General features: G+C 31.7%; 3 protein-coding genes across 7 annotated transcripts; 1 reads left to right on the forward strand and 2 right to left on the reverse strand.

Moving 5' to 3' along the window:
* Positions 1-3,865: 3,865 nt before the first annotated feature.
* LOC142327528 (uncharacterized) lies at positions 3,866-190,130 on the reverse strand. 5 transcript variants are annotated; one of them, XM_075370675.1, is made up of 11 exons: positions 189,748-190,130; positions 77,794-78,063; positions 70,091-71,019; positions 60,253-60,336; positions 52,796-52,878; positions 38,336-38,362; positions 26,317-26,529; positions 22,153-22,375; positions 17,547-17,728; positions 10,793-11,147; positions 3,866-4,160 (listed from the first exon to the last, which is right to left on the reverse strand). In XM_075370675.1, the coding sequence occupies exons 1-10, from the start codon at positions 189,806-189,808 to the stop codon at positions 10,979-10,981; spliced, it is 2,241 nt and encodes a 746-aa protein (XP_075226790.1). In that variant the 5' UTR covers positions 189,809-190,130; the 3' UTR covers positions 3,866-4,160; positions 10,793-10,978. The 5 variants fall into 5 exon arrangements, with proteins under 5 accessions (XP_075226790.1, XP_075226807.1, XP_075226816.1 ...); XM_075370668.1 differs by having other exon boundaries at positions 3,867-4,160; positions 22,153-22,378; XM_075370692.1 differs by lacking the exon at positions 60,253-60,336 and having other exon boundaries at positions 22,153-22,378.
* A 20,058-nt stretch (positions 190,131-210,188) lies between these two features.
* On the forward strand, positions 210,189-256,669 carry LOC142318247 (ras-related protein Rab-32-like). The gene is made up of 7 exons (XM_075354811.1): positions 210,189-210,692; positions 216,141-216,173; positions 217,169-217,265; positions 222,232-222,288; positions 241,073-241,136; positions 249,515-249,698; positions 256,482-256,669. Exons 1-7 carry the CDS (start codon positions 210,263-210,265, stop codon positions 256,604-256,606), a joined length of 990 nt encoding a protein of 329 aa, XP_075210926.1. The 5' UTR covers positions 210,189-210,262; the 3' UTR covers positions 256,607-256,669.
* A 17,555-nt stretch (positions 256,670-274,224) lies between these two features.
* Positions 274,225-879,775, reverse strand: Fur2 (furin-like protease 2). Its single transcript, XM_075370714.1, has 20 exons — positions 879,675-879,775; positions 501,947-502,150; positions 484,466-484,600; positions 388,693-388,852; positions 371,322-371,494; positions 364,227-364,357; positions 346,690-346,835; positions 345,248-345,412; positions 341,053-341,170; positions 332,026-332,348; positions 325,392-325,615; positions 323,939-324,138; positions 319,903-320,090; positions 317,469-317,625; positions 314,994-315,265; positions 306,562-306,838; positions 306,233-306,432; positions 300,766-301,035; positions 289,904-290,124; positions 274,225-281,744 (listed from the first exon to the last, which is right to left on the reverse strand). Exons 3-20 carry the CDS (start codon positions 484,571-484,573, stop codon positions 281,526-281,528), a joined length of 3,552 nt encoding a protein of 1,183 aa, XP_075226829.1. The 5' UTR covers positions 484,574-484,600; positions 501,947-502,150; positions 879,675-879,775; the 3' UTR covers positions 274,225-281,525.
* Between the last annotated feature and the right edge of the window lie 273,658 nt (positions 879,776-1,153,433).

The raw sequence follows: 1,153,433 nt of genomic DNA on the forward strand, positions 1-1,153,433 counted from the left end.
ACAAAATAATTGGTAAACAAAATAGAGATATAAAATACAGTAATGGTTGTTATTTATGAACAGTAAAAAAAAAAAAAAAAAAAAAAAATACTCTTATTTGTTTAAACTTTCTGAAAAAATTTGTTTATCTTGGTTTGTTGTCTCCCTATTAATACTTTGCGTTCTACAAATGTCATACAGACTCTTAGTTCTTCTAGCAAGCCTCCTTCACTGCCTTCTTGTATAAAATACTGCTAAGTCCATCAATGAATTTTTTTGCATCTTGTGTAGATATGCGTTTGACACTGGGTTCATCTTCACCTTCTCCAATCTCATCCAGTTGTTGAGTAACAGTAATAATGTCTTTTAATGTCTTATTTGAAAACACTTCAAAATTTTGAACTTTGTGCTGCAAAAAAAAACAATCATTATCAGTATCAATTGTGTCAGTATCACTATTGGCACCGACTTTTAAACCACTTTTGGCAAAGTAATTTTCTAATAGTGCTACTTTTCACTTCATGCTAACTATCGGCTACAACTGAATTGCCTGCAGCAAATTTACATGTGCACTAACATCTTTAGCCATAGCCAAGGAAGTCAACGTATTTTCTTCAATTTCTCGTAAAATGTAACTTATTAGTCTACTTTGGTAAATAGAATTAATTTTTTTTATTATTCCCATGTCAAGCGGTTGAATTAAACTTGTATTTGATGGCAGAAACTCAATTTGAATGTTTTGTAAATTTACAATAGGGTGGGCAGCAGTTATCAATAAATAGGAAAATCTTTCTTGATTTTTTTTCTGTAACTTGTTGCCCCATCATCCAATCATGAAAAATTACTCATCATCCAGGCTATTTTATTAATCAAATAATAGTGCACCGGTAAACTCTCTATTCTAACCCACTTAAAACATCGTGGTTTACCTACTTTACAAATAACATGAAGTTTTAATTAGTCACTTCCAGACATATTCATGCAACAACAAATCACAGTAATTCGATCCACTTGTTTTTTTACCCAAATAAAAAACGCAATGTGTTTGTAACAGTGAGACTCATCCAGCATAGCATGATAAAACAGGCGTTTTGTCTGTGTTATAGATGTCACTGGGAAAATATGTCTTCATTATTTCAGGAAGTTCAGAACTCTTCCATGATTCAGCACTGTCAGTATCGGCACTTCTATTTTCACCATGAGCTTTTTAAAATTTATTTCACGTCTCTATTTCCAACACGACAACCAACCATCTGTTGCTTTGAAATCACAGGGTTCCAATTTTTTTGTAAAAAGCTCTTCTGCTTTTTGTTTTAGCATAGAACCACTGACACTTACTCCTTGACTAGTAATGGTAGAAATTGTTCATTTAAGGCTTACTCAACGAGTGGGTCCTTTCCTTCCAAGTTTTCTTTTTTGAGAAGTTCCTTTTTTACATTGGTCAGACCATTCACTGCGAAGAGTTTCTTCTTGCTGTAAATTCTGACCTATTGTAGTTTTTGATGCTTCCAGTAGTTCTGCAAGTTTATGCTGACCAGTGTTTGGTGGATAACTTTATTTTGTCTACCAAAACAATTCTTTCTGCCAATTTCATGTCTTTTTGGCGATGAATAGGATAAATTATGAACACCCAACTTTTGACTAAACTAACACTTTGAAGTAAAAAGATAAAAGTGATTAAAAATGATTATGGAAAAACAATAACAGCAGCATACACAATGAACAACAGAATTGCAATGAAGAAAATTAAATTTGCTTCATCATAAGTGCATGATGTTATTCGTGTTGCCATGTACTAGGTACTGTGTAGACCAGTGATAGAAGAAGGTTATCTCCCTCAATATAACATTCAACAACAATCAAGTGATTTAAATCACTAATAAAATTGTAATATTTTAGAAGTAAAAGAAAGAAACGAACGAGCTAGCAGGCCTTATAAGCAGCATTTCGGACTGTTAAACTGGCGTAATTTTACATGAATTATACCAATATGTTTCTGTTTTAACAAAAATTCCCCAATTAAATGGCTGCCCCAAATAACCAGTGGTCCTATTAACCGGAATCCACTGTATACACTTTATATATAATTTTATGTATGGAATTGTTTGCTTCATCATGATCTAATTTCTAAAATAATTAAAATTTAAAAGAGTACTATCAGATCTTTATTAAATATGAAACAGTCATGCAAAGAGGTTTTGCATCATTATGTTTACTGACAGATCCAACTGTATAAAATCTTCAACCTTAAAAAAATAAAGATATTTTCATGATCAAAATACAATGTATAAGGGTAATAAACACAGTGAACATAGTTTAAAGTTATTTCAAAAGATCTCCATCAAATATGAGAGTTGGCTAATACAAAAAGTTCTAAACAGAGTAAAACGTAGAGATAAAAATTAATTTAAAAGATAATTAATTACATCTTCAATTGAAGATGCATTCCAGTCAAATGATGAATTTCCTTCCTTATAAAACAAAATTTACTGTTTTAAATAGTATTTAGAACATATTATTAGTAATGTAAGTATAAAATTTTATTGATTATGCCTAACTTGTGCTTCTTATAAGATCCTTTGAAAAAAGATAAATAGTCACAACCAACAGCAGAAGAAAGACTGAAAATGGTAATAAAAGAATAGGAAAAATATGCTGAAGGTTTCAGAAGCTATAAAATAATGTACAGAAACCAAAAGAAAAAATTATGTAGAAGTATACTTGTGTTTAGATTGCTTTAATTATTTTTATAAGAATTTAATAATAAATACGTTACACACAATTTTTTAAAAAACTACACACATTTTTGAATGAAATTTTCCAAACTGTAAATGCTGTTAAGGTTTTTTTTAGTTCTACATTTCTAATAAAAAAATTTAATTTCTTCGAAAAAAAAGAAAAGCAACTGCAGAACAAAAATTAAACCAAATTTTACAGTTTAGTATACTTCTGATAAAAAATTGCCACATGAAGAAAACAGAATGATCTCTAACATCACCTTGACCTTTTACAGACTTGCAATTATGATAATTGAAAAAATACTAAGTGGTGTTTTGAAAGATTAGTAAGATATTAGATGAGTTTTATCCAATATATGCTGTCTCACAGTAGCATTTGAATACCATACTTTGTGAAACTAATATTTACTTAGAAATGAAATACATTTTGACTGCAACATCCACATCTAATTTTGTAGTTGGACTGCCAATCCTTACTGGACCTTACATTTTAACATTGTGCATAACATCTTTTCCTTTTCTTTTAGTCGGTGCATCACATATTTTTAACATTGTGATCATTGTATTGGTAGATTCAATTCAGGCAGAAGCTAGTAACTGATACCTATGCTGCTCCCTGCTTGTGAAGAATTACCTCGTACTAATGGTATGACATGGTCCAAGCAGTATAATGCTGAAAGAGGACAATACACTCTTCTAACAAACACTTTACTTTAACTCATAACAAACAATATAAAAGAAATAGTGTCAGTTTTTATTCAAAATTTAACTTGAATCAATGCTTGTTCTGTAACTCAAATCATTATTTATACCAGTACACAGAAACAAAAATTGAAAATTAATAGAAAAAATACAAACAACAATTTGCCCAGTAAAATAATTCAAAGCTCAATAGAAATAATGAAAGGACTACTGTGTAATATTGCTTAAAAAAAAAAACAAAGTTTAATTTTAATTACAATTAAGGGATAAATGGAACCTGTAATGTATGAATAAATTATATGTGAAAAAAATCACATGTTTCTATTATCAGTAAATTTGGAAAAATAACAGAGAAATTTGAAATAAAATTGTAGAACTTTAAATGAAATAAGAAGTGATGTAATAATGTTCAGCTGCCTCATGTAATTACAAAGAAATATTACAACATTTTTCACTTAAAAGTGGTTTTATTTAAAAACACTATTAATATTTGATAAGTTTAGTACATTGAAACAAGAGAAATAATATAACTTTCTGTAAACAGATATAATACAAATCAAAAACAAAATATTATAAAATAATATTACAGACAGCATTGTTTTTGTGTATCACAATACAAAGGAAGGTATTTCAAAAATGGCTTTCAATTAGTTGTTGAAAATAAACTGGTTGCCACTACATAGCAGTGCATCAGACGTCCTTTTTGCATCAATCATTGTAAAAGATTCTCCATCTTGATCTCTATAAATAACATTATTTTAGGTTAAACAATGAATAAGTTACGATAAAAATAAAATATGCTTACAGATGTCTTTTTGCATAATTTAAGGTAGAAAAAATAACTAAATCACTTTATTTGTAATTTGATCTGAAATAATTTTTTAAGACTATTAATGTTGGCAAAACTTGCAGTAAACAGCTGGTTGTCATCATAACCTGACCTGTATCATTTTGCCTTGCAAGTAAAAAAAAAAATTTAATATTATTTTTTGTTATAAGAGTGAAGTAGTTAGAAATGAGCGACAGCGATTCTACATTGGGTGAAGCTGATGAAGGTTTTGTACAAGTAGTAAAACCAGGTAAAAATGATCTATTAATAAAGATAAATGGAAAAGAAACATAAGTAAACAGAGCTGGCAGTCAGGGGTAATGTATACCAATAGCTTAGGAGTAATGGTACGGAAGAAATCATTCATCAAGTAACAAATTTTTGGCTTTTTGTCAGCACTTCTAATATCAGAAAAAAGGTATTGTTCAAGGTAAATGCAAAGATAACATGTTTAATTTAGAAGATAAGAGAGGAAAACATGACACCAGGCTGAACAAATTGAATATGAAGTGTGGTCAATCGTTAATGATCATCTTAAAATCAATTCCACATTCATAATACCATTACAGCCTAGGAAAATCAAAGAGACTGTATTTGAAAATCCATCATTAAGTATTAAAATTTTATTTCGCACGTTTAAAGAGTACAATTATCAAAAAATTAAAAAAGAAGTTACAAATGAAGCAAAAAATGTACTATAACAATTTTCACAGTAGTACTCTGTACACATTTAAAAAACCACATACAGATATGTGCGATTTTTATTTCTCTACAGATAAGGAGTGAGAAGAAACCCCCAACAACAGTGTTACAAACAAAATTTCAGTATCACAAAAGAAGAATAGACTGTTATAACCATTAAAGAAAGAAATTTTTACCAATGTAAAGAAACAGATTCGCAGCAATTAGTTAGACTAAGCGTTAACTCACAATTTTATAAACTATTATTACGGCGGTTAAATATCTTTAATAAATATTGCCATAACAATGATTCTTCCGTTATGTATTCTTATCCAGAAACCATGTCACAAAAGAATCCTGATACTGTGTCTTCTTGCTTGTATGATTTTATTGTCAAAAGATTGAGGGACTGTAACTTTTCTGAAATGCAGCACAACTCCTTTTAACTGGACTTCCAGATTATTCAGACTGATATTAGGAAGACATTTTTAATTTTTGAAAATAAAATATCTACTGTAATACAGTAGTTTATAATAAATTAAATTTTTTTAAATATATTAAATAAAGAAATACAGTAGTAGGCCTACTGTATAATGCATCCATTTTATTGGCAGTTACTTTGTATCACAGTTTTTACATGCTGTAGTAATTATTAAAAGTGCGTATATATTCAGTTTTAAGGGAACTCAGGTACTGCTTACTGTAAACATTTACTTTTTCTGAGGATAGAGTTCTGCAATATTTTTGTAGAGTAGTTATAATGAGGGTGACGTAATGTTAATGACAGGATGTATAGGCCTATACATGCTTATCATGCTTTATTTTAGTAAACTTTTATTCAGAAAAGTACCAGTACTAGTATTCATTGAACGTTGTAATCCTAAGGTGTAGTTTGCCACAGTAGTGATCGTGACTGAAATTTTGTGTTCTGCGCAGTGTAATTTAGTGGAATGGTAACTAAATGAAAGAGGGTAGTCATTTCCATGGAAGAAAAACTTAATGTGCTATTTTGTATAAAGGGAATCTGTAAAAAAAAGGAAACTGTGATGATTTAATCTGAATGCACTTCCATGCATATACAAGTCACAAAAATCAGCATGGATGTCTTGAGATATTTAAAGAATGGTTTTCTTCATTCTTCTCACTTTAAATGAAGTGAGAAGATTTCTAAAAGAGCTACCACAAAAAGCTGTTTTATTTATGACAATGCTCCTTGTCATCCAGATGCAGATGACTTGGGAGATGGTGATCTTTGTAAGATTTTTACCTGCAAAAACGACAGCACTCATCCAACCTTTAGACCAAGGTGTAATAGAAGTCTTCAAACATTTACAGGAAAAAAATTCTTGATAAAACTTATTGAAAGAAATAGTGAGGAAGCTGGAGTAAATGTTTTAGATTAACTTAAACAAATTAATATTTGAACAGTCATTTATGAGTGTGCTTCAGCGCGGAACAAAATTAATTTTCTACTTTGAAAAAGTGTTGGAACAAAATCTGGCAAAAAATGAAATCTGAATCCAACACTGAGACCACTGCTGAAATAAACAACAGTTCCTTCAAACAAGTTGTTCGTTGTTTAGAAGATTCATATGCTGTCGAAGATGAAGACATAGCTGAATGGACAGACTACGAAAATGATGTAGATCACCAGCGTCTATAGCAATGATGATATCGTGTTAGTGTGCTCTTCAAATCCACATCCTGATAGAGAAAATAAAGAAGACAGTTCAGATGAATTCCTCAAGGAAGAAACGCAAATGATTTCTCACAGAGAAGCTATAGATAGGCTTGGAAAGCTGATGTCGTATTTTGAAAATCAAAATGAAAAGTCTGCTTAATTACTGTCTACCCTAAGGTGTTTACAAGATTAAGCAGCAAAAAACCGAGCATCATCATTAAAGCAAAAAACTGTGAAAGATTTTTTTAAAAGTAAATAAACATTGATGTAGCTGTAGGTTTGAATTTGAATTTCAATTACTATTTAAGTTTGTTAATATGTACTAAGTTGATTTAAGTTTCAACATCTTACATTAATACTAGAGTGTACATACATTATACATTTCCACATCCGGACATTTGTTCATCAGGACAATGTCTGAACCCATCTATTCCGGTTAAACGGGGTTGTACTGTAGTATTATTTTTTTCAGACAATGCTGGAGGACAAAATAAAAACATAACAATGGTTCACTTATGCACATTTTTGGCTCAGTATTTTAAAGTGAAGCTAACATACATTTTTCCAATTGATGGACTACTGTCAAAATTATCAAAATTTTGGTATTTATGTAAAGAAAATAAATACAATAGGAAATGTTTACACCAGTGATGAATATTTATCACTAATTAGACAATCTTTCACCGTAGTTGATTGTTCAATCACAAGTATTTTAAAACAGTGTAGAGAAGCTATGAAACTATTTACACTCCTAAAACCACTTTCAAAAGGGTATGTATGTTCCATCTAATCCTATTTGAGAATAGTTTACAATACTTCTGGAGCAGTCAACACATCAACATGATATAATGGAACTTATACACCATTCAATATGTATTAACTTTGATAATGATTTTTTATTAACTTTTCTGCCTGCAAAAAGAAATAAAATTAAAGAAGTAAAAGAAAGAGATATTAGAAGTCTATTTAGGTTTATGGAAGAAAAACATAAGAAATGGTTCACAGAACTGCTAGATAAAGAGACTGACAATAGCCAACAAGCAGCAGACATCAGTGACATCAACAGTGAGTCAGAATCAATCAAACCTGAAGAAACAGAAAGTGAAGTAAATAATATTAACCACAATGACACCGAAGCTCTTCAGAATCAATCCGGTAAGGATGTGATGTATGCAGATGATATTTTGTGATTACTTTAATGTCTAAACATTTTAAATGTTATTTTTTATGGTACAAAAAAAAAGGATTTTTTTTCTATTACTTTAAAATTTTATACATATTTGAAATAAATACACTTTTCATTAATTATTCAGTTAAATAAATAAGTAGAGTTTTACTTTCAAATCGTGTTTTGCTTATTTACTAAACAAATAAAAAACTATGAATAAAATTATTATTTTATTACTTATAAAAGCAATTATGCAAAAAGGGCATCTACTGAGTTTTCTTAAAATAAATATTGTCAACTATCTAGCAGGTTGATTAAAAGTAGTTATATTTTGTTAAATAGGAAAAGATATGTAGTATTTTTAATATTTGCCTTTTATCTGTTTACTAAACAATTATATGGACTGGGAAACTTTACAATTCTTTTTCTCGAAACTTATATTTTATGACTATTTGTTAACTATCTTCATGACCCTTTTTGCATCCACTTCCTCAATTGTTGTTCCTATAAGTGTGAAATATGTGGTGCAATTCATTTTCTGTAAGTAAAAGGATACAATCCTGCTGAGATCCATCATATGGAATCAGAACAGCAAGGAGAATAAGAGTATTACACTAGTTTACCTATCAAACCAAAACAATTCAACTAGGCACTATCAAATTAAAAATTGATGACTACAGTGTTTTGGGACCAAAAGGAGATTTTACTGATAGGATTCATAGGGGATGAGATTACAAAAGTCATAAATTTATTGAATTGCTGAAATAGTCTCAGAGATCAATAAAAACCAAATGGCAAGGAATGATGTTATAGAAGGATGAGGACACTCTGCATGACAAAACACAGCATCATTCAAAAGGATTTACTTATGAAGTTGAAGTGGGATTTTTAACATCCCTTCTACAGTCCTGGCACCAAGTGACTAACTACCATCTCTTCTTAAAGGTAAAGTTCTGGACACTACTATGTTGTCAAGGGGAATAAAAAAGTGGAATTAAATAAAGTGGAATTAAATTCCATAAAGTGGAATTTATGGAAGAAAAGATTATGTGAAGAATTTTTTTCAACTGGCAGAACTCTAGCACTCACAGAAGTGAATATTGATCCATATTCAATATCTAGCAATCTGTTCTTACCAGGAATTAAAAATACACCTCTACATTTATTAACACATGACTGTTATTATCATGTTACAATACGTAATTGGTGCAAGGTACATATTTTGTTTTACAGTTTGACTGTAACAGTTATACAAAAATTAATCATACAACAGCAGTTACAGTTACAACTGATGTACAAAGTCACAAGATTTTACAATACACATCCTAATTACCTGTAAGAATATCTAACCTATGTAGGTCAAATACTATTCTACTTCTTTATTATATATTCACAATATACAAAATTAAATCCTGCTCTATTTTAGATAATAAACTTACTCAAATCCTAATATTTATTAGCTTAAGATGTTTTTCTTAAGAAAATACTTTTATATTAATTTAGAAGAATTTAGTGGAAAATGAATACATGATGAGATAAGTTCTACATTAATTTATTATGTTTCTGCATTGTTATTCAAGACCTATGAAGATCCTTCAATATATGATTTTTCATATTTACTTACTTAAATATTGTAGATAAATGAACAAGGAATAAATTACTTACTTAAATAAAATGAATGAGGAATATGCCTAATAAAATATTTACAAGCTGATATTGAGCTGAACTGTAGCACAAAAAGATAGATTGATAAGTTGTCACAATTGATAGATTCATTATTATAATATATAACGTAAGTTTAATACAACTATAGTAAATGTTATCTTGACATAAACATTAGAACTTTTTGCACACAAAATTTCGTCATAAAATGATTCTATCAACAAAATAATATATTAAAATAAAATATACAAGAGAAAGTTCTAAACAAAATTTTTTTAAGCAATATTCAGATGATGCAGTTTTGCCATTACAAATACTTAAAAACTTACTTCTTCTTTACAATTTAAATTGTAAAGAATACAATTTTAACAAAGTACAAGGATGTATGATCATGTAGATATTACAGAGGTTTTATATTTTAATGAGATAATGTAGAGAACACCAACAACAGGCACATGGAGGTATAACGGTTAAGATGGAGGAGTCACTTCCATCAACTAGCGACAGACATAATCTAATGAGATTACCCAAAATTTTGAAATATAATATTACCCAAAATTTTGATATAAGATACCTGCAGATATATTATATTAAGAAAAGCAACAAAAGTAGTATTTATGTGAAACTAAATATCATACGAATAATTCTCTCTTTGAATATTTATCATTATAAAAAAGAAAAAAATGATTTAAAGGCAATTATTTATAACTAAAAAACAGAATAGTGCAGTAATTAGTTTTTATCTATAAAAGAGAAGAAATTGAAATATTGTTTGCCTTGAAAATATTAATAAACTATAGCATTACATTAAAAATGAATACATGAATTAACAACATAACAGAATATAGAATTCATCTATCTGATAAATAAGAAAAAAACAATACAAATGATAACAGAAGGAAAACAAAATTGATCTATTAGTACAAAAATTACATTTTTAAGAATTCTCTACCTAATATACAAGTACTGTGTAATAAAAATGTATGTATATACAAAACCATAAAAAATAAAAATAAATAATAATATTGAAATTAACTATTTTCTAGAAAATACAATTTTTTTTTACTTTATAATTACTAAGAAAAAATAAATAAAATTACAATGGAAAAAATACAGCAAAGCTCTAATCATAAAATAATAACAAAAACGATATATAGATTTACATTATATACACACTTGAAAAAAGCGTATGAAATTATACATATTTATTCATTGATTATGCACATAATACAATATTTCAATTTGTATTACAAGTTTTTTCATTATACCAACATTTTACAATTTTTATCCAATGCTGTAAATTATAAGAATTCTTTTCACACAATCCTTAAAATTTTTTAATGTTCACTTACATATATAATGTGAACTATCCCCAGACATCACACTACCTATAGTGTCAACATGCTGTGCCATAATACAGCAAAAAATAAAATCAAAGAATTACATGGTAGTGACCTGAATGGCTACCAATAATGTGTATCACTGGGCCATAACTGAAGGTCAGGCCAGCATTTCTGCGTGCCGGCCGTTCCCCACTCCTAGCTAGTTCGCTGTCGTTTACTTGAAGGCTCATTATTACAATGTGGTCTTTCCAACATATACTTTAATTGAGGCATATATGTAAGAACATCACGAAGTTGAATTAAAGGTAAAATTTCATTAGGTGACTTGCATTTCTGATTTTCACGGAGAATCTGCATTTGTTGTCTGAAAAAAAATTTCAAAACCCTTTTCAGATTAAAATAAGTTTGAGTATTAAGTAAAGAAACTTTAACAATATTAGAGTATATTAAAACTTTAATATAATTAAAAAATTATGCATTAAATTCTAAAAAGAATTCCGAACAACTAAAAAACATCATTTAAACATTTTCTATGTTTCGGAGAAAATGTTTTTAACAATTCAGCAGCAGTTCTCTTTTTTCTTTTTATTTAATAAGATTTGCAAGCATCAAATCCTATGACCATTTAGTTCGAATGCAAATTTGTAGCATATGAAAAATGCCGTGCCTGACCGGGATTCAGTACAGCAGTTCTTAATTTTACCTTCTTAATTAATTAAATTAAAACAATATGGAAAATATTCAGTTACTAATGCAAGAAATAACAATTAAAAAATCCAACTAGAGGAATAATTTACAGGTTAAGTAAAGGATCTAACTACATAATCCTTTATCACTCTGTCTATTTAATAATCTGATAATCATACTTTCCAAGTAAATAATTATTTAGGAAAATTTTAATTTACAGTTAATATTTTATTCACTAATCAACTTTATATTTTGAATTCAGTGTAGCATATGAACAATATCTGATAAGCGTTGTAGTTGTATGCAAACTTGCAATGAGGACAAGCTTCAAACCTAAAACAGTTTCTGTTAGAAGTACCCTCTCTCTTTTAGAAGTCCCACCTCTATTTTTTTATAACTTGAATTTTTCTTTGGCATTTACATTATTTAAGTATTTTGTAGTTATATTTTTAAATTACATCTAGGGTAGGGAGTATTTGTCCCTATCAAAAATTATTGTACCTACTGTACGAGGTGGGGCTATTAAATAACAAGACTAATGCTGTAAAATATTTTATTTTACATTTATACATATTTAATTATTATCCCTTCAATATACATCCCTCCTCTATCCCTACAATGCTCCATGCGAATTTTCCAATGTTCGAAATAGTGCTGAAAGTCTTCTTCTGTAAGCTAAATGATGAGATTTAGCTGTGAAAGAAAAAGCAGCATCACAGCAGCTTTTTCTTTCACAGCTTCAATGGTCTGAAATCATGTTCCTTTTAATGCAGATTTGACCTTGCAGAACAGATAAAAGTCACATGATGCCAGGTCAAGCGCTGGGATGTTATACTTGGCTACAAACGTCTTGACAGACAATGCAGTGTAAGCATTGTCCTGTTGAAGAACCCGTGACTTGTTCTTTTACAATTCGGGTCGTTTTTTTCTTATTTTTTCTTGAAGTTGAGCAAGGAGCTCAAGGTAGTAATGTTGATTAATAGTTTGACCTTCAGGAACTGGTACACAACCCCATGAATATCGAAAAAAACAATTATAATCGCTTTGAATTTTGATTTGCTCATTTAACTTTTTTTAGCTCTCTGTGAAGTTGGGACCTTTTAGTGCATGGATTGATGCTTAGTTTCTGGATTATAAGTGAAAAATCAAGATTCATCACAAGTTACCACTCTTCCCAAGAAGTTTGGGTCATTTTCAAGGGCATTCAAAGTGTCAGAACAAACATTTTCACGAGCTTCTTTTTGCTTGATTGTGAGAATTTAGGCACCATTTTTACACACACTTTTTGCATGTTAAAATTGTTATGTAAAATTTGCCTAAGGTTTTTTTTGATTCCTACAGTTTCATCAATCGCACAAATAGTTAACAGATGGTCAGATCGGATAAGATTACAATTTTTTTTACTATTTTTAATCGTTTTTGACATGGAAATGCGACCTGAGCGAACATCATCTTCATCTTCTCTGCCATCTTGGAAAGACTTAAACCACTCAAAAACCCACGCATGTGGTAAACATTCATTACCACATACATTTTTTTAATAAAAGATAAATTTCAATAGTGGTTTTTCCAAGTTTCATATGAAATTTCACGACCATTCTTTGCTCTAATAAAACATTTAATTTTTCGGCAAAACAGATGTTATCCAAACAAATGTATGTAATGAGTGATGATTATGTGAGAAAATTGTGCAGGAATATCAGGAAAGGAAAACTTAATGTGCTTGACAAGGAAAGAAGACAGCAACATTCCACTGTGAGTAATAAACTTGTTGAAAAAAATTTAATGTACCATTCGAAGTAAACCATGCTTCACAATTACTGACTCAGGGATATTCCTTTTCAAACTTTAAGAAAATTGTTACAAACAGTCTCTTTAGAGATTGTTACAGACAGATTGGGTTTTCATAAGTACATGATGGGGATCTTTAATTTGTTTTGCAATAGAAACAATACCAAAATAAAGGAAGTGAATTTCTTGACGTATTTTACTGGGGATGAGACATGGATTATGTTCATCGATACAGAGACAAAAGAAAAGTTCAAGCAGTGGATGCACATATACTTGCTAAACAACCCAAAAAATTTCAAACAAAAAAATGTTGGCTAAAGTGTTTTGAGACTATAAAGGAATTTTGTCAGTAGAATTTAGGAAGTCAGATATAATAATAACAGCTGTACACATTTAGTATGAAATACTGACAAAGCAAAGCTTAGGAAAGTGATACAAAATAAACTGTAAGAGAAGTTAACCAGAGTTTTGTATGACAGTTTTGTGTGGTCTCACATTGCTGCTAGCACTAAGATTGTACTAAACAAGTTTTAGTGGAAGATTTTTTACTATCTCCTGACAGCCTTGATTTGCCACCGCCTGATTTTCATCTGTTCTCAAAACTGAAGAACTAGATGCATATTCAACATTTCCAAAGCAATGATGTACTCATGGAGTCAACAAGGATGGACACTTTTAGGGTGCCATTCTTTTAAGACAGAACAGACAAGCAGACATATATATGTATGAGAGGTTATCTCTAAAGTTAAGATCATTTCATTGTAAAAACATTTATCCTGAAAACTTTATATTTTTTTATTTCCGTTAAACTACATATCTTATACTACCTTCTCTATATAATCGCCACATGAATTAAGACATTTATCGTAGTGATACACCAGCTTCAGTATACCCTCATCATATTTTTCTGCTGCCAATCCATTTAGCCATTGATTAACAACATTTTTAAGTTCATCATCATCCGTGAATTGCTTACCACTCAAAAATTCTTTCAATTTCCCAAACACATGGTAATCAGAGGAGTTAAACTTGGACTATATGGTATGTTCTCAGTAAAACATGTGTCGGATCCGCAACATGTGGACATGCATTATCATGCAGCAGGACGACACTGTCAGTCAGCCGCCCACATCACAAATCTTGATTGGTGTAGGTTCGCAGTAGGCTTCTGCATTTATAGTCGTCCCACATGGCATGAAATTAATCAGCAAAATGCCACACCAATCCCAAAAGACTGTGGCCATCAGTTTGCGTCCAAATGGCTGTGGCTTGACTTTTGTTGGTCTGGTTGGTGATTGAGGATGACACCATTCACTTGACTGTCATTTTCAGTCTGGCGTGTAATATGAAATCCATGTTTCATCACTGGTAACAATTGAATTAAGGAATTCATCACCTTTTTCTGTATACCACATCAAAAATTCCAAAGCAGATCCCATTTCAAATTCTTTTGTGATGTCCCATAAGACGTGCAGCACCTAACTTATGGTCATGATCAATGCGACCAATAACAGCTCTTGAAACATCAGGAAAAAGAAAGGCCATGTCGGAAATTGTTGAGCGACGATCTTTTCTGATTTCATCATCAATGAGTTTCAACAAGTCCTCGGTGATTATTAAGGTCCTCCCTGAACGTTCTTCATCATGCACATTAATTCTGTTATTTCATTTCTATACCTTTCACACAATTTTCAGACATTTCTTTCATTCATTACATTACCACCATACACAGCAACCAATTGCCTATGAATTTCAGCCGGATTAACATTTTGATGGTTTAAAAAATGCTATGACTCCACCCACGTATTCACAGTTGGCGGCAACATCGATTGTCCTATTCATTTTATAATGTAATAACTCCCATGTAATCAAAGATACTACAACATGACAACTTACAGACAACAATGCAGTGTGTACATTACTAACATGGCATAGTAGTTCATACTACTATGAATTTGTTTTTCATCTACCATATTGTAATGTGCTATTTATTGACTTTCATTTTGCATTTTATTTATATAATTAAATATTAATTAAAATAAATCTAAGACAGATAGCAAAGGGATGTTGCAATCCTACCCAAACACTGCTTGTCATTGTTCTACTACAAACAAGAATCCTGTCCACAATTCCTTTACTTTTTTACACTTCAGCCTATACCTTAATACTGGTAAAATTTACTCAGATTCTTTTCAATTCTCAAATTTCTAAAATTTTTATTCTAATCTCAATTTTTTTAATTTCTTCAATTCTCTTTAATCTCTTAGTGGATTAAAAATAGAAGAAAAAAAGAATAGGGAAGTCTAACAGCCAACTGAATATCTAAATGGAAAAGATTAAACATGGTATACATGAATGTATATGGTATATTGAATGGAATGACAGATTTTTGGAAGAGAAATGGGTCTAATGTAATCAGACATAAAGTTCAGAAAGATGATGATGAACAATGCCAGCAGACACATTCATGGGGGGCGGGGAAGAACTTCATTCTCTGTTATTTATTCTGATGTAGGTGAAAAAAGTAAATTGTTGGATGTTAGTATGGCATTAGATGTTTCATAAGAGTATAGCCTCAGACAGATAGTGAATAAACTAGGAATTGGAACTACAGTGAAAAAAAGGGAATAAAAGATAAAAAATTAGGTCATAGGAATCTCAGGATGACCAGTGATGGTACCTAGACGACAATAAAATATGTGAAGGAAGCTGGGTAAACCTCGAGGAAACAATAGGAAATTGTACAAAAATGGGGTACAGAAGAACTAGTGGCAAAAAGAAGGAAGAGATGCCATGACATAGTACGAAAAACAGTAAAATAGATGAATATCGCAGGGAAAAGTGAAGAGAAAGAATGCAACAGGAGAAGAGAGGCTAGCAAGAAGGAAGTGAATAGGAAAAGAAGGAAAGGGCTAGAAGATGTTCACTAAGGAGTCAGAAAAAGATAAGTGATGAAACAAAATTTGCAATGAAAATGACAGAGGGAACATACTGACAATGGCTGAAGGAATTGAAGGTAGATGGTGAAGTGCTTTGAACTACTGATAAACATGGGTTACGGCAGCCCTAATAAAAAGAGAGAGAGAATCTCCCTTTGTTATTATTAGGTAAGTAAAATTTGCTTGACAGCCAGGAAGAGAAAGAATTTTTGTCCTGATTTAAAAAAAAAAATAGAACGTAAATTACATGGTATAAAATACGTAAATATCATGATTTTTGTGTTCACAAGGTTTTTATTTCATTAATCAAAATAACAATGGTTTTTTCTTGAAATGAAAACAATTCTTTACTGCAAAAGGATAAGAAATAAATATATAATTGAGGAACATTTTACAAAAAAAAAATCAAAATGCAAATTACATTCAAAATTAAAAGAACTACTGCAATATTTTATTGTGTGTTCATTGCATTTTATTAGGTGTGAAAATAAAATCAACACATTCTTAGAAGAAGTTACATTAAAATAAATTACAGAATTAATTCTATGAAATATATTAAAAGTTGATAATGGAAAAATGTCTAAGGAAACATGAAAAAAGATGCAAATAGATGAATAGAGTATGAAATTTAAAAAGTAAAACTAATATAAAATCTAGGATTTATGGGACGACATAAGCAGAGAAAAAGCTAGACTAAGAACATTTCGGTAATTTAAAAAGAACAAAACCAACTTCCATTCAGTGGAATATGATTTTAATGTTAATACAAGAAGACTAAAAAGAATGTGGATAATAAATGTTAAAGAAAAAGCTGAAAAACAGAACTGAGTGAAGAAAGTTTTGAAAGAGGGATTGAGAAATTTGATTAAGTGGAAGATCCTATACATCAGAAACCCTAAACAAAATGGCTAAATGATGTAAACCCTAAACAAAATGGTAAATGATGAATGAAAAGATGGAGTAACAGTAATGAAACTGAGTACATGTACCATATACACATAGATATGTAGCAAGTGGCATTATGACTTTTATAGCTTTTATGGCTAAATGGTTTACAGTAAAATCCCAAATTAACACACAAATATAAAATTCTGGTTCTATAATCTCTTAAAAATAACATAATAGTGATTATATATTGTTAGTTCTTCAACTAGTAATAAATACTGAATAACCACATTTAAGAGAAAATGCTAATTATACCAAACACATCTGTGTGTATGTTGCAATACAAATTTATACATTTATAAAAATATACACACACTCACTCATACATACATAAAATTGCAATTTAATGGTTTAAATGATTATAAAAATATATAATTAAAAATAATATATGAAAAACTTACGAGTTTCCTCTATATAAATTAACTTTTAGAACTTCTTGTAACACCTGTCTGCATTTGTCCATATCAACTGAAGGGAAGAAATGACTTACTAAATCTGGGATTGTCATAAGCAATTCAGAATAAATGAAGGGTTTTGCATTTATACACGGTACCATTTTTTCATTGACTAACGCTTTTTGAATCTGAAATCAGAATTAACACATTAATGAAAAGAAAACACGCATTAATTCCATTGATCACTTCACACACACTTACATATTTGCAGCTGAATGCAAGGAAACACTTACATATTACATATTTACATATTTACACATATTACATATTTGCAGCTGAATGCAAGGAAAAATCAGTCATACTCAATAATTATCAAATGAAACATTAACTAGCTTCATCTACATAAATTTGTAAAACTTCTTACAATGATTAGCTGTATCTATCCAAATCAACCGAAAGATTTGACATACATATGAGATTGCATAAAGTAGTTCAGAATAAATAAATGTTCATCAATCCTGATTTATAAATAAGTATGGCTAGCAATCTATGCACCATGTGGCAGTTAGTAAGCAATAATTGTTATTTTTTGTGTCCAATAATTTGTGGTAGACAACTTTCAGCAGTAAAGATAATAATAATTCTATAACTCAAATTTCTTCAAAAATCCTTCTCCACCAAAGGCTTAGTTCATTAAATTACTTTCAGCATTTAAAGGTTTCTGATGATTTTCTTTTTCACCTTATTTTTAATTAAATATTAAAGCATTTTTAAAATTTACTAACAATAACAAATATCAAACCGACACAAATGAGTGATAATTAACCAACAATGAAGTTTCTGTTTTAGTGGTAAATGATTGTAAAGTCGAATTATATTTATAAATCAAAGAATATAGATGGGCTTCAAAGAATAAAAACAGTATTCGACTTAATTTCTACTATTTCAATTCAATTAAGACAACATACTATACAATTTTACCAATAAAATAGTACCAATAAAATAAAATTTTAAATCTATCAATCAATAAAATATAGATCTCTTCAGACCTATCCTTGTTTTAGCCATTGTAATCAATTCTACAGATTTAATGCAAAATACTGTGCACTGTGTTCATTTTAGATCCAGTTTTGACTAAGTAAATTTTACACTGATTAAAACTACTGAATACACTACAGACAATACCACTTAAAGAAAAAGAGAGAAAGTAATAGTAAACACGAAGAACAAATCTTATCATAAATCTTTATGTACAATTAAACTGTATATAGGGATTAAATGTACTTTGTCGTCGGCTCTATTATAACATCTGAATTATGTGGCTGGAACTTGTATTATATTGAGGGTCATTATGAAATAGATTTTCATTATGATACAGGTGTTCAACCAATCAAAAGCCTACTCTTTTCAACCACTGACCAATTGTAAATGGGTATTGTTTAAATTATCAGCTGGTTTTTTACTTTTAACGAGATTCAGTAATCAGCAAGCCGAGGTTAATTTGAAACTACACTAATAAATAATTAAGTTTTTATATTAAACTGTTTATCCTTTTGTTAATTATGTTGGATTCTGAGGAAGAAATGTCTTTTAATACCAATCAATATTAAAGAAAAGGCAGAACTTTACTAATAACCTTCTCCCACAGAAATGTATTGTTTGATGTATATTTTGAAAAATTTTAAAAAAAATAGTTGTAGTTTTTTTTAGTACATTTTATTTTCTATATTTTTCTAATAGCTTTTCCAAAGCTAACATTTTCAGGTAAAATATTGCAAAGTGGCAGTTCTCACTTACATTTAATTACCATCTTTTTCTTTACCAGTTAACTTTTATAACAGAGTGATGATTTCATGTTTAAAACAAAGACGAATTATCTATCTATAAACTGCAAATAAATTATTACAATTTTAAAAGTTGTACAGTCACATTTTGCCTTTTGCAGTTCTTAGATCTAAGGCTGTGATTTTTTTAATTTTAAATATTTCCACTTTGATTTTTATTTGTAATAATAAAAACTACATAAAAATTGGAATGACAAAGGAATCATAAAAACTTATATAAAAATAACTGAATAGTAATTCAAATACTGATTTTCTTTAGATAAAAAAAAATTGTTTTTATATTTGTGTCATATCTCATTTATACAATGTCTGTCAAAAGTTTAAGGACACCCCCTAAATTATACATTACTGTTTCCTGTCCTTATACTTTTGCTGAACCATGAAAATTCTAGACATCAGCCAAATAACCCTCAAAATAAGAAGTTTTTTTAACACAAATTCAACCTCTTTACCTTTTAACTGATTTTATTTCAATTTGTGTGTTTTAAAAAAGCCGAAATTTAATTAAAATAAATTATTACTTTAGAACAAGTACAACCAGACTAATGAATTTTATTTTGTGTATAAGCTTGCAAGAAAGGCACGTTAGGCCAATCTCTTTTCTTTTTTTTAAACACATGTGAGTTCATGGTCACTTGATCCTCAATACAGATCTTTTTTCAGCTATTTTTGCTATTTATTTGGATTGAAAGAGGGATGTGAAAGAGTGACTTAAGCTATAGAAACACTGCAGAAAAATTTGGAGTGTCGAAAACCTGCATGGAACACACGATAAAAACACATATAAAACAACTGTTAATGTTCTTGATGTTTCTTATAAGGGTAGGCCTAAACTAACTCAACAAGAACTGACTGTAAAATCATAAACATAAGTAAACAAGATCATAGAGTTAGTTCATCTTTAAGTTTTAAATTTATGTTTATCTTTTAGTGAAAGTTAAGGATAGTTTAGGCATTACATTAATGGTGAAACCCTAGTCCGTCATCTGAGAGATGCTGGGTTGATGTCTTATGTAAACCTTGTCTTGCATAAATCTCTGCTTAAAGAACAAGCTTAAACACAAATGCAGGAGGCTAATCAACTTAATGCCAGATCATGTGAAGGCACTCCAAAGAGCTAATAGAGAGCATATTAATTACTGTAAGATGACTTTGATTTTCTATAAAATTTTTTAATAAATGTACTTTGAGAAAACTCAAATGTTTTTTTTTCATGGTGTCAATGTGCCATAAACAATCAATTTTTTTGATGTTTCCTTAATAATCAAATGTCGTGTTGTCATCACGCTCCCCCAGCAGCAATTCTGTAAAACATTAAGTACGTGTGTAGTCTCATTGTCAATATGGCATGTCCTCTAGAGGTTTCGTCCAGCATAGAAGTGCATGATTTTTGTGGACAAAAAATTACAATTGTTGTGAAATTCATCACCAAATTGTTCAGGTATACAATGAGAATGCAATGTCACGCCCCATGATCACAAAATGGTGTCAAATGTTTAGAAACAGAACAAATGTGAGTGATGAACTGTGTGCTGGGCATCCTTCAACTGCAAACAATGGATAATGCGGAACATGTGAATGAAATGATCTTGGGTAATCGACGCATTGAAATTAGAGAGATTGTATGTGAATTTAACATCACTCATGGTAGTGTGTTTGCGATTATCCACAATCAGCTTGGTTACCGTTGATGTGTGCAAGATGGGTGCCACATCTGTTGACCAATAACCACAAACAGCAACATTTTGTGTCTGTTCTTTCTTTTCTTCAACATTATTCCAGGACTGATCTACAGTTTTTGAAACAAATCATCACAGGGGATGTTAGCTGGGTGCTTCATTACACTCCTGAGACTAAACGAGCATCAATGAATGGAGACACAAAAATTCGCCGCAGCCAAAAAAAATGAAAACACCCCCACCACATGTTCAAAAGGTTATGCTGACAGTCTTTTTCGAATCTGAGGGAGTTATTTACAGTGAATTTATGCCCCGAGGAACAAAAATCAATGTTGAATCTTGCTGTGAGACTGCAAAAAAATTGTGTAAGGCCATTAAAGATTGAAGACTAAGAAGATTAAGAAGAACTAGGAAGATTAAGCAACTGAGTTGTTTTTCTTCATGACAATGCTATTCCTCATTAAGCTGATGTGACAAAGGAGTTACTGAAAAAATTCAAGTGGGAAGTGTGGTCTCATTTTCTTACAGCCCTGACCTAGCACTCTGCGAATACCACCTGTTTGGTTCTCTCAAGTGATACCTGGCAGGGAAACGTTTCACTAATGATGATGAACTGAAGGAAGTGGTCCTTAAATAGTTGAAGCAAATTGGACAAAATTTTTATGAGAATGGAATTGAAAAACTTGTCACAAGGTATGAAAAGTGTTTAGAAAAACTTGGTGATAATGTCAAAAAATAGATAAAAATATGCAGTTTTTTGATCAAAAAATAAAATTGCCTTATAAATATGAATTTGTTTCACCGGGGGTGTGACTTACTTTCTTATTGTCCCTTGTACCTATGAACTTCAAAACTACATAAAATCTAAACTCAAACAATACAACATTAAAAGAATTAGTATTGTTAATACAGTTAGTATTTCTTAGAATTACTAATGTGATTAGTTATTCATTAATTCTGCATTTTACCTTACATGAAGAGCTGTAAATCACATGATTGATCTTAAATTTTCAAAATAAATTTTTACATATCAGCTTAATAAGAATGTACTTTGGATGCTAAAAATATAACAAAACAATATCGACCTACCTTAAAAGGAAGATGTGAACCGGATGAAGGAGGAGCTTCCATTATAGGTATGAGTTTTTTCCATATTCCATTTGGATCATTATGAGACTGTTGTGGTGATGACTGCTGGCTTGTCTTCCCATTATTCATAGCAGCAACTGAACGCTGTTGCTGCTGCGTCTGTGGTGACTGAGGAGGTGAAGATAAGTCAATAACTTCAGCACCAGGTTGGTACGATAAATACCTACTACAAAAAAAAAACTTTATTATTAAACATAAATTTAAAACTCTACCCTTAAAAAAAAATAGTTTGGCTCCCAAAATTTTACAGGAGCTTACAAGACTTTAATAAATATATTAAAAAACTTTACTCTGAATACAATAACAAACAATTTTTGGTCAGGCAATTTTGTAAAAAAAAAGAAGAAAAAAAGAAGAGTATTGATAAGCAAAACATATAGTTACATACCATTTCAAGAAAACCACCATTGGCATCTTGTAACTGTCAGATCTATGACAAATTAAAATAGGCGCAACTTCCCTCACTTTTTTTTTCAAGTTGTTAAACAACCAATAACAACATTTTTTATGTCCTGTCAATTTCTCTAATATGACAGTAAACATAATTTTTTAATATAGCACTCTTTTTTTCAACACTTTAGGGTAGAAACTATGGTTTTAAGACATTTTTATTCTAGGCAATTTTTTTCTAAACCTAATCGTAAGTGCCACACACAACCAGTTAAATAATAATGTTTCATAATTTTTGAAAAAATGTTAACAAAACTGTAATTTTTTAACTGAATTTTATGGGTAGAACATATCATTTTTGAGCCTATTAAATTTATTTTCATGTATTTCTTTCTAAAACCTACTATTTTTATTTCTTAAACAATTGATTAAAGCTATACAATTCATTACTTAGGAGGCAAGGAAGGAGGACTTCTATTTTGTTAGCTGTTTTTAAACATGAAATAAAAACATAACATTACAGTACATTATATTTTTTCAAGTACCTTTTCAGCTTAAAGTATTTTTTTAATAAATATTTGTTAAATGAAGTGAGAACAATTACCTTACTTTATAAAAATTAAAACAGACCACTTTAAAATGATCATTAACATAGACCATTTTAATATGAAAATATATCTGGGGCAAACAAAGAGCTACACATTTATTTTATTAATGCAAGTATTAAAAAATTGAATTTTTTTAATTCAGTAAGAACTCAAATGCTCAAATCCCCGTTGTAAATTCAAGCCTGTGCCGCTTCCATAAATATTCACAGCCTTACTCAATGTACTGCAATTAATTTTGTTCAAAATTTCCATAACACAACTGGGTTTATAAAGTAACTCAAAGATGCTGAAAAACTATTAACAAAGACCAATCTGACCATCTTGTTCAGACTGTAACAGAACCAATAGTGTGAAATGTTGTTGATGATTTGAGTGACAATAGACTGCAATTCAACTGAATGTTCCATTATTCATTCTAAAGAATAATGTATGATCATTTGAATTTTGAGCAGTGTGCTTACAATAAATATCTAGACAATTGACTGAGGAATATGCAGATACAAATGTTAGAATCCTGCAACATCACTCTTGACTGCAATGGAAAAATTTACTTAAAAGGATTGTTTCTGAGGATGAATCATGGGTGCAACAATCCCAATCAGAATTAAAGCTTTATTCAATGTGACTGACACATCCTTCTTCAACTTGGTCCATAAAATTCATGTTCATATCCTCCGTTGGTAAAGTCTTTCATAAATTCTCAGGAAATGCCACTAACCCATACACAAATATGATGTGATAATGTGAACACTGCATTATACTACTAAGTTCTGTTTATGTTTCAGTTTGCAGTTTGAAGAATACATTCAATATTATTGACTAGATATCATATGGCTCAGTTAAATTCAACAGAATTAATGAATGCATTAGGATGACATCAGTTTTACCAACTTAATTTTGCTCCTGTTTTTCATCTGCTAGGTCTAGTAAAAACTCAACGATTTTGGAGTACTGATAAAAAATAGGACAAAGTACATCCACATTAATGGAAATTATGTTGAAAAATAAGTACAATTTTCAAGTATCTTATTCCCTGGTTATTTTAAAGGGTTGAAATATATTTTATCTGGAAGTTAGAAATATGTGAATCTAATGATAGTCCAGTTAAGTATATTTATTTCTGCTTATAGGTTTTTTCCGTTATATTAAGTTGTATACAACCTTATAGATAAAATAATTCTAAATTGTGCTAGTTTGTATGGAAATAAAGTTACTGAAAGCTCCAGTAGATCTACTTTGATGGCAATAACATTTGTTAGCATTTTAATTTATGTTTCATTTATTAACTTTTTTATTTGCAAGAAATTTAGTTTTAAGTCCAATTTTTTTTTTTATTTTATTAATTTGTTAATATGTTACAGTAAATGAATATTATGAGCATAATTTTAGGATGTCATTCAATATATAGGATGGCTCTAGTTTCCTTGTCCCTTTTAAGTTGATTAGGTTATGTTTGATGTCATTTTGTTTCAGCGCATCAAGGTTTAAGATTCATAATGTTTTTATTGTGCAATTGTGAAATTAATTGGCTGTGAAGTGAGACAAAATGCTGTCATTACAAAAGAATGACAGATTCTAATTTAAGTTCACAATATAATTTAGCAATAATTTTACACATAGAATCATTAAAGATATCACTGGTAGATTTTTTTCCACCTTATGTATTATTTGGAAGACTGCTGAAGTGCAGTCAAGTGCGATTTGCTTTTAAATTCTTATAAAATTAGTTTATTTACATTATTGTAAGAGTTTATCAGCCAATAAGTTCATAGAAATTTTATTTAACAAAAGGTTAATTATTAAAGTAGTTCATTAGAGTGAGAGGGGGGAGAGAAAGGGAGAGAGAGCTTCATTAATTAGTACAACCCTACACAATGTCTACCTTTCTTAAAGAAGAATAAAAATCATGTATTTAAATCTCAAATGGGTCTAACTGAAACAACAGAACACATTACAAATGATTTTTATAACAAATAATTTTTAATTATACTAAATAGAATGTGCCCTGAACAAATCTTGAAAAATCTAGACATTATCCCTTGAAGGAGGGATTTAAGTTAAAAAAGACTATTAACCTTCAAAGTTAAAATTACTATCAAAAAAATTAAGCCTTAGTAAATTTAAAATGCACCAGGCTGAATTAAATGAACTTTCAAATAATGCAGAGCAAATTAAACTTAATAATTTAACTAAACAAAAATAGGATTTTGAATAGCACATTTTCTCAACTTTAATCTTGAAAACATAAAAGAAATTGTCTTCTGCAATTCACTTCAAAAAATCTGTCAGTGAAAAGTATTTTATAAGAGAAAACAAAACCATAATATTATTTTCTCTAATTTTTGTGTATATATTATGAATCAAAACACATCAAGTGAAGAAGAATAAAAATTGATCTTGCATTATGTGAATTAGATTTTGACAAATTTTTTACTGTGAATATTTTGGCAGTTGAAGAATTGAAATTGTAGATTGTCAGTGCAATCTGATAATATTAGACACCAGAAGGTTTAAAATATTTGGATGTAGGGAAACTGTAAGGTTAAAACTAAAGTAAAAAAGTGAATTTTTGTTCACTTTTTTATTTTGAAAACTAATAGAATTCTGTTACTAAGAGTTACAGCCCACTGATTGTTTCTTTATTTCTTTGTTATTATTACTTTTTTATTGTTATTATTACTTAATATATATATATATTTATTTTTTTACAGGAAATATATCTTAAATTCCATTGGTCAATAAAGATATTATTAATATCTCTAAATAGAAATTTCAGTTCAAAACTATATGGTACACCATTTTTCATAAATTAGCTGTAATACACTTTATGGCAACTGTAAACAAAAAAAATACAATTGAAGTCGGGTACTTAATGGAGGTTAAAAAAAACTGAGGCAATAGAGTTACAGATACAATTAAAAAGATACTTTAATTGGTAATAAAAAATAAAATAAAAACATATTATGTAAAATAATAATTGTTTTTCATAAAATAACTGTGCCTTGCACCATAAAATAAAATAAAACTTCAATAAGCGACACAAAATGTATAAAGTAGATCCAACTGTTTCTTAAACTTATCCATAAAGTACAGTTGCTAGTAATACCTAGGATTGCTTCCATTGACAGGTATTAACGGTGGTGGATATTTAACTTGCTGATTGGCAGTATTGTTAGTGGAGACAGGTGTTGAATTATGGGTTGGATACTGCAAATGAGGAGGAGGCGGTAACATAGAACCACCTCTGTCTGATAAACCCATAAGGTGCATGGCAGTAGCATTATTACTCATTGTTGCTGTTGAATATGACCCAGTTGTCCTGAAAAAAATTTAAGTTTTAATAAACAGACACAAACGGGGATTAAGTAATAGACACACCAACATCAACTAAGCACATGTTAGACAATGGTTTTTTGTTTCATGAATTACTTCTTACCAGTCTCTTTTATCATAAAAACTTTATTATTTTGGTACTTTTATAAATTTTTTTTTTAGTTATAAACCTAAACTAATATTTTGTTCGACGAATCAACTTCTGCTACCAAAACATTTCATTTCCATTTTTTTATAACATTGGAAATATATCTGGCACTGAATTAGTAACTGAAAAGTAACAAATTTCTGCATACCTGTTTATCTATTGGTAATTGCAGTCCCATGCCTATAATAATAAAATAAAAGAAACTAATTTTACATTATAAAACAAGAAAAGCACAAAATTAAAAACTATGGAAATTACTAGATCTTGGATGGGATAAAAAAAACATTCATTTACATTAACATAACCTTTCAGAACCAATACTTCCTACATTAAACATCTTTAGAAAAAATGTATTTTTGACAGTAAGACAACTACCGGATTCAATATTATGTGTGATCCAGTTTCAGAATAAGCAATTCAGAAATAGATGGCATATTTCAACAAAGTTTTAACTATTCAATTTTATTTTTACTGATTTTGACATTTTTTAAAAACTTACTCAATTTTTTGTAAGGTTTATAGTAATAAACTGAATCTTCAATCACACAGTCAGGAGTTGTTACAATTTTTACATCAGCCTGAAATAAATTTGTCAAAATCACCCTTCCTGCTCAAACATATTTTACAATGTTGAATAAGCTGTTAGCATACAGCTGTCATGTACAACATCACTGATTATTACTTTGCAAATAAGTGTTATGTTATTTCAAAATGTTTTAAAGGCACACAGTAAGATTGCTTATATTGTTTTATACTTTTATAAATTTCTTTTAAAATTTTCATCCGTTAGATTAACTGCAAAAGAAAAGACAGAAAAGAAAAAGTTACTGAAAGAGCACATTGGTCCCTTAGAAGTCATTTCTTATTTTGGCCTCTCTACAAATACTTAACCATTATGGTACTTTAACCAGCTAAAAATATGAGGTCTGTTCAAAAAATACATAGACTAACGTCATAAAACAAAATGTACTTATCGTCTTCCTTTCAAAGGTGTTTTGAGTTTGGGGAACAAGAAGAAGTCACAAGGAGTGAGGTAAGGTGAGTAGGGTGGGTGGGGAAGAACAGTGACCGAGTGTTTGGCCAAAAACTCACAAGTTCTGAGAGCTAAATGGGCTGGAGCGTTGCCGTGATGAAAAAACCAGTCACCACTCTTCCACATTTCTGGCCTTTACCACCAGATAGCGTCCTGCAGACATTTGATAACTTCAATGTAGTAAGTCTGGCTTACTGTGGAGCCTTGGGGGAGGTAGGTACCTCCCCCAAGGCTCCACAGCTCCACAGTGGACTACGCCCTGAGCATAAAAAAAGCTGTCAACATCACCTTCACATTGGAATGAACTTGGCAAGCTTTTTTTGGTCTGGGAGATGTTTCACCCACCCACTGGGACGATTGAACCTTTGTTTCGATGTCATAAACCGTACACCCAAGATTCATCACCTGTTATGATCTTTGACAAGAACTTTTCATCTTCTTCTGAATATTCAAGCAATTCTTGACAAGCCTGGGCGCGATAGGCTTTTTAGTCGCCCGTCATCAGGCATGTAACAAATTTCGCAGCAACGTGGTGTATCTTCAATTTTTCAGTCAACATCTTGTAACATGATCCAACTGATATCCCACACTCTTCAGCAAGCTCTCTGATGGTCAGATGTCGATTTGCCCAAACCAGGGTGTTGATTTTGTCTATATGAGTCATGAGTCGTCAGTTGACGTGGAAGGACATCCAGGATGCTTATTGGCTTCAATCGACTGATGACCATCTTTAAAATGTCCAAGCCACTTAAAACATGTCGCACGCTTCATAGCAACGTCGCCGTAAGCAATCTTGAGCATATCAAAAGTTTCACTCGCAGATTTTCCGAGTTTAACACAAAATTTAACAGCAATTCTTTGCTCGTTCAAGTCACTCATTCTAAAATCCGCCAAAAGAAGAAAACACACTTCACAAACAACCGCGTAGCTAAGCAACCAATAATGATATTTGCAATAAAAAAACTGCGTTGTAATCTGTTGATCTGTACAAACATGGCGACGTGAAGAGGATTTGACTGGAACTAACTGGACCTGAGCAATTCAAACAGTCTACATATTTCTTGAACAGACCTCGTGTATAGATCAGTTTCTCAAGGACCCATGCTCCTACACCAAAAGGCTCTTATGATTCTTAAGAATTATCATTTACTATACAATATTCAAAATGAAGATGACAATGTGCCCCACGTCTAGAACAATTAAAAAAAAATCAATAAAATTAAATGGAACAAGTTAATGAAACAAAATAGGATAATCCATTTCTTTGATATTCTAATTTCCAATATAGACAAACTGGAATGCAAGTAAATTGGATTCAACAAAAATATACTATTAGATGGAACTACTAAAACATGAATTAGTAACTGAATGTACGAGCCAAAACCTTCAAAATTTTCAACATATAACAAAATTAAACATGGCACTATCAGGGATTTTTTTTTTGAGAAACATGGTGGTTGATGAAACATTATGTCCAGGACCCAATAAGTCTAAAAAAATTAAATAAATGTATTAAAATAAAGTCAATGCATAATATGATTCTGTACTGAAAATACTACTGTTGATAAATTTTTGTTCTCTTTAACAGACAAATTGAAAATTATCTACATTAAATAAATTTTTCTACTGAAAACTTTATATGTAACAATGAAACAAATTTTCAATAATTTTCATAACATTTCCAGCAAAAAAAGCATATTAGATTCTTGTACATTTTAAAAATTCATTCCAGAAAATAATTGAAAGTATTTTAACTTTTAATGACCATTTATGAAAATTCAAATAACTAAAGGAGTAAATAATGGATGTTTCACTCATTTTTAACACATAGTATTTTCCAACCATGATTAAAATTGATTTAACAATAACAAACAAGAAACCAAATCTTCCAAAACTAAGATACACTAGTGCACTTATAATCATAAACATTTAAGATAAATAAAATATATTCTATAATGCAGCAAAACCTACATTGTAGAAGTTGTAAAAGTATTCTTATAAATTTTATGGAAACATATGGTATATAAAGAAAAAACCTCGCAACACTTAAAAAATTAGGAAGGTAAGTTGAACTAGGTTGAGTATCAGCTAATGCCGTTAGATTAATTTTTTGTATTATTTGTAAACAATTTTATAAATTATTTCACAACAGATCATTTTTATTTTTCTTCTCTCATGTAATGTTATGTACATATTAAAAAAAAATCCTTACTGCAATAAAATGCCATTTTCTGTTTTATGAGGTTTTATTTTAAATGGTGCATCATGTAACTAAATTTTCATTCTCACATAACAATATCTAACATTTTAATACAAAACTGTTAAAACAAATCTATTGACAACAGTACATAAATTAGAAAGAAAATTCTTTGCAGTTATGACTGACAGTCTACCTACTTAAGTATCTTTTACAAACTCATCAGATGGTACAGCTTAAATTTAACAGATATTTATTTAATAACTGTGATTTGAAAAAAATTAAAACTATACTTTTATTTACTGCACAGAACACAAACAACAAAATGAGTTGTATATATTCTCATTACTACTGAGCTTCTTCATTAATTTGTGAGAAAAAATTAATTTGTAAGAAGTATATCACTTAAATTTATTCACTGTTATTTTATTCACAAAAAAGAAGAAACTTCAGGTTTCAGTACAAAAGATAACAGATCAGTGGAAGATTTGGGTTAGAAGAAAGCAATTAAGAACTTTACAAGGAACCAGAACATTTAAACCAACAATTAGTAAAACTGGGAAAAATAAAGAAAACATAACCAATTGCTCAAGACAAGATAAAAGCCTAACATGTAACTCATCAGGTTACAAAAAAAATAAAAACATGCAAAAATCATTCCATGCATATAGCATATAAATATAAATCATATTTTTATAAGCAATTCCTTCATTATGCTGCTACTATCAACAGTACATTATAGTACAGATTATGTATTATTACTTCTATCGCATATTAATTTAACAAAGATTTCAGTATAATTCTGATATCATTGGTTTCAACAATAACAGCAATTCAAAGAGAGGCAACAATAACAATCAAGATTTAATGATACAAAAATAGTCAAATTATAGTTGGCTCAAGTCGGCTTCAATAAACAGATTTACTTAATGACAATTAGCTGTTGTATATTGGAAATAAGTGTATCTATTTTGAGTTTTATATTGAGTCACAATAAAATATCAGGTCTCAACACTAGTAATGAATTGTCAGTAAATATATGACCACTACAGTTTACTCCAGTGTATGCTTGAGAAAAATTAATGCCCAATTACTACAAACATAAAGATTACAAATGAATGAAACAAACACCTGCACAACAAATATTTCAAGAACTAGTAGAAGATATTTTAATATAATAAACAGTATCAAAAAACAACAACAAAAAGGAACAAACAAAATAAAATTCTCTAATGTCTTACTTAAAACTTATGAGTATCAACTAACATCTGTAGCAAATATAATTATTTTGTAAAGAAATTTATTTATCCACATGCTGTCTGATGTAGTAACCAGTGTTTTGCACGGTCAAAATGATTTCAAATCACTTGTGTTACCTACTTTGTCCTCTATTCATGTTGTATTGATACAATAATTTTGGGTAATTTTTTAAAAACTATTACTACTAAATAAGATATGATGATGATATCTAAATAACAAGATGATATTGCCACATAGGCTTGAAAGCTTATGTGGCGATATCATCTTATGTGGCGATATCATTAAGCAAAAAAAAAATTGCGGAAAATTTCAGATCTGTAATCACGCACTTACTAAAATGGAAAAAAATATTTCTAAAGGATTAATCATTTACCTTTAATGTTAAAAATATAAAAACATTGACTTTAAAACAAAATGAAAAACTTCTTGATCAACAGATCAATAAGGTTTTTTATTCTGATAAAAACAGTAAGAGAGATGAGATATAACATCACATGTTTTACAACCTTTCTCTATTGTATAATTAAAACTTTTTTTTACTATATAATTATTGTGTTTATATGCTTTTTCAATTACCATGTCAATAAATTATTAATATCATTATTATTTTCAATATATCTAATTTTTAATTTAAAAAAAATTGCTGTTCAGTTTGTTTTAGACATGGTTCTGGAAAAAACTATTACTTTCATTATACTACTTAACTGACTCTACACCTCACTTACGATCATAAAAATCAACACCTTAAAAAAAAATCTTTTAATATGGGATTATGGATAGTAATATCCATAAAAATTAAGATACAGTATTAAACAAATAACCCATTCCCAATCTAAATGGAAAAAGAAAGACCTGTCCTTAATAATTAATCATTTTTTAATATAGTACAGCTTCATCCATTAAGCTCGAAGTCCTAGGTAGAGATGGATTTTTGTACAGCCACTGGATAGAAAACAGCAGAATCCCCAAACTAGTCTATACAAGGAGCTAACCTGTCAAACCAAATACCAGGATATAGAGAAGTTCCCACAACCTTGACACAGATCCAGTACACATCTAACAAAAAACTCTTAACAAAAACCACTCAAGAGGAAAGGTTCGATGTTAAATAAAGAAGAAATGAAAATAAAAATTATCTACCCAAAAAGTGTCTGCTAAATAAGAAAACAACTTCACTCAAAGTAGTTATTTAGGCTCTCTCAAAGCATTGGAAATTCATCAATCCACAATCCTTCTGGAAATCAGAAGGTATACATTATCTGTATACATATCTATATCTGTATACATTCTGTATACAGATAGCCTGATCCTTTATACAGGATGAAAAGATAGCCTGATTTCCAATCAGTAGCACATTACCAATTAACAACTTTGCGTAACTTGCTTAAAAAATACGCTGCACAAATTATTTTTTTTGCAATATTTAACAGCTACCTAAGGTGATGCTCAGGTCTCCTCAAAGAATACCACTGCTCAACCTAAAAGATCACACAAGAGTTGTTAAATTAAATCGATTTTAACTCTTCAGACTGTGTACAGTCGATTGAAACTTCCCTCCCAGAGTCCATTCTCTTCTCCATAACTGAACTACTGACAAATAAAATACTGTAACTTTTAACAGCTTATAATTTTAAAACATGGTTTATTTTGTATGAGTTTTGTACATGAAAAATAAGTACAAAAATCAGCTGTTCATTAACCTACCATCCTTACTTGATAAATAAGAGTTATATCAGTCATTATGGATTTTTTCTACGCAATTTTTAAATTTAAAAATAATAAAACACATATAAGTAATAAAAACATTGCACAACACTTAAAAAATACAGCAGTTAACTACAAAAGGAAAACAACATTTGAATAAGGTTGACGTACAACTTCACTGAATTTCTGAAACTAAAGATATATTTTCCAGAGGATGATAAGTGAGTCATCACAATTATAAATATAATTAGGAAATTAATATTGTATAAACAAAAAAAACTAAAACCTAGATGTTAAATGACTACACAAAAAAACTGATTTGTTAATTTCAACCACTTTATACTGAAGTCTAATCATGGAAATACTGCTTATAATGTATACCATTTATTTTTTTATTAACGATTAATTCACTGAATAAATTTGAACCTTGAGCTTCAAGCACACCAATGAAATTAACTTCACAACAATGTTAGGTGATGCACAGTTAAGCGAAGTATAATAAAGTTACACAACACATGCTTAAACATAATAAAATCACACAATCAGTGCATTGAAACATCGCCATATGACATTAGAATCAATGCTGACATGACTTGTCAATACATAAATTACTTGATATTAATACAATGCCCAAAGCACAGACACCAATAGATAACTTTCACCAGACAACTGGATGACCCAGCCATTATTTTGCACTGACAATTTCCATGGCAATATTGTACTGTTGTTTTATAAGGGCTATAGCTTAATGGATATACTCATTTCTTCATATTTTTTTTCAACAGACATTTTTATTACTGAATCAAGAATAGTGTATATACAAACAGTGTGAATAATATATTGACTTTGTGAAAGGTGGCTCAGTACAGGCTTCCGTAACAGTCATTTTGGCATATTTATAGATAAAAATACCTACACAGCTAAGAATCAAAATCCTAACCATGCATTCAAACTTCTGAACACTGAAATAACTATGTATGTTACAAATAATGAGATGAATTGTCCATGGAACAAATACTTTGTTTCAAATTACATTACTATTCTGTTGCAGTAATTGAGTTATTAATGTAATTCTAATTTACTTAAAATAATAACATTGTTTCACAGACTGCAATAATAAAAGATACTGTCAAACAAACTCAATTTTTTTTTTTTAATTTTTATTTCTTGTAAACAAAATTCATATTAATAGTACACTTCCCATAATGCTCTGAATATTTCTTGTGCATCATATTTCCTGGGTATTATTTATTTTGGGATTAGGAAAAAAAATTGAATTTTTAAATTGTAATATATGATTTTTTTTTTTCATTTTGTACCAATGATAGATTTATACTTGCTCAGTGTATTATAAACCAAATGCAGTTCAAACGTTTTAGCAGTAAAGCAATAAAAAAAGGGTGAGACATCAATTTTATTTTACCCTATATTCATATAAAATTTAATCCATTTGAATGTTGAACTAATGACATAGGCTTCTTACTTCAGCATAGTAAATAGTAATAAAGAATCTTCTTCAAACACTCAGTTACAGATCTTGGATACATGCTTTGGTGCCAAACTGGACCCCTTTTAGTCATAATTTCAGTTTTACAATCAAGAAATAGTCCAGGGAGATGAGAATAATATACTAACAATGAAGTTCTACAATGTCACTTGTTTTGTGTCCAAAACTGATGAACCATTGCTGTTAAATCACCCAGAATATTGTTATTAAGCAAGAAAAAATCAAGTGTAAACACAACACAATGAATGCACATGAGATATGCATAAAATTACATAATCTACAACACCTTTAAAATAATCCAATACTCTGCATTAACTCTGCAACTCTCTGCCACATTCTTTGCACACAACTCATGGGCTAAAAACAAAATAAAATTTTTTTGTGATGGAGAACTGACATACTGATTCTAAACTTCAGTGCTTTTTTTATTGAACATTTTTAATCGTTAACTCTCATTTCTGAGTAATGACCTTATAATGAACAAAATATGTAGCACGTGTTTCATTTTGCAATGTTTTTGAAAATATTCAAGACATCACCCATTGGTTGATGAAAGTTACATGTTATTTTATCAAGAAATAAGTACTATAATAAATTAATGAATAAATTACTTTTTTTTATTATTATTGAGCAAGTGGTTTTTTAATATTTTGTATTTTTAGCATAGAAAATTTTCATTAGTGAATTTTCTCACGAGGTTAGAAAAATTAACTAAAAAAAATGCTTTTACAAAAGACCTAAGTCATTTCGTTTAAAAAACCCAGAATATTTATCAAAGTTCCAGATTTATGGCAACTAAATATGGATTTAAGTATTGATAAATATTTTTAGCAATGATATACCAAATAGTACATCTGTTTTCTTATGTAATAAGGCTTTCAAGTCTATGAAATCAATTTTATACCGTTAAATATATAACCTAAAAAAAAGGAGATTTATATATATATGAGGGTTGTTGATAAATCCTTGTAAAAATGAAGACAATTTTTTAGGAAAAATCTTTTTATTTATCAACATAATCTCTTTCAAATACGTACTCTTGGTTCAATGATGCTCATCAAGATTTATAATCTCATCTTTATTACAATTTATCCAAGTATTTAAAATAAGTTAAAAGTCTCAGCAATAAATTCATAATTTTGCTAAATCTCTTTCTGGTAAGCAACTTATTCATAATTGTAAACACATAATAAATCTAAAGGTACTAATACCAACAAATAGGGATGTGGAAAATTTTCACAGTGTAATTTTAACAATTTTGCACTCACAGTCAGAAAAAAGTGAACTAGATGATCACTGCTTTGGTAAAATGGAACCTTCTTTTTTATTAAATGTGATTGTTTTTGTTTATTTCCTCATTTAGACAACCCAGCAAAGAAGAATAGTTTTATTCTTCTCCATTAAGTCATTTAGATTATGTCAAGAGTATCCCAAAAGACAGAGCACCCCACATATACGTACATGTATGTATATTGATCATCATCAGAGAATTTTTGGTTTATTTCTAAGATGTGGCTAGACTGCATGACCACACCTATTATTTAAGTTTATCTGTTGTATTGTGCTTTCGTTATTTAGCAATTTTCATGTTATAGTAGTGTTTTGTGAAAGTGGTAGCAGCACTGGAAGCCTTCAACTGGTAGGGCTTTTAATTGGTCGAGCACAGTCTTTTGAATGTTCTCCGTTGTTCCAAAATGACATCCTTTAAGGACATGTTTCAATTTTGGGAAAAGGAAAAGTCACAAGGACTCAAATCAGGTGAACTGGAGGGTTGAGGAACCGTAGGAATGCGTTTTGAGGTCAAAAATTCCCTGATGGAAATGGCCATGTGACATGGGGCATTGTCCTGATGAAGCATCCACTTGTCTGCAATATCTGGTCTCATGCGAATCACTCTTTTCCTGAGCCTTTTAAGGACACCTTTGTAAAACACTTGGTTGACAGTTTGTCGTGGAGGAACTAATTCTTTATGCACAATACCCCCTACTGTCAAAAAAGCAAATCAGCATGGTTTTGATCTTTGATTTGCTCATTTGACATTTTTTTGGTTGAGGAGATGAAAGAGTGTGCCACTCTTTGGTTTGCCATTTAGTTTCAGAATCATACTCAAATATCCAAGATTCATCACCTGTGATCACACGATTGAATAATTCTTGGTCATTGTCAATCCTCTCAAGAAGATCAACGCACACGTTTCTTCAATTGTCCTTCTGTTCCATTGTGAGGTTTTTTGGCACCAATTTTGCACAAACCTTTTGCATGTCTAAATCATCGGTCAAAATTTTATATACGGTGAAAGTGTTTAAATTTAACTATTCACTAATCATCCTTATTGTTAAACGACGGTCTGATCTCACAAGAACCCTCACATGCTCAACGTTTTCGTCAGATTTTGAAGTTGAAGGTCTTCCTGAGTGAGGTTGATCTTCAACTTGTTCTCGGCCATCCAAAAATGATTTGTGCAAGCAGAAAACTTATGCTCTTGATAAGCAATGTTCTCATAGGCCTGTTTCAACTTTTCAAAGGTCACACTCGTGGATTCCCAAAGTTTAACACAAAACGCACAACGTTGCTCTAAATTCCGATGCTCCATTTTCACACAACTTCACTGATGGCGCTGTCAAAAATAATGTGTTGGTTGAGCGAAGTTGAAACTCATACTTAGCGTGTGGAAGGGATGAACAAACCAGTCTAGGACAGACCGGTAGACACAGTATTGCCAGATTGCTTGCAGTGTTACCAATCTCATTACTTTTCTCACATACCTCATAAATTGAGAATTAGCAATTAGTAGAACAGATTTACAAGTGACAACTGTTAGATGTCTACTTCGTACAGAAATCTTAACCAGCTAAACAGCAGCTTTTAACACTAACAATGTTGAAAAAAAAAAGGCTCCTATGAACTAAAGCACATGCTAACTGGACCAAAGAAAACTGGAAAAATGCTACATTTTCCATTGAGTGATATTTTTATGTCCAGGAGTAATGGGTTCCATATGTTAAAGCATCAAAGAAAATACACATCGGCTCACATCCAATAATCAGTTGGATAACATCCCAGAAAAATTTTTGGGGTTGTTCAACATTTGAAGGTACTTGTTCATTACTTCCAGTAGAAGGTATGTTGAAAAGTGATAGATATATCCAAATTCTGAAAAAAAGAGTTCTGACACAACTTCAAAATAAATTCCCACAAGGCAACTGAGTGCTCCAACAAGATTTGGCGCCATACTATGCAGCCAAAACAGTGGAAAAATATTTTGAAGAATGAAACAGCATGGGAGCACGAAAGTGCACCCAAGGCCAAGCAAGTTCCCAAACTTAAACCAAATTGAAAATCTTTGGGCAACAGTAAAAAAGGCAACTCAAAAATGAATTGTACCATAAAAATTGAACTCATTAATTTTGATTATTCTAACCAGCAACCACTTTTTATAATATTCTATAAATCTATGTAATTGTCTCCTACCCTAAGACTATTTCTAGAAAAACTGGAGGTAAGGAGTTACAAATCATGTTGAATGAATAATCTCTATCTCTATGTGTATATAAATTTATATACACAGAACAACCCATAAACCTGTCATAACCAAAAAAACAATAATAAACAGCTGAAAAATAATGTAATTTTTTATAATGATTGTAATTCTAAAAACCAATTATCCTGAAGTGGTTTTAAACAATTAAGTGGAATTATGTACAATAAACACTTTTTTATTAATTAAGTGCATTTTAATTACAAGATAATTAATTATATTTTTTTATTATTAAACATATTTTATGCTTATGTACAGTATGCTTCACACTATTAACAAATTTCTGACAAACAGTATTTAATTATCAAACTCTAGTGGCAGAATCAAGCAAATAAAGCACTGGTTATACACTAGTAATATACACATAAAACTATACCATGCAAGCCAAACCAATACACTACTCACCAATCTTCCTTAGCATAGGTGTGGAAACTATAGGCAAAAGGAAAGAGTGCTTCAGAATTTGCAATTCAAGCAATAGATAATTCATAAATATATTATGTGCACAATAATAAAATTGATATAACTTTACAATGAAGTAAATTCATTGAAACAAACAATTATTAACACCTAATAAAGATAAGTCAATGTATACATATATTTGTAACTTATGTCATAATACTACTGCTTATTATTGTTATACCAACTGATTTTTTTTTTCTACTTAAAGCATGAATTGCTACTGTACAAAATTATTTTTAAAAATACAGAAAATTAAATGCCTGAGTACCTAACATTCCAAATAAAAATAGAAATGGACTTTACAAAAGTTGGTAAATTACAGTTCCTTACAATTTGACAAGCTAGTTCTGCAATACTTGGAATACCTTTGGGACTAGCATCGTGATAATAAAAGGATGTAAAGGGTAAAATGCCAATGGTCAAATCAAAGATACATCTAACAAACTGGTTCTTATAGATAACCATTAAATAATACAGGGCACAATCTCTAATTAACTGTGTCCTGCATATTTCTGATTAGTGACATTAGCAGTTAATATCTTAAATAATCATCAAAAACTGTTCAATAATAACTTGCAAAATCAAGACCAAAAAAATTTCACTCATATCTAATAAACCCAGAATTAAGAGGAAAAACAGAAGTTACAGGGGTTACTATGTGGTTACATTTTAATAAAAAAAAAGTAAACATTACTTTTATTTTTACTTTTTATTTTTTTATATTTGGTACTTTTATTTTTTATTTATTGGGAAAATCAATCAAGAATTAACTTGGAGATTTATTTCCTAATACCATATTGTCATTTTTTTCTTTTTAATAACCATATTTTCATCTATAATGATCAATTGTCAGTACAAAAAAAAATAAAACTATTTAACTAATTTTAAAAAGAGAACTAAATGAATGATATATAGAGTACCCAGAAACAGAACATAAAAAATAAAAATGTAAATATATGTTTATGTATCACACACGTGCGCGCACGTGTTTCCACTAAATTTTAAGATTCATTTTTCCTGACTTTTCCGGACCAATTTATTAAACAATTCTTGAGATTCATAATATTATGCTACTGCAGTTCACTCTGAAAAATACAGTAGGCCCTCAATAATTTGACATTCTTTAGTCCAACACCTCCAGTAATTCGAAACTTCTCATCTAACTTCTGAGGTAATTCATGTAATACCACTATTTTTTTTGTTTTACTTTTAACTTTTATGCACACCATCACAACTGATAAAACAGAGATGCCTTGGCTGAGTAGGGAATATAATATTTAAGTGAGTAGATCATGGTTACGTGGAATACTCTAATAAATTACAGTAAAATACATCTGAAGATCACCAACATCATTAGCTGTTTCTGCAGTTAAGTGCATAGCACTGCTGGTTGACAACTTGTACAATACCGGGGTCTACAGAAGGCACTAAACTTCTTATAGTATCTTACAACATATCTCAGTATCACATGATTGTGTGCCATGTTTAGTTTCATATTCGTTTTAATATGTCTAGTTTTCCTTATCTTAAAGTGTTCAGTTTTCAGTATCTTAAACAGTATCCAAACTTCTTTGTTTTTAGTTCTGAAGATGTCGAAACCACAAAAATGTAAGTACATCACGCTAAGTTTATTTCAAAAAGAAGAAATTCTTAAAAGAATTGAGAAAAGTGAAAAAATTGGTGACAGCTTCACTGAAAAACGATTAAACATGCAATGATTTATGACTTGTAGAAAAATCAGGTAAAAATAGATAAATTTGTACAAGATAATGACAGTAGCAAAAGTGATCGGAAAACATTAAAATGTGGCATGTTCCCATTAATGGAAGATGCACGTTAAGCTTGATTTATCCAGGAATGTTCCAAACATACTCCTCTTTCTTGCAAAATCATCAAAGAAAAGGCTAAGCTTTTCTGTACGGAAATGATGAAGAAAGAAGATTTCCGAATAGGTGACAAATACCGAATAGGTTTGACAAATTCAAGAAGTGCTATGGATTCCATCTACTAACCACCACAAGTGAAAAACTTTCTTGTGATTTTACTGCTGTTGAGTCATATAAAGACAGTCCAAGAGTTGGGTCTTCGTCATAACCAGGTTTATAATGCCAGTGAGAGTGGATTATTTTGGAGGCTGCTACCAGAAAAAAACATTACTTCATTAAGCTTAAAAGAGTGCTTCAGGTCAAAAAATATTGAAAAACAGAATTACATTTAAGCCTTGTTCAACACAAATGGTAGTCATAAACTTAAATTGCTTATCCAGACAAATCTAAAAATCTTAGGGCTTTTAAAATGTAAGACTGCCTGTAAAATACAAAAATCAAAGCCGAGCATGGAGGACAAGGGAAGTATTTTTTGAATGATTTAATGAGCATTTCGTAATCAGTAAAAAATTCCTTAAAGAAAGAGAGCTACCAGAAAAAACAATGTTACTTTTAGACTGTAAGGGGCACCCAGATGAGGAAGACACAAGATAGTAAAGATGGTTTTATCTGCCAAATGTTACGGTTATCATTCAGCCAATGTATCGAACTGTAATCCAGATGGTTAAGACAAATTACAAAAAAAGTCTATTGAATAGTGTAATACATAAACTGGAAAATATGCCTATTTTAAAATGTTTAAAGGAAATAAATCTAAAGATGTCGTGTTTGATCCTGCATAAGCATGGGGAAGCTTCCTGCTGAAACAATAGTGTTCTTGGAAAAATTTATGGCCAACTCATCCTATACTACATTTACACGAAAAATACAAAAAATCAGTGGAAAATGAACAAATACCAACCACATCCAAAAGCAGTATTTCAGTCCTGATGCTGAAATAAACGACACTCCTAGCCTAACTGTGCAATCAGGATGATTCAGAAGGACTAACACAAGATGATGTAAATGAATGGCTGACTGGAACTGAAGATGAAACTTATAAATTGATGACCAACCAGGATGTAATTGAAAATGTGCTGTATCAGGACGAAGATGATTATGACAGCAAAAAGTGTGACCTTCGCCAACAATTAGTACTGTAGGTCATGAAAGTGCTTTTTGTGAATTTAATGTGCAAATCAAGTGGGCTGAAGAAAATGCAGCTGCTGATACTTTAACATTAGAACATTTGCAAGAAAATAACTTTAAATTGTCCATTAATGCAAAAAAACAAAACACTATTGACCAGTATTTTCTGTTAAGTAAGTAATTAGCTGTATTATTGTTATTTTCTTAATCAAATTACATCAGTTATGCAATTTAATAAATGCATATGAGAAAGTATGCAACGCTTTCTGTTAGTAATTCAGTTGAAATTAGAGTAATTCCAGTAATCTTTCAAATTCCGGTAATTTGACACCAAGGCTACCTGATATGTCAGATTATAGAGAGCTTACAGTATATACATATTTTATTTTTTTAGGAATCCGTCTTTACAATGCTCAAAAACAATGATGTATGGCTTAGATTGAAATTTCTTTGATTTGTCAATAAAATTCTTCACGTCATCCAAAATAGCAAGGCTCGTATTAAGCATTTCACATTATCTAACCATTTAGTCGTGCAATATTTTAAAGGAAATTTATTATTTCCTGTGACTGAGGTAAATTCAGCACAATGAATTGGGTTATCAACAAACAAGAAGTAAAGATCTCTTAAAAAGGTATGAATATTCCATTGGACAGATTCATTCCTGTTTTCACAGCTCCATTAGCAGTACAACATATAAATCGTAAACCCCAATATTCACCAAACGCTTTCCGTCAGGGCATTCCTCTATCAGCTGATCACTGAACATTTTTAAAAGCTTAAATTCAAATTTGGTCCATCCATAAATATTTTTAATATTTTGTTTTTATCTAGAGGGAAGATACCTTCTATGAAACCATTGAAATATTGAGCAGTGCACTTTCCGAAAAATATACTGTTATAACACTTTATTCAAATTTTTTTATTTCTGTTATCAAAACAATCACACAATAAGTCCATTTGACTCCTCTGAAAAATTTTATTTAATGCTTCATCAAAAACAACACATACCATCATATAACTAACACAAGAATGCAGCTGAGTTTACACAATGCCATAAGATGGTGCAAGGCCATGATTGATGACATAAGAACATTAAGTAGCTCCAACCTGGAATTTTGATGCTAAACAACTATCAGGAAACATAATTTTAAAAGTTGCACCAATTTCTTCACTTGAACATAAAGATAACTTATTTTGTACAACACTGAGAACCCACATAATCTTTGCCAGAAACATCTTCCTTATAACAAAAAAAATAATTGTGTTGTCATTTTGTGTACATTAAGCCAAGGAATCAAATGTATCATTTGTTAATGAGAAGCTATTACTCTGACCACAAGATCCAGGCAATAAACACACAGATGTATCCCAATCACCGTTCTCACAACTGTTGATCAAAATTTTAGTCTGCTGAGTTGAAGTACCACTGAGACGTAAAAAGGTTAACAGTGAAGACTGAGAATTCTTTACCTTAATTATTTCATTATGGCGCATTCCTTTACTGTGCGAAATCACTGCCTTTCGGTCTATATTGCCCATTCCAAAATGCTTTTTACACGCATCACAAAAGCATCATTACACATTTCTACCTCTTCTCAACCAACTGAATTCTGGGTGTAAGTTTATGTTTAATCACTGCTCATTATACCTACTACCCTTTTAATATGCCATCTAAAAGCAATTAATTACCTAAAATACAAAAAACAATTAATGGTGTTTTGAGAGAAATTCCAAGAAAACAATTTTAACCTTTAAATTTTTCAAGGTAACTTTTTGCCAAAATTTCATCAGTGAAAAACGATTAACTGCAATTTGGAATATTCCTCCTTTAATATTAAAAAAATAATTAGGGAGTGTATGTAAGTAAAAACACGAGATGTTAATGGCTGCTTGATGCACATAGTTGCAATGTGCTGGGCGATGGATTTGTCACTTCCTGATGCCAGGAAAGTAAACCAAATATATTTTAGTATTACTTAAAAAATGCTTTATTAATAACTAACATTATTAAACTTAATTCAGTAACAAAAATGCAATTTTCTGATTTTTTTTGCTTTCCTGATTTTCTCTAAAAATTCCTGACTTTTCCTACCTATGGAACTGCGCACGCGTGTGTGAATAAATATATACACAGAGTGAGTCGAGAAAAAAAAATAACTTTGAAATTGATTCTAGAGTTTGAAGCACGGAAAAAAGAATACAAACGTATGTCCAAAAACGCTTTGTTACCGACTTACAGCTAGTGAAAAATTTCACCTGGATTTCAGTTCCCCTGGTATGAGGTCATACTGAAATTTTTAAGGCTTTATATAAGGGGTAAAGTTGATGGTTTCTCAAGTTTTTTGACAAGAAAAATTGAATAAAGCAGCCTCCAGAACTGTATCTCCCATAGTTTTCATGATATCCAATATAAAACCAAAACATTCAGTGATAAACATGGTTTTTTTTTAGGTTTGAAATACAATAACTCTGTTAAAAGACAAATAAATGCCTTAGTTTTATTATCAAAACTTATAGAGAACTTAATTCTGAAAAAATTATGTAATAAAGTCTATGAAAAAAACAAAAATAAAAAATCAACTTTTATTACTAAAAGCAAAACAGAAAAAAAGTAAAAAATTTCAGTATGACCTCATCTCAACAGAGGAACTGAAGGCCAGACGAAATATTTCGCTAGCTGTAACTTGACAACAAAACATATTCTGACAAATGTTTGTATGAATCTTTTCCCTTCTTTCTAACTTTAGAATCAGTTTTTTTTGTTTTTTTTTTTTTTTTGCTTGATGATAAGGCCACATAAGCTTGAAGCTTGTGCAAGAGATATGGAAATGGAATTTTTGTAACATATGAAAAATGCAATGCCTGACCAGGATTTGAACCTGGACCTCCGAAGAAAGGCCAAGGCACTAACATCCAAAATTATTTCTCTTTTCTCCTGAATCACTAATATATATATAAGAAACTCTCATTTTTCATAATGTCATTTTTTTTTAATAAGTTGTATTTTACTGGAAATTATTATTTCTTAAAGTGCCATCATCAATTCTTTTATAAAGAACACTATTTTTTTTTTTTAATTACAAAAAAAAATTAATAATCTAAATGTCAAAAATCTCTACAAAAATTCTGCAAATTCCCATATTACTTTAATTCTTCTATACAATTAATTGAATTTTATTATCTACAATCATTATAAACAATAAGCTTTACAGTCCCTTCTCTATTTAAGTAGATATTCATTTAAGGTGGATATTCATCTTCAAGGAGTAATAGAGGTTATCATGTTGACTTCACTTATTAAAATGAATACTGATAATATAATTCAATTGAAAGAAAGAATTAAACAAAAGCAATTCAGTTTTTTTTAAATTAATTATAATTATTATAATCTAGACATATATGTAACTTTAGAAATGTATTATTCTTTATAGAAGTGCTGATGATGGAGAGGTACCTCCTAAATATTCACTAATTATATTATTACACAAAGAAGCAATTATATTTGAAAAACTGTTCAACAACTACAATATTTCTCCTTGATATAAGAAAATGCAGAGGTATAAAAACCTGTGCATTTGTTCACAACATCCAACACAAAATCAGGAAAACAGAAACCAAATCTAAGTTCGGAAATGATTCAAGTTAGTGAAATCTACGTATAATTCTAAATTATTTTGGTCATAAACTAAACAAATTCCAATTAAACTTAACATTTTTCTGAGATAAAACTATGAGACTGCGGTTTCAGCATTTAATTTTTATTAAATACAATTATTGAATTACATACGGTACAAAAAAAATTAATTTATTCACACCAATCGGTAACAACTTAAAATCAGCAGTATATTTACAAATAAGTAAAAAAAAAAAAATAATTTCAGTAAAATGTAATTTAATTACAATATTAATTGGTTTTATTACAGCTGAAAGATTTATATACAAATTTATAAATAAGAAATTAGTATAAATAAATAAATAAATGTTCTCAATGAATTTACATCATTATTAAGAAGTGCAAGTGTGATGGATCATAATCAGTGTGTAAATATGTGACATAGATAGTTGAGGGTAAATGTTAAAAAGGTACTATTACTACCAAATACAATATAATTATTAATAACTAATCGGTAAGCCAGATATTAATAACTAACAATGCTATATATTAAATTAACAAAGAATATAAGACAACATTCTAACAGGTGTCAATTATTAAATGAACAAAAGCCTCATAGGTAAACAAAATTCGCACTCAAGAATTTCTCAGAATAATCAAAGAAAAACATAAAATTCTAAACAAATCAACGATTAATTTTCTGAATACTCATAACTTATTCTTCAAACACCTGATGAACTCTTATTGGAATTTTAACTAATGATTTATTGGAATTAATGAATAATATAAACAGAATAATAATTTAATTATGACAACAGATCTTAATATAAAATTAATAAAAGAATAGTGTTGATGAGAAGTATGTGATGTAATTAAGAACACTGAAGCAATGTACAAAAAAAACTGGTACACAAGGTTTCTTTGCTGTTGCTATTTGCAAGTGATTTAAAGACCAGAGTAGTCAGTGGAACTTGAATTACAGAAATAGTGCTGCTAGTTAAGTAAATAAATGATAAAAAATTAAGAATTCACTCAGGGTAGTTGAAGGGTATTATCATAACAAATCAATATGATACCAAGAATAATAATATAAAAGATACATTGTTTTAACAAATAATTTCTAAATTTTTAAAATGTATAATTATTATTCAAACAGTAGCAATATACTGAGTGATCCATTTAAAATGAGACATTGAAAATGTCTTATATCTCAAAAACACATTGTAGGTAAAAATATTTCCTATTAAAGTTTTTCCATTTCAAGGAGGAAATATGTTCACAACCTATGTTGCCCTTGAAAAGGTTGAATAAAAGTTATTTCAAGGTCAAATTAATTTTTTTTTAAATAGGAACTATATTTTTTTTATTGAAGAATCAAATTCCTGGAAAAAACCGATAGTTTTTACTTATTCATCTTCAGAAATGCTGTAGGCCTATAAATGGTGTTTTTAGTTTGATTAGGTCTGGCCCAGCTGACGAGTTACATCAAACTATGTTAAAATTTTAAATAAAAAACAATCAATGCTAACAATAATGAAGAAGAAAAAAAGAAATTGAGCATATAAACACCAGCAAACATTTTAAAATAGTCTAAAAGTGAAGTTCAAGTTGCAAATGACATTTGTCTAAGTAAACGTATTTTCAGCGTCTTCAATTAAATTTTGTATTACTTTGTTACTCTAGTAACTATTAATAAATATTAAATTAATCAATTTTTATTTATAAGAAATTATGGAACAATTTACAATTAGAGAAAAATTGAGGTAATGTGGGGACCAAAAATAGGATCCATCAAAATACTGTGACAACAGAAAACAATGAAATAGCAATGGCTGCGGTGGTCATTGTAGCTCCCCATGTTAGTACAAGAAGAAACTCTAGTATATCAAAAACCATTGTTCTGGGAATATTAAAACACCTAAAATTCCATTCGTACCATATCTCACTGCATCAGAAATTGCATGGCAATGACTTTGAATTTTGTTGATAGGCACTAGAAAAAGTACAGGTCCAACATTTTTTCTTGTTCCATTTTCCAATAAATCAGGTTTTACTAATAATGCAGCAGTAAAGAGATAATATTAATTACTGAGCAGTGCAAAATCCACAGTGGCTAAAGGAAATAGAACATCAATGTCAATGGGCTGTCAATGTTTGGTGCGGAATCTAAGGCTGTACATTAATCAGACCGCATTTTTTCGATGGAAATTTTAACGGAGAGAAATACACAATTTTATAGAAAATCAGTTGCCTTTACTGCTTAATAAACTACCCTTGGAAAAGAGAAGAATGATGTTCTAGAGTAATTTTGGGCTGCGAATACAATGATTGTTGGATTGGTCGAGCTGGTCCAGTTCCTTGGCCTGCTCGTTCCCCTGACATTATTCCACTAGATTTATTTTTATGGGGTTACCTTAAAGAAAAGGTTTTTATCAAGACGTACAAACTACCCCTGAAAACATGAGAGAGCATATAACAAACACCTGTAGAGATATCAAGAAAGAAACTATTAAATGTTCATGGGTTGTTTTTAAAACATATCAAAAAATGCATAAGTAGAAGGAGACACCACTTAGAACATTTTTTGCTGTAATTTATGAAGAGTAAGTTTTTATAATAATTTTAAATAAGAGCATTAAAAAAAATTTAAGGTATCAGTAATTTATTAAACCAAATATTTTCATGCAGTTGACATAACTTAACTGACCAAAGCATGTAACACATGTTGGCTATGTACCATACCAGTATGTATTATCTGATTAAAAATAATCATTAAAATGTAAATGGATTTTATTTAGTTTAATCCTTTAATTGGTTGTTTTTTATTTAAAATTTATCATCAGCTGGATGTAACTCATCACCTGGCTCAGACCTAATGACACTAAAAACACCAATTTATAGGCTAACAGCATTTTAAAGATGAATAACTGAAAAACTCAATTTTAGGAAAAAAATTTTGAAATAAAATCTTAATTTTTTTCATAGATTTTGATTCTGCTATGAAAAATATAAGTCCCTATTTAAAAAAAATTAAGTTGGCCTTGAAATGACCAAATTTGACCTTATCAAGAACAACATAGGTTGTGAACTTATTTCCCCTCTGAAATGGAAAACCTTTAATAGGAAACATTTTTTTCCAAATATGTGTAGTTTTTGAGATATAGATGTGTCTCAATTTAAATGGACCACCCAGTCAGTATATACATATAAAATTAACACTTTTTTTTTGGATGGTTGCTAAACTGAATGCAAAAAAGCTGAGAAAAAAATCAGCAAATATAATCGTTAGTTAAACCACTATTTAAGAACTATGTTTACAGTATCTGACAGAAAAAAACATATTTAATAGTGTTATCATTAACTTCAAAATACTGAAATTTTCATCTAAGGAATGTAGCATTCAGTGATTATATTAGATTTTTAATTGTTGGATGCACATCAATATTAATAAAAATGATAGGGATAGCTTTTTTAGTTATTTAATCATTTGCTTTTGAAAAAATACACACTAATATCAGAAAAAATGACTTTACTTAAAATCATATTTAGCAATCTGCAATATATAAACAGGACATAACGCTGTATATGAACTAATATATGATGAGTTGCAAAATGTTAATGTAACAATCAGTAGTATAAATAAATTCAGAAATAGCAGAAATGAAGAAGTAATAAATAAAAGGACCTACAGTAATAAGGTTTTTCATGCAATACCTAAGTAAACACTTTTCAACACCTTAAAATAAAGAGCAGTAAAAAATTAGAAAAGAACATTTAAAATAACATATAACTTAAAACATAAAAATTAATAAGTATAAAATACAACTTATAAGAGGAAAGCAAATTTAATTTATTATTAAATAACAGCTGATACAGTAGCACGATTTAAAAATATTCTACTCAATAAACCAACAAACAATTTTATACGGAAATGAATTATGAAATTTTCAGCTGATGGTACCATAATAAGTTTTCACACAATATTGGAATGAAATACTGTAGTACAACAGAAAATAAGAAAAAAACAAACAATCACATAATTCAACAGGTAATTAAGCAAAAAATGAATGTTAATAGTTGGGACTAAACATTTTAATTCATGAAAATTAAACTTTTCAATAAACTTCTCACTACTGTAACAGTAGAGGACATAGTCCTTATCATTAAGGACTAACAAAGACCCACAGGAAAAAATGTTGTTGATTATTTCATCATATTGATACATACATACAAAGATCATCAAGTACCATTCAGTTCTTTATTAATAAATACTATTTATAAAAGATACACACAAAAATAATGAAACAGAGTCTAATTTTGGTAAAGTAAGGCAAATTGTTACGGATCTGATAAATGATTGGTTGTAACAAATGATTGATATGTAGAAACTTTAAGAATGTATATTATATAATAAAAAAGATATAATATACTGGCTATCCATTACCAAAATTTGGTATGTAAATTCAATCTTAATCATATTTTAAACATTTTAATTCAAACACTTCAAAACATTAACAACTGTTCCAAATCAATTCAAGTTTAATAATACTTAACACATATAAAACTAAAATTTAACTATGTAATTTAACTTTGAAAATCAACCATGAAATGTAAAAAAAATTTTAAAGATTAGAAATAGGCAATTCAGTCAAAAATGAAATGATAAAAATTAAACTTTTATTTTTAATAATTGTGCCATGAAATAATAAGAAAAAATATATAAAACAGAAAATCAATGTTGTTTTGTAACACCTAAAATTTGAATTATTTAATAATGAAAATCTTCAAATAAACCTGATTTTACATAATTTTGTTATGTCTCATGAACAAGGTGTGAAATTTCTAACAGTAAAAAAATTTGTGACAGAACATTACTAATCTAATCTTGGACCACTCAATTAAGAAAGTATGCAAACAATCTGAGAAGTAGAATAATTTAAGGATTAATTAATAAGTACTCAGAAGTACCATACAAGAATGCAGTTGAGACATAACTAATAATTACCCATTTATTCATACTGATCATCACATAAACTGATACCTAATTATATATCACCCTACTTTTTAATAATGAGTAAGACAGTCAGATTTTAAATTAATTTTTCCTCCTAATACCTAATGGAGGAACTCTCCATTTGAATAGAAAACCTTCCTACACCTGAGTTAGGAAATATCCATTTGAGTAGAATATTTTCTGAATCGTACATTATCTAAGAAATTACCCGTATATAATAGCTTTCAAGCTATTAAACATGTACAGGTTTTGTTTTATGTTCTTTTTACATATAAGATAAATTATGCAGTATAAAAAAATTATTCATTCCAAAATTCTAATTAATTTGCTTTGCTTAACTTTACACAGTACATTTTCATTATTTACCTCTTTTAATTGGTACCAAACTATATGTAGTTACATAATTGTAGGCAACAAGGCAAAAAAAAAACAAAAAAAACACTTGTAATTTCATATTTTTTGAGTACATTAACAGTAAGTTGTTCATACACTGACACACATTTTGCAACTTATCTATAAGAATAGAAACTAAAAAGGCATATTATGAAGCAATTATGACAAAATAGATCATAAGTGACACTTAACAAAAGCAATGATGTAAATGATGTAAAAGCAAAATTCTATAGCTGCAATGTAATTCAGCAAACCAGAATTTAATGAATTTTCTTTAGCAAAAATAATTCATAATTGTTTAATATAATTTGTAAAACCCGAATGTTGCCCAAAAACTGAGTAGGTGAAGAAAAATAAGTTTAAATATAAATTTGTTTATACAATTTTTTTGTGAATAATTAAATTACTAAATGTAATGCAAGCAATAAATTGAAACAATACTTTATAAATTATATAGCAGTTTTTTTAAACAACCATCATGTACAGAATCATCATCCTGTCTAATCTTCTTATGCAGCAATTAAATTACATAATGTTCTACTGTAAGAATGATAACTCATTACCTACAACAAAATCTGGTTTTGGTAATATACTACCTAATTTATCTCTACATTTAGCAAAATTCTGTTCACAACAAAAACATTTATAGAACACTTAAGATTCTATTAATTAATTTTTCACAATAATATAATCCTGAACTAGTAACATCAATTGCTACTAAATGAATGTAATGCTGTGATATTAATTTTACATAAAAATGTATGCATCATCAAATGGGATTCTTGAGAGAAATGGATAGTGAACAAGCTCCAAGAATGGGAGATAAGCTACAAACAATGAGTTCCAAACTGAGAAAATAGCTCACCATCAAGCACAGATGGAGGATCTGTTTTCATTAAATACTAGTGATGCTAAGCGATAGTGGAGTGATTTGTCATCTTGAGACTCAGTACTAAATGAGCTCTGCTCAAACAATCTTGCAGGTTTAGGCAGGTTTCTTCCTAAAAGCTAGGGAAAATTGAGCACAGAATTAAGTGAAGGGGAAAAGAAACTACAGCTCTAAGCTATATGAAACAGTTGTTTTGTTATCAACCAAACAGAGTTCATTAAATTCTGTCAGAAAGGCAGAACAAGTCACACTTTGGGAAAACAAGAAAAAAGTAATAATAGCAATAATAATAATAACATGAATAGACACCACTTCTGAAAAAAGGTTTTAGAAGAATGCAACAGTGTTTTGTAGAGGTAATAGGTATTAGTGATGAGTAAAAGAGATAATGGAAAGATGGACTTAAAAGGGACAGAGAACTTACTACTTAAATGTATAATAAGTACAAGTAGAACAAATGCAAGGGATAGAAAAAAAAATTAAAGAAAGTGTTATAATTATTATGAATGAAAACTCAAAATGTTTGGTAAGGGAAGTATTTAATACTTTCACATTATAACTAGAACAAGTCTGAGAAAGCCATCAAAATTTGCCATTCTGCAGAAGAAAGAATGTATGTATGTGATAAAACAAGTGTAATGTTAAATAGTAAGCAGGTAAACAATCTCTATGAATGAGTGTAATCATAAATTTAATACTAATTACTGTAATGATAATTCAAATTGCATTAAATTACAAACCACACACTTGGAAATAATATAAAAAATTTTAACTTAAAAAATTACTTTTTTTCTAATCGAGCATCATTTTATGCATTAAATCTACATTTTTTACCACATACTGATGTATTTCACCTCCAGCAAATAGCACCAGTTATTTACGAACTGGTGAAGTAGAAATTTTTTTGCAAAATCAGTCTAAATAACTACACTCTATGTTGTATTCATGCATACAACTCCCCCATCAACATAAGTCACATGAATATACAGAACAATATACTTTCTAAACTGAAAAAAGGTGTAGCTTCACTTGTTAAGGCTAAAAGGAAGTGAAGGAAAATTTTTCCTTCACTTCCTTTTGTCAATAAAACAAGTGTCAATATACACGTGTTATTCCTTGTCAATATACAAGTGTATATTGTCAATGTTCCGAGGTCAATTAAATAAGCAGTGGATTAACTTACACAAAAATTTATGAAATTAAAAAGATCACAATGAATCATTTACAATGGCTAAAAAAATGTTTTAACAATAATAGATCACAAAATGTCAATGTAAAAGTGAACATTACAATAACAGAAAAAGGATTCTTTGTTTTCAAAATCCACAAGTGAAAACTATGGTTTAACAAATATATGAGAACTTGCGCAAAGTGTTGGGAGAAGGGCAACAGAGCATTTCATATGTTTGATAATAATAACATTAAAAAAAACAAGAGAGCTATAACTAATATTACACTTCTATTAAATAATACTTACCCCATTGATGGGGGTGGTCCAGTTACTCTGACTAGAGGTGGAGGTTGAGGAACCATCTGTGCTGCTTGAGACATTGAATGTGGCTGTAACAAAAAAAGGTTACAAAATACATTGAAAACAACCTTAATCATAAATAAATTTTACCTGGAAAATAGTTAAATTAAAATGACTTTTTGAAGTTTAAGAAAAACACTTTTTGAGAAGTTGTTTTTAAAATAAAGTTCCAAAGTTTAAACTAAAATTAATATTTCACCTTTAGAATTGTAATTAAAAATTTCCTGTATAATTTGACATAATTAATACAAACTGAAAGTAAAGTTTTTTTCTTTATATTTCATAAAATAATTTTTTAAAGTACATCTTAATGATTTAAAGAATATGTAATGGGACTGTGAATTCATTTATGTGTATGTACATTCACGGTAAAAACTGTAACAATTATAGCACAATTGGACAATAACAAGTCGCTTCCGACAGCAGCATAGCCATCCATCATCTTCAAGATAAAAAATCCCACATCTGATGCCCTCCTCCCTAAATCAAATACATGGTTATATTGATTTCCTATATTTCCTCTAAACTTGGCCACTAACAAAGACTGTGACTCCTACAAAAAGCCTTCTCTGTTTTGCAGTCTGCTAAGTGTGAGTCTAGTTTCAGTTTCAGTGTAGTTTCAGTTCAAAATGTATTTCATAGGAATTTTAATTGTGATTCTCCAAATGACAATTGCATTTGCCAGTGGTATAATAATCAGTTTGAAACAACTGGATGTTGTTTACAGGACAAGATGTCTGAAAAAAATTTTTCCTGCACTGATATAAAAAATTTAATAAGGGTTGGCCACAAACTAGTATACCAGTGATGAAAGTGTACAATTTTTTAAGGAATTGCTTAAAATTTGTCTAAATTTTATCTTAGTGGAAAAGTTAACACACACAATGAATGTATCTGGGGGGGGGGGTCAGAGAAAATCCCCATGAACTCTTGCAATACAAAAGGGACTCCCAAAAACAAAATGTTTTCTGTACAATATCCCAATAGGAAGCCTATACAGGCCAGTCTTTTTCTTTTCTTTTTTAACAGAGAAGTTGCTTATTTGAATATGCTTTGAACATGGCTATTTCCTCATTCACAGGGCATAACAGAGAACTTCACTTAAGCAATAAGATGCACCTCCACACTGGTGTTAACTCTGTACACAATTGGTCATCATGGATCCAATGACAGAGCTTGTTTGCAGGGGCCTTCACAGTCACCAGATCTGATCCCATATGATGTTTTGCTTGGGATTATAAAAACTATCATGTGTATGTGTCCCCCGCTTCCTACAGATCTTCCCAATTTGAGGCATAGAACTGAAGCAGTTGTCGCTTCCATTACTCCAGATATGAAAGTTAAAGTATGGGACAAACTCTCCTATTGGTTGGACATGATGAAACATGTTCACATTGAAAACTTGTAGAGAAAAACAGTAAGAGTTACTCTTTCATTTTATTACTGCGATTCATTACTGTAAATCAAAGTTAAGAGACATTAAATAGCTTAAAAACTCTGATATTATTTTTTATACAACCTGTATAACAGAGAAAAGAAAGTGTAGGAAACATTTATAATTAAATGATGAAGATGCAGTCATAAAAAACTTTGTGATTATTTACTAACGATCACAATGGGTTACACTAAAACAATGGATATGCAAATACAAAATTGTAAAATTTTTTCTAAAATTTTAAAAAGTTATCATTTAGAGTTACAAATCCATAAATTTATAGTTTGTAAAATACTAATATTAGAAGAGTAAAGTGTGAACAAAAATTACATTAACTTAATCTGAGAGTGCTTTAAGAGTAAAAAAATTAGATTGTTCGGAATAATTCCAAAATTTGAGTATGAGCTTTCTTAAGTGGTTAAAAAATGCAATCAAGAAGAAAAAATCACTAAAGGTTTCTTATTCAATTTTTTATTTATGTATTTTTTTAAATCTGCATTTACCAGATTTATTTTAAATTCACCGTTTAAATTTTTCAATATTATAAGGATCATCTACTAACTTAGTGCACAGTTCCTAAATGACAGGATTTTTTATAAAACATGAAATGAACCTAAAGAAGAAAAAAAATCACAAAAAGTTACAAGAATTTTATAAGCGATTATTTACATTTAAAAAACAGTGAATTCCTTGATAATTAAAATTCAGACACAAACTTAATCATTTACAAAGTCAGGGTACCACTGCTAACTTCCTTGTTCGGCAAGCAGCTAGCAGAAGATTTTTTTTGCAAAAAATTATTTTGATAAAAGTAAACAGTTAAATGGTAAAATTATGCTTAAAAAAGTTAAGTATGTATTTAAAATAAATATTTAATTCTAATTTAACATCCAACTGAATGTGTCTATGTATTAGTTATTCAATTAAGTAAACAAATGCAAAAAAAAAAAAACATAATAATGATCAAAATTTAAGTGATTAAGCTGTTTACTTTATAAACAATAAAAGTTTTTCTTAAAATATTGTTTGCTCTCAGACCCCTGCTCAGTCAGTCAAAACTGCAATGAACAGAGGAGCCAAATGTTCGTCATTTTCTCAATATATGAGAATATGTGAGCAAGGATAATTTACATCATCGAGCAAACTTCACAAACACTTTTTAAGATGATACTGAAAGTATAATTATGATGTAATTACTGAATTTATCTACTTCAATTTGAAAAACAACAAAACATTAAACATAAACGAAATGTGGATTAAACATGATTGAAATGTAAGTTTCACATTTTATTAGTAAAATGACTAACATAAAGATTTGCAGAAATGGTTACTAGAGAGTAAAAAGATAATAGGGGAGGTAACAAGGTAACAGTATGAAGCTACACCATCGAAGGGGGCAACTGTTAATTTTTCTGCCACCTAGTTAGTTCATAATAAATTGGATGTCATAGTACTACTATAAAGGTCATCATAAAAGAATGGTGGGGCTTAAGATATGAATTAAAAACAATAATACTTACAGATATATGGATTTTTTTCAAATCCTCCACCTTAAACAAATTTGATAATTAATAAATTTTATCTCAGCCTACCCACAAAGTTTTACTGCAATTCTTTATTCAAAGCTTGGCTAATGAATGCATTAAAGTGCAAGGATGTGCCATCTGTTGAAAATAAACATTTTTGAGTTCATTCAGTTAAAGAAATAAATATTTGCTTAATATATCAAAACAAACATTTCTATTAATCATTTTTTCAATTAAGAAAAAAATTGCCCAAATAATGATTTTTCATTAAATCATACTAAACATTTAATTTAGGAGTATGTCGCAAGTTTCAATTTTCATTCAGATCCCCATATTCACAAATTGTCTACTAACATATCCACTAAAGTAAAAAGTACTTTCAGCAGTAAAAATTACATCATTCAAAAATTGTTTTCACTAGTTTTGTCTAAAATTTCAATATTGAATCGGAAATACTTTTTTTTTTATATCAAGTAGTTTAATTTCTTGCAGTAGCTGAATTAATTGTATACACACAAGTGCAATCTTCTATATAGAACTTTTATGAATGGTTATTTTGGAATTTGCAGCTCGATGCTTTGACAAGCGATGGATTTATTAGAGAACTTCCGATTGCAGATTGACTAACTCTTCTTTCAATACTTTCTTCTGATACTGGTGGCCTTCCAGACGATTTTTGTTTACGAAGAGATCATGTTTCTTTAAACTAATTAAACCAACAGTATATTTTTTCATGTGGTGACTACTCCTTTTTGTGCTCATCGAAATGCACATTAAACTAAAATTAATGACTTTAGTTTGATGTGCCACAAAACACAGTTTTTTATTTGACAGAAAAAGTAAATAAAGAGAAATGCCTCACCAATAGTAAAGAGACTAATGCAGAGGTTAAAATGGATATTACACAAACTTTCAGATGGAGGCTTTCAGTGCAACCAAAAGAATTTCTCAAAATGTCGTTAATGCATTGATCTAAGCTACTAAAACCCCACCTTTCTTTTATGAAGGTTCTGTACAATAATACACAAAAGTACTAGTAAAAATATCACAAACAATAAAATTTAACAAATATGAAATCGGTCGTTCATAATACTGTACTTTTGTATTTCTAGATAAACAAATGCTGCTAGGATATCACTACATACTGAGAAAGTTAAAAAAAAAGTTAATAACGTTACAATACATACATTTATATGAAATCACGTATCTACAGAATCTAGGAATACCTTAAAGGTCCAATATTTAGTAAAGGAAAAATCCTGATATTTATCTGCCTGAGGTACACAGAGCAGAATGTATACATACATGAATAAATACAGGCAGCTGATGAATGAAGGGACTGAGCTACTCTCAAGTATAAGACCCCTATTACAAGTTCCAACAGCCTCCACCAAGGATAGTGAGTGGAGTACAGAGCACTCTATTGTCCTGGAGAATAGAAAACTGCCCCCAAAAACCCTACTACAATACAGAAGGCAAAGAAAAACCACTATATTAAAGATCTTAGTGATAATTTCTTACATTACACTAGAATGTTGGCTTCTGTTAAATATTCCGTAGTTAAAATAGCTACACACTCAGATTTCCAGAAGCAACTAAAGTTAAAGGACCATTGAAATACAAAAACTTGAAATGTCAAGACTTATTACAGAGTGAAAATTTAGAAAACCTCAACAATGAAATGGATATTTTAGGACTGAATGAAGTAAGGTGATGAAAAGGAAAGGTGAAATGAAGAGCGGAGACACTGCCATATCCTATTCTGGAAAAAAGAAGGGAAAATATAAATGGCAATAATAATTATGACAAATGAAGTAGTAAAACAGATCCAGAAAGTATTTTATATAAATGATGGATTAAAATTGTTAAGGATTGGATTATTTTCATTATTTAGTTATAATACAAATGAATATGCCAACATCAAATTATGAAGAAAAAGAAGATACTGATGAGCTGAAGATGCAATTAAATTGTAAAAAGTACTGCCATAAGATACTGATGGGGAACTGGAATGCTGTGATCATAAAAGATGAAAAGGTTAGAGTGGAAGGAAAATTTGGCTTAGGATAAGGAATAGAAGAAAGAGATTAGTTGAATTTTTGCAAGAGAAAAATTTATTTATAATCAGCTCTTGGTTTAAAAACTATAAAAGGAAGAGATATACATGGGTACCCCTCTAAAACAAAGCTTAGTCAGATAGACATCTTAGTTGATGAAAAATATAGAAATGCTGTGACGAAAGCCATTCGAATTACCAATTGCATATATCAATAGTGATCATATGTAAATTTTTATGGAAATCAGAATAGCTTTAAAGATATAGAGAAAGCAAAGGTAATTAAGAAATGGAACTGAAAATGAAAACTAGCTAAGGCAATTAAAGAATGCAAAAAAAGGAAATGAGAACATAAAGAGACCTGAATGAGAATAAAAAAAAACTATGGAAAAACAACAGAGGAAGAAGTAGATTATTACAAGGGAAACAGAACCAAGAAACCATGAGTAACAACAGAATTTCTAAAGAAAGCAGAAGAAAGAAGGTGATAAAGAATAAAACAGGAGAAAATGAAAAAGTGACGCATCACAAATTAAACGGTGAGTTTCAAAGGGAAACACAAAAAGCTAGGGAAAGGTGATTGAAAGAAAAATGTAATGATATTAAGGATTTAGAAAATAAATAACAATACAATATGATATATAGGAAGGTAGAGAACATCACAAGGGATAAACGGAAAGAGAATGGTAAAATGAGAAAAATAAAGGCTAAAGATGGTAAAATGTTATATAAGGATAAACATGGAAGGATTACATGGAGGAACTGTATGTAACAAAAGAGAAACCTGAGGAACTAAACTTAGAAAAGTAATGGGATTTAAAGAGGATGAAGGGCCATCAGAATTAAAATGTGATGTACAGAAAGCAATTTAAGAAATGAAAAATAAAGTCGACTGGAGCAGATGAAATTCCCATAGAATTTTATAAATGCTTAAACAAGGAAGGAATGGATTAAATAGTTGAACTGTGTAAATAGGACATACGATATGAGAGAATGGCCTTAAGACTTCGTGAAAACAATAATGACACCAACAATGAAGAAAACTGGTACAGAAATTGTTCAGAACAAACAATAAGTTTAATAGCCCATGCTGATAAAATACTGTTAACAGTCCTAAACCAAAGTTTGGTAAGAATAATGAAAGAGAATGCAGGAGAGGAGCAGTTTGGTTTCAATAAAGGGTCAGGAACCAGAGATGCAATCAGGCTACTGAGGAAGGTTGGAAAGGGATAATTAGAGAGGAAGAGGAATGAGTCTACATTTAAAATAGATTTAGAAAAGGCCTTTGATAAATTCAAATGGGAGAAAATGATGGAGGTTCTTAAAGAGAAAAAATTAAAATAGGAAGACAAAACATTAATTAAGGAATTATACATGAGACAAACAGCAGCAATGAAAATAAGAATATGACTCATTGGACGGGTCTAGTTTGAGATGTTGGGTAAGGATGCTGCCTCTCTCTGATACAATTCAACATTTATACTGATATGATAAGGAACAAATTACAAGAAAAAGAAGGAATAAGTACAATAGGACAAAAAAGTAATATGCATAAAGTTGGCTGACGACACATACATGCTTCAGAAATTGTTAACAGCCCTGGAGGAAGGCATGAAAGAGTATGCAATGAAAATTAATACAGGAAAACTAGAGTAATGAAAGTAAACAACAAATAAGATTTAGTGGAAAAACAAGTGAAGGAAAAGTAAAAAATTACAAATATTTGGATCTATGGTGAAAGAAGACTGAAAGAGCACAATGGGAATAAAAGGAAGGACGGCAATGGCAAAGGAAGCCTTTAGTAAAAAGAGAAAATTCACATGTAGCAAAAATCTGAGCTTAGGAAGAGGTTAGCCAAATGCTAAATATGAATGCTACTTCATATGCTACATATACAACTGAAGAGTAAGTAAGTAATAAACAGGACTAAAGGAAGAGCACCTATCCAGGAAGTGCAAAACTAAACTCAATTCATTAAGTTTAATTGTCTACATGAAACTAACCTTAAATACCTTTATTTCACTTAAAATATTAAACAAAAATTAAACAAATTGATTTGAATAACCACATTTTCCAAAAATACAAAAAAGTTCTGAATTTAAAACATCAAAATATGGCATTTAGTAAAAGTCTCAAATAAATAATATTGTTCATATTCTAAGAAAGTAACATTTAAAATTAAACCATAACTGAATTAAACTAAATCCCCCTTTAAAATGCTTATTTTCTGAGAAGGGAAAATTATGTAATGAAATAAAAATAATGTGTATGATGAAACATAGGTAAGGAGGGGTTTACTGATGAAAAAAGCAAAGCACAGAAGCCAGAAATAACAAATAATGATAATATGATATAAGTAAATGAAACAGAATAATTAAAGACTGACCGAGGGGTAATACTGAGGCGGTTGAGGTTGTGGTGCTATACTCGACCTCACTTGGTATGATCTATTTGCTGTTGCTTGGTTCATCTACAAAAACAAACACATAAACAATTAATTCACAATGAAATGAAAAACAGGTTACCAGCAAAAAAAATACCTAAATGCAAAGTTATTGGAAAAACTAACATTTGCAGACTTAAAAGCAATAAATGCAAAATGAGTTACTTTTCATTTACACAAATACAACAGATAAAAATCATTGCACCTGAATGTAAAAAACACATAATGCTTGTATCAATGAAAATGAAATAACTGAAAACACTGTGAGGAAAAGATCAAACAGCCAATATACTACATAAAAAAAAAAAAATGTTCACCAACACACCCTTCAAGTTAAATTAATAACACAATCCAATTACATCAGAATTTTTTGGGGCCAAAAACCACCCTAGCATCAATTGTTAGTGGTCAATACTTTGTACTTAAAAAAAAATTAAACCCAAATCCAATCAGAAGCTTCAACTGCAAAATAATGGCTCTGAAAATCCCACTCAAAGGCTACAATTCTTATGGAAAAAATAACCCCAACAAATTAAATACACAATTTCTTTTCAAAGAAAAATTATCATTTTTTCCATAGACGGTTCAACAACAAAATATATATTAATTATATCAAAAGTAGCACTAACTACAACACCGAATGCCAGAAGTAATGTCACAAGGTGACACGATGTAGCCAAAGGAAAACAGTTTAGCTTAAATTATTAGCATTTCAATAAAACTAATCTCAGAGATATTCAATTATTGGGATTATTAGGAAACAATCAGGTTAAAAGAGGAATAACAGTAATATAGTTTACCAATGTTCTTGTAATTTAATATTTAGTTTTATTCTCTTTTCAGTTTTAGTTTTTCTTCTTACAGCACTTTCATAATATACAACTTCTTCAAATGAATTTAAAAATTTAATGTTGTGTTAAAATATTATAGTTTTAAATAACAGAGATAAACTAGCTGTCCAGTCATGCATGTTACAATGGAAATCAGAATAAATTTAATTTTTTTTAAATTACAAGTGGCTGAGAGATACTGAGTTTTTTGCTTACTTTATCTGAATCCTATATAATATTTTTATATTATATTACAATTTTTTAATATGTGTACATGTTTTGTAATTGAGAAAATAATATACTATGAAAGTACTTGACCAACAAGAGAAAAAATAAGATAGCAAAAAAGATTATACATACTTAAAAACTTAACTTGCTGATAAAGAATTTAACAAAATTTTACATAACTATAACTGAACAGAACAGCACCGTCTAATTTCCTCTAACTTACTTCTAAGTATCTAAAACAACCTACATGCTTTATCATCAAAAATGTACTGCTGCATAAAATAAATTCATACAAAAATTATGACAAATTTACTTGTTAAAAGGAAAAATAGAGATAAATTCTTTTGCAGAACAAAATTAGCTCCTTATTTTAATGCAGAATATTTTCTCATAGGTACCACCATTTTTTAGAAAACAAAATATATTTTAGAAATATAGGAATATGAAGGATAAAAGTACCAGACTCTGTAGTTGACTTTAGTACCTTCTTCAGGAAGGTAAAAGGAATAATTCTGCAAAGTTTATTTTCTATTTCTCTAAATTCCAAAATATGCTCATATCAATGAAATTAATTAAGAAATGTATTAAAGAATGGTAGATGACACAAACATTCACTTTAAAAACAGAGAAATATAAGAAAAAAATTAGGAGACATGTTTAATTAACAAATGGTCACTAGTTAATGGTTTAAAAGTTAATGGTCACTAACAATTTTTACAAATCCCAATGACGTGTGTAAAAGATTACAGTAACAAGAAATTACAGCATAACAGCAATGGACAGGTTGTAATTATAATGTTAAAAATTGGTATGGCATTATGCTTAAAGGTATATCACCATGATTATTTACTGAAACTAACATCAGTATATTTTTCATTTAAACTAAATATAATTTAGCCGATGCTAGTAATTAACATTTACTTCTGACAATGTTGGTTTTTAACAAAGTGAGCAGCTTGGGAAGCATTAACAAAAGATGTAATAGTGGAATAAAAGATGCTGATAATTTTTGTTTAAAAAATATTAAAACAAAAACTGTTATTCTTTTAGTGATAAAATTATTAATATAAAACAATGTTTTTAATTCTGAATGAATATTAAGTGTACAATAAAAAAGTTGAGTTTGTATGTGACAGATTCTGAAATCTAAAGTAGTTAGCAATAAGATACAAAAAAAAAAAAAAAAACACCAAATTTTTTAAACTAAAATCTTTTTATTTGTTAGGCACTAAATGGTGACCACAAAAAAACGTTTAAAATGCTTTAAGCATACACTAAACAATATAATGGCAACAATATGACTGCTATTTTCTAATATAATAATAAGAGTACCAGAACAGTCATGGCATGTACATAGAAGCATAAAATATGTAATTTGAAAAACAAATTAAAAATAAAAATCTACACATTTTTATAGGCTACCTCAAGATAAATTGAGGCAGGCTACTTGAGATGGATGGTTGTCTGCCAATTAATTTAAAATATTAACAATTCATTATTACTAAGTTAAAACAAGTAACTCTAGTTAAAACAAGTAAAAGTTTTACAATCACCTATATTTATAAAAAAAATCTACACTATTCTAGTAAACTGAAAAGTGTTTTTTTCCATATCTACTAGTTAATTTTTAGTCCTTCATCAACTGTCTGTAAAACGTCAAGTAGCAGTCATTTAATTTTACACTTATTAACCCATTAATCATCAACAATAGGATAGAATGGGATTGGACTGTTTATCAGGAACTAAATCATGAGGAGAAAGTCCATGAATAGGTTACTTTTACTCAAGTCTGTATACAAAATCCACCACCGAGTTGGTCTAGTGGTGAAAGCGTCTTTGCAAATCAGCTGATTTCGAAGTCAAGAGTTCCAACGTTCAAATCCTAGTAAAGGCAGTTACTTTTCCAAGGGTTATTTCTTTTCAAGATCCGTTAGGTCATGAAATTAAAACCACAGTGAAAATAAAAAATTTATTATTTGTAACAAGTACTTACATAGTTACGCTATTTCTCTACATAATCACCACTCCAATTTAGAGATTTGTTGTAGCGGGGAACCAACTTTCCAATACCCTCGTCATAGAACGGAGCCGCTTGTGTTTTCAGCCATGTTTCTACGCTGGTCTGCAACTCAATGTCTGTGCCAAAATGTTGTCCTCCTAGCAAGCGTTTCATGTGAGCAAAGAGGTGAAAATGGTTGGAGCCAAGTACGGGCTGTATGGTGGGTGATCAAACACTTCCCAACGAAAACACTGCAGGAGCTTCTTTGTTACAACTGCAGTGTGCGGCCGAGCAATGTCATGGAGAATGACAATGCCTGATGACAACATTCCTCTCCGCTTATTCTGAATTGCGCTTCGTAGACGTTGAACAGTCACGCAGTATGAGGCTGCAGTGATGGTTGTGCCACGTTCCATGAATTCCACCAAGAGAACTCCATTCCGATCCCAGAACACAGTAGCCATACACTTTCTGTTGGAGAAGGTTCGCTTGAACTTCTTTGGTTTACTGGGCGAATGAGAATGCATCCACTGTTTGGATTGTTCTTTTGTTTCTTCAGTTTCGAAATGGACCCATGTCTCGTCCCCTGTGACAATTTTGTTCAAAAAATCTTCTCCTTCATTGTGGTAGCGCTGGAGAAACGTTAGGGAGGCATCCATGTTCATTGTTTTGTGATGGTCGGACAGCATCTTGGGAACCTACCTCGCACACAGTTTGCGGTACTGAAGTCTTTCACTCACAATGGTGTAGAGAGCTGACCTTGAAATTTCAGGAAACAAATCACTCAATAAAGAAATTCTGAACAGACGATTTTCTCGAATTGCCTCATCCATTTTCTCAATGAGATCATCAGTTGACACTCGCTTCCTTCCCTGACCGCCTGCATCATGAACATCTGTACGTCCTTTTTTTTTCCTGTTTAGCCTTAGGTAACTACCGTTTAGATAATTCTTCAGAGGATGATATGTATGAGTGTAAATGAAGTGTAGTCTTGTACATTCTCAGTTCGACCATTCCTGAGATGTGTGGTTAATTGAAACCCAACCACCAAAGAACACCGGTATCCACGATCTAGTATTCAAATCCATGTAAAAATAACTAGCTTTACTAGGACTTGAACGCTGTAACTCTCGACTTCCAAATCAGCTGATTTGGGAAGACGCGTTAACTACTAGACCAACCCGGTGGGTTATCTGTACATCATGCTTTAAAGTTCCTGCACCATTGTCGCACTTTGCTGTTACTCAATGACATTTCACCATACACATTACTTATTCGTCGGTGAATTTCAGCTGCATTACACCCCTCAACCTGAAGAAATCGAATTACCACATGTACTTCACACTTTGCGAGAGATGCTATTGTTGTAGGCATATTTATGTGCTAGCTGCGTGTTCAGAACTAAACAAAGTGACGTGGCGTGATTGAAGGCCATACTATAAACGCCGCGCAACACATATGCACAAAGGTTCATCCGATTTTTGCGCAGGTTTTTATTTCGCGACTGATCGGACATTGAAAAAAAATAACCCTTGTATATGGATTTGAATACTATATCATGGATACCAGTGTTCTTTGGTGGTTCGGTTTCAATTAACCATACATCTCAGAAACAGTCGACCTGAGACTGTACAAGACTACACTTCATTTACATTCACTCATACATATCATCCTCTGAAGTAATATTGTGTGACCTTGACTTTGAAAATTATTCCATGATCATCACTTCAACTTTTCCATTTTACAGAAACAAATCAGTGCTAAAGATTATTTGTCAAATACTTTACTGGGTTATCCAAAGTACACTTAAGTAAACCTTGAGTTACACAGCCATGATACTCTCTCTCTTCATAACTAACTAATCAGTCATATCAACCAGATAAAAACATATTTGCTCAAAAGTACACCACAATTTGCAATCTTTGACAGTATTAAGTACAAAGTTAAGATAATATTAACAATCTTTGGAAACCTTTTGGTTATATTTAAGACTAAGATTCATCTAAGATTTCAGAACACATAGCTGTTCTGTCAAGAATTAGTAGAGCAGGAGATCAGAAGGGAGCTGATCAACAACAGAAATTACACCTAGCAAGAAGTACCATGGGTTGGTACCTAAAGTAATTAAAATTTGTGACTACAGTATAATCAATATCAGATCCACTGTTCAAAATACGTCCACAGAAAACCTGCTTTCTTTCAATGACTTTGGCTGCAAAGTGAGAAGGAAAAAACACATACAATCTAACCAAGAATAAGCAAAATAGTTCACTGATACGCTACTGATCTCAGCTTTATTTTTGAATATTGAGAGCAGCAATTATCTTCAGTGAATGAGATGGTGATCTTGTGATCATGATTAAGTGATGTTTTGGAGAAGACAATTTCCGAGTTACTACTCTCATGACCTTTACTACAATTCTATTTAATTATATTCATTTTCAGACTAAAATTAAAAAAGTGTTCCTGATCTTAAAAGTAGTTAAATATAATTAACAATTTGTTATTTGGATTAAGACAACACAGAAGATTTTGTCACAAGCTAAGACAACACAGAATTCAAAATACTAAAATTATTTGAACAAAAACAAACGACCTCACGGGGGAAAACCTCATTTTTGAATAATTTAAAAATCAATGATTAAAAAAGTATTACCACTTAACTAACTGTCAGTTTGAAAACAGTAGAAAAGTTAAAGAATTTATGACTCCTACTTTACACGATAGAGGGGCTAACTTTCAGCCACATAATTTTAAAATTAAAAACTACTTCTACTCTAACAACAAATCAACATGATGTCGTTGTACTTCAGCAGTGACATATGAGCACAGGAAAATTATACTGTGGAAGATTTTCTTCCACAAAAGTAAAATGATTATTTGATCTAACCACAATCACACTGAAAAGATTTCTGATCCAATTATAGTAATCTATTGCTAATGATGTAAAATAGTGCTTAATTTGCTCTAGGGCAATTGTTAAAAGTGATGAGATTGTTTAGTTTTATGATGAAATATTTTTAGATGCCTTTGCTGCTCACTTTTCCTAAAAATTTTCTGTAGAAAAGTTACCAATATTTTAGTACAGTAAAGAATATTTCTCCCTTCCCCTACATGGTATTATTTAATATTTTCAGAAAATACTTCAATTTCATTTATTATATTTTTCACAAACATGTAATATTCAAATCCTATCACACAATAACTATCTTATGGATATGTTTTTTAAATTTCAAATCTGCTGATTTGCAAAGCTGTACAAAAAAGACATTTTGATGTAAACTTTAGTACCACAATTTACTACTAATAGATCGCATAAACCAATTCCACATCATCTACAAGGTAGGTAAGAATTTTAAATTATATTTTCTGCTTATATAATTTTTATCACTACAACTCAAAACAATATTATCAGTATTACAGAATTTCATCTGATTAATTATTATCTGTAGATATATTCAAGTTTCAGCTGTATGTATAAACTTGACAAAGAGACATTGGAAATATTCAGATATTGAATATGCTGTACTTAGCAAATGGCTACATTTTATGAAACATTTGGATGAAAGTCATCTAATTTTGCTGAGTACTAGTTACCATGAGTACTATTTTACCATTTACAGAATACTACAGAACATTAGAAGTTAACTTACTGATGAAGCACCTAAAAGTTTTACAATTTTTATCTATGTAAAAGACTTTATTTTTAAATATATTTTTTTTATATTCTCTGATATTTTTTGTATTTTATAGTTAATATATATTAAAGATGACTAAAGATTAAAGAATTCCTGAGGTATGCAAAACACAACTTATATACTTTAATATCAACTATTCAAAAGTACTAAAACATTTTAATTAATATTTTGATCTAATTACAATACTTTTTTATGACTATAAAAAAGTTTTTTATGACTTATACAAGTTGATGGCCACAATCTTTTGGAATCGATTTGGTGTCCTATTAATTAATATATATAATTCTTGCAAAAACTACTTAAAAAATAATAGGAAAAACAAATACTGGACAAGCGTAATGAGAAGAAACTCTATGTTGCTTAACAATATCTGAAATCGGCAACAGGAATGGCTGATAAGGAGTGTTATGTAGTTAAACAACAATGTGTGTTGTGTGAGTCCATGTATAATTGGATTGTAAATAAAAAGTTTTTTGAAACCAGTCTCGTTACTTTATTTACAGACCTCTTATATATATGTATAAAAGTTCTTTGATCACTGTAATAAATGCCTCAATGTCAGCAGCAACTATATGAAGCAGATTACCATCCGTAACTAAATGTTTAACTGTATTATTTTCATGATAAAATATTTTATAATTAAAGTCATTACTTTCATGATACTCCCGTTATTAGAATTCACTGAAATATGACATTTTTATCTCTTAAATACAAGAAAGAAAACAGTATTTTAGAATCTGTATTTGCTATCAAACCTCTACTCAGTTAGAAAAAACCACAATGAAAAGAGAGGCACAGTTATTTGTAATTTTCTCTATACAAGAGAATATCAATAAATAATTTTTATGTTTAATTACATCAATGAACAAATTTTTTATTTATTTACATAGGTAAGGTAACTTACACAAAAAGTAAAAGTTTGTTTTAGTTTTATAGGATTTTTTTTCATCACCATAAAAATAATGAAGCGAAGCTTCTTAATGCAGGCTTTGGGATGGGAAGTCAACTGATAAAAAACAAGCATCACGCGCTAGTTGATTCCTCCAATATGCTATCGTGTGTGATGCAATACAGCTGACCATATAGTACAGAAAACACGTGCTGTAACTTACAATAATGATTAAATTTCAGCATCATGTTTAAATTTTTCTGTTTAATGTAAATAAATATTTTTTATATGTGTACTTCATGGTTTGTTCATATTTCTTATTAATAAAAAAAGTTATCATTTGTGTATATGTTATTTTAAACAATTAATAATTCAGATATAATAACATAAGAAGCTTTGTTCCGTCATGTGTCCACACATCGAGCACACTCAATTTAATTTTTTTATAATATATTCTGTGCTTTCTTACTATCATGAAATGTTAACACAAAGACCACAAGCTTTTAAACAAACTGTTAATGGTAGAGTAAAATTAAATTTCACCAGTCAGTATTCAGTATCTCAATATTCAGATTATGCAGATATGTCAAGACTACTCCTGGGCACCAATGTAAACCTTTTACTGAGAATGAATATGATCATGATTTTCATCTGCATATACTTTTACTTTTATTAACTTAATTGAAATTTAAAAAAGATATATGAAAGGAAATTTTTTAGTTACAAAAAAATGTAATGATAAATCACATAATTATTGCAGTATTTAACTTCTGCCTGGTAATAAAAAAAGTCAGAAACCTTGAATAACTGGTGTCAATATTATTTTTGAGAATTAAATCTAAATAATTTCCAGTTTTAACCTCAAATATCTAAATGTTGATAAAAAAAAATATTATTCTATTTGACTGACAAATAATTAAATAATGTATCCGATAATTTGTGATAATATTTTATTTGTATTTTACCATACTTATATTTTTAACAGTGGCTAACTTTGCTGATTTTTTAATTAATATTAGAATACTTTTAGTCATTTAACAGCAATACAGCTATAAAATATTTTTATAATTTATATTCTTTATGACATACAGTAATAGGCTACATTCTAATAACATAATAAAAGATCAGATGTTGTCAAAACAATTGGAATATAGTTCAGTAATAAATAAGATTAGGTAATAAAAAATAAGTTCACTTTAATACGTGTTAAAAGATCTTAAAACATTTTACAAATTTAGAAAACAAAAAGCAACATCACTAACAAGGAAAAGATCTCTTGTAACTTAATTTTCAATCTTCAGTAAGACTTCATAACACTATTTTTTGTAATTGAAGTAATAGAAAAAGTAAATTTTGGTAGATGCATATATGTTTACCGATCAGCTACAAATACGTTCTTGAAAGATAAGTGTTCACCTACAGAATAAATCTTCACTAGCACCATAAATGACTTCTTAAGAATAACACTTTCATTTGGCCAAAATTCAGTTCTTAAACGGTTTACTAAACTCTTATTCACTCACTCCAAAATAAAAGTTTGCCGTCTTAAATTTATTGCTGCCTAAAACTGATTACTTTTAAGTCTTTACTGCTTAAAATTCATTCAGTCCACCACTCAGTGAACCAGTAAATATCTTTCATGAAGCAAAATGGAGAATCAAACACTCTAGTTGGGTTAAACAAATTATAAATTACAACTAACGTATATAGGTACTGAAGTTTTATTGTAGAATAAATAATAAAGTTTCAGTACCTGCAAACGCACAGCACATCTGGTATCTGTGTACATATATATTGGTCCCTAATTAAAAATAAAATATTGTCAAGTAAGACACTTCTTTTTTTCAATTTACCACGCTGAAAACATACAGAAGCAGTAATGCGACAATATCAATATCATAACAAAGGAAGTCTGAAATCTTCAACGGCCAATTTTATGTAATGTGAATGTGTTATTTGCATACTATTATGCATTTATGCTAATCATTTATTAAGTAACTTCATTATTACTCTGCATTGCAAATTTTTTTTAACTGTAGTAAATTAAAATCACATAATTAATATAAAGTATTCATAATAAAACTAAATATACACCTACAGTAGGGACTACAGAAACAAAATATAAAAGTATACTGACACTGTGTAATGAGGATATTGCAGACTGTCCTAAACGATTGGATGAAGGTTGGTAAGTAGGTTGCCCACCAACCAGACCAGGCCACCCATTGGAGAGAGGTGTAGGTTGCACAGGAGGAGGAGCAGGTGGCGGAGCAGTCCTACTTGAAGGCATTGTAGGAATCACTTTATTAACAACTATTGTTGTCGCAGCATTAGTTGCAGGTGGTGTTGCACCAGGAGGTGCTTTAATCCATGATGCAATACCACCCGCTGTACTTCCTTTCTGTAAAACTAACAGCTGCGATTCCATTAATTTGTTTGGCCAATAATCCTCAAATAAAGTACCAGTAGGAAAATAACTCTTTATATCTGTTAAACTGATCACAGAACATGTTTCACTCGCGAACAATTCGTTTCTTATACCTTGAACTTTACAACAAAATTTCAGGTACGCAAGATCCCAGTTTTCTAGTTTCTCCGCTTTTAATTTTAGATTGTCTGTTTCACCTTCAAAATAAAACAAAGGTACATACTTATTTCCATCCCTAACTGTATACGGCACTACCGATTCACCATTAATACGTATAAATCCACATTTATCTTTAGCATCATTACCGCAATGTAATAATTTATTATAACAAACATCTAAGAAATTATAAAATTCACTAGCATCTTGTAACCTAACTACAAGATCTTTAGTTGTAAATGCTTCACGTCCAAACTGCATTTCACAATGTTTAATATTGATCTCATTAAACAGTCTTGCTTCAGCTTCCGTGATGTAATAACTTCGAATACATGTACACGAATAAATATCTGCATGTAAGCAGTTCATGTATTTACTTAAGAGTTTGGTTTCCACTATTCGCACAGCACAGTACTTTTCATCAGGCGTCCTTATAATGTATGGAATATACGTCTTGCCCATAGTGACCCAACCAAACCTCCCTAGGAAAAACAAACACAAAAAAAATTAATAAAAAACTATGATATATTTATAAATTATTAAAGGAAAAAGTAAATTCAATCAAACATTAATATTTTTAATAAATATTTTCAATTTTGTAGAACACCTTAATTTTACATGCCTATAATAAAAAGACCTGGAAGTTACAACTATAAATTTTTCTTTTTTTTATTGTAATACTTACAACAAATAAATAAATCTGTCCTACACTAACATTAAGGAAGAAAATCACTTTCCTTTTTTTTTGATGAATAATTCACCATATAAGCTTTGAAGCTTGTGCAGAGGAATAAGAAATATAAATTTTGCAGCGTATGAAAAATGCCAAGCCTAACCAGGATTTGAACCTGGAACCTCTGGATGATGAAAGGCCAAAACACCTCCACAGAGATCAGCAAATTTTAAAACTCAATCATTCTATATTTAAACATAAGTTTTACACGTCATGCTTCTTTATATAAAGCTTCCAATTAAGTAGCTGATCCAAAGAAGAGTAAAATCTATCCATAGGTTAAGGAGCTACCATAATTTTTCTACAGACAGACATCAGTGTATAAATCAACTACTCATGCTTGTATATTTCTGTTTAATAATATCTATAATCTACAAATTTTATTTTGTTCTATGTTGTATTTTAATTATTTCATACTTTAACGAAAGCAACAGAAGAGGCTTATATTCTTTACCTTATTTAATATCCTGACATACCAACCTGATTTATAACACAATATAAGACATCAACATTATAATTATTACTACTCATTTGAATCACTGAAATACAATCTTCTAAAGAATGAAATATTTGACAAAAAACCAAAGGTGAAAATAAAGATTACTTTAAAATTCAAATAAATATCTCTATAACCTTAAACTCTTCATAAATTTTAAACAAACACATCAGATTTCATTAACATATACTCCAAATATACTGCACATAATAGATGTGCCATCCAACTATCAGAACTTTTTAGTTTCATAAGCTACTTAATTTTAGACTCCTAAAAAAATTTACTCCAATTATTTGGATACATTCAACATATAAAAACACAAACTTTATTATGTTGTTAACAAACTCTCCAAAAGATATGACTAAACCCAGCTGGCATACTTAACATTGATAAAACAAATTTCTGTTCATTCAATGTCTGTTAAGTTGTGTTTTCATAATCAGCCGTCAGAACATGTCTCACTCGTGAACAATTTGTTTCTTATACCTTGAAATTTACAACAAAATTTCAGATTATTCAATTTGTAAAGTTTTGAATGAAAACATTCAGTAATAAGTTCTTGATATCATAGAGTCTAACTATCTTTATTGTCATGATCAATATTAGTTAAAAAAATGAATTTTTATAAAGATTTTTATTAGATTTTGATCTACCACTATGACCAAAATTTTGGAGGTTGCCACCTCCAAAAAAAGCAAAGATGAGGTGCAGTGCCAGTAAGGTTATGATAAAAATATTCTTTGATTCAGAGGGTTTTTTGTACCAACATGCTGTCCCTCAAGGCCAGATGGTCATGGCAGATTATTACAAATCGGTTTTGATCATGATATTGCGTCACTTTAAGAAAAAAATGGCCGCACAAGAACATAACGAAATTTTACTGCATGACAATGCACGGCCCCATGTTGCTCACATTGTAATTTATTTCTTGAATGCTCATGGCATAGTAACTTTACTCCACCCACTGTACAGTCCAGATTTGGCCCCTTGCGATTTTTTGCTGTACCCCGAAGTCAAAGTTCCACTCAGAGTATGAAAATTCAGACCAATCACGAGGTCATCAAAGCTGTGGAGGCGTGCTGCAAGGAGCTCAAGAAAGATTGTCTGGCGTTCGTATTTAAAAAGTGGCAGGAACAGTGGGGAAAAGTATATTAGGACCGAGGGGGGTTACTCTGAAAACGAGTATTAGATATGGAAGACTGAATAAATATTTTTTCTGTAGAGCGTTTTTATCATTACTTTTTAAACAACCTCGGTACATAAACATTTATACAAAATTTTGCAAGTCATGGGTAATAACAGAGACAATAGCCTTCTGAGCTGATTGTTTCAAGAGAAACCTTCCGAACTAAATATCAGAAGTATTTTTTTTTCTTAATGCTTCAGATAAAAGTTTTAAAAACTAGGTACTAGTTTCAGAAATATGACAAGGTGGAGGAGCCCAGCACAACTTTTGATCTCTGATTGTTTCTCTCTGTGGAGATCCCACAGTACTTTTAATTTTTAAAAAAAATCAACATTCCAAATTTATTAAAATCTTTCTACCAATTTTAGAGATATGTTGTAACAGGCTGACAAGAACTCTAGAAAAAGGTTACAATTAATTGTTATCATAAAATAGATAAAAGTTTTTCGTTAAAAAAACTGATAAAATACAGTACAATTTTATTTATTTATTAATCGATTATTTAAAATTACATGAAGCTGTAATATACACTTTATATATGTAACTTTCTCAAAAAAAAAAAATTAATAACAATTTAAACAATATATTTTTACAATACTAAAAAAAACTATTTTTTAAAATCAACTTAAAATATTATGAAAATGAAATCTTAAAACAACAAATTAAGTCAAAAATGGATTAACAATAAAATAATTTTCCTACAATCTAAAAATTACAAAAATTCTCAGGTTTTTAAATTTATTTCACACTATAACAGACTAATTCATAGGTTTTAGGTACTTGATACCTAAGAATAATAGAGTATTTTGATACTCTGTCCCTTTAGAAACACAACAGTAATGAATATTAACAAGTAAAAGTATAATAGGACAAGTTAAAATTAAATTTTTAAATTAATAAAAAAATTAGGAGCAAAAGCTTAAAAATTATTAATGCCACGATTACCTGCAGACACAGAAGGTAAAATGTCACTTAATCTCACTTAAGCTTTTGTCATTTCAATATTTTCAGCTTTCCTACTGGAGTCTTCAACCTGCTGTGTGATGTTTATTCCAACTTGGAAGCAATGTTTTTGAAGCTCATATTTTGTGATGTTTTAACTTCATTTAAAAGAGTTCAACAACTATTCACAAACATGAAATCTATAGATAGTCAGAACATATCTTTGCAAAGTAAAGAAAATGAAGTTCACAGTTGTATAACAACATGGACCATGTTACTTTGAAAGCAGATGTAATAATAGTTTTGTTCTTTGGTTTTGTAGGCATGTAATAATTTATTGAGGATTTTGCTATTTACCTAATTTCCAATATATATGCAAATATAATGTTCCTAAACAAACAAAATTTAATTTAACTGCAAATCACTGTTCAAGTCAACTGTTAAAATCTACACAAAAAAAAAATTTATGGCTAAGGATCTGCTTCAAGCCATGCAATATGACTTTTTTATTATTACTCATCTCTTTTCTTTGTTTTTAAATGTATTTGTCTTCACATAAAAAATTATAAATTTCTATGAAATTTAATTTACAACGATATGATTTAATTTCCATTGCCTTAATTTCAGAACATCCTTTGTTTTTACCACAAAGTAATTTTGATACCTTCGTTTTTATTCTTTAATCAATACACAACATTGTTTTACTATGAGATCATCCATTCAGTCAAACTGCTTTAACAATGAAATATTAAAATTAATCGTATTTGAACTTACTGGCACTTACAGGCTTAATTTTATTTCTTGTCTATGTTTTTAAGACACCAATCTGATTCTTTTTAATTAAAAAATAATTCTCACATATTCGGCCTAACTCTTTTAAAAATGTACCTCTGTAATCATTCTATCTACCCATGTGCAACACTTATATCATCATTCCACTCCTATATCAAGCCAAACTTCTTTTATGTTCCTAATCAATTCTTCTGTTCAGTACTCTAAATGTGGTTAGCAATGGATGTAATCAGACCTTGATTGTGTAGTGCAATTGATTTTTTTTTCATTTTTCAACAGCACAGCCCTGTTTCAGTTATAAAACGTTTTTTGACCACAACCATTCAAATCATTCAATTAATGATGCTACTTCTTTTATACCATCATGCAGCACACACAAATTCAAATTACTATCTATCCAATTTCCAGGACATCCAATTTCTGTTTTCCATTAGGAAAGTGATCCTCTCACCAATGTTATCCATGCTCACTTCTCTTTTCTACATACAGCTATCTTGATTTTTTCTTTCTTATACAAATTTTACATGTAACCTTTCTATTTCTCAAAAGAGCTACCTCTTCCTTTAACAATTCACCTTTTTTATTTTTTTTGCCTTGAATTCTTTAAAGCCTATCTCTCACATTTTTAACTACCCATGGACATGTTTTCAAAAATTTCCCATTATTTTTAATGAATCTGCCTTATAAAACTCTTCCAAAACATTTTTTTTTAACTCTTTTATTCCAACAACAAAGCTCAATAAATTTATTTTCATTGAGTGAGATAGTGTTTTTTTAGGTATGTATCACATTTTGCTTTGATTTTTTTTAATTTAATGTATTACTAATTATAATCCTACTTTCCCACACATTGTATCGTTTTTTCGCCTTTAACCCTATTTTGTAAGAACAGAATTTAATTAATCTATAATTAAAGTGTGGAAGTTAGGCTAATTAAATTTTACTGTTAAAACGGGAAAATGACACAATCTATGGGAAAATAAGAATTTTGTATATATATTTATAACATGAGTACTGACAAAGCATAGAGACCCTTAAAAGATTTTTTTAACAGTAAAACAGACAAATGAAATTTAGAAGATGCTTCTAACTCAAAATGATGTATTTTTCAGAATGAGACTACCACATTCCAATTGCCCATTGGGCCTCATGGGAGTCAATTCAGAAATTTTAAGTGGAAATGACTGACACATCACTTTAAAAGGCATTGAAAAACAAAATATTTGACAAAAAAAAACTTCAACAATGACAACTCTAATCAAAACTGCAACTTAATATTTTCCACAGTTAGTTTCAGAAGCACCTGACTTACCCCAAGTAATGCTTTCATATAAAAAAAATGGCCATTTTAGGATAATGCACTTAAAATGGCATTTGTTTTAGTTTATTATTTTGGTGTTTCACTGCTGAGCAGTCACTAGAAAAGTACTATGGTTAGGATTATCCTATCCATATTAAAAAAGCCATTTTGGTTAGGGTTATCGTATATCAATGCTTTTTTAGTCAAATCTATTGATTTTCAATGTTCCTTAAAATTATGGTCACAACCCTACCCTTTCTATTTAAAACTGAGTTACCCTCCCAATCCTTTGTGGAGGCCCAGAGTGAATGTTTGCGCTATAGTGACCTCATAAAAAAAAAAAATCATTTCAAGGTAGGTCCATCTGATAAATTGTATTTTTCTATGTTAAACTGTAGAAAAGCTATTTAAGGGTTGTCATAATTTAATAGCCTGCAGATATGTAAACATACTAGTTCTATTTTTCAAGGAAAATAATCAGGCAGACATCTGAAAAATATAAAATCCTGCACTTCTTTAAACTATTAAATCTTTAATAATAACTTTGAGGGAATGCTGGAAAGACTTTATAAAAGACAAATTCTCAAAAAATATAATATACAATATATTACAATTTTAAAACAAAAGCAACGATCCAGATATATTAAACACCTTTTTGTGCATATATCAGCATGATGTATGCACAAAACTATATGCTATATCAGAGGAATTGGTAAAGAGTGCCCTAATAATGAGAAAAGTTCATTCAACTTCACAAACTGCAACAGCCCCAGCCTTCTTTTTTGTACTCTCAATTCTATTGTACATTTCTTCTCTACCACCATCATTGGTCATTAGTCACATTCTTGGATTACCTGTAATTTTTTTTATATGTTTCCAACTTCAGTGCTACAACACTTGACCACTGTTTAAAATCATTTTCAGTTTCTTGGCACAAGCTTTTACAGTCACCTTAACTCTTTCTTTGACAATATGAATAGTAAAATGTACTAATCAGACATTCCTCTTTTTTCTTCTTCTTACCATACAAAAAAGATCACATACAATTATTGTTTAAAAATACTGCTTTTCATTTGGTATATCACATTTTGCTTTTCATTTTTTAAGAGAGTTCTGACATTCTACATTTCCAATAACAATCAATAAGGCTTCTCTTTGCTTCTACGTATCTCCTTTACAGAATGCTGCTTTCAAGATCTAATCGAGAGAAACTTTTATCTTATTCAGAGTATGTAAAATTCTTATTTTTAGTTTTCATCAATCCACTGTTTTGAAAAGTTTTTCCAGCAATGGTCTCCTAGACAGAAGTTAGCGAGAACTTCTATAAATTCATGCTACTTGTAAAAGGGAGAAGAAATGCCAAATGACATGTACAATCAACAAAATTCATTAACTGCTAACATTCATTTACTCAAATGTAATGTACAACTAAAAAAGAAATAGATATTCCACAATAACTACTTTATTCATACAGCTTAAAATCACAGTATTAACACTCTGAATGAGCAGATCAAAGTAGTGTAATTAACTTCTGCAGAAATAAAGTTAACATCATTTGTAAGAATTTTTACTGGATTTTTATTCTATCCTTGAATTGATGGTAAAACTAATTAAGAAATGTATAAATACACGCAAAAAGAATCCAATTAAACAAAAAAAAAAAAAAACAGCTCAAATTTTCTGATACTTTCTTATTTTACAGTTTATTAATTGCCAGAATAAACAGTTCAAACGGTAACCACTCTTAGCAAACAGCTACATGATTAATCCGCTATTGATATTAATGTGAAAATTATGTTCCACAAACCTTTCTGACTTTGTTCATCGATTGCAGGTTTCTCTTTCTTCTTATCAGTCGAATCAGGTGAGGGCTGACTGGGTGTCACCTTGTTACCAATACGATTAAAATAACCCAAAATGTTAGTTTGACCCTGACTAGCTCCAGAAGTAGCAGATCGGCTAGTCGGCGTTTGTGGCATAGCTGCCATTTTAGCCTTGTTCGCTTCGACCAATTTGGCCGCCAACTCACGGATTTCGGCTTCATCTGGCTGTTCTTGTTTAACCCGCACCACAGTACCTGTAATTAAAAAAAAATTTTACACTGATTTAACTTATGCTCAAAACACTATTCTATACAAAATAAACTTTTACTATTGGCTTCATCTCTCTATTTGTCAATTCTTATATAATAAAGGAAGCTGATAATTCCAGGTAATAAAACCGCCTTCTGCAGTTATATAACATAGCTCTCTTATAGAGCTATGCTGCAAGAAGGAAAGGATGGAAATCTTAAAAAAAAATGAAATATGGTTTTTTTCATTTTCAATTCTTTACCCAGGGAACCACCCCCAAAAAAAAAACAATTGGGGGTAATGTTCGTACATATGTATGTGTGTTGGCGTGTTTGAAGTGAAGATTAATAACTTTTCACTGGATAAACCAATTATGATGAAATTTGACACAGACTCTTGTAAATGGGGCAAATGGTAAAAGTTTTGGTTTAATATCTCCAGAGGGGGGTAGAGATAGTTTCTTTGGGGTCATTTTCTCAAAGTTTTGCAAACATAAGTCACTTTATATAAAGCTCAGTACATGCGCACATGCCCATCTTACAATTTAAAAAAAAAATTTGCCCCTAATTCTCTACCGTCAACAAAAATAGAAAAAACTGTGTTTTTATTTATTGCAAATTTTTTAACTGAATTTTCTTTATGTGTTCTTATGTACAAGTGACCACCAAAAAATACTTTGGCAACAACATAGTGTGGGGGAAGCCAACCAAAAGTTAAAAAATATCAATTGTTTGAATTTTTAAACTTTTTTTTTCTATATCATTATTTTTCCACTATATAAGAATAAAATCACCCACATCAGGAAATTATTACAACTTTTTGTCAACCTTCTGAATCATGTTTTTTGATGGCAGTCATCGCTGGTTTCATTTTCATTTAGCATTACATATTTTCGAAAACTCATCAAAAAATGTTGAACCTGTTGTTGCAAAAAAGTATTAGCATCATCTTTGATATCGACTATTTCAGAATCATCGGCACTGACATTTAAATCGAATTTGGCAAAATGATTTCTGATTGTATTACTTCTTATTTCTTTCAGAATATCAGCTACGAGCTAAATTGATTGTAATAAATTGACAAGTGGAAGTGTAATAAATTGATACATCTTTATGGTGGAACAAGTTAACATATTTCCTTCAATTCCTTGCAAAATGTAGTTTATGGGTTTACTTCAATAAACAGATTTTAAATTTTTACTTCCTTGTACAAAGTAAAGCAAGTTTTGTGATGACAAAAAATGTATTTTTAGATTCTAATGGAAATATCCATTCTGACCATCCCTGAATCCATTTTGATTAGTTTCGGCATGACGTCTGTATGTATGTGTGTATCTCACATAACTCAAAAACAATTAGCTGTATGATATTGAAATTTTGGATTTAGGACTGCTGTAACATCTAGTTGTGCACCTCTTTTTTTGATGGTGTCCAAAAAAGCCCAAATATCAAAAAAAATTTGGATTTTGGAATTTGATTTGATTATTCCTTTATATTTCAATTTACTGATGAGGAAATTAAAATTTCAATCCTTTTAGTACAAAAAGTACTAGTACAAAAGTCCTTTAGTACAAAAGTCCTTTAGTACAAAAGTCCTTTTAGTACAAAAGTACCCAAAAATGGTACTTATTTTCATTGGTTCCAAAATTATACCCTAATAAAATTTTAATTAATGAAATATTTGAATCTTACAAGGGAAAAGCACATCGGTTCAAATCAGACTTCATCTCCTTTGTTATTTTTTTTTAAATTTAAATTTATTGATTTATTAATAATTATTAATTTCTGATTGCAAAAAAAATGTTAACAATAAATAATATTTCAATAACAATAAAAAAAATATATATGAAAAAAATCATAAGTTATTAGTGAAATAAAATTTTACGTGTTTTTCATTTTAATTCAAAAATTTTTACATAGGTAAATAATTATTAATAATATATTTTTTAAATTAAAAAAATAAAGTTAAAAATATATATGTATATGAAATCGGATTTGAACCAATGTGTGCGTGGTTACGGATCTGACAGATTCTCAGTTACACCACATAACGTGAAACAAAATTAATATATAAACTAATATAAAATGCTGATACGGACACCACAAAAAAATGTGATGCAATGTGCTGTCCATCATAATGCAATTGACACTTTTATTAAAGAACAGCACATAGTATCTTACTTTCAAATGAAATAAGTTTAAATGAAGTGCAGCAAAAAATGAGTATATGTAATTTAATAGGTGTACAAGGAAGTCACATGGTGTCCACATCAGGTTTTTTATTATTTTTATGTCAAGTGGTTGAATTTAAACTCATGTTCAATGATAAAAACTCAATTTGAATGTCTTGTAAGGCAACATTAGGATGCGCAGCAAGTTATCAATATACAGGGAACCTTTCTTGATTTTTGCTGCAAGTCGTTGTACCAACTATTCAGCCAGTCATTAGAATCATCATTCACACTTTTTTTCTCCAAATGGTTAAAGAGAAGTTACCTCCCTTCCTAGAGCATTTGAACGACAATTAAATGACTTACATCGCTAATAAATTGTGTTATTTACTAGTAAAATAAAGGAAAATAAGAAACAATGAAATATACGAAAATATTGCTTGTAGGTTGTGTTTTGGACCATTAAACTGATGTAATTTTACCAGTATGTTTGTATATTCACAAAAAACTGCCTCAATAATCAATGGTCCTATTAACCAGAATTCACTGTAACTCTAAGAGTTACATTTTTTGAAGTTCTATATGCATATATTGCAATATATGATGGGGATACTCCATGATGGGAATACTAGTAGTAATAGAACATTTATTCTCTGAATCTAACACCTGACACCCTTTGGGTTACAACCAATTTTGTAAATCTGCAACCAGGTATTTATTTTTATACATACATTTATATATGTATAAATGTAATAATATAGTTTAATAATTATAGTTTGTAATATTATAGTTTATAATTTTGTTTAATATAGTTGTGTCCTTAATATTTCATTACCCAAAATAAAATTTAGTGACTAGAATTGTAGCCACATGACTACAGTAATTTAGTGACTAGGCCTGAAGGCTGTAATATAGTGCAAAAGCCTCTAGTCTGGCTATGTTACAGTTTTAATACCTAGTTTTTGTTTAACAAGAGATGTCAGACTTTTCTAGAAAAATCTGATGTAATACTGACAACATCTAGAATGACTTTGAAAACAAGGTTTTTAAAGTCAAAGTTCTAAATTCTTATTGGTCTGTGTGAACTAACAAACCTAACACTGCCAGATCTTGTTGTTTTTCTGCTAGTTTCTGTCTTGAACATTAAAGAACGATGTATTCATCAAACCTGATTAATTCAAAATTGCCACAGAACCATGTTTCTTCTTTTAACAGTATATAATTCCAAACTTTTACATTGATTTTATAATTTTTTAGTTTAATTTTCAGTAGTTTTACATTTTATTTGTCTATGAATAATCAGCAGGCCATAACCCACCTGGTATTTTAAATTCTTGTTTTGGTAAATTATGTTTTACATAGTTTAATAATCCCTGTCCTACAAAACTTTTACTGTTATTTGGGGGTAAGTAACAATAGTAATAACAAATTCAGCTCATTATGCAATGCTGATAATTTTTGAAAATGTTCACTTGTTCAAGATAAAGCTTGCTGATTATTGTTACATTATTATTTGCTTTAGTATGCTTTTTTTCTTTTAAACCTTATATTCTCTTTTTCTATTTAGCTTCCATAACCTCCATAAGGTAATACTTCAAAAGGATGAATGAGAATGATATATGTGAATGTAAATGAAGTAGAGTCTTGTATAGTCTCAGGTCAACCATTCCTGAGATGTGTGGTTAATTGAAACCTAACCACCAAAGAATACCGGTATCCACGATCTAGTATTCAAATCGACATAAAAGTAACTGTCATTACCAGGATTTGAACTTTAGAACTCTCGACTTCAAAATCAGCTGATTTGCGATGACGAGTTAACCACTAGACCAACCCGGTGGGTTTGTAAACTTTATAAAAGAAAGGTATTTTGGTATGTCACCAAGCAGAGATGTATGTGTCTTAATCTCAAAATTTTTTATTGGTAAACTTGAATTCAAAATGACAAATTTTGAATATTACGACTGTTAGAAATTTTATTTTGTAAAATAAAATTAACCTATAAATTTATTGTATTTAACATGTTTATTAAATGCTGTCATTGATTTTTCCTCAAGAAACAACAGGCTGATGCCTAATACTCACAGTTTCTTAATGATGGATGAATTTTGTAGTATGCAAGAAATGCCAAGCCTGACCAGGTTTTAAACCCAGAACCTCCTAGATCATGATTACTCATTACATGACATTATATGTGATTATTTCATTCACTCTGTTCCTATTAGCTTTAATATCTCGCAAAAATGTAGCAAGAAATGCTTTATAATCTATTTGTTTTCAGATGAATCTAGTTAAACAATAATTAAATGTAAAGATGTACTCGCCCTTTTATTTTAAATTCTTCTCATAAAAATAAAATACATTTTTAAAAAATAATCTGTTCATCATTCAATTACTTGCATCAACAGTGAATCTTCTTACAACTAAACTGGATTTTCTTCTTTTAACTAAATATTTTTTTTTTTTGTGATTGTGATATAGATTTCAGAAGACTGTCATAGTTAATAGCTGATATAAGTCACTTAGGTTTTTGATATTTTTCAAATATGTGATACCTGCCATTTGGCTCATTTTGTTATTCGAATTAAGACATCTGTGACAATTTCTTTAATAAAGCAGACCAAAAAAACAATAGTTTGGTGTGTATACCAAGAAAAACAGGATGATGTTAAAAACAATGGTGAATAATACAAACACCCGACAAACAATTACAGTGTAGAGGTATCCCTCAAAAAATAATTGTTTCCCTGAATCATAAAAAAATTCATATATAAAGAAATTGAATGCTACTTTTTCTATTCTCAAACTTCTATAAAACAAAATTCTTGGCTTCACACGCAAAAAAAAATATATAATAAATTAAGTCATGCAAAACATTGAAAAAGGTTACAAAAATTCAGTTGCACCGGGCTTGTTTTTTCTATGTTCATCTATCAAAGATTGACTTTTCTTGTTGTCTTATGCATTAATAAACATTATTGTTTTTTTTATTTGGGTACAAGAGAACCCAAATACTGACCATTTTGTTCATATATTATTTTTTGGGCCATAAAATATCATGTGGTTGCCATAACTTTTTAAACAATTGCTTCATTGGATTTTTTCTTTTGTGAAAGTAAAAGATTTTTATTGTATATAAATGTAGATCATGAATTTACTAAAATACTGAAATAGAAATTCTAGTTTTTGTAAATGATAGTAGATCACACAAAACTGCAGGTAAAGCCAATTCAAATAAAGAAGGTAAGTAACGGGATAAAAGAAGTGAAAGAAATTTTTAATAATGATAATAGAAACTGGTTTGATTTTTTTTTGCACATTCACTGTCGCGTAAAGAAAGAAGATTCATAAAAAATTACGTCAGTAAGCAAATTAGTTTCATTAAAAGATTGCGGGAGATTTTTAAGCTTTATGTATTTTAAAAACATAATTGGTGATTCATACCAACATATTAAACCTTTCAAGACAAAGATAAACACATAACAAATAACTGGTTTAGAAAACACAGAGAAAAAACAAGCAATCTACTCACTGAATCATTAACAGCATCATCTATTTGGAGAAGGCCTGGCCAACACGCGGCCCGCCGGGCGATTTTATATTTCTATTGAAACTTTTGTTTCTCGTTGTGTATGTACACCAAAAATATTAATAAAAGAAAATTTGCGTATGTCATTGTTATAATGCACAAGTGTGACTACAAACTCCAGTTCTATATTTGATATCCACGAACGCTAAATATTACTAAAAGAATCGGTTTCGTTAGGCAGCCATCAACTTTGAACTGCAACTTGAATAAAGTTATGCAATAAAGATCCAACGCACACATTTTTGCTCTTAGTAATGTAGGAGAGTAGAATGATGACGTCGAGTGGCAGGCAGAGGTTGTCCATGAGGAACCGATGCGCTGTGGTTTTGAGAGCCGAACGAGACAGGAACGCGTACGGAGAACACGTGCGTCGCCCGCACAATCATTTTAACTGCAATTTTAATTCTAATAATAAATATATATACATTATGTTACAGTACTTGACGTTTGAAAAAATATTGGTTCCCTGTGAATAAAAGTGACATCTGATGACATCAGATTTTTTCCAAAGAAATTCTGAAATTTATTCGAATAAGTGAGTATACTGTAAAAATTAATGCAAGTAAAATTAGAATTTAATAAAATGTTAATTCGATAAAAGTTATTATAAATTCAAATGTCAAGTGATTACTATATGCATTAATTTTAAAAAAGTTATTAAATATTGGTATTTTTACATAATATTAATACATTATTAGAAAACAAGAATACTAAATTTACTTAAAAAGTAAATTTTGTTGCTCTGTGTTATAAGCCAATATTCTACAACTAAGATTTATTTGCAATTTTTTTTTAACATTTCAGGGTGAATTCAAAGAAAGGTTGTTGATGAAAACAGAAAATTTAATGATCGTTGGGAAAAAGATTATTTTTCACAATGCAGAACTCAAAAATTAATGTGTTTAATTTGTAGAGAGACAGTCGCTGTATTTAAGGAACATAACGTTAAAAGGCATCATTTGACAAAACATATTGAATATGAAAATTTCAGTAAATAAGTAAAATGTTTTAAATTAACTGCCCTTAAATCGCATCTAAAGGCTCAGCAAGCGATGTTTGGTTCATCATTACAACCATCAACCATTGTCAAAGCAACTTATTCTGTTGCCATGTTGATCGCAAAGAAAATGAAACCATTTTCGGATGGTGAACTGGTGAAGGACTGTTTGGAAGCGGTTATAAAAGATGTTTTGCCCGATCGAAGCAATTATTTTTAAGTATCAGTCTTTCACGCCAAACTATACGTCGCCGCATTGATGACATTTCAGCTAAAGTAGTAGTAACTTTGCCAGATTCTTTGGCACATTAATTCAAAACATATTTTTGGCATTTGATGAAATTACAGATATCTCAGACACATCTCATATGTGATATTTATTCGCGGTATGAATAATTCGTTCCAAGTCACAGAAGAAATGTTAAATCTTTTAAATTTAAAAGACTAGACTACCAGCGGAGAAGATTTTTTCCAGGCGATTGAAAAATGTTTAGCTGAAAATAGCTTAAATTTTGAGGCTCTTTCCGGATTAACAACAGATGGAGTACCTGCTTTGGTAAGTAAAAATAAGGGAGCTGTAAAATTACTTATGGATAAGCTAGATTGCAGAGGCATTAAAACCAATTTTTATTATTCATCGATTGATACATGAATCACGTTATGAAAGTAGTAAATTACACGGATAGTAAACGTTATAAAGATAGTAAATTACATTCGTTCACATGCTCTTCAGCATCGGCAATTCGAAGTATCCCTTATCGAATTATCTTCTGAATATGGTGATATCGTTCGTACATTTTACCAATGTTAGATGGCGAAGTCGTGGAAAATGTTTAAAAAGATTTTTTTTAATTTATGAGAGAAAATAGATATGTTTATGAACGAGAAACTAGAATCTGTTCCTGAATTAAGCGATGATGACTGGTTGTTAGACCTGTTTTTTAGTGGATATAACAGAAACACTTAATCGGCTAAATAAGAACTTGCAAGTGCAAGATAATTTAATAATCGATGCTTGTTATTTCATTAAAGCTTTTGATAAGAAATAATTGTTATTTGAGTGCCAACTTAATAATGCTCAACATTTTCGGCCGTTAAATAATTTCCCAAAAAGCCAACCTAAGAATTTCTTGAAATATGCTAATGAAATAAAACTTATAACTGCATTGGATAGTCGTTTCTCAAAATTAGCAAAATATGATAAAACATCTGAAATATTTTCATGTCCATTTCACGGTGACGTGAACAGTGTTCCTGAAAATCTTCAAATGAAGTCGAGTTAGTGCAACAATGAAATAAAATAAATTTTTGCGTCTACATAAAAAATTAATTTTTACAATACTTATATTACATACGAGAGATATTCCAACTTAAGATATTTTGCACAACAGTTGCAGGTGCTTTTGGATCCAAATATGTTAGTGGATCACATACAAAGAGTTCAACACGCGTTTCATTAACTGATGCTAATTTGAAAACCAGCTAAGATGTGCAACGTCGAACATAAATATATATTTACAAAAAATAGGTGAAAGAAAGGATAAACAAATATATCATTAATTAAGACTCGAAAGTTAATTATTTTGAATCATAATATAACAATAAAGTTTATTAATTTTCTATTTGTATTACGTTTTTTAAAAGCATGTTTACCTAAAGTGCGACCTGCTCTAACGTAACGTGTCATCAAAGCGGACCGTTAAACCATTTGGGTTAGCCAGGCCTTTTTTTTGACCTCCGGGTCCACAGTTAAGTATTGCTTCAGAGGATGAGATGAATGATTTGTAGCTTGTGTGAAAATGCCATGCCTGACCGGGATTCGAACCCGGGACCTTCGGGTGAAAGGCCGAGACGCTACCACTCACGCCACGGAGGCCGGCTTTGGGTTGGCCAGGTCTAATTTCGAGTAACATTATTTTGTCATTAAAACGGCCCAATAGCGAGAGAATTTTCGATTTTTTTTTTTTTTTAAGTTTTAGCTCGACTTAATTCTTAATCATTAAACATTCTTTTTCTGCATTTGAAGCAAAAAGTTGTGTCAGAGAAGTACAACCTGAGTGTATAAAGTTTTCTCGAGTAGGAGAGCCGGCTAAACATAACTGTAGGTCAAAAGAATGTCCTGCGTACAAACGTTCGCGGTACTTTCTAAGCATTCGAATAGATAAATTGATGGTTCATATTTAGATAGTTGATGTTTTAATATTCTGGTGTATGCTAGTTACCCTTATTAATTTGGCATTATTATGATTTTGCGCCCCTGTTTAATATTTAAGTATTGCAATGGTTATGATTGGGCTTATGTATATGTTAATGATTTGTTAGTTTTAGTATTAGATAGTTGTTGATTCATTTTATGTTTTTGTGTTTAAGTTATTTAAATATTTATGTTTTTATTTATCTATGTTAATTCGTGCATGTGTTTATGATGTTTTGTTTTTTGTGTTAATTTAATAATTATTTTTACGCTTTGTTGGATTTCAAGTTTATGTTTTTAGGTTTTGTTTTGTTAGTTTAGTGTTGTTTTAGTGTCTCGCTTGGTGCTGAGTGTGGGACTACCAGTTTTCGAGTAGTTGTAGGGCTAGTCATCAGCTCAATCGGGACGGTCTTACTTAAGACTACAAAATATTTGTAGGGTTAACTACGCTAGTGTAGTACACCGATGGGAATGTCATTCAGATAAGGAGCTTCACTAACACTGAAATTCTTCTTTTTTTTGTACATACGGTAGTATTCTGTCAATTCTAATACCTTGCATTATCTGACAAAATATAGATAAAACATACGCTTGTTTGCTGTCAGAGAAGAATAAAAATGGCGGTTTCATTCTGCTTGTTCACAAAAAAAGTAATACATGTGACTGCAACTTGCGCCATCTGACGAAAATTACCCTGACTGCTGTCGAAGAAGAATGAAAATGGCGGTTTGTCTTTGCGTGATGTGAACGTGTCAATTAATGCACATTTAATAGTGAAAATTGTTTTTATGCAAAGAAAAATGCATAACAAAGTGGAATTACAGTTATCATGTTAATACATGTTTTTTTTTTGTTTTTTTTTTTAGTGAACGAAAAGTCGCGACCTTTCATAAGAAGCTTAACCAATTCAGTAAAAGAGACCATTCGTTTGTCGTTTACTTATGTTTTTTCTATCTTGTTTTTTGATTTTTAGGCGTAGATTTACTTTTAAACGGGGAGTGTCTTGATGCACATATTCTAATTTCCAGGTGGACGATGGGTAAACGTGTAATTGCCATGCCTTTTAGAAAACCAATAACGACCTATAAATTTGTGTTGTGTCTACAGCAACACGTGCTGTCAAAATATGATTGGCTTACAACAAAAAAATTAAGCGTAAGATGTGTGGTAATTGACATAACGGCAAGCTGACATCTGCCATAATAACGGCATTTCCAATTAGACAGCAATTATTGTTGAGATTTTTCTTATTTTAGTAATTATTTAATTTTTCATGTAGAAAGCTGTATGGAGCAAGAATATACATATGCGTAACGGCTTTATATAGAAATATGAATATATATATACGTGTACGGTTTTTAGCGAGTATTACATGAAGGCTAAACGTGAGAAATACTCGCACTAAAATGTTTTCTCCACTCGAGCCTTCTGCTCACACTATAATGCAGAAGCGATTAACATTAAGAATTATCAAGAAGAAAGTTTTATCGGTATAATTAATTAAAATATTTGATAACTTACATCAAGTAACATCAAAACTTTCATTAATTTGGGTTATTTTAATGCTACAACAAATCAAGAATAAACCCACAACAAAGCCAATAATAACACCTGTACTTTACTTAATTCCGACAGTTACCATCTACAGATCGTAGCTATTGTACCAGTAGACGTGAAGGGTGACATTTATACCATAACAGTAAACTTGTACAAAAAAAAACAACTCTCAAAAAACGAAGCTTTCATGTAGCTTAACTACAATATATTCAACATTCAACATTATATATTTGCAAATTCAACAGTAGCAAATAACGAACCGATCTGGTTACTGCCGCTTCTCGTAGTAGATCTCATAATAGTAAGCAATACTATAATATTATAATTCACTTAGTTTTAAAATGAAGTAAATCTATCTAGTTATAAATACATACACAGTATCTCGAGTGGTATCATGGATCTTGTTATATAACAGATATTAACACCTCTTCTTCGCTTCAAGTATTAGGCTTCAAATCCTGTTTCGGTACTGCGTCTCAATGATCTCCTTCATTCTTTTCTTCCTTTTGAATCTAAAACCAAACTACATTTCCAGTGATAACCTCTCTGTCGGCATTCTGTTAAGTAGTGTTACCGACCACATTTATAACGATTTAATTTATCTTAAGTTTCCAAAGTCTATCTTTTGCCGTATTTTTTCACTGTTAATCATATCGATCGCGTATAACTTTTGACAGAACCCAAAAAAACCTCTTTTTGTAGATTGCAGTTCACTTCTGTCACACGCAGACATTATCCAGATCTAAGGTTCGTGTAAAAAATGGCCACAGGAAAACTGTCATAAAATTTAAGGCGTCTTTTTCTTGATTTCGCAGTGTTCTTTAGTTTTCCTCATAGATGATGAATCGCTTAACTTTTGCTCTATCATCACGACCCAATTAAATAAAATGGGAAGCTCGATCCACTATTATGCATTTATATTCCATCTCACTGGATCTTTGCCACTCGACGTCATAACGTTTGTTTTGAATGGTGATATTCGGAAATTGTAACCGCTACTAATTACAAAAGAACATATATGATCTGCAAAAACCCCGTAACTCACAAAAAATTCAATTTTAAAATTCTGTCGGAAACCTTTGACTCGAACTTTAATTTTAGAAACTAATCTTCCTTACATCATACACGCTGCATTTCTGCTGATTAAATAACGCTACTCTGTGTCTCCTATCATCTACCTATTAATCTCTCTATTTATCTTAACATTTAATTTAACTCGTTTTGTCACATTCCATTATCTGCCTTTCAACGATGTTTATTTGCTAACTAAATTTCTCTCCAATCAATAATTCATCATTAGTTCTTGTAACTCATTCTAAACATCAACTTATCTTGACATCTTTATTTTTTCTTTAATTTTTAGGTACCTAAATCTCAAATTTCTTTTTTCAACTATATATATAATAATGTAGAGATAGCCACATATCTATCTCACTCATTACTAATGGGGCTCGATTTCGTCAGTTATCTACTTTAATTACTGCAACTTAATTTTTACTTTCTTCATTTAGTACCATGACAGTTAACGATGTTATCATGATTATTTTGATTATTATTCAGAATAATGGTTCAGTAGATTCCTGAATAACTCACGAGTTTTCAAGCCACAAAATTCTCTTCTACCACGGACATATCCAAGAATTTTCCATTGAAATATAGGTGTAAGATTTTATTAAGCATCACATACAATGTAGCCAAAATACCAATTTTTTTAACAGGTTACAAGCTTTTTTTTCATTTTCATATAATATTTATGCGATTATTAGCATCAATATAACTCCGCTGGCTAAAGTATCATCGGAGTATCACCGATCTCCGTGGCGGAGTGGTAGCGTCTCGGTCTTTCATCCTAGGTCACGGGTTCGAATCCCGGTCAGACATGGCATTTTTCATGCGCTACAAAATTCTATTTCCATATTCCACGGATAAGCTTATGTGGCGAAATCATCAGGCACAAAAAAGAATTCTTATATGATTCAAAGTAACACCAAAGTCACTCCTTCAGTAACCTCAGCAAGCCATTGACTTTTCCTCCAGTTATAACTCTTCTTTCTCTGTACTTCGACCCTACATTCTCTGAAATTTTAAACATTTTATTCTATTCCATATTAGATTTTCATACGAGCTACAAATGCCGTTGTACCTTTTTTTTTATTTAGCCTGAGTTCTACAAATAATTAAGAGTTAAATTTAAAAATACGCAAGATTCATCGGGAATAATCATCGAAACATAAACAAAAATAATTAAAACGCATTAGAAATCCAGTAAATATGAAAATTAACGTGAATACGTTTAAATTTAAACTGTGAGAAGTTTTTGGAGAATTAAGAAGACTATTTGAAGAATTCTTTGGATAATTTGGATTTAAAAATCAGTGCTGAAAAAGGAGGAGAAACACGTCACCGCCGTTAACGTTGTCTATAACTTCAAGAGTTTTAAATTTTAATAACATATTAAGCTTTTCACATCCACACTCCTATGAGAAAATAATAATAGGTTCAAGCCAACTTTAGAAAAAAATTTAATTTAAAAATATTATTTAGATTGAACTAGTAAATTTAATGGCCATTTCTAGGCTAGAGAGTACTACCATCAGAAATCGTGCGGTACTCTGCTCCTAACTTTTGTAATTTACATTATCATTATATAAGCTGATATTTATTTAGTTATTAGTTATTTTAAGTTTATTGCAGATTTTTAATTTATTATTAAATTTATATTTTTACTTCTCGATTTGAGAATGAAATCAATCGTTAGTAAATAAGGCTAAAACTAACTTTCTAACTTACATTTAATTTTTTTTCTCCTAAAAACCCGGCAAACAACAGGAAACACAAAGATTAAACAGAGTAATACAGAAAGATCACAATGTTAACACATAGTGTACGGTTCAGAACCCGGGCCTGGGTGATATCGGTGGATGCTCTGTTGGAGCAGCGTGTCAAGGTCGTATAAGTGTAGTAGTAAATGGCAGCACTCCTCCTACCCACGTTTCATATTATCAATTGATTTTTGTTATAGGATGGTAATTTTAGGCGTGTAAACTTCTGGTGTTTTATTATTTTTTTGGAGCAAACTTTATTTCAATTCATCTTAATAAACTTCATTTACACAAGGAACATATTTTTAGTATACACTTATGCTGATATTACCCTTGAATGTATTTGTAATAACTAACATTAGATTGAATTCATAATTCTAACGTTTTTTATGTAAAAAAGAAGAAGAAGTTCAACAGAATATATCTAAAAATTAAATTTAAAATACTGCATCTTCTAATTAGATTTGTTACTTTGAAGATGTTCTACAAAAAGACAATTCGTGTCACACCGGCTACATCTATTTCAGTTACCGCATAAACAGAAAGATTTTATTAAGAAATTTTACGATTTTATTAAGAAAAAGATAGACTGAAATAAAACTTGACCAAAACTGAAACCTATAGCCGACTACTTATTTTTTTACGTAAAATTTATATTCATCAAAGACGGTTAAAGTTAATATTTAACAAAAAGATTAATTACCCACAGAAAAATTTATAGTTTTCACTGTGCATCAGAAAAATTTATTATAATCAAGATAATTAAGTAAGATCCTAATATTAGGAAAGTAGGAATAAAATGAATTACAAAATTATCTTTCAACTAATATTTTTACTTAGTTAAGTGATTTTCAACTAAAAACACTCATAGTATCTAAATAAATGCAAACGGAATTAGTTAATCTTCATCCAATGTACGAAACTGTTTATTAAAGAAGCTTCCTTCGGTCGTTGGAATTTGATCCTTACTTCACACTCTTTAATTTTTGTGATGCTACAACACTGTGATGGGTTCTAAACATTACAAACATTATCAGATAAAACTTAAAATTACTTTTCCTTTAAGCCCCTTTATTGATGGTAAACACCATGAACTAGTCGAATATAATAAATTATTGCACAAACTGGTTCTTACAAAAACTATAACCAACATGATAAAAATATATTTATTTATTTATTTACAGAATCTCAGCCTTTACGATTTTCCATTCGACCTGCGCTACTCGTAAATGAGTTCTCGTCATTAATAATACTGATAAGATGTTACATTATAATTGTGGTCAATGCGATAGTTCCCATCGTCGTTTGGCTCCGAATGTAAAGACAAAACTGTCTATATAGTAATTTATTAGTTACATGCATCCAAGACTACCAACAATGCAGGTCTTTTTATTGGTCCCTGCGGACTACACCATTTTAAATGAAATCATAAAACATCGGTTAATATTATTTAAGAAAAATGTAAATCAACACTGATTATTTGTTTAAACAATGCCAAAATGAAGAATCCCATCCGGGCGCCCGATAAATGGGGTTAATGCATCATGGTAATGGTATTGAATAAAAGCAAGCGGGAATATAATTATTAAAGCCGACCGCGCTCCTAGTTCGTCGGTGGCCGTTCGTGCTAAAAGACAGGAGTGCGGGAGAGTTTTATAGCTTACCGCGTTACCATGGAAACGGCAATATGACAACACGCTATAGCACACTACAGATTCAAGAGACACGCTGCGCTAACACACACGTTCAACAGACCGAGCCAGCGAGGTCGACATTCCGGCTCGGTTTTGTCGGCCGCTACTCATGCTCAACCGATCAGCGCTGTATGCGCAAAGGACGCGAGTATTGCCAGGAGAAAATATTTGCTGTTCACAGTAAATTCCGTTTCTCAACCAGTAAATAATTCAGTTTTGAATCAAAATTTAAAAAGTTATCTATTACCTTTAAAATAAATATATATATATAAATTATTAAAAAAAAGGGTTGTATAAATAATAATCCAGTTACTTTACATACATTGGAACATGAATGAGGGACGCAGCCGCCTAAGGGTCCCTATGAAGATAGCTGCACTACATACTTGAAATTTCCAGAAAAAAAAATATATATAATAAATATATACTGAGTTTACTTGAAGCCGATTCTATTTTGGGGAAAAAACAATGAATGAAATGTAGCGGTAAATTTTGTTCATTCTGTTATTTTAATTTTTACAATCCAAATATGTACAATGCAAATTACTGACACCAAGTAACACTACTTATAACACTATGTAATAAATAGTTTTCTTTGTTGAAAACAAGCAAACGACCAATACGTACTTGGATTATACATTTTTTCAAACCGGAGGGCAAGGCTTTCAGTCTTCCTTAAACATGCCACATTATCAAACTATTTTATTTATAGTCGAGGAAGGCCTAGAGCAGGACGTTCATTTACATTTAAGCAAGATTCCGTTTCTTCTAATAACAATAGTCTCCGATATAAAACAGATGATAGATACAAAATGAGAAACTAAAGAGCCCAAAACTGTATTACACAATTCAGTTATGAAAACTACGACGAAATATATCTGAAGAGAAACATTAAAAAGAAAAGAAACTGCGTTTCAGTTATAAGATAACTTTTCTTTGGTAAGGCACCAATATTATTTTTATTCTGCAGAAATGTTCCATTTCAATTTACCATCGGTCGTCTAAAGCAGAATGGGGAATGGCGCAGATAGCTTTAGTATTCGTGTTCAAAAGATATTTCCAAACGGGTCGAAGCAACTATATTTTAACACCACTGACTGTTCGATAGTATTCAGTAACATTTTAATGTTGGAATTAACAATACATCTTTACCGGGGATCCACGAATTTAACAAACTTACATTGGAACATGAATGAGGACGCAGCCCCCTAAGGATTCCAGAACACCAAAAACATTTCAACGTCTAATAGATCAATTTTTTTATACCGAAGCGATAATTGTTTTTATATTATATATATCTAACAACAAATTTTATTATGATCTATATAGCTCAGCACAATTAAATGTTCATATTGCGTATCTTCAGTACAGCAGCCCAGAGAAACAGCATCATCGGCAAACTTAAGTGATTTATCAATGTATATGAAATAAAAATTTAATAGATCCCATAACCGACAAGGAAATTGTAATTTTCTAGTCAAATATATTTTTCATAGTAAATGTATATAGTTTTCTCTATAATTTATCCAAAACATATATAACATGTATATTTTTATACATAACATTTTTTTATAACATTTATATTTTTCTCTATCGACTAAAAATTACTCGATTACTGAATATTCTGTCATTCAAAAAAAAAACCACTACCAGTATTTTTAAAAATATATTTTATCTGTTGTTTCCAAGAGACATTAAAAAAATCCTAATAAAAAATTACCTAAAAAATCATGTTACTTTCTGTTAAACCGTAAATTTAACAAGACAAATTTATCTAGTGAACTAATACATTTTACGTAAAAGCTTCACTGAATTAAATAAGGAATTTATTTTTTTATCGAGATTGTTAAATTTTCACTTCGTTTATGACAATTTTTTAATTACATAAATTTACCGTACCACCGAAAGGGGGGGAATCTCAACTCAAGTCATAGAGTTTAAACGATCGATCACTACAACATGGCATTACACCCTCATTTACAAAACTACGAAGTTATTTTAACAACCTGATTAAATAAAAATATTATTCAAAATATTTGCAAGTCCATATTCATCACTGATCACAGGACACTTAATTCTAACACCTAAAATTAGTCGCTTATTTTTAAACTTTAGCCAGAAACGTTTAAAACACTTAAGTCATGACTAAATTCAAAATCTGCATATTTCGCATTAACAAGCACTGTGCTCTGGTCAGTTACCTAATCCTAATTTATACCTTTAGATATAGAGGGAATCTGCGCTATCGTCAGTGAAATACGCAAAAATTAATACACTACTGGCAAAATTTCTCTATAAGAAGGATTTCTAAAAATCTGTGACCAATACAAGATGATCTAGCACTAGCTCTCGATATATAATTAACGAATGAACGAAATTCATCAATATTAACTTCTAAACTGCAGATAAACTACATTTATCTGCAATGCTACCATCTGTTCATTTTTATCGATACATAATCGCCACGTAACATAGGGCCACATGATGGAAACTTCATCCGTACTTATAAAAGGTACGGATGAACTTTCCGTAACCTTATTTTTTTATCTTACTCCCAATCGTTATTAACATCATAACTTAATTCAATGCTATTGTAATAAATCTAATTCTTATTCGGGTAATATATTCTAAAGTAGATAAATCTTATATCGCACATCTTCACCGACTTTTTAACTTCCTTAACTAATGATTTACTTTAATATAAACTCCTACAAGGAAACGGTCCGTAACTCTTATAAATCTCTAAAAATTGAAACATCTCTTACAGCCTCGACGTCTTCTGGCTTGCAATGATATAATCTGCATTTATTGAGATTAGGACCCAAGAGGACCATGTAATTTTAGAAAGACTTTCCCATAAGTGCAATTATTCTCAGATTGAGATTTCCAATAATCTGTTTCCCATTCCAATCTATTAAAACAGCTGATCACGGTTTAACTTGGCAACCGATCGTTTAAAAGAAAATAAATACGTAATAATAATAACAGTATTCGAATAATAATGTACTTAAATCCTCACTAGTTTTCTTATTGTTCATGCTTAACATTTTTATTTTTTAATTCAAGAAAAAACTAACAAGACGACAAAAGAATTAATATTTAACTCTAAGCTAACCGAAGAAGAATCAAGAGTAATTAAAGAATCTCCGAAAACAAAAGGCAAACTTTCTAGCTGCTATTTATACCTCAAATTCAGGACATTAGGATGATGTAATTGATACTTAATTAAAGGTGTTCGCCACATCAATTGGCACGTTAACGAGGATGCCGTTGCTTTCTAGTACAATCGGTGGTAGTGAATGTCCTAATCCACACATGGTTCATACCTTTCTCCAAACTACCGATGATGGAGTTGTCCGAGAAATGATATACCAAAGTTTAACCATGATTTTTGCTTAGCACACCGGAACACTCGACGGCATACAGCCTTCGCATTGCGGTAGACGCAGAGCATTTCTGTCGTAGGCCAACGACTGAAATTACGTAAAGCCCTGCGACGATCCCTTAATGCCCTCCTGCATTCTTCGTTCCAAGGAACAGCAAGCCACCATGATTATTCATATGTTAATCACTTGCACATCGAATATTAGGTGGGAAAACTTGGAAAGTTGGTGGATCGCTTCACCGCTTTCATCGTATCGGCTAAATGAACCTTTGCGCCCGATCCAGTCTGCCTTCCCAACCACCCATCTGCGTAGCGGACTCACTGTTACTAACCGAGGCAAATCACTGTTACCAACCGAGAAAACCGGTCTGTGATCCGCTTCCAAAAAAACGTTTTGGAAACACACCAGTTAAGACGTGGAAGTAGGAATGCTGAACACACTCAGATCGATGCACCAAGACGTACCTGATAAAGATGATACATACGTGCACGATCCATCGTTCAACAACCAAGGATCTAAGTTCTGCCTCAGTCGATCAAATATACTTCTTCGGGAGTAACATGACGAGAAAGTCCATCACCCCAAGAATGGTGACGGGCGTTGAAATCGCAAATTATTAGGCAGGGTGCAGGAATCTGGGGAAAACAGACTATAAAGTTCATCCTCATTGATATCGGAATTTGGAGGAAGATATAAGTTGCAGATATTAATTTTGAATGGCGCTAAAATCTTCACTGAGACTGCAAGGATGTTTGTATCCCTACAGTTGCGAGTATTCGCGAGGGCAACACATATACTTTAGGAAAAGAGCCATACCTTCTCGTCCTCTACCCTCAGTTTGACAGCTGCATCTTTCACAAATGTATCCGCGAAAAGGGCACATCATTCTGCGGACGAATGTGAGTCTCCTGCAGACACAGTATAAAACGATTTTTTTCCTTTAGAAAGATTTCAATATCTTCACGACAAGAACGGAGACTGCAAACATTCCACTGAATAACATTTGTAGCCATAGTACAAACTTATTTCCTGTTACGTATAAAAATTCTGTGTTCAAACTATTTATCAAATCTTACCCGGTTTTTCTTTTTTAATTTTATTATCTTTAGGAAGTGCTTCGCTTATTCAGGCACTTCATACGCCACCATCTATCCTATCCAATATCCTCGTACAAATCTCAAGATGGTGAAGAGAATTTGGAAGCCCGCGAGAGAACGGTGATGTCGTAGCAGGCGATGATGTTTTAATAGATCCCTTCCCAGGGATCTTGGTTGTTTGCTGCGTAATTGGTGAAGCAGGATCGTAACTGACGCAGCACCTTTTGTGATGGTGTAACGACTGTCGTGGAGTTAGATAAACCGGCATCAGCTTTTGTAGAAGTTACCTTCTTGCCAGAGCTTAATGCTGTAATTGCAGCTGGGAAGATCTTTACTTGTTCTGACAAAGATTGGACTAACTTTGTCAGTTCTTTACATGATGTGCACTCGTTGTACATTTTTGGAAAGAGCCTGGACAAAATTAACATCGAGCTATACAGGATTTCTCATGTTGAGGGATTTTTTGTAATCCCGACGAATCACAGGAAATGACTCTTCTGTTTAGTAATAATCCTTATTATCGCCTGTTCTTCCTTATAAATGAAACACTCTCGAGATCTTACCGAATGAGAAGCCTTACAAGTTACAGACTTTTCAGTTTCAGTACATGTGTTATCATCATGTCTCGCACAGCTGAAAGGTGCACAAACTTATTCCTTAGTGAAACTAATTTTGGTATGACCAAATCTCTGACACTGTAAGCAGCGTCTGGGGTTTGGTATGTACGGTCCCACACGGACAGACAGGTAGCTAGCCGATTTTTATTCGTTCAGGGACTGTCGAAGTAGAGAAAATTATAATCAGTGAAGATGTTGGTACATCAACACCGTTCTCCTTCCTCATTATCCTCTGAACAGAAGTCACTGACTGCGGGGACAGTTCCTGTGTTGTCTTAATGGTTCAACACCAGCCAAGTCACAATCGAAGATAACCCCCCCTTGCTGGAATTTAAGGTATTACGTGGTTCCACCACCACCTCGTCCTTTCCTACAAACCTAAGAGCCAGTAGCTTCTGACTCTGTTCGTCATCAGTCACCTCAATCAAAACTCTTAGTTTTTTAATTGATTTTGCAGATCCACACCCTGCAACAGAGCACTTATGTATTAATAAAGGTGAAATCTTTGTAAACGATTTACCTACCTCCTTCCTTATACTTCACTACAATCCTCAACTGACAACGTCGGTCGAAGTCTTAAACTCTCTTGCTTGTTTATTTTTTCAAGTGGACCAAAAATCACCGAAGAAAAATTTAATGGGATAGACATACGGTTCCCACGAGTACCAGCGATATAATGAACCATTCCAGCAGAGCGCACGCATGCTTGAGCTAGAACTTAATACAACTGGCTTTGCCCAAGTGCCCAGAGGTCATCATGCACCATGAATCATACAACATCCTACACTAATTCTTATACATACTCGTTGGTGTTGCCACACGTTACGAAACGCAACCGTGACCCAAGGTAGAAACCGTGACCCAAGGTATCGTGCCGATGGGTGGATGACTCTATGTAGTGAGTCTCGAATGATGTCCTCTGGACACCTGGGCGAACCCACCCAATTGTATAGTTCTAGCTCCAGCACGTGTGCGCTCTGCCGAAATGGTCCATTATACCGCCAGTACTCGTTGGAACCATTCTCAGTCTATCCCATTCTCAGCCCAGAATGGACCGAAATTAAGTCGACAGTGTATATCTCCAACAGTAATACTAAACTCCATCCTACGCGTATTAAGTATGTATCTATACTAAGTTACAACAGCGTTACATCTCAATTATAATAATGTATACCTCTAAGCGACCATTAATAAGTCATTTTATTTCCAGACTAAAAAACATTCTGTCTCTACCTGCCTTCCAGACGATCAAGAAAACTTAAAATTATTAATAAATTCTTTTACTGCAATTTTTTGTGCATTAATAAACGTTAAATTTTAATATTAAAAATTTTAATTAAAATTTAATTTTAATATTATTTAATGTTAAAAATTTCATACGATTTTTTCTAAGTATATAAAATTAACCTGGTGAAAAAACCGAACCTTTATAAAAATAGGTGGAGCCTAAAAACCGATGAAAGATTACAGTGCATTAACAAAAGTACACAAAGACAAGTACAAAAACAATATATAGGGTGATTACAAATGACATACACTTTCGATAGCTTATAAAAAATTAAACTGTTGGATATGAATACAGTAAATGATATGGTTTACAGGAAATTTGTTAAAGTTTATGTTGGTATATCTGCTTTGTTGCTAATGTCACTGATGTGTCATGTTAAAAGTCTGAATTAGCCAAAACGAACTCTGTTACTGTCGTGCAACGACTATTTCAAAACAAAATATGGTAAAATCACCACCAACAAGAAAATCAATCTATGACCAGAATAAACAGTTTAAAAATACAAGGTGTCTTTGTAAAAAGAAAAGTGCTGGAAGGCATCCTGTTTCAGAAGAACAAATCGATCGTATTCGTGATATGTATCAACGTAGCCCAGGCAAATCAACTAGATCAGAAAGTTTAAAATTGCAAATTCCTCAACCGACTGTGTGGAAAATTTAGCGGAAACGTTTGAAAATGAAGCCTTATAAATTACAGGAAGTGCAAAGTTTAAATATCGACGATAAAGTCTTAAAAAAACATTTTTGTGTGGAATTGCAGGAATGTGTTGAAAATGGCGAGGTTTTTTCATCGCCTAATTTTCGGTGATGAATGTACATTTCACATTAGTGGAAAAGTTAATAATGTAAGAATATGGGGTACAGAAAACCCAAGAGAAAGTTTATAACATTACGGGATTCCTCTAAAGTGAATGTGTTGTGCGCTACATCTCGTGAAAGGATGCAATTGCCGTTCTTTTTTCACGAAGTGACAGTAACCAGAGTAATTTATCTGGAAATGTTAAGAGAATGGCTAATGCCTCAACTCGAGGAAGATATGTGACAACTTCGTTTTTGTACAAAATGGAGCTCCGCCTCACTGGCACTTACAGGTCAGAAATTATCTGGATGAACGCCTTCTCAGACGATGGGTTGGCTATGCAAGTGAGGAAAACATGTTTATGCGTTGGCTACCACGAAGTCCAGACTTAACGCCTTGCGACTACTTTTTATGGGGTTATGTAAAAGACAAAGTTTTTGTACCGCCCCTTCCTGTTGATAGCGGCGACTTAAAATAACGCATCACAAATGTTGCTGCTACCGTTAACCGGCATATGCTTGCACGTGTTTGAGACGAATTCGACTACCGTGTTGATATCTGTCGTGTTACAAACTGTGCACATACTGAACATTTATACATAATAACTCAAAGGATTCTTCTATACTATCACGTAAGTAATCATCTCAATTCATTCTTAAAAAATAAATGTTTAATAAGTTATTGAAAGTGTATATTTAATTTGTAATCACCATGTATATAAGCATATACATTTACATGTGTAACCTAGTTGTCTTCAGATATGAAGGCAACTTGGGCAGGTCACCGGTATGAGGGGTTACGCAGGTCCACGATAGGTTAATCATTCCGTCTGCCCAAATCCTTACAGGTTGACTTTCATAAAGCCGACAAAAAAAGACGGATATGGAATTCCGCAAAAAAAAAGTGGAACTCAACGTACAGTCTTTCTATTCCCGCGGGCACAGTGAAATATTATCAATTTGTGTCATCTCAACACTTCTCCACGGGATAAGGGATTTAGTTCGAGCAGGATCTAAACCTAAATACCGTTTAATTTTGAATACATTCTCAATAACATACATTCTAAACACAGTACATAGTTTAATACATTCTAAATTAACATAGTACCAGTAATTTTTTTCCTTCCCATTTAATTCCAACATAAAATGATACAATACAATTCAGCAAACAGAAGGGCAAAACCGTTAAAAAACACTAATTTAATCCAATTTGTTCAATAAAGGTAACAAAGTGTGAAATAATTGCGAGAATATCAGGTTTAATTTTTAAAGAATGTCAAGTTTAATTTACATCTTACTAAAATCTGAAACCTGTTGATAAAGAAAACAGTCATTTCAGTGCTCTTTTATCGCATGGCTCGTGCAACGTAGTTAGTTGATGATTCCTTCGAAACTAACATGTTTAAGAAGGGACTCGTCTGTTAACGTCCTCAACTCCCCGCATTACCAGTTTCAAATTCCTGTGCCGCTTCCTGTACCCGCAAGAATTTTGGTTCATGCTCACAATCCGTGAGTTCTCCGTGAACATAATGAAAGGTGAATTGGCAATGGTACAAAAAAACGGACATTCGAAGTTACATAATTTGTTGGACGTCGCTTTTTTCTCATTCTGTTTCCAGAACTTTTTCCCCTCAAAAATGATTTCCAGGCACTATGTATTGATATTCTATACAACCACCTATTTCGATTTAGGAAAATCAATTATTACGAAAATATAAACATCACGCATCGTACATCTCGATATGCAATACACGAAAAAGAAAAACTTCCAACGATTATGCCAAACTCGGCCGCGAAGAACTATTATGCCGTATCACAAAAGTTACTTTAACTGGATTCGAACTAAGCTAAGTACTTTGGAAAGGGAATCATAGAAAGACGAATAGGCCGTCTGTACTGACAGAATCAGAAATTACATTATTCCTGTTATTGATACTTTCAGAACGGCCTAAAAAACCCATGAACACAAGACGATTAAAGGTTAAAATAAAAGGTAATACATTTATAACGTATAAGATAATAACACTGATATACATAATTTCTGTTTCCTAACATGCAATACAGAATTTTAATCTGTTTTTTTACATTAAAATTTACATTTTAATTAAAGGATTTTTTTCATTTTTCAGCATACAGTTCATTTTAAGCACATATATTGAATTTTGTTAACTCATTTTTTATTGTTTAACTTTGTTAACATAATTTGTAAGCTATAAACAATACTAGATAAAAAATTAAATCATATTATAGTCACATATTATGACGTCATATCTAATACTGAAGAGTGAGCCTTCATGACAAGCTTGTCTATGCAGGTCAAAACATGTAGCTGAAAACACACCTGTGTTGTTTGTATTAAGCACTGGATTTAGGAATGAATTAATTTTGTTCAGTCTTATTGCTGTTGTAAGTTTGTTAACAGTGCAGTGTCATAATGCCTCAAAATTGTAAATGATGTGGATGCCATTTTTTACGTATGTGGTGAGTTTACCGTAAAATCAAATACTTAGTATACACTAATTTTTCTGTATATTTAAGAGAATGGCTGAAAGGTACACGGAAGGCTTTGCCATCTGGTATACCTATGGTTTGGCGTGAACCACAGGATCATGTAACCGATTGTTACTTTTGTTTAAAAAGTGTGTCTGGAATTTCTAAAAAATCTAAACATACTGTAAAATATCCTTCATTGCAATCTGCAATCAGGCCTGTACCTCACAGTGAAATTATTCCAGTTCCTGAGCCACCTGCGAGTGTATGTTTCGAAAGCAGTGATGAGGAATCAGGCAGTACTGAAGAAGACAACAATGACTTTGATTTTAAATTATCTTCCAATAAGCCACATCTTCTATCACATGGTGAATTAAATGACTTGGTTAGGAATTTAAATTCATCAAAAAAACATGTTTAACTGTTAGGATCAAAACTGCAAAGTTGGGATTACTTCTTTTTTTTAAAAAAAGATACAAAAATTTCGGGCTTTCGAAGCCGACAAAAAGAACTTTCTTGATGAAAATAATTTGGTTTATTGCACAAATATTGATGAGCTTATGTTGCACTTAGGACAAGTTCATAAACCTGAGGACTTCTTTTTCCTGTTTAGCCTCCGGTAATTACCGTTCAGATAATACTTCAGAGGATGAATGAGTGTAAATAAAGAGTAGTCTTGTACAGTCCCAGTTCGACCATTACTGAGATGAGTGGTTAATTGAACCCAACAACCAAAGAACACCGGTATCCACGTTCTAGTATTCAAATTCGTGTAAAAATAACTGATTTTACAAGGACGTGAACGCTGGAACTCTCGACTTCCAAACCAGCTGATTTGGGAAGACGTGTTCACCACTATACCAACCCAGTGGGTTATAAACCTGAGGACTTTGATGAACCTGAGCATTTTCATAGATTCGTAGTATAGTATAAAAGTATAGTTTAAAAGCGGTTCTTCTACACAACGGTAACAAATATCCTTCGATAGCAATCGCTTATGGTTTTAATTTGAAAGAGATGTACGATGTGATGAAAGACATTCTTGAAAAAAAATAAATGATAAAAAACATAGCTGGAACATTGTGGTGATTTGAAAGTTATAGCTATTTTGTTAGGCATGCAGTTAGGCTATACTACGTAAATGTGTTTTCTTTGCGAATGGGACAGCCAAGCTAGCGATAAATATTATGTTACCAAAGAGTACAAGAAACGAGACAACTTAACTCCAAAAAAAAAAGTTTAATATTATTCATGAGCTCTTGAACCCAAAAATATTTTTTTACCCTTCTCCATATCAACAAGCTAGGACTAATGAAAAATTTTGTAAAAGCAACGAAGGATAGTCCCAGATTTTTGTACATCCGGCAGAAATTTCCAAACGAAAGTGAAAGAAAATTTAAAGAAGGAATACTTGTTGAGAGAAAAATAGGAGAGTTGGTCAAAGATGATGTATTTATTGAATGTTAAATAATGTAGAAAGTGTAACTTGGGCTTCACTTAAAGATGTTTGCATCAATTTTCTCGGCAAACAAAAAATCCGACAATTAGCACAATATTGTTAAAACTTCTTACTTCATACAGAGCTATGGGATGTAATATGTCTTTGAAAATACATTTTCTCCACTCACATCTAGATTTTTTCCCGGACAAACTCGGAGACATAAGCGACGAACACTATGAACGTTTTCAAATCACAAAAACATTTCGGTGATGGAAAGCCGCTATAAAGGGAAATAGAATACTACAATGCTAGCCGATTACTGTTCGACATTAATTCGGGATGTGCCTGAGACTATTTATAAAAGAAAAGCATCAGTGAAATCATTCTAACATAGGTATGGCCATGCAAAATTATAAATTTTACAGATTTTAACTATATTTTCCCTTAATTTTTTTTGAAGCTTACTTTATTTACAATTAAGGGTGATAAAAACATTGTACTTACAGATCTGTAATGTACGCAAAAAAGCAATTAAAGAAATGGCATCACATTTAGAGAAACATTAATGTTTTTGTCTATCAGTGTTGTTAAAATGATCTAAGAATTTCAATCAAATTTTTAAAAAATGATTATTTTTAAAATAGAGCAAATCAATTTACGTTATGTGTTACAGAGGGGAACTGAATATGTGACCAGGCAAATCTAGTGGTAAGCTAATGAAAATACTACCAACATGGAACAAAGATGGAAAGGTAAAAAATTAAATTTCGTATTCTTTCATGGAAAGCCTCAAAAGACAGCGTTAGGTTAATTACTCTACCAAATAACCATTCATTAAAAATATCTTTAATAATAATTGATATCTTTAATTATTAATTGATTAGTATTTGATCAATTTGTGCAAAATTTGCGAATTTTATAGATTCTAAGTGTGAGCCTAACGTTATGCATAATTTGGAGCTTTACATTTAAAACGATAATTCTTTGCCAGTTTAATAAACTCATTTTTTTCTGAAAATAAGAACAGCCATAATATACAGTACATATTTCGACGCTTCCGTTAAATGAGTTTGGCCCCGAATCAAATTTACAAATGATTTAGACAAACTTGTTGCAAATGGTATTAACTTACTTTTCTTAAAAAAATATTGTGATAAATTATATCCAAAAAAAAGTCCTGAAGAAAAGGATTTAATCTTTTTTTTCTTTTTTTTTAGGAAATACGAGTACAAGAACTTAAGGAAATAATGTCACCTTGTGAATTTTAATCTCCGCTGATAAGATTTCTTAGCAAGGTTTGGTTAGTCGAGATGTTTTCTGAATGTTTTCGTAAAATAAAATGTTTTCAGAGATGAAAGTGTTATACGAAATAATAATTCACTAATTTAAAATAAAGTTAATATGTTATTTTTCAGTTCTGCATAAAATTTTACTTTTAACAACATTTATTTATTTTTTCCTTATGCCATTAATCTTGGATAAAAGGTGAGGTAAACTCGCCCTAAAGAAAATTATTTGAATACAACAGTAATATAGATTAATTTGTAACCAAAAAAAGATCTGAAAAAATAGCTGACATTTTTTGTAATTGTCTGAAATCACATTTAATGTTTGTTCTGTAAATTTAGAGAATATGAGATAGTAGTATTTTTTATGTAAATTACGATTAAAATAATTTTCAAGAAAAAACTCCACATTTTGAAATAATCTTTTATCGGAAATCTGATTAATGTTTATTACAATCTATTTTATTTTACTGCCTAACATAGAGTCAAAAAACATTTTTTTAAATTTTTAAATCATTACTAATTGTTTTCTCCAAATTTTATTCAATTCTTAATCTGTAATAAAAAAAAATCTGATGTGGACACCACATTACTTCCTTGTACGCATATTATATTACACACACAATTTTTTTTTTAAATCAGAAGTACACAGAATTTTATTTCATTAATAACTTCATTTTTTCGTATATATATTTTTAATTGTTATTGTTGAATTATTATTTATCGTAATTTTTTTTTACAATCACACGATAATAATTATTATTAACAAAAATTGTTTTTTCAAAATTGTTTGTGTTTCACATCAATATATTTATATTAAAAAAAATAAAAAGTTAAAAAAGGAGATGAATTCTGATTTGAACCGTGTTCCTTCCCCTTGTAAGATCCAAATATTTCATTAGTTAAAATTTTATTTGGCTATAACTCTGGAACCGATGAAAATAAGTACCACTTATGATGATGTATTACTGAAAAGCTCTAAATGAGCAGTTAAGAAAAAGTCCCAAATCCTAACTTCTTTGGATTTTGGGCTTTTTTGGTACAGTCGATTGCAATCAAAAGGGGAGATTCACAACTAGATGTTACAAAAGTCCTAAATCCAAAATTTCAGCATCCTACGGCTAATCGTTTTTGAGTTATGCGAGATACATATGTAAATAAAGGCGTCACGCAGAAACTAGTCAAAATGGATTCAGGGATGGTGAAAATGGATATTTCCGATGAAATCTGAAATTTTTTGCCATCACAATACTCCTTTACTTGGTACAAGGAAGTAAACAGCAACATACGGTATTACCACACATTACGGTATTGCCAAGAAATTTAGGTTGTTTAACTGTTTATTTATTCATATTGCGGTCAAAAGATCACCGTCCAATTACAGTTAGCTTAATTTTTTTTTTAAATGCGAGATGAATTTTGTAGCATCATAAAATTATCAGACGTTTGGCAAAATGATATATAAATTTTATTTTTAAACTTTAAATCCGTTGAGGATCGGTTAAATATATAACTTTTATACATTCCTACAGGAAACACATCATGACCTATCACTCTTCCTAAAAGGTCAAAAATTAAAATGTACTTCACTGATTTCCCCTAAAAAGAGTCATTACCGGAATTACCGGATTGCAGATGAATTTGCCATCAGAAGCCGCTGCAATCCTTCCGGCAAATTATCCCTTTATTGTTGCAGCAACGCTATTTGCTATAGCTTTGTACCATTCAGGAATATTTACGACCTCATTACTGCTAATAACTGCTGTATTCCAGTTTAGTATCCTACCGTATGACAATAAGAGTGATTTATCTAGTCTTGTGTTTGCTTGTCTGGATATTCCGCAAGAACGCCGAATCTATTTTAACGAGACTTCTTAGTAAATAAATATTAAGTTACAATCATTGATTAAAAATATTTACCGGGAGCCACAGCGTGTAAATATAATATACTTTTACATTTTCTTAGAATGCACGCCACTTAAAAATTTGGTAGGAAAAAAGTTAAAGGTCGTAATTTGAAAAAAAAATAAAAAAATATTTTAATAGATGTTTAGAAGTAATAAACTGGTCTCTCCCCTCTCTAACAAAATTTTTTTTTCAAACTCTGAATGCATTTTAGCAGAATATTTCAGAGAAGCAGAAAAGTTTTATTTTATTATTTAAAACGATAGTCAGGAAGAAGATGTACAGTACACTTGAAAATAGTTTTAGAAATTTAGAAGGGAATAAAGAATTTCCTGTGAAAAGAAAACTGTTTTTAGCAAAGATTTCAAACGATAAAAATTAGACAAAATCGACTTACAAAAAACTTGCACAGGAATTGTTTTAGAATTATAACGCGGCTACAACCTCCTCCCGACGAAAACTTTACGTTTCACTCGCTGGGAGTGGATTTCATAAATACTCTACAGAAGGGAATTTAAAGAAAAAATAGCATATTTTAACAACGTTATCAGAAACATTTCTTAGTTTTGGCTAAAAGCAGATCACGCGAGAAATCTCTGAAGGGAGAAATCGCAAGAGTAATTTTGTATTTTTTCAAAATGAAATACAAAAAATTTCTAACATTATAATCAATCGTCACGCTCCGTTTTGTATGTTGATTTTCGAGCATAAATGCAGAGTAGTAGCGAACTATTACAATAATTTATTATTAATTCAGATGAAAGAACCGGTTGCATTTCGTAATAAATAAATAGCCTTTCTTAATCTTTACTTCCAATAACGTCGATATAGAACTTCAAAAAGCTACGTAACGCGTATCCTTATACAAAGACGTAGAGTATAAAACGCCTACAGGACGGTTGAATCGTTAAGAGTGCCGATCAGAGCACGCGCAACTTGCTACTTAACATCCGCATGCCCCTCTGAACTACAATCTTCTGTATATTTTGTGTAGTATTAAAAATAAAATCGTAAAAACATTCAAGTAATGCATTAATCCAAATACACGTTACCGACACACAAGAAACAATAAAAAGTAAGATATTTGTACACTTTGGCCATTACGATAACTATACAAATTTGAAAATTTCTTCTCTTTTATTGTCTACTGCCTTTTATTAACATATTATTTACATTGTAATGCACAGTGTACCACATAAAGTTAAAAATTACGTAATGTTTAGTGATATATAAACACTAGCTCCCCGTCTCAGCTTCGTCCGCGCTATATGGTTACTTGCGTTTCTCGTATCGGTCAATCTTTTTATTTTATATTTTTTAGTCAAGTAACCGGATGTGTGAGGCCAGTCACACATACAGTAACTGTGGCAGTGGCTGTGTTGGTTGAGCCACAGCGCCGTATAACTTTGCACTTCTTAAAAAAATAGGAGTTAAAAAAACCCGAAAATGGTTTTTAAATATTTATCTGAAGAGTATTTGCAAGTCCAAATAAACTGAATACCTCGTTTACTATAGTCGGGATTGGGAAAATTTAGAATCGTTGTTAAAATTTTTTTTTTACCTTTCTCCATCCTCTTTCAAGGTCTAATTTCAAAAATCATTAAATTGGTTTATCGATATGAAAATTAGAAACAAAACCACTTTTCTGCTTTATATAATAGTATAGATAGATTATTTTATTAAACACGTTCGTTGCGGTACGGCACATATATGTGCCGAATAGGGAGCTCCTGTGCGCTTGTCTTCTTTTGCGTAATTCCAGTACCGTGCGGAACGGTAAGTTATTTAACTCTCGCGCTGTACGGACCTTATTGTATTTGTCGACTGTGCGTTACGGCACATTATGTGCCGTATGTAATAAATATTTTTATTTTTTATTTATTTATTACTTTTAAGACCATAATGGATCACTTAAGTTCATTTTTTTTTTTTGGCAAGTTCTTTCTTTTCTTCCTGATTTGTTGTTTTTCAGCTTTTCTTTTTTGCCAATAATTTCTAAGGGTTTCAGATCTTCTTCCCCTTTCTTGTTCAGAGTACACCCGGCTTATTGTTTTCTCGGTTTTGATAGGAATCTTGTTTCTTTATTTTTTAATTTCTCATAGTTTCCGGTTTTCGTTTTTAGGTTTTCGCGGGTTATGTCTAATTCCTCCATGTCTTTCTGTAATTCGTATAACCAGTTCGGTCTGCTTTTCTTGTTCCAGAAAAGTTCGATTATCCGTCTGATAAGTCTGGTCTCTTCCATTCTGAAAATATGTCCTAAAAAGGAAATTCTCTTCTTTCTAAATTTATTAGTTATCGGGATGATAGTTTTGTAAATCTCTTCGTTTGGAATAATTCTCCAAATCCCGTCTTTTTTAATGTTTTTCCCGATGCATCGTCGTAGAATCTGTCTTTCAATCTTTTCCAGTTTGTCGGTAAACCTTGTCTGGTACGGTACAAATATGGTTTCGCATCCGTAAAGTATTTCTGGTTGGATAACTGAGTTATAATGTCTTATTTTTGTGTTTATGGACATGAATTTTTTGTTATAGATGTTTTGTGTTTTTATTGTGGCTTTGATGAGTTTATTTATTCTTTCATTCCAGTTTGGATTTTCTTGGAGGTTGTGCGTGATGTTTTCCCCCAAATATTTAAAGTTTTCTACTAGTTCTATGTCATTATTGTTTATTTTTACTTTGCTTATGCATAGTAGGTCTCTCACCATAATTTTGGTTTTTTCGTATGAAATTTTTAGACCGATTTTTCCTGCAATCTCTTCCAGTGTTGACAGTTGGTATCTGACCTCTTCTATATTTTGGGATAGTAGGGCTAAATCGTCCGCAAAGCCTAGGCAATTTACTGAGATAGCTTTTCCAATTTTAACGTTGTCTTTATTTAATTTTTCCAATCCCGTATTATAAATTCAAGGGCACAGTTGAATAAAAGCGGTGACAGTCCATCCCCTTGTCTCAGTCCTGTTTTGATGTCGAATGGATCAGATATTTCTCCCCTGAATTTAACCTTGGATTTGGTATCCGTTAGTGATAGTCCGATGATTTTGACTAGTTTTGGGTGAAGCCCTAAATTTCTTAGGATTTTTAGCAGGGATTCTCGATGTACACAATCATGTGCTTTCTTGAAATCAATAAAAGTCACTACCAGTTGTTTATTCCTTAGTTTATGATACCTTATAATTCATTTTAAATTTAGAATTTGTTCTGGGCAGCCTCGCCTTGGTCGAAATCCCCCTTGGTATTCCCCTAGTTCTTGTACCAGATGGTCTTTGATTCTGTTGTAAATTATTCTTGATAGAATTTTGTAAGTGCAATCTAGTAAGGAAATTCCCCTATAGTTGTCAGGGTTGGTTTTATCACCTTTTTTATGTAAAGGGTGGATATTATTGCGGTTTTCCATTCTTCCGGAAATTCCTCTTTGTGCCATATTTTACCATTTCTTTGTGGAGATTTCTGTGTACTTTTTCTGACGCGTTCTTCCATAATTCTGCAGTCAGGAAAGTTTCTCCACTTGCTTTGTTGTTTTTCATTTGCTTCAGAGCTATCTTTACTTCTGCTAATGTTGGTGGAAGGATGTTTTCTCTTGGGTGTTTTAATCTGGGTATTTGTGTTTATTTCCAGAAGTTCTTTTGGTTCTTCACAATTCCAGAAGTTTTCTAAAGCTTTCTCTCATGATGTTGGCATTTTCTTTATCAGTGTGTGCCAGATTTCCTTCTGAATTTCTTAACATTAGTGTTGGGGCATTAAATGTAGTGTTCTTCAGTTTAAAGTTTTTGTAATATTGTCTTGTATTATTTTTATGGAAGTCTTCCTCAATCTGTTCTAGTAATTTGTTGTGATACTCCCTCTTTTGATTTCGGATTACTTTTTGTGCGAGTTTTTATTTTTCTTTATAACTAAAAATATTTTTTAAAACGATTTTATAGTCTACGATATCTCTCAGAAAACATGTAAACTCTAGTTGAAACAGTTCTTTTATACATATTATTATTTAACGTTTATTCTTATCAAGTCAGAAATAAATCAATTTATTATTTAATAACTTGGATGATGTTTACAAGCAGGCGTATAAACATTTAATGTGAAGTGATTCAGACCCAATTATCTGGAAATAAAATTCATGTTTCGTCTAAAGTTTATATTATTAAAATATACTCATTTGAATGGATTTTTTTTAAAGAAAAATATTTCAACAATATTTCATTTAGGAATAATAAGATGACAAATCAAAACAGTGAGGAATGCATTAAGTGACGTAATACAATTAATTTATAAATAAAAACTAATATTATGAATGTTTTATTGAACAACCTGTGATAAAAATATATGAAAAGGAAATAAAATTGTCAGAAAGAGATTAAAAATAATGTAACATGCGAAACGGCAAAAATGATACCGAACAAAAATTCAAGGTCAAACAGTTCAACATATAGATTAAATCCGTATACTACTATACGCACAGTACAAAACCTCAGGCCGAGCCAATATGCGCCGTAACGCATAGTGGGTAATTAATATACGGTATCATAGTTGCCCGTAAGTTCCGTATTTTATCCGCTGCAGCGAACGTGTGTTTTAATGTAAATTTAATTCTATTATGTAATACTAGCAAACCCGGCGATGCTTCGCTATCGCTAGATTTGATTAAATGATACATTTAATTAGATAGATTAAATGAACACAATTGAAAGTTTGATAAAACATTAACAAAAATGAACATTATGGAACTTCACAAAATTTAATCTTTCCCTTTCTTCCTTTTCCTTCGTACCATATTCCTTTTCCCCTATTCCCCCCTTTAATTTCCTTCCCCTATTTCCCTATCCATTATTTACCTTTCCCCTTTCCATTTCCTTTTTCCCATTTTTCCACTCTTCCCTTTTACCTTTTTCGATTTTTCTCTTTCTCCCCGCGAGTAAATCCGTCCAGTAGTTTTTTAGTCTATAGCGGACACAAATATCGGAAACATTGAAATGGAACCGTAAAATATTTAGTATAACGTGTGTTGCTTTTACGTCCGACAGCGCTGTTTTTAAAAAAAACATGTTTTTACCCATCACAGGTGTGACATCTTAGGTATTTAAATTGTAGGTATATAAAAACACGCGCGTATTCGAATACAACGTCGGGTCAAATTTTCAAAGCAATTTGTGAAGAACTTTCGGAGATTTAAGATTTTTAACAAACGAACATTTACACTTTTATTTACATAGATCATTCATTCGATCGATTCCAATAATACAAATCAAACTGTACTTACAGTTCATTAATTCATTGAAGTTTGTGTTTCAACCGGCAAATCTCCGTTATAAAATTTTTTTTTCGTAATTTTTGGAGATTAAATATATCTAAAAACGTCAGTTTTATGCCGAGAAACATAAGTAAAAATTTTGTTGCGATTGATTTGGTAGTTTTTATGTTTATCCCCAACAAAAAACCCCTCTTCCTCTTTATTTAATAGTATAGATTTAGAATAACATAGCTCTAAACATTATGAAAAATCTATTTAGTAATTGTGAGCTTGAACGTCCTCAACCTTTCTTTTTTAAATTGAAATATGTTGAAAAATGTGTTCTTCCTCAGAATCTGCAATGGCAGTAGCGTTGTTAACAGCTGTATTGGGCAATTTCATCATATAGTCAGGATACAATGAAGCAAGACTGGACCACGAATGATGAACTCGAATCTTGTAGTCCCTGTATTTTCTTTTGAAAAAGAATTCTGCCGGATGCCAGTGCAAGTGGTGCTTATAACAAATTTCCGTACCGAGGAACGCTTGAATGCACTTCTCGCCACGTACAGTCGATTATCTGTGTATGAGCTCCCGTGTCCAGACGTATGAAATTATATTTGTGGTTCACCTCTAAATGCTGGTAGCCCTCGTTGCAAACAATTATACGTCTTCCAGCAATCGCTAATAATTATTGTACCGGGAAGAATATACTTTTGTATGTTAGGCAATAAGATGGCTGTCCACGTATTGCAACAGGAACCAATAATACTGCTTTAGTTTCTCGCTCAATGCAACCGAAAACCCAACTACCATTAATAGTTCTTCCTCTATTATATTTTCTCTTTCCTAATTTAGCTTCGTTGATTTTGTTAGGCACTGTTATCGATACCGGATTTGAACAAAACAATTGAAAAAACTCCACGGAAATAGTTAGACCAGTCGGCAACTGTATAGGAACTTATGTTTAATTCATTAAACAACTCCTGACGCGGTGATTTTAATAAACACCAAAATAGAGAACAGCGAAAAATTGTTTGTAAAGAAAGTTTTCCTTTCTCAAAACACGTACCGCTATACTGGGAAACAGACATATCGCACTGCTTATTAATTTTTTTCTTTTGTTTGTTTGTCCACTGTTTCACCAAGTTTTTTACATCTAAAAATATGATTTTGATTATCCAACCATATGACGTTGTTGGACACACAACACTTAGTTTTAGGTAATGCCCCACGATCACAGAAAAATTTAGGAACGTTATATTGCGAAAGTTCAGTGCCGGTAATTATAGTTAATTCACAGTTATCACAAACACGCCATGCTACTTCCGAAAGCTAGCCATAACTCAGCGCACTACAATAATAATATCGCAAACGACCTTTGAGCGCTTTATAAGCTATAAAGCCTACACAGATAAAGACTACTTTCCGACGACTACTATGTTTTTCTGTTTTGTACTAGTTAGATTGTCCATCATATTCCAATATAAGAGATATTTAAGTTGAGGGCGTTCAGGCTCACAATTACCTCTATTTTAATAACAGATACAGAAAAAGTTAATGTAATTTAACATTCACAACACAGTAACATATATGGCAAAAAAAAAAAAATCGCTTGAAATTATTTTGCTATGCGCTTTACAGTACCATATACAACCATGTACTACGCGCACAAAGGTCTAATAAACAAAAAAGAGAATAAATATAGTTACTTTTTGCATTTTTTACGAACAAAATCACTTTTGAAGACAGAACGTATGTAGGCGTTTGTTATTTGCATCAGGTCAATAATCAGTCTATATTGTAAATATTTGATTAAAGGCATACAAATTACAGTAAGTATTTATCTTAACATCAGTGCTAGAGTTTCCGTCATCCGTACAATTGTAATTACCTCCTTATCGCTTAACCGCAAATAATCGTCCTCTCTACCACAGAGAGCGTTTGAAATTAATTTCTTGAACGATTTTTTAAACAAATCATCCGGACAGAGTAAACATCTGATATTGCTTATATTAGTAAATAAATATTTGATACTGACAATAATCTACTCGCACATCTATATGGAGACAGTTTCCTAACTTTACGGATGATGTAGTCTCGCGAGTCGTATCGGCCATCCAGTTTATATAGTGTTTACGGAGTTTGGTGTTAAATGGTCGTTTTACGCAGATATCTAGAGACTGAAGAATCGATGTCATTCTACCAAGATTAATAACATGATCCCACCTTCCAGCAACCAGTCTTTGATTTACATCATTGTTCGTACGACCCCTAAAACTGTCCGTTTCAACTACGAAAAACTTTCATAACAAAACGCCAGGTCGACGCTCACAGACGCATTTAATCCGGTCCAGTACTAATTCAATGTTCAACCATCACTTTTCTTGTGTTCGTACAATATCGAATGGAAATTTTTCACCTTTTGATAGATGTTTCCTTAAATAAAATTTCCTTAAAAATTGCATACGGGTGTAATTTTTTGCCGTTTGAAAATATTGTCAGCATTACTGAGGAACGTTATTTTTTTTTATAACCGGCAGTTTGCATCTCAACATTCTTTGCACCTACATTTTCAATTGTTGTTGATGGCATTTAGCAGGTCACCAGGGGTCTGGTCCGCATTCCCGATTTGATTTAGGAAATAATAGTTTATTTCGTAAATTTACAACATATCTTTGAAACATTGATAGTTTATCTTCGTATGGTTCTGGTAGTGGCTGTAATATTGTTATCCTTCTTCTAATAGAAAAACTATGTTACCAAATAAATCTGTATACCCAGTTAAGAATAGCTTTAAATTCATCAGACATATTTCTGTAGAAATCGTGTATCCAAACTGATATATATTCTACGTATGCGCTGCAAGTTTTTATTTTATTTCCGAATATTTCGCGTTTTCCGCCAAAATGCTCTCTTATTTTTACCGGCTAGGAGAAATTATTTTATTTCTTTCGCCACACACGAACCAGGACTCAGATACCACATTTTCTGCCTGTAGTATGATTTCCGGCTCCTTTGTGTAAGTAATAATGTTCCTGCAACATTGAGCGAGCGCAGTTTCTTTTTTACACTCGTTCTTTACTTCAACCGTTACAAAACGTTTACGTATGAACGGAAGTAGTCACGATGAAAACTGACAATAAAATGACTACAGATATTGATAGAAATGTTTTCGTAAGAAATAAGAATAACCTATTCGTGAGAAAAATACAAAGAACAGCTTCTGATAAGTCTGGCGCCACGTCGTAGAAAATACCGGTAATTATTCATAGTCAAGTGTTTTGTTTTATCTAAATCATTTTTTCACTGGATATAGGTTCGTAATCAAAATAAAGCAGTTTGTATAAGTTTATCAACAACAAATCCATATACGACGCGCAGGCTATTTTTCAACCATCATTCGGACAAAGCGGTGAGCGTATTACATGGGTGTACGGGTTTATATTTACTATATGATAAATAAATGGAGTTATCAGGTTTAATTTCAATATAAATCCTAAAATACTTTCGAAAAAGTACGACATATCCGCTTTACACAGGTTGATATGTAGCATTTGTAATATAAGATGGAAAAAATAGTTTCTTGATAACAAGGTAGCCCCACTCTAGTCTCATCTTCACAATACAGTCATTAGGAAAACATTACCACAATTTTTCTGTAATAAATTCCACGACTCAGCTTACAAGTCTCAGTCCATTTGGAAAAGAAAAAAATTATTAAAAACCCAGTACCTTTCTTTCGATTAATTGCTGGAAAGCGATAAATAATTTTTATTACGGGTGCTGCTTACTTATTAATTACGATAAAAATAAGTTTTAAAACTGTACGTTAACCGAATTACTGTGACTTCTCGCTGATGAGAAACATAGCTTTAAAAAAGTTTCATTTTACACAAAATAGCGAGAAAGTTTCATACAAAAAAACGCACACTACTGTTTATTTAGAGATTACAGCAATAAAGAGTCCGGCTGTCCAGAGTTTTTTTTAAGCATATCTTGAAACTGAATGAATAACAATATATTTGTAAGATGCACGATGTTAAATGTTTTATGCAACACAATACAATCATTTTATGTCACTCGTTAATCTATCTATAAATTACCTTAATGCAGGTTTTAACACAAAAAAAATCGAATACCCTACACAGCGGCATAAATCAAAACAATCATTAAAAAAATGAAAAATTCGTATAAGTATTATTTTTAATACGACTTAGCACGGCTATTAAGTTTCCTCGCTTTTCATTTGTGATTTGTAAGCTCGGTTACTAAGACAAATAAGTTTAATTACTGACCACTACTAACTTCACCTAAATGGGAAAATCCACAAGGGCCATAATGTCATTCATTATTGAATTATTAAAGAGGCACACTAAAGTATTTTTCTGAAGAGGCAATTTAATAAAACTTTATTCTAAGATAGATTTCACAGAAGGATCTAAAATAACAAATTATAAAATGATTTTTTTTTTCTTGTATTATCACAGATTCTGTAGAAACCGAACGATGGACAAACGTATTAGGTAAAAATGTATAGGACAAACGTAGATAACCGAAGTGCGATTAAAGATATAAAAACCAGCCGAAAATTATGTGAGATTTGAATAAGTGCACAGCAGTAATGAAATTTCAATGACCCATCCTCAAACTATCCCGCAGCTATCAATTCTTAGTAGACGTGGCTCTACTAAGCACGCGAGTTAAATTTTGAATATTTTCCGTATACGAGTATTTCGTGTATAGACTTATGTATCTTTCATTTAAGATATTCTAGACATGAAAAGAAGATTCAAGCATATAAGAGGAATTACTGTAAGAAAAACCTGTTCACACACGAAAACTGTACTGTAAGAAAAACAGAACACACACGAAATACCCATTCATAAATGAACGGTAAAATTTTAAGCTGCTTTATCTTATCTGATTAACAAGAAAATTAGACTACGTCTTGGATATTGAAGTCTCAAATTTCCTTAATAAATTTTTTTTTTAATTAATTTTACAAAAACATCCTTCCGTGTTTTGAGTTTTTTCGCATTTTAACAAATGTTTAATAACTAGCTCTAATTATTGGATCCGAAAATGAATGGTAACAAAATCATCAGAAACAATACGCCACTTCCTAACTTCTCCTATTCAACTTAATAAATCACATTATATATACATATCACATTATATGTATATAAATTAGGTCGCCTTCATATCGTTCAGCTGTTCAATCAATATCAAAACAAAACAAAAAGGGAGGGAAACATAAGGGGATTCCGGGCTTGCCGGAAAGTTGACGGTTATAGTGAAACTCGACATCGCAAATCAGCTGATTTCGAAGTCTAGAGTTCTAAGGTTCAAATCCTAGTAAAGGCAGTTATACTTTTATATGAATTTGAATACTAGATCGTTGATACTGGTGTTCTTCGGTGGCTGGGTTTCAATTAACCACACATATAAGGAATGGTCGACCTGAGACTGTACAAGACTACTTCATTTACATTTATCCTCTGAAGTAAATACCTTACGGTGGTTCCGGAAATTAAACGGAAAAAAATTTCAAGCAATATGAAACATCACCGAACATAGTCCATGAGTTTAACAACCATTTTTTCTCAGACTAAAACCGGATATACGAATAATTTTTTTCAGTAAAGTTACAAAAAAATCTTTTTTACCTAATCGACGAAAAGATTCAAGTGAATAATTCAAGTTCATAGACAAAAATCGTATAATTCTCCTTAATTGTTATTTATAAACTAACTCTTGTAGCAAAGGAATCCGTTCGGATTGTTCAATGCCACGACTTTAACGACTTCATATTTCAGAATTTTTCTTCCTTCACATTCATTAACGATTTCGTTAATTTTCCGGGGTCAAAAAGAAAAAAAATAATTTGCATATACTCGATTAAAGTTGTCATCTACTTTCGATAACATGATGTTATCAACAATATTTTTTCCCGATACTTCAATACAGAAGACAGAAAATATTTCCACAATCGTAAAGCTATTCTTTATTTTCATAATTAAAACCGGTTTTCTGAAAAAACGGTATTAAGCTGAACACAGTAGTTTTCTTCAGGAATAGAGCACAAGTGCTCATCGCATAGAAGTTACTTACGATCTGTTCTTTTCTTGACCCCCACCATTGCTATCTGTTCTGACGTTACTACGATACAACTGTACATCCTAATTCTCGGTAGATTGGTTATACCTTCTCAGTCCGTTTCTAGGAATAAGGTCCGAACGGCTGTATTTTCCTCATTTGAGTTACCTGTATTTACCGTGTAAATTAGAGACAAGGTCCAGTACAACAGTAAATTTAAATTCCTCATTTAAAAATAAGTCGATATCGCTATCTAATTTTTTTAACGCTAATTTAATTCTTATATTTTCACATTTTAAGATGCGTATGTATCAGGATTCTTGATAAGTACCGTATTTATTCGAGTACTCCCCGTCCCTCGATTTTCCGGACCGAAAATCTAAAAAAAAAATCGAGTATATACCGGTATTTTAAAGTGCAACAAATATGATAAAAAAATACGTAAATACGAAAATATTCAGAAAGTAAAGCATTTAATTCGTTCATTTAAATTACAATATTAATATTACATTAATAATTAATTACCGAAGTACTAGTTTAGTTTAGAATCAGTAGGCCAGTAAAACGAAAAGAAAGTATCATGTTGAAAAGGATCATTTCAATACACTATTTAATGTGGGATTTTATTTTTAATTAATCACAGTCGCTGTCAATGTCTGTAGAAGAGTTACTGGTTTGTAAACACGTCGCTCTGCCGAAGGTGATCATCGTCTTCCCTACCATCAAGTTCATTAGATATTCCGCATTTTTTTAAACTTTTCCTTACTAATTTCGTGGAAATACCTTTCCAAGCATCTTTTATCCAAACACAAATCCGTTTAAAATCTGGGCGTTTGATTCTTCCTGTAGGCGTGAGAAAGAAATTTTCATCAGCCATCCATTACTGTACAGTTGTTTTAATGCAGATTTGAACGGTCTATTAATGCAGACATCTATCTAGTGGTTGAAATAGAGATGTCAATCCGCCTGGAATTATTACTTGGTCTGTTCATACCCTTTTATAAAATGTCTTTCACTTTACCAGTCGTATGCCGCCGATAACTATCCATTACTGCATACCGGTATTTTTTTTAAAATAAATCTACTGATCGCTTTTGCCATACACACCTGATCCGATCTAAAATTAAGGTTTCGTTCATCCAACCTGATCCCTGTGCTCTGATAATAACTTCATTTACCTGTACGGTAGGAAGAGTTTTTCTTTTAAAAACAGTGTACGGAGGTAATTTTGATCCATCGGAAGTAATGCAAAGCATAACACTACAAAGTGTAGTGTTATGCTTTGCATTTTCAACATTGTTTTTCATTACCACCAGTGGGAATCGTAACACTTTTTTCACCTTTATTGTTTTCGGTTTTGTCAAATGGCATTTCAAAATATACGGGGTTTGATCAGCGTTTCCTATTTGAGAAGGCAAATAGCCTGTATCTTTTCTAAGATTTATTATGTATTTGTTAAAATGTAATATTTTTTGTTCATTATCGTCTGGAAGTCGTTGAGAAACGGTCGTCTTTCGTCTTATTGACAAATCATTTCGTGCAAAAAATAGTGTTATCCATCCACGGCTTGCTTTAAAATCAACTTTATTCAATGATTTAGCGATTTCACGAGCGTATGATTGACACATTTCTGTCGTTGACAGCATAACCGCATTTCCTTTTTTCCATAACAAAGTCACAGAATTTTTTTTTCTATGTCTGTGTATTTTGGTTTTAAGCCACGAAAAGCCCTTTTATTACCAGTGCCTTTCACCAGAAGTTGTTTCTTCTTACGCCAGTCTCGAATGCAGCTTTCATCTACTTCAAATTTTCTTCGCCGCCCAATTTCCAATTTTTTCAGCCTCTTCTATAACGCGCAGTTTTTCATTTACAGTAAAAGATTGTAGACGCTGTCCTTTTGTACTCATTTTAATGCCGTAATTAAAATAAATCACCGTATTAAACATTACATGATACACTAAACAGATAAAATGCACATAACTGTCCACATATACAAACAGTACAATGACTATAGCAAAGACGACGACGATGGGTAACCGATACTCAAACTGTAGTGACATTAGAACCGGATGCAGCCTATACAGAATAATTCAGTTTTATAAAAATACTGTAACTTCGTTCCTATCGATAATATAAACAGGATGTTAATAATTAAGGATGTATTCTGTATAAGCGGCATCCGGTATTGATAAACGAAAGCCTAATGTAACTATATTTATGCGATTGAATTTAGGTACTTCTAAGAAAACGTTTACTTTACATAAATTATCCTGGCTAAATGCTAGGTTTCAAGTAAGCCCCGCACCCTTATTTTTTCTCTCCAATTCCAAGAAAAAAAGTGCGGCGGGTACTGGAATAAATACGGTATTTTATTGGATGTTTGGTAACGGGTTTAAAAAATAATAAAATACGGAAGCATTTTGCATGAAAAAATTCCTTCATACTTCTAACATGGTACTATTTCTTTCCCAAGGATCCTAGTAATACGCATTGAATTTCTATTAAAGGAAAGGATAAAAGGAAGTGGTACAAATACAAAAAAATTTGCCGGAAGTTTTAGTGTTTTAAGTATGTTTTGGGGGAAAATCATAAAAAAAGATGTCATGAAAAACTCACTGTCAGGTCTTTCAGAAAAACTAATTTTGAAGAAAACAGTATACCGCACTTCAACTACCGAACCTCCACTTTTCCCCCCGACATGTCGCCAAAATATTCTTGTGAAGTGGAAATAACAAAAGCCGCAAAATTTTTTTTTGAGGTGATTATTTTAAAATAATAAATTTTTACTCTTCTCTGTCTAATCGATCAACTGTTTTGAAGCAAAAATATAGGTTTTGTCGGTTGATGTAATAGAAGTGATACGAATTAACCAGTGAGGAAAAAAGCAATAACACTCCTATTTTATATAAGATGCATAGTCTTTTTTGTCAAATTCTTGGTCACAGGGATTTTTAGCATCAGATTCATCCACAGGAATCTATTTTTCGATCGCAAAGTTCTCTTCTGTCAACAAACTTCCATTACAGTTAAAAAAAATTTCACTACCATAATTTCGTATTAACGAAAACTTGTATTCATTGCTTACTTCCAGAAATCAGCCTTTACAAAACGCAAAATAGAAAAAACGAGAAACGTATAGAATTGATAGCCCTTGGTGGAAAAATTAGATCGATTAGAACAAGCCATATTAGAGAAGTTGGTCAGAAGAAAAAACAATTGATTCTGAAGTAGGCTATAGGCTGTACCACTAACAAAAACCGTAAATATGCTGTTCTAGAAACAATTACGATGAACTTTTTTTCTTTTTCCTGTTAGCCTCCGGTAATTACCGTTCAGATAATACTTCAGAGGATGAATGAATGTAAATAAAGAGTAGTCTTGTACAGTCTCAGTTCGACCATTACTGAGATGAGTGGTTAACTGAAACCCAACTACTAAAGAACACCGGTATCCACGATCTAATATTCAAATCCGTGAATAACTGACTTTACTAGAACTTGAACGCTGGAACTCTCGCCTTCCAAATCAGCTGATTTGGGAAGACGCGTTCACCACTAGACCAACCCGATGGGTTATTTACGAAGGACTGGACGAACCAAAACGAATTTATGATGCAGGTATAACGGCTCCGTCAGAGAAATAGGAAGAATAACGAAATGATTTCATTACGAGTTTCATATGGTGATATTTTACATAAAGAAAAACGTGTTTTACCTCGTTAGAAAAGTAAACAAGAAATTCCTGGGTATATGAGGCGAAGCAATTATGGTTCCGATTGAGAAAAAATGTTAACCCTAAGGAATTTAAATAAAACTTACGGTTCACGTAAACAGAAACAATACGGGACAAGTGCATTAAATCTTCAAAAATTTATATATTCGCAGATAAATTACTTAAAAATAAACTGTAGTAAAAAGAAAGAAAGATACTTCCGCAAATAAATGGATGAATGCATAACGATATGAAGCATTCCACATACCTTTCATGAGACAATTACTGGAGAAAAGTTTTTTTTTTTTAAATTAGTTTTAAGAACATTTCTTCCGGTTCACTATGCTGAAAGTGGTAATTTGATTGGATATTTACGTAAATGCAGAATCAGAATATTTCATTCATATTTAATACGTACAGAGTGTGTACATACTCGTATATTACTATACAGAATATGCTTAAAATGGTGGGTTGGCTGTACATTTTTGGATTCTACGTATAAAGCTGAATAATAAATGCAGATTTATTTTCGTTTTCCTTCTGTCAGCCATTTGTGTTTATTAATTTAAAAAAATATATCTTAAGATCGGATTGAAGAATCATAATATTATTTGGTAACAAATTAATACCAACGTTGTCTAACAAAAAATTACAGTATAAACACGTTCCAAATTTCAAAATGGCGGTCACGTCAATTTTTCATTCCTCCATATCTCGGTAATTCCCAGTTTATCATATTACGTTTTATTTGCAAAGATATTAAGCATTTTATTGTAAACATAACAACACCTTAATTTTGAAAATCGGTTGATAAACAACTAACTTATGACAGAAAATGTTCAATAAAACTGAAGCTCGTTCTGTAATATTAAATCTTAAAGGTTGGCCAAAAAATCCTTCAATGTTCTACTAAGCGAAAAGCGAAGCCAACATACACACGAAGTTTCTGCTGGATTTTATGAGGGTAATGTAATCCATTTAATGCAACCTCTATGAACTATGATAATCGATCAAGTTATGCAAGCATATAGTACGTACAGTTAGAAATTACAGATAAATTAATAAAACAGAATCGCAAGCGGCACTGCGTATTTGTCTTCGAACTACCATTTTGGTTTATTTTCAAGACAACCTTGTTATTTTATATATATATATCTGTCACGTTGTAAAAATAACATGGTGAAGGCTAATTATTTTGAATTTCCTAAAATAAGGCACGTAACTGAATGATAACAAGCCGAAGAAATGACTAGGTAAACAACTGAATCATATTTTACTGTTTATTCTCTTCTTTCATCAGAAAACAATCTCTATAATTGAAATATGCAGAAAATAATTTAAGTTTAATGTTTGTTGTAACTGTAATAATAATGTTATTCCAAATCGTAAGAGAATACAGATATCACATTTTGTGTCTATGTCGAGTTATATAAACAAAACTAAATAAATTACTACAAAATTTAGTTAATAACTTTATGTTAAATAACTTACCGATAAAATATTTTACCTTCACTGTAAATTTACAATGTGGCAAATACGTGAATATATGTACCATAATAATATTCTAAAATGTCGAAAATAACAAAGTTTAGATTCTTGAATATAGAGAAAAATGGCAACTAGAAATAAAAAGACGCAATGCTGTTGAGTATTTCTACATCAACCGCAGATGTACAGTAAGTTATACTTGGGATATCTGAAGTACTGTTAGCACTGCTAATAAATAGTACAGCGGAGGAGATAGACGGTGATGTGAAAGCTCAGTAATTACTTTTCTTGACCGTTTTTTTAAGAAATTCCTTATGAATGTGAGAATATAATATCAGAAATTAATATACTTTTATCTTGTCAGGTACTTCTTTTCCTTATAAGTAACTGCTGATAACTACACACAAATACTGATCCTGCATAACTGATTTCTTAAAAGGAAGTGAATAAAAGGATAAAAGGGACAAAATACTTATTCTTATAAGAAATAATTTATTGATTTTTAACGTAACTCCAGACCAACATTATAATCAGCTGTATTTATGAATGCTCGTGAGAAAAAAAATACAAAAAGAGACGGTGTATCAGTGCAAGTCGTTGCAAAGAGCTACTCTATTTTGAAGAAATATCAGTTTATCGTTTATCTGGCATTTTCCAACGACAAAGTAAACGAGAAAATAGGAGGAGCATTATCATCAAAGCAGAAAATGGAAATATTTCTTCAATATCTTGCAAACCCAGGCTTTCAGACTGGAGTGGGAGAAGATTTTTGGATTTTGGTGTTCACCATACGACAGTAATTGATTACGTTTTGGACAAAATAACATCAAAAGCATATGACTGGATTTATTTCCTGCAAAATGCGCAGGAGGTTAATGAAGGTAAATTTATATGGAGTTCGAGGTTTAAAATGCCGTGTGCTAGGTGCTACAGATTGTACCCATATTGAAATTAAAAAGCCGATGCAATTGGTTATATCAGTTGCAAGGGTTAGGCGAGTATTAATGTGCAGGTAACTTGTGATGCGCATAAGAAGGTAATCAGTGTTGATGCTTCATGGCAGGCAGTACTCATGTTAGTTGTATTTGGAGACGCAGTAAAACACTGGAAGTAATGATAAAATTTAACAGGCCTGCTTGTCTTTTGTGAGATAGTGGTTATGGTATTGCGCCATGTCTGCTTACACCATTTAGAAATCCTGATAGTAATGAAAAAAAAACTCCCAATAAACAACTAAGCAAAGAAAGAGCAATTATTGAGAGTTTTCGGGCAAATGAAGCAGCAGTTCCCTTTGTTCGAAAACCGGGTTCGAGTAAAATTAGAAAAAGTTCCAAAACTTTTTGTCTTACGCCATTTTACACAATTTTGTAAAACTAATGAATGATGTATATGAAATAGCAGATGAAGGAATTCATGCTGATGATGAAGAAATCTTGGGAAATCATGAAGTAGAGGAAGAGTTAGACAGACAAAAAAGACGAGAACAGAAGAGAGCTTAAGTAATGGGTATACTTGGAGTGAATTAATAATTGAAATAAAAATCCTAATTTTTAATCCTTTTGTCCTGTGTATTTACACATTTATCCTTTCCATTTGATTAAAATAAATAATTAATGTTACAATTTAAGAATGTAGTAAATAAATTTAAAAAAATTATTGGTAATAAAGAATAATTAAATAAATAATTATTACAAAAGTATAGGCTCATACGAATGCATGGGCTGGTAGAAGCTACGTAGTAGGCTAAAATGTATGTTTGTACATACACACGTATATACGAACGTGAATGTACACACATACGTACCTATGTATTCATACGTATGAAGACCACTAAACGAGCATGTTTTTGTTAGTTTGTTTTTTTATTTACTAATTTAATTATTTTTATTCTTTTTTTCATTAGAATAGTGTGGGATAAAAGAAAACGAACTTAGTTACAAAACAAGTTTGGGAAAATATCATAAATTGAAATACGATACGTCGAATTGGTCATTAATTTGTTCACTGGAAGATTCAAATGAAGTGGTGTCAGGTTCCTTGACGTGTTCCGCTTCTTTTTACAATTTTTTGAACTCTAGTAATTCTCTCGGCAATTTTATTTATTTTCTTTTCATTTTCACTTCTCATTTAATTTGAGTTCTGATGAGTTGTAATTGTTCATTGAGAACAATTCTCCGTAATTCGCTATGATAAAGGGAGCCGTTTCGTCAGTGTCAACTATTTTTCGTTTCAAAGTCGGGTTAGCGTCACGATTATTCGCATCAGTTACAAAAAGTACCGATGTTTTACGTTCTTTTGGAATACGTATATCTTTCCCAACTTCGACTCCAGCACTTGCAACTCCGAACTTGTTTGAAATTGGGATTTTTATATTCTTCTAGGAGGCTTAACAAATCCTTCTCCCAATTTAATAACTTTATCGCCTTGTTACCAGTTTTTTGCTTGTCTGTTTTCTTTTTAATTTCACGCTTCATATTGTTAAGCATTTTCCGTATTTTTGTCAGAGACATTTTCTTTCCCGTGCTCCGTTCAAATTCTTTCAAAATGTCTGCCCAGGCTTTTTCTTTAGCGTATATAAATTTAGAGGCCAAAGAGTTACTTCAAACAACTTTACGATTTCTCAATACATTTATAAAATTTTCCCTACCATCAGCCATATTATTGATACCGTCCGAAACCGGTGAAAATTGTTTTTCTTCTTCAGCTGACGACATGCTTAACAATCCAATTGAAAAGTAGAATTGACTAACAAGGAATACGTGATATACTGAGATGATTAACTTTAACGAAAATGACATCATTATGGACGGACATGAATCATCAGGCTCTTTCCATTTTTGTACGAACAAGTTTAAACATGCAGGCTTATGTTTGATATCTACACACCGTCAGCAATTTCTTAAAGAAAAGCAATTTCTTAAGAGAAAGGAATACTATTACTTAAAGTAAACTACACGCAAACTCTTAAGACTAAAAGTAATTACTTAAAAGAAAAAAAAAGTTAATTCAATAAATTCTAAGAGAATACTTTTCTGAATAAGTAATTGCTTTTCTTAACAAGTAATTACTGATCAGTATTCAGTATAGTTTATTCACATCACCCAGAATTACTGTGCATACGCTGACAGGACGTTGTAGATAGCAAGAAGTCATCGGTAGTTGGTCAAACAACCCATCCTACCGGCGCGGGGCATCACAACTATGCCTTCCATACTTTGATGAGTATTACGTAATTTAATACACGAACCTTAAACAAATGATTAAAATAAAGAAAAATTAGAAGCAAAGGTTATATCAAGATATAGTTCGAGACATGTTATTTAAGTAAGAGCGTTTAAATATAAAAATAAAAGTGAGCGATAGAAAAAACTTTATAATTATCGACATATACGAGTATTATTTTTCCACTTTGTTACCGTTCACTGCAACACATTTTTTCATACCGTTATACTAGCTTTATTATTCAATCTGTGAAAAAATGTTTCACCACTGATTAAGCCGATTAATTACTTCATTTTTCAGTTCCTCACAATTTTTAAACCTCTGCCGTGCAAGACTATGGTTTAGATGGAGAAAAAGGTAATAATTGTTATGTGCGATTCGGAACCGCACAATGGATGTTCAAAGATTTCTTAATGAAGTCGCTCTAATTCTTATATTGTATTTGTTGCTATTGGTAATATTTTTTATACAACAATGAAATTTAAATATTGTTATTAAAATGTCGTCTTATTTAATTTTTCTTTTTAATTAAATTTTAATAACTGAATTTGTTTCCAGATATTTCCCAACGATGAAATGATTATGTTTTGGTTTACTTAAAATTGCAATACAATATTTTTCTGTCGCGTTTCGGTTTGTAATTTTTCTTTATTAAAAATCAAATTTCTTAAACTGTTCTTCAAATACAATTGAAAAAGACTTGGTTAGATTTTCTCAGAATTAAATTCTCTAAAAATTTTGTTACGAAATTTTATTTCTTTAATGGCAATTTAACTATGTTATTATACATCATTCTTAATAAAAATTGCTTTTGCGACATCCAATGTACAATAATTTTCTCACAAATAATGACTGTATAGTTCTGGGACCTGTTTTATTAATTTTTCAGGTATAAAACCAATCAAACATTTACTGCTTATTTTAAAATCTGAGCATTTCAGTACGGTTTCATTTTACCTTCGGAGCAGAAATCAGGACGAAATTTTTTACAAAATATAACTTATAAAAAGAAGCGTTTTCCTGCCCCACGTTTATACGAACATTTTTCTTTATTTTCACTAGTCATTAAATTATTTCCTTCGTGAAACAACCCAAATAAATAAGAAATTAAATGTCTTTTACATTAAAATATTTTATATAGATTGCAGACACTATTCTACGAATAAAAAATGTCATAACCAAAAAGGTTGTTGGCGTCTTGACGAGAAACATCAGCCGCAGGAAAAACAAGCATATTGATGTGGTCTGGCAAGTGTGCATCGGCATGGGGTGGTGTGAGAAACGAAACGATCCGGTTGTGTCATACCGGTAGCTAGTAAGCTTATCTTGTTAAAAAGCAACGTTTACTACTACTACTCTGGTTGAAAAATTCGGCACTAATCAAATTCTGTTAGGAAAACTGTTTTTATTACTTTGTCACAAATTATTAATGCTCCGACTGTTTTTCGTTTTTAGTTTCTTCCTTTTTTCGTGTCTGGGAATTAATGGTGAAATAAATGTGTTATTTGGGCCGGATAAATTACGTTTGTTAAATGCGGTTAAACACATTTAGCACACATTTTTAAGTGTTTACTGTTAGACCAAGTCAAATATGGCTCAAACAGGGGGCAATAAGCGTAAAACAAACAAAATAATTCAAAGTGAAGGACGGGAATTAGTCAGATGCGTTATTGAAAAGTGCGTCTTTGAGGCCGCTTACTACACTGGAAAATCAGAGAGGTTTATTGTGAAAATTAGACAAGAAGTGATGAATAAGAAGAAAATCCAGAGAACTTCACAACAAAAATTATTTGCGCCGGAGAAAAAGCGAAAAGTGGGGATCGTAAATAGAGATAAAAATATAGTTAGTTAAAATGTAGTTGATTTAGATAAAAACGTAAGATTACTGATAATCCAAAAAGGTTTATGTCGATAAACAAACTGTTCCGACCGATCCAAAGTTGCTGCCAGTAGTAAAACAAAGAACATACTTTCCTTGGAGCCGATGATTTATCAACAACTGATAAATTATCAGTTATTGAGACTGATAAAAGGAATGGGATTTAAATGGAGGAAATGCCAAAGTAGAAGAAAGATATTAGTGGAAAGGCCAAATAGTGTTTTCTTGCGTTACACATATTTGGTGAAGATGAAAGCCTTGAGAAAAGCCGGGAAAAAGATATTTTACTTGGACGAGACGTGAACCGATAGCAATTTAACATTTAAAAATGTCGACAGTCTGACGACGTTTTTAGAGTTGCAGACAACTGGAACGCAACTAATCGTTTAATAATATTAAATGCAGGTAGTGAGGAAGCATTTGTTGCTGGCGCCAAATAGGTATATAAAGCTGGAACAACTAGCGGAGACTATCAAGGATAAATAAATTACAATAACTTTGAGAAATGGTAGAGAGAAAAATTGTTACTAAATATTCCTGATCAACCGATCATTGTAATGAATAACACTCCGTACCATTCCTTCTTGGCAGGAAAAGTACAACAAATTCAGTTACGTTACAAATAGTTAGCCGACTGGTAAAAGGCGTGCAGTGTGATTTATCAATGACAAAGGAGCTGATCATTTAGCTACTACAGTGACACAAAACAAAAAAAAACTTTAAGAAATCTATGCATATCTGTCCTATTTGGGTTATGAAGTTGGAAAAACCCTTTATATTTATGTGAACTTAATCCGGTTGAACTGGCTTGGACTAAAGTAAAACTCTTTGCGAGAGAAAATAATCGTCGACTTAAATCGAGATAACTAAATTATCTATTTTTTAAATTTATAAAAATTAACCGACATGGACATCAAAACAGTAACTCCGAGCGACTGGAAAAGTTACAGGTCAAAAGAACTGACCGCAGAACCTTTATAAGAGTTAAATACAAAAATGATCGTGTACTAGTAAAAATATTTATTCCCTTTTAGTAAATGTATGGCAGGTTTTTGAAATTTTAAATATTAATCTTTATCGTTCAAAAAATAATATTATTAAAGAAAACTTATTATCGTTACGTTCGGTAAGCGGTTCAATAAAATATAAATAATTAATTTTGTAAGAACAACAAATTTTGCAGTTAAGCTAGTACCGGGCTGTTTGCATTTCGGTAGTTTAAGTATCACACCATTTATTAAATGATGTTTTAGTACCGCCATCTATCGCTCTCTCTCGCATATTACTTACGGCGGCACACTTACAATTCCCGAACAGTACTACGGCAGACTTATTGAATAAAGTGGTTTCTTGTTGCCGTCCTCATTGAAACAAATATATTGTTGCGTATCAGCACGCCAAATCCGCCCAAATGCAACTGAATTTAACACTACTACTCGCACCACTACATGTACGATGTGACTGCTACTGTTGCTTAACAGTGTGCCATATCCTTGTGGATTTCATGTTATGCAGCAGCCTTAGCCTTATATAACAAATGTCGCAAATTTAAATTGCCGAGAAACATTTGCCGTATCCTAGGCAATGATAAGAAGGTTTTAGATCAGGGATTGTTATTCATATGGAGTATAAATATGTTTCATGAAATTTAATATTCGCCTTGTGACACCAACGGACAATTTTTAAATATTATTTGTTATATATTTTCCGAGCGATAATAACGCGAAAGCGTTTTTCGTCTCTACTACTACTACTACTACTACTACTACTACTACTACTACTACTACCGACACCGTCAACTTTATTCATAAACTCTACAATCATGGAGTTGGTTACACTTCGTCGGTAAGAGTCTACAGACGACGAGGTCAACGAACTACGTTTACAGTTCTAAACATGACCTAACCTAACAGTGAAATGAAAATGGAGGAAAAATACGCGTGAAAACATATTTCAGCTCAATTAGATTTGAGATTAAAATACTTTCAAAAAATACCTCAAATTTTGTTAGACAACGTTTTTTTTTTCCATTTGATGAATCGCGGGATTTGAATATGTCACTTTATTCATTTTTTAATGTGACTTTACGAATCCCGCCGCTAGATAGCAGTACTTGATAATATTAGGTAGCGAACAAAAACTTGATAATGTACTTGAAATTAAAATTTAAAACAAAATATACTACAGCATGTTTTCATAATAAATGCTCTTATGTAAAGAGCATTTTACTATGCTCTTACTGAGCATAGTAAGCTACTAAGAGCATACTTAGTAGCTACTCAAAGATCATACTTGCTCTTACTGAGCAAGTAAGATCTCAGTAAACTGAAAGTAGTGAAGATGAAACTATTTTTTTAAATTCCATCACTTCTTTAAAAAAAATTAAAATATTACTTTACAACAGATTATACTACTTAGTTTTATTAAAAAGGAATAAATAAAACAGAAATAAATTCGATTGGTAAAATCGAATTTAACGATAAAAATCGAGGGTTACACTTACAAAGTAATAAGTGCAATATTACATCACGGATCTTCGATTCGTGAAGGTCATTATAGTAGTTTTATTAAAAAAAAAAAGGAAAAATGTGGTATGAAGTGAATGACATGACTATCAACAAAAAAAATTGGCCGTGAAATTCAATTTGTTTGTTCTAGAAAGGCAATACATTTTAATAATAAATCCATAAGATAATAATCAATAATTCATAAAAAATACAATAATCTAACAAAACGCAGTGATATCCAAAAAAATTACAATGAAATTTTAAACCGTACGGTAAGAGTCTCGCAGATATTTCTTCCGCTAAAGATAGAAACATTTGTTACAAAACTCTTACAGGGCCGATTTCATTTATTAAACAACGAATAATACATATCACATTTATAGAAATAATACAATTCTTATGATTATTCGTTGTTTAATAAATGAAATCCAGCCGGTAAGAGTTTTTTTACAAATATCTATATTTTTGCATGGAACGCTTAAACATCGTTTATTACCTATCTATTACTGTATATTGATTGTCTACTACATATATTTAAGTTGTTTTTTTTTAAACAAAATTATAAATTAATAACAAATTTTGATAATAGAATTGTAGTGGCTTATCTTTTTTAATATAAGTATCGTTTTTTTTAAAACAGTTTTATTTATATTACAGAAATTTTTGTTTTTTGAGCGGAAGAAATGATATCTGCGAGACTTACCGTAAGGTTTACAATTTCATTGTAATTTTTTTGGATAAATTATTCTCATATTAAGAAACTCGGACTAATGGCATTTGTAGTGCCAATGCCTTACATGCGTCACATTCATAAGAAATACTGATGTGAGACAAGTGCAAAGCAACAAATTCCCCTTTCGTGAAAAAGAGTGCAATATATATAAAATTGTTGGAATAATTTTTTTTTCTACTTTGAAGTAAAAGCAATACTGTCATTTCACAAATGAGTAAACGTAATACAACAGTGAGCTTTTACTGAATCCCCAGCCACATAGGAATTTCAGGCAATGAGCGCGTAGACGGTGCAACAAAAGAGGCTTGTTTTCAGCCTCCTTTTTTTATCAGTGCCATTGCTTCTAACGATCTTGTATATTTCCTGAACAGGGTAGTTAGTTCAAGATGTATGGCAAAGTGAGTGGAGTGCTACCAGGAACAATAAACTTCGCCCAATTAAAAACACCGTTTTATCGTTGAACTCCTAGTGCAGAAATAACCGTCAAGAGGAGGTTATTATCTGCCGTTTGCCGAAAGGGCACACTAGGCTTACTCATGGATATCTTATGACTCAACAGACGCACCAATTTATGCTCGCTGCGACTGCCGACAGTGCATGACAATTCTTGTGGATTGTACGAGGGTTATTTTTTTTCAAGGTCCGATCGGTCGCGAAATAAAAATCGGATGAACCTATGCGCATATGTGTAGCGCAGCGTCTTAGTATGGCCTTCAATCACGCCGCGTCACTTCGATTAGTTCTGAACACGCAGCTAGCACGTAAACATGTCTACAACAATAGCATCTCTCGCCAAGTGTGAAGTGCATGCGGTAATTCGATTTCTTCAGGCTGAGGGGTGTAATGCAGCTGAAATTCATCGACGAATAAGTAATGTGTACGGTGAAATTTCAATGAGTAACAGCAAAGTGCGACAATGGTGCAGGAACTTTAAAGCAGGACGTGCAGATGTTCATGATGCAGGCGGTCAGGTAAGGAAGCGAGTGTCAACCGATGATCTCGTTGAGCGAGTGGATGAGGCAATTCGAGAAAATCTTCGGTTCTCAATTTCCGTATTGAGTGATTCGTTTCCTGAAATTTCAAGGTCAGCTCTCTACACCATTGTGAGTGAGACTTCAGTACCGCAAACTGTGTGCGAGATGGGTTCCCAAGATGCTGTCTGACCATTACAAACAATGAGAATGGACGCTTCCCTAACATTTCTCCAGCGCTACCACAATGATGGAGAAGATTTTTTGAACAAAATTGTCACAGGGGACGAGACATGGGTCCATTTCGAAACTGAAGAAACAAAAGAACAATCCAAACAGTGAATGCATTCTCATTATCCCAGTAAACCAAAGAAGTTCAAGCGAACCTTCTCCAACAGAAAGTGTATGGCTACTGTGTTCTGGGACCGGAATGGAGTTCTCTTGATGGAATTCATGGAACGTGGCACGACCATCACTGCAGCCTCATACTGCGTGACTCTTCAACGTCTACGAAGGGCAATTCAGAATAAGCGGAGAGGAATGTTTTAATCAGACATTGTCTTTCTCCATGACAATGCTCGGCCGCACACTGCAGCTGTAACAAAGAAGCTCCTGCAGCGTTTTCGTTGGGAAGTGTTTGATCACCCACAATGCAGCCCGGACTTGGCTCCATCCGATGTTTACCTCTTTGCTCACATAAAACGCTGGCTAGAAGGACAACATTTTGTCACAGACAAACAGCGCAGAAACATGGTTGAAAACACAGGCGGCTCCGTTCTACGACGAGAGTATTGAAAAGTTGGTACCACGCTACGATAAATGTCTAAATCGGAGTGGCGACTATGTAGAAAAATAGCGAACTATGTAAATACTTGTTACAAATAAAAATTGTTTTATTTTCACTGTGGTTTTAATTTCGTGACCGATCGGACCTTAAAAAAAACCCTCGTGTCGGTTATGCGGCACTGTCGCAAGTTTAAACTACAGACTATAATGCAAACAATTCTTTGGGATAGTGAAGTGAATCTTCTGTTTTACGATTTGTTAGAGCCGTTCGTTTAAATTCAAATATATAAATTACTGTTAAAAATATTCATGCCATTTGCTGTAATGCAGATTGCGATTTTTTTTATGTATAATGTGATATATCTTTGTGTTGTTATTTCGCTTTTAACATGCGTTACAGGCTTTTTACTTTGAAGATGTATTTTTGCGTGTCGGGATTTTTCGTTTTTAACTAATTTTTAACCGTCTACTTTTTGTAGAACAAATATCCTATCTGGGCAATGATAACACGAAAGTGTTTTTCGCCCAAAAAATAAAAATATTATGACATACTTTTTAGTTATTTGAATAATTAATTTTTAAGTAATTAATTTTTTGAGTAATTAATTTTTTGAATAATTAATTTTTAACTCTTAAGAATGATTTAAGGTAAATATATATATATTTTTAATTGTGAGTAATTTACGTATTTAGACAACGTTTTTTAAAAACGTGTCGTGTTGCCATCACCAAATAGAGAATGCACTTTGTCAACAGACGATTTTCAAGGTTAATTTATGTTTTGGTGTTGTATCATTATAAAAGCCACCAGCAAACACTTGAAAATGAATAAGGGGCAAAATAGAGTGAATGTTGTGATTTTTCTACACTTATAAGATTGATCGCTGCTGGACTCCCTCCACTCCGTCCTCGAAAGAAGGCTAAAATCATACCTATTATGGCAAAGAAGGGACTTGTTTAGGTAAAAGAAATATAAGAACAACTGGAAAATGATGGAATAAGATAAAAAATGCTAAGTTTCCTTTAATAAATAGGAAAATTTAAAGTTTCACATTTTCCTAAAAACACGCAAAAAATATCGAAAAGTATTGACAAAAAAAAAGTTTTTGACAAATCTAACGGCAAGCCGCCTTTAAATTGTTGATTCTTTTTTTTGTAAGCCGAATTTTGGTTTAAACTCCCTCAAGTGAAGGTTACTTTTACCTTCCAGGTTTGTTTTTCTGATGAATCCATGTTTGCAATATCTTCTTAAGTACTAAGCTTTATTTTTGATAAAAGAATTCTCGCTCCAGTGCATAGCACAAACGGGCCATGAGATACTTTGGAGTGAAATGTCAGCTCAAGGTTCAGGACGTTTATACATTGTGAATGGTATGATGACCACAATCAGTAAAAAAACGTACTTGAAAATAGGTTATAACCAAAACTGAAGGACTGGTTTCCAAATAATGACTTCGTATTCATCCATGAAGGTACAGCGTACCATAAAGCAATTCTGTAGCAAAGTTTTTACGTGAAAATAATATAAAAACCTTGCCATGGCCTAGTAATAGCCCAGATATGAACCCTACAGAAAACCTTTGGTCCATTGTAAAGAGTAGACTGAAGAAAATTAGCATTACAACAAAGGTCCAATATAGCGAACCTTATAAAAATTTGGCGCCATTAAAAACTCTTGTAAAGAAATTTATGGTGAGCATGCCAAAATGCATTGAATGTCTCATAAAGAAAAAAGAAATACATATAATTAATAAAAGTATCATTTTTTAAATAAAGGAACAAATTTTTTAAATGCATTATGTTTACAGATTTTTTTTAAATTTCCAATAATTCTCAAAACCTCCTTTTTCAATAAGCAGTTTATCAATTCAAATGGTAATTTTAACACCGTAATTAGGATAAATAATAAATAAAACATCAATCATATGAAAATTCAATTATTGAGTTTTAAAACGCATTAAAATTGACCTCTCTTTCTTAAAATCATTATACTGGCATAAAACGTTTTCTTTAAAAAAAGGACATATAATTTGATTACGTTTCGGTCAGTTTTTGTAGTACAGCAATAGGAAAAAAATAAACCGATAGTATGTGAAATTTTTCCAAAAAGATAATTTTTCAGTAAAAAAAAATTCACGGAGATAGAAATATCTTTTTATTAGATTCACTAAATATAAATACTTTTTAAAGCGTATGTAAATTTTCATCGACTTGGTAGTTTCTTCTTTCTGTACCGATCTTTATTTGTTGTACTAGCACGAACCGTTTACATTTAGCATGTTATACATTATGTAACTTTTAATGACAAAACTTTCATGGAATTTTTTTGAAAGAAACGTAGAGAACTATTAATATGAGGAATAATATTACAGAGATTTATTCTTTTATTACAATATTTTTATGTAAAAATACTAGTCGAGGATTTCAGCGAACTAACTTTAACCACCATTTTTCCGTTTAAATTTCCCTCCTTTTAAAAATTAACCTTCACTTTTTAAGTTTACAATTTTCCAACGTTTTATATAGTTTTAAAATATAACAAAATTAGCGTTTATTCTAAAGATTCATTATACAGAAGACTTGCATGATACAACATTCACTATAACAGAAATACAACATGCATTATAAAAAGCGCGCTAGATGATTTCAGTAGGCTTGATAAACGGGCAGAGTCTGCTTTATAAAATATATCAATAACTTTTGTTTTGTAGAAGATTAATTTTGAAGTTTTCAATAACCGCTAGAGTTTTCCCCTTTCAATGCCAAATATAATTTAACTAAAAATGACGGTCAAAGTCACTTCGTCTACACTGCAAGGCAGAAATATTTATAGAATGCACCGCCATTTTTATATTTTCAAACAATTTTTCTTTAGAAAAGTACATCAGATTTAGCAAAATCGTCAGATTTAGTAGCAGTACTAAAGGTACATATAATTCAATATGTAATATGTACACTCACTGCCCAATTTTAGAATGATAAGATTGCTCATAAACATGCACTGGTCCATTTTAAGAGAATTTTATTGCCACAGTGTAATTTCCAACACTTAAACAAACTAGACCACACCCAATCCAGAAACCGAACTCAGAAAGTACACCCAATTAGAAATTGTAATTTCCGTTTGTACTTCATAATTGTATTTTCATTTTACGGATAACTAAAAAATTCATGAATTTCTCCAAAACAATGTATTAATAGAACTTATTGTAATAAATGTACTACTGCACGTTTTATTAACGGATAACCAATGTTCTTAATTTCGGTAAAACGATGTTTTTCAAGTGAAAAGAAATCATACCGATAGGATACCTGGAAATAGATATACATTTTTTAAACGACCCAACATTGTTCAGATTTTGAAAACGAGTTGAAAAAGATTAAAAACTATATTTTACTACGTTAACAACACATTTCTGGAATTATTTTATAAAAACTGCATCGCTTGAAAATCGCAATTTCAGAAAAAATATGCGTTGCAATAAAAAAAAAGGTTACGTCATTTTTTTTACTATGAAGAACAGCAAGCCACAATATGTATTATAAGTATATGAATTTATAATGCGTAATAATTTAATTTTAATAATAAATATTTATAAAAAATAATAAAGAAAAGAATTAAGAGTTCTTCCATCAATCTCCAGAGAAGCAAGACGTTAGCGAGAAGAGGAACAGTTCGTCAGATTTTAATTCAAATAATTTTCCACTAGCCATATAAACACAACCGCAGACTTTTACTTCTACATAAAGCTTTGTAAGTACTAAAATTTCAGTTTTATTTATTATTGTTTAAAGCTTAATACCGAGTGGAACAACTTTTTTTAATAATATATATGCATTTTTTAGCATGTATAAAAATAAATCATGAAGATAAAAAACCACACGAAATTTATTTAAAATTAATTCAACATATTAACACGAAATACGCTTTAAAAACATAAATAAACATTTTAAGAGAAATATTTTAAATAAATATATAACAGTGATAAAATTGTGTTCGGCGTTTCATTAGACAAACCACGATAATATGCAACAAATGTGTTTCCATTATATAATTGTAGTCGATCGTTATATTTACTTAAAAACTAGTCGCGTACTCGGCTTCTCCTGGACAGTCAGAATGTGAAATATTATTCAAATTTTCCTGATCGACTTAGCTGAAGTTTAAACCAAGGGCAAAGTAAGCGACAAACAAACTTTATTTGAAGCTTATGAAATAGGACATGTAAAAAGTGCTTGAAAATATTACATATATATGTACATTAGAAACGGTAAGTAAAATTAAAAAATAAAATAAAAATAACAATGAAAATATTAAGCGAGCAAAAAATATCATTTTAAGATCATTTAACAAACCATCATTATTACAAATATTAATATTCAGTGGTGATTTAAAATAGATTTAAAGTGAATTAAAAATAAATTTTAAAAAAATTGTTAGAAATCAATAGTGAGAAAAAGACAAGATATATTTTAACTAAAAAATAATAATAATACTAAGTTTATTGGATTAAAGCAGTCTAAAATCCAAAACCACTCCTCTGAAAACCTCTTAAATACTAGCCTAACGCATACCAAGAGTGTGAGGCCGAAATTCTTTAGTAATGTGCGTTTTGCAAGTGAACGTTGGATGGTGTTCCATGATCGCCGTCGTGACCGGCTTAACCCATATTTTGCCACGTTCTGAAGCACTGGTCGTAAAAGGATTTCTTGGGTTTATAGATGCTTCTGAATCATCTATATGATTTTTGGCCCTCAGGTATGTTACATCAACAGGAAGGGTGTGTAAATTAACACTAACTCATTTAACTTATTTTTTCCCACAAATTTAAATAAAAACTAAACAGGACAGACATTAGGATATAATATAAATGAAATGTTTACGTTTTATTTCGTTACACAATGAATATAACAAGTTTATTTTTTATGATAATTAATGAAACATTTTGGATGAAGTCCAGGTTTACACTTATTCCAAGAAAATGCCGTTGTACATTTTCATTGTCGGCAGCGAATTCTTCTATTATTTACACTTTTTTCAAGAAGATGCTTGTCAACTGAGTGTCGCAGAGTTGTTGCAGTTGAAAACAGTGTTGGACATCAAAGTCTTTCCATTTGTGGAATATCCCACAAATCTCCGTCTTATTTACGTTTAATGATAATAATGCGATAACTGCAAGTCGTCGAAATTTGAGTTGCTCGACTTGTTCTTTGCGGATGTATTAATAAAGCTTCCTGGAATTTACTAACGCTGCATCAAGAAAGTTTGAAAACTATGGTCACCGCCATTTTTTTCCTTTCATTGTTATTCGATAGTTGCAGACACCATGTTCCAAAGCATCAACTCCACCCGTACAGCAATTGTATCGCTTAATGAGATCTAGCTGTTGGATTGAAATTTTCATTTTTTTGTCACCTTTTGACATTACTCAGACGTTCAGTGGACTGAAAATTTGTAATTACGAGTAACAGCGGAGTTGTTCCATTTTATAATAAAAACTGAATCGGTGGTATCAAATTGACAATCGTACGTCCCATGAAGTTTCTTATACAAAAAACGAGAATTTTGAATATAAACACCACCACCTTGTAACCAAAGCGCACAGGCTTTCCTTTCATAAACATTTTACAAGAAAATGGCGACCTAAGTACGGCAACAACTGTTGAAAGTTGGTGAACAAAAACACCGCATTTGCCAGTTTTTATTCAGAAGCTTGATAAGGCTGCACTTTAGGAACTTGTTTGTAGAATTTAACATATCATTGTCAGCCAAATGTAATTTAATTTTTTATCTCTCTATACTGATGGCGGCTCATGGCTTTCCTTACGATATCAACACGGACATTTTCACCTGTTTCCCAGTACATATCTTTTCTTGGAAGTTGAACGTATCCAGAAAACAGTAAAATTCCGATAAACCTTCGCACAACATTGTTAGGTAATCTGACGATTTTTTTGGGCAGCATATTTTTCAGATTTTATCATCAAAAACATTTTAAGAAAGAGTTCAACTTCATTTTTATTGATCAATTTAGTTTGAATAATTTTTAAATCTTCATTTTCTGGCAACTTTTTGGTAAACGTTTTGTGCCTTTTTAGTTTTCCCCCACAAAGTTTTTTTTTACGTTACGTATTAATAATTGCTCATGTTTAAACATGTCTGGTTACTTAGTACAACAATGCACAATATTGCTAGACAGTTACTGGTAATCAGTAATTACTGGTATAGCTGCCTGTAATCAGTCTGTGTCTAGTTATTGTGCTGTGAAGATGTCATTGTTTCGTTTAGTTAGGGAAATTGATTCAAAGGTGAAAGGCGTTGAATTGAAGGCTCGCTAACCTTGACTAGCGAGCGAAGAGAGCGTAGGTTAAGTTTGGTTAAATTAATTTATAAAATCTCTCTGCAAATACCTCCAAATACCCACCGATTTGGAAAAAAATTGAAAAACGTAGCTGTCAAGATTCCGAAGAAATACACAATAATTTGTGCCTGCAGAGCTTTATTACTGCATTACTTGACCTTAGATGAAATACTTATACGTAAAAAAAACCATTGTGGAGGGGGACAGAAAAGACCCAATTTTTTTTTCCACGTTGTAGGAATTGTATTTTTATCTTTTCCCTTTTTTTTGTTTTCAAATTTCTTTTGCTTACCCTGGAAATTTAAATTGCTACAACTCGGAATACGGTCTTCATATGTTTAATTTGTTTTGTTAACTTTAGATTAGAAATGAATTTCAAGAGTACTGGCCACATCTTTCGGAGTATCCTTAATTTCCGCATTCTCAAGAATATTTTCATCTATCAGTTCTTAATCGTTAACATCGTTGACCTTATCAGGAGGCAACACAACAATCTCGGCCGGACTTTCATTATCATAATGATTAACATTTTCTAAAATAGTGCTAACTCCATCAACAGTTAAACGTTTGGGTATTGCGAATATGGTGAATAAAAAACAATTTAAAATGAAACATATCACAACACAAACTGATTCACGTATAAACTATTCCGAACAAAAAAAATAAAATCAAGACTTTATCAAATATATTGTCGCGTGTTCGCGGCTCGATCACGATATTGAAATTGATACTTGAAAATGTTTATATAATTACAATTTATCAGTTAAAGAACATAAGTAAAATAAGACAAATTAATAATAATGACAACATATAATGACAATAATACGCAACAATAATAAACAACTCACAATATTAACTAGAATGACAATAAATAAGCAAATAATGATCATAGTAATCACAACCAGAACAACAATAATGGTATTCATAATAATAATAATAATAATAATAATAATAATAATAATAATAATACTAAACAGTGATTACATACAAAGCAGAATTTAAAGTAATCGTCAGGATTTATTCACAAGTAAATAATTAATGAAAAACAAAATTCAGTCCCATTGACAAAAAACATTAGCATGACCGTTTGCCTTAACACTTTTAATAGTATTCTTGTGTTAACAATAGTACAATAGATACGAAAAGTAGTTCTTTTACTGCAAATACCTCTGCTGTTTACAAATAAACCTACTGTAACAATTTATGAATGAAATTTAGTACAGTATCTCTTTCACTTATAATCTAAGAGTAACTCACCGAATCATTTCTCGTTTTCATGTACAGTTACACTGAAATTACTTGTGACGTCACCTTAATCACATCGAAGATGTCGCTTTTTCAATGACCTCCTCCAGAATACTCTCGCCGACTGACATCATAACATCTCGCTTAGACTAATTTCGCAAAACTGATTTCAACTGGTCTTCCCTGGAGTATTTAAACTCCTATCTTCTTTACCTGCTTGACCAGACACCAGTTGAGCGTAGGAACGATCGACCAAGTCCTTTCGTTCCCATGCATTCCTAAACTTGGTCCGGTAACTCTTTTCACAGAACGAAATCTGTTTAGGTGTGTCAGTGGACAGTATTACAGAGGACCATTGTTAAACGGGCCTGTTACCTTTACTAAAAGGGTTCTCTTTTAACCTCTTTCTGGATTCCTTCCATTATTATACATATTATTTTCTACTACTTTTCTCTTAATTGGCAGGAATCCATTTTTCAGATCCGTTATACCGGTCTTGTTACAATACCTTATTCATTTGGCTTAGAGAGTTCAAGTAAAAGACTGCGCATACAAGTGTTCGGGCAGCCGATTCACAAGCATCTCATAAAATCCTGATGCATTAAAAGAAACTACGCGATGTTAAAATTCAGTAACCACGCACTATTATATTTTACAAAAAAAAATGTGTGTGTGTGTGTGTATACACTTGAAATTTAAAGAAATTAAACAATTTTACTTTAGTTTGTTAAGTATTGTAAAATCCTCAACTGTCCATAAAAACAGTAAAAATTTACTAATATCTTATATTAAATTTCTATGTTAATAAACGAATAATAAATTCAATTTAGTTTTCATCATCTGATTGCGAGAAATCCGTAGTGCTGTCAATATTAAGAGATACAACTAGAGGTTCAATTTTGTTTTCTATTATATTATCCAATTCCCAATAATTTGGTCAATATAATCCGTTACATGTTTTATACAGTTTTTCCATTCCTGCTGGCCTGTTTTATCGATGGCTTTTAAGCATAAATGTTTAGTATCAGATATTTTAAAAGCAGTATTTATTGACGCTAGGTAATTTTTGATTTTTCCCAAATTAATTCTATTGGGTAGAGTACACAATGATACTCCCTATAACTGCTTCGATTAACCGATTAACCTCGTTAATCGAGGCACGATTTTGCCACTGCATCTTGTTTAATCATCAATTTTACACAAATTAAAATTACTTTTAATACGCCAAACCCTTTGTAATAACTGGACCTTAGCTTCATCCTCTTAAAAATCATTCCTTTTGAACTACGCCACATTTTGATATTCTTTTTCCCAAGACACGGCTGGAATTCTTTCTCTTTTAATGAATGATAAGGTGAGGTAACACATCGGTAAACCATTTCTCTGTAAATAAAATTCGTGTACTTTTTACGAATCGCATTTTTATCGAAATAATCAAATTTTATTCAATGGATCTGCGGGGTTTTGTTTTTTTTTAGGAAACCGTAATTCATTAGTAGATTCATACTCGCGAATCATGTTGTACACTGAAGCAGCACAACTTCCACGTACGTTAGCAGTTTATTAATAACATCTGAAATCAATACCGTTGGATTAGTCTTTAACTTATCGAATAATAATTATTTCTCGAAATTAGCTTTTTCAAGCATTTAAAACATGATTTTCCGCACAAGGGCTTTTTCCGCGGCCTTCTTTTCGGAGGGAATATCAGAAAAAGTGCACTACAATCAGCTGAATCTGTATTAGAGATGGTGTCAAAATAATGGTATAACTCAAGTCGTACAGACACAAATCTAGGATATACTCAACTCACGTTCCAGTGAACTTAAAAAAATTGCATTATATTAACTTTAAATAACATTAGAGTACAAAAATAAGTAACAGAAACACAAAAATTGAACACGAGAACAAAAGAATGATCGGATGAAAAGATCAAGTGTTTTAATAGAACCGAGAAGGCATAACACGTTATACAGCGTACACTCAATTTACACGGGTGTTACGTTCCAGAAAATTTCTGTGTGTAATGAAATCGCGTAAACTGAGACTCATATTTAATGCAGAAATACAGGTTACGTTCTTGTTAAGTTGATATACGTAAATTACAGTTCTCAAAAAATACTGTACTTTATTTTACTATTTTATTATTACAATATCATTGTATTATTTTAATGATATTACAGTACAGTGTATGTTCTTAAAAAGAATATTTGTATTAAAAAAAAATAAATAAATAACGTACTGTACATAGATTATTTTCACTAACATCATTTAACATTTATTATAATTTATTTTTTTTTTTTCACTAGACATTAAAAAAATAGTAGGGTGAACACTGTTTGGATTTGTTCAGTAGTCTTTGTTCTTCCTTGTATGGTGCAACTATATTTTCTAGTTCCCGTTGACACCGCAAACTACGCTCCATCAGTGGATCTTCGGCAATTATAAATTCTTTCAATTCTTCCGCCATTTTTACAAATTTGTTAAGTCAACTGCTTATTTTTTATCGAAATTTTCTCTTGTTCATTTTCGTCACTATCTTGTACGATTTCGTTTTCTATCATCTCCGTAAGTTCAGAGTCGATTCTTCATTTACATCAAGTGCGTGTATACCTAAAAATCCTCCTACTGTTAACTGTCCGGCAATGTATACAAGTATACATTGCCAGTATACTATTTCGTTACAAGTATCCTCTACATCTTTATTTCATCTCTATACTCTACGGCACAAACCGTACTGGTTTGTGCCACTGGCCGCGATACTTTGGGGTATTTTGTCTTCATTAAGCCACAATGTATGCACAGACGATTCATTTAAGTTAAACTTTCTAGCTACAGACGCCACAGTATGTTTTTTTATCTAGACGATTTAGAATTTTATTTTTTTACAATAACGATAAAACGTTTTTTTGTTTCTTAGGTTTTAACATATCGCTCGTTTGCGATCACAGTACGTAAAGGAACAGTACAGTGCAAAAAAAAAATATCTTACGAACGTAGCTGCAAAACACATTAAAACTCAATAACAGTAACGAGACGTATTTAACGCAGTGTTTTTGCACACAGGCACACGTAAGCTAACATAAACTGAGAATGAACGATGATTATGAAAGCTGTGAACTGTTAATTAGAATGACTCAGGCAGTTTCTGTTAGTACGGGATAAATGTACTAATCTCAGAGGATATTTAATCTCGTAATCGAAATATATACTGCACTACAGTAGTTTAGTCTTGTTTTACAAAATATGATCATGACCGTGTGATCGCGTATATTAAGTGAAACCTATCGCGTATTCGGAAATAATTCTCCTAACTTATTCAAAAGCGTATAACTGAAATCGGGTAAATTGAGGGTGAATTGAGTTGTATAAACTTTTGATTACATTAACTAATATGACAAATTAATTATACGACGAATGTATATAAGTAAGTAGTAATGATAGTAGTATTGTATATTGTATGGCCGCGTTGTGAATCCGCACTGATGCAAGGGACGTAACTCGAAGAATCATGACGAAATTCCTGACACAAACAGGTATTCTTCACTCTAACTACTGTGTCACTTATCGACGTGACACAGCCGAATTATGACGAACTCGTTAACACAAACGCAACGTCTGTTTACTCTAACTGAATACAACATAGAAAGTACTGTAACGGAATGGCTAACCGTATCGGAGAGCGTGTTTATATGATGAATTAACATGTCAATAATAATGAGTCATTCTCAATATTCATTACTGCGCTGAAGTTGTCAAAATGCAACATTATTTTTTTCTGTCTAGATATAGACATAATAAATAATTGACGATAAGATAAGTTACATAGAAAATCTATCGCTATTTTTGAGTACGTAATAATCAGTTAAAATAATATTGTACATCTTAGTTCATATTTATATTAACATTTTATAGGTCATCACAGAAGAAGCAAAAAATGATTAAATTTATTGAACGTAACGTAAAATACTTATTACAGATACAAAAGATTTTTGCTACTATGCAAGATTGTTATTAAAACAGGCTACTTAAAAACAGTAAACAAATATTATTTCATTTTACAATAACGCAAAACAAATTGTTAAATTTTGCTTCAAATTCTGGAGGCACTCCAAACGTTGAACGTGATTTTGGTGATGAAGATAAAAGTCAGACTCAAACATACAATGTGTACAAGCAGTTCAAACAAGATAGAACACCGACTAGACAAGAACGTTTTGGTCGCCCTTCATCCGGCATCAACGACACAGAAAGCTTCTAAATTAATCAAAAACCGTTAAGGTGGTCGGTAAATAATTCAGAATGTTGAAGAAGCTTTAGGTTTATCGAATGGGACAACGGAGAATGCGTCGGTTGCAGAAAAAATATTTGCGCTTGTCTGCCTCACGATCGAACAAAACACCATCGCGTTAATCTGCACGGACTCAAACCACGGCTGACATCCCCCGCTTTCCTTCAACATACCCGATCCTGAGCTATTTTTTTAAAGCAGATAAGCCTTCAAGTTTCATTAAAAACGAATGGAGACGATTTACGAATTAATACGTAAATGTAATTTTTAATAACCTACAATACTTTTGAAAAACGCAAAATTTAGATACAAAATATAAATATTTAAAAGGAAATTATACTTGTAAGTGTATTTAAAGTAACGGAATTAATGAAGAAAATCATAACATCGTATTACAGGATAAAACGTCATTACTTTTAGAAAGACTTCCTAACCACTAGTGCTGCAACGATTAATACTCATTACCAAAATGTACCCGTCAAACGAGAACTATAGTTTTCGTGTTTTAAAAGTTCACTTCATAATATAATTCGTTTAATTATCAAACAAGTGCTTGTTACCTGCATTTTATTCGTACGATAATTTTTAAGTTATTTTAAAATTGTTAAACTCGATTTTGATTCAAATTTACGCAATAGCAAGTGATGGGAAGACATTGCCTTCTCTTCATAAACATATCTTACACGTGCATGTCTTCACGATCTATCTTTTAAGACTTTTTCATGATTTTAACGGTATGCAAATGTCTCGGCGCATAGTGTATCTACAACCGCACAGATCTTTAACACAAATAATATACTTTTTTTTCTCTGAATAAAGGTCAAATCAAATTATAGAAACATTCTTCTCGCTTCAGGAAAGAATTAAACGAAGACGCCAGTAAACCCGAGTTTTCAGCATTCACGAAGAGGTCATGGATCCGGTCTCGCTCAAAACCACAAACTCATATCAAAAAAAACGTAATTCTTAACTATTGTGAATTACTGCTACGGTTAGTAAGTAGGTAATTATAAAATACTGTAAATTACAAATCACTAATGCAAGCACACCTATTAATGATTATATTTGTTCTAAAAGTAGTATTTTTCCACTTTCAAGCTGAAAATTTCAGATATTAACCGAATACAACAATCACAGTCAAAAGAAAACATCGGTACACATTATCCTACCTCTTAACCGGACTGGATACCCGAGTCCGGTTCTTAATTTAAAAAAAAACTATAAAATAAGTATATAACATTTTATATATTTAATTATTTTTTAGAGAAACAATACGTATACAGGCGACCGACACAACACTTTATTTTCCAAAAAACTGTAAACAGCGTACATTATTAAGCTAGGATATTAAAATTATACTGCTACTTCATTTTTCATTACAGATCAACTCAAGGCCGTGATCCCTCCCGGTATCATAATTTTTAATCGAATTGCACCAAGAATCTATTATTTTTAGAAGACCAATAAGATTCAAGTAAGTACGGAAATGCACAGTCACAATTACCAGTTGCTCGTCAAACTAATTTTGTTCTGACGAGACGTACTATGGAATGGACGCCAACGTACCTTTTGACAGTAAACCGTAGATTTTCTTATGTGTAGTGAAAGTTGCAAGTACTATATGGTATTTTTAAAGTTGTTTAGCTTTGAAATATAACTAGTTCAAGGCCTCTGTGCTACTCCTACACAAATCGATTTCATTAATTTTTTTGAAATAATCCGTCTAGTTGCTTGATACAGAGATAAGGAATGTCATATCTCGATAAAAATGGCGGAAAGGTACTTTCTTCCGATTAATTGCCTTTTCAATATAATTAATGTAAGTGAATTTATCTTTTTTCCAAAAAAAACCACCTTCTCAAAAAATGTCAAACATACAAATTTCAAAAATGCCTGTTTTTGCAAATTCTATTATAATTTAACAGTTAAGTTACAGTATAAAATGTTTCAGGGATGCATAAGTATTATTTTACTGAATATTTTGAAAGGAGTGGGGAATATAAAGTAACAGCGTTTACATAAAAATACTCTCGGGGCGAAGCTGGGGACGCAGTTTCCTTAGACTGTGTTCTTATCGTCGTGTATGAATGATTGTTTTTTAACTTTTATAAATCTGAAGTTTTTCATTCGTTGAATTGCTCGGAATCCGCAGTTTTTTCTTTTTTTTCTGTATAACTGCGTCTGATGAAAAGTAAAAATAAATCAACAAAACACGTAAGGATTGAGTAGTTTTGTTCTCAACAAGCAAAAACAGTTAAACCGGGAATATAAATATAATTTACATTGTTAACGAACTGTATAATTAATACACTGTATACTATATAACTATAATTAACCAACTTATATAGGCGTTTTGTTACTTTTTAATTATCATAAAATTCTCAAAATAAATAGCAAAACTTTAATTTTAGAAATAATAAAATTACGAGGGTCGTTCAATAATTACAGGCAAATGACGTAAAACGATTAGTTTTTCAATAATAATGAAACTAACGCAACTTTCAACATAAATCCCGACTACATTTAGCTTTAGAAATCTACTCGTCCCACCTTTCCGCGAGTTTTCTTATTCCAGTAATAAAGAATTGTTCATCTACGTGTCTGAGCCATTCTTATACAGCATTTTCTGACCTGCTCATTATTGCCACGCTAAAACCCTATTGAAATGACCAAACAAAAAAAGTCTGATGGTGCGTGGTCTATAATGTGAACGTGACAACACCTACCAACCCAATTTTTGAACAGCTCCTCCTGTCTTCTGAGAGGTATGGGATCGGGCGTTATCATGGAAAAGAATTAGACCTACTGAGAGAGAAGTAGGACGTTTCCTCCTTATTGCTGATTCACTTTATTTTTCAGTACATCACATTAGTTCTGAATGTTGATTGCAGGTTATTCTTCCAAATAATGGCAATAAATCGAGCCTTTGTAATTCCAAAACACTGTTAGCATCGCTTTACTGGCTAAAGCGTAATTTTGAATTTTTCCTAACGTGCGAATTCGGATCCATTTCATTTTCTGGTATTTGGATTCCGGCTCAAAATGATTAATCCAAGTTGCATCACCTTCCACTAAAAACCACCGTTCTTTAAGTTCAATACCAGTGTGAATTTCAGTGTATGTAATTTTGAGTTAATTGCCTCGGAACTATCATCTTGAATAGGCTCAGCGGTATTCGGCTTACAGATAATGGAATGGACAGTCCCGACACTCGCAGTACAAATTTCAGCAAGTTCCCAAATTTGTTTGCGTCTGTCCTTGCGAATGCAATTATTAATGCGATTTCGTACAGCGTTAGCCACCTTCAGAAAATAAAAGTCTTGTCATATCACGCGGTTCTTCCGCGATACACGTTTCAACTGTAGCTGACATTGAAATAAACAAAAGGGGTTACTACAATAATTGAAATCTTTTCGAACAGCTGGTATTTTCTACGTTTAGGAATGCCAACTTGAACGTCAAACAGTTACAGTTTATTCCATATTAAATACTTTTTCCCCCTGTTGGCATTTCTATCTTTAATAACACAGGACTGCGATGGATGGTTGTGTTTTTTGATTTCTGAGAATTGATTCTTAAGAGTTTTTTAGCGCTGAATCCGAAAATAATCTTAATTTTGTCCAGCAGGATTTGTCGCAAATTTCAAAATTTGTAAAAGGTTGAAAAATTGCGAAAATGTGATACAATAAAATAGATATAAAACGTTTTTCTTTATAGTAGATGAATATAATATATTCACTTGTTTGGTTTATACTATGCTTTCTTATAGCTAACAGTTAAATGGTCTGAAGAGGAGGGCGGGAAGGACACTAACCCCTTAAGTTTTAATGAAAACTGCCACAAAATAAACCTAATTTCTACTATAGTCCAGTTTTAAATTTATTTTTATTTAATTAATTTTTAAGAGGTACGACTTGCACGAGACCCCGAAGGCGCTCAGCCGCGAGCCTGTCCGACCCGCCACCCTCCGACGTCTCCTTCCCTTACGAGACTCCTCTGCAGCATATATATAGAGATTCGCCAACACCTTCCTCGTGAAATCTTTCACAGTTCACCAGTTTTTCTCACCTTCAAAACAGGATCCCTTGCGGTCACGACCCAGCGTGTCTAACATTCCCAAGCGATCCTGCGTGAAACCCGGGCACCAAAAATATACGTGCTGTGGGGTCTCTTCTTCCTTGCAATCTGGGCAATTGTCCGAGTGGTCCAAGTTAAACCTATAGAGATATGATCTATAGCCGCCATGGCCCGCCAGGAACTGCGTAAGACTGTATTCCAGCGAGCCCTGCACCCTCTAACAATTTTTTCAAATCACCAATGAGACGATGTGTCCACCGACCTCTCACGCTTTGGTCCCATCTCTCTTGCCACAATTCCATGAGCTCACCTGTTATTGTCTTAACTGCCAATTTACTGTCCACAGGCTGCACAAATCCCCCAACTCGCTTATTCTCTTCCGTTGCAGCAATACCAAGTCTATCGGCATACGTCCGGCCAGTACTTTACCTTCTTTTATTTAATTTACCTTCTTTTGGTACGACTTTGACAAATTGCTTCATCAAGCCTAACTTGAGATGCAGAAGTGGAAGAACTTTATTCGGATTTATGATTCTTTATGGAACTTTATTCAAATCACAGTTTGGTTTCAGGTTCTAATGAAGCTTTTTTTGGTCAATCTTTCCTTATCCAAAGATTCTGTCTGTCTCTGCAATCCCATTCACATAAAAAACAAGGCAACTATGTGTATTCTCCTTGCCGTCCTAGGAGCATCGATTTTTTTTCCTGTTACCGAAGTGTCTGAGAAACCCCATTTACGGGCAGCGTGTCGGACTCGCTATCAGGTTCCGCTCGATGTTGCTATTACGAGAGCGTATGTTTGCCTGCGCCCTACGGATCATGTCTCACCAATTCTTCAAGTGGACAGTGTCTTGTCCAAGTGGACAGTTGTGGGGGGGCACTATGCCCCACTCATCCTGCCACTCTCACTCAATGGCCATTCTTTGCGCCTCGCCTTTAAGCAAACCTTGTGCTGCCGCTTCAGCAGGGTCGCCCTGATCCTAATGGGCGTGAACCTCGCGATTACTTCCACAGTTTTAGTTGACACTGTTCGGTACGCCGTTACAACCTTAATAACGCCTCTGTAGGGAGTCAAGTCTTTTCGCATTTCTGTTCATGGCGAGGGCACCCGCCCAGGCGGAACTGCATAGAGCCAGGTGGAAAGCGTCACCGACATAACCATGCGCCTCTTTTTTCTGTCTCGGGCCAGACCTACCTTTCATGGAGACGTGACAAACTCCACATGACTACCTCAGCTCGCTTTGAGGTCTCTCCTATGTGTTATTAAATTTACCCAACCTCTCTAGACACACGCCGAGGTACTTAATACTCCTCGACGTGTTGACTCGACTCCATCTACCTGGATCTCAATTTCACGAAGGCGTCTTCTGCCTACCATCGGCATACATACCGTTTTATGTGGGGCTAATCCCAAGCGCCGTTCCGAAAGCCAGCTACTAATTCTCGCCACCGCACTATTAGCGGCCTCAACCACTTCGTCCTCAGTTCTGGCTGAGACCAGTACCGCTAGGTCGTCAGCATGCGCCACTACTATTTAGACGTCCCCCTCCAATTCAAGGTTCAGCAGACTCTCATACGAGAGGTTTTACAGAAGCGGACCCAACACAGAGCCCTGTGTAACCCCTCCGTAGACCTCGAATTCCTCCTAACCTTTCTCTGTTCAGATTTTCAGCCTATCGTGTAAATAGTCGTTAATAATTGCCAGGAGATACTCGCTGATACTCCTCAAGGCAGCCAAGATGATCGACCAAGACACATAGTTGAAGGCCCCCTTAACATCTAGGAGTAGTTAAGGAGAAAGCTTTCTCACCCTCCATGTTCCTCCTCCTCTATCTTTCTCCCGGCTTATCACATGGCTCACTATATCAGTAGTCGATCTTCCCCTCACAAAACCGAATTGATTGGGGGAGAAGCCACAGGTCTCAACAACTTCTATCCTCACTTGTTCCGCCAAAAATCGTTCGATTAGTTTGCCCATTGTATCTATTAGACTTATGAGAATGAACGTGGAACTATCCTCACCTACTGAACCTGGCTTAGGAGTAAGCGCCAGCCGTGCACTCTTCGAGATCTGCGGGAAGCAGCACCCCTGTAACACCTGGTTCATTACGTCAAGGACACGCCACGGATGCTCCCCCACAAAGGCCGTAACGATGGCCGCTAGTACCTCATCCGGGCCGGGACGTTTCTTTATATTTATTCGTTTAGACACCCAGACAAGTTCCCCTATTGTAAACCGTCTGTCATGGTCACTAACCAGCCATTGCCATTGCTCCTCTCTACAGGGAAAAAATCCGCAACTGCTCATAGCACCTGGCCCCTCGCCAGAGGGGAAGATACCTACCCAGTTTCTTCATTACCAATTTATAGGCACCCCAGGGGTTCTCTTCAAATCCGTCGATAAGTTTATGCCACGCTTCAGCTTTGGCGCTTTTGATAGCGGAACAAAGCCTCTTCCTAGCCGTACGCTAATGAACCGCATAAGTCTCAGCAAGGATATCTCCTCGTCCCTCTACCGTTAGACTAAGCCCGCGCCCAGGCCGACAAAGGTGGGGACATTCGGCACGTTTGCCACTTCCATACTAGACGCCACTAGCCAGTGCGTACTCTCGTCTGTTCGACCTCCAACCGCCGAGCTCCACGCACTCGGAGTTAAAGTCCCCAGACAAGATGACTGGCCTCCTTGAGTTCCTGATAAGATGTTCAATGTCAGCCAGGAAGGCGCTATAGACCGTTCCACAACTGGAGGAGAATAGGCCGACACTAAGAAGCAGGCAGTCAACTCAACCGCCACATATCCATCACCTCTAATTACGCCCAGAACTGCGTATCGCCCCTAGACATTTCGTACTGCGCATCACCGTCATTATCAACGTACCAGGCCTCCGTAGATACAGTCCGTACGTTGGGCTTTGTAAGCAAAGGACATCAGTCCCTCTATCCACCGCAACTCTCCATGCCAGGTCAAGAGCTCTTGCATTACGGTTAGAATTCAACTGCAGGCATCTCATTGTCGGTCCCTTCCGCCGCACGCCAAACCTCCGGACGAATCTCTTAACAGTCTCTAATCGGTACTTTCATACGGAATGCTAAATCGAGTCAAAACTCCACGTACATCAGTGCAGAAGACTAATTTTCCTTCTTTCGGAAAATATGAAAGAAAATCCTTTTATCTGTACCTGAACTAGGAAAATGATGTGCCAGCTGCTAGCAGGTTCTTCTGTTTCAACCTCTCAAACTAGTTACAAGTTGCAAGGCACTTGTCGAACGAAATTTGTTATATTTCTTTTTTACCTTTTCACCATTAACTCACCGCAAATGTAACAAAAAGAATGCAGAATTTTTACAGCCTCTTGAAGCCATTCTGAAAACTAAAGTTTGCTTTATGGCCTAAAAATATATTTCCACCGACAAAATGCGTTTTGTCGACGGAAAAAACTCGATTTGTGCACGGTGGTAGTTTGAAACAGCACTGATAGTAGTTGCACCGAGCACGAGTGGCGCGGATAGCTGCCAATAAACTTGTTACATTTTGTTAAGTCTTGTCATAACCTGTCAGCCAAGCTCTCCCAGTCTCGTCGTCTTCAACCCAAAGCCCATCTCCCCGCTCACCTCTTCAGACCACTCAACTGTTTAGCTATGAGAATGCACAGTCTAAGCCAAAAAAGTGAACATATATTAAAAAAAAAACAAAAAAAAAAAAAAAAAAACGGGTTATGTCTATTTTATAGTACCACATTTTTTGCAATTTTTCAACTTTTTACAAAATTTGAAATTAACGATTTGCGAAAAATCCTGACGTGATGCAAAAATTGAAAGTTATTTTCGAATTTAGCGCTAAAAAATGCATAGGAATCAATTACCAGAAGTTAAGAAAATTCCATAACTAAAATTTTGCAGGGTTGTGTAATTGAACGACCGACCCTTTTTGTTGGCCTAAAAGGAATTCACGTTACATGAAAAAAGCAAGATATTTGTATTTAATCTTCAAACAGTAAAAACGCAAAAATACTTTTCGTAAAAATTGTTTAAAATAAATTAATAAAATTTAAAAATTCAAAATATAAGTGCTTTAAATAAAAAACAAAGACATAATATGGAAATATACATATATAGAGATATTAAATGTTGTAATTCTCTGTAAGTGCAAAGATCAAATTATTTTTAATTTTTTAAAAAATATCGAAATATTCAAATTGTTTAAAAACAACAGAAATCAACCAACCAACCAAACCTTTACAAACACAATATAAAAATACCGTAACACAATCAAATATTTACACAACGTTCATTATAAAATACATAAATTGACATCAATAATAATAATAGATGCAGTAATATAGGGCAATTTACATACACAAATAAAATATTATATAAACAGAGTATAAAAATAATAAATTATGATCAAAAATTTAAATAATGAATTTTTAATAATTATAACTGTGACTCGTTTAAGAACACGATATGGTCTCGCTGGTCACAGCAAGACCATGTTCTACACAAAGTACAAATGTTTTTTTCACGCGTCCCTCGAAGTGAGAGCACTAGAGCGGGAATCGACCCTAAGACTCAACTTTGCATTTTCTAAGAAATTAAAAATAAGTATCAACAAACGAACATCCTCGTTTGTCGACCAAACTGGTTTCTAAAGAGGTACAAATAATACAGGAAAAAACAACGCAACGACCTTCAACAAGTAATTCTTCTGTCAACTCGGCCATTACACCCGCCGTACCTTTCACCAGCCTGTTTAATCCAGCAGTAAATTTATAGAGAAACAGTTCTAAGAAACAGGAAGAAAATATTTGGAATAAGCTCATCCAACATTTAGAGGATGTTCCTCTGGTAACTCGATTATACATGCATTTGACTGATCGACGCGTTACTTAGCATTTCCGACAATCTACTTATATGGAAATAAGTAGATTGCTGAGGAGGACAAAGAGGGTGGCCGCCCAGATACCGATTTGAATCTAAAGATCCGACAATGGAAATGAACTTTTAAACAGAATCATGTTTGCCGCCAAAGAATATTGGAGAAGGTAGTAGTCAGTAAATCGTCGTTATGCCGTGCATTGACAATGAAGGTACACATACACATACACACACAATCTTAAATATAATTTTTTTTTTCATTTAGTTCAATGATTCTAACTAAGGCGCGCGCGCATACCACCGTCTTTAATTCGCGCGGGTGTAGCGATACTAGCGGCAACGGTCGGCACTAACTAATGTAATTTCGCTACTTACATATAACAAATTACAACTGTACGGTCGGCAAACTGGTGTAGCCGCGAGGCACTACGTACCAGGTAGAGAGTCAACCGAGCGATCGAGTTTGAGACCAAACCACAAACAGAGCTATTTTTTTACATTTTAAATATTACTCATTTACTTAATTCAACCGCTCACCTGTGACGTCAAAACACAGCAGGCGACTACAACAGCAGCATTTTTTGAGATAGCTGTGCGATTTTGCAAATATTTATTTTTTTTTTGCAAATTTATATTAAATTAAAAATATAAATTTTAAATATTTTTATATTTTATATAAATTTATATATTTTTAAAAATATAAATTCATTTATATATATTTTTTTCAAATAATTATATTTTTTAAATGTTAACAAATGGGCCTAAAAAAATATGGCCTTAATTAGGCGCGAAATCTCGAGATACTGAGGGTGATCTTGCTCTACAGCCTCACCCCTTGACCTTTTAAATCGAAAATTTAATGGAATAATGCCCCATACATAGAAGTAATCTGACAAAGTTTGGTCAAAATCAGTCCAGTAGTTCTAGAGATATAAGGTGATTTAGAGACAACACCGAACACACACGTACATTAACATCCGGAAAATTTCTATCCGGTTTTTTGGGTTCTTGGGTGTCAAAATGTAAAGATCCGATGAAAACCGGACATGCTCAGAGGGTCATTCCATGTCAAGTGGTCCAGTTTTGATAATCGTCCCTCCAGTTGATAATCTCTATATATCATTAAATTTTTGGTGGATATTCCCCATGGTCTAAAATACCATTTTACCAAATTGCATCTGCCATGGCTGGTTTTTATGGCTATCTTTGACTAACAATTTTGACGGAAATAGTGAAGATACAGATTCGAATTTTGGTACTGTTGGTTAACTTTTTATGCTATATCCTTACATATTAGTCACAATTTTCTTTTGGAACCTGGTTTTGAAATATAGCAGCTGAAATTCAGCCAAAAATTAGTCGCAACATTTTGGAAGTCAAAGTTTAAGCTTATATTTCCTTATCTAATTCTTTAATCGGAATGAGACTTTGTAATTTGAAAAAGGGAATAATTATGTGTAGGATCATGCAGTTTCAAAGCAATTGGAATATTATGTCGGGAGAAATCAATCACCAAATTTGGTAAAAAAAATGTTTAATAAGATTTTTGGCCCATCTTCGAAGGCTTATACCTCGGGTACACCTTCTCAGATTTTGTTAGTTTTATAATAGGCGGAAAGGGCAGCTTTTAAACAACATAGAGTAACCCATGCATTTTGTTTTTCTGATCCGTATATTATAGTAGGTAAGAAAGCGTTTCAAAAATAATTAATCTTTTGCATGACAGATTTTTCATCTGCGGACATTTCTAGTTAATTAAAACAGCTGAAGATGGAAGAACATTCGATGCTTCAGGATATCATTAGATTTTTTTAAAGAATATTCTAAAATTTACAAAATCTTGAAAAAAATTACCATGTTCCAGAAAATTTTGGTCTACAGTAGAACTTACTAGGCTGATCTGAAAAAATCAATTTTCTGAAATGTTTTGGAAAACTCAATTTGTGCCACCATGGAGAAGTCATTGGAATAACATCCCAATCCCGTAGGGGGAAGACACCCACCTTGTGACATTCCCGGTCGCCACATCACTCCCTCCGTTCCAAGCCCTGAGGGGCTTTACCGGAGGTTGTCTTTAGATCCTCTAACTGATTGCATCTCACTGTCCTCTACCAGCCCTCGGTCGGGATGACACCGATGTAAATGTGTCGGCAGACATTACCATCAGTAATTACGTATCAAATTTCGCCTTCACGTAGGCCTCAAACGGACATCTTCACATCCAACCTAACTAACCGAAACCCGCGCCTAATACAGATTTGACAACACCGTTTGTGACTGTGAATGCCTCAGAAAACGAACAAGTTTAAAGTTAAATCAAAGCTACACTCATACCAATCAAAATTGTGTTTTATGCAACATAGAAATTCAGACCTACACCCAAATTAGTCGACCAGTTTAAGTCACCTAACAAGAGGAACGCAACCTCATTCCGGTCCGTGGTGGAGCCGGAGACAAACCCCACACCAACACCCGATCATGGTGTCTCGCGTGACATTAACAAGTCACGATCAGGACCGTCACTGGCGGAGGGAAGCTACACCCCTGGTCGCACGGGTTAATATATCCCGGCGGCACGGTCACCCCAACCAGCGGAAGTCCCACAGCGAATTACAAACAATACCAATATAACCGCGGCACGATGCTAATGCGCCTACCTCCAACCAATCCAATGCCTAAGCCAGAACTCTAGCCACTCGGGATTCCACCACGATCGAGTACCTCGATTAAACTCCCTCTGCAGACCTACACACCGCAAGGGCGTGAAGAAAACAAGCCACTATAGACCACTCCTCACGGATTATTCAGTTAATACGGAGATTCAGAAAGGAATGTATTCTCTTAAGTTCCCCAACAGCTCGTGAACGTTCCACCTCGTATCGGTAGCAGACGTAGAAGACGTGATCCACTGTATCATCTGTCCCACAATCCGGGCATTGACTAGCTAAACTCGCTCGAAAGGCACCATGCCCGGAGAGAAACTGTGTGATATACCGATTGGGGGAGACAATCGCACCTAAATCGGACACTATAGGAAACATATCATGCGTGTAGCGACCTGTGGGGGATTTGTCCCACCTGACCTTTATTTTTCCTGTTTCGCCTCCGGTAATTACCTTTCAGATAATACTTTAGAGGATGATATATACGAGTGTAAGTGAAGTCTTGCACTGTCTAAGTTCGACCATTCCTGAGATTGTATGGTTAATTGAAACCCAACCACCAAAGAACACCGGTATCCACGATCTAGTATTCAAATCCCTGTAAAAATAACTGACTTTACTAGGACTTAAAACGCCGGAACTCTCGACTTCACCAATCAGCTGATTTGGGAAGATGCGTTCAACATTAGACCAAACCGGTAGGTCCGTCCCACCTGACCTACCAAGACGCATGGTCCCGGTCTTCAATCTCCTGCTTTCGTTCTGACGTCAATAGATTGTTTACCTTGGAAATGTAGCGCGTTTCCTGCGCTCAATAGCCTAAATTTGACTCGGCTATAACACAGATTGCCTCCCGCGAGACTGTTCTATAACCGTCTACAACAGCCAGCAAGAGGAGTCTCGCTGGGCCCGCAGAAAAATGTCAAAAGCCATGCGGTAAGCCCAGACAGGCGCAGCATACAGCGTAATAGCTTCGCTGACATCTCTGTACAGGATACGCATGGTACGGAAATTCAACCCTCAATCGGGATATATGACCTTGGATTCCATAAAAAGCATCAGCGGCCTTTTTTGCTATATACTGTAGATGTTCCTTGAACCGAAAATTCTCAAGGATAACATCCAGGTATTTTTGAGTCGTAACGTACCGAATGGGGAGACCAACCATCCGGACCCGGATTCGTCGGGTAGCAGGCAACCGGCTCTTCAGCAACATCATTGTGGTTTTCTCTGGGCTGAAAATCATCTTATGTTGGAGACTCCACAGTCGGAATGTCTCAAAAGAACAAGCAGTTCGGAAATCTACCACGTTACGCGAAATCCCTTTCAATTAGTAACAGCGCGTCGTCAGCATAAGCGACGACACGACAACCATATGGCAAACTTAAACGCAACATCGAAACGAATTCTATGATCCAAAGAAGGGGACTCAGAACACTGCCCTGAGGGCATCCTTTAGGTAAGGTCTTACGAATCTCCGAGCCGCCGTCACTCAAAGAAACGGTCCAATGGCTGAAATAACTTGAGAGCAGCTCTAGTTCATTTCGTGTACACTTACGCTTTTGCATCTGAAACAGGACAGAGGGCCACCAAAAGTTGTTAAATGCCAGGAAAATCCCTACTACATATTTACATGGGCTAGAGGAAGGACTATCCATCACCTTTAGTATGGCATCATCAGTGCTCTTGCCCGGTCGGAAACCATATTGGTTGTCCATTAGCAATGATCAGCGGCCAATTTAATATTAATAGGCAAATATAAGACATTCTCAAAAACCATGCCAATCACGGGTAAGAACGTTAGTAAACGGTAAGAACTAACAGTAGGATCTTTGTCGCCACTTTAAACAACACCAAGTCTCCACGTTTCCAACACGCCGGAAAGTGGCCGGCGAAGAGCAACCTATTATATATTCTAGTTAGAGGACCAAGGACTACTGGAAGCGCTCGGACGAGGAGCTCCACTGTAATATAATCATATCCTGGAGCCTTGTGCCGTGCCATACTACAGATCACCTGCAAACTTCCGCCTCAGTGATCTCAGAAAATTGTGAGTCGCTCTCGAAAATCGCGACTTCCTGCCTGACACGCCGGTGGTATGAAACCTCACCCACCATAGTGTCATCCGGGAGCAAATCATTCAGCAAAATGTTAAGGACATGGTCGTTATCGACTACCACACGCGGGTTGACAAGGCTAACAAGAGGACATGTTTCCTGCGGTTATGTCCAAGGGCTCTATGCCCAACGCCCCAATCGGTCTCGATTTCCTTGCTCCTGAACGAAGGAGCGCCAGGAATTACGCTTGGAGGACCTAATGCTATGAAAGTACCTAGCCTTCGCTCTGCGGTAATCTGCAGTTAGGGCCACATGCCGATCGGGATTACCCTCTCGTTGCGCAGCCCTTCTGAGTTGGTTCAGAGACTGCTTCATTACTGTCAGATTCCAAGATCACCAACCAGATATATGTTCCCGGCCAGTGCCTCTAGGAATAACGGCTTCAGCCGCCGCCACTACCGCAGAGGTGAAATTTTCTGCCAGGACATATAATAGCAGGCCGTCAAGGTCTCGAGAAAAAGTCTCCAGTTTGGACTCCAATAAAGAGGAGAATTTCGGCCATTCCGTCCTCCTATGCAGGAAGTGCCCCCAGTAATCAGGAAAGTGTCCCTCATGGCCATCGCGCAGCTCATCCACTATTTCAAAAAGTATCAATCGATGGTCTCTAGAACAGTCATCGACCACAGACCAGTCAGGGACCCTCCCTGGGATGTCCCTACCAATGGTGATGTCAATATTTGTACCTGAAAAGGCCCTTCGTCCGTTAACCGTACCGACGTAAGTGGCCAACTGGTCAGCAACATTAAAGACTTCAAAATTGTGCTGCGCGATGAAACTGTAAATTAGGCCACCGCCATGATCAGTGATCCCACTGTGCCAGAAAAGCGACTTCGCATTAACTCGGCACCAATAAGGATTGGACCATTCCTACAATACGAAGGATCCTATCCCATCTCGCTAGGTGTTCCTCAGTGGGATCCCTGTATTGGAAATATGAGTAACTGTAAGGTTGTCCGCGAACGGCAAGTTTGACCACATGACCACAACATGATGCCCGTCAGAAACGTGTCGTATAAATACACTATCAAGCGACTTCCTGCACAGAATAGCAGACATACAGCATATTTTTGTGCATGCCCTACACAAAGGTTTTTCCAGCTGTGAAAGCTTGGCAAATCAACCCAAATTACATATGGGTGCTGCAGAAGGACAACATCGAGGCTCCGCCTCTACAATCTCACCTAACTCAACCTGAACTACACAAGCACTCTGGGCATTTAGGTGATCGAACCTAACCATCTATGGAATTAAAGTACAGCGTACCGGCCCTTACGTAACAGCCATACTCCTTACTAAGAACTGGGTGCTCATGATTTTTGCGCAACCTCTTACAGTTAGCACAGGCCGGAGCCTCGGACGTATGCAAACAATCGTCACGCTTGTGGGGCCCTCTTCGCCACAATGGGCACACACCAAAGCAAACTTACAAAATTTAGCCCTGTGACCATATCTGCAGCACTTGAAACATCTCTGGACGTCCACGTACTCTTTTACTCGACAGGACACTAAATCGATAAATAGTCTGCCCGCAGACGTAAATTTTTGAAAAAAACCAGAACTTATCTCGAAGACTCCGTGAAGAATCCTCTGGATATCACGCCTACCCGTTTTAAAGACCAACCTGCAGTCCCGCCGGAAGGCGGCTTCATCCAAATCAGTGTTCTGCTCCCTAAAGAGGGACAAGACATCTTCGTCGGTCAGGTTACGGTCAATATCATAGACTATAATACGGAGCTTGGGCATTTTTTCGGGTCTATTTTCACATTCAACCGCCGCGGAATCTCTAATTGTTTGAATGGTCTCCGTATCATCCGCTACCACAACTAATCCCTGGCCGGTCTCTTTAATGTTCCTAATTTTAAGATCTTTCCGGTCGCCCCAAAGGGCAAACTGGAGGTCTTTCTTCAGCTGAGTGCTGGACATAGTCGAGACCTCTGCCCTATTAACAAACGCAACCTCAGGTTTCTTAGAAAAATGGCTGCTTCCATGTGTGCTCCTGACCACCTCAGCATAGATACACGCTTGCATCGGGGCCGTAGCCGATTATATATTTTTGTTTATATTGGTAGTACTGTCGTGTTGCGTAGATGACGCATGCGTGGTTTAATTTTGTTATGTCTATGCAGGTTTGATGCTGCTAGGTTAGTTCCATTATCGCTGCCTTGCCGTTAACCATGGCTGCTCCACTTTTTGTGCCTACCAAAGAGCAACGTTCAGTGATCCGTTTTATGTGGTCGGAAGTTGTATCAGGGGCCGGAATTCATCGAAGACTTTCGGTACAGTACGGGAACAGTGTGTTGCCGCAACGGAGTGTCTACGAATGGATTGAAAAATTCAAAAATGGTCGCACAAGTGTTACGCATGACGAAGGAGCCGGACGACCGTTTACCGCCACAAATGAGGAAAACTTTGAGCGTGCACGTGAGATGGTTTTCTTAGACGCGTAACTATAGATGAAGTAGCACATAGTCTGAAAATTAGTCACGGTTCTGCCTACGAAATCATCCACAACAGACTTGGGTTTCATAAAGTGTGTGCAAGATGGGTCCCAAAGGTACTGGAACAATATAAGGAAAGGGGCACGATAATAAACAGTGCGCGTTACAGTGAGATGCTTACTGCCAAGCTGAAACCTGCAATTCGAAGCAAACGCCGGAGACTGCTGTCGAAAGGTGTTGTGTTGTTGCACAATGCCCGTCCACAAACTGCTGCCCACACTGTTGAAACGCTCTAGAATCTCAACTTTGAAGTACTGACTCATTCTCCGTAGAGTCCTGATCCTGCCCCTTCTGACTAACACTTGTTTGGAGAGGCATTAAGGGGCCGTCGATTTACCTCGAACCAACAGTGAAAGAAGCGGTGTGCATTCCTGACTCGCAGCTCAACCGAAAACCTTCTTTTATGAGGGCATCAGTAAGCTTGTGCAACGATGGACCAAGGGACTATGTTGAAAAATAATGTGCCTTTAAGTTTCCTATTTGTATTGCAATAAAATTTATAACTACATTGCGGATAATAATTGACTGACACTCGTGTGTGTGTGTGTGTGTGTTTGTGTGTGTGTGTGTGTGTGTGTGTGTGTGTGTGTGTGTGTGTGTGTGTGTGTGTGTGTGTGTGTGTGTGTGTGTGTGTGTGTGTGCAAGCGTGTATATATACATTTTCACTCAAATCTAGCAATGGCGAAGCATTGCCGGGTCAGCTAGTTACTTAATAAAAAATTACTTTCTACTAGAGTATTCATTTAATCCACAAACATTATGGGAAACTTGCTCCCTGTGTGAAAGATGCATTAGCTTTCAACTTTTTCTCTGCCACTTGCAAATTACGGGTCTAAACACAAACTACATGGATATTGCAGTTTAAAGTTGCTCTTTCTATTATAAAACTAAGAAAATCTAAGAAGGTATACCTCAGATATAAGCTTTCAACGGTCGGACAAAATCGAACTAAAAACGTTTTGGCCTAATTTGATTATGAATATCTACTGACATAAGCCTCCAGCTGCATTGAAACTTTAAGATGTTGCACACAATTATGCCCTTTTTTCAGGTTACAGTCTCGTTCCGATTAAAGTATTAGATAAGGAATTATATAGGCTCAAACTTTGACTTACAAAATGTTGCAACAACTTTTTAGCTGAATTTCAGCTGCTTTATCTCAAAACCAGGTGCAAAAAGAGACTTGTGAACAACATATTTGAATTCAGTATAAAATGTTAACCGAAAGTATTAAAACTCAAACATATAGCTTTATTACTTCCTTTAAAATTATAAGTCAAATTTAGAATTTTTGCAAGTATGCGCGAACTACCAGTAAGTACCCTTTTTTCAAGAGATCACAGAAAATCAGCAGTAGCAGATGTAGAGCTACAATTTGGTAAAATGGCAGTTAAGATCATAGCGAATGTCCTCGCAAAATTTGATGAAATTTGGAGATTGTCGACTGGGGACCCCTAGTCCACTTGAGATGGAACGACTCCAAACTGGACCAATTACAATATCTTCCAATATCTTCAATTACAATATCAAACAATGAGTAATAATAAAAATTAAAAAAGTAAAATAACATATAAATGTGTGTGTATGTATGTATGTATATGTGTGTGTGTGTGTGTTTTATAAAAACCTTCAACTTTGATTCTTGAATATTTTTTGGTAAACAGCACTTTATACGATAAAATTGGAATTGAACATTTCACTGCCTATCTATGAACAGTGACATACAGAATTTTCCGAACATGGGGGTTATTTTTACTAACAACAAAAACTAATAAAAGTAAAAAAGTGTATATTTATAACAATAATAAAAAACTTTCACTTACACAAAAAATAACGAAACTCTAGTTTCGAAATAGACTCTTACATCTGTTAAGTTTGTCAGTCCCGCTAACCACCTTACCATAGCGTAAACTATTAATGCATTAATGGAGTCTTTACTGTAAGTATTATGGGAGTGATTGATTACACTCTTATTAATATCTATGTAGCCTACAACTAAAACTATAACGAAAGCGGCTCTTTTAATTTTACACAAGTGTGTATACGTTAGAAGGTAATATGTCTTAGTACACCATTTATTTTAAACAGCAACCCCTACTTTTTTGCCAGTTTTCAATATAAAACATTATTTTAAGACTGTATTCATGAATGTATCTCTCTAAATGCAATCGTTTAGGAGTTACTAGTTCTGAAAGATGAAAACCAATATGGCACATAATTTCCACCGTAACTCATATTTTTCGAGTAATATATCATAAAAAAAAAAAAAAATATATATATATATATATATATATATATATATATATATATATAGAGAGAGAGAGAGAGAGAGAGAGAAGCATTTGTTAATTTAATTTTTCTACATTTAACTGTAGGAGGTTATTCAGAGTTGCCACATTTTGTTAATACTGTGTACAATATATTATTTACTATTATGATTACTATTGGTATTTCACGATACAAACTTTTTGCGTTTTACAAAACATTTGTCACAAATTATTAGAAATACAATTCTGGGACCTAACTTTATAATTTACTTCTTAATACAAATTACAAGAATTTCAGTATGGTTCATTTTATCCTCGAAATAGAAACGAAGTGAAATTTTTTTGTCCGGTGTAACTCGAAAACTAAATGTTTCTAGACCCCTGAATTTTTTTTTATTTTCACTCATAGAACATATCTAAAACTTTTTCTATTTCTTCGTGAGGCACCTGTATAAACGAGGAAATATTTTCATATATTAATAAAACTGTTTAATTACTTTACATGTGTTTTCAGAATTTGTCTTCTTTGTTTGTTCATCTTTCTCGGTCTCCGCATACGGTTGAATGTACGGTGTGAAAGCGACAGAATATGTCGTAGAATGAACCACGCTCGTGCTTGAGCGCACACAAGGAACAACAATTTTTCCTTTAAATGAAACTGTAGCTTCACTTAGCTCTAGGCTGAATTGAAAACAGCTTACGAAAATGTTTCATGAAAATAGGATAACCCACAACTTTTTATTTAAAAATAATTTATATTCGTAAAAGGTTACCTAAAGACCGTACACCACCGAGGAAGAAGCTGCTTCCTTGAAAGCGAGCCTGTCAATGAACTGCACAGCAACTAGGTGGAGGGGATCCCTCTTGCCGCACTAACGTGCCGTCATAAGCAGCAAGCGAACGCACATTCGATAACCGCAACATCTATGTCTCCATCAAACGAAACGAGCACAGGATACAAATTGCCGGCAGGATTTCATCCAAAAAACGTACTTTTATTTTTTCTAACGTATAAAAACAGTACCCGCACAAAAAGATTTTAATTCTACAAAATAATATCTTGCAAGAAAAAACCTAACGGTTATATCACACAAATCATTTTGATTCATATCCATAACAAATTATAATTAAATACCATAAATAGCATAATAACGACAATCACCTGACACAGTAAACAGCCCTATTACATGTCATGCGTTCTCTTCTGCTCGACAAAATAAGAAAATAATGCTGATTGCGCGGATAATTAAGAAATAATCTGTTATATTTTTCAACTTAAGACAACGTTCGGTCTTGGGCAGCATAACTGTTTATCGATTATCAATCAATAACCGGTAACTCTGCGACTTAAATGATATTCAGTAATTCAAGTCTAAGTAGCGCGGTTCTGCTGCTGATACTGATTGATATCTTATGGTTTTCTTTCTATCAAACATCTTATACAAGTGGTCTTTTTTTTAATTCTTAACGAGCTCGGGCGAAGATTTTCGGTTTTTACTCTCCATTGGCCTATCAGAATCGGATTCACGACTTAGCGAAAAATACTATTATTTTAGTATTAAACCAATAAAATCTATTAAGATTATTTTCTCATTTTCGTAGTCTACCTAAAATTGAAGTATCTAAAGAGCGTCTCGGATTTTAAACATAAAAACATTGTAATCGTTAGTAAATGTGTTTTTATAAACGTGTTTTTAGACCAAATTTTTTTATGAAAGAAAGATCATTAAATGAAGAAATAACCAAAAGTTAAAATTTCTTTACGAATGTGCTTTTAAATACGCTATTATTTACAATCAGAACGTTCAAACAACTTTCTCGTGAAGACAATACAAGAAGCTTAAAAACAAAATAAATTTGTTATTATAAACATCTCCAAGGCAGACCAAAAGCACAAATCAAGTGTGTCAGGTAATAAATTAAACTACTGCAAAGCACAAGAAAAAGACACAAAAGCATTTACTATAGTCAACTGAAAAATATTTTTTATTTATTTTTATTGGGAGAAAAATACTACACTTTGAAATTATATTCTTTCTTTGTTAAGGACCAACTTTTTTTATGACGAACGTAGTATTATGGTTATAATTCTGTGAATAAGCTACGGTTAGAAAGTTATTTAAATTTTTTTGATTTTTATTTCACCAATCATTTACTTTTCAGCTGTTTTTGTTTATTATTCGTACTACATGTTTTTAACGAATTTATCGCTGCTGCAAAAGGAAAAAATAACAAAGAAATAGGATTATTAGAAAAGTATTGGCGGTATAACAGTGTAGGCTAAAAGTAGACATCGCCCAGCATTTTTTTCTGTATATTACACGAATGCTTATCACTCTTCTCCCATTTAGTTTTTTTTTTTTTTTATTTCACAAGGAAACGAAAAGAATTTAAGGGTACCAGACTAAGGTTATCAATCCTAAATTTATCTAACAACTGCATCGTCTAATTAAAAAATTAAAAAATAAAACTAACTTTAAGGCTACAATAAGCGATGGCGATGTAAAGAAAGCAACGAGCTCGATGTAAAGTTCTCCAGACAATAATTAACTGATACTACATTTTGTAAAGTTTTAACGTCTCCCTCCGAAACAGGTTCAGCGCCTAGCAGAGGTTGCAATCATTGCCTCACGCTTTACAATCAAGCTGTATACATCACGCTGTACACTGCCAGGGTAGTTTACAATGTTTCGAAGTACAATCCAATAATTTTTTCCGATCGAAAAATTCATTCTATAAGTATAGTTCATATCTGCATACATTGAAAAAATTATTGAAAAAGAATTGTGATTTTTAAAACGTTATTTATTTCCTAAAAGAAAATTAATTTAATTTTAAAGACCTCATATTCCCCGTTAAACACGTATAAAAGCTCTCCGCGGTGGTAACAATAAAATACATATACACGCAGTACATTTTGTAAATTGGACGCAAAGTCTTTTAATTAAATATGTAAATAAGTTTTTAAACGTTGTTGTTTGATGCGCAGTAGTTCATTTTCCTTGCCTGCGGGTATGTGTTTGTATTCATAAACTAGTGTAGTGTAAGAGTAGGAGTATTTAGGATGAGGAGAGGAATGAATCGGTGTGCGGTAGGACAATATCTTGTCTTCAATCGATCGCATATGTGCTTTTCGCCCCACTCCGTCGTTACAACGGTATAGTTTCCTCATCCGCCTACGGATGACCAGGCACTATCGAATGCAAAGATAATTACTACAGACATGACATTTTTTTTAATTTCTTTATTACAACTGATACTTTTTAATTTCTATTTTTACAATAAAAAAAAATTAAATACTAATACTAATAAAGAGAATTTATAGAAAAAAATAATTAAAGAAAATATTCTTCCCGCTTAAGAATTCCAGCAATTTCACGTCAGAGACGCCCCTTCAATTTTGTATTTCTGTAGTAATTTCATTTCACGTTATAAAATATTTTGGATTCCCATACAATGTCTATTAGTACTTCGTTCTGTTCGCTATTCCGCTACATAATTGAATATTTAAATTTAAACCGCTTAATAAATAACCGTCATTAACTTATAAACAGCGAATTCATGACGTAAGAAAACGTTGCTGCAACTGCACCTCACCGTTCTAGTCACCGTCAACAAAATAGCGCTGCCGCCGTGTTCAGGTGATGACGGTAGCTGTAACGGTTGCTAAGAAACTACTGCCATTTCACCATAAGCCTTTTGTGACGCAATTCGCCATTATATTATGGCAGCCAGATTCTCATCCGATATTTTAAGAAACTAAAACTTAATAAAAAAAATTTTCAAAACACTAACATAACACCTTAAGTCACTGAATTATTTACTCTGCGTCCATATTTACCCAACGCTCTCTCTTTTGTTTTCTTTTAATTCTTACCTAAAGTAGTCTTAACGTTTTACATTTCTGATTCCACTTTTATAAAGAATTGATTAATTAGAAAGATTAAGAAAACGTCAAGTAAGTGGACCAAAAAATATTGGGTAAAAGTTACTGTATAACTTTATTTTTTACTTAAAATGGCAAACTGCTGAGAAGACCCAAGCTGGACTTTGCCGTAAAATAATAACTAACTGTAGCGATAATGAAATCACACTAAAATGTAACAAAAAAGTAATAAGAAGATTCATTTATAAACAGATCTGAAAGAGAATTATTCTCGAATTAATCTACACGCTGCCTATAGAAACCTAGCGTATTTAGAAAAAAAATATATATATATACATATATAAAAAACAAAAAGTAAATACCAAACCAAGTAATTTTAAAATCTTATGTAAACCACAATTTGAGAAATTTCTATTTCAGCAAATAACATTTCAGGCAAACGGCAAGTAGACTAAATAATATAACAGACAATGCTTATCAATCTTTTAATGGTCTAAGACACACGTACATAATTTCTATTTGGCAACTGAATTAGAGGATAATTAACCTGGATGTTCTAAAAGTAAGCATTTTTTATCATATTTAATTTAAAACACTACAACATATACCAAATTACTTTTTATGCAAGTTTATCAAAACCCCTAATTAGTACTTACTCGATGAGCCAAAAGCAATATGCTACAATTCTTTAAATAGGTACACTGAATGAATTCGAATACCTTATTTTTCTACTAGAGTAATTTTTTTAATCGGGGTATCAATCAAGACGCAACTGAATAATAATAATAAAACAGACCACCCGTTTTTCATTATAACAAAATATGCTATTATCACCCACAGAATCGAAATATATTCATTCACACACTTCTTTTGAGCCGAATAAAAGTTAAAGGGATTTCTCAACTGTTAAGTAAGAAAATTTAATAGAGCAACAAAGTTGCTCTATTAACAGCTGTTAACTATGTATTTAACAGCTGTTAGTGTACTTTCTGCGCACTAGATGACAACCAATTCTAATTAGTATGAATGTCGTAGGCGAATTGAAAAATCAGGCTTATTGCAATGCGCCCGCCCGGCTAATTGGAAATTATCAATATAATTTAACCAAACTTAACCGAGCGAAGCAGGAATAGTTTGATTAGATTACATTTATAATTATAAGCAATAATGCTAATATATTATATTATGTGATACGTATTCATTACCGAAATTTAATCGCTCACTATTTTCTTTGAAGAATTTTTCTTTGACGATATAAGATGATCTAAAAAAGACTTCTTAATTCTTGAATATTTATCCAGTTTTCAGCAAATTTATTATTTTAAAAAACGTCATAACAATGTTTTTTCAATTAACAACTATCGAATGAAAAAAGGCTGTAAAGGAAACAAAAATTTCCGTTAAACTGCTGGCAGTCTCGGCTTTCTCTTAGAGAAGAATGTAGGCAATCGCCTCGCATCGCTCTACAGTTGACGAAACAACTGTTCAAACAAGTTACGAGCTGTGAACGTGAATGACTGTACTTCACCATACCAGCAAAGACTCCCGAACAGTTTTATAGAAATTCGTCAATTTCCATCTAGTTAACTGAAATCATATAGCATTGCGTTAGTATCGATTAAAATTCATAATTTAATGCCAAAAACAACATTTCTCTCATTAACCGAGGAACCAAAATAGGAACTTTTTAATAGCCGCCATATTGAAACGACTATCGGAAATAGTTGTAACTCTTACACGAGATATAAACCTCTGTTACATACGTAAAATAAATATTAATTTTATCAATGAAATTATGGAATTACTATTTCTCTACCACAAGAATGAACGAAATACGGAATACATTCCTCTACTCTATTTACTCTACTGCGCTATATAATATATAGCACAAAATTAACAAACTTTTTAAGAAACGCTGTAGAAATTATCTATTTAATTTATGTTGATATAATACAGTCACATTCAATTTCAAATAAATAACCGGGTCTAATTTATAAAAATAAAGTAGGTTCAAAAAAAAAGAGGTTTTACTTATTTATCAACATAAATTACAAAAAAAACCTAAAATTTAACCGATCATGAATGACCTTTCAACAAATGCCTAACAAATTTAATGATTTTCAGAATCTATCCATTTTAAAAGCGGAACTTAAAGCACTTTCACAGATTGCAATTATAAGTATGTTATATTTACAAATAAATGTATGGGAACAGAGAGCCTTACTGTAACAAAAACTGAACGTACGGTTTTACTTTTCAGCACTGGACTCATCACCATCTCACTATTTTCACATATATTAATGACAAAAGAACTGGAGAAACTCAAATATTCATTTTTCGCAAGAATATATACTGTATCTTAAAAACTGATGATTCTTTATACTCCCTACGGGATTTTAGTAAAAGTTATTTTGGCTTACTTACGAATAAAAATGATTTTGGCCTTACGAATAAGGCCAAATTTCAGTTTTCCAGCCATCCTGGAAATGGGAGAATTAGCGCTGAGTAAGTATGTGCGCGCTCTCTCACTCACTCAAATGCCTTCTTATGGTAAGCCTACAGTCCAAGCACAATATCCGTGCCAAGTTTCCCAGCTCTTTCGGTCTCGTCACCCCTCTTCAATTCCTTTCTAATTTAACCCCTTACGGATAATTAAAATATAATCTTTGCTTTCTGGCTATGATGTTTAGGCCATTAAGAATGCCCGATTACCACAAGCAAGCAAACACATTTTTACACAGTTGAAATTTCTATTTTTATATTCTTCCTCTCCGATATCGAAAGAAAAAATTCTTTCCACAATAAGATTTTAGCTTTTTTTCTGGTAAGTAATCTTTTACATCCGATACGGATCTCTTTATTTTTCCTATCGAACTGAATATGTCAACATTCAGCTTCTTCCCGCCGAGTGACCGTTAATAAAAATCCGTTAACTATAACTTCAATTCAACAATCAATTTACAATACCGTTTTTTCTGATTCATAAGAACTACAAAAAACGGACAAGTATAAAAGTTAGTGGTGGGATTTGTTAGAATAGAAATACGATGACGAATGATTATGCAAATTAGAAAATAATTTGTAATTTGTTTAGGATTTCCCGCTATTTTCATGTATTTTTTCATTACATTTCATGTATTTTTTGTGAAAATCTGAGTTTATTTTATATACCTAACCTCAAATTCGACAGCACATAATGTTTAATGTGATAGAAAGCACATTTTTATTATTATGCGATTATTAGAGTACATCTCTTCAAACCGAATGGAGAACGCTGGTCTAGCAGACCGACTAAACGGATAGTATTCTAGCAATACAACTACAGTACCACTTTTATAAATAAATAAAAAATACGGGTTTTGCATTAATAAAAGTACATATAAAAGAACATCAAGTGTCTATACACATAAAACTATGTTAACTTTACTACCACGGATTCAAAAAAAGGACTGTTTATACATCTGAGCTACGTTATTTCTAATTAATAAATGACACGTGTACGATCATCAGATAAGATGCCCTCAATATACAATTTTTAAACATTAATTTGCTGTAAACATTTTTGCATATAGTTAACAGTTACTGAATAACTTTTACGGCTTTGCTTACGAATGAAAATGTAAATAAATCACAATAAAAAATATTGGTGACGCTAAATAAAGAGTAAATAAATAATCAAATAATAATTTGCAAATTTTAATTAAAACGTTTACGATAAAAACTAACTACTGTTATGTAGGAATTGATTGAAATAACTCTATTGTTATCAACAGCCACAAACAAAAATATGTTCAGTTTTATGGTACACTTTTCATATTAACGGTATATATTGACGACTGCGGTTCTTCATAGAAATGCTGATGTTTTGCAGCAAGGCGCGTGCTCAGATCAGCGCTCTTAATATATCAGTCGACCTGTATACATGGCGGAAATAAAAGACGATTGACCTGTTTTACCAGTTTCAAACTAGTTTGTATTCGGTTTGTTGATCTTGCATAGGTATGCAGTTTGGAAAAAACATATTGAATAGGGGGTATAAGTAGAAAAAGCCAAGAAGCAAACAGACTAAACTTGTTTTTACATCTGGCAACATAGAGGTCGTTATGAAAGAAAACGTTTCTCTCAGAGAAGTAATAACTTAAAAATTAATCGATGGAAAAGTATCTCATTAAACCTTTTATCTTTTCTGCGTCATGCCTTCTTGAAAGTACCAGTTTTCTAAAGAAACTAGTACGAATAACGACAACTTTTGCGTGAAAAGTACGTTGCTTTTCGCCTGTATTTGTGGTAGTGTAAAATCAGGTTCATAACTTCCCTAATAGCTTTTTGAAGAATCTTCTATGTCCACTCTCGTTAACGAGGACGTTTTTGCGCTGAACTACGTATATTATCAATATTATTAGGTACACTTAAATATCATTAGTACGCGGCACGTGCATGATTTAAATTAACAGAGATAGAAAAGAAAAATTTCCATTAAAGAAAGCGGAAAACTCGGCTGTTTTTTGTGAAAATGTTGTCGTTCATTTTAGCGTGAAATTCAACCCTCATTTGTTCTTGTTTGAACAACTGTTCCGCCGTATGGCGATGTGAGAAAACCGACTGCATTTTTCTGAAGGCCGAGGATGCTAGCAGTTTTAATGAAAATTATTCTTCTTTTCTTCACAATCTTTTTTCATCGCTTAGCTATTTGAAATCGTCTATGCACCAACGGTGTTAAAATACCCTACCTTTACATCTCCGAGTAAATGATTTCTATGAAGAAATTATAACAAGTTACAAAGAACCGAAGAAGCAATGTTTTTTTAAGTGTCCGCTATACTGAAACCTACAAGGGTAATTTGTTTTATAATATCCATTAAACTCTGATCTTAAATCAACGATCTTAACTGATCTTAAATAACTCTGATAACTCTGATCTTAAATAACACAAAATTTGTTTATTAAGAAAAAGATTATGTTACTGAATGTTGAAACTGGACTAACATTAATACAGAATACAGGCAAACAAAGGGAGTCTTCATATGAAATTTCTAGTTTTTTTTTTTTTTTTTTTTTTAATAAATTAATATTTTCAAAAATAATGAGAAGAAAAGACAATGTTTAATGTAGTATTAAAATAATTTTTTTCCATAATGTGCTTATAACTTAATAGTGATTGATAAACAACGAAAATGTTCTATATTATTGAAGTTTATCAACACCATTCCGAGCATTTCTACTTTTTTCTTATTTTCTGAAACGCTACATATTAATTTTAATACATAAAATTTGTTTATCGTCTTTATTACAACTACGTGAAGTGCCAATAATGACTTTTCTTGAAACACTGAATGAGTATTTTATTTACGTTTAATAATGTCGTGCGATTAAATTTATAACCTCGGAAAGTTAGCTAATTATCGCATCTGATAATTTAATATTGGAAATAACTTGACCTAATGCGAAAAACCTCTACATCGTCAAGCATTTTTAAGCGATTACATTTCTTATTAAGATACGAAAAGATTAAATCCGTTATCACCGATAACGGATACTGAAACCGAAAAAAGTCAAGTGTGGAAAAAATTGAAAACCTTAAGGGGATCCAAAGAAATATCTATTCTGAAGAGGAGATCTCAGCAAAACAATTTTAACACAGTTGACAGAAAGAAAAGTATGCAAAATAAATTAATCTTGACAAAATAACAAATATTGTTTGTTGACAATTCTATTAAAAAAAAACATATCCACAAATAGGTATAATGCAGTTGTGTAAAAACCGGGTGTATAAATGCAGAAAACCTATTACACTCTTTAGTAAGACTACCTCTTTCTAGCATGCTGTAAACAGAAGGGGCACGCACCCTCATCTAGATTACTATGATTTATCACATTACAAAATATCAATAAAGTGTTTGTACTTTCATTGCTAAAACATAACTAAGCGTTTACTAAAGCAATAAAATGTTGCTGTATCGTGCTTCAAGTGTTCTCTTAAAATACAGACACTTTTGTGTTGTAATACACCATTTTCTTTGAAATAGAACACAAAGGGGTGAACTGTGGCTTGGCTGTTGACCAATAGAAGCTTTGTATCTCATCTTGAACAAGAAATGAAAAGCTTTATGCAAAGTCTGCCGACACCAAACATTCTTCTTCACCTAATTTTGATTTTTTTCCCTAGAAAAACTGAGCGTGAAATTTTGACACGAAATTGTGAGTTTTTTCATCTTTTCCAATTTTTCCACTAATGATTCGAAACACTCATCTTTGGTCTGAAGAACAGTAATAATCTCTGCCCTATCACCTGTTACCCACTGTTTGCACATTATTGTATCTGGCCTGCTTACCTGGACATTTGGTGCATGCATTCATCATACAGCAGTAGTTATCCTTGTCTCAAACAAAGATCTCTACTAAGTCCTTATAATCAACATAAAATTTGGAACCATCAATCATGAGTTTGATGTTCTGGTGGTGGGGACAGACACAAACTGTATGAGTCCTGGATGCATCAGCCAAGATACACCATTTTGGACGGAGTTCGCAGAACTTTGATCTTCCAATTTTTTCCTCAGGGTTTTCACTTTTAAAGGATTCATTTAAGTTTATCAGAACAAGGCATTTTTGTTTATGCACTTTGACACCATCAACACGCAGGCTAACACAATCCTTTTTACCAGTACACAGCCTGCTATTATTGTCATCTTCATAAAATAACACAACTTTTTTAATTGTGTCGTTAGTTAATTCCTGTTTTATGTCTTTTGCGCATTAATTAATTCTCTAACCAAACGCTCAAGGCACATTGAACTCTGATATTATTTTAGATCTGGTCCAAGATTGGAGAAGTAGACTGATAATTTTAACCTTATCTTCTTTAGAAGCAAGAATACATTTTTCTTTTAGTTTTAAAATAAGATCATCATATTCATGTGAAGAAGATTGAGCTGGATTTTCATTTTCAGAAACTTTTGTGTCAAAACACAATTCAAGATGCTTTTAAAATTTTTCAAATACCTTACTTATTTTAAATTTTAATGCTGACGGCCTTTGATCCATGCTTAATTTTTTCGATTCTGATGGAAGTGACACATTCAAAATGCTACAAACAGCATCCAATTTTTCAATATTGTGATGTGGGGTAGTGTATTGCTCTTGGTCTTCGCATTTATATAGTTCTTTGTTCAGCTGAGAAAAAATACTTTTCAAAGTTAACATAAAGAGACTTTCCAGGAACTAAATTTAAATTTGGAAAAATGTGTTCTTTAAGAGCTTGCTCAAATGTTATTTGTTTTAAGTTTTTCTTAACTGTAATTTTTTATGAGTTCTCAAAGGGTCACAACAGAACTGCCATACAGGTGACTGAATTTTGACAAAAACCTTTTTCATGATATTTATAAACAATAGTAACACCTGAATTAGCACGTAAAAAAAAAGTTGTTGGTTTTTATCACTAAAATCACAAATTTTAATGAGTTCTTTTGGCACTTTATCATACACTGTTTTATGATACTCCTCATTCAAATAAATTTCTATGCAATATTGTTTTTCCATTGTTTTAAGTGAAATTACTTGAAAATAACGTAAAAATTTAACAGATTTTATTTTCAAATATAATATTACTAAAACTTATTTATTAATAATAAACACTTCCAAACACAAGATGAGATTTGTAGACACTCAGTAAAGATGTGAACAGGTCACTGACGAATGTCAGACTGACCAGTCTTTAATTGCTAAGCTAAACGATGTAACAACAAGCATAAATGAGCATGTTGCAAACATGAATTTTGCTGACAACTGGAAATGACTTCAAGCGCCTGTTACATCACCACTACAGTTGAACTGTTCAAACAAGTCTATTTCAACTATAATAATAAGTATAAAAATATTAAAAGTGCCAAGAAGACAAGAAACCCCCTTGGATCACTTATTTAGCAAGTCAAAACAGTATTGCTTTTAACAGGTTTTTTATGATCTTTGAGAGGTTATAACTTTTTTATCATTACAATACACAAGAAACTTTTTATTTGCCATAAACAACTATAAAGACAGTAAGTTTTGAAAATTTAAGATTTTTATTACCAGCCCCATCAAAGTTACTTGAAGCTAAAATCTGAATTTTTTTAAAAATTATTTTTAAAAAATTCAAAAAAATCAGGGGTAAGTATCACCATTAATATTATTTATGGTAAAACTTTTAACATATACCTACACATAAAAAAATTATTCAAACTATGTATGCATCCTTGCCTCTTGAAAAAAATTACCAACAGGGAAATTTCACAGTTCTTCATGTTTAACCTTATTAGTAATCCAGTGTTTCACAATAAAAATAGAATATTACCTCAGAATTCTCCACGAATTTCTTTCATGAAAATCGATTTTCATGAAAATTTGTAATTAAGTTTATTTAACCATCTTCTTCAAAAGTTATATGTTCCTGATGTGCGCCTTTTTGTTTTTTGGGGGTGACAACTACCCCATGTTAAAAAAAAATCAAAAACCATACATTTAAACGTGTCATAGATTGAAATCATGTTCAAATACGTAGAATAAACATTCTTTTATGCTGTGGAATATAATTTATGATATTTTAATACGTGTCAACCCTTAGAAACCATCCCTTATGATGAAATTTTTAAAAAAACTTTTTTAATTAAAAAAACAGTTTGAAATGTTTTAATAGTGCATTTATAATGAATTAAAATCCCCCTTTACTGTTTATAACATAATTTATGATTAGTTGCAACATTTCAACCCTTAATAACCACCCCTTATGAAAAAAATTGTTAAAATTATAGATGTGTTTTGTAGCTCAAAATCATTTAAGTGTGTATAATAAACATTGATCCATGTTCTGCAACATATTTTATGATTGTTACAACGTTGCAACCCTTAGAATCCACCCTTAATGACGAAAAAAATTAGTTTTCAACAGCTTAAAATGTTTTAATGGTGCATTTACGAGGTGCGACAATAAAGTAACGAAACTGATTTTTCTTTGCAAGATGTGGCAACCCTGCAGCTTGCGTAGGCACACCATCTTTGACCTTGGTCTCTAAGCTACTTCTAGTCCAAGCGGCACATTGGTGCAACTGCTCAGTCGTGAGTTGTGCTGTAATAAGTGAACACGTGTTTGTGTCTCTCGTCACAGAAATGAAACCGCAAAATATTGCGCAACGGTATGCCATTTCTTTTTGCGTTAAATTGGGTGAAAACGCGACGACAACTTATGGTAAGCTTCATAAGGCTTTTGGAGAGGAGGTTATGTCAAGAGCTCAAGTTTTTCGGTGGCATAACATTTTTAGTGAAGGCAGAACGAATGTTGAAGATTAAGACCGCAGTGGACGACCATCAACCTCACGGACAGATGTCATGCGTGAAATCGTACGGTCTGATCAAAGATTATCCGTGAAAATGATTGCAGAAGAACTCAACATCAATCGAGAAACGGTTCGTCTAATATTAACTGAAGATCTTAGTATGAGAAAGATTTGTGCAAAAATGGTCCCCAAAAATCTCACACAACAGTGAGAAACATGGAAAAATGTGGCAGCCGATCTGTTAGAGCAAACGGAAATCAATCCAGATTTGTTGAGCCGTGTTATCACTGGTGATTAAGGTTGGTTTCTTCAATACGATCCAGAGACAAAACGCCAAAGTTCGCAATGGTGCTCAAAGGGATCACCCAGACCAAAAAAAGCTCGCATGTCAAAGTCAAAAGTGAAATGCATGCTTGTGTCCTTCTTAGATTCCAAGGGAATTGTTCATAAAGAGTGGGTGCCTCCTGGACAAACAGGTAACCATTATTTCTACAAAGAAATTTTAGAAAGACTTCGTAACGAGTTGTTCGTGTCCGTGCCAACATTGCTGATAATTGGATTCTGCATTACGATAATGCGCCATCCCATACTGCACTGCCAGTACAGCAATTTTTAACCTCAAAACAAATTTCAGTACTACCACAGCCACCTTATTCACCAGATATCGCTCCGTGCGACTTTTTTCTATTTCCAAAAGTCAAAATGGCGGTCAAGGGACACCATTTTCAAACAACACAAGATGTCCAAAAAGCTGTGACGAGGGTCTTGGAGGACATTACAGAAGATGAGTTCCAGAAATGTTACCATCAATGGCAGAAGCGCTGGAATAAGTGTGTGCAATCAGAGGGGAACTACTTTGAAGGAGACAACACTAAACATGACTAAAACGGTAAGCAACATTTTTTTTCACATCAGTCTCATTACTTTATTGTCGCACCTGTATAATGAATTATAAACTTTTTAGTTTTTAATGTAATTTATCATTTATTGAAACGTCCCAAACCTTACAAACCGGCCTCATGATTAAAATTAACAATCATGTTTACTTATAATTAAAAACTAAAATTATAAATGAGTAAAGGAGAAATAAAAATTTTATGTATATTATAATAGCACGTTTCACTATGTAACTTTATGGATCATCTCGAGAACTGTCATCACTCTCGACCTCCTCCTCTTGGACAGTAACTGGAAAACAATTATGACCATTGTCACCGGAGCATGTTCCACACGTAGCGTTACAAAAAATCTAACTTTTCTGCAGCCACACGTAGCACCGCATCCTTTTTTGCAATTGCAAATATCATTTGGCACAGTTCTTTGGTGCAGGCATTTTCAGGATATACTTATACATATGTACATACAGTTGTATGTATTCATAAATGCTCCGAAACTGTCGAGAATATAAAAATTTAGATGCTCTGAAAATTTCACCTAAAAAATGCGATTGGTTTTTCAACGATAACTTCCTAAATTGTTAAGCTTACCAATCGCTCAAAAATTTATTTTGCAGGGAACTTCAAGGACTACAAAGCATGTAAAAATCAGATTCCTTGAGCCCTTTTTGAAATTTTTGAGTTTAAAGGGTTTGGGGAAGGTGGTCCTTGCAAACTTCTAACGGTGATAATTCAATCAATTTTTATTCTACAGAAATAAAAATTTTCAGTAAAACAAAATTTTTGTACTGTATTTTTTTACGTATTTTCTTTCATTTTTGAATTATTGTGGAAAAAATAAATTTTTTTGAAATTTCAAAACATTTTCAAATTTGAATCAACCTTCTTTTAGTACTTAAATAAGTACTGTTAGTACTTAAATAAAGTAAACTGTAAAAAATTACGTTAATTCCAATTCTTACGGAAAAGTCATTTGTTTCATTGCTGATTTTTTCCCCGAAAAAGCGAGACAACCATTTTATTTTCATCATAACTCCGTTAGTTTTCATGCTAATTACTTTTACCGAAGCTAATTTTAAAGGTCTTTTCAAGCACTTTGAAAAATATCATATATGTTTTCCTCGAAAAATTTTCCGTTTTTCTGTTATTTTACGTTGAAAGGTTCCACTTCAGTTTTCGGTGAACAAAAAGTTACCTTCAACGTGGCATAACTCTGTTCGTATTGCATCTACAGAAATTAAAAAAACCCCAATCTCTTCGTTATTTTATAAGCTTCATTTTTTCTAATAATAATTTTTTTAATTAAACCTAATATTTTTCAGTTATTCGTGAAAAATCGTTCAATGGTTGGATGAAAGATCAACATTCTGAATCACGAATAAATCAAAACGTATTGATTACAAAAACTTTTTATGAACATTTTTTTCTTAGAATTTATTCCTTCATCGATTTCTGCAGTTATTTTGAATGTAATAATTTCCAATCCCGAGAAGGGGTGGCATCCACCCCAGGGTAAAAGTACATATCGGCACTATATAACTTTTGTTCCTTGAGCTATTCCGTAATTAACATTCAAATTTCACGTCAATCGGTTTTGTCCAAAAGAATTCTGAGCGAAAAACCGTCAAACACTGGACTATGGTAATTTTTTCATACAAAGAGAGATATGTAAATAAACCACTGGATCAATCTTTTACCTTGAGAAAATATGAATAAATTGCTTTTTGTTTCATCCTTCCAGGAACAATAGGTTTTTTAGTTATAATTTTTTTCGTAAACCCTTACCATGCACATCGTAACAAAAATGGCCGCCACAGGTTAACTGCTTAACCCTTATGTTTATACCCAACTTAACCGACGTTGTTTCACACCCAGGGTACCCACTTACTGTTATATTCCAATTTTGGATATTTCAGAAATAGAAAGCGTTTCCTTTTTGTTTTGTTTGATACGTCAACATCGTTATTGAGTATCTGAGTAATTCTAGGAAAATAAAACAGTTAAGATTAATTAATAAGATTTCATGATAGTAATACTCGTATTCAACGCAAAAAAGGAGATAAGGCAGCTCCAATTCCTGATCTATGGACAATGCTCAATGCAAATTTATCTCGGATGTACAAGCCTAGGAGAATTTAACGGTTGATGAGCAGTTGTATCCTTTTCGAGGCCGCACAAGATTTACTCAACATATGCCTTCTAAGCGGCTAAGTATAGCATCAAAATTTGATGGATTTGCGATGCTGAAAACGCATATCCTTTGCACGGCTTAATTTACACTGGCAAAGCGAATAACAACCGAGAAAAAATCAAGGAGAGTGGTAAAGGAACTTGCATCCGCGCACGGAGGAAGGAGAAACATCTGCATGGACAATTTTTTCACACTTCACCCCTTGCCTAGCACTTGCTTTATGGAATCTCACCATTGTTGGCACAATATAAAATAAATAAACAGTGTATAACTAAGTATCATGGCTCCAAATGAGTCACGAGAGCAATACTCGACCGTTAATTGTTTTCACGACATAGTGACGATGTACTCTTATGTCCTGCAGTAAAATAAAGCTGTAATTTTTATATCAACCATACACTCGGATATAGCTGTGAGTAACGAATTGAAAAAGAAATCTGATATCAACAGTTTCTACAATAAGCATAAAACTGGCGTTTACAAGGTGGCTATGTTCTTCAACATACTAGACAAGTTCACTCGCGGCATATAGAATTTATTACAAAAATTATAAAATGTTACCGCAAAAAACAACAAAACGACGTCATTTTATACGGCAACTGAGTGAAGAACTAGCTAAACCAATGATTGAAGCTCACATGATGAATGCCCCAACTGATGCGCATCTACACTACAAAAATTGCAATTGAAAGCATCATAGGTCGTCAAATAATATCTACAGAAGTTGCTGGTCCATCGATTGAGCGAGACACAACAGGGTGGAAAAAGGTCACTGATTCCTGCCACATGTGTTATAAATTAACTATAAAAAGACGACGAAAAAACGCGCAAAATCTGCACGAGTGTCAACTGCCTGTTTGTGATGAACACTCAGTAAATATTGTAAAGTGTAATGATTGTTATAAATAATAATATTTTTTAAACATAATTGTGGTTTTTATAATTGAAATAATAATTTACCTGCATGCGTCACAACTAAAAGATTTAATGTACAAAGCATATGTATACATGTAGTGGGTGCCCGGGTGCGACCATTCAAACTTTTATAAAAAAAAAAATATATATATATAATTTATAATTTGCTTCCTTTTGAGCTAAATAACGACGATCCAGAAGCTCAACAGAAAATTTTTATTATTATTTTTAATTTTAATTACGCGGATGCACCGCGGTGGTAAGCCGGCTTTGAACATGATTAAATAAAAAATTAAAAAAAAAAATAGTTTTAAGGTCCTGAGACATGTAGGAAACAAGTGGGTAAGTTTCATTTTTTTTTTTTGAATTGGTCAAGCAACCACCCTTGGGTCACTTCAAATGGATCGACCCCCACTACCAAAACCAACAGCACCAACTTACAGTAACTGTACATATAATTCCTATAAAAATATGTGAAATCAAATATTTACAAAACAAGATTTTTTTTATTTTCATTTAAGGGAAAAGGAACACCAAACCAAAAGTATACCCAACAAACTACTATTAATATTACTACTTCATGGCAAAAAAATGAGAACAATAGCAGTTATAAATAAATATTAACAATAATTGACCGCATAATCAAAATAACAACCAGAGAAATGTAGAGAATATTATTACTGGATAAAAAGAGATGGCAGAGGAGAGTAAGAAATTAAAACAGATAACTGGGACATGTTTTAATAATGGAGTTTGCTTAATGTCAAATATCAAGATGACTTGGATATTTGAGCAGGAGAGATTAAAAAAATAAACTGAGAAGTGTCTTCAAAAGGAGACCAGTATATTATAAATTACACACATTTTGTCTTTTAAATTTTCCAAATATTAATAAGGGATAGAATTAATCCAGAATCTGTACACAAAGAAGAAGTCATACGGATATTTTACTTTGAAAGGACTTTCAAAACAGTACAATTTTATTATTCTGTGAAATAAAAATTTAAAAGACCAATATAAAGTGTTTTTAAAGTACAGAATAAAACTGAAATAATTACAGCGAAGGAAGGAATGTGTAGGGAAGGGTTAAAGAAGGAAGAGATTGGAAACAGTTAAAGATGTTAACTTAAGACCAGAATGAATACAATTTAATGTCAAATGCTGGTAACTGCAGGGTTAGTTTCAAACTGTTAAATCATTGAAATGTAGATCAGAATTGTTTTAATTGAATTTTCTGCTAAAACGGAAACCTTAGAAAATAAATTTAAAAAATATTATTTTTCCAAGAAGACAGAAAGTACAATTTGAAATCCCCAAAAAAATATTTCTACCAATGTCACTACAAATATTATTACATGTTTTGTTATGGAAGTTCCATCTTGTTTAAATGCTTCCTTGGAAATTAAAATTATAAGAAAAAATATTACCAGAAGGATTGAAGGATGGAAACATCCTTTCCACTTAAGGTTTGTTACTTTTACTCTATGATGGAGATATTTCATAAATTGTGATAAAGATTAACTCGCGAAGCAAGTCTAATTAAAATAGGTTTCTGTTATTTATGTTAAACAATAAATAGACAAAGTGCAAATTTATATGAACAGATTTTAATCATGTTCATTTTATCAAATATCAATTTCTGTCATATTTAAATCTGTGTTAATCATTAGGCACCCTTCTGATTTTTTCAATCAAAAGGGTAAAAAAAGAAAGTAGTAAAATATTTCTTGGCAACAGCAGGGAACTATCATGCCTGTGGTAGTCATTAGGTAGCACAAAGATTTTTTTTAATTATTCTTCCAGAAGACAATTTAAAATTAGACTGTTCTCTAATTCTGTACTTTGAGGAGGATGAAAAAATATTATTATATTATATTATATCATATAGTAATTTAACATACAGTAAAAACAAGGGACTATAAAAAATTTAATCTAAATAAATTAATATATATATTGCAATATTTAAATCTTTTGTCTGTAACATGTTTATAAGTGAGCATGTGAGTAGAATACTCCAAAACATTTCGCAATGTTACTGGAAGGAAGTAATAGAAAATCAAACTTGGAACCAAGGAATCAGATCTTAAAATCTGGCAGATAAATGAAAGAAATCTTCTTGCAATCAAACTAATTATTAAATTTCATATAATTAATCATACTCTGGCAGAATTAGAGTTAACAGGAAGCATGACATAGTCGCTATACAAACTACATTGCTTATTAAATATTAAACTGATACAACGTATTAAAAACAATCTCAGCATTACAGAAAAAAAGATACGAGTGAATAGTCACAAATTTAAGACAAATACATTTATAAATCGCAAATATAGATTATTTCGATACCACTAACATCATACAATGGTGTTACAAGTGGCAAGTAAAACCCCTGAATTGTATACATTCTTGTATAATTATATAATTAAACCTGACATTAACCAATAAATTAATACATCTTTTTAAATTAAGGCACTATAATTATTACATAAAATATTTTATGTAATTGCATTATATTAAGTAATGAAATAACTGTTTGTATTTTGTACATGTAACAGAAAAATAACTACTTAATACATCCCAAACCAACAAAAATGGCGGTACTTATGTATTAACGCCACTGCAGCTACAGCTTTATTTAAAAACAAAGTAGTCAATCGGATTTCGGTGGAAAATGGGCCGATATAGAGTTTAACATAGATTCAAAACAGTCTCTTTATTAATTTTAATAAATGGTTATTTATATTTATTTATTTTATAAATATATAACCAAACTTAACCTACGCTCGCTTCGCTCGCTAACCTTGACTAATTAACAGGAATGTTTTGATTATTTAAATAATAAATAATTGCAATAATTACTGAATTTATTAATTAAATACTCAAAAAATAACGGTGATAATTAGTCAAGGTTAGCGAGCAAAGCGAGTGTAGGTTAAGTTAGGTTAAATTATATTTATAAAATAAATAAATATAAATAACCATTTATTAAAATTAATAAAGAGACTGTTCATTTTCCACCGAAATCCGACTGACTACTTTTTAAATAAAGCTGTAGCTGCAGTGGCGTTAATACGTAAGTACCAAAATGCCTTAACATATGTATCAGTAAAATAAGCATCCAAACAACAACACTAATTATTACAGATTAGTTTGTAGCGCTTCGCAGATAAAATAAAATAAATCACACAGGCTTATTGAGAAAAGAAATATATGAGGAAAAAACCAGAAAATAAAACTAACATACAAAAATATACATGTAAAAACAGAAAAAAATGTTTTATCATTTAATAAAATTAGCAAGGTAGACCCCTTTAACCTAAAAGTTGTCATTGTATATCGGTGAACCAAAATGTAAACACAAAAAAATATGAGAACATCATGGTAGACAATAAATGCTGCGGGGCGGGTAGAATGGGCAAGTTAAAATCCAGGTAAACAAAACCGTTTCTTTTATGGATTCCCAACTTCTTGTTGTACATCGATTGTTGAGGTTATACTGAAACAGACCCATGACTGACTTATGTCAGTCTAGATTGTAAGTTGTATAAAGTACACGCTAAAAGTCCGATAAGATAGTAAAAAATCAATGCTTATATAAAAATATAAAAGCTGAAAAAAAATTTGCTACATATCAAGAAATTAATAGCCATTATAATATTTTTATAGACTGTTATAAAAAAATTTCAACATTGTCATTATGTACAACAGAATATCAGATGTAACAGATTTTTTTTGTTAAAACAGGTAAAATTTTCCTATTAAGAGTTTAAGATCCCAAGCATGGCAATTAACTGAATCCTTATCGATCTGACTGTTTAATGACTGATGGAACACATCAAAGCATAGAATGTTATAAAAAAAGGAACAAGTAGAATCCCAATAACTGAATATTTTTTCTACTTTAAATTAACCTAAGTAGTGCTACCTGCTATAGTCACTAGATGCTAACAGATGATAACAGCATAAGTTTTCATGCACAATGTTGTGTACTTCAACTTAGTGGTGTGCAGGATCCAATTTAATTAACATGGCTTCAGCAGTCGCATTTATCCTTACTTCTCAAAACTTCAATTCAAGAATTCTATTTGGATTAATATTAAACATGAAATGGTACTTATACAATGTTTTAATTACAGTAAATGCTACTCAAATTTGACCATGAAGGTGAAGCTCTGTACTACAGAAAATACCTTAACAAAATTTAAAAAAATAATTTCACACAAATCCAGCCTTGCACTGTTATTTTAATAAAACGCATTTGATATGCTCTTTAGAATACAATAAATTTTTGATTTTATGGATTTCATATTTAAAAACAGCTTTATGGTGTTTTTAATTTTTCAGAAAGTAACTGATAAATCCTTAATATCAAAACACTTATGGAGAGTTAATGAATTTTTTATTATTTGCCTGCAATATACCTCCCTCCACCTACACTGACCAAGCTTCAGTACTATAAATTATATTGTATTCAGATCAGTACAATAAATTACACTCTACATACATTTATGCCCAATGCTGACATGAACTTTGTCAAACATGTGATTCATTTAATACATATATTTTTTGAAAACTCACAAAGTTCAAACAAAACTATAAATGCATTAACAAAAACCTATACTTATAATTTTAACAAAATTATATGTTGCTAGGTCTAATACTAACAACTTTATAGTCTGGATGAAACTAGAACATTCAGAAAATATGCAAACTTTAAGACAATACCAGGATGAAAAACGAATAAAGAAAGGTTTTCTGTACTAGTGCAAATGCAAACGGTAGTCAACAATTGAAGGCTACTACTGTTGGAAAATCCAAACACCAATGAGAACACCGTAAGGCAGATGACCTTTAAAAAAAATAAAATGCAGTCTGTATTTATTTTAAATCAATCCAGACTATTTTTACCTTGATTTAACTAACAGATTTCACCCAAATTACTTGGTAAAATCAAATGTTTACTGCAGTGAATTTTCCACCATTGGCCTTATTTTAAATACTAAATTATGTGAATTACTCAAAATATATGTATTTTGAAAATGGAAACACTTTGTATCAAACATAAAAAACAACAATGTAAAAGCACTGAAAAGCAAAGTTAATAACTGTTACTATCTCAATAAAGCACATAGGCTTTAGAGTAAACATCTTTCCTACATCGCACAACTTTTCACATCCTCAGTTTGTGAAGGTGTGAAATATATGTAAATTGTATTTATTTAAATATAAATTTATAAAATATATCATGAGTTTTACACTTCCTGGATACATAGATATAACAAATATTCTTTGAATACCTAAAAATGTTACATCATCTTTAGATTTGGAGTTTGGATGTGTTCTTCAAACTCAGTTAACATTAATAGATTATTTATATATATATATATATATATGTGTGTGTGTGTGTGTGTGTGTGTGTATGTGTGTGTGTATGTGTGTGTGTATGTGTGTGTGTATGTGTGTAGAATTACACAGAAACTTACAAAGCTTGTACATGTATATGAAATATGGAATTTTGTAACATATGAAAAATGCCATACATGACCGCAATTCAGACCCAGGTTTGAATTTATAACCCATCAGATCAAATTCAGTTAATGAGAATTAATGTAGTATTTAATAAATAAATAAACACACTTAATTAAAAATCCAAATAAACACCTTTTTTTATATGTTTATTCTCATTTCAAATGTTATATCTGTAATGTCTTTTACACATTTATATTTTAAATTGGAAAAGGGAGGATGATTTCTGAGAAAATGTTTTTTTGTAATTTAGAATGCAGATAACCAGATACTTACATTGAAACAGTAAAACTAAGTACAAAACATTTAAATATAACAATCTCAAATGGAGTTGAGGATTTTATATTCTTTGGTTTTACTATATTTGTTGTCTAATAAAGGGTTAAAAACCATGAGATTAAAACTAACTTGATCTCAATTTTATGAGATGTAAAGAAAACTTATTAAATCCTAACAAGAAACAGTCAACTTATGAACAAACAAAAAAATTTATTTGGATTAATTTAAAAAGAATGGTACCTGGATTAGTTGAACTGTAGAGAACTAGTTAAAAATTGTTAATGTCAAAAGAAATCTGTTTATATTAAATAATCACCCATTTAACTATGAAAATTTAGATAAAAACTACTTTGGTATTCTCTAATTATTTATACTTCTTTAGCAAATAAAATGATATATATGTACATTTTTTACACAAACCAAGATGGAACTGTCCTTGTTGAAAAAAAGCCGTCTTCACACAATAGCTTTCAACTCATTACTAATGAAATATTCACTATTAATTTTTCTTTTTTGAATTTTCAACTGCTTAACTAGTTTTCCATTCATAGGCATTCAATTCTTACAAAAGTAAATTAATTCTGAATTCCTCTTGAAACAATTTTGGAAGATTTTAACAGAATTAATAAAGTTAGAGGTAAATATTTCCTTTTGCTCTTTCTTTAATCACAGAAGTATGATGACAAAATTAATAATTATCAATGAAATGTGTTTAAAATGTCTATAAGCAGAATAAACTACAAAACTTGGAGGTGAGTAAAATGTAGTCAGTTCTTAATTTTTAAACAATGCTTCATTTTGATAAATAATCAGCCTTAATAAAATAAAAAACAAAAGCAATAAAGAGCAAAATATAGAATAAAGTATTGTTCACTTAACTTGTGCGCAAGACTTATTTAGTAGTCAGGGACCACTAGACAAAAAATAGATAATTGGCATTATTTGACATAAGAAATCTACTAGTGGATTGGCTTCAGATCCACTATCAATGTTATTTATAATTTTTCAATAGGCACACTCCAAAAAAAACCCACAGTGATGGGTATAAACTAATACCACTACTGAAAATCTTATAGGTAAATATATTTCAATCATTACATTTTATTATAAAATAATAAAATATTATTTTATCTATAGATAAAATAATATTTTCTACCACAAAGACTTGTGTATATAAAATCCACAATATAATTATAAGTAAACACAGTAAATTTTAAGTCAACAAGTTTAACACTAGACTATAAATTAACTTTTCTTCTACGTTAAAAGAGAAAATTTTTACTGCCTTTTAAATTAAAAAAGTTATACATAAAAAAAATTTTAACATTCTCCAACTTTTAAACATACTACCAAACTACATTCAATTTCAGCAGGTGATATTAAATAAAGTGTAAATCATCAACACTCTTAAGTACCCAACAATTGAATACTAGAATTATTTTATACTGTAATAATCTATTCACAGTTTTTTGTCAAAATTTCATAATTAAAATGAGAATAAAGCTGAAATTAGCTTATACATGTTTTACTTGTTACCAAAAAGTAATATTAACTGTTTTTATTACTTTCATAATGTAATCTGTAAAATATAACTCCAAACATAACAAATCATATTAAAAAAATGTATTACACAACTAGCGACTTGGTCCATAAAGGGAACCAAAATTAAATTTTTGTCCGACTAAAAAAACCTAGAACTAAAACGTTTGCAACTCCATGTAAATATGCATAAACTAATTTACTTCACAATATAACCTAGTTTGGGAATCAAGCCAATAGTAAAGTGAAAAATATTTTTTTCTTATACATTTATTAAAAAGATTTAAAAAAATTAAATCTAAGGCACACACATAATGTTTATAAGCACTGCTTTTAAAAAAAACCTAACAATCACGCTGCTGCATAACAAAGTAAATTAACCTTAATCAGGTAAACATAAAGCAATATAAAGTATCAATTTAAAAATTACAATTTAATTCTATTACAACTTCAACAGATTAAAATTATTTTAAGCTGTCAATAAGTTACAAAATAATTAAAGAAATTTAAAACTTCCTTAAATAAATTATATCAAAATAAGTCACACCAATAGCTACCCAAAAATTAAAAAATAACAAGATTTTTAAAAAAGCAAAATTAACTCAAAAATTATCTTGACATAATTACTAACCTATAAATAACCGTTACTACTTTCCAATACAGATCAAGCAAAAATACAGTAAGCACCCAATTTTTGGTTAAGTTAGAACATCAAGATATAAAGTTAAAAAATTGAGCTAAAAATTATAAATAATGAATAACTTGCTCTAAATTTAACACTACTTATGCATAGCCAACTTACCTTCATTTACGGTTGCAGATTTTATACTGCTCGACAAGGCGGCAACAGAAGGCAACGCCATTATTTTTACGTTCCTTCAGCCATGAGTTTCAATAAACTTCACTAACATTTTACCACTACACGCACAGAATAACACAACAAACCAATATGTTTATAATATGCTAACAAATTCATAAAACAAACACATTTTCGTACAACGTATTTCACATTTTTTTATTCTCAACATAACAACCTAATCTTAGCACGATACATCGTTTCCCCTTCCACCGTTCGATTTTGAAAGCCATGGAAATGCCTTACACTAGCCTCGTAGCAGGGTCCTAATTTTCTCAACACTCTAACCCCAACCCGTGAGTCATTTCACAGAAAAACGACGATAAAATCCTGAGCTCTACCAATCAGAAGACGCCATTTGTCGACAATAAAAAAGAAGGCCATCATTCATTATGACGTCATAGAAATTTAATAGAGCCTGTTTTGAGGCTACGGTCAGATTTCCAAGGTCTTTATGTACAGTCTGCGCCATGATCAAAGGCAACAAATGCGCGCGCATGTGATATAAATAAGAAAAGAAACAATAATTAATGAGGAGGCGGGGCTTCCTTTTATCAAAACATTGATGTGGGCCAATTATATACGAAATAACTGTACAGTCGCATTTGTAATAATTTTACATTTGATACTTAACTCGATGAATGAATAACATTTCCGCAAATAAAATTTTATCTAAAGGCATTTCCCCCCACCCCTGACACATTTGATTAATTCTGCCATAAAGTTGTGCAATAACCTCACTTTCTTGCTATATGTTTATCTTTAATCTAAAGGTCAAAGGTTATTAATGGTGATAATAAAATTTTAATTGTTATTAATAATACTTTAAATGGTCGAGCGCATTATAAGATAACACAATTTTTTTTTTAATTAATTTTACATCTCGTCCTAAACAAAAATTTTGAAAATAACAATTGAAATGTTTAAATTTAATGTGTGTAAATTATTCGCAAAATTACCGACAAAAAAAACTGGTAAAGTTCTAGACACTGATAATTGATCACCGGAAAACTTCGGTTTAGGAAAGCAAATTTTTGAAATGGATAGTACAGAGATAAGAGACAGACATCATAATAGTTCAAAGAGATTGTACAATCTCTCTCCAAACGACTAGTGGAGGGGATGCTCATGAATAAATGCGCCGTTGGGAAAGTTCCTGCCAGCGTTCGTTGCTGAAAATAACGGCTTAGTTGCAACGCTGTACAATTTGTTGACTCATTTAGAAATGTAAACTGGCAACGCTGCTTCCGTCGTGAGAGCCTGTGCCATTTGCTCATGCGTGGTAAGAAGAACACCCAGAGAACGAGGCAATCAGTAGTTAGCAGGTTTACCATAACAACGGGCAGATTTTTACCTTATCATTACTTTATTTTCAACTTGTTCATATCATGTAATAATTTTATATATAAATTGATTAAATCGTTTATTTTTTCAGGTAATTTACTTTAAAATATGATTTAAATTATGATTACATTTCAAAAGAATGCATTTTCATTGTCTCTAGCAATTTTAAGAAACTGCTTTACGAAATTTAATTGTAGGAACAAAAGAAATGACAAAACAAAAGAGAATTTTAGTTTTAATTTATGCCCTTGAAATATCCCCCACCTAAACAAACTATTATCCCCACTTAGTTTAATATTCAAGGTCTAGAAAAAATACGGGTTATCACAGCTCAACAATTCAAGATACAGCGATAAGTATGTAGAAACATCAGCGAACAGATGTTCGCTTTTTAGAATACTAGTTAGTTTTGAGCGGATAATAAATTATTGGAAAATGAATAAAAAAATTTAGTTATTATACTCTAATATTATTAATCAAAATTATTTCTTGGATTCTTTACCCTTAATAAATTTCCTAATTTAATTATTCGAAGAAATATTGTTTGTGAATTTATGTATTAAATTTAGAAATTCAAACCGTAAATCTCAATATTTTTGATCCAGCCATCTTATAGATAGTGCCTAGTCTCTTGTAGATAGCTATCTAGTGATAATAATTTCTCTTAAAAAATCTACTTTATAAGTAATGAAATTATTAAAGTTAGCTTTTCAAATAAGATGAAATTTTTTGTGTTGGCACATTTTTTACTCAAAATAACCCTCCCAATATTATTTATAGATCATGGATATCCGTGTTCTTTAGCGGTTGGGTTTCAATTAACCACACATCTCAGGAATGGTCGAACTGAGACTGTACAGACTACACTTCATTTACACTCATACATATCATCCTCGAAAGTAATACCTGAACAGTAATTCCCGGAGGCTAAGCAAGAAAAAGAAAGAATATAACGTATTAAAATTGATTATTTTTTCATTCATTTGACTGGTTTAATGCTGTTCTCAAACCCTTTTATGATCTGTGGTAATCGTAATCTCAGCAAGTTACTGCTGTAACTACAGTTACGCGTGCCGTAATACACAGCATTGTTTCCAGAACGTTTTGGCACACGACCGACCAACCTATTTTAACAACATTCTACCTTAAATTTCTCTCTTCATCTCAATACTTCTTCATTCGAACTTTTATCAACCCATTTAACTTTCCTGTAACTCTTTTCGAAAGTCGTAATTCTTTTTCTTTCCGGTTTTCTAACTAACCATCCTTCGCTACCGCGTAGTGCTTATATTCCACACAAACCTTTGTAAAATATTTACCCTTACGGCTTTAATTATAATATAATGTTACAATTTCAAACAATCAGTAATTGTCAGTACAAATCTCCCCATCAATGAAGCATTTAGCCGGTACTGAATACTAAATGAAAATATTATTTTATCCCTTACACAGCGTAAAAAACTTAAAAGAAAAAACCGATTCAAAAAGTGATTTTTAATATCTATCTTGTTTAATAACCAGGGCGATATGCGGTATTACCCGTTCATAATTTTATGGGTAATAAAAAAGAAAAATTCTGATAAGATGATCATGTTCGTATAATTATAGAAATCATCTCTGCCCGAAAACGATTCCACCATGTTACTGAATTTAATATGAATTTTTAACATATTATCTAAATGACACTCCCTAAAATTATGATTTTTTCCTTAATCACGCCCGAAAAATTATGACAAGTTTTTACATATAAGTTATACAAAAAAATTTCATATTTATTTATAAAAATTAAAAAAATGTACATCACTAAAACAGCTTGTTACATTATTTTATATTTATGTAGAGTAGACCTAGCACTAGATTTCAGTGAATTTGGAATTAAACGCGACGCATTGCGATTTTCGACGCCCCTCCACAGAACAACCCTTTCCCACCCGGTTACTGTAAACCAAACCTGTAATCAAGCCTATCTCAATCTTTATAGACGAGTAGGCGTGCATTATCGTTCCCAACATTTAATTTTTTAAAGCAGTAGAAATTTGGTTGGGTTAGAAAACTCTTGGAAGTTATCTAATTAAATTAAAGATAATTTGTTTTTATTAAAAAAATCATTAGAAGTATATAATGTTCAATAGTCCATGAAACATTAAGTATTCTTTTACTTCATCTTACTTTCTAAATAGCACATTCCTTTAAAATTACAGACAAAAATTAAACATTTTTACTGAACTGGATTTTTCTAAGTTGTCAAAAATTAATTTTCCAATCTGTTTTTTTATTCAATTACTTATTGAACAATAATTAAGACATTTGCTGAAACTGTTCCAGTAACACACATGTCTGTTTTTTTAAGTCTTTTCAATAGAATCCATAAATAAACATCTCTATTCAGAAAAAAAGCATGCTACTTGTACTTTGCATGCGGCACACATATACAAAAATAGTGCACACTATTTTATTGTCGGTGTGTGCATACAAAAGAAAATTAGTACAATTAAAAATCATTTTAAGTTTCAAAAATATCCCCCAATATGTAATTTAAAATACTGATGTTTGGATGAAATAAATTTAGCCTGCATATTACAAACCCAAAAAAAATATTTACATATTTAAATTGAGCTTTTCGTCTTACAGAGTCAAAAATATGTAAAAAAATTATCTTTTCTCTATTTTCATCACCATAGTCCTAAAAATATTTTTAAATCTTAAATTTTTTTTAATAATTTTATTTATAGTTGCATCAACAATTAGTCATTAGCAACTTACCAGTATAATGTAACTGTACTGGTAAATTTGTAGTCTTGAACAAACTCAGGTTGACTACTCCTGAGATGTGTGGTTAATTGAAACTCAACCACCAAAGAACACCAGTATCCACGATCTAGATTCAAATCTCAATAAAAGTAACTACCTTTATTAGGGTTTGAACCTGAGAACTTCGAAATCAGCACATTTACGACGAGTTTACCACTACACCAACCCAGTTGGTTAATCTTGAATTTGATTTTGCTCATTTATATTAACAATTTTTTCCATTTATTACCATTTTATCACCATATAGTATTATCATTTTATACAATCAAATACCTATTTCTGGAATCATAATGAATTGCATTTTCACCCATTTCAGACATTTGTAGCTAACTGCCAAAGCTGAAAATCATATTGTCCTTAGTATACAGAATATGCTCGATATCTGCTATTACTGTACAAACAAACATAATTAGAAAAAGCTATTTTTGAAATGATATGAAATTATATAAGTTGTACAAATAGGCATTCATTTCTGTCCAGTGTTTCAAATTTTAAAATTTTTCACATGGACAAGCGGAAATCTCTAACAGACACCATAAACCTGCATTAGTGGTACTGTCAAGTTTGCACTGACTAAAACCCTCCCTTCTCAAATAACAAATGGAGACCAGACCCCAAACAAGAAATCACACAGTCCCTTGGTTATCTTACAGCACCGATTTACCATAAAAAACGTATATCTAAAAGATTGCATTATTTATATTTCGACCCGTGGAATCCTACGACATCACCCTGTAACAGCCACCCAGCAAGTTCTAGGGCACCTGTGGACTAGTCTTGCAGGCTGTCCACCCATCTCTAAATTGTTGCTAAAAACCAACTTACACTGGTCCCATGTTAGTTTTCTTCCATCTTCTTTATGATTTACTGATCTTACTTTATCTGTATATTATCTTACTGACCAAATTGCTAAGCACCTCCCGCTTGTCTTTTTTCACCAACATCATATCAAAATATTGCATGGATCAAGTAGCACCCAGTATCCCAAGACATTACATTCCTGATGATCCCATCTTCTGTCCAATGGTGCCTAGCTTTTGCCTTTTCTATTATTTGAATGACATCTATCCATTTCTTCTGTTAGCTTCTTTTTCTTTTTACATTGTCATTTGAAGAAATAGAATGCATATCAGAATGTACTAGATTTTACAGCAAGATTCCTTGACAAGTAAAATGTCTTCCTGTTTCTTTGAGTTGGGACATTAGTTTCCAATCAGTTACTGTAAGATGAAGTTTACCTTAGGGCAGTGTTAAGTGTTGTACCATTTGGTATTAAAATGAATTAATAGTAAATACATCCTCTATATGTTGATGCTTTTGAAATTTATGTGTGGTCATGCCAAGCATTTATTAACAAATTTGATTCTTTCATTATAAATCGAGGTCAAACTTTCAGGTTATAAACAACACGTATGCCTATGTACGTTTACATTCTGTAACCTTGCTGCACCAGTTCTTTGGATGTTTGAGCATAATAAATATTTTTATGTTCGAACTTGAACTACGTGATTTATATGTTACTCATTGTGATTTCCTTTTATTTCTTTTTTTCATCTGCAATATAGTTAAATAATTTTTGTAATAACAATAAATCTCAATATCGTGTCAGAAAATTTTTAGGACTATTTTTCTTGGACCGTGTGACGTGGAATAAAATTTACAAGAACTCAAAATTCTACCGTTAAAAATATTGGATTTGTTAAGTAACTCCAGTTTTAGTGAGTTCCAGTTCTAATCCAAATCAAACATGTCTGCTTAAATTCTATTAAACTTTGATGAGATCTTGGTTCAACTACAGTTGTACACTTCTTCATGGCACATACAAATAGTTCTGAGAATGTTTCATCTTAGAATGCAGCTTATGTAGGTTGTGTGAAGACACAACCTCAGAATTCAGTATATGAAAATGCTTATAATCAGACACTGTAATTTAGACATTTTGGTCCATTTTGATACTCTATGGGCGTTTGAGATCATTTTGAGCTCTCACTCTGTACTTTAATTCAAAGTTCACTAACAACCACTAATTTATAATTATAAGCGAGTGAACATGTATGAGTGTTGACTCGTAAATTTATTTTCCCATGATAGTAGTTTCTGATAGTACAACTTCATCTTGATTAGACATTCTTTGTGAAGATAACGAAGACCTCACTAGCTTAAAGCACATACACTTATATCATTTGGTATACTCTGATATGATCTATAAATACATGTGCAAAATGATTTAAATTTCATTCATGTATATATAATGTGTCATACTGAATAGATTTAAATGAGAATACAGTATTGGCCATATTTTAGACAATAGTATGGCCGAAATTAACAAATTTTTATTTTTATAATCTTTTAAGCTTATGTATAAATTTTATAATACTTTCTGACGCTTTTGATATTTTATGGAAGCCTTTTAAAATCACATCTTGGTCATGTGCATTTCATTCACGTATTAGCTGTGGTGCTCATTTTTCATATGGAAAAATACCAAATTTAAAGCTTCCTCTTTTGTATTTCTTGGGTTTTTTGAGTTCAAGAAAAGATTCTCTATCTGTAAATCATTATGTAATTTGAAGACTGAAATTGATTTGAAATTCAAGGTTTGAATGGTGTTGCTATTCAACAATTAGGTTTTGTTCTTTACATTTTTTCCCAGGTTTGCAACAGTGAGAGATGAAAAAATCTGATACATTATTTTTTATGTAAATTTAATGTGAAAAACGATGGTGAAACCCATTATTTTTAATTATTCTGTTACTGAGATATCAGCAACCAAAATTTCAAAAATTAGAAAATTGCAGAAGAAATGGTAAAAGGAAAACATAAGAGTAGGAATTTAAAATTGATTTTTCATTGATTGAGCCTACTTGAAAGAGTTAGTGAAGAAAAACAATCTGTACATAACAAAAAATTCACCTTTTTTTATGATTTCTCCACACAAGCTTGAAGGTTGTGCATGGGATATGAAATAGCACTATATAACCTATGAAATTTGCCATGCCTGACTGGGATTCAAACGAAAGGCTACTTCTTCCTGGTTGAGTCACTTCATTTGTAATATTCTGGGTTAAATCCCAGTTAGGAGTGGCATTTTTTCACATTTTACAAAATTCATTTAACATCAACAATCTGTAATCGAGTATCACCCTCTTCTTTCGGTTGTAAATAAATAAAATGACACACCATTATAGATCAGATGATTATTTACTTTATTAAAGGATATGATTTAACAAGTAAATCAGTTGTTAACTAATAGTTCTGCAATTATAATTCAGCAATATTAATTTTTTTTATTTTATGCTCAGTTTAACTCAACTGCAAATAACTGTCGACATGACATAAAACTGATAATTTTGTAAATTAATTATGCATAAGTAGGTGAAATGTTCTTCTTTCATGGAGTTAAATCTTATTTATCTCTCTGTTAATTTTTTTTATTTAATCAAATCTTTTTTCTTCATATCTAAGTGAAATGCAAAGAATAATATTAATTAATGTTAATGATGTACGGGAATTGTGATACAGCACAATCTTTGCAATAAGTATGTGATTTACTTAGTGATAAATTCTTCAACAGAGTACTAATTACTAAATGAACTGAGCAGACAATAGTGGTTTTCTAGACAATAAAAAATTACACCCTTTTATGCTTTGACTTTAACAAGAACTTTCAAAGGATGAATTTGATCACTGGTTTGAGCAATGTGTTAAATGTAAAAAATTCTTCAGAAGAAAACATTTTTAACTCGGTCATATATTCTAGTGAAGCTAGTCTTAATTTTATGTTAAGAGAATTAATAAATCTATCCGTCTACATTGATTATTATCCAGCATTCTCAGAAACATGTAACTGACAAAGCTGTTAGCAAACAATATAATACAAGTTCTAAACAGGTATTACTTTAGATTTGTGTGCTGCCACAAGGTACAAGAAAAGCACTTTGAACATTTATTGTAGAAAAATAGGTTCCAAAATTTTTTTTATGTAATTTACATAAAAATGTTGATGAAAACACTTTCATAAATCTTTTAAGTATTTCAGATTAAAAATATAACCTGGTCTGGAATAGGATCATATTATTTTGCAATACTGTTTACAAAATATCTGTAACTGGTACAATTTTGCTAACTTATTCAATAAAATAAATGGTTTTATAAAGTTATTTTTCAACTGTTCCAGTAGATGTAATTTTCCTCTGGCACATTTAAAAGTTTGATTTTGTGCTAGTTGGTTTAATTTTTTCATTTTTGGTTGCTCATATTTCAGCATCATATGTAGTCATCGAAAATGCATTTCACCATTGTTTTTTAATCAAATTTTTTTTCTAATGAACTTAATTCATTGATCACCAGAGAAGCTTATGAAGCTTGTACGTGGAAATATGGAAATGGAATTTTGTAGCGCATAAAAAGTGCTACGCCTGACTCTCTCTTTTTCCTGTTAACCTCCGGTAAATACCGTTTAGATAATTTGTTCAGAGGATGAATGAGGATGATATGTATGAGGGTAAATGAAGTGTAGTCTTGTACATTCTCAGATCAACCATTCCTGAGATGTGTGGTTAATTGAAACCCAACCACCAAAGAACACCGGTTTCCACGATCTAGTATTCAAATCCGTGTAAAAATAACTGGCTTTACCTAGGACTTGAACGCTGTAACTGTCGACTTTCCAAATCAGCTGATTTGGGAAGCGCGTTAACCACTAGACCAACCCGATGGGTTGCTACGCCTGACTGGGATTCGTTAAGTACACGCGACCCCCGTTTGAAAGGCCGAGACGCTACCACTCCGCCACGGAGATCAGCAACTTTGCAAGAAAACTTATCACATTGTAATCTTTCTTCGTATTTAAAAAGAATAAATAGGATTCACAACTAAATTTGTATATGTATGCAAGATATGTAAAGATGTGGAGTTTGTATATCCTGGTTTTCAGGATATGATTAAAAAATTATTTCATTGATTAAGCTTATTTCTTACTGAGTAACATAGGCTACAAAGTCATCTCTCCTATCACATTAATTTCTCCTCCTATTCATTCATCATTTGTTTATGATATTTTTATTAATTCTGTACGTACATTAAAGTAATCGATTGTTATAAGTTCTAAAGAAATGTCCGCCAAACACTAAATCTGATTCTTTTGTTCCATATCAAACTCCCGAATATATTACAACTCCCGTAATTCCCTCTACTCCCCTTAATTTCCACGGAGATAATATTTGAACCAATCAAAATTTCTGGATATTTCATTAGACAACAGATATCTTTGGATGATCAAACTCATTTCGTTTGCAAAAAACCAAGCCGAACTACTTAGCTTTGAAGCGTCTTAACAAATCGCTAAGCTTGTCCATTATTAAATATTTATTATGCTTTAGTATATTCCGTCTAAAGTAGAATATAATTTCTTAGAGTTCCCTCAACATGTCAACGAATTTTTCAGGTACAAAAATGGGCCATCATATTATTGTTTGGCGCCCACATATATGAATTGGGTAGACTTAGAAAATTAAATGTTGTATAACTTATCCTTACGTTCATACTTAAGAATGTAAATATTGCTGAAAATAATAAACAGTTATTCTTTAAAAAATAACAATATCAATCCATACCAATTCAGACAACAGAAATGTTTTCGTATAACTCAACATAATACACCGGCTTACGAAAAAGGGCCTTATGATTCCGTTGCCGTTTTTAATAAATTACCTAACCATTTAAAAAAATGTTCTCTATATTTAAAATATAATGAAAAAATTTCTTTTGCAGAAACGGTATTATTCTGTGAATGAATTTTTAAGTAATATTAATTAAATTTTGTTTTTAAATCTTAAATTTTCTGCATTTTGTTGAATATGTATATTAATGTGCTCAAATTATTTTCAATAATACCTTCTGAATTGTAAATTCTTTGAAGTAATTTTTTTATATTTAATGTATTTACCTTAACATTATTTCATGTGCTTATGTTTTAAATAATATGAATTCTAATCACATTTATTTTTATATTTATAATTCACCATATATTTAGTATTATTATTATTATTATTATTATTACTCTTCTTATTGTTATGTACCAATCAGAATAAAATATTTATTTTATCAACTTATTTAATCAAACAATTTTTTGTACAATTAAAATTATGAGCAAATAAAACTTTTGTCAGTGGAGGAGTTTAGGCCTCTTTTATCATGCCTTCTAGTTCCCAGATCACTTCAATTATAAAAAAGAAATACAAAAATATTGTTATTTTTCAAAAACGTGCTATATTTCCATGTAAACAGTGTTTAAAGTTTAGGATCTCTTAAGATCCCAGGATAGTAAATTCCTACCCCTCCCAATTAACAAACAGGACAAATGAAGTTTTTAAAATACAATGTAGCAAAATCAGTGGCATAATTTGGCATTGTTTTTCAGTGTTATTCAAACCATCATTTTTTTTGTAGAATTATTATTTTGCTTTTTTCTTAATAGCATCAAAAATTTGAATCCTGTTTCCGATCAAGGTACTATATGTTTCTTAGCTTTCTTTATTAACAAAACTGTGTTCTTTTTAAAAACTTCTTTTGGAGATGAATAAAAAATTCAGAGATATTAATACTCTTGGCTTATTAATACTCTTTAAAAGAGTTTAAAGAGTATTTTTAAATTTTCTACGTCAACTATAAAAATATGATATTCCTCACAATCCACGTGAAATCATTAATAATTATTACTGATGTAATACCAGACTGAGCAAATACAGAGGGTATATTTCATTGTTTCTCAGAAGGGGCATATTAATTTGTCACTTTGCATTCTCTTTCCCTGTTATTTTATGGCTATGACACATATAAAGCATCTTAAATATAAACAGCGGTAACCAAAGTTGCTTTTTTGGGAATAAAGATGTTATTACACAGTCAGTACTGTGGTGAACTGAAGTAAGTTTTCACTTATTTCAAAATAGAGGGCAGAATGCACATGCACCTTGTTGTTTGGTGTGGTATATGTGACAGTTTACTAAGTAGAGTAATGAAGCCCATGAAAAATTTCTTTACTTTTCACTTTTTCAGTAAGTGTGGAATATATGCTTGTTTTTCTTTGAGATATCTGTCATTTTCAGAGGTGTCTACTGTCATTCCCAGATTGCCTGCAGCTGACCTGATATCTATGTACACTGAAATGTACAAATACAGAAAGTATTATTTTGTACATATTCCTTACAATAGATTTTTTCAAGTCTTACCTTAAAAATGTAAATTATGTACCTAACCTACTATCCAATTTTTATTGTTTGCAATATTTAATTTTTTTCTCATTATAGCAATAACTGTACTGATTTTAAGGAAACTTACATGTCAAGTTACTTTTGAACATGATTGAAATATATTCTATTTTGATATAGAATTTTTATGGGAAGGCATCCTAAATTTTGTGCTTACTAAACATCTGATTTATTTGTTTAGGATAGATTACATTAAAACAACAATTTAAGTTGCAATAACAGAACACATAATTTTCACTAATTAGGTAGAAACATTTTAAATTTGATTCCGCTGTCACTGTAGGTAAAACTTTCTTTTCAGGAACTAGTAAAAGTTCAAGTCAAAATTAAAGGAACAAAATCTGAGGAACTTTTAGAATTTTTTTTAAAAATTTAACCCAAATTATTATAGTGGCTCATAACAAAAGTCCATTTTTTTGCTGTTTTGTCCAATTCATTTCTTTTTTATAGTAATATCACTTCTGCAAGTAATATACTTATATATAAACTAACAGGGGCACTTTGTTTCACCCATGTTTTGGTCAGATACTACTATTGCTCATACAAACTGTAAATATTGTCACATGGTTCTTGGCTCGATCAGGATATTGAGAGGTTAACCTCTCAATATCCTGATAAGGGATTGGTCTAGTGGTGAACGTGTCTTCCCAAAAGCTGATTTGGAAGTTGAGAGTTCCAGCGTTTAAGTCCTAATTAAGTCAGTTATTATTATATGGATTTGAATACAATATTGTGGATACCAGAGTTCTTTGGTGGTTGGGTTTCTATTAACTACACATCTCAGGAATATCTTGTGAATTTTATGTTTTTTATATATATATTTTAATTCTAAATTACTATAAATTCCTCCTGAAGATGGCAGAATACTCAAAACGTTTAAGGAAATCAAATAATATAATGGTAAGCTGTCTTTAATATTATATTTGTAATAATTATATTTTACCGACGGTGCTATGTTTGAAAGACATGTTAAACTGTTTATGTAATATACATGTTTTAACATTTTAAATTTCTTTAATATTAATTTTCCTTCTTTAATTAGTTCATTCATGATGCCACTCTTTCATTGAGGCTTAATTGTTTCATTTACTTTAGTGCTCAAAAGAGAAGTAATAGTGCAATATTTCTTTTGCTGGTATGTTTTCTTCATTGGCTGATGAGTGATTTTTGTAGCATTCATATTAAAATAATACAGTTTTATATACAATCTCTTATAAAGTAATGTGGATTACTTCTTACTTAATTCTTTTCCATTTTCATTATTTAAAACGACTATATTTTATTGACTAATTACTTAACTTTTGTCTTAGGCTTTCATATTTCTGTTTTGTTTTGCTGTAACTCTTTTATTATGTATCTTAATGCTTCTTAGTCTATGTTCACTTATTTCCTGCGATTTTATTTAATTCTGTCATTTACTCTTATTAACCGATTCTTACTTTTTAAAATGTTTTCCAGTTTTTATTATGTTTGTTTTTCATTTCATTCATAAGTCTAGGATGGGGTATCTGTTCTTGAGAATCACTTTGCTATTTTTGGAAATGGACTTAATCTAGTAACAGGTTACTGACAACTATTAAGATTATGGTACTTAACAACATATTGGACGAATGATAATGCAATTTGGTTTCTGTGATTACAAAGAGCCCATTAGTGATATCACAACTGCTAATGTACTGGTCTTGCTCAATTTTTTCCATGATATCATTGACTTACAGTCTGTGAAATTATGCTCTCACCAGAGCAAAGTACATCATTGACATGAAGATTTCCAGATTCGAAATGCTTGAACCAACTTTGTGCCACACATGCTGATATTAAATCATGTCCATGAGCATCACAGATTATTTTAGCAGCATGAGTCACATTCTTCCCTATTTTTACTTATTATTCAAGATGAAATCGCTTTTATTTAAGTAATTTGTCTAATATAATCATAACCTTTTTAGAATACTTGGTGATATGTCACCTTTCAGAAGCATCCAATTATTGTTTGATTTGTTCAACATTTCCAGAGTTATGTGATACTACTGAGAGAAGACAAAGAAACTTTTTCCCAAACTAAAATATTTACTACTCTTTATTATGTAACAGTAATTACAAAAGTGTTCATTCAAGTTTTTAAAAATCTGAAGCTACTAAAAACTATTTTGTGTTTTGACACATTACATTTTTCTGATTTTATCACAATTCACCACTTCTATTGCAAACAGAGCTCAGCCTGTTGTTTTTACCTTGCCACACATTCTTTAAACATAAATACACACTTTGTTTATTAAATAGAATAATTTTCTACATAAGAGTAGAACATCACTTATTGTGATGTTTTATAAAGCAGAAAAATTTTAAAATGAATGAGTAAATCAAAAAAGAAAAATTATACAATCAAGGTACAATAAGAAATAAATGACCTAAGGTGAGAAAGTTGCACAGATAATTCCTACACACAAATTCTAACATAGCACAGTAAAACTTACAAAAATTCTATTATGAAAAAAAAACAAGTGCTGAATAAAGATTTAAAACATAACTTACATTAAAAAAAAAACACGCATGTAGAAATCATAGAACATACTAAGATTAATTCATAAAGAAATATCAGGTTATCCTCCTGCCATTTATTATGTGAGTATTTCTGACAGAAAACTGCACTAGCATTCCAGGAAAAATACTTCAACAAGTCTTAAAGCGTTTCTTTACATTTTTAAAAAATTAATAAAAAATGTCAAATTTAAAAAAAATTTAAAAAATCTTCATCTCGAAATTATTTCAAGTGAAAGCTCTGGGATAATACTATTTAAAACATTGAATACATATGTATGAACACAAATATCTGTTGCATAGGCCAAAAAGCAGCAATATCATCCAGAATTGCTTGAAACACATTGTGATCATCTATTTTTACTTTTTACTTTTTTCTACAATAAGAATTTTCCTAATTATCTGAAGCTTTACAGCCTCGTGATGGAAGCATGGCAGCAAGAATGGCACACCATGACTAAGGGAAAGCCTTGTATAGATTTATACAGGATCTGGGGGGATAGTATGCCTCTCCTTCGTTTTTAAGGGCAATGACAGCCCGAGTGCTCTCCAACCATGTAAATTTAAACCAATATTTGTTTCGGTTCCACCTGGCAGCTGATGAGTTGCGTGTTTACGGGGAGGTCCAATTGAATCAACACATGATGTTCAATTGAACAGCTCTTGGAGGGGGGGGGGGTGCAGGACTCAGGCCACCCTGAAACTTTGGCCACTCACAAGTGGCGGGTCAATGTGGCGAGAGCTGCATTGTTGGATTGTGTGGGAGTTCCTTGATGCGATTGCTTTGTTCAACCAACATCAGTAGTTTACCTAAGGGAAAAGACTTCTACTGCACTTCTGTAGGAAGCTAACTGAGAGATATGGCTATTAGCCAGATTAAGGCTCCAATTGCTTTAATGGTGGACAGGTACTTACTGGCATTCAGCAACCTAGGCACAGCAGCGAATTGCTGTCTTTGACAAAATAAATTTAATTATTAATAATCATATATGTTTTAGTAGTTGACGGGGTGCGCCTACCCATTTTAGTGATATATGACAAGTGGGCGGTGGGACACGCAAGTGAGTTGTGTATGGTACCACGCTTATTCCGCTCGTGCTTTTAGGTTAGCTCTAGGAGCTAGTTAGCACACTGGTCGCTAAACTGTTTCATGACTCAGTAGCTGTTTGTGGCTCAGATATTCAGTTTTATGCTTTAGGGCGACCGAATTGGATGGTGGTGGGAGAAATACCAAGCAAACCAATTACCTAACTACCTGTGCAGAAATTCTCTTGTCATGCCTGATTTAAGGTGCATTTTATTTTTGGCTGTCCCCATGCTATTTTATTTACTATCTTTTGAGTATGTACCCCCATAAGTGGACCAATGAAGTTATATCAGTGTTTTACAGTATTGTGCATACAATTCCTGTTCAAATTATGTATACCACTCACTGATGAGAAATTATTGATTCTGGTACAGTACGCTCAACTGTAATTGTGAATAACATATCTGCAGAAAATTTTCTACTGTGAACATGAAAAATTCCCCCATATCATAGCATAAACCTCCGAACACCATTGCACCTGAGGGACTCTACTGATGTTGTTTTTTCTTCTTATGAATAGAGACTTGTTGATTTCTATGTTAAAGCCAGGCCACCAGTTTCATGATTTGATTTTAAAAGCTTCTCAGTGCACACTTCCTGTGGATAATTTCTCCCATCAACAGCTGTGTTATGGTTGATATTTAATTTGTGTTCACATAAGGGCTCAGTCATCATTTCATGCATGGCTCCATGAATATATAAAAATAAAATAAAGTAAAATTTTATCAATACTTAGTTTAGAGCCTTGCAACCTTGTATTGGGGTGGATTTGTATAAACAACTCGGCTCTGCTTTTTTTGCACTATGTGTATTCAAAATATTTAATCCCATGTTGTGCCCCTGATTCCACAATATATGTTCTAGTAAAATACTAAAAAATGAACAAATTTAACAAGTAAACACAATTAATTTTATCTTTTGATGAAACATACAATTCAAACACATTCACAGGAAGATCTATAATGATATCCAATTGAAATTACTACAATGGTGACAATAACAGTACAACACTGCTTGAATAACTATATTGTAATGATGTAATTTTAAAAATAAATATCAAACAATCCAGTGTCCGCAGCATGATGATATAATCAAGTAAGTATGAATATTCTTGCTTAAGTCTAATATAATAGTCATAACTGCATCAACCTCTTGGTGTGATTATGAGTATTAAACTTATCTTTAACTAAAACAGATACAAATGAGCATGAACTATAACAAATTTTGTTAATACAGTCTTTCATACATGTAGCAATAAATATAATATAAATTGTGTGGTAATGGATGTTTGACAGTCTGACAGAAAGGGGGAGGATAACACAGGAGGACCAAATACCATAAGATATGTTACGATATCACACAAACAACATAAAATCTTCCAACACTGATACTTCAACAATGAAACATTTCTAAAATACTGAGGCCATCATCCTGAAAGCAAAAATATACACAAATAATGTCACTTTTGTTATAGGAAACAAATGAAACAGTAATATCATCAACACAAAAAACTTTGCAAAGAAATATGAAAATTCATTTCACAGAATAGCATGAAAGAACCAAAACATGATTTTACAGATAAATATCAAAACCCAATAAAACAAACTGCCTATATATCCAAACACAGGACTACTGAAAAATAGACACCATATAAAAAAACAAATGAAACCTTCAGCTTCTACCCTTTAAGAAGTTTCACTATTCATTAAGATATAGCAATTATTCATGTTAAACTCTAGAAATGCTTAAGCACACAAATTTGTATGACATTCAAAAACATCAGGTACATACTGCTGATGATAACATAGCAATTAAAAATTAACACAGGCCAAAGAAAGCAAAATATGTTCATATCTATCATAATGGCAATTTTGCTGCCTATTTTAACATAAAAAACCTTTTCAGAATGAGACAATCACAATCTTATACAATCAATACCAATAGAATAACACAGCTAAAGAACTAATTACAAATGATAATAAACACCCTGACTATAATTACAAACAAAACTGCTTTATCTTTGAAAACAAATTTTACATACAATGAAATATATGACCTATAGGCTCTCTCTACCTCGGTATGTTAGTTTTTCTTTTTCTGTCTAGCCTCTGGAATCATCATAAGGTATTACTTCAGAGGATGAATGAGGATGATATGTATGAATGTAAATGAAGTGGAGTCTTGTACAGTCTCAGGTCAACATGTTCTGAGATGTGTGGTTAATTGAAACCCAACCACCAAAGAACACCGGTATCTACGACCTAGTATTCAAATCTGTATAAAAGTAACTGCCTTCACCAGGATTTCAACCTAAGATCTTTTGACTTCAAAATCAGCTGATTTGCGATGATGAGTTCACCACTAGTCCAATCTGGTGGGTTGGTATGTTAGCTGAAATGTACTTACACCTCACTGGAAAAAAAATGCTCTTGAATAGTAGTAAACACTCGCATAAAATAATTTATTAACATGGATTGCATATATGACAATCTTTCTGTTCAATAGAAATAAATGTCAACTCCTCTCACCACACACTAAAAAACTAAAAAAAAACCCACATAATTTTTATCTCTGAACATGAATAAAAAGTAACATAAACATCTCAGGACTTACATTCACAAAACATGAACATGGACAAATATTCAAAATATCAGAAAATAAATGACACCTGTACAACTTTTCTAATTAACTGTGACAAAATAAACTTTCAGAATCATACTATACATCGTACAAGACAGATTACATAATATTCCATAAAAAGATTACCAGGATGAAAAAAATTAATATTAGGATACTGCAATATACTTAACTAAGGTAGACAAATTTAACAGAACAGGTAGAAAGAAACTCGTAATTTCAGAACAAAAAGCAGAATAAGACTAACAAAATCAATAAAACTAACACTGAAAGAAACATAAACGGAAAGAATTATGCACAAATTAAAAAAAAAACAGATTAAATTAAACATACAGATCAAATTAAAACAAAATACTTGTTATCAGAAAAAATTTTCAAAACAATCCAATTAACCTGATTACCTGCCATTTGATTGTTCTGACTAAGTTCTACATAGCACAAACAGGATGGAGCTTTTTATAATGATACAAAGAGCACACAAAAGCACCTCACTTCACCGCTGAATCCATTTTTACTAAATCCATTAAAACAAAAGACTCATGTACAAGAATCAACAACATAATAATTGAAATATAAATAACAGACATAACTAGGCATACTATTAAACTATAGAAACACATATAAAAGTGACACTGGAATTGGTCATCTATAGTTTAAATTATAACCGTCCATGAGCAAATCATAAAAGATACACAAAAAAAAACCAATTCATAACCAGTATTGATCTAATTGGTTGCACTGCATTCAGCAGTATCTGAAGGAAGTTTACTTAAAATGAAAGTTGGATTAAATACAAGTAAAAATATTAGAACTTTAATCTTAAATAAAATATACAATAGTACATTTTAAAAACTCATTATTTTATGGATGTCAAAATTCAAATGTGAAATTCCACTTACTTGCTTGTAAAATAATTTTTGGTTGTAAGCACAAACAACTTTCATATAAACAGAAATACAATTTAATTAAAATTATCATCATTCTGTAATATTATACTCAAATGTAAAAATGTTTAATTTTCTTATCCATATTCCTCAGTGAAGAAATTATTCAATACCATCATACACTACAACATATCTTGTTACTGATGATTGTTACAAAAGGATTGAAAGCTTCATGATATAGATGTAAAAACATTAGTTTGAAATAAATTTGTTTCAATTTCCTATTAAACATATGAATAATTGTGCATTTTGTCTTATCTAAATGTAAATGTTACTTTTTTTATTTATTACATTTTTTTAATTACATAATAAAAAAAATGTGTATTTACTCTAGAGTCTGTAAATATAGTAAAAATATGAAAAATTAAATACCTAAAGAAAGGTAAACATCTAAGGCAGATCAGTCAGGAAAATAAACTGACCCTATCAGTCAATAATGCCTACCATATACTGAACTGGATGTGAAGTAAATGTAATTGCCAATTTTACCTAATGAAAAATTTGTGAATTAAAAAATTACCTCAACTAAAGATGTATACAATTTATAATGCAATCTACATGATACTTTTTTGGCCATGTACACTTCCTAGTTGGGCTTGTCTAGACTTAGGTTGTGGACTTTACCTGAATTAGATTGACTTACATACAAGGTATGATCAAAAAGTAGCTGATCTTGGCTGATGAAAACAAAAATACTTAACTTATTTAGTTCAATGACTTGTCCCCTTCAAAGTACTCCTTTTGATGTTACACACATTTATCCCTGCATTGTTTCTATAACTGGAAACATTTTTAGAATTAATTTTTATTGAGCACCATAAGACCTCTTGTTGTGTTTCTTTTGATTTCTTCTCTGCCTTCAAATCTCTTTTCCATAACTGGAATTTAAAGCTTAGGGAAGCGCAAAAAATCACTGGGACTCATGTCTGGGGAATAAGGAGCCTGCTGAAGTTTTTTGATCCCATGTTTTGCCAAGAAACTCTAAATAAGTTGTTATGCATGATCTGGAGCATGGTCAGGACAGAGTTCCTAAATTGGTCCACCAGTAGCCCCCCTGCCAGATATCAAGGATTCACTGGTTCTTCAGGTACTGCCATCCTCAGTATGGAGAAACTTGTGGCGTTAGACCTGTACCTACAAAACAGTTAATGGAGAAGAAGGGATAATAGACAGAAAAGTGGTGAGTGGTAAGACAGGATGGCGTATCCCATCAGAGTAGCTTACCATCTTGTTACTCTGAAAAAGTTCAGAGTAACTAAGATTTTCATTCAAAGCCTAAAACAGAAATAAATTTAAAATTCTGTGTTAAAAACCACTTCAAACGCAAACTCTACTTTCAATCACGAGACTAAATAAAAACTGGATTAATATTTTTACTAAGTTGATTTTTTTAATTGGTGTATTTAGAATTAATATCAACAAACAAACACCAGTGAATGCAATATAAAATATTTAATAATTTTTTTTTTGCATTATACTGCTATTGCCATGGTATAATATAAGAAAGATTGATAAGACAATTGTCATTGCTTTCTGATAACAGGTGATATAATTTTTATTAGATAGATATTAAATTTTGTTTTCAGTGAGATAAGTATTTAATTGTTTATATTTAAATATTAATAAATAATTTCTGCAAATTTTAACTAGCATATTTACAGATGATATACTAGCATATTTACAGAGGGGAAATAGATAAAATAAAGATAACAAAATTTAAATCTATCAATTCTTCTAATAGTAAAATGGTAGCAAGAACAAGTTATTAAGTGGAACAATTTGTTGAAAATTTAACCATTTTTTAAAATAAAGTAAAAAACAAAAAGATGCAGCAACCAAATAATAAAGAAAATGAAATTAAAAGTTCATTAGAAAATAGTGGAGTTAACTCAGAGAATGAAACTGGATCTATAGATAATTCAAAGGAAATAAAAAACAAAAAGAGTGTACACTTTTCAGTAGAAAGAAACTCTAGTGAAGCAATAGATAAAGATGGCAATAAACATGAAGATTTAATAAATAACAAAGACCCAAATGATGAAGATGACACCAATAAAACTGTGGATGAATTAGATGAAAAAGAAATGCCAGAACAAATTGATGTAGGAATTAGCAACAGTAACCAAGAAGACATATCTGAACTCAATAAATCATGTAATAGACCGGTATTCTGTAACTGGACATCTGATGTATGCAGTCCATTTAACCAGAGACATTTTGTTGTAAAAATAATTCTAGTTGGAGACTTAAATGTTGGTAAGTAAAAACATGGTACTCTGTAATAAAAAAAAAAAAAATCATTGAACAACATGAACTGTGTTAACATTTGAAGTTTTTATTATTAAATGACTTACTTTTAAATTAATTCTTCTTTCTTCAAAGGCTTTTTAAGCCAATTATGAGCTCATTTTTCAGTGGAATATCTAGAATTTCAATGCACCTATATATATATATATAGTTTTATAGTGATTCACAATTCACAAAGGTCGATTATGTGTAGTGCTTGTATATTTTCTTTGTGTTTGTAGGTGGATTGTATCCAGTTTATCCAATGCACTCACATTTTGTGTAATTAGAACAGTTTATTAGCATATGCTTATTTGCTATTTTAATTGATGTGTGTTTGGTTAGTATGTTATATGATTCAGTATATGTGATTGTGGCTTGATTTCTTTTTGTAACATATCTGTAGTTGTGGATGTGTAATTACCAACACCTGGTAAATATTTTTAGTATGAATTTTATTTTAGTGATAAGCTGACATAGGTGTATGTAATAGATAATGTAACTAATTAAAAAACTTTGTGAAGTGTGGATGATTAGTTGTATTTGGATTAATTACATAGGCAGGTTTCCTATATGTAATATCTTAAAAGTGAGCTTGTCATCTACTTTAGATGTGGTGAGGCCTAAGAAGTTGAGTTCTTTGTTGTGTTCATATAGTAAGTTAGGATACAGTTTATTATGCGGTACAAGTAATATCAACACTAGCTATTACTACTGGTTTTCAAAGAAAAGTATGGTATTATGTTCGATTGCATGGTGGGAATGGGGGAGTGAAATTGAATTTTCTTCCCTCCCTATAAATATGAGGAGTATGAAAATACCATTCACTTAAAATGTAATTTCCTTATCTATTGTATTATATATAGGCTTGTGTATACAATTTTTGGTTAAAAAATCTCCACTACACTAATTTCATTGAAATTTAGATATGCTATAGTAGTGTATCTGAATGTGTGCATGTGAAAATTTGATGAATATTGGTTGAGTGGTCTTCAGTTATGCAAATTTAAGGTCAACAACAGCAACATAACTTCAATTTGAGGTTATGTTGACTGTATATTGATGTATTTTTCATTTGTGCTTATGTAGTGAGTCATAGCAGTGAGTTGAAACTTGATGCTAGTATGTTGGGTCTGGTGTGTTAATCAAATGTATGTAGTTCCAAAATCAGTGCATTTCTGACTGCGAAATAGTATTGGAAATAGCATTGGAAAATGAAAAGTCTGTCTTCTTGCGCAGAACTGCGCAAGAGTTTTTTCACTATCATTTTTTTCCAGAATTACCATTAAAAATAGTACCATTCATTATACTCCTGAAAGAATTGCACAGTATTTCCAAAAAAAATGTATTTTGGAAGCTTTATTCCAAATTAAAAGCCAATTGTTTTTAAATGTGTTTTCTAAAAAAAAACAAAGATTCAGCAACATATCATCGGCTTGGTTTTCTAATCAATGAGAAAATCATAGGCTTTAATTTCAACTATTGTACCAATTAAATTATTTTTCTTCTGCATTGTGCACAACACACAATCAATGTAAAACTTGTTACTTGTCACCTTAAAAACATTTACTTCATACATGCTACAAAATATTACCAATTACTAACTGGTATATTATTGTCACTAGAAAATTTTAAAGTAATTGGTTTATTTAAACCAATTATATAATTATTGGTTTATTATATGGTTAATTGTTTTGGTCTGTATTTTATATTTTTCATTTATTTATCAATATTTTATATTTGTGCTATTACAATAATCATTTTTTCAACTGATTTTCCCAGTTAACATCCTATTTGCAATAAAATGAGTTTCTCTTCCTATCTGTATTATAATATTAAGCAATCATTTTTATGAATATGCACATCCTCCATTATCATCAGATGATATTTTATTACTGAATAATATTAAAATGTATGATGCATCCAGATAAATGAACCTTATATGAAATTACCTGTCCCAAATATTGATTTATTTTCAGCTAAACAAATTTTTATTTTTAAAATTTTTTCTTCTGTTCCATTTAAAACAATCCTTTCAAAGTAATTTTAAAATGCATAGCTTAACGTTAATATTTAAGTTAGTTTCTTAACACATTTTTTTTATTGCTAAAAATTTCTTCTATGCATGAAATATGTAAGCAGCTGTTTACTATGAATTTACTGAATAAACTAAAAATGAAATTGTTATAGTATAACGTAACAAATTTTCAAGTTATTAACAAAAAATACTTATGTACACATTATTTGTATATGTTAAATGTGGATAAAGAAAATATAGGATTTTCTAATTAGTTTATTTTTAAACAGTAATAACCAAGTGATTTTGTTTTTGTTAAAGAAAGATCTTTTTAATTTAACTTTACATAAATTGTTTAGAAAATTTTTTAAGTAGTTTAGTAATTTAGTAAAAATTACAGCAAAAGCATAATGAACTCCTTAATCATAGGCTAAGTTTTATTTTGCATAAACAATGCTTGTGTATTTTGGTTACAGTGTTCATTACTTTTGAGAAATGAATGACTTTTTTTCAATAACAATTTTGCACATACATAAATAACTTTTGTACACTTAGAAAAGTTTAAATTTTGAATTTACTGAATATAAATTATTTATCTTTTAAAACATTATTTTATCTTATGATAAAGTTTGTAGTTTGACAATACTGGTGATCTCAATAACCAGTCTTATATTTATTTATTCAATGCTCAATCTATTGATGTAATATTAGATTTCTGGCCTTCCAGTACATGTTCCATCAGACATGTTTCTATAATTAATCAGTTCTTTAAATGCTCTTAAATGTCCTTAATTCATAACAAAACCTTCACTTCTACAGATAACACACATGGGAGATGTGAGGATTTTCATCTTGAAAAGATGTTCTGCTTGGCAGTCGTGACCCATAGTTGTACTAAAGACTGCCATAGATTTCCTTTGAGGATGCCAGGAATTGTATTCTCATTATTTTCAGTTTATCTTCCAGCTGAGTTGTTAGATAATTTGGGAACATTCATTTAAACCTTCAGTTATTAACCTTTTTAATGGAGTGGTAAGACAATGTTTTAGTCATCATTATTCAGGTTCCTCGCTTCATCAAGTCAACTTTTTCATTTCCTTCAATTCCAGTCTGAGATGGTATCCACTGAAAGATAACTGAAATGTTAACTTCACCTAATCTACCAACAGTCTACCTAATTTCAGACATTCTTGACATTTTGGGAGATAAAACAAGATCTCTTGGAGGGGGAGTTTTAGAATCACAAAATAATACTACTTTCTTGGGAATTTCAAGTCTGGCCAACAGCTGTTTAAAAGTGATATTAATTGCCTCCAGCTCTCTGTTGAAATGAGATTGATGTCATCTTATAGATATATAAAAACTGAAAAGGGAACCATAGATACTAACTCCAATGCACATTACTTAATTAGCTCATGATAGCAGATCTTGATCGTAATAACTAATCATATAACTTGCTCTGTTTTGGGGCAACCAAAGCTTGTTTGTTTTTAAAAATTATTTAGAATTTTATTTTATTTAACTCAATCATTTCCAAAAATGGCACAGCAAATCTCAAGAATAACAGACTTTCTTTACAAAGCTTATTAGGGAAATAAATGAAGTTTCCAGTTTTATTCTTAGCTAAACTTATTTTCTCTTAGCTGAACATATTCTACATCAACAAGGCAAGCACATCAAAATGCAGTTGGTGTTCACTCTTTAAGTCCCACTTTCACTCTGTTCTTCACAGAGTGACTAGCTGTTCAAGAGAACATCATTAATATTGGAAAATACAACTGTGTCTCTACCACCTCAGATGTTTTACTTGCATCAGCCATAATAAAGAGGAAAGATAGTATAAACAACAAATTAATTTAACCCTTTATTTATATTGCCTTAATAAAAACTTAAATAATTGTTTTTGTCATTAAAACAATGGAAGTAGTCTGATAAAACAAGATCTTAAAAGTAGTTTTGAATCTGTCATTTTATTGTTATAAAAATAATATATTACACTTAAACTTATGTATAACAATATAACAGTTATTACAATGTTTAATTTTTAGCTGTTAAATGTGTCATACTTAAAACCTTTACAATCGTAATGTCCAATTTTTAGGCATTATGTCTCTTTATATTTATTATTATATTCAATATTAATTAAATTTCACCTCAATTTTTATTTAATTTCATTATCATCATTACCATCACTATTGTTACTTTAATATTTTTTAGAAGATTCAGTTCTATTAATATATGTTTTGGTTTAAAAAATTTCTGAATTTTGTATTTGTGTGATGAAGTTAGGTATTTTTTTGCATATTATTTTATATTTCTTACTATTTATTCATTGTATCTATTAACAAATAATCTTTATGCATATTAAATATGTCTTTTCTTACCTTCATTCTAAAGTTTACCCCAGATTCCATAAACTTGTTCGGTTGTTTGTCAAGATTAAAAACCATCTCTGTTATGCAACATCCTCCTTTAAATGAAGTTTGCTGTGCAGATCATTTATGAGGTATTTTACTGTACAATAAGGAAAACGTACATTACATTGGATTAGCAGGATGGCATTAGGAAGAAGTACATTTGAAAACAATTATGCAATTTAAAATCACAATTTTTATTAAAAACAGTACCAAAGAAAACGAGTTCATTAATCAGTTGTATTTGTTTTTATTTCAAGGCAATATTGTTTCACAATATGATGTAAGCCCACTGGACTTAGTGTGTAGTGCTGCTATTGGTCTTGTCCAGAACAAATCTAGAATTCTCAAGACAATTTATTAACTGAGTCTTAAAAACCAGGCTACAACAGGGTTCATTTAATAAATCCAGTTAAAAATAACTAATCAGTTAAATAGATTTAATTTAGGATCTTATAACAAAAACAGGGTTAATACTAACCATTCAGGTTAGACAAAGATAATTACTATATGAAAATATAGCAGTTAAAAAAAAACAACACTGCATCACCAGTGTTAAAATGAAGGATCCTGTGTTCCATGATTTTGATTTACAGAAGACAGATCTGCTCCAACTTCAGAAGAGTGATTTCTATTTTTCTTGCATACACTAACTGCCTTATTTTGTGAATATTAACAGTTATTAAACATTATCTGTTATCCAATAGATTTCTGTGAACATAGAGGTATAAAATTTTATATTCATAAAAATGTTATATGTAGAGGCCTAAAAAAACTGTTCATGACATTCATTGGTGATAGAAGTTTTTCTCTGAGAAGACTGTGATTAAGTTAAATAAAAAAAATTATATATTGTCAGCCAAATAAAACCAAAATTAAAAATTCAGCAGCAATTAAGTTTTAAATGTAGTTTAGTTTGGCTTTAAATCTTTTTCCCTTAATAAAATAATTTTTAAAGAATATTAACTAATTTTTAACTTTTTTCAGGTAAAAGCGCATTAGTGGAAAGGTATATACAAGGTAAGTATCAATAAGCAAAACATATTATGAATTAGTGAAGATTTAAGGTAAAAAAACAAATTACTCTGTACAATATACTAATTATTTTATGAAGAATGTTTGAAGTCATAAGAAATAATATGCATGTAAAAATTCCTCTAATAGTATCGTTACTAAGGAAAAAGTTAAAGGAATGTAAGAAATAATGAGAAGAGTAAATAAAACTTACCTGGTAGTAAAGCAATTGATTGTTAGTAAATAGAAGCTAAGACTGATAAGCAGTGACTATAAAATTATAATAAATAATTTATATCTAAAAGTTAATGCTGAATTTTAACAGTCATTTAATGTATAAACCAATAAAATAACCAGAGCATAAACTTACTCTACTTGCTTTTATAATGATAACCTACTAAAATTGGACGACTTTTGATTTATGTAGTCTGGAAGTTTTTACATTTCTAGAGAGCTTTTTTTAATTGGAACCTAGAGTCAGTTACATCCTATGTTAGTATAATGAGTATATCTGCTTATTTCACTTATGATCTTCAAGCCAAAATGTGTAGTTCATTAAAACATGAAACAGAACATTGGCTAAAGATAAGATCAAGAAACCAGTAGTGATGACTGTAACTAGTTCAGACGAGCTAAACAAATTCCTTTCTCTTGTATCAGAAGCTCTAATCATGTGCATTATTCTGATACTCTAGCAATTCTAGACATGGTCAGGGTAGAAACAGCACTGGTGAATTCTAGTGTTAAAATGCTATCTTGAGAGTAATGAAAAAATTTTGCCAATAACCACATTATGGTACAACTAGAAGATACAAGGTATAAAACCATGTTAAAGAAGTTGGCATGATGTCTTTAAAAATAAGTCATGCACTGCATGTTTCAGAAAGATTTAGATTTTTATAAATACCGATTTATAAAAATCTACCAATGTTGTAATTTATTACTTTACTTTCACCAACAAACATAAATGATTTTATGGTATTTTCTTTTTTGATTTTTAGGTAAATTTTCTGGCAAGTGTAGTGTAACACTAGGAGTTGAATTCAGCACAAAACTAGTTAAGTGGGGAAAAGATACTTCAATAAAAGTAGAGTTGTGGTGAGGTTTTTTCTATTATACAATAATCATATACTCTATCATAACATATCAATGTAAAATGATAATTTTGTTCTGTATACAATCCAAAATATATTAGACTGATTTTGTTGACAATCGTGAGTGACATTTGTTTTTATATCTATTGCTTGTTTGTGTTTTATAACTATTTTACATTCTTTTTGGAAATGTGCTACAGTAATAAGTATTACTAATATTTTCCTAGTATCCTAACATATCTAAAAACAGAATTAAGAAACCTGTGCATACTCCCCATTAAAGTTGTTTTTAGATCTAACAGAAGAAAATCTTTAAAGAAGAAAACTGATAGGTACTTCAATACATGACACTTTTACATTATTAAAAAACCTTTCTGATATAATTAACATTTTTAGATACAATTTAAATGTTTAGTTCTTGCATTCCTTAATGTACTTGATTTCAAAATACCCGGTAGCATGCATACACTGTTACACTGTGGTGTGTTACTGTTCTCAAAAAGATCTTTTAGAAGTATAATTCTAATATTTAGAAAGTGAATTGTAATAATTTTGTTATATTTTATACATTTAGAATTTTGACTGTCTAATCTATCAATTTACAAAAAAAAAATGATATTATAATTGAAGGGATGAAAGACAGTCGCAACTTCCACCAAGACTAAAATATCAGTAAAAGATATGAATTTTTTTCAGTGAATTACTATTACTAAAATATCAGTATTACCATTCAGTGTACAGCAGCTGGAGGTGAACCATAGGTTTGTGATATTTTACACCAAAAGGTAAACTAGTTAAAAAAAGAAAGGTTTTGTAGGTATAGAGAGATATCTAAGGTAATAGGTACAGAGAGATATATCTGAGATACATTTCAGAAATAGACTGATAAATGTAAAAATAAAAATATTTTTATTTATTTCAAAAATTTCAAAACTGTGCTAATTCTTAGCAGTCTTTTATACGGCAACTGTTTACGCCAACGCGTAAAGTTGTTTTTATTCCAATGAATTCAAGGTTATGGTCGAGTCTTGTAGTTTACAGGATTGATCATTTTATTTTGCATTTTGTAAGGCTTATCTACGTGTATTTTTAAATAGGTTGTTTGGGTTTGTTTTCGATATCATTTCTCTCAGTCTCCAGTTTGACTTACTGATTGCATCATCATATTGGTGTCAACGTATTTCATATCTGGCATTATTTATTGCTGTTTAGTCTTAATATATATATATATTTTTTTTCTTAAGTGTTTTTTATTCTCAACCAATTTCAATATTGTCATAGTTCCTAGAAGTCTATTTCTCTTTGTCTGCCCTGATGTCATTTCTTCAATTTGCGTATTCAGAATTTATTTTATCTGTCTTACATAATTCTTTAGTGGTCTGCTTGCTTGTAAATTATTTTTGTTATGTCTTCGTTCCCGAATTCCGCACGTTTTCTCTAATCGTTCTTACACTAACTCTAAGACACTACTCTTGTTGTCAACACACACACACACTCTTCTGTCCATTGCTTGTTCACTTCCTCTACTTCTCACCACGCCAGCTTTGTTCATTCTAGTCCTGACTTTCACGTTGTGCGGATCCTGGTCCTCCAGTCTTGGAGGACCAGGCTTCGATGTTCTCTATCGCTCGTATAATGTTAATTCTTTCTTCGTCTTCATACTCTTATAAACGTTGCGGTATTTCTCTGTCGAAATGTTCTGTAGTTCTACTCGTCAGTTTTTTCGTGATTTCACAGTTTTCTATGTTCGTCCAGCCTTGTTTCTTTGTTAAGTTAATCTTACAGTTCACTATATTACGTCTCTGTGGAAAGAGTTTCATTCACTACATATTGCCAATTCTATCGACGCCGAATCTTCTCGAGCTGCTGATTACATTTTCAACGATGCAGAATCTCTCCAAACTGGTTGCTACATTTTTGAGACGCCACGTTCTGCTCAACCTCTAAACCACGTCTCACCCCTGCATTCCTGATATACCACTGCGGACTACGCCTAGGATTACTGTGTGTATTCATTTACCTTCATTCACGAGTTCGTCTCTTGCTAATATTTGTGTGCTACAGGCAAGTTCAATTTTCATTATTTATTACGTTAAACAGTTATTTTATCATTAATATTTGTGGAACATTCAGTTTATCATACCTTATGCCTTTCACTTTCAAGTTTAGTTTAAAAAACCATTTATTCACTTAAGTGCAGTCACGACAGGTGGCTTACCTATTTACGTGCTTAATTATTACACTTTATTGTTATTGTAATTAACTCTATAATTTAATCTTGTAACATGTTAATTGCCGAGATTAATCCTTTTCTACTCATTAACTGTATTCATAATACTTCTCGTAAATTAACCTAAAGCAAATTACTCCTGATGTGCAGTTATGTGTTAGGACTTTGTAATTTTATATTTTCAAGAATGCTTATTTACCAAAATGAATTACTTATTTTAATGTGATTATATTGTAATTAACTCTTTTTTATACTGAAATTATTGTAATTTATTTTTCTAAGTTAAGTACATCTGTTCTTTGTTAATTTTCATATTACAGTATGTCAGTAACGCAACAGCTTTCCAGTTGCACTATTTTTATTGATGTTACGTTTATAAGTATCTAATTATAAATAAGGTTTTTTATGTTCTCTTGTTTTCAGGCTTTGTTAATTTGTATATTTTCAAAATGTGTATTTGAAAAATGTATATTCATGTATTTTCTCATTTAATATCATTATTCATATGTTGACTCAGCTGATATTTATTAAGTATCATTAAGTTATGTTAATTTCATAATTTCATTCAATTTATTGTTATGATTTAACTTATGCTCATTTGTGTTCTTTGCTAATTTTTCAATATTACAGCATATGTCAGTAATGCAACAGTTTTCCAGTTATACTTTTTTATTGATGTTATATTTTATCTAATTGAAAATAAGGTGTTTTATGTTCTCTTGTTTTCAGGCGTTGTTAAATTGTATATTGTCAAAATGTGTATTTAAAAAATGTATATTCATGTATTTTCTCACTTAATATTATTATTACTGATATGCTGATTTCAGCTGATATTTCTTATATAGAATTAAGTTATGTTTATTTCATAATTTAATTTTTTTAAGGTTATGATTTAACATAAGTTCAGTTGTTTTCTTTCTAACTAAAGTCCAATTTCTTTTGGCAAATAGAACTGTGTGTTCTTTTATTTTTGTTAACTTTACCCAACAGCAACCTTTAAAAGAAAGAAAAAGTAATTTGTAGTTGCCTGCATTACTAGTATATGTTACTTAATAAATAAAAATTTGCCTAAGAGGCAGAGATTTTATTTTTCAACTAGAAAAAAATTGTTAAAATGCCACAAAAAACTAATGATTTAAAAGTACAGGGTGTCCCATATAAAACAAACCCATCAATCACTCATCCATGACATTTCAAAAGTCAAGCTTACTCCCCTACTCGTTAGTGCAATGGACTCGTCCAACATCTGAACATCGCGGCGACGCAGTAGAACACTACCGATAGTAACAACAATGCAATCATAACGTTCAGTGTATTGCTAGAGACAAGATAGTGTTTTCGCTAGATGAACGTGTTTTCATTGTTGAGTCGTACTTCAGAACGAAATCAGTGGTTGCAGTGCAAGATTTGTTTCGCCATAAGTACCCAGATAAACCAGCTCCTAACAAAACATCAGTATTAAGGTCAGTTGCAAAATTTAGGGAGACTGGTTCTGTTAATAACAAGGAACACAAAAGATCTGCGTCAGTGTTGAATACAAATACAGTCACTGAAATCAAAGACCGATTACTCGCCTCGCCAAATAAATCGATCAGACGTTTGTCTGCTGAAATTAATTTGTCTAAATCAACTGTTCATCGGGCGACCAAACAATTACAATTACGATCTTATCGCATTCAAACGGTTCATCAACTTCTTGAGCCCGACAAAGAAAAACGGCTACAATATTGTCAATGGTTCCGTCGATTTGTGCGCGAGGGAATTAATGTTATGGATTCGTTATTTTTCACAGATGAAGCACGGTTTCATTTGGATGGCTACGTAAACAGCCAAAACAATAGAATTTGGAGTGCTGAAACACGTTTATCACGAAAAACAATTACAGCCGCAGAAGTTGGGCGTGTGGTGCGCGATATCGCGGAAGAAAATAATCGGTCCTATTTTTTTCGAGTACACCATTAATGCAGAACGATATCAGGATATTTTATTTCAGTTCATCGCACTCTTGGAAAAGGAAGACAGACACTGCTGGCTACACATGACGGTGCGACATCGCACTACGCAGGTTCAACTTCTGATTTCGGTGAGGAATTCTTTGGTAATCGTGTTATGGGTCGAGGCTTGTGGCCACCAAGATCTCCAGATTTGACTGCGGCGGATTTTTTAATATGGGGTTACCTGAATGAAAAACCACGAACACTTGGACAATTGAAAGTCAATATTGAACAAGCTGTATTAAATATCCAGCCACAAACTTTGAAAAAAGTTGCAAGAAACGCTGTAAAAAGAATTGAAGCTTGTATTCAAGAAGATGGCGGCCACTTCCAACATTTACTCTAAATGGATGGTAATAATAAAAATTACATTTACATTTACTCATGCCTTTTTATTATTTCAATATCAATGTAAGGTTGGGTTGCGTTTTATATGGGACACCCTGTAATATGACTTATATGTTAAAACCTTTTTCTCAGTTACAATCCTCATTTTTATCACATCAAATATCATGCTTCCAATTTACTGGACAAGAATATTAATTACACAAAAGATTTTATTTTTCAAAGCTGTACAGTAATTACTGTACATTTCACATGGGTTTTCAGTGAAATGTAAATAGTTAATTCTTTTACTAACACTGATATAATTTCTTATTAACAAAATGTTATCAACGAATAGTGACTAAATAATCTAAATAAAATTAAGATTATATATAATATTAGCTTTAAAAATTGTGTTTCAGGGATATGAAAGGTAATCATGATCATAAGTGGATTGTAGAGTGTGGTTGTCACAATGCGTAAGTTTATTTCAGTTTCTTAATAAAATTATAGTTTTGTTAAAATAAAATATGAGGATTTTATATATATATATATATATATATATATATATATATATAAAATCACAATAATATATATATATTATTGTGAGTGATATTTATTATTATAACAGTAATTATATTACTAACATACCATACTACTGATATTAATGTTTATAATATTAATTTATTTTAAAAATTCAAATGCTTTTTAGCATTGAAGCAATTAAATCTAAATTTAAGAAGAAAGGACGCGACCAAAGTAAGATCAGTGAGAAAAACTGACTGATTTTTTTTTTTACACTTAATTAAAAAAATTATAGCACTACTTCATTTTTCTAGTTCACAGGGAAAAGATTCTAAAATGAATCACTTTAATATCATTAAAGATTTAAGATTATTGCTTTTTCTTGATCTGATAGGATTACTAAATAATAATAAAATGTAAAAATATATATTACAATGGATACTAGTATGATTTTATACATAGATTAATCTTAAGTCTTAGCAGTTTTTTTTTTTTTTTTGGTGACACTTGAATAACAACCTCTCCCTGATGGGAAGAGTTTTTAAATTGTTCTAATATTTACTGAAAATGGTAATGGAAGCATTATAAGACCCTTTCTCTTAAGCCAAATTCTTGACTTCATCTTAGTATTTAAAAGAACTTCCATCCCATTTTTCAAAAAGAGAATAAACAATTTTTTATATAGCAACAATATAACAGTTAAATAATATTAATTAAAAAAAAATCTTATTATTTATTTATATTATTTTAAAAATGCATAAAAAATTTTTATTGACACCTGATTTGTGATTTGTGAGTTTTTTGTTTAGTATGTTCATATATTTCCTTTAATTATATTTCATTTGTTTATACTTAAAACTATTAATATGGATTCTTTGATCATATCAAATATGCATTAATTGTGATAACCGTGTCAAATAATCATATTTATTTAGTGTAATGTGCATTCAAAAAAAAAAAAATAAAAAAAAAATGGTAATGCTGGTGTTTGATCTATCTATAGAAATGTTGGGGCAGTTCCTTTGTTTATTAATAAAGGAGTACACAACTATTCTTTCCTAGCATGATCTATGTAATGTACATAGATGTAATGTCAGAATAAAAATTTACTTATTTATTCTATAAAAAATGGATCTCTGATCACAATGTTGTCTTATTAGATTACAGTTTAATCAAAATCATAGATATATTCATAATTTTGAAGTTTAAAATGTACTTTATAATTCAGTAAACCAACACTTTTATCGATTTCAATTTAATTTTGAATAAGATTAAAATGTTACAGAATTATTTAGCTATATTCCTCTGGTATAAACTATTATGATACGATTTTCGTAAATGGAACTACCAGTATTTGACTATTTGACAAGTTAGACAGTCATATATAAACATTCAGTATAATTGACTAAATATAATATTACAAAATAACAGAAAATTATAATTTGTATTGCCAGCGTTCATAATAATACGGTTAAATAAAAATAATCTTCATTTATTATTATTGAATTAATGTATCAAAATTTCAGTATGCAGACTTAAGGTAGTAAACAAATACTTTAACTGTACTAAAGTAGAATAGAATACATTGGCCTTGAGGTCACTCTATTCTATTAAATATATCAAAACTATATTTCTATTATTAGAAAAGTTTAACAACTGTAAGGATTAATCATAAGTCTGCTATGATAAAATTGTCTTGAATCTATCTAGTGAATTCAATAAATTTTTTGGCACTATAAATGAGAAAAATATTACAAAAAAATTGCATCACATAAGTTTTTCAATTTGTTGTTTTTTTCTTCATTCTATAGATGTTAGCCAATTATAAGAATCATTTTGTAAAACTGTTGTTTAAATAAACAATCATAATTTTTTTATGTTTTTTGTTATGAAACTGTATTAGCCTTTTTTCACAAAGGCTGTACAGAATTTACAGAACAACTTAGAAAATATAAAAATGGTAAAGACAAAAACTGTATAGGGATTTTAGAAAAAAAAGTATAGATGGTATAAAGTAACAAAGAAAACTGGTTTGTGTAGAGATATAGTGAAGAATATAATTACTAGAAAAGTAGATGTAATGAACAGAAAAAAGGGAAAACTTTGGGGAAAGAAGTACTAGTATGAGAAGTAAAAACTAAAATTAAGTAATCTAAACCTGATTTTAAAGAGATAAGAAAAAGTTAAAAGATGGCAGGAATTTATAGTGGGATTATACTGAGAAGAAAATAATCAGATGAAGTTTTAGAGAAGGAAAAATAAATAGTTGACATCACAGAAGACTCATGATAATTTAATTGAACTCTAAAAGATAAAAATAAGTAAAAGAATGAGAGTAATATACCATTAGAATTATTTAACTGATGCAGTAATGAATAGGTTATATATTCTAATGTATAATTTACGAAATTAGACTGAAATCTATAAATTAAAAAAAAAAAAAATTAATGATTGTTACCATACTAAAGAAAGCAAAAGCAGATAGTAGTGCAGAACTACTGCATTATCTCTATTACATTTCATGAATACAGACAACTTGATATGATAGTTTACAGGAAACAGATTGTTTGATACAAGGTGTACTAGATGTTAATTCCACTTTTTGAAGTGCATACATTCAAGGATACCATTCTGGTGCTTAGAGTAATCTTAAAGGCAGAAAAACAAAGCCATTACATGTCATTTGTAATGTAGAGTAGAACAAAATATTAGAAAGTTTAAAGAAAATATTACTGTAATAATAAGAGAGGATTATTAGAATTTTTTTTGATAACATGTAGTAGAGATAATAGTAGTAAATAAAGAAAGGCAAGCTCTGAAAGGAGCCAAACCTTTGAGAGTAGAATTTTCACATCCAAGGAGAAAAAATGAAAATGTTAAAATTTGTAGGTGACATGGTTCTTTTGATAGAAGTCAGAAATGAGTTAAAAGAAATTCTGAATTACATTCTAGCAATGAGAAAAGATTCCTAGTAGAAGAATTCAGTTTGAAAATGAATAAAGTAAAGGATAATAAGGAATTAAATATACAGTAGGGGAACATCACACACCAGACATCACAGAATTTTGTTATTTAAGTTGTAAAAGTACAAAGGAAGAATGTAGTAAGGTAGACGTAAGAGCAGATTGGCTTAAGAAGGGAAAACTTTCATACAAAAGAGAAGTCTACTAACATCTAATAACTGTAGCATTAAGAATCAGAAAAATTCTTAAAAATATTTGTATGGAGCATATTACTCTGTGTTAGTGAAATGTGATCATCAGTGGAAAAAAAAACAGAGACTTTATTACAATAAATTATTGAAAATTATATGAATTGATAAAGTATGAAATGAAGAGGCCTAAAATGAACTGGTGAACACAAATATTTTGGTAGGTTATTATACAGACAAACTAAGTTTCTCTGTAATGTATAAGCCATTCAGGATTAGTTATTCTAGTATTAGAGGGTTAGTGTAGAAAAAATAAAAATAAGAACATTAGAAATAAGAAGTTAATCAAATCAAATCTTTGATCTTAATAAACAAAAATAATAATTTTTTTTATTAAAGGGAGTGTGTGGCTTGTACTGATGTTCTTATCAAACTGCCATCAGCAGACTACCGGCTAAAACCAACCTCCTTTCTAGCGGGAACAGTTTTATATATTACTTCATGCCGAATCTTCCTATTCTAGCATGAGAAGGTTGCCATCTAGTTTGCACCTGGTTCAGGACTATCCAGGTCGCCCTTCTCGGCTCTGAGAATGCCCCCTGTCGAATCGGGCCTCACTCTTCTTGCGGTCCATCGTCCTCTGGTCTCGCGATTCCAGCTCTCTTGCCATACGATGAATGTGCGAGTCCGTTCCTCTCCGACAATGGTCTCCCGGTCTTCCCCTGCCCGCCGCTTTCTGTAAGTCGCCTGGCGCCCCCTTGTCAAAAAAGCAGTGGGTATAACGTCGGCGAATACCAGAACGGCAGGTTTGGAAACCGTCCGATATTAGGAAGCGACTCGCAAGGCAGCGGTGTCTTGCAACTGCACGAGCCGCTTCCGGTTTCTTTCAAATCTTAAGGCCTGCGCCCACATTTCCATCCCGTATAACAGGACGGAATGCATCGTGGACATCAGCAATCGCCGCCTGCTGGCCTTCGGTCCGCCGATATTCACCATGAGCGTTATTGATATTCACTGAGAGCGTTTATGGCTCTTTCGGCTTTGTTGGCGGCTCTCCGTAGCTGCTCAGCAAAGCTGAGTTTCCGGTCAATCATCGGTTACTTTTAAAGGTAATTCGTGGCCGGCTTGGTCTCGACAATCTCATCCTCGCAAAGGGAGGAGAGTGTCAATATGATTCTTCGAATAATAATAATAATAATAATCCCCTGAAGTAAATCCAACTCTACGTCTGGATCAGTAACATTTACGGTCCACATACAGGAGGAACAACGGCTTTGTAATTGTCTAAGATTTGTACAAAACTCCAAGCCGTCAAACCGAACTATGGTCAAACGCCCATGGGCGAGTATGGTGATGGGGGTATAGATCATGGTCTTTCTTCATCTCGAGACGTAACTCCCCTGCGTGTTTTCCGTGCGCGGTGACCTATGCTGCTAGAAAGGGGGATCCTGGCGCTTCAGTGAAACCTCGCCGTCGGTGTGGAAAACCACGGTTGGATGTATCAACACAGCGTTTTGGTCCCTGCTTTAGCTAAACAAGAGGCCGGTTTCCTAACCACTGCCAGTCAATCGGCTCTTTTACGACTGAAACTACCGCTTGCAGGAAGGACGGGTACACAGGAGAGCCCGAGATACCTTGACAGGACTAGTTTCCTGTTTGGGGTTGATTGGGATCTATATCTCCCTATTAGCCCTAGCGTTCGGATGGACGTTCCAAATGTGTGGCTTCGTGGTGGGTGGGGAGCTAGTGAGACCAAACTTTGGAAAACATCTTATGGATTCTAAAAACTTAAATTCTTGTCTGATAATCCCGGACAACCTTGAGGGTAAACGTCCTCGTTCTGACGTGTCTCCTCCTTCGACTTCATCGTCGAAGAAGAAGTAAAGTATAGATTTGCGATTTGCGCCGACAGTTCAGTCAAGAGGAACTAACTCCTTGACCAAAATATCTAGTAATCAAAAGAAACGACCGAAAGGAAACAGATTTTTCAAAAATAAGCCCCATCGAATAGCTAAAGAACTCGTAACGAAAGCTGGTGGGTCAATTAAAGACACTAGCTGGATTATTCACTGAAGCGCTGAACAACGTAGTCAGCGAAATTATTAAAAATAAAAAAAAATTGGCAAACGATGTTATTGTCGAAGCTCACGGTATACTTAACTATTCCAAAGGAGCAGTAGTCTGTCGTGACTTACTTAATTGTAGTAAAGAGGAGATTGTTGGCGGAATGGCATCGCAAGGCGTCATCGCATGTAGGCGATTAAACATGAGAAGGAATGGAGAAGTCTTGCTCTCCTCTCTCATGTACTTACATTTAATAAGCCGTCGTTGCCTGAAAAAGTTAGAGCCGGAATCAATCGGTTGGATGTGCGCGCTTATATCTCGCCGCCGATGAGATGTTTCAGATGCCAACGTTTTGGTCATATTTCCGACAGATACAATCGCGAAGAGATTTGTGCATGCGTCGAAAAAATCCATGAAGGTGAACCGTGCAAGGAAACCCCTTCATGTGTGAATTGCAGAGGACAACATTCAGCAAGATCTAGAAATTGTCCTGCCTTGAAAAAAGAAATCCGATTTAAGAGACTAAAGTTCTTAGAAAAATTAGTTATCTCGAAGCAAGGAAAATAATTAACGCTCAAACGCCGGGAATGAAATCCTTTGCTCAGACAGCTACACCCAACACACATACATTTTCGCCATAGTTAATTGAAAGCTTAATAAAGCAACTGACACCAGTTCTAACTACAGTTTTAGACAAATATATAGAAAAGAAATTCACTAGAGTTAAAACAGTACCGCCGACTAATAGACAATAGTCAAACGTCAACGCCAGTTTAAAAAACCATCGATGTCGCAAATACAAGGGATTACTGAGACTAAGTGCAACGATAAACAGCAATCCAATGCTGATAATAAAGGAACGAGTTTTTAAAAAATCAAATGTCCTCTGGGATCTTAAGATCTTCCTCAAGGGAATCAAACACCAAAAGAACAAAGGGCGTAGAAGAGCGATACCCAGGTATCGCTCTTTAGAGAAAATGGAACGACGCAAGGCGTGACGATGGGACATCCCCCGCCGTTGTCGCCTGTAGTATACGCATCCTCTACCATATTGCTGAAACCAGCAAATCCCGGTCTAACGCAGGGCGCAACTCTGCCAAACCTTGAGACTGCTATAGTCTCAGATCAGGAGAATGACTACAGCTCTGTGGGGTCACAAACTGACCCAAGTTTTACCACGGTTACGAAAAAAAAGGATGGCCAAAAGGTAAACCACTCCACAAAAGAAATATAAAATATAATAAAATGGAATATTAACGGTTATGTTTCACATCTGTCTGAATTTGGACTAATTATAAATGAGCAGAACCCTACATGCGTGTGTCTTCAAGAAACATACTTTAAGCCAGAACATGATTTTAATCTACGTGAATACAATGTAATACGCACAGATGTTGAACCTGATCGACGAGCAAGTGCTGGTATTGCCACTCTTGTACGTTCACATCTGCCTTTTCGACGAAAGCAATTAAATACTGTGTTAAAAGTTGTCGTTACACGTCTACTGTCTTCGGTTGATGTCTCACTCTGTAACATCTATCATTTTTTTTTAGAGAAAATTTGCAACTAGACGCCCATCAGCCCATACTACTGGGTGTGTGGGGTGTGCCGTAGCAGTGACCCACTAAAAACCCTGGTGTGTGGGGTGTGCCGTAGCAGTGACCCACTAAAAACCCTCCGCCACCCACCACGCGACAACGGTACTACCTCCCGATATTCGTCGCCACCGCGCGTGTCTACGGGCACTTCTCGTGCTGCCCTTCTGTGAGAACATTTAGGGTTCCCTAGGGGCATTCAGCGATGGCGATCCTGTTGGACCCTCGCCGCTCACCTCCGAAGGCTGGCCTTCTGCCCCCACTTCGAGGCCAACGCTGTGTTCAAACGTACACGGGGTAGGTACGCTGTGTGTAGGTACTACCCTGATTTCAAACGTTTTCCTCCTCAAATTTCTTTGACAGTACTCTTTGAAACCAAGTCGAACATCTATTCCAACCATCCGTTGACCCCATCATCATTGCCATCACCTCCTTAGGAGATAAGTCTTCAGGGAATGGCCTTTCTACCTCCCAACTTGGTCACCGCAGAAAGGTATGCTCAGTATCGTCCGTAACCTCGAAATACTTGGATATTGTTGATGCACGTCTTCTTCTGACATGGAGGTAGACCCTCAAACGATCCATGGCCCGAAAGCCACTGGACCAATGGGCCGTCCAGAAATTCACCTCCCCATTTCCTCTGTTGATCCAGGTCCTTTTTTTTTTGTCTTCAGTCATTTGACTGGTTTGATGCAGCTCTCCAGGATTCCCTATCTAGTGCTAGTCGTTTCATTTCAGTATACTCTCTACATCCTACATCCCTAACAATTTGTTTTACATATTCCAAACATGGCCTGCCTACACAATTTTTCCCTTCTACCTGTCCTTCCAATATTAAAGCGACTATTCCAGGATGCCTTAGTATGTGGCCTATAAGTCTGTCTCTTCTTTTAACTATATTTTTCCAAATGCTTCTTTCTTCATCTATTTGCCGCAATACCTCTTCATTTGTCACTTTATCCACCCATCTGATTTTTAACATTCTCCTATAGCACCACATTTCAAAAGCTTCTAATCTTTTCTTCTCAGATACTCCGATTGTCCAAGTTTCACTTCCATATAAAGCGACACTCCAAACATACACTTTCAAAAATCTTTTCCTGACATTTTATATCGCTCCTGCTTCGTCCATCTTTAGTAATTCTACCTCCCAAATAACAAAATTCTTCTACCTCCATAATCTTTTCTCCTCCTATTTTCACATTCAGTGGTCCATCTTTGTTATTTCTACTACATTTCATTACTTTTGTTTTGTTCTTGTTAATTTTCATGCGATAGTTCTTGCGTAGGACTTCATCTATGCCGTTCATTGTTCCTTCTAAATGCTTTTTACTCTTGGCTAGAATTACTATATCATTAGCAAATCGTAGCATCTTTATCTTTTCACCTTGTACTGTTACTTCGAATCTAAATTGTTCTTTACATCATTAACTGCTAGTTCCATGTAAAGATTAAAAAGTAACGGAGATAGGGAACATCCTTGTCGGACTCCCTTTTTTATTACGGCTTTTTCTTATGTTCTTCAATTGTTACTGTTGCTGTTTGGTTCCTGTACATGTTAGCAATTGTTCTTCTTTGGTATCATGACTATAACACTTTTTTTGAAGTCTGACGGAAATTCCCCTTTTTCATAAATATTACACAGTTTGTCTATCAATCGCTTCCTCACCTGCACTGCGCAGTAATTCTACAGGTATTACGTCTATTCCAGGAGCCTTTCTGCCATTTAAATCTTTTAATGCTCTCTTAAATTCAGATCTCAGTATTGTTTCTCCCATTTTATCCTCCTCAACTTCCTCTTCTTCCTCTATAACACCATTTTCTAATTCATTTCCTCCGTATAACTCTTCAATATATTCCACCCATCTATCGACTTTACCTTTCGTATTATATATTGGTGTACCATCATTGTTTAACACATTATTAGATTTTAATTTATGTACCCCAAAATTTTCCTTAACTTTCCTGTATGCTCCGTCTATTTTACCAATGTTCATTTCTCTTTCCACTTCTGAACACTTTTCTTTAATCCACTCTTCTTTCGCCAGTTTGCACTTCCTGTTTATAGCATTTCTTAATTGCCGATAGTTCCTTTTTCTTTCTTCATCACTAGCATTCTTATATTTTCTACGTTCATCCATCAGCTGCAATATATCGTCTGAAACCCAAGGTTTTCTACCAGTTCTCTTTATTCCGCCTAAGTTTGCTTCTGCTGATTTAAGAATTTCCTTTTTAACATTCTCCCATTCTTCTTCTACATTTTCTACCTTATCTTTTTTCTCAGACCTCTTGCTATGTCCTCCTCAAAAATCTTCTTTACCTCCTCTTCCTCAAGCTTCTCTAAATTCCACCGATTCATCTGACACCTTTTCTTCAGGTTTTTAAACCCCAATCTACATTTCATTATCACCAAATTATGGTCGCTATCAATGTCTGCTCCAGGGTAAGTTTTGCAGTCAACGAGTTGATTTCTAAATCTTTGCTTAACCATGATATAATCTATCTGATACCTTGCAGTATCGCCTGGCTTTTTCCAAGTGTATATTCTTCTATTATGATTTTTAAATTGGGTGTTGACAATTACTGAATTATACTTCGTGCAAAACTCTATAAGTCGGTCCCCTCTTTCATTCTTTTTGCCCAGCCCGTATTCACCCACTATATTTCCTTCCTTGCCTTTTCCAATGCTTGCATTCCAATCTCCAACTATTATTAAATTTTCATCTCCTTTTACGTGTTTAATTGCTTCATCAATCTCTTCGTATACACATTCTACCTCATCATCATCATGGGCGCTTGTAGGCATATAGACGTTAACAATCGTTGTCGGTTTAGGTTTTGATTTTATCCTTATTACAATGACTCTATCGCTATGCGTCTTGAAATACTCCACGTGAAATACTCCACTTCCAGGTCCTTATGGATGGTATTAGACGATACGTCCACCTTCCGGTCTTCGCATCATCCCACTTGCCATTTATCTACCAAGTCCCTCCTAGCCTCAGGATTCCTGCCTTCGTGTCTAACTAAATGTTCTTCCACCAGGAGATCCACCGGTAGCATTCCTGCGAACACCAGGACCGCCTTTAGGGTACCGTCCTGTATGCCTGGACTACTCTCAGTGCCAGTCTCCGATAAATACTATGCACCCTTTGCCTATTGCGCTTAATTTTAAGGACTCCATACCATAATAGTGCTGCGTACATCATGACGGAAATTACTGTGGCCGCTATAACTTTCCTCTTAGAGGTTCTTGGGCCCCTGACGTTCGCCATCAATCTGATTACTACCGAGGTACCCTTTCAGCCTTCTTGTATACCTCTGCCACATGTACCGTGAACCCCTCGTCTTGTCGAGCCAGATATCTCAGTTCCCTACAGTCCAACCGTGAAGGTAGACACACTTCTCCACCCCGTCATGAGCACCGCTTCTGTTTTATTGGCTGAAATCTTTAGGCTCTTATTAGCCATCCATCCCATACCTACCTGGTCATCCTGACCAGGTAGAAGCTACCTTCCTTTCCATCAAGGGTCTCAACATTGCGTCTCAATAAACACTATTAAACACGTTCTCTGTATCAACCAAGATTATTAGTGGTATTCTCCTCCTGTGTCTATTACCTGCCGTCGTTACATTCACCGACTCCATCACTCTACTGATCGCTCCTAAGGTTAACCTTTTTTTTTTTCTAAATCCAAATTGATGGTCTCAGAGGCCTCCATGCTTTCCTAGTTCGATCTCCAATCGACGAGCCAGCAGGGCTTCAATGATTTTCCTAACGTATTGATTAGTGTTATGGGTATTACTCCTTCTTCTTAGGTACCAAGACCAATCTGGCCAATCTCCAGCTCCTGGGTATCTGCACTTGCAGATAGCTCTATCAATCACCTCTAGGAACGTCAATGGTGAAGCCTCAATGAGTACCTTCATAATTTCTGCCAACACCCCGTCTGATCCCGGTCTTTTCTGGGGTTTCAGTTTGCCAGGAACCGAGGAATTTCTTCGGCCAGGATTTCTCTCCTTTTCCAACTCCTGTTCTTAGGAAGGAGTTCTTGCACTACCTCGACCAATTGTGCAGTCGGCAACCTCGGTATTACTTTTCCACATCTGCCCATCACAATGCAATACGCATCTTTGAGGGGATCATCTTCTAACCGATTACATATTTCTTTCCATCTCTCCTGTTTAGCTTTGATGATCACCTGTTTAAGTTGTTTTCGGGCCTGCTTCCATGGAGCTACATAATTCTCATAGTTTGCTGGATCTCCCCTTCTCCTTAGCCACTTGGCCTGTGCCGGTATTTATACAATTCCTCCTAATTGCCTCCTCGATTTCCGGGGACCACCAGTACACCGATCTTCCAATGCTTCCCTGCCGGTCTCTACTGTTATCTCATGCAGTACCTCGAGCTCTACACCCTCAGTGTCTTGTACCTTCTTCACAAATATACTTCTCAGTTCTGGTATCTCTCAACCTCCATGGTTCCACAATACCAATTTCATGGTTTCGGCCACGCACAACGACCATCTCTATACACTTATGGTCGCTTAGCGTCTCCTCCTCCACGACACACATTGGACCTCTCTCGCCCAAGACAATTTCATCAAGGTTAAGTTGAGGGTAAACCTCCTACCACCCCTGTGGAATGGATGTGAAGTCGTTTACACAAACCATGTATAACGAGGCCATTCACTTCTGCCAGTATTCGTCCTCTTTCATCACATAATTCACAGCCCAATTCTTAGGATTTTCCATTAAAATCCCTGCATACAAGAATTGGATCTCTACGTTTCCTCATGTCCGCTGATAAATCATCCACCATATCAGCGAATTCCTCCAGCGGAATATTGGAAGATGCGTAGCAACTATAGAGATACACTCCAGCCACCTCGACCCATCTCGATTCCCCCTCCCCACGAGGGGAAAAGATCCCGCCTCGAAGCGTGTCTGGTCGCTACACCACCCCCTCCGTTCCTTGCCAAGTGTGGCTTAATTGGAGGTCATCTTCATGCCCTCAAACTGATCACATTCCTCAGTGCTCAGTCCGGCCTCGTGAGATGCCCCGAGGAACATCTACTTCAGTAATTTCACCCCAATAAGTTTGCCTTCAAAGAAGACATCAGACACCTAATACTACCACGTAGCCCTCAGGAACTAAGCTACAAGCCTACACGCGGAAGATCGAAGACTCCGCGCCTGTCACCACTAATGAGCCCTAAACTATAAGTACCAACAGTACATAAAAATGCAACAAGTATGCTACGACAGTATATCGAACAGCAAATTCAGTCTAAATTACCACGACGACATATGGTTAATTAAGCGATTGGAGTGGATCTAGCATAAACTAAAGTCCCAGAGGACCTCAGGTCTGGTCCGTTTGGGAGCTGAGTATAACCTCTAGTTTCCCACTTCAGCTCAAACTTTGAGGACCGCTCGGATTAGCACTAGGTTGATCGCAACCAACATTTAAACTTATTACCCCATAATAAGTGTTCACTCCAATTCGACCAATCGTCATGCTAAAGTTAGTAATCACACCCGGAGAGTAAACTCCCCGGGCATGACCTCCATTGAATCTTAGCTAATCTTAGAGGCACGGTACCTAGCACGCCTACCTCTGGCCTATTCAACTGCCTGGGCGGAGCCCCAGCCACCCGAGATCCTAACCAGGACAAGGTACCCGCAAACGCCAACGCAGGTTAGAGGAACAGTAAACTAGTCAAGCAGACAACAGCGGTAAAAACCGCAGGGAAAAAACTAAGACTCTACCTGGTCCCACACCATTAAAAAGTACGGCAACTCAGTCTAAGACTGAGACTAACGGAGTTAAAAGACAGATCCACTCTTGTCCGATGCGGAAGTGACTCTGCTAACAGAGTCTTGCCACAGTAGAAACCCGCGGTCGTAACCTATATATTGCCAAAGAAGCGATTTGGCGTCGCAAGAAATAAACCTACAGCCCTCCGCATCAGAGAGGACATGGATCATGATATCACAGAACAAACAACAAAATGGCCTGGCAGATCACCCAGCCTGCGATGAGCGTTGCAGAAAATAAACCCGAGACTCACAAGAACAAATTTCCTAACGCTGCATACAAACACCAAGCTTCAACGAAGGATACTAACTATCCAAGGAATTGAAATACAATTCTACCGCACGTAAGTAAGAGCCACAGTCTTTACTGTTGGCCGAATGCTTGCACTCTTTGCGCACCCTTTTACAGTTGAAGCACGATGGAGCCTCAGCTTTCTGCGGACAGTCGTCGTACTTGTGACCTTCCTCGCCACAATGCGCGCAGACCGACGCATACTTACAGAATTTGGCTCTGCGGCCAAAACGACAGCACTTGAAGCACCTTTGAACATCCTCGTACTACTTAACCCTACAGGACGGGAGATCAACGTACAACCTACCCTCAGACACAAACTTCTTAAAGAGACCAGCGCCAAGTTCAAATACACCGTGATACCGCTGGGCATCACGCTTACAAGTCTTGATGAGTAGCCTACACTCTTTTCTGAAGTCGGTCTCATCCATTTCAGTATTCTGTTCCCTCATGAGAGATAGAACCTCCTCATCGGATACCTGTCGGTCAATGTCGTAGACAATGATCGGAGCCTACGATTTCGCTTCTGGTCGACCTTAACCTCGAGTTTCTTTACCTCAGGAGACTCCGAGATGACTTGGAATGTCTCTTTGTCATTCGCAATCTCTATCAGACCCTTGCTGGTCTCTTTAATTTCCCTGATCTTGAGTTTTTCCGTCTCTACGAAGAGCGACTTGCAAATCCTCCTTAAGTTGTCTGCTAGTCTTAGTAGACCTCTCAGGCTTGTTAACAAAAATGACCTCGGGCTGCTTCGAGACTTTACTAGTCTCATGCTCGTCTTTGACAACATCAGCGTAACGCTTTTGCTGTCTCGGAGCAGGCGTCGAGACCTGAACTACCTTGACCTCCACGGGCCTGGAGGCCAACTTCTCAAATCCATCTGCCAAAGCAGACAGAACACCCTTAGCATGCGGTAAACGTAGGAATATTCTGCTCCTCACTCCCGCGTTGATGCTGCGGGGACCTTCGACAAAGTCTAGAAGGTTATCTATCCTCTGATGAGCCGCTGCCAGCATCGTATACGAACTGCCAGGTTTACCCTGAGCAGCCACAAAATCCTCGACCAACAGGTCGCGTCTAACTTCCCGGGTGGGAATCCCTTCATCTACCTCTGAGATCTCACTCTCTGAACACGAGGGGAACGGTGAAATTTCCGCTCTCCTTTTCCGCCCAGGCCTCACTACCAGCTGGTCCTCTAACATGGCCAGAGTTAGCGTAGCCTCGCTACCATGGGGCCGAGATATGCTCGCTGTCTTCCTTCCTACAAAGAACTCTGGGCGAACCCACGAATGTGACTACTGTCCGCAGCGAGCCACGGACAGCTTGAGACCTTCTTTATTCTCCTGTCACTCTTTTTACCTCTTGGCCACTACTGGATCGATTGGGTACAATACGTAAACGTAAGGCACGAAATCACAGATTACGACCTCCGCTCTAAAAAGAGCGCAAGCAGGACAAGGGAAAATCCCTTGCTTGTATTAGGGTCTTACGACCAGGAGTCGTTGCCATCTTTCAGCCGCGATGAAGCGGGTACGCGTCGCAATAAATATATCTCTCTTACCTCCGCGAAAGTAAGAAATAATGAGCCCAGAATGAATAAGCGCTAACTGTGTCGACAGTCTTATAATCAGCAAAGCCTTGATACTACTGGAAGGTACTCACTCGATTGGCAACCAGAAAATAACTGAGAATAGACCAAAACACAGGATCTCTGGACGCACTTAAGGAGACCAGAGATACGCCGCCTCGACCCAGGACAATCCTTTACCGCTACCTCTAAATACGTTCCTTCTAGACACCATTGTAACAGCGAGTGTAACTTCCTCGTCCGCATGCCAGCCACCTTCATTAACGACATCCAGGTTCGGTTCAGAGGTCATTAGGAGTTCCGCCTTGTTATCTCTGGCCATGGCTCACAGATCATGTGAGTGCCTTGACCAATTCATGTTTGGTTATAGTATCTTGATAGATACTTGCCTAACGAACTGCCAGATCTGTGGCCCTGCGATCCACATTTTCTACATACTCCCGGGTCTCTGCATCCGGCCTTAAAGTGGGCTTCCTTCCCACAATTGAAGCAAGTTCTTGTCCGATTTGGATCCTGACACTTGGACGCCTGGAGCCCAAGGTCCCAGCAACGATAGCACCTTTCTGAATCCATAACCTCCGTAATTCTGAAGGAGATAACTCCAACTCTTAAACGCCCCTTCTGAAAAAGCTGCTCCGCAGCTCCGCTTGCAATAACTAGTGAGGCCACTTGTGTATCTGAATGGGCCGGTCTGAACTTTATTACCTGCTCCAAATCCTCCTCCACTCCAGTAGCTTTTTTCGCCGCCTGAATAACCTCATCTTTACAAGCTAGGACATCAATTTCAAGTATATTGATTATCCGCATCCTCTCCCTTTTTTTAAGAGCAACCTTTACTCCTCCGACTTCCTCCTGAAGCTTTCTTAATAATATAGCAGGTCCTTGCGCTTCACCTTTAACGTGGATCAGAAGATCCTCCCCTTGCCCTTTACGAACCTTGAGAGGATCTCAAGGTCCCCCTCTCGGACCCCCACCTTTTACCTCCTTCAGGAAGTCAGCGAAGGTCTTTTTACCATGGTCTTCCGCTTCCTTAACCACTATTGTTTTGGCCCTATCCACTGCTGGCCTGCTCACTTCGCTTTTCCCTGAATTACGGTTCGTTCGATGGCCCGCATACTTCAGAACCTTACTTATGACCTGCATCTTCTTCTTCCTCCGTATCGAAAACCACGTCATGCCTAGCTTGGAGGAATATCTCTCCGATTCCTTTTCTTACATGAGGTATGTTACTCTGCACTACCGACGAATTGATAATTAGCGCAAACTTAAAACTAGGTTAACTAGGTCTGTGCGGAGACTGCAATGGTTCCCGAAGAACCATTGCAGTATAAGAACGTACTGGATTTTGAGAAGAAACTGTTTGCGAAACTGTTTGGAGTCTGGCAGACTCCAAGTTCCTTAGTCCCGTCACCACTTTCCGAACAGCCTCAGAGAACCTACTCTTTGGTTTGGCTAAGTCAAAGACCACCGTCAGGTCTTTCTCCCTCTCAGTAAATACTGACTCTTTCAACTCTCTCGTCCTCTGAAACCTGCTTCATTTGCCTTACTTACTTTGCATTACTTCATCTGCCGGCTACCAGGGCGTCAATTTCATCATTGTGAACTCCTTCTTCATGCTGTCATAGCAGTTCCTGATTGCTCACATCTTTTCTGGTCTGATATGCCAACTCTTTGATTTCCATCTTCCTCTCAAATGACCTCGACACTACAAACGCCATGAAGCCCGAGACCACCTTTTCCATATCACCAGCAAATTCTTTATTTCTCTTGCCGTATGACATTTTTCGGCATGTTTCAATTAAGTGCGAATAATGATGATAAGCTCTTTCATGTATTTTACCAATTCATCATGCGGGGTACATACTATTCTCTCTTCCTGCGCCCTCTCAGACTCTGGGTGACCCGCTTTAGAGGAGCGACTACTTCTCCTGCGTTCTCTAGTCGTTTCACCAGTTGCAGAATCGCTACTGGCTGACTCTCGGGAGCTATATGCATACTCCAACACCTGTTGTTGATGGCTTCTGCTTCTCATCACCATTATGGGAAGTAGGAGGTACCTTCAAGCTTAAAACAACGCTTAAGTGGAAGGCCGCTTGCATTTAAGTCTTAAAACGTAAAGGTACGACAAATTAAATTAAAAATAAATCAATTCCACTCACTAGTATCCGCCGATAAAATTTATACCAGTTAATCGTCAAGGCTTAATTACAACCACTACAATATTATCATCTAATGATAACCTATACATTGTCTATCCTCACTCGATGAGTCCTACAACTCGATTCCTGTAACATCTATCTGATAGACGGCAACTGGAACATCGATGTTCTGCAAAACTTATATGACCAACTCCCTAAACTAATAATTTTAGTAGGTGATTTCAACGTGCATAACCCCCTTTAGGGTTCACAACGATTAGAAAACAGAAGGAACAAAGTCAAAAAATTTATATCAAACACCGAGCTAATCCTGTTAAACAAAAGTACAGGAACCTTTTTTAATTATACGAAACGGTGAAACTTCAGCGATATATTTGTCGTTTTGCAGTCCGGCTTTGTCGCTATCCTTGGATTGGAACTTTGATAAACACTTTCAAGGAAGCGACCACTTTCCACTAATATGTAATTAGATCAAATGTACGGCAAAAAGCACCATATTTTATTCGACGATGGTTTCTTAAACGTACTGGCTACAAAAACTACGTCTTTGCCAGGTCATACTGGAGACATTGATGGAGACATAAAACCAGCGACATGAGAAATTTTAAATTCAGCGCAGGAAAACATTCCTAAAACCATCTCAAATTCGACAAAACCCATACAGTACCATGGTGGAGTGTCAAATAAATATAGCGATTAGCAAGAAAAAGAAGGCCTTCAATTTATGCAAGAAACATCCTATTCCGGAAAATTTTATATCTTATAAAAAACATCGTGCCTACGCCAAACGTACTATATTATCTGCGAAAAAGGTATCTTGGGAGGCATATGTATCCTACATCGATAGCAGAACACCTGCTACTACTTAAGTATGTTGAAAGATTAAGGTTATAGCTTTCCAATCCGATAGCCATTCAGTAAACGCGCTTGAACAAGCCGGTGTCACCGTAATTGTTCAAAGAGCTATAGTTAAATTATTAGCAGATCAGTTTGAAACTGTAAGTAGTAATGAAAATCATCACATCGATTTCAATCGCATCTCAAGAGAATAAGTAGTACTAAACTTTGTAACGGAAAACAACGTTTTTTTACAACGTAAAAAAACATTCATTCACTCATTAAAAAATTTCATTCAATCATATTCTACAAAACTCCAGTGATACTTCACCTAGATATGATGATAATTTTGTTTCTGTAAAATAAAATCTTTTGTCTGTATTTTACAATTGTTTAAAACTGGTATTAAATTGTTTTAAATAGTTCGGTAATTTATTAAAAATTACACTGGAAGTATGATAATTTTCCTAAATTAAAGTACTGTGTTGAGTAATAGAAAAAAGTCTGTTGCCTGGTTTGGTAGAGGAGGATATTCTTATATTTTAAGAATATTTGACTTTTATTTTTTGTAAAGATTGGGCAGAGTAGACTAATACAGAACATAAAGGAATGGGGAATAGCATCCGACTTTTTTTTTTTAACCTCTGGGATGACCATTAGGTATTGTTTCAGAGGATGAGATGAATGATTAGTAGCGTGTGAAAATGCCATGCCTGACCGGGATTTGAACCCTGGTCCTCCGGATGAAAGGCTGATATGCTACCACTTGTGCCACGGAGGCTGGCCTGTCAGTGATTAAAAGAAAGACAAATGCAAAGATAAATATGCAAAAACCATAAATTATATTATGAAAATGATGGTTTATGTAAATTGATATCATTAATGAAATAATTAGTGTATACTCATGTATTCTATATTATTTAACCATTCTTCTGGCCATAATAAGTAGAATAGCATTGTAAATTGTTGCATAATAAGTTATTTTACTAAATAATGTAATAACTCTCTCATAGTCAAGATAAATAAACAATGGAAATTTTTATTTTAATTTTAGATAAATTTTTATTTTCTGCTTTAGCAATTCATTGATGTGAGAATAATAAAGTTAATAACAGTAATGAAAACTCATATTCTGACCAAAATAATAATTTCTTACTTTTTTACTTTACAAAATAATAAAATTAAAAACACAGTAAAATTCAGTTTAGTTATTAAAGTACATTTTTTTCCAGGCATGCTGCTCTTGTAGTGTATGATGTATTACGCCCTGACACACTTCATATAGGCGCAACAAGGGTAATGTAGTAGTCTTATTGACTCATTATTTAATGCCTGTTTTATCATTTTTGAACTATCATATAAATTTATTTTTAAATTTGTTTTTCAGTATGTGTAAAAACACAAATATAAACAACATACACTGGCATTACATATTGCAGAATCAAATAACATAGCTAAAAAATTATGTATAACATAGCTGGAAAATGACCATGTAGTTTTTAGAAGGACTCATGTCTTACTGTCTATAACAGTTACAGTTACAGCACAACAAAAAAAATAATAAAAAAATGTATGATGTAATATATGTATGAGTTTATAACATATTTCTTAGTTACACCTACCACTTTTGAAAATGAGAATTCAGAAAATAATAATTATGTTTAATTATTAAACATTTAATAATTAAACCTTAAACATTGTTAAACATTATTAATTATTATTGTTCAATTCATTGAACAATGTGACAAAACATTACATCACTTTTGAATGTTTAAATATTAAATGGTTCACTTTTAAAATAAGAGAATGTTTCCTTCCAACAAAGTTAATTAGAAGCATATTTTTCTGTGATGTTATCAGCAGCACTGCTGTTAATGGAATCTTTCATAAAAATATTGGGATATCCCCTAAATACTTAATTGAATACTGTATTCAATTTATGTTATGTTTATTCAGTTAATATGTTATTTTTATTAAATTTTCGGTGTTAATTTTATAATTTTTAAATGCTGTGTGTAGTTTAAATGTATATATTTTATGAATATCTATCTTGTTGAGATGATTTACAAAATTTGATTCTAATGTATTACTTTTCCTGCATCTGTTAACAAATATTCATTCAGTGTGGTATTTAATGCAATCAGTTCAATTTAATATGTACTCCTTGATTGCTGGGTTGCATTATTCAATGTGTAGTTTTAGAATCAATCTTACATTTTTTTGTTTGTTTTGATAGCAACTCAGAAACCTTCATTAATGAAAATATCATAAAAAATATGTTTTAACAGAATAATAATAAAAAAAAACATAGGACAATGTTACACAGTTTTCATATTCATCAAAAAATTACATTTCTAATTTATATTATGTCGCAGAATGTAAACACAACATATTGCTAAACTTCTTTTATCTCATAATATCTGAAATACATACAAACTTTATAATTTACAAAAAGCCTATTAAAACTGATATTTTTATCCTCGCACATCTTACTACCCTAACCAGGACAAACATTACAGTTTTCATATACATTACTTTCTCTAATATATACACCTTAAACAGCCAACAACTGTACCAATGAATTCAATTCATTAAAGCATCTAGAGTTCATTTTGCAGCCTACCCATACTTACAGACAGGAACATAAAAAACAGAACAAATATGTTTTTGTTCTGTTTAATGTTTTGTCAGGTATGCCTGACAAAAAATATGTAACATTAATGTGCACCAATGAAGTCGCACAGTTACTAATATTTTTAGAGAAGAAAGTTATAACTTTGAAAACAAACAAAAAAATATATAAGATCTTAACAGAATACTAATAAAACGCATACTGTCAAAGTAACCTGGGAATACACAAATTAAACTACAGTGATTCTACTAATTATTACAGACTGGACTCGTGCCATTCATAGTTACAAACACACACTGGAATTACATATAACAGAACCAAATTTTTGTAATCACTGGATTGAAATAGCACATACAAGAAAATTTTTACTACAGCATGCAAATTTTACACATAGCACCTTAAAAACTGATATCAACACACTAGAACAATATTAAAATTACTATAATAGTGTGCGTACTTTAGTTTTAGCAAAGTGACTGCTCTTGCATTTTTTGTGCAGTTTTGTCCTACTTATTCCCAAGAAGAAAAAACTGAAATAGGAACAAACATTTGTTTGCATGTCATTTTTGCAACATCACTGTTGAATGGTGTTCAGTTAAGATTGCCAAAGTGTGGTGGGGCCCAATCACCAAATCATTTCCCCAATATCAATTCCACTTTAGAATACCAAACCTTGGTATTGTGAATTGTTACAACATGAAACATTATTAAAAGAATTATATTGTATACTGAATTCCATAATCATTCCTTTGCATGAAACTGGCACAACTATTAAATAAGATTGTTAAACAGTATGGTTTAGCGAAGTTATCAAACTCTACTACCATTTAAGAAGTTTAGGATGCACGTGAGGTAATAAACAATAATCTTAATCTCTAAAAAAATACCCACCACCAATCCCACCCTAAATCCATAGATTAGTTCATAACATTATTTTAGCATCCAACAGACAAATACAGTCTGACTGTCGCCTCATAATGATTTCTTTTGAAGCTGACATTGCAATATTGACGCATGACGAATGAGTCAGGGTTACTAGACTCCTTAGATACTTCCCTACACCAGAACCTTTGTAAAAAAAAACATTTATTGTGGTTTTGAATTATCTTTTGCTCAAAATTTCTTCCCTTCGAGAAAAAAAATTAACTTTATTGCAATATTGTGGGGAAAGCAGTCAGTTTGCCAGTCAGTCGAGAATTTGTAGAATAGTCTCATTTTATATCATTAATGAATAGAATAAAAAGGAATGTCTTTTATAATGAATAAGTATCTATAGTCACCAAATAAATAAACATCTAGACCATCCACTAGTTCACTGACTAAGGGGAAAGTACCATAATATTTTCCTCTCTATTTGAAATTAGATTCTTCCACTGTTCATAGATATTGCATCAATAATCAAAACCTTTAGCTGCTTTTACGAATTTTGAGCTTTTCTAGCACTTTCACCCCTCATTATACAGAATCAGTTAGTTAAAAATGGCAACCTTAAAAGAGAAGAAATATATCTCCCTTCAATATTTATTGTATTCACACCATTTAGTGGAACAGCAACACTAAATTCTAACAAATGATAATACAATAATTTTCACTAATCCTTGACTGTATTCTACCTGAACTTGCTTTACCCTGAACAATGATTCTTTTGATTGAGTTGTTTGTTCTTTGTTGAACAATCTGACCATAAATTAAGACTAAGGCTCTTAGTTGGTTGAATGAAAATATTACTTGAATTTCTGGATTATTTTATAGTTTATTTTCTTTAAAATAGAAATTAAAAATTGTTGTATTTCAATTATAAAAGGATATATTTCATCTACACCTGTCTGCTTTTGAATCCCATTGATGAACTTGATCAATTAACTAGTGACCATGAGTTTCATCCTATTCTCTTTGTTAATATCCAGTGACAAGTCAACAGTTCTGTTAGAACATCATCATTGACTCCTTCTGCCTCAGAAAAACTGTAAATCTTCCATGGCTTAAAGACTAGAAAAATAGTTTATATGAAGTGAGAATTCTAGAATAGTTTACAGGTAGAAGAAAATTGTTAATTTATTTCTAAATAGAGTACTTTTAACTTTGAACGTCTTGCATATTGTAATATTTTGTCTTCAGATTGGTCTCCAAAAAGCTTTAAGTGAGAAAACTATTATATATACTTAACATCTCTTGGTATGTCTTAAGCCATGAATATTCATGGTTTCAAATTCTAAGGGAATTCTTTGCATTTCTTAATTAATGTTTTAGTCGATTTTTCAGCTTTGGAAGTACCAACTTCTTCCATATTTAGTATTTATTTACTACTTTTAAATGTCCATGATGTTATAAGAAGTTGTCATCCCATTAACATGGGAGTTCTTCTTCAATTGAATAATCTCATTTACCTACTAGAGATTAAGTTTCTATCATAGCCCTGACTGGGAACCCATTATTATGCCTTTTACTGAGCATCAATATATTTTTTCAAGATTTTTCACATTTTGAAGCATATTTTGCAATATACTGAACAGTTTGCTTGTTAGCAGCAGGTGAAAAATTGGTTTTTGCCAGGCAGATTTGAATTACAACATTATTATAACACTGGATGAATAGGTCATTATGTGCTGGGTAGTACATTAGGAAGCCCTCTGAATCATTTATGATCATCAAGTATGATGACGGAAGGATTTCAAAATATTAAATTGACACACAACCCTTTCAGAATGTGGTTCATTTAAAAAAAAATAAAAACTCTGCTTCATGTGACATTGAAGCCTATTTTAAAGTGAGACTCTCCACTAATCTCAGGAACGTTGTAAAAATAATTTTAAGAATACTATGGACTTGAGTTATTTAATGAGTTTAAAGCAAAACACAGCTGAAAAAATATAAACAGATTAGTTTGTTATTGAATATTTCTTCCACTTGAATATCTTTTTACTGTAGCACTTACGGCATTCAGTTAAACCTACAACTTGCAAAGATAACATTGCAAGTTTTAATCTTTAGACAAAGCAGTAGTAGTAATTTTGGAAACTTTAAATTTTGTTAACCACACCTCAATCCAACTACACACACAGACATGCTGATTACATGAGAGACACTGCTTGTATAGTACATTTGCTGCTGCTACTACACTTATTATGCAGTACTACCAGCATGATTTTCTTCATAATTAACTGTATCTTCTTGATATTTGTTAGTTTTTCAAAATCTAATTAGATCATCCTTTAGAATTTGTACTAACTGGTTTGAATTTAGTGTCAGTCAGATTATTTTTTTGTTTGTTTTCATGTTTACAGGAAGTGAAGCTTTATAGATTAGACCCTTCACTTTGCTCATATTATAAACACAGAAAATTTGTTAAAAACAATAAATTAGATAAACAATTACAACTTAGATTAAATGTATTGTACAATTACATAATTAAGGATTTTTAACTTTTTAAGACTGATACTATTAAAGAAGTTACTGATAATTAAATTGAAAGATCCTTTTAAAGAAAATGTTCCATGAGTTTAAAAGAAATATTTTTATATGATTTCAGTTTTTTTTTATGTTCGTTTAGTGAGACATATAATAACCCATAAAAGAGCCTGTTATTTTTTGAATCTACATAATAATCCAAAAAGCTTCTTGATTATCAGTACTTTTTCTTCTTTCTTATTAATAGGAAAAACACAGTGTATAAAATATAAACAAATTTCAGTCGATGAATTTTGTTTAAATTTTCAGAATTTTTTTTATTTTATAAGGATCTGATAAGTCTAAAATTCAAATTTTTTGAAAGTGGGGTGCAGGATCTGAAATGATTCCTTTACAATCTAAAAACAAATATTGGTTTGCTAAAAAGTAATTAATTTTTTTTTTAAACTTGAAAAAGTCCCTTTAATTTTAATTTTTTAATGTTTGTAGGGTAAAAACTGACTAAGATGTTTTAATCTTTGGTATTTTTTAATTTTTTAAAGAAAATCATTTTTAATGCACAATTTTTTGAGATTTTGTTTTAAAAAATGAATTTTTGTAAAAAAAAAATGTAGATAATATAAAACTGTAAAGTCTACTGCCAAATCTATTTCATTTATTTTTCCTTTGACCAAAATTAATGGAGTTACGGCCCAAAACTCCATGAAAAGTATCTACCATTTAAAATAGAGTACATATAAAAGAGTATAAATATATATATATATATCACAAAAATGCAATATGTATCTTAATGCATTATTTTAAACTTTGAAAAAGATTTTACAATTTTTTTTTCATTCAATTTCTTATAGATAGCAAGTTTAAACAGATAACATCATCCTAAAGCAAAAACAGGCTCACAGAACATTACTTTTGTAAACTTACATAAAGGAAACATTACCATCATTATCTCAGAATAATTTCACAAAGTACATGTTTTTGTCATATACAGTAACATGAAAGAAATAAACATTATCTTACAGACACATATTATCAAATCACAATAATCCAATCAACTCCTCCAAACACATGATACCTGAAAAACAAAAGACCATGTCTAAAATATATTTAACCTTAACCTCTTACTCTTCAAGAACTTCCCACAACTCATAAAGAAGATTTGAAAATTCATCCCACTATAAATTACAGAATTGCTCAGTCAAAAAAAAATTCTCATGACACCTAGGCAAATCATCAGACACGTGCACCTTGATAACATTATAGAAATAAATACATAGATCTAGCAAACAAACTACAAACTTGTTATTTCCTCATAATATCACTCTACCGCTTTTTGCGTAAAAGATTTCTAAATATAATTCACATTTATAAAACAATCACAATTTTCAACAATAGCCTTAAAAAAAACAAAAAACTACAGTCACTGAATAAACACCTTTGACAAAATAAAAAAAATAAAAACTAGTTCACCTTTGAAAACAATTTTTTTAACATACATTGTAATGGATTATCCATTTATTACATTGTATACATTGTTACATACATTGCATTCAGACTCACAAATAAAACAAAATAAATATAATCATATAAATGCTTACAAAAAAATCCAAAAATCTGATTTACCCTAGGGTATAACAACTTGGCTCTCAAACAGTAAGGCCTGTAAGGACAAATGGGATCATCTTTTTCCAACATTACAAAGAGCACACAAAAGCACTTCACTACTGATTCCACTTTTACTAAACCTATTGAAAAAAATCACTTATATGTAAACATCAATGGCAGTAAAAAGAACAGAAACCAGACGCAACTGAGGGACTTAAAATGTACAATCACCCAGAGAAGAAATGGAAATGCACATTTTAAGTGATACACAATTTTTAAACATCAGAAACAAATATCTTTAAATCACAATTAAAAAATCTTCACCGTCACACTGAGTATTCAAAGTGACAGTCTCATAAAAATTAAACAGAGCAAAAGCTAGCTCATATGCAGGTAATAGCTTTCATCTTTAAAGAAGTCTACTGTAGCCTCTTTTTTAAAAACCTTACAATTTTAAAATACAATATAGCATAGATATCAGAATTCAAAATAATTCTTTTGCATTGCAAAATACTTCTTTCTTTTACATTCTTTTACATTCTTTTATTTATTATTATTCTTACACATGCAATTAAGTTACTGTATTTTGTGCTAATCACTATAATTTCCTGACAAAGAATCCTGTTCATCTTCCCATCATATCTTATCATTTCCTACTACATTTAGCTACAACCTACTCAAGTATTGTTTGTGTGTGTGTTAAAGTAATACACTGCTTTTGACAAATTTAGTATCTTTACAAGTTTCATACTGCATTTACGATTTTTACATTTTATGTTTAAAATTTCCATATTATGGTTTATACTTTTGAATGGGTCTCCAGTTTCTAAAAGATAATTTATAAAGTTTGACCTTGATGTGTATAATGCTTGAGTGTGCCTGTTGTAGATGAGAGTGAATGTTCATCTGTTTGACCAAATACAGTTCTTAGTGCAGCGACTGCAATTTCATTTATACACTCTTTGGTAGTTGCGCTTATCCATGAAGCTATTATTATTTGTCATACATTTTTTTAGTTATGTTATGCATTTTCTGTTTCAAGATGTCCTTAAATATTTTTATATTTCATCTAATGTTTTCCATATAGTAAAGGTGCTAAATATTCATTGATTTATTTCTCAATTGGAATTGTCAACTAACAACAAATACAATTACAAAAATTTGAGCTACAGTTAATTACACACATTAATCTGCAGTAACTAAACTAAAATTACATTGGGCAGATTGGTTACATGTTGACCCAGAGATATATGGAATACAAGAAGCACTGAATATAACAGAATGTGTTGGAATGATGAGAATTTTTTGTTTGCCTTCATTGTGCAGGATAGTTTGAAGGTGACTGTATTTTTCTTCTTTTTTTTAATGTTAGCAACTCATTAACTGTATCTCTTCATCATTATGTTGTTAGGTTCTAATCAACAATACTTTCTAGTCTGATGATGAAGTGGAGTAACAAGCTTTACGCCCATTCACTAACACTACAAGAAATAACAGTCTATTGGCTTTGATTCAAGAATTTTTATGAATTGCCGTAATATTTTTGAAATATTACACAAATCAATCAGCAAAAGAGGATTAACCTTTACATTAATCATGTAGAAAATGATTGTTACAAAAGAATATTAATCAAAATGTGCCAGCCAATTTTACATATAGTATACAAATTAAACTATATAAAATTTAAAAACACTAAACTTGGCAAAAACAACATATTCAGTCAACAAATATAAAAATAAATTAACTAATTGACAAAAAGGTGTCTCCTTCCTGATCATTTCTCAGTGATATAACAAAAAACTGAGAAAAGGATTTCACAGTAGCTTAAAAAATACCTTTTAAAACATATTAAAAAAATTATCTTTATTACAAAAAATTATAAAAAAAATTACTAAAAAATGTTACTTAAACAGTTTTTTCGTGTTCTCAAATTTATTTTGGTAGTCATTTAGGGTAGCTTTTTATATATATTTTTTAATTTATAACAAAAATAAAAATATCATTACTAAAATAATTTTAATTATTTCAGTGGATTGAAAGCATCAGAAATACTACACAAAAATATAAATCAAAAACCATACCAATAATAATAATTGCAAATAAATGTGATTACAAAGGTACTGAAGTCAACGCACAATTTTTGAGTTCATTTTGTTATGCTCATAATCTAGATGGGTGGTTTATAACATCTGCTAAGGAAGATATAGAAGTTGGTAAGTGATTGAGAAAATGAAAGTACAAACTTTAAATTTATTCACGATGTCTTAAACAGAATAAAAACTTCATATTTTCCAGTAAACAAAAACTAAAGGAATTTATAAACAATCATTTATTTAAGACATAAATTATCTATGTAATGTCAGCCCAGGAAATAGATTAACTTAAGATTACTTAGAAAATGTGATACTTAGCTATAAAGTTTTGATAAAGTAAAATTAATTCTATAGTTTATCTCTGTAAAGCATAAATTTCAAAGTGAAAAATATAAATGGCAGACTAAAAATTACATAAATACTTATTTTAAGATTTGGTATTTATTCCATGTTATCCTTGCACAATAATACAAATAAAAAACAAACTGTAAGGCATGCTCCCTTCTGACATACGTTCTACATCATTTGTAGCTTTCACTGTCTCAGTTACCGCGCAGAGTGGCTCATCATTGTCCTGCATGTACAGAACTACTACTGATTGCTGACTGCAATAATATTTTGATTAAAATAATTGGTTTTTGTGTTTGTTCTAATAGAGGTTTGTAGGCATAGTGCCTACAAACCTGTAGGCACTACAGGTCTCCTGTAACTAATTCACAATTATGTATAATATGAAATGAATAATGTACAAATAACAAAAAAAATCTATAATGTACAAAAGATCTTTAGTTAAGATGTTTTATTGCAATTATTTGACCCTAGACTCCAGAACCACAATGAAATACAGTTAATGATCCTTTCTTTCCATTGTTAGTTCTGTAGTTGTAGGTTTGTCACTGCTACATCCTCCATTTTGATGAGGATAGAGACATTTGATCCTTGCTGCTATCTGGTAGGAGGCTGACTTTGTGACTGTTTCATGCCTGGCTGCACAATAAGCCTAATGGCTGAAGTGGCTATAAGATAATTATATTAATAACTATTCTTCAATTATATTAAATTATTTAAGCTGTATTTTACAATTGATGCAATGTATAGCTTGTAGGTTTATTTTTAAAGAAAACATTGGATAAAAATGGGCCTCCTAATCCCCCTTTAAAGATTATGTTGTGCAGTGCCCATCAAATTGAAATGTTTAAAAAATATCCAGTGACAATACATGAGCTAATTAAAATCTATTAGCAATTATTGTTATTGGAGCTGTTATGTTTAGAACCAATATTATAAGAAGTACATGTGTAGAATTATACACACATTAGATTATGCATAGATCATAGTAGAAATTCATGACTATCTGCAAAGCTATAATCTTTTTACTGCACACAGCATGCAGTCTCATTCCTAGTGTTGGCTCTTATAATTAATGTGGAATAGAAACAAGTTGAAAAGTTAATAATTTCTGGTAGGATTTACCTGAAATATATTTCATCAGTATAGGAATTGCAAGAATATAGACTCTATATGTATGAGGGTAAGTCAATTATTATTTGGAATGTAGTTATAAATATTATTGCAATACAAATAGGAAATTTACATATACATAATTTTTCAACATACTCCCCTTGCATTTCAACACACTTGGTCCATTGTTATCCCTCATAAAAGAAGGTTTTTGGTTGAGCTGTGAGCCAGGAATGCACTGCTTTTTCACTGTTTTGTCCAAGGTAAATTGATGGCCCCTTAATACCTCTCTGAGTGGACCAAACAAGTGGTAGTCATTAGGGGCAAGATCAGGACTATGCGGAGGGTGAGCCAGTACTTCAAAGTTGAGTTTCTGGAGCGTTTCAGCAGTGTGGGCAGCAGTATGTGGACGGGCATTGTTGTGCAACAACACAACACCTTTCGACAGCTGTCCTTGGCGTTTGCTTCTAATTGCAGGCTTCAGCTTGGCAGTAAGCATCTCACTAACGCGCACTGTTTATTGTTGTGCCCCTTTCCTCATAATGTTCCAGTACTGGGCCTTGTGAGTCCCAAAAACATCAGTTTTCCTGCAGATGGTTGGGTCTTGAACTTTGTTTTGCAGGGCGAATTTGGATGTTTCCATTCCATACTCTGCCGTTTACTCTCCAGCTCGTAATGATTGATCCATGTTTCGTCACCAGTGATGATTTTGTCTAAGAAGATGTCCCATTCGTTACCATAGCGATCCAAATGTTTTTGACAGATGTCCCAGCGCGTTTGTTTATGCAACTGTGTGAGTTGTTTTGACTCCCCTTGCACAGACTTTATGAAACCCAAGTCTGTTGTGGATGATTTCGTAGGCAGAACCGTGACTAATTTGTAGGTGATGTGTCACTTCATCAATAGTTACTCGTCTGTCTAAGAAAACCATGTCACGTGCACGCTCAATGTTTTCCTCAATTGTGGCGGTAAACGGTCGTCCGGCTCCTTCGTCGTGCGTAACACTTGTGTGACCATTTTTGAATTTTTCAATCCATTCGTAGACATTCAACCCATGAATTTCGGCCCCTGATACACCTTCCGACCACAAAAAAACGGATCACTAAACGTTGCTCTTCTTTGGTGAAAATAAAAAGCGGAGCAGTCTTGGTTAACGGCAGGACAACGATAATGGAACTACATTAGCAGCATCAAACCTGCTCAGACATAACAACAATTAAGCCGCGCATGCGTCATCTACGCAACACGACAGTATTACCAACATAAACAAAAATATAACTAAATTGCGGATAATAATTGACTTATCCTCGTTTAAAACCAAAGGAAATTATGCAAAAGACCTCATAGATATAGAAAACACACACACAAAAGTATGTATTAAAAATATTTAGCTTTTATACATAACACATAAATTATATATGCAACATACACAATTTAGAACAATTACTACATATACTGAAGAGTTTTTTAAGATCTGTACAATTGGTACACATCTTAAAAGTTTATAATTTTATTTTCAGTTTTTGCACAACTTAATTTATTAAATTTATTTTTGCGCATGGAGCAAAAAATGTGTTTTAGAGAAGTTTGAGAGTAGCAAATAGTATTCAGTTTCTTTGTACACGAATTTTTTTCAGATTCAGGGCAAACAATTTATTTTTGATGGATACCTTCATACTGTAACTGTTTGTCAGGGGGTTTGTATTACACAACTTTTTTATATCATTTTGTTTATGTTGGAATACAGAACAAAAATTGTTTTTTTGAGACTCTTTTCAATTAAAACTTTTTTGACGATCTTTAAGGAGATTCATTAACACTTTTACACTGAAATGGTTTTTTTTTTTGGGGGGGGGGCGGTTGTGATAAGTTTTTTTTGTTTTATCTTGTAAAAATGTATGTTTGTTATTTTTTCTTCTCTAAGAAAAATATATAGGCATCTCTTTTATTTCTTGGCCATCTTTTTCCATTATGATTGCTTAAATCCTTTAACCGAATCCAGTGTGTTTTTCCTTAACATACAAGTGCAATGAGACCGTTCTGCATACTTTGCCATTATAAAATATTGCTGCAACTATTTGATACGAATTATTAGCAATGTTGCATGATCCTTGAGGTATTTTTTTTTTCTGAAATAATTAATTCTTTAAAAAAAATATTAAATTAATAAATATAATAAGTTTAAGTTACTATAATTTTTCTTAATAATTAAAAAGTATTCGTTAATAATTATTATCCATTGTCATAATTACACTGCATTCAAATTTTATTAAATTTATACGTATAATTTATTAAGCAGTTTTTCTTGAGTAGATATCCTTTTGATGCATATTCTAATATTTTCTTTATCATGATAGCTTACGCCATCTGACGAAATATAGACGAACGTAAAAATGGCGGTTTTATTTTACTTAAAAAGGGTAAAACATGTAACTGTAGCTTGCGCCCCTTATGAAATTTAGATAAAAGGTACGCCTATCTGAAAAAAAAGATTCGGAAAAGAATAAAAATGGCGGCTTATTTTTGGGTGATGAAAAGGAGTGAAAACATGTAAACGTGTCAATTAATAAATATAATATAAGCGTAAAAAAATGTTCTTTTGTCAGTTCTTTCAACCCAGCAGGATATTGTTATAAAGTTGAAGAGTAAAGTGAAGCTGAAGGTAAAGTAATAAAAGTGAAATTTTAAATATTCTATTGAATGATTTATTGCTGGATAATGTTGTGACTAATGAAACCTCGTATCATCTGCGACTCTGAGATGTGGTTGCTGCTTTTCTCTCTTATGTTCTACCCGTGAAAATTACAGAGGCGGAGGTACATAAGGTAATCTGCAATTCTGATGGTTTCGATAAAATCTCTGTGGAGCTCCTTGTCCATTCTGTTGAAATTTCTGTTGGTACTTTGAATAGAATGTTTAGTAGATACACTTTGCTGACTATTTCCCTGTTTGTCAGAAAAAAGGTGTTCTTAAATTGTTGTTTAAAGGTGGTGATAAGAGAGAACCCAACCGTGAGCTCATCTTATAGACCTTTAGCGCTCCTGCCAGTAACTGGAAAGGTTTTGTATCTTTGTATTAATAATAGTATGAATTCTAGAATACTGTTGCTGGATGATCTGTATGATTTCGTTCAGGCAGGGGCATGGAAGATTCTGTTGTTAAGGTTATGAACAATGTTTTTTCTTATGTCTGAGTATGTCTTAGATATCTTTTTGGGCATATCAGGAGCTTTCAATAATTTTTGGTGGTCCTCTGCCTTGTTTCAGCTGCAGAAGTGTGATTGCACATCATTCTTTGAGACAGTGTCTCAGAAGTATGAAAGGTGCTATCTAAAGGTTGTTTGTGTTTGTTCGTAGGGAAATGTTTTAGGACTCCTCTTGTGGGATGTTGAATTCAATTCTTTGATGCAGTTGAGATTACTCATTGGATGCTGCATTATCACTTACGTGAATGATGGGCTTTTGCTGGCTAAAAGAGATTCAAGAAATGAAATTGAGTTCAGGGCAGCCCAGGCTTGCAAGTTACTTCATTTATGGAGTTTGTTACATAAGATGTGTTTAGCTCAGAGAAAACAACAATGATGTTGCTCAAGGGCGGAATGGCTGTTACACAATGACCTCGTGTATCAAAGGTAGGTCATTTAATTAGGTACGTCCTGTTGGAATAGTAACTAGGTGTAATCCTTGATGCTCAAAAAGCACTTTCAATATGCTGCCAAAAAAGCTTGTGGTGCTTGCTTTGGTGTTTGGAAAGCAGTTAATCCTGATTGAGTACTTTAGATTGAGTACTTTGTGTATTCTGTATAAGGGTGTTTGCAAGTCATAATACTGTATGTTACACCTATCTGGGCTCATCAAGTGAGATACAAATGTTACATGAATATTTTATTGAGAGCCTAGCATCTCCAATTGCTATCTGTGATTGAGCCTACAGGACTGTCTCTTGAGAGGCAATCCTTGTTACTTCTAGTATTAATAGATAACCTTGCAACGGAGCGCTAATTATATTATGATGTCAAGAAGTTAGCCCAACTTACCTCTGGGTGCATAAAAGAAACAGATAACCAAGGTTTCTATTTATGGAAGGTCAGGTGGACTGAATTGCCCAATGGTTTTTACATGCATTATATTTTTCCTGATGTGAGAAGTGTGCAGATGGCTAGGTGAATTTCCCCCAACTGCATATTACACAGTTTATTTCTGGATATGGTGTCTTTAGAGATAAGTTGGCCAGATATGGTTTGACTAATTGAGGCTTGTGCAAGGCGTGTAGGGTCATTGATTATGTGTGCTATGTCTTTTATGTCTGTCCCAGGTATGGAGCTGAAAGTACCAAAGTAGTTGGAGAGCTTACAAGGATCAATTCTGATTTTGATCTGCAGGTTAACTGGAAAGCCAAAAGAGTATGGAACATAGTTGCTGGCTTCCTGAGATTCTTAGTCCTATGGAGAATGGGTGAGGGGTTTGATGCTGTTATGGATGTATAGGTAGAGCAGTAACCTGAGTGACTAGAGGGATTCTTACTTTGCCAAGATAGGGATTTTGGTATTAAGCCCCGGTTAACTGAGATATTTGCTGTTAGAATGAGAATGGAGGTGTTGAGAACTCTGTGATAGAGCTGTAGTGTGGGAAGGTGCAGACTTTGTCCTTGCTGCTAAAAACAGACCAGAGCAGAGAGAGATAGGGTATGTTTTCATTAAAAGTTTATCAAATTTATCAATCTCTTTCTTGATTTTTGAGTAAATAAAGAAGAATTGTTTAGGTTGAATTGTAGGATAGAAGTGTAATTATTATGATGAACACTTGTTTTGTTAGTATGAGAATAGTATTTTTGGTGTTTAAAAGACTTAATCAGATAATGATTTGAATGCAGTCTAATTGAAGTTAGATATGGGAATAGTTTTGTGTGAAACCTTTTGTGTTAGAGGAAGGCACGGGGATTATGCTTCCGTGAATCAGTTAATTTGATGACTGTGATGTGTTATCAGGTTTAGAGGGTCTAAAAGACACCTTTGGTAAAGCCCATAGGGGGCTATGAATGGAGGGGGTGGCGGCGTGGCAACCGGAATTGTCAGAAAGCAGCTGTCTTTTCCTAGGGTCAGTCTTTTCCTAATCTGAAGAACCAACCTAGGAAGTGAGAGCTTATCTATTTAAATACATGAACCTTGCTGTAATTATTACAACTAACATAATAATATTTATAGAAATAAATTAATAGTCATTTTAACAAAAAAATGAGGAATCTTATTAAAAAAAAAATAATTTAGAATGTACATTTGAATAAGTAATTCTGTTGTTATAACCAATCAACCTAGTTTGAGTTTAAGTTTTTTTTCATGATATTTTTAAAAACTTACAATGAGCAAGAATAATTATTTTTCAATTTACTACCCTATTTATAATATACAGGAGTATTTATTTCTCTGCTTATACATCTTTTCAGATACCATGATGACATTTGCAATTCGAACAGCACTACAAACAGTAATTCAAGAAGAAGAAAAAGAAACTGAAAATATATTTAAATTAACTAATTTAGGAAATAAAACAAAGAAATCCTGTTTCTAGCTGATGAAAATCTTTGGGTACTTTGAAAAAAAATAACCATGAACTTCATAAGGAACACCTGAAGGATGAGAATAAAGTATAACAGTACACTTTTATTACATTTGCACATACATTATGCATTAATATGTTATTATTTAGTTCATTCAATTATAGTTTGTATGGTTACAAAATCTGTACAAAGATATAATTCATTACTAGTTTGGTTTTCCATTCCAACTTCAATTATTTTATTTTAAAAGATAAAGCCATAGGGTATGATTCCCTATAAAAAAAAATACTTCATCAAAATTTAAAAATTAAATTAGGATCTCAAAATATTTGTACAATATATTTGAAAGATAAATACTCTGTATCAATAATTGTTAATTTAAATTGTAAAAATATTATTTTATCTCCCTATGGATTGTACTCTGGTTTTCAAGTTCATTAAGGTTTTAAATAATTTGGCTTTGAGGCAATGTATACAATACTACAAAGGTAGATCCAGAAATAAGGCTCCCATCAATTTTACTAATAGACAACATTATTTATTCTCATAGAAATTTGCATTGTTGGAAAGAAGAAACTTTGCTCTATTTTTCTACATAATCACCATCTTTTTCTACGCATTTTTGTAGACTGTGCTCCAATTTCTGTATCCCAATGTCGTAGAACTCCGCCGCCAACCCGTTGAGGAAGCGTTTCATCTCTTCTTTGAAGAGCATTGAAGCGTTGGCCACTCAAGTGTTCCTTTAACTTGGGGAACAAGTGATAATAACTAGGCGCGTGGCCTGGACTGTAAGGTGGGTGGGGCATGACAGTTAACCCAAAGTGTGTCAAAAGTTCCTGGATTTGACGGGAGACGTGAGGTCGGGCGTTGCCGTGAAGCAGCTTTACACCGACTGACAGTCGTCCTCGCCGGCGGTTCTGGATAGCCCGCCTGAGTTTTCTTAGTGTTGCACAATAACTGTCTGAGTTGATTGTTGTTCCAGGTTCCATGAAATCGATCAGCAGTATCCCCTTACGATCCCAAAAAAACACGTCGTGACTGCGACTGGTGACCCTGAGTGACGCCACTGTTTGGATTTTTGTTTCGTTTCGGGAGTGCTATGAAACACCCACGTTTCGTCTCCCGTAACAATGGAGTCCAACAATCCTTCCTTATCTTCTTGACACTTTTGAAGAAACTGGCGAGCACAGTCAAGGCGTTTCTCCTTGTGTTCTGATGTCAATAGCCGCGGTACCCATCGAGCACATCACTTGTGATACCCCAATTTTTCAGTCAAAGCTTTCCACTATACCGAAAGAAATCCCAGGAATCCGAGCAACAGGTTTACGGACGGTGATCCTCCTGTTTTGAAGCACTTCGCGTTGGACCATCTCGATAACCGCCTCCAAAACTGAAGTCTTCCACTCTGTTCTTCATCGTGGACTTCCTTCCGACAGGCACTAAACTCCCTGCACCACTTTCGATCGTGTTGAACGGACATACACCTATGTCAACTGACGATGAATATCCACGGTGGGGTCTCTTTGGCGTGCAAAAAGCGAATTACGGAACGAATCTCGCACTTGACGGGATCAGCAAGTGGAACCTCCATCTCGGACGGCTGCTGAGCCAAGACGGCTGCTGAGCGGCGCAGCGAAGCGCGGCCGGGCGGAATCGAGAGTGGAGGAACAGCCGTGCACAGCGGTGTTGCCGGATTTCGCCTCGCACCTTCCCGTGCGGCTGGAGTTCTTTGGGAACCTTATTTCTGGATCGATCCTCGTAGAACAACTATCATTATTTAACTTACTTTAAATAGGACAAGTTAAAATATTAAGTTATTAAAACTTATTGAAATTTTTCATTTCTTTTTGAATCCTTGATTTTTACAATAATTAAAATATTAATTCTCAAAGTTTATGTTTACTTTTTTTTTCTTTGTAAAAAGTATAAATTGATTAAAAGTTTTAGTTAGGTGATACATATACTTAAACATGTTTTATTTATTTTCTATTAAGTTTTATACTGACCATGTCAGGATACAATAACTGGCATTAAAAAAATTCATATCAGCTTGCTTGTCATGAGATATATTACTGATACTACAAACAAATGAAAAATAACTAAAAATTTAGCAAAGCAAAAAACAATTCATGATATCAAGCAATTATGTAACTTTATTGTTTATCATCAACTTAACATGAATAAATTTATATACTAACAAACAGAAAATATATACTTAAAAAAATCAAATAAAACTATATAAGTTTGGATCAACAAATTTTTATAATTCTAAATTTCTTTTTTCAATTATGTTTACCCCATGAAAAGCATAATTAATTAGACTGTTAGAAAATTTGTCTAGGGCAAATATGTTTTAATCATTGACAGGGTTCAATCAAATGAACTCTTTTAAGGCTGAATTAATCTCACTCAGTCTGTACACAATCTACATTACACACTACTGTTCAATCAAATATTATTAAGTTGCAAATGATTCCTATTAATTAGTTTACTTAATTACGGTCATTTTACAATTTATTCAGTTACACTCATAATACATTAAAGTAAGTAATGATAATATTTTTTTTTTTTTTGGATGGAGAAATGCTTTCTGCAGTATCAGGGGACTGGCTTGTCCTCTGTTGAATGGGATTCTCCAATAAACTGACCTTTTCTTTTTCCTGTTTAGCCTCCGGTAACTACCATTTAGATAATTCTGCAGAGGATGAATGAGGATGATATGTATGAGTGTAAATGAAGTGTAGTCTTGTACATTCTCAGTTCGACCATTCCTGAGATGTATGGTTAATTGAAACCCAACCACCAAAGAACACCGGTATCCACGATCTAGTATTCAAATCCATGTAAAAATAACTGGTTTTACTTACTAGGACTTGAACGCTGTAACTCTCGACTTCCAAATCAGCTGATTTGGGAAGACGCATTAACCACTAGACCAACCCGGTGGGTTCCAATAAACTGACCTACCCGCTAAAATCCTAACCTACCTATCTCCAGGTGTTAGTCCTTTTTGCTACCATTCACTGCATTACTTCAGAAAGGCGCCATCTCTCTTGAACTTTTGTGGGCCTCACCTGGTCTTATCCACATCCTATTTGCTGCTGTTTCTTTATCCTGACTGTTCTAAATATTCTTTCTTATTACAAAGGATTCTTTTTGTGAAATTTCTCACAATTTCCCTGTTTTTACCGTCTTTCAGTATCTTGGTCATTAAGTTTTCATAAGTTATATCTCCTATATCTCTTTTCAAGGTGTTACACTTCACTGTCCACTTCTCACATTCAAAGAATGTATGTTCTACATCATTTTTTTGGGAGTACATAGAGTAGCTCGATATATAGAGTAGCTTGCAAATTAATCCAAACACAGGTAATAGTTTGTGTATTTCTATGTTGTGGCTACACTGCTTGACCACACTCATTCTTTAAATCATCATGGTTATTTAGCAATTTTCATATAATAAATGTTGTTTTGTAAAAGTCTATTTTACTTTTTATTACAAAATCATATTTTTGTATTTTTTGTTCTGTGTGTCTTGAATATATAATAATAGACATAACTCCAAGAAAGTGTTTGAGAATTGTTTTTTTTATGAGCTGTCAGTATGACAACAAATAATAGCTTCTGAGTTTGGTGTTTGACTAGGGACAGTGAATGAAATTCTAGAACAATTCAAAGAAACTGGTTCCTTTTCACCTCAAAGAAAAGGCTAATGTGGACATAAAAGAAAGATTACTCCAAAACAGGTTCAGTTATTAGTGAGAAAAGTAAACTTGACCCAAAATGATCTGCTGTGAACTTAAATCAAGAATTGGAGTCAGTGGAACATATTTACAACTGTTAGACACTGTAAGACAACTGTTAGACACAAACTTGCAGCTGGATAGAAAGCTTATTAGCCAGCTAAAAAGCAGCTTTTAACATCAACAATGTACAAAAAACATTTTTTCAAGTCATAGTGGATCCTAACTGGACCAAAGAAGACTGGAAAAATGTTATGTTTCCCGAAGTCACGTTTTTATGTTCAGGGAAAAAGAGTTCCATATGTTAGAAAAATATCAGATGAAAATACATCTCCAGAAAAAAAATTTGAGATTGTTTCACATTTGAAGGGCTTTCCTTGTTCATTACATCCAGTAGATAGAATATTGAAAAGTGATCGATGTATCAAGATTCTGAAGGAAAGGGCTGTGGCAAAACTTCAAAATAAATTCCCAGAAAGAAGTGCTGTTCCAACAAAATTTGGTGCCATGCCATACTGCCAAAAAAATGGAAAAATTTTTCAAAGAATTTGATATTAAATTGTTCCTGTGGCCAGGTAATTCCCCAGACTTAAACCCAATTAAAAATCAACTCTCAAGAGTTAAATGTACCACAGAAATTGACCTCATTAAGGCAATAATATTGCTTTCAATAATGGTTTCATGATGAAGAAATCAAAAAAATGTGTAGTACACTTGTTAAATTGATGTCAAATCATGTACGTGAAATGAATGAATAAATAAACTTTTATTTCCCATGTACAAAATATGACAAAAAAAAGAATTACAATATATAATAGGCAACATAATACCTGAAAACAATAACCTGTGCACAGGTATGAGTCACTTTATATAATACTAGCTTCCCATTGCAGCTTTGCTCACGCTATTTGGTTACTTGTGTTTCCTGTAGCAGTCAATCTTTTTATTTTATGTTTATTAGTCAAGTAGCCAGAGGCAAGTGTTGCCAGTCACACATACAGTAATGGTGGCAGTGGCTGTGGTGGTTGAGCCACAGCACCATATACCTTTGCACCTCTTAAAACATTCGGAATTAAAAAACCCAAAAATGGTTTTTAAATATTTATCTGAGGAGTATTTGCAAGATCAAATCTACTGAATAGTTTGTTTACTATATCGGAAGTGGAAAATTTACGGTCATTTTTCAACATTTTTTTTACCTTTCTTCATCCCCTTCAAGGTCGAATTTCAAAAATCTAAAAATTGATTTATTGACATGAAGATTACACTTGCCAAAAATGAAGTTGATTTCTTCACTTTTTACCAAGAAATTAAAAACATAATAGGGTTTCAGAAAAATTCAAAACTCAATTTCAACTCTTGAAACTCAGAATAAGACTCAAAAATCTAGAAATTGACTAGACACCCACAGTTCACAGTTCATTAAAGTTTTGCACTCCACTACGACATTACATATATATTTCTTTGTTTAGAGATTTTTCAAAATGAAATGTATTCAAAACCATTTCAGTTATGCCAAGAAACATGGGTAAAAATTTAGTTGTGAAAGATCGGGTAATTTTTTTGTTTATCCTGAACAAACAAAAATTCTGTTCCTCTTTATGTAATAGTATAGATTTCTTAAAAGGGAATATAAAAATTAAAACTATTTTTAAAATAAATAGTAGTAATTAAAGGTTTCTACATAAATAAATGGAAGTTCTTATGAACAAAAAAATTAATTGTTAAAGATTGAGGCCAATTAAAATTTAAACTTATCTTAGAAAAACAATGAAAGAATAAAAACAATTGAACATAATAATACTATATAACAAATAAACACCCAAACCTGTGACTTTAAAATACTACATTCTAGATTTAGTAAAATCAAGAAGATACAAGAATATGAAGATGATGTAAATAATATTTATATGGGTGGTTGTATACTTATGTTTAGTGTATTGCATAGATTGGAGTAAAATGAATATTGTTATATATGTTATGTTAACACTATTTTGTAGCAATATAAAATAATGCTAAATAATCTTAGCATTAATATTATGACTATAATTACAAATTTACCTAATTTAATTATTAACAAGATTACCTTTCTTAATTTTGATTAGCTCCATTATAGGATTTTATACAAAAAAACAAAATATTAAGATTGGATTAGAAAATTAACTAATTATGCATCATTTAGATAGGATGGCAAAAACATGTTTAGAGTAGTGATTCATACACATTATTTGTCATTATCTACTCATCTATTTCTTTAAGGAGTTTTTTGCTAATTCTGCTATATATAATTTCAGCTGGAATAAGATTTATTAGTACAGCAGAAATATACATGAAATGTCTTTGGCAGACTGATAGGTCATTACGGGGTATCATAAAAGTATTATGCTGTATTGGCATAAAGGGTATTATTATGATACTAGGTGGCCTCACATTATATGATGAAGCACTGGTATTAAAGAGGTTTATATTTTTGATTATATCTAAATCAATACTTTCGACAGAGCTTTCTTATTGTTAACACGTTAAATTCCCAGAATAGAAAAGCTATAGGGTAAAATCTGGGTCTACTTATGGCTACTTTTATTAAGTGTGTTTGAAGTACATTATTAAAGTGCACGTTTCTTGCTCCACCCTGTGAACATACCTTTAATGATGAGGGGCAGCTAGGAAATATATATAAGTATAATAAAGCTTGTGTATCGTTCAATGCAGCATTTAATAATTGTAACCCTATTTCAAAAGGTGCAATATCAAAAACCACCAATTGATTTGGAAAAACAGGAAGCATTAATAATAGGGGAAAATCAGGGAGGCCTAAATCTGCAACTAATAACAGCAAATAATTAGAGATTATGGAAAAATTTATTGAAAATCTTCATTTTTCACCTTGAACAACAGCATGAGAACATAAAATTAGTCAAAGTTCAGTGATTCAAACAGTAAAAAGGGAAAATATCAAACCCATCAAAATTCGTCTGGTGCAAAAACTTAACAAAAATGATTGCAAACGAAGATTTGAGTTCTGTAAAATTATGATGAACAATATTTATGCAAATCCTAATTTATTGAACAACATAGATTTTTAGGGAAGAAACCATATTTTTTTAAATGGCAATGTAAGTTGGCATAATTGTCAATACTGGACTGATATCTGACACTGCTGATGATAGAGTTGTAAGCACTGAAAATGCTACAGACAAATATGTAAGGTATTCTAATTCTTATGAACTGTATCTGGTGGTATAATTTTTTATTATAATTTTATTGTTAATAATAATTTTTTTGGTACAGTGGTTATAATGTTATATATATTGTAATCTATATTTAATAGATCAACCCCCCAAGTACAGAGTAACTGAAATAGGATGACTTACCTTATTTCATTAGATAAACTGAAGGACTTTTGTGAACTTGATTTGGATCATCAGCTGCATTGTATATATATATATATATATATATATATATATATATATATATATATATACATATATACGAGGTGTGTGAGAAAAATAATGAGACTGACTTTTTACTTACCAAAGTTTTTATTTTTTTCAAACAACAATATTATCCCCTTCAAAGTAGTTCCCTTGGGCAGATATACTCGGAGTCGTTGTTCCCATTCCTGGTAGCAGCGCTGGAAGGCTTCAACTGGTAGGGCTTTTAACTGGTCGGTCACAGTCTTTTGAATGTTCTCCAGAGTTCCAAAATGATGTCCTTTTAAGACATGTTTCAATTTCGGGAAAAGGAAAAAGTCACAAGGATTCAAATCAGGTGAATAGAGGGGTTGAGGAACTGTAGGAATCCATATTGAGGTCAAAAGATGGAAATGGCTGTGTGACATGAAGCATTGTCATGATGAAGCATCCACTTGTCTGCAAAGTCTGGTCTCACGCAAATCACTTTTTTCCTGAGCCTTTCAAGGACACTTTGTAAAACACTTGGTTGATAGTTTTTCCTGGAGGAACAAATTCTTTATGCACCATACCCCTGCTGTCAAGAACGCAAATCAGTATGCTTTTGATCTTTGATTTGCTCATTTGGCATTTTTTTGGTCGAGGAGATGACGGAGTGTGCCACTTTTCGCTTTGCCGCTTTGTTTCAGGATCGTACTCAGATATCCAGGATTCATTCACCTGTGATCACACGATTGAAGAATTCTTGGTCATTGCCAATCCTCTCAAGAAGATCAATGCACACATTTCTTCGATTGTCCTTCTGTTCCGTTGTGAGGTTTTTTGGCACCAATTTCGCACAAACCTTTTGCATGTCCAAATCGTCTGTCAAAATCTGATGTATGGTGAAAGTGTTTAAATTGAAATGTTCACTCATCATCCTTATTGTTAAACGATAGTCTGATCTCACAAGAACCCTCACACACTCAACATTTTCGTCAGATTTTGAAGTTGAAGGTCTCCCTGAGCGAGGTTGATCTTCAACGTGTTCTCGGCCTTCTAAAAATGATTTGTGCCAGCGGAAAATTTGTTCTCTTGATAAGCAATGTCCCCATAGGCCTGTTTCAACTTTTCAAAGGTCACACTTGCAGATTCCCCAAGTTTAACACAAAACTTGATTGCACAATGTTGCTCTAAATTCCGATGCTCCATTTTCGTAACATACAACAAAAAAACAACTTTACTTTTGGCGCTGTCAAAAATAATGTGTTGGCTGAACGGAGTTGAAACTCGTACTGAACATGTGGAAGGGATGAACAAACCGGTCTAGCACAGACCAGTAGACACAGCGTTGCCAGATCGCTTGCAGTGTTACCAATCTCATTACTTTACCCACACACCTTGTATATATTAAAAAAAAAACATAATAAACTCGCAATGATGTGATTTCATACCAATTATTCACTTACAATGTTATATTAAAAACATCTTTAAATTAATTAAATTTTATTAAATTTTTTAAATTAAATTTTACTTATCATACTTTAAAAGCTTATAGAAAAATTTAAAACTTTATTTAAACTAAAAATTTTAAATTATAATCAAAATAATAAAATATAAAAAAAAATTGTTTAGAATTATAAAGATTAATTAATTAAAATTAATTAAGTTAAAATTAAAATATAATTTCTTTTTTACACATGTGAACAGTATGACGTCAATATAATCAAATAAAATTAAAATTAAAACTCAAAATTAAAAATCAAACAAGATAAAAAGTAAATAATTAAAAAAAAAAATTAAAACAAAAACTTAATTAAAGTAAAATTACGTGCTAGCCATTTCACTGAATTTACTTTGCTAACCGTATTGAAATATCAATTACTCATCATTATCAAAACAGATAGTGGTGCTATCTTACTGCAGGCTTTATAATATTGTCATACTCATTCTCTGAAGGTTGAGCATATTAAATTTATTTTTATTTATATATTTAATACCTTTCAAAAATGTAAAAACTCTTTATTATTCCTATCCAAATCGCATTTTTTAATTTCTAATATTTTTAAGTTTATCTTAATACCTGATATTGTATGCTTATTTTTAATCAAACAATCTGATACATTTGAAAAACCCATTTTACCTTTTTTATAACTTCTAAAATGTTCCATGAATCTGATTTTAAAAGATCTAGTGGTCTTACCAATATAAATATTGTTACAATCATTACATACAATTTTATAAATACCACTCAAATCTCAAATTGTGTATGTACTTCAGAAGTATTATTACATTTATTACTTAAGTGTTTTATTATGTGGTTATTCGTCTGGTATGCAAGTTTGAACTTTTTTTTGTGTGTTATTTATTGGTATTAAATTTGTGTTATTTTTAATTTTTACCATTTGTTTATTGTAAATATCATTTACCAATCTACTATAGCAATCTGTTTTATAATATTTAATTCTTTGTTTAATTCATACTAATCTTATGTGACCATGGGTGATTTGAAGCTCTATGTATAGTGGTTTTGTTAGATGTTGGTTTCCTTAATACTGAAGTTATTCACTGATTACACTGATAAACATAATTTTTGTTTTCTAACATGTGATATATGATTTTAATCGGTTTTTGATGCTAAAAACAAATATGAACTCAGAATCTTTCTATTATCCACCATTTTTGAAAAATTTTTAAATTTCAATTAAAGGATTTTTTTTATTTTTCAATGCATAGTTAGCATTTAAAGCTCCTGTATTGTATTTTATTAGCTCATTTTTTATTGTTTAACTTTGTTAACATAATTTGTAAGCTATAAATAATATATATGTACCTCACAGTCAAATTATTCTAGTACCTGAACCACCTGTGAATGTATGTTTCGAAAGCAGCAATGAAGAATCAGGCAGTACTGAAGAAGACAACAGTGATTTTGATTTTGAATTATCTTCCAATAAGCCACATCTTATATCACAAGGTGAATTAAATAACTTGTTTAGGGATTAAATTTATCAAAAAATCAAACTAAACTGTTAGAATTGAGACTGCAAGATTGGAATTTACTTCAAAAAATACAAAAATTTCAGGATTTTGAAGCCGACAAAAAGAACTTTCTCATTACTTTATTGATGAAAATAATTTGGTTTAACGGACAATTAGTGATAAGGTTATGTTGCACTTACGACAAGTTCATAAACCTAAGGACTAGTGCATTTTCATAGATTTGTCCAAGTATAGTTTAAAAGTGGTTCTACTACACAACGTAACAAATGTCCTTCGATACCGATCGCTTATGGTATTAATTTGAAAGAGACATACGATGATGAAAAACGTTCTTGAAAAATAAATTATAAAAACATAGCTGGAACATATATGGGGATTTGAAAATTGTAGCTATTTTATGCATGCAGTTAGGCTATACTAAGTATATGTGTTTTATTTGTGAATGGGACAGCAATAGGGATAAACATTATGTTATCAAAGAGTGGAAGAAACGAAACAACTTAACTTCAAATGGCAAAATATTATTCACGAGCCCTTAGTTGAACCCAAAAATATTTTTACCCCCTCCCCATATCAAGCTAGGACTAATGAAAAATTCTGTAAAAGCAATGAAGAAGGATAGTCCCACATTTTTTTACATAAGCAGAAATTTCCAAGTGTAAGTGAAGGAAAAATTAAAGAAGGGATATTTGTTGGTCCTAAGTAAGAGAGCTGGTTGAAGATGGTGTATTTAACTTAATGTTAAATAATATAGAAAGTGCAGCTTGGACTTCATTTAAAGAAGTTTGCAAAACTTTTCTCGGCAAACAGAAATCCGACAATTACCACGATATTGTTAATCAACTTCTTACTTCATACAGAGCTATGGGATGTAAAATGTCTTTGAAAATACATTGCCTCCACTCACAGCTGGAGTTTTTCCCGGCAACCTCAGAGATGTAAGTGGCTGAAGACGGTGAATGTTTCCACCAAGACATTTCGGTGCTGGAAAGCCGCTATAAAGGGAAACTGAATACTAATATGCTAGCCGATTACTGTTCGACATTAATTCGGAATGTGCCTGAGGATATTTATAAAAGAAAAGCATCAACGAAAAACATTCTAACACAGGTATGGCCATGCAAAATTATAAATTTTACAGATTTTAATTATATTTTCTCTTAAATTTTTTGAGTGTAATTTATTTAAAACTATGAGTGATAGAAAAATTGTATTTACAGTTCTGTAGTGTACACAAAAAAGTAGTTCAAGAAATGGTATCACACATAGAGAAACATTAAAAAACTTTTTTTTTGTCTATCAGTGTTATTTTTACTAAACTCCATATCAAGATCTAAATAATTTATTTTTTTGTTATCAATTTCAAATCACTACAGTTTGAGATTAACTTATACAAGATTATTAAATGTTTGTCATTTATCACCGGATTATAGGCTACAAAAATATCATCAATGTAGCTTCTTTTTTTTTTCTGTTTAGCATCCGGAACCACATAAAGTATTACTTCAGAAGATGAATGAGGAATGAATGTAAATGAAGTGTAGTCTTGTACAGTCTCAGGTCGACCATTCCTGAGATGTGTGGTTTATTGAAACCAACCACCAAAGAACACTGGTATCCATGATCTAGAATTCAAATCTGTATAAAAGTAACTGCTGTTATTAGTATTTGAAGCACAGAACTCTCGACTTTGAAATCAGCTGATTTGCAAAGACGTGTTCACCACTAGACCAACCCAATGGATTATTATCAACATATCTAGTCTACATTAAAATATCATGTGTATGTGTTATCCCTTAAACTATCTTATCTTCAAAATCCTGTAAATAAATCTCAGACAATATGGATGACAATGGAAAACTCATCGGTACTGTATTTTCTTGGGTGTAATATTTGTTATCAAAACTAAAATAATTTTGTTTGCATATGTTCCTTATAAAAACAATGATATTTTCAATAAATAAGGGATCTTCATGATTCTGTACTAATTTTATTTTTTATTTTTTTTAATTATTTAATTTTTATCTTTGTTTTAATTTTAATTTTATTTGTTTATATTGACGTCATATTGTTCACATGTGTAAAAAAAAATTACATTTTAATTTTAAATTAATTTTAATTAATTTTAATTAATTAATCTTTATAATTTTAAACAATTTTTTATATTTTATCTCTTGTTTTGATTATAATTTAAAATTTTTAATTTAAATAAAAGTTTTAAATTTTTGTATAAGCTTTTTCAAGTTAAATTTAATTTAAAAATGTTTAATAAAATTTAATTAATTTAAAACTAAAGTGAATAAGTGGTATTATATCATGGATTGTGAGTTTATTGTGTTTTTTAAATATATATATATATATATATATATATATTAGCGGCGTTCTTTATAATATATAGTTACGGCGTTCTTTAGTTTACCGGTTTGATAAAATTTCAAAGTAAAATACATACATATATATATATATATATATATATATATATATATATATAAAATACGAATCAAGTTCGTGAAAGCGCTTCTGCATATATAATGAAGTAAGGTCATCCTTTTCTTTCTTTTTCCTGTTTAGCCTCTGGTAACTACCTTTATAATACTTCAGAGGATGAATGAGGATAATGTGTACGAGTGTAAATGAAGTGTAGCCTTGTACAGTCTCAGGTCGACCATTCCTGAGATGTGTGGTTAATTGAAACCCAACCACCAAAGAACACCGGTATCCACGATCTAGTATTCAATTCCGTGTAAAAATATCTGACTTTACTAGGACTTGAACGCTAGAACTCTCGACTTCCAAATCAGCTGATTTGGGAAGACACATTCACCACTAGACGAACCCGGTGGGTTAAGGTAAGTCATCCTATTTCTATTATTCTGTACTTTGAGTTGATCTATTAAATGTAAGTTAATTTGTATTGGTACTGACGAGTATGGTTATTAAAAGAACTGCTTTTAAAAAAGTAAATATATATATATATATAGAGAGAGAGAGAGAGAGTATAAGTATTGCAAGAAGTAAAAAAAATTGTATGTATGTATTTATCTTTATAACTTCAGAAAGATTCAACCTATTTTGATATGCATTTTACTAACAAATATAAGATTTTAGTATAAAAATATATAAAGTTAAGTTAAATGTACTTGTCACTCACTGTATTTATGAATTTTTTCTCAAAATGCTGTCTAAATATTAATAGATACAGAAAGATTATAAGGAAAAAAGTTGTAGAGAATATAATTCTGTATGAAAAATTGTCTGACACGATATGGCTGTCTGTAACAATTGATCAGTGGTGATGGGGGTAAGAAAGAGTGATGAAATAAACTAATATTTGTCAGAAGCCTCCTAAATATATGCTCTCTCTGACTTTTCTCTTTAAGTAATGTAAGAGAAAACATTTTTATAAAACCAAAGAATTATTATAAAATTTTCATTTCATATTCCTACATGCAAGCTTCGATCTCTTTAAGTGAATTAATTGACTTAATCACTATCAGCCAATTTATCTATATTGATTATAACTTCGAATTGTACAACAAAAACCATATTTCCTTACAACATATTTACTTCATGTTGGTGCACATGTTTGCACATATTGGTGCAAACATTTATACTACATAATTTAATAATAATAAACTGTATTTCTTCATACCTGTGGACAAATGTTCACACAGACTATGCAGTAGTTAGTTGTTGTTTGTAGCATGACATTATTATCAACTATCAAAAAAATAAACATGACCTAGAAATTACGTTGTGTCGAGTTCTTCATTGAAGTTTTAAAATTAAACAATGCCACATGAATGACAAAGGCTTGCTTCCATTCTACTGTGAGTTGCTTTGTTGAAACATTCAGTTAGATATTTTAACACAAAATTTGGTATGAGCAATAGAAAGTTAATGAACTTAACACCAGGACCTGGTGCCTTATTCTTTTTCATTAAATAACTAATTTCTTCTATATTTAAAAGTAATGTAACCATTTTTGTAGTGAAGTGTGGATATCTTTTTACACCTACACAAGTATTAAGTCAGTATATACAATCAGTTCTCACCATTATATTTCATAGTTATGATCAGCGTCTGAACTGACTTGTTTCTATAATATCTCCTTTCTTGCTGGTAAGGAACAGCTGCTGGGAATCCTGAGTTTCTTCCTGATTAAAGGGTCAGAATATGAACTAGATGTGCAAAGTTCCCTCCTAATTAGAGGCCTCCTTAGAGGATGAGTTGTATTGCCGCCTGCCTAGCTAACTCAGGTAGGGAATCTTGCCTGGGTTAAATAGTTCGGAGATTATGGACTGGGGAGTAAAGACTAAGCTTTAGTACTTAGGGAATACCCATTCACTTCTCCACACTCATCTGGTACAAGACAGTTGGCCACATACAAAGAATATTAAACCAAACTTCTTCAATTTTACCTTAGACCCATCATGGTGATTCTGTTTACTGGGGGTCTTCAGTCTGTGTCTGATGAGTAATTAGTAGATCATGACTGGTTAATATGGCTCTGAACTTCTCATGAAGCAAATCCTGGAGAAGCAATTGCAGAGGCCCTTGAAACTTACAGAATACTTGGTAGTGGGCTTCATCAATATTCATATTGAGAGGGTGTTGTCATCCTGATCAAAGTAAACATTAAAACTATGATGAAGTTGTTGCAGGTTATTCTAAGATTTCACCTGTGTGAAGTCATCTGATAAAAAATGGGGGAGAAAAAGGTACCACAGTATGTGGTACCTTTTTACCTTTGAGCTCTATGAGCTCAATCATCTATGAACAGAGTAGCAATGAATCACTTTAGATTTGGAGCACATCAATAATAAAAATAGTAAGAGTGACAGGCTGAGCACACTTTCATGTTGAAGAGAGGTCTTTTGTATTGTATGGGTATGCTCACAAAAAGATTTCAAACTATTGTTTACAGGTGATAAGGAGACAAAACAGTAAGTCATGAAAAAGCATAGCAAGTAATTTACATAGTCTAGTGGTGAACTCATCATCGCAAATCAGCTGATTTTGAAGTCAAGAGCTCTAAGATTCAAATCCTGGTAAAGGTAGTTACTTTTATACGGATTTGAAAACTAGATCATGAATAACATTGTACTTTGGTGGTTGGGTTTCAATTAACCTCACACCTAAGGAATGGTCGACTTGAGACAACTGTACAAGACTGCTATAATTCATTTATATTCACATATATCATCCTCATTCACATTCTGAAGTAATACCTTAAGATGGTTTTGGAGGCTAAACAGAAAAAGAAAAAAGGCAATCTACATAGCCTTGCTATGGAAAAGTTTTTTCTTAACAAAACGCTTTAGGGATTTGAAGATGATCTTCATGGTGTGAAGAACCATTATTCACACCTTTTCTCTCCTGTCTTTAATCAGGTGCCTTCAGATGGGTGAAGTTTTACAAAAACTTGCTCCAACTTTCTCTCAGTTTTAATATTTATATCTTCAAACTTAAACCACTTCGTTTGATACCTCACTAACCTTTTACATCAGTAACAGAAGTAAAAGTAAATAAGATATCACAAAATAAAAAAGGGATTTATTTGGTTTTCTATGCTACTCAAAACAGGGAAATGACTGTGGTCAACTAAATAAATTTTCCTAATCCAAGCTGAATGTTTATCAGTATTTTATATTTTTCAAGAAATTTTAAAAGAGTACTCTGCATAATTTTTTCAAATACTTAAAAGAATAGAATTTTGATGCATATTTAGAGAATACAGACATAATTAAATTGGTCTATAGCTTTGTACTAGGTACTTGTATATGCAGAAAGTACATTACAATCGGCACTTAAAAAACGCTTTACAATCATTTACAAAACATATTTCTGTTTAAAGTACACAACTTACATTATTAATTTTCTACATAATTTCTGCAATTGATGCACTTATAGGTGGAATACCACATATTGTAAACTTTCATCACAGAAAGATGCTATGTGTGATGCAAACCACATGTTAATGCTTGTTTACCTGATTATCATTGTGGAATTGCTGGCCACCAAGAAAGGTTTTTAGATGCTGGAACAGATGAATATTATTTGGTTGTGTAAGGTCTGGCTCTATGGGATAATCAAATTGTTCCCAGTCAAGGGTTGTGAGAAGATTGAAGATTTTGCATTGTGGTAGTCAAGTGTGGATGGATGGCTAATGTCAAGAATACCTCCCACCCCCAGATAAATATGCAATATTGCTTATTTTGAATTGCATAACAAATTTAAGTGTTTTGTAATAGATTTTCACATTGATTACAAGACTTTGAGCCAAGAAGTTCATAAGAAAAACATGTTCTTTATAAACACACAAATTTAACATTGAATTTCAGTGAGTTTAAGCGCATTAAAAATGAATCATAGACCAAATTTCAATGTGGTGAGATTTGACTGAATTAGATTAAATATTATAATTAGACACCATTAACTGTGCACATTGATTGAATGTGTTAAAATGATGTCAATGTCTTGCCAATGATTTTACTTTTTTTACATCCACTTTTACTTTTAATAACTCATACCATTTTCATCTTATTTGAATTAAGTTGTTATATCATTATATAATAATTTTTGCAACATGAATAACTTTTACATAAATAGCTTTTAATTTTTATGTAATTTTAGATTTTAAAATTTTGACTAAAAAAATTTCTTACAGCTACTTTCTATTTTCTAATTCATGAATTTTTCTTTTCGTTTAAAAAGTTTATTTTTTATTAGGGTAAGGTAAAAAAAGGGCTTCCAAAAACCATTACGAAAGTTGTATTGAAAATCCTTCCTTCATTAAAGCTTAAATTAATGTTATTATTTTCCCAATTTACTTCTGATAAAAAGATTTTAAAGTATTTAATCAAATCTCTATTAGTCACCCTTTTAAAATAAAATAAATTATTATCTTTGCATGTTTTCACTAATAAAAATGTTTCTACAATCTTGCAGTTTTGGCCTAAAAAACTAATATGTAAAAAAAAAAATCTGAAAATTAACTTTAGGTAAATTTATAGCTCACTCATCTAAACAATAAAATTACATAGAAAATTAATATTAATGTAACACAGATACAAATTTGGAAAAACATATTATCAAACTTATTAGGAATTATACAAGGGTTTCCAACTGTTTCCTTAGAAAAGTATCAAGGTAGGTTATTGAATTGCACTACATTTAAAATTTCTTCTGAGAATACATGGTAAATTATCAAAAAGGAAGCAGCCTCTGACAAAAATTTAACTACTGTTTCCATGGGTAGTTCTATGAAAAGCTATAGCAAAGTTGAAATTATCTAGCTCTGAAATAGCTTCTGTATCTGATATCTAATGTACCGGTGAAAATATACATTATTTAACAATTCACTTCAAATAAATATTTCAACTTCTTCAGTTTTATTTCTTTTAGACATTGAATATTTAAACAGTAAAACAAGGTATACAAAAATTAACATTAAGTACACCAACCAAATAAATAATAAAACTATTGATATACATGATAAAACATTTTATTATTACATTATTAATATAATTCATTAATTACTGTATAATTAATTATACACTAATTAATTACATAATTTTTGTACAGTCTGAATATAAATAATTTCTTTAAGATATAAATTTTATACACAAAGTCATTTATGTTTTATATAGGTTGAAACTATAATATTTGTTCCAATTTGTATAATGCAATAAAAAATATATATATTACAAACTGAAATGCTTCAAGAATAAATTCCTGTAAACACCGATATTTTTGAAAAATACATTACAAATTTAGTTTAACTGTTAGTTGCTGTGTTCTTACTAAGCATGGAGTTGGAGTCATAAAAAATAACAAAATCAATTTTTATACTTAATTGCATGTATTATTCTCATCAGTTACTAGAAGTAAATGGGTTAACACATCACATATTAGGTAATCAACAATGTAAAGAAGATTAAATTGTAACTGTAAACATAACACTGATGTGAAAGTGACTAATATGACTAATAAGTTAAGATGTAGTGCAGATTATAAACGCATTATTAGAGCAGAACTTATTACGACAAGGAATACATCCTTCAAATTGCCAGGATATTTACTTTTGTTAGAGTAGAATGCAGTTATTATTCAAGTTAATTAGTAAAGAATAATCCTCCAGAAATGTTTGAGTGTTTGAACTTAACACTCGCAATCTGATGACAGAGAAACACTTCAATTATACTGCATTGTGAATAATAAAGAAAAGATTATGTAACTGTAAAAGAAATATTTTTTTTTTTTTTAAATCTGAAACACAGCAACTTAACAAAATCATTCAATTTAGTTACAAAGATTTTAACTAATTTCTGATTCGGTCAATGTGCTAGACGCATTCTGATACTGGCACCTATGCCGATTCAAATCTGTTACTAAAAAAATCACAAAAAAGCAGGAATTGTTAATATGATAATGTTATAAAGAATATTTTTTGTTAACTTCTGTTTGGATACAAAAAGAAAAAAATAATCAAACACAAGTAATCAGATATTCTTTATATTTCTGATTTTTTATTTGAATATGACTGAATGTATACTCTCATTCAAAATAATTTATATTTAAATATTGTTATGTCAGTTGTTTTTAAATATCAGCAAACAACACTAAATTTTAATTATCATCCTGCATCATATAGGCACTTACATTGAACTGACTAAACTAAATTTAAAAACTTAACTGGTATATTTATTTTGTAAATATTATTTTGATTTTTTAATGAAACAAACTGCCTTGCTTTGAAAAATATATAAATATCATTTTTGTTTAAGACCATTTTATAATTAATTATGATAAGAAAAAAAAACAAAAAGTAGTACAGTACACACATAAGTGAATTGTCAGGCATACTTTATTCACATTTTACTACTATTGTAATATTTATAATTATTATTACTTGTAGTACTGTATCTAGTTTCCAATATAATTTATTATTTCTTTAAAAAGATAAAATAAAAACTAATCACGTTGCTTTCATCTTATTTGTTATTTATTAATCATCATTAGAGAGCTCTCAAATCAGCTTTGTCTTTTATTAAACATCATAACATTAATATTACTCATTAAATATGAATAGTATGACAGTAATAAATTTGAGTTAATAAAATTATATAAATGTATGTACAATGGATACACAATACTAACATGAATACGTTACCTATGATACTATAAAATTCATTCACACTTATATGTGTTTTTGTGTACATATATATAAAATGCAAAATGTAAATTCTGTAACTAGAGGGATCATAAATACATACAGCTTGCCAAAATTGTACATAAATTAGAATAATTATTTAAATACACTACAACTGTTTTACAAATTACATTTAAGAATTTATATATTTGAAGAACTAAATTCTATCATAGTTAAAAAATATAATAACTCAGTTTTGATAAAAAATTAATTCAAAATTATATAAGTCAATTCAATTTTTTTTCTAGTATTCTACTCTTGCATTCCAGTTACAGAAGAACAATACAAATGAATAAAATCATAGACATTTGCTCTAGAAAAATAAAATACTATGAAAATTGCGAAGTGGTTTTGTAGTACTTAACATCTTTGTCATAATTCTTAGATTTTTGTGACTACAAATGCCATTTACCGCTGGCCATGAACCTTAGATGAGACTAAGAAAATTCCAAAACCTAAAGACTAAAGCAGTAAATATCGTAATTTCTAATCAAATTATGATATTTAAATTATATAGCAAAATCAGTGTATCAATTAACAAAATTATGAAGTGCAAAATCCAGTGAAATGATTTACATGTGTAATGTCTTATGATGGACTTAGCATGAGTAGTTTCAGAGAGTTTATTTAAAAATTCTTAATTAAAGTAACTGATAATTGATTGTGTATTTAAAAACAAAACATGAATAGGAGTGTTTTTAAAAGAAATAAATAAAAGGGAGAGGGCAGTGAGAAAAATGAAAACTACAATTCAGATAATTCTCAACATAAATCAAGGGCTTTCCCCAGTTTAATTAAATGTTTTATGAACTATGTAGTTTATTACAAATTATAATAATCCTTAGCAATTAAAGCAAAATTTGTGACCAAGACCTGCTGAACAGGTAGATCTGTACAGACATAATCTGGGTACTAATACAAACAAGTTGTATGTAAAACAAAAGGAAAGATCACAAATAGAGTATTTTACCAGAATTTTAATTACACTTTTTAATACTACTTTATTTATTTTTGAAAATGATTAGCTTCAGCAGTTAATTTTTGATCTATAACCTGGAACATAAAAAGAAGAAAATCTGCCCAGATTTTCCAATACTATAAGTTACAAACTTTTATTCAAAACATTTTTGTGATTATTATATCATAGGCAGTGCTTACTTATATGTAGGCCTACTCTTAGTTTACCATGTTAATAGGACTGGATAGTTGTTCTTAACTTACACTGATTTATGAAGGACTATTATGATTAAAAATTGATCAGGATGCTGGTATATGAAGCAAAAAATTTGGGAACTATTTCAGCTTTGTTTTATAAATAATATGTACACACACACAAACACACACATAAATATACATACCCTATCTCAAACAAACATACATACAAACACACAAGTTCTGTAATCAATATAGAAAAACAACATTCTTTCGGACTACATGATACATAATTTATGAGGGCGATGCTGAAAACAATAGACATAACTTTAACTGTAAATTATATATAACTCTGAATGATAAATGACTTACATAATAGATTCAAAGTGTATCTACCAATATTTACAAAAGACAACATTTTTATAGAATTATTGGAATACCAAAAAATTTCAAACAAATTCTTAAATGCAGAACCTTATTGATCACAATGTAAAGTTAAAATGATCATCAGTTTTCCATTAAAATATTGAGCACAACCACAACAAATATAAGAAAACATTAAAAATACTGTAAATATTGGAATTTTTATTATCATTAAAACAACAACATAGAAATTTACAACCACTTTAAATAAAATTTTATTTATTAAAAATTTCAACTATATAAACACATCAAAAAAAGCTTTGATATATAATCATACAATTATGAATATTTAAAATTATATTTACATCATCATATCAATAATTACTGTTACCTACAAATACAAAATACTTAAAACATTGTAAAACTGACTGAATTTATTTTAAGTCTTGTTTGAAAAACTTTTAAGAGATTTCCAGATAGAAAACTTTTTGTAACATGTTTAATTAACAGATAACATTTAATTAAATTTTATGAAACCAAATATTAATAATCCATAAAAATACATTTTTCTTTCAGGCAAAAATGACTGAAAACTGAATATAAAATCCAAAACTGGAATTTTTCTAACATTATTTAAATTTAGGAATAATCCTTCAGCAAGAAGTATTAGTAAAATAAAGTAAAATAAATAAATTGAGTATATTGAAGGAACACTTGGTAAAATGAAAAGGGTATATTCAGGAAGCCTCATTTAAATGTGTTGATAGTTAATCTTCAGATAATATCTCAAGAACTGAATTAAAAGTTAATTAGCAAATCAAGAAGTAAAATATACTTCTGCAAGCCATTTTTCTCTGCTTCAGCTAAAAAAAAAGTTTTTTATTTTCTCTGAAACTACATACTTTCTTCATGGTAGAAGCATTTTGTATCAAATGAAATGTGCTAAGCCTGACTGTTAAGGATGAAAGACGCAGAAGCTACCACTACACTAGGCAGGTTGATGATATATTACATATTTGTAAAAAAATTAAAATATAATAGAACCAAAAATAAAATGATGAAAAGACAATTTGCTCAGAATATTGGACATCAGTAGCATCCTTGGTTTAATGTAATAGTTAAGAAAAATAATCCACGTAAATAATATTTATAGCAGACCTGTTACTGTTATGAAGTACAGGAAATTAAGTTTTTGGTATTTTTACAAGGAATACAAAATACTGAACAATGTGCGAATTAAATAGGATCAATCACTCTTGGCTAATTTTTTTTATTTTAGATTTAATTTCTTCTTCATCAGTCTGTCAAGTATAAATGGCTTCATCTATAATTTCCTACTACATTTAAAAATCTATTTGTATAATTTGTAGCTTTATAATAAAATGAAAAAAAATTGTTTATAATGAATTTGTGTATTTTAATTCATAATACCTTGTACTCCACAGAAGTCATAACTGAATGAAGAATAAAATTAAGACTGTTCTGTAGGTATTATATCTATTAAAGTAGTTACATTTTAATTAAAAATAAATGCATCATTTAAAAATATTACATATCCATACTCCTTGTCATAGTCTGGACATTCAATTTGTATGGATTACCACTACAAAATAGTTTTTATTTGTATTGTTTAAAAAAACAACGGATTTAAAACTAATAAAAACATAAAAGCCATAGAAAAATATTTAACTTAAATGAGTAGTACTGCACAGTACATTCTTTTTAATAATACAGGACCTTAGATTTTTAAATCTCTCAGTAACACTGAAAATAAAAATGTAATAAAGTTTCTACCTCAGAAGAAAACCCAGTATAAGTAAATTTGAAAATGACTTATATTACATGTATTTAATTTATAAACATTTATAAATAAATATTTTTTATGTTAATTTTTTATTATGCAAGTTTATATTTTTATTTTTGGTATGGGATACATCTGTACTTATAAAAAAAGTGTCAATTATTAAATCAATAAATTTATTTTTTGCTTACGTTATTAAATACATTGTTTTTGATCTTTAAATTTTTTGTCATGATAGCTTGATACTTTGGATCACAAATATATTTTTTTCATCATTTGTAATTTCATGCTTTCTGATATCTACAAGAATGCACATATTATATCTGTCATGAACTGATATGAAGCTCAAATAAATAAATTAATAATTCTAAAAAAGATAGAATCAATTTTATGATTTCAAAAGGAGTATCTTAATACTTTTTAGAGATCATTTTTCTGTTCTGTAAACAAAACTACAACTCAGTAAGTTAAAATAAATTCAAATGACAATGAGCTATACACAATTATTGAAGATATTAAATGTTTCATCATTACAAAGGATTAAAATAATATATATATTTGAAACAAAAGAAAAATATTTATGTTGATTTTTTATTTATCTGAATGTAATATAATAATTAAACTCAAAACACAATGAGATTAATTTGGGTGATGGTAAAATAAAGATTTACAGTACTTTTTTTTTATAAATTTGCTTGTATGAAAAAAAAAATTATAATAATTTAAACGTCTATGTTCCAAAGATAAATATATTTACTTTACTAAGATGTTACTATTCTATTGCAAGATCAAACTACATTTTAGATCAAGATCAATACATTAATTTTCATTAACATCAACAAATTCTTGTATTTGTTTCTTTTTACAATTTTAATATCAATAAATTACATCCAGTAAACAAAAATTAAAACAAAAAAGTAGGCAGATTAAGAAATGATCATTTTAATTGTTTTAACTTGAGATGATCATAGTCTTTTTTTTAATTTTAATTAATCATTAAAAAATTATGGCATTGAATATATGTTACTGATCTTGATAATTAACCAGATGTTCATTTGCTAACATGCAATGTTTTTGTCCTTAAAAAATTTTTTAAATTAATTTTTCCTCTAAAATAATTTTTATTTCTATAAATGAATTTATTATTCAACAGTGTATGCTTCTGAAGGAATTAGGAATTACCTGTGCTACTCTAATTGCTGGCTAGCATCTCTTTGCAGAGCTGTCTGGGATTTTTTAACAACTAATATAATTAGTAAGATTGTTACTTTTAGTAACAATTTTACACTTTTGGCCGCAAAATTAAATATATGGAAGAAAAAATCATTAACTACTTTGTTCCAAAGTATTTCTTATCTATAATTATTTGAAAGAAATTAATCTTTTCCAAATACAATAATTTACCAACAACAAAGTAAAACAGCAAAATTCATTCGTCACCATCATTGAAATTTTACGATGGTGACAGTCCTTTTCCTCTTAATGCTTTACTGAAACTAATATGAAGAATTAGTCATTTTTAATTCTGCGTTCTGTTAAAGCAGGTCTGCTATTAAAAAATAAAATGTAAATATAAATATATTTATTTGGAATCTTCTTAAATTCTGGATATCAATGAGCTGAACCCATCCGCTAATTCATCAGAAAAAAGAGTAATAATTACTGTACTTATAGTTCATAAAATGTATCAATAAATTCAGTTTGGTCACTGCTCATCACTGTAATCTAAATGCATAAAAAGTACAAATTTAAATTTGAAAAAGAAGACTGGTTATGTTGATAATAATTACTTAACAGTAAAATAATGTGTTTAGCTTAATAAAAATATCTGAATACACATTAAAAACAACAACAACAATAACAATAATATAAAGATTATTACATTCAAAACACAAGTCTGCTTATCATAATATAAGTTATATATATATATAAAACAAGATTATCTTGTCTATGTATTTCAGTGAATTGCACATAAATCAGTTTAATAATATATGCAAGTAATGCACAATTTTAAAAAAGTAATTAAAAAATATAATTAATAACTAATGATAATAAGTTATTTGATACTGGCAATGAAGGTCTTGGTAACATTTGTCTTTCAATTACATAACTTAGTTGTTGTGGTTGTGATTTGTTCTTGAAAAGAGAAGCAACGTGATCATTAATATCATTTTGCTTTGTCTGTTTAGTTTGAGAAGCCTCATAAAGAATAGTTGTTGCTTTTTGATAATCATAATTACTTTTTAAATCATCTATTGAATGTTATGTCTGAGTAAATAATACTTGATGTTCATCATCTAAATCTATATCTTCTACATCATCATTATTTGTTCCAGATCCGTGGAATAATTTTACGTGTTCATCTTCTGATCCAGTTTGTTCTTTTCTTTCGTTACGTTTTACATTTGCCTTATAAAGTCTTTTTTGATGCACTGATAGTTTTGAATATCTATGATGACCCTTTGACTGTGTTCGTCTAATCTGCAAACAAAAACCATTCAAATTTTGATACAAACCTGTTTTTCTCATAAAATCAAGGTAACCAGTGAAACATATGAAACGGTTAAATCCATCTAGATTTATTCATATATATTTTAATTTAAATTTATTAGTGACAATTAAAAAAGGTCTGAAATGGTACATTTAGTTTTTTAAATAGTTATTCTAATTCTATGGCTGCAGCTAAAATAAAATATTTTTTCCACTGTTGAATTTGTCTTTATGAGTGATTTTTAAAAATATTTCATAACATTTTTTGTTTAATAATAATTTTTTTTTAATTTAAAAGTTGTAAGTGAGATAATAAATATGTCAAGTAATCTGTAAAAGGACTATATGTGTTTACTTATTGTCTAAATAAATAATTTTTAAGTTTAAACCATAATCACAAAATTATGTTTAGTGGCTGTTACACGCAAAATAAAACATGTCTCTTACCAGTATCATTCTTTAAATTTCTTTCTTAAGTTAATAATAGAACAGACTGAAATAAAAATAAAAATTAATGCTTGTGAATCCTTCACCACTGGATGACTTATGAGTATGTACACAAAATGCTTCTTGAACTTTTAGCTGTAGGCTACAATATAACATTTTTAGTTCAGAATTAAAACTTCCTCTAAAAACATCTTATATACACAAATATTACATAAAATTGTTCATTGAAATGTCTTTTATAAGACAGTATTTTTTTTTGTGAAATAAAATTACAATTAAAGAAAAAACATACATAAATATGAAAGCATAGAAAATTTTGCATAATATTTTTTTAACTGAACTGTAGTACAACATACATTGATATTGCTATAAAAAAAATTTATAGCAATAAATTGTTTTATATTGTTTTCTTTCTAGGAAACATTAAAAGTTGTCTACAGTTGATAGAACAGTGTCATAAAATGTATGAAAAATTACCAACAAAAGAAAATGTTAAGTCTTATTAAAAACGTACCTCAAAAAAAAAAAAAAATTAATTTATACTATCCAGTGTGTTTACTGCAACAAGTAAGGGAAAATATATTATAATAGTAAAAAATACATTTTGACACACTGGGTTTATTTTAAACCCAGAAACAAACAATATTTATTATGATGAGGACAATTTTCCACTAAGTGGGTCATACAACTGAATATTTTGCAGTCTCTTCAGGAAACAGATTTGGGTCTTTCAGAAAGGATCAACAATGATCTAGCTACTTCAGCAGCTTTTGGGGAAAATCAAAACTCTTGAAGAATAAGGAATAAAAAAGAAAATGGTGAAACTGAAGCCGAGAAGATATTTCCACTATCATATAACCAAGTGTCAGCTGCTAGTTGCCTAATTTCCATCAATTTCTGATGCCATGATGTAAATGAGGATTTACAATATTACATTATAAATATCAAAAGTAAAACTGAAGATATGTACTACAAAACAAAATGCAAAGATTTAAAAATTACTAATTATTTTATTCAAGCCTAAAGTTTTTCTGGGACTATCAAAAGTTAATAAAATTATTTGTTTATTTTGATAACATATTGGGATAGCTAATATAAATTTATACTGTGTAAACATTTAATCTTTTTATTTTTTGTGAATATTATATTTTTGAAGTGTGTTTTTTGTGATGCTGAACTGTGTTTCAGAAAAGTTTGCTTAAACGTTTGTTATTGAAGGAGATATTTTCAGAACCTATTGACTTTACTTCTCTCAAAGTAAGTACATATTTCTTTTCTTTATGTCAATTTCTATATGTATAACAAAATCTTTATATTAAAGTTATTTTACATTAAAATTCTAAAACATTGTTCCAATGTACAAAATAAGGAAAAAATCCATCAATTTTTCAAGTTCACATTTAACTCTCTGTATAAAGAAAGAGTCTCATTATAGTGATGAAAATTGTCAGGCCCTTCTAATCACTATAATAATATTCTCTACATATTCAAATGTAGCTACAAAATTACTATCTTACAGAAAGTTTGAAATTTCTGTCTACTATCTTGGATCTATCAACTTGACGCCAATCTTAATTTTTTAATTAACAAGATAAAATGGTCATATGTTATAAAATTATGAAAAATTGAAAAAAAATTATGAAATCAGTTTTTTCCTTATTTTTATAACTGCACTGTTTTTTTTTAATATCAGCAACCAAACCTACAAAAATTAAGAAATCTCACAAGAAAAGATAAGAGGGAAAACATCTGTAGGATTTTTTCTGTGCATTTCCATCAAACTGAATAACTTACTTATCAAAATTACTACTATAAAGAAACTCAAATATTATTTACAACATTCACAATTATATAAATAATTTATAAACAGTATTAACAACTACATATAATTGGCAACATTGTTTTAAAATGGCATTCTGCCATAGGTCAACTGATTTACTCATCTGAGGCATTGTAAGAAAAGAGTTATATTTAAGATTTAAGTAAATGCTTTAAATTTTAAACAATTCAATAAAATAAACTTTGCCGAAAACCAAAAATATGAATTTCCCTTTCATAAGTTGTTTTTATCAAATTTAATCTTTTATTTCATGAAACTTTAAGACAAAACTACAGCAACAATTGAAATATGCTAACCAAAGCAATTTTTGTGAGAAAGGGTTTGTATATAGCAAGAATGTTGATTTTCTCTAATAATTTAAATAGTATTTTAGAACAATAATGTAAAAATGGCATCGGAATTTATAGAGATAGGTTTGAAGGTAGATGACACTGTGTTTACAATGTATTTTGCAGATGACCTGACTGTTTTGGCTGAGGATGAAAAAGATCCTAATTATATGGTAAACAAACTTAAGAATATACATGCAGGTCTAAATATGAGTTTCAGCAAATGTTAATAACTGGGTGTAGGGACAAGAATAATTACTGACTTGACAATTACAAGAGATAATAATAGGAATGAGTAAAGCAAAGTATCTAAAAGTGTTATTTAATACAGAGAGAAATAGTTATGGTAAGACTGTAATTAGGATAAGTAAGGGGCAAGTGGTTGTCAGAGCTCTGCATTCAGTTTGGTGGGATAGAAGGGTGTCAAAAGAGGTGAAGAAAGAATTTATAAAACCATGGTGCACAGTGTGATGTTATGTTGGGGCCAGATCTGGGGATGTGAATAGAAGAAACAGATCTAAAGCAATGGAAATGGATGTCCTCAGGTAAAGTATGAGAAGAATTAAGCTATGCAAAGTGATGAATAATTATCACTGGTATACAAAATTTTGTCCTGGAGTAAGTAGAAGTGGTTTCAATTTGTATTTTTCTCTTTGAATTCAAAAATGTTAACAAAATTCTTCTATATCCTTAGTTTTCACTCTGTTCAGTGTTACATACATTATAGAAATAATACAATTATATTATGGTTCACACATTTATAATAATATATAGATGAATAAAAAAATTGTATTGATTAAGCATTAAATTATTAATTTGTTATCAGAGAAGGTCTGCAATGGCATATACCAATACAATTAGTCATAACTGTTGGATGATGCAATTCTAAAATGAATCAGAGGATTGCTATTTTATAGACTTAGTCATCATTCTTGTCAAAGTGATGACAAAAGCAAAATCTGTTTTGATTATAATGTCCGAATTACTGGTTCAAGGCATAACCAGTCTGTGTTCAGTGTTCACTCTGTTGACATCTGTACGTCTTTTGTGTGATGAATTGATATAATATAGTTCAGGGTAAACGTTTCTCGGTTACAATGTATTCTAAATTTCCATTTCATCATTTGAATTTGAGATGTGTAATGAATATTTTTTGTAATGTTTGTGTACTGTGTGATTTTGCAAAATGCCTAGAAATTGTGTAAACCCCTCCCCTAAACAGCTTTTGCTACATTTGTAGTGAGGTAACATTTAAATTTTACAAACATAGTTTTACCATTCTCATCAAAAAATGTTATGAGCTTTAATTTGGCTGCAAAGTTGGTGGGATCCCTCATATTTGTTGTGCTACTTGTGTCAGAGTCCTTACAAAAAGAGGGTTCTCGGCAGATGAATTTTGCTGTTCCAATGATTTGGAGGAAACCAAAAGATCATGCCACTGATTGTTACTTTTGTCTGCCTAATATTGTGAGCATTAGTTAAAAATCAAAGCACACTATTTTATACCCTAATTTACCATCTGCCATGAGGCCTGTGACTCACAGTGAATAATTGCCTGTGCCTAAACTACCAGAATATATCATACTCAGCGATGATCAACAACACAAAGATTTGGCAGTGGATAATGAGGATGTAAGGGTTGATCCAAACTATGAAGCTTCTTGTTCGTTTGCTGAATCACATTGACTAAGACAAGGGGACCTCATTAACCTTGTGTGAGATCTGAATTTATCAAAAAAAGGAAACAGAACTTTTAGGCTCATGATCAAAACGTTGGAACCTCCTCCACCACAAAACAAAAGTATGTGATTTTTTTCATGGTAGAGGTAATGACTTCAAAAATTTCTTTGTATTAGAAAATGGACTTGTTTTTTGTAATAATGTTTTGTCTTTAATGGAATCATTTGGTCATGAGTACAAAACAGAGAAGTGGCATTTATTTATTGATCATCTAAAACTAGTCTGAAAGCCATGCTTCTGCACATTGGAAATGAGTTTCCATCAGTGCCCTTACCTTACGCTATGAATATGAAAGAAACTTATGTGAATATGAAACTTCTGCTAGATAAAATAAACTATGAAGAATTTCATTGGAATATCTGTGGTGACTTGAAAGTAACTGCTCTGTTGCTAGGTCTTCAACTTGGCTTCACCAAATACTGTTTTTTCTTTGTGAATGGAACATCCTGACCCCATACGGGAAGACACCCTCCATGTGATGGTTTCAGTCGCCACACCACCCCCTCTGTACCTAGCCCTTATAGGCTTTACCAGAGATCATCTTCAGTACCTCGGCAATGACATCTTTCAGTCAAGCCTAAGCCAGGATGCGAATGACACAAGCGACAGTCCCATCAGTGTACTACTAACTAACAAAAAATCCAAACAAAACACATCTAGCCAAGTCTCAAACAAGACTGAATGACTTTCTAAAAACAAAGGAATAAACTCTACCTACCTGAAAGGTAAAAATGAGTTGACACACAACGAATCATAAAACACTAACAAAACATAATAATAACAATAAATAACATAACATAACCAATGGGAAAAATAAAATTATAACCAAATAAAAATAAAAACAGTAACAAAATAACAATAAAACCAAACATAAACACAGGGAAGGAAAGTCCAACAGAACATCACAACCCTTCAGCGATCCTTTCTTTTGGCAAATATGCAATAAAACTTTCTGTGATCACCCATTTGGCCTGGTTTTTCCAATTAACATGGAGATCAAGCCAGATCGACCCAATAACATAAAGCTGACAAATGGTCTCTGTGCATATTAAGTCATACCTAGCACATTCATATATCACATGATAAGCATCGCCCAACAATCTGCATTGTGAACACATACCAGAGTCCACCAGGCCGAATTTCTGTAGTCTGTCCAGAAAAGCATCATGCCCTGAAAGAAATTGCACCACATTTTTGTTCAGGTATACCCAAGTAGCATCCTGTAAACCAACAACATTAGGGAAAAGATCATTTGTATAACACCCATACTCTTTGTCTCATCATATCTGGCCTGCCACAGGGCGACACCAAGCTGTTCTATCGCCTTTATTTTATCCAAAGTCAAATCACCTCATTTCTTAGCAACATAATACTATTGCCTTTCAAGTGCAATCAAGTCTATTGGCTTCAAGTCTGCGATTACCAAGATCGCCTCCTGTGAAATTGTATGGAAACCGCCTGTTACCATTAGCAATATAAGGTGTTGAGCCTGTAACAAAATATCCCAATAGCTTTTAACCCTGTTGCTTGAACAAAATCCTGCACTAAATCCTTAACCTGGGTAGAGATACCTTATACTCCAGTCCTTGACTCATCATCTCCTGATGAGGAGGAATCATCACAATGCACTTCACCAGGAGTGCATTTTGCTTACCTGGATTTACCCTTCTTACTCCCTTTATCAGACATACTCAATATTAGTTGAATAAAAACAAACAAAGACTATTAAATTAATTTAAAGTTGTTCACTGTCAATAACAAGTCTTACAAATCAGATGGCAACGTAAACAAAGGAAAGACCAATCAGATCAATGAAAGATGGCCGCTGCCAAACACAATGACCAATCACAAAGAACCAATACGGCCATTGCCAATGTAAACAATATCACAACTGATTAATTAAAAAATTTATTTGACTTAAATTTATTAAATTCAAACAAACAGCTAAAACAACTGTATTTTATCAAAGAATACACCAACACAAAAAGATAAGCCATCCAGAAGGTGACTTAATAAATTAAACCACCCAACTATATTTTAGCCCAGATAGCCTGTCCAAACAAAAAAATTTGAAACAACCAATTACACAGAAAATAATATCGCAAAATAATGACCAAACAAACAATTACACCTTTATGAACAAGCAAAGAACAAAATTCACAAAAAAATAATATTGAGACTGCACAAATAAATATATTTGTTTGGAGCCGACTAAAAACATAACCTACCAATATGGCGTTGTGTGTTGAACTCTGTGAGTGGGACAGCAGAGACCGAAAAAATCATTACATACAGAAAGAGTGGCCAAACTGAACAGCATTAACTCCAGGAAAGAATAATGTTATAAGGCACAACTTGTTGATTCAAAAAATATTTATTTACCTTCACTCCATATAAAGCTGGGGCTTATGAAAAACTTTGTTGAAAGCAATGGATTGAAGTGGGCTTGGATTTTTTTTACTTAAAAAATAACTCTCTAAAGATCGGTGAAGCGAAACTCAAAGAAGGAATCTTTGTAAGATCTCAAACTGGAAATTTATTAAAGGATGACAACTTTGAAAGTATGTTAAATGAAGTGGAGAAAGCTGCATGGAAGTCTTTTAAGAGCATTTTTCAGAACTTCTTAGGAAACCATAAATCCAAAAATTACAAAGAAATAGTGGATGATCTTTTAAAAACTTATAAAATCATGGGATGCAACATGTCACTAAAGACTCATTTCTTGGACTTGCATTTGGATCTCTTCCCATCAAATATAGGAGCAGTCAGTGATGAAAATGGTGAATGGTTCCATCAGCATATTTTGGATGTGGAAAACCAGTACCAGGGCCAAAGTGGAATCCAAGCATGCTAGATTACTATTGTTGGACCCTAAAGAGAGATGTTCATGAGGCAAAATATTGTAGAAAATCAAATATTACTACGTTTTGGGTAAGATTATATTATACAAAGAATGCATTTTAAATAACAAATGTTGTAAAATTAAAAAAGTTATCTTTAAAAATCCTTACGTGATAAGACTAATTCTGAAACCATATTTAATTCAGGATGTAAAACACTATTAGATTCACCCATTTTCACTTAAAATAAATAATCAATTTTAATTAAAAAATAAATCAAATTGTGTGTACCAGTATTACATAAGAGAGGAAATAAATATATACAAAGATGCAATCAATGATTTTCAGGAACGGTTTGGTCACGTTAACAGAATGAGTGATACCAGGTTTCTTAAGAAGATATTACAATGGGTAACTGTACAAAGGAAGAAGAGAGAATGCCCAAGACACAACTGGAGGAATGATGTTAAAGAGACAATGAAAGGCAGAATTTTTGAAATTTAAGGTTGTGGTGACAGGCAAAAATGGAGACAGGAGCAAAAATGCAGAGAAGCAGCTATAGTTGTAATAATCTGTTAAAATAAAATTTAAAAAATAAATAGTCTTTTGTTACTTTTTATTTTATAGAACACTTACATATTATATTAAAAAATCTGCATGCTATTTTCAATATCTTTGTTTCTGTATTACATTTCTATGAGAAGATATGCAAAACTTACATTATGATTGTGTTTTTTATATAAATAGGGATAATGTGTGATGTAAATTTTATTAATTTATTACAGAATAGGAAGGAATTTTCTCTCAGAAAATAAATCAGGTTTCCTAAAATAAATCTTCTAAAAATGTCTCATGCTATTAAATTCTAAATTCTACTCCAAACCTAACATTTCTTACTCTGGGCCTAAGGTTTAAACTAATTGCAAACTTCTACTATAAAGATGTCCAGCATACCTGTAACGTGATGAAACCAACAGCAAAAACTACAACAACAGTGATTACAGTAACAACAGTAAAGGCAGTGATGGTAATAAATGGTGAAAATCCAGTTTGTGAATTACTTCTCAGGCTGGCATATGCATTGGCGTGAGCTATTAATGGATCACTGTTCTCTCGAGAAGCTTGTTCAAATGTTATGCGCCTTTTACCAGCTGGTGATGCATTGTGACATTCTCCTGTAAATAAAATCTAATTTAAAATATGCAAACCTGTGGCCACTAGATTTACATTTATATAGTATTTTGTCTCACTAATCTTTTAAATTTACTTAAAATATATATAATAATAAAAAAAAGAAGATATTTGAAGGTACAGTACAACCCTGCTATAATATGGCCAAATGGGGACATAGATTAAACCTGTGTTATAGGCTAACCGCGTTATTTCAAAGGTGAAGTGTGAAACTATAAAAATCAATGGCCATTGCGTTAATATTGTATTATAGTAGTAAATTATTATTAGTGAAAGATACAACCACAAATAAAATTACATTGTTATAAAATAAAATGTTGAATAATACAAAAAATTACCAAGTACTGAATGAACTGTACTTACTATATTTGTGGCTAGATTTCATTTTCACATTGTTTTTCTTCATACTTTTTATATATGCAGTACTTAACTAAAACAAATTTAATACGACAATACTATGCTTTACTTAAATACTATACTAGAACACATTTAAACAACATGTTTGAATGTACATAACTAAACATACAAATTTTTAAATTTGAGTAAACAATAGTTATCATAAAAAGAAGGAACTTATTTTTGTTTGGTTGGAGTTCTTGTTCTTTTTCTTATTTATATAAGATTTAATATTTTGCAAGTGTAACAAATGAATTTAATTACAATCCCTCTGTTGTTCCATCCACGTCATTAAGTGACTTGCATCGTTGAGAACTTCATTTATTTTGAGTCCATTAATTGTAACTACCTCGAATATGCCTTCACTTTCTTTGTCCGACAAATCATTCCCTGATGCAGTAACAGATTGTACAATTTCATCATCGGCCATATAATATACTATGGGACTATCGTTGTCCTATTGAACCCATTTTTCTAGATCAGTAACTGATAACACTGGTTAACATAAAGTTTGGAACTGAAAAGGGAGTAGGTTTTCTATATAGTATTTTATATGTTGAATCTGAATATGTATTACGAAACAACCCATCACATAATATTTTTAAATTACAACCCCTTAAATTAATTTTTCCCATCATTCGTGGAACAAACAATACAGATAGATAAGTTAGTATGTCTATATGTTTGCCTACTCACATCTGATTTATATTGGATGCATGCTGTAGACCTATATTTGATACATAACAGTTGAATGATGTCATTTCATGTCGAGCCAGACATGTCAGTAAGCCAAGTAATGAGTAATTCAATGTGATGAAATTTTCTTCAGAATGAGTTTAGTTCTTGATATGACTAGCTGTGTTCTTTAAATGTGGTAGTGGTTTTATCATACACATATTATTAAGATTGTTTGATTTACCGATTCTAATTGCTCTAACTTCTTAGAATGAAATTTCTGATTCCCTAGAAGGCTCAACCGATGGATGAATCCTCAACTTCAATAGATATTAATTACATTCCAATAGAATCAAATACTGAACCTCACCTCATCACATAAGCAGAACTGAGTGACCTAATTCGTGACTTGTGTTTGTCACAACACGCAGAACACGTGTTAAAGAATCAAATTTATTAAACAAGGATAATAAAATTTCAATACATAGAAATCGAAACAAAAATTTACTGAAATACTTTACAAGAGATGGTTTAGTTTGTTCCTGCCATGATGTTACGGGGCTAATGTCTGAACTGGACACAGAATATGTTATTCATGATTGGTGTTTATTTATAGACTGATCAAAAAGAAGCTTAAAAGCAGTGTTGTTGAATAACTCGAATAAGTTTTTTTCTAGACCACATATCACGTAGCACATGCTGTAGGAATGAAAGGAACATATGAAAGTATATCAAAAATTCTAAAAACTATTAAGTATGATGAACACTCATGGTGAATCATTGCTGACCTGAAAGTGATAGGACTTCTTCTTGGTCTCCAGAGTGACCTTACAAAATGTGTGCATTTCTTGTGTTTGTGGGATAGTCGGGCTACAGATAGTCAGCCAAAAAGAAATCAGTTTACACCAGGAAAGGAAATTGTTGTCAATATTCCACTTGTCTAAGCAGAACGTATTATTTTACTAACTCTACACCTGAAATTAGGGTGATGAAGAATTTTTGTAAAAGCATTAGATAAAGATGGAGACAGATTTAAATATTTAGTTGAGGTTTTTTCACAATTAAGTGAAGCTAAATTAAAAGAGATAATATTCATTGGGCTACAAATAAGAAAATTAATTCATGAAAATATATTTGACAGCAAACTGAATCCTAAAGAAGTAGTAGCATGGAAGTCATTCAAAGATGTTGTTACTAATTTTGTTAGAAACAAAAAAGCTGAAAATCATGATCAGCTTATAAATGAACTCTTAGTAAACTTCAAAAATGTAGACTGCAGAATGCATTGAAAATTTATTTTTTACATTCTCATTCGGACTTCATCCGTTTAAACTTGGATGACATCAGCAACGAACAAAGAGAACGCCACCAATATATATTGCAGATGGAACAATGCTATCAAAGCAGATGGGATGAATCTATGATGAGTGACTACTACTGGATGATAAAAAGAGAAGACTTCACTGAACACAAAAGTTAAATAAGAAAAATGAAATTAAGATAAAGTCTGCAAAATAAAGGTATGAATTTTAATTGTTTATTATTTTTGTATTCTATTATTTAAGAAGTTTCTCAATATTTTAAAGGATCATAACTAGAAATCTGAGGGTGATGAGGAAAAATTGATTTCATTTTAAGATTTAGCATAAAAAATACATTCACCTACTTTTATCTGTTCCAAATTTTTTTTTGTTGACCTGTATAATTTTTTACCAATACATGCAGAGTATTCTTCAGCATTATTATTGGTGAAAATATGAATATCCTCAATTGTGTGGTCATTCGTACATTTTGACCAACAGTTTGCTTTTGCCACACTGCTTACATTATTCCATGCAATTCCAGCATTGTATATAACATTTTTTTAATGTAAGGGTTTTCAAAAAAATCTTCAACTTGTAGTTCTGAGTTACAATAGCTATTATTAACTCTTTCAGATAATAGGCTTTAAAGGTTTGAATAATTCCTTGATCCAATAGCTGGATTAATGATGTATTTTTTGGTAAAAATATGACTAATTTTATTATTTTTTGATTTTAATAAGTCTGATGGTGGATGGGCCGGATAATTATCAAGAAGTAGTAAAGCTTTATCTTCCATTTTCTGCAGGTGCAAATTATTCTTGACAGATGGCACAATTCCTCATTAAACTACATTAAAAAAATATTTGATGTCATCCAAGAACTTTTACTGTTTTTATAAATCATCAGTAATGATTTCATTTTTATATATTTGAAACATCAAGGACTTCCATCCATATTTACCAATACACAGCATTTTTTAATTTATGATTTCAAGCTTTATTTGCAGACAATAGAAAAGTAATCCTTCTTTATTCATTTTCATACCTTCTTCTTCTTTTTTCTGTTTAGCCTCCAGGAATTACCGTTCAGGTATTACTTCAGAGGATGAATGAGGATGATATGTATGAGTGTAAATGAAGTGTAGTTTTGTACAGTCTCTGTTCGACTAATTCTGAGATGTGTGGTTAATTGAAACCCAACCACCAAAGAACAGTATCCACAATCAAGTATTCAAATCCGTAAAATCATTTTCATTCCTGACTTATTTGAAGCACACTTTACATCTAATAATTTTGTCGGCAGCAATTTATAATAAAAACCGGTTTTATCACAGTTGTAAATTTGTTTGTTACTATAAATATTTTCAGATAAACCTTTTTAAGATTTCAGAAAATTCCATTCTGCCAGGGCATCTGCTGAATGATGTTTATTCTTCTTCGATTTTTATTTGGCCTATGCTGTGATAAATTTTCCATCGTGATAACCATCCACTAGATGCACTAAAGTCATCACTGCTTTAATTTGTGAATTAAATTTTTGGGCTTGAGCTTATATAACTGGACTTGACAAAGGTATGCCTTCGCTATGCTTCTGTAAAAACCAGAGGTGCAAACATTCATCAACGGTGAAATGTCTCAAAGACAAACTTTTTCCTATCGTGTACTACATTTTCATCAACAGCATCAATAAAAGAACAGTTAATTTTCTTCTTTCATGCGGCCACGAATAGTTTCTTCCGGAACACTGAATTCCTGTAACAAGCTAGGTTCAGATTGACCCACTTTAACGTTTTTGCTGATATCAAGTTTGTCTTTAACAGAGAAATTTTTTGTTTAGAATACATTTTAGAATTACAGTATAAGAAGATACTGTGTAAAAACAGAAAATTTAAATAGTTAATGAAACAATCAGAACACAAACCAAATGTTGGAAAACCTGTTGTACATGGCACTGTCACTTACACTGCTTATTAAAATTTATGTAGAATAAACTGATAAAAAACTTTACAGACAATGAAAAAATATTAGTGGCAGATTAAAACGAATCACAAATCTTTGTGAGACCATAAATATGGCATTTCAACAGTGACTGTTGAATATGTAACGGTTGCAACTGTAATAAAGTGGAGGCACTAGGTCTTCTGGATACGAGTCATTCATCAAACATTTTTAATAAAATAAAATCGATTTAAATGGAGAATTGTACAGTACTGTATTTCTATCTAGATAATGTTGTAATTTCTAATAAAATCTATAATGCGGTATATTAACATAATTTAAAAAGGGTGCTGATAAGGAAAAAGGGGAAGTTAAGCAACATAACTTCTTGATATCATTATCTTATGTTTCTGTCATTCTGTTTATACACTGCAATAATTATACAGTAGTTTGATGGAGCTAAATGTATAAATGTAATTATTCTACACAATTTATTACTAAATACTGTACTTATAGGAAGCTGAAAAAAATACGCTTGTGTATATTTACAGTATTAAAATTTCAAAAATTTTTATACGTAATGATAATTTTCCTATATTGGGGGACATGTTCTTACCCACATCATAACTGTATGTGTGATTTTTTTTTTAACCATGTAATAGTGGGGTTGTATTGTAATGAGATTTAAGAAAACACGTAAAATTAAATTTACTAGTAGATTTAAGTTTCAAGCAAATATTAAGTTATAGGCAAGTGTTGTGGGAAGATGGTAGACCTCTTTCCTATATTCCTGCTGGTCTACATCTGGGTCATTGGGAAAATTAAACAGTGTGAAGAACAGATAAAATGCAAGCAGCCAAAGCTACATTTAATAAACTAGTTGTTTTCTGATAATCAAAGTTAAACAATACTATATGTAGTTTAATGCATGTTATTGTAATCTATTAGTAATGGATGATGATACATCATTTAATAATTTTAGATTTATAAAAATATTTACAGGCAGGCATTTAGTTTTAAACATAAATTCTATCTAGAAAATCATCATTTATCAAAGAAATAAAAATCTTTAACATATAAATTTTAATGAAGAAAATATCTTTTTGCAGTCTTATATGTTAATTGTTGGAGAAAATGATTGTTGGCTAAGCCAAGGCCTCTTGAAAGGCCTACCAGAGTCAGATTTAGCCTTTGAACTGCTCTGTGTAGAAGTAAAAAATCATGCCCCTATGGAACAACAATGTAAGCATTCTAAAAAAAAAGATGTATGGTCTTTTTTACTTTTTTTAGTGAATGTCCAAAATACAACATTGTAACTCAGTAATTGCACAACTTATAACAACTTTTCATTTAAAATATATCATTTAAACAAACAGTACAGGAATACAATTTTGTTATAAAATTTTAGTTCAGAGAATTTTTTAGTTAATTCAGAAACGTCTGAACTGTTACTGGGTTCATACTCAGTTCCTAATATAGAGAGGTCTGAAAATCTTGTTTGAGATGTTGTTTGCAAATAGTTCTTTTTTATTTTTAGTCTGAAAAAACTGCGTTCCCCAACACTTATTGGAAGAGTTAGTAAAATTCTTAGAGCAATGCCCAAGTTTGGAGCAAAATTAATTTTTGTTAATTTTTGTTACACACCACTAATATTTCATCACAAAGTTCCAGGCTGTTTATATTCGATAATTCTCTGTTTTTTAAAATGGTTTGTTCTAAAGAATTGATTACAGTTATCAACCAGGTGGTAAAAGAGTTCAATTTTGTATTTTTCCTGTGGATCCATTATGGGCTTATCCTGATTTTCATATCAAATTGTCTTTTTCATCAATGAACTCGATGTCTAGGTATTGATTCAACAATTTTATCTGTGACTATTTTGGATGCCATTTCACCAGTATCAACAAGGATGTTATTAAAGTGATTGCTGATCTCAAATTCCTAAAAAATTACTGGAACATTCCAAAAGTTTTATTGCCAATGCAATATCGTAATTTTTTCCCTGCATTACTTTACTGATGGGATTGATATGATTTAATACTTCAAACCATATCACGACAGAACAAAGAAATTTGTATTGATGTATTTGCTTAAGTAGCCCAGATGCTTCATCTCTTATTGAATTATCTATATCTTTGTTCTTGTAAATGCTAAGTAATGCATCACGTATTTGACCAATTTGATACCTTAGTGGCTTTATAACAATCAATTTGACTTTCCCATCTGGTATCGTTGAGAGGTTTTAAGGTTAGTTCTTCAACGAGCTTCAAAAAAATGGTCCATCTGAAAGTCAATGAAGAAAAAAAAAGTATGATTTTTGTACAATATTAAAGAAGTTGACTCCTCCTAATGATGATTTGGCCGTATTGTTATCACCATGTTAAAGGAGTGGCTGCCACATAGTAAAAAAAAGCATGATGGTTGATGTTTCTAATCTTTGCTTGCACCCCTGCATGTTCTCTTTCACATTCACACCATTATCGTACCCTTGGCCTCTCATGTTTGACAAAGTTAATCCCAGGTTTTCTAGCGCTCGAAGTAAGATATCGAAAAGTTGTTGGCTTGTTGATCTTTCAGTTGGAAGACAGCCCAGAAAATGTTCATGAATGTTGATGTCTTCTTGTTCAATCAACACATACCTTGAAATGAAGGTCATTTATTCTGCTTTACTCAAGTCAGCTGTATAATCTAATATAATTGAGTAACATTTTGATTTTTTCATTTCATTTAATATCTGACTTTTGACATTATGTGCAATCAGGTGAATGACCTCATTTTGAATGGTTTTACTCAAGTACATGGTTTTTTATAGTTGTTTGTTCAAAGCCCTCCTTACATGCTCCTCCATGACAGGATCAAATTCAGCTAATAGTTGGACTAGCCTTAAAAGATTCCATTATCATATTCAAACAAATTTTCATTGCTACCTCTAAATGCCAAGCAGCTTTCTCCTAAAAGTTTGACAATCGAAATTACACTTTGAAAAACGGCATTCCAATGCTGGGTTTCTGCATTCCAAAATCTTTGAGAAGTGGCATCTATTGTTTGCAAAGTTTTTAAACGAATACTAAATTCAAGCCTCAAAATGTTTTTTGTAGTTTCATGATTTTTGTGGGTTTGTACTATATGCTACCAATCTCTATAGCCATCTTTTGCTGAAGCAGATGTAGCTGTTGCAAAAATTTTATAGTAGAAGCAGAAAACTGGCTCTTTGGCTACAGAATACACCAACTAATTCCTGTGAATTTTCTATTCGTTGCTGAGATATCTTGTGTAGTTGTTTGAGGTGAACCTATGTCCGCTGGTATTAGTAGGGAAATCAAAGTTGTACAATGGGGATGCTGGATCTGCTTTCGAAAGACAAATCCTTTCTGCATCAGAAATACATTCAGGTCTAGTCCTGGATCAGAACTCAAAACCAAAACGAGTGGATGATCTTCATCTGTCTCCATCTGCAAGAGCGATGCATTTTCTACCTGTTTCTCTTCTTCCTCTTAGTCTTCTTGTTGCTCAACATGATAATGGCAACATATTGCTCAACGCTTTCCAAATCATCTTGATTTTTTTCATTTATACTTGGTCTAGAACTGTTTTTGAAAAACGTTTCCAAAGCCACAGCCTGTTTTCTTTAAGGATACTTCTGTCTTTAGTCTTTGTTTCCTGAACTGGCTATCAGGTAATTTCTTTTTATCATTTGACATTCTGTCAGTAAAGAAATAATGGAAATAAACAATCACTGAGATACAACTTTAAATAGAAAATCTATTTTTAATTAACAATCTTTCATATTTACTTTTCTATCTCCACCCCTGTATATAATGCAAACATTTTAGTCTTGGAAAAAAACACTAAACAGTTTGTTAGGGAAAAAGCTACATGAAACAAAATTTCAATAACTAAGATCAACCAGATTCATCAATCCATTTTTGAGCAACAAATGCAAAATACCAAAATCAAATTAAAAAAAAATAACAAAATTTTCTAATGAAAAAAAACAGTACACAAATTAAATATTAACAGCACAATTAGAAAGTAAGTAATTGAAATCTTCATAATTAATCTTTTATAGAACTCCAATGCAAATGAACAGGATTAATTTCCTTGGTGATAATTACAGGTGTTCATCACAGAGAAAATACTTTCAAATGGAATCTCCTGCGACAGAATAAACAGAAACAAAATACCAGAATCAAAGTAAAAAAAAAAATATATATATAATAAATGAATAATAAGTAAAGTTAAATAAATAAATGCAAAATGAACTTCAAATGGAATCTCCTGGCCATCTCATTCCATAAATTTTCCGATGCAGATGTTCATCACAGAGAAAATCTTTTATACAAAGTGTTGAAATAATGCATGCATATTTGACAGTGAAATATTTTATAATCATATCTTGCGCGCAAGATTATTCCTCAGTATCCAACTTTTTTTTATATTAATGCATTGTATTACTATATCTGTAAACATTTTGTTTAGAAGGCTATTTCTATTTTTAATACTAGTTATATTTAGATATCCATGAATAAAAAATTAATAAAACATAATAATGCATGTTTGACAGTGAAATATTTTATAATCATATCTCGCTAAAATCATTATCCAAATTGTTCTAAATCAACAATTCCAACGGTAAGAACAATTATAAACAAAAATGGTTAAAAGTCTTACCTTTGGGCAGACTTCCTTCAGGAGAGCTATGTTAAGATTAACTTAACAAAAATTACAATTATTTAATATATATTATTTTTCTATATATTATGTATTTTGTTTGTTGCTTAGGTCAAGGCTTAGCAAAATAAAGTGCTCTGCTCACTGTTGCCAAAGGTTCAAACAAATTAAGAAACCACTGCAATTCGAATTGAAATCACTCACCTGCTCCAAATGAAATCACTCACTAAAAAATTTTGAAAATACACCACACCTCCCACTACATAACAACTTTTTCTCTCCCACCAAAAGCACCAAATAATTGTTATTGAGAAATTTAAAAAAATAATTTCATTGTCACTCAATTTTAATCCTTTAACACAGAATTTCAAAAAATCTTTTCTTAATATGCTGTTAGACTGTAAGAAGAACATGTCCATAAATTTTCATCATTTTATTTTCAGGAGTTTTTGTAGGGTTTTTGGTGATTATAAATCACATGACATGTTTTTATATATATATATTTAAATATACTACTTTTGCAGAAGACTGAATATATTGGGTTGTCTACAAAGTATTGAGCCTTTGGAGACCAAAGGCCCAATACATATTATTAAAGCTCTATATTGTTATTGGAAAATAACATTATGAGACCACACATGCTCAGTTTTTGGTGACCTCTGCCATTTTTCCAACAACACCATAATCTGGTTGCTATTTAACTTCTGTGGATTTTGGCCAAAAACTTGTGACATGTGGTTTTGACAGGCCTCTTTTGAAACTATGTTAACATTATTCAGGGAGTTCTGCAGAGACTGAAACAAATGATAATCTGATGGTGCCAGGTTCTGGCTATTAGATGGATGTATTAAAATTTCCAGTCAAGCTCTCTCAATTTCTGACAGGTCGTTAAAGATGTATGCGGTCTGGCATTGTCAGCATGGTACACAACTCCCTTTCTGTTGAGCATTTCAGCCCATTTCTTTTGAATTGTTAGGTTTATTTGTGCTAATTGCTGACAGTACAGGTCTGAATCTATCGTTCTGCCTGGTGGCAACAACTTGTGATGCATAATGCCCTTCCAATCCCACCAAATGTGGAATTCGTGGGCATCAGTGTGGGCTTTATGGCAAAGCCCACACTATGACTATGGAGCTTCTCCTCACTTTAATTATGATCTTATTTGCACACTGTTGTTGTAGGTTATCCACTTTTCATCACTTGTGTGGTCAACTGCTTCAGAAATGGCTTGACTTCATTATGTTTCAGTAGAAATTCATAGACAGAAATTCAATTGAGTAAATTTTTCTGAGTCAGAACATGTGGCACCCAAATGTCAAGCTTCCTTTTCGTAGCCAGATTTATACAAATGGTTTAACACTATTTGGTGATGGATGTTTAGATCACTGGTGATGTCATGACTGCTTACATGTTGGTCTTCCTTGACTTTTGCCAGAGTATGCTAATGCTCTCTCATACACAAAAGCTCACTTCTGTTTAGATTACCTATTATAAAAATATATATCCAGTAAATGGTCTTCTGCAAAAGCAGTTTTTTCAATAAAGTTCCTGTGCTTATTTTCTCACTTAAAAAAAAATTAGATCACAAAATGGTGAGATTATAAGGTGCAAGGATCAGAAAATTATATAAATAAATACAAACCAGTCTCTTTATCACAAGAACAACAGTTTTGTTGATTTTGATGAGTGCAGCATGGAACGCATTGATTATTTAATTTATCAAGGTGTAGCGGAAATGTGCAAGAGAGACATGAGAAAGGTCCAGCACCTGAACAAGTTTTGCATGAACTATCACAAGGTTTACACAACTGTGTTGGAGGATCATAATACTGGGATCCTAGACATTCCATACATAAGCCTCCATCAAGCATAAAATGTGGAGGACATGATGTGCACTGCAGAGGACCTTCACCTGAAAAAAAAAATAGATCTTAAAATAAATTTATTGTAACTTTATTGCTTAAAAGCTATGCATCATTTCTCTCATTATTCCTGACAATAAAAATTACTAACAACTATCAATTTTTCAAACTGAATCAAGTATATTAAATGCAATATTTAACATACTATATTAATATGTCAGATATATTTTTTATTTTTTTATTTTGATGAGTTTGCAACATAAGATTGAAGCTGGTGCATGGGAGATGAAAATTGAATATTTGTAGCGAATGAAAAATGCCATGTCTGACCAGGATTCAAACTTGGAACCTCTGGATGAAAGTCTGAGATGCTATCGTTCATCCTCAGTGATAGACACACCCATTTTCATTATTCAGAAAATAAATATGTACTGTCAGAAAAATAATTAATTAGCTCTCCCAGCAAACAGAGGACAATGAATTAATTAATTGGCTTATGTGTACATACTGTTGTACGCTAAATGTTTATGTAATTAATTGATAGGAACATTTATCAGAATTTCCATTTAGGAAACAATTTCAATAAATTCTCATTCACAGACATCAGTTTTTAAGATACATAATAAAAACTAAACATCCACTTATTGAAGCATTATACATTTCAATGAAACTGTTTATTAATCTGTTTTTGAAAGCTTTAACATGATAACATTTGTAATCCTCATATCATTAACTATCCATGTAATCTCATTAAATTTTCATAAACTATGTCATAACATGAACAAAATTTTAAGCATAGCAACTGGAACTATGAAAAGAAAAGAAAATAAACCAATAAGAAGAATTTATTCATTAAACTGACAAATACTCCTGATATACTTATTTACCTTTTTAATAAGAAAAAAGCAAATATATATTTATTTAAGTTAAAGACAGCTTTCTTTCTTTCTTTGTTTGTTGATGATCACTTAAAAAAACAAATATAGGCTATTCTGAACAATAAATTATTGCTTGAAATAAGTAAAATAATTTTATTACAATAAAACTAAAACTCAAAATTTTGTAATTAAGCTAGAATTTGATTTAAAAAAAAATAATAATGCAGATTATTCCATTCCATCATGTCTGCTGATATAACAATGGGGAAAAAGGAATAAGAAGAGATTGCAATAACAAAACAACAATTGTGACAGTAGAGGCTAAAACCAACAATCGTATACTTATCTTCTTTTAACATAAACATCTTCTTTGTCTACAATTATACTGAGCAAACATTTTAAACAAACTCTCATGTTTGGTCTTAAAAAGCTCCATTGGATACAGTACTAATGTATATCTTTATTATCCTTGTTCTATGCCAGTAATTTTTATACTGTTGTCATCTAATGCCCCATTGCTGTATGGCTTAAGTCACTGAGGTGTGCTGTTTGTTCTTAAACACAGATATAATTAAGCAGACTAGCCTAACATATAAAGTTTACAATAAAACTTGAATTTTTATCTTCTTCAATTCATATCTTAATGCGTAATTTGAAGAAAACCCTATACATCTACCAACTAATTGAACAATAAGGCTAACCTCCTTCTGTAGTTTTCTTGCATGTGTCACAGATGGCATTACCCCTCTGTGATGAGATACTGATCTGTGAGTAGGAAATTATATTATTCTCTGATCACCAATGCATGCATTGGTGATTAGATGATGTTTGTCTTATTAATGTAAAATAAGTCAAACCATTACATAACCTACATATTAAAAAAAAAATCACTGTTTAAGTGATGAATTTTTTTTATTTCATTTTTAATTAAATTTTAAGGGGCTTCAATTGGTGAGGTAATTAGCCAGGAGAAATTGCCAATGCCAAGAAATGAAATTGCACCCAAAGGCATTTAACTTTTAAGATTTGTAGGATGTATTAAATGGGATATATTAAATAGGATGTATTATGAGAATGGGATGGTTTAAATGAGGCTTTGTTTACTGGCATTTTACCTTAATTCATACCATTTAATTTTTAGGATGCTACTACTGGAGATATTCCAGGTTTTGCAGAATCTTCGGATTGTAAGGAAATGCTGGTTACTATCTTTCCCAGGTCCAAATAAAATATTATATATCTAATATAAAAAATATTATGTATATCTTTAATTAAAATTATACAGATCATTCTAAAAGGTTCCAGCTAAATTTTACAGGAGTATTCCTCAGATTAAAACAATAAAAAGAAGTTCTTGCATACATGAATCCAGAAGCAGTTTGTTTTTTGAGTTACAGTTAGCAAAAGAAATTCTACTCTGATTTCTGTCCTAATCATAAAATGAGTAAATACTGATATTTTTGGAACGCAAATTATGGGGCAATGTCAGTAGTTTGATGTACTTTTATTTGAAAAGTTTTTAAATGAATCTGAGAATTTAATCTCAAATAGTTTCTGAGAAAACTGTCACAAGCCCAAAAAATTAGAGTCAAAAGACAACTGAATAAAAAAAAAAATCTTTTTTATATTTAAAAAAAACTGTAATATTTTCAGACACTACCAAAGATACAGATCTGCCTTCTGGGATTAATTTTTTCAAGCTTAATAAATATCAAACTATCAATATTATACCAAAATTTGTACCCCAAGAACTTCAGCATAGCTTCAATTTACTGTTTGAGCAAAAATCTGGCAAAACTTTCCCTTAGCCATAACAAGAATACAAAGCGGTTCATGATCCATGTTTCTGTGAACATTTTTCATTATTTTCATCAGAGGAATAACCAATTAATTTTAACATTAACTTTCTGGAATGCTAAGTGTATTTTTAATCTATTAACTTAAAGCAGTAATTTTAAGAGTTGATGATACCGGTAATTTTTAAGTAATTCTTTCTAGGTAGAAGCTTATTAAATTTAAATCCAACTTATGCAAAAGAGAGGAAATAATTATTTAAAGTACTGGCAAAAAGTTATAAATATTACATCCTTTGTGCAGGATTAATAAACTAAATAATACAAAAATATTATTTGATTATTATAAATGGATACATAACTAAAAAACAACCTAAACCAAAAAAAAACCTCAATCCAAACAAGAACAAACAAACTAGCTAAAGCGCAAAAATTAACCTGAAACACCTACAGTAAAAAAAAGTCTATCCATAAACACAAAAATAAGACATTACAATACAATTATAAAACTGGAAAACATGTGTAGCACAGACACCCTTCCACCTGAATGAACAGTCAAATGACTGATAAACTTCAGAAAATCTAAAGAAGAATTGGAATAAACTGCATCAACAAAAAGTACCAGAAAGACAGACAGTGATGATTGTGCCCAACAAAGTCATATATAAAGAGTTAGAACCCATCACTGAGAGTATGCATAAGAGGAGATTACGATTCTTTGGATACATCATGAGGTTGCAAGATTTGAGACTTCTGAAACATCTGGTTACAGTACAATCTTGACTCGAAAAACTCCAAGACAAGATACAGATGGATCAGAGAAATAAAAGAGGATCTGAAGGAAATTGGCCTTACACCAAAAGACGCTGCAGACAAGATAAAGTTAAACAAAAAAATCAAGGACAAAAACATTCGCTTCACAATCACAAATTTAATTTAAAACTCACAACATGAACATTTTCAACACCAGAAAGCAACACATGATAAAGTACTGGGAGGATGGCAAGGCCCGAACAATTCCTTCAAAGAGAGTTTGATAGTGAACTGACTAAAGTAATTTTATGCGGTTATAAAAGATGAAAAGAAAAAAATTGATACATTCTTCTCTACTACACTTGTAATTCAAAGTCAGCAGATACAGTTAACTTAACTACATCTACTGCACGTTGAACAATTTGAATTTTGTGAATAACTTTATGAACTTATTGCATGAATAACTTTTGATTGTAACTGTATTTTATAAGCATCAGACTGTACAAATGTATGCAACTGTATTAAGCAGGTAATATAGAAATGCAGCATTACAAAATGCAATAATTAAAATAAAAAATTCCAAGAATGCTGTAATTTTAATTTAAATCTCTGAACTTTCATCCCTATCAATCATATTAATTCATTCTTACAAAACAATACTAATAATACAATCTCTAAAATTCTTTCTATTTCAGATTATCAAAAGCAAAATTAATAACAAAAGTAAGGTGTGTTTTCTTTATTTGTAATTTAATCAGGCATTGACTGAGTTTTAGATATTGACTGTGAACAACTTTTTTTGCAAATAGTTACTCATCTAGAAATGGTGAGAGATGCAATGGTTTCCAGAAAAAAGTTACCTACATTAATTAATCTTTTTATATCTATGTAAAAGTTTTGACTGTGGATTTTGAGCTTCATCTACAAAACTGGAGAAAATAGGCATAATATTCTTCTAAGTAGGAAACAATATATAGAAAAGGTCAGGAATAGAAACAATTTATTGGTTACAGCTTGCTAAACTATCAGAGTGCCACAGAGATATGTATGTATGTGTGTGTTCGCGCACATGCGCATGCGTGCGTGCATGCATGTGCTCACACTGATAATTTAGCAAGTTGGGGGTCAATAAATATATATATATATATATATATAAATTAATTGATTAGATTTAATCAAGTAGTAATCTATACTAATATTATTTTCTGTTAACATAAAAAACTGTGTACCTCAAAACTATACTACAGAATGACCAGAGTACAATCTAAGAGTATAATTTTTGAAAAGCCATTTCATTTAGTAATGAAACAATCCTGTGATATGTAATCTACATAAAAAAAGAAACTAGCTCATTAATGAAATAAATGTTCAGAATTACACTGAAAATATTTTCATATTTTTACCTTTACATTAACTGAAATAAGATACAAAATAAGTGTGAGGAAGATGTTAAAACCTAGCAAGTGGCACAACAGGTGACTCAACAGTGGAAAATTGATTCAGCCAGTTCTACCAACATTCACCGTAACAAACTGATACTTCTTAACTGAATGAAACATTAGTATTAAAATTAACACAGAAAAAGAATGTGCATTTTCTTCCAAATAATATAAAAAATCAAATGATCACAATAGCTCAATTAGTAAAGATTTAATAACACAAAAGTAAGTTTTTTTTTATAAATCATAATTCATTTTCTACACAGAAGTATACTATTACTGTTGGTTATTAGTTACCATAATTATTTTTCTGAAGAAGTTATTACAATATGTTATTTCTTAGCTTTCTCTAAGAATTATATCCAAAACAATTCAATCAAATACCTTTACATGTGCGACAATAATGATGACACTTCTGACATCCAAAATTACTCATAAAAAATCCTTGTGGACATTCTGGATGACACTCTCCACCAGCAAGTTGCCAACCTCGGGGACATGTGACACACTGATCCCTACGTGGGCCACTACATGTATTACAACTGAGGTAACACTTAGCACACGTCCCTACATCGCTGTAATAACTGAAAAAAAAAAAAATTATGTTCTGATGAATTAATTAAAACTTTGTAACATATCAATTAAAAAAGGTTTTTAAACTAAAATTTACACCATTTAATTCAAAATGGATTTATACTTAATCATAAACTTACCCCTGAGCACAAGTTGCTCGACATTCCCCGCTCTGAAGCTGTAATCCAGTCATGCATGTAGTGCAGTTAATTCTTGAGACACATTCTGTACAAGAGTGCAAGCAAGGTATACAAACTGACTGTTCAGAATAAAATCCAACAGAACATGCAGCTACACAAGATGAGTTTTCTAGTAACAATGGGTTTGGACAAGTCAAACAATTACCAGCTGATGCCCCGTCACATGATTCACAAGATGAATGGCAAGATTCACATTTGGAATTTCCAAAATATTCATCTAAAAATTAACAAATACAAAATATAAAATATATATACAGAATAAGTTAGTACTATTTTTTAAGAAGTGAATATTTTTCATTTTTCCTGATAAATCTTTTAAAAAATCTTCTACTAAGAATCAGAAAAATAAAACAGAAATTTAAAACGTTATAAATTTAAATTTATGTTTTAAATTATGTTAAATTAAATTATTCTTAAATGAATGCAAAGAACTTAGACTACGGAATAAGATAATAATTTAGTTTTTTCTTAAAGAACAAAAATTAAGCTGTATTTTTTTATGAGGAAATATTAACTGGATAGTCAAGGAAAAACTTGGCGACAAAACTGTTTTTTAAAAACAGCTCTGTCATAACTGTGAACTGTTAAACTATTATAGTCAAAATATATTGACTTACTAATTAATTCTTGCTTTGTTTAATAAATCTGTCAAAAGTTTCCTAAATATTATTATTATTAACATTGAACATTATTGAGAATAAAGAAAAATGGAAAAAAAATTGAATATAAATATTAATGTTATATACTTTGTATTCTATTTATTTTTCCACATGTAAGATCTTTATTTTCTTTTATTAACCAACATGATTTTCACCAATTCTGAGAGAAAATCAAACACTTTCATCAAGTTTTGCTTAAATCAAAATTTCATGCAATTACACTCATTATACAGAATTCTCTTGCATACTTAGAAATTAACTGATCAACCTATTCTAGGTAACAATATTTTGTTCCCACCCTCATTGTAATAGATGCCTCTACTCACATATGATTCATCTTATCTTTAGATAATTATATGTATCTCTTTATATAACCTGATTGCTATTTCCTGTCTATTGAAACCTTTACAATGGACATATTTTTTTCAAAAGTTACAAGCATTAAACATTATTTTCCTTTAAAACTAAATTTATAATATAAATATATGATTTTTTTAAATTAAATTAACGTATATGTTGATTAATCTGGCTATATCCGTTCTATTGTTGACAGCATTTGTATTTTTCTTAATGTATATCATTTCTAAAGTAGTCCTTTTATGTGTATTTTGTTATTTCTCTAATATTTTGGTGCTGTTGAAATCAAATGAGTGTTTATGTTCTATTGTGTATTTTGTGTTCGCTGTCGCTTCCATTTTTCTATATTTATAGGCTTCTATTCTTTTTTTAAGGTATTGAGATGTTTGTCCAGTGTACACAGCATTACAATCTTTACATGAAATGCTGTATACTATGTTGGCTTGTTGATTTATTTCTACTGGCGATTTTAATTTAGAAAACATACTATTCAGATTGCTGTAATTTTGATGGGCTATTGCAAAATCCTTTTGTAGCAATTTTTTAATCTATTCAGACTGATCTACAACATATGTTAATGCAACATAATTCTCACTCTTATTATTTTTATTAGGATGGTTGGCTGATATATTACTATAGTGTTTACAAATTGTATTTTTAAATATTTTATTTAAGATATTTTCCAGATAATTATTATTTATTAATAGATCTTTTGCTTTTTTTATATATTTTGGTCTAGCTTCGGGAATTGCAAACTTTATTACTCTGCAATATTCTTGACTACTGATTTTTTATGTTATATTGGTTGTGTTTATAGAAAATTGAGGGATCTGCCTGAAGATGTTAGTTTTATATACCATTTTGTTGATACTTTCTTTTCGAAATGAGTTACTGTTTAATTTAAAAGTTTATACTGTGGTTAATCTTAACTTCCTTTGCAAATTGTATATGTTCATTAAGTAGGTTAAATTCTTTTAATATTAAATCAATATCCTGTTCATGTGCACACACTAGAATGTCTCTATGTATCTTTTATAGAATGAGACCTTAGTATTTAATCTTTCTAATACTTTATTTTCTAAGTATTCCATAGTTAGGTTTGCTAAGTAGCCTGAGATTGGTGACCCCATCGCTACTATAAACCATGTCATTGTTTATATAATTTATGCTTAAATTTAAAATATATATTATCTGTGCAAATATTTATACATCCTAAAAATTCTGTTTTTTTTAATTTTAGCTATTTTTTCAATTTTACTCCATTTGCTTTTATCACTTCAAACACTAAATTCTTCGGAATGCTGGTACATAATGAAACTACATCCAACGAAATTAATTTGTGGTGTGTGGGTATTATTTGCTTATAAATAAGTGTGTGGAATTCCCATGAATCTTTGATGTTGTATTTATTTTTTCTGATTATTTATTGTAATATTTTAACCAAAAATTTGGATAGCTTGTACGTTGGACTTTGTATACAGTTTACTATAGGTCTTATAAGATAACCATTTTTATGTAATTTTATTAGACCATAAATTCTTGGTGGTATCGCGCTATTGATACTAATTACCGTATTTATTTGAGTACCCCCAGCACTTTTTTCTTGGAATTGGAGAGAAAAAATAAGGGTGCAGGGCTTACTTGAAACTTAGCCTTTAGCCAGGATAATTTATGTAAAGAAAACGTTTTCTTGTAAGTACCTAAATTCAATCATATAAATATAGTTACATTAGGCTTTTTTATCAATACCGGTTGCCGCTTATACAGTATACATCCTTAATAATTAACATCCTGTTCATATTATCGATAGGAACAAAGTTACGGTATTTTTATAAAACTGATTCATTCTGCTTAGGCTGCACCTGGTTCTAATGACACTACAGTTACAGTATCAGTTACCCATTGTCGTCTTGTCTATTTGCCATAGTCATTGTACTGTTTGTATATGTGGACGGTTATGTGCAGTTTAATGCGTGATTTATTTTAATTAAGGCATTAAAATGAGTACAAAAGGACAGCGTCTACAATCTTTTACTGTAAATGAAAAACTGCATGTTATAGAAGACGCTGAAAAAATTGGAAATTGGGTGGCAAAGCAAATTTGATGTAGATGAAAGCTGCATTCGAGACTGGCGAAAAAAGAAACAACTTCTGGTGAAAGGCACTAGTAATAAAAGGGCTTTCCGTGGCTTAAAACCAAAATACACAGACGTAGAAAAAAAATTGTATGACTCTGTTATGTAAAAAAGGAAATGCGATTATGCTGCCACGACAGACGTATGTCAATCATATGCTCGTGAAATCACTAAATCATTGAATAAAGTTGATTTTAAAGCAAGTTATGGATGGATAACATGAGTTTTTGCATGAAATGATTTCTCAATAAGACGAAAGACGACCATTTCTCAACAACTTTCAGACGCTTACGAACAAAAAATATTACATTTTCACAAATACATAATAAATCTTAGAAAAGATAAAGGCTATTTGCTACCGTACAGGTAAATGAAGTTATTATCAGAGCACAGGAATCAGGTTGGATGGATAAAAACTTAATTTTAGATTGGATCAGGTGTATATGGCAAAAGCGATCAGGAGATTTACTTAATAAAAAAAATTCCGGTATGCTAGTAATGGATAGTTATCGGGGGCATATGACTGATAAAGTGAAAGACATTTTAAAAAAGGGTATGACAGACCAAGTAATAATTCCAGGCGGACTGACATCTCTATTGCAACCACTAGATGTCTGCATTAATAAACCATTCAAATCTGCATTAAAACAACTGTACAGTAAATGGATGGGTGATGAAAATTTCTTTCTCACACCTACAGGAAGAATCAAATGCCCATATTTTAATCAGATTTGTGTTTGGATAAAAGATGCTTGGGAAGGTTTTCCCACGGAATTAGTAAGAAAAAGTTTTTAAAAATGTGGAATATTAATGAACTTGGTAGTGAAGACGATCACCTTGGACAGAGTAACATGGAGACTACTGGTAACTCTTCTACAAACAGTAACAGTGATTAATTAAACATAAAATCATATATTAAAAAGTGTACTGAAATGGTCCTTTTCAACATCATACTTTCTTTTCGTTTTACTGGCTTACTGAATCTGAACTAAACTAGTACTTCGTTAATTAATTATTAATGTAATATTAATATTGTAATTTAAATGAACAAATTAAAAACTTTACTTTCTGAATATTTTCGTATTTACGTATTTTTTTATCATATCTGTTGCACTTTAAAATATTGGTATATACTCGATTTTTTTTTAGACTTTCGGTCCAGAAAATCGCGATGGTGGGGGGGTACTCAAATAAATACAGTACTTATCAGAAATCCTGATACATACACATCTTAAAATGTGAAAGGTTAAGAATTAAATTAGAGTTAAAAAATTAGATAGCGATATCGACTTATTGTTAAATGACGAATTGAAATTTACTGTTGTACTGGACCTTGTCTCTAATTTACACGGTAAATACTTATTATATAACAAGTATAACAGTAACACCTAACTGCTAACTCAAATGATGAAAATACAGCCGTTTAGACCTTTGAAATAAAAGTCTGTTATCTAGATTAAAATCATCAATAGAAAAAATCAACAAGCCAATGTAGTATTTTGTGTAAAGACGCTGTGTATATTGGAAAGATATTTCAATGCCTTAAAAAAAGAATAGAAGCTCATAAATACAGGAAAAAGGATGTGACAATGCTCACAAAACACACAATATAACATAAACAATTGTTTGATTTCAACAGCACCAAAATATTAAACAAAAAACACATAAAAGGACCTGTCGAAAAGTGGTGCTGATTCTTTTAATAAATTAAATCTTTGAGTTCTTGTGATTATAATTATTTTATTGTAATTGTAAATATCATTTATATGTACAACATTAATAACTTGTAAATCTTTATGAAAGTTTATTGTATTAATAAATTACACCACACAAATGAGTGAAATAAGACTTGATGAGTACTTATCGAGACTTGTAGTAGCCCCATCAAAGACTGGATTAGAACTGCCTGAATGAAGTGAGGAGCTTACTGTGTATGGAGCCACTGAATCATCAGGAGCTAAGTGCATCTGAAAGGAACTGTCTGAACTGTATGGAGCTGAGTGCATCTGAAAGGAGCCGAGTTAAATGTAAAGAGCCGAGTGATGCCGACAGAAGCCAAGTGCATCTGTAAGGAGTTGTGTGAACTGTACAGAGCCACTGAATCATCAAGAGCCGAGTGTGAATCTAACTGAAGCCAAAGATCTTTAAATTTTTAAAATCCTAATTTAAATGAAAATTAATGTATCTCATTAATAGTGAATTTTAAATAACATGAATGAAACGTAAGTCTATATAGGACCACTCTAGAAATAACATAAATGATGAAAAATATAAATGCTGTCAACAATAGAATGGACATAGCCAGATTAGGCAACATAGATGTTAATGTAATTTTAAAAAAATCATACTTATTCTGTATAATGGGTGTATTATATATTGACACCTGAGGAAGCTTAGAGAAAATTCTAAATTAAACGTAGTGAATTTAATTTATAAATTTGTATAGTTGATTGGCCCAAGAGATTAATTACGATAATATTTTTAAGTAAAATATCTTTTGTTATTATATTTAATTCTATTCACTCAAGATGAAAATAAATTTTATTTAAGTTAATAATCATATATATATATATAAACATATATACAGTACATTTAATTTCGTTTTTTTTTAATAATTTTTACTTCCTTATATGAAGTAAAAGAAGCATTATGATCGTAAAAAATTTCGGTTTTCAGATTTCAACAGAAATATCCATTTTGACAACTTTCGGCATGACATCTGTATGTAGGGAGATATGAATCTCACACAAGTGAAAAATAATTCGCCAAAGAATGATGAAATTTTGGATTTAGGACTGTTGTAACATCTAGTTGTACACCTTCCCTTTTGATTGCCACTGACTGGACCAAAAGTATCAAAAAAAGCCCAAAATCCATTTTTTTGGATTTTGGGCTTTTTTGATACTTTTAAACTTTAACTTTAACTTTAACATCTTTACTAAACCCAGCCCTAGGGAGGGGATGAAGGTTATGGCATTGCTGAATCTGGAGTCTCCTCACTGGGAGTTAGAGGCAGGCATAAAGTAAAAGATCCAACCGGCGGGTTGACTTGCCTTGCCATATGTTCAGCTGGAGGGTGGGAAGACCCATTAGAGTTAAAAGGCACTCCCTTGGACTGTGTTATACTTAACTGTGGGGGTCCGGCTCAGGGGAGGGGTATAAAATAAAAGTAAAAGAAAAAAGGCATACAAGGAAGCCATGTGGTATCCACATCAGATTTTGTAATTCATATTCTATTATTTATATATATAATTTATTAAAAAGTATTTTCATTATAACCTTTTGATAAATCCTGCGTCATCTGATTAAATATAGATGAAACATAATTTTTTTTTTATAAAACCATTGTAAGTTGGCTTGCAGTTGAAGAAGAATAAAAATGGTGGATACATTTTGCTTGATGAGAAATATTAAAAACATGAAAAACATTGTCAATTTATGAATACTTAATAGTGAAAATAACTTTTATACAAAGAAAAATAAATAACAAAAGATTATTACTGGTTTTCATGTTAGTGAATGTTTTTTTTTTACAGAACGAAAAGTTGCAAACTTTCATAAGAAGCTATACTGTTACTGTGAATAATACCCATTTGTCTTTTTCTTGTTTTTTTCACTCTTGTTTTTTGATTAACTTGACTCCTAAACAGGAGTCTTGAACAGTGGTTAATAATTATGGCAGTTAATATTTAAAATATTAAAAATTTTTCTATAAAATCAATATTAATAATAATAATAAAGTTTTAGTTTTTATCAAGTTATGTGTAGTAGTTACGATAGTCAAATGTAATGCAATATGTTATAGGTAGTAATGCATATTGCTTGGCGCTCTATGAAGCTGGGAAATAAAGACAGTGATTTTCTTCATAAATTAAGTTTCTGAAAGTAACATATACACTATTACTGTAGTGTTAATATAACTAATATACACTCTGTAATCTGAAATCTTTTATTTTCCCAAAGAGAGAAACATTAAGCGGGAGAGCATCTTCTCTGAGAACAACATGAAGATTTAATAAGGGGAAAAATGCTCCAGATATGCTGACTTATGATTATAAGTCAAATCAGATTTGATTGCTATCACTAGCTTTATTTTTTAATGATACTACTATTAATATCAATGCAGCAAGCTATCCTCTTTTTTAAAAAAATTGTAAGAAATTGAATTTATACATTAAAAAAAAAAATAATAATATCTTACTTATAGTATTTTAAACCTCCACCTTACCATCCTGATTTGAATCCAATCGAGATGGAATTAGTCAGTTATGAAAAGACAAAAATTAACCAAAATCAAAATTGATAAATTGAATGAAGATGATCAGAAACTTTTCAGTGAAAAAGTAAAATAAATTTAACCTGATTATTTAAAACTTTTAGTAGATGAAATGACAGAATTATATTATATGGAATTATGTGATATATATTATACAGAATCGTATAAGGTGTGGTCATATTGACAAAATTGTATTATATTTATAAAATGTGACAGTGACAGTTCCAATGAAAATAGTGAACTTGCAGAGATTTTGATATATGATGCAAATTTAGCTAAGATTTTTTATTTATTAACAAATAAAAAAATGGTAAAATTAGATTTAATGTACAGAAATATAATAAAATAATCAAAAGTTTTTTAATTTGCCATTTCTGAAAATAAAAATCAAGTTTTTAAAATGATTAAGGAGTGATTTACGACATGGCAAGTATCATATTACTAGGATATTGGTACTATTATTTATATTATTAGGTGGGATTGTTATTTTAACATTATTTACGCAGAGGTAATGTTTTTGAGTGAAGCAGTAAGGCGCTTTCAGCCTGTTTCATCACAAGATTGTATACTAGTCTAATGCACTATATGTTGCTAATCAAGAGTAGTTGATTAATTCACTGTTGTGTAAGAGTAGTTGGTAATCCGAGTTGGAAGTAATATGTCTTGGAGTGCAGTTATTACAGTTCATCTCATTTATTAATACAATAACATGTACCTCATTTAAAAGAAATAATTATGGGTAGTTTATGTATATGTATTTTGAAAGTTAAATGAAAAAGAAACATATAATCCTTACAGAAATATTTATCAGATAAATTAATTTAACTAAATTAGATTATCATATTTTAGGATTAACAACTCGGAACTGCCAACATGAGTTTTATTATATTATTCAAATACATGCATGTAATTTTAATTTAATGTGAACAAAAAACATTATCATACTAGGTCCACAAGCAGAACTTCCAGTTTTAATACAGCGACCCTTTTTGTTTGGTGAATAATCTTGTAGACATGTAAGACAAGTAGCAGAGTTACATGTTGCACATCCTTTTGGACATTTCATACATTCACGTCGTTTTTTATCTGCATAATAACTATCCGGACAAACTGTATAACACACTCCATCCAAAGCCATGCGACCACTACGACATGTTACACATTGTGACTCACTTGGACCTGTACATGTCTCACAGGATGAATGGCAAGGAGAACATCTGTAACAAGTATAAACTGTTTTAATATAATTTAAAAAAACTAAATACAGACAATTTTATCCTGGAAATGGCATAATCTAACCTCAGATTTAATACAATATATATAAGATTAATACATATTGAAACTTCTGTAAATAAATAAAGTATTTAACATCTTAATTTCAAATTACTAAAAGAGCTTCAATAATTAAAAGTGTTATCATATTTTATCTTGCTAATCAACACTACGAACCTTACTGTCGAAAATCTAATTTTACTTATAAACATCTCTGTTTAGGTCTAATTTTTAGTTTCATTTTCACAGAGTCTCATTTTAAATTAGAATTTCAGTAAATATATTGGGGCTATCATTATTAGTTACCAATTTTTTTTAATCTTGATCTTATTAGAAAAAATAAAAAAAAAACTTTCGTTTGTGAACAGTTGTTATAATTTAAAATAAAAACTAAATGTGATGGATTAAGACAAAAATATGTAAGCAGAAGATATAGACCACTTAATAATCATTTTCAACAGAAGAGAGATTTTTAATAATTATTACTTAAATCCAGTCTTAACAATACAGTGTTACAAAATAAATTTGTTTTTACATTTAGTAAAACACTTAAATACAATGACGTTTATTGTTTTGGTGTAGCAGGATTTGCAATGTGAACACTTGTACGTAAGAATTTGATGGAGTATTAAACTTATGTATAAGTTTAATGTATTATAATACATAAACACTGAAAAAATAGCTAATATCTAATTCCCATCATTTTAATTTTTATATATCATTACAAGCCTCATCCATCATATTACTAAATTCATATTATTACATTATATTGTCAGTCATTCAGTCCAGAGCATTTGAAATATATAATTCTTTTAAATGACTTTTTAATTATTCATTTAAAGGTACTTTTCCAAGCAATGGAAATCAAATGTGAGGCAACTTTAGGCATAAGATGAATAACCAAATAAATATATAAATCAAAGAAGTCGTAAATTTAGTAGTAGAAACAGACTGAGGGAATATACTAATGCAGCTGTTCCTAAGTATATAGAAAAACACAGAAATGATGAATGATTTACAGCCTAACCTTTAAAACTAATTTTTAAAGTTAAGTTGATTAGTTTTGGAAAAAAATGAAAAATTTATTTTTGCTATCACATAAAGTGATCAACACACATTAGTTATGCTCACAGATAGTCACATTTTCAGTATTTATATCACTAATTGATTTTTTTAATTTTTATTTTCCCTAACATTAATAAATGACATAACTTTAATTCATATAAATTTTGAAACTGACCAGCTAAACTGCCACAAGGAAACTTATAAGCGATTATTTTATCGCTGATATCAAACAAAAAGCTATAAGCTTTTTGTTTGCAAGCTATTCAATATTTTTATTAACAGGTGGTCAATAATGTTTTAAAAAAATTCTTACTGGAATGGCACATCTTCTGACTTAAAAGTTATAGTTAAAAGAAAACTGCATTAGAAATCAGTCTGTTAGTTTCAGAGAACATGCTGTCAAAATATCAGAGTAGTGTTTTAATAATTTAGATAATAATATTCTGGATAAAAATAAATATAACCACCTGAAAAATATATTTCTTTTCTTGAAAATTTATTTTTTTTTAGGAGTAATTAGAATAATTCATTACAGTCGTTAATAAATAGTATAATATTTAAAAAAGAAAGGATCAAAAGGTAAAAATAAGATTGAAATTTTTCAGATATTAATCCTTGCAGTAATTTGAAAAGCAATAAAAATGACTGTAAGTTTCTATGAATAACTGAAACTCACAATATAAAAAACATATTTTTCACCGTATAAAAAAAATATATTTTTTTTTAATGTAAAATCTTTAATTGTGAGTATGAAACAATACACAGAAAAAAAAGAGAAGTAAGCTTTACAGCCAACTTTATAGTAAATAAAATATTAAATCAAAATTTAACTAGCTTCAAGATAATAAGAAAAACAACACTATGGATGTTCAATAAAACTATATTATATAGCATGATAAAAATTTGATAGAATAATATAAAAAATTTACATCAAAGTAGCCCCAAAGGAAATGCACAATTAATAAGCACAGCAATAATCAACATAAAGATATAAAAATATTAATAATAATAATAATAATAATTCACTGCAATATGTTGAAAGAAAATATTGAATTAGGATTAAAATGAGTACTGTATCCTAACCTGTAATCATCAGTCTCATAGGTGTACATAGGGCAAGCAGCATAACACTTGTTTTCAAACATCACCAAATGATGGTCACAGCTAGTACAATGATCAGGTCTGTCTTGGCAGCCAGCACAATTGGGTTCACAGGGAACACAAGTACCTTCATCTGCATCTACAATAATCAGTAGAGAAAAAAAAATAGTTATAATTATGTAAAAAATAAACGTATTCTAAAAAAGAATATAAACCAGTGTCATTAAAAAAAACAAGAAATAAAAAATCACTTGAGTGGTAGTTCAAAATTCTGGACATTTGTTTGTTAAACTAAAAGAAAGACAATTGAACAGGCTAAAGTTGACTGTTACCTCCTTGGAGGAACTTTATACAAGATGGTTCTAAATTGTATGTCTTTGAACAGCTTTCTTCTATCTTTATCTGATCACTGAACTGAGTTAATTTTAACTAGAGAGTTATTCTCTTTTTGATTAGATGTGGTCAGTTTAATAGACAGTAATGTAGCACTTAATCCCCACGTAATATTGTTAATTGTTGCGACTAGACTTTTTGTATTATTAATATGAATCTTAAAATTCTGATATACATACATTTATGATTCAATTTTTCATAATACTTATCTTAATGAATATTACATTTGTGAATTAGCAAACCTAACTGGTATTCTTCCATATATTTGATCTTACTAATTATACAGAAGCAGGCAATTAATAACAATTTCTAAAAAAATATCAATGTGAAAATCTTTCCAAAGTTTATTTGTCTTAATTCTCTCCATGAAATCATTTATATAATTCATCTGAAAGGTCTAAATCACAAAAAAAACAATCCCAGTTGAATGGAAATTGAATCCCATTTTTTAAAATTCTAAAAACTTTCTTGCAAACTTTCATTCAATAATATTATCTTTAATTTTCATTGCTTTATATTTTTTCAAGAGGTGATGACAGATACCTTAAATGATGACAAATACTTCAAGTGATGAATAGCTTTTATAAGATTTATTGCCATATTTGGTTAAAATAACACATTCTTCCAGCTTTTTTAAAAATGTCATTCATGCTTACTCCTGAACAAATAGTAAAACCAGACACAAATCACAAACAAAAGCTCTTTTTCTTTAGTTTTGTATGGAATACAAAGATAACATGAAAATAAAATATATTATACAAAATTATTTCCTGACATAACCTTCATTACAAATACAGCACACAAATCATTTTTCCCTAAAAAAATGATGCCACTTGCATATCTGTTAAAGTCATGGTGCAAGCAACAGAGTTTCACTGATACTCTAAAAGAATCTATCCAGTTTTGATAAATGAAATATTACAACAAAATTCAGTTTTTTCAGAAATTACACTTGCAGAAACCTGTAATATGTAGCTTTCTCTTGCAGAATGTTATTTAGTAAGAGGCTCAAAATATTACTACATGAAAACCATTTTTATAAAATATAATGAGGTAATATGGCTTTATTATGTCTAAAACAACATTTAAAATTCAATAAAAACAATAGTAAAGAATTATTCAGATAAGCCCAGAAGTTCTCAAGTTTTAAGCAAAGATCAATACACATATATTATACTTTATATATATTATATATACATATATATACTTTATATATATTATATACATATATTATACTTTATATACGCATACATCATGTTTATATATCAATTTATACAGAAGATAACTTATAGTACATTTGAGTTCAGTATTTTTTATAGAACATGTTATCAACTGACTATATCAAAAACTGAAATAAAAAATGTTTAGCCAGCGATGAGAAATAACTACAGATAGATAACTCACCAATAGATACATGACAAGAGACTTTGTGCCTTAATCTCTTTAATTCTTCTGTATTTGTTGTATAATTATATAATTCTGAAAACTTGTATTTAATAAAAGCTACTTTGTTCTTTTCAAATAAGTGTAATAAAAAAGGAAAAAACAATTTTTTGACAAGCAGTAGTATATTGAAAAGAATTTGACTAATTAACAGTCGAGTTAATAACCAAAAGAAAGCTAGATTAATTACATTAAATGAAAATAAAATTTAGATAATGGTTATTTCTTAAGAGACTCTATTGCATAATTCAATTTTATAATTACAGAATCAATAATAGGTTAACCTGATATAAAGGTAAAGAAAAGAATAAAAACAAGTAAACAAATGAACATTGTAATAAAAGTTGAGAAATATAATGCACGATTGTGCTAAAACACATCACCAAACAAAAATATTTTAAGCTTATTTTTGTTAACATTTAAACATCAAGTTAGTTGCTATTTAATTCAATAACCTGTAGCATATTCTCTCAAATCTTATGTAAAAAATAAACTAATGTTTTATTGGTTTCAGCTTACATTAAATTCTTTACCTACAAACCAAAAATTAATATTTTAAAAAACCTTTTTACTCACTTACCCTCATAGTAACCCTCAGGGCAAACTTGTAAGCAGACAGCAAGATCAGTTACTCTGAGATGTGCTGGAGCACAAGTAAGACATGAATCCTGGCCAGCGCCAGCACAAGTTTCACAAGATTCATGGCAAGGCCAACAAACACCACCTTGGTTAGGGAAACTTCGTGGAGGGCAACGACTAACACACGTACTAATGAAGAAAAAAATTAATATAATACATCAGAAATATAAATTTATTATTATTTAAAAGTAATCAAACTTCAAAAAATGTAAACACAGAATGTAACTACAGTATTTATTACTAACTTATATACTTTTCTGTTATTATTTTCATTATTAATACATACAGTTAGCGATTAATCTGATTATAATTAAACATGATTTACTCATTAGATTTTTATCTTATAACAAAAAAAATTATAATTCAATACAAGATTAATGAAAACTGAAACTATGCTTTCACGAAATTTCTGATTAAATTATTCCATCTGTTTCTATGTAAGCTTTGCACAATATGTTGGTTAATGTCTATTATTTCAATATATTTTCAAAACAGTTATTTTAATAGTAACTTTTATTAAGAATAGGATGTTTTAAATAAACTTATCTATCTGCACTATATGCCTGTGTTTATTGAGATAACATCATATAACTGTCGAACAGCAATGGGACTTGTTATTAACCATTGTATCCTACACCCTATTAAAAGTATTCTGTCTAATTTTGGATTTGGCAGAAAAGAAGATAAAAAAAGGATTACTAGAGATATTAACAGGTATCAGTTGATTAGTAATGTCTCTTGGTTTGTAACTAGTTGATCAATTGATTAATAGGTTGGGAGACATTACAAATATTGTATATAAACTATTGAATTGTATATAAACTGTGGAGAGTCAAATTATAGTAATATATTTATTGTTATTCTACTAAGAATAGATGAACAATATATTAGCAGTAAAGTCAGAAATTCTATAAATTATTCAATGTGTCATTACGTTAATTAAGAAGATATGTAAAACCTAATATACTTCTGCCTATTTGTGAAATATATATTTTAATTAAATCTTGGATAACAAAAGAATTAGGTCAATCTATTACAGAAAAAGGATAAACTTAAGAATTAAAAAGCAACCTGTTAATGTTTGTCTTAGTAATCATTTTTAATTATACAGGAATAATTTAACAAATTAAAAAAAAATATATTATAGAGGTAAATCAAAAAAGGAAGTAAATACAGTACTTTGGCAAAAACTTAATGAGTTATTGGGTAATACTAATAGAAAGGGTGTGTTCTCAAAAGAAAAGCTTTTAGGTGTACATGATGGAAACAAATATACCTATCCAACTAAAAATTGCTGCTAACAATTTTCATAGGTTTTTTCTCAAATTGAAACTAAATTAGTTGATATTGGATTCCAGTAGAGAGCCAGTTTTTGACAATAATAAATAAAAGCTGAAGCAAAATTTTGAATCTGTACATCATCCAAGAATAGCATCTACAAAATTAATTCCATGGTTGCTCTACACGTGATTAAGATATTTTAGTATAAATGTTAAAATCAAACCTTAAACATATTATTAATTTAAGTTAAAAAACCAGTTTGATTTTTTTTTTTTTTAAAGAAACTAAAGTTAAAGTAAATAAAAATAATGACATTACTGATATAGCTAATTATCATCCACATTCTCTATTAAATATTTTTGTTAATGTCATAAACATATTGGTTAAAGAAAGATTAACTCAACATCTTGGGAAATTTAATATCCATTCCCAATGCCAATTTAGATTTAAAAAACATAAAAATATTTCTGATGTTTTATTCTTCCTTAGTAAAGAAATTTACTAGGAAATCAGTTCTAATTGCCACTTATACTAGTTTTTTTTATATTTAGTGAAAGATTTTGACTCTGTAGACAGACTGAAATTATTGCATAAGTTAAATTTTACTGACATCCTTTGAAGGGTTTTATTCCTGATTCAGCAATTAACTGGCCAAAAGTAAACATATTGTCTGCATGTGGATAATAATATGGAGTCTATTAATAACAGAATGATTCAGGAAACACACTGGACCTAAACATACTTTAATAATATTTATTTTAAAATAATATGTTTATTTAAATAAATATTATTAAAATTATTAATACAAAATATATATTATGTAATTATTTGACTTTATGAATGGCCAACAGTTCTACAAATTCCTACTTATTTTACACTAAGTCAAGTGGGGGTAAATGTCTAAGGTCACACTAAAAGTACTAACTCTTAAGAATCAATTTCACTCTTATAAGCATTCAAAATGCCAATGGGTACAGTAGCTAAAGTAAACACATTACGGAGAGCTTCTAAGGAATGTGAGATAAATATTAACAGAAATAAGAGAGATTAAACATTAGAATAAAGTTTTGAAGCATGGCTGAATTACTGAATTAGAAAGATTAAAACTGGTAATAAAATTACTAAGATTAAATTAAGGGATCTAGAAACAGAGGGAAAAGTAATAATTTAATTTTGGGTTTGCAACATAATACCTGAACTCATGTAAATAATAATTTACATCATTAGTATAAACAAAATAAATGATAGTGGACTTTTGCATTCAGTCTTTCAGGATCGGGTTTTAGAACTTTTCTGAATTTTTTCTAAGATACGAATACTGGAGAAGCCAATCTGCAGCCAATTTTTACCATATATCTTTATTACAAATATTTATATAATTGGATGTTTATAAAAAGTTTTTTATAAATATGCAGAAGCTGCTACAAAGTGCAACAATGTCATGTGGCATGAAAGGGACAATAAAATGGTTAAAACAAATTATTTAAATTTAGTAAAAGGCCAAATTAACAGATAGTAGACAGGTAAACCATAAAACTAAGCATAAATTTACATATGAAGTTTACTCAAAATAATTATTTTTATTAAGTACTCATTAAATTCAAATTTCGTTACTGGTTTTATTGTTATGTAAGGTATTTTAGTTTATTTTTCATAGTTTTGTTGATTTATTTGACTGCTAATGTTACTATTACTTTATAATAATTTTAAAAAATATCAGCATTTTTTGTTTGTGAGTTTGTTCATTTTTATTATTATTATTATCTTTAAATATATTTATTAGCTGTTAATATTATTAAATTATGTTTTGTCAGTTAGCAGTTAAGATGAATTTAATTCTTTAATTTAACATATCAATTCTGAGATCTTTATTAAAATAAGCTGTATTAATTATATAAAATTTTAATAATAATTGAGGCATTACATGAAAAAAGGAAAAATCTTTTAATTTTATCAGTGCTGTTGGTTCTTGTATCTAATACTTGCTTAGCTACCATTTATTTTATTTTTTAGTAAATTTTATATATGTAATAACATTTTTAAAAAACGGTAAAATTAAAATATTATCTTATTTAAAAAAAGTATTAGTTCCTAGGTGTAGATTAAAGTAAGAGTTCTTAATAATTATTTAAAATTTCTTTGTTTATTTACTTTAACTGAAAATTGTTTGTTATGGAAATAAATTATTACGAGTAGAGCAGATGAAGAGGCCAGCCACAAACAATTGTATATATTTTAATTATGTTTTTTTTAAATTTATATTTATAAATGTTACAATAGATTTATAAATTGTTCTAAGAGTAATATAAATTATGGTTTATAGACAGGAAGTTATATAGTAGCATTTAGTTTATTTATTATATTTTAATGTGTTTACTAGCCAAGTGGATGATCTTGAATCATGCTTTAATGAATTGGTGATTTAAAAAAAAAATGTATAAAATGTGAAATTTAAGTTCATACTGTAATTTTGATTATGTGAAGGAAGATTTGTAAGTGTATTTATTTATATTTATGAAAGTATTGTTGAAATTCTTAAATAATATTAAAAATAAATTTCACTTTATTATTGCTGTGTATTTAGAAATCATTATAAGGTTGAACGGGAAACCAACTTAAGGATACATTGTTATTTCATAATAGCATAGTACACACATCATTCATAAGCCATGTGAGCTGGCACCAGGAGCACTTACTTGTCCAATCTATAATGTCTGCAATTGACACACTGTGTCGGTCCTTTTCCATAACAACCTTGAGAATCACATTCTGGATCACAATTATGTAACACTCTTCTAACATCACTACTGACATCGCTAGGAGATACTACACTGTTATCATTTGTAACAATGCCCACAGGAGCATCTTTATCAGCTCCCAGTGGTGCTACTGAACCCTGAAAATAACATATCATAGAGCAAATTATATTAAGCATTAAGAAAGATAAAAAAACTGTAATAAAAAAATAAATAATTAAATAAAGTAACAAATAAAACACAATAAATAAACATTAAATCCATAAAGAACAATAACACATGGCAATAGCTCATGATCTGACAATAGTTACGTGGATCAAAGTTTCTTTCTAATCAGAGTTTAGCTTCAAGCACTGTTGTAAAATAAACTGGCTTCATTACACACCATATCTGGGGTTCTAATATTAGCATATCAGAAGCCCAGCTGAAATCCTTCTTTTGTAACCAATGACTAAACATCAATCTAGTTGCTTCCAATCAAATATTTCAATTGTCATTTTAAAATCTTATAAAAAAATTCTGGAATTAAAAATGTATAAACCACATTGTTTAAATGACTTATCTGAAACTAGACTTACAATAATCTTTTAATATATGTTTTAGAAAATGAACTTTTCCATTATTTTGAACCAAAATAAAATCATTCACCCTGATGTCAAAAACATAGTATTTCAAGCAGGACTTGTATACCAAAATTAATTCCATAATAAAGTGGTTACATATCCCATTTATTTGCAATATGTTGGCGGTCTTATTTCAAAAGAATAAAAAGTTAAAGTAGCAATAACATTACAAGGAGGATTTTTTATCTTGCCAGAAAATTTTAATTTGTATCACTACTACTCATTGATTGAGGTTAAAAGTTAACATTTAAAAAAAACTGCTAATAAATTATTATATTTTCTCTTACAAGAAAAAAAAATTAAATTAAGAAATGAAGAAAAAAGTTACTAAATAGTTAATAGTGGTTAATGCAGGATGATTGCAGATTCCATAATATTTCCATTTTTTATAAAATTTTATTTAAAAAATATTGTTTAAAGGGCAGCATTCAAGGTTAGTGTCAAATGATTATTTATGTTTGTGATGATAAATAAAAACTGGCTGGTGCACTAATACCAAGAAAACCACATTTAAAACATAATATTTGAACAGCATCAGTCATGTTACTCTGGCATCTATAAGAATGCGTATCATATTATATTTGTTATTTTAAATGCTCAGAAGTTGATAGCAGCAGTAAATCTGGATTCAAAATAAAAACTTACACTGCCAACAATAAGCATATTTCAACAACTAATACACCTTTGAGGATGATATCAAATAGCTAAGAATTAACAGTTTCATAAAAAAAAAGAAAAAAAAAAGGAAAATTTTTATACAATTTTCTTACCGCAGGTTCACTACCAGCCGCACTAAAAATATTTGGTAGATTACGAAAACCAGGATTATTAAATATATCACTAGTACTGTAGAAGTTGTTTGATGGAAAAGTAAAACTGCTGCTACTGCTTGCAGATTGCTGTGTCTGTTGAGAAGCTTGTGACTGTGGTGTTCGCAATCTTATTGGATTTGTTGCTGTACCATAAAATATTAACTGCCACTTTTGTAATATACCTAGAACATTAAAAATCAGGTAATTAATGTTGTGTAATTTAAAAATGGGTTGGTTTTTGGATACACCAGTAGTGTGTTGTTTTTGTTGTCAAAATGCAAATCCCAGGTATGAAAATGCTTAATAACTATTTTGTATCAAGGAAGGATGGCATCTAGCCATCACTCAGAATTTTAATCTACTGGTTTTATTTAAATCTTATTTCTACCCATTATATAAATCATTAATTCAATCCCACACCATAACTTCTATATTTACCATGCATAAAACTTGTATATAATTATATATTTACTGTATTTTAAATCATAAAACTTTTTTTTTTGTTGTCTTCAGTCATTTGACTGGTTTGATGCAGCTCTCCAAGATTCCCTATCTAGTGCTAGTCGTTTCATTTCAGTATACCCTCTACATCCTACATCCCTAACACTTTGTTTTACATATTCCAAACGTGGCCTGCCTACACAATTTTTTCCTTCTACCTGTCCTTCCAATATTAAAGCGACTATTCCAGTATGCCTTAGTATGTGGCATATAAGTCTGTCTCTTCTTTTAACTATATTTTTTCCAAATGCTTCTTTCTTCATCTATTTACCGCAATACCTCTTCATTTGTCACTATATCCACCCATCTGATTTTTAACATTCTCCTATAGCACCACACTTCAAAAGCTTCTAATCTTTTCTCCTCAGATACTCCGATTGTCCAAGTTTCACTTCCACATAAAGCGACACTCCAAACATATACTTTCAAAAATCTTTTCCTGATATTTAAAATAATTTTTGATGTAAACAAATTATTAATGCTGAAAACGAATCTAAGTTTAGAATTTTTCCATCACCCTACGTTTTTGAAAAATTCATCATGTACAATTAAAAACAATATATAGCTTGTTGGCTTTGTTAGCCTCCTGCGTTTAATAGTATAATCTGTTCAGTCAACCTGATAACTGTATTAAATGAGTGAACAATGAAGTCTCATAATGCCTTGTAAGTGTATATACGATTCGGACAATTTTTGTTATGTGTGTGGTGAGTTCACTATAATATCAATTAAAAAAACATTGTACTTTTCATAAAAAGAGCATATAAATTGTACTTTAACTGTAAAATCGGTGATCAGAATAAGACATGAAGACCTCATATAATATGAAGTAACTTTGAGGTCGACTTAAGAGAATGGCTAAAAGGTAGATGAAAGGCCTTGCCATATGGTTTGGCATGAACCAAAAGATCACTTTATTAGTTGTTGTTTAACTAATGCGTTTGGACTTTCTAAGTAGTCTAAAGACACTATACTGTATCCTTCCTCGCCATTTGCACTCAGTCCTACACATCATAGTGAATTCATTCCGATTCCCAAGGTTCCTGAAAACCTTTCTTGTGAAAACAGTGATGAATAAGTGGGCAGTATAAACGAAGAGATTCACGATTCAGTCTTTGAATTACAAATCCACTGAGCCACATCTTATATCATAAGGTGAGCTACATGACTAGATAAGAGATTAAAGAAGAAGTTTAAGAGATTAAACTTATCAAAAAATCAAGCTTAACTTTTTAATTAATTTTATTTCTTACTGAAGGTTCGTTTCGCTTGTGCTATTCGGCATTTTATACCGCTCCTGCTTCGTCCATCTTTAGTAATTCTACTTCAAATAACAAAATTCTTCTACCTCCATAATCTTTTCTCCTCCTATTTTCACATTTAGTGGTCCATCTTTGTTATTTCTACTACATTTCATTACTTTTGTTTTGTTCTTGTTTATTTGCCTGCGATAGTTCTTGTGTAGGACTTCATCTATGCCGTTCATTGTTTCTTCTAAATCCTTTTTATTCTCGGCTAGAATTACTATATCATCAGCAAATCGTAGCATCTTTATCTTTTCACCTTGTACTGTTACTCCGAATCTAAATTGTTCTTTAACATCATTAACTGCTAGTTCCATGTAAAGATTAAAAAGTAACGGAGATAGGGAACATCCTTGACGGACACCCTTTGTTATTACGGCTTCTTTCTTATGTTCTTCAATTGTTACTGTTGCTGTTTAGTTCCTGTACATGTTAGCAATTGTTCTTCTATCTCTGTATTTGAACCCTAATTTTTTTAAAATGCTGAACATTTTATTCCAGTCTACGTTATCGAATGCCTTTTCTAAGTATATAAACGCCAAGTATGTTGGTTTGTTTTTCTTTAATCTTCCTTCTACTATTAATCTGAGGCCTAAAATTGCTTCCCTTGTCCCTATACTTTTCCTGAAACCAAATTGGTCTTTTTCTAACGCTTCTTCCACTCTCCTGTCAATTCTTCTGTATAGAATTCTAGTTAAGATTTTTGATGCATGACTAGTTAAACTAATTGTTCTGTATTCTTCACATTTATCTGCCCCTGCTTTCTTTGGTATCATGACTATAACACTTTTTTTGAAGTCTGACGGAAATTCCCCTTTTTCGTAAATATTACACACCAGTTTGTATAATCTATCAATCGCTTCCTCACCTGCACTGCGCAGTAATTCTACAGGTATTCCGTCTATTCCAGGAGCCTTTCTGCCCTTTAAATCTTTTAATGCTCTCTTAAATTCAGATCTCAGTATTGTTTCTCCCATTTCATCCTCCTCAACTTCCTCTTCTTCCTCTATAACACCATTTTCTAATTCATTTCCTCCATATAACTCTTCAATATATTCCACCCATCTATCGACTTTACCTTTCGTACTATATATTGGTGTACCATCTTTGTTTAACACATTATTAGATTTTAATTTATGTGCCCCAAAATTTTCCTTAACTTTCCTGTATGCTCCGTCTATTTTACCAATGTTCATTTCGCTTTCCACTTCTGAACACTTTTCTTTAATCCACTCTTCTTTCGCCAGTTTGCACTTCCTGTTTATAGCATTTCTTAATTGCCGATAGTTCCTTTTACTTTCTTCATCACTAGCATTCTTATATTTTCTACGTTCATCCATCAGCTGCAATATATCGTCTGAAACCCAAGGTTTTCTACCAGTTCTCTTTATTCTGCCTAAGTTTGCTTCTGCTGATTTAAGAATTTCCTTTTTAACATTCTCCCATTCTTCTTCTACATTTTCTACCTTATCTTTTTTTCTCAGACCTCTTGCGATGTCCTCCTCAAAAATCTTCTTTACCTCCTCTTCCTCAAGCTTCTCTAAATTCCACCGATTCATCTGACACCTTTTCTTGAGGTTTTTAAACCCCAATCTACATTTCATTATCACCAAATTATGGTCGCTATCAATGTCTGCTCCAGGGTAAGTTTTGCAGTCAACGAGTTGATTTCTAAATCTTTGCTTAACCATGATATAATCTATCTGATACTTTGCAGTATCGCCTGGCTTTTTCCAAGTGTATATTCTTCTATTATGATTTTTAAATTGGGTGTTGGCAATTACTAAATTATACTTCGTGCAAAACTCTTCTTTTTTTTTTTTTTTTTTTTTATTTTTATTTAGGAAGTCGGTCCCCTCTTTCATTCCTTTTGCCCAGCCCGTATTCACCCACTATATTTCCTTCCTTGCCTTTTCCAATGCTTGCATTCCAATCTCCAACTATTATTAAATTTTCATCTCCTTTCACGTGTTTAATTGCTTCATCAATCTCTTCGTATACACACTCTACCTCATCATCATCATGGGCGCTTGTAGGCATGTAGACGTTAACAATCGTTGTCGGTTTAGTTTTTGATTTTATCCTTATTACAATGATTCTATCGCTATGCATTTTGAAATACCCTATTCTCTTCCCTATCTTCTTGTTCATTATAAAACCTACTCCTGCCTGCCCATTATTTAAAGCTGAGTTAATTACTCTAAAATCACATGACCAAAAGTCGCCTTCCTCTTCCCACCGAACCTCACTAATTCCTACTACATCCACATTTATCCTATCCATTTCCCTTTTTAAATTTTCTAGCCTACCAACCTTTTTTAAGCTTCTAACATTCCACGCTCCGACTCGTAGAATGTTATTTTTTAATTTTCTGGTGACCCCTTCCTTAGTAGTCCCCACCCGGAGATCCGAACGGGGGACTAGTTTACCTCTGGAATATTTTACCATGGAAGGCGCCTCCATCATTGCTATATGAAAATGCAGAGAGCCACATTTTCTTGGAAAAAAAGCAGCTGTAGTTTTCCATTGCTTTCAGCTGCGCAGTACTCAGAGGACTGAGTGTCATACTCACCAGTGATGTGAATAATTTTTAATGCAAATTTTAATGGCTTGTTAAAGATTGCAACAATTTTTAAATTGTTAACAAAGGTAAACAAAAAAAAAAATAAATAATCTGGAACTCAGATAAAAGTAGGTGAATTAGAATGCATTTTTTATGTTGAATCTTAAAGTGAAATCAGTTTTTCTTCATTACCCTCAGAGTTTTAGTTATGACCCTTAAAAATAGTGAGAAACTTCTTAAATAATACAAAAATTATAAAAAAAAATAATAATTACAATTAAAATTCCTAATTTTATTTTGTAGACATTTATGTTAATCTTAATTTCTGTTTTCTTATTTTCCTTTTGTGTTCAGTGAAGTCTTCTCTTTTATATTGTCCAGCAGTAGTCACTCATCATAGATTCATCCCATCTGCCTTGGTAACGTTCCATCTAGAATATTTATCTTGGTGGAATCTTTCTTCTTGTTCGTCGCTGATGTCGCCAAAGTTTAAAGGAAAAAAGTCCAAATGAGAATGTAAAAAATGAATTTTCAATGACATTCTGCGCCTAAATTTCTGTAGTTCATTAAGAGTTTATTTATAAGCTGATCATGGTTTTCAGCTTTTTTGTTTCTAACTAAACCACTAACGACATTTTTGAATGACTTCCATGCTGCCAGTTCTTTAGGATTCAGTTTGCTGTCAAATATATTTTCATAAATTAATTTTCTTATTTGTAGCCCAATGAATATTCCCTCTTTAATTTGGCTTTACTTAATTGTGAAAAAACCTCAGCTAAATATTTTAAGCCATCTCCATCTTTATCTAATGCTTTTACAAAAATTTTTCATCAGGTCTAATTTTATGTGTAGAGGTGGTAAAATAATACATTCTGCTTAGACAAGCGGAATATTGACAACATTTTCCTTTCCTGTGGTAAACTGATTTCTTTTTGGCTAATCTTTAACTGTGTAGTGTTTATCTGTAGCCCAACTGTTCCACAAACACAAGAAACACATACATTTTGTAAAGTGACTCTGGTGACCGAGATGAAGTACTATCACTTTCAGGACTTTCAGGTCACCAATGATCTGCTGTGAGTGTTCATTATACTTAAGAGCTTTTAACATTTTTGACATACTGTCATATGTTTCTTTCTTTCCTACAGCAGGTGCTAACATTATAGAAGAAAACTTATTTGAGTTATGCAACAACAACAACACTGCCTTTAAGCTTCTTTTTGATCAGTTTATAAATAAACACCAATCATGAATAACATATTCTGTGTTCAGTTCAGATATTAGCCCCCTAACATCATGGCAGGAACAAATTAAAGTGCAATAACACACACACACACACACACACACACACACACACACACACACACACACACACACAGAGAGAGAGAGAGAGAGAGAGAGAGAGAGAGAGAGAGAGAGAGAGAGAGAGAGAGAGAGAGAGAGAGAGAGAGAGAGAGAGAGAGAGAGAGAGAGAGAGAGAGAGAGAGAGAGAGAGAGAGAGAGAGAGAGAGAGAGAGAGAGAGAGTGTGAGAGAGAGAGAGAGAACACACACTTAAAAAATCTTGATGTTCAATAAAATAACACCAAAAAGTTGTTTTGTCATAAATACCTTTCACTAAATTTATGGCATCAATTATGAAACAATCTTAATAATATGTGTATGATAAAACCACTACTACAACTAAACACAAAACAAATCATACCAAGAGCTGAAGAAGATTTCATCATGTTGAATTATTCATTACTTGACTCAACTGACATATCTATACATGTCTGGCTTGATATGAAATGACATCATTTGACTTATGTATCAAATATAAGTCTACAGCATGCATCACAATATAAATCAGATGTGAGTAAGAAATATATCGAAAATATATACTTATTTGTATTGTTTGTTCCATGAATGATAGAAAAAATAAATTTAAGGGTTAACTTAAGAATGTTACATGATGGGTTGTTTCAAAATACATATTCTGATTCAGCATATAAAAAACAACATAGAAGACCAACTCCCTTTTCAGTTCCAAATTTTATGTTGACCAGTGTAAGCAATAATTTTTAATACAAATAGCGATTAAGGAAAATAGTATGACTAAAAAAAAGATCAGTACCATTTAAAAAAAGATGGTTCTCACAACCCATCATGCACACAAAATCTGTGATTTTAAACTACTTAACTGATATAAATAATCATGATTTAATATTAAATTAGAAATCATACCTGCTCGGTTAACATGTCTGTTTCCAGCATTTATTATCTCTAATCTCCATCGTCCCTCAACTTTTTCTCCCCAGAAATGTACACTAAGGAATGGCCAGTCATCAAAGTTAGAACTGACAACATCACGAGGCCTTTCAAAAAGAAGAGTTGAGGTTGTGCCCATAGGTGAAGTTAACATTATACGAAGGTTACCACGTGGGAAGAATCTCAAAGATATTTTGCACTGAACATGTTCCAGAAATCTGACCTCATTTAGTGTTCCAATACAAGCATTAACATCCATAGACACTGTGAGGCCACTACCATATAATGGATCTATTTGCCTAAAAAAAACACAAAAATTCTAATCAGAAAATAAAATAACTATGTGCATAATACATAAAAAAAAAAATTAATAAAAAATGTTTTACATTAAAATAGTATTAAATGATTTTTGAAGTGAAGTAGTTTTTAGGTCAGTAATATTTGATCTATGGGTAACTTTATTCAACACTTATCTTTCTCTTATCTTAATTAGTCACTAACTTCTGTGGACAGCAACCAGCTTATAACTTAGCTAGTCCTCTCAAAAAGGCTATGTATGTCCTAAACATGCAACTGTTTCAACAATGCAAAATATTTTGCACAAGAGTGTTTATTTGTCAATTAATGGAATTAATGTTAAGTAGCATGTAAATTTATAATTTCTACAATAAAACACTTCTGGTTCCACGTCCACATATAGCCTTGATGTTCATCTTGAAAGCTGCTATAAATTGCTGATTGACTATGTTCAAGAGAGTTGTTGGGATTCAGTGAATGGTACATTGTTTAGTATTTCCTGGAATTTTTAAAAATTAAAACAGATCAAGGAACATTTCTATTTTTTCCATTCATTGCTTGGATGTCATATTCTGTAAAATTATGTTTCTGCTTTTGATACCTGGTGATTTGCTTACATGTGTATTTCAGTTATGATTAGTGTATCATTAAAATCTTTTATGAATAATTATTAATTTTTTGATGAATCTCAATATTTCATTAGGGTCAATTCAACCACAAAAAGCAATTTTCTCGCCCACCATCTCATATTTTAATTAAACTTAACTTGTTTGTTCTACCTATAGAGGTATGTAACCACACCAAATTTCAACTCTCTATCTCGCTTTGTTATCATGTTATGGCCATTCAAACTTTTGAGGTCTTTCACGTTTTGCTGGTCAGATGTTGCCAAACAAAAAGCGTCTGTAAATATAAAATAATTTGTCATGTGTTTATTTTTCATCCACTCGTGAAATTTTCAAGTTTTGCTCTCTAAACTATGGGGATTCTAGAGAAAAACATAACATTATTCTAAGTGTAACAATTTGGGCAGAAAAAAATCTTATTTTTGCATCTCTAAGATTTTTAAAAACGAAGACAAGGTTTAGCGTTAAACTCAATATCTCAAGAAGGGAAAGGGATATTCAAAAAGGTTTTTCCTATACAGTCCTTATGAAATGGGTTATAATATAAACAAATAAAATTTTTGTGGTTTTCATTCCTTTGTATAGTTTTTTAAGGTAAATGAAAACGTTTTCAAAATTACTCATTGAGCCATAGTAGGACCTACGTTAATTGTTAAACTGTCACTTGCACTATTTTTAGAGCAATAAGAAATTATTTATTTACAATTCTTAACTGAGTTCAAAAAGAAAGCTGCAAATAGAAACAGGCCCAGCTTGCAAACTGTGCAGTCATGTTTGTTTGCTGCTGGAACTGTGCAAGTAGCAACAGGAGACATACATGTCTGGTCAGGCATATCATCAGACAAGCTATTATTTGCTTGCCTAGTCAGTCTGCAACTTGTACTTACTGAAAAAAAAACAGCATGGTGTATACTGCTTAGGATTTTATGTATTAATTCTGTATGTGAGTGTGTAGTGGTTTTTGTGTGTTTTTCTTTACTTTATGGATTATTAATCCTAGTAAACTATAAGTAATTGAACTTTTTTTAGTAATATATTTGAGTAGCCTAGTTTCAAAATCAGCCATATCCATTTCATTAAATTATTCAGGGCAGCAAAAAAACTGGTAGCAGTAACAATTTCATGGCTAAAATTTTTATTTATTTATGACAGAATAATTAAGTCATTCCTAATTAAATAATAAAAAATGTATTTTGTTTACTATTTAAATTTACCAGAAAACTCAATTTTTTGTTTGGATGTGGCTGATTTTGAGACAGAATTTGGGACTTGGCTGGTTTTAAAACAAAAAATTTGATTTCCGACTACAAAATAATTTACTTTTATTTTTTAAAAAAAACATAACATTTACAATAAATATTTTAGCACACACTTTCTAATAAATTTAAAAAGTAATAATTATTTTTTCAAATATTTGTATTGTATTATTTCAGGATGTGGCTGACTTTGAAACAAATCAAGCAGTTTTCTTGTGATATAGCTGGTATAAAATCTTGTTTTATTGCATATATTGCATATATTGTGTGACTAACTTATGAAATATAGACTAAAAAATCAATATCGAAAATTTTTGGATATGGCTGATTTTGAAACTAGGCTACTCATTAAAAAAAAAAATACATAATAACAATTGGATACTTGCTAGAACATTTGTATTAAATTACCAGGTACAAGAAATTTGAACTTGCTATTTAATTTGAAATGGAAGATAAGTGCAGTGTAGGGATAACAGCACAGACAGAATGTCACAAAATGAGTTATGTCACCCAAAAAGTAATAATAGAAAATGCAAGTGAACAGGCATTGAGGAAGAACTCAATATATTTAAGCTAAGAAATGAAGTTCATAATCTTACTACAGTTTCCCTTCATCATAAGAGTTTATTTTTAAAAAAGTATGAATTCCAACAAAAAAGGCAAAGAAACCTATTAAAAAAACTTCAAGAGTGGTAAGTTTACAACAGAGCAGGGTATGTGTCAAGCAAGGGCTTAAAATAAAACCAGAAGAAAATTTTTGTTCCCGTTGTTGTAAAATGTTACTTACAACTGCTGCTAATCATGGTAGCAATGAAGACTTGCAGCTGATGATGAAAATGATGTTGAAGTTAATGAATTATAAAAAGAAGAGGGAGAAGACAGTATTATTTAAATACTTCTTTAACAGGTGTGGGGTGTTCACCTTTAAAGATACATGCTCTTAATGAGAGATGTAAAATATGGTATGCACAACAAAAACTACAAAAATTACAACAAAATATGGAAAAGAAAATTGAAACTGTTCTTGATGTTGTACCAAGGAACCAAATTAGAACAAAAATATAATGGAACAAAAAGCTGCTGATATGGACTTGCTTGTAGAAAACATAAAAATCAACTACTACCTCAACTGAATTAAAGAAGAAAGTTCAGCTGTTAACAATCCCAGCATATCTGAACTGGTTGAGAAAAAAAATGAAAGGTACTTCTCAAGTTTCTGATTACTCTGTTCAGCAAGCCCAAAGTCTATCCAAAGAAAAAGGTTTCCTTGCTGAACATGAACCAAAAAGAGGGAAGAAACTAAAGCTTGAGGTCATAAAGTTGGTTGCAAATTTTTATCAAAGTGATGAACAGTCACGGGTTTTACCCAGTATGAAAGACGTTGTAAGTTTAGGGAAAAAAACAATATGAGAGGAAACTGTTAATTTTGAGCACTCCAAATGAAATATGCTCAAACTTTAAATGGGAATATCCTGAAGTCAAAGTAGGTTTTTCAAAATTCTGCATGCTTTTTGCCAAATGGTGTGTTTTGGCAGGTGCCAGCAGGACCCACTCTATCTGTATCTGCACCATTCACCAGAATGTCATACTTCTCATTCATGCAGCATAACTTGAAGAGGGATATAAAGAGCTCATAAATCTGCTGCTATGTGATAACCCTAATCGTGAATGCATGCTGGGATACTGTGACAACTGCCCCTCTAAAGATAATTTAACATACTTTCAACAAACAACGTTTGATGACTGTGATGTAGAGGGCAAAATTGAATACAAACAATGGATTTCAACAGACAGGACACAAATGATCACATGTACTGCAAAAATTGATGAATTTATTGATGAACTCACTACCAAAATAGAAAAACTAGTTCCACACTCATAAGATATTTTTAATTCCCTAATACCAGTTATGTGCATCATCAACTCTGCCTGTAATGGTTAAATTGTTTATCAATTTGAATATTTTATCTGTCTCTATTCAATTACCCCAATGAATAAAACCAAAAGAAAGCAAAATAGAGGAGTGAAGTTCTAATGAGTTTCACTTAGTTCATTCAGAGCTTATTCTGAGTTTCTGCCAGAGAGAAGGTAACATGCAAAATCTATTTTAGAAGCAAGTGCTTCTGAATTTGTTTTCCCAGCTAAGTGTTTATCTATGGCAATATCAAAAAACTCAACTTCTTCTATTGTCAATCCATTACCAATCTATAAGTCTAATCAATTAACATGTTTGTTCTCTCTACAATGAAAACTTATTGTATTTGTTTTTGATCTATTTAAAATTAGTTTAACGCTAAAACCTAGTACTTTAGTTTATTGAATGAATACACAGTTTTAGTGTATTAATAATAAGTACTTTTATTTGAAGCCAACACATAGTCCCAAAAGTGCACAAAAAGGATTTGGCAGGATGTAGGAATTTGAGAAGTCTCATATGAAGAATAAGAAAAATAAATGCTTCAATACAAGCCTAAGAAATGTTTTTCAATCAAGAAGATCTAATACATCCATTTTATGAATGCAAAAATTCAGTTTGCCTATGATCTTTCATTTTAACAGATTTAGTACCATAGTGATGAAATCTAAAAATTAACATGAAATGATAAACAAGATTAAAAGCCTTGGTCAAGTCAATAAATATTCCTGTGATCTTTTAGGACAAGTGTCCAGGATATTTAATATGATATCTATTAATTCTATATATTACTAAGGTAATTCAAAGGTCTTTTGTGAAAAAAAAGTCATTGCTTTTCATTCAGTATTTCAAATTGTAATAAATAAGACATGGTAAGTTTGTTATAAATTATTTTATCAACAATTTTTGAAAAGGCAGAATTGATGATGGCTAATAATTTTTTAAACCATGTTTTTGAACTTTTATAAAAACTGAAATTATTTTAGTCAGTTTTAAACATTAGGAAAAATTTCCTTCCCAAAATAAGTAATTAATAACAACAAATGCTAAAATATCACTAAGAAATACTACAGAGCTAGTCAAAATTTAGAAACTAGTTCTAAATAAATACTTAAATTGGTTAAAGAGACAGAGTGAGATAAAACATCCACATAATCTCTATAAAGCTGGAAATCAGACTTAAAAGTTACATTACAGGGAACAGCAGAAATATTAAAAAACTAATTATTAAATAATTGGTAGAATTTTTGGCAAAAAACAAGCTTTCCACTAATTAGAATATGTATAGGATTATTGTTTTTATTAGAAAATCCAAATCTTATTGCCACACATTAACTTCTCATAAATCTTGACTTTATTCTGACTAGAAGAGGTCTTATTTTTGAAATATATCTCTTAGCAGCAGATAAAATGTTCATATACATATTTCAATACCTTTGAAAATAACCTAAATGTTCAGTGCTACTATAAGATTTTTTCAAGAAGTAAAGCATTTTCAAACTATTATATGAACTTTTTTAGGCACACTTTAAACCAGTTCTCATAAGAAGGATACTTGACCTCTCATTCAGGATGTTAGAAAAGATATTCAAAAAAGAATTAAATAATTACCTTGAACACTACATCAGACTATATTACTCAATGTCAAATTTAAATTTATTGAAAGATTACCGTAAAATTTTCAAATTTTGTTCTTTACATTATAAGTTTTGAAAGGCAGGTTTTGATTTGCATCATGAAAGTGAACTGGTCAGATGAATACATTTAAAAAAAAGAATTTATAACAATTTAGTCAGTTGACAAATTTGTAGCAGTCTGCTTAGGGAAAAAGTATAAGGACACTATTAGGAAAACAGAGAGTAATTATTGTAGGACATCTGTAAAAGAGTCAAATTAAAGGAACTGAGAAGCAAATCCAGAGCTATCCATCTTTAAGTTTAACATGACAACCAATTTTATATGTAACCGGTAACATGTTTCCAGATCAATATGTCACATTTTTCCTTTGAGTAACTTTGAGCTAATGATCATCCAGACCCAGAAACAAAACACCAGAGCAAGGAGTGGCACACTTCAAACTCACCACATCCCAAAAAAGCAAAATTGAGCAAATCAAAAATCAAAACCATGCTAATTTATTTTTTGATAGTAACAGCATTGTCCATAAGGAGTTTTTGCCTACAGGACAGATTGTAGATCAATATGTTTACCGACAAATTCTTGAAAGACTGTAGAAAAGAGTTGGCCGCATGAGACCAGCCATCAAACACAACTGGATGCTGCATCATGACAATGCACCTTGTCACACTGCATTCTCAATTACTGAATTTTTGGCAAAGGAAAACATTCCTGTAGTTCCTCAACCACCTTATTCACCTGACTTGAATCCCTGTGACTTTTTCCTGTTTCTGACTTTAAAAAACCACCTCAAAGGACACCACTTTGGAACGGTAGAAAACATTTAAAAAAAAGTAACCGACCATCTGAAGGATATTCTGGTTACAGAGTTCCAACACTGCTATAAAGAGTGGGAAAACCATTTGAAGCGTTGTGTGGCTTCCCAAGGAAACTATTTTGAAGGAGATAGAGTCCATGTATTGGGTTGTAGATAAAAAGGTTTTCTGAACCAATCTCATCACTTTATTTACAGACCTTGTGTGTATATATATATATAGGCTGTCCCATGAAGAAATGGAGAAACTTTCAGGACATATTCTACTGATGAAAATAATGAAAAAGTTCATATACACATAAGTCTGGAAATTCTTTGTTTTCAAGTTACAGTTAGCGAAACATTTTGCCCAGATTTCAGCTCTCCTAATAAAAAGACCTACTGTAATTTTTGGGACCCAAATTAATAAAGTTGGTGGTTTTCTATTTTGGTTCAATAAAAAACTGACTTTTAAAAGTTTTTATTTACTTTCATTTTTGGCTGTATTTACATTCATTTTTTAAGAATTAAATTCTCTACAACTTTTATTACTAAATCTTCCACATTCATTAATGATTTTATAAATCTATTGCACTACAAACTTAAAAAAAACTTATTTTTGACCCTGAATTTTATGTTTCACATTGGATATCTTAAAAATTACTGGCGTTACAGTTCTGGGACCAGTTTTATCCTACCTCCCAGTTCAAATTACATAAAAAAACCATCAACTTTACTCTTTAATTTGGGTACCAAAGATTACAGTAGGAGTTCTTTTTATCAAAAGAACTGAAATCCAGGTAAAATCTTTTCCTAGCCATAATTCGAAAATAAAACGTTTCCAGATCTATGTTTACATGAACTTTTTTCATTATTTTCATCAGTTCACCAGTAGAACATATCCTGAAATGAAAATTTTTCAGTTTCTTTGTGGACACCCTGATGTGTGTGTGATATATATATATATATATATATATATATGTATGTGTGTACAATGAACATATACATGTATAAATGTGTAAATATGTACAAAAATATATACGCTTGGTACATATTTACACTTGGTACATATGTATGTAATGCTTGGTTTTATTCATTAAAACATTGCCAAAAGCAACATTCAGCATTTCCAATGCGATGCTACACTTTATTCTGTTCTTAAAGGAAAATTTAATGCAAAATCTTTGTTCCATTTTTTCCAAAAGTTAAAAATCTCTGACAAAACAAAAACATGTGTAGCCTTTTTGAAAGCAACAATAAACTGAGCATCCAAAATGACTACCAACGTAAATACACATAAGGGACAAGTGTACAAACGCAAAAAAAATTGTGACAAAAAAGACTGGCCTTATACAGCATTGAAAATTTAAAAATTCTGGCTTTTTTATCAAACCTCGTATAATGAATGTTTAGATTCAGATAAGCGATATAAAATAATTACTTCCTTAAAATTCATAACACAAATTTAAAATGTTTTTCTTGATGTTTTATTTTATAAGTCTTAAAGTATAAAGTGAAAAAAAAATAATTCTATGAAAAATCAGGTGTAGAAGAAAACAAGAGACTTTTCTTAACAACTTAAATTACTTACATTATCATAATTTATTAATTAATATCTAATAAGTTTAAAATATCATTAAGGCAATGTGAAAAATCTGTACATAATACAAGAATTTTTATAATGTTATTTGGAAACTTTCTGCAAAATGTTATCAATAATAGTTTGTTTATTTATGAAAACAATTTTTAATACATCACATAAAAAAATTAATTTTTCTTTTAACAACACCTTTCAGAAAATAATTATTAATAATTCATACTCATAAATAGCAAAATAAAGGTATGTTATTTTACTACACTGTAAAGAAGTCTCCTACATCATGAAAATAAGTCTGGTTACAACACCAACTAATGAGGACGGAATTTAAACTTCAAAAAGATCTTCTGGAAGCAAATCTCTCACATTTAACATGAGAATCATCCTGCACTTATTTATTTTTAACAATTTGCGTTTATTATAGTATATCAGCGACATATTATGGACTGTCAATTTTTATATGAAGTCAGGGATTTAAATTTAGAATTATTGAAAAAAAAAATGTATATATATAAAAATAATATTAATTTTATCAAACTATCTAAGGAAAAAAATGGAGTAATGGGAAGACTTCAGAAATGATAAAAAAACTGGCAAGAATTAAAAAATTTAATCGGAACTTATCAGGACACTACACCCATAACTGGATGAAATGCTGATTTGGTTTCAGAAAGAACAGTTTTCTAATATTAACAAACTCCCTTTATTTTATTATCAGTAATAACTATTTTAACATTTTAATCTTTCCTGAAATGTTAATAATACCTTAAACTACTACAACAGCTTATTTTTGTCAACCAAATTATGAAATTACATTTGCGTCAATGTAAAAAAATAAGCAAATAGAATAAAATTAAATTCACTAATTAAATAACACTCACCTCTCCTCATTTATTTCTTGAGATTTACAAATATGTTGAGCAGGAACTGGTGTCCATTGCTCAGCCAAATTAACCATAGCCTCTCCATCCATCAATCCGTACCCAAATTTATGACTGACTGTAATTTTCAGAAATATAAATATAAATTAATTTTTTTTTTAATTTTAAACTAACAATTTTAACTAAACAAAAAAATATTCACAGAGAATAAGAGACAAGTAGAGTATATCTGACTTGCATAAGTGACCATTTTATTATTCAAAGAATTATAATTACTCTAAGTAAAAATGAATGTTCAGTTCAAAATTAAGAAACAGAAATAATACTATTATAGTTTAATCCAAGTTCTACATCAAGTGTTAGATTTATTAATATTAAGCTAATAAATTAAAATTTAATCATTAAAAACAGCTCAAGAAATAAATAATTCATAAATACTGTTTTACATTTAGCTATAATAACAAAGGAATAGTAAGTATGAAAAACCTTATTACATTTAATTTAAGCATGGAATCCACTTACAAACTGTGTATATATATATATATATATATATATATACACAGTTACAATAATGTAACTAACAATAGATGATGTAAGATAAAAATACATAATGCTAAAAAGTATAGTCCAACAAAAAAGTTTTAATACATCAAGGAATGATATGTACAATTATACAATGGAGAAACTTAATAAAAATGTATAAATACCATATTTATTCGGAAATAAGACCATCTCTATAGTAAGACCCTCCAAGTTTTGTGGGCAAATTTTAGAAAAAAAAAAATTTGCGAACGTCTGACCCATCAGTTTGACGGACTGCAATTCCTAGAAAAACAGTTCTTTAGGAATTTCTTTGTTACTGTACATATAGTTAGTTGTTGTTGGCCAAGGGCAAATGTTGCCCTTTCAGGTGTTTGTGAAACAATGCCAAGGTATTTGACAGGATGGGAGGGGGGAAGACATTGACCTTCATTGACCAGCAGCTTCAATCCTACTACCTGATTTCTTTTTACTAGCAAAACAAGATCTTGGTTAGAATAGTAGCAACTTTATTGAAAATAAGCTTCTCTTGTATTTTGTCTGGTAAAATGAATTCACAGAAAAGTTTCACTGTAGAGTTTAAGTTAGATGTTTTGGAATTCGCTGAAAAACATGATGAACGAGCAGCGAATCGAGAGTATTCAGTACAACCAAATAAGATTCATTACTGGAGAAATGGAGAATTACTGGAGAAATCAGAGAGATAAACTTATAACTGTGAAAAGAGGAACTCCATCTTTCCATGGTCCTAAAAATAATGCCATCCCCCAATGGATAACACAGTGATTGATTGAGTAGTAACTTGTGAAATAATACAAATGAAAGGACGCAAAGTAGCAAACCATCATGTAAATGTGAGTAATTTTAAAGCCAGTCATAGGTGGGTGGTGCGATTAATGAGAAGAAAGAGATTCGCTTTGAGGTGGACAAATTCTTTGGGCCAACGACTACCAGCAGAATGTATTGAAAAGGTTTTGAAGTTTCAATGATATGTACTATGTGAAAGAGGAAAAAAGTATTTCATATCTCAGATTGGAAACGCCAATGAAACATCTGTCTTTTTGAAATGCTGCGCAACACAGCTGTAAACAAAGTGAGCGAATCCAGTGTACTGGTGAAAACAGCTGGAGCAAAAAAAATGAGGTGCACAGTTATGTTAGCCGTTTGTGCAGGTAGAAAAAATTGCCTCCTAATGTCAATTTTAAAAGAAAAACTGTGCCAAAGGGAAAACTACCAAAAGGTTTACATGTCTGCGTACAAGATAAGGGGTGAATGGACACAAAACTAATGTGCGACTGATTAGAAGTTGTTTTGAATCACCGCCCTAGAGCAATATTAAAGAAATGAGGACTTCTTGTTTTAGATAGCTTTTGTGGTGAAGATTCTGTGAAAAACTGAATCAATGAAATGCACACAAATGCTGCAGTTATTCTGGGAGGCCTCACTTCTGTGCTGCAACCCTTGGAAGTAAGCATCAATAAGCCACTCAAGGACTACGTTAAGATGTTTTACACTAAATGAATGGCAGATGGAGATCACATATTCATGAAGAGTGGACAAATGCAGAAACCTTCAATAGAGTTTTGCAAGTGGATGCTCAAAGCCTGGGAGGAAATTACTACAAAAATGATAATCAAGAGTTTCAAGAAGACTGGCATATCCTGCGCATTGGATGGAATGGAAGTACCTCATACATGAGGATTCTGACGATACAACTGAAGAAGAGATTGACATCAATGATGGTGAAGAAAGCAACAGTGACTCCCAGTAAACAACTGTGTTCAAGATAATTAAAACACAATACCGCACGTTTTACATTGTTGTTAAAATAACGGAAATTGCTTCAAACAATAAATTTGTAAGTCATTCATTTCTGTTTTCAGACATTGGTACCAGTGAACCTGAACAAAGCCACAACCCTGATGTCAAACAGCATGCATCCTCAAATAACAAGACTTTTTTATCATAACTTACAATAGTTAGTGTTTAATAAAACATATTAAATTCATAGTTTGGTAATACAGTTATTTTTAGTTTCATTTTCCAAAATACCTGTTTGTAAGAGCTGCTTGAATATAAGACCCCCCCCAAATTTTGGGGTATAATTGCATTAAAAAAAGGGGGTCTTATTTTTGAGTAAATATGGTAGTTGATGAACTAGGGAGTGCCATTTCAGATGCTGATCAACTAGCAATTACATTAATTTTTTTTTTTTTTAATATTATTATTAAATGGCATTACCATGCATCTGTCTCAAAGTCATACTGTGTTCATGACAGTTGCTGCAACGGAATTTTTTTATTCAAACCAAATAAAAGTGAAATCTTCTACTGTCTAGTGAAATTTGAAAGAAAAATTTCGCACTGACAAAGCCCCAATTAAGATTATTGAAAATATGTTCACAAGCTTTAAAAATAAGGCATCTATCTAATCATTGAGTCATTCAAAAAAGACATCTTTATGGATGGTTTGAAGATTTCAAAGGATATTCCCTTATTAAAAAAGAATGTAGTTTATCTATTGAAAATTACAGACATATATCTCCGTTTCCCTTCCTATTTAAAGTAATTTGAATTAGTTGTGAAGAAAGGACTGTACAATTTTCTAAAGAAGTATCATTTACTGTACAATGCAAATTAATTTTCAAAAATGTTTAACACCACTAAATGCATTTAATTAAATATGTAAAAACCAGGTTTCACCTAGTATGACATTTGTTTCAGAGGATTAGATTGTAAGGTACTTTTTACCTTAAATTAAACTTAACATATATTCTCCTCAGTGTAAGTAACTAAACTTCATCAGATAAATTTATTCTAACAAAGATGTACAGACTTTTAATAAGGTAAGCAATTGGAAAAACAATGAAGGGTTCGATTCCCATCTGTTATAATTTAATTTATATAGAAAAACACCCCCATACTTAGAATACTTTATGTATGAATACAAGATAAGAAAAAGTCTAATCAATCTGTACTCTCTCTATCAAAAGAAAAAAAAATTACATATTTGTGATTGAATATAGTGGAGGTGGAAATAAATCAGCTTCTGATGGTAAATATAAAAATCATTAGCATGTTAATTAGATATTCTCTAGGTAACCACTATCCCCAAAATTGCAAAAGACATAATAGGGCTTTCCTTCATTTTCTATGAAGCAGATAACATCTATTTAAGGTAATGTAAGGAAGTATAAGTCAGAATAAAAATCAAATCAGTAGCTTTATTGAATTAATCCCTCTCACACACATTCTCTTCTCTCCATGTCCATTTTGCACTACTACTATATATGAGCCAACAAATTTATATTTCTGTATTCTCAAATCTAAACCCCTTTGTAAAAATATATGAAGTATAAAAACCAAAATAGAACCTGACTTTGAAATAGAAGCAATTATAGAGTAATATTTGTGTGAGTGCTAAAGTGACAGAAAAAGACATAAAGAAACAACAAAATACTTCTCACATTTATTACATGACTATCTCACTATATGTGTACCTTAATGATGATCATCATTTACCACTAACTAGCATATTGCTGCTAACAACCCACTTAATTCCAAAAATAAAACTGGTGAATACGAAATGTATTACTGTTTACAGTTGTATGAAAATTTAAACATGTATGTAATACAGCAAACATTAAATTCAATACCTTTTCTTTTGATACCATTTGTAATCCATCCACTTTCTTTTTCTAAGGGAGCTGATTTTGATGTTAAGACTACAATAAACTGCATGTCTCTCCATGTTAATTCAGGATTAGCTTCTAATGCTAATGCACACATACCAGCAGCTAAAGGAGCCGAAGCTGATGTACCTGAAATATTTAAGTACTACAGTATTATGAATATTCAATTGGTAGAGTAGTTATGAACTACTCCTAACATTTTAATATTTAAAAACATTTATATTATGTTACACACTATTTACCAGAAATAATAATAATTTAGTGTTTATTTTAAACATTAAACATAAACATAATCATGTTTTCACTAAAAATTAAAAGTTAATTGGAATAAATTTCTTTTAACGATGATTCTAAGCATCAGAATGTAAATAATTAATGCTTTATACCCTATTTTTTTGAACAATTTTTTGTTATATATATTTGAAATAAAACGATGAACTGGGTATTCTCTCCTTTTTTCTAAGAAAAGTACATTTCCATCTATACTAGTAAAATTAACATTCTATCATCAATGTCTATATTCAAGAAAATTTTGAAAGTACAGACAATTTGTACCAAATTGATCAAATTCAAACTTCAGTTTTTGAACTTCTAGTTCCTGTGCTGTTTATAAAATTGAAAATTAATAACAAACACTGCATCAAATCAAATTGAAACTGTTCTTCCAAATCACCTTTCCAGAACTACTTATGCAGGTCTAAATCATATAACTAAGAGGAATTACCAATCCACTGCAGTAATGATATCTCTCTAAAGTGGTTAAGAAAACCCCTTATTGTTTAGTTGAGTATTATGTCTGATAGTTTTTTCATTTAACATAATGTTGTTATCAAATGCAGTGTATATCAATTTCATATTGATCAAGCATCTTTGAATCTTTGGTTTTTTTCTTTGAATCAAATTTTTGGTTATATCATTGTGTGTGTGTGTGTCCATGCAGTGATTTGCAAAAATCGATTCTGTTGTATGCAGTTTATGCATGAGTTCTTTGTATCTTTGGGAGAATATACAAGAGTCTGCGAGAATAGTACTTGGCACAGTTACTGCAGTTTTATTTTTATGCTCCTTATGTTGCACACAAGCACTTGTGTTGTGTTTATTTAGTTTTTTAGTTTTAAATGAAACACATTTCCTTTGAAAGATCTTCTGGAAGAACACACAATTTCTGAATAATTTGAAAATAAGTTGTTAATTTTTAAAATTAGAAAACAGTATTATTACATTCTGTCATACCGATCACTGTATTTTTATCATAAACAATTGTCTCAATTTCTGATTACCTAAAACTTTCAGCTAGGAAAACCTAAAACTTTCAGCTAGGAAAATATAATCTATCTTCAATTTTTTTTTTTTACTTTCAGTAGTTCTGCATTAATTTTAAATACAAAGCATTAATTAATACAAACCTGTATGTTCAGCAGTGCATATATGATCAGGTCTTAATTTTCCATCCATATCCACTGTAGCTATACTTTTATCATGTCCAGGAGTTCCAGAACTGTAAGTAGTAGCTAATGTTGAAGAACATTCTTCCAAATACCATGGTTTATATCTGTAAAAAATCAGCCATCACCGAAATAAATGTTTTCATAGTAAGCAATATATATTTCTTCATTTTACAATTAAAATATTTAAAAAAATAAAGATAACTGACATATGTTTCTTTTTATCTACGATTCTAAACATCAGAATGTAGCAAATAGGTAAGAACAATGTTTTATACCTCATTCTTTTGCATCACAGTCATTAGCATGTCCAGTAACATACCTTTACTTAACAATAATAGCAAACATTTTTAACTATAAGATTACACCAGTGTCTTAGGTATCATAACTTATGATATCTACAATTAAAACTAATGTTAAATGTAATGGATACTATAATTATACTTTATCTGTATAATATTAAGGCACTTTAAAAATTAATTAAGTTTTTGTAAAAGCTTGGTGTGTCATATATACATTCTGTCTGGTTCTGATAGAATAATTAAATCACAATCACATTCTTCATTCAGCATGATTCTAAATTATTAATTATTACTTCTATTTTTGTAATATTATACTGAAAAACCATTTTTAAATGGGGTTTTATGCTGCAAGTAGTAATAAACATGCTGACTTAGAATGCCTCATAGTATACAACACTTCATTTTTTTTGTGGCCAAATAAAATTGTGAATATCAAAAGTTTAGCCTTTGGGTTATCAAAATGATAGATAGCTGACACTTTATACCTTAGGTTTGATACTTCCAGGTTGGGGACAGGCCTGGAAGTATCTGGCATAATAATGCATCCAGGCCTAATCAGCTGGCATATGACCAAGTAAATAGCTTTAGAGGCAAGTATTGGTCGTTTTTAGATGCTTAAAGACAACAGCATTCATTACAACAGTATTCATTTTCCTATACAGAAAACTTATTCCAGGTTCTTTACAAAACCTATTTGTTTTTTATTTGTTCTATTGTTTCAGAGGGTAAATCACATAATGATGTTATCTTGCTGCTTTTCCCAGAATTTACCTTCACCTAATAAATTATTTTTATTCAAATGCATCCAATTGTGGCACAACAAAATAACATTTTCTGACTGATAATTAAATAAAAATTAACTACTTAATCCAACAAAATCAATCCTTTTGCAACTAATTGGATTATGTTCTTAAAACCATGCTTATGAGAGATTAAAAAAAATTGATCAATTAAAATTAATTTGTTAAGATGAGTGCCTCTCTACTAGTTTTTACCTTAAAAATTTGAAAAAATTACATTAGATTTAAAAATGTGAATGTGATTATATTTATATGTAATAGTGTGATATGCAACAGAATGTTTTACTCTTTTTCATCTGTAAAAAGATAATTAAATATTTAATAGTGTATAATTTTATAAAATATTTGTAAGGGATCAATATTTTATAGAATGTCTCTTTAGTTAATTAGTTTTACAAATTTTTTGCTATTATAAAGAAAATGATGGTTGCTAAAAGCCTATTCTCTCCCTTCAATTTTCTAAGTGTGGTAAGAATAATGTTTTATAAGTAGAGCTTATCTATGCAATGCTTACATATGCACATAAAAAGTACACCTAACAAAGCAATAACATACACTGTAGATAAAAGTTTCTAAGAAATATCATACACATCCATGTCTCCAATTCAAAATTCTGTTTAGCATTTACTGCAGTTGTTAATTCTTGGAAAACACTTCAGGTACCTAACTGGCAAAATGATGTTTTTTTCAAAGTTTTGTAGTTAATTATTATAAAAAAAACTTATTCCATGATAATACACTAATAAAGAGTGCAAATCTTCAATAAAATAATTTTAAAAAATTCAATTTTAAAACAAAAAAATTTTGTTTCTTGCTTTGAACAATATAAGATTTATTTTTAGCCTCCTTGATGCAGGCTGTAAACAATGGGTTGACAGAGCAGCAGTACCTAGAAAGTAACTGACTGGCCTTGAATGTTTAATACTTCCTCCTTCTCTATTTTTCTTCCACAGTTGCAAATAACAAACCTCTTAACATCAGCTTAAAACACACTTTATGTATTTAGTTTGGAAAAAAAAATTAATTGGTAAAATTGCAATCAAATGAATAGACCAATTCTTTCAATCCAATTGGTATTAATGATGGATGGCAGAGGTGTACCTCTTTAGCCCTTTATATCTGCTACACTTGTCATTCTTTAATTATAAATAATATATTTTCTGCAGTGTAAAATATACATTCTTTGCAAATATGTATGAGGTAAAGAGAAAAATTAACTTCTTGGTATGGCTGAAAAACTGGCTGAAAAATCAATCAATTTTAATTCACAAAATGATAGAAATAAAACTTACCTTAAATCATGCTAAAAATCTCATTTATTTCCTGCCATATGGTTCATTTTGTTTGATAATTTTTTTTGTGGAATATATCAAAACAAACATATTTATTAAATACTAGAATAACTATTTTTTATAGAATAACTAGTATGTGATTCATCATAGCACATTAGCACATAGGCACATAGGCAAAATACAGAATAACTTAGCAATAATAAATCTGTACTATTTTGAAGTAAAAATTCATATTCTGAAAAAAATATTCTTATAAACAATAACTTTTTACCCATTTTACTTTACTATATTCTTTCTACATTCATGAATATAGCAATATTAAAGAGGAAAGTATGGTGATCATGTCAAAGGGGTATCAAGTTATTGTGACACTTTTATGTTTTAAGATCTAACTAATTCATCTAGAATAAAAAACATCTGTATGAACAGTAGGATGCAAACTAATGCGAACACCACACATATTACTTAAAAAAAAGTAATTTTATTAAGAAAAAAAATCATACCTATACAATTTGTAATGTCTAGTAATATGACCTTCATTCTTAATCTCTTCATGTATGCGATTTGTGCATTGATTCAACAAGTGCAAAATTAATTGGTTAAATTGCAATGAAATGAATAGACCAAATCTTTCTCTTCAATTGGAATTAATGGATACATGACAGGAGAGTTGTATCTCTTTAGCCCTTCATATTTGCTGATGAATTTTTTTCTGTTTTATTCAACTTATTTTAAACCATTTTGTTCAGAATTAAATTCTCTACAAGTTTTGTTAAAACCTTTTACGTGTTTATTACCCATTTAAAAAAGTTGTATGTCAAATATAAAAACCCTAATTTATGTTTTACCCTAATTTATTGATTTTCACCCAATTTCTCAGAAACTACTGCAAATATGGTAATGGGACTATTTAATCCGATTTTCAGTTCAAGAACTATAAAAAATCACTAATTCTGCCCCTTAATTAACGTCCTAAAAATCTATGCTATCAGCTACTCACAGAACAAAAAATTCAATAATTATTTAAAAAAAATAGAACCATGTATTCTCATGATCATGTAATGTGATGCTCGAATATAGAATTATAAGATTCTCAATGTCCCTACCAATGCTGTATATTAAATATAATGTAAATTGGGTCTGAATTGTTTAAGACGAGACCTCGATTTCTGAAGATTTTATTAACGATACGACATATCGAGTGTAGAAACTCACTCATATAACTTCATCTAATGTGATGCACAGATATAGAATACCAGGATTCCCACTGTCCCTAACTACTCGCCAGATGGTGAATTTTCAGACTGATTTTTTGTGTCTAAAATTTTTTTCAACATCATGGTACCACAGTAAAAAGCAGCTACATCGATTGCTACAAGAATTATTTCAACTTAATAGGAAAAAAGTTATGCATGAACAAACATAAAAAAAATATACGGGTTGAATACATTTTTTTTTTTTTTGAGATCGGTTAAAAATATGATTTTGTAATAAAAAATTAAATAAAACAAAACACTATTATACTTTCTCAAAACACTATTTATAACATGGAATTTGCTAAATAACCAAAGAACAATAACCTCACATTACACAGACAGTTTAAAGTATGGAAGATGTGAAGCGATGTAGCCACAACATAGAAATAAACAAAAGATTTCCTGTGTTTGTTGTAATTTACATGCTATTGTATGTATATATGTGCACATGAGTTGCACTGCTTTTGGTCTTTCTCAGGATAGAGAAATATTAAATCCTGAGAAATTTTTTTCAGGATTGACCATATTAATTTTTTTCAAAATTTGTTGAGGGATGAGAGATAAAACAAAAATAAACAATTTCAATTCTTCAGAGGCATTTTACAGAAAACTTTAATAAGGCAACTTTGTTCCTACAAAGCATATATAAAAGAAAATTTCTCAAAAAAACAACACTCACTTCTTAAAATTGAAATATCTTCCTTCGGTTTTAATATTCTAAAAAATTCTGTTAATATTTATACATCAAATATTTTTTTTTGTCTTCAGTCATTTGACTGGTTTGATGCAGCTCTTCAAGATTCCCTATGTAGTGCCAGTCGTTTCATTTTGGTACACCCCCTACAACCTACATCTTTAACAATTTGTTTTACATATTCCAAACGTTGCCTGCATCCACAATTCTCTCTGCACCCTTCTACCTGTCTCTCCAATATTAAAATGACTATTCCAGGATACCTTAATATGCGACCTTCTTTTAACTATATTTTTCCAAATGCTTCTTTCTTCATCAATTTACCGCAACACATCTTCATTACATAAAATATAGAACTACCAAAAAAAGTTTACAATTTTCCAAATGATAAACCCTGATCCTTAAACACATAAAAGTTTTTTTTTTAATTTTTACATTCCTGTTTTAGCCTTATTCAAAGAAGTGTTAAATTTAGAGAAAAACTTAAAGCAAATTTGTTAATCTTAACCTTTAAATGAATATTTTTAGAATTTTTTTTTAATTCAATCCCCCACCACTAAAAATATCATTTTTTTATTTTAACTCTTTTAATCTTTGTTATTAAAAAGATTTTTTTATTTTTCTTTGTCACTTTAAGGGTAATTAAAATTGAACTATTTTTGGCCACTATAAAACAGAACCAAAATTTTTTTTATTATTACCATCATAAAAGTTACAATTTATTTTTTCAATATTTTTAATCAATTCTGTTTTCATTATTTTCTTGTTAAGGATCACTTCTTTATAAAAAATTTTTTATTAAATTGTCCCCACAGAGTATGAGAGCCCCCAAAATCAAAAATCTGTTTTACTTGAAATTTGGAAATTTTGGTGCTAGAATCTTACGTTGCTAATAACACAGATAAACATAATTTTGTTTCCTAGCATTTGATACATGATTTTAATAAGCTTTTTGATGCTGAAAAAAAATATGGCTTAGAATCTTTCTATCAGCCACCATTTTTAAAAAAAATTTAATTAAAGGATTTTTTCATTTTCCAATGTATAGTTAGCATTTTAAGCTCCTACATTGTATTTTGTTAGATCATTTTTTATTGTTTAACTTTGTTAACATAATTTGTAAGCTATAAATAAACAACACTAGACAAAGAATTAAATCATATCATAGTCACATATTATGATATCATATCTAATACTGAAGAGTGAGCCTTCATGGAAAAGATTAATTGTGTTTGTGCAGGTCAAAACATGTAGCTGAAAACACAGGTGTGTTGTTTGTATTAGTCACTGGATTTAGGAATGAATTAATTTTGTTCAGTTTTATTGCTGTCTTAAATTCGTTATCAGTGCAGTCTCTTAATGCCTCGAAATTGTGTAAATGATGTGGATACCCTTTGTTATGTATGTGGTGAGTATACCATAAAATCAAATAGAAAAAACATTACACCTTTAATTAAAAAAGCATATCATTTGTACTTTTAGTGTAAAATTGGTGATCAGGATAAGATGAGGGCTCCTCATATACTATGCACTAATTGTTCTGTATATTTAAGAGGATGGCTGAAAGGTACACTAAGGTTTGGCCATTTGGTGTACCTGTAGTTTGGCGTGAACCAAAGGATCATGTAACCGATTGTTACTTTTGTTTAAAAAGTGTTCTGGAATTTCTAAAAAATTCTAATCATACTGTAAAATATCCTTTATTGTAATCTCCAATCAGGCCTGTACCTCACAGTGAAATTATTCCAGTTCCTAATCCACCTGTGAATGTATGTTTTGAAAGCAGCGATGAAGAATCAGGCATTACTGAAGAAAACAATAATTTTGATGTTGAATTATCTTCCAATAAACCACATCTTTTATTACAAGGTGAATTAAATAACTTGGTTACAGATTTAAATTTATCAAAAAATCTATTTGGATTGTTACGATCTGCAAGGTTGGAATTTACTTCAAAAAAATATAAAAATTTTGGGCTTTCAAAGCCAAGAACTTTCTCAGTACTTTATTGATGAAAATAATTTGGTTTATTGCACAAATATTGATGAGCTTATGTTGCACTTAGGACAAGTTCATAAATCTGAGGAGTGGCACCTTTTCATAGATCAGTCCAAGTATAGTCTAAAAGTAGTTCTACTACACAATGGTAACAAACATCCTTCAATACTAATCACTTATGGTATTAATTTGAAAGAAACAAATGATGTGAAGAAAGATATTCTTGAAAAAATAAATTATAAAAAACATAGCTGGAACATAAGTGGTGCTTAGAAAGTTATAGCTATTTTGTTAGGCATGCAGTTAGGCTATGCTAAGTACATGTGTTTTCTTTGTGAATGAGACAGCCGCCAAGCTAGGGCATTACGTTACCAAAGAGTGGAAGAAACAAGACAACTTAACTCCAAATGGGAAAAATATTATTCATGAGCCCTCAGTTGAAATCAAAAAAAAAAAATTTTACGCCCTCTCCATATCAAGCTAGGACTCATGAAAAATTTTGTAAAAGTAATGAAGAAGGATAGTCCTGGATTTTTGTACATCAGGCAGAAATTCCTGAATGTAAGTGAAGGAAAAATTAAAGAAGGGATATTTGTTGGTCCTAAAAAATAAGAGAGTTGGTCAAAGATGACGTATTTAACTCAATATTAAATATTGTAAAAAGTGTAGCTTGGGCTTCATTTAAAGATGTTTGGAAAAATTTTCTCGGCAAACAAAAATCCGACAATTACCATGACATTGTTAATCAACTTCTTACTTCATACAGAGCTATGGGATGTAATATGTCTGAAAATACATTTCCTCCACTCACATCAGATGTTTTCCTGGGCAACCTCAGAGATGTAAGTGACGAGGACGGTGAATGTTTCCACTAAGATATTTCGGTGATAGAAAGATAAAAGGAAATGGAATACTAACATGCTAGCCAATTACTGCTGAACATGAATTTGGGATGTGCCTGAGGCTATTTATAAAAGAAAAGCATGAGCGAAATCACTCTAACATAAGTATGGCCATGTAAAATTATAAATTTTACAGATTTTAACTATATTTTCCCGTAATTTTTTTGAACAATAATTTATTTAAAACTAAGGGTGATAGAAAAATTGTATTTACAGATCTGTAATGTACGCATAAAAGCAATTCAAGAAATAGTATCACACTTAGAGAAACATTAAAATTTTTTTTTTGTTGTCAGTATAATTATAATCAACACAAAAGATTCACTTATATAAGAGCCTCCAAATTTTAAAAAAAGTTGGATAATTTTTTTGTTACTTATACACAATTATTATGAAAATAAAAATAATGATTGAATTGCAATGACTTTCTGATGAAGCCAGAAAGCTTACATGTTTTTTTTCCTTACAGTTAGCTTAAAGGTAATTTTTTCACTTACAGTTAAAATGACTTTACTTGACAAACAACTACTTAGTATATTATTTAGTCTGACAAGCTGTCAAATTATCACTGCTTATGTTGATGGCAAACTAAGGAGTGATTATGATATCGAAAATAAAATGATAAAATACTTAAAACAATAATACTTAATATAATAAAACTAAATATAATAATACTTAAAAGAATAAAATTCTTACTTAACAATTCATTTTATTTTTTATCATTAATTTTCTAATAATGTGTAACAACTTTGTAATTTTATGCTTTTAAAATTCCAACATGTTTTCCTGCTCCAAATATTAGAATCTATCTTTGAAACTTAGCAGATATTTTTTAAAAAAAACTTCTGTGTACTCAGGAAGATTTTTTTAAATATTTGGATGAACAGTGTGCATTAACAACGAAGTCCCAAGTACATTCCTAAACACTCAGATTTCTACTAAAAACAAAGAATATTTAGGAAAACTAGTTGTAAATTTTAGAACCAATTGATTAAAATTTTCAAATATGGGGCTTTATAGAAAATTCTTTTTAGTTTTATATTGTATAAACATAAAAAATGCAATACAATACAAATACTGCAGTTTTCTACAGACAAAAGTAGAAATAAAGGTCAAAATTTTAGGAAATTACATTACTGATCCCAACATTACAAATGTTAAAAATATAGCTTTAAAATTTTGCAGATGCTTTTCCAAAGAGATATGGATCTTTAAATGGATGTTAGCCACATGTGGGTGGTGGAAAAATAAATCTTCCAAATATAGAACAACTCAGGGAAAAAGCCATGTGTGAAGTTATAATAGCCTCTCAACATTTACAGGAAAGTGGTTTTTTTTTAAATTTGTAAATAACTTTCTAAAATGAATAATAATATAACTGTAGGTATTATAAAATGGTAAAATTTTCAGTACAATAAAGAAAACACCAGTTTTTATAAAAAATAAAAGTTACTTGTCTGGAATAAATGGGTTGAGTTATAAGACTAGCTAGATTCAGCCAGCTTTATTCATGTAAAATTAATGATCCAGCTGAACAAAACAGGTTTTAGAAATGACAAGAAATAGCCAGTATTATTATTAAAAATTATTCTCTTGTAATCTCATACCTATTGTAAGCCTGCCAGTGTTAGCCTATCAATGTTATCTTAACAAACAATTTAATGTTAATCAAATTCTTAATTAAGTAAATATAATATTACAGTAGAGCCTACAAATAAATATGAATTAGATGCCATGAGCAATTATAGTTCTGAATAATAAACAGAGTCTATTATCCAAATTTTTTATATTAAAAATCTGAGATCTGTAGCACAGAAAAATAATGTACATGTATTACAATGAACATCAGGCTTTGAATTTAAAATATAAACTTTAACAGGCCTACTGATTTTAAAACTAAAAAAAATTACAAGTGAATTAGTTCTTCAGAAGCAACTTATAAAATTTTAAATAAGATATTTCAAATTATATTTTACACACTACCATTGGTGAAAGCGTTCTCCATGTTCATTACTGATAAAAAAAAAAAAAATCAGTAATTCCGTAATATTGTAAAATTCAAAAATTTTAAATAAATTTTAGTTAAATTACACAGAAAAAAATCAATGCTTCCACATGTATATTTTATTGTTTTTTTAGTTGTCACGTTATAAAATTTCTTATTAATGGAGGCAGCAGATGAAGAAATTTAGATCAAATCCAGTTTTTTTAATTCCATATGATTTAAATCAATTCCTCAAACAAAATATTCATGAATAATTTCAAAAATTAATCTTTAGTTTTTTCTATTTTATTTTGATCAATTCAAAAAAAAACTTTTATTCATATAATCAATAATTGAAAAAATAATTGATTCTTCAAACGTAGACAATCATTTACACATAAATGTGTATGTTAGGTGCCAAATTTAAGAGTTACATATAATGTGAGAGTTACTCCTAAAAATGGTGGAACAATTTCCAGGGAAAACAAAATCCCATTCCACGCTTACTATTAGAAGTGAGGGGTGAAATGGTTTCCAACTGCCTTCTTTACTGAGCTAGTGTACTGTTGATATCAGCATGACAATCTCTCTTAAATGTAGATGATTACTATACAGTTCACTATAAGGAAAAGCTGAATAGTGAATATTGCTCTCGGGAAAAGCATCTCTTAATTTTGTCCCACATATCTCAGATGCTATACACCCATCACAATGGCAAGAAACACTGGAAGAGAGTATGTACATGTTTCTGTGAAAAATAATTTCCCATGGGGAAATTCAGTGTCATGATAAAAATTAACCTCCACCATTTGTATGCTTAATTTGATCTTTAAAAGTACTGGAAGATTTCAGAAATGTTACTACTAATTTAAATCTTATGGCATCCTCAGAAACGAACAGGCTGATGAGGCTGCCAAGAGAGCAGCAATAAATGGCCTCTAATTACAATTGATATCTGAGAGAGACTTCATGACATCTGTCCACGTAAAATTGTGAGCTCAGTGGAATAAGTTCTGGCTGCTGAGTATTCCCATGGCATTACACAACATCCAGGAGAATGTGCTCAAGAAACCTCTTTCCCTGAGCAACAGAAGAGACCAAGTCATCTTAATTTGGATAAGGATTGGACATACCAGGCTTATCCATGCTCATCTATTTGGCTCTCCTCAGCAGATCGGTGAGGCGTCCAAGGTCAAATGGTTCATGCACCATCTGCTCTTTGATTGCCCAATCTTTGGAACCATTCGACAAAACGTAGACCTGGGCTCAGATATGAAATCTCTACTAAACCAGAAAGAAGGTAAAAAACATCTGTTGCGGTTCCTCTCCTACAGTGGAATGAAGAATAAAATTTAGTGGTTTTTGTCTGATTTATGTATTTTAGTTTGTGTTTGTTGTTACTCGTCTTTGTTTATTCTATATTGTCCCTGTTTCTTTATTGTTTATTTTTGTTATTTATGATCATGCAGTGTTATTTTAGTTGCTAATGACTGTAACTATTGGTGTGACTGTAAATAAAAGCATTAAAAAAAAATTTTAATTTACAGTCTTCCTTCACAAATACCGTTAACAATTATAATTCACATTGTTGAAGTCTGTAATCCAAGGATTAAATTTTTTTTTTTAATATCATGTAAAACAAACATTTCTACATTCTGTTAATGATGACTGTTTATAATTACATTTGAAACAATCTAACCTATGCTTTTTTTGGGATGACTACTACTGTTTTTTTGTACTACTCAAAAATAAGCTTATTTTTTAGCGTTTTCAACAAACTATTTTTTTTTAAATTGTGACTTTTTTTCTTATTTTGACTTTATTATTAAAGTATCAATCAATATTCATCAGATTATCAGCTTTCATATTTTATTAACTTTTCTATACAACTACCACTGAAAAATTTTATTCTTGGAAGTTTCCTGATTTTTGCTGATTCTTTAAAGTACTTACTTCTCACTAATATTCTTTTCTATTAATAACTACTTTTATTTTCAAATATTACAACAAACTTATTTATAACTATAACAACTACAATGATACCCATTGCTACAAAATAAGTAATTTCAAAATAAATGTTAGTGCTGTTTATTTATTTTCAAATTGCACAAATGTTCACTATTTTTAGAACTAATTTCTTTAAATCAGCAATAGAGAGATGCTGTTATATTTCTTCTTATCCATTGCAATGTACATATAAACTTAAATTACCTGACATCTAAAATAAGTTTTGAATAAAAAAGTATTAAAATTCTATTACTTTTTAAAAATAGCATATCTAAAACTTACTTTTTTTAATAATAAATTAAGTTTTAAAATCTCTAGTATTGTTTTATATAATAAAGAAACTTAATGAGTAAAAAATTTCAAAAAGATATGTTTACAGTTATCTTAAAAGTTATGATACAACTTTCCAAAAAGTTCAGAAAAACTATGAATATAAAAATAAATAATAAGCAAGCGAGTTAAAAATGCAAATAAAACAGAAAAGAAAGATAGGCAAAAGAATTACCTGAGCTAGTTAACAATACAAAGTTGCTTTTATAGGATCAGTTTTTGCAGGTTTTATTAAATTATATGAAGTGGCCAGAAAATTCTTTTAGCAAATTTACTGGGTCGACTTACATGAGTTCACTACATCAATGAGGCACACTGTTCATTCTTTATAAAAAGTAGTAAAAATTAATTTACAGACAATTACATTTACCATTATATCACCCATGAAAAAAAAAACAATTTTTTTTCTGCTTCACACAAGAAATTCAAAAAGTATAAAATACATTAATGGATAAAGTAAAGAAATAATAACACAGTTGGCCATTTGAAAGGAATAACTTTTAGTGAAATTAAACTGTGAAAGTTTAGATTTATTGTAACTTGTAATGTATGATTTAAGGATATATGTTATATAAATGGAAATGTAAAACTTATGTGCACAACTTTACCCATGAGAATGAAATCTTATTAAACTTTTTAACTTCATTGGAAATATGCTATGAGCGTGTGTGACTACAAGTGTTGAATGTAAATAAAGCAGAAACCAACAGTTTGCTGGGTCTGTAAATGAATCAATACAAAACAAGAACGGTTCAATGCCCATTACCTGGTGTAAATAAGTCACCTAAAAACTAATGTAAACTGGCAAACATTACTCTCTGCTGAAAGACAATATTTAAAGGTACTAGGTCAAGGTAAATAGGCTTGTGAATAGGCTTATGCAGTCACTTCGTCATTAAATTTAATACCTGAGAATTCTTCAAGGCTAGCTTAACAAACTAATAAAATTTTGTTATAAAAAATATTTCTCATAATCACTTAACTACAAGATTTAATGTTAAAAACAATACCAGTATTTGAGGAAAATTGTTTTGAGTTAAATATTTCTCATTTTAAAAATAAGTTTTCTTTTACAACCCAAAGCATAGAGATAGAAAATGGATAAATTATAACAAATAAACTGAAAAATTATTTTGGTTAAAAAAAGATGTTATAAATAAAGATAATATAAATTGACAGTTTCAAGCAAAATATTTAAATAGTGAATGAAGCAACCATGTTATTATATACAGGTAATTCAGGAGGAACAGGAAATAATCTGAGAACTGATTCTAGAGCATGAAATGAGGAAAAAAATTTCATACAAATATATGTCTGAAAATATCTTGTTACTGAATTACAGCTGGCAAAAATTTTACCAAATTGAAACTTTTAAGGCATTATATAACTTGATGATTTCTTATGTTTTTTTGGCCTGAAAAATCAAATAAAACAGGTCCCAGAACTGTATCTCATGTACTTTTCATAATATCCAATGTAAAACAGAAAATTTGGTGAAGAAAAACAAGTTCTTTTAGATTTTAAATAGATTAACTTTGTTAAATGACCCACAAATTAACAAATTTTATAACAAAAACTTGTTCAAAATTTAATTCTGAAAAAATTGTTGTAATAAAGTTTATGAAAATAACAAAAAAAAAATCAACTTTTATTATTAAAAACAAAATAAAACAAAACTTAACAGAAAAATGTTACGAATTTTGTAAAAATTAAAAACAGCTGTTTTTAGTACAATAAATTTAAACCTTTGAAGAATTAAAGTTCTAATTTACATTAAAAAATACTCACTGTAATTAATTTATGTAAATATTTGAAAATTCCTCCAGTGACATCAATACAGGTTTCAACTTGTTTCCTTATATTTTCTGTTGCCAACCTTATGATGTATTTGTATTCCTTGATGAGGGCAGCAGCACTGAGAAATCAAGTGATCAGTTCATCCATCACGTGTGTTTACGTTTTGCTTGTATACCTCATATTTCATCATCTCCATAAAAGGTAATCTAAAGGAGTAAGGTCCAGTGATCTAGGTGGCCAATTTATCAGCCCTATATGTCCAATCCACTTGTCGGCAAATTTTTCATCTAAGAATCATCTTATTTCATTTGTGAAATGTGTCTAGTACATTTCAATTCATTTCGCCAATGAGAATTTTTCAAGAACTCCAAGAAATTCATTGTTTAAAAATTCTAGATAATTTCTCCCTGTGACATGTTCTAGTATGAAAGGACCACCAATGCAAATTCTGTGTGTTGTTTAAGCCATTAGGGTAAAAGTAGCTTCGTCCAAAAAATAGTATACTAAAGTGGTAATTACTATTAACCCACTGACAAAACTTTATTTGTCTGGCATGGTCACCAAGATGGAGGTGTTGAACTTTCTGAACATGATAAGGACACAGTCTATGAGCATGTAATATCCTCCTTATTGTATTTCGTGCAATGTTGAGTTGGGTAGGAATTTTTCGTGTGGTCATTATAGGACTAAGCTGTTATACCTGAAGAATTATTATTACCACATAACCACAATTTTATGACATTTTATGAGTAGTATTATAATTAATTTTGAAACATACAGTTAGTGTTGCTAACCCAATTTTTTCAAAGATCTTAATCTATTATATTAAAAACAGCTGGTTTTAATTTTTACAAATTCATAATATTTTCTTGTTATGTTTTTGTATGTTATGTATTTGTTCTGTTTTGTTTCTAATAATAAAAGTTGATTTTTTTTCATTGACTTTATTACATCAATTTTCTCAGAATTAAATTTTCTACAAGTTTTAGTAATAAAATTTACTTATTTGTTAATCATTTAACAAAGTTCTTGTACTTAAAATCTATAGAAAAACTTGTTTTTCATTACCAAATGTTTTTGTTTTACATTGAATATCATAAAAACTATGGGAGATACAGTTCTCGGACCTGATTTATTTGATTTTTGGGTCAAAAAACATAAAAACCATGAAGTTTACTCCTTATATAATGTCTTAAAAATTTCAGTATGACCTCAGTCCACCGGCAGGATTGAAATCCAGGTGAAATTTTTTGGTAGTCATAACTCGATAACAGAACTTTTTCAGACATTTGTTTATATGAACTTTTTTCCTTATTTCAGTCAAACTGTAGAATCAGTTTACAAATTATTTCCCTTTCCTCCTGAATCACTTGTGATATTTAAATAAGGTGTTTTATTTTAAACGCCCCAGGCAATTTCCTCATAAATTATATGCAGTAAAAAAATATTACCAAAACAAAAGTTGCTCAGATTGGAGGGTGACACCTCATGGTGACCTTGCACTTGACCTTCACTTTTATTTCAAGGTTAACATGATATTTTTAAATGGAATGGCCTATTTTTGATTCCACCAATGAAAATAGCAAATAAAAGTTTACATTGAAACATGTGGTCAAAATATGACTTAGGACCTTTTTTCGGGGCGTTTCATTTTAATCTCCCCAGGCGATTTTCTTGTAAACTATGCACAATAAAAAAATTACTTAAAGAAATGTTACTAATATTAGAGAGAAACACCTCACAGTGACCTTGTACTTGACCTTGACCTTATTTCAAGGTTAACATGATTTTTCAAATAGAATGACCTATTTTTGACCCCCTCCAATAAAAAGAACAGAAAATGTTACACTGGAATATGTAGTCACACATATGCCCTTGGACTTTTTTTTGAAGGTCATAAGCTAACCATTAGAGATAGTGTTTACACGAAGGTGGTATATTACATGTTTTTGAAGGTCATACAATTCCTGAAATACTTATATTCCAGGCCATTTATCTCAAAAAATATGGAAAAGAGCAATAGGTAAAAGAACAACCTATTGCATAACACTATCTATGATGGTTAGCCATATGATCTTCAAAAAAGATCCAAGGTCATATGTGTAACTACATATTCCAAAGTAAAATTTTCTGTTCTTTTCATTGGTGGGGAAAAAATAGGTGATCCCATTTGAAAAAATCATGTTAACCTTGAAATAAGGTCAACATCAAGTTCAAGGTAAAATCTAAGGTCACAATGAGATGTCTCCCTTCAATTTGGGTAACTTTTGTTTTGGTAATTTTTATGTATTATTTGTATTTTATGAGAAAATCACCTGGGATGATTAAAATGAAACACCTACATATACACTGTATATATAAATATATATATGTATATACGCTACCAAGACCCATATAATTTCTGTTAATGTTCTTGAGTCTGCTGTCCTATGAATATTGGAACATTCCCTCTTGTTCACAAATTTTTGTGCTTAAGGCAATCATACTTTTACAGTTCACAGTTCATAGTTAGTTTGTAGTTTGTTTTTTTTAAATTTAATTTAAAATTGTTATTGTAGTTAATTAATTGTTATTGTCATAAATATAAAGATGATTTTAGAACTAAATAAATTAAATCTGATTATCAAGAATTTGCAATACGAAAAAACTGCTATTAATACAATTTATTAAATCTATTTCTTTAATGACAAAAAAGTTAACCAAAGGATAAAATAAAGTTTCACTCTGAAAGGGAGTAAAAAAAATAGCATACAACCTGCAGCAAATAACCCTACTTAATATTATAAATAAACATAATAGAAATTAGGTAGGAAAAATTCAGATAAAGAAGACATCAGTTCATATCTATTATAATAAAGGAAACATTTAAAGATTCAAATAAATTTAATTTCATGAACACACTAATAACTCAGTAAGAGGCAAAAGAAAAGAAAATTTTAATGCTAGAAAATCTAGTCAACGGGAAGTAATGAACAATAAAACTTGTAATAGAATCCTTTTTGTGGTTTACAGTACTCATACTTTCAAATAAGCTATAAAAATAAAATCTGAGTAAGAATAGTGCTTCAACAAGTTTTAGAAAGACTGAAATAGATTTTCACATCCAAGTTGATCTACATTTAATACTTCACTGAAAGTAAATCTAATAAAAACTTGAAATGTAAAGATTGTGGTTCAGTTACATAAATGTTGTTGATAGAAGATACCAAGTATTGTACAATAAAATAAGCAAGCAAAACCAACAGTTTTCATTACCGTTAAAACAACTTTTCATTACTCAAGTCGGACATTTTACTTCATGTGGTTCCTCTTGAAGCTTTTCATTTCAAAAACTTTTCAACTTAGCAGAGTGTATTACAAGTCTAGTTAAGTTTGTTAAGGTGAAAAGTTTATTTAATTTATTGTCTTAAGATTTTATATTACTATAATACAATACAGTACATAGTAAAATACAATGTATTTTATTCTTAACTATATAAAGTGAAACTTCAGGTTTCCTGATAAACTTCATACCACGTTGTTCAGCTTTTCCTGTATTTTGTGCAATCTACATTAATAATTTTCTGTGTAAAAGTAAGTTTTTATAGCAGGCACAAAGGTTTTTGTATAATTTGTAACAGCTTGAGAGAATGAATACATTACATATGCAGAAATATTTACATTTGACAAATTTTCAAAATAAAAATCTAGATAATTATTTAGCCTATAAAAAAATTATAAAATCTAATCTATAGAACTAAATTAATCTAATCTTCATAGGATTGGGGATAAAACAGCATAAAATTAACTATAATTCCTGTTAGTATTACAATATAGTAATAACTATATACATTATTTCATTTAGTAAACCTTTTTCTGCAACAAGTAGGATGGGTAAAAACAAAAGATTTGGTCCAAACAAATTTTATCAACAGAATAAATTGTTTTGTTTAAGAGAGGTAAACTTTAATATTTACTGGAAGGATCTTGAGTAAGAATCAACTTTCAAATTTCAAAAGAATATTTGACATTTTAAAATAGCTTATTCTCAGAAATTTTAGCAAAACTGCAAACACTGATAATTTATCTATATCTTGCTAGGTTATATATTTTGATTTTTATATATTTTAACAACTAAGCATATATAAATAACATACCCTCCTTGTGTTGCACTTGATATAGAGAGCGTGAAGATACTATTAGTGTAGCCATCACAGTTACAAGAATCTGTATGTCTACCTCCATTACCAGAAGCCCATACAAATATTGAACCTTTACCTCTTCTACCCTATAAAATATCAAATGGATAAATAAGTAAGTAGATAATCTGAATTTAAATAATCATCATGAGCATATTCTAAAAGTAACATAATTATAACTTGTGCATGCACAGAGAGAGAAAGAGAGAGAGAAAGATAGAGAGAGTGAGAAAAGGAGATTATGAGATGCATTTCTTCTAGTTAGTTGGCTGGGTTGCATCATGCAATGTGTATCTGTGCTTCTGTTTTTAATTTTCAATGTGTTGTGTTATTTTGTAATTCCAAGGTGAATTGAAATGAGTGAAAAAAGACGTCATTCAATTTTTAAACAATCTGAACAATGACAAGCATTCTGGTTATCTTTCACTTTCAAAAAATTCCTCAAAATGTAGCAATAGAATACAAAGCCACCCTACAAGGAAGGAGTAATTACAAAAATATAATTATTTCTTGTAATCTTAATGCATTTGTTTTAATAAACCTAATGTTCTAGTTCTTTTAGATGAATTCTGACATCTAATCTTCAATACTTGAAACATTAATGTTCTTTTAACATAAAATATAACTCTATAAAACAATGCTGTTAAATAATGGATTTAATTTATACAAGCATATGGCCCTGTAATGAAGCAGCAATCATTACAAAGGAGGATTTCTATTACCTAAACAAAGAATGTAAGGCAGGTTTTCAAGATAATATCAAGTCAATGTTGATTTGCTTCTTTTGTCTCTGATGGCATCATGCACAAAAATTTTATTCTAACACATTAAACTGTAAATGAACAACTCTAATGTAAGTTCTGAGGCATGCCTCATAACTGGCACAACAAATCTTAGTTTCTCCACTATGTCAATAAGCTTGCCCATATGACATATGTGGATAAATTTTGAACATAACTTTCATCTGATGAGACCTTGCCCCATACTACTTCTTCCAGTTTCCAAAATGAGTTTGATCAATAATTTGTAGATAGCTTTTTTAGACCACTGAAGATTCAGCTCCAATCACAGAAGATCTCTGATCAGAGATGATTTCCAAATTTTTATTTTCCAATCATGGAAAAAGTAATAGGATTACCTACCCACACAGAAGTAAACTATTTTGGAAGGGATGAAAACCAATAATTTTAAACTAATTAATTTTTTTATGACTAATTTAAGGAATTATTTTTTAGCGTATTGCATAAATTTTGCATTTGAATGATTAATTTACCTATACATGGAAGAGAATAAATTCAGGAAGATTAATTACACAAAGAGATAAAATAATATAAGGTGAACATAAGGGTTTTTATGTAGTCATATTTTTCCATTTCTTGTTATACTTTGTGTATATAAATTATACCATGTTAACATGACTACACAGAAAGATAAATGAACAAAAAATTTTATTACCAGCAAATCCTTTCATAACAATGAACTAAAAAAAAGAAGTTATATATAGATCAGTTGTAAAAAGTTTGGTTAAAAATTTATATATACAACCTGAAAACTTTAATTTTTATAAAGATGCACATTTATAATGTTTTGTTTGTAATGTACACTTAAATCAAATGTTATAAACTAAAGATATCAGTTAATAACACTAAACAAAAGTAATAAGTTAAAATTCATAATTATCATGACAATCACAATTATCACAATTAATCCTGACAGCAGAATTTTATTCTATTTATAACTATTAGTTAAACTAACTAAATTAACTAGTTTAACTATCTAGTTTTAACTATTTATGGCACTGTTTGTTGGTAGAAAATACATCAGTTTTTAGTCACATAAATCTGATTAAATTCATATCACATTTAGTTAAATAAATAACTGGTGGCAGATTAATTGATTTATCATTAATTGTATTCAATCACAGAAAAACAGGTTTCATCACTAATGACACACAATATTCACACAAAAAATTATCATAAATGATGCCAAATAAATTTTAAAGATTTTGTAATAATACACAATAAATAATAAAGAATCATTAAGTTGTAACAATATTTTTTATGTATGAAAAGCTCTCAAATTAAAAGCAAGTGTGTTAAGAATTAATAAACTGAATAAACAACAAAATCAATAACATAAATAAATCTATAAATAAATAAAAAAATGAAACAAAACATGCAACATATAAATACATATAAAAGTATGCTTCACTTAATATATACATCACTTATGTGCATGTATGTTATGAATGTAAATTAGGAATTTAGTAAATGAATGTATATACTCAACAAAAATTACAATGAACTTTGTAAACTATCTGTACACATAATAATACATAAAAAAATTCCCCACAGAAATTAAATTTAATGTTATTTCTGCAGTTATTTATCAGCACTAACATTTTTGCACATTTAATATGAGCAAAAATGTAATTACTCCTTGTAATCTTAATATAAATTCTTTTAATAAACCTAATGTCCTAGTTCTTTTAGATGAATTCTGCCATCTAATCTTCAACAATAGAAGGATTAATGTTCTTTTAACACAAACTATAACGGTAAAAAACAATTCCATTAGCTAATCTAAATAATTTATCAGTTTACTGAGGGACATACCAATTGATAACAATAGAATAACTACATGATTAAAACATTTTTTTAAATTTGTTGATGAAATTTTTGCAATGTAAGCAGTGCATTTTTTCATTTTCATACAGAAATACTAATTTAAAGAGGTCACTCTAAAATTGTGAATTCAATAAAATAACTTTGATAATAAGATAACTAAACTAAAAAAAATTCTTTATTTTTTCAAATTCTTTATTTGAAATTTTAATTGCATTAAAGACTATGTAGCACAAAGTTCTTAGTATAACACAGCATAATTAAGGAAAAATCTTAAATGTATTTACTGAAAGAAAAAATAATTATTAATATCAAAATATAAATCAATAAAATAATCCAGTTATAATATATTCAAATAAAATATAATATTCAAATATAATATTTAATATTCTGTTTGTATCACTAAATGAAAAAATTAGAGTAAAAGAATACAAAAATTTTAACAAAAATAATGTAAATAATTTTCAGTAAAAACAGTAGAGGGTATACATTATATATTTATGGTCTTAACATGTATACATGACCTGAGTTAGAATAATTAAATTAAAAACAAACACTATGTTTTCCAGCTTAGAAATATTATACTGTTTATTTAGTTATAATTAATTTCAAAATATGGCCTAAGGGTATGTGGTAGGAATTTGAAGAGTTGAAAAAAGTATTTATTATTATACAGCGATCTTACTCTTGTCAAAAACAGTAAAAAAGTTATGTAAAAAGGAAAATTTTCTGATGAAAATGCTGCATATGTACATATCTCATTGTACTCACTCATTAATAACTTTTATAAAATGAAATATCTTAAACTAGTTCTGAAAACAAAGATAGGAAATATTTGAGATCTGTTCAGAAACTAACCAAATTTTATTTTTTTAATTTTTATTATTAATTTTACAGATTATTGGACCTTGTCCCCTTCAAAGTCTCCCCTCCCTATTTATAAACTTTTCCCAGCGGTGTTTCTACTTCGTGAAACAGTCCTGGATAGCTTCAATTGAAATTGTTTTTAAGATCTGTGACGAATTTGCTTTAATGTCCTTAACAGTCTCAAAACGGCATCCGTTCACCACTGATCTTAAAGAAAAAAATCAAAGGAGCCAGGTCTGGCGAGTAGGAAGGACATTTATCTGGTTTTTGGCACAAAACTGACAAATTGGCAAAGTTACGTGTGTGGGTGCATTGTTGTGGTGAAACGACCAAGAGTCGTCTCGCCACAACTCTGATCTCTTTTTGCAGATTTTTTCACATAACCATTGTACAACGCCTTGATAGTATGCACGATTCCCTGTATCAGATTGAGGCACAAATTCAAAATGCACAATTCTATTAAAATTGAAAAAACAGAGAGCATTGTTTTGGCATTAGATCGAGACTGACGTACTTTCTTGGAGTGTGGATATTCTTTGCCAATCCATTGTGATGACTGAACTTTTGTTTCAATGTCATAGCCATAAACCCAACTTTTGTCTCCTGTTATGATTCTTTCCATGAATGTTTCATCGACATTGGCTGGTTCAAAAAGTTGCTGACAAACATCCACTCAATGTTCTTTCGGTTTGGTTGATCAAACGAGTAACAAACTTTGCTGCAACTCGATGCATGTTCAATTTTTCAGTCAAAATGTCATGGTGTGATCCAATTTAGATGCTAACCTTTTCTGCAAGTTCTTTGACAGCCAATCAGCGATTTACAAGCACCAAATCATTGATTTTCTGAACGTGGGTGTCATCAGTTGAAGCTGAAGGCCTTCCTGGTAGAGGGTCATCTTTAATTGACTGACGACCACTTTTAAATTCTAAAAATCATTCGTAACATTGCGTACAACCCAGAGCATCATCTCTGTAAGCTTGTTTCAAAAGTTGAAATGTTTAGACTCTTTCTGTGTGGGTGTGTGTTTTCTCTCTCTCTCTCTGTGTGTGTGTGTGTGTGTGTGTGTATGTTCTCTTCCTCTCTCTTTCTGTGTGTGTTCTCTCTCTCTCTCTCTTTCTCTCTATGTTGTATTGTTGCTCCTGAAAATTGCACATTACAAAAATTTCTGCTAGCAGTTTAACATGTTGCACTTAAATACAACAACATGAAAACTAAATGAGAAATGAGCAATCCAGAAAATATGGTTACAGAGGAGGTTATGTAGAACACAATGCTACCAATCGCACATCTCTAAATATCTCCTTTGGCACGTGTTTGGTTATTTTCTGAACATACCTCGTATAATCAGACAAGTTAATAAGATTCGAAATAAAGAATTTTTATAATATAAACTAGTAGTAATTCAATCTTTATAGAAACAATACAGTATTATAAGTACTTAATTTGATGCAAAAGAGCTTTATTTTATTTATATGAATTGGATGACTTGTTAAAAAAGAATGAGTGTTTACAATTTGATTCCATACTGATTAAAATTAGTCAAAAACAGCTATTATAAATTAGCAAATTTAATCTACAATATTTAACATATATTCAGTAAATTTTCTACCATGAAACACAACTGTGAAGTAAATTTGGATGGCCTAGATCGAATTTCTCATAATCAAAATAAAATCAGTGATATCCTACAACTCCATCTCTCATGATTATGAACCACTACCATGGAAAATTCTCAAGAATAATGGTAAAAAGCCACAGTTGTCTGTAATTATCATTGCATTAAAAAAAAAACCTGTTGGACTATCTTAATTACCTGGAAATACCCAATTCCAGTTAATTATGAGTGTTTAATAAATGAAATACTATACTGAAAGACTAGCAAGCCTTACAATGGACTACAATTCAAATTTTTTTCCTGGGTGTACAATGAAGTGCCATTATCAGCAGCCAGACAAAATATTACTTCAGCAGCCAATTTAGCCAAACAACATCAAACTTAAAAATTTAGATAACAGCAACATAAATAATTAACAATTAAAACACACATAAATGGCATAGTTGGGTGAAACACATTTTAGGAATAATCAAATATGTGAATATAGATGCATGACATTAAGAAACAAGAGTTGGATAACATCATTATATTGTTTCCTAAAATATTACAGATGTTAGATCCTAATTTAAATTTCTGATACAATGCTGCATAACAGATATAGTCCAGAAGTATGTGGTATACCGTCAGTTGGCAATTGCATCAAACACAAACTGCATTGGTTCGAGTCATGAGATGTCCATGAGTCTATTCGCAAATGGCAAATAATAACCTTCTCTTGACAGCAACAGCTGGATGAAGAACCCCATGGTGTCACAGTGTTCTTAACTGGATGAAGGGTATTGTCAATGGTAGCATTCCATTCACTTTGCCACTCATCACAAACCTCCCTCTTCAAAAAAACAGACAAGATCGTCAAAGAATAGTGAATGGAGGCTACAAACAAGCCTCTTGTGCCACACTATCAGCATGCTCATTGCCTGAAATTCTAATATGGTTGGGAATCCAGCAGAAGCACACACTTGTATTATGCTGAGTAGTTTCAGAAATACCAGACTGTATTTCACGGACAATATTGTGTTTTAGAGTACCTGTCACTAATCGCCTGCAAGGCACTCATGGAATCTGAACAGACAAGTTCGTGTCAAAATGGTGAGATAATTATATTTAAGGCTTTATTAATTCCCTTTACTAACTCCCACGTTTGTTGGTTTTTCAAATGGATGAACAACCACTGAAGGATTACTGATTGGGACTGACATACTGTTCACACAAGTACCAGCAATTTAATGGACCACTTCAGCACAGCTCACACATACTGGAGCTAGGGCTGCATACAGCTGGGTTATCCCTGCTGCCCAGAGGACACTGTTTGAGACTCACTACAGAAAGCCATCCATCCAACGGCATAATAGTTTCCACTTTGGGTTACAGTTGTGTTTCATAAGCTGATCCAACACCTTCGAGTCTAAGTGAAAGAAGAAGCAGGGCAAGATGTTATTGTGTTGCTGTGTAAGGGTATATGTTATAATTTGCATAGTGTTAGTGGTGTGGTGTTGTGTCTGCTGTCCAATACAGACGTAAAGGTTTATCAATCTGATATATGATAAAATAACTTAAATATGAAGAAATTACCTGCTGTTGAGAATTTTGTATCAGTATTCTTTGTTGTGTTAACATAATGACTGGTTTCCAGCCTATGAAGAAGAGCATTAGTATCTCTGCCTTTATCCAGAAAGGTTTGGGTTCAAATTCAGTTGGCTTGAAATTTTTCACATGCTTCATAATTCATCTCATCCTATTATTTAAGATATTTTTTTCCAACTGATACTGAATTATGTTATTATTACAATAAGGTAGTAAACTGTAACTTCGAGTAAAGTAATTTTAATTATAAATGGGTTATTAGTACAAAAAAAAATAATTAAAAGTTTATTAGAAAAGAAAAAGTATTTAACATTAGGCATAATATTAGGACATATAATAAGGTATTATGTTTATACTTACACTTGTAACACCATTAATGAATGCCCTTCTAGCAAGTGGTCCAGGTCCATCCACTGTTTTGCCATCATCCTCTGGTCCCCAAGATGCACTGTATATGTCTATGTGGTCTGGATTAAGTCCTAATGCACGAGCTTCAACAGCATCATTGACAACACCATCCAACATTCGAACACCTACACAACAAAAATTAAGTAGTAGTATTGCAAATTGCTAGTTATCATATATTATTATTTATTATTGTGAAGGCAGTCATTAATAGTATTTGGACCATAAATTCCAAAATTGCTATGAAGTGTTTAAATGTTTAAAGTTTGTTACTGGAGATAATTCTAAAGATATTATTGGCGTTTTACCTGACTTTATTATAACCGCAATTGTTTCGTTTTTGCAAATTTCATTGCTTATAACTCGAAAATGAAAGCATTTATTTTGAAATGATGTTATCATCATTTTTCTAGTAAAAGTTTTCATTAAAATCATGAATCCACCTTCCTTTTTAAAAAAACCGTTTGATTCAGTGAGGCTGAAGTTCAAGATTGTGGACAAAAATTTCAGACACACAATAAAGTAGCAATTTTCTAATTATGTAGATCCGTACTTGTTTCAACCTCCTAGTATCCCTCAGTTTTAAAATATTAAGCTGCTTCCACACTTTAATATCACCCTGTACATTATTTTGTACAAAATAATGTTTTGCTGCACATAATTGTTCATCAGAACAACATATTCATCAAACTATTTATGTACTTTTGAAAAATAATTACTCTACTCAATGAAAAACCAACAACAAGACAAAGATCTATACGTACAGATGAAAATATTGGTGCTGTCTGTGATAGTGTTGAAGAAGATCCGAATGTGTCTATTCATTGCTGTTCTCAACAACTTGGACTTTGTCCATCTATTGCATGGACAATTTTATGTAAAGATCTTGGTCTACACCCATACAAGATGCAATTGGTGCAAGAACTGAAGCTACAAGACCGTAATAAGCATTGTTTGTTTGGTGAATGGTGTCTTAAATCAATTGGAGATTGATCCACTTTTTCATCTAAAAAATTTGTTTAGTGACAAAGCTCATTTCTAGTTAAATGGTTATGTCAACAAACACAATTAACGTATGTGGAGTAAGACCAATCCTCAGGAAATTTACGAATCTCCATTGCATCCTGAAAAATGCACTGTATAGTGTGGGTTACATGCTGGAGGCATCGTCAGTCCTTATTTCTTTAAAAATGAGGCCGAAGCACATGTTACTGTCAATGGTGATCATTACAAATCAATGATCAGTGATTATTTGTTTCCAAATTTGCATGATATTTACCTGCAACAGTTTGGGTTTCAACAGGAGGTTGCCACACCTCATACTGCTAACGAAACAATTGATTTATTGAAACAACAATTTAGCAACAAAATTATTTCACAAAATGGTCTATTGAATTGGCCTCTCCAGTATCATGTGAGCTAATGCCAGTGGATTATTTTCTTTGGGGAAGAAAATTGAAGTCTCTGGTTTATGCTAATAAACCAGCAACAACTGACGACATTGGAAGCAAACATAACTCGTGTTACTAACGAAATACGTCCCCAATTACTTGAAAAGTGGCTTAAAATTGGACTGTTAGAATCCGGTTCATCAAAGCTAGTTGTGGTGGGCATATGCCAGAAATTATTTTCAAAAATTAAATGTCAGAAAGTTATCTTTTCAGATAAAAACAAACTTGGCTTCAAACTTACCTTTTTATGTGTTTTATTTCAATTCAAGTTCTATCACTCTAAAAAAAACACCCTTTGGTTTTAGAATATTTATTATTTTATTTTTTCTAGTGTTGTTCTTATAGAATTTTTTTAACATATATAGCACTGACATGTAACATTATAACATTGACATATTATTTCTGATAAATTATCCATTGCAATTAATGTATAAAAACTAATTACCCTGAATCATAAACATAAACTTCAACTTTCAGAGCATAGAAAAAATAGAAAAAGAAATATGGAAAGCAGTAGAATTCAGTGGCTTTTAGTACGAGGGTTATGTTTATTTCAAGGTTCGATCGGTCACGAAATAAAAACCCGTGCAAAAATCAGATGAATCTTTGCGCATATGTGTTGCGCAGTATCTCTAGTATGGCCTTCAATCATGCTGCGACACTTCGTTTAGTTCTGAACACTAAACACTAAACTTAAAGCTAGCAAGTAAACATGTCTACAACAATACCATCTCCCGCCAAGTGTGAAGTGTGTGCGGTAATTAGATTTCTTCAGACTGAGGGGTGTAATGCAGCTGAAATTCATCGAAGAATAAGTAATGTGTACGGTGAAACTTCAATGAGTGACAGCAAAGTGCGACAATGGTGCAGGAACTTTAAAGCAGGACGTACAGATGTTCATGATGCAGGCGATCAGGGAAGGAAGCGAGTGTCAACCGATGATCTCGTTGAGCGAGTGGATGAGGCAATTCAAGAAAATTGTCGGTTCACAATTTCTGTATTGAGTGATTAGTTTCCTGAAATTTCAAGGTGAGCTCTCTACACCATTGTGAGTGAGAGACTTCAGTACCACAAACTGTGTGCGAGATGGGTTCCCAAGATGCTGTACGACCATCACAAACAATGAGAATGGACGCCTCCCTAATGTTTCTCCAGCACTACCACAATGAAGGAGAAGATTTTTTGAACAAAACTGTCAGAGGGGACGAGACATGGGTCCATTTCGAAACTGAAAAAAAAAACAAAAGAACAATCCAAACAGTGGATGCATTCTCATTCTCCCAGTAAACCAAAGAAGTTCAAGCGAACCTTCTCCAAGAGAAAGTATATGGCTACTGTGTTCAGGAACCAGAATGGAGTTCTCTTGGAGGAATTGATGGAACGTGGCACCACCATCACTGCAGCCTCATAATGCATGACTCTTCAACGTCTACGAAGGACAACTCAGAATAAGCGGAGAGGAATGTGTCATCAGGCATTGTCTTTCTCCATGACAATGCTCGGCCGCACACTGCAGCTGTAACAAAGAAGCTCCTGCAGCGTTTTCATTCAGAAGTGTTTGATCACCCACAATACAGCCCGGACTTGGCTCCATCCAATTTTCACCTCTTTGCTCACATAAAACGCTGGCTAGGAGGACAACATTTTGGCACAGACATTGAGCTGCAGACCAGTGCAGAAACATGGCTGAAAATACAGGCGGCTCCATTCTATGACGAGGGTATTGGAAAGTTGGTACCACGCTACGACAAACGTCTAAATCAGAGTGGCGACTACATAGAGAAATAGCGTAACTATATAAGAACTTGTTACAAATAAACATTTTTTATTTTCACTGTGGTTTTAATTTCGTGACCAATTGGACCTTGAAAAAAATAACCCTCGTATGTTCACTATATCACTTATAATTAGTGTGAATAGCATGTTGTGTTTTGCTCAAAAATAAATCACAACAATACCGGATGTCTGAAAAAGAACTGGAGTTTCAAGAACAAATAGTTTCTATTTTGTAACATTAAATAGTGTTTTATGTGTAATCTTGAAGTGACAACAAACTATATTTTAGTTCACATATTCTTTATCAGGACGGCAGCTGCATTCCAACAGGCAGCAGCAGCAGCTGACTGCTGCACAGGCCAAGCTGTTTTTAGCTCAGGCTTCAGTACAACTGTGTCGCTAGAAGAAAAAGCACAGTGCATGTAGTGGTTCACAAAAACAAAATCAATGACTGTTATACAAAGAAATTATATGCAAATCCGTTGAAGAAATTCTCCAAAAGAAAAAAGCATTTGTAAGTGATGTGAACAGTTTTTGGAAACTGGAAGAGCTCAATTTTTAACAACCATGTTAGACTTTATTTCTGCTGATGAAACTATTTGTAGTGCATTTTATTTTCTGATAAAGTAATATTCATGTTCATAGAATCACGAATCACCATTGTTGTATATGGGGATTAGAAAATCCACATGAATTGTGGAATTTGTCTGCAACCATCTTAAAATGAACGTCTGGTATGGTACCATACATAATCAAATTTTTTGGCCATTTTTTTTTTTTTAACTGCTATGAGTAGGCAATTATGGGCATAGTATGTATTTGGACATGTTAGAGCACTTAGTGTTTCCACACATTGGAAATATGAAGGGCCTGATTTTCCAATAGGATGGAGCCCCTCCAGATCATGCAGAAGTTCTACGGACTGCTCTCAATGACAGATTTCCAGAACACTACATAGGCAGTGATTTCCCATCTTTTGGCCACCATGAAGTCCCAATTTGACATTGTTGAAATTTTTCTTTTGAGACTACATAAAAGATGCATACAAAGAAAAAGACCAATCACTTGACCACCCGCATCAAAGAATAACAAAGCTGTGGAAGCAATTCCTGCAGGGAAGTAAATAGTGCTCATACTGAGTTACATTAAGAGGTAAAAAAGCTTCCACGTAATAAAACATATACATTTGTAATTCTAATTGTAATAGAATAAATTTAATTTAAAATCACAGTTTTTTTTTATATATCTGGTATTGCATAACCCTGAAGATGAGGTTAAGAATAAACAGGACATAACCAAAGAGCAGAAAATTACTTTACAGGTGAAGTATTTATTAATACGGCAACTTGATTTTTCAGCTAAAAGTGAAGTGAGATCCTACAAAATATTTTTAAAAATAAAAGTAAAAATTTAATGAAAATTGTTAGTTTTACAGTGCAATTCTTCATAATGCTGTTTAACAATTAAATCAATAAAAGAGATGTATTACTCTTATCAAATTTATGCATTTTATAAGATCTTATGTCGCATGTATTGCCAACTTTATGTAATTTTTATTCAAAATAGATAAGATTGCCAAGGGCTGGAAAGTAATAGTGTATATAAATTTTTATTTCTTTTTTAGTTAAGCAAATGTTTTATATACTATTCAGACCTTCAATATGCTAAAATTGTTTGTTTCAGTATAACCTCCATATAGGTACAGCTGTAAAAATGAAAGATCATTAACTATTATCATTTTATATGTCAGTGCCCTTGAAAGAAAATGAAGGAATGGAATAGTAACACCTACTACATTACATTCTGGTTTTTGTTTAATAATAATTGGTTGGATAGTTTTTGAGGTATACATATATAATTTTATTCTAGGGACTTGAAGCTTGAATACTCTACTTTTTGACAATATACTTCAGATTTCAAAAATCATCAAATTAAAAAAAAAATCACTGAGAAGAAAAGTTTTAAAAATCTGAAAGTTTTTCTTTGAGTGCATGGGGGAAATGAAATTTTTTCAGTAAACTGCATTAAAATCATTTAAAAGCTTATGATTTAACTTTAATTTCTTTTTTGTATGTCTCTATGATTTTTCTGAACTGCAATATTCCATTTTAAAGAGGTAAGGCCACTTTTATCTTTAATACTGCATATCTCTCGATCTAAGCAACGTATTGATAAAAATAAATGTGGAAATTGAAGAGTTTTGATCTTGCTGATCTAGCTTTAATGATAAATTGTGATTCTAGCTTTAATGTAGCGTTGCAGGTTTTGGTTTTCGTTCATTTTGTGTTGAGGTTTTAAGATTGAGATGGCAGCAACATATATCACCCACTCTTAGGTTAACCCAAGATCATTTAGTTTTGTTTAGTTTATGAATCATATAGTATTTCTCAAACGTGTATTAAAATGATTAAATCATCAATGCTTAAGTAAATTTTTATTTGACTTTATGTTTGTATGAGTAAAACAACGCGATTTGTCCAATCCTGAATGAACTGACGGGATTATCGGTGCTTGTTCTAACTTGCTCAGTATGAATTCTATCACATGTGGTAAACAAGTAATTGCATGTTTATTCCTGTTGGTGCATGTTGCATTTAAAACCTACATAAAGGCAGTAATTGTTTCTTTTATTTTCATTAGCAGGGTTTTTTAAAGTCATTCTTTTACTCATGTATTTGTGAAGTCAAAACCTTGTCAGAGGCAAAAAAGAAGGAATGGCAGTACAGTGCGGAATATATTAAGTACAGATTTATCGAAAATCCCAAAAATCCATCATAGCCAATGTCCCTTATTTGTCCAAAACCTTTTCAAATGAAGCGATGAAGCCTTCCAGGCTACAAGGTCATTTTAATAAAATCCACTCAGATAAGGCAAAGATGTGGCCTATTTTCAAGATCTGGAAAAGAAATACGTAGCTCAGCCAACTATATCAAAACTTTTTTCAGCGGCCTCTAAGCAAGATGACGACAGACTTCGAGCTTCGTACAATATCTGATTGTTAATTGCTAAAACAGGCAAACTATACTACTGGGGAAGATTTAATTTTACCGGCAGTAAAAGAAGTAATAACCACTGTGCTCCATAAACCAGCAGCAGATATTATCCAAATAATTCCTTTGAGCAATAGTTCTGTGGAAAGATGAATTGATGAGATGGCTGAAAATCATTATACAATCATCTTAAGACTTGCCAATTTTCAATTCAGTTGGATAAGCAAAGGAAAAACCATATATAATACACTGGAAACATTTTGTAATGAAAAGGGAATTCTTTTGAAGAATATTATGTCAATTGCTTTTGATGGCGCTCCAGCTATGACAGGGCATCACAAAGGCTTCACAGTGTACTTAAAAAATAAAGTTCCATATGTGCTTGCTGTACATTGTGTCATTCATCAACAACTAAATGTTGGCGATGTAAAAATGAATATACTCAAAAATATTACATTTATGAATTTAAAGAAAAACATAAAATGATTAATTAACAGATAGTAATATAATTTGTTTCATATAATTATAGAATTACAGAATTGTACCAACTGATGATGTGGGATCCTGCAAAAGTTAACTATTGATAATTTTTTAGATTTTTCTATTACTGTGTTCGGTGTTTGTTTTTAAAATTATTATTTTAAGATTAATTGGCATAGTGGTAAGTATGTTAATGAAATATATGAATTTTCAGAAAAAAAATATGCGTATATATGAAAAGAAAACTATTACTAATGTTACGGTTACTATAATATTGTTTAATTAATCACTAACAGTATAACCTGATAATGTAATTATAAATCTGAAGAAGATAACAGTAGTAGTGTGCATTACTGAGGGAGAAATGAATAAGCTGCTCTAGATCTAGCACACCTTACGGCTTCCGTTTGTAGGGGGGCCAAATTTTTAGAGCGAGCGGATTAGAAGCCCGGGATCATGCAGGAGCCTAAATTCGAAGAGCACTCGACGAAATCATACGACTGGTCATCAATTCATGTTCAAATTACTGATCACAGTTTCTGCTATCACGGGCAGATGTCAGTCGACAGTGGCATAGAGATCAGAAACCTTCCTCTGTCAGACGACTTATGTCACGTAGGAGTGGCGGCTTTCATCCTTCAGCACAAAAGGGAATGTACTTTCGAATGCAGGTAATTAATATGTGGTTTTATGAAATGACATAAGCTCACAGCAATACGTGAGTAGCAGGTAGATAGACTGTTGCCGACCAAGATAAGATGGCATATGACTATGTGTGCCGGGTTCGATCACAAAATCGAATTCAATGCACTAAAGGAAAGATTATTATAGTAACATAATCAGGACTTAGCGGACAACACACAATCTGGAAGATCCTTTTTTTAATACGTATCAATCAGTTTTTGATTCCATATACCGTACTAACGTTGGGAAATTGTTAGACATCCCATCGCTATTAGATGATTGTCGCCGATAACTCAAAACTTGTCTACAATCGTAAGATTGTAAACAAAAAAACAGGGCATTTCTATAATATAAAAAGTCGTAATTAACAAAAATTTAAAGTAGAACCAAACTTCAGGACAGTTTTTAAGATTAACCTTTCCTGGTAATGCGTATATTTGTTGTGCTTATGTAAATTTATGGAACGGGAAATATAAAATAAGCTACAATACTCTAATTACTGCCAGTGCCGATGTCCAACACTTTAGTAAAAGCAAGCAGTTAGTCTAGCAGTTAATAACATTGATTTATAACAAGACCGTTATTCATATCGATAACGTTTAATAACAATAATAATCCCCGTACAAACGAGCAATCCATAAGTACAGAACTCCACAATCCCTGATGTTAAATGATTCGCATCATGCAATCGTTACTATAACCATCTCTCCCTATCGTTCGCTGTCACATGCAATCTCTCCCGGTCTACCACCCACCTCTGTCCATACTGTACACGACACTCCCGACCAAGTATCTATAACACGCTCTCCAGCCCGACTCAATTTGATTTCCATGATCCATTGTCACAGCACGGTCGAATCGCAAACTACTATAAGCGTTAATTTTGATTCGGTCGTATTTAATGCGATGCAATCCAATGGTTTAATAACATCCAGCTTACACTACATTTCAAATACATGATGCACGGCACAGACTTTGTTTATGTAAATGTGAATATATAACGTTCGATTAATATCACCTAAAATGAGAGATACATAAACAGTCACCTATTTACAACGGAAGGTTCAACATTCCAAAATATAGTTAATAAAGTTAGATACCTATTTACAATAGATATATTTATGTATCTCTTCGGGATATATATACAGAGTGATTCCAAATTGCACAGCAATCTCTCGGGATCTGATTCTATAGCTAAAAATAAGAAAAAAAAATCACGTAAACATAGGTCAGAAAATAGTTTCTTAGCGAGTTTCGGCTCGCGAAACATTTAGCCCTGTTTTCTGCTCTCTCTCTGTGAAATTAAACCGTACTTTGCGGTATAAATGGAGGGCAAATTTGGTGCTTTCTTATGGTTACGTAATAAAACACACTTTTATCGGAAAATACATTTTTTTAGGTATGGAATAAAATAATTTTGTTGGTTTGCCAAAAAATAAATAAAAATTTCTAGTTAACTTTGTAGCGAATTTAAGTGTTAGAAAATTGATATAAATAACGTCTATTAAAATTAAACGCAAATTTGAGATTTTCAACTTTAATAAAAGGCAAAACACACAAACTGGATCAGAAAAGTGATACGATTTTAAACAGAATAATTTACACACAAATGCTAAAATTATAAAAGTAAATTTGAAAGACATCCTTCTAAAACATATTATTAAAAATTGTTATTTCTTCATAGGTTGACAATAACAACTGATCAACAATTAAGTTTAGTGTCTAGCATTTAAATATTCATTTGGGCGGTGTTTGTGTAGTTATTCTTCGGTCAGTCAATCACAATGGGTGATACCACAATTTTTTTTTTTAATCTGGAGAGTTCACGGACATGTTGTTAATTATGATAAAGTAAATAAAAATGGATATGCTGCTGTCATAAATGCCGGGAAAATACTCAGATCAAACAGTACCGAATCGTGAAACATTTGAGGCTTTGGAAAGGCGAATTTGAGAGAAACACGTATGCTTAAACCACAACGATTCGGTGCTGGCCATGAACATTTCATTAGAAATGATAACGATGAAAAAGCAATATTGAATGCGGTACAAGTATCTCCCACCTCAAGCTCCGGAAGGTTGTCACATCGCTTTCATGCTTCGCAATAAAGCGTGTGGAGAATGTACGGGAGCAATAATTACACCCATTCAATACAACACATGTACAAGAGTTACCACCTGATTTTGATAAACAGATGAAATTCTGTCGATGGTTAATTAGAAAATCTGAACAACATCCCGATTTTCCAACTAATATTCTTACTGATGAATCCTGTTTTACAAAAATTATCGGAACACTTATACCTGGGCAGAAGAAAATCCCCATGAGACTGCTACAAATCATTTCCAACGCACGTTTTTTTTATAATGTGTGGTGTGGTCTTCTTGGTGATAATTTCATAAGATTTTTTTTTCTTACCGCCAAGGCTCAATGGACTGTGATACTTGCATTTTTTGCAAACAAATCTGATGGATCTCTTGGAACATATTCCGCTTGCGGATAGAGTGCAGGTGTGGTTTTTCAATGATGGCGCACCTGCTCACTACTGTCGTGATGTGATGATTCATTCAAATAAAACATTTAGTAAGCAATGGATTGGTCGAAACGGACCATTAAAATGGCCACTTCCCGATCTCACGCCAGCGGACCTTTTCCTTTGGGGTTGGATAAATTGTTAGTTTATTCCTCTTGTACTGTCACACAAGAAGAATTGAGACATCGTATAATAGAAGGTGGAGCTACAATGAGGAGTAATAATGATGCTATTAAACGTGCCCGGCCAGCGTGGATTTCCCGAGCTGAACCATGCACTGGACAGAATGGCGGGCACATTGAGCAACTGCTTTGAAGAAATGTTTGCAGCTTTATCAAGTAATCACTTTGATATTTAATCATCTTTAGAAAAAAAAGTATGTGATTTTTATTTTTTCAAATCTAATTTTTATTAATTTTTTTTCTGTTATTAATAAGTTTTCTATGTGTTTTCATTTACATTATGTTGTTCAAAAATTGACGAAAATTGTTCTGTTTAAAATCGTATATTTTTCCAGTCCAGTTTGTGCTTTTTGTTTTTTTATTAAAGTTGAATTTCTCAAGTTTGTACTTAATTTTAATACATGTTATTTAGATCAATTTTATAAGAATTAAATTCCCTACAAAGTTAACTAGAAATCTTTATTTGTTTATTGATAAATTTACAAAATTATTTTATTCCAAACCTAAAAAAATGCATTTTCTGATACAACGATTTCGTGTTTTATCCCGTTTTTCTTAAAAACTGTGCGAGATAGAGGTTTGAGACCACTTTAATTCAATTTCTTAGATCAAAAACCATAAGGAAGCACTAAATTTACTTCTCAATTTGACCCCAAGAATTTTAATAAGGTTTTTTTGAGGGAGCAGAAGACAAGGCTAAATGTTTCGCGAGCCGCATTTCGCTAACGTAACAGTTTTCTGACCTATGTTAATAAGAACATTTTTCTTATTTTTGGCTGCAGAGTCATCTCCCAAGAGATTGCCGTATACTTTGGAAAGAATCACCCTCTCTCTCTCTCTCTATCTGTCTCTCTCACTCTCTCTAAATCTCTCTTTCACTCTCTCAAGAGAAAATATATATAATAAAAACTAGAGATAATATAACTAATGAACAAATTAAGTTTAAACATGACGGCTACATCAGGATCAGGCTACGATGATTTAATCGTCGACTGAAGTGGTAAACATACTAATACATTTTTAATTTTTTAAGTTTGTTCTTAATCTGATATTTCATATATACATTCATATGTTCTGATGAAGCTGAGATCTTTTCGAAAGCGCTAAACGTTAAGAAAAAAAAGAAAAATAATAAGCAGTAAATAAATGATAAATTATTATTAATGAAAACAATTGTATTCTGCCGCTAGAATTCTAAGGTCCTCTTTATTAATAAAAAATGTATAAATCTTATTACCTAAATATAACAGAAAAGTATTACGTAAGAATAAATAATGTTGCAGGATACTTTCAGATACATTATTTTTAAACACATTTTTGGTTTACTCTAAGGCAGAACCAAGAATTTTATTTAGAGAGCATAAGGCTATTCCATTTTAACACAGGTAGGATCTTTTGAGCTAGCATTCAAAGTTAGAGAGAAATTACAGTATCATTCACGACTCAGTATAAATGTTACGGTATCCGCAATGTCCAACATAACGTTAAACTAATGTTATCTTTTTATTATTTGTTATTACTGAAAGCTAATGTTAGTTTTTCGAATTTTGAACTATATATTCTACAGGTTTTCATTGATACTTATACCATTTTTAATTACCCACTTTTGAATTCCTAAAAGTTAAAAAAGAGTTTCTAAATATTGAAATGAAATCGTATAAATATTCAAAGCTAAGATATAATAACAACTTGGGATAAAATGGTCATCTCAATTCCTCCCCGAGGGAGAAGAAAACCCGCCTTGTGACACCGTCGACTGCCACTACGCCCTCTCCGTTCGTAGCCGTTAGAGCCTTAATCGGAGAACATCATCTTTCCTTCAAACTGATCACATTCCGACTGATCATATCAGTCAGCCACGATGAGATGCCACTGATCTAAATGCCTCGATAGACACTGACATCAGTAAATTCCGCCCTAGTCAAAATTTACCTACTTAGGAGACATCAGACACCTAATTCTATCACGTAGTCCTCAGGAACTGCTAGAACTAACTCCTACCCGCGAAAGAACAAAGACCCCGCGGATAAAATGGTCATCCCAATCGTCGTAGGGGAAAACGACCACCTTCTGATGATTCCGGTCGCCACCCTCCCCGTTCCAAAACATGATGAAAGGATAAAATGGTCATCCCAATCCCGTAGGAGAAGACACCCGCCTTGTGACGCTTCCGGTCGCCGTCAACGTTGCTTGCCCTGATGGGCTTTAACGGAGTCGTCTACCGCCCTCTGACTTTGTACATCTCATAGTAATAAGCCTGGCCTCGTTGTGGGATGCTACCGATGCATATGCCTCGGTAGACATTTACGTCAGTGATTTATGAACTCAGCTTTTACCTTTGCTGTAGGCCTCGTTCGGACATCTTGAATGTCCTACTTCGTTTCCCTCTGAACTATCTAACCGAGTTCGCGGAAGCACAAACTCCGCGCCTAGTTCTACTTTTGTTGAGCCAATTCTGTGAATGTTTCGAGATTCGAAGCACGTTTAAACACATCATATCACCAAAGAAGTTGTTCGCGGTTGTTGTTTGACGGACTTCCGCCTCAGTAATTTCTGAAGAAAAATTCTCAGAGCGAAAACCTACAACTTTCCTGCGGAGACGTCGATGATACGAGGTCTCACCAACCTCGGTATCATCTGGAAGCAGATCGTCCATCAGATGAGCGAGGACGCGATATCTTATAGATAAAGATCATGTCCTTACTCATCCAACAACTCCATCCTGGATCGAGAGAGCCGACAGAAGAATGTCTTTAATGACATTCTTCTAATGACATTGGTCTAATGACCAAGTACTCTATAGACAACACCCCATGGATCTTTATTTCTCTGCTCTTGTACAAAGAGCGCCAGGAATCACGTTTAGAAGACCTATGAAGACCTTATGAAAATACTCGGTCCTCTTCCGACGATAACCCGCAACCAAGACTACACGCCGATCAGGATCACCTTCATGCTGTGCGGCTCTCCTGAGCCGGCCCACAGTCCGCTTCATTGCGATGAAGTCCCGAGTCCACCATTCAGCTACTCTCTCCCAACTCGTGCTTCTGGGAATAGACTGCTCAGCGGCTTCAACTATCGCAGAATAGTAACTTAACTTTTTGAGCCAAAAAGTTAAGCTTGATTTTTTGATAAGTTTAATCTCTTAAACTTCTTCTTCTTTAATCTCTTATCTAGTCATGTAGCTCACCTTATGATATAAGATGTGGCTCAGTGGATTCAAAGACTGAATCGTGAATCTCTTCTTTTATACTGCCCACTTATTCATCACTGTTTTCACAAGAAAGGTTTTCAGGAACTTCGGGAATCGGAATGAATTCACTATGATGTGTAGGCCTGAGTGCAAATGGCGAGGAAGGATACAGTATAGTGTCTTTAGACTACTTAGAAAGTCCAAACGCATTAGTTAAACAACAACTAATAAAGTGATCTTTTGGTTCATGCCAAACCATATGGCAAGGCCTTTCATCTACCTTTTAGCCATTCTCTTAAGTCGACCTCAAAGTTACTTCATATTATATGAGGTCTTCATGTCTTATTCTGATCACCGATTTTGCAGTTAAAGTACAATTTATATGCTCTTTTTATGAAAAGTACAATGTTTTTTTAATTGATATTATAGTGAACTCACCACACACATAACAAAAATTGTCCGAATCGTATATACACTTACAAGGCATTATGAGACTTCATTGTTCACTCATTTAATACAGTTATCAGGTTGACTGAAGAGATTATACTATTAAACTCAGGAGGCTAACAAAGCCAACAAGCTATATATTGTTTTTAATTGTACATGATGAATTTTTCAAAAAATACGTATATACGTAGGGTGATGGAAAAATTCTAAACTTAGATTCGTTTTCAGCATTAATAATTTGTTTACATCAAAAATTATTTTAAATATCAGGAAAAGATTTTTGAAAGTATATGTTTGGAGTGTCGCTTTATGTGGAAGTGAAACTTGGGCAATCGGAGTATCGGAGGAGAAAAGATTAGAAGCTTTTGAAATGTGGTGCTATAGGAGAATGTTAAAAATCAGATGGGTGGATAAAGTGACAAATGAAGAGGTATTGCGGTAAATAGATGAAGAAAGAAGCATTTGGAAAAAATATAGTTAAAAGAAGAGACAGACTTATATGCCACATACTAAGGCATACTGGAATAGTCGCTTTAATATTGGAAGCACAGGTAGAAGGAAAAAATTGTGTAGGCAGGCCACGTTTGGAATATGTAAAACCAACTGTTAGGGATGTAGGATGTAGAGGGTATACTGAAATGAAACGACTAGCACTAGATAGGGAATCTTGGAGAGCTGCATCAAACCAGTCAAATGACTGAAGACAAAAAAAAATCGATTGGTTTAAGGTATCACATACTAAGAAAAAAAAAAAACAATTGTGTTTATCAATGTAATTAACTTACTTTGCATCGGTCAATATTTGGACCTAAATAATGAATTAAAGCATCTCTAGGTTTAACCTCTTATTTTTTCATCATTATTCTGGTAAATTTTGGACAGTAATTAGTAAAATTGTCAAATACTACGTAGATATAATTGAATGACAGATTGAACAGAGCTATTACAGTTAGATACAGTTTATACGGACAAATAAATGCAGGTAAACAGTGAATCTTATTAATATAATTTCTAGGCAGTACATTAATATATTATCTAGGCAGTAAAATCGTGTATGTAAGTGGACAAAAGGATTTAAAGCGTTTCTGCGGATAAAAATAATGTGAATTAAGATGTAATAACGCATTAAATAAAGTCTACCGATAAAGAAATTTTCCATGAACTTAATCAAAGGACAGTTAGTTATATTTATCGAAAAATTTAAAAACCTACAACGCAGATGAAATAACATTGATCTCAAATGAATCTAGCAATTAAACATCCAACGGCGATAAAAAGATTATCGCCGTAAAGAGTACCGTAGAATCTCTTATCACTATACTGATCATATCGCTCAAATGATATTCAAGCTAATAAAAATTCATTTTGTTTTCCTGTACAGAATACATATCACATTTTGCAATTAAAAATAAATGTAATGAATTTATCTGTTATCAACTAAAATAGTAAACAAATATAATTAATTGAACGCCAATTTATTTCAACTTTTAAGAAAATTATTATTTTTAATAATTACTTTCGTCTAATTTAAAAATTATTTATGAATGTTATCTGATAGATAACATTCATAAACAGAGAAAATACTCTATCAGACTACTTCTTTGTCTGATAGAGACAACAATTAAAATATTTAGTTTTATGTAACGATTAATAATTAATTACGTTTTCCTGTTAAAGAATTACCATTTCTTCAAACCAATCACGATAATGAAAGTATTTTCACCAACATAAGTGGAATAATATTACTTTTACAAAATTAAGTAAAGGTTCATGGGAATGAAATATTTTTCCACGAAAAAATAATAACATTTTGGTACGTCGAGGTTTCTACGCACCTATTTTTCTGTATTGAAACGAATAATCTAATCTACATCTAGGAATCGTCGAATCAATATAATCAAATAACAAAACCCCTTGTTAGCATTTTGTCAAAAAAAAAAAAACAAAAAACTAATAACTGTGGAAAATAATAATTTACCGATTACACTAATAGGCTACTAAAGTAATCTTTTTAATTTTCAGTGATCAGATGAAAGTTTTTTCACAATCGATTAAGTAAACTTAATTTTTGTCTGAGGTCAAGTTTAAACGCAATTCCCATTTTACCACACTTAAAGGAACATCACTTTTAAACGAATTTCACTTTTCTTTGGTTTAAGCGGATGGAATTCAATAGATTTTTAAAGCAGAATTCCTTTACTACTAACCAGCCGTAAGAGTTAACAGATACTCGTCAAGTGGAAAATTAACTACACGGATTCTTTCACTAATAGAAACTCATTACGTTGGACTTTACTCTGATTTATATCAATAACAGCAAGAAATCCTGCTTGAACTGTACTATTCTGAGCAACTTCACTTTATAAAAAAGCTTTATTCCCAAGGTCACAACCACCCTTAATTTCGGTCAACAACTTATGTTGACATTCCTTTGCCGGTCAACGTTGTTATAACTCTTTCTTCCTCTCCCACTTTATTTCCATTATTCAAGAGTTTCTCTGTTCTTTTTAAACGCATCGGCTTTATTTTTATATTAATCCTGATCCGAACATATCCGAAGATATTTTTGAGCAATCGGTAATACAGTAACACGGACAAGAATTATCCTGCAACCTAGACTTAGAGGACCAAGTAGGTCCCTTCTGTCGGTGTTACTAAATTTACCATATATTAGCAGACAGTCTTCGATTTAGGTGCAGAAACTCGTCTTATCCTCATTCTCTGAAATCTCTTACCACCATCCATCCAGAGGCAACAGTTTTTTTTTTGTTTTTTTTTTTGTTTAAGCGGATACATTTTATTAGATTTTTAAAGCCTTTACTGACACTAGACTACTAGAGGATGTCAGCAATACAATGATCAAAATTGATAATTAATCGTATTAACAATAAATATTTAACTTAACTTCAACAACCTTATGGAAATCGTACATTAACATGGTTAAAAGCCTCTGACATATTTTACAGAAGTTTTAGAGAAAATATTCATGAAAATATACAAGACACTGAATAATAAAGTACAATTTGTGATATGTAATACAGTTCACATAATATCTTATAAAAGGAATTCATATGTAAATACTTAAAAATACTTATTCAATGCTTTTATAATAATTTCATTAACTAGATAACATCAGAAACAATTTCATCAAATCTCTTTTTAAATCCATAAAAAACATAATTACTTGAAAATTTAGAATGACCATACAATCAATTTTGTTCGTTTTAATTGTTTCTCATAATAAAAGAGTTCGATTTAAAAACAAATAAAACGATGAGTTTACGGTTGAAATAATGATTACTTGGGAAAATTGATTTTCAAATAATTCCGCACAAACAAGGTTTCGTAAAACCATTCGAGCAAGAAATAAAAAGAATGAATCATTTTCCATATCGTGAACATTAAAATGAGAGGACGGCAAGCTCAGAGGGATTATCATTTTTAAATCAAAACAGATATGACATGGTATTTATGCGCTTTCTAAAGTCAGGTCAAATTAAATAAATAAGAGAGAAAATAACAACAAATAAAAATGTTATTCGTATAATATTTACATCGGTAATATGAAGTAAATTGCAAAATAACTTACCTCCGATGCTAGCGTTGTAGGCGACTCCAATACCACAATAATTATTAAAAGCGATGGCAGCCACCTCACCGGCACATCTAGTACCGTGTTTGTTGTCTCCATTATCTCTAGGCATCGGATCGTTATCATCGTCATTAATATCCGTGCTGGCATTAATGTCCTAAAAACAAAAATAAAAGTAAATTCATTTAAATGAGAAATAAAGGATCCATACTTACAAGTTATTAGGAAATAATAAGAAGTGTAAAAAAAGTGGTCATAGAACTAAATAGCTATCTATTATTAAATGCGACCGCATTTAATAATCTTTCCGTAGCTCCAACTTCATAGTTTCTTCGTTTGTGTTAGTGCGGTAACTGGACCATCGTAGGTGACCTGAAATGTGAGACAACGATACTCTCAAAAGCGATATAGCTATTTTCACTAATCTTAGAGCCTAATCTTAAGCAAGATTACCAGTAAAAGTGAAAAGTGAAGTGTTTTCTCGTCGCCTACTTTGCTGGGATTAATTTGACCTTGTACTTCACCAACCTGAAAAGGAGACGACCGATATTTTCATTCGGTTCTACACGCCGACTGTCAGAACGTTTAACATTATTAATCTCTAAAAGAGAGTACCTTTAACTCCACTCGCGCGCTTTTCATGATTTACAAAAGTAAGAAAGACTAGGACGGATTCTGTAACGCAGTAATCTTATGTACCGTTTCTCTCGTGAAACAACGCAAATACAAAAGCTGCTCCTACTTAAAAGGAGACTGATACCATTTATATGTTCAGAAAATTTTAATTTACTAAATTTTCTCTCGAAAAAATCCATAGATTTAAAAATGTTTTTGCTTATACTAAAATATAACAGATTACTGTAATTTTAAGAAAAAGGGAAAAGATCGGACATTTTTAATGAGGACGAGAATAGAAAATTAATCGAAGCAATTCAAAACAGGAAAACTGATCGGTGAGGACATATCATGCGAAAAGGTCTACTTTAAACGGTGCTAGAAGGATTTAGTGAAGGCGGAAAAAAGAAATGCCGATAAAGATTAAAACTTACAGTCGGCCAAAACGTAAATGAGAGCAATCAGCAATTCAAAAGTTTCTGAATATAGAAGAGAACGGGGACATTATGAGCAAAAGAAATTTTTTGAAGCTAAGTAACCGTATAATAATGAATACAGTAGCATCTTTGATGACAATTATACAAAGCCTACTGCTTCAATAAGATAATATTTAATTACTTATTTTTCTTCAAGATAAATCAAAGCATTAAGAGAATCTGACTTAGGACTGACACAATTTTCTTTTACTGCAGATAGACCGTAAAAAAACAGAATATTTAAGCTTCAAATTAGTGCATTAAACCTCATTCGATAGGTAGTCACTGGACGTACGATATTACACAAGTTAATGAAGTGTTGAACATCGGCGTAACACAAATCATTAAGAGCATGTCTTCTCGTGCGAAAGGTTGAATTGGTCGGTCAAAGCAAACGACAAATGGTATTTTAATGCAATGTTGATTACGGTCTCCCGGGACTCTGATTACTTTTTCGCCGGTTTTTAAATGTCCTAACGTAGATAAAACAATCCACAAATACAATCGATGGAAGAACAGAGACGCAGCCGCCAAGAGGCATCGATAAAACAATGCTTCTTAGATATCCGGTGACTTCCAGAATACCATCAAAATCTGATCAATCAACGTTAAGTTGAACATACTAATCGTAAATTCTTAAAAATGTGTCGGCTATTCTTTCGTTGCGGTTATAGATCGACGTAGAAAGACATATTTTTCCCATTTTTTACGGGGTAAATATTTTAAGTAATACTTCAAACAAACTCAGTTGAATAAAGAAGACACACAATACGAAAACTATTTTATGAATATTATTAGCGGTTATATTAATAAGTAATGAGTGTTACGCATTAAGAAAACAAAATTGCATAAAATAGACAGTCCCTTATGTATACAGTTTGTGATGAAAAAATCCCTTCCCTCTTTTAATTATGACAACAACAAACTACAAGTCCTTGAATTATATGAAATATAAAATAAAAATATTACAATCATCATCCAAAACTCCCTCTAATAACCTTTATAGTAATATATCTATACATTAAACAACAAGCAACTGAAAACATTTATTTGGTTTTTTTATTGTAGTATACATCCCAACCACCGTAGGGGAAGACACCCACCTTGTGACGATTCCGGTCGCCCCCCCCCCCGTTCAGCCTTGATGGGCTTTAACGGGAGTCTTCTTATAGACCATCAACTGATTACACTTCACAGTAATAAGCCAGGCCTTGGTTGGGATGCCACCGATGTGAATGTCTCGGTAGGCATTCACATTGGTGATTTTTAAACTCAGCTTTTGCCTTCGCTGTAGGCCTCATCCGGACATCTTGCATGTCCTACATCGGTGTCCTCTAAACTAGCTAACCCAGTTCGCGGAAGCACGAACTCCGCGCCTAGTCCTACATTTATTGAGCCGATTTCTGTGAACGTCTCGAGATTCGAGGCAAATTAACTACAACACACCACCAAAATGTTGTTCGCAACAACGAATTTAGTCCTAGTTCCCTTAATGAATCCAATTTTAGTTCAAATCCCAGACTTAGGTTATATATTTCGGAATTCGATCTGGTCTACAAGGAAGAGGCGGATTGATCTCCTACTCCCACTCAGCTCCATCACAGTCCCGCGTGACATTCACTTCTTAATCATCATCGAGATGCCGCTACACCTCACGGCTGCATGGTGTCCCATCCCCTATTGTAGTATACACCTAGTACATCTAACTCATTTATTTTAACGAGGAAATTAAGATGATGAAATAATAGATGAAAAGTCCCAGATCGATCCGAGATCAGCCGATTTTAACTACTACATCGAGCAGCATGTCGTCGGTGTAGTAAGCTTGTAAGGAATTCACTTCTGGTATTCATATACAGTATACTGAGGTAAGTATACAAAGCCACAAAAATACATCAATTCATTTTATAGTGGAAAATAATACACTATAAATAATACTGTTATTTAAACAGTAATATAGAAAATATCGCTTCATCGTTAAGCCACAATTTACATCCGCTAACAGAACTTCACTTTCTGGTACCAGAATATTAAACATTTATAATAACCGAGAGAATACTAAGTACAATAAATAAACAGAAGAGACTTTCTTTTATTATTAGTCTCATGATTGACTTATTATTTTCATGCGTAGAATAAATTAAAATAAGCGGGGTTAAGCGATATAACATAGCAGTTTCAAACAAAAACGTACTATTTGAAACTGATTGATGGGATGAAAAAAACTATAAAATAAGACACAATGATAAACACGTTTGACACAGTCTTTTAGTTTGTTTTGAAATCGTTTATTTTAAATCGTTTTAATAAAACTGACAAAAAAATACCATAATTAATAAATATTATTTTAATAAAGTCGGATCATAAAGTCGGTTAACATATTAACCGACTTTATGATTCATAAGGTTAAAATTTGGGGATTTAAATCTCGTTTATAGAAGACATTTATCCATGTAATATTTTATCTTCAGTTTAGCAGTTCTATATATATTTTATAGTTCAAAATACACATACATAGAAAAGCTAAAATAGTTAATTAATACAAAATTACTGTGATATCTTTGAAAATGAGATATTGATAAAAACGTTGCATTCTATTTGATGAAAAGCTTTTTTATTAAATAGCGGTCAATAACAGGAAACAGGGCTACTGCAGAAGCTTCCGATGCACAGAAATGGAACGTTACTGGAAACGAGGTCAGAATAGTGTAGGAAGTTGAGGTTACAATTTTTTTTATTTGTAATCGAATGGGAGTCAAGTCGGGAAAAGGAGTGTCGTTTTTAGGGGAAGGGTATACGAACCTGAAAAGGATGTGTCTGGGATTAACAGAGTACAATACAAGAAGCACCGCTTCACCGACCAACGTCCACTCCTTCCATTGTATTCTACGAATGTGAGCTTATTGTGCCTTCAGCGTTCACCCACACATTCGCTGGCCGTTTCTCTTTCTTTATAATATCTTAATAATTCTAGTGAAGAGGCAGAAAAATTTGGAAGTGTTTTACTGCTCTGTTGTTCCTATTATTTACGTTTCATCATAAGTTCATTTCTAATTTTCAATAACTGAAAATCATTGTCACTACATCATTTTTTCATCGCTTTCAAAAAATATAAAATTATATAACGAATGTAATTTTCTTTCGGCCAGTTCTCTGGATTAATAATGATTAGGCTTATAGTTTAATGAATATTTGATAATCAGTAAAGGATATTCTAAAGGAAAGTAGTATATTCTGTTTGTTCGTCCGTAAACCCGAATGAATAATGTTTGCAAGCTAGAACCCAGTGAGGAGATATATTAATTCTATAGCGAAAATCTTTATTTGTCTGACATTCTATGCTCTGTAATTCATAATTCTGATGTGAAAACAACCGGCTAATATTCAAACGCTTAGGCGAGGACAGGTTTCATGCAGCTTCTTAGCTCCATGTAGCAGCTGACGTAACGTCGGACGGATAAAACCAGTCTTACGTACGGGATCATACGTACGTATTTCATACGAATAAAATAGATACCGCGAATTTTACAAAAAGATAATTAATGTTTAAACTAATGATATTCGTATTATTAGCATAGAAATAAACAAAAAACCTGAATTCATAAATTCATTTTAAAAAATATTCTATTTTATACCATCGTGTAAATTAACATTCAATGAAACAAAACATGTCACGAATATTACTCGGTTATTTACTTATGTACAAACATAAAATCACCATTAAGCCGTTTTTTTTTCCAGGAATATGTATTACTGCAAAGTCAACAGTGAGATTGTCTGAACGAAAACGAATGAAATAAATAACTAATATTCATGCTGTTTAGGAAGAAACCCTAATTTTGGAAAGAAATATCATTTGCAGCTGAATCAGAAAAAAACGTCAAACTTTTTAAAGCAGAAGAAACTTCTTAGCAAATAAATAATTAACTTTCTGCTATAAATAATTTTGGGAATTAAAATATTGGTAGAACACTCAAAATAAAAAAAACACTACATATCTAAAAAAAATTCCTTAAAATATAAAATTTAGTGTTAAATTTAATTTTTCAGCACGTCAAATCAAAAAAGCAGTTATAATTTTTACGTTGTACCGAAACTATCACATGTACAGGTACCCGCAAGAAAAAGGATTTTTTAGAGTCCAGCTAATATCTTTAACAATTTTATTATTGATAAAGGTTGGTAATTCAGTAAATAATTAATAATAATAATAGTGGTAGTAGAAGTAGTAGTAATAATAAAAATAATAAATAAAATGCAAAAAACATATAATTTAAATTAGTTCAGTACAGGCGTATATTTTATCAATAATTTACCTTTCCTTGTAATTAATCTTCATGATTCCATTTAATTTCCGTTTCCTTCTACAAGGAATCGTATTGCAAAATCATTATAAGGTACGATAAATTAAGTTAACTATATTAGATAATGGAGACGACTTCAAATTGAACAACTATTAAATTGAACCTAATACTAAAGAAATAAGGAAGTTTACAAACTACATGTGAAATACGCTCATAATAAGTCATTTTTAGAAGTATGTCTTTTCAGAAATTATAGTTTTTAATAGAGCCTGAAAAGTTATTTCGCTTAAAAGATAACGTGAATTAAAAAAGAATAAAAAAGAGATAATGTATGTAATTTTATTCCGTCGATAAGAGGATGATTTACCTCATGTGTAGGAGTAATGAGCGTTTGGAACAATGCTTATAATTACACGCGATAAAAAGGTAAATGAAATTCAATTGACCCAATACAAACTACACATAAAACTTTTTAATTTTACTATTTATAATCAGATACATTTGCTTTACTTCTTTTGTTTAGTTCATTTTATTGTTAAGTTCTAATACAACAGATAATTTTTTCTAACAATATTATTTTTGTACTGTTGGAAAGAATGAAAAACAATTAGTTTAAGAATTGCAAAAAGTATTGTTTACATAAATTATTCAATTATGATGATTTATAGCAAATTAGCAAATATAGTTACTATTAATTAGACTAATCTATATTAGTAGATAATTAAGCGATATTGCAGATACAATTTTAAAATTAAATTTAAAGAATTGATTAATTAAAAACCTAGCGAGTGATTTTTCTTATATCCCTTACTTTTTAAGGAATTTTCAATTTATCCCTAACAGCTATATAAAGAAATGATGTTCACAATTTTTGCAGTAATAAAAACTCATCTTATCTTTACTCAAAAATAAAAAAATAGATTTTCCTGTGATTCTAACGTGTTTTTAGTGCAAAAGAAAGGAACTGTCTATTATCCTTCTTCCTCCACGTGAAAGTTACTATTAATTGTCTCGTTTATCTTTGTTGGAATGTTCATAATGTACGATATTTAGTATGTGTTGGATTATTCTCGCATATTTGCATATTCTTCGGCATATACTGTTGCATACTCTGAAAATATAATTGTTATTCACATAATCTTTTGTCAAAAATAACAATTTAACCAAAATAATCTTCTGTACTCGGCTTTTTATCCGGTTGAATTCTTTCTATAGGTAGTTAGTTAAATGATGTTAAGAAATTAAATTTTTGTAAAAATTCCATGTTTTTTAAGTTTTTTGGATGATAAGATTGAATAAACTTATTGGTCGATGAGATTGAATACATTTTCAATGAAAAAATAATGAATTTTTCTAAAATAGACCGACCGAAATAATTCATTTAGAGGGGGGAAGAAATTGTTACCTGGTTTTTTAAAAGTGGAAATAGTAAAGCAGATTATAATAAACGTAAAAAAAATGTGTGAGCGGGGGTGGTGGAGGGTTGATTTGGGGGTTGAAAAGATGTAAAAAATGATATTGCGATTTCCGGCGAAAGTTGATGTTAAAAAATTTGTGGTTATTTAAGACATAGAAAGTTATACTTTCACCAAGTTTCGTCAAAATTAAATTATTTTTGGGGAAATGAAAAATAAAAAACCCAAAAAAAAAGAAAAGATTCTTCGCAATTTTCTCGAAAATTTCGACGTTATGTTAAAAAGTAATATCTACAAAAGTTGTAGATTTTTGCATGATCTACAACTTTATTGGAAAATTTTTTTCAACTTCCCAAATCACCCCTCCACCAACTCCGCTCATGAATTTATTTTTGTACGTTTATTATAAGCTCCTTTACTATTTCCACTTATAAAAGTCCAGGTAACAATTATTATTTTCTCTAAGCGTAAATTGGTTGGACTAAATAAAATGCTAACGATGTCATTAAAAAATATATAATCACTTTCAAAAAAAAAAAAAATCAATATAAACAGTAAAATGGAATAACTAAAGTTCAGAAAAAATACCAATCCCAATATTAAAAATATATCAGTTCAACTTATAAATAAATAATAATTACAATAAATAATAATAAACAGTTGTAACCAAATAATAAACAATAAATAATTTATAATAATAAACAATAATAACCGCGTAATTTTTATTACGACCTTAGAAAGCTCATTAGAAAGAAATAATCATTTATTTAGCTCTACCCGTTTACAAACTAAAATAATTATGTTTTTATATTACGTCTGATATCGTTGACGATCGGGCTACCACAGATGACTAAAGGAACAAAACAGAAAATTAAAATTCAAAACTTAAAGATATAATAAAAAATGTTGTTTATAAAGAAATTCAATGAATAAAGTTATCGTTAGATTATAGATCGTATTGACTGCCGTAGATGGTCAGTCGGACGACATCCCCTTAGTATATATACTTATATCAGCACAGAGAAAAAATAAATATACTTATAGAAATATGATTTTACAGTACGGAAAACTGAAAATTTCAAACACCATAGAATTTTTATTTTTACAGCTACCAGTTTTTAAATCAGTTTAAGTACTTATTTGTTTTTTTTCACGCAAAATATAAACTAAACAATATTCCTTAATTTTAAGACAATTCGTTTAATTATATACAAACATAGATTCTATTCATTAATGAATTCTGATCGGTTTTCTACGAATTTCAGATAGAAAAAAGTAAATAAATAAAACAGATTTTTTTTCTACTGTATGAAGAAATGTTATTTATAACGTAAATAAGAAATATATTTAATAAGTAAATAAAAAAAAGGTTATAGCAAATTCATTCGCTCTGAATAATACATATATCTAATAAAAATTAGGTATATTAAAAATATAAAAATTATGCAAACTTGGCTAACTAAAATATTAAGACTATTTCATTTAATATTAAGTGTTTTAGAGGTTAATCAGGCTTCCGTGAAGGTTTAATATCTATGTCTAGTGTATAAGATAAAAACTAACAGGAATATATACACCCGCCAACCATTTTTGGCAATTCGATTTTAGACAGAAACCCGGCGCTAGGTTACGGACAATTTGCTTTAAGGCGTTTTTTAGCGGCTAGCAATAACAGCGCGTGCGCATTTCATTCCGTAACTGGGTTCGTGCAGTCAACGTCGGTGCTTGTACAGTCAGCACAAGTGAGACGCGAATTGCCGTGAAATTGTGAATATTATAAGTGTGTATTTTATATTATGTATTTTAAAACATAAATGTATTCTATTTATATCAAATTGTAAATATGCCCCCTAAAAATCAGCCGTACTCCATAAAACTCTTCGTAGTGAACCTAGAGAAATAGCGGCAAATGTATATGAGTTTATGAAGAAAGATGCAGACGTCGGAAGATTTGTAATACATGAAACAATGTTCGTGAACGCGTGTCACAATCCACTGTTATCTCAAAACGATCCATAAGTAGAATGATAAACAGTCAAAAAGAAATTGGTGAAAACATAAATAGCTGTTTTTATTACTCCAGGTAAAAAACGCAACGTACCAAAAGGAATAACGGATATTGACGACTTCGACAAGTGCGTAATCAAACGTACAGTACATCATTTTTACATGGAACAAAATATTTTACCCACTTTACAAAATCTTTTACCAATTTTAGGAAAGTCTGTTAATTTTCAAGGAGGGAAAACTAGTTTTAATAAAATTTCGAAAGAACTAGGATTTAACTGGGTAAAAACAAAAGTTTTAATTGAAAAACATGTATAATTAAAACGCATACAATACTTAACACATTTACCACGATACCACCTAGAAAATAGCCTATTATTTACACTGACGAGACTTACATTCATAACAACCACACCGGACCAAAAAACTGGCATGACAATTCACCTGAAGGTTTTACTGCTCCTATATCAAAAGGCCAGAGACCAATTATAATCCACGCAAGGAGTATAAACGGTTTTGTTCCAAATGCATCGTAAACATATAAATCAAATCAGACCACCGGTGACTACGATGATAATATGAATTTTGATGGTTATGAACGGTGGCCAAAGAAAAAGTTAATTCCAAATTTACCACCTAAAAGTGTTGAAATGGATAATGTTTTTTATCGTAACAAAGCTCCTACATTACCGTGTAGAAAAGCTATAATGAAAAAATGGTTGACAAAAGTGAAAATACCATTTTCACAAGACATGTTGAAAAATGAATTGTATGAATCGGTACAACTTTATAAACCGAAGCGTAAAACATTTCAAAGAGATAGGTTGCTGGCAGAAAAAAGGGCACACCGCGCTAAGACTACCACAGTACCACTCTGATCTGAATCCGATTGAATTAATTTAGTCCGACTTAAAATCATGGTTTGGAAGCAGAAATGTTACTTTTAACACTAATCACGTGGGTCATTTATGCGAAGAAAGTTTAGAATATCAAAAGAACAAAAGGAATCGAAGTGTAATCATCTCATAACAGTTGAAAATGATTATATGCAAACAGAAGGCCTGCTAGATAACGAAATTGACAGTGTTTATGTGAATATGCCAGGGGATAGTAATTCTGAACCGATACTACTGATTCGGAGGATGAAAATGAACAAATATCGGGAGTTGACTGATCAACGTAGGCGCTATTCGTTCTATAAAAAAATTGGCTGTCCATAAAATGATCAGTTTTTTAATTACTGTGCACCACCGTTCTGTGTAAATTAAACCGTTAAATTTCATTTATAATTTTACTGTTGTACGATATGTTGTTAAAGCTGTAGCTTTTAAGTGTAGAAATATAAATGTGATGGAGGTTGCCGTAAAAGGTAAGAAATTAAATTTCATTACTTCGTAATTACATAAGTAATTTATTAAAAGGTCTACAAAAAACTATTTTTATTTTCTAGTCAAAGAAATAGCATCATTTTTTTACGTCGCAAGCTATATACAACCCATAGTGAATGCAACTGGAGAAGCTCTTATCAGTAATTGTGACTTTGACTGTACCGTTTGCGTAGCTAAGTTTTTGTCATTGGTGAAAACGCATGATATTCTTGTATTCTGATATTCAGTTCTGGTATTCGTAAAAACAGCATGTTTTTATGTAAACTACACGATCTACTTCTAAAAACATAAATAATTAATGGCGGCGATATTCACAAATACGTCATTAACCCTAGATCCTCAGTTGATTCTAACCTCCAAGAGTTACAAGTTTATTATAATAACATAGAATCACGATGCTAAAGGTGACAAATTAAGATCGATGAAAGTAAGTCTGCATATATAACCTTTACTTTTAGGAGAAAAAAACATTCAACTTTAACAATAAACCGCCTATTTATTCCCCGGCCAGAGGAATTTAAATAATCGGACATTTCGTTAGACGTCTAATTCGGCGAAAGAATAAAATGAAAACAACTTGGAATGAAACCGTATAAAGCTTTCTTTAGAGAACACGATTTTAATACAAAGGAATTATGATAAATCGGTCTGGATGTATGAAAAACATTTTTTCAGTAAAAATGTTTGAGGTATCTCTCTAGTGCCCAAGCAAGCAAACTATTACATCCTAAATCCTAACTATAAAAGAAGAAATTCTCTTTAAAAGTAAGAATATCGGCAGTATTTAGAAACGCACCAAAATCCTTCAGCGATCAATAGAATAGGAAACAATATTCCCAACCTATTTATAACTTGGGAACATTGTCTCCTACCATGCCGGCTTCCGTGGGGCGAGTGATAGCGTCTCGACCTTTCATCCGGAGGTCCCGGGTTCGAATCCCGGTCAGGCATGGCATTTTCACACGCTACAAAAATTGTCATTCATCTCATCCTCTGAAGTTATTTATAACTTACGGCAGAGAAGAATTACTGATTTAATATTGACATTTACTTAAAACTAAGTAGTCGTAATCGTACTTATATACATAACATCGGATCTTAGTGATTAAATATATGTAATAAAGTTCAGCAACGGATACTGTCTTTCACAAAATTAAACATCATTATATTTTTTGAAAGCCTTTATAAATAAAATATACAAAGTTCTTTCTGATAAAGAAAAAGTTATCCTAAAGCTATTAAAAAAAAAAATGTAAAGGTTTTGACATGTTAATAAAAGAAAGTCAATTTTTTTATTATTATTTTACATTGTGATTAAATTATTAAAATAAAAAAAATACAGCAAAAAGAGAGGAAATTGTTAAAAATTCTTAAAAAGATAACAGTTACTAATCGATATAAAAACGACCCAAAGAAAAAACAGAGATTACACGAATACGCGGCAGAAATCAGAAAGCAGTAAAGTATGAACAGTCGTTCATAAATGTTAGTAAATTAAAAAAAATAATAAAATAAACTTAATCACTGCATCATCTAGAAACGGTACGAATAAAAGGTAAGTCGATATATCTTTAAGCGCTTCTGCCTGAGAAATTTTAATAAAATAAACGACTATTTTATTATCTGACTAAATAAAAATGAAGTAAATTTAAGAAAAACACATTATCACATTAATCCAGCCTTTGAAAAATATCGAGGGATCGAGGGAAAATATCAGAAATAAATCCGATTTTTAGCAATTTTTTTTTTTTTTTAGGTGCTATTAACAAACTGTTAATAGCCATAACTATTAGTGGTGGAGTAATAACTCCACCATCATTTTAACAGCATACCGGCCAGATTTACTATGAAACATAAGAAGTAAAGCAGCTTTTTGATGCTGTTTTTCAGAGTTGAATATATTGTCCGAAATTAGCGGGCCGGATCCACTGAAATGCAGCCGATACTCATCCCTAAAAGTAATATCTTTACACTCTTTATCGTGGGAACTAACTACACAATGAATACCGTTTGTCTAAGAAGAAATTCTGATCGGCGCCTCTTGTAACTTTGAAATTTTACATACATCATGACTATAAGAAAGAGCGGGTAAAGCAGTAAATTATACTATCTTCTATCATGAAATGATTTGGAAGGGAAGCGTATATTAAGTGTGGCCAAATATATAAATGCGTATAAACGAAAAACTGTACGACTAAGGGAATCTATATAAATTATATGATACAATCTGTAAAAAGTATTTTGTTTATATTATAGTGTCTTATAAAATAATATGTATTGATGATCTTAAATACGGTACGGATACACGCCAAGTTTTGTTAACCACTGCGTGTGCCAGTAACAGACTGAACGTTAAATGCAAGCATAAAACTTCTTAGTTGTAGTTATTTACTCGAAATTTAATATTTATATCACCGTTTACAGATTTAATTTAGTCATTTATAAATACAAACATTCGTAATTGGATTACATGCGAAAGTAGAAAATAATAGTTATTTAAGGGAAATGAATAAAGAAATTCTATTTATGCGTTACAGTATATAGAACTGAATTTTAAAAGTAATTATAATATTGAGAAGAACAAATTTACTTACAAATTCGAAATAATGTACATAAATCACAGGTCTAACATAATATTTATAAAAAAAAGAGCCTGCAAAGATATATAATGTAATTTTAGGATTTCAATAATGATTGAGTGTTCTGGCGAAATTAGATAAGATAATGAAACAGTACGGGAAGGGAATTTAGCAAGTTTAAAGCTTGGAATTAGCTGTCACAGAAAAGTGTTCAGAACATCCATTGCATGTTCCATCGAAAAGGGAGTATAAAAGGTGTGGAAGAGAAACGATTCGATAAAATAAGAAGACGACTTATTACATTGTAGAGGAAACAAGGGTGAGAGTAAGTATAAAGAAAGATTAATCGTGCGGCTGATTAATGTTGTTAATTATTGCGGAATTTTTTTATCGGTTATAATGATGAATTTTATAAATTAAATTACCGCAAAAAATCATTATCACTGTCTCATTAATAACTACCCCGATATGACTTCAATTCAAAGGTAAGACGACGGAATTCACAAAAATATTAATAAATTATCATAATTTAAAGAATAAAAACCTTATAAAAGAAGGTAAAACTTTGAAAAATCTAATTAAAAAAATGTAATTCAGTTTAGGAAGCAGCCTATTTACCGTTTAGGATATAAGTACGGTAAATAAAAATTAAAGATAAAAAATGTATAAATTACCTTAAAATATTTACCAATATGATTAATTTGACAGCTAATGGCTGAAAAAGTCACCGTTAAGAATTGAAATGCCCCTCAATACAACTATCGTTTAAAATAAACTCATTATGATTTATTTTATTCCTTATAAGGTAAGAAGAGATATATATTCAAAAATGAAAAAAACACGACTGCAAAAAGAAAATATTGCTGACAAACATTGCTCTTTAATATAAGGTAATTAAAGAGCGTGCTGCTGACAATTTTGTATATAGTATGATTTTTTTTCAAATGTTTTAAATTTATTTAAACATATATATATATATATATATATATATATATATATATATATATATAGCCTATAACAATCCCGGTAACTTAAGGATTCAAACGCGGAGTCATACATCAAAATCGGTTCAGTCGTTGAGCTGCTACGGTGGACCAAACATACATACATACACCCTAAATACGTGATACTCATTTTTGGACAGTCATGTACTAAAAAAACTTTACTAAGACAACAACTTTATACGTATGAGATACGAGGTTTCCGAATCGTTCAGAATGAAGCGTTGAGATGCGAGTTAATGAAAAACGACTCGTTCATTTGATAGATTTTCAATTTTTTTAAATTTAATTAAACTAAATGTAATTAAATTAATATAGATACACATACACACAGATATTTATATTGCCTATGATACTCCCTGTAACGTAAACATTCCAACGCGAGATCAGTATCATAAAAGAAGGAAAAGAAGATATAAATCTTCATGAATAAATTGATAATATATTGTATCCATAATACCTCTTAGTACTACATTAAAGTAGTGTTATATTATCACAAATAATTTACTCTCACTGTGTGTCTTACTCGAGCACACGCCAAAGTAAGTATAAAACTTTGAATGGCAGACAAATAACGCTCAGCGCAATTTCAAATATAGATGGATTAGGCCGACCGTTGAGCTGGACATTTTCAAAGAAATATATCTTTACAAGGCAACATTCGTACTGCTTTTATTTCGTTTTCTTTCTATCAGTGTAATATTTTAATTCGTATTATTATTTTTTCAGGAAGATAATTTTTTTCTTTCCCCGCAAAAGTAGACGAAGAAATTCAATTTCGTGAAATAATTGCTTGTAATTTTGAAAATTATTATTAGTAATTATTTTTACATTTTTTTAATAAAAAAAAAAAAGAAAAAAGAAAATGCATAGAAATATATAAAACGTTTTAATTTTATTATAAGATATTATAAAGAATCCGTCAAAAAATGAAAGTAATATTTATCGGGTATGCAGTGTGAAGGTAATATGGAAAACTAAGTTTTAGCAACAAAACTCTGGATTCTAATTCTCAGTGGGTGTAGAATAACGGCATAAAACGAATTCGACAAGAATAGCTACACCTGTGATAGATGGTAAAAAGATGTGTAAAGTGCATAGATTTTAGAAAGATCGATATCTCCTTCAGATGTTACGTTTATACACAATTTGGATTTCAATAAAAATAAAAAGAATCCAAAACTAACGGTGGTATTGTTCAGCGAGGCTTTTTTATTTTTAATTCGTTATTTTTATCGAAAAAAATAATGAGATAAACTAGAGGAAATAAAGAAAATTTATGTCGGAATACGCTTCGCATAAACTTCCGCTCAACAATTTACAGACAAATATACTTTTTATAAGAAAACTGCCAGCAAGTGATATACATGATATATATATACATGATGCCCACTTCATCCGAATGAAATTCGATACAATCATGTAGACGGTAAATTTCAAACTCCGCTTCCTTATCTAACAGTTCAAGAGTTATGGAGAAAACGTGTACATATAAACCCCGAGAATAAACGACAGACTACGTACAAAAATATAATTTCAAAACCTTACACAGCAATCAAACTCAGAACAATTTCAGACAAAAAAATTTCAATTATCAGCAAAAATTTCTAGCTTTACCCCATTAGACATTACATTAAATTATGATTATCCAAAAAATTACATTTATGTTTTAACAATTTATATATAAAATTTTCGGGAAATTCAATAGAATAGTATTCTGATACGAAGCTGTATTGATTGCGATATGCATGTTAACAACAGAATATAAGATTTAAGGTACCGAAGATCGTCTAATGGAGGTGTATTATGTAATTAGTTTTTCATCTGTGATACCGCTTTTATTCACCTACCGACGTTAAAAATGTTGCCAATAGTTTCAAAACTCTCATAACAATTATTAAATTCCATTAACAATTTTTAAGCCGAGTACGAATCTAAAACCACTTAATAATAAATTTAACAACGTTAAATTCAATAGAAAAACATTTTAAAAAATCTACTAAAATAAATGCTCTACTATTCTTGCTAGGGAGTACGAAATAAGTCATAAAGAGATATCTCAATTCATTATTATTCAACAGTACACAAGGGAACTATGCGGAAGCGGTGTCCGTGACCACATTATTCTCTTACAAATTTAACCGACAAAAGACAAGTAGAACTCATAATTCCTGGATTACAATTTCATTACTCTACATTGCAGTATCAGGTATTAGTATTGTACCCGATAGAATTATGATATAGAAAACCCCATCGTGGAAAAAATTTGTGAATTATTTTAATAAAATAAATCTAATTTTTCCGAATATTCCCTTCATCACCAATAAGAAGTATAATGTTATTTAAAGAACACTTTTTATTGGAATATACGAAAATGTGAGATGGATAGTCTTTTTTTTTTTTTTTATTTCCATGAAATAAGTAACGAATAATGATGTTTAAAAAAATTGACGTTAAAATTTTATTAAAACATTTTCCTCTACTTGAAAAATTGAATTTATAAGATAAAATTCTAAAATTAAAAAATTGAAAAAAAAAATCGGAAGTAAACCGAATTAAACTTTTAATTTGCGCGAAAATATATCCCTACCGCTGTGAAATTTTTAAGAAAAATTCCTAGCCATTCTATCATCATCATTAAATCATAGTAGTATTTTCTATTACTAACTGTTTAACCAGCTATAAAAAATTAAAACAAGAAAAAAATGAAAGAATCTTATAACACAGAGAAAATCTCAGAAGCGGGCATTAAATGAAAATATCGAATTTCATGAAATGTGTAAAACATATTAAAAATATATGTTGATAAAGTATTACAATGGTTTAATATTAAGTAGACCCTTAAATTTTATTATTCTCAGGCAGACATTACCAACTACCAAAACAACTGGTTATATTTAACCAAATAATTAATTTGCTGTAAAAGATCAAGAGTCCGTTGAGAAAGAGATTTGCAAGATTATTACGATAATACAAATTTCACAACACCTGTAATTTGGTTGTAGTTTCAATCATCGGCGATATTTTCATAAATGTCAGTCTACAACTGGACAAAACAGCTGATGAATAGCAATTGATTTTATCATTTATTGAGAAGCAGTATAAGAATGAAAAGAATTATCTTCTTTTCACAACGAAAACGTTTATAAGAAGAAATTATCCATTGAATACAAGATTATAAAACGTCAAAAAGTAAGTTAAAAAAACAACGTATGATTAACCGTATTTTAAGATATTCTAGATGACGATAAATAAATGATCCATATATATACTCGTACTGAAGCAATACGTATTCAATATTTTTAAAACCTTGTAATATTTAATAAAATAAAATATCAGTTTTTATTATCATAAAATAACTACAATCAGTTTAAGACAGACGGCAGTTGAGCAGTTTCTGATAACACCTGTGTTCAGTAACTGTCATTTTTAAAGATAGTAGAAAATTTAATCAGCAAACATATTTTATTGAAAAATTACTAAAACTTCTTTTACATCAGCTATTACATAAAAAGTACGTTGTTCTTCCCGTTTCTACATTTTCAACAGAGATTTTCCACTTTTTTATCTGATCGATTTTTTAAAATTCATCATTATCAAGTGGTACTCTACCTGTTGGCGGCCCCTGGAATTACTGTTGTCTCCATCTGTTTCTGTCCCGTGTTTTTCTTTTTGTCTCATCATTTCACTACCCTTTATTTCATTTATAAACTTCAGCCTCTTCCTGACTGTTCTTTTTTCACCTGAAAAAGAACTGTATTTTTATTCCTTTTTCCTCAAATTATATGGCGGATCCAGTTTCCTTTCCTCCTTCCGATAATCGCCATTATTTTTCTATCTTCGTTTATTCTTCTTAATGCAGCTACGTTACTTACTCTGTCTACCCATTTTATCTTCTCCATCCTCCTCCAGACCCACATCTCAAAAACCTCCATATTCCTTTTCCTTTTTCCCCAGTGTCTACGTTTCGCTACCGTACAAATGTATACTCCTAAGATACCATTTTACCAATCGCTTCAGAGTAAGTTTTTATTTCTAAAAAAATTTCCATTGCAATTCTCGTCTTAATCTCTTTTTACTCCTCCAGTTTTCAGTTAGTATTGTCCCGAGATACCTGAATCGTTTTACTTGTTAGATTTTTCTTCTGCTATTACAACATCCACCATACCTTCCCTCTCGTTTACCTCCGTAATTTTTGTTTTCTTCACATTTATTTTCATCCCATATTCCTTCATCCCTACTTCCAATGCTTTTCATTCCTTGTAACGTCTGAGTGTCTTTAACTATAATCAGCAGATCGTCAGCAAATCTAACTCAATTTATATTTATTCCACCTACGCTTACTCCTTTTTGGCCATCCAATATTTCTTTCAACATTTCCTCGAAAATAAAGGGTAAACAGTGTTGGTGATAAACAGCAGCCTTGCCTCACTCCTCTGCCTAATTCTAACCAAACTGTGAGATCCTCATTTATTTTCACAGCCGATTTTTGCTTCACATTCAATTCCCTAATCAGTCTCCACCTTTCCAATCAACTCTCTTTTTTTTAGAATCTCTAACAACTTTTCCAACTGCACTCTGTCGAATACCTTTTCCATATCTATAAAACACAAGCTCAATCCTCTTCCTCTTTCAAAAATCTGCAGTCATTCTGATTAGTTCTATAGTTTCTCCTGTTCCTTTTACTTTCCTCAATCTGAATTGCTCTTCTGCAGAATTTTCCTTTATTTCTACAATAAACCTTCTCAGCAATAATTCATTACTAGTTATGCTGTATTCATAACGATCAGCAATATTTTTGCAGCATCTGATAATAAGCTGACAGTTCTATGTTCTTCACGTTTTTAGGTATAACTTTTTAGATATCGGTATCATTATTTTTTTAACAAATTCTTCTGGCCATACTCCATTATCGTAAATTGTTCTTGTTTCTTCATCTTTTAAGCATTTAAAGAGTTATAATTGAAATTTCATCTACACCTGTTGCTTTCCTGTACTTCGTGTCTTTAATAACTTGTATAATTTCAGATCTCAAAATTGGTGGGCCTTTCTCCTCTTCCATAACTTCTTCTTCAACCTCAGCTTCGGGAAGGAAACGTATAGGAAGAACGAAACTTGGAACATCCGTGTTTCACGTTTCCTTCTCCCTACATATACGTCGTCTATATACTCTTCCCATCGTTTGTTTTTCTCATCTTCTTCATAAACACTTTTACTATCATTCTTCTCCCATTGAGATAAAAGAAAGTAGGATTTCTTTTATCTCATGTGGCGTTTTTTACCTTCTTATACAACGTCATATTTATTTTTCTTTTCTAAATCTTCTACCTCTTTACATTCTTCTTTCAGCCACCTATCCCAAGCTTTATCTGTTTTTCTCTTTAATTCGTTATTTAATCTTCGACAGATTGCTCTGTTGTACTGTCCTTTATTTTTATATTTTATTTTTCTTCCATTGGTGTATCATTTCTTGTGTTACCAAAGGTTTCTTAAAAATAAATAAAAGAAAGATACCATCAGTGAACATTTCAAAAAACAATACTAAATTAAAAAAAAAAAATGAATTCTATTGACAGGCAAATTAAAAATAAAACGTACAGAAATTATTCTCTTATGAATTAATTAATTCGCCTCGGTAGAATTACTTTTATTCATTATAAAAACAAACACGCGTACAATGCAGTAATACTTTGCTGACAACGGTATAATATCTGAACAATATCACAATAGTTTCGGTCCACCGGGATTGCTACTATACGCTTCTCACAAATACATCTCGCAAATAAATAATTATTCGTTTTTACTGTTCTTTTTTATTAATAAACAGTTTTACTGTTTTAAATATGTTCAAATTTACTTGTATAACTAATATGCACAACGCTTATATTTGCGATTGTTGAAATCAATAACAAGAAGAGAGTTGCAAAAAAACAAGAGACTATCGAGGTTAAGGCTAACACAATTGCATACAAATAATCTCTTTGGGATTTTTATATATTTTTTTCTAACTCGTCTCTAGTGAGATGAGTTTGTCAATCGGTATAGGACCGTGTAGCACAGTCTGGCTTTATAAAGGTCGGTTTTAATAAACTCTACCTCATCCTCTACCATCGCTACACCCGGTTTGCATTTACCCTCAAGCGGCTGTGGGTCGCCCCAACCCTTCCACCGCTTCATCACGACCACCCCTCCCGTCACCGTTCAACAATAGTACAAGAGCAATTAAAAATTTAACACAGGTGAATATCTCTCAGCAATTGTAATGGGTAACACAGCGAGTACAGAGCGATTTGTTTATCCGGAGGGAATTGCAGTTCCATTAACAGATCGGGTTGCTCCCTATTGTTTCGTTTTATTTAATGTTTTATTGCCTTTTTATTATTATTATTGTTATTATTTTCTATAATTCAGGTTTGTCAGTATTAATAGACAACCATTTAGACGACTAGATTTAGAAGAACTACTCGTACATTTAGAAAAAAATCTTCTAAGAGATAATGCTAGTAGAAACCATACATTCTCTGACAGTAACAAAATAAACTGTAAATAACTATGTGAACTACCACTGATTTTGTTTAATCTTCTTGAATATGTTACATACCTGATATTTTAATAGAATGGTGTTTCTGAAAATGTTCGTGTCGAAATGGTCGGGGAGAAAAGATGCATTTCAACAAAGGCTACTATTAACTACATTTTACTTCTGTAACGCGAAGTGATGTCGGTGTAATGAAAGGCACACGAATAGACGACGTGGCAAGAAAGGAGTTACAAATGTAAAGGCACAGCAATAAGATGCAACGCATTCTGTCAGAATTTTACTCTACGTCCACGTCCAGCTATTCGTGATTTTTTACTGTAGTCAAAGTGAATTCTTAACTTTGCGATTATTAAACAGGTTTAATACCGTTTACAATACCGTTACAATACCGTTTAATAATCGTTTAATAAGATTCTTCGACCGCGTGAATTATGATGAAGAAACCAATGATTTTTGTTGCAAAAGATAAACTAAAATTTTATTTAGCAGATTTTTACGCTACAACTTAACTGGTCTGCAGAAACGCCAGTGCAGTCTTTTGAAATGTTATTGTTACTTTATTTAAATTAAATTATGTATCTTATCGGTATCTGATACTACCGCAGATTCTTTGGACTAATTCAAGCGTGGTATTCGTCGCTTTCAAGTGAAATAATATTTTAAACAGCAATCGATCTCATTCCATGATTTTTTTTATATACAGAAACACGCAAAAATAAACGAACAGAAATATCATCGCACAACTTTAAGTGAAAGTACCTGAAAGTACCGATGTTTTTTTGAAAAAACTCAATTTTTGTTTGATTAATTACACGATTTCTCCATATAGTGTTCCTAATGGTTAATAAATACGTGTCATTAGACGCAATTAGGTATTTATGATTTTTTTTTTATGTTTTATTGTAACAGACAACCATCCGGAAATTTATGACACCGAAAGGGAAACGTAATGTCCCCTACTCCCAGATGAAAGTAGCATTCATTAATACATTTTTAAATAATAATTAAATACTTCATTATACATTTAAAACATTTATACATGTAAAATAGCCAGTAACAAATTTGGTAGATTTTTGTTGTACTATAAAATTGATTTTGTTCCTAAAAGTAAAAGGGAGTTTATATATACAGAGAGCCAGAAATATTGAAACCCCTCAACAACTTTAAAAGATAGAATACTGTAACTTTCAGTTTAAGGTATTGATTAACTACTTTACCTTTTGACAAGAAATAGAATTTCAACCCCTTCTTGGGGGTGGCCCAGGGATTGTAACTTAAATATTTTAAATGTTAATAAATATTAAATATATTATTAATCTTAAATATTTTAAGATAATCATTTTAAAGGTTCTTTAAGACTAGAAAAATAAAATAAATAAAAAGTTGGTACTATAAATGTACCCAAAATGGCGGTGGGAAAAAATTTGGATTTTGGAAATTATTAAACTTAGTAGTTCAAATAACAAAAATTAAATAAAAAGGATTAAACTAAATTAAATAAAAATTAAATAAAAATATATTTTAAAAGTTAAATTTAAATTTAAAAAAATTAAAACATTATGATTTTTTAACACAAAAAATTGCTTTTTTTCAAGTTATTGAGTAAAAAGGTAAAATATATTGTCACCTAATCATGCTGATCAGGTGATCATTGACGGTCCCTTGCCACTGTTGCAGAAATGAAACTTACTTCATTGTTGTGTAATATTCCATTTTTATGGTGTTTCATTGTTACACTGTTAATCTCTTATGAAAATTTATTTTGATCGGTTGGCTAATTGATTTTATCTACCTTACCGCATTTGTAAGCCACATTTTTTGTTTACATATTTTTTACTTTTTTTTGTTAACTGTTTTTTACTGAATTAATATTTTCTTTATTGCCTGCTAACATTGCTATCAACATGTCACTTAGTAAACAGGAGAAGGTCAATTTTTTTAACGATGAGCAGCTTTGGTGATAGAGTTACGTCGTATAATGAAGTCTGTGAACTGTTCAATGCAACATTTAATAATCGAAACCCTAAATCATTAATCGTAATGTCATAAACCATCAAACGATTAGAAGAAACAGGGAGCATTAGCTCCCTGTTTCTTCTAATCATATTTTACCTAGTATTACCCTGTTATTAATATAACAGGGTAATACCAGGGAGACATAAATCTGCTACAAATAATAACAAATCGTTAGAGATGATGCAAAAATTTATTGAGAATCCTCATTCCTCGACTCGAACAGCAGCACGAGAACATAGCATTAGCCAAGGTTTAGCAATTCGAACATTAAAAAGTGAAAATTTCAAACCCTTCAAAATTCGTCAGGTACAAGAATTTAATGGTGATGACTACAAACGAAAACTTGAGTTCTGCGAAATTATGATGAACAATATTTTTAAACGGTACATTTTTTTAAACGGCAATGTACATTGCCATAATTGTCGATACTGGACTGATATTAAGCCACAGTGATATCGTGAGATACATACGCAGTATCCAGTGAAAGTAAATACACGGGCAGGTATTGTTAGTGGACGATTGATAGGGCCTACATTTATTGATGGAAATTTAAACGCAGAGAAATATGAGGCTTTGCTTTTCGATCATATCATTCCAAACATTCAAACCGTTGTTCGGCCTAACTTCCAAAACATTTGGTTTCAACATGATGATCCCCCGCCTCACTTCGGTCTTCAAGTACATAAAATTTTAAATGCCTTTTTACTTGGAAGAAGGATTGGCCGAAGGGGTCAAACAGAATGACCAGCGAGTTCCCCCGACTTGTCATTTCTTTCTACGGTGCCGCTTAAAAAGTGTTGTTTATCAAATCCCAAAGATAACGATGATTTACACAATTCAAGAATCAGCACAAAATATCACTAGGGGATCATTGAATAATGCAGTATCATCCTTTTCCAACCGACTGGCACACTATCAAACAACAGAAGGAGAACATTTCGAACATTTACTAAACTGAAATGGAATTAAATAAGCAAACGTTACGCTTAATAAATAGTTTTTTTTTAAATAAATTTATTCGATAACATCCATTTAATCAAATTAATAAATCTATTTATTTGCGATAACATTTTCTTAAATATCAATGTAATTTTTTTCAAAATCCAAACTTTATCCCGCTGCCATTTCGGATACAGATCATATCAACTTTTTATGTATACCAATTTTCTTGTCTTAAGGAGACCTTTAAAATAATTTATCACGCAAAGGGTGTTACCATTTAAAATATTTGAGCTAAAAACCCTGGGGTACCCTCCCAAGAAGGAGTTGAAATCCATATACTGAAAGTATATGGATTTTAACTCCATAAATAAACCGTTCCTGATAGCATACTCTAGTATGCTATCAGGAACGGTTTAAGTTTTTGAGGGGCTTCCATATTTTTTAACTCGCTCTGTATATTTGTAAAGGGAAGAAAGTAGAATAAAGAATACAGTCGGATCACAATACTACATGCGTTATTAGCTAAGATATAAAGAGTTGCTTTATCCATAAAAGATTTTAAAAAAGGTTGAACATTAGTTTTTTTGAATAATAAACCCCCACTTTCAGTTCGAAACATTTATTATCGGACACGAATGCTTGATATATATTAGGTGAAAGTGTATGCAGGCATCAGTATAAATTCTTTAGCGAAATTACGACCTTTAGGAATAATAGATAAGTTAGATTCTATTCAATAATTTAGACTTACGAGAAGTTTCATGTTTGTCCTTCCTGGAAAATAGCAACATTTTTTCCTTAAGATAGTCACTTTATGTAAAAAAAAAGTATCAGGACCTAAGATAATATGTTTGTCTTAAATTTCAACCTTTATGACATCGATAAAAGCGATATTTGGTGCAGTCAGGGGACAGAGGAGAAGGAACTGGCATTTAAATACAATTTCATTATCGGGTGACCGGTTATAGCTGCAACTATCGCGTACCTCTATCAAAGTTATGCATCAACGAAAAGTATTTAACCTAACGGTTGTAGGTAATCATCCAACCCTTCCCAAAAATAAAAGGCTGATTAAGGAAAGTGAAAAGTAAACTGTATTCGGGTACCTTTACTAGGTGAATATATTGTTGTCCGCAAACACGCAAAGATCTTCGATATGAAGATGACATTCAAAGCTATTCCCTAAGTTAAAGCAGTGTAGTAACTATATTTTATAACAGCAGTACGTAATTTATTCCTTAACAATATCAGTCTCGGATCTTTTTCTTAGCGCTGTTAATGTAAAGCGTCCGAAGTAAGAGAGACACGTTAGAACTGCTTCCTCTGATAGTAATGATGACACAATCGGCCCCCGGTAAACAGAGTGAAGATATTACTTATAGATCAGGATGTCATCTGCATTTCGGCGGGTTGGCGTACCGATGCACAACCCGTATATCTCATCCAGTGAAGAAGGAGACAGGAAATTCCTCACCTTCCTTAGTAAGCGTAGCATGGAATACTTATTATTCTTAAACATGGTGGCTATTTCTTTAGAATGAGGGCTCGTTTCAACCACACAACCTTTTTTTTTTTTCTCTCAGCACCCTGGGCCGCACCAACTTGTTGGTATTACGCCGCCCAGGGGAGTGTCTTTAAACTCAAATAGGCCTCCCCACCTACCGGCTATATACTGGCAAGGCAGGTCGGCCTACCGGTTAGCTCTTTTTGAGAGTTCTTTATCAATATTGCCCCTCTGGGGACCCAAAAGGGCAATACTAATACACCACATTATTACACCACGCCAGACCCAGTTCGCCGCGACGCGGTGCCGGGTCCCTTCAGTATTCAGTGTGCTGTTGCCTGACTGTTACCCGTGGAGTCCTTGGTGGCTCATCAGTGCCAACACACCGCAGCATGCTGAACCTCACCAACAAGGCTGTCCACCCAGTCCTATTCTAGCCAACACTTTGTCTTCTCTCATCGGAGTATTTCTGTAGAACAACTTGTCTAACAAAACTAGCAAAATTATTCCAGTTTGACCCGCTTCTTAGCATGTAGTCTATTGTTGTCTCTGGAGTTATACCTGTGAGTGCCTTACTATGTCTAAGTGTGTCCCACCTATTGCACTCAAAAAAGGTGTGCTCAGCATCATCTATCTCGTTGCAGTAGTTGCAAATTGGCTCTTCTCTCTTGCCTATTTTGTGCAGGTAGTTATTGAAGGAACCATGTCCTGTAAAAAACTGCGATAGGTGATGATCAACCTCACCAAATCTTCTCGACAACCATGACTTGATGTTGGGGATGAGGGTTCTCGTCCATCGACCCACAGCTTCCTGCAACCATCTTTCCTGCCAGATATTATAAACGGCATCCCTGACCTCTTGTTCTGGCTTGCCTTGTGCCCTCTCCACCCTCTTTTTTGCGATTAGGTCAATAGGAGGTGTACCCCATAACACGCACAGGGCGGCATAGGACACTGTCCTGTATGCGGACCCAAAACCTAGGAGCACACACCTGTGCGTCCTCGCCAGTCTCTCTTTGTTGCGCCTGATGGAGATAGAGCGCCACCAGGCCGGAACGGCGTACATAAGCGAAGACACGACGATGGTCGCCAGGAAACGGCGCTTTGAGGCCCGAGGGGCATTCTGCGATGACATAATGATGTTTAGACTTTTTATCATCCTTTCTGCCTTGTTGCATACATTGACTATGTGCTCGGTGTATCTACCGTTTTTCTGGAGGATAACTCCTAAGTACTTGATGTTATTCGCTTCTTCTATAGTATGACAGTTGAAGGAAATATTGAACGGTTCTAGCACTCTTCTACCCGTAAAGGCAATACACCGGCATTTTTCCGTAGACAGTTGCAGACCCCTGGACCTCAACCACTCCTGTATAGTGTCGATGGCCGCATACACCCTCTCCCGCACCTCCAAGACCGTCCTTCCCTCTACGAGGACTGCAAGGTCATCTGCATAAGCCAGGACCTGGACGCCGACAGGAAACTCCTTCTGAAGGAGTTCATCTATAATCACCAGCCACAACAACGGCCCCAGAACAGAGCCCTGCGGAACTCCACCGTGCATTTGAAAATGTACTGTTTCTTCCTGTGCTTCCACCAGACATCCTCTGTTGGACAAGTAACATTCAATTTGCCTACAGAGGTACGGGCTGAGGCCCCTAGCCGCAATTGCGTCATTAATATGACCCCAACCAATAGCCCCGAACGCGTTTTTTATGTCTAGTGATAGCATCAGTGGAATTCTCCTGGTTCGCCAAGTGCCTCTCTTCACCTCGTCGGCCCATCCCGAAATTTGGCAGAAAGCCTGCACGGTGGATCGCCCCCGCATAAACCCGTACTGGTTAGGACTGATTCCGGCTCCCTCTTCTAGTTCTTTGATGATGCGGCGAGCCAGCATCTTTTCTACTAGCTTCCCCATCATGTTAAGGAGGCTCAGGGGTCTATAGGTTATATCTTCCTCCGAAGAGGTGCCTTTAGGTAGGAATACCACTCTGGCCTCCTTCCAGCAGTCGGGGAAGTCTCCGTTCTCCATGCCATGGCTGGCAATCTCGAGCATCTCCCAGGGAGCCTTCTGTACCAGCCCCTTGATCACTGCCGCGGGAATAACCACACAACCTACAACTAATTTAAACCAACAACCATCACCGGCTATGGAACTTACTGATATATTCAAACCTTCACTGATATATTCAAATCTATAAGCGACAATTATTTTCGTTTCAATTTATTCTCAAGAAACTCGGTAATGTTTAAATTGTAATGTTTAGTGATGATTGTAACTGGGGTCTTTGTATGGTTCAGTCATCTATATATATGTTCTATCCTATAAATCAGAAAGGATACCGACAAACATTTTTTACAGATAAAATCTTATGAAGAATATAAACATTAAGCATATATGTAACTTTTCAAGCAATACTTTATATAAAAAAAACAACGATCAATGTGCAATAAATGTGACGGTTAAGCTTTAAAAGTACTATTAGATTTATGCGACAGGTTAGGTGAGTTTCTTTCAAATTTTTCCGCACAATGTGAAAATCAAAACGGATTAACGACTTATACAAAAATATTCAACAAAATATACACTTTTCAATCGAACTTGAAAACTGTAGTAAACAAAATTTCCCTGGAGAAGTCGGAATTTCAGTTTAAAATAGAGTATGCGCTTATATAACCAAATAAATTATTCAGAGATTTAAACAACTTAGTAAATTCTTAAAGAATAAATTAAAACGTAATATACGTACATAAATATTTTATAACGTAAAATTACGATATATATATATATAGTGGATTTTACGATACTAATCGTTTACAAACGTTCTCAGAATATGAAAATGTCTTTGCTGTTTATTTACTTAAAAAATTTCAGTCTCTTAATGAAAATTTAAAAACTAAAAAAACTTTGAAACAAAGTAAAACGAACGGTGAACAGCCTCATTTAATTTATTTCAGTTAAAAATGAAACTTAAGAAGTGAACTCAAGAAGGGAAATGTTATTGGAGTTTTGACAGCCGGCAAAAAAAAATAAAAGGTAGCTGTCATATCATGTAACTTAAATGATAATGGAGAAAAAGAAGAAGAATTTACAATTTGTGCAAAAGTTATTCGTTTCAAAGACAGCAAAGATTTTAGCTTCTTTTTTTATTATTAGATCGGTGCCATTTCTTACCCTCCCCGCTATTCTTTTCATACTTTTCTCCATCTACCGCTACGCTAAATTCTTTAAATATTTTCACAGGCGAGAGGGAAAACAATTTTACAATATGCAATCACTACATTAAAAAACTACTAAGTTTTATACCCCGGTATCAATTTTAACTTTTTCAATTACAAAACTCGTTATTTATAAGTAAATGTTCGGATCGATGGGGATAATTTTATTCGGTTATATTTATATGGAGAGAAATTTTGAATATGAAATCATTTAGACGCTCTTACACAAACGATGAAAACATTTTTCATATTCTGTGAACGTTTCTAAACGATTAGTATCTAAAAGTATCCTCAAGATGTATTTTAATGTCGCTGACTTGTAAATACATATACGAACATAAAACAATAATCCACAGACAAAAAATTAAAAGAAGTCCCCTTATTCCTCTCATATTATTTTATAACCGTGAAAATATTGAGAAAATACTAATATTCAATTATTCTGCAAGTAAACAGTTTAAATATTATCTTCATTCATACTTTACGGCTGTTACTTAACACTGCGAATAACTTTCATAAGCGAATAAAATTCAACTATTTAAAAACGAACATAGGTCATCAACACACTAATTAAATTGATTTACTGCTAGCTCATTGAACTAAAGGAAAATTTATAATCTAAATTATATTCAATTGGATTAATTAGTAAGTAGTAAATTTTAATTTCTACCTACGAAATAATCACAAAATAATTAACAAAAATTGAAATATACCGACGATTACACTCAAAACCAATACGAAAAGACAGGATAAATAAAGAAATTACTGGTAATATACGGTCGTAAAATACAGCTTCTGTTAAAAACTAGTTTTAAAAGTTTCATCACCAGTTTGATTATTGTAAAACCCACACTCCTAAATGTTTTGGATAATATTGTACTTTATTATTTTATTTGGAGAATACATTATTTTTAAATTAAGTCGGGAAAAGAAATTTAAATTAAAAAAATAAGCACACGTACAAAATGTAAAACGGCATTAATAACAATTTCAACATATATAATAATAATAATAATTTAATCGAAATCATGAAAAATAGTTCAAAAAATAATGAGGGTTCCCTTACCTAACTATATTAGCGGAGAAATGTAATTACCGATATCTAGAATTAGGAAAAATATAAATAAAGTTACATGAAGAATGAGTTCGCTTTAATAATATTAATATTCATAGAAGCAATTTTTCCCTTACCAGAGATTAAAATACAAAAGAAACCACGTACACACTCGATTTTAAAATTAATTTAAAAAAAGGAATTCCATGGAAATAAAAGTGATACATCTTAATAGCGATCCTTATTGTGTGAAAATTAAAACTGTGACTCGTTTATTTTGTAATTTAATAGTAAAAAGTCAGAAGTTTTCAGTTTTAAGTTAGTTATTATATTGTTATTTAAGTCAAAACTCGGGTCGAGTTTAACAACAAGGTTAGAATCTTTTAATTTATAAACCAGAGACGTCTTTTCCTTTCTCTTCATTTTTTATATTTTAATTTTCAACTTTTCTCTATAATTACATTTAATATTCCCCAGTTAAAAAAAAACCCTTCCCCGCTGCTTTTTAAGATAAATTTTAAGCTACCAGTTATAAAAGCTGAGAGGAATGGATTAAAATTTACTATTAAAATAAATATTTCATATAGAATATTAAAAATAAAATCGTATTAATAATAAAATATACGGTAATTGAATTTTAATAAATAATCATAAAACAATCGATTATTACATGTACACATATTTAATTTTTTCTAGGATGTTTTTCTCTAGGTAAATTAATCTAATTATATGATGAAGATAAAATACTTAAAATAAATGATACTTAAACAACTTCATAAATTTTTTTATTTTTTATCTCGATCAATATTTCTTTAGTAAATGTTAAAATTTTATTCCCTAAACAATGCTAAGAATAACGCCTTTCCCTTTCCAAGATTGCATAATACAATAATATATAAACGTGATCAATTAAAGTAATAATAATTAAACTAAGAATAATAAATGAAAGTTATTTTATCAGGGTTTTTGTTTACTAGGTTCCAATAAGAAAATTTAACATCAAGAAATTCAGTAAAATCTCAATGAAAAATTTTAAGAATTTTACTGACTGCTCTGTTGCTATAATATGTAGTTTTGTGATGTAATTTTTGAATATGATGCATAAAGAAAAAATATCAAAAACTAAACAACGAATTAATTTTTAAAAATTTGATTATTTATTCTGAATAATCTTCATATTTTAGGCTTGGCAAGATAAGACTGTTCAGTGGAGTTGTGTTACACCCGAACGAAACCAGATATAACAGCTAGTAGTTGCTGCAGTGTACTTTTCATATAATTGTCATCAATACTAGAAATCATAGATGTTTACTAATTTTAAAAAGGAACTAGTTTAATTAGTCTACTGCAGGTAGCAGTCCTATACGTTAAAGAACAACGAATAGAAATATATTTAAAAGAAATGTATTATAAAATATTTTAACTACAAGTAGAATGTTACTTAAACAAAAGACTAACCACAAAAATCAGATCGTTTGTAAAATTTTGTAAAATCAAAATCATCAAACATACAGAAAGGCCGAATTAACTGATAACGGAGTCAACAAATCATACTCAATTTTTAAATCGATGACCGAAAATAAGTTCCAAGAAAGCGACAAATCAAATAATTATCAACATTCACAACATAGGCAAAGACACTTTTATCGCTTTTACAGATATTTGTTAGCAAATGAAAACCACTTCAGCCATTAAGTGTTAGAAGTTAACGAAAAAATTACCAATAAATTTTGATTAAGTTTATTGTTTACTTCCTTGTAGGAAATAAAGGAAGAATTGTGATCGCGAAAAATCTCAGTTTTCAGATTTCAACGGAAATATCCATTCTGACCATCCCTGAATCCATTTTGACTAGTTTAGGTGTAACGTCTTTATGTATCTCGCATAACTCAAAAACGATTAGCCATAGGATGTTGAAATTTTGGATTTAGGACTGATGTAACACCTAGATGTGCACCTCCCCTTTTAATTACAATCGACTGGACAAAAGTGTCCAAAAGAGCCCAAAATCCAAAAGAAATTGATTTTGGACCTTTTGTTAACTACAATAATAGCCCTCATTGAGAGCTTTACAACTATATATCACAAGTGGTACTTATTTTCACTGGTTCCAGAGTTATAGCCAAATAAAGGTTTAATTAATGAAAAATTTGGTTCTTAGAAAGAGAACAATTGATTCGAAAAAGACTTCATCTTCTTTTTTTTAACTTTTTTTTCTTAATTTAAATATATTGATTTATTTTTAATTATTAACCTCTGTAAAAAAAAAAATTTACCATAAATACTAATAAAAAAAAAAAGAAGAAAATATATCAGAACTTATTAATGAAATAATATTTTATGTACTTTTCATTTTTAAAAAATGTGTATATGTAATTTAATAGGCGTACAAGGAAGTCATGTAGTGTCCACATCAGATTTTCTTAACAGGCAGACATCCAGTAACAGTGATTTTTTTTTTTTAATTTTACACTGATGATAACAATACGAAAGACGAAAAAATGCAAGGATCTGGCTGAAAATAAAAACGTTACATCTAATAAAGGTAAAATCAGCATTCTGACCACTAATATACAAGAAATTATTCTGTAAGGAAAACGAAATACATTTTACGCAATATATGACGTAATAAAAACGAAAAAAGCAGATAATGAAAAATTACGAAATTTGTCATTATAATGTAGAAACAATAAATGCAAAATTAAGTAGATGGTGGACCGTTATCATATTAATTACAGAAGCTAGAAAATTTAATTTTAAGACGACACTAAATTTGCATTTTATTAGAATTACGATACTTTTCATAGCACGAAGCCCCTAGGCATCTTCTTCACACATCTGCACTACAGTATACATAACACTAAAAGACAGGCGTTTATATAATAAATAACAATGAATTCAACAGTGCGTGCAGAGAGCACAGCGCTGAACGAACATTAATCCGTCCAACAGAATGAAACATTTCATAACAAAACATTTCGTAATTTCTCTCTGATAAATAAATCATACGCACTTTTTTTATTCATTAAAAATAAATAAAACTACAATAACCTAATTTTAAACGTACCCACTAGCTCGCTTTTTTTTTTACTGTTTTAAGCTCACATAAAGAAAGAAAATTGCATCAATAATAAAAATCTTAATTCTTTCAGTAGTTATAAGAATTTTAAAAATAAATTTTTAAGTGATCTGATAGTAACTACACCAATTACTTCCTTGCTCGAAGAAAAGGAAGTATTGTGATCGCTAAAATCTCGGTTTTCAAATTTCAATGGATATATCCATTTTGACCAATTTCGGCGCCACGTATGTACGTACTTATGTATCTCGCATAACTCAGAAATGATTAGCTGTAGGATGTTGAAATTTTGGACTGCTGTAACATCTAGTTGTGCACCTCCCCTTTTGATTGCAGTCGACTGGACCACGTTACGTTCTAACAGTTATTTCATGCAGAATCTTTTTAACTTGTGCAGGGGGATATATTTAATATTTTTAGGTAACGAAAAATCTCAAACCGTGTTACTATACCCGAAAGGTTCTGTGCGCAAATCAATCACAGTAGGTGATTCTAGCCCAGAACCTTTCGGATGAAAAGCGAAAGTTCTACCACTCCATCAGAGAGGTTAGCAGAAAAATAATAAACTGGAATGGCAGATATATGATTTAGTTTTTTACTTTATTTTGGATTATATGGTGTAATATTTTCCAGTTTCTAAAGACATTTTAAAATCAGGTACTTAATCTTAACTTAAATAATCTGAACAATTATTCATGTAACTCTTAATTTACAATAATTGCACTGAGTAATTACAGTTTAAAATTACTATAAATTACAGTTTTCAAAAATTACAGCGAATGGCAAAGTTTTGGAAATACAAATAAATATTATTAAAAAAGAGTTACGAAATACCTTTTAACCAATATTCTGAAGAAGAATAAAATAAAAATAAATAAATACTCAACAATTCTTCAATTGATGTTTCACAAGAAAAATAAATGCGGCTTTAAAGAAACCTTTCAAACGATATTAACAGTCGCTTTGGCCAATGTAGAAATATTATTCAGTACAAAGTAGAGGACCCGTGCTGCTCCGCAGCACCAGTGAATAAATTAACTTACGAAATAGATAACTTACTTTGTGGTTCATAAGGCTTCCTCCCAGACAACATTAGCTGTGCGTCAACCTCTAGGCTTCATCTCCACTTTCACATTTTTAAAAGATTTTGTGCGTGATAAGGCAACGTAGAATTGTCCATAACTGGTTCAGGTTGGTAGATTCCTACTCGGTCCAGAGTTTGTCCTTTTTTTGTTAGCATTTTGATCATGCAAAATGCTAACCGTGTAGGAAATTGTCTTCGTTTGAAGACAATGGAAGAGTGTTGTCAGACATCAAATCAATTCGACGCAGAAGTATCAGTTGTCCAAGTACCCGTGTCAGACGGTGTCTGTATTTTTAATAGTGAGAAAATGTGTATGTTCTTACAAAATGTTTCTAGGAATTCTCGCTGTGAGCTAATTGACGGCGCTTGACGTGGTGAGTGTTTCAAAACCTAAACGAATTCTCTATCTTAGTGTAGAAATATCTCGATTTGAATGCTACTGATGTTAAGGCTTTGATTATGAGAAACCTATGATCCCTTAAACTCCTCTCCAATTGAGTAAATGTAATCGGTGCATGCTGGTTATCTGTGGTCTGATGTAATGAGTGTTCCAAAACACCAGCGAAGTCTGTAAATAAATCAGTTACTTAATAATTACAGAAAAACTATATTTCTTTAGTTTGTTTATAAATATATAATTTGTTTGTAAATATAGTTTGTTTTTAATATATGGAATTAAAAACACACTATATTTAGTTTTAAAAATTCGTAGGAAGGAAAAAAACGATGTTACAGGGCTCCGTTCTAATTGTTTTATAACCCTACACATATATGTACTTGAAAGTAATTAATGAAACATAATGAATCCAGAAATCTTCAAACAAAAATATTTGTTCATAAATATAACAATGTATTGCAAGTTATCTCACAAAAGTATTATAAAAAAATCTGATGTGGACAACACATGACTTCCTTGTATGCCTATTAAATTACACTTTTTTTTAAAATGAAAAGTACATAAAATTTTATTTTATTAAAAACTTTTGAATTTTTTTTTCATTTTTGTTTGTTATTATTGATTTATTATTCATCGTAAAACTTTTTTTACAATGAGAGGTTAATAATTATTAATAAATCAATATAATTAAATAAAAAAAAGTTAGAAAAAGAAAGGAGATGAAAGATAAAAAAAGAAAGTCTCTCATAAGTAGCATTTATGTAATATCGTTGAAAAGCTCTCAATGAGGGTTTACTACTGCAGTTAAGAAAAAGTGCAAAATCCAAATTATTTTGGATTATGGACTTTTTTGGACACTTTTGATTCAATCGATTGCAATCAAAAGGGGAGGTGCACAACTGGATGTTACAACAGTCCTAAATCCAAAACTGCAACATCCTACGGCTAATCATTTTGAGTTATGCGAGATACATAAGTACGTACGTACATACATACTTAGGTACGTACAGACGTCACGCCGAAACTAGTCAAAATGGATGTAGGGGTGGTGAAAACTGATATTTCCGTTGAAATCTGGAAACGGAAATTTTTCGCGATCACAACACTTCCTTTACTTCGTAGAAGGAAGTAACAAAAACATTTACTAACAAGAAACACTTTCAACAACATTCAGGGGTTAACTAAAAAAAAACTTGTATGATAACTAAACATTTTCTATACATCTACCTTCAATAAAATCAGATACAACCGCGCGTTGAAAATCTGAACATTCTTAGGCTTCAGAGATTTAATTACTTAAAACAAGCGGAAAAGTATCAATTTTATCAATAAATATTCCACTCAAGTAACAACAAATATTCCACTTGCGGTAGACATTCTTTTCTTTCATAATTTATAAATACTACGTTTTATTAAGCAATTCATTTTTAAAAAAAGTTCCAGAACAATCAGAAAAAATCAGTTTAATTTAAAAATACAGAGAATAACATTACAGAGAAAACAAAAACGAATCGCAGTAGTTTTTGTTTTTTTTTGTATATCACGTGGTTTAATACGACCTTGAAAAGTATACTCAGAAATGTATCTATATTTCTGTAAAAATTAAAAGAAAAAACAAATGGCGATGAGCGAATTCTCATAAATTCGAAATACGTTCCATTCTTCGGTATTCTACGACGCCTAACGGAATAATAACGTTCAAGTATCGTTTAGCAACATACCGGCATACATTTTTTCAGACGCAAAAACGACTGGTAATATTCAAAACCAGACTTTTACCTAAAAACTCTTATGGAGTTTTGAAATCAAAACATGAGTTGATCTTGATCAAGTTCTTATATTCACATGGCGAAAAAATACATCAATAATTTCTCGATCGATCTATACTAAACATCAGTGGAAACGTTGGATATATCATAATAACAAGTAAATGAAAAATCATACTTTAAGTGATCGATTTTATAAATTTAAATTTCTGAATGCGCGATAAAATCTGATGTATACCTTAATTTTCGTAAATGTGTTTTAATTATATTAATGGATTACGAATGTAAACTAAAACTGAAAAATTATTTAAATTTAAATTTTCAATTGGCTCCTAATTTTAACGTTATATCATAGCGTTCTGGACTACATATTTATTGTAAATTAAACAAATCACAGTCGCACTTGGCTTAAATCGATGCAATTATTAATATTAAATAAAGAATTACATTTAATTCAGGACATGAAATTCTACTGTCAAGGCGTTATTTTAATCGATATAATGTAGTCTCTTGGCTGGCATTCCGAATGTTATATGTTGTCCGTTACGTAAACAGATAGTCATCGGATGGGTGGCTTTGAATAGGGGATACGTAAGCTGTTGTTAGGTTCAACTCATACCCGTACTCGTACAATGACATACCGTATTACAAAACAGGTTTTGTTAGAATCCTGCACACGCATTAGCATCGCAATTAACATTAACACACAGCGCGGAGGCTCTCAACCTCTCCCTGTAGGTTGTGTGTTGTTAATTTATGAGTTGTACGGCAGTCACGAGGTCGGTCGTTCGTTGAGGCGGAACACAAAATTAAACGTGCAGTGTGGTTTTAACTTGGAATTGAGTGGTCAGGTAACACGCTTCCTGATTTATGACCATCACATGCCCGCATCACCCTCCCCGCAAAATAACATGTAGCTCTCTTTCTCTTTTACTAACTGTCCCGCTCGTACAGATGCGAGCTCGCAACAGAAGTGATAGTTACAAAATCTAACAAAATAACTACACCCAGGACTATGTAGAACGGGGAACTGATACTCTGAACAGTTAATCGGGATACATTATTACAAATTAAAACTTTCTGAAAATTACTGTCACAAAATTTTTGAACACTTGTTTTAACATCATATGTTTTATTTGATTCTCAAAGAATCATCGGTTCTTTAAAACATCAATCTTTTAAATTCGTTTATTAATCATCGTGTACCTTTTTATTAATTTTTGTAAATCATTTTAAACCGTAGGACATCCGGTAGTTTAATTACTTATCAATCGAGCATGATTAAAATATAAACAATAAATTAATTAACACCTATAATTAATTAATTAACAATAAATTAATTATGATTAATATTCAACAATAAATTCAATTCAAATGAACTAATTAGCAAGTATTGTTGCTGACATAGTAAGGTACTCTTTAATTTCTATTAAGAACATGTATTCTTTCAAGGAGCAATATTGTAAGCCTGATGATAAAACAAAAAACAAAAAACCTTAATTTTATCTCTGAAAGTTTTCTTATAAATAACGAAAAGTAAGCAGTTAAAAGTTAGAAATATAATTAGATTTTATCAGTAATAAAACGACAAGTAGAAAGTGAATATATAAAATTAAAAATAAACAAAAGAAGGGATAAATAAAAATAGACATCACCTATAACGAAAAAAAATTAACTGACAACAATTTAAAAATTCCACTGGGTTTTCAACATCGCCTTTAAAAACAGTATAATAAAAAATACACCCGATGCAATTATAGGTAAAGTTTATCGACTCTGAAAAAAATACGTATCATGTTTCTTAAAAAAAGTGTTGCTGCCTCTGAAAGAAACATGCCTTGGCCACAGCATACGGTTCGTTCCAAGAAAGCTATAATTCTACAATCTATTCTTATTGTTAATGAGAACGAAAAAAGCTAAAGAATAAGGAAATTATTTAATTTTACATAAAATTAAAATGCTATTACACAATTCTTACACTGAATTGTAAAACAACAGAAAGAATGAGTAAATGACAAATAAAATATATTTCATAAGTTACCGTACTAAAACGAATAAGACTATTTAATCTCCACCAGGCAGGTAATTAATTTTAGCAGAAATGTACAAGATTATATAAGTTTATAACTGAAATTAATGGGATAACGTAAAGAAATTGTGTTTAAAACAAGATTACAGAAAAAAACTTTAAAGAAGGTGTAAGATAATTGGAAGATCTTATTCAGCCAAATTGTAGAAAATAAAGTTAAATAAATAAGAAGGCGCGCCGGTTAAATCATACTTAAAAGATAACAGTTTAGAAACGATACCTTAGTATCGGCCCAGAAATAATGTAAAATGTGAGCTCCACTAATCTATAGCTATTTGATGTTTGCGCGTGCTGAAGATTCTGTTTAAACAAGTGTGTGGTGTAATAGGAGTGTTCTAAGAAGGGATGAAACAAAAGGCCGCAACTGTGTGCACATCTTTGCGTGCGGCTGTGTGTGTTGTTTAGAAAAGGAGCGAATTCCACCGTTTCTCGGTGTAAAACAATGGAAGCACGGGGGTATGGAAGCGAGGGGTTGTGCTCAACATCGCTGAGTCAACACTAGTTAATGGTTGCTGCGGTATCAAATCTCTGTCTACAACATTTCCTGGACCTCTTTTTTCGTTTTTCTTCTTTTTTATTCTTCATTTCTTTTGTCTTTGTACCGACTGCGGAAAGACAGACCGTGAAGGAACTATAGGGGAGGACTTTAGTTCAAATAATAGCTGTTACAATAAGAGCTAAGCCGTTTCCTGTCCTCCATCAGCGTAGATTATAAAGGTCGTTGACGTAAATACGCAAACATCCCGCTAAAACTTTTGCACATATACACGCGCGCGCGAGCCAGTGGTACATATAAATCGAATTGATGTCGATGTGAACAATATTTTTTTGTTGCGGCTATAAAATATGCTGACTATTACTATTAGATAAGCCCTATTAAGACTACAAATAACACAATAATTAGTATAAATTTCAGAGGTGATGAACAGACTATCAAGAAGAGATGCTTTTTTTTAGTTAGCAAATTAGAAAAATTATCCTCCAATACAAAAAAATAACTCCTGATTAGCCGGAGATAGCTCCGTATTAGGAAATAAAAAAGTAACTAGATTTATAACTTTAACTTACTAATCTGCTAACTGGGAAAACTCAAATACCACGATTTCAAATGCCAAGAATACAAGACATCTGTGATTATTCATCGGTATAATAAAAGGTACTCGAGTAACCGATTTAATATTAATTATATTAAGAATTAATATTTATATGCACAAAACACTAAAATAGTTCGATTAAAACGATAAATCGTTCCTTTAAACTCATTTTTCAAGATTAAAAATTGCATCATCCTAAATCTTTCCTTCACATCAAGTCTAAAGAACAAGAATAGTTAAAACCAATATTGATACTGATCTTTTACTCCAGAAAATCGATCGAAAATTAATTTGTAATAAAAGACTCTAAAAAGAGAATAGGCCGTACCAGAAAACAAGTACTTACTATCTTAAATATAACAGGTGATCGTGCGCAAGGGCTACATAAGATAAGTTCTTTATAGAAGAATTGCGATGAGAAAGGAGACGGCAAAAAACTTTTTTATTGGTATTAAAGTTACAGAACTCTTGGCTCACTTTTTCCGTTTCTAAGCATATAAAATTAGAGAAATTTATAATGTTTATGCGTAGTATATGTTTTAAAAGCAAAACGTGAAAAAATTACTTAATAAAATAAAAAATAAAACAACAACAGAAATTAAAAAAATAGAGTATACAGAAAACACCAGAACCATCAGCAAACCTAAGTCTGTATCCACTTAGACTACCCTGACACAACATTCATACAACGCTGAGACTTTATTTATTTTAACAGCTAACAAAAAAAAAGTTATAATAAAATATCGTGATCATCAAAAAAACAAAAAGGATTAGTATAACAAACAATTTTTTTTTTAATGGACTATTTTTAACGGCTTAAAATACATTTTTTTCGTAGGTGAAACTTTAACCGATCTACTGCGTCAAAACTTTAATATTTGATAACTTCCTTTCAAGTTATATATAATAATTTCTCGAACATGGTACCGCTGATATATTAATCAATTAAATAATGTTAATAATTAATAAAATCCACTTTACCAGCACATTGAGATAACCTCTAGATCTTTCGGCTTAGATATTTGAAAGTGATCATCAGGAGTTAAAAATATTACATTAAAGTCAGAAATTAAAAAATAATAGGTTAAAATGTATAAACAGTCATGACTATACGGTCCTAACAGTATACCGAAGGAATATATATCTATCTACTCTGGTGGATTAAAATGAAATCAAACGGAGCCATATTATCAAATAAATATTTACTGGATTAAATTATTATTTCCTTATATTTATAATGTTTTTAAATAATGTGTCATCTTTAAACCATTTTTGTTTATTTATTAAATTTTTATTATTACAGTAAATATGATGTTTTTCAAAATTAGAAGTATTATATATAATATTTATAAGAAGTAACTAAGATTTTCATGAAATTATTATGATTGTATGTATGACCGTATTCTATTTTTGGCAAAGTTGGAGTTTTCTGGTTTGTTATTTTTAATGCTATTTATGTGATGTGCTCTTTTGCACTATGGAGAATTTGCGATTGGTCATACCCACGTATATCATGTCGCAATCCTCACAAACGAGATTGGGTACTCTTTGTTTATCAAATTTGATATCATTATTATATGATTTTTAATTATAATTATTATTAACATATTTAATTAATCTATTCTTAGTAGAATATGCAGGTTTTATGCAAGTTTTTTTTGTATATATTTTTTATATTCATTTTTTATGCATATTTTATTCTTTTTATCTGGTAATATTTTGTATTGTTATTTACATTAATTTTATTATTCATTTTATTATATAATTTGTTTACAATACTAACACTATAACCGTTAGCAACAGCAATGCTTTTAATTATTTTTATTGCATTATTTAAGGAAATTTAATCATGTTTGAGGTATTTTATGGCTCTATATAACAATCAATTAAAAACAGCCATCTTTTGGGACCAAAGTTGAATGAATGGTAATTAATTATTGTTATTTAATGAATCATTACGATATGTAATTAATATTTAATTTAATATTAATATATATATATATATATATATATATATATATATATATATATATATATATATATATATATATATAATTTCTGACTTTAATGTAATATTTTTAACTCCTGTGATGGCTTTCAAGTAAACCGATAGATCTAGATGTTATCTCAATGTGCTGGTAAAGTGGATTTTATTAATGGTTACTATTATTTAATTATATATAATAAAGCTTACTATTTCTCAGTAATACAAAGGAATTATATGCATCCTACGATAATTAAGTATTTTCCGCAATAATTCATTCGTAAAGTACATATTTTTTTCAGATACCGAACTGAGAAATTCAACTAAGTGGCTATCATATTGCGCATGAACCACATGTAACCGTGTGTAATAAATTAAAGTTGACATCTTCATTTGTTACCAAGAAATTAAAAAAAAAACCTCTAATTTCATTTTTACTCTATTTTAATCATTTAAACTCTGAATTTCATAAAATCCTTTCTTAGTGTATACTTACGACATAAGAACATGTATATAAATTTTCATCAATTTATTTTAAGAAGTTTTTGCTGGGCATTGATGAACGAGGCAGTCAGTCAGGACAAGTTGCTTTACAAATACAGATATACAATATAAAACCATGTGTAATACATTTTATATATATATATATATATATATAAACACAAACCGTATATTAATACAATGTGTTTTGTTACATACTCACAACGAATAAAAGAAAATACTTCAGTTAGCAAGAGAAAACCACAAACAACCGAATAGTTACATGCTACACTAGGAAGAGAAAAAAATGATAATTTTCCGCAGATTTAATGCATTAAATATAATGAAAAATAATTTATAATTAGATGGTAGATATAACTTATGATTACACGTTTGTTGGTAAATTTAAAAAATAGATTAATGCTTTAACTAAATAATAGTATACCGTTCCGGTATAAAAACTAACATAATTATTTAACACTGATGTCAATCATCACATAGTTAATCAAAGGTTTCAAACAACACAACATATTGTATTTCTACCAACAAGTTTGATCTGCAACACTAATGATCCTTTATGTCGCAGTAATATCTAATTTATTTTGTTCAGGCAAAGTATCTCGAATACGTAAAACTTCAAACAATTTCTGACGGAATATTGTTTTAATAAAAATTACAATAAAATTTATGATTTTCTCATCGCTATCAGAACGGAGATGCATAAGTATAAAGTTCTACGCGGGTTTCTCGTCGAAAACTTGTACTTACTCGGTCGTATATTTCACAAGAAGTTAGATATTTAAATGTATACTGGTAAATTGCCTGCCGACTGAAAGGTTGCAGGCACTATTACCAACTGCAGTAAAAGCTAAAGTTGGTAGACCTACCAATGAAGCAAAAGCGAGTAGAGGAAGAGCAAGCGATGTTGTAATACGCTTTATTACAGAAAAGGCAATTAAAAGCAGCCGTTTAATTGCTGAACTGAATCAGTTTTATAATTATTTTTATTACTCTGTAATAAACAAACGAATGTGAAATTACGTTCTTAATATAATGGATTGCGACAGTGACGTTTTATAATTAAAATTTGTTCGCAGTCAGATCCTTTATTAATAATTTTCCGCTTCCCTCTTTCAATCCGCATAACGTATGCGTCAGATTTACGTTAGCACGTAAGTTTGATTCTCTATTTGCGTCATATATCACAAATAAATAAAATAGGATACAGGTATTTAGTCGATCTTTCTCTTAATAATTAATGAATGACAAAAGAAGAAGAATGTTTTACAAAGGATACTGAAGAAAAACTGCCTTTGAAGTAACAACAATCTTTTCTTTTACTTATTTTTCCACTTTGCGGTTAGCCAATCTAATTTTTTTTGAGCACGTCAAGATTCCGCTTACGTTGAACTAAGGGTGGATTTCTTAGTTGCCGACTTGAACTCGCTTTTCGTTCTTATTCGCATAGAATGGTGTTTTATTTATTTCCCAAGAGGAGTTGAAAACAAATGAACTGCGGCTGTGTATCATACAGTTTTGCGGCAGGGGTGGTCAGGGGGGATGGAAGCGGTTCAGTTATTCCTTACCGCTAAAAAATGTTCTTTCTCTTCCTACTCTTATGAATATTGTTCAGAGCAGCGGTTGTGTTGGTATTACTGGACATAACGTATGGAATGCCATCTGAAGAGAATTGAGTTATCATACATCTCTCTATCTTTTTTTTATCACGTACGCATTCGCGCTCACATGCTTCTTTGTCTTGTCAAGTCTCAGACGATTTGAATCACTTATGAATTGTGTATTCATGAACTGGACCTGACCCTGAGGGAGTTATACTTTTATTTTTTCTTTAGAGTATTTTCCGAGAGTTTTATTACATTAAAATAATGTGTAGCAAATTTAAATTCACGGAATGACTTCCAGCATAAAAACGATGAACTTCAGTTTTGGCTTAAGTTATTTTAATTATCACACAAAAACTGAACATAAAAACAAGAACAGATTATACTGTTATTTTACGATCTCTGTAATAAAATGTTACAATAGGAATGCGTTTACATTTTCTACAAAATTTCACGACAGAACTTCACAGTTACATCACTTGAATAACAAATAAAAAATATCTTTACACGTACGTCAATTTTTTAAACTAGTTAAAACATAATTCCAATAACAATAATTAACCGCAGAGGAAAACTGATGGATTGTACTGAATATATTTGTAAATTATTCAGGTAACCGATCCTCTATCGTAGAGTTGGAAAAGTACACACACCCGTATTCAGAATATTACTACACTAAATACGAATAACACTATGTAACAATACTTTTATATTTAGTCATTCAACTACAGAATCGACGTTAAGAATATAGTAAAAATGGATTAGTTAAGAGCTTGAGCTTTAAGAACTACTATACTGTTTATCGTAAATCATACTAAAAGATTTGGTATAAATCACCACCCCCTGTAAAAACTGTATCTAAGAGTGATACACACAATAGACTAATGTTTGTCACAAATGGGAATCGCATACCTTCTTTCTTTCATTCGTAAAGATAATTTATTTACTTTTTTGAGAAGGAATCTGGCTCAACAGTCCTGTTGGGTGCTTTCAAAAGGGACTCTCCCATTTCTTTATATGGACGAAGCTGTTTTATTACTAAGGAAAAGCAATTTTTATTGCGACGTTTATTTAGGCTTGTCAGTAAGCGATTTTTTTTTAAATTCGTATCAAACAAGCTTAACCTCGAGTCTTGAAAGAGAATTTAAGAATCTTAGACTCCAAACTTTTTATCACCATCGCAAAAACACCGAAACGCTTTAAAATTTATACTACAATTAAATAGTATTCTGAAATTTGGCTTGCGACTCCAAAAAGAGCTGAATATCATTTCCCCCAAAAAATCAAACAAATTCTACAGTTATTTAATTCTTATCACGAAAAGAATTTACGTGCATGAAAAAAATTTCATGCACGTAAACCGGAGTATATGCATGTCTTTGATGCCTAATAACCTCTGAAAATGTAAACTGTTGCATAAAAATATAAAAACCTAGAAAAGTCCATCGACTAAAATCTATATTTTCATTCTTTTCGATACTTTATGAACACTAAATCTAATCATTTGCACAAAACTGTGTGAGAAAATAATACGTAAAATAAAAAGAGAAAAAAATAGAGATAGAATATAAGCTACATAAAGAGACGGTTTTGAGAGCGAAGGTAGCTGGAAAGATGGAAGTCTGGTAAGGGTACTTAACATTGTTATACCCGTTGTCCTAACGCAGTAACGCTATAGTCTAAGGGTGACATTATGCAAACCCGTGTTCATCCCCTGGAGGATCTAAAGGAAGTACAAGTAAGGGTTCATCCTCATTCCATCATCAGTGTCATAAGTTCCTCATTCCCTATTTCAGTAGCTTTAGTGGTAAACCGAGTTACTGTAGTCTGCAGCAGACTATCAAGCACTAAGTCACCGAGTTAACAAAGTTAAGCAAAGTAAGTTGAATAATAATAATAATAATAATTATAATAATAATATATAAGGGGAGAGAAACAGTTGTGTGATAGAACTGTTAGAAGAATGAATTTAACTACGAATACGTCTTTCTTAAAGGCCAGCAGATTTATTTTAGAATGAATTACGACGATATATGTTGCCTTCTTTCTAAAAGAAAAAAAAAAAAATCGACTTAATTAAGTAGTTAAAGATCCGTAAGCTAACATTAAAATCGCAATCCATTAATGCTAATTTTATACACCTTTGGAATATTGATACTGACAAAAATGGTATTATAATCTGCTAATACGAGAAAGCATTTTATAGAATTAATCTTCGAAAATAAAAATTATTTACATTTTCCCTTAATGCTTAATATCATAAACTCTTTAAGCCCTTTTACGACGGGTTAGTTTTGTGGAACTCGTCATCGCAAATCAGCAGATTCCGAAGTCGAGATTTCGAAGATTCAAATACCGGTTAAGGCACTTACTTTTATACGGATTTGATCACTAGATCACTATACCGGTGTTCTTTGGTGGTCGGGTTTAAATTAACCACACGCTCAGAAACGGTCGACCTAGACTATACAAGACTACACCTCATTTAAAGTCATACATATCATCCTCTGAAGCAGTACCTTGCGATGTTTCCGGAGGCTCAACAGGAAAAAAAGACTCTCAAAATGCGACCAGTGTTTAGATGAATACTTCAAGTTATGTCGAGATGTATATTAAAACATAGCTAAATAAATATAAATGTAATTCATTGCGATAGAATTGCTAACGATATCTTTAAGTTAAAATTTCTAAACAATTCTTAAAAAAAGATTATAAACACCAAAGAAAGAATCCGCTTGCTAACCTCTTACGAAATTTTGAGAATGAAAAAGTCTGTTAAATCAATATTATAAAAGTAGTCCGGATTTTATTTAGTTTCATTCACTCACAGATGCGATCTTACAGAATACAACGCATTTCTATCGGACTCACGTGATTTCATTTAAGCAAAAATTATAACTGAAATCTGTTTATTTAACGGTAATTAGTCCAAGAGCATCAAACATACAGTTATGAAGTATGATAAAGTGAGGAAAAAAGAAACTAGGTTATTTAAATTGATAATAAATTACTAAGAAAAATAGTTTTACAATTTGAGAAGGGATTAAAGACATCATTTCATGTTGTAGTTCAATATGAACCACTTCTAGCACAATTTGTTTTCAGTAGACCGCAACGAAAAAACCTTCAGCAAACATCGTGTTGTATAGAAAAAATAAATTTCTAAGAGTAAAATCGAATCAGGAAAACTTTTTGTCAACAACAGCTTTCAATTTTAATTTCCGTAATTTTATATGTAATTTGTCAAATAAACATTGAACGTTTTCAGAAAATGACAGATTCACCCTTTGTTTAGTCATTTTCCGTAGGAATGGAAAAACTGAATATGTAAGAAAGCACATTCAATTAATGTAACGAGTACATTTTTAAGAGAAGAAACTTTCCAGTAAGAAAATATTGTGAATTTGAAAAAGCTTGCTATGAAAAAATATCAGTAAATTCTAATATAAAATACATTATCAGCTATTTTTATAACTCGGACTTAAAAATCGGGGTTACAACCTAACACGTATACGAATAAATAGTATTTTTGACACTGCTAGTGTTAAAGCAGTTGCGAAGAAGCGAAAGTTTATTTCTCGATAGACACATAATTAAAAACTAAAAAAATTCAGACTAAAATTTGAGTTTCAAATTATTTTAGTTTCTACAGGTACTTCAATCACAATCACGTCTTCAGTCACATTTAATGAATGTGCAATATATTTCACTGAGTTTTTTGATAGTAAATTTAGTTATTGCCACGACTAATCACACATGAAGAAGTAGATCTCTGGCAAACATAAACTAGCACTAATAAATTATATTTTTCTTTTGGCGGAAACAAAATACAAGTTTGAAGATGCGCTGAATGGCACGAATTTTTGACTTTGAGAAAAACAGAATTTAAAATTAAAAAATAAAAAAAATGTAATGAAATGTGTGAAAGATGATGTTGATGAATAAAATGTAAAATCGACAGAAAATAATATACCCGATGAAGCAGAAATTTGTTAATGATATAGTTCTGATCGATCGACTGTTTTGAAATCTCCGGAACCGTGGACATTTTCATCCAGATCCGTCGACCTTCCTATCGGGAAGGCGAGCACTTGCCCTCTACGTTACACCGACAGTATCCAGGTAAAACTACGAAGGATGAACATAGTAAGGAAGATATCACAAGCAGATCGGCACAACAAAGCAGGGCTTTCCCAGAAAAAGATTCCCTAGAAATTATGAAGAACTTCCTGAGAAATTTATATGAAGTGTAGTACATTATATTAACAAAGCCTAGAGAGAATAGTTGATCAAAAAAATGAACACAAGTTGTTGACATCTGGTGTAAAAAGAGGATGTTCAGAGTTGCGGATTACTAAATTCACAGTTAGACGGTCTGATACTGAAGCGATTTAAGACGAACTGTACACAAAGTTTACGGTAAATCTTTGCTAGGAAAGATGTTAGAGATTAGCGGATCAATTGTTAAGATATCAAAATTTAATTTATTCGGTAATGAAGAGGTGAAACAACGAATAAAATGAGCAAATAACTGGCAGTCCTGCCAGTTTTTTTTCTTGAAACAAATATTACCATAAATAAAACTTGTAACCGAAGATGTAGGAAATACGAAAAAACTGAAGTTATTCTGATATACAAAAAAGAAGGGATAAAGAATAGCATCAAACCAAATACTTCCCATCAGGAAAGAAACTAATAAATTAAAATTTAAGAAAATTTAATGCTTAAAACATTACGGTATCTATCTCCGGCTTTAAACAATCTCACTACAGCGTGCCCCTAATGAGTTATAAATCGATCTCTTTATTTAATTAAACATACGTAAAGTGAATCTACTCAGCAGAATCCATCGCGATCACCATTTATGCGATATTAATAGATTGATTATGAAATGCATTAGCCTATAAAAAAATAAAAATAAAGTACACATTATTGTAAAGTAAAATAAGCATGCTTTAAATTATTGCATACACGGATTTTAATATTATTCCTATTACCCGGTAATATAAACAAATACAGTACGCCAGGTTGCACGGGTGAGAGAACAATTATTCGTAACTGCTAGTAAATACTTATTAAACTATGAAACGTCTTACATCAGGTATAATAACTAATTTCATAACAATACAAACTTCAATTTATCATATTTAAATCCTTCAACAATTAAAAATTTAATTTCTTAAATTGTATATAGTACACTACAGAATGTACTACATAAGTCGATAAGAAGTAATATAAATTAAAATTAAAAATCTGAAATTAATTAACTGATAATTGTTTGTTAAATGACAAGCAATACTTTTAATTTACTATGATATTATATAAAAGTGCACCAGCACAATAACTCAAATTTTTGGATGGGTTTTGAGAGACAAACCCACAAATCTGAGATAATCTACGCTTAAAATGCTACTTATTTTCTTTCGTTCTTCATTTACTAAAAAAATAAAAGTATTTTTCATTATCATTTTTATATGATTACAAGAAAAATTGGACCTTTACAAATTAATACAGATCTGAACAAAGCATTAGAGCAAAGGTTTTAAGGAAATTCGTTTTCTTTAAGACCATGTTTTGTTTCATACGTTTTTTAGAAGTAAAAAAAATCACAAATATAAAATATTAAAGAGAATTAACGGAAACTAATTACTAGTTTTTTGTTTTGAATGAAATAAATTTATATGAATATTGATAAAAATATAGAGGATTTTTTTAGATAAATGTAAATTTTATTCTTGATGGACTGTATTCAGACTTTCTCCATTTATATATTTTTTGTTTGTTTGAATATTCCATATATGTAATAGCCACACATATATATATATACACACACACACACACACGTGCACAAGTGAATGAATTTTACTCAAATTTGAATTTGTTCTACTTAAGTAATTCATTTCATTTGTATTTATAAGGACAACAAAATGGGCAGATGGCTACATGGTCGTGCAAAAGTAAATTTAATTTACCAGTAAAAACGATTTACTAGTCAGTAAACCTTAATTTTATTCTTTATTATTTAAAGATGATTTTCAGTGAGTCTATAGATTACTGTTAGTAGGTTTCCTAATATTCCTTTTTTATCAATACATCAACAGAACTACTACTATTAATATTAAAATATAATAAAATATTCAACCGATTACTTTAATACATTATCAATATAAAAATTAATAAAGAACTACAATTTCAATAACAATAAAAATATTTTATTAAACAATTATTATTATTACAGCTTTTGTTATTGCTTTCATATATCAGTAGCATTTTATTACAGATAGTTCTATAAAATAACTGGGAAACTTGATCGTTTTCATATGCACTTAATATTATTCTCTAGAATGAAAAACAAATTTTATTGGTTATAGTAGAGGAGGAAAGTGGCAAGTAAATATATTACCGACATGGATGTTATAACGGCAGCGATGGGATGGCAGCATGAGGAAAAGAAGCATGAAGAATAGATAAATGAGGCGGTACCAATGAATATAAAAGATGAATAAGACGGTGAGACGATCTGCGACCAAAAAAAAAAAAAATTCGCGTGTGGATGGTTTCTGGAGCTGGGGTGAAGGTGAATAAGAGACAGTTCTTTCGACAGCTTCGATTACTGGCGCTGTAGTAAATAACGGCGACCCGTAATATAAGGGATGCGGCTTGGAAATCCAGCAATATTGACAATATCGCCACCTTTGCTTTCCAACGCGTCGATAGAAGCGTGCGTGCACGAGTTTTTCAATACATATCTGTATTATGATTATGTAAGTCAGTTTGTGAGTACTGTGAGTATGCGAGTGTTAGTGTATAATGGAGGGTCTGTACGTAGAGACTTTGGCGCTATCTCACGATTCATGTGAATAGAAATTGGGTTAAATCTATAAGTAGCTTACGGTAACACAAACCGATACAATATTATTTAGAATATCATAAATTTAATACAGTGTATTAAATTAAGTTACATTAAATAAATTTCCCAAAACGGATAAAATATAGATAAAAATATAAATAATTCTAGGGTTTAAATTCTTACTTAATAGTATTATTCCCGATGAAATAAAAAAAGTTTCAGAAATAAAAAGCTCACAGAAGAAAGGAATGATCCTTTTCCTGTTGATTTAAAATGAATCATAATATATAAAAAGTACGAAACGAGAGAGAAACGTTATTGAATTTACATTTTTTAAAACGGGTTCCACTATGTCCATAAATTAATAAAACTTTAATTTCTCAGAAAATAAATTTCTATTACAATATATGTTTTCGAAATTAAAGAACTTTATTACCATTTCCTATTTTCAAAACAGAAATTAATGTAAAAAGAATGAATCGCGAAAGAAAATATAAAGTAACTAACGAAGCAAATGTTTTGCGAAATAAATTATTAATATTTTTTGTTTTACAGAGAATAAAAGTTAAACAACTATATTTTTATCGCAAAACTTCATTCCCATTTTTATTTCAGATTCAAATACGTGTCTATCGCGCAGCCACATGCGCAAATTAGTACTTCATGAAATACACTATAAACTGGACATGTGCTGTAATTTTCAATCTTCTAATAAAAAATAAGAATATCTTTCCAGAAATACAGATGTTCGCAAAGAGTTAACAACTAATTTCGATTGAGTAGATAGTTCAATATAGCATTTAAACGTTTTGCGAAAAAAATATATCTATGTTAGACACAAACCGTAGAAGGCGATTTTTTGCTTCCCGTGTAGGCTAAAACTTGCACATTTACAGTTTTGTAGAGATGAATTTAAATCAGTATATAGGAGAAACTCGTGACGCACTGACGAAATTTTATACTTTCTTGTTATCTTTGTTAAGAAAATTTTATGACGTAAATACTTCGAACTGAATAATGGAGTAGTTTTCGTTGTTTATGTGAATACCGTTGAAACGAACAAGATTATACTGGCAATTATACTACTTCAATAGCAACGGTTTTTGGCTCTTAATGGTTTAAATGAAACTTAGAGCGTACATTTGGAGAAACTGACTACCCAACATGGAAAAATGGAGGGTATTAAGAGAGAAGTAACCGATACCAAGTCATTATTCTAATTTCATTGTACTGTTTTCTAGATTACTTCATGTTACATCAGCAATCGCCTGAGTAACTTCTAACTCTTCAGGATTTGACTAAAATGGGCTGGACACAAGCTGCAAAAACCGATGTTACACCTGTCAACCCCGTTGCTGACATTGAAGTGTCCAGTGCGGATTGACATTTCTCATAATGTTCAAACGCTTCAGAAAGTGCCAAATTATCACACGAGACTGGTACATATAAAATGTATTATGAAGGTAATGTGCTCTACATTTTAAGTAAATTATTAGTAGTAAAGAATACTGTACTTATGAAAAGATAATTTAATTGTAAACAAAACCAAATAACCTGTACAAAGTTCACAAAAATGTCGCCTGTGTTTAGTGCATTTATTATTAGTGTGCCGAGATGCGATGTTATAGGTTGATTATAAGTTGAGAATTTGAAAATCTCTCATCGACAGAAATATGATTATTACACAGGTCTAAACATGGACTTACTACAAGTATGCAACATCAGATAGTATTAAATTCAGGAATTTAATTATTTTACGATACAAATTATTTTTTTCATTATATATTTACGTAATTAGCATATAAAAAAACTAAAACCACACATCTTCAACTTAACAATAGTTACAAATTAATTTATAGACACACAATCGATAACGAGGCTAAACGATTTAGCTTTTATCTAATGCCAAAAAATCTATGTTTACTGACACTATCTTCACAATTCGTATACATTTTACCCCGACCGATTTAGAAGTATTTCCCCAAATAATAAATATTTCTTAATACAACCTAATTGCTGACACTATAACGTAGGGGATAAAGACATGTGGAATTATGTTACTCGCTACACATGAAACGATCATTTACGGTCATTTACATAAATGTTTAAACATAATGGTATAAATAATATTGTTTTTATACTATCTTACTCTCTGCGCCGTGAAATATAATACTTTTCATTTTATAATAATCTATGCTTCCCTTACGTAACAGTTCTAGTAAAAAAAGGTAGGTGGAATCAACGAGCGTCTTGATATTCTCCATTTATTTTTTAAAGTATTAGTATTCTTATTAGTGCTGCTTACATCATGTTACGATTTTTAGTAAATTTTATTAATTTGTTTAAGCAATTAAAATAATATATAATGAAGTAAAGAATTTACAAATAAGGTAAACTATTAAAATGTGTTTTTACAAATGAACCAGATGTAAATAAAAATAGATCTATAAAGATTTGATTTTAGGTGCATTTAATCCGCTTATCTCCTTTTTTTATTTCCCTTTATGTTTTATCTAACTGCCTGAGCCATATTAATTTTATCAGTAGGGAATATAACTTTTTTTTTCAAGAAGGGAAATTATTTTTTGAAGTGTACTACACTAAGATACAACACACTTTTTCTTTACCGCTCTATTACCACAAATTATTTTGGTTCTAATTTCAAACTGTTACACAATTTTTTTCTACTTCTATGACGGCTCAGTTAATTCTTCGTACGATAAAGTTCCTCAGTTGATCTTTTGTCCTGTCCATCGTAATTAATTGTTTCTTTATTAAATATCTTTCCTTCACTTAATAAGCGATATACGTAATCCATTCTTCTTTTACTCTCAACGTTTTTAATTCATCGATTTTTCTATCAGAGTGCTTGTTCCTTCACCGTTCTATATAGCGATGGTTTAATATTTCTTGTACAATGTTTTCATCAAACAATGATTGCAGTAATACGGAGTGATTCCAAAATAACATCACAACTTTAAAAGCATATAACAATTTATTGCGATAACTTATAGATTCGGTTGAGGTTTCATTTCATAGAAAAATACAAGTTTGTCACTCAACATTCACTTTGGTTCGATATGGCTTCAATTTTTAATGCAAGAACCACCCCACCAGAAGTTGATTTCATTTCAGACTGTAGCCAGCAAGTCAGGCGTTACTTCTGTGGCTGAGGCGTTAATTAGAAGTCTTAGCTCAACAAGTTCAGCAGGAAAAAGTGGTACATAAACCCAATCTCTAATGAAACTCCACAAGAATAAATCTGGGTCAAATCTAGGGAGCAAGGTGGCCATGCAATTGGATTTTCACGACCAATCCACCGTCCTGGAAATCAAATATCAAGAAAATCTCGGACTTCTAGGCGGTAGTGAGATGGTGCCCCGTCTTTCTGTCAGTAATGACGGCCACCTTGGTCACGTCGTCTAACTGAGGAATTTAAAAATTTTGAAGCACGTCCAGTCTTTGTTTACTTATGGCACAAAAAACATTGACCTTAGGGCTATCACGAATGTACTGCAAAGTTACATGAGGTTTTTTGCTACTCTACATTCGGTAGTTATGACTATTCACCTCGCCACTGTTGTGAAACGTTGACTCATCACTAAAAATTACAATATCTAAAACTGTACGGTTATCTGCAATTCTATCCATCAATTTGACAGAAAACTGCAACCGAGCAACTTTCCCGATATCTGTAATGTGTGAACAACAGTTAGTTTGTACGGCGTTTTGTGCAATCGTTCACGTAATATGCGCCAAACAATCGTTTGTGTAATGCCAGTCTCATGTGTTGCACGTCGAATTTATTTCTTTGGGCTATGTACAAAGCTTTTTGTGAGCTGTTCCACAGCAGCTTCAGGGACGCGTGGACATCCTGGTGATTTTGTATGTTTAACAGAACAGACTGTCTCAACGAAGGTTTGGTGAAGAATAAATCCTAGTACGCCTACTAGCAGGCCAACTACGAAAATTACGTCGAACTGCAGTTGATGACTGCAAATTGTAAAAACAAAACACACAGCGAGCACGTTCCACACCAATAAATGTATCCATCTTTAACAACACTGATTACACCGCTGGTGGTTTCATTTCATAGCAAAACACTTGATGTGTTTTGCTATGAAATGAAACCTCAACCTGTAAGTTATTTAAATAAACTTTTACATGCTTTTAAAGTCGTGACTTTTTTTGAATATACAGCTAAATACTTAGCTGCACTTTTATTAAGAACAAACACTTATTGACGGATTTAAGAGCGTATTTGATAGAAAATATCTTAATACAAAAATTTATCTAGTCGGGCCAGGATGATTATAGAAATAGCAAAGAGCTTCAATTTTAATGAAAAGGCTCTTTAGCTCATCAAGCATCAAACGTTAAATTATGCACATTATATAAAAAAAAGGTATAACTAAATTACGTGTGTTATCCTTTTATGTTTTATATTATTGGCATTCTTTCTTTAAAATTTAATTTCTCCTGTTTTACTTACGACAGAATTCTTACGAAAGGTATAATACATTATGCAAGAGCTATTAGGGAATAAAATGTTACTTCACGTTCATCATTTTTAATTTATAAATAAAAAAATATATATAAAATAAGATTAAGATTATTAAAATATAAAAAAAAGAATAAGCAGTAGAAAATTAAATTAAGTGCGGATGCTTATCTTAAATTAAAACGAATAATTAAATTTACTACCGTTAGTCGTATTAAATTCTGGATCTAACGTACGCGATATAACTGAAAATAAATAATTAAAATGGTACAACAAATTTAACAAGAGCACCTCATAATAAAACGTCAAACAAAAATAAACGAGGAGAATACGACCAATCAGGTAACATTCTAAGAACTACGTGTTATAGCAACTAAGCGGCAACTCAAAAGGCCTGGCTTATCAAAACGATAAGCCAGGCCTTGTATTCTATGGTTGTTCACTGAAGAAGTTTTGGGAAGTGCATTAGAAATACAGTATACTTTTAAATAACGATAGCTAAAATCATTTATCGAATAAAAATTATATTATTAATCCTTTCATTAAAATAAGTAAATAGTGCAGTTGCGTCAACAAAACTGTAGAATACGCATGTTTGTTTGATTTATCGTTCAATTACGTAAACAAATTAAGGTAAATATATAAGTACAACTTCTTCTCAACTTATTAATTTATTGTTGTATTCAAACTGAATTTTTTTTTCACAAAAGCAGAAAGAATATTCAAACATTACTCCGTTCTTTTGTGACAACAATCAAGTCAATGCTCAACTCTGAAATTTCTTGGCCTTTCGTTAATCTTAAACGTTCAACTAATAAAACTATAAAGATGAATATGTAAATCAGCGGAGGTACTAAAGCTAAAAATTTTAGAATTCTTCAAATTTAAAATACCATTAAATGTTCAATAATAGTTTTGAATAGAGAAGAATTTACATTCTTCGTCAAGTGTACATTATATTTCTTACTGACCCTTAAAGTTATATTACGTTATTGATCCTTAAAGTTAAAATCCATTACGCTTATATCCTTAAAGTTCAAAAGATTACAAAAACATCTTTATTTATATAAGTGAAAATGATAAATACTTAAACAGTCATCGTGTAGTTTTTATAAATTAATGATTTAGTATAATTTAAAGAGATAGTTCAAAACTTTCAAAACGTTCTCCTTAATTTACGTAACAATTTTGTAAACAATAAATCAATAATTTTCAATGAAAACCATCAACTACTCACTGCAAGAAGGGTCTAAAAAGCAGTAAAAACAGTAAGTACTTCGTTTCAGTTCGCTAAGTCTGAGAAAGATAAATATACTCAAGATTTCAATTCCTCGTTTCAGTAAACGACTATCTATCTACAGTACAAACAATTTACTTTTACGTTTTTTTCATTACTTAGTTTAAGTCAATTAAACATTTAACCTTAAAAACTATTCCATTTCCTTTTTGCTTTTGATCTCAATTAAAAAATCATTTTACGATTGTCCATTATAATAAAAATCCATAAACGCTTAATTTTATAATTTACAACTTCCCTGAAATAATTTAACTTAAAGTATAATCAATAAAAATTGAAAAGCGACTACTTCTCGAAAAAATAATTGCCAATAAAATATTTGAGAGTTAATTTAAGAAACTGCGGTTAAAATATATAAATTACTTTTAACGTAATATTGTTTATAAAAAATTATGGAATTTCATTGCGGTAATTATAAAAAATAATAGGTTATGGATAAAATATAATTTTTGATTTAATTAAAATTATATTCATGTCTCGATAAAAATTCCGAGTTAATATTAACTAACAAATAAATCCTTGTAAATAATGTTATAATTTGCTTTTTCCTGCTACAATAGTTTTAATATTTTGTAAAAAAAGATCTCGCCAACCTAACATACAAACATAAAACTTTAAAAAGTTAAAAACTTAATATCCAGTCAAGGCAAATAGTACGGAGCAGCTACAAGACTATTAGACTATGACAATTTATTAAAAACATGTATTAGGCTAATCCATTCTATTAGACTACGACATACGTAGATTTATAATTAAGGCGCAAACATATGTTACAAACGGAATACCAGAAAAACTGGATACTATTAAAAAAATAATACAACGATCAAGTTATTATGAGTAAAACAGTAGTAATATCAGGCAGTATTTACATCGACTATGCATTTGTAAATATCATTAATAAATTGTATTTTTTCACAACAGGAATTTTATCTATCATTCTAAGAACAGTTTATAAAAAAATACAGTACAAATAAAATATAATATTTTACAACCAAACTTAGATAAAAAATACGTAGATAAATTAATATACAGAGTGTGTGCCACGAAGTTCTCCCGCAACTTTCATAACCATTTTAATCGCGAAAATAATGGAAAAAGTTCACATAAACATATGTCTTAAATTCTTGGTTTGCGAGTTGCGGCTAGTGAAAACTTTCGCTCGGATTTCAGCTATCCCGATGAAATGAGGTCGTACTGAAATTTTTGGAACGTTAATTAAGGGACACAATTAGACATATCTTATGGGTTTTCGGTAGTAGTTTTTGTGAAATGTGGGGGTGAAAACCAATAAATTGGGGTAAAAAACAAGGTTTTTTTTATGTTTCAGGCAAACTTTGTTAAGTGGGAAATAAAACTAAACACATATAACTAAACACAACCTGTAGAGAATTTAATTCTCTACAAAATGGTGTAAGATAAGTTGAATAAAACAAAGAAAAGTTAGAAAAATTCGAATTTTATTTTGAAACAGCACAGAAGACCACAGTTTATACGTACCCGTTTATATTAAATGTTCAAAAATGAACCCGCAGTTTTTAACGCATTTCTTGGCACGCTTTTTTACTGCTTTAATTGCTCTTTTCAATTTTTCAGGGTTGTCCTTAAGAATCTCGGCCGCATCCATAATGTGGACAATTAACTCTTCACAAGAATAAACCTTTGTTTAGTATACAACATTTTTCATCCATTCCCTGATCTAAGGGTTTTAGATGAGGCGGTCTTGGTGGCCAGGAATATTGACTTCACAACTGATCCATTTTTCACGGAAAAGATGATTTCGATAATAATTTCCTCAATAAAAGCGTTGTGTTGGACAAATCGTTCGTAGCTGACACGAATACTAGATTGCTAAGATTGCGAAAAGTCGCGCTAATTTTTTTGGGATCTGGAATTCTGCAGCAGCCGTAGCAACCAACCACTACACACATTCAAAATGAATACCATATCAGCGTATTTCTCTGTTGTAAATAAGTATGGCATTACTTCAATGGCAAACTGGTCACGATTAAACTAAAATTCACAAAAAAACCTTTGCTAACGACAGCACAGTTCACAGAACCCGATATACTTAATGTGCCATACAGAATGACTTAAACACTAATATAGTATTGCGCATTGTTGATCGGCTGTTTTATTATTATTGCCAACTTTGAAATAATAATTTTTCAAATAGTATTTCTGCCATTACTAAAAAAATTAATAAGTAATTTTTATTTTACAATTGTTGTATAATTTCCAGTTTTTTTTTGTTTTTTTTTTAAATTTTTTAATAGCAATTTTTAACAGTAAATTTTATTTTAACAAATTTTTGTGACCACAACTTTTCTGACAATACACTCTTTCTAAAAAAATGTCTAATTTTTCTACCTTTTTTTTTGTTTTATTCAATTTATCTTACACCACTTTGTTCAGAATTAAACTCTACAAGTTTTGTTTGAATATTTTATGTGTTTATTATCCTGTAACAAAATTACTGCACGTCAAACATAAAACACAGGCATTTTTACCCAAAATTATTGGTTTTTATCCCAGAGATTTCTTAAAAACTACTACGGTTCTGGGACCTATTTTATTCGAGTTTTCAGGTCAAAAACCATAAGAAATCATTAATTGTGTTCCTTAATTAACGTCCTAAAAATTTCAATACGACCTCATTTCACCGGGTTAGCTGAAATCCAAGCCAAATCTTTCTCAAGCCGTAACTTGCAAAAGAGGCATTTTAGGACATATGTTTACACGAACTTTTCCATTATTTTCACGAGTAAATCAGGGTATGAAAGTTCTGGAAGAACTTCGTGATACACCTGTATATACAGAATGTTTCATTTTAATCGTCCGATTTTCTCGTAAACTATGTACAATATTAAAAAAATGCCCTAAACACAAGTTACTCAGATTGAAGGGGAACACCTCATAGTGACCTTGTATTTGAATTTGAACATATTTCAAGGTTGACAAGATTTTTTCAAATGGAATGACTTATTCTTGACCCCACCAATGAAAGGAGCAAACAAATTTACTCTAAGTTGTAAGAAGAGGATTACATCCTCTCCTAATTGTTTTGGGATCTGGAATCGGATTGTGCAGAACTCCAAGCAAAGTGGAGTTCTGCACAAACCCGATTAAATACATTATAGTCTATATAATTATACATAAATATATTTATACAATTACGTTTACTTAAATATACAAAATAAAGGTATATAAATTCATTTATGAAAAACATTACAGTAGTACGTAATGCACAATACATTCAACAGCTCGTTAATTTGAACTTAAATTTGTAACACAGTATTACGAAATAACTAGTTGATTGTGCACAACGAAATTGCGGATCGCAGTTTTAAGAAAATAAAAACAGAGATCGACGGGAGATGGTTAAGCGTATTCCTCATTCATTCAACAAGCAGTTTTTTGGAACTTAGGCGTTGGTACACCGTAATCAACATTACGTAAAGCCCAGTTTTTTTTTAGAAGCGACTCAAAAAACTAAAAGACAGCAACGCTAGGCTCATTTTAGAAATTCGATACGACTTATAAGCTATTTTTTTTCTTTAAACTAGAGATTTTTTTTTAACTCTGTTCATATTTATTTCAGTATCATACTACCTCATAACAGGCTGGAAACCCAATTAGAGTGAGGTCGGTTTTATACGGTCCCAGTTCCAAAATACTTCAGTACTTTAGAACCCTAACGGCAAGATCTCACTGGTGGCATGATAATTCAAATCCTGTTTAAATGTCCGCCACCGTAAACCGCAAAGTACAAGGTCCTTCAACATCGCATAAAAAGTTATGGCAAAGACCGATCGGCGTCATTATTACTCCATTCGCCTAACCGATGATTAGGAAAAGGATTGAAGCCATTTAGTATACCCTACATTTTTTTTAACTGATCATGAAAAATATTCTAAAAAAATCATCAATTCTATTTCTGGTAATTCATTATTATAATTATAATAATAATAATTATTATTATATAATAATAATAATAATAAAAAACAATATTCATTGAATATTGTTCTCAAGAACTCAATATTCAATGAACTCAATATTGATTGTTCCATAAAGAACAAACCACCTTCATATTTATAGGTTTTAGTATTAAAACCTTTACAGGCTTTATATTTTTTATTAACAATATAACAACAAATGTTAAGGAAGAAACAAATTTTCTTAAAAAACCATCTGATGTAGCCACCACATGACTTCCTTGTACGACTATTAAATTAAATATACACATTTCTATAAAATGATAGTACGTAAAATTTTATATTATTAATAACTTCTGAAATTTTTACTTTTTTTTATTGTTATTATTGAATTATTATATATTGTAAAGATTTTTTTACAATCAGAGGTTAATAATTATTAATAAATCAATACATTTTAATTAAAAAAAAGTAAAAAAAAGGGAGTTACAAAAAAAAGTTAAATTACAATTTTCAATTAATATTTACCCTTCTAAGAGCCAAATATTTCATTAATTAAAATTTCGTTTGGATATAACTCCGGAACCAATGTAAATAAGTACCCCTTATGATGCATATTTGAAAAGCTCTCTCAATGAGGCTTATTACTGCAGTTAAAAAAAAGTCCAAAATCCAATTTTTTTGGATTTTGAGGTTTTGTGGACACTATTGGTGCAGTCGATTGCAATCAAAAGGAGAGGTGTACAACTAAAATGTTACAATAGTCCTAAATCCAAAATGTCAACATCCTGCGGCTAATAATTTTTGAGTTATGCGAGATATATACTTACGTAGGTACGTACGTACGTACAGACGTCACGCAGAAACTAGTGAAAATGGATTCAGGAATGGTAAAAATGGATATTTTCGTTAAAAACGGAAATTTTTTGCTACCACAATACTTCCTTTACTTCGTACAAGGAAGGAATATATACTTTAAATCGTAACATGTTTTGGTGGTATAAAATTTCACTCCGATTTTATAATTACAATCAACTATGGATAAATCGTTTAAAATAATTCTCTGTGGCAGTACAATTAGAACCTTAAATGTGGAGATTATGATATCAATGTTTACGATAAGAAAAACAGAAATTTAAAAATTAGGCCTGCCGGAACAAAAACTGCACCCTGTATTGATATTATATAAGAAAATGGACTTAGATATTCATAAAACAATTCTGTATATATTTTTTCTTTGATGTCGATAATGAGGCTTAGTTTAAAAAGTCAAATATCAGAAGATCAGAACGAATAAATGCGATGTAAGGGCTAGCACATTTTATACACGGGCAAACTTAACGCAGCTTTTAAAACTAAGTGCAAGTTATACGGAAACTTTTATTTTATACCGGTTACTGAGCTCGAGAACTGCGAGCCGTTTCCTACCCATTACCTATTATTTTACTTTTACACTCGACAGATGAATATTAAAATCTTTACGTATACGCATTCTACGGTCTAGATATTCATAAACCTACTGATCTGTATAAAGGCCGCTAACATTTTAGTTGCGTTTTTACAACGAAAAAGAAAGAGATAATCCTAAAAAAACAAGGTACTTTTTATCAACTCGTAAATATTTTTTAACATTAATTCTGAAATTTCACCTCGTACGATCATTACATTAGGATATAACAGTGAATTTTTTTCATTGGGAAAACCGAATAGAGTATAACTCGGTTATCTTTTCATCCGTAATAAAATATAACTGAGAGAAGGGTAACTCTTTTATCACGCGCTTTCTTCTATCCGTAAAGTACAAAAACATACATACACACGCACACGCACAAAATTTCGTTTGCTGTTTGTTATTCAAAGTCACGAGCGAAGCCGGTAGTTTTTTTACTCTCTATTTCACAGCACTACCACCGATCCAGTACTTCTCTTACCCCGACTCTGTTTTTAAGTATCATAAATAATGACAGGAAGAGACGGTCTGAGTTTTACAAGGCAATAAAAACCACTGCGTCCTCCACCCTTTAACATATAATCCTCTCTTATATTATATTATACATGTTATATGCCCGGCCTAACTGACGTTAAAACAACTATAATATTATATCAGTGCCAAAGTTATAAATATGAACAAAAACATGCACGATAAATAGGTTACAGAATATGTGAAATATAAACAAATATATAAAAATCAAATTCAAAATTGTTTACAAAGATATATAGTTTAAAATAAATAAATAAATAAATAAATAAAAAGTACATAATCAGGGTTATTCGCATTATTTTTCACTCTAGTATCAAATACACAACTTCACGCAAAATTTTTAAAATACTGTAAAATAAGAATCTATTTTTCGTAATAAATTATTAATAAATATTCAACAAAAGGTTTTGTAATTCGATTCCAAAATATCGATGGCGTTAATATATATATTTCTGAAAAATTTACACATATTCTCACCAAAACCACTTAAATTTATAGAAACTTGAAGAAAACGAAGTATACTTATAAAGATTATAACAAAATTTTAAATCTATGCAGTTAATTAATAAATTTAAATCGATACAATTAAATATATAGAGTGTTTATGTAAACCGTTTCAAGAATTCAAGAGGTGATCTCCGACATCGAAATAAAGAAAAAAACTTTATTATCAACATATGTCCGGAAACGATTACTACATCGGCTATCTGCCATTTTGTATTTTTAACATAAAAATTTATTTCTCAGGAATGGTTAATCGTATCAAGCTGAAATTCTGTGCACTGCAAGGGTACTTAGAGATTTAAGTTTATAGAAATAATGAATTTGATCTCTCAATCGGTTTCAAAATGGTAGCCATGTAAACTTCATAATTGTTAATATCTTTGCAACCGCCAGTTAATTTAAATGTCATGTTATTCCAAAAAAATATTAAGCGTTGTATGACAAAGAAAATCATACCTTTTTTTATTCAAATCTGCTCATAAATAACAAATTTATCGCAAAACTTTTTGACAATATTTTTTTTTTGTGATTTTACGGCTTCACTGGACTACTGTAGTAATTTATTCTAGTGTTTTATTTGTTTTCTAACTTGGAAATTTTTAAATTTTCTTGATTCCCAATACTTTTTCATCTATTAGATCTTGTTTTTCTTTCTATCTCTGAAAAAACCCTCTTGATTAATCATTTGTTTATCTTTGGTTGAAATTTTACATTCTTATCCCTTCAATATTTTTTTAGTTTCTCTGTTTTCTCTCTTAAATCCTCTAATGTCAAATCCAATTCTTCCACGTCTACTCTGACTTCCCTAATCCAAATCGATGGTGTTTTCTGTTTCCTAGTTTTTCTATTATCGGTTTAGTCGATCTATCTTCTGGCATTCTCATCAAATGTCCGAAAAAGGAAATCCTTTTCTTTTTCATTCTGTCAATTATCGATTCTCCACCTTACTTGGTAGAATTCGCCACTGTCCCTCATTATGATAATTTTTATTTTTGCTAGTTCTAATTTTTCTTCTTTCAACTTTGGATATTTTGCCTGTTCTGTTTTTCTGATTTAGTTTGAAAAATATTCCACTTCCAGCATATAAAATAGAATATTTTATTTTACTGTAGTATTTTAAACATTATTAAACTATATTTTATTACGTAATAACATGAATAAAATTATTCCAGTTGAGATCGTGTCGAGTTATTTAATTTTATTCGGGAGGAAATGAAAACTGGTCTTATCTAGAGTGACTAACTTCAAAATTTTTTGCCACGACTATGTTATTTACGAACTGATTTAAAAATATAAGGTGTAATATTCTTTGTAATAAAACGTTTAACATTCTTTTTAATAACATACATTTAGATAAACCAGCGGTTGCAAAGATATTAAAAATTAAAACGTTTACATGAGCGCCATTTTGAAATGGATTGAGAGATCAGGTTCATTATTTTTATAGATTTAAATTTCTAGGTACCCTAGCAGTATACGAAATTTCAGTTCAATACAATTAACCGTTCCTGAGAAATAAATTTTTATGTTAAAAATAAAAAATGGCAGATAGCCGATGTAGTAATCGTTTCCGGACGTAAGTTGATATAACGTTTTCTTTTTGCGATGTGGGGGACATCCCCTGAATTCTTTAAACGGTTTTTATAAACATCTGTATATCAGTAAAAAACCGAATTAAATAGCTTTTCAAAAATTGTAATTCGTAGTAGGTTTTTACGTAATTGTATTACGTAAAATTTATATTCTAATAGGTAACTAATACTAATCTTCGCGATTATAGTTTAGAAACACTTATTAACAAATAAACCAAGTAATGTTAAATAATATACGCCATTCGTTTCGTACATCTCTAAGTACATATTATACATAAATCGCAATATATGTTATACATTTTTTGTATATTCTTATATTCTTATTAGATTATAGGCTTGCAATAATACAAAGAAGGATGGAAAAATTTCGGCTGTCGTCTTTCTCTCTGAAGTGATATCTGATGGCGTTACCAATTAAAAGAAATTAAGTTTGTTTAAAGGAAAAATAGAGGTGCTTTTTTATTTTTATGTATGAAAATGCCATACTCTCTGGAAGCGACCTTGTCACCTGACGTCTTGTCACCTGACGTCTTGCTAAGTCATGCGTCAGGTCGCTTCCAGAGACTGACGCTCGAGTGCAACTTGTCGAAACGAGAAATCGAGGAACGAACCGTTTTAATCGATCTCACCGCAATCTTCGCTTCGGTATTTCGTTTTAGACAAGATCTGACTTTTCTTCAAATTCGGATCGGATTCTGGATTTCAATTATTTCATTTTGTAAAATTATAATTGTAACATTAGATTTTGATTCGATAGATTTAAATACATCAATATTATCGATAAAATCTTATCATATAAGATCATATATCGATTATCATATAAAATCATATTTATTTCTGAACTAACGCCGACATGAATTTCCAAGCCGTCTACAAATATGTTAACAAAATATTGCAACCGAGGATGTTCATTGTTACTGGATAATGTATTCCTGCAACATACATCGGTCTCATAGGTAAAACGTACACTGTTAGCACTGTTCGCATAGAATATTATTAGATTATATAATTAATACAGAAATAGATAACTTTAGGTATAACAGGAGTACTCAGGGATTTTATTATTATTAGAAATGTTTTTGTTTTTGGCATGTTACGGCAGAATTTAAATCCGAAATTAAGAATGAAAAATTTCGTAATTAAGCACTTGAAATTGTCGATAATATTTATAATTTAATGAAGAAAGAATTTTATGAATTTGGGATTTGGAAAATTAATTCCCAATCCTCCGACTCAGTCAATGGTAGTCAACGGTAATGCCCCGTATCATAACTCACTAGCTGATAAAGTTCTGAATTCTAACTCAAAAAAATTTTGCAAAAACGATTTGATGTCAGATTTTAAATCAGTTCAGCTAACTATCCCTATAAACAAATTTTTTATATTTTAGCTGGCCAGCAAATATTTCTGTCTGAATTTTCAAAATGGGTCCATTTATGGAAATATTCACTATTCACTTTGAGCCATGTAATAACAGCTTCTTTCTTATAATTTTTTCACATTGATCTTATCTTCCTTATTTGAGAATGATCTTTTACGAAAGCTACCCTTAACATATCACGGTTCTTGCAAATCGTTCAAACAGTGAAGGTACAAAGCCCATGAGTTTTAAATATATCAAAATTAGATCGCCCGTTTTCTAATTCCTCAATAATTTTTAATTTTTCACAAACTGAAAGAATCATTTTTTTAAAGCCCAACATTACTTCTGTGCCGTAAAAATTTATCAAAAAAACACCACAACACGCTCGCAGAAAATACACTGACTTCAGCCCGAGGTAAACGCACAAACAAGAATGTACTGTACAAAACAGCAAGAAACCCGTTTAAGAATCGACTATCTGAACTCGATTGTAAAATTAGTCACACTTCCCATCGCCATACTTCCTGTATAAACCTCATAATAGTGCAGGAATAGAATTTCCAAAAATCCAAAAATAATCAGTATAAAACTGTTCATGGCTTATTACTGCATATGATTTTTCTTATTACCCACTTTCACTTAATGTGAAGAGGTCATAGCTTCGCTAATCCAATTGAACAACGCCGTAAAAACATTCAATATTACAAACATACATTACTAATGACTAACATTTAATTTCTGCACTGTATCTTAAGATCATTCACGTTTTTAATTACTCAGAGTACAAATTTATTATTTGAAAGAAAGTAATTTGCTCGTTGAAAGCAACTTCTGCTGTGTTAAAAATCAGCTAATAAAGGCAATAGATTACTATCTACAATCTAGCCAATAATAAAAATAAGCAATTTCTTCCCTAATTAAAAAAGTAATCTAAATTTACTTACTACATTTAGACAGAAATTGTTAGACAACTAATTTAAATTTACATAATAGCAAAATCATTTTTTTCAACTATTTATTTATTTAATCATTTTTGGTATAACTATTAACTAGAGGCGCATTACAATGACGTAAAAATGAACAAGCATTACTTCAATAACATGCTTCTTTAATCTTTTTACTCATAAAAAGTCCGTATCGCTAATTAATATATTTATTTATTCACCTAATGGAACGGAACATCTATATGTATATAATAGAACATAAAATAGAAAAATGTTCATGTATTTATCATGCCACACACCAAATAAATGTACTCGTAATTCTACATCAAAATTTAATATATACGTTGAACTATTTCACTGAAATCCTTAAAAAAAAAGATGCTTTAAGGATCATTGATATAATTTAATAACCCTTTATCTGAAAACTAAAACTACAAAATATTTAAAATTTAAATAAAAGTACGAAACAATCAGACGATTAATCTGACGTTTGCCCAAATCTCAACTACTGAAGTAGCTGAACAACATAAAATATTTTCTATTTCAATAAAAAAAAAGTGAAAAAATCTTGAGGAAATTTCATAGTAAATTGAATGAGAAACAAATAAAAAGTTATTCAAGAATTTCAACAGAAATTAGTCAGCGTCGTAGAGTTTTCAGACTCTGGACGATTCCAGAAAAAAATGAAACTTATACACACGCGGAAGAAAATTCCCAGTGTTTACAAGGGTGTTCATACTGGAAGGGCAAACCATACACTTGTGTTTGGTCCTTCTTTCCTATCATTTTTTAAATTAAAGGCATTCGAATTAAAAATATACAATTAATTGAATTTTAAATACAATTAATTTACTGAAAATGTGTCCTTTTTAACTTACTCTTACTAATGAAAATTGAAAATAATTTTTGATGGAAACAGTTCTAGTACTGATTATTTTTCTACTTTAGTAGCATTCAAGCGTAAGCTAGGTAACAAAACATTTTATATGTTCCTGACTTGTTCTCGTCCATACTAACGCGGGTCGAATACGTTCACACCTTTCCGTAAGTAGGTAGACCGCAGTAATATATTTTATTATACGATCATACATCATGCGTAGACGATATAAATTAGCATCGTAGCGTTATTATTATTATCGATGTGAATAATGCATCGGCGATGACGGTAGAGATAGAGGGTGGCTTGAATGAAATAAGGAGTGGTTTTGATGATCCCTCTTTCTCAGTCGCAAGAGATTTATATGGAAGGAGATGTCATTATAATTTCTAGAAGAATAATATATATTTTTTATTTTAGGCGTGGTTTGATGGATGAGTATAAGGGATTGTAATAATGAGTCGCACAACAGTAATACTGTGGAGTAGAAGCGGATCAGCAGCACGGTGTGGATTAGGAGAGGCCGAGTGTACAGCGGGGCTGCTGTATAAGAAGAAGAAGAACAGTTTTACCACAGTGTAACAGAAACGAAGGAAAGAGAAAAAGACCCAGACAGAGCAAGAGGGACTGTGATAAATGATGGAGGATTAGAACGAGAAAGACATAGTCTAAGAAAGACAGTACGAGATAGAGGAAGAGAAGCGATGAGTGATGATCGCTACAGAAAACAACACACGTCACTCTTTGTCCTCCCTCCTCGCGCGAGACATCAGAAAATGCAATGATGGCCGATACATGGTGCAATATCTCTCAATATGTCACAACATATGAAAGTAATTTCTTTTTAAATTTGTTGGTTTACAGTAAAATAATCTAAAAAAAAACCATCCACTGTTTATCTTCTGCACAATCGTTTAAATAGCCATCTTTAATGGCTTTAAATAAGAACTTCATTAACTATCAAACAAAATCCTTAACTTCATATTACCAATCACGAGGAGAAATAAACGGTGGAGACGTATACCTAAAATTTTCTCACACTCACACACACGCGCACACACACCAAAATGATGAACAAGTTGTTCACCAACGGCAACAATGATGGATTCAATTATCTTCCAAAACCATGCGCATCAAGGAATTAATAGCACATACTGCAATAGTATGGCGATGTCATTTAAAATTAATCCTTAAGCGTAACATACATTCAACAGTATTACACAATTTATAACACATTTACCACAATATTTTCGCCTCTCCATCATATCAAGAGTAATAAATATTATTAATTGTTATTTTTTAATACGAATTTTGTTCTGACCCGAGGGTGCCAATCCTACATTTTTTGGTTTGAAAGAATGTAAGCAGTAACAGATAAATTAAATAGTAAAGATGAATTCTCGATTTTACGAAGACTTTTATAATCTTAGTTGTAAGAATTAATCACTGAGTGGAACGTAGAAAAGATAGAAATTAACGATTAAACTTTTGCGACTTGCTACCAAGACCCGTCAGATATTTACAATTTAAATACTATGTGAAAACACGCACTGAAAAGCTTTTAACAATAATAATAATAGTTTCATAAGAGACTACAAAATTCTTACATAAAAATGGATGGACAGATTTCTAAGTAAATTTCTTCATTTTATTCAATTACGGTATTCTAATTATACTTATGTTGTTAGTGTAACTAACTATTCTACTGATTAAATAATTAAAAATTATAATATTATATTAATTAAAATAAAAAACATTAAATAATAATAAATATTTTTAGCGTAATTATTCTAATTATACTTATTATATTCATCAATCGTAATTTTTATCAGTATCTGTTATTTGCTATGCCTCTATCTATTTAGTGTGTGTGTGTGTGTGTGTGTGTGTGTGTGTGTGTGTGTGTGTGTGTGCGCGTATATATATATATATATATATATATATAAGTGTGTGTGTATGTGTGTGTGTGTGTGTGTGTGTGTGTGTGTGTGTGTGTGTGTGTGTGTGTGTGTGTGTGTGTGTGTGTGTGTGTGTGTGTGTGTGTGTGTGTGTGTGTGTGTGTGTGTGTGTGTGTGTGTGTGTGTGTGTGTATTATTTGCTAGCGCGTGCTTGATGATTGGTGGGATAGCGCCTGTGAAATATAATTCTCCACATTTAAGGTAGTGATTTAATATTGGTCACGTCATTTCTTGAATCTACAGTACTTAAAAAACTGTAAAATGCAATATGCAACTTATCTTAAAAAAAATTTTGTTCAAAATATTTCTGCTTTAATGTTTTAAATTAAGCAGTAATGAAGAGCGTTTAGGATCTGGTGTGACATCCGAATGTACATGAGTTCGTAAATTACGCTTATGCTTATCTTCTATAATTTATAGAATAATAAATTATTATACATATATAGTAAATTAATATATATTATTAACGAGAATGAAAAGTATCGATTTAACGAATGACAATAAAAGGAATTAATTACTTAGGTTTACAAGAAGAATACAATAATTTCAAACAGCTTTATTCTACAAAGTTTTATACTAATTTATACGTTTTCCAAAACTTAAATAAGTCTGTATTTCACGTTTTTTTTTTTTCGAAAAGAAGCCTTACTTATAACTGCGGCGTTTTTTAATTGAAATAAGCTCAATTAAAAACAGTTAATTAAAATGATTTTTCCGAGTCTCGACCGACCGTGATAGCATTACTACAGGGACACGAGGAAAGAGTAAAGAAGGATAAGATCGGTTACATTTAATTTAAAATGCTAGTGATTTTCTAAAAGGAATTTCTCAGCAGAATTAAAAAAAAGAAAAAGATAATAGAATGTAATCCAATATAAGAAAGAAAGATAAAGAGAGAGTGATTGCGAGGGACAAAACCGAATTTTGTTGGGTTGTTTTATTTAGAATTAATAACATTTAAAACAGTGCCGTTGTAGTACGACAACACCGTGCGGTGCTACAGGCAAGTAACCGTGGAGCAGAACGACCTGAGCGACCTGTATAGTGAGAGAAGGGGACCGGCTCAGTAACAATTTCATTTTCTTTTATCAGGACCACCAGAATGCGATGTTAAGGACAAGACGTTACGCAATTTCCTTTATAAAAATATTTCCTTTCTAATAGACTGAAAATACCTCCTTAAATAAGAGAAAGGGAGAGAGTAAGAGAAGAAAGAGGGAAAGAATCAACATAAAACGAAGGAAATTGCCAAGAGAAAATTTAATTTAATTTTCTTTTAACTGTCTTCCTTTACTTCTCTCATTTTGTGGGAGTTTTTGTATGAGCGCATGCGTCAAGACTTACTTTTACTTTCCTGAATTACAGGAATTTATAAAAGGTTAATATTTACCTCAAATAAATTCTTAAATGTTCAACATTACTTCCGTAAAAGATTCAAAATAATTTTTAAATTCCAAAAATGGGAATCCATTTTAACAAACAATGTAAGGAGGTAGGGCAAAATCAGGAATAACAGAACGCGATTAATGGCGGTCAAGGTAGAACCTCGAACTATACAATTTAGTTTTAAAAACCACATTACGATAGCAGCCCTTTGGAAATAACACATGATTTTGCAGCACTTACAATTTGTGTAGTAGATAAATCAGTAAGTTACAATAAAACTTAGAAACTTTAATAAATAGGCAACTAGTATCTTACAGAGAAATTACTTTCTTATCCAGTTACAAAAACGTATAAAATTCCATAGAAATTGCACAATTATTATTTATAATTTATTATAAATAGCGATTTGGTCTATTATTAACATATATTACGATTAGTTGTTATAATTAATATAAAAGCGTATCAATAATTAACAAAACACGATTTTTGTCAGAACTAATCAACACAAGTTTACTGAGCAAAGTGTTAATCTCTCTATTAAATACGTAAAAATCCCTTTCGGCACGCCGGAAGGCGGAGGTAGATTTCACCGGTGCTAAGTAGGGGATAAAAAAAATGTCCACCTTAAATTTAACAAAAACTTCAAATTTGCTCAATATGACAATGGTTGCATGCGAAAAAAGTTTCACATGTTCAGTATACGACAAGGCCCACCTTCTTACAATTCCAGCAATATTTTGGTCATCCCTTGCCGTAAGAGTAGGTCATATCAAAAATTGTTTCAGACAAAAGTTTTAGGTAATGTTTAGGGAACTAACGACCACTTTAAACCGATTCGATACTATCCCTGTTAAGGGAGGTATGATTTTTTTTATCTTCGAAACCTCATTTTTTCCAACCCCTGGGCCAATGGTTGGTGACATCAAAAACCTTTACTTAGATAAGTTTTGGGCCCTTATCCAAAGAATAGTACGAACTTTAAACGAATTTGATATTTTATTAATAAGAAAGTTATAGCGATATTTTGTTTTTTCGAAAAAAAACCCACCTATTTCCACCCCTATGATCCGATTTTGCCCACTAACAAACTCGACCCAGATTTTGTGTCGTTATAATTTATGTATAAATATGAAAGTTATTGGCGGAAAATTACGACATTCACCGTATCCACAGGAAAGTGAAATATTACACACACACACACACATATATATATATATATATAAATGTTTGAACTGACAGTGGTTTTGGGGTCTGGGGTATGTGAAACGCAAAGATATGTCAAAAAAATTTTCTGGAAGTCGAATCATGATACCCATTATCATGATAAGGTTTATCATGATGATTAGGTTTCTTATGAAATCTACCTAAAAAACAAAATAAATTGGATTCAAGAAGTTAAAAGATATTTAAAATTTAAAGATATCAGAAGATATTAAAAATAGGGACACCTTTAAAATCAAAATTACGATATTAGAAGATTTCCAGAAATAAAAGAACAGAAAAGAAAATCCGAAAATTAAATGAAGAATGAACGCAAAAAAAACCAATACCCGAAGAAAATGAAGCGGTACTTGGAAGAGATAAAACAGGAACATAGAGAGAATTGAAGGAGATTCAAAAGTGACCCTAAAGTGGCCAAAATCGAAAAAATGTACAATCCACTACTACTAAAAGATGGCACCTCTTGTTAAGTACCAATACTTCAAAGTCAAATGCAATCGGTCGTAAGTTGTATGCTTTAATTACGAATGAGACTTCACAGTCCTTTCTCGGCAGCCACTCGGCTGCGAGAGAAAAACCAACACGAGTCACGTCAGATTTAAGTAAACTGCAAAATTATAACAGATTAAGCGTATCGAGACTTCTGTAGTAAAAACTTAAAAATCAAATCAGCTTATTAAAAATTAAAATTAGCCCAGTTTATTAATTCTGTCTTAAAAACAAAATCAGTCATTTTAATTACACGTTGAAATTTAGCAATTAATTTAGTTTTTTTTTTTTTATAATTTTACCTTGAAAAAATTATTAATCGGATTACAACTATATTGAAAGTAAGCGTGAACTTAACCGTTGTTAATTAATGGTTAAAATAAAAGAGAAAGACACTTTTTTTATAACATTGAAGACGATTTTGACCGTTTCACAATATTTAATTGACACTTACCAAGCAATTCATCTTTTAGTCTTATCGCGTCATATGAATGTAAATACTCGTAAATGAAACTTGATTCATACGATCAAAAACATTTTAATTGCATAAACTGAATTATAAGCGAAGAAAATATGACTAATAGATTAAGTTAAAACAAGGGTCACGTAAAACGCAAAGAAATAAGTAGTTTATTACTTTATCGATAAATCCAAATAACTTAAAAAGAATTGTAACATTACTTTTAAAATGGTAGAAATGGAGTTATATTCAATCATTGACGTATATAGTTTATACTTCTCTGAAAACGAACAAAAAACAAGTCTTACATGGGATAACTACAAACTGTACAAGAACTAAATGTTTCGGTTTTAAAAGACACATAGAAATATGAAACAAAAATTGATTAATTTATGATTTTTTCATATTCGAATCCAGATTTTAATATGAAACATTTTTAGAAACACTAATGCTGCCGCTACCACCTCAACTAATAATAACAACATTGTTAGTCGTAAAAATTATAATTTTACTATTTAAACAAATGTAACACAAAATTTAAAACTACACAAGTACAAAACACTTATCGTGTTCATGTTTTCTAGTACTCAGCCCACTTTGCATTGAGCTTATTTCAGACGGAAATTCAGAATGACAGACGGCAATTAAATGTGCCTTTTTTTCCCAGCCTTCCAGGACTGGACCTGCAATCAAGCATCACGTAGTCCTGGGAGGTGCCTCGCTTCTAACCACTCAGGAACCTCGGCGCGCCCGGCTTTGCCGTCCACGCCACATCAACCCAAGCGACCGGGACTTGGTCTTCTACGCCTCGCCTCAAGTGAGGGAACCCCAAAAGGGGCTGTCCACCGGAACTACAGTCTACTAACTATGGTCTGCTATTGCCGTACCTCTAACGGGACCCATCGGGACTATGGTCTTTGGTGAATCTCCAAAGGGACCCACAACCAGACGGGACACGATCTTAATTTCCCCTCTTCTAGACAGCCCGCCTAAGCCACAGGCTCCACTCCCGACACCCCCGGGGGTGTCGGGTACGTCATCACTCATCGGGTACGCCCGCCTCAGCGAGCCGCCACCTTCTGATTAGGGCTGCTCGCTCTTCCCCTACCGGTAGTTCTCCAATTTGCTTCCCAGCTACAATACTCCTCCTTCAACTTTAGGATCTGAGCCGCTAGCTCCTCAACAATCCGCCACTTATCCGCACCACGCAACATGTAATCAACGGTGGTTTCTGGCACTAGCCGCCCCAGGCGAAGTCCTTCCTTCACCACTGCTCACCTGGGGCATACATAAAACGTATGCTCGGGGGTATCTTGTTTCCCACTATAAATGCACTAGGAATTCTGGCCTTCCGAATTTATGTAAATAAGTCCCAAATCCCCCGTGCCCAGAGAGCAGTTGGGAGGTATAGTACCCAACTTCACCATGATAAATGTGTCTTTAAAAACGTTTTATTTAGGCTGAGAAAACATAGCACAGAAGTTTACGTTACATACACTTAATTTTTGCAATAGTGTAACGGTCAAAACATTTATAAAACCAGGATTCGCTGAAAGATTTAACTATAAGACTATTTCGTTTCCTAAAAATAATCAAATATTGTAAAAATTGTTTAATAAAAGACATCAAAGTGCACAATCGGCAGTTTGTAGGATAAAAAATTGGAAAGATCTGTTAAGCGTGAAAAATTACAGAAGGAATATTAAGGTGAAAATTAATATAAGAATTCGCAAAATAAAAAGTTTCTACTATTAACATAATCTATGTGTTACTACATAAATCCTGTTGCGTTACTATTATTAAATGTGTCGCTTGTACATGGCTTAAATACATTTACGGTATTTAGAAGTTATGAAGAAAACAAGAGCGCAAAAAATAGTAGCAGTTTTATTTGTTGGAAATTGCGAAGAAGTGTAAAATGACCCGTGTATTGACAACATGAAGAATAATAATATTTGTTTTATTTTTGGATGTTTTATGTAAAATTGTTTTATTTCTAGGATCAATAGAAAAACAATCTTTAACATTTCGTATAAGAAAATTCAGAGAATTCAAGTCCCCTTAACCCCCCTAACTTTTACCAATTACTAATGAAATATTTAAATCTTCGTTACACGTACTAGGCCATGATAATCACCTTTTTACATAGTATTCATTCTCCTCGGTTTACGAGGGATCTAGAGGAGCAGACGGGGATTCAAATATTTTAAATGTAAAGTATGGCATGTGTGTGTGTAGTAATTTTTTGCAATGTAAAGATTGGCAAAGCTTTTTTTAAAGCATATTTATAAGCATGAATGGTACAAACTGGAGCTAGAGAAACATTTTTTAATTTTGTTAAAAAATGGTGGCCGGTCAAAGTTTAAAAAAACATACGCTTTTAAAAAAAATTAAAAGGAAAACAAATTGGGTACTAGTAAACTAAGTGAGCTTTTCGGCACCTTTCCGAATGTTCTGATAATCAGCCGATACTTAATAAAAAGTCCTAAGTCATAAAACACACTTTTATTTAAAAGAAAAAAACCATCTTAAGTCACTCCTTTTTAAAAAATCTCTAAAATAAACTCAAATTTTTTTAACGATCAATTTATCAAATACGGTCCACTATTAAATACGGTCAATTTATCGAAATATCAAACGTTCTTTAGTCTATAAATAGCTTTTAAAAAAATGTGGCAATCGGTTTAGATTTAACGTTGAGTCGTTTTCCCTGCAGTCTCCTAAAAGTTGGAAGGTTAAATTTTGATAAAAAGCTAATTATTATGGTTTAATAAGTACTACAAAAATTTGTGCGTCAACAGCAAAAAAAGTTAAGGGGGATTAAAAGAACTTTTTTGAGCACACCATATTTTCATACTTTGATAACGCAACATTTTTCTTGTATGAACATCACAAAATAACTGTCCAAACGCACGCCCAGCTTCTGATGCTTAATCGAGTAATTCCGTTAGAAGTGTCAAGTCTCGAATATCTCCATAAATATTTAAAGAAAACTCTAAATAAGAGTGGAAACACAAAACTTTGCAGACCGCTAGTTTACAGATTAAAGATAAATACAGTGAAAAATAGTAGGCTAACGTATACGCTAAAACTAAACTAGAAATTCATGATGTAAATACCAGCAATAAAGAATAATTATTACAGCATATTGTTCAAAATAATCTGTTATGTAAAATTTTAATAGTTTTTCGCACAACGTTAAAGGTAATTTTTCTTCAGACCTATACTGGTAATAGGAAACAGTACTTCTATACAAAACATATACAAACGGGTAAACCCTACCGATCGTTCATCGCTAATGCCACCATTTCCAAAATAGAAAGTTAAAATCTGAAGAACTCTTTCCGAAGGGGGTTTTTATTAATTGCAAGAAAATTTTGTTTTCATAAATTGTACGGCATTACGTCAGAAAGCATGCTGAGAACGGAAGAAACAGAAGTACAAATCTAGCAGCAGATATGTTCAACTTATTTCTTAGTAAGTTACTGCTACGAAAAGTAATTTCCTAATCAATTACTAATCTCTATTAACTAATATAGCTACTTCAGTTGAAATGCACTGAAATTTGTAGAATTGATGATGTTAATATTTTTTTTTTTTTGTAACTTAATTTAACATCACGTTAATTTTAGTACACATGAAAATTAAATAAGATTCATCAGATTAATCACGAAACCGGTGGTGTAGTTTTTTTATACTTTACATTTTAATTTAATCTTTGTTTGTTATTTCAAGTGTTATGATTAAAAAGACTTTACACTGGATTTATCCCTGTAAATATTTTTGTAAATAAATAAATCTACTAATATTCTTTTTAACCGGTTAAAATCGCAACACAGCCTGTTGCGTCCTGCTCAATGATCGGTATAGCTTTTGTGATACTCAGTATAATCTATCTATTTCAAGCGAAGACTAGTTCATAATTTTCTGTTACAGCGTTCAAATAGTCATATTGAATTACGTATTTAAATACAAACTTTTCCGTGAAATTAAAAAAAACATCAGCTGAATGTTTGCAATAGTTATTTAAGGTAAATACAGTAAAACATTACAAACACATGTAATAGCAGCGGAACGACAATAATACTTATTAAAGTACTATTTCCTCGCAGACGATTCGGAGACGAGCATTCCTTTATAATTTGATAACCGCTTGCAATATACGAACGAAAAGATATCCGTCAGCTACATTCAGCATATGAACTCCACAATTCACAGTTACATATCCAACGAATGCGGGGAAATGTTACTTATGTTATAAGTAAATTAGACAATAAGGCGGAAATATTTGATAAGTAACACAACGGTAACTACAATGCTTAAAAATTGAGGTAGAGATTCGTTTAAAAATCTAATAAAAAATGAAATCGTACAAATTTTTCAAAAATCATTCAGTTTACTGAAAAATTAGTAACGATAATCGGCCGTTATTTAAAAAATTAAATACTACAACATCGCTAAATTTTAATATTTCTAAAACGTCATAAATGTAATTTTAAGGTACACTTTTTTCTAATAGTTAAGAAGACGATAAGGAATACTCGAACACAGCAGCGAATAAATTGAACAAGAGTTATTTAAAACACTATTTTATAAATAATATAAAAATTGTGAATTGTTACTTTTAGATATTATTAATGATATATTTCAGTCTATACTAGGAAAAATGTTGCAAAAAGAGTCAAATAATAAATGCATTGACATTAAAATTTGACAGTTTCTTTTTTTCGGAGTATAGATTTTATTCTAGAGATATAAAAATCTCCTGCCGATTTAGATATTTTAAATTTTATTCTGATTCGTTTAAACATATAATATACTGCATTTATATTCCGGTCATTTTTTTTGAAGAGCTTGTTAATCATTAGCTGTAGTAAACACGGATACATAAATGTAACGAAGAATTTTGTTCTAATTCAGTCTGTTCAAAATATTTACGCTGCCCGACTATATCTCATTATTTCCGTAAGAAAATATTTAATGCGGGTAGTGAGTGATGTTAACCTATTTAAATCTGTTATCGAAGCTTATTATTATAATACAACTTATCTTCCTTAAATATAAAACAACGGTTAATTTTACATATTACACAATTTATAACTACAGATAAAACATTATGAATGTTTACCCGAATATTCACGCTAGGATACGTACACGTTTGCGTATATGAGGTGTACGCTTTACAAAATACGAGGTAAAAAGTTTACGATATCAAACAAGAGTACAGAAAGTCAAGAGTTGAGAATTATCAACCTTCTTAAGCAAACGTTGCTTTAACAAACTCTTACAGGACTTTATCGACTTACTTCTAACTTTTAACTCATAAAAACTTTGAACATTTACTGATTTGTGTGTGTGTGTGCTTGAGCGCGCGCGTAGAGATAAAGATTGCGTGAGAGACAGAGAGAAATAAATGAGCAGGATAGAGGAAAACAGTGTGAGAAAGAGAAATTTGAAGGCAGGGAGAAAACGAATGGGAGAGGTTAGGTGTAGATCAAAAACATGAGGTGCAAAAAATAACACTCTTATTAGTCTTTGTAGTAAACAGAAAATTATTTAACACTTTTGAAACCATCTCTTAAACTGTTATTCATTTAATAAATAAGGATTATGCATATTCTCAAAAAAAGCATATCGAACGTAATATTAAACTACTAACTTTTCATATGAAAATCAAGTTTTGTAAAAAATTTATTTTCCCAAAAAAAAGTAGATAAGCCTAACCGTTCTCACCACCATAAAGAGTTAAAGATTATAAATTACTTATTATTTTAACAATACAGTTTTTTATTCCATTTGTAACTGTAGAAAATTAATGAAAATGAACGTTTTTTCACGAAACGTTTCATCTTCCTTTTCAATTATTTTCACATTTTAAACTAATTTGATTATTGATAATTTATAAAGTTCAACGTAATTTTCATTACTTATAAATAAATATATATAATAAAAGAACAAGATTATAAAAAATGCCTTTACAACTTAAAATTCCGAATAAATTTTTTATTAAAAAAATTTCATTTAATGTGCGATATACACGCTTATAAAAATATTATTTTCCAATTAAGGATGTAATTTAGGTAGATTTCATAAGAAAGCTACTTATTGTAATGGGTACCGTGATTCGACTTCCGAAAAGTTTCAACATATCTTCGCGTTTCTCATCCCCAGACCCCAAAACCACCGTAAGTTTAAAAGTTTATATACATATATATATTTCACTTTCTTGTCGACACGACAACTGCCGTAATTTTGCACCAATTACTTTCAAATTGATACATCAAATTTAACGACCCAAAATCACGGTCGAGTTCGTTAATGGGCAAAATATCGCTATAACTTTCTTATTAAGTAAAATATCGAATTCGTTTTTTTTCGTTTATTGATATCACCAACCATTGGCCCAGGGGTTGGAAAAAAACGGGTTTCGAAGACAAAAAAAATCATACCTCACACAGTATCATAAGGCACAGTATCGAATCGATTTAAAGTGGTCGTTGGCCCTCTAAACATTACCTAAAACTTTTGTCTGAAACTATTTTTGATATGACCAACCCTTTCGGCAAGGGATGACCAAAACATTGCTGGAATTGTAAGAAGATGGGACTTGTCGTATGTAAAACATTTTTTCACAAGCAACCATTGTCGTATTGGGTAAATTTGAGGTTTTTCTTAACTTTAAGGTGGAAATATTTTTGTCTCCTACTTAGCACCGGTGAAATCTAATTCCGCCTTCCGGTGTGCCGAAAGGGATGTTTTTTTTATTTTACATAGTAACAGTTTATTAATCTAATTTTAAAACAGTTTTATTAAATTTTAACGCTATTCACTAAAATAAGAAATAAAACCAAGAATAGAATGAATATTACCACATACGACTAATTTTCTGACCGGTTTTGTTATCGGGTAAGTACAGTTACTTCAGGATGATGCATGAAATTCATGACACAGTCTAAGTGAAAACCCTACTTTTGTATTTAAATTAGCCAGAATGTTCTCTTAATCGGGTGATTAATCCTAACAATCCCAAAATAAAAAAAAAATAAAAAACGTTCAAAGGTAGCCGAAAAAACTACCAAAGTTAATGATTAATTAAAAATAGTTATTTTGTTAAACTTACCATTTAATAATCTATTAACTTCTTTAACAATTCCTATGAAAATCTATTTTTTGTAATAATTAAAAAAATACTCAAAAACTAATAAACTAATTATTTTTTGTGACTATAACTACATAAATAACTTTTCCGCGAGTAGATATCCCTGTTACGTTTCCTGTAAAGCAAAAATAACATTACGAAGAATTTAATTTAATTAAAGCACAGGAATGGCAAATAGGAGTGGACTAAAATCACTTTTTTCTAAATAGTCTTTTTAATTAATAAAGGAAGCTGAACAGAAAGGTAGGTCGTTTAATACTTACAAGTAATCTTGTTATAAGAGTTATATTATGCATAATGTTCTGTTTTCTTAAGGGGTATGCAATAACATAGAAATCGAGTAGCCCAAGTATGGATAATTACACGAATCATACCCGATAACAATTTGTAAATTGAAATCTGAAAGTGAGCGAATGAACAGATAAAATGATACGACGTAGAGAAAGTGAGATGAAAAGATTATTTTGGTATGACAAAAAAATAAAATTCGGTAATTTATAAGAGGTTTGGTACTATCCTATATAAATGGAAGAGAAATCTGGCACCTTTTCAATGAATATGTCTATCTTTATAAATAGTGATCGGTTCTGATACACTTCTAGTTTCAATAACAGTCATCCAAAGTCGTTCTTTTAATAACATTTAATTAATGAGTCAAATCACTCACCAAAAGAAAATAAAAAACCATACTACAATTTCAACGCGTATTCCCTTAAAAAAAAAAACGATTCTATTTCACTATTAGATCTTATTAATTATACTGATAAAAATATCTTTTGTAATTTTGCGAGGAAATCATGAATTCACCAGATACAAAATAGAATTATTTAATTTATATAATTCAGTTGTTTAGAAATGCTGGAGTTAGATAACCTCGTCTTTTGATCCCATGACGTCACACCCCCTCCAAGGCCAATGGCAAGGAGAAACCTTTCTACTCGCATTCAAGTCAAGGCGCTGTCTTGTCCTCACCCCTCCAACAATAAAAAACGAAACTTCAAAACGTTACCATCTCAACAGTTAAGTGCACTGCGACGGACCGTCGCAGTGCAAATCCGTTGCGATCAGGATGACGTAAATTATCTTTTTAGGGAAAGGAGTTTGAGGTTTTCGGGTCGGGTTATGCTTGCACTCGTTTGTGCATGTACGAGAATTGCTGTGAGTACGAGTGTTACAATAAATACTATAAATTATACGTTTAATAAGATTCTCTCTCTCTCTCTCTCTCTCTCTCTCTCTGTGTGTGTGTGTGTGTGTGTGTGTGTGTGTGTGTGTGTGTGTGTGTGTGTGTGTGTAAACACTTCCTCACCAAATCGCGCTAGTGTATTGGAGGACTGATCCTCTATCAGATTCTAGCACAGCCTTTCAGACTTTTAATGCGGTTAAGCAATGACTAACGTAGTGAAAGAAAAAATCTTGAGTGTAGGCAAGTGCGTGCTTGCGAGCGAGCGAGCGTGCGTTCCTGTGTGTGTGTGTGTGTGTGTGCGAGTGCACGCGCACGTGTTGTGTTGTAGTTTTGAAAAGAACTTTTTTAAGAAATCTACACTCGATAATTGTTAAAGTAGCGATTACCATGTCCGTACAACACGCAATCTCTTATATGATTCTCCTTCTCATCTTCCGACAAAAGTTGATTGGTTGATTCAGAGGAAATGTGTTCTAAATACCATAGCAGGTCTTGAAAGAGAGTTTTGAGTTTTTCGCCATCTTCATTAAAGAAAAAAATATGACTGACCGACCGTCACCAGTATAATCTGCACAAATTTAAAATAAAACTTTGGGGAGAAATTCCATCTCCATTATCTTTACTTATCGTAAAATATTTCAAATCTTTGAATAAATATCTATTATCTATACGATTCTTGGTACTATGTTATCATACAAGATGGTTACATTCTCTAAGTTTTCTTATCCTTGACATCGTTATATCGAAACAAATACAACCGATCAACTTCCCTGCAAAAGTACTTTGATGATATATGCGTATCAACTAATCCATATAAGAGCATGCGCAATGAAGACCACATTTCCTGCTTTTGTGGAGAGGACAGTCTCATTTGTAAAATCGGGTTTAGGAGCGGGTTTCAGTGTCTCTCAAACGTCGTCTTGAAACCTACTAGGAATTTAACATTCCCTTCCCTTTGGGTAAATTTTCGAAAACCATGGACAATGTTTTCATCGTATCTCAGTGTACACTACGTCTCCGTACTCACAGTCTACATGATAACTGTTTTTCAACCAATCTGCCATTCAACGATATCTAAGTTTGAGATTACATCTTGCATAAGGTGAACGGAAGAAAAAAATCATAAAGGAGTAAGGCTTCTCTATAGCCAATCGTTTAAGACAAAATCACCCCTTTTATCAAGAAAATCGTGAAATTCAACAAGAAATCAACTAAAATCGTGAAATTCTTACATAACGACACCAACCAAAGAAATAGACAGATATTGCTACAAAAATTTTTATAAACTGTGGACATCGGTTGCGTTTCCACACCCCTCTCTTGATCTAGCAAACATTAAGTAAACATTTTTTTCTCTTTTTTTAAATAAATTCTTTTTTAATTAAAAATTTTTTCTTCATTTAAAACCTTTTTCCCATATGAATGATGTTACATCCATGTATCTCATTTTGAGCAATATCATCCACTTGCACAATTGATTTAATCATACCAGAAAAGAAACATATTGCAGCATACAATCAGGAATTATTAGACAGTATACTGCAGTTCTGACGGGGATATTCAGTGAAAACTCGAATTCGATCCGCACATCTTCGGTACCCAACTTTAACTTGTCATTCTGCTTCAAGAAAACGAATACAAATAAGGTAATAATAAGGTGCGAATCTTATAAAGTTGCTTATGCTGATTTTGTATTTCCCGACTGTTTGTTATAATAAGATTTATAAAATCGAACAAAAATAATGTAAATTGATTCTAAATGCCCTGGATGTTTTCGTGCGGATAGTATAAAGAATTTAAAACAGCTAATATTTATTATGTTGCAATTGGTAAAATTCGAATTATCTTTTTCACTTAGTTTTTCTGTCCGTTTAAAATCCTACTATGACATAACTAGGCTTTTTCGTTTGAGAAGCAGATTTTACTGGACAAACATTTTTTTTGTTTAACCTCCGGGACCACCGTTAGATATTGCTTCAGAGAATGAGATGAATGATTTGTAGTGTGTGTGAAAAAGCCATTTCTGACCGGAATTCGAACCCTGGACCTCCGGATGAAAAGCAGAGATGCTACCACTCGCGCTACGGAGGCCAGCATACATTTTTCTGTGTTCTAGAAACAGAAGGGTATTCGTATAGATTTCACGTTCGGAGAGCCATCGACATGGCAGTAGGACCATTGATATAGGGGTTAAGAGCAGCAAACATTGATCATCTGCGACTTTTACGTACGGGATCTTCCACACGCCAAAAATCTTCTTTGTCAAAAATACGTCACCGTAATTTATTTTATTTAATTCTTTTGTATAAAACATTCCTTTCAAAACCTCACCTCTACTGCCTTTTAATACATATTTATCAGGTATTGTGGGCTTCAAGGTGTGTACTTTAAGGACTTCGTTCGTTCAGATCGACAAGTATACATTGGTAAACACACCGTTTTATACATATTATCCTCACTTTGTCAACACTTTTAATTTTTTCTTCATACTACTACGTTTATTCCGTAAAGAAAGCTTTATTTTATACCTTAATTAACCTTCGTTCTTCTTTGTGGCGATGATTGGCTTGAAATCTATAGTTATCTGACATGAATTGCACTTTGATCAATTAAACCCATCTGTAATTAGCCCTTTCAATAAAATAAAGCCACATCTTGTTCTTCAGAGTTGTAAAGTAGTTAAAGCGTTCCACTATATAAGCCTTCCTATGATCATAGTGGAATAGTAATTAAAATTATATTTGGTCAATGATTCAATCCACCGATTGAAAACCACCGATTTTAAAACTGGCTCAAGAGCTTTGACGACTTAAACCGTTTTACTTTTTAGCAGTTTCGCGAATGCAAACTTGATAATTTATTACTATCATTATATTCTTATATCCCTTATTAATATTTGCATACGGTATCATCTTCACTCGATCGATTTGATGCAAATCATCGATGCCCTTGAGCTGTACATTTTGTCTGATAATTGCATCCAGCTTCCTTGTGAAGCTTAAGGGTAATACACTTCCTTTCACTTATCTTAACATCAAATGAATGAAGAATTGGTTTTTTCGTCTTATAAAAGATAAACATGAGAAAAACAAACGCATAGCTTTCTTCAAAACCTTTCAACCATCACCCTTCTTCAGGTTCATCTATTAAAAAAACTACAATCGGATAAAAGTCCTTGGCCTATGTTTCAATCTTATAGAGTTGTGGTGTCCTCAGACACAGTGTAGTGTGATTTGGTGAGGGAAGTATTTTCAATCCACACAAACACGCGCGCACACACCACACTGAAGCATATTAAACATATAATATACACAAAAAATATTAATCATAACACTCACTCTCGCTGAAACTCGGGTGTGACGTCACAGGAATCAAAGGTCAAGGATGTCCTTACGCCGACATTTCTATACTACTACTGTATTTTTTAACGTAGTATTATAAATTAACGTATTACATTTTATGCAGTAAAAATGATATCAATGATGAAATCTCATGAAACAATAAAGCCCAAGTTCTCCCTCGATTTTAAGAAATAGGGTTCTACCTTCAATAAAACAAATAATACTTGTCTAAGCACTTTAGGCAATTAGGAATTAGGAATATAAAGGATACTAGGAAAGGTCTAGTTGTCGGAGTGGATGTCACAGAAACAGTTGAGTCATTTCAATGTCTGTCATTAGTAAAAATTTAGAGGTCAAGGCAGACCAGAAACGTAAAAGGACTCAAGTCATTGCCTACAAATCCCTGCACAAACTTTAAGCTTATCTGAGGAATTAAACGACCATTAAAATAAATTCTGTAATTTCTGCAGTTCTTATATTCCTTTAATAATAGTAAAAACTATATATTTTACAATAAGATATTCATATAATGGAGTGATAATTGTATTCATTAATTTTAAATGTAATTCATGAAACTGGATCAATAAATATAAATCGTTTGAGTGTTTCACTCTTCTTGTACGATAGTAAGCGCCTGTAACAACAGCGAAGGCATCGTGGTGTAAATATAAAGGCTTTTAGAAATTTATTTGCTTCGATTATTTTGCACAATAGTGTGTAATGATTTCTTAACGTTAATAAGATCAATTTCGTTTTTTTTTTACAAATTATTTTTGTTATTTTATAAACGTTTACCTTCGTTAGAATTGTAAAAATTAGCGTTTTATAATAATTTTCCACAAAATTGAGAATTCTTAGATTTATAAACGGCTACTCGGGTTATTTTGTCAGAACCTTCTAACTTTTACGGAATTAGTATCATTTAATGTAATACCAAAATAATTAGGATTTGTCGAAGAGTAAATTCTGGTAATACCTGAAAACAGAGAAATCCACACCAGAATCAAAGAAACGGTAACATATATAGTAATTGTGCCAAATTACTGCAATCATTAAACAGGCGATTTCAGTGGGAGGGGGAAACTAGTATTATTAAATATTCTTCTTAATTTCGTTTGTAGTCGTTATAACGTTTTAAATGAAACGAATAAAATATAATATTATAATATAATTTGCATCGTGAGATAAATAAATTTTATCATCTCATCTTAATTTCAAATGTTTTCTTGACCGCTACAGAAGATGTTTAAATTTTATTGTAATTTAATGTTTTTCTTTTTGAGTGTAAAAAATTCACTCGATCGCGCGCGCGCGACCACACACACACAAAGATATACAGTATTTCCAGGCACTCTATAAGATTTATTAACGTATACTTGTATTTCCACCTGATACTTCACTCTGCTCAACCTACCGAGTACCCTTACAGACTGATTTACATCGCATTATGTCGGTTAACTAATTCATCCGATTTTTCCTTCTTTCTTCTTCTTTTTCTAAATAATTTATCGCTTTTTCTCCTTGTTCTTTTTTTCACTTCCTTTCACATACATATATACAGGTTACTGAGTTTACCGCCACCGATACAGTCGCTCCGTTTAGCATAACCGAGATTTATCTGCCGTCGGCTCATCCCCTACAGCGACTTAAAGCTCTACTAACCCCCTAAACATCGTATTCGTCGTCATAGCCGTCGTCGTTTCTGCTGCCACCACTTCTGGCGTCGTCTCAGTGGTATAATACTTTATTTCTATTCTTTCGCACCGCTTCATTTAAATACAATATACAAACCGTTTCAAGAAATTTATAAAACTACAAATTATTAATAAACAACTATTATACGAACGAGCAAAATTTAAGATTATTTATTCGACTTATTAAGATAATTTTTTAAACCGCAAATAAATTTACCGTGATTTTTTTTATTAATATTTTTTGAAACCTAACAAAAATAACGTTATGGAAGACAGCCAACATACGCGTTCTCATTCGACAATAAATTTAAATTAGATAATAAAATATATACTGGATTTATATAAACACTTCTTTCTTAAGTCATGCGACCATTTTTTATAATAAAACATAAGCGCGAGCGTGGACACTGTTTTTATATATGCAACATAAAAACGGATACATATAAATAAATCTTGAGATCCTAATGGAGAAAGTAACCTTCCCTCGGTAACATAGATGGAGAACTTAGATAAAAGAATGAAAGAACTGCGAGCGTGCGTACACGTCCCATCATTTCCTGCATTTTGTTACGATCGTTAACTTAACAGAAAAACATCGTATCTTTAACCTTTTCTATTTATTTATTTTTTGGTCGTTAGTCTGTTTGTTCGTGTGATTACGAAAAGAATTCAGAATATGATACAGATAGCATATGACACCCTTTAAGTAGACGTGATATTCGAGTATCGTTGCAGCCGAGACAAAATCGAATCCTAACAAGCGTTTACTGTATCAGATATTGAGATTGCAAACGGTGATAGAAACTGCAGCGGCACCCTTTAAAGATAATATAGAAAAAAGCGAAATTTAATATAGGTTTCTTGTACTTCATATAACTATGTGTTCTACCTCAAGAAAAAAAAAATTACATAAATTTATAGTTTACGCGACAGAGAAGAAATTGTCTCAAAAATTAACGAAAAGAATGTCATTATTAACAAGCATTTGTCATTTTATACTTAACTTTTCTCCCTATTCTTCAATGCTTCGAAGAAAGTAATTATCTTTCGGCGGAAACATATTAAGTCAAATGAAACGATGAAAACAGAAATGATATGATGCACTGCTATAGTATGAATCATTAAATATTTATTTCAAAATTCTATTCATATATTAATTAGAATAGATAAAAAATAATGAGCTCTATTCGAAAGGAAAGAGATGATATGTCAAATGTTAATATAACAAACACATTACTACAAATCTGAGGTATTCTGTTATACGGACGGTAAAATTCAAGGATTGAGTAGAGCAAAAACAATACACCAGCACAAGTTAGGAGAATATCCCGGATAAATCTGTAAGATTATAACATAGGTTTAAAAATCAGAGAATTAAATTCTTAAAAATACAAGTTCCCAGTGAAACACTTAACGATTGCGAATCGTGGAAAATACCAAAAGTGTAAAAACAGAATACAAGCTTTTAAAATATGCTTTTATATACGCGAAATTATATAGATAATTAGATAGGTTCATAAAGCGTAAGCAGTACGCGGCAAATAATGTGGTGTGTGTTCGAATCAAAATATCAGAACAGAACCGAAAGAAACAGCATTAAACTGGTCAAACTTACTCTAAATGACTCAAAATAATTTCTTTGTAAGATTATGTGATTGCATCATTATATAAACTTTTGCGTGGGAAAAAGGAAAAAACTTTTATAGCGAATAAAAAAGCGTGACTGAGATTTCATTCCGGTAACTTAAGGGATTTTATTTTTTAGGTTATAAATAATTTTGTTTTCATTTTAAAATCATTTCCCTTTAAAGTGAATTTATCTGTATAAAAATGTATCTTATATTTAAATACATTTAATTCATCGTTTTTCAATTTTATCACTTAAAAAAAGCAAATATGTACTTGAAAATTTATGTAAGACATTATTGTACTGGCAAACGTACGATAGAGTAACACGATTCGAAAATGGATTTATTATTAGCTGTTTAATTATGTAATCCAAAATTATAAATAAACTTGTACGTATCGTATAAAAAAAATAAATATTCAATCAAAATAACATATATTTTGAGTTTTTTTTTTACAGTAAGCAAGCTATCTTTTTTTTTTGAAGGATCAGAAAAAAAGACGTAACTTTATCTTGACTATAATGACTAAAGCGATCAAAGTAATTCAATTATGATTTATAAGGTATAACTGATCTACCTTATTCACCGATAAAATTATATATAAATCGATTGTGTGAATTTAAACAATATAAATGAAAGCGAATTAAACACAATTCTGACACTCGATTAAATTTAAAGAAGAAAAAATTTTAATAGGAAGCTATATAAACTATAAACAATATTCGGAAAAAACTTATTGTTTGAAAAATTCCATGTTTTGAATCTGATTTTATCTCGAATATTCGCAATATTTCGTTATATTTTAGAAACATTACAGTTAACTGTCACTTAACAAATAGAATATAAAAATTTATATAGAATAATTTGATAATATTCGTTAAATAAAGTTGTTTTAAACTTTTATAAAAAATGTCCTTTCTTATACGATGTTATACGTTTAATATTATAAGCGATTACAAATATTGAAAAATTACGCATTACGAGATTTATCATCACGTTATTAAACTTGTAGTATTGGGGATTAAAATTTAATGATTACACATGTTGTAACAGGTTTATAATTTTCATTCCTTTTTAAAAATATGATACTTAACAAATCTTTAGTTAAACGGTTAATATTTTTTCTTATTTTATTTCCTCAAAATTTATGAAACACGTAAAAGTTACAGAAATTTAGAATTATTTTAGTTTTTATTTTCATAAATTTCACTTATCTTTGCCTGGAAAAGGAAACTGAATTACCGGGAACCAGAACGTGCATATGTGCTTGCGTGCGCAAGCATTTATAGAGAGTAAGAAACTGTGTCTGTGGTTTGCAGTGGTCTCCTTTGGGAGTCATAATTAAGGGTTGTACTAATGCACCGCAAAACCACCACAAATCCTCAAACTTAATAGTATTATATTATTGTTACTGTTATAGCTACAAACTGGAGTGGTTAAACAATCATACCGTTGCTGTTCATTTTGATTTTGAAACACAATAAATAACAAAACCCTCAACAACGGGTACCATATCATCTTAGTAAGCGTCATTTTATTTTTAATTTTTTTAACCTACTCTATTTATCTAATTCTTTCCGCAGATTCTCAAATAAGTATGTATGTGACAAAGTATTTTTTACACCGAAAATCATCGGGTTTATACCAATTATCTGCGCAAACATGAGAGTTTCTTGGCACATTACGTTGAATAACAAACCGTAAAATCGTTTAACAAGTAACGAAACGACAACATGTATTTTACATTAAGGACCTGGTATTTTATTTGCATTCTAATGTTGTCTTTGTAATTATCATTAACGAATAAAGTGTAAAATGAAGGTATTATTTTGGAAACTGTATTTGGGTTTACTACTTAAGTTTTAAACGATTATTGTGTTAGATAAAATTTTGCTTTAAAAACTAGTTTAATTTAAATTAGATTGGATGTTATGTGTTTATTTTTCTAGGAAATACTTATACTATAATAAAAGTTTCATTAAATTACAGTTAGTTCTGAAAGAACGTTTTTATTTTTCTTTAGTAAAATAATAATTAGAAAAATGTTAATTTCAATTAAAATTTATTTTATTTTATAATACAATTAATTTTAATGTTGTTATGATAAAGGAAAAAATTCACAAATCAGTGATTAAAAAATATGTTCTGACTGTAATAAAAAGAACATCTACGGAATAAATATCACGGAACAGCAATTTCTGGCACTCTTCAAGGACTATGTCGTTAAAAACATCAGTATTGGGAATTAGATTAAAACTTGTAAAGCGAATTACTCGTAAAGGACCGCCACTGCTCTGATAATTTACTGCATATTATTACAATCAGATTAAATGAGCTGCAACAATATTCCAGAATTATAATTTACCAGGCTGTTTTATAGTCGAGAACTAAATATGAGAAATATCAAATTTTTCTTTTTAGGCATCATCCAGGTATAACACGATTCTCTCCGTTAATAACCATTCTGATTTATAATTAGGGTACTTTGGTAACAACGCAGAAACAGAAAAATATGAAATTACGGAAACGTTTTTACGCGAAATAAAGATAATGTTACTATATTCCGTTACTTCTTATACAACTCAAGAATCTTAGATGATTATAAAAGATTTTTTACATATTCAGTTTCTGTTTCGGTGATTTATCAAAAACTCTGATAAAGAATCAATTTATTTGTTTCGAACAGGAAACTTGTAACTTAGCAAATTGCCGTGCATAAGAGTGACAGAGGATGAGAGGATGATTAATACAACCACATGTGCGACAACTAGGCAGGGAGGAACCTTTTTGTTTTAGATCGTATAGTTTTATCGACATTCATAAAAAAACATTTATTTTTCGGCGATTTTAAATTTTCAAAACGTCATTAACAGAGATCAATTGTGTCGGTAGAAAGAAATTTTATTTAAAACGCGATAAAAAAAAGAAAAAAAAAAAATTTTATTTTTACGTAAAGTATCCCAGAGACGAATTAACTGATACAAATTTAAATAACCGATATAATTTTAGAAAAATAGTAACATGCATACGATGTTTGTAAAAATATTGGTTGTAGACCTTCAGGTATACTAAATTATCGGTTATCACCGGGCATAAAAATCGTTGAATTGTAATTTCATTATTAAATCGATCCGATAACGAACTGTAAGAAAGAAAAGTGAACAAGTTAACTTACTTATTCTTGAAGCAGTGAACCGGTTAAACAAATTCATATGACTATCGTGCAAGTCAGACGACACGATTAAGTTAACCATAAAAAGTTTTCTAATTTAACATCAGCATGATGAAGCTCAGAACTTCACATACATCCTGACAGCTCTTTTAACCTCATAAGAGCGCACAAACGCGAGTCTACGAGGATATATGTTTGTACGTGTCTGTCTATCTCTTTTTCTGACTCTCTCTATTCTCTCACACACGCTCTTTATTCTTATGTAATTTTGACTGAAAATTTTATTCTCGGCGTTCTTCACGATGGAAATACAATATATGTCATGTCATATCTAAACTACGAGAATTACAATGCATTTTTTAAACAAAAATCTTTGCAGTATTTTGTATTTTAGACTGACAGGTAGACAATTTTTACGTAAGGTTAAATCCTTTTTCATGTTACATAGCTTGTAACCTGCAACTTTATTCTGCACTTAACATGTCATTTCTAATAAATGCACTGCGTTAGTATAAGTTAAACCAATTATACTTAATATCTATCGTTTCGAATGAAAAACTAATAAGGAATATTTTACGGTAAAGTCGGAATATGGTTTACCAATAATAAACTGCCCAAATAATTTGGTATGACCGTTAAAAAGAGATCAGATAGACTCCCGGCAAGGGTCTGGATCTGTGGACGGTGGGATAGAATTATCTTTAGAGAGTCCCTATTAATAAAACCCATACGCTAAAACTAAAGCGTAATAATAAATATTATTGCTAAAGAAATAATATAATAAACACAAAAATAATTTTAATTTGTTAAAAAATTAACCTAATTTATTGACGTTATAAAAAAGTATAAGGACAACGGTATTTAGAAAAAAAATTACACGAAAGAAAAATAAGAGGAAATTAAATTATCAGATATTTATAACGAGAAAATTTTTGAAGTTAACAGTAATATAACACAGAAAAGAAAGGTGACAGATAGCGAGTAGCTTGTAGGAGGAAACGATGTCATTAAAAGGTCTATTTCTTTGAGATCTTACGCAATATCCCTTAAGCTGCTGTAACTAAAGAGCGAAGTGACGGGACCGGGTACAGAGGGACGAAAAAAGACGAGATTTATGGAACCGGCGCGGGTATAAAGGATTCAGTTAAGAATGTCTCACTCATCCCATCGCTGAAATATCTAGCGCGCTAACTGAGGAGACGAAGCATACAGTAACTTGAAAGCGAAGAAAAAAGGAAGACGAGAAAAAAGTAAAGAGAACAGATAAAAAAGGATAAAGAATAAGAAGAGGTAGAGAAATAGAAAGAAAGATGAGAAATTGGAATTATTAAGGGCAAATTGCTTTTGACTTTTCAAAAGCAATTTTGTATCGGACGCGAGGCGACGCATCGGGGAACTGGAATCTCATCCACAATCCGTCTTATTTTAGACTTGGGCGGACAATAAACCAACCAATCCAACACCGAATACCCACACCCTTCCAACACTTTCCACATTATTACTGCTTGACTATTGGTGGGTGAATAAGATATCGTAAGAAATACAACATATTATAGTCTACAATTAAAAGATAATAACAAAGATATGTTCAATAAATTTACGTTATCATGCTACATATTAAAATATTTTTTTATTTCATCACCTTGTGCCCCTATTGATTTGATTCGTTGATTTAATAAATTTCAGTTCTCTTTATTTCAATTACACAGAAAGATTTTTACCAACAAAAATAAAACGAAGAGAAAATTATAAGTTCGGTAACTCTTTCACAAACCTTAATTTTAATCGGTTATAATAATTATAATAAAGTTTAAAATATGAAATATATATATATATATAACTACAACTTAACATATATATATATATATATATATATATATATATATATATATATGCTATAACATATATGTTACATACATATATAACAGATATATATATATAAAAAATACATAAGCAGAAGTTTAAGCTAAAAGGAAGAATCTCGTCAAAAAGCGTTAAGACGGTTTCGTATAATTTTTTTTAATGTAACGCGAGAGGATAAATTCCAGGAAACAGATTTTCACCTACTGCCGGCAGGACCGTCGTTAATAATTGAAGTTAAGACTTCAAATATTTCAAGTGAATAAAATATTCAGTTCAAATTAATATTTCTACAATGATTTCTTAACTGAACAAAGAAATATATATAACAAATACATATATATATATATATATATATATATATATATATGTGATGTAATAATATATAATGTATACGTAATATATATATATATATATATATATATATATATATATGCAATTTTATACATTATATATATATATTTATATTTATTATATATATATTATTTATATACATTATATATATATTTTTTTTTTTAAATTTATTTGCTATATTATTATTATTACCATATCTATATCAGACACAGTCAAGAAAACTCTGAATGCTGAGTATCAAATCTGTGGTAATATTTCCAAATGTACACGAGCATGAATGAGATATCAAGATTGAAGACAAAAGTTAAAAAAAATTACTAACGGCCGTGGCACAAGCACAAATAAAATCTAAAAATATTCTATTAGCTTAAGAATGATAATTATAATGTATTAAAATGGGATTTTTTGGAACTACAAATTAATTTTTTTTTAAATAATACTAAAAATAAAATGAAAAAGACCTTGCAAAAATTCTTTAACAGAAGCAACCAACAACTGTTGCATTAATATAATATATAAAGTTAAAAGATATTACTTTAGGCTTGAGTTTAATGGAACTGAGGTGATTTATCTCCAGATTGTATTGGCTCGGTAATTTGATTCAAGAGGCAATATCGTGCTCATCAACTAATATACGGTATATGCTAAAATAATTTTTACAACCTGTAACTTATTCTACGGAATAAATTCTTGGTTTCATAAACCTATCGAAAACGAATTAGACTTAATGACATATCTACATCAAAAAGTTCATTTAATAACAGATAAAAAATTTAACCCCAAAGTAATATAATAGGACGACATAAAATTCTGCGCATGAAAAAATGATACTTCTTTAAACCGAAAATATTTCACAGTTACATTGCAACAAAATAAAACATAATTAGTTTTACCGTATTTATAAAACAACTACTTCTCTCCCGGTGAGAAATTGATTTAAAAATGTGTTGAAACGGAAAAAAGAAATAAAAAAAAATATATCTATAAACAAAGAATGAATATTATTCTGAAACAAAGATGAGTATAAAAATGGGGGAAATAATGAATGCATGTCAAACAAATCAATGAATCTTCCTTCATTACTTATTTAAGTTTAACTTTTTTGTTCTGAAAAATTTCCGGATCTAAATCGTTCTTTGAAATTCAGATTAATATAAATACAAACAAAATTTAAACAGTTTAATTTTATTTAAAAAATTTTTTAAAAACTTAATATTCTTGTTTTAAACAATTATTATTTTTTAATAACCCTCTTTTAGCAGTTCCTTTACGAGAAATCCCGTTTCTGTCATTACAGCATACCACAATGATCAATTTTTATTAAACCGTACTTCATAAGAGTACATCAACAATTATTCTTTCACAATCGGATGCAGAACAGATAATTTTACCCTCAAAAACGAAATTAGCTGTAGTAACGTTTAGAGGTAATAGTCGGAAGCTATGCGATGTGTACTGCATTAAACGTATTATCGCTCCTTCTTGTAAGCCTGGTAAATATTGTATAACAAAAATATTTCTTTAACTCTAGCTAACGTTTAATTTTTACTAAGATTAGTGAATATGGACGATATGTTTTTTTTTAAATACTATTAAACTGCAGGACCGTGTAAATTTCATGAAATATTTTGCAAGAAATGGGACAAGGAGAGAACAAATAAATTATTTTTTTAAATTTTTAAGCAAATTCATTTTTTGCTTCCTTAATATTTTATTAAAATTTTTCTCGAGTAAATGTTAAGCAAAATTTTAACTAAAAGGAAGAATCTCGTCAAAAATCCTTAAAACGGTTTTATAAAACTTTTTTTTTAATGTATCTCGAGAGAATAAATTCCAGGAAACAAATTTTCACCAAGTAGAGGCAGGACCGTCGCTAATAATTGAAGTTAAAACTTAGAATTAAACTTAATTACGGTTAATACTCTGAACTTCAGTTATTTTAAATCGTAAGTTCCGGTCGGTTTAGTTTACCTTTGAAATCGGCAATGACGGACACATCAGAATTATCCGCTACTTTTGTTCATTTTTGTAAGAAACAAAAACGTATGATTTGAGTATTAGATTATTACTATTATACTTCTTTGTAGAATTTATACAAAAAAATTTCAATCGTATATCCCCAGAATAATTTTCCAAGTTTTCGACACTATCGGACAATAAAGAACTTTTCCGCGATTATTAATTGAAATATTACTAATTTATTAAATGACAAAATATAAAAAAAGTAGTTAAATGAGCTAAGATACATATTTTACTTTATTTTAAACAACTTACGACTTTAATTTTATAATGTCTTGCAAACTATAGTATTCTAGATCAATATCAAAACGGAATACCCAAAATTTGTAGCTGAACAGAAGATCCTAGTCGTAAAGTATGTGTTATATTTGTTTGTTTGCAAATTACAAGGTAAAAAAATTTGTAGACTTGCTTGTGTTTTTTTTTTTTGTAGTATGTACTCTGCTTTTCGCCTGTAGTGCTTTGTGCGCATTCACATCATATTCTACAAGAGTAAAATCTATCATATTAACAAAAAAAAAAAAAATCAAACGAAAATATCGCCTATGTTGAAATTTTCCGTAAAAAATTACGCTCTTGCAAACATTACATATCAATAAAATATTCAGTTTAAAACGAATATTTCCACCATGATTTTTTAACTGAACAATATATGTGTTACAAATACATCGAATACGTACGTACTGTACATCGAAACGTTACTGCAATAAAATAGACGAACGTTATTGCATTATAATAACTCAAAAACAAGTGTTAAACTGTTAAAATATAACAAACAGTACATTGCAAATATCACAAAGAATAAGTAAAAAATAATATGTACTAGATAAATGGGAGGGTTGAGAATACAGAGAAGAAAAGAGAAGTTTAAACAGCAAAGACAAACACAGTAATGTTCTTCATAATATTTTCAATGAGTCAACTTCGCCCCTAATCTTTAAAACGTTTATACATTTTATACACATACACGACCATAACTTAAAATATATAATATTTTTTATTACTTTTTTTATGTTATAAGAATAGCTCACAAGAATTTTACGGAAAACCCTGAAGAAAAAAGATAATTACATTGAAATACAATTTTTAATCGTAAAATAAGATATAAAAATGCAAATGATGTTTACGTAAATGTAAAAAATTTAGCTTGCTTTGAGTAACAAACATATCATTTTTTTGTTGTAATGCCAAATTATTGTTGAAGCTTATTGCGTAAATACACAAAATTAAACTCGTTCGTATCCCAAAAATTAACATTTTCGGCTGATAAGTTGAAACCAGTTAAAAAATCAAGTTTTCATTGCAAATATAAGTGTAAAATTTCATAGACAAAAAATATTACTTACGTAATTAAGTGCCAGATCAGGATGGTTTGTTTGTATTCCATCATCCAATATAGAAACTACGATTCCTTTACCGGTGTATCCTTTCTGCCAAGCGCCAGCGATATTCATGTCATAGCCATCCTTGGCTCCTCCGTTCTGAAACAAAATGAAAAAAAAAAATTAAAAAGCAAATAAATGCTGTTCAGGAAATTATTTTTAAATTACAAAGGGTTTTAAGCAATTTAATTTACAATGAATTTTGTCAGTTTTCAGAAAATCAGCAGAAGTTATTTTGTTTAAAATTGAAGAGATTATTAATTAAACGTGACGTTGATTAATAGTAAAAACGGTTAAGCTTTTCCAGCTTGATATATAATTAAAAACGTAATAAATAACTCAATAAAAATAAATTCTTTTCATCTATTACACACTTCTACACTAACGAAAGTGTTAATATCACTTTTAGATTATGTTAAAATATCCTTCAAATTTTATATAATCTCAGGTACACTTAACGAGAGCACAAAAAGAATAATTCATCCTCGTATAAATGATTCCATGAAAGTCAGTTATCACAATATGTGTAACGAATGAACGAGTCTTTCACAAGAGTAGTTCATTCATTCTGTATGAAGTATTATCAACAGAACTTTTCCGGTAACGTACTATATTTAACTCTTCGCTCCTACACTCTAGTGAAGCAGATGTTGATTTTATCTGCACACATAATGAATTGTATTTAAAAGCAAATATTGAATTTTTATTGCTCAACACTTACGCACAGCAGCCGACTTACTATTTGTTACATGTGTCTGTTAATGTTTACAACAGACCCGAATTAGAATTGTTTTTCCACAACTTATTTATTTACAATCGGTTGCTATAGGGGAACAAAAAGTTAATTGTATAATATTAATCACATGATTCTGGATTCATAATGAACTCCCATAATTCAATTAATACTTAGTAAACAAAAAAAAAAAAAAGTACAAAAGTACCAGAATACATCAACAGCCACTTCGTGGTTCACAAAAATAAACAATAAACAAATAAGAACGTACATAAGTATGCTCAACAGATGCCGTCTAGATACACAACGTTGTAGATAGTTACAAGAACAATATAACAAGTAACAATTAATAAAAGAATAAAGAAGTAAACAAAATTAATAATAACAGTATCGTTGATAATAACTGCAATCTGTCATCCAGTATTCTCCAAGTCTAGCAAGTGGAGACGTTCAACTATCTGTTTTTGATTGATAACAGCAAATAGCAGATAACAGATTGATGCAAGGTTGACGAGATTTTCTAAACGCTGCGCTGTTGGTATTTAATACTGTACTGTTCAGATCACGAACAACGGAAGCTCTAGGTATTCGTGAATCTCATAGTTCCGTGTGAACCATGGCGCTTTTGCAATTGTTCTCGTTACCTTCTTTTGGAAACTTTGTATGACGTGGACTTTTACTTTTACTAGTTCCCCACAACTCCACACCGTTAGTCCAAATTGGTTATACGACAACTATACCGATAAAACTTTTACCGACATGTTTTTCTGTAAACCAGTCTTAAACCGTCTTAAAAAGATAGAACCTCACTATGATTAGAATGTGTATCTGTTATTCGTAAATTTTTATGTAACTCCAAACCTTAAAAAGTATTCGAAAATTTATTACAAAAGATTATTTCTAAATCTCCATGGTGAATGGCAGCGCCTCTGCCATTTGAACAAAGATTCTGGATTCGAATCCCGATCATATATTAATTTATAAGTTAGGAAAATAATTTTTATAAATAGACATAAATTCCCACACTGTATTTTTAAGCTTACCTGGTGAATTAGTCATTTTTTTAAGCCCATAATTACCGAACCGTCTATCAAAAGTGACGAAATTTCCTAGAACATACGTGATATTCCACAAAGGTAGCAAGATTAATATGAATTTTCTTCTACACATGAGCGTGCCTTCCTCAATATTTTGAGTTATAAGTAAAGTTGTGATCAATAAGTACGGTACTACAGGTACAACAAAGGTAAACTTAATTATAATCATACAGATGAAATTTGAAACATTAGCAATGAAAAAACTAGTACTGTGTCCATTTGAATGACTCCTTCACTAAAAATAAGTTTTTTTCATTTTGCTATTTATGTATTTACGGCCAGGCAATGCAGTTTCTAGATTACAGCACAAATATTAATTATAATATAGAAAAAAGTTATTATTTTTTTTTTTTGTCTTCAGTCATTTGACTGGTTTGATGCAGCTCTCCAAGATTCCCTATCTAATGCTAGTCGTTTCATTTCAGTATACCCTCCACATCCTACATCCCCAACAATTTGTTTTACATATTCCAAACGTGGCCTGCCTACACAATTTTTTCCTTCTACCTGTCCTTCCAATATTAAAGCGACTATTCCAGGATGCCTTAGCATGTGGCCTATAAGTCTGTCTCTTCTTTTAACTATATTTTTCCAAATGCTTCTTTCTTCATCTATTTGCCGCAATATGTTCTTCAATTATTACTGTTGCTGTTTGGTTCCTGTACATGTTAGCAATTGTTCTTCTATCTCTGTATTTGAACCCTAATTTTGTTAAAATGCTGAACATTTTATTCCAGTCTACGTTATGGAATGCCTTTTCTAGGTCTATAAACGCCAAGTATGTTGTCATTATAAACTCGCGAAAGAAGGTCAATATTTATTAATGAATCATTCTTCGGACAATATTAGTTATATTCAAACAAAATTTCACCGCTTTCTAATGGCTGCGTTAGCGATTATGATTTAAATCGAGAAATTATCAGATTTTTTTTGGAAAACTTTTTTATAAATCTTTAAATTAAAATTTGTACATTTCACTGGACAAAGAAGAAATGGAAAAATATTTCCTATACGATTATGCATTTTAAGATCACTTTAAATATAAAGCATATTAGGATTGCAATACAGGATGGCTTTCCTTCCTTACTTACGTTGTTTCTTCTTTTCTTAAAAAGAAAATCTATTAATGAACCGTTCATCCATCGCATTTGTAATATATGTCTCTTATACAAAATTTTTAATCGAATGTTTCCAGTTTACCTAAATTCTGCTTTTGTATTAATTTGTTTTTTAAAGTTACTTTTCTATATTCTATTTTACTTAATTTAACTTCATGTAATGAAGCTCTTTGCATCGGCCTGTATTTCATTATTTTATTACCAAATTTTTATTTTTCTATACTTTGTTCAACAAGCATTGTTTAACTTCAACTTCCATTCCATCACACCTAAAATACGTTCGGTATCCGTAAACTCCTGGAAACAATTTGTAGTCCGTAACTGGTTTTGAACTCTTTGCTTAAATATTACGCAAATCTTTTAAATTTTTCGTCACTAATTTATAATCGAAAACGATTTTTTACTGAAACTTCTTTCTGTTAGTAATTCATTCCACCGCTATTACTATTTGATTTCTACCACCTTATACGTAATGGTAGAGTTTAGAGTGAGGTTGGAAGGTATATTCATAAGGGATGAATGAAGACACGCCTTGTTGCTTGTTGAATAATGGTTCAATGAATGGTCTTGACAGTTAATGAAATGAATTGTAACATAACGTATAACTTGACATATGAAAATAAAAAATATAAAATTAAATAAAACATTAAAGTTAACGTTCATCCGAACAAAGAATGGAGTCCATCCGGACTAAGAGTATGACATGACCGTCTTGGATCAGATTCGAGCGCCGAATGCTAGTACGAGCGGAACTCTCCGGTGAGCGCTAGCACCCACTAGATCGCAGCACCGGACGGCTCGACGTGGAAAGGAACACGTAGTTCTACTCCATTAATGATTACAATTATTTATTTATTAATACCTAGAAGACATACATAAATATTGCGGTGTAATAGTTAGCTACAGCTTGAAATCTATGAACTTGTAAATAATTCTCTCGGTGTTGTATTAGTAATACCGTACCGGTTGCCTACTTTCTTTGTGATTTTGATTCTACTCATAAATCCCATCGGGTGATTTGGACGGATATTTTCTAGTTCTAATATACATCTTGATTCACTAATTTCTGCAGCATTTAACTTTTAACTACTGATAATCTCGTTTTAATTTATTTATCTTACTACTGCGATTTAAACCTGTAATTGTTTATAATGAATCAAGAATAGCACGATTCCTTTATTTTCTTATGACTTCTTACATATTAGCAACCCGAGAGATATATTTAGGAGAGCATTCTAACTCAAGAATATTCATTAACGAAATCACTTAAAAATATACCGTATACTATACTAAAGAGGAAAAGCAATGTACATTTTTTCACGGATAAAAATCTGTAGCAACTCACTTCTTTTATCTGCACAAAAATCAAATGTTAAGTTTCATTATTTACTTTTTTTGAATTTCAAACCATAATACTAGTAAAGAGAATGAATTATTGCCTCGCTTAATCGGGACCTGATTTAAATAATGTTTTTTAAATTCTATCCTATTCATTAATACTTAAAAGCAAATAACACATTTCACGGTTATTTACTTTTATTAAAAAACAAATTGAAATTTAATTTATATTTTAATTTGTTACTTTTAACACAAAAATTTTAATTTCAAAATCAATAACCGTGGAAATAAATATAACAAATGTGATTCTTGGTAGAAGGGGATCTAAGGATGATTACGAATATGATGAAATGTGATTCTATTTCGAAAATCATTTATTTTATCAAATCGGTTAGAAAAATTTTATGAATACATGTACATGTAATCTGCACTTCAAGACGTAAGCTAACTAATAATTACAAACTAAAAAAAAAAATTAAGAGTTTCAATTTTTATTAAACCATATAATAAATAATAAAATAATTCAGAACCAAATTGTTTTATTTATGCTAACATCAACTGACCTCTCTAATTTTAAAATTTTAACCAGTGCTATATTAAACTCAAAATTACATACGAGTATAAACTCCAACAGCTGTCACAACACTCAAAATATGCAAAACACAATTTCCTGATAATGAATGAGGTACAATAAATATTAAAAACTCATAAACAGAATGTTATTTTAAACTAAACTACGATAAATAATCGATTTAAAACAGATGGTAGATTATAGATTCTAAAATGTATGGGTGCTCTCCGGTGTATTTCATTACCTCACATTATGCTACGTACAACAGAGTTGTTAGGTCGTGTTGCAGGTTTCCGTGAGCGGCTAACGTAAATATAAATTCAGATCTAATTATTATTAATATAAAAACACTTATGTCTGTATAATAACGATTAGACGGGTAATATTAAAAGTATTATTTAATAAACGATATGTTGTGTCATTAAAACTGTTAATAAATAGTAGCTGCATGTTTAATCAATCGTTAATCTACAACTGTTAAACATGGAAAAATGAATAAACAGACCGATCAGAAGAATAAACGATACGTATCAAACACTTTTACAAAAAAATCTGATGTGGGACCCCAAGACGTCCTTGTACGCCTATTAAATTACATATACACATTTTTTTTTTTAAATTAAAAGTACATAAAATCTTATTTCATTAATAAATTCTGACATTTAATTTTTTTAATATTATTATTGAATTATTATCTATCGTAAATTTTTTTTACAATCGGAGGTTAATAATTATAATTACATCAAAATATTTAAGTTAAAAAAAGGAGATGAATTCTGATTCGAACCGATGTGCCTTTCCCTTGTAAGATCCAAATATTTCATTAATTAAAATTTCATTTTGCTATAACTCTGGAATCAATGAAAATAAATACCTCTTACGATATAACATTGAAAAGCTTATACTGCAGTTAAGAAAAAGTCCAAAATCCAATTTTGTTTTGGATTTTGGGCTTTTTGGACACTTGGTTGAATCGACTAGAATCAAAAAAGAAGGTGCATAACTAGATGTTGCAGCAGTCCTAAATCCAACATTTTAACATCCTACAGCTAATCCTTTTTGATTTATGCGAGATACATACATACGTACAAACGTCACGCCGAAATTAGTCAAAATGGATTCAGGGATGGTCAAAATGGATATTTCCATTGAAATTTGAAAATCAAAATTTTTCGCATCACAATACTTCCTTTACTTCGTACCAGGAAGTAAAATTAATGAATAAACTCATCGTACCTTAAATATAACAAAATAAATATTCTCCTGCTCATTTGCAAAACTCAGTATATTTAAAAATCCGCAATAACACTCGAAGAAAATAAAAAGAGTAACTAAATATACTTAACTAATTAACCAGTACAAGAAGTAAAAATATCAATAAAACAAATTGAAATCAGGACTTCCAAGTAATTTATGACTTTTCTCTAAATTTAAAGATTTTACTTTTTTTATTAAAGGTAACTAAAGGCACATTTAAAAACCGGTCTAATTCTTAATCTATTGAATTATATTAAAATAACTAAATAATAAATTATTATACATTTTAGAAATTCAAACTCTTTGAGATGAAACTACACCGAGATATATTACGAATGAAATGCATATAATCATGTAAAAATATTTTGAATTTAAATGTCGGCTTCAGTTTAAAATTAAAAACCGTTTTATCGATTCTTTTAAATAACAATCATTATCATAGGAATTATTTAAAGCAAATAACGTGCTAAACGGAGCAAATAAAGCAAAACACGAAATTTTTTTTATGCAGGTGGAAATCGTAGTTTTAAATATGTTAATAAATAATAGATTATACGCAATAGGTTAAAATCGTTTTTATTCATTTTTATCTTCTTTTCATTAGCACTAAGCAAAATAGTTAAAACATAAGGTATGCTTAACAGGAACTATCAACCAATTTATCCGTTACAGCGGTGTAACTGTTTAATACAGTTAATTTAATTATTAAAACAGTTATACTTTATTCCTTTCAGATGAAAGGAGACGACGAGTCTAAGCTGGCGTAGCTGGCGTCAGACTCTTTGATGTCTGCGATGTTTGTTCACCATCGTCGGCAGCTAAAATGTGCTTGAATAAATATCACCTCACTGACTTCTTTGACTGTACTATAAATACTTGTTATCAACAATAAATAAAAATCAGCTGGACTTCCTCATTAATAAACATTTGCAATTGACCTTGTAGAACCACATCCAGAAAAATCTATCGTTATGATATTAATAAATTATATGAAACAGATTAGTATTTTCTAATCCAAAAATTCGCAAGAAAAATTGTAGGATTTATGTATACATGAAATCAATTCAGCGAAAAAATTTAAACCGATAAATACGCTTCACTAAACTATTTTACTTTCTATAAAGGGCCAAACCTAATATCAGAATAGCACACATGAAAATATCTGGAACCCAAATTTAGGTGTCAAAGTACACGTAAAAGTAAATCAATTTTGAATCTTGAACAGGTCAGCTAACATCTTCGATCGTGTGAGGACTCACACGATTTGTATCGGCAAACTTTTGTTTTGCCGATACAAATTTCTTTTTTGTAAGTAGAGCCATTTTTACTTCTCTCAGGGACATGTGTTTAAAACCAAATCTCAGAGCACTATCAGCGAACATGAACTTTTGAACCTTCTGTATGTAATCTACGATTACGATCCGTAATTTTTTTTACCTAATTTTTCATGAAACCATTTTATATCTTTATCCGCAAGATTTATTTTAATTTATATTTTCTTCCTCTTTGAGAGTTAGTCTTATAATATTTTTCATTATCTCTGTATTCTACAATAAATAAAAATAAAAATAAAACGAAATCGGGAAAAATATGTATAAGAATAAATTTAGTTGAAGAAGCACACGGGGTTCTATACAGTTGAAGTACATAAACAGAGGTAATGTTGATAGCTCTGGTTGGATGTAATTGCGTTTTTCATGCCCTGTGCATGAAATTTGTGCATCATTGCGGTTTACTGGTCTAGTTTAGTTGTTTTTGCGTATTAATGTTTGTTTTTCATTGTTTCGTGTCGTTGTTAAAAGTTCAGTTATTATTTTATTTTTTGTGTTTTTATTATAGTTTCTTTCGTTGTGTTAGCTATACGTAGCCGAGCGTGTTATTGGCTTTTCGTTTCCAATCTTCTACATTAGTACAGGACATTACTGATCTGGCGGAGGGAGTGGGGTCCGCGTGGATTTTTGATGTGTTTCGTGGTGTCGGTCACTCGCAACATGTGCCGATTTATCGCAAGACCCCGTGGATCCGGGACTTGGCTAGCGCGGGAAGGCTGAAGGCGAGTCAGATCCTGGCTGTGCAGTTTTCTGCCCGTGATTTATCTGCGGAAGACAGAGGAGGTACAATTGATCGTGACCAGACGGACTACACTAAAGTGATTAACACGGTGGTTGGTGACCGTGGGTGGCTTCGATCGTATGCAGATCAGTTTCACGTGTGTTGAAGGGGAGGTACGAGATCACCCGGTCTGTTTCTCTGGATCTTCGGGGAGAGCCGGAAAGATCTTAAGGCGTTCTGTAGAGTACGTTTGCAGGCGAATGGAGACGAAGCACTTTGTTCATCTCTTCAGTTGGACATCAGCGCAGCCATCTAAAGTTAAGATGAGACCCCTGGGTCCACCTACCACCACGGTTGTAGTTAAAGCAGAGGGGAAGACCTATGCGGATCTCCTCTGTTCCGTACGGGTGCGGTGTCGCCAGTGGGATAGGAGTCGTATCCGCAAGGCGGGGTTAGGGAAAGGACTTGCATCTCCGGGTACGTGCTGACAGTGGTGTTGCAGAATAACTCAGAAGAGACGTTGTGGAGAAGGTCGAGGGAACCACTGCGGCATTAACTAGGCAGAGTGGCGGGAAAAATCATGTTGTCGTCAAGGACTTTGACGTACTTACGACGAGGGATGAGTTCATGAAGGAGCTCCGTAAGATCATTCGGGAGCCATGGAAATTCTATCTATGCGGCCGGCTTACGTGTCAACACAGGTGATCACTTTAGCAGTGCCACCTTTTCTTGCGGAGAAACTACCATCCGACGGGTGTATCCGCATTGGCTGGGTGTCCTCCCGGTTGACTCGACGTGCCTCATGTGTCCTTTGCTTCCGATGTTGGGGTACAGGACATAGGGTCAAGTTTTGTCTTGGCACAGACTGAAGTGGTCATTATTTTACCTGCGGTATGGCCGGCCACATAAGCAGGGACTGCAAACAGGAACCCCGCTGTCTGTTACGTAGATCGTACGGTCATGCAACCGGGGGGTCGAGTATGTAAGGTTGTCCCACCTGCACTAGCGCCATGAATATATGTACAGCTACGCCGTTTATCTGCGAGGGACAGCCTCATCCGGGAAGGGTGGGATGCTCCGGCGTCTCATCTTCGATGATCGAGTAGGAACTCTCTTGCAGAGCCGTTGGGAGAGAAGAAAGACCGTAATCCCGGTGGGGGTTCCCTTTGGTGTTCCTTATTAGAGGCAAGGCGTTAAGACCGGAGTCCCGGTGAGGGTAACCCTTTGAAATCCCCTCATTTGAGGCATGGAAAACAAGAAAGACCGAGTCCCGGCTGCCAGGGCGAGGCCTTGTGTCCTTCCAAGGTAGCTTGAGGTGATGACACCCCTTGGAGGATTTGAGCTTATGACTGCTTAGTTGCGGATCCAGCTCCATGGGGTGGGGGAGGGGGTGAATGGAAGGAAAATCAACAACAAAAACTAACGTACATAAACAATAACAAGAATAGATCCTTGGAAATAGTTCCACTTAAATATGGATTTTAATTCTATATTTTCATTTTGAAAATGAAAAACTGTAGCTATTCTAGAACTGTGTAATGTGAAGAGACAAATACTTTTAAATTAAGTTAAAATAGAACTTAAAATTAAAAAGCAACAGACAAAGGAGAAGAGAACGGAATGAAAATATATAAAGAATACTAAAGAAAAATAAAGTCGAAATGTTGAACAAATGCGTGTTTAATTTTACAAAACAACATATATAAAATTATGCACATGAATGTAGTATGTCAGAAGGTTAGCTAATTATTTCAACTAATTATGAAATGAAAGGCAACGAAGATTTTTTTTATAAAAAAAATGAATTTAAAAGAAAGAAGCAAAACCGAGTGAAAAATTGTCACGGAAACAAGACTACCAGCATCATTTCACCTCAACCAAAGCGACTGAAATTCTGTATTTAACCCACGCCATCGGATGATCAGATTTTATCTTCCTTAATTCCCGGTAAAGCGGTTGTTCTCCCTCACACTCCCATCATCTTACATAATTCGTCCTTTACAACGGTCGAATTTCAGCAAAACACGGTTCATTCAATGTAATTTACAATAAGTATCATTTTAGTTATCCTGTATTATATAATTTGTGGGTTAAGCTTAAATTCGGAAAATGATAGTCTGGCAATTCATTCGACTCAAATTCGTGGAATACGCCATTAAACATATATTACGTACAACATGTACTACATAGATATTTTATCGAAAAGGTTAATAGGACAAATTATTTAGCGATCTATGAATACAGTAAAACACATTTAGTAATAATCTACACATCTGATTTGAATTCATGATTAAATTATACAACAACAACATTATACTTGTACGTGTTATGATAAATTAGTAAAATAGAATTAGTAAATTAGTAATAAATTACAAGAATAATGTAATTAATTATTGTAAAGAACTGTTAGATGGCAAGGATTGAGAAAAAGTAATACATAGTTAAATGATAATTTAAAAATAATTCTTATTTTCAAAAACAAAAATGTGAGATATTAATAAAAATATTAAATAAAAAATTAAAATGTTGAATTTTAAGACTGTAATTAACTTTCTAGGCAAGAGGACGCAAACCTAAACTGAAAATTGCAAATATAAATAAATAAAAAATAAAATATTTGGTAAAATTTTTTTCCAAAATCTTTACTATTTTCTTTTTATTTTTCTAGAAAAAAAAAACATTTTACGATTGATTTAAATATAACAATCACTCTCTTGTAACCTTATTTAATTTAGGCTTTAGGTTTCCGACAAACCTATATATTATACTAAACGTCTCTTCTTCTTATCCTAAGGTCTTAATAAAATTTTTCTTTGAAAATTCGAAATGTTTTGGAAACATTTTAAAAGCAGGGTGAGTAAAGCACTGTTTTAAAGTTTTCCGATCCATTTGTTGATCTTGTAAAATATCGACTTGTTCTCAGTTTCGAATTGTTTCGTAAAATACATATATACGAGTAGGTTGATTTTAGTAACGTATGATATTTTACGTTGTTTTATTACTCTCTTGTTATAAAAAGTAGTAATTAATCTTATATTACAGTAAGTAAATATTAAAATAAATACATTTTTATCAAAAATACACAATAAATTTAAAACATTTACTCAACATTTAGCATTATCTGTTTACAATGTTTGCTGTAAAAATAAACCAAACTATAAAATATGAAACTGTTTAAAAAACTTAAATATTATCATTATATCCGAGTATGTATAAAACGAGATAAAAAACTTTTATTTACCTTGTACAAAAGAAAAATGTTTTTTAAAGTCCTTCAAGACTCTACAATTTTTGAACTTAAAATCTGAATTGAATTTTGGTTCAAATGATTATTTTTGTTATTTTAAGTAAAAAACTAAAAAAAAAAAATTTAACTTTTTGAAACGGGCTAGGCTAAACTTTTGTCAGATTAATTTGTTTTTTCCGTAGAAAAAGGTTTTTTTAGAAAGTTTACTCCTGCCGAAAAAAATGTTTTACAGGCTACTATAAGACGAAGTACCCTAGGACTCCTTAAATTATTATTCTGCGGTAACATTCTTTTCTTGAAAGGATTTGTCCTTGCATTGGTTTGAAAACACTTTTCTCGAACTACCAATCCTGATATCTTTTCTTTAAACCTTTATGCAGTTAAACACCTCAAAAATTGCTGTTTCAATCCTCCATTTATTTCTCTTTTTTTCCATTCATCACCTTTTCTATTACTAACTTCTGTATGTAGTTTCTTTTAAGCTGATGACCGATCCGATTTATTTTCCTTTTTAAATGATTTTTTTACCTCTTAAATTCTCCTGTTTGTTACAATATCTCATCACATAGACTTGTTTTTTTCTTATTTTTCACTACATTTCTTATTTAAAAGTTTTGGAAATACTTCACAACATTTTTCTTTAATGTTCAATGCCCAAATTAAGACCCCATTCCATGTAGCATATTCTAATCTGTTAATAGAGCTAATCTGTACGATTTATGGAAGTCTTATTTCACGGAAGTCTGAGAAAATCAAAAGGTAAATATCTGCCTTTGCATGTGCAAAGTTGAAAAATTGAGGCCAGATATACAGTTAAATATTAAAATTATTTGTTTCTCAGTTCTTTCTGCCATCTACCATCAGTTCCAGGATGTCATGGAGACTGAATTTTCATACAACTCACATAATAACAATATGTTGTGAAATATCAATAAAATTTGTAATAAAAAAAAATTTCTGAAATCAAAAAGTAATTCTTTTTGAGAATTTCGCAGATTATTCCAGGTAAAATGTCAAAATATATACTTAGAACCGGTACATCATTTAGAAGATAACAGGTACAAAAATTCAGTTATCTATTAAATTGAATACATCTCATTCCTGTAAAACTTTTTATGAATGACAGTTTATTAAATGATATATCTTTATAAGGCATTTCTATATAATTAAATTACTTTTATCGTACTTACAAACTACAATGGCATCTATTATTAGATTTGATTTTTAAGAGCGAAACAAATCTTTTGCTTTAAGCCCTTACTTTCTTAAAATTTCAACAAAGAAATACATTTAAAAAAATAAATTTCAAAATAATTACTTAATTAATGTTTCTATTAATAGAAATTTTCATTTAGTTCATCAAAGTAGTATTTTATTAAACTAACATCGACTAAATCACTTCGTGTGGGGAAATGGGGAAGATTTAACCTCGTTTAAGAAGTTTAACATTGCTTAAAAATATTTATTAACTACTGACCAAAGGTTTAATATGATTAATATATTGTTTAGATATGCATAATTTTCAAATTTAAAAAAAAAACGAACAGACGCACCAGCTAGTATTACTATAAAGATTTGAACAAATCCGTAAATTACCAACGCTTTCTAATCACCGAGTTATCTTCAAATATTTACAAACTACAGACAATTAATTTTATTGCGGTTGTAGTTTCATTTTGCGAACTAATAAAAAATTTCCAAAATACACAAGCTCAGATGTAACGAATTATCCGTTAAGTAAAGGAAATTTAACTAAAAACCATAACACTATCGACGTACATAACACGGTATTATATGGTATAAAAGTACAGGCAATTATTTTGCAGTTGATATGTAACATAATGATTCATTGTATTATTTTACGGTGCAGATTAATATTAATGTAGCTCTGGTGATGATTACTGCGCTGCTTTTGATGTCAGTTCAAAGCACTTTACAGTAGGATATAATAAAACCTAACTCCCCATCGAGGTAATGTTGGTTGTTGGCACTTACGTAACTTTACAGTTTGAAGGATTGCCTTAAATTATGACCGTCATCAATTGCACCTGCTCCAGCGATCCGAATATATATATATAGAATATACATATTAATATACATAAGTACATACTTATGTATATTTTGTGTCCGTATAAATTTCACCGCAGTCCATGGCCTCCAGTTATTTTATATAATACAAGTATATCGCAATTCAAAGGGAACTTCAAAAACCGGTTAAATACTGAATTCATATGCATACGTGTGACACGTAAATACGGTTAAGGTGACCAAGGGAAAACAGCAAATAAATATGCGTGATAAAACAATCATGATTACGAACCAACTACTATTTAAGTGAAACGAACATTTTTAAACGATTATTAACGCGTATTCTAACGGGATATTTACTTACTTTTGATTCAAAAAAATAACACTGATCACAAGTCGGTCAGCTTTTGCCTCATAATGTTTTTTTTTTCAATTAAAAATTCACGTAAAAGTTTTAGAATATCAAGAAATGTTTACACATAACATGTGTAATTTACAAATTTACAATTTGTTCGCTTCAATAGCGAACAAATTTTCTAAATAAATAAATACGTATACAGGGATAAAAATATAACATAAAACAATACACATACGACGAATTGAAAACAAATTTCTGGAATTTTTTCACATAGTGAGCTTTAAAAATTAAATATTTTTCCGTCTTAAAATAAAGTAATTATACAATGACGTGAAATTAATAAGGCGAAAAATTTAACAGTAAAAAAAAAATAGTAAAAAATAAATTAATAAATTTAAAATGTAATGTACCGACTAAATAATGAGATTCACTATGCGGTTATTTTTTTCATTTTTGAAACATCAAAGAAACAATTATGAAGGTGTTGCCTTATCAACACAATGTTAATTTTATACTCCTGCAGTGTAGTCTGCTCTGAACTCTTCTTCAGAAGAGCCGTTCATATTAATGATACTATATAAGGATATGAATAAGTAGAGCAAATACAAATACAGAGAGAAATGGAAACAAAATGAAAAGTAACTTTCACAATTTATCGTACAACAAATAACAAGCAGCACTGTACAACGACATGATTAATAGTAGACAAGATAAAAGTCATTAGTATTAGTAGAATACAGTAAAGCAAAGTAGAAGCGGGGGTGAGTGCAATTCCTACAACCACACCAGCACAGTGTTGCCAACATAACACAAGTTAATACGTATAGCACAGGTTCACTATTTGTTATCTTCTTCTTCCCTGCCGCACCATAGTTTCTAAACAACACACCAATATCACCACTGTACTGCTATCACTTCCACAAGATTTCTCCCCAGTATGGGAAAACTTTACACAAGTTAAGACAAACACTGATAAGATATTATTTATATTTCAGCAACTCCGCTTCCACCACAAGACGTTACCTGTATCAGTAAATAACAAACTAAAATGAATAAACTCCGTCTTATTAGGAAGAAATAATTAAATTTTACGCAAATTAAAGTCGGTAGAGATAAAACAAGTTATATCGAACATACAACTTTACGTTTATCAGAACATTTATTTTTATTTTGACAAAAGTAGTTTTCAACTGTTGAAATATTGCTCAACTAAAAACCACTCTCTCTTCTTTTTCTTGTTCAAAGAAGCAATCATAAACAGAAAAATTATCCATTTAGACGTTTCAAGCATAATATCAATCTTTTACATTTAGAAAAATGTAGATAATAAAATGTAGCACACCAAATCGGAGGCAAAAAAACGGAATATTTAAACAGCTCAGATCTTGTGTAACTCACAAAATATTTGTGGTTTTTGCTGTCTTATACATAATGCACGTACATCATTTACACTACGACAGAATACACGAAAGATAGTATTAGCGATGCAGCGGTATGGCAAAAGTAGGGTCTCCTTTCTTTCTCTCTTCCTCTGTCTCTCCATTCATCTCTCCGCGTGATTGGAGTGTTGTGTAATGGAAGTTGTACGAGGGGTATGCAGACTCTGTACAGCTGAGGTTAGTAAAGGATATTAGAGGGCGAGAGAATGAGAGAATGGCAAGAGGGTGATCTAACCAAACTGTTGTCTACCTCAAAACAAGACCGCTGAACCCCAGACCTCAAACCACTACTCTGTTCTCTCTGTACAGTATACTACAGTCTGGTTCTGGTTGGTCCCAAACAATTTCCATCCCAATTGGAATTAATGCAGATTAGCCTGAATTTACTTCTCATGTTTGTGAAACCTAACCTATTCTCATGCGCCAACTTCTCTCCCACACATTATACCACTCGCACATCCTAAATTCCTCTTTAACCACCATTACAGTATGTAAAATATACAACTAACAGCACATGAAACATACATATTACTACAAAACAAATATCCGCCGAACATCTTGGTTACTTAATTCGAATGCATAAATTAGTGAAATACAAAATAATGACACTTATAGCGTACACAAATAAGCGATACAAAATTTGTTAAAAACCCTTTTTAATATATAACGATTTCATGATATTTATCCCAAAAACAGAATATGATAAAGTGTTTCGTACAATCATATCAACACTCGTATTTATGGTTTACGATACATCTTGCTAAACAATAAATTATCATATTATCATTTATTTAATACGGAATAAATAACCCAATAACTAAATTAGCGAATTGACATCTTCGCCGGACAACTACAACAACGGTGTTCTGTGACCGAGATTAAACAGAGAAGGTCAGTTACTTTTGTTTGCATCAGAACGCTGGTATTACTGAAGTGTTTTTACTAACTTGCGGTCCAATTACCGGCACCACCCAGGTGTACTGGCCCCGAGAACAAGACCGAATACTTATTTGCAATCAGGTTAACAGTCCATTTCAAACCTTACTATATGCAAGAGAAAAATCAGTTATTCGATCGATCCAGTGTTATAATAAATTCAGAATAGGAATCACAAACGTAGTGATTAATGATGATCTACACATTCGAAAATTATAATGCAGATCAGAACACAACATACAAAGTACAGAAAATGCTTTACAGTAGGTGAATATTTTTAATGATTTAGTTCAGACTTCAATCAAAAGAAATAAAGACTATCGTTTCGTTTTATCAATGATCGACTGTTTTATGATCCGAAAATAACAGTAGTAAAATAGTAAAATAGTAAAATAGTAAAATAAATAGTAATCTGTTTTTATTATAAACCGATCAAAAATCAGAAACTTCGAATTACAATTGAACAAATTACATATACGATACACTACATCGCAAAAAATCTATATTTAAATAATTAAATTGATGCAAAAAGTTAATTTACAATTACAAGTTAAACACGATTTAACAAAATTGATAGTTTGGAAAAATGTAGAGACGTGCGAGAGCCGTATATGTACCATACAATATGGATTTTTAAAATGTATGATATAGTCGTAACAAAGTATGATAAAGTTAACAGCATAAAGTTAATAAGTTAACAGCATATTATTTTAAATATGTTGCCATAAAATAATTTCGTAGACAAAATTCAATCGTTTAACATCAGGGTTTTTTTTTAATATTGATCGATCTAAATTACCCCTAAAACCCCCCATTTCGAAATAAAAGTATAACTCTTATAGCTAAAAAAATTAATAGTGGTCAATAGAGATATTAGAACATAACAAATTTCAATGAAAATTTCCCAAGTAGTAAAGTTGAACAGATATATCAGGATATCTTAATTAGCAATCGAATCTGACGATCAAAATTGAGTTTCGGTTAACAAATTTGCACTACATAAAAATTATACATGAACTTTATAATAATCTTTTATTCTATAAGAAGAATAAAATCTCATTAAATATGTTAAAATATAAACTCCCCACATATATAACAAACACCAATATTTTGTTGGAAGCATTCGAAACAATAACTGTACACCGCTATCAATCAATCTAAAGTGATGAAAATTCTATAATATTATTTACGATGTACTGAATGATTTAGAAGCAAAAGTAATTTTCTAGACTGAAATAATAATTAATAAATAAAGTTATAACTGCACTTACCAAATACCATTGTTCCTTGAACAAAGGATCCGGGAAGACAAGAGGAGCTGGACCAGCTCCTCTATAATGAGGATGATGGGACGCAGATAAATCTTGAGGTTCATACAAACTGGAAAAATCAGAGCCGAACGATGATAAACTACTTCCATCCACAAAATCTCTTTTAATTCTTTTCTTCTCGATTTGCTGCTGTACCCATAAAACCTAAAACAAGAAAAATTATTAATTAATAAAAAAAAAATCAAATCCACAAAAACAGACATACATTCACAAAGTGGATTGAAAAATTATGATAGGAGCAACTTTTAAGTATTAATTCAGTATTTAAATAACTTAGGGATGTTTTGTGATTATAATTTTGATACAATATCAAAATTTATTATTTTTAATTTTTATGTATCTATCTTAGGACACTTAACATTACCCATCAACAACAATTAAAAAACTTTAACAATAACTCTAATTGATAAATAAATTTTCTACATGTTTTATAATAAATATAACGAGTTATATTAGTTTTCATACTTCCGAATGATTTTATATTTAAGAAGTTTTACGTAATTCATACATAATATGGAAAATTTTTTGACAAAAGGAAATCAACGACAAACTGTTTCTAAAAGCCAAATTTCATTTGAGTTATAGCCTATCTTTTAAGAGTTGTTAATATCCATTTAAGGCTAATTTTAGGGAATTTTTATTGTGGAATATCTTTCGTGACTCTAGTATTAATAAATATTGTAATATTGTTGTTATTGAAAATTAATATTCATTTTTTAACCTAGCAAATAAAAAAATTATGACTACTAGAAGCTATTTCTATCTCAGATGTTGCTGTGAATTGTGTTCTTAGCATTCCGGTTTCGTGCAGCAGAGTAGAAAGTTTTTAGTAGATAAGCGGAATTATATCCAAGACCGTATCCGAATGTTTTTATCGGTATAATTTATTCCTCAAATCAGATTTTATACACCGTAATTATAAATAATAAACGAACCGACTTAAATCAGAAATATTATTTGCTTAAAACTGTGTAGAATAAACATTTTATTTTTATTGCAGCTAAGCCAACAAAGCAGGTTTTTTTATTTGAGTGATGCAGCAGAATACATTATATAAATTGTAAAAAAAATTTTCCTTAGATATGATTGAATGGGACTCCAAATACTTCAATAATAAAACAGTAGCGGTAAAAATGAGTACGAAGAAGTGACAGGTTAAAAAAAGCTGATGTACGAGTCTCGATAGGCAGAAACGAACGATTTAAAGGTCGAAACCAATTTCCATGACTTGGTCGATCAAATATTGTATCAACGAGGATCAAACGTCACCGGATTGAAGCCACTTGAAAGATGAGAGCAGGAGTAAAAGGGGGACACAAGAGAAATTGAAAAGCTTTTTACGCCGTCTAGTCTACGTACACGACTGCACAACCCCCTCGATAAGTCGAGATCTACAACTGAAAAACTTATTTATAAGACTACCGATGTATATCATTTATATTTGGCAAACATTATTGCTGTATTTGAATGCAATAATTTCAGTTTGTATACCAACTAAATTAAAATCTTACAAAATTTTAAAAAAATTATTGAAATCTCTTACAATTCGTAACGAAACAATTTTTGATTTACGAATTACTGATTAGTTCAGAAATAAGTATGCATAAAATTATCTTACCAATTCCTTTCACAAATTTGATCTGTATTGCATTTTTCTGCGACTAATTTACAAATATATGCAATGTAAACTCCATTAGGTTAAGATACAAAGAAAACAAAATTATTAACATTAAAAAAAAGAGAACGAGGATAATTTGGAATAAACAGACTTAATTGTTTTTACTCAACAATAACACAAATACTACTAACTGTAGATTGTTTATTTCAGTTAAACGTTTTAAAATGAAGACGGTGATGAACGTTACAGGAAAAAAAAACAGAATAAATCTAATTAAACAAAAGAACATTAATCAATCATACAAACCCAAATACGGCAAAAAACGTATAATAACATCATTTTAAATAAAACAGTAATTATCTGTTCCGAAAATTAAAGCGAAAATCATTTGACAGTAACATATATATATATATATATATATATATATATATATATATATATATATATATATGTTACTGTCAAAATTGTTTAAATTCACTTCATTAAATTAGTAAACTGTATTCCTTTTATATATGATCAATATGAATTGCGTACATACGATTTGAATGTGAATTAAAACATCGAATACAGTTAAATATAATAAAATATTACTTAACAAAATAATGTACAACAAATAATAAAAAATAACGCCAAACTTAGCCCTAATGTACAGAATATCTAACGAAGTAAACGGAAAATAATTTATATAAAGTTTCTAGATATTTTCTAACACTGAAATGATTCTTGTTTAGGTTTAAAATTATAAATAATATTTTGCTGTAAAATTTGTTCAGTTTTATTTTTAATAAGTCTTAAACCCTTCTTCATATTCAGTCTATTTATAGAGATCAATTAGATGTTTATTTAAATAGATTTTCTCACAAATAAATTCTATAGAAATTTTGTTGTAAGAATTTATTTATAAGTGTTTTGCAACAGAAACTTTTTATATCTTACAATAATTTTCTCAAAAATGACTTGAAATACAGTTCTTACACCTTGTTTATTTAATTGTTCGGGTCAGAAACCATATGAAATCATCAACTGATAAGAGAGTACTACGCTTATGATCATCATCATTAAGGTAAGTTAATGAACATGCCGTACTTTAGTGTAGGTTCCAAGAATTTCAATACGGTTTTATCTAACCTTGGAATAGAAATCAGGGGAGAATGGTTTACAAGTTATAACTGGAAAACGAAGCATTTTTGGATCCTACGTTTATATGAACTTTATTCTTTTTTTCGTATGTAGAACATGCCTGGAAGTCTTTTTCAATTTCTTCTTGTGACCCCCTTCCTAAATAGTAAGTTTCTCACGTGTAATATGGTAGTAAAAGCATATTATGCGTACTGTAATACCGGTCGATTACGTTAACAAAAAAACACTACATACAATTATATAATTACGTATACGTTAACAATATCTATGGGAAGTAGGATACTTCCATATGACATCAGTCTCCTTTTTATCGAGAGCAATTTTGACAATGTATTCTCAGATTTCAAAAAATGATTTCTCAGTTTGATTTGATCCACATGCTATTCCTAATTATTTTGGTATCAGCTGAAGTAACTAATCTTCATGAAAAATCAACAAATTAATACGGATATTTATCAACGTTTAACAAGCGAGCGCGTAAGATGATTTTATTATTATAAGAATAAATAATATTATTAAAACAACAAAATAGAATTATACGCAATACGCTTATCCTGCTAATAATTTATTATTTGAATGCCAAATTACTGAAATCTGATGAAGCAGTTAGCACTGAACTGTCACGCCTGATCAGACAGATCAGATGATGGTAATTATATTTACTATCTGTGGTAATTCATTAATGTGACTGCTGGAGTGCCACGTACATAATATGATTCTGTCTAACAAATAAAATAATTTGTATATTTCATACAAAGATCTCGCTGTTTCTTTTTATTCGACTAAATGTTTCACGTTTAGTTAATGTAAGCTTTTTTTTTCAATTCATGCTTTTTATTCGAAAATAAATACATAAAAAATACAAATCAATAAAAAAAATACATATACATATATGTATTACAAAAATACATATACAAAAATAGTAAATCAATTTTACAATTTTTTAATTAAAAATGATTAATACCGAATAGATATTTATATAAAACAAACCGCCCGGGAAGGCTCCGCCGGTTAGTCCTTGGGAGAGAAAAAAGGTTATATTTTTATTGTTAAAGTCGACTGGGCCGGCTTTGCCGTCCTGGCAGTATCTTTTCGTGAAGTAAATGATTTACATATTGAAGGAAAAATTTAAACCACAATTTCTATAAGATTTTTTACTGATATTCTATCCATTAGCCATGAGTATAATCAAATTAATTAGAACGTCTTCGACTTACATACATGTTACCAGCGACACCGCGTGGATTTTGAATACTGTCGTCGAACAATAAAAATAAAGTAAAATAAAATAAAATAAATTATAATACATTAAAGTAAAAAAAATAAAAAGATTATTACCCCACGTAGGTAATTAGGTAGTTTGTAAACTATGTTGTTTGTATGGCGATTATTAGCATGAATGAATAAATTTCTTGGTGAACCAACTCTTGAGCACGCCACATATAACCGTGACCAAAACAACTATTCTTCAACAGTAATTCAGCAGTGCATTGGGATTGTCCTTATGATTTGCTGTTGGTCATTGCGTATGATACTCTCAATGGAAATTGCAAACGCTTAAATAAAAATGGAAGATCGGTTGAAATTGTTGGAATCCTTGGTATGAAAACAGCTTCTCATACATTTTTTTCCAGTAAGAAATGTTGCTTCTACGATATTTCTTGATACATCTTTGATATATAGTCCAGTGCCACTGCAAAGTTTCCGTGGCTTCAAATTCAAATGGACCAATGGTGTTGCACCGGGCGGCTGCACACGGCTCCCGCTAGAAGCAGTCCGTTGCCAATTAATTTACAGATTATTTTAATTTAATTTCTAAGCAAAGATAATTTTAAATTATTTTTTATGCTATAGTCATGAATATAATCAAAATAATTAAAACTTATTTCGACTTATACATCTCGTAGCCATGAATATTGACCCTTTAAAATTTGGAATTTAGGTATTAAGTAATGCGACGGCTAGGCGATGACAAACGTATACGAGATAATTTAATTTAACATACACACACATATATATATATATATATATATATATATATATATATATATATATTAAATGCCAAATGGTGAAAAAAGGGGGTATTTTTGACTTTTTTTTTAATAGTAACTGTTGAATTTTTGTTTTAAAACGATCCTGAAGGTGTAGATATGGATCCTATAAGTTTGGTTAATCTACGTTTAGTATTGCGGCCACAAAATAGTAACAAACAGAATCGTTATAATTTTTATATATATTTAGATTATATAGAATTCTAAATTTTTAAAATCAATAAAGCAGTCTTAACGAAAATATTAAATTTTAAAAATGTTTAGTGTGATATGTACATTGACTTGGCAGTTAACACGACTTCAGGTAGGGTACGGAAAGGATTAGGTAGGTGGTAGCTTTGTATGAAACATAAGCTATATAATATATTCTTTTTCAGCACTAGTAAAGACAAAGTATAATATAATTCATTTCTTAAAGACAGAAAGGGAAATATTAATTCATCGATTTACATCGTTCTAATCTTTCTTACGGCCGTAAAATGTTTATGCATCTGTGATAAACATTTTCACTAGAGGCCTAGTGAGAGTCGCTTTCTAAGAGAATAATGATTCATATTATGAATCACCATATTAACTATCATCAAAAAAGAGCGAATGCATCACTTTTAGAGCTTTCATATGAACTGAAAATTTCCCTGGATTTAGCCTGCCATACTGACGGGTAATATTACATTTTGCTCAGGAAAAAGAACAACGCGATAGCACTTAAACTTCAGTAAGCATCTAGCACGCTTCTTATACGAGAAGTATAATTATTGTTATTCTTGAGAATAGTGTAATGTCTTTTATAGAACAACTAGTATCATACATAAGGTAGTTTACAATTTTTTTTCTTTTTGGTTTTGGCGCCTAGGAATATGAGCAATAAAAATTTCAGCAAATAATTTACCGAAAACGACAAATGTACTCATAAAAATTAGAAAATAATTTTTTTCCCCACAAAATTGGAATTGACTCGAAATAAACTAACTGAACACACTGAAATAATGTGTATTCCATTGCTTAGAGTTGCTGTTCTCAAGCAAGAGCAATGAATTATATTTTCTAACACAAAATAGCCGACTGTTTCCTCGACTTTATAATGGAATGCGTAGATTCATTTCATAAGGAATGCGTATCATTTGTATCAAGGAATGTGTAATTATTTAATTCACTTAGGAATGGCTAGATTTAATTTCACTCTTTCATTTTATTCAATTTTTGTTCGATTTCAGGCAGTCTTCAAATTTTAGTTATAAATTCGATTCGTACTTCCACGTAAAAAAACATGTAACAATAAAGCCAGGATATATATGATTATGTTTATTTGCAAAAAAATCCTTATTCTTTAATAAAATACAATAAAAAAAAACTTTGGCGTAAATAGTCCTTTTCCTAAGCTTCATTACTAAACATTAGGAAATGCAATATTCTCTTATGACATATTTTAATCGATTAAATAGTAATTAATATAGTAAGTTAAGAGATATATCAAATAATAATAATCTATTTTAAAACCCAAATCTAAAATATTAATACCAAGTATAAAATATTAAATAGTATTAAAATATTAATACCAAATGGTGACACAACAATTATGAGGTATTTATGACACCCTGATCCACTACCTATAAAAGCCTACGGTTTAAGTGTAATTCTAAATATGCTAACAAAAAGTGATGAAATTATGCAGCGAGTACGAATAAATATTGGATTTAAAATATTCTTTGTTTATAAATTTTATGAACTTATATGAAAGTTAAAACTGTTAAAATCCTAAGGAAAAAGATTACAGGCAACAAAAAAAAATCGCAAATTTTCTTAAATTTCTTTTCATACCATTACTTTAGGTGTTTCTTTTTAATCTACTACTATGAATGGCTTCATAGTCTCGACGATACAGATGTGTGAACACAATCAGTTCCGTCTGTCTTACCCACTGAGTCATCCCATTAACATTGAAAATAAAAACAATAATTGTAAGATGTAATTTAATCTATCCATTTTAAATAAACTATTTATTTACCTTAAAGCATCAGATACCAAAAACTTTTGTCATCTTGACATAAGATTTTAGAATTTTGAGTATACGATGAACAAATTTTGAGTAAAATGAATACAGCATATTACGGCATACACAAAAACGGAAGCCGTTTCATTTATCAGTCAGCATTAAACGCCTCATTAAATAAAGATGGATTATTTTAACGGATTAATTAAGCCGTTTGGAGATAGTTCATTAAATTGTTAAAGAATAGTAGTAAAATTTTTGTTAATATTTTAGTTTCGACTATATTAAAAGTATTAATATTTCATTTTTTTTTTTTCGCCGAAATAAACATTCAATCGGCTCACAGGTAAAACTCTTGTTGCAATCGGGTAAAAAAAATTAAAAGCGATTAAAATGACAGTAGATGCTATTTTAGAATTTTATTTTTTTTTTTAATATTCAACGCAAAGTTTTCAATTATTAAGCAAATGATGTAGCAGTTTCTGTAGTATTTTATCAAGGTTACTTTCAAGGTGTCAAAAGGGGGATTGCGCAAACCCAAACCTAATTTTTGGGAATTTCCCCAAAAATTACAATAAAAGTTTTGCTGAAAATGACATTCAAAAACGGTTGCGATTACTCTTTTAAAGTTCCGAAAAAAATTTGCCGCATTTGAAAAGGAAAGAACCAAACAGATAAACAGTCATCACTTATCTGAGTCAACAACGCAATTCCAGAAGGTTCATTTGAAAATAAAATATATTAAATTAGAGAATTTGCATTTAAATACGGTGAATGAAGAAAATTAATTTACGCAATTTACTACGATAATAATTATTGTATAAAATATAAGAGAAAACAAATTTTAAAATTAATAATAAATAATTGGTAAACAGCAAGAGCACGTAACAGTAATTACTAATTATTACATAACAAATGTAAAAAAGAACAAAGAAGTAATCCGGTCACAGGTTAAATGAACATTTTCCAGCATTATTTTTTGAGGGAGTATAAATCGAATCAACAACCCATATTTTTGTATGATATTTTACTTTACAAGCTTTACCCACATTTTACTTTACTCATATTTTACTTTACAAGTAAACCAAATGGAACAGTTCAGAATGTAAAGAATAGTTTTTGTAAGTATAAGTTTCTTTCTAACTCAGGTTTTACTGAGCAATTTCTGAAAAAAAAATCTTATTACTTAAAATGCGACAGAAAGATGAGGAAAATTTTCCGAAAATATAGAATGTAGGTAAAGTAAAAAAAAGAACAAATTTTCTGGCAAATTAATTAATTTAAACGTTAAGCTATGGATACCGCTATGGTTGATACCGACAGCTTCGGATACTTGACTGAATAAAATGCAATTTGAATATCAAAGAATACTAGTTGCTATCGAATAAATGAATTTAAATTATCAAATAATTGAAAACATTTTTTTAAAGAAAATAAATTCATTAAAAACAAATATATATTTAGAAATTTAATCCACATCTATAAAAGGTAATTGGAAAAACGTCGATATTTCCGTACAAAGAAAATAACAAATTTATATTTCTTTATATTTACTATATAATTTCTACGATAAGTTGTTAGGCAATTACACGTAAAAAAACAATTATATGCATTTAAAACTTTAAATAAAGATTTGTTAAGTTTTAGTAGTGAAAGCTGAACAGTGTACACGTATTTTTAATACCCGTTTGTACAAATTTTAGAACAGTGTCTCATAAGTTTTCATACATAAGAAAAAAGAAACTTATGGGGTTACGTGTTCTTTAGCAGTGGAAGACACGCATCGAAATGTGTTTCAAAAAAATGGTAGTTACGTAGAGCATATTATATAAATAAAAGTGGTTTTCTTAGAAAAAAAAAATTATTTTCCTACGTATGGAATCTTATGGGACATTCTGTATTTATTTAGATCGTACTATTCGATGATAGCTTTCCGTTGTATTTTAACTGTTATTAATTTTCTGCACATTCTTTTAGTTAGAATTATCTTTGTTTCCTTCTTTTACATTTTTCTCTACAAACATTTGTAGCAAATAATTAAATCCGTTCAATTCTCTGTGACTTACACGTTAAATCTAATTTACTTTCTTTTCTCTATAAATTTCAGGAGTATAGTCTTTCCCATTTACTTATCAATCGTTTAAAAGAACGTAAACTGCAGTTAAGTAATGAACGACAGCTTCACAGTTTCATATCGAAGGTTGTAAATAAAAAATTAACAAAAAAATTGTAATTTAGTGAATAAGCAATATTTTTGTAAACATTAATAGTTCTATAATTATTCAAAAATAAAATGTTAAAAAGTTATTTGTATTTATTTATTTTATAGTAAAATCTTTATTTGATAATAATAATCTTTGTTTCAGATTAATATTACAACGTCGTATGGCATAGTATTTTATAAAACCCTAAAGCAACATCTAAAACTCTGACATCTTACCTATTAAAAGAATAGAATTTATTTGAGTATATAAATTTAAACTAAATCTTTATGTCAAAAAAGAAAAAAAGGAGGTAGGTAATTAAAAAAGATTACATAAAAAAAATTCTGATTTTAACAGAATATTGTTATAAAAATATTCAGTAAAAATACTCGTATTAATACGTAATTACAAATCTTGAAAGAGAAAATTAATTGAAACAAAGGAAACCGTAATGAGAATGTATCTCCATTAATTTAAAACGAATGAAGAATTAGGTCAAAGGTTTTCCCAAGAAAAACTTTACAAACAACATCTTGTAGAATCTAAAACGATGAACATCGGTCACAAACTAACCAACAATTAACTTGAATATTAAAATAAATCACTAATGTTGTGGAACACAAAATGAAAAGTAAATATATCAAATAAAATGTTGTAAGTTACGAGTAAATGAATCAAAACGAGAATAAGAGAAGCACGGAATTTTTTAACAGATTTTGTTTTGCCGAATCTACAGGGGTGTATTTCGTCACGGTATAAAAAATTATCAGGGAAGAGGAACGAAACGTATTTTTAGTAAATGCGAAACAAAGAAAAACCTTTAAGGAAAGTAAACAAGAAAAGTAAAATACATACGAAAAGAAAAGAGGATCACGCATCACACCGAGAGATAGGCAGGTAGTGTTTGTTAAACGCAAAAGCGAGGATAATGAGACTGTTTTCTCTCGTTTCCACCTGCATATAGCCGCATGTGTTTGCGTCCAAGTATGTGAAATCTTGTAAAGGTTGTGCGAGTGGGCGCAGAAAAGAGGGATTAAAATGTTGGAAAGAGAAATGGGATGGGAAATTTGATAGAAAGAGAAACAAGGAAAACGTGCCGACAAGGAGAGCTAGAACGAGAGAAACAGGTTGTAATTGAAAGGATTGTGTTTGTTCTCGCAGACAAGCTGTCCGATTCCTCACTGTCCTAACACTATCCGCCTTCAAACCGGCACATTTTTTCCTCTCTCTAACACCATGTCACAACACACATACGCACTAAAACATTCGTTTTTCTATCTGATGAATGCACGGCTGTCTACCCAGAGCTATCGACAAACAGCTTCTCGCTTGCTAATCGTTCTTTTCTTACTTTTTATCATGTTCTATGAACAGTTTCTTACTATTATCATCACATCCTTTCTACGTAATTGTTCTATAGTCAACAAAATTTACGTAAATCGCATGATACGTAAGACTATCTTTACTTTTTTCATTAGGTAATCCTTTTTTCAAACAATCACAGAAGTCTATAATTTCATTTGTGTAGCGCAGCAATTAAAAAGCTTACTTTTAAAAGTTAATTACTAAATTACTTAAAAATTTCTTTCCTAACTTCTACGTCGAGCAGTTATTTTATAGTAAAATCAAATTTAAAAACGTAAAATATTAATGTATCTCTTAGGTTTAGTTATTTGCAAAAGAAAGCTATGTATTGAAATTACATCATAATAACGGAAAATGTACCTACTCGTAAATGACTTGAAAATTTATAACTCAAAATACTCGTTAATTAATTCTTTGTTTACCGCATCTGCTTAGTAAGAAGTTGAATTTGGTTTCTCCTAACGCGGGTCCTGAGCAATCGCTTTCTGGTGAGAACTAATGGTCCTAATGTGCTTGTACTTCACAAGAACCGTTATCAACAACTAAATACTGTCAGTTATCATTATTAATAATACGAATTCATTTGTTGCCGATAGCAGTTCAATTCTACATGTAAAATTAATTGTATGATTAAAATCACAGACAGAGGTTACAAGAAAATTAATCTTTCTTACAACCATTCTTTGTAAAATAATATGGACTTTTTTTCAGACAACGCTGAGTAGCCTTGTTTGAATCTTTTATATGTATCTGTTATCCCACTAAAACGAAATTTTATACTTAAAACTACTTAATTTAGTCTTCATCTAGCTTACTGGTTTCGTGCATTTTTTGATTCCTTTATATTCTGCGTCAACCTATTTATATTAACGTGTTTATGAATTCTGCACCTTCACTTCTTTGACAATAATATTATGTATTTAATTTTTATTTGCTTTATAAGGGTGCTTATATTATCAAACTTATTTTTCCTTTTTTTTACTCGTCTAATCTAAAAAGTATAATTTAATTTTAAAGTAAGCCATTTTTACATTGTTTTAAAAACTATTCAAAGAACATTGCATTCATATTTGTTGCTAATCATGTCTGACGTAAAAGAAATCATGTTAACGAATGAATTAAATTTAACTCATTTTATTTAATTCCAACCACCGATAAAGGTAGCTGCGTGGAAATATTAAACAAGGGATAAAAACAACATCCACACCGGTCCGATTCAATAAAATAAGAACAAATCTTCTTCTGGGAAAAGGGGTTTGGTTTATGAAAAGTTTAAGAAAGAATGAATGGAAGATAAAAACAGAAAAAATAGAAGAATGAAATAGAAGGTGAAAGAAATGAGATCGGAGAGCTGAAGCCTAAAAACGCTGGAGTTGGTGTGCGAGTTACGTCGTGCAAGCTGTGGAATGGATGTTGAATAGAAAGACCGAACTGAGGGTGCACTGTACTGAAAGTAAGGAAACTCGACAACGAATCCGACGCACGACATCGCCAGACAACGATACTTGTATTAGGTTTATATGTGCTCTACACCAACAAAGATTTCTCTTTGAAATTTACTTCTATTGTACTTTTATTTTTTAAACCTTATTCACAAGTAATCTATATAATAAGTAAAATAACTATAGGAGATAATCAAAACACATACCATTGTTTTCTATTATTTTTCGTCACTTTTGTTACAACAAAATTGCCATCCCTTTTCTCTTCCACTTCTGTCTTAACCTTTTGTAAAATTAATACTGTATAATACACCTAAGTAATATTTAATAAGATCTTTGGTTTGGTTTTTCAAATTTTTTATTTACAAACTATTATAACACGATCAAAGACCTATATAACGAAAGAAGGGTGCTTTAAGCAAAGTAAAACATACATATGTAAATGTGCATTTAATAAAAAAAATAACATTTAATTTTGTTGTATACTTAATTAACCTGATAAAAATCATTTTATTATTTATTTGTAGATGTATGCGAAGTGAATAAACCATCTACGCTATTTTATTAATTTAATCGGTTTACCTGAAAATAATTACACGTATTTTTCTACTCGCTATATTTTATACTTGTTTCTGTTTTATTTTCCCGCTTTTGAACATTATCCCGTTTACTTAATCAATTATTTTTAGCAAAACAATATGTAGAAACATAGTTTCCTTTATAAAGAGACATTGAGATTCACAGAAAAATACAAAAATCGATAAAAAAAGAAATTAATTTATTTTTTGTAAGAAAAAATTATAGTTTTGATGCTTATATAATGAAAATTTTACGTTTAATATAAGCCATTTTCTTTATTACAAGAATATCAATTAATTTAAAAATCAATATCACAGAAATATAAAAAAACAAACAATATAGTAGTACGAACTACTAATACATAAGTATTATATAACCGGTATTAAGTATTATATATATAATATATATATATATATATATATATATATATATATATAGTCGAGTTATACATTTATCAATTGTTGATAATCATATGTATGACAGAAGTGAAAATCTACATTTTTTGTAATTTATAATTTTATAATATATAATTCATATATTTATAATTTATTTTTTTCCCTGAGGGGAAAAAATTAAAAACTTGATTTAATTAAAAATTAGTAATTATTGTTTTTTCTTCAGATAGAAATAAAATAATTATTCATTATAAAAAAAATGAAATAAAAAAACCATAATAAATTACTAAATAAAGATAAAGTTCACGGAACTGATAAAAATATACGTAAGGTTTCATGAAATTCAAGGAAAATAAAACAAATATTAATTATATTTTAATATGTTTTTTTTTATACACTGCTAACTCATTTTAATGAAATAACAAAAATTAATCGACGAGAATCTTTTTTTACACTATTTCGTGAAAAATTATAATAAAATTAATTAAACCAAGAACGAGTTATTAAAATAACAGTAATTACAAAATACATCTGTTGGGTAAGAAGATTTACTCGCTTTGAAACTAAAGAAATAAAAATTAATTTTATCACAAACCTTTACCAAAACAAAATGTCAAATTTTAATAAAATTTAAACCGTTAAAAATTATGATAATTAAAATAATATAAAATTAATATTCAAGCGTTGAAATTAACGCTACAACAAATTAACCCGAATCACATTCGTCGTCAATCAATTACTTGGAGCGTTCACGCTGCAAGCAGACAGTTATCGCAATTTTCCAACCAAATATTTTAGTATAACAATTTAATTGTTCAAATAAATTGCAGAAACAAATACTTCATTCGGAAAAATAATGCTACCACCTTTGTGTCATTTAAATAATCCATAATAATAATAATAATAATAATAATCTTCTTTTTTTTTTAAATCTCCCTCTTGGAGGCGAAAAACTTACGCTCTCCAAGCGATACGAAGTTATACGTCAGCGAGATCAGTTAAGAGTGCCTGTATATTACAGATTATAAAATACAATAAATAATAAATATTTACGCTCGTGAATAAGAACGTAGGATGATTTTACGGGATAAAAGATTATGAAAATTTTCTCGCACACGTGCTAGATTCTCACGTGTTATGGGTGCGAAGTACTCCGCCAAGTTTATGAGTAATTATGTTTTTTTATTTACGGACTGCAGTAAAATACTAAGTATTCTGCGTACATTTTCTACTACGTATTCCTTCTTGTTATACAGTTAACAAGAAGGTTATTGTTAAGTTCGAATCGATACAAAAATGCAAAATTGACAATATAATTAGCAAAATACAGTGAAATGATTAGATGTTTCGATAGCTTCAATGAGCTTACAGACGATTTACAAAAAATGCGATTTTTATTAATTTTTAAGATTTTTCTACTAATAAAAATCAACATTTAATTTTGACCATTTAATAATGTAAAAATTAATTTTCACGAAAAATATTTTTATTATAATAATCTTGTTATTAACTTGATATAAATGAGAAAAAAAAACTTTAGCCAAATTTCAGCTATGTCACAAGAAATTGGTGTTAGAATTGATTGGATATTATGATCTCGTGTAAATAAGAAAGCGGTCTCAAATTTACTTCGGGAACGGCTGAAGAAGAAATTAAATATTTCAACCGAAAAAAATCTCATAAAAAATGAAAGAACAGATACCGTTATATTTCGTAAATAGATCATGATACGCTGTATATATTACAATGGTAAAGATAAGATATTCCAGCAGAATGTGTCACATGTCAAGGCATCCAACATAGACTACAGAACAGTATTATGTATATTATCCAAAATACATATATCTTCATTGATAAAAAAAAAACCAAACGCGTATTGACTTATCGACTGTTCTAGTGTACTATATACACGTGTACAGTATAATATATCGCGATATAATATTATATATCTACTCTAGAGGATCTAGTACACCACGACTCCATCATAAATCAACAGACTTTTATAAACAAATAAAACAAAAGATGACGTTCCCCTACCGACCCTCTGTTCGCGCACTGCTCTCGTGAGTGGTTTAGTCGGCTGTAGTTCTGCTGTCAAATATGGGACGATATGATTTATATACAATATCAAGACACGCATACTCCAGATTCTGCGCTCGCACGCGTTTGAGAATGTGCGTCTGTTATTTAGTCAGTAAAATGTATCGCAACAGTTAGAAAATATAAACTTTGTTTCTCTTGATTTCGTAAAGTTATACGTCAGCGAGATCAGTTATGAGTGCCTGTATATTACAGATTATAAAATACAATAAATAAATATATATATATTTATGCTCGTGAATACGAACGTAGGTTGATTTTATGGGATAAAAGAAGTGAAAATTTTCTCGCACACTTGCTGTATTCTCACCATTCTTTTATATGTAATCAACTATTCTTAATTATTTTTTATATACTGAATGATGATTATCAACGAATAAAAAAAATTAATTTCAAAGATTTAAATCACAAAAAAAATAGAAACAGCATTGATAACTGCAAACAGTTTTAATATTAGCAGATCTTAATCAAGAATTTTGTCGAATGTTAATTACGGTAGTAATTATTTTTTCATAACAAGTAACTTAAAACAATTTTTAATTTCTAAATAAAAAAATACAGCTCAATTTTTGTTCTTTATGATGAAAAAATCCCTTCGAAACTGCAACATTATTCCCTTTAACATCAAGAATAATACGACATGTTGGTAGGAATCACCGAGTCCGACTAACAGCCAGATTAACTTTGATTATTCCAAAAACGTTATTCTTCAGCTGATAACTGGAGAATATTTCTGGCATGCAGAGTATATATTCATATATTTATTACAAGAATTTCTACGAGATTCAATCAATTTCCCCATTAATACATAAATTATTAGGTAAATATATTTTTTATTATAATCTATATATATAGTTTATTATATTTACATAAATGAATTAGAGATTTTAGCTTGCTATTTTGAAGGGAGTAAGAGGACTGAAGACGTAAGAGAACTGAAATCAATTGCAAGTGTTTGTTGAACTCCTGTTTTAAATTAAAAAATACAACATTTAAGAGAGTAGTATCATTATTTACAATACAATAATACTACTAACACTCAACAATTTTATAAAATTTAATTTTATAACTCTTTTAATAAAAAAATATACCTTAATACATCCATTAAAATGTTGACCTTAATCCGAATAAGTTTTTGGAATAATCAGTTGAAAAAAAATTCAGATTAATTTGTTATTTTCTATATACTATAGTAATATAAATAATAGCAAATTAATCGGAATTTTAATCTGAAAATTAATTAATCAAATTAATATAATATCGATATTATATATGCATGTAAACATATAAGATAACAGTTTCCGCTAAATTTATGTGTGTTAAGCGTTTACGTTAACTGTACGGTCTTGTCTTTATTTTTATTATTCTGTTTCAGAAGAAAAAAAAAATTGATAAAGATAGAAACATTTCTATTAGTGACAACGGTCTGTGCTCTATAAAAGCATATAAAATTCAGGAGCTGAAACCTAAATTAAAAATTAAGGTTACTTCCTAGAGAGATACCGAAAAAATCAGCAAGCGGGATAAGTCAGTAAAATTGTTTCACATCTTTTTTTCAACAGCATCCAAGTGAATGATACGACTAGAAGATTAACGCGCAGTACTCGCTTTGAATTTACACAAGCGAACATCTGATGATAACGATGAAATATAGCGAGCGTTCTGTATTATTAAATTAAAAAAAATATACTGACTTACTTAAAATGTGAGTACGATTTATTTTTCATAAAAGTAATTTAGTCGATCGAAAAAATAAAAGGGATTTCCGTCTGTTTATTTTCAAAGAAATAATCAATGTTCAACATAAGAAGATAAACGCTGCGGCCGGTGAGAAATAGGAAGGGAAAGTGTGAGGGTCGAATTAAAATGGCCCTGTGGCAGTCGGTCCGAGGCAGCGATTCCTCATCCTCATCCAACCAGAATGCTGCTGCTGTTGTAGAAGATGAGTTTTTTCCAATATTCGCCAGTTATATGATTTATAGTAAAGGACATCTACGCTGGATATGCCAATATAAGACCATATCACCCATAAATATTACTAATACAACCGATAAGATTTATAGTATTATACCATACACACATCATTACAAGAGGAATATACGAAGCCGCCTGAGTGTGTGCGAATACAATGCGTGTGCGAGTGTAAGCGAACCGTACACGTAGTTTATCTGACAGAAGACTACTCCAGAAACGTTAATAAACTTATCTCAAAAGAAAAATGGAAATCTGCACACAGGTTACAATTTCACATTATGAAACAGTTAATAAAAAAAAAATCTTTTGGTATAGAAACTTAAAACGTTTAAAATTTAATTTAAAGAAAGGCTCCAGCGAATAAAATACGTCTTAAACAATAGCCGATAACAAGAAAAAATACATAATAGACCAAGATAAAAAAAGATAAAAGAGACAAGATAATTAAGAATTTATATAAAAAGGCAAGTAAAAAAAAATCAATTCTGATTTTTTCTATAGTATTTTTGTTTAAAAAAATAACAGAATATAATTTAATTTAATAAAAATCAATGTTTACTAAATTTATAATTCGTTTAATTATATAAACGGTTTAATTTATTACAATATTTTTCTTAACTTTATAATTTTTTTTTAATGCCAATACTGTTAAATAAATTATTTATTCAGATTTCTATTTAATCATATATTCCATAAATATGTAGAAATGTACATATGTAGTAGCTGTCCTACTCCTCATTCAATTAATGGAACGACTTTACCATTTGTATGGAAGATTAAAGAAAATAGAGGTAAAAGCCTTGGTCAGAGCAGCATCAGAAAACAAAAAAGACGAAATACAAATGAAATAGGGATTAATTATTAATACATCCAACCATACCAACACACACACACACACACACAAAACAATGGTTATCATTGTAAATAGCCATTATTGCATTATATTAATTCATTGCAACAATGACCACGTAAATAACGTGGTCAACTATTATTAACTATGCAAAAATATAATAATAAAAAACAATAAACTAGTGGGAAGCTGTTCTTATAAGATAAGGAGATTCATTAAACCAAGAAATCTTTAAAAAACGGTGGGAATTAAGATAGATAAATAAAACAATTACAAAATAACTATCATAACTAAAATTTATATTTTCATACAATGAAAAGTAGCCAGCTAAATAACTTTTTTCAGAATAATGTAAACAATAAACCGATTCACTTTCATAAACTAACATATATTTATAAAATAAAATGTCCTTAATAATCGTTAATTAATTTATAACCACAGATAAATTGAGCCTAACGGTTGCTATTCTAGGAAGTTGAGTGAACTGTAACAAAAAAATAAGTGTAATAACTGTAAATATGAATGTACAGGCCAAGTATACCTTTATCTAAAGCAAAATCAAAGTACATAAATAATTCATTAAAATTTTTCAAAAAATAGATGGAAAAAATGTTAGCTTTCCAATGATTTTGACTTGCGAGGAAATCTATTATAAAGATTCTATCATCGCTTCATAAACAAAAAAAATATATATATATATATATATATATATATATATATATATATATATATATATATTTATATATATATATATTTAAAAATTCAAACGATTTAAATTAAAAAAAGGAAATTAGAATCAATTTGTACATATATACCTACATTCACACACACGTACATGCACAAGTACTTAATACTGAATGGATAAATTAGATGAGATAAGCGTTTGTGTTGACAATATAATAACGAACGGTACACTCGTAATCTGTGGATCGTTATTTCTATGATGAATTTTAGCAGGAATGAAGATGTGTAATAGTTATATATGATACTAGATGAGAAAGGCAGTGTCGGTAGGAGATGAGATGATAGCAAGGATAGAACAAGTTGAGTTTAGTTTCGTTGAGTTTGCAGACGTCACGGTTACGGTCGGCAAAGGCAAGGAAGGGATAAGAAGTTGTTAATCCCGGTTGGAATTAATTGTGTCCAAGTTGTATCGATTTTCCAACCCTTGCCTGGATAATCCTGCCTGCTGATGGATGAGGACAACAAACTTCCCTAAGGACAAATTGCAACTTGTACGATAGCCTTTGCGGAGCTGTGTTCCAGTTTAACTCCACAATGCTTTCTTAATAATCATGTCTGAAGTAGTATTCTTTTTTCATTCACTAACCGTAATTACTTTTTAACTCCCGTACAACCTTCTTTTTTCATTTATTTCGTATTACTGTATTTTCTTTTTTCACAACCGTCTCTAACCCGATGTCAGTGAGCACACTTGTACATGAAAAAAATAGGAAACGTAATTTCTTAAGTTTCTAAAAGAAAATTTGGTGAAAATATCTTTCTCTGTTCGAATACATGTATAAGCACCCACGGGAAAATATATATATATATATATATATATATATTTAATATATATACCATCCGCTCCTCCCTCCGCGCTCCGCTGAACCGCTGTGTTCGAAATATCTTTATGGTTGTGAGAATGATATAAATAAATAAAAATTAAAGTATTCAAACTTTACAAATAGGTGAAAAAAGGAACTAAATTATAAAAGAATAGTAGTAACTACGGTAACCTAACTTCCAAGGGGGCTAGGGCCTCGACCTATGGCTTAAAACCTTCCCTGGGATAACACGAATGTATACTGAAAATTTGAAAGCAATCGATCGGTTGGTTCTCGCGTGATGCTCTTGTAAACGGACGGACAGACAGAACACACCGCAAACTTTTATGTTTATTTTATAAATATAATTACATATTGAAGTTTCTAAATGAATAAAAATGTGTATTATGTGAATAAATTTTAAGAAACACCTCCATCTTATCAACTGTTAAAAAATGAAACGTTATAAACAACTCTTCCCTTAAATAAGGTTGTAACACGATACTGGAATTCTACATAGTTACCTACAAACTAGAAAAAGAAGACAAACTCCGGCATACGTTCCGTAATAGACTTCCTATTCGTTTAGCAGATGGAGAATGAATTAAAGGGACTCCATTAACATCACCATATCTAATTCGAAATCTAAGTCGGTATTTCCAGGAGGTTTGTCGTCATATTTTGATTCTATGACCAAAATATCAAAACTTATCTATTCCGGCTACTTCATTTTTACAAACCTGATAGAGATTCAATTGGAAGTCATTTTCATATCAGTTATCACGATAAACAATTAAAAAAAACTAAATTTTATCAGAACTTATATAGACATTGGTTTTAATTTTCCTCTTTACTGGAAAATTTCTTTTAAAATAATTATCTACTCGGAAAAATTAAAAATCTTGTAGAAGAAAAATTAAACCCGTGGAAATTTGCATCTAGTTCTATCAAATCTGTTGAAATATAACAGAGGTTTCGCTCCCCGTATTTTTTTGTTGCTCATATTTTAAATTAGGGTTCATTAAATAAATTTACAATAATAAAACAACTTTTTATCAAAGGCAGGTCTGAGATTTAAACACCGTTTCGCTTTTCTCTAAGAGACCTTTAACTTCCCCAAATTTGGTAAATTAATTTTAATTACAAAAATTTACTAAAAGTATATACATCGGGATTGAGTCCAACCAAAGCATTTCAAAAATGATAGAATGAGTAAAAGTCAGATTCTTTTCGGAACTTTAATATCATTGAACAGATCATGTTAAAAAGATTTTATTATTTTTCTTTTAAAAAATGTACAAATGAAATTATTATTTTTACTATGAAAAAGACAACCAAAACCATAAACAGTCAAGTACTATCGGGCAATAAATAATATGACATATAAATGTTTCAGGCAGAGAAATATTTTGTAAAAATCTTTTTACACGTCTTTATAGAAATATATATGAATGTAGGCATCCACACATCAACTTTTGTAGTAAAATTTCAAGTTATCAAGATTCAGTTTGTATTTATAAATCCAGATTTATAAATAATTACTATTTTAAAATATATTTCGTACTTTAAAAATATTTTAAATTATAAAAAAAATATTGTGAACAAATATTTTAAATGAATAGGTAATTATTACAAAGTAATTAATTTTTATTAATAATTATTTATTATTGGAAAGTTCGCAACTTCAGAAAAAGGTTCTTCCAATTTTTGTCAAAAATATTTAATCAAAAAACCAGTCAACTTAATAATTATACATTTTTTCCTTGTAATTAAGTCCATCTGTCCAGGCTAATTAATGGTAATTAAATCCATAAACGGATAGAAGTATATTAATATTAATGTATATACATATTTGTCTGGCAATGTAATATTATTACTGCATATATAAATAAATTAATAGAAGAAATTGAATTTATAAATTCATTAATTTAATCCGATTAGATTAAGCTAATGAGGGCCGAAAATAACTTACCGACTTTTCTACAATTTTTCATCTAATATCCTTTTTGATCTAATGAGATTTAGAAATTTTAGAACAGCTAGCAATTGAATTTATTTGTTAAAAACTGGCTGTGAGGTGATATGATAAGACATCCATTCACAAAACTCTTTGATACAACAAATAAAATGGTGACAGAACAGTATCGAACCATTTAGTTCGGCTAAAAAACAGTTCAGCAAATAAATTGAAATGAATAGGTGGTAAAACAGTAATTTTCCAACTTGAGCATCGTAGAAACTATTACGTTAACTGTATGATTATATCTACCTGTAAATAAAATTCTGCTGAAGATAAATCAGTTTATTAATTACGTGATGAAGTAATAGGTATTTTTAAAGAACGTAATTCACGTGTATATATTTACAGGAATATAAAAGATCTGTCACTGATAACTACTAACATTAAGAACTAAAGTAACATTCACAGTGGCAGCTCTCCAAGTCTAAAACCCCAGGAAAACAAGTCGGTAGCTTGAATCTAGGTGCTGATTTATGTTTCACATCACGATAAGTAAATTACGTACGAGAAGTTTCTGTTCCCCTTCCTGCAGTTAATAGGTTGATACTGTTTTGAAAATCGCGCGATATTCGGTTCCTAAGAAATAATTTACTACGGTTGGTATTTCTGCTCTCAAGATCATACAAGACACTCACTCAGCCTGATTCAGGCTATACCCTCCTCGTTAAGGAACAATACTTGTTAAGGGAAACGTGAATTTGCTTTCGGCAGTGTTAAAGGCAGGCCACGTAGTAGACGAAAGAAAAGAGTACAAATATGTTTCACCGTCGCTGATTCGATAGAGCAGTATCCAATTAAATTTATACGTAAACGAGCCGCCGAATTTACATACCGAGGTACACGATGAATGAACGTATTGGTATCCGAAAGCATTTCGAAAAACTTATTTCCAAATGCGATGTCTCGCATAAAATGTTGTTTTCTAATGAATGTGCAATTTGTCATTGTTCACGAGCCAGGAATGTGATTTTTGGGCTAAGCAGAGTAATCATGTTGTAGGTGAGCTGAAAAGGAACCACTACATGTTATATGGGCGGGACAACATCGTGATACTTGTTAGAACATTTTTATTGACATTTTTATTTTATAAGAGTTCATGAATGGTGATTTTTAGTCGGAAATACCTGGTTAATACTTCAGCTTCAACAGTTGACCATCGTGGAACGCGTCTGGATAAGTAAGAAGGCACTCCAGTTCATTTTGCTTTTCGATAACGGATTTCCTAAATAAACAATATCCAGGCCACTGGATCGGCCTTGATTCACAAGCATCACCGTAATGGGCACCACGAAGCTCGGACTTTATCGCACCCGACAACTCATTTTGGAAAATAATAAAGAGCTATGCATCTCAACGTGGAGACGCAACAAATAAAGAATTCCGTAACGGTGTGGAGGAAGCTCTCGAACCATAACTTCAGAGACGCTTCTACAATTTGTCTGGGAGGACGTGAAGCGCATAGCTCTTTGCGTTCAGCACGATAGTGAAAATACAAATCCACTGGTTCAATAATTTTAAAGTACAATCGATCGTATTATCTAGGGGTATAGGGGTTTCTCGGACATATGTAAACACACTCACGCGCACGCGACACATATATACATTACATAACGGTCATGCAGATGGTTGTGGGTGCAAACCTTAATATCCTGGTTGTGGACGATTCAGTTACACTTCTAGCAATTATCTATCCTGCACGGGGATTAAGGTAGATAAAAATTTTATTTTATTTTTTGAATCTCTTTAAATATTAAAAGAAAGATTGACGCTTAAGTAGATTTCTAGTCTCAATTCCCATATTAATGCAAGTACAACACCACTGAAGGTTCAATATCATACAACAAAATGAAATGTTTACGCTATATCATTAATATAATTCACTTCCAGCTTTAAACCGCCACAACAAAGGCAAAACGCAACTAATACATCTAAGCACTCTATACTAGCAGAATAATGCTGATAATGCCACCGTCAGACAACAATTATCAAATCTAACAAACAGTAATCCAACAATACATGTTGATATTATTATTGAAAATACTATAAATAATTAAATAAATGAAGAAAGGACAAAACAATAAATTTTCTTTTAATTGTTTAAAATAGCTGACCATATTATTCTACTAATTTCCATTATTAATATTATAATTAAATTCAGTTACTAATTGTCATTTATCATTTTCGGAATTTTCCCTTTCCTTACTTCTTCTTACTTTACTACGCATCTACTAAAAAAACTATGATTAAAACCGGATTCAATTTCCTACATTTTAACTTTTTCAAAGAAGCAATAACTGAATTTAATAATTAATTCGTGTACGCGTGTGAGGAAAAGCGATCTGTTATTTCTAAACAAAAATTAATATCCAAGCAAAAGATGGAATCATACAGCTTGATATTCTACGATGTAAGATACGTTCTACGTTCTGAGATATAGAGGAAAATTGGTAGCAAAGATATGTAATTAATTTTGTTTTCAAATTAATATACCTGCATCGAGCGGGAATGAAATATCCTTAATTCGAATTTTAAGATCTGTTAACGAAAAGCTTACATCATGAAACTGTTTATAACCACACGACCAAACATTTGTGTTTACATGGCTTATTAATTAAGATTATTACAGACAGAACGCAAAGGGTTCACGTAAATAAGGTAAATACACGCGCACGCAAGCTTTTCAAGAACATTCATCATCGTACCGTAATAAAAATTTAAAAAATTCAGACTCAGGCAAATGCTTTCGTTTGTATTTTTCTATTGTATAATTTACCTAATAAAATTTAAATTTATAAGTGAACTATGTGCAACTCTTTTTCCGTTTATTAATACTGCATACATAAATATAAATTCTAAACATATTAGCACTCAGAGGGTTATTCATCAATCTTAATACTTAAACTAACGTTCACAGAGTTCTTATTCTAGTAATTGTAAATACATATGTAACACCTAAAAGAGTTTTATGTAGAGATATGAAGAATAATTAACTAGTTGCCCGTCGCAGCTTCGCCCGCGCTATATGGTTACTTGAGTTTCCCGTAGAGGTCAATCTTTTTATTTTATGTTTATTAGTCAATTAACCGGAAACACGTGCAGCTAATCACAGATACAGTAACAATGGCAGTGGCTGTGGTGGTTGAGCCAGAGCGTCGTGTAGCTTCGCACCCCTTACAAAACTCGGAATTAAAAATACCCGAAAATGGTTTTTAAATATTTATCTGAAGAGTATATGCAAGCTCAGATCTAATGAATATCTCGTTTACTATAGTCGGGAGTAGAAAAATTTACAATCATTGTTAAAACATTTTTTTACGTTTTTTTATCCCATTTCAAGGTCGAATTTCACCTTCTCTAGAAATTGGTTTATTGACATGAAGATTACACTCACAAAAACTCAGGTTGATTTCTTCATTTGTTACCGAAAAATTAAAAAAATTATAATTAATTTTTTTAACATCATTCCCGGCCTTTTTTAATTCCATCGTGAAGAAGAAAAGAAATCAAAGTTAGCATGCAAAAAAACCACCTAATAAGCAAGATTAAACCATTAAAACAACAAAGACTTAATAATTACATATTTTTACAACTTCTTATATTCTCTCTAGTGCCTAAAACGTTTCCATTTCCATTATAAAAAAATGGAAGAAACGTTAATCAAAAATATATGAAAAAACATTTTTCAGTGAGAAGCCCAAAAAAGAATGATATTTTATAAATCAAAATCGATTAAAACCAAGATCTGTGTTTCGGTGGTATTCAATTTTCATGTGCTCATATATTTTCATTATCCTCCAACTCCAGAACACGTCTTTACTGTCGTCCGGATACAACAATCGATAGTCAATCGAGTGTTCAAGCCGATACCAAAATAATTACACGTGGTTGGTTATTATCTACTTACTCAATGGCATTTGACATCCGATTAAATTTACATTCGAATCAGACACAGGATAAGAGTTACTAGTGAAAAGCGATAAAAAGAACACGAGTTTAAGCAAGTATAAATTAAAAGGTTTAGATAATAAATAATTTTAATTTTCTACATAGATGACGAGCTAGTAATGCGACGACATACGATCAGTAATAACAATAATATAAAATAATTTGATGTACAGAGATGATGTGATATTGGGTTATAGCGAGAAAACAAATTATTACTCCACTAAATGGAACGAAAACACAGCAGTAGACGACTTTTGCGCAGTGCAAGTTAAAAGTGTTTTTTATTACCGAAATATAAATTTCTGAAGCGAAATTCGATATGGTACGGTACGCCGGTGTCTCTCGACAATGTTACGTTATAAAGTGAACGAGAACGCTAAATTACAATCACATCTGATAGAAAGAAGTAAATAAATAGTAAAAGTGGAGAGAAAAGGGTGAAAAGGTCGTACAGTAGAGGGTAGTACCAAAAGCCTACAATAGCTGGGGACATCTCATCCCCAAAAGCACAGTTTTGTGGTCCTGGTGGGGTAGTAGATAGCCGGATAGCACAGGAAATGACGTCATAAAACTGTCAAAGCCGGCGGAGTACCTTCTCTCTGCCCGAGCTCAGCGGAGTCCTCGACACAACTTCATCTTATGATATATAATAATAGTAACACCACTACCACAGCAACGGTGATAACTTTCATCGCGGTACAATGGAATGGTGACTGGTAATAAAATATATTGTTTTGATACATAAACTTATAGGGCCTAAGTACTTAATATATTATTTAGAAAGTCAGGCGCAGGGATATAATGAAATATAAAAGTTAACGATACGTTATTTGTTTACGATCAAACGCAACTACGATTAGTAAGCTGTGCTTTAAACAAATAAAGAGTTTATTATTATTTGCTTTGTTTTTAATCATAAAATATATCCTATTATTGAACTGAAGAAAAAGTGAAGTGAAAAAGTGAAGAAAAAGAAAAAGTGAAAAGAATGAGTAACATTATTAAAAATAATAGACGTCTAAAATATGAGAATAATACTCGTAAAAATACTTAAGAAAAAATAATTAAGTTTTATAAGCCGTGTATCAACATCAGTTGAATGTATATACATGTGTATTATAAGCAGTTATGTTAAAATAAAAACATTCAAACAAAATCTTTTCAATTATAACAAGAAAATCAATACTTTACAACCAATACTGAAAAACAAGGATACGTTTTATAATATATGCTGAAGGATTTTTGTTATAGCCACAGTTTAAAATAACGGCAAAATATATTGTAGGAAAATACAGAAAATGTAAATTAAGGAAATCATTATATTTTAGAGAAATTATCGAGATAATTGTTAATTAAATTTTTTTCTTTTCGTACAGTACACAATTATCTGCGTAAATAGGAAGAAGAAAATGATATCGAAAGGTGTTTCAATGTGGTGCTGTTGTTCGAACAAATCAAAAAGTTTCATTCAATGGACGATAGTTGTATATTTTTGAAACTGAAATTATACCATCTATAATAACAAGAGAAACCCTTAATAGATATTTTTTAAATAAGTTATAATCCGCAGGTTATAGCCGAATATAGTTCTTCAGGTACTGTTCAAAATATTCATTACGCGGCTAGTTAATTACAACGCAAGATACTTCAAAAATCTCTATTTATAATTAATTTTGTACAACTTATACTTAATGAAATATTTTATAACGATGAAATTTACAAAATAAAAGAAGACACAACAAGTCTGAAAGAAACATGTAAAAGGTTTATATAAGTTCTACTAACGGGTAATACTTGGTGGAATCAGTTCGACTTCGTGAACAAACTTCGATAATTTCCTTTAATCATATTGTACCACGTAGTGGTACAATATTTTGGATGCAGTAGCTTATTTCTTCGTAATGATATGCATTAACGGAAAATAAGTTACATACTTCATTTCTGTTAACATTCTATTCCGATTTTCAGCGTCGCTACTGATATTTAAGGAATAAATATATTTATTTATCAAACGATTACGGTAACTAGTTTTTGTTTAAACCGATCCTTTCCTTTTTTTTCATGTCGTTTTAATAATTCATCGCATAGGTTTCTGCATAGAGCATTCGTTAATATCTACTAAAATAATACGATGTGTTCATTAAATAACAAAGCGAACTCTTAATACACTTCGTGATACATGCGCTCGAAATGAAGCGATGCATTAATAGCAGAACACATCAAGAACTTATTTAAAGTATTGTGTTAAAACACTGCCTAACTTTTGTTAACCGAAAGATTGATGGTTAATACACACAAGGATATGTATGTATATATATAAACTATATTGTATGTGGTGTGTAAAGTTTAAGTTTAATGGTGTAGACACCATTATCCCTGATATATTACACATTTACTATATACAATATATAGCCTATATATATATTCCTTTATAACAACGTAAACACTGTTACTACTAGTGCACAATGTTCCGGCTCCACTCACCAGCGACAATGTAACCTAACGCTTCTTTACACACTAAGATACAATACGTTAAATAATTCTGAAATATTTATACTATATAGTAACAATTTATCGCATTATTTTACTATGCCGCTTAGATTATCTACCAGTACCCGTATTAAACCGACCGTAATAAAAAAAAGAAGCCAAGATATGTAACACATATCGTTAAGATATGAAAAATAAGCAAAACATAGCCAGTCTTCATATCGAGATACTACTGTTGTTGATAGATTAACGGTTTTTTATTCCCAGAATGATACTTCGGTAAAAATAAGGAAAGAAAGATATAAAAGTAAAATCCGAATTACGAAGAAAATAATAATCTTACGGCAATATTCTTAAAACTAATTCATTAATAACAAAAAGATTTTATCTGCAATAAATAATTTAATCTATCCTAATACAGAATTAAACACACCTATAGTCGACTGTGAAAATTAATTTTTACTAATATTTTTCTTCCGAACAAAAATCTACAACTGGTGCAACGCTAAAAACTCTAAACATCTCAAATTCATTTATCATCATCATCATTATTCACCTACATCATCATTATCATAATTAAACGGTTTCATGATGATGATGATGATGATGATATGTTTGCATTATTGCAAATAACGGACTGTATATTTCACTGCTTTATTTTTATGTTGAAATTCCCTTATTTTAAATCAAACTAGTCCACAAAAAAAAGAAATTGAATAAATAAAAAGTAGCTCGGAAATCATAAAAAATATTACGTAAGGTAATGTAAGGAACATACAATAACGAAAACTACTACACATTTTTTACTTATCGACAAATGAAAATGTAAACATATTTTTATTAGGTAATGCAGCGCTTTTCAACCTTTCAGTATTTGCGACCCAATTTTCAATCATAATTTTCATTACGCCCCCTCACCCTCACAAACAGCAATGTATACGATAATAATATATTTTGAGTATTTTGACGTAAAGCTACTCTATGACCTTAATTACAAACCTTACAAATTACCAAGAATAAGTAAATTTATTTATATTTAGCAACATCGATCTGCTGCATTGACTTAACCGGAATCGATGCCTCTCAACCGCTCTGTCATAGTCCACTATAACGGACATTCTCCCGGCTTCGCGAGAAGTTCTGATTTGTCTCGAACGTTCTGGAACGTCTTCGCAAATATGTGTAATTGCTGCACCTCGTTAAATTACAGCCGGTCTCAGTCGAGTCGATCCTTCTATCGCTATCGAATCTATCGTGAACGGGTATGTGAAAATTGTTATTTTGCAGCAGAAATTTACAGCAAAAACACCTAGAGATATTTGAAAATCTGGATGAATGTGTTAAAACTTACAAGGCTGACGAACAACGTGTGAAATTTGTTTTTGTAACCATTGAAAATCATTTAGCCATGCCGGCAAACAATTTTAAAAAGTATTTTCTTGCTGACGAAAACTTGGTAGCAAGTTACGTGTGGGTTAGGAATCCATTTCAAAATACTCCCGAAGGCTCTCAACTGCCGAAGAAGAAATCTTCATAAATTTCACGCAAGTGGCGAAATCAAAACACAATTTAGCAATAAATCATTCTTTGAATTTTGGGCAGCGGTAGATGACAAGTTTTCTGTACAGAAAACAAGAACATTTCGTATACTATTACCATTTTCAACATCCTACCTTTGCGAAACCCGATTTTCTGCGGTGGTTGCTTTGAAGACAAAATATAGATCTCAGCTAAATGTAGAAAATGAACAGAACTCCGAGTGTCTATTTCTAATATTAAACCTTCCTACGAAAAACTGTGCTTTGCAAGATAGACTCAAGGGAGTCACTTATAATTATTAAACTTGTTTTTAATTTAGTATCGATAAGTTAATTGTTAAATGCATTGTGCAGTACTGATACAATCCTATTTACAAGTGTATTATATCAGTGCAGATGTGTAGTTTATTATTTATTATGTCGGAATGTATTTTGTTTTGCTTTACTTTCAGTAAATTAATAAATGTTTTTAATAATATTTTCATTTCGATATGCTTGCGCCGCCAATGTAGTGTTATCACTCCCCCCTCTAGAAGGGCACGCCCCACAGGTTGAGAAACACTGAGCTAATGAGTAGGATTCATAGAACTACAAACAAAAAGTTTTTGAGAAGTAATCTGATTTTTAAATAATCGGCACTTTTAAAAATGGACTTAACCTAATAAAATAACTCATGAAAGGACAGTTTTTCAATTGCGATTAAAATTTTTATTCTTATAACTTGAGTAAAAACTTGAATCGGTAACATTAGAAAGAAACATAATGGCATTACCAATAATTCAGGCGCGTTAATATATGCTGACAGTTCAAATAAATAAGATATAATATGTTTGGCAATACTTTCGAATGATTTAAAGCATCTGCTATTACTGTAATTAATCGATTAAGAAGATTTTAGGGAAAATTAATTATGCCGAGATAAACTGTTAACATATGGAAAAAACAACATCAGAGATATAACGTCATATTAATATTTCATATTCATACCATAATATATTTGTCCGATTTAAGAAGTCGACGATAAAAAACTATCGATCACATTCAACGAAGTGAGGAAATGTATAAGGAAAGTCAAATAATCGATAGTTGTTAATTAAAGAATATTTAAAAATACAATAACCAGTTTTCAAGTGATCATGGAAGTTTCATTATTGTGAAGACTGATGAATTGACTAAAAATAAATGATGAACATGCAGTAATGCACTAATCTTAGGTCACGGCTTGTCAATGTATTTCAAACACGTTGTTGTGACAATTCTGTAATTTTTATTCATCGTTAAAAACATGATTTAACAATGTCTGAATATATAATTTAAAAGATAATAAAAATAACAAAAGAAATGTTAATTTTGGAGCACAGCGATAGCTGACCTATTTAGGTATTCTATCTGAAAATCATTTAACGTCTAACAGCCTACTGGAGAAAATCTCATTTGATTGTCGATTACGCCGATCGATCTACAGAAGTTATCTATCTAGGTTATGTATTATGTTAAAAGAATGAAAATTTTAATATGCTCCCAAAACACGTATACATTCCTAAAATCACTCTACCTGACAGAGAAGAACTAAGTGCAGATGGTGCACATTGAATCTGATAAATTTCCTGTTTTTATTTCCCCAGAATAATGATTATCAATGAATTCAATTAGCATTACATTCAAGTTTTCAAAATCTTTTTCACCATTTATTCACTAAAATATTTTTTTTGAAAATAAACTAATCGTTATTCAAAACTGTAATAGAAAATTAAACTACAGACTCTACCACATGAATAAGAGTATTTAGCATTTCTGATTAACAAATCTCTCTTGAAATATACACATTAGCCGTGTAATTCATGTTCAATTTTTTTATAACGATTTATTAGAATAATTACGCTATATATTATGAAATCATTTTTATAATCTACAATATCACCAAATATAGTAAAAGAATAACATTCCGTTTACAATGGTAAATAAAAAATTTCATGAGTTTTTTTACAGCAATTTCAAGTAAACATTCTAGGCATTTATGAATAACTTTAACACCAAATAATGAGATTAATTTTTAAATAAAATAATTTTGAACTCAAAAACAACCGTATTTTACGACTATACAAATTTATCTCCAACTTAAAAAGTCCTACAAATAAAAATTTTGTAAAAATATTAATAAAATTTCCTCAAAAGATCTTCTTTTAACGGGTGTTTCTGATGGGCAGGAGGAGCAAATAGAAGTCACATGACATAGTTTGTACGAATACTTTTCTCATCCGACATTACTCAGAAAAAATGGATTGAAACTTTAATCGATAGAATCAAAATATTAACGAAGAATAAATATTTATACTGGTCGTGTTGTACTTTCTTTTAAACTTAACACACTTCATAATAATGGCAAAAACGAAGGTGACATTGTTTTATTCTACTTACTACTTTCTGCTATTCCACACAACTTAATTTTATTTCTAAAAAAAAAACCTAATTTTTAACCAACTTTAAGCCCGTATAAAAATTCGTAAAAAATTCTAAAAATTTGCACGATTTTTGTCTAATAACTAATCTTAACTAGAATTTTATACAGAAGAATTGAGAGGAGAGTGGAAGAGTGTTAGGAGAAGACCAATTTGGTTTCAGGAAAAGTATAGGGACAAGGGAAGCAATTTTAGGCCTCAGATTAATAGTAGAAGGAAGATTAAAGAAAAACAAACCAACATACTTGGCGTTTATAGACCTAGAAAAGGCTTTCGATAACGTAGACTGGAATAAAATGTTCAGCATTTTAAAAAAATTAGGGTTCAAATACAGAGATAGAAGAACAATTGCTAACATGTACAGGAACCAAACAGCAACAATAACAATTGAAGAACATAAGAAAGAAGCTCTAATAAGAAAGGGAGTCCCGACAAGGATGTTCCCTATCGCCGTTACTTTTTAATCTTTACATGGAACTAGCAGTTAATGATGTTAAAGAACAATTTAGATTCGGAGTAACAGTACAAGGTGAAAAGATAAAGATGCTACGATTTGCTGATGATATAGTAATTCTAGCCGAGAGTAAAAAGGATTTAGAAGAAACAATGAACGGCATAGATGAAGTCCTACGCAAAAACTATCGCATGAAAATAAACAAGAACAAAACAAAAGTAATGAAATGTAGTAGAAATAACAAAGATGGACCACTGAATGTGAAAATAGGAGGAGAAAAGATTATGGAGGTAGAAGAATTTTGTTATTTGGGAAGTAAAATTACTAAAGATGGACGAAGCAGGAGCGATATAAAATGCCGAATAGCACAAGCTAAACGAGCCTTCAGTAAGAAATATAATTTGTTTACATCAAAAATGAATTTAAATGTCAGGAAAAGATTTTTGAAAGTGTATGTTTGGAGTGTCGCTTTATATGGAAGTGAAACTTGGACAATCGGAGTATCTGAGAAGAAATGATTAGAAGCTTTTGAAATGTGGTGCTATAGGAGAATGTTAAAAATCAGATGGGTGGATAAAGTGACAAATGAAGAGGTATTGCGGCAAATAGATGAAGAAAGTAGCATTTGGAAAAATATAGTTAAAAGAAGAGACAGACTTATAGGCCACATACTAAGGCATCCTGGAATAGTCGCTTTAATATTGGAAGGACAGGTAGAAGGGAAAAATTGTGTAGGCAGGCCACGTTTGGAGTATGTAAAACAAATTGTTGGGGATGTAGGATGTAGAGGGTATACTGAAATGAAACGACTAGCACTAGATAGGGAATCTTGGAGAGCTGCATCAAACCAGTCAAATGACTGAAGACAAAAAAAAACAAAAAAAAAAAACTAATCTTCCTCGTTGTTCTCTCCCAATTTTGGCGGTTTTTTATTAAAGATAAGTAAGTTATCTGGCTTTGATTATTTTTCAAGCAATAATTCAATGACTCTTTCAGTCAGAAATGAATATTTTAAAAATAAATATGAATATTTTAAAATGAATACTAAAAAAATTGCTATTTTCATTTAATAAACAGAAAAAGAAAATGTATGTTTAACGGTGGGTTTATGATGATCGAGTGAACACTGAAAACTCAACACACAGCTAAGGTTTATAGGTTTCTCATTCAGAACACAATAAACAACTCTCTGATCCTTTATTCATGCTGAATATTTATGAGTCTTAAATGAGTTTATGAGACTGAGTCTTAGGAAATTTATCGTTGTTGATTGGACATGGTACATTTAGGTCTTAAGTGAGAACTACGGCACATTATAGAGAAAATCTGGTCTGTTATGCCAACAGTCCATTGTGACCGCTGGAAACTTTCCTAAAATATGAAACGTTTTAATTCAGAAGAAACTTGAATTTTGGAGTTTTTCTTCATCCAGTTGTAGCATTTGAGATGGTAAATCAGATTCTGCATCTTTGGTACAATATATAAAGCTGATCTCCCAGGATCAGATTAAACAAGACACATAAAAATCTCTTAAGCAAAAGTATTTGGTTTCAGATTCGTTCCTTTATGTAATCTAAGAATATGTACAGATTAATTATCTAAAGTACGGGTACGAGAAGTATTTGAATAAAAAAATATTTTAAGATAACAGTATCAAAGAGGGAACTACTGAAACAAGTATCTTATTACACTTTGGCCTCCGCAACTATTATGGAAAATTACTATAAGTAAAACAAAAGTGTAGATTAATAATTTTCTTGATCACTGTACATCACATATTTTACCGCGAAACATTTAATCACATCTTTTTTATAAATATCATTTCATTCTAGACGGTAGCATTTTGATTTTAATCGCTGTATACATTTATTTCGGCTCACTAAATTTAACACACCAGTTAAACTGCATCAATTCTGTTTCAATTTGTTTCATTTTTGTACATTATTTTTAAAACAATATTTTTAATTTTCTTTCATTCGATATATTTCAATATAACTCTAGCAGACCATAGTTTCATTGTAACTCACATTATTTTCATCAAACAGAAATGACTGAGAATATCGTGTTCAGGAAATTGATCGGAGAATTTTGTGAAAAAAATAAACATTTTATTCTAAATAAAAAAATGAAGAGGGAATCATTCAATAATAGAATTTACGAATATTACAATAACTAATTCTTGTTAAACAACTATCTACAGAATTTCTTAGTACCATTCCACCTCAATTTAAGGGAATAATTATTTATTTCTACGGCTAAAATCTTTTTAAAACAATTGTACCAAGTTAAATAAGCTACAATTCTCAATGCGTTTCAAGACTCATTACTTAAATAATAACTTATTATTTATAAACAAAAATATAACCGGCATTAATACGTCTTAAAACTTTAGTGACGGTATGACTAAAAGTAAAAGATCAATTTTCATTATAAAAATAAATACCGCTTTTTAAATATCAAACAAAATAACTCAAAAGGACGGTACATATAAAACTAGGGTTCACGGTATACTAAATTAACAACAAAGGAAGCAAAAAATGCACAGCGAACGATATGATATGATAGCCGATCAGAGGGGAGAATGGATATCAGCAGTGAATGGCCAATTAGTATAAATTTTCACAAAGCGGATTCAAAGCCAGCAGAACGAATACAACGATATCATCTACTGCACCTCTGAACCCTGCCCGCGGCTACCGCTTCCTCGATTCACCGGCTCACTACTTCGGATCACGCGAACTACCGCTCTCCAATCAACCACCGACACGATTCAACGATACCGCAATACAGCATAAGAATAACTTTCAGTCGCTATTACCGACAACAAATTAACATAATATTTCACTAGTCTCTCATGTTCAACGCAATCTATGTACTTTCTGAATACATCAATATCTGCATAGAGCCTGGCTGATATAATTTTAGTCAAGGGAAAAGTAAAAATTTAAATCACAACCCATACAAATTCAAATTTCTTCTGAATAAAATCTTTTTATATTTTAAGAAAAGTTTCTAGCGGTCGCAATGGACTGTTGGCATATCTACAGAACAGATTTTCTCTATACTGTACCGCAGTTCTCACTTAAGACTCCCAAGACTCAGTCTCATAAACTAAGTTAAGACTCATAAATATTCAGTCTCGGTAAAGAATCGGAGAGTTATTTATTGTGTTCTGAATGAGAAACCTATAAACCTTAGCTATGGGTTGAGATTTAAAATTCACATACGGCCATAAAAATCTTAATTATTCTACTGGAGAAGATAGGCTGAAATGAAAAACACTCATATTTTTAGTTACTCATCATAATTTCAAAAAAGAATACAAATTTTGATTAATACAGAACATCTTAAGTGAAATTTTCGTAGATAATCACAGTTCTCTAGTAGATTTCTTAGACACTTTATATTAAGTATTTTTAAGTTCAATGTTTATCGGATTACCATTTTTCATAGGACAGAACAGATTCCTTAGTTGTACTATCTTTAGATGTTTAAGAATATTACAACTAATGAATCTACTCTGTATAACCCTTATACACCACACATGTACACACGCACTAGGACATAGGTTTTTCAACTTAATTTTGAACTGCATAAAACAATTTTTACAAGTACTATCTATAAAACTTTTTCTGACCGAAAAGAGCCAAAATCCGAAAATCGTAGGTAGTGTTATATCCACTACTATTACTGATGAAGTGACAACTACAAGTAAAAAATTGAAGCCCGGTTTCTGAGAAGCCTAAAATAATGTCACCGGTTAAGTGCAAAAAGCACACTATATCTTATGCTAAGTAAGGCAATCTAATCTCACGACAGGTAATCAGAAGAAATATATACTACTAAACTAATGTAATGTGTTTCCTGACCGACGAATACAGTTCACTGGAATGAAGGGTAAAGAGGTTTTTAGAATTAACGTCATGTTATTATTACCGTATCAATTAAGTAGCGTAAGGACTGTTTTAAGATCATATTTTACTTTTGCAAAGCAAAGCAAAAGTAAAATATGATCTTAAGTCTTATATGTAATGTTATAAATAGTTTCATTGTTCTATCTAAAGGTAAATTATTTATTTCAACCCGAATAAATTTTATGATATTAAATATTTTCTCAGGAACGAATAGTTGAATCACTTTATTTAAATAGTGTTTCTTTATAAAATTATGGTTATAAAAATTAATGTAAATATAAAAACAAAAACAATTAGCTGCTTCATTTTTTTTTTTACCTTTTATAAATGAATTTATTGCTTAGGCTTTTTGTTTACTACAATCGATACACTTTTAACGTTTCCCAGATGATGATATTTATTTTAAAAACTTTTTGTTTACTTACTGACGATAATTATTGTCCAGTTGATTATAATCAACTGGAAAAAAAATACAGCTGGAAAAAATTAAAAATAACAATAAATAATAATAATAATAATAATAAAGCAGCCGGTATTCCACTGAGTGAGATATTGGGATAATCTGAATGTACAAGAAGTCCTTGCGGCTCACGTAACTTGTATCAACTACTTAACACTAATCTAAACTTTAATTTAATCAGCAAGTTTTTATTTTTTGAAATAAAAAACTACAACAAAACCGTACAGTTTAAATTTTGTACAACACTCGTTTAGGAATTAAAATTATAGCTTTATTACTATTTTTTAAAGATTTATTGAAACTTTTTATATCGGCACTTGATTATCTAATCAAATAATTTCATTATAATGTAAATTTAAACGGAAGAAATTTATAATCTATAATTACTTTTTAAAATTTTGACAATTTGCATATTATGAGAAAATTTTATTGTCTGCAAAGAAATTATAGAAAAAAATGATTTGCTTGAAAGTCACTGTTGTTTATATCATTGTTTTTTTATTGTTTACATTTTTTTTTGTTTATATTAATTTTTAGTATGAGAAAACAGAACGCTTGCGTTTAATGAATAAAATATATAAAAAATGAATAAATAGTTCAGTCAATACAAACATTTAAATGAATGTTGACCTACATACAATTTTGAATCAGTTATGCGGCTTTACCAATGAAAAAGCATAATAATAGTTATGACACCAAAAAAAAAAAAAACTTTAAGGTAATATTGGTGGTAGTGGAGCCGATCAAAGTTTAAAAATATCAATCTTTGGAATTTTTTAATACTTTATTGTTTTTTTTAATTTTAATAATATTACAAGAAAATTTCCTCAAATTCACCCTAACTCCCACAAAAAAAATAATAAATCTTTTATTTAACGTAGAAACAAAGTAAAATCAACAATATTTTTTGGAGGTGATTTCCGCTCTTCCCAAGGAGAAGCGGAAAAAGTTTTTAAAATATTGAATCACTTTAAAAATTATGTGCGTGTAGTAAAAATAATTTTTGGAAACATCGATAATTTTAAATCGTATCCTTTCAAAGTAATATAATATTTTAGCGTAGATTAATCAATTAATTAAAAATCAACAGTGATGCTCAACTCGGTTTAATTAAAAGAGAATACTAAAATTGTAGCATTACATGTTTACACATTTATTAAACAATAGTAATACCGATTTAAAGTTACTCTTATTTCAATTAATATAATTTTATGTTTTATAAATATTTAGTTAAAAGATATTAATAATAAACTAGTTCTTATACGTTCCAATCGGGGATTTTGGCAGAGTCTGAACCGTCATTATTAGTGATGGGCTGATATTTCGGGACAGTTAACGGTACAAATAAATAGTGGTAAAGGAAATACTTAAATATCAATCGAGTGGTATAGACATTCTATAGATAGCGAGAAAATCAGTTTTAAAAGCGTTTTAGAAAATCTATATTCATTTAGAAAATTTACGCCCATCAGGAGATGCAGTTTTCTAAATATATATAGAAAAAACTTCCCCTTATCGCTTGAATTTTTCGGGAGTAAACAAACTATTTTACTAATCTTGAATAAATTTCGCCGGCTACCACTAGAAAATGAAAATACAAAAAAATCTAACATTTTTTTACGTTAGAGAAGTCAAATCTTGCTCTTTATGTCACAAATTATGTTCTAGGTAGAGTTTTCTACATACTATTATTTTAAATACGAGACCTCACGTAATAGAATATATGAGGACTTAAAAAATATTATTGTTTTCAACTGACAGAAAAAACCTTTCCCAGTTTGATCAGTATACCGTTTATATAACCCTTGAAGAATTCCCAGCTTGTTGGTGCCATACAACCGATCGATTTTGATAAATAATACTTTTACTATTTTGTAGAAGTTCATTTGGTACTCCCGTAGTAAATTTTTCCAGATGACTTATGATTTAAATGGAAGGAAATATTACACGGTTTGTGAAGTCAAATCGAGTTATTTGCATTTTTGTGATCAATGCTTAATGCTGGGTATTACTGGACAAGATACGTAACATGATGTTATTCTGATATTCAACGTATATGAAAATTAAAAAAAAAATATGTTGAAAATCAGGAAAAAGATCATACATGTTGAATTCAGAGAGCTTTACTTTAAGCTTAGTGAAGTTTCCCATGATGTAAGAATATCGTTTGTCTTATTTTTATTTTGTGCATTATATTATATCTTTTTCTTATGATAAAATGGTTTCTCGTTTTGAATCTCATTTAAGCGAATATTTTTAATCGAGCAGCGTTTCTTGCAAGCCTGATTATTTTTTAAATAGAAATAAAAATAACATTTTAAATAAGTCATAATTAAAAAAAAAAAAGTAAATAAATTGATTAAATTAAAAAAATAAAAACTTCACTAAAATAAAAAAAAATTAAGATAACACTGCTCGGTAAAACATGTACATGTATCGTTTACGAATAATGTCTATCGTTACATTGAAAAATATGTAATATGTTTCGAAAATAAAGAACAAATTACTATTACATTAAAATGTAATAATTTCTAAACAAAAAGATAGCACAAATCCCTTTTTTCAAACGAGAAATATCTGATATCACAGAAATTATTATCATTACTATTATGAATTACAAGACTGCAATGTAATAAAAATTTCAAAAGGAATTGACACTTTAGGATTTTACCTCCTTCCCTTTGATATATAATGCGCATTATAATGGGTCATTTCAGAAGAGGCTGAGAGAGGAAGAGAGGACCTCGCTTCCGTGTGATTTAAGAGCGGGTGTGCATAGCGAGGCGGAACGCGGCTATCCCCTATAAAAGATAAACCCTAAAAATAGTGGCAAGGAGTGTCATATGTTTTCATAAAAACGTTAAAGGGATCCGGCGAGTGGCGGTTTTCATTTTGAAGCTCTCACCCCTCACCGTAACCCCTTCCGACGTCTCTAAAAAAAGCGTGGTCTGGCCTCGGGACGCCCCTGGTGGCCGCGTTAACGACCTAACCCCTTCCCTCTTACCCACAGCTTAACCGGCTCTCCTGTTTGAAGGAGGAAGCTAGGCGTGAAGGCTTGAGATCCAATTTAGCTCATATCGGCTTACTCTAAGGAATTGTCACGCTAAAGCTACAAACTATGGTATTTCTAACATGCCACCTCAAACCACTTTCAAATCATCGATGAAAAACCGCAACAACAAAATCCACCCTGCAATAGCTAATAAATTCCTGTTATATTACACTGAATTACGAACACAATATATTTCCTATGTACGAGTATATTTGTTTATAGTACGGATTTGTTGGAGGAGTGAAAAAAATACAAATTAGGATAAGAAATTCAGCTGGCATTCTAGTCTATTATTTCTATGTATAACTCTATACAAAACTATTAAATTATTGTATTTGTATAATATTTATATTAAACGTTATACAACTCCATTTAAAAAATCTACTGATAAAATCGACAGGTAGGCACTACAGGTAGACAGGTCTACAATCACACTATAAAACTGATAAGCAGAAGTAATAATAAAGATTAATTTTTTACATGTACGCGTATATAAAATGCAAGAGATCACGTAATTCGATTTTTCTCCATGACGTAATTTTGGATTCAGACTTATTTTTAGGCATATTAAAATATTCGTTAACAACGCTTAAGTTAACCTTAGTTAATATTCAGAAGCTCCTGTCAATAAATAAAATTTTAGCTGCTTAATTAATTTTACGTGATAGTCATAAACCGAAAATGGTACTTTCTATACGCTGCAACCAGAGTTAATAAACGGCACAAGAATCCCGTAGTATATATTTAAATTCAACCGCAAAACTGTAAATGTTAGATATCATAACCGTGACGGTTTTAGCCGAACAGAAAACATTTTTTAGTTACCGCTTAAGATGACATAGCTGTTCCCAATAAAAATAAGTTCCATTCCAGGCTTACTAGAAAAGTTATGAATGAAGTCTTATGTTCATAGAGTTGAATATACTGTGACTGATATCATTAAACGAGTGATATTCACCCCTGAAAGCGGCATCTCTAAACTGTTCCACACAGGGACTTGCTGTAAAGGGAATATAATTAATCACAGAGAAACCGCCTAAGTGGTGTCAACTGTACCTCAGGAATTTCATATATGTCAAAGCCATAAAAAAAAATGGGATAAATAGCGTAATTAAAACAAAATAGGGCTAATATATTTGCTTCCATTCAATTCGATAAGATAAATTCTATTGATTCTTGTCGATTAGAATGGGTAGTGTTTTAAATAATAATGATTAGATAATAAACCTGATTCTTAATGGGAACAATTCAGATAGACGAGTCGTCGTATAATTCTTGGCATTAATACATTTTCCGATTACCGAGATAACGTCTTTTATTTCAACATTTTTTTTTTCCCAAAACAAGGTAAATCCACTCTTTGATTACGGCTAAGCATCAATCTATGTATGATCCTGAATAGTATAACAACAGGACTAACTTTCCGAATGTTTGTGCGACAATATTCCAAAGAATGTAAAAGAATTAAAGAACACAAATATTTTAACACATTTTACTTATTTGTAAAAATCCTAATAGCACAACAACGTTACTCTACTAGAATTTTAACATTAATTTAAAAGTAAACAATTATAAAAGTAAACGTTATAGTAAAACTTTTCTCACGTTTGATTCATAGAAGTCATAAACGTAATTACAATCCAAAAAAAGGAGTACACAACCCGATGACCTTCCTGTAGATTTCCCTATTTCTAGCATCCTACCTACCATCTTTCTACGAAACACAGGCACTACAACACACGTTCTCATCGACAAAAAAGAAGATTACAAAATAATGTACTAGCACAAATACAGGTGATGTTGATGACATCACCTTATTGTAACAAGGCTATGATTGTGGGGAGCAGCCTACGGCGGAACACGTAGTGTTTTCATGCACGAGATGGAGGGACTTGAGAGCCACAAATGATGAGCCACGACGCAGTAAATGTGGGTAATGTCATAAGTGTTGTTGGATGACAGAGATGCTTGGACGAGAGTAACGACTGCAGTGTCAGGTTGGTCTAGTGGTGAACGCGTCTTCCCAAATCAGCTGATTTGGAAGTCGAGAGTTCCAGCGTTCAAGTCCTAGTAAAGCCAGTTATTTTTAAGCGGACTTGAATACTAGATCGTGGATAAGGGTGTTCTTTGGTGGTTGGGTTTCAATTAACCACACATCTCAGAAATGGTCGAACTGAGAATGTACAAAACTACACTTCATTTACACTCATACATATTATCCTCATTCATCCTCTGAAATATTATCTGAACGGTAGCTACCGGAGGCTAAACAGGAAAAAAAAAGAGAGAGCAGTGGAGAGGGGCAGGCAGACTGGAAAACTGCAGTTGACCTGAACCGGAGCGACCGATGCCGGACGGCTTTGGGTGGCCAGCCTTAGGGGGTGGTCGGCGGGGGCTCCTCGGGTGTCGTTCGCCGATGATCCCCTAAGGACGTCGCTCTGGCTATTCTAATTCGGTAACAAGAGCTCCCGGGTGATTCCACAGGAGCTGTGTCCATACCATGTGGATTAGGTCTGTCCCCTCCCCTGCATGACTAAAGGAGGCTGCGTGACTAGAGGTTTTTTAGTAAGTGAGAGCCCCGCACTTGCCGTCAGAGCAGGCCTGGCAGCGGCTGGGAGGGCTTTTTCCTCCCCCTACGGAAAACAAAAAACTCCTACCAAGGCGAACAAAATAATACGAATGACTACTATCGTACATAAAGCAATGCACCATAAATTAAATTTTACAACCGATAAATAGATCTTCGTGGCTTCAATATCATAAAAAACAACCGATAAAACTTACTAAATGTACCGAAAACCAGCAACAAAACATACTTTCATTCAAAGAATTCACAAGGCTGTATGTTGTGTGTTCAACATAACGTTTAGACCACAAAGATGTACAACATAAAATACCTAACAAGCATAAACAGATATAACAGCACATTTATTGATCAACTCCTACACAGAATTAATAAAAATAAATGAAGAAAACAGAAAATAAATCGCATTAACATTCATAAACAAGACTCGGAGAAACAAGCTAAGAAATATTTTTAAAATCTGGACACAATGTAGAAACAACAAATAAAACAGAATAAATCACTGCAGACAGAACCCGATCAACTCACGAAAACAAACCCTCTGTAATTTATTTACTAAACTGTTTCGTCATCAGTTCTAAGTTTGTAAAACGGTTGCTGTTTGAAATGGAGGTGCAATGAACAATTAAAAGCTCTCCATATCAAAATAGCCAGCCCACATTTTCCAACTATCTCTTGGTCACCATCACAAACCCACCAACTCTGACAGTAACCTAAAATTTTTACTCATATTAAAGGACCACATTTTAATAATTTTGAATACCATGAAATATATTTAAAATATATATACTACCTGACAGACACAATTCAACTCCCAGACATTTTTAGACTATATTAAAAAAAATTTCCAGCAGATAAAGCTGCTGTTTATTCATGATAAACATGTTTACACATGATTCGGTTTGTGGTCGCAAAAATTTACACTTCTAAATTAATATGACAATAATATAATTAATTAATATAAATTAACAATAATCTATAAAATGTGTTTTAATAATTTAAATATAAACGATTATTTTTCAATAGTTCAGCTTTAAATTACATTTTTTAATAATAATCTTAGTACAAGAAGAAAGTCCAAGATGGTCATTTGGTAGAGTCTTTGTAGAAGAATTTTACTTTTTCTAACATCCTGAAATCAGGATCTGTAAAATGAATTAGTTAACATAAAAGTAAATCTTTTTTAGATGTGAAATTTCGCAAACATTACCATTTTATATATAGAGATAGTATTAATATTTGTAACAATTACTATTCAGCCTGCAATCGTTTATTACTAGTTAGTGTATATACAGTAGTTATCTGCCGTAAATTAATATAAAAAATAAATACTATCAACCCTTCAAAATCGAAAATATATTAGAAGCTTTATGCACAGTATACTAACCTTTTACAAATTGTTTTTTTTGCCTTTTTTTACTTATCTATTTGTTTTTTAATCGTATTCGCTCTGTTTAACAAAAGCAACGATGCAACGAGAAGAATAGGAAAAAATGTCCGCGAATACAAATCAAGAGATGGGGTAGAAACAAAGAAACAAGTTGTATAAAAAATGCTATTCCCTCTTTAACCCGCTTGCTCGACGGAAGCCAAACAAGCGCAGGCTTACACCAAGTAGGCGGCAGGCAAACGGTGCTGGCAACGCTAGATAAAGTCCACAACGGAGCCTGGAGGGGCCTTTCCTCTCCTTTTCTCTCTTCATGTATGCTTACATAACATTCCTCTCTAACCCTGTACCCGCTGCATTTGTTCATGTCGGTCGTTATAATTTCCGAGTGGTATATTTCACAACTACAGATATGTGTCCTGAAACTGTGACAAGGTATTTGCATTAAACCACGTAATCAGTGTTTTATCCTACCGCGTACATAATTACTCTTTGCTTCTCTTCAACGGTCGGCCGTTCTATTGTTAGCGAGCCGGTAAAATATTTCACACCGCTCGTTTCTGTTGTTGTCGCCATTATGAAAATACAATATACACACTCATACGATTAATTCAATTGTCTTAATTTGTAAACTTACGCACAGATTAATTAGCTCAGCCACATAGTAGGAGTCTCGTGGCACATTTATGTGCCGGATAAAGCAAGTAAACAACACCCTTCCCAATGAGTATATTCTTCTTTTTTTTAATTAAACGTGAATTTTCGAATAGTCTGAATTAACAATCAAAAATGCATGTAAAAATAATAAGTTTGTTTTTAGTCAAGAATTCAGCTCAATGTGTTCAATCGAGTGCACACAAGGTAATACGGACGTGCAAACAAAATCACAAAGAACATAATCTTCTACAATCTGAAAATACTTCCTTACATTCGTCGTAGGAGATGGAGAGGTATGTATGTCGTTTTAAAAGGACTACTCTGCATGACAACATTCGAAATTGGCTGTACTAATCCGTAAGATATTTTCTAATGTATGATTTTGAAAGTAGCTTTTCAGAAAATTCTCCATCTTAAATGATGATCGAATAACTTACTTTTTACTTTCCAGTGTAGATTAAATTACGTTTATTTTTATTTCCTTTAACATTTTACAACTTTCTACGTTTCTATTAAACCCTCAATTTTCCACTTCAGAAATTTTGAAAAAAAAAATAATCAGCAATAATTAAAGAACGAAATCAATATTTTCGTCTATTAAAAAATGGAGTAGATAAAAACCACAACAAAAGAAAATATCACTGTTTACATAAACAAACAAAAATTAAGATATTAAAAATAATTTGTCATTAAAAAAGCCCATGGCAGTAATACAACTAACATACCCTAGTTAAAAAATAATATAAAGTATTAAGTAATAAAATAAAGTACTAATATTATACAATATTAATATCTGAATCCTTAAAAAAATTCTACATTTATTGTTCGATCATCCATCTCAGACTGGTATATTTCACAACTACAGATATGTGTCTTGAAACTGTGACAAGATATTTATATTAAACCACGTAATCAGTTTTTTACCCTACCGCGAACGTAATTACTCTGTGCTTTTCTTCAACGGTCGGTTGACCGATGAACTTAAAGCGCTGAATTCTAGCACAAAATATCGCTAAACTTCAAATAGTTATGCAGATGAACAGTAAATATTTTCTTTTATATGTAAAATATATTAAAAAACTTTAGAGAAGTAACTCTTAATGTATTAACTAATAAAATAAAGTGTAATACGTAATATTAATACCGAAATCCTTTAAAAAATTCTGCATTAATTTTCGATTATCCGTTACTTCCTAGGAAGTACGAAAATACTGGCATTTACATCCTTTATGAAAAACGGTAAGAGAATCAACCCTAGTAGTTATAAATCGAAGTCTGTAATTTTGTTTTGCTTTGACAAACAATTATTTGAAGCTGTAGTCACAAGAACATTATGTACGTTTCTTCAAGACTTATTTTTCAGATAAGAACTTCGTTTTCGATATAGTCAATTTATAATGTCACCTACTGAATTATGGTTTCAAGAATATTACAAAGATTCGAATCCATAGCCATATCTTTCCTTAGCGAGAGATATAACATGAAATACTTTAATATATAATATTGCAATGTAATTTTTATACATAAAATATGAAAAAAAGGAAAACACGCTTGCCAAAGGAATAATGTAATCGATGCACTCAAATCATTATACTTATCAAAGAAGGTCGGTGGTGAATGATGACAAATATTCTAAATCCCAATCTGCATCTGATTACTGAATGTTCTTCCACACTGAAGCTTTAAGAAGTTACATTAGATATTAAACCGAACAAGCCGAACCGATAAATTCAGACTTTCACGGGCACTATTCATTTTGAATAAGCTTCGCCACCTATTGGCTATTAATGCAATGTGGATGTATTTTACTATTTTACCCGACTGATGTAAGCGTTGTTCATAAAAATAACGAATCCCGACGTCACTCATCGGACTTGTGATCACCTTTGTACACACAACTAATGAGCTAAATACTGCACAATCAATAAAATCATTTATCCTTAGGATTAAAAATTTCAATGCTGAATTCTAGCACAAAATATCGCTAGACTTCAAACAGCTTCCGCAGATAAACAGTAAATATGTTTAAAATCGTTTAACGTATTCTAGATAAGTACGCTTACAAATTACCATAAACTCTTAAAAGGAATGGTTAATAAGCATAAGATGTAAGCAGTCGTTGACTAAATATAAGACTAAATGTCGTTTGTTTTTTTATTTTATTTTATATTACGTGATTATCTAATAAAATATTTTATACGATGTGGTCTGTTACATCGAGGTCACTAGGTTAAATATTATTTTCTTTAATGATTATACTGATACGTATAATTTATATTATATTTCAATTCGAGTATTGTAATGTATGTAACATATTTACTAATGTTTAATATACTTAAATTAACTTATTTAATATGCTAAGAAAAAAAATAATAAATGGGGAAAAACGGCACATCAGTACAGTATGCTCTAAGATTTTCTTTTAAAAATATGGTTGAATGGTTATCTACCCGATTACGCTAATGAAAAGAGTTAAATTAATTCCGCTTAATAAAGAGATGAGACTACAAAGAAATTCAAAACACTTGTAGTTGAACGCCAGGCAATTTCATCCAGTAAAAGGAGAACGAACTTTACAGTTATTGCGCACAAGCAAAAAACAATATCGACATCGCAATTAAATAATCTGATTCATTTCTATATTTACACTTATCACGTTATCGATTAATCCCCCGTTCATGGCTGTTGCCAAAACATTTTGTAGATGATAAGTATTTATACAGTAAATAAATAGAATCGGATTCTCAAGCACAAAGCAAGAAGAAGATATAAATTAACACGTTGTAAGTAAATCTTTTAGATTCATAAGCTTTAGAAAACAAAATACTATTTCACAGCCTCCGAAATGTTATTTAAAGAATGTTATTTTAAAATTAATCGGTGTAAGTTGTTTTGCAACAACAGAAACAAGAGACAGAGTTCTAAGTCGGAAAATGAAGCGGAATCCTTTTTCCGATAATACAGAATTATCGAACGTTAGTCGGAGGGAGTAAAATAACAATTTTGCAAGCATCGGAATGACAGGGGGTCGGAAAATTAACGGGTGGCAAAAGACGATGCAAAGGGGTGCGAAGAGAAGTTGGCTCCCGCAGCTTTATCAAGGTTGGGTTAGTGTCGGTATGGGCGTTTAGTCGGGGGCGGTGAGAGGCACTAGATTAATTAAGACGGTTCGGGGAGGAAGCGAGCGGTGGGAGAGGTGGGCGGCAGACAATGCGACCTAAACGACATACAGCAGCATACGGCTTACGAGGAAGGCGTGATGAGGTGAAGCAGAATTGAACGCATTCCTCACTAGATAGCACTGCATACCGTGCACCTGTTCCGGTCACAACATTCCAGTCTCGTAGAGGTATTTAATATACTGAAATGTAATAGACTACTAACATCTTAACTAAAGTAAATAAAAACAGAGTAAAACATCATTCCCGCACAATTGAGAATGCTGGTATCATGACTGCAACTACTCGTTACCAATGTATAGAATACAAAATAAAATACGAAAGATATTTTTTTTTTAAATCAAAAAGAAATTATTTTAAAAATTCGTATTCTCCAGAATACACTAGCTTTACAGATGTAGAGGAAGCATACATTGCAACTGAATTACTACTTTACGACGCAATAGAAACGAATTAATCTGTGCTAAGAAAAGAAGACTTATTCCCATTCTGACTTTAAGCGAAACGAAAGAAACTGCCGTACAAATAATTATTATTGCCCTTCAGTATTATGAAACGATACTGGTAATTCGGCATTAATACCATAGAAATTAGATCTAGAACTAAACAAGAAATGGAATTAATTAAGCTGAGCTCGTTCCTCATTAATTTCACTCGGGTTAATGTAGCAATAATTAATTCAATTTGTTAAAAATTATAAATGATCTATGTAATTAAAGTACTTTTTTTTGGAGTTTGAAAAAAGTAAGACTTATGAAATAGTTACATTAAACAAGTAGAAAGTAAACAAAATATGTTATTTGATTTTAAAAAACATTATTTAAAAACCGCAATAGCTGTTTCTGTACATAGTACCTTCCTCGAATATACTGTGCGTAACAATGTGTACCGAAATAGCTATCCTGACTTTTTAAATAAATTTTGTGAAAATCAAATAATATATTTTGTTTATTTTTGTTATGATGGATTTTCATCACGTAATGGCTTCTTCATCCATCGATTAATTATTATTTTTTATAAAGATGTTTAGTTTTTTTCTGTTATACTGTTTTATTTACAAACAGTTTCCCAAATAACGAAATTATAAGTAAATCGTACAAAGCAATAATGACGTGAAAGAAAGAAAGGTATTCAGTGTCCCAAAACTAAAACAGATCCGTAACAAAGTACACATAGATCAACAAGTAATGAATAGAGCACAACAGGATAAATGGTCAATAAAACAGGTAATTGTCAATAAAAAAAAGAGAAAAAAAATATCTACCGCGCAAGATCTCAAGATCCAAGACATGCAACCTATTCAGTCGTACCACATGCTCACTGTTATCAAACAGGTTAACAGCCACATAATTTTCATGCCTGTTAAGCTTAAGTATATACTTTGAGCTTAATCGGTGAATTTCATCACAAATAGACGGCATCCCTAGGTCGTGAATCTCCGTGCTCTTCGCAAACCATGGCCCCTCCGATATGTTTCCCACACTTTGTTCTAGAACCTTTGGATTACCATTCAGAACGCCCATTCATCCTTCCTTGTGAAGGAGTGCCCTATTAGGCATTGTCCTCGCAACAAATCAATAATTTTCTTATAGATATTTATACCTTTGGAAATTAAATTATCCACAGTGTTTACTTGTTATTATCCACACACAGTCAGATTTGTCTACAACTTCCCAAGTAAATCACAGAGCTTTAATACGTCGGTTATTCCGTAAAAGATTATTGACGGGGGTCTATCAACCTTTGTATGGTCGGTATGTCCACTACTCTCCTCCACTGGAAGGTGCTCGTTTGATTAGATAGAAATATTTCAGTTATGGCGGGAGCATGTGGAACTTTCGGTTTCCGTAGAAATAATATAGTCTGCCATGGGAAGGAGTCGTCCGTGAGTTCGTCGTAATGTCCTCTCCACTTCCAGAGGTGTCACTCATGTCATCGATAACGTCACTGATATTTGTCTGCAATTCTATCTCTTATAAGCTTGCGCCGCGAGCTGTTTTTAGCAAAAAAATAAATATAAGTTATAAATAGAATTAAGCAAATAATCAAAAGCATGGAAAGACATCGAAAATAATTAAAACTGCCACGTACACAATAAATTAAACTCGCGTATGCGTGCGTAATTGTGCTTAATGCGGACAGGATTACGATAGTAACTACGTCAGTATCTAAGCATAGAATCTGGTGGATATATACGTCACCGGGTCTGTTGTCGATAACCGATACATCAGTCTCAGTCAGACGTTTCATTGTGAGGGGTTGTAGGTTGTAGGATCGTAGCTAGTTTGTTGTGACGTTCAATCCATCAACCCTGTTGACATTTGTAGCGACCCTACCGCTGTCATCAGCAGCAACTCCAACCGACTCAAAGGATCATGCTATTAGATTCGACCAAGGCCGAACGGATTTAATACGATTATTTATAACTTATTAATTTTTTTTTATCAAGCTAAACGGTAACCAGAAGGTGAGCTACGTATTCTAAAATCCATCCGATTTCAATTTCCGAATAAATAGTTTTATCTCCAAAAATATAAAAGAGCATAATAAAAAATTATTTTGCTATCGATCATTCACAATAACCGTAGCAATTATGGAATCCATATAACCAAAAATAACAAACAAAAAATAATGCACAAGTCGCAACCAAGAATATTTAAAATCAGAATACTTATAATTTTATGAGACAAATTTAAGAACATATCGCGTATAAAATTATTGAGGCTGGCGAGAATTAAAAATGATTACTTCGAGTTTCTATTTGATAGATTCACATTAAATACGGCTAGCGACTTCTAACAATGTTTTTCCATATTTCTAAGCTTAAATTCTTCTACAAGAATGAAAAAAATTGACTTGCCAACAAATAACCAAATCCTTATGATGAAAATTAAGAAAAAATAAGGATAGAAACAACAATACTAGTTTACAAGTAGATGAGAATGATTGCATTTTGTATAATTCGAACCGTTCATATTTAATTCCTTCTCGAATCGGGAGAAAATGAAAAACCTGATGTGGATACCACATGACTCCCTTGTATGCCTTTTACTTTCTTTTTCCTGTTTAGCCTCCGGTAACTACCGTTTAGATAATTCTTCAGAGGATGAATGAGGATGATATGTATGAGTGTAAATGAAGTGTAGTCTAGTACATTCTCAGTTCGACCATTCTTGAGATGTGTGGTTAATTGAAACCCAACCACCAAAGAACACCGGTATCCACGATCTACTATTCAAATCCGTGTAAAAATAACTGGCTTTACTAGGACTTGAACGCTGGAACTCTCGACTTCCAAATCAGGTGATTTGGGAAGACGCGTTCATCACTAGACCAACCCGGTGGTGGTCCTCCCTTGTATGCCTATTAAATTACATATACACATTTTTAAAAGTACATAAAAGTTTATTTCACTATTTTTTAATATTATTATTATTATTTATTGTAAAAATCTTTTTACAATCAGAGGTTAATAATTATTAATAAATCAATCTATTTTAATTTTAAAAAAAGTTATAAAAATGGAAATGGAGTCGGATTCGAACCGATGCGCCTTCCCCTTGTAAGATCCAAAAATTTGGTCAATTCGATTGCAATCAAAAGGAGAGGTTCACAAATATATGTTATAACAGTCCTAAGTCTGAAATTTCAACATTCTACGACTAATCGTTTTTGAATTATGCGAAACACATACGTACTGACGTCACGCCGAAACTAGTCAAAGTGGATTCAGGGATGGTCAAAATGGATATTTCCGTTGAAATCCGACATTTTTTTGCGATTACAATACTTCCTTGGAGGAAGTAAAAACAATGAAATATAAGCAAACCTTCCACTACGAAGTTTTCTTCAAGGGTATTGGCTCACTGTAAACACTTAAAAAAGAGAACTCAAACACTGACGGAACGACTAAGAAATTCTTAAATTTAATTATCTCTTTTCACTCTTGTTTGGGTGCAGCGGATATAACTACATAATAGTTTAACTTCAAATATAACAACAAAAAAAAAACAAAAAATCGTAACAATTAAAAAAATCCAAGATAGTGTAATGAGTACGCTTGAGGGAGAACAACATAGATTCACCAAGAAATTTTAGATTTAAAATCAAGTAGTTTTATCAAAAGTAAGAATTAAGCCCGCTATCCTTTTCATCTTTACAAATTTTCATCTTATTTGTCATCTTGACAAATAAGATGAAAATTACATTATATAATCCCGCAATAGCGAAAAATAATCATAACACTGAAAAACCCTAAAACCAAGCGGGTTTAAGTTTTAATTAAACCATGATTAAGATTAATATATATATTTCTAAGTATAAAACTTGTACTAAGAATATTATTGTCAATTAAATCAAATATTACCATTATTTTACACGAACCATTAAGTAATATTTTATAAGTAGCCAAATAATTAATTTTTAGAAGTTTCACAGCCAAATAAATCGATGTCTTAAAGATAATTATTTATTGTTTTCAATAAAAAACGTATCCAATTTTCAAACCTTGGGTGAAAGGATATGGTTACGGTATACTTCTGTAGGTCTATAGCTATATTGAAAACAATATGCTCCGAACAATTTTAGCGAATTTACGAATTCAACCCGCTATACGAATGTTGCTAGTTAAAAAAAAACTACTTTCGGCACTCCTTTAGAGATAGGAGAACTTGGATTGTACGAGCTCGTGTCAAACATTAATTTCCATGTTTTACGGACACTACGTTTTTTCATTAGACTACAAGCTATTGCTAAATTCATCAACACTTCCTATGATTTTTCATGAACTGCTTGAAAACACACCTATTTGAGGATTAGTGGGAGATTCTAGGTTTGTCTCTTTGTATTGATAAAAGACAATGTTTTCTGAAAGTTTTATTTAAAAACATGTATAAACGAAACAGAAGTGATGTTGAGAAGATGGTATGAAAGTACAATAGGCCTACATTATCCACATAAAATACTGTCACTTGCAAAAATTAAAATATACACAGTACTAAGTCACGGCAGTTTAAATGCGTTCACTTCAAATTCATTCAATACGACAATGGCTTCATATGTAAACAAGGTTTATATGTTTAGCATATGGGAAGCCTCTTCTTTTTACAGTTCCAACAATATTTTGGTGATCTCTTGCCGTAAGGGTTGGTCATATCAAAAACTGTTTCAGACAAAAGTTTAAGGTAATGTTTAGAGGACAAACGACCACTTTAAACCGATTCGATACTGTGCCTATTAAGGGAGGTATGATATGTTTGTCTTCGAAACCCCATTTTTTCCACCCACTGGACCAATGGTTGGTGATATCCAAAAAACTTTATATAGATAAGTTTTAGGCCCTTATCCAAAGAATAGTAGGAACTTTAAACGAATACGATGTTTATTTAATAAGAAAGTTATAGTGATATCTTTTTTTTTTAGAAAAAGCCCCCCATTTCCACCAATGTGGTCCGATTATGGGTCGTTATATTTTATGTATCAATTTGAAAGTGATTGGCGTAAAATTACGGCAGTTATCGTGTCCACAAGAAAGTGAAATATATATATATATATATATATATATATATATATATATACATGTAAATGTAAACTTTTGGACTGACGGTCGTTTTGGAGTCTCGTGGATGAAAAACGCGATGATAAGTCGAAATTTTCCGGAAGTCGAATCATGGTACTCATTACAATAGGTGTAGCTTTCTTATGAATTCTACCTAATAAAAACTGATAACATACTTGAGCAATATTATGACTTTAAATTTCACAGATTTTCAACACTCAACGTAATATGAAAATCCGTAAAGTAACACTGGAAAAACGGATCTATGTGTGTGTGTGTGTGTGTGTGTGCACGCGCGCTCGTATGAGTATGTAAAGAGAGTATACGGACGTAGAACTTCTTTACCAGTTGAGCAGTTTTGAGTTGGCAGAGGAGAAATAGGGTTTTGGATGGCACGCCGTCGGTTAATTATTCACCTGTGCCAAGGGTGTTGTTAGGGTGTTAGAAGAGGAGAGACGACGTTTCCTACACCGACCAAGCATACGAGAGGAAGGCGTGATGAGACGGTGGGATGAGGATAACGTCAGTTGTTCACCTTCATTATAACTCATACGGTTTCTCATTCCAACCTTCTAGCTGCAAAATCTTCAGGTTCCAAACTTCCAACCCCACTATATCTAAAAACATCATACAATATTCCACCGTAAAGTAATCTTCATTTTACCTCTAGTGACTTTTTATAAGACCGATATTCTTACTTACCGGAACTGGACATCTCTATGATTTAACATTAAATCATATTGTTTTAATGACTATTTAATAAATAAAATTTCTAATAAAGTATATACCCACGTTGTGTGTGTGCGCGCGCGCGCGTGTGGTTTGGTGGGTGGGTGCGCGCGCTATCAAACAGGTAAGGCGATTTAAGTTAACGCATACTTCTATATAAATAATAATTTTTCTACGAAAGAAATTGTTTTATGTAAGATGCAGTTAGAGAAAAAAGTGAGCAGGTGGAAAAAAAGGAAAAGATATTCGATAAAAAGGGAAGAATATCTCAAAAACAAAAGATATACAAACGTGAGTGTATATTTATTTATTTACATACACACACACATCCGAGTAGAAAAATCAAGCAGAAACCTTTATTTAAAATATTCAGAAGAGAATATAAATTATAAATATTAGGTTAAACATTCAAGAATACTTACAATGAAAAATATTTCACATATTCGTAATAAAAATCAGAACGCACAGAAACTTCCCATTCGCGGTACATATTTTTGTCACTGGTATTCACAGTATAAGAACATACATTTATTTTAGAACATTGAAATAATTTCTTAGTGAATCGAATCAGATAGTAAATTTCTTGGGCTTACGCTGAGATAAAATAACTTTACTTTGATGTAGACAGCTGAAAGTCAATGAAAATTATTTTGATACGCGAATTAACTCAAATTTAACGTAAACTAATTGAAAGCAAATAAAATTTTGATTCTAATAAGTTTTTTTATTTAATTTGTTAAATTTTGAGGAATTTGAAAACAATCACTTTATAACATTTTAAATCAAGAGATCAATAAAAACACTAAAATTGAACACCAAAGCCGAACATAAAAGTGCTACTTTTCAATGGTACGGGCAACCGTTATTTGGTTAAATTCCAAAGCTGAATTTAAAAAAAAGAAGCTGTCTGTGCGATTTTAATAACATCAAGAGCAACTGAGTTTTATACTTACTTTTACCTATAGTGTCATACTGTTGTGATTAGTTTTAGCACCACCAAGGAATATCAACGAAATTATTTAAAAAATAGCTTCTATTTATGTTTCTTAAAAGGTTAAATTTCAAAGAAAGGTTACTGCTATTTTGAAGAACCTTTAATGTTTATTTTTTCGCCGAATACTAAACGCTGCATTGATTTTATCGTCTACAGACAACTTTCAGGAAATTACTGATAAAAAACTAATTTTATTTTTTCAGCACATCGGCTGTCACTTAAGAAATACCGATGCGGGTGAAGTTTATTTCCTATTACAATACAATAAAGAAAAAGATCAAAGAGCCCAATAAAATAACTGCAAAGGGCGTTAACTCTACTTCGTAGAGTCAAGTAGGCCTAGTCGAAGAAAGTTTTAAGCATCGAAATCTTTCTTTTAAACTGATCTTTTTCAAGAACCTTTTATCTTTAATTTGATGATCTTAAGATTGCAAGGTAATCTTCGTAACTATACCAGTGTAATAAAAAAGCTCTAATATAAAATGATTATTATAATTATATTCATGATTTTTTACTATGTGCGCGCGCGCACGCGCGCACGTGAACTGTATAATAAAAACATTTATTTAGGAACATATTGTTACAAGTAAAACATACAAATTACCTGACTAGAAATAACACACAAACATTCTGATGACTGTTTTAAAATCTGGATATTCATGTAAAAAGAAATTCCATAAGAAAAAAAGCAAAATAACTTTATTTCCAAAGTCAAAAAAACATTTCAAAAAAATTATAAAATTTAAAAATATTATTGTTCTATTGTTTAAAAGCAAATAAAATAACAAAGGGGTAAAACATGTAGTCACAAAAATATACAGTGTTTTTGTAATAATAACATTATATCATTCCATGTTGTTTGCCAGCAACACGATTCTTAAATAAATTTATATTAATCCGGTAACATATTACTGAATAACTGTGGTATCCGCTTACAGCTGGCAATTAATTCCTTTCTAATGAAAGTTTAAAATTACTTACAATTAAGACTTTATTTTACTTTTTATTTAAATGATTTGAAAAAAAAATTATATTAATTAATTTCTTATACTATTTAATAGATTATAATTAAAATACATAGATTTAACCATATTCTGAAGATATAGTCATAAAGTATCGTGTGATGTTTTTTGGGCTACTCAAACAAATGAAATCTTTAATTAAAAACACGTACCTCTTGCTACAAGGAGTGAAAATTGTTTCTAATCTTGCAACGCTTTTAGTAAAAAAAAAAAAATCTCCTAAGAGAGGGCATGCTACTTAATAATACGAGTAATTAAAAGCACAGAAGATGGTAGGGTTAAGCGATACTACCTTATTATCAAAAGAATTCTCGAAAAAAAGTAAAATTCTGTGTGTTTATTAATTTACATACCTACTAATTGTTTACAAATGTATTTACTAGCTTTGTATATAAGTACTATTTCTACTGTCAAATAAATGTCGTTGAACACGTAGATGCGCTTAAATAGTAAACCTCTGGAAAATAAAATTACAAAATTTAATTATAAAGAGTAATTTATACTTTTTTTGCAAAGTTAAACTACATAAAACTTAAATCATCGAAAACCTTATATTAAAAGATTTTTTAAAAATATTATACATTTTTGTGTAAAAACAAAATATTAAAGAAAAAATTCCATACCACCATATTAATTAATCTTATCGCAGATCTTGATACGACTGACGTCATACCCCTTCCATTATTAATACACCGAGACTCCACTGATATCATGATTATGGTTAATTGAGCTTAAACCGTTTCAGAAATTTGAAATAAAATAAACACGATTTATTTAAACATTTTTACTTCTTGTACGAAGTATTGTGATCGCGAAAAATTTCGGTTTTTTTTAGATTTCAACGGAAATATCCATTCTGACCATCACTGAATCAATTTTGACTAGTTTCGGCGTAGTTTCTGTACGTATGTGTTTCGCATAACTCAAAAACGATTAGTCGTAGAATGTTGAAATTTTGAATTTAGGACTGTAGTGCATCTCCCTCCCTTTTGATTGCAATCGACTAGATCAAAAGTAAGAAAGTCCAAAATCTAAAAAAAATCGGATTTTGGACTTCTTTCTTAATTATTATTATTAATAATTCATAATTCATTAAATTAACCTCTGATTGTAAAAAAAAAAAAACAATAAATAATTTGATAATAACAATAAAAAAAAGAAAATAACAATAAAATTTATCAATGAAATTTAATTTTATGTACTTTCCATTTAAAAAAAAAATTTGTACATGTAATTTAATAGGCGTATAAAGACGTCATGTGGTGTCCACATCAAATTTTATTATTTGGGACTACTAGTAATGAGGTCTTTGTGCTGTTATTGGTCGGGAAAACAACGTTTGAAAATAAATGTTAAAGCCAGGAAGTAAATTAGATAACAAAAAAAAAAAACTACTAATAATATTCAATAATGAATGTTTCGCGCTGGCTTATCGGATTTTATACGCTTTCGTAGAATATTCACTGTGTATCACAACGTGATACGTCGTTCAAAAAAATGTGTTACTTCATAGATTTAAGTGAAAAAAGAAGCTTTTTTGGCAAAAGAAAAAAAGTCAAGTCAAAGACGGCATAAAACTAAGGCAAATAATTTTTCTGAATTAAGAAAAAGCTAAGAGTTCAGAGTAAAAAGACATTAATGATCTATTAAAAATAGCTAAACGAATTTAGTGTTCAAGAACGCCCAAAATATGATAGAAGAAATACAGGAAAGAAAAATTAAAATAAACGTGTATAAAACAGAAAAATAATAAATTAATAACATTGTTAGTAACTGCTGCGGTATGATTTTTCATCCCGGTCGATAAAAATATTTTAAAATTATAAAAGAGACTTAATGCAAATTATAAAAGCTATTTATAAAAGCAAATACGCAATAAATAACTGTATAAAATTTCAGAAAATGTATTATTATCTTATTGTATACGAGTACAAACGTACTTTTTACTCCTTATCGAACAGTAAACAAAGAGAGAAAGAGAGCAGGCGAACACACACAAAACTCGAAACGCGATTCGGTATACACTGCAACGCAATCCTCAAAATTGATTGCCTTTAAAATCTTAAATTATTAAATAAAATTAAATATACTGCTTACTTACACAGTGAAATAAATTTCACTGAATAACTGGTGAAATTAATTGGTTAAATTAATTATTTGATGGAAACTGTTTTAAATGCTTAATTTTGTAACTTAAACATAATAAAGTTCAAAATTTACAAAAATAAATAAAATCAACCTAACAAAAAATGTCATCTTTGTGAAAGCAAATAATTTTTCAAATTCATAACTCGACTTAAAAGAGTATTTTAATACTAAAATACGATAGAATCATACATAAAACCTGAATAAAAAATTATAATTCTAAATACACGAAAGCTTTATGGCGCTCGATAGATCGTAGTTGAATGGAGAGTATTACCGAGGACATACCTATCATGTTAAAGATAATCCCAAACTAATTTCGTTTTATTTATTTAAACTTTTTAAAGAGGAATTGGTGTTTCCACTTATCGAATGCATTTTTTTTTCAATAAAAATAACAAATAGGTGAACAACTTTTATTTTTTTAATACTACTGTATGACTTTTGAAAAACATTCTAAAGTTCAAAGGGACGAGCAATGACATTTCGTAGAACGTGGTATGGGATCATTTTTAAAAAAAATATATTTTATATAATTTTTTATTTAACATGTTTTATACAGAGACTTGATTGATATTAAATACAAATAACAAAGATACAGTTCTTTCGCTAATCATATTTTACGTCATTAAAATGCGATTATAAACAGAAAATAAAGCTGACAAATTATGAAAACAAAAAACAGAAAAACCCTTACGTATATAAGGTACATGAAAAAGCAGGTCAGGAATTTGCTAATAAAATATTCTTTACAAAAAAGGGACAAATAATAACTCGATCAAAAGAATTAGAAGAAAACATTTAAAAGAAAGTTACACATATTCTTAAGATTTGAATTGCTTAACTAAAAGTTTAAGTAAAATAAATATTCAACAGAATAAGTAAAGAATATAAAAAAAAAATAACAATGTTGTAAACCGTAATGTAAGAGTCTCGCAGATAGCATTTATTCCGCTCAAAAAACAAAAATTTCTGTAATATAAATAAAACTGTTTTTAACAAAACGGATATCAAGAAAGGTAAGACACTACATATCTATTATCAAACTCTGTTATTACACTTATCTGTTAATTTTTCTTTTTTTTTTTGCTTATTATATGAAACGCTTACACATTATTTATTATCTATTATTGTATATTTATTGTCTATTTTATATATATTTAACATGTATTTTTTTAAACAAAATTCTAAATTAATAACAGATTTTGATAATAGAAATTTAATATCTTACCTTTTTTGATATCAGTATCGTTTCGTTAAAAACTGTTTTATTTATATTACAGAAATTTTTGTTTTTTGAGAGAAAGAAATGATATCTACGGGACTAAAAAAATTGTTTCAACTTCTGTACTTTCATTTACATAACAGCATTTATTATTAAAACAAGCTGTAGTATATATTCTTTTAGAATGTATTATATCAAGTACATTATCAAGTTTTTGTACTTTACCTAGTACTATCAAGTACTGCTATCTAGTAGTGATATTCGTAAAGGTACATTAAAAAAATTAATAAAATGACATATTCGAGTCCTGCGGTTTCAGTCAACGGTTCCAACCAATAACGCAATATACTTAATTAATGAACGGAAATCGCCAAGTTTACTCAAAAAGTATTTTTTTTAATTTGCCCTTAATAAAGAAATTGTCAATAACTTCCGACGCCTACAGTGGTTATTCGTTAGATACACATATCTTCTGCTTTGATATTTATTTTAGATTACGTTAAATACGAGGTGGGGAAAAATATAATGAGGTATACAATTTTAGTCATTTTTTAAATCGTTTAAAATTCTTTATATTAGTATGAAGAACGTGTACGAGGAATGTGCATACACAGACCGTTACAACTAATTTGGTTCGTTGCATTCTTATCGACAGAAATAGTGAAAAAGTAGCCTGCTACGATGGAAGGCTTTAAGTCGAAAATAATTAGATATAAATCAAGGAAGGGTGCCATAAATAAAGGGACGGTTAATATTCTCGGTACGGCTATAAAATAAAGTTAGCCGAGGCCCGCTGGCTACCGTACTATTAACGCACGCTTCAGAAACCCGTATAATCCTGACAGCTTTGCCATTCCCTTAATAAACCTCTGAAAGGGGGCGAAGTTATAAAGTGAACGGTGGTACGGTGAAGGAGCTTTTTATTCGTGACGGGATCAAAGAGTTCCCCCCTCGTCCGACTTCTTTAGCGTCGTTTTAAACTTCCCGCCAAGCCGGATGACGAGTAATAATTCGGATGAAATGATGTAAATTCGGATACAATGATGACACGGCCCCGGAGATTCTCCATTAAATTATCAAGAGAATCGTTTATTATTCTTTATATACTCGTTCATTCGTTCCACGCTAATTCACATTGTTGAATTTACCATTACTTCCATTCTATCGACTAAATGAAGAGTTCGTAAACGGGAAAAAACAGATTAATATCAACGTTTATATTTGTATTATATTTCTTCGATACAAATTTATACTACTTATATTAGCTTCAGAATACAATAACCAATGTGTATATACTACAAAACGAGTCTTATAAATAAGTAGAGTCAATTTCATTATTGCTGTTCGTTACGGTACGTACACGTTGCAAAATCTTTCTGTTTTTCATTGTATTTGTATTAAAAATTTATAAAATTTATGTTACAACCTGTTTTACACAGGAATCATACATATAGACATATTTGTACTCCCGGTTATTTTAAATGTTATTCATAACTGTTGAATAAATGTCTTTGTTACTAATTTGAAATTATTTTATAAATTAAATTTTTCGGTGATTTAGAAAAATTCGTATTTGATCATTTAATAAGTATCCGACTTACGTAGTTATAAAAAAAAAAATGTTGAAGTCGATGCCGACATAAACGTTTTTGTGATTTTTTTGTTGTGTTTTTAGGTTGTAATCCCTCTCAGTGTTTCAACACTCTCTGGATTATTTCTTTTAAAAAAGCGGTAATCAACTAAAATTTAAAAAAAAATTATATTTTCATTATTTATAATTACAGATAAAACCCCCCATTATTGATAAATAAAAATATCCAATAAAATATTAAAACAAAACCAGTAAATTCTATTTTGGGATATTCCAAGAGATGTACATAAATGCATAATACACATTTAGATTAGAATAAGTAGTAAACCGATTTATACGATTGGTATGTAATTATTAAGGAGTTTATAGCGTAAAAATGAAACTGTTAATTTTATGAAACCTACCGACAACATTACAAAGCTTGAAAACAATAAACCAAATTTATATAATATGGCTGAACACTAAATTTATTAAAAAAAAAAAGATTAAAACAATACTATAGATAACGAAATGAAACATTCAATGAGAATATTAAAGTATAAAATATAGGCAAAGACACGAATAATTTTGAAAATTTTCTTGTTATTAAGAAAAATCCGTAAGAAACTAACAAATCAAATAATCCAATCTGATAATAATATACAATATTAGGTTCGTAACTAAATAATTATATTAACAAGACAAAGTTTGACAATTGTGATATTTAATACAATAAATTTTAATAATAAACATAACATTCTGTTCAAAATAAATGTTAAATAAAGAATTATTTTAAATCGTTTATTTACAGACTCGTAATCAGTACGTTGGGTTATTATTTTTTTTACAAACAATTAACAAACTTTATTATTTTAAAATTATTATTGAACTGACTATGTTACGAACGTGGACACGAGTTTTGAGCAATAAAAAATATTTCTTAAGACACGTAACTTAAAAAATGTTTAATTTAAATATTTTTAAAAAAATTTCAGATTCTGTTACATACAAAAGGCATATAAATTAACATTAGATGCAGTACCGTTTTAATAATCATAAATTTAGTTTTTTCAATTAGTTTTTAAAAAAATATTATATTTAAACCTTTATTTAGATATTTTTATTACAAGTAATCTCTACATACATAACTTTAAATTAGTATTTGTGAATGAATTGAACAATTCTATAAAATTTCTCTCTAAATATAAAAAAACAAACAATGCAGTTATGAAAGAATATATATATATACAAATTTTATTATAAAACCAATGAAGTTGATATTTATATTTAAGTAAGAATGATTAATTTTCAAACCGTAAAGAGAACAAAATACGGAGAGATGATATTTTATTTAAATTTTATTCAGCAGTTAATTAACTTAAAGGATTGTTGAATTACAAGTTGTAAGCAATTCAATGTTTTATTTAATTCAATTGGAATCATAAAGTATATATGAAATCTCATTTTAATGAAAATTTATAAAAATATAAAAAAATGATAAATATTTATAAAGCAGAATTCCATTAAGCATAATTAATTATTTACGCTTTTCGTTGAAGCAATTACTCTAAGAAAAAATATATTTATAAAGATTTCACGACCTAATTCAGACCTCGTTTCGATCTGATCTCTAACGTACGTGGAAAAAAAACTACTTTATTTAAGCTGCGATATCATTATTATTTTTCCTTCTTCTAAACAGAAAATTCTACATTTTATTGAAGATCATCGGTCAAAATATCCATAATTCTAAATGTGTCGGTCTTACATCTTCAATATTTATGATTGGTTACAAATTTACGCCTTTCAAATCGTTACGAGAGTTCACAGCCCACTTTCCAGTAAAATTAAATGTGAGTAGGTAATCTACTATTCAGTTCCTTTTGTTATGAATCTATTAAGCCTCACAGCTAGCTTTTTATTCAATGTACATCATAAATTGTAACTGTAGAACAGATAAATATTAATATAATGTATGTTTTTAGAGTAACAAAATATAATGTTCGTGGCAGAAATCTCAGATTATGTTTTTCACGAGAAAAATCAAAACATTGAAAAATATTTTCAATTAAAAAAAATTGAATAAAAAGAATTACGAAAAAAAGTGTCATATATAAGGATAACTGATTCGTAATTAGAACTATTAAAAATAGTGATTAGTCGAACGTATTTTTTTCAAGGATGTTCTTTTCCCGAGGGAAAGTAAAACTGAATTTTTGTACAGCAAACAGCCAAACTAGTTTGCAAAACTTAAAGTAGAAAATTCTGAAAGAGGCTTCAGTAAGGTGGTTCAATAGAATATTTACGATTTATTATTTTAAGTTAAGCTCCCTTTTATTCGACAAGGCAGTCTCAGTTCTTTAAGAATTTCAGAGTTTGAAGTTCGAATATTTAGAGAAATCTAAAACGGCAAGCTGTAAGGGATCTTTTTATACGTAAATTTTTGTCCGATCTTGACAAATGTGATAATTAGGATTAAACATTTTACATTTTTAATTCTTTGACACACTTTAAACACAATTAAACGCAACATGCTAGATTTAATTTGAGAATAGAAAATCATTGAAGGGTCGCCCTGTGAAAAAGCACGATTGAAATTTCCATTTAACAAAATAATAATAAAAAATATATTTATTATAATACTTCATTTTTAATGAGAAAATAAAAACAAATTTTTTTCAACCAGCTATGAAACGGTCGTAGATGCAAGCACACACAATTAGGTTTTAATTGATTAGGTAAATTCTTTTCTGTGACGGTTACAAAAGTTAAAATATTTTCAGGTTTAAAAAAAGTAAATTCCTCTGAAAATATGACTTCTTAAAAAACGTATTGCTTTTATGAAAGATATTTTGTCCATTGAAATCTTTTTCAGTAGTTTGCATTAACAAAATAAGTTTTAACAAAACATGCTCACAAAAAAGAATTATCTTAATTTTCAGTGTATCGAACACAAATCTAAATAAAATGTTGCAGCAAAGACTTTGAGAAAGAAGACTCTATTGGATTCTCATTTATTTTAACTTTTCTCAACAGGATAAGTGCGGCAATAATCCGTACTAGCTTGTAATAAATAACATCGAGGTAATTTTTGTTTAATTTTTATTTTTTACGCAATATAAGCACTGTAAGTACAAGTAATTGAATCGAATTATGTTTCCATTTGTAAATTATTATATATAAAAAAAAAAATCAACTGACATTTTTACGTTACAAGAAAGAAAAAGGCGGTGATTCAGATGGTAACTGTATGGAGTAAATGTGTGTGTGCGCGTGTACTCGTGCGAGTGTGTGTGAGTAACATGAAACTTTACGATCAGCAATAGCGTCTATCAATCAACTGGTCTCCCTTGCCTTATTCTGGGTTGCCTTATACTGCCTTGTCGTCCGTCTTCACGTATTACTCAACCTTTTTCTTTTTCTTTTCTGTTAACTTATACTGATTTTCAAGTTGAGAAAATTATTGAAAAACAAACTTAAGAAAGATAACTTATTAATTTATCAGTAAGGTACGTCTAAATTAATTTCATAATTAAATTTAGACATTCTAATTTAAAGCTATTCATTACAAAGAACAAACGTAAAAAAAATTCTAATTAATTGTCATAGATTAATACTAATAATTTATTAATGTATATATATATATATACATTAAATAATATATATAACTTCTTGCAATTGCTCTTCTCCAGTTACCATATTCATCTAAATTCTGCAATAATTAACTGTAATTTTAAAATTATAAGTCCAGTTTATAGAAAAATAAAACACTGCTATTTAAAAAAAATGCTAATAATTATTCTATATTAAAACTCTAACGTAATAACATATTTTTCTGAAATAAAATAAATTATTTTCAGTATGAATTCATATTAAAATTAAGTAAATAATAACTAACTGTTTTCAAACTATTATTTTAACGTAGATGTTTATAAATCGGTAAAAGATTAAAAATCACCTACCAGTACGCTCTTAACACTTAATATATGCCGAATTCAAAAAGTTAAAATTAAGCGAATTGAAAAACAATACTTCATTACTTTTAGTACGGTTTTCTTTGTGCTGATTTTTTCTTTATTTTATTTCTACTTCTAATTTTTTTTTTTTTAATTTCATTTGCATTTAAAATATTAGTCCAAACACTTACGAAAAACACCGTACGCAAAGAGGTGGGATACTTGAACCATGACGGAAATAAGAAAGGAGTGCAGAAAAAATAAGTAAAGAGATTTCTACCGAGTTAACCTATAATTTTATGGAAATCGGGAATATATATTATTTTTTATCCGTATTATTATTTTATTTGTAACTAAAAAATGATGCCATCATACATATTACTACTCAGTACGAGTAAAAATACAGTACTAACCAATAATTATCAAGTTATTTATGAAAATAAAATAATCTTTTATTTAAAAAATGCTCCATTAGAGGAAAACATTTTAAACTATATTATGTGGAAAATCTTACTACGGGAATATCAAAGGAATTTACTCGGCAAAGAAGAAAATAAATTAATATTTAAATCGGCCTACTTGATATAACAGAAAGATATATGATTTGAAATGAGAACGTTCTCACTTTATTGAAGTCGGTTAAAAAAAAATTAATAAACGTCTTTTCATTTAATAAAAGAAAAACACTAAAATATTCAAGATAATTCTCATAAAAAAATGAAAGTATTTCTTGGTACACATAAACAGCTAATTAAGTGGCAACGTTCTGAAATTAGTTACGTAATAATTCCCAAACTGAGCATTGAAATTTGTCAGAGAATAGATAGACGTCTGATATAATCCTTATACATTGCTTATTCTTTTTAATCTAAATATTGTATTATACAACTAGACCGCAGACTAAATCTCACCAGAAAGTAGATGAAGGTTCGATAAACAAAAAAAATATTTAGAAAGTGCCAGTTGTAAATCATCAAGACAGTATATGATATACAAAGTGAATGAACGGCTGTAGCGAATGGAATAGAGAAACTTACAATTTAAGAAGTGCTTAGATTTATGCAAGTTAAATAATGGCATTAACTATTTCGTGACACGCTATTTTCTTTAATTCGCCGACTAAAACCGTTACTCGACTTACATACACAGAATAGGGTATTTTTTTTATGATTTGACACTTGACCTGACACTTTCTACTTTCTGAGGTTACAGCATTCTGTCATAGATCTTCTGCTAATGTGAATTCTGCGTACGATGTAGCTTCAATTAATATTTAAGTTAACATATGAGAATCACATAAATCATTATTTAAAAGAAGCACATTTAAACAGTTAATACTGCATTATTCGAATATGTTATACAGCCAATTTACAAATACAATCTAAATTCAAAGAGCTTCCTGCAAAAGGCTCTGTAGAAACGTCATAAACTTATATTTGGACAATGCACACAAAAAAGAACTTTCGTTTTGTTCCTTTCAAAACCAAAGTTACCCATTAGATTTACTAATGAGATCAAACGTGCTTCATTTGCAAAAATATTTGTTTCACAAGGCACACTTAATATCAAATATTTCATATAACAGCCAAATTTCTTTCTCATAATTATGTTAATCGGTAAGACGATTTATACTATTTGAAATCTTTAAGGTCAGTGTAGTGCCGCTTTTTAACATGTCAGAACGCTGTCCGGGGTATTCTATACTGCCGACTCGCTTCCTGTGTTGATTTGCCTAGATTATTAATAAAGGCTCCGCACATGTACGTCATATCATCACTTCACGAAGTCACCTGGCTCCAAATAATGATTTACCAGTCAACAGCAAAGGATGTCTAATAGATTTTTTCGATGGGATCGTTTAACTACTAGACTACATTAAAAAAAAATTAATTAACGAGCAAATGATTACACTTAATTCCATTTCATATTTCTATGCAAAAGCTTAGAGCATATTCAATAAATTAATGAGTAACAAAAAAAAAAAAAAAAAAATTAAACCGAAAAGATTATAAAAATTTATTTTGGGTGAATCTAGTGTCTAATAGACAATCCTAATATAATACTGTAATATCGTAGAGAAGGTTTAACCTTCAAGATTAAAAATTTCATTAAAACTCTGAGTCAATATCTGAAATTGCCCCAAAATGGACACTTGTCTTGAAATTATAAAGTTGTACGATAATACATGCATCATAAATCCAAATTCATTAAAATTTCTTCACAATTGGTTTAAAATTTATAAATTTAAATTATAAACTTTAAATGTTATAAATAAGTATGTATTTTGTATTATAAGTTCTGATTAAATTAACAGACTAAGATTTCAAGAGAAAAACATAATGTATAAAATACAGATGAGTTTTGAAGTGAACCAATAAATTTTAATTTAACCGTATGGACAACAGAGGCTAATAAGTTAATGAAATGTAACGGCAAGAAAGGTTATGACAAGTAAAAGAGTAGACGACAGCAAACTACTATGTGTGTCTAATCCTGACCAATTTATTCCTACTTATATGCGTTGAACCAAATTAGGGAAAGAATAGCTCGGGAGGAGATCAAATAAAGAAGACGAAATTGCCCATAAGAAAAGTGAAAATAAAAAATATCATAAAAAAACAGAACATGATCTTTTTTGACTACATGAATAAACTTGGTACGAAACTGACAGAAAATTGTTAATATGCTAATAAAACTATATGAGGAGATACTCGGGTACACACGTACAATTATAATATATATATATATATATATATTATAATTAAGCTTTCAACTACAAAAATGAACCCGGTTCAGAGTCTCGGAAATGACGAAAAATATATTCCGATGTATAACAGAAGAAATTTAAAATAAAATAACAGCATCAAATTTTCGATCAATTTAGAAAATAAATTAAATTAAAATTCGTCAATCTCTATAGCGTAGTAAACGCGTCTCGGCCTATCATCCGAAGGCCTCGGGTTCGAATCCGGTTGGGCATGGTATCTTTCATACTGTGAAAATTTTCCATTAGGCTAAATGATCATATCAATCGATGCCAATAATCTCACCAAAAAAAAATCGCAAAAACGTTAAGTTAATAAACTCTATAACATCTACCGATTGAAAAGCAATTATGTTTGGCATAGTTACAATACGTGGTCGCAAAATATGTGAAGATATTAAGTTAAAACATGTTAAATTTCAACTACCAATCTTTGTTATTACGAAAAAAAGCTTTCTACTAACATAAGCTACAATTGCTAACAATGATATAACATGTGGCAGTACAAGATTAAAATGGCCATTTGAATTAATCCGCTAATCTCACACGCTAATGTAATTCTTTCTCATCTCTAACGCCGTTCTTTTACAATTAAAATTCTAAATGAGATTTAATGGGGGTAAACACATTTAATTGTAAGAGGTATTAAAAAGTTTGTAGAGGGTCATACCACCGCTGCTGGCCGGTTGGACAAATGGTATTACGCTATATATTACAGAATCTCATCCTCTCCAGCTCCATCAACTTAAAACTTTTCAAAAACTTTTGCTACATTTTAACGGATCATTAAGTTCGCTTTTAATATTATTATATCCGATACGAAAGAAGTTTTAAATAGCCACGCTATCAACTCGACCCCATCTAACATACGTTATTAATTTAAACTTTACTATCCACAATTACCACAAAAGATTTGTCATCAATTAAATCTCCTTGAATTTATCTGTACTTGAAAAAAGATCAAAAGGAAACATTTATTTAACTTAGTAAATTGTGTAGATACGCGTCACAGACGCACTCAAAAGCGAGCAAGTTTGTTTGATGATAAACTCACTCAAAAACAAAGAAGGCGCAAAGAACTAAAGAGTATGTACATAAAAAAAATAATAATAATAGAAAACTTCACTAAACTGCATATTTTTAGAATAAATTTATCTGTTAACTGTCAACTAAAGTAATTTTATTCTACCAGCAGTCATAAAAAAATATACATCAACCTGTATGTGTTTGCAGATGTGGAGAGTTTGGCAATAAGGAGATTAAATCTTTTTTAAAGAAATTTCATAGGATTAAAAAATGTTTCTACAGTATCAAAATAAAACATCAGTTTGTAGGAAATGTTCAATATTCTAGTAGGTAAAATGCAATCCAAAACACTCTTAGATAACAGAAACTTACTTCATCATTAATAAGGGCCTGCACAGTGCTCTGTGTGAATAACATATCTGTTTATTTACTCGTATTCGAAATTACTCGTTTATAGAAAAACGTCGAATTACAATAATTCTACTCCTTTTCATTACGGGAGATAAAATTTAAAACGTATTAGTAGAATAAATCTGACGATGATTCGAACCCACAGCCTTCCGGTTAACAGACAGAAACGTTTCCACCGGGCCAGTGATATCGGCGAAATGACACTAGTGTATGATCAATGAAAAATTAAATAAACACCAGTGAAAGGAATTACGAGAAATATTAATTTTAAATCCAGGTTACACCAATAATGACGTTGCTCACACTCACATCATAATTAGAATACTGAAATTTGTGAAAATACAAATTTCTTAGATAACATAAAATATAGTTTTTGACGCTCATTAACGTCGAAATGTTTTATATTAAATTTAGGCTGTTAAATTTTGTAGTAAACAAAAAAAAAATCATAATTTTATTCAGTAAATTTCGGACTTTTTATGCTCAAATGAAACAGGGAGTTTTGTTTTTACACAAACCATTTTACGACATAAAAGTGAATATTAAATGTTTAGATCAATAAATTAACTTATCTAACTTATCCCGCGAATACCAAAGTAGTCGTCACATCCTACAACTCTAAAATCAGTAAAACCACTTTCAGAATTGAAAATCTTGTCGTTGATAGTCGTTACGTTCACAGTTAATTGTGAAACCCGAAACAAGCAAAATGTCTACGGTTTGATCGAAGCAGGCCTATTAAGTCGGTCATTACGAAGACCGTTAAGATTACGTCGGATCTCTTGCGAGAGTAGAAGGTTCAATTCGAGACGTGTGCAGTATTCATGTTATAATCGATGGGGTTCCGATTGTGTAGGATAGGACAGGTCGTGGAGGCCATTCTGACAAAAGCCGAGCCCAGGTTATAGTTACAACCCTTACAGTTACCGTAAATAGAGGAAAAATAGAAGGGGAGAAGAGGTATACGGGCGAAGGAAGAGCCCGCAAATCCAATTGCAGCCGACTACTCTCCTACAACTCCCGCCACACAACTACTCGACCCAAAACTGTTTAGTGACAAAACAATCACAACAGACCGATCTTCCTTTACTTTCTAACCTCGTATAAAAGTACTCATTCTACGTTTTTCTTCTTATTTTACTCCCATTTCTACCTATTTATCCCCTTTCTGTTTTGCCGATGGCCTTTTATTTTCTTTTATTTGTTCTTCTAGTGTCTTTAATGAAATAAGCTTAACTTTAAACTTCTTTTATACAATGTTGCTCTTTTTTAGCAGTTCCTTCCAGGCCATGAACCTCGACAATGCCTCTAGGTTAGTTTTACGATTACTCGTTCGATAAATGCAATTCAATCTTTTAATTTTTTTATAAAATGTCGATAGGGTCGTCATAAGTTGATGAGCACGTTTTTAAAAGTAGCTGAAAATAAATATGCTTCAGAATTAACAAAGATATAGCAAGGGACTACGTAAAATTAATTACCCAGTGCAATTCAAATAATAACAACAAAGTATGAAAACAATTCAAAATCTATATATTACATTGTTACAATAAAAATCCAATAGAATAGTTTGATTGCAGAACTAGGTTTAAGGAAGAAAAAATTACGAACAATAGAGTCACGCAAAATCTTCATAAATATCCTCAACACAGCTGTAATTCACATTCAACAGTAAATTAAATAATGAGGGGGAAAGCATCTATACATCTACACTTACACTCCTTACAAAAAATAATAGATAATTAGCAAAATTAAAACAAAGAGAGAGTAGACAGGAGTAAATGTAAAAAGTACTTAAGTTTTTATTTCTATATAGATATGTGTGATTATGACACGTCTATATTTTGATACATTTTTAAATAACCGTGTGAAAATAAGGTGAACTTCAGTACTGCAATTGTGTTATTAAATTCATTCTTTACAAAATGACTTATTATATAATTACTTATTTTATACTCAACCGTTTAATAAAAATTAGACCGAATATAATTTATAGTTATATGTACTTTACTTAAGTAACTAAATTTACAATTCTATTTCGAAAATTTGGTTATGATAAAAACTATTTAAAAAAAGAACTATCCTAAAAACGGAAAAATTTAATTCTCTGTATACTCATCCCCACGGTCTGAAACACACGTACCAAAAGAAAATTTTCTTTTAATTGGGTTATATAGGCATCGGCCTCTAAGGTAATTCATCGTCACATTCTTTAAAGGATAATAAACTGTTAGTAGGTTCGTCAGATGTAAGGATGTATTGGGCCGTTACGTTTGGATGAAAACACAAAAATATACTTGCCATTGTGATATATAAATAAAACAGACACACAACACACAGGGTGTAAAGAGCCTTGACATTTGGATAAAACTAAAACATTAAACGTGCAGTAACATAAAATAAACAAAAATGTTGAACAAAACCATATAAATCTGAGAGTACTCCATCTTCAGGTTGTAAATTGCCTTCACGTAAAGGATTCTTAGTCAAATATAACACATACAGACTTCATAGAAGGCTTACTATAACGTATTAGTAATCCGCTGGCATGTAGGTAAGCAACTATTTCTTTTTCTTTGCCATTTTCTAAATCAGCAGCAATATTTTTTCTAAGTTCGTATCTCTTTCTCAGGTTTCTGAGATCCAGTAGATGCTTAACAGTAAGAGATTTATCACACACTGCCTGTTGGTCTTTCTTCGTTGATTAACAAATATGAATTTCTTAATCGTGTAAGACCGATTATGAGTCTCGCCACTGCCACTTGTTCCCGGCGAGTTAGTTTGCGTCGCACTTCCATTTATATGGAGTAATTTTAATCGAATTCAGTTTTGTGATTAATCTTCTCTACTCATTACTCATTACTCCACGTGTTTCTGATAGTGTTAGTTAAATGATTTATAACGTCGATGTGGGAATACGGAAATACTCTCACAACTTGTTGCCATTCTGGAAGCTTCGTCTGCGCTTTTATTTCCTAAAATACCAGCATGACCTTGAGTCGATACAAATAGAGATTGCTGCCCCATTCGATTTAATATACATATAGATTGGACAGGATGTTTGCGATAAGGACATCCTCATGTACTTGTTTCGAATAGCAGTTAGACTTAAAGAGTTGAAACATATGAACACTCTCTCGTCATAGAAATGTTGTATGTTTGAAGAGCTTGCTTTATGGCAATAAATTCTGCCGTGTAAACACGTATCATATCTGGCAGTTTTCACAAATAAGCTTCTCCATTTATGTATATAGAGTATTCAAACCATGTTCAATTTTAGAACCATCAGTAAACATTTTCATATATCCCTCATATTTACTGATTGTCGAAAATTCCTGTTGAATGATCACTTCTGATTTCTCTTTTTTTCTATAAGAGAGATCCTAATCTTGCGCTTATAAAGGCAAAAGCCATGGTGATATTTCTCTCATGAAAAGTGCTAATGTATCTTGCAAAGTAATTTTCAATATGATTTGAAATAGATAGCGCATTCATATAAAGCAGCCAAAGGATTATTATTAAAATTTTTTAGTTTATATGGGAGGAAAGGCCCATATACCTTTTGCTGCATACGTTAATAACGAGTTCTCTCTTTTATAATGAGGTGACATTATGCCGGCTTCAGGCATTAAACTACCGTATTTATTTGAGTACCCCCCCGCCCACGAATAAGCCCCGCACCGCAATTTTCCGGACCGAAAATCTAAAAAACAAAATTGAGTATATACCGGTATTTTAAAGTGCAACAGATACGATAAAAAAATACGTAAATAAGAAAATATTCAGAAAGTAAAGCATTTAATTCGTTCATTTAAATTACAATATTAATATTACATTAATAATTAATTACCGTAAGTACTAGTTTAGTTCAGAATCAGTACGCCAGTAAAACGAAAAGAAAGTATGATGTTGAAAAGGATCATTTCAACACACTTTTTAATATGGAATTTTATTTTTAATTAATCACTGTTACTGTCAATATTTGTAGAAGAGTTACCGGTAGTCTCCACGTCGCTCTGCCAAAGGTCTTCAATACCATCAAGTTCATTAGATATTCCGCATTTTTTAAAACTTTTCCTTACTAATTCCGTGGAAATACCTTCCCAAGCATCTTTTATCCAAACACAAATCCGGTTAAAATCTGGGCGTTTGATTCTTCCTGTAGACGTGAGAAAGAAATTTTCATCAGCCCATCCATTTACTGTACAGTTGTTTTAATGCAGATTTGAACGGTTTATTAATGCAGAAATCTAGTGGTTGCAATAGAGATGTCAATCCACCTGGAATTATTACTTGGTCTGTCATACCTTCTTTTAAAATGTCTTTCACTTAATCATTCGTATACCCCCGATAACTATTCATTACTAGCATACCGGTATTTCTTTTATTAAGTAAATCTCCTGATCGCTTTTGCCATACACACCTGATCCAATCTAAAATTAAGATTTCGTCCATCCAACCTGATTCCTGTGCTCTGATAATAACTCCATTTACCTGTACGGTAGAAAGAGTTTTTCTTTTAAAAACAATGTACGGAGGTAATTTTAATCCATCAGAAGTAATGCAAAGCATAACACTACACCTTTGTTTTTCATTACCACCAGTGAGAATCGTAACATTTTTTTCACCTTTTTTGTTTACGGTTTTGTCAAATGGCATTTCAAAATAAACGGGGGTTTGATCAGCCCTATTTGAGAAGGCAAATAGCCTTTATCTTTTCTAAGATTTATTATGTATTTATGAAAATGTAATATTTTTTTGTTCATAAGCGTCTGGAAGTCGTTCAGAAATTGTCGTCTTTCGTCTTATTGACAAATCATTTCGTGCAAAAAATCGTGTTATCCATGCATGGCTTGCTTTAAAATCAACTTTATTCAATGATTTAGCGATTTCACGAGCATATGATTGAGACATTTCTGTTGTGACAGCATAACCGCATTTCCTTTTTTCCATAACAAAGTCATACAATTTTTTTTCTACGTCTGTGTATTTTGGTTTTAAGCCACTAAAAGCCATTTTATTACCAGTGCCTTTCACCAGAAGTTGTTTCTTCTTACGCCAGTCTTGAATGCAGCTTTCATCTACGTCAAATTTTCTTCCTGCCGCCCGATTTCAAATTTGTTCAGCCTCTTCTTATAACGCGCAGTTTTTCATTTATTGTAAAAGATCGTAGACGCTGTCCTTTTGTACTCATTTTAATGCCGTAATTAAAATAAATCACCGTATTAAACTTTACAAGATAAGCTATATAGATAAAATGCACATAACCGTCTACATATACAAACAGTACAATGACTATGGCCCAATAGACAAGACGACGATGGGTAACTGTTACTGTAAATGTAGTGTCATCAGAACCGGATCCAGCCTATACAGAATGAATCGGTTTTATGAAAATACCGTAACTTCGTTCCTATCGATAATATGAAAAGGATGTTAATCATTAAGGATGTATTCTATATAAGCGGCATCCGGTATTGATAAACGAAAGCCTAATGTAACTATATTTATGTGACTGAATTTAGGTACTTCTAAGAAAAACGTTTACTTTACATAAATTATCCTGGCTAAAGGCCAGGATAATTTCAAGTAAGCCCCGCACCCTTATTTTTTCACTCCAATTCCAAGAAAAAAAGTGTGGGGGGTACTTGAATAAATACGGTAATTACCGGACTTGTTCGGAAGCGCCTGTTGCATATGTGATTCTGTTGTTATGCATTACGTCTCTTACACTACGACTTTCTAGCGTATGAATATGCTGTACACTCGTAATTGAGCTTCGATTGATCCAATGCTTCATTCAATTGCAATAATGTCTTTATCCGTGCCCCAATTGTTAATAGACATTTAATAATGTTTAGGGTTTTCTTGCATCTATCACTCAAATCCTGTAAATGTAGTCCCCAAATAAGGGATTTATCTAATAAAAGACCTAAAAACCGGACATTATTTTTGTATTGAGTTGGATGGTCATCAATGGTCAAAACAGGACTACGATGAGGAATTCTATCCCTGTGAAGTGTAAACAGTATGTTTTCTCTAGTGAAAATTTGTATTAGTTATTCGTTGCAACTTCATTGAGAGCGTTAATCCCATGTTGCAACTTATATTTAACCATAACTAAATTTTTACTGGCATATACGATTGCCAGATCATCGACGTGATTTTTTTGTTGATTTCTCCTGGAATGGTTAATATCAGTCTATCAATGGCGATCGTAAACAAGATACCGCTCAACGGTGACCTTGGGGGTATTTCTAATATATTCTAATATTTTTTAAGACGAGTACGCATTATAAACCTGCACGGTTTAATGCGTACGGTTTAAAAGTACGGTTGTTAATGTAGTTGCCAAGTAATACTAGTAAACTGCCGCGAATGCCCCATTCAGATAGTTGAAGTATTATTCCCTGACGCAAGTCATATCAAAAGCTTTCTGAGGATCAAAGAAGACTTCGGCACAGTGTTTCCTACTGATGAAACTGCTGAAAAGAGTATTTTTTAATTAAAATAGTATTTTCTGACTAAATAATCAATTATTTAGTCAGTATGGTACTGTTGAAAACCGGCTTGATGCGAGGATAAGACATTCTTTTTTAAAAATCGAACGAGTCGATTATTTATAATTTGTTCGAAAATTTTTCCATTATCACACGTCAAGGAAATAGGACGGTAACTATGCTGATCGATCAGAGTTTTATCTTTTTTTGGAAATGTACAATATATGACTTTTTTCACTGCTGCGGGTACATTCCATCCCGCCATATCTGGTTACACAATTCTAGCAATCTAAGTTTTTCAAAAGTGCTTAGCTGTCTGATCATGCGTAATGTATTTCTTAGAAACCAGACGCAGTACTGCCCTTTTTCTGCAAGCTTTCACAAGTTCGTTTATTTTTAAAGGTACAATCTGTGGAAAATTTATTTTTGTTCCAAAATTTTGAGAGCCTTAAAATCTGTTTTTTTATTTATTTATTTTTGAAGCATTCGTCATAATTCGCTGTTTTACTGGATTCTTCAAATTGATTGGGTTATAATAAAAAAAATTTTTGGAGAGGGCCCTCGAGCTGTATAATCGACGTGACTTTTGCCTCTCCTGAGCTTGTTGCCCGGATTGGAGACTGGAGAGAGTCGGATGGCTACACGGCCAGCGAACATCAAGCGATCTTGATGACGATCGCTGACACCAGAACTGTTAGTGATGGACTACCTATGTTCACGGCCTGGAGCACCAGGGACTTCGACCTGGTGTTTTTATCGAACGGCTTGACTTACGTGTAGTACGTCGGGTCTCCACGGCGGAGGAGAAGGCCACGTCTCGCCGATTGTCTTGAAACAACCTGCAAAGTCCTCCCACGTAACTAAGTCTGCAGGGGTTGTCCGTCTGCATATTGGTGGACTGCTGATACAGCCAGCAAGCGAGAAGAATGCCACTAGGCTAGGAGGTGTATGAGAAGGGCGTACTTGGTTCGGTGAAAGTCGTATACGCTGAGCTGTATAGGAAATACAGAAGAGAACTTGGTAAGCTCATCATACAGTCAGAGAGAAAATGTTGTGCTCAACCAATCGAGGAGGTGGAGACGGACCCGTGGGGAAGGCCATATGCGGTTCTAGTGAAGAAAGCAGTAAGACCCGGAGCTACAGCTATGAAGTGTTCGCAAGAAGTGCTGAACATATTTGACGGGCTCTTCCCCTCGGGGAACGAATTACTCCCTAAGGTGAGAGTCGCGGCTGGGATTACACCGCTGTTTACAGATGCAGAACTGGAGCGGCGATCACACAAATACCGTCGGCCAGGCCACCTGGCTCGGATCTTCTGCCTAATATGGTTATCAGAGTGGCGGCTCGGGCTGAGCCAGAGGCGTTTTTAGAGCCATACAACGCTTGTCTTATAGATGCAGTATTTCCTGGCAGATGGAAACGTCAGCGGCTGGTGCTACTTCCTAAACCGGGGAGGGATTTGGCACACCCTCCTCGTACCGACCGCTAGTGATGATCGATGCGCTAGCGAAAGTGCTGGAAACGTATGCTTCAGCAAAGCATAGTTGGTGTTCTGGAAGAGCAAGGCGGGCTCTCTGCGAATCAGTATGGAGTTTGCAGGGGTAAGTCTGTCTGCGACTTGGCGGGAAGACTCTTGAGGAAAGGTAATGGTAGGATCTGCATTCTAAACACACTGGACGTACGAAACGCGTTTAATTGCATCCGCCACTCAGCAATAATGGGAGCAATGGAGGACTTGCTTGTTCCTTCTTACCTGCGATGGATGGTGGGAAATTACCTCATCGGACGTCATAAAATGATTTTTAGACTGCAGGATGGGTATGGTGAGAAGAACCTCTATAGAGGGGTGCCATAGGGGTCGGTCCTTGGACCAACCCTCTGGAATATGGCTTATAGTGGAGTGTTCCGGGTTGTTCTCCCACAATCAGTTACATCATTTGGCTTCGCTGATGATATAGCGTTGCTAGTGAAGGTGGAAACAAGATATGAGGCTGTAGGCAAGATAACTATAATTTGTATACAAGGATTAGTGAGTGGATGGCTGGGGCAGGACTGGAGTTGGCTCCTGAAAAGACGGAAATAGTGGTGATCCTGCCGCCAGCAGAAGGCCAACTTTACGTCTGATCCTTGATAGCAGAGAAATTGTGTCTCAGGTGACCATAAAATACTTGGGAATTTGGGTTGACTCCAAACAAAGATTTGGTACTGTGGGCTTGTGAGAAGGCGGAGAAAAGAAGGCTTATTGCTAGCCTACTCCCAAATACAAGAGGGCCCACCCAACAAAGGAGAAAACTGCTCACTGATGTGGTCTATTCAGCCCTGCTATGTGACGCCGAGTTGTGAGCGGGCGTTGTTAGATTTGTCAAGTACAGGGGTAAATTGGAATCCCCCCGCAGGAGGTGTTGTATCAGAGTAGCGGCCGCCTATAGGACGGTGTCCAGAGAGGCGGTTGAGGTAATTGCTGGATTCCCGCCTGCAGACTTGATGATAATGCGGCATAGCAGAACTAGGGAACATAGAACACTCCCATTAGAGGAAAGGAAGCGCTCTGTAGAAAAACAAGAAGAAATTGCACAAACATGGCAGGAGCAGAAGCGGTGGGACCGGGCCACGAAGGGTAAGTGGATCCATTGCCTTACGGGGGCATCAGGGAGTGGTGCCGGAGGACCCATGGCACGCCGAATTTTGAGTTAACACAATTCCTGGCGGGTGATGGAGGATTCAGGTCTTATTTGCACAGATTCGAGCTCGACCTATCTGAAAATTGCCCAGAGTGCGAGGTGGAAGAGACCCGCCAACATGTATTCTTTTGTTTCCCGTGAGATTCGCCATAAAGCGTAAAGAGATCGTCGGCAACCTGAGATATGAGCACATGTTTCGTCCTGTAGATATCCTCCGAATCCTATTACAAAGTGATGCACAGTGGTCGACTGTGGAAAGATTCATCAGGACGGTCATGAGGAAGCTGCATTTATATGAGGAGGCCCGCAGAGAAGAATGGTGCCGGAGGGCGGGATGGTGGACAGGTTCTCGGCTGAGTGCCTAGAGGTTCCCCCGTAAGTGCGGGGGTTCTCCCGGGTGCGATGAGGGCGGGGACACTCTGCTCAGGCGTCTGATGGTGACCACTGGTAAATGGTGTGACTATTTGAAATTTCTCTCATGACTGCTGTATGGTATGTATCGCGTGGGTGTTGTGGATGTTATAAGCTTTGTCTTGTTTTTTGCACTGTTCTAGTGCGATGTTGTTGTCGGTTTTAGTATCTGACATGCTGTATGTGTTGTTTCCAGTGGTGTTATTTGTGTGGCGTGTGACTTCTGTTGGTTTGTTATGACTGTGGGCGCGAGCGATTCCCCCTTCTTCTGATGAGATACTTTTACAACCAGAACCAGGAAGGGGAGAAGCCAGAGGTGGAGGTTTAGTCGGTAGTGCGCAGGTATACGCCCTTGGTTATAACTGGCGGAACCTGTTAGCGAGCCTGACACTGCTTAGGCGGCCTAAATGGGGTTCCTTCACCTCTTCAAAAAAAAAAAAAAGGTTGAAATTTTTATCTCGGCGGAAATGCGTTTCTTGCAGACCTGTACAAACTGGGTCCACATTATGTACCAAGCGTTGGAGCTCGATGTTTAACAACATCCATTGATGTTCCATTGCAAAAAAAAACTCGTTTATATTAGAAGGCTAATTTCAAGTTTTTCTTTTGACCAGCCCTGTTTTCTCTTTTTTCCATTCTACGAACTGCTTCATATTCAAAGATTATGTTGTCACTCGAGATGCTCCCAGCCACCGAATCGGAGACCAAAGAAAAGGCGGACGAAAGTAGGCCTGGATCGGTGCTTGGTGCAGGCGCCAATTTAGAGGGAAAAGGAGGGACATCCACGAGGGATCATACCACCGCCTCCTCGGTAAGGGGGGAAACAACATTTGTGTGGTTTTGGTTGGTCTTTGCAGTTCTGGTTGTGAGATTAACTCAGAAGAACATGGCTTCAAATCATCCTTACGGGGTTCCAAAGCCTTCTTAACAAGTTCCTGTGTCAATCTGTGTAACTGAATCTTAAGTTTGCTTCCCTTTTTGTTCTGTTTTGACGCGATTTTATTTCAATACATTTCCTGGAGTACAGCCACCAATAATAGCCTCATAGCCGCATAGCTTATTTTGAGAGAAATTTCATTTTATTAGTCTATCATTGTAAATAACGTAGGAGCGAGGTTACTGAGGGGCTGATCTACATCAATACTTTTAACAGAAGTAGCAGACGCTGCCTGAGCTTATGTTATTGCAGGTTTACGGCTGTTTACAATATTTTTAGCTATTAAAGAGCCACCTGTAAGATTCTAACTTTCTGAATACCTATTTCCACCTCAGCGGCAGTTGAAGACGACAGTTTCTTATCAGGCATGAATGTTGTCCTTGGCAGATGACGCAGACGAGAGGATCCTCGCATGATCCTGCGCAGACAATTCCTCGACGATTTCTTGCAGAACAATTGAGTAGATCTCGTCAAACCACAACGTAGAGTATTGAACAACCTTTGAATATTGAGAGTGCTGTAAGGATCGACACGTAGAGCAAACGCGTCTACTTTTTTAATGCAAGAATCTTCGGCGTATCCATGTCTTTGGTGGTAATGACCGTTTAAAGTTTTCCGTATTTCCTTTACTGGGCCTCCTGCGCAATTAACAATTTCACGAGCGATAAAAGGGGTTACCCTCGCAAAATTATCATCCTTCGTGATGACAAGGCACTTATGTCTGGGCGAATTGCTGTTAAAGAGAGTTGTCTGCAAACTCCTCACCTCATGTCAAATTCTTATTCTTAACTCTTTTTCCGTTTCGCTTCTGATTACACGGTTGGTTCTAAACGAGGGTGTTTACGTGAATACTCTGCTACGATAGATTTCTCAACTTGCATGATCCCTTCTGCATCAGACTAGCCGCCCCGATACACCTCTACTTCAGGGCTATCAACCCTGAAGATTCGTACTTCGGTGGAAACGATATTTGTACTGGCAGAGAGCGGGTGCTTACACTTAGCACTGATTCCAGGTTCCCGCTCACTGAAGCTTTCAGGGCTTTCATGCATCGTCATACATGGGCACCTTACTGCCTGCTTGTCATTGCGGAGGGCATGTGGGCATCGGAAGCGTCTCTGTTACACCTGCAATCACATCGACCCTCGCCTCCAAATTATCACCTCTAAAGGTAGTGTAAGTACATATCCAAAATAGTATCTGTGTATGATATGCAGATAGCCGAAAAGTGCAGTCCTTGGTGACCTGTAGATGGATATCAGGTCAGAAGAAAGTTAACATTTCCGAGGAAAACATTCACAGCCCTGTTTGCCAGTTATATACATTGTACTTTTGTACAGCTGTTACCACCCTGGATGTGGAACGTAGTTGTTATGTTCTGGACATGAGAATTAACTACTTTAGGGCAAAAAATAATCCATTACATCTAATCAAATTAAGTATGACTCCATTATAACATTTTACGTAAATGTTATTTATTTTATACTCAATTAACTGTCCATTGTTATTACACAGTAAAAATATTATATTTAAGTTGTCAAAATCGTTTTACCCTAAGATTATTATTAAGAGAAAAAGAAAATTACTCCAAAATGGTATATTCTTTACGACCTTAACTTTTTTGATGTTATAATTATTAAATAAACAAAGAACCATTTCGTTATCCAGAACCCTCCAGGTAAGAATTTTACGTAGGAGTAATTAAACTGCAACAATTTCTCTAAACCGAATTTTTTATTACTGACCGAGATGCAAACATACCTCTCAATATCTTAATTTTTTAGTCTCAATCCAATATTTATATTTTCATACGATCTGAGGAAGTAAAGATCTCTATGGAAGATATACAGAATAGGATGATAGATGTAGGAGGAAAGAGGAAAAAATAATGATATAATCATAAATTAAACAAAGTTCATTCTAATAAAAAAAAGGAAAAAATTACGACCGCAAAGATGATTTTTAAAATTTAAATAACAGGTATTAATAATCTATGAGGCAGATAAAAACTTTGTATATGCATGTCCCGAATAGATGTTGCAGAATAGAAATATAATTTACTTCCACTAATCCTGAGTCGCATCACATAGGCAAAAATCATGACAATACAAACTACCTTCACAAGGACTGCAACTCGAAATAATTCTGGATATAAAACGGTCAAGAGAATGTCGAATCGCATTTACTATTATCGGCAATACAAGACTTTTATTCAATGTTCCTTCCTTTTTGTTTTAGTTAAGTTTAATGTTACTGAAGAAGTAATTGAAAGTTTACGGCCAAAGTTTGAAAACGAAAAAAGGAAAGAAAACGAGGAGTTCAAAATACAGAACGGGTGAAAAATCGAGTTTTCTACAGTTTAGTTTTTCTATACAAGAAATGAAGTTTACTGGAATGAGTTCTTTGGCGGTTCGACTTTTAGTACAGTTTATCTTTTCTTTATATTAAGATAAATAGCGGATTTACTATCGATACTGTTACTAACCGTACAAAAGATTATCGAGGTCTATAGTGCACGCGCACCGAACGAGTACGGTTGTAACTTAGAACAAAGAAATGCAAACGATCGATAGTTCTAAAAAAATATAGATCGCAAAAAAAAAAGAAATATATTCTTATTTGTAAATAAAACACAGTGGAATTCGATGAAATTTCATTATAAAGAAAAGTTTATTAAGAGAAAATATTAACAGTGAATTTTAAGAAATAAGGGTAGGAGATATAATTTTTCTTATAAGACTAAATTAACTATGTCTCTACCCTATTAAAAGGCAAACAATAATAATACAAATTTGACGATTTTTGCATATTTTAATGTTTAAATGTAAATACTAACAATCGATGGCAAAAGACTTTAACGCTTTAGAGTAATAATAATTAGATCTTTGTGGTCGCCAAAATAGAATAAAATTATGTGCATATTATGAAGAAAGCACCCTTCAGAATGTCGGACCGATTAATCACATCATCGCCGTTGGAATCGGTACAGTATAAAATAAGAATTTTACTTCTGAATCGATAGCGATTTTATGCGATATTATTTAATTATATTAGGTTATAACAAAAAGAAAACTACGTAAACGATGTTTTTGTTAAATAGAATCAGGAATCATCGTCACAGGTAAAAAAAACGTAGTGCAGGAATAGGAATATTTTAAGGTATTAAATTATAAAATGAAAATAACCGATAGACATTCTATTTATAATTCGCCAATAAATCACCTTAAAATGTTCATCATCACAATCACAATACCCTATTTCCCTGTGATCATGAAAAATATTAATGACGCCGATATCAAACAATATAAAATAGCAAGTACTTATACCTGAATCGATTCACAATTGAAAGGAAACCAAAAACGACACAAAAATCCAAATAAAAACATGTCGCTGAATAACAGATCTCATAACAATTACTCAAACAAAAAGAGTAGGTGGAGTAAAAGTTTAATAAGGTTACAATAAAGTTGCTAAATGTAAAAAGAAGTCAGACGTAACTGAACTCGACGTGAAAATAATGATTTAATCAATCCACAGGGGGGGTCGGATCTGACAACACTCAACGAAGGTCTGAAACTTCTAGCCATAATTTCTAACAGTAGAAAACACCCCAGAAACTACCAAATTTATTAGAAACATCTAGAGATGTCGTTCATAAAATGGTACTTCTGAGAATGCAAATCTTTTCTAAATAAAGCCTATACGTTATTTTTTTCAGTAAATAATCAACGTAAACTAAAAAATATAATAATATCATATATATTCTCATTAAAATATGAAAGGATAAGTGGGAGAAAAAATAAAACATAAAACTGAATGAAAATACTATAAAAATTCAGTTATAAATCACTACCTTATTCTATCATCTAAATAAAAGCAATAGAAAAAAATAAAGCAGCAATGTATACTTATTTATATTTATTTTTTTCTACAAGACCTAGCATAATAACAAAATATATTCAGCTTAAAAGTTAAAATAATACAAAGAATATTACAGACCATTTCACAAACCAAACTTAATATATTTCTATCCACAAAAACCATCCCAAAAAAGCTTCGTTAACTTAATGATATAAAATTTGAGAATCACAAAAGGCGACTGTTACTCGACAAATTTGAATTCAATGAAAATAAAATATTAGGCTGCTGACAACCACCTTTCAAGCTGATACGGTCGAAAAAGCTCGAAACGATCTAAATTTAGCAGTTAAGAATCGTCGATATCAATAGCATTTCCCTACGCAAAGAAGAAAAACAAAATTTGTTTTGTTTGTAATCATCGGTATTTATCGTAATAATAAAAAAAAGTGTTTATTACTTCATTCCTTATAAAACTGATGTATTGAAAGTGGAAACCCTTCCCAGATTTTTTTTTAAACATAATCTTAATACAATTTTTACTTACTTGTAAAAAGTAAAGGAAGTGTTGTAATCGCGAAAAATTTAGGTTTTCATATTTCAACAGAAACATCCATTTTGCCATCCCTGAATCCATTTTGACTACTTTCGACGTGGTGTTTGTACGTATGTATCTCGTACAGCTCAAAAACAATTAGCTGTAGAATGTAAAAATTTTGGATTTAGAACTGTTGTAACATCTAGTTGTGCACCTCCCGTTTTGATTGCAATCGACTCGACCAAAAATGTCCAAAAAAAAGCCCAAAATACAAAAAATTTGGATTTTTGATTTTTTCATAACTACAATAATAAACACTCATTTAGAACTTTTCAACGATATATCATAAGCGATATATTTATCATATATCATCGGTTCCAGAATTATAGCCAAATAAAATTTTAATTAATTAAATATTTGGATCTTACAAGGCACTCGCTTCTAATCAGACTCCATTACTATTTTTTTTTTTTTTTTTTTAATTTAAATATATTGATTTATTAATAATTATTAAGATCAGATTGTAAAAAAAGTTTTATAATAAATAATAATTTAATAATAACAATAAATATATATATATATATATATATATATATATATATATATATGAAAATAAATCAGAATTTACTAGTGAAATAAAATTTTATGTATTTTTCCACCATTTTAAAATAATGTGTATATGTAATTTAATAGGCGTACAAGGAAGTCAAGTGGTGTCCAGATCAGATTTTTTTCTTTTGGATAATGAAGCCTCTGGTAGACAGTACAAAAAAGCAGAAATAGTATTTTATAAACCCTTCAACATGACTTTCAATTATTTTTCTCTCAAAATCAAAATTCCTAAAATAAATCGTTCCTCAGTCGTCGCTTCTGGAACTAAACAATGTTTATTTATTTTTTAAATTTTCGTTAATTATTATATTTTCAATAAATAAAAAATGTTAGATTACATACATTCCTTATTGCCATAACACAATATTCATACTCGTATTTTGTAATTTATCATTCATTCATTCATTAGAAGCTGATTTTTGATAAAAATGTTGAAAGAACATTTATAAACTCAATTCCCTTTCTTAATACTGGTCAAAGGAGGGTGAATATATATATATGCGCTCAACGCGTATGCATATATATTAAAAAATCTTATTAAACCAAAACGAAGAAGAGGATCGTTTAATTAGGTAATTCATTAAAATGTCTATTGATCTTACACATAAAAGGGAGGTTAACATTAACTATCTCCCTTTAAAAATCGTATAATTCAGTTACTAGATTTAATGGAGAAATTATAAACAATTTAACAAAGAGAAAGTCTACGACGGAAAGGAAAGCGGATTAATATAATTGCTTTCACAAATATAATGGAGGAATTATAATTCAATTTAAATCTGAGAATAATGTGATGTTTTACTAGTCGAAGACTATATTCTGTACTTAATAGAAGACAGCTAAAAAGGTGAAATATTACAAAAATTAAAGAGATTCTTCTTTATTTAAAAATCTAAACGTTCAAAAATATTTTAAAATGTAACTGAAAGTTGGAAAATAATAAGTAACGGGTCGGAAAAGATATAAGCGAAGGAAAATTATTAAGTAGAAATTACAGAATATTTATTTATGTATCTAAATACTTGTTTAAAATTAAAAAAATATTTTCATAAAAATTATAAATGGGTATATTTCTTCTCGAACATAAGTAGGTAAAACCGTAAGGATTATAAAATAACGAGAAAGTTAAAAAGTCAAGATCGTAGTTAAAAAGTAAATTTCAACTTAGTAGTAAAGAACTTTTGAACGGTCAATTCTTTGTTCCATTTTCTTAAATAAAATGATAGACTTTACCGTTAATAGCCGATACTTAAACGGCAGGATCTCCCATTTAAGAATCAGCAATGGAATCTGTAATGGAACGAGATCAATTTCATTCGTATAAAATTTCTAAATTTTTCTAAAATAAATTTAGAGGAAACGGTAAAGAAATAATCTACATATACAATAAAGATTACAAATTTCACAATATTTACAAAATTTTCCGGTGTTAGTATTGGATTGTCTTAACCCCAGAAGTGACTTCACCCCCTTCATAAATTAAATCGAATTCCTACTGATAATATCTCTCATTTTACTGTAGAAATAAAAATAATAATATTTTCTGACCGTAAAGAAGCGATTCCAATCTTAAATAAGAGATTTCCAAAACGAATAGTGGAATTACGAAACGGAAATAATTACCTGCAACAAAAATAAAACAAAAGATTAATAAACAACCAATAAACGTACGTCAGTACAGCCGACATAAATAAATTAAAATGTAGAGTATGGACGGTTCCATAGCATCTATAGCAAATCTACAGCATTATGTTGAATATCCAATAAAATTGAATATTCAACAACAATCAAATAAGCAGTAATTCAGAAATTCTATTACAAAAAGTATTAATAATTCGAATCATAAACTAACCCTCCCATCATTGTACACACTCGTACCTGTAATATACAGATATATAAACACTCCCATAGTCGTCGAAGAATTTGCTCATTTTATCGTCAATTAGAAAGCTTCTAAACTACAGAACCTAAAACTCTCTTTGATAATGAAGACACACCTGTAAGATTGAAACGAGCACATTCTATGGATTTATTTTAATCGTTATATGACGACTCACAGACACAGCAAACATTACACGCATAATAAAAACAGGAAACATTCAACATATAGGTATGTGAACAGATTTTAGAATATTATCTGTTACGAATTAGCTGATAGACAGACTAGCAGAGTGCTTTTATTTTGACCGAGACTGAACTAAGTACCCTTCTCGAAGAAAAACAGTTTTAAATTATTTTTTTAATTTTGTATCCTTTTCTAAAAAAGAGGAAAATTAAAACCCATGAAATGGGACAATTAATTTTCTAAAGAAAGCATTATTTGTCATTTATAACAACGGACACGATATTTTATTGAGCGTTCAAATTTTTTACTGGTTTTCATTATATAAAATAAAAACATTAATAGGAAGAATTCAAAGCCCATAAAATTTATAAAAATATTAATAGATTAATTAAATTACGAATAATTTATATTGGTAACTGTATTCGAGGAAGAAATAATTTGAATGATAGCAGTAAAAATTCTTTCTTTTATCCCGAAAAAAAAACAAAAAAAGGTTTTTGCTACTTCAAAATAAATTGTGTGCGTAAGAAGAATGTAATCAGTAACTTTAAAGTAATCAGTAATTGTGTAACGGAATAGAAGAAATTTTTAGAAAATGGGGATCGTTCACGAAGTCACTGATAGAAAACAAATTATTGCAGAAATAATAATAAGAAGGAACAAATTACGGTTTTAAGAAATACGAAGAAGAAAAGGCAGATAACGAATTACATAATAAAACGTAAATAAAACGACATTGATTCCGATAATAAATCAATTAATAAGAAAGTTTAAAGTTTAAACTAAAAATATTTTAACAACATCGATGCTTAAAAGTCTACTATAATTACTTAGCTAAAAAAAGCTCTTGTTTTTAGTAAAATCATTTATTTCAAAGAAGTTTAAAACTTTCAGCAACTGCTTTAATCTAAAACGAATTATACACATTTTATGAAATTAATAAGCAAAATTTATATATATATAAAAATTATAACAGAATATATTACTGTTAAAATTAAAAAGAAAATTATTACTAAAACATAAAACAAGAAATATCAATTACTTTCATAGAACAAGCCTTTTCAATGATAATAAGACTTTATACTAGCTACAGATCTAATAAAATAGAACATAAAACCTTACCGATGTTACAAAGCATTATAAAACCGAATAAAGAACAAGACGTTTTATTGATTTATTCTGTTATATACTAATGTACATTTTATCTTAAGAAAGAATCCCTTGTTACTAATTCTGTTACGAAATAAATAAAAAATTGTAAAGTAAAATAGAATAATTAATAAAAAAATCATCTTATAAAATTCTTACGACCTTTTTTAATTTACACTAGTTATTAAAAGGTATGAAATATTAGTTCTAATAAAATTTAAAATATGACTTATCTAAAAATAAATAAATAAAACGGTGTTAATAATTACAATTTATAAATGTTGATAACCTTTTCGAGAGGTCCGCCCGTTTACATAGCAAGCTTGGTGACAAGTCACTATTACCAGTATGAAGTGTATTGACTCACCCTTATCAGTGTGTATGTATATATATATATATATATATATATATATATATATATATATATATATATATATATATAACTTCACACATACTGTAAACTGTACGTGTGTATATGTTATTTATTTAGTTAAAACTTTTGATATTCACACATACATACATTCTTTTGTATCCTGGTCTCATTCACAGAGGCTACACAAAGAAATCGAGTTGAAAATAACGATGAAGAAGAGACAATCCACGTCTCAGTACATTATTATACTAAATTAAATAAGAAAAAAAGAATATATATATGTAAAAGTTATTTCTTTTTCATCTAAACATATAACTGAAATTTTGTTAATAGTAGATAAAAAATTAACAGTTAAGATGTGTCGTATAACAAAAAAATAATTAATATAGTAAAGATACTTAAAATAATCATCTTTTTTCAACCGGCAGGTGACTTGAACAGGGGTGGTATATTGCACAGAAAATGTAGTAGACCTATAGAGATCACAACAATGGCGGAAAGAGAAGGAGGTAGTAATGGATGAGGCAATTAAGGGTGGAAAACATAAAAATGAAATTAAACCCCCGACTCTGCTTTAAAGACTTGCACTTTTTTACAATGCCTCCACTGGCGAACTAATTTAAAAAACTTATTCTATGAGAATAGTAGAATCGGAAAGGGAACCTACAGAATAACACAGATCCTTTTCAACTTGAAAAGAGGCATGGCAGTCGACCGGGAACAATGATTTTTATTCTATTTTTAATCGGCCCTAACTTCAATCTTTTTTAAAACATTATATACAACCTATAGTTATGCAACCCATAGTACTTTTCCATTTTCACGAATCACATGAATAACATTTTTTTACGAATTTAATCAAATCGTATCCCTGCACGATATCAAAAACCAAAGTAAAAAAAAAAAAAAATACCCATTGAACCCAAAGAGTAATTTAAAAACCAACTTACGAATTTATCCTTCTACCGAGCAGCGGCATTTTGATTTATCTGGCCTGATTCACAATTAGAGCACAACAAAATAATAACAGAAGGAGAAATAAAGCAAAATCATTCTGTTCCGTGCGATAAAGATAAGAGGACTCGACGTGTGGCCACAATATTCTGAACAAGACATATTTATATTAAAACAATTAAGTATAAGTATCCTCTCCGTAAAAATATAACTTATAATATATCATAACTTATTACGGAATAAATAATATTCGTGCTGTAAATAAATTAATAATAATCTTTAATAGTGGGTGATAACATTAAACAAATGAAAATTTTCAAGAATTTTTATCAATAAAAAGAAGAAAATGAGAGACGACAAAACTACTAGCTGACATTCCATAAAATTCAAATTAATTCTAAATAGAAAACAATTGACACATTTTTTTAATTAGTGTTTTCATTTTCTATTCAGTAGTTCAATAGGAAATATTTACTATGATTATCTGCAAAACCAAAAAAGGAAAAATGGCTCGCGATTTTGAATAAACTCGCTTTAGTTGAAATTTGAGGTTGACTGGAACTAATCAGAAGTAATATTCAATCGATTTGCATAATTCTTCAATGAATCCCGTTAATATTTACCTAGATATAAAAAAATATTCGATACAATTTCCAGGCAGTCTAACATTGAAATTTGACCATTTTTCAGAAGAAAAAAATTAATAAAATTAATATTTTTAATATTTTATTTATTTACACAACTAAAATAAGCTTATGCTTACTTACAGTTATTGATGGATGATGATAGTAAATTTTACAGCGTGCAAAAAATGCCATGTCTGACTGGGATCCGAACCCGTATCCTCCGGATGAAACGCTAAGATGCTACCACTACATCAACGAGATCATGATAATAGTAAATAAAGTTACTCGATTCAAGTTTCGACCAGTAAAGATTTCATGATTATTTTATTCATCAATGCGGTGAACGATAACCATAATCGCTGATTATGTTTTACGATAGCGGATTATTTTGTGATACAATAAGATTTCGCTTAAAATCCATTTAAGACGTAAATAAATTTAATCAGGGTTTACCTATTTCTATCTATATTATACTTTTATGCTTGTATTACCAAGAAATTTTACTCATCGGGGTACAACTAACGGCAATGTTTCAAAGTTAGTTGATCTAACATTCGAGAAAGATAATCGCAGAACTGTAACCGAGATTTCTGACTGTTGTGAGGCGCTACAACAAAAATATAAAAAAAAAATTATTTCTTTGGAAAGAGAAATCAGATGCGTCATGCCTAAATAAAATAAGAAACAACAATGCAAGGATTTTTTTAGTTATAATGTCCTTTACTTCAACATGAATTTAACTATTTGCACGACCAAAAAAAAAACTGTAGCAGAACAAATCAAAAAAATAATCGAAAAATTATGTAGTTTTAAGTCAATAACTTTAAGAAATCAATCTGTATGGAGAAAGTATCCACAAAACTATAATACATATTCAGTCACGTACTATTTAACTAATAAATAAATAAAAAATTGATGTGGACACTACATGACTTCCTTGTACGCCCATTAAATTACATATAAACAATTTTTAAAATGAAAAGTACGTAAAATTTTATTTCATTAATAACTACTGATATTTTAATTTTTTTTTTTTTTTTAATTGTAAATTTCAATAATTTTTATTATTGAATTATTATTTATTGTAAAGATTTTTTTACAATCGGAGGTTAATAATTATTAATAAATAAATATATTTAAATTAAACAAAAAGTTAAAAAAAAGGAGATGGAGTCTGAATCGAACCGATGTGCCCTTGTAAGACCCAAATATTTCATTAATTAAAATTTTATTTGAGTATAACTCTGGAACCAATGAAAATAAGTAGCATTTATGTAATATCGTTGAAAATATTTCAATGAGGGCTTATTACTGCAGTTAATAAAAAGTGAAAAATTCAATTTTTTTTGGATTTTGTACTTTTTTGGTCCAGTCGATTGCAATCAAAAGGGGAGGTGCGTTGCACAAATAGATGTTACAACAGTCTTAAATCAAAAACTTCAACATCCTACGGCTAATCGTTTTTTGAGTTATGCGAGATACAGATGTCACGCCGAAACTACTCAAAATGGATTCAAGGACGGTCAGAATGAATATTTCCGTTGAAATCTGAAAACCGCGATCACATACTTCCTTTACTTCGAACAATGAAGTAAAAACGTTTTTTTTTTTTTTTTTTTTTTTTTTTTGTTTGAAACAATAAATCAGAAATGTTATACATTAAATTCTTTATTAAAACTTAATTTTTTTTTTTAAATCATTCGCCCATCTATCTGTCATCCTTTTTTCATACATTACTAATTGTAGCGAAATTTCTGTATGTCAATTTGGTATCAAAGGTAGTATTGTAATATTCTCGTAGAAAGTTTATTAATAACAATGAACATACAACTCCAGTTTCACAGTCTTTGCGTTAATTCAAGTTAATACGTCCCATATATTCAATGTATAGTACTAGAACAATGAATGTGCATATTGGAGAATACTGTGGTAAACACCGGCTCGTATTAACTGTTATATCCTTTACCACTATCGTAGTTTCGCCGATGTTACCGAGCGAATGTGTGACAGTGAGTAATGTACGTTAACCAAGTACAACAGTAATAGTAATAGTAGCGGTTCGGTCGGGTTCGCTAGTCTCACTATTGATGGTATGAGAAAGGCAATACCGAGTTATTGGCGCGTGAACACCTCTTGCTGTTCCGTACGACCGTAACACTTCCACATCAATCCCCTCCCGAGCCCTTCTATCAATAACTGACGGACATCCCCTTGGAGCAGCAGAAGAGGAGATGAAAAGGGTAAACGGTGACCCTAGTGACATTATTGGCACATTCCAATACCTTTATCTTGTTTGTTACCTAGCCTTCCGTCCGTAACAACTCAACACAATTATTCACGCTGTCGTTGATCGCGCCCCGGCCGATACACTACCTTCAAACAATTCACATGTAATCTTCCTTCCTTGTTATCCTTCAAATTTCTTGTTTGATATTCATCGATTTTCTTTATGTAACGAATACGACTTACAACCGGCTTTAAAAAAAAGTCGTAATAGGCTACATACTTTTCCAGGTTCGAACAAGGAAAATACGCGACCATTATTACAATATTAGAGGGAAAATCCGATCGGATACCGATAACCAATAACTTTACTCCAAACGGATAGCCTAAAGTATTTAATGATAGTCCACTAGCCGTAATCCAAACTGACTGAGAATTATTTAATAAAATATAATTTAAACAGGATAAGATTTCATAAATTGTTTATTCTAGAAATTTTACCGATAGATTTCCAGTAATGAAAGCTAATAATGTTTGTGAGATGAAAACGTACGTTCACCTTGCCAATAAATATAGGTTCGGTGCTTCTCTCCGGTAAAGCTAAGGAAGTATTATAATACAACGCTACGTCGTGGAGCCACACTTAAAATTCAGTGAAATACTACGTAGCAAAATATCTAACGGACTGTATAGTATTATCTAATACATTATGTTTGTTTATTTACGTGAGAAATTTAGAGAGAGAGTACAGAAAATACAGAAAAAATTAAATTCGTGATTTAATTAAACTCTAACAAAAACGGAAAAAATTTATTGTGATATTTAAAAATAAAAGATCAAATAAAATCTCCGCTGACAAGTTATTAAATCAGTGTAACGAATACAAGTACAGAAAATTATGCTAAGAAGTAAGAATAAATGACCGAATAAAAGAAGTAACGTTATTAAACTTAGTTTTTCTTCTGTCTGTCTCTATGTTTTAAATAGAAATCACCAACTCAAGAACACATTAATCATTTTAAATTCAAATATATTACAAAAGAAAGGATATACTAACGTTTTGTCTGTAATAAAAATAAAACTGTTGTATCAACTTTTCAAAATCCAGATGGCAATCAGTTAAGTTACCACCTTAATAAATTTAAATCGGTTAGCTAATGTTTTACATTTTACAACTGTTAAGATTACATTTTGAACAAAAATAATTCAATTTTTTTTCTTGATGAATTATCAAGAACCAAGCTTTTTTTAAGCTTCACTGGAATTTTGTAGAGGATGAAAATAATATATGCCTGACGGGATTCAAACAGGGAAACAGGGGACCCTTCGGATGAAAAACCGAGACGCTACCGCTTAACAACGAAGATAGGCATTTTTTTTTATTTTAGTTATTTAAATAATGACCATTAATTCAAATAAAAATTGAATATGCCGAGCTTTGGCAACAAAAGTATACAAATTTTGAAATATTTTTCTCTTTTCTGATTCTCTTTCGATTTCCCCGCCCCTTCGAGCCGGATCCGCGACTAAGCATAAGCTCCAAGAGCTGCAATCGCCTCAAACTACCTCAGAATGGCACATGACAATGTCCAGACAGCCGGGACTCGGTCTTTCTTGTTTGTCATGCCTGAAAGGAAGGGATCCCAAACGATTCACTTCACCGGGACTCCGATCTTCCTCGCTTCTAATGAGTAACTCCAAAGAGATCCCCGCCGGGACTTACTTTACCACCAACGGCACTGCAAGAAAGTCCCCACACGATCATCGAAGATGAGACGCCAGAGCCTCCCATCCCTCCCGAATGAGGCTGACCCTTGCAGATACCACGGCGCAGCTGTTCACATATTCATGACACTGGTGCAGGTGAAGCCACCTTACATCCTCGACCCCCGAGTGCATGTCCGCGCGATCTACAGGACAGACAGAGGAATTCCTGTTTCCCTCCTTGTGTAGCCGGTCGTACCGGAGGTAAATCAATGACCACTTCGGTCTGGGCCAAGACAAAACTTGACCCTATGTCTTGTACCCAACACCGAAAGCAAAGTCATCTGAGGCACGTCGAGACACTCGGCAGGCCACCCAGCCAATGCGGATACACCCGTCGGATAGTAGTTTCTCCGCAAGAAATGGTGGCACTGCCAAAGTGACCACCTGTGTTGACACGTAAGCCGGCCGCATAGACAGAATTTCCACGGACACTGACTCCCGAATGATCTTACGGAGCTCCTTCATGAACTCATCCCTCGTCGTAAGTACGTCAAAGTCCTTGACGACAACATGAGTTTTCCTGCCACTCTTCTCAGTTAATGCCGCAGTGGTTCCCTCGACCTTCTCCACAATGTCTCTTCTCAGTTATTCTGCAACACCACTGTCAGCACGCAACCGGAGATGCAAGTCCTCTCCCTAACCCCACCTTGCGGATACGACTCCTGTCCCTCTGGCGACACCGCACCCTGTACGGAACAGAGGAGATCCGCATAGGTCTTTCCCTCTGCTTTAACTACAACCGTGGTGGTAGGTGGACCCAGGGGTGTCATCTTACCTTTAGATGGCTGCGCTGATGTCAAACTGGAGAGATGAACAAAGTGCTTCGTCTTCATCCGCCTGGAATCGTACTCTACAGAGCGCCTTAAGATCTGCTCGCCCCGAAGATCCAGAGAAACAGTCCGGGTGATCTCGTACCTCCCCTTCAACACATGTGAAAGTAATCTGCATACGATCGAAGCCACCCGCGTTTCAAGTCACCAAGCCCCGTTTCAATCACTACAGTGTAGTCCGTCTGGTCACGATCAATTGTACCGCCGCTGTCTCCCCCAGATAAATCACGGGCAGAAGACTGCACAGCCAGGACCTGACCTGCCTTCACCCTTTCCGCACGAGCAAAGTCTCGGAACCACGGGGCCTTGCGATAAATCGGCACATGTTGCGAATGATCGATACTAACTGCTACACCTAAAATCCACACCAACCCCCCTCCCACCACCAAATCAATAATGTTCTGTAGTAATGTAGACGATTGGAAAACGTCTTCCGGCCAGCACTTCAAGACCAGCCGATCAATGTCTGCGTCGGCTACCACACTGTCAGACACAGTGAGGTAGCACTGTAGTGCTACCACACTGCCTGACGAACTCATTAAGTGTCCAGGACACAAGACGCTCCAAGCCTCCGTCCGGGGTCTTTGACGCCACATCGCTGATTGTATGGTACGTTTGAGTAGCCTTCTTCGTTGTCGTCAGCCGGGTAGAAAGTCCCCCGCCTGTGACTCCTGAGGTATCACATCTAAAACATCCTCAAAAAAACTCAACTTTCGAGCACTGCCGTCCAGTCGATAAGAGCACTCTTTCAAAGAACTACCTTAGGTTAAATTAACGTCCAAATATACGTAAAATAACCTGGGTAAAATGTAATAGTTTCATTTTTTCAATACAAATACAATTACTAACAACCTGTATTTGTCTCTGCAATGGATTTTTATTTAGTTTTATTAATGAATTAAACAAAAAAATATTACGGTGAGATACTTACAGCTTCACGCACAGTTTAATTTGAATTTAAAAGTACAATTCAAAATGTATATTAATTCAAATTGTAAATTTTTAATTTAATTTTTTTTTTAATTTTTAATTTAATTTTTTTTTTATTTTTAATTTTTAATTTTGTAAATTGTTAATTTACAGTTTATAATCAATCACGTTGACACTAGAAAAGATATCACACGCCTGCCCGCTGACATCAGAATTCGTAGCACATCGTAGTAGGATCACAGTTCATTACAGTTAAAATGTTTTCTGCTGCAGAGAGGAATAAGCATTCTTCATTTAATAAAGAAAGTATTAAAAAAGTACTATTTTTTTTATTTTTTTTTTAAATAAACTATAATAACAACTGTAAAATTCTGTAGAAAATGTGAAAATATAAGGATTAGTACAAAAATAGCCGAGAAAAATGTTAGTTATATTTCAACGGGATAAGGCATTCAAAATATGTATAAATCTAGTGAAATTCAATAAGGAATATTAGGGAGGGAATCAAATTATTTTGATAGTTAAATGTATGATTTTAAAATACTGAAGGCGGTAACAAATTTCATTAAAAAAAAGTAATTCAACAAGAAAAAGACTACGTTGTAAGGATCAGCTCACAATTAAAAAGGGAACCGACTAAAAGCAATATATAAGTCCAGTTATAATTAAGTTAAGCCATCGGCTTAAATATGCAAACGAATATTAAAACTGAATTTTTAGTAAAACATAACTTCAACTTTCATGATATAAGTACAAAAATTTGAAAGTGTAGTAGAAAGAACCGTTGTAAAGTAACCCCGATATCGTTTGGGGCTATTAATCTGGATTTTCATTTAGCGTTCAGGAAGTCAGTCAAATAAAATGTATACATAACTTAAATTTCATCTGTAACAAATACAAACATTATAAAATAAACTACATATCTTTTAGCATAATTGAATAAAATCACGTAATTTAACCGGCTCGAAAAGGTTACACATGAATATGGAACGTGTACATGTTACATTATGAACGGAATAAATATATTATAAACACAAAACGAGCTCTGGAATTTAAAGATAAATGGAAAAAATACGTATAGTAGAACGATTTGAATTTGATAACAGTATTAGAGTAACAGACGTACTAAGTTACTAATCATATTTAACGAAAAGTGCTGTATCATAATAATAATAATAATAATAATAATAATAATAATAATAATAATATTAATAATAATAATAATAATAATAATAATAATAATAATAATAATAATAATAATAATAATAATAATAATAATAATAATCACCAGGTACAATGACCACAGCTAACAAGCAGCCGAACACATACTCATGCACTCGCATGTATTCAACAGAGTAAACAATTTTGCGTTCATCGCGTTTATCTGTTGTACTCTTAATTCGCTTCTTCTACTCGTTCCACGAATAATAATAATAACACAGTGAAATACCCGTTGTTGGTTTATCTCAATGGTAGAAGACCATTAAACCCAGTTATTCGCAAAACAGGAGTGGGTTATTGCGGCGTCACTAGAGAGACGTTGAAAGAAAGAGAGGCGGGAGAAGGCAGTAAGGTTTCTTGCAATAGTCTCTATGTCTCTACACTACAACTCTCTTACCCTTCCACGCTTCTTCTTATTTCTGGATTATTATTATTCTCAACTCTTCCAAAAACCGCTTCATGTGTTTACGTTAGTTGAAATGCTTAAAGCCCTCCCTTCTCCTTACCGCTCTTTGTCGCTACCACCACCAAAATATAAAACACTACAGTCACTGTGTTTCTTAGCTTTCATTTCGACTCCACTACTTTTCCACTTATCTTTCTCGCTCTTCTGTTTTCTCCCCGCCCCTGCATTATTTCTCACCCTTAAATCGTGCTTTAAGCAGTAAATTCGTTTCCTTTTTATAACAATTCTTTTGTGTACGATAACCGAAGAGTAAGGTAAGTTTAAAATGAAAAACATGTTGTTTTTATAATACACCCGTAATCTTACTTTATGCAGCATTAAATCACGCCGTTCTGTGAAATGTTGTACGCGTGTGAATTTAGAACGAATACCAGTCACACACATCGCTATGGTGGCACTCGAAAAATATATTTCATCTTTCAAACTACACTTTAACTAGATAATAACCGAATCGTTTATGAACCATCATCGTTTATTTCAACCGATGTAATTCATCGGATAGTATATAAAACACTCGACAACGCCTTAAAACCGTACTTCCCGACCCATTAGAGAACAATACGATCACGTGAATGCTCCTACACGATAAATATTCAACGTTACGAACAGAAAAAGAAAATTAATAAACGTTTTAAAATTACCCTACAAATACCCGCTACGTATCCTGAAATCATTAGAGCATGAAGAAAAAAGTAATAATGCACAGTTTTATCTACGAACGTTACTAACTTCATACCTACATGAAAATGTATAGATTAACTAAAGCAACATTTCATTTACTCATAAGTATATGAAAACTGCAACAGTAACGAAAAGGATTAGCTGCAATATTGCGTACTGAAAACAGGATTCCCGGGTATTTTATCGTTTCAAATCCAGAATGTATTAATAAGTATTACATCAGTGAACTAAAAAACCTGGTTTTAGAATGATATATTCAATCTGTAAATTAATGAAAGTGCGTGACTTGTTTTAATGAATTTTTTTTTTTTACCAAAATATTGTAAAACACTTTACAAAATCGATTTAATAGACAATGAAGAAAGAGCACTCGATTTTTACCTCCATTTTTCCATTTAATTCTTCGGATACGTGAGTACATACAATTTATAACATAAAGAACTCCTCTTCTGAGGAGATCGTTTCGCGTACATTTGAGTTTTAATCTCGTACGGAAAAAACGCTGAGGTATTTTATCAAAATATTAAGAATTTTATTACCATTCGAAGATAGCAAGGAATAGTTCGAACAATGCTATTCTTATATAAAGGTATAATATATATTCGAAAAAAATTCTAGCGCACATGAGAGTTTTTCTTAATTGAATGAAAAGAAAATAAGGGTGAAGAAGCAATTCACAAGAATAAGTCTCGTAGTATAATTGATGTGTTCTGGGATACAATCACCGCGTGCTGTCAAGTACACACAGCACCGAAGTAGGTACAAACTTATGAACTACTGGTGCATAAAATTTTAATTACATTAAAATAAATTGGATAACGATTTATATATTGATGTAATAATCACATAATTATTTTACATACAATATATATTTCGTCAAAAAAGTATTTCAAGGAGAATAGAGCAGATTGAAAAATGTTCTTTAAAATTCCATCGAAAGGTAGTATTTATACTGGAAACCGCACGTAATATAAGGTCTTAATGACTACCTACGTCAAAAACTGGCTAAAATTCGGGTACTTTATTCTTCAATAATGGTTATACACAACCGGTATAAGCATATCAGACGATTGTATTCTTAAAATATATTACGAATTTAAAATTAAAAATCCATAAAATTTTTTCTAAAGAAATACGGGCTTCAAAACCCAAAGTTTTGTCTTTTATATTTTATACGTTAGGTGAATGGATTTAAACAAGAATAAGATAGTAAAAGTAAGCGATGTAAAATTTTTATAACCTTTTATGAAATGGGAGTGAAAATGCTGTACAACTTATTTAAAATAATATATACGTGTCTGGAGCAATTCACTCAAAAAGTATAATGATTGTAATATCAAAGAAAAAGCAGCAAAACACAATGGCATCCACCACAGTCATCGGTTTAATACCTTATGCGTCCAAAATGTTCTCCTATTACTGTTATGGGTAGCAAATACTGATTTATATAGTTTTGTTAAACTTTAAAGTAACAAATATGATGATTTTTCTTCCTATAGTATCATCAAGAAAGAAAGAGTTTGGCCTTTGAAGAATTATACCTCACGAATCACTTGATGCTGAAATTTAAAAATATAACAAGATAAGTATTTTTTTTTTTTAATTTTCCTTGAGAGTTTCAATGTATTTGAAGAAAAAAAGTAGAAATTATGGTAAATTACATATAAAAAGTACCCCGTTTTTGATATGATCTTATAGAAATGCAATTCTCAAAATTTTTGCACTTAATAATATGTTTTAACACATAATTTCAATTAAGAAAAAAGTAGAATACGGGTTTTAAATGAAAAAAGAATTTTGTAAAGACCGCTGGCAATCTTTCTGTTAACAAAAATATTTTCTTACAGTATCTCACAGCGAAAAAGATATACAAGCAGTGCAATACCTTTACTATATTCCACGTCAACATGAAGCGCTATTCTCTTTCCTAACACACAACATAAGTTCCCGCCGCTTTAATGGATATATCTCTTTCTTTTTGAATCCGGATTCCAAATAATTATTAACTGAAATTACGTATCTAACGCTATACTTATATGAAAGCACATTGTTTTGCTCAAAAATAATTTTCTACCGTTACCGAAAGCCGGAAAAGCTTTTAATTTTCAAAGTTCATACTGAGAAAACCATCAGAAAAATTCGTAAACAATATTTAGGTAAAACGCTTTCTTTTATATATAAAAGCAAACAATAATGTTTTATGTAGTATATTAAGTTATGGAATGTAAAACTTGTACTACTGCGGTATTTTTAACGAGTAATTTATTGTAAAATCTAGTTGTTTCCTCCAAATAAATGAAAACTCTCACGCATAATCCAAAAAAAGAGCAAGGCATATACAGTGGTGAGGGTGCTCTTAAAATCAGGAAAGAATCCGAGTGAGGTCAGCAGTTATCGACCACTCAGCCTCTTGCCGGTAATCGGCAAGTTGCTTGAAAGGCTGGTTTCCCAAAGCCGTTCCGGCTCTGGGAAAACATCGATATGAACGATTTTCTAAATCTAGGCCAATACGGCTTCATGAAAGGGACTGGCTCCGAGCATCTTAAACGCACTTGCCGAGGTGAAAAGCGCCTACTGTAAATATGTTTTGGCAATTTTTATTGACAAAGGTAGCATTTCCTTCCTTGTGTTAGAGTTCTGTTCTCTACGAGTTGGAACGCCGCAATATTCCCGTAGCCCTGCAGGCCGTGGTACGTGACTATTTGTCTAACCGTACGGCACTGTTTAAGGATGCGCTCCTAGTTGTGGAAAAATCAGTCACCAGGGGAAGCCCGCAGGATTCCGTTCTCGGTCCCTTGCTGTGGAACCTGGTACTCAACGGATTTCTGGGACTGACATTCCCGAAAGGGGTTACGGCCCAGGCTTTCGCCGATGACTCTCTCCTGTTAGCTTGTAGTAATTCACGACCACAGCTAGAAGACCGGGCGCAGGGAGCTTTGTCAACCGCAGAGGGCTGGATGGACATGGAAAATTTAAAGATTTCTGTGCCCAAGAAAAAGTGTATGCTTCTCAAGGGTACAGACAAATTATCGTACAGTCGTAACGCCCATATTAAGTATAAAGGCTGTGTAATCAGTCGAGTTAGAGTTCGTAAGTACCTAGGTGTTTTGTTTGATGAGAATTTGCTGTTTAGCAATCACATTAGGCAAGTAGCGGCGGACGCAGTCTCTGTGATGCACAAGCTTAGGGGGATTGCAAGGAAGGTTTACGGGTTGTCGGGCCGTCATTTGTACATAGTGTACCGAGGTGTCTCCGAAAGTATGAACTCTTATGCTGCGTCCGTTTGGGCGCGTAAGTTGAAAAAAAATCGAGTACTTATTCAAAATTTAAGGTATGCCCAGCGCAGAGCCTTAATCGAATGCACTGGTGTCTTTCCTCCTAAGACAACCTCCTACGAGACTACCACCGTATTGGGAAAGGCTCTCTCCATCGATTTACCGGTGAAAGTTCGGGTGGCCATGTGAAAATTGCGAAAAGGTAGGGATGCCGAGGTATTTGGAATGCGGTTTCGAGCCGGGCCTGCACCGGGGCGGAACGGTGATTGCAATCCACTGGTTTTAGATTTCGAACAGTTGCCCATTTCCCGTCTGCGGAGGAGGCTTTACAGCCTCGCAATGGAAGCATGGCAACATGAATGACACGCCAAGACTAAGGGTAGGTCTTTGTAGATTTATACAGAACTTGGGGGAACGGTACGCCTCTAGTACCATAAGTGAAAAACTACCTAGTTTGTTTTTAAGGGAATCGGGAGCCCAAGCGCTCACAAACCACGCGAATTAGAACAAATATAAGTGTTTCGGTTCCACTTGGCAGCTGATGAGCTGTGCGTCTGTGGATAGGTCCAGTCGAACGAACACATGATATTCGATTGCCCAGCTCTTAGGGGGGCCAGAACTCAGGCTACCTGGAACTTAGTGGTCAAGGGGAAGATTGGCCACAACCGGCGAGTCAATGTGGCGTGAGCCATACTGTCGGACCGTGTGGGTGTTCCTTTGTTCAACCGGCATCAGTAGCTTAAGGAATATAAGACTCCTACCGCTAGCTGTAGGAAGCTAGCCTCGAGATATATCTGGCCATCGGACAAATATAGCTCCAAGCGCTATAATATGGTGGACAGGTACTTGCCGGCATTCAGCTTTCTAGGCGTGGCATCAAATTGCTGTCCTTGACGGAATAAATTTTAATTTACAGACAAGTCATATATTTTAGTATGTACACGGGGTGCGCCTCCCCGTCTTAGTAATATATAACTAGCGAGTGGTGTAGGGCACCAGCTTGTTCCGCTCACACAGTTAGATAAGCTCTAGGAGCTAATTAGGATATAAACCGTTTCGGGGTACAGTAGCCGTTTATGATACGGACATTCGGTCTTATGCTTTAGGGCAACCGAATGGGGTGGTGGTGGGAGAAATGCCAGATAAACCAAGGCATAATACGGTATAAACTCCAAGTTTTTTATCGAGTGGCTCGTAGGGTACACAACTCTTTGAATACGGGATTCTTTTCGGTGACAATTGTTATAATTATGATTGCGGTGTTTTGGATTAATTTTTTTTACTTAACATGATTGATTGAAAACAGTGTTTACTGATCTCAAGTTATATTAAAAAACATTTTTTTAGAAATTAATAAACGTATAAAATATTATAAATTGACATTACTCGTGTTTATACCTTATTAATAAATTAGATTATTTTCCCTACAGAATAATCGGTGTTTTCGATCAGTACTTATTTGTAACCGATGTCGAAATTTAGAATACGTATTAAGTTGTAAGCTAACACAGCATAAATTATTATTTAAATTTTAATACTCTAAAACTTAAAATATTATGATTACACTTTCATTTTAAAGGTATACACATACACACACACGCGCGCGCGCGTATATATACATATATATATATATATATATACATATATATATATATATATAAAACAGAAATCTCTTTTATGAGGCTTCGAGTTATTTAAGCGTTTTACAATCTAACTCTACGTTTTTAAAACCTAGTGTTAATCGTGGACTTATGAGTATTACTTCTAAATACAATTTATTGTGGGAGTTACTTAAACAAAAAAAAAAAAAAAACAGTATGAACATCCGTGGAAGTGCAACTGTATTTTGTTCATAACAATAAAAATTTTACTCGGTTGAAAAAGCAAGTATTTAGCGATTCCCCAGATAGAAATTCAAGTTGTTCATTTAACAGTTTCTTTTTCATATTTTATACGGCTTTTATACAGATAGAATTTTTTACTGCAGCCGAATTCTTCTTTTATAACTGCGCTTTTTCAAGTACAACTGTACAGTATTTAAAGATCACAATAGTTGCAACATCCCGCACCAGTACTGGCTTTCTTTCTATCTAATAAACTGCAGTCAATTTTACAATCGTTTACACGACATTCACTTTTTAAATGCTGAATACTTTTGTCGTTTCATACGATTATTTTTTTTTATGTTTATTGTAAACAGAAAAAAAATTCGACTGGATCAAGTAAAATGTTGCGTATGATTTAAAGATTATTATATAAATATTCGGATAAAATTTAATGACTGAGCAGAAGAAAAAACTCCTAAATGAGCTATTAAAACAATAATAATTTATTAAATGCATTAAGGTTCTTATTAGAATACATGTGATCTTAATGCCTATGATAAAAACGGAAGTGGGTTCGATTGCCGGGTTGGACGTTTCGTTTGTTCAGCAGATACAGTTCATCTCAACCAGCCGAAGCTGATAAGAAATCATTTTTACAAAAAAGGGCTGAATAAAACTGAAAATTATTGTTCATATTAATCACAAGATATAATTTAGATAAAAAGTAACTTTTAACGGCTGACGATTTGTTCAATAAAGAATTAATCAAAAATAGTGTCGTCAAACGAAAGAGAACCTTTTTGATGAAGTTGAAATATTAAGGATTATTCCTTGTTTGCATTTTTAACTGAATTCCAGATATTTCGTAAAACAATCAACACATAACAACTATCCAAATAGATAAAGAAAAAATTAACTAATTGTAGTTAAAGTGGAACATACATTTTAAATGAACATTTTTAGTTTCTAAATTCAAGTAAAATCTAGATTTCATTCGAAATCATTTAGGCTCGTTCGTGGATTCCGGTTTTTCAAAACAAATTATTCTCGACAGGAAAATTCTCCGTACATAATCATTCGACATAATCATTGAAAAACTCTTATAAAATTTCCAAACCATACCCCAATCGCTTCGAGACAAAATTAACGTTTTAGTTTTAACGCACATGTAATATTACGCATTTGCATAATATATCACATCAAAAATTGTTTCAGACAAAAGTTTTAGGTAATGTTTAGAAGACTAACGATCACCTTAAACCGATTCGATACTGTGCCTGTTAACGAAGGTATTTGTCTTCGAAACCCCATTTTTTCCACCCCCTCACCCAATGGTTGGTGATAAAAACTTTACTTAAATAAGTTTTAGGCCCTTATCCAAAGAATAGTAGGAACTTTAAACTAATTCGATATTTTACTTAATAAGAAAGTTATAGCGATATTTTATTTTTTGAAAAAGCCCTCCCATTTCCACCTCCATGGTCCCATTTTGCACATTAACGAACACACCGAGGTTTTGGGTTATTTTATGTATTAATTATAAAGTGATTGGCGCAAAATTACGGTAGTTATCTTGTTTTCAAGAAAGTAATATATATATATATATCTTTTTTATATATATATATATATTTTTATATAAATATCTAAATATATATATATCAAAATTTTATATTTATATATATATATATATATAAATATATATATAAATGAACTGACGGTAATTTTGGGGTTTAGGGTATGTGAAACGCGAAGATATCTAGAAATTTTTCGCAAGGTGAATCATGGTTCCCATTACAATAGGTAGCTTTCGTATGAAATCTACCTAAAATTAAATAAGACCATAAAAAGAACCGCTTCATAATTTCATTTTTTTATCCAACTGAAGTGATTATTTTAAGTATATATTTATAAACCATAAATGAAATATTTTTATATTGCAGCACAACACTTTTCGAAGGAAAAGCTTTTGAGTACATTGAAACAAATGCAATATAATAATAAATAATAATTTAATTGTTAATGTCAAAACGTTAAGGATTTTATTATAAAAATGTTATTTTTCTATAATTTTAATATTTTTCGTGATGATTTGATTTTTGTTTATAGTTTTCGTCTGATTTATTATTTATTGTTTCCCGATTCTTTTTACCCCTTAATATTTTTTATAGTAATTGTATAATTTTTTTTCTGTGTATATATTTTGCATTTTTGGTGGATCATTTATTTTTGGACTGTTTAAGGATGATTTTTCTTTTTACCTTTTGATCTTAAAATAATTCCCTTATTTTTTTTATTACCTTAAATATTTTTTTCGTACTTTTAAGTGGTTTATATTTTTATATAAGTATAATTTATACTTTATTTTTTTATGTGTTAACATTATACAATAGCTTTTTAATACAACCAATAAATATCGCTAGTAATAGATATAGTCATGCGAAGTCATATCTGCACACGTATCAAAAATTTGGCCAAAAACTCGACAACAACAGCTGTAATGATAAATTCATGCCGGTGATGAATTTTTCTGGCCACGTTAATGAAATTTCTTAATATCGGTTTAATGATATTACAAAGACGGGTTGTAAAAGAGTTGACAGCCTTCCAAGTGGAGATCTGGCTGAACTGTTACAGATTAATTAGATAATTCCACGTTCTTTTGAAGACAGGTAAAGGTGTTCCATTTGGAAGTCTATGCCTATTACTATTTAATTTTTACTATTAAATTTACTATTTAATTTTTGTAAAAATAACAATATTTATCGTTGTATACGTTTAGGTCTATTAACGCAGAATCGCTGACCAGATCAGTAGTGTTCCTACCCTGGGTAAAACGCTCAAGGTACGAGTTCTATAGCTCCTACCCTGTACAATTATTTGTACAGTAATTTGTACGTAAGACTAAGAAAAATAGAGAATAAACCTTTTGCACAGAATCAAAACTCAGCCAAGGATAATCCTATGAAAGAACGGTGTATATATTTTTTTTCCCGTGAATTCATCTTTATTGTTACACAAATATATAAGAAGGAAATGTCCAGTGGATTTAGCAACAGACTGCAGCTGCCTAATGCTTAAGGAAATGAACACGTTACTACTCCTCAAACGTGCCCAAAATAAAATTATTCGCGAGAACCGAGATAAGCATAAGCAAGTATATTTGAGCTTGTGCGTCGATAATCCAAGCATAGGATTGCGATTATTCCTTACAGGCTGTAAACTATATAAAAGAAAAAAAATTATCAGTCTCTCATATGTTCAACAAAAACAAAGTAATAGTTCGTTAGAAACAATTTTAGGAATATCTTGTGATTTTCTAAACATATAAACATATTCTAAACATATTTTTTAAGCATATATAAACATGCTTTAAATTTTCCCATTATCAATTTTATTTTGTCTTTTCATTTTATTTCCGATGCTACTTCCACACACATAACCCTTACGCAGATAAAAAAAGAGAAAATACTTTCAAATTACCAGTTATCGGTCATTTAAAACTGAATTTTAACTTTTGGATACACATTAAATATAACCTACAATTTCACACATTTAGTAAGTGAAAATCGAAGATTTTCTCATAAAATAATTGTTTTAAGTGATAAAATTATTTTATAAGTAAAATTACAGAAAAAGCTAAAATAATACTTTTAAATAATGCTACATTAAATTTTAATTCACTGCTAGTTTTACTCGACCAAAAAAGTATTACGTTTCGCCTCCAGTTGATTCTTCAAAACCTAAAGCATCATCCACGCTCCATCAATTCGCACACGTTACATTATTTCACAGAATTAATAAGAATTTTTTTGATTCGTAAAATTTTTCTTAGTATAAATAATTATGACTGAGGTAAAGGTGCGATTAATAGTAAATTGTCTTGAAATTTCTTTATCGTTTGTCATTCCCACAACAAAAAACTACTTATTATTAAAAAATATTCAAGACAAAGCCTTCCAAAAACATACAACTGCTAGCAGTTCAAGACTGATATTACAGTAGCAGTCTGTTGATATTACGTCAATAATATCAACAGACTATAATAATGAATAAATGCTTATACATATATATATATATATAAATTAGTTTATAGTTTTAAGTACTTTTACACTTTATTATTATCTAATCTGATTTGTAATATTTAATTAATAATTACATTTACTAAATAAGAGATTAACAAAAATGTTTTGGAAGAAAGCCTATTTTATAAATAAATTAATACGAACATTGTAAAAGGCAGATGTTTATTAATTATTAAATAATTTACGTTGTGAGATAAATTATATTAATACACATAATGCAATTAAAAATAGGAAATACAATAACATCAAAAGAAGGATTGTTTATGAAACCTGTAATACAATTACAAGCATAAATGAAGGAAACAATGAGCTATTTCATTACAGGGGAAAATTGCTTCAATAATTAAATATTGGTATCATAATAATTAATTACACAAAATATTTAAACATTATTTGCTTTTATCACAAAATAAAAATAATAATAATAATAAGAAAAAACTATACCTTTTGAACAATTACGAGCTAAAAATTATAATTTTGATTTTTTCCTATATCAGCATTACTCAAAAACTGTCCTATAACCATTAAGAATGATTCAAACTTTTCAAAAAGAATTATCGATATTTATTAATGTATTATATCGGTTTGAGAATGCTCAAGAGCTATTTGGAAAGAACTTGTAGTAAATAAAATTAAAATCAAAATATTTACAGTATAATATGAAACAATTAAATACTTCAGTAAAAGTGTAGCCCTTTCCAGAGTGATAGGAGGTTCTCGCTAAGGTATTTCTCGCTAAGGTATCCACTGAGTTAAAGTCCTCGTTTTGGTGTGATAACCTTCATGATATCATTGGTCCCTGCATCGAATCCAAGAATAAAGATTACGTACCACTCATCTCACTTATTATCCAGTTATATGTAGCTGAAGATGAATATTACCGTACGAATATACAAAATATAACAAAAATCGACATCAAACCGGTGCCGTATGTGAAGCTGCAGAATAAAACAGTAGTGCACGTCAACGATGTTCAACATCGTAATATCTTGTAAAACAAGATTTGTTTAAAACTTCTCGCATAGACTCACACGATAATAAATCCTTAAATGTAAAAAGAGTGAGCATTTTAACTCTGAAATTTTACAACTGGACAATTTACTTATAACAAAACAATAACAGATATTACTTAAACTACCTTTACCCTTTTGAAAATCTAAATGTTTTTAAAAACATAATTACCAGTTTTAGAAAAAATTCCCTTATATCTGTTTCGGATAAAAACGTTCAAAAAAGATTTATTATTGGAAGGTTTAAAAATAATTGTTTGTTGATCAAATTTTATTCTAAATTAACGATACTTTTTTAAGATCGCTTAATTTTTTATATATTTCTTATCTGTGTGAAATTATTAAATCTAGAAATAAATTATCCTATTCCTTAGCGCGTAACAACATTTTAAATATGAACTATGCTACAAATGATAAGAAAACTTATGCGTTTGGAGGCTCTGACCGTCGGCAAACATCGTAAACCATCCGGTACCCGACGATCAAGCTCATTAATGTTTTTTTTAAAATCACAATTTATGGTGAACTCGTAAGGCCGTAATTCTAACGATAATGATAATCAATGTAAGTACATTTTGAGTTCAGAACAATAATTTGTGATTAATTCATCAAAAGATTTTACTTAGTAGTTGCGTTTTATAAACGGTTTTACTTCTACAAGGAAGTAAAAATCAGCGATTACAATAAGGAAGAAAAATACAATAAGAAAGGAAAAAAATTATAATACTTCCTTGTACTACGAAGTATTGTAATCGCAAAAACTTTCGGTTTTCAGATTTCAACGAAAATATCCATTTTGACCATCCCTGAATCCATTTTGACTAGTTTCGGCAGGACAACTGTACGTACGTACATACGTACACATCTCTTGGATTTAGAACTGATGTAACATCCAGTTGTGCACTTCCCCCTTTTGATTGCAATCGACTTGACCAACATGTCCAAAATAGCCCAAAATTAAGAAAAATAGGATTTTTGACGTTTTCTTACCTGCACTAATAAGTTCTAATTGAGAGCTTTCCGACGATATATTATAACTGGTACTTATTTTCACTGGTTCCAGAGTTATAGCCAAATAAAAGTTTAATTAATGAAACATTTGGATCACACAAAGGGAAGGCACATCGGTTCGAATACAACTTCATTTTCTTTTTTAATTTAAAAATAATGACTTATTAATAAATATTAAACTTCGATTGTAAATAACCTTTACAATAGATAATAATTCAATAATAACAATTAAAAAAAGAATGAAAATCAAAAGTTGTTAGTGAAATAAAATTTTATGTACTTTTCATTTAAAAAAAAAAAGTGAACATATAATTTAATAGGGGTACGAGGAAGTCGTGTGGTACATGAGACTTTTAATGTCGGTGTTACAAATAATACAATAGCTACATATTAGTTCAAATCGATTTTCAATCGAATATAATCCTCGATGAAGGATTATCGTCGCATCATATTTTAGTTTCGAATTCCATAAAAAATGTAAAAGTATACATGAACGCATTTAAATTCTACAGATGTACAAACATCCCTACTAGCTAACGATATTGAGTTTTTAATCAAATAAAATATAAATTTAAGAGCGCAGAAAATCCCTCTTAATACACTATAATGATAAAAAAATAAATCAAACCGAAGCAAATTAACACTGATATCCAACGAAATAAAGGAGATAAACAGGTTTTAGTATTAAAAACATTCATAATTATTATTATTGTTATTATTATTATTAATACTGATACACACTACTGCAGTCATCAGCATCAAAAAGCATGTAAGCTCATGAATTCTAACATTCCAGAATTGCAGTTAAGTTACGAAATAATTTTTACATAGTAGATTATTCATAAGATTTTCAAGAACTTATGTAAAACATATCCCGTGTGCCTGCAATGCAGGAACATGCTTTATTACCATACTTCAAAGGAAACGGAAAGATAATGTCGTCTCGTAAGTTCGCAATCCTAAAGGTCAAACGTTTTTGCTTAACACGTACCTTTTAAATTCATTTTCGCAGTTCAATAATAAATTAAACGCATTCAGGAGAATAACAAATATAAGAGGACAGTGATTAAATAAAATATATTGATAAAGAAGCAGAAATTTTCATAGATCATAAACAAATATTCCACTTCAAATTTAAAACAGTAATTTTAAGCAGACACAAAAGTTGCAACAGAATACAATATGATAAAATTATTATCTCAGAATAGAAAACAAAGTTGTAGCCTAATAAATTACTAGGAAAACGTAATTTTATTCTTGTTCATTTAAAAAGTTAATAATGCTGAATATTTCTGAATTTCAATTCGAATGAGTTGCACTTTTAAATGCAGACTCACCCTTATTCCTAGACAGAGTAAGCTACCGCTATTATCTGTATGATGGAAGATAGATTCCACTCCCGGTTTTATTTTAGATTTTTTCTTATCTCTACCTTACGCTCGACGTTGAATTTAAAGAAACAGACACAAAAAAATCTTCTCACTTTCTTTCATCTTTTATTACAAAGAGAGGTATTTTTTCTTATTAACTCCTTTCTTCCATTTTTATTGTTTTCTACACACATAGTAAACATTTAATAGTCAGGCGCCCAGATTTGATAAATGTTTCGCAAAATAACCGACCTTCTTCTCTATTCAGACTTCTGTTTTATTGCGTTTATCTCTGTTTTTCTTTCATCCTATTTCCTTCTATTAATCCAAATGTTTTAATTTACGCGTACACTGACGGTTTCATATTACAGAATCATATTCTGTCGGTTAAGTAATCTTATAAGGGAATTTATAACTATTTAATACTTATATTAAATACAACAGTTCCCGCAAACGTTAAATAGTTTCCACGAAATAATAATTTATTAGCGTAAAAAGAGTAAATATATAAAAATTCCAATTTTACTGTTAGTGAGATAATGTAAGAGGTGTAAGAATTTTTGTTTATTTTAGGTAGTAAAACAAACAACCTCTTAATATAACAATTTCTTTAGAGCAATCAATTCCAGGAAAAAAATACCTTTTTAACGAAAGAAAAATGTAGTCTACGTTAGCGTTTAATAATTAAATTATATATTAATTATTAAAACTGTAACTGGTCAAAGATACAGAAGCGCTACACTGAGAAGACTTCGGCAGAATAACTCTTAATGATTATGGTGATACGTAATTACTACACGAGGTGTTTTAAATTGCTTCAACACTAACCGACAAATGGAAAAAGAAGCTGTGTACTACTGCTCCTTAAAACTTCGTTGTATTCGAAATTTGTACAAAACCATTCTCCTCCATTAATTCATTAGTATTCACCATCAACTAGAGTGTTATCATCCCAATTTCAAATTGAATTAAACCAATGCATGCAAGATGCTTTGACAGTCCCATCAAGTCTTCGAATTCTGATAAAAATTGTTATCACACTTTTTGGAGAATCATTTTCACAACATTTCACATCAGCAGAGTCCGTATTGCTAGTAAAAAGAAATTATAAAATACGACGAATGCTAAATCAGCTATTAAAACTAGAAACGGCTCTGAAATACTAAACATTTTACATTAACCTACATTATGCCATTATCCCGATGTATAAGTTATAATATATCTGTGTACTGAAGGAGAGGCAAGTCTCACCAGTATTAGAGATAGTTACTGGCAAATGAGTTGGTGGTTACTATTGGGTGTTACTACTGGTCGTTACTATTATGAGATGGATGGCGGATAGAGGATTATCGGTTTCTGCCCAAAAGACTGACGTGATTTTGATGACTGGAAGGCGACGAATCCGTAGGTTCTGCATTAGAATGGATGGCGCCGACTTGACACCCGCGAGGAGAGCCAAATACCTGAGTGTGTGGTTGGACAGGTCGAGGGGGATCAAGGCTTACATTGAAGAAACACTCAAGAAGGCAGTCACTAGACTGATGGTTAATGCCGCTGGATCTAGAGCTTCGAAAAGGAGAGTAATTCCTTCGACGGTGACCTTCATTATTTTCTATGCAGTACCGATATGGGGTCGGTCTGCAGACATCTTAGGGAATAAGATAAGGGCCAAGAGGATATACCGGAGACTGGCACTGAGGGTTGCTCAGGCGTACCGTACTGTATCGCTAGAGACACCGGATGCCACCGGTGGATCTCCTGGCAGAGGAGAGATTTGAAAGGTACCAGGGCACGGACAGGTCTGTGGTTGGGTCTCCCTAATGGGCCGTTGGCAGAAGAGTTGGAGTAGTGCTCTAACGGGCCAATAGATTTTCAGGATGATATCCTGTATTTAGAAATGGATCTCTAGGAAGTACGGCGAGATAGATTTTTGGACGATTCAGTGAATGTCTGGCCACGGATCGTTTAACGCGTTTAGTGGGTCCCTGCTTCGGCATGAAACCCCACACACCCAGTAGTAAGGCCTGCTGGACGTCTGGTTGCAGATTTTCCTTCTCCAATGTAAAACAAACAAAAAAACAGTGAGCAACTTATTACGCTCCCTTAGAACCTCCCATTCCGTGTAACCTGAAGGAAACTCCAAATATTAAATTTTATTTAGATTAATAGGAATCGTGAATTTCTCATATGCCCTTCTTTAGCTAAAGAAACTGCTACTTATTTGTTTTTAATTTTACGTACAAATGAAACAAATCCATTTAACATGCAGAAACGAAACTGAGCGAGAGCACGGGTAGATTAACTGCTTCCGGTAAGTAGGTCGCGCATAAAGGAAATCTATAATTTGTACTTGGTTTGTATACTGGGTATTAGGTGAAATGACAATAAGCCTGTATCGTATCACTTGATATCAAATTAATCTTTTTTTAACCGATTAGAAATAATAAACATTTAAAAATTATATTTTAAAACTTAAAATTATTTTTTTTTATTATTTCACACAAAACAATTTTTTAAATATGAGGGTTTTATTTCGTTTCCGGTATAAAGAAATTACGGCAGATCTTCATAAAAATACCAATATTAAAAAAATTACTATTAACAATTTTTTCATTATCACCACTAAAATAATAAAGGTGTCGGTTTAAACGTTGTTCAGAAATGTACGGATTGTTTTAATGGAATTAGTCGACTATCTGAAAACTGGTTCGAACTAATAACGCGTGCGTTTTATTATTAAATGAGAAGTCCATTACAAAACCCCTTTTCCTTCCGTTTAGTAGTATAAACCTTCTACCAGCGACTCTACCAGTAGCAATCAAGAGTGTTAATCGTAGCGTAGAAGTGATGGAATTCCACAGCGCCACTGACTCCGGCACAGACTGACAGATCGCACCAACACTAACACACTAATGTTTCTATATAAGACAGAAATCCTCAGAGTAAATCTGACGTGAAATGTGAAATTTCTCAAGAGTAGGACATAGTTGAATGAACAAGAGCAAAATAAAATAAGCAAGCCATTTCATTTTCTCCCTTCTTATCTATTAAGTTGCTCTATCTAGCAGAATAAATCTAAAACGATTAAAGTCTGTTTTATAATAAATGAGAAGAGAAGCTCGGCCAGTTTATTACACCACCACCTCCAGTGAATTAAATAAACAATTCGCGTTATTATTTTAACAAAAATATTAATCGAAAAATATTTTACACCCGGATTTCTTAATATTTCATCCTTACAAATGAGAAACATTTTTTAAACTAATAGTTGTGAGTTTCAATATTCGATTGCGTTCACTTCTTAGATTCAAAAGAATAAACAAACAATCCATTTCTGTTTACTTTTCTGTTAAAAACGGCCAAAGGAAAACTCAGATCATCATAAGTTGATTTTTTTCAATAAGAAAGGCCGCGTAATAGCATTTACTTGAAATAACTTTCCAAATTTAAGAGATTCAGATTTAAAAAATTAAATAAAGCGAGTTCATTCAGTTAAGAAATAAACACTCATATTACTTCAAGAACTGCTGATCCTCATTCGCAACTTTATAAATAAATACTACTTTTCAAAAAACTCAGCAATACTGATAGGAAGATTTACATTGATCATAGGTGCGATGCTGTACCTTGTTTTATAAAAGTTCAACACCGTGCTTCTAAATTAAATAACAAATGCAACATCCAAAATACAATTCGACAGAGCTAAATCGGAGACCTGTTAATCAATTCCTCGCATTTTTAAAGGAGAATGAATGAATCTTTTGGTAATATATACAGAATTACACAAAACTGATGACACGACGGTACTGGCAAAAAACCCTCGTCGTATTCTTCAGCCGCCAGTACATTTAGCCACTGATCAACAGCATTTTTAAGTTCATCGCCACCCGCGAATTGCTCACCACTCAAAAATTCTTTCAATTTCACAAAAAAATGGTAATCTAAGGAGCTAAGTTCGGAGTATATCATCGTTAATCGTAAATTTCCCATCCAAATGTTCACAGTAAATCACGTGTCGGACCCACAAAATGTGGACATGGATTATCGTGCAGCAGAACGAGCCGTCGGTCAGTCACCCATTTTGAATGGCGCGCCGTAGCTTACGTAGAGTTTCGCAGTAAGCTTCTGCGTTTATAGTCGTTCCACGTGTCATGAAATCAATCAGCAGTATGCCAAACCGATTCCAAAAGACTGTGGCCATCAGTTTGGGCCACAGCTGTTCAATGGCTGTGGCTTGATCTTTGTTGGTCTGGTTGGTGATTGAAGATGATGCCATTCACTTGACTGCCGGAGTGCCGTGTTCTGTTTGGCGTGTAATATGAAATCTGTGTTTCATCGCCGATAACAACGGAATTAAGGAACTCATCATCTTTCTCTGTGTAACGCATCAAAAATTCCAAAGCAGATCCAATTCGGATTTTTTTGTGAGTTCCATTAAGACGTGCGGCACCCAACCTGCACAAACCTTTCTGAAGCCTAAATGGTTAATGCGACCAACAACAGCAGGAAAAAGAAGGGCGTGGTCGGATATCGTTGAGCGACGACCTTTTCCAATTTCATCATCGACGCGTTTCAACAAGTTCTCGGTGATTATCGAGGGCCTCCCCAAACAGTCTTCATCATGGATACTAATTCTGTTATTTCTAAACCTTTCACACCATTTTCGGATGTTTCTTTTATTCATTACATTATCACTGTGCAACTGCCCATGAAGTTACATTATTACCAACTGCCTATGAAGTTCAGCCGGCTTAACGTTTTGATGGTTTAAAAAACGTTTGACTCCACGTACTTTACAGTCGGCAGCAACATCGATTTTCCTGTTCATTTTATAACGTAATAACTCACAAGTAATATAAAATATTACAACGCGACAACTTACAGACAACAATGCAGTGTATACATGACTAGCGTGGCCATTAACGACACAGGTTTGCCAATCTTAAGGGGAGAAAATTTCCAGCGGTCTTTACTTTAAAGATATCCCTCGTATTTAAAGAAAATGACAAAAACATATATGTGTATATGCGTAATAGAACATTACTGGTAGCATTTTTATTTCATTACGTAATACAACGTTAAATATATTATTTAAAAAAGGCCAAAAAGTTTACGGACCTTTTGATCTGTTTAACCTTCGGAGAAAGGAAACATAAATGTTGTTCACTGCAGCCTTTGACGTAATTTTCTATTTTTATTCGATTAATTACTCAAAAAAACTGAAGTGAAGTTTAACGACCGAGTTCCACAGATAATAAAGTGACTCGAAAAGAAGTTTTTACAGAGAACCGAAACCACCCCGGCTTAATTTAAACCTCACAGGAGGTGAACCCGATGTTTCAGTATGAGTCTGTACCGGTCTAAAAGCTGCTCTAATTAGATATTCTGTTTAATTTCAGGCCTCGTGCTATGGACTACCTATCCTCGTTCCTACAGTATCTAACCAGCCGATTCCTTTGGGAAATCTAATGTAGAGAAGCCGTGTTATGGAGCAGAGTGTAGAAATGACAGTCCCTTAATACACGACGAAGCGGCAGCAGCAGTATTAGTATTTGTAATATTAGTAGCAGCAGCAGCAGTAGTAGTAGTAGAAGTAGTAGAGAAGCCGCGGTAGAAGTAATAAAACTAATAACAGTAGTAGGCTACATATACTGCTTGACAGTTGAGTTTGTCAGTTCCTCGTACTCATCTTCATCGAACTCATTTTAGTACTCGTGGGGGATGATGTTATTAATTTATCGTCATCCCACCTCTCAACTAAAAACAAGACTAAAACGAAAAACAAATCTCCCCATACGCCCTCTTATTACACTTACTCACCCTCGGGGATGGAAGCTAATTATTCAAAAAAAAAAATTTATTACACCTATCAAAAACTATTGTAATAAATTACTACATCGTCGACCGGAGGCACTATATCCGACCGCCACCCCGTGAAAGGAACGGGATAATATTCGACCGGGCCTAAAGGGAGTAACTGAACGGGAGGGTGTTTAGCAGAAGGTAATGACCCACAACTGTTTCATTGTTCCTTCCCATTCCTATTCTTAGCCTTGCCGTCAAATCTTACTGATTTATTACACATTATTCTTTCCTTTAGATAATATTTTAAGAAAGAAAATTTTTCTTTCCAGGAAAAAAGATATGAAAAAGCGAGTAAAATTTTATAGAAATACAGAAACAAAAGTACTTAACGATCTCCACAGAAAGTGTACGTGGGATAATGTGCGATTAAAAAAATTACCTTCTATGTCGATTCAGGCATACAAAAATACAATTTCAATAAAAATAATTTTATTATACACCCCCATTTAATAACTCTAATAATTTTTATTTAATTAAATAGAATTATGTATTTATAAAATTTTTAAGAGCAATAAATCTGCATAAGTTGCAAGAACGAATAAAAAAATGCAGATAAATGAAAGTAAAGTTTTAAGTCGAAAAATATTTTCTTAATGATACAATAAGCGTTGGCAAAATTTGATGTCAACTGAATTTTCATTAACAAAAGTTTTGGTTACACATAAATACTTATTGAAGAGATGATATTCGCATCAGAATAAACCAAACGGGAAGCCAATAATCTTCCCAGTATATGATAATAAAATTGTACTAATCGTTTATTTATAAATAAAATATCACAAAACGCGATCTTAAATCAAACAATCGAATTTATCTTAAAAACATAACAAGGAGAAAAATACATTCAGCGATTCAAAATTGCACGTCAATATTTTGAGAGCAGATTTAGGAAAATAATATAAGCAAGAAAGTTCCAATAAACGTATGCTCGAATACGCTTTGTTTACGAATTTACGGGTTGCAAAATATTTCCTCTGACCTCTGATGTAAGAATAAAATAACCCATATTGAAATCTTCCGGACACTAATTAAGATACACATTCGGTAGTTTTATTTCGTATTTTTTTAACACTTTTATTTATAGTCGCATCAACATTTAAAGTCATTAGCAACTTATCAGTGTAACGTAACTGTACCGGTAAATTTTTAGTCTTGAACAAATTCATGTCGACTACTCCTGAGAGTGTGGTTAATTGATTATCTTTATTAGGATTTGAACCTGAGAACTTCGAGTTCGAAATCACTGATTTAGGACGACGAATCTGCCACTAGACCAACCCGGTGGGTTTATATGGTTTTGATTTAATAATTTCTAAGAAAATTGCTGCGAAGCCCAATAATTGGAGTAAAAGAAAAATGTTTTTTTAAGTTTCTAAAACAGCTTTATTAAATTGCCAATAAACAATATTTCTGATTAATTTGTAGACAATGTTTGACAAAGTATAATTCTTAGAGAATCGTTTTAAAAAGTAAATAGAAAATACATCTTTTCTACAGTTATTTACTTGAATACAATTGAATGAATAATATTTAATTTTTAAATTCTTATGCAGATTTCTGATTTGAAAAATTTATGCCTTTCCATTCCTCCTAAAATATTTCCATGAGCTGAAAATGAATTATTTATTTATAAGCAAATTACATTAGCTATTTACTACCTCCTAACATATTTTTTTACATAATATTTTAAAAGTTACTAGGAAATTTAGATTGTGGAGATAAAGAAGATCGATGGAGTTTATAAATACTGAAGAAAGCCTGAACAAGGACATCTATTTCCTCTCATTCTGTTCATCCTATTTTTCACTAATCGTTACAACATTTTTACAGTTAACTGATCGCAACACACGATCTGATTCTTTTTTAATTTTAATTTTTATCTAAGGAATTAATTATAAAAAATACCTAATTAAAGGAAAAATTAATTTAGATTTACTGCAGGGCATTTTGTCTCTCCTTTTACGTTTCGATCACTTTACCTCCGTACTTCTCTCTTTTGTAGTCCGGCCGAGTTGTTTACTCTTTTAAGAAATACTGGTTCGGTTTACGTTAATCGAGAGACGAGAAAGAACGAGAGAGATGAAACGATAATGTGCTACATACATCATAGGAAACGAATGAGCGAGAAGGAAAGGTTGGATAAAAGTGGTACGACGATGAGCTGGGCGAGGGAGAAAGAGAGATTCACAGCTCGTTGGGCAAGGCGTGCCGCTGGCGTCTCGCTCCAACGAGTGGGAAAATCATTCGATTTGTGTTCGGAACGGTTTGGTTTTGGGCTGAAAACACAAAAAAACTCCGCCCTGCTTACCACTGTACTGCCTCTTCGTCCTTAAATTCTGTTTTTCTCTATTCAGTAGGCCTACGTCTGTCTCCATTCTTTATACAGGCAGTCAAACGTAAAATTATCATCATCAACATCAGCATCATTCAACCATCGTTTAAACATTATGCGACCAACCGAATAGCACCAGTAATATAAATGTAATATGCACAAACTTAGCTCTTATTTTTCATTACTTTTTCCTTTCACAGCTTCTTCGTAATAGTTATGTTTGTAACAGTTTTATTTTATTTTTTCTACTAATGATTTATGTAAAGAAAAGACCTTCGTAAGTTTGTAATTAATGTGGTATGTATAAGCCGCTAAGGTGAGGTATTACATAGGAACAAAAGAAATTCTGTAATTTACGCAGAAGAGAAAACAATGCGTACAATGGTAATTGCAATTCTTTACCAAAAAGTTCTTAAATTTTCTAAATCTTCAAATAAAAAAATGCACAAAATAGGGTTAGGGTTCTGACCGAGAAATTTTCGATTCCTCTAACTTATCCTATTTTATGTAAAAGGTAAACAAAAGCCATAGTCGGAAGGTTTTTCATTTTGTATTTTATAGCATCTCAATAATCCGTTGTTAAGTTCCATCGATGGAATGATGGCAAAAAAGAAACGAAATACGCTAGACTTATTTACAAAATTTTATTTATAAACCTTATCTCACCTTACCTTATTGGTGAAAATTTTTTTATAAAACACTAATATTTCCTTTTTATTAAAGTCGCTATTTATGTTTTAGAAAATGTATACTCCTTTTAATAAAATACTGAAAACACATTTAAACAATTATTCCGCATGTAGTAAAATATTTTTCATTGAGAACATAAACTGAAGAGCCTATGGCGAATAGTTATTTATTCGTACCTTGAATAAACTGCCGTTCCGCATCTGTGAAATTCCTATGAGATTAATTTTATGAAAGGTAAGTCACTCCTTAAAAATCCAAAGCTTACTGTAACGACTAACAAACGGATAATGAATAACTAAGGTATCCAGGCTTTTAAAAGTACGATAGCAGGTCGATAATAGTGTAAAGGTGATTAATATAAATTAACTTAAGAGACCAAATTTTTCATTAAACTTTATATTAAAGAGTAGTAAATGATATCGCTATAATCTGTTGATGATATAATTTTATACCTATAACACGTTATACGATCATAATATTAACGTATATTCGTTTTTGTTCGTTACTCGGAAAAAAAGTGGAATATCATATTTTATTACGAAAACTACAATGAGATAAGAGTGTTATAAGATAAGAGCACTTTACTGCTCGTAATGTGATACTGTACTCGCTTTAACAGCGACTACAAGAGGACGATGTCATATGAACTAGAAACAGCGGCAGCGTCGGCGGTGACGACAAGAAAAGAAAATGAACCAAAGAGTTTGTAAGACGTTCACTGGCTGTACGATACCAAACCGTACCGACAGCGCTTAGGAAAGGGGAACCAAGAGATATGAGGGATGAGGGTGTTACAAGCGAGAAGACTCTTCTTTGATGGATTTTCGCTGTTCTTTTTTCAGGTAGTATATAAGATCACCTCTCTCTTATACCAGTAGAGTTAAAAGCCCTTTGTTTTATGTATTGAATCTCACACAGCACACACCCGCAAGATGATACCTCCCGTCCGATATACTCGCTTCCTTCTTATTGCGTTACTTTACCGACTAGAACTTCAATTTATATTCACCAGTCTTAATGCTAATATAATAATCCTGATACAATATGAAACCTCCAAAAACTTCTTACAAAGGCCCGCCTAAGAAAGCAATAAGCTTTAGAATCGACAAATAGAAATAGAAGTTTAACTTCTTTTTTCACATTTTTAAACTCGAGTAAACTTTCATAATACTGGGTAACTTTATTTCTTTCGACGTTCGGGAAAGAAATAATAAAGACTCAAAGTTTAATTATAATAAACTATAAACAAAGAACAAAGAAAGAGAATAAATAAATTTAATAAAAATAAATACGATATAATAAATTAGGTTTAATAAAATAAATTTAGTTTAGGTTATTTAATAAGAAATAATGTATTAATTTAAAATGAAAAAATTTAACCTTACAAATTTACGATAAAATGTAAGTTTATTATGATCCCTTTTTTACGGTATTTGAAAATATATCGTTTTCACAGTTAATTCTGATATAAGAATAAGAAACGTATCGTTACAATCAAACCCCTAAGATGATCCGATGAAACAAACACGGATATTAAACAATTAATATTAAAAGAAATTCATTATAAAATATTTTGTTATCGATTCTTATTTTCTTACTCCTTATTCATTATATAAACGATTTATTTGTTTCTTTAAATAGATTTTGAAACATTTAATAAATTTTACCAACACATTTAAACCAAACCAACAAAAAATATTTTTTATAAAAATTTAAAGAATCCTAAAAACTATTACAAAGTTTTATTTAACTGTACAATGAAAAATTTATAAAATAGAAAACCTTTACAGTAATTTTAAATGTATAAAAATCACGTGAAACATAAAATAAAATAAATTTGTGATTTTTATAAAGCAGCATCGGTACATTTTCGTTTTATGCACTCAAAAATTCTTGCCTAAATTAACTCAAAATCGCTCAAAAATAATTATTATGTTGAGAAAAATAATTTTTAGGCGAGAAAAAAGGTAAAAAAAAAATTTACCTGCGTTCGCTTCGCTCGCTAACCTTAACTAATTAACAGTAATGTTAAATAATTAATGTTAATAAATAATTGCAATAATTACTGAATTTATTATTTAAATACTCTATACATTACTGTGTTAATTAGTGAAGGTTAGCGAGCGTAGGCTAAGTTTGATTTTTAAGAGCCGTAAAAAATATTATTGCACAATCAAGCAATGTGTCATTTATATTGCCTAAAAATAGATAATAAAGGAAATTATGCTAAAAAGATAATTTCTTACTTAGCAAGGGACAGGCAAGAACCGGTTAAAGTACTGACTATGCACACGGTTGGCAGGGCGGCACAAACTAGGCCCGGCCAAAGTCAAATTAAAAGGGCTACTCCTCCGGCGGAAGACAGCCGTACAGTTGTAGTTAAGGCTGCTGGAAAGTCTTATGCAGAATTATTAAGAACTATGAAGTCTGTTGTAGACAGTGATGAGGCGAAGGACGCCATATCATAAGGAAAAGGTAGAAACGAAGAACTATATGTGAGGATTCAGGGCGCACAAAAGGCAGCAGACTTCATTAATATTCTTCGTGACAAGGCGGCGGATCTGCAGGTTGATCTCAGGACACGTGCAGGCAGACGCACTGTGGTTCACATTAGAGACATAGAACATGACACGTCTGAAGATGAGATATTGGCAGCGGTTATGGCCAGAGTTGAAGATAAAGATCAGACGAGGATCTCATCTGTTAGGCCAGGTTATGCGGAAACGCAAAATATGACAGTTGTGACAACGCACAGGTCTGCCTGCAAACTAGTTGAACAAGAATACGTATTGGCTGACAACTGCAGAGCCTTTATTAGGGAAGAAGAAGATAAATGTTTTCGATGCTGGGGTTCAGGCCATCGTAGCCAAGACTGTAAGGGCCCTAATAGGATGGACCTCTGTTTTAACTGCGGAGGGAAGGGTCACAAAATAGTGGACTGTCGGGAACCCAAAAACTGCCTGAACTGTGGCAGCCAAGACCACAGAACGGGAACCTGGGCATGCACTAGTAACAGTAATGCTTAAAGTACTTCTAGCAAACACAAACAGGAGCTCGTTGTTCCTTAAAACTTGATAAATGAACTGGCTATAGAACAAAATATAGATATAATAATAATTACGGAGCCTAATATCTACGAAGCAGCCAAAACCGGTTGGATGGCTGACACTGTTGGAGATGTAGTAATAAAAAATATGAGTGGGAGATTGGCCTTGAGCTTCAAAACAAGAACAGAGGGATTTGTAGTGTCAGAGACGGACTCCACAATTATAGCAGGAGCATATGTATCACCCAACATAAGTATTGGAGATTACGAGAAGTATCTGGATAGTATTCATAGAATACTATCTTGTGAGAGTAAGAAGGTAATAATGATGGGTGATTTCAACTGTAAATCGAGGTTAGGTGGTAGCTCCTATAATAACCGGAGAGGAGAGTTACTTGCAGATTTAATGGAGTCGCTTGGATACTATTGTATAAATGATAATACTCCGACGTTTGAAGCTCGAGGCTATTGCTCAGTATTGGACTTGGTCATCATTGATAGCAGATGGGGAAGTGATCAATATGAGTGGCGTGTATTAGATCAGGACATTGCAAGCGATCACTTTGCTGTTGTTAATAATTAAGGATGGAGTATTTGTAACCATGGATAGACAGCTTCCAATAAGACCTTCGGCACAACAGATTGAAAGAATAGTAGAAAGGGTCGGACATAGGCTCCGTAATATATTAGAGGCAACACCTGATACTCTAACGACGATCATACAGCAGAAAATGGACAAGGAAATTAGAGCCACCAATCACAGGAGACAAGTATACTGGTGGTCTGATGAAATAGCAGGCTACCGGAGAGCATTACAAAAAGTTAGAAGAAAAAAACAAAGGCTTAGAATTAGAGGTGGTCAGGAATATGACATGGCAGTCCACTCATATGTTCAAACGAGAAGATTGCTAAACAGGTCCATCAATAAGTCGAAGAGGGATCATTGGATGAGATTGTGTGAGGACTTGGACAAGGATACCTGGGGCCAAGCCTACAAAATAGTAATGAAGAAATTCGGCAGGCGTCTACCAACACTCAGTAAACGTCAAGCAGAGGTTCAGTTTAAAGAACTTTTTCCATGTGAAGAAGAAATTGGAGTTATTTTACCAGAGTTTGAACCTAGACGATTTACGCCTGCCGAGTTGGCTTGTGCAATTGGACAGCTAGGTAATAAGAAGAGCCCTGGCATCGATGGCATACCAGCAGCCATACTGAAAGGCTTAATAAAGAAATTGCCTTGGGAAATGACGGACTTGGCCAGTTATGGACTTGAAAGGGATTCTTTTCCCAGATGTTGGAGGGAGGCCAGAGTGGTCTTACTCCCAAAAAGTAATGATGAACAAGGTCAAGTGAAGTATAGACCACTTAGTCTATTGAACAATCTGGGAAAGGCAGTTGAAATTATGTTGGCCGCCAGAATTACTAGAGAAGTTAAAGAAGGTGAAGGGATTAGCCCAAATCAATTTGGTTTTTGGAGGGGACCCTCCACCGTATTAGCTGCCAACAAGGTAATAAATTGGGCCCTTGAGGTAAAAAGTGGTACATGGAGAACTAGAAGGATTCCGCTTCTTGTCTCCTTAGATGTTAGAAATGCTTTCGGCACAGTAAAGTGGAGTCAGATTCATAGGGCATTACAGGCAAAAAACATCAGCCCGTACTTGAGGAGACAGGTGGCGAAATACCTTTCAGAAAGGACTTGTACAGTGAATTTACAAGAAGGAGAATTGATATTCAATATATACGGTGGAGTTCCCCAAGGTTCGGTTTTGGGTGCTCTTTTGTGGGTCCTCACCTTAGATGATGTTCTACAATTGGACTATCCGCCTGGTGTGGAAACAATAGCCTATGCGGATGATTTGGCAGTCCTTGTACAGGGCAAGACGGGATTGGAGGTGCAGGAGAAGGCAATATGGGGCTTGCAAAGATACATGAATGGTTGCAAGAAAAGAGACTTATGTTATCAATTAATAAATGTAAGTTCATCACGTTTACTGGTAGAAGAGTTATAGAACGTCTGTTGAACATTGTTGTTAATGAACAGGAAATAATGGGGACAAGCCGCCTGAAATATCTGGGAATTCTCTTTCAGAGAAATTGTGCCTTTTCTGAACATATTAATAGTATATGCAATAAAGCGGACAACATGATAAAAGGGTTAAATATGATCATGTCAACAAAGAAGGCTCCTAGAGCGTCCAAAAGAAAGGTGACAGCATCGGCAGTTGTATCATCTTTATTGTATGCAGTGCCTGTATGGTGGACTTCATTACGAATCAAGAAAAACAAAAATAGACTTGTGAGAACGCATATAGGAGGCTGTTGCTGGGAGTGGTTTCCGCTTACAGAACAGTCTCCTATGAGGCACTTTGCGTTTTGGCAGCAGTATCTCCAATCGACTTAATGGCCCATTACAGGGTAGAGATATCGCAAGGACTGGAAACTTAGGAGGCTAAGCATAGGCTGATAACTAGGTGGAAAGAAAGGTGGAGAGAGGTAGGACCTGCTAAAAGGACAAAACAGCTAATCCCTGACGTTGAGAGTTGGATCAATAGGAAACACGGGGAGGTGGACTTCTTTTTGTCGCAGTACTTTACGGGCCACGGTAATTTTAATTATTACCTTCACAGAGTTGGGAGAAGACAAACGCCGGCATGTATGTACTGCGGCATTGAGGACGATTCAGACCACAACTTCAAGGAATGCATCAGATGGATACAAAATAGACGGGACACAAATTTATCAACGATGAGACCTGAGGAGATTACGAGTAACATGCTACATAGTGAGAACAATTGGAAAAGAATTGAAGGAACTATCAGGAATATCTTAACAGTAAAAAACGAAGACGAGAGGAAACTGGGCTTCTGAGTGAATAGACTAGGGTAGGGTGGATAGCGCCAGTGGTGACGGCTGGCATGCTTAGGTGTGTCAGTTCCAAGGATTCACTGGGGACTCCGAGGGAGAATAGGTATAGACCTATTCTCCCAAGTGTAAAAGTGTAAAAGTGTACAAGTGTAAAAGACCCATCGATGCGTCACGACTTTTCAAGGTATTGCGTAGCGATACAGAAGGGCAAATGAGACTCAAAAGACCTGACCGGTGGGCCGACCTGCCTTGCCGGACATACAGCCGGTAGGTGGGGAGCCCCATTAGAGTATAACAGGCACTTCCCTGGGTGGCGTAATATCAACCAGTCGGAACGGCCCAGGGGAGCAGTCAAAAAAAAAAAGTTAAGTTTGATTAAATTATATAAAATAAATAAATATAAATGGTTATACTGAGTAGAGTTCAAAACTTGATTTGGCGAGGAAAAATGATTTTTTCAATTAAAAAAATTTTTTTTTGATTTTAAAATAATTTTTATGTTCAAAATCAAAAAAAAAATGATTGTACAGGAGGGTTTGGGTGGGCGGTGAATCTCTGATTGTTACAATATACGGTCATAAATTTAAAATTATAATTTTAAATTATTATAATATTAAAAAAAAAAAAAAAATAGAAATGTTTTTTGAAAAACATCATACATACAGTATATATGTTTACGCTGCTAAAAAATCTCAATCAATGCAAGAAAATTAATAAGGTAATAATAATAACTTTAACCAATAACATGTAAAGAGCTATTAAAAAATGGAAAAAACATAAAATAATAATTTAATAAAATACTGAAGTTTATAGTTTACCGTTATTTCAGTTTGTTTTTCTGAAGAATTGGAACACTTTCTGTTTTTTATAATTCTTTTTATTTTACTTTTTTTTTGAGGGGAAAGCTTCAAAAATTGAAATTTAAATCAAATTCTACATCCATCTTTCAATATTTGTGTAAGGATATTTATGAGGGGATAGCTGTTGGATTTAAGCAAAGTGAATTTCGACACAAAGCTATAGGGTGATATTTTATCCCATTTATTACTGAGCCTGGACATCAGTTCCTTGCTTATGATTCTTTCTATTTATCTGCCGTGTATTTAATTTTTAGAGACTAATATATTTATTTTTTGTTAAAGATGGACAGAGTTTGGATTGCGTTCCGATCCTTTGTAGATAGTATTTTGGAGATATTTTACTTGGGTTATTTCTTGGGATAATAGAAAGAAATTTGCGTCCTTTTCCCGACGCGAATCCCTTTGAGTCCATCCACTAAAGATCTGTCGATGCTCTAATAGGAAAACGCCTGATGTGGCTCTATTTTTTGGAAGATCTAATCCACTCCCTTCGTTGAAGATCTAGTCCGCATGGGTGTCTCGACACTAGTCACGGAAACTACAAACTAAAATTACTTACAGAGACTTTTCAAATTTTTTCTCATTATAATGGCAATATGAGTTTGCTTGTGTGACTGCAGTAAAATTTTTTACAACATTTATAGTCGTAAAATAATTTATAATTTATAAATTATATATTTGTCATTTATATATTTACTTCACGAATATTTATATTTATTCACTCGACTACTACTAGTAACGTTGATGTCTAAACGATTTCTTTCATTAAAAAGTTTTACAATGAGTTCTGTTACAGCGATACATTATTTAAAATCTGCAAGCTAATTTACACGAATTAAAGATGAATATGATATAGCAATTTTAACTATCAAATTAGAACAACTACATATCCAAGTAAATTAATATTAATTTACAAGTTTATTAATTAAATTAGTTTAGCAAATATTACTAATATTAATTCATTTAATTCGGTAATTCTAATTCTTTATCACGTACGGTCGTATAACGTAAAATATTTATATATTTTACATCAAAGAAAGGAATTAACAATGAAATTCGGGCAGAAAGGAACAGCAATTAACAAAAAATATAATTAACAGGTAAAATTAGGTTAATTTACATTAAAAAAGAAGTATTTAGGAGAAGCTAAGAAAGATACCTTTAAACCTGAAATTTTGTATGTACATTGGCTAGCATGGACTTCAACAGATTTTTTAATTAAAAAAAAATTGCAAAGATTTCATTACTGAGGTAGCAATATTCCGCTGTATGTACTAATAAAAAATGTATAATAGCAGTCGCATAATCATAAGTCCTTGTGACAAATGTTTAAAAGTAACTAAACAGTCCGCGACAAGAAAGGCGAATGGGAAATTTTTAAATATTATAACCTCTTAGTTTCGTTAAGTGAAAGAATTCGAATACGTTCGAAAGAGTGAAAATTCTGATAATACCGTAGGAAATAACCCTAAAGGCATAACCAGATTCTTATATATCTGAACAAATTAGAAAAATTAATATTAATTTACAAATAATTCTAATTACGCTTGCCGAGTTAGAAAAAACGTTACGAGGGCAGAAAAATTTGACATTGATCTTGGTAATTCGCTAACCGACAAAGTATTTAGACCATTTACGTTTACTCATTTAATGATTTCCCTTTATGCTCAACAAATTAAAATAGTTACTGTTTGCAGATGATTTAAAATAGAACAACAAATAAATGCTTGACATTAAAGATCTATAGAAAAATTCAAACGATAGTTTTAAGTGCTGGTTACAATAAATAAGATTTAAAGATTAAAATAAGCGCGTGTTTATCATTTGTAGAAAAAAATATCCGCATGAAACATAAAGTTTCCTTATTGTAAGCATATTATTGGATAAAATTCATAAAACTACAATATATAAATTCAAGGTAAGATCCATATAAACATGGTCCTGATAATATAAAATTAATAAATCAATTAATTTTGCACTTCATCCATCAATAAATTAATTATTACATTATTCTTTAATATTTTTAATTTGTTTTTTTTTTTTTTGAACGTAATGAATTAATTTATAGAACATTAATTCTTAATGATTAAAATACATTTCCCCTCTTTGAAATACAATGATGATATATCAATTAAAAAAAAAACCTTCATTATCTTCATTGTAACAGTTCAGTACGAGTCAACTGGCCTCTTTAAGCAAAAGATCACGAAATATGTTTGATTTAGAACCATTATCGGTTAGAAAAAAAGGATTATCTCTAAAACTACTGCAGAAAATTTTAAATAGTTGGTGCACTGAATGTAACGAGTTACATAAACCTTTATGCACTTTTTAAGTAGCTTTTATCAATATCATTTTTTTCTTTCATTCAACTATCATGAACTGCGATCTTTAGAATTCTTAAATTTCTGATATTTTTATTTAGGAATGGAAATTACTCTTTTGAAAGAATATTAGTCCGGTACTTATACTTAATAACAAACTAGATTAATGTAGAGATAACTACAAATTAACTGCAAATTTATACATCACCATTCGCTCAATAGATAAATTAATTACTTATCACTGGAAGCATATTTTTTATCGTTATTTTCTTTCTATTATTTTTTTCTTTATTATTTTATATTCTTTTTGTTTAATAAATATCTCTTTTTAACATATAATGGTAAGTTAGATCAAAATATTTTGAAGGTCATCGTTATTTCTTTCTAATTTTCAATATTTTATTTTTATTCGTATCTTAATATACAACGTGATTTGAATAACCGTAATGCAGTATGATATAAAAAATGAAGAATTTATTTAATTACTGCTAATTATAATATTCATGCAAACTACGTAAGTACGCTACCTAGACTACACGAGTTTTTTTTTAATTCATTGATAATAAACTCAATCATATTGCAATATTTTAGTAAGATTATTTAACTACATCATTGCTAGCAATGATAGTTTTATTTAATTGTTAACAACGCTAGTTGCTAAATCTTTCGGTTAGTTTTTGAATTTTGTCTAAATTAAAAACACTTTTCTACAAACGGTTATAAAGTTATATTTAGATTGATGGAAATTTAACAGAGTAATAAAGCAAAACAATTTATTTATTTTTTTTTAATGATGTTTTTAAATTACCTAATTTTGCTTAGATTTTTTAAAAACGCCTTTTAAAAGATAACCAGAAATCTATATTTTGCCACACGCTGAAAATATTCCATAGAAAATAAAAAATATTACATCATAGAATGGGACGTAGTATAACTTGAGTAATATTATTTAATTACGTTATAAATAACGCATATTAGCCGATGGTTATTATTAAAAGAAATTAAGTAAAAATAATAATTCAATTTAGAAACGAGAAGAAAACAAATTCTCTCTTAAGATGACAGCTTAATCAATTTTGAATTTGCAAAACTCTTTACAAAAATGAATAAAATCTGCAGTTATATAACAGGCAGTAACTATTATTAGTTCAAATTATGAAAAAGAACCCTTAAAAATACCTTGGAGAATAGTGAAATACTTATTCCTGATCACAAAGACAAGGAAACAGGAGCTGTTTATCAAGGATGTTGATTTTTTCTGTTTTATCGTCGAAAAACGGATGGTGCTGCTTTTGAACAGAGTGATGAAAGGCAATAATTATAATTGTATATCAATATTACATAAAAAATTTCACAATATAGTTGGTTCTGAAGTGGAAAGCCCCGTCAATCATCAAAACTAAAAAAGAGGGATCTAAAAATGTTTTTCAGCATTTAAGAGATTAGTGAATGGCTGGAATACAAGGGAGTAATTCTAAAAATAGTGTAAAGCTTTTACTATCCCGTCTAGTGCAAAGCTTAACTTTAGAGGGGAAAGTATTATAATCGGTCCAATTTGTGCATATCCGGTTTCCACCGGATCTTTACGTTTTGACTTATAAGGAACCAAAAAAACCGGATGGAAATTTTCCGGATGTTAGTATGTACTGTGTGTGTTCGGTGTTGCATCCTAAATCACCTTATATCTCCAGAACTACTCGAACGATTTTGACCAAACTTTGTCAGATTACTTCTATATATGGGGCATTGATGCCATTAAATTTTGAACTTCAAAGGTCAAGGGAGTAAGTCTGTAGAGCAAGGTCACTCTCAGTATCTCGAAATTTCGCCTAATTAAGGTCTTATTTTTCTTAAGCACATTTGTCAACTATAAGAAAAGAATAATATTTCCAAAAAAATTTCAAAATCGCACCCTCACTCCTTAAAATGCTCTAAATAAACTAGTGGCTAAGTGGGTATACTGTGTCATTAGTACCTCCTCTCACCACAAGGAGCGCTAGTGTAGCATTGACGTACAGTTAGGGTAGTCGCCTGTTATATTGTGACGTCACAGTGACCGATGAATTAAATAAATCAATAATATTAAAAATGTAAAAAAGTATTTTTAAGTGGCCGCTAGTACCGACAAACCCGTGCGAATGAAATACGGTATGCGCGTGCGCTTTACTTACAATCATTGAATTAAATAAACGAAAAAATATTATATTTAAATAAAACGATAAATATTTTAAATTAAGTTATGTGTGTAAGCTGTGCGTCAGAAAAAAAGCCGCGTGACGGGAAAGTCCTACATCTGTATTTTTAGCTTTATTTTATTACTATCCAATCCTATCAAGCCGATACAAATTTCAAGTTCATTAGATTTAAGTGAAAAAAATACTAGTTAAAAACGTAACTAGACATTTACACTGGATAAAATATTAATGTAAAAACAACTTTTCAGTTATTAATAACACAAAGGAAGAAAATCGGTGACAGGTTGCAAAACAATAAACGAAATGTGGAAAGTTAAAATGATTTAACTTAGTAAAGTGATTTTGCTGGTAAAAAAAAAACTTTGGTAGAATTGAAAGTTATATTTCAAGTAATGATATCAGCAGGAGGAGAAAATTAGTTTAATTAAAGGACGATTTGAGGATTATAGTTTCAAATGGATTTAGACTTCAACATAATTATTATTTTTTTATTGTTATTTAAAATGTCTATATCTCTTTTTAAATTATAAGATATTTTAACATCTACTCCTATTATATTATAACACACAATCAAAACACTGTGCTAAAACTCGTTAAATAAAAAATAAGAAGATTATATTAATATTTAAATAAGCTAAATTTAAACGGAATTAATGAAGACGAACGTTAAAATATATTTCTTAAAGATAGAAAATACATTACCATGGATTTAAATACTGATGTATTCTGATACAGCATTTGTACGTAATCATAAAAAAAGATAACGACTGATCTGCTTCAGTGCAAATAGCGCTCAAAGAAAGGAAATTCCTTTAACATTAATTGTAACCGAGGTTCGTTTAATACAGTATATTGTTAGCGCCTGAAACAAGGTCTATCAACTGACCACGTATTAGGCCGATGTAACTCGATTGTTTAAGTGGACTAGTTTGTTATTTTGCAACAAACCATGAAGGTCCCGTATGAATGAACATCAATCGACTCCTGGGTTTAACCCACTAATTGCAAGAAACACCGGTCAGAATGTTTACTAGCGGTTGAAATTAAGCCTCGGTTCCACCCGGCAATTACATTTTTTATCTTTCTGTTTCGTATCTTTTTTAACATACAAGCATACTATACAACTGTGAAATATTACGAAATGTCTTTAAGGTAAGGAGAACTACAACCGTACTCGGCGATAACATAGACATACGTGGCAATCTAAAAAAAAATATCTCATATATTTTATACGTATGACTATATTAGATTAAATGATTTATTTTTTCCCTAGCACTGCCATAAATTATAGTTTTCATAACTAAACGATACATTAAAGAATAAAGGGAACAAATCGTGCACAATCGATCGCTTACAAGCCTAATTTTAAGCATTACGATTCTCCTCCCGCTACTTTCAAACAATCACCCTCACAACGTCCGGTTAACGATTCCACTTAACCGATCCGGTTCGCTGCCCCACACCACCCCTTCAGTAGTCGCCCAAAGCTCCAATTCTCCAAAGTGACAATCAGTGAAGTCAGCGTTTTCAATCTTATTACCTAACATTACCTAACCTTCACGGTCCACAACCCTAATAACATCAGATAGTCGATCGCATCATCCTCCTTCTCTCTTTACAATAATACGTATCGATAGGAAACCCATTTAAAAGCTATCGACTGGTAATCAGATTAACACATCGATTTTACATTCAAAACGAGGTAATCGAGTAAGTAGGAAGAATTGTTTCTACAAATTTACAAAAATACTTAAGTACTGCTAAGTAATACATTATACTGTGAACACAGATTACAATATATACCATAACATACAATAATCGGTTTACAGCCACATAAAACATTAAAAAAATTACGATAAAATCAAAAGATCCTGCTTACAAAACAAATACATATTGCAACCATAACAGACTGTAAAAGAGAATACCCAACAACGGGCCAACCCAATTTCTATAAACTAATTTTCTCACGACAAATTTGGTATATGGTGTACAACCACATATGGAACTCATGTACAACTGAACCCGTTGTTTTGGTTCATGTTTTCCTATAACAGTAAGGTTATGTAACGTAGAAAAGTTAAATAATTATAAAAAATTTGATGTGGATCCAACATGACTTCCCTGTACGCCTATTAAATTAGATATACACATTTTTTAAATGGAAAGTACATAAAATTTTATTTCATTAATAACTTCTGATATTTTTTCATTTTTATTGTTATTATAGAATTATTATTTACTGTATATTTTTTTACAATCAGAGGTTAATAATTATTAATAAATCAATATATTTAAATCAAACAAAAAGTTAAAAAAAAGGAGATGAAGTCTGATTCGAACCGATGTGCCTTGTAAGATCCAAATATTTCATTAATTAAAATTTCATTTGGCTATAACTCTGGAACCAATGAAAATAAGAACTATTTATGATATATCGTTGAAAATCTCTTAATGAGAGCTTATTACTGCAGTTAAGAAAAGTCCAAAATCCATTTTTTGGGGGATTTTGGGCTTTTTTGGACACTTCTGGTCCAGTCGACTGCAATCAAAAGGGAAGGTGCACAACTAGATGTTACAACAGTCCAAAATTCAAAATTTCAACATCCTAAGACTAATTGCTGTTGAGTTATGCGAGATACATACGTACTTACGTACAGATGTCGCACCGAAACTAGTTAAAATGGAATCAAGGATGGTGAAAATGAATATTTCCGTTGTAATCTGAAAACCGAAATTTTTCGAGATCTCAATACTGCCTTTACTTCGTACAAGGAAGTAAAAAAGAAAAGAAAAAAAATAGAGTTGTTTTAAAAGGTTGCAGTCAGTTAATGCAAACTTAAAATTGTCTAAAAACAGTTTAATGGTATTCTACAATTTTCGAACGGCTGAACACCATTATATAAACGCATGTTATGTATTTATATCTAAATTAAATAGAATCAGATATATTTTATTCTGACAGTTGATAAAAGAAGGATTCAGTGATCACATATGTCAGTCGGTCCACTATTCGTTCTGTGATCCGTTTCATATCATGTCATAGAAGATCAAAGGCGTATACACCGATGCAATTACTTTATGCGAATATCTACTATGAATATTTGTCGCATAATACATACCTATGCAGGCTGTCACAAATACTGACTCTAAAGGATTCTCTGCATCCCTAATAATTTTTTTGTTGTTGTTGTCGATCGAATACTTTATCCTGTTCAATATTATATATATATATATATATATATACATTTGTGTGTGCGTGTGTGTGTATTACGTATATCACTATACGTTACAAACAATCGCTTTGCACGAAATATAAACCATTACCGATTATCATCTGTCATGGTAGTATGAATGATAAATTTAATATTATACCAGTTTATAAATAAAAATCTACAGTGGAAAAAAAATTATTCTTTTTTTTTTGTTAATTTAAAAACCTAATAAAATTGTTTCACAGACATATCAGTTATTTTTACAATTTAATCATGGAGAAAACTTTCGCTAATATCTCCTCCGTACTTAAAACAAAAGGTAAAAATATCATAAGATTACTAACATATTCAATGATTATTTCGTACTATACCGAAAATACATATAACATCAACAGCAGGATGTCGATATTAACAGGTTCGTATTTCTAATACTTATAATTATAACAGCGTATGACTTATACTTTTACAAATTATTTATGAAAGAAAATATATGGATTGTTTAGGATGCGGGTATACAGGCGCAAACGAAATATTGTATGATCGAACTGATACTTGCATTTTTATTTCGATATTCTTCCTAACTTATTTACACTCAGCTGTTAGTTACAAATTTGTTATTTTATGAACAGAAATTTCATACTATTTAAAATATTTATTCATCAATAAAATCTTTTATTCATTAAAATATTAGAAACTTTCGAACTGTAAAACAGAAAGAATAACGTTTCTGAGCATCATTTGCCGAAGTGAGAAATGGCCAAAGAAAACAAGCAATATTCACAAAATAGCTGAAACGTGTAAATTATTAACAGAAAGTAATTTAAAAACCACAATCGGTGAGTAGACTTAGAGTCTTTGGTTACAATATAAACCGATAGAAATGTCACACATCCCAACCCCATAAAGGGAAGACACCCTCCTTGTGACGTTAGCGGTCGCCAGTCTATCCCCTCCGTTCAGAGCCCTGAGGGGCTTTAGCGGAGGTCGTCTTTAGACCCTCTAACTGATTACATTTCACAGTCATCAGCCAAGCCTCGGTCAGGATGCCACCGATGTAAATGCCTGACAGACATTTGCATCAGTAAAATACAAATCAAATTTTGCCTTCACGTAGGCCTCAAACTGAGTCAGTAGATTTTTCAAAAGAAAAAAGGAACTTCTTTAATTTTTTTTTCAGGTATATGAAATAAATTAGGACAGTTAGGCTTAACGTATTATTTTATGAAAAATTATTCACACTCTACAGACAAGTAGTTTAGAATTTTACTATTAAGGTAATACAATTACAAAGGGTGAACGTAGTACAAAAATACAACAATTCAGACCGGCAAAAGTAAAAAAAAGACCTTTCGTGGAAAAAGGTTCATTGGCGACACAAATATTTTAGAAATTTCAAAGAAACTATTAAATATGTTTAATGAATGTAGGCGCTTTATGAAGCATGAAAATTAGGACATTATAAAAATATAATACAGACTTTTGAAAAGTGGAGTCATAACAAAGCGTTGAAGAGACCGATAAGGTATAAAATAAAGGAAATAAATACGTGCATTCATCAAAGAATGGATTAAAACGAAATCAACAGAATGAAAAACCGGACCGGGGGAGGCAAAAGTTTGAGGTAGAATCTCGTAAAAACGGCAAAGATATTGGGTGGGCATATATTATGGTATATGAGACGTTTCGGTTTTAAAAATTCGAAAGGTAGAAACAATACAGATAAAGATAAAGTATACGAAACATAACTGAATGTATAGATTGTGAGGGTTATTTGAGGCGAAGAATAAGAAAGAATTTGAAAAAAAAACCAATGTTACAATAAAAACTGGAGTTAAAACTATAATTAATAATAGTTCATTAACTATTCATAATTAATATTTAATAATATGGACTTATACACAGAAGTCCAAAAAGTATTAAATGTTTTTCGCTATATTTATCGAAAAGTATTATGTTAGCAGAAAATCAACTTGTAAATCCGTTAAATAAAATTCAATCAGATCCATACAAGAGTTTATCTTTTTTTATAATTTATTACTAAAGAAACTTTAAGAAGAAATTACATCCACCATTAAAAAGAGATAAAGTAAAACTTTTTAGATACGTTTTACCTTTGAATTCTTTAAAACTACATACTAGCGACAGATATAATTGTATTAGTGACGTAGTTAGAATCAAATATTTTTTCTACAAATGTAAAACACTAGCAGTCCTCTTTTAGGATGATCTGTTATACATTGATTATTAAAAATAGAATTTTTTTTATCGATTTCATTTTCATTCGCCATTTAACAATGAGACTACGTTTTATATAAAATGTTACTAAATTATAACTTAATTTTTTTATTAAAAACCAGTTATCAATGAAAAATCTATTAAGACTTTTCCGAACGAACATTATTATTATTAATGTTCCCTCAGTAATTAAAATTAATTCATTTCTAACGAAGTTATTATCTCTTAACTTCTATTTAACTCAGATTGTTACGTACTAAATGTTTGTATAATATATATCAGTATTATTGTTTGATTTAATGCAATTGCTACTTATAGATTCTATATGTACGTATAAGTACATATGAGTATATATATATATATAATTACAGTATTTAATATACGTTATTTTAATTAGTTGAATAATGTGAATAATGCCATTATTGAATACTAAGATTACATAACTCTTTAAGGAATTATTTTTATGTTTTAAAGTTCCCTTAGGTCAACTGACCATTAATTGGAGGGCGATGAAATCAGTATTCCCTTACTAAGTTAATGATACTTTATAGTCAAGTTTTGTTGTATGATAATTTTTGTAACGTTGGTTTCTTTTTAGTATCTGTATTCGATTAAAGTTACATATTTTTCTAACATTAAATTAAACAATTTATCGATTCCTTTAATCGATTTTCAATCAATATGAAATTACAGTCGGTTTTTATTTTGAATAAATATTAATTATCCTATATTTTATCTTATATCTTTTCTCGTCAACGGTAATAAAAATTACAAAAAGTTTGCCAGAAAATTAAAAAAGGTGACAACAAAGTTGTTTTACTTTTCTGACATTGGTTATTTATTCTTACATAGTAGAAAAATAATTATACATGGAAAAAGCTTAAAAAATTTTTAAAATCGGTATTTTCTAAATATCAAGATGAACATGTAAACTGAGCTTAAAATACTTATAAACTGAGCTTAACGTGGATTAAGTTTGCAAAATTTTGAGAAAATTGATCCCAAAGAAACTACCTATCCACCATTCAGAGATCTTGACCCCCACACTATTACCGACAAATTTTTTCCATATACACGTGTCTCTGTATCAAATTTCATAAAAATCAGTTTATCCTCCCAAAAGTTATTAAGTTTCATACTTTCCTTCTTGCGGCATAGCTATAGAGTTATGATCTCAAGAAAGTGACAAGTTTTGTTTCCAATAAAATTACAAATTAGTATTTCTCGCATCTGATTTTTATCGCTATAAATATCTTTAAAAATATAGATAGAAAACATCATCCTGAACACATACATAAATATATTATTTTGAAATTATATATATATATAATAGCATTGTAATTAACTGACAATTTCATTTCTTTTGACTGTTAAACGATCCTGAGTTATTTTTCTCCATCGAATTCAATAATCCCGAATTTCAATCGCTCATTAAAAATCATTTTCTTAAATTTCGTTCTTAGGAGATCCTTTATAACTATCGTATGAAGTTAAGTACATTACAATCCTGGTGATTGATGATCAAAGTCGATCGATAAAATTAAAGCCGAAGCATAATCTGATTACAAATCTGCTTCAGAATTATTATTAAAAAAATGTTGGCGGTATTACAGCTATGTAACATTTTAATCTTACAAAGTATTCAACTGCTGTTCCTTTTACGTTTAACTCATTAATGAGGGAAGATAAAACAGGAAAAGTTGTTTTGTTTACAAGTTAATCTACTTACAGGAGAGCGGAAAGAAACAAAGTGGGACTAGTTTTTTTGATGTTTGATGTTGCTATCTATTTACGTAGAAGAGTTACATTAATGGAACAAAATAATTTCAGGTTTTGCAAATAAAGTAATAATTACAAAAAAAAACTCTCGTACATGAAAATGGTTATGTTCTTTTATATGAAGCTTCTAGTACTGTAATGTTAACTTACATTAATCAACTTAACGTCATTTAAGGAGGTTAAAGGTACTTACTGCAATCTATATTCGTGTGCAGCGAATCCGATCCTTAAAATGCTTTCTGTCCGCTCAATACAATAAGATTAACATTGTTTAGAAACGAGGTGAAATCTCTTTTGGGCCCCTTTAAAACAAACGCTATTTGACTCGTAAAACCATACGGTACCGATTCTACTCCACAAAATAACGCAAAGGATAAATTAATTAACCGCCCAGATAATAGAAATCTTAATCGTATATAATCTTTAAGTTTTTAAAATATCAACAGTATATTCTTACATTAAACATTAATTTACTTACCGACCGTAAATTCTGTTTAGCAGCACTAAATAAATGCTTACTGGTGTACTAATCTATGATATTGCAGTTATTCCACCGAATAGTAGTGACTTTATTTATTCAAACGATTAGATAATCAGACTAAAGGTAAATTATTAAGTGTTCTAATGCAGCAAGTTTGCAAAAATATACGAGATATGACAAAAATAACGAGACTACTGCTGAAACAGAAGAACTGCGCATGCGCCAAATTCGTACGAACGACAGCTGTGTAGCGTAAGCCTTCTCTTTCGATTATTGCCACTCCAGTTTCTGTAGAAGTATTAGTCTGGCCGTGGCCTTCGTTTGGAAAACATCTATTTTTTGTCTGCCGAAAAAATGTTAAGTATTTTATTAGGACAAAGAATTGTCGAGTAATTTCACATTAAACTTGGAAAAACCGCTACTGAAACTTTTCTTTTATTAAAAAAAAGTATATGGCAATGGATATTTATCACTTGCGCGGGTTTTTGAGTGGTGTAAGCGTTTCCAAGATGGCCGAGAAGACTTTGAAAATGATGTTAGCCCGGGTCGCCCTTCCACGTCAAAAACGGATAAAAGTATTGAAAAAATTGGTAATCTGATCCGATCTGACCTTGGTTAGCTATTCTTGACTTTATTCAAGGTCTTTGCTCAACTCCATGAAAAAATAAGAAAAAAACAACACAAACTGTTGAAGAACTAGTCATAGGTTCTTTATCAGGACAATGTACCGGCTCACACCGCATTGTCTGGCAAGACGTTTCTAGCCAAGTGTAATATCCCAGTGTTAGACCATTACCCTTACTCGCCTGACCTAGTATCATGACTTTTATCTGTTCCTCAAGGTCAAACTTGCATTAAAAGGAACAAGTTTTCAGACCGATGAAGCTGTGAAAGAAAAAGCGGTACGCGTCATGAAAGAGCTCACAGAAGTAGACTTCTTCCGGGACTGTTTCAAACAATGGCAAATTCGCATGGAGCGTTGTAGGGAAGCGGAGGGGTGTATATTGAAGGGAATAATAACTAAATATGTATAAATTTAAAATAGAATATATTACAGCATTAGGCTCGTTATTTAATAGCCACATCTCGTATCACTGATGGCAGTATGTCCTAATTTCAGTACTTATCACTTGATGCGTTATTGAATATTTAATAAATCAATCAACCTGTAAGCATCACACGTTTGGTGGAAAACATTTTAAATTCACTATCTCCCGAAGTCAATAAAAGTTAATAAATAAAAAAATGTTTGCTTCGAGTCAAGACGTACAATAACGATTCTGAATTACACACGTCAACAATTTAGAGAGTTTCAATTTATTTACCGTTGAAAAAACGCAAACAGGTTTTTGTAACGTTGTAAACTCATCACCTTCTAACACAGTAATTACTCAGAGATTTACAGAAGTTAGATTCGGAGAATAGTATAATTTTCTGATATAAACGGTTAATTGTTGAAGCATTATTCTTACTTCCTTAAAGAGTTGGCGCGGTGTATCTAATGTATTGTTTCAAAACAAAATGCTACACATTAATTTGCCGCTTTGTATTACAAGGATACAACACTCGGCTTTTCCTTTATGCAACGCTTGTAAATCATCATCCAAAAAAATTACAATGGAATTGTTAACTGTACGGTAAGTGTCTCGCAGGTATAATTTCTTCCGCTCTAAAAACAAAAATTTCTGTAATATAAATAAAACTGTTTTTAACAAAATGATACTGATAACAAAAAAGGTAAGATACTACATATTTCTACTATTAAAATCTGTTACATAATTAGAATCTTGTTTAAAAAAAAAATACATCTTAAACATATGTAATAGACATCAGATATACAATATTAGATAAAAAGACAATGTTTAAAGGTCCCATATAATAAGCAAAAAAAAGAAAAATTTGTTACAAACATATTACCGGCTCGATTTCATTTATATATAATACATATCACATTTACAGAAGTAATACAATTCTTATTATTCGTTGTTTAATAAATGAAATCGTTGTAAAATAAATGATATCCATTGTCTATTACATATATTTAACATGTATTTTTTTTTTAACAAGATTCTAGATTAATAACAGATTTTGATAATAGAAATGTAATATCTTACCTTTTTTTTATATCGGTATCTTTTTGTTAAAAATAGTTTTATTTATAGTACAGAAATTTTTGTTTTTTGAGTGGAAGAAATGATATCTGTGAGACTCTTATCGTACGGTTTACAATTTCATTGTAATTTTTTTTTATATCACTTCGTTTTTTTAGATTATTCTTTAATTTTTTTTTTATGAATTACTGATTGTTATCTTATGGATTTATTATTAAAATTTATTACCTTTCTAAAACAAATAAATATACATTTTTTTAATTTCTCGGCCAATTTGTTTTGTTGATAGTCATATCATTCAGTTCATACCACATTTTTCCTTTTTTTTTTTTAATAAAACTAGTATAATGACCTTCACGAATCGAAGATCCGTGATCTAATATAGCACTTATTATTTTGTTAAGTGTAAACCCTCAATTAATTAAGAGTCACTTTTAAAAAATATGATGTGGACATCACGTGACTTTCTTGTACGTCTATTAAATCACATATACAATTTTTTGTTTTTAATGAAAAGTACATAAAATTTTATTTCATTAATAACTTCTGATATTTTTTCATATATATATATATATATATTTATTATTATTATTGAATCATTAATTATCGTAAAAGTTTTTTTTTTACAATCAGAGGTTAATAATTATTAAAAAAAATCAATATATTTAAACTAAAAAAAAAGTTAAAAAAGGAGATGAAGTCAGATTTGAACCGATGCCTTCCCATTGATCCAAATATTTCCTAACTTAAGTTTTTTTTGCCTATAACTCTAAAACATTGAAAATAAGTACCACGTATGATATATCGTGAAAGCTCTCAATGAGGGCTTATTACTGCACTTAAGAAAAAAGTGAAAAATCCAATTTTTTGGATTTTTGGCTTTTTCGGGCACTTTTTGTTCAGTCGATTGCAATCGAAAGGGGTCGTGCAAAACTAGATGTTACAACACTCCTAAATCCAACGGCTAATCGTCTTTAAGTTATGCGAGATAAATAGGTACCTACAGACGTCATGCCGAAACTAGTCAAAATGGATTCAGGATGGTCAAAATGGGTATTTCCGTTGATATCTGAAAACCCAAATTTTTCGCGATCACAATACTTCGTTTACTTCGTACAAACAAGTAAAAAAGAAAACAAAATTATCTATCAACTGAAAGCATCAGGTGGCATACGTATTTAAAAATGTTTACGAAAGATTACTAACCTTTGTAAATGTCATATATAAATAACACAGTAGATGCATAACCACAAAGAAAATCATATATCGATGAGTCGCAGTGATCGTTGTTTACAGTTCTATTTTAAACATTTATTCTCCTTTTGGAAAGTGTCATAACTGGTTTCTGAAAATTTTGATAAGTTTTCACGCTAATTACGAAAAACATTTATCTTTTATCATTATAAACTTTTTTCTTGGGGTACAAATAATACACAAACAATAAAAACGAACATTTCTTAAATACTATGTTGATGACTGAATGTTTATCACTGGGTTATTACCTAATGCAATTTACAGACATGCCGACAACTACGAAGTAACAAGAAAAATTGTGTTCTTACTTTTTAATAAAAAAATGGTTTACTAAAAATATTTTTTATTAGTATACATAAAATGCGATTAAATAGATAACGAATTCCGAAATAAAACCCAAATACAAATAAAAAGGAAGAAACACACACACACACACACACACACACACATATATATATATATATATATATATATATATATATATATATATATATATATATATATATATAGCCGTAATTGAGTATACTACCGAGATAAAAGTGATAAAAAAGAAAAAAGTAAAGTAGTTACAACTAGATGAATAAATAAACCGTTGTTAATTTAATAAGCCAAAGTGAGAAGGACAAAAAATAAAGACATTAAATAACAGAAAACAGCGAAGAAAAGAAATATAAATGAAATAAAAGAGATAGACCAAAGTAGGGAATAAGAAAAAGAGTCGTAAGGGAAATTAAGAAATTAAAAATTAAAAGGGGAAGAAAGAAGACATTGTTTAGTAAAAAAGATAAAACGAAAAAAATAAGGAACAAATGAAAAGTTGACATAAATTTCATTTGAAAAATAAAACTCATTCGTTAGTTGAAGAAAAACAAAGAACAAGGGGATAAGGAAGTAAATCTCAAGATTAAATTGAAATTTTAAAAGGTTAAAATTGAAAAGGACCCTGCCCGACTGAAAAACTTTTCCGACTCCGTCATATTAAGCGTATAAGCAACGCGAGAACGAGAAAGATAGGCGACCGGTAGCACCAAGAGATAAGAAGTGGAAAAAGCCGTGTTAATTTGACGTACAGTATGACATAATCCTTGTAGTCTTCGGGTAATATCTCACCCGAACAACTGCAAATTTTAATATAAAGGGGCAAAAATGTACCAAACGATTCTGTCTCACACTTATCCATGAATTTATGATCTTCCCATCCTCATTTTACGAAACATAACTCTTTTTATACTCTGTGAAAAAAAGAAAATTTCAATAATTTTTTCTTTTAATCTTCTTAATATGATTTAATGCAGCGCATTACTATCACCACGTAGCTATCTCGAAGCATTTAAAATAATGTATGGCTTAAGAAAATGCTGCGAGATAACAGCGCACAGCAATAATATGATGTTTATATCGCTTTGGCTAGCGTAGGCGCTAGGTGTTAAAAGTAAATTTCACTATTTACTACACAAGACCTAACGTTTGTTTTCATTCATAAACGAAGGCATATTTGTTTATTTATATAATAATTTATTAATTCGACGAGTAAAGGCACATTTAACAACGGTAAAAACTTAAACGGATAAATGCGTAAAAAAATAATACAGAGCATGAAATTACTTATAAAATATTATACGCGCTGAGAGGCACTTACTCGTATGTCACAAAAGAAAATTTTACGAAATTTCTATAAATAATTGTGGAAAGAGGATGAGTAATTTTGAACAACCTTTCGATGAAAATTATTCTACGAGATTACACTCTGCTTCCCACTCAAACAATTACATAAGATATAAACTTAGAGAACGTTTAAAGTCAATAAAACGGCTTTGTACATCTACACGACGCCTAACAGCGAGCCTCATTTAAGCAAGTATTTCTAAATGAATTAATAGCTTGCATTAAAGATCAAGAAAATGACAATATATAGAATAGCAATAATAATAATTACAGATATTTCATTAATTTGATAAATATATTTCAATTTTCATTACTTACAGCCGCTTAACGCAATCGAGTTTCTGTTTGTTTTACCCTGTAACGTTAAGTCCAAGCAATTTTAAAATTCATTTCAGAAATATTTCTATCAAGATTGTATCAAGACTTTCATCAAACACATATACTCGTATAGTTTTTAAAGAAACGAAGTGAAAACCCTTTAACAAATTTTAATAATCTTTTCTTACTAAGTTTCCTCCTCTTTTATTTATTTTTGTTAACAGACACTTTTTCGCATACGTGATCAGGAATCCCTTGAATAACATTTTTTAAATTTTATTTGAACCTCTGCTCTTGTATCGAATAAAAAATTAAATAATAAGAAATAAGATAAGTAAATAATTACTTAGAAATAAGTATTGAAAGATGTGCTTACTATGATACAAGAAAAAACTTCTCCGATACTGAGAAAGAAAAATGCCTTTCGTGCAGTATACGAGTAAGTTTAAATATCTCTAAAACTACAGCGAATTAAACAATAATATGATATAAAAAAAATATGGGTAAGAAATAAACAGCGGAGCGCCATTCATGATGTCCGCCGTAATCAATGACGTGTCCAAAAAAAAATATATTTCACGACTAACCGGTGTTTGCAACTATACGCGTAAGCGCTGAGCTGTAGGTAATTCGGTCTAACAAAAGGATCACGTACAATTCAAGACGGGTCCCATAATATGCATTTCAATTTAATAAAAATGTGAAGATATTTTATTTTACTTCGTTTTTCTGTAAAAAAAAAAAAAAAAAAAAACTTAAGCAGGAAACCCAAATATAATATTATTAAGAAAGGTTATATCCAAGAAACCGTATGTTTTTCATTCGTTTTTATCCATCTAAGAAAATGACTTATATAAAATAATGACGTAATGGCGCTACTAGCAAAGTTTCTTTTTCTTTTAATATAAAATATTAATGTAATTTATTTTAGAATCATCTCCATTTTCTCCAGAATTCCTCAGAGACCCCGTTTTTACGGAATATCCTGTTTTTAACAAGAACGAAAATTTTCTTAACAACAGCTTTTACTAATGATTTACATTATTTATTAAAACAATTATACATTTTTTGTTTCAAATTTATAACACAGTAGAGAAGAAAAAAAATAGCTCAAGGTGGAGTGTACATTGCAAAAGAACTAAAAGTCTGTCGTCTTCTATACAAAAAAAAAAAAAATAATAATAAAAAAACAAATAGATAATACAGTTTATGTGACCTTTAGAAAAACAATAACATGCAAATATTGCGACCATATATCTTTCAAGAAGCAGTTATCACAGATAAAAAAATTAACATTCAACGATTAACACTGAAAAATATTTTGAAATCTTAAAAATTAGCAAAAATTTAAAAGAAATTGTTGGAATTTTACATAAATATTATATTTAAAAAAGAAAAAATACACATGATAAGTACGTAGTTAGAATTTATTAGTTTAATGAGATCGAAAAAATAGTAGAAAATTACATGAATATTTTATAATTGGAAATTAAACATGACTATGAATTGGATACTTTAAAAAATAACGTTATACAATCCCATTTTTTAGTCGATTATGATAATTTTTTACCTTATTTGACTGTGATAAAATACGAAAGCCCTCCTTACTATTGATAAATACTTTTTCCGTAATGCGTTTACAAAAGTAAATAATAAACGATAGAAAAAATTTGGAAAGATCAAAATGTTAACACAATTTTAAAAAATTACCAAAAGAAGTTTGCTTTAATTAAAAAGTTCATTCGTAGATTACGGTTACATATTTTCTGCATATTAGTCATTCACTCGACTGCGAAGTTGGTAATTTCTCATGTTATCTAAAATAAACTGAACGATTCAAACTATAAACAACTACTGTAAATAAATATTCCAAATAGCCTATATAACTTCTCCTTACAAGGTACATCGTCATTCATATGAAATAAATTCGTGGTCAATTGTAAATGACCGCTGGAAGAGATGTTCCATATGAATTCTCTCTCACTTTATACACACACACACATATATATATATATATATATTATATGTACTCGTGTGAACTATTGCAATCGAGTAAAAGTGTGAGACGGAGGGGAAAACATTTCTACGAGGAAAGCATTAATGAGATTGAATATGAGGAGAGAGAGAATCCCACCGGACCGCACAGAGCAATATGTACTCATATGTCGGGGATATGGGAATGGTATAAGGGACAGTAAAGGGAAAGGAAAGGATGTAAATCAGAGAGATTTAGTCCTGCAGTCTAGTCTAGTCGGTGCCCGGTGCACAGCCCATACCCTGCTATTAATTTCCTATGAATATCCTCCATCTGTGTACGCTAAGGTGCACGCGCTTGTGTGCGCGTACGAAATTCTATCTGTAGGTATATGCATATGGAAGCTCAGTTTACCGTATAAAATACTTCGGGTACAGCCTAAATTACGTAGTTGACTGCTTAGACAACTTAAAAGTATATTATGTGGTGTTAATACGATTGTAAGGATGTGCGATGGGCATAACACATTTATTTACTGTTGATATTAGCTTAAACCAACATCGATTTAAAAAAAAAATTAATATATTATACGCGATTAGAACGTTTTGATAGTAAAATTTTAATTAAATTAATAAAAAAATAATTTTATGAATCCGTTACGTACACGTTTCATTAACCTTTAAATTCCTTCCTACTAAGGACTAAACTTACGTCAAAATTAAAAATAGTGATACAGCGCGGTCTCAGTCGTTTTCTTTACGAATATTATAATTCTTCTTCACTTTCTTCCAAACTCTAAGCTTCCTTACAATACTAAATTTAGTATTAGGCTGAAATTTTGGTAGTAACCTAGCGTTGCGAAGGGTTGCTAGGGTCTGTTTATGTACGTAAACAAGTTTTTTTGCAAGCCGTTCGATAATATTTCATTATCTACAGTTTTGAATTTTCTTCTTCTTCCTGTGTGGCATGCCTAGGAAGAAAGATAAGGCGTTGGGAAAATTGGATGCATTGCCACAGGGCGCCAGGTGTAGTTGTTCATGAGCCTCGAGGTGAATAATACCGGCTAGGCGGATCGTAGTATGACCGACACTTAGACCCAGCTGCAGGGCGTGGGGGAGAGCTCCTTGAGGACAAGGAGAATATCTTGACCAGGCCGGGCTCGTGTTGATCTGTCTGGAAGATTCCTTGTATCTCGCGACGAAAGGATGGAGCTAGCTGAGGCTTCATCCAAAAGAGCTGCCAGCGTCTGCGGTGGCGCCGGAGGATACCAATGTACCTCATACGACTGATAGCTCCCCCGTAAAGAATAGGCGGAGGCCAGCCTGCTCAGAGGCAGAAGGGGGCCTGGCGGCCGTGGGTGATTGCGATTCAACAGATTGTCAACAGACAAGGTTATCAACAGATTGGTGTCACTCAGTGAAGGGAAATTATGATCAAGAACACGGTGCGAGGCCTGGCTTCGACGCTCAGAGGCAGAGCCAGGGACGTGATCGGTGTTGTCCGTGGGCTATCAATCGTGGCTAAAGGTACCCACGACAAAGGAACGCAGACGCTAGAGACGAATCAGCAGCGAGTCAGGTGAAAAAACAGATAATGCACTGAATTCAGGTACGGTGGAAGATCTAAAAGCAGTGACAGAAACCCAAGTGACAGGAAAAGCAGTGGGACAGATTCCGGGCAGTAGAAGTAACTCGTGGTACACCTCCTGCGACGGCCGATGGGAATAAAGTTTTCCTGATTCCAGGAAAACAATGGCAACGGAGTTTCTATACGGATATGATACGGGAGATGGCACCGATGGAGGGACAGATTGAGCACGGGAGCCGTCATACCTGCGGCACAGTAGTTATGGTCTCTCGTAATAATGAGTATCTCTACCCAGAGGATGCGGATGAAGAAAAAACTACAGTATTTGCCATAGTTGTGTATGAAGACAATGAAGGCAAGGTGAGGTATATTATGAAGACCCTCCTCACAAAGGTAAGGAAGGCGGAAACTGGTAGACTATGGTTTTGTAACCGCAATGATGAGCTGGGAGACAAATTCTCCAAAAATTAGAGTTCAGGTCCAGGCGAGAGGATAAATCAGGAGGAACAAGGCCCCTTTACCTTATCGGTAAAGAAGACAGACTGAAACAGAAGACGCAGGATCCTCCAACCCCTCTAGTAACGATGAGAAAGGCTGGCGTTAGTTATGCAGACCTCATCCAGCAGGTGAAGGTGGATCTAGGAGATGATCTTGCTGAGGATATTATGTCACAGAAGAAGGGGAAATCAGATATGATGGAGATAAGGGGTAGTAGTTACTCTATGAAGAGGAAGGGTATGCTGAGACGTCTCGGCAACCTAAATTTGAAAACGCAGTTGTGACAGGAGAGCTACAAGATTGGAAAACAGCGGTTTTTCACATCAAAGGGATGGATTCAGACAGCAAACCGGAAGAGATAGCGAAGGCGATTCGTAAGGAGGTAAGAGCAGATACGCCGGTCCGGGTGTCAGGGTTGAGGCCAGCTTACAGGGAGACTCAAAAGACAACCATTCACCTTCCAGTCCGAGAGGCCAAGAAACTGGCAAACAACGACCAGACAATTCTGGGATGGCATTCTTACAGGATAGAACCCCGAATAGATAACATGAAGTGGTATAGATGTTGTGGGTTTGACCATGCGTCGGCAAATTGCACGTGGCCGAACCGAGCCGATCTCTGCTTCAATTGCGGGGTAGCAGGCCACAAGATTGGTGAATGCGTAGAACCTTCAATGTGTCTAGAATGTGGCGTGAGAGGGCACCGGACCGGAGGTTGGAAATGTCAGAATCATCAAACATGAGATGTCTTCAGCTCAACGTGAATAGACGGTCGTCTACCCACGACTTGGTGTGGGCATCAATGGTTAAGGACGGACTTAACTTCGTCCTTATTTCTGAACCCAACAACAGAATGATTGTCATCAGTGACTGGCACACGGATGTGGATGGAGATACAGCTAGCTATACGGAGAGTTTCCGGCCGTTATGCAATACTGGAGAAAAAGGCAGGAAGGGGTTTCTTGCCTTCACTTTGAAGCCATGTACCCTCATCAGTGCTTATATATCTATCACCTAATTGCAAAGATGTCCGTTTCGATGAATTTTTGGCTAACGTCGAGGAAGTTATGCGTGTTTCAAGATGCTCGGTCGTCCTGACGGGTGACTTTAACGCTGAGTATATCGAGTCAGGCGGAAGGAGATCAACCCGTAGGGGTTACATGCTGGTGACGTTGCTCGGAGCATATGGTGACGTTGAATACACAAGTGGTTAGGACTTTTGTGGGTAGAGGTGCGGGATCAACAATTAACATAAATGCTATTCCTGAAAGGTTGCTATCACGGATTATTTAATGGAGAGTTATGGACATCTCAATTCCCCCCTACCCCAAGAGGAAGAAGAACATTTGTCTCCTAACGTGTCTGGTTGCCACACCACCCCTCCATTCATAGCCAAGAGTGGCTTAATGGAGGACATCTTGCCCTCAAACTGATCACATTCCACAATCATCCGACCGGCCTCGTAGACGCAGATTAAGGAGATATGATCAACCCATCCTTGATGCAAAAGCGTTTCTGCAAGCAAAAACAGAAACACGCAGAAAATGCCCAGAGTTCATCACCTAACTCATGCCAAAGAAGCAATTTAGCAATCGCAATAGACCTAAACCAAAGCCTCTTGCATCGAGGAATGGGAAAATCGTCAAAGAATGTGACGAGACAACAACCGCATGACCTGGTACATCGCATATTGGTAAAGGGCGCTGCGAAAAGCAACCCCGAGATTCACAACAACAGTTCACCTAACAGCTTCATACAGACATCAAGCATCAATGAAACTCCTAGCGATCCAGGAAATTGAAGTACAATTCTACTGCTCGTAAATAACAGCCACAGTCCATACTGTTGACCGAATGACTTGACTGTTTGCGCAACCTTTTACAGTTGCCTCGGCTTTCTGTGGACAATCCTCACGCTTGTGATCCTCCTCGCCACAATGCGCGCAGACTGACGTGAAATTACAGAACTTGGCTCTGTGGCCAAAACGACAGCAGTTAAAGCACCTTTGTAAGTCAATGTACTCTCTGACTTGACAGGACGTGAGATTGAGAAACAACCTACCCTCAAACACAAACTTTTTAAAGAGACCAGCATCAAGTTCACAAACGGCATGATACCGTTGGGCATAATGCTTCCCAGTCTTGAACAGTAGCCTCCATCTTTCTTAAAATCGGCCTCATCCTACTCAGTGTTCTGCTCCCTAATAAGGGCGGAACATCCTGATCGGATAGCCGCCAGTCAGTGTCGTAGACAATGACCCGGGGCCTACGCTTCCGCTTTGGGTCCACCTTGACCTCAAGCATTTTCACCTCAGAAGACTCTGCGATGACTCGGACATCTCTTTGTCATTCGCAACCAGCACTAGACCCTTACTGGTCTCTTTGATTTCCCTAATTTTTAGATTCTTCCGCTTGCCACGAAGGGGAACCTGGAAGTCCTCTTTGAGTTCCCTACTAAACTTAGTAGACCCCTCAACCTTGTTGACAAAAATGACTTCGGACTGCGGCGAGGCTTGGTTAGCCTCAAGTTTGCTCCGCACAACTTCGGCGTAATGCCTTGACTGTGTAGGAGCAGGAACATTCGGATCCTGAACCAGTTTGACCTCCTTGGGCCGGGAGACCAACTTTTCGAAACCTTCTGCCAGAGCGGAAAGAATTCCTTTGACATGCCTAAGCCTAGGCAAGATTCTACTCCTCGCCACTGCACTGACGCTGCGAGGGCCTTCTACGAAGTCTAGAAGATTATCCAAGCTCTGCTGCACCGCTAAAAGAATCTGGATAGAACTGCCAGGTCTACCTTTCGCCGCTCGAAACTCTTCGACCAAGGGGTTGCCTTTTTCGACCCGGGTGGATGTCCCTACATCCATCACTAAAAACTCGCCGTCTGACTCTGAGGAGGCCGGGAAAATTTTCGCCCGGACTTAACTAACATTGCCTCTTCAATCATGGCCAGAGATACCCTAGCCTCACTATCCTGCAACGAAATTTCTCGCTGTCTTCCTCCTACAAAAATATTCTGGGCACCCCCCACGAGTTTGACTACTGTCCGCAGCGAGCCGCGGACAGCTGGGGACCTTCTATATTCCCCTGTACTCTTTGTACCTCTTGGGCGCTATTGGATCGCTTAAGAAGTAACCACAGATTACGGCCCTCATTCTAAATAGAATGCAGGTCTAGCAGGAATAGGGAATATTCCCTTGCTTGTCACGGGAACTAACGAACAGGAATCGTTGCTACCTTTCAGCTTTGATAAGACTGGTACGCGTCGAATAAATAGCATCTTAATACTTCCGCAAAAATCAGACAGGACAAGTCTAAACACCAATCGTGGTAACTGTAATCCCAATCTAAATTCAAGAAAGCCCAAAACCACTGTAGGGTACACACTCAACCAGACAGCCTGAAAATGATCGAAAGTAAACTCAAACTCTGGACTCACTCTGAACGCACTCAAGATCAGAGTATTAGAGTTATGTACAGACGAGAACGGGCGTATTCAACGTGGTTAGGAGTTTACTAGTGATCACCGTGCAATCCTGTTTAACTTACAACTCGGGAAATCCAGTATATAGAACTGCAGGACCAAATTGGAAGCCGACGATTGTCAGATCTCAGCTTCTCTCAGACGGTAATAAACAGGATAGAGAACAGACAAAATTGGGATGCGGAGGCTATTTTTCATACGTTGAAAGAAAAAATGGTATCCTGCGGCTACAGTCCAATCAAACGACACACCAATTACACTGGTGGTGCAAGCACGTTAATTACCTACGTATAGCAGCACTAGCAGCACGACGCAAACTTCAAGTGCAAGAAAGACACGCTCAGACGAAGTCGAAGGAGCGGGGGCGGAATATAAACGGTATGTGCTACTATTAAGAATGCAAAACGGGAGACATGGAGGAAATTAGTACTACACCTAAATGATAATCCTTGTGAGAAAGCGTATCGGATCTTGAAGAAACGATTTGGTGCGTCTCTTCCCCTATTAACCAGTGTGCAGAAGCTGCGAGCCATCCAAAGTCTTTTTCTAACGGAAGAAGTGGAACACATGATTATTGAATACAATAAGTTGAAGAGATTCACTATAACGGAGCTCCAATGGGCAGTTACTCGCATCAACGTTAATAAAAGCTCCGGCCCAGATGGGGTTCCGGTAAGATTACTTAAACGGTTGACGATGGCGCACACATAGCTTTTATTAGAGGTCATTAATAAAGCTTTGGAGGGACAGGGTTCCCCAGTAACATAGAAATCGGGAATACTCATTTTGATACCTCAGCCTATTATGACCGATCAACCTGCTTCCTACAGGCCAATAAATCTGTTACCTTCGATAGACAAACTATATAAAAGACTCATTGCGGAAAGAATCATGATGAAATTGGAAAATTCGGGAGGACTCTACCCTGACAATACGGATTCATTAAAGGAAAATGTACAGTTGATACCTTGTCGTTGGTTTGCTTGGCATTTCTCCCGCCACCACCCCATTCGGTCACTCTTAAGCATAAAACCGAATGTCTGTGACACAACCGGCTACTAAGCCTCGAAAACGTTTAGCGACCAGTATCCTAACTATCTCCTAGAGCTAACCTACAAGCGTGAGCAGAATAAGAGTGGTACCATACACCATTCGCTTGCGTGTCCCACCGCACACTTGTCATATATCACTATAATAGGTAGGCGCACCCCGTCAACTAATAAAACATATAACTATCAATAATTAAATTTATCTCGTCAAAGACTGCAATTCTCTGCCACGCCTAGGCAGCAAGTACCTGTCCACAATTAAACAGCTTGGAGCCTTAATCTGGCTGGTAGCCCGCCATATCTCTCGGTTAGCTTTCCTACAGCAGCGCGGTATGAGTCTTTTCCCTTAGGTAAACTACTGATGTCGGTTGAACAAAGCAACCGCTTCAAGGAACACCCACACGGTCCGACAATGCGGCTCTCTCCTCATTGACTCGCCGCTTGTGAGTGGCCAATTTTCTCCTTGACCTCTAAGTTTCAGGGTGGCCTGAGTTCTGGTCCCCCAAAGAGCTGGGCAGTCGAAAATCATATGTTCGTTTGGCTAGAACTCCCCGCAGACGCACAGCTCATCAGCTGGAAGGCGGAACTGAAACAAATACTGGTTTAAATTGGCATGGTTGGAGAGCACTCGGGCTCCCATCGCCCTTAGAAACGATTGAGAGGCATACCCTCCCCCAGATGCTGTATAAATCTATACAAGGACCTACCCTTAGTCGTGGCGTGTGCCATTCTTGCTCCATTGCAAGGCTGTAAAGCTTCCTCCGCAGAGGACTACTGTGACCTGGTAGATTCTCCCTTACTATATATTTTATGAATGTGGCAGCTGAGTCGGATGTAAAGAGAGAGCAGGCTTTGGATGGATAACGCCCGAAAACACTGTAAGCTACATGATACAAGGAGTGGTAGAATGGAATGCTACATACGGTTTGGCCACGGAAATTCTTCAGAGAAAAGAAATAAAGTTTTGTGACTGGAGAAGGGAACAGCAAATATAAAAAAAAAGGAAGAGAAAGACCAAGATCTGGCTATTAGCGGGATCTGGGAACGGCGTAGCCGGACTTGGTTTCTCTCACTGGTGGCTTAGAGACAGGCAAGAGGCAAGACCGAGTCCCGGTTACTGTGACGGGGCCCGATTACCCCGCCTCAGCGATTTGAGGCAGGCAAATGAGATGAATAAAAGATGGGTCCCCTTGGGTTGTGTATTGCTTGAATCCGATCCGACCCAGGGGAACAAGAGAACAAAAGAAGATAAAACAGAACGAAAATATTTATAGAAATAATTTTATCTTATAGATATGAAAAGCGTTCTAAGAAACATTAATCAAGACTAAAAAAAGGCGGCTAACAGTTTTATGAAGAACTGTATCCTAAAGTACCAGACCAGACCTGACAAGTTGGAAAAGAAATAATACAGTCAGTCGTGCTGCTTTAAGTTTTATTTGAGTTTTACTAATTCATTTTAAATAAAATTTTCCCTCAGGCTGCATTCTAATTCTAGAATTTATTATTCAAATGAATTAATGTATTCCAAATTTATTTAAACTAATGTTCTCATTAAAACAGCTTTTGTTTTTTAAACTTCAAAAATAAACTGAACTGCTGAAATTATTTTTATTACCCTAAAAATACATTTTTTTTTAAACTTTTTAATTTTCAGTTTTCCTGATTAAAATAAAATTATAAGAAAAAGTTTTACATTAGACGTTACGCGACTCGCGAGTCATATTCTAACTTAGAAATGGCCTTTCTTACGAAAAAGGTTTCATAAAATCATTGCTAAATTTAAAAAAAAGATCCACTAATTCGATAAGTTCCTTTATTTAACATATTAATATTATTTTTTTTTTTTTAATTTAAATTAAAATTAATATTTTCCTTTCCATATTAAACCTATTGCGTGGAATTTATCCCATTTTCAATAGCTATCGACTTTGCTGTTGTTCTGATTTTTCAAATTCAACACTTACAAACACTAGTTTTTTTGCTTAATGGATTTATTTTTATATACTTTCTATTTGGCGGTCCAACATTATTCTACAAATTTTGGCCGCTCTTAAATCTGCAATCAATACTTGGAAATTTCTTCCCTATATCTAATAAACGGCCTACTGGAAAAGTTATTTTTTGTCTGTTTACAGAATCAAACAATTCTTCTGCTATCGGTTTGTGTAATACTTCATCTTCTCACATACAATATTCACTAATATTATTCGGTGCACGCTGTTGATAACTATAAAACTGCAGCAAATAACGGTTCTAAATTTGTTTTAAAAATATGTCTACAATTTATTTGCATTTTTAAATTACATTTCTTAACTAGGGAATTTCTTTTTGTATTCTGAATGATCTGTTCCATTTTATTTGAAAATTTTTATAACGGGAAAAATATGATATGTATAATTACTAGTATAGCGATTAACGTGTATGCAATACTATATTATCAGATCGTAATACAATTTTAGTATTGTTTGCAGATATGCAAAGGTCATTTTAGATGACGTGACACTTTATTTATGTTACATTGTTATTGAGTTTGTAGTTCAAACGGATATCCGGAGTTGAATCTTGTTAATGTCTGAGCAAGCGGAAGCGGTTCTGTCGGATTGTATGGCGGCTTTACTTGAAGTAATAATAAAGTCGGTTTGCAGCTTATTCTAGAATTCAACAACTGAATTTCATACTATTGTAAAATGCATTGTTTGCTATTGGCAAAAGGGAAACGGCGGCGAATAAAGAGAATGAAGAAAAACTACTAGCACTGAGTAACATTATCTCGTATACTACTAAAACAAGACGCGACAGACAGCGCCACTACGGCTAAACGATTACAATTCTCGGAACGGTCGTACTGCAGCTTACATAATACACTACAGCACTTCATTACAGAAATATAACAAATACAGCGTATACATCTATTATTTCAAATACGGCCGGTCTGACTTGTTAGTAACGTCCTCAGATATAAATATTCATGATATTCTGCATAAAATATTTCATACCGGGAAAACTGAATTACAAAAATCTTGTCGACGACTTCCGTAATTATTATTCTATCATCCATGCATTTGTTCTTACACTTAGGTACGTGGCCGATTCTGTCTTTCTTTCTGCTAAAATTAACAGATTATCATTGAACACGCAAGTACAGCGTATACTGATAGAAACGCACGCAAGTTTAATGATATTACTTACATAATTAATTTTATTCGGTATCTACAGTTAAACTTCAAGATTTTCATGTAATTCACATAAATTTGTTATCAATTATAAAATGTACAGCGACAAACATCTGATAATTTTAATTTTCACAATTTCTGACTGATAACTAATCGAACAAGTAACATTCTATTTAAAAAAAGAAATATTTCCTTATATAAAATAATGCTAAGCACGACGAATATATTTGTCACTGAAATATATTTTCTCAACCTAATAATCATTTAGGGCCTAATACAAACCCCTTTTGAATACTATGTATTATAACTTCTCTATTATTATTTTAAATTGATCAACTTATATTGATTTTTACGTTTGGTAGTTAATTCTATACCACACTCCATACTATCAATACAAGAAATCATAATTGAAAATATAAAAAATAAAAATTGCAAAAAATACGTTTTTGTAGGTTGCAAACTACGTTTTTGTAGACAATATAGCATAGCGCCCAGGCGCAATGCTATATTGTCAAAGGCAAGCGTGAAGCCAGCCGGACGACAAAGAAGCCGGAGGTACTATTTTTCAATAAGGCTGAGAGCTCAACCAGGTCCAGCAAGGAGCTCAAAAGGATTTTCAGGCAAGCCTTCGTGACAGCCAAAAGGACCTTAAAATTCGAGACATAAAATGGACCAGCAAAAGGCTGGTGATAGTCGCAGATAATAAGGAGACAGTCCGAGTCATCACGGACTCTCCGGCCGTCAAGAAGCTTGACGTGAAAGTAGACCCCAAAAGAAAACGTAGGCTCCGGGTCATTGTCTACGACATTGACCACAGTCTGTCTGATGAGCAGGTTCTGATTCTCAAACGACAGCAGTACACTGATTTGGATAAGCTGCTTTTGAGAATGAGTGTAGGATGGTAAGCGGTATCACGGAGTGTTCGAACTAGGTGCTGGTTTCTTTCAGAAGTGTTTGGCAGAGGGAAGACTTTATGTCGACTTCGCATCCTGTCGCGTCAAGGAATACCTTGACGTGCAGCGATGATTCAAGTATTGCAGGTTCGGTCATACAGCCAAGTTTTGTAAATATACGTCAGTCAGCATGCTTTGTGGTGAGGAAATCCACAAGCATGACGACTGTCCGCAGAAGAAAGAGACTCCGTCTTGTGACAACTGTGAAAGGTTGCGCAAGAACCATAGGCACTCCGTCAATAGTAAGGAGTGGGTTGCTACCTGAGAGCAGTTGAGATGTATTTCAATTCTCTGAATGGTTAGATTCGGTCAATTGAATGCCCAGGGTGCCTATGTTATCCAAGTAGAGTTAGGTGAGGTCGTTGAACAGCGGAGACTCAATATCATACTTCTACAGCACTCGTACGTGGTCAAAGGTGATCTGCCAGGTTTCTAAGGATGGAAAAAGTTTTTCTTTGAATAAGACAGTAAGTCCGCAATTCTGTACAGGAAGTCTTTAAGCAGTGTTTTCATACGGCAAGCCTCTGACACGCTTCATGTCGTTGTCATTAGAGGTTTTTAATGTTTCAGGTGAGTTGGCTACCTAAGCAGGCACGGTTAATAGTCGGAGGGCCTTCCATGGTACCAACATCGATGTTGGCATTGGCAAGGATATTCCTGGTAGGAATCAGAACTGGTCTGTAGTTGATGACTGCGCAAGCGATCAACAACATACATATAAAATAAAATAAAAGTATATAAATTTTGCGCATGAGGTTGATAAAAGATCCGATTATATTAATCCAACCAAACTTAACCTACGCTCGCTAGTCAAGGTTAGCGAGCGAAGCGAGCGTAGGTTAAGTCTGGTTGGATTATATTTACAATTATATTTATTAAATATATAGCAAACATGTACAGACAATATAGATCTTTATTTATGGCGAGTGTATAGGCCTTTAACAGTGGCTGATTATATTAACATTTACAGTGGTGGTGTAACCCATGAGACCCGTTTTTGAACAGACGGGCTGCGCGATATCTATAGGGGATACATTCCTGTTCAGTAGGGACGCTTCCTGCACACAAAGGCGGATTGGCCTAAGTTTCCTAATCTTCTTGCGGCCAGACGTCGGGTGATTCCTCGAAGCTTGGACGAGCTCCCGTTAGCGGATCTGGCAGAGTTTTTCTTCGGCGGTTATTGAAGCCGCTGATAAATCTATTCCCCGAGGTAAGGGTCGAGAGAAAGTGGCTGGTTGATGGACTCTGAACTTGACTGAGATGAAGTGAACTGCAAGTCGGCTCAGGAGAGCCGCACAACGTGAGGGTGATCGTGATGGTGTGCAGCTCTGCTTGTGCACCGAAGAAGGGCCGAGTACTTTTATAAGATTAGGTCTACAAAGCGAGATTCCTGGTGTTCTTTTGTAAAAGAACAGGGAAATAAGGACTAATTGGGTGTTGTTTATACAGTTCCTGGAAATAAGAAGAAAAAAGACGTTCTCTGTCAGCTATCTCGACTCAAAACGGTGTTGTAGTAGATAAAGATCGTGTTCTCAGTCTTTTGATGTACGATCTACTTCCTGATGATATTGAGATTTTGAAACTTCGTATCGTCGTCGTGTCGAAGGGAAGTCGCAGATTTTGACTGAGATTCAGTCTTCTGAGGTTTCCGAGGCAGAGGTCCGTCAGGTAATATGCAATCTAGCTAGGAATAAAGCCCCCGGATATGTTTGTATCATGGTGGAACTCCTTGTTCGCATATTCCCGATAGTTCTTGGTCCCCTTACTAGGGTTTTCAATATAATGCTTTTCACTAGTTTTTCCAGTTTCTTGGAAACGTGATATGTTAAAGTTACTTTTCAAAGGAGGCGACAAGGATCCCACTATAAGCTCTTCTTACCGGCCTCTGACACTCTTGCTTATAATTGGTAAAATCTTCGAGAAGGTTTTAAACCTCTACATAAATAATAGATTAACTTCTAACCATTTGTTAACGGACGACCAACATGGTTTTTGCCCTGGCAAGGGCACAGAGGACGCTATTCGCAAGGTAATAGACATAGCATCGACTAGTGTTTGTAAATATGTTATTGGTTTGTATTCTTGGACATATTCGGGACCTTCAATAATCAGTGATGGCCCTAAGCGTTGTATCAATTGCAGCAGCGTGGTTGCACGCAAGATGAAATAAAGACTCTCTCAAGTTATTTCAGTAACAAGGCTGTCGTCCTTCGTGACGGCGGCCTGGAAGTAAGAAAGATCCTGTTAAAAAGTTATCCACAGGACCGTGTTCTAGGTCCCCTCGTCTGGATTGTCGAATTGGACTATCTGATGCGGTTAAGGTTGCCAGTGGCTGCCGCATCATCGCTTATGCCGGTGACGGGTTGCTGCTTGTCGAGGGAAATTCGCGAAATGAGATAGAGTTCAGAGCAACTCAGGCATGCAAAGTTCTCAGGTCGTGGAGTCTTCAGGACACCTCAGTTTCTGCAGTTTCTGCACTAAAGACCTTGGTCTTTAGTGCAGAAACGACCACGATGATGTTTTTTTGAAAGGCCGCTTAGCCGAAACCTAGATAGCGATTTTTGATGGGCGGTCTTCTCATTAGGTATGTCATTGTTCAGAAATATCTGGGTGTAGTCCTTGATGAGAGACTTCAATTCAAGGAGTACCTTCACTTTGTCGCAAGGAAGGCAACTGATGCTTTCTTTGGTTTTCCAAGATTCGTCCATCCAGATTGGGGTTTGAATTTTCGTACCATACGGCTTCTTTACAAAGGTGCCTGTGATATCATACGCTGCATCTGTCTCGGCTCATCGTATGCAATTTCAATGTTATAGGGATGTTCTATTACAGTGTTTTCTTTTGTTAACGATTGTCGGAGGCTGCAGAACTGTTTCTCGAGAGGCGGTCTCTGTAATTGCCGGCACGAAACCAATAGATATCCTAGCTACGGAACGTAGCAAGAGTTATACTTCCAAGAAGGAAGACCTTTTCACTCCAGAGGTATTCGTGAGATTGAAAATCAAGGTTTTGAATCTTGGCAAGTTAGATGGAACGAATCTTCTACTGGTCGTTATACGTATGGTATATTCTCGGATGTAACGGATTTATGAGCGATTAGGTAGGTCTCCTCCAATCGGAACATTATCAATTTCTGTCAGGACATGGTGCCTTTAGGACAAGTTTGGCTAGGTTTGAATTGTCTGACTCGGCTAGTTTGTCCGGACTGTAGAACTGATGATAACTGCGGACCATGTCCTTTATGTTTGTCCCTGGCACGAGGTTGAACGTACTAAAATTGTTAGGGAACTCGACAGAGTAAATTCCTTTCTGGATCTGCAGGTAAATTGGAAAACCCGCAGAGAATTGCTGGTTTCCTAAAATATCTCGCATTGAGAAGAACAGCTGAGGGGGTATGAGTAGAGTTGTACCCCGGGTGGCTAGGGTACCGTTTGGACAGTTGATTGGCCGGAGGTAGGCGTATTGGCATCGTGCCTCGGTTAGTCAAAAACATAATGGGAATTAAGTAACAGAATAGCTGTCGGCGGGATGGCGACTGCACTGCCGAAGGCATGGTAATCCATGCAGCTGAGAGGTGTAGCGTCGTCTTGAAGAGGGCGGTTTATGAATGAGTAGCAATATCGCTGTCGGCGGGATGATGACTGCACTGCCAAGGGCATGGTTGTCCGTGCAGCCGTGAGGTGTAGCACCGTCTTGACGATGGTAGTTTTTACGTGATAAAGTAAATGTCACGCGGGACTCTGCGATAGAGCAGAGTGGGAGAAGGAACTCTGTCCTCCTCTCCGTGGTAGACCACACCGGCGTCCGTAGTTGTAAATAAATTGAAGACTTAGATTTGTTCAAGTTAAGAACATTAAGAAAACTAGGATTAAATTCCGTTGTTGCGATCAACATTACTGGTGTTTGCATTATATTTACGAAATAGACTCCTATGTTATGAGGCATTTACAGTCAGGTAGTAGCTTACAAAATATGTAGAACTAGGCGCGGGGTTCGTGCTTCCACGAACTCGGTTAGCTAGTTCAGAGGGCAACGATGTAGGTCGATAAGAAGCTTACTGAGTTTAAAATCACTGATTTTTAAAACCCATGAAGGCTATTAACAGGGGTGGGCGACCGGAATTATCACAAGGTGGGTGTCTTTCGCTACGGGGGTTGGTATGTCTAGGTGGGTGTCTTTCGCTACGGGGGTTGGTATGTCTAGGTGGGTGTCTTTCGCTACGGGGGTTGGTATGTCTAAGAATTACTCCTAAAACTATTTAATAAAGCTTTCAGACTCTATCGATCCAGATTTATGATGAGCTGCGTGCTTCCATTCGGCGATGTAACGGCCGTGGTTTCTGATTTTTTCGAGGAAACACAAGCTGGGGAGGAATGAAGTGATCAGTGGCACTCATGCATGTAACAGTTATATTTTAAAATATTACTTGCACAGATTAATTACGGTAAGATGAACTCTTCAAAAACCTTTCGGATGCACAAAACTGTAAAAAAAGTCCATAGACTAAACACAGTAACATACCGAGCTCATATTAGACTGTGGCACTGCTTCAAGACAACAAATAAGCCAGTTTCCGCCAGGCTCCAGCGCCTACTTTTGTTGACAACATGCGCGATGCGATAGTATGTCTACTTCCTCTATTTTTAAAAAAAAGCTGTCTGAAAAAACTGAAAGTAGAAAATAGTGTTTAAAATAAATCAAATACATCCGCAAGAGCTGGAAGTTTTTCATCATTCTTATTAAAACAAAGCTGTCATCGAGTATCCACTATTGTTAAGTACACATTAATTTAAACATGAAATATATACAAAAAAAATTATAAGACTGTAATATCCCAAGAGTTTTGTAGTTTGAAAAAATAAACAAATAGGCTTGTGGAGAACGATTTTCAATTTTAAGACAATGATTTGGAAGTGACCAGACATCAGCAAAATTAAAAGAAGGCAAAGAAATAAAACTATGTTCAAAAGATAAACATATTGTTGTTATTATTCTAATAGACAAAGGCAGCAAAGTATACAGCAATTACTGAAAACAAATTTTTATCCAGCAGTGATGCAAGTAAGAAATTCAAAACATATTGTCATATCTTTTATGATGACTTTGTATTATAATAAACGAATTAACAGAAAGCAACCAATTTCGGAAAAAAATGTTTAAATTCGCCGACTAAAAATATGCTCGAAACTAAAAAAATAATTGATCATTTGACTCTCTTTAGACCCGGGGTAAAAAAATTTCTAATGTTCAAGATAATAATAATTTTTTTATTTCGTCAGCAACATTTCCCGTACGACTAACAAATAAACGTTGGATTCGATATTTTAGTGGGGTTATTTTTTTGATAATGATCAATTCGACACAGACGAAAGTACAACTTATGTGTAAATATGCATGTTATGTTCAGTATCATGAAAAATCACGAACAAAGTATCATCAACATAAACTTGTACGATCAAACGGGATCTAATATTCGTTTTGGTGTCTTCTAAAGATTTTATTTAATCATCAGAAACATAACGGTTTAATTAATAAAAACTACACGTGCAGTGGCATTCATAAAAACAAAAGTAGCAAAAACGACATAAACAGTTGTACTACCAGCAACAAAGTGTTTTTGAACGACATTACGCTCGAATCTGTAGTTATATCAGCAGTTTATTTAACCTTCTACAACCGTGTGTTAAGGTAATCAATCTCTTTGCCCTTTTAGTAGGTAGGCTTCAATCGAAATCTTTTAGTTTTTGGGAGCTCTTTCTTCCGTATTTCCACACGATGACAAAATTTTGGCGATGAAAGATATCTGAGATCGGACCAACGGCAGACAAATTTTCAACCGAGGTATGGTATCTGATTTTGGATCTGCCGCGTCCTTGATTTGATGTTTCTTGTAACTCCCACTCCGTTTATGATATTTCCCACCCGGTTAACCCTTCCCGTTTTATACGTACTACCTCCCTAAAACCCTTTCCAGCGAGTTTTCATTCCTTTCTCTCCATCTCTTACTCGACATGATTCTTTCTCTGTTTTCTTGACAAATCGAGATACCCGGTTCGCCAAATGACCACTTTGCTAACCCGACGCCAGATTTTATATTAGCTCTTCCATCTTCTAGTCTACGACTATCTCATCCCTACAGCACACCCCCCTTCGAATTATTTTAACACATTCTACGTGTTCCTAGATTGTAGGCTCATATTTCTTCGGTTTAATTTTTATGTAAATAAACATATTCATTCGTATTCTGTGGTGGCTTATATAATATCCTATTTTCGATTTTGATTAAAACTTAAACATTTCTTTTGCAGATTATTAAAAAAAAACTTTTTTGTAATATGTCGTTTTAAAATATGTATTAAAAACAGAAATTAAAAATGATGAACTGTCGTAGATATATAAAAAATATTCTGGTACATGGTATGTATTATGCAGTTATTTAATATAATCTACTTTAAGTAATCGTTTCCATACAACGATCAAACGATGATTTATTAATCTATTTTTTAATCATCGATCGTAATATTTTTTTGAAAATTTCTTAGAATAAAAATCAAAATGATTTTTAAGACTGGGTAATCGTACTTCAGAAATATCTAAAAACATTAACCGGTAAATGTAAAAGTTGTCGACTATCCAAATGTATAATTTGGACGATTACACAAACGCGGCAACATTTTTATTACAAAACTTAATAAAGTAATAATGCTGATAATAAAGGAAAATAAAAAAAAATATTACTTAGTATACTAAATTAAGTTTTGTGAATGGTGTTTCTGAATTATTAAGAACAATTTATCCTTTGTTAAATTGTTCTCGAACAAATGCTGCGTAATAAGTAGCAATAATGTGCACGGTTTATTAACATTACACTGTCATCGCAGTTAGTTAAAAGGCTCTAGCGTAAGAAACTGGACTGTTTGTATATCCCTGTTTCTGTTAAACGGTAAGAATGGGTAACACTATTTATCTAAAGAATTAAAACTTAACAGATCCAGTCTCACTCTTTCTCTCTTTCCCTCTTTCCATTTTTCTTTTTCCCTCTCCGTAAACTAAATCGTTTTCCTTTTCGTTGTACATTCATTTCATACGTTCAGATAATTCCCATAGGCCTGGATGCTACTGTGTTCAGCTCTTTAACTGTCCGTATTTGATTTACACACCCTAGTACCAGAGCAATGTGTAAAGAAAAGTCATAAATTCTTACATTCAAAACTCTTCCCTTCTCCAGTTGTAAAAAGTTTAACCGAATTTTCTCTTGAAAATTCGTCACATCGATAAACAACAGAAATCGTAAACTGCCAGTAGCTGTTATGTCGGAAAAAGCTTCTAAAATATCTTTTTAGTGTATATTATAACAGCGTAAAATCAGGTAATTAAACCTGCTTTTAGAGGTAAAAAATAACATATATTACCAAATTACGTCACGTAGGAGGCTTAATTGAAATATGGATAAACAAAGTATTTATATCTATTTACAATTTAAGATATAAAAATAATTTTTTTTTTACGTTTAAAATAAAAGACCTAAAAGATAATGAATTTAATTTAAATAAACAAAAAAAAAATAGTAATAATTCAATCAGACAAAGAAACACTCTTAAATAATCTTTGATCGAAATTAATTATCAGAATAAACAGCAAAAACTGTAAGAAAAAATATATATCGATGGAAAGCTTTTTTATGATGAACTTTTTTTAGCCGAGAAGTACGTACTGAATAGGGTATAAAATAAAAAGAATAAATAGCTCGTACGATTATACTAGAATGAACGTCTTCCAGTAAGTATAAAAACAGTAACTCGTTAAAACAGTATGTAGATAAAGGTACACAGTTTGTAAACTCGGAATTACATAACGATAAATAACAAACATTATTTTTGTACAAATTTTCTAATTCTATCCGTAAACAGTACGTTTGTGTGAGCGTATTAGTGAACGCACAGACATACGATAGACAGTAGCAAACGAATACCGCACAACTTTAATTAATTAACAAACTGCCGACGGAGTCGAGAGACAAAGAGAAACCGAAAACGAAAGAGAAGGGATGATCGAGTCGGAGAAGGGGAACAGATTAATAAGCAAGTTCAACAATAACTTAGTGTACAGGGACGGAAACGGATAGATGAAGTATAAACCGAACCGCGCGGATCGTAATTATATAAGCTACACGAGAATAAGCCCCATTAAAATTAAGAAAATATCTTTAAATTTAGACGTCTTTCTCTTCAAAAATAAACATAACACAAATTATAAATGAACGTGCGTTGCAATCGTTAACCGAATACGTATCGGCTACATGTATTCTCACCGTACAATACTTTACAATATTGGAAAAGTTCTAACATAAAATTCCGAATTACGCATATTGAGTAATACCATACAAAGCACTAACCGCTAATTAAAGCTTATTACACAGCCTGGTGGCTTTACTGATATTCAGATGGCTCAATTAATGAAGACACCCGAACTCGTATGAATACGCCGTTCACCGACCTCTTTTCTTATATCAATGACTTAACTTCCATTACATACGTAAATTTTCAATCAATTAATTACGGACGCTACGCCTAATTTATAATCTGTAATCAAACCCTATACAGATGTAGGTTTCATCTTCATCTCAATGACACGGAGAAATCCACTCTCGTAAAACGAATCTATATCTATCTATCAAAATATTTACTTACCGTAAAAGGACATCACATTTTTTATAGATGCAGTAAATGAAATGGAAATTGTATGAAATTATAATCGCACTATGAAAACGAATTCACTTTTAAAAAATCTGAAAATATTTCAATTCTTTAAATACTACCAGTAAGCAATCGAGTTAACTATTCGTATACGTGCGTAATATTTACCGTCTATGTTGAAGGAAGTTTATATCCAACACGACATACCTGAAAATAAAAAAAACGATCACAATTTAACCTTACACTCCATTAAAACATTAAAAAAAATGGAATAATTTTAGATTATATTAATATATTTTAGTAACACTAATTAATATAGAGAAATAGCTATACCGAACGATTATTGGAAAATTTGGAAAACAAATCAATAAGTTCTACAGATTTACAAAAACTTCTCTTGAAATCTAAAACTAAACTTTGACCTTTAAACAATCATCATTAGTAAATACTGAAAAAATGTCCAAAAAAAATAAATAAAGAGATAACTCAATTATATTAACACCGGAAAAATTAATAATGAAATTGTAATTAAAATTGTTTAAAAAATAAACAATACTAAAAAAAAATACTACAAATCAGTTATTTGTAACAGTTTTTTTAAAATAATAGATATGTATACATGCTTGGGTCGTATACACATGTTTGTGGTTTTAGGAATCTAAATCAAAGGCGTTAATACAGCTTAAAAACATATAAACATTTGAAACCTCAAAATCGTACTATCCACCACGATAAATGCATGCCTCTTAAATAGGATTGTAACATAAACATTAAAGTAAGATGGTGGTACAAACCGTAAAAAAATTAGATATCTTCCGACATGAAATTTATATTAAAATTTAACCGTTTAATATTCTTATGACAGGAAAATTTCACAAAAAAGGTTTTTAATAAATTACAAATACAAAGGCTTATTAGAACCATATCGTTATTCAACAACGAATGCACCATTACTGATGAATTAAGTATCCCTACTATCTAGTTCCTGATTTTTTACGGACAATTTTTATAACTCTCCTTTCTAATAAACTACTTTTCTGATTACTTCCTGCAAATATCAGGAATTAGAAAAGAAAATTACTTGTTAGCTACCGCTAACTTCTCTGGTTTCCATATTTGTAACTAGTCAGACGCTTCTTTATTCTGTTCAATTTTTTTTTTTTAGTCTGTCCTACTTACCCTAGATTAGAATTTATAAATCAATTTGTAAATTTCTGTTCTTTCTTCTGATTTAATCTTTCCTTGGGATTTCGACGGAAAGAAGCCGACTTCCTAAATGCAATCATGATAACATTAAATCGTAATTTTTTTACAGTGTATTTTCTTGCTGCTATACGGATAGGGATGTGGATTTTTTGTTTAAGCTTTTTCCGATCCATCTTCTCTATTATTATAAAGTAAGATTATTTACGGTTCACTGATTCATTTAATTCATTTTTTAATTTAACAATCTGATATTGTTAAACAATTAAAATGGCCTACTAGTTTGTAAATGATTACTGAACGTTTGCATAGTTTTATTTTTCCAATTTAACGCGATCTAAAAACACTAATGCTTCAAACCAAAATCTCGTTTAAAAATGTTATTATTATTATTATTATTTATATAATAATTAAAAAACATTTCCAATTAATAATTTGTTGGGTTTTATATGACGGAAAGTGCATTTGACCGCCTCAATTAATTTTATTTAAAAATTTCTTCTTACGTTATTTCTTCGTATAAAAATATACTAAAACAAAAACTGAGTAAGAGAAGGAGAAGGCTGATAGACAGAGACGATGATTAGACTTTTATTTTTGGAGACGAATAACCTTTAATGTATGCAGATAAATTGTATTTATTGAAGTAAACAATGTCAAACAGTACGATAAATAAAATAATTTCAAAAAATAAACAGATTAAAGTGGAACGGTCACATTTTACCCGGATACATTATGCGTAGTCTAGTAGCTACAAAGATCAAACAAGGACTGAGATATCCAGCAGAAAACTTGTTTTCAGCGAAGTTAATTTTAGCATTACTAATATGTTAACTTTCAGTAATCAATCATATAACGTTAACGTTTTTTTCCTTACGGATTAATAAAAAAGGTCAAGATAATTTAAAAATATAATAAAACAGCAAAGAATATCAAGTGATTACGATATGTGTTATAGAAGTAAATAAATAATTTAATTTAAAAAAAAATAATACAAAAATGAAGAATAATAGCTGTCATAAATAAATACTTTCTGAAATAGAACGAATAAAAAAGAAAAGACTTTCGTTAATACAACATAATACACAAGATAAAAAATAAATAAAAGCTCGATAAAATCTCATAGCTATTTTGTTTTGTTCTTTTGGTTTTATATATATATATATATATCGTAAATTTATAGTTTTAATGAAAAAAATCTGACAGAAAGCATAAATAAGAGTTTTCTTAAATGAAATAAATGTATATGTTATAAAAATGATATAAAATGAGAAAAATCTAATCAAAAGACGTTTCAAATGATCATACGGAATGGAGAACATAAAACCTACAAAGAACTTTTAAATGGAAGTTTTTCACGCTTTACTACTGTTCAGGGTAATAAAACAACAACCAACAACAGTAAAGATACACACACAAAAAATACACAAACAACTACACAGAAAGCAGATTAGATCGGGTTAGTAAAATGTTCAAAGTGTCTGATTTCCGTTCTGTAATTTAAAGAAAGAAAAACTTTATAAAACCGTAAATGCAATATTGCATTATTTATAAAATTTTACAAAACCGATGTAAACATCCACAAGATTGATCCTACCCTAGGTTTAAACGATATGTTTAAACCGTGCCTTTTTAAATATTATAGAGGAAAATATTTTCCAAAAATAATTTTAAATTGACCCGAGCGTTGTGGGCTTAGAAAAACAGAACAATGTTTATATGACTACTTGATGATAATATATTTAATTTTAAACATTCACCAGAGTTTAAACAATGAATAATTTTAAAATTATGTCGCTATTTTACCTCAACAAAGAGAGACATTTATTTCAAAATAATTTTGTACGGCTAGAAGTTTTTCAATTGTTTTCTAAGATTTCGAGTATGGAGAAGATCTTTCACATACATAATAAAAAATGCAAAAAAAATATTATCTACCAAAGAAATTATAAATAAAAATATTAAATAAAAGAATTTTGAAAAACCAGTTAATATTATCTGTATGTTTTCAAAAATTCCGAAATATGTCTTTACAAGTGGACCCGTGCGAAAGTTTGGCCACGTGGAAAATACAATTGTACACTGATTGAAATATACATATGGCTGACGATGGTGGCGATTATACTCAAATCCGAATTTTAACTTTTTGCACTTTCATCACTTTTTCACTTTATTTTTCGTCTGAAATTTTTTTTATGCATATCCAGGAGATAATTCCCTATCCAGAAATATCACATCTATAGAAGTTTATGTTGATGGCGTTTTATAAATAGTGTACAACCGTCTTCTTTCCTTAGCGTATTATACACAGAGAAATGGTTCTTAATCTAGGAAGTATATATCTTTATTTTATCTAAAATCGATAAATATTACAATTATTAATAGATTTTAACATTTTATTCCATTATCACCAATCTAGAATCCAAATAAGATTAGTACAAAAAATTCTTTAGAAAAGTTTATATTTAAACGCTTAACTTGTATATATATATTTTTTTATAGTAATACATAAAATAATTTATAGTAAAATATATTTTCTTCAAACAATAAAACCGAATGTTTGACCTGCTATTATTATTACTCAATCGAATTCTTTTGAATTCAACTTTCATCAGGAATCTGGTAATTTTTTCGTTACCGCACATTACTACAATAAATATTACAAAGAAAAAGTACTTATGTACTAATTGAATGCATGTACCTGTAGTAATAAAATAAAGAATATCAGGTAATATATTTTGTGTAATAAGACAATTTATTTATTTAATCTATTTAAAGTCTGGAGTTCAATCCCGACCGAAAACGATACAGCCACCTACCACATTCCTTTCCTACTCAACGTTACTTTATTCACCACACGTTCCTTGAGGGCAATTACATCTTCGAAAATAATAGAAAATATTAGTCTATATTGAAATAAATATGAGAATGTCGAAATTTAATTTCTAATATTTCAAAAAACATACATGTTCCTTTAACGCATTTATAAAATTCTTGATCTCTAAAGTATAGGGACAAGGGAAGCAATTTTAGGCTTCAGATTAATAGTAGAAGGAAGATTAAAGAAAAACAAACCAACATACTTGGCGTTTATAGACCTAGAAAAGGCTTTCGATAACGTAGACTGGAATAAAATGTTCAGCATTTTAAAAAAAATTAGGGTTCAAATACGAGATAGAAGAACAATTGCTAACATGTACAGGAACCAAACATCAACAGTAACAATTGAAGAACATAAGAAAGAAGCCGTAATAAGAAAGGGAGTCCGACAAGGATGTTCCCTATCTCCGTTACTTTTTAATCTTTACATGGAACTAGCAGTTAATGATGTTAAAGAACAATTTAGATTCGGAGTTACAGTACAAGGTGAAAAGATAAAGATGCTACGATTTGCTGATGATATAGTAATTCTAGCAGAGAATAAAAAGGATTTAGAAGAAACAATGAACGGCATAGATGAAGTCCTACGCAAGAACTATCGCATGAAAATAAACAAGAACAAAACAAAAGTAATGAAATGTAGTAGAAATAACAAAGATGGACCACTGAATGTGAAAATAGGAGGAGAAAAGATTATGGAGGTAGAAGAATTTTGTTATTTGGGAAGTAGAATTACTAAAGATGGACGAAGCAGGAGCGATATAAAATGCCGAATAGCACAAGCGAAACGAGCCTTCAGTAAGAAATATCATTTGTTTACATCAAAAATTAATTTAAATGTCAGGAAAAGATTTTTGAAAGTGTATGTTTGTAGTGTCGCTTTATATGGAAGTGAAACTTGGACAATCGAAGTATCTGAGAAGAAAATATTAGAAGCTTTTGAAATGTGGTACTATAGGAGAATGTTAAAAATCAGATGGGTGGATAAAGTGACAAACGAAGAGGTATTGCGGCAAATAGATGAAGACAGAAGCATTTGGAAAAATATAATTAAAAGAAGAGACAGACTTATAGGCCACATACTAAGGCATCCTGGAATAGTCGCTTTGATATTGGAAGGACAGGTAGAAGGAAAAAATTGTGTAGGCAGGCCACGTTTGGAATATGTAAAACAAATTGTTAGGGATGTAGGATGTAGAGGGTATACTGAAATGAAATGACTAGCACTAGATAGGGAATCTTGGAGAGCTGCATCAAACCAGTCAAATGACTGAAGACAAAAAAAAAGAAGATCTCATCCAGTTACTTTAATGGAATAAATTTACTTTCAATAACTAGAGAAATATAGTCGTACCAGCAAATCTTAATCGGTTAACATTATAGTCATTATGTGATACGCTACAACAAAAGCCTTTTTCGATCTTTTAAAGGTAAAAAAATCATCATCCTCATGAATACAAAACTATTTTTTTATAGGCTGTTTCACTTAGATAAAAAATTAAAAGTATTTTTCTTTTCGAATAATATTTTTAATTAAAATAAATTAGATCATATTTCCATCACCAAATTTTAAACGAAGTATTTAAAAAAATAACGCGCAAAGCAAGTCATATGTGTATTTTTTCATCATTTGTGATTAAACATTTCTCGAATTCGTCTTCAGTTTTAAATCCCTTTTGTAATTGATTTTTAACAGCCCGGAAATTTAAATGTTAACATGAAGTTTTCATAGTCGCAGGTACATAATGAACAAATGAAGAAGGTGTCATTATCCTCTTTCTAAAGGGACTATTTTTTTAGCAAACAGTTAACTGGTCTCATATACTACTCCGTTTTTTATTTTGCACCGAACTCTCAAAATACCTCCTACATCATAGATCCTCAATCATCCTGTTCCGCATACTGTTACTTTTCTTTATTGTTTTTATCCTCTTCACTTCTTTCTGGAATCAATTTCACTAACCTTGAAACTAATGTATATGTCTAATAAAATCTAACAAATTATATTACGCAACTATGTTTTCTGAACTATTTATAAGATGCAGACACAAAATTATTTCTCTTCCACTTTGTCTTGAAATCCCTTCATTTAGTACGGTCCTAACTAATTTCTCCATTGTTTCTAAAACGATACATTCACATTTTAACTATTAAAATTATCCAAACTTTGAGGTATATAAAGCAACACCTTACAATGCAAATTTTTCTATTTTTTTTTTTTTTAATTCTGTATCAAGGTCGGTTTAATCACCTCCTCCCGTTGTATAAGCCGTGCTAGACCATGACTATTTTATTTTAGCCTACGTATTAAAAAAATAACTAACCAAGATCTGTCAGCAATGTTTCAATTCATAGTAAACAAAATAATTGTAAATTAAACAAATACATACGCTACAGAATATTACGTTAATACAATATTAAATAATTTACACTGTTTTCTTAAGAAAATTATTTCTTTTTCTAGATAAATTATATTTATACCAACAGTTGTCTTACAATGAAAGGTAATTTGCTTTTAAGAACGTTCTTCTTCGTAGGTGAAAAGGATGAAAAAACATTCGCAGACCGTAAAAGGGTGGATATCCGTATCAGAAAAACCATTAACGTTCAAAAAGCAAAAAAGAGCAATTACTATGTAATGAGCTAAATTTGATAACACTTTTTACCCCAAGAAAAAATAATTAAACGTAAGAATATCTTAAGCAATAATGTCTTGAATCCAAAAGAAAAGGTAACAGCCCGGAAAAAAATAGATAGGTTCAATGATAGAGAGAAAAAGTGTGAGAGATTCATCATGTGACATCATGTTATTCTGTGACGTTTATTTAGAAAGACAAGTTCAGTCAATCGTTCCAACGATAATTTAATTTTGAACGACCAGATACACTAATATCCAAACAGACAACAAAAACAATTATAATAAATAATAATAATAATAAGAAGAAGAAGAAATCAGAATTTGTGCATGAACTTGTTATAAATGAATATAAGTTACTTATTTTAAATCTCTAGTAAGAAATTTGAGCACAGTTAAACTCCAGTAGTGTACATTACAATGACAGAATTTAAATACAATACGGCCAAATGTTTTACATCCAAATTATGAATTACGTTTCATTAATTTAGTAACTAAATAATTACAATTTTTAGACTGTTGTCGATCATGATACGGATAATGAAAAACCACAGTTACATAGATATTTATTTATCAAAAATCTAATTAAATTGACCGCATATATAAAAGCGTGGACAAGACGATAAAGATATAATTTTTAAAGAATCTACACGTTGGTTCAATGACGGGATTGATAAAATTAAACTTTAAAAGCGGGAAGGGAATCTCGAGGGAAGGAAAGTCGAGTTTTTGCTAGTGAGAAAGCGGAAGGAGGATAGACGGGAAAGATAAAGTTGTTACTATTTTATACAGTGTGAAGTGGGAATATGGAAAAGGGAGAACTATAAGGGCAACTTTAAATTCTGTTCTATGAAAAAGTTTAGCTTAAAATCAAAATTGAAACTGCACTCGCTCACGCAAGCGAAAAATTCAACTTTTTATGAAATTAGGTAACCCAGGCGCTAAACCGTAACGCATACGTAATTCGACTTTCAGTGTTTTTAGAGGGCTAAACTCTCGCTTTTCTTTATTGTGCACAAATACATCTATTCTGTAACAACTATACAGTACATTTCTTCTATCCCAAAAATATTACACAGCTTGCACTATAGAAGCAAATAATTTAACCGTTTGGAAACTTATTAAAGAAAACTGATCTAGCTCGCAAGCTACACCTAAAGTGATCTGAAATTTATGAGAATTCAATACTTAAACTTGACTAAGTTTTAAAAATACTAATATTGTTTAAATTAACTATTATTGTTTAAACGAAGAAAATCCTTTCGTTGTCAAAAAAGGTATTAAGTATGGAAAAACCGATGGAAATTGTGTTGGCTGATGGCAAACCCTGCAGAATGTTTTCTCCTTTTAACTAGCCTCGACAGTCTTATCGAACACATCAATGCAAAATGACAGCTATAAAACTCTTAATTGATTTACAGCAAAAAAATATTTTTTGAAAGTTACTCAATAAATACTGGAAAGTATCATTTATTTACATCACTGACAAAGAAATTAAGAAGTTATCTCATATATTTTTCAATGTAGCGATATTCTCAAAACATCAAATTCAGGAAGGTTAAATTTTTTAAAGTAGGAACTTATTTGATTACAAATTATTTTATTGCACGAATCAGGTAATTATTTAATAATCTCGCAATAAGAAAGAAATTGGTAGTCAAAATAATTTAGTTCTTATCCTTCCGTCATAACTACAGGTACATAAATTTATGCTCGAAAATCAATATTAAAATTAGCAAATTGTTACGTACTTTACGAAATTTACCTAAAAACTAAGCAGTTATCAAAAGCGTGTTGTAAATCGTATTTCACTTTCTGATAAAATTTATACTATTCCCCAAAAAAATTTGCTTTTTTAAACTATATATATTTGTTCTTCTGTTACTGTAGAAATCGTGCGATTAAACTAAGAATGTTACCAAATGTTACCAGAAAAAAATACTTCACAGTAGTGTAAGATAGATTTCATAGATCGATAGATTTGTATGGGTACCATGATTCGACTTCTGGAAAATTTCGACATATCTTCGCGTTTCACATCCCCCAGTCACCAAAACCACCGTCAATTCAAAAGTTTATATATATATATACACTAGCGAATTTTTTAAATATACTTTAAACTATAATTATTATAAATAATATATTTTAATTTTATAAATGTTATAATTTTATAAACTTACATTTTTATTTTCAAAGAGCCGTTCAATACTTCATAAGTTGCATAGGATCATATTAGAACTGACAATTTAAATTTGTAGGTTAAGTTGATTGTTACTGAATGCACGTGTATACATCATTAAAATTCTTTAAAAATCATGTAAAATACTCACTTCAATATTGCACCTTACAAATTTGCACAATGTATATTTTTTAATTACACTTTAAAACGTTATTTTAAAGACGCAAGTAACTGATATGCGAAAAAGCAACAAAATAAAAAAAATTCCTAGAATCCGATCGCAGCACCAACTACCGAGTCTGACTGATATGCCAAAAATTAAAAAAAAGGTCTAAAATGCGATCACAGCGCTGCCTACCGGATCCAATTATGAACCTTAACCATCCCAAGATAAACAACAACACATAAATAAATTTTAAAAAAAACATTTTCTATCGGATCAAATTGTAAATCTAAACCATTCTCGAATCAACTTAATCACACACACAAAATTTCATCAAAATCAGTCCAGCAGTTTAGGAGGAGTTCAGTCACATACACACGGACATAAGCAATATATATATAAAGATATATATACATATATATTACTTTCTTTAGACAGGATAACTGCCGTAATTTTGCCCCAATCACTTTCAAATTGATACATAAAGTATAACGACCCAAAATCTCCGTCGAGTTAGTCAATGGGCAAAATCGGACCTTGTGGGTGGAAATGGAGGAGGCTTTTTCGAAAAAACAAAATATCATTGTAACTTTCTTATTAAGTAAAATATCGAATTCGTTTAAAGTTCCTACTATTTTTTTAATAAGGACCTAAAGCGTATCTAGGAAAAACTTTTTCATATCACCAACCACTGGCCCAGCAGGTGAAAAAAATGGACTTTCGTAGAGAAAAAAAATCATACCACCCTTAATATATCGAATCCGTTTAAAGTGGTCATTACTCCTCTATACATTACCTAAAACTTTTTTCTGAAACAATTTTTGATATGACCAACCCTTATGACAAGTAATGACCAAAATGTTGCTGGAATTGTAAGACGGGGCTTGTCGTATACTAAACATGTGAAACTTTTTTCACATGCAACCCTTGTCGTATTGAGCAAATCTGAAGTTTTTCTTAAATTTAAAGTGGAAATATTTTTTATCCCTTACTTACCACCGGTGAAATCTACCTTCCGGTGTGTCGAAAGGGTTTTTTTTATATATTTGTTTTATTAATCCAAAAAGAAAGAAATTCATTAAAATATGTTTTGCAAAAGTTAATTTTTTCGAATGGGTAATTATTACTACTATTATTCGAACTGTTACTGTTATTAATGTGTAAAATCTGAATACACTGCGTTAGCTTAACACATCATGTTTTGAATTCAAGCGAACGGTTGAATCTCAAAGATTAAAAAGCTGCTACCGATTTGTAATGTAAAGATGTGTAGGTACGCTAAAGGAACAAACACAGAAAATATTTCAATTCAAATCTTTTTCACAGGTGAACATTTAGAGTGCTAATATCAAAAATTCTATTTTCACCTTGGTTTTTATAAAATATTTTTTCTGCTTTTAATTACACAGAAGAAACAATTCTTCACTGTACATTGAACATTGAACAGCTTAAAAGAAGAAGCACAATCAGTAATCACTGCCAGTTTCTAAAGAAAACTCGCACTTCATAAGGCAAGGCAAAGGAGTTTCTAATTTATAGTTTCTATCAGTTCCCAGGTTTGAAATAAAAACAGAAGGTAAATTTACTTATTCATTTTTTCATTTTTTTTTTTTTTTTACCAGTAAACTCAGATTATTTTTGTTTTTAAATAAATATCATATTTATATACGTTCGTTGGTTTTTTACGGAAAATATACAGATAACTTCATAAACCGGGTAGGACTAAGGAAAATATAATATTATTAAGAATGATAAATTTATTTATTGTTCATGTTTTACGTCTTAAAAAAAATAATTTTTCTTTCTTACATCTGCAATTTATTATTCGTAAATGATAAAAAATAGTCAAAAGCATTCTGCTCGTCTCTTTCTTTCTTTTTTCTTTTTCCCTAAATTTCATCTATCATTCTACCTCTATCATAGAATGAGAATGGAGTGAGATCTTAGCAGAATTTTTGCGGTTAGCTTACGGAACAGCGGATCGGAATGATTTCTTTTTAATGCTTCTTTCCTTACCTTACTTTGAGGTGGTGAACCTTTTTAATTTTTTATCTTACGATAAGCGTAATATAGTAAAGCAATAATTTAAACAAAGGCAAAAAATAAAGACAGGATCATAGCTACGAGTATATCCTCTAGGTAACAATAATTAAAATATCATTTTCTGTTATTATTTAATGCTTATTTTAAGCTGAAGTAAAACTTCCTTAGTGCGTTTATTTGATAAAATGCATTGAAAAACAACTATAAATGAATACTAATTTTATATAAGAAAGAAGTGAAAAAAAATAGTGGCCTATATAGGACATATCGAATAAAAATGAACAATTAACAGGAGTGAATAATATTTCTTTTATTTTTAAGACTTAATACAGCAATTATTTAATATTTCTCTCAGACTAATAGAATAAACTGGGATAATTTAGATGTGATAAAATGATAATTAATAGGCTTTGTTATTTCACTTTAATAAAAGCTAATAGAATTACTCAGGTTAACTATATATTATTTATTATTATTAATAATATTATATAATAATAACAATGATAATAATGGGCTAATATCGCACCTAATGGTAATGATGATAGTAATAACTTCTATCATCTCAAACGAATAATGACGGTAACTGGGACAGAATTAGACAATAATGGTAGAAGAGAACGAGTGTTTGGGAAGAAAGGGTGAGAGCAATAATGATAACGATAATAATTTGACGGTGGATGGCAACATTCGAGACAGGTTGACAGTTTTACTTGAGAACCTTAATAAGCTACGTTCTCCTCGTCTTGCTTACTTACTTACACAGCTACTTTATCACCCTTTATTGTAAATAAAATAAAGATGAAATATTTTTGAAATAATTATACACGTTTTATACATATATATATATATATATATATATATATATTATATTCCATTAAAAAATATGATAACAGTAAGTCATTTCAATTATATAGCGTAATGGATTTAATTTAACAGCTTATTCCGACCGTTAAATCCAACATTATTTTTATAAAAATTTCAATTAATTTTTTAAGCTAATAATCTTAATGAAAATATAAAAATCAACTTAATTCATCTGTTAAAATTAATAAAATAACAGTGAAAATATTTAAAATGAAATCAAAACAGGTAAGGTTCGCTTACTGTTATGAAAAGTACTGCAAATTTTGTTTTCTTAAGTGAAATAGGTAAAAATATTTTATTTAAATCTTTTACCAAAATTGAAAAACCATTATATCTTTCACACCACTGAAAAAACTAAACAGTGGAAAATTACCGAAAATTTTTTGAAAAAAATATTTGAATTTTACTCCAAAATTATTATTAACAAATTCTGACTTTACAATCCGACAGCGATAAAAAAACTGTCGAAGTAATATTAAACGTCAAAGAATAAGCTGAGATGGCCACATGTCATTTTTATATTAATAAATCTTTTTTATTATTAATATTATTATTCCATAATTTTTATTAATACATATTATATTATTATTCTAATACACGTTTATATTTCTTGACAGTTTCCCCACGACCTTATTAAATACTGTGTATTTTTTTATTATTCCTCTTTAATTCAATAGGATGTTCTGTTTGGGAAGGTCCTTTTCCATCAACAATAGAGTCGTTGATCAGGATCCAAAATCACTCTTTAAGAATTACGTTACAAAAACTGTACTACTAAACGCCGGAATCTGAAAACCAACAATATAAAATATTTTCTGTTAAAAAATTATACACAAAGACGTGCGTAATTTATCCAATAAAAATTCAATAATTACACGAGAAAAAAACTATATGTACATGCTGAATCGAAAACCAAAAAAAATTCCCTTCAACACTAAGGTAGTTTAACTATTTTATTTAGCTCCAAAGTGTTTTAATAACCAACCTTTTTGTTTGCATCGAATATCATAAAAGCAGCGGACCCGTTGAAGCAATTTTTAATTTATTTATTTATAATAAATTTTTTCCTACGTACCGATCTGCTAATTTCATCGACCTTAATAAAGATTAACTCTTTATTCTTAAGGGTACCCTTACACGTACCCTTAATTTCTTAAGGGTTAATAAAGTTTATCCTTTATTAACCCTTTTCCACGATTTTATAACAGAATTTTCTTACGTTTTTACATTTAATTTATCGATATAAATTTTTGGAATTAATATTTTTTTGTTTAATCCTTATTTGCAAACCTTTAATAATATAAAATTAGAATACGTACAAATTTTTCCACCCCCGCCACTTAATGTTGGATCCCCATTATCAGGGGAGTATTTTCCAGGTTAAATTACCGAATTGGCAAATTAATTAGAAAAATAATAAATATTTTTTAACTAATGAATAAAATAACTTTAAAAATTAATTTTGAAGTTCTATCAAAGCAAAAAAATATCAAAATAATTATTAAACGATACTCATTATTTAGATATTTTTATCATAATTTTTTAATTCCTGTAATTTATTTATTGTAACTTTTTCATGCTTCGTAAAGCAGAATTCAAAATTTTATGGTTATTTGTATTTTATTGATATTGTAATCCTATTATTACTTTTACAAAATAAAAACAACATTTTTATTTCTTAAAACGCTAGTTATATAAAAATTGTTGTGTTTAGCAACAACTCTGACATATAATATTAATATAATTATAAATAGCGTGTATAATAAAACTTTTATACTGCTGTAATAATGGTATATATAAAATTAATGGATCCAATTCAAATATGATATATAGTTTAAAACTACATCCTACATACCAGTCTTCCTAACCTAAAAAATCGCAAACAGTATCACTTTGACTGTGACCAGAGTATAACAGTGCAATTACAAGATTGGTGAGGAAGGTCTTGACAGTTACTGAAGTACTTTGAGATTAAAAAAAAAATAATGTAAATTTGATTCAGTTTGTCTGAAAAACAATATAATAATTTTGAATTTATATAAACAATTTTGTCACTACCTTACTGTCATATTTTTTCATAACAGTACTTGTGTTTGAAAAAAATGGACGAAAATCTCGATCCAGGGATGGGTCTAGAATATTATAAGCATTGCGAATTTCTTGCATCTTCTCGAAGGAGAGAAATGGAAATAATAGCGTAAAATAGGATTTTTTATTGTTATGGTTATTTATTTATTTATATAATGTATTAGAAGATTTGACGTAGTACAAATTTTAATAATTTAAAAAATCTTATCTGTTATTTATACAAGTAAAATTTCACATGATTTAATTGGTGAGCCTAGTCTCCCACGAGGTGCTCGCATACCTCATTACTGTAGCCTCACACGCAGTCCCCACGGGAACCACATTATTGTTACACAGAAATTTTTTTAAATTTAATATTTTATTTAAATTTAATTCTAATATTTTTGTAATATTATTCATTCGAATCATTCAGTTCAAAATCAGATCACACAGTGATAGAGACTCACATTTCACAGTTCGTTAATTCAATTCATTATATTTTGTGCTTCAACCGAAAAATTTATATATATATATATATATATATGTTTAATAATGGAACTCGTATATATATATTTATATTTTCGAGATAAAATATATCTAAAAACCTTCTATGTTATAGCAAGAAATATGGGTAAAAATTTGGTTGCGATTGATCGAGTAGTTTTGTGTTTATGCCGAACAAACGAAAACTCTTCCTCTTGATATAATAGTATTGATATAAATACAAATTAGATTTTTTGTAGAATATTTTCTAAAAATTAGGAAGTGTATCGGAATGAGAATTTTCCTGCATTTCTTGCACTTATTTTGTTGTTTTTAACACAAGATTATTCAAAAATATTAATTTAGAAAAATAATTCATTTTTTTCTGAACCCACTTTTGTTAAAAATAAATGGGTAATTTTTTAATAAACATATTTTACACCATTTGAACATATTATGCTAAATATGCATGTGGAAATGCTCCTTAACTAAATATACAGTATAAATTACGGAAAATTAACATTCCAGGACCGTAAAGTGGATAATAAAGCCTTCTTCCATTTCTATTTGCGGAAATTTTTAGTTTTCTTTATTCGCAATTTTCTAAGTTTTATACTACTTTTACTGCTGTTCGTAAGCCTTATTTTCACAAAGGGGAACATTGCTTTCGCGATATAGAGCAGTATCCAATGCTTAATCCCATTTTTTCAATAAATTTAAATCTTGAACTATTATCATTATTAAATGAAGAAACTGAATCAGACTCCTAACTGTAAAGTAATAATTGCCACAATAGTAGGTTTAGGCAATCTTAACTGAAAAACATTTTTTCACTCGCATTTGAATTATGTGATCGTAAAATTATTTCATTTTTTTATTTTTTCAAATAGGATCATAAAATTATTTTAAAACAAGCGTTATTTCGTAATTAGACTCCATAGTGATTTCAGAAAACTTGATTAGATACTCGAGTTATTAGATTCACTACGTAATTTACGACAAAATTTTAATTACCTAATGATAAAACCAACTGTAAACTTATTCATTAAATAAATAAATAAATTGTCGAATGTATAAGTTCACTCTAAAAGATATGTCTACTTTATAACTAAAACCGTAACATTCAACTAATTTTTTTACTGATTTTGCCTCCCGCTTACTTGATACAGTCCTTTCTAAGCTCGGCAATGGATAAGCAAGACGCTATAGTAACAAAACTTTCGAAATGAAATTTTTCTCTATTCTGAATGAAATCTTAGACTACTTAAAAAGAAACTTTCGTAGGAAACATTTTGTAAAATGTGTCCTATAGGAGACAGTCTCCCGCTTAGTATAACTTTCTTTACTCTGAATTAAAAGCTTAAAACTTCAGTGATAAAAAATTATGCCCAAAACATTTTTAACAATTTTTTAAAAACTTTTTTAGGAATTATACCGAATGTTCCTGCTTCTTAACGGAGAAAAGTTATTAAAAATTGTATCCTGAAATATCTACACAGATATTTTTTCACTCCCGTTTCTTGAGAACGTGTGGAAAAAAATATCTAAAGTTAAAAATACTTTGAAGATATTACAGATAATTTTTCAAGAAAAATTAAGTACTTAAAACTGTACAATAAATACTGTATAAACCAAAGACAATGACACATATTTCTGAGATGTATTTCCAGGAAATTACTGAAACAACATTGACTTAATAAAGATGATGCATTAAATACAAAATTTTATGATCTTAATCTTTAGATCCCATTATACGTCTGCTGGAGATGATCGGGAAAACACAATTTACAACAAACACAAAAAATATTTTAATAAATCCTTGTTCTTGTGAACAAAAAAGACATTACAAACAACAACTATAGATGAAATAGGCACAACTCAACATAAGAAAGAATTAAGACGAAATTCATACAGAATCGAATCAGAATAAAATTAACATCAAACAATAATTTCTCGTGTTCACGAACTAATTTATTTACGTGTTAAATATTTCTTTGAACGCAAGTATTATATGGATAGTTACTTTACGTCAGTGTACGAACAAACGCAACATACATATACAAATAATATATATACATATATATATGAATACAAACCTTGTAAAGGTAACATAAAAACATTCTTTAAACTTATATTTTATATGCTGCAGTTAAAAATTATAAAAGCTGCTGCGGTTATAATTTTTCATAAAAATACAAATAAAATAATTTCAGTGAAATATCTCGCAAAATAAGACTGCGTTATTTGATTTTAGTATAATACGTACAAAAACTCGTCGTATTATATAATTTTATAATAAAAATACTGCTGGAGGTAAAAAAAAGATGCGGAAACGAATATTAACAATTTCACTTTAAGAGGAAAACACATTACGTGAACTTTATACTTATTATAATATTTAATAATCCAGAATAAAATTTGTGTGCTTTTCGTTTAGTGTAATAAAGTATGTTTCTTTCTTTTTTTTTTAATTTTTTTCATATAATAAACCAAGTGAATTTTAAATAATATTTTATCCAATACATCTGTAATAATTCTTAAAGCTAATTTAGGCAAGATTTGCACAGTAAAATCGGTATCGTCTTAATTCGGTTTAATATAGTAATAACATTTAATCACAATTACAAAGAAAAATGTAACATTTTGCCTACATTATTTAATAACATCTAGACGATCTAATATAAGATATGGAAATGCTTGCAACTGGTATTTGTACGAAAATAGAGAAAAAGAGAAAAAAAAATTTGTGCGGTATAAGTGCGAAATTACTTCTTGCCTTTTATCTGATTTTTAGTATTTTATTAGTATTATTTAAAGCATAATCTCTTTCTAAAGTTTGAAGAAGATCTATTTATCTACGTTACGATATCCAAAAAAATTCACACAACAGACAACAGAAATATTGATAGTCTCATTAATAGGAATACTAACTATCCGCGATAATCACGATGATACACATGTACCTTACAGATTTTACTTTCTAACATTTGTGAGCTCGTCATCCTCAAACATCTTGAATAAATACGTCTTAACCGAAATGATAAAATTGTTTACACAAACTTTCTACTACAGTGGATTCCGGATTATCGGACCATTTCGGGACGAGAATAATATGGCCCTATTAAGCGATAATAACGAAAAATGATCAGATATTCAGAAAAAAATACAGTACCGGACATAATAATTACTAAACAGGATTTAATGTCTTATTATTCTGAATTATATTTGTAGTACAGTATTAAAGTTACATAGACACCATTATTAAATTATAAAATTGTTTTTTTAGTCTGTAAAAAAAAAAAAAAAAAAAAAAAAACAAGAGCTTGATTAGCAAAACAGAGGGACAAGTCAAAATAATGAGTGCCTTTTATGTCATATACAACATATGACCTTAAATGTCTCCTACTTAGTTAAACGTCTTTGAAAAATTCTTCCACTTTGCTCTGTCCTCTATCATTCATTACCTGCCTTTTACAAATTTGGCACAGATTCACAGTTCTGAGAGCGGTCTTCAATCAGTACATTTTTTCATAAAGTACTGCAAAAATCTTTGCAAAATCTTTTTTAAAGTACTGCAATGAAATTTCTTTGCATCTTATATAGATATAAGTTTAATTTCAGGTTCATTTTTATCATCATCAACTTCGACGAATTTTTAAGTAATCATTTTGATTATTTTGTTATTACTCCCACACAACTTGAAATAATTTCGTACTGTGCAGACCAGTAAGTACAAAAGTTTTATTCTAGTGGTTAAGGAGAAGTTATAAAATTTAAACAACGGTTAAACGACTTACATAACCGATAGAATTGTGTTATTTTTCGATTAAAATAAAGAAACATACGAACTAAAGGGTCTTATAAGCCGTATTTTGGACCGTTAAACCGGCGAATAATGAATTTATGAATTATACAAATATGTTTCTGTTTTTACAAAACTGCTGCAATTAGACGGCTGTCGACAATTAACCGGCTGCAATACCAAGTTACATGACCTAGAATACCTTCAGCAGATCGATTTTTTTTTAGTTTCTGCCGTTACATTCTCACTCTCCTCTATTCACAGTAATAGGTATTTTAGAGTTTTATCAACGTACGTTAATTTTAAACATTCACGTATAGGCTATTTACATCCTTATCTTTCTAACTCTCCTATTATTAGTCACTTCCATAACACAAACATGGCCTTTTATTAGCCGTAAAACACAAACATTCCATAGAGAAATATTTAAGTATTATTTTCAAATCAAAATTCGCGTATGATGTTTACAGAATTTCTTTCACAGAAGGATGAAAGAAGTCAGTTTCACAGAAGGATGAAATGAAAGTAGTATAAAAGCTTTCCTTGTTTGGATCGGTCTGCTTTTGATGTTTTCCTTATCATCTTTTCAAATTATGTCTGCATAAAAAAAACCTTCAGCTTCTAGTAAATTATGTTCTTCCATCTTACGTTCAAATCATCGCTATCAAGCTTTCGTATTATACAAATTGGATACTACCGATAAAAACAAACGGTGAAACGAATTTAAGGAAAAATAATTAATTATAAATTAACAAAAAATAAATACCAATAAGTTAAGTTATTCATTAAATAATATTTACAACAAAACAAATCTTTCCTTCTAACAAAACGGTTTACGGATGGGACAATTTGGCCAATTTCATATGAAAGCACTAAACGAACTTAAATTTTACAGTAAACATTAGACAACGGCATTCTTGTGAAAAAAAAAATTGTATTAAAGTAAGGATTAAAGCAAATATAATAAATAATACGATGATAATAAGGGTTATATTAATATAATCCTTAAAAATCGATAAAATCTGTTTAAAAAAATCGATAAAATTCTGTTAACATCGAAAATTATCTTAGATAATTTTCGATGTTAACAGAAAAAACTGATTCTCGTGTAATCAGCAGCTGCCAATCCGCAGAACAAAGAAGGCTTGTTAGGATCTAGATGCATTTGGAAAGGAAACAGTAACAACAAGGATTATTTTCAGAAATGGTACGTTTGCATATGATAAAACAAGTATATTTATTTTTTAAATAAATTAATAAAAGTCATTTTTCGTCAATTTTGACTAGTAAAACTATTACAAACAACGCACATTAAATAATACTAAGACTAAATTTTATACATATTATATACATAAATAAAATATGCAGGTAAGTTTTAAATACATTCAAAACGCAAATTTCAATTAGTTTTAGTGTGTTTACAGTTATATAGTTTATCCAACATCAGACACGATATTCTAAGCGTGAATAAGGCGGAATTAAATGCAGCTCAACAATCAGACTTCGTAGATTAATAGCATTAAGTTCCAAAGATATTGAACAATCTTGACCTGTCGAGGAATAAGTGTCTGAGAAGCAAAGATGTTAGATTTAGAAAGCGGGGACAGTTTCAAGACCGTATCGAACTACGTATATCTTAACGCAAACGAATCCTCGATATCGCCCCAGAACACAGTTGTGGTGTTTGTTTCTGAATAAGAAATACAACCCGGTCTTGAGATCCACAGTCCGGTAAATTTATTACACCAATAGGTGCCTACAGGCATCAAGGAAGTCGGTGTAGTCTTTCGGAATATCATACTGAACAGTCGTCGATCGAATACCGAAGAATTAAAAGTATTTGCAAGAACTAGCGCAAAATCCTACCGAAAAATATGAAACAAAAAGGCCTTTTAAGGTTTTAAACTGACTGTTAATCAATTACTTGAGAAAGCTACAAATTAGAGTAGATGAACAAAATTGGTAGAAGTCTAATAAGAAGTCAACAGTAAGGTTGAGTACAGACTGATGGAAATGTCTGCCGTGACATTTGTATCGGTGTCATTCTGACACCCCAAACTGATTACTGTGATATGTAATCAGATTAAGAGGGTCTATAAGACGATCTCCGGTAAATCTTATAATGACTATGAATGGAGATGGTGGTGTGGCGACCGGGATCGTCACACCTTGTATCTTCCCCATACGGGGGTAAAGATACAAGGTAGCAGCTAGATACAAATATGAGTTTTAGACAGAAAATTTATGAAAATTACTAAACAGTTAACACTGCTGAAAAAAAAATTATTCAGAAGGGGATTTCTTGTTATCCTTTATGTCTGATAAATATGTTATAAATATGTAACAGATAGATTTAAGAAAATAACGATAAACATCTTTATAAACAGTACGCATTTCAATTAATTGACAATTTTAAAATCTTTCATTAGATAATTTGAACAGTAAGAAAAGTAAAATTGCTTAAAGTGGAAATCTGATTCGATTAAACATCTTTCGGTTACAATCGGGAAAGTAACGAGGAGTTATTGTATTTCTCTTATTGATCAGCGAAAATGAATAATGTCTCGTTTCCCGAAGAAAGAGGTACATTAATTTATTGTTTTATATAAAACCAGTTCACTAGTCCTTCTTTGAAGCACGAGATTAAAGCTATAACGGCAAAAAGGTTGTTTTCTGAGAGTATGATGATCATACTCGCGTAGCGCTTTTAAGACTGGATATAAACTGTATTAAGGTAGGCTTGGAATCCTGATATGGACAGTACATTCGAATGAGTGAAGAAGTCAACGAGAAACCATTTCATTCGTATTTTACCAAGTAAGCTCGGTACAGGATGCTTGTTTTTCTTTGTAATGGCTATGAGGTTTTTAAAACGACTGGATTTCGCGTCTGGTCACTTGAAAATGTACTATTATTGCATACATACAAGTTATAAATGTACATTTACATAAAACATTTATGTTTATCATAAAAATAAATGGAATAATAACAACTGCAACAAAAATCATGTTCACTGTTTGGTGTATATCGTTAGAAAAATAATCGCTTTGCAGGTTATAGTTTTATTACATAATCCAAATGAAAGCATGTAATAAGCATTTAAATGAATAGAACAGTCATTATTAGAATAATTATAACTCATTAACAACCACAGACGAATAATTAACAACTAATTAACTAATACGAAAAAATACTAATACGAATAATTTATAACTAATTATTACCCAGAGACGAATTAAGGGGAGTTTACTAGGTACTTTAGGTAGGTAAACTGTTCATAAACAGTCGGAAGAAATCACTAAGAATAATTTTACACTCAATCATTAGTGAAATACATAATAATGTTATCGTTATTGTTTTTGGAGAAACACTAATGTGCAATACCAACATTAGGCTAACAAATATAATAGACACTAAACGAAAAATAAAAATATTATTCTGGTACCTTACGTATGTTTGGGATGAGCTGACTTACAATGTTACGGATTCACGTTCTATTAAATCATTTCGTTTTATCAGCGATTTATAAAATTAATTTCGTTAAAAAAAATTATTTTTGAATCTCTTTTAGACAACTCAAGGGCATTACATGACTATTTACCAGAGACGAATTAAGGGGAGTTTATTGGGTATTTGAGGTACGTAAACTGTTCATAAACAGACTGAAGAAATCACTAATAATAATTTTACAACCACTCAATATATAATAATGTTAATGCTACATACATACAATTTATTTAAAATAAAAAGTATCTAATTTTTATGTGTTTTTTTGTTGATATTATTTGTATAAAATTATAGATCAAATTAAAGTTATAAATCAAACAACTGATCACAAGTCAATGTAAAATTTAATTAAATTAAACGTACCACTGTTAAAACTATTATAAACGAAACAGTTGAAGTTATACAAGCAATTAATATTTGTAAAACATTTTGCTACTGCAATTAATATTACGGATAGAGTTGCTATAGAAATCATTATCATTATTTTTATTTAAACGATGTGCGCGGTCTGATGTATGCGCTTTACAATTACCAATCGATAAATCATATGTATTACACACATACACACACGCGCGCTTGCGCGTATATATAAAACCGATATATCATATGGAATTACAAACCGGAATATTATCTACCAGAGAAATAACCCTTTTTCTTTTATTACTGCAAATATCTATAATAAATAACGTCAAAGCGATTAAGGAATAGAAAAATGCCAGAAACAAGGTGGCAGCAGTATCGAGGGCAGCTACAACGCAGACCAGATATTCCGCTTCTGTAGGTGCAAATTTAATGTTACGTTTATTTTAAAACATTTTAAGTGTTTTCCGTGACGTGTAAAGTAAATGGAATCATTAATTTTTTTTTTATTTCACAAACTTACGCGTTTAACTTAACACACTAAAAATTAACTTGATGCGGGTACAGGAAAGAAAAATAATATAAATTGTGTTTTATGTAACACACCCGAGAATAATTACATGTTGAGAACCATCTTTACTTTGTATTTCTTGTTAAAACTTTTCAATACAGAAAATATTTTCATAAGCTGCAGCGCACGAAGATTTAAGAAAATACCAATAATGGATATCTAAACAGCAGTGTCAAGTAGTAGCTTAGAATATAAGCTTAATAACTTAACAAAGTTCATTTATAATAATACTTTAACAAACTTCATTTGAAAAGATTATGATCTAACCGCTGAGTTACAGGTTATAATTTTATCTATCGGCCATCCGATTAGTACTGTGTATAAGTGGTTCATGAAAACGAGATTTCAGCGCGCAATTGCGTGAGAGTAGGCATGTATATTGTCAGCGAGCCAACATAAGATAACGTTAAATAAGGGTTAGAGAGACACAAATAGGTTAAGTAACAGATTGTACAGTTAATTGCTGTAATTTCAATTTAAGTCTTTCCAGGACTCAGTAATTAAGCTAGCTACTGTTAAGTTGTCCTTCCGTGGATATCGTATACAGCAATTCTTATTTACGCCAAACGGTCGTGCAGTACCAGCGTCGGGCGTAAAAACAGATGAGGGGGTTGATCCACGACGTTCTGCTCATCCCTTTTAAATGTAAAGTCTTTTTTCCTTCTTAATAAAAAAAAAGATAAAAAAACAGGACCGGCTTTACAACGTCTTCCTCAATTATTTATTTAATTACCCGACGAACTTGGAAACAGCTTTACCACTACCGCAGCGCGGGCTAAGTTCTTAAATAATTATTATACTTTCATAATTATTTCTTTCTGTCATCAACTTTTAAACCATTAATTACACAATTTAACTTGTAAAATGTTTGCCCGGCGTAACATCTGTTTTTAGTCATAATCTATTACTGAACTGCCTTCCTAAATTTAGGATGAACAGAACTCAGTTTCAGAAAACTAAAAAAAATTTCATTGTAAAACTAGGCATAGAAACATTAATATATTTGCTTTTTCAATGTTTCTTTATTTCAAGTACGCCAAATTGTTTCTCATTCTTTAATTTGAATAAAAAAATAACCTTTAATAAATTATTCTACATTAAAGGGCTAATTGAACTTCGGTTAAAACAAAAAAAGACCGTTGTAAATAAGGCACTTTAATAATATATCAAATTACAGCATATTATTTATTAAGAAACGTATAAATAATACTAAACGTTTAATTTAAACTGGAAAAAGACGATTACGTTCTTTTATGGCACAAGCAATTTTCACACTTTTTAAATTCGAAAAAACTATAATAAAGTACACGTATTCCGGAAACAAGTTATAATACATAATTTTACCTTTACTCTTATAAAATCTCATGTCGTTTCAACCGTGGTTTAGACCAGAAGTAGGTGTTTTATAAATTTCCATTTACATTTCCAATAATCGCTCGACATAATTTTATCTCAATAATAAATAGTTTTACTACTTACAACACATATTATACGTTGATTGTATACCACCAAAAAAAGAGTTACAAATGAGAAGATTAACCGTGCGGCGATCACACATTGCAAAAACGAGTGATGTCAGTTATTAGTATGGCTCCCGAAGAAGCATCACGTCTTCGGGTTCTCTTGTGATACACCACGTAAATAAAAAAAGATTTTATGCCTACATTTGGAATAATATGCCGATGTTGCTCCTAATGAAATTTTTAACTATTGTCAGTAGTGAACATTTTTAGCATAATCAGCATTAATTAGCTCATGGAATACCTGCTTTTGATACGGATAACTTTTCATTACTCTCCTCAACCAACTGTGGGCTGAACCTAGTAAATGTTCTTTGCCCATCTTAATCTCCACAAAGATTTACGAGGAAATAATATAACTGCTACTTTAATGACCTGTACGACCTGTCCTGTGTCGGGAACGTTTTTGATTTAACACCGAGCCTGTTTCAAGAAATGTTTTGGTTAACTTCCAAACGAATAATACTTTTCACTGGAGCATCCTTTTCAAATATCTTCCTGAACTTTCACCGACACACAACATGAGATTTTGTCTCTAAATAAGTTTCCATCACGAATATACGTTCTTCAATAGTTAACCGCATTTTAAAAAACAATACATGATTACGCAACCTTGTTCAAAAGCCAACGCTCAATACAGACTGGCAATACTCAAATGTGTAGGCAATAAACAGCCTCCCTACACCAGCTCCAATCGTATTAACATCATCCAGATTAGTTTACCCGTCTCACACCAATATATGCAAATATATTTTAAGAAAAATATGCATTTAGTATACACTTCTGAGTGATGGAACCTCTTTTATGTTGAACTTTTATATTGTATACTGTGTCTAGCGCTCCCATTGCGATCAGATGAATGACGGTTACTTTATCGCACGATTCTGTATTCACGTAAACCAATGACATATAGTTATCGCTTTTGATAAAATAACATGTAAATTTTTCTATCTAAAATACGATGAATAAAGAAAGATCCTTAACGGATATCATTTGAATAAAAGAAAAATTCATAAATATAAGTAGGTAAGTTTTGTCAATATTGTATTGTGCATATGAATGAAAACTTTATTTTGGAGAATGAAATAGTTCAGATATAATAAAATACATTTGTAAGTGGAATTATATAAAAAAAAAAGAAAAATAAGGGAAATAAAAATAAGTAAACAAGGGTGTCAAAATTATCGACCAATAATTCAATCTCGTAATTCAAAGCGTGTGTCCAACGCGGTAGTAGGGGAAACATCGAAAAGCTCGTTGTGTCATGTACTCTGCTACGCAAAATCGCATATGTACGTATATGATGTGTACTTATATTTTTTTTCTATTTTTTTTGTAAATAGATATATAATTGAGTAATATCATTCTTCGATTTCTTTTTATATCTTCTTTGTTCTCATGGCGGTGATGCTTCCCCTGAGCTAACGAATCGTCAATGTACCTAGGAGAGTAGGAAATAATGCGAACAACTGAACTGAAATTACACACGGTTTGAAAGGCCCTAATCTCCATTTTGTGAAGAACTACACAACCTTTGGTGTTAGGATAATGATTTTACGGAATTTTATAGAATTAATAAACTCACTACTAGTATCAATATCATGACAGTTCTACTGCAACCGACTGTCTATCAATTCAACGTACGTACGTTTAATTTTGTTAACTCAGCGATGTAGTCTCTTTTACTTTATTTTTAAAATAAAAAAAAAAAATGCAAATGGCAGGTAGTAAACATTTGATTTAGAACACATAGAGATGGATTAAAACACGAGTGAATTAAATGAAATGAACAATAAATAAAATTACATCATCAATAATTGCAAACGACGCAGATTATTATTATTTTTCGTTTACTGTTTAATTTTACTTCTATTCGCTTCATGAACTGCTTAAGGAATCTATAAGAAAACTGATTTTACAGTCCGATCAGATTTACAAAGAATAAAATTTAGTTTATGTGGTGATAGAATACCATAGTTTCGCATTACCATTATTTCACATCTAAATTATGAAACAATCGTAAAAAACAAAACGTTTAACGATAAGGTTTAAAATTATTAGCGACCACATTAGTCTAGCAACAAAATTATTTAATTTATCAGCGATTTATAATCAAAACATTTTTTAATATTTAAAAATAGTGAACAGTTTTAGTAGTATAAGGAACAAATTGTAACTAAGTAATTAATTCTAAGTTAGCAAAAGGTTATCTATCGTATTAACATCTAATATATAAAAAAAAATCAGACCGGTGTTACTCATCGAACGCAGTTGACTTCACAGTCAAATCATAATTATCGAAACCATAAGCCGAATCCCGCAAAAGAAAAAGATTAAAGATTCATTGACTTTATGATCGCTGGACTTAGACAAAGGACCTTATTTGTAGTATTTTGCATTTTTACTACACAATTTTGAAAAGTTAACCAAAATTTCCATTTCTAGGTTAATCCTTTACTAATGTAGAATCATCACATTAAAAAACGAGGAATACGTTTGCGAGAAAAAATTATTTGATTACACATGTTATAAAATAATCTAAACGCATAGAGAACCTAACAATATTTATTTTTCATGAAAATAGTTTTTTCTTTCATAATTCTTATGGCATACCTGGCGATTCAAGATACACAAACCGGTAACTTATCAAATTACTTTTAATTAACTAACGTAAACACATATGGATTTATTGAGAACAAAGTCCATAAAACCTAAAAAATATGAAGTAGACATTCGCTAAAAAAAACTTTATCTCTGTAAAAAAAAGAGGTATACAAGAATTCCAATCATTACACAAGTAAACGAGTAAGTGATATCTACTATAACGAAGTTTACTAATGTCCATATCTATAATAATATTTTTAAAAAAACTAATTCAATTATTCTTTTGCAACAAGACTTAAAAGTTCTGCGGAATATAAATGAACTTTTGAATAGTATTTCAAAAATTTGAACTTTTCGTAATATTGAATAATATTTCAATGAATATATTATTACACTGAAATAAATTTGAAATTTTTTAATTATGAACAGGCTACCAAATATCTTTATTTTATAGAGTTATGGTTACATAAAAATGTTAGAAATGACAAACATACACAGTGTTTTAATACTCAGGAAACCCTCATCCAAAATTACAGATTTACAATGAAATTCACAAACAAGGACTAGAGAGAGAGAGAGAGAGAGAGAGAGAGAGAGAGAGAGAGAGAGAGAGAGAGAGAGAGAGAGAGAGAGAGAGAGAGAGAGAATGAAAGAAAGGGAGAGACAGTGTGTGTGTGTGTGCGCGCGCGCGCGCGCGTGTGTGTGTGTGTGTGTGTGTGTGTGAATGCATTTTCAACATTGTACAATTTGTGGTGTGAAGTTATAAAAGAAGGTAATGAGTACAGGCGGGTAGTGATGGAGAGGAAAAGAAGCGTTTGAATACAGACCCCGGCACAACAATTCTCCTCCTCCTCCGTTTTCCTGTGCATCAAAACAACCAGCTCGTGCTCTTCATCTCCACACTCAACAAAAACTACTGCTTCTCGTTCCGAGATCAACAAATTTGCATACATTTCTATTCGATTCCCGGCAACTCTACTTCTTTCTCGGCTTCATCTTTTATTTGGTATCGTCTCCCGATTTAGAAACGCCGTAAAATGTCGCGCTCGTTTTTTATCTTCTTTTTTTAACCCGCTTCACCCATTCTTTCATTCGCTCTCAACCCCTCCCACCCGTTTCTTTTATTCATATAAACCACCGCAGGAATTTCTTTTCCATTTGAACACAAATTGTACTGAATTGTTGTTTGCAGTACACTATGTCTTCATTTACAGAGACATCATTTCGTATAATTCAAATACTTTAAAATTATGCATTACTGTTATTATTCTCAATGGACAATAAATTATGTATTAACTATTTGCATATTAAAGAATCGATATATATATATATATATATATATATATATATATATATATATATATTGATTCTTATATATATATATATATATATATATATATATATATATATATATATCGATTCTTTATATACATATCGTATTAACCTTGCTCGACCTTTTTAGCTGTATAAAGCATTTCACACTGTTGTTATAAGCACTCAGCAACCTATTAGTCCCTTATATATCTCTTTTAAAATTAATAATTTGCTATTTAGCAACATGAAATCAACATACAAATTGAAGAGTTCAGCTTGGTTGCTGCTTTTAAGGAAAATAACCTATTTACTCCCGTTTTCCATGACAACTTAATTCACGGAAAGTAAGTTATTCTCTGCAGTTAAATTTTATTACTTCCTAAATTTTTTCATATATCAGAAAACTTTGCACTATCTCAGGATGCCATAGCACACTCGCTCAAAATCTTTGAATTATGTTGAATAAAGCAACGACAAAACTATATGACTAGATAGATGATAGTCAGCCAAAAATAAAAAAAGAAGAAGGGAAAACTTAATATTTCACACTCGTAGATATGGCAGTCTGCAGTGAAATTAATCATGTTTTCTTTTTCAATTAAATTTAAAAAAATTCAGCGTTTGTAAAAGGAACTGAATAAAATTATTAAAATTTATTAAAAAAAACTTGCAGCATAATCGATATGAAATACAAAAGTATACCGTGTAATTTTTTTACGCTAAAAAAGTTCAATACATTAAACAGAATATTAATCGGTATCGAAATGAAGAGAAACTTCTTCTTATGTTCGGTAAACAACAACAACAATCCGAATAACGACATTTTATGAATAATTAATTGATTAATTTCCATGAAAATTGTTACCGTAGAAATAACGGTTACAATAAAGAGATTAAATTATTATTTTTTTTTTTTTGTCTTCAGTCATTTGACTGGTTTGATGCAGTTCTCCAAGATTCCCTATCTAGTGCTAGTCGTTTCATTTCAGTATACCCTCTACATCCTACATCCCCAACAATTTGTTTTACATCCTCCAAACGTGGCCTGCCTACACAATTTTTCCCTTCTACCTGTCCTTCCAATATCAAAGCGACTATTCCAGGATGCCTTAGTATGTGGCCTATAAGTCTGTCTCTTCTTTTAACTATATTTTTCCAAATGCTTCTTTCTTCATCTATTTGCCGCAATACCTCTTCATTTGTCACTTTATCCACCCATCTGATTTTTAACATTCTCCTATAGCACCACATTTCAAAAGCTTCTAATCTTTTCTTCTCAGATACTCCGATTGTCCAAGTTTCACTTCCATATAAAGCGACACTCCAAACATACACTTTCAAAAATCTTTTCCTGACATTTAAATTCATTTTTGATGTAAACAAATTATGTTTCTTACTGAAGGCTCGTTTAGCTTGTGCTATTCGGCATTTTATATCGCTCCTGCTTCGTCCATCTTTAGTAATTTTACTTCCCAAATAACAAAATTCTTCTACCTCCATAATCTTTTCTCCTCCTATTTTCACATTCAGTGGTCCATCTTTGTTATTTCTACTACATTTCATTACTTTTGTTTTGTTCTTGTTTATTTTCATGCGATAGTTTTTGCGTAGGACTTCATCTATGCCGTTCATTGTTTCTTCTAAATCCTTTTTACTCTCGGCTAGAATTACTATATCATCAGCAAATCGTAGCATCTTTATCTTTTCACCTTGTACTGTTACTCCGAATCTAAATTGTTCTTTAACATCATTAACTGCTAGTTCCATGTAAAGATTAAAAAGTAACGAAGATAGGGAACATCCTTGTCGGACTCCCTTTCTTATTAGGGCTTCTTTCTTATGTTCTTCAATTGTTATTGTTGCTGTTTGGTTCCTGTACATGTTAGCAATTGTTCTTCTATCTCTGTATTTGAACCCTAATTTTTTTAAAATGCTGAACATTTTATTCCAGTCTACGTTGTCGAAAGCCTTTTCTAGGTCTATAAACGCCAAGTATGTTGGTTTGTTTTTCTTTAATCTTTCTTCTACTATTAATCTGAGGCATAAAATTGCTTCCCTTGTCCCTATACTTTTCCTGAAACCAAATTGGTCTTCTCCTAACACTTCTTCCACTCTCCTCTCAATTCTTCTGTATAAAATTCTAGTTAAGATTTTTGATGCATGACTAGTTAAACTAATTGTTCTATATTCTTCACATTTTTCTGCCCCTGCTTTCTTTGGTATCATAACTATAACACTTTTTTTGAAGTCTGATGGAAATACCCCATTTTCATTAATATTACACACCAGTTTGTATAATCTATCAATCGCTTCCTCACCTGCACTGCGCAGTAATTCTACAGGTATTCCGTCTATTATTAAATTATTAAATTATTAATTGGATTAATTTTTAAACAGATTAAAGTTTTAATTGTGAAATCGCAAATCATCGACAAAAATAAGAATGTATCTGACGCTATACACAGCTGATAAATATATATGGTTTAATATTAAAATTTTAATTACACATTAATTAAATTAAAACTAACTTAATAATTCAGTGAAAATTAACAAAATAATTAATTCGTACATTTGCAATTGTCATATTAATTAACATATGTTTATTAAAACGGTTACAGAATAAATTAACACAAAACACTTTAAATACTATTAATAAAAACATTTTCTTTACTTAAAAGTTAAATCCAAATTTTGTTTAAATTTTTAATTAAAAAACGTGAATAAAATTGAATTTTTTTTTTCATAGAATACAATTTTAAAAAACAATTATGAAATGTTTTTAAACATTAATAATAATTTGATGTATGATACTTAATACACTGTAAATGTCCAAGAGAAGAGATTTTTCTTGAAAAATACATTAATTTCTCACGTTTGATAAGAAATTTCATAAATTCAAACCGAACTTCACTGGCAGTTACATCAATTTATAAAATAAAGAGAAAATAATTTCACGTAAAAGTGAATCATCCTACATTTTCTACCTGATTTTATATTTACAAACATGAATGCGAAACTATTGTTAACAAAGACTAGAAAAAAGGCTGGCCTACGGCCCGCAGCGAAAATGTTACATGGTTTATCTTTCATTCACCTGATTTTTAAAAATTTTTTTGCGAATTTTACAAATTGTACAATTGTACAAACAAAATAACGTACATAAATTTAGCGTACTGACAACAACAAAAACTTTTACAACGAAAAGCTTCATAATCCTGAACATTTTTAGTTGTTTCTTGAGTTGTGATTTTTAACACAACTCTAACCATAATGTTTTTCTTTTTTATCCCCAAAATACGAATATAATTTTAGATAAATCGTCCGTGTCAAGGAGTATAATCTTTCGAAAGAATGAATCGTTCGAGAATCATAAATCGTTCGAACGAATGAATCATCCGTGCGCTGCACGCAGCCGCCAGGTGCAGCACCATCGGTCCGCTCTGGGCCAATAGCAGCTAAAATAAAAATCTGATGTGGATCCCACATGACTTCCTTGTAGCCTATTAAATTACATATAAACATTTTTTTTTTAAATGTAAAGTACATAAAATTTTATTTCATTAATAACTTCTGATATTTTTTCATATTTGTTTTTTCTTTATTATTATTGTATTACTATTTATAGTATTTTTTTTTTTACAATCGAGGTTAACAATTATTAATAAATCAATATATTTAAATTTTTTAAAAAAGTTAAAAAAACGGAAGAAGTCTGATTAGAACCGATGTATCTTCTCCTTGTAAGAAACAAATATTTCATTAATTAAAATTTTATTTGGCTGTAACTCTGAAACCAATGAAATTAAGTTCCACTTATGATATATCGTTGAGAGCTTATTACTGCAGTTAAGAGTAAGTGCAAAATCCAAATCTTTTCGATTTTGGGCTTTTTTGGTCAAGACGATTGCAATCAAAAGGGGAGGTGCACAACTAGATGTTACAACAGTCCTAAATCCGAAATTTCAACATTCTACGGCTAATCGATTTTGAGTTACGCGAGATACATACGTACATAAGTAGGTACGTACAGCCGTCATGCCGAAAATAGTCAAAATGGATTCAGGGACGGTCAAAATGGATATTCCCGTTGAAATATGAAAACCGAAATGTTTCGCGATCACAATACTTACTTTACTTCGTACAAGGAAGTAAAAATGCAAACACATACAACAAACAAACCCACGCACCATCCGTTTTTATGGAAAGAGAAATTGAAAACTGTGAATACCACCAAACCGTTTATACGATGCTTTAATTTAAAAAAAATACACTAGATTTTTCTCTAAATCGGTAATACATTACGTACAACTTTCAGTGGTTTAATAACACTTGTAATTTGACCGAATAGTTATTGGTCCAACGGTGATGGAGCAGCACCCTAATAGGCAATTCTTCTGTCGAATTCGAGACTGCATATGTATAAAATATTTTAACGTTAATATATATTGTACATTTATTTAATACAAACATGTAAAATTTTCTATATGTAAAAATAATAATAACAGATGCCTTACTTTTTTTTTGAAGCGAAAACGAAATCCCAGAAAAACTTAGATGCATGTTAAAGGTTTCTGCTTTATTTAAAAGTAAAAATTATATTCTATTATAGATCTGAATTTTCCAATTTATTTTCAGTTTCAGTCAAGTATGTTGCAGGAAATGAAGGACAAACTATTCCAACGCATTATATGAACGAAACTTTACATCATTGTACCATTGTTCTGGAATAACCTTTCAGACATCGTTATACGAATATTCCTACAGTTAAAAGTTTTGTACAATTTCTTAAATAAAAACAACACGTAGAAACTTTACATTGTAAATCTGAAGCCTACATAATCTTTCAACACGTAATAAAAATCCAGTTTAGCATCACGATGCAAATGTGAACACGCTGACAGAATTTTTTGCAACATGATCCTTTTTAATAAAGCAACATTTTCGTATGAAATTTATTTATTCACTTAAAGTATCGATAACATTAATGTTTATGATTAAATATAAAAGAAATACAAAGAAATAAATAAGAAATATAAAACAAGTTAAGTCGGAGATTGTAATAATTGAGATCAATTTCTATTTGAAATATAATTTGTGGCCAGGTTCGCTTAAAAAACTGAAAGAGAAAAATGGCCACAGAAATTAATGTAAAATTAAATATCCTACTTCTATGAATAAATGTTGTATTTAGTCTTATATGCTTAATAGTTTCTCAACATTTCATTTTTATTTTCAAATAAACTTAAAGGTTACACTCGTATGTATTTCATTTATAATTCCCTGTTTTTAGCTTTATTTAAAAATTAAAAAAAATTACACCTACTTCATACAATCCCCCTAATGGAATTAATTTTTAGAGAATTACATGCAAAATCTTGTAAAGAAATTCGAATAGACATTTCATAATTTATAAATGGACTCGAGGGAATGTTTAAGATGCGAGAGACCTATAGCATTTAAACAGGTATGTAAGAGAATAAGAGACGTTACTACTTCACATATGTGTATTTTAACGAGAAGATTTTTCATTAAATTTCAGTTTAAATAAATAGCGAGTGAATATAAATGTCAAATAACGATATTAAAACAATAATTCGTAGAAAATAATTCTTCTACCAATTTCATAGCGGAAGAAGTTAATTTTTCAAATAAAACACATCCGCCACGTGAACTGCTGTAAAGAACACTTAGGCATTTTAATTAAATTAGATGCATCACATATCATCCAGCAGAGATGTAAAAAATTAATATATTAATATTTCTGTTTTATTTTTTAAAGAACAACCCGTTTTAAAATTCACAGCTCTGCTATCGTCAAAATTTAGATACGTAGTAGTATCTGAAAACAAATTACAATTTACTTTATTAACGTTATATAAGTTACCTCACAAAATATTAGTTTAAAATTTATTTTTAATTTGGTTAAAATGATGTCAAATTATTCTTCGTCACTAACGAGATAATAACTCTGCGTTTATTATAAAATAAGGGAAATTCGGCTTTTTTACTCTACACTCCCTCATCCAATTAGCTTAAATTTTGAGCATCTACAGAGTGCTGAACTCCACCGATAACCCAAATCAAAAAATTGTTCAGAAACTTAAAATACTCTAATTAATGACCTAATAAACTATATAAACTTAAATAAATTATACAAATGACAACATATTGCACTAAATTAAGTGGCTTGAATAATGTAATCTTTTCATCCATTAACCTGCTAGAAAAGTGTGCAAAAAAGTGCGCACGCACATATACCCACTCGCTCTCTCCCACTATCTCTCTAAACTTCGAAATTTAAAAATGAACACTCTAAATTTGGATTTTGAGGAAAAATGGGCAGAGAAAGACACAAAAAGAATTACTTCACCGACTACTTTTTTTAATTACGAGAACCACGTAATTCTCTATTTTTGAGAAAATTAGAGTAAAACCACGAGATATAATATTTGTAAGAAATTAAAAAAAAATATATATACACATTTTTTTTTTCAGTTATCACAGCATCATAACATTGACTGACAAGATAAATCGATAAAATTGAAAATAAATCGATAATAAAACAACAACAAAAGAATTTTACGTTATCAGTCGGTTAACTATCTAGCGGTTTCAGATTCGGTTATAAAAGTAAATTCCCTTATGAACATCTGAACTAAACAAATAATGCTTTGTAGAAGGTACCTGACTAAGACGAATTTATAAAGATGAATTGTTATACAGAGTGGTACAGGATAACTTTCAAACATCGTAATCAAATGAAAAAAAGTTTTTATGATAGCTCTAATATTGCTCTGTGTTCGCATTTTACTTTATATTAAAACCTAGGGTGAAGGAATCAACAAACTTGTCATCCGAAGTTCAACATTATCCAGTATTTACAGTATATTTTCTTAATTATATTGTAAATAAACTTTCAAAACACAAAACTTTCAAAACTCTAATAGTACCTCTTTCTATACTACAATAAATATAATTATAAAAATAATTAACATGTAATAAACAATATTAACCAGAAAAAACGGTTATAAATAGATGGGAATTACGATTAGTTCAGAACAACTATTATAGAAATTTGGAGAAGTTTTATTAGGCTACTGAAATCAGTTGTTTAAAAAATTGATGAATTGGTTGATTTAACATCCAATTAATCAAATAAAAAAAATGCTAATCTATAGATGAAAATAAACTATTCACTCACAAAAACTATAATAAAAGATTAAATTTACCTACAAACAAACCTTGCAACCTATTGTTTAGTTCCCTCCGAATATTAAAGGCCAGGATCCACGAGTCACGAGCCGGAAAATTGAATCCGTGAAAATCCACAAAAAAGTATTACAAGTCGTACATAAATTTTACAGACGAAAAAACTACTACAATTTATAAGACAAAGTTATATAGTTCTGCAGGTTAGAGAAAAAAGTAAATATGTAGAACCACTTCAAAAAAGCAATTTATTTTTAATCACGCAATTAGAAAACATAAAAAGTTCCTTTATCAATCAGAAACAACCGCTACACCCAGACTAATAATAAAAAATGTTTAATTTGTTTATTTGTTATATCACACTTCATTGAAAAATAAATTAAAATATGCAGCCGTATTTATACCATGAGGATAAGAGATTGCAAAATATTTTAGTCTAAAAGGTGTAAAAAAATTAAAACGAAATCAAAATAGGAGATAATAGGAACTCTAGGATGAAAAGACAACATCGTTGTTATTACAAATATTTAGTATTAAAAAAAAAAATCGACTATACAACTAAAATGGAAACAAAACCGACCACAAGAAACTTTAAATCGCAGGAAGAATTAAAAATACACATCACACACCTCGTCTTACAAATCGGATCAAAAAATCCAAAATCCAAAAATCCAAATCGGATCAAATCTCTAAAAATAAATAGTTAATAGAAGTTAAAGACAAAAAAAAAGAAATTTTGAAATGTAATTATAAAATATATTAATTAAATAACACAAAAAATCCAAGACAAACAGATCAATTTCATCTAAATATTCATAAAAATATTACAGAAGACCATTTGACTTCTACGTCCAACAATATTATAATATAAAATAATAATAATAACTCCTCTTAATGTAATTAGATGTCGTTTCCATAAAATAGATTTAAAAATCTATTAAAGTAGATTGTAATATTGGACTGTTTTTAGCGGAACTTGTATAACCAGTTCCGCTAAAACTGACATGTTTTTCTATCGAACAAACGACACAAAATATATCAGTTACCAGTTTTGTGTCATTTTAGAGGCGTAGGGCTTGTTTTTTTTAACGATTTCGTAAGCCCAAAACTCTTGCTTAGCAACCGTACGCTAACTACGGTTTTTAGCAGTTTTCCGCCAATGAAGTGCATTTGTTTGGCTGTGGACGGTATTTTCAGGTATTTCATTACTTTAATAATTATTCTAGACGTATTCTGGTACTTTTCGCTTGATTTTCTTCGAAAATTAGTGGAAAGAAGGATTTGTCAGTTGATTTACATCAACTGTTCGCTGTTTATTTATGTTCGGCCTTACAAAACTTTTCGATCTTGAGAATTTTCTGGTCTTTTTGGTGCACTTTGGACACATTTTCTGATGTATTACTGGTTATTACCTTATTTCTACATTTCTTTGTGGTTTTAGGGAACATTTTCCTGGTAACTGTCATTTTTTGCTTCCTTTACGAACTTCTGTTTATTTTTTTTTGTTTTGAGATGCCAAGTTCTGGGCAAAGTTGTTCGGGCGGTGATCGTACTCGGCCCCCAATTGGGGGTGGAAAATCTACTCGGGATAGAAAATCCAAGAGTGGATCTTTACGCGACAGTAAATCTACGTTGACTGGAGAAGCAGGACGAGCTCGCGCTGCTCGACCTCAGGTGGAGTCGGCTTTTGATGACGACCGAAGGATTCCTCAGAAGGTGAAGGATGCGGGGACGCTTTGTAGAAGGACCTTCCGTCCCTGTCTCGGAATCATAGATGGGTTGTGGGATGAGTGTTAACACGGTGTGGTCACAGGAAGAGTCTTCTGCGAAGAGGCAGTTGAGTGTCTCTCCTACTAAGGGGGAAGACTCGAGGAAGTTGCGGGCTGGTCCGGGGATTCTAAATCGCTTGCTATTGGTGCTGCGGAGAGGATGTCTGTCCGGGTCGGTGGCGAATCATCTGGGATGGAAGTTGGCGATGGAAAGGCTGGTCCGGATGGATTAGGGCCTGACGAGGCGCCCTTTACTCATCGGGAACTCTTCCGGAGTGTCATAGACAAACTTATTTCCCAAGTCAGGGCCATGAGGAATTTTGTTCGTCAGCATCCTAATGCAGAACCGGAGCTTCAGTGTCATTCGATAGATTTGCGGCATACGGTGTGTTTAAGTAAGTGGTATAGAGATGTTTGGGAAGATGTTGTGCCTGATGCGGTGAATGCGGGAGCATGTACGGGGGTGGTGTCGCGAGTGGCGTCCACACAGACTATGGAGGAACATCATGATCTTCGCGTGTGCTGAAGTGGAATTTGACTGATGAGGAACTGATTGAGGTAGTAACTACGTCCTGGCCAAAGAGATCGTGAGGAAACTTGTCCGTGTGGAAGATCCTACGGGTGTGAAGGCCACTTCTTGTTTTATAGACTTATCGGAGCCTCGTCCTCAAGAATGTGTCGTGGCGACCTGAGGTTCAGCACGGGGATGTGTTCAAGGACACCTCTCGCACTTTAGGGAGGGTCGCCGATCCTTCTGTTGATTGGTGGTTTTGTTTGTTTTATGATTCCTCTATGGATGACCGCGCCACGTTAGGGGTGATTTTGACGTCTCTGTAACGGATGTGCAGCGAGACTCCACACCGCTGTTTTTCTTACCGAGAGGTTGGATTGGCTCGTGCCTGGAATGTATGGCGATTTTTGTTTTTGGACGAATGGGGTCCCCGGTTAGGGTGGTGTTGCTCTAGGTCTTAGGTGATAAACATGGAAAAATGGTGCAAGCATCCCGGCATTCTACCCCGGCGATTGTTAACAGCGGTACGGCGGTTAACAGTGGTTAACGCGGTTGGGCGTTGTTATGCCGACTTGCTCAAGACTATTAAGGAGACAGTAGCGATGGAGGAAGTGGGTAATTTGCTGCTGGTGAAACAGGGGCCTGCTGGAGATTTGCGGGGAGTTGATGGCGCTGTTTAGGCGGTTGCGTTGAAGGCAGTTCAGGATAAGGCTAAAAACTTGCATGTCGACATGAAGCCGAGGAGTGGTCGCAGGTTCCTAAAGAATCTGGCACTGAGTAGAACAGCTGAGGGGGTATGAAGAGAGTAGTACCCCGAGTGGCTAGGGTACCGCGTGGATAGTTAGAATGGCCGGAGGTAGGTGCATTGGCACCGAGCCTTGGTTACTTTGAGGTATAGTGGAATTGAAATGTCTGCCGTTTTGATGAGAGCGGACTATAATAGAGTAGCAATATCGCTGTCGGCGGGATGGTGACTGCACTGCCGAGAGCAAGGGTGTCCTTCAGCTCTGAGGTGTAGAACCATCTTCACGATGGTAGTGTTTATGTGGTGAAGTAAATGTCACACGGGACTCCGCGATGGAGCTGAATGGGAGTAGGATGTCTGTATTCTCCCCTCTGGTAGACGAGACCCGAGTCCATAGTTAAATAAATATAAGGCTTTGATTGAGCGAGTTAAAATATTAAAGGAACTAGGACTAAATTCGTTGTTGCGATCAACATTATTGTGCTGGTGGTGTGCATTATATTTACCAATTAGACTCGCATGTTATGAGACATCTACAGTCACTAGTAGCTTATTTTAAGTAGAACTAGGCGCGGGGTTCGTGCTTCCGCGAACTCGGTTAGCTAGTTCAGAGGGAAACGAAGTAGGACAGTCAAGATGTCCAGAAGAGGTCTATAGCGAAGGCGAAGGCTGCGTTAAAAATCACTGATGTAAATGTCTCAGTAGACATTTACATCGGTGGCATCCTAATCGAGGCCTAGCTTATTATTGAAAGATGTAAAAAGTTAGAGGATCTAAAGACCTCCGTTAAAGTCCATCAGGGCTATGAACGGGGAGGTGTGGTATGACGACCAGAATCGTCACAAGGCGGGTGTCTTCTCCTACGGGGGTTGGGATCTGATGCCGGACGATAGAGCTCCTTAGAGTAAAGGACATTCCCCCGGGCCGTGCTTATGCTTTAATATGTCTAATATAGTAGGTCTTATGGGGAATAATCCACTGTCAACGGCAGCAATGACGTCACTGAAAAGTTGCCACTTGGATCCGGTGGGACAACACTCAAAAGAAAATGACAAATCGGAGCGTCGGGAAACCTACAGTCAAAACCCACGTAAATTAAAATATGGCAAAGTTTCATACTTTGCAACACATAATATAAATTCTAGCCCAACAACAGGCAAATTAAAACCTCTAACAGATATCTGTAACAGGAAAAAAAATTCAATCATGGTATTACAAGAACTAAGAAATACCGATCAAAATCCAATTGAAAGCTAGAGATACAGACTATACAAAGGAATGCCAGGATAAAGAATTATGAGGAATTGCGTTCCTCAATTTGGATGTGTATTTCTAGTAAATTTAAAAATTCTAACCTCCATAACAGAATTTAAATCACAGTCCTCCTGTTTGGCCACTTTGACCTTTAAGTCTGCGAACAAAATTTACACAATCATTAACGCGCATGCTCCAACTAATAACAAAAACAGCATTAAAGGGGAACGAGAAGTACAAAAATTTTGGGATCTTTTCGATCAAACAATAATAAAAGTACCTCAGCAGCAAGTAAATATCATAGTTGGAGATTCAACGCCAAATATAGAAAGGAAAAGAGATATAGAGACAGCGTAGGAAAATGGCCAGTACAACAAAGAACTAATAAAAATGGCCTCCAAACAATCGATAATTGTATAAGTAATGGCTTTATCTCTAAACCCACCTGTTTTAAAAGGTTACCTCATAAATTAAAAACAAGGAAACACTCCGATTATGAAAAAGGAGAATGGCAAATAGACAATGTCTTCATAGATAAAGATTTCCATAGAGAAATTCACAATGTAAAAGTCCTGAGAGGAACCGACTCAGGCTCCGACCACTACATTGTGAAAATAACAATAAAATCAACACCCCTTAACAGGAAGAAATCGACTAACAAAACTAAAAGGAAATTCGACCCGGCAACTCTAATTAACAACGAAATATATCTAACTAAAACTAAAAGAGAAATAAAAAAAAAACCAAAATTTAAATGACCTCGTTTTAAAATTAAAATCAATAGCAGAAGAACTATCCCCGTTAAAACCCAGGAGAAAGCAACAATGGTGGAATGGGGAATGTGATCTCGCAGTAGAGAAAAGACACCAAGCCTGGATAAGCTTTCAGACAAAGAAAACAAGAGTCTTATGAAAACTTAATCCTCCAAAGGAAACTGACCGATAAAATAATTAGAAATACTAAAAGAAATTTCCACAAGGACATGTTAAGTCAAATAGAAGAAAATTTTAACAAAAATAAATCGAGAGATTACTTCAAAACATTTGGTAAATGTCTGCAAAAATTCGACCCCCCTACACTACTGCTAAAAGACGAAGGAGGTAAAATAGCCCACAGTAGTTCAGAAAATGCTAAAATCCTGGCTGAAGCGTTCAAGAACTTTATAATTGTAAAGAACCTGCAGAACTGCTCCTAGTAGAAACCAATCCAAAAGTTCTCTCCAAACGGGAAGAAGCTGATCCCCCATCCTACATCGAATTAACACAAGCAATAAAAGAATTGAAGAACTACAACGCTTGTGGTGAAGATTAAGTGTTTGCGAAGTTTGGAAAAATGCCAGTCCACACACTGGTATAATTGCACAGACATTTGATAGGAATATGGAAAGAAGAGACACTCCCAAAACGACTAGACCTTTCTTATTAGTGTCTAGACGACACTAGACGGTATAATTCACCCGCTTTACAAAATAGGAAATAAGACAAACCCAGACAACTACAGAGGGATAACGCTGTTAGACTGCACCTATAAAATCCTCTCCAGAATAATCTTAAATAAAGTTAAATACACATTAGAGCCCCAATTAGGGGAATATCAAGGTGGATTTGGCCATACAGAAGTTGTGCAGGCCAGATTCCTACATTAAAATTAATAATGGAAAACTTTAAAATAAACAACAAGCAATTATTTATAACTTTCATTCACTTTAAAAAGGCATATAATTGTATTCATAGACCAACTTTGCTAGGATCCTACGAAATTACTGGCTTCACCCAAAATTGGTGAAAATTATGGAATTAATATTAACAAACACACAGTCCAAGTTTAAATTTAGAGGGGAGATGTATGAACCCTTCCCGATAAAAACCGTGAAGAGGAGACAAGGTGGTTGAAGGACAAGGTGATGGACTTTCCCCAATGCTATTCAATATTACACTGGACTACATAATTAAAATTTGGAAAAATCTATTAAAAAATAATAGGAACAGGTAAAAATTCAATAAAAAATAATATATTAGGATTTGCTGATGATTTGGCCTTACTAGCACTAAATATGTTAGAAGTTAAAAAAACAAATCACCAGTCTAGAGAAAATTTCCCAAAGGATTGGCCTGAAAATTTCTTATAAAAAGACAGAAATAATGGGCATGGATTCCCTCTGTATAAGCAAAAACAAAGTTAACGATAAAGAAATAAAAATAGTTGAACAATTTAAATACTTAGGTGAAATTATTCACTGCAGATTGAAGGAAAAACAAACATGACAAAACAGAATTACTAAAATTAAAAGAGCACAAAGTCTAACTTGGAAAACATATAATAAAAAATGTCTCTCGATAAAATCCAAAATTCACCATTATAACACAGTAGTTCTTCCGGTGGCGCTTTATGCTTGTGAGACTATCTCTCAGCTTAAGAATGAAAGTAAAACGGACCAATTACTTAAAACAGACACGCGAATTATCAGAACTTGTTTAAATAAAAGTTAAATGAATGGAGTCTGGCGAATTACCAAAATGAAACAGTTTACAAACAAGTCGACCCGATTCTCAGTACAATGAAAAAACTAAGGATTTCCCATTTTTTCCACGTATTAAGAATGCCTGAGAACCGAATTCTAATACAACCGGTCATAAGGAATATTAACAAAAAAAACCTGTGGAAAATATGTTGGAGAAATCCAAAGAGATCTTCAAGAAATTAGCTTGAGGCAATAACAAAATGGAGGTCACAGACAAGATCAGGAAGCAACGATCCGATAGAATGAAGAAATACTGGGAAAATCGAAAGACCAGACTAATAAAGAAATCAAGAGGAACTGGAATACGGTTGACTAAAGTGGTCCAATGTAGCCTCAAAAGTAAAAAAAAAATATATATATATAAAAAAAATTCGTAAGAATTAAATTAAAGAAAACACATTATATTCAATCCGGTTCTTCACGAGCGAATACGAAACGAAACTAAATTATTTATCATCGGAATTCAGAGGGATAATATAAGCGGTTAAGAGCAGAACTACTTTAATTTTACGAGAAATTAAAGGAAAATATAGTTAAATTAGCGGTGCGTTCAACCCTTCATTAACACGAAACTGCTTACGAACTAATTAGTCTTACACTTCATTTGAAGAAGGCCTATTTTCTAGTAATAATCAAATTAGCTGAAATAAGAGCTCGTTAACTGAATATTATATACCAACACGTTTTACCGCGGCAAATAATAGTTTAATTTTTTTAATTTTATCATTTATCCGTAACTGTAGATTTGATAGTTCCATTCACCATTTGTTTTCGATCATTTAAATCAGAAAAAGTGCCGGTCGCATTGTTCATCGACAGTTTGACAATAGTCGTTCTCGATGAAAGAAAATACAACTGGTTACAATCGGCGAAATTTAATACGTATCGACCTTTAACGTAATTGAAAATAACCCGGCGTATCAGTGCGAAAATATAATTTACAATCACCACTATAAACACTAAAACGGTACGCACAGAGAAATAACAGTCCGACACCGTTCTTATATGAGTTTGGTATAGCCTAATATATTTATGTTATCAATTAACGACCGACCAATTAATAATCTTTCATATCGTAAAAAGAAACACTTTTTTTAAATTAATATTTGGAGGAAAAAATCTTATATACAGACAGATTTCGTATTTCATTTTTATGTTTAAACTGTGTTGCTGATAATTTTTTAGTTTGGATATTTAGTATTTACTACCTTCAGAATCATATTTTTTTTAACAACATTCTGCACTGCAACGTTCATTAATTGTACTTTCCTTACTCCTGTTAAAAAATCTACAGAATATGTTGAGATATATATGTCGAAATAAATCAAGAGATTCGTAATTTAAAAAATTATTTTCAGGTATCATAGACTCTCCTTTTAAAAATAATAACTGAACTACAATAATATACGAGGATAATGAATGCGCAATTCTTTTAAAAACCATTACATTATTTATATCAAAATTTATGATTACTTTAAAAATAATGAATTTACAAAAAGGGATGTAAATTTATGAATGGTTTTTTATAAAGCTTAAAATCATATTAGATAGCTTATAGTTTTTTTAAACATAAGTATACACGCATCAAATTCCTTTATCTATAGAAAAAATTGATCGGCAGATAAGGTAGGAAATTGAAGAAAATGTTATTATAATTTTAAGGATATTTTTTCGCTTTAATTCATGGTCATCAATACTTTAACCGCTTAGAAAGAATTTAACTTCACAGAATGGATAAGTTTTACGCAGATTTGCTATCTACTGTAATTAAAACAAAGACGTAGATAATAAAAAACAAATATCAATAAGTAACGGCGCAATGTTGCAGCAGAATACTCTTTAACAAACTGAGAAAAAGATTGCAATAAATTCATCTAACATTTATACTTACTAGTGACACCTTAGAGAAAAAGGAAAAATTAAAAGCAATGGAGTGAACGTTTAGGTAAAAAGTTGTAGAAAAATACGATTTCGCACACATGTTATGTCGGTGGATTAAACACAAAAGTATATTTTGTTGGCTACTTAAAAGTAAATTTGGCGGTAGAAGTTTGATTATTCAGCGATTAAGAAGCAGAGGAATTGTGAATTTGGGAATAACAAATTTCATATTCTGGGATTTTTTCTTATTTTCTAACAAAAAAAAACATAACTTATTTTTTGATAAATAATTGTAGAGCGAGGAGCGTTTATTTAAATTTAAAACTAAAGTCATTTTCTTATTAACGTTTAGAAAGATAGAAAACCAAAATTATCAAATTTAAAGTAGCTGAAGTTTAGATGAATCGTCATAACTGTACGATCGAGACCCGAAAGGAATAAAAAATCATCGGTAACAAATAGTAAAGATAAGAATAATAAATGAAATAAATAATTGTTTGCTATGGACGTTAAAATGTATATTTATAAACAAATCGGGGACAAAATAACGACTTGCTATATACCGATTAAGAATATACAGACTGAAGTATATTTTGCAGTTTGAAAAATTCTGATAAAAAATAAATCGAATTGTTAAAAATATCTACAGTAATACACAAATAACAATTACAATAGAGAACCACGAAAATAAATCATTCTAACATCACTTAACAACAGCATAACGCACGAAAACGTGGGATCATAAACTAGATCTGACAACAATAAACCTTCCGACCGTTTACTTTAAATCCTAGTCCGATGAGCAAACGTCAGCAACTAGACAGTTCTTTTGGTATTGTAATTAGCTGTCACGAAAATGAAGTATCAACTGACCCGACCTATCTCATCATCGATGAAAAGAAAGAAAATAATAAAAAAAAAAATTATACATAGGACATTTATTTACATTTTAATATCGTAAAATGCAATGCAAAAGACAATGTTCACTCTTATATTTCAATTATCCTATATGTATATGTATATATAATACACATTTTGCTTATGTATACGTATAAGCTTCCACGCCGCTACTTTTCCTGAGCTGTATAGTCGCTTGCTTAAAAGACGCGACGTATCCCGTTGCGATCAAGGGATGCTTAGCAGATCAGGACTCGCTTCGCTACCTTTCCCGTCTAGTCAGGGGGCTTCCAGCCTCAGACCCCTGGACTTCCCCCTGTTCATAAAACTCATGCTTTTGAGAATAATAATGATAAATACAAATTAAAGCCTGTTCAATTATTTAAAAAAATATCAGTGTATTATATAATTTCTTCAGAGCAACAGTTTTGACAGCATAGGACCCGAAACTTTCAACGATCTAAAGAATGCAGATTTCAAAATAGTCAGCCTTCATGTTAAAATAATTGATTACCCATCCTTCGTACGGGTAAAAATATTTTTTGTCCGGTTCTTTTGTAACCGACGTCACTAGGAGATGAGCGTATTTCGTTTTTATTTTTTTTTTACTTTATGTTTTTTAGTCAAGTAACCGGAGGCAGGTGCAGCCAGTCGCGTTCCACTTACAGTAACAGCGGCAATGACTTTGTTGGTTGAGTCGCCGCCGTACGCCATCGCACCCTTAAAATATCGAAGTTTAAAAACAACCCGAAAATGTTTTTTAGATATTTATCGGAAACGTATCAGCAAGCCGACATCTAGTGAATATTTCGTTTAGTATATTCAGAAAAGGGGAAAATTTGTAATTATTTTTCGAAGTTGTTTAAGCTTTCTTCACTTCTTTCAAGTCGAATTTTGAAAAATCTAAAAATTGACTATTAGATACTCATATGAAAATTACACACACCAAATATCAAGTTGATGTCTTTATTTGTTACAGAGAAATTTTAAAAAATAGCAAGGTTACAACAAAATTCAAAAGTCAATTTTAACCTTTTAAACTCGGAATTTCAAAAAATCCTTTCTTGGTGAGCATTTAAACCGTAAGAAGAACGTGTATAGATAAATTTTCATTAATTTATCTTTGCACATATTTACAGTTTTTGCTAGGCGTTGAATCTGAATAACTCACTGCACATATGTGTGTATATATATATATATATATATATATATATATATATATATATATACACACACACACACATACACATATCAGTAATAAATTTTAATACAGAATAACCCGAAATTCATAAAAAATCGAGTCAATTTTACACATCATAAAAAAAATAAGTTCATGTACATTGGCAACACAAATGCATTTATTAAGTGAATTTTCTACCGTCATTATGGAAAATAAAACTTTTAAAATAAAGAAATATTGAGAGTTTAATCATGAATGAGAATCATTAAATAGATTATTGCTGTCAAATCGAATATGTAGTAACGACCGATTCTTGGCTTACTACACAAAAAAGTGGTTGTTACTGTCAACTTGTTCATAACTCTTTTTCGAATTGTCATAAATTAAAAGAATTTTAACAAGCCCCGATTTTTCAAGTCTAACACTGTTTTTTTTTTTTTTTTTTTTGAATCGATAATGGACGTTCATAAGCGTAACGAATATACGTTGTATCGATCATCAACTGTTTTAAAACCTAGGTAACAGCTGTACCGGAGAGAAGAATTAATCGCATTACACTGAATTTTATCGAGAAATAACCACAACGTTTCACAAAAGTAAACGGTAAATGATATTGTATTTTTGTAAATAAAAAGTGTAATGAAGTTCCTACTTTCATATGAATTACTGAGTTTCGTCATTTATAGTAGAAAATCATAAATCGCTTATTTATGATTTTAACGAACGCCTAATCTATTTAACAAAGTTATGACTGCAAATACCTGATTAAATTAGCATAAAAAATAGAACGTACATTAAAAACGTAGCCTTAAGTAAGAGAAAGTCTCTTTTTATGTGTAAATTGAACAAATTAAAATTCCTCCGAACGATTAATCTACTTTCAGTAATAAAATAAAGTAAAAAATATTACAATACGATTAAGTTCCCGTACGTATTCCGATAAAGAGAAAGACGACTGCAAGGGATGATGAAAACGTGACCGAGAGGGTGACTTACATAATACTTGTATATTGTCTGGTGAAAAGAGATAGAATGATCGGGCAGAATTTCATACAGCCACTCTTTTATTAAAGGTGATGTCAAGTGGAGAGTGAATCAGGTAAAGGGGATAAGGGTGAGCTCAGCCGGGGGCAACAAAGCGTTTGAATGAAGGGTGTGCTACGATGGGAGCACCGCGTTACCCGCTGTCACGATTCCAATATGCTTTTTTCACTTAAGACATCAATAAAAAGGAGTTGAGAGTGTTTTTATTGGTCGGCACAACTTCCTCAGGGACTAAAGCGACTTACTAAGAAATTCTTTCACAACTTTTATGACAGGTGAACTTTTTTTTGGAGTTCGGTTAGCCTAAGTCTGTGCTAAGAAATGAAGTTAGGTAAACTTGAATTGGAAATTGCAAGTAATTTATTTTCTATTAAAATGTCATAAAACATAATACTATACAGAGTCAAAGCTACACAACTTTATCGATTCGTTATTAATAAAAACGTTATCGAGGAAAGTTCATTGTAGTCGGTTTAATAATAAAATAAAGCGGCGTCCCTCAATTTTTCTACAATCACAAGAATAAAGACATCTAATTAAATAAACTCTTTTCTACCTTACTTTTATTAAAGTACTGATTATCCGCTAACAGCCAGTTTACTTGTACTTTATTCGGTATTTTAAAATTACAATAATAATAATAATAATAATAATAATAATATAATTACAAGAACATTATTGTTATGAGAACATTTTTAAGACGTTTAAAGTAGTTCTTATATGTAATAATGTTAAACAAAGAAAAGAGTTGAAATTTGGTTTAATACCTGCTCATACACGCAAGATGATTCCCTGAACTAATAAATACCTAATAAATTAACTAGTTTAACAGTATAAAAACTTTTTTCTTTCCCTTTTTGTTATATTTGTGCATCTTTTCTACTCTATGTACAGGTATATAACCGTGTTAACGAATAACATAACCAGAAAATGTAATGGTGTACTTGAGAAAAAAAAAAATTGAATCGACTATTATTACTAATTTTCAAAACTCTTATAGTACTTAATGCCTATAGGCAACAAGAAATTAGCAAAATTCTTTAATTAAAATATCCTTTTTTTGCTCTTATTTTTTAAGTGTCGATTGAGAGGATTCATTTCTAACACAAACCGAGGACTATATTTATATTCTTTTTGCTCAGCCTCCTCGCAGATAGGAATGGAGGACGGGAGAAATCACCCTAAACTTTGGAGCTTAATTACGAACTGTGTTATGGCGCCTTAGGCTCGAAAATAAACCCTTACAATGAGAAAACAAGAGTGAGGTTGTTCTTTTGTTAAACTCTTGACAAAACAAAACGCAACACTTCTCCTAACCCTAATCTACACTTTCTACTTTCGGTTTACACTCAAATAAATTCTCGCTATCGCCCAAGCTACACGACCGAAGACGTATATAAGCAACGACTTATTCATATAAAAATAAATTGGCGATTTATTTTTTAGTGGTGATCGACCCGTGATCTTATCAAACCCTGGGCCGTAACTATTTCTATTATTATATTAATATTTCATTTACAGCAATTAATTCCTAAGTACAAGAAATTTCAAAGTCTACTGAAGCAGACAGTAAGTAAGATCTTATAAGAATGATTATACTGCTAAAATACAAAATATTAAAGAACAAACAACCGATAAATGCAAAGCAAAAAAATGTATATATAAAGCAAAAACGTGACACTAACTACTATTTTAAAAGCGATAAACTAAGATCATACAGAAAAAGCTAATTTAAAAAAATAATAATAATAAAAACGGCTCTAATGAAAAAAGTAGGCTTAACGCAACGTTTATAGATATTAATATTTTAACATTCATAAATATTTTATACAATTTTTTTTCATTTATACAGATGAAAATTTCCGATCCCAGATGCATACGTATTTCTCCTAAAACCTTTAACGCAGACTTAATTAGCTTTTAGATAAGGTCCAGCACTGAATTTAACTAGCATATTTCATTACTCGTGACCCATCGTCATATAACTCGAATGTATTGTAATACATATACGTGTGGCTGAATATTACATTTCTAAAAATCTTCAACAATTTTTCGATAAAACAGAATCAAGTAACTGTTATATCTATAACGTCAGAAATTCGTTTTGATGACATTAATCCTCCTGTTACGTAACAAACGCTTATATAGCAAACAGCTAGGTTACATATTTTGAATTGGCGTAATTCTTTAGCAATAGAAAAAAATCCCGTCAGCACATCGGGAGGCGGAGGTAGATTTCACCCGTGCTAAGTAGGGGATACAAAATATTTCCATGTTTAAAAAAAAATAAAAAAACATATATATAAAAACGTTTCTCACGTGTACCATAAAAGTCACGTTTACCTTCTAACAATTCCAGCAACATTTTGTTCATCCCTAGCCGTAAGGATTGGTCATATCAAAAATTGTTTCAGACAAACATTTTAGGTAATGTTTAGAGGATTAAAATCCACTTTAAACCGATTCGATACTGTGCCTATTAAGAGAACTAGGGACCTGAAGGTTCACCAACGGATGGCGGTGTGAGAAACGCAATTAAAAGTATTCCTCACATCTAATGCCAGCATCGCGCACATCTTCCCCTTAGAAACGATAGTACGGGCCGCATCCGTCACCTCGACCACCGCGTCGAATGCAGACTTTCCAGCTCGGAAGCCAAATTACATCATAGAAAAGCCACCAGAGTCCTCAATTATTCGGACCAATCGTTGCTGTATCATTCGATCTATCAACTTTCCCATCGCATCAATCATAGCTAGAGGTCGAAAGGAAGACGGGAGAGCCGGATCACGGCCAGGCTTCTGTACTAGGACAAGACGTTGTCTCTTCCAAAGTTCAGGGAAGAGCTCCTCTTCCAAACATCTAGGAAAACATCTACATGTGCCACAATTGCCAGTTTGACCACAAAATTTGGCAAGGCATCCGGGCCTGTGGCCTTATCACGCGGTAGGCGTTCCACTACCTGATCAAGTTACTCTTTAATAAACGGCAGAGGACATTCTATCTCATTTACATCCAAAAATACCTACTTTCCATGGGGGAATAAACCATTAATTATAACCTGTACCTTGTCGACTCCTGGGCCAGCACGAGCTCCGGTTTAAGGACACTTTTAACTAGGATTTTATAAGGCCTACCCCACGGGTCATTCTCTATCTCCTGGATTAATTTTCGCCAACAAGCTCTTTTAAAGTCCTTTATAAGTTTTTGGAGCTCTCACCAACACTTCTTGTACCTATTTGTGCAGTACTCTTTGGAGGAGGTGATGTGAGTTGTAGTCACATCACCTCCTCCATTCATAGCCTTGATGGGCTTTACCATAGGCCGTTTTATTTATTGATACAGTATTACAGGTTTACGTACACCCACAGTTACTGATGGATGGTCATAAGCCAAACTTTTGTCAGTATGCCACCGATGCAAATGCCTCGGTAGACGTTTCCCTCAGTGATTTAAGCTCAGTTTCTGTCTTCGCTGTAGGCTTCTTAGGACTTCTTCGCTCTTCTGTCCTACTTGGTAATCTCTACAATCGACCGAGTTTGCGGAATCGCAATCCCCGCGCCTCATTCTAACACCAAAGAAGACTAATCACAATCAAACAAATTTTAACAAGCTTCAATAAACATTTAAATAAGTGAATGAAATAGTGCGTATATGTCATTATCTAAGAATACCTCATTTATTTTTCAATGAAAAATACGCAGTCATCATTTTGTTCATGGGTTCCGAATTGGAAACATACGAGGTGCACAATGAGGATATGATAAAAAATTTCCGAACAGGAGGATTCCAGACCACAGAAACTTTATTTCGGTACTTCGTAGTTTACGTACGTACTTAGTTTTGTATTTTATTCTTACGATTGCATTTAGTTTCTGTGGACATTATTCAAAAACATTAAACTCACAATAAAATTCTCTATAAGTTTTGTTTAAACTTTTTTTGTGTTTATTACTACTTAAAAATGTTATTCTATGCAAAATTTACAAAACTATGTTTTCGATTTCATTTTTTGTTTTTTACCCCAGATTTCTAAAAAATTACTAATAATTTTTTTTTTTCAATTTTTCACGTCAGATTTCATAAAAACCCACTACATCTAACCCTTAATTTTGGTCCCAAGAATTACAGTCCGGCTTAATTTTACCGAAGGTATATAAATCAGAGCAAAATTTCATCAGCTGATACTCGCTAACGAAACGTTTTCGAATCTATAACAATTTTCTTCTCTATTTTCTCCAGTAGATGCGTCCTGAAAGGCTGTTACATTCTTCCTGAATCATATTGTATATAAGATCATTAGAATAATTTGGAAATCTTAAAGATAGGTGACATCCAAAATATTGAACAGTAAACTTTTTGGTTTAAGTAATATTAACGATAATTTTCAATGATTTTGGCGATGAAATGTTGCTGAATCTGATACGATCAGTATAAAAAATAATCTAAAATTTGTGGTTTAGGAACATCACTTTTATTTTCAGTTAAAAGTGGGAGGGCTGTACCAATAAATTTTTTACAACTATTTGTCTTAAATAAGTAGGCTATATTTTTAAATCTTGCTTTGATTAAAACATTTCATTGAATGATTCTATTTTACAATTTTCAATCACCTCCAGTTTAACAACATTTACAATCAATTAAGAATAATGATTATGAGATTACTCGGTTTCATCAATGAGAGAAGATTTGGAAGAAAATGCAGAGTGAAATTGAAAAGGAAAAATCATAACTCCATCTTTATACATTATTAAATATAAACCCTCAACTATATTTAATACCTAACGAAAAAAATAATCTAGAATCTCAAAGTTCGTCTTTAAAAAGCATACTCAAAATTCATCTAAACAGATAAGGTTATAAGCTCACTTAATGACACAGGCTCTCCGAATGGATCATTAGATTAACTTTCTTTTGGTGGATTTTTATGGTCGGCGATAATTCTATTTCTTACTATTTCTTTTAATAGCTCCGAAAATATAGTCTAGGCTTAAAACGTTTTTGTTTGTTTATTAATAGTCCACAATCAAATCAAATCAATACAGACAAATTAAATTGTACAGACGAACCTTCGAAAAACTGCATATAAGCTTGTTTAATTCTAGGTAACATAAATAGAATGATTTTTTTATTAATTAAGGATATAAATTAAATCGATTGGAATTACCGAGATAATAATTTTAAGATCTAATAATAATAAAAATTATTAATAATTTTTTTATGATAAACGTAATTATGTACAAGAATTTCCAATCGGCAATCTGGAGTCCATAACTTTAACTAAAAAAAACTTTAACAAATTTATTGATAAACGAAAACAGCACTGAAATAAGGACAGGAAATACTTCCGATAATAGCGTAGAAAATAAACAAAATGTTTCATTCACCTGCGTCGATTACATGACATGAAAATTTAACGTGCCGTTAAATTTTGCAAACTATTTCTAAATAGTTAGAAAAAACATTTTTTTCTCTTTCTGATAACAAATTTTTGACACAACTCGCTAAAATAAAAATGTACATATCAGTAAACCAATAATTCAAACGGTTAATCATAACCAACAGTGAATTTTAAAACAACAATAAAATAGATTCGATCAAAGATATCAATCATAATATAATAGGAATTTAAATATCCTGTAAATACGTATTTTATTTATTTATTTTTGTTTTTTAATAATCATATTTAGGAAGAAAACCTTAATTATGAACAACTCAAGTAGAACATACAGACGATTTTATTACAACAGAAAACAAATTACGAATCAGAAAATTGAACTATAAAAACATAATCTGCTGATTTAGAACATTTTAAGATGTCTGCTACAAGTTAAGATATCTAGCTGTAGGAAGTGTTATATAGAGCACATACGGGATTTTTACCTTTATTATAGTAAAAAAGTAATAAAAAGATAATAAAAATGTTATATGCGGGCTGCAAACACAGATTTAAGGTAATAAAATATTAACAGATTGCTGCAGTGCAGACGGTTACAATTCGGTTTACCGCTTTACTTCACTGAGTAATGCTTTAATAACTTGTTTGGCATTCAATTATTCAATTTTTTTTTAATTAACCACCTTAAAAAACAGAAACTCGCACACACGTAGTAGAGCGCTTTAAGCTTGAGTGTTGTATTACATTACCCCACCTTCCATCGAGTTATAAACTGTTTTACAACCTTAACTGTGGCTATCGGGATTAAATAATCAAAAGGATAGTAAAAAAAAAGGAATAGCTGCATTACATTTACTCTAGGTTCATAATTTAACAGCGAGCTGAGTACTCTAGAACGCGCTCGCGCGTGCTGCTGCACGTGCATGTGAATGGACCGCGTCTAGACGTTGTAGTATGAAATACCTACAGTAAAATAAAGTTATGCCCAAGAAATATTTTTATTCATGTTATAGATGTACGGTAATATACATCCGCATAAGATGTTTTACTGCGAAGATATAATCCAAAAAATTTGTTCAAATATAAGAAATTCCATCAAAACCTACAACATTTTATTTCTACATAAATATCTTCTTTTTACAGCACAAAAGGTAAACGTTTATATACGTGTCCATAAAAAAACACATACGAAAAAACACAAAATGTAGAGTTCGTATAAATATATTATTTCACATAACGTTTAAACCGCAAGGACTTACTTCGTTTCTTCGTAAGGGATATACGAAACGGATAGCCTGTATTTTTCTTCTTGATGAATTAATTCACCGCAGAAGCTTACAGAGAAACTTGTACATGAGGATATGGAAATGCCATAGGAATATGGAAATGCCATGTCTGACGCCGAAATTCGAATCCAGCCAGGATACCCGCATGAAAGGCCAGGACCGTACCGCTACTTTGATTACAAAAATGCAGAAATGTTGTTGGTGACGGCTTTACATTCTACAATCACCGATATCGTAAACGTTAGGGGATATCATTATGCATATTTATACAGTATTCTCGTTGTACTGTGCTACAAATTAAACCACAAATGTTACAGTGTAAACAAAATTACATTTAAACAAGTATTTAAAAAAATTGTTACGAAAATTCTGCTTTTCTACAATTTGAATACGGATTGATAAGTTGAGCTCTCACAACATTTTATCTGAAAAAATAATTTTAACGGTCGATTTTTAAAATTATGTGACCGCATTATTACCTTTTACCTACTTACTATTACCTCTTTATTTTTACGGAGAATATGGTTCTCCGTAGAAATACGCAGGTCTAGTTAGCACGCTATGAATCGTCCTACTGAACCCGATAATAAAACACAATGAAGAGCATTACTGATACTGATAAAAAAAACTTCGACCAGTATACTGGTTTCCTAACAGTATAAGACTAGGTTAGAAATAAATCATAAAGAACAAAATAAAGCGTACTATCTACCTTATTCTTTTATTTTGACTAGTATAAAAAAAAACACGCTTGCAAAGAGTCTGAGCCTGTCCAAAACCATTATCTAAATAATTTCGAACAGGTTTCAATCTCTCACGATTTCTGTCACAGGTTATTGTGATAAACCGAAAAATATATAAAACAACATAAAAAAAGTAAACGTAGAGTAAATAACAATATTTTATCGACTGAACTCAAATCTAAGTACACTTTTAGCAATTACTTTCAAAAGCGCAAAATCCGCATGATAAAACCAACACGATAAATATCTGTGAAATCCTTCCTCATCATTAGTTTGCTAAACATTTCTTACGGCGGACGAAAGGAGAGATGTCTGTAGCGGATATACATTGTGCGGAACTTTAATTCGTTCAGGTTAAATCTGAGCCGACACTTAGAGTTTTCGGCATTTATGCTCATTTTATTTTAATTTCAAAATAAACGCGATAATGAAATACAATTATGAACGGTTACTATAAAACAATAAAAATTAATAAGTAATTAATAATAATAATTATTTAAAGGGTTTTTAAATATTAAAATCCCTTAACACTTTGAGTGCCACGTAAGTCCAACGTGGATTCACAGAGTTACAGATCTATTGGCCGCATGAGTCGAATGTGTCACCACATGTTAGGTTTAGTTATATGGCCGTGTAACTCCGCTTTGGTTTCATAGTTCCTATTAAAACACATGGCAAGTGAAAGAGCATGGCCAGTATGTCATGAAACTGTTATTGGCCTGTTGATAGCGAGTCCACACTGGTGTCACATGGCTATTACTGTATGATAAATGTAATGAAATAATACAGAATATCAGTATTACAATATGATGTTATTTTTATTGACAAAATCTATACAAAAGCAACTGCAGAAAATCTGCTTGAAAATAAAATATAGATAATAAAATTTCAACTTGAAAATAAACAAAAATTAACTTTTCAGACAAAATATTTATGTACACCAAAAAAACAGTCCAAACAAAAGTGTTTTTCACACAACAGACATTTATATTTGGTTTGAGTAGTTTTTCGCATGGCAATCTTCCTGCCTTCGGCCTTTGACTTTTTTTCATAACATTTATGACATCGCCTTCTTCCTTGTCTGCCAACATCGACAAGGCGGTGAGGTTGGTCTGCTGGTGTCGGAAGAGGAGGAACGGCATTAACGTTGATTCCTGTCAGTTCTTCGACTAATTCTTCTTTGAATGCGATGATTTGCATGTTTCCATTTGTAAACTGATTGTATAAGTATAGCGCATTTACTACATTGGTTCCAAGAAGCAATTCTACAGCAAGTTTTCTGTACCAGTTCACTCCACGTCTCAGAGGTGAGCAATAACTCTTGATTTGTTTTTTTTTTTTTGTCAGAATCTGTTAAATCTCGTTATATACTGTAATTTTTTGAAATTTTTTTCACAAGAGGGTAGCATAAGACTATGAAGGGAGGCAATCAGATACCAACATTTTCGCGGAACGCTAATCAACCGCGGATCATTGTGATGGGAAAAGGTTTTAAGTGTTACTGGCCGCGTGAAGCCAATGCGTCACCACACAAAAAAAACAATCACTAAAAACGTATTTTTTACTCAAATGAGTGACAGTTTTTACTAATACATTTTTTTTTGTGATACTGAATGAAATTATATGAGAAAAAAAATTGGCCATTAAAATCGTTTTACTTCCTGTATAGGTGGCACTCAAAGTGTTTCCTACAGATCTAGTACTGTACATTCTAACCGTAATCATTTACAGAAAATTTTACAAGTATCCATAAAAATGTAAAATGATCTTCCATTAGATTATGTATTGAAACTACTTTTTATGAAAATCAAGTTTTAAATATAATCTGACTACAAGAGAAAAAATTATTATAGAGCATAAATTTTTACTTTTAGCAACTTGAAGACTATAAAGTTTTTTTCTTTTAAATAAATATCTACACTTAAAATAAACTTCTGGGTCGATAACATTAAATAAACAAGCGAATTGATAAAATTATGCAGACACTACATTAAAGGACTCGTTTAAACAAGCAGGGTCAGAGAGACATCAGTTTATTATTACTACGTAACTTCATAATAGAATATAGTAGAATTAAGAGGAAGCATGAAAAATGTAAAATATGTGTGTAGGTGTGTTTTAAACAAAATATTTTGAAACTATTTTGAAGCATAGATGAAATATTTTATTTCTTTATATTTTTTTTTTACGCTGTGCTGAAATTTAATCATTTTACTTTATATTGAAGATGTATTTTCCGCTTGAATTCAAAACCGATAGTCGGGAAGGCAGTATTTTGAGCCGCATGGATATTGAGAATTTTCCGCAGCAACAAACCACAATGTGTAACAGACTTCAGCCTTACATCTCGGTCGGCTACGGCGTTAAACTATGACAAATTACCGATGAGAAGATATGTAAACTTTAAACAGAGAGAAATGAAGCCGTTTTCAATTCCAAATTTTTCACTTCCAGAATATATCAAAAGAAATTTACAGGTTTCAAAAAAAATATGATCGAAACGTACAAAACCAACGTGTTTATATATCCAATTAATTATGTGCCTTTCAACAAGCTGTATATCGGATTTACTTCATACAGTTTGTAACTGTATGAAGCAACAACGAATTTTAATATCTAATACAGAAATAATTGTAGAACATAAACAGTAAATATACAATATGATCGACTCATATAATTTAATTATAACTTCTGTTATCTTAACTAATGAGAAAACATAAAATACTTTTCCAATAGCGATTTTACACAACACCTTTTTACGTAAGAGTATATAAGTAAAGTAAGATAATAATTAAGTACTACAAAAGTAAATAAAACAGATATAAACTGTACTTACGTTTAAAAAGGAAAAGGCTATTAAACTAACCTGAAAAAAAAACAAAGTAAAATCAAATAACAATAATTAAGAAAGCAAATAAAATGTCATTTTAAAGCAAATAAAGTGAAAAACGCCAATTGTATTGCAGGTTAATATGATTTAATTATTATTTTTAATTGTTTATTTACATTCACCGACGTCATGCGAATGTAAGAAGGAGCAATGTATTTTTTTTTTAAAATCTAATTATTTGTGTTGCATTTTTGCTTCACTGGGTTTGTAAAAGCGGTAGTGTTTTCATATCTTTAACGAAAAATTCAATTAATTTAATTTCTGAGTAGGTTTGAGACAATCATATTTAGCTACGTGTTAAAGAGGAAAGACTATTATGTAGCCTGTGACATAAAATTCTCAGCAAGTGGTTAGGTGAAGACGTTTGTACGTTACTTATACCAAAAAATATATAACCGTTTTATTTTCAATAAAAAACTGTATTTTATTTAGTGCAATTAATTTTTGTTTTCGGATCTTTTTCGGAATTTCCCCCACCCAAAAAAAAAACGCTTAATTTTTTTAACCAATCGGCCAAAAATCGATGTATTTTTAATATCCAATAAGAATTTGGTGGGAATATGCATGTTTGAAAATAGTAGGAAATATTGATATTAACAATAACCAGTTTGGAGAAATAACCCGATAATACACTAACATGTTCTTTTTTTAAGTCATTTTCAAATTTACACTAACATGCTCTTTTTTATAAGTCATTTTAAAATTCTCCGTATTAACAATCAACCAAACTTAACCTACGCTCGCTTCGATCGCTATCCTCGACTAATTACAGTAATGTTTTGATTATTTAAATAATAAATAATTGCAATAATTTCTGAATTTATAATTTAAATATTCAAAACAACTGATAATTAGTAAGGTTAACGAGCGAAGCGAGTGTAAGTTAAGTTTGGTTCTAAACAAACTTAACTTACACTAAATAAGTATAAATGGTTATATCTGGTTATTGGGTTATTTCTCCAACCTGGTTGTTGTTAATAATAATATTACTTGCTATTTTCACTTATCTCCAGGTGAAAATCTTGGAAATGTTTGGTGGGTGAGAAACGAAAAACCAAGGGAATATTGAATTCCCCTACAACAAATTTTTTCTTTTAATATATTTTGTTTACATTGAATTTTTATTTTTTATTTTGAAAAATGCAAATTCCCACCAAATTCTTATTGGATAGTAAAAATATATCGATTTTTGGCTGACTGGTTAAAAAATTAAGTGTTTTTTTTGGGGGGGTAGGGTAATTCCGTAAAAGATCCTTGTTTTCTCTTACAGGATATATTTTGGACGATGCCGACGGGAGAAACGTTTCTTCGGTCTCAAAATCTATGTATTATTTTCTACTAATAACATTTTTTTTTGTATTAGAGCAATAAAGTAAAGCATTTTATTTCTTTAAAATGGTCTTTTCTTGTCCTGTAAAGGGATTATGATGAAACATTATTAAAAGCGCAACGTACATCGAATTTTTGGTAAAAACTTTTTTTTTTCATTTTGCCGATAACGAGACTGAAGTTCCACAACCACAAATGTTAAACATTCGAATTTGCACAGAAATCACAAGAATTTGACATATATTTATTCGTGTACTACGTCACAGGAAATGCTGACTGATAACGTAGGTGGTAGCAAATGGTCATAATAAATGGTTTTCGAAGTAAGTTACGTAGGACGGTAGGCCGAGTTATTGAACAAATACAGATAATATTCGTACTGAATCTTTTAGTCTACCTGATTACAATACTACAAAAAATAGCGTATTGATTTTTTTAAATTCCGATAATAAAATTTTATAAAATTATAAGAATAAACCGTAAATCGTGCAAGACTATGTGTGCAGAAATAAACCTTATTTTACACATCACTATTACTTAGCTATTTTGTATTATTAAAGGCTTCTCAAGCTATTCTCATACAAATTTGTCTTGTTAGAAAGCTGGAAAGAGTCGTTAAAACATCATTAGAGTCTTGTACCCTCAAACCACTCTTACATATTAATGCCGCTCCGTATACTAATACCCTTAAAATCGTATAGATACTTACAAACACACGTGCACATACGGCAATCATAATCAATTAACTTCAAGCGTAATACCACTTATCGATCCAATTAACATGCAAGTATTATATTTAGAGATAATAAAATCTATTATTTGAAAAGAAAAACGTGAATATCCCATCTTCTTCAAACAGTCCCAGTAATTTCAAAGTAACCTGTTTGAACTTATGAAATATACAAAAATCTAATACAATTAGGTACAAGATCTATTTACTTTTTGATTATACAGGTTTAAACGAATAAAATGTTCGAAAACACTTCCATTTTACAGGCACTGTTAATAAAATTAAACCAGAAATTTTTTTAGAGAGCCCATTGAACAGAAAAATTAATTTCAGTTACGGAAGAAAAAAGGTCACTGTTGGATTTGTAACTGTCAAATCCCGAATTATTTTTTCTGCATTTTCGAGTTCTAAAAAAACCGACATAAAGGAAATAATTAAGAATTACGTCGTAACATATATTTTTAATATCCGAAATAACAAGTTGAATTTACTACCATTTAAAACTTACATAAAGGTTAATAATTTATGTATCATATCAGACAAAACCCGATTTCCTACAGTCGCTGATTTTTTTTATTAACCAGATAGGAAACAAATCAAAATTCAAAATGATTCAACGGTGGGAAAGAAATAAGTAAACTATTTCCTAAAACGCTTTCCAAAATGTTATTATCTTTATTACTTCAATGATGACGAGGGATTGAATAGATTAAATTGAAATTTAGAACTGCTCATACCGAAATCGATTAACTACTCTCTTTTGTTTTTATTTTTTTTAAATCTTTTGCTAAAGGCACCATTAGCTAGCATTAAAAGTAGAGTAGATAACCAACTATTAGCATACAGTATTCTATTAGGGGGTCACAGGCCTAGGATTAGAATAGTAGTTACTATTAAAATAGTTTTTTTTTACTGGTTACTTGATATTAAAAATAATTTTATTATTAAATAATCTCATACAGGCTGTTCGATTTAATTCCCGAGTACTGTGAATTTTAAACAATTTTTCAAAACATTAATTTAACAATTTCTGTTTCATGTAAATACGCGAAAAGAGAACAGGAAAACCTTTGATATGCGTAGTGGCAGCGATCTACAGTTGGTTCACTGCTTTATGCAGAGGCAACCTTGCCACTCAGTCATCATGGAGCAATGGAGCAGTATAATGGAAGGCGCATAGAATTTACGGCGGGTTTCACCGAAAAAACGTGAATTAAAGCCTTTTAAGAAACGGGATCGGCTCTGAAAAAGAACCCGACAGGATGACCAAGAAGTACTCGTACCCCACACAATATTGAGGCTGTACGCGTTTCAGTCATACAGAACCCACGGCAATTAAATTCGTAAACAAGCAGCTGTTGTCGAGTTGTTCCGAGAGAGTGTTCGCCGAATTCATTTCGACTTAAAATTTCATCTTACAAGTTACAAATCGCGCAAGAACTGAAGGAGAACACGATCACCAGTTCCGTTTTGATTTCTGACAAAAAATTATGGAAAACAATAACGAGGACAACAAATTTCTGGACAAGCTGTGGATGTCAGAAGAGGCGCACATTTTCATCTCACAGGATACGTGAACAAGTAGAACTATCGTTACCGAGCACACAGCAACCTCAATGAAGTTTACGAGTTCCTTTTACACAACAGCAAAGTAAAAATGGTGTGGAATTTCGTCACATGGGGTCATCGGACCATACTTTTTCGAAAATAAGAAGCAATTACAACTGTCATTTCGGATCGGTATGTTCACATGCTGCAATCTTTTGTTACACCTGATACGAACAATTTCTCATACCAGCACGAAACCTAGTTTCAAAAGGATAGTGGCAAGTCGCACACTCCAAGGCAATCAATGGAAGCTGTGCGAGAATTACTCGATAATCTTGTGATCTCAAGATTCGGTGACATTCCTTGGCCCCCAAGATCACCGGATTTGTCAGTTCGAAATTTTTTCTTGTGAGGATACCTTAAGAGTGTGGTCTTTAAGAGTCGGCCAAAGATATTGAATGAACTGATACAAGTAATTCAAGACAATATTCGTAGCATCCCATCTGAGATGAAGCAGCGAGCAATGGGAAACCTCAATGACCGATAGACAAATTGCATACGTAGAGGAGGTCGCAAACTAGCTGACCTAATTAATAATAAATACGTATATAACATTATTAAATATTAATAATTTCACACGGTCGAGAAAGTTTCACGACTGTGTGATTTCGCATACCGCACAGCAAGTTTACTATTTTTTCGTATACGGTTCTTTAAAAATTGTTTAATCCATTATGCTGTATATTTAGTTTCGTTTTTAATTTATTTTAACTAAAATGAGTTAGGCCAGCAGAAGTGCCCATGAAAAAAGGGAAGCTAATTAAGAGTCGGGGAAAGGATAACTGTAGCTAATGTTTATAATTATTTCTTAAAAGCAAATCTTCAGGACAGTATTAATTCTATAGTTGAGAAAACATGCGAGACAACTAAATCTAGCCGGGATACTGTGTTTAGAATTCTAAACGAGCATAAAACGAACAGAGTATACACGCCGCCAAAAAGGAAAAATAATTGTTTATAAAACTAGCCGTAAAGTTAAATACAATGACTTTACAATGAGCGTCATAAGAAAGACATTTCACAATTACTTTAATTTAATTGAAATTGCTTTAAATAACTTTAATTTAAGGGTCTTTTTCGTTGTTTTTTTTTTTTTATTTTGATTAGTAAGTTCGAGGCATAATTGCCTCGTATTGCATATTATAACAGGATTTTCACGTTTTGGATTGTCAACTGACTGAATTATTTTTATGATTATAAATGTATAATCATACATAGGTAAAAAATGAAGTAATTAATGAATTACTTCATTTTTTACCTATTTTTACTTGTTTGTACGAAGTAAAGGAAGTATTGTGCTCGCGAAAAATTTCGGTTTTCAGATTTCAACGGAAATATCTATTTTGACCATCCCTGAATCCATTTTGACTAGTTTCGGCGTGGCGTCTGTAAATAAGTATATATGTATGTATACATGTGTACGTACGTACATATGTATACTATTATGCATATTACTATTATACATATTCGAGATACATATGTACGTACGCACATATGTATCTCGCATAACTAAAAACCGATTAGCCGTAGGATGTTGAAATTTTCGATTTGGGACTGTTGTAATATCTAGTTGTGCACCTTCCCTTTTGATTGCAATCGACTGAACCAAGAGCGTCCAAAAAAGCCTCCTAAAAACCCCAAAAATTTGGATTTTGGAATTTTTCTTTACTGCAGTAATAAGCCCTCATTGAGAGCTTTTCAACGATACTCAAAAGTGGTACTTATTTTCTTTGGTTCCAGAGTTACAGCCAAATAAAATTTTAATTAATGAAATATTTGCATCTTACAAGGGGAAGGGACATCGGTTCGAATCATACTTCATCTCCTTTTTTTTTAATCTAAATATATTGATTTATTAATAATTATTAATCTTAGATGGTAAAAAAATTTTACAATAAATAATAATTTAATAATAAAAATAAAAGCAAAAAATACGATAAAATACCAAACGTTATTAATGAAGTATGATTGATATTGAAGTATGTGTAATTGTACAGGCGTTCAAGGAAGTCATGTACTGTCCACATAAAGTTTTTTTATTATGTTTGATTCGTTTTTTACAGAGTCAAGATTTATATTGATTTTTGTTCTCGTTTTTGTCGTTATTACCTATTAGTTTTAATTTTGTTAGATTTATTTATGATTTGTTTTCGTAAGAAGAGATCGAACACCTGTGATAATTGAACGCGATAACAATTCGTAATTTAGACATTAGAAATATAGGGGGAAAAATAATAGAATATTTGGATGAAACTTGGGTGCATGTAAGTACTTGGGAATAAAGTAGTAGGATTATCGACTGGACTGAAAACTGTTTCCAAAGGATCTTGATTTGTTGTAGCCCATGCCGGAAGAAACGAATGATTTCTTGAAGGCGGGTATTTAGTTTTTCTGGCCAAAAAGTCAAGTACTGACTTCATGACGAAATGCAGAGCTCACCTTCTGAAAAATGGATGATGGATAACATTATTGCAGTACTTACCGAAGGAAGCGTTGTCGTTATGGATAACCCAACATATCACTCAAGGAAGTAAGAAAAGATTCCCATTATTGGTTCAGAGAAGGATTACAAGAAATGGAATCGGTTACCCAGAAGACGCTCAGAAAAAATAACTTCTTATTGAAGTAAACGAAGTAACACATAAATTTCAAATTCGTGCCGTTGACGAAAAATGATCGTTCTTCGTTTACCACCACATCACTTCAAGCTTAATTTTATTGACCTCGTAAAGAGTCAGATTAAAAGGTATGTGACTAAAGATAAAAACACATTTAAAATGGATGATGTACGAGCACTATTAACCAGGGTATTTGCTACAGTAAGAGTTTCAGAATGGAAAAATGACTGAAATCACCTGAAAAAAAGTAGAAAGTGAAATGTGGCAAGCAGAAAACCTGCAAGACGATATAGAACCTTTAGTAATTCGCCTGAACGACGAAGAGTCTGAAAGTAACGACGATGGTAATACAGATAGTGAGTGCTCAGGCATTATGCCAATACAATAAAGATTTAGGGGGCGGTAAATATTTAGGATAATTAGTACAAAATTTTTACTGTAAATTTATTCCGTAAATGTAAAGTGCGTATAATGTTTTTGCGCTAATGAAATATAAATGCGCAAAACAGTATCTTGTATTAATACAACCACCCCGGAAAGCTTTTTTTGAAAAATTAATTAATTAAATCTAAATGAAAAAAGTATCAGGTAAGCCTACGCTTAATGAACCTTATGTTACTATTAATCTAATTTGTACAAATTATTTGACAAAATATTTTATCGCATAACTGAAATTTATTAACCGTTTGAAAATTTCAGTTTATTATGTATTACAAAAAAACAGGTTGTTGCCACCGAAGGTAAAAAGAATTACTTTTAAAAATCATGATTTAATTAATTAAAAAGAATGTTGTTTTTTTCCATTTTTACGAAGTATTACATCATACTAATTACATTGAATCCAGCTAACTTAAACATTTAATCTAGCAGTATGATTGAGAAAATCATTAGGGAAAGAGAAAAACTGAAACGATTCAAAATTATTCATTTTAATATTATTAAACGATATTATTACCATTTAATAGTTGTTTTGAGTATGAGTATTATTACTACTGCTACTACTACTTCTATTACTATTACTACTTAGTAGTAAATATGAAATAAAACAAAAGGTAATTTATTATTTTCTTTTAATGATGGTTGTCTTCAACAAGCCTTTAATATAAGCACACAAAAAATAATGTTTATGTACAAAAAAAAAACAATATAATAAGAGAAAATGAGAAAAGCAAAGGATGTTTCCTTTGCTTTAAAGACCCAAGGCGTTGTTATCTACCGAAGTTATTTAAATGCATTGTTATCCACCTGAAATTGTTAAGGTAACTTTTCTTTAACTGATGTTTAATATAAGTAACATAGTCAGTTGTGTACGTAAGCGGGGAACTCCACGGCTAAATACAATTAAATTAATATTTAAATATAAATAAATAAAATAGCTTAAAAATATGTTCAACGGCTCAGTTAAGCACCGAACTAATTATAACTGCTTTAGTAGATTATGTCGGCCAACAAAAAAATATTAAGATATTACGTTATAAAAATTTCGTAACGGCTTTTGACATTTAAAAAAATTTATTTTTAACCCAGTAGTGTAATTTTGTTTATAGTTGACAGATATCGAAGGGAAATAAAATCCATCTATCAATTAATATTTACTAATTTTGACATATATGATGATCGGTGTGGTGAGAGCCAATAACTATGCTATATATGAATGTGTGTCGTGAACGAGGGGAGGGTAGTAATAAATAATACAGATCATGTTCTGTGCGTAGGCCTATCAGTCTATGCGTCGGTATGTACGGTCACAGAGTTGATTAAACAACTGATGTTCGGGTATATGTTCCATAGCTCTTCGTTCATGTTTCGGTCCATTACAGTGAAATACGTTCGACTCGTCCCTCCGATACACGAGTACACGCAAATATGTACTCGTAAACTCCCCGAACCGAGCGGACCGAACAGAAAATATTTCACACCACATGACATAAAAATGGGATAGTAGTCTGTTTACAATAAATTCAACTAATGAATTGATGTACGTGTGTATGAAGAGATAACCTATACGACATAACTTGTACAGTATGTACGTGTGGTTTTTATGAGAGATGGAGGGCTGAAGAGTAAATGATAGGAAGACATAGGGTTATATGTCCTCGATCATATATATACTCACTACGCTCGCTCGATAGTCTTTTTTATTTTTTTTGAAAACTGAGTATATTGGCAACACTGTTAGTTACAGTATAATATAATACTCTAGCGGAGAAGTCGCATAAATCTTTTGCATTTAAGCACGCCTTCTCCATACGTACAGATCAGATATCGAAGGTTATTTAATTTCCGTTCATCTTCATATCGCCACCCGCTCTACGACAAGCGAAATATAAATTATTATTACCATCTACCTACCGTTAAACTACTTATAAATTATCATTTTGTTTTATTTATTCGTCGCATAGAGTAATGAGCTTTTCATTCGACGCATAAAAAATATTAAATAATTTCAAAAGGATAAAAAATTATAGACGTAAAACAAAATATTAACTGCATTCGACTTATAAATAACGTAACAAATCCCGTAATAAAAATAGGGGTTCGCTTTCCGTAATAAAACGAAACCGTGAACATCACATTACACAAACGAATTTATTACAACTTACAGAACTTATGACTTTGTTGCAGGCAATATACCGTAGATAAAAGAACCGCTATTCAGAAATCAAAGTTGCTTTCTCTGTGACCGATGATGTTCACTGTACACCCGGATTCCGTGATGGCAAAGATGAAGGTTGACATGTAAGTCTGGCTTTTGAAGATAAAATCGATTAAAAATAATTTCGATAAAAACTACATCGGTTACGACAGGCGATCAAAACAGTTTTATTATTTTTTTTGTATTTCGGCCATTTATTTTCAAATATTAGAAGATGCAATTTTAATTCAAATATATGAAGTATTAAAATCAATACTCGATTGCATTTGTATAATGGAACAAACTAACCGAATAGCTGTGTAAAAAAATTCCATTTATATGTAACATTCAAGTTGAATTTTATTATCTGTTTTATGCAGAACAAATGCTAAAATTGATTATTCTAAAATCTTTCGTAAACTGTTGTTAAGTTTAAAATCATATTTTACTATTTAGAAGCAGTATAAAAGTAAAATTATATCTAACATAATATGAAACAGACAATTTTTTTCAAAAGAATTCTTAAAGAATCCTAAAGCAGATATTTCATATTTTCAGTTCTATTTACAATTTTATTTCTGTATACAGAGATATACAATATATTATAATACAGAAATAGAATATATATTTACATTATAATTTTATTTTATTTATAAAAATGATATAATCAACACGTACGTATTCAGCATTATTATTCATTTTAATCTTTAGGTTACTAACCGTTAATTATACGAGTACGAGCACAATACACACACATTAAAAAATTGAAATTATAAGGAAAATTAAAAAGTCAAATAATAAATAAATAAAATTTTCCGCATTTTACACGATGTTTCACCTGAAATTCAAAGATTTACCGAGCGTAAAAAATACATAGTCAAATTAGACTGGAATACTTACGGCATTTGTGTTTATGACTGAGACCAATCCAGTTTGGTTAGGAATACGTATATTTGTAAGAGTTTTTTCTGTATTGAAAGAGTCAGGGATTTTAGGCGAAACACAAGTAAACTCATCCAATTTTATTTGAGTTTATTATTTTTTTCCACACTATTACAATTTATTTTTTTCTGTTTTTTTAATCGGATTTTTATGGTTGCTAATCTAAAATAATTATAGATAATATTAAAAAAACCGACGACTTGGTTTTCATTTTTATTCACAACACACCCGTGAACAAAAGCATCTTGTATATTTAACTTTCAATTTTTAATTTTTTTTTTAATACTTTAATTTATACTTATATATTTAAGATTCACGTCCCAGATTTAAGACGTAGTAAACAGATTTTTTTTTTTTTTTAGCAGTCACGAAATTTACACTTCTGTAAGAAAAGTGTGATCTATACATTCAATCTTTTTAATTTCTTTCTTCAACTTTATTTTTGGTATTTAATTAAAGTACAGGAATTTCATAAGGATGTTCAGAACAAAAAACAAACAATATACAATCTTAAATTAAAATAGTAACTAATTTTTTACGCTGCAAAAGAAAGATGGATAAAAGGAAGCTCCAAACTTTGTTCGGAGGAAACATGTATTTAAATAAGTAATTATAATAAAAAAATATTTTGGGAAAACGAGGAAATTTTTTTTAATGCAATAAAAGTAAAATATACTTTTTCTTAGCTATTAAAAATATGTTGATTTTATACGTCTAAAGCAAATGCATGGGGCGCTCATCGTTACAAACGGCCTCAATTTATAACCTCAACAAATTTTAGTCTTCCTTCACTATTTGTAACAACGCGGATACATGCTTTTATTTTTAATCAAATAATGCCAGCAACATTATTTAGACGCTAAAAAGAAAACCCTAAAATTTTTTGGAGCAAACAAAATTGTTCTTTATATATACACACACTCGTACAAATATTTGTAAAATTCAATGAACGAACAGTACGTAAATGAAATCAATATATATGTATGTGTGTGAATACTGATTGTTACGGATTTTCATTCTGGTTTTGAATTCGGATTCAGCAACGTTATAGGATAACAAAAATACACGAATGGTCGCAATCGACCGTCAGGTTCATCTTAAAATAGCCGCTAAAATTTTTTTTTTTTTAATAATCATTACGGAATAACGGTGTAAGTTATCAAGTTAGTTCAAACGTACTAATGTAATGTTTACCAAAATGCATAAAATAAATATCAATTTTGTGCATCAAGGGTAAGACCCAAAAATAGCGAAAAACAAACATTTTCATAATTGAAAAAAAATATGCCATAAAACTGCCAAAACACGAGATAAATATATTACATTAATTTAGCGTACGTAGAACTCTAATAGAGATTTATTAAAACCGCAACAAGCTCATTTATGCCACCTGCACATTTAAAAAAAATTATAACCTAAGTTAGAAAAATGGGTAAGTATTTAATCGCAATAGATATTGAAAAAGAACCAACATCATATAAGACTACAAATTATGATTAACACAATATGAGAGTACTGATTTGATAGACCACTAAATAACGGTCAGATGAATTAAGGGAACTAAAAACATACAAATAATTCTTTAGTCTCATGTAACCTTAATCTATAATAATGACATTATTCAACTAATTATATTATAATAACATTAAATATTATAATCATATATATTACATAATACATATATACTCGTATACGAACTCATGTTTACGTTCTTACAAAATCCAGAAATAGAAATTGCATTAAATCCAATAATAATACTTAATTATATTACACAAACATGTAATATGTAATAATCGAATTTAAGTAGAAGTTAGAGGTAATAACTTTGTTAGATAATGATTTAGTAATTAAGAGAACAGTAATAATAAGAATGTTCGTTCGTGAAAGTATTACTAGACTTTTCATTCATAACTGGCTTCGGTTTTGTAAAACATGTCCTCTTATATTTGTTACATACATCGGAGAATAAAAATAGATCACACGTTTAATAAAATTATGATCCAATTATATCGTACTTCCCGAGTATATTATATATATTATTTTAAAAATTACATTACGAACAATTATTTAACACCACCAGATACAGTTCAAATAAAAGGTTAGAACACACACCTGTAGCGCTTTCATTGCTATATTTCAACATCAGCAGACAAATTTGATAAATTACACACAATTAACACTAAAATACAGAGCACTACATAATGTTCTACGAAGTTTCGAAAATTCATTAACAAAAAACTATTTCACTCATAAAAATAAAACATGTACTGTACGAAAGAGTACTTCAAATAGGTTTTCCCACTTATACTAGGCAGTTAGTAAACCATTTGCTCGCTAGGCGTCGACAGTAGAGGAAATGGCTGTCACGGAAAGCGAGAAGTCATTTTGTGTGTTAGAATATCACTTGTCAAAGTCAGTAATTTCTGTGCAACATGCGTTTCGGTTAAAATTCCATAAGGAGCCACCAAATGACAATTCAATCCGTGCATGGTATAAACAATTCAGTGAAACCGGTTGCTTGTGCAAGTAAAAATCAACTGGTCGTCCATCAATCTCAGAAGTCAATGTTGAACGTATGCGTGCAAGTTTCATTCGCAGCCCGTCAAAATCGACTGCGGCTGCAGGCAAAGAATTAGGAATTCCAAAAACAACAGTGTGGAGAGTTCTCCGTAAACGTTTATTATGTAAACGGTACCATCTTCAATTAATTCAGCGTCTTTCTGATGGAGATAAAACACGTAGGCTCGATTTTTGTTTACAGTTACAGGAAAAGATGTTGTTAAATGAAGGTTTTCTAAACAAGATAATTTTCAGCGATGAAGCTACTTTCCTTATTAGCGGCAAAGTAAACCATCATAACGTGCGAGTTTGGGGAACTGAAAACCCACACACTTATGTGGAACACATTCGGGATTCTCCGAAAGTAAACGTTTTTTGTGCGATCTCTCGTGAAGCAGTGTATGGGCCGTTCTTTTTTATGGAAACGACAGTAAACGGCATGATATACCTGGATATGTTACAATTGTGGCTTATGCCTCAGCTACTCAACGACTTCATTTTCCAGCAAGATGGTTGTCCTGCCCATTTTCATAAAGAGGTTCGACAGTACCTTAGCACAACATTACCTCGGCGCTGGATAGGACGTGCGTCTGTAGAAGACCAACACATTATGCTGTGGCCACCAAGATCACCAGACCTCACGCCATATGATTTCTTTCACTGGGGATACGTGAAAGATAAGGTGTTTATCCCACCAATGCCGCACGATATCGCTGAGCTAAAGGATCGCATAATCAATGCAATCAACTTTATCGAAAATTACATGTTAGAACGAGTTTGGCAAGAGCTAGACTTTCGTGTTGATGTGAGTCGTGTCACCAGAGGAGCACATATTGAACGTTTATAAATTTCAACAAAAACTGTTTGAGTCCCTGCATCACCTCGTACAACTTTCACGAGGTAAGTGAAATACTTTTTTGTACTGAATTTTTGTAACTCCTAAGAACATTATGAAACGCCCTGTACATACAGTTAAATTTTTTTTTAAACTTAGAATGTATGTGCTAGTGTCATATTTAAAACTTCTTATATCCACATTGGTAACATGATGAATAGTATTTATCAAATTATAAATCGTTATGTCAGGTCTAACAATTTAAACATTGTATTATCATATTCAATTTGTTTATTAAAAAGTCTGTATTTATTTTTATATTTATTAATATTATTGCTGCAACATATCGATTACTTTATTATTATTATTTGTAACTAAAATTTCTAAATTATTATCAATGTCAGTAATTTTATGTTATTTTTCAATAAGTGTTTAGAAAAAAATCAAAGTTTAGAAAGGTTAGTTGACGCTTAGGGTAAGAATGAATTGCTGGACCGGCGACTGGATTCTTGCTACTTACGACTTTCTGTCGCGAAACACTACTCCCTCCAATATGCTAAGAGCAGTGCCAACACTACTTCAGACTCCCAGGGTTAAATATCTCCGCGTCTTTTCACGTTTTCTGAACTTTGATAAATAATACTAGTAACGAAAAATTCTCAAGCAAGTAATGAATCCTTCCGACGATTCTACTAACGGATATCCCTGTGATATTTATCCAAGGACCAAAAGTATACGGGAAGAAATCGACAACATATGACGATCGGCTCCCAGTAAGGATAGAGATACAAAACGAACCCCGCCCCGTAAAAATATGAATATCTGCCTCTTTCAGGGATTGAGTACCTTGAAGATACATCCGCCCGATCAGGAGGGAGATGGTATATTAAAACTCAATTATTGAGAAAAATATTATTTGAAACGATTTTTTGTGTTAACCGGCTAAAAAATTAACTTGCTAATTTACAAGATGTTTTTCCGACAGAGGTGAAAGAACTACAACAGGTTAAAGCTTTCTGAAGGAAAAGAATATCTTCCCTTATACGTAGAAAATGGTATGCGGAAGTGATTGGATAAAGTATAAAAATACGCATTCAGGCATTAGATAATAGTAGAGCGTTAGAGGCATTAGAGTATATCTGTAACACCGGAACGATATAAGTTAGAGTAAAATCCGTAAACTAATATGTAAACGTCGAAGTGATATTTAAATTCTCCCTCTCCTTTCTTTAAGTGAAACGATCACACGTTCAACATTTTTATAGTCGCGGATCCACTGATTTACTTTTCTCCTAATTTATTTCACTACTCGCTTTTTTAAAATAAGTGCTTAACGTAAAACTCCGTCAGGATAAGGTATTACTATTGCAAACATACGGGAATGCGCACATCTTGCCCTTTTTTCTACGCTACAAGACAACCGTTTTTACATCATACATCCGAAATATAATAAAAGAGATAAGTAAACTCGGACAGAAAGAAGTATAAAGGTCTTAATATATAAGTAGAATAGAAGAAAAGTACAGATAACAATAAGAAATAAGATTAAGGGAAGATTAAATTTCAAGAAGAAAAATTTAGAATCCATTCCTGACTTTAAATTTAATAAAAGAATTTTTACAAGTCCTGCCGTATAATACTCATACTTCAAGTGTAACTTCATCTGCTGTTATGATGTAGAATTTTCGAGCCGAAATTAGTATAGAATGTTATGTTTTACGAACTTTCACGTAATTAAAATTTGAATTTACGTAAGCGGTTCTCGTTCATCATTTATTCAAAAGTGTTTTTAATTAGTTAGTTTTCAATAAAGTGAAGATTGTGATGTTTTAAACTCACAAACGAATACATTAATACTAATAAGCCCAAACTGCATTTGTACACAGAAAACAAAAAAAAAAAATTAATAAAAAGTTAATTATTATTGCGTAACCATAACGAATGCAGTAAGATACAAATACATAGGTGGTAATTATTTTTTCCAATAATTATTACCGTATTTTTAAACGATATACGAAGGGAAATTATACAAATACTGAAACGTAATGTTTACAAACATTATGTCGTTCAAGAAGTAAACACTTATTTAATAATTTGATATCGTGTGCGTCGACTTGGCAGCCCATGTCATAAAATAAGACAGTTTCCACCATAATTTTTACGATAGTATTGATGTTAAGGACAAGAATTTTAATGTAGAACGGTTCACAAGACACAAAATCAATAACAAGCCAGAATTTTAATGCGTCTGTTATAGTAATAATAAAAAATAACCTACAATGAAAACAACTGATGGAATTCGTAAGCAAGAGGTATTTTTTAGTAAAAGTATTTAAAAAATAATAAGTAAAAAATAATAAACAGTATATAAAACAACATTAATAATAATAACTCGAGCAACGAATCAGCATCGTAGATACTAATGTAATAAACACAACATCGCACTGAATTTAATTATATTCGTACACGACATGGTAATGTAATTGTATAACATGTAAAAGCTGTAATAATTTATTGAAAATAATGTACACATTACCATACGATGGAAGACTGCTTATTAAAATACTTAAATAATTCTGCACCTACTTATTAATTTATATATTCATTAACAAAAATGTGAAGAAAACTTTAGAATTACTACATAATTTTTTTTAATACAGAGCATTTCATTTTCTTTTAAAGATATTTTCGTTTATTAAGACTGTCGTTATTAAATGACCAAACGCCTGGGTTTCTTAAGTTTTTGGTTAAAAATATACCATGTTATACGGAGTGTTTATAAAAGAACTCCATGGTTCAAAAAATTCGTAATCAAATAATGGGATAAGTTAAAAGCATCCGGTTTTCATATTTATGTTTTTTACATTATTAAATTTTTCATCGCAAATATTCGTCGAGATTGGCACCATCGTATGACCTTTATTGCGTATCCGTTCGGCAGACTCACTCTTAGCCACGACGACACCACAGCAGAAAGCTCAGTAATGATTTGGCACTATCAAAACAAGATCGGATACCGAAGATGAAAAAGGTTTAATTTTCTATCAGCTAGACGGCACTCCGCCGCATTACAGCAACCGCGTCCATGTTGCATTAAACACCCGGTCTCAAAACAAATGAATTGAAAGAGGAGGGCCGATCGCACGGCCACCAAGGAGCCCAGACATGATCCCACTAGGTTTCTTTTTGTGGGACATGTGAAAAACACTGTTTATTCGGAGAAAATTCTCGACATTAACCACCTACGGAAGGAGATTGTTGCGGCTGTAGCATCCATAACATCCGACATGCTGTCGATTACGTGGAAAGAGTTGGATTACCGTAAGGACGTGTGTAGGGCAAGTGTATTAAACACATAAAAACTTAAAAATTCACCTTTTCAGAATATATACTCATGCACGTAATACTTTAAATATAACGCTGTTTAAATACTATTTTAAACCGACGAGTTCTTTTATAAACACCTATATTATACAATGTACAATTTAAACTTAATAAGTGAATAGTAAAATACAATATCAACACAGAATTTTAATTTAAAGAAAAAAAGGAATGAAAATTTAAAAAATTTTAATTCTAAATAAAACACCAAACAGAATCTATAAAATATTAATTTATTAATATACAATAAAAATATAGCACAATAATACACAGTACAAAATTAGTTCGTGTTTGAGAATAAAAGTTGAAAGAACTTTGAAAAATACGCTGACAATATACGTACATATTTTATATGTAAACATTCAATGAAAAATCATAAAACGAGCAGCAGTAAGGCTGAAGCCAAATAACGACAATTCCGCAAAATTTAATAGTGCAATGTGCCTAGCCAGCGTTCCTTGACAAACTTATCGAACATTTACAGGTTTGTAAGCTCATATTTATAGACCTTTTTTTATTAACATTATTATAGTTTATACTATAACGTTTTCGTTACTTTAACATAATATCCGAATGACAAGTTCAACCTTTCTCACATCTCCGTATGCTTAAACAGAATACGTGGGGAGTTATCACCGAGCGTCAATTATGTGAAGCATACCGATGGAACGCTTTTTACATACCGGTTAATTCGACAAGCTAACCGTAGATGAAGGCTTTAGTTGCACAGAAGCATGCGATAAGAGTAACTGCAAAAAACGTTTATAACACCGACCCTTCCTGTACCTCAAATGGTCTTACGAGTCTTGCCCGTAAGCCAACTAACTATATGTTTATATTATTTTAGAATATTTTGCAGTAAAAACCAGAAAGCGTTATAGAGATATAAATGGGTCGGACGTCGAGTATGAACCTAAGCCAAAGAACGCATATTTTACGACTAGAAAAAAACCTACAGCATCAAAGTCGCATAACCTTTTTATTGATTTATTTATGATGACAAATCATAAAATTTAAGAAAAATAGTACTACTAGATTATCTCTATTACACAAGAATCAGAACGTTTCTTTGCAAATACTGAGGGCTGTCTGAAATACAAAATTTTATCTGTTAACTTTCCATTGATTCCTTGATCACATGTAATCAGTTTTATATTTTAGTTTTCTTTATTATTGCGAATACAGATTCTACTTTTAATTCTTATTTTGTTTTCATTAAAACAAGATAATTAGGTTATTAAAAGCTTTTATTTAACACGCTTTAGGAATCTTGCAACTGCTATATCTTTTGATCTATAGTATGAAAATAAATGAAATTTGGTACACGTACGTAACTTCGATGACAATACAGCACTACAATATCGGAATTTGATATGACCCACCCCCATGCGCCCACGCGCTATCACTATGCTAAATTCATGCATTTAGTTGAAAATTTTCATTTCTCATGAACTATCGTATGAAAATTATTAAAATTTGGTACACGTAATAAAATGTAATAAAATAACTCAAGTTTTAATTCTTTGATGGTTCAAATTTGCACCGAGATGACCTTTAAGAGTTAATAAGATTAAAAATAAAAATTAAATTTACAAATCTTGCACAAACTTATTGCATTTTGACGGTAATCTGAATAAAAATATTAATTATTATAATTGTAATCGTAATTATAAATTCATTAAATAAAAATTCATAATTAATTAAAATGAAACTTTTAGCGGAAAGAGTGCGTTCAATTTGGCTTAGATTACAAGCAGAATTCGAAGATGAACTTCAACTATGTGAGAACACGTACAAAGAAAGCAAGTGGGTGCATTTTCCCAGATTGTTACTTGTACTAGTCAGTCTCAACTGGAAAGGTTCCAGCAGACCTTTCCGTCTCCTCACGTCGTTATTGAAAATGAAAATGAAAATGAGGATTAATTGTTGTAAAAATAAATGTTGTGTTGTTTTAAATAAATTATAATAACTGCGCCACGCTTTTATTTAACTAAATATTTTTATTACTTTTAATTTTAAAATTTAATAATTATTAAATTTATTTATAAGATATTTATATAAATTCAGTGCATTTTTATATTTTTTAATATATTATATTTTTTTGTTTAAAATTCTCAATTTAATTTAATTCTTATTTTTTACTTTTTAGAGGGTTTTTCTAATTTGTTTCCTTTTTTTATTAATGTTAATATTAATATTAGTTAAATAAAAGTTTTTTTAAAAATTAATTTTTTATATGTAATCAAATACATTTTTGTAATTTTTTTTGTATTTTTTTTTTTAGTATACATTTTTATTATATACATTTTAGATTGTCTTTTAAGTAATTGTTTTTTAACAGTTTGCATTGATATTCGTAAAAAATAAAAACTTATAAATAATATATAAAATTTCTAGCTCATATATAAATATTTTAGCCCACTGGGCTGGTTTACTGGTTAACTCGTCGTAAATTAGTTGTTTGATTGCTGATTTTTGAAGTCGAAGGTTCTGAGGTTCAAATCCTAGTAAATGTTAGCTGCTTTTACACAGATATGAATGCCAGACTTGGATACCATTGTACTTTGGTAATTGTAGTTTAATTAACCACACGTCTCAGGACTGGCCAGCCTGAATCTGAATAAGACTACACCTCATTTACATGTCATTCTCATCTCATTGAGCCGTGAGGGGATTGGTTATTGTTCACTAGTTGAAGAGATGACAACGTACACATTAGGAAAATAAAGTGAAAAAAATGTATAATATCACTATATCTTTTTATCTTACAATTAATAGTAAAATATTTGATTTATTGTTGTAGTATTTAGTCTGTGGTAGTAGCATGTCGCAATTATTTTTTTACTTATTCGATCGAAAATGAACCATTATTGTTATTCATTCTCTGCATACTTTCCTTTAGTTTAGAGGTATTAAAATATAGCCATTAAAATATAAATTAGTAATATACTACAAAGAAATCATTTTAAAAATTAAACTACGCTACAAGTTATAAATAACATTACATACACATATAAAATACTGCTTCATGGCATAAAGGGATAAATTAATTGCTTTACAATATCTTTATAATTCCTTTTTTATAGCAGGAACGAATGTTAAAAACACCTGCATTACATGATGAAAATAAGAAGTTGCTATTTCTGAGAATAATGGTATTCACTATACGGTTAATCCTAATGAAGGTGTCACTTGTAAGAATGATAGTATTTTGGGAGGCTTGGCAAACCCGTCGAAATGCTGACAAGCAGCAGTAAGATTCACTGAAAACCGCGACGTTAAATCAACTCACTCCTCAGCTTTCTAATTATTCTAAATATCGGATGCTTATGTCCTTTAGAATAGGTACCCTATTTTTTATTATCTTGTTATCTTGTCAAATCACAAACAATATATTCATATTAGTAATGTCGCATATTAGTAATGCGTAATCGGATTTGGGAAGTCATTCTTATCAATCTCTTTCAACCCGTCTTAATATTCTTCTGAGCGATAATCAGCAGTTCAACAAGCAAGCACTCAAATAGCGCCGAAGGACATTTTTTATTCGAACGACGAACTACGTACATACATTCTCCTAGTTAAATTTTTAGCATGAAAAGTGCAAGGCTGGCTGTGGACTCTCCTCGCCCACCTCTCCGATTTTTAGTTCGTTGATTTATTTATTGAATTCATCCGAATTTAAAAAAAAAACCTTAATTTAAATTCACAAAACACGGATCCATCGACTCTTGATAAAAAATAAAAATAAAATGAAATAATACAATAGTATAAAATGAAAACTTAGTAAAAAGCAGACACATGTCAAATAAAACGTTACTCTTCCTAAGCTAAACAAACATTATCGTTATTTTTATTTTTAACGTCACGTTAACGTGAACAATGTACAATAATATTATACCGCTGTTTTATAAAATGTGATTAAGGTGCTGCAGTTTGTTTATTATTTAACCAATCATAGAGGGAAAATAACTGATGTGGACGCCACATGACTTCCTTGTACAACTATTAAATTACATATATACATTATTTTAAAATGAAAAGTACATAAAATTTTATTTCATTAACAACTTCAGATATTCACTTATTTATTGTTATTACTGAACTATTATTTATCATAAATTATTATTTTATAGTCAGAGGTTAATGATTATTATTAATAAATCAATATATTTAAATTTAAAAAAAGAAGGAGATGAGGTCTGATTCGAACCGATGTTTCTTACCCTTGTAAGATGAAAATATTTCATTAATTCATGTTTTATTTGGCTATAACTCTGGAAGTACCATTTTTGAATATCGTTGAAAAAAGTACAAAATCCAAAATTTTTGGATTTTGGGCTTTTTTGGACACTTATGCTAGTGGTCCAGTCTACTGCTTTCAAAAGGGGAAGTGCACAACTAGACGTTACAACAGTTTTAAATCCAAAATTTCAACGTGCTACAGCTAATCGTTTTTGAGTTATGCGAGATACATACGTACGTGCAGACGTCCACCGAAACTAGTTAAATGGATTCAGGGATGGTCAAAATGGATATTTCCGTTGAAATCTGAAAACCGAAATTTTTTGAGATCGCAATACTTCCTTTACTTCGTACAAGGAAGTAAAAAAGTACATACAAACTCTATTGCGTAAAATGAGAAAGTCAAAGGCTAAAATGTACGGCGCAGAACTGGAAATTCGCACGTATTGAAACCTAAAAATCAGAAAATGTAGATAAAGACACCAAATTCAGCTTTTAGTAAAACTCCCGAGTTTGTCTTCAGAGTTGAGATCTCAGAGATGCGGTCGGTTTTTGTGGTAGGGTTTCAAGGCAATTAAATATTTATATTACTAACAATTCGTACAATGCAATTTTAATCAATTATTTTCATGTTTTATAACGAACTAATAAACTTTGATAATACGGAGACAAAAGTGATAATTCTAAGTTATAATAATTATTTCCAGATATGAAACGAAATTGAGGTCGTGTATAGTTAAAAAAAATAATAATAGTTCTACAGAAAATCAAAATCAATAACAGAATTGTAGTTTACGAATTCATTAAGTAAAATATATATATAACTAGGGCAATAATTAATTTTACTTGTTTTCAACACCGAGCAAAATTCACTAGTACAGCGTTCCTACACATTAAATAATTCTAAACAATAGCGTAACATTTTATTACAATTAATTCATTAAATCGTCTATTTGTATTCTGTTATAACCGTTTCCTACTCCAAAATCCCGTTCTTCAATAATTGAAAAACGCTTTATGCTACGTAAAAGTAGAAAAAGACTTATAATTATTAAATTAAACTTGTCGCACCTTCATTGTTATACTTTAATTAAACATTAATATGTACAATTATACCGATGTTGACGCGAAGGTGATCAGAAGAAATATTCCATGCCAGCGCTTCTAATGGAGTTTCGACGTAATAACTCGACAAGAGTGAACGAACGGACGGCGATATAGGAAACATTGCCAAACAAACCGAATCCAACCACCCTAACTCCCAAAGAGAGCAGACTTTACTTTGGCTCCGAACCGTTTAAAACAATCCGAAAATTTATGTTGATAAATGCAGACCACCGCTTAAAACACATACAAACAAACACACAGATGCATTATTCAAAGTCCTTCCTTACCGAACAAAGCGACCGCCGACCAAGAACAACCGAATTCAAGAAGTGCTGAACGAACAGAAGGAAAACAAACGACTATTCAGAATAGATGTGAATTTTCAGGCTTTATGCCTTACAATACAATGCTCTTATTTTATTTGCCAGCTCTTTTTTATTTGTTAAAAAAAGCGATTGCTCTCTTTTAAATAAGAACTGAAGAGTATTTTATTCGTCAAAATAAATTTAAAAAATCGATACTGTTAAACGTGAATTTATTTAATAAAAGGCAGAAATAAATTTAATTACATTACAGATAGTATTTTTGATAACAACACACAACTGATTTATCATGCGAGAGAAATTTAAAAACGGTAGGTAATTCTTTCAAATTATATTCGTTTTATTTCAAATGATTAAATAACGCGCTAATTAGTCACAGATATTACAAAGAAAAATTATTGAAATAATTTACTAGTTCAAACGTAATCGATATTTTAGGTCTAGGAAGTAAACGTTTACTTTTGTTGCGTGTCTTCTTCGGCTGCAATATATATTCATATTTATTAACGATTTGAGGTATAAGTACAGAATAAAGAGTAAAAATGAATTTAAAGTTGACGGTTTAACAATGAAAATAAAGTAAAGGTCTAAAATAAATTCTAGATTTATTAAAGACCTAATAGTTTATAAAAAGCTACAGGCCAGACGGTTAACAATTTTCTTCGAGTACTGCATTACAAACTTGTAACCAGAAAAATATTTTTTATATACGAAGTAACGTTAGTAATTCCCTGTACCGAGAATTCTACTTTCTCAAAGAACTATGACTTTGAGATACGAAGTAATTATCTCATTTCTCAGTTAGAAGTAAGATGTCCCAATGTCTTTAACATCAAACGATTATTTGTAATAGTCATAAAATTAAAAACGGTACCAACGCTATTAATGAAACTGTTAACAGTGTTTTTCATTCTTTACAGTTACAATGCGAATTTTAAAACCGTATTAAGTTAATTTTGATAAGCAACTACTATAATTTATTTTTATAGTATTTTTAATTTAACAAAAATATAAAGAGATAAATCGCACGATATCCTTTAGGAAATTAATTTGTTATTCGGCGACACGTCCAGCGCTTACTTTCTACAACGACGTAATCGAGTTTGTAACAGCGCGAGTCACTAAAGACAGAATCTACAAATTTAATGGACGTTACTGGTTTTCCACAAGGAATGATAGTCAAACTATTAACACCATTCTAATTTTATTACTGCTATAATTCATTCATTGATTACAAATTTTAACCGATCCGAATCCGATTTAAACTAACAAGTTGGGGATTTGACAGCCAGTGCTTTTTCAATAATATATTTTGTTTAACTAATAAAAATGTAGAATTCTATCAGTTTATTGTTATTATTATTATTATTATTATTTATTTATTTTTTAATATAATAGCGTCATATAATTAAACAGAAATCATCATTAATAATTTGATTTTTTTTTTTAATTTGTGTAAATTTAATCTGTCCCATTAGCAGGTTACTCCTTATAAATCTTACGGGATCAGGAATCCTAGGAGATAGAAAAAAGACGTTACTTTTTCTGTGTTGTCGCCTAATGAACAAATTATTTCAACAATTTAGTAGTCTTTCTACTAGATGAAGTACATACATCAGCTAGTTTGTGTGTCGTAAAATTAGGTCCTTCTACTTCTAAATGTATTCTCGTCTAATTAAATTAATTATTAAACACAAAACTACTACTCTTACAATAAAAATAATTCAATTACATTTGGACACAAACTGCTACTAACAATTGTTAAAAAAACACGTTGCAATTATGCCATTGTGACTTTTAAATAAATGGAAATTCTGTTTATTTTTTATAATTCTAGTTTTGAATTAAAAATTTTAGAATTCCTTTGCTGAAGATTTCCTCTAATACAACAAAGGGAAAAATAAATAAATAAAATAACCGGTTACATAATAGATGATTATTTATCACTTTAATTTCTTAATCGATGTTGAATTACTGTCCCCAACTGAGCCAGTTATCATCTTGAGCAGTACACCAACAGGCTGCAATTCAAAAGAGAATAATTTACAAAAGATTCTCCTTATGTATAATTACACATTTTCTATTTCCCCATACCAAATACAAATTTCCCACAATAATAATAAAAAAAATCAGAGAATGGCTAAAATTAATTTTTAGAAATGGAATCGATAAAATTACAGACTAAGAGAAAAAAAAATCTTCATCTCACATTAATATGAGGCTATTTTATATCAAGCTGACATAAATATATGCGAACAAAGAATTCAAAATATTAACTTCTGCATTCAGTAAATAAATATATTTGACTAAGAAATATACCGTGTTTACGTTTACATCTGACATATCAAACAGAAAACCGCATAAAATTAATATTTCATAAAATTCAACAACAAAATATTTCTCTGAAAAAAACTTTATTTTGCATTATTTTCGCTTAGTTATTCTCAACTCATCATCACATATATTTTATGATATCGCCACATAAGCTTCAAGCTTGTGCGTGGAATATGATATAGAATTTTGTAGCATATGAAAATTGCCATGTCTAACCGGGATTCGAACCCGAGACCTTGGGATGAAAGACCGAGACGCTACCACTCCTCCAAGGAGATCGCCAATGAGGCCTGATGATAAAAATATAACGCGAAATTGATTTTTCCATCGATTCGAAAAGTTTCAACAATCATTCTTAAAATACGCTTTTTTTCTTTTTTCCCCTACATTCCCGAGCCGGACACCCAATTAAGTATAATCGGCTCGGGGACGTGTCCTTGGAACTCTAAAAGGGCCTCCCCACTCAACGGTTATCAACCCGGCACAGCAGGTCAGCCCTCTGGTTCCGGATCTTTTAATTGCCTGCCTCTAATCTCCGACGGAAGAAACCAGACCCGACTATGCCGTTCCCATCACCCCCCCCCCCCACCATCAGACACCGGGTCTCAGTCTTTCCTTTTGCTAGCCTCAAACCGACCGCGCAGCAGCCGAAGCGTATCCGGGAACCCACACTGCCGGCCGAGTCTCGGTCATTTCATTAACCCACACTTAACGAACCTCAGAAGTCCCCCGCCCAATCACGGGTACCCACACATCAGGGCATGTGAGGCCTCAGGAAAGGGCTGTCCGCCCTGCCCTGCTATAAAATAAAATCCTCATATCCCAGTCGTCTTGCATCATCTTTTATTCTGAGGACTGCTCTTGCAAATATTGCAAAATTATGCCAGTTCCCGGACATAGCCAAGAGCCAACCCCGACAGCTGCTCCGGTTGGGTATGTATCAATCCTGCATTTATACGATGTACCTCCCATCTACCGGCACACGAAAATAGTGTGTTCGGCATCGTCAACCGCATCGCAATAACAGCAGATGGGTGACTCTCTCCTGCCAAACCTATGCAGGTATTGTTCAAACGCACCATGTCCCGACATGAGTTGCGTTGTGTGGAAGTCTAATTCGCCATGAGAGCGATCTAGCCAAGCATCCAGATCCGAGATAACTCTTCTGGTCCGTGCGGCCACCGCTGAATCCGCCCATGCCACCTTCCACTGTTCCCGTACGATAGAATTGGCTACACCGGACGCCCTTAGTTTTCGTCCTTTGGTTTGTAACTCAGTCGGGGACACCGAAGAAAGCACGCACAGTGCATCATACGATAAAGTTCGGTACCCCGAAACTACGCCCAGTAGCGATTTCCTATGAGTGCTAGTTAATTTGCCTCTGTTGCGTTTGACATTAACCGCATTGCCCATACCGGAGCGGCGTACAACAGAGACGACGTTATCACCGAGGTGATAGATAAGTCGCGTCTCCGACGCACGTGGAATTCCTTGTCCCGCAAAGAGACCCCGCAAGGCACGGATTGTTTCCACTCTGTCGCAGATCATGGCCACATGACTGGAATATTTGAGGTGTTTATCCAGCAACACCCCTAGATATTTAGTTCTTTCCACCTCAACAATAGCCTCTCCTCTCAGGCGCAGATTTAATCTTCTGAGTATCCTGCTACCAGTGAAGAGGATACTCTTGCATTTGGAAGGAGAGACTTCCAAACTGTTGTTGACGAGCCATTCATTCACTAATTCTAAAGTAACATTTCCTTTGTTCTCCACTTCATCTAAGCTACTGGCCTCCACTAGCAGCGAGATGTCGTCCGCGTATTCTACGACATTCACCCCAGGCGGGAATTTCATCATAGAAAATGTTTCAAAGTAGGGACCCTACTACAGACCCCTGCGGGACTCCAACGAAAATCTGGTGACTTACCACACCATCCGCTGCATTAATTTCAGTCCGTCTCTCGGATAGAAAGCTGGCTACTTTCATCAATATGTACTCACTTATATTCATCCTTTGAAGTGCCCTCAATGTAGCTGTCCAAGGTACCGAACCGAAGGCGTTCCTAATATCAAGAGTATCATTAGTTGAATATGCCTGGATCTTCATGTCCCAGCCCTTACCGCAGCAGCCCATGAAACGACTTTGTTGATGGCGTTAATAGTTGACCGCCCCCGCCTGAAGCCAAACTGATTCTCGTGGAGGAGGTTGCTGTTTTCCAGCTCCGCAATTAAGTCTACTAGCGATGAGCCTCTCCATAACTTTGCCCATATTATTAATGAGACTTAAAGGGCGATATTCGAGAGCCCCTGGATCTGACTGTTTTTTGGGCAAGAAAATAGTTCTTGACGCAATTCAAGAACTATTTTCTTGAATTAGAACAAATTCCTGCTTGCTATTTATTGAATTAATAATTGCTAATTTCTATTAATTCCTGCTTGAATTAGAATTCTCCTGCTTGCTATTTTCCAGCAAGCAGGAGAAAAGCAATGCTGGACCCCATAGCTCGCAATATCTGTCATCTCTCACGGGATGACGGACATCAAACCTTTTGTGACTGTAGCTAGCATACCATCGGGTCCTGGACTCTTTTATTTTTTAGTCTTTTTTCAGTCGCGACTTCATCCTGGGTGAACCTGCCACGTTCACCAGGTATAAGCTCCGTGATGCCCGTATCAACCCGCGGGAAAAGCGCTTCCATGTGGCGTGTAGCTTGTATTTTATTAATGACGGGCAACCGTCTCCCCAGTCGCTTCATGACTACCTGGTACGCCCGTCCCCAGGGATCAGCATCTAGTTCACTGCATAGCTCCCTCCACTTCTGCTTTTTTGCATGCTTAATCATGAAGTAACTGTATTTTTGCTGCTCGGTGTTGTTTAATCGCCGTGTTCAGGTCTCGATCAGCTCCGAATGTTCTCGTTCTAAGTCTCTGCACGCGCCTCTTCATGGATTGCAGAACCCTGTGTTGATCCGCAGCATCGGAGGACCACCAATAGATAGGGTGATGTCTGATAGCTCTTTCGGGGATCCTGGCCAGCTCAGTAATCATGATTTGTTGTAATGTATCTGGCGTGACCGGTTTGCCATCCGTCATCTTTACAACTTTGCGAACAATGGCCTCTACCTAACGTACTGAAAGTCTAAAGAATAGATGTTGATTTCTAATAAAAGTCTCAGTATCAAGGATTTCAACTTCAACAAGGAAACAGCCAAATGATCACTTGCAGTCTCGACCTGCAAAACCTGCATGCTCACCAAGTCTGGTGGAAATCTACCGTCGATCAATACCAGATCCAGGATAGAGGAATGCCTGCGGGCGTAAAAAGTGGGCGACCCATCATTGATGCACGCAAGCCCAGTATTTCCTAGTAGTTCTTCTAGCGCTAGTTCTCTGTTGTTCGAGGACCCAGCCCCAGCAGCTACGGTAAAGTAATTGAAGTCACCCACAACAATTGTCCTATTTTGGGGCGTTCATGACTATTCTCTGCAGTCCGAGCAGTCTGACCTCGTACTCCGCGAGCGTCACATTCGGGCTTACATAGACTCCGAACAATATAAAGTTACAGAGTTCTATCGCAATGTCTCCTTCAGTCCTCAAATATAAGCTATAGTCCCAGTTTCCAGTAATTTTCTTGATAGCTACATCCGCAGCGGTATCTGGCACCCATCGAGACCCAGCCGCTGAGTATACATTAGGCTCAGTGGCACAAACAAAGTTGTACTCTCCAGTGTTAGCTGTCTCCTCCACCAAGTCATGGGAGAGGAGGTTTCGATGGTTATTGATTAATAAGACTCTAGGCATCGCGCTTCATTCCTCATTCAGTGCCTCCGGTGCGGTGATTTAGGCTACGGCAATCGAAACATTTGGATGCCTCTCAGCATTACCGAATACGGTGTCCAGCGCCACCGCAGTTATAACAGAGATTGGTTCTGTCCGGGCCCTTACAGTCTCTAACAGTCCTTACAGTCAATCGTGTCCGGTGCCCCAACAACGGTACCAGCGCTCTCCTTCTACGCAAATGTAGGTCCCACAATGGACCCAGCCAACTTGTAGTCTTGGTGTCACCAGCTTTGTGGCGCCTCTATGTGTCGTGATGACGGTGGCGTTTTTAGAGTCACCGTACGCTTTACTGAGAGAGGTGACTTGGAACGTCTCCCCCATACCGACAACTCTGGAGACCGCCTCTCTCATCTCTTTTTCGGGCGTGTCTATGTCGAGTTCGTTAATATGGACCACAGTCCTTCTGTCACCTCTAGAACGTAGGTCCATCTGAATTTCTGCTACCAGATCTCTCAGAAGAGTGGTGAGTTCTCCTGCCTTCTGCGCCCCTTTTATCCTCAACTCTAATTCTTCATTTCGTCTTTCCGGAGGGAAAGGACCTCACCTGCCTCTTCCTGGGTGACTTTGTTATTCATTGTTCTCAACAGGTCGGCGTAAGTCTTGCCCTCGGCCTTAATAACGACAGTATTACTATCAGTTACCAGCGGTGTGCTCCTCCAGGTTGAAGTCGATGTTGAGCGAGCCCGAACCGAGTCCCCAAATCTAGGCAGGACCATCGTCGGAAGCTACTTCTCTTTTCTGGTCAGATATATGATCAGTTTCCTTATCGTTGTACCCGCGGGTCCCGGTGGAATCACGAAGACCGGAGCCCAGGTTTTCACCACGACTCGTTTCAACGCCCTAAGGAGAGTGGTGACTGTAGCGCGGTCTCCTGTTGATGAGTACGCTTAAATTTCGCGGTCTTAAAGAACGCTGACATTTCTACATCAGACCGCTTAGAGTTCACCGGTCGTTCTTTGTATGAGGTGATATCCCGATATCCCTAAATTTAATCAGTCGTGCAGGACATTTTAAACTTCTTCAGAATCTCATTGTCCTTTTCTTACCTATTATGAATATCCATCCAGCGTTCTTAGAAATTTGAACCCGTCAGCTAAACACTAACGACTGGAATTGCATCACTTACTTTTAAGAATCGTATCCTAAGTCTTTTCAATAACTTCCTTGAGATAGTTAAAAGTAGATTTTGCGGCACTATTAAATAGGTTCAAAAGATAGTGAAACTATTATAAATGACGAAAAAAATTCGTATCCCACGTTATAATTTTTGTTCTTATAGGGTCACTTTTCACATTCTCTTTGCTTTTGATTAAATTGTAAATCAGCTCTTATTAACTTTCTCATCACCTCTCTTCAGCACAATTATTGCTTATGTAAATTATTTTAGTATCTACGAGCAAGACTAAATGGTATCATTTTAACTATAATTTTTTTTATTTTTCTCTTTTCTAGTTAGAATAAATTACACAAGCCTTGGAAAGAGGATATCCTACTTATATTCTGTAAACATTGATCCAATGTCTTATTGCTTGCAACCAAAATTTTGATCACAGTTATTGTATAAAAAAGAGGTAGCAAAATTTTATAACATAGTAAAATTATTATCAACGATGCAAAAATTAATAGAATATAAATGCACTCAATATATATGCATATATTGTCATAGCGTTCAAAAAGTCCCCTTAATTTTCATAAATTTTTTAACGGTTACAGATGAAAAGTTATAACTTTCGTAGCACTCATTTCTCCCCCTAACATCCAACCTCCATGGTTCTTGGTAGGCTACAGGGGAAGGGGGTTCAAAAATGTTAAAAGCGTAGTAAAGGTAGTGAAATTTTAAATCTTTTATTTTTTCACAGTTATATTTTTAGACACATTGTGTGTGTGTGGATGCGCGCGCGCGCGCACGTGAGTTTGTTTGTGTGTAATATAATGTATGCACATACATTTTTAATATAACAAATAGCATCCTAGAAGCAGAATATATTAATTAATTACGATTAATTTTAAAAATTCTTTCACTTATGGCTTTTTATATGTCTCAACTGACTAGGTTTGAAAAGATCTCTACTTCATTGGACAAAATTTTTTTAATTACTCGAACAATAAATTAATTAAACATATAATTCAATTTTAAGATTACAGAGATAGATGTTTTTTCCGTCAGAAATAAAATGAATTATTCTGCTGCCGTTGCAATCTATTAATGAAGCTATATTTAAATTTAGTTTTAAATGTAAATTATAAGCACTGAATATTTTTAATTACATTTATTATTGTCTTAAGCCAATCATGGCCAAATTTAATTGTTCATTCATTAATTATATTATAAATTCTCTAGGTTCATCTTTAAGTTGTGCATCGGAAACACAATTTCTGCACAGATTTAAATGATTTGAAATCATTATCTTTTTTAAATCATACAATTTTATAACTATTAAATATAATATTGTATAGCGTCTGCTAAGATTAATTTTCATCAATGATGGTTCTCGCGTCACGCGAAAACCAACCGGCCGATTGCTTTAAAAGTTATTCCTCTTTACTTCAGATTCCAATTCCTTTTTACTTCATATCGATTCCTTTTAATTTTACTTCGTCATATTTCTGTTGCTAGGTGACAAAAATATAATAAAGTAAAATTTTCTATTTCTTTTCTCTTTAATGAATATCAGTACAATATTTAACATTCACATTAATATAGATATTACCATTCTGTCTTTTGTAATTTAGGTTTTTTTAAATATCTTTAAAGTCTGTAAACTTCCTTCGCCGACTTTTGATTTTATTTTTTTGTAAATAATGTCCCCTTTAATTATTCATTTTTGTTCTGGTTCCTACCATATAGTTTTATCAATATTTTTAATTTTACCTTCTAAGAAGAGATCGAAAACTAGAACGATCATCAAGTACCGCTAATCGTAGACGGGTTTCTCAAGAACAAGAAACCAAAGAGGAAAGATATCAGCGCCTGAAGGTTAATCGAATTCGTGCTTCAACCAGTAGAGCGGCCGAATCACAGGAAGAGCGACGACAACGGTTGGAGGTTGAATGAGTACGCGCTTTATCCAGCAGAGCGGCCGAGTCAAAAGAAGAGCAACGACAATGGGATTTTTACAACTATGATGATAATGAATGCATCGGGAAGTCAGGCGGATGGAGCCCCCGGGCTTAACGGTAGGGAGAGCGAAGCGAGCCTTCACCGAATAATTCGTTATTAAAACGGAAATGGTGTACAGTTTTTTAATATTTTACGTAAAAAATAATTTGCTTATCAGCGAGTAAGCCATATCAGTTATCCAGATAGTATCTAGATACACAGATAGTAGATATCTAGATATCAATAATAATCGATATCTGACAATTAAAAATAAAGTAAAATATTTTTAAAAAAGTAAGACAGTTTTTAAATAGAGATGAATTTTCTTTTTATGGTTTAGAATAAAATGACTGGATATTTATTCTACCGAAAATTGAAGAATTGTACTTAATGTACAATTGATATTTTGGAGAAGATATTCATCAGTACGTCACTTCAATATGAGTATTCAATTTATAAAATGAAACTCTTTTTTTTTTGAATTTCATTTTTAAGTACAACATTACCGTTACTTTAATAACAAAATAAAAAGTAAATAATTTTTAACCGATTTAAAATTCAGCAAAATCTAACCGAGCAAATAGTTTCCGCCATGCGCTGAATTTTAGGGCAACAACAGAAAATGATTTATTTTCTAAAACAGTAATACACAAAAAAAAATGTAACTTTTCATTATATAAGTATTTTTTTTAACTAGAGTTTGCCAAATAACAACGAAAAAGGGATAAAAGGTTTCATTTTAACAATTTTAGGTTTTCATTTAATTATCGGACAGATAAAAAATCTATTAGTCTGTTGGGAAAGAATATACTAAACGACCTCACATCCCTTTATACTATTATAGGGACAGCGGATTAAACCGGGAATGTTTCCGCCCACGCAATTATTGGCCAGCGACCCACACACGCAACCTGGCAATCTGTGTAGTAAATGCAGTCGATCAGAAAATCAAAATGGACCAAAAAAAAATAGAGACAAAAACGAAGAAAGAAAAAGAGTAAAAAAACGGGTTATTTATGTTTTCTTAATAATCATTAAGGAGTTCATAAATAAGAAGTTGTCCCAAATTTATTCTTATCTTGCACAATAAAATGTCCAAAGTACAAGTTGCTCGTGTAACAACACATTATTCTACTCTGTACTACGGGTAATTGTAGATGTAGTATTATCGGCGGGGGTTGTAGATGCAATAGTAATAATAATAATAATAAAGAGTAGTAGTAGTAACGGTAATAGTAGTAACAATATTTATAGAAGCAGTAGAAGAGTGGGGATTCGTTGGTAATAATACATCATTTGAGGATTGGTATTAAGATAACTGACATGAAATATTCATAAAGGAGTTCTGCTGCCCCTACGCTATATACTACATACACATCACATTCCAACACCCGCCATCGCCACTAACACAAGCACACGAAGTGCGTAATCTCATCACACTCGATAAAACACAATCCAGCCCTCCCACACGTACCCCTTCACCTACAAACATTCTACCTTCCTTCCTGTCTTAGTTGACACACCATTACACCATTATGCACTAACTCTTTTGTCTTACTGAACAGTCTTTTAGCATCGGTAAATAAAAACATGTTAAGACAAAAAGAAAAATTAATGCAACATCATAGCTCGTTTTATTTGCTGAAGCGAAATATAATCACGTTTCTAAGCTTACAATATTTACGATACGGTGTATACTACGGAAACATAGACAAAAATTTCATTTAAAATGAGATAAAATAACAGAAGGGAGGCCTAAAATCCAGCCTATTTAAGTAATACGATTACTTAAAAATATTGAAACCGTATGGGAAAAAAAACAAATTCGTAGCTTTCAATTGAACAAACAGTCATTTAAACCTTCAAAAACGCTATAAAAACCTGTTAATATTTGCAAACAAATTTGTAACATAAATATAAAAATAAAAGTTACACGTTAACGGTGTTCTAACGAGTGTATGAAGACCATTCCCGACAAAAACCTCTTTTTCCCACCTTCGAAAGAAAGTTATTTTTTTTAAAACAAAAGCACAATCTTAATTCCACTCAAACCATTTATCAACCAAACCATTCAGTATTTCTACAGCTCTGTTCTCATTACGTTGTCGTAAATCGTAGTAGTCAGTCGCCTGATAGTAATTTACGTTATTAAATATCATGACAGAGTTTAACTTTTTGTACAGTAAAGACGTATCTAATTAAGAAATTTCGACGTCCATTAAAGAATTATTACATAATTATTTGAAACAATGAAATGAAGGATAATATTTTTAAATTATTACTTTGTAAGAATAAACAAGAAACTTCTATTTCTCGTTTCAAAACATTAATAATTATTTAAGCTGCCTACAAATGGCAAATTGATGACTTTTGTAACCAACATACTCCTGTACTGACCGTCCGCCAGCATGTTACCGACTGAACTACTATCTTATTATGCAACTTAATTTTTCTTAACTTACATGTACGACTAAGTTTATTGTATAGTTAACCGTTAATTAAATATGTATAAAACCGACAGACCTGATATTTTACAAGACTTATAAGAATGAAAATAAAAACAATAATTTCATAATTACTTAAAATCTAACGATGGTAATCAAAGTTCTAAAAATGCGGTGTTGCTCTTGAATTTTTAAGTTTTACAGAAAAATTAAAACATGTAAACTTTAAGTGTTTGGATTTAACTAAATCTGATAAAATGGGTACTGTGTGTGTGGGGGAAGGGGAGAGAGCTGTTGAAATTTAAAAGTCGAATTTTAGTCTATTAAAATATATATATTTTTTTTTAATTTGCGCAATCCATATTAACTGTTATATAATTGTAACACAATTATTATTTAATAGTAGTAACTGAAATAAATAGTCGTGATCCAAAAACTTCCGCTCTAAGCTATACAACTTACGTGATACTGTTGTGTGCAAACCAGAACAGAACAGAATTCGATAGTTTTTTAATTCTAAGATTATTTAGTACATTTTTTTTTTGTAATTATATAAGTGAAACAAACAATTACTGTATTGTTATCATTTAACGACTTTCAAAATTTTATTTAATTTTTTATACAATTATCCAAGTATTAACTTTTCAAATATTATCTATTATTTTAATCTAATAATGTTAACTTTACAACTTTTTATATTTTATTATTAGTTTTAAATTTTACGACACTGCTCTGATCAAAATTTCCGCACCGTTTCCTGATCCATACGTTTACATTCTAGGACACCTTTTTTGACCATGTAGTCGTACCTATGCCATGCTTTAGGTACTATCCCTATACTGTTTTACTGATCGGCCCTTACTCAACAGCATAATATATTAATTACCTATTTTTCTGGAAATTTATTTATATAAAAAATAGCAAATCAAGCACCGAACTCATAAGTGAAATTATCCAATTCCACAGAACTACAAAAGAGTAAAGTTTTACATAATGATAGCAACCGCAAGAACACTATATGTTTGGCCGGATTGTAACTACGATTACGTGACACTGCGCTACACGATAACTGCGGTAAGAGTAAATGGAAAACATAAAAAATAAAATTTCTTTATACATGTATATATATAAACCGTTCCTCGATTACAAGAGGAACGGTTTAGTAGAAAATATTCTACTAAAAGATATTTGTTTACTCAAGTAATGGAACAAGTGTAATATCCTATGGACGTCAAACGAAAATTCCATTCTAAAACATTGTATTATGTACGTTCATAGTAAGGGACTGGCATTTTCACATAATCGTTATAACAGAAAAGAATTCTCTTTCAAAGGGCGTATGTCTAAATTTTATAAATTAAATAAAGTAAGTTATAATTTTTATCAATTTCCTATAATTATAATTTTTATAAATATAAATAGTTTCACATCACCGTACTATGTTGCTACAGCCTTAATCTGACTACAAACGGCTGTACGGTGAAGGACATTTTACGTATTATAATTTTTTAAACGTGATTTCAACTAACGTCATGATTAATAGCGCCTTTAATATATGTAACGGAACAGCCTAAATCGGTATAGAATACGGTTTGTCAATACATCTTCAAGCAACAGTATTCACATCTTTTATACAGGATGAAGAAGGAAAATCTCTTTCTATATTTTCTGCTAAATTCTAATTCGTGGCGTAAATGAATTTCACGGTACTAGAATTGATGTCCGACGATAAAGGTAGGGTTCATTCTGAAACGTTATGATTTTGTTAAAATCAGCAGAGTCGGTAGAAGTTGATTTTAAGAACTGCGATTTTAAAATTATTTTTTTTAAGTAAATGAGTATCAGTCGAGTTGTCCAGTGTCTAACAAAGGTAACAGCTGACGCCAACTAAATCAAGTTCGATACTGCTGGCGGTGCAAGCGATCACAGTTAAATTTAAGTCGATAATTGCGAAGCTGTAATTAATATCCGACGAGAAGAACATGACCCGCGTAAACGACAGGTAAAAATCATTTGTTGTTGCCTGTGCCACAGGCAAGAAATGACTGCGGTGACGAGCCTGCAAGGATGTGCTCAAGCTATTCTTTCAATAATGTACCTTGAAAAAAGTTACGGAGTTAAGTGCTTATAGCGAAAAGATATTGGATGATAAGAATTCGAAGAGAAATAAAGTAGTTCTGACGTTTCCATTGTACTATGACGACTAACGTCAACATAAAGGAACATACAGACGTCATATGTATTAAGAAACTACTCGCTTAACTACTCGAACCAATGATTTCCTAATCCAAAGCCGTATACCAGATATTGCGAAACATAGATCGATGGAAACTTACATAATTTTGATTAAATATTTAAGTGAGAACAATATATTTTAGGAGGGATGTAGCCGCGAAAAGAGCGGCCGGAAAGGAGTGAAGCGAGAATCTATGACACCGAGAAGAGATAATATTGAAGCGGCAAGGAGGAAGAGAGGGTGTATTTATTTCAGCGCGGCAATCTTCTCTCGCATCACCTCATACCACACATCGTCACCATTAACTTTGTTATGTGTAGTCACGTTCATGTAGCTTACAGTAGCTGCTCATTTGGTAGCGACATTCGCCCGACCCGAACACATGCACACCTACGCACACTAGTTCGTTTCACACATCACACCAACACGAGATGCGTCGACAAAGTTAGTTAATTTACATCACGTACGAATTAAATTATTTAAAACAAAAATGTAATATTAATTTACATTTAATATCGCAATGCAGGGTTGTTAATTAACTGAAGTAGCGGATTATAAAGGTGTACTCTATTATACATATAATAATATTAAAATTTAAAAATATTCGAGAAAGGTGTGTATGTGACAGGCCAAATTATTTAGTTAGTTTTCATTAAAATTATTATTATTACTGCACCGATTGTTCAACAAAGCTAATATAAAATTTGTTAACCTCGTTGCAAGAAATTATACGTTCATTAAATCATTCTATATGAAATTAGAAAAAACCATATTCATACTGTAAAATAATCGAAATAAAATGTTTAATTATTATAAAACAAAATTTTCAACGATAGACAGGACTACCGATCAGACTTATACTACGACTATACTAATTATAGAATGGAAAGGGTATAAAATAAATCGTTAAATAATACCCCTTAAAAACAAAATTGAAATAAAAATAATACTGAGATCAGCTAAAAATTGAAAATACCACGGTTCGACCGATTGGATTAACTAACCAAACCCTTTTAATTGTAACGAGTACCAGATTAAAACCTTTTCTTTTATACTTTAATCTTGTTAGAATGTGCCTACACGAAACTAAATAAAATAATTTAAGACGATATTTTTTTTTACTTAATGCTAATTTTTAACTTAATGCTATAATCTTGCCGCTTGAAATACCATTACTATATATTTTAGCGAATAAATAAACGTTTGTTTTAGCAGAAAATTTTAATTTAATGCAATTTAATTTTTTTTTGTAGAAAAACTTAGGTTTTTTCCTCAAAAATTAGAGTTTATAAAGGTTGGTTAGGAACAGCTCTTCAATTATACGTTTTATTTTTCTAATTATTTTTACAGATTAAGCGTATTTAGAATCATCTAAAATCATCTTCTCAGTAAATTAACATTTTGATTTGTCAATAGATTAATGACAGTTACAATATGATAAAGATGCTGACAGTTTAGCAGATGATTTTAGAAAGGAAACACAAAACTGTTAAATTAAGAGGGAAGAACGTAGAATTATGCATATCATTTATAATTCATATGATTTAAAAACAGTATAAAGTTTTTTTTTATTTTTTAATTTGCATTAGCATAGTACACATAAATAAGAATTATATTATACTCTTTGTAGAACAGTAAATCGTTTTCAAAATCAAGCTTTCAAAGTAAATAATTTATTTTATAAAATTTCAGGATTAATTTACACAAATATAAATTCTGTTACCCAGGAGGGATAATTAAATAAATGTTGTCTTTTTAATCAGACTGAGATCAACTTTATAGAAATAATAATTTAATTGAAAGCCAAATAATAATAATAATAATATCACATTGCTAATTTAAACAATGAAGTATTGTTCAAAATTGGTTTAAAAAATATTCATTAATTTAATTAAATGTAATGGCAATTGTTTAATAAAATTTTCCGAAAATAAATTTAAAAAGTACTCTATCAATAACATTTTCGAAAGGAAATAAATTTACGGTGATATTATTACTATTATAGTACTTCCCCGTCTTCCATAATGGAGCGGTAGCGTCTCTGACTTTCACCCGGAAGGTTTGGGTACGAATCCCGGTCAGGCTAAGCATTTTTTAATACAAAAATCTCATTTAAAAAATGTACGGCAGTTTTATGTGACTGGGCGTCAGCCTGCAATTGCAATCGTACGTATATTATTTATAGCTATATTAACAAATTAATACATATAAAAATGAAATTGTTTAATAACATATTCTTTTATCAACAATTAATACAAAACCGTAACAATTTTCATTAAATTGTATAGAACGATTGTACATGCGCATAATTTATACATAAACAGAAATGATCGGTTGTACCAAGATTCGTTTCAAATTCAAGAATCGCTGGACCGATCTGATCGATTGTATTTTTACCGATCTGCCACAAATGTAACTGTTTAAAAAAAATATTACAAAGAGTAATAACATTTGTACCCCTTTATCCCTATTAGAAATCTTAGTAATGTCTGGTCTTTCTTAATTTAAAATACTAATTCTTCCTCCGGCCGAAAAATAGTTTTTAACATTTACTCGTTAAGATACACTTCATAAAAAATAAAGATTAATTTAAAAAATCTTCATCCGTACCCCTATTCGTTCCGTAAATATTTTTTCATAACACATAAGGTAAAGATCCATTTTAATAAAAACTTTCAAAAACAGAAAATAATTAGAATTATATACACGTATCTTTGATGGAACTTCTCTAAAATTCCAAACGACCGTTCCTTGTTCAATCTAACAGTTTTTGTGATTTATACTCGAGTGTGTTTTAGTAAGACTGCATTTGACAAAATTTAACGAATGTAAATTTGAAACAATTTTCGACCGAAACATTTTCGACTTTCGACTAAAAATAATGCACAATTATAGTGCTGGTAGATAAATAATAAATTACACATATATATAATATTGAATTTTATTCACCAAAATACAATCCCGAGTGTAACTTTACGCACTAACACGCACTATCTTTCATGTGTAACAATTTAGGAGAGTTACGAAAAAATTATGAATGATTGTATAATTATTTGAAGAAAACCATTTAAATAGAAAAGTGAACAAAATAAGAGCGGTTAACATCCGCTGCTCAAACGGAAAGTTGACCGGTGTTACACGGCACAAATTACATATTACAGTAAAATTGTTACTGCTGCATAAATAATGAGTAGTTCTATAAAAGAAGGAATGGTCTAGCGGAAATACTGTCCGATCGGGTCCTAAAGTAAGTGAAAAACAGCCCCTTCGGATCGCCCTTATCTACAGCATTGCCTACCACGAGTGCGAAGTCAACCGTCCTATTACCGACGTACGTGCAGTTCATGCAAGAATAAGCCAGCACGTGCGATCGGCCAATAGAATCAGAAGGTGAACGGAGGTCATGAGATCTATCCTTCCAAATCGCTTTTCACACATCCACACTCCTTCTGCGCAAACGTATCATCATTAAATAACAGAGTCCTGCGACGATAACACCACGCAACATATTCCAATACCATAACCAAATTCTACAAGTGTAACGTTGTAGACCGAATGGAGAGGAAAAACAGAATAAATAAATAAGACGACTGTATCGATGAAACAAGACATTTAAACGGCACGTAACACGTGTTCATGAACTTATGAGAATTATTGACTGAGCAAAGGAAGATGCTGTTTTAATTGGACCTTTTAGCACTCTGACTCTTTCTTTTCGTTTGTGATGTAGTTACAACCAAACGCGTTTTCAAAATTTTTATTTTTTTTTTTGATATCGTTCCTTACCCTTCCTTGCTATCAGATGAAACAACGAAAATTTTAACGAGTTATCATGAGATTTTCGGTTTCAAAATTGCGATTGCTATTTTTCTTTAACAAGAATTAAAGTGAGGAAAAGAGCTGGAGAAATTTCCTCCGCCACGCAACTATATGTGTGTGTGTATATATATATATAAAGTGTATTGAAAAATACAACAAAGGGGATATAGTAGAAGTACCTACTCTTCGGTCATCAAATAGAAATGTCCGATGTCTATGGATACAGGCTTACAATTGACAATTCACTTTTACTTAATTTTAATTTTTTTTAAATTTAACTTTATAATTCAATTTGTTAAAATTAAATTAACAAGGCCTATTGTTCACAGGACTGCTAATTGAAGTGTTCTTTGGTATAAATATACGTATGCAGATACATATACAATAATAATTCAATTAGCACTCGAAAAGAAAGTGTGAGCGCATAGCATGTATTAGTTGGATAAAATAAGTGAGTGAACGAAAGAGATAGAGCAAGGGACAAAGAGGAATCATTAGTCTCTTTACTAATGTTTATGAACAAAAAACAATTAATTTAAAATTATCAAATATACGAGTACAAGAATAATTTTCTACTTACATTATGGATCGTCAATTGTGGCAGTTATACAGCCGTAAGAAATCGAATTCACTTACCTGTACGAAAGAAAATTAATTACGCATAAGCATTCGTATAAACATTCTTTAGAAAAACAGGTAATTAAAACAACAATAAATAAATGACAAAATTCTAAAGGTAAAACTTAAATGAAAGTTACAGCAACTTAATGCAAATTACAGTAAAGATACTTTACACTCAGCAAACGCTCTACTTATAAAACAATTCATTTAATAATTACAATGGTAGATAAGGTAACGTTACGTTACCTAAACATAAAATTTACTTTTAAATTTATGCAAATCTCAATGTTTCACGCACACACAACACACACACACACACACACACACATATATATATAAAATCATTTTCAAACTGAGAAACAAAATGAACTGTAATGAATTAACAATAACGTCGACATTTTTTTTAAATGTTCACCGAATTCTTATTATTAATACTCACTGATCTATTAAATTAAAACCATTACGAAAAAATTAAAAGATAAAATCACAAATTATTTTGGAATTTTTAATACTGTAAAACTCCACACAAGCAAAAAATCGATTTAAAACATATAGGTTAAAATAAATTTATTTTAACTTTCTTTTTTAAGTTATTGATTAATTGATCGATGTGAGCAAATGAACTTTTGATAACACATGGACTGTTTTAATTGAAACTGTTTGGCGTTTTAGTTAGTAGACGTATTTTCGCACGTAATAAAAGGATTATTAGAGAGGACCTTCAAGTTGAAAATCTTATGTCGTCAACAAAAACAAAAATTGTGGTATCGGATAATACGGCATAAATATCTACTGAAAGAAATCCAGAAAAACTGACTATACAGAAAAATAAGAGAATTGATCTTTTAAAGATGTCCTTGAAATCGATAGAAACTCCACCGCATCTTTCTCAGGCACCCCGGAAAAGATGGGTGTAACATTCAGTTTTGTATAATACGTTTTGAAGAAAGAAGCTAGCTAATCGCCCACGTCTTCTGTATCATCGTCATCGACGATGATATTGTGTACGAAATAAATTGTAATTTTGCAAGAGAAAATTATGCTCAAAGGATTAAGAAAACTGAAAAACCCCAGCCTCAAGATTCTGGTGCGATCGTTATCGTGCAACGTAAAAAACAAATCGTTATAACATTAATAATTTGTCAAATAGGGAAGAATCAGTAATATATTATGAGAGGGAAATAAATATCCAAAAAGAAAAAGTAATGCTGTCAAATTCACTGATTATGTTCTTTAAGCTGACACCATAAGTGAATAAGAGGTATTAAGGAACGGTATTGATTCTCTGCCAAAGATACATAATTATTATTTTTAAAATAATAGAAAAGCTTATTACTCCTATAGTACCACATTTTTCTTGTAAGTAGACGAGTTTCGATTTGGTGTTGAGCGTTTTCAATGTTTCTATTGAACTTTAGTCGTTCAAAAACCGAAGAATGTTATTAAAGTAGGAACGGTGGAAAGATGTAATACTAAAGCGAAACGCATTAGTTGATAAAGAAATATTAACGTTTATTATTTTCAATTTTTATATTTGTAGTTTAAGTATCGTTGTAGATAATATGAAATTAAGAAATTAAACAAAGGTAATCAGACGATACAAAAAAATGAAAATGAATTAGAAATATAAAAGATGAAAAAATTATGGAAATGATCAAAATTAAATTACACAGAGAAAAAAAAATCATGTAAAAAATGTCAGCAAATATCAAACAGTTTAGAAACTTAAGATAAATTTTTAGATAAAAAATATATGAAGTATAGAGTAGAGAGCAGAGAAGTTTTTTTCAGAAGAACCGGAAAAGCAAATAAGTTACTGAAGGCTACTGGAATATTGCGAAATAGAATACTGAAAATTCAGTGGTGGGTAGATAAACTTAAAAATGAAAAAGTTCTAAGACAGAGAATAATAGATTCCTTAGACAAATTATCTCAAGATGTTTCTTTAAAAGTGCCTTTTATAAAGGCGTAAGTGGACAGGTCATATATGAAGGAACCTTCATATATGAAGTTTTTTTAGTTTTTTTTTAAAATTTATATTGTTGAAATAGGTGTATGAAAAATAGCGTAAATGTAATACTAATAAAATGAGTCAAATTTATTTGAAGTAATTGATGGGTATTCGTCAACAGTGCAGCACAAAACAACTTCCTGTGGGACCCTGGAACAATTAATCAATTGCGAATACAGCAGAATTTCGATACATTTTATGATTACGAAACTACAAAATCATTTCCAGATACTATCAAGCCCACGGAGATACGTTTGTTAATGCAAGAGTAAATTGTACAAAAACAGATATTTATTACTACTAATGACATTTTTAACAATTTATTTAATCGAATACTTGAAAAGTAACATGAAAATTAAATCTGTATTTGATCCCTGATTTGAGTTGATCGTTAGTTACTCGAGTTGTATTATATAATATAAAATAAGATAAGCGGATAAAAGATCTTTAAACTCCAACAATATTTAAACGGAACTGCAATCCGGTAGTGATGAAAATTTAATTAATCAATCATTCGTAACTTGTTTAAAATAACTATATTTGTACTTCTTTTTATACTAATTAGGGTATTAAAACAATTATACATAATTTGGTCTCTTGCAACTCTCAAGGATTAGTCTAGTACAGAAATACATGCAAATCGTTCGGAAAATAGTATTACGTAAAAAGACGACATAAAACCTTTTTTTAATAAGTCTATTTTAATTTAGTTGTTTTATTTTCTTTTATTTATTATTTTTCTACTCATACGGTAGAAAAATATCCTTCAAAAAATAAAATTAAACAAAATTATATTGAATTAATACCTATTTTTTTTTAATTTCAAAACCCACTTACACATTACATAAATAAAATCGGTAGTAAGTAGGTATGCTACAGAGCCAGGTAAACTATTTCAACGTTTGCTTTGTAGGACAATGAAAACCGTGGTTAAACTTGTTTCCAAAAGCATACACAAAATTAAAGGATTATAGTTTACATAAAAAACTAAAATATAGGTAATACATGCAATAGGTTGCAAAAAAAAAGATTAAAATATCGGAGTACATTTTTCAGAAATCTGCCAGTTAAAACATTTTTTTTTAATAGCATTATTCAAAAGATACTAATCATTACTTAAAATAATCAATAACATCTTCACTATTATTTAAAGCAAACGTAAACTACCATTACAGTGTAGATATATCAAATTAATAAATCGCGCCGATAAAAGTTTCCATTTAGATCGGTAAAATACTCATAAACAGTACTGAAGTATCCTTTTCAAAAATACGAAGCTATATATTTCATAACTTTTCCCTAACAAAAAATTCATAGGCGTTTCAAAAGTTTTTATAAAAGGTAGAAACCGTTAGTACTGACAAACTAACTATAAAACGAAACTAAAGTACATATCTGCAAATAATTATATTTATTTACAGTATATAAGTAAATAGGCAAAGCTAATATTAAAACCAGAATAGAAATTTAATAAAAATATCAGCTCTGTGTTATAAAACAAAACTTGTACTAAAAATAATAACTTTTATGCAAAATCAATCATTTTTACAAATATTCACACTTACACCATCAGTAAAAGATTTTTTTTTAGAGAATAAGATGATCGAAAAATAAATCGCATTAAAATTTCAATATAAAAACGACAATTCTCATTAAAGGACGGTTTAAGAGTTAAGGTAAATTATTTTGACTTTTAAAATAGGATTTTTTAATAATTACAAAGGGTAAATTTATTAGTTATATTTATTTCTAGTTTTTTTTCGTGTATGCCTTTATTTAAGTTTGCATAAGTCATTTAATTCCTATAAAAAAAATATTAATTACATTATTAAATTCACTATACTATTAGAAAGTTTATGTTTTTTCCCTGATACTTTTTAGTCATGATTCACTGTTACACAGGCTTAATTTTAAGTTTAAATGTTTGGAAATGTTTAAATATAAATACTCATAATACTACTAGTTATTACTATACTAAGATTAGAATCTACGAATTACATAACTATAGCGGAACCACACCTACGCGAAACAATACGTAGACATTACCTTAAGCATAATTATCTTACGTGACTGATGTCTGTTTGCGATAACATAAAACACATTATATAGGGAAAAAATACCACATGAGTAATACAGCCACATCTATCGTACGATTCTGGTAGCAGAAGATAAGTCTGACTTGTCTTTACGTGTAATATCATAATCGTTTGGTGCCGTAAGCAACTGGATGAAAAACGACCCGCTGTTAATGATTTATTTCGTAAATCAAATAAAAAGATATTCGTAAATTTGGATTCAACACTCGAAGGAATGTAGCAAAAATATATAAAGCATAAAAAAATATCGCAAAAGCAATAAATACACGATTTAGGTGTAACTTTAAATAATTCTACAATATTAATTCATTTTATTTGATTTAATTAATCGCCTGACCATTCCGTTTAATAATATAATTATTAGAAAGAACGCCAATCGTTATTTTTATTTGAATCGGCAAATAATTTGAAAAGGGTAAGATACTATGCACCAAACTTATTTGAAAAATAACTATTATTTAATTGAATTTATAACATGAGATACAAAATTAACGGATATATATGCACTCACACAAATATTTACAAATATTCCATGCCCATGAACTTATGTTTGTTCAACGCTAACTAAATGCAACAAAAAACAACAGAATTGTGGGCTGTAGAATAAAATCGCTAAATTGCACGGATAAATCAAAAACGTTCTATTTTACTTTTTTTCAATACCATCGGCTAAAAATTACGTCCACATCGCTTGATCTCATTTCTACTGGTAAATGATTAAGTAAAGTACTGCTCATTTAGGTGTGCTTTCAGCTCTATTTTGCAACACCTGTCTTAAGATTTATATCGTAAAAATAAATATGGTATCGCTTAGATGAGCGCCTGCCTGAAAGTGTTGTAGGATGATAGAAAGAAGATGTACTATTTAGGTGACGATAAAAAATGGGGGAAAGTAAAGAAGGAATGTTAAGCATCAGACCGGTTAAACTAATGATAAAAAAAAAATATAAAAAATAACGCACGTAATTTACATTGTCATTATGATATTGGTCATAGAGATACTGGTTGATCATTAGATGCTGTTAAATAACAGTACTAAACTACCTAATCAAATTTCAATAGTATTGTTGTAACCAAACATTTGTTACCTTATATCTATTCTAAATCGTGTACAGCATTGAAAATATAAAAACAGTACATATTTGCGCATTATTACTCTATACATTAGTAAGCATATACTGTTTTAACTGTGACCTCCTTAAGCGAGTCAAACAATTCATGTTCTTTTATAAAATATGGATTGTACATTTATAAATACAGTAATTTTCAGAAATATAAAATACTATTACACTAACACAATCGTAAAACAAACGGTTTAATAACATAGACTTTTTTAATCTGGCAGATGTAATAGAATATAATGGGGCTGATTTACTGCTTATTTGGAGCCGTTTCAAAATGCTTCCTTTGAAAAAAATACTGATTATTTAAAAAAATAAAACGAATGGTCATACTTTTGAAATATAAAAACAAATAAATATTAATAAACTACTAGATACACTGTACAGCTACCTCTAAATAAATCCGTCAATTACGTGAAATCAAACTTTTACAGAAAGTTAAAAAAAAGCAATACAATAAATACATAAACGCGGCATAAATTTTTCAAAATTTATTTTATATAAATTAAATTCAAGCAATATCTCAAATCTTCAAGCGAGTTCACGCGAAACAGATTAAAATCCAAGGAATGGAATTCTCAAAAAATAACAATAAAAATGCCAACAACTTAAAATTAATCACAAATTACCCAATAAAAAAATTAAAAAGGTTTTAAAAATAAATTAGAATTTAGAGAATATAAATTTGTAAATTACAGACAAAGCTATAATTTGTGTTCTGTGTTTACTCGTAATAACTTGCATAATTTTTATACCTAATTTGTTTTAAAAAATTGATTTTGTAGAAGATAGTATGAGATATTCTACGGAAGAGAAAGAGAAAAGGTTGTGTCGGTGGGGCCGATAATAGCAGAAGTGGAATTATACCACTGAATTAAGTACGGTTCAAATACGGCTGCGGGTTATACATTTTGGTATAGTATGCGGCTTACAGGTACTCTTTTATTATTTTTTTTTTCAAAATCCAGCACTACCAACATTTCTAACCGCTGAGCTTATAACGAACGAATCACTCAACAACTTCCAATAACCCTCACCTCATCGTCATCCGCCAATACTTTCCTTTAATCAGAGGGAAACAAACACAAAACAGAAAATACACACACACACACACACACACACACACACACACACACTCACACTCACTCTCTCTCTCTCTCTCTCTCTCTCTCTCATTCACTCGCACACAGTCTTGATATTGGATATTGAATTTTCGTTGAATGTGTATTTTTGAACTGTGAATGTATTGAATACCGGCACTGAAGATTTATCAAGGGAGAGATGAGAGTACGTACGTGAGTACGGTACGACATCTACGTTATTCTCTTACTGCCTCCACCTATCCATCAACTTTCCGACATGTATAAATAACATGAATTTTTTAAATATCTACCCATTTATTTTTAAATTCTTCTCTCTTACTCTCTTTTGAACACTACATGACAGAACATAAATCAGTATCATTACATGTTCATTACTACTTTCATACGTAAATATTTGTATAATTATATAATAATTAGAAAAAAAATGAAAAACAAAAGGATAAAAAATTACTTTAATTTGCATGAATATTATCATCACCTTAGTAATCTTTATTCATTTATGAATTTATAGAATGTTTATGAAAAAATAAAAAAACCATGTTCATCAGTACCAAATGTAATTATAATAATAATTACCCTGTCAATCCAGCAATGTGTAGAATATGTAACTTTTCTTAAACATTCTTAACAAAGAATAATAACAATAGTTTCGTAAGATAAGCGGTTTGTTGAAGCGACTTTGATCTTGAACTTGATTATTTAATAACTTTACTTTTATCTGTGTTTTGTACTTGGTGTTGATTGCAAATTTCCTAAAGGGTTTTTTTTTTAATAACTACGGGCCCTTCACATCTGCTCTGATAGTTTTGACATTTCTATAAGAACAGATTGCATATTTTAAGTGAAAAAAATCATTATATACCCTTGTCATCTAGTGTTTTTTTCTGGGGTTTTATTGTTTTATGACCAGTTTATTTTTCCAGATGATGTCTTGACAAGACTGGACTTTCGACCTAGACGCTTATTTTCATGAAGATGGGAAAGTTTTAGTCTGTGATAAGGGATAATTACCGTAGAAGTCGATGCACATTATATTAAAATATAAAATAATAAGAAGAAAAATTAAACTTCTATTATACAGCACTTATTTATCTATAGATGTTTTTTTTTTTTCAATTATACGATGAAATTACTATTTTGGGGAAAAATATTAATACATTTGCAACAAATTGGTTGTAGGTAATATACGTGTGATACAACAAAAAAAATTGTTTCATGATGAAGTAACAGACGTATTAATTGAATAAAAATTTAACTTAATGTTGCGGTAAATAAATATCACTGTTTAACAACATTAGGGCTAAAGGGAGTAAATTAAAATAAATATATATAGAAAATAAAACTGGAATTAAACATAAATAAGGCTCCACAGGAAAGGTTTCCTCATCTCACTTAGACGAAACTAAGGCAGGTAACAATCTCCATAATTAAGGAACATCAAGGAGAATAAAAAAAAAGGGTAGTAATGCGGCTGAAATAAATTGTTGGGCTCAGAGGAACATTGTGTTTTTGTTTTGTTTACGAGGTCAAACTGCGGAATTACCGAAAGGTTAAAGAGAAAGCTGAAAGCAGTACTAGAAAGACTAAACGAATACATAAATTGAAAGTATGCTTTAGTTTCAATTAAAATGTATAACGCAAGAAGTAATGAAGATCACAACATGTTTTTGTAGATAGAGTAAAATTAAATCGGATGGTGTCACTCGAGAGAAGGGGAACAATTAACATCACAGGCAATAATTGATAAAATGTTTGATGGGCTCTTCTAATTTCTGCCTCGGAAAACTTTGCACACGTCATGATAGAATCGAATTAACTAAGAGGTGTTCTATGAGAACGGAACGCTTAGAAAATTCCAAATATTAATCAGAACACAAAATTATATTACTTTATGGTAAACGCAACACTAATAGAAATGGACATACATCATTTTAAATAGAAATTGTTGATAAGGAATAAATATATATCTCAAAAATGGATCTGCAGGAAAACTGAATATTTTAAAGGAATAACGCAAGAGAAGCAAAGAAACAGGAATCACAGGAAGGAAATAAACTTCTGTGGTCAAGAAATCAAAATACATACCGAACGATCCGTGTTCGATTCCTAGGCATTTTTTTACTATTTTCCTCATTAATAGTCTATTAGTCTACGCAAAATGTAGGTTATTAAAGGCATTGGTATGTCTGGCATTTCTCCTACCGTCACCCCATTCGGTCGCTCTAAAGCATAAGACCGAATGTCTGTGCCCAAACAGCTACTGAGCCTCGAAACAGTTTAGTGACCAGTGTCCTAATAGATCCTAGAACTTTCCTAACAGGATTAGCGGACTAAGCGCGGTGCCGTATACCACCGGCTTACGTGTCCCAACCGCTCACTTGTCATATGTAACTAAAATGGATGAAAATTTTCAACCCGAATCGATCTGAAGATTTACTCCTCACCACTGACTGTTCCCCCTCGAACTATAGAACAAAAAACTGATGCTATAGCTCAAAGTTTAATAACCATCGTGTTAATAAAAGACGATTTTGTATCGACAAAGGAAAATCATTTTAAAGGAAAAAGTTTTAATTACGGATGATTTTTGAGGAGGCATTAAGGTAATAGTATGGGGATACTGATATCCCGACGAGTAAAACTAACTTTATCTAACATAACTGCTGAGAACAATTAACATAAACGTTAATTTTATTCTCGGTATGCACAGAATGAAAATATCTATGCATGTGCTAGTTACCTATATTAAAGTGAATGTTTAAAGAGTGAGAATAAAGGAAATATAAAAAATAATAACTTCAAGATACTTCAAAGAAAACTAGCCTAAGTGCTTAATAACTATGTACAACAACGAAGTGCTGCGTAGGAAAAGATACTCATTTTGATTTGGTAAAAATTTCACAAAGAAAATTTTTCAAAACTCAATATGTGACACAATTAACAGGAATAGGGTTATATCTATGAGTCGATTTGGACACCGATAAACAGATCGGCATTAATGGCTAATTAAACACCCTATTTGTCGAGATAATATCCGTCTTGGTATAGTACCTCGGTTAGGGTAATTATTCTATGTATTTACCACTGGTTCAAATAAAAAAATAAATATAGACATTTGTCACTTCATAATTAGACATGATCCTTTAATATTTGAATGAATAATACAAGATTATGTAAAAGTGTATAAAAATACACATTGATTCCACTGATATTTATGATTCCACAAATGATACATTGTTAAAGAATATATTTTCTAAGTTTGTACGTTGAGTCCACGAAGATTGATAGAAGAATGCCTGAATGTAGTGTGAAGCCGGCTTATTTAGCGGTTTCGGAGCCGCGTGCATCCGAAAGAAGCTGTATGAACTGTACGGAGCCTCTGAATCATCAGGAGCCGAATATGAAGTAATAGAAAGACCTTTAAATTTTTAAGTGCTAAATAAACTTTTAATTAGGGTCGCCTTTTTCCAACAAGTCAAAGAAATAGAATATAAAGAATGCAACAGTACTTCTTTCCGTCGATTTAAGTAACATTCTATCGGTTTGAAAGTTTTTGGAAGGAACCAAAGATTATTTCGCCTTACAATAGAAGTTGGGGACTTTATTTTTTTTTAAATCTTGGTTTTTTCTGCTTAATTTAGATCGATTACAATGAAGGATTATTACTTAATCCTTCGTTGCTTTCGAATCCTAACGTTAACCGAAGATTTTTTTTTATCTACCATCCCCCAGTACGGTGATCGGAATAGTTTGGGTACGACTTTCATCATGATAACTTTTCCTATGTTACTGTACAACAATTTCAGCCGTGGAGCAATTTGAAGGCTGTGTAAACTGTATATATTAAGTAACGCTGAATAACCAGTTATTAAAAATCCTTTATTTAGTTTTTAATTTATATTATCCCTAAAACAAATTGTTAGGGATGTAGGATGTAGAGGGTATACTGAAATACGACTAGCACTAGATAGGGAATCTTGGAGAGCTGCATCAAACCAGTCAAATGACTGAAGACAAAAAAAAAAAAAAAAAAACATTACATTAAATTATGACGTTAGGTTAATTACACATTCTATAGAATATTAAATATTCTGGCTAGCACAGATATGCATTTTAATGTTAATTCGTTCACATTGTAAAGGAAAGAAAAATTCATACTGTAAACATTAATTACGACCAGCTGGTTCAATAACAAATAAGATGAAAGAAGATAATAGATGTTTACATTAATTAAGAGGACGAAGAAAACAAATGAATCTTTAACAGTTACATAGCGTTAACATCTAAACCAAATTTTATGCCGGTAGCCGGAACAGTAATTTAGAATAGGATACTACTTCATTTGTCAAATTCTTTGTATATTATAATGAACTCGCACTAACAAAAGCTTGATGAAGACAAATAGAAAACATTTCAAATTTACATAAAACATTATATATGTACATTTGACAAAAAAACTTACTTGTACGTTTGATACACTGTCATTTTAGACTGTTGACGTTTGTAAATTATATAACAAATAGTGATAACCCAGATCTTTCTACCTGTACATGTGAAAAACAATACTGAAAGTATCAACATTACAAATAAAACAAAGATTTTAAATATAGTCTAATATAACTACAAATACGAGTAACATAAGTGAATGTAAATAAAACTGATGATACAAATAAATGTATTTATTCGGAAAAAAGGTTACTATAGATAAATAAAAGGAAATAATACGCCATTAACAAAATTGTAAACAAGGACTTACAGCTTTTAATAAGAAATACACAACAGAAAATAAAATTTGGACACAAACTCTGTATTTACTGGATTTTATAAATAACCTAATTCTTTTTTCCCTTTGTTGATCATTAACACCGCATATTCTCAAATTATTTTAAATTGAATTTTATTTTAAAATATTTAATATACAAATGGATTGCAGATACAAAACAATACGATTGACGTTTTGATACAGTAGTTGTACTGTATCAAAGAAAACAACACTTTTTGAAACGAATCAAGTAACATAATAAAAATAATATTATAATAGTAGTAGTAGTAATAGTAGCAGTAGTAGGAGTAGTAATAGTAAATATATAGTAAAATAATAAAAGTAATAATAATAGAACTAGTAACGGTTGTGGTCGCAGTATCAGTACAAGTAATAGAGTACTTTTTTAACAAACTTTAAGATTAGTAACGATAATAATAAACTTTGTAATAATAAAGTTCTGACGAAGTTTAAACTTCAGTTACCATTCGTCCGACTTTGAAATCTTAGATGGGAGAGTAAAATGGAACAATTTATCAGATTTGCTACAGGCAAAACAGCATAAAATACTGGAATCCTATAAAAGAATGCTACAGTTAGAATTAAAAAATATAAAACAACAACAGAACGCTTTTAAAAAAAAATCGATTTCCGTGAAATAATCTTTTAGTCGCCACGTACCGGTGAAATAAATCACAATGTACTCGCTGATGCTATTAAAAGCATGCATCTAAAAGATGAAATGGAACGTAAGAAGGACAGATGGTCGGCTCCATTACAATAACAAAACAGTTTCTAAAAATTATTAGAAAGCTTAAATTATACTAAAATTTAAACCAATTTTAATAATCCGTAAAAAAATGTACAATTTATAAGCCTTGCAATTTCCGTTATAAGGTTAGCATTGTGTATTATATTTTATTAGAATAAAAAAAAATCCTTTTCGGTACGGAGGAAGGCGGAGGAAGATTTCACCGGTGCTAAGTAGGGGATAAAAAAAAATCCACCTTAACGCTAAGAAAAACTTCAAATTTACTCAATACAACAATGGCTCATGTGTAAAAAGGTTTCACATGTTTAGCATACGACAAGCCCCATCTTCTTACAATTCCAGAAACATTTTGGTCATCCCTTGCCGTAAGGGTTAGTCATATAAAAAGTTGTTACAGATAGACGTTTTTAGGTAATGTTTAAAGTGCTAACGACCAGTTTAAAACGATTCGATATTGTACCTATTACGGGAAGTGTGATTTTTTTTTGTCTTCGAAACCCTATTTTGTTTATGTTGGTAGTACTGTCGTGTTGCGTAGTTGACGCATGCGTGGTTTAATTGTTGTTATGTCTGTGCAGGTTTGATGCTGCTAGGTTAGTTCCATTATCGCTGCCCTGCCGTTAACCATGGCTGCTCCGCTTTCTGTTTGCACCAAAGAAGAGCAACGTTCAGTGATCCGTTTTTTGTGGTAGGAAGGTGTATCAGGTGCCGAAATTCATCGAAGACTTTCGGTACAGTACGGGAACAGTGTGTTGCCGCAACAGAGTGTTTACGAATGTATTGAAAAATTCAAAAATTTTCGCACAAGTGTTACGCACGACGAAGGAGCCGGACGACCGTTTACCGCCACAAATGAGGAAAACATTGAGCATGCACGTGACATCATTTTCTTAGACAGACGAGTTGATGAAGTGGCACGTTGTCTGCGATGTGGCACGTTGTCTGCAATTTAGTCACGGTTCTGCCTACGAAATCATCCACAACAGACTTGGGTTTCATAAAGTCTGTGCAAGATGGGTCCCAAAACAACTCACATAGTTGCATAAACAAACGCGCTTGGACATCTGCCAAAAACATTTGGATCGCTATGGCAAAACGGGACATCTTCTTAGACAGAATCATCACTGGTGACGAAACATGGATCCATCATTACGAGCCGGAGAGTAAAAGGCAGAGTATGAAATGGAAACATCCAAATTCGACCTGCAAAAAAAAGTTCAACACCCAACCATCCGCAGGAAAACTGATGCGTACGGTTTTCTGGGACTCACAAGGCTCAGTACTGGAACATTACGAGGAAAGAGGCACGACAATAAACAGTGCGCGTTACAGTGAGATGCTTACTGCCAAGCTGAAGCCTGCAATTCGAAGCAAACGCCTAAGACTGCTGTCGAAAGGTGTTGTGTTGCACGACAATGCCCGTCCACATACTGCTGAAACGCTCCAGAAACTCAACTTTGAAGTACTGGGTCGTCCTCCGTATAGTCCTGATCTTGCCCCTCCCTTCTAACTACCACTTGTTTGGTCCACTGAAAGAAGCATTGAAGGGGCCGTCGACTTATCTCGGACGAAACAGTGAAAAAAGCGGTGCATTCCTGGCTCGCAGCCCAACCGAAAACCTTCTTCTATGAGGACATCAGGAAGCTTGTGCAACGATGGACCAAGTACGTTCAAATGCAAGGGGACTATGTTGAAAAATGATGTACATGTAAGTTTCCTATTTGTATTGCAATAAAATTTATAACTACATTGCGTATAATAATTGACTTACCCTCGTATATAAAAAATTTTGAACTGATGGTGGTTTTGGGGCGATTTACGTGAGATGGATGCAAGGAGATTTTCATGACAGACGACTTCAAACAACGGTATAAATTAGTTATGGATGCCTGTATGCTTTGTATGTTTTCTAGTTAAGCGAGGATCGTACTGCACTAAAGTCCCGCTAAGCAAAAAATTTGATAACATTCACTCTCAGAATTTTACTTCCGACTTCCATTTTCAAAACTAAAGTTAATTCATTGATGGCATAATTCGAAGAAGTCATTAAACAGATTAATTTCTTCACCATTTCATCTTACATTCATTATTCTCCACGTTTGTATCTGTGTAAGACACATTTTGCAAACTCCACCGTCGAACAAGTAACATTGTACCCTACAACTATCTGTATCTACAATACAATTAGACCCACCGACTGACCTAAAAGTAGACAAGGGCCCCAGTACAAACACATGAACTAGGCACTGTTGCAATTTAAATACAAATAATTCAGTAAACAGTAAAAATATAAATACACGATAAAGTAATCTAATTAAAAGTAACTTTTAAAAAAATATTTCACGTCATATGCATTAAAAGTCGTTTCTGGAATAATTATTTCAATTTTCCAGCATGAGAAAAGAAAAATGGAAAATTCTTAATTTTTAGGACACATTTTTATAAGTAAGATCTCTTCAATTTTACAATTACGGTTAGTTTTAATCAAATTTTTTCTTCATTCTCATGTGGCAAATTAAAATAAAAATATTTGTAATTACACAGTTTTTATTTTAATAAATAAAGTCTGAAATAAATAAACCTAAAGAAATTAATTTCTTCGTTCTACGATCGAAGAAATAAATAGATTAAAAGTAAAAAGCGAGAAAAATAATTAAGTATTCTGATATCTCATCATCCATAAAATCAGTTCATTCGTGTAGATGTATAATAAATAAGTAAAAAGAATGAAAAAGGAAAATACGTTACAAAGTGAGTGTCAGGTTTCCTAATTTATCTAATTAATGAACCCATTTTACATTAATTCCAACAATTACTTTCTTTTAGCAGAGCTCATTTCTTTTATTTAAAATAATCTCTGAAATAAAAACATATATACGATTAATAAAAAAAACTGAAAATAATAAAATTTTAATTTTTTTTACTTCAATGAGAATTAAGGCTTGAATAAGGTAGCTGGAGAACAACAAAGAGTGTATATAATTTACTAGACGTTTCGTATCATTTTACGGAGGGATGGATATATTGCTACAAAAAACACCTACTTTTAATGGAAAAAAAAACTTAGGTACCTGTTAATAATTAAAACATATAAATATACGGATGTAAATACTAATGAACAGAACCCGTATAAAAAATCTGCATCGTTTAGATGAGGTGAACAGGTGACATTAAACAACTAAATTTAATAATTATCACGGTATAGTAAAATTAAATAACGAACGAGAAAAGATATATGTATGTTAATTTGCAACACAGCTAATACAAATAACAACAATAATTAATTTCACTTTAGTATTTGTAAACAACAAACAACAGTACCCGACCGGTTATGTACATTTGAATATAAGGGTAAATAAAAATTCTTTTCACTTCCATTTAAATTATATATTCTCAAATTTTCATGTTTTATTAATCATTCATTTTTAACAAAAATTACATATTTTTATTTATTTAAATCCAGCTGTAATTCGCTGAATTACAGTTTGCAATCGTGTTTTCAACGCTTAAAGAAATCGTTTAAAATTATCGGGGATAATTTTAAACAGAGGTCGCGGAATATGTAGATTTCCATATAAAATTATCGTCATCAAGGAGACACTACGTATAGAAATCATGAAAGCCCTTCGCTTGGCATGTTTTTAAGTATACCGTTCTCATTTATTTATTTTTTCTTCAAGAGTTAATATCATGAAACCCTACGGGGTAAAAATAATCCTTCGATCCGAAACTTGTTAAACACCTATTTTCTAAAGTAAGATGTCAAGTGTTTGAATAAAGGTTGTAGGGTAGATCATTTAAAATGAGAGATTGTGAGTTTAAAACTTTTTGCTGTATGAATTATCGAGTTAAGATGGAAAGAGCAAAATTTTTCTTTTTCAGTAGATTATAGAATCAGATAATACAATCAGATAATGCGAGTAAGAGAGTATAATAAATTTAAAAAATTTCAAAGGATATCTAATAAAATCCGTCGTAATGAGAAAATTAATTTAGAGATGATCGATTAAATGTATAAATCCAACAAATACACGGGACATTAGATAGTAAAAATAAAATATTGAAGAACAGATGACCTAATTAATATGTTTAGGTAGTAAAACCTTGATACTGATAGGAGATTGAAACGCGGTAATTGAAAGGCGAGGAGAGTAAATATCTGAGGAATATAAGTCAAAGAAATAAAAGAGGAATTAAGTTTTAAGAAATTTACATTAAATGTGAAACGGCGTTTACTGATGTCCATTTTAAAAAATCAAAAGAGAATTTGTTTTCTTTGATGATTTCATTCGAGTTATACCAAGAAGTCAGACTAAGATGATAACTAATGTAACATCAGATAGACTATTCAAAGTTTTTGAAATTAAATTAAGAATTACAAAACCTACCCAGATAGCTTCACGGACAGTGATTACACATTATTTGGTAGGTAATGTAGATCTCATTTAAGAGATCGAAAAAAACAAACGTAAGGAAATTAAATAGGGACGTAACAAATAAAAAAGCAAATGTAACGTTAGCGATTCATAATTCATAAAAAAAGGTTACATTGAAACCGTATCAAATCATGTGAAAACGCCTAGAATTAATCGCTAAAGAATAGCGAAGAAATGAATATACAATTTGAAAAAGGAAAATTATATATGTAGGAAATTTTACGGAAAAATAAGCATAAATCATTGATAAAGAGGTGTATCAGAACAGATGGAGCAACATAAAAAGTATAAAAATTCGAAACACGATGTAAGGCAGGAAAATGTACAGGTTCTAAGGAAATAAAATTAATAAACAATACTAAGTACCAAAGGAAGGACGGTAGAAAAATATAGCTCCTTAAATTAATTAACTGAAGATAAGATTAATCCAATTAAGGACTCATAAATAAAGATACTACTGTAAATAATTAAGCGTGTTTTATTAGATTGATTGTTTGTGTTTTATTTTCGAAACTGCCTCACGAATCATCGACGGGGGAGGACAAGATGTGGTGGACAGCCTAACTGTAACATAGTTTAAACCATATTATGACATTAAGAAAAAAATCCACTTAATTAACGGAACATAACTTCATACCTTATTATATTTATTTAATTGAAATTTAATAAACAGAAATGACCATTAAAAATTATGTTAGTAAATATGAATTTTGTTATTGCATTCAAGAGTATTAACGCTTAAGTAAAATTAACAGTTCGTAGAAAAAAAAACAGAATATTTGAAGACCAACAATAATCTTTAATACGTATTAAAATGATAAGGGTACCTAACAAAGGGGAAAAGGGGTTGCTAAATTAAGGCGAGGTAAAGAATAAAGTAACCTTATTATTTTTCTATAATTATTAAAAAATGTTATAATTACGGACTATGAGCTCGATATAATGAGCAGACCTAAAACAATTTAAAACGGAAAGCTTTATCGTTTGTACGAGAGACTTTTTTCTATCAAAGATAATTATTTTTAAATTAAACTTAATTACTGATTAAAAATGAAAAATTATTTACCGTAAATCTAAATATTAATTTTCCCTGTATCTTTTAAAACAATTATTTCTATAAAATGTAATATTTTCTTACGTAAAATAGTTTATAGAAACACAAACGTCGAAAAAGTATCACTGAAAATTCATTTCTTCCTCGATGCTATAAATTTAAACTGTACACCTATGTCGCTGAACTGAAAAATTTATTCGAAATCCTTCTTTTTTTCTCTCATATTACCTTGACTTAAGCAGTCTTTTAATCACATCAACTTCGTCGCAATAATTTCCCAAAACTATCCTAAAACACAAAACGATAACTGTTTTCAATATCTTAGAAATTCCTAACTATACAACAGAATGTACCAGTACTTCAGCCATATAATCATATAATTTTTTGTTCAAAAATTTTACTTCATAACTAGTTAAATGCATAAGTAAATAAATCACTAATTATTTTAATCAAATACAAAGGAATAAAGTATACACGAGATGTTCATATTATGTACTGCTTTTTCCAAGATTAAATTTCATCAATATATAATAATATATTCGAAACTTAAAAAATTAATAAAAATGGATACCAATAACAAACATTTATAAACGACTTTTACAAAAACATGTTTTTTTATAGATATTTAAACGGCAAAACTACACAATTATGATCCAATAAAATAATTTTTATCTACCTACAGTATAAATCAGCTACGATGACAGCGATGAAAGTAACGCATGTATCCGTCAAGGAAGCTCTGTTGACAAATTCATGACGCTAATACTGATAATTTTAAAAATATAATGAAGTGAGTGTGCTCAGACTACATACACATTTAACGATAAAAATTATTTATTATTTTATTTAATTTGCTAAGAGATGTTTTAAATAAAAAATTAATGATACATTAATCAGCGTAAGATACGTAATAAAAAATGAGTTTTTTTCTGTTTACAGGCTGCATTTTCTATCGCTGAAACTATAATCGCACCTGTTAACTGAAATTCTTAGAATAATGAACCGCACAAAGTTCAGCGGTACAACAGCAAGCTCGTTAATTAATTTTTTAATATTTAACTATTTTATATCACTAGCACGAGTGTTTTAACATTAATTTAAGTAAACATGCATTTATAACGCTAAATATTTATTTAATTAACTACATACTTTTATAAATATAAAATATTTGAGGAGGCATGGATTTCAAAAAAATATGTACTACTTTTTCAGTAAGATCAGCATTATTACATCGTTGTCGGCAAGAAAATTCAACCGTATCATTGATCAGCGAATGCCTCATTGCTTTGCACTAAATATGATTTTATAAAACAGATTTTTACTGACGAATAAAATTAAAAATGTATTTACATCAAAACGGGTACAGAAATGCTACGATGACGTGCTGGCGATTGTATTGTTGAGCAGAAATACGAGTATTTGAGTTTCGAATAATCATATTTACATCTTTATGTCGGTTTTAGATATTTTGCCTGTTAACGGAAAAGATAGAAATATATCTTAAAATATTCCTTTCCAAAATCTAACTTTGAAACCGTAAGAGAAGGAATGCCTTTATTTTATGATTGATGGCTCTAATTATGTAAGTAATTGCGTTAACTTACTGATTCGACTTAAGTCTACATTTTAGAATCGTGAAAGACGACAAATATCTTCACCATAAATCCTATTATACAGCAAACACCAAGATAGCAATATAAAGTTTACGTATAAAGTTTAATATAAGTTTATTTATATTTCATTATTTCCACAGATTCGTTACGACAAAATCAATGTGACTATTGTTTAATAAAGTTGCACTGATCTATTAAACAGAACTTATTGTAAACAAACCCTCTGATACGTAGGAAATCTTCTCTATAAAAATCATTTAGAAAAGGCAACGATAAAATTAAAAATAAAATAATCTCTGGTTTCCAACAAAGTAACAGTCGTTTTAGCCTCTACATTTACGAGTAATGTACTCTTATAGAGTAAGAGAAAATATATTTTTAAAAAAAGCTGACAGACGTTTTATTTTATTCTTTTTTCTGAACAAAGATTAAAACTCCCAGAAAACCCTTCTTGAACTTTATTATAAGATTATAGACTTTTTTTATCAAATTCTATAAAACAGATTGTCATTACGAGGAGTCAATTACAATATCAACTACTTCACAGAGTTCTATATGGAAACTTAGAAAATTTGACATCATACTCGTATTTTATACATAAACCTGAAGAACTGCGTTGTCTATAATTAATTTTCTATTTCAAAAAACGTGATACACATTTTTACCCGATGAATGTGTTTTTATCTGATGAAAAAAATATATAATTTTTAAGAATCTTCGACTTAAGAAACTAATGAACTAGGAATTTGCAAGAAAAAGTAAGCTTTTAAATACTTAATAGCTATTAAGTATTGTAATCAGTCCAATTTGGGCATATGCGGTTTTAACTGGAACTTGAAGTTCTGACACCTAACGAACCCAAAAAACCGGACGGAAATTTTCCGGATGGTCGTAAGTACGTGTGTGTGTGTGTGTGTGTTTGGTCTTGTACTCATATCTCCAGAACTACTGAATTTTGACCAAACTTGGACAGACTACTTCTATATAAGGTCTAATTAATGTCTATTGTTACATTTGTTAACAATTAAAAAATAATATTTCCACCAAAAAAAAACATTTGAAAAATCGCCATCCCCACCCCAAAAAATGTTCTAAATAACCTAGCGACTAAGTGTGTATAGTGCGTGATTAGTATTCCGTCTCACCAGAAAGAGCGCTAGCGTAACACTGACGTACAGCTGCTTTGACGGTTGGGTTTCAATTAACCACACATCTCAGAAATGGTCGACCTGAGACTGTACAAGACTACACTCATACATATCGTTCTCATTAATCCTCTGAAGTAATACCTGACGGTAATTCCCAAGATTAAACAGGAAAAAGGAAGTGATGTACAGCTGCTGTAGTCGTCAGCTATGTTGTAACGTCACAGGTGAGCGATAGAATTAATTCAATTTTTTTATTTTTTATTTTTTTATTGTATCGTCATAGCAACTTTACAATCTGTTCAGTAAGAGAATTGGACAATTAGCAAATAAGATCTATTTGGACCGACATTAAGCAGCACAGACCCAGTGGTTTGTGATTTAATAATAATAACCGAATAAAAGAAATAAAATAGAAGAGCACTCCGCAAAGCCGGACTGTAAAGTCCCCTTATGGAAACGATAAACCAAATCGAGAATATTGTTTCTCAGCGATCTTGAAAAGTCACCGATTGTGTTATCCAATAAATTGACTGCCGTATAATTTGGGTGCCGATCCAAACGATTTTGATATCGTAGGCTGGCTAGAGAGATTTCCTGTCGAACGATTCGCAATTTAAAATCATTTTATATGAGGTTATTGCTTATGTACCAGGGTATGTTTAGCATTTTTCGCGTCGTTTTTGTCTGGTACAGTCAAGTATGTCAATATTGGAGTTGTTTGTTGTACCCTTTAAATACGAAATAATGTGCCCGTTAAATAACCGAATAATATTTAAAGTGAAAAAAAAATTAAAATGGCCGCTAGTACCGCCACACCCGCGTGAATGAAGTCACACGCCCGTGCTTTTGTTAGGATCATTGAATTAAATAAACAAAAAATATTATATTTAAATAAAATAATAAACTTAATTTAAACACTTAAACCTAATTTAAAATAGTTATTATTTTAAAGTATTTTAAATTATGCGTGTAAGCCGTGCATCAGAAAAAAAACGCGTGACGGGAAAGTTCTACAAACGTGTTGTCAGCTTTTTTTTATAACAATCGTCGAAAACATTTGGTTGTAAAGATATTTTCTTGCAATTAGTTTTTAAAAAATACGTTGATTGAACTTAATTATACAAAAGCCGTCTGAATTAAACAGATGTATAAATTAATTAGCAGCGCCTATATTTATGATTTTATGGCGGATAGTTAATATATACTGAACGTTTCATGCTATATTAAAAGGCAATACATACAATTTTATTTACTGAAAAATTGGCGATTTCTGTTGTAAAATAAATATTAATGCATTAAAAGAATTGTCTTTATTCAATCGGTATTTGTAGTGATCTGTATGAATTGGCTTCCCATCCCGTTCGTTTATACGTTCGACTGGCGCAGAATTGATCAACACGTTAAATTCATTACATTCATTCATTGCAACACGTTAAATATTTCTTGAAGAAGGCTGAAGTGATTTTACAATTTTTTTTTAATAATATTGCAGAAAATAAAAAATGTCCTTATTTTATTGCAAATATTCATACAATTTTTGCGCGTATGAAAAGAATATAACATAGCGGCTCGAAATGAATACTAGGAAATAAATCCTAAAAAGGAGCGTAGTACCTCTTGCGAATCTCCAAAGCATTCTATCTGGAGATTATGTTTAAATTCGATTCAGTGGTGTTCGTGGCATACTTGGATCTTTTAGAATCAAAAGATAGTACGTACTGTTTATGTAACGATACGAAAATAACTCATTTTTATTATTATTTCATTAGTAATTGTTTTAAGGATGTTCTTACAGTAAGGCAGAAGTAAGTACTACTGATTATTGCCCGTACTTAAGTTTAATTAGTAAATTTTTATAATCGACAATTGCCAATAAACCTAATTAAATAATTAATTAATTTCTTACCATCCAAACAACTTAGTCAATGATAATAATCGGAAAACAATTACTATAGACTATGTAAAATAAATAAATTAATCGAGTTACTATTTATAAAGAACGAATAAAATGCACAATAAAGAGCCATTAATCGGTTTCACAGGACTTTAAAAATTGACTTTATTCGCTTTTGCTATTCTTTGATAAAGTAAATTTAGAGTGACATCTCTTTTAAACAAGGTATACTAAAATAAATTAATTCAAGTTTATATTTACGATGGAGATCCACGTATATAATAAAAATCCAATTTTGAAAGACGTTCAACATACGTACTAAATACTCATTTGGATACTCTAAGCAATTTATGAACCTAACAGCCGTTACTGTCAAGTTTATGGAAAAGGTATATTTTTATAATGTATCGGTGTCATTCTCAAAATTTTCAAACGATAACTCTGCGAATAAAACAGGAATATTGATTTAAAATATTTCCTTGACGACTAACAAAATGCCATTTTATGAAACTAATAAATTAAACACGTAAAAAAGATTTAAGGCAGAAAAAATACAATCAACTCTTTTGTACAATTAAATCTATAAATAAGAAGAAGAATTCAAGAAAAAGATAAAACGAAAAAGACATTAAATAGATTAAATAATATAGCTCGTTTTTTTACATTATACTATAAAGTAAAGAAGCTTCAGTCTGACCTGAGTTCAAATTATTGAGTGGAATCCACGCCCTCGGCTTGATAATTAATAATTATTGTTTAAATTAAAAAACCGAACTCTGAAAAACACAAACATTTTAGATTTTTTGCGTGTTACTTTCATTAAAATGGTAAAGAGTTAAATTAATTTTCAAAATAATAATTGCACATATTACTTCTAATTATAATTACTTTTTTGTAACTGAATAAAATTTCATTGAAGCAATTTAGATTTATATCCGTAAAATGTTTTCAATTTAAAGTAAGACCATCATTATAAGAGCGCGCAATACAGAATACACAAATCAGCCTCTCAGTGAATTTTTACTACTGCGTTTAATGAATGATATTAAGTGAATTAAAAAAATAAAAATAAAAATTCTCATATCGAGTTTCATACTCACGTTGAGTTTCTTAGGGTAGACAATTTTAATAATAGGGTTAAACATAAAATAATATTACCATGTTATACCGTTAACCATTTCTAAAACTACAACAATTAAATTATGCTGTAAAAGTTATCAAATGCTCTGTCAGAAAATATTTAAATATAGACTGTCGGAGTCTTTGCTTCCCTCAACTCTTGTATTCAGATAATGCATGTTAAGAATATTCGATACTCAGCATATAATTAATTCCTCATTTCATGCACGAAGGAAGTATGACGGCAGTAGCAGGAACCCGACATCCATACAAGAGACTGTCTTCAAAATAAATTATTTTGTTGAAATCACATTGTATTCATATTTTGTAAAATTAATCTCTTAATTAAAAGTTTATTTTGTGACGTCTGATTTATGAATCGGCTTTCCGCGAAAAGGGAATAATAGAAACAAAGGTCTATAGAAAAGAGGTAACATCTTTTAATGTAGTAATAGGGAATTCTTTTGTTCACTCGTTAAATTTTTTTAATAGATATTAGATTAGAGCATTTAACTCAATTTATTAAGAAATTTTATTTATACGGGTGTAAGAAAGGTTTACGGTTTCGAAATCTTTATTTGCTACTGATGTATTGATCAGGTAACATATTAATCTTATACAATTATTTAGGATTAGGTTGGCGTTATGCCCGATACATCTTTACTTACCATTTTCTAAGTCTTCCCTAAACACTTAACCTACTTCATTATATTTCTCTGCTATAAAAGAATTCCCCAGATTCGTATTCATTTAGCATGTCATGCTGTTATTCGGAACGGCGCAAAAGCTTGCCTTCTCGAGGCAGATAGATCGTTCGACCTTAACGGTGTTATATTATTTTAATGCTAACGAGTCCTCGCATCTGTTCTCCGGCCACCTTTTGTTGTCGAATTCTAACCCATGACAAATCATAGTTTCAGGATCCACGGATGCAACGAAGTAGTGGTATACTCACTGTTGGTTCCGAAAAAAATGGAAGTTTCACAGGATAACAAATAAAACTTTCAGAATACGATACGAATCAATCGGCATGTTGATACTACATATGGCTGCGCTCTTACAACGATTGTATCTGAGAAAGAACAAGTATAGAGTTTTGAAAAATCACACTTCTGCAGACTTTACTTGTTGAAAATTTAAATCTAAATATTGTTATTGGCAGTGAAATCCCTATTAATTGGTAAAGGAATTAAATATTCTATCGTCAAACATATTAAACAAATATATAACTCTCTTTTTGTGTTATTCATATAGTTTCCTTTTTGTACATTTTTTGAATAATTTTATAGTCTAAAAACTTTCTAAAAACTTTGCTTTACTTGTAATATTCTTCAATACATTATAACTCTACTTAAGTAATGGATTCAACATTTACCAGTTGTTAACTAGTTATTAGCGAAGTTACGTCACGCAACTATGATAATGTAATAACTTACACTACCTGATAGGAATTTCATTCACTACTACTAATATTAACGTTGTGTTTATTAAATTAAATACAAGTAATATATTTTAGAATTACATCATTTATAATAAAACGTATTTACAATCTGTAAAATTTTCAAATGGCAAAAAAGACCGCAAACATGGAAAACGAACTGAAAACAGATTAAAGTAAATTATTATTTATTTAACTGAAGCAGGCTCAGAAAAATTGGAATCGGATATCAGAATAATATAATACAACACCAATACCTTTTTTTTTAATAGAACAAGAAAATTTGCCAGAGTTATTTATAGTATCGATCTGAACAACACTTACATCATTATCTTCTGTTAGTCAATAAATTTTATATTGGATGTCTAATTTTGTGTAACGAATAAAGTAATTTTCTTCTATTACTCAATAAGCTTTTTATTTTCAAGTAATCTCCCAATTTTAAATAATACTGTAAATAAACCTGGTAATTAGTGAGGTTTTAATTTTTTTTAAATGCTCAAGTTTTATAGAAAATACAGTGCCGTAGGAATGGAACGAGGTTGGGCTTGCCTTCCCGTGTGTAAGGTAGACAGCTGGAGATCAGATTGTACTATTTACACTTTCTCTCACTCTGTCTGTCTGTGTGTGTGTTTATGTGTCAGTAACATTATTTTTTAAAACTGGAGATTCCAGACATCGTAAGTTACGACATAGATAATTAAAAATTTTTATTCGATAACTAAATAACTGATTATTCTAATCAGAATTACAAAGATTTTGGACTGCCAAACCCAACTACTGCAACGGATTGCTCATCCAAATATTGAAATGGCTTAATGTCAAATGTGTTTCTCATTTTACAACATGTTTTTGGGTTTTAAAACCTATTCCAGCAAAAGAACTTTTCAGCAGTCAATACAAAATCTCGTCTTTTTCGGGTAACATAACAAGCGGTCGAAATTCATTCACTATTATTTCATTTTTAATTTTCCATTTATTTTATTACCAAAAAACGTTTGTTTGATTTATAAAGTTAGAGTTTCCGTTAGTAGTATGTCCGGCATTTGGTTTTTATTTAAAATTATACTGACGTTCAAAATTTAGACAAGAAACCTATTTCTCCTTTTTATCAATATGCATAGTATTACCGTCCTTTAATCAAGTTTTATTTTCTCCGACAAACTCAATAAATGTGAATAAACGTTTTACAAAATTATTATTCGTTGTTTGAACAAGGTATTTATCATTTAATTTTTTAATCCGAACTTTTTACTTAGTAGAAAATTAATCAGTAAAGTAATGCTGTTTCCAACAAATTACAGATTTAATTCAGTTATCTATGTGTAATTGTAAGGATACATTACAAAATTTTCCGATAGTTATAAAGGTTTACTTTACATTCTATGTATTTCAAGCTTTAATTTTATTATAATTTATTATTTCTCTTAAGTAAAAATTTCTCTTTAAAAGTCTGTATTATTGAATTAAACAATAACCCGAATTACATTCGATACTTGGCTAGCGTATTTCCACTAAAGATACAATGGCGGAATAATAAATTAAGATGCAGTAATTAAGCCTACAGTTTTCATATTCATAAGTTTAATACGGCGTTTGTATTTTGCCGAGTTTGTTCAATTAACAAACAGACCGTATGCAGATGATATGTTGGGTTTGGTATAGTTCACCGCTGAAAATGTCAAAGGTCTGATAAATTAATTAATTATACTTGGTATACGGTACCGAGCTACATACAGTCGATATAATAATATTAACTGAAATATAGAATGATATAATATGATTCTAAAATTTTAGGCCGAACTCACCCCGCCATTACGCTTGCATACGGTTTTCATTCTATAAATAAACAGAAAGGATGGACTGTTGCATAACACAAAAAACATCAAATTCATAATTTTGTTGTAACTGAATTATCGTACTTTGAATTGAATAGCCTTTCGTAAAAAAGCCTTTGAATAGCCCTTCGTAAAAAATAAAATCGGATGGATTTGAACAACGAATTTTCAAACTAAGATTCTGAATTTCAGTTTTAAAGACGGTTCTCCTTTCATTCTTTAGTTTTACTATGTCGCTTCAGGAGGGATATTCTTCCGAATGAGAAATGGATTAAAGAAAGGTTAGGTAGGGACAAAAGTGGGATGGGGAATTCAGAAGCGTGGAGCCGTGTGGGTTAGGTTAGGTCGGGGTTTAATAACGAGCTCTCCTTATCGATGTAATTAGTACTGTGTTGAGTCGTTCTGTTCTCATCCACCTTACCTTAATGAGCGCATCTGCTTGCATACGTTATATGTATTAGTGATGCGGTTTCTATTATACGTGATCAAGCGTTACCCCTGTATACGTATGTATTATAACCTACATATACCTACTGCGGTAGCTTGCAATCTATACCTTTTAAGGAATGAATTAAGAAAAGTGTCTGTTATTTTTAACATCGAAAAACTTACACAATGTGTGTTTGTTTCTAGTATGAGCTGTAGAGATAATTTGTAAAACTACATATACAAAGAAATTTATAAGAATTTTAAGGGATTGCGTTTTCTTTTAATACCAACAGTAAAAAGAAAGAGGAAAGAAAGAAAGAAATAGCTAACGTTAAGTTAGAGCGCTCTAAACATTTTTATCTTTTAAACGTATATATTTTTATTGTATATTTTTATCCATATTTATTCCTGATCGCATAATTAAATTAATTCCGATTTTTTTTTAAATTTTAGTACGATACGAAATATTATTAACCATTACAGTTTTATAAGACCTTTTCGCTAGTGTTAGAAAGCAGTCATAATATTAACTGAATAAAATAAAAACTGATGCTTGTTCTGTATAAACGTTTTATTTAAGTTAAAGTTAAAGCAGTTTCCAGTATTATAATTAATTCTCAGTTCATTTTTGTGGCTTTTGCTTTTGTAATGTACCAAATAAATCATAAATAAGGATTATTTTTTCATTCGATTTTACGGTTAGTTTATTAATGACATTCAGTTAAAGTTTTTACCTACTTTACTGTTTTTAGTGGGTAATCAAACCGAAGTTAAAGGATACTTTCTATTAATAAAGTGGAAATTTCATAATTATTATCTGTTGTATATATCGTATCCCTTTATTAATTACTTTGTATCTAAACTTCTCACTTGTAGTACTAAACTCCCTAGGTTCTTGAAATTCCTCGCTGCATGAAGCGTCTGTTGATAAAGGTTTATACAAACAAATATCTCTCCATTTTTGTAGTTTTCCATTAAAACCGTTGTTTTATTATGCTCGTTAATGAAACAAAACATAAGTGCGGATCATTCGGGAATATCCTTCACCTTTACATTTAATAAACGTTCACTTTTTATTTAATTTCTGAAACATCACTACTATTCAATATTAATAAATCGATGATATTTAAATGTGATTTTAAAAAATTAAAAAAAAACCTATTTTTATTTCTGCGACACATGTTATTTGGCTTTAACATATAAAAAAATAGAAAAGCCTGTTTATTCTTCAAAACCGTATAAAAAAAATAACTCAAAAAATTTAAATGACTGCCGCTACCAACATAAAAATAAAACTCAAGTAAAAATCTTACTAATATAACCTTCAAGCAACACCCGTTCCCAAGCACTACACTCTCTCTGGCCGTGTAGTTTACCCAGCTCCTTTGTTAAATTACCTCAAACTTTGAGGTATTCTGTACTAACATTTGAACAAGCCTTTTTTTTCTCTTTTTTTTTAGCAGCAGAATTCTTTTTATTTAAAAGTGACCTCTTCATTGTTTTAAAAAATATATATTTTCTCTGCATACCACTTAACCTGCTCGCCAGCCGGATTTTTTAGAACGGATATAACTATTGATTACCTTACGTAATTATGTTTTATTTGATATTGGTACTTGTTTTAGATATTGTAATTTTAATCGTTTCTAACTTCACATTTACAGGATAACAAAATTCGGATGGATTAAAATCAGACATCAGTGGTAAGTCTGTGATACAGTAAATGAAAAGAGTATATTATAAAGCGAAATTTCTGTTCACTCATTGATTCTTTAAGATCTAGTGTATTAAAGAATAAATGTGCGTGCACGTGCTCGTTTGGGGAAGGTACATATGCATGCGCGTGATCGTTTAGGTACACGTACGCGCACGGACTCTTTTCAAAAAATAGAGCCATACATAAATACACAAACATAATAAAATCAGTACGATATCTCCAAAACTATATTCCTTACGTTAATGCGTTAAAATATTTTTTACGTAAATGCGTAGATTAACCGAAGTGAGGTGTTACCATACGAACTACGGAATAAACTCGCAAAGACAAGAAACTCAAATTCATTCGTCTGCTTAGACTCGTTCTTAAATAACAAAATGTTCGATCTTTTCAACGATAAGAGCTAGCTTGATCTAATCAGACGTTTTACGTCTTGTAATATAATAATAATTTATAATTTCGCGCCCGCGTAACTAAACATAAAAACTTTTACCGAATCGCTAATCTACTAAATTAAACAGTAGATGTTCCTAAAGATAATGAATAAAGTAAATATATCATAAATGGCAAAGTAATACACGAGTGCAATATGTTTATACTTATTAGTCGATTAATTTACAACTAGATTAGAAAGATCTCTCTACTGCATAATTATGCAGTGCCGTACATTTACTTTTACCATGATACATTATCATTGAGAATGTCAATTTCGGTAAATGTAAGCGACCGAATATATATCTGTATCTTATTTAATTCAAATAATTTCAGTTATTACGAATACATAGACAAGTATTTTTAGAAAATAAATAAAATTACTATTTTATTTATTCATATGCTCAATATTTTTAATTATTTATTTTATTTTATTTATTATTATATTATAATTTTATTATATTTAATTTATTATTATATTAATAATTATTATTTATTTTATTTTATTCAATGCAACATATTCAAGGCTCAATATATTGATAAAATGTCATTAGATTTCTGACGTTCCAGTACAACATTAATATTAAACAAGTTTGTATAATCAATCAGTTCTTTACATACTGTACTCGTAAATGTCCCCAATTCAAAACAGAACCTTCACTTCTACAGATAACACACAAAAGAGATGCGAGAATTTTATCCTGAAAAGATGTTCTGCAAGGCAGTCATAACCCATAGTTATCCTGAAGACTGGCACAGATTCCCTTCGAGGGTTTTAAGGAATTTTATTCTCGCCGTTAATTAGAGATATTTATTGTTTACCTTCCATCTGAATTGTAAGATAATTCAGGAACTTTCGTTTAAACTTTTGATTTAAAAAGATTTTTAATGGAATATTAAGACAACCTATGCGTTTTAATCATCATTATTGGTTCCTTGCTTCGCCAACGAGTCAGACTTCTCATTTTCTTCAATTCCAATGTGACATTATATCCACTGAAAGCGTTAACTTCACCAAATCGACCAAGAGACTGACTAATTTCAGATATTCTTGAAATTATTGAGACGAAACGACGAGATTTCTTGGAAGGCAGATTTAAAATCACATAAAAATATTACTTTTTGGAAATTTCGGATCTAGCCACAACTGTTGTGGCCAGATCTGAGTTGTTAATTACCTACAGTTTTCCAACGCACCCTCCATCCTCGGTCAAAGAGCCGTCAGTAAAAATATAGGACCATTCTGACTCGGGACAGTGATCTTGTATGTAAACTTTTGCGCGATGGCTTTCAGTAGAATCCCATTATCTTTTGCTTTCCTCAACGGTCACCTAAATCCAGCCTAGCTTCAATGTTGAATATACATAATGAACATTCTGGAAGTTCGGCATTATCTATGTTGCAAGGAAGAACAAACTCCTGCCTTATTTCCATGTCCTTTTGTGCTTTTAAATGACGTTTATGCAAGGCATATCTATGTCAATTATCGTTAAAAGGTAATCTAGTTAATTACTCGAACTGAAGAATCTGTAATTCCATTGCCAATGGTAGATTATTCGTACAATGCCAGGATCGATGTTGTTTTCACAGGCCCAGTAATAAACCGCATGGCCTGGTTTTGCAGCCGTTCCAGGCTTCAGTCAATTTTGCCGACATCAGGACTTCAGACTTATACAGCAAGAGAGGTTTAATATAAACTTTATGAGTTTAACATTAATAAAGAGCATCTCCACTGCTTCCCAGCCAATCTTTTAAGTATATTTTAGTCTATTCCTTTTTTCTCTGATGTCTTATCAACATGTTTCTTCCCCGTCATCTTTGTGTGCAGGAACAGACCAAGGTACTTGGGATCGCCACACTTACGCAATTGCTCGCCCTCACACACCAAATTAATTTCTGGCAGAGAGTGCATAACAGAAAATACGTTGTAAAAAGTCTTCTGCGTACTAATCGTCACGTCATTCTCGTAGGACACATAGGACAATCAGTTTGCTAGAGTGGTAAGGGCTGTATTAAGTCCGGTAACGTACTGTTGACCCTTGCAGCACAAAATCGGTGAGTGATGAACAAGTAAAGCCACCTTAACATATTTTCCTAAATATTATAGCTGCACAGCTTTTCATATAACTTCATTCGCCAGAGAGTCATACCACCTTTGAAATCCACAAAAACCATCAGAGTCGTTTCAGATTTATTCAGAATCCTTAATTTTCTGGCTGAACCGTAAAATGTATTGCATGGTCGATCGATATTTCCTGAAGCCTGCGTGTTCTTGACAAATAATATTCCTTCTTTCCATAAAATAGGTGAGCCAAGCATTCACCAATCTCTCCATAGCTTTAGCCAGAGAAACTGGGGAAAACTGAAAAGAACATTAGGAGATTTCTTAGTTTTCAGAACTGATACAATTATTGCCTTCCTCCAGGATCTGATACATATGATTTCTATATTTAAATAAATAGTGATAGCAGCGATCGCAACACAACCGGCCCAAGATTTCTGAGTAACTCTTCTATAATCATATCGTAACCAGGTGTCTTTTTTCTTCAGGGAGCGGACTGCCCCTTCAACGTCTTGCACTGTGAACTTAATATAGTGTTATTTGTCGTTCCATACCCCGAAAATTTGTTGCTTTATATATTTCCCCTACCCTTAAGTTCTTTTTGCAGCCTATGTGCTTTATAAAGTATTTGTTAAACGCTTTATTGAGTTCCCTCTCATTACGGAACGGAATGCAAGAATGGCGGGAGTTTCAATATTTGTCCCTACAGATCGCAGAGCCTGTACAATGTCCCGTGCTTCTGTATCTTTCTATTATCGGGCGGATTTCATCGGTTATTTAGTGGCGATTATAAATTTAAAGTTTTATTTACGGACGGATTTGGTAATTTGCGTTCCTATCCGTATGGACCATGGTGTAATTTATTTACTGGTTCTGACCGTGATAGACGAAGCTTTTGAGCCTAGTAATCGCGGCATGATTCCCCTTCAGTCCACCCGCTGAACTACTTTCGGTACCAGCACCTATGGGCTAGCTGGAGTGCGCCTACCTGAGCTCTAGTTATTTGGAGGGAGAAATGCGTCCCGTTCTCCGGAGGGAGTCGCATATGCTGACTAAATGAAATTGTGGTCTCTTCGTGGGACGGTGTGGGGTGATATCTAGCTTTTTATAGTTTTAACAAAATTTAATAGCGAAAACGGTCACTTTCGCGGCCGGAATTTTTGTGCGGTTTCCATTTATAGGTTACGCAATATAGAGGCGTCTAAGCCTGGTTTGTCATTTTTTGACTCTCGTAACGCCTCTTCACGGTGGTTCGTTTAATACGGCATGAGGCCGTTTTCTTATACCCTGTGGAGTACGGTCCTCTCGGCAGATGTCCCGGAGATGGCCGTGTTCGGTCACGGCCGCTCTCTCGAACAGTCTGCGTACCTGCGCCACTCCCACCTTGAATACGGTGTGTACTCCCGCATCGTAGCGAAGAGATGTTTCTGACGACCCACGGTGCTCCAAATATTGTCCGTAACGCTATGTTTTGGACGGCTTCTAATTTCTTTTGAAGCGTGGAGTTCAACAAAGCTCCCCATGCCATGTCAATTCTAAGCATATGTTAGAATTGACAGGATCGGCATATCGTTGACGTAGGCCATGTACGAGAACGGCGAAAGCACTGCTCCTTGAGGGACTCCAGCGGATACGTCTCTGGTGGAGGAGATTGTTCCCCCTACGCGTACAACAAATTGTCGGTCTAGTAAATAAGATCGTATCAATCTGACATAGCGACAGGGAATCGTCGTATGTGCGAGTTTATACAGCAAGCCGCTATGCCAAACTTTGTCAAAGGCTTTTGCCACATATAGAAAAACGGTTGCAGTTACCGCTTTTCTATTTAGGCCTCCGACAAGACTGTCGATTATTTTAACCGGTTGGAGGGTCGTCGAGTGGCCCTCCCTGAACCCAAATTGCTCAGGCCGTACTCCTTTTCCCAAATGTTGCCTAAGTCTCTCCAGGAAAATCCTTTCGAATAGCTTTGACAACACTGGTAATAAGGAAATCTGAGGAAAGAGCAGACTTTTCCCAGGTTTGAGTAGGCATACCACCTTTGCAGTTTTCCAGCAATTCGGAAAATATCCAAGGTACAAAATTGACGTGAATATTGTGGTTATGGTCGCTATAAGAGCGGGTGGAACATTCCGGAATGCGCGGGCACCGATCCCGTCAACACCCGGAGCCTTGTCGGAGAGTGTGGCTTTGATTGCAGCGGAAACCTCCGCCTCAGTGACTTGGTCTATTTCTAGTGGGGCGTCCTCCACCTGTGCTAAATAATCTATGAGGAAGGACTCCACCTCGGTTGTGTGGTCTTCGTTCGTGGCGGGAGGGGGGTTTGGAGTAAATTGGTTCTCCAGTGTGTCGGCGAAAACCTCCGCCCTGTCCGCCTCCGAATATGCCAAAAGGCTTCGTTGCCCCACAACCGGGTGGCAGGGCTTCTTTCATTCTTGTATTTTTTTGTTTTGGAGTGATCGCCTGAGACCGAGGCGAGGTATTCGTGCCAATAATCTTCTCGATGTTGTGCCAGACGCTGTTTCACTCTGTCCGTTTGAATATAAAAAGACCTTTTATCATCGGGGGATAGGGTGATTCGGTATCTCCTCCTCAGTCGGCGCTTTTCTGCTATAGCATCAGAGACGTGAGGTGGGAGATTATTACGGATAGGCCTCGTGGACGTTTCCGTAGAGCTGTCTGACAGAGCCTCGGTCATTGACGATGTGACGCGTCCGACCGTGTCGTCGATTTCCTCCGGAGTGGTCAGGAGTTCAGGATGCGCTGGTCTGTAATCCCGTTAGAGGGTTTCATAGAACCTTTTCCAATTCACTGACCTTCGAGTTATACAGGGGGTCTCGGCCGCCCCCTACTTGGCCCAACTGCAATAATACAGGAGAGTGGTCCGATCTGAGGTCTTCTATCGTTTCAATCATGACCGGAGTTGTTACCGCCTTCATGACTACGATGTCGAGTACATCAGGTCTCGATCTGCCCGTTCGATGAACGAAGGTGGGCACCTCGCGGCCTATGACGACTAACCGGCGTGATCGTGCTCTTCCGTATAGCAATCTGCCATTTGCACTTGTCAGATTACTATTCCAAGACTCGTGCTTAGCGTTGAGGTTGCCGATGAGTAGCATGGGCCCATCCCAATTTTCTAGCACGGCATCTAGATCTGCGCCGGGTACTGCTGAGTTTGGTTTATTATAAGCCGAAATCAGCCGATACACCTTCCAGGATGCTCCACATGTACACAAGTCTGCTCCATTATGTTAGTGTGGAGGTCGACCCGCGTTTGTATATGGCGTCTGTGGACTAAAATTGCGGGTCCGCCGCTGGCAGGACGTCCGGGTCGTACTTGCCTATCCGTCCTATACGTAAAGTAATTCCGAATGGCCAGTTGTTTGTTCGCGTTCAGACACGTCTCAGACAACAGTATCACGTCTATTAGTAGATCCTCGCCCAGACGGCATAGTTCTGCCGTCTTGTTTACAACTGAATTGGCGTTCCACTGTAGTAATCTGAGAGTTTGCCTAACCATACCTAGATAACAGGTTCATGAGGCACTCTATAATTGGCTGAATGCAGTCCTTATGATATTTTGCTTGGAGCAGGCGGGGCAAAATTGCTAAAATTTTCTGTAGGACATCTTTAATTATCACTTATGACCAGAAATCTTTGCCGGAACTCTCCTTCGGGATTGCGGTTATATTTATTTTGCCGCTGGGGGGGCTGGGAGTCGTTAACGCCTTTTGGGTGGGGCATGGGGCTTCTGGGACCTTGGTGTATTTGCCAGACGTCGTGGGTTTGGCACCCGCCCTCTTTGATTTTGCCTATTGTTCGGCTGCCTTTTTTCCCTGCGGAGCAGGCTTCGTCGCAGGCTTGTACGCCTTTTTTGCCTCCACCTTTCTTGTAACTATTGCCGGTTTAGGCTTTGTTGGTGTTGGGATAGGTGATTCTCCTTTTTCCCCCGTCATCGATGCCGCCGGTAAAACTACCTGTGACTGGGGGCTCGGTTTTCCTCTTACTGCAACTCGTGCCCAGCTATGTCCGTCAGTAACAGCGGACGTTTTCTGGGTGCCTTTTTGCTCGTTCAGTTGCTCCTTATAATAAGGACAACCCCTGTAATTGGTCGGGTGCGGCCCCTTACAGTTTGCACACGAGGCAGGCTCTTCGTGCAGCTTCAGACACGTCGCCGTGTCGTGGTCTCCACCACATTTCACGCACAGCTGTGCCCTGCGGCAATAGTTCGACGAGTGGCCGAACTTTTGGCATCTGTGGCATTGGGGCGGACCCCCTCGAGACACAAATGCGGCCACCTTAATTCTACAACAGAATATGTTTTGCAGGTCATAAATTCCCCTAGTGGCTGGCGTTCGTTTTAAGGCGACGAGGCACGTGGGGGTCTCCCTTCGGTCCCTCATCGTCAGATTTTAACTGAAACTGCCTCGTAACCGTGCGAGGTTAGCTCCTCTTTTACCTCTTCCGGGGTGGCCCCATAAGAGATGCCCCGAATAACCACTTTCAGCTCCCTATCTCTTGGTAGCTGTAAGGAGTGAAAGGCGACTCCATTGGAATGCAGAAAACTCTGTACTTCCCTAAAGTCGCCTTCGCCGCTTAGCTGCAATCTTACAGATAGCCCGGTACATTTGGCTACCAGGCGCCCTCTTATAATGGCGGAGATTGATCTCGCCAGCGTTGGCCACTCCTTGGGGCAGTCCAACATGATAGGTGGGATTTTCTCCCGCCTAGTGACCGGACGTTCTGAGGAATTTCCATCGCTAACCTCCATGGTGGCAGCTGCTGTTTCAGAGCTGCCCCTCGTAGTGTTTCCCTCTCATTAAGGATCTTCTTTCGGCCGTCAACGACTCAACATCATTATTCATAATTGCTATCGTAGAAAAATATAAATCTGGAGACTGTTGACTTTTTCCTACGGTATAGAGTACCCAGAAACGTGGTTACGCCTTACGCCTCAACTCCACCACATCACGCACCAGTTTGGTTTTCTCCATCTTATTCCTGGCTCCTTCTTTCGTTCCTGAGTCTTGACAAGAAATCCGTCCAGAAGGACTTATAATTGTAAACCTCACTCTTGGGAACATGCTGTCCAACCGCCTTCAATATAAGGCAGCATGAGCGTTGTAATGAGCGGATGTTGTTGCAGTAAAATTAAAGTTGTCTGCGGCTAGCTTTTTAAAGATATGTAATCGGGAAAACACTACTTTAATTCAATAATATGATAACTCGATGGGGATAAATAATATTATTCATCCTTTCATTCCTAAAATAAAAATAAAATCTTACCGTTAGCAGAAAAAACGGTATGCGAGTGCTGTAGTTAAAACGATTTTACACACGTATACTTACTAAAGCAAACTTCTAAATAAAGCAACAGCAAACTAAATCATACGATAGTGCACATTTCTTTTTTTAAGATGTTTTAACTTTGATACGATACGTCACCATGAAAATAATACAATTCATCTGTACAAGTGGGTTCCATTCATGTTCATTAAATTATTTAAAAGAGGATGTTGTTTAGAACCTGAAGAATCATAACGGTGCTGAAAAAAATAAAACATTATCGAATGAACTCGCTATGGCAGTATTAGAAGAATACAAAAGAAACTGCTTCAATTAGACTAAACAAGTTGATCGATCACAAAACAACGTTTTGTGGATCAGGGATGTAGAAACTGTTATTTCCTAGTTTTATCCTGTTCCATTTTAAAATTTTAATTAGTTTTTGCATAAGAATACAATGCTAGTAAATCAATATTTTGTATTAATTTCAGGGATGTAAAAGCACTTGATGGGTTCTATTTCTTTCAAAATGTCTGTAGGCTACAAAAATTGTACAGAAGTTTTTTTCATTCTAATGATATTATAATCGTTACAACATTTGCGCTCGCTACACTTCACAAATAATAATCTAACAGATAGCCTACAAAAGATACAAATAATTTTTTTTCTAATTTCAGCGCGGGCTAAAAATTCACGGGAAAATAACAAAATAAATAAATTAAAGTAAAACAAAATGTAATGCAAGTTAAAGATTAAGACGAAAGTATATCATGCGCTAGAAAACAAAAACTCTGTGCAAAACTGCGCAAATAACAGAAATCTAAAACAGGTTATCTCAACGATCGAGAGCCTTCAAGTGGAAAAGACAAAAATTTTCTAGAAAGAAACATAGATTAAAGTAATACAAAAAGATTTTCTTAACTATACAGACGGACCGCAGTGCAACTTCGAGAATCGGAAATTTAAGAATGTGAAAAGAAATATAAAATCTGAGTTCATGGTTTAACAAAAAAATATCAAAAGCTGAATCGACAGGTAATTAAATCCAAAAAATTAAAAATTTTAATTTCGGTTAATAAACGCATAAGTTTCCGCTAACAATTCTATGTTTTTCCTTCTTTTTTGTACCTAAAATAAAATATAAAAGCCTCCGAAAGATATTTTAAGTGTTTACTGTAACGTATAATGAATTATTCTATTTAAAATTTACACATTGCACCACAAAAAAAAAATGAGTTAATCAATCTCCGCTGAATTTACACCATGTATCTAACAAAATTTAAAAAAAAATGGGCTTAAAACCTACTTCAGTCCGTGTGGACATTCTACTGGACAGGGAGGGATGATTTTTTTATTTTGCTCAGCCGGCATTTACATCATCAAGCGTCATCGGAGCCCAAACTTGGTCTCCTCTGAAAAATTATCAAAAAACACTCATTTACTACTTAATTGGGGAACTTTCTGAGGTTATTATTCACAGGAAACTTACTTTGAAGGTCCATCTATGCTTGACGACATATCTGCAGGCCACTCCGGACAGAAAAAAAAACTTCAGCCCGAACCGTCAAACGGACGTCTAGACAGATGGAAATAGATTTTGAGTACGCATTTTACCTTTGATAGGAAAGGAAAGAGAAAAGCGATATATCATAAGTAGGCTGGAAAATGGAAAAGGTTTTTAGCCCATTTTTCACTTTCTTTTACGAAGTAAAGAAGATATTGTAATCGCGAAAAATATCGTTTTTCAAATTTCAACGGAAATATCCATTTTGATCGCCCCTGAATCCATTTTGATTAGTTTTGGCATGACGTCTGTACATACGTACCTAAGAATGTACGTATGTATCTAGCATAACTCAAAATCGATTAGCCGTAGGATTTTGAAATTTTGAATTTACGACTGTTGTAACATCTAGTTGTGCATCTCCCCATTTGATTGCAATCGACTGGACTAAAAGTGTTCGAAAAAGCCAAAAATCCAAAAACATTTGGATTTTGGACGTTTTCTTACTTGTAGTAATAAGCCTTTATTGAGAGCTTTTCAACGATATATCATAAGTGGTATTTATTTTCATTGGTTCCAGACATATATCCAAATAAAATTTTAATTAATGAAATCTTACAAGGGGGTGGCACATCGGTTCGAATCCTACTTCATATACAAATTTTTTTTTTAACTTTTTTTTAAATTTATATATATTGATTTATAAATAATTATTAACTCTAATTGTATAAAAAATATATAACAATAAATAATAATTCAGTAATAACAATAAAAAAAAAACAAAAAAAAACAGAAATTATTAGTGAAATAAAATGTTATGTCTTTTCGTTTTAATTCTAAAATTGTACAATAACAGGTTAATAATTATTAATAAATCAATATATTTAAATTTAAAAAAAGTTTAAAAAAAATACATGTAAATGAAGTCGGATTCGAACCGACGTGTGCATGGTTACGGATCCGACACGTTCTACACCACATATCTGCTTGAGCGACGTGAAACAAAATTAACATATAAACAAATATAAAATGCTAAGGAAATTTTTAGGACCACTTTTCTTGAGTATAATTGAATATTGCGTGTTAATATTTTGTGATGAAGACACGTACTATTCACACACGCAATATGGTTCAAATCGGTGTCCCGAAGTCCGTGCCTTCCCCTTTAAGGTGCCTTATACTGATTTAACTTTATATAAAAAACGGTCACTATTTTCTTTTAGAATTAGAAATAATTTGCTTACATAAGACTTATATTTATTTAAAGTGTAATAAAGGGACTTTTACTATATCCTATTATTTCAGGTAAGACTGTTGAATTAATTATTGTATATTTGCAGATAATAAAAGCTAATGTTTTAGCAATTATGTAACTGTACACTTTATTTAAGAATTGGAGGATCGTACCTCACTTTCAAATGAAATAACTTTAAATGAACTGCAACAAAAAAATGTGTATGTAATTTAATAGGCGTACAAGGAAGTCATGTAATCAGATTTTTTTAAATATATATCATTAAACAGTAATAATAACGCTCCAGAGCAGCAAGGGGCCACTAGTTTTTTTAATAATATTATGACTTTATTTCCTCAGTTTATTTTTAAAGAATCAGTCGTCAATATTTAAAAACCTAGGTTCAGTATTTTCTATTGAAAATACTGAACCTCTCTAAACTTGTAGCGGTGTTAAATAATGAGCGTATACCGAATGTAGAAGCAGACTCTGGAGTAGTTTTTCTAAGGTGATAAATTTTAAACTAGTGAAAATTGGTCGAGCTTTTAAAAATTAATCGAAATGCCGTATATTACAAGAAACCGTGAAGGAAAAGTATTTTAATTAAACGAAAATATCTCTTATAAGCCTAAAATATTGTTATAAAAACTGATGTCGCGTAAAAAATTAATCGTTACTGAGCTAAAGGATTTAATTAATTAAAATAAAATTACTGGACTGAAAAACACGAAAACTTTTTTTTAATTCATTCTTAAAGGGAATCTCAGACAAATTTTACAACTCTACTTCAAAGAAAATTAAATAAAATTACTCGGTTCGTGGGAAAATGTTTGAAGGGGATATATATCACAAAGTCTTAAGAGGGATGAATTATGAAGGTAATGAAATTTCCTAAGTCTTAAAATCTAGTCGTTTACGGAAACTCCATGTTTTCATCACAAAATACATCAATTAATGATCACCGATTATATCGAAGTGTTATTTATTAATAACTCTTAAGTTAAAATAAATAACTCTCGATCAATCATTTTTGGGAGCGTAGAAAACTATTAAGGGTTATTAATTAATTTTTAAAGTAGTTTGTAATAAAAATGTTTTAATACTACACGTTGGTGTTTACACTGACAAGGTATTCGTTGTCAGTATAAACTTTTATATTTTGATTATTTGAGGATGATTTTTTTTTTGTTTTGTCTTTTGATTTTAAGTTGATTCCTTTATTTTTTTTTTTTTTTTTTTTTTTTTTTGTTTTATGATGTTTTAAGTTTTTTATATTTTTATTTTGGTTTAATTTATTTTTATTTTTTCAGTTCTATGTGATTTTTAAGATTTTATTCTTCAGGTTTTTTTTAAATCGGTTTTTTAGTTTTTATAATATGTGTATGTGTACTGAAGTTAAAATGTTTACGTTTAATAAATTCGTTTTATGTGTACAATTAAATAAAATAGTTTATGTAATAAAATATAAAAATTGATTAATCATAGAAAATTAAATAATCATTACCATTTTATATTACATTACTCTGGTATAAGTCGACTTATATTTAAATTTTCCCAAAGTATCAAATTTGCAAAATAACAAAAAACCTATTAAAAAACAAAAACCTATTAAATGTTACAAGCAATTAGCTGTTACCATGAGTAAGTAAATAAACACGTTTTAATTAGCTGAACCCAATGAAAAAATAGAATAATAAATGAAATAATCGTTTCCTGATATCGCCTTATTTATTTATTTTTACACAACTGCCCAAAAAGGAATGCAATATATTTAGGGCGCATGTTTGTATGTTTGTAGCACCTCAACAGATAAACCAAATTAGATGTATGACTCCGCGTTGGAATCCGTATGTTACCAGTAGTATCATAGGCTATATAAATATAACACACACACACACACACACACACACACACACACACAATATATATATTAATGTATTAGCTCAACGGCTGAACCGATTTAGATGTATAATTCCGTGTTGGAATTCTTACGTTACCGGGAGTATCATACGCTATATAAATAAATATATATATATATATATTTCACTTTCAAATTGATACATAAAATATCCTACCTACAATCTCGGTCAAGTTCGTTAATGAGCAAAATTGGACCATGGAGGGTGGAAATGGGAGGGCTTTTTCGAAAAAAACAAAATGTCGCTATAAATTTCCTATTAAGTAAAATATCGAATTCTTACAGTTCCTATATTCTTTAAAGGGCCGAAAACTTATCTAAGTAAAGTTTTTTGATATCACCAAAAAAATGCGATTTCGAAGATATATTCATACCTGCCTTAATAGGTACAGTATCGAATCGGTGTAAAGTTAGTCCTCTAAACATTACCTAAAACTGTTGTCTGAAACAATTTTTTATGTAACCAACCGTTACGGCAAGGGATGACCAAAATATTGCTGGAAGAGTACGAAGATGGAGCTTGTCGTATGCTAAGCATGTGAAACTTTTTTTTTCACATGCAACCATTGTCGTATTGAGTAAATTTGAAGTTTTTCTTAACTTTAAGGTGGAAATTTTTTTATCTCCTACTTAGGACCGGTGAAATCTACCTCCGCCTTCCGTCGTACCGAAAGGGATTTTTTAATTATTTAAGTTTATTTTTAATTCATACATGATAATTATATTTCATACCTGTAAATATTATAATTTCAGTACGATAAAAACGGTGTCAATATATAAAAATTTGCTTGAATTAGATGAACTTGTGTTTTTATAACATATTCAACGTCAAAATTATCTACAAGTCACTCGATATTCTACGAGCAACAAAGTACGCAAAGAAAAAGTACAATTCAAGGATTATAAATCATTTGGTTAGACTTTCTACGGTTTACGATACCGAACAATATTAACACGACGATAAAACACATTTACTACAGACACAAAGACGTTTGAAAATAAATCGCAAAAACAGATCCTACTTAGTTTAAATTGAATAAAAGCGTTACTGTTTGGAAAAAGGAACAGTAATTTCAACAGAAATTAGGCTCTAATATAACACTAGGTATTAAGAATATATAATTCTTCCTTATTATTTTAAGTAACAGTTACGCCACGTTTTCAGCGTATATAGTCGGCTATTTTTGAAAATAACAGTTTTTTTTTTGTTTAGTGTTTCTTTTTAAAAATAATTTGTTTTGCATATATTGTTTCAAATATCCTTATAAAAGAATACTTTCGTTTTATTTTATTGTTTATTTTTTACACAGATAAAAGGAATAGAATGCCAAGAGGAAATTGAGAGAACATTTGAGATACTGGATAGTGTGAAAAAAGGATTCTAATAATAAAAAAAAAACCGTGAAGGAATTCACATAGAGAGGCATTTAGAAAAAAAGCAATTTAACCGAAAGCTCTCTCATAACAGAACTACATTTTGATAAAATTTTTGTGAAGTTGCATTAAAATGGAAAATTAAAAATAGACAAAATTTGCCGTTGAGAAAATTGAAATAATTATTTTTTATAATATGGTTTTAATTAAATTAAAACCATAATTATAATATGGTATAATATGGTTTAATTTAATTTTGGAAAGAAGCTAAATTACGATTGATAACAACAAAAGTAATATTTACTGACGCTTAACCTCTAAATATTACTTTTGTAAATGAAAATTATTTTATAAACAAAACTACACTTCATCGTTTTGAATATCATCGTAAGTACGAAAGAGACTGAATATTACCATGACAAACAGCGTAGGCTTCAATACGATCGAGATGTAGCAAATTATCGTACCTTTAGTAAGTAATAATTATATATACCTTACACGTTTTGGTCGGGTACATCATTAAGAGTCGACAGTAAAGGAATCCGAGAAATCAAACGTTTTCTGTAGCTGTACTTCGTGGAAGTTATTTACCGAATAATGTAATTAATGTTTTGATAAAATTTAATGACGGTGAAGTATGTTTTATTACTGTGTGAGTGAGGTATTTATTTTTTCCAAAAATAAATATTGTAAAAAGAAGGGTGAGAAATAAGAAGAAAAGAAAAAACCTTCGAAGGATATTCACTAACCAGGAAATGGTTACAGGGACTTCAAAAACGCTAAACAATTATTAATAATGTATTGTGACGAAAAAAAATAATTTAAAAAAGTTTTTCTTTAATATAAACAACAAAACATAATCAATTTCCAATAATTCAACTTAAATATAATTGTTTACCTGTTCATATTCATTGAATTAAAAAAAATCACAATGTTCAATTTATTACTATTATTTTATTTCAATAGTTCCTTGCTTACTTCGCAAAGAAAGTTTTATCCCTCGAGACGAATTAGAAACAATTTTTTTTTATATTAAAAATTGCGTCTACCTTCCGCTTTTTTTATGCAGACATACTAAATGGTTCTTACAAAATTGAGACAAATCGTTAGATAACTATTAAATAGTTATCCAACGATAAATAGTATTTAATGAAAATTTGTTCAGCTGTGTTGAATAATAGAACATAAACAGATATCATGCGACCTCCTTTTGGTTCAGTCATGTAAAATTTGTGAGTAAGAGTACAAAAATTTTATTAAATAGAAATTTATTTTGTATTTCACAGTTTTAATGCAACAAAAAGGGATCATGTAAAAAAACTGACGGTAGAACATTTATTTTTACTAAAATTTGAAACAGATAATTAAAACACAATAATTTAACTTAAGTACGTGCATATAATCTTTGGACGTTGTGAATAAGTAGGATCTAAATAATTAGACAACATGTATGCACAGTAGTGTACAAATATACGGCTTCGTTATACGGCGCGATAACAAAGAGAATATGCGTGCTACGAATCCATTTATTAGTTTGGTTTATTATCTTAATTATTATTAATGAAACACTGCGTTGAAATAATTATTTTTATTTTTTTTATTTTTATTTAATTTCCGGAAACCATATCTTCAACAAAATTTTAAAATGTATTTTACTTTTAATTTATTATACAGCACATTACACCATTCGGTAGATTATAGTAAACTCGTATGTAAAAAAGGTTTATTTTTCTAAGTTACGCACTGCTTACTTTCGTACGAATTAAAGGTTCAGAACATTAAAAATAAATTTTTTATTTTATATTTGGTTACGTAATACGGTCATTTTACTCTCGGGACATCCTATCTCCGTTTGAATTCACAAATGAGTATGTTAACCAAGTTTTTTAATAATGCATGAATAGACACCGTACCATTCCGGAAAACAGGAAACACTATTAACATAAATTATTTAACTTGTTTTATTACTTATTACACATGTTCTACCGCTCAAAAGTCTGTAAAATTCCCGGGCGAAGCGATGTGTGTGAGGATCGACATTCTTGAAATCGTATCATACGTACTTACAGGCGTGTACGCAAAATGACGGGGCGAGTGAAAAAATGAGAGGATAAATCTAATCGTTTCAATTGTTCCTGAACGAATAAAATGCTGTACTAGTATGCGCGCTTACACGTAAAACACACAAACACACGAAGTATACAAAAAAAATCTTGTATTTACATTACTACAAACATTAGTAGGTCTTTTCTTAATACAAAGAGTTATCCGGTACGGTTGTATTTTTTTACTTTAATCCTCTTCCAGCTTAAAATCAGCCGAGCTTAATGTCTCTCAGACAGTAATTCTCTTGTTTAATAAATTTCTGTATCCTAACTTATAAAAAAACTTCTCTTACTGTGTAACGGATGTTACCATATACTTACTTTTTATTTAATTCTTTATCGCTTAGATTAACATATGAATATAAATAAAATAAACCCATAAAACATAGTGTCTTCAAAAAAAAAGAATTTTTATAAATGTCATAGTCGAGTTGCGTTTAACATTTACAGTATATTTTTGAATATAATTTCTGTAGAGTAATTCACTTTATTTTCATTTAGTTATTGCTGAAAATGCTACTACATTTTAACAACATTTATTAATATTTATTAAAAAAAGTTACTAACCCATCCGGTTTAATCTTTTTTTTTACCTATTTCTGGTAAATTATATATCCAACTCAGGATTTAGTACCGAAATCTGAGTGTTTCTTGATAGGGTGCCTATCAGGGTGTACAGTTAGGAAACAAGTTATTAAAATTATTAATATCTATATAATTATTTATTCTCGTTAATACTTTTAACATTAAAAACTGGATCTTTCAAAATAATTTCTCAATCTGTAAATCAGAATCAAAACTTTTGGTTTTTTTATTTTTGTTTTTTTAATACCAAATAATTCTTAAGGTGTAGATACTGATTTTTCAATAATTTTTAAAAATTATAATTACTTTTTAATGCAGATTTATCTTTAGAAATACGTAACTAGTAATTTTAAATAATATCTCAGTGAAACTTTTGAATAAAGAGGAACCAAGGTCGCTGAAAAGAAATACTAAATCAGAATTCTAAAATTCAAAATGGCGGATGCAATAGGAAGACAAAAATGTAAATAATCATGCAAGATTAAAATCATGCTAAATAATTAAATAATTTTACTGATATCGGATTATGTTTTCATGAGATGGCTTAAATGACTTTAATAACAGAATGATACCATCAAAGTGTTGTGATAAATCAAAATATTATTACAAAAAATAGAAAAGGAATTACGTGTCGGGATACTTCGATAAAATAAATCAATATGTAAAGTTGTCAATTTTTATCTAATAAAATCATTTCTTAGTTTTATTATATAATAATATTATTTACTGCCTGATTAAATACACACATTAATTAAAATGACTGCCACAAAAAAAGTACTTTCTTTTACTATTTCAGGTGGTGGTCAATTTAAACAATTTCGTTCATTGCAACTCAAGCTTGATTGAGTACAGTACAGACTGACTTCTCTACACCCGCAAAGTGAACCAAACCTTTTTTTTCATCCAGAGCATATCAATTATTTATTTAAGAACTAGTTCATGTTACAAGCGACGCACATCCATTTTATAGATATATTACATATTTTATTTTGAATTTTGTCAACCGAAAGGTACAGGTCTTTTTACAAAATTTACAAAACGAGCCCACATTCCTCATAGGACGCTCGAATAGCTTGGGCTCAAGTTTGAAGCGTTATTTACAGAATTCTTAGTCGTACAATATCTTTAAAACATAAAGATGATGCATACATTTCTAAAGTAAAATTTCCTGTTTTGATCGAAATAGTCCGTTTTGAAACAAATTGAATTGGCAATCTTATTTACGAAATCCACAATTAAGCATATTATTTGTAAAATAAAAATTTAAGAAAGTAGTTCATTCGGGAATCTCTTCCGTTACTTTTATGATTATAATTCATAAGATATTTTCAGCTATTTTTTTTTCTTTTACAACAAATCTAATTACGTTTTAATATTGTACTGACTTTTACCACAGTATGGTGAACCCTTTTTTTTGGTTTAATGAATTAATTCATCACAGAAGCTCAAAGCTTGTACGAGGGAAAAGGAAATTGAGTTTGAAGCGCATGAAAAATGACACGCCTGACTAGAATTCGAGCCCGGAGTCTTCGGATGAGAGACCGAGACTCTACCACTCTGCTACGAAGATCGGCATTTTATTTTATTTTTATTTTGTTCTATATATGTTTTTAATTTTTAAAAAAATTATTTCCACATGTAACCTCCGACTACTATCCCGATGAGGTTTAGGAAGATCTAATATTGCATTTTGTTTCTGCGTTATGAAAAATCAATCATCATTATTTTCAGTAATTTTAGTTAAGTTATTTATTATTGCGTTAATTAAATGCATTTCAACAGTATTAAATAATATTTTTTATCGACCTAAATGATGTTACATTCAACATATCATTTATTCTGTGCCGTATACCACACTGTATGATCAGTTAATTTATACGTATTACTGATGGATTTACAAAGTAGCAGTCATTTTTTCTTAAATTTAAGTCTGTATTAATCAAAGATAATTTATGAGTTGCTGGTGGTTTTTATTTCAAAAATATTTTCACAATGATATAATAAAGGTTACGTAGGATCAAATTATTATTCTTACTGATATAGTACTGAAGATAGAAAGGAAATATAGCCAGAGGAAAACCAAAGAAATAAAAGAGTGAATAAAAAAGTAGAGGAAGCTAAATATGGGTTGATGGAAGATCAACGAAGTACTTCAGAACGGTATACGGTAGGGCGATGTCGGGATAGGATTGCCACGATGTATTGTATTCTGATCGGAACGCCTGAATTGAAATGATACAGAATTACCTCCGCATCCCTGGCTTATCTTACCACATCGTATCGATACGATATCAACGTATCATATTGCTGTGCAACTACATTATTATAATATAATATTGATATTTTGTGTCTGTACAACTAAAGAAAATTGATATTTGAAGCGGTCTGCCTGCAATATATATTCTGTTCGGTACTTTTAACTTTATTATCGTTTATACTAATGCTTTAATAGTACTAGTAAAATGTGCTATGTAATTTTGTGGATTAACTTAAACTGTTTTCCTTAAACAAATCGTAGTCTTTATAGCCCCGTACTCTTTACGAGTATTTCTTTACTTCTCCGTTTTATTCCATCCCAGCCTAATATTTTATTTTTAATATATTTAATCCTTCCTAAATTTTTTTTACCTGGCTTATCATTTCTGTATTCATCTTCTGTGTTTAATCTATTTTTTCCTTTACATTTTACTCCCAACCAAACTTCCTTTCGTGTCACACTACCAGCCTTCTTTTTGTAAGATTGTTAAAAAAAGTTTCTTTTCTTTGTCTAACGTTTACTTTTTTAAACTTTTTTTTTTTCAAAATTAGATCAATTCAACAACAAATCAAAATTATCCTGAAATATAAGTATTAAATTGTACAGTTCTTGGCCTTGAAAAAATGGAATTTTATTAATGGTAAGTTTGATCAGCATTTCATCTGTTTATGTTGTTTAATTTCTTACATTTGGATAGTTCTACTTAGCATCATAATTTACAATTTTATTTTGTCTAGCAACACATACATCAACCAAAAACTAGCAATATTCAGCCATCCCAGTTACTGATTTTTTGAACTCCAGTTATTAGATGTGATTCTTTTTACAAGATTTCAAACTGTATAATCTACTCAAGACTCATTAATTAATAATTTAAATATTTACTATTTTTCCATAATTTTTTTTACATTTTATCATTTGAAAAATTTTTAATAGAAGCGGTTGGTTGTTGTATCCTTATAATCTATTGGTTATTATTGCTGCAAGTAAATAAATGATCATATTCGTTATCAATGCGATTGTCGAGATCAACGGGAATTTAGTATTTTGTAAAAGTATCGTGTCAGACTAAATAAAGTGAAATCTGAATTATTGAAAATACTTACGAAACGAAAATAATGTTATTCTTTACTGGAAAAACCTACCGAAGATCTAATGTTCAGCTAACACCGCTAATAAATAGTAAAATGAAAAGGAGTTCCGCATATAAAAGGAAAGTTATTAGCTACACACACGCGAGTGATACTGTTTACTAATTCATTGACTATATTGATAGATATATTAAAAAATTAATTTTATGAATTATTGTAATAAGTTATGACAGTGATCGTTATCACTTACTAATAGTTTGAAATTTGATTGAAAATTTTAAATAAGTACGATTTACAAGAGACCTTACTACATTCGTAGATCTCAGTGATGCGGTCAGCGAAGTTTAATGGAGATTTCATTACGTAGGAATTTTTTCGTTCAAGGCTAAAATTCTGAATCTAACGAAGCGGTTCAATTATTAACACTATGAACCGTGTAAATAACATACTGAGCCCGCACTGAAGTGAATAAAGCGAGCTAAAAATAACTACAGGAGTAAATGGCTGTGACGATGATGATTATCGCGAGGATTAGTCGCAGTACGTTGTCGTGTTCCGAGACCGTAGTGTACACCGACACACATCGAACAAGGTTGATGTCGGAAGAAGGAATGGAGGAAGTCGTCCTGTGTGAACTAACATGTTGACACTCACTCGCTTTGCATAATATATTCTGTACGAGGAACCTACTACCTACACGAGCATGCTAATCAAAAGTATGCAAATCCATCACTACCATTCTCACAAAATTTGTGTGTATGTAAGCGTATTTGCAAGTGTGTGCGCAATTTACACATGCACATAACAATGTGGGTTTACAAACAGGTAGAAGGAATAGAGAAAAGCTTTATCCTCCCTTACAGTTTCACAGCTTAATCCTTTTATGGGTAACTGAAAATATTACATCCTATATAAACATTATTATTGTAAATATTCCTAAAATATTCCTAAGGATAATTTTTGTTATCGTAATTTTTATTCTTATTTAAAAAGGATGATTCCTATTATTATTCCTCACAAAATCGATTGTCAATAATTTAAAGAAAAAAAAGACGAGCGAATTAAATGAAGGGATAGACTATGTTTAAAAAAAGGCGCAAATACGAAAAATTATTCGTCGGTGTGCTGAAATCAAACAGTAAATTTTAATATTAAATTATACAAAACAGCAAACTGAATTTAATTTTAAAATTTTAATTTTAAATTTAACTACGAATTTGCAGTATTAATAATAACATATCTATGATACTACAACCGTCAATTTGCATAATTAAAAGTAGCCATTGAAACTTCAATTGTAAATGATGTAGACCGACGACAACGGCGCAGAGGGTTTAAGGGTGAAATCAGGGAGCAAAGACCAGGACATTGATAAGGGCGGCCAGGCGGGTGGGAGAGGAATGAAAGGCACTAAAGAGGTAGAGAGGGTGTAATGAAATGAAGAGACGAGCCGGAGCAGAATCCTAATTGTGTGAGACCCTGCCTTGCATGTTAAAACGGAGATCAGTTGAGCGAGGAGGCTATATACCGCTGTACAACCATACATACGACTATAACCCGTAATACAGAAGGTGAAGCAAGACGATAGCAATGGAGAGAATATTATCAACATACTGTCTTTAACTCGGTTCCATATGGGGCTTATCTTATAGAGCCATTACGCCATACCGCTCTTAGTGTTGTAAACTTGAAGTTTAATAGCGATAACAATTTATAATACCTCGATGAGAGCGAACCGTACATACATATACTTTATTGAAAGGAAAAAACAACCCGTTGTAATCGTGACGCTACATCTCGCGAACTAGTAACACCTTCGTTTTTCACACTATAATCAGTTCCTGTTCATAACTCCACTTTCTGTTTTATTAACACTCATCCTGCTTTAGCAATGTGTGTAATAACATAGAAAACAACAAATATTAAAAATAATAATTTTGCAATAAAATCACTTTTAAAATGTACTCATAATATGACACTACTGCTTCTTCGTAATATAAACAGGATTTCACAAAAAGCAAAGTGGAGAGAAACTTTTTGACAGTCCTCACGTTTTGCTTTCATTCAGGTTTAATTACATCATCTATCTGTTTCCAAATGTTTTCAACTGATCTTTTCATTATTTTTAACGTCGTTTATATATATAATATATAAGGAAAAATATAAATAAATACATATAAAAGATGAAATTCCTAATTAAATTCGTGTAAAAACAAAATAATTTATGATATCGATCAGATGTGTAAAACTTGTACAAATAAACGCTAAAATGTATACAGAAAAAGTCAGTATACATATGTGTTAGTCATTGTGAAGTCATAGTCAGCTGAATAAGAGATCGGGTTTAAAGAAAAATATAATCCTGCAATTTTCAAATCCCTAAACAAAATACAAACTATTAGAAAATACAAACATATACTTAGAAACGAACCACTAGAAGAAGTACACGATTACATTAAATACTACATCCATTTTAAATTGTTGCTCTGTTTAATTAGCAAACTATCGTTATCAGTTTCTGCATGTTTGTGTACTTCACAATGTTCAAACGTGTTACGCGATTTTTTTTTGGGGCAAATGTTCGATATCTAGTTCGTTGTTTATGTTTGTTTATTTGTAAGATACGTAGTAAATAATTATTTGCTTTTATTTACTACTTCTTTGCAGTGTTAAATAAATTACAGGTCTGAGTTGTGATATGTTGATTGGTGTACAATCGTAAATTTAAAAGCTGCTTTTGGCTGACCGCTAAGGTTTTGAATATTTGAGTAATTTTCATTTCTAATTTCTTTTTTGTATACGCAGAAAATGATTGTTTATTATCGCTATTTGTAACGGTGAGATCAAAAATATTTATTTCTGTACTGCGGTTTTTTAAGTTTCAAATGGAGGATTACAACGTCTTCCGATGCCTTGGTACACTGAAATTATTGTAGCAATTTATTTATATGCAAATTTGTCTTTAGGTGACGTATTTCTTATCTATAGTAGATGTGTCTGTCTTGAGTTGAACAAATACCATACTGTATTTTCCGGTAATGCTGTAGGTCATTGTTACCCTGCAGATAGATATATGGAACTACATTTCGTCACAAATGAATCGCATATTCAAGTCGAATACAGTATTTATTTTTTGGTAGAATAGTGCTGAAATTGTTCATCTCTCAGTTGAATGACATCAATGGCGTCTGTATTGGCGACGTACACATGATTGAGCAATTCTAAGAAAGGCAGTGAGATATTTTACAGTTTGCAGTTCTCCACATTCACAGTAAATATTACTAGCAGTGCTCAGAACCGATTTTATCGGTTCAGATTTAACAAGGCCTCATCTTTCCCGACTAATTTTCCCTGTTCTCCATTCAAGATGTTTGTTTTTAGCCAATCTTCATCGACGGTGAAATCCAGTGGCAGTTCGACTATCGAGCCAATGATGTCAGTAGGAAAGTCTACTAAGATATTAGTCTCCGTTTTGTTGCAGGGTGAAAAAATATGTCGTTCGTCGAGTAACTGCTTAATTACACTTTTTGGTTCGTTGTATTTCTCCGCTTGTATAGTGGTGCCAGGCCTTGTTAACTTGCAATAGCGATGCAACTTTCATACAGACTGATTACGTTCGATAAACACAGTCAATTTTCTAATAATGACATTTAATTGTTAAAAATCTGTGCAAATTAATCCTAAGATACTCTAGTTTAACTGAGAGCTCCAAAGGATCTTCTCTCCGCTTTATTTTTAGTTTGCGGTTGGATCATCTTGCGTGTAGAAGAAAAACAAAGACATGGATCGGTTTTACGTAGTATAGGATCTCTCTCCAGAATCTGAATTTACTTGTAAAGGTATGCTGCAGCTTATTTTTCACTTTACCAAAATCCTAAAATTGAGGAATGAAACGTTATCTGTATATAAGAAGTGACTTTTTTGGCTCGAAAAACATTGATCGTAAGCATAATTATTAAAAAAGATGATTATGGCCGCCCGATATTTTTTAATTTTCTTCTTCTCTTTTTTCTCCTAAACTGCAATGATATTCTGCATTCTAATAAAGCTACTGTAGTTTTGATCAGGTTGTAGTCACAAGTATTACATAAAATTTAAGAGAAGCATTTATGATAAATCCTATCGCAAGTTACGGTTATATCAGTAAAAGACCCCCTATTTTGTGTATGTTTTCGAAATCGCTTTTCTCGTTTTCTTTAAAAACTAGGAGTTATACTAGCAAACGTAAATCAGTTATCTTTCTCTAAACAGCGTAAAACAGTTCAAAGATTTACTTGTGCCGATAAAGGATATATCAGAGATATACTCCCCATATTCTAAAGAATATTACAGGAAATAGAACTAAATGAGCGCTCTTCATTATCTTTTGCTTTACAAACGTAAATAACCAGCAGTTGATGATTATATCCCATTAAATGTTAAAGATCAAAACTTTTATTTAACATAACAAATGGCAAACGTTTTGCAACTAAAATATCTGTAACTCACTGATCTCTCTTTTAATTCCAACTTCTTTTTCAGTCATTTTATTTTGAAAAACTCCATCTCAACTCAAGTACATTAATTTGCAATAAAATAAGGCCAACCCGTTGGTGTAACGGTTAGTATAATGAACATAATAACTTAAGTTCAACGCTTCAACTCCCAGTTTCAATGGAATGAAAATAAATATTAAAAATAAATTTCTAATGTCGGTATATACGTTAACAAGTTCCACACACTGCATAAATTCTAAAATAAAATTTATACATATATATATAAAAATAATATATATACGCAAAAAATATGCTTAATCAGGCAAGTGGGAATAATAAAGAAACCATTTTTTACGAACTAATTTATTTATGTGAAAAAAGTATTAGCAGAACCAGTAATACAATGTACTATAAGATCCGGAAGCTGATTTCTGCAGGTATCTGTTTTTTTAATGAAACTCGATTTACATGAATGATTAATGATAATTTAATACACTATTGCCGGGTTCGCTAGCAAAAGTTAGCCGCAATTACCTTTAATTAAATATACTGTAATTAATTTATTTTAACGAATTGTAACTATATATTGTTAAGTGAATTAAACATCATTTGAAAGAAATGATATAAAGAATGTAATAAACATGGTTGCCAGCTTTCAGTCAGCCGAAACCTCCAAGTTGCCAGGTGTAAACAGATATGTTAATGTTAATTATTTACGCACATCGTTTTTTTAAGAAAAATTGAAGTTTAATTTTTTCTTCTGTACACGACATTCGCGCTGCGTTCTTGTTTACAACATGAAGCAGTGCACGCATTCCTTCTCTCTAGTTCACACTCATCCAGACTGAAAGTAGTTAGTTAAAATAATAGCAACCACTACTTGCGGCCATTTTTTTACAGGCAACTATGTGTTATCGTGTACAGAAAAAATTAAACTTCAGTTTAGTATATAATTTTTTTGAAAAACACGATGAGCGTAAACAATTAACATACCTGTTTACACCTGGAAACTTGGAGGTTGCGGCTGACTGACAGCTGGCAATCATTTTTTTTACATTCTTCACATCATTTTCTTTCAAATTACGTTTAATTCACTTAAAAAATATAGTTGCAATTCGTTAAAATAAATTAATTACAATATATTTAATTACAGATAATTACGGATAATTTTTGCTAGCCAACTCGGCAATAATGTATTAAATTATCATTAATCATTCATTTAAATCAAGTTTCATTAAAAAAAAAACAGATATCTGCAGAAATCAGCTGCCGGATCTTGTACTAATACCCATAACAGTATTTAAAAATATAGGTTACAGTAAGTAACTTTAGTTTTTCCTCCGCTTAATTTACTAATAAGATAAATGTAAATGGATTGAAGTGTAAAATAAATGATACGCAGTAAATTGATTCCTCACCCCACATACACATACAAAGAAAGAAAACACATTGAAAAAAATAACATTATTCGGTTGAAAACTCTGAAATTATTTTTTAACAGAAAACAGTGTCTATGTTTTTCTTTAAAGTACATGCACAATTAATATTAAAAAAATATATTTTCACACACGACTATAAATGCAAATTAAAAAAAATCACTCTTTTCCTCTTCTTATAACATATTTTCCGGTTTTCATTTTCATTAAAATATCAACAATAAAAACAGTATGACCGTAAATTCACTGAAATTAACTTTATTAAAGAGTTTAATAAAAATTTGATTCTAGTAATACCTGTAAAAATTAGTTCATTAAAATATACTTAATAAATCGTACGTCATCAAGCTTAATAATTAAGATTCAGATGAATTATTTAATATCATTAACAAAAGATAAATAAAGAGACTAAAGCTTTATTACAATATCATCTCTAAACTGTATTTACGCCGATACGTAAGAGTTTAAGTTCAGATTGAAACAGCGTTAATAAATAATACGTCTAAGTCAATAAGCTGTTTCATTATGTTACAGCGTTTGTTGTAATAAAGCCGGTTTCATATAACACAAATTTCAAATCTCCCTTCCATCACTCGCTCGCTATCGCACCCCCTCGTCTTAGTCAAATACCCTTCCCCACGGTTCTCTTAACCGATCGTTAATTTCCCCCTATCATTTCTCTACACCGGTCAAACACAATTTAATACTAATAATCATTTTAGTTATACATTATCAACCGCAAAAGATATCAAAACCAACAAAGGAATAGTAATAATTATGATTAATATTTCATAACTTACGACAAACATATACAATTATAAACAAAGTCCCCTATCGATTAAATTAATGCACGGTCAACGTTAATACTAGAGATGAATACAGCAAATAAAAGTTATCAGCGTACACGACCTATAAAAACCTAGCAATTTTTTTCCTTAGATTACATAGCAGTGAAGTAACGTTGACCACAAATGAAGCTCGGGTAGAGAATACAGTTACATTTTTAAAATTATAAAAATGCAAGTGAGCTCCCCGAAAAATATAGACTGAGAATAATTCTAATATTTTTCACAATACACGACCATTCTAGTGCCATAATAAAAAATTAAAGTACTATTTCGCACGACAACTACGTAGATAATACGGTATAATTCATCATCAGTTGTGTTATGATATTATCACTATTAAAAAAAACTTTAGTAATGAAGAACGTCCTTTATATTACTAATCCTAGTCCTTTATGTACTAATATTACAGGAATATCTACTGTTTATCATATCGTGTCAGTTGTCCGACTAACCGGACAGCAATAATTCCGCTTTCAGCAAAACAGTGATCAGAATGCGGCGATTTGAATCTTTTACGTGAAGGACTAGGCCACCAATCTATTACAGGTGCGCCATTCCATATCATTTGCTTTGACCTATAAATTCACTTTTTATATGCAACCGATGCCAATATTTCCCGATGTTAACCTGAAAGATTTATTTCTTTCGTTTCAGAAAAAATATTTTAACTTTTATGGATTTATAATTCCAAACTTTGCAGAAACCGCACTTCTGATACTTAAATTTGTATTTGATTCTTTTTACCGGTTCGGTGTTATCGGTGCTGGAGTCGTCATTACCTAGTAAAACTTTAACCGGATTTTCTTTCTACCCTTTTCCCACAAACAGTACTTAATCCATTAGGCTGAATCCAATTTGATTTATTCTTGACAAATGTTATCTTTTCATTAATTATATCGTCGCCTACGTAGATAAAACGATATACTGGGTCATAATTTGTCCCCATTAATAAATATTTTCGTTCTTATGGAAGTTTTCTCCAGAAATCCAATGATTTAGTCCTTGCAACAAACCTTTTAAAGCAATTACTTTCCAAAAATTCATATAGGTTACATCTACCTGCAAGCACATTTAGAATTAGCTACTAACACCTGATCATTCATAAAGAATAATGATTTCATGAGTTTCATTTTATTTTAATTGAGAAAGAACCATCGATAAGATAAACCTATAAGAATAATAGATGATAAACAATATTTTAATTTATTGGTACAAATAAAAATTTGATACTTTTAGGGTCGTTTTTTCTTTTTTTAAGACCTGGCAAGTACTCAAGATCATGCATAACACTGGTCTGCAAGAGTTTTGTTACGCAAACAAATTTGTGTATTTTTTTCACTGAATCCAAAGATGGCCTCAAAATGTATCCTAAGGACTTCATTTTTTTGTAACTGTCACTTGTAAAAATAAAGAAAATTTTAATAAATATTTATCTCTCTATTAAGACAAAACGCATGTACAGTTTTGTTTAGAGTTAGTGTTTATAAACATAATGAAATTTTTCCTTCTAGGAAAAATAAATTTATCACAGTAAAATGATTTAATTAATTAATTCCTTTATTAAGGATATTAATCGATATATCATTTCAATAATAATTTTTACTCTGGAATAATCCAGACAGGAGAATCAGTTTCGTTTTCATCCAAATACCATCGTGAGTACGGTATTTGGTTTTATTGCTAATTTTTTCTGGTATCAGACGAGTGATTTTACTGCTTTTCATACGCATTGTTTTTTGTTTATATTTATAATTTATATAAAAATGCCTCATCGAGTCGTATATCACCCTCACAATCTTTTTCTTTATTTACGGTAAATTAATGTTTATATTTCAAAGAAGAAATATTATTTGTTTGGATAAAAAATCATATAAACTCTATTTTGGGTGTAAAATAGGAGATTAGGGTAAGTCATGGGTTCTTCATATCTGCTGTAATTCTTGTGTAACTTTACTAAGCAGCTATTTTTAGTAATTACCGCGACATGCCTTTTTCTGTCGTTATAGTAAGGAGAAACGGAGGTCCAATGTTACTGAGTGTTATATGGGCAGAGTCGCACAGTTTCATGGATACATATGATATGGTTTCTTAACAAGTAGAGTTTAACTAATTTAAATATACTGTACGGCGAGAGCCTAAGGACCACTCGACAGACTGTAAATTTTGAATCACAAAAATTAAAGGCATCACAAATAAATTCAAGAAAACTGTTGTATATTCAATTCTTCTTTCACACGTAAGATCTATTCCACCCAATGGATAGTTAGCTATTGTTCCAGTTCCTCCAGAAACTTGGAATTTATACGAAAATATTGAAGATTAAGAAGGGTATGGTCGTTTAAAAAGAAACGAAAAAAGAGGTCAAAGAAAAACAAGTACCCTCGCAAAGGTCAGGGTGCTGAAGCTCTTAAAATTACTCAAGGAACTTAATGATCCGGTTCTTGATCTTAATTTGTCTGAACGTCAGAGCTAGAATCATAGTTAGGAGACAACATTACAGGTTTGAAGGTTAAAAAAGATTGCAACCTCCTCATAAATTAAATTTATTTTGTTATTTTTTTGTTAGGTAGCAAGACTTTGAGAACCTAATCTTACAAGATAATATATTTGTACTACAATGATGTAAATTATTAGATTTACTAGGACTGCATCACAATCCTACGGAATCGAAATTTTAAATAGAGTCCTCTAAAACAGTTTGATAGCCGTTCTCCTTCACAATGGATATTAGAAACTATCAATTCCTCTTACCTATACATAACAAATTAAGGAAAAGTATAAGTTTTACTGACGACGATACAGTAACAAAAGTATACATGACACACATGTGAAGACCTAAAGATGATAGCCATCTTATTACTATTGCTGCTCGGTTATAGTAATTACTATCCGTTCTTAAGCGAATGGGACGGTACAGACAGGAAAAACCACTACATTAAAAAAAAAAACTTGCCGAAGAGAGAAGCACTCATAGCTGGGCAGAAAAAATTTTATTTGTCAAGAATTTGAGAATCTGAAGAATGTGTATCTTCTACCATAAGACGTAAAACTTGGTAGGATGAAATGTTTTGTCAAAGCAATGTATTGTAACGGTCAAGGTTTCTTATATCTTAAAAGTATGTTTCCCAGGATTAATGAGGCAAAAATCAAAGAAGGAATATTTGTTAGACTACGAATAGTAAGCTAATCTTAGATTCAAACTTCGACAGTAGTTTGAATGAGTCTGAGGAAGCAGCGTGGATTGTCATTTCAAAATATTATTTAATCATTCCTTAGCAAAAAGAAGGTTGAGAAGCTTATAAAATTGACGAGCGAACTTTTTAAAAACCTTTGAACTGAGATGCAGTATGTCTCTAAAAATACTCCAGCTGGATTTACATTTGACTGCTTCCCATCTAGCCGTGGCGATGTAGGTGATGAGCACGGTGAACAGTTTCATCACGATATATCTACGATGGAAACACGCTAACAGGAAAAACAGACCCCGAATATGCTCACCAATTACTGCTAATCACTGAAAAGAGGCTGAATACACAGAAAAATTAATAAAAAGCAGATTTTGTTTTTTGGGGCGCACAACGGAGGTTCGTTATTAACGTCCAGAAATAATGATTCTACAATAAACAAACTAATTTTATAACAACATACGTTAAGTATAAGAGATATTATATAAACAAAGTAACACGAAAATTAAAACAAAAAAACGCACAATAAAAGGGGAAAACGTAAAGAATAATATAAAATATAAAAAAAAAAAACATAATAATTATTAAATAATCGAATACAGATATTCAGCTTTAAGAAACAACAAGATATTCGATAACATCCTCATATTTTTTCCTAGAATAATTCGGATGTTAGCTCCTAATTTAAATTTCCAACGCCATACCGCGTAACAAACACAGTACACAAGGATGTGGTATATCGTTAGTCGGAGTCGCAGCGAACACAAACAGTGTATCGGTCTGATTCATTACGTGTCCATGAGTATGTTTAGTGTGCCCTTTTCGCAAACGGCAGACAATCTCTGCCGTTTGCAGACGGTTATTCCTACACGAAAAGCTCCATGGCAGCACAGTATTCTTGATTTGTCGGAGTTTATTATCTACTGTAGCAGTCCAGTCGCTTTGCCACTTTGCTCGAAGATTGTGTTTTACAAAATTAATAAAGCCAGCAGTATTAACACGGGTGGTGAAGGACAGTTGACTACATGCGCCCTTAGCAGCGGAACCCACACGGTCATTACCCAGAATTCCAATGTGGCTAGGATCTAGCAGAAAACTCACTTGTGTGTGCGATGGTTCAACTCAGCGATTGCATTATAAATTTCGGTGGCGATAGGATGTCTGTCTAGAACACAAATCTTTTAAAGCTTGAAGTGCACTACACGAGTCACTACAAATAAGGATATGACGATATTTTGGATTAATGATATGCAAAGCCTTATTGATGGATTACAGTTCAGCAGTGTAGACACTTGTAATACTAAGTAGACCAAATATTAAATTTCTGTCATTAAAAACATGTGCGGATCCAACATAATCAATCTGTTTCGACCCACCTGTGTTCACTACTGCGTCTGGGTTTGTCTTGGAGAGAAATTGGTAAAACATTTGTTGAAAGATGTTAGGTGTTGTTGATTTTTTACTGCTAATGGTAAGGTCATAATTAAAATTTATGGGGTGGAGTCTCCACGGAGGATATGAAGAGAATAAAGATTAGGCTGGGAAAACAGAAGGTGAGTCAAAATATAAAAGGTGCGGTAAACGCCGGATACGAATACCCATTGGTGCTTATAACGTAGATGGTCTTCACACCGTTGTAAATGAGAGTTTGTGAGGACGCTTTGAAAACTGGCCGATTTGGTTGTCCTTTAAGACGGACATAGTACAGCTGGTTCCGTTTATGCCAAAATGATTGCTCACCGCAATCAACTAATATGTAACGAAAGGGCTTGATATAAAGGCACCTGTAGCAAGACAAAGAAAAGAATGGTGTACAGCATCCAGCATCTTAAGTACGGTATGATGCGCTGAAAAGTAGACGATGCAACCGTAATCCAAACGGGTCCGAACTAAAGAGTAATAAAAACTTAACGTACATGATCGATCGGCTCCCCACTTGGTGTTGCTAAGGTCTCGTAGCATATCTATAATGTAAAGCAGATATTAAACAAGATAATATCAGACTATAGTCTATATAATCCTAAAAAAATCAGGATTTTTTAAAATTATTGTTACAAACCCTGCCCTCCATTTGATTTTGGTTTGCAGATTTGAAATCAGGACAAATGTACTGTAAGATATACCTTACCGAATGCATGTAACAGAAAAACATCTTTATTTGTAGGCTAGTAATTCGAGCTATTTACTATTCGTTTGCACGGTCAAAGATTTTTACCATATTAATTTAAAAGGGACTAGATATGCCTATATTGTACTATTTTTTCTGTAGTTAGATTCAGAAGTCACATTTATACGATCATCCTGGAAATCCGTTCAACTGTATCGCTTATCTTCATTAACATTCACAATCTGTAATTAAGTTTTAATTATGGCTCTTCAAAAATTTCTTCAATAGCAATCACTCATTGCAACACATTAATGTGTAACCTTTACTTAGAGAAGACTAGTTAAAGCTAAATAACATTGTAGACAAAACAATGAGATTACATTGGCGACAATACGAAGCGATCTCTTTTCATACGACTATTACTAACTTTTCAATGAATGAAATATACATCTTTTAAACACTTGCGCGCACCCACACAAATACAATCTGAACCAGCAGAGTAAATATCATTAAATTACTTCAAAAGTCCAATATATTACTGACCGTTAGCAATAACGTAATAAAATAAATACAGCAGAATAAAATACAACACATTATTTAGTCCACGTAAAATATTTATAGTAGTATTAATTAAACTTTCTAAAACAAGCAGACCGTGCTTTAATTTATGCAGATAAACAAATAAAATTACTTTACGACAAACATAGTATTAAACTAATTTTTTTTTTTTTGTTTTAAAAAACACACTCTCCAATGTAAATGATTGTTTCCTCTATTTCCAGTACAATCAGGAAAATAAGATACAAAAATGTAAAAGATGAACATCAGAATTTACACTCCTTTTTTCTAAATAATATAATCCTATCTATAATATAATACTATCTTTTAAAAACAGTTGTATTCAGGTGTTCGATTACGAGTCAGAGACTGTTTGTCCCGATTATTATTACATTTTGGATTTTTTCCAGCTCATTAATAATTACACTGAAATAAACGGTAATAAATAGAAATAAATTTATTATACCCACAAAAACTAACGTCACATAAAAAAAATGTAAACATTAAAATTGTTAACACGAAATTATTTAAAGAATTAACAGAGTATAGTACTCAGTGATAGACAGAACCGAAGTTTCAAGATCTCTATCGTTGTTTACCTCTCTCGAAATAATCATTTATAGCAACATTAAAATGATGAATAACAGCTATCGACAGTGCTGATGTTCGCCAATTATATTATTTTCTAGAGATTAAATATGGAGTTTACACTAGAAAACCTCGCAAATCGACGGTTAGAAACAACCGGCTCACGGGAGAGGATCTACGGAAATGTCCGTAAACCGATAGCTCTAATACCAGGTGATACGATTTTATTCCCTGAATCAAAAAAGCTCTTTCACCGATCCAATCACAAGATAATACAGAATAAAGAAGGTTAACAAAAGCCGCTTGAATATCCCGAAGAAAGGCCAGACGGTCGCAAAAATTTAAAGAGGATTACTTATTCGTATCCCTAGAACAACTGAATTTATTTTCACGTTTATATAGAATGTTTGATGCAGGATACATATATCTTACAACTAAGATCACAGAAATACATTTTCATACGCGTCACATCTTTTAATAAATAAGAGGACGAGATTTATTAATATACTCGTACATCTTCGTCAGAAAGGAACGTAAAAAAGTTTTGTATGAAACTCAGAATTTGTACCGTAAACTTCTCTTTAATTTACTTGCTAATTATTATTTGTTTACCGTTTATTTATCTGTTCACCATTTAAGTTTAAATAACCACTTTAACCGGATTAATTTTTTTCTTGCTGCCACCTGATTGGTTTCACCATAATACAATTAAATGTTGATTTCAAATGATTACTCTGGTTTAGCAGATTTGATAAGAATTTTTTTTTTTTATCCTACTGAGATGACTTGTTTAATAATGAAGGGACATTTAATTAGGTATTTATTAATAACGCTAATAAAGTATAATACGGGTATTTATAATTTTTACAAAAGTAACCTTTAATAATGGAAAAAGTAAATAATACGTATAACTAATTTAGAAATATCCCGTTAATTTAGTTTAGTATTTATTTTGATCGGTACATAATTATACGTCAAAAAGATCAATACCAGGACTTGGTTTGGTTTTTTTTTAAAAGAATAAAATGATATTGTCTAAGCGTTTGCCTGTCCAGATAAAGCGTGATAAAATGTTGATCGACATAGCGAAACATATTCCACAAACAAAAATTTATTTCTACAAAGTAGAATGCTTAAAATCCATATTAAATAAGATTAAAATAAAATTTTAGAAATATACATATAAATCCAAATTATGCGTTCTTCGATTTACTGTAGTTTTAAGAATCCTATCTATTTTTTACTGATGTTTTGTATAATTACTCTTTGTTATATGCTTATTTGAATTTGTTGCTGTATATATTGTACATAAATGACGTGCTGTTGCATCCTGACGAGATGAAGCTCACTGTCAGAAATATTTTATGTGTAGGCGGAGACGTATTCAGGGACGAGGGCCCCTATACTTTATACTTTGTAATGAAGATGTCATGTATTGTATTGCATCTTGTTTACTGATTTTTTATGGTGTATTATTATGTTTCTTATAAGTTATATTTTGCTTGTTGGTAATTAATTAGGATTTACTGTCTGGGCTGGTCCAGGTACTAGCATCGTTTATTAATGTTACTGTTGTTTTATTATTATTTGTATCATCATTACATTGTACAATTATTATATTGTTTTATTGTGCTATATATGTTAGTGTACACCGTTTATGGTGCAAACTCATTACTACATGTGTTGTAGTATGACCTACTAATAGATTTGTATTATTGCAAATATGTATAATAGATCTAATGAATTAATAGTTGCATTTCATCCATTTTATAATGTTAAGTGACTTGGTTGTATGTATACTGTGTATTGTGTTGGTAAATAAACCTTGCTAACATATAACTGAGGTGCTATACGTCATCTCACTGAAGAGCAATGTTATATATCTTCGACTGACTGGAGCTAATAAAACTCCACTGTGTGGATGTCAAACTCCACTAATGTGAATTTGAAAAAAAAAATTCGGGTGAGAATTGGCGAAAAAGATTCTGTCGCCAGAGGTCAAATCGTGGACACTTGCAGGGCCACGGAGGCAGCCTCTTTGCTGAGCGTTCGGGTCCAGCGAAGGCTGGATCAGGACGTTCAGATGATGCATCGAGGACCCTCGAGGTTTGTGAGGTGGGCCTGCGATTCAGGAGGGGTATGCGTGGGGTGCATACCCGGACCCAGACTAGGTGATAGGGAAGGGAAAGTAGCCCTCTTGGGGAGAGTCACCATGGCAACCGGGAGGGATGTCGTGATGTCTCAATGATCCAAGAGGGACCCTGTCGAGAGATCAGCTTCAAGCTGCACTTACGGGGGGCTAGTCTTCAGTCACGTCAGTTGGGACCGACCGAAGTAACGTCTTCTAGGCGGTTACTGGTTGCTCTCAAGTGGTTAAATAAAAACAAAACAAAAAGAAAAGATGCATATGACGAATGTGGGAGAGAACTATACTATAGTAGCGACAGAGAAGGGCGAAACACAAGCACGCTCGCCTTATCGTCTACGTTCGTGTTTTTCTGCAAGCAGCACAAGCCCGTCTCATTCCCCTCTCTTTATATATATATATATATATATCTTAGTATCTTATATATTGTACTTCCACTTCATATGAATCATCTGATTCATATCACCTGATTCATCTGAACACATATCTATAAGCGAACTTAAATGAACTACTGCACATCAAAACACTATACTTAGGAAACTTGGACCTACAATGCAATTTTTTTTTTCTGATTTTTAGGATTTTATTGATGACTGTTTTTATTTTTTTTAAATTCATTTTATTTCACTTTTTTATTTAAAATACGAATAGGTTTTTTAATTATATTTTAAAAATGTTATTATTAAAAAAAAGAAGAAAAACATTAAACTAAAGATATCTGCTAACACGTTACGACAAACGTGTAAAATACCATGAATAGATCTGTAATAAAAATACATACGTTTCCAACTGAAAACTTTTATGTTGTTTGAAGTTGATTAAAAATAATAATAATACAAATTTGTGAAGATACTACATAAATAAAATCGGTTAAAAAATAACAATTTAGGAAGAATTAATGGAAATTATTTGAACGCATTTTCGCACATTATACAAAGTAAATATTCAGATTTTATTATATAAGTGTTACTTTAAAATTCACTGAAAGAGTAATATTGGTTCACTTCTGCCGATATCGTTAAATTTTAATGTAAACAGATTGGTGGAAAGATCATTTAAATGTACTCTGTTTATTAATACTGGAAACGAAAACGTAATAAGCCCCTTTTCCCGTACGAGACGTACTGTTGAATATTAATAAACGAGAAAATATTTATTTTTTTCCGGTTCGATCAAAGTTGAAATTGTTTTTATAATAAAATATAAGATCCACTTTTCTTTGGAAAGGTAGGAAGTAAACTTAAATGAAAAAAAGTTACGTAAATTTATATAAGTATAGACAGAGGTTCGGTCAAACAATCAGGGTAAGAAAACAGAAATAATCAAATGCTTTCCTATTAGTGCATACAATTAAGTGTGAGCACTACACGGGTCGAGAAAGTGCGAGTGTTGCTGTTTAATGAAGGCCGCTCGTTTGATGGAAACTGCAAGACGATTAATTAAAGAGAGAACAAAATCAACACAGACCAAAACATATGCGACCACAACAAATACATTACGGCACATCAAAGGTAGTACATTACCAATAAATTTGCTACGGTACCGCACAACATTTCAAAAGAAAAAGGCAAAGTCACCCAGCGGAGTGCTAGCGTCGCAGCCTTCCATCCGGAGGTCAAGGGTTCGAATTCCGGTCAGGCATACCATTTTACATACGCTACAAAATTTCTATTTTCATACTCCAACGTAGAAGATTTTAAGCTTCTCTGCTGAAGTAATTCATCAAGCAACAAAAAAAACTATACAATTTTAAATAAACTTTATTTCAAATCCAATTTAAACTTTTTAAATAATACTTGGTCGTCCGATAAATATTTTAATGTAAGATTTGACGAGATAAACGACGGAAAATACTGTTTATTTTTTAATATGCTATTATATAAGTAGTAGCAATTTCAGATCAACAAGCAGATATTGATAACATTTATCGACCCACAGTAAGGACTACTTTAGTGATATCATGAGCATCAATCCCGATCAACAATAATTGATTTCGTCAACGAAGAAAAATAAATCTCCTTTCACAACTGTGTTTTGAATAAACACTACAATTGATTTCAGCCGAATTATAACTTTCAGTCTTTAGAAAACTAATTTAATAACTTTATTTCCGAGCTCTCCAGACCACCAGATAATACTTTTTTTATAACCTCTCTCTATCTTTTTCTATTTAGCCTCCGGAAGCACCATAAGGCATTACTTCAGAGTAAATGAGGATGATAGATACGAATGTAAATTAAGTGCACAGTCTTGTACAGCCACAGATCGACCATTCCTGAGATGTGTGGTTAATTAATCATCAACCACCAAAAAACTCGATATTCAAGATCTAGTATTCAAATCAATATAAAAAAGTAACTGTCTTTACTAGGATTTGTACCTTAGAACTCACGATTTCGAAATCAGTTGAGTCGATTTGCGTCGCCGAGTTCACCACTAGACCAACATAGTGAGTTTTTTATGACCTGTGCAATTCAAAAAAAGATTAGGTTTTGACGGCAAGTAACTACCAAAAACCTAGATCGCCATTTTTATTAGAAACAGAATATAATTCAAGATATAATTCCGTGAACCTGATTTATCAGTAACTATAGTCAAAAGCAAGTATAATAATTTTTTCAGAATTGTTCTAGATATTGTATCGACCATTTTGTAGTTAAGTTAGTGCTATAATTGATAATCCTATTCAATAAACTGATTCTAAACTTTTTCATTCTTTATAAATAATAATAAAAAAATAACCATCTGGTGTAAAAGTAAAATATTTCAAAGTATTATTATTATTATTATTATTATTACTAACAGACCCGGCAATGCTTCGTTATTGCTAGATTTGAGAGTATATATATATATATATATATATATATATATATACGGATTAAAAGAACACAACTGAAAGTTTAATAAAATATTAACAAAATAAACATTACGGAAATTCACAAAATTTTACTTTTCTCCCTTTTCCCCTATTCCCTTTCCCCCTTCATTTTCCATATTTCCCTTATTTTCCTTTTTCCCATTTTCATTTTTACCATATTCCCTTTCCCTTCCACCATTTCTCCCCCTTTCCCTTTACTTCTTATATTTATCTTTCCCTTAATCCCTCTTTCTTTTCTTCCTTTCCCCTTTTCTTTTTTCCAGATTTTGCCTTTCTCATTTTTTCCCCGTGCGTAAATCGGTCCAGTAATTTTTTTAGTCTATAGCGAACACGCATATCGGAAACACTGAAATGGAATCGTAAAATATTTAGTATAGCGTGTGTTGCTTTTACGTCCAACAGACAGCGCTATTTTTAAAAAACGCTTGTTTTTACCTGTCACAGGTGTAACATCTAAATAATAATAGGTATATAAAAACACGCCCATATTTGAATACAACGCTGTGTAAAAATTTCAAAGCAAGCGGTGAAGAACTTTCAGAGATTTAAGATTTTGAAGAAACGAACATTTATATTTTTATTTATATAGATTATTAAAAGAGAGGCTATAATCCGTTAAACTTTAACTAAGTAAACAGGAAGGTGATAATAAAAACAAAATAAAAATTAACTTGACTTAAAAACATAAGTGAATAACGAGCATAAATACAGTATGTTACGAACGGAGTTGCAAAACGATAATTAGCAACGAAAATAAAAATAAAAGATAACAAATATTTTTTTGTCATCAATAATCGCATTGATATGTCACAGTTTAAAGCAGCAATTTTTATAGTTAACATAATTATGCCTTTATATATTTGTCTGATTCCAGCCCCCCGGCTAAGAACCTGAAAAAGAGCGATCAAGAAAGAATTTAGTGAAAATTACACGAATATTATTTGGGTTAGTTACACTCAACGAAATATGCTTTCTTTTTACAGACTGTAACGTATAAACAAAACTAAAAAAAATGCATGATATTCTATCTTAATTACCAACCTTAGAATTCTATTCTTTTTTTCGTTGAAAATCTTTTTATCAATACAGTGCTATTTGAATAATGTTTTAATTATTTCGCAGCTGTAAGAAATTCTAACCACTTACGTCAGAGCATATTTCAAGAACGTAACAATTTTAAAATCAAGACTTCTAAAATACGTTTTTTTAGATAATGTTTAAAGTTATGTCAAACGATGACGTGACGTAATATCATCGTTTATCTCGTCATTAACTGTAATTTAATTACAGCTAGAATTTAAATTTTTTGTTGAAAATGAAGTCCTGTTACCCTGAAAATATGTAATACATAATTTAGTGAATGACTATTTACTGTTTAACGACTTAAAATTATCCGCCATCGGAAAATGTATTTGGTTTGAAACCTGTGCTTGAAGCACCTCTTTACAGAGCCTAATACGGTAATCAAACAAATAGTTATATATTTAGTAGTATTAAACTTAGGATGCCGTTGACAATTTGAGGATAAGCGATAGTGAAAATACTGGACCTTATTGAAGGCCTATAGACGACCTTTAATCATGTTAACAGTTTTCATGGAATCACATATTGTCAAAATAATTACGCTATCATAAAAAAACAAAAAGGTACGTTTAACTACAAAATATACTCTCTGTCTGTACGAACTCGGATAAATTAATTGTTAATAATGTTGTTTTTGTTTTTTTTTTGGAATTTCTGATTATCCAAGACAGTTATTTAAGATTCAGTTATTAATCTTGACTCAATTAAATCATCACATTTTCTCATAAGAGAATTATTGATGGATTAAGCCACTACAAGCTCTTGGTGTCTGTGAATCTTGTGTTAGTAATAACTTATATTATTGCAATTACTTAACTGGTTTATTAAACTTCAAGAAAAGAGGGCGTTTCTCAATTCGACATTTATCTTTTTATACAGTGAATCAAGATTATAATGATTTTCTTTACATTTCGCAAAGAAAACGTATTTTGGAAATCCCATTGTTCGTTTTTCAACAAAACTGAAGCGGATGATTATATAAATGAAATATTTTACTGGACATACAGATTTTATATACTTATTTTTTTCTTCATAATTTCATTGCGTGTTACTATGATTCAGTAATATCGTTATATAATATTATAATTAAAATTATTTAAAATAAATCCATAAAATAAATATGGATATACATATACGAGTAGTATAATAATCAATATCGTTCTGATGTTTAATGTATTTCAAACAAAAATTGAATTTAGAATTAGTCTGAAAAATTAGATAAAATAATATAAATATTGCGCATTTCATAACAATTATTCGCATTATTTTACCCGGCAGCAGCCTCTACATGATTTTTAGATAATTTTTCCAGATTTTTATCGTAAGGCACGATTCTCAGCTTTGCGTTTCTTTCAAAATCGATTTTTCATATTGCGAGGAGCATTTTTTGTAGACAAAAAAAAAATGTTATACTACATTTTTAACTTAGCACCGATTTTAAAACAAGTCGGATTTTATTACTGACAAGGCATTATTCTTAACATTTTAAGGAGTATTAGCATACTGCACAACATGTATGGGCAGCATGGTTCCTATTTTAATACAGCCTCTACTCTTAATAACAACACGAGCGCTCGCGCGCGCACGCACACACACAAATATTTTTTTAATAGAATTCTTTCAAAAATTCATTATATAGATAATTTATACAATATGTAAACTTTTTGCAATTTGTAAATTCGAACTAATTTTTTAAAGAATTTCCAGACATTTGAATTTTTTTCCGTTAAACATCCGGATTCATCGTTAGGTATCGCTTCAGAAGATGAGATGAATGACATGTAGCGTGTGTGAAAATGCCATGCCTGACCGAGATTTGAACCCGGGACCTGTAGATGAAAGGCCGAAACGCTTCCACTCGCGTCGTAGAGGCCGGCAGTCATTTATGTTTGTTTTTGGGTTCATCAGTTTTTATCCTCCTCCCCTGGAGCCAGACCCAAAACGAAGCATGAACTCAGCTCCAGGGATTGAGCTCAAACTGCCTAGTCGAGAACTGACGTTCCCCCCAGACAGCCGGGACTCGGTCTTTAATTAATCGCCATGCTACCAATGAGGGGACCTCGTAGCAATCCCCCCACCGGGAATCCGGTCTTGACGCCACGTCTCAAATGAGGAACCCCAAAGGGATCCCCCACCGGGACAACGGTCATTCTTTGCCCCCCTCATAGAAGTTCAATCGGAACACTAAGGGAGTCTCTGTCCAATCACCGGCAGCGGGACACCTAAGCGTCCACCCCTCCTGGACAGGGCTGTCCCAACCCAGGTTTTCCCCAAAACACAGGAAAAGCATCTCATTATTTGGCCCTGCCAGACACCACCTCCGCTTGCTACGATCAGAAGTCATACCACTCGTCACCCGCCCCTCCTTGAGCTCTTCCTCTTCCATCGGGGAAACATACTCCCGATTCAGATTCGAGGCCTCCTTCCATGAGGAAAAGGAACTGCTACTGCCCGCCTTTGATTTCTTTTTCTCCTTCGTAGGTGGAGAAACACTCAGTCGTCGTTTTCCGGTCGGCTTCAAGAATTTCGGTTCAACACCCACAACAGCAGGAGAGCCCGCTGCGGGAGACTGATCATCCCTTTCAAGCGGCTTGGCACCAACATCGCCTCCAGTGACCGAAACCGGCACATCCGCAGCCATCTGCTGCCGCCGGATCGATGTCTATCCCTTCTTCCTTTCTCGAGTTTTACTCAGTAGCCGCTCCACACGCCTGATCTCCTCGACCGCCATTTCCACAAGAATGTCACTTTCACAACCTCATGGACGATAACCTAGGAGAGTATTAAGGATAGTATTAGGATAGTATTTAGGATAGTATTAGGATAAGTATTAAGAAAATCTCAAGTTCAATACATTAACACAACACTGCGTGAGGGAATTTATTTCTCAAAATATCCCTGCTCGAAACAGCTGATAGAAAAATTTTAATTTTTCTAAGTCTATAAACATGTAAAGTTCGAGACTCCATAACTCGAAACCGAAAAAAATGCGTAACTAATCAACAAGCCTTAGTTAACCTAGGCCAGAGTATTAAAATAAAGTATATATCCCAAAAAAAAACAGTAAATTGAACCATGAAACGGAAAATAACTCCAAAACGACAGTTAATATGAAATTACAGACCAATCAAACGATACAGGTCACTAATTAGCCCGTAAAGAAAACTTACCAGTACAGCACTAACACAAAGTAACGAAAAAGAAAGCACAAGAACATAAAATAACTAAACGAAACATCACAAAACAACAAACGAAACAACGAGTAACAAAAAGAGCAACAAAAAACGTGAAAAAGAAGTTAATTGAGTCAGTTGTGTTAAATTTAGTTTACCTTACGTATTCAAATTTAATATGAAAGAAAGTGTTTATTAATTTTTTTAAATTATCATTTTAATTTTAATTTTTTCTTTCTTTCAAAAAAAGTAATTTAGAATTCAAAATATTTTGGTTTGGAAAAGCTATCCAGCGTTTTCCATCACTTCACTTTTCAAATTTTCGTATACTGCTGTATCTTTTATAACACTATGAATCTTTTAAAAAAATGAGTACTATTGTTCTCAATCCGGTTATTCCACAACAGGAACATAGAAATAAAATTACCAATCACGACTCTCCTTCAAGGACCCTTACGCGGTCGAAGTGCGTAAGTTAATTATCGTGGGTGGAGGAAATTGTTTTAAAAAACATTAAACAACTTTTCAACCTTAAATACCGTTGAAACCAAATACCGCATTTTCTTCTGATAGCATTTTATTTTGTAATTTCTTTTAATTACTTCTTATTTATCTACAATAACATCTTTATTTATTATATTCCTTGGTATAACATAAAACCAAATGACTTGCGATAACATTATTCAGTTATGGTGTGTTATTTTAAAAATGTTTTATTAACGTGATCCCACACAGCTGGTAGACAAATAGCTACGTTCAGAAGTAACAGTACAGTATTACACTTCCGAATCCAATATCAGGAGAGAAATTCGTTACGATTAATTGCTAGGAAACCCCCCCCCACGGTTCGTATAAAGTGGGACACTAGTTAATTTTCTTTATTGCACGTAATGTTCTATGTTGTATATTATTAATACATTTTTAACTTATTCTCTTACTAAAAGACATAAACTATGCTTTTTAGAAATGATATATAAGTTTTCTGAGCTCGGTCCGCGCAACTAATCGGGTAGTCACGTTCATAGTTAAAAAAACGCAATGGAATTTAATTAAAATATAATAAAAAACAAACACCGAACTTATAAAATAACGTACAGATAAGCAAAACTTCACTCTTCTCCGCCTAATTCTCAGATCATTGTATGTCCGCGACAGTTACTCATCCTCTTTACTCTACCTTCACCTGATTTTTTTACTGAGAATCATATGATCTTTCTAAGTATCGTATTAAAGTGTACAGACAGCTTCTTCGCGCGAGTACCTTGCTTTTTCTTGAATAACCACTTCGAAATGAACACATCAAACCAAAAGAAGTAAATAAACGTTTATTTCGACCTCGGAACTAAATTTGGGTCTAGTAGCACGACAGCTGATCGACAACATCGCAATCCTCTTATCCGCATCGGCGGTTGAGTTATATTACAATTCTGTAATTTACACCGGCAGAGTCTTCCATTTAATAAATAAATCTATCTCCATTTACATTCTGATGAAACTCGTACTGCTTTTCGTGTGAGAGATGAAGTCAATCTAACGGCTTACAGTAATCTAACTCGGTACTAATTAATTATTTATCTCTGTTTTTAAAAAATGTTCACCGACGATGGAACGTTGGTTGTTTCTGGTGAAAGCTCGTCTCAACTAATTAAAGTTTAGAGCAATAAAGTATTAAGCAATACTTACGTTCTGTATGAAAATGAGTGGATACTTCAGAAAATTAAAATTCTAAACGAATACTAGGCATCTGTTTATGTGTGTGTTTTGTGTGTGTGAGCGCGCGCGAGTGTATTAGAACGCGCCGAAAAAACACCGCACATTAATTTACCTAAGTGGTCAAATTCACACTAGAAGCAATTTTATTAAAAATTCATGTTATACAAACAAAACCTCTAGGACAGAAATAAATGAAAATAAAACATAATTTTTGGGAGATGTTCTCATACATCGGTTCGGTCCATTACATTAATAATAAAATATATCTTAAACGTGCATATTTTTTCATAAAGAACATACGGACGGATAAGTTTTAAGTGGTGGTAGCCTTTTATTAAAATATCAATAGAATGAACAGGAAACACTGTTAAACAGTAAATTGTAGTAAATGTACAGAAGCATAAACTCTCTCTCTGTTATCGCCAGAACATTTTCTAAAAGAACTCCCAGAATTCCTTTTGATCTTAAAAAATAAAATAAATAAATAAATAAAAGTCCAATTAACTTCTCAGTAGCTAAAAGATGTTTATAAAAGATATTCAAATGAATATAAAACTAACGAGGAACATATAAAGGAATGTGAGGAAAAGAAAAGTGAAAAACGAAGGGAAGCAAATATGAAAAATATACAGTAAAGAAATAAAGGAAATGTAAATAAGATAAAATACTTCTACACAAAGAAAAATATTTTCTCGAAATCACTACAGCATGTACAATAAACGGACGTTCGTATACTGCTGCTTTTATGCGGCAAAGAATTAATATACATTTAAGTTATTTTAAATAAAACAGTTCTACATTAAAAATAAATTTAATAAGCTTAAAAATGTAATTTAAGCTAATGTACATGATATCTGATAATATTATTTTCAAAAGCTAGAAAAATGGTGAAATTAATTAATTCATAGAGTGGAAATCGAATTATTAAAACATCGGATACGTTTCGAGACAAATTAAATTCAGAGTATGAAGTTACCTTTCACACATAAATCTACGTATTTGTGGGTTATACACTAATGCACTTTAAAAACATCCTATACCAAAATTACTTATCAAATCTGTTACTACGGTTTAGGATCAATTAATGAATTGTCATTCCAACTCTTCACAAGTTGGATATCAATCATTCTTCATACAACAATCTATAATTACCGTTTCGAAGCAAGAAAATGAGGTAAATATCAGTGCTATTTGTTAGTGTGAACTTTCATTTTAAATAGTAGAATACTGTACGCACTTTTTATGGAGCTATATTGCGAATAAAACACACACACATAAATACATACGTAGACACACACACACATATATATATATATAATATATATATATACTGGAGGAACTATTCAGAGTTGTTTTCTTTGAAAGTGTTGATTTTCAATTTACAGATAACCTCTAAAATGAGCAGAGTGAAGGTGTCACTAGTAGAGCTAAACATCTCTTGCACTTCAGTGGGCTGGAAAAACGATGTATGAAAACATGGACGAATGAAGAAGGCTTCAGAAAACCTCATTCCTCTCTAATACGGAATGTATGACGATTACGTTCGTTGTGACATGTGTCTCTTATCCAGTCACAACAATCGTTTTGGTTACGGCACTTATACATACAAATCCTAAATATACATTACTTTTTCGAAAACCACAGGTAACACCAAATATTTTTTTATCCGTAGGTTTCATGAAAATAAATCACAAACTAGGCTTTATAATTTAGGTATCGATCAATAAAAAAAAAAAAATATAACTAATGACAAAAATCGACCGGTTTAAAATAATAATATTTAAATTGATTTGAATAAATAAAACTAAGAATTAAAAATATGAAAGATGTAAATATACTGCCGAAAACCAATTTAATGAAAAGACTGAAAAAAATAAGAAAAAAAAGGCGGTGAAGCTACTTAAGAAGTCTAGTTGGAACAACGGGGAAGTATTTCATTGCAGTTGATTTGAACTGACAGGGAGATATTGCACAGAAGATAAACAGGTAGAAGTATAAATTGAAGGGTGGAGATCTGATGGATGTAAACGGAGCAAAAATGTAATTTAAGCAAGATGCTCATAGATCACGAATAAACTTTCATTAGACGTGGTACCGGGTCGCTTAATATTCTGAAAAGACTTCTGAAGAAAATGAAATCTGTAACAACTCCGAAATTCGTACACATTCGTCTGAATATACTAATGAAATGTTTCACGGTGTGGAATAAATGGAAGTAACAAATACAAGCGTCATAATTCACAGAAGATATATACACATAATACGGAATATTACGCATAAAAGGTTTAAATTACAAAAAATTAATAAGGCTAGCTATTATTACATACTAACCACAAAATAATTAACAACTAACTAATCAAACACAAAAATTACATTAACTACAAATATTTAATAATTGAAAAATCTCAATAATTTATTATGTAAATCACAAGTAAAATAAATTCAATACAGCAAATTTAAAGCGTTTTCGATAACCAAAAATTGGGAGAAAAGCGAATAGTTTTAGAAGAGAGGTAAACATTATTTTAGTTTCCCAACAACAGATATATATAACAACTATATATTTTTTTAAATTACTGAAATTCAATACTTTCCAGAATTTTTAGGGATTTCCAAAAATAATTTGATAATTCGTATCACACGTCATAGTAATATTATAATGTAACATCCATGAAATAAAAACAGTTTAAATTTCATTTATCTATTTATCGAGCAATCTTTTATCGGTGGAAACAAATTTGAAAATACACAACAATGACACAGATTCAAATAAACGTTTTCCGTGTCGATTGCAAACCACAATTTCGAGGTCTAATAAAAAATACTCTGCGAATATAAAACTTATTAATATCGGATAAAACTTAATTGTAAGTGCAAGAAAGTGTGGATTAATGTACTTACAACAAGAAAACTTAGCACAAATTGTATTTCATTTGAAGGAATTGAATCCCGGATCTTTTATTCTCATACGAATCGAATCCAAAGCCTAACCATTACTCAAAAAAACTTATTATTAGAGATCCTAAATTAAATAACTCTATGACTGAGCCGTTGCAAAAAAATTTAATACAAAGAAATATAAAAGAGTAAAAAATTATTAAAAAAATACTCAAGAATATAAAGATTGTTTAAAACATATATGTAAACCCCATTAAAATAGTAGTAGATTCCGCCGTTCTTCGTGAGTATTTAATAGTAAATAACCATGAAAGTCGTAAAAATTCAAATCATGATGTACTCCGATTTTCAACGTTTACTTATTACATCTAATTCCAATTTCTTTGTTAATAATAACTTGTTTTTATTCGGAATATATGTACTTGTTATATGTTATAATATATGGTTCCGGGAGATGATAACGCGAAAGCGTTTTTCGAAAAAAATATAATAAATAAATATATATATATATATTATTATTATTATTATCGTAGATTATTTTATTCATTATCCGCGAAAACTACTTTCGAATTAAGGTACAAAATTACGAAATAATAAATTGCAAAGAAGCATCATACGCATTTGAAGCTTTGTTTGGAAGTAAATCCGAACGTAACACCGAACGTATTTAATTATTATTTTTAATTTCAACAGTGTGAATAGTTTAGACACGTTTTTAAAGTGCTATCAATACATAGTGTATTAAATGTAACTATACGTGTTAGTTAAAAGCATTACTATATTTTTTGCGACGACATTTATTATTAAAACCTCTTCATCTTTCTAGAGCGCCAGGCGTTTAGGCACGGAAGATCTATCATTTTGTCTCAGATCTTAGTAAATAATTTCTGTAGATCTGTCAACTACAACCTCCATTGCCAAACACTTCAATTTATCGGTAACGTTTTGCCTGTTCAATACCATTTGCCTTTTTCCTGTTTTCTACTATAATATTAAAAAAATTTAATCTTTTTTAAGAATACAACTACTTTCGCGAGTCTTGTGTCCGATATTACAACAAAACTTTTTATGAAATTTATATCCATCTACAACGAAAATATTTCAATTTTTTTTGCTATATTAACTTCATTTGCGACAATAGAAATTACCAAACATAAGATTTAATGCTATATTAGTATCGGTAACGATGTAATCATTAATTTTGTCACTGATAAATACTAAGCACCGCGAATTTATAATTTATAAATAGTAATATCTATGACTTGTACAACAGCGGGGTCAATTAAGTACATTATTTGTTAAAGCCGGAACACAGCCGATACATATATTTTTTCATCATATCGATTCCAAAATTCTACCGGTATGTAATCCATAAACCATTTTTATTTGTACCAGATTCTTTTATTGAAGTTGAGAATTATCATTCCCAAGAAAATGCAAAGACCGAGACTTTCTGCGTTCCCGTGGTAATACTATTTAAACTGACTGATTAAAAAAAAATTATTAGGGGTTCAAAAAAACAACAGTTAAAATAAAAGTTTAATTTTTAGTATACAAATTGAAATAAAGGTTGAGAACCAGTATTAAACGTGTGTGAAACATCATTTCAATGATAAGAAAAAGAAAAGATGGTAATAACTCAAACAAGTTGCAGGATCAATACGGATAAGCTCCAAAATAAAATTGAAAAAATTCGTAAAGGAATTCAATGGAAGAATTAAAATTTCTGTTAAATATTAATAAAAATAAAAATAAATGGGCAACAAATTAATAAGAACCTTGACTAATATTAGGCCACTAAATTATAATTATTCTAAAAATAGCAAATTATTTATATTTACTACGACATAAAAACAGATGCTTTATTTGTCTCAACGGAAACCGGTAAGACAACAGCTTTATTGACATGCGGCTAGATGGAAAAAGTTAACACTCGCTTTTTCAAAACAAAACCAAAAATCAGAAAAATATTTCAAATCGTAACTTTCATATTAGAAACAGTGTAAAAATGACAGGTCTATGAAAAAATTACAAAAGAGGAAGAAATACATGAATCAATTTATTTATAAGACCCCCACCACAAGGCTTATATTCATCCATCGTCTAAATTAAAATATCCATTACCATTGAAACTTCAACATTTTAATACTTCTATTTACAACTAAATTGCAGACCCTCGTAAGAACTAATTAACTAACGTATCCGGCGGTTGTTTTGCTTCTTTTTAATTTAACTTAAAAATAATTTATTATTAACAATATCATTAAAATTTTGAAGAACTTTCAATCGCTTTACACATATTAAAATCTGAACTTTCTCAGTTCAAGCGATTATAGTTTTTTCTGTAAATAAAACTCGCTAAAATTTTACTAAGAGTAAACTGCTATTTTTCTGGAGTGGAAATAAGTTCGAAGATGAAATTCAATCTATAAATAAAAAAAAATTACAAAAACGTTAGTCCTATTTTAGTAACGCTTAGTCTCTTTATACTCGGTAGGTAGCAGCATTGAACGACCCCCCCCCCCCGGATCATGTTATACTTTTCCGATTATTTTTTAATTTTTTTTTTTAATTTAAAAGCAAATTTCTTATCACGTACCTCTAAACAAATACGGCAGCTTAATAAATAAAATTTCATTTTAACTATTATTAAACACAACGACGAAGTAGGAAAAGACAAAAAATCATGGCCTTGCACGATTTTATTCTACTTCACTCAATTCCCGAATTAAGATTTTGTTTTTATAATACAGCAGTCGGTAAACATCTTTTTTTTTAATTACATTATTAAAATAAAAACATTAGCAATTATGCATATATAAATTTTAATTATTTAGAAATGGAATTTTATTGGTTTTTCTATTAATTTTAAAAAATCACAAAACTCCACGTGGGTGTTAAAGAAAAATGAATTTTCATTTGAGTTAGAATATCAATAAAGTCCATAAGCATTGGGACAAGCGACCTTTCTAAAACCAAAAGAAAAAACATAGTTTGTAATTTTAAATTAAAAGACAGCTGTTGGATTCCTATCGTAGAAAAGCTTAATAATTAGTAATACTATAAAAATTTACAAAAAGAAAATCGTACATTTTGAATTTTTTTTATTCAGACAGAAATTAAACCTCAGGATACTAATTAGAAGCATCAACGATAATCACTGAGCATAATGGCAAATAAAAAAGTATCAAATTCACAGTAATCTTCAGACCAAAAATTGTAATGATATGTGTATTTCTTTCAAACGTACCAGAGTATTTCAACTAAAATAAAATTATCAAATTTATAAACCCCCTTAATTGGATAAAAACCGAACTGTTTAACGGACTAACTCAACAAAAATCAAACATACTAAAGGGTTAATTTAATTACTTCAAGTCGGGCACCATTAACAAGATCAGCTACAATATCGTTGATGAAGCTGAACAACAAATCGATAAAGATATTCTAAAATCACATAACCAAGTATTCCTTATTAAAGAGATGAAATTTTTTTTTTGTATTTGTTTTAAAACAAATGCTGATAATTTTTCCAGTTTATTTTAGTTCTTGGAAAACAGTCATTTACCCGGTTCGCATCTGGTAGAAAGTTACATCTAAATAACAGCCCGTCAAATTTAATCGGGTCAACTCTTTCACCTTGACAAGGAGACGCGTGTGCTTTTTTAAAATAACAACATTAAAAATGAAAACTTATATTTTACAAGGGTCATGTTTCAAAATAGTATAAAGGACACAAACAATGTAATAACCTTTAAAATATACGAGTAACACTCCTTCTTTATCCATTTACGCATAAATTCACTCATAGAAGATACTGTTAAGGCGGAAAAACTTCTTATTTTTATGCATTTTATCAAGAGAAAAACAACTGTCTGCATAAAAATATGACCTACAATTCATTTTTTAGAAATATTATTATAAACTACAGTCGGTGAATAGGTGAACCGGTTAGCGCGCTGGTTTATAAATAAGCTAGTCTCTGGTTTGAATCCTGAAAGGATCTGACTATTTTCGCTTTTCATACACCTCAGTTTTCTCGTTAAAATGATTCTATAATTGTTCGATTACATTTTGAAGTCATAATTTTATAAATGTACTATAAAACCTTTGAGCAGTCGTTCATATCCCACTCTATAGAATGAAATAAATTCATTATTTTTAACTACCTTTAAAATACTAACATCTTTTTCAAATAGTTCCCGTCAAAATTCTTAATAGGATACATCTGCATAAAGGTATTAAATTCACAAAAAAATTAACTGAAAACAAACGGATTTGTAATGTGCGGTCTATTGTGTTCACCGGATAATTTGACATTTCATGATCTAGAACTTAATTCCAAAGAACACACACCGTTCAGAAAATACGTTTACCTCAGCAAATACCCACGATTAACTACTTCAATACTCTTATAATATGATCAATAATTTTCTCCGACACTTTGTAACCGTTTAATAGTTCAGTCGTTGTGAGAATTAGATACAAAAGGTGCTCCAAACAAGTTGGTCTCTAGTACCGCCGTAATTATCAGAGCCAGATGCTCAATTAGTGAATAGATGATTAGATATAAATGATGATGATGATATTAATCGGTTATATAAATAGGTGTGAATGGCAAACGCAAAACAAAAAGGGTAAAAACGTTCGAGTACGTTTACAGACTTCAAATATAACATGGCATCGCAGCCTATAACTACAATCGACGTCAGTTGATGTCTGACGCGGTGAGATAATAACTTCATAGTGGCTATACAAGAGAAACACAAACTTAAGTCGAGATTTTAAACAGATAGCGCATACAAAACGAAAATAGACTCATCAGAATGAAATAAAGTAGATGAATTTTGTATTACCTACGTAATTACATAATTACCTAGTTACTTACATAATTACCTACGTACCGTAAAATCTCATTAACTCTAATGAATGTTCAAGGAAAAAAGTTCAAACTTATCTTTAGCCCATCGAGTTGGTCTAATAGTTAACTCGTGCCGCAAGTCGGTTCTTTAACACTGATTTTCAAAGTCGAAAAACCAAATAAAACTTAGTTGCTTATATACGGATTAGAATACTAGGCAGTGAATTACCGGTGAACTTTGATGGTTGGGGTTCAATTAACCGAACGTCTTAAGAATGGTCAGCCTGAATCTGTACTAGAATAAACATCATTTATACGTCATACATATCATCTTCATCACATTAGGCTGTTGGGAGTGGGATTGTGTATTGTTGTTTACTAGTTAATTAATACATATAATTGCAACGTATACGTTAGGAAAATGAAATGAAAAAACTTACCTTTAACATAGATCCCCGCAAGAAATTAATAAACTACATACAGTCTCCAGAAAAAAACAATTGTAACGTCTAAACAAAAATCCTTGAATAATTTTTTTTATATAACTGTACTTATATATTTATCAAACAAATTTTTTTTAATAGTTGCTACTTATTTGCATTTTAATAAAAAGTAAAAAAAATAAAATAAAAAATAAAAAAGAAAATAAACAAATAACTGAACGATTAAAAATTCTACCGCTATTTACTCAAACAGTAAAACAAAAAAAAAAAACGAAGCAAATTAGAAAACGCTAAATGATATTGAAAACCGATTTAACAAAGTCTTAACCGTACAACCGACTACGTTTATGACGTTTAAACTTTGATAATAGAAGAAAATAATTGCAATGCACTATCGTATAACTGAGTTCGGGTTCAGTTCATCGTCAGGTAAGTTATATTATTCCATAAATTTCACACATCTTTCAAAATGCATATGCAACATTAAAATCAGACTTATCATACATAACTACAAATTATTATAAAAACTCTGAGAAACACTTCACGTCTTCACTATTTTTATTGATTTATTTTTAATTTTAAAATTGTTATTGAACTGTTTCATAGAATACTGATATTTAATCTAATTTATATTAAAATAAATAAATAAATAGAAATAGTGGCAACGTAAAGTGCTTAAAAGTTTTTATAATAATTTACAGTTAAACTTTAACGTTGCTATGAATTTTGAAACATATGTGAAATTTATGGATTATATAATGTACCTGACGATGGGTGAGCCCGAAACCGATTGCAAAAAAATCATACCCGCTATATACAATTAACAATAGAAAATTTAATCAATATTTGTTAAATATTCTAAAAATGAATATTTTGGTCTATACCAATCTTACGCAAGGTAAAAACATTGTTCCTGACAAAGAAACAACAGTTAAAACGTTTTTGACGTTAAATATTGCAAAAAACCATTGGGTGATGACAACTTAAGACCTGGATAGGTTAGTGGGAATTTTGAAATTGATAATTTCAATGTAACGAAAACTAGATTTAAAAAAACGCAATAACTATAACTTGCCTAGATTAATTACATAACGCATTCAAAAAAGTTAACCGATAGAAGTATTAAAATATTACTTTTCAGTTCGAATAATTTTTTTAAATTATAAAGATACATCAGAATCATAAAGCCAAATTATAAAATTATATGTCACTTTCAGCAGAAATTAACAACTAGGAAATCTAATATTTTTTTGTAAAATAAAAAAAAATCAGTAAGCTTAAGCGGGTCGTTCAAATTAATTTAATGTTTAATTTTAGGGAACTAAGATTATCACGGGAAATAATCAGAAAACATCGTTTGGTTGTACTCTGAACAGCTTGTATCATTTTAGCCGAAATAATAAAACGAAAAAACAATACAAAAACTCAGTAATCAGTTCAAAAAAAAAAAGTTTTCATCACTCGAAAATAGCTAACCTTTGATAAAGTAATTGAATTCGATAAATAAATCTTATCGGTATAAGATTATTTCAGTATAAGAATATTTTATCGAGAGAAAAAGAAACAATTATTTACAGCTGTAGAATATTAAATTTACAGTAAACATATTTTTACTTTTCTGGCATCACAGCTCTAGAGCTTTGCTCCAAGAAGGAAAGTTTTTTGGATTCCTCGATGTTTCATGACTCAGGGACCCCAAAAAACAAAATAAAAAAGTGGGTAGTAATGTTCGTATGTATGTATGTGACGTGTTTGAAGCTTAGTAATTTTAGACTGGGTCAACCGACTTTGATAAAAATTGGCTAAGAGATTCGATGTGGGGCAATTTGTAGGTAAACTTTGGGGTCAATATCTCCAGTAGGTGGGGTAGATAATTTTTTGGGGTCAATTTTTTCAAAAATTTACAAACAAAACGCCATTTTATATTAAGCTTAGTATATGCGTACGTGCTTATCTTAACATTTAAAAAATGTTTTGGCCCCAAAAATTCTTTTCCTTCCCCAAAAATCGAAAAAAGTTATATTTTTATTTATTACATACTTTTTAACCGAATTTTTTTTTCGTCTTCGTAAGGATAATAGTAGTGCATGTGGCCCAAAAAATTCTTTGGGGGAAATATTGAGAGAAGGAGTTGATCAAAGTTTAAAAATATCGATTTTTTGAAAATTTTTAAACTGGTTTCATGTATTGTTATTTTTCCACTATATAAGTACGAGATGTGTGAGAAAAGTAATGAGACTGACTTTTTACTTTTATTTTTTATTTTACTTTTCAAAATTTTTATTTTTTTTCAAACAACAGTATTACCCACTTCAAAGTAGTTCCCTTGGGCAGCTGTACACCGTCAGAGTCGTTGTTTCCACTCCGGGTAGCAGCGCTGGAAGGCTTCAACTGGTAGGGCCTTAACTGGTCGGTCACAACCTTTTGAATGTTCTCCAGAGTTCCAAAATAACGTCCTTTTAAGACATGTTTCAATTTCGGGAAAAGGAAAAAGTCACAAGGACTCTAAAAGGACTCAAATTAGGTGAATAGGGGAGTTTTAGGAACCGTGGGAATGCGTTTTCAGGTCAAAAATTCCCTGATGGAAATGGCCATGTGACACGGGGCACTGTCATGATGAAGCATCCACTTGTCTTCAATGTCTGGTCTCATGCGAATCACTCCTTTTTTGAGCCTTTCAAGGACACCTTTGTAAAACACTTGGCTGACAGTTTGTCCTAGAGAAACAAATTCTTTACGCACAGTACCTCTACTGTCAAAAAAGCAAATCAGCATGGTTTTGATCTTTAATTTGCTCATTCGACATTTTTTCGGTCGAGGAGATGACGGAGTGTGCTACTCTTTGCTTTGCCGCTTTGTTTCAGAATCGTACTCAAATATCCAAGATTCATCACCTGTGATCACACGATTGAAGAATTCTTGGTCATTGTCAATCCTCTCAAGATGGTCAACGCACACGTTTCTTCGATTGTCCTTCTGTTCCGTTGTGAGGTTTTTCGGCACCAATTTCGCATGTGCAAATCGTCTGTCAAAACTTGATGTACGGTGAAAGTGTTTAAATTTAACTGTTCACTCATCACCCTTATTGTTAAACAACGGTCTGATCTCACAAGAACCCTCACACGCTCAACGTTTTCGTCAGATTTTGAAATTCAAGGTCTCCCTGAGCGAGGTTGATCTTCAACCTGTTCTCGGCCTTCCAAAAATGATTTGTGCCAGCGGAAAACTTGTGCTCTTGATAAGCAATGTTCCCCATAGGCCTGTTTTAACTTTTCAAATGTCACACTCGCGGATTCCCCAAGTTTAACACAAAACTTGATTGCAAAACGTTGCTCTAAATTCCGATGCTCCATTTTCACACAACTTCACTGATGGCGCTATCAAAAATAATGTGTCGGCTGAACGGAGTTGAAACTCTTACTGAGGATGTAGAAGGGATGAACAAACCGGTCCAGCAAAGACCGGTAGACACAGCGTTGCCAGATCGCTCGCAGTGTTACCAATCTCATTACTTTTCTCACACACTATAAATAACCAATGGCAGGAAAGTAAATGTATTGTCAGCTTTTTTGTAAGTTATAAGATACACGAAAGATTGAATGGATGTAACGAGCAAATGAAGAATTTCTAGATATTATCCTAAACAGAATTTGCCAACGAATTCCTTTAAATATACTAGCATTTTACTTCCTTTATGAACGAGTTGAAACTTAAAACCTTTCCGAGTTTACATAAACCAAAGCGCGAAATTTCAAATTTTTTCCAATTTTTATGTTTTTTTATTGTGATCTTTAATTAAATCGGTGTTCAACGATCCTAAGCAATGAAATAAAAGTAATTCTCTATAATTAATTCCTTTGAGCTGTATTTATAACTATCAATCGCCCGCTTTACTATTACGTCAGAAATATTTGATAATTAAATAACCATATGATGTACCAAAAAAAACTTTTCTTTGCAGACATTTTAAAAAGATCGATAGAACTTGCAGACTATTTCTGAAAAATAATAGTTAAAGCAATTCGTTTACTTCGTTATTACGTTTAAATAAGTGTTCGTTTAGTAGTCGGTAAAGCAAGTTTAATTCAGAATACCACTGAACCACAGTTTCCCGTCAATCTAATTTGTTTAACATTGTAAAGTCAATCATTCCTTTCTAAGGCACTTACATATTAGAAGAAAAACAATGAAATGAGGAATATTACAATTAAGTAAATGAAACCCTATTAGGAAGGAACAAATAAACTTCAACAGCATTACACACAAAACTACTTAGGAAAAAGAAATAATGTTATCTGTAACTGGATACATATTACTGCACTAGGAAATGTCCGGTGTAATGAAGACAATTCGGAGACACAACTACACCCACTCAAGTTTCTGAACGTTGAACAATTATTTCAGTAGTATTTGCAAAGTGTAGTTTTCTCACGTACGGTAAGTAATCGCTAAACCTTACCATTTATTCATTCACAACGAATTTAAAGTTCCATTAGAGAATGATTTTATATATATAAACATATATATATATTTGTTTTAGGATAATTTTAGATACATTATACAATATTCAGATGAGTATCAATACAAAAATTTACGTTAATGAATTTTTTTTTCTGAAAATTTTATACTCTACTGAACTCAAAGGTTTTGTTTTATAAAATAAATAGATTATTACGATAATTATCATTTCTATGTATCATATAACGATATTAAATCGCACAATAATTTCACATGATATTATTTTAAGGTAATGGATCCCATTATTATATTCAACTTATTGGTTATATTATAAAACAATTAAATTTCAATTAAATTAATATCTTCCATTCTCCATACATCTAACACAAATTCTGCATTGTATTAATTTACATATCAAATAATGCGGGTATAAGTGAACGGTTATTAACCGATGACAAGTTTACATATACAAGCGCGCGCACACACAGTACGTATACGACACATCAGCGCCATTATTATATATCGGCAGGTCCATAAATTATTTATTAAATGCTATTTCTACAATGTTAATATAAAATTTTAATTAAAAATAGAAACAAAATGCACGGAGGTAAATAAATACGTATATATTTACAGATAAATTATTGATACGTTAGTTGTCATTGCGATAATGCATTATTGCAATAATAGTTAAAATTAAAGGGTTTTTTTATTATTAACCAGAGGGTAGTGGTATTTATTTAATGTACGATGCAAACAATTCTGTATGTCGATCACGTGATGACATCATTGGAAATTATTTTAATAAAAGAAAGCCAAACAATTTATCGATACATTTAAATCATTATATAATCATTACGTCCATTAACCGATTCATTCCACGTTTAACTGATCACGGAACACTACACGAAATCAGTTTATATTCATCCCGACTAAAACTTAATAGAACCGACTTTAAAACTGACAATATAGTATAATCGCTAATTAGTAAAGTGAAAAAAAAACAAAATAGTAACAAAATCATAATAGAAATAAAGTCCTTGAAATAATGCGCTGGATCTGTTGGACTGGTTCTAACACAATCCACGAACACGAATTCTTTAATAATATTAGGCTAAGGCGACATGTATTTTTTTTATGTTATGTCTGTTGATTTGTTTGTATTTATCAATCAAAATGCTGTTTTCTACAAGCTAAAAAATCAAAGTAAATAAAACTCATCATTATGGAGGGGAATCAGACAAAGTGCTTAAATGTATATAAATATACTTTTGTGACGGTGCAAAAGGCCGTCCTTTGGTAAATGTAGTTATCGTTGCCTTCATTAAGCTGCGGTATCAACCGGTTTTCTAAAATGTCAAAAATATGAAAGTACATTCTTTAAAGAAAAAGTCCTTGACCTATGTAACAATGCAAAATACTTTACTTTGGGAATGCCACTTATGAGTAAAACAAAACTGACAACTTCAAACCTCTCCAGCGTTCTGATGGAGAAACGCTACACTTCCTTATAATCAAAACGGACAGAATACATGGCTGAAAGATTGTAGGGTTTAACCAAAGTCTCTTAGGAAGAATTCGGCAGACTGTTTGGTTTCACGTGAGTCCTATCTTTGCAGGAGTTAGACGTATATGTTTGTGAAATACGATCCACAGTCTTTTTGTTCGGCCCTAGACCGTCCCTAACGAGATGCGATGCAGAAGCGACCTTCATCTCAAAATTATTTTTACCACTTCATGATATTGCACCACAGACGGATCTTTACAGAATTCTGTCCGAAATCGTCGCCGCACTGTCATAAAGGACACATTTTTCAAGAATACATACAGAATTCTTTCTTACGGTTTAGGTGTCTACAACTGACCGTGGCAATTCAGAGCGTATTCGTCTTCTCTAATATATGTATAGTATTTATTTCACTATTTGTGCCATTTGATGGTCTAATGAATATTACATGTCTACGTAGTAATATTAACCGTGAAAACTGATTTGAAAAATTAAACGATTACACAACTTACAAGAAGAATTATCATCGATGATACATAATAAATGTTGCAGTAGTAACAAAATAAAATGATTAAAATACAACAAAAATACATAAAAAGAATAAATCCGTTTTTTTTAAGGCACAAACTTGTAACAAATTAAAACCATATTGATAATAGTGAAAAAACATTCTTTGATACAATATAATGTTTTATTAACCAGCGAGTCACATACTTTAAAATTCATAATGTATTACTTAATCAGAGGAGTAAAGTGCCTATCTGAAACCTTACCGCTTTGATATTTTGTGGCTTAAAATGCCTTTTTAGTCTACATAATAATAAATTAAAACGTTTCTTATCCTGGTTTTATGGCCATATACGTTGTTACTAAATCTAAATTCAATTAAAAAGACATAAATCGTACATACGTACTTCAAATAAGCGATTACATATACAATCGTGGAGATGTGGCTGGGCCATAACGTATTATTTTGCAAATTATGATATGCCATTATTTGTATCCGAATCGAGTAAAACTCCATCACCTAGTTTTAAACTAAGCATATCTTGCCGACACGATAATTAATCCATAACGACAGTGCATGCTGTAGGAGACGAGAAACGACATGAAATTGCTTCTCTTCATAGATCGATTGAGACATGAGAGGAGATCCTAACGCAAGGCAAACGTACTATGCGATTTAATATTTTAATGTCAGTAGTATGAACCTGCCACATCAATTTTATATAAAAATTAATTCTCATTTGTTCCATGCACCCGCTATCTTTTGTTAAAACGTCTCTTTAAATAACATTTAAAGGTCTTTAAATAATTTTTTTTTTTTTTTATACTTTTAAAGTAAATTTAAAGCAAGTTTAAAACGAGTAGTATAGCAGATTTACAGTAATATTACTCCTCTAAGAAAAGCTAAAATTAGCAATTAAAAATCTTTATTTATAAGCTCGAACAAGGAAAGCTCGGTTCATCTAGAAAATTGCAAGACCGGGTGCACGAACATCCGGACAAACAGTTAGGCATAAAAAAATAAATTTATAGACTTACGCACTAAGATTTGAATGAGGGAATGTACGCAGCAGCTTGCTTATGTTAGTAAACTATAACCTGATTCGAAGGATATAGTATGCTATAACCCAACTCGACTCTGCTAAAGCGATAACAAAGCTCCCGTTAGAATTACATTAAAATACATTAGAACGCAGGAAGACGTAATCCTTGTTAGTCACAACAAAATAATCGATGGACATCCTTATCGATGTTAATCCGAATTAAAGCCTTGAAACTTTTCCTTTTTATTTTAACACAGAAAACGACTGAATCGTGTATTTAAATTATTTATACTAAGCTTAGAATTAAGACCGTATTACGTAAAACCTATTAATAGGTTTAAATTAACAAAACGAATATAAAGAATACTAATAAAATAATACTAAACAAGTACGTAACAGGCGTAACCGATAAAATGTAAGTAAATAAATTAATATTTGCCGAATCCGACTTTCTGCTCGAGTGAAAATCCAGAAACCACTTCATCAGTAAAATCATAATCCATTCATATTCTAAATTAGATTAAAAAACGGTTAAATTTATTCGAACATATGAATCTTTAGCCATCAAAATCTAGAATATTCGCCGGAATAAAGACGTTTTATTTCCTCCACCTTCCTAATTTTAAAATGTACAAATAAGGAGAGTAAAGGACTAAATACGTTTTTCTTGCAATACTATCCACGATGCTTTTAATTTCGGAATGGATTTTTTTTTTAGAGAAATGACCGAAACTCTTCCTAATCAATTCTCAAAAATTGGTATGTTTTAGCTGTGTAGTATTAACTGACATGCTAAAACGGATTACATGTCCGTCTTAAATTCGGCTCTTTGTCACAACTTGTTACACAATTCTCTAATTCTGTAAACAGATTTTTATGCAAATCTGAAACAGATTTAGCTAGTGATAAACGAATTACACGATATTCATTACATCCAGAGTTACAAATAAATCAGTAATTTTATCGAATTACGAAAAGATATAATTGGAATATTAAAAAATGATGGCACGAGTAGTGTTGACAGTAATAGTAATAAAAATATAATTACTATTATTCTGAAAATATTTTGATTAAAAAACATAGTAACAGTTATAATAATGTTTAACTTCGAACAATTATTTCGTTTGTATGTATGTGTATATGTGTGTCTGTTCGTGTGTAACCGTGCGTATGTGTGCGAGCGAGCGCGTGTAAAAGAGAGTGAAAGAGAGATTTTACGAGAGTTAAGTATATCCGAATGAGCAGAACGCCTCAAGAGTAGCATTAGAAAGAGGAAGGAAAAGAGATTAGGGTACGCGTCATTGCTCTGAAAAACAACTTGACAAGAAACAGCAAGCGGGTACAGTAAGTTCCTGCTGCTCCTTCGTACACTGTGTTATAAAGAAAATGTTGGTGTTTGATGTCGGTAGGAACATATAAAGGTCGTATAAGACACGTACATAATTTAATACTGTACATATAGTCAAAGCGGTATATCGTACTGTCGGTTGTATGTGTCAGATACAAATCTTCAACCGAGGCCGGGTCAGGTAGCCACTAAAACATAGCCTGCGGTAAACACATCATTTCACTTTGCTTCACTCCATACAAAACACAAGAGTCCGCCTTCAACATTCACTCCACTCTTTTCTACCTATTTATACCTATTATCCTCGTTTATGCCCACTTTTTTCTTTATCTATTTTGAATGTCACTAGTAACAGAACAATGGAGGATAACACCGATAATTCACCGCAAAAAGAGGAAAAATATCTATTTGAACAAACAAGAAATTAATAAACACGGGTTTGGCTTTCGTTTACATTATAACCGAGTTTGAATAGTTTTTCACTTCCAGTATATATCCGGTCAACCCACCGGGTTGGTCTAGTGGTTAACGCGTCTTCCCAAATCAGCTGATTCGGAAGTCGAGAGTTACAGCGTTCGTGTTCTTTGGTGGTTGGGTTTCAATTAACCCAGACTAACATCTCAATTAACCTCAGATGTGTGGTTAATTGAAACCCAGCAATTAACCACACATCTCAGGAATGGTCGAACTGAGAATGTACAAGACTACACTTCATTTACACTCATACATATCGTCCTCTGAAAAATTATCTAAACGGTAGTTACCGGAGGCTAAGCAGGAAAAAGAAAGAAAAGAAAAAAGTATATATCCGGCCGTAGATGAAGGGTGTCGATCCCCAGCATCCCTAATAAAACTTACTACTGAAACCGAAATCGGTTAGCGCCATCCGTCGCACATTTACTTTTCTGCTACTTTAAATAAATACTTTCGATGTTTATAATTATTTATTCACTTAACAAAATCAAGCTAATGCCCGGTTACATAAATACATCATGCGGATGAATTTTCTAGCGTAAAAAACCCAGCCTGATCGGGACTCGAACTCATAATCTTTCAGAAAATTAGCAGACATTAAAACTCATACTTTAAATAAAATGTAATCTTTATTTTAGCCTTTAACCTCAGTAATGTTAATCGTTATCTAAATTAAATAAGTAAACATTTCAGAATACCGAATCTAATCACGTGCAATTGCAAAGTATTAAACACTAAAAGAAAAAAAAATGATTACCAGCAATCAAAAATATTATAATTACAGAGAAAAAAGATTTTACATCCTAAAAAAGTATGTCACATCACTGAAGACAACAGACAAACATTTATTCAGTGATGTAGAAATTTAGTACATTTAAAAAGGCGGATCCAGTCCCTGACATTTTAGAAATAATATTTTCTTCATTCGTTACAAAAATAGTAAAAGCTTTACTAATATTCAAACAATAAAGTATGACTTACAGTTTTGCTCACTTATATGTCAATTTCAGAAAATAGGTGTCTGCCGCTGGCAACGGGTGAGCACTTCACACGAAGTATTATTATAGCCGATAACAGAATATCTAATGTCAAAAACGTTCCGAAATGTCAAATGGAGATTTATTTGTGTATAAAGAGATGTTCTGTACAAATAAAAACTCTTAATAAAACTCTAAAATGTTTTGTATTAATAAAACTCAAAGGTTTCTCTTTGCATTGAAGATTTTTATAGCTTTGAAAGTATATTCTTACAATCTTAACCAAAAGAGATTAGTTCACTCATTCATAGAAGCCCTACCTGATAATCTGCAAATGAAGTACCATTGTTTTCAGTTTAAAGAAATCATGTGATAGGAATATTTGATTATCCAAAGGAGAAACGCTTTATGCATTTATATTGCATTTTCAGCAGCCTTAATTGTTAATGATATAATGCCATTTTCTTATTTACTTCGTATTTGGTCCAGAAAATTTACAGGAATAACAAATAAAATCTTGAGAAGGCAAGGATAAGAAAATAAAAATATATATGGTTTCCAATAAATAGTAAAAAATTAATAACTTATGCAACCTTTAATTTATCTTTTAATTTTTTTTTTATAAAATGCGAGTAACAATATATGACGGTTTGAATCACTGACATACTGAAAACTAATAGAGTCATGGTAGTTCGAAAAGTTTTTAATACTCATTCAAGAACAATAAATGATTGAATAAGATCACAGAAAGAACGAATCTTTGTGAATCCATAGAAAGATTGAACAGGTCAGGTCGGTAGCGGTAAGAAAGAGATAACAAAAAATTAATGTTCTTTTGAGAATATTTCCAAAGAATATGGGTATTATAAAAAAAAAAAGAAGAAAGATATCTTTTTTAAAGATTGTAAAATTAAATTTTACATTTAATTTTTGTTCACAGTCGCTGTATATTAATCAATTTTTTGAACAGCGACGAAACGAAAACTAAATAAAAAGAAATTTTATATATTGTCGATTTCCCCCTATTGTACATACGTAGTATAAACTATAAAGAATAGGCCGTGGTAGAAGATATTATGTTATTTAGAATTCGCAACAGATCATCGTCCAATCGACTCTGAATTCCTTGCCTGTCTGTTTTCCTCATAGGAGGAAATATCTATTTCACTTGTTTAAAAGTAAGCAGTACTTCCGTTTGTTCATTTGAACACTTGATTTACGACACGTAATTTTGTTAACACTTAGATTTTTCGCCCATCTTTAGGTTCAAAAAAAACTAAAGTTTCTTTTTGAAGTCGTCCTTTAAAAATGTCTTTGCCATCATAAATAACATCTACCCCTCTCATAATAGAGGATTCTATTCTACATTATCTTTATCATAAGTCACAAGAAATGACATACTACGCACAGGTAAATATTTCAGGAATGTTTTGCGTAGTCAAGCGATCTTTCTTCAAAAAAAAAAATCATACTTGTAAACGCCAAGAATCTTGAACCTAAAAATAAATATCTAAATTAATATATTCGCGATCAGATATTTTTTCATACGAAGCAAACTTATTTTCTCACAGTTATAAAAAGAAAGTAGGAACTACAATCCGGTATCAGGCTGCAGGTTTTAATGGCGTAAATCAGCGTTTCGCGAAAAGCCTACAAATTTACACGTAAACAATACTGAAATCATTGTACGAAAAAAAAACATTTATTACAAACTTTTCACCTACATTTATAAGTACACTGTAAAAAAAATTAATTAATTACATGGTTACTTTTTTTTTTCATTTAAAAGTTCCTCCATACGTGGATCTGTGTTAGAAACACACAAAAGTAAGTTGTTTTCAAATGATAAACCAGAATTCCTATATTTAGTTTTTAGCGCAACCATAGACGAAAAACCATTTTCACAGTGGTAAGACGCGTCGAAAGGGATTAATATTTTCAATGCTTCTGTGTCTAAATTTCCATACTCACTTCGACGACCAAGCCAAAACCTTCAGATGTAAATTGTAGTTATAACGTTTTATCGCCAGACATTTTTATGAGTCAGTCGTGAATCTCAAATGGTAACGAAACAACTGAAATAAAATTTTCATAGAGGGATTCAGCAACCAACTCTTCGAGAGAATATTTTTTTTATCTTCCGGGACTTACTCCGCCAACTGAATTTTTAGCTAATGTTAATGAATCTTCATGCTAACCAAACTATGGTGAATAATCCACAGTCTTCATCCAAATTTTTCTCAATATAATCGGAAGCGAGTGGAGACATACAGAAATTTTTGCTTTGAAGACGAATAATCTAGATATCAAGCTTTTTAATGAAAGCATGATATCTGACATTAATAAAATGTTTTTATCACATTCTTGTAAATTCACATTCAAGCCGTTTAAATGCGAAATATCAGCTAAGTAAACCAACATCATACAATCATTATTCTGTAAAAACTATGAGAATGGCGTTTTTTTATCCTGGAAAAATATTATTAATTCATCTCACAATCCCAATAATCGGGTTAACACATTCCACCGTGATAACCATCTGACCTCTGTTTGGAAAGAAAAGATATTTCTTTTTGCCCATTTCATCGCATAGTTTTAATCTGTAACGGTCGACTTTTAATAAAATTAACCATTTTTACAGCTTTACAAAGAATTTGTTTGAGATTTTCTGGCGTAATTTTCTATAAAAGAAGCAGTGCGTCCATTCCGCCCTTGGAATAAAACCGTCTTAAAAATTCTCAGAAATTCAGTTCTTTTCTGTTAATGCCTTTACACAATCACTACATAATGCGATACATTTCGTCAAACTTATGTTATAATTTTTAGCAGCTTCGTAAAAAACATCAAAAAGACATTGTCCTGTTTCGCGACAGGTATTGATTTGCAAAACAACACCTTCTCTTTGACTGACCTTTCTCTATCGTATTCATGTCTCTCTAAACATAAGAACTGAGAAACGTTTGGTACATCCGTCGATTCAACAATTTGAATATTAAAAATTACAATTGAACTCACTTGTTGAATTATCTGATCGTAAACATCGGCATTGCCTTGATACTGTGTCGTTAGAAAGCGGAATTTTTTTTTCAATTTTTTTTGCTCCTACGCCTATTAAAACACTGAACACATAAATTGCAATATGAGGTTTTCTGCGACTGTATGGATTTGGACATCTTAGATACTCTTAATGCTACGACATAAGACGCTTCAAGTGTACTTTTATCAGTAAGGCTTGATTTACAAATAGAAGCTTGTTGATTTCTCAAAGTATGTAATTGTCTTTCGAAAAATTCCAAGGGTTTGCTTTTACAATCCGGATGTTTAATTTCCAAGTCTCGCATTAATTTTTATGGCTTCATGCTTTCATCGGAGAGGATTTAAACGCAAACAACGTACTGTGAATTTCCAACCAATGAGGTAAACCCATAATTTAAATAACTTTCAGTGCACAGTCTTTTTACAAATCAATTCACTGGATGTAGGCTCACTTCGTTTTTCAGAAATTTATCCACTTTGCATAAGAATCTAATTGAAAAAAAAAACAATTATACAGTTTGAATGCACAAAAAAAGAATCCGAAACTTCAATTATTATTATTTTCAATGAAACAAGGCACCAGACGCACGATTCGCTTTCGAAACTAAACTGATGTTCTGCAATCTCTTACGTGTCTTTTATACTGCTGAGAGCACGACGTGTTCAAACGTATCATTTCATACTGGAATATGAAGCTCTCACAGCTAATATTATTCAAGCAGACCAAATTACAAGAGCACGTACACATCAAGTTGGAACCTGTAAATTGCTTCTGTTTGTACACTTCATACGTGCAAGTTCATACCCGTCGCTATGAACGCAGCTAAATTAGTTTTAACTAGGTTTAATTGAGATTTTTTTTTGGGGAGGAGAGCGAAAAACGCTTTCGCGTTATCATCGCCTGGGTTAAAATAATAACAAGAGGCTTCTTCAAGGATATTATAATATTGGCAAAACATGGTTAAAATTATGATGAAAACTAAGAAAATAATAGGAATAAAATTGAAACAGTAAAATAAACGCAACAATTAGGATAATACATAAAACGGAAAAATATCAAAATTTTGACAGGTTATTAAGTATATTAATTCTTTTTAGAAGTAATAATACCTGGTTTAGTAGTATTCAGTGGGGTTGGGGTTCGCGAAATATTAATTTTATATTTTTTTTCATGTTTTTTGGGAGTCGTGTAGCTGCAAAGGTTGAGAATCACTGGTCTAGATAAGTATTAGTAACCCACCGGGTTGGTCTAGTGGTGAACGCGTCTTCCCAAATCAGCTGATTTGGAAGTCGAGAGTTCCAGCGTTCAAGTCCTAGTAAAGCCAGCTATTTTTACATGGATTTGAATATTAGATCGTGGATACCGGTGTTCTTTGGTGGTTGGGTTTCAATTAACCACACATCTCAGGTATGGTCGAACTGAGAATGTACAAGACTACACTTCATTCACACTCATACATATCATCCTCATTCATCCTCTGAAGTATTATCTAAACGGTAGTTACCGGAGACTAAACAGGAAAAAGAAAAGATAAATATTAGTACAACTCAACTTGAACTTGCATTCTTACAGTTTTAGTATGCCTATTTTGATGAAATTTTATATTATTTTGGACGGGTCGTGCAATCAATACCCTCTTTTACCGGGTGTTTCCGTATGAAGAACTTAATAACGTATAAAAATTAATCGATACCATTAGAAATTATTTAACTCGCTTACCGTAACCCGTTACAGTACAGTTAATATCAATATTGTAAATAATTAACCGATCTAGTTTAAAAATTATCTTATAATTCAATGAACCAGAAAAATGCGATTTATTGTTGATTATTCGATTATCATTACAGCTAAATATGTTTTAATAAAGCTAATTTTGATCGACTAACCGAACTGCCATGACAGTAATCGATGTTGTAGAATATACGATTTAGATACTGTTCGATTAAAATAAAATAATTGGATGAAACGAGGCGGATTTTAATTTGATTAGTTTTGCAAAATGTTGCGTCGGCCACCGTGGATGTCGGATATCGAGCCTGGATGGAATGATAAGTGTAACAGTTCACCCTTGTGTCGTTTACAAATTATACACACCCTATATGTCTATGGGATAAAGGCTAACACATTTAGTTAGTAGCTACAGTCGCACTAAGCGATATCAAATCTACTAACACAAACATAGGCGCGCGCTTGCGCTGTGAACGTGCGTGAATGCAAATACCACCACCTATGGCAAAAATTTACTAACACGACTGCAAATGGATATTATTATCTTATTAATTAAAAGTCGATACGGTAACATTTTATAAACAGAAACAATAATTTCAAAATAGCATTTCACGCTTTCAATAAACAAGTTTCATACAAAACCTACACATTTCTAGAGATAAAAGAATACCCGCATTCAATCACCATCAAAAACTGCATTTACAATCGCTTGAAATTTCCATATGTATAATCGTAACTATTATTACGGTAACAGCGACGATTACAGAACAGCAAATAAATTGACATGAATTTTACGGGCTTTACTCTTGGCAGACTACTACTTAAGAGGAAAATTATTTATAAGTTCTTAGCTTACGACTTTATCGAATCAGGATATATCGATGTAAATAATCCTGTTTATTTGCTACAAGTATTCACAGGATTAGTAGATGCTGGATTTACGATCATTTTAATTTCCTGCTGAATTTACATCTACTAACAGATGTTAAATTATGTAAAATGTTAAAATTATTCTACTGTTCGAGTAAAATGTGAGATATGGGAACCATAGTACCCGTAAAGATAACTAACGAAAAAAGCAAATAAAAAAATAATGATAATAATAAACATCATATCCTCCTATAAATTAAAACGCCCAAATACATAGGCAAATCGACATACAAATGCAATGGAATCATATAATTAGTAAAAGAATGTAACCGAGTCCAGAAATGACAAAAAAGAAAACAGTATGTTTTCTTTTCTCGTATCTCCGAATTTCACAAACCTTGACCTACTAAGACCGAAAAGAAATTGCATCAATGACCCATTTTCAAAAATATCGTACCAAATTTCATTAAAATACGGATCATCAAACTTACAGATATATTAAGAAAAAACAGCCAATTTACATACATCCTCCTGGAATTTTTCAATGCTAAAATTACGATCTTTGGTTAGGGGGGGGGGGGGTCATGAAAAGACAAGATCTGAAAAAACAGTAGCATGTAAAATTGATCCAGATTAGTTTACTTTACCATATATAAATTTTTGTACAGCTAAATACATGAAAAGTAAAACTTCCACAAACATATATATATATATGTGTAAATACAATCGGCCGCACCGATTTTCAATATATTTCTGTAAACATTTATATTCACCGACAGATTTTTATATAAATGTGTTCTCTGAATACTGTATTTCTGATATGTTTTCAACCACAACCCACTTCACTTATAAATTTTGCAAAAATATGGCGATTAAGAGGTGTGTGAAGAACAGGTTTAACAAAAATGTTCCTTAATATTTTAATCAATTAATCTTTTAGAATTAAAATAACAGGGCTTTTTAAAAAACTAAAATTCTACAAACATTTTTTAAGATGGCAGCCCCTTTTTTAGTTTCTTAGGAAAACCCTGATTTCATTTTAAAAATATCGAATTTAAATCTTTGTGGATACACACGCATTTGACGACTAAATTTGATACGTTTACCACATTCTTCAAAACTAATTCGCTATGCTACTTTATAATTTGAAAACAAAAGATAGATGAATGTAAAGTGCATTTTATTAAATAACTCACAAATCGGGAAATAATAAAATAAATAATTTTATTTATTAAAAATTATGAAAAAAAAATTGACTTTTATGATATTTTTCAAAATGAGGGCATGACGGTGATCACAACACGATCCGAATTTTTTTTACTTAAATCTACAACGGAAAACGCAAAAGCAGTAATATATTTAAAATACAACTCCGACCAAACACTGTTCGTTCTTTATAGACTGTTAAACCTTAGATCTATAAAAAAAATTAAAAACTGTGGAACAAAATAACAATTAAATTCATTATCGGTATCAATTTTAATAATCCTCCTGTTTTCACCGAACTCTCATTTTACACTTTTTTAATATTCTTTATTCGTTTGTTGGAACTGCGAGCATGTGATTGTACTGAATTTACCCGCAGAAAACTGTACATATGTAGATTCACCTGAGGATCAACTTTTCAATAGAAAAGTTGCGGTCAACTATTTTTCATACGGTTTAAAAATAGAACTGACGTTTGAGAAGACAGGGAAACATAATTGCCGTTTCGCACAATTTAGCTGCGGTAGAAGGATTGTGAAAAAACGAACACGGGTGACAGAGAGACTTAGTCGACGGACTTAACTGCGTTTTATTCTGATTTACATATTCTTATATCGGTAATAAAAAGATACTGTATTAATTGTTTTCTACCGCAATTCTCTGAACATTGACGGCCTAAGATATTAACAGCGTAAAAATTTTCGTACCAACCGAAAGCAAATAGCGTCTTTTATTGTGTTAAGTCACCGATTTCAATCATTTAGCAGTAGAGTATAATAGCAATTATACCGTCCAGTAACTCGCATTCCTTTATTATATTTAAAAACCGATAAAGATTCTACGTTCAACTGAATGTTCCGTTTAAATAAAAGATTGCGATCATCAAGAACCAATAAGATTAGCCCACCTATCAAAATTTTGAAAAAAAACATCGTTGGTATTCCTAAATTTAACTGTAAAAAAAGAGGTTACCTTAAGAATATTATTATTTTAAACTATAGTGTTAATTACTTTCATACAAGAGAATGATTAATATTTAACTGGAGTACCTGATTTTGAAAAACAAATATCTTAACGAGGATTAATCATTCAACAAAAAAAAATAAACCACACATGAGTTAATTTAAGACACTTGTTTATACTGTACGATCTGCGCAATTTATGTGAGCCTTTGCATACTTACAGTAAATAGATTTTACAGTAGTTTTATAGTAATAGGTTTCATTGATCTTCCATCTCAAATTTTTAAACATTACTCATATTAATTTTAACGGTAAACGAGCTTCACCTATAATGTTTCCAAATTTAAGTGTATAAAAGTGAAAATAAACAATAGAATTTGAAAATGTACAAAGTTGATCTTATATAAGAAAACTTAAAACATAATTTCAACCGAATAGAAGTCTATCAACTTTCACTTTTTATTCGACAGCATTTTAATTTTTCTTCTTCATTTATTTTTTTTCTGTTAAAAGGAAGTACAAAAAAGGAGCAAGAAAAAAGCTTTTAGCAGAAATAGTAATACTTTTTTTAAATATTCCAGCCACAACTTTAAAAACAAATAAAAAAAGCATCACCAAACAAAGAAAGATTATTAAATTAAAAAGCAGATACAGATTAAATTAATATTAATGGAAAAATTGGCTCGTAACAATCTTTCATTATTTTTTTTTAATAATAGAAAGAACACAATAACTCAGCGCACATTAAGGGTACTTTAGTGAACTTGTGACAGAGAGTTATGTATCTCTAAGACTTAATTATGAAATTTTAACTCCAGCATTCACCCATACCATTAACACACACACACACACACACAGACAGACAGAGAGAGAAAGAGAGTGAGAGAGAGTGAGTGAGTGAGGGGGGAGAGGGAGAATACTATAAACACGATGTAATATGTACTGGCAGATTATATCCAAAATCATTTTATCGATTATTTTTCCATTTCACCCCTTCCCCCCTCACTACTACGGATTTCTTACCCCTACAGAATTCTTTCCTGATAATATGTCGTATGTGTAACAAGTCTGGTTGAAATTGCTCCAGGCGTTCCAGACATATGAGATATACTCACACATACAAACTTGCATTTATATATATATATATATATATACACACACACACATATGTATACATATAAATATATTAACTTAAATTTAATTAATTTTGCTCTTGATTGGATAGAATTAAATACAATAACAAAACATATTTTACTTTAAAATATTATCTTTATTCATTTTTTGGGTTAACCAATCGACTAGACAAACTTATAAATTAAATTCACTACGTTTTACTTAGAATTTTCTCTAAGCTTCCTCAGGTACCAATACATATTCATACACACATTATACAGAATTCTCTTGCATACTAAGAAATTAACTGATCTACCCACCCTAGATAAAAATATTTTGTCCCCATCCTTACCGTAATAGATCCTCCTACTCACACAGGACTCATCTTATCTTTAAATAATTATATGTGTCTATTTATATAACCTGATTGCTATTTCTTGTGTATTGAAATTGACATTGTACAAACATCTCAATACCTTAAGAAAAGAATAGAAGCCGATAAATATAGAAAAAAGGAAGTGACAGCATTCGTTTGATTTCAACAGCACCAAAATATTAGACATAGAACAAAATATACATAAAAGGGCTACTCTAGAAATTATATACATCAAGGAAAATACAAGTGCTGTCAATAATAGAACGGACATAGCCGGAATAAACAACATATATGTTAATTTAATTTAAAAAATCATATATTTATATTATAAATTTAATTTTTAAGGAAAATACTGTTTAATGTTTTTAATTTTTGGGAAAATATGTATGTGCATTGTAAAGGTTTCAACACACAGGAAATAGGAATCGGGTTATATAAAGAGATACATATAATTATTTAAAGTAAAGATAAGATGAATCATGTGTGAGTAGGGGAATCTACTACAGTAAGGGTGGGGACAAAATATATTTATCTACGATGGGTAGATAAGTTAACAGACAATGTGTATTGTCACCTGAGGAAGCTTAGAGCATTCTAAGTGAAACTTAGTGAACTTAATTTATAAGTTTGTATAGTTGATTGGTTAACCCAAGAGATTAATAAAGATAATATTTATAAGTAAAATATATATAAGTAAATAATAAATCATTCATGTAATAAATGGAGTTTGTTAAAAGTAGTATAAGTTTCGTAAGGCGCCTGTGTACTCGCATGTGTTCAGGGAAAGGTGTTTTAGAGAGTTAACCAAACTTGCACCGATGATGGCGATGAAGCTGGATGTGGCGCATCGTACTTCTTACTCAGCTACTTTGAATTTCTTCAAACGGAAATTTTGTTTTTATCTCTATCTCTAGCCAGAAATGTTGAAGTAAAACTATACACCAGCGGAGGGAAAGAGACGCGGTTTTTAGAAAGTTATAGCATTTGAGTTGGGAGTTCCTCCAAATGCTCGTGTTAATGTATGTGCGCTTGTATATACGTGCGCGCGCGCCCAACACCGTGCAGGGTGCACGCAAGGTTGAGTGACAGGAATAATCCCGGAAGGAAGTTTGAGGAGGTGGGTATTTCAGTCTTAAGCCGGTTCTGCTGTTATACTCATCCCACAGTCAATCCTTACCCTACTCTCCTAGTTGATGTGACGTATCTGTTCGTCCAATTCAGAAGTTTCTTTTGGCTCTAACTAACCTCAACCTTCTTCACCGACTCTCCTTTTACCCGCTTCTTAGCAGTCGTACTTTTCCCTTCGATACCGAATCTCTTTGCCCTTAAAACCCATCACTCAGTCTCGCTGCAACGAGGCGCTTGCTCCTAATGTTACTGTTATTATTATTATTACTGTTACTATTACTAATACTGAAGCCACTACTGTTACTACTTTTCATCGAAGTTCTCCTTCTCATTTTTTCTAATTTTCACCACCAATCGGCGACTAAAACTTTGACTTAACTTCTTCCTCTTCTCAGTCTTTTCTTTTATGTTTTTGTGGCGAGTGTTACAGGGCGGCAGAAGCTCGGCTGAAATGTTCTGGTCGACCCCGCTTATATTCTGCTAGATACGCACGTATCTGAATACATACTGAATCTTCTCTACCGCTTCTTTCAAACTTCTTATACATTCAAAAAGAAAAAAATTATAATACCGATCATAACATATGTATTTTTCTCTATAACACAAAAGAAAATAGTATGGTCTTTTTAACACAAGAAAATTTACCCCAGTTCATTCCTAATATATATATATATATTTGTGTGTGTGTGTGTGTCATTAAATTCTTTTTATAATATATCTGAAGGGGTAAATCACAAAAAAGCATACCCAATAAGCGCATTATTTAGCATTAAAAACTGCTGTTGTATAAAAGATGCTATACAATTCAGTCAAATTTATTTTTATCTTACAATTTGAAAACATAATACTTTTTCGTGCAGAGGGGACGGAGCACTGGTTCTAAATTACGAAAAATATGTTTGAGGCAAAATTAAGTAAATTATACGGACTTAAATTCTTTGATAAAATTAAATTTTAAGTACATGAAAAAAAAGATTCTATCTAGAGGATGGGGGCTGCCTTTAAATATTTTAAAATTAATGCACAAACTAGAGCTAAAATAGGAATAAGTTCATAATCAAGTTGCGTAAAGACAGTTTAAACCGATATTTAGAAAAACAAAGAAGATAATTTATGAGGCCATATTTTATCGAAAAATATTTTTAAATTATACCTTTATTTTTATAAGGGCACACAGTATCTTATCGTCTCATGAAGTATTATGGGGAAATAATTGATCCGGAAAATGTACAGAAAAAATTAAAACTTATACATAGTAGTTAACTGTTGTTTTAGTACGTATCGATTGTGCGGCGTAAGCGTTACTTCTAACAAGGATCACTTGTAATGAATAACGATTGGGTCAGTATAGCATTGGCAAGGAACAGACCAGACCGCCTTTCGGACTGATATCATTAAATATCACAACAGACTTAAGATAAATATTCAGATGTAATTATTTTTACAAATATTCTGAGAAATATTTGGTAAAATCTGATGGAATATTCTTATAACAACCCATAACTTTTGCAGTATTATGCACGATTAAATGCAGGTTTACTGGTTTATTATTATTTTTTTTTATTACGTATTAGTTAAATTAACTGACGCTCCTCAGATACTAACAATTATCTAATCTATCCTCACATAGGAATCCTCGGCCAATATTTTAAAAAGTACTTGAAGACAGAAACTTTCCGGTTTGATTCATTTTAATTCTTTAGCTTAAATCTTTTATTAAAATGCATTCAGCATTTTCAAATTCTGAAAAGTGTCCTCAACCAAGATTTGTTTTAAATACAGTATTTTCAATAATCTGATTTTTTTATCTAGATCGATCAATGTGAGAAAATCACGAAAAATCTTTTAAAAGATTTTTAAAATCTTTTTCGGAGAAGGATCGCCCTGTAGCTTTAGAAGAGACATTTAATATTGCAATCAGGTTTAGCAGGTTAGTAAATTGATCGTAGAATGAAACTGAAATAAGGTAGACGCTTCATGAATAATTTCTTAACAGAAATAGATTGAGATGTTGGGCTAATTTTTTCGATAAAAACATAGGGCGATGTACAGATAACATCAATTCTACAGTCAAAGAAGTATCTACGAATATTACGGCTTGTTATGAAATGCTACGTTACTCGGGTATCGACGAAGAAAGCGAAACGATCAAAATTCCCATTATACGTCTGATATACAGTGTTCATTAAGCATATCGGTAAACGAATAAAATAACAGCGAGTCAGAATATCGTGTAAAGTCGATCTCAGGTCCACGTGATTTATTCACCGGGTCAAAACATCAAGTCAATAAAACTGTCTTGTAAACTAAGACGTACTCAAAATTTAAGTCACACTAGTCACTCAATTATCGAACTATCTAAATTAATTTAATCCTTAAACCTATGTTAAAATTCAATAAATACAGACGTAAAAGAAATATTCGGATCTGACCAACAGTTATTGAGGTTTTATATCGTATGTATACGTTATATACCGTATTTACTCGTGTAATTCATGCACTTTTTTGACCAATATTTTCTATTTAAAAGCAGCTGCGAGATTTAAGCGAAAAAAACGATTTTACATAAGTTTATAATGAAACTAAAAAGTGTAATCAGTGAGAAATTATATTTATTTGACTGAATATTTTATTTCTGAATATTTAAAATATATATTGTTTAAGAATTCAGGTACGTAAATCACGCAAGTAAATACGCAATTATATAGATGGAACACTCGGCTTTAAAAATATACATTTTAGTATATAAAGATTTTCAATTAGTATATTAAACCTTCAATATAAGTCCTATAATCTTTATATTTATCTCTCTACTTACTTTAAATTTAGTTTATTTTGCAACTTGTAACAAATATGAGCAAAGGTAGTAAGTAATTAATTAACATAAACAATATCGAAAGAGATTTAATTCTTAATAAAGTCTTTTTTACAGATCATTGTGCCTTAAATCGTTCCTGATTTATAGTTATTAAATAAATATATAGATTAAATAAGCACGATAGGAGAAAACATAAACATTAAAGGTATGAGATTTATAAACTGAAATTGATAAAGCGATATACTAAAGTAATTGGCGATATAAATAATAAGTCACTTTTGTTGTAGACGGTAAAGTCACAACGGTATGCGGCGGTCGGTTCTTTTACTTTATAACTCGACTAGTGTTGTTAAATTGCCACAGTTATGAATAATTTAAGTCACAAAGTGAATTCGCTTAAAGAGCCTTCTCGAGAATATGTCGTAAATTTTATGTGCAGCCGTTAAACTTTACCGAGTCACAACGAATTTTATACTATAAAGAGAGAGGTCGGTTTACGTACTGGATGTTTATATGTGTGTAGTATACGGGTATATAAGCGTGATGAACGAGAGAGAGCGTTTAAGAAGCAATTGAGGAGACATAAAACTTTTATGGATATATGAGCAATAACATATACAAACTTGGGCGCGTTCACACTCACATGCGCACTCGGCACTTAAACGCATTTTTATTAAAACAAATAAACACATTTAACCGCATTCGAAACCGGGATTAATACTTGCGATAATACATAAAACCTGTACGGTGCAGGTGACGTAAATAAGTAGTTACAGTACATCAAGCGTCAATCGAATCTGCTCTCACTAGCAAAGTATAAAAGACAAACAAAAAGCGTTAACGTAAATTTTCACTATTACCGCATTTATTTCGGAATATATAACGTTCATAATACTTAAAAAAACGTTTTTACCGACAACTTATACAGCATAATATGATGAAAAATAAACTAAAGATTATAATCGCATGTTTAAGTTAAAATCAACCTAAAAATAGTTCAATTCAGCTCAGATTTGAATCAGCTGATTCGATTTCTGTCACCTTTAGTACGATATTAAATAAGGCTACATAAAAACAGCTTTATAGAAATCGTTAAAGAAAGCTATAGTGTAAGTAAAATAGCTTGTTTATCTTAAAATAGAATCTGTTAAATTACCGAAGTTAAAGGTCTATTACTCAACCCAAAAGATCAGTACAAAGATGAAATAAACAAACTCTATAAAAAAAGAACTTTACGTGACTATACCCATGATAATCCGAATACGTTATCAATTTTGATTATAGCGCTCAGGGATTAACTGCGCTACCGAGCACATCATATAGGAAAATTTTAATTCAGGGTCTTAAAAGAAGTATCTCGACCATCCATAATCTTGACAGTGTTGTCGCTGACTAAGACCGACAGCGAACTTATCAATGCTTTTCTAAATCTGTATACTTAAATAAATAATTATAAATCAAAAAAGGTAAGATACCAACTTTGTTTTTTAAAAACGGGGAGATAGAATTTTAAGCAAAAATGTGATAGTTTAACCTGACGTGCACTGCATGTCCAGAGTTGCATTTTGCAACAAAGAAGATTAGATAAAACTAGGGAACACGGTGTCTACATTAACTATAGATAAATTGAATCACTTAAAACCTATTTATCTAACCGATTCCAGAAAAGCCAGTTTTTTGCTCCACTCTATCCTATACCTTTTACAAATTTTTATCTCGTTTTTATAGAATGATGAATAACTGTCGCCGTCTACGTAAACTCAAGAATTTTATACTTGTTTACATATCATTTTATTAGTTAAGGAATTGTCCTAATTTTTTTCGTTTCGGTTGTAATTTTTTAAACTAATTTATACTTAATTTAGTTGGGTCACACATTTTTACTGTTTTCGTTTAAGTAAGTTTATGGAAAGGTTTATCTATATAACGGTGTTAGAATTATTTTTTTAATATTTAATTATTAACAGTGTGTTATTAACAATAAATAATACTTATATATATATATTTTTTTTTAAATAAAAAACCTTTATCATTTCTTGTCTGGTATCTGTAGATGTCAACAGTTCCATTACTATGTATATAATCAACCTTTTCAATCCGAACACAATAAGTTAACAAGGATTGTTTTACGTATAATTGTCGTGGTATTTCATTTGAATGATGCAAGAGAAATTTTCTATATTTTACATTGGTGTATGGATAATGTTAAAAATAATTTTTTCTTATAGTTACTTGAATTTTTGCCCTAATTGTATTATTTATTTTAATGATAATGTTAAAGCGTTTTATTTATTTTTATTTTTACGTTATTTCCTGTTAAATTAGATGCTGCACATTTCCTTGTTATTATCTTGATCTACCTACAGTTTATTTTTTCTTATAATAGTAAGTTTTTCATTCCTTTCTTTCTGGCAGACATTATTCAGTTTGCGGTTGCTTTGGTATCACCCATTTGCCCATAATTAGTTGGTTTTATGTAATTTCATTCTGTAAGCTATTAATATGTTGAACAATTTGTATACAGATACATATAACTGTATAAAGTAAACTTAGGATGGTTTCCTATTAATAACAGGGTATTTAAATTGTTTTATGTTTATTATTATTTTTTTAAGGAAGTTTAATGTTTTTGTAATTGCATTTTTAATTAACTAAAATGACTGAACCACTACCGTTTGTTAAATAAAAACAAACGCTGTATTCTTTTTTATGTAACTACCAAATCATCCAGGATAAAGACGGTGTAGATTCAAAAGTTCTGTTTAAAATTTCCTTCAAAACTGAAGCTTTGGAAATATTTAACTTCGCAATACTATTAAAGTTCTAAGATATAGGAACAAGCTTGTATAGTTGTAGACTCTAGCGATGACAAAATTATATAATTTTGCAAAAGCAGTACCTGTTTACTTGATTTACTAGATCTAAGTAAATATAGGATAACATGTACAGAGTTTTTAAACCTACTTTATTTTAATTAGAATCTGGTAGACTTGTAAAGTTGTGTTCACTGCTGTTTGGGTAAATAAATTTTCTTATTTAACGATACCAGAAAGCTTTCAATTAATTACGACTTATCTTGTTCACGCAAAGATTTAAAATATACTTTTTTTCTTCTGACTATGCATCAGTTTAAATCAAATATTCTATTCAAGAAATCGTAGGTTAAAATTTATTCCCTAACTAAAATTTAAAATAACTAAATATTTTACACAACTGAATTTGTTAAATTGTAAGACCCTGAACTAAAAAAAATAAACCCAATTTCATAACGGATGAATTTATTTTACAAAAATTTCGATATAATCTTTGAGTTTTTTCTTTAAAAACAAATTCTAAAAAATAGTTGGGGACTGATTTTCACGTTTATTTTAAGGTCTTAAAATGCGCATATAAAAAATTAAAAAAAGCATATATATATTTATTTACTTATAAATTTAAGTAAAAAAGTGAATAAAAAAAAAAATTAAAAGTAAAATTGAAAACAAAAAATAAATATTCTTCGTGTATTTCCCTCCCTTCTTAACAGTAATAAAAAATATTTTTTTTAAAAAACACAGCTCTAACGATCGTATGACAACATCCAGGAAATTGATCTCTGTTCTTCGGAAAGCTAAGATAAAATTAAACCTATGGAAAGAGAGAACGACAATAAACTCATTTATAAAGACAATAAATGTAGTTAGGATACGTTCGGCAAACTAAAGGAAAGACTGAAACCGGAGTAAGGGATTTGGCTCATCAATAAGAAAAAAAAAGACCAAGAGAAATCGGCTACAGGTCTGCATTAACTGGAAACTAGTCGCGAAATTAGTTTATTAGAAACAGCAATTTTTAAAAACTAGTAGTGAATAATCCAGAAGCTTAATTTTATCGATTGTGAAGCGGAAGGTTTATTGTTGAAAGATAGTAATGGACAGATATCTAATAGCCCGGTAGAGATTTAAATTTGTTAAAACGCCTTAAATAAAAGTTTTCAATCATAAGTACGCTAGACTGTTATCCTCTCGCCTTTAAAATTTTGATCATGAAAGGGGATATCTCTGATTGGTTTAAGGTTCATGCTGTCTATTTTCTTCAAACAAGTTTGTCGGTAATTAGTCGTTTAACAATTGATTTTCGAAGACGAAGGTTCCGAGGTTCGAATCCAGTAAATTTTAGTTGCTTTTATACGAATTTGAACGTTGACGGTGGATACCGGTGTACTTTGGTGGTTGGGGTTCAATTAACCACAGGAATGGTCAGTCTGAATCTGTACAAGACTACACCTCATCTAGATGTCATTCTCATCTCACTGGCTCGTTGAAGGAGGGGGGGTTGCTTATTGTTTACTAGTTGAACAGATTGCAACGTATACATTAGAAAAATAAATGTTAAGTCTTGGTGGGTATTCTGGATTAGAGATTTAAATACTTTAAAAATAAATTTACTCTTTTTATTCGGACTGCCTAAAACGGCAGCAGCAGTTATTTGTTTTCTTCTTAAAATCTCGGCTAATTTTTTTTTTTTTTTGTAATGTTTTATACTATTTATTTATCAATTAATATTGTTTATTATTTATTTGGAAAAGCGAAAAACGCGTTTGGGTTATCATCGTCAAACAATACAATATTAAGAAAACAATTATATTTAAATAATTATTAAATTAAGAAACAACAAGATATTCGATACCATCATCGTATTGTTTCGTAGAATATCTTGGATGTTAGCTCCTAATTTAGATTTACGACGCAATGTCGCATAATAGAATTTTATACGGTTTTCAAGAACCGTATAAAATATATACGGTTCTTGAAACGTAATATAGTTTTCAAGTTAAATCGTGCAAAAACTTGAAAAAATCTCAAAAATTCACTCGCCAGAGAGAGCTGTTTTTTCTACGTTCATTTGTCGAAGACTGTTTTTCCTTGTTGTCTAATGTAATAGCAAACATTATTGTATTTCTTCTTTGGGTGCAAGAACCCACATTTTATTTTATTCAGTTCGAACCGCTATTCTGAACCCAATTTTATTCTGCAAGGGTGTAATTTTTAAGCCCATAAAATATCATGGTTGCCAATACTTTTTTAAAAGATTGTTTCAATGGATTTTTCTTTTTTTAAAAACTTTTATTGTATATAAATGAAGATCTGTAATCTTCAAAGAAAATAAACATTATTTTTTTTAAATATATTTGAAATGTTTGTTCGTTTGTTATGTAAATTCCTATTATAACTGTAATTGTTTGTTACTTGATCAAAGTACTGATGTAGAAAACTTATTTTTTGTAAAAAAATAGTAGAAGATCACACAAAACAGCAAGTAAAGAATTTTCAAATAAAGGAGGTAAGTGATGGGGTAAAAGAGGTCAAAGAAGTTTATAATAATAGACACTCATCTGATTTTTTCTACATTCACAGTCACGTAAAGAAAGAAGACTCATGCGTGTGTGTAAATAATAATATTAAAGCTAAGAAAAAATTACGTCAGTACGCATTAGTTTGACTCGCCTATGAGTCGGGAGATCTTTGAGCCCTACGTATTTCAAAACATAATGAAAGGTGATTCGTGCAAACAAGATAAACCTTCAAGACAAAAAACGTATAACACAACTAATTTAGAAAAAAACAAGCAAGCTACTCAATCGTTAAGAGCAACTTCTATTTAGAGAACGTTTTGCTATTTATTATTTTATAATTGAAACAGCCCAGTGGCGAATGAACTGTTGTATTTTGTTTTCTATTTTTTGCACGACATAATTTATTAAAAATCTTTTCTCTGCGTTTGAAGCAAAGAATTGTGTTTTAGAGAAGTTTGAGAGTAGAAAATATTATTATTCAGTTTCTTTAAATATAAATTTCTTTCGAATTCGTGGTAAACAGTTGATTTTTTAGGGATATTTTCCCGAAATATTTTTCGGATGTTTGTATTATTCACCTTTTTTTTATACCGTTATGTTTTTGTCAAAGGTGATTCACAAACACTTTTACAATGAAACGGTTTTTTTTTGTGGTTAGTATCAGTTACTTTTCTTATCACGTTCGTCATGATGTATATGATATAAAATAAATAAATAAAAAACACTGTTTTTAAATCACTTAAATAAAATAATCAATAAAATCCATAAAAGTTACTTTTAGATTGTATCTGTCGATCTTCTCGGTAAAAAACTAATTTCATTATCATTACCGTTATCAATCATTATCATTATTATTATTATTTACTAATAATAAATATCATATGTGTGTTATTTCCATTTATCATAGGCCAACCGATCGTAATTCAGCTGTAATTTTACTGTTTATCCTACATCATAATAATATATAAAACATATAATTATTTTTGTAAATTAATAATTATACGTTCATTCTAATTTAATATTTAACAACTATACTTAATTAGTATTAATAGAGTGTTTATAAAAAGCCTTACAAGAATTCAGGGGATGATCCCCCACATCAAAATAAAGAAAAAACTTATTAACATTCATCCTGAAATGCATAATTTATCGGCTATCCGCCATTTTGTATTTTTAAAATAATTTTTTTTCAGGAATGGTTAATCATATCGAGCTGAAATTACGTATACTGTTAGGTTACCTAGAGGTTTACTTGTATAAAAATAATGAACCTGATCTCTTAATCTATTTCAAAATTTCAGCAATGTAAACTTTTTAATTGATAATATCTTTGCAAATGTTATTACAAAAACATTTTAATCGTTTTATGACAAAGAAAATGACACCTTATTTATTCAAATCAGTTCATAAATAACACAATTATAGCAAAGATTCTTGAAATGAGTTGCTCTAAATTAAAAAAGCAGTCTTCATTTCCTCCCGAATAAAATTAAATAACTCGAAGCGATCTCAACTGGAATAATTTTATTAATGTTATTATGTAATAAATTATAATAATTAAATAATATTGAAAATATTACTGAAATCAAGAGAATATTATAATAACATTAAAATTGAAAAATAATTTGCATTACACTTTTTCATTTAATGAACAAACATTCAATATAATCAGTGTTTGTTAATAATTATTAAACAAACTGTTTTTTTCCATTTAAAATATATTTAACAATAAATTATAGTATATGATAATAAAACATTAATAAACGAAGTTACAGTAGCTGTTCAAAATTGGCGGCCCTTATTCTAAATACATGCATCCAGGAGTTTTTTCATTAACTGCCGGACTCTTTCGATGATGCTAGGTGTTTTCACCTTCTGTGTTTTCATTTTCTGATGAAAACTCCCATTCCCGTTTAGAATTTTCTTGAGCGCATTTCTCGTATACCATCCATGAGGGTGTCCTATACATGTCTCTTGTAAAGTGTCATAAGAAAAGCGTCAGACAACTGTCATAAGAAAAATTCAAGAGGCTTGAGATCGGGAGACCTTGTAGGCCTTGCTACTGGATCTCCGACCAATTCATCTGTTGGATATGCTTCGTTTAGGCGATCTCAAATTTGTAATCTATAATGAGCCAGAGGCCCATCCAGCACGAACCATATTTTGTTGCGTGAATTTAGAGGCAAATCTTCGAGTAAAAGTGGAATATCAACCGTCAAGGAATGCAAATATATTTCACCGTTTAGCGTTTCAGGCAAAAAAAAAAAAAAAAAAAAAAAAAACAGAAAAATAAGTAAGTGGTCATCCAGAATACCAGCCCATACGTTTACAGAACACTGTGATTGGTGACCGTTCTCTGAAATGGCGCGAAGATTTTCGATCGATTACACGTGCATGTTTAAGAACGGCCGACCTTGCAAATTTGGCTTCATCGGAAAAGAAAATATCATTTAAAAATTCGGATTAGTATATTTTCAGATAAGCGAATGGCATAGCTGAACACGGCGAGTATAATCTTGAGGTAAAATAGCTTGTACTCACTGGTAATGATAGGCGCACGCCTATCGTTACAAAATCTGAAAATGCTGCTCGTGGAAAACCTTTCTTACTGTTGCATTACTAACACTGAACTCGAAGGCCAGTTCTCTAGTACTTTTTTCGGGATGGACAGATATTTCATCTAACACATCTTTCTCGAATTCGGGTGTACATGTTGAATGTGGTCGCCCTGATTACCCCGTTTTTCAGGTTTTAAGCCTCCTGTATTTCTGAGCCTTCTATGAACGGATGAAAACATTGTGCGAGAAGGTAATACTCGATCGGGAAAGCGTTCCTGATACAGCCGTCTGACGTCAAGGGTGCTGCAACGTGCGAGACCGTACGTTAGATGCATATCAGCCATTTCTAAGTTAGTATAAGTATAAATCACATTAACTACTACGGTGAATAAGACAACGGTAATAAAAATAATTAATTACATCGTACAGCAAAGATCAATATTCATTTGGCGAAAAGCAAAAGACAAACCGGGTATTAGTTTTTATTTACATTTACAACAACGATTTATTAATTACATCTATTTTAATTTAACGCAAATTATTTTTCAATATTAATACGATAAATATACACGTATTATTTATCATTATATTTTCATCGATAATACTTTATTTTACTAAAATATTTTTAATATTTTTCAATTATAACATTAATAAAATTATTTCAGTTGAAATCACGTATCGTGTAGAATTATTTAATTTTATTAGGGAGGAAATGAAGACTGGTTTTTTAATCTACTTACTTTAAAAAGTTTTGCCATAAATATATTATTTATGAACGGATTTGAATATATAAGGTGCCATTTTCTTTCTCATAAAACGCTTAACATTTTTTTTTAATAACATTTGCAAAGATATTAACAATTACTACGTTTACATGGTTGTCATTTTTAAATGGATTAAGAAATCAGGTTCATTATTTTTATACAAGTAAATCTCTAGGTAACCTAACAGTATACGTAATTTCAGCTCGATATGATTAATCATTCCTGAAAAAAAATTATTTTAAAAATACTAATGGCGGATGCCGATAAATTAAGCATTTCAGGATGAATGTTAATAAAAGTTTTTTTCTTTATTTTGATGTGGGGGATCATCCCCTGAATTCTTGAAACGGTTTTTGTAAGCAACCTTATATATATTTAATTTTACATTAATTTTATTTTTATATTTAATTATATTTCGATGTAACGTAAATTTTTTATATCCATTTTGCTGGAAATTACCTCGTCATAGAATACCTGATCGTAATTCAGCTGTAATTTCTCTATGTTTACCTGTTATCATAATAATACACTCTCATCATAAGCTGGTACGCTATCGGTCTGGTTGATCGAGGATGTACCTGATGCGTATAACAGTTAGCCTTCAGTCTACTAACAACACCATGTTTGAATCGTGAAAATCGGACGAGTCGTTGTGGATATATTATAAGAACACCCCCACTGCACCCCAAAAACAACACCCTAGGGCACCCAGATGTTACCAGTTGATGGTAGGTAAGAGCAGATGGGGCATATCGTGGTAGGGGATCGAAAACTTTTTTCAAAGCGCTAGGATCAACTGTTTTCGAGATATCTGGGATTTTTAATCGCACAAAAAAAAATATATTTGTTTTATTTAACATATTCTTTATATTAACATTTTTATTTAATTCTTTTTAAAATTAAATTTAATTCTATTTTTTTTTTAATTTATAGGTTAAATCTTATTATTATTACTTTATCTAACGATTTTTTCACATCTACAAATAAAAATTTAAAAAAAATATCTAACAAATTTTGCATCTACGATTTGACACTCTGTGTGGCGGGGAGGCTTAACGGTTTAACTTATTAAAGAGTAAAACCTGTGACTGTAACCTGCGCCATCTGACGAAAGACAGATGAAACGTACGTTTGTGTGGTAGAAAAATAAAAAATGGCGGTTTCATTTTGCTTGATGAGAAAAAATTGTAAACTTGTCGATTAATTAATATTTAAGAATGAAAATATCTTTTAAATTAAGAAAAATGCATAGCAAATTACCGCTATTACCGGTTATCCTGTTAGTGTATGTTTTGTTAGTGAACGAAATATCGCGACGGTTTATTAAAAGAAGCTTAACCATTACTGTAAATAACTTCAGTTTGTCGTTTTCTTGTGTTTTCCACACCTGTTTGGCGGAGATTCACTGGACTCCCAAACGGGAGTCTTGAACGATTAAATTCAAATTATTTGTTATTAAATTAAGATAGTAGGTATTAATTAACACGATTTATTAACGGACTTTAATTATTAATACCGGTTTACAGATTAATTATGTTCACGAAAATATGAGATCGCTAAATTACAATATAATGTAATAAGTATTGAACTTTGTCGACTTACCTCTCTTTCCTGAATCAACTTGTTATGATGTTCCTCGTTGTGTGTAGTAGACCTCTTGTGAATACGCTGATGCTCAAACAAGAAAAACCCCTTCAATGATCCAATCTAAAGAAAATAAAAAAAAGAAACTGATAAACAACCCTGAATTTATAAAACCTTATAAATATTATTCGCATTCATCGATGCAGAAAATTGAAATAGATTTTTTAAATTGTTCAAATTAGTCTATGAGCATTTACTATGAGCATTACAAGTATAAATAGAGTAAGTAAATAAACTTCACGTTAATGAAACGCATTTAAGAATCTTAATAGAATTATTGTATACTAGCCGGTCAGGGGCTCCACCCTGGATCCCTGACGAGTTCTTTATCTTCACGGTTGGTAAACATTCACATTTATATATTATATACATAATATATAAATGTGTTTATGATAATAAATAATGGACTGCAATGTATATTTTGATTAAAATTATTCCTTATTTAACAAATAATACACGACAAGCTTAGCGGTACTTGATGATAGTCCTAGATTCGATTTCTTCCTAGACAGCATAATGAAAAATATTGGAAAAACTACAAGGAAGGAAGAAAAAGAAAAAAGTGAATAATGAAAAGAGTCATTACATACAAGAAAATAAAAAAGGAAACGACAAAAAAGAAAATATAATAACTTCACAAGTATTTGAAAAAAAAACGAAACAGGGTTATATATATATATATATATGAAATAAGCAGACTACAACCTAATAACAAATTGTTTACGATTTATTTGCTCCAAGGATGTTTTTGGTTTTAGCAAAACAGTTTTATGAAAAAAATTAAGTCGAAGTAAGTTTGTCAGAGACTTTTTTTTAATTCAAAGGCAACCGCTTGGCACAGCAAAAACTTTTTTATGACTTATTTTAGCAAAAATGTTCAAGGGCAGAAAAGAGTGTAATGGAGTCACAAATTACGCGTATCTGTGTTGTCAATAAGAACGATCAACCTACACTTTACTGATAACATTCAATTTAGGCTCCCATCGTATTAAGTTTTTCCCAGAGTAAATTAATAGTTTATTACTCGGTAACAAGTCGGTAAAACAAAATAACTAGTAAAAGTATAAAATCTCCTGAAAATCTCTTTACAGTCAGGAATTTAACAAATAACGTAAGGGATTATTAAATAAGTAATATACATGTGGAGGCAAATGCATATTACGTGTGTACTCCAATGTGTAGGTTTTGGTACGTATTCGTCCGAGTTTTGCTACATAAATCTGTGATTCTGTAATAAAAATACACTATTACAGTAGATCGTAACCTAATTACTGCTGAATATTCAAACTCGACAAGACCCGAACTACCATACCTAAACCTACCTTTTTGTTTATACTTCAACTAACATGATTCGTTCTTATCCGATTAAGGTAGTAGTAGCAGCTCGGCCTTACCTGCGAAGTATGATACAGAAAAGAAATCACCCTGATGAGATTCAGAAGCCTGCTGTTCTATCAAATTGTAATAGATGTTTATGAGATATTATAGAACTCCAAAAAATAAAAGAATAACCATCAGCGAATTAGGTAACAAGATTTCAGTGAAATGCATCCATTAAATTATTATTACTTCTTTTATCTCTGTCATCTCAAAAATTGCAAAATTAATCTTTTATTTTATTTATTATTATTATGTTTTTTTTTATAAATATTTTTACTACTACTGTCTGTAATTATAATTTCAACAAATACTAAACTCGTTAAGTGAAATTAAAGCGACGCCGTAAAATTTAATAATTACAATACATAAAGTTGAAAATACATTTTCAGGGACTGAAAATTTAGAAATCAGTCAGTCACACATATAGACTACATTATCGTATTTAAACAGTTTCAGATATAATAAATAATTGTGTAAAAAACCATTATTTAAACATAAAAAAACTGTATTATTATGCAGAATTATTTCAATATTATAGAATCAGGGTTTTCACAAAACTCCGTGTCATGATCGTATAATAAGTGAACCTATAGCTTATTGTATCTCTTGATCATCAGGCCAGGATTTCTTGCAGTAATTAGACACCAAAAACAGAATGGTAGTCGGGGATGATGTCGAAAGCATTAAAATAGCTTGAACATTCGACCTTCTGCATTAAAACGCAAATGCTAATAATCTTTACCTCCCCGTCCCAGAGTAAGCGAGTTACAAAAACATTAAAGCGAATAGATTTCTAATTAATTTATCGCACAGATAATCATAATTTATTTATATTAGAAAATAGTAAAATGTTATATTTTATACCGAATAAAAAAAAACATTCTACAGTAAAATATGATAATCTGACAAAGAAATATACATCTTAAATCGGCATAAAAACTAGTTAAAATGACACACTGTAAATGAAAGTAAATGAAAATCGCTTAAACACATTCATGTTAATTAAACGCTGCAGTACATAAAAATTAAAATACAAAATACAAATTTTGAAACATAATTTCGTAAAAATGAAGTGATTTTAAAATATGACCGAATTACTTATAGAAAATAATTAAAATAATAGTAATAATAATAATTTAAGAGAAGTAGGGAAATTAAACTAAACCGCGCAAAAACTCAAACACCACTAAGACGTCAAAATCTAGAAACTCGGATTTACTTTGTTTAGTACAAAAACTAAATTATATACGGGAAGTAAGTAGAGGTATATAAAGTGCCGCATATCCGACTTACGTCGAGATAGTATAAGCCACAACTCTCACTTCCCTTCTTCTATGTCGCCCTTAGGCTTCAGACCTTCTGTCAGTTCCAAGAACACCAGGATTATCCTGTTATAACCCTAGAAGGATTCTTTTGTACAGCTTCTGTTCTTAAAATAATAAAGATTTACATAAATGTATGTAGTACACAAAATAAATAAAAGACAGATTATATTATAACGTGTAAGGTTCATTTTATTCGGCTAGTATATTTCGTAAGTTTAAAAAATAATCAATTACAATATCACAGCATCCCTAATAATATTACTTCATCGACAACGCTCGGTAACAGTATAATGGACATATAAGAAAGTCCACTTAATAAAATGTTTCTAATGAAAGAAAAATAGTTTACGACAGTGCTATTTATGACATAGAGGAAAAAAATATTTCCACTTTCAATTTAACTCGCAGCAGGAAAGCGACTTTTTCCGTGAAGATTTTTTTCTTTCAAAGAGATGCGCTATCTTACGACAAATATAAATTATTTCTGATACGAAATAAATCTGAAGATTATCTAAAATAAAACTTTGTACAGAATTTTAACAAGAAAGTTTCTCTTACAGAATTAATCCCGTTAATATTACAAGTAATTTTATTTTTACTAATATTTTGAAGAAATTTAATTCTTATTATCGCCTTTAATTTATATATATATAAAATAATAAATAAATTAAGACAGTTATTATTTCAATTAAATGTTAAAACAATTTTTAATAAAGTAATCGGTAAATATGTCGTTTAATAAAAACTTAACTTCAAAGGTATAAGAGTTAATAATAATAATGACGACAATAACGTCGTCAACTAGAAATATGTAAGCTGCACCTATTTTTAATAGTTAACTAAAAAGAAAAGTAGACTTTCTAATTTATAAGGGAAAAACTAAATATACTACTTTAAGGGTAAAAAAAAAAAGGCGTTTATCAATTATAATTTATGATTACTACTCGAAGCCAACAAATTCGATCATGGAAAATATAACAAAACCAAGATATTTAAAAAAAACGCGATTATAAATTTTGTTTATAATAAATAATTTATATGGATTATACATATACATTTACATTGTTGTTATAACAGGCACGAAAAATATATAACTGGTAACATGTGTCAAGTACATGAAGTGCTCTTAACTCAGAATCGGGAGATTTGATAAAAAAAACTTTCGAAACAACCCACACACGACCTTAATAATAATATACTATTTTTTTCTCTTTCTTTTTCTGTTTAGCCTCGGGAAATACCGTTCAGGTATTACTTCAGAGGATGATATGTATGAGTGCAAATGACGTGTAGTCTTGTATAGTCTCAGTTCGACCATTTTTGAGATGTGTGTTTAACTGAAATCCAACCACCAAAGAATACCGGGGTCCACGATCTAGTATTCAAATCCGTATAAAAGTAAATACCTTTACTAGGACTTGAACGCTGGAACGCCAAATAATATACTATTTATTTATAAATAACACACTATTGAAAAGCTATAGATCGATAAATTTCTATTTTACTTTACAACACAAGTACTTCAACTTGATAGTGCATACACCATCGCTAAAAAAAAAAAAAAATTATAAGTACGAGCAGAAACATAATATTTAAAATGATTATCTCAATTAAATATTCAAATATATGACGTATTTTAGCGCTAAAAGAAAAAAACCGTTTTAGGGTATACTCCCGTGGATTTCCAAAATCGGTGTAAAAATTTTTAACAAAATTAACACGATTTAAGGATTAAATTTACAAAATTGCCTAAGTATGCGTATGTAGTTACAGTTTTTCCTACCCGGCACTTAAACTAACTACTACAGAAAGATTAGGCGGCAATTGACAAGTTTCTTCAATCTGTAATTTAAGGTAATAATCACCTCTTTCCCGTTGGAGACATTAACTACCGTCCAATAACCGATACGTAAACCTGACAAATATTTACGTTATAAAATTAAAACATCATACGTACCGTACTCTGAACCAAAGACGTCGGTCGAGTACTCGATTGCAGGGAGGAATCTTAACAAATTTTCTTTCGCATTTGACGTTTTTGTAATACAATTTTCATAGAAGTGTACTAATTAAAAGAAAATAATTCCAAATTATAAATAAGTTTAGAACTTTTCTTATAAAAAACAGCCTATTAAAACATAAAAGACATGTAACAATTATTCGGTGTTGAAGAAAAACAACGGCCTCAAGAATCTCAGGAAATTTTGTTTCAACAAAATAATTCCTAGATAAAATAAAATAATTCCTTAAAAAAAGTAAATTATTCTTAGGGTTTAAATTTTCTTGTATTTTTTCCATACGCAAAAATAATTAAATTGGATAACCTAATTAAAAATAATATATGGTGGTTCATGATCTGCGAATATACTGTACTACTCACAATATACAATGAGATGAATTGTGTGGTGTTGACTTTGTATTGTAAGAGTGACTTATTGTAGCGATTTCAATTGTGAATTACGTCAAAAAATTGTGTGCAGCAGAGAAAAAATAATAAATGATGTAACTAAAACATTATAAAGGAGAAACAGAGAGGTAAAAGATAAAAAATAGAGAGAAAAATACGACAGCGCATGAGGACGAGAATCCCGCGGAATATAATGGAGGTAGTAGAAAAGACCCGAACATCACACTCGACAACCTTGCTGTATTTTGAAGCATGCAAACGCACATACATACACGTACACGTATTTAACACCCTAGATAAATCCAAATACATAAAATTATTCTGCAGCGGGTAAGAATTACGCGATATTCATTTCTATTACCGACAGGCAAATAAAAAGAAATAGTTATATCAGAAAATATTAATATAATCGCATATAGTTAGAATAAAACAGCAATATAAAAATAAAACAAATGACATTCAACACCTACGAGTATATATGCTAATCAGGCTATTCATTTCACAATACGACTGCAATAATATCTACATAAACTCACACGAGATAAAACTTACAAACAAAACTGAAACAGTCTATGGAAATTGCTACAGCACAGTTAATAATGATATATAAACACGACTTCTACATTCAACTGAAACCCTGAAACACACACATCAACATTAAGTATAAAAAATTAATCTGTATTTCGAATAATCGATTAAAATCAGTAAATAAATTTTACTACCGGAAATACTCTCATAATACTAACTTGGAAATTTGAATACAGGAAAACTGAAGAGTTATTGTACAAATATCGATTCATTGACAAATGATTATTTGCCGGTTTATCAAATAAAATGAAACTTAAATCAAATTAAAAGCGAGTTTAAATATACATATCCATTAGTTACAAATAGTTTAAAATCATTAAATCTCTCGATCTCCTTCCGCTGAAAAGGTAAACCGATAGATTTGTACTTTATATAATAAAACATAATAAATTACTTGTATGTATTTTAATTATTATTGAATTACCTGAGATATTATTATTCACTTCGTATAAACAATTCATAAATATCATCAATAAATTAAGCCAATTTACAGTGCCTCATGAAGAAACGGAAATAATTATTTCTGAATAAATTATAAGCATGTTCATAACATTTTGAAAACAAACACACACACGCACACATACAAATAAATATATACATATGCAAATTTTTATTCATTTTGACTTGTAATTATTTCTTTCCTATACATTTTTTTTATAACAAAAATAATTTTGGTTTGGTGCAAAGAGTAAACATTTTTCTGGAAATTTTTTTTAAGAATAAAAGCAGAAATTTTATTCTTAATTGTTTATTTTTTCTAATTGTTTTTAGTTGACTTTACTAGTATAAATTTTTCTTAAAATCAGATTCCAAATTTGTCTAAAACGTTTATGTTTACAGGTATTTTAACAAAGTAAATCATGCCATATCGAAAATGAGTGTTTTCCCGCTCTTTAAAAGAGTATAGTTGAGTTTTCAATTATAAGTTTGCATTGAGGTTTACAACTACTTTTTTTTTCAGAACGTAGTAGTTCGGATATTTATTTCTGGAGCTCTTTTCATTTCAAAATAATAAATACCAATTTTCCTCCACAATTTTTGGCACTAGAATTTCACCATAATGTTGCTGTTAGAGCAGATATTAAGGCAATTCGTTTTTCGTTACTCGTTAACTTATGTTAACATGAAATTTCTTTTGTCATAAGTGTCCTGAAATGATCGTTTCTTCGATTAAGGTTAGTGGTTTTTTTAAAGAAATTGGATAAAATCGTCATAGTCTCTTCCCTAAAATATCACGGATATTAGCGCCTAATTTAAATTTTCGAATGTCGCAAACAGATAAGGTCCACAAATATGTGGTTTACAGTCAGTTGCATCGAACACAAACAGGTGCATTGGTCCGAGTCATAAGATGCCCATGACAGTGTCTAGTGTGCCCTATTCGCAAACGACAAATAATAACCTCCTTTCGACAGCAACTCCTGGATGAAGAGCCCTATGAAGACACAATGTTCTTAACTCTTTCTTTCTTTTTCTATTTAGCCTCCGGAACCATCGTAGGGTATTACTTCAGAGGATGAATGAGAATGATATGTACGAATGTAAGTGTCATGTAGTCTTGCACAGTCTCAGGTCGACCATTTCTGAGACGTGTGGTTAAACCCAACCGCTAAAGAAGCCGGCCTCCTTGGCGCGAGTGGTAGCGTTCGGCCTTTCATCCGGAGGTCCCGAGTTCGAATCCCGGTCAGGCATGGAATTTTCACACACGTTACAATTCATTCATCTCATTCTCTGAAGCAATACATAACGGTGGACCCGGAAGTTAAAAAAAAACCACTTAAGAACACCGGCGTCCCCGATCTAATGTTCTTAATTAGATGAAGTTTATCGTCGATGATAGCATTCCATTCACTTTCCATTCACGTGGTCATCACGACCACGTTCTTGAGAAAACAGTCAAGATCGTCAGAAACAACGCGGTTAGAGAAAGGAGGCTGCTAATAAGCCTCTTTTACCGCACTATCAGCGCGCTCATTGTCTGAGATACCAATAAGGCTGGAGGTCCAGCAGACGCACACACTGGTATTATGCTGGGTCATTTGAGAAATAACAGGGTGTATTTCACGGAAAATAGGGTATTTAGAGTACATTTCCCTAATCGTCTGCAAGGCACTCATGAAATCTGAATAGACAATTACGTGTCGGAATGTTGGGCTAATTTTATTTAAGGACTTATTAATAGCGTACAACCTCACGACAAAAACACTGAGGATGCTGGAAAGAGCAAACATGTATGTTCTATTGCCAACTGTAAAAGCACAACCGACAAATCAACAAAGTTACCGTGTTTAGAGCCATCTTTATAAACTATAGCATCAGAATTCACGCTATTTAAAGTATTAAAAAATTTTTCTCGGATAGATAACCCGTGATTCGACAAACACTGAAGAAATAATTTACGAGAAAAGGCCGCTCATATCATCGAGTAACAGTAAGAACCGGAGGTAATTGTATGTTTAGAGATAAGAATAGGCGCTGAGCTCTGATGCCTGGTCAGAAAATACTTTATTATAAATAGGCAAAAAAGTCGAAATGCAGTTTCCGGGAAGTGAGATAACATATTGAACCTGATATCATTTCTGGGGGAAGTCTCACGGGTATTATTGAAGGCATACCTCAGCTCGTCAAATGAAAAAGATACGTTTAATTCATTTCGCGTGTCTACAGGCAGAAACGGGATATTTTCTACCTGCAACTTATATCTTATAAACTCAAAACAGTATGACGATGCAAGGGAATCTAATGTAAACGAATCTGCAAACGTGTTCGCCACATTAATTAAAGCGGTGACGAGGAAGTCGTTATTTTCCAGTCCAAACAAATTACTTAAATTTTTATACAACAGCCGATGATTAATTCAAATATATATTAATTACGTGTAAAAATTTATTAGTCTATAGAATAATCTTTAAGAAATCACCGCTCCTTCAAAACATTATAAATGTAACTGCTAGTATTTATTTTTAATTTAATTTATTAAGTACCTCCAATTACTGACAAACCGCTATATGAATAAAAATATTTTTACGTAAGAAGTCGTACTAGAAGGTAAAATGCACATTGCTATTCCACGGCCCGCTGAAAACACATCTTACCAGGATCGTGGGAAGACCGCGGAAAAGCACCAAAATAATTTTCACAAAAAAAAACATTCATTACGTTCAATTTATTATAGATATTACGGTCAGGAATAATAGCCGCCATAAAGGTAATCTGAGTTCACTGATGCAAAAGTAATTTAAGTATCGTAAAGGAAACGAAATGAAAAATTGAACTTTATAAAATATTCACTTACCGATGTAACTAAATACAATTTACTGTCTGCATAACAAATTAGTTTTTTTCCATTACAAAAACCGAAGAAATATTTTTTCACGTATTTAAGGAGAAACGTTTCAGTATTTTTCTTATATTAAGAAACAAACTACCAGTAAATTAATCTGAATATAATCGTATCGTCTTATAGACAAACAGTTTCTTTAAAGTAATTTAATCCTTACGTTTTCCCGGTGAAAACAAAAATGAAAAAATACGGATATTAAAAGAAAATTAATTATTTACACTAGAAAAAATTTATATACGCTACAAAAACAGAGTATCTGTAACAAAAAAATGATTTTTTTTTTCGTACTTAGCATTCTGATGTATACGCAGTGAATCGATTCCTTTTTTTAACGAGCATAAAATGATAATTTTTTATATCAAAGTACTGAAATTTTACAGTTATACGATAAAATAATACGTCATACACGCTTATCCGTCTCGTACTATAGTGAAACGGTAAATGAAGGAAATAAACAAATATCAAGTTTACAATAATAAGTAAACTTATAGCGGTATCAAGAAGGAGTCGGTCGGTATTATGTTAGTAACACGAAGAGATATGTCTGATGTTCATGTGAGGTTGACATTAATACCCTTCTCGTTGTGTAGCGTTGAGATATACACGAGCATCTCATCCCTACTTAAACCTGACAAGTATTTATCATCACCGCATGAAACAATGGTCGTCTTATCTAAAAGACGAATGGAAAGCATAGTTACCCAGAAAACAGTAACAAGTAACATATTGTACCGAATATCATACAGTACAATATCATATGGTACGTATATCATAAGGTAACTATTATTCGTTGCAATATGTACGTTTTTCCAGCAAAAAAAAAAAATAACTTTCATACTTCAAACTTATTGAATATATATATATATATATATACGCGCTTACACACACACAAATTCATATTGTAATTGTGTTTTCTCGAGCTATTTGGTAAACGATATTAATTTCTTTATTTCTGTGTATAATTAGTGTGACTTCTAATATTCTGTTGAGTAGAGACATGCATGCTGTCATATAAGTGTATTATATTATGCTGTCATACGTCGACCGTTTTCGTTTATAATTTAATTTACAAAGCCGCAACACGAATTGTTTTATTTAACGTATACTAGTTTCGTTCAATCTCCTACAACACCTTTCTCTGGACTACGTACTTTCTCAGTCGTAGTCGTACTGTAGTTCATCTGTTATCTGTTGACGGTAATGTACCGTAATTTCTAATTCGTTTGATTTTCCGTGTTACTTCGGTCGTCTGCCTCTCTCTTACTTTGTATGTGCATGTATGCATTCGCGCGCGAGCTCGCGTACATTTTTTGTGCTTGCGTGCATACATATTACTACGAAGTAATTTTTGAATGTGTACGTCGGTTTTGTCCGGTTATTAAAATTCTTTTTAAAAATGCAGTAGTTTTTCCGAACGGGTATTACATGTTTTGCGTTTTAAAATCTTTATAACATGTTATGTTTAATTTAGTCGTACGGTTTCCGAAGATTGATGACCGTTAAAAATATGAAAATATATGTTGAAACATATTATTTTTTTCGTAGCTGAAATATGATTTTTTTTTCTAATAATTTTACGTAACATTAAAATCCAATGTTATTAGGGTTTATTACTGTGCTGATGTATTTATTAGGAAAATTTATTACAACTAATTTCATGTAGGCCGTTTGTAGTTTAACTTGAATTTGCTTGGTTATTTTGCTAGTTAGGTTATTGATAAAATTGAACGGTAAATTGCTGAAAATAAATTGCGATTTTATTTATTTTCAAATAAAATCACAATTTATTCATTGTATCATACGCAGTCGCATTCGGCGAGTGCGAATGCGTTTGTTTATTATTCGGGTTATTAAATTTGTTATTTTATCGTATCCGTTTCCTTAAGCTACTTGATAAATAATATTGCATTCCTTATTTCTGTCACGTTTAATGGTACTTTTAACAATGTTCATTGCGTCCCTACGCTGCCATTATCGCAACTTTTATCACAAAACCAATGCCCTTGTGGTTGTCAAAATACACAGTCAATTTAATACGGTAAAAAATTGGTTAATGAAAAAAAGAAACGATCTAGAAGACAATGTTTAAACCTGTAGAACATAGATAAATAAAATAATAAAAGGCAAACCGACCGACAGACTACATAAATAACAATTCCAAAGCTCCAAACATAAATCCGATCATGAAAGTACATAAAAAATACTTACTAACTCGATCATTAAAATACAGAAAAGATGTTCCGTTGTATAAAAGAGGTAAAATAAATAAAATTAACAAATAAACGTTAAAAATAATGAAGAACTTCAAGAACAACAATATAATCTTTTGACGCTACAATTATCTTTAGAAGCATCTTGGTTGAAGAATCCGTAAATATAATCGCAAAACTAAATAGAACAAAATATAATAATCATCCACGAATATTCAAAACCGTTTTATAAAAAAATATTTTGTTATACTTAATAAATAGTACTTGCAACAAAACGCGCTTCAAACGGGATCGTAACTTTGCAGCATAATTTTGAAAATCGTCACACAATATTTGGAAAAAAATATAAATATAAATATATAATAAGTAAAATTGGTGAAACGATTCGGATCAGTTATGTCAAGTTAAATTAACAGTATGTAAAGGGAAAAATATACTTTTTTGCGTTCTTAGTATGCATAAGCAAACCAAACTTCTTAAAGTCAACGAACTAAACGAACCAAATCGATCGGTCAACTTTCTAACTTCCTAAACCAAACAAATCATAACAATAACAACATAAAAGTCTTCGTCGAATTAACGATGATAAAAATAACGAAGATACAACATTTACCAACTCTACACACCACCAATTTCAAAACATTTAAATCGCGTTCACATACAAAAAAGAAGTGGCAGCATAGATGACAAATTACATTATTCGATTGAGCGTTTAGAGTACCAGTATACTTGTAAGAAAAAGGACAGAAAACATTTTCAAATATCTTCAGCATCTAATCATTCAATTTTTTTTTTTTGGCAACATACGAAACTAACAATAACCTAATTTTCAAAATAAACTGACAAAATTAACTTGAACGAAAGAACTTGGAGAAAATTAACTGTAACGTGATAAAAATACATCCACCGAGCGACAAAGATTACTAATATTTTTTAAAATCATACATCAATAAAAAAAATCCTACTCCGAGCTATAAATCAAATACAAAATATTTCACAAGCTCAAACATAAAACTCCGGAAATCAAACAATGAGATTCAATAATGAAACGTTAAATGTAACTGTAATATATATATATATATACAATATATTGGGAAAACTACTGCATCATAAAAAACGAATAGACGAAAAAACAGATATGACACATTTAAAAAATGCAATAATATATATATATATATATATATAAATAATATAAACACATAGTAAATACACCTAACTTGCAGTGAACTGTAGAAACCGCTCGTACACTCACACATACAAATAAACGTATATTTATATATACGTGTATATATATATATATATATATATACACGTCTGTGAACCATTTTGTTAATTAATTATATGATTAATAACTTAACGTACACTTTATATAAAAAAATGCATAATTGTTTATATCGTTTATTTTATGGTGATTAGTTGATTTTATCCCATAGAACACCTTTCTTTGGGCCGGGTATATTCTGGGTCGTAGATTTTACTTTTGTTCATCTATTGTTTTGACGGTGTTCTATAATTTATATTAAAGCTGACTGTAAGCGAGACCTAAATTATTTCTCTCTCTCCTTCTGAGTGTGATTGTGGGTGTCTGTGTAATATAAAAATAAAATTAAAACAGTGATAAACAGTGATAAACATACTTTCTTTCCACATGCGATACACGATTTTAAACTGATTTTTGATGCTCAAAAGGAATATGAACTCAGAATCTTTCTAACACTCATCGTTTTTGAAAGATCTTTAAATTTTAATTAAAGGATTTCTTTTTATTTTTCAATGTATAGTTAGCATTTCAAGCTCCTATATTGTATTTTGTTAGCTCATTTTTTATCGTTTAACTTTGTTAACGTAATTTGTAAGCTATAAATAAACGATATTAGACGACGAATTAAATCATATCACAGTCACGTATTACGATATCACAACTAATACTGAAGAGTAAGCCTTCATGAACAAGATTAATCGTGACTGTGCAGGTCAAAACATGTAGCTGAAAACACAGCTGTGTTGTTTGTATTAAGCGCTGGATTAAGGAACGAATTAATTTTGTTCAGTCTTAATGCTATCTTGAGTTTGTTAACAGTGCAGTGTCATAATGTCAATTGTGTAAATGACGTGGATGCCTTTTGTTACGTATGTGGTGAGTTTACCGTAAAATCAAATAGAAAAAACATTACACCTTTAATTAAAAAAACATATCGTTTGTACTTCCAGTGTAAAATTGGTGATCAGGATAAGACGTGGGCTCCTCATATAGTATGCACTAATAGTTCAGTATATTTGAGAGGATGGCTGAAAGGAACACGAAAGGCTTTGCCGTTTGGTGTACCTATGGTTTGGCGTGAGCCAAAGGATCATGTAACCCAGGGCTTCTTAAACTTTTTTATATAGCGACCCCCTTCAAGCTTAGGAAATTTTAAACGACCCCCTCCTCCATATAATGAAATATATATTAACCGTAGATGTAGATGTAATATCGCACTATTTTACAATGTAAATAAAATAAGGATTAAAGAATACGTACCCATTCATTTCACATATATATAATTGGAAATGTTGACGGGATATCGGTCGTAATAAAACACAATAAATAGAATGACATAAAACTATATATATATTTATTCAATAGAAAAAATAAACTTTTGTAACAATTTTTTTATAAGAAAACATAAAACTATATCTATATATTCAATAGAAAAAATAAACTTTTGTAACAATTTTTTTAATAAAAACATATTATTAACATCAAACAATATTAATGTGACGGATGTGATTGTTTATTTTTATACAAATAATTAAATCTAGGCTCAATTTGAGTTAGTGCAGATCGTAATAAATTTTCAACGTTTATTAAAGTTGAACGGTATTTTGATTTTATGTAAGTTAATGTGGAAAAGGCTGATTCACATAAATATGTTGTACAAAATGGCAGTAATTTGTTCATTGCCATTTCCGATAGTAGGGGATATTCTGATTTGATTTCTATCCAAAATTCATGCACAGGCACTTGAGAAAATCAAAGTCGCAAGGTAGTATCACTTGTTAATTCGGCAAATTCTTCTTGTGCTTTTAAGTTTAAAAAATTAATTTCTTCCATTTCAATTGAAAATGGATTGCAAATCCATTGTTGTGTATCGATATCATTGGGAAAATACCTATGCATGTAAACTTCCATATCCTTCAAATGATTAACTATAATTTTTGTTATAGGAGTATCTTTTTTTGAAATATTGTTACTAATTATATACTCGTCAGTAAATGGAAACATTTCGAGCGATCCACTTTCCACTCTGTTCTTCCATATAAGAATTTTTTTAACAAAGGCCTCAAGTTTATTTTTTAACATAAACATATTAACGCAGACTCCCTGCATTGATAAATTCATATCATTGATTTTATCAAAAATATCTGCCAAATAGCATAGCTTGAGAAGCCATAAATTATCTTGAAAATAATCGGCCAAATTAGAATTTTGCTCTGTTAGAAATATAAGAACTTCATCTTTTAAAGTTAATAATCGTTTCAAACTTCGACCTTTTGATAGCCACCTAACTTCAGCATGTAACAATAAACTTGTATAATCCGAATCCATATCAATGCACAAATTTTTAAACAATCGACTATTAAGTGCTCGACGTTTAATAAAGTTAATGATTTTGACTGCATCAAAAAACACAGTGTTTAATTCTGGTGCAATTTTTTTAACAACAAGTGCCTCTCGGTGAATCATACAATGTGTAAATGTAATATGATCATTTCCAGCTTTAACAAATGCTGTAAAACCAAGATCTTGTCCGGTCATTGCTGCAGCACCGTCCGTGCACACACCAACACAATTTTTCCAATTTAATCCTTCTTTTTCAAAAAACTCATTTACTTTTTTATATATATCTTTTCCACGAGTATGACCTTCCAGAGGACGACAAAACAGTATATCTTCATGAATGCTTCCCTCATAAATATATCTTACAAAAAGTAACAACTGTGCCATTTTTAAAATGTCTGTCGACTCGTCCAGTTGTATTGCAAACTTTGAGCTGTCTTTAAGCCTCATAAGAAGCTGTTGAAATTGATCATTGCTAATGTCTGAAATTCTTTTGGACACAGTGTCATTTGATAATGGAATTTTACTAATTTCAGCAGCATACTGTTTTCCATGAACAATTTCAGACATTCTTATAGCTGCAGGTAGTAAAAGTTGCTCTCCAATAGTAAAAGGCTTTTTCGTTTTTGCTATCAAATACGAAACTTCATACGATGCCAATAGATATTTATCATTCAAAGTAACATACTTCTCCAAAGTGTTCTTTTTCTTTATTTGATGTTTGCAAAAGACGCTCAAAATATTCTATTGGCTTTTTTGATAACGTTGCATGTTTAGTATTCAAATGTCGTTGCAGTTTTGACGGTTTCATGCTTTCTGCAGCCAAAACTTCTTTGCAAATTAAGCACACTGGTTGTTCTTCATTGTTGTGAGAAGAGCATGTGAAGCCATACTGCAAATATGATTCGTCATATTTTCTTTTTTTTGTTTTGCTAGAAGTCGGATTTGAAGCACTGCAACTTGGTTGTGACGGCGTGGCAGACTTATTAGTTGGAATTTTAATTAGCCATTTATCCATGATGGTTAAATAATAATAAATAATTAAACAAAATGTAGTTGAACTTTAACGTAATAATTAAAAACACCAACTGAAAATTACACAGTAAATACACACATGTCACTACGAAGACAAAGCTGAGTCCAAACTGAAGTACAAACAGAAAAATAACTACACTCGAATCTTTACCAGTGCAATGACAACAAATTACGATCAGATCAACCCCGACGCATGGCGTGTTCAAAGTGTGCAGCGCACAAAGGCACCGTATCACAAAGACGCCGAAAAAGAAGCTTTCATTTAATTTTTTTTATTATTCTTTTATAAAAATAATATGCCGATTCGCCTAGCCTAGCTTGATTATGCTTCCGTATTGTATGTGTAAGCTGTAAGGCGACGCGGCGTCTGGGTACTTATAATCACTAAGTTATCTTGCAAACACTGACGCCGGCGGCCAGACATCAATGTCGAACGTTCAGTTGAAAATCGAGGAGCGCGTTGTATTTATTATTTTAAATGCTACTTCCATATTTTCATTTATAGGCCCTACATAACAGTTTTGCATTGCCACTTTTTTCAAAAAATAGTTATAATAAAACTACAATAGTATTTTGTATGATTTTTATTTGTATTTATATTTGTACGTAGTGTGTATACTAATTTTAAAATTTTATTTATAATGATTGAAAAGTATCAGATCTTTGCGACCCCCTTTCAGTAGTCTCGCGACCCCCCTGGGGGTCGCGACCCACAGTTTAAGAAGCCCTGATGTAACCGATTGTTACTTACAAGGATCTAACCGATTGTAACAAATGTATCTGGAATTTCTAAAAAATCTAAACATACTGTAAAATATCCTTCATTGCAATCTGCAATCAGACCAGTACCTCACAGTGAAATTATTCTACTTCCTGAGCCGCCTGTTTAAAAACCAGCGATGAAAATTCAGGCAGTACTGAAGAAGACAACAATGATTTTGATTTTGAATTATCTTCCAATAAGCCACATCTAATGAACTAATGAAAAATGTTGTAAAATCAATGAAGGATGGTCCCGTAGACGTCTTTCTACTCGGAAATATCATTTTCCCCCGCAATGTTAAACACCGCATGTCGATTATAGGTAGACTTTTCGACCCGTAACCGCATACAAGATTGGAATTCATCAGGACACGGTAGTAATAACAGAGGAATGTATGGATAAGTGCATCAACGGAATTTTGAACCGGTACCGGCAAAAACGGAGAAGAAACAACAAATCCATTATTTCCAACAATTATGATTAAGTACAGGACTCGTATCCAATCAAATAGTTTGCCCGACCGTAAACGGAGCAATTTTTATTATTCGGCACCGTAACCGAACGGACAATTCTAGGCGACCTGATATAAAACATATAACATCACTCTTGAAAACTATAAAGATGTTCTCGAAAATAATAAGCATATCGATCTATGCTTATTACGGTAAGTAAGGCGAGAAGTAATTTCTCGTTTTTTACTTCACCGAGTCGAATGTAACAATTATATATCAACAACTCAAATCAGCAAAAATGTAGGTGGTATTTATTTAGACTCCAGAATAATACTTTCAAACCGTTCGTCAAAAGGAGTGACCTCATAGTGAATTATCATTTCATTTGCTAAAGTTGTTATATCAAACAACGCGACTCTGTCTTGTGCTTTTTATACCGTAGGTGATTTACATGATACATACCCATAAGAAATTCTGAGACAATCGAAGAGAGATAAATTAATCTAGTCTCTCCTTCGGTACAAAATACACTACATACAGCATGTTATACAAAAATTTTCAAGTTGCTATACACGTATAAAAAAATAAAATATTTTTTACTTTCATAATTTATATATTTTTATATCCACAATTTATGTTTATTGTTTTTCAAAGATTATATTTAATTTAACAATGCAAGCACAATTTTTTAACGTACACAAACCTTCTTATACGTGTAAATTTTAAATAAGTATAAAAAGAAAAACAGGCTCATCTCATTGCTTTCTTTAGTATCATCCCAAGAAATAAACACATACATATTTACGATACATTTATAGAAGAAAGAAACACATAAGAAAAGCATATGATCATACATATACACAGTAACATACACTCACATGTAGGATAGAATGGGACGGGATGTAGTCTACGATAGGTTTACAAAGTAACAAAGAGATGCGGTAAAGAACCAGAGAGGGTCGTGAATTGATTCCCACGAGTACATCTGGTGTAGAATGAAATGAGGGAAACCCACACCGTAGAATGGAAGACGCGTGGGATTTGTTGAAATTCGGGATACGAGATTCACCGGTAGAAAGGAAAATTCAACAGAGAATGAAACGGCGGAAGAGTGAAAAAGAAAGTAAAAAAATAAATAAATCGATAAATCACGACGTAGTGTGATGATTGGAATGAATGACTTTGGGAGGTTTTTTTAGTAAAAAATAAGAATAAGAAGAAAACAAAAAATTATATATTATTTAAAAACTGTTGCATGAATCCGAGACAAAGAAACGTAAACTTCTGCCTGAGCTTTAGTAAAAGAAAACAAATAAACACAAAAATTATCAATGCAGACCGATTAATTATTTACTAAACCAATTTAACAAAAATCTAATAACACATCTGGCCAATAGTAGTTTTTAACAGGCAAACAATTTTGTCCTAAAGAAATTTAATTGCACGCATTAATAATTAGATTTTAAATTATGTTTACTTTTACCGTCAGCAGGCAAATAATTTTCTTTAAAAAGAGGAAAAGGTTTCTAAATTCGACACGATTAATTTTTGTATGTTCAACCCCTACTCATAAACAAAGGTCTTTTTAATGATTAATTTTTATTTTGAGAAGGAAGTTTCGCCGCTGCTCCCGTAGTAAGCTAATAGTAAAACATTTTTTAAACGGAAAGTTATACCGAACGTAGATTTGAATATATCTGTATTTGTTAGTAGTTAAGATCACTTACTACAAGGATTGTTATAGCCTAATGTTATAATGCCTAAACCAATAGCGATATTGAAAATAATTTTAAGGGATAATTAAAGAATATCGCTTCTTACAACGTTTATCATGGCGGGAAAAAGATTTAGAACTTGATCAACCGATAAAAAAATTATAGTTTTTCAAATTTACGAACATTTTTCGACACTCTAATTTTTATTAAATTGTTTAATTACCGATAGTATACAATTTCTTCATGAAAATGTATTAACCGAAACATCTACATATAGTACTTAATAATTATTAGAAGTTTAATTATCAAATAATACAGTAAATCAAATTATAATCATATAATGAATTTTCACTCGAAATTCAGCCCTTCAACAAATTCTAAAAAATAATTTAGTTGTAAATGTGCCTGTGAAAATCATAAAAAATAACGCAGATGTCTTAGGTCTTTAAAACCAGGTGCTGCATATGCAGTCACAACACAACAATATACCATGCGTTTATTATACTTCCAGCAAAACACAAAAATCATATTCTGAATTACAATTACATTGTAATATATTTTGTACTACATTCCTGAAGTACAAAAAAATTTCAACGAAATTAAGCTAGTATACAATTATAACACTTAAATAAGATATCATTCCACAAATTTTTGAGACATAAATACAAATCAGTCACTACAAATAAAAAAATAAATATATAATAAAAATTTCGCTAGAAGCTTTTCAATTTAGTAAGGCATACGGTAGAGAAACACAATATACTTATGTCAATCATTTTAAAAGAAATAATATTTCTGGCTTCTCCTACTGTTGGTTGTCCTTAACTGTCACAAAAATCGTATAAAAAACCAATCCGCATCATTTAAAGATAGATTGCTCAACGTGACAGTTTTGGTAAACACCAGAATAAAACACTGTTAATCAAATTTTAGTTTATGAGATCAAAGCAAAGTAAGTCATACACAAGTTAGAAAAACAGTTTTAATTCGTTAATAAAAACTGATACAACAAAAATACAAATGCCTACAATTTACAATCACGCTTAATAGTCAATACAGTAAATACGATTATTCTTTAATATTAAGATTCTCCAAAATAATAATTAAAATATGTAACGTTCAATGCATTAATAGAGAAAATCTTTCAACAATTTATTTACAGACAGAAAATAATTTACTAGAAAATGCGTTTATTCGCAGTAAATCACTCTCAAAAACTAAACAACCAATAATTGCGGCAAGTAATATTACGTTGCATAAAATAAGAACAGATCATATAATTAAAAACAGTACAATAAAAATGTACTAATGTAAAACGTAAACGAATAATGTGTACGAATCCGGTAAGTATAATAAATGCTAGTTTAATTCAGGAAATAACAAAGAATGCAGTTAATAGAAATATTTATTTATTTCCCTGATGAATACAAACTAATAATCCTTTCTAAACAGATGACGGTTGTTCTCTGCTATATAACCAGAAGACAACAAGATACTCAAGTAAGCAGTGAACGAAACTGATGATATTTTTTTCCATTAAGTGCTTTATTCAAGAAATAATTCGTATTTGAAAGTTTTATTAGATCGAATAAAAGTCTAGACAATTCCGTGCAGGAAGCTAAAGCTTTTTCAAATATTTAAATTTATGCAGAATAAAGATGAATTTACAGAATAAAAGAAAAATTTAAATGCTTAAAAAACGAACAAGAAATAATATTTTTCACAGCTATTAAAAATGGTTGGAAAGGCCCTATCTTATTCGAAATTGCAAAAATACTTTTTTTTTTTGGGGCCGGTCTCCGTGGCGCGAGTGGTAGCGTCTCGGCCTTTCATCCGGAGGTCCCGGGTTCGAATCCCGGTCAGGCATGGCATTTTCACACACGTTACAAATCATTCAGCTTCATCCTCTTGGATCCGGAGGTTAAATAAAAAAAAAAAAAAAAAAAAGGTAAAAGAGAGGGGAGTTTCAAAATAAAAAAAACAACAATGACTAAACTGAAACTACGAAGTGATAAAAGGATATGAACGGTTTAGCTTTCTAGTTATCAACAGAGTGATAATCGCATCACAAAATTAAGCGGTAAAATCAATCATGAATTTCGCATTAGAAAACAGTACTTTAATCCGACTCCTTGTTATACGAACAATTGATTTTAACACGTTGGCAGTTTTTTTTGGTATTTTTCTGGGCGAAAAACGCTTCGGCATTATCATCGCGCGAACACGACACATTTATTGCAACAAACAAACAAACATCACATTTTCCTTCTTAATCAGAAGAATACAACTTCCAACTGCTATTCGGCAACTAGTACGAAGAGCTGATACACACTATAGTAAATCAAATATTCGAGTACAAACGGATGGCCATAAGGAAAAAAAACAACCGGTCTAAAATTTCCTTATCGCTGCTCAGGATTAGTAGAACGTTTCTGGGCAATTTATAGAGGCAAGGTCGTGTAAAATCCACAAGGATGTGGCCCACAGTCAAGCGGCCCTCGCATCGTATGCATAATGGACCATTTTCTCCTGACATCAAAATCCCGTGAGTAAATCTCGTATGTTCTAACCGCAATCGGCAGAGGACTACTTCCAATCGGCGAACTTTTCTGCATGAAGAGTCCCATGGCAACACAGTATCTTTAGTACCTTTAGCAGAGGAATCTGCATGTTCATTAGCCGGAATTTCCACGTCGCTAAGGATCCATCAAAAATTTACTTGTGTGTTGCGGTGTTTCAACTCAGCGATTTATTATAGATCTTGGTACGAGATGTTTAGAATAAATCTTCTAAAGTTTGGAGAGCACTGCCCGAGTCACTGCAAATAAGGATATGGCGGTATTGTGAGTGAACGATATTCAAAGCCGTATTGATGGCGTAGAGTTCAGCAATAAATACACTTGTAAAATTAGGTGACCAAAAATACAGGTTCTGCCATTAACAACAAATACGCATCCGGCGGTATCATCCTGTTTTGATCCATCTGTATAAACTATTGCGTCTTGTATATCTTGGAGAGAATATTGTAAAACATTTGCTGAAAGACGATAGGTGGTGTTGATGCTTTATTGTATATGGTAAGGTCTAAAATTTATACGGTTGATTCTCCATGGAGGATATGAATAAGGACAGATGTTGGAAAAATTGAAGGCGAGTCAGCATTTATAAGGTGTAATAAGCGCCGTGTACGAACATCCATAAGTGCAGTATAAATGTGGATGGTCTTCATACCTTTGTAAGTTAGGATTCACAAGGACTGCGTTAAAAGTCGAGTTATTCGGTTGCCCATTAAGGACTGCGTTAAAAGTTGAATTATTCGATTGCCCATTAGGTTGCAAAGTAAGATGTTAGAAGTTGGTCCTGTCTATCCCAAAGTGATGGTTTACCGCACTCAAAAGTGCTAGTGACAGGGCTTGATCTAAAAGAACCTGTAACAAGACTAAGAAAAACATCATGTACAGGGCATTTAACATCTTCAGCGTGGTATGACGCGCTGAAGAGTAGGCGACACAACCGTAATCTAAACGATAACGAAATAAGGAATAATAAAAACCCAACATATATGACTGATCGGCTCCCCAACTAGTGTTACTAAGGACTCGCAGCATATCTAGAAGTTTGGAACATTTCGTTTTTAATTGTTTGATATGTTCGATACACGTAACACGGCTATCACAAAATAAACCTAAAAGCTTAAAATCAGGAGAAATAGAAATTAGCGCTCCGTCGAGGAAAATTTGCGGAATGAAAGGGTCCCGCAGACAAGGAAAGACTATATATATTTTATGTTCTCAGGTGAAAAGGTGAAGCCGGTAACCTTGGACAAAACTTTAAGGCGAGATGTAGTGTTCTTTAGTAGTCTCTCTGCTGTTTGTATTTAACGTCATATAACATATAGCAAAATCATAAACATATAAAGAACATGAAACATGCAGCTGCACACATTTTGTAATACTGTTGATGGCTATAGCATACAAGGTGCATTTAATACAATTCCTTGAAGCACTCCATTCTCCAAGGTGACGCTATCCGATAAAGAATCTCCAACACGAACACAGAAAGTTCGGTCATTTAAGAAACCCCTAATAAAAACAAGTACATTGCTCTTGACTTCCCATTCTTTAAGGGTATTTAGAATACCACGTCGCCAGGCTGTGTATTATGCCTTCCTGATATCAATGACGATAGCGACGAGGCGCTGGCGAAGTAGAAAAGCGTTTTAAATAGCTGTTTTCAGTGACACTAAATGATCAATGATCAAAGATCTACCTTGGCGAAAAGATGTTCTGAAGATAAAAGGCCATGTCTCTCTAAGTACCATGAAAGCCTGCGGTTCACCATTCTCTTCATCACTTTGCATAAAACGCTTGTCAAGGAAGTAGGTCGGTAGCTTGAGGGGATTGCTTTGTCTTTACCAGATTAAGTACTTGGTTTACCGGCTACTGGGATGGGGCGGCTGGGAACGGCATAGCCAGGCCTGGCATTGCTCCTTCCCAGTGGTTAGAGGCGATGGCAACTCCCAGGGCTGTTTTTATGCTTAAATGCGGGTCCGGCCCTGGGAGGCAGGAAAAAAAAGTTTAAGTACTGATATGACAATGGCTTCTGACCGGACCGGTGGAAAGACTTGTGCGGAGAATAAATCATTATAAATAATAAGTGTTCTAGCACCGAAGTAGGAAGGTGTGAGAGCAAACAGAGACGAATGTTGTCTGATCCAGGGAAGGTATCACATGAGTTTTAAGTGCGTCTGACAAATTGTTGAATGCAATGGAGCATTTAACTAGTCGACCGAATCACCAGAGTTTAATGATAATACTTCCATCTGAAACTTGTGCCTCTGAAATTCGTTAGGATATGATGAGGTGAGAGACACCGAACAGAAACAATCTACCAGGTTAGCTGCCCCTGCAGAAGAAATTGAAAGGAGGACGTTGGCTGCTGTGATAAAGGCCGCTGCGTCTAAGTAAAGTACACATTATACGCCTTGAGAATCTGTGGTGGTTCCTGGATATTATTTATTGAGTCTTTTCAAATCTGTCGCTGAGGGTAGGTTGCTTGTGATTTTTCTTTTTGTAGAGTCAAAGAGTACATTGGGATTCAGAGATATTTTTTTAAGTTAAGTAATCGATTAACTATCTTTGAGTTGGTTAGTAAGTTGCGAGATGCTTATACATGTAATGCTCCTGCACAGGAAAGCAGACTATATTTATTAATATTATTTCCACTAGACTCTGTGTCGTAGACTAAGATATGGATGGTATTCAATTGGAAGACGAGGCACAAAGACTGTCTGTCATACATCGATGCTGTTGAGAATACAATTCTCCGTAGTTCGGGTCGAGAGAGAATTGCCCATTGGTAAACTAGAGAGTTGTTTTTTTCTGAAACAGTCCGGGAACCTCCTGCCCTGTGTTAAAAAGTCCGTGCTCTCCAGAGCAGCTTTTGATCAGGGGTTTGGGTGATCCTGAACAGTGAGTGGTTGAAGCCTATCGAAGCGAGAGGTTTGAATATTTTTATTTGGTGAGAACATCAAAAAGGATTTCTGGCGTTCTTTTGTTAGAGAGCAAGAAAATAAGCATCCCTGGGGTGTTGTGTATATAATTCTACGGCATAAGCGTAAGAAAAATGTTCTTTTGACGACTCTCTCGACCCAGCAGGGTGTTGTTTCAAATAAAGTTGAGATTTTACATATTTTATTGAATGATTTGTTGTCGGATGATGTAACTAATGAAACCTCGTGTCATCTGCGAGTCTGAGAGGAAGGTGTTGCTTTTCACTCTGATGTTTTATCTGTGGAAATTACAGCAGCACAGCTACGTCAGATAATTTGCAGTTCCGGAGGAAATAAAACCCTCCGTTTCCATGGAATCATGGTGGAGTCCTTGTCCGTTCTCTCGGAATTTTTATTGGTACTTTGACTAGAACTTTTAATAAGATACACTTTGCTGGCTATTTCCCTGTTTGTTGGATAAACGTGTTCTTAAATTATTTTTACTTATTTTGTAGAATCCATAAAATATTTTTAAAACACACACATACACACAAATAAATAAATATATATGTGTATGCATACATCAAAAATTGCATCAAAAATCTTAACTAGAATTCTGTACAGAAGAACAGAGAGGAGAGTGGAAGAAGTGTTAGGAGAAGACCAATTTAGTTTCAGGAAAAGTATAGGGACAAGGAAAGTCATTTTAGGCTTCAGATTAATAGTAGAAGGAAGATTAAAGAAAAACAAACCAACATACTTGTCATTTATAGACCTAGAAAAGGCATTCGATAACGTAGACTGGAATAAAATGTTCAGCATTTTAAAAATACAGAGATAGAAGAACAATTGCTAATATTTACAGGAACCAAACAGCAACAGTAATAATTGAAGAACATAACAAAGAAGCCGTAATAAGAAAGGGAGTCCGACATGGATGTTTCCTATCCCCGTTATTTTTTAATCTTTACATAGAACTAGCAATTAATGATGTTAAAGAACAATTTAGATTCGGAGTAACAGTACAAGGTGAAAAGATAAAGATCTATTTGCTGATGAAATAGTAATTCTAGCTGAGAGTAAAAAGGATATAGAAGAAACAATGAATGGCATGGATGAAGTCCTACGCAAAAACTACGGCAAAAAAATAAACAAGAACAAAATAAAAGTAATGAAATGTAACAGAAATAACGAAGATGGACCACTGAATATGAAAATAGGAGGAGAAAAGATTATGGAAGTAGAAGAATTTTGTTATTTGGGAAGTAGAATTACTAAAGATGGACGAAGCAGGAGCGACATAAAATGCCGAATAGCACAGGCGAAACGAGCCTTCAGTCAAAAATATAATTTGTTTACATCAAAAATCAATTTTAATGTCAGGAAAAGATTTTTGAAAGTATACGTTTGGAGTGTCACTTTATATGGAAGTGAAACTTGGACGATCGGAGTATTTGAGAAGAAAAGATTAGAAGCTTTTGAAATGTGGTGCTATAGGAGAATGTTAAAAATGAGATGGGTGGATAAAGTGACAAATGAAGAGGTATTGCGGCAAATAGATGAAGAAAGAAGCATTTGGAAAAATATAGTTAAAAGAAGAGACAGACTTATAGGCCACATACTAAGGCATCCTGGAATAGTCGCTTTAATATTGGAGGGACAGGTAGAAGGAAAAAATTGTGTAGACAGGCAACGTTTGGAATATGTAAAACAAATTGTTAGGGATGTAGGATGTAGGGGGTATACTGAAATGAAACGACTAACACGGGATAGGGAATCTTGGAGAGCTGCATCAGACCAGTCAAATGAACAAAAAAAAAAAATGCATACATATAATACGTATGAAATGAATAAAATATGCAAATAGCATTTTTGTTTCAGTAATCGATGTGATTTTTCGTAACAACTTTCTTAGCATTATTACTACAACACGACATCTGACTTGAGCGTAAGTTATTGCGTGGAAAATGTAAGATTTTTAAGTATGTATGCACTCTCACGTCCGTTTGAGTAATTATTTATAACTAACCACTTCAGGGTGAACGTGTAGGTAGATTACGAACCTCATATTCATAACCCGCATTTAAGGGTTAACACTCAATACATGGAGATATTAACTTACTCCTCGATTACTACTCGACCTCAGAAACATGATGCTTATGAGAGCAATTAATATAGACGAGCGACTAATCGTATTTCAAAAATATTAAGCTATAGAAAGTGGTTATTGGTTATAAATAATATGATAAAAGTACTGATGTAACGTTTAGTTTAAGCAACGTAAAAATGTTACTTACTGCAAAGAAAATGCTTTAACAATTAGTGTTTTTTTTTTTTTTTAATAAATTTATACAATACTTATGAATAAAATACTGTCGAAAAGGTACAAAGAAAAAATCGATAAGGATGAATAAATGCAAAAGTAAAGATCACAAAGGTAATTAAAACGTGTGAAAACTAACTAATACAGTTTTCAGATTATATACCCACTATAATTTTAAATTATACTTTCAGGAAATAGTTAAGAGACTTACCGATATGGCCACTACAAAAGAAAATCCTAAGAAATTCTTGGCAACCTTCCAGTCTGAAGGATAAAAAACTCATATCGTAAAAAAATAACATTAAGGTGATAAATGCATACAAAACTTACATTATTATATTATTATTCTATGAAAAAAGTAAAGAAAAACAGCAAAATGAAATATTCGGTAATCTACGTAAAAAGAAAAATATCTCATTAAAAAAAAATTGAGTGATTTAAAAAACATTTTATTTACCATTTGACGCAATCTGAAGATCTCTATAAAATCTCTTATACAGTATTATAATGACATTAAAGGCTACACATAAACTTTTTTTGAAAGAATTAAATGTGGTTTTAATAAGACTACTTTCAGAATAAATCAATAAGCAAGAATCTTAACGCACATAGCACAACTTGAAACAACGAGAGGTCAACTTTCTTCTATTGACTCGTGGGATTCAAATTTTTTTTTGAATGAATCTAAACGGTTATAAATTTTATTTTACAAAAAGGACGAAAATCTACGTATGATCTTTCTAATCTAAAATAACAAGACATTATTCCAATACCTAAATAAAAAAATAAATTTAACATTTTGGAAAAATAATGAAAAGCCTAGAAAGTTTACTTACTTTAATTGGCTTCAGCGCCAATCGAGAAAGACGATTATTAAATTAACCGATAAAGGAATGAATGAGAAGTTCTCGAGCTGACAAAAGAGAAAAACAATAAAGGCAAGTAAAGTTTCGAAAGTTAAGACCGATCGGTTACAGATTCTTCGAAAAATCGCACGTCGCTAAGCAAAGGTCTTTAGGGTGGAATCTCCATGATGTAACATCAAGAGACAGGCATTTGGGGAGGATAAGCCTAAGTTAAAGCGGCTGTCAAAAAGTAGGACCAAGTGACGCCACTTCGTGAAGTTCCCAGCAACAGATAGTAAGGGAAGATAGTAACAAGAGGAAGTAACTAAGAAAAATCGGTGCCTACAAAAAGGTTTTTCAAACATTCTACGAGATAATGATGAACAAACAATATATTGAATATGAAGTGTAGGTCTAGTGCAAACTTATGTCGTCAACTCGATTCTAACCGATGTCAAAAACCATATACGAGGGTTATTTTTTTTTTCAACGTCCGATCGGTCACAAAATTAAAACCACAGTGAAAATAAAAAATGTGTTATTTGTAACAAGTACTTACATAGTTACGCTATTTCCCTAAATAGTCGCCTTTCCGATTTAAACATTTGTTGTAGCGTGGTACCAACTCACCAATACCCTCATCATAGAACGGAGCCGACTGTGTTTTCAGCCATGTTTCTACGCTGGTCTGCAGCTCGATGTCTGTGCCAAAATGTTGTCCTCCTAGCCAGCTTTCATGTGAGCAAAGAGGTAAAAATCGAATGGAGCAAAGTCCGGGCTGTATGGTGGGTGATCAAACACTTCCCAACGAAAACGCAGCAGGAACTTTTACAACTCCAGTGTGCAGCCTAGCATTGTCATGTAGAAAGACAATGCCTGATGACAACATTCCTCTCCGCTTATTCTGAATTGCCCTTCGTAGACGTCGAAGAGTCACGCAGTAGGAGGCTGCAGTGATGGTCGTGCCACGTTCCATGAATTCCACCAAGAGAACTCCATAACACAGTAACCATACACTTTCTGTTGGACAAGGTTCGCTTGAACTTCTTTGGTTTACTGGGAGAATGAGAATGCATCCGCTGTTTGGCTTGTTCTTTTGTTTCTTCAGTTTCGAAATGGACCCATGTCTCGTCCCCTGTGAAATTTTGTTGAAAAACTCTTCTCCTTCATTGTGGTAGCGCTGAGAAACATTAGGCAGGCGTCCATTCTCATTGTTTTGTGATGGTCGGACAGCAGCTTGGGAACCCATCTCGCACCACACACTTTGCGGTAGTGAAGTCTCTCACTCCCAATGGTGTAGAGAGCTGACCTTGAAATTTCAGGAACGAATAACTCGAACAGAAATTGTGAACCGACGATTTTATCGAATTGCCTCATCCACTCGCTCAACGAGATCATCGGTTGACACTCGTTTCCTTCCCTGACCACCTGCATCATGAACATCTGTACGTCGTGCATTAAAGTTCCTGCACCATTGTCGCACTTTGCTGTCACTCATTGAAGTTTCACCATGCACGTTACTTAATCGTCGATGAATTTCAGCTGCATTACACCCCTCAGCCTGAAGAAATCGAATTACCGCACGCACTTCATACTTGACGGGAGATGCTATTGTTGTAAACATGTTTACGTTCTAGGTGCGTGTTCAGAACTAAACGAAGTGACGCGGCGTAATTGAAGGCCATACTAGAGACGCTACTCAACACATATGCGCAAAGGTTCATCCGAGTTTTGCGCGGGTTTTTATTTCACGACCGATCGGACCTTGAAAAAAAATAACCCTCATAATACATCATTAAATTGTACATTGAAATATAAATAAAAGTATTATACATGAATTTGAAGCTCCGGATAATATTATGTTAAACAGCGAGGAGGCCGTCCAACATCTTTGTCTAGGTGAACGGTAGAACTAGGCTCCAGTTCGAGAATATTCTAGATGACCTGATGTGGCCACAAAATAACATAGAGAAGATCAAACGTAACAGATTTATAACGTAAAATTTCAAAACGTCTTTTTCAAGCTCAGGATTATGGAAGGCATATTTTTACCTTCGGTTTATTTCTACCCGTTATATTATTTCCGCTTATTCTATAGAAAAATTATGTTCAAGTACATGTCCGATATCTGTTTCATTCTTTATCGACTCTAGCCACTAAAAATACGAAAACCAGACTTTCGTTATCACTAGATCTTTCTTTACGAGAGCAAGTGCGTTCGAGTGATTTATTTATCATACACTAATCAACAAATTGAATAACTAGCAATGCATAAAAATACATACGCGTAGATCATAATTAAATATTTCTTTATTAATTGCAAACGAATCGAAACGTTTGTTAATTAATCAACATTGTAATACGATTGTTTAAATCCTCTGAATTACCCGATACGTGTTTATTAAAATATAACGAACTGGCAACCGGTTATATTTGTATTTAAAATAACAGCAATTCACAGTCGTTGAACGCTGTTTACGACAAGTAAACGTAGTAATTTTAAATCATGAAATAATAAAGTTAATTAATTAAAATTAATTATAAACATTTAGCACAGTGTATTAACATTCATTGCTAATTACAATGAACTGACCCGGCTTTTGATCTCGTGGGAAAATAGTGTTTTACCATAAAAAAAGAATATTACAAATAATATACGAATAACAAATTACTAATTACACCTGCTGGAGTTTATTCGTTCAAGCTTAAGTGAAAATTTATATCGGTTAATGAAGTTTTCAACATTAAAATTTTAGGGTAACATGACCTGTTTGTAGCTAATGAATATAGAAAATATGGGGGTGTAAAGCTAGTTCGCCTCCACGTGGTGCACCCTGGGTAACGCTAAATGAGCTAGCAGATACTGGCAGTCAGACAAACCAAGAAGATAGGTTCTCCTGACCACGCAGACACAAGCCTACAGTGTTACTAACTGCAGGCCATGTCGCTAGATACAGCCAACAGTCCTTTTCAGGACTTGTCAACAAGAAATCTTAGACCTTCGATCCGAATTTTCCACATAAATATGGAAAGCATAAGTTATTCTCAGAGCCAGTATTTATCGAAAATACTGAAGAATGACAATATTGATCTGGTTGCAATCCAGGAAACACATTGTAACACTGAGGAACAATTGCGGAGAAGACGCAAAATACCTGGATATGAATTACTTGGTGCCACATACCATGATGCGTACAACGTCGCTACTTACGTTAGGCGCGATATAGAAAACGCCACTCTCATCTCCACCTCCACGGAAAATGAAATTCATAATGTTGTAGTCAAAATCGGAAGTATAACAGTATCCAATATCTATAAACTACCAGCTGTATCATGGCCAACGTCAGTAATCCGATAACCTCATCCTGCGGTCTACTTGGGTGATTTTAATAGTCACCATGGGCAACGGAAATATAAAGATTGTGATGCGAACAGTGATGCTCTGGTGAGATGGGCTGAGAATGAGGATCTTTGTCTTATATTTGATGCTAAAGACCGATTTACTTTAAAGTCAGCGGCTTGGAGGCGGGAGTATAACCCGGATCTATGCTTCACTTCAACTGACAGCAAATGTCGGCCGCTGCTGGTCACCCGAAAAGTTCTGTGCGACTTTCCCCACAGCCAGTACCATCCAGTTATTATAAAGGCAGGTAGCCGAATTTCTCTCGTGATCTCTGTACCCCGTCCTAGATGGAACTTCAAAAAGGCTAATTGAGAAAATTTTTCTAGGGATCTGGATAAATGCCTAGGCTGGATACCACCAATCAGCAAAAACTATAGCAGATTTACTGGAGCACTAACAAGTACCGCAAAGAAGTGCATCCCTAGAGGGTTTTGTAGAGAATATATCCCAGGGTGGTCCCAAAATAGCGAAGTTCTCTACCGACGCTTCCTCGAGACGGGCGATCAAGAGGTGGCAGACGAGCTTCTCCATAGCCTCGATGCTGCAAGACAACAGAAATGGTCAGAAACGGTAGGAAGCCTGAACTTTCAGACCTCGAGTCGTCATCTATGGGCACTGCTAAGAAAATTAGGAAGCGGTTCTCCTATTCAGAGACCAAAAGCAGGGGTCTCCCCAAACACCGTGGCATCCCACATAGTGGCAACATCTAGAGCACCAATTGACAAACATCCAAGAGACAGGGCGCACACAATTGAGATAAAACGTGAACTAAGAAAATTAAGGAGGGAGGCAGGAGAGACTGAGTACGCTCACCCTTTTACACTTGAAGTGATTCGAATCGGCGCTCAAAGATGTTGCTCCAAGGAAAGCAACAGGTTTTAAGATTTCTTTGGAACGGGGTTCCAAAGAAATCTTAAAACCTCTGCTGCGTTCGTTGATTTATCAGCCGCTTACGACACTGTCTGGAGAGAAGGCATGATTTGTAAGGTCCTTCGTGTAATCACATGCAAACTAACAGCTCGCCTCCTTAATAACATGTTGAACGACAGAATGTTTCAAGTTATCATGGGATCCGATATAAGCTCACCGAGGAAACTCAAGAACAGCCTGCCACTAGGGTCGGTACTTGCGCCTCTCCTTTTCAGCCTTTATGTTGCGGACAAGGCAGATACAAGATCTAAAAAGCTATGAAGGGAAATTGAGAGGGAGAAACAACATCATACATAAGCCCTGTGGAACGACGTGGGGAGCATCGGCTTCTACTTTGCGCACATCGGCTCTGAACCTGGTCTTCTAGACTGCTGAATATTTTGCGCCAGTGTGGCTTAACAGTCCTTATGTTCATAGAATTGATGCTCAACTTAATAACACTATGAGAATGATTGCCGGGGTTATCAGGTCTACTCCCGTGGAACGGCTCCCGGTATTGAGCCACATACGAACCTGTGCCGTATGAACGCTATTGCAAGAGTACAAGAAGATTATGGATAATCGAAACCTGCCAATACATGAGGACATTGACGATGCCAATCGTGGTCGCCTTCGATCTAGAAAGCCACCACAGGGGACGGATTTAACCTAACTGACGCCTGGCGTCGGGAATGGACCACAAAGCAGGATATCCAAATCCCATGTATTACTCAAAGGCCGCTGGGTTTTGACTTGCCACGTAAGACATGGTCAACGCTAAACAGAACACGGACTCTGCATGGTAGGTGCGCCTATTTCCTGTATAAATGGGGTAAAACCCCATTCACGCCCCTTTGTGAGTGTGGTGAAAATCAAACTGTCAGACACATCACAGAAGTTTGCCCTAGGACAGCTTATGAAGGGAATCCTGAAGATTTCCTGATGGCGACTCCAGAATCAGTAGCATATATTAGTTTGTTAGATCTTTGTTTATAATTTTAACTGTAATTGGTGTGATGTTTTGGTGCCATACGCTAAATAAATAAATAGAAAATATATAATAGATCCGTCATAAAAAAAAAAAAAAATATGTAAAGAAAATAATTACACTAATGTAATAAAGTTGCATCGACTTTTCATAAAAATAACATGTTTAAAGTACACAAGAGTATTAGTACACTTTTACTAAAGTTCCAGTGCGTCTGATTCGGTTCAACTGTTAATTACACTGTTTAAAGAATTTACATTTACATGAAAATAATGAACTGGAAATTTTTAATATAATTTTCTAATAGAATTATAAAACTTAAACTAGAAAACGTCAAAAATGCGATTATACCGAATTGAACATATTTTAGTTTTTTAGATACATCAGAATATTAAAATTAAGCCACTGGAACAGAAGGAGAAAGAGATTGTATTTGAAGTAAATCTACTTGAAATTAAAATATTTGTAACTTAAACGTGTCTGTACATTATAACTAAGTACTAAGATCAAAATTACTGTCTATTGATCAGACTCTGCTTTTCGGATAAAAACAGGATTTAAACATTCGAAACAGGAATAAAATCGAACTCTGACGGACATTTTCATTGACAATAACTACAAAACATCAAACTTCATATAAAAATTTACTTTTAGAAGTAGAAGTAGTTAGTACACAGACTATTCGATATACTGATGCTACTCGAAGACCGAATTTATAAGAACTCAGCGCTATAAAATACGTAATGCACATAAATGGATATAACAGTTCAATCACGATGTCAGGAACTGGATGGAGTGAACGGCTGGATGTGGTAACACAAGCTACTAATTCACGCAGTTCCTGTTTGGAAATGGATGTTTCCGGGATTATCTGTACAGGATGGACAGATTCAATACAAGTCGTTGTCATGATTGCGGCGGGCTGGATACAGCAAAGCATGTGGTGTTCTGTCCTAGATGGTGCGACTGAAGAGAAGTGCTCAAGGATCAGGGTGTGGAGGGGGCCAACAATATAATCGAGGTGATGCTCAGCAATAGCGGCAAATGGGATTGTGTCTCAGTTACGATCGCAACAATGATAGGAGAGAAGGCCAATGAGGAGAGGCGACCATAGGCTGAGGAGATGCGGATCGATAGAGACAGGAAAATTTCGATGACGGGTGATCAAGGGAGGCCAGCATCTGTAGGTAGGCGGCAGGGACTCCTCGGTATCGTCCTTCGTCAATCGTCTCCTGGGAACGCTTTCCGGTCATCTATATGCGGATAGTAGAGTGCCTGAGTAATCATGCAGGGGCTGTGTCCATACCATATGGTTTAGATCCGGCCCTTGCATGACAAAAGGGGTGGTTTTTAGCGGGTGGGAGCCTCGCATTGCCGTCAGTGCGAGCCTGACGGCGGCTGGCAGAGCTTTTTCCTCCACCTACGGAAAAAAAATCAGCACAATCACTGACAAATTTTAAACACAAAAATAAACAAAACAAGAAATACATCGGATTACAACCTATTAATTCAAGACTCACAGAAAATCCCTGCATATGGAGTAGCCTTAAGAAAAACGAACAAAACAAATCATTACCGGCGAAATACAATTAACAGGCAAAGCACGGTGCTCTTTCAATATATAGACAAAACTGTTGCTATAGAACAACGTACTACAACAGTTAAACAAGGCGTAGTTTTAAATAAAGAAATGGTTATAATTAACAGCCCTCAACAGCAACTTAGGATAGCAGATGCTATCCTAAGTTTGTTTGTGAGATGGTTGACATCTGTCAACCACCTCACAAACAAAAACAAAAATGTACCAACATTGACACTGAACAAGATATTCTACTTATGAGTATATACAGAAAATGAATCACATCTTAACACACTTAAACATTAAAACATCAAACAAAAACAAACAATGACACGATGATCTTCGTAAAGACGATCGACAATTTTGAAATAAGTTAAGTACTTTTTTATTGAAAAATTTGGCTAAGTTTGACGTTACAAAATTTTAATTAACCAGAACTCAGTTTGTTTTTGTAATGTCATTTTATCATTTTTTTCTCAATTAATTTTTACACCTTCCCATCTGTATCGATCAATTTACACCGTAAACAGATTTACTTGTTTAGATAATATATGTTAACAAAAAATATATATTACAGACATGATTTCGCTTTTTAATTAAATTTTCATGTCATAATTATAAATTTTCAAATTTGTTTTTAAATCCACTCGTTTTTGTTTGTTTTCAGTTTTGTGTCTGTTATACCCTTACTCGACAGGCAGTCTCTTAACAAATGTTTTAACTAATAATGTTTTAACAAGTGTTTTAACTAATAATAGTGTACACTATTTTTTTCTTTAAATATGTATATCTTGACATTCGCATCACACTTTCATTGTTTCGCCATTTAAATATAACGAGTATATAAATACAGCCTACACATCGAACATCAATTTAAACGGAACTCGATTATTAAATTGTAAATCACAGTTGCTGATTGACAGTTCATAAGTTGTGTTACCGTTTTTTATACAAAAGTTACAACAAATAATGCGAAGTACAAATATCGTAAGCAAAATCACCATTGAATCGGAGGGATACTAATGAATTTCAAGTATGCATGAATATTTAAGGGTACTTTATAAACGGATTATCAAGACGGTAAGTAGATAAGTAAACATTTACAAGTAGAAATTATTCCATAACTACCTTCATTGTTATTAAGCGAAGAGGGAATAGCATAATGTTATCGGACGGATATTAATTCGACGTGGCAGTTACATAAAATGAATACCGTTGTAATACCTGTACATCATAACATAAACCGCAACTAGAAGACCGACGTAACCACTACGATTACAATCGTACAATTTTATTACACTCAAGTTGCAATTTGACTTACACTATTATGAGGAACGACTGAATTTTATTCCAGATGTTATACACCTATATGAATAATACAATTTATCGCACGCTAAAAGGAAATAATAATAAATAGATAAAATAACAAAGGATCCCATTTCACAACATTTTTAATTCCATGTTAAAATATTAACGATCATAATTTTAAATAATTTAATTTATAATAAAATTCAATAAAAAAGAATCACGTTTATCGCATTTAATACAAACGAATCAACAATTAATATTATCTATATCTTTCGAGTATTTAAATTATACAATCAAAGTAAAATAAGAAATTATTGGAACAATAAAAAAATGAACTCAAAAATATTTTATATTCAGAACATAAAGTTTATGACTACAAAGTATTTAACAAATAAAAGATATTAAAATTCAATTTTTACTTTCTTGTACGAAGTAAAGGAAGTATTGTGATCGCGAAAAATTTGGTTTTCAAATTTTAACGGAAATATCCATTTTGACCATCTCTGAATCCATTTTGACTAGTTTAGGCGTGACGTCTGTACGTACGTATGTATATGTATCTCGCATAACCCAAAAACGATTAGCCGTAGGATGCTGAAATTTTGGATTTAGAACTGTTGTAACATATAGTTGTGCACCTCCCTTTCTGATCGCAATCGACTGGACCAAAAGTATCCAAAAAAGCCCAAAATAAAGAAATTTGGATTTTGGTCTTTTTCTTAACTGCAGTAATAAGCACTAATTGAGAGCTATTCAACGATATTCAAAGGTGGTAGTTACTTTCATTCATTCCAGAGTTATAGCCAAACGAATTTTAATTAATGAAGTATTTGGATCTTTAAGGGGAAAGCAAATCGGTTCTAATCAGACGTCATCTCCTTTTTTTTCTTAATTTAAATGTATTGATTTACTAATAATTACTGATAGTAAAAAAAAATGTACAATAAATAGTGTTTTAATAATAATAAAAATCAGAAGTTGTTAATGAAATAAAATTTTATGTGCTTTTCATTTAAAAAATGTGTATATGTAGTTTAATAGGCGTACAAGGAAGTCATATGTTGTCCACATCAGATTTCTTTGAATAATTTTCTAAAAATAAATTTCACGTATGCAAACGATCAACTTAGCAAGATATGACCACAAAATAGAAAACCATGATTCTTTAAAAAAATTTAACAACATATAGCCAACAAAGAACTCACCAACACGAGTTACATAAGCAGTTTTTCTTTTTAAGTCTATTTTCAGCAGCTTACCTTCTAAGTCCATAACTTTCCACAGTTATCGACCCTTCAGGAAATCTAATCCGATTCAAATAGTATATGAATCAGTCGGGCTGTAAACTTAACCGAAATAAGAAAATTAAATCATAATTAAACTAGCATCTACGTATCCAACATCTTTAATGTAACAATAAAAATTGCGGAAAACTGTACATGTATATTATTTACAACTGTAATTTCTATAACAAAAAATCCTGCTTTATAACAAAAAAAGTGATTTAAATAATACTTGTTATCACAAAGATGGATTTAACGTAATTCACTTAGTCTATTTAAACTACAACTTTGGAAAATAAATTTTAATAAAATCTTAAAATATATTTTTTTTAAATTTACTGTAAATTAGAAAATTATTAAAATAAAATATTCTTTGCCTGAATAAGAAATAATATTTGTGATAAGCCGTAGTTAAGCGAATCTGAAATAAAAATAACCGCATACATTTAAAAAAAAAAGAAACATAATTTAAAGACGTTAATGGTATAGCTGAAATATCTAACTATAAATCCGCTCTGTCCATTATTATTATGAAATCCTTGATAATATTTTAAGTAAACTACCAACAGTACTTAAATTTTATCTCAGACTCGAAAGGGTTGTAACATTTATCCGTACAAAAAAAAAAAATACCCCAGATAATTTAGCAAATAATGGTTACTGTGAATAGTATTTATTTATAACATTTTTTCAGAAAATATTAAACTCTGCAATAGGAAAAAAAACGAAGCGTATGCGTAACAGTGCAATAAATTGTTAAACGGTGTCGCAGATAAAAAGAAACACCGATAAAATTATGTAATAGTAGGTTATTGTGTACAACTGTTGATTACATAAAATTAAATAGGTGAACGTATACGTATAAATGAATACGAATACGTTACATATATAAAATGGCACATAGAACATGTGTTATCGGTGGAAGTGTTGACGTTTTTACAACGTGCAAACGCCATAAACATAAAGGAGGTGAAATTTAGGCGAACAAGAGTATGCATATTACGAGTGAGGGTGTGTGCACAGAAAGAGAAGACTAAGGATAAGAGAGAGACAGAACGAGTGAAACACGTGCTGAGATATGCAATAACATGAACCAGCACCATCTAGTGTTAGCGGAGCAAATCAAAAACTGACCCTCTCTTTCTACTCCCTTATATTAATAAAAATCCAGCTGAATCGTCCCGTACCTAAACGATATCGCTGATAAAGCGAGTCGAAGGAATAATATTACGTACTAGTAAAAGATTTAGAATCGCGAACTAATTCGGGCAGTAAAACAATTTTATAATAAAATAATTAATTACTTATAATGAAAGCAACGAATTACGATCGCGTAAATAAATCCGATCTTAAATCAAACGTTATTTTTTTACTACAAACCACCCCGGTTACTTTTAAAGCTATTTCACAAACAAAACTCTCTCGTGAATACAAACTTTGTAGTTTGATTTTATGACGTTATTTTCTTCCCCTAAAATCTTACATAAAGCGAGAAGCTCGAATTTTACTACACCAAGTTAACTTATCTTTTTTATGTTACTCCCAGATTATGCGATGAAATTATATTTCTTCATTATAATCTTATTTATCCTTTTAAACTTATGTTAAATAGAACCTCCTTCGTTCATTAAAATTTATCACGCTTATATGCCCGCATTTCAGAATGAACTTTTACGATTCAGTCGATTAATACTACTGCACTATAATCAGCAGTTCCTACGCAGATTTACAAAAACTTTTCCGAAACATCGGCGTGTCGCCTAACAAATTTTAATTATATTAAATAATTTCACGAATCAGTGTAATATATATGAAATATTCCTAATTTCAAACTATAACTTGCAACAAAAATTTAGTACGTCAACGACGACAAAAAACTAAAAACAAGATTTAAAAAATTAAAAACAAATCAACGGCAAAAAGAGTAGATGCAACATTACGAATAATCGATCTTAAGTATCATCCGCTATCTCCAGATACGACTTTTATATAATAAAGAATAATTAAAGAACAAATAATTTAGGCGTATGTAAAAAATTAAAAATTAAAACCACTCGTCTCAGAAGATATTGTGAAACTTTTACAATAAATTTCAGTTTTAAAACTTAATAATCTACCGGAGAAGGCTTTGTTCCCATCAATAATTAATGATACTTCTGGTAGGTCTCACTGAAAGTATAAATGATAAACAAGCTACAGTCGTTAATTTTCCACGACTTCTAGAAGATTTCTGTCGATAAATGAAGTCAAGAGATACTGGTAAAAAAAATCGGGTGGGACTGTGTCGGTGCGCATGGCCGTTGGTTTAACGTGAAACGTTACAGACCTTAGATGAAGTTCCTTCAAGCTAAACTTATCTGTAGAATTAAATGAGAGAGCCACCATTGTATCTTTTTTTTTTAACAAAACTGAAAGTCTCCGATTGGAAATTTTAGTTCCTTGATTTGGCCAACTCTAAAGATAAATGGGTCGGTCTGTATATCAGCGAGTAACTATTAGTGTTCTTGGATTGAAATAAAAACGAGACATTGACTGCGTATTAAATTTAATATCAACATAAAACAGACCTAAATGGTACATAATATTTATTTCGACTAATATTCGACGACAATTTTCGTCAATATTGGTCTGTTGCATCAGAAGTAAGAAACATAAGGCAAAATAAGCAGCGGGAGAGGTGCTCGCGCCGTCGGCGTCGTTTACTGAGCGCGCTGTCAGCTATGCGACGCTCCCGAAACAGTCTCGCTCGCTCGGCACCGGACACTGGGGTACCTGTGCGTCGCCCTTAACCTCCCCTTTCCAACGATATGCGTAATTTATATTTCCGGCTGGCTTTTGCGCAGGCTGAGGCTGACATATTAAATTTTTATACTCTTTTACACGTTTACTTTAATTTTTTACATATAAATATCTCCAAAATGCACTTATTATTACCTAAATCGACCTATCTCGACAAACTCTAAACACAAACACACGAATCACAGCGCTATCACGTCTAAGTCGTGAGCTATATTGAGTGGAAATGAGCGAGAGCGCCAGTTTTGGTCGATCAGCGCTGTGCTACCTCCTCGCCAATCCGCTCGCCAGTGACGCAAACTCAAAGTCGTACTGGCGAGGTGACCATGTAAGTAATAAAATGACAACGCATTTACGTCTGTGAGACTAATAGTTAGGGAGTCATTAATGCAGGACAATATAAACCTTTTCGTTACGTTACAAATTTCTGTTCTGGTACCCGTATGTTTCGGTGTGATTTTAAAGACGTTTCGCGTCAAAATTAATAACATTTATAAATCTTAATTTGAATCCGTCTTGCGACTTCGTTTTTTGTGTTCATCATTTTTCACGAAAATGGAGACTTCTAAAATACGTCTAAAGATAATATATCTAAAGATTACGATCACAGTAAATGAGTATTACAATTGAACGAAGTAATAATTAAAAAGAAGTCATTGATGCTCGATTAATGAGTTACGAAGGTCGAAAACAGTACAAAAAAATAGAAACTTGAAGAATTTTTGTCCATTTTAATCCATTAAAACATTATACATATTCGTCTCCTCCAAAAAGACATAAAATACTACATATATATATATATATTTATTATTATTATAATTAACGTTAATTCAATAATTAGAACATGTCATTAATTATAATTTAACGGTGTCAAAATTTATAATTTGTCGATAACTCTGTAGGACTCGCTCAATGAAGATAACAGTAAATAAGAATTAAAGATGCTAAATTACTTTATAAAAGCCCTCTTTTATTATTACTAATTTTTTAGTGTAATTTATTCGGTATTAGTATCGCAATTGAGACGGTATTACAATATAACTTGACAATATACAATGAACTTACAATACAAATGAGGTTTTCAAATGTTTACGGAAAAATTTCCTCGCGTAATATCAAAAAGAATCTGACGATGATTTCATGAATTGATGATAGTATAAAGAGCAAATCGGTTTTCAATCTTTGTCAAGATGGTAAGAAATTTGTTTAATGTATTATTAAGAAAAGATCATACTAGTCAAAGCGTGGTAACTTCTTTTACAGTAGAAATAAATAAAAAAACTACATACAAGGATATTATCTAAAGTGCAATAATTTTATTAAATTTTGGCTACGTTAGCCATCATCAAAAAATAAAGAAAAAGTATATTTTTATTAGCAATAAAACAAATTTCAAGAAGGTGTACTAAACAGCATATGGAGTGAGAAGTCATAACATCCTGTAGAAATGTAAAGACGTGTCACTTTCACTACTCTATAAACAAAAAGACAACTATAAATATGTATTAAAAAGAAAAATTGGCAAAATAACATCAATTGATAAGCCTAATGAATGTGTGATTACATAAACGGGTTGTATCTGGATTTTCTTTTGCTCTTACCTACAGATCTGTTTATAATGTAATAATAATGTCAATATATCGTAATCTTTTTCTCAGTTAAATGATTTTGTTATTGTTTATTAAATCTAATATTTAAATTTTTTTTAAATGATAAATTTAGAATGATTATGTAACGAGATGAAATTTTGGAAAACGGTTTTAGAATCGTTTCCACCATGAAACTGCAATGTTACATGATGTGTAATTATCCTCCTTTCTATTGAAAATATTTGTCTTGAATAGTGGTTGCAGAAGGCCGTTTTACCCCGATCTGGACACTTTCAATGTCTAAAACACGGATGAAGCTACGGATGCCGGGGTTTTCACTAGTTTTTCTCGTTCCAATCTACATTGAAATCATGTGTAATACGACCATCATGCCATTTAAAAAAATAAACTTAAATTCAATATGACGGATCCAAGATGGCCGACAATAATTTCAAACACAGCCAAGAGTTTTTTTTTGGTACAGTAATCAACTACACTTATTCCGGTAACGTAGTCGCACTCAGTTTTCTATAATTAAGCCGTTCCCAGACATTCCAGAAACTCTATATAAAAAGAAATCTATGTACGGTAACGAAATTATCCGTTGAAAAATGTAACTCGATAAAATTTTATAAAAGATTAGCAAAAGTAAGCGAAACAAGTCACCCGATTCTCGTTTATAATATTCACCAGCGTGAAAAATTGTATATTATTTGAATTCAAAATCTATTTTAGGCCATCGACCGACATTAAAACCAAAATTTGGGTAGGCGGGTGATTAAAATCGTTGATGAGCAGCTGTTAACACAGGTGACTCATAATGTTTCAGAACCTGGTTTAAATTTAGTTAAAGAATTAGTAATTAAATGTAAATGATAAATGATTTGTCATCCTTTAGTTGTTGGTGTACAGTTAATTGCATTCTATATAAAGTAAAAGATCTCAAGACGACTAAATTAAATATCTAACTCCTGCTGACCTACCTTAACTTACGAAGAAAGCTCCAAAATATTAATCTACATCGCTTTTATTACCACATATATTACGTTAAAATTTTGTAAACACTGAGAAAAAAAGTTATATGCAAGCACAGAAATAGCGATTTTTCACGTAGTTAATCGTATTGCATTTTACCAAAACCGGGAAAACATCACAAAGGAATACTCCCAAAAAAAAACCTGAAGCTAATATTCAGAATTTTTAACATCAGACAAAATATTCGCTCGTCCAAATTCAAATTTTAAATTTTGAGATGTAACTTACATAATAATGATTATTATTAAAACGGTGGTTACTTGACAGCCTCAAAAATTTTAATTCAAATACCGTAATTAGTCATAACGAAAGAATTATAAACGCCTAAACTTCTCAAATCCGATGTACAAAAAATATTTCTGGCACAGCTAATATTAGAAATATTTGTAGTCTTTTCAGCCATTTTCGTAAAAAGGTACAACGTAAAATTGCATTTACGCAACAAATTCCACCGAGCACAAAAAAAAACTTCATTCACAAACAGCCAAAACGCACCGTTTAAATTATTATTGCTCAAAAATTGTAAAAACTTTCATCATTTAAACACATTACGAAGCATAAAATAATTTTCTACAGAGAATTGATTTACAAAACTAAATAAAGGAAATTATAAAGCACATACGATTATCAATGTTCTCAAACGAAAGTCAACACTTGAATGTTGAAGGACAAATAGATACTAGTTAAAAAAAATACAATTACAAAATGATAAACTTATTTACATCGAAAAAGTAAGCTAAAATAAATGAAGTGAAAAAAAAAACAATAATATAAAAAAATTACTTGTATCCGTTGATTCATCTTACAATCAAGTCAAAAAAAATCAAAAGATACCATACTATCGCAAATTGAAATATCACTTATTTTACTCTTTCCTCACCGTTAAAACAACAGTCATTGCGACTTTACTGTTAATAAAAGATTTTAGTATTTTGTTTATTCTTTGATTTTAATAATATATTAATTCTCTCTCTAAGGAAATTTAATTTTATATTCGCTAAAACCTTTTTTAATCAGCGGACAAGCTCAAGTTGCTTTTCATTAATAAAAAATTTATCCTTGATTATATCGGTAAATACCTGTATTTCATAGAATTATACCCGGATATTTATAGAATATACACGGATATTTTCAAAACTTTTCCATCGATGCTTTTAATATAAATCACAGAATAAAGAAACAGTTTAATCAAAAGAATAACAATGACTCCACCCGTTAAAATTCCACGTTGAACCAAGAACCAAGAGGAAATATGTTAGTTTTGTTGTACTCGGATCATTTTCATAAAATATATGAAATTTTTAAATTAAATATTTTATATTACTAAATACAAAATTAATAGGAGCATTTCATTTAACTTCTACGATGAAGCCAATAATATTTGTTACCAATTCACGAATAAAACACCGGTAGTCATTCAGCGTTTAATACGACTATCAATATTAACATTTTTAGCGGTTGAGCGGCCTTTCCCCGCTTTACAAGTTAGAAAGTCATTTATTTTGTTACAAAAAAAATTATACAAAAATGTTTTCATCGATTGGCTACTCGAATGACACATTTTTCATTCATTCTATATAACTGGCCCCATTTCCTTACTCATAGAGTAAGCAAAATAAACAAAGATAACAACTTCCATATTTACAGCGATTAAGTCGTTAACATAAATTAAGAACGGTACACTGAGGCAAAAAGAACTACAATCATTTTTTTTAAATCGGTCATTTCATCAAGTTTTAATGAACGGATTCTATTTGAGAAATTTAATTCTTGCAATAAATCACTCGCAAAAAAAATTATAAATTAACTGACATACATATATATATTTGATGTCGATATATATATATATATTGTATCAACATCATAGTAGGGTGATGATACTTATTATTTCTCACTTTCACTCATATAAAAAATTCGTAATACAATTTTTTTTTTAAACTTATAAAATTCCATGTTAAAATTATTATCATCTGTTCCATTGAATTATAAACGACTAATGAAAGAGCAGCGTGCTTAGAATAATCACATTATTGTACATTTTTGTTTAATTCTTCGATCTGACTTATTATGATTCGAGCAAAATAGATGATCCATTAATGCCGATGTAATTACAACTTATTGTAGAACATGATATGTATATTACAGTATTTAATTATAATCAGTAACTTTTAATACGCAGTATAATTGTAGTACATCTTTAAAAATATATATTTTACTAACCGTTATTAAAAAGGGAAGATGGATGTTGTTTAATTATCTTTATGAAGGTGAAGAACACTACGTATGCTCGTGTGCTTGTGTTTGTCGGGTATGTGGTAGAAGAGATGGATAAACGAGTAGGTGGTTTACAGAGGGAAACGAATTTGAATCGGGACGAATTCAGTCTCAGGGTGTTTTATTAATTCCGGTAGGAGCACTTAGACAAATTACTAAGAGGCTAGCTACCACGGTCGGGAACAGCTCTATATAACTGATAATACAAGCAACCGGTCTAATTTACACTAGAACAGACGCCGAGGTATGTTTAAAGGATACAGAGACCGATACACTCTACCGGATGTTTTACGACACACAAATGCGTCAAACAAACCACTCGATACGTTCCGCATATCTCTTAACGTGTAATCGGGGTTTTTTTCACGTTTCCGTTTTGTAAATTATACGCTTACAGAAAATATGAAAAGGTAGGTTTCATTAGAGTTTTCTTTATTTTCTTGTCGACATACGAATCCTCTACCGTTCGAGTGAAACCGTAAAAAACTACGTATAAATTTTAATCTTCAACGTTTTTGACTCTCTTTCACTTTCTGTGCAACTACTTACCGTCCTACCTACCTGAACATTTACATTTTTGCATCGACACAGATACAAAAAAAATTTAAAAACTTAATCTAATAAACTTCTAAATCCGAAAACTAGTGAGACTACAAATCATAAGTAAAAAAAAAAAAAATGGTAGAGGGCTTTTGGTTTTTAATATATTTATAGAAAATAGATGAAGCTGATTATCTGATGTATAGAGATTTTTGTTTTTATTGTTACTTTTCACGCGCAACGTAAATCTGTGTTTACAATAGCACGATGCAATATTGATACCACAATTCTACAGTAAACGAGTATAGCCCAAGAAATTAATTCTGTAAATTAAATAAATAATAGTGTTGTTATTTTTTTATTGACTTAATAAAAAAAATCTTTAAATATTTAAATAATATTAAATATAATATTTAAATTCTTAAAAATTAAATTTTCTTTAGTTATTTTTAAATTACGTAGAAATACTTTCCTTGCAATATTAATGTATGTTTATTTTAAAATTATATTGCGTTACAGAATACACCTTGTTTACATGTGTCATTAAAGAAAATGCGTTTATCAGTAGAGTATCTAATTCGATTAAGATTTCGTAACAAAATAAAAATATAACTATTCTTTCTTCAATATAATGAAAACAAAATATAATAAATCTGTTTAAAATTAGCCAAGAAAGGAGTAAATTTTAAAACATTTTCGGTAGTTATGGATGCTAAATTCGACTACATTTTAATGAAATTATCTAAAATATAAAGTTGTTCTACTTTTGCGCAACTACAGACATTTTTTTAAATTATAAGCAGCAATGTGTTAAAATCATGGTAAAAAATCACAGAAGACGGTAGTAGAAATACAGAACACAGAATGTTAAGGGATGAAAAACAGTTAGAATCCAGGCAATAACAGTAAACCAGGCACGTGCCTGCTGCAACTACCCTCATTCTAGGAATTGGAATTCATCCCTAACACCCCTTGACCGCAACTCTGTAACTCTTAACTCTTTCATACTCCTTCTATGTGTTCATATAACCACGAGTTAGCGTTTGTGTATCTTCATGAAAATAAGGAAAACTCAATAATAGTGAAAAGGTATCTTTACCTTTCCCCCATCTCAACAATCATATAGTATTTTATGTAATATATTGTAGAAGAAACAAAAGAATCGTACCGAATAAAATCAAACCGGCGGCATGAAGATAAAATCAATTAGTCTTCGAAACGATTTTAATATTTTTTCCACCATACCTTGAACGTAATATTTTAGCTTTAATACTACTGTAAGATCTCGGATATGATTCAGCGTTTATTTAAAATCATTATTCTTTAGATAGTAAGATATATCTTCAAACAAGAAAAACTAACTACCGACCAAGAATCCTCTAATATTATTTCAGAAATTATTTTTGACCAAAAATTAAAAATAAGCTTAAAAATTGCAATTCAACAGCCTTCATTACACAAAACCTTATAAAAGGAATAAGAACAATAAACGATACGGTTTTATGTGGAGCTGTATTAAAATTAAGGTAATAATGTTGAAAAGTATGACTAATTAATTTAAGCTTTCATCAGTACAATTTTTAATAAAATATTATTTCTTTAAATCAAAATAAATATGTGCAAATTAAATCAATACTCCAAAAGATTAAACAGAATTTTTATAACTTTATACCGTTTTTACTTTCTTGGACGAACTAAAGAACGTACTGTGATCGCGAAAAATTTCGGTTTTCAGATTTCAACAGGAATATCCATTTTGACTATCCCTGAATCTACTTTGACTAGTTTCGCCGTGACGTTTGTACGTACTTATGTATCTCCCATAACTCAAAAACAATTACCGTATCATGTTGAAATTTTGGATTTAGGACTGCTGTAACATCTAGTTGTGCAACTACTCTTTCGATTGCAATCGACTAAACCAAACGTGTCCAAAAAAGCACAAAATTACAAAAATTTGAATTTTGAACTTTTTCTTAACTGCAATAATAATCCCTCATTGAGAGCTTTCCAACAATATATCATAAGTGATACTTATTTTCATCGGTTCCAATGTTATAGCCAAATTAAATTTTTAATTAATGAAATATTAATTACAAGTGGATGGCACAATCGGTTCAAATCTGACTTCATCTCCTTTTTTTTAATTTTTTTTTTTTTAAATTGATATATATTGATTTATTAATAATTATTAACCTCTGATTGTAAAAAAATGTGTATATGTAATTTAACAGGCGTACAACGAAGTCATGTGGTATTCATATCCGATTTTTTTCCAGATTTTTATTGGAAATTAAAATTAGTTAACTCGAAATTAAAAATAAGTTTAAAAATTGAATTTCAACAGCCTTCATTACACAAAAATTTACATGTTCATGACACAAAAAGTGGGAAGTATAATTTCGAGTGTTAGTATTTCTTTCTTTTTTTCTTTTTTTTGTTTGGAAGGTTTTACCAGAGGATAAATACGCTGTGGACGTATTTCAACGTTATACGAGATTGAGACACGGTGAAAAAATTCCAGAGCCTTTCCGAGAATGGAATTGAAGATAAGTCGATCTAGAATACTAACTGGTATACCAGTTAGTATACTGGTATACCAGTTAGTATACCGCTTCGAAACGGAACCCAAGGATAGCGGGGAATACATATCCCCCTCTTAATCGCAGAACCCGATCAACAGTCCTTTGCTGCTGGACTTTATTATTATCGATTGGGTGTTTGGTTGTTTAGTCTCGGTTATATACTAGTTTTGTTTATGGACGAAATTGTGGATTTTGTTCCGATCTTGGCAGATTATTTCGAAATCTTTACTTGGGCTGAACTTGGGTGATTAGCAATGTATTTGCGTTTATCTCCCGGCAGGATTCTTCTTCAATCCGTCCACTGAAGGCCTGCAGGTGCTAATGCCTTCTAGCTTTTGCTAGACTATTGTCTAGCAAGAATCTGCCTGATGGAACCCTAGTTATTGGAAGATGCAATGCACTCCCTTATCTAGGAGTCGCATGTTCTAACGATAGGCAAAAATTGTACGGTGGGGGAAAGAAGAACGGTTAGTAAATTAAGGTTTTGTACAGAATGAGCTAAGAATATTTTGACAGGATACTTATGGTCAATTGCCCCTATTAAAGCCGACGTACAAGATAATGGCAGTAATATATGTTATAAACTACAAATCGGTTGTTCTTGCTATACACTTGTTCACGGCTGGTCTGCTTTATTTTCTCAGTGTAACAAAAGGATGGCGATGAAAAAATCAACATGGTTGATTTTTTGTGGCTTGGGAAATAGATGTATATGTAGATTAAACTCATCCGCCAAATTTTGATAATTCTGATCATCTAGTTATTACAATTAAAATTTCTTCGAGATATCGTCCCGAATTAGGCTTATAAAAAAGAATCGTATTCAGTTTTTTTTTTTTTATTTACTACTCCATTCGTCTCAAAACCTCTTAACTTCAAAATAACCGCCCTAACTTATAACATCTTACTTCATGTAATTCTTCTTGTTTTACATTCTGTTAACCTAGACTATACTTTGTTATGCGGAACTATAAACAAATATTTAGAGCTTTTTTCCTCCAATTATTACACTTAACGTCGACTAATTTCCTATATAAATAAATTTTTAGTCACCTTTAGATATTTTCGTTGTTCGCCAGCCTTCTGTAATTTTACTGTAAAATGAACAATTTTAAGTAGCAAATAGTAATTCAAGCTCTATATTAACGTTTAACTGACGATTTATTCCCAATATTTCATTATTCATGTCTCTTCTGAATTATTTTTAAATTAATTTCTGCACAAACTGATGTGAATAATAATAATAGACAGAATTAATAAAGAGTTTATACATTTATACTTGTTTATAATCACCATTTAAACAATAATTAAATTAAAATCATAACAATAAATCCAAGTGGTAGCGTGTAGGCCTTTCATCCGGGTTCCAATCCTGGTCAGGAATACCATTTTTCATACGCTACAAAATTTCATTTCCATATCCCACGCACGAGCTTTAAGCTTATGTGGCGATATCATCAAGCAAAAAACGTCTCAGTTCCTTAATCGTTCTTACTCTTTATTTAGATTAACTACAGGTTTACTAGACTTTTAGGTGTTTTGTAACAATAATACACTTTTACACATTTTAAATTACAAAAAGTTTTGGAGATGTTTTAATAATACGAGAAGCAGGTGATAAAAAAATAAATAATGTTGAAAAGGGGGTAAAAGAAACAGAGAATTCACTGTCAAGGAATGAAAAACGGTCGGATTTCCAGAAATAACAATAAACCTGCGGTAAGCCGTAGTAAAATGTTTGAAAGTATAAAAATTAAAAAAAGATACGTATCAGAAGAATAATAAGTAAAATATAGAATAAAGGGAAGAGAAAAAAAACGAATAAACAAACTAAAATACAAGCAAGCTTGCCAACAGATAAAGTATAGAAGAAACATATTTAAAAAGAAAACGAAAAATGTAAGCAGATGTAGAACAATAAGAAAATAACCGGGCGAGTTATGTCGTTGTTACCGCGCACATAGCTTTTTTTATTTTACAGAATGAAAAAGAAATTCAGAATTTACAAAAGCGAATGCTAAAGAAAGTGATAACGAAAAGATAATACAGAATTTTTCTATATGACCGCAATATTAGAATTCTTTACATGCAGTCGACGTCATACACAGTATTATTAGTATGTTAATAAAAATAGGAAAACGGTGCTACGTTAAGGGTCCTGAACGAGGGACCTACGTTAAAACCTGTTGAAAAAAATTAAACGGTCACAGTTTGTCTTTGAATAAGTGTTCTGTAACACTACACTAGCCGATTCAAGTAACAAAAGAATAATAACCGGATTTTCAACGATGTACTTATAAACGCCACCGACAAAATTTGCAGTAGCATAAAATAATTTAAAATAGAAACAATAATTATATTAAATGAGTTAACTCGATTTTAGATTTAGAGTTCATTTTTTATTAATTCTCATCGGTTAATTTTGCGAAAAACACAGTATACAATTATTTACTACTAAGTATCCGTAGCTCGAAACGACCGACACTACTAGATTGTATTTAATCCTCACGGTAACGTGAATTCTTAAAAATAATAATAACGTAATAACCGGTAAATCCATAAAGGAAAACGGGAGAAGTAAAATTTCCCTCTTAAAATTAAAACCGCCTAACTAGAAATAATAGAGCCGAGAGAAGAACAGAGAGCTGTAACGTTCGTGTAATTAAGATAAGTCTTTAATTAGCAACGGTTTCATTAATATTAATGATTAAACACAATATGAAGAGAAAACAAGACGGAACTCAGTCTGTTTGAAAGAAAGAATTCGATAATACATCTTCTACACGATCGAACTCTACTTTTAACGTAAAATAAATATTGCATAAAAGAAAGGCAAACAGCTAAAGGAGAAAATACATCGTTTATGAAAAATGAAACTAAAAGAACAAACCTCTTTTCAATGTAAAAAAAAAATGTAAATGGCCTATCATCGATTTAAAAAATTAAAATAATAACGATATCAGACACCTGAATCGATCTTAAGTAAAATTTGTTGAATCTTCATTGTAGTAATAAACTATGAATACTTTTAACTATTGTTAAATAATATAGTGTTCTGAATAAAAATTAGAAAATATTGCGTAATAACCGATAAAAAGATTTTCGAGATAACTAATGCCATAAAAATAATTAAAAAGGCTCTAAAATTCTGAGCAGTTATATTAATGAAAATAACTCGTTTAAATGTATGTTTTAATATTATGTTTATGTTTGGTGAATTACTATACGCACATACAATAGACAGATCAAATGAATCGTCTTAAACGAGAAGAATCAGTGAAATAGTTTACAACGTAGAATATGAAAAAAAATAGACATTAAAAAATCAAACCGATATGAATATCCAAAGGCGAAAATAAATTTTTTTTTTCATAATTCATAAAATATTAACTACCAACCGGTACATCAAATTTTCTAATTTCTTTACGGCCGACAAAATTCGAATTTTCCTAAAACAAAATTGACATAAAAACTGAAAGAATGCTGCCGACTTCTATTTAGTGTGTGCGTGAGTGAGGAACAAGCTTTTCGTATCGATGCGATTAAACCTGTAGTCGGATCTGTTACTATTTTGAAAAGAAATATTTTTCTTGGAGATATTTTCATACAAAACGGAAAAATCTCTAAGGTATTGTAAAACCTTCACATCGTTTTACACGTTTTGTTAAACGTTCTTCAAAATAATTCAATCATCTTTTAACTACATAAAAATTAAATTTTAATAACGTAAATCTTAGCATGCACTAGTACTGCTACTATAATATCGGTTAGGTCCTCTAGGCCATCCCAACCCGTAGGGAAAGACACTCATCTTGTGGTGATTCCGGTCGCCACACCCTTCCCTATGTTCATAGCCATGATGGGCTGGTTCTTTAGGCTAATCGTGTCCACACCCTGATCTAAAACGCAAAGTCTGGCTGACAAAAGATCGACAAACAAGATCGAATGTCTGTGCAGAAGCCGACCCCGCTCAACCGGAACGTTACATCGGTAATGATCACGCAAACGACAAACGATCTCAAACAACTAACCGATGATCGCTTGAGCAATTGTCAACCACTCTCTAGCTGCAAACATTGGCAGAAATATACCTACCAACGGTAACATCAATCTTCGTTCCACCAAACAACAAACGCCCATCCTCCATACCCGCGTAGGTGAGCAACTCGCTAGGTTCATTAAAAACTTGCTTATCATGTTGGTTTATAAAGCCCTCAACCCATTAACATCAGTGAAACCACTAAGCCACAAATGTGACTTAGCGTTGACAATACCAATCAGGATAGGACACGGACCAAAGAATCTGGGGATCCTATCCCAGACAATCAGGGATCAATCTGGGATCCTATCCCAGATGACAATCAGCAGGATCACGGTACTAAAAATATGAACTTGCAACATAAAGATGCAAGTTCGGAATATCCAAACTAACAATATGATGCTCATTAGAGAACTGTCAAAGAAAAACACAATCTAACTCTCTTCTGCGTAGAACAGCAGCCATACTATTAGGACCATGAATAAACCTTTTCCAACGAGAAAAACACAGCAGATCACCAGAAACTATGCAGGGATGTTGCAATAAAATAACATCCAAATTCCTACGAACCAAGCTCACGAAGAGCAACCCCACCAACAAGTTCTACCTTAACAATGTATGCATCCTGTGCGTTCAACTGAACGAAATTAAACATGAAAACCTAGCGGCTTGCAAACCAAACTAACCTTAGCGGTTAAAGGCAGCGGTAAGATGAAAATAAGGAAAAGATCCGGAACCGGTGAACCGACCTGCCATGCTGGACTTACTGCCGGTAGGCGGGGATGCTCATTAGAGTTGCAAGGACACTTCTCTGGGCTGAGTTATACTTGATTGTTGAGCCGGCCCAGACAAGGAGGGGAACAAAAAACACAAAAAAATGCATGCAAACCAATCGAATTACAGTACACGTTGACAACTCTCTGATAACACGGATACTCCTTGCTGTTCACAGAGTGCTCATAGTTTCCGAATACGCTTGGAATTAATGCAAATAGGGCAGTCAGACCTCTTAGGGCACCCCTCACGCTATGCCCTTCATCTTCACAATGTGCACAAACCACTGCCAACTGTTTCCAATTCTTGGCCATATGACCATATTGGCAGCTCTTGAAGCACCACTGGACATCTAAATATTCTCTAACCCTGCACGAAGAAAAGTCGAGAAAGAAAGCACGAGCCTTCCCTGATTCACAAAGATATCAAGAATCTCTGGAGTAATCTCGCATACGGCATGATAAACCTCTTCTCCATGCCTACCCGATTTAAATAGCAACCAACACCCGGCCTCGAAAGTAGCCTCATCCAACTGACTATTCTGCTGCCTCAAAAGAATCGGCAGCTCATCCCCAGATAGCCGTCGTTCAATATCGTATATGATAACTCTTGGGCGTATCAGTCGCTTTGGGGCAACTCTCATGTCGGATGTACCAACTTCTAGAGTGTCCGAAATGAGTCCGTCTAAAGAGTTCCTTCACAGTCTCCTTGTCGTCTGCGACAACGACCAACTTCTTTTTAGGATCTCTGATATTCCGAATCCTTAGGCAAGCTAATGGAACGGCTAATAGTCGACAGGCTTTGGAATGAGGTGGAGGAATCGGGCGGCCTCTCCCGTAATCAGTATGGTTTTGTTAGAGGTAGGTCGACTACGGATGCTATTAGACGTGTCCTCGACTGGGCGAAAGATCGGGCAGCGGGCACCTGGCGTCGACGAAAGATACCGTTACTGGTCCTCCTTGATGTCAGGAATGTCTTTGGAAGCATTCCGTGGCCAGTGATTATGGCTTCGTTGCGTGCACGCGGAGTCAGTGGATATGTATTGAGTATTTTCAATTGCTATCTGCATGAGAGGAAGGTGACGACTCTGACTGAGAATGGAGAGATCTCCTTTGATATGTTTGGTGGGGTTCCGCAGGAGTCTTGGGCCCGCTCTTGTGGAACCTTGCCTTCGACGGGCTGTTGCGTCTTGAATTTGATGGAGACGTCGAAATGGTTGCCTATGCCGACGACCTGGCCCTCCTGGTCGCCAGGAGGTTTTAGTTTGGCTCCTATGTCCAAGGCACTCGCAGGGAGGAAGCGAATAAGAGAGATGAGAGTAACTATTGGAGATGTTGACGTTAACACGTCCGGGTGCGCTAAATACCTCAGAGTGTGAATCGAGAAGAATCGGCTCTTCAATACACATCTGATGAGAATATCTGAGCGTGCCGAGAGTGTTGTTGCCAAGTTAGGTCAACTTATGGGAACCCATATAGGACCGCGAGCGTCCAAGAGGCGACTTATCCTGCAGGTGGCTTAATTTGGTGCTCCTGCATAATTTTCTATGCGGCCCCTAACTGGATGGATGCATTTACCTAAAAAGTAATATTGATAGGCTTTTGTCTATTCAGCGACGAATTGCCATCAAAATTATTGCGGCATACAGAACGTTTCCCGTAATGCTGCTGAAGTGGTTTCGGGCATCCCTCCTGTTCTGCTGGGAGCTTTAATGCATTCTGTTATACAGGGTGTATAACAGAATGCCTAAAGTTGAGGCTAGACAAATCCTTTTGAGAGATTGGCAGGATGTCTGGAATGCTTCTCCTACGGTAGGTGGACAAGAATCATTATACATAGCATTGATCTGTGGGTTCAGCGTGGCTTTGGGGAGGTGGGATTCTATCTCTCCCAGCTGCTAACCGGGAATGGAGAGTTTGAGGGGTACCGTGCCTGTATGGTAAACGCGCTACCTCTGTTTGTAGATACTGCGAATCACAGGACACAACGGAGCACACCACATACCACTGTTGTAGGTGGGAGGTGTTCGACAGGAGCTGGATTTGACCTGGCTTACTCCAGAGAGGACTACGAGTTATATGCTTTCCATTAGGCAGACCTGTGGAAATGTGGAGAAGCTAGCTACTAGACTATTGAAGATAAAAATCCCGTTACGGTTGGGACCTCGATCGTGTGTAACCGTGCGTGTGTTTAGTTAGGGAGGGCAGCCTCAATCTGGAGAAGACGGTTCGCCGAGGTGGGCCGTTCTTGTTGAGGGATCGGGGACCCCTTGTGGTAGCTTTTGTATAATGACAACTGGAAGCTGGATAGCCTCATATAGGAACACTGCTAACAAAACTCCATGGGAAGTGGGGTACTCTAATGGGTTGCTTACTAATATAATATTAAATAAAGATCCGACTGGCAGCCCGACCTGCCATGCCGGTAGGTGGGAAGGCCTGTTAGAGTAGAAAGGACATTCCCTACGCTGTTCTATGCTTAATTGTAGGAACGACGTAGGAGAGTAAGTGAAAAAAAAAATCTTTCTTCCGTTAAAAAACACACATATTCTACATCCTTCTTTCTATTTTCCGCATCCGTTTCGTAAAATGTAACTTTGTCGACAACGATTTTGCATCGACCGCTTAAATGAATCCTACTATAATAAATTCCTTTTTACCATGGAATGATAAACAGCCAGTTCAGCTTGAGTATAGGTTCATCCTTCCTCAAGGAAAACTGTTGGCTATTTTCATAACTATGTGACGCTTGGAAATACTCAAGCGAACTACAAACCGTTCACTGAGATCCCCCCCCCGCCACTTAAAAAATTCTATCACTAGTTACCTAAGACTGTATGCTTTAAAAGTAATGATAATAACGATTAATACATTTCATCGGTAAATTGCACGCATTTAACGCAATTAAATAAGACTTAGATTAACCCGTTGACGCCGTTTACGGACTCAACTTTCGTGTTATTCCGCCGACCTTCGTAAGAAATACGGAATACTGTATGATGTATTTCGCACTGCCCACGTGTCCTTAAGGTCAAAATTAGAGATAATCTGACTCCGTAGCGTTACAGCTGAAGTAATGAACTTCGATTTCATAAGTTAGTGACCCCATTAACATCATTTTTATTTACAGTATTACATCATTATTGCTAGCATAATCTAAGACGTAAAATCCCAGATATAATTTATCAATATACGTTATTCTATCCTTGTTAGTCTTCTAATTTTAAATAATTGTAGAACAATTTATGATCGACAAACATAGCAGCATGTACATAAATCACACTGTACTTTATAGGGCATACAGATATTCTTTTGTTGTGCTGTAGAGCCATATAGAACTTGCTTCTGGATCTGGGTTAGACCTACAAATTCAGTCTTCCAATCGATACCATGGGTTCCTCAAGTAAATCTTTGACTGAAGCTGATCTTGAGGCGATTTTAAATGATTCTGATGAAATTTTATTTTCTGATAGTGAAATTAGTGAAAATTGTGAAGATGACATTGCAGTTGTTGCTGTTGCTGATGAGAAAGATAATGATGATGAAGTGAGTGTTCAGGACGATTTCAATCGTCCATTTATTTGGGAGAACATGGGAAATTATAGGGATCAACGGGAGTTATTTTTTGCTAATTCTGGACCACAAAATGCTTTCGTAAATATAAATTCAATTGTGTCTGTATTTTTTTTTATTACAGACGAATTAGTAAATACCATTGTTGTAGAAATAAACAGGTACGCCGAAAAATTTATGATTGCAAGAGGCAGACTGTATGCACGTATTTTCTTGTGAAATCTACATGGCACTAACAAAGCTTGCCTGAAATAAATTTATTTGAAGGTTTTGATTTTCAATTAGATGTGTGTGTTTATTTACAATATATTGAAAAGCACATACTGTATATTCTTTTCTACATGGTACTAATGTTAGCGTAAGGCTGCAATAATTTTTCCTATTGTAGAATTTAATAAAATAACAATAGATCTTATGTAGGATTGTTCTTGCATTATGTAATTAGTATTAGGAGTAAAATTATTCATTAATATGGCGATCTCGAATAGTTTTCATAGGACAAAAGCAAAAAAGGAATAATACGAATAGAATAATAGCTATTTTATGATGATATTAACGATCTATATCCTTTTCTGTGTGTAATGGTGAAAATTTCGTAAAAATTCCACATTTTTTGGCTGTATTGTAGACGTTTTAACAAAGATGTGCATTTTGTAGTGAAATTATTTAAATCTCTTCCATCCGTGGACTGTGGTCAGAGCATTTAAAACCTCCGGCGCCGAAAGGTTAATGTACCGTACACAAATTGTAGATAATGAGAAATAAATTTTGTAGGAATAAAAATAATAATTAAAATAAAATATGTAAAATAGTAAACCACACTACATTTACAAATTAGGCATGGTACGTTCTCTCCTGGACAAAAATACACACGCTCTCCCTATCCCTACTTTTCTCTGTTCGTCCGTTTCTGTAAGCGTGCATGTATAAGACACGTTTTATGTTAAATACCGTAGTATGGTACGGTAGATATGAACAAACGAAGCAAAACAATTGCATGAAAGGTTTTTGCCGCCCGTTCAGTGCTTCCACGTCCTACTGGAAATTTAGCTGCGTGCTGTTACAGAAGAGGTGGGTAGGTTTTCTGCCGTTCTTATGACATCATTTCAGTGCCGCTTTTCCTCTTTCCTTCATTTATTTTGTTATGTATATATTGTTGTATAAATAGCATAGTTTGTATTGTTTTCCTTCTTCTGCTATCTAAGTAACATAGTATTTTGGTCACATTAAATCATTTCTTGAATTATTAATATCTTTATCTTTGTGGTTGTTTCCGCTTGTTTTTTCCTTTTACATCAGCTTATTAATTAGAAAGAAAGTAAACAAATTCAACTTTTTTCGAGACAGAACTAAAAAAAAAATAATAATAATAAGTTAAGCAAATTAAAGAATTTGCAACCAAGCAAATTCGTTGAAACGATCAGGGGATCGTTTTCACCTTACAGTAAGATTATTTGCAACTTAAAGAATTTCAATACGCGTAATACCCAAATAAAAACAAACGCGCAACTGCAAGTATATTTAAACTGAAACCTATTTTGCAATTTTCTACGCAAAATACCTATCCAAAGACTCACAACTTCATAAAAATGTAATTTTCTACTTCAACAAACCTATTATTCCATTCAACTAAAAGTAATTATTCAAATAGTATTTTACATTTATTTAATTAAGAATAAAAAGCTTTCTGATCTAGTTCCTTATTGATTAGAGGCTAATTATAGATCATATCGATATGTAAATTTAAGGGTGATAGTCAACATTAAACTATAAGAATACAAAACTAGCTGGAAATAATATTAGTACCATTTTAACTGCATCTGATTTCCTTTAACTCAATGTAGAATTACGATATTAAAGAAGAAACTCTTACTGTTACTTTAGGCACAATACGAGAAGAAAAGTATAATCTATTTCGTGTAACCGGCTAAAGCCTAGCAGAGGTTGCAACTTTCAAAAAGTATATTCTTCCTTTCAAAAAATACGTAAAGAAAAAATCAAACTTTTAAAGAATACGCAATATCTTTAAAAGAACCGCTCAGTCAATAATGTACTCGTAATTTTATTACTCGCTACAAAAAAAACTTATACTTCAAACAGAAAAGTAACTTTTTTATGCTGTAACTTCCTTATCTTTGCGTGTAAGCATATATCCTTTCTTTCGTATAAAAATATTTTTTTTCTTCAAATGCACGTCAAAATTTGATCGGTGCTACTGGAGCGTATTCATCTGTTAGACGCGAACGTTTTTAAATTCAGTTCTCATAAACGATAGTCTTCAAGTAATGAAATTAAAAAAATCATGTATTCAAACTGCTAATAATATAAAAAAATATATAAAAATAATATCATACGTATAATATAGTAATTAACAGAGATAATTAACAGCCTAAAACTTTCATAAATACACTCAGGATGACTGATGAACTATTTAAGACGACCGTGGAAAAATACCGCACTAACGGAGGACTTTGGAAGTATGTAATAACCAGCGATGTACACAACAAAGTCTAAACGTCAACAGTATAGCCGGCGATTTAGATGCTCAACAAGTAATCTACTTGGCTGCTTTATTGAGGATTTTGTTCTTTCAAAGTGGGGAAACGTTCAATGTTACTCTAACTTTGCTGCAGATTATTTGCGGTTAATCGGGATTCAACTGGTTACCTTATAAAACCATAAATTGATTGACACCATTAATTGATAAACCATAATTACGGGGGCTATAATTACAACACTGAAGTAACAATAAAACCCTCTCAACAGGTGGCGAGTAAAATCGATTAAAGCTGACCCTTATAATCTCCTAATAATTGTACATCGTACTTTTTATTTGGTTCCAGAAAAAATCTGCAGTTTATAAAAAAATCGGTAAAAACATAAAATTGCAGTTTACTGTAGTTTGAAAGAATATATATATTCTTAATTTCAATTAACTAAAAGTGTTAGAATGTTTTTTTATTTTTATTTTTTTAATTAAGGCCTGAAGCTAAGAGAAAAGCAAGAAAATGTACAGGTATTAGGATATTATAAAGGCAATTTTTATTATACGTCAAAACACCACCTGTTGAGAGGATTTATGAATTCCTTTAATGTTATAATTTTGGGTCTTTTACCAAAATATTTAACAGATCAGATCTAAATATTTAATATCGATAAATAGACGGGGGTTAGAAAAAGGATATACAGTTATTATAATCGTAATTACAAGCTCAATTTATTTTAAATTATAATGAATAATAAATAAAAACAGATTCGCTAAAAAATAAGCTTTTCCTAATAAAACAATTTACCGATAGTATTTTACTGTTTAAATTATTGTTAGCGAGATCAGAATGAAAATTTTAATTAAATATCAGAGGTATTGCGAAAAGTTGACGTAGCCTACTACATCCAATTAAAGTCTGTATGAACAGGATACAAGATAAGGGGTAAGTGGCTTCTGATTAGTTCACATCAATCTACCACTAGAGTCTGTTGTTCGGTGCGTTTAGTGCACTATATCCGGCTACTACCTCTCTAATACACATGCAAACACATACCAGAATATACATCACACACGTACGGACAAACAAAACCGCAATAGGCTTTTGTTCTCTCGACTCTATTGTCAAAGTTAGAAACAACCCTTTCACACTTACAACAGGGCTGACTTCCTCTCCCATCCCTATTGTACCATTATATACAACCCTGTCGAGTTCACAAACTAACCTGTCCTCTACGCCTCTATTCCAAGACCCTTACAGTAAACTAAACATACACGTGAACTCCATGTATACATAAGTGGTGGTCAATTGATATTATAATATATATTGCACGCACTATCTTAACAAAACAATGATAAAGTAATTACTTTCAAACATTTTGAAATAATATACTGATATAATAATCTAGGAGGTATTAGATAAAGCTAATATTATTATTTATATTTTATACAGCAACAAGGATAACGATAATATAGTTGTTAATCTAGTAATGATAAAAACTATATAAAAAAATGAACGAGAAACAATTAACGGAATTTATTACAAAATCAAAAATCCATTGAGAATCATCGATCGCAGCAAATAAAAAAATTGAAAACCTTTGAGAATAAAGGCTGACAACTAAACTGTAGATTAAGACTACTTTAGGGTAACTGCGGTCCGAAACGGTTTTATAATGGAAATGTAATCGCTAGAAAATTGATAAAGATGGATGATTTTTTTCAGATTCTTCAAAGGAACAATTCTTCCGGTCGGTCACGCGCCGAATTTCTTCAATAATCAACATAAACATTATTATAAAACAGTAAAATTTACATATAATCGTAATTAATAGGTAATTATAAAATGAATTTTATGATTAAATATGAACAGAAATTAGTTTCATATATAGATTACAAAATCTGGAGTTGCTTTTAGAAATTATGGTTTTATTTTTATAAAAATCAAATAGCGTGAAAATCTAATAAGGAACAAAAATTTTATCACCGATAAAAAATAAAATTTCGCTAGCTTGCAGAACCACTCTCCACGTAATAACTTAGTTTTATTATTATTATTATTATTATATGCAGTTTTACCTTAAAATATAAATTTTGCCGGTGGTTTTTTTTTGTTGTAATTTTCAGTCCCTTAAATGGATTAGATTTTAATTGAAAATATTCGTTTAGCTACTAATAGTATACCTTTAGAATTGGGGGATTTTCTTAAAACTTAGCCAGTAGTATTAAAAAAAGAATCAAGATAAGCTTTTTCCTTCATTTTTATTTTTTTGGCCATAATAAATAACTGGATGATGAAATGCACAAGAATTATTTTTGGGAGGGGCGTTTCATTATAGCTAATGAGAAGACCGGAAAAAAATGTAGTAATTCAAATCATAGAATAAACGATTTTATTTAATTTCACATAAACACAAAAAAAAAATGCAGCTATAAATCAGTTGCATAAATGAATGTGCATGCTAAAGATCGCTGGAGGCTTATGAGTGCAGGTTTTATTATACTGATTTAATGTAAATTATTATGTGAAATGAATTAATTTGAGGGCATGCGCTTAGGGTTCCGTAAAAGAACATAGAACAAACCTCATACGTCAAACGTTACGTAACACTGTAATGATTTTATTCCATGGACTGTAGAAAACATATACAGTAGTGGAACAGAAGTGAACTACGAATGGGAAAGAACACCGTTCCGAAATCGGAGCGATGACAAAGTAGCAGCTCTATTAATTAATTGGCTAGGATTAATTGGCTCTATTCGAGCCAATTAATTTCTAATCTGCAAACTCACATTTTATTCACTACATGAAAACGATCATACTAGTTATATTAAAACATTTAACGGTTCTGTCTAAAATCTTTAAGAAAATAATAAACTTTACTTATATATAGTTAAAAATAATGAATTAGAATTATAGTTTACGGCAGATCACCCTAGTCGGTCCCCAGGATCTACTACGTTAATCACTTAAAAAATTTGATGGATTAAGAAAGTACTACAAAGCATTACGTTTAAATTCCAACAGACGACTGTTTAAGTAAGCTTTTAATAAAAATAGAGTTATAAGGATGGAAGCGTAATACTAATATTACATTTAACCCTAAAGTTATAGACATCATATGTTTTGAAGACAATGGTGACGTAATGGACGGTACAGTTTAGAGCAGTTTAAAGCAGGAATTTATTGGTTTGATTTCACTACTTACTGAATAATGTAATGTTATTAAAAAAATACTTGGTTTTTGCTGCATTTTATATTTTTTAAATGAAATACTTCAAAGTATGATGAATAGATTTGTTTTACGTGATATGTTATTTGGAAATAAGTGTGATACTTTATAATTGCTTAAAGCTAGTTTTCTAACATCAAAAAATAGTTGCTACTAACATGAAAATTCGAATTATTCTCCAGTTATAATGGCCATACTGTAATCTGTTAGAACTTCCTTGTTTTTAAATTCTAGCTAATTAAATCAAAATAATAACCAAAGAATTTGAAAACCCGTTTTATTATGGATGTACAGTATATAAATTAATTAATAACTAAAAAGGAAATGAATATACTCAAATTCAAACAAATATTCAAGTAACTAAATTTTATTCTGGTTGAAGAAGTATTCAGTTATTAAATAGGCGCCACCCTTTAACATTATTCTAAGAGACGTTGTTTTATGTTTAGCATCACACACTCGAATACGCTGGGTACGTGCGATAAGAAGAAAAACAGTCTCTCTCGTTTGATGTAACGGAAAATAACAAAAATTTACTTATAGTCAATAATTTCAAAATCAATTCAATCGTTTCAAGAACTACCAAACAAGAAGGATCGCAATATACTTAAAAAATTACAATGAACATTTTTTTACTTAAAGTAGCAACACTCGTTCTTTATAAAAATGGTCCGTGTCATTTTCTTTACGCGGTCGCTCGCTTACTAATCCCGCATGTCTTATTTTAAAAGAGATACTTTTTCTTGTGTATATAAAAACTTACCAGACTTATTAACCGGAATTTTAAATTCTATTCTCGACAGAAAATTCATCACATTATCCTTATGGATAATTTACAAAGAAATGGAATTCCAGACGGGCGCATAAATACAAGTACAGTGAAGGAAACTTCAACTATGACCCAGTTAAAATTGAAGTTGACGATAACGTTCAGTAATTTATCATAACGTAAGAGTAAATACGTAAGAAATAACAATTAATATGAGCAGATCAATTTATCTGCCTGGAAATTGTAATATTTCTCTTATTTTTTTCAATTCCTTTTTTAATACAACACAATAGGCGATTTTTCAGTTTCATAATTTAGTTAAGTTTAATATTGCACAAGACATAACCACAGTTTGAAACCACTGAACAAAAATAAAAATTTGAAGATGTCAAAATGCTGTTAAGTATTTGTGATTTCTCCTGAATGCCTAAAGTCAACCGATAAAATGAATATAACTGAGAAGTATTACGTGAAGAGGAAATTATACAATAATTAATTGGAAGTGTTCTTGACGTTTACAAGAGGTAGTTATTGCCGTTCGTTGAGCGTATCTCTGTGCATTTCATCTATGTAGTAAATGTAGGGATATACAACTATAGCAGCCATTTCTCTCTCATTATATGTAGATGAGAGAGCGAGAGAGAATGAGTTTGGGGAGGGAAAATAAATTTAGGATAGCTTTATTTTCAATAACGTGTAAGCAGTATGCCATCTCATAATTCACTCTATCAAACTGGGCGTAATTTATGTAAAAAAATACTTAACTATTTCTCACAAACAATCAAAGAATATATAATTTCAGACGATAAAAATTTATTACATGGTATAAGATATTTTACACGTAACATATTTATAACGCATAAGAAGAATGTAAAATAGCAATAAAGTAACATCAACATGAAGTACACTAGGAAATCGAATAAAATTTCTCTATATGAAATACATAATACAAACATAGAATAAATAATAAAATGCATACAAATTTTTATTACGTAAAAGGCACAATACATGAAATAAGTATTAAAATATAAAAACTCTACTAATACAAAATACATGTTGTTGCACATAAATTATTACAAAATATAAGGATATATGAATCGGTAATACCAATGAACTCAATGATGTACAGAATATTAAATAAAATTGAACGATACGTATACTAAATATACGTTTTCTGAACAATATATACCCAAAATAACACAAATATGTATTTATAATGAATATATTGTGTATGTGAAATGGGGAGAAAGAGAAACACGTTTTAATGTAAAGGAAATTCAAGACACATAGGGTACAAAATGAGAAAAAGAAATTTGCGAATGGGTGTGAATAGTTAAATATATTAGCAATAGCATCCTATACGTATAATAGTATTTAATAACAATAATAATAACTACTGTTATAAAATTTGTAAGACAATGAAAGCGCAATTTACGTTTTCAAATATAAAACATATATTTGTACAAATACTCATTCTCTCTCATAAACTCATATTCAACTCCTTATTCCCCTACTAGGGTAGACCAATAGCACGCTTTGTACTATACCGCACAGAACACAACAGCCTATATTAATACAACACCACACTGCAAGTGGAAATCCGCCGACGACGTACCCACTAACTTGGACAAAGCGTTGGTCATTCATAAATTTACCCCTCCAGGGGTTGTGCTTGTCAACACAATACACACCCCCTAGAGCACAGAGCTGCGTGCAAATGACGACTACAACATATCCGACCTTCCTCATCCATCGTATTAAATTCACTGCTCTGTGGTAATACTAGTATTATTTATTTGTATACACACATACACACACAAAATTACTATTTGTATAAACGTAAATGCTTGCACGACTGCATAGATAAACTAAGTAGCAACAGATCATACATAGCTGAACTAATATAGTTTTCTTAATTTAAGTTCATCAATCCATTATCAAAGCACATAAATGAAGTAATGGAACAAACGACGCTCGAAGCACTTAGTTTCAGCTAACAATTAACAATAAAGTTTCTTACAGCTAACAATAAAGAAAGGGTAGGTCATCAATTCGTGTCCTACAAAATACCATGATCATTTTTTACAAATCATATAAATTTTAAGCTTCATTCTTACTCACTTTTACAGACTCTGTCTCTTTCCGCAAACTTCAGTTCTTATCAAGTACTCCTCTCTTAGAAGTTTCAATCATAAGTTACACAACTTATAAAAACATAAATTACACATGTTATAAAAACAAAAACATATGTAGCAGCGACAGTCGAGGTGCATAGTTGTTAGCGTTTAATTTCTATCTCTTAGATGCTTAAATATTATATAAAGCCATTAAGAAAAAGACATATCTATTTCCGAAGAAACCCTAACTCGATTAAAAAATTAATAGACAGTGCATAAGTAAACGGAACAGAAAAAAAAATTAATGATATTTTTCCATTACTTCTACCTAGTTTTCCAAAATTGTTGTTAAAGACCCCCCCCCCAAAAAAAAACAGCTAAACCCAATGTGTTTTCAGGCAGTATACCGCGGAATCTAGGAATAAGAGAATCTTTTGACTTAAAAAAACTTTAAAAATCATCCCGGTAACACCTACCTACAAACTATTAAATAGGTTATATTATTAAAATAGAAATTTATTTTTTGCAGCCTAAAAAATTATTCAACCTAAACAGATGTTTTTTCGGTTTTATGTGAAGTATATCTCAGAAGGGAAATGAAAATGTTCGTTTTCATTTTATTCCAAAATCACTATTTTATTGTTTCAGTTACTAAAAAGTAGTAACAGCGTGACGTAAAAAGTTAAATACCTAATATTGTTCCAACTGTTGGAACAATCCCCTCCGATAGGTGGTAACACAAACAGAACGTATTGAAGAAAAATTAGAGAGAGGTATGACTGAGGAGGAATTGGTATCTGTAGCTTCAGGTAGATTGCCGGTATCAACTATGGTGACAACCGAGATAATTAAACAGACTGGAGGTACTGACGATATAGTACAGCTGATTGATTTAGCTGTGGAGAACTGTTAACACAATAGATTTGCGTTCTCTTAAAGGACTAGCACTGGCTTTACTCAGGGAAGGCAAAGCAAAAAAGGGTCAGGTTATAACAGACAAAATAGAAGATTCCATAATACTTGTAGAGGAGATGGAAATGCCTGGGGCAGCGAGTTACACTGTATTCTACAACTCAAAGGATGAACAAGAAGTTCTGATGGATCTATTGAAAGCATATAAGCTTATACTAAGAGATGTTGACAACCCGGTTTTTCATCTGCCAGCCGATAAAAATGGCCATTCTGCAAGACGTCTGCTGGCATATCTTGGTAGGAGCAAAGAAGAAGCTATAAGAGTTTTTTCTCCAAACTGGAGAAGGCGGTACCAGGAGGTAAAAAGACCATAGAAGTAGTAAAACCAGTGAATCAAGATGCTAAAACACTGGTCATAAAAAAATCAGCACCCGTTCGTACGCAGAGTTATTAAAATCGATGAAAGAACGAGTATCATCTCACGAAATCAATGATGTCCTTTCACTTAAAATAGGAAGCCAGGAAGAAATGTAGATTAGGGCGAAAAATATGAAAGCGACAGAGTCAGTTAAGGAGGTTCTACACGCAAAGACCGAAGACTTACAAGTTTCCATACGATCCAGGGCAGATCGTCGGAAAATGCATGTGTGCGACATTGACGATGAAACGGATGAATTAACAGTTGGAAGGGCGGTGGGTAATGATATAGGTCACGAGGAAGAATTCCTCGGAATTTCCAGCCACCGGGTTCCGGTGGCTGGAAATGGTAACGGCTCTGGTTTTTTTGGGAGAATTTGGTGGATGTGGTAGTGATTTCTTGCTACCACTCCCCAAATACTACAACTGAAGATTTTGTTCGTTTTCTGGACGCTTTAGAAGTGGTTCGTCAGCACAGAGGCAGTAATATTCTTATGGCTGGTGATTTTAACCAAAGTCACCGGAATTCGGGGGTGATGTGCTAATTATACGTGGTAATTTACTGGCAGAAAGAATTATCTCTTGGGGCCCGGCGTGCTTGAACGAAGAAGCAGTCACCTTCCAGAGGACTCTATCAACTTCTGTAATAGATTTAACTTTTGTGTCCGATAACTATTTAAGAGATTATCGGGATTGAAGAGTTATGCAGGAAGGGAGCTTATCAGACCATTATATGATAACCTACGAATTAAATAGAGTGGTGAAAAGAAGGCATCCGCAAAGAATGATTACAACGATTGCTGGATGCAAAAGGTTCGCTGAAGCAATAGGCCGAAGACCTTTGGAAGAGGCCTCTCCGGAAAAATTTTACAAAAATTAAAGATGAATGTGACAGAGCTAAGGTGGATGTTCCATGCTTTACTAACAGACACGCATATTGGTGGATTTCAGAACTGGCTACATTCAGACAACGCGCGTGGTCGGCTCGACGCCGATATCAGCGAGTTGCGAGACAAGGTGTGGAAGAAGAAAGGATAGGGAACACCCAGATTATATTGCAGCCAGAAATTTATATTGCTACAAGATTAAAGAGGGAAAGAAAAAAACATGGAAAGAACTGGAAGCTGAAGTTGACACAGATCCCTGGGGAAGAGGATTGAAGGTAGTCACAAAGCGACTTAGTACAAGATTGCCAATACATACAGAAGAGAGGGTACGAACATGTGTGGGTGTCCTGTTTCCAGCGGTTCCTGAACCACAGAAGGATTTTATAACCGTCGAAGAGATAGAGGCTTTCCAGATAGAAGAACTATTTGCCGCTGGACGCAAAATGAAATTAAAAAAGAGTCCAGGACCAGATGGTCTCCCTGTTGAAGTGTTCAAGATTATCATAGAGCTAATACCGGTGGTCATTTTTGAAGTAATGAGCAACATATTAGTAAGTGGAGAAATTCCAAAGTCATGGATGGAAACCAGAACAGTTTTGATCCGGAAGCCTAATACTGTGGATGGACCCGAAGCCTATAAACGGATTTCGCTGACTAACAATATATGCAAACTGCTAGAAAGAATGATAGCTAAACGAATTCTTGATAATGTAGAAGAGTACGGTGGTTTCAAGAAAACCAATACGGTATTCGTGAAAGGAGATTGACAATTGACGCGGCAAATTTTATTATTGAAAGAGCAGACCAGGATGCTGCTGGAACACGGAGGACCAGGCGAATATCTGTGCTGGTTATATTAGATGTAAAGAACGCTTTTGGCTCCCTTCGATGGGAGTCGATTTTCACGGCCGTCAGAGATAAAAGAATACGAGGTTCTTTGTAAAGACTGATCCAGAATTATCTATCAGAACGTTTTTCAACCAATACGATAGGGGATAGGAAACTAAAATTCAAAGTCACGTGAAGGGTCCGTGTTGAATTCCATATTGTGGACTATGGTATATGATGGGTTGCTCAGCACGGACATACTGGTAGGAGCTACGGTCTTAGCTTATGCTGTTGATATTGCTATACTGCGTGCACTGAGGATGAGAATGAAGTAAATATATATGGTTATCAATAAAAAAATTAATTGACGACTTTTGGAAAGTATGCAACGTCGAATGGTTCTAAGGCTAGCAGATGCATACATTTCAGTTTCAACTGAAGCCGCTATGGTGATTGCTCGAATGATACCGTTAAAACATCTTGCACCGTACAAGAATTTATGATGAAGACAAAAATCAATCTTTTGAGATCATGATAAATGATTGGCAGACGAGGTGGGATGTCACTTACAAAGGAAGATGGACCCAGAGACTAATCCCGCATATTGCGCCATGGTTCGGGAGGGAGTTGGGGGAGCTGAGTTATTAGCTCTCCCAGTTTCTGACCGGCCACAGGGCTTTAAGGATGTATTTATACTACAGGAGAAGAGCAGATAACGACGAGTGTCCTAACTGTTCAGAAATTGACACCCCCTGAGCATGTAATGACCCTATGTAGAAGATGGCGCGACGAGAGACAGCAATGTGAAGCGTCCGTGGGCCCACTTCAAGTTAATAACATAATCTCCAAAATGTTGGACAACGAAGAATGGTTCGTCAGAACAGCAAATTTCGTGGCTAACATCATGCGACAGAAAGATAGACAGTAAGGAGATGAACAGTCATGAACTGACGTTACAAAAATTCCTGAGATCAGGCGAAGAGCTGGACCGGAGAGCGAAGGGGTTATAGACGGCCCTCTGCATTGCCATCCTTTGTCTGCACCTATGCGGATGGGCGAAGGTGATGAAGCAAGGTGACTCTTGACCCTCCGAGCTCAAAGACACCCCTGGGGTTGTGTAGTGCTTAATTGCTGATCCGACCTCAGGTGGGAAGAAATGGTGAACTAGGAGTTTTAGTCGGTAGGGTGCAGGCATATACAGACTCTTAATATCTAGCCTAACCCGTACGACTGGGACACTCACCCACTTACGGGCGGTACGTAACTGGTATTTCTCCGCAACATCGATAACAACAAAAAAAAAAAATAATAATATTATGTACAATGAAAATGTGTAATTGTTAACCTCATCATCACATTATGCCTTCAAAATTTACTGTCTCTTAAAAGGTTCTCTCTGATTTTTAATTTAGAGGAAATTATAATAATCAAGTTTATTCTTGAAATTTGACAAACCAAAATATTATCACATTCGTAAAATATTTCTAATTTTTATATTTATTAAGATGAAGCAACGGTACATTTAAGGTTTCAATATCGCTAAAAAAATTTTATATCGTTTACTTTTTTTAAGCTAAAGCTATAAATTTACACAAATAAACAGTAAAATATTTAATTTCAAACTTTAATAAAATAATTGAAAAAAAAATTGAATAAAACAACAAAGCACCGACATCGTTTAGGGTCAACATCTAATCATTTTCCTCTAGCCACTGCTTATAAATCTCTTTATGAATAATGCCTCATCTTACGTCAGCAAAACAGTTTATCCTTCAAGAGAATAAGTTTTAAATATAACGAAACCGGGTGGAAAGGGCGAGAGCTAAAATATGGGAGTGTGTTTGCATGCGAGCGCGCGTGCTCGTTATATTTTTTATATACCATCCTCAATGAATATACTACCGATAAATAAACCCATCTTGCCGTAATGAAGGCTATACACAGTTCACCCTTCTGCATACACGGCCGGTAGAAAATAAAATTTGTTCATTAGAAAAAGGATGTGTACATTTTAACGTTATGAAAGTACTGACGGAGAATACGAGGTACTATATAGACTGTTATTATTAAGGATAAAGGAAGAACGGTAGCGGGTCCAGGATCGCGATGAAGGATTATGAATTTAATAATTCAAGTGGAACACTGAAAAAGAAGAGGGGGCGGTGGAAATAACTGCACATCTCTTTTACTCCTCCCTCGTTATAATATAATATAATATTAGATGAAAGCAATTACTAACTGCATACAACAGCACATGTATCAGCAAGTTATACCGTGGCAGTCAGTCCTAAATATCATGTTGTAGCAATAGCTACAGGTAATGTTTACCTTCAAACACTTTCCCTCTTATTACCATTATTAAAAAATATTATAAATTACACAGCTTATCATCTAACTTCCTTCATAATATTTAATCATGAAGCACGCACTGTCATAATCTTCCTCCACACCTCTACTTTCCCCCTTTTTTCTAACACATACTTAACTCACACAACACACACACACACACACACTTCTTAATTTTATATACAGCCATTAATTTCAAGGCAAATAAAAATGATCATGTACATTGACGATCTAAAATTTCTAATTTCGGCATCATATTCTGCCTTCAATATTTAGTTAAATCAAACTTTAATACTTGTACTTTGTACTAAATTTACATCACGAACAATATAACGTTATGTTATCGGTATCTGTATCACTTAATAACTATCGACTATTAACATCATTAGCGAGTACGATGGTTAACACCGTTATACATTTTTCCAGATCTTGGCCGGGAAATCGACCTGGGACAATCGATATTGCAGTCAAATAAGCTACCGACCACGTCACTGAGGCGGTCCACCATTATGTAAAGGGTTATAAATTTATACTGAATTTGTTTTGGTTGAAATAAGAAAAGAAGGCAGTAGTAGAGAGTTCTTCCAGGATCCTACAACGTACTCGTGTTATTCCGTGAAAATACATGATTTATTAAAAAAAAACTGGGTATATACGCTAATTGGTGTACATAGAAGTTTTTAGAATGACGTCGATTCAAAACTGTAGTAGTCAACTGAAATTCAGATAACACCGAAGAAACTTACCAAACGTGAGATAGTTTTAAGCGTTTTTATCAATTAGAAATACAAGATAAATATCAGTAGAAAAAATTAATTATTTATTACTGTGCAGACTTCGTTTAAGAGATGGTGCGAAAAATATTCATAAGATTGTTTTGAAGTAGTAAATATGAGATTTAAAAAGTTTTCGGTTTAAACGAAACAACGAACACTAATTAATAAAACTACATAAAAGATTTTACTAAATATATCGATTCAATCGCTTCCCGAATACTGACGAAAGCCGGCAAATTACGTGATAGTAACATAAAATAATGTCAACACGAAAATTAAATATCTATGATCAGAAGAAAAAATTCGAAGAAAACCACTAAAAACATTACTTTACAGAGACTACGAGGTCGAGTTAATAATAAAAAATAAGCCATTCATAAATTTACTGCAAATCCTACAGCTACTTATAATCCTAAAACATCACCGATATTTTTTTCTTTAGAATTTATAATTATATTTACGTAAAAAAAGGATAAACGGTAATAACTGATGATTTTACTGACAATAATGTATCGAGCAACGAGTAAAAGTGTTAAAGTAGTCGTCTATAACGCTAAGATTTAGCAAAACTTTGCGATGCCTCAAAATGTATTATAGAAGGGTTATGTTGAAGTAAACTTAAGATTGTTAAGACCAGAACAGTAGGGAGAGAAAGGGTTCTGGTTGAAATTTGTTGTAACGGCAGACGTCATCCATCTCAGCTCATCTGCGTCAGAGGGTGAGGCAGTAAAGCGGTAAGAACGAGTGGTGGAAAGCGATATTTCTTTACTCTTCAGGAAGTCAGCATAATATTAACATAAAGCATTCGGAGCTGTTTAGAAAAGCGAACGAATAGTCCTGCATATGTTGTTATCTACCATGAGTTTCAACATCGGAACCGAGGCACCAATTTATTTTTCATGCTGTTCAGTTTAAATGTGCGGCGGAGAAATGCGCAATTCCATTAAGAACACTCGGTTCCTTTTATCCCAAACCGCTACCGAGCCCTACCTCACACCATTCCTCCGGTCGCTTACTAAACCTCACATCACCCTTTATCCGCTATCCTCTAATGCCCAAATTATACTCCAGAGCTCCATGACGGTGGAAGGAGGAGGAGGAGGTTCCGAGATAAATACATTCTTTATTCAAAACGTTCTTCTCTTCATCACCTTTTCTTTTCTCAATATCTTTTACAATGTCTTTTCATATTTACACTCAAATACATATCCTAATTCTCACACTTAATTCCCGTTAAAGCGATAATATGATTCGCGTAAAACAGTATAATCGAGGATAAAGAGTAATTCCGAAAACTGCCATTCGATCTGTAACAGCAAATAAAACTGATGCGCAGAAAAATGACTGAGTACCAATATATTATGTACGTGTACGGGCGCAAAAATATTTGAAGTAAATTAATTAAGCAGTAACGAAAGAGTTTAAGCTAATCCCGATAGAATTCAAAATTCCAATGAACATATATTTTTAATCCCCCGATTAACTTCAAAAATACAATTTATTAGGAAAAAACAATGATGAAATCTGCAAGAGTAAAGTATTTCAGGAAATGCGGTTCCTTAAAGCTAGACTTATTTTTAAAAGTTAGAATTCGGAGGGAAAATAACAACCCAAAAATACAACATCATCTCTTTAACTTACTACATTATTGCATTAATCGAGGTTAAAAAAGGCAAACAAAGGACAAGAAGGATAATAAATAAGGTACCGCATAAAAGATTGAACAGTGGACGGTTTCCTTCTCATCGAGAATAAAACTTTTTGCAAGATCAAACTTTAACTTTTCTAATTAGTATTTCTGTATAGCATGGAAAAGGTTGACGTTTCTAACATACAAACACTGTTGTGCGTTAGTCTTGAAAGTTGCAACTTTATGAAGAAAATCGGTAGCTACTACGGCAAATTACGCATAAAAATCTGATTTGGACATCACATGACTTCCTTGTAGGCCTATTAAATATCATATACACATTTTTTTAAATGAAAAGTACGTAAAATTTTATTTCATTAATAAGTTCTGATATTTTTTCATACGTTTTTTTTTTTTTTTATTATTATTATTTATTGTATTATTTTACAATCAGAGTTTAATGATTATTAATAAATCAATATATTTAAATTAAAAAAAAAAGTTAAAAAAAAGGAGATGAAGTCTGATTCGAACGATGTGCCTTCCCCGAGTGATCACATTTCATTAATTAAAATTTTATTTGCGTATAACTCTGCAACCAATGAAAATAAATACCGCTTATGATATTCACTGAAAAAATCTCAATGAGGGCTTATTACTGCAGTAAAGAAAAAGTCCAAAATCCAGTTTTTTTGCAATTTTTTTTTTGCATTTGGGCTTTTCTGGACACCTTTGGTTCAGTCAATTGCAATCAGAAGGGGAGGTGCACAACTAACTAGATGTTACAACAGTCCTAAATCCAAAATTTCAACATCATACGGCCAATCGTTTTTGAGTTATGCGAGATACATGCGTGCGTACGTACGTACAGACGTCACGGGTACAGTAGCTTAAGATAAATGCCTGATATAGAGTAGACCTCGTATTTGTACAGCTGTTTCGCTGTGGAACATTGCAAAACCAAAAAACTATCTTAAAAAACCTGAAATATTCAGAAATAAAAAAGAATTCAAACCACAGATAAATTTCTGTTCTGAAATACTTAAACACTAAATTTATTTTTATAACATAACTTAATCTTTTAACAAAAGTTACGAAAAAGAATTTTAAGAAAAGGATGAAGGAGAAAAGAACAAGGTATATAATGCTAGAAAGTTAAATGGCATACACGAAACACAAGGTTTCTATCTATTTGATCGGATAATCGGTAATTTACAAATAAGTATACACTAAACAGTATTTTCGTTAAGGAACTTCATAAAATAAAAATAAAAGAAAGGAGTAATTCCTCCTCATAGGATCATACGTTTGTAACTTTAAATCATGAATAAGTAAACGTATTTTAACTTAAAAATATAATATCATTTTTGTGTAACTTACAACAAAATACTATCAAAGCGTAAGAAATAAAATATAAAAAGAATAGTAAAAATAATTATGTAATTAGTATTTATGACATTTTATTTTGAATTACTGTATTTAAAAATAAACGTACATACTTAGCGAAATCTGTAAAAGTTACAAATAATTTAAGTCGATTAAGTACTTAAATCGTTTAGTGTCGATGGGAATTTTAATTTACACACTTTCTTCCTTTGAAGGAAGAAAATAGAAATAGGAATTACGTACTTATTCGCGGTTATTTAGTTTGATCTTTTATTACTGTCAGCCGATATGTACATGGCGGACATGAGAGAAAATGTTCGGAACATTTTATAAATTCGTTGATCGTAAATATTTGACAGATCCTTAATAAACTTTATTGAACAAAAGACAAGAAGCTAATGCTGACTTAAAGAACTAGATGATAGTTGATGGTGCGTCAAAACAAAATATGAGAATTAAATGTAGCCAATCCGGCGTTTACACATACACAGATAGATATAGAGTGTGTGAGAGTGAGAAAGAGAGCAGGTTTCATGCAACGTGTGGGTTAAACGTGACCAGTGGACGTGATTCCTCTCGAATGTTACCCGTTTGCTAACTGTATCGTTCTTTCTTGTTCATTCAATCCCTCTCCCTCATCGTTCACTCTTTCTCATCCACTCCATCAGATTTCTAAAGAGGAAAATTCATCAGAAACTTATATTCCGTGCATCTAACTCTTGAACTATGAAGAAGAAAAAATACCTGAGGTACTACTATACACAATATACGTAATTTTTAAGCTTATGATAAACGCCAAAATTATTAACAAAAGAAACGAAGTAGATCAAACCATAGGGAAAGAATTTTCTTCTGGAACATATGTAAATTTAAGAAATTTCGTTAGCGAAAAAAATATCATACATATATATAAATGACACATCTGCTTAGTAAATAAGGCATAATATTCCAACTTTTTGCTACATTTAGATTTTTTCTCAATGACTTGTCTTCATAAATACAATTTCTAGCACTAAAAAACACCTTTAGGATTAACGGTAGAATAGTAACCTACTGAAACATAAATAAATAGAATTCCGCCTTACGCATGAGGTAGATTAATACGGAAAGTTATCATCTACGAGATGTATGAATCTCCTACAACACGGTATGCGTTCGTAATACCGTTAAAGATAGGCAATTAGTACGTCACCGATAAGCAGCGGTTTTAGGCCAGCTGAAAAAAAACCACGTACGCCTTAGCTGAGCGCGAAAAAAATTACATAACTGAAAAATATTATTTTTTTACATTAAATTGACATTCTGCTACAGGTCACGTCCTGTTGTTACCGATACATTACCGTTGGATGGCTGGGCTCTATCCATAATAAATCACATTTTTCGTTTTTTAAGAAAAGAGTAAATAAATACTTAATCTTCTATTTCCTACTTTCCTAATACTGAGTAACAATATTTCAAAGAAGAACTAAAATCCCCACTAGATAATATCTACTAGTGTACCGTCTTCACTAACAACTTCACAACATACAGAGCAAGATGTCTGTAACCTGTAAAGGAAGTTGGAACAAAAATTAAACCAACCTGTTTAGTAGTATTTCCTCAATTTTCCTAGTTTAATTAAGGAAATTAGTTTCTCATCGTCTAAGTAATTTAAGAAATCCGTAAATAGATACAACGTTGCTGGAAATATTCATTTCCTTCGGCTCTTTTTCACATGAAATCTGGTTCACAGACAATACCCAAGCCCAATCTTTTAACAGATTACATTTAATTAACATTAAAATTAAATTGCAATTAATTTAATTTAATTAGATTACATTTTAACAGGATTAGATTACAATTTAACAGGCACTTTCTTAATAATATTTTGAAAGGAAAAACCCATTTACACAGAATGAGAAATAAAATAATACATGCCAGTAATTTTTCAACAACAATTGACATTAATCTAATAATATAAATCAAGTAAAAGAAATGTAAGATTTGATTTTAATCAATTTTTTGCAAGTTTTATCCGATTTCTTACAAGAAACTGTTTACTATTAATAATAATAAAAATAACAATGAAAGATAAATATTTCGTTTTATAAATATATATATATATATATATATATATATATATATATATATATATATTTATATATATATTATTTTTGCGATATATATTGCAAAAAATCGCAGATAAAATTGTCAGGTAAGTTAAGAAAGAATAAAAATGATAAAAAATTTAAAAGGACAAAAGAAATGAAATGCGTCTACAGAGGCTGACAAAGAGTATGACATCGTGTTGGTGGAGAAAGAAGGCGGACCAGGGTTGCACATCGGCCACTTTCCATCTTAACTGGTGAGATGACTTTTCGATCTGGAATAAAAGGTTTGTCCGTCGAATACAAATGAGAGGCACAAGTTGCTACCTCCCGCTCTTCCTATTGATCTCGCCATAACCGCCTCTGTTCAACAGTCAACCTTCTTTCAGATCGGCTTGTGCCACTTCTTCATGTAGCATTCTAACAAAACTGAACTCTAAAGAATTGAAACAACCCTTTTCTTTGGAATACAATAAGAAATTCAGTCACAAAAATAACAGTAATCCGTACTTTCCACTTTTACCGTTACTATCGCTCGATAAGAAATATTTGTAGTAACATTATTATAGTGATAATGACGACAATAAAAAATTAAATAGGTAAATAAAATAGTAGGTATAGGTATTAAAAGTAAGGTAAACCAAGACCATCTTATACCGTATACTCTTTTAATCGGAGTAAAACAATTCAATTTGTAATACCAGCGATCGTTCATTCATTTGAATAGTTATTTTGAGAAAATCGTTGTATTTATGCAAAATGTCGCCGTAGCTCAACATATAAATCAAATAACATAGCACAACTCTTTCCACAAATACTCGAAATTTCTGTAATTCCAACCCACCTTCTACAGGAAGACAACTTAAGAAAATGAGATCAATAAACTATAAAAATTTGTCTTCCTTCAGCACTTAATCATAAAGCATCTATTATTTATACTTTGGCATTGTCTTCGGTTACACTTATGTACTAACGTCGGTTTCAGTGTTTCTATGAACGCTGAATTCCAAGAACCACCCGAAATTCCCAAGGTTCTTCATATATTCAAAATCACATTTTATCTCATAAACCCGCAAATAATATTTACGATGCTCATTTATAACGAAAAATGCGGGGGAAAAATCTATTTTAAAAATATTGTGTCAAAACTCCTCAACGTTAAGACTTTTAAACGTACGTCTTTCATATGTCAGTAAATAGTAATACTAATCTAGATGGTTTACGGAAAAATAAAACATATATAAGATTCATATACTCCTCAAGCTTATTAAAAAAAATTTACACGACCAGAGATTATGAAAATATGTACTTATATCAACTGAAATAAAAAAAAGGGAAGCTTTTGTTTGTAAACTTAAATACACTTCAAAAAATAATTCAAATCTCTTCATACCACGGACCTACAAGCATAAAAACTGAGGAGCACTTAGCCTAATATTACACAATTTGTCGCAGTTATTAAAATTATATAAATTAAATTAAGATAATTAGTGAACCGACAATAAAACGGCTATTTTGATAGACAACAGGAAATACAGACTACATGTTCAGGTATTATATAAACAAGTAACAGGTAACGATAAGCAAGATCTTTTATTTTTTAATTTATTTTTCTGAAAGCGAAGATAGAGAAAAGTGGTGAGAATAGGGACCTTAAAAATAAAAAAATCATTGCAAACAATAAATTTAAATCGTATGGCTTACAGAATAAAATCAGGCCTAATATATCTACATAAATCACTTGTCAAAGCTGTTATTTACAGCAAACAAGCGGAAAAAATACTCCCTAAAAATTGTCAGCTAGGATTACACAGTTTATCTTCGTTGAACTCATACAACACGAAAACATAAAAGCTTGTCAAAATCGAACAAACGATTTTAGGAGTATTTATTTGTCAAATAAATGCGATTATTTACCGTATAATTCTTTAATTTAATAAAATCGTTAACAGCATTACAGCCATCCCTTTGTTTTATTAAAAAAATTATAACGGGAAGAACGTCTCAAAAAAATTACTAGTACGTAATTTTCTTAAAAATATAATATTTTTACCGTACAAAAGGATTTTTAATTATAAGTGGTTTATGTGTAATCGATAGAAGAATGCGAAATGAAATAGCCTAGGGAAATCTATCGCAAAAATCACAAATTTCTTTGCAGTTCTGTCATGATTTGTATATTAATCATATTAACAGTAGCGTTATCTTAATTAAAAATTACTACAAGAGATTACATGGACAATATAATATGTAATTGAGCCGTCCGATGACTAGTTCAATAATGACTAATGCTACCAGTCATTAGGAAAAATCTAGACACCGTCGACAAGGTGTCCAAAGCTCAGGGTTGTGGGGAAGGAAGGCGAGTACATTTCACAAAGTGAAAATTACAGCCGCTTAAACCGAACAGATACCCTTAACTGAACGATTGATAAACTAACTGTAAGACTACTGCTGTCAAGTACGCAATGAAATTTAAATATTACGTAGAGATCATCAGCGATGAATCATCAACAAAGGAGATTTCGAAGTTAATAAAAAAATCATTATCGAAACGTGCAGATATTTTTGAAAAATCGCAGGAGAAATGGTTCTAAAATTTCTAAATGCATCCTGATTCCATGTTTTTAGATTCATAACAGCATATTAACGCAACTACAAAAAATAAAAAAACATTACCGGCTGCATACTCAAAAATACTGTATCTGTAAGATGAGGTATAGATTCTAACCGTTGGAAAAAGCGATATTGTAAAAAGAAAATTTCTCAACAACAATTTAAAATTTTTTAGACCTTTATTACATCATTTTTTTATTACATAATATAGATTTCTAATAATTTACAAAATAACTTTTGTACTTTTTCAATAATAAAAGACTCGAGTAAGAGAGAAATTCAGATAGTTTATTTTATTAATAAAGGGATGCTAGAAATTAATTATTTAAAGTGGTGTATACCCCGTCGATCGGTAAGAATAAATTCAGAAAAAGAAAAGATAAAAACAATAAAAATCTAAACCGAGAAGACTCCAGTTGATTTTTTCCGCATTTCAAATTAAAATGATGTTTATATAATTGAAATGATAATTACAATTTTTATTAATGTTTTTTTTTTTTTTTTTTAGTTAGATTGTTTTACAAGCGAATAAAAATAATAGAGAAAATAAATTTTAGCTACGGTAAAAACAAATTTTGTTTCTGGTGTATATAAAGAGCAGGGACGAATAACAAAACCGCTACCTTATGATGCGATTTTTTTTCTAAGACTGTTGAAGTGCCCGAGGTGATTGAACAATTACTACAGCTATTTAACGGTCTATAAATTGTTACTCTGCATCCAGTCGATGCCACTACCATATGTTGATACAAAAGCTTTCCTTTCTATTCAAAGGTTAGTTATTGTAGAGTCATGTTAAATAATCATAAGAGAAGGCTGTAAAGTATACGTTTTACAATAAGCTATGTAAACGATAAAATTGATACAAAAGGAAAATTTGGTCGATAGTGAATATTTACTGCATCATGCGAGTTATTTTCTATTAGTTCCACGTCAAGTGTTAAATTGTTGTTTGTAAAGCTTGTACTCGTGACAATATCTTCAGATTAGGATCAAGGGATTTCAATTGCTTTTCATTAACACTTTATCAGTACTTTCTTCATTTTCAAAACTTCATATTATAATTTTATAATAACGTTGTTTTTCAACGGTTGTAAAATACCAATTGCTTGGTAAAATTCTTGCCTTCATATGTTTCTATCGGTATTAAAATTTCATCCTGTCTTACAGTAAATTTTAATATATTTATTTCGTTTTTGTTCATATACTTAAAGTGCTGTTATATTAAAAGAAGGGAGAAAATTTTATAATTCATCTTTTATTGACGTAGATGTTTTATTTGATTTTTACAACTGTTTAAATTGTAAGAACGGGAGTAATGTTTTCAAGCTTATTTTTTTTTTGTAAATGCAGTGGTATATTTCAACGTAATACATCGCCTGATTTTATCGCATAAAATATTTTCATTCGAATTATAAACTTATTTTTTTTACATACGTTCCATTTGTACCCACGGTTTACTCAAACAGAAGTCGCGTACGTTTAAGGAACAGCTACCTTTTAATTAGATTATATAACAAATAAATCCGATCATTATAGGTAATAATATTCCTTTTATTACCTCAAAAACTTTAAAAAAAGTATGTAATTAGATTAGCAGTGTTGTTTCATTTAAAAAGATACTAATTTTCAGGCTCTTTAATACACATAAATATTGTTTCTACACATGAATCCCAACACTGCTAATAAATTATGGGCGTAGTTATGGGTTATATTTACATAATGCTACTTATAAATTATAATTTATTATAATTTATAAGTTATTCAGTATTTCAACTTGTGTCAGTGTTAATGTTTTAAGTTTATGAAATCATTAGTAAATTTTACTGTTGTCGTTAAAATAATAATAATTATTATTATTATATTTTCTGCTAAGATCACTATAATTTCTATGTTTAGTACTTAAGAAAGGTGCGTTTACCTTTCTTAGCTTCATTCTTTTATCTCTTCCTGACCGTTTCGGAACAACTCTATTGACAAAACTTATTGTACTGATGTTTTAAATTTCTGTTAATCTTTATATAGCATTTAGTCAAAGGCCCTCCCTATATTTGATGTCATGCCTTACTTGGCTTTCTTCTTGTTTACTTGATAATAATGGTTACACTTATATTTTAATTTATTTATCTATTTCCTGCTTTCAGTAAATTGAGGTTCTTGAAAAGGACATCCGCTTGATTATTGATCTGTTCATTTATGATCCTTTTATCTTTACTTTTTAATTTCAAGATTTCTAGATTTAAAACATGTGAGAATTAATTTAGTTGATTCTTCCATTTTCATTAGGGTATGTCCTTCTTTTATTAAATGCGTTGCATAATTAGAATCATTTCTTTGATTTTTGGAAGATTTAATGTGTTCGTTATACCTTAATTTTAATTTTCTTCCCGTCTGACCAATTTATGTTACACTACATTTACACCTATATTGTATATACATATTTTGTATATGCTATTACTGTTGCATACATCTTTTTCTTCTACGTTGTCATTAAAAATCGTTTTTAATGAATTATTTGGATTTATATCTTTATATTAAAATTATTAAAGAATTGTTTAATCGGGTAAATTTCTTTCTCAGTAAATGTTATTTTACTCCTTTTAAAGGTTTCTTTATCGTTTGTTGTTTTAATTTCTTTTAATATATTTCTATTTTTACTCATTTTTCTGAGCATTTCTTTTTATAACCATTATTTTCTGCTATTTGAAAAATAGTTTTTAATTCTTTTTTATACGCTGGTTTCTTTAATAGTAATTTTTGTAGTCTATCTATCATGTACCTAAAAGCCGCTAATTTATGCTCCATTGGATGATTCTATCGCACGATATAATGTTATCTGTAAAGGTTTCTTTTCTGTATATTACAAAATCTAGATTATTATTATTTATTTTTAGTGTTAGATCTAGAGATTTAGAAAATTAATAGTTTCGTCTCTCTTTTTTTCCGTTGTATATTTAATGTTATGATGAAATTTGTTCATTTCTTCTAGAATTTTTTCATTATAATTTATTTCTTTTTATAATACTAATAAAGTGTCATATACGTACCTAATATATTCTAAACATTTGTATTTTTTCATGATATCTAGTATATTAGCTTCTTTCATATTCTGTAGAAATACTTCGCTTCGTTATCCCCGATGGTGGGTTACTTATGCTTAACCTCCATCCTTCGTTTTATATATTTTATTATTAAATTTAAACTGATTTTGTTGCAGAATTTTTTCTAAAGTAAGACTAACGAACTGAAATAGTTATTAGATAATTGAATAATACTCATACAATCCCACCGTAAAACTATAAATTAAGAATATTAATTTCTTGTGTTGATAACACCAAACGACTGACTCCTTTAAAATTTATCTACATTTTCAGGTTCTATTTTACGATCGAATTTCTTTAAAAACGGTAGATTAGCTCTCAACTTTGTACATTTCTTACGAACTAATTCGATATATCGTGCACGAACTTGAACATATTTTTCCAAATCAATAAAAAAAATATGTTAATTCAGAAGCTGAAGAAAAATGTTATTGTTGCATTACGCTATTCGTTTATAGTAGGAAGCAAATATATATATAAGTTCCTTTTTTTGAAACTACATAAAAATATATATACCCTATAATCCCTACATAAAATATATGCGCCATAAATTCAATTTTTAGTAATAAATTTGAATTACATAATTAGTCATATATTTATGCGCGACAGAGTTATGCATCTGAAAAATTAACCGAATGTTAAGATATATACCAACTCGGTTATAAATGAGCTATTGGACCTATAAGTTAGGGAAAATTACTCGCATGTTCCCTATTTTTAATGACGTTATTAAACTGAATTGCACTACAAATCTAAAATCGCTTTTTATTTTTATCGTACACTCACAGTAAGAACTCGTACGCAGCAAGTCGGGCATTCTGTCAGCTTGTATTCGTTACCTAATCCATTCAACATCAATTTGAGACTCATTATTTTCTCACAGACGAAAATAACCGGCGTAGATGGTTAGACGATGCTCGTGGTGCCCGCTATACTCGACTCTAATGAGTCTCTATTCAAAACTCATTTTATTAAAAGAAAAACAACCCGGCTTAAATAACACAATAATTTAACTCACAATATACAAATTCTCTTGTCCCATCATCATTTATCCATTGCTGTAATTCTTTTCCCAGATATATAAAAAAATACGTACGTAAATATTTTTAAAATTGTTTAATATTAATAATTACGTAACCGATAATAATTATAAATTTGGTAAAATAATTTATCACGCGCTTATCTTATCCTGCTAGTTCAAACTATGTTAAAATATATTACGCATTAAATCCGAATGATTGTTACTATGACTAATGACTGTTCTGCGGGTGTAGAATGCATCGTAAAAGTAAAAATCAATTGCATCAAATTACAAGTAAAATAATCGGCATAGAATTTTATTTTCTGTAAAATATTACAATATGTATAAAAAATAGTGTAATTTAAAACAAAGACGCGTGATATAATATGTTTTTCAGTTAAAAATTCCTTAAAAGTTACTATATTATTTAAAACTATTTATTCTGCATGAATTCTATTAAAATAAATTATTATCACTTATGTTATCGTTACCTAATTATTTATGAAACGATATAATACGTCGCATTACAAGAATTTAAGACAGAAAGCGAGCTGCAAACCAGCGTTTACTACAACATTTTTCTCGAACATATTTTTCAATAAAGTAAAAATAAATAAATAAAAGAAGGAAATATAGGAATTCTAGAAAAATAAATCAGTAAACTGCTATTACATTTTCTGTGTCAGCAGCATATTTATTTTGAAAGAGGATTAGAATGTATGTTTATTTGCTTTAAAAAAAATTAAATTAAATAACGGTCATATACAAATTATATTACCGAATACGGTGTAAATTCAAGTCGTCTTACATTTTACACTACTCATTTTTTTTTTTTTTTTTTTTTTTACTACACAGTAGTAAAATTAAAGTCGCGTTATTAAATTTTCCGCTGCAGTGGATAGAACGATTTCTTTCCCTCAATTCTTCAAACAACATTTACGAAATCCTCTTTAAAATAGCTTCCGCCCCTCTCCTTTCAACTTACCCCATCTTCTCCTCTAAATGGATTGAAAAAGAAGTAACAGAGATAGAATATGAAATTGCGATTGCTTTTCCGACTTGGTTTTGTTTCTTTCTTTACTCATCTTAATACATTCTTCTTCTTCTTCTTTACTTATTTCGTTTTATAGTTATTATTATTCTTTTTAGATGCTCTTCTATTCGACCCTTTCTTCTCTCCGCCTGCGACTGATAAAATTTACTCCCACCGCAAAAACAACTAACACGACAATCGGGTAGAAAAAATATTATGGCAGGAATCAAATAAACTGTGTACAAAGTACTTTCCCCCATCGGGTTCGGTTTCACAGTCACCCGATCTTCTTGTTCACCTCATACCGAATACACGGTGCGGAGTAGGGACACATGCTCAGAAAGGAGGAGGCATAATACAGTTTCTCTCAAACTAGGACTTCCTATATTATTATATACTGTATAACACGGCCGAACGAAAAGCAGCGAAGGAACGTAGTATTTTAAATTGAATCGTGTGTTATTAATTGAAATTGTAATCTTTTTATATTCCCCCGACCGCTCTAAGCGAAATCCATCTTTTTCCTTTTCTACTTTTACATCTCTTTTCTCTCTAAAAAGCCCAATTTATTTTACAAGACGCTCTCTTCCGTTTCTATCTCTGTCCCACGATCTGTTCGTAACTGAAGAACGAGGAAAGGGCTCGAGAAACAACGAAAGGCATCGTCGAGGAGCCGGAAAAAGAGGACAAGAATGACGAGTCGAGTTATACAGAATTTATTTCTCTTTCACTTTCACTCCCCCTCGCTCTTCATTACCTTCTCTCTTTCTCTTATACGTCATAACCGAATAAGATGAGTTGTAAAATTACATCTCATGGTAAAGCTTAGCCAGAGGGTGGTTTTATATAACTAAACGAAAAACAATGAACGGTGATAAATATCTGTTTATGAATCATTATATTTTCCTGCTAATATCTCTGGAATTTTCGTTCACAATTTTCCCTTCGTACTGTACTATAAATAATTGCTTTCTTATAGAAATGTATACGTTTGAAGATAATACGAATTCATTCGTATAATAAATAAATAAATTTAAGAAAGAATGCAAACAAATAAACTGGACCCCAAAAGTTTGCGATTAAATTGTGATAAAACAAACTTATATAAGGAAGGAAAAGCTATTACACTCATAATTACTCTTGTTCCGTTTAGCAATACCAGCTAAGGCAAAATTTCTACAAATACCATCGTACAATCAATCTCGCTTCCCGGTTCAACAGCCAACCTGTGTCGTGGAATACAGAAAACGCTGTACGAATCACAAAAATTAAAAAAAAAAAAAAAAAAAACACATTTAGGTTCTTATATTTCAATAATAATTCATATGAAAAGTATAAAAATCATCAAAATCGTTTCTGCTTCCACAAACAGATGTCTCCACATTTTTAACGTTTTAAGTCGACATTTCATTTGGCAACTTTCATTTCCGCGGTTTTCTGCAGACCTATTGGTTATTTTAGAACAGAAATTGTTATTTTTCAAAAAGATGAATCCCTTAATAATATTATACGAGTGATATTTAAATTATAAAGAAGTAAAGCAATCAAAGGTAACTCAAAAATGTTCATATGTACCCCAACGTAATGCTATATACATTGTCACGTATAAAAGTTTCTTACAATGTTGATGTAATATTCATATCCCTAAAACGTTTATTGATTGAATTTATGGTGAAATGCAACAATATGAACTTCACATTTGCTGCTATTACTAGGAAAGTAAATAATATTTACAAAATATAATTCTTCTCGTGCACACAAATATGGATGCACATACATAAAAACACACACAGACAAAGGTAATTTTGTCCACCGTTATGTACTAACCTACCACCCACACCCACACTGTATGAAGCACAGCGTCTGAAAAATTGAGATGAACTGTTCGAAATCCAGTAAGATTCCACAATCGATAGAATGTTGATTACCTAAGATAAAATACCTTTCAATTTCTAAAGTAAATAAAATGTTAACCATTAATCGGGTACGACATGAAGATTAGGATAAAATTGAGATTTAATTTTTTTACTACAAAGACGTATGAAACGGGTTGTAACTGATTTACGGACACTGTTTAGTGTCAAAGAGTTTTTAAATATTTGTATTTTCAAACAGCGATTTAAAATTAAATACAAATCGCCGGAATCATTTTTAAAAACATACATCAGTATCAGTTAAAAACGTATTGTAAAAGGGATACGAATCTGGTAGTTGAAATACAGAAAAAGACCATTTAATTTATTAATCTCCAGAACCATATTGTTCAATAATTAAAACTAAGAAAAATTAGATTCAAAGGCCCAAACATAGCACCTCTTTGGTTGTCAAACGTATTTACTAAACTTCTCAAATATATATGGTAATTAAAAACACAAATCTTCATCGTACATTCTTTAAGAAGGTTTTTAATGTGTATACGTTCTGTTAAGATTTATCCAATAATCGCTTTCATGTACCCCAAAATAGTAAGAAATTCTTCAGGGTGTGTCATTATGGTAGTATATAAGACTATAGGGGGCGACTCAACGTACAAATTTTTTAACTTACGTTAACATCCTATTTATTATAACAAAGCATACAGGTTCTACATTATATTCTATAACTTATTACCGATCGATACCGGCCTTTAACACTTTCTCATTCACAGCCTTTCCACGGAAGGATAGTTTCTACGTTGAACGTGCGTACGAAACTCAACGAACCGTATTAGGTTAATGACAATGTAGTAATTATTTACTGTATAAAGCTTTAAAGATCTGCCGTGAAACAATAATTTTGATAAAACTGACCGGAACAACGGACTCCAAGTGCAAAGAAGTAACGTACATGGAAAACAAAAAAGCAAATACGAATTAATTGAATCCACCAAAATAATAAAACTACAATAAATATTAATCGCTAATTAGTCGGTCTATTGCAGTTATACTAATAACCGCATTAATAATTAATTTATCTTGTACATACTAAAATATACGGGGAACTACAGAAATATTTCAATGTAAATTAAAAATGAAAAATGCACATTAAAATACTTATGTACTACTTCACAAATGTACACCTTTTTTGCTATAACAATGTTAAATCTGATAGGCCACTACATATAACGTGATACGATACAGCCTATTACAAATCAAGTTCGACCGAAGTCATGCACAGTACAGTACGCGTGAAGAACGTTGACCACGCTTGACAATTATGAACTTTAACGAGAAAGATTTATTTCCTACTTTATATCTGTATTTATACACTCTACTCATGAAATTCTGGAACCATAAGTATTAGAATATCTTTCATACTGCTGCATAAAAGAAACATATAGGCAACAACGTATGCAGCCTCAGTTGTAAGAGAACATCAAAGATATTTTAATGAAGATATATACTTCCTGTTTCAAAATACAAATAAAAACGCGTATCAAATACTTGTTAAATAAAATTACAGACTGTAACCAGAAACAAAGAAAAAATGTAGGATATGGAAAAACGAATCGCTGAGATATAAAAGAAAATAGGCCTACAAAACTTCTTTTAATAATAAAGAAAAGGCTTATAAGGAAGCTACATCAAAACATGTTTTTAGACGACATAATAAGAAGAAACGCTTATTGCAATTCACAAGATAATTTGTAACGTAAAGCGTAATTTTGTAATGCTTGGAAAATTTTTCTTTTTTCTTTGGAGCTAATAGATGAAATTCATTTAAATATGTAAATGAGGAATTTATTTATTTTAAAGTTTCTTTAAATTTATTTTTTAATTAAATTACAAAACTATTTGCTAAATAAATAAAAAAATTATTTTATAAGTGAACCCGCTTCATATGAAATACGAGTGTGAGTTAGTTTTACTACACGTAAATAATAAATAAAAACTTTATAAATTTTTTACGTATTTTAATGTCAGTTTATAAGCTAAAAAAACTCTGATGTGAACACTACATGACTTTCTTGTACGCCTGGTTAATAACATACACACATTTTTTGCTGCACTTCATTTCAACTTTATTTGAAAGTGAGATACGATCCTGCAATTCTTTAATAAAGCGGACAGTTACACAATTGCTAAAATATTAGTCATTTATTAACATCAAATATTTATACGATTATTAATTCAACAATCTTACATGAAATATTACGATAGAGTAATAGTCCCTTTATTACTCGTATTACTAGATCAGTATTATTCGTATCTTCGTGAGTTGCTGATGAACAAAAGTTTCAGATTTCTGGTGTGTCGTATAAATAAAAGTTAATAAAGTTAAACTATTCCGCTTAGTGAACTCCTGTATACTGGTTACAAATGTCAATTTCAACCTTACGGTGTAAAATATTCAGTTATTATTATTGGATTATTTGGTGAATAATCAAAAATTAAAAAGAAAGAATCATACAGTAAAAAATGAGATAACGTTAAGAAATATATCTCAACGACAAGAAGACGAATATGAAGAGGAAGAAAATGTTAAAACATGAGAAATAATAAAAAAATTAAGAAAAGATGATAAATATACAGAAGAAGAAAATGTTAAACCAAAAAATAAATAAATAGGAAGAGAATGTTGCAAACAAAGAAAGAATACAAATATTAAGTAATGATAAATATAAAGAGGAAAAAAATGTTAAGATCAAGGAAAGAATAATAAAATTAAGAGAGGATGATGAATATAAAGAGAGAGAAAACTTGAAAACTAGAGAACATGTACAAAAATTAAGATCAGAAAATTACATCTAAACAAAGAGCGATTAAATAATTGGCAACAAAAAAAATAAAAATAAATAAACGACATAATGATCGACTCCGATTTAGAATATTCTCCAACAATATCAGACGAATAAGAGATAAGAATTCTTTGCAGTTTATTAAAGATCGGGCACGTATGCCTCTGTGTATATGTTGTTCTTGTGAGGGTCTATTTTTCAGTCACATGTCATGTACCTAAAATTAAGCAGAAATTCCAGAATAATTAAATAAAATTTAACTAGAAAATCAAAAAACAATACGATTCTAAATTACAATTTTCAATTAATATTAAGTAAAATCAGATGTTTCACCAAATTTATTACATATACACTCATGTAATAATACCAATTAAACTACACATACACATTTTTAAAAGTACATAAAATTTTATTTCGCTAATAACTTCTGATTTTTTCATAATTTTTTTTTTATTGTAAATATTCAATTATTAATTATTATAAGATTTTTTTACAATCGCTGATTTATAATTATTAATAAATCAATATATTTAAATTAAAAAAAGTTAAAAAAAAAATAAATTCAAAAAAGATTAAAAAAAGAAATGAAGTCCGATTCGAACCGATGTGCCTTCCCTTGTAAGATCCAAATATTTTATTAATTAAAACTTTATTTGGCTATAACTTTGAAACCGATGAAAATAAGTTCCACTTATGATATATCGTTGAAAAGCTCTCAATAAGAGTTTGTTACTGGAGTTAAGAAAAAGTCCAAAATCAAAATTTTTGGGGATTTTGCGCTTTTTTTGGACACTTTTGGTTCAGTCGAAAATATATATATAAATATGAAGTCGGATTTGAACCGATGTGTGCATGGTTACGAATCCAACACGTTTTCACTTACACCATATAACTACTAATATAAAATGCTGAAATGGACACTATAAAAAATGTGATGCAATGTGGTGTCCACCACACTGCAATTTTGTAACTGTCCACTTTATAAAAGAATTGGAGGATCGTATCTCACTTTCAAATGAAATAAGTTTAAATGAAGTGCAGCAAAAAATGTGTATATATATATATGTGTGTATTTAATAGGCGTATAAGGAAGTTACGTGGTGCACACATCATATTTTTTTTACAATCACGGTGTAAATAGAGTACTGTTACTATCGATTAACGATCAGTTGGTAGTTTATACGTATTTCAAAATTGATTTTGAGGTAACAGGTTTTAATCCGAGGTGATTAAATTGTTTTACTTTTGAGTTTTACTTAAAGTTTTACTTTTGAGTCAATCTCTGGCTACGATAAAATATGTATTTATAAAAATATAAGCAATACGTAATCCAACAGAAAAATGTCCTGACGAAATTGTAAAAAAATCTAGTTCGTTAGATATAGCGGAGGCATAACAGAAAAAAGGATAAATTACCTATATCTAAAATCGTACAAGATGACATCGTAGTAAAACGAAATTTAAAAAAAAGAACTCTTTTCAATCGTAGCAAAGAAGCAAATTAATAGTACACGAGAAACAATATGTTATGTGCAACTTATTCCATCGCAGGTGCATCATAATTATGGGTGTAATTCCGTTATATGTATAAAGGAATTATAATAGAAAAAGTTCTGCTTCACAATATCAAGAACTTAACTTCAAAAAGAAAAAATAGAATAAAAAGAAAGAAGCAGCAACTGTTATCTTCCTATCCGGGTACTTTGCAGCAACTATTATCTTCCTATCCGGGTACTTTTCTTTTTAAATAATCGATTAGCTGTGCTTTACCAAATGGATGAGGACAGAGTAAAATTTTCCATCCGTTAATCTATCTCTGTCAATTCGATAACATAGAAACCGCATCCTGCAGAGTGCCAATACCTAAAGTAATCCGATATTCCTACCTAAAACTTGTTCGCAAGATTATCGGCTTTTAAATATCATGAGATCAACGAACATAATCGATGCGCTATCTTACAACGGTTCTTATAAATAGACGTAGGAGGATATCAGTAGCTTTTAATTTTTTCACATACACATAAAAAAGGTTATTATGAAACTTCTGGATGGAGTAATTTTGGAGCGACACGAATATTAACTTCACTCGTATTATTCTATTCTAATTTTAAAATATTTCATCTTTCATCGAAACGAATAAAAAAAAGATCAGACCCAGAATAGCCAATTAACGATATCCGAAGGAGTATGCCACTTACAGGAGCAAATAAAGATCTCGTTCAAACCGTACGATACTAAAGCGGATTCATAAACCGGTACATTCATATACATTACTCCGGCACATCTTTTCCTTCTCCAGTATAATAATCTAACGTAATCGCCGATGCTGTCCCGGAATATTCCTCGGATAATCTTAAGAACTATACCGAAATGGTCGGCTTAAGTTTCATTGTTAACGGTTTTCTATATATTTAAAGAAAACGTAGGGGAATTTCGTGACAAAAAAATAGTTATTCACCGATACCTAAATTTATTTCAGAAACATTAACGAGTTACAAATGATAAACAATTCCATAATTTATAAGTACCAGTAATTGTCTTGAAACTAGATTCCAGTAAATTAACTTCTTAAACTTCTTTACGATAATTCATGAAGGACCATCAACACGTAGAAATTTCTTATTACTCCTCCAAATATTTAAATAGAAGCCTTACTGATAGGAAGTTTTCATGATAAAAAATATTCTAGCCAACAATTATCATTATGAAATGATTCATTAGAAAAAATGAACAAGTAATTTTTCGTAATTCTGCCACTGGTCATAGCGTACTTAGCCGTGTAATCTACGCCTTCATGCTATAAATTAGGCTTGTTTTAGGATCAGAAGAAAGTAAAGTGATAAATATTACACGACAGCTCAATAATAAAGTCATAATTATACAAAGGCATAAATCTTAATTACTTTTAATATTATTAAAGCTGTATAAAACAAAAATTTACATGCAATATTTTCCCTTATCAAGGGAAAATTTCTGATCAAATTTATTATTAAATTATACGCATGTCGCTGACATATCCAAATTGAATTGTGAATTGACGATTATTATCATTTTCCTCCACAGCGCAAAGTCTATATTTTTCACTTTACCACAAAACCAACCTCATTACTACTAAATAGAGCATTAGACTATAATTTTTTAACAAATTTCTGAAATAATAATTATGAAAATTTCGCACCGTGCCTTTAAAATCCAATAATGAACTAAAAAAGACGGTTTCTTGGTTTTATTCAAAGGCATTTTTGCCTTTAGTTGAATTGAAAATTTCTCGTTTAGGTTTTAACCGATTTCTACTACCGAATAAATTAGTATAACAAGATCCTTTTATTCGATATCCTGCTGCATGAATTTCAACTGTGCTCGTCTCGAAATTATTCAAAGTATTTGCCGAGAGGTTAAAATGATTGAGATTTAATAGTCAACAAAATTTGATATCCTTTACAATCGTGTACCAAGTGTAAACATTATTAAGAAACAATAATAAAAGATAAAGGTTATGAGGATTGAGAAAAGACGTAATTTTTTTAAAGCAATAATAAAATATTGAAATTAAACAAATGGATGTTGTTAAAATCTAACAATTTTAGAAGTATTTTTTAAAACATGTATGAGGTCACGATTAACCAAAGTTTCCGATGCCAGAGATAAAAATGACAGTAATTACGGTTTATTAAGCGGTCTTAATCGACAAAAAATTTAAAAGGTAAGTTTTATAAACGTAAATTCACATTGATATTAAGATGTTTAATAATTTGACATTTGTTCGAAAGAGATTTATTTCTTTGTATGACTGAATGTACAGTTAAGTACCTCGTACAATGACCCACCGGGTTGGTCTAGTGATGAACGCGTCTTAGCAAGTCAGTTCTAGAGTTCCAACGTTCAAATTCTAGTAAAGGCATTTACTTTGACACGGATTTGAATACTAAATCGTGAATACCTGTGTTCTTGTTGATTGGGTTTTCAATTAACCACACATCTCAGAAATGGTCGACCTAAGACTGTACAAGACTACACTTCACTTACACTCGTACTTATCATCCTCTGAAGTAATACCTGACAGTGATTCCCGCAGGCTAAACCAAGGAAAAAGTACCTTGTACAGTACAGTTAAGTAGACAAATAACACACAGCTCGATAATTAAAAATTAAATAATTTAATTCATAATTACACTATGGCTACGATATTAAACTAAATTCTTGGTGTGTGTGTGTGTGTGTGTGTGTGTGTGTGTGTGTGTGTGTGTGTGTGCGCGTGTGTGTAAAACTTAAGAAAAAAGGATCAAAATGAGAGCCAGTACAGCCAACGTAACAGGATTAACAATCAGATTCTCAACGAACGAAACGAGCAAATCCAATAACTGAAAAATTCCGATGAACTCATAATAGCATTACCGTCTGATATAGTGCAAGGGAGTTATAACATCGCAGTCAAGAGCGATGAAGAGGCGGTGGGGTGAAAAAGGGGCGGTAAAATGATTGGTCCCAGCAGGGGTGCCAATATATACCAGATTACACCAGATCAGATCAAACAAATCAGTTTTACTAACACAAAACTGAAAACCAATATATAATTCATTTTAATATCTGATATATGACTGTTGTATAACGCTTCGCTTGACTTTCAAACAACTCTCTCATTCATCGTCACAAACTTTGTAAACTTAAACGCTGAATACACAAATCTACAACAAAGTTAAAGTAAACACGATTTCGGTATTTGAAGATAGGTTAGGTAGGATTAAAAAAATTCTGTAATATATATTTCAACTTAATACATTAAATATTTACAAGTATATCGTGACACGACAAAAATTTTATTATTCTATCAATGTTTACCGTAACGCTTCTATGCACATTATTGTTTCCACATAATGACTTTTTATATATAATTTTATTAAAAAAATGGTTACAAAAATTCAAAAGCCGAAAATGTGCCCATTCTAAGAGAATTAAAAAAAATAACTATTTAAGCTTAAACAGCCTTATTTACGACATATACGCAATCGATAGAAAATTTTCATTCGGAAATACAGAACCAAATGCAGAAGGAAAGGTACTAAAATGATTACTACTATAATTGAACTAAATCAACAAGCACCGTTAAATAAATAATTACATTCTTTTAGTTATTAATTCATTTAAGCTATAAAATATCAGAAAAAAGTAAACCGATTGTTAAAATGAATCAAAAACAACCAATTACGATGAAAAACAAGAAATTAAAAGTTAAGAATTAAACTGAAACAACAGAGAAAAAATACACATATTTAAAAGAAAACACAATTCGCTTTCACTTTGAGTGGTATTACAATAAGATAAAATAAGAAGTACGAGTATTCAAATAACGAGAACGTCCTCTCAAAATAAACTAAGACAGAAAAATAAAATTGATTAACAATTTATAAATACTCAGAACTAATTAGCCTATAAAAAGGGAAAATAAAGAGAAAACATTAGAAAGGAATACAGACTGACTACATTAGTGCGAAGTACTAGCTGAGCAGTATTAAAAGTAATTGATTGTACTTTCGAATAGAAAAGCAGGTGTACTTTACTACACAACACCTGAACGTTAAGTAAGCTAAAATACAGTACAACTAGAGTAATAAATGTAATGCAGGACAGCAAGGGATATCGAAATAGTCCGCTACCGTTAGAACAAGAATAAGATGGCCTTGTGTTTGTTGCTAATACGATTCCACTCTACCGTTCCGCCTAAAATGTTGTTCGTTAATTGCAGCCCACTCCAATATTAAATCCAAGCGAAACGATTTTTATATGTAAATTGCACGCTGTTCCAAAATCACACACACACACACACACACACACACACACACACACACACACACACACACACACACACACACACACACACACACACACACAGAGAGAGAGAGAGAGAGAGAGACGCGAGCGCACCGTCCCAAGAGATATCATGTTGTAACATCTAATTATTGCTCAAAAAGTATTGCACAACAGCTGAAAAAGCTGACGTGTACAGTTTAATATTTCCCCAAAACCGGAGTTCTGCTTTCTGCAGCCAAAAAACATGGCTACAAAAAAGTTTCCTTAATAAAATAAAAATTAAAGAAATTTTACAAAATATACACACATTTGTGAGTTAATCAATAAACTTATTTCAAAATGTTTACGTAGAATAAATTTAAAAAAAGAAACAAAATCGTTAAAAAGTAAACTATGACAATTTTACTTTTAAAACTAAAACTGTAAATTGCACTTATTAACTTTTTTAGGCATCACGCAAGAAACCTTGAGTTAATTTTTTGCTAAAAAAGGAGTAACTTAAATGAAGTTAATAATGAAACACTAAGAAATGCCATCACCAAGAAAATTATCGAGACGACCATGAATTACAACAATCGTCACGGGTAGTACAAGTCGGTAAGCGTTGAGAGAGTATTTATTTTGTAAAGTGGCGAAAGAAAAAAAAAATTCTTTCTGTTAACTTATACTCCATATACAATTCCACAGCCATATAATAACCACCATAGTACTAACCGAATTTATATAATAATATAATATCAGTAAAGTTCATAGAGTAACTTTATTCTAACAGAGAAAAATTTAATCTACTTTTTTAAGTGAACTAATAGGATTTTTCATCAACAGTACGAATATACCTGTAAGTTTTGAATTTTTCTCATTAAAACTTTTTTGATTTTAAATTTAATAACAAATGTAACGTAGTTTTACCCAGAATTATGAAATGTATACCTACTCGAGCGATTCTTAATTAATGCAACAAAATTTATCATAAAAAAATTATCAGTTCTTGATTGAATTGAAATTAAGTCAGGAACTAATAAAATGCCGAATTTACCATCTCAAAACCACAACAGTCCTCATTTTATTGGCAAAAATTGTCCCTCATCAGTTATCAGCAAAAATTAATTATTTACTTATTTTTTAACATACCACCCTTTTTTCCTCCTCTCCGGTGAATCGGATTCCACAGTGAAGTATAACACAATCCCGGAGAGTGTCCTTTTACTATAATAAGCCGGCTGGATCTTAACTATTAATGCCTGCCTCTAATTCCCAGAGTAGGGTTATCAGGTCCGACTATGTCGTTCCTGTTCCCCCACTCTAGGAACCGAGACTCAGTCTTTATGCCTTGCTTGCCTCAAACGAGAACACCCAAAAGAGCATTCTCGCCGGGACTACACTCTTTTCTACAAGAGGACGAGAGAGTCCCCGTTCCTCATCACACCTACTCATCTGTGTATGCACAAAAGAATAGCAGCTCAGCAGAGTGCTGTCTCTCATCCCCTCGTTGCCATAGCTGCTACCCTATCCCGGAGGTTAAGGACAATGATGTCTGTAACACCCCCAACGAATTCAGCCGATTTTGTATTAAAATCACCAGCTACCACCAGATTTCATTCCGATGACGCCGAATTTCCAAAAATAAACTGTCTAGGAATTCAACATAAACATCAAAACCAGAATTTGGGGTGCAATAGCAAGAGAATACAGCCAGGACACCAAGATTTGCTCAAACGAACCCCCTACCAGCTCCACTTGACACCACAGGCACTCCTGCCGTAAGAACCCGATCGCTTCCGATGACATACTGTCCAGTAACCACATTGCACTAAGAGAGACTGAGGTGGATGGCTCAGAAAAATGACAACAGATCGTCGAAGCGCCACTTCCCAGCACACGTCAAGAGAATGTCGACTCTTTCCAGAGTTGAGTTGCAAGAACTTTATGTTCGGACGGCACAATCATCAATCTTGTGGCCCTCCGAACCACAAATGCCACATTGGGCCCGATGGTGCCCTTCCTGCCCTCAAGTGAAACACATCTTCTTGCAACTGGGACCCTTGCAGTCTGACGATATGTGTCCCAACTCCCAGCACCGCTCCTCCAGGCCTCGCATGCGGACCCGGCAATGTACCCAGCCAATTTAAACTGTTAAGCATTTAGTCATTTAGCCATTCCATATGTCGTAATGACTGTGGCATTCTGCGTCCTACCAAACGTAGGGCGGAGGGAAGACACACGAAACTCAGCATCCGCTCCGACCACCACCTCAGCTTCTATCACAGAGTCCTTCAAGATTGTGTATATGCACTATAGTGCGCTGGCTCTCCCGTGACCGTAGGTCATCCTGCAATCCTGGTGTGTTGCCACAGATAACTGATTTCAGGGCCACAGCCTTCTAGTTTTCTCTCACCCATACGCACAGCTCACCCCCGCTGCTTTGCCGTAAAGACAAAATATCTCCTACCTCCTGATTTGCCACCGACTGCTTGACCTGGCTTACTAAGTCATCATACGACTGTCCAGTGGATCGAAAAATGACCGTGCCACTCTGTCTCGGCCGGCGTTGAACCTCGTGCCGGATGGTTGATCACATCACCTCTCTCAGTAGAAGTCTGCCGATCTACCACCTTGATTCTAGAGCCCTGTTTGTGATACAAATACGGGATCTGCCACTCAACACATTTTCCAAGCCGATCAGGTGGAAGAAAGAAAATGGGGTGACTGCCTCACGACAATGTCCTGCAGAGCGCTCAGGATCGTCGCGAGAGACACTTTCTCCTCAGCCCCGGCATCAAAAGAGATGGTGAAATTCCGTGAAAATGGCTTAACTCACCTCCCGGCCTAGAAATAGGGAACTGCTTTCCATGATTTCCCCAACGGCTGCTACAGAACGTATCCCATGACCTTCGTCAGGCATAGATTTCGATAGATCTCAGAAACGACACGTATCCACCGTAGTCGACGACTTCTCAGCCATGCGGGTCACACAAGCCATCACGCTATTCGACCAGGGCTTGCTCACCACCTTCATCAATTCTTCGTCTGAAAGCGATTGAGACCAAATGTCCTTTAATTCATGGCCTCTCGTGGGGGGGGGGGGCGAAGCCTCCAACAGGGGCGTCGTCCATCAAGTGTGCAGAGCAAACTTGATGTCCCGTCTCGTGGTTGGGCATTGTTGTACCCGACCACGCACCTTTTTTACCGTTTCCAAGAGTTCCCTAAGACCCGTCACACCCTGGTGTGACGGGTCTGATCCTGAAGATCGGTGATTTGGGGCCTCTCTTCACGGGACAGTTGGAGGTCCATCTCATCCGCCACAGTCAACGAGGTTTCTGACTTGTTCAATCCTGCAGTGATGCCATCATCCATCCGTAGCTTCCTTTTCGAGCCAGACAACGGCGGGGATTCAGACTTCAGTCGCTTATTACGCAATTTCAACACTCCCTGCAAGTCCGTCCCCATATCCACTTCACTAGGGCCCGGAGGTGCGCCAGAAAGATTGCCATCCGATGAATAAATAGACTCTGGAAGAACCTATGGTAGACTAGCCTCTTCAACACATGATCGACCATACTCTCCTTTTCCTTGCTTCGAACGCCATCCCTTGCCAGCCCTTGTCTTCCCGACAGTAGAAGGTAATTCAGTCCCCTGCAACGCAGATCTTCACCTGGCCAAGAGCGGAAAATTCTGCTCATATACTTCCTTTCCTCCGCACACCCCGGAAGAAACGGATAAGGAGCATTCAGGAACCACCACTACACGCCTTGTGTCCCATAAACTATCGCGGGAAGCCTTTCTCACCGCTTTTCCCAGTTGTAAAGAAGGGTGATCACGGGAATTCGGCAATAATTCCTGCTTAGTTCCAGGACCACACATTTCCAATTAAATATGAATCAAAATAAAAAAAAAATAAACCACACTTAACAAGAAAATTACGAAAAAATAAACATTATCGAACGGCTTATACAGAAACTTGTTTACGTACATAAACAGACCCTATCAACCAACATACCATCCTTGCCTAAAACTATTTACGCTAAGATGTACAACAATCTTCCAGTTAAATTCTCTCATAAGTATGTGTTAATTTTCACACTACTAGCGGCATTTCGCGCTTTTAAATAGCGTCTTCAGAGAAAATCAATTTTTTTTTTTTTACTTATTCATTTATTCTATTAAATTTTAAAACCTTCACCACTTATATATATTTGTCACGACAGTCAGTCATGCTGAATTATGAAAACATTTATACTTCTTAATGAAATTTATTACATTGATATTCTCTATACCGTAATACATTCAAATTATAAAACTCATTATTTTACTCATACCACATTTTCTCTTACATTTTATTTACTTTATTATATTTGAAATTGTGATCTAGCGTACTACAAACAGAAATCAGCATGAAGGGAGTATTTTTTTTACTTTTAAAGGAGGAAGGCAGCACTTGCAATATCTTCATTGTATTCTTACAGCATTATACAATTTTCTTATTTCTAAAAATTAATTACTATTAGTTGAGTATTCTATAAACATTTTAAATTGAACTCGATCGTGAAATTAATTAAAAATTATCACTATTTAGGAGACTCAAACATTAAACGAGAGCAAAATAAACAGAAAGCAACTATTTATATGTTAACGTACTTCACTGCATCCCAGCAAAGAAAAAAATACTTGTAATTTTTAACGGTTAATTTAACGTCATAAATAAAAATACTATATCACACGATCTATTTATATTTCTATGTTTTATACTTCGAGTCGTGGAACATTCACTTACAAAAGCAAAGAAAACCTTATATACGTATCTATACCTTAAGAAATATTCACCGATTGAATTAATCTTGCAACAAAAACGCTAAATTGAAAATTTTAAAAATGTATAAGTTAATTCGCAAATCGTTACGCAACAAAATAAAAAATGCAAACTATGCAAACTGCTAAAAAATTAATAAAGTGTATAAGTTTTATAAAATAAATCGATAGCGCTAAAATATTCTGTAAACAAAGAAAGAACATCACTAAACCCGACTTAATTAACTCGTAGAAAGTCAAGCAAGAGACAAAGAAAGAAAGATATAAAAAAAGAAAAGAAAGAAACCGTTTCAGAGAGCCGGTGGCTTACGCATTAAATTTTTAAAATAACTCGATCTATATCCATAGTAACGAAGTATTAAAAATTCAAAAGAAATACTTTATTTTACATTTCACATTAAGATTAATCTTAAAATGCGTAAGTAATTTTTCATAAATAATAAATAGAATATTTAATTGGATATTTATTAAAAAAAGTAATGCTTTCACTTATCGAGGTTCCAAAAAAATATGTCTAACAATTATTGATACTGTTCAGTTTGTCCCTTGAATTCCAGCTAATTTATGAAACCGTGATTTAAGACACGATAATAAAAATCAATTACTGTCAAAAAAGAAACTCACTGTTTTCATTTGAGCCAATAAAGAAAATATTTAACGATAAGTTTTCAAATTAACTCGTAAAGAAAGCGAGATGTAATTTCTAGTACAACCATAATCATAAATTTTAGCCACTTCTACATTTGTAAGTAGAAAAACATTTATTTTCGAACAATTTTTTCAAAGCAAAGAAACAAAAATTCTGTTCTAAAATATTATTTCTTCAAGTTATGTTACTTGAAAATACGAAAAAATGCGACGTGAAAGGAAAATGTTTCTAACGAAGTAGACGAACCGTATAAGTAAATCCTAAAAACATATAAAAGAATGTCCACGCAGCTGTTAAAAACTATATTCTTCTACCACCACATTTAACAAATATTTAACGTAATACATTTATATAAACAATCCGGTAAAAATTAAACTACGACGACATACATGTATCGGTTGTTTAAACATTATCACATAACTAGGTTCGTTCGGAAAGTTCTCGGTAGAAACTGCGAAAATATGACCAAAATAACTACATTTGTCAAGTATGATCCTTTAAATAGCGTACTGTGAAGTTTCAGACGCTTTATTGCTTGTTTGTGGTTATCGTGTAAAGCAAACAAGTTTGGACAAAAATCAGAAAAAAAAGCCTTTGTACGATAACTGTTATATCGGTCAGCATTTGAAATGATCACTCCTTATTTGTTGTTGCGGATGAACAATCGGACATGGAGGCGTATACAGCTGTGTTTTGAACATGGTGGAACCCACATAGACGTAGACGTTTTAGATCCATAGAACGTAAGCTGCATCTATCCTAATAATTTTATAACTAGTGTAAAGGGATTTCTCGCCCACTCCGTAAAGGTTTTTGTAAACTTATAATCCCCACGAATATATAAAAAGTGCTAGATTCTACTGTAGAGCAATCTTCCCCTTAGTTTTCGAAGATAAAATTTCTGCTGAATTTAAACATGATTGAGCATCCATTCAAGATAATGAACACTAGGGACATCTAAAAACCGCTATGACAGACGAAATCGTCACGAAAATCCACAATGCCCTATTTAATAATCGCCGACGTTTTACGCGAGCTTGCGGACTTGTTATTGTAAGCATCTCGATAAATTTTACACAATGTTTTGTAAGAAAAAGATTTCCGCTCGTTGGATACCGCGTTTGTTAAAACGCGAAAATCCTCCTCGGCTGAACACTTTTCAAGGTGATAAAGACTTATTCAGCTGAGTTCTTTGATCTTTCGTAACATTACATGAAATACGTATTCACCGTTATATGCCAGAAACTAAACAGTAGATGGGAGCAGGTGAAAGTGCGCCAAACAAATCGAAAACGGTTCCACCTACAGGAAAAAGCATGGCTACGGTTTTTTGGAATTCTCGTGTATCGCAGTAATACACTACCTGGAAAAAGGCAGAACCATCACCGAGGTGTATTGTGCTTGACCGATTGCAGTGGACCGATTCTAAGGTGCTAAAGGTACACATCTGGCCAAACAGAAAGCGCCTTTTCGCTACAAAAATGCTCCTGGACACACGTTTCTTGCTGTACTGCAAAAATCCACGACCTATACTTCGAAATGCTTCCAAATACACCGTATTAGCCGGTTTTAGCTATCAGCGATTACTTTATTTCTCTAAACCTGAAGAAAAGGCTCCTGAACAAAGATTCACTTTAAATGTTGAAGTCAAAGCTGAGACAACCGCTAATTTGGTAGAGATAATTAAATCGCACTACACTGGGGATATTAAAAAGTTAAAAAATCATTGGGCGTCAGAAAATCGAATTGCAACGTAATACGTTGAAAATTGTTTTACAAACTACTGAAAAATCTTGTTTTCTTTATCAGGCCAAAAAGTTTCTAAACGACCCTCGTAAATATGCTATCGTTCACGGACAAAACCTCTTCGTTCGAATTGTTTGAGTGTGTTAATAGCTCAAAATCTTCTGTACCTCTAATTCATTTTTGGGCACCTTTTCCTTGCCAAAATATTGTAATATTCCTAAGTGTTTATAGAAATGATGTCTTTTAATAATTTCAGTTGCAAAAAACATCGGTTTGTTTTAGTACCGGCGAAATTGGATTCAAAGCAAATTACACATAAAAATATTCAGCGCATATTACACTCGGCACCAAAGATTTTATAAAAAATCGTCGCACGTTACAATCAGCCCGTTCTACAACTAAAAAGCTTGTTAGGTAAAGCCTATTATTTTATTTAGATCGGTTTTGAATAACAAACGTCCCGCATTTTCTTTCTCTTAGCAAATAAGTTAAAAAACATCTTTAACAATAAAGCAGAGCATAGAATTTTCAAATCAAAATGTACGTAAACAAGATGTTTATTCCAAATATAAATGAGAGCTTTTAAGAAAAATAAAAAATTAATAAAATGAAATAAAATAACGGAGCTCGACGTAGACAATAGGTTGATAATAAGACAATATTTTATATTTGCAAGTACGAGACATCGTAATTCTGAATTATAAAATATTTTCCTAAAGTCGCTTTTTTCTATATTTCGTAATGTTTTTATGATCAAACTAATTTCAACATTAGGTAGAGCTCCTCAAAGATAGATTTTAAGTCCTACTGTCGTATAGTATTTATATCAATGATCTTCCAAATCCTCCTTTCACAGTAACGTGTTTATTTCCTGATGATACTGCAATTCTCTCTGAATTACAATAGAAAACTAAATCTGCTTCATAACAATTACAAACGCATTTAAAATCAATTTCGACTAGAGTTCACGAAAATAAAAAATTAATCATAAATGATTGATATGTTTTTACATAGCAAAAGACTAAATTTTAGTTGTAATAAAATTATAAAATCGACTAGTTTTAAACCAATGATATCACAATAAACTAATACTCTGAAATGGGAGAATAAGTATTACAAATTATTCATTAATCTGAAGTAACTATAAATACATAAAAACAGATGTAAGCGGAATTTTAACGATAGGCAACATTAAACTACAACGAACAGAATAAAAAGCAATCATTTATCATAAAAAATGTAATCCAATCAAAAAGTAAATTCGATAGTAATTCCACATCATAAACTTGAACAACGTATCGATTTATGATGCGCGAATGCGCGTGTAAGCTTATGTGTAGAGGCTGTAGCAGAAGCGGGTTAAAAAAGCGGGGAGCTATGAAGGTGAGCAAGGGGGAAAAGTACACTTGGTTTGAACTGATAAACCCCAGCGGCCCCTCGTAAATCTATTAACGCTGTATTGGCTTCCCACGAAAAAATATAGAATCGCTGTGGATTAGGAAAACAACTCTGCCCGACCCTCATGGCGCCCACCGGTTGAATTCTATCCCTACAAACTCATACAAGTAATGTATACACTACGAGCATGTAGACTGCACAGTCAGACCTCTAGTATCATATAATACATATATATACATAAATACATATACACTCGAATAAAAAGTTGATAGGTGGATGTACATAAATGTGTGTGCTTGTGTATAGCGAGATGTGTACGCGCGCGGTCGGTGTTTCGGATGGGTTTGGAAGATTGCATTTCATTTGATTGGTTCAAATCTTGTTATATTCATAACTTCACCTCCCTTCATCCGACCTCAGCAACCCCTACAGCCATTTTATGTTTTCATAAGGGAGAATTCAATGGTATCCTACTACAGAACCTCATTCGTTCGTTGATTTGAGCAACTTTTTAAAAATTGTCTCTCCATTGTTTTGACTTGATACAGGCTGTTAAAATAATTCCTTTATTCAATTCAGTCCATTTACAGAATAAACACACGCGCGCAGATACACACACACATTTAAGCACAACAGATGAATCTGACTTGAATTGACTTTAGACGGGAAATATCACTTTGTTGTTTCATCGCTTTTTCCTTTTATTGTTACATAATTCCGCTTTTACCATATAAACTATCTTTTGTTATTTCCAATATCCTATAAAATCTCTTTAGATTACAAAAGGTCTTCGATTCGACTTTCAATATTAGGTTTTCAGTAAAGTAATTTGTATTTGCGAATTCCACGTTAACGAACAGTATCTGTAAAAAAAGAAGCAATTATAGTACCGCAGAAAAATATCGCAAAATATTGTTACGGGAATTTATAAAGGTAAGAATTTGTTCGTTATTTTATTATGTGTAATACGTTACGCATAAGAAACAGAAACATAATTGTACTAAAGTAAAGAACAGAGGTTAAAAAATGAACAGACAATTGCTGGGCCCAAAATAAATCAAGATTTATACACACTATAAAAATTATTTTAAAATTAACAATGATTGTAGTTTAGAAATTAAAACAGAATGAATCATAAAACTTGCAGTATTTGCAAAAAAAATAATTTTTAAATACAATATATATATATATATACATACACGCACGAGCACAGAAAACACGTAAAAAGACTATTGAAACACGCAATAATATAATTAAATAAAATGCAACTGCAACTGCAACAATGTTTTTTTTTTTTTTAAATACCATTGCTGTATATAATATTCACCTAGAATTTTAGTACACTTGAATTAATAGCTGATCCCTACAATTAGTAGCTTTCTGCAAGAATTTATTTATAATTATAATTTTAAAAGATTTGAATTAAAAAAATCAATAAATATGAATTTAAAAATATCATGCTCAGCAAAATAAATTAATACGGAACTTATATATCCATTAAAATGAGCAAGATCTATTACTTACACTCGTTTACAAATTACACAATTTTTTTCAGTACACCGCATCAGCCCGATCTTGAGCCGACTGGAAACAGAATACTCGGGTATCGTTGAACTAGAGGACAACTTGCACCCGTTCAACTTGAATAATTTTACTAATTTCTTACCATGAACAATTTATAATAAATTATATCCTTTTTTAAATATCCATATTATGACTATAATTAAATAAAAGTCGAAAGAAACACGTGTAATCATTTAATTAAAAGAGAAGGTGAATGATGTAAAACAATTGAATTTAGTAGTGGGGAAAAAAATGAAGTACAAGATGAAGATGTAACAGAACTAACAGAAAGAGAAAGGATTCTACCGGATAGATGTTCCACAAGTCGGGTATTAGAAACAAAATATTATTTTACTCTTACAATATGTTGTTTAGTTTATTATATAAAAATAAATTCAAATCGCCGAAGTCGACTGCGCTCTCAATAAAGTACTCGGTATTTTGATTTATCAACTTTTTCGGCGAAGTGATAATTTTGTTTTTCACCCGGCAAGTCCAGGTTTACTCGAAAATTTCTACGATATATTCTCATGCGTAAGCTTCGAGTTTATAATTGTTTACGTCATAATTTATACTACCAGAAAAAAAATATTATGATCACATAATACTGAAAAATTAATCTCTCCGGCTACCGTAGTTCAAACGTGAAGAACTGGTAACTCTCTTTGAAAAACAACAACCTTATGTGGAAATAAGTTCGGATGAAGTACAGCGATTGATACTAACAAATTTCAGAAATTCAAATATACTGATAGTAAAAATGCCGACCGTGAAACGTTCTACTGCAAAATAACTCAGTAAAAGGTTACACGCGTAATAAAAGAAAAGTAAATTTAATAAATCTTTACTACTATAGCATGAGTCCGAGCTCGTGTTCCTTAGAGCAGTGGAATATTATCATAACTGACAATGCTGAAGAATTCAATCTGGATTAGAAATTCCTGTTGTACAAATTTTATTATTAATTAAAACAAATACAGATAATTTTTCCAGAAGTTTTTGACTAAGACTCAGAAAATAGACAGAACACAGTCTTTTTTACACTTCAGGCACTGCAAAAGTGGAAGTAATAATAATATTTAAATAACGTACAAATAGGCATTTTTTTATTTTTTTACCGTACTTTATATTTTTAATAAATAATAAGCCTCGAAAATTACGTAATTATTCTAAAATATAAAAATCTTGAAAATAATGAATACCTCGTCAACGAAACATTGTAAAAACACATTGAAAAAAAAAATTAAGATTACTTATTTTAAATTTTACTTTCGTCAAGGTATTTTGAATTTTTCTTACGACCGTAATCAGAGACTTAAGTGCTGCAATTTTTCGTTGTGGTTCCAGCTGAAAAAAATAATAGAAAGAGGGTTTGATAAGCAAGTATTTAAGACGTGGTCGAAAATGGATTAAATTTAAAACTTTGTATCTTCATTCAGTATATCAGCATTCAATGTTATGCGTTTTCTGCGTATTTATCACAGCATACTAATGAGTGTGATTGTAGGTTTTATCTTAAGAGGTAGCATCATTTTTCTGAAATTTATGAGCCGTTTTTTCTGAATCTTTATTCTTTTGTCTGTTTTAGTCCTATTTTTTTGACTCTTCTTTCCCTTTTACGTACAAATATATAAACGAATAGGTTATTACATTCATTTGTGTATAACAGATATTTTATAGCGTTCATTTTTTATACGGTCTTCAGCTGACACGCGTGCATTTAGACGTTTAAGTAGCACGATTTTAAAAGTTGTGATTTTATATGAAATGAAGAGATTTGAGAAGAACTTATATCCAGCATTGTTTAGAAATTTTAACCGCTTTAGGGCAGTAAAATAATTTTATGTGGACGGTAAGAAAACACGGAACAATTAGAAACCGTTTTCAAATAAAATCTATAAATTCTAGTGTCACTAATTTTAAATTACGAGACACTTATTTAATTTTCTTGAGTTTCAGTTTTAACCATCGAAATAAACTCAATATAAAAACAAACATACATCAATAACATCTAAAATACGCACCGTGTAAAACTGTAAACATAGGATATATATCGCCGAATGTTCTATATGTCACATAAATATTTTGAGCTCTATTCAGTCATACCAATTCACTCTATTTTTATTATAATGAACGATCATTTTATTTAAAATACAATAAAATCTAATTCCTTAGATTTTCACGAATGAATAGGCAAATCGCAAAGAAACATCGTTCCTTCGTATGATTGTACAAAAGAATCAATTTAACTTGTTTTAACGACTGATTCAGCATTTAATCATAAAGCGTGTAATTTTTATAGCATGCCTAAAATGCTGAGACTGAAAGCGCGTGGCGTGCATCGTGACAGCGTGCCAAGCCTGTAGTTTGTAGTATGAAATGCCAGTTATGATGATGAATAATTAATTGTTCCACACAATTAATATGATTAGCGTTCAACAGTTCATACTGTACAATACACCACAGTTAATCAAGTTATCTAATACATCACAGCTCTTGAAGTAACTTAAGAAATTATTTAAAAAAAATTAATATTAATGTTAACAATAATTTAAATTTAGAATATATACATATAAAATAAAAGTTTAATTTCCTCGAAATATATACATATATACTAGTCGGTTGGAGCTCGCTTCGCTCGCCCTACCGTTTAGCCAGGACCACCGCATTGATCGTTACCCTCATGGTTGTGAGAATAATACTGATAAATAACAATTAAGGTATTCTGGCTTTATAGAAACCTGAAAAAGAAACTAAATGACAAAAGACAGAATTGTTGTACGTATAAGTAAAGTACACACTTTTTACGAGGAAAACTCTACAACCTATTTCAGTTGCCATGATGACAGAAATATAATAATGAATACGATTTAATTCTTTTTCTTTAACGAATATCTTTAATTCACAACTTTACCCCCAATGGGGCAAAACCTTCTCTGGGATAACACGAATGTATCTTTCACCTTTGAAAGGGATTGGTCGGTTGGTTCTCGCTTGATGCTGATAAAAACAAACAAGACAGACCAACTTTCGCATTTAATATAAGGGTTGAGAGTAATAGGAACACAAAGTGTAAGGTAAAATAAAATAATAATAAAAAATTAAATTGAAATAAAATCTTACTTAATAAATTTTTCACTTAATTCTAATGCACGCCGCTCATCAGTAGGTAAACGACGTTTTGTGCAAAAAATATCCACTAAAGAAAACGAATTTCAATACTCATAAAATTTTTTTCCCCAGCTACAAAATTGTCGTTTCATCTCATCCTCTGGAGCAATACCTAACGGTGGTCCTGGAGGCTTAAATAACAAACTTTAGGAATAGATAAATAAAAAGATACGTCTATCTTATTTACAATAGAAACGCTCAATATAAATACCAATTGTACAGGTTAATGATGACCAAAATAAGAACTTCATTAAAATAATTAACATACCTAATTGTATCACAAGCATATTTGTAATAATTGTTAATATGAACCGAAAAAAATGTATAGCATCTACCGATGCTATACATTTTTTTTCTATATAAATATAAAAAAAAAACTACGCAGCCAGAATTTCTGTTATTCGGAATGTACATATGAGTGCGTACTGAGTGCCTCACTCGGCATACAAGTACAAATAAATGCATATTGGTGGAAATGATCATTAACAGTTCACCACGATTGAGTATACAAAAATATCATATATATATATATATATATAAGCGGACCACGACGCACTTTCAATAAAATACCATTACTACGAATCAATTACAAATTTAAATATTTAACCTAAATTAAACCTATTTAAAAACGTAATATCCATTGGCAATAACCGCATTTAAATTGATCCATCCTTAAAAACGTAACAACAAAATAACACACACAAGGATAAAAAACACATTATGAAACTCATAAAGACGACTCCAGCAATTCGGTGGGGGGTTAAAAACATGTTTTCATATAAAAAAGGAAGAAAAATACTTGTTTAACACCTCTTTCAGAAAAAACATAGCAGTTGCTAAAGTAAAAAAATACAGATTCACTCATAAACAATGTTCTTTTGGATGGTTTAGGCTTCGCCTCATTTCATCAATTTCCTAAAATTTACCTACAAAGTAGATGAAAGGTTCTCATCGATATGTTATGAGGCGGGCAATATTTTGCGAAGGTATAGAGTTATAAGTTATTTTTGTAGCAGAATTAATTTTTTCAGTTTTACGGTTAAAATTATTCAATTAGAAAGAAACGCCGGATGTTATAATTTATTTTTCAGGAAGTAATACATTTGTTGTTTATATTTTACTGCTTCGGGTACCGAATGGAAATTTCGCCGACATCCTGTGGGATTCACTCCTGTTTTTCTTGCCTTATCTTATTCATTTCAAGAGTATATCCGGCTACGGATTGTTGAATATGTTTATAATCGGCTTTCAAAACTTTATATTAAAAATAAAAACAGTTCCAAAGGTAGGACTATTTTTTTTAGGGCCGAAATATATAATCGGAGGTAGGAATGTGGTTCCAGTCGGCTTCTTATTTGCCACCTTGATACATCTCCCCTACGGGAATACAGATAGATTAAAATACAAATTCAGTCGACATCGAGATCTAATTTGAATTATCAGAATTTTACAAATGAGTGTACACAACTAAAAATGATCATGACAAGAGCAAGTTGTAATTGCGCTATGAATTTTACTTCTAGTAACAGCAAACATAATTCAACCGGAGTGTTACACGGAAACCTAGTTTCTTTCTTCCTTTGAAGCATATTTTATCTAACAATGATGGGTTCAGGGAAACGTTTTATAGATTCAATACCCGTAACTAACACTTGTCGAATAAGAGCGTGAACGAGGATGAAAAATAGATGATACAAATAGCAAAAATATTAATGTGTGTTCTTCTAGAATTAAATTTTTATTTTATAAAGTATTTGAACATCAGCAACACGAAAAACCTATAAATAAATCACAATACGATAAAAATGTTATTATAAATAAATAACAATAAATCAGTTATAACAATAATACCCAGAATTGTAACGTCTTAAAGAAAGAAAGAGTTTACACTTGGTGACTTAGCGTCAGACCGGATAAGGTTGTTTAAAAGAATACTTTAAAAGTATAGCCGAAATAATTGAGAATTTTTCTCTATGCATGTACGAATGAATTACTGCACATTTATTACAATTCAATCATAATTTAAATTCATATATTATTTGTATAATTTTTTAATTCATATAATCCGATTTTTCCACTTTTTTTAAGACAAATCAAGTTTATTAAACAGTTACCACACTTAAAGAAAATTTTAATGTATTTTACACGTTCCCTTCCACTATTCAAACACAAACCGATTCATAAACGCGTTTTTGAATCGTAAACTGCTAAATATTTCCCACTGAATATAATAATATGCAAGGGAACTATGTAATGTTGCATTTATGAGGTAGGGTTCATATCAAGCAGCTTAGATTTCTGGGTTTCTAATAACGTAATATAATAATGAACCACTGGGGTTGTTATTAAATTATATATTATTATTTATAATTCTATTATAATTATAATAACTATATTTGAAATTATACATTATTATCTATTAATGTTATTTATTTTATGCACTCATACGCAATTTATTTTGGAAGGTTTTCTGGAAAATAAAGTTATTCGATAAAACATACAAATATAATTTTAAATAACGGTAATAAACACTATTATCAGCTTACTACGGGAATAAAATAACTGCATTCAAATGTATTGTGTGGTTTTGGTAATAATAAAGTAATTTTGGTAATCAATAAAGTTTATTCTCCTCACTCTGGTGTTCATCTAGTCGATAGAGTTCTTGATGAGGTTTCTGTTATGATATCGACTACTGATATTCATTATTTAAGTTTAAAATTAAGCTTCACATATAGTTTTTTGTTTTTTTTTTCTAGAATCATCTTGTTATTTCGAATGCAAGATTGAAAACTGCTGGACAACTTACGTAATACGAAGATCATTATCTAAACGGTATTGTACATAAAACATCAGAACGGTTTACAGTAGTTGAATAAAAGTTTTATTTATCAGAAAATAAACATATACACGCGCGGTTTTAGTTTAAAAGATTATTAACACTAATTCACACTACATTAACGTTAAAAAAAGACTAAGTGTCTTTCAAACAATTGAATTTACAGTTCGACTTTACTTTCCTCATATAATCAGATACATGATATTATAATCGATATTAATTGAAACTATTATTTCAATAAGTAATGAGTACAATACAGAAAAATCTATTTACGAAAGATTAGCAAGATTTTTTTTTAATAAAAAGTTTTTTTTTGTATTCTAACTTTCTATAGCAAATCAGTAGCGCGATACTTTTGTAAGTACGATTAATTTTTTAACAACTGAAATTACGAAATTTAAAATAAATTATTTTATTAGCGCCTAACGCTAGCGTTTTCCAAATAAAGACGAATGAATCTACATATCCGAATCATTTTATAATAGGACAAGAAAACACGCAAAACGTTAAGAAAATATTTTGTTATATATTTTATTCTTACATGCGAGACAATGTGTGGCGAGTTCATTCAGTAGAATTTCAAATAAAATGTGTAATAAATAAAGATTTAGCTTATGATGAGGATGAATTTGATAAGTAATACTACATTATTTCCGATAAGTTTTTTTTCGGTTTTAAACTAGTTGTGAGCTATCTTCTTTAACAAATGTTTTTAACTTAAATAAATAGGTTTACTAGAAATGCAATATTTGTCGCCTAGACTATCATAAAACAATTCTTCTTCTGCTTATCCTCCTTAATTCTTTAACTTCCGTTTAGCTCTTTTGCCGACAGAAATCGGTCGTTCTTCAAACCGTAAGCCAAAAATGATTGGAGAAATAAGAAGAATTAGAACGAGAAGTACAGAAAGAAACAAAAGTGAAGGTGATCGATATAAAACAAATGGGGCTATTTTCCCTCGGAACTGATAATGTTCAAATACTGAAGAGGAGATTCACAGCAGTAAAGTCAAACTCACCCCCGACAACTTTACCACCCTTAACTCTTCAACGACGCCACTTCAGATCAGTTTTGGTTTCTTCTTAACGCCATTCTCCTCCACTTTAACCTATATTCTTCTTTTTTCTCTTTTATAAACCCCCATAAAAGTGGTGTTTGGATAAAAGAAGAAAAACAAAAAGAGTAACGTCTTCTAAGCAACGAAGCTCAAATTTAACCTCACCCGATACCCAAACCGCTCACTCCAAACTCTGTCTTTTTAGTTACTCTTGCTCTAGTTTTAAACCATCCTACCTTCGAGTTATTTCATCCCCTTAGCGCTATTATTAACTGATGGCACCAAAAATAAATAGTTCATTTATTATTCTATATATATATATATATATATATATATATATATATATACACAATGGCTCCTTCATATAATAGCTATAACGTAATTCATTTTTATTAGAAAAATGAAAGACACTGCACTATAAAAATAATATGTACATTCTATCTACAACTCAGAGGAGGGAAACGCCCGGATAACAACAACCGTTCCCAACCTTTCCTATTATCTAGTTACCTCCGATACGTAAACATATTTAGATTCTCAGTAACGACTAGAGTTGAATAAAACTGAAAAAAACCACGGATACAAAATCAGAATAATGAATGAAAAACTATCTATCTAAATGTACTTTTTCTTTCTCGAATAAATTGCTAATTTGATTTCCTAATATTAACAGAAATATTGTAACTTTTAGGATCTATTTAAACACACACACAAAACTCAAGAGATGATAAAACTCCTTTTTGTTGGCTATATAAAATGTTAACTATGATAAAAGAGAATTTCTTAGGCGACAACTATTAAGAGTAATATAGCGATAGTTGCACAGTAGAAAGGCAGATGGAAAGAGAATACATCGAAATATTATTTATTTTTATGTCACTGCATTCTCGAAGGCCTGGGTGAATATTAGCAACAATCTTTCAACCGCTGTAATGCGGTAGGATCCGAGTCAAATCCAATAAATGATGCTTTCTTTTGATTGGATATGGATTATCATCGATAAGGATCAGTTTTTTTGGGGAAGGGCAAAAAACGCTTTTCGTTATCAACTCCCGGAAGAAACAGAGAACAATATTACAAACAAACGTATTTCAATAATTATTTATTTTAGCATACAGATGCACAGCCTTAAGAAGCAACAACATATTCGATAGCATCATTTTATTTTTTTGAGAATATCTTGGATGTTAGCTCCTAATTAAAATTTATGACGCAATGCCGCGTAGCACACACAATCCACAAGGATGTGGTGTATCGTTATTTGGCAATCGCAGCGAACACAGACGGGTGCATCTGTCTGATTCATTAGGTGAACCTGTAAGATTAGTATGCTATATTCGTAAACGACAAATAATAACCTCCTCTCGACGGTTAATCCGGATTGAAGAGCTCCATGGTCCCACAGTATCGTTAATGTACCGTAGTTTTTTATCTACTGCAGTAGTCCAGTCACTCTGCCACCTTCTTCGAATTAATAGAAGTAATCAAATCGGTAGTAGTAACACGAGTGGTGAAAGAAGGTTGGCTACATAGTTATTAGCAGCGGAATCCGCACGTTCGTTACCCAGGATTCCCACACGGCTAGGGAACCAGCAGAAACTCACTTGCGTATTGCGATGATTCAACTCGGCAATTATATTACGAATTTCGGTGACGATAGGATGTCTAGAATACAAATCTTCTAAAGCTTGGAGTGCACTACACCAATCGCTACAAAAAATGATGTGACGATGTTTTGATTTTATGATATTCAAAGCCATATTGATGGCGTTCAGTTCAGCTTTATAGACACTTGTAACACCAGGTAAACCAAACACATAGGTTCTGTCATTAACAAAAAAGCGCATCCAACAATTTTGCTATTTCACACTAATCGACAATTAAGATTCAATTACCAAAATCGATGAATTTTCTGAAGAGCAAGTAAGGCTTAACTAAAATAATTATCTTTGGGTCGAACTATCAACCTCCTTATTTTACTAAAGACATTAAAAATTTATCTTTATAAATATGAACGTTGCCGATAATACCCAGTAATAAATTTACATCTGATATATGTAGATATTTATAAAATTGAGGAATATGTAGACGATTAAATGAGACAAGGATAATTACAACTTATTGTGAAAGAGGTTAATTGACATCGTACAGATTGGTTAAACATAAAGAGGCAGTATCCATTCCTAAGAGATTAAAACTTGTTACACAAAAGTAAAAAAATATTCTTTTCTTTTTTATACTAGGAATTAATGTCGTAGACCTATTTCAACTTCAAAATATATTGTTTTACGCGGCTACTTACATTTCTGTAGTTTTGGAATGTTATTATTTCTAACATCGACCGCTATTCATCTTCAATTCCTCAAATTCTCCTACCCAAATTTCCATTATTGAAAATTTTCTTTGACGCAGAGAAACGAAATACTCCACATTTCGTTCGTTAAGTTTAATTTGATCTCTAAGGTCACATATTCAAACTAATAGGAGAAAATAACTTTCTGCTGTTAGAAAAAAAACTGTTTTGTTTAAAACATTTAAAATTTACTCCAGCACAGCGGAGCTGGAAATTCCCGTTATCTTGAGATGATCGACATAAATTATTAATGCTGATATATTTTGTAAATCTCTTCTAGGTGCTGCGTTTATACTACGACTGAGTCTGCAATATTAGTTCTGTTTATCATTTTCCTTCGCCACTAACAATGAATTCATTTTTTCTATTATCGTATGAGGTAATAATACTGTATATAAATTGATTAAACTGTGATTCTCAAGTACATAAATTTTTGTTTACATCAACCTTCCCACATCTCTTATTTTTCGGTAGTTTCTTAATGTATTTTATTAGTCTGATATAGTTTAATGAAAAAGTTTTTTTTTTTTGTGGGAATTTTCTAATTTATTTGTTGGCCTCATACCAAAATATATGGTATTTTTATAACATTAGTTTAGAACAGTAAAGAGTACGTTGCTATTACGTATTTTTCGAATTTTTTTTTCTATTTGTGCATTTTTGTTGAATGTTTCACATATTTTTGAAGGAAATGAACTTTTTTATAGATTTATTTACACGTTTGAAATTTTAAATTTTGTTTAGCGTGTTATTGTATTTTATATTTGTAACTGTTGTTGTATCAGGTTAAAATTTTTTTAAGTTATTAAAATTACTTTTCATAACTTTGTATTTTTTGTACAGTTATTTTTTTGATTTCCATTCATAGTTGCACTTTCGATGTTTCATATTTTTTATTCTAGATTTCTTTTGAAAACGTAATTTAAAGGTACACGTAAAATATACGGCTCTATAAAATAATTTACATATTCGTTTATGTAAGAAAAGTTAAGCGGTGACGAATGAACTATCTGGTGAAATACATGAAATTATTGTAATTTACAGACTCCAAAGTTCCACTCAGTAATCGGAAAAAACAATCCATTATCAATCGAAAAATAAAGATTTATCAAATTATCTAACGAGCAATATTGCATCAAAAAACAGTAAATGAAGAAGCTCCTTTACAGACGTACTGTAATGCTTAAAACTCAATGTAAATTTTATTTTTAAAATGTTCCTTCTGCAGAAGCTCTTTAGTTAAGTGTGTATTTTAAGGTAACGATAAATAAAATATTTGAATACTCACAGATACTGGTGCATACTAATTCCAAATGATAACCGATCCAAATAATGGTTGTATCGAAATAAATCAGATACAAAATAACTAAGTAATAGTAGACTGAAAACCAAAAAGACCTTACTAACGAAATCGAAAACGATAAGAATTATGACAGAGGATCTGACAACTAAACCTGGGTTATAAAAAAATGATATACAGTTTTATAAGATCATACTTTATATAAAAAAGCTAATAAATGTGCTCAAAATGTCCACAGTAAAAAATCATCTTAAACGGATAAGTTATAAGAAGACTGTAGGAGAAATTCATTCAGCCGAATTAAAAACATGATACCGGACTGTAAAAACTGCACGTTAAACGTGTAAATGGTCATCCAAGAAATAGAAAGAATCCAAAATTAAATATCGTCATCAGAAAAGGAACTAGTGAAAAACTTATAAGAATTGAATTTATACGTTTGAATGCGGTTGTTTGTCTGAATTCTTATAAAAACAAGGTTTATAGCCTAATTGAAAACAAAAAAACCGAATCTAAAGTATCGAAGTTTAAATTACTTTTCTTACAAAGAAAACGGGGAAAACTGGAATGAATAAACTAACCGAGGGCCAGCTAGATACATACAACCATGAACCACACACACACATACACAAGCTAGGCTTGTGTGCAATAGACCGCACAAACTTTCCATTACGATTCCTTATTTCTTTTTTTCTTTTCGGGGTTTTTCTTTCAACTTTTTTTATCATTTTCCTCTTAAATGTAACTTTTATTAGGTGCCTATTTTCTCCTTCTTATGCTTCTTTATTCTGCACTTTCAAAGTGTTGACACTGTACTTTCACTTTTCAATGGATATTTCAAATAAAGTTGCCTTTTTGTAAATAACTCCCTCTCCCTTTCTTTCGCCTAGTAAAGAGGAAATCCACAACTTAACGTTTTGCAAACGTATAATATATCACACTGTTCCACTAAAAAGAAACCTATATTAACTTTTGAACGGAAATAAATTTAACTAGAAAGAATCAGTTTAACTGACGTACCTACCGAACGTTTTCTGAAAATCACTTAACAAAGTTTAACAGGCGACAGCACGTTAAACTTTGTACGTTTTTTCGTAACTGTCTAGTGATTAACTCCAAAATAAGCAGCTACTAAGGAGTCTAAAAACGATTTTAACTATTACTGAAGAATTTAACCGGTCTACGTCATCATGAACGCATCTAAACATCCGTGTACAATTTATTATTCCGAGTAAAATTTATAATCTATAAAAGGTAACAGAATCACAATCCAAACGCTCAAAAGTCTATTTAAAGCCTCAGAGTACCGGTCGCTATTCTTAAATGCGAAGTACCTTCCAACATACACCGATACTGTTAAAAATCACCGGCCGTGTAACCCGAAGAAAACAAACAGTAAAAATATAGTCAAAAAGTACCCGTTATGCTAATTATAAATAACTTAAACATCACTAAATAATTTTCGATTGCTATAATTGAAGTCTTACTTTTTAAAGCTGAATATAAGAATCTGTTTCGGATAACTAACCCTGTTTAAATATCAAATTTTCATTCAAATTTGAAGAAAAGAATTCAAAAAGAATTGGACGAAATAAAAATATTTTTTTACAGATTTAAGACATAACAGAAGTGAATTATTTTATGATAATAAATTTAAGCAATTATGCTCGATTCAAGTAACTGATAAAAGTAAATGACCTTATTCAGAGGAAACCTAGAGAAATGTAACAGAAAATCATAAAATTCACAAAAATCTTACTGAAAGGCCTACCTCGTACTTAAATTATTTTAGTTGATAATTATGTAAAAAGGAAATTAATAAAATATTAAGATATGAATTTAAAAAAAATAAAAAATAAAAATTTAACAAAAATATTAATAAAATAATGACTGCCAAACGAAAGAAACGTCGCTACGAAAGAAACGTGTCGCTAAAATGTAAAAAACAAATGTGAATGTAGTAAATATCAGGTTTATATTTTCGTAACAATTAATTTTTTTAACGGTCACAAAAATGGTTTCATACAATCATCTATGTCTGTCTACCCTCTGCTAATCTGTTTATCTCAAGCAATTATTGCAACTCGTATTTTCTACAGCCAGCTTGCTCCGAACATGTTATTATTCCCTCTACAGCCCGGACTTTAAATACGGTCCTTCGCATTAATTTTAATCTACACTGTCGTTACTGCAAACATTTTTCGTCAGTATATTTAACAATAATCCCGTATTGTATTATTATCCTACTAAAACATTTTTCACAACATCCCTGTGAAATCACATTAAAAAAGTAAATTTTTTCATGTTTTTTTTTTTTTTTGTGAGTACACGTTAATGTTCCACTACAAAAAAAGAAGTTAATAACCAAACACATGTACCTTTAAAAATTTCTTTCCCAATCTGAAGTTTATGTTTTACACAAACCGATTGACACCTCTTCCACGGAAAACTAATTTCTCGAAAAAATTAATTATTTATGTCATTTTTACTCACACCCACAATCGATTTTAATATTAGCACTCTATAAAAGGTTTCTCGTAGTATTTAGAAATCTACACTCATTGCTCCTAGGTTTCGTTTCTATGATTCTTTATTGATTTTATTATTGTTTTCTTGATGATGTTATATTCGGAAGAGGTTATTTTGAAAATCTAAACAAAACAGTCCAATTTAAGTTTTCTCTCTTGGACCTCACTCCCGTTTTTAATTTTACATAGATAAAATTGCCTTTATCATGATTTTACTGAAAAAAAACCCTTCTTCAGCACCTTTTACTAAAACAACTCGTATTTCATCCTTTTTTTTTTAATTATTGAAAAGAAAGGTAGCGTCGTAAAAAACTTCCACTCACCAAAGTTCAGTTTAGTCTTCCTTACGAGTTCATCTACCGTTCACCGACCGTTATTAATTGAACGGTATTTTTTTTTTCTTATATACAATGGACATGTTTCAAATAAATCACAACATTCTCCTTTTGACACTTAGTTCTTAACCAAATTTGAGTTCTACATTTCATACAACTTTCAATGAGTTTTACAATTTTTCACGCTCAAGTGTCGATTACTAAAATTAATTCTATTTTAAGTAATTTTCTTGGGTAACAAGTGAATAAATTCTCAATACATAGTTTTCCGTTACGCAAACTAATATAATAAAATCCGACATAAAAAACTTTCCTACAGGCGTTCCGTGGATGGGTACCACCCACAGTACTAACCCGACCGTGATTTAAAGATTGGTAAAAGTTGCTTCAACAAAATTAACTGTAAACGATTTTTAAATGGTACAACGCTTAAAAATTTGTTAAAGTACAGGTATGCCTTCTAGAGCTGAATTATAAAAAAAAATGACCCAATCACAAAAACGTTTGTTAATATTATTCACATTATTATTTTTGTTGGTATTATTATTATTCAGTTAATAATACCCTAAGCTAATATGAGGTTAATGTGAGGGTATGTATGGGTAATATATGGAGGGTATATATGAGAGTATTATTACTATTATTATTAATATTTTTTTTATAATTTTTTAGTTAAATTCCGTTAAAGCAAGCAAATAACGAGTTCATATTTCAGTTTCACCACGTATGTAGGTCCAACGAAAAAGGTAGTTAATAGGAAAAGTGTATCAGATAGTGGGCGCTTCATATTGATTAGGTGGTCGGGTGGATATTACCTGTGAAGGTTCAGTCATTATACTTTTGTAACTTTTGACAAAAAAAGAAGAAAACAGCGAGAGGGAGAGAGAGATACGCTTTGCAGAAAGTGCACCTCACTTGTAAAAAAAAAAGATTTAATAGATGAAAGATATTCAGAGGAATGGCCTTATAAAAGATAAAAATCGATAATATGAAGAGTTCACAGAGACCAACGTCCATAAAAATCTTAATTTGTGCATTTTATTTTCATGAATTCATTTTCAAAATTTGTAATTAAAATTTTTTAATACGTAATTTTAGATAAAATAGGTCCCACATACGAGATTCATTATTTAAACATTTGATTAAACAACGGTGGTCCCGGAGGCTAAAAAAATCAGGTAGTTCTGGAAACGGATTTTAATATAACTAGCGCAAATTCATCTTATAAAATTTATGTACGCTAATCATCTGAGTTAGTTATAAATAACTAGTATTATTTATAATAATGGAAACTAATTATCCAGATTATAAAAGAGAATAAAACTGCATATAAATATTTTTTGTTTGCTAAAAATTTACAACTAAAAGTAAAGACTTACTTCTCAGTTTTAAAAAAAGGAAAATTAACTTAGGCAATTACAAAAAAAAAATTGTAGTAAAATTAATACTTCACAAAGAGATTTTATAATTTAAGAGAATTTAATTTGTTCAAATATGATTTCAAACAACTCAGTGCTGTGGAGGAAATAAAGAATGGAATAATATTTAAGAAATTAATGATTTTTAAACAAGTGTCGAAAGGCAACGAATCTCGGCAAGCATGTAGGAAAAGAAATAAACAAAACACTACAACGATGAAGAGACAGCGACTCAGCAAAAGACGTTTAGAGAAAGAGCGCGTAAAAATTATCAAGAAACCTTATATTGGTAGGTATTGAAATAATAAAAAGGCATTTGTAAATGTAAATGTAATTTTTATTATTACCTTACATTTAGAGTAAATGTTGGAAGTGGCCGCCATCTTCTTGAATAGAAACTTCAATTCTTTTTACAGCGTTTCTTGCAACTTTTTTCAATGTTTGTGGCTGGATATTCAATACAGCTTGTTCAATATTAACTTTCAATTGTTCAAGTGTTCGTGGTTTGTTGCTGTAGGCTTTTTCTTTGAGGTAACTCCATAGAAAAAAATCCAACGCAGTCAAATCTGGAGATCTTGGTGGCCACAAGCCTCGAGCGATAACACGATTACCAAAGAATTCCTCAACGAAATCAGAAGTTGAACCTGCGTAGTGCGATGTCGCACCGTCATGTTGTAGCCAGCAGTGTCTGTCTGTCTTCCTCTTCCAAGAGTGCAATGAACTGAAATAAAATATCCTCATATCTTTCTGCATTAATGGTGTACTCGAAAAAAATAGGACCGATTATTTTCTTCCGCGATATCGCGCACCACACGCCCAACTTATGCGGGGGTAATTGTTTTTCGTGAAAAAACGTGGGGATTTTCAGCATTCCAAATTCTACTGTTTTGGCTGTTTACGTAGCCATCCAAATGAAACCGTGCTTCATCTGTGAAAAATAACGAATCCATAACATTAATTCCCTCACGCAGAAATCGACGGAACCATTGACAATATTGTAGCCGTTTTTTTTTTGTCGGGCTCAAGAATTTGATGAACGTTTGAATGCGATAAGGTCGTAATTGTAATTGTTTGGTCGCCCGATGAACAATTGATTTAGACAAATTAATTTCAGCAGACAAACGTCTGATCGATTTATTTGGCGAGGCGAGTAATCGGTCTTTGATTTCAGTGACTGTATCTGTATTCAACACTGACGCAGATCTTTTGTGTTCCTTGTTATTAACAGAACCATTTTGCAACTAACCTTAATACTGATGTTTTGTTAGGAGCTGGTTTATCTGGGTACTTATGGCGAAACAAATCTGGCACTGCAACTACTGACTTCGTACTGAAGTACGACTCAACAATGAAAACACGTTCATCTAGCGAAAACACCATCTTGTCTCTAGCAATACACTGAACGTTATGATTGCATTGTTGTTACTATCGGTAGTGTTCAACTGCGTCGCCGCGATGTTCAGATGTTGGACGAGTCCATTTCAGTAACGAATAAGGGAGTAAGTTTGACTTTCGAAATTTCATGGATGAGTGATTGATGGGTTGCGTTTTATATGGGACACTCTACCAGGAATCAAAGGTAGATATGAAGTGGATTTCACGTTGGTCATTCAACTTGGTGTTAGTCTGTAGTGGGTCTTACATTCTGGCAGAGATTAAAATTATTTACATTAATTAATTATTAAATTATTATTTATTATATCTTAATAATGGATAATAATAATAATCTGTATTATATTAATAGGATAATAAGTATCTATTACTTATTATAATATTATATTATATATTGTAATAATTATATATATTGTATTATTATTATAACATGTAATAAATTATAATAATAATAATAATAATCGGTACTTATGTACCGATTTAGTACGGGTACTTATGCCCGTCGACCATAACCAAGCATTATTACTTATAATTATTGATAGAAATTAACCAAACTTAACCTACACTCGCTAACCTCGACTAATTAACAGTAGTATTTTGATTATTTAAATAATTAATAATTGCAATAATTACTGAATTTACTATTTAAATTCTCAAAACTTTACAGTTTTAATTAGTCAATGTTAGCGAGCGTAGGTTAAGTTTGGTTAAATTATATTTATAAAATAAATGGTTACAAAAATGGTAATATAATGGTTATAACGGGTGATATTAGTAATAACCCAAAAGTTTGCTGCTTATAATTATAGATATAAATTAAACAAACTTAACCTATGCTCGCTTCGCCCACTAACCGCAACTAATTAACAGTAATGTTTTATTATTTAAATAATTAATAATTGCAGTAATTGCTGAAGTTATTATTTAAATACTCAAAACAATATTGTGTCAAGACAATTTTGTCATTAGTCAAGGTTAGCAAACAAAGCAAGCGTAGATTCACTTTGGGTAAATTATATTTATAAAATAAATAAATATAAGTAGTTATAAAAATGGTAATAAAATGATTATATCGGGTGATATTAACAATAACCCAAAAGTTTGCAATTTATTGGTCGATGGACTAATACGTAAGTAGCTAATAATCTTTATCTTAATAATTTATTGAAAATTATTTAGATGCAATTAATCCTAAGATTCTCGAATTGATTGTATCCAAGGTATAGGACATGTTCACAGATCAAGTTTAATTGTATTTGTACTACTTAATTTGACCTTTTATTTAGTCGCAAGCCATTGAATGGTCACTTTTTCCGGGATGGATTTTAATATCCAACTACAACGTTAAGTTTCCTGTATGCTTAATACCCACCTCAACTATCCTAGAACAACTAATCCAGTTTCCGGATGTGGAAACTAACAAATCTCCTGTCTTCTAGATGGTTTGTTATTCAACATTATTAGAGTAATAAAGCAGTAAATAACCTTTAGATAAAGTCATCACCGTGTCCTCTTTATTCTTTACAATTAGGAATGAATGTTTAATTTCTACTTCATGCAATAAATAAATAATCACCTCCACTCCAAACTCTATACTGTTTTATAATTTTTTACTGTTTATATAATACAAGTATATTTCTTTTAACTAGCTTAATAGAAAATAAAAGATTGTTTATTAGAGTATTTTTTTTTTTTAATCTGAGTTACATCAAGTATACAAAATGATAATTAAAATATTCCCTGAACACTGAATACGTAATGTCTTAAAGTTTTGTAATTATCAGAAGGTAATGTCTACTTCGTCTGAAACAGAAGTTTACAAATCATGCAACTATAGAGATCATTTATATAAAGTTGATGCAGTAAACTTATTCTGTATTTTACTGTAAATAATTCTCTTTACTGCATGTTGAATGGATTTATGTGTTTCAACAAGTGATGATTACATCATTATTAAACGTTTTTGAGACGTACAATCAGTTATTTAGGATTTTACTATTTTTAGCCAATTTTCCTGTTGACAGACATATTTAATTTTTTCAAATAATTTTTGTTTGATATCAGCGGTACCTTCAAACAAAATAGTTAAGCCTTCATTGTATTAAGGTTTTCTCTACCGTTTACCATTTCAGCATGAAATTTATTTCTTTTCTTTCTAGGTTGTGAAGTTGCCTACACTCTTAAAGTATTTATTTTGCAAGATCTTCCCTTAATTTTTCATCGTCAAGAATCTTATCGTCTTTATTGCCTAGTAATTATTCTATTTCAACTGATTAAAATTATCATATTCAGAGGCATCTTGCTTCAAAACTCTCCTAGTGCATATATTTTTTTTAGATTTCAATTTTTTAAATTAGAAATAAATTAAAATCAAACATTTTAAAATAAAAATAATAAAGTAAAACCATTTTAATAAGATAGTAATGTAAACTTATGAAAACATTACGCACAAGCATTAAACATTCACATTAACCAGCATAAATGGAGTATAAGTTTGATGTATTTATCTATAATGAGTTCAATGCACTTTTGAATTTAAATGTCAGTTAAATTATTGAAAAATACCTGGAAGCACAAAGCTATGGCAAGCACTCTTAATAAATTAACAAGAAAAACATTAAGCATGTGAAAAAATAAGAAAGTTAATGATTAAGTTAACATAATGGTCTACCCTTGTACGTAATAAATATGTTTGTTATTGAGGACTTAAATTCATACTGCACATTCCTATCTAAATAAACTGAAGATGTCATTTGTGCTGAATATCATTTCATTTCGTAGGTTTGACATCCTCATTTGCAACAATTGTCTCAGTGAAGGTAATTGGGAACCACTCCCAATTCCCACTCTCTTTAGTTAGCTTTACTAAAGCTCAGATATTTGATATTTTTGTGATTGGCTTTGCCATGTTGTGGAATGATTGATTCATGTCAGGCTGTCTATAAACATTGTGGTTGCAGTACATACGTTTAAAATTTGGCTGATAAGTAGATGTTTTGACAAAAGTCCACAACAAACATTCATTTATTGTTACAGAAAGAGCTTTTTAACAATTGTGAAAATTTTTTACTTCGATAAAATTATGAGAAACTTTGAAAAAATGATTTAACGTAGTTCTATAATTTAATGGGGTAGAAAGGGTTTTCTTGTATACTGTAATGTGTAATCAGTCAGCGGTTTATATAACTTTTATAAATGGATTATTTTACTAGTTATTTTAATTTTATCATTTTTAGTGATTATAAATATAAATAATAGACTAAAAAAGATTTTAAATAGTAATATAGAAGAAAAAGAAATTTATAACAGTAATGGTATATATTGAATATATGTAATAGACAATACATATACAATAATAGACAAAAGACATGAATATAAAATAATTAAAAAGCTAGTGTGTACTTACGTACGCACGTAAGAAGTTATACTTCATACGATCGATAGACATTATATACCATAAATAAAAGTTTGATTAAATAACACATTAAATTAAATAATATTTATTTTATACAGTTTTTTTACACAGTTTAAAAAGTACTGAAGTACGAATTCGTTGTCATATAATACAAAGTTCATGGAATATATTTCGATTAGTTTAGTTCCATTAATTCTTCGGATGACAATTGAATAGGTACGAGGATTATCAGGAACTTATGATATGAAAAATATGATACAAATAGCTTTATTTTATAATAGTATATTTATCAAAAATATTGTTTTTTTGGTAAATTTAAAATTATTTACGCAAAATCAAGAATTTATCTGATGAGTGCTATTTTCTGTGCCCCTAAAAAATATAATTTTACTCATAAAAAATAATACTTACATAAATATAACCTCAAATCATGATGCACAATTTTCTCAAAAAAAACTAATAAATAAATATACGCTGCAATATAAATAAATTTTTACGAATATGAACAACAATATTCACAGTTATATCCGTCTTAAGAAATCTTTGTATATTATACATATATAAATATATATTTATTACGAATTAATATCTGTTATGTTTACAACACGTGCTAATCACTTAATCGCATTGATCGACTAACTGAATTAGACACTACACGCATGTGCGTGCAAACTGACCCACTTGGACCTGCGCAAATCTTTACGTTGTGTTACATCGGCGCGCGCAACTCCCGTAACTTGCTGAAAATACACTCTGATCAGTTTCTCCTAACCGGCCAAAAGAAGTATAACTTTAAAAAGTGTTCTTTTTACGCATGACTAAAAAGAAAAGTCGTTGTATATGAGCGTTGAATTTCTTTTTATCATCGACAAAGAATTTTTTAAAAGTAATATTCTTGAAAAAAAAATTATTCTTCAGTTTTTAGTACGAATTGTGTTGTTTTTTTTTTGTTTTTTTTTTTAAATTTAATTTAATATTAGTAAAAAGAAAAGATGTAAATATGAAAATTGTTACAGCCGATTTAATATTTTAAATAAAATTAAAACAATGAATTAAGAAAAAGCTTAAGCGATAATAAGGTATGTGCTTGTAGTTAATAGTGTAATTGTTACTACAGTCGTACGGAACAGAACACATTACTACTAGCAATTTCATTTCGTTATAATAACAATAATAAATAATAATGATATATCGTGACAAATAATAGAGAGATACAATCGTTTATATAAAACGATGCGCAAAGGATTAAAAAATAAATAAAAATTTAGTCTCCTAATATCAGAATATACTAGCAACATTATTACCTTTATTACTACCTCATCATTTTCATAGGATTAGCGGTGGCTTAAAAATAACCCTTTTTCCAACAAAACAAACCGTGTTCACAATCAGCTGCTGGTAGCTGAACAGTACAAACGAAAACCAGGTATGAAACAATACAAAACCACTTAATAATGATGAATGAAGTTTAAGGTTGTTTTTTTATCTAAGGAAAGAAGTTACTAATAAATTTTGACAAAGAGATAAAACATTTTCATTTTTAAAAAAGTTACCGCGATTTTAAATTTCAGACAAAAATGGTTATTTTAGGATCCCAAAAACTTCTACCTCTGATTAACAACATTAACTCTTTAAGAGTACCGGTTACTACGACAAATAGCATGGATCGATCCACATGCTCGTATGCGAATGGCTAGAACTTACTGAACAGCAAATGTTTTCAGAAGAAAAAAAAACTTAAAAATGGAAGAAAATGAATTCAAGAATAAGAGTATAACGGAATAATAGTGAAACAACAACAAACCGCATAAAAAGGGACAGGTAAACGAGCAAAAAGACAGAGTTCATTCGATACAGCGAAAGTATAGGAACGTATAGGAAGAGTGCAGTTAACGCGCTACGGTAGTATGTTGTATTGGATTGTAAAGGATGTAATCGAGTTTTACAGGGACACGCGTCCGATTAACCTAATAAATCTAAACCCTGCACTCTACCCCTCGATTTCACCTACTATCCCCACTGCGTTCGACTCGAACCAACTAGTCGTGTTGTGTTTTTATCGGTCAAACCTCGGGCGGTCGCACGAACGACCAGGTACCCCCACATACTCCCCTCGACTGTAGTCCGTCGATGCCCCTCCACTCGTCTGTTCCCCGTAACCCGCCGCAATGTCAATAAAGCAGAACCGTTCACGCCATTCATCTGATTATGAGTGCTGAACCCGTTCTGTACGAAGCCGATCCGATTCGGGATGTCATTCGGGAATATGACTACCGCCACCAGTGTGCATTAGTTGTGTACGAACAAGTTCACTGAATACAACGCCAGTATAAAAAAATTACATTTTTTATATCGGAAGACTGTATCTATTAGAGTACATTATCGACCTCACTGCACAACCTCATTAAATTAAAAATAGTAATCCGCTTAACGATCCCCACAAACACAGATAAACTCACTTTCTCCCTCGATATACCGTACGTACAATAAAACAATCAATCATGTACATTATAAAGCGATATATATTTTTTAAAGTAATTTCATTTATCAGACAACAATCGCTAAAGATTACAAAAAAGGAAGAAATTACACGTAATAAAGCAAACTCAAAACAAATTTAATTCGTATTAGAACAAATATTTATGTTAATTAACACATCAATGATCGATTTCAGGGAGTTTCGGCATCTCAATAGGATTAAAATTTGTAATAAAATAGAATGTTTTTTTTTTTTTTTATTTCCATACCCTTAAAACGTTTAAATGACACCGCACAGGAGAAGTCCTTACTAAGATGAAACATTTGGAAATTAGCATTAAAGATACTGGAAAAATGCAGCCCTATCTCAGGAAACAACCTCAGAGGTAGAACAGCTAAACTGCGATCAGCTTATCGGTTGCGAAAAAAATAAACACACAAAGGAAAAAGAATTAAGTGATCGTCATCGAATAAGAAAATTAAATGAACGTAAAGTCTCATCGGTATCTTCCAGATATTTCCTTAACGTAGGTATTCGGCAATAAAATCGACCAAATCAAAATATTAGGGGAGGTGATTCGGAAAATAATCGGTTTCACTAAGGAATTATGATTTTACAGTTAGGGTTAAGTAAAAGCAAGTTGCTTTTACATGATAAAAATATTTCATAAGAATCGATGTAACATCTAAAGTTATTGCTGAAAAATTATTTATTTCATTAATATCTAATCGTAAATACTAAATCAAGTTTTACGTTTATTTTCGCCGATAGTAGGAAAAATAGAATTTATTAAAATAATAAAATAAATTCATACGGTTCTAAAATGTTTGCTTTTTATAGTAATGGATAATAAATAAGTAATGGATAATTAAATAAAGCACCTCCATAGTTACATATTTAAACTATTCGATAATGTCTACGTACTTACTAAAAAATAAAATTTCCGATCAGAGTAAATCTTATACCTGAAACAGAAAAAACATAAATAAAAGATTTGTGTAAAGTGACAAAAAATTGACTACATAAAAAACTTAAATCGGGTATTCTACATCGATTAAGGGGAAAAAATCATTACAGGTCCTGATTATTATTAAATCTAATTAAGAATATGAATTTTACAAATAAGTTAATATATTTTTTCAATATTTTTATCGAACTGTGAATTAGTTAAAACATTAAAATCACAATAATATTAATGAAGAAAGTACGCTACGGTCGTTTATAACGACAGCCGTATTCAATTTACACAACGGTAAACAAATAACGACTACGACTAAAAGCCATTAATTAATTAATTAATTAATTACAAAATAAATTAAATTGTACGCAGTTAAGTAATTGATGTCAAATTGGCTCGCTCAGTCAAAATCGGAGACGTCGTATGTGTTTTATTTTAAACGGATGAGAAGAGTAACACCAGCGCCGGCATATTACCGCGGTCTATCGAGGAACTAACTGAGCGAAGAAGCGGTTAAACCCCTCTCTCTCCGATCCAGTAGCCACCCTCTCGCCGCTTCCATCCGGCGGGCTTTTTCCTGAAGCTCACTCTATCTTTGTCCGACGTAGTTTCACTTTATTTAACTTAACACATTTTAACCGAGCGGCCGACCGACGAAGAAAAGTAATTAATTATACGTAATTCTTTACATAAAGAAACAGAAACGTACCGTATTCCGACGCCGGTCGTGTTAATTACAGACAGGTATGCCACCGCTACCATTATAACCGCTATCGCCGACACGTCACTAATTGAGGGTTATTAAGAAAGAATATTAAAAACGAGTCGGATAACGCGTCCTTGTCTGTTTCATAGTAAACCGTGTTCCATCACAATGTTACGACGATGGATAACTTTAATTTTGCTCCTCTCGTTATTCTAAGGGTGAAAAGATACGAATATAAAACTGTAAAGCGCGAACGTCTCATCGCCGCTAACGTGTGAAGGGGAAGCTTTTAAAAAAATTACTCTTCTGACAGTATTTCTTACCGAGGAAATTTAATGAACAACATTTTTTAATAAAATTTAACCTATTTTTCTTCGCTATACTTTGACTAAGAACAAATCCCTAACCGTTAATCGAAGAAAACGATAAATATAAATCGTTGAAACTACTAATTTTTAATAGCCGATTAATAATCTGGCACGACCATTTAAACGAATGTCAAAAAACGTACATAAATTTATCATTAGCTTAGGAATTTGTATTTAGATCAGTAGCATCGGAGCGATTCGGATCAGTAACGAATAAAATAAAAGAATCTACGTAAAAACCGGTGGAAGAGAGACAAATGGGACCCTCTCAAGAAAAACAATCTTGTGAATCTTTCAATTAACAGTAATAAAAAATAAATAATTTTTTCATGATAATGAACCTATTCATTACGTTAATCCGTACATTATCTAAAATTACCTCGATTTTATCATTACGAAATCGGAATTAATGTGCATTTTTATGACCTCAGGATCCAATATGATATTTGTTGCGAGAACACATTAATAAAACTGTATTTTACAAAATATTAGAAGACTAAGTTTTAATTTAACGTATCGAGTCAACATTAATTAAAAAAGTACACGCTATCAAACGCAAAGGTAAATAAACTTCCAACATTTGAAATGTAGCCTGATTGCAAAATTCTGAATCGCTCGGTAAAACATATAACTATGAAATTCTAAGAGTGACCGAAGAAATAATTAGCACAATCAAAAGAGTTAATTTAGCATATACAGATATCGAAACATAGCAGAAGACATACACTGCTACAATATTTTTAGATAATAATAGAATATTTTCACGATTAATAATTTTAAAAAAGGAGCAGGTAGAAGGATATCTTAACCGAAAACAAAATCATAGTACGGTGAATTAGGGACGTTAGGTACCAGATGATACTCTGAAGCTTTTCCGAATAATAGTTAAAATAGCAGTGATATGCGGATGATAGGCGGTTAGAAGAATTTAAATTGACAAATTATCTGAGAAAATGTTCCAATTCTAACTTAAATCTGTGAATAAGTAACAAATTCCGAGTTACTATAATTTGCTACAACAAAATCCAAGTTCAAATCCGGTTAGTTTACAAACCGATAAAGCTTATTAATACGCAATATTTAAAAAAAGAAACAAATATATTAAACGTTTACGCTTAACACAAAATAACCGTAAATAGATTACGCTTGGATTGTTAAAAAAGACGATGCTAAAGGAGTGTTACAAGAAATTAAATAGATTTAACATAAAAAGTAAAATATTTCTTAGAACAAACATCATAGCCATAATCTTCATTTCGGAGAGATTAAAATGTTTACAATCGTTAGAGTCATTTTCATTTGCGATGAAAATGAAAATTGGAAGTTCAAAAAGAAAAAAAAAATTACAGTTCATTTAAACCCACTACAAAAAGAAGCAGAATTTACAATCCGGTCGATAAACATGCACGTATAACAATTATTTCGAGAACTATTGGATCGATCTTCACGAAATTTCCGTCTAATAAATCTACATTTAATAAGTTTCAGGTACGATTCAAAACTTAGTTAAGAAAGTTAAATAAAAATTAAGAGGAAAAATATATCGACAACGTTTATTAAAAGAAAAAAAAACTGTTATTCTGACGACATATTACATGAAATCAAACTACTAAATCCGTTATTTCCAAATTAATGTTTAAAAATATCACTAAATAAAAAAAAAAACATTTTCCCCCAAAACTAGAACCTACGAACTGAAAGACTGAATAAAAAGTAAAAATTCTTTATGTTGTTTCGCACTATGAATTTGGCAAAAAAAATCAGTTCTCACAAAACTACACGACAATAAATTTTCCATACTTCTCGTATGTATTATATACTAAGTACTCGTATATTGCACGAATTCATAGCGGAAGTAACTAAATGCAGAAAATATATCTACTATTTGTCGTTTTTTTTTAGAAAATTTACTTGAAGCCGATCATTATTTATAAACACAGAAAAAAAGATTAAACATTTGATCACTCAAATGTTTAATCATGTATCGTCTTGACTCCTTATAGAGACAGGATACGGACTATCGCTATACATGTACTGACTAAAAATATCTACGAAAGTCTTATCATAATTTAACAGAGAAAGGACGACCGCACCCGAACATAAGGGAGAGATATTTTTCGGATGTCTAATAACTTAACAGCGAGAAATTAATAAGCTCAGAAATTATTTTTGAAGAAAGAGATTCCCCCCACATAACTAAGTGCGCACTTGCCAAATCGATCACACATCTTTTCCTTACTCAATAACGGTAAATCTTATGGACGTTAAGTAACTTACATCGAAAACACTTCTTAAAAAAAAAAAAAAGTAAAAAAAAATTCCAAGTGATTTAGTTGTACCGCTAACAAAATATACCGATAATTAAATTATCGTAATTATTTCAAGACATGAACACTATTTTGCCATCTAACTTGAAATTAACTGTGAAGGAATTGTACCAAAGTTCGTAATACGGTAGTGTGCTAAAAGAGAACAATATATTTAAGATGTACAATTTTAATGTAGAGATCAACTCAATACAAACTCACCCGAACTTTACGTAGATATCTGAATAGCTTTTACTCAACCGATCGTATGAAGTACACAACTGCAGGATTCATTCCAAAATCGCATTGCTCCAATACGAATAAATGGATGAACTGATTAAAAATAAATTTAAATTGTCTAAAAGACAGGGAGTAGGAAAAAGCTTTTAACTTTCAGAAAGGAAGCGGTTGCTAATTACAATATAAAAAAAAAAATTGTCCGCACTCCTTATATCTTTTCCTCCATACTTAATACTAAGAATATTTTTAAATAATCATCATAACACGAAAAATTTATTATTTTAAAATCAAATAATAAAACAACAAAAAAATTGAGTTTCTCTTTGTCGAAGTGCAATAATTAGTACAAAACATTCGGAACTTAATAAAGCTACGTACTAATTTATTAATTTGTTACGTATTTCCGATTCTTATTTAAATTACGCCAAATATATATATATATATATGAGAGAGAGAGAGAGAGAGAGAGAGAGAGAGAGAGAGAGAGAGAGAGAGAGAGAGAGAGAGAATATACCGAGAGAAACAAAAAAATAAAATAAAATACTGAATCATGGAAGCCGGCTTTTCGATTTATTTCTACATAAATAATCTAGGTCAATAAAAAGCTTAATGAAAATGTTTACGCTGGAGAAGAGAATTATTTTTCATCAAAACACTAGATATTAAATTCATTAATAACATAGAAGAAAAAAAACTGAAAACAAACTTTTTTTTTAAATTAAATCACCACGATGGATTTTAAAATTAAAAATTCATTCGACAAATTAATTAAAAACTGAAGAGGTTTTTTATATGATTATTTTATTGTAATAAATTATTCTGTACAATACACGAATAATAATACAATACACGAACCCACGCACGAGAACAAATCAGTACTTCAATATATATTTCAGTAATACAACACTTACGTGATGTAGGCGTACAAAGTGGAATTCGCTACACAGTTATGTATAGTAAAATGCATAAACAACTCCTTCCATCATAACTGCCGCATTACCTTAATCAAACTCATTCAGTACACATTTCACGTCTCGGGTATAGTTGGTCAGCCGGCCTCGTGGCGCGAGTGGTAGCGTCTCGGCCTTTCATCCTGAGGTCCCGGGTTCGAATCCCGGTCAGGCATGGCATTTTCACACACGCTACAAATCATTCATCTCATTCTCTGAAACAGTACCTAACGGTGGACCCGGAGGTTAAACAAAAAATGAAAAGAAAAATGGTATAGTTGGCCAAGTCTATACAAGATTACACCATGCGTAAAAGGGATGCGGCTGCCTTAGAACCCCGAATCCAGGAAGCTGCACGGGACATAAGAGAACTTCGGAATATTTGTAAGAAAATAAATAAATATACATTTCACTGTTGTATTTGTTTATATACGAGTATTTCTTCAATTAGAAAGAAGTTAACCTATGCTGTGGAAAACACAGCATGATAATTCTAAGAGATGATAATTAGAAAAAAGGGTAAATAAAAAAGAGTAATCAATTTGAATTATAGGATTATCATTGATCTTCCTATGACGTCATTGATTCAATTTCTATTGCGTCATTGATATAAAGAGAATTGTGTCACTGATATACAATATTTTTTTGCATTCTAGTAGCAGAGAAAAAATTTTCACAATAATATTTTAATTTTTAAACGTTCTTTATCCTACCACTCATGTATTGTGACGAAAGCATTTCATTTATGAAAAGGTTGGTAATTATAAACACGCATTATATTGTGTAATACGAAAGCTTGGCCAGAATTAACAAATCATGATGCGTAAGATCCATCAGCTGCCGGTACTATTAGTCTGACGTTTAGAACGGAAACGTTACAAAGCAGGCAACCCCTCATCTTAAGTAATCGGTTTAATACGGTTTACCCACTCATTCTTACGTTGAAAATAAATTTTCTTAATATTCAATTCACTAAAGATAAAAACAAGAAATTCCACTTTATCAAAATTTTTTGTAGTTGATTTATCTTACTTATTTTACGACATTTAACGTCACTCTCAAAAATGAGTAAGTACATCTATTCTAAAAGTCACTGAAAGAACTATTTCTACTTTTACGAGTGAATTCTTACTGATTAAAGTTCACCCCTTCGTTCGGTAACTTTTTAATTAAGATCCGTATTGTATATCATGACTTAGGAAGTGATGAGTGTTAAGCAGAGAACGACGTTGCTGTAATGCTCTTTATATCTTTTGAAAAAACTCGAAATCTCTCTTTAACAGTGCTCTTGCTTTTTACTACTTGTTTTGTTTACAGAAGTACATTTAAGCGTTAGAAACTGATTAGTGGACAAAGTTATATTTGTTCGACCTAAAAGATCTTTTTTTTTTACTGCGGATTGCAGTTAAAGATTTATCAGTTTCTTTAAACTTTAAAAATAATATTACATATGAAAAGTAAAAATTCTTTGCATACATATTAGTCTACCGAATAAGATCCTAAAATACCAAAGTATTATGAAAAACATTACGATAATTAAAACTCATTTAACACAAAGTTAAAAGAACTTAATACATTTCGCATTATATTGCCAAATAATTTAAAATTAACGTATATTTAACAGGTAATAATTCCGCATTTATTTTTTAATGATTATAAGAGTGAAGGAAATAAGCCGAAATACGGGTGTTAATCTTAAACCGTACATTAATAAACGTTAAAAAAATAATAAATTTTATCTGAACAGCTAGCAAATAAACAGTGCTTTTATGCATCCTTCATCAATTAATAAACCGTTTTAAAAAACACAGAGAAGCTAATTTTAAATAATGAAGTCTTTTTTTGGGTACTGATGGTGGTTTATAGGAATGTACACGCGCACACAGAAATACATACGTATGTGTATATACGTATGCAAGTGTATGCTGGACATACCTGCGGTTTAGGGTGGGTTCATATTATTAGAGGTAGAGCAAGACAACTAAACTGCTTAACTTGGCTGATGTTCATTACAGTTTAAAGAGAGAGAGAGTAAATGAGAAGTAAAGGGATGTAGATAAGTAAGCGAGAGGGAAATAGCTAGCAAGAAGAAGGAGAGGGACTAGAGAGAAACGCAAACACAGCCGAACAGTACAACGCAGAGTATGAAACGCTGTACTATGTGGAGCATGCGGCGTCATGCTCATCACCGCTAATATAATAAAGGCTACCTACAAACAAGCAAACGATGCACTTACCAGTGCTCGTGCTCGCCACCACATTCATCAACTAATGCGTATATTCATGCTCGCACGCACCACGCTGTACCATGTAAATTTGTATTTGAATCCTATTTTAGCACCAGTAAAACAGCAGTAAACATCTGATGACGAGTTTAGAACATATTGTACTCAAGATATTTTTGTATTAATTCTCATATATTTGGATTACGATCGAAGAAATATATAGACTTTTTTCTTGAGATACCATTAATGTATATTGTTTATTTCAGGAATATTTAAATATTCCAGTCACTATATATCTTCTTTTGTGTTTGAAGGTTAATTATCTTTATAATAAATCAAAATTTCCTTTTTAATTTAATTAGTAATGAACACAATTCATGAAATTAATAAAATGATCAATATTTACTACTTGATTGAGTGAAAAGAGGTACCTCGATTTAATTACGAATTTTCAAGTTACATCAAAACAGATTATATAAATTTACTTTTTATACTGAAGCAGTCTATACTTACATCATCACCTACGGATAGAATAAGTGGGTAGCTTTCCTAGAGTTAAAAACTGATTGACTCATAGTCACAAAACTATAAATTCCGATTCATTAAAAAAGTCAAACTTCAACTGTTAATCTTTTAAACTTCATGACGAATATAATTTTTTTATCGAAAAATATAATAAAAAATTAAAAAATATCTAAACGTTTTTACATCTTTCGTCCTTTATCTGAAACAGTTCGATACTTACATTATTTCGGCAACGATAAAAAACTAATCCGCCACAAATTCCGCATTAGTAGCTAACTACAACCTTTAACAACAAATACAAACATCTAATTACCAAAAATCAATCGTAAACTACAGCACAAAAACAATACGTCCTACATTATCTGGCTTACGTCTCATTTCAAATATTTGGATGAAAATATTTCTTTGATTGAATTGCAGGCGACTATTAAAATCTGTAAAAGTGGAAAATCAACAGGTCTCGATCGATAATTACGAACTTTTGCCACTAAATTTGGGTAAATTACTTTTTTAACTTATTTACTATATGGTACTAAATTTGGTGGTCGATGTTAATGATAGTCATTATTCAACAAAGGCAATAGGGAGAATCCCTTCAATAATCAACCGATTGCATTAATAAATACTGTAACCAAACATTTTTCACGAATATTAACGTCTGGACTTATAAAATGAGTTCAAAGAATAGAAAACTTCCAGAAAAGTAATCCGGTTTTAAAAATCAAAGACCTAGAGATAATAATACGTCGTTAATACATTAACTTCAAAAATCGCAAGTAATGTTACTACGTGTTTGCTGTTTTCATAGGCTTTCGCCGTGATTTTAATTCACTATATGATCACGTAAAGCTTTAGAAATGTTATGAAAAAGTCTTCAGCGTGAAAATTTTGGGAATTTCAAAAAAATTATGTGACGAGACCAAAATTGTTGACGAGGAGAATATCGGTGAAATTTCAGAAGAAATCACTAAGGGCATAGTTCAAGAAGACTGAGCCCACTATTATCTTCTTTATTTATAAATAATATTACACAATATTTTTATTACAAAGGTCATCAAGGATCGAATATTAGCGAAGGAAGAGCGATATTGACATCTGATGTTCGAGTAAAACTAACAAGTTTCAGTGATTTTGTAAGGATTTACAAGCGAATATTGAGAAAACACAGGTTATTGCTTTTCATATAAAACGGAAATATAAGAAATTTAAACGTTTTATTTACCAAGGCCAATCTATTAAATCTGTGAACACTTAAATCTAGTTTTATTTACCTACTGGAAAATTGTACGAATCTTGTTAACATTTTATATTAATACCTGCACTTGCAAGCGATGAAATTAGAAATATTCTGTTACAAGCAAAATCAGATTGTCGGGATACTAAATTAACATTACTTAAATCCACGGTCAGGAATCTTGTCGTACATTGCAAAGATACGGGTATTAGATAATAGTCGACCGATAAAGATTAAAAAAATACTCCGATATCGAATTTCGAAGCTTAGTTCCCAAAAGCCGCTGGAGTCGGATCTTTCCGGTAAAGGACAGGTGGAGCTCAACAGGGTTACTTAGTTAAGAATTATGTTTTGATTTTAAAAGAGTTTCGAGTACAGCAGTGATCTCGAATTAAAATCTCTAGAGAAACGATCTGATGACTTTGTTAAGTCTAACTATAAAAACCGTTTAGAACATGGACTGAACTCTGCTTCGGGAAATACATATTAGGTTTAAAGCTCTGACAGGAAAGGAACATGATAATTACAGGCGTAGATAGTTTTCTATGTCGGTAGAGTGTTTAATACGCTAGAAGGTAATGAAAACTACTCAATATGTAAAGTACAAATAGCCGAAGGGATAAAGTATTTATTAAAATGCCCAAAATTACGTTTCAGTAAGAAGTAAATAATTTCGGAGTTATGTTATTTACAACAATAATGATTTAACTAATAACGTGTACCTTACTTAAAATTTTTATATCTTTTTATATTAACATTTTTATTCTCCACAATAGCCTGACTAACATTAACTACTTTAAATTCCGAATTTGCGTAGATCTAAGTTTAGGTACACTATCCCTCGTTTCCACGCTCGAATATAAAATAAGAAGAAACTTTTACTTCGTATCATATCGAACGCAAAAAGAATCACAGAGTAACATCAGAGTTAAGATGTTATTTTATCGTAAATGAAGTATACATAATAATAATTAAAGCATAATAACGCAAAATATCTAGCTCTTGAATGCGCCGTAAGAGGGCATCCTCTTACGAAAAGAACGGTACTGTGAAATATTAAAGTTTAAAACACGACGACCAAGTTATAATGCGGTAGTAAACCTTCCATTTATACAATTATGTGTCTTCTCGGCAGATTATATGATAAGGAGTGAAGCGTGAAATGAGTAAAGGATATACGACCGAGAAATCACGTACTGTATTATTCATATTTTGTTAATCTGTATAATAATAAGCGATTTCTTTTATGTAATACACGATTTGGATTTTATATTGACGTCTAATAATCTTTGGGATCGAACGTAGATTTCTCTATTACGGATTTTGAAAGAGCGCTGTTATTTCCGGGCGGGGGGTGGAGTTCGATCAGCTTTAGCAAAGGTGAAAGCTTCTGTCGAGGGCACATAAATCACAATTACACTCGCTACGGCCGTAGTTACTACCTACACAATTATTATTAATATTTATTACAGTTGCCAGAAAAATTATCGGGTTTAGTTAAATAATCCCGGCCGTGAAAAACAAATTTATTTGTCGTAATTATTTTCGGAGTTTTAACGCAGTATAATTTATAGCTGAATTTTTTCTGCTTTACTATACGCTCTCATAAAGTCAATAATATGAGCACAGTTTTGCTTTAGAAGTTATTTTACGTCATGCCGTTAATCATTTGTGTGTTCTTGGCTTATAGAAATATTTAATTTTCATATTTACATTTTCGACCGAATATTTTAAGTGAATTATTATTTAAAGCTTCCTTCTAATAACTAAATTTAATAGACTTTGCTCTTTTACACGATCCGTCCTGTGCTTGTTAAGGTCGCAACGCGCGTAAAAGCGCCTGAGTTACTACACGTCGGAGTTGCTATTGCTGAAATTAATGATGTTTGCTACACAATCAGTTCCTGTGTTTAACAGAGCGAAAGTATTATTTTTCGGATCGAATACGATCTGAATTACGCGGCTTGGCGTGATGATGAGCATGATTACGTTTTCTCGTCGAAGAAGCCATCGGAAAACCCTTTATTCCCATTCTCCTAGAAATTCTGACAATATATGCCAGTCATTCGTGGAAACCGGGTATGCGACCCGTGACTCATATCATTTCTCCTACAACTGTTAGGAATGTAGGAAATATTAAAAATACGTCAAGTATCGTATTGTTGTATAATTGTTATGGTACATAATTTAATTAAAAATACCGCTAATAAAAATATTAAATTATTCCTTGCAATTTAAACTGTATTCAGTTACTATCATTTGAATTGCGTACTGTTATCTGAAAATAGGTCGGGGTTAGAAATACCATCGAATGACAAAGAATGTATTGCCAAAACTTTCACCCCGCCAAAGAAACGTTCTAATAAATTGATTTGACCTTTATATACTCTTAAAAGAAAAATTATTTCAACCCGTTACTGTTATTTTTACATTATTTTTATATAACTAAAAAAGTTTATATAACCAAGGAAATAAATGAATATAATCACCCGGCCATTATTACTAGAATTTCAGACTTTCAAAAATAAGTTTTATATGAATATTACAAAGTATCAGAATTTATTTGACTAAATCTTTATAAATAACCGTTTACTTTCCGCTAAGTGTATACGGCGTTAGATAAACGTCAGACTTGATTTATTTGTTGATACTCCTAAATTCATTCTAGTGCAGTATAACGGAACGAATTATATTCCATTTCTCACCGATTACAGTTCCCGTTTCGGTTCGATATTTCTGTTGCGGCATTGTTTTTTCTCGCTCAAAAAAAATGCTGTTTAAACAAACATACTTCTACGACCGACAAAGAATAACATTTCGAGATCATGAGTGATTTACAATTGCTGACGCTTTCAGAGCCCCGAACACTATTTTTTGGAAATTCTTGTTTACATATTTTGTTAAGAAGTTTGACGGCATACAAAACTGTTGAACTAATTTCGACAGTTCGACATTTTACCATAATTAAGACAATATCTATGCGGTGCAATAATTACGGTGTCTTTTCAAACTATTGGATACCATCAGATAAGTAAAATTTATTCAATGACTTTCCTCGAAAGTCTTATTGTTAGCGTTAATCATCCACGTTGTGTAGAGGCGATCGAACATAAATAAGCAAATTTACGGCTCCACACTACTTAAGGACAGATAACTCTTTTTGAATCTACGGCTACAGGCATATTAGTGTCAAAATTGCAGCGACGGTAGAAGAACTGAATATTTAAATAAAACATCATATTTATATCGGAAAGATGTCGGACAACGTTATTTCAATAAGCAGTTTAAATCCCGTATTAGGTGTTGCATAAATCCAACCAAACATTACTAACATAAATCGTTCGTGAACTCGCTGAATAATAACATTTTTCAGCTAAATAACGAAAAAAGAGCTCTTCTGAAAGAATTGTTATAAAAAATAAAATTTATACTGATTTTTTATAAAATCATTAGGGTTCAACTGATTTTATAGTAGTGGGTAATTTATTATACAAACGAATACCTTCTATATAAAGGTAGAATGAAATAGACGTTAAGCAAGAGCCAGATAGCTAACTATTGTCGGCTTGTTCCTGGTCATATTCGTGTCGGTAGGGTGAAGAGACTGAAATTTGGCTCTCGTGAACGGAAATAATGGTAAATTAAACACAAGGGAACGGTCAGGATTAAATAATATATCACTCGCATTAAGTCAGCCAGTTATGGTGGGAAGATTGCGAGGAAACATATTGCGTAGGCGACATTCGCTAAGATGACTGACCGTCTCTGCGGTATAGACTACAAATATAGTTAAATGAAATCGTTGCAAAATCACGGTTAAAACATTAATATAAATCAAAAGCGGGAATGTATTAATATTGAACCTGTGCTATTCCAAAGGATGTCGGCATAAATTCTAATTCATGCTGATTCTGACTTTTTAACTGATTTTTATCGTTTGATTACAAACAAACAAAAAACCAACTATAAAGTATTGCCATTTACTTCGTAATCAGGATTCTTTGCTTGGATCGAAAAGTATTCCGACAGCGTGTTGAAATTTCCTTTATCAATAGCGTCTAAGTCCTTTCATCAAGATAAAAAACGACATCATAGGAAAGCCATTCAAACCTAAGGCCGAATCAGCTTCTGAGTAATATTTTATTTATCGGACGTTTCAGCAATTATATATGACCTTCTCAATAACACTGGAAAGAGAAGAATTAATATCGATCTATTATTATTTATCTGAGGATTACCTATTTTAAGTACTTGAATCGCAGCACTGAATTTGAGATAATTCGGAAAAGAACCATTTATAAAGGAATGATTAATAATTAAGTTTGACGATGGCTTCACTGCAGTAACGTTTTTTTCTGTTTAGCCTCCGGGACCACCGCGTAAGGTATTACTTCAGAGGAAGATATGTGCGAATGCAAATTAAGTGTAGTCTTGTATGGCCTCAAGTCGACCATTCCTGAGATGTGTATGGATAATTGAAACTCAACCTCCAAAAAACACCGGTATCCACGATCTAATATTCAAGTCCGTATAAAAGTAACCTTTACTAGGATTTGAACCTTAGAACTCTCGATTTCGAAATTAGCTAATTTGCGACGGCGAGTTCACTACTAGACCAAACCGGTGGGTTCCACTATAGTACCGGCAACATTTGTTTTAAATCAACAGAAGGATTTCATCCTAATCTGACGAGTCAGATGTTTTGAAATTGCCAGAGAATCGTTTTAGCAGTTGTACGATTGGGACAGGTGGTCTCTTATAAGTTTAGTATTAGGTATTTTATTAACAGCTATTTTGACTACAGTAATATTCATTATAAAATATTGGAAATGTTGTGCAAGTTGAGTTTTTGATTTGTACAATATGTATAATATACGTATTTGTATAATAAGTTTTTGATTTGTATAATGATTACGTTTCTCTGTAAAATTGTTAAATTCCAGGCACCTTTAATTTCATTTTTCATTTAGTAGTATAGTTATTATCAAATTCTTGTTTTGCAGATCTAAACCGGTTTATGTACGCACATTTATAAATGAATTTGTTATCTAAGTTTTTTTTAACATCTGTTAACTAACTTCTTTTTTTTAACTAAACAACTAGGTTTAAAAGTTTGACCGGATGTTTCATTCATTAAAAAAGCGAGAGAAAGTAATGTTTCGTATCACTTCCTCTGGACTAACTGCTTAAGGGGAGATAAATTTCAAACCCGGTCAGTAATAGAATGGCATCTCTAGTTTTGAAGGAGAAAATGTTAACTTATAAGCACTCAAGGGACCGTTAATTTTTTTTTTTTGTAAATTTTTCTCCCTGTTTTTATGTAAAAATTTTGTAAATGTTTCCAGTTTGTATCTAAATAAATTTTTACGCTGTACAAAATCTTTAATTTCTGTACGAAATTAAACATTTCGTACGACAGAATATTTTTTTATGCACGCTCTTACATCGGGGTTGCTTGACCGGTATGAAAATTCATCGTTATTGTTACTTAACGATCGAACACGAACGTACCGATTCAAGTTAAACGTGGACAATTTTATTACATAACTTGAAAATAGGGTACACAACTACCTGTTACGAGAAAATTATGGTAAAACAAACTCTAAGATTATTAGCCGGCGATTAGATTCAGTAATTATACTGTAACTAACCGTCAAGTAATTTTTTTAGATAGAATTAAGGCGACAACTCTCGCAAACAACCGTCGCATCGACTGCAGTTCAGGATGCGGCTACAATTCATTTCAGGTGATCATCGGTTCCGATGTAACGTAAAATTACCGCTAAACAACTGTCAACAGATTATCTCATCCCCGTTGCTGATCGACTATTTGTTTCGGTTCCACTATTTCAGCAATCGGAACAATAGTAAACCTAATGAATTGTTCTAAACAGTACGATCGCTTAGTTTAATCGTGAACGTTTTGCTTTTCCTTTTTGTCATAGTTGTTTACAATTATTAAATATCTTAACTGTTGCGAACAATTTAAATGAGGTTTATTTACCTTTAGTCGATATAAATAATGTCATTTTAGCAAGAACATTCGTTTCTCAAACACCGAAGCGAATAATTACTAGCCTTCACTACAAGAGAGAGTAAATTTGTAGATAGAAACTGCAATGTTGCGACTTTTATAAATTTAAATATTATAAAATTAAATCATCTTTTAAAACGAGTGAAAATTAAAGCAAATAAAGAACTAAATGCTATAAATTTATCCCTAACAGCAAAAGATAGTAAATAAAAAATAATAATAATTTATTCAACAGATTTTTAATTTTAATTTATTTGTATCTTCTATTCTCTTTGTGCGTTAAATACTTTCGAAATATTTATTGATTCAAACAAAAACATAAACAGTCATTCGTTTTCGTTATTTAAGAAATTTCAATCGGACGGTGATGAGATTGTGAGAATAACGAGATAACTGAATCGAGGATGACTCATGTGAGAGGACAAAAAACTAACCAGTGTACTAAGCAGCCGAACAAATATCTTACAGTTTTGCCTTTAACAAAGTTGATGGACTTTGTTACGTAAAATAACACAAAAAATATTACAATGTTTTTTCGTCAAAACTGAATTAATATAAACTGAAATAATTTAATGGAGTTTTTATTTTCAAAATATCATTATTACAATTTCATAAAGATGTGGCAATGGGATGTGACGTTTTTATAGCGATTTCACTCGGAAATTAGGTGTTATAGAAATAAAACAGCTTTATCTAAAATGAAATAGTTGTATGCAATTTATTATATTCCACTTACTTTTTAAAACTACGTTTTTCTATCTCAGGAGATGGAATACATTCACTGTCGTGTCGAAAAATTGTTCTAACTTGTTAACAACGCATTATCAATTCTTTTAGTTTCTAGAATAATCTTATTCTTCAAATCCTTAATAGGAGGCGGACTGTTTCCTAACACTTCAGCTTACAACCAGTCCTAAAGGCAGTACTCTGTAGCAGTTAGATCTGAAGATTTAAGCGGCTAATTTATGGGTCCGAAACGGAATACGCCCTATCTAGGAAACACATCTTTAAGAATGACGATTGTTTCTCGAGGAGTATGGACTGTGGCATTGTCCTGATAGAAAAAAATTTCACCATGAATCTTGTTCAGCATGTTTCTCTATCGCTGCAAAGGATTTCTCGGTACCGTCTGGAAATAACAGTTACTGTTTACCCGTCTTCTTCGAAAAAATACGGACAGTTAATCTCAAATGTAGCTCTAACACACCGTACTCTAACTGTGCATTATGTAGCGGTTGACCGTACACTTGCCTTGGATTTCCCTCGTTCCAGCAACGATTTTTTTTTAGCATTACAACTACGATAAAAAGTTGATCGGTCAGTTTAAAACTTTGTAATCAGAATTTTTTATTAAACCGAAAACACGGTTGTAATCCCGTTCCTTTACCGGTAAAATATTTTTACAAACAAACTAAATTTTTTACAGATACCATTAGTGGTCACGTATTAAAACTAGAATAAGTTTAACATTTTTGTTTAATATGTTTAAAGAAGCCGATTGACGTCGACAAGAAAGAATTGGACTCTGAATAACCGCTGCCCAACTTTCGCATTTTTTGAAGTAGGTGCAATTCGTGTACTTCTAACAAATTGATCACAGTCATTACCCACGTCATTCCACTTTTCAACCCGCTTCAAAATAGCATTCTGAGAAGGAATCTTTTCTATCTCCTCTCACATTAAATTACGCCGAAATCTTCTTTGCATACATTCAATAAATGCATGCGAATATGCGTTCCCACACCGACCAGTTGTTCATGTTGTTTACAGTATGGTAATGGATGACTAGGCGTTCCGACTAATAACACAAAATTAAAGAACACAAAAGATATATATATATATATATATATATATATATATATATATATACCTGTTAGAAAATGAAACCAATAAGTCAAAAAGTTAGTGATTTAAGGCAATTCATACGAACATATAAATAACATTTTCTCAGGTTAATTGGGTACCCTTAAAGTGCTTGATGTCCACAATTCAGATGATATTCGATAGCACGTTAACGACATTATTTTACGATTAAAATGTTATTTTAACGGACTCAAATGCATGTAATTAGTATTAATTTTAATTAAAAAGTATTATACTATCTGTTTATTAGAATATTTGTTACTCAAATGTTATTTGTTATTTTTTTTTGTAACACCTTGAAAAACACATGAAGATGAAAAATTATATGAAACAATAAGTAAAAAACAAAACGCCCATTTTAGTAGATTATTAACTCGTGTATTTCTGAAGCTATGTATTTTTAATTAATTTAATTTCTTATTCAAGAGGACAAAATTATACAAATCAATTTCGCCGAATAGAAGTAATACGATACAGTTTTCTTTTTTTAAACTATGTGACTAAGTGGAATGCACTACAACGGAGTATTTAGTCTTTTCCGTTCATTAATCGCAATGTCAGTTTGTCAATGCATTTAGAATTCATGTATTGAATTGAAATTTGTCAATTAATAAAAAAAGTTTACATGTTTCTTATTATCGTTACTCGGTTTTGAATCGACAATAATCATAACATAGTTTCTAATAAAAGCGATCAAATAAAAACGTTTATTACGGAACTACTGAAAGATGCAAGGTTTACAGAAGCATCCGAATAATTAATTTTATTTCTCGAAGTTTATACTCTACGAAGTATCAACGTAGTTTTATTACGGTTAGATTTAATTTGCGAATAAGCTATTCAGATTGAATTTATGCACTCGTTTTTTGTTGAGTCAAACGCTAACGATAAAAACACTTGTTATGTCTATAGTGCTAATTTAGTTAAATAAAAGTATCGTTACGATGGAAAAGTAGAACAGAGTGTCGTACCGACATAATTTTACGAGTCTGCCCAGACACCATGCCTCTCAGCTATTCTCAAAGAAGTAACGAACACTTGCAGTCTGACCGGTTGTACAGGAAATGTTGGACATTTTATATACCCTGATAAAACATTATATTGAATCAATTTCTCGTATTCACTGGCATTCTGATGAGTTTGAGGGTATAAATAAAATGATTCTCACAAATTTTATCACAGCATAGTATTGGATGCAGTGAATTTGAAACGTCTTAATGTTTTATGAGGTGTGCTAAAAATAATTTAAAACTTATAAATTACGATTTATCCCTCTACAATCTACTACACAAATGATTTTAATATCAATATTATTTGACTAGATCCTACGATAACAGCACAATATGGTATTGAAAATTTCTGTAAGTTCGGAATGAACATTTCTTGAGCGATAAATAATGCTATTTCTTCTTTTACTTTATATTACAGATTTTATTAAAATTTTAAAACTAGGGGATTTTGTTTATCTTATTTTTAAAAATTTTAAATATCGATTAAACATTACGCTGCACATATTAAATTTTTTTTTGCATAGTTTATACTGAAATTAAAGCGCAGACTAAGTTGTCCATTCGATTATAAAGAAGTCACTCAAGTGCCAGCCGAACAGCATACATTATTAAAACTTTCAAGAGTTAAAAAAATGATGGCTCTAATATTTTTAATTGATTAAAAATGAGTCGCTTATGAAAAAGTAATATTTCAAAATATTATCGGTTTTCATGTTAAAACAAACTCATATTAAAAATATTTTTCTATAATCACGTCAAAAATAAAGATCGGCTGAATCGCTAAGGGCGTCGCTCTGGGCATTACTCCTGTACTCATCGCTCGTGAGCATCTCCTATCGCCAATCTTCAGTTAGATTTTGTGCCGAGTTAAAAATGTTCGACAAAGAGTTACCGCGACCTATTACTGCATTCACGCGTTGTTACTAGCACATACTACAGTACAATACCATTCATTTGAGTCATTCTTAAAGAATAAATAATAAAAGTTTGTTTTAACGTAAAATCTTTCGTTTTGACAAAAAAATGTCATTTATTTATTTATCGGTTTTAAAAAATGGTATATTTAAGAACACCATTTTTTAAAACCCACTGAATACTCGATACTCACTATATAATACATTCATAAGGACGATAGTTATGCAGCGACTGATTACGGTATTTCTTTACAAAAAATTAAGCGTTACAAATCATATAATGATTAACGATATGCATTATTAACTCCTACAACGGAATAACGTAACTCAAAAACAACCCATTTTCATAACCGACGTGTAAACCTATGTATTTGATTAGGATAATCATTCGACGTGCTTGTGTACATATTGTGCGAGTATTTAAAAATCATTCGGTAGCCACTAGTAGATTAGTTTAAAGTATACAGTGTAATTTTTTTCAGTGGCCAATTTTAAATTCTGTTAAAAAACATTGCGATTAATATAAAATAATCTTGAAATTAGGCAGCCGCATTCTGTACGGTTAACTTACAATAATTTCCAGTCTGTTAGTTTACACGAGAAAGAAAGAGATATATTTTAAACAATTTTAGAACTGTACGGTTATACCTTTCGTATGAGAATTCATAAAGAATCAAAAAAAGTGAAAAGCGGTAAAGTTTCGTTTTTAACGCTCTTAGAATAAAGGAAATTAATATTGTGACCGATGTGAATTCATTTGAGAGATCGGTTTATTAATTTTTATGCAGAATAAAAATAAATACTTCTTTAGAGAATTTTGGAGTTACTTCAGCGAAATATACACTCCAGAACATTTTACTTCAGATGAGATTTCGAAGGACGATACGGAGAAATAAAAGATAGTTTAATATTAACTTCAAGGTAGGCCGACATACACATTAAAAGCAGGGGATGGCGTAACCAAATGGGAAAGATACCGCTTTTGTATTAAGATTTCTAAAAGTAAGGTAGCGAGACGATGTTAACAATCGAGTTACACAATTTAATTCTATTATAAAAGACAGAAGGACACTCTGAGCTGAATCGTATAAAACTTCCGTGAACCGAAAAAAAAGTAATTCGACTGAAAATCGAATACTACGAAAATAATACTGGGAATAGGAAAACCGAGTACTAGTTACGTGAAAAGACTGCGTAATAAAAATCATTCGATTACTACAGAAAGCTGGAAGAAAAGGAAGAGCAAGCTGAAGGATCTATCGATGATCTTACAGACTGATTTTAATTAAAGTCGATAAGAATGAAGAAAAGACGGTGAAAAGTCTATAAGACGAAAGATTTTCAGGAGTTGAATGTGAATCAGAATTATTGGAAATGACAGATTTTCTAATTGGTTTCGGCCAATTTAGGCAGTCATCACGAAAGCATACTAAAAGACGTATTTTAAATTGACGTTATCGTAGTTAATTTTAATTAACAGTAATAAAGTATTAGCTTAAAGTATTAGCGTTCAATCATATAACTCTAACGTGTTTCAAACACAATCTGAAGCGTAAAACACGATCGCAGAATAAATATTAAAACATTGACGTGAAGTGCAAGAATACATTAACAAATACTGCAATAAATGAACGAATCTTACAACAATGTAATTTGTGATCGGCCACAAGGTTTAGATAGAATATCTTATCCCAGTGATATTTCAAAATAATGTATACGTCAATTCTTCTTGATACTTCCACGAAGCACTACATACGCGTACATCTCTAATTACCCGTTCTTCTATCTCAAGTACACGCTCGAATTTTAAAAAATTTATTTATTTATTATTTTTTTGTGAAATCCTGCCAAATTTGAATTTTATTCTTTACAATGACTTAATTGATGATATTAGTGACAATGTCCTTCAGTTTGAGTAGTCGTAATTTATTTTTCATCGAAGGATATGAAACTCCTTTATTTAATAAAATATTAAAAACAAAACAATTTTGTGTATTTATTTGCAAAGAGAATTGTTATAGAGCCATGAAGTACGTAAACTGCGATGATCACTATTATCTTGTAATAGCGCACACTAGTCTTGTTGCAGACTTTAACATTTTCAGCTCTGGGTTCAATTCAAGACGTATGTCAAAGTCACATAACGGCTTTCATAAATTAATAGACTTATAATCGCACGAACTAAAAAACAATTTTATAGAGAATAAAAATTGTTTTCTTTCATAGAAAATTTTATCCATAAAGGGATGAGTTGGTAGAGCGGTAAACAAGATATGGAAGGTTTCGTGGTAGTTCGGTAGTTTAGGGAACGGTATAAAGCGTAGAACGTTGATACAGAGAAGAGAACGATTCATTTTTTCGTTAGAAATGATAACATTTAACATCTACGGCGGTAAAAAGAAAACCAGTCTTTGTAAAATACAGACGGAGCACAGTACATACTTCAGATGAAAGTTTAATGATATTCAAATGTTCAAATATTTCTTCTCAGAAGGATTGGTACGATCACAACTACAATGTAACAGAGAGTGATACAACGTATCACAACTACAACTACAAACGGACCGAACATATGATGACTCGAGCACGGAAAACTAATAATATTAGTAAACTCATATGTAAATGTAAAAGTTTGTGGGTCTGTCTGTTTGATTACAACAGCATCACGCGAGAACCCGGCTGTCGATTGCTTTCAAAATTTCAGGATAAATTCTTGTTATCCCAAGGCAAGTTTTAAGCCTTAGATAGAGAACCTAGCCCCCTCGGGGGTTAGGATATTAATGATATTCATTAATGAAACAAAAATTAATAATCCTTTTACTTCGTTACGTTTCTGTCTCCAAGGCAACATAAATGTAATGAAGTAAAATGACTAATTTCTTTTCTTTAATGAATCTCTGAAAAATATTTAATATTCTCACAACGTAAGGAAAACGAACGCGTCGGGGATCCAGGCGGAGTCTCCTGATCGGCTAGTTAGTAATAATAATAATAACAATATTTAGATCTTCGGCCGGTGTAAAATTAAAATCCTTATTGATGAAAACAGGAACACCCTCACCTTATTCAGTGAACTGGAATCTATCACACATAAGACGATGAAATCATCCACCTTTTCAATTTATCGCAAGATATTTATCTACATTTCAGAATCGCCTAGTATTTTACAACATATTAAGTACAAAATGAATTCTTTGCGTAAATTAATCGTTGATGTTTTTTTATATAAAACATTATGGAAAATTTACAATTATAACATACTAAACTTAAAACTGCATTCTAGTAAAGGTAAAATAACAATTCAAAAAAGTATTATACTTACCTACGAATAAAAAAAAAAAATTAACGAAAACGATTCAGCGATTTGTTTTATAAAGAGAAAATAAATCAATCGGATCGTTGAAAACAGTTACGTCTGTATTAAAATATCCACTAGCCAGGAAGTCTGCAGGGACTAACAGCAGCTGGATCAACAAAGTGCGGTAATTTTGAAAAGTTTTCTACCGAACAAACATCTATACAAAACGGATCCAAACAATATCGGCTCTATGTTAATTATTGAATAATACGTTTGTTTACATACTGTGTACGCAAATATTAACCGTGAATGTGGGTAAAGCCCGTAGCAGTTGCCCGCTCACTGACACAAACTAGCATACGCAAATAAATTACACAAGCAACAGAACTAATCGATGGTATTTGAGGTTTAATTCCGTTTAATTTTTTTTTAAACTTAGTACTAACGATAACATTAACCAGCTTTTTAAAAAATATTTAAATATTTCTAATACAGTACATACTAGTTTATCGAATTTTAAATATTTTAGAGTACAATGACTGGCATTCTCCAGGCCCGTGGTCCTCGCATCATTTCTTCTCACATACCGACCCGAACGATATGTTTATTTATTGAAATCGACAATTTCACACGACAGAACGAGTCCGACTGCGATGAAAAATATAAGGCAAGACAACAACACGCAGTCTCATAAAACAAAAATACACTTTAGACAAAAATAATAAAAACCGTTGAAATATAATACCGTGCATTTAAAAATAAATAATAGTCGATAATTCGATTAACGGGAGCCATTTAATAATATCAACGTATATTTTTATTAGCGACACGAAAATACTCGATATTTAAACGTATAATTTCGTTAATATTTATTCTCGAATCAAATCTTTGAAATTTGGATTACATCTAAAGCGCATGAAAAGCCTAAAACTTCTAGCGTAAATTATAAATACAGATTAACGGTTTATATCAGAGAAGGTATTAAATATTAAGCTCGATATTATATCTCGACAAAAAAATCGTCTTTAGGAAAATTAACGCTTGATATTTGATTACATTTCTCTTATAAATAATAACCAGCGTTGTGTATAAAGTAATACATAAAGCCGGAAGGTTGAGTACTTACTGGTACCAGGCCGTCAACGTCTTGAAGACCGACATATCTAAATTATTTACGACTAGATTTGATGTTTTATATTAATAATAATTTCCTTTTTTTATAATATTAAGTCGGCATAAATCTCGAAATTAAAAATTAACAAAAAATTGTCCCAGCGTGATACTGTATCTAAGGAGCATCCTTAGTACACTCAATCGGAAAATTAGAATTATACATGATAAAATCTGCACAAATATTAGCATTAAAAACGTGAAAATTTTCGTCAGTATTCCAATTAATAAGGTTTCGGTTACAAAAGAAATCATTTTTCATAAAACGGATTAAAATCTGTAGTAAAAGAATAAGAAAAATATACGTAATAAATATACAAAGTGCCAATACATAACTGTATTTTAATCCAAATGTCCTTACTTTGGGTTTTCATAAATTTTAAACGTTGAATAAAAATCGTGAAACGGCGATCTTTAAAACCTTTAAAGGCTTCAAACGGCGATTAAAAATACACTGCTTCTACCTTTTTTTTTAGTCTGAATTCCAATCAAGACCCCTTGTGAATATACTGCACTGGGGTACTGGGAAAACTTAAAAGAATATACATTTTAATTAAGCAATGCTCAGTTTGACACACAATTACTCTAAATTAAACCGTAATTAAAACCGAAAATGTAAAAAAAGAAATCGTTCAAATGATTTTTTTAATCCATTATAAAAATTGATTTACTGTGTTGCATTCATTAATCCCCTAACCCGATAAATTAGCTTCATTATTTTTATTAACTTTTAATTTTACTTGCTTTCCGACTTTTTGGTTTATCGTGGAGGACTTCAAGGTACGAAATTTAAAATGATTATAAAACTATGTATCGTAATTTTTTAACATATACGGCTTGGTAATGATGTCTTTTCAGGCGATTATGAAATTACACTTAAGATAATTAAAAAAAAAAAATTAATAAGTATAATTATTTTAATTACTGAACAGCAAAGCAATCTTTTTGCAAAAAAATTCAAATTGTTTTAATATGTGTAATATTTGAAACTAAAATTTAATTTAATTCAATTTTAATTAACTAAAATTTAATTCAATAACGCAAGTTATTGTAATCGGTTTATTTGATTTACGGGCTTTATCTTCACGGTTTTTATTCATTTTTGTTTTTTTTATTTATTTGTAAATTTAAAAAATGTATTACGTATCGGTTTTCAGTGTAAAACGGGTAGAAGTCTTCAAATGAGACACGCATATTACAATTAAATTTAATACCTGCATGAATTCCTTGAGGATGAAGCTACAAATTTCAGGAAATTTGTCAGTTTTACATTTTAAATTTATTATAAACTTTAAAATCATTAATTTTTTTTCTAATTTCTATATATCTTCTACAACAATATCTGTACATCTTAATACGTACATGTACGTTACAAAACTAGTGAATAGTTTTCTAATAACCGTTATTCTAACTTTAACAAGAATTATTCTCAGTTTTTTCTTATTTTAGTTTAACTTATTAAAAGAAGAAAAATTAATTATGAATAACGATAAAAGTATTTTGGAACCCCAATATTTAAAATCTGATTATTAACTAAGAAATTTATTTTTATAATCTTACCTTAAAAATAATCATCGTAATTACAAATATGTAATGTCGTATAGTATATAAAATGTTTAATTACGCGATAAAATAATAAAGTAAATGTCCGATTTTTTTTATTCTTTTGGGCCCGGGAATAATATGTACCAACTGTCTTTGGCTTTCGGTGTTACGGTTCGGTAAAATTATTATCGTTATTACTATTATTATCATCATTATAATTATTAATCGACCTGAGCTAATTATTACGCTTAGAACAGTACAACACATCGTTCTAAGTAGAACTGCGTTGACGTTATCTAAGTAGAACAGGAACGACATGGTTCCGCGTAGAACAGCTGTAACCATGTTGTCAATGCATAAAATTAAGTCCAATCGAATGATAATTCTAAATACAGTACCTATTTTTAAATGCTCATGTTACGGTTAAACAAAACTGAAATCATTTGGTCCAAATACATAAAATCATTAGAAATTAACCGAACTGTCAAACCTTAGCATAACGATTTTAAATTAATTTTATAACTAAAATTAGAAAAAAATGTAAAATTTAAAAAACTTACCGACTGAAAAAGAAAAATTCTTTATCTCCCTATTTCCTCCTTTTATTAAACGATTGTATAATCTCATAAAAATAAAAAAATAAGTCGTAATTATATCAATCATTCATAATAAATATAACAGACAGACGCAAACTACGCAAATATAGCACGCCGCATATTAACATGCGTGTGTGTAAGTTGCATCGTACAAAGATATATATACAGCTTTTGTGTAGATAGAAATTAACGCATAAAATACCTAAATAATTTATAAATATACGTAATTAATTTTAAACTAGCAAAGGTTACAACAAAATTAAAATAAAACTGAATAATTAAGTCCTGTTAAATAAACTATAAACTATACTCTAAAATTTAATGTAGGAACTCTCATAAAAATATATTGTGACAAGAAAATATAAAAAAATTATATTTATCATTACTAATTTAATTCGCCAAAAAGTTTACAGTAAATTAATTGCTTTTCATTTAAATAAGCGTTAACGCCTTTAAAAATAAAAAGTCATTCTGTATAATATTAAAAAAGGAGAAATGTATAATGTGTATATATATATATATATATATATATATATATATATATATATAAAATATCATACAATTTAGCGTTTGATTTTGTACATTAAATTTTTAATATTCTATTTTCCAAGTCTAATATAAAAAAGACGATATTAAAATTATTGTTTAAAAATTGCTCTAAAAGTAATCATTTAAATAACATTTTAAAGACAGTCTCAAAAAAAAATTCAGATATGTTATTATATCTTTGCAGTAACCATAAAATGAAGTGAATTATTGTAATAAATTAAGCTATTTTTATAATAAGAATATACATTTAACAACACGGTAAGGCAATCGATTGTTATTTAATAACGTCGCTGCTTATATTTCTATGAAAATAAACGACCTTCTTCAATTCCGAGTTAAGGTTCTGCAATTCTGAACGGGAGTAAAGGTTAAATACAAAGTTATCAGTCGCTGTGCATAGCGCTATTTACAGAAATAATGTTGTCGATAAGAATTAAGCTTAATGTTAACAAGAAAACTTTGCGTACGGAAGAAGATCGCAGCTGTCAACCAGCACCTAGATTTGAACTATCATTTCAGGCACATTTTATATAGAACCGTATTATTTTCTTTTCGACCGTAGCAACCTGAAATAATGACGTTTGATAACCCTTGTAGCGGCGCTAAATCCTGCCGGAACAACAAAAAAAATAACTGTACAAGAATATCATTCGTACAATATTATCTGTAATACTAAAATTAAATGTAACAATCGCTATAAGAAATGGAATACACCTACCTAGACTGATTACAAGATCTTGTACAAATATAATGCAGACAGTGCAGAGAACTAATGCGCTATACTAAGAATAACTAATCAGATATACAAAACGCTCAGATGGTAAGTTTTGCAAACTGCATAACCAATATAACTAAGGCTAGAAAAAGAAAATACCATCTGCCATGTGTTAAATTATTTATAAATTGTATTTTAATTAGTTGTTCATACAAGAAATAACAATAATATCCCGTTGCAACTTTAAGAAATCGTTAAAACTCGTAACTGTACAAATGTTTTCAAGTATTTAATTCGATAACAACAGTATTCGTAAGAGAAAGACATAAATCGTAAAGGAAATGTTCATAAACAATTTACAACGAATGACAATTCGGGTAATGCACGATTTTCTCGAATCGTTAACTAATTTAAAATTTTGAAACACTTTCAAAGAAAATAGATTAAAAATTTGTATATCCGACATTAGCAGAACTGTTTGGTTTAATATAATTTGTTTTAACTTACATTAAAAATACCGTGTAAAAAATATTTTTAAGTTTAAATGTGATACTTAATACGATTAATAAAAGATTCAGAGAAAATATAAAATAATCTAATAATGTAAAAACGGAATAACAATTTTTGAAATTGTAATAGAAAACAGTACACCTACTTCAAAAAGAGTTCAGATTTTTTTTTAAAGCAGTTCCTTTAATAACCAACCTACCTTTAATGATTCTTGAATTACAGAATCGTTGTTACATCTATCATACCTATTTAATTACAGCTAGAGCAAGTAATGATTACACTTCCGCACTCGTACGCTGACAAGATGTACAAAAATATATATAATGACAAAAATACCTCTCTAATGTACATAAACAGCGTTTACAACAATGTTTACAAAGCATTTACAATAATGTTTACAAAGCGTTTACTCAATCACAGATAAAAAGAACAAGTTTATGATGTGTGTGTAGGAGCTGTACATACATAGAAATCAACCGTTCCAAACCATCTAATAGAAACTAAATACGAATAAAAATACACCAACCACGACATCAAAATTTAAAACATATTATAGAAAACCTGTGAACTCTATACACTCATAGAATAAAACTTTTGAAACACTTAAAATTTGACAAAAAAAACAGATACGAGTTCACCACCGCTTTAATACGGGCGCCGATAATAAGAAAACCACCTGGAGCACCGCTGATGAAGGAGCTGCACGTCAGCTGCCAATACATCTTCCAAATGCGTATTTTCACGAAAGTACATAAAGAAAATATATTAAAAAATACGTACAAATCCAGAAATCTATCAGCGGAGAGAACCATGTTTATATATATATATTTTTTTTTATCGATTACAAAACATTCAAAAATTAGAATTCTTATATTCACCAATATTCTGGTTTATTATTTATTCAAAATTAAAAAAAAAATGCATATAACTTACTTTAGTCGCATAATGTATCCTTATATTTAAGGAGAATTTTTTAATAACTATAAGTCAAATTACCAGTTTAACATAAAATAATCGTAAATATTCGAAAAGAACAAGTCAGAAATCTTCTGTGAAGTAGCATCAGTAATACTTTTCTAATTCAATTATCGATGGAGGAAATTACATAAGATTTGTATCTAAATTTTTTCATCTTTAGTTCTGAAGGAAAAACAAATTTCAGAAAAATTTTTAGAACACGCGTAACTCAATAAACAAGTATTTAAAATTAACGAACTACCTAATATTTTTCTACAGATTCATCAGTGAATACTAATTTCTATTATGCGATGAATATCATAAAAATTTAACAGAAGCATACATTAGAATACCAATAAATGTAAACCATAAAAATCTTAAGCTTACTTAAAAAGAACAATAATACATTAATTCCGTCATTCAGTTACTAATTAATAAAGTATTATTTTTTAAATGGCATAAAGAATAGTAAACATTGTACTGAACAAGAAAATTCTATCTTTTTAGTTTATAAAAAACTTTACAATACAATTGATGAAATTATTATCGTGTGTGTGTATATATATATATATATATATATATATATATATATATATATATATATATATATATATATATAACAGTTTACAACACCACACACACACATTTTTTATATTTTTGTTACTATTAACCGTAATTTGATTCAAAAGCCTTTATTAACTCCTTATATAGTAGAAAAACGCTATTACAGAAACTAATTAAATGAAGAGTGTATTGAATTTCATATGAAGCAACAAAACATACAAGCGGCCTACATTGAACAGAGCGAACAGTAGTGTTAGCTAGTACAAAGCTGTAATACTACGTAAGTGTGTACCATGTTAAGTGTAATCAAGTGTTTGTGGCAGCACTTCTACCGGCGTTACACAGTAATACAGAACTGGCAACTTAGCAAACTTAATAATAACCACAGCAAACAGAACCGGTAAGGATGCGAGAGGAAATGTGGAAATAAACATATACATACTTGAAAGCACTAGGCGATTATACAGGCTTACCGATATAACAGTACAACCTCAATAATATTACACGATAAATGAATATCACTAAAATATAACAATTAGAAAATTATTGAACGTCTAATCCGAAGTAAAATTTAAAAAAATTAAATAATCGACTAATTTGTATTCTGTGTTTGCAAGGAAAAATACTGAATACGTAAACTTAGGGATCCGTTTAATCTTTTAGGGGTTGTTAGTCGTAGTTATATTTCCTTATTTTAAATATATCAAAATAAAAATATGTAGTAACGATATCAAAATTCAATTTTCTAGAATAATAATAAATAATAGTTTAATAATAATTTATGATGTGTGTGTAGGAGGTGTACATGCATAGAAATCAACCTTTACAAACCATATAATAGAAACTAAATACGAATAAAAAGACACGAACCACGAAAAGAAAATTTAAGACGTTTTACAGGAAATCTATGAACTACTCCGACCTATCCTAACCTATGAATAATCCCAAGTAAAGAGTACAAATATCTGTATATAAATAGTTCAGCTTTCACAGAGGTATTTTTCAAAATCTACCAGTCTGAAAAAACATTTAACTGAAATTTGTCATAATTATTCCTAAAAGGATCTTCCGTAAATATGACAGAATATTCCCTTCCAAAAAAAATAAACGTATGTCCGTTATTTCATCCGTTTTCAAATAACGTAGGAAACTGAATTTTATATACATAAACAAATATATATATATATATATATATATATATATATATATATATATATAGAGAGAGAGAGAGAGAGAGAGAGAGAGAGAGAGAGAGAGAAAATGATGTTATGAAATTAAGTAATATGGGCCTATAATCGAATTATTAAGGTAAAATAGTATATAAAGTATTTGAAATTACATTTTTTCTTCATAATTTCAAAAAATTAACCAAGCCTCTAATATGCGGAATGCTAGATAATTTTTACCTCGAATAAACGGGTTTTGCTGCATCTAATATTAATTTTTCATTTTTTTCCACACGTGCATGCTTGTGTGTGCGCGCACGAGTAGTGTGTAACGAAATATTTCTACTTTCATGAACTCAAACACACAAACAAAATAAAAATTATATAGTCATCGTTACTACGAGTAAGCATAAATTCACTCATTGCAGTTGTACATACAACACCATTAACCGTATCTACATGTCTTAATTTACATAAAAAAGACGAATAGTAATACAGAAAAAAATCAAAACCAACCGGAATAAGATTTCAAAGGTTCTTTTCGATTTCAGGTCGGATTGGCTAAAATAAGTTCCCTGCAGTGTTTTAAACTTCATTTTGGGAAAGAAGAAAATATTCCGAGGCCGATGTCAACTACTTCTAAAAATGTAAATATACAAAGAAAAATAAACCGGAGGCTACATCTTTTCATGACATTCAAATGCCCGTACTCAATTTTATACCTATAATAATAATCAAATCCAATAGCCGATACTCGAAGCTATACGAAAAATAAGAATACTGTATGTAGCTTTTTTGTATTATGGAATCAATATTATATATATATATATATATTTCATAACTTCATTGAAATAAAATCCATTATTTTAAATTCCTCCTACCTTAACGATTTAAAAATCTATAAACTTCGCTTATTGTTATTACGACACATAAAATATTATTACATACAAAAAAGTACAATTAAAAAACAGCACGTTTTGTTATTAAAAAAAATGACAAATGATAGATGTACGTACATGTTAAGCGAAAAGTCCTTATTTCAAATAGCCTACATTTAAAAGAGAAAAAAAAATGTTACAGTGAAATCTAATAAAGAGAATTACTAGTTTTCATTTTTCTGTCTAACTGAGAAAAACTGATAAAACTGAAAAACTGATAAATTTACAAGCTTACGTCAAAATCGATTGTTGATCCGTAAAAAGGTAAAAAATGCATTACAGTTATTTTTAACAGTAAATTACGAAATTGAAAAACTAAAACACAAATAAATAATATTTATAAATACATTTTCATCGAAATTACTCGAATCAGTTATTTGACTGAAGCCAAGTAATAACAATTGCATCCCAAGACAACAAAATGGTAAAAAAAAGAAAAACGTTAATCGGCCTTATTTATTTAGCGTATTCACTGACCGCATCCAACCAGATCTGTTTAGAATAAAGTGTAATGCAAAGGGGTAGCAATTTAAAAACGAATCGATTATTTAGTTTCAAATTTGGACCGGTTGTTAATAATTTTTTTATTTGAAGTTTGGTTAATGAAACCTAGAAACTTGTTACTAGATTAAACTTGTTACCAATCGAAAAGGAACTTAATAATATTAACCTCAATGCCGCCTCACAGTAAAAAATACGCAATGAGTATTTCTGGGGTATTTTTCCACAACTATGCGAAACATAGTTTATATAATATTACATCGGAATAAAATTCTACAATGAAATTCAGAAAATAATTTGAAGTAAAAGAAATTCTCGAATTAGAAGTACCGTTACATATCTGACCGACGGAAATAATGAGTGTAACTAAAATTCGATTTTAACTGATCGAACAAACTAATCGAGTGTAAATTTCTTTTATCTGAATGTTTGAGATACCGTCAGATTCTTCACACCGGTCAAGAATGCTCATTTATTTTTTTAATAAATGACCGTATGAAAGAACGTAAGGGTTATATGAGAAAGCTTAAAAAATTAATAAAACTAGATAGTTTAATTCAATCAGAGAAAGAAAAAATAATGATATTTTAACACTACTACCATTAACACTTAACACAACTACTATATTAAATTTACGTAAAAACTGAAATGACTAATAAAGGTAGGTAATAGCAAATATAAATAATTAGTAAATTCTGAATACGGTTTTATGTAATCCAGTCAACTGTGTAGAGAAAAATTCAGAATAACTTAGGTTTAAATGATGTAACGAATTGAGTTCTCATCGCTTTATTAGCTTCGGTAGTATTGTACGATGATTAAAAACAAGGTAAACGTACAACTAGGTTCAAATCGTAGTAAAACTTTTATACTGATTTGAATACTAGATTGTTCATACCGGTGTTCTTTGGTGGCTGGGTTTCAATTAACTACACACATTTCAGGAAAAGCTGATCTGGGACTATACAAGACTACACTTCATTTACATTCACACATATCATCCTCATTTATCCTCTAAAGTAATAATATACCTTACGGCGGTCCGGAGGCTAAACATAAAAAAGAGGTAGATAAACGTACAACAAATTTTAACTGGCTCACGTCACTATTTCGCGTTTCGATTTTGGTAACTACAAAGAAATCGTCAGCCAAAAGTCGGTAAGGACCAACTGACAACCTGTAACGATTTACAGCGGTTGTAAGGCCGATTATATTCTCAAACAAAAATTTTAGGAATCTACATAATAATTCAGTAGAAGAATTTTTAAAGTAATCATTTTACATAAAAACATAAAGTAGTTAAATTACGAACGCTTGTGTATCTTAGATTTAATTTTAAATCTGATATGAAAAGTAAAATAGATTTTCTTCAAATAAAAACTGGTATTACTTCAAATACCTCAACAGTTACAGTTAATATGATGAGAGGAATTACCAGAAAAGTTATCCGAACGGTAAGATCAGCTGTAGCTCATTAGTGCTGATCACTGTAGTTATTTTCTACTAAACATATAAAAACTCGCATCAAAAATGGAATTATAACCTATGTAATAGATGACTATTAAAAAAAAAAACCATCGAGTAAAACGTAAGAGTTGAAATAGCATAGGACCCGGTCGTGACCATCACACACACCCGCCAAAATGCTGGAGCAATACAAAACGACAAACATCGGACAGAATGAAATGCGGCATTTCACCGACTAGTAGAGTCGATGATAGTTTTTAGCGCGTCATAAATGACGTTTTTAGTATGAAATTAATACCACCGTGCAAAAGTAAGTCTCCAAAACTACGAAGTTAATTTTCGCGTAATCAATCGACCGACATTAATTACTCCAATTGCAGTAGAATACACAAAAGAACATTAGTTTGTTTTTCGCACATAGTAATGGAATCGCTGAACGACCTCAGTTTGAATGTACAAAGAGAACAATAAAAATAAATTGAATTGTGTACGATTTTTCAACAAAAATACAGTTGAATTGTAGTGGGCTACAGTGAAAGTGAGATTTTTCATAATTTTATTCAGAGAATCTCTCTATTGTCATGCACACAATACTCTTACATAAGAGCGATAAAAATGTCATAATTTAACTTCACGTATTATTACTTAAACAAAAATTTCGGACGACCTCTTCTGCAATAAAACAGTAAGAATATAGTACCTTGAACTAAAAATCAATTTTGAAGACGCTTAAAAAATTACAAACAAGAGACGTGAAAAAAAATTACACAGTAAATTAATTTTAGCCGTAGCTGAGGTCTACGTTTCCATTCTACTGATCTTAAAATGTGTATGAGAAAACTTTCAAATCTTTTAACACATTAATGAGTTCATGTATAATTATTCGTTTTTATTAACGGTTTAATTGCTGGAGTTGACCATCTATTAAATATAAAATTAAAATCTATGTGATAATATTATAACAGCGACACCATAACAAAAGATCAGGAAATATATCGATTACAACCATATTATCACATAATTATCGTAACGACAACCAAGTACGTGCTTGTTCGCCCACACATACATTTATATGTATACATATGCTCACGCTCTCTCTCTCTCTCGCTCACATGCACACGCACACACACACACGCAGAGAGAGAGAGAGAGAAGAGACCCATATACACATAAACACAAACTCGCGCACGCACACACATATCACATCACATAAAGCAAAAGCAGAGCAGAAGTAAATAAATAAAATACCTTCATTTTTAAAAAAAAATTCTTTCAGTATGACAAACATGAAGCTCTAACAAAATTAATGATAAGACTGATTATTTTTAAATACACCTGAATACGTGTGAGTTCTAATGAAAATAGGTCAAGCCAAACGGTTGAATGAGTTATTACTCATTGTTGTATTGTGGAGTAGCGTGATAAAGACAGCGTGCGAGATAGACAATGTGATGAGGTGCTTGTCGTTTGTTGTATTGTATTAGTCAAGTGGTAGGCGTGGTTAGCAGTAGTAAAATTAGTAATAATACTACCAGAAATATTAATAGCAGTAGCAGTAGTGTTAGTAGTTAATAGTAGTGTTAGTAGTCATAAACCACGGGGTAAGCGATGACAAATGTCCAAATGAAACTCCCACTAAGTTCCGTGTTATCTCCAACTTCCAATCCTATCGCCGAACAACACTCACTCTCTCACCCCAAAGCCACTCTTTCTCCCCCCCCCCCAATAACATTTCGCCATCTGCTTCTCAGAGAACTGTGTTACAACTGTAACTAATACGTTTTTCGAAAGTAATATTTATGAAACTTTATTCACAAACATCTTATTATCCAACATAAAAGTTAAGACTCCTCTTATTAACAATCGATTTATTAAAGTACAACATTACCTATACGATATAAATGGCCAATATCGGAAATAATTAACAGTTCGAATATTTTATCACTTTCGTATTGGTCATATGCACGTTACAGTAATTATAAATTATATATATATATATATATATATATATATCAAGATGCATACAGAGATTACAAGTTTATTACTACTACTACCAACATTGAACGTTTTTCGGTCAGTTCACTTGTTTGATTTAATTTCTTCCAGTTTTGTGTTTTTTTTTTTAGAATCTAAATATTTACTATATCTAACATCCTCAACTATATCTTCTGTACACCAAACATTGTTTCTTTTATATTTTTTACTCTCTACACATTTTTCTGTACCAAATTACAAATTGAATATCTTAAGACTCACCAGCCTAGTCCGTTTTAATCAATTGTCTTAAAACCCATCATTTTGAAATTTATCAAACCATCTAAAATACAATATCATTGTACACACAGAAAAACAAACATATTTTACTAAATATAGCGCTCTCCACTAATTCCCTTTATTTTGATTCGGTTACTGATACTTTGTTTATTACGTAGCTATACCTTTACTCCAGTTAACATACGTTATCATCTTTCCATCTTACAGAAATCATTCCCTAAACAAACTTACGCTTTTCTTTCTTGAGAAGTCTGAATTACATTCTCTTTCTAGACGATCCATAAAGCCTATCTTCTGATAAGGTAGTCATGAAGCTCGATTAACTAATTTTTTAATCTAATTGCATCCGTTAGTCCGTACTCCCGTTATTTGTTATTTTTCGACATTCTTCTGCACTTGTTTCTGTTCCACTTTTTTCTGTTTTCGCTTCACTTAACAACTGCGGCCGTTTCTCAAAATAATATTTGTTTAAATGTTTACTATTTTTCGTTTCTACACACCGTAAAACTAACTGTTAGGGTCACAAATTCAGTTAAGTTTTATTTGTATATCGGTTAACAAAAAGACGTGCTACTCGAATAAGAATAATCTGAAAAATATTTTTAACAAGTCTCGGTATCCCAGAAATAATGCAAATTATATTCAAGTTCACCTTTTAATCCTTGGTGTTTAAAAAATCTACATTAAATTTAACGTACGGTTGGTCGGCACAATCGATTTTGAAAATGAAAAACCGAAGATTCTGTATCACGACAATAAAAAAATTATCGCGATACAAAAGATTATTAAATTATTTTTTACACGAGACATTTACAATTAATTATAACATTCATTACTATTAATATCAACTTGCAATATTAGTGGCAGCTTTGGCCCTAAAACCATAAATTAGAAAATTGTAATATATATATAAAATTTGAGCGTAAAAAAAATCAAATTAATTTATAACAACTTAAGTCAACAAGTAAAGGAATAGCAAAAAAAAATAAAATTGTATGAATTTTAGCCATTTAATAATATAAAAACGGTATTAATTATCATTACTCAAAATTATTATTTTTTTAACCAAAAAATCTCTCAAATTTTATATTAAATACATTAAATATTGGATGGCTGTTGTTTTTCTGTGCATTCAAAGAGTTTACTGTTGAGTCAAACAGTGATAATATTATTATAAATGATAAATATTCTTGTAATTTGTATTTTATTTATTTAATACTCGTATTTAATATCGATTTTTTTTTAAATTCATTTTGTCTTATTTTTTAAATTTTACACTAAACCGGGTAGGTCTTCTGTATTCGTATAACAATGCACAAAATCGTAAGTATAAATTTTGAGTTCACAAGCCAATGACACGTCACACAACACACAATTCACACACATCACGATTCACAGATCAAATTAAAATAGTTACGTTCTTTTTTCTCCAATTCGAACCATATATTATTGCTACGTAGATTTAAAATTTTACTAGAGATATTAAAATGTTTCACAAATCTAAAATAAAGACTACGAACAAATGGCGAAAGGTGATAAGTATTTATTTTTGGATGAAGTTTGCATCGACTGACGCGCTCGTTAAACAATAAATTAGTCAACTGGGTGTAGTCATCCTACACCCAGCAGTTTAACTATTCACTGGATCGGCTTATTACATTTAAACTCGATCACTGATATTTATCCGTTTTCATATTGGTACACATCCATTTTTTATATCCTTCAGTTTCCAGGGCGGCACATCTAGACATTATCGAAACCGTAATTTAACATATATGTTCTACGTACTTTGAGACCTACAAAGGAAGCCTAGAAGTAAAACAGATTGTATTTAGTCCAAAACGAACTTAAAAACCTTTCATTTCGACCTAAATGAAGTAAGCGGTACAATGGAGAAGCTTTATTATCAACAATAGTAATAACACGCAATAATAACAAGCAATATAACAATACCGGAAATATAATTACTATTTTTATCAAACTTTTTTATAATAAATAGTCTAGATAATTGTCAATATAATCGATATCAATTTTAATAAAAGTACAATACCATTTGGTACCGGAATAGCAATGAGCAGCCGTCGGTGGTATCAGACAATTCAGCAAAATAAATATATAGTATAAATAAAATGATACATTTTATTGTGATGTGTGCCATATTCTGTACGTTCAGAACATTAATTTATAGGGCTTGACGTAAGAGAACAGTTTAAAAAATGTAAGCGTAAAATAATTTTCAATTTTTCTATTAAATTAAAGTTTTTAATAACAAAAGTAAGTCGGTTTTAAAAGTAAATTAAAGTTTTAATTTACGATTAAAAACTCTCAGCAACTTTGTGTAATTTAATTGTATTCCATAACCTACAAAGAAATGTAATTTATTCAGTCATTAGACCGATCTTAAATTTAACTTTTTCTATACGGACAATAACTACACGATTTATAAATTATTTTCAAGTCGTTTATAGAGCTAACTTTTTTAAATTATCCAATAACGACTAGACAAATATGTAATCGTGCAGAATTAAAGGAGTAAAACACAGATAACTCGTCTAAACCCGAACGCTTTAATACAGTCAGAAATGTTAACAAAATCGAAATAATATGTAAATATGTTGTGAAATATAACCGTTTCCTACTTGGTGTGTACGAATCAAAACGTGATACATCTAAAAGAAGACTGAAGAACTGAAAACTGAAGACCAGATTAAACCCGTTAAATGTGTACTCTAACAATAAATATTAATTCTGACATGAACTTCGTAATTTTAAATTTTACAATTTCTCTAAAATGGAAAAAGCAAGAAGAGTTCGAACTTCCCCGTTACTTCAAACAATTCTATGCAAAAACGAACTTTATTATGAAAGTATTTGCATTTATTATAAAGAGATCTTGTTTTATAATAGAACGGGTGACAAGTCACCCGTTCTATTATAAAACAGTTATTGGTTCTTTTCACAGGCGCAAAGGAAAATCCCATTAAAAAAAATGATTTCTATAAGCAAATTCATATATTTTATCTCATTCTATTATTTTAAATTATTTCTGCTATTTTCTTACCGGATTTATCGTTAATGGATCCCTTTACCGCTCCCGTTTACAATTTGTCTTAAATCGTTTATGTCATACATATATTTATGTCATCAGACTCTTTATAGACTTACGGTAATTTAACATTTTTATGTTTTAATAGAAACTTCCTTTATTTTATACTACTATAAATGAAAGTTTTTTTCACCTTCAGTCACGTTTAGTTTAGTGTAACTGAAAAAAAAAAAAAAACATAAATAAAATTTTATTTACCTTAACGGTAATGTACGAAAATGAGAGATGAGCGAAAAAATCAGAAAAACTTTTCATCGGGATAGAAACCTTGATTGAAAATTAAAGAAAGATTTCCAACGAAATTTGTTCCAAATTTTAATCTCTTTAATCGTAAATAAAAAATTTGTATATGTATTACGTATATAAACAGGCCCCAAAAGCAAACATACGAGTATAATTTCACGCTTTTTTGCAGATTATAACCTCTCACTACAGCCTGCAACACCTGGTTCAATAATTAAAAGAAAAAAGCGGAAACAACATTCAATGTTTCACAGCGAAATGAAATATTATTGCATGTAAAGATAAGTTAATTTCTTTTTTTACGAGGATAACAAGGAAAATCACAACCATATTAGCATATTAAGGCACATTGTTCATTATTTTCCTTTAAATCGAGTCTGAACGCCTTACGTGATTCAATCTTGTATTCTAGTAAATTTATATGCTCCCTTAAACGCAGCTGTATTTTCCGGAAAACATCTAATTCAGAAAACCCAGAAGTGTTTCGAAGGGGAAATAACCCTAAAAAATAGGAAAGAAATTAGGAAATTTTATATAAAATTATTGAACTGTTAGTCTACTTATCATGTCAAAGGTAAATTTTGTCACCTTGAAAAAGATATACCTTGTTAAAGTTATCTTTCCGCCTACTGCTGTTTCCAACTCTATTCATAAGTTAAAATTACACGCTTAACTCGCAACTCGAACTAACAAAATCAGACTAAAAAACAAGCTAACAAACCCTTATGGTATTATAAAACGAAAGACGACATATCGCGATAAATAAATTATCAAATTGCATGTACTTTTGAACGTCAAACAAACAATCTATAAAAGCCCGATCTTTAGATATTTCTAATCTTAATATCTTCGTTTGAGAATTGAGAATCTTAATAATTTCTTGAAGAATTAATGGCTGAAACTTAAAAGAAATTTTCAACCATTTATAAAGGAAGACCACAGATGTAATTGCAGATTTCAAAGAATGTACGCAATCAGTATTCGTTAAAGAAAAAAAAAAATCTTTATTCCACAAAATAAACAAACTACTAGTGAAAATAGAATTATTTACCGTTATAAACTCTTAATGCATTACCTTAGTAGACTTATAATCAAACAATATAAAATTGAAGTAAAATGATAAAAGTAAACAATTACTACATAATCTTGTGGAACTAGGTACCACTATATTAAAAACTGTATCGGAGGTTACAAATTATTTTCATGAGTAAAATAATAAACTAATCATTTGTTGGGTAATTGTCAAGTGTGGATTTCCAAGTTAATTTCAAAATTAATTGCACGAAACAAGTCTTGCAGTACTAAAATTTCAGCTAATGACAAGATTATATATACACACATACGGTCAGATTAAATAACTCAGAACCATAAATATCTTTTATAAAGTTAAAGATATTTGGAATTACCTTCGGATAATTTATGCCTTAAAAATATACAATCAACAACACGAAAATTAAATAATGATTACAAGTGAAATAAAAACTTATGGTTTTTATTAAAAAAAAAGTAACTTTATATGTAATTGCAGTAACTGGCTATTACCGTCAGTATTGATTATTAAGGTGCCGCATATCCGGTCTGGCAAAGAGGCCGCTACTCCTGTGGTGAAAGAATATTTTTGCGATAAACGATCATTTACGAATGGAAAAAGCAATCAGAAAATGCAGGATTATCTGTGTAAAAATAAAAATAAAAACACAGGAAGACTACCGTGTCAGAACAAGTCGATCGTGTTCGCGCAGTGTTCTGACGTTGTTCCAGATGATTCATCCAGATACTTCAGCAAGTTTACAATTACAAATTTCCCGATCGACGGATGGATAACGTTGCGGAACGGTTGAAAATGACGCCATATAAATTACAGTCAGTACAAAATTTAAGTGACGATGATAACCTTACTTAAAGATTTCTGTGTGGATATGCAGAAACGTGTTGAAGATGGGTTCTTTCATCGTCTAATTTTTTATGACAAATGTGCGTTTCACACCAGTTGAAAGATTAATATAGCCAACGTACAAATATGTGAAACAATATCGTAGAGAAACCGTACAACATGTACATGATTCGCCTAGAGTGAATGCGTTTTGTGCTATTTCCCGCGAAAAGGTGTACGAACCGTTCTTTCTTCACAAACACATAATTGGAGGAATTCATCCCAACATGTTAAGTGAACAGCTACTGCTTAAACTCGAAGAAGACAGTGAGAACTTCATTCTCGTACAAGATGGAGCTCCGTCTTATTGGTACATAGAGGTTCGAAATTATCTGAACATCTTCCAAAACGTTGGATCGGCCATGCAACTGGCAAAAACACAGTGCTGATAGATCGGTAAACAAGAAATTTTGACTTAACACCCTATGATTACTATTGGTAAGGTTTTGTAAATAACGTATCGCAATACGTTATTGCTAATGTTTAGCGGAATACACTTACATTTGTTAGAAATTAATTGGACGGACTACCATGTCGATATTTGTCGTGCGAATCACGATGCACACACAGAACCCTTATAGTTACAAACTCCAAGAAATTAAAATAAATCTCCAAGAAAATAAATAACTCCAAGAAATTAAAATAAAATCTGATATAAAGTAATAATTTCCACATTTAAAAAAACATTTTGTACAAACATACAGAAGTGTATGTTTTATTGAAGATCACCACAAGTAACTACCGACCTTCGTTACAAAAACTGCATATCCAAAATGCAAATATCTTTTGTAACCCAGGGTTTCTTCTGAAAAGAAGGAATTTAAAAAATAATACTAATTTTAGACAACGTTGTATCATTTCCTTCAAAATGTTTATTCTATATTCAGCATTGCATTATACAGCAAAACGAAAATTGTCATACAATACAAAGATACATTCCAGTAAAAAACATAGGTATTTATTTACATAATCAGTTACAAATATTAGAAGTCATACAGTAGGTAATTTAGTAATTACCCATGTAATTAAAATTCTCACATGCATTTTTTAATAAATAAATTTCTTTAGAATTTTTAAATGAAACGGTATTATTTAGCTAGAATAAAATATTGTTTGTGTGTAACTGAAATCTATATAGTACGTATAAAAAGGCAATTTATGAAGCAGCCAGTAATTTTGAATCCAGCACGATTCGGTCATTTTTTGTAAAATAGCTGTGATATGACCCTACCTTAAGGGAAACGTTCATAAAAGAAAAAAAGTAATTCTTATACGCTTTAAAGTATCATCAAACAAGATTGTATCTTATTTACATCACGATCAAAATAAATTGACAATTTTTAATCAATTACAAACAATTACCGACCAAAATATTTCATTATATTTCTACCAGTCTAATATATGAAAAATGTCAAAACAACAATGCCATTTTAAAAGAAGGAAATATTTCTTACGACGTGCGAGTCGTTTCACTAATTTTGAAATCTTTCGCTTGATAATACTCGTACTCTCTTTACTTTTGATGCAGGAATTAACAAACATAACGTTCCTTTAAAGTTACATACCGTACGTCACAAAATGTAAATATCATGTCGTAAATCTGATTAAAATTTCTTAAATTAACTTTACAGTAGTACCTTATTTGAGTACCAAAATTCCTCTTACACAACTCCGTGTTTAGCGACTAAAACGTAATCCACTTTATTGATCTTAGTGCAAATAAGCTTACATTTAATATCACGTCAGCAGTACTTAACACGGAGAAATTGCATAAACTATTCCTAAAACTGAATTGTACACGAACAATTCTGATTTATATAGCTAATTGAAATACAAAATAAAAATAATGCAAAACGACGACTAACATTTAGTAGCTCTAACAAATAATTTTTATAAAGTTGCAATCCTACGCGACAAAAGCAGCAAAATTATGATATTACTGCTAAATTAATAATCATATTCTTTTTAGAAGACGAAATACAAAAACGAATGAAAGGCAAACAAAGCGTAACATCTTTCATTAATTTAAAAAGTAATCGAGTAGAAAAAATTACACAGTCATCACCACGCGTAGCGAGGTGTCCTATCATCAAAACAAATCATTTTGAAAGATTAATTTACCGTTTACAAACACCGACGAACTAAATTTTTTAATTTAAACAGATGGAACGGATGAAATCGTTTCTAAATACCGTTTAATGCTAAACTCTCTAATTTATCAGTAAAAGTGATTATCCGAGTATGTAATCGGTAGTCCGCAACAAGAATCAGAATCTTTTTCAGTAATAATAATATAATTAAAAAAAAAAAAATACAGTAGTTTTCTTTTTATAAAAATAAAACTCAGTAAATATAACGAATTATTATTATATGGATAAAGTGACACGTTATTAAATTATATATTAATATCTAAAAAAGAAACATGATTCCGCTGTTCTATTTGCATACCCGTATACACACATTTTAATAGAGAAAAAGTAGGTCTTTTAACATTACTTGCGTAGGCACGAACTCTCGCACTCTCGCAAATGTTACAAAAAAATATCTGAATATGAAACCTGTGAATTTCACGTAAATTTCTAATTTACTCTTTACAGATTCATGATCGATCGTTTGAAAACGCAAAACATCCCATTAATATACAGAAAAGCCTACTTACTAATAAATTTCAAACAAAACCGGTAAAGCAGTGTTTTGCAACACTGCTCGACAGTAAACAAGGGATATCAATCACTAAGTCTACAACAGCAAGTACTAAATCGATAACAACGGTAAAAATGTGAAACGCCAAAAAATTCACACAGTTTTATTTTAAATTCGGCTTCTCGATAAACTAATTATCACGGTACAGACAACAAATTTCTGTTAATTTTATTAAATAATCTACATTCTACAGTCTAGAATTTCTTTTTCAGTCATAAACTATTGCTATTTAACACCGGACAAAATGATGAATCGTTTCATCATTTTAAGTACAAATTCTACTTTCAGTCTACCCTTCAAAAACCAAATTTTCTTAAAGCGATCTCGTGAATAGGAACATCATCGATACCCTTTTAACAACCAAACTCCGAACGGTAAATTTTAACCGATTCTGAATTATTAAATTTTCAGCGACTCGTTAATTATTGACGGCGTACAGTAACGTAAAAGGAAATATCGTCTGTACACATGACCTCGAGTCTAAGTTAAACGCAGACTCGGAGAGGATCTCGGGGTCCTGTTTATCCACCTAATAGCATTTTAAGCTAATTTAAATTTATACTTGAACTGAGCCGGCCGGTTAGGACTTACAACACAACCGAGTGACTTGAGTGGACAAAACCCATAAATATTTAAATGAGACACGTCCCTTAGGCCGGTAATACCCTTTAGATTAGGTACCACCCCTACCGACTACCACCGCCGACACCGGACGAACCGAAACCCCCCTCGTGCCCTTCCGACCCTTGAGAATTATAACAGTCGCTATAAATTATCCTCTTCGTTTTAATATTTCACCCCCCTCCGGCCCGTAGGTCTTTCGCTGTATTAGACCGCGATATGACCGAACGGAAACAAACCGAATATAACCGAGATTTTAAAACGTTCACCGATGCAACGATTTACTCTCCTACGCTGCATTCCACCACACGTACATCTCGTATAGAGGCCAGAAACTTAATTGAGTTTTAATCCTTTACAATTCCTAAGGGACTTAACTTCGTACATCTCATCTTGTACCCCATAAATATGGATTACATACGTAACAGAGAACGTAAAACTCTCTACACGAATGAGATACAGAAACCGTCGAGTACAGACACCAAAGTACGTGAGTGTAATTACCTGAGTTCAGTACTTATTCGAACCGAACCAATAAAATAAAATAACCAGTAGTAATAAAGTATATCCCATAATAAATGAACGATCAATTTTTTAATTAAACAGGGACCCCACCGAAGAGTTTTTCCGGATTTATTCCTCGATGCAAACACCGTATTACGAAAACATGAAATCTTTTTGCAAAAGAATTATTATTAAAAAATCTATAAATTTTTAAAGATAAAACTACATCCTATTTATTACTTATCGGTACATAGAGGTTCGAAGTTATCTGAACATCTTTCAAAACGTTGAATCGATCATGAAACTGGCAAAAACCAATGTTTATAAACCAATACCATATGTATATAAACATATATATATATATATATGCTTTTTAATTAAAAATTTAACTAAGAAATTTTAAAATTATTAACAGAGATCCTAATTGTATTGAAAATTTCAGATTAATATAAATTACAGTAATAAAAGAAAAAAAAGATTAAGGATGAAAACATACTAGTATTCATGAAATAGTAACACTACGTAAAAAAGCACTACAGTGAACATTTACAATCTAATTTTCGCAATTTTCATCGCTTCTGTATCCCTTCATCATACATAATGACATAAGTTTTTCATTAAGTTTCATTCATCATATGTAAGGTTTTTTTAACAATTTCGAGAAAACATTTTGATCGAGTACAGTAAGAGTTGAAAATTAAACCTCCTCACCGAACAATTTATCAGTACTATACCTGGTTTATTTTTCGTCGAGAAATATTTAAATGTATATATAAATAATTTTTTCGTCGAGGATCTAATGAAATACTGTAAATGAAACTTTTTAGAAATTATAAAAATATACCTTTAAGCTATGTTTCCCGATGTGAAAATGACAATATTGATATTCTCTCATCAAAGAGTCAAATCCATAAAGGTAACTGAGAGAGAAGAAATAAATTTTACGATTAAAATTTGATTCACAATTCAAAAGGTTTATACACGTCGAAAGTATTACCTTCAATAAAGTATTAAGTTCACTATATTACTAATTATAGCAAAATAACGATGCTGTTTACCCTTTCGATACGAAAAAATAATTATTTCTAAATTTTTGTAATTAATTATAAAACCCAAAATGTGTGGATAACTTAAAATTATTTACGAAAGACCGTGAGTTTTTAATTAAATCTGATGGTAGTTAATCGTGTGTAACTTAACAGGACTACATAAATGATCATGAGTGACTGAATAATCTAAAGATAAACTCATTTCTTTTCCAATACAAGAAACGTATACCAAACAGATTTTTTTTTTCAGAGAAAGAGGGAGAGATTACAAAGATTTTTGGCAGTCAAACATATATTATTTAAACATTATTTTAAAATAATTTTTAATCATTAAAGTAAAAATAAAGAAATAAATTATGAAAAAATGGTGTAAAATGTAGATGATGCTGAAGTCGGAGCAATCCGTCTTCAGCAATAGCAACATAATTTCTTACACGCCCGTTTATATTCTGCAAAATTGTTAAATTTCTGATAAAATTATTATTGTTTTCAATGAATGATAAGTCAACCTGGAAGTCTCTAAATATACATTACCCTCTTTATATAATCGGGAATTTAAGGCGTCTAATTCACCGGTTATACAGGGGCTAGATGTTTGTCAATAGTAAAAGTCTCGTTTAAAAACTTGAGATCGGTAAAGACCGAAACGTAATGCTAATTATAATAAAACAAGCACTTAATAGTTGCGTTATTTCAATACTAATAACTATTTTTTACACACAAACACACACACACACACACACACACATATATATATATATATATATATATATATATATATACACATCTTACAGGACATTTTCTCGCATGCTATCAGTTTGTACGTAATACCTACCTATCCACACACACACACACACACACACACACACGTAAAAATAACAATTATAACAGTAAGCGCTACTGACTAATTTCCTTCACCGCTTATTTATCGGCCTTATAATCAAAATTTCAATGTACAATGATTCGCTAAAATTAAAAAGACTGATGAAAATTTAATCTAAAATAAATAGGTTACAAACAAATAAGTTGTAATTATAAAATTATATAATAATTATAATACTAATTAACGATACAGCAATAAAATACAGCTAAGTAATAATGGAAATAATATTTTTTTACGTCTAAAAATATAAAAATTTCAACATGATCAGGCCTACAGAATCGAGGTAATATTTCTACAAGAAGTATAACTAATTGGACAGGAAGTGACCTTCAAATACGTATATCTAACCTTGTAATTATTATTAGAATTAATATAACACTCGGTATTAAAACATAGTTATACATTTTTATACATATTTATTACATTACCTTACTGCATTACCACCTATGGGTTCGGGGTCCACTCGATTAAGTGGTGGGAAGAATCAAGGGCCCACGGTGTCCACTGCCGGTCGTAAAAGGCAAATAAAGGACAACCGTACGTTAACATAACCACTCATTCCTTCTCTCTATACCTTCCTTCCTATCATTCTATCCTTTCTTATTCTTCTTCTATCACGGCCGTTACGACAAGTACGAACCGCAACCGTAACCCAAGATGGAAACTATCGTGCCGATGGGTGGATCCCTCTACTTAGTGAATCTAGAATGATATCCTCTGGGCACATGGGCAACACCTCTACACGCATGGGCTCTGCAGAGATGGTCCTGTATTTCCCCAGTTCTCGTGGGACCAAAATTTCTAATCCTCAAATAAATTCTATGACGGTTGGTGGTCCATATGAAAAAACCACCAATAATAGTCTTGAGAAAAGGCTTCGATCAGCGTTGTCTGACGGGAATAGCAGTCCTGTGGAAGATAACTTAAATTGTGCCGCATCCCGACTACATACAAAAATACTAGATTCGTAGTTATGCAAAATAATCAGAAAGTTGGCTTCTTTCATAAGACCTCACCTTTCCTGATGAACAAAGTAAGAACAGGATAAAGTAGTTCACCGAAGTACGTCCTGAAATTAAAGGCGGATATATACTAATCGAAACATTTAATGATGAGCAAAGTAATCTCTCCATCTCTAACATGGGTGGAATAAATGTCAAAAACCTGAAATACCAGCCGTGGAATATTTTTTTGCCGGGAGCTTCTAGAGACCGACGTTACCGTCAATCTCTGAGATGAGCCTCGTCGCCAAGGTATAGTAGAGGTGAATAATGAAAGCGGAATGGAAGAACTTACCCTTACATTACTGTTCAACCTTACCGTACTACCGATGAAAATAAAAGTAGGTTACCTGTTAGTTAGAGTATGACCTTTCATCCCCAACACACGGCGATGTTTGATTGTCAAGGGTATGCTTACACTAAATGTTACTAGAAAACTGTAATATATGCTCGATGTACTGAAGAAGGTCACAATGACAGAAATAGAGGATGAAAACTGTGCGAACTGCAGTGGTTCACATTCAGGTCGCTCCCGATATTGCCCAACTTTTAAAGAAGAAAGGGTAATTCTAAAAGTTTGTACTGAGTAGAGGCTATCTTTTCCGAACACACGAAGAAAATGTAAAAAGACGCTGAACTCTCGTAAACTGGTTAAACCAGACGTCTCTTTTGTAGCCGCTATATCAAGACAAGCCCCTGCTAATGCGGATTATCAACAATCTGCATAATGCAGCGAGTTAAACAAGCTTTTTCAGATGTTATCTGATAAAGTTGCTTCACTCACAGCCATTATTTCGAAGCTAAATAAGATGAACAAAAAGTCAGTAGTTTCAGTTAGTGAAACCAACGTTAGTGGTTCTAAACGTTCTATCACAAAGTTTTGCCTTTGCAGGCAAGAGTAAAATTGCAGCTGGCGGTAAGCCATCTAATAAGCTCTCTGTCAAGGGTGCATGCACAATCGCCCCTGTGGGTTGTCGTCTGCGACTTCCCATTTTTCAAAATCGCTATAAAGAAATTTTTTTATCTCTATAAGATACCACTTACTCTCATCCTGCTGTCACTATAAAAATTTCTGTCCCCTTCAAATTACTTATCGGCAATTTTTATCTCTCACCGAACTCAGAGTTCAACGCTTTAGATATATCAAATCTCTTCACACAGATTCCATTGCCGTCGTTAAAGTAGCAGCCTTTAATGTCCACCATATTTCATACGGCTCATCAATCTCTTGAATGAAATGCCGAAGTAAGCACAAGGGGCAGGTATGCAACCCGCAACACAGGTCAAGCCCGCACAATAGTGTACCCCGCAATTCAGGGGCAACCCAATTTTTAAAATTCAAATTTACTATTTTATATTACATTAACGGCTATCTATTGCATGCATCATATAGGTAAGAAGCAGGGTTGCGATGCTTTCAACTACCTACTTTTAACTACTTTTCAACGTCCTCTACCCCGTAGATAGACGGACATTATCGAACACAGCCGATTGTTTTTACGTGTTATGGTGGGTAGTGATTAAAAAAGAAAAAACAAACAAACATTCTCGTAAAAAAAAATATTTATTGATATTTTTATACACAGAATACAAGTCTCTCTTTATTTTTGTTCGGAGTAATTTTTATAATATCCAACTTAATTTTTAGCTTATATTTTAAATCTTTATTTAAACCAATTATTTCTTTTTCCAGCCAGTAATTGATGGATCAAAACATTTATCATTATCGTCTGGGATATTGCCCAACATCGACCTCATCTAATGCTCACTGAGTTTAGTCCCTTAATTTGTCTGTGACGCTTTTACGGAAGTGACTATGGGCCAATTATTATTGCTTTGCTGTCGACCGCGTGGTGCAAAAAAAGATTATAGAGATAGATTGTTGAAGAAGCAAAATGGAACGGTTACCATAAAGCCTTCCCATCACAGTCCGACGATACTACAGACGCCGTTAATGAACTTACCTCTTTTACCTCCAGGGTTTCGATAATGCCAGTAGATACATTCCACAAACATTTGGAAGCCCCTAGACGTCCCTCCTTTCCTTGGTGGAATTGTGATTGCTAATACGTAATTAGGAAACGAGGGCAGGGACTGCATAAATTTAACCGCAGACCCACACATGAACATAAGAATGTACCGTAAGGCTAGAGCGGTAAGTCAGCGGGTACTCTAGACGCTAGGAGAAAGTCATGGACGAATTATGTAGACACAATCACATACACTACTCCCACGTCTACTATTTAGAAGAAGATTCATGCAATTTTCGGATCGCAGAAACAATCTATTCTCGGACTTATTCAAGATGGACTTCTTATGTGATCTTTCATTGACCACGTAGTGTCACTGAAAGGGATATTCAAAACACTGTCCTGCTCCAACAGCGCGTCTTCGCTATTTTCTTTGATATCAGAAGGCGTACGATAAGGCCTAGCGACGTGTTATTCTAAACACCCTTAAAAAATGGGGAGTCAGGGGCAATATGCTTACCTTTATTAGATGTTTCTTAAATGACCGAACTTTCCGTGTTCGTGTTGCAGATTCTTTGTCGGGTAGCGTTACCTTGGAGAATGCAATGCCTCAAAGAAATGTATTAAGTGACACCTTGTTTCTGTAGCCGTCAACAGTATTATGTTTGCAGCCACCTGTTTCATGTTTTTATTTTTTGATGATTTTCCCATATATATATCACGTCCCGTTCAACAGTCACAGCTGAGAGACTACTGTAGAATACTATATTTCACCTTCAAGCTTGGTCCAAAGTCACCGGCTTCACCTTTTCGCCTGAGAAAAAAGAGTGTAATCTTCTCCCGCCTGCGAGACCCTTTTATTCCAAAAGCTTCCTCAACGGAGAGCCAATTGCTATCTCTCCTTATGTTAAATTGTAAGGTTTGATTTTTTATAGCCGTCTTACATAAGTCAACACATAAAACAATTAAAAAATAAACGTTCCAAACCTTTAGATAAACTGCGAGTTCTTAGCAACACCAATTGGAGAGCCGATCGATTATATATGCTGCGTTTTTATTATTCCTTAGTACGTTCCCGTTCAGATTATGGTTGTGTCGCCTATTCATCAGCGCGTCATACCGTGCTTAAGATGCTAGATGTTATACATCACGCTTTCCTTCGTCTTGCTACCTTTAGATCTCAGAATTCTAAGATTCAAATCCTAGTAAAGTCAGTTACTTTTATACGGATTTGAATACTAGATCTTTAATACTGGTGTTCTTTGGTGGTTGGGTTTCAATAAACCACACATTTTAGGAATACTCGACCTGAGATTGTACAAGACTACACTTCATTTATATTCATACATATCATCCTCATTCATCCTCTGAAATAATATCTTACGGTGCTTCCGGAGGCTAAACAGAAAAAGGAAGAAAAGGTGCCTTTAGATCAAGCACACTTCTATTGACTGCGGTGAGCGTTCACTTTGGGATAGATGGGACCAGCTTCTAGCTTCTTATTCTGCTTGTCTTAAAAAAAAACCCGGTTTTTAGTCCTCACGAGTCCTCATTTACTAAGACATAAGAAACATCCACGTTATACAGCACATATGGGCGTTTACTGCTCCTTTTAAATTTTGACACATCTTCTATTTTTCGAACTTATCCTAGTTCATATCCTCTGTGGAGAATCAACCTATAAATTTTAATTTTGACCTTACCATATACAATAAAATATCAACAACTACTACTGTCTTTCAGAAAATGTTTTAACAATTTCTCTTCAAGACAAACCCAGACGCAGAAGAATCCACAGATAGGTCGAAACAGAAATAACACCGTTGGTTGCGTATTTAATGACAGAACCTATATATGTTTGGTCTACCTAGTATTACGTGTTCACTGCTGAACTGAACGCCATCAATAACACTTTGAATAATATTAACCCAAAATATCGTCAAATTCTTATTTGTAGGGACTCGTATGTCTCCAAGTCTCCTCGTAGTGTACTCCAAGCTTTAGAAGATTTGTGTTCTAGATATCCTACAGTCACCGAAATGTATAAAGCAATCGCTGAGTTGAAATACTGCAACACACAGGTGACTTTCTGCTGGATCCCTACCCATGTAGGAATTCCGGAAATGAACGTGCAGATTCCCCTGCTAAAGACTCATGTAGTCAACCGTCCTTCATCATTCGTTTAGTACTTCTGACTTTATTAATTGTGTAAAACACACTCTTCGAGCAAATTAGCAAGTTGACTGGTGCTACAGTAGGTAATAAACTTCGACACATCAAAGATACTGTGTTGCCATGGAACTCTTAACGTAGAAAAATTCGCGTTCCTCTGCCGATTGCGGTAAGGACATACCTGAGCTATTCACGAGTACCTTGATGTCAGCAGAAAAGACGTACCTCTATAAAGCGTACGATGTGACTGCCGCGTTACTGTGCGCCAAATCCTCATGGATTGCATATGTTATGCCGCCTTACTACATAAATTTAGATTATCAAGGAACATTCGCCGCATTCTAGGCAATGATAAAAATGTATTAGACCGGGTATTGTTATTTCTACGAAGTATCAATAAACTTCATAAAATCTAATATTATTCTATATATAACAACAATAAATTTTTGATTCTATTTTGTTATTCGTTTCGTATATTTTACCCAGTAGTTAAGTTTTTTTTTTGTATTTAGTTTTAATCTTATTATTATAATAGTTTTAATCATAGTTCTTTTTGTTATCCGAGAAGGGGCCTTTTAACTGTTCTCGGACTCGTTAAATTTTATTTAGTTTTATTTAAATCTTATGCTGTTATTTTTAAAATATATATTTTTGTAAGATTCCGACTGTGACATTAGTTTTAAGTAAGTTTTTAATGATAGTTTAGCTGTGGTATTATAAGTTGTTATATAAGTTTTTTAATATGTTAATTTTAGTATATTAGCTGTGATACTAATTGTTATTTATTTTATTCTGTTTTAATGTCATTTATGATATGTTTGTTCTCGGCGATCATAATGTGAAAGCTTTTTTCGCCTCCCCCCCCCCAAAAAAAAACCTTACTACATTATCAATAATAATAATTATTATTAACATACTAATGCACGAATCTTAGAATAAATTTCTCAAACACGGTTACCGCTGATATATTAATAAATTATTAAAAATTAATAAAAAGTGCAAATCAAATGATACAATAACTTAATTTCATCCATGGTCCCAAAAGATGGCTGTTCTTAATGCACTTTTATATAGAGCCATACATTATTTCAAATACGATAAAATTTCTTTAAACAAAAAAAGAGAAATAATTAAAAATATTGCTATTGCTAATGGTTATAATATTAATACTATAAATAAATTATACAATAAAATAAATAATAAAATTAATGCAACCAACAATATAAAACTATTACCAGATAAAAAGAAAAAATATATATAAAAAATGAATACACTCCATTTAGTCTAGTAATTGAAAAGTTGTATAAAATAATTAACAAAACACCTGCATATACTTCAAATAATAAATTAATCAAATATACTAATAATAATCATAATAAGATATCATATAATAATGATGCTAATATTGATAAACAAGATATATATATAGTTTAGGTTGTGAAGATTGTAACATGATATATATTGGTATGACCAATTGTAGATTCTCTATACATGCAAAAGAACACATAGGTAGTATAAAAAACAATAAACCAGAAAATTCTGACTTCGCTAAACATATTCATATTACATAACGGTCACACGTACAACCCAAATAATTTTATAAAAATTTTTAGACATATCTTATAATTATTATAATACATCTAATTTACAAAAATATCACATTTACATTAAACATAGAAATCCAATTAATGAGCAAAAATTTTATCATATGATAAATTTTTTAAACACGCCCTAAATGCAGATAAATATGAATATAAAGAGATAGTAATTCAAATAAAATATCATTCGTACAACATGTTTCCGTTGATTTTACTTTATTTCACCAGATTATACTGTACATTTCAATCAGTATACTGATAACTAGCAATCAGTCATGACTGCTTAATATTTTAATTCTTTAACTTTATTTTATAATGTTATGTTAATTTTCTGACGCTGGTCTAAGGACTGAAAGATCTCGAGAAGTCAAAATTAATTGCTGGTAGGTGGATTTGCACTTTTTAATAATCCTAGAATAATTGATGCCATAAACCTCATTTGTACTTCCTTTTAGTAAAATATTGTAACAAACAGTACAACCGCAAAATTACTTCAACGAAACGGAAAACAGAAAAAATAAATCGCTCCAGAAAAAAACCTATATTATCTATTGTAACATTTTATTATCTAAAACATAATAAAAAGATTTTCTGACCTCTTTTAACGAGCGGGTTGGATAACGAAATAATGAATAGATTCGGTCAAAATAGTATTTATTTGACCAACAAAAAAGAAATACTATTACTCCATAATAATAATAAAACCATTATTTCAACCGGCTTCAGGATAGAAAATTATTAAAATCAACACAATATGTTACTTTTAAAATAACACAACGATAAGAACACTCAGATTAATAGATGTAATTTCGCCACAGAAATTCCAGAAAAATTAACAATTTAGTAACAATTCTAATACATATACTTAAAGATAATGATTTTTAATTCTGTTTGATCTTATAAAACCGCTTCTACCGTGACTTCAATACAGAACATGTAACTGTAAAATTATAAAGTTGGCATCGATGACTTTGACAAAGAGTCGATAAAATTTACAATAAAGAGCAAGGTGAGCTGGTGTAGGCGAAACGAGAGACTCGACTTCCTTCGGCTTAAAACACACGACACTGAACTTTTAAACATCAAGGTCGGGTAACAACTTGGATGAAAGTATAGTCTGCAAACATTTTAAATTAAATAAAGAAATAAATTTTACTATGTACCGTTAAATTAGTTGCCGTAGCGTAAATCGACTGTCTACAACTATTTCTCCTCACATTGATCTTGGCCGAGTAAGAGACGACACTGAAAAAATAAAATAGTTTCCGCGCATAACGTATATTGTTTAATATTATAAACGTAAATTTCGAAAACGTTCAATAAATTAACAGCAATAAAATTCAATGGATAAAAAAATTGTAGTATAAACGCACTAAAAGTTTAATCAACAAAACGAAACGCATTAATTTTCAGTGAGAAATGAGTTTTAACTCATCAACATTACCGTCCGCAATCGTAATGTACACGCGTCATCGGGAAAATTTCACTTACAAAATCTAGATAAGTGTAGGGAAAGTTAATAACTCTACACTCTTAGAATTGCACAGTGGAGGTAATGCTATTCGAGGCCGAAGAGAAGGGTATATGACCCAATAAATAAAATACTCCTCAAACTTTCGAAAGCTCAATTGACGGGCAAGGTGAGTATGGATTTCTGAACCGGATTTCTGGCTCCCAGACACCCAAATTTTTTCGCGGTGCACTATCCCTCCACAATACAATCAGCAGGAAAAGGGCTAAAGCCAGTTGCTGGAAGCGACTGTGTCAAGATATAGATGCTGATCCATGGGGCAGGGGTTTTAAAATTGTTACCAACAAGTTAGGGAAGAGATTACCTGCCTTAACAGACGATAAGATCCATCGTGTTGTTAAGGAATTATTTCCTCAGCAAGCGGATCCTATTCGGGAAGAGATTGTGGATAATAGCTTTGAACTTCTTGACGCTAGTGAGCTATTAATGGCGGTGAAAAGACTGAAGCTACATAAGGGACTCGGGCCAGATGGCATTCCAGCCGAGATAATCAGAATATTAGCAGAGAGGATGCCTGCAGAGCTTCTTAATATCATGAATAAGATCCTGAGAGATGGTTGTATTCCAATGCAATGGAAAGAGTCCAGGTTGGCCTTTATCAAGAAACCGGGGACCGATGACTTACAAGTAGCATATAGACCTATATGCATGATTAATAACATCTGCAAACTCCTAGAGAGATTGTTGGAATTGCGGCTGAAAAATGCGATTGAAGAACATGGTGGCCTTTCTAACGCACAATTTGGTTTCCGTAAGGGACGTTCTACGGTGGGTGCTGTTAAGACAGTTATGCGTCTGGTGGACGAAGCGGCTTCGGGTACTTGGCGCACCAGGAAGATACCAATTGTGATATTGCTTGATGTGAGCAATGCTTTTAATTCGCTGAAATGGAATGCGATCCTACAAGCGTTGAGAGATAAGGATATTCCTGGATACCTAAGAAGAATTATCCAGAATTACCTGCAGGATAGGTTTGTTGTTTGTCACCAGGGTAGATCCTGCTTCCGCTTCAAAGTGACGTGTGGAGTGCCTCAAGGCTCTGTCTTGGGGCCACTCCTTTGGAATCTGGTCTATGACGGAATTCTCGGGCTGAGTCATCCTCTGGGTGTTTTCCCAATGGCTTTTGCTGACGACCTGGCCTTGGTTGTTACTGGAAAAACTGAAGTAGAGGTATCGGAGAAGGCAAACGCAGCGATACGAATGGCAGAAGTCTGGATGTCTACTAAAGGCTTAAAACTTTCGCATGGTAAAACAAAATACGTAGTCATGACAGGTCGTAGGAGAATATCTGACATCCTAATTCGAGTAGGGGGTAATCTTGTCCAGCAACAGACTTCAGCCAAATATTTAGGGATCTGGCTTGACAAGAGGAGGAGTTTTACGGCACACGTGAATGAAATACGTAACCGAGCTGAATGCACGGTCAAAAATCTTAGCAGATTACTCGGTAATATGACAGGATCCAGAACTGCGAAGCGTAAGATTTACGCTCACGTAGTTAATTCCATCTTACTTTACGGTATACAAGTCTGGGAAAGAGCTCTGCGTGCCGACAAGAACAGAAGAGCCCTTGAAGGAATTCAACGGCGCATGGGCTTAAGAGTGATATGCGCATATTCTTCAGTCTCCACCGAGGCAGTACTCGTAATTGCAGGAGTTCCTCCGCTTAAACAACTGGCGGAGATGCGAGTGAGTATAGCATGTGGACAACCTTCTAAAGAAGCATATGAAGAGATGCTGCGTAATTGGCAACATCGTTGGGATGTAGCCAACACGGGACGATGGACACATCGTTTGATACCTTTGATCCGACCATGGATAGAAAGGAAGTTCGGGGACATAAATTACTGGATAACGAAATTTTTTACAGGAAATGGGTCGTTCAGGTCCTATTTATGTGCGAGACTAAGGAAATTAATTTCCTTCAAGAAAATTTTCTTTCGTACATACGGTTAACTGATTAAGCGAATCCATAATTCAAGGTGGAATTTAACACTGATCGCATAAAATTTAATTAAGTATTATTATCTTAAAAGGATTGTGAAAAATTTAACGACAGAATATATATATAACTAAAATTTTTGTGAACACCCACAACGGCTTAAAAAAGTTTTTCAGATTATTTGTATGAGAAAACATGAAACTGACATAACAAATAATACTAGACTTTTTTACCCTGTGAATAGTTTCTTAAACCTTTTACAAGCAAAAGAAAAATGTAAATTTAAAATATTTATTTTTTTCAAAAACATTTAAATATTTTGATTTACCACGTTTAGATATTAAACATTTTCATTTAAACGTAAACTAAAACTAATATTAAACCGGAAAATTTACTCGATACAGCAATAAACAGCGAAAATAAATTATTTTTTAAAAATAATGTCATAAGTTGTCGCACAATATAATCAGTTCAGAAAAAGGCCGCTTCTATATTAGCGAGGCACAACAATCGAAGTTGTTAAAAAACCTGCCGACCTTCTAGCTTTCAGTAAAAAAATATCTAAAATACAAAAAAATAATAAATGTGTCATCGTTATTGTATTTAGTCTGATAACAATCGTACTTTATTTGATCGATTCACAAAGTACAGCTGAAAATATAGAAGGGATAACACGTTTCATTTCATTCATTAAAAGCGATTAATCATAACTACAGGAGGACTGTAATTTTATCGAACTTCAAACAATGTTTACATTTCAGCGACGACAAAATCCTCTTTTTTCTATACTGTCCGTGATAAAGTAATGCCCTAACATTTAGCTTAATACCATACCCCTCAATTAATCACGGGATACCATTTCAGCACCGAATCGGTCAATTTTTTTCATATACGTATTTATAAGGGAAAAGTTTCTTACAATTTCTCATTTATCCAAAAATATACATGAAAAAAGTTTTACTACAGATTTGTAACGCCGTTCATGACCTATAAATAATAACGCGTACATTATAAATTAAATACCTACAGGAATATGTACGTTAGGGTAAAGTTGTAAGCGAATCGACACCAGGTAAAGGTCCCTCCCGAATCCGGCATAGACATTCTGAGATAACACGCTTTCTCATCCGGGCTTATTAAGGAAAGCGAGAAGCGAAGCGGTTTTCCGCTGCCTTCTTCCCTGATCCAAATATAATCGACATGCCAAGTCCATTGAAACGCAGATTTTAATTTTACAACTGACACCTTCGCCAATGATTTCACGACTCGTCTACTTTCAAAATAAGATCATTGAATGCCCAGAAGTTAAGACATTAATTTTATTCAAGTATGTAACTTGAACGTAACTTTCTACACACTAGAATATCTATTGGGTTACATTTTATGTGTATTCTGAATATATATATACACAGATTGATTGCACTTCATGTACTGTAGAAGTAGGCTCCTAAACATAAAAATAACATTTAAATGTTCCTTTTACTTACATAAAAACTACTGTTGTCTTGTAGAATGTGTAATAATTGAATTCCATATATTTTATACTCGTCATAATAAAACCCACAATTATTCTTAAAATACAATTAAGTTTTATATGATCTTCTTTATAGATTTTTTAAAGAATTATACGCAGCTAATGGTATTGTATGCTAGTATTTTCAATCTTTAATATGATTTCATTAATTCTTAAACGGTTTAAGGACAAATATAAAGTTCATATGATTTTTTATTTAAATTTACGAAATAAGTATTACTGGAAAAAGAGAGATAAAGTAATCCGTATAACCGAACACATGTGATCGTTCGATTCTACTGTTACTTTTTTTTATCAGAGAGATATAGCTTCCGTTAAGACCGATGAACTCGGTTTTTGAAACAGAAATAGAAACCTTCATTACGTTTAGCGATTTTTATCTGACCGTTTGTGGAAAGTTATCTGAGGTGGACGACCTAGTAATTACCAAATAAAGTGAAAAAGAGTACAATAATCTCAGATTAGAAAGGATAGTTCTAATATTCTAGAATACAGGCACGAAAAGCGTCTTTATAATTAATGAAAATAGGGACTACGAAAGGATACACATCTCCGATTAATATATTCAGTACCCGACGGTAGACGTAATCTACTCTTAATTAGATCGAATACATATACGATCATACGATCAAATACGATCGTCATAAATATATTTTGTAAAGCGGACTGAAAGATTAAAATAATTGTAAAGTACATAGTGCATAATTTTTAGTTTTTTGTTACCCAAAAATACGTAAAGAACATCTAAATTATGTTTTTGGATCGAGGTCGATAAAAAAATTTACGACCGTTATTACCTTCCGGTATGTTTTAACTAATTATTTTAAAACGGCATTACGTAATTAAATGTCAAAAGAATGAAAATAATTAAATAGATAAATTCGGGTACGTTAAAGGACTGTACAATATCAATAACCGGATAAATGCGGAGTAAAACACGAGGTAACGGCTCAATATTTTCAATAGGCCGATAAGCCGTACCGACCGTTAATGCATTCGGTACTAAGGAGGATGGGTTAGTTAAAAAGGGGTCCGGTCGGCACGAGGACGGAGGAGTGAGGGAGAACACCATCTAAAATTAATTTGGCCGCTCGACTGTAATGCAACAAAAAACCACTTTTCAACTTTTCAACGCGCAGCTTAAACTCATAAAATACATACATACTTATAAAATATTTAAACATTGCATGCGACGGGATTTTAAAACGTCCTCTTACACCGCAAAACGTATGTACATATGCACACAAATATGACTGAATCTAATGCTGTAATATATCACATTATTTAAAGATTTAAATTTCCATAATTCGGCAATTACAAATTTTAAGCCGAAACGACGCGTCTTAATGCGTTCAGAAATCCGGCGGTATGGACAAGAAAATGTTTTTCGGATAACAATTTACGTCAGTTATACTTTTCAACTTTAAAGAGCATAAAGTGCAAATCAAAACGATGGACTGTCACAACCTTTTTCGGTTTCGTGAACGAATAATGTGAAAAGCGATCAAACGAAATTTTCTTGATACTTATTATTTTTAATTGATAAAGATACGAGTAAAAAAAAAATGGAGTTTCTTATATTCTATTGGACATTTTTTTAAATTTTTCTCGGAGCTGTAAAATTAATACGTTTCATCGCCCGCTTCATATTACAACACAAATATATGTTTGCCCTAGGATTTCAATCTTCAGCAAGCTTTTAACTGTTTGGCCTCTTATATTCGTAAAATTAAATATGGAAAATATAACGAGTAAAAGAAGAAAGAGTTTTAAAGCAAAAATATAATTTAATTTTAACCTTTGTGATCCGGGACATTATGCTTTTATTACGGGCAAAATAATCACGGCCGGGAGAAAGACAGATGAAGGGGAAGATTACATTACAAAAGTTGTAACGATGCACTCTCCTTTGATGTAGTATTCTTAACTCGAAGAGAAAAGTACACGTTCACATTTTTCCTTTTTTGAAAAATAAAACTTTTATCAAAATACGTGCATCTATTACATTAACGATCTCCGACGTCCCACATTATTACTTATTAGTAATACACACACATTATTAGTTATCAGTACTAATAATAAGTTATCAGTAATTAGTACTATAATAATTAAGTAATTAGTACAATAATTAGTTTTATCAGTACTAATAAGAAAAGACCTAGACCCGGCCGTCGGGGCTGGTTCTGGGGGTGCGTGCGCCCCTTGTGCTGGTCACGCCGGTTAGAGGCGAAAAGGCATAAAGACCGAGACTCGGTTCCTGTCAGGGGGGGTTGGGAACGGCATAGCCGGGCTTGGCCCCCCTTGGTGGGAATTAGAGGCAGGCAAAACAAAGATCTGTACCGGGGCGGTTGACCTGCCGTACCGGGTGGGAAGACCGCCTTAGAGTCAAAGACACGTCCCTTTCTTTTTTTTTTCCTGTTTAGCCACCGGTAACTACCGTTAAGATAATTCTTCAGAGGATGAATAAGGATGATATGTATGAGTGTAAATAAAGTGTAGTCTTGTACATTCTCAGTTCGACCATTCCTGAGATGTGTGGTTAATTGAAACCCAACCACCAAAGAACACCGGTATCCACGCAAAGACACGTCCCTGGGCCGAGCATACTTAACTGGATGTCCGGCCCAGGGATGTAGGAAGAAAAAAAAAAGTAAAAGAAAAAGTTATCAGTACTGAGTGAGTTTTTTGTGATATAGAACCCGATATTCTGATTTTCACTTTGAGTCAATTGTGAGGCGATAACATCACGGAGACACAAATATCCACCGGTATCCACGCAAAGACACGTCCCTGGGCCGAGCATACTTAACTGGATGTCCGGCCCAGGGATGTAGGAAGAAAAAAAAAGTAAAAGAAAAAGTTATCAGTACTTAGTGAGTTTTTTGTGATATAGAACCCGATATTCTGATTTTCACTTTGAGTCAATTGTGAGGCGATAACATCACGGAGACACAAATATCGGTTTAGCGAATGATACTTTTAATATTTACGATCGCTAAATCGTGTAAATATTGCAAATTTTTTAATAATCTGACACGTTTCGACAGTTACTTTAATTATTCATACGTGTGTGCACTGTGTAAGATTTTTCGATGTAAGAGGACGTTTTAAAGTAATAATATTTGTAATCATAAAAATAATAAAATTAATTTTTCAGAAAGCATACGGAAGCAAGTTTGATGATTTTTATTAGAAAAACGGATAAACCGATTTTATAGTCGCATCAAATTTTTAACTTCTACATCGGTTTGTTTTCTTAATAAAATAGAGTTGCGATCTTTGCCCGTAATCTATCAAGATCGGTTTCAATTTTCAAGAAGGAATCATATTTCCCCTGAAAATTTAAAGTAAATTTTATCGGCCACGATGTTAATATATCAATCGAGAAAATTCCGAATACTTTGTTTCTTTATTGCTCTAATAATTTTAATTAAAAAATAATAAACAAGGAATTAACAACACCCCTTAACGGTTTATAATAATCGACCTTGAAGATTTAAGAATCAATAGAAAGGCAGATATTACATTAAAAAATTAAAAAGTAAATCGATAAAATACATGAATAAGCTTAAATAATAATTTTATAAGAATAAATATAACATTTTGGAGAAGTATCATATACCTGTACATAAAACTGAAGGTGTACTCTATAACGTTGTGTTTATATTAATTATTCTTAACAGAGCAAAGTCTGAAGGTTAAGGGGATGAAATCGTTGAAGACAGATGAAATATTCGGTGCTGATAGCTCTCCTCAATCAGGACAGAAAGATTGCCGTTACATATTAAAACATCAATTTTAAAGAAAACACTCGAGGAAAGGCCTCTTCACAGTACTCTATATGAAATAATATTTTACAGTGTTTACTTTCTGTTAAATAAATTCGTATTTCTGAACTCTCATTAAATAAATGAAAAAGATTTATACCAAATAAATTAATTAAATACAAAATACACGATATACAGAGCGTCGGAAAATTACTGTGCACTGGAATTATGAAAGTGAAATGACGAAATTTTCTTAAATATTACTTTATATATTTATTTCATTATTTAATAGAAACGAATATTACAATAACTGGAATAATTTATAAAATGTGTTGAAAATGAGAATATGACCTCCAACATCAATACAACACTGAACATGTTTAAATTTGTTTTCAAACACTTTAACCAGCTGATGTACTGGAATGAATCCTACGTATGCAGTTATTGAGGTTTTTAGTTCGTCAATCTTGCGATACACTGTTTCGCAAGAGACAGTGCGTTTCACTGCCCTCCGTAGAAAGTCATCTGTGGGAGTCAGATTGGGCGATCGTGCAGGCCACAAACCGCTTGAAATAATTCGTTCACCAAAAACATTTCGTACAAAAGCCACTGATCTGTTAACTGTGTGCGCTGTGACGCCATCTTGTTGGAAACAACCGTGATTTGAGTTCCACTTCTGTTAACTAACTAATGAAGTTTGTTAAAACAGTACAATAACGATCACTATTAACAATATTTTCAAACAAGATTGGACCCACAATGCGCGTTCTACTCGCACCCATCCAGATTCCAATTTTCGCTTCGTGTAAAGATTGTTCGTGTAATTCATGGAGAGGGTTAGTTGTCGATCACAGTCGTGAATTTTGTTTATTAATATACCCTCTCCCGGATAAAATCGTTGCTTCATCTGTAAAAAAAAAAAAAAAAATGTAATTTCTAGGATATCTACGAAATTTTGGTCAATAAATCTTTTAAACCATTGACAATAATTTATTGTTCTGGTATGATCTGTAGGTTTCAGTTCTTGAATACACATTACTGTTTTAAGCGAAACGTTTCAGTTCTTTTCTAGCAGCTTTATATGCGTTAGCAAGTCAAATATCTTCTTTTTTTCCCCTACATCCCCGAGCCGGATATCCAATTAAGTATACTTGGCTCGGGGACGTGTCCTTTCCGGATCTTTTAATTGCCTGCCTCCAATCTCCTACGGAAGAAACCAGGCTCGGCTATGACGTTCCCAGTCGCCCCCCCCCCCCCCCACCAATACCGGGGACCGGGTCTCGGTTTTTCTTTTTGCCAGTCTAAAACCGACGGAGCAAATTCAGAGGGCTGCTCTTGCAAATATTGCAAAATTATGCCAGTTTCCGGACAAAGCCAAGAGCCACTCCGAGAGCTGCTCCGGTCGGGTATGTATCAGTCCTGCATTTATACGATGTTCCTCCCATCGTCTGCAAACGAAAATAGTGTGTTCGGCATCGTCAACCGCATCGCAATAACTGCAGATGGGTGACTCTCTCTTGCCAAACCTATGCAGGTATTGTTCAAATGCACCATGTCCCGACATGAGTTGCATTGTGTGGTAATCTAATTCGCCATGACAGCGAGCTAGCCAAGCATCCAGGTCCGGAATAACTCTTCTGGTCCATGCGGCCACTGCTGAACCCGCCCATGCCACCTTCCATTGCTCCCGTATTATAAAATTGGCCTCATCTTTGGCTACACCGGACGCCCTTAGTTTTCGTCCTTTAATCTGCAATTCTATCGGGGGCACCGAAGAAAGCACAGACAGTGCATCATATGATAAAGTTCGGTACCCCGAAACTACGCCCAGTAGTGAATTCCTATGAGTGCTTAGTTAATTTGCTTCTGTTACGCTTGACATTAACCGCATCGGCCCATATCGGGGCGGCGTACAACAGAGACGACTTTATCGCCGAAGTGGTAAGTTGCCTCTTCGACGCACGTGGATTCCTTGTTCCGCAAAGAGACCTCGCAAGGCACGAATTGTTGTTTCCACTCCGTCGCAGATCATGGCCACATGACTGGAGTATTTGAGGTGTTTATCCAGTAACACCCCCTAGATCCTAGATATTTAGTTCTTTCCACCTCGACAATTGCCTCTCCTCTCAGGGGCAGATTTAATCTTCTGAGTATTCTCCTACCAGTGAAGAGGATACTCTTGCATTTGGAAGGAGAGACTTCCAAACTGTTGTTGACGAGCCATTCATTCACTAATTCTAAAGTAGCATTCCCCTTGTCCTCCACTTCATCTAAGGCACTGGCCACCACTAGCAGCGAAATGTCCTCCGCGTATTCTACCACATTCACCCCCGGTGAGAATTGAAGTCGGAAAATTTCATCATAGAAAATGTTCCACAGTAAGGGTTCGAGTACAGACCTCTGCGGGACTCCACCGAAGATCTGATGACTTACCACACCGTCCACCGTCTTAATTTCAGTCCGTCTCTCGGATAGATAGCTGGCTACATGCGTCACTATGTACTCACTTATGTTTATTCTTTGAAGTGCCCTCAATATAGCTGGCCAAGGTACCGAACCGAAGGCGTTCCTTATATCCAGCAGTATCATTAGTGAGATATGCCTGATTCTCCAAGTCCCAGCCCTCACCGCAGCAGCCCATGAAACAACTTTGTTGATGGCGTTAATAGTTGACCGCCCCCGCCTGAAGCCAAACTGATTCTCATGAAGGAGGTTGTTGTTTTCCAGCTCCTCAATTAGTCTATAAGCGATGAGCCTCTCCACGACTTTGTCCATATTATTAATGAGACTTATAGGGCGATATTCGAGAGCACCTGGAACTGACTGTTGTTTGGCAAGAAAACAGTTCTTGAAGCTTTCCAGCAAGCAGGAAAAAAGCAACGCTGGATCCCATAACTCGCAATATCTGTCATCTTCTACGGGATGACGGACATCAGACCCTTTATGACTGCAGCTGGCACACCATCGGGTCCTGGACTCTTTTTATTTTTTAGTCTTTTAACCGCAGTCGCCACTTCATACTGGGTGAACCTGCCACGTTCACCAGGTATTAGCTCCGTGATGCCCGTATCAACCTGCGGGAAAAGCGCTTCCATGTGCCGTATAGCTTCTATCTTATTAAGGACGGGCAACCGTCTTCCCAGTTTCTTCATGACTACCTGGTACGCCCGTCCCCAGGAGTCAGCATCTAGTTCACTGCATAGCTCCCTCCACTTCTGCCTTTTTGCATGCTTAATCATGAAGTTTAACTGTTGTTTTGCTGCTCGATATTGTGTAATCGCCGTGTTCAGGTCTCGATCAGCTCCATATGTTCTCGTTCTAAGTCTCTGCACGCGCCTCTTCATGACTTGCAGAACCCTGCGTTGATCCGCAATATCGGAGGACCACCAATAGACAGGGTGATGTCTGATAGCTCTTTCGGGGAGCCTGGCCAGCTCAGTAATCATGATCTGTTGTAATGTATATGACGTGACCGGTCTGCCATCCGTTATTTTTGCAGCAACTTTGCGAACAATGGTCTCTACCTGACGTTCCAAAAGTCTAAAGCATAGATGTTGATTTCTAATATGAGTCTCAGTATCAAGGATTTCAACAGAAACAGCCAACCGTTTGTAAGGGAACTGAATGTAAGGGAATTTTCATGCCTAAAACTGAACTCTACATACGGTAGCGACTTAAGGAGAAACGAAGGTAAAATAACCCGAAGAAACTGTGAGAATTAACCGAGGGAAATGTCTTACTCGTTTCATCGGATCGGGGAGAGGAAAGCTAAACACCAAGATATTAAATCATCCTGATCTTACATAAGTTTGAACTATGACTCCAACCACCACTCGATAAGGTATTAGTCGCATCTTCACCGAGCTGTCCCACAAAACTTTTCATCTTTTCTCTTCCGCGCCCTACTGGAAGAACATGTGTCTGAACACATTTCTCTTTTTTCCTACACCTTTTTCCTTCTTGCTTCAGCAGTAAACCTGGTTTATATGAAAATCAAAATTACGTTTCTTCTACGTTAGTTAAATAACACTTTCCATCTCCGGTAACACATAATGAAACGTTGGACACTGATTTTAGTGTTTTTTTTTTTTTTTATTTAGAATTAATTTTCTGAACATATTTTTACGTTGAACGAAAATATTTATCGATCGTTCCCAGAAATTATAATCTAAAGTACTAGTTTTTAGTTTAGTTTCTTTTTAGTTTTACAAGCGTACTTGTAAAAATATCAGCGATAATATAATGTAATTGTTATTAGCAATGATATTTATGTTTTGGTAACTATCAGACTGTTGAGAAGATCGGTTAAATGCTTCTGGAGTAGTTCCGTAAAGGATAATATTATACAAATCTTGTTTACTTATTGAATAACATTTGAAATGGAAGAACATAAACTGGATACTTGAAAGAAAGGCTTCAAAAGATTTAGGCTGTAGTTAGGAAGACTGTACATAAGAAAAATATGATTTCACTGAATGAAAATATAAAGAAAACAGCAAAAAACAAGCTTCGAGGCAATATTTATGATAAATGGATCAGATAAAATAAAATAACAATTTTGTAGTTTATAAAGTTTTAAAAAAACTCAATAAAGCAGTCAGAAATATAAATAGCCTACCAGTTTCAGTTTGAAATAAATCAAATATTCTACTAAATCACATTCTTTGAATATTAAATCAAAATATTTTTCATTGAAAAAAGAGAAAAAAAACAAAAATTGAATATAAAATAAACTATTAACAACAAAGTATCACAATTATGGATGAAACTCGCAAAACTCTAGTAGATTTATAAAACTGCAGGCATAACTAAATCCCAATTTAATAAACCTTTTATCGTAAATGTCACTTATAAATAACAGATGTAATTAAAACTGAATCCTACGGATACACAAAAACAGATAAATAAATATTATGATGTGGAGTTGGGTTTCAGATCTGAAAGAGAACCTAGAGAGAAAATACCTAGGTCCTAAAGAGAACCTCGTATCTAATTGCTTTGAATTTTTGTGTTTTTCAATTTTATACACGTGATTTTCTGTTGCAATACACTTATTGTTTCGCTGCCCCATAAAAAGAAATCAGGTTATCGATCGAAATTAATTATATTTTTAGGAAGATATATCGGGTGATTGTGCAGGCCACAAACTCCTTGAAATGATTTGTTCACCAAAGACGTTTCGTAAAAATGCCATTGACCTGTTAGCTGTGTGTGCTGTGGCGTTTTGTTGAAACCGTAATTATTTTCTACTTCTGTTAATTGACTAATAAGTTATTAAAACAGCACAATAATGATCACTATTAAGTGTATTTTCAAAAAGACTGGACCCACAATGCGCGCTCTATTCACACCGAACCAGATTCCAATTTTCGCTTAGTGTAAAGATTGTTCGTGTAATTCGTGGTAGTTGTCGACCACAGTCGTGTATTTTATGAATTAATATACCCTCTCCCAGATTAAACCACGCATTCAACTGAAAAAACGTACCTTTCCCAGATGAAAACACGCATGCATTTGTAAAAAACGTAATGTCGAGGATATCTACGGAATTTTTGTCAATAAAACCTTATACCGTTAAAAATAATTTAGTCTTTCGGCATGTTCTGTAGGTTTCAATACTTGAACACACATTACATTGTAGGGGAAAAGTTTCAGTTCTTTACTTACAGCTTTATGGGCGGTAGCAAGTACGATATTTTGCTGCTGTGCTAACTTACTAAAATATCAGGCAACTTCTGATCGTTTAGTTTAGGTAGTCTTCCACTTCGATCAGCGTCTTCAACAGAGCTTGTTGCCCGAAATTTTTCGATAAGAGTTCGAGCTGACTGCGGTGAGGAAAAGGAATATTTGAAAACTTTTCAGAAAACTTGCGCTTCACTAAATCAGTAAACTTGTAATCTTCACGAAAGATGTAATCAACGAGAAAATGCGTTCCTCTACAGAAAGAACCGTTACGTTTTTCGCAACTATTGATACCGATGTACAAAACAACACGAAACGAAAAGTTCAATCACAAATCAACAACCGATGTTTTGGTTTATTACCAGCAACGCCTAACGAATCCACAGGGCAACCAACGTAACGCCAAAAGAACAAATTGCACCACATAATTCTAAAGCATACTGCACATACTTTCCGAATGCAGAAAATAGGGATCCGAGTGCGTGCGTTAACATATTACGACATATGCACTAGTAATAGAACTATTGTTTATTCTTTGCGTTATTGTTTATTTACTTTTTTTGGCGTCTCTGCATAACTGCTTGTACGTGATAAACTGATTATTTTTGTAGTTAATTGTCAGTACTATAAAATTCTACTGCTCTGTTTTTAGATTCTATTTTTGTGAGTAATATTCAATAACTATTTTTATTATAATTTTTTTTCTCTCTGTACAGTTAATTCACTGTCATACTTTAAAGTGTCAGAGGATTACGCACAGTTATCATTATTAACAAAAAACTTGAAAGAGAAAATCAACGTGAATACACTAAGTGTTCAAGTAGGAGATCGCGTCTTTAAACATTGCCTCTCTACATCAGGAGCAAAAAAAGGACAGACGATATAAGTAGGGAAAATGAAAGTCTCCAGTTACAATTATCTAAACAAAAAACAAATGATTGCTGTAATCCACCTATTTATTATTAATTTATTTGTAATAAATTTGAAATCTAAAATAATTATAATGTATTATTACTTTAATCTATAATTTTATTGAAACATGAAATAATTATAATGTATTATTACTTTAATCTATAATTTTATTGATAACATGTAAAATTTAGTTAAATGTCCTTTTTTACCTTACTGGTCTAGTTGAAAGTTTAAAATTTGTTCCTCATAGAAGTATGTATCCACTGCCTCAAAAGTTAATTCATTTATATCTATAGTTCTGTTTTATCTGATAAATACAAATTCTATAATGCATGAAAATAGTATCCTTATATTATTTTCATACATTTTTGTATTTATTTTTTATAATTAATTTAAGATCTAAAAATTTTATAATGTTTTACTTAAATATATATTTAATTTAAATTACTTTATTTATATTTATCGATAAGCGTATCGTATCAATTCATTTAATGTAAATTGTGATTCTATTATTCTACTAAAATTTGTACTAAGATTGTTTTCTTTTTTTGTAATATTTGAAGACTGTTCGTGTTTATTTTTGTTTTTGAAACAGTTTTGGAGTGTAATTTTATTGCAGAATTTGATCGTTAGTTTATAATATTTAATACAAACTGAAATCCTCTAAAAGGACATTGTCTACGGGTGTTTGGACAGTTTAGTTTTCTTTGTACTATTTTTTATTTTATCATTCAATATTATTAATGTATTTTATTAATATTTGTTATTATTATTAAATATGATGATATATCAAGAAGAATTCAGAATTTAAAATTCATCAAAACAAAAACACCACGATAAATCTTTATAATCGAGGCACCCTTACATTCTGGATAAAAATGATGTAAAATTATTTTCTGACATGATCATCATTTATCATTAAGATCACAACAATATGTAGAAAATATCTCTACGCACAGACTTTGAGCTCAAACAGTGAATTTATATTTAAACAGAACTAACTTACCAACAATTAATCTAAAACTGGTTTAAATTACGTACAAGGAGCAAAAAATGTACATGGGCGTGATTTTACGCCTCATTTTACAAAACAATGATTTCGGTTAGCCTAGTCAAATCAAGCCCGGTGAAGGAGAGAAACAATTTAATAATAGATATGTAATATAAACGTTAAACGGAGTTAAAAAACCGAAACATTTTTACTTTCAAGCTTTCCTTGTCAAAAAGTTAACGGATGATGGGTTAATAAAAGTTAATGGATTAAATGAGTTTTTTTTACGTAAAACGAATAAATTAAATAGGTAAAAGTAGAGATAAATACGGACTTCGTTCCTTATCTGAGTTGTCGTATTAGATAAAAAATGGCAAATAAATCATTTTAAAATTTAAAAAAATCAAAGTAAGTATGTAAAGAAGTAGCAGAGAAGTCGATTGTAAGCAACCGGAGTGAGATGATTATTTTTGTTTTATCCTTTCTGCTCGCTGGAGCGGGTACGTGCGTTACACTAAGTTTATTTGTTTGTCCTTTTGTTTGTTCCGCTCTAACTCTTCAACGAACGGATAAATTTGTATGCGGTTTTTTATATAGATGAGTGGATATGATTTGTACCTTCTGGAAGTGGGTTTATGGATACTGAAATACAAAAAATATTATTTTGTAATATGTATTATTCAAAAGTATCATTTTGCAATTGCGTCAGCGCAATTAATTTCCGGTTACTAAAATTCCGACATCAGAATTTATATAATTCCTTTCTTCAGCGGTTTTTCACAACATTATTTAATTTACTTTTTCTCTGTAATCTTTAGTTTTTTATGAATATTTTTATACCATCCGTTCATTTATAATATCTACAGAGTATTTTAAAGTTTAAATTAATGCGCATTTACGGATGTAAATCAATTTTTTAATTTCCTTCTGACGTTCTAGAAACATAACAAGAGTTCTGAATAAGTTAACAGATTCGGTCGTCTAAGAAGATGGATTTTTTCAGTTAATAAACTACACTATAGCGTTTAAATAATTTTTCAATATCCGTTTTCCAGGATTTGATTTTCCATTCAGTTCATTATTTCGATATGAGAAAGTAGAAATACAAACGCAAACAAAATCTAGATATTAAAAAATTAATAAATTCGATTTACCGTTAATATTTTATATATAAAATCTTCCTCCATCCTGAAGCGCCTTTGAAAAATTTCAGAAACTTTTTTATAGGAGTATTTATCTGTGTCAAAGGAGTCTCTCGTTAAAATTTATAATAAACCGACAAGCATCCGTTTTCACACAGTTTAACTGAAAATTATTACTCGTATGCAGAATACAAAACAGAATGGGATACTACTTGCTATTCGTACTATAACACCGAGAAAACGCCTAATTAAGATTATTCCAACTTTTTTACGGTAATAAACTTACTAATTATAAAGATATAAAATATACTGAGCACGATCGGGATACGTACCTAGGGCCTTCCGTTTGAAAATTCGTTCATAAACAAATCCTGAGTTCTATCGGATCGGTGTACTTGTTTTGTCGTGTTTACGGTCGAACGGGTGTCTCATAAATATTCCATCAGTATATTTTTGGGAAGAGGAAATTAAAAGAACGATACCATACAACTTTAAATCTAATGGATCTAATCGACGATACATTCGTTTAAACAATAACATACCCAAGATCAAACCAACTTTCAAGCTAATTTATATGTAATCTTTAACATAGATTTCTAAGCTAAATAAACGTACAGTCGGCCTACTGTTGTGCCGTTTAAAAATTTTTCAGAAGCATTGATAATCTAATTCAAAGGTGCAACATAGAAACTTAATATTTTTAATGAATACGATAGGTGAAAATCCATCCGTTCACATAAGAAATCACATTGCCTTTCGAATAATTTAATCCTGACCAAGACATCAAAAGTATCACGTTACGCTCTTGTAAAAATATGTTTTTGCAAAATAAAACATACTTCCGTTATATTTTTAATTTTGCTCATTCTACTACAAATTTATTCAATCGCAGTTAAAAATAAAGTAAGAACGTTTATATTATCATTACGATATATTTTTTGGACGATACATAAATTTCCATTCTTTGAAAAAATGAAATTAAGACACTGGCAACTTTCCCTAATCTACAAATGAATGAGGATGTTACGTATGAATGTAAATGAACTGTATAGTCTTGTACAGTGTCAGGTCGACCATTCCTGAGTTGCGTGGTTAATTGAAACCCAACCACAAAAGAACACCGGTATCTATGATCTAGTATTCAAATCCGTATAAAAGTAACTGCCTTAACTAGGAACTGAATCTTAGAACCCTGGACTTCGAAATCAGCTTATTTGCGATGACGAGTTAAGAGTGGTTAACTCCACCCACCAGCTCGGTGGGCTTGTAACCGTCGATTTGTTACACAAGAGTAATCCGTATTGAATACTCTCGAGAAAAGGAAATCAGAAAAAATCATAGTTCGACCACTTCATTTATTCCTAGTATATAACACACTACTTCTAAGCTGCACGATAACATCTTAAACGAGTAATAAGCACTCAAGTAATTCAAACTTCATGAAACTTCTTACACACAGGCAATTATTTAAAAAAATGTTTATACACGGGTCCACATTCCCGTATAATAAGGAATAATGGATGACTGTGACCCAAAAATAAAACTATTCACAACTAAAATTTAAAAATAGTAACAAAAATAAACGACACTCATCATATAATTTATAACATTATTATATAAATATTATAATAAATATATTATATAATATATAACATTATTTTAATTCAAAAATGATATTTTGTTATACTCGTAATTAGCAATAAAAAAAAATTAATAATACCATTTTTATTTTAAATGCAGGCACTCGTATGCTTTCAATTAAAAATGTATGAAATTGTTTCAAAAAAGATGATTTACTAATAGCAAACAAATTATTACGGACACGTTCGTGAAAATAGACCAATCTGATCATCATTTTGTAGGCCACACGATTTTCAAATCATTTTAACACTCAGCAAACCGATCGCAAACATATTTTTATGCAGCGTGCTCTTAAAAATTATTCAGAAGACTTTCTAGCATTTGAAAAAAATTCTTTTAGTCATGCGGTGAATGTTAACGCCAAGAGTATTTTCTTATCTGTAGTGCAGTTCTTCTAGCAAGCTACGAAATGAATGGAAATATAATATATTATCAGATTATCATAAAACGAAACCGTTGGTAGTATGGTTCACATATTTTTATAAAAACAATATGCAAAAAACCGATTAAGATTTCAGCAGATCAAAGTAAAAATTTGTATTTTAAATTATATATTCTAAAAAATGCAGGAAATAATAAAAATAAACAAACTCATGACATCATATCAATATTAAATGAGACTAATATTGTGCAAATCCAACTAATCTTTTCTACATTTACAAATAGAAATTCAACCAAGCGCCAGTTACGGCGGAAATACAAATTAAATATTGTATGAAGATTGTGAATGCACTCGTCCCAAAAAAATTTAGGAAACACAATTTACAACGATACTTCCTTAAGTTTCCAAATACGCGTACCTTTAAATGGGTCGGTATTTTTTCCGCTGTAATTATGATTAAATGTTGCATTCGATCGTTAAAGATCACCGTTTTCAAATCTGAAGTTTAATTTGAAATATTTTGAAGATTAAAAAAGAGGTTCATTAAGAAAGATGTTTAAAATTACAGAAATTGATGCTACAAAAAGATACGGCCGATGTCTTCAAACGATAACCGACAAATAAAAATCATTTTAACACTTTTATAAGTAAAAAATGTAAATGAGCAAGCCTCACTCCTCATCTTAAATGTTAACAGAACTGTAACGATCTGTTAATATCTGTAGCAGTAGACCTTGAATGGCAATCCTAAACTTTTATAATAACAAAGTACAAGCATCGCCAAAAGCATCATCGAGTAATAAGTGATCCCGAAAACAAAGCACGTATACTTATACTCAGTTAATTTTTTAATCAACAGAAATTTTTATAGTAAATTTTTAATTACGAAAGATAAAGGTCATTAGCTGAATAATTAATTGTATTTAAAGAGGTACTTACGGAAAATCGGCAGCAATATATTAAGTTGTAAATTAGCTAAACCACCGACATACCTATAACAAAAAAGCGAAGTAAAAAATAAAAACAATAAGAAATATTATATTGTAAAAATTAAGATAATATTAATAAACAAATAAAAAATGAAGTTTAACAAAAGCTTCGCTTACATTATTTTTACAGATATAATCTGCATTTTTTAGTTGAATATAAGCAGTACCTAAACATTTAAGAATATAAAAATGAATTTTTAAATAAATTTTCGGGTAGAATGCGAATATCCTACTCAGCCGCCGAATTAATTAAGTTTGTAGTAAGTAATACCGGACAATATTGGATGGAATTCGATTTCGTTTTTGAACTCGACTGAGATATGATAAAAATAATGCTTAGTAAAATGACATGATGACTCGATCGATAATTATCGTAAACACCGGGGAACGGTATAAATAGAGACACATACCAACTCTACGTTACGTTCGCCTTTTGAGGGAAAAAATCAAAAAGAAATTCAGGATAATTAAACTGAAAAGTTGGTCGGTTTAATGCGAGAAAATGCCTTAAATTTAGTTAATTTTAAAATACGATCTATTATCTGCACAAGGACTATTAGCAAGGTGACGGGTGATGTTTCATTGTTAATAAAGACATAACGTGCGCAGGAATTGTTAAGACATTAAGAGGATTACATCGAAAACTAATTTGTTAGTTTCGCCTCTGAAATAATACGGCAAGGAGCTGGATTTTAATGCATATTACATCTGCATATATAAAAAAAATATAGCCAATTCAAAAGTACATATCTTTTTGTAATTCCTGCAACAATAGCATGTTATTTTATAAATATTTTATCGCATTAACCATCTCATTAATTCTTCTCAGGTAATCTATTATTTTTTCCACAAATTTCCAACCGCATTTTATATATATTTAAAATAAGAGACTGTATGGTTTTAAAAATAAAAGCTGAACAATTAAAAATCATAATACGCGTAATTATAAACGTACAAACCTATTTATAACAATTACGACCGTTTGAAAAAAAAGGAAAACTGACGTCTTTCCCTTTTTTTCAATTGATTACTTCAGCATACAATCTTGAAGCTTATGCTTGTGAATATGAAATACAAATTTTGTAGCGTAAAATTGCCGTGCCTGAACGGGATTTGAACCCAAAACCTCTGGTGAAATGCCGAGACTCCAACACGGAGATAGCGAATTTTTAATGAATAATTGTGCAAGGTTACAAAGGAAAGACAGGAATAATTTTTTTTATGACAAATTTATAACTTTACGGTTTTACAAATTTTGACTAATAATTTTATAACTTTTCAAAATTACATGGTAGGTATGATTTTAAATGCTCTAGCTGACAATAACGGTAGCTACGAAATTAATTGAAATATAATATACGATTATAAAGTATAATCTTATTATCAGATTATCATAAAACGAAACCGTTGGTAGTATGGTTTACATATTTTTATAAACAAATATGCAAAAAACCGATTAAGATTTCAGCAGATCGAAGTAAAAATTTGTATTTTAAATTATATATTCTAAAATATGTAGGAAATAATAAAAATAAACAAACTCATGACATCATATCAATATACTCGTATTATCCTCAACCCGGCTACTTCTTTAAGCAGCTTTAAATAGTCGTTTTTTAACGTGATTTCTTTGGCCTAAACGCAGAAATTAATTCAAAAATTCAGTAGTTATTCCTGGTGATTTTCTAAATGAATTGATACTACACACCTAACTAACTATTCAAATCGACTCCGGCTTTAATTGAGCCTATTAGGATAAAATTCAAGCTCTCGCGCTTGGATAAATGCAAAAATATTTTGGATGAAAATAAACCATTCAAAGTGTTTAAAGTAAGCCGATTTGAACGTTTTTTGTAAACAATCAGCCTAATGATTTGTCTGACCGTTTTGCTGGAATAATTAGCTTCGTAATTCCACGATTTGAGACGAATAAAATAAATGGCCCTTTAAAACTCGGATTTAATGCTTCTAATATGGGACTTAGTAGTGTTATTCTTATAGGACTTAGTAGTGTTCTAGGTGTTATTAGTAATACGATGAACGGAAGTTACACTATAGTGTCGCCTTAGATTTTGATTAAATCGGTAAACATTGCTCACGTAAATGAATATTTACGTAAAAAGTGCAATATTTCGTTGATTTTACAATAAGTATTTCAATTTTCCTTTTTTATTTTTATTTTCTGTTCACAGTCTCTTGATGTATGCAAATTAATCTAAAAAACTCAGATACGACAAGATAATAAGTGCCCGATTTAAAACAGGCGATCCTTCTGTTATTTCAAATTATCGTCCGAAGAGATATAAGAATAGATCATTGAGTTATGAATAAATATAGTAGAAACTAATTTTACAGAGATTGTTGTTCTGGATCCAGTAGTCGGTATGAGGAAGCCACTTCATAGAGAGAATTATTTTAGATAGAATAATTTTCCAGCCGAGGACAATTCTACCGGTTTGTATGGCAATCTGTTCAAAAGGTATGAAACGATATAAAATGTGGATTCAAAAAAATGAATAGTCACTATATGAAAACGTATATACACAATTCAAGTATATGAAAGTTAATGAAAATTTAATACGCGTCATTAAGCAAAAGGAAACTGTAAACGCAAAAATCTGTATTAGTTCTCGCCGATCAATCTTACAACTTAAACCTCTGAACTTGGTGACCTGAGAGCCTTTCTACCTCAAAAGTGATAAAGCTTCTTGCCTATTCCTAGTTTGATGATAAATACAACATTCTCAACTTACGGAAGACTACGTTTTTAATTTTTTCAGTTTTAATTCATATCGGTAATACTCCTAATGTAGACGTCATTAATAAGACACTATTTCAGATCGATATTACACTTCTAATTTTGTTAAAATGCTGTCTGGTGTTTACAAAAGCGGTTTGCCTGATAAAAACTAATACTAAATTAAGGAAAGACAGAATGCTGCTTTTTAAGGTCGCCGCCAAATATTTTGATCCGACTATTATGGAAAGCTACAACTACTAGTGGCAAAATTTTAAGGGTGGTAGTGACTGGAGACCTAAATTGGAAAACTCAAAGCAAATAATTTATAAAAAATCATGTTCGGTAAAACACATCGTAGGTATAAAAAAATAACACAAAAGGTATTCCTGTTTAATTCTGATCTTCATAAATTAAGTTTCAAATGTTATGTATTTACAAGTAATTGTTTATTCTTTTTTATACAGCTATATATATATATATATATATATATATCACTGTTCGAATGAAAAATATTTGTAACAAAAAACCTAGCCAAATTATTTTCGGACTGCAAAAGAAATTATTTTCAATTTTTGAATATCAAAGTATTAATTGCAACAACACTTAATTAAATACAGCTCGCTTGGATTTATTATTAAAAAATATCATACAAATTTATTTTTCAACGAAGTAACCTAACAACTTTACATACTCGACCGAATGTTTTATACAACACATCATTCAGAGAATTTTAAAAACTTGATGCGCGGGTACTCACAAATGCGTAATCTGAAGATCCCCCACTCGACTTAAAATTTAATTTCCTCCAACATTTAAGATAAAAAAAAATATATATAGGTTTAATAATCTGTTAATAAATAATTAAATGATCTGATCGGGAAAAAAGTCACCGTATAAGTTGCATGAAGATATATCAGCTATCACCTCGAATTAGTGCATTAAGCTATCTCGTAACCAAATAACTATGAAGATCGACACAACCGATGAAGATAGCGTTTTTTACCAAAGCCTCAAACTGAAAAACTCTGTATCATAGTTTTTCAAAAATCGATTAATGGATATCAATTAATCGAGAATTAACACTATCGTAGGTATTATTAGGTATAAATAGGTAAGTAGTACGTATTTTTAGGTTATAGGTATTATTTGGTTTAGGTATAAATAGGTATTATTATTAAATTATTACGTATATTTTCGTTAATTACCAATCCAGCTTTAACATGTACTTTTCTAACATTTAAAATCGCACTTTTACCGCTAAATAAATGTAAATATAAAATATTACGATAATTAACAACAATAAAACTCCAATTCGAGTACGAAAAATCATAAAAACAAACTTTTAATAGTAATAAATTTAAAATTAAACATATTATTATTATGCACAATAACTTTGAAACTACTCAGTCATTTACGAACTTGATACCAAAAATATTCGACTACGGAAGAAAAAAAAGAGTCCCCGTGTCGGCTCACCGGACCGATAGTGAATGGACATCAGTTCTCGCCGTTCTTAGCAAGTACCGAGCAAGGTGTCAGACCTACAATCACAGAATTCAGAGCGGCAAGAATGTAACCAGAGATAAAAAAAGGAAAACATTGAAATAAACAAAACTTACCTTCAGAAATTCTTCTACCTTTTAAAGAATTGCAGTACCCGACCAGAGGAAAGTTCAAATACCTCTCCAGCCGGCGGGCGATTGTTTCGTTCATAATCCCTCGGGAAGTAGAGGAATTTTTATTCAAATGGGCGTAGCACAAGACAAATCAGCGATTTTAAACCAAACGGCTTAAGTATGATGGAAAAATAAGCGCTTTCCCTCGAAAAATAAAATATTTCCAGGAAACCAGGTACAGGGTTCATGAGGAACGACCTCGCTTATTGCCAAAATCATAAGGGATTTGGAAGTATTCGACCGAACTATAATCGAGTGTTACAAATTTAGAGATTTTTTATCATCGATATAAGGTAATACCTATTTCCTTTTAAGAATCAAAAGTTACGACGACAGGAAACGATATAATTAGTTCATATTGGTGAAAATGTAATATCCGATTAAGTTCTCCGAATGAAGTTAGCGGATTCTTTTAACATATCTTTTAATAAGGAAAGATAGATGTATCTGCTGTCCTTCTTCTATAGAATATAAATAACTGAATACGCGTAACTTACTTCATAGAAATTTAAATAAAAAAGTTTATTTCGTATACGAATGAACTACATCATTACTTAAGATCAAAGTAAAATTATTCCGACTTCTATAAAATATGTTAAGTATAGACTTTGAATATTAATTTTTTTTAAATTTCCGACACAATCTTGACGATAATTACCTGTCATCGATGCCGAATGCACGAATTAAATTTATTTAAGGAATAAACTTTAAAAAAACGAATTTATGATCATCGAAGAAGTACGTGCGATTGAAATTTTTTTTTCAAGTAGAAAGAATGATAAATAATTTTGCAGTGAATGATCACCGTATAAAATATTCGTGACTATTTATCATCTACTACAAGGTCGTCGGTTGAAAATCATTAAAGAACAAAGAAAGACTAAAACAAAGTTGGAGTCAATAAAACATCAACGAAGCTAAAAAACAGAAGCTTTTATCGATAAAAGATATTTTTTCCTTTGATAAAATAAACAAACACTTTATTGGAAATATTGATGTTTTCATTTTTTATATAAGGGGCGGAAATTTACTGAAGCATCTTTCCGAAGTACTAAAGAGAAGACAATAATCATTACTTACGGTAACGTAAAGAAGAAACTGAAAGCGCTACCAACATTCAATTCAGCTAACGGTAATGAAGTCGAACAGGGTTATCCAACGACTCGCATACACTTTGAACTCTTCTATATGGGGACAGTTATTTATTTCACCAATTAAGAGCACGTAACTTATATAATCGAAAAATAAGCAACTACAAACAAAAATAACTTAGTGTTACAATCACGTACAATAATTTTGTTTCCAATTTACGTTTAAATTTTCCGTTCCGATGTTATAGGTTTTGCATTGGAAGTTTTATACGAGTAGAATAAAATAATTAGTCCAAGCCAAAGATTAATAACAATAAATAATGCCCTTTAAAATTATAGAAAAATCAGCACTGTTTCATGAAAATGAGTTTTAAATATACTTGTTTCAACTGAAAAGAAAAAATTAAACTGAACATAGACTAGCAAATCGTTTATAATCTTTTACAAAATATTTATTTCTACACATTTAAGTTACATTTTTCCAGTTAATTAGAAACTGTACCTGTTATTAATCGATAATTTTAGTTAACATACTATACATTTAGTGAGACTTTCCATTAAATAATTAATTCTAAAGATTTATGATATCGAGTTAGAGTAATTTTATACAAAATAAAAGTAGCCCTACTTTAGGTGAAATTTTAATTAAAAAAAGTGGCAAGGATTTTTTATCGCGTGTAAAGTAAGTGACAATTTTAATATAATTTGCCATAAACAATAGTAGATACGCGAATTAATCACAACGGCTTATAATTATGTATTATGATTTCGGCTAATTACAAAACACATTAAGCTTTTATAAAGTTCAATTCTCGTTCCATGCACGTTAGATAAGAAAACTAAGTAAGTTCGTACAAAAATAAAACACGCATTGTGGACCGTCTGAAGAAATAACCTATTTCAAATAACATAATTTAACAGACAAATTTAATAACTACTAAAACCACTTTATCTACAACTTGCCTAGTCGCCCGAACGATAGGATGAGACATTTTCTAACGAGCCAAAGCTTAAAGCAAAACTGTAATAATCTTAACGGAAAAAATTATGATATATCTGATTAGTCGTTCGTACGTGAAGTGAATGCAAACCGATAGTCACATACGAAGTAAGAGTTCCATTCAACATTAAATCTATCGATATATTTCAGTAAAAACAGAACAAACCGATTGTTCTGTTTCTCTCGATCCCCCTCGGTTTCGTTCTGACCAGCGCTTTCAGAAGAACGAAACGACGTTGTACGTCAGATTGAAGACCAGTTTTAATTTTGCTTCGATTAATTTACAACAAAAAAATAAGTGAAAAACTCCAGAACATCTACTTCATTACAAAACGACTCGAGGACAGAAATATTTTTGACATCGTATCGGTACCCAAAGTACGAATTCGTACTACGAAGGTGAAGTAAACGTTAAAACATAACACTGCATATAGATATAACTAAATATTTTTGTATACGATAATCCTTTACGAAGGACAATCGGAGCTACGGTTCAGCCGCTGCTACAAATCCCTACTACGACATAATTTATATAGCGGTGATGATGATCGTAATATATAAGCGTAAACTCGTAGAACAAAGTATTAAAAACCAAAGCACGCGATCTATTCGAAAACAAATATTAAATAGTTACCGTAACAACAAAACAGAGACTAAATTGTGAACGTATAAAATCATTTATCAAGTGATTCATTTATTTTCTTTTTTTTTATTACCCACAAGTAAAAATTCTTTCAGTATCGACCAAAAGATATACATATAATAAACGGAAAATGATAAAATGATTAATTCCAAACACTAACTAATAAAATAACCGTAACTGAAGAAAAATAGATTTCTTCATGTAAGATCTCATATTTGTAATAAGAAAAATATTTTCAGTTTAGTAAAAACATTGAAACCGATAGCTCCTCGTACTGACTTTATCTATCAGCAAGTCGTTACTTTTCATGTACGAATATCGTAACACTCTCTCTCATTTATTAAGTTATTTCACCTGAAATATACAAATCAGAACTCTTATACTCGGATAAACTTTACGAATGATCATTAAACAGGTACATAAATGAACCGTATTTGGTGAGTGTAGATTCATCGATATATTTAAAGGCCAAAAATACATATATCAAATACAGAATAAAACAATGCACTGAATAACTGAAGAAGTATAGAGAACAGAATTTTTACTTCAACACTAAAACGTTCAACAGTAAATTAGACAGGCATCAAATTAAAGCAGTAAACTACCAAAGAGAGTTTGCTAAAAATCATAGTGAAGGTATAAAACTAGATTGTTAACAATATTCAAATTTTACTAAACAGCAAAATTATGTGATCGCCCTGCAATCTCCGGTTTCTTTATCACTATAAACATTAAGATATTAAAAACCATAAATTTAAAAATAAAAAAATAACTTCGGACGATCAAGAAGCAATCTTTTCTATAGAGGGTATGCGTGTTGACGTACGTATCACACTATTTATGGAAACCTACTTTGATAATTATTTTTTTCCACGGATGGTCCAGTAAAACCTCGATGTTATCGCATCAATATATCTTCGTAAAAAAAAAATTATAAAATTTCCACCGAAACACAATGAAAGACAAATATAACTATTTCTTTAAACAATTACTACAGATATCAAAACTTAATTTCTCAAAATAAGTAATTATACAATTAATAATATTTTGAATAAATGTTAATAAAATCTGAGTAGGATTATAAAAGTTTCCAAACACGCCTAACCCCAATTCTCCCAAAATTATTATCCTTAATTAAACGCGCTTAATTACACGGTTCTTAAAGAAGAAAAAAAACATTATAAAAAATCAAAATCTATCTAAATACAATTACTATGTAATTCAGACTCTCCGACTGAAACAGCGACCGAGTGAGCGATCAGCTAAAACCTACCGGAAGGAAGTTCAAAAACTATTATTTCATTTTTTCATGAAGTATCACATTTTTAGATTTAGTACTTATTTATACAAAATGATCTTCCTAAAACGAAAAACTAACTTAAATTTTTATCAAGTTCTAAAATAAATAGATAATATTTCAAAAAAATTATTAAGTGCGGTAAAAGTTTACAGAATTTTCGAGCGAGTTTAGCTAAAACGATATTCGAACATTGAACATAAAACTTCCGTTTAAGTTAGAATGTTCAAACGTTTTTAAATTTAAAGTAGAATCTAAAATAAAAATAATTGAAATGCATTTTGGAGAAACAGTCAGTAACCTAGCCATCCTAAATCTCCAAAATTCTTTAGCTTTCTTTGGATAATGTTAACGTTTGAACATGTCACATGCTTGCTCATAAATTTATAAATTACTTAATGCATAAAAATATAATTTCACGTGGATTATTCGTGTTATATGTATTTAATAAACACTATACACCTATGTACGTTGCACAAACGGAATACTGATTTTAATTCAGGTGTACGTCTTTAAAGCGATACTTTAGATTTCTCTTTATCAAGTTCTAGGCTTCCATTTTACACCAAAAACTTGTGAAGCCGATAGTTAAGTCCTTACATCGGAACATTAGTTTATTATTCATTACTCGAAAAGAGACTAATTCGGTCATTTATAACAATATAATCCAGAGGGAAAACTAAATCGTTAAATTAACTTGAACGTCATTACAAATTGTTTAATATTAATGAGGTTTTCCTGTGTAATGCGTTGCTACCCCTATGGAATATATCAGTATTGCCTAAGATTTACCGTTTTATGATGAGAAATATTCGGACTTTTAAAATGTTTTAGTTTCGGACTTTCACCGATAGTTAGCGGTAAATGTCAAGATTTACCGGTGCCTTGTAGTAAAAGTTGCATTCGATGGTTTTTGTTGGCTCTTCAAACATGTTTCAACGCGTTTGTTAGTCACATTAATTCTCAATGTGTTTTATATCACGAAGGCTCAGTTTCTATCTATCCTTACGCAGGTACATATATATGTCTTCGTACCTATCGTTTATTAACAATATACTTGGTATTTGTCCATTTGTTGGTCCAGAAAGATGAGTGAAGTAATGAGCAACAGACTTTATGAAATTTTGTAGGAATCTGTGCGTAATAAAAAGGAAACCCTTTATTTAACCAAACATAAATATAATAATTCCTTTTGTAGCTGAACTAAAAACGCCAAAAATTACGACACATAAATAATAAGTGTAATATAGGCCTTTGAAAAGTTATGATTTTCTTCAAATCGGCGATGAAGATAAACTCATAGCACCTGTTTCTGGGGAACATGAAGAGATCCATTATGACGTTTGTTTTGATGAACTATTTAATGTAATACACAACCACATTGCTAGTGGTCACAGAGAAATAACGCCAATGATAGTGGAACTAAATCGCAAACATAAAAACATTACTGTAGAGTCGAACTTATTTAAAATTATGCTAGTCATGGCTAAAAAAACAAAACAACGTAATAAAAATTGTTGCGAACTCATATTCTATAGCGAAATGAATGCGTCGTTGTCATATCGATATAATCGACAAGCAAGCCAACCAAATAATCAGCCGAAATTTATATAGGTATATCGGAATCATTTAACTAAATTGGTACTTTACGCAGACTTCAACCAAAAAGGGCTGAGGAAGTGGTTTATCTTCTGTTGGTTGTTTTTACTACCTTTGGCGCACCTAATATTATTCATTCCGACGATGGATGAGACTTCTGTAACCAAGTTATAACAACTTTAGCTGACATGTAGAAAGATGTAAATGCGTACGGAAAACCAAGGTATAATCAATCAGTCAGTTGCCGGGTTCTGTACAAGCCAACCAGAATATTGAAAACATGTCGGTAACTTGGATGGAGACAGATCAAACTTAGTGGTCTGAAGGCTTGAATGAAAAAATGCTAGCGATGAAAAACTCGGCTTACCATGAGGGGATCAAATGTTCACAGCGATGTTTTTTATGGAACATAGTTCCAGTGAAAATGGGTATCGCAAGTTCAGCTATACCATAAAGTTTAATGCACAATGCAACACGGAAGATTTTGAACTATTAAATATTACAAATAACTGTGATAGTAATCCAGAAGTTGGCGACATAAATACTCGAACAATTAACGTCATAGAAAGTTTTCCGCAAAACAGTTAAAAGAGAATGGAAATAAAAGCGAATCTTCAGAAACAGATCAACCCGAAATAATTGAACAACCTGACACTAGTGATGTAACCGCTACAAGTAGGATCGACACAATGAAGCGCTTTCGAAAGAGACTCACCGAAGGATAGAATCAAGCAGAAATAAATGATTTGTTTCTTGTAAAAAGTAGCTAAGCCTTTAATTGAACAGAAAGTGAAAGTCAACGTGCCAGACGTAGACCGGGCAAAAATGGGCCAAAAATCAATCATAACTGTCTTAGTAAATATTAAAAATTATGAATTTTATCAACTTGGTACCGCAAATGCCACACCTACATTTTTATACACAAGAAACCAGTTGAGGCTGTGTACATAAAGATTTATCAGTACGGAAAGGGAAGAAGTAACTGTTCGAGAAGTGATTAATGACCTTTAGTTGGAGAGTAAGGATTCAAAAATTGTAATTTTTTTAGAAAGAGTGATTGTGTAAAGCTTCCAGTTTGTTGTGCTGTTATGACATTCCAGTCAACCCTGCTGCAATAATAAAAGAAAGTAAATATTCACTTTTTTATTTTACAATATCAAAGAATGTGTCAATTAATTATCGGACTAAAAAAAAATAAATAAAAAGATCCGTATTTTCGTGTAAAATTACATTCTCACGAAATGGTTGAAAAATTTTTAAATGTTCTTTTTTCACGAAATTGTTAAAATTTTCTTTTTTTAAGTAAACTTAGTTAATTTTATCAATTTTTTTATATTTTTTGCCGTAGGTTTTTTTTACTATTTTTACAATAATTATGTAACAAGAAGTATTGTCTGATTTGAATGTATTATTTTTTGTTTCTTTTCTTCATGCCTTTTTATGAAAATTATATAAAAAAAAAAATTATTAACTAAAAATTTCGTTAAAATTAAAAATATTACGGTTTTATCACAACGCAGCGTAAATCTTGACATTTATCACTAACAGTTAGTAAAAGATCGAAATGGAAAGATTTTTTAAAATAATTCTTTTTCGGTAGTGATACAATAGAACTTTATTCTCTAACATTTCGCAATAATATTTTCTTTAGTATATTATTCAACTCGTTAATTTGTTACTGTACCCGATATCTTTAAATATCGTGATATCGAAAAGTTTATGTTATTACGAATGCCTTTACATCCATAGGCGCATTTCTTTTTTAAAAAAAGTAATTGCTGCATCTCAGACATTTTACACTAAATAATGAAATCTTGATGTTCAAGTGGTTATCGGTGTGGCGTTTAACTGTTTTCATAAAAACAGTTAGTTATATCTGACTTAAAAATCCAAATCTTCTTCATGTTAACTGAACGTAAGTAAAATGTTTACTTGCTTTAAACTTGAAAGTATTTTACTCCTAACAATAAGTCACATTGAAATCACGAAATTTAAGTTAAAAACTACCTAGTGATACATGAACTAATGTTCATGTACCTGTTTAGCAGCACTAAAAAAAACTTGTGGAGGAAATTATTCTGTATAATTAAAAATTAGTATTTCCTTCATAATAAAGTGCTACCATTCTATAAAATTTAAAATTAATCGAGCAAAAGAAAAAAAAAACTCATATTCTACCCTCCACAAAGTAAAACAGTAGGCTATAGTAACATTTTACTTAAAAAGAAAATTTGCAACCATATATTAATATTTTTGTGAAAAGCTGTTTTCGTTATTTAAACTTAAAACTGGTTAAAGATACATATCCCAATTTTCCAAGAATATCTTTAATATAAAAAAAAGTATTCAGACTAAGATGCGGTTAAATCAGAAAATTATTATATTTACCACGATACGATCTAGTAAAATTACATAATTTTAAACATTAAAAAATAATTAAATTAAAAAAGAAAAGTAATTAATTTTCAAGCCCGACATCAATTAAAGCTTTTAAAATTAAATTTTTATATCCTTTCTAATCTTAGTTATTGAAAAAGGTAAGATAATATTTTCAATTAAATCAACATTTGGCAAGAGCTAAACGCCAGTGCAATATTATGTAGCGGTTAATAAGCACATCTATACGCCCTTTATCCGCCTCTCAATTTATATAATTGGCGGTTTTACAAAAAAATTCAGTAATTTACTGAAAGTTCGTTACAAGGTATAATGATATACATTTATAAAAATAGTTATTTTTCAAGTACTATTTTTTCGTATATTTTAAACCTTCATTACAAAAAAAAGGAGAGACTTTTCTTGCAAATCAAATTTCTACCCGTAAAATGTATGTTTAACCACTATCTTCAATAGAAAAAAGCATTCCAGTTTCGGGATTCACAATCCCCAAATAAAATCTGATTTAATAGAACGATAAATTTGATTATAATGAATAAAAAAACTAAAATAAAATTTAAAATTAAAGTAAAATTTTGCCGTCCAATTTCATTTAAAAGAAATATAAATACAGTTTGATTTGAATTAACTTAATCTACTATCACAGGTTCTGCAAAAGTTAGTCGAATAGTGTGGTCACATCCGACATTCTCACTCCACGAGCCGAAAACCAGAATTTTTTTAATGACATGGCAAGGAACTTTTAAATTTAGGATTTCAAATACTTAATATACCATTTAAATGGATGGGTTACGTATTAGACGTAATATGTTATTGAAACTCACTTAATCGAGGGTAAATGTGTTTCCTTCTCATCAATTTTTTAAAAATAATTTTTGGTGAAATTACCTCAATGACTTTTAGATCAGCTGATCTCGGGTTGAATTTCCGGCTACGTTCTGTTATATAATTCTTTCCCCTGTAATTTCATCGGTTTCGTTCGTCTTGATTTATACAGGTGTATAAATACATTTCACACAAAAAAAATAAAAATTATTTCAATCTTTTTTAAGATTTTTTGTTTATCATCCGTTTAATAAAACTTGTATTGAAATCGCTAAAATATCTATTATAACATGTGGAAGAAACCTAAAACCCCAAAAATGTTTCATTTTATATATGATCAGAGATATTAATTGTTATTAAGGAATATACCTCCAATCTGAAAGCATAAAAATAAGCAAACATTTTCATTTATCGAATCGTTACAGCAGTTAATAAAGTAGGTCCTAAGTTCTTTGTTTTAATTAATTTCGATTATTATATATATATATATATATATATATATATATATATATTTTAGACTATTGCTGAACCAGATCAGTCTAGGGATGTCCCCCTCCTTCAGCGGGTAAAGTTTTCACTCCGGTTTTGGGATGATCCGGTAAGGGGAAGTTTGATGGTTACCGGGCTGGCTTTAAAGTGTGAAGGCCTCCAGAGTGCAAACCTTGCTTTGGATTCGGTCGTTAGTCGACTATCTGGCAAGGTTGACCAGGTGGTGGAGGGAGTTCGAAGCTTCAAGCCTGTAACAGGTGAAGCTTTGGGCGAGCTCCACAAATCTATCAAGAGAGTGGAGGAGAAGGTGAAAAAGCCTATCTCCTTCGCCTCTGTAACTGTCGCGCCTGCGCCTAAGCGGGTAGGTCCGACGCCGCCAGCACAGGCGCCGGCCAAAATCAAGCGCGGGCCACTGTAAAATTGGTCCCAATTAAGCCTGGTCAGGGGGCTTCGTCGGCTATGACGGAGCTAACCCTTAAAAAAAGGAAATAAAAGTTCCAGGTTTCCCGGGTCACGAAAACCAGGGATCATGGTGTAGTCCTGGAGGTCATGAATGAGCAGCAGGCAAACCAACTACTGGAGGCCGAAGTTCTTGCTAAAAACGGGCTGAAGGCTCAGATATTGGTGTATGATATGCCAAGGGCAACACGGGTGGAGGAGCCTGAAATCCTCAAGGCGATACACGGTAAAACTCCTATGTTGGATATGACCGTCGAGGACTTCCTTAGGGAAACTAAGGTGATCCGACAACTGGGGAGAAAGGAGTCCCTGAACAGTCACTGGGTACTCGAGACCTCGCCAAAGATCCGGCAGGTCTTAGTGGCCAGTGGAAGATTGTACTTTGGGTGGACGGCCTGTAGAGTTGTCGACCATGTTCAAGTAGCCCGATGTTTTAAATGTCAGGGATTTGGGCACACCGCTCTCCGATACCGAGCGCAGAAAGAGATGTGTTGCCACTGTGCCGCTCCGGGGCACAGGGCAACCAACTGCCCTGCCAAATCGTCGCCACCGAAGTGTGCCGCTTGCTGCCAGGTGAAAGGCAGTAATGCTGGACACCGGGTAGGGGGCCTGTTATGTAAGGCGTACGATATAGCACGGGCTAGAGCTGTAAACAACACAGCTTATGGCGACGCTTGAACGGTCAGAAGCCCTTAGGGACATCTTTCACTTTGAACGCTTACGCCTGGGGCAGATTAATCTGCATCATTCCCGGGCAGCCACAAGCGAGGCCATGAGGCTCCTTGAGGAGTACAACCTTGAGGTCTAAATTTCGAACAGTTGGGAACGACTGAGGGAAGATCTCTGTATAGATTTATACAGGATCTGGGGGGATGGTATGCCTCGAGTTCTTTTTAAGGGCGGCGGGTGCCCAAGTGCTCACCAACCATGTGAATTTGATGCAATATCTGTTCAGGTTTCGCCTAGCGGCTGATGAGTTGTGTGTCTGCGGGGAGGTCCAGTCGAACGAACACCTAATGTTCGACTGCCCTGCTCTTGGGGGGACCAGAGACCGGGCCACCCTGGAACTTAGCGGTCAGGAAGAAAACTGGCCGCTCATAAACGGCGAGTCAATGTGGCGTGAGCCGCATTGTCGGACTGTGTGGGAGTTCCTCGATGAGGTTGCGATGTTCAACCGTCATCGTTAGATTGTTTAATTTAAATGGGATTTATTGATTCCTGTGGCGTGACGGTGGGAAGTCTTCCTTGAAATAATGGCTCCCATCAGCCAGTAATAAGCTCCAAGAGCTTTAAATGGTGGATAGGCACTAGCTGGCAAACAGCGACCGAGGCGTGGCGGCTTAAATTGCCGACTTTTAACTTGTAACTCTTTTAGTTTTAATTTGTATCAAGGGGTGCGCCTCCTCGATCTAGTTTTAATGTGACAAGTGAGCGGTAGGGACATATAAAGCGGGTGCTGTACGGCACCCAGCTTAACCGCTCACGCAAGATAGGAGCTCATTAGGAGCATTAGGAATAACGAGGTCGCAAATCTGTTTTGAGGCACAGTAGCCGTTTTTTGGCACGGAACATTTGGTCTATGCTCTAGGGCGACCGAATGGGGTGGTGGCGGGAGAGATGCCAGCTAACCAAATTCACTTCAGAGTTACGGACACTGGAGATTTTTCTGAACAGCTACGCCGAAAAATTTTGGACAAGGTGGAGGGCACGAAAGTTACGGCGGCAGGGAAGTTCAACGTGTTCACTTGCTCATAAAAGACGTAGACACGTTTACCTATGAGGTGGATTTAGTGCATGATATCCGAAAGACGGCTGGAGACTCAGCGACGATAGATGTCCTCTCCCTGCGGCCCTCATTTGCGGATAAAAAAGTGGCGACGGTGGCGGTTCTGCCGGTGCTCGCGGATAAATTGCTGAAGGACAGCCGCATCAGCATTGGGTGGGTGTCCTGCCGGGTTTCAAAGATGTCAACTGAGGAGCGTTGCTACAGATGTTGCGGGATTGGGCACCGAGCTGGGTCCTGCAGCGGTCCCAATAAGTAAAGACATTACTTCAATTATGGGATTGCGGGACGTCTACGCAAGGATTGCCTAACGGAGGCCAAATATATCCTTTGTAATTCTCGGGGGCATTCTCTCGAGGGACACGGCTGGACGACCAAGACCAAATAATGATGTGCTTTTCCTTTTTTGGGGAAGACCTGAGTTGGGTCAGCCCTGTCAAGGAGGAATGAGCCGCTTAGGTGTTCTGCACTTGGGGATTGGACAGGGCTCCCTTAGTGTTCCGATCGAACTTCGATGAGGGGGGCAAAGTAAGACCGTTGACTCGGTAGAGGATCCCATTGGGGTTCTTCATTTGAGGTGTGGCGTCAAGACCAGAGTCCCGGCTGTCTGGGGGGAACGTTAGTTCTCGGCTAGGCAGTTTGAGGCGATGGGACCCCCTGGAGCTGTGTTCATGCTTGGTTTCGGGTCTGTCTCCGGGGAGAGGGAATAAAAACTGATGACCTCAAAATAAAAAAGTTCTTTGTTTGAAAATTTCTTCATCAGGTTTGATTAAACTTAAAAATTATTAATTATACAAATTATAATATTATCCTAACAACCTCTAGAGTTAGTCGGTGATCCCTCGAATCCAAAGAATGTTTCAATTGATTTTTAAACGCGTTGCCGAAAAAATTATATTAAATGCTTTAAAATGAAGCTTACTGTCGAGATAGGTTTTGAATTTAAATCCTGGTCAGGTGTAGCATTTCTCACACTCTACAAAATTCATCTTTCATCATAATAAACATTACTGATAGTTATTGAGCTCCAAAATGTAGTCTCTAGCATGAAAGTAGTAATACGTCCTTTTTTGTTTAATTTTTTTCCCGTTAAATATATAAGCATCGTGTGTAGATATTTTAATACTGTAGTGTGAATTTAATGCAGTTTGTGTGTTAATGATTATTATTAGTTACGTTCACTTTTACGTAAATCAATTTTATTATTTTTGGAGTTCAAACCCTACTTCGTATATTAGACGAATACTTTTATTAAGTTACGGGCGGTTTTTTTTTCAAGGTTATCTGTGTACAATCAAAATTTTAAGGATTTACTATCACAAACAATACTGATTAGGCATAATTATATTTTACAATAATCAATGCAATAATCCCTTCTAACGTTTATTGGAATTTTCTGGGTAACATTAACTAGAAAAATGTCTCGCATTTTAGATCAATCATCAAATTTATACTTTTCGACCTACTTCTTTAACATCGTATACGGAAACCGGGATTTAAATTAAATTTAAAAAAAACTAAATCCACCTACGTAGGCGTATGCTACATTTTAATTTCTGTATTTTAAACGCAGACAGTGACGGTAATTGCAAGCAGTCCATAATAAAAAAAAAATCTTCGTCGGATACGTAATAATAAACAATACGATTCATATTGTTTTTATTGTTATCCAGAATAGCTGTCAACAATTTAACAACTGAAATATGTTGTAAATGGTAAGCGCTATAATTATGTCACAATGAGAACAACAAAGTTCTCATTTGCGGTACACAAATGAAACAGTACAAAGGTCTGTCCGTATGATAATTACGAAGTAATTTACATTGTACAAAGGTCTTTGTAACCGTACAAATAATTATCACTGTGGAATTAATTGCTTACATTTGTACCCTAGGTTTTATTATGTCCAGAAAAAAATGTTACGTAGGACTTCTACTGTAATTTTTCAAAAATTAAAGTCTCCGATTTCAATGTGAGCGGTTAAGTTCTAATTTACAATGAAACGTGTCCCTTGGTTTGCATATTTACTACAAGGGAATAAATAATAAACTAAAATGAAATTTAATTTTAAAATCGCAACGTAGGTTATTCAAATTGTTCGTTTGCGTTAAGAAAAAAGAGGAGTTTTGCGAATTATTTTTAACATACTATACCTTTTCAATTAACATCCAGCAGCTGAGATTCGTTAAGTAGAATTTACTTTTATTGTACAAATAAAAACAATAATTGTATTTTTATCGTGTAATAATTTTTTATTTCTTTTTCCCCCTAAGCTAAGTAAATACAAAGGAGAATAGAAATGTTTTCGATCCGGAAATTAAATCGATAATTTTAAAAACCTATAAAAATGTCCTTACAACACGAGGTAATAAACGTTCATATACCGACAAAATCTTGTAACATTATTGACTAAAACCGATCAAGAAATGAACTTTTTAAAAGTTTTCTGTTAGTACAATAAACCATATGTACTGGTAAAACGCTTCAGTACACTCAAATTAAAATACGATATCGCATTCGCATATTCGATATGACTAATACAAAAATTCAAAAAGATTATATTATTCTCATAAAATTAAAATACGTACCGAACCGTTAAATTTACTAATTCAGTTTTAGAAAACTCTACACACGATAAAAATTATTAACTGTTCACTCGATAATACTTTTAATATCAATTAATGTTTGTGAAAATATAATAAAATATTCTTGGACAAAAATTAAAAAGTATCAACAAAATTAATACCTTTTAGTATTCGGATCCCACTAGTAAAACATGGATGTTTGCGGTCAAACTACTTTACTGTCACACGTAACCCTGTTCTGCTCCTCCCAGAGTAGATATTGTACGACTAAGGTGCAAAAACGACAATTTATAAAAAAAATCTTCATTTTTAAAAAATATAACATAACGTTTACTTCTAAATGCAACACACATCACACATGTGCGCAGTTATAGTTTAAATTTCTATTAGATACTAGACCAGTTTCCAGTCACTTCTAATAAAAAAAGCGGAACCGACCATCTATTCCGATAGAATTGAAGAGAACAGCGTTAATAAGAAAAGTTCTTTAAAACACAATCGGTAGGGTGAACGGTTAGCATTATTGCCGTTCGGTTTACAGTTTTTCTATGTTGCTGTTGGACACCAATTCAAATTATTACTGAGAATATTTAATTTTAATAGGATAGATCGTCTACGTTACCGCTGCTCTTTCACCTTGGGATTCGATTGACCGTCCCGTTTAAGAAATTTCATCCTGAGATTCAATAAGAATAAAGCCGAAATACAACCGTAGTTAAAAACCTGCGTATGATCGCACAATCCTTGGGAGGGAAAAGGAAAAATATTTATTAATGAACAAAAACGACAACCTTTTAACTGCAAAATTTTGAATTGGAAGAAGAAAATTATACACAAAAACAACGCAAATTTTAACCTATATAAAAAAAATTAATCAACGTATTTATCTAAATTACCATACAGTTAAAGTTAACACATTTTTATCGTTAATCAAAACCATTAAAAAATAATAATTTATAATTAATTTGTGTATCTAAATATATAATAGATTTATCAGCGCGCGTAAACAATTTCATTAATTGTAAAAATACACGTAAATCTGTCAACATTAACAATGGTATAATTTAAATCTAAATAACTGTAGTAAAGGCAGTTAATTTTATACGGATTTGAAAACTAGATCGTGGATACCGGTGATTGGGTATCTTCGGTGGTTGGGTTTCACTTAACCACACATCTCAGAAATGGTTGACCTGAGACTGTACAAGACTACACTTCACTTACACTCATACATATCATCCTCATTCATCCTCTGAAGTAATACCTGACGGTGATTTCCGGAGACTAAACAGGAAAAAAAATCTAAAAGATTGTGAAAATTATAAGTATTCCAGTTTTGATAAACTTAATTAAAAATAAATGCAGTTGATAAGTACAGATAATATTTTAAAAGTGGATACTGCCGATACTGATATAGAATACCAGCAGGTCTAAATGTAACGACAGAAATAAATAAATTATTAATTTACAAAGACATGATAAATTAGCTCTCAGGAAACCCCACTTCCGCAAAAGTGGTAAAAACGACAGCACTGTAAAAGATAATTTTAAATAATCGACTAAATTAACTAAATGAATAATAATAGCCTATATTGAAACAGATACGTTTATTAATACAATTTATACCAAAACTTTCAAAACAAGACACGATTCTAATGAATCGCAGTTATAATGAGTGCAGTTATAGAAACAAAATTAAAAAAAAAATTACATTAATATTTTCGATGTTTGCTAATACTTATCGCACATAAATAAATCATATCGTAAACTACAAAAGTTTTGCAAAAATCTAATTTTTCATCAACTTACTAACCTTTTAATTTATTTGTGATGTAAAATTAAGTTTAAGGTTTATTATTAAAAATAAATGAAACTAGTTTTTTTTTTTTTAATATTATATGACATTAAACCTCACTCCTGTTTCCTGGCGTTAAATGATAAGAGTCCGCTGATTTTTTCGTAAATGATTTAGAAATAAGAAAACGAATTCGAACAAGATCGTTTTCATTAACTGTATTTATGGGATACGTTTTATTAGAAGTTAGACAAAATTAAATGCAGTATATCAAGTAAGAACTCTATCTGTAGAATTAACGCAGCTTAGGAAAAAAATGTAGATTTTATATTTACAGCTATAAATACAAATCGAAGAAGAAATTTAGAAGTTACTAGTGAAAATTTCTGCTAACAGTAAGAAAACGAATATGTGGAATAATAGAAAAACCACACAAACGGCCATGTGAGTGTATTTAAACTAGCATTCCACGAAAAAGATTTACTCGCCTAAGCCGAACATATTCTCTCAGCGTAATCGACCAGTATTAACATGTACAAGTTAATACGGCTCTCCGAAGAATCAAGAGAAATGAAAAAAGTAGGTACGGCAACGAAATTGTTCTTGATGTAAGAGCGAGTGATTATTTGTAGCTCGATTCTGTAATTACGAACAAAAACTTACCGGACGAACAAGTTATTCAGATGCTTAAAATTAATACAAACCGAGATAGCTAGAGATAGATTACAAAGCTATCGGGCCGAAATTCTTATTAGAACGTAACCGTATAATTTTAAGACGACTCAAAATTTACGTTCTGCAATAACTGCAAGAAACTTGTGCTAACTGACGTAAGTATTGACCGGTTTATCGAATAAATATTTTACTTTTAAATTGGAAGACTTTATATTCAGCTCTTTGATCGAAACGACCAGTAAAAATAATTAACTCTAAAGAGTACAAACAAAAATCCGAGTTTAACGATCGCCCTTTCGGATTTATTTTATATATTCACCCGTAAATAATTATATACGCATAAAATCACATGTACTAAAGAAATAACCGCATTATCTAATCGCAAATACTAGCATACAGAGTCTCGAATCGATCAGCTATAGATAAAATTATGTTACTTTATACGTGCTGCCCGATACAGATAGTTTACAATATACCCTCTGTCTGACATAATAAGGAGAAGAGCGAGAAATAGATAGTTGTAGTGGTGTGGGGATAAGAACCATCTGCCGTCATTGTTGGGAGGAAGTCAACAACAGGCTAAGCAATATCTGTACACCGACCGATATTAATCTATAATAATTACTTATCGGCTTAACTCGCATAACAGAACGTGTAACATTGTCGAACAACTGTAACAACTGAAGTAATATCGGATTCTCTTCCCGAAGCAAACCGAGTTACAAGACTATTATAAACGAACACGTGACCGTTAACTTGTCCAATAAAACAAGTTAAGGCAGGAGAAATATTATTTTAGGATTATCACTTCTGAAAAATAAGAATATTACAATTTTTTTACGCAATATATTAAAACTATTTAAAAGAGGAAATACTTCACAAATACATATACGTATATCAGAGAATTAAAAGATAGTAAATAAAATTTTTCCCCCAAAACCTATTAAAAAGTAATAAAAAATAATCGCTTTGATTTTTTTATAATATAATTTTAATAATATAAAGTAGAGCACACATCAAATGGTAAAATTGCGAAGTAAAGAAATAATAAATTCGCGCTTAGCACAACGTATTTTCCAAAACGTAATTATAAATTTGGCTATAGTCAAACGAACAATAAAAACCCCCACTTAAAAACGCTAAATATGTCATTGAAAGGTCAGAAAAAAGCAAAACTGGAGTATGAATTGAAGTAACGACGACTTTATTTATTTACCTTTTTAAATTTTCACCGCGGAAACACAACATTTAAAAATACTTTAATGGTTTCATTACGACGATAAAACAAGTATTTAAAATAGAAATACGTGCACGTAAATCTACATACATTATTATTCGAATAACAACCACACGTTTAAGTAGCACTTAACACAAAAAGTATAAAATTTAAAAACACGAATCTTATATTAAATTATAAATACATAACACAGAATAAATATGTATGAACCAGCCATTGGCATTAAAATAATAAAAACGTTAACTCATAACCGCAAAATACAACACAAGAGTAAACTTAGAAAAGAGGTCAGTAAAATTAGTAGTTAATTTTACATCAATGAAACACCACTTCGTTATAATATTGGAATATCTGACTGAGAACATGTTCCGTAAAGTAATTCTACAAATGTGCAATTAAAATGTTCATATGTTATACATATGCGTGAACGTTTCATGAGATCTACAAAATACGTTCATTATTCATAAAAGTTTTGACTGATTCGATCGTAAGTCAGAAGAGGAAGGCGAAAAAATGCAACTCTTTTAAAAGTAGTTTCAATGTTATAATTCTCGGGATCGGTAGCAAAAATTTAATCGCTTTGAATCCCTTTCGTTTATCTGAAATATAACAAAGAAGATAAAAATAAATCATTTCACCTTTTTTTGCAAAAATGATATAAACCCCGTTAAAGTAATCCGTTATTGGCAATATGAAATATAGTACAGACAAGACAAGATGTGCGTACCATGACAGTACAGCGGAACACCGCCGCGTTCCTACGACGTATTAACACGTAAGTACATCTTTTTATCCAGCGGTATGTAGATGTTTCTTCTAAACCGTTTAATTTTCTTACATTGCAGAATAATGGCGTTCTTCTATGAAATAATTGACCGTGTTGGTTAAAATAAGTAACACCTGCAACGCTAGGGTAGTAACGCTATTGTTTAAAACTTGTCGAATCATTATTTTCGAGATTTTTTATCGTTGTATTTTATATTTTCCTGAACGACCGCCACAGAAAGCGGCTGCTGAAAGGTTTCTACATAATACACAGAATTTCATTAAAAATCGGTTGTTTATATAAGTAAATATTACGGATTTTTAATAAAGAGGTCGATGTTGACCGTCGAAATCAAAACGATCAAACTATATTAAATTTCAACTAATAGAATCGTTACTGTTGTTCAACGAAATAACGATACTCACACTCAAACATATGCATAATATCATGAAATCGGCTAGCAACTTCACAAATCGACTAAAAATAAGAATAACAGAAATTATTAACGAAGACAGATTTATACAGAATTATTGAAATCTTATTAAAATAAAGTTCTTCAAAACGTTTAACATTTTTTTAGAAATAAAAGTATCGTCTTTACGAAAATAACGGAAGATAAAAAGAAGAGACATTGTAAAGAAGCAAATAAAATATTCTTGCTGAAATAAATAAAAAGAACACGTATTATTACAGTATAAACACTGTTACCATGAGAAACATCCTTGAAATACATACAAATGGATTTGCGCACCAAAGAGCGAAGAACTAGATCTCTTATGAAGATAGCAACTCTTCTAACAGAGAAAAAAGCGTGAGCGAGCGCACGCACAGAGAAAGAGAATAAGGGAAAGATAATAGTAACAAACAAAGAAAGAAGGAGGATATGAAAACCCTAAATGTATTCGCATTAGACACACGCGTAAAAAGGAATCCGAATACTCTCTAACCGATGCGTAGAAAGGTAGTTATATAACTCCGGTTACAAATGCAATACGATCACAGTATATCGTGTTTTTTTTCCATTAGTCGCACGATGCAACTCTCCACTTCGTTTTTATTCTGCTACGTTTCTCTACGTGTTGTATCCTAAATTATCTCTTTTACATATAATGATTGCATTTCTTTAGTATTTTAATCCGCCAAAAATCCTTTATAAAACCAAATTAACTGACCCTTTGTGTCTTTATATTTAATCCAACGTCGCTTTCTTACCACAAATTTCCATTCGGTGCAATTCGTCTTGGATCTTTTTCATTCGATACTAACCGGTTTTTACATCGTATGATGTAAAAATTGAGTTTTCAGCATTCTCGTAATACTATATTTCTAAAGATTACTTCGTTACATCGCTTTTTATCGATACCCATATACATATGCCGAAATATATTAGAGGTGTAAAGAGATCAACTACCTTTAATCAGGCAAAAATAATCGGTTTTAATGAAACGCTTCTCTCTTTAATCGCTAATTGATATTTTAATTTTGCGGTGTAAATAGGTTACGAGATAATAAAGCAGACACGATGTTAACCGTAACGCTAAATTTTAGTTTTTGATCCATCGAAGTAAATCTACGCTTTACTACTCTCTATTTATTACCTGACGGTTTTAGTATTATTCCTACGGAAATACTCGCTTTCGCATAACGAAAACATTTACACACCCTTTCGGGCCGTTACCGATAAGTTCAATACGGTGAAAATTTCAGATTTAGGTTTAATAAAGGCCCTAAAAAAAATTTGACGTGATCGAAAACCCCCGTAAAATGATCATTACTAGCGCACGGTTTACTGTTGAAGCAGTACAACGAAATCATCGTTTATAATCGACTATTTCATCATCGGCAGCTAAAAATCATGCCCAATTATTGCAGATTCTCACTATCTGTAAGTCAAATAAAACAATAATAATAATAATAATAATATGTAGGATATTATTACTACGTCGAGGTTTTTATATTCTTTTTTCTTTATACATACTTCAACCTCTATGTGGCCTTTCTATTCACATAGTGTCAGTAGGATATCAAGAAATAAAAAAGTTTTTCAACTTGGATTTTTTGACAATAAAGAAGTAAAAATAGAACAAAATACGGGGTCGATAAAAAAAATGGAAAAGATAAAATTAACTTGAAAATGTGTAACCGTTTCAAATAATTATCGAAAACAGATAAATATAATTTGGTGGTTTATGATATACAACGTTAATACAAGATATAATAATTTTGTAGTTCCGAAACCGATAGGAAATTACGGATAAAGAAGATCTGGAAATTTTCTTCAATAAAGAAAAACAAACGCTTTATCCGTACAAAAGAGCGAGTTTCCTTTCGAGCGTCTCTTTAAGCTTATATCGGTATTCAAAGTATTTGTGATAGTACAATGAAAGAGTCTCAAAAAAATAAATGAGGTAACTGCAACGTCACGGAAAGTACAGTCGTACTTGTGTAAGGATGTTAAATTTTAGTACTGGAAACTTACTACCGGAATATAAACTGCACTGAAGGAAAGGGTTAGGTAGTAACACTTCAACTTAAACTCCACCGATCCTTTTCCAGCTACGAGTATATCCTCACGCCTATCGAAATCACTTCCTTATGTATTGTATCAACAGCAGCAGTACATCTAAGATACACATGATAACACACAGTAGAACGCGTGCGCGTTCATACACACATACACACTTAAAACTCATTCCGACTAACTTTATCTTTTTCTCCTATTTAAACATGATTCAATTTTAAATAAACCGATCTCGATTAAACGATGCAGAAGAGAGGGCGACCAGCACCGGTCCATTATAAATGATGTAAAAGTGATCTAACCAGTTTAATGTTAAATCGTTCGTTCACAACAGTCAATCCTCCCGATCATTCATTCTTTAACTGGCACCTTCAATTGTATTGCGCTATACGAATTTTATTCCATTTAAAAAAGTATTGTAAGAAATTTCAGTCAGCTGAAATCGACTTCAACGGTACGTATTATATATTACCGAACAATACTTTTCCCACTTCTTCAATTTCTGCATCGTTAAGACTATTTCTATTGTGAATGTGAAATCGGTGTACATACGACTACGTGAATATAAATCCGGAATTTACAGTTCTACTGCTAAAGAATAAACGGACCGTACACTAGCGTATAAATAAAATAATTTACAGAACGGTGATTAGTGTGCAGTATTTACAGACACATGACTTAACACCTGTGAATAAATTAGAGAATACTTCGTTTGTTCTATTACATAAATTTTTCTCAATCGTAAATAGCATCGAAAGCAATAACGAATTGCGAGTCTACTTGCAATTCGAATATCTATTCCACATAACGCGAAGAAATAATCTTCTACATAAGTATTAATTTGTTTTTGGTTCGATATGTTGCATTAAACAAAACAAAAAAAATTGCGAATCAGCATGTTCAGCAGTTTCCTTTTCGTACAATAATTTATAAATACTATTGTTAAATCAAAGAAAGATCCACCCAATTACCGAAATTTCAGTAGTGTCGATAAAAAACCTACCGAATACGAATAGTTTCTACTTATACTGCATATCATAACTTTAGCCCTTCAAATAATTAGGGAAATAAACCAAAATGATGAATAACATTAGTGAATTGAACATTTGTAACAAAAGATTCAGGGTCAGATTTAAGATACAAACATAATTAACCGATAAATATTAGATAATTCTATTTTTTTTTTTAATAGATAATTAAAGTAAGCGTATTTCAGCTTATATTAAGGCTATCGATCGAGTGACAGTTGATCGGTGATCGGATGTACGGGACAATGACTGTAATTACAAATAATGATATTTTAAAGGTTTTACAATCTAATAGATTTAAACCGCAATAAAACGTATCCGCCAGATTATTAGAAATACTATTTTCTATATAGGTTTTTGAATAACAAAATGTCGGTAAACTTCTACATCCACACAGGTTTCCCAAACAATGACTTAATGCGGTCATTAAAGACAGAATTTTTAACTTTCACAGCCGTTACGCAAGTAAAAGTAAAATGAACCAACCTCCGCGGCGTTTTTTTATATCTTGACATTTAGAGGTTACAGAGTCCAAAAATCTTAAGTTAGCTTTTAATCACAAAGTTTTATTAGAGGATATAGGTATATAAGTAATTATTTATTACACAATAAGAAAAATAGGATAGTAAAAATAAATATAATTTTCAACTTTGTCGGCCATGTAATTAAATTTTAAGCTCTGTCCACAATCAGCAACCGTCTTCTTTTAGAACAGTTACACAATGCGATTATAAGAATATAGAAAGCCCTTACGAAAACTACAAGTAATACAAATAAAATGAACTTAGCTGAAAAGGTTATAAACAATAAGAACGGCAGACACATTATTGTTATTAATCATAATAAAATACGATTATAGTAAAAAAATTAACTCTATATAAACTATAGATCGATAAAAATTTTTTTGAAATTTCCAGTCGCCGTCTTAAACAGCTCGAAGTTATTCATCCCGTCTGTAAAATTAGTTGGCAAATAATCTTATTCGTAGTGCCAATGGGAAGACTATGAAAGGAAATGTCCTCACCGTTATTATCTATCGGTGATATTCTCGTTTTACTATTTTCTTTACGTTAACGCGCATGGGAAAATAAGTCGAAGAGGGAAAGAGGAACTATTCATAGTACATTATTATACAATAGAGCTACTTATTATAATACCTTCACGCTTCTCTGAATTACAATCGATCGATTCAACACTCAACAACAAAGGAATTAAAACAGGCGTTACCTTAATGGTTTTAAAATATAATAATCAGTCATTTTAAAATATAATGTAAATAATTCGACTCGCTGAAACTATAATTAATTTATAATTACTATTTTAAAATGACCATCAAATCCTTCTAAGTACAAACAGCGGAAACTTAATGTCCAGTCCTAGAAACCGTAAACTACATTAATTATTATAAACCAAATAAAAGAAGCTAATTCCCGTAATTTATATAGGTCAAAACATCTACAGCCGTATGGATGTAGCTCAAGCTGAGATGCGTATAAAGATCTTACTATATCGTACGGAGAGACCTTGTTTTTGATTACCGCTTCGATAGGGATTACAAGAGCTCAAGCGATTTTTTTATTACATTAGTTGTTCTTTCTGAGAGCAAAACTAAAAAGTAATAACTGGAAAATAGAACATTTCGAATCAAAATTAATTACAAACAAATTTTCAATTTATTTACCTAAAAAGGAATGTGTTATGACTTTCATAGAAAATCTGAAGCAAACGAATTATAAATATAACAAGCAATTATATGTATAAAATTATAAAAATGTAACTAGTAAATTACTGAATTAGTTATTAATAAAATAGTAATAAAAAATAAACAAAAGTAGTAAAAAAATGGATTTAAGAAACTTTTTTTTTTACCAACTACTCTTCAATCTATCTAAAGGGACAGCACTTAACACTTAAATTAAATTTAAATTTAATAACCCGATAACACACTAACATGATGTTTTATACCGGTCATTTACAAACATTCCACATATTAACATATTTTACACATTAAAAATATAAGCATTACTGCTAATAATTATAGATATAAATTATAAATATCCAAACCTAACCTATGCTCGCAAACCTCGACTTTTTTTGTCTTCAGTCATTTGACTGGTTTGATGCAATTCTCCAACAATCCCTATCTACGTCAGTCGTTTCATTTCGGTATACCCCCTACTTCTAACATCCCTAACAATTTGTTTTACATATTCCAAATGTTGCCTGCCTGCATAATTTCTTCCTTCTATCTGTACTTCCAATATTAAAGAGACTATTTCAGGATGCCTTAATATGTAGCCTATAAGTATCTCTTCTTTTAACTATATTTTTCCAAATGCTTCTTTCTTCATCTATTTTCCGCAACACCTCTTCATTTGTCACTTTATCCACCCATCTGATTTTTAACATTCTTCTACAGCACCGTATTTCAAAAGCTTCTAATCTTTTCTTCTCAGATACTCCGATCGTTCAACTTTCACATCCATATAAAGCTACGTTCGAAACATATACTTTCAAAAATGTTTTCCTGATGTTTAAATGAATTTTTGATGTAAATAAATTATATTTCTGAATGCAGGCTCGTTTCGTCTGTGCTATTCGGCATTTTATATCGCTCCTGCTTCATCCATCTTTAGTAATTCTACACCCCAAATAAAATTCTTCTACCGCCGTAATTTTTTCTTTTATATTCAGTGGTTCATCTGCATTATTTCTACATTTCATTACTTTCGTTTTGTTCTTGTTTATTTTCATGCGGTAGTTCTTGCGTAGGACTTCATCTATGCCGTTCGTTGTTTCTTCTAAATCTTTATTACTCTCGGCTAGAATTACTATATCATCAGCAAATCGTAACATCTTATCTTTTCACTTTGTACTATTATTCGGGATGAAAATAATTTTTTAACATCATTAACTGCTAGTTCTATGTAAAGATTAAAAAGTAACGTGAATAGGGAACATCCTTGTCGGACCCCCTTTTTTATTACGGCTTTTTTCTTATGTTCTTCAATTATTACTGTTGCTGTTTGATTCCTGTAAGTGTTAGCAATTGTTTTTATGTTTCTGTATTCGAACGCTAATTTTTTTAAAATGCTGAACATGTTATTCCAGTCTACGTTAACGAATATCTTTTCTAGGTCTATACATGCCAAGTAAGCTGGTTAGTTTTCCTTTAATCTTCCTTCAACTATTAATCTGAGCGCTAAAATTGCTTCTCTTGTCCCTATATTTTTTCTGAAACTAAATTAGTCTTCTCCTAACACTTCTTCCACTCTCCTCTCAGTTCTTCTGGAAAGAATTCTAGTTAAGATTTTTGATGCATATGACTAGTTAAGCTAATTGTTCTGTATTCTTGACATTTATCTGCTCTTGCTTTCTTTGGTATCATGACTATAACACTCTTTTTAAAGTTTGACGGAACTTCCCCATTTTCGTAAATAATACATACCAGTTTGTAAAATCTATCTATCGCTTACTCACCAGAACTGCGCAGTAATTCTGAAAATATTCCGTCTACTCCAGGAGCCTTTCTGCCATTCAAATCCTTTAATGCTCTCTTAAATTCAGATCTCAGTATTGTTTCTCCTCTTTTATTCTCTTCGACTTCCTCACTTCCTCTATAACACGATTTTCTAATTCATTTCCTCCATGTAACTCTTCAATATATTCCACCAACCTATCGACCTTTCCTTTCGTATTATAAATCGGTGTACCATCTTTGTTTAACACATTAATAGATTTTAATTTATGTACCACTAAATTTCCCTTAACTTTCCTGTGTGCTCCATCTGTTTTACCAATGATCATATTTCTCTTTCCACTTCTGAACACTTTTGTTTAATCAGTTCTTTCGCTAGTTTGCACTTCCTGTTTATAGTATTTCTAAATTGTCGATAGTTCCTTTTACTTTCTTCATCGCTAACATTATTATATTTACTACGTTCATCGATCAGCTGCAATATATCCTCTGATATCCAAGGTTTTCTACTAGTTCTCTTTGTTCCGCCTAAGTTCGCTTCTACTGATTTAAGAATTTCCTTTTTAACATTTTCCCATTTTTCTTCTACATTATCTACCTTATCTTTTTTACTCACATTAACTGCGATATCCTCCTCAAAAATCTTCTTTACCTCCTCTTCATCAGGCTTCTCTAAATTCCACCAATTCATCTGACACCATTTCTTCAGGTTATTAAACCCCAATGTATACTTCATTACCACTAAATTATGGTCGCTATCAATGATTGCTCCAGGGTAAGCTTTGCAGTCGATGAGTTGACTGCTAAATCTTTTCTTAACCATGATATAATCTACCTGAAACCTTGCAGTATCACCTGGCTTTTTCCAGGTGTATATTCTTCTATTATCACTACTCGACTAATTAACAGTAATATTTTTATTATTTAAATAATAAATAATTGCAATAATTACTAAATTTATTATTTAAATACTCACAAAACATTACTGTTAATTAGTCCAGGTTAGCGAGCGAAGCGAGCTTAGGCTAAGTTTGGTTAGATTATATTTATGAAAGAGATAAAATTAAAAATTTTATAAACCCACGAAGTCGTTTTGAAGAAACATATCTACTGCAGCGCACCTGACGGCTTATAACCGTAAAACTAATCAAAGAACCTACTCTGAGGTGATGCCTATGTAATGCAAAAAACCGCATCAAAATCGGCCCAACCGTTTTAGAGAAACATATCTACTGAAGGATTCCTGGCGGCGTGTAACCGTAAAACATTTCTACGAACCTGCTCTGAAGTGATATGTATGTAATGCAAAAAACCGCGTCGAAATCGATCCAGTAGTTTTTTGAGGAAAATGGCTATAGACACCCACACACACACACACACACATATATATATATATATATATATATATATATATATATATACCAAATACAGACAGACACAGATGCGCACACACACAACCTATTACTCCAAAAGTATATTTTGTCTCCGTTCCGTCGTAGGTAAAAATATACTTCATATCACTACGCGGTGATGGTTTTTATGTTAAAATTTACCAAAAGAAAATGAATATAAATTTCTTAATAAACTACAGAGTGATTCCAAATTTCACGGCAATCTCTCGGAAGATGATTGTTTAGCCAGAAATAAAAAAAAAACAGTTTCATATAAACAAAGGTCAGAAAACGGTTCGTTAGCGAGTTTTGGCTCGGACACCATTAAAAAAAATAAAAATTTCTAATTAACTTTGTAGAGAATATAATTCTGAAAAAAAAAATGTAAATAACGTCTATTAAAACTGAACACAAATTTGAGTTCAACTTTAATTAGAAACAAAATACACAAATCGGAAAAGTGATAGTGATTTTTCTATGCTAATGGTAAATTAACAAAATTATTTTATTCCAAACCTAGAAAACTGGATTTTCCGACAAAACGTTTTTGTGTTTTCCCCGTTTTTACTTAAAACATAAGTAAGATAAAATAAAAAATGGCCAATTGAATAAAAATGGTCACATATCTATGATCTGTGACCATTTTTTAGATCAAAACTGCAAGGATGTACCAAATTTACCTCTCGATTTGTACCCTAAGAATTTTAGTACGGTTTAATTTCACAGAGGGAGCAGAAGGCAATGCTTAATGTTTCGCGAGTCAAAACCCGCTAACGAACAGCTATTTTAAATGATATTCCAGATTGTGAAGGTCTGCCTTATCCAGATTTTGAGAGGTTCTAGAGACAAGTTTATGTGTGTATGCTAAAATAAACAACCATGAAACCCATATAAACGAAGATCAGGTGCTACCATAATAACTAGCAGCAAGTGGTAAAACAAATAAATGTACTTAAACTAAATCAATATTTTTTATTTAAAAAGCAATTAAAGTAACAAACGATATCTCAAAAAAAAATATTCAAGTGTAACATTGTAGTTATTTCTAAATTTATGCGATAAAAAACTCATTAACATAATAAAATAATTAAATATTTAATTTTTTTTTTTAAACTATGTTATTTATAAAAGTGACATTAAATATTTATATATATACATTTTTATACCTTTTGATGGCGCAATTTCACGCCAGACTAAACCGTCAAATCATATTGAGCAAAATATAATAATGATGTAAACAATAAAGAACTGAATTTTACAACTGACGTAGCTCCAAATAATCCCAAACACAGAGTAGAGATGAAGAAGATATTCGTAATTAAAAACAAACAAAATTAAAATAACTAGGAAAAGAGATACTCAATTATTTACATGTAGTTAAAATTAGATAGAAATGTTGCTTGCGCGGGCGGCTTTGTGCTCATATACACTATTAATACAATAATATACTAATAAAATAAACTTATAACAATGCAGGAGAAAATCATGAAAAGAACGCGCGAAAATGAATGCGCGAGGAATGTGATATCAGAGTACTGAAAGCGGCAGGAAAAAGGAAAATAGATAAGGAAAGGAACAAATAAATATACATACAAACAACAGGAAGAATATCAGAAGTTTGTATCGTTTTAAAATAGGACACGTATAATACAATCCACCCCCGCCAAAAACTTTACAGTAGTTGAGAGTATAATGTATCGGTTCGTACTCTTTCCTTCCCCTATCGGAAAATGCAAATCGTTTGTTTTTAGAGGAACGAGATACATTATTGAAAAATACGAATTGAAATGATTCAATGGGCCTCGTCGACCATAAAATGAATGATACTGATATATTTGTGTAATATATCATAATAACAGTTACATTAATTCAGCGATATAAATACCCGATAATAAATTCAATTGTAAAAAAGCTAATTAAAATCTCTCTTCATATAAAATTAGTCAACTGATTAGTTTATTCGGTTTTGTTTTTTTATATACGTGTTAATATTAGCGACCATTTTTATTTGAAGAGGCAAAAAAATTTACTGGTAATTAAGCGGTCAGCAGTAAACATTATTATCTCACAAAGAAAGATTCAAAAGATAATTTGTAATATAATCTAGCGAATCCAAAATAAATCCTCATAAATGCGTTGTAAAAATAAATAATTTTCTAATTACTAATAAAATAATATACCAGTAATATTAAAAATTAGATGCGATAGAATAACTAACCCGTCGAGAAATTCTTTTTTTCTTAAGACCATAATACAGATCCCGGTTCGTAGGAAGAAAAAGTATCAATTCTAGATACAGCATGAAAAGAAAATCACCGTTAGACATCCAGTTTTGCAGTTTGTACCTTATTTCGTTTTTCGTACTTTTCAAAAATCCATATGTTACTTTGATCACGTAGATAAAAAAAATTCGCATCTGTGAAACCGTAGAATTAAAACCATAGAACAACTCAGTTATTACAGTTACCTAAAAAATAAACCTGATTCGTGGAGTTTTTTCAAACTGAAGACGGTCCATGTAGATACTTCGATAACCTTTCATGCAAAAATCTTTTATTCCGCAAACTGTTATTTATCGTATTGCTAATCGTTGGTTTCACGATTATTTAATCTATAGACCTGAGGGCGCATTTGAAAGAAACCCTGAAGAAATCGGTTCAATAGTTTCAGAGTACGTACCGCGTCATGGTATCAGAATGTAACAAACTGCAATTAATAATAACACAAAAAGCGTAAGCCTATAAAAATGTTAATGTAAGAACTAGAAACAATCAATTACTGTATTAAACGAATAAAAAATGAATACATACAACGATAAAAGAAATATTTAAACATTGTTACGTTTTAATTACAAAAATAATCTACTAATGTAAAGCTATTTTACAAATGACACCGAAATGGAAAACAAACATAACCGATAAAAACGAATAAAAAGGGTTGTTTAAGTAGTAACATTAATTACATGACAAATTATTACAATTGTCAAAAGTCAATTTCAATTATAAAAATGTTAATAGTGATTTACAAATTTGTTAATTAGGAAAAATGAATAAAACCTTTGACAATTTAACGTAAAACAAGGAAGGAATATGAAAGGTAAAATGTAGGAAAAATTAAGGAAATAGGATTCGTTAGCTGAACTATTTTCAGAGGCCGGTTTCTGAATTTTAAAATAAATAAAGTGCACTTCGTGTCGAAATATAAAAGTAAAATAGATTCTAGTCAGTGTATAAGGGTAAATAATGATCCGGAGGGGTATTTAAAGTTTGTAAATGCGTTTAATATACATTTTAACGTACAGAAACATAAGTATACTCTTTAACTTGTACAATGTAAGTTACGTTTAATGTAATAACACTGGTCAACATGATTTTTGTCTCACGAGTACCAGTAGGTGTACTTAATGCAGTATTTTTATCCTGTTTTCAAATATGTATTTGGAATTTCTCAATCACCCACAGTTTTTTTATGTTAATTTTTTAAAATATTTTAAAACATATTTTCGCCCATTTGTCCACTGTCAAGTAAAAGCTCCAAGAGCATTGTAAATATGATGGAACTAAGTGAGCTAACTCAAAGGGAAGCGTTGCTACTGTTATGCAGGTTCAGAAGTGTATAGACATATACAAACGTGATCTCGTGTAGCACACATTCATCAAAATAATGCCAACTGGAAGATAGTAGTGAATCAGTAAACACGTCATTGGGAGTGCTTTGTGTGTCAGAATTGTTGTGTATTACATACAAAGTGTGTGAGAAAAGTAATGAGACTGACGTTTTACTTACCAAAGTTTTTATTTTTTTCAAACAATATTATCCTCTTCAGAGCAGTTACCTTGGGCGGCTATATACAGGCGGAGTAGTTGTTCCCACTTCGGCTAGCAGCGCTGGAAGGCTTCAACTGGTCGGTCACAGTCTTTTGAATGTTATCCAGAGTTCCAAAATGACGTTCTTTTAAGACATGTTTCAATTTTGGGAAAAGGAAAACGTCACAAGGACTCAAATCAGGTGAATAGGGGGGTTGAGGAACCGTAGGAATGCGTTTTGAGGTCAAAGATTCCCTGATGGAAATGGCCATGTGACACGGGGCATTGTCATGATGAAGCACACACTTGTCTGCAATGTCTGGTCTCACGCGAGTCACTCTTTTCCTGCGCCTTTCAAGGATACCTTTGTAAAACACTTGGTTGACAGTTTGTCCTGGAGGAACAAATTCTTTATGCACAATATCCCTACTGTCAAAAAGGCAAATCAGCATGGTTTTGATCTTTGATTTGCTCATTCGACAATTTTTTGGTCGAGGAGATGACGAAGTGTGCCACTCTTCGCTTTGACGCTTTGTTTCAGGATCGTACTCAAATATCCACAATTCATTAACTGTGATCACACGATTGAAGAATTCTTGGTCATTGTCAATCCTCTCAAGATGGTCAACGCACACATTTCTTCGATTGTCCTTCTGAGGACAATTGTTGTGAGGTTTTTCGACACCAATTTCGCACAAACCTTTCGCATGTCCAAATCGCCTGTCAAAATTTGATGTACGGTGGAAGTGCTTAAATATAACTGTTCACTCATCACCCTTATTGTTAAACGACGGTCTGATCTCACAAGAACCCTCACACGCTCAACATTTTCGTCAGATTTTGTAATTCAAGGTCTCCCTGAGCGAGGTTGATCTTCAACGTGTTCTCGGCCTTCCAAAAATGATTTGTGCCAGCGGAAAACATGTGCTCTGGGTAAGCAATGTTCCCCATAGGCCTGTTTCAACTTTTCAAAGGTCACACTTGCGGATTCCCCAAGTTTAACACAAAACTTGATTGTACAACGTTGCTCTAAATTCCGATGCTCCATTTTCGTAACACACAACAAAACACAACTTCACTTATGGCGCTGTCAAAAATAATGTGTTGGCTGAACGGAGTTGAAACTCGTACTGAGCATATGGAAGGGATAAACAAACCCGTCTAACACAGACCGGTAGACACAGCGTTGCCAGATCGCTCGCAGTGTTACCAATCTCATTACTTTTCTCACACACCTCGTATGTACAACTTTATTTCTTTTAATTAGTCGTTAGTTACAAAATGCGTAGAGTTTGTTTAAATCATCGCAATAATTTTTGCTATGTATGTGGTGAAGTGACATTCAAGTCCCAAAGGCGAAACCTTACTCCGTTAGAAAAAAATTGTTATGGATTTTATTTTGAGTGTCAAGTCGGGACCAAACAAGAGCTTGGGCCTCACATACCTGTTGCTTATCGTGTTCTAGGCTTCTCACTACATGGAAAAATGGCGCACACCACATGCCATTTGCTATCTCTATGATTTGGAGGGAATCCAAAGATCGCTCTTCTGACTGTTATTTCTGCATAACAAACATTAAAGGGATTACGTCAAAATCAAAACATACAGTGGTGTACCCTAACTTGCAATCTGCAATGAGACCAGTTCCACACTGCGAAGAATTACCTACACCAAAGCTTCCAGAACATGCGACATTAAATGAAGAGAGATCAAAGTCTGATGGAAGAAGAAGAAACAGATTTTGGTGATACAACTTTGAATAAATCAGTTCATCTGAGCCTCATTTATTGGCTCAAGGAAGTCTTATCCACCTCATACGAGATTTAGTTATCCAAAAAACAGTCTGAAATGCTTGCTTCCCGGGATGGAATCTTCTTCAAAATAACACAAAGTTATGTACTTATCGTAATCGCCATTCTGAATTTAAAGATTATTTTTCTGAAGAAAATGGCAATAGTGTTTTGAAATGACATTTCTTCTCTTACGGAAGCACTTTGTAATAAACATAATCCAACAAAAGGGCGCTTGTTAATTGATTCCTCTTTTCAAATATGTATTCGGAATTTCTCTATCACCCACAGTGTTTTTGTTACTTTAATAAATTAGTTTCAAAGTTGTGGTTCTTCATAATAGCAATAAATTCCTATTAGTACCTGTGCCTCATTCTGCTAGTATGAAAGAAACATAAGAAAAGTTTAAATTTATATTGGAAGAACTTCAATATGCAGTGTAAGAATGGAATATTTTTAGGGATTTGAAGATAATTGCACTTATTCTTGGTCTGCAGCTTGATTAGACAAAGTACTCTTGTTTGTTGTGTGAATGGAATAGTAGGGACAGAAAAAAACCATTTCATTAGATAATAATGGCCTAAACGCGAATCACTCATTCCTGAACAGAAAAAAGTAAAACATGACCCATTGCGTAATCCTAAAAATGTGTATCTACCACAGTTATACATCAGACTAGGATTGATGAAGTATTTCGTCAAGGCCATGGACAATACTCCTTGTACTCCATGACAATACTGCATGTAAAAATACGATCACTAATGCATGATGAAAAGTTTGAGGAACTATTGAATCCACTGGAGAGAGCAGCTTGGCATGCATTCGAAAACATTACTCAAGAGTTTTTTGGGAAATCAAAAGGCGAAAAATTATGATATAATGTCAACGATCTTATAACATCTTATAAAAATTTGGGTTATAATATGTCCTTAAAAGTATACTTCCTGCACACGCACCTAGATTTCTTCCCGAAAAATCTTGGCGCTGTGAGCGATGAGCACGGGAAACTCTTTTATCAGGAGATTTCAGCTATGGAATAGAGGTATCAAGATAAACGTAATCCTAATATCCTGGCTAATTATTGTTGGTTCATCAAGAAAGATGCTCCACAGGCGAAATACAGCAGAAAATCGTCATTTCTTACTTTCTAGTTGAGTCAAATGTTTGAATATTGTGTAGTTAAGAATGCAGAAAATATTAAAATGTTTGAAAATATAAATTCCTGTCTCTTGTAAACCTTGCGTGATGGGGAAAACAGATATCATATTTGAATTCAGGACAAAAAATACTGTCAGAATCATATATTTTTCTTCCTGAGGCAAAATAAATTTTTGTTCTCCATTGCAATTTATATTTTTACATATAAACCTCTTCATTAAGAGCTTTATCGACGCATCTTATTTGTTATATCATATACTAATTTCAAAAGCCCCTATCGATTTCTTTCGGTTTTTTCTTTTATCTATACCAAAAACATATAATTTTAATATATTTAATAATAAAGATAAAGAAATTATATCAAAAATATATACACACGAATTATTTTAACTGCGATAGCAGCCCGTGGTAGGTACACGGGCTGCTCAGAATATTTAAAATGATTAATTTATTAAGATATCTTTTATGAAAATAGTTTTTTCTTCATATTTTCTGAGATTGTAGTACAAAGTAAATAGAGGTTTTTTTATCTCGAGAAAATGAGAAAAACAAAAACACCAAATGCTCTCATTATTCCTTCCGGCACAAGTAACATCGTTTTATCTTCTGGGAGAGTATTTCTTTTTATTTATTTATTTTTTTTTAGGGTATAGAGTAAAATACTGAAATGAAGAAGAAAAAAGAAAAGAAATCCGCAGTTAAACCGTCTTGTAATCCAGTCAGAGTAAGAAGGAACTAGATTGAAAGAGTTAGCGACGAAGCTCTTTTGTACTCGTGCTTCCTACTGTTAGTTAAGAAGCTTAACAGAGGATTAACTTAACTTCCTATTTCATTAGTACAACTGTTAAAAGAACAACTCGACTCCATGAACGAACTAAATCATTTATATATTATTATGACACCTATAATTAACCAAAAACTTTTATAAAATGTTATGAAATCGGGATTTAGCATTTATACAACTATAATAGCCTTTCTTTTTCTAACATCAAGTTTTTGAAAATGTCACATTAATAATAATACACCGACTTTCTTTCATAATAGACAAATTACTTTTAACGATGAATAAGCGTAAGTATCGATCAGAATTTTCAGTCGATAACGAAAACTGAAAAAAACAGTTTTATAAACAAAATCTTTCTAGAATACTTAATCTCTACATGAGTTTCTTTTAAGTTATTACAAGCAGAAGGATAAAGAATCCTAGCAGAAACAAATACATTTCCGGTTCAATTATTTTTTCTATAATCTGTAAACTTGGCAATAATTGTAAAGAATACTGAAGCCGATTTGAAATGTACACAACTAAGGATACCCACTCTCAGTAGGAAATAAGGGATAAAGATAGTAATGGGATGAAATCTGAGCATTCTAAAATCTTTTCTAAAATGATATAAATATATACTTTTTTAAAAACTAAAAACAATCAAAACAATGATGATTTTTTTTCAAGAATGTTGACTACAAAAAATAGAATGCAAATATAAAATTATTTCAAAAACCGATAAAAATAAGTAGATTCAAATTAAAAATTAATAGCTGGATATTTTTCGACAAATTTCAAATGCCAGCGGTAGAGGGATTTTGCACCACTGAACTGTTCTAATACAATACTATCTATTCTCTTTGCATCCTATTCAAAGATCTTCGTTTTTCTGAGAAATGTACACAAAAACAAAGTTTACCATCATGAAATACGAAGATTATTACAGCAAAATCGAACCACCAAATGTATCATAGTAATATACAGTAGATTTAACAGATTAACTGTGTTAAAGTACATAAATATAGCAAGCAGAAGAAAACCTGCAGACGGAAAAATATTCTACATACTATCATAATTGTCATAGATAAATTTTCAACTGGTAAAATTTCATATACGAAGAATTGTGGTAATTTGCAAATTAAAAAAATATGAAAGATTACTGTCTTTCTGTGTTAATTCTTAAGGAACATCCTTTTCAATCAATCGGCGCTAAAATGTTCTAAAGGCACAGTCGACCTTCCAATCACAATGTTCTAGGGCTCAATATTAACGTTGACTACAGCAATCCGTCCGATAAGCCAGAGCCGTTTAAAATATCGTACGGTTAGATTATTAATTTTATTCTCATCAAAAGCAACTCGCATCTGAATTAATTTAATCGATAATAACCTTCTTTGTTTAGACAATTAATTCTGCTGCTGAAGCTGCAAAGATTCTTACAATTTTTTGTGTAATACAACGACAAATATAATTTGTAACATTTCCCCATACGAATAAAAAACGTCCGTTAGACCAACTCAGATATCATGTAAGCGATTTAAAAATTACATGCAACAACTGGGAATATTCATTTGCAAACAAGCCGATCGCTTTAAAAATATTTGTCTACAAAAGTTCTTAGGGAATCTTATCATCGTTGAAAATCCTTACTTTCGAGAGCGAGTGAAAAATTTCAACGAGCAAAATACAACCCGTCGCAGAAATGTACCTGTATCTCGTGCATCACTTTTAAAGTAATTTCTGTATATGTCTAAACGTACAGTGAATTTTTATCATGTTTTTACAGTCAAATACTAAGAACGGATTTTATCGTATACTTAAGAGGATCACATCTCTGGAGCGAAATGAAATTAGGCGCCGTTAACCATTCGGCGTTGTAAAGTCACTTATATACAGAGTCGGTAAAACCCGAATATACATTTTTCAAGGAGCACGTTTTAAATTTATTCCGTATATATTCAGTTAAAATATTTTACACACTTTGCATTCAAATATTGTTAATTTAATTAAAATTCAAAACGACGTAAGTCAATTTCTCAAAATTACGTAAGTCAATTTCTCAGAACCGGTTTTTATTAAAAAGAATAATGTTTAGTCAACAACCACATCGGCCGATAGTATAACATCAAACACAAAATCGTAAAATCTGCTTAAATGCGTTCATATCGGATTGTACTAGTAAATAATTCAAATATATAAGCAATGAAAGATACTCGTTAATAAAGGTACTGTTTTTCCAGTAGAACTATTAGAGAAGGTATTTTCATAAAAATACCTTCTCTAAATCTGTCCCAAAAATAATTTAGGAAGAACGAATAAACAATTATACATGTAAACAGTTTTCTGCTTGAATGCAGCTTTAAACTCGATTTAAATTTGAATTTAGCGACCTAAAAGTGAACTGCAAACAACAAATTCAACGACTTGCATTTCACTATTCTCCACTACTGAATGTTTGCAGTGATGTAGTAGTTACGCATTCGACTGAGGCTCATACCGTAACGGTCAGACAATTTTCTTTACAATAGCGGATATTAATGGATAACTATTTACGAAAATTACTAAACCGAGCGAAAGTGTGTTTAACAAAGTTAATAATCTTTCACTTCACTGTAACTAAAAATTAATATTGCACGGGTAGCAAAACTGGGGTTTGGTTAAACAGATTACAACTCGATACAGATTAATAAGGAATTCATTTCCAGGAAAAAATTTGGGTTCCCTGGAATGAAGCCACTTGTATGTAGAACTACAATTGTTCCTTAAGAAATAATTCCCAGATTTTCTGGATTTAAAAGGGCTTAATGTCTTAAAACTGGATCGAAACGTTACAGCCATGATTCGAGCACGTTCATCAATAACGCTACCCAACAATATTGACTTGGTACTGAGTACGGCCAGTAGTAGAAATAAATGTTACATTCAGAGCACCGAATTTCGAATTAGAGACTTCAGTAGTCGAATTAGGAACATAGAACTTTCTACCTAAGTAAAAGTTCGGTTAATATTATAACATTCACCTGCTTTTTTCGTGGAACCGAAGAAAGAAGAATGCATTAATTTATTTTCCGGTAAAATTTTTCATTAAAAATCAGTGCAGGAACATATGGCAACCGATTTGAGTTCGTCTGCAAAGAAGAAAATGTTTAAATGATCATTCGCCTACAAAAATCGTCTTTTTTGTATTTCACTGCCTCTAATAATTCAAACGTTTTAACACTGGTTCCATCCCACAGACTCCTATTTCACATTCTGCCGAAGTTACCAATCGATTGACTACCAATCATTTCTTTTCAAAATTTAAGAAAACAACGTGTTTATAAGTTGTCAATCGATGTATGATGTTTTCTTACGAAATCGATTCTTTTCCTTTAAACGAACTATCTTCGTTGAACTCATCATACTTTTAGTGGTAATATCAGAAAATATCCTATAGTCAAAATTACCAGACTACTCCCTAAAATAAAACGCATAGGTTTATTAACCTACCCCAAAAAGTTGTTTTTATTAAAATTTCGGTTCCAATAAAAATTTATAATTATTATTATAAAAATTTATAATTAATTAAATTTCCAATAAAATTTCGGAAAATTTCTTTCCAATAAAATGCCAAATTCCATCTAATAGATTTCTAAACGAATTGTCTTCATCAAAAAGCCGAGTTAAATACATAAATAAAAAATAATTATACAAAATAATTGGATTAACCGTATCTACAGCTGACTCCAGGACCGAAAACTTGACTTCGAATACGTTATCGAAAATGTCTTTCAACAGACGATTTAATGAAGCATGTATATATGTATACCAAATTATAAATGCCAAACTGGATCTTAAATAACAACTCTATAGAGACTGCAATCTCATAATCGTAATTATCGGCCAAGCCAGCGACTATTACTCTAGCGACAGAAATAGAGTAATGATAATGGACGAGGCCCCTCTTAAAAAATAATTTTATAATTTAAAGACAATCGCATTAAAAGTGATTAACTTACTTTGTTTTAAGTTATGAAGCCGCTCACACGTAAATATGCACACCATCAGATTTAGAGGGTCAAACTATAAAACCTCCTTTTGAACAGGGAATTACAATTCAAAGTATTATATAATCATGCAATACTATAATTAACAAACGTCATAATAACATAAACGTACAAAGTAAAACTGAAAAGAAAATTTTTAGAAATGTGATTGATAAAACACTGGAGAATTGTACGAATTTATTTTCCACTTATTCATATAGAACAAGCATGTAATAGAACAAAAAAAGAAACGATAAGAAAAGTGCAATAATAAACAGATATTTAAAATAAATGCAATTTATAGCGCAAACACAAATTCATTAAAATATTCTGTAAATAATATACATATACACGCAATCAATTATTTGAAATTTCAATTTGCAAATGACACGTTGAATCTACCGAGGTAATGTATATCAAACATATTACTTTTTTAACGACGAAACAACAGCTCAGTAACGGCTTAATTATGTATCTGGAAGTAATAATATAGTAAACGATAAGGTTGTTTTCATCGTTAGAAAAAACTTGTTTTAGATCCTCCTTATTTTATTTTTTATTAGATTTAGCCAATGTTTTCTCAGTACTTAGCAGTAGATGAGTTCCATTTTAAACGGCTTAAAATTTAAGTTCAATATTGAAAGCTAATTTAAAGGATTTACCGCCAGCAGTACAGCAGTGGTGAAAATAAAAGTATAAGAAAGAAGTAAGACAGGAAGGGAGCAGGGCGCTACTCTGAACCCAAAAACTCCCGTCCTTTCTAACACGAACCCATCATTGAAGCCATGTACTGATATCTTTCAATCGTGCCTACCGGCCTAACTCATGTCATCTAAATAGAAAAGATTATGTCCTGCTAAAATCTACCGATATTCACTTTAAATTCCAAGAATATTTTTAATTAATTTTTTCACGATGATTTTGCGGATTAAACAAGTAAAACAAACTGCTGTGTTTTTTACCATTTCTTAACAATCGTCTCTAACATTACAGTAGTACCAAAAAATAATAATAATAGTTATTAAAACTATTAAGCTTATTAAACTTAATAACTATTTAACCCCGGACAAAACCCAACCCCACGTCCGTGCTATTACTTCTACGCACATGACCGGGGCGGACAAGACATGGTTCTTCGGTACTTTCGTTTATGTCAGCCAACGGGCGATGGTTTTGCTCAGGAGCTGTCTGTAGAGTAAGGGATAGTCAATCTCGAGTTATCCGAGCCGGTTGCAGTTATGCTCCACGGTTTCGATTTTGCAGCGGGAATGGGATGCATGAGAGTGATCTGTTATTTACAATCGGCGCTGGGCGGAGTACTAACGGGGATTGCTCATCTCTCCTCCCGCTAGTGGTACCGGGTTAACGGTGAGCTGATGTGAGGTTGGTCTGCCGATGGTTTTGTACCACTTAGCGTGAGTCAATCACTTCGGCCCTCGGAAGGGATTGACCTACTGAGGATATCGAAGCCCTTACTGCTATGTGTGAGTCCTGCGATGTCGTTAAATCTTTGTGAGGCGGCTGACTGAGGGAAACCAGGCAGGATCAACCGGGGTTTGCCCAACCACCTCTCCGCCCGCACTTTGCGACTTATCGACTAGCGACATTGTTTCATGGAAATTTTAACTTCCATGATATCTGTAACAGAGGGTCCAGATAAAAATCCTCGTCTTGGAGAACCTTTGTCTTCACAAGCGAAGCGAAGAAAAAGCGTTGACTCCACCGATGTAAGAACTAAGTTCTTCCATCTAAATCTATTTTAGTCCGAGGATCGAACTAAGTTTCGACCGAAGGGTACAGGACTGATTCCAAAATATTTATTTGGTGATCAAGAAAAAAGAAAGGGATTTCTCGAAAGTTTTCGTGATAGCTCGAGGCATCACGGAAGCTGCAAGAGGACCTGTAAAAGATGCAAGGAAGACTGCTGTTCGTTAAAACTGTCAACGATCTCAATCGTCACGGTAGCTTAAAGCAAAGAAGAGTAGGGTCTTGGACATTGAAGTTACACTGCATAGTATGTTAAATACTTCAAAGGGCGTTGTCGTATGCAGAGTCTTACTCAACTAAACGATAAGGAAATCGTAGAGGAACTTCATGAACAAGGAGTAGTTGCGTGTAGACAATTAAACACATGTCGCAACGGAGAGATTATACCATCCTCGTCGCATGTACCGACTTTCAACAAACTCAAGTATCTAGAGAATTGGTGGAGCTTTGTAACTGGACTGTAATAATTATGTGCTAGACGCACCATCCGGTGCTGCCTATTGTATAGTAGTCTTAAGGTTTTTATTTTTGCGTATTTTAATGATATTTTTGTGTGGAGGGGATGCAACAAGTCGTACGTGGAAAACGTGCCCGTTACTGCTACGTTAGACAGCGCGTTTTATGAAAAAGGGACTTATCCGATAACGATGAAAAAAAAGGAAGGGGTCGAAACGTGGTGACATGCAGGACAAGGGAGGTAGCCTCCATGCCTAGGGTGTACTGGTCCGCACGCACGCAACAGTGGGTGGGTCGATGCTCCCCGATGACGGTATGGAGGATCCTCAAGGTGTGAGAAGTTGGCGGGGGATTTCCCTGCACGCGAAACCCGAGTCGGGATCTAGTAGGTTAAGGAAGGGTAGCCCCCCAGCGGAGGAACACAAGGGCTGTCCAGAAGGGAGGTCGGCGTGCTCCGACGATGCTGGGGGAACCCCGATGGGTGAACCTCTAGAATAGAGGCCAGATAAGGAGGGCAGAGACTGCTGCCACGACACTCTGAGGTGACCGTGTTACGCTTGGTGGCGAAGACCGGTTGCCTTGGAAGCGTCCAGAGAAAATAAAAGGAGGACTGTCAGGTTTATAAATAAGTGGCAATCCAGGAGGCGAAGACTAAACAAAAGGTCAGCTAATACGACGCTAGGAAAATTATGCTTAGCAGATCGTCGAAGGTCTTGATGCTCAAGTTGCTGCAGCTTCCTTCAAAACAAAAGACGTTACATCTAAATCGGCAATAACTATAGGTAATACAGTCAAACGCATGAGAAGCAAGCCCGTATAAAAGTAACCGCCTTTACTAGGATTTGAACCTTAGAACTTGACATCCGATTCAGGTAATACGACCTATCCACTCGGGTCATCGTTGAATTGTGAATAAGCGCACTGTAAACTAATACCCGTTATTGTGTGGGTATTAAATATTTTAGCTGATTTGTGATGACGAGTTTTACCGCTAGACCGGTTCGATGGGTTTGTTTTTGGCTTATTGCAGATCTCAAAGAACGAATTATTTTGAAAAGGACAGAGAAAACACAAAGAACAGATTGAAAAGGAAGATGCTACCGCTGCTACACGATCATTTTGGAATTTTTGAAAATATAAGCATACCAAAACTTACAGGATACAAACAGTGTTAAGAAATCGACGATAAATTTACGAGTATGGAATTGTTTTACCCTAGTGAAGAAAAAGACAGGACTGATATAACCACCCAAATACAGTACTGGTTTCTTCAAACAAAAAAAAATAATTAGATTGTTGTCATACATCAAACTTTGAAGCGTAATAAACTTTCTGTTCATCTTATCCAGGAGTTTTAATTTCATTTATTTTCTTAAATAACGTGCAAATATTAAACACTTGTAAAAATACTTTAGTCTATAGGTACGCGCGAACATCAGTAAAAAATATCGAAGGTATTCTCAAACTTCACCGCAGGTTAAAGGGATGGAATAACTCTTATTACCTCACGATCTAATAATTTATTCCAAATATCCTATATATACTGGCCGCACAATAACGGGTATTAGTTTACAGTGCACTTAATCACAATTCAACGATGACCCGAGTGTATAGGTCGTATTACCTAAATTCGGATTACTAATATACGTACGTACAGTGTCGTCTGCACAGCTGGGACAACTGAATATTGTTGAATGTTCAAAGCGGGAAGTTTGTTTCACCGGTACGGTGTGTTAGCGGAAGAATTATTACCCGCTCGAGTATAGGAGCTAAAAGGGCAGGGTTTCGTACGGTACAGAGCTAGTACCGCTGAAGTGTAGTGTTGCTAGTACAACCCCCAGGGTTAATACAACCGGTACCTACTCGGCCGTAAGTTATCTTCTGTTGCTCTCACATTAACAGAGGGTTAATTAGCCAAATTATTATTAGAATTATATATATCTACTCGACAAATATTCTATTATTTTTCACTAGGACGAGAAAAAGACTCTTTGCTTCTTAAGAAGACGTCCGATCGATCCTTTACTAAATATTTTAATCAAATTTGTCCGACGAAATACTTTTAAAAATAAAACATTTTTCTATAACAGAAACGTTAAACATAAATAGATAAAAATAATTCGATTAACATGTCAGAGCCGACTACATCAATAATTAACTGTATCCTACAATGTATGAAAACAATTTTGCTATTATAGCGACTACGCGACTAAGCTATCTAGATTAAACTCATTGCATTAAATCAGATAATACAAAATTTTCCTACAAGAAACATACTAACGACCACAACTAATAACTGGGTAACAAAAAATGAAACTCGAATAGATTTTAAATATTCTTCACAAATTATATCAGCGAGCTTATAAAATTTAAGCCAGATTAAATTAGCAATTTTGAAAGTCATGCCTTTAGAAAATCTCCCCACTTTAAAAAATTTCTGGAATAAAAAAATTATAACTTAAGTACGACGATATTAAATTAACGGAGTCAAATATTATAAAAACGGAGGCAACTTTATTATCAGATACGTAATAAAGGTTTTCAAAGGATTCTAGTTATTCGAAGTACTATAAGTTAAATCACGAATTATATTTCCGAATGAAGCGAATTTCCATTATGTCGGTTTTTCGGTTCAATAAAGTTTTTAAAAGTAACAATGTTTGAAGTTCATAACCCGAATAAATAATTTTCAGATTTTGTTAGCGTCCGTTCACTAAACGATAAATAATAAAATATAAGATGTCAGTACGCCTACAGTACACGATCGATCCATAACCTCTGAAGTTTATTTATTTTAAATTAATTAATTAACGAGTGTTTGTTTACATACGTTCCTGTGCAACAGGTGGAAATGAAGTAATATTAATAACATTTTATTTTACAGAGATAATTAATTATAAAACAGCTAAATAAATTTCCAAGAAGTAAATTAGCGAAGCAGCGAAACGGAAAACATATCGCACAGTGCAATTATAATAAAAAAGTTAAACTCGAAACTTATCTCGGTAGGCAATAAAAATTCATGCTTTTTTACAGATTATGTTCATTAATTTCCACAACCAAATTGTCCATGTACGTTATTTAATTACAATTAATTACGACAATGTGTATACAAATAAATAACAAATTGTATTCGACTAACGAAAGAATACACATAACAACGGGAAAGGAAAGGCGGAATGAAAATTTATACTTACTACTTCTATTTATTCATTATCAAATATATACGTAATAGAAAATTAATCGCATACTGATAGCTGTTTCAGTAGGAATCACTGTTAAATAATCGTCGGGTTTTAACGAAATTATAGTAAATGAGCCATTTATTGGTTTATTGTTAAGAAAGAAACTTTTGTAAATTTCCAAATAACGTTTTAAAAGTTAAATTTATATTACAATTTTACTGGAAATAAGAGATGCACAATTATTTACGATGTTAGAATATTTTAAGGTGATTTTAAGATAACTTTAAAAGAAAATCTCATCGATTAAAATTGTAATACAGGATTTTCTTGGTTTATTTTTTTATAAACAAATAATATAATTGTGAGCAACAGCCAAGTTGTAAGCTGCTGCTGTGGGGAACTTTAGTATCATTCGAAAAAACCGCATCACACGTATTACGAACTGCTAGTTCAATTATAAGAATAACTATACGAATACTGCTTGCAAAAAGCGTTACAGGTACTAATACGGTGATAGTACTACTCATCGTCGGTAATAAAAAGTATACTTACAATGTGTTAATAATTTCGAGTTCACGCGAAACTTAAATTTAACTAATGAATATTTTTAAACAATTTCCGTCACAGATAAAATTAATAATTGACAGTCAGACAAATCTATCCTCAATGACACAATTATTTGCAAACTAGCAGTAGGTGAAGAGACAAAGAATCTATATTGTTAACGGTAAATAAAATTCAAAGCGGTTTCAGAAGAATTTAACCACCACGTAAAGCATCCACAATATAAAACATTAAATTTCAGGTTTGACGATTCTTGTAACTAAAGTTAACTCAGAATTACAAGCACGTACACCGGTTGTGGTGCGGCAAATTCGTGGATAATTTTTAACCAAAAAATAATAAAGGTACATACTAAGAACCAGCAACTTAATCTGTAATCTCGTTACGCGAAGTGGATTTCACGGACTCGGTCCTGTTTTTAAATTCAGGGAAAAAGAAAGTATAATATTTCTTCTCAACATAAGTGTTTTCTTTCCTCTACACATTACACTCGCATTCGTACACATTCTGGCGTGCAGAATTTTAAGTAATTCTACACGCCAACAGCGCTTGCAAAAGTGCTGAAAACGCATGGCGATTTCTCCGGCTAGTTTCTGTTCGTACGTTTTATTACTATTTCATTATGAAAGCGCATTTTGCTCACACAAACATCCGCCTATCATAACCATCTGTTCGTCAAACCGAACTACTACTCTTATAAACACAGGGCTCTCGTCACCGTCAATATTACGGTAATGCTACAGTTAAAATTGACTTGTTCTGCAGCGTGAGACAAGGAGGGTATCTACAACTCGATGTCAGGCATATTTAGGCACAGTGAAGTAATTCCTTTTAAATGGAAAAAAACCTGGTATTCTTACCTAAAGTAATTCGAACGTTTTGTGTATCAGGGTGCGCAAAGATTCAATCCTTGTTTTTCCACGTATAAGGTCGATTCTCCTGTTAAATTTTAACTCTATCTGGTCCTCGGTTCTGTCACCCGATTACCGTTTTATGTTCGATCGTAAACAATAACATTTACCGCTCACGCGGAACGAGCGTGAAAGACGAGTTATATTGCCCCTTCGTAAATAAAAGATGCAGCTACTCCGGGGCCTCTAAATAAAACTAAAGCAGATATTATTATATCGTATTATTATATGCTCATTACAAAAAGGTTAAAAGCAAACCAGAATGTACGCCAGACTACCTGGTCCTTTAGATCCAGACGTTCAAGAATTCTGTAATTTCAATTTAATCCTACGAGGATAGGTAAATCTCGGCATAATACACGTTAACGGTAAACTGCTGCAAACGATGAGGCACATCTTCTGTGCAAATAGTAAAACATTGAGATTAAAATGCCGACAAGATAAATGGACAATTTCAGCAAAAAAAAATTCAATGTCGTAGACGAAATCGATTTTGATTGACTCGTAGCTTATAAAGTGCAAATAATAATATCTATTTACTCGTACATTGAATAACGTATCGGGCTGAAGTTATCTCAGCCTGATTACTGCAAATTTAGATTATACGGGCTATATTTCTATAATAGAAAAAGCGACGATAATATAAATAAACCGAGAGAAATATAACTGTCGACGAAGAAAAGTAATAAATCAAGTCATGGAGTAATATTTATAAGAAAAAGAAAAGAAAAGCAAGGCATAAACAATCTACATCAAACACGGTCGAGTTGACGTATGTTAAATATTTTACTTATTTTAAGCATTTAAATAAATTTATGTATTTGAAAATAAAAACAGTAACTCTGATGAAAACTGTTGCGAACAGTCGTGACCTAAATAATATTTCCACGTAGTTACTATACATTGACGACAAATTACGATGTATTTTAATTTTATCCAATTAGGTGGACGATATAATACTCATCGAATTAAGAATTAAGCTAAAAAGTAGTGTCCTTTTATTATTTTAAATGAGTGGGTGCGCAGAAGTAAAGATATGGCGGGCTATATCTACCTATAAAGGCTGTAAAGCAGAATCGTCCTTAAACAGCGCAACTCCAAAAATACTATAACGAGGATAGTACACGATGACTCTTAGCTACAGTTAAAAAGATCCATGAAATAACATCAATATACAAAGCGATGAAAAAATCAAAACCCAGACAGCCTACAGACTAAAATTTCATAATTAGAATTTAAATAGCATACCATTTTACAGACCGCTAATTTTTTTAAATATTACTTACAGGGTTGAAAACGCTCTACAGTATTTTTTGAACCTCATGTACTTTTACAATAAAAAACATTCTTATTTTTTATGAGAAAATAATAAATTAAATTTCGGAGAAAAAAATTCTTAACAAAAAAATAAGCTTTGTCCAAAACAAATGATACAAAACTAAGCGTTCAATGATTTGGAACTAGAATACCGTTAGTCTTTTTATTGATAAAAATTACTAATAACGTTGTTAGTAAATTACAATTAAATTTTTTTTTTAAATAATTAAATTTTATGAATACTAAACATTTTTTCTGTTGTAAAGTAATTAATTTTTTAAAGAGAAAAATATTACATTTCATATTTTTCCCATATTTTATTTATTTATTATTTTTTTTTTTTTTTGAATGAACTGCACCGTCGAACGTAGATGAAAATATTATAAAAACAAAAAACAGAGTTTGAAATTCACGATATATTTTTAATACAATACACCACGTTAAGGATCAAGCGCTTGGAGCAAAATAGGAATAAAAAAAAATATGATATATCAAAAGAGGAGAAGTAAACACACCTGCAATGGTTACACAAATAAACAAATTTTTCGCATTTTGTACAACCTACACAAACATCGATGAAACTTTTGAAATGAAATGATTAACAGAAATTGCATTTCATATAATTATTTTTACGTAAATAAGTTTACCTGCATGTTGCTGTTTTTAACATTTCTTTTTCATACAATTATAATTATTACATGCATTTTACTGCCGATGATTTAAACGAGAAAAGTGTACGATTTGTTGACAGAGAATCAACTTAAAAATAGAGGAAAAAAAGAAGAAAATAAGGCGAAACCGTTATACGTCCGTATACTACAAACTATACGACAAAAACGTACTGCAGAATTACATCCTAATTATCACACAGCCTGTTTATCTACACAAAACTTAATAATATCAAGGTAAACTAATTTATCTTATCAAACAAAATTATTTTTTCAGTTTCCAGCTTACAATTATTAAGAACTTGTTAATTATTCATCGGATACATCTATCCTGTAAGATTGAAAGGTAGTAAAATCATTAAAAAAAAAAATCTGATGTAGACACCACATGACGTAGGCGTACCTTGTACGCCTATTAAATTACATATACACATTTTTTGCTGCACTTCATTTAAACTTATTTCATCTGTAAGTGAGATAAGATCCTACAATTCTTAAATAAAGTGAACAATTACACAATTGCTGAAATGTTAGTTTTTATTTACATCAAATATTGATACAATTATTAATTCAACAATCTTACATGCAATATTAAGACAGAGTAAACGTCCTTTTATTACTCGTGCTAATAGATCAGGAAGTGTTAAAATCAAAGAAAGAATAAAAAGATTAAGAAAAAACGATAAATACAAAGAGGAAGAAAACGTTAAGATCAAGGAAAGAATAAAAAGATTAAGAGAGGATGATGAATATAAAGAGAGAGAAAATTTGAAAACTAGACAACGTGTACACAAATTAAAATCAGAAGAATTACACCAAACCACAGAGCGATTAAATGATAGGCAACAAATAAACGAAATGATGATCAACTCCGACTTAGTGAGAATATTGTCCGACAGAATAATAAACCAAAAGATAAGAGTTTTTTTGCAATTTATTAACGACCAGGCATGTATGCCTCAGTGTATATGTTGTTCTTGTGAAGGTTTACTTTTCATTAACTGTAGTGAACTTTAATGTAGATAAAATTAAACAGAAATTCCAAAATAATTAAATAAAATTATATAGAAAATCCAAAAACGATTCTAAATTATAATTTTCAATTAATATTAAATTATCAGATGATTCACCAAATCTATTACATATACACATATGTAATAATGTCTATTAAATTGCATATACACATTTAGTACATACAATTTTATTTCACTAATAACTTCTGATTTTTTTTCTTTTTTTTTTTTTCTTTTACTGTTATTATTGAATTATTAATTATTGTAATTTTTTTTACAAACACGGGTTAATAATTGTTAATAAATCAATAATTTAAATTTAAAAAAAAGTTTAAAAAAATGAATTAAAAAGAAAAAAGTTAAAAAAAGGGAGATGAACTCTGATTCGAACTAACGTGCCTTCCCCTTCTAAGATCCAAATATTTCATTAATTAAAATTTCATTTGGCTATAACTCTAGAACCAATGAAAATAAGTACCAGTTATGATATATCGTTAAAAAGCTCTCAAAAAGGGCTTTTTACTGCTGTTGAGAAAAGCCGAAAATTTTTTTCAATTTTGGTTCACTTTTGGTTAGGTCGATTGCAATCAAAAAGGGAGGTGGACAGCTAGATGTTACAACAGTCATAAATCCAAAATTTCAATATCATACGGCTAATCGTTTTTTAATTATGCGAAATACATACGTAAAGTATGTACGTACAGACGTCACGCCAAAACTAGTTAAAATGGATTCAGGGATGGTCAAAAATCTTTCGCGACCACAGTACTTCCTTTACTTTGTACAAGGAAGTAAAAATGCAAAATGGAAAATAACAATTTTCATACCAGCCAAAAATTTCATCTGTGTACATTAGTAATACATTTTTATAAGTCGTAGGAATAATAATCTTATTAATTCTTAAAATGAAGTAGCCATTACGTTTTCAATCGATTACTATTGTATTATCGACGAATATCAAGACATATTCATAACCATTGCGCTACTGTTCGGTGATATAGCGGCTGCCGACGAGCAACGGGCGTGTAACGTCATCGACAGGAAACGATAATTTACATAATGGTACCTTTCCACTTTTTGTATCTGAATACCTTCTTACAAAAAAGACCGTCTATATATCAACTTTTATCTAACTTTAAGGCGTAAAAAGTGGTATCTGGAAAACCTTAATTTATTTTCGTTCAAAATAGTTAGTGTGTATTCTGTAAATTAAAACTTACATCTATAACCTTCAAAAAGTATTGAGGACAGCGGTATTATGAAATCAGGGAGTTTATCTGTAACGGCTCTGCATACAGACAGGTAAATTATAATAATTCTAGACTGCAATTTAATTAGTTTTTTCTTATTTAAGTCTCATTTATTTAGAATTTGAATAGATTACAGAAATCATCAAAACACTACCGGAGATTATTTGGAACAACTTCTGTAACCTGACCATTTCTTCACTTAAGTAGACGGAAAGATCTTTTGTAACCATAAGTTAATAGATTAGTCGCCCGCTCGCATCCACCATCGATCACTATAAAATAATAATCGTTAATTTACAGAATTCTGCTCAATTTTTTTATAAATTTACGTTGAATTCTTTAATATTCAATTAAAGTACACATAAAAATTCCTTAGACTGCAATCTAAACGATTTTCATTAAAAAAATAGTTTTGTCGCTTCTTTATAGAAGAATTTTACGCGTAATTCAACGACATACAGCCTTAATACAAAGATAACAGTGTGTCAACACTATTATCAATTTCAAAACAAATTAATTTCGCTAAGAGACATTTTTAATAATTTGTTTTTTGTTAGCATTAGTTTAGCACTTTTAATGAACTGACAGGAACGAGATAATATATAGACTTATTTCTTAAAGACAGCTTCAGTTATACAACAAAAGGAGAACTTTCTGCAGCAATGTATCCGAACATGAAATAGAACGAAAACCTCGACTTGTAATTAGACTCTTGTTAACAAATGTAATTTCATTCAATAACTGCACGGCGATTCCAAATTGCAATCTTTCGGGAGAAGATTCTATATAAAAAAAAAAAAATTGAATATAAAAAAAAAAGGATAACATAAACATAAATCAGAAAACGATTCGTTAGCGAATTTCAGCTCGAGAAATATTTGCCCTGCTTTCTGCTCCCCCTGTAAAAAGAAACCGTATTAAAATTCTTGGGATACAAATCGAGGGGTAAATTTGGTGCTTCCTTATGGTTTTTGATCTAAGAAATTTAATAAATCACAGACTTTTTTAACTTCCGGCACCAGTGTTACGTATTTACTTCAGAGGATGAGATGTGAATGACAATTCTTGTAGCGTGTGAAAATGCAATGCATGACCGGGATTCGAAACGGGAGCCTCCGGATAAAAGTCGAGACCACTCGCCCCACGGAGGCCGGCGGTCACAGACTTATACCTTACTTAGGTTTAAATAAAAACGGGTGAAAACACGAAAACGTTTGTCGGAAAATACAGTTTTCTAGGTTTGGAAAAAAATAAGTTTGTTTATTTACCGATAAACAAATAAAAATTTGTAGTTAACTTTGTAGAGTATTTAATTCTGAAAAAATGATTTAAATAACGTCTATTAAAATTAAATACAATTTTGAAAAGTTCAACATAAATTAGATGCAAAACACACAAAGTGGATCGGAAAAGTGATACGAGAACAGAATAATTTACATATAAATGCTAAAACTTATAGAAATAAATCTGAAAGACATCCTTTAAAGTTTTTTTTTTATAGGTTGCCAGTAACAACTGATCAACAATTAGTTTAATGCCTAACACAGGTAGGCCAACCTGTCATGCCGGTATATAGCCGGTAGGCCTATTAGAGTCTAAAGACACTCCCCTGGGTGGCGCAATACCAACAAGTCGGACCGGCCCAGGGGAGCAGAGAGGAAAAAAAACATTCACAACGGGTGAAAATACAAATGTTATTTAATTTGGAGAGTTGAGGGACATATTAATTAACGGTAAAGTAAATAAAATGGAGTAGCTACTGTGCGTGAATAGCTGGTGAGGCAAGTTCAAGAAAGAGATATCCTTAATCCAAAATGATTGGATGCTGGTCATGAACGTTTTGCGAGAAATTCCAACGCTAAAGAAGCAATATTGAATGCGGTACAATTATCTCCAAAACTCAAACACCAGAAGGTTGTCACACCGCTTTCATCTTTCCCAAACAAGTGTGTGGCGAACTTTATGGAAGAAACAATTATACCAATTCCATACAACACGTTTACAGGTTATTACTATCTGGTTTTGATAAACGGATGATATTCTGTCGATAGTAAATTATAAAATGAAAACAACATCCCGATTTTCTAAGTAGTATTCTAATTACTGCTGAATCCTGTTTTACAAGAAATGACATTGTAAATTATCGAAACATTCGTACTTTGCAGAAGAAAATCCCCATGAGACTGACAAGTCATTTCGAACGCATTCTTTCGTTTAACGTGTGGTGTGGTCTTCTTGGTGATTATCTTGTAAGCACCTTTTTTCTTACCGCCAAGGCTCAATGGAGAGCGATAGTTGCATTTTTTGTAAACAGATTTGATGGCGTACCTGCTCACTACTGTCGTGTTGTGTTGAATCATTTAAATAACACATTTAGTAAGCAATGGTTTGATCGAAACGGACCACTAATATGGCCACCTCGATCTCCCGATCCACGTCAGCGGACTTTTTCCTTTGGGGTTGGATGAAGTCGTTAGTCTACTCCGCTCATATTGGCATACAAGAAGAATTGAGACATTGTACTATAGAAGCTGGAGCTACTATTAGGAGTAATAAGATGTTATTAGACGTGTCTGGCTAGCACTGAATCGCTGAGCTAAACTATACTTTGAACAGATTGGCGGTTACGTTGAGCAACTGGTCTGAAGAAATTTTTGCAGCTTTATCAAGTAACCATTTTGATATTTAATTTTTAGAAAAAAAAAGAAAAATTAAGTGATTTTTATTTTTTTTTATTAACGTTTCTATTATTGATAACATTTCCATTTTTTTTTTCATTTACGTTATGATAATCAAACATTGATGAAAACTGTTTTGTTTAAAATCGTATTTATAATCCGATCCAGTTTGTGTGTTTTGCTTCAAATTAAAGTTGAACTTCTCAAATTTGTACTCAATTTAATACATATTTTCCATAATTTTCTTTGAATTAAATACCCTACAAAATTAAGTAGAAATTCCAATTTGTTTATTGGTAAATTAACAAAATAATTTTATTCCAAACCTAGAAAACTGTATTTTCCGACAAAACGTTTTCGTGTTTTCCCGTTATTCTTAAAACCTAAGTGATATAGAGGTCTAGGACCAATTTTATTCAATTTCTTAGATCATTAACGATAAGAGAGCACTAAATTTACTCCTCGATTTGTGCCCCAAGTATTTTAGTAAGGTTTAATTTCACAGAAAGGAGCAGAAATCAGGGCTAATGTTTCGCGAGCTGAAACTCATTAATGAACCGTTTTTTCGCTTATATTTATATGAACGTTTTTTCTTATTTTGGCTATAGAATAATCTCTCGAAATCAGGTTGTCGTGTAATTTCGAATTACTCTGAACAATATCGCTTTCTCCAATAAGATATGAGCGAAGGTTTTTACTTAATCTCCTTCGCTGAACAACTTTTACACGGATTAACTAACTACTAAATAGAAAAAAATATAAGAGGTCATATGTCCATGACCTAAAAAATTAAAATACTGACATCGATCGGTGAAAGAATTCAGACGCAAACATTTAGATAACCATTTACATAAGTTATTTAAGTTTGAAACATTAAAAATTATTTAAAATGTTTAAAGTATTATTTAAAGTATTTAAAATGTTTTTAAAAAGAAAATCTATATTCTAAATAGTTCAAAAACTATTACGATCGCGATTAAAGCAAACCTACAACACAGTTCAACCGCATAGTGTGTGTGTGTGTGTGTGTGTACCTTTGTATGGAATAGTTTCGTTAAAACCTTTCCCATCACAATGATCCGCGGTTGATTAGCGCTCAGCGAAAATATGTTGGTATCTGATTGCCTCCCTTCATATTCTTATGCTACCCTCTTGTCAAAAAAATTACACTATATTAAAGAGATTTAACAGATTCTGACAAAAAAAACCGTTACGATTGGATATTTTTTATGTCTGCAGCAACAAAAAAATTGAAACAGTACAGAAAATACGATAATGTAATTGCAGGATTTTTTTTGCGCATTTCTACCGCGTTTTTTATTAGCGAAATTCTTTTTTTTTATTTTTTCTTTATGAATCAGTTTGCTGATTTTAAAAATAATACTTTCAGGCAAATCGGTTGAAAATTGGGCAAAATATGATGAAAAACCCGTGTCATAAATCACATATGTTAGTATAAGTTAAAGTAGATTAGAAAACTACGTTTTATAAAAATTCCCACCACTTAAGAGGCTATTCAAATTGACTATACTGTTATTCATTACGAATGGTTATGTGCTTCATATTTACCGATATCTTTAGCTAAAAAAGATATTTTAGACCTCAAGTAAAAGTGACATATTTATGACCACAACAACCTTTTTTTTTGTTTGTTCCGTAAAACATAATTTATTATGTATTTCAATACATCGATATGTTGCTAATATAATAAGCTATTTTTGTAAATAATAAATAAATCAGTAACCCTCATAACAATTATAATACACAAGTCACACACACACACACACACACACACACACACACACACACACACACACACACACACACACACACACACACACACACACACACACACACACACACACACACACATTGCTGAGAAAAAATGGTCATATTCTTTCTAGTCTAAATAAAACGAGGTTTATATCGTATAAACCTCGTTCAAATTGTGTAATAAAACTGATTCCTTTGTGAATATAAAAAAAAAATAACCGACTTAGATCCCATATAAAATGATTTTGTAACAGCGTTTTAAAACTGATGCCGTACATAGCCAGTTTAATGGCTACATGATCAGAAAAGGTTAAAAAAAGCCGGCGATCAATTGCATAACTTAACCGGCTTAGCCGGCGAAGTTATGTAACTAACACTTATGTAATTAAAATGTTAGGGATAGCCAGAAAGTTTTTTTTCAATTCAGTAATTTTAAGATCTATCTGTATCTGTTTGGAGTGTCGCTTTATATGGAAGTGAAACTTGGACAATCGGAGTATCTGAGAAGAAAAGATTAGAAGCTTTTGAAATGTGGTGCTATAGGAGAATGTTAAAAATCAGATGGGTGGATAAAGTGACAAATGAAGAGGTATTGCGGCAAATAGATGAAGAAAGAAGAATTTGGAAAAATACAGTTAAAAGAAGAGACAGACTTATAGGCCACATACTAAGGCATCCTGGAATAGTCGCTTTAATATTGGAAGGACAGGTAGAAGGGAAAAATTGTGTAGGCAGGCCACGTTTGGAATATGTAAAACAAATTGTTAGGGATGTAAGATGTAGAGGGTATACTGAAATGAAACGACTAGCACTAGATAGGGAATCTTGGAAAGCTGCATCACACCAGTCAAATGACTGAAGACAAAAAAAAATCTGTATCTTCATGATAAAATAACATTTTTTATTGAAAAACAACAATTAAAATCTTTTTTCACATTTTTATGTAAAAATATTTTAAAAAATTCAAATATTATGATAAAATAAATTTTAGTTACGTAAAAAACTGATGTGGACATCACATGACTTCCTTGTACGCCTTTTAAATTACGTATACACATTTTTTTTAAATGAAAAGTACAAAAACTTTTATTTCATTAATAACTTTTGAATATTTTCATATTATTGAATTATTACTTATCGTAATTTTTTTTACAATCAGAGGTTAATTGTTAATAAATCAATATATATAAATTAAAAAAAAAATTTTTTAAAGTAGATGAATTCTGAGTCGAACCGATGTGTCTTCCCCTTGTAAGATCCAAATATTTCATTAATTAAAACTGTATTTGGCTATTACTCTGGAACCGATGAAAATAAGTACCACATGATATATCGTTGAAGAACTCTTTATGAGGGCTTACAGTTAAGAAAAAGTACAAAATCCAAATGTTTGGATTTTCGGCTCTTTGGACACTTTTGGTCCATTTGATTGCAATCAAAAGGGGAGGTGCACAACTAGATATTACAACAGTCCTAAATCCAAAATTTCAATATTGTACGGCTAATCGTTTTTGAGTTATGCGAGATACATACATACATACGTAAAGACATCACGCCGAAACTAGTCAAAATGGATTCAGGGATGGTAAAAATGAATATCTCCGTAAAAAAAAACAGATTATTTCTATAACTTGTGGAGGACTTAATAAAAGCTAAACGGTGGGCGAATACAGAATAGTTCTGATGATATGTCAATCAGTTGTGCCCTATTCTTGACAGCTACTTTTATAAACTCTTGATGTAATTCATCAAATTTGTCATTTCTTAAAATTATCTATTTTCTCTTCTTCCATGCAATTCAAATTTTCGAACAGTTGAATTTTTAAATTCATATTACTTCAAGTAAAGGAGACGCTATTCCGCTTTTTAAATTCGAATTATTGTCCTCATGTGATGTTATTTCAACTTTAGAGGATTGAGCTTGGCATTGTTCCGGGCGTGAAATAATTTGTTTGGCAACTTCAGAATTTTATTTAAAAAAAAAAATTGAGTTACCGATAAGAAAAGTCATTAGTTAATATTTATTTCTTGTTTAAGAAGATTATTTGTTTTTACACATGTTTGGATTATCACTGAAAAAATTAGTTCACATTTGTGGTTTTTGGGCATTTTTTAGTACGAATCTTTTGTCATAAATCCAATATAATTCTATTTTAATGCATGTATCTAACTCTTTAGTAGAAATATAAATGAGACGGAAACTGAATATTTTTGAAAATGTTTTTGCACTGAAAAATAGAACAGACATAACGATGTAAAAAACAAAAACAAAAAAAGATCAGGAGAAATCTTCAATCCGCATTTTTATGTTAATTGTTAAATTAATATTTCAAAATATTGTAAAAAAATTTACAAAGTTTGAACCACAATGAACATATTTTATCAAGTTCCCTTATCATTTAAAATCTCTAAAAATGTACAAATCATTTTATAGTTTGACAGTAAAAAGAAGATAGAAAACAATTTACCGGTACCGGAGCATTGGGTAGGAACATATAATGATGGTGAATTATCTCATGTATGTGACAGTTTGAATCAATTTTGTCTTAAGAAAACCGAGTCCAAATTTATATCTAAATTGTACGGTAGAAACATGAAAACAATATTTCACAAAGTTCAAAGCCAAATCAACGCTTACGTTTGCGGATTCTTTCCTGCGGCTTTTATAATTAGGAAAAAATATATTTTGGAAAAAACCTGAAGTTTCCTCTTCTGATTTTTTTACGATGAATCTAAAATACAACATTCATATAAAATATTAAACGAAAACACGTTTTATGAATTCCAAAAATGTAAACTTCAATAGCCGCGAGAAAGAAATAATACAACGTAAGAATGTGTTAGAAAATATTAACCAAAAATGTTCGGTTAGCCAGCTTCAGTTATTTCTTCAGATACATGTAAAAAAAAACTGTATGGTAATAAATTTTACTGTTAGTGATATAAAAAAAAAATTATTAAATATAAAATTATTTGTTTGATTATATTTAAATCTTTTAATTTTAATTCTTGAAGCCAAGATGCACAGCAAAATTAAGCAATAATCAAAACGTTTAATTTTAGCATATTAAGGTAACAATTTCGACCTTTTTAAATGGAGTGCCGTGCATTAGGGGCTTTTTTTTAATTATTAAAAAATTCACTAAAACTGATTTTAAATAAAATAAAATCGAAATTCAAAAAGTATTTCGATTTGGGTTTTTTTTTTAATTCGGAATCTCTCCCATCAGGGTATTATGTTACTTTGGTGGCTTTATTGTTTATGAAAAAAACGTTCTGAGCATTAAACATTTGAAACTGCGGTTCTCCCAAACTCAAGGGGAAGTATTTGCGTATAATTAATTTTTAAGAAAATCATCGTTAAGTACTAATAATAAATTTATATAAAAAGCTATATAAAAGTTTTTAAAAAATTCAAAAATACAAACAATTCTAAATAAAAATGTCTTTATTTTATAAAACAGGGGTAAACATTTTTTGGTAATTTTGTTTCAAGAAATAATAAAGGTAAGCGCTATGAAAAAAATTAAAATTTTTACATTTTAGATGCAACTTTCCAGACAAAATTAAATTTAAAATAAATCTTTAAAAATGTTAAAAAAATTTAAAAGACGCTCTGTTATCACAGACCATTGGATCGGGATAGGCAAAAAAAAAATAATATAAGTGTGAAGGCCTTTTGATGTAGAAAGATAAAAAATTCTCATAATTTTTTTTTTTTGGAGCAAAAAATCGCTAAAAAATATATTTAATTTTGGGTACCGGTGGTGGAGGGGGATAATTAAATAAATATTTTTAGGAAATTTGTGTGTGATCTTGATAAAAAAACTTCAACTTTTGTTAAGAAATGTTTTTGCTAAGTTCTCCAATAAAGATTTTAAATTTTTTCGGCCAAAACACCCCCTTTTTCCAATTTTTGCCCCTCTCCTTGAAGGTAGAATTTTAATAAAACACTTTTTTGACATTACTTCCAACTTATATTAAATCTATTTATTTACTTTTTTTTGTTAAAAATTTTTTTTTGACGTCTCCTTAAGGCACAAAATTTTAAAATACTAATATTTTCGATTTTTTTTTACCGATCTATTTACTTTCACGTTGTAGCTATAACCGCATATATCAATATATTCCGAAAAGTAAACATTAAGTGATAGTTATTAACGCTTTTAATTAATGAAATTAGAAATAAATTTAAAGTAATTTAATATCGTTTAATATATTTTTTAAATTCCATTTTCTGCATTTTGTCAAACTTTTCGGAAAATAAAATTCCTTACAACTGCAATGCCGAAGTGGTCGACCATTATTTTACTTCGGATTGCTATATACCGAAAAAACAAACCAGTTATCATAAAATTTGTCACACGTTATGGTATGACCACTTTCCACAAAGTAAACTTTTGGCATGAAAATAAAATTTAAATACATGACTAACCCTAATTTAATAGAATCACGGAAATACGGCGTATATATATATAAAATCAATAAGACACTTAAGTACTGGTATTTGTATGTGTGTGTAAAAGTAAAAAAAATGTTTATGAAAATAAACATCAATAAATTAACCGAAAAGTTATGAGCAATACAGACCGAGAAAGAAGTAATTAATAGTAGTACCTAAAATTGTCACATAATAAATATTTTCGCTAGCGTGAAATAGAATATAATAATTAAAACAAATTATTCAATTTAAGAAGGTAGTCAAATTTGATTCGCACATATGAAGAGAAATAATCGCGTTAATGGTGGGTTAGGAAAGGAATTATGAAGAGGAAATGAAAAAAAAATACATAACCAGTGTAACAAAATAATCGCTTAAAAAAGAAAAGAGTAAAATATTAAAGCCAGCCAGGAATAATAAAAATGTAGAATTTAATGGGCGTTAGATAGAGAAGGAGTTAGATAAAGAGAATGGAAGTGGTAAAACGGTTTAGAATGCGGGTGAGATTTAAGTGAGCAAGGTAAATTTTGTTTTGCACTTTGCATACTTTTCATAACGCGGGCCCGGTGGGCCGAACGAACGCCGGTACGATTCATACTATCTAACTTAGCGTTACCGACCTACTATAATTATTATTCAGAGAAGAAAATTAAAATCTGTCTCTTCACATTTAACTAAGCAATGCTTATAAAAACAGGCTAGGGAACGAAATTACTTTTTGAAAAAATAATTTAAATTCCTGGCCGGATCATGAACGTTGAAAACGGTAGAGAGGGAGTTCCGTTTCTCAAATACACTCCCGTTTCTCCACCTCCTGGGAGTCGCTAATATGTATCGCAACCGGTGTGAAATGAATTCTTTAAAATATATACGTTCGCTCTAGAGAATGAGGTGCAAGTAAAGCCGGACCGGCTCCGAATAGCGATGTAAATAACAGTTATTTCATACAAAAAACCTAATGGAGTCCCCTCCCTCGTCTGAACAAACCCAAGAACGTTGCTTTCTATTAATAATAAAAGTAGATATCATATCGTAATGGACATTCCAATTAATTATGGAACAAACACAACAAAATTACAGTTATTTTTTAAATTATTTATTGCGTGTACATACTTATTGCCTTATCATCATAAAAAAAATTGAAGTTTTTAACTGAAGTGGCTTTTACTACTTATTCAATCCGTTTATTACCTAAAATAATGAAGTAAGATCATGCGTTAATGCGATGGAAAAGTTGCAGCAATGCTATCAGATACGCTAGCGAGGAGGAAGCCGATAATTATCTCCAAAAGCCCTTTGGAAGAAAACGTTCCGCTAATTTGAAAGCGACCGATTCAACGTTCAGAATTTTTTTTTTAATTATTGCTCTTTTCTCAATAAAAACTATTTACAAAGGAACACGCACATTAACAAGAAATTTAAATTACGACCCATCAATACATACATTCACTCGTGTAGAGGAACGCAGATATCGAATATAAAATTGTAAATAGATAACAGATAAATATAGCTTTTATACATAAATCAATTACTTTTTCAAATAGTGCACAAATGTGTTAAGAGAATTTTTATTTTTTTATCTTTTTTTTGTATTAATTACAATTATCTACCTTTCTTAGCTTGGTCTTTCCGAGCGGAAAGATTTTGCTAAAGTATTTGCTACAGCCGAAGGTGATGAAAGGAGATCTCCCTTACCAATGAGACCGAGAATAAATTGCCTTGGCGATCTGAATATAGCATGGATTTGCCTCCACACAGTAGACGTGGGAGCAGTACGTGAGATGGTGTTCAGATATTTCGTCCATGAATTCCTCTTAGCGTTCAAGAAGACCCGACGGCATACCGCTCTAGCCCTGCGGTACAAATCTAGATGTTCAGTTGTAGGCCTATTATTAAATTTGCGTAGTGCTCGCCGTCGATTCTTAATAGTACATTTGCAATCATCATTCCACCATGGAACGGAAGGACGTTTAGGATTACCCAATGTTTGTGGGATATATCTGCTGGCAGTTTCAAGTATCATGAACGTAAAAGAGGAACATTGCTCAAGGATGTTCGCACCATCGTCATACTGTGATTGGAAGACTTTACGATATCCATCCCAATCTGCTCTTTCAACAATCCACCTCCGTCGCCTTCTCTTAATCTCGTGGTCCACACCGAAACCAATAATAATTGGTTTGTGGTCACTGCCGTGAAAGTCATCACAAACAGACCAATCATGATGAGGGAGTAAATTCGGTGAGCATATGGAGAGATCGATGTTAGACATAGTACCAGATGATAAAGACATGAATGTGTGAGATCCATTATTCAGCAAACAGGTTTATCAGCAATTTCACTTAAATTCATTTCCAGAAGGTCACGACAAAAAATTACTCCTCGGCAGGAGGAGTAATTTGAAGGAACTGAAATTTTGGTCCCACGAGAACCGGCGATATAATTGACCACTCCAGCAGAGCGCACACGAACTGGAGCCAGAGCTAAATACAACTGGGTTTTCTCTGGTGCCCAGAGGACATCGTTCGAGACTCACTACGTAGAGCCATTTACCCATCGGCACGATAGTTCCCACTTTAGGTTACGATTGCGTTTCGAAAGATGTTGCAACACCACCGAGTGTAAATGAAACAGAAAATAACGTTGGAAGTTGTTGTGTAGTCGAGTAAATGTACATATTCTAATTCGTGTGGTATTCTTGGTGGAGTATATGTGTATAGTGTAAACTGTTCTGCAGCTAAGTGTGTAGTGGAAAGAAAAGCTGCAGAGGCTATTTGCTCATTGCAGCTGCCTATTATCCGGTGTGCTCTGAGCTCTCGATTCCCGATAGGACATAAGATTCAGACATTACAAAAATTTCTTTAACATATCCCAAATCATAAGCTGTAAGTTTACGAGAATTAAACCACAAAAAAAGGTGGTGACATCTCAACCTGACTATTCTAATAACGACTTATTATGGGATAATGAATTTTCCTTACCGACTTTAATAATTATTAAAAAACTGGAACTATCAAAACCAATTAAGAAGTAAGAACATTTTTTTCTTCAAGTAATTTGAAAAAAAACATACAAATAGGTAACTACAAAAGATCACAAAATATTGACGGCTTACAATTCCTCAAAATAAATAGCAGACAAACATTACATAAAACGTTTTCAATATTAAATTAGACACTTAAGATATACCTCCCAGTTTAAATCTACCTCAATTCTAGGCTGTAAAATCACGTATGTTAATTATTTTAAATTAAAATCTGATAAACAAGCAAAAAATATTTAAAAAGAATGAAAACTGAATTAACTAAAAAATTGTTCAGAATAATTTATTTTTTATTTGTTTTCACGCTAAACAAAATAATAAACACATTAAATTTAATACAGCGGTTTCGATAAACCTTTTTAGATCAATTAATTTTGAGAATACACGGTTCAAGAAAGTAAACCGATATAGATAGTTTTCACTACAAAAGGAACTTAGTTATAATATATGATTAAAAAGACCACTAAATTTACTATATACTATATATATAAGTGAAATAAGGACATACCAGGACACGACAAAATGACCTTCAATGCGCTGCACAGCTGTACAGAATGCAGTAACTTAATTTCCGTCAATAACATGTCATAACAGCACGCGATCGTGTATGCAAATAATTTCCATTAAGATTTATGCGCTTAAATAATACCTTACACTACATTATTACCATTATTAATATAAAATAAAAATTCCAAACTGCTATATACCAAAATAACCCGCCGGGTTAGTCTAGTGGTTAAACTCGACATCGCAATATCGCTGATTTTCGATGTCGAGGGTTCTAAGGTTCGAGTCCTTGTCAAGGCAGTTTCTTTTATATGGATTTGAATACTAGACTGTGGATACCGGTGTTATTTGGTGGTTGCGTTTCATCAACTAACTACACTGAGAAGGCAATTGCAAACCACCCGTAAAACCTGCCAAGAAAATGTCAATATGGAATCGCCAAGGGTCGAATACGACTGAATGGCTAAATTTGATTTTTTTATATACCAAAATAAGTATTTTTCCTTCAAAATGTAACAACAGAAAAATAAAAGAACACTGTAAAATAATAAACAAGATTAAATGAAATGTCAAAAAATTGAAACGGATTAAAAGAAACTGGATTAAAAAAACATTATAAGCAAACATTAGGTGTGATAACCAAATATAAATTATCTTAATTTTAAAGTACACTAAAGAAAAACACGAGTTAAGTCACGATAAGTATCGATCATTAATGAAAAATTCGCGTAAAAAAAAACAACATAAAAAACCTCTAAGAAGAAGCACAAAAATACCCAGTAATGAAACTATAAATGATAAATAAATTATGAAGAATAATAAAACAATCAGAATTGACACATTAAAAAGTTATCTTCCGAAGAGATATCTTTAAGTTTAACTAATTTATCTAACCTTATCTATCTTTAAGACTGAAATAAGCAATCCCGGTTGAAATTTTTTCATCCTAACTAGGAAAATCTAAAGCTTTGCCACGACAAATAAGAGCAGGTAGAAATTTAAGTATTCCGACGAGACAAAAAATAACCAAAACTTCGGTCACAATGTAAAGGGAAATTGAAATTAAATAATTATTACCGCCCACGAAAATATTTAATAATTTTAAAAAGATTTTTCAGTATATTTTCCTGACATACTATAACCTTATCCAGACATGAAGCCTACAATATTCATAGACATTATACAGCTTTTTTCTTTTTTGATCATAAGGTTTTTGACGTTTTTGACTATAAGGTATCATTCGAACAAAGGAAACAGCTTACCAGCACAAACGAATTAAAAATAAATAGATTATAATAAGAATTATTATTATCTGTTTTCTTTATTGGCACAATCGTAACCTCGGCACCGATTCTAGGGAGTCTATTTTATGTTTACAGATAACAAACACAGCGTATCACGCAACTGGTAACGAACATTGTTTCAATATTTAACACCATATTGTACGCACAAATAGCGGGGTTAAATCGACGTAGTTTGAAACTCCTAAAATACATCACGCAAAAAAAAAAATGGTGTAAAAATTAATGATTATAGACAAAATGAAATGGCTGACAGAAATGATAACAAAAGAAAAAGTATGACGGACTCCGTTCACGGCAGACGGTTTTCACATCAATGATGTTGACGACGGTGTCTATCGAGGGGCCGATTCTAATTTTGGTGAATTTAGAACTAAAAGATGAGTAAGATTTTAAAGCGTTAAAAAAAGTTCAAATCGCGACATTGAACTCGTCGGCTCCACACGGAAAGCGAAAAAGTATCAAAAACAAAAAAAAAAAAGATTTCATAATGTTCAAACTAAAGACACATTTATAAAAAAGATTAAAAAGGTGAGTCCCAGAATCTGAATTTTGTCCGACTAATGCGACCGATAGAGAAATTTGTTAGTTCGAGAGATAAGTAATTTAATTTATGACGTTAATACTATGATAACTCGGTATATCTCAATAGAAAATGAACGTAACTTTTCGCATAAAGAAAGGTAACTAACAATTATATTTAATAAAAATCGATGATTAAAAGAGGTAATAAAAATTACTAAATGTATAAACAATCTTTTTTGTTATTCTTTAGTTTAACTCGTTCTTTTTTTCACGTTTACGACAAAACGGTTTAAAATTTCTAGATTAAATATAATGGAATTTTGTATTTTATGTTCTTTAGTAGAAAAAATCTCCTCACTAGAAAAAATCATAAAACACATCGACTTCCTTTAACGTACGTGTATATTAGTATAAAAATAGTTATGCAGTAACTTCGTTTTCTTCAAGATCATAATCAGGCTAATTATTAACATTTCCGCTCTTTTTACAAAAGTACTATAATAATTAAGGAAATATGTTATGTTCATTATTCCGTAATTCGTCACACATGCCACCCCGAAGGTGAAGTATAGTGACCATCTACTTCAATTTAATTGAGTGATCTTTTTTTAACTATCAGTTCTGCTCTCGTTCCCTAACTGCTGACGATATCACAGCAACCGTTAAAATTAAAATTTCAAGAGAGAGAGAGAGAGAGAGAGAGACAGACAATATACATCAATTTGTTTGGGGTTTGTTTCGGATGATCAATTGCAATTAGAATCGCATGTTATCATTTCTTTCCGAAGTTCTCCAAAGCCTTACTCGATCAAAAGGTTTTCGAAAATTACACTTACAGATCGGTTTAAAAATGTGTTATTGAACACACATACATCGGAATCGTACTATCCAATCAAACATTCAACAGTACTTTTCGAATGGTATTATTTTTTACGGTGATCTAACCTCTTAAATTTAATATTTGTAGAACACAAAAAGCTGTAATTGTAAATTTTTAACTGAAATATTACCCTGACAAACATATCCGGGTTTTACAATTAATGTCAATTCTACCTTTATAACTGTTTGCCTATCTGAGTTATCGCATAATACAAATCAGTGGCGGCTCGTAGCTAAAATTAGTGTGGGTGCTCCAGAAAATTTTTTTCTGAGTCTTTTCAAAGCCTATCTTGGTCAAGGTCTATTCAGCTCTGCTATATGGAACCGAATTGTGAGCGGGCGTTGTTAGATTTGTCAAGTACATGGTTAAATTGGAAGCCATCCATAGGAGGTGTTGCATCAGAGTAGCGATGGCCTATAGGACGACGGTGTCCAGGGAGGCGGTTGAGGTGATTGCTGGATTCCCGCCTGTAGACTGGATGATAATGCGGCGTAGTAGAACTACGAAACGGAGAACACTCCCATTAGTGGAAAGGAAGCGTTCTACTGAAGAACTAGAAGAGATCGCACAAACATGGCAGGAGCGATGGGATCGGGCCACCAAAGGTAGGTGGCCTTACTGGGGTCATCAGGGGGTGGTGCCGGAGGACCCATGACACGCTGAGTTTTGAGTTAACTCAATTCATGGCGGGCCATGGGGATTCAGGTCTTATTTGTATAGATTCGGGCTCGATCAATCTGAAAACTGTTCGGAGTGTGAGATGGAAAAGACCCCGCCCCCAACATGTTTTCTTTTCGTGACTGCGATTCGCCACAGAACGAAGAGAGATTCTTGGCAACCTGAGACGTGAGCACATGTTTCGCCCTGAAGATACACCCTACGAATCCCATTGCAAGGTGAGGCACAGTGGAAGACTGTGGAAAGATTCGTCAGGGCGGTCATGAGGAAGCTCCAATTATATGCGAAGTCCCGCAGGAGAAGAATGGCGCCGGAGGGCGCGGGGACGGACAGGTCCTTGGCTGAGTGCCTAGGGGGGCCCCCCGTATGTGTGGGGTCGCCTGGGTACGATGAGGCCGGGGGCACTCTGCTCGTGCGTCTGATGGCGGCTACTGGTAAGTGGTGTGAATATTTAAGATTTCTGTCTTGACGGCTGTATGAGTGTGTAACTTGTGGGTGTTGTGGATGTTAGTAGCTTGTCCTGTTTTCAGCAGGTTCTTGTGTTGTTGTCGGTGTATGTATTTGACGTGCAGTATGTGTTGTTTGGGTGGTGTGTGACATTGTTGGATTGTTATGACTGTGTATGTGTGGGCGATTCCACCTTCTTCTGATGAAATGATTTTATAAGCAGTCCCCGGAAGGGGGAAGTCAGGGGTGGAGGTTTACTCGGTAGTGCGCAGGTATACAAACACCCTTGGTTATAACTGGCGGAACCTGTTAGCGAGCCCGACATTGCTTAGGCGCCCGTAAATGGGGTTGTTGCTCCACCTATTTAAGAAAAAAAGAAAAGTTTTCTTAAAAATAAAAGAACCGAAAAAAATTAATCAAAGAGAATAGCTGGAAGCAGGATAATAATCTAATTCTACACTCCATGACATTCAAGAATATGGTACACGGTTTTTAAGAACATTGTGCTTAAAAACCGTATTGGGTTTAACCGAATAAATAAAAAAATGTCAATACAGATAATATTTTTTAGTATTATTAGATAATAACTTAAAATGTTCGCTTAAAAACATTATAGTAAAATGATGCTTAATTTAAATTTCTATGTACGCAGAAACAAATGCATAATTAGCTTTAACTAATAACCTTCTATTTCGCCCTTCCAGCGTGTTTATGGAGATTTGGCAATCATAAAGCCCTTTCTTTCCGTCATCTTCTGATCACTGCTGAAAAAAGAAACTAAACAGCTTTCATATTCCTTTTACCGACTAAACTAGAAAAGGGAACGAACAAGGAACGTTCCAAACACGGGAGTAAAAAAAAACCTTCCACCAGCACGCCAGGGTCGGCACTGCGGAAGCAACAGTGTTCTCTTCCTCGCAGCCTCGCGTGCAACTTCCTATGTGTGCGTGCGCACAACAGCCAAACACTACGTTGCTGGAACTGTGAAGAGCACAGTTCTATACAAAGTTTTTTGTGTCTTTTTCATAAACTAAGGTATGGCTACTGATATTAAGCTTACTGATTTAAGGATTATATATTTTACAAGTATAAAGAAAGAATTAAAGAAAAAAGGACTAATTATATTAAATGTTATCGATAATATTAAGTGAAAATAGGGGGTGCTGCAGTTCCCCAGTGCCTATATGCGAGCCACCACTGATCAAATACTCTACATCTTTTGTTAACCGACAATTGATTTGATCGTAAAAGTGGTATGTGTTGTTGGTCTTTTATGATTATTCCGTTCACAACCTTGCGATATTAAGAAAGAGAAATGTAATTAATACGCTTGCACATCGTAAATAAAAATTTCTTAAGAATTAGAAAAATCAAGGAAAGGATTTTTAAAGCATAAAAGGATAAAGATAAAGTTTATATGTTCTTACAGCGCACCAACTTACGGTCACGGTTTTCAGTGAAGACGATTAATATTATCTTGTGTCGTATTGTATAACGCAGTTCAACAACCCCTGAAATTGTCTCACCTTTTTTTAATAGATAAAAGCGTCCAAAGATTTAAATCGTAAATTTTCTATTATAATTAAGACTTTTTTAAAAAGAATTATATCATGTTAATTTAGTGACACTGTCTATAAAACATCTGTTACTACAACGCGCTTTGTACTGTTTGACATTCTGTTACATTAATAATTTGTTGCATATTAATGAAAGTCATGAATTAATAAGTGTAATTAAATGTAATAATACATATCATTTCCAGTGCACATAATTGTGCGCATACATAGATGTAGGTACGTCTAAATGTTTACTAACTTCCTGAATCGATGAAGTTTTTCTAAAATATAATGATCATTAAGTCGACAGGGATTTAATTATTACAAGTTGTTACGTTAAAATAAAATGCGATCTCTAAATAATTAAACAGCTTGTTACGAAGATGTAAAGAGAGAAGTATATTTTAAAGAGCGGAATGAATAAATAGGATGACCCTGCTAGAGAAAGTAGCCGAAAGGAAGGGTCGGTCGAATTAAGATTTCCGCTGGAAGAAAACATGTTTAGTTTTATTTATAATTTTGGAACCGGAACGAAAGGTACTCGCGTGTAGCGCTGACAATTTTCACTCGCAAGCGGGGACATAAAATTCATACGGTAATGCAGGTCGGTTTAAAACAACAGTAGAAATAGCGAACGGTAAGATCAGCACCCATTGATTCACGTTCTTGTTATTGCCACAGACATCGCTATGCACTTGTTGATATCTAACTCGGTCGGCTTAACATCCTTTAAATAATACGGAGCTACAACCGTCACCGAAAAGTTCACTGCGATTTGCACTTCATTTATTAAATCATCACAGACGCTTACCCGTGAACACAAAGACAAATTTTACATTCCGTGAGGTTACCTGTAACATTAACCATCAAATATTTCCGAAAAGCATTTTTTAACATCTATATGGATATGAATTGAAATCTCATTTCGAATTCCCTTTTATTTCTCTATGAATGGAGAAGCAGAAAGTGAAAAAAAGTTACAAACAAAACCAATGAATGAAAATTGTTAATTTAAAATTCGCCAAAAAAGAATTTAAAGTCTTTTTAAGCCGACTACTGTAAATATCAACAAGTGCATAGCAATAAAA

This window comes from Lycorma delicatula, chromosome 1, assembly GCF_047948215.1.
Source record: "Lycorma delicatula isolate Av1 chromosome 1, ASM4794821v1, whole genome shotgun sequence".
Classification (NCBI taxonomy): Eukaryota; Metazoa; Arthropoda; class Insecta; order Hemiptera; family Fulgoridae; genus Lycorma; species Lycorma delicatula.

What these genes read in the sequence shown, in the direction of transcription:
- LOC142327528 (XM_075370668.1), bottom strand. Translation starts at nt 189,808, where the DNA reads ATGGCGTTGCCTTCTGTTGCCGCCTTGTCGAGCAGTATAAAATCTGCA. An exon ending in ACCTATGCTAAGGAAGATTG is followed by an intron (nt 26,530 to 38,335) that starts GTGAGTAGTGTA and finishes AATTTTTTTCAG; the next exon opens with GACAACTGGGTCATATTCAA. An exon ending in GTCAATGGAAGCAATCCTAG is followed by an intron (nt 22,379 to 26,316) that starts GTATTACTAGCA and finishes TTTTTTTTGTAG; the next exon opens with TAGGTATTTATCGTACCAAC.
- LOC142318247 (XM_075354811.1), top strand. Translation starts at nt 210,263, where the DNA reads ATGCAGCAACCAAATAATAAAGAAAATGAAATTAAAAGTTCATTAGAA. An exon ending in AGTTGGAGACTTAAATGTTG is followed by an intron (nt 210,693 to 216,140) that starts GTAAGTAAAAAC and finishes AACTTTTTTCAG; the next exon opens with GTAAAAGCGCATTAGTGGAA. An exon ending in TCAATAAAAGTAGAGTTGTG is followed by an intron (nt 217,266 to 222,231) that starts GTGAGGTTTTTT and finishes ATTGTGTTTCAG; the next exon opens with GGATATGAAAGGTAATCATG.
- Fur2 (XM_075370714.1), bottom strand. Translation starts at nt 484,573, where the DNA reads ATGAATATCGCTGGCGCTTGGCAGAAAGGATACACCGGTAAAGGAATC. An exon ending in CTGATCTGGCACTTAATTAC is followed by an intron (nt 388,853 to 484,465) that starts GTAAGTAATATT and finishes TTTTGTTTTTAG; the next exon opens with GACATTAATGCCAGCACGGA. An exon ending in TTCTTGTGATAAAGAGACTG is followed by an intron (nt 290,125 to 300,765) that starts GTTTGTATTTAT and finishes TTTTATTTACAG; the next exon opens with GAGAATGTCACAATGCATCA.